Source organism: Mesoplodon mirus (assembly GCF_964341445.2).
Source record: "Mesoplodon mirus genome assembly, chromosome: 1".
Lineage (NCBI taxonomy): Eukaryota > Metazoa > Chordata > Mammalia > Artiodactyla > Ziphiidae > Mesoplodon > Mesoplodon mirus.
Window position 1 is genome coordinate 20,935,643 of NC_138976.1, and position 1,035,099 is coordinate 21,970,741.

Here is a 1,035,099-nt window from a genome sequence, read left to right on the forward strand (position 1 = left end):
CTTGAATCCAGGGCTCTTTAGCTCAAGAGCACAGAGGGGAGTGTGAGGAAAGAGTGAGGCCACAAGGAATCGTTCACTGGGTACGTTTTCCCCAAACCTCACTAACTGGGAGAAACGGACCACTGGATTATGTGCCTTGAAGAAAAGCAAAAATGTTGAAAGCAAAGAGTGTGGAGCTTGATTAGAAAGCAAGCTCTATCATTTGGTCACCTGCTGATGATAATAGCATTGGCTGAGACCTGATCATTTACAATGAAGGCACTTCTGTAGGTAATAAGTTCCAGGAGGGCCAGAACTGAGTATGTCTGTTTCAGCATTTAGCATGGTTTAGCATCTTTGAGCCCGGTACATTATTGGCATATAGTAGACTTAAAAATGAATATTTGTGGATTGTCTGAATGAGTGGATGGATGTGTGTGATTCATATCCTATTTGCAGGTCCTATGCCCTACAGTGGATTTTCAGTGTCAGATTGTGAAAGTATTTATGACGGGGATTGGCATTGTTCCCTATCTAATGGATAAAGATTACACATCAAAGGACTTTACATTGACATCCCAAAAGCCTCATAGGAATTACTTAACAAAAAAATAAAATTGGATTCTGTATAATTTCTAATTTATAAGCTGGCCAGAACACTGGTATTTCAGCCAGTCCTCTGGGAGTTCCAGTGATGTCCCCATGATCATCCAGGCATAATCAGAATGGCTTTAGGAGTTGGGAGCCAAAATGTTCCTCAGTATTTACTGCTTTGCTAGTTCATTTAAGAAAATGGACTATTGAAAAAATAGCTTCAGACACAATATGGCACATTTTATGATTTAGCATGAAATCTGAGAAATATAGAGGTTACCTGAAGCCTGCAATGGTAAAGTTCCCTCTGCTATTGAAGTTATTGTCTTTAAACAAAGATTCTACATCAGTAATTTTATATATATATATATATATATATATATATATATATATATATATATATATATGTATCCGGCATTTTATCTTGACGTAACTTAAGTATTTCTATATATTATTCCCACATTTGGGAACAGAAATGTTGAAGTTATATCAAGATAAGAAGTTATTTATTAACAGCAATGCTTTTTCAAGAATCTATCAGGCAGCATTTGGAGGAAGAATAACTTTACACTGTTACAGTCTCCACAAATATTGCACACAATGATGTAAATGTTAAAGGTCTCATATAAGAAGAGTGGTATTCATATTTCCATCTACAGCTTGCAAAGAATCTAAAAGTTGCTTTTTCTGAAATAATGTGTGGGCCATCAAAATTCTATTTTCCCAGAAGTGCTCAGGGATGATCATAGTGAAAATAAAAGCACATGGAAAGAATATTAATAAACAGTGGTTAGCAAGATTTCAATGAGAGGTAGAAAAAGGTTAAGTTAATAAAAGAACCTAGGGGGCTTCCCTGGTGGCGCAGTGGTTGAGAGTCCGCCTGCCGGTGCAGGGGACGCGGGTTCGTGCCCGGGTACAAGAAGATCCCACATGCGGCGGAGCGGCTGCGCCCGTGAGCCATGGCCGCTGAGCCTGTGCGTCCGGAGCCTGTGCTCCGCAACGGGAGAGGCCCGCATACCGCAAAAAACAAACAAACAAAAACTAGGTAAATGGGGAGATATTAGTAGACACTGTGAAGTTATTGAAGAAAATACCAACACTCTAGAAATCAGTTTATGGGAACTCTCATTTATGATGTTAACTTTTTTTTAACATATAAAGTAGACACATCTCTCTTTTCCATTGAAACAAACAATAAACCTAAAAAAGGATCTGGGAAGGGAATAAAGAAGAGAAAATTCAAGAGTTGACTATTAGAGGGCTTCCCTGGTGGCGCAGTGGTTGAGAGTCCACCTGCCGATGCAGGGGACACGGGTTTGTGCCCCGGTCCGGGAAGATCCCACATGCCGCGGAGCGGCTAGGCCCGTCAGCCATGGCCGCTCAGCCTGCGCGTCCGGAGCCGATGCTTCGCAACGGGAGAGGCCACAACAGTGAGAGGCCAGCGTACCGCAAAAAAAATAGTTGACTATTAGAGAGACGATGAATATGGCAAGGCTGCAGCTCTAGTTCTTCTACATGAATTATTAGTAATTATTATCAAATGCTACATATATTGTATATACCTGTCACACAGAAAAAGCTGTCATGATAATATAGAATATAGTGTTACTTTTTATATTAAGTTATTCTTTTTTTTTTTTTTTTTTTTTTTTTTTTTGCTGTATGTGGGCCTCTCACTGTTGTGGCCTCTCCCGTTGCGGAGCACAGGCTCTGGGCGCACAGGCTCAGCGGCCATGGCTCACGGGCCCAGCCACTCCGCGGCACGTGGGATCTTCCCGGACTGGGGCGCGAACCCGTGTCCCCTGCATTGGCAGGCGGACTCTCAACCACTGTGCCACCAGGGAAGCCCTAGTTATTCTTAATGGATATTTTTATATTTTCCATCAAGTCCTGTGTTTTAAAAATTCCTTTCAAATATAAGGATTTCCAACTGACAATTCTAGTCAAGATTCCGGTTTTCATAATGAGCAAGACTGAGTAAGAAGCATATACAAAATATTTTCCTTATTTACAGTTACTATTCAAAATGCAACTATATGAAGGTGTATAAGCCACTCTACTGTAAGAATCATTGTAATTATTGATTCCTAAAAATTATTAATAAAATTTTTTACATTTTTACATTTCTTTTTTATACCAAATCTTTGCAATAAAGAGAAAACAAAGTCTAACCACAGTAAACTGAGATTCACTTACTTATGGGATAATATCAAGAGGTAAATCATGCAGGTATTTGAAAAAAAAGTCAAACTTTTAAAATAATAAACTTTATTTTTTTAGAGAAGTTTTATATTCATGGCAAAATTGAGTGAAAAGAATGAGAGTTCCCATATACTCCCAGTTTCCACAACCTCCTCCACTATTAATATCCCAGACTAGATGGTACATTTGTTACAATCCATGAACCTACACTGATACATCATCACCCAAAGTTCATAGCTTACATTCATGCTTGCTGTTGTACATTCTATGGATTTTGACAAATGTATAATGATATGTATCCTCCATTGTAGTGTCTTACAGAGTAGTTTTACTGCCCTAAAATCCTCTGTGCTCTGCCTACTCATCTATTTCTTTCTCCTCCTTGGCAACTACTAATCTTTTTACTATCTCCACAGTTCTGCTTTTTCCAGAATGTCATTTAGTTGGAATCATACAGTTGGTAGCCTTTTAGATTGGTTTCTTTCTCTTAGTAAGATGCACTTAAAGTTCGTCCATGTGTCTTCATGGCTTGATAGTTCATTTCTTATTAGCATTGAATAATATTCCACAGTCTGGATGTACCACAGTTTATTTACCCACTCACCTACCAAAGGGCATCTTGACTGTTTCCACGTTTTGCTAATTATCAAAAAAGCTGTTGTAAACAGTGTGCAGGTTTTTGTGTGGACATATGTTCTCAATTCATTTGGGTAAACACCAAAGACATGATTGCTGGATCATTTGGAAATAGCATGTTTAGTTTTGTAAGAAAATGTCAAACTGTCTTCCAAAGTGACTGTACCATTCTGTATTGCCACTAGCAAGGAATAAGAATTCCCTTATATGTGGAATCTAAAAAATACAACACATTAGAGAATATAACAAAAAGAAGCAGACTCACAGATATAGAGAATAAACTAGTGATTGTCAGTGGGGAGAGGGAAAAGTTGAGGCAGTATAATAGGGGATTAAGAGATACAAAGTATTATGTATAAAATAAGCTACAGTGATATATTGTACTGCACAGGGAATAGAGACAATATTTTATAACTATAAATGGAGGATAACCTTTAAAAATTGTGAATCACTATATTGTACATCAATTATACTTCAGTAAAAAAAAAGAGTTCCTGTTGCTTCACATTCTCATCAGCATCTGGTGTTGTAAGTGTTCTAGATTCTGGTCATTCTGATTGATAGATGTGTAGTGGTATCTCATTGTTATTTTAAGTTGCAGTTCCTTAATGACATATAATGTTGAATATCTTTTCATATGCTAACTTGTCACCTGTAGATCTTCTATGGTGAGAAAAAAGGTCAAATTTGATGAAAACTATTTAACAATAGATAAATGCCAATGAATCTCATGAAACACCACTCCCATCATAATTAAATTGTTGAAAACAGCCATAAAGAGTATATCTTAGGAGCAACCGGAGAAAAAATGACACGTTATGTATGTGAAAATACAGGTATGAGTTATGCAGACTTGTCAGAAGATTTGTAAGCCAAAATAATATAAAATGGCATTTTTAAAGTACCAGAAAGAAACTCCCAACCTTGGATGCCACAGTCCGATCCTGTCCATTAAGGATAAGAGACTTCTGCCCTTCTTTAGCAACTAGAAAACTGCAAAATACATTAATCATACGTTTGTAGAAATTTACAACAGGCATCTAAGGACTGTGATCCCTAAGAGAAGGGAAGCAGAATTTGCACACATCTTTGCAACGTATCAAGCCCGACAGCAAAGTCATCATTCTAGGTGCTGTGTAATCCTGTGTAGGTTGCCACCTCCCTTGTTCTGGTCGATATGCTCCTATTCATAAAGTTTATCACTGTATTTTATACTATTTTCTTTTTCTTTTTCTAAAATCATTGTTATCCTCCAGTGGTTTAGATCCCACATCTCATACGTAACTTTGCCTTTTTGCTTCTCTCTTAGTTGCTCACTCTCAGATTTAACAGACAATTTACACTTTTACTTTGTGGTATACCTTTTATAGCCACTGTAGTTTGTTTTTCATTGAACTTTATTCTTCATTTCACTAATATTTTTATATTGATTATGTATTGAAATAATACTATTTTGTATATATGAGGTAATATAAATTATATGGTAAAATTATTTTTATGTCTTTATTCTTACAGTTTCAATGTGGCTACTATGAGATAAAAAAATTATATGTGCTTCATATTATATTTCTGTTGGATAGCACTGCTTTTGAGGAATAACAGAACAATTGGATATCTATACAGACAAAAGTAACCATGACCTTTATATGAAATAATCATAAAAATAACTCTAATTAACTCATAGATCTAAGCATAATACCCAAATTATAACACGTCTAGAAGAAAACAAAGGGAAACACATGGTCTAAAGACAAGAAAACAATTTTTAGATAATACAAAAATTATGAAATATAAAATAAAATATTGACAATTTAGTATGTATCAAAATTTTTAAAAATTTCTACTGTATAAAAATCAAAATTAAGAAAATCAACAGGAAAGAACAAACTTGGAAAATGTTTGCAATATCGATATCTGGCAAAGAACTTATATACAGATTAAAGAACTTTTACACTTCAAAAATAAAAAGACAATCCAATGGAAGAAAATGACAAAAATATATTTATGGATATGTTATATATATAAATGTAAAGTATATGTATCTATGAATAAATGCCTATTGGCTATTTGCATATCTTCCTTTTATTTTTAAGTGCCTAATTATATTTTTTATATAAATACACACTATTACATATAAAATAGATAACTAATAAGAACCTACTGTATAGCACAGGGAACTCTATTCAGTACTCTGTAATGACCTATATGGGAATAGAATGTAAAAAAGAGTGGATATATGTATATGTATAACAGACTCACTTTGCTGTACAGCAGAAACTAACACATTGTACATCAACTATACTCCAATAAAAAATTAATTAAAATATTGACATATATTGTATATAACATATATATTAAGTATATATAATTTGTATATATTTAGAGATTGCTCCATCAAAGACGTACAAATTATGATTATAATGAGATACCACTACATACCACTATCATGTCTAAAATTTAGAAAACTGTTAATGTCAACTTTTGGTGTGGACCTAGAGAAACATGAATACATTGTTAATGGGCTTGTAGCAAGAAAGCTTTAAAGTTAAATATACATTTACATATGACCAAGCAATTACCTAATAGTTCATACTTATCCAAGAGATATGAAGTCTCATGTCACACAAATTTGTTCAAAAAATGTGTAACACCATTATTCATAATAGGTGAAACTGGATATGACCAAAATATCCAACAAGATTTTTTTAACGTCTTTATTGGAGTATAATTGCTTTACAGTGGTGTGTTAGTTTCTGCTTTATAACAAAGTGAATCAGTTATACATATACATATGTTCCCATATCTCTTCCTTCTTGCGTCTCCCTCCCTCCCACCCTCCCTATCCCACCCCTCTAGGTGGTCACAAAGCACGGAGCTGATTTCCGTGTGCTATGCGGCTGCTTCCCACTAGCTATCTATTTTACGTTTGGTAGTGTATATATGTCCATGCCACTCTCTCACTTTGTCACAGCTTACCCTTCCCCCTCCCCATATCCTCTAGTCCATTCTCTAGTAGGTCTGTGTCTTTATTCCCATCTTACCCCTAGGTCCTTCATGACCTTTTTTTTTTCTTAGATTCCATATATATGTGTTAGCATACGGTAGTTGTCTTTCTCTTTCTGACTTACTTCATTCTGTATCACAGACTCTTAGTCGATCCACCTCACTACAAATACCTCAGTTTCGTTTCTTTTTATGGCTGAGTGATATTCCATTGTATATATGTGCCACATCTTTATTCATTCATCCGATGATGGACACTTAGGTTGCTTCCATGTCCTGGCTATTGTAAATAGAGCTGCAATGAACATTTTGGTACATGACTCTTTTTGAATTATGGTTTTCTCACGCTATAGGCCCAGTAGTGGGATTGCTGGGTCATATGGTAGTTCTATTTTTAGTTTTTCAAGGAACCTCCATACTGTTCTACACAGTGGCTGTATCAATTTACATTCCCACCAACAGTGCAATAGGGTTCCCTTTTCTCCACACCCTCTCCAGCATTTATTGTATGGTACTGGCACAGAAACAGAAATATAGATCAGTGGAACAGGAAAGAAAGCCCAGAGATAAACCCACGCACATATGGTCAACTTATCTTTGATAAAGGAGGCAAGAATATACAGTGGAGAAAAGACAGCCTCTTCAATAAGTGGTGCAGGGAAAACTGGACAGGTACATGTAAAAGTATGAAATTAGAACACTCCCTAACACCACACACAAAAATAAACTCAAAATGGATTAAAGTCCTAAATGTAAAGCCAGACACTATCAAACTCCTAGAGGAAAACATAGGCAGAACACTCTATGACATAAATCACAGCAAGATCCTTTTGGACCCACCTCCTAGAGAAATGGAAATAAAAACAAAAATAAACAAATGGGACCTAATGAAACTTCAAAGCTTTTGCACAGCAAAGGAAACCATAAAGAAGACCAAAAGACAACCCTCAGAATGGGAGAAAATCTTTGCAAATGAAGCAACTGACAAAGGATTCATCTCCCAAATTTAGAAGCAGCTCATGCAGCTCAATATCAAAGAAACAACCCAATCCAAAAATGGGCAGAAGACCTAAATAGACATTTCTCCAAAGAAGATAAACAGATTGCCAACAAACACATGAAAGGATGCTCAACATCACCAATCATTAGAGAAATGAAAATCAAAACTATATTGAGGTATCACCTCACACCGGTCAGAATGGCCATCATCAGAAAATCTCCAACAAGATTTATATGGGTGAACCAGTTGTGGTATATCCATACAATGTCATATCATACAGCAGAAGGATAGAATTATGAGGAATGCAACAAGGATGAATGTCAGAAACATTATGGTGAGAAAAAAGCTAGACACACAGGAGTATGTACTTTATGTTTCTGTTTATATGACTTTCTAGAAAAGGAAAAATGAATCTCTGGCGACAGAAAACATATCAGCAGTTGCCTGTATCATATATGGAGTAGAGAGTGACTGCAAAGAGGAAAGGGAAAACTGCAAAGGGGGTAATAGGAAAATTGTCTACCTTGATGGAAACAGAAGTTACAAAATATTTACATTTGTCAAAATTCATTAAAGTGTACATTCAAGTTAGTATATTTTTATATTATACCACAATATATTTCTTTTAATAAAAATAATTATGAAGAGTAGGTAAGGGGGCAAAGGACCTGAAAGCCAGCTTTAGCTATGTTAGAGCTGTAAAATCAAAAAAAGATCAAGTTGCCCCTAATTTAAAAACCAAGAAAATGCATACAAGTTGAGGAATAGAGATTTTAACTTATTTTAAGAGTGAGTTTTCTAACAATTAGAGCTTCCTAAAAATGAAATAAACTTATCTTGAGTTGGCAATTTCTTTCTCAGTGAGGACATTCAAGTACAATATGATGATCATTTTTCAGGTATGTTGTAGAAGTGCCTTAGAGATTGAAATTTGCATTAACCAATATTTAAGATGATTCAATAACATCAGAAAATATGCTATATTTATATATGCTCTTTTATGGTAGAGTTCTGTCTATAATGTTTTCTAAAATATCCTTTGAATTAATATTTCAATAGTAGTCTCCAGTGCTACAAATGTAGGCCAGAAAGTTAGATCTGTGCACAGTCTATTTTTTAAGAAGCTTGTAATCTGGAAGAGAAGATAGACAAAAATGTTGTCGCAAAATGCAGTTAAGTTTCATAATAGAGATATCCTCATGCTCTTATATGACATGGAAGCAGTGTCACATTCTTAATATGTCATCTTTTTCTGAAATACTTCAGTATTAATTTCTCACAATTACAATAATTAATTAAGGCATGAATTATTTACAGAGAGATTCTAGTTATTCCTAAAATATTTAGAAATTGTTTTAACATGAAGGTATTTCTTAGAATACCTCCAGTAAAGTTCCAAAACATGTCTTTCAAAGCCTAAATGTGTTTGTACAATCCTGGCAAACCTCAAGGAAAAATGTGAATGTTGCTGATTATCCATCATTTAAAGTTTTCTAGGCTTTGGCATTTTTCTGTAAGTATAAATAATTGACTGTGAACTATGCAAAGAGTTGTTTTACCTGAATTTCTTTGAGATCCATCAGATGTGGCCATTAAAATGAGCCAATCTCCTCCATTACAACTACTCACTGTGCAGGCTTCTAGTCAAGCATTGGTGGAGATAGCACAGCTCAATTTAAATTAAAATTCAAGGCAATGTAACTAAACAAGTTAGTCCTATCCTTTTCCCCTTACTTTCCCTTAGAGAGTTTTTGAAGTTAGGAATTTGTAAAATGAAAATATTAAACCAAATTTAATAGCAAAATGTCATTTTTATCATTAGTGAAACCAAGCCCAGTTTCCATTTACCCCAAAGTATAAATTGCCTCTCTGAGAAGCAGTTCAAATTTAAGTCATGTCAGATTGGTGGTCTTTCTGAGTTTCAGTTTGGAACTCTTATTTGAAGTCATTGTTTCATTCAAGAGCATCTCAATATCAACAGCAGGTTTTCTACTTCAGCAAAAGCCTTGATGTACAGCAGTGCCATTGGGTCCAGAGGATAACCTCTTTGTACGTTTTTTTCTCCCAGTCTCACAGCAATGTTAAAGTCACTGATACCACAGAGCACATTTCTAATCCTGAGTATATGTCCTAATTTTGGCAGAAATCCACTCCTCCACTTTTATGCAATGTATTAACAACCAGCAATTTAATTGTATTTGTTGAGACTGTAATATCAACGTGAAGCATTCCTTTTTTGAAGCTCAAATTCTTAATATTTGCTTTCCCCTTTGCAAGAAATACTTACTCCTTTACTCCCTTGTCCCCTTAGGCTACCTACCTCATACGTCAATTAAGAAGACATTTCACAAGGGATGCCTTTCCTCATCCTTCCAGGTGAGAAAGGCTCCCTGTTCCATGGCTCATACTATCTTGTCTATATTTACTACAATTAGTAATTATTCTTTAGACTGCAGGCTCTAAGAAATATGGACAATGCTTGCTTTTCCCCACCTTGTATTACCAGCACCTAATGCAGTGCCTGGGACATAGTAGAAGTTCTATAAATATGTAATGATTGATGAATGAATGAATGAATGAATATGTTAGTAACAAGATAAATGCATAAATCGTATTTGTAAAGCACAATACAAAGTAATTTCATTAATATCCACCCACTTATTTGTACCTTTCTCTTCATTTATATATCTTAGAATTACTTTTAATTTTATCAGCAGGGATACAGGATTTCATGACTAAATTTTGATGAAATGTATTAGAAATATTTGTGAGTGAGTAAGCACTATGCCATGGTGAGAGAGAGAAAAAAATAAAAGCTACTGCTATATTCTTGACTCAAGTCATACTCAGTATTATTTGTTACATATTATATTACTCACACAAATGCATTCTCACTGGCATGGTATCACCTACATTATTATAATTTCCATTTCCTTTCCAATCCCTTTAAAGCCCATATCTGACCCTTAGACTTATTAAATTGCATTGTTTTAAACCACTTCTCCAATCTGTCAAGGTCATATTATGGTCATGTTGAATTTTGATCTTGACAAAGTATTAATCAGTCTTATCAACTAAAGAGAACTGTAAATTACTAAATCCACATGCCTTTCTATCATCCTAGTCTTGATGAAAATATTAAATAGCCTCTGGCCCAGGATTGACCTCTACATATAAAACTTCTGTCCACTTTGGTTGAGGAGGAACTATAAATGAGTTTAATTGTTCTACCTACTTTGTTTCCAATAAATAGGTATCTGGTGCCGATCTATTTTGATAAATTTGTGAATGAATTCAATTAGTAATATTTTTATAATATTAATATTTAATGTCTGATTTCAAGTCGTGGATGAAAAAATGCTAACATCAGTGAAAACTACTACTTGCCCAAATAGATTAATAATAGTAAGAACAATTAAAGTAGATTTTAAATCTACTGTCATGTTTATTTACTTTCCTGAATTGTTCCCACTGTGCCACTTCCTTACTTTCTGAATATGACAGGTTCGTGCATGACGTCCTCCTCTAGATGCTGTGCCATTAAGAAATCTCTCTGATTATAATAGGTGATTATCTATGATAGATAATAAGATAAATATGCTTGTGCATTTTCAATCACAAATCCATGTCTTTCACAATGAAATGATTTTACTTGTTGCTTGATCACGGGGACTTCTTCCTCTGAATAAATAAGACTTGACTTTGCCTCTTTATGCAGTCATCTGTTCACAGTTCTGCCTCTCTCCAGTAGACTGTGTCTCCTTAAAGACAAATGAATATTCATTCATCTTTGATCCCCACTGCTTAGCATGCATAGTAATTGTTCAACAAATATTTGTTTAATAAGTTAAACACCAATATGCCATGAAGTAGGAAAATCTGGAGATGTGAGTGGTCAAGATGGGGGGTGTGATTAAAGGACCCCTCTGAATTCTAAGAACAACATACTTAGGATGGAATGCATGAGTAATCAAAGGGGCTGACTACTTGACAACTAGTATGTATTCAATTTTCAAATTCTATATTATAAGCATCCCTGAGTGCAATTTGAAATGGATAGACAGGAATTTTTATTTTATTTTTTCTAATGAGGAAGCAGTGTAGTTCTCTATTCTCATGGCCTCTGTTGCTTCCTATGAATATTTCTCCAATATCTTGACATAATCATTTTCAGGAAGCCAAGAGAGTCCAAAAGAAAATGACAAACAACAGAAATTGCTTTCATTTTCTAGTGTTTGGAAAAACATAAAAATAGGTTTAAGTTTTTCAACCATACTTAGATTTCATGAGATTTTACTTGGTTTATAATCAATATGATAAGATGCATATATATGTATATAGAATCATCATTCATTTTAAATTGGAAATAATGTATATTCCCATGGCTGATTTGCAAACTGTCAATAATAAGAACCAAGCTTATGTCCTCCTAAGTCTTTTGTAGCCCCATTTTAACACATTTTCTGAAAGTTATTTCACTTCAACCAACCTAGATACTTTCTAAAAAAACAATAGATGACTTTTTAAAATTTTCATTTCAAAATGAAAATATTAGAATATGCTAAAAATTGGTGCAATAATGGAAGCTACAACTTACCATGTAAGTTTGTTTGTAATTGAGCAAAATATGTTCCAATAATTTTTGCACTGTATTTGCCTTTCTCTATGTAATTATTAACCCTTTTTCTTTCACTATGGAATGTGAATTTTGATTTCTCATCTTCAAATTTGCCTTTAACTACATTTCTACCCTTATTTTTCTTCCGTCTGGAAGCTAAGTTTTCAAGAGAAAATTTGTTTCCACAAATATTGAACGTCTTCATATTAGGAATAATTCTAATGCAACTACTTTGTATTTGGAAATGTGCCACTGTGTTTAGGAAGGCCAAACACATACTTTTGGGTAAGTTCAAAAAAGATTACTCCAATGATTCAACCAGATATATTTCAAGCATATTGATAAGAATTTTCAAACTAATTGTGTGTGATAGCCATCAATTAAAGACGTAAAATGAATGCCTGCTATTTTAAAACATAATTAAGCCAAGGAAAAGCTGTGCATTACTAGCATGTTCTGTAAAGATAACTGGCTCAGTAACTAAATTCTAACAGCCCATTCACATTTCTAGATTTTAATTGAAGAATGGATGGAAATAGTAAGGTGAGCTCATTGCCAATACACATAAGCATGTGACAATTTTAATTTCTGCAGAAATGCCAATATTGTATGAAATCTTATTAATAATGTGATGGAATACAGTGAATCATGCTGTGAAAGAAGCACATATTTGACTGTTGTACATGTGTTCACACACACACACACACACAAACACACAGATATACACACACATTTCTTTTCTCTCCTCTCTATTTTCATTTCAGCCCCATTTTTCCTTTTCTTAGATAACTGGTATCATGAATTGAATATAAATACTTCAAATCCATGCTTGAATTTTTTACTATATGCAAATGAATCCATGAAAAATACATGATTGCTTTGAGTTTTAAAAATTTGTATACATGTCATCATGCCAAATATGTAATCTTGAAAATCATTTATCATGTATATAATTAATTATTTCAAGTGAAGTATGGCACTGCATCTTAAAAATAGTTTATATGTCTTTTGTAAGCAGCATAAACTGGAATTTTTTAATTTATTTTTATTGTCTCTGTGATCAAATGTATTGTGATTATCGATCTATTTCTCCTTTATTTTTCCATGTTTTATCCCTCCCAGTACTAACTTCGTTTAAACACATTTTTCATTCTCTTTTTATGGTCTACCTTTCTATGAATCATATATGAAGTATTCATTTTTAGTGTTTTCTGAAAAATTCGACATATATTTCTAACCTTAAAAAGTCGAAAACTAATTATCTCATCTTCCGCCTAAGCGGTTCATGGACCCCTCAAATTTTAAATCTGATCTCCAGTATTTCAGTATATTATCTAGTGTTTTAGTTTTACTTTGTACATACCCCCATTGGCTATTATTTTTTACACTCAACCGTTATTCAGATTCATTCCAACATTACAAACTTCTTTGCTGGTCATTGTTCAGTGCACCTTCCTACTTCTTTTTATGCTTATTTTCTTTCTTACTGAAGAACATTCTTTGTACAATGGCCTCCAATCTTGCCTAAAACACATGAGAATTATGTGAGAAGTTTTTAAAGCTCCCATTATTGAAACACCGCCTAGATCACTTCGGTTAAAAAAAAAAAAATCTCCAAGTATTGGCTTCAGGCATCAGAATATTTTTTAATGCCTTCAGACAATTCCAACAGCTGCTGCTACTGCTTTAGTCATTTTTTGTTGTTGTTGTTACAGTTTGTGGGTGGTAATTCCTCTTTGTCTATGAATGAAAATTTCTTTACTTCTTGTTCTTGAGTAGTTTTAAAAAATGAGGTATAGAATTTTAATTTGGATAGCTATATGTCCTCAGTACTTTGAAGATATTATTCTGTTGTTTTCCAGCATCTACCTGTTTTCTGATAAGACAACGGATATTTAAAGCCAGCCCTCAAAAACAAGGCTTATTATTTCCAGGGCCCCCTTGAATTTCTGGGTTTCAACTCCTCCTCACTACTCTAATGTTGAATTTGTTTTCTCCCCTTAAATCCTGAGACTGGGGATCCCCCCCTTTTTTGTAGGCTTGTTCATTTATTGCTTGTTCATTTGCTTTTTATGTGTTGCTACATGTAAAAGCAACATATAAAAGAAAACACAAGTATAACAAACTGTGTGTTCAGATTGGAAGAAAGGATTCTCAATATCAGTTCAGCCTATCCTATTGACTGAAAGCATTTACCTTGTTTCTTTTACAACTAACTTGAATATTATGAGTCTTACATCTAATATACAGTACTCTTCACCCTTCTTGGAATGTCTATGCTCAATAAGGACATTAGTTGATTTGTCACTAATATTGCTTTTCCTACATGTGACCTCATTCAGAGTTCTATCCTGTCCCATATACACAGCATAATCTTATATTTTGTACCTAACTGGCATCAGTTTTCCTTTCTTTTTCGATTTACTTTTAAGGTTTACTTTTAGCAGGACTGTACTGAAACACTCTTACACCTTAATAGATCTAATTGTCTGGACTTAAAATAATAGATTTCTGTATCACAGGGGCATTTGTCTTTACAGATACTGATTTCTGTTCTCTGCACATGTTTTCATGTTATATGCCCAGTGTAATATGAAGCGAGTTAATTTATTGTGTTACATATAGTAAAGAATCCAGCAGAATAATGTTATTTAGGGTTTTTTTTCATTATTTCTATGAATAACAACAACATCAACAATAATAGTAATAGAAAAGATCATTTCTACCTGTAGCAAGTCTCAGTTTTTTCTTAAATGCAGTAGAAGGCCCTTCACACTCTATTTGTCAGCTTGGCTTCAGGTTTTCATTTTGTTGGCTAGAAGACAGATAAAGGGGATTATGGACAGAACTGAGCCTGGTTTCTGCTAATCTCCAACTTGAATTCTTTCAAGGGCTGCAAAATATGATTCAAGTATTTCACAGGCCTTTATAACCTTTGTCATCTGTCTGGTGTATGTGCCATCGTGGGTGGATTTGGAACTGACATTTTATATCTCTGATCTCAACTGTATAAATATTTGTTTAGACTGACTATCAACATAGAACAGACATTCTCTTCTGATGTATGGATGATAGAATAGTTCTTATCTGGGTCCCTATGGATGGGGCAGGCACAAACTAACAGAGGGCAATGAGGCAAATTTTCAGTGAACTCAGATTTTATATTTTCCTTTAGGTAAAAGAGTGGTTGCTTCTATACCAAAAAACTATTTCTTATCATTTGGGTTACATTAAAAATATCTCATATATACAGCCATTTATCTGAATCTATAATAGTGACTTGGTTTTCTCAAATACATTATATATGGAGTCCTTTAGGCTGGAATTAAATTAATCATGGACGTATGTTTTTTTTTCTATTGACTTCCCATCTATTTACCCCTAGGAAAACTCTCTTAAATAATTAAGAGAAATATTTTAGGCAACATTATGTAAATCATCACCCTTATTAGATGAATTAATATTCTTGAAGTTATAGCTCATTTCATGGAAATCAGATTAACCTGATGTTATGGGCATAGTCATTTATCAGTAAGTTATTTGTTAATATGCTCAGTATGTGACATAAAATATGTAACTTTAATAAGAGAATGGATCACCTCAAATAATTTAGCAAATCTTGAAAATGATAAGGATTAAAACTGTGGATGTATAAAGGACACAGAAGTTTGGAGAACTTTAAAACCATCTATTTCTCTCCTGTTTCCCTCAGACAAGGAAATGAAGGCTGACACTTTAGCATGGTTTGGAAATCCTTCTAAAAATTATCTGACTTTCTCTTAGAATTAACAAGTAATTTAAAGTTTTAAGAACTGCAGAACTGATCACATGAATTACCATAATTTAGTCAAGAATTTTTTTGAATATCCACCTTTTGACAAACATTGTACATATATGTACCAGGCTGTAGAGATGAATAAAATCATCCTTAGTCTCAAACAACTGAAAGAAAAATCCCCCAATATTAGTGATTACTGAGGAATTAAGGATGATGCTATGAGAAAATTTTTATAATGTGAAATTTATTAAGTTAAATAAAATATTTTGCTTTTGAGATTAGAATGCCTTGTTTTTGTTCTAATGATACTGATGATAGATAGTGCTTGTATTTTGCAGAAGTTTTATGGGAGCAAAATAAAAACTTGGTAATGTGATATAAATTTGGTCCCCCAAGGCGATTTTTATTGTTATTTCTATTGGTGTTGTTAATGAGAGAAATTTCTGTGAGCTATTGGAAAAGAAAATGTGGATATCAATATCTCATCAAAAAGAAGGACAAAATAATGGATAATTAGAGAATATATATAACCAGTAAATTAAAAATATACTCACATGCTAAGGAAGCACAGTGGTGGAAGTTTTGCTCATCATAAAGCTTTAACCGTGAGTAGAAGGTATCTTGGTGTCTTGGGTGTGGGAAGATATGCTAACAACCAGTGATAGATCCGTTGTAAAATTTGGAACTGTTTCTTTGGTATTAAATTTCACTTAAGACCTGTGCTTCTGGACAGGATGGAGTAATAGGAACTGGATTTACTCTCCTGGCTTAAACTGCTTCAAGTAAAAAAATATATATATTAAACAATAATTTTAGACATTGAACAACAAACAACACAAGACAACGGTTGTATAAAGCTGTTAATTATAATGATAACCCATAAAAACCAGTAGCATAATGTTTTGTGTAATATAGTTAAATGTTGGTGTTTGAACAAGTCCCTGGTCACCTGTAAAAAATAAAGGTGGATTCTCTTTTCATATTTATTAACAAAATGAATTTCATAGGGATGCAGTATTTAAATATGTTAAAATACTACAATTACTAGAAGAAAACATTTTTGTTTTATTTAATAAAAGTTAATTTTTTTAATGTTTTTATATTTTTATGTGTTGCATTTATTGCTTTAAGATTATACAAATATGTTTTGATATAATTTAATACATGCAGCATCAACTAGAGTATTCAATACACAGAGTATTCAATGGGTATAGCCTTAGTAGTGGGAGCAAATTAGCCCTAGACTAACTTGTTTCAGTTGCAGCCTAATAAGGCTTACAAGGAAGCCTCAAAATGATCAAACTATTTCTTAACTACCTCTTTGAGCAAAGTTACAAATATTTAAAAAAATACAAAAACGCCCTGCAACCAGTAAAGTAACATTCACAATATCTGACATGCAATCTAGAATTACCAGGGATGCAAAGACGAAGGAAAATATAACCCATAACAAGGAGAAAAATTAATTAATGAAAACAGACTGAAAAATGGTACAATCAGTAAACAAAGACATTCAAACAGTTATTATAACTAATTTTCATAGGTTCAAAAAGGTTAAAAGAAAGCATCAACATCTTAAATAGACATATAGAGGATATAAAAATAACCCAAATTGAGTTCCTAGAGATGAAAAATATAGTTTCTGGGGCTTCCCTGGTGGCGCAGTGGTTGAGAGTCCGCCTGCCGATGCAGGGGACGCGGGTTCGTGCCCCGGTCCGGGAGGATCCCGCATGCCGCGGAGCGGCTGGGCCCGTGAGCCATGGCCGCTGAGCCTGCGCGTCCGGAGCCTGTGCTCCGCAACGGGAGAGGCCACAACAGTGAGAGGCCCGCATACCACACACACACACAAAATATATATATATATATATATATATATATATATATATATATATATATATATATATATAGTTTCTGAGATGAAAAATAAACTGGATGGGATTAAAAGAGATGAGGCAATGCAGAAGCAAAGATTGACCTCCCTGCAAAAGCAAAATTTTGTTATTATAATATAATCTGTCCCACTGAGTAGTCCAAATATAAAGTCTGAAATGAAAAATGCCAGCTTGGTCATCTTTTTCCATTTCAAATTTGCTTTACCCTTTCTGGTTTGTGCTTCCAAAAATAATTAAAGTATAAAATTATGAAAATTATATTCAATGGTATTAAAATTAAGCATCTAGCCATTTTATGGATTGCCCTGCATAATGCAAATATCTAAAATCTAAATATTATGTGTATATATAAATATATGTATATGTATATATCTCACTAGCAGAATGAAAAGAAAATATGAAAGTACAACACAGGTTGTGGAGGAATATAGTAAAGGAAAGTAAAATTATAGTATTTTTGTTTTTAGATATAGTTGCTCTACGCAGTGGAAAAATGATATACAGATTAGCATATTTTATTTTCTGAGAAGCATGAATCAATTTGAAAGGCGAAAGGGCAGATGAATTTAAAGAATCATTAATTGAAATACATTATCAGTCTTCAATTTTTTTGTCACTGACAACATCCCCTTTAAGGTTTTCAAAATGCTGAAAGGTGGGATTCCAAGATTTTTAGTTGCTATAGAAGCAATTATTAGCAAATCCTTTCTTCTAATCTCATTACAGAAAATAATGCCCTTTGTGCCCAGAGAACTCCCATTAGAACAGATAGCTAGTGGGAAGCAGCCACATAGCACAGGGAGATCAGCTGGGTGCTTTGTGACCACCTAGAGGGGTGGGATAGGGAGGGTGGGAGAGAGGGAGACGCAAGAGGGAAGTGATATGGGAACATGTGTATATGTATATGTATATGTATAACTGATTCACTTTGTTATAAAGCAGAAACTAACACACCATTGTAAAGCAATTATACTCCAATAAAGATGTTAAAAAAAAAAAAAGGAACTGCATTTCAGAGCAGCTCAGAACATAGGGTGTAGCACTCTGGAGCTATCCCACATTTCCTGTGTCTTCTTAAATATTGTGTATATATGCTATGTATTTATATCTCCATCTAAATATACATCTATATCTCCTAAAATACTGTCTCACATATAATGAAGTCACAGTTTCCAGATAGTTGTTCTGGTAGTCATTAGACAAAATATAGTCTCATTTATTTAAAAAATGTGAAATGAGAGAAATGTACGAAAAACTTGATCCATCTTCTGACTGAATTTGTGGTATTAGTACCTTCAGAAGAGGAAATAATTAATTTATTGTAAATTATTTTATTCCTCATTTATTAGAGAGGAAATTTATAAACCGAATCTGTTAGGGCTTAAAGGGTTTTTTTCCAGAAGATAATATCTGTGGTTCTCACCTTACACTGAGCAGTATATCACTAGTGAACAATCTGACAAATATGTACATTATTAAGTTATTTTATTTTCACCTTTTTAATACTATCATCTGATATACATCATATTAACTGACACTGCAATTTCTTCCTTGATTTGTATATATTTTTTTTTCTACAAACGGTTTGCATTCCAACTTCCACGTATCTGATTTCCTCATCCCTGTGATGGTCTTCATCTTCAGACATCTTGCTGTCTGGGCTGTTCAACCCTGTGACAGTAAAAGCACACTCACTAGGGACTAGGAGTTTGAGAAGGACTTAGAAAATTGTTTGACACCTGAAAAAAATGGCTCCAGAATATGAAAACAAATCTGCAAAATTGAGATCAAAACCTGTGTAATTAATATTTTCAACTAATATTACTACAACAGCAATGTTACTCAGCTTTCATATAGTTATCTATAAATTATATTGGATATGTGACTTGGGCACATTTTAATGCATTTGATAACATTTAGGGTAAAGCTTCTAAAAGGGCAATTGCCTAGGACTCTGAGGAAGGTTTAAAAATGGCCCTCCACAGAATGAACTAGAAGTGACTTCAATGGGAGGCTGAGGCGGAGATGCTGGACCCGGAGAGTGACAGAGCAGGCGTACATTGGAGAGAGCTTTCCTATATAGGAGAGCCAAGAATTTGTTACTTATTGAGGGGGGAGCATGAAGGTAGGGGACCCTATAATGAGAATCCTAGGATAGCTTCTAGATTTCTAACTTGGATAAATGACAGGACTGTACTCTTTGGTGAATACTAAAGGAACAGCAACAGCAGCAAAAGTCGAAGAATGGAACTTTAACATCACAATGCCACCTTTAAAGTAAATTTGGCATTCTTCTCCTTTTTGAATGAATGAAAATGCGTTAAAGACATACACATTCACACACCTGCTAATAGCTGCTCTTCTGCAATCATGTGTTCTCTGTATAGTGTCTAAATATCTATTCCAGTTGAAGTAGTGCTTAAACACTTCAATATGCCTCTTTTCAGCCAAAAAGAAAAACTGTCTATGACTGTTTCAACATATTTTAAATATATGTATAATCATTGCCAACTTATCTGCTTTGCAGATACTAGTTTCCTATACAATATTTAATATCTCCCTTTATTGAAAATGTCATTGCTCAGTATTATGATTGTGTTTCATTTTTATTATATGTCTGAATGTTAGGATTATTGATTAATCTCTTTATTAATGGAATGATCTCAGCACAATGTTAAATACTCTTCTTCTCTACCATTATTATATGTTATTTTAAAGATTTTCCATACAGTGAAAATTCAGGCTTTTTGAAGTCAGTAGGATAGGCTCCAGTGAGTAAAAGAAATGCTGAAGAACAACAATATGAATTAAACAAATTTAAGTAGTTAAGAAAGCACTAATCTAGTCATTGAGAAATATATACTAATATTTACATAGTATGTATATATAAATCAAGTTTCAAAATGAGATAATCTACTGAACAAAATATCTTAAAATGTGAATTAAAAGATGTTGTAAAATCTCTATATGATTAAATTACAAAAATTTTTATAAGCTTGGAATATAAATAATAAGTGCATTTTTGTCTGGGAGACAAGTTGTTATCTGGGAAACCTCAAGACATTTTGTAGATTATCGAAATCACTTTACTATCAATCTTGAGCATTTCTCCTATCAACTCTATAATTAGTATTGCAAATTAGCATTATGACTCTATTTCACTATCAGGAACATTGAAGAAACTATTTCAAGTGCTAAACATTGGTTTTAACAAATAAAAAAACACTTCATCTGAAGAAGATGTTACAATGAACTGAGGAATTAAAAGATCTCAAAGTAGAGAAATTTCACTGACTGCAGTATAAATAACTTGAGAGTAGACAGTTTCTGTTTTTCCTGTTTGCCCTCCAAATTTTGGAACAGTGTTATATGCACGGTGCAGGGTAATAAGCAAATATTTAACAAATGAAAAGTACTGAATTCATTACCTTGTGGTACAAATTAGGATTTCTTTTGTACTAACTAGAAGATTTTAATTTCAGCATTATGAATTATTAATGTCTTTATCTGATTCCCAGTTCTGTGTCAACCAAACTTATTTGAGTGATAATTAGAGGACTTCATGTTTATCCTATCTTCTAGGATTTCACTTTTGCATATCTGTTAATTCATAATTTTGATCTTTTTAAAGCACAACCAAAGACTATAAAAACACATAGAGCAAGCACTTGCCAAAGAACTCTAAATAAAACAGGTCTCAGATATGAAATTAGAGCCATGCTTGGTTATACTTCTAAGTGCTTCATCTAAAGAGAGACCTGCAACACTGCTGCATGCATTAATCACCTAGGGTGACTTTTAAACCTACCAACAGCTGGCCACTCTATCATATCTGATTTTATTCAATAGTCTAAATGATAATAATTTTTTGATCAAGAACTTTATTTTACTGGTTGTAAAGGTGCGTGCATGCACGCGCACACAATCCCCAGTGCTTTTAAAAATTGTGGGACAGAATTAATCATAACTATTGAGTTTAAATGTCATTTATCAACTTACTAAAGTGCAAGCATGCAGGGAAAATAAGCTAAAGACAAGACTTCCATTTTTCAATTTATTTTTAGAAAGTCTTGTAGAGATCTTTACGAAATTAACACAAAATGGTGGTACCAAAAATCTTTTTGCTTTGTTTATTCCCTAGTCTGTGGCAATGTAAACAGTGGAAGTTAACCCAGAATTTAAGTTAAGGAAAGCTATATTGTATTAAGTTTAGCCAAAATTCTCTAACTTGCCATCATATTTTTTTCAAATAAATAAAATTTCTATTCTCTTCCCTCTCTCCTCATCTCCCTTAAGGTATGTCAACTCTAACCCCACCCCCCCATACACACACCTTGTTGCCTCTGACATTATCTCCTCTACTAGATGTGCTTTTGTACTTATTGCTACACAACAGTTCAACAATAAAATGTGATAAATGCAGGCAAAGGTGTTTCAAGAAAGAAGGTAAATGTCCTTACACATTTTCAACATAGAAACAGAATTTTTCAAAAATGAGTTACAAAACAGCAAAATTTAAAAAAGAATAGTTATAGATAAAGTTTGCAGATAATGTTGTCATCCCTCTTAAAAGAAGAGGGATAAGGCGCAGAAGAAATGTAGTGTTGAGGACAATGAAAATCAGCAGTTATTGCAATCTATTTATGCTGCATTCAATGGATTTAGAAGACAGAGGCTTGAGTGCAGTCGTTATTGCTTGTTTGCCATTTGATGGTGGGCAAACTATTTAATTTCATTGGGTTTCTCTTTCTATGCCTCTAAAATGTGGATTCCCAGGCTAAGAAAATATTTCAAATCTTTTCTAGGTCTAAAAGTCACAGACCTTAGTGTACCCTTTATAAAGGCCACATTTTCACAAAAGATAGCATTCTTGTAAAGCACCTTTATAGAAAGAAAAAGCTATATTTAGGAAGTCCACTCAGTGTCCAGGGTTTTCTGAAGTCGTACTGCTGTTTATAACCAGGTGTAGGCCAGTAGGACAACACATTTGCTTTAATAACTGTCCAGGTTTCTTGGAGTTAAAGATAAGTTTTTCATTATTCTAAGTGTCGACCTAAGAAATTATTGAAAATAAGAATTGTTCTAATTTACTTCTTGAACTGCCCAGTTCTTACATGGCCTGACATGAAAGGTGATTTAAAAGATTGCATTTAAGTTTGGACATATACCCTTCATCCTGCTGTTTCATCACAGACCTCTTACAAGATAAACACGTGCAACCATTTTGAGTTTCTGAATGGGAGTGCTCCTTATAGTATTTTCCCCTTATAAATTTCTTGCCAACTTACTCCAATTTGAATGCAGGTAGAAATTTATAAATTTCTCCAAGAACTTATTTTTATTTTTATGAATCTTACTGAGTTTGTTTTAATACCGAGGACTTTATCAAATTCCTATACATTTGATAGAATAAAAAGCAAAAGCATAATTAGGAAAAATCCAAAAACCTCAAATAGAAAATAAGATGCTATGTTGTTAGTAACAGAAATGAGCACAAATAGACTGAAAAACTGACCACCATTGTAAACTGAGCTTTTAACTATGGGAGTCGCCAGGAAAAGGAGGGTTACCTGACTCAGGGGTCTTCTTTCTTTGCCTTCTTTTAACAATCTCGAAAATTAAAGAAAGATTGAAATGACAATAAAAATAATTTATTTCCCAAACCATTTGAGAGTAGTTGCCAACACAATGCAATGTCTCCCCCAAATCCTCTAGTATTTCCTACAAACATATATCCAAATATAATCATGAAAATTAGGAAATTAACACTGACACATGACTACAGAGCTACTAATCCTCAGACCCCTTTCAAGTTTTGTCAATTATCCCCATCATGTCCTTCATAATAAAAGGATCAGCCCAGTGTCACATGTTGCATTTAGCTGTCCTGTCTCTTTAGTTGTTTAATCTGGAAAATTTTCTCAGGCTTCCCTTGAATTTCATGAACTAGAAAATTTTAAAGAATATGGATCAGTTATTATGTAGGATTTAGCTGTTTGTATTTGCCTCATGATTATTCAGGATATGTGTAGTTGGCAGGAATAACACAGTGGTGGAGCTTTGTTCTTCTCACTGCTTCCTATCAAACAATTTTGGCAAACTTTTAACTTGTAACCTTACTGGAATATCATGTTACTCATTTGATTAAGGTGTATCACCCAGTCTTCTCCATTGTAAAGTTATTTTTTCTCCTTCATTATTAATAATTTTGTGGTAAGGCACTTTGTAATTATGTAAATATCCTGTTCCTCATCAAACATAATTTACTCAATTTAATTATTAAACTCAGTATGAACTCATAGACTCCTATTTTATTCAATTGACTAGAATACGTTTCTACCATTATTTATTTTGAGGCTTAGATTGTTCAAGATTTGTCCAAACCCCTTCAGTTTGGCTTCTATATCCTTTGATGTTTCCCAATTATTCTTTGATATCTCCCTTCTTCTTTTTTTTTTTAACATCTTTATTGGAGTATAATTGCTTTACAATGGTGTGTTAGTTTCTGCTTTATAACAAAGTGAATCAGTTATACGTGTATCCTCATATCTCTTCCCTCTTGCATCGCTCTCCTTCCCACCCTCCCAATCCCACCTCTCTAGGTCACAAAGCACCGAACTGATCTCCCTGTGCTATGCGGCTGCTTCCCACTAGCTATCTGTTTTACGTTTGCTAGTGTATATATGTCCATGCCACTCTCTCACTTTGTCACAGCTTATCCTTCCCCCTCCCCATATCCTCAAGTCCATTCTCTAGTAGGTCTGTGTCTTTATTCCTGTCTTACCCCTAGGTTCTTCATGACATTTTTTTTTTTAGATTCCATATATATGTGTTAGCATACGGTATTTGTCTTTCTCTTTCTGACTTACTTCACTCTGTATGACAGACTCTAGGTCCATCCACCTCACTACAAATAACTCAATTTCGGTTTTTTTTATGGCTGATCCCTTACTTCTTGAAACAATAATATGTTCTAGGGTCATCTTATATTTTCCCTGTAGTGGTTCTAGAATCAGCCATTTCTCCAAAGAGCTTTAGTTCCTTCAGTTGGAGAGCTGTATTTAGAAACCAAGATCTGGACACTAGGTGTATTCATTGCTCTTGGGAAGTAGTGGTCCCACGTACTCTCAATAGGCAGAGCTAGGGGATTTAGGTACATATATACATACACACATATGAAAACACATATTCATAACCATTTACACATATTCACAAACACATTCATAAACATATGCAAATATATTGTCTATGTTTATTTCTATAATGTCTCTATATTGAAAATCATGTGTTCACATTAACATCCTCCATTCCCTTTCAACGCCCTTTCATTCTAGTTTTTGCCCTTTTCATATTTTAACTCCCTCCACAGATATTAAAATAATACTGATTACCATATCCTTAATATCCTTACTTATTTGATCAATCTTCCTGTATTTAAGTAAATTCTTGTAGCTGCCACTTTCCCATCCACACATTTTCTCCACCTGGCACGGGTTATGACTATCTGTACAGAGTGGTCACCAAGGCCACTTCCTCATGTGGATGCCTTTTCACACGAATCAGACTTGAGCAGTCAACTCCAGGCTCCCTTATGCAGACATCCTCTCCCCTTTCTCAGACTCTGAGACCCAAAGCCAAGTCATGTGGTTCCTTGAATGCCCCCCTCCCCCATGCTGACAAAGGGTTATTTTACCTCACTTAATGGACTAATTTGTTCAAGAAGGGAAGGGATCACAGCACTATAAAGCAATTATACTCCAATAAAGATATAAAAAAAAAAAAGGGAAGGGACAAGGAAGGGGATGAAGAAAGGGAGGTGGACAGGGATGAACAGGTATCTTTTCTTTCTAAACAATATTTGAAGAGGTCCTTCATTTAGAAGTTACAAAGACATTATGAAGTATCAGCTGAAGAACTGAAACAACGACATATATTTACACGTCTATATCCCTACATCTATGACACACAATGTACATCTAATTTTATAGCAACCAAAATATAATTTAACAAAACTTATGATGCTTAGCCATACACTTTAATACTCAGCAACTTAAAAAAATATGCAGTGCCATTTGGCTGTTAACTATCAGTCCATTTATATGAATGGATTTGTAAAACTCCTAGCCAAGAGTGCTTGGGATAGCATCTCTACTGGTCCTTACTGGATCCTCTTCTTCTTTTGTCACTCTTTTCAGTCATTTGTTGATTCTCGATTGTATCTCATTGGTGACTTGCATGACCATTGGTAATCATATCTGGGCAAATACCCCAGCTTGGTGTCTCTCAAAGGGCTGACTGAAAACCATCTGCAACAGAATCAACTGTGGTACTAGATAAAATTCAGGTCCACAGGCCCTGTTCTGATTTCCTGCTCAGAAGCTCTTTAGAGAGTAATGAGTATTTGGAAAATACCTTAGCTAATTCTCACACATTAACACCGAAACCATGGTGTAGTTTGCATGTCTACAATTCCTCAAAGTTCACGCTTTAAGACACATAGGTCTCACCAACTACAGTTCTTTTATTTTAGCTTCATCAATTCACATTTGTTATTTAACCAACTTGGAAATTGCCAGATGTGTGAATAGCCACCAAAGTAAAATGTATCTATCTTCTGCAAAAATGTCTTCTACCAAATGTCTCTACAAAATGAAATGTAAATACCTTCTAAGATCTTGCTTGGAGGAATCTTACAGATTTTTAAAATCTTCCAGGTTTTAGGGAATAGCAAGTGCAAAGGTCCTGATGTTGGGAAAGCCACTGCAGAAAGAAAATCTGGATGTGTGCGTGAGAGAATAGTAGTAGTAAACGAGCTTGGAGAGTAGGGCAGAAGAAATACTGAATAAAGCATGCAAGACAGGTAAAAAGTTTAATTTTTATTCTAAAGTGATGAGAACAGGTTTTGGGAAATAATGTGATATGATTCATGTTTTTTTGTGATTATTCTGGCTATTGTATTGGTTATAGACTATAAGGATTGGGGCAAGAGGGGAAGAAGCAAGGAAGTTGTGGAAGAGGCTGCCTATTGCATTAGATGAGGCAAGCAATGATGGCTTGGAGTAAGTAAAGATGGCAAGAGTAAGGTGAGAGTTAGGTGGATTCAGGATGTATTTTCAAGTTAGACTGGCAAGAATTTCTGATGGACTGGACATAAGAATTGTGGGAAAGTGAGAGTTTAAGGATGAATCTAACATTTTTGGCCTGAGCAACTGGATGAGTTATGGAGCCAGGAAAAACTGGAGTGCAATGGATGGATCAAAGCAAAATATTTAGTTTTATTTGCTAAGTTTGAAATGCCTATTATGCATAGATTGGAGATATTTAGTGGGAAATTGGAATTAGGAGTCTAGAGGTTAGGCGAGTACTTAGGGCTAGAAGTATGAATTGGGAAGTCATAAGACATCTTCCCATTAAAGTAATGGGACTAGATTAAAACTCATGAGTAGTTAAGGTAGATGGAGAGTGAAGGGGGCCAGGAATGAGCCTTAGGGCATTCTAACAGACTTTGAGGGATGGGAGGCATCACCAAGGGAGACTTCCAAGGAATGGTGAGTGAGGAGGGGAGAAATCTAGGAGAGGATGGTGTCCTGGTAGCCAGTGAAACAAAATATTCATTCTGGAAATTATGAGGTTCATTTTCCAAAGTTTTTTGAATTGATGATAATTTGAAACTTGGTATTTTAAAAAGAGCTTTAGCAAACAGAAAAGAGAATAATTTTCTATCATGAGTGATTGAGTGCAGTAGCATGGGGAATGGAAAAGTTGTGAAAAGGGAATCAAGAATCTATGTAAAAGACAATTTTAAACAAAAGTATTCATTTAAAAAACAAGTACACAATATTTAGACATTGTATTTTGTTTTTGTGTCAACAGCAGCTACAGCATGCTGTAAGTGAAAGATGAAGGATTACAGTTGAATATCAAATCAGGGAAAAAGGTGAAATAGTTGAATTCTTTGTAGATTTTTAATAGATTTCAAACCTCTATTGGTTTTGAATAATGTCATATTTCAAACATAATTTTCTAAATAATCATAACAATTTTAGAATCAGAATAAACCTTATATAACCTTCTATAAACCTTATTTAAATGCACATATAGTTCATTTTTATGTGTAAAACTAGGACTCTGGTCTTCTGATTACCAGTACTATTTCTTATTGCAACACACTGTTTAAATGTATAGATGATTGAGAAAAAGAGCATACCAGTGATCTCTTAAATGGTTTACAAAATATTCAGTAATTAAAATTAGGGGAAATAAGGTTCATGAGGATTAAATTACAGGAAGAGTTTATAAGAGGGCAAAGAAGTAGGAGATGTATTTCCACACAGATAAATATGAGATTTTAGGAGAAAATGACCAAAACTGCATTTATAAGGTCATGATACTAGCTAAATGAAATAAAGACAACCATCATGTGAATAACATATAATTTTGAAGGTGAATTTTGAATATGGAGACTGATACAGATTAACATCTGATTATAATAAAAATCAGATAGGCAGGGTAACAAGGTCTTCTTCATCCAATCACAGCTTATCAGGAATAAGGGAACCTCTTGATACTTTGGTATGTGCCATTTTAGGACAATGAACTTGCTACAAAGTGAACACTTGACACAAGAAATAGTTTAGAAACATAAATATGATTCAAGAAATTCATGGATGGTGAAAGCTATGTTGGATTATTTCAAAAAGTTAGGGATGACTAGGTTAAGTAACTTCTCTTTTTAGTAACAGAATAACTGTCACATGAAAGATCTCACTATGCCATTGACAAAGATAAAATCCCGGGATGCCATGGCTTCACAGTCTAATAGTCTAGAGATACAATGTCCAGTATAGTGTCCATTAGTCACTAGTGGCTATTAAATACTTGAAATGTGGGCAAGTTTGACTTAGGAACTGAAATTTTAATTTTATTGAACTTACATTTAAAAATTTAAAAACACATGTGACTAATGGCTATAGTTTTTGACAGCACTAAGAACATTTTCATTATCATGGAAAGTTCTATTGACCAGAGCTGACCCATAACCTTTTAATTTAATTTTACATTTATTCCTCTTTGTTAAGAAAATCCTCTCTCTTACTAAAAAACAATATTAGCAAGATGGCTAGATATAAGCTCAAGATGCAAAAATCTATTGGATTTCTATAATCCAGGAACAAAGAGAGAGCTTAAAAATTATTTAAAATGGAAAAAAAAACTACCTAGGAATAAGTCTAAATAAAAATGTGCAAGACATTTATGGAGAAAATAAAACCTTATTGAAAGATATTAAAGAAGTCTTAAATAAATGGAGAGGTACATCTTTTTTTTTTTTTTTTTTTTTTTTCGGTACGCGGGCCTCTCACTGCTCTCCGCTCCGGACGCACAGGCTCAGCGGCCATGGCTCACGGGCCCAGCCGCTCCGCGGCATGTGGGATCTTCCCGGACCGGGACACAAACCCAAGTCCCCTGCATCGGCAGGCGGACTCTCAACCACTGCGCCACCAGGGAAGCCCGGAGAGGTACATCTTGTTTATGGATAGAAAAGACTCATCATAATGGTGTAAGTTTTCCCCAACTTAATTTATATAGTCAATACAATTACAATAAAAATACTTAATAGAGGTTTTACAGGATTGCCAATTCTGAAATTTATGTGAATGGGCAAGAACAGCTGAGACACACCTAAAAAATCCATTCATTCCAAAATGGTCCTGGAAAACTTAATTATTCATAAGAAAACAAAGAAATTGGATAATACAGACAAGTCGATTGTAAGTGCATTAATGCCTTGAATATAAAACAAAGATACACTAGAACTTTCAGAAGAAAATATACTATATCTGGGTAGCATTAAACTAGTGAAGGACATTTTAAGTAGAACAAAAAGACACTAAGCTAAAAGATAAAATTGATTTCATTAAAATTGAGAGCCGCTATTTATCACGACAACATTAAAAAAGTTAGAAGGCATGAGATAACTTAATTGTGTCATATATAGCTGACCAAGGATTATTTGCTTGTATTTAAAAAACAATAGAAATAAATAAGAAAAAGATAAACAGTAGAAAAATGGACAAAACGTATTCTCTGGACTTCACAGAATAGGAAACATAGGCAACTATTAAACAAATGAAAGGATTCTCAGCCTATCACTAATTAGGGAGATACAAATTAAAATTGTTATGGACTGAATTGTGTTCCCTAAAATTCGTATGTTGATACCCCATCTCCCAATGTGGCTGTTTGGAGACAGGGACTTTAAAAACATAATTATGGTTAAATGAGGCCATAATGGTGGGGCTCTTACTGATATGACTGGTGTCCTTGTAAGAAGAGGAAGAGATACGAGGGATGTATACACACAGAGAAAAGGCCATGTGAGGACATAGCAAGAAAGCAGGGGTCATCTGCAAGTCAAGGAAAGAGGCCTCAGGAGGACCCAAAACTGCCAACATCTTGATCCTGGACTTCCAGCCTCCAGAACTGTGAGAAGATAAATCTCTTGTTTTTTAAGCCACTGAATCTGAGGTATTTTGCTAGGACAACCCGAGCAGACTAATACAAGGAACAAAAGACTAGAATGGCCATTCTAACTGGTGAAGCTATAGAGCAAAAGGACTGAAAATTGATTCCATAACTTTGGAAAACATTTTGGCATTATTTTTTAAAGTTGAATATTTGAATTCCCTACAACTCAGCAATTCTACTCTTAGTATGTCTACTCTTTTACTTATGTTAAATCTTGCACATGTGTACCAGGAAACATTAAAATAAATGTTCATGGAAGTACTGTCCGTAATAGGCCCAAAACAACCCAAATATCATTAATAGAATAATAAACACAGTTTCTTGTATTTATACAATAAAATATTATACAGTAGTACAAATGAATGAACACTAGTTAAAGTAAAGTGGATGAACCTTAGAAACATAATGTTGAGTAAAAAAAGCAAGCACAGAAGACTAAAGTATGATATCAATTTTATAAATCTCAATAATAAGCAAAATCAGATAAAAATTATGTGGATGTTGAACATAAAGCCAAGATCAGAGTGATTTCTTTGGTGAAAGCAGGAAGGTGGGATCAGGGTAGAGAACAGAGAGAAGACTCAGCAGTTTTGATTCTAGTTCTTAGTTTTGGTGGTGTGTTTGCAGGAGTTTTTATTATTTATCATAACTTACATACAATTAAATATATTCTTTTGTATATTATCTAATAATATTTAAAAAATCAAAATCCATTATATACCAAAGATAACCCCTAGACATTAATTCTGGAGAGTCCACTTTGAAACAACATACATAGTTACTCATAAATCTTCTGTAGTTGAAAGCTTTTAGCTATGAAATTCTTCCCCCTTCATATGAGGACTTTATGTTCCATAATGAAGGAAAATTGTTCCTACTTTGGGACAATTTGCCTTCTTTATTTAAGTGATGCTAGTCCTTTGGCTGCCTAGAAATTTTAAAAACAACTGGTAACTACATCTACTGCCTGCAAGAGAATAAAGGAAAAGGAGCATAGGAGGCAATCTCTCATACATTACTGATAAACACATACAAAGACAATACTGGTACAAAGCTATTTCTCCATATAGCAACTCTGAATTTTATTAATAAATACATATATATATATATACCAAACATTAATAAAAGAATAAAATTATCCAATATGAGTATATTTGCTCTTTTTTTGCAATTAGTTCCAGGATTCTATTTTAGATTATTACTTCATATCTGTGAGAGTTGGGTGTGTGTTTGTGTGTTTGGTTTTGTGGAAGTTGCATTGTGCTAAATTTTACATTTCTTTCTTGAATTAAGTGGCTTTTGTTATCCCTTGGGAATACTGAAGATAGCAACAGCAGATTACTACCTACCGGTGGAAAAGTATAAATAGCAATTTTAGCTGCTAGTGATTCTGAAATTGCCCTTAACTTTGTCCTTCTAAAAATGCTCCAAGAATTATGTTTTGCAAATCCACAGATTTACTATCCATACTCAAGTCATTTACGTGGACAAAGAATGTAGCCTGCGGTATCAGTAACAAAGGATGTTACAGCCATCAAGCCATCAGCCACTGAAGCCACCCCCAAAGCTGCACCCAGAGGGGATTCAGGATGGAGAAAACAGGATACTGGCCCTAGATAATTAAAGTGCATATCAAGGGAATGACTTCCATGAGACCAGATTCTTGCGTCTCACCATATATAGAAAAGTGCTAAATTTATTAACTTAAGATGTCTAGTTTCTTTAATTAACAGTAATCTTTTGATGTCCCAACTACCTGGTTTTTTTTTGGCAAAACCCCCTCAATATCCTGTGCCCTCCCTTACCTCTTCAGAACAGTCCCTCAGAGCTATCTGAGAGGCTGTCTCCTGATTTAAGTCCTCAGTATGTCCTCCAAATAAAACATAATTCTCAACTTTTAGGTTGTGCATTTTTTTCAGTCAACATTTAATTGTATGGCTCAGGTAGGTACTGTGCCTAAATGTAATGGGATGAGCTGTAAATTATTAAAACTAGATAAATTCTGTCAGCTCTACCACTAGCTGAGATCAGGCTTTCTTCTCTGGATACTTCTGTCATAGACCATGGTAGATATGGGGTCTGTGTTGGTCTTAAAATTATTCTTAGAATTGTGGGGACTCATTCATTCTTTCAACAAATTTTACTGCTTATATTCTATGTGTCAGTTACAGTGCTGGGTCTTCAAATACAGAAGTCAACACACGAAAATACAAGGATAAAACACATTTTCTACCATATTAACTTTTTTCATTCATTAATTCATCCTTAAGTCATTCAACACGCTTCTTCTTATTGAATACTGATGAGGGATCAAATGCTATGCTAAACACTGAGTATATAACTGCAAATGAGATGGATAGGCCCTGATTTTGATGTCACTACTATCTTTTGTCCTGCCATATAATGGGACAGCTTCATTATTCCCTTTACCCTAAGTTGTTTTTTTTTTTTTTTTTTTTTTTTTTGCGGTATGCGGGCCTCTCACTGTTGTGGCCTCTCCCGTTGCGGAGCACAGGCTCCGGACACGCAGGCTCAGCGGCCATGGCTCACGGGCCCAGCCGCTCCGCAGCATGTGGGATCTTCCCAGACTGGGGCACGAACCCATGTCTCCTGCATCGGCAGGCGGACTCTCAACCACTGCTCCACCAGGGAAGCCCTACCCTAAGTTTTTATCACAAATTGCTAATGAAAATAAAACTGTTAGTGGAGTTTCAACATGCATAGGTAAATGAGAACAGAGAACTCCCCTTTCGCATGCCCCATTCTTCTCCTTCTAACTCCCTATGTGAACTCACTTTGTGCCAAGACCAAGAAGATGTGCCCCAATAAGAACCAAGCTGATTTCCTCACAATGACTGGGGCTATTGCTCACTTAGAAGACTTGATGCTTAATTTTGATAAGCAACTAGAAGACCATGGAGACAACCTATAAAAATGATTTGTCTTGGGAGAAAATACTAAAAAGGGTCAATGTGCTGTTCCACATGTCTAACCTCCTGGGATTAAACCACAGGCACCAAGGTCACCAAGTGTACTTGGCAACAATGAGCTAAAAATGAAAAAAAAAAAGCATCATGCTGTTATTGTATTCATTTTCCCCCAAGGCACTCTCCGATAAACACCACAACCACTAAGGGAATTGAGAAAGCTTCCTTGTGGGGGTAGGTTACATATGCATCTTTTTCCAAGCAGTGAAATCATACCCAGCTATCAGCACACCTTACTTAAGGTGATTGTAATGTATGAGATTAAATGTTCCTACCTGATTGGAAACCTTCTTGTCCTCAATTCATTGGCTATACTGGATTTTTTTTCTTGGGTCAGACCTTCAGACTTCTACCAGAAATTGTTCCTTTGGGGGAAACCAGGCCTTCCCAGAAACTCAGGAAACTGAAATGGAGACAGCAAGAGAGAAGGAAATTATTTGGACATATAGACCTCAATTGTTTGGTTTTAAGTAAACGTCCAAACAAACATCTTCTAAATGGTATAATAACTTTAGGGAAATTCACGGTTTGTAAGTTTGTGTACTCATAAACTGAACATATTATAAGAGTACAGATTGCATTTTGTGTCTTCAACTCAAGCAAAGACTGCAAAAAAGGCCCAGTTATCCTTTGTTCATTAAGAGACAAAGAGAGGGCAAAAAGGGCAAGTTTCTAAGTCCTTTTCTTTAAAATTTACTTCCTTTCTTCAGTCTTCATCAAGATCTTCAGGAAATTAACTTTACTAAAGTTAATTATTCATAAAATAAACACAGGAACCTGCAGAAGACTATTTCACAGAGACCTGTAATGTACAGTATCCATTGCATACATGCACCATGAGCTTGTCTTTTCGAGCACTGGCATACACAAAACTGTGTGTGTGTGTGTGTGTGTGTGTGCACATGTGTGTCTTTTTTGTGTGATGGAGCCATAGGGAGAAAATAAATCTATTGGCTGCAATTCCGTGATGTAGAAAGATTTAAGGGTAAAGGAAAAGGCTACATCAAGTGAAGCAATAAAGTCATGAGGTTGTGCTTCCATAATAATAACAATAGCAGTCTTCTGTAACCAAGGGAGCAGGCTCCTCAAATTATAGTCACACCTGTTAGACCATCTGCCCATAAATTTCACACTATCATTAATGGAAGACAAATGGCACTGTCTCTCCTTCCCTTTATCCATTGGCCATTCTCATATAAACGATTTTTCTCTTCAAGGTCATGCTCTTTCCTATCTGTTTAAAAATATTAGGATTTAGGAGGAGAGATACATAATGTGGCATGCCTTGGTACTTGTACCAGTGATGGCTCTGTAAGGAGCACCGGATTGTTAGGAGGCTATAAATTGAATTCCCCTAGAAGCAGAACCTGAGGCAATAATTTGAATGCAAACTGTTCATCTGGGAGGTGCTTCCAGAAAACTCAGAAGTGGAGTGGGAATTGAGAATGGAGGCATGGAAGGAAGCCAACAGAGGTGCATTACTGAATCAATTACTCCTGCAGGGAACTGCTGCCAGTACTTCAGGGGAGTTCTGTGAAACTCTACAGAACATGTCTCAGAGTTATCCCAAGAATCGGTGAGAAACTTGAAGTACTTATCTTCCAGTCCCCTCTGTCCTTGGTTGAAAGCTACACCCAGATACATTAAGTCCTGTACACTTCTGGCCTGCCCTAAGGTGGATAATTGCAGGTGGTAGCATGATTCTATCAGCATATACTGGAATGATGAGTGCTGGGGAGATATGAGTGGAGCATTGAAACCATCTAATACAGTCGGGGCAGGAGATATTAATTATTGGCTTGCAAGTCCAAATGGATAACCTTAAATTCCTGGGTTAATGGTTTTACTTTGAAGTATTTAAGCATGATGTATGAGTAAAAATTTCCTCTATTAAATCAAGGTTAAGATCCTAAGTCCCTAATCTTCTGGAAAACTGTGGGTATCTTTTAACAGATTTTTGAAAAGTAACATGATTAAGATTTCAAACTGACCATTCATTCACTCATTCATTCATTCAACAAACATTTATTGAACACCTAAAGTATGCCCTGGGTTAAACTAGGCACCAGTGTTACTGTTACTAAAATCATTACCGTGCCACCTAGAATTCAATGTATTGTGACATTCAAATAAGAAAATCCATAGTTACCGTAAAAATTATTACAGAGTGCTATAGGAAGACATGGTAAGACATTAATTCATGCTGTGGACAGTAGTATATGGGGGATATCAGTAGGGCTTCCTGTAGAAGGCAATTGAAATGGATATGTAACATGAAGGAAGGGTGAATTTTTGAGGAAAAGAGAAGATAGATTCATGGTTGCCAGAAAATGAATGGTTATGGATCAGTTCAGAAAGGAGTTCCATTCATAATCAGTATAAGAAATGCTCACTGGGGCTTCCCTGGTGGCGCAGTGGTTGAGAGTCCGCCTGCCGATGCAGGGGACACGGGTTCGTGCCCCGGTCTGGGAAGATCCCACATGCTGCAGAGCGGCTGGGCCCGTGAGCCATGGCCGCTGAGCCTGCGTGTCCGGAGCCTGTGCTCCGTAACGGGAGAGGCCACAACAGTGAGAGGCCCGCGTACCGCAAAAAAAAAAAAAAAAAAAAAAAAAAAAAGAAATGGTCACTGGAGTGTAAGAAAAGAAGACAATGGAGAGGGTGGTAGAAGCCAGACCATGAATGGTCCATGTATGTATAGTAAGTGCTATGGTCTAGTCTTTGTGTTCCCCTCCAAATTCATATGTTGAAATCTTAATTTCCGGAGGTGATAGTATTAGTAGGTGGGGCCTTTGGGAAATGATTATGGTATTAGTGCTCTTATAAAAGAGACCCCACAGAGCTCCCTAAGCTCTTCTGCCCTGTGAGGATATAATGAGAAGTCTGTGACTCAAAAGAGGGCCCTCATCTGACCATACTGGCACCCTATTCTTGCACTTGCAGCCTCCAGAACTGTGAGAAAAAAAATGCCTGTTGTTTATGAGCCACCCAACCTGCAGTATAATCTTACAGCAGCCCAAAAGGACAGAGAGTTTGGATGTGAGATTTTACTCCAAGAAAGATGGGAATCCATTGAAGGATTTTAACTGGTAACTTAGAAGAGAGAAAAGTTTCATAACACAATCAGGTATTTTTATAAGAAAAATTTGTTTCATTTTCAGAAAGATCACTCTGGAAATACTGTGACTAGATTTCTGGAGAAGGGTGATGGCAGTCCCGGATATAGAAAGATGAGTTAGTAGTCCATTAACGTAAGTCAAACAAGAGAGTGGATATAAAAAGTGTGAGTTTGTGGCTGAGAGTTCTTTTCGTTTAGCACTTGAAAAATGTTACGTCAATGCTTCTGACTCCAGAGTTTTAGACAAGAAATATGCTGTCATTGGAATTGGTGTTTCTCAATAAGTGATGCATTGTTTCTGCCTGTCCACTTTCGAGATTTTTCTTTGTCTCTACTTTTCAGAAGTTTAATTATGACGCGTCTTGGCAAGGATATCTTTGCGTTTTTCCTCTTTGGGTTTGTTCAGATTCTTGAATTTGTGTTTGTCTTCTAAAAAACTGGGAACTTTTTAGTCATGATTTCTTTGAATACTTTGTCAGTCCTACTTGCTCTCTTTTTTCATTCTGGAACTTTGATGATATGAATGTTAGTGCTTTTGTTACTGTTTACACGTTCTTGAGATCCTGTTCTTTCTCCCATCTCTACCCCTCAGTCTATTTTTCTCTGTACATTTGGTACATTGTATTGACCTCTTCTAAGTTCATGATTCTATGCTTTGTAATCTCCACTCTATTCTTGAGCAAAGTTTTTTGATTGTTGTATTTTTCAGTTCTACTGTTCTCATTTGTTTTTATTGTTATAACTTCTAGTTCTTTGTTTACATTTTCTATTTTTCCCATTTCTGTCAAGGAACACATAATTGCTAATTGAAGCATTTATGTGACAGCTTATTTAAAATCCTTGTCTGATCATTTCAATAGATGTTTCATCTCAGTGTTGGTGTATGTTTATTGTCTTTTCTCATTTATTCTGTGATTTCCTGGTTCTTGGTGTCATGAGTATTTTTCCATTGTATTCTAAACATTGTGAGTTATTATATGACTCTGTATCCCATTTAATTTTATTATTACTTTTTAGAAGGAAGTCATCCTATTTGAGGCGTAGGGGGGGTTACGTACAGATTTCCATTGGGCCCTACTGACAATACCCCAGCAAAAGTGGGCACTTACATTGTCTCACTGCAGACAGATCAAGCAGAAGTTCAGCTATCCTATTGGCCCTTGTGACACCTTCCCCCCAAAAGTGGGAACATTAATACCATTGTGTTGCCTTTTAGTAGGAGTGGAAGCTCATCTCCCCAGTAGATTTCTTGACACCAGGGGAGGGGAGAAGTGAAGTGTTTGCTGTCCTTCCTCCCACTTCATTCCCTCTTGTTGATGCCGGGTGTGGGTAGAGGGTCAGCTCCCTGCTGGCCCCACTGACGCCAGGGTAAGAGGAAGAGAAGTGACAACTAGCCCTGCTTGTGCCATCTCATTCCGTCTTAGTGCCTCAGGACGGTTATGGGGATACAGCACCCCAGTGGGTCTCACTGACACCATGTGCTGGGGGTTAGTGGGGTGCCTACTCCCTCCAACCTGTAACACCCTATTCTTTTTGATGTCAGGGAGACATGGAGGCTAAGTCCCACCATTGGACCCTATGACTGTGTGAGGGCAGCCCAGTGTTAACTAGCCTGTCAGGCACCACCTTTTAAAGTCTGTTTGCTAATGGAAAGGGGTGGAGGCTCAGCTCACCACTGGACCACACTGAAACAACCCTGGTGGGGAATCAGAGGGCTGGCTCTTCTGGAGGGCAGGAGTGGGGTGGTGTGGAAGATCAAATCCTACCTTGGCCCAACTGAAACGACAGGACATAGGCGATGGGTGCAATATTCCACTGGCACTTGGCTCGAGTAGTGGGTATATTATTGCCCAAATGGTCTTCTGTCTTTAGCAACCACTTTCCTCATACTTTGGCTAGGGGGAACAGGGTTTTGTGGGTTTTTTTGAAGCTTTTTTGTCTGTTGTTCTGTTGGTGGTTATTGATTGGGGGTTCCTGTAATACCCTCTCCAGGATGTATGGGAAGCAACAGGAAACACAGGGGACTCATCACCATGTTATTCCTCAAGTCCCAAAGTCCCTAGTTAAGTCTGCCTTCTCATTTCCACCTTTCAGCATCTTCCTATGTTTGTTTGTTGTTATGTTCAGGGTTTTAGTTTTAAGTGGGAGAACCTGGGAGAAATGGGCTACTTCATCTTCTTGGAAGCAGAGGTCTGGAGGCCTTTTGATGTTAAAAAGTACTGCTGACTGTAAATTAAAATTTGACGATATACACCTTGCCCTTTAAGAATTATTCTGCTAGATGATGTGGCTTCCCAGAGTTGCTACAATTTGATTTTCATACTTCTAAAAGCCAAGTGTTTTGCTGGAGTTGAAATTTAAAGATAAGCAAGAGATGAGGCTAAGATGATCTATGTGGTAACAGATTAAAGTTGGAAACATCAATATACATTCATGTTTAGCTTAATATTGCTTCATATTACCTTAATACACATGGTTATGTAGAGAGATACTTATAGATATGTGCATATACATGGGTAATGTACACACATATTATCTCTTTGCTCTGTCAGCTGAGAAGATCTAGAAGCAATGACATCCGAGCAGCAATTAGCACACCCCACACCCAGATCCTGCTGTCTAATACCGTTCTCCACTAAAAAGATCTAGTTATCCTTGAAGAAATAGCTGATTCTAGGACTGGGGCAGTAAATATACAAGATTTATATACAAGACCATCTTACAGTGTCAGAAAGTAAGGAAGTCCCAAAAAAATATATAGGATGGGGATACCTCAGAGTGGCACAAGAGCCAACTGAAAAGAGTTCACAAGGGTCAGGACTAGAGCAATTTGAGGAACAAAGTAACTAAAGTAGAATTAGATTATAACCCAAAGTATAAAATAAAAATCCATGAGTTCTTCTAATATAAATAAATAATTGGATACATAAATGCAGGAGAATAGATAAATCTCCAGTGCAAAGGAATTCCAAATAGTTTATGTAGTACTCCATCTTAAGCATAACTCCCTATTCCTTAGTTGTGGGCTGAGCATATTGACTTCCTTCCAAAAAAGTACAGTATGAAAAAGGGAAAACAGTAATCTTACGATGGAGAAACCTGAAAAACACTACCTCAGCCTGGTGATCAAGGTCGACCTCAGCATTCATAATGCATATTGATACTTTGTACACTTGATGTGATCTGACAAAATAACCCTTCTACTCTGTGGTCTTCCTCCCCAAAACACATAATCCCAATATTATCATGAAAAATGCATCAAACAAATTCTAGTAGTGGGCATCCTACAAAAACCTAACTACTCAAAATTGTCAAGGTCATCCAAGGAAAATCTGAGAAGCTATCAAACCCAAGAGGAATCTAAGGAAACATGGCAACTAAATGTAATGTGATGTTTTGGATGAAATCCTGGAATAGAAAAAGGACATTAGGTAAAAACTAAGGAACTGGACTAATGTATGGACTATAGTAAATGATGATGTATCAATATTTGTTAATTGATTGTAACAATGTAACATACTAACATAAGTTGATCATCACAGAGGGAAATGGGTCTAGTGTATATGGAAACACTTTATACTATCTTCTCAATTTTTCTGTAAAATTAAAACACTTCTAAAAAATAAAGTCTACAAAAACACTGTTTTCTTGTTTTATGATTATGTGCCTGTATTTCCTAATGAATATGTAAATTTGCTTTACCTTCCTTGATACTGATATTACAGAAAATACTAAGTAACTCTGAAAGAATTTGTAACTCCAATTCAACAAGCAATAATTCTTGGTATTAACTTTTTGGAAGAACCCACTGAATAAATCAAAGCAAATTGTCTTTAAAGGCTGAATTTCTTTTCAGTGTTTAATCTTTTATATGATTAATGCATACCACAAGCAAGATTCTGTTTCAAAGGGCAGAAAATGTTGATTGTAGGCAATGTCTAAAGTACAGTGAAATAGTAATGCCTGATGCTATAACAACTTTAATGTATTTTATGTTTTCAAATGATGAATTGCTATTTCAGTGAATAAAGTATTCACTTTTATACATTTCCTACCCACCTTTTCCCAAAACACCCACAAGGAAATGATACTATCATCTGATATTAGGTTCATCAATTTAAATTGGAGTTTTTGGTAGCTGTGGTTGCCAATGGTACTGGAATGTGTGATACTTTTACAAATCCTCTCCATGGCAAAATCTGATCTTCACAAGGTAAATCACAGTAGGTGCCTAAAGCCAAATGACATATAGCTTTGTAGCTAGATTACCAAGCATTTTACTTAGAGGCACAATAGGATGTAGAAAAGGCCATTTCTCTTTCTGTCTTTTTCTGCTCAAAGGTCACTCACCATCTTACTTTTTATCAGCCATCTCAGAAGTTTTCCACAAATTTAGACTATATAATGTCACTTAATGTGAATGTAGCTCAACATTCCGTTTTAGTACAGCTAATCTCACATTATTTTATTGGTGCTAAATATGTAAATCATCAGCAAACTTTTGTACTTAACTTTTTTTTTTGATGTGGACCACTTTTTAAAGTCTTTATTGAATTTGTTACAATACTGCTTCTGTTTTATGTTTTGGTTTTTTGGCTGTGAGGCATGTGGGACCATAGCTCCCCGACGAGGGATTGAACCCACACCCCCTACATTGGAAGGCGAAGTCTTAACCACTGGACCGCCAGGGAAGTCCCTGTACTTAACTTTTAAAGATAATTAAAATAAGCTATTCAACACATTTTCCCTTAAAAAAAAAAAAAGAAGCAATTCTTCTTAGGCTGGCCCTGGGCACATACGTGACTTTGCCATTTTTTCCATGGACTATTTTCTTATCTGTTCTACTGTGTCACATTTGTTCTACCTTCTCAAAAAGAAGCATTTAAAAATTCATCTACGCACTCATGCACTCATACATTTATTAAATAAATCTATTGAACACCTACATACGGCACAGAAAAAAAGGCAGAAATCTAATCTGGGTTGCACAGAAAGTAATGAACTCAGTTAAAATTTTTGGTGAAAACAGGTGTTAATCTACTGGAAATTACATTTCATTATGGGGACTCCCAGACTCAAGGAAAACAAAGACCTAAATAATAATAAAGTAATAAAAGCACTAGCCATTTACTGAGTGCCTGCTTGTACCTGACTCTGAAACTCTAAAATCATTACGGATGTTTTGAGGATTGTCTGATATAATTGTAATCTCCATTTTACAGATGAAAATAACAAGGTTCAGAGACATTAGGTTACTTGCCTCAAGTGAAGTGGCCCAGAAACTACAGAACTGGAAATTGAACCTTAGACTTCATAATGCCAAAGTCTGTGCTTTTAATCACAATGTGTGTGTGTGTGTGTGTGTGTGTGTGTGTGTGAGAGAGAGAGAGAGAGAGAGAGAGAGAGAGAGAGAGAGAGAGAGAATGTGTTTAATAGAGAACTTGTGAGAAATGGCAAGAAAACTGCCAGGTATCCATAAAACAATAATGTAGGAGCTTCTTACTATACAAGTAATTGTTAATCATATGGCTGGACTAAGCATCTCTCACTTTTGAACTAAGAAATCAAAAGCCTCCAGAAGTTGAGTCTAAATTTTACACTTACATAAGATACTTCATACAGAATGCTAAAGTATAATAACTAAAGAGCTCTGAAAATACTGGAAGCATTCATATCAGTATGATTTCATATTGTGGATAATAGAGGATTTAAGAAATTGGCAGATGCAACTGCAGACTCATTTGTTATCATTTCTGTGAAGGGCAAGATAAATGAATAAAATGAGAAAAATGAAAAAAGAATGGCTAGCAATTTTAGGTAGTTTGCTTAATCTCCATACTAGGAAAGATTAAGCAAAAAAAAAAAAATTCTCGAAATTTTATTTTGAAAGCACCTACAAGTGTATATGGTCTTTTTATACCAAATAACTTGGAATTATGAACTGTCAAATAAGTCTAATCTTCTGATGATAAAATTGCTGACTTTATTTGAAACTATGAAATAAAAAATGAGGTAATAATAAGAAATTCTTAAGAAAAGGAGTAGAAAAAACAAAATTATAAGAGTTATGTTAAAAATATTTTGAAACAAACATAAAATCCCCATTACTGGTACAGAGCTTTTAAAACCTTATTTTGATTTTAAGTTTTAATAAATATTTATATGTTTACATAATTACTGTCATAAGGAAGACACAATTGTAGGTCAGCTTTCTTCATTCTTTCTTTATTAAGCATTATTCTATTTTGCTCCATCATCTTGTAATTATAATATAGTAACTGTGTAATTTTCTACTAAGTGGATATAATTTCCTAAACTGTTTTTCTACTGTTAACAATTAAAGGTGTTTCTAATTTTTTGTTATTGCAAATGACATGACAATGAGCATCTTTATATAATAATTTTCTGGATTATAAATTATTTATTGGCATAAGCTTCCAGAATTAGAATTAATGTGTAAAAAGCTATTAACATTTTTATCTTGCTAGACATTGCCAAATTACTTGTCAAAAGATGGAACCAAATTATATTGCAAAAATCTTTGCCAACAGAAGACATTATATATAATTTTTGATTTTGCTAAACTAATAAGTTGGAAACCTATGTTCCATTTCTTTGAATTCTTTGATAAGAGAGTGCTGCTGGAGGCTGGGAGGGCAGCCATGTCCATGAAGCCTCCCCAGAGTTGGAGCGGGGAAGTAGAAAAAGGTAAAAAAAAAAAATACTAATTGTATTTTCCCTCGATTGTTATCTCTCACTCTTTTCTGCCTCTGTGTGACTTATATCCAGGTAGCTGGAGAAAAATCATGTGGCAGGGCAAATTGGTATTCCAATAAATTAATAATCACCAACTTCAAATGGATTTTCAAGACTGGAAATATTGCTCTGACTCATAGTAAGTTCTTTCTAATTCTCCTTAAGGACTATTTTCTGAGAAGCTTTACCTGCCCTCCTCAAATGTTCCTCCATTCTCTCTACTTCCTTCGCTCTAAGCTGGTGAGGTGCTTCATAACTCATTAAGAACACAGAAGTCAGTAAACAGTCCACTGCCAAATCCATTAATTCATTAGCATTTGCATTGATCTTTGTGTTCCCTTTTACTACAGGAGTTAAAGTTAAAAGGCCATGTGCACTAGAGATAGCATTTCATTTTCTCCCATCGTCTCAAGTACTTCACAGCCCTGCATTTTCTACAGCCCATCTACTCCTTATGAATGATTCTTGCCAAAATTCAACCTCATTCTAGACTAGTAACTCCAACTTAAAATGTTAAAAACTATACGTGTAACATGAAAGCCTCCCTCCTCCCCTAATCCCTGCATATCTTCTTTAGCCAATTCATGTCTGAACTTTTCAAAATTGTTATCTTCATACATTGTTTCCATGTCCTCACGTCCCACTTACTCTATAATTTACATCCATCTGACTTCTCTCACCATAATCTCTTTGCCCACTGTCCTGAAATTTTACTTATGGAGGTCACCAGCGATCTCCATGTCAGTATAGCCAACGAATAGTTTTTGTCCTATTTCTAGGCTTTTTCCTTCTTTAAAAAAGAAAAAGAAAAACAAAAACCGGTTTTTTTTCTTCTATGCTTTTACACTCTCATCATCTTCTGTCTTGGTATATTTTACTGGCTTTCTGTGTTTAATCTGATTTCTAATATTCTATTAGTTTCCTTTATCTTCAGTGGAATAAACCAGTATATGAAGGATTATTCTCAACAGTTAGTTCTCATAATAACGGTACTAGCAGCAGCTGTCAATACTCTGTAAAGCTTATCACGTGCCAGACACTATTCTAAGACACTGTTTAAATCCATATATATAGACACACACACATATATATGAGGTTTTCCTCCTCATAGGCCTATGAAATAAGCCTATTATTATACCCCTGTTACAAATGAGAAAACTGAGGCAATGAGAGGCCAAGGTCCCATGATCAGTACTTGGTGAAGCCCCGCCTAATTTAATGCTGAGTTAATGCTGGACAAGTTAAATAATGTCTCACAGATTGGCCTTAAAAGTGAGCAACATTTAATTAATGACTTGTGAAGTATCAGAAAAAAATGGAACATTTTAAATTGAATGGGAACTACTAAGTCATGTATCAGTAACTAAGAATGACTCTTATTGAATGAAATTATTTTTCATTATTCTTTTGAAAGAATATTCTTGTGTAAGTGTTTCACAGGTTTTTTTATTCACATATTTATTCATTTATTGGACACACATTTCCTACACACCTTCTGTGTGCCAGTGTCTGCTGCCAGCTGTTTTGCAAAATCAGAAGAAAAGGAAAGGTAATTCCTTTTCACCATTGCCTCAGCCAGTATTTCTTCTGTAATTAAAATTGAAAGCTTTCCCCAACAGGTTCTCAGAGGCTCTCCCAGAGAAACAGATTTCTCTTTTCCTGTATAATTAAGCACAGATTGTAAGGTGCAGGGCTTGGCCGTAGAGGGATGGATGGTCAGAGGTGTTCCATGCAAGGCTGGGGGACGCTTTTGTGTTTGGTTAGCTGTTAGGAAATGCTAATTTCCTTTTCTCTTGCCATTAGGCACTAATTCCCTGCTGTGCCAGAAATTTTTTGCAGGCTGGGGCCAGAAAGGTGAAGGGAGCTGTACAGCACAAATGCCACAGGATCACCTGCACCAGGAAACTGCTGCTGGGCCAGGAAGGTGATTGTTCACCCAGCGTTTGTGCCAACAATGTACCTCACAACTCCTTTTCTTCTTGTCCTTGGGAGCAGGCCTAAGAGTAGGTACTAAATTCGGTCTCTGACTGTCTCAGGTCGCTAAGCGTGTACCCTACACACGAGGTTCCAATAGCAATTAAGCATCTAATCAAAATCTCCTTGCTCAGGAACAAAAGCCAAGGCTTAACTCTTTCCTGGGCTGCTGACTACAAGGAGATCCGTGTTGCCTGCCTGTCAGAGCCACGTGTCTGCATCCCCACATCTACTCCTCTGAAGGGGAGACAGCCCACAGCAAGCTCCCAAGCCCTACAGCACAGATACCCTGAAAGCTCGGGGAGGGCAATGTGTGTTCCTTCTGCTTCTCACAAACACAAGGCAAAACGGGCTGGACCCACATCACCCTAACACCTCTGCCTCTGCAGGTCTCATCCCAGAAACGCCCTTTACTTTTAAAGAACCAGGTGGCCAGAACTGTGACCACAGATGACAATTTTTCTGCCATTTTATTTTAGCCCTATGCAAAGAGCCTCTAGAGTGGCCCTATGACTCTGTTCGCCTGGTGTTGACACCCTGTATGATCACCACCTCCCTCTGAGCATAGACAGGATCTGTGACTTTTTTCTAAACAATTGAATATGGCAAAGGTGAAGGGGTTTGGCAGATGTTTTAAAGGTCCCAAGTCAAAAGGGTAAATCAAAAAGGAGATTAGCCTGTGTGGCCTTAATCAGGTGAAAGCTCATAAAAGAGGGACTGGGCCTTCTACAGGCCAGAGACCCTCCTTGCTGGCTGAAGCAAGCAGCCACACTGAAGAAGCCCACAGGGAGGAACTGCATTGCCTCTAGGATCTGGGGTGGCCTCCAGTGACAATCAGCAAAAAGCTGGGGACCCCAGTCTTAAGCAACCAGGATATGAATTCTACCAACAACCTGAATGAGCATGGAAATGCATTCCCCCCCAGGCTGATGTCCACATGAAAATGTGGTCCACCCAACACGTTTATCAGAGCCTGGTGAGACCCCAAGCAGAGGACCCAGTGCCTGGACTCCTGACCCATAAAACCTGGGTTGTTTTAAGCCACTAATTTGTTACTCAGCAAATAGATAACTAATACAATTCCTAAGCATTCAGATCCTACATTTTTAAATGACCAGTGACTCAGCTGTATTGCAGCCATGGTCTTCATCATTAATATCTTCAAATCACCAGCCAATTAATATATTCCTTCTATGCATTGCCCCTTGGGTCCATGGTGCATATTTTTTGAGACCATTGAGCTCTTGAGATATTCTGTCAATCATTTCTCATTTCTTCTCAACCTTGCCTTTTTAGTCACTGAGAGCCCATATTGCAAAGAAAGATCTTAAAGTGAGTAGAAAACTACATTAAACAAAAAGATATGGATCCTATGCTCGACACACAAATATTACAAAAATATATTCGTTTTCTTTTAATCAAGCTTTCACATGCACAAAGAGAAAATCATATTTTATTCCTGCTTGTCTTAAGCCTCATGAAGCCTTCAGTTCATAAACTTCTAGAAAACTTTCAAAGTTCTCAACAAATATGTTTTGTAGTTCAGATCATTTTAGAAATCAACTGCCATATACCAATAGGATTTTTTCCCCATGGAGTTTGACAAGCTGAACCTATTTATATGGAAGAGCAGGCCAAGAAAGGCTAGGATACTTCTGAAGACTCCAAACGCCAGATATGAAGAATTATTATAAAGTGATACTTTATAGTATATTATAAAGTATGATGTTGGCACAATGATTTAAAAAATAATAAACCAACAGAATAAAAAGAGGTGCCCAACACAGGCCCATGCATGTATTGAAAGCTGATATATGGAAGATGGGACATTACAAATCAGAACGGAACAATGTTCTATATACTGAATGGTACCCCATGATAGGTTCCCAATATAGGGGTGGGGGATAAATAAAACGGAAGAAATCTTCATTTAGGAATTTAGTTAACTACCAAACAATGAAAAGAAAAAGAGGTAAAATAAAGGTATAAGCCAGTATTTTTAAACTATAACACAGTAAACAGTTATATAAATCATGTTATTCATTGTGTTTTGCAATCATTTATTATTTTAAAACAATCTAGGGTTAAGAGAGGCTGACTGACCTTTTAAAATATATTAATTACTGCCTATGATTCATCTCTTAAAAATATATGCTTAATTTGTGATTGAGAAAGGGGATTCATTTTAAAAAATAGTTTTAACATGCCTTTGGCCTAACAAAAGCCAAACACGGGATGTATTTCAAAATCATAGGATTATGAAGATTGGATGCGAGCATGATGAAACAAGATTGGTCATGAATTGATAAGTACTAAAGCAAAATAATGGGCATCTAGGGATTTACTATGTATGTGTGTGTTTGAAATTTTCCATAACTAAGAAAGTATTTTTAAAAAGGACAGGAAAAGAGTGTTTGGTAAAGCATTTCAAGTAAGAAAGTTATACAGGGATTTATTATGTATGTGTATGTTTGAAATTTTCCATAACTAAGAAAGTATTTTAAAAAAGGACAGAAAAAGAGTGTTTGGTAAAGCATCTCAAGTAAGAAAGTTAAACAATAAGTCCCCTACATACAAACGAGTTCCATTCCGAGAACGCGTTCCTTAAGTCCAAATTGTTTGTAAATCCAACAAAGTTAGCCTAGGTACCCAACTAACAAATCGGCTATATAGTACTGTACTGAAATAGGTTTATAATACTTTTCAAACAAATAATACATACAAAACAAACAGAAAAAATAAAGAAAACATTTTTAATCTTACAGTACAGTACTCTGAAAAGTACAGTAGTACCAGCTACTTTACCTATGCTTTTACGCTTGCTTCTGGACATCCTGGGCTTGAAATAAAGATACTGTACTACTGTCCTCTATACAGTGCTGTAAACTACACAAAAGCACAACCACTCGTAGAAGATGCATGCACGTGACAATTTACCCCAGACACTTGAACTTACGTGATTGGACATGCGAATGCATGTTTGCATCTTTGAAAGTTCACAACTTGAAGGTCTGTATGTAGGGGACTTACTGTACAGAACTTGTGTGCTATTATTTTAAGAAAACACACATGTATATATGTGCATATATGTGTATATATATATAGGCATAATAAAATGTGCATAAAAAGTTATGTTATATATACACACACACACATATATATACGCATATATACATAATTAACATAACTTTTGGGAGCAGGCAAGTCTACATTCTTACACAGTCATGTTACAGGTGAGGATCCTGATCTCTCCTGGGTGGTTATCTTCTGTTTGCCCTCCCAGGTCCCCTCTCCACCCTTCTCTGGTGAACTGGAAGGGTGAGGTTGACAGGATCCCAGCCCCTGAGACTTCTAACTGGGTCTGGGCCATGGAGAGCATCAGAGAGATGGGAGGGAGGGAGGAGGAAAGTGAAGGCAGGGGATTTGTTTCCCTGGCTTTCTCCCTGCTAGATAGCCTCCAAGTGGGCTAACTATGACCTTTTACTGAAGGTTACCGTACCTCTCAAGAAGACCAATTCTACAGGGGTCCTTTTTCTGCTGGGGTCCTAAAACTGATCCCTCTCTTCTTCCCTTTGGACATAGAGATTGTCTCAGCTCAGCTTCTCCTAGCCCCAGATTCCTGCACAATCCCTCCTATGGGGCTGTACTCACACCCTTGTAACAGTTTTGTGTGCCATCTGTTATCTATTAGGACCCTAATTACCACCCTCTTCATTAAACAATAGATGGTACACAGTTATTATAAATAGAGATGGGGAGATTATTATTCTCTACATTTGCAAATATTTCCAGTATTGCAGTTATGTCCTAGGTGATTCCCAAACTGGACACAGCAGATATAGGAATAAAGGAAAAGAGAGATGGGCAATTGGGGGGTATCAACTAGATACTTACTGGTCCACAAACCAGTTCCTTTTGCTAATAGACATGGAGGGAACTGAGAAGACAGTCCTTTCTCTGAAAAGCCCAAATTGTGAGAGCAATTCAGCTCTTCTAACTTTCCCTATATCTGAACCTAGACTCAGTGCTATAGGACTATTAGAGCACATCAAATATTGCACTATAGTTACCTGGATACATGTATTTATCTCCTCCAGTAGGCTGTGAGCAATTCAAGGAAAAGAGTCCGTCTCATTCAACTTTATATCCTTGCCATCTAGCACAGTGTCTGGCATATAACAGACACAGTAAATGTCAATTGAATGAATAAATGCCTGCTTGAATAAATGAATGCCAGTGGGGCCAGTGTGTTCCATAGCAGGGCTCTAAACAGAGGCTCTTCTCACCTTCTAGTCGCCATCTGGCTTTCAAAAGCAGCACCAAGCCCAAATGTGACCTTGGTACCATGGAATAAAGAATCTTTCTCATCTGAATCACTCGCATCTGCCTGGCTACAGTCAACATAAGGTCTTGAGGCTGAGACACACCTTCATTTGTTAAAAGGGGGAGGGGAGCAGATGGCAAATGAAGGTACTAAAGCTCATTAATTCCTAATGGAGTTGTCCTCCTGGATGTAATTAGAACAAAAAGAAGAGCCAAAGGACGAGGGTTTGGGAAATAAAGTAGGCAGCTGGAAGAGGTTTATGAACGGTATAAACCCTCAGGGAGCTTTCCATTAGAGAGAATAATAATGTCCACACTTCACAATGGCATAGTTCTCCACAACCAGCAAAACATATCTGCATACATTATTTCAATAGCGTCTCAGGAAATGATTGTAAGACACAGAGGAGAGTTTTATTTTTCCAATTGTGTAAATTTAAAAAGTTAAACTTCTCCTCAGAGAAGTTAAGCTACCTGCCCTGAGTAACATGGCTAGAAAGTTATAGAATAAGGATGGATTTCAAACATTCTGACACTGAATTTGGTCTCCATCCATTCCATGGCTATAAATGGAGAGAGTGACCTCCAGACCAATTCTAAAAAGCATGTGACACTCCACCCAGCTCAGCTATTCCACAGCATGCTCTTTTCTTCCATGCCCATTACCAATCACTTAAAGACATCCAGTTGCCTTCTGTTTTTGATTGGCAAGTGGGACACAGAGGTTCTTATGAGCCTAGAGTTTTTATTTCTTTATGTCCCCATGGAAGACCTCAAGCCAAGAGAGAAGGGAACTCTTCCTATTAGACCTGGTTAACTGACTCCATTTCTTCCCACTGTTCCCAACACAAATTTATTCAAATATGTAGTTGCATTGAAATTGAGAATTACATATTGTACTTTGATCTTATAGGAAGTGTTCAGCATAAATCTGAGATATCAGCATTAAATGCAGAGACTTTATAACTAAGGGCTTGCTAGTAAGCCTGGGTTTTCATACTCAGGTCAGTCTACCCAAAAAGAAGTACGTTACTTGAAAATTGACTCTTTGCATTAAAGTAAACTTGCCCCTTAAAGTCTTCTTCTTCCTCTCTCAAAGACACACAGCTTACTTAGTTCAGAGGCAAGCTGAAAAGAGTAAGGAAGATGTTCTATTTAACCAGCATCAATTGCTTGTAACTATCCTGTTCTCAGTATCTTTTCCCCCCAAGGAAGCATTCAGCCAACATTTTTATTGGACTGATGCCCAGATTGCTCCATTAATTCATGCAACTACCTTTGTTGGAGTGCTCCAGGCATTATTACTCATGAATCCTACAGAGCACAAATATATCTCTAGAAATACTGTCATTTGTATTACATATGACCTTAAAGCATCTTCATAAATTATACCTTCAAAGCAAACTAGAGAGCACTGAAGTCTTTTGCTATGTTAGTCATCTTAGTTTCACTAAACCCATTGTCTTTTCTTTACATATGCAATGTAACTAAGTTGGTTTTAGTGATCTGGGTCCTTCAGATTCATCAACTTTATCTTAAAGTATATAAGATATATGATCTTTAAATCTGTAATGGTATCTTTCTGCTCTGTGGGTTTCATTGGTTCAAACTTATCTTCCAATTATGTCTTCCTGAGATGTATTCTAGCTATGATGGGGGCTTCTAGGCTGTGGTTTATTTCTGGTACTGTATTTATTAAGTAATCAAACAAGAAAAACAACAAAAATTGTGCTTTGGCTTCATATACATTAGACCATTTAACATGAAACCTGTCCATTTTCAGAGATTTTGGCAACAAATATAGTCACTTAATTATTAAATTAGTTACCTTATCCTAAACAATTGTCAGTAGCCCACCATGGTAATAAGAAAGTTCTTTCTCAAAATAATTACCATTTGATTTCCAATTGCTTATAAAACGAGCACTGTTTCTACCCAAAATTTCCATGAAATCTTTTAATAAATATTCTTGTTTCATATTAGGAGTTTAAATGAATAAAGCATTATTCACATAAAGGAAATAAGTACTTTGATCTACTACATTATTTTCAAAAGGAAAGTCGAACCACAATGTATGATGATATCCTGAACATGATCTGGGACACAAAAAAATCAGTATTATCTGTGAAACCCTGAGCAAAATTTCTCTCCTTTGCGGACAGAAAGCAACAATGTCATTCAGCTACTTACATATGGCCCAGATACTAATGAGGAACTGTTTCCTGCTTTCTGTGAAGGAAAAGTGAACTATGAATAAATATCACTGGGGTCATTATCACCTGCACACACAGGTAACTGGTGGCTTGCAACAAAATAGTGTCAGAAGCAACATGGATCTGTAGCAGGAAAATCTGTCTTAAGGCATGATTGGGGGTAAAAGATTAACTGTGGATAAATATTTGTGGTGCCTGGCAAAGCTCTCCAAGTTCCAAGATGAGGAAACACCTTTCACACATATATGGAACTTTCCATGAGAGTTCTAGAGCCTTTCAACCTCAGAATATATCTGGCCTATCCTCTTTGCAAAAGGTAAACTGACAGGATCTTGGAGAAATGGGAGTTGAACCTACTCTTAGAGGTCTTCAGAGAAGAGGAATTTCAGCTTCCTGGCTTAACTATGTTGCTTCTATCTAGTTTATTTTACATGGCCACACTTATCATGCTTAAAAATCAGCCCAAGTCCACCTGCTATTTTTTTTTTAGCAGCATTCACTCATTTATTCAATAATTATATTGAGCGCCTCTTATAGTCCAGGCACAACTTTAGTAGCTGGGATTCAAGAGAGAACAAAAGAGACCATAATTCTTCCTCTTGTCATCTTTATTATTCTAGCAATAAACTGTTCAATTCCCAGTAACATCCTTATTTCTTGTATGAAATTGGGTCAACTTCTTTGACCAAAGCTAGTTTTGTTAGAATTTAATTCCTTTAACAAAAAATTCAGCTACATGAAAACCAACATTAGTTTTGTACTCACAATTTGACAGCATTTGGGGCTGGTTCTTTTTTATTATTTGTCATTCTCATGTTTCCTAGAGGTGTACCCTGAACTGAAGAACAGTTTCCCTCCATCCTGGAAGGATACCAGTTCAACCGCATATGCATCCCTGAGGGACACAGGCGGAATGTGAAGAAAGAGGGGGCCTAGCCAGCCATTTGGCCCATTCAACATTGGGGAAAAATGGAATTGCCTTTACATCAAGTTTCCTAGGGAGGATATAGGGAAAGCCTGTACAGAATTACTACTCCAGCTAATCTGTAACTATTGCTACTACTACCATCGTCCTTTGACCTCATATACATTAGAATACTTGGTCCTCACAGCAACTCCATGAGGAACAGATAAGAAAACAGGCTGGAAAAGGTAAGTGACTTGTCTACAATTAACAGCTCTGGCAAATGGTGGTGCTGAGATTCAAACTTATTTCAGGGGTCCGTCTCATGAAAAACCTATGATGTTAGTTATCTAATAAAACCATAGAAAGGGAGGAAAACCTAGGCAGAACACTCTATGACATAAATCACAGCAAGATCCTTTTTGACCCACTTCCTAGACAAATGGAAATAAAAACAAAAATAAACAAATGGGACCTAATGAAACTTAAAAGCTTTTGCACAGCAAAGGAAACCATAAACAAGATGTAAAGACAACCCTCAGAATGGGAGAAAATATTTGCAAAATATTTGCAAATATTTGAAGCAACTGACAAAGGATTAATCTCCAAAGTTTACAAGCAGCTCATGCAGCTCAATAACAAAAAACCAACCCCATCCAAAAATGAGCAGAAGACCTAGTAGACATTTCTCCAAAGAAGATATACAGATTGCCAACAAACACATGAAAGAATGCTCAACATCAGTAATCATTAGAGAAATGCAAATCAAAACTACAATGACGTATCACCTCACACCAGTCAGAGTGGCCATCATCAAAAAATCTACAAACAATAAATGCTGGAAAGGGTGTGGAGAAAAGGGAACACTCTTGCACTGTTGGTGGGAATGTAAATTGATACAGCCACTATGGAGAACAGTATGGAGGTTCCTTAAAAAACTAAAAAGAGAACTACCATATGACCCAGCAATCCCACTACTGGGCATATACCCTGAGAAAACCATAATTCAAAAATAGTCATGGACCACAATGTTCATTGCAGCTCTATTTACAATAGCCAGGACATGGAAGCAACCTAAGTGTCCATCGACAGATGAATGGATAAAGAAGATGTGGCACATATATACAATGGAATATTAATCAGCCATAAAAAGAAACGAAATTGAGTTATTTGTAGTGAGGTGGATGGACCTAGAGTCTGTCATATAGAGTGAAGTAAGTCAGAAAGAGAAAAACAAATACCATATGCTAACACATATATATGGAATCTTAAAAAAAAAAGTGCTTCTGAAGAACCTAGAAGCAGGACAGGAATAAAGACACAGATGTAGAGAATGGACTTGAGGACACAGGGAGTGGGAAGGGTAAGCTGGGACGAAGAGAGAGAGTGGCATGGACATATATACACTACTGAATGTAAAATAGATAGCTAGTGGGAAGCAGCCACAAAGCGCAGGGAGATCAGCTTGGTGCTTTGTGACCACCTAGAGGGGTGGGGAAGGGAGGGTGGGAGGGAGACGCAAGAGGGAGGAGATATGGGGATATATGTGTATGTATAGCTGATTCACTTTGTTATAGAGCAGAAACTAGCACACCATTGTGAAGCAATTATACTCCAATGAAGTTGTTAAAAAAAGAACATAGAAAGGAACTATTAAACTTTAACCATCATTATTTCATCCTATAGAATGACATAACCCAAGAGAAAAAGATACAGGTGTTGAATATCACTCATGCATTTTCAGTTCCTTCTGTGAATCTTAGCTACTGTAATAAAAGCATTGTTTTGAGCATTGTTTTATATGCATCCTCATATAATAAGAAGACCATTCATGCCTGTATCGATTAAAATTTAAAAGAAACAAATATTCACTGCAGATATCTAGTTCACTTACCTTGAACAAAGTAGCTTCAGGTGCTTCCACTTTTGAAGCTGGAGAAATATCAGACAGGAACGAAGTCCACTTTAGTTTGGTCCAGGAAGAAAAAAGATTCACAGCTCTGAGAATAAAGAAAGAATCAGACCTTGTCAGGGCATTTGGTTCTAATTAACTAGTGACAAAATGGTTCTACACTGCAACTATGTAAAAGTAGCTGAGTTATTTGAGCTAGGAAAGGTCAAAAACAATGATTATGATCAAGATATTATTATTATTGCATATACTTTTGATTATTGAGAGTGAATTTTCCTCTCTCTTTTCCTCATTAAAATTAAAATTTTATGGTTTATCAATTTAAAGTTGATAAGTGAACAAGATAATTTAACATTATTTTGATAATGGAGCATATTCCTTGTAAAACATAAATCCCTGGAGGCTTTCTCAATTCCCCTTCTTCTATGCCCACAAAGCTGCCTCTGTCTAGTATTGAGCCATGGCTTTGCTCAAGAAAGCAAAACAAAACACAAATCTAGTGGTAGCAATCTGAATGAAGACCTGGCCCAGAGGACAAAAAATGCGATTTAACATAAAATAGGATGTCATGATCTAAACTACTCATTTGGCATTTACCATAAATCCCTGAGTACCATTAGCTGTCTTTTCAGATAAATTCAATAAAAATTTATTGAATATTTTCCATGTACAAGCACTTTGCTAGATATTAAGAAAAAGGAGGTGAATAGAAGACCAGGCTCTCTTCTCTGCAATCTATCTTTGAAGAAGGGAATATATGCAAACAATCCTGACATAATTTCAGGGATAGAGAGAAAAAATAGCATACTTTTGAAGGGTAATGCTAACTTGATATGATTATATTTTATTCTTTCTGATCTATTGTAAACCCTTGGAAACCAGAAATTTGTATTTTTCAGAATCTTTGCACATGTGAGTATTTTAATCAGTAGTCCTTTTTAGTGAAGGACAGAAATTGTGTATACTCTAAGGTACACATGTAGCCTGATATCAGATTCAAGCACAGTTGGATCAGGCTTTTTTGTTTTTTGTTTTTTGGGGGGTTTTCTGCGGTACGCGGGCCTCTCACTGTTGTGGCCTCTCCCGTTGTGGAGCACAGGCTCCGGACGCGCAGGCTCAGCGGCCATGGCTCACGGGCCCAGCCGCTCCGTGGCATGTGGAATCCTCCCGGACCGGGGCACGAACCCATGTCCCCTGCATCGGCAGGCAGACTCTCAACCACTGCGCCACCAGGGAAGCCCGGATCAGGCTTTTTAAAGAGCACATAAGAATTTCTTCCTCCATTCCTTGGGTCTGGTTTTCTCTATATTGGCTTCATTCTTCAAAGATCCTCTAATAGTGGGATTAAAGATAGCCCCAGAAATACTGCACCTAATTAGTAATCCTGGGAGAAAGAGAGCTTCTCTTCCCAACAGTTTTAGTTGAAAGTCATGGAATTCATTCCCAATGGACTGTTTTATGTCGTGTGCCCATCACCACACAAGTCACTGGGGCCAGAGAAATGGAGTACACTGATTGGCCAGTCTGAGTCATGTGCCCACTGCTGGAGCTCATGCTGCTTCCAAAGCACATGACTGAGAGCTGTAGGGAGAGACGCCCCAAAGGGAAACCTAAGTGTAGTTACCATAGGAAAGGCAATGTCTCCTGGGCAAGATAAATATCATGTGCCACCACAAAAAGAACTCAGCAAATATTTGTTAATTGATGTATTGATTAGTAAGTCTGGGATAAGTGAAATGATAATACGATGTGTGAAGGGAAACACAGCCAAGATAAATTGTGAAATGGAGCTACAGAGGTGGGCAGTATCCTACGAGGCCTCTTGGAAATAAATCAACAAAAAGGAGCTGACCTTGACTGTTTGCACTGTTTGAGAAGAATTAACTGAGTCTATAATCAGTAAACAATCCTGAGGGCTTGGTAAGGTGAGTTCTGCCTTCTGTGATATGAAAATTGTGTCATAGGTATCAGAAGGTGAACATGGCTAACTGTCTGTGATTGCCACAAAACAAGAAAAATAAAATGAAATAGAAGTCTTAAATCAGTCCTTGAATCACAACAGATACAATTATGAAAACTAGACTATATATTAATCAGATTTTCATGTATTACTTTAAAGACTTCCCTAAAAAACCATGAGGAAAAGGGACCTCTTATTTGAACTATGGAATGATCTGAATTGGCAACAATATACCAGTGCTTCAAAAGAAAGTCAATTAGTCCTATAAAAACAGTGTCTATAAAATATGTGTAACCTTTGATAATTCATTATATTTGCAAGGCAGAGGAACCTCTAAAAATGCTCTGAAGCCTGATGCATTTTTAGAGGTTCAGAGCCCGCCTGATGTATTGATTAGTAAGTCTGGGATAAGTGAAATGAGGCTCTGAACCTCTAAAAATGCATCAGGCTTCCCTGGTGGTGCAGTGGTTGAGAGCCCGCCTGCAGGGCGGACAGGGGACACGGGTTCATGCCCCGGTCCGGGAAGATCCCACATGCCGCAGAGTGGCTAGGCCCGTGAGCCATGGCCGCTGAGCCCACGTGTCTGGAGGCTGTGCTCTGCAACGGGAGAGGCCACAACAGTGAGAGGCCCGTGTACCGCAACAAAAAAATAAAAATAAATAAAAATAAAAATGCATCAGTTTTTCTTAAATGACTTAATTTTCATTATTATACTACTTTAAACAAATTTTAATTAATGCATTAAAAGCTTTGAGTAGTTCTTACTTTAACCAACCAGCAACTAGAACAAGTTTCAAGAAGACTTCAAGTCCAGCCACATGCCTCCAAGAAAAGCTACACCTACAGTATCAGACAAATGGCCTCACGTGTCCATCTTGGCGTGTCAGAATTCGTGCCACTTGCCCAACTCCTTGCAGAAGTCCGTGTTTACATGGAGATGATTCATTTACGATAATTAGAAAGCCATAAGTTTTCACTTATTCATTCAGAAGCAATTTTTAGTTCCTACAAGCACTGTGCTAGGGAATAGGATACAAGAATGAATAAGGAACTCACAGACTGAAGACACCCAGGTGAGCCAAAATTTTCCATACAATCTCATGAGCATGGGGACAGGGGGACATGCAAGGTAAGAGGGGCTACAAACCTTATCTGTACCTGATCACACTATTTTAAAAGTTGGCCATTCCGAACTAATTCGGAGTACGTTATCTCCAAAAGTTTATGTGTTCCTAATTTCTCCATCATTTCCACTCTTAGGCATTCCCTAATTGTACCAAAGGTAGAGTGTGTTTTATATGAAAAAAACTGCTACAGGGCAATCATTAATAGTGATTTACTAATATAATACCCGACCAGAGAAAGCACGCTTTGCCATGATAAATTCTTCAAACTATGAGGAGCAGTAGGGCTGAAATGAATCTAGTCGCGAACAAAAAAAGATTGAATGGAAACAGTTTGTATAAAAGGATACACTTGATATTTTCACTCTAGACATACAGATTAAGAGGCTGTCTATCAAGGTAAATCAATTTGTAAGTTGAGACTGACTTTCTCCACCCTCAAGAAATGATTTGCAGGTATTTGTGGCTTTTCGTTTTGGTTTGACTATTATTTCATATTTTACTTGTAATTCTTCTTATGGAACACTAAGAACATTTATTTGTTCTTTGGTCAGGTTTATTGAGGTATAATTTACAGCCAGTAAAATTCACCCTTTCTAGCATACAGTTCTAAGAGTTTTGACAAATGGATATAGTCTTACAACCTCCACCATAATGAAGACAGAGAATAGTTCCAGCATCCTGAAAATTTTTCCCTGCCCCTTGGAAGTCAACATCTAGCCCCCTGACAATCACTAATAAGTTTTCTGTCCCCATAGTTTTACTTTGTCCAGAAAGTCATATAAATGTAATCAACAAATATGTAACATTTTGAGTTTGGCTTCTTTCACTTAGCGCAAGGTAAGTGAGATTATCCGTGTTGTGTGTGTTAGGAAATGTGGACTGGGATACTGTCCTTTAGAGTTTCCCTTATTTTTCCAAAGGCACAGTCAATATGCAAAGCCTGGATCTCTTGCCATTTAGTTTGTCCATGGTTAGGAAGAAACAGATTTTTTATTATGGCTGTTTGTTTTCAGCATAGCAGGGAAAGAATAAACACTCTCAGGGAATAATCATAATCTGTGATTATTATAGGCACTAAGTCATATGTTTGTAAGACCCAAACTGTTGTTAGTCAAATGACTGGGCACTAAAACTAATTCGGAGACTGAAGGCAGAGTTTGAGTGTGGTTTTCCTTATTTTTTCATTATGGCAATAGCAACGGAATACATATTTGTGACTTAATGGTACAACACATTAGCTTTCTTATCTGACCCACCTTTAACAAAATGGAATTACTTTCTTATCTGACCCACCTTTAACAAAATGGAATTGAGGCAAAGGAATCAAGAAGATAAATCTCTTACCAGGAGTAGAAGAGAATGGAGAAAGGCCCCTGTGACCTAAACCTTAGTCATTCGAGTGCCACCTTCATAATTGTGCCTCTACCCACACATTACCCATATCATTATTTATTTAACAATTATACAGGTCACAGTTTTACTTAGATAAATTTATTTTCAAAAGGAAACTTTTCTTCCTTACTCTTTTAAATGGAAATCCCTTGCCATAAATAAAACTATGAAAAATACCCAACAATATAAAACTCTACCTATATGAGTCAATATACCTCCCCAAATCATCCTGAGTTCTTGAGTTATCACTGGTGGAGCCCATATACACACCACATATGCTTTTGCAAACACAGCAACGAGAGTAGCTGTCCCATGCTTTAAATGCTTTCTCCTTGACCATGTATTCTCTGCACACCAAGGCAAAGAGTCTGCTCAGAGATCTAGTAAAGCATTAAAACCTTTTTAAAATAACAAAGTACAATATGTCTTTCTACCTATGTCAGGCATTGGAAGCCTGCAACTTATTTGCCAAACAGGTTACCAGGGCTGATTTTTATGGAAATACGGACCAGATGTACCTTCTTCCTCATCTCTTCAAAGTGGCCCTTCTGAGCAAGGCCAAGGCCAGTGTGATTCAGCAACACCCACGTTTGTTACGGTATCTCCTTACCCTAGACTAAAAAATGGAACAGAACCTTGGCCCCAAAAGACTTAAAGAATTTATTCCCCAATTCATATCTTTATGCTAGTATAATCATGTATTTGATGGTTGCTATAGAAATCTATGTAGACAATCATCACTTTTTTTTTTTTTTTTTTTTTGCGGTACGCGGGCCTCTCACTGTTGTGGCCTTTCCCGTTGTGGAGCACAGGCTCCAGACACGCAGGCTCAGTGGCCATGGCTCACGGGCCCAGCTGCTCCTTGGCATGTGGGATCCTCCTGGACCGGGGCACGAACCCGTGTCCCCTGCATCGGCAGGCGGACTCTCAACCACTGCGCCACCAGGGAAGCCCAATCATCACATTTTTAAAGGAAATACATTACTGAAATTTCTTCTGACCCGTGGTCACTATGCTCTTTGACAAGACAGTTGACCTTCACGATGTTAATCATCTCATCTGTTTGAAAGGGACTAAAATGTTTGCTCTGCTTCCTGTTTAATAAAGCTATCAAGAGGATTAATGAGAGAAAACCTCTAGAATACTCCAAGCTCTTTCCAAAAAGGCAGCAGTAAAACAGCAGGTGCCTCTTGTGAACATACACTTGTCTTCTTCATGTAAACTCATCCTGAAGGACATCAGGCTTCCAGCTTATATTTAATTGGCTGATTATGTTGTCACTCTTGAGCTCCTTGCCAAGTTACAGGGAAGAGTTTTCTTGGAAACCATAGTTCCCCAACTTTCTCCAGCTATGCAGTTTAATTACATCTAGCAAAATGACAACAGAGCTCATAATTAGCCTGGAGATTAATTACTGCTGAATCAGTCCAAACACCACAGATACCAAATTCAACACAGGTGCTTAGACGAAGAGAAAAGAGTTTTCTCAATACCCAACAGAAGGTGGATATGGAAGATGTGCTTTATGACTCTCTTCCCATGAGCTTAAACATACAACCTGTGCAAAATGCCTTGTGTCTTTATAGCCAGGATGCCCCTAAGTATTTTAAAAAGAACCAGACTCAAAAACATTTCAAATACCGATATCACATATTTTGAAATGTGCAGTGACTGGGGCATACTTTCTTTCTATGCAAATTTCTTCAACCCAGAGCTCCCTTTCCCCTTCTCCTTTTATTGAGGAGTCTAAAAATCCTACATAATTCATCTACTGTTTCTAAACTATGAGTGAAAGAGTGATATAGAGAAAATTAAAAAGCAAGCGAAAAATCATGCTGTACCTCGTGTTCATCCTGTGACCTCTAAGAGTGACTATAAGCCCGTAGGGTGGGTACCACACTCCCAGAGAGTTATGAATGCATTGTCAGATCAAAGGCTTGAAAGCCAACAACCGCCCAAGGGAACCTCCTATTTTCTCTCTGAGAATCACCAAAAGAGGAAGAAGCTAGATTAGGTAGGTAGAAAAAGGAAGGAGTTGATCCCATTTAACAAATGTTATCCATTTCCTACCCCCTCTATGTACAGGTCACTTAAGGTATGTTTAAATATATGCACACCTAGAATCCAACAAAGACAAATTCAATCCCCAAGTGATTCTAACATGCAGCCAGAGTTGAGAACAGCTGGTCTGGAGTAACCAAAAGGTCGGCCAGATGGTATAATTGCATGAGACTCAGGGAATGGACAGAACCAGGTAATGGAGAAGGAAGGAGGAGGCCAGAAGGAATGAAGTGACAGATCAGAACACCAGAAGTTCATGTTCCAAAGAAGCTAAAGGTGTGTGGCAATAGACGAACACTCAATTCTTAAACCATGTAAGAAACAAGTACACCATCCCCTAACTAGAGGCTGATGAGATTGTGTTGAAGAAGCACTTTTAATGGATTTGTAGCATGCATCTGTTTGCTGGTTTGATTTTCTGTTGGCTTGTTTGTTTGTGTGTTTAGAGGAATTAGGGGTTTTGCTGCAAATTTTAAAAAATAATCCTAATATTGACTAAAAAGAAAAACCATGTTCATACAACCCAAAGGGAAATCCATGGAAAGGAAGGAGGAAATTGACATCTAGAGAAGGCCTTGTGGAAAGATCCAAATAAGGGAAATGTATACAAATGCACAGCCCTGATGCTTGTACCTTGCTTACACCAGGACTGAGGGGAGCCGCTGCAAAGCCATTTGCTTGCACAAGGCTGGAGGAGAGAGTACATGGCTGCCAGGAGAGGAATGTTGTCAGAGCGAGTTCGGAATGAGCTCAGCCATGCTCTCCAGTGCTGGGAGGCCCAACCACTGTGCACGCAGCCGCACCACCATCTGTACAGGGCTGCTTCTCCGTGCTGGGCCAAAGCCGAGCTACACCCCCACCCCCGCCCCCGCCCCACGAGAGGCGGAGCAGGCAACGTTCTAGAACACAGCTCTGTCCACTGGAGGGCAGGCGTATAAGAGCCACGAGGCGACCTCCTGGGACAGCCTCTGTGTGGGGGCACACGTGCCCACGTCCACACATGGTAGGAAATGGCTCTCAGAGAGATGTGTCCCCTTCACTCTCAGTTCTTGAGGGGGCATTGCTCAGGTTGGCTTGGTGCACCTGTGATTTGAAATCTGAAGACACGTGTTCAAGACTCAAGTCTACATCTCACTTCCTGGATGACCACTGGCAAATCATTTCTGTGAGCCTTAGTGACACCATTTTGTAAGTGGAGGTAACAGAATTTTAGAGTTCATCTAGTCTAAGCATATCATTTTACAGTTGAAACTGAGAACCAGAGAATGTGAAGTGAATGCCCACCTTCAGCCAGCTAATGGATGGCTAAGCAGAATTCACACTCAAATTTCCCAGCTTAAGTTCAGTTTTCTTCCCTAAGCACTGCAATCTTCTGCCTCAATACTTCCCCTGACTCATAGGATGGATTTAAGAAAGGATGTTAGGAGGGTAAGAGCTTCTGATTCAAGATGACGGACTGAAGACACACATCACTTCCAATGCCTCCTGAAAAGCCCACGGAACTTATGGAAAAGATTTTTAAAAGAAGGAGAAAGGGGAAGAAGAGGATGAGAAGGGAGAAAAGGGTACCAGCAGTGAACTATGAACTGTGAACAAATCCTGGAAGATTGCGAGCACATTGGGATCCGATTGGTAGAGAAAATTTTTCAAAAATAAAAAACCAGTTTAAGTTAAAAAGGGTGCCTTCATCAATAAGAACATTATTAAATATATTATATTATAAATAGGATATATATTAAATTTAATATGAATGTATTAAATATATATTTATAAATAATATGTAATATTAAATATATTTTAATTCATATATATATAATAGACTACTACTATGCAGCCTTTGGAATTCATAGAAGTAGGGAAGATCTTTATATACTGACATGGAAAGATATTAATTATGTAATGTCAAATGAACAAAAGATGTCAAAACGATACAAATACAAACCTATTTTACGTGTGCATGTCGTATGTTCCTATAGTAAAAATGGCAAATGCTTACAGTGCTTGTTATGTAAATAACAAGCTATAAGCACCATTTTGTACATAAGAAAGAGAAACATGAGAAACAGAGAGGTTAAGTAACTTGCCCAAAGTCACAAAGCTACAATTAAGTGGAGGGGCTGGGACAAATCAAGGCCATGTGGCTCCTGAGTTGATGTCTTTCCCAGCAACTCTCAGCCTGTCAGAACAGCATAGATAGCTCTGAAAGGATACACATCCTGGTATGAGTTAGGGAGGTGAGGAGTGAAGACTCCATTTTACTTTTACGCTTCCTATTGTTTGATAGTCTTCAATAAGAATGTATATTTTTTTCACTTTGTTTTAAAACTTATTATACCGGGGCTTCCCTGGTGGCGCAGTGGTTGAGAATCTGCCTGCTAATGCAGGGGACACGGGTTTGAGCCCTGGTCTGGGAGGATCCCACATGCCGCGGAGCAACTAGGCCCGTGAGCCACAACTACTGAGCCTGCGCGTCTGGAGCCTGTGCTCCCCAACAAGAGAGGCCGCGATAGAGAGAGGCCTGCGCACCGCGATGAAGAGTAGCCCCCGCTTGCCACAACTAGAGAAAGCCCTCGCAAAGAAACGAAGACCCAACACAGCAAAAATAAATTAATTAATTAAAAATTTTGTTAAAAAATTATGATACCATAAAATTGGCTCATTTTTGAGGTACACTTTTATAAATTATAGCACATGTATGGGTTCATGTAACCATTAGCACAGTCAGGATACAGAACAGTTTCATTACACCCAAAAAAACTCCCCATTGCTCTCACTTTATAGTCACACACTCTCCTGGCCTCAAACCCCTAGCAACCACTGACCTACTCCCCATCACTATACGGATGACCCTTGAACAACATGGGTTTGAATTGCGCAGGTCCACTTATATAGGATTTTTTTTTCCAATGGTAAATTCTACAGTACTACACGATCCAAGGTTGGTTGAATCTGCCAATGCAAAACCGTGGATGAGGAAGGCTAACTCTAAAGTCATATTCTGATTTTTGACTTGTGGGGGGTTGGCACTCCTAATTCCTATATTATTCAAGGGTCAACTGTAGTTCTGATTCCTTGAGAAAATCATGCTCTATGTAGTCTTTTGAGGTTAGCTTCTTTCACTCAGCATAGTGCCTTTGAGATTATCCAAGTTGTTATGTGCATCAAAAATTTGTTCTTTATACTGCTGAGTAGAATTCCATCACATGAATGCAGCAGTCTGTTTATTCACTTGCCCACTGAAGCCCACATTTAGGCTGTTTCTAGTTTAGGGTGATTATGAATAGAGCTACTCTAAGCATTTGTGTAGAGTTTTTATATCAACACGAGTCTTCATTCCTCTTGGGCAAATACCTAGGAGTGTGCTTGCAGAGTCTTATGATAAGTATATGATTACCTTTATATGAAACTGTCAAGCCATTTTCTAGTGTTGCTGTACAATTTTGCATTCTCACCAGCAATGGATGACAGTTCCTGTTGCTCTACATTTTCACCAGCATTTAGTATTTTTAATATTTTAATTTTAGCCATTCTCATAGGTGTGTAGTAAGAATATATCACTTAAATTGTTAAAAAATGGAAAAGAATTGAACAACATTGGCAAGTATAAAACAAATAGGTTATCTCCTAAGCTGACGGTGGGAAGAAATACAAATAACTGTTTTGGAAAATTCCATTCATCCATTAAATATTTCTTGAGCACCCAATATATGTGTCTGCTGGTCTCCTCACATGCATGTTTCAAAGCCTTAGGAATGTTCATGTACTTTATGATTTTACTTTTCATTTTGTCATCCCTATTTTCTATTTACTTATAATACCCACAGTTTCTGTCACACAACACAAATGTAGTTTTAAAAAAGTAGAGTTAAAAAAAGATAACATTTAAATTATTATTTATATTAATAATATGGTATTTGGGAAAACATTGTCCTCTACAGTTACACAAGATAAAAGGAAGTCCAGATAGAGTGTACTCAGCTATAGAACTTTACCTGTTTGTTCCACCCTGAATCTATCTATGTCTTGTCATCTATCAAAAGCACCGTAACAGGTAGAAGAGTTAGTTTATTCCCTACAATGCCTTGCGAATGCTTGGCAATGAGAAATTAGAGAAGATATAAGGGCCAATTGATTTTCTGGCCGCCAACTGCCCACTTTGCGGATTATTTATGGAAGCCAGAAAATAGAAAAAAGGCAAAGATGTGTGCCTGGGCTGGAAGGCAGCAAGGGGCTGCCCAGGAATTCAATTACAGTAATCCCTGCTGGCTCAGGACTTCCTTGCATCTTTGCCATGTCCTCCTCACCAAACCTGGGCCACCTGGGCCAAGAGACTGAGTGTAATGCATTAGCGTCTCAAAGACCTCTTTCTCCTGATTTTGTATAGATTGTCAACATCTTCAGTAGTACAGAGAGAGATGTGAGAAAGTCCATTTTGAAAATAAAAATTCATATTACAAAAAGGCTGACCGGGCTTCCCTAGTGGCACAGTCCGCCTGCCGATGCAGGGGACACGGGTTCGTGCCCCGTCTGGGAAGATCCCACATGCCGCGGAGCGGCTGGGCCCATGAGCCATGGTCGCTGAGCCTGCGCGTCTGGAGCCTGTGCTCCGCAGGGGGAGAGGCCACAGCAGTGAGACGCCCGCGTACCGCAAAAAAAAAAAAAAAAAAGGCTGACCAACATGGCCCCAGACTGAAGGAAAAAAATCAAGAAAAGAAATTCTCAGAAATTACATTTACCCAAGTAAAGTATATTCAGGAAAAGACCTGCATTTCTCCCCAGGGTAGTCTCGTGTTGGTCCCTGACCCCAATTCTCCTAAACCAGGTGAAATTTAACTAATCGGTTAGAAATGCTTTTCATAATTCCTTTGTGTAGGGTCCTAATCATAGAGGCCTAGAATTTTAAGTTGGTTGAATATGTGATTTTATATTTTAGTTCAGATTTCATAGATGGGACACAGAGGCTTCGAGAAGGGAGATGACAGCAACGTCAGAGCAGAACCATGACCAGAAGGAAAAGTTTTCAGATATCCGGTCTATAACATGGGTCAAACGTATTTACTTTACATCACTGTCCTGCCTCTTCAAGGAGAGCTATTCAAATGCATTGCTTTTGGAGATTATTGCCATCACCTATGACAAATGGTGTTTATAATGACATTTCCTTGCAGAAATGCCCCTCAAGAAAGCAGAAGGAACAGGAAGAGGAAGAGGAAAATCTTCAAAATGCACATGAAAAACTACTGCAAAGTAGTTGAGAAAAACATTTTTTCACTAAAGTAGGTTTTAAGCACAAATAGCTCATTCTTAATGAGATCCAGCTGATCCTAAACATTTTACAATTTCACTACATCATTTTCTAGTATTCCTGTCACATGGATCAAGATGCATAATACAGCTACAAATTAAGTTCAATTCCTCAGTCAATTTTTAAAGGAGTGAAATTCAGCCACAATACTTCAGCTATCACTATTTATCCAAGAACTACTGGTATGGACTTGGCCTTCCATATACTTTCTATGAGTAAGGATAGAAAGGACCCAAGAAAATGAAAGAGATTTCTGGAAGCAAAGGTAAGTAATGGATTTTCCATTTCCAGGGAGTTCATTCCTTAGGTATATAAGAATACATTTAAGTTATGACTACTCAAAATCCTATCTGGTTTTTATGTTATTATCCATATTTAAGGTCTGGAGCATCTAAAAATAATATGTCTAGGGCTTCCCTGGTGGCGCAGTGGTTGAGAGTCCGCCTGCCGATGCAGGGGACACGGGTTCCTGCCCCGGTCCGGGAAGATCCCACATGCCGCGGAGTGGCTAAGCTCGTGAGCCATGGCCGCTGAGCCTGCGCGTCCGGAGCCTGTGCTCCGCAACGGGAGAGGCAACAACAGTGAGGGGCCCGCGTACCGGAAAAAAAAATAATAATAAAAAATAATAAAATTTAAAAAATAAAATAAATAAAAATAAAAATAATATGTCCAACTGATGTGATCTGTCCTAGCAGAGTGATTGCCAGTGCTGGTTAAATCCTCCTGGTTCAGCTGCCTCTCCTTAAGTATCTGAATGGATACTTTTATTTCAAGACTTTATAATAATCATAACTAATAATTATTAAGCCCTAACTAGATGTCAGGTGCTCTTTTAAGCAAATAACATGTACTAATTCATTTAATTCTCAAACAAACCTCTGAGGTGAGTACTACTGTTATCTCCATTTTAAAGCTGAAGAAACAGGCAAGTGAGGCTAAGATACAGGTGGTCAAAAGTCACACGGCATATAAAAGCTGGGAAATGAACCCACGCTTGTGAAGAAACAAAACCTATTTACGAACAAATTATGTAGAGTTTATTCAAGAGTTAATTTAAGTGCACATGGGAATAGATAAGGATATGCAGTAAATTACTAAGAATTAACGTGGATAACCATGGTCTGGGTTTATTGTTAACTCCACCTCACTACAAAAGCTATGAGCAAAAATTGATTAGAAGCAGATCTTTATCCTGGACCACACCCCTGTCTTGCTGCCTGGTGCTGAGTGTCCCTTCTGCTTCCAGTAGCTCCACGTCTCACACTCAGCCATGCTGCCCTTGTTTGGATCATTCGGTGCCTTTTTTCACAACAAGTAAATATACTGCAAAGAGTTTTAACTTCTTTCTACTACTGCACCATTTCAGTCCTTAAAGCAGAGAGCTTTCTTGCCTTAACTATAAAAATTTCTTGTCCATGACACAAATGAACATATCTACGAAACAGAGACTCACAGACAGAGAACAGACTTGGTGGTTGCCAAAGGGGAGTGGAGGTAGGGGAGGGAAGTATTGAGAGTTTAGGATTAGCAGGTACAAACTAGTATATACAGAATGGATAAACAACAAGGTCCTACTGTATAGCACAGGGAACTATATTCTATATCCTGTGATAGGGACTTTCCCGGTGGCACAGTGGTTAAGAATCCGCCTGCCAATGCAGGGGACATGGGTTCGAGCCCTGGTCCAGGAAGATCCCACATGCCGCGGGGCAACTAAGCCCGTGCACCACAACTTCTGAGCCTGTGCTCTACAGCCTGCGTGCCTAGAGCCTGTGCTCCACAACAAGCCACCGCAATGAGAAGCCCATGCACCGCAATAAAGAGTAGCCCCTGCTCACCACAACTAGAGAAAGCCCGCACACAGCAATGAAGACTCAATGCAGCCAAAAATTTAAAAAAACTAAATAAAATAAAATTTATTTTAAAAAATCCTGTGATAAACCATAATGGAAAAGAATAGATATGTGTATAACTGAGTCACTGCTGTACAGCAGAAATTAACACATTATAAGTCAACTACACTTAAATAAAATTTTAAAAATTAAAGATTTCCTGTGAATTTCTATTTCTCTAGCTATTTGTTGCTATCTTCACCAGCACTGAATGTGTAATTCCTTCCACTGGCATGCCCTCTGCAAATGCCTTCTGAGAAGCTGTGGATATCCTCTGAATTGTATAGGTCTCCCTGGCTTTGATAGCACTTAGATGGGCATCTATAGGGCTGCCCATAGATCAGAGTTTTTTAAACCCAAATGTTCATATGAATCACCTGCAGATCACATTAAAATGCAGACTCTGACTCAGTATTCTGGGGTAAGGCCTGAGATTCTGCATTTCTAACAGGTGATTTCTTCCAGGTGACATTTATGCTGCTTCAAAGACCACACTACAAGCAAGGACCTCACAGACTTTTCTCTTCTTTATCAGTTTCTTTTATCCCACTATTAATGCCCCAGTATCCTTCTTCCATCTCCTGCTTTAGCTGCAACAGCTGGGTTATAGTATTTTCACATGCAACAAATGTTGTCTCAGAGTTTTTTTTCCTGTTTCTATGGTCACCAACATATATGTTTCTCTGTTCCCCTAAGAATATAATTGACCAAATAATCTAGAAATTTTCTCAAGGTAGTAATTCAGGGCAACTGAAAGAGTGAGGGAAAACATCACCAGTATTACCCTTAGAAATATTTAATTCATAAATGGATAGGCTTTGAAGTTACCCTCTTCTTAGCTCATATTTATTCTCTTCTAGCAGCTGAAAGTCTAACTTAGGAGGAAATGGAAAATAGATGAGGAGGGCTTTGCCCAAGAGAGCTTTCATCAGTAAAGTACCAAAGTAATTACTGCACCTGACAAATTTCTACTCCTTGTTTTAACCCAGTTTTAATAAAAGAAAGATTCAACAGTGGTTTATATTACCTGGCATTGCCTTTAATTTCATCAAGCTCCAATATGAAGACTTGCCACGTTTACACTAAACTGCTTTTTCTCCTGAAGTTCCTTTGTGAAGGCAGCTGCTGGGGCTTTAATCATCCTTTCTTCAATCTTTCATTTCTAACACACTGTGAGTGATAATGGCTCTCCCAGGCACCCCCCCCCCCCCGCAAACTAGGCAAATTCTCCTTCACGTCACTCCCAGGTAGTCAGTGGTAGAGAAAGCATCTACTAATTAAGAACTGAAAGGCCATTTCAAATGATCTGGCTATGAAGACTTAGCATTTCACATTCACGGTGGGCCACATCCAAAGGTAAGGTCCTCCGACCTGCTGGACCAGATTATATTTCTCCGAGCTTAGGAACAGCAGGCAAACTCTTGGCATTTCAGAAGTTCCGTTGAAATCTAGGGTAATAACATGCTGCTCACGTTTGAAAGCACAAAGCCCTTAGAATAACCTTGTCAGTATTAAGCAGATCACAGGAGTTCAAATCTCAATCATGGAGGCCCTACTGTGTCAAGGAGCACTTTGGAAAACCTTCACAATGGTTTACGCCGCCAGGATAATTCTTTTAGCATTGATACTACTTAAAAAGTTCCTTTCATGGGCTTCCCTGGTGGCGCAGTGGTTGGGAGTTCGCCTGCCGATGCAGAGGACGTGGGTTTGTGCCCCGGTCCGGGAGGATCCCACGTGCCGCGGAGCGGCTGGGCCCGGGAGCCATGGCCGCTGAGCCTGCGCGTCCGGAGACTGTGCTCCGCGGCGGGAGAAGCCGCAGCAGTGAGAGGCCCGCGTACCGCAAAAAAAAAAAAAAAAAAGTTCGTTTCCTATGACTTTCTCTAAAAACCTGTAGGCAGCAAGCTTTCGCATGATTTGAAGAGTGTTTAAAATTCTGTCTAGAAAAGTTCCGGTTCAAGATGGCAACATAAGAAGATCCTGAACTCACCTCCTCCCACAGACACACTGAGTCTACAGCTACATACGGAAAATTTTTCTCTTAAGAAAACCTAGGGCTTCCCTGGTGGCGCAGTTGAGAGTCCGCGCGCCGATGCAGGGGACGCAGGTTTGTGGCCCGGCCTGGGAGGATCCCACATGCGGCGGAGCGGCTGGGCCCGTGAGCCATGGCCGCTGAGCCTGCGCGTCCGGAGCCTGTGCTCCGCAGTGGGAGAGGCCACAACAGTGAGAGGCCCGTGTACCGCAAAAAAAAAAAAAAAAAAAAGAAAGAAAGAAAGAAAGAAAGAAAACCTAAAGTCCAAGTCCGGCTGAATGACCACTACACATCTGGCAAACAAGAAGGAAACCACATGGAAACGGGCATACAATCTCGATATAAACGCCACCCCCAGCTCACCCCAGTGAGCCACAACCAGGAGAAAACTCAAAACCCGGAGCTTCTCCCCAAGAAGGAAAGAGTTTGAACCCCACATTGGACACCTTACCTTTTAGGACCTACACCTGAGAGACGAGCCCCCAAAAGCCCTAACTTTGAAAACCAACAGGGCTCACATCTTGAGACGCAGAGCTGTAGCTATCTGAGAGCCAGCTCTTAAAGCGGCCCCGTGCTCAGATGTACCCGCCCCCGGGCCCAGCTCAGAGGCAGCCAATCAAGCCCTGATTTAACGTGAAGGAGGCTCACCTGCTTATATTAGTGTTGACCTGATTATATTAGTGTTGACCTGAGGGGCAGGCATCTAATTTAACGCACACCTCTAGAAGCCTGCTGGAGCATTCTCCAGGGATGGAGACTGGTGGGGCCATCTTCGCACTCTCCCTTTGCTGTGCTCCAGAGCACCAGTATCTCCCAGAAGGAGCTCTTTCCATGTGCCTGGTGCCCAGATCTCTGTGGCTGCCACCTGGGGCGGGGGATACCTCTTGACCACCTGGCTCTGGAGGCAAGTGGAGCTTGCATTCCTGGTCCCCTGGGACTGTAAAAATCAGTGTCACCCAGAAAGGAGCTCATACCCCAATTTTTGCAGCTGATGCCAGAGTACACATCTCCATCACCTGGCTCTGGCAGGCAGTGGTGCTTACACTTGTGGGTCTCACACAACCAAAGGAGAAAGAATTCTTAAGCAGCTACCACCCCCGGGGCACAGCAAGAGGCAACAGACCCAGAAGCCTATCTTTCTGTGAAGAAGACCTATTAGCTTATCATCATGGCTGTGGCCTGAGGGGCAAGCTTCTAATTAAACACACATCTAGGGGTTGACTGTAATCCTTTTCAGAGGCCTTGGAGGGCAGGCACTGTCTTCATGCTCTCCCTCTGCTGCCCTCCAGAGAGCCGGTGTCTCCTGGAAGGAAGCTTTACACTTGGCTACTGCCTTGGTTTTTGTATCTGACGCCCCAGTTTTTGCAGTTGCTGCCTAGGGGATGCCCCTTGATTGCCTGGCTCTGGTGGACAGGGGGACTTGCATTTGTGGATCCTACAAGATTGTAGCAAATCAGAGAGATGGTTCTTGGCAGGCTGCCAGCCCAGGGACTGAGCCGGAGGCAGACTGATGCACATACCCCAGTCATCTGTGAAGGAGGCTTCTTGGCTTATCCTGGAGCTCCAGCCTGAGGGGCAGGCTTCAGGTTCAGCACACATGTAGTGGATTACGGAGCTGCTCTCCGTAATTACAGAACGAGGAATGCAGGCTGTGGATGCCATCTTGGCACTCTCCCTCTGCCTCGTTCCAGTTCACCAGTATCTCCCAGAAAGAGCTTATATACTTGTTTGGAGCCCTGATTTTTGTGACTGCCAGGTCACCTGGCCAGCAGAGCTTACACTTATGGTCCTACAAAAAATGTATATGTGTACATTTTCATACTTTAAAAAGCCACTGCCTGAGGGTCTGGCTTCTAAACAGCCTGAATCTAGGGGCTGAGATCCTCCCATTAGGGATGCTGACAGGTCTTGGCACATTCTCAATTACTGGGAGTTATTAAAAATATAATAGGCTGCTTGCATAAGCACAAAGGTTTGAGAGACAAAAAAGCATTGGGGCAGGGTTGAACAACAAGCTTCATCTCCTACACAAGGCCACTCCTTCAAGGCTGAGAGAGGCGATTGTTTCATCTACTGTACAGAAACCAAAACAGAGTGTCAAGAAAATGAACAGAGGTATATGTTCCAAATGAAAGAACAAGATAAAACCTCAGAAAAAAAAAAAAGCCTTAATGAAATGGAGGTAATAGGAGAACAACAACAGGATAAGCATGTCCAAATAAGGGGTGAAAGTGACAGTGGCCAGCTGATAAGAACCATCCTTCCTGACAATTTCCTCTTTATCCCCATCTGGAATGTGGGTAGTCAATGTCCTGGGAGAGAACTGGACCTGGGACAGGATTATAAGGGAGGATCCTGGGACAATGAAAAACCCCGATCAAACTTCTACTTCTTTGAGACCAGCTTGAGGTATCATCTGGTCTGCTTTCCTGGGGGCTCTCTGGCGTCCACAAAGGAGAGCCAGCTGTGCCATAAGACAGAGTGGAGGGGAGTTTTATAATGATAAAGGAGTCACTCCAACAAGAGTATATAACATATGTAAATATATATGCACCCAACACAGAAGCACTTAAATATATAAAGCAAACATTAACAGACCTAAAGAGAGAAACAGACAGCAATACCATAGTAGGGAATTTTAAAACCCCACTTACATCAATGGATAGATCATTCACACAGAAAATCGATAAGGGAACATCAGCCTTAAATGACACATTAGACCAAATGAACTTAACAGGTATATATAGAAAATTCCATACAAAAGCAACACAATACACACTCTTCTCAAGTACACATGAAACATTTTCCAGGACAGATAATATGTTAGGCCAAAAAACAAGTCTTTTTTAATTTATTTATTTTATTTTATTTTATTTTATTTATTTATTTTTGGCTGTGTTGGGTCTTCGTTTCTGTGCGAGGGCTTTCTCTAGTTGCAGCAAGCAGGGCCCACTCTTCATCGCGGTGCACAGGCCTCTCACTGTTGCGGCCCCTCTTGTTGCAGAGCACAGGCTCCAGACACGCAGGCTCAGTAGTTGTGGCTCATGGGCCTAGTTGCTCCACGGCATGTGGGATCTTCCCAGACCAGGGCTCGAACCCGTGTCCCCTGCATTGGCAGGCAGATTCTCAACCACTGTGCCACCAGGGAAGCCCCCAGAAAACAAGTCTTAATAAATTTAAGAGGACTGGAATCATATCAAGTACCTTTTTTCCAGGTACAATGGTATGAAACCAAAATTAATTACATGAAGAAAGCTGGAAAATTCAAAACTATGTGGCGATTAAACAACATGCTACTAAAACACCAATGGGTCGGGGCTCCGGCTCCACCTCCCGCTTCAGCTCCAGCTCCTGCTCAGCCCAAAGAGCCTCCACCGGCCTCTGCTTTAGGAAAATCAGCCCCTCCTTATGCTTCAGCCTGCAAGGGACCAGAAGACCATAAAGGTTTAGGAATAAAAATGAAACCCAACACCCACAGGAATAAAAGTCTCAATGTCCATCCAATCATAAAACCCAGTGGAGGTGCTGGGGAAACTGCCCAAAGGAGACAGCATTACAGACAGAAAAGAGAAGGACAAGTGAAAAATCCACCTACTGGGAAACCCTTGTAAAAATAGGCTGTTTTAGAGTTGCGGAAACTAGCCTAGCACTCTGCTCAGTGAGAGAGGAGGCCACCAGCTGAGATGTCGGGCAAGTGCTACCAGACTCCATCAGTCCACAGGTCTCTCCCCCAACACCCGCAGCAGGCAAGGTGCTTCTCCTCCCTCCTGCTTGGCCTGACTGAACCCCGTTTCTCAACGGTCATTTTGGGGGGTTGATTACAAAGCACACGTCATGGATTCTAGATTTTTTTTTTTTTTTTTTTTTTTTTTTGCGGTACATGGGCCTCTCACTGCTGTGGCCTCTCCCGTTGCGGAGCACAGGCTCCAGACGCTCAGGCTCAGCAGCCATGGCTCACGGGCCCAGCCGCTCCGCAGCATGTGGGATCTTCCCGGACCGGGGCACGAACCCGTGTCCCCTGCATCAGCAGGCAGACTCTCAACCACCGCGCCACCAGGGAAGCCCCGGATTCTAGATTTTTAAACGTTAAAAACTTTCCCCTAAGAGAGAACAACAGACCTTAAAGATGATCTCTTTTCACTCTTTCGATTTAATAATATATACCTTTTGACATTTCTCAAGAAAGAGCCTACAGACCAGATATTGTGTCAGGCCTATCTTTCCACGTAGCATCTAATTGAATTCAATCAGCAGCTGAGTTTGTAATCCTAACAACATCCTATGTAGTTAGAACCTCACAATTACAAAGTGCTTCCACATCAATGATATCATTTGCTTCTCACAGTAAACCTTAAGGAAGGAAAGGGAGGTAATGTTACCCCCACTTTACAGATCAGTAAATTGAGACATACTGCCACTTTGTCTGGCTTATTGGATTAGACAGCAGCTTCCTTGGAAGGCACAGAGGGACTGACTCTGAGGGGGGGCGCATATTAAAGTTTCAGATCATGGCAGCAATGTGTCTCTGCAAAACAGGATCCTGAAAAGGGGATTTTCGGGTAAGGATGTGGTAATGAAATACTAGAGTGGGAAGACAAACACTACTTAGGTCACGCTGTTGCCTATGGAGAGCTCTGGGTGAATGGCTTCCTTCCCTAACTCTCTGCTTTCTCAGTCCTATCCATTCTTCAAAGCCAAACCCAAATCCCACAGATCCAGGAGCCGTTCTTGAGTATCTAGCACAGAGAAACCATAATAACGACACCTTAAGATTTCCATGTGCCTTAGCTCATTACATCATGATAAGCTTTTGAGGTAGGCTTCGTAGTCCGTTTTACAAATGAGGAAAGTGAAGCTCAGAGGGGTTCAGTGACTTTTCAAGCTGACACAGCTAATAAGCAGCAAAGTCTGGATTTCAAACTGCATCACATCACAGCGGCCTCACCTTCCTGTACATGTATCACATCTTGTATATTGCCTGCCCACGTGTCCCTTAGTTCATCAGCCTTTTGTTGTAAGTTCTTTGAGGGCAGAGAGCAAGCCTTATACTTCTTTGTAACCACCCCCTCCCGTACTTAGCAGAGCCCCATGTACACAGTAGGTTCTCAATAAGCATCATATGTTAAATATCTATTTGGTAGGAACAGTAGTTATGGGATTTTTTTGGTACTCTGAATGTCAGGGTCTCTGCTGTATATAATTAAAACAAGAGTGAACATGGAAAAAAAAGAACAAAACAACCAATGGCTCAAAGAAGAAATCAAGAGAGAAATTTAAAAATACCTTGAGACAAACAAAAATGGAAATATACCAAAATTTGGGGGATGCAGCAAAAGCAGTTCTAAGAGAGAAGTTCATAACAATAAATACCTACCTCAAGAAACAAGAAGTCTCAAACAACCGAACTTTACACTTCAAGGAAGTAGAAAAAGAAGAACAAATGAAGCTCAAAGTTAGTAGAAGTAAGGAAATCACAAAGATTACAGCAGAAACAGAGACCAAAAAGACAATACAGAAGTTCAGTGAAACTTAAAGCTGGTTCTTTGAAAAGATAAACAAAATTGACAAGTCTTTAGCTAGAGTTACCAAGAAAAAAAGGGAGGACTCAAATAAATAAAACAGAAGCAAAAGAGGAAATATCACAAATGGTACAACATAAATACAAAGGATCATAAGAGACTACTATGAAAAATTATACACCAAGAAATTGGACAACCTAGAAGAAATAAATTCCCAGAAATATACAACTATGAAGAGAGAATCATGATTAAGTAGAAAATAGGAATAGAAAAATTACTAGTAAGAAGACTGAATCAGTAATCTAAAAGGAGGTCAACATCATTAGTCATCAGGGAAATGCAAATCAAAACCACAATGTGATATCACTTCACACCTGTTAGGATGGCTATTATCAACAAGACAAGAAATAACAAGTATTGGTGAGGATGTGGAGAAAAGGGAACCCTTGTGCACTGTTGGTAAGAGTATAAACTGGTGCAGCCACTGTGGAAAACATTATGGAGGTTCTGCAAAAAATTAAAACTATAACTACCATATGACCCAGTAATTCTACTTCTGGGTATTTATCCAAAGAAAACAAAAACACTAACTCAAAAATATATATGCACCCCCATATTCACTACAGCATTATTTTACAATAGCCAAGATATGGAAACAACAGAAGTGTCTATCAATGGATGAATGAATAAAGAATTTTATATACATTATATATACACACACACACATACACACACGATGGAATATTACTCAGCCATAAAAAGAATGAAATCTTGGGCTTCCCTGGTGGTGAAGTGGTTGAGAGTCTGCCTGCCAATGCAGGGGACACGGGTTCGTGCCCTGGTCCGGGAAGATCCCACATGCCACAGAGCGGCTGGGCCCGTGAGCCACGGCTGCTGGGCCTGTGCATCCGGAGCCTGTGGTCTGCAACAGGAGAGGCCACAACAGTGAGAGGCCCGCGTACCGCAAAAAAAAAAAAAGAAAAAAAAGAAGTCTTGCCATTTGCAACAACATGGGTGGACAGCATGATGCTAAGTGAAATAAGTCAGACAGAGAATGACAAATACCATTTGACCTCTCTTATATGTGGACCCTAAAACAAACAAACAAAACACAAAACAAGCTCAGATACAGGAAACAGATTAGTGATTCCCAGAGGCAGGGGGTGGGGTGGTAGGAGAAATGAGTGAAGGGGGTACACATTTATTTTTAAATGTTTTTAAATTTAAGCAAAGAATCTGTGCTACAGATCTATGACATAACTTCATTAAAGGAAAGGGGGGAAATTTATCTGAAAATGAGTAGACATTATAAGACTGAGGGCTAAAGGAACTATATGAATAAGCACTCTTCTCTCGTTAATAAAGTAGTTTCCCTCAGTTCTCAATTCTGATACCCCTATACACGTGTACTGGGTTTGAGCAAATAATCAAAGAGATGATGAATAATGGTTAAAAAAAAAAAGAAGAGAAATTTTTTAAAAATAAAATACTGTTAATTCTGTGGAGGTTTATTAATAAAAAATAATGTTTAAAGGGGGCAATGTTGCTCATTGTGGTTCTGAATGAGTCCTTCCTCTCTATAAAAAGCAACAAACTTTGTGACTATATAGTGATTGCTCCCTGCCCCCAGGTGCCAGGGCTGGGGGCTGCAGGATTCAGGGCACTGCAGGCCTTTTCTTCTTTGTCACACAGCCTCTCTTGCATCTTCCCTTCCCTCAGTTTCCATTACCTCTCTCTTTCCTGGTTATCTTCACTTTTCTCTAACTGCTCTTTCTCAGGTCCTCTGCCGGCCCCTGGTCTGTTTCCCCAGAGCTTTGTCCTTCACTCTCCCATTGTGCAGATTCCCCAAGGGACATCTTCTAAACCCAAGACGCCCATGTTGTCCACTCTGTATGTTGAAGACCCCTACTTACATCTTCAGGCTGCCCTCTCTGCTGAGCTCCAGAACTGGACCCCAAATATATTTAATCACAGGTGTTTATAAAGTTTCTACTATGTATGACATAACTGGGTAGAGGATATCTCTACCTGTTTAGATAATTCAAATTTGACATATTAGAAACTGAATAGATCATCTTCTCTGTTTCTGAATGGCATCATCAATCACCCAAGCCAGAGAGGGAAAGAGAGAGAGAGAGAGAGAGAGAAGGAAGGAGAAGGAGGGAGATGGAGGGAGGGAGGGAGGGAGGAAGGAAGGAAGGAGGAAGGAGAAGAGGGAGGGAGTGAAGAAGGAAGAGGAAAGGGGGAGGGAGGGAGGGAGGGAGGGAAAGAAAGGAAGAAAGCTCAGTGCTCAGCCTAGTTTGTGGTCAAGAAGTTACAAAATTTATACTGCGGAAGTATAAGTCAGTAATTGAAATGCAATTGAGATATGGCATCCATGATGTCTATGGAATAAAAACACTCAAAAGTACCTAATTCCAAAAATGCTAGGACATTTCTAACATAGAAGTGTATTTTATATGTTCTCATAGGACTGCTTTAAGGATTGTGGCTAACTTAAGTCTTCTATACCAGGAAGCTGACCAGATTCCCCAAGGAAATGCCTTGGACCTCCACACCCAAAGCACTGGGTTCAGAGCACTGCACACTAAAGAAATGACTCCCACCAAATGCTCATTCCTGACCAGGCAAAAAATAACTCTCCCTATTCCTGAGGTCTGATAGCAGGTGTTTCAGTGAAATGCCAAACAATGAGCCAGGAACGAGACACATCATATTCAAAAAAGCCTGTGCCAGCAAGGAGAGTGGAGGCAGGAGATGGCAATAAACTGGGGACTTACAGGAACAAAGAACACAGAGACGGAGCAGGTGTGGTAGGGAGATGCTTTCCTGGGATCCATGACCTTCCTTTGACCATACACATCAGAGAACTGTTCAGATGAGGTCAAGAAACTCAACAGTTGGTATTCAACATACCAACTTGGCCAAATGCATGTCAGTGTGACCTGAATTGCCTTGGGTTTCATCTATTTGTCGGCGTAAATAGAGTTCGAGAAATGGTATCAAGCAAAAATTTCCTGGTTTATAGTTCTGTCTTGTTGTAACATTTTGGTCCCTAAGTACACACACACTGAGCATCCTCAGAGATGTTTGCATGGGTTTCAAAAACATGTTCCATTTGTTCTTCCACTTTGGCAGCCACTGGAATGTCAGGTGTCAGCTAAGGTATCCGAGGATGGTTCTGTCACACTGACACTGCTGTGTGCCCGCCATGAAAGAGCCACATTTTCTAGTCTGCCAGGAAACCTGGAAGAGTGGTTCATACCCTGAAGATGGCAGGACAGCCCTGTGCGCCTTTCACTCTCCTTAGGGCCGTGCTCCATGTAGAAACACAGAGATGCTCCTCTTTCCTTAGGACACAAACCTAGTGCAAGGGGCTGAACAGAGGAATAGTACCTTCTTGCCTCCTTCATTTCTCCTTCTCTGCATCCAAGTATTTGAATCAAAATTATTCCAAAATTCAAACTATTTTGTGAAATGCTTATATGTCATGTTGGGCCTGATACTTATAAAGTGGATAAAAGGTCTCTTCTAAGAGCTTCAGTGTTGAGAGAGAGCACCAGAATGGTAAGTCAGCTATAGACTCAGTGACTACGTTTTCAAGGTTTAGTGGACAGTTCCTATTTCAAGTAGTCTGCTCCATAAAAACACTTGTCTTCAGACAATGTGAAAATAAAATGACTGGAATACTGTGGAGCAAGGAGTACAGTGAGGCTCAGCAGGGTTTCATGAATAACTATGCAGTAAGGACCTAGAGGTTTTTTTAACCATTTTTCTTTTCCTTTCCATATATGAAAATACATTGCTAAAGAAGATGAACTTCTGGGACTTCCCTGGTGGCACAGTGTTTAAGAATCCACCTGCCAATGCAGGGTACATGGGCTCGAGCCCTGGTCCAGGAAGATCCCACATGCCACGGAGCAACTAAGCCCGTGCGTCACAGCTGCTGAGCTTGCACTCTAGAGCCCGCGAGCCACAACTACTGAGCCCGCGCACCACAACTACTGAAGCCTGCACGCCCTAGAGCCCACATGCCGCAACTACTGGAGCCCACACACCTAGAGCCCATGCTCCGCAACAAGAGAAGCCACTGCAATGAGAAGCCCACGCACCACAACGAAGAGTAGCCCCCATTCGCCGTAACTAGAAAAAGCCCACGTGCAGCAACGCAGACCCAATGCAGCCAAAAAAAAATAAAATATAAATTAAAAAAAAAAGAATATGAACTTCTAAGTGCCCTTTCAGGCAAAGGCACTATACATTCTCATGTGTGAATTTGATAGTAAATGCATCCTATACTTAAATTCTTTCCTGGAGAACTGAACACAACTCTATACCCATACAAATCTAAGGTTGAGAGCAGTTCGGACATAACCTGGGCTAAGTGGGTGTAGCCTTTCTTCCCATGCACGGACTGGCCAGACATCCAGGAGGAGAAGGGGGTATAGGATGCTGGTGGAGGAGGTGGCAGCTCTCTTTCCTCCCCAAGACAGAGGGGGTTTATTGATGACATGGACTCTTCTATGACAGAGTTCTCCACATTTTCTAAAAGGTACTTAACGATTAAATGAGACAAAATTTAAACATTTCTTTGGCCCTAATTATATGTATCCTTAAACAAATCCCCAAGAAACAAACAAGACCCTTCAGGGAGCAAATACTCCCCTCACAGCACACTTTGTGATCCTCATTCGGAGTGAATTCAGTATTAACGTTTGACATTTATTGCTGATTAGAGAAACTGTGAGTAAGGAGACTACAAAAATAAACAAAATATAGCCAATACTTCTCAAGGATGGGGGGCATAAGAACCAGCTGGGGAATTTGTAGGAATGGAGATTATTGGCCTTGCTGTGGCTTCAATCACTATTTGCAATTATTATATATATTATAATTCTATGCATCCATGCCTTTGCCACGTGGCCTAGAACCCTGCCCTCTGTGTTCATGTTGAGCTTGGCCCTGCAACTTGCCAATGAACCATAGGTGTAAGAGACAGTGTGAGATTTCAGGGCTGAGAACTCCAGCCGGGTCATGGGTTTCAATTTGCTCTCTTGCAGTCCTGCCATTTGCTATATGAAGAGCAGACTCTGGATGGCTACTGGTCCAAGCAGATGAGAAACCCGTGGAGGAAACCCAAACACAACCCAAACCACAGCCCGTAGCCTGGAACCCAGAGTCCAGCCTCGCCAAAGTGCATCAGACCCACAGACCCCTGAGCAAGTTTGGTGGGATGCTTGGAATGCAACACTGTCACAGAAATAGTTGAGCAATACACTCCACAACCCAAACCCACATAAGACATATATGGTCCTCCACCCCGAATGGCTGAATCCATGGAATATGATTGGAATTCATTTATGATCTACCTAAAATAGCCTAGAAGCATTTTAAAAAATTTATGCAGCAGTGGGTAATACCTACTTTAATTCTACCGCACAAACTTACAGATTGGTACAGAAATTTACTGTACGACTAGTTATTTCCACTTTGTGCCAGTATATAAATTCTCTTCATCTCTCCATTGCTAGCTCATTATGAGATTACATGATCATTTCACACATCAATTCTTCAAAGGGGGCAATTTCAATTACATGGAAGCCTCCCAACATTGTCATTAACAAGGAAACATAGTAGGCGGCAAAATCCTGGGCTAGATGTTCATACAGAAGAACTAATGATTACCTCCACAGTCCACATTTCCTTAATTATAGCATCACATTCAGTAAAGTTAAAGCTTTGTCAGCCATCTCGGAGCTTGATAGGTTTATGTGTTTATGGGGAGAAGGAATCCGTACCATTCAAAATTGATATGTTGTACAAGGGAAGGTTACCATCAGAGCAGAATGAAACAGATTGCACTGCAGTCTTCCTTTTTAAAATAACAAATTCTCCCAAAAGAGAGAAAATAAATAGAAGGGCAAATCATCTCTGTTGCTACATTGTTTCTAAATTCTGCACTCTCGTGATGCCCAGAAAAGAATTCACTCTACAGAGTGTATACTCAAACATGAAGCAGCTTGACAATTGCATAAATTAATGAAAACTCTCCACCAAGAAGAGATCTAACTCGATGATGTTTCAAAACAATGTCTAATTTTTTTGCAGCACCCAGGTGAGATGTAACAAATAATTTCAGCTAGTGCTTCTTGGGCTAGATGTGACAAGTTATGACCTAAATGAAAGAAATACTCTTGTTTTCTGTGATTATTTCTCCTCTGAAGGATAAAATAAATCTAATATAGATATTTTGCAAGATACACTATTAAGCTGGCCTCAATACAGCCCTATAAAATGGAGAGGGTTGGCCTGTGGGGCTGGAACGTGTGGAGGAGGTGGGAGTGAGTGAAAAAGAGAGAGAGGAAATACATCCTACTGAGAATGATGCAGGCAAAGAAATTATCCTGTCTTTTCATGTTAGTTCCAGGTGACCCTGTCACTCAGCCGACCTATATTTCCTTTCCAGGTTTGTAAAGGGAGTGGGGAAGGAGAGAAATATTTGCCAGGGAAAGTATTCTAGCTAAAGTAGTACTAGATAGTACAGTTCAATGGAAAATGATATCAGCGTGGGTCTGAGGAGTCTTGATTCCTGTCGTAGCTTCACCACTGATTTTCTCTGTAGCATTGGAAATGCCCCAGCCCCTCTGGCTCTCCATTTTATCACCTGTAAAATGGATCATCTCTAAACTACTGCTCTCCAGTGAATGTAGATAAGTAGCACAAAAAGATTTACAGACAATGCTATGCAAAGAATATTATTCTAGCTAAGTGATGCTCACCAAAAGAAAACTGTGTCCACCTCTCTATTTATGATTTGATCATATATTTTTAGTAATAAGGTCATAAGTAATACTGGCCAAAAGGCAAATGAGTCACTCTAAATGTTTCTAGCTAATGCTTATTACAATCAATTTTTCAGGAAGGAAACATCAAACAAGTTTCACCATCTGTCTCAATTCCCCTTTCTAGAGTCATTAGCCCACACTTTCCACCATCTTTCTAGTTACAACATGCCACTGTCACACCTCAACTAGTATGTTTCATGCTAGTTTCTCTGCCTAGAGCCCTTCTCCATAATAGCCCTTGACAAAAGATCTATGGAGGGGATGCCTCATTCTCCAACCCCACACAATCCTAGAATGTGCTTCTTATGTCTGACTTTCCCCGTCTCCCCAGATTCTTTCCCAGCTTCTCCTGCACTATCCTCTTTTAGCCTTCCTCGAGGTGTCACCAGCCCTCCCTCAGGACACACCAAACTAGCCCCTTGCTGTCCACCCCCGGAATGACAGAGCCCATTCCATGTCCTCGGTATAGAACTGTCTTTGGACTCAGCTGGTACTCATGGAGGTTTCTGCAGACTTAGTCTGGAAGGAAGAACGTATACTTCGTGGGAGGAAGGGTGCAATTAGCTCTGCTCATCTCTCTACACCAGCATTACTGGGTTGGGGGCAGTGGTTCCTCTAACTGCAAATGCAGCTGGTCTCCATTATAAGTCATCACGTTCTGGAGGTCACCTGGGCCTGTGTATCTGAAGACTGCCCTCTCTACCCGCACTCAACCTAGGAAGCAACTCATAATACTGCTTTTGTAAGGCCAGCTCTAACCCAAAGCCCAGATAACTCCCCCAGCCACGTTATCCTGAAAGTGCTCTTGCTGCTTTCCTGGGTCAGTTGTCACTTGACAGAAACCCATGTTTACTCCTGGAGGCAACTAAGATGCTGACTGGTGCCCTCTCTGATCACCAAATTTCTGCCCTTGTCGTGGGAGGCAGGAGCTTCAGTGCTTTCCACGAATGAACAATGTGTGTGTTTCATAAGGAAGCATATGACTAAAGTTACTTGCATGTATAAACAAATTCCCCCCAAAGACCTAAAATGGAAAAAAAAAAAACTGTTTGTGAATTCTCACAAGTGTACTTGATGAATTGAGAGTCCCAGTGGGTTCAGCAAGGGTGTGAGGGTCTCAGGAGAGTCTGAATAATGTGTTTCACCTTATTTGACTCTTTCCCATCAAATTAATAGAGGATTAATTTAGATTTCAAAAAACATAATTGAAATATTCTTATGCATAGAATGATCTACTAAAAACAAATTCATTGCTACATCATGCAAGTCTGAGATAGGCAAATTTAAAACCTTTCTATAGGACCTGTGCACATTTTTATAAAAGACAAAGCAGATGAAGAGTATTTTTCTCATAGAAGGGAAATAGATTGTTTAAACACTGACATTTGTAAGCACTCCGTACTTCACAGATATGCAAATCCAGGCTCAATGGTGAAGAGTTAATTATTCTATTAATATCCCTGTTACATTTACTTTTCTAACTTTATAATTTTGCTTCCTTTTTTTTTGACTACAAAATATCGAACCCTTGAAATCCCAAAATACCAGAATCTGTAAGTGTCCTGGATCTTGCTGAACTTGTTTTTAATGCAGAGGAACAGAACAAATCTGAGATAAAACCCTCCAACCCAGGCTTGACTGTTACCAACTTTGCCACTGACCCAACGTGTGACCTGGGGCACATCACTTATCCTCTTGGTGCCGTGTTCCTTCACCTGGAAAATGAAGGTACCATAATAAGGGTTCACCGCCTCACAGGGCTGCAAGGAAGAGTCATGATTAATTCATTTCCCACACTCCAAACGAGAATCATACAGCACAGTAATAAAATACAGGCAGTGAAGACACAGGTGTTTTAGGATTCTTAAGTTAATGAGATAAAGTATTACTTAGCTTTCAGATGCAATGGCAGACATATTTCAAATCTTGGGTATTATTTACCTTTAAACTGGAAAGAATATTCTCATGGAGAGAGTGGTGGGTGGGGCCTCTGGGGAAACTTGGGACCTCGGGTCCATGGCCATCTCATCATGCACCGACTGCCTGAGCTCAAGAAACTCTCTTGGTAATCTTTCGTTTTCCCCATCACCAAAACGAGGAATCAGATTCCCTGTCCCTAAGTTCCCTGCCAAGCCAGACATTCAAGGATTTCTATCATATTCTTTTTTTCTATAAACAGAAATATAAATTGTTTCATTTTAAAGAATGTCTACATGCATATAATGGAGTCACTTTGCTGCACAGCAGAGATTGGAACAGTGCTGTAAATCAACTACACTTCAATTTAAAAAAGAGAGAAATTGCTTCATTTTACCTTACAGATCACTTTTTGCTGGTCAGATTTCCAATGGTAGCCCAGAATTATTTCTATATACACTAAGCTGGGAAACAAAACATTTACTTTGTTTTTCTCATTATAAAATAAATTCCACAATAAAAATATATGGAAATGTATTTAGAAAGAGATAGTAACACATTATCTTACTTCTCTTGTGAAAACAATTTGGTTACAGTTTCCTTCATAGTTTTATAAGAAGGAGTTATTATAAGGATTTTCCTTCATAGTTTTATAAGTATTATTTTTACTATTAATATTTGAATAAAAACAGGTTTACATGAAATACACTTACTACAAAATTGTCTTTGTGTTTAAAAATTCTTCCCAGTCAGCAAGTATAAACCTATTGCATTCTTTCTTCTCAACCGCATTAGATTCCTCTATGAGTCTGTACCATAATATGGGCATCCTTTTAATAAATTTTTTTGTCTAATTTCCCCAGTCACAAATTTCCTGTTCAGAAAACACATAGTATCTCTGTACATGTAAATGACTACTGTAGAATAATTAAACCAAGATAGCAACTTAACAATCATATTTTAGGTTGTGTTTTGGTTTATTAATAAACCAACATGTCAGTATCCACCATTTAGTCAAATATGGCTCAACACACTGTCCTGAAAGGCAAGTGAGGGGTACACAGAATGTAAGTTTTATATATGATAAAAACTTAATTAGCCATTTGCCTCAAAATGATTATATCTCTATTAAAATATCTGCCTCCTTTGTTTGCTATAAGTATTCATTTAGATATATAAAATATACTAAGCAGCATGTTGTCTGCATCCCATCAAGCAAATTCATTGAGGTGTGAGGGCTATATAAGCAGTGGAGCGGAAGACCATGCTATTACATGGATAAATGCTCCCGAGTTACTGAAGCAAGACAAAAACAATCTTGGGAACATGGATTCTGGAATATGCTGAAGCAGCCATGTTTGGGGGGATGGGGGAAAAAAGGGGATTGCTCATAAATAGGAAAAATACCGATGTCATGATATTCCATAAAATTGAGCGTGCTTAGTCTGATTCAGACAAATTGTTACTGTTATGCTATCTGCCTATCAGATAATTTAAATTCATCAAGAAGCCACGGTCAGTTAAGAGACCTCCATAATGGAACGTTTTATAAGATGATTTTCTTTTAATCACCCAAAGGTCTAATAGGGTGGTTGGTCTGCTTCCCTAATAAAATTTAAATAGCTTGCCACAGGTCAAAGTGAAGTTGGCCATCCTACAAGGAGTTCATCTGTGACATCCATAATAGCTGCCCAGTCTCAAGGGACTACTTGAGGTTACTGCTTCTGTCAGAAAATAAATAATTACACACACACACACACACACACACACACACATGCATGCACATGCACTGCAAGCAGCAGTTTCCTAGCCAAACAAATTTCAATCCATAGTCTGTGACTTTGCCTTATTAAGACCTGAGAGAGTAGCACAACCTCGTTCTACATCCTCCTGGCCTGGCACACCTCATGATTCCTTCCTCACCTGCTGCAGAGGTCAGAGTTTCCCTGTGGGAAGCATCACAGCCAGAGACCAGCAGCTCAGGACCTCTCTGCAGGCCCCATTCTTATCCCTTGGGCTATGGCCTTGACTCTCTAGTGGTCCTGTAGCTTACCTCCCATTTCCTATCCCTCTGCTTCATCCATGCCTCTGCTGTACTTTCTGCTTGGCTTTTAGTGGTGTCTTCAGCCTTGACTTCTCAGGAATTAATCCCTCGGGCCCACTCCCCAATGCTGAACCTAGATCCCAGGGCCTAAGGCCCTTATCTGGGAGAAGATTGAACTTACACAGTTGATATGCCTTTAACTGGTAATCACACATGGCGCACATGTGCAAGGGTACACACACATATGCACACATGTTAATAAATGTATCTAACCACGTATGGGTGAGCCTTCCCAGTTACTCTTACAAGTAAAGCTCAAAAGACTTCCCAGGACTTGGCTTCTCTCCCTCCATATCTTCGATCTGTTTTCTCTTTCTGCGTAACCTTACTGTGCGCACGGTAGTAAGGCGAGATGGCCATGGCCACTCTAGTCCTTCAAGTTCAAGTCCAGCAAAAACAGTCTCTGCCCCATCCCTGAATTCTCAGGCACACATCTGATTGTACTTTACTGGCTTTCAATCTGTCTCATGACATTCCCTGAACCAACTGTAGTGGCCAGAAAATTATAAACACCGATGCCTTCCAAATTCACCTGAAACACAGGTTGAAGATGGGAGAGAATCTCCAGGGAGTCTCTAGATTTACTGCTGGAAGAAGAGAGAGTGAATGTTGGGGTGAATGATCAAGTACCTGGATGTTAAGATAACCAATTGCTTCATATTTTTGTGCCAGTTATAGAAATTCAGAAGCAGTTCAATCAAGAGTTTCTAACGACTCACAGACTCAGACAGTAGGAAGCCTGAGCAATCATGTAGCTCCTGGCTATTCAAGATATGCTTCCTGGACCAGCGACAACAGCATCACCGAGAAGCTTGTTAGAGTTACAGCACCGCAGACTCCCTGGACCTGTTGAATCAGAATCTGCATGTTAACAGTCTCCAGTATGTACAGTCAAGTTGAAAATTCATGATCCAAACTTGACTCTAAGTTTACAGATATGGAACCTGGGATGAGGCAAATGAAGATCCTTGGCTGAAGTCATACAGCCAGTGAGTGGGAAATAGAATCCAGGTCTCTTGCCGTTCGTGGAAGGCTTTACTCCAAGTTGACACTACTTTGCATAGTCAGCTTTTCAACCAATCACAATTATGTTTTTAATTATGTGCTTGTTATTACAACATACAGGGGCTTCCCTGGTAGCACAGTCGTTAAGAATCTGCTGCCAATGCAGGGGACATGGGTTCGAACCCTGGTCCGGGAAGATCCCACATGCAGCAGAGCAACTAAGCCTGTGTGCCACAACTACTGAGCCTGCGCTCTAGACCCTGCGAGCCACAACTATTGAGCCTGTGTGCCACAACTACTGAAGCCCACGTGCCTAGAGCCCGTGCTCCACAACAAAAGTAGCCACCGCAATGAGAAGCCCCTGCACCACAACGAAGAGTAGCCCTCGCTCGCTGCAACTAGAGAAAGCCCACGTGCAGCAACGAAGACCCAACTCAGCCGAAAATAAATAAATAAAATAAAATAAATTTTTAAATAAATAAATAAAACATACATATCAGGAGAGAAGTCAGCATAGCACAATGGTTCAGAAGTAGAACTCTGCAGCCAAAGAGGCCTGGATTCAAATCTCACCTCTAGCATTTTCTACCTCAGAAATTTGGGAAAGTTATTTGACTGCTGTGAAATGCAATTTCTCAGTTACCTACATTGTAGAATTATTATAGGAATTGAAAAAGACAGGCGTCTATGTATATTATAGATATTAAAAACTTAATCAGTATTTTGAGCACGTGGAGCTTAAAAATATTATTTTTATCATTATTTTTCATAGAATAACTTTTTCCACCCATTTCTTCTTTTCATCTCTATCTTCTCAGGCATCAGTAATACAAAGGTGGATAAAAATGAGTGTCTGCCATCCTGGAGACTATATTCTATCAGACGAGATAGAATAGCAACAAACTGGGCTGTGACAAATACAAAACCATCAGCATGCACGAAGTGCCACCAAACCACAGAGAAGAAGCAATTAATTTTGCCTAGCAAAGGAGAACAAGCTCCTCAGAAAAAAATCATATAGTCTGCACCTGGAGGGGGCCTGGGCGTTCATCAAGGTATTCCATTAAATTTAGTTTTTGAGGAATTAACATGTGTGTGGTGTTGACAGTTGAGGGCATTAAAAAATAAATAAGATAACGCCCCCAACAGCATCATAGGATCATCAACTGCTGATGGAGGCTGTGAGCCTCAGCCAACATCTCCCCCAGGCCCTTGCCGTTAAGTAGGGCTGTGAAACGAGTTGTGTAATGAAGCAGGGGTAGAAGTGTTGTGTGTCCGATCCGGAGCAGAGTGTGGAAGAGAGGGCCCAAGAACACACATTCCATTTGGTGCAGTTACAAGATGGTGGAGCTTTGTGAGAGCTCCTTGACAGAGTCCCCTGCTGCCCAAGTTAGTCATGCTGTGTGGGTGAGGAATATACTTCAGTGGGGATAAACTGCTCTGACTTAGGGGTTGCTTGTTACCATAGCATAACCCAGAACACCTGACTCACGTGGGATGATAACAGTTCATGGAGAGTAACTCCTGATTTTAAAGTGAAGAAAACCATAGCTTCTTCAGAAGGGGGTTGGGGGGGCACTTCCCTGGTGGTCCAGTGTTTAAGACTTTGCCTTCCAATGCAGGGGGTGTGGGTTCGATCCTTCATCGGGGAGGTAAGACCCCGCATGCCTCAGGGCCAATAAAACCAAAACATAAAACAGAAGCAATATTGTAACAAATTCAATAAAGACTTTTAAAACAATGGTCCACATAAAAAAAAAAATCTTAAAAAAAAAAAGAAGGAGCAGTGGGAAGGGATTGGCCTCAGAGAAGGTAGGAGGGGCAGGGGGAAGATTCTTACTAAACCTACCAAAGTGTTTTACTAAACAACACCTTCTAATCATATTTCCCTGCTCACACAACAGGTTTTTTTTCAGAATTTCATCTTGAAATCCTCCTAAGGACACACACTATCTCACGGCCAACGAAACCACCGTACATCACTGGGTCATAGTGCATGTCAGTGTTACAAAAACAGTTATGAATTGCCTTAAGCAAAGCAAATCCATCTGTGCACCTTTGCGTGCTACTTCAAAGCCACCCGACCATCTAAAGTCAAACTTCTTAGGATTAAATAGGCTACAAGGTTGAGGCGCAGCGAGTGTCACTTTTAACCTCTAGCAAATTTTCACAGCCCAGTGGCACACTCCTCCCAGACATTTCTAATGGGAGGGTGACAGACTTCTAACTAAAGCAGTTCCTATGTGCCACTATAATAACCTATTTCTTTTGACTGCATTTATTTTTAATGATTATTTTCCCTGCGTGCCAATCCAACCTGTGCTGCCAGCCCAGGAAGAGGGGGAGGGGAGGAAGCCAGGACCAAGAACGTTGTCTTGGGCTGCACTGCCACCTAGTGGTACCACTGAAGAACTGACACATTGCTCTTCAAAGAGCAGTGGCCGGCTGTTTGGTTAAAAGGGGACCTTTCTCCCACTGCGTGGGGCTGGGTAAAATAACTGAAATGATTCCCTCAGCTTCACTTAAACAAAATATATTATAAAATATACAATCATAAGATATATAATAATTTTTCACTGAAAACACCCACGGTGGCCCTAAAGAGGAAGATCCTTTAAAGAATGGTTCTGAGGAACTCTTGGAAAATAACAGTTATTTTCATTACAACAGTTAGATTTGCAGCTCGAACTGAATAGCTGGAAAATCATTTGGAAATGGATTGTTACAAAAGTCTGAATAGGTCCATCTGGTCAGAACTACACTTCAATTGCAAAAATGAAATTTATTCAAAAGTTATTCAGGTTCAAATCAGAAGCCAGGGAGTATTGTGGGCATAGAAAAAAGGACAAGGCTGATGATGTCTTATTGATTACTGAAGTTCTGCAAATGACAGAATCTGACGGGTGTATTCCTAATTGTCATTATTTCAAGGGAAAACTCAAAAGTCTGTTGTTGACAAGGTCTTTGGCTTTCTCCTCAGGCGATGTCAGCTTGTACACAAATGCAAGCCATTTTAAATAAACCTGAAGAACTTGTATTTCGTGAGGACGTTATTTCCAAATGATTAATGCAATGAACACACAAGTTAGGAAAAAGATAATTTAGGCAGGCTTTTGGAGAGGTAACGATTTAGTCAACATTACTAATGATACTTGCAGTAAAAGAGGGGCAAAAGCCAGAGACAAATTATTCAAGAGCTTGTGGATTTTCAGCTACGATCTCTTTGCGACATTTTAAGCCAAGAACTATAGGCTCCTCTTTGAATTGAAGGAGCACGTGTATGTTCAGGAACACACCCCAGGACCACAGACTGTGTGGCTCCCTTCGTTTGCATCATTTCTCTGAGATCAAAAAACCTAGGGTTTTGATGTTGAAAGAACAAGAGAGCAAAGACACACAAAAAAGAAAAAAACATGTATTTTGTCGTGCAAAAATCCCATTACTCCTACAAATACAAAATTCAATATTAGGCAAATTAATAGTTCAACTCACTGGAAGATGGTTATTTTCAGAAGGGCAAAACAGCACAGTTAAAATAACTGTTTACATTTTTTACTTACAATGGTCCTGGTGCTATCTTAGGGCTTTACTCATTTGGTCCTCAAGCAACAGAGTGCGGTAGACACTATGACATCCCCATTTTACAGATGAGGACAGTGAGGTCCAGAGAGGTTAAACAAACTTAAAGATAGAGCCTAGATCACCAGGTAGTTAGTCTGTCTCCAGAGTCTGTACTCGTAAATACCATGCTAAGCTATCTCATTAAAGAACATTTTCTATAGGACAACACAAGAAACTACAGCTTTTCCCAGTGCAATTGTTCAAGATGATGCCTCCAATTGATGTTAAGTCATTGCCTTCCTAGGGACCACTTCTGTAGGCTTCCTTTCCTGCTCAGATGCCCATTCAGGTCAGATCACCTCACTAAGAGCAGAGGCCATAAACCCTATCAGCGTTCAGGACCTAATGGCTTTCTCTCGTGGATCCTTCTCTGGTTGGAGCTGAGCCAGCCCATTCTTCAGTCACCCCACAAGGAATTTCCTTTTCCCACCAGAGTCCACATGTGCCTTCTCCTCCCAGGCCTTGGGCAAAGGTGATTTTCTGAAGTCAATTCAGTATCATGTCTGAGGTAGGTACTCAATAAACATTTGAATAGTATCAATGGAGGTATTTCCCAAGCTTAATCAAGCCAGAGGCAGTTCCTGGCAGCTCTTCTAACCTCACCCAAGATCCCTGAAGGCAGAAGATAGAAAGTAGTCAGTGGCCTACAGGCATTCATTGTTTTCCCCAAGATGCCCTCTGAAAAAATTGAAACACTGAAAAGTCTCAAAATAAGGATTTTACTGGTTCAAAAAAAAATCAGGGATTCCCTGGTGGCTCAGTGGTTGAGAATCCGCCTGCCAATGCAGGGGACATGGGTTCGATCCCTGGTCTGGGAAGATTTCCACATGCCACGGAGCAACTAAGCCCATGCACCACAACTACTAAGCCTGTGTTCTAGAGCCCGCGAGCCACAACTACTGAAGCCCGCGTGCCTAGAGCCCATGCTCCACAACAAGAGAAGCCACCGCAATGAGCAGCCCCCGCTCACCACAACTAGAGAAAGCCCGTGTGCAGCAATGAAGACCCAACGAAGCCAAAAATAAATAAGTAAATAAATTTTTTAAAAAATCAGCCACGAGAAATAACACTCATCTGCGAATGTCATTAAGCTAAATGCCTCTTTGCTGTAGAGCCTTTCCAGTGAGGGTGAAAGGGAGGTCATTTAACTGTAACCCCCAGAAGCTGCCCCTGATAATGCAACATGTTTAGCTGGTTTAATTGTTAAGTCTTATGCTATCAGGATATGATAAAATCTAAATTATCCATAGGGTTGGGGAAAAGGAAAGTAGAGGGAAATGAAATTCCCAGGCACATCCCTAAAATGAATCCCATTGGACCATAGCTTCTGTTTCTCTGGTTCAGAAGTATTGAATGAATGAATGAACAAAAGAACCAACAAATCAACCAATGAAGAAACAACTGAATGAAGAAACCAAGATGCCCTGGGCCAATCAAAGGTAAAAGGTCACCCCAGGCAGCCCCAGTAGTACATCTACACAGTGGACAACCACGTAGACCATTCCCTCCTTGCGCCTAGGCAGTGGCTGCTGCCAAGAGATGCATGTTGTCTAGTGACCTGGCTGGCCTGGCCAGGAGTCGGTGGGCTCCAGCAAGCTGAGCCCCGCAGAGCCAGAGAACATGCATGACATTGCGCCCAAGAGAGAGCACCAGAGATGGAAGCCGGAGGAGCCTGTCTGAAACAGGTTTTCAGGACAAAGGAGGCCGGTGGTGGGTATTGGGAGTCAAGAGAGAGCCATGATGAGGATCCAAGAGGCCAGTGAGCCAAAGAAGATTGGGCCAAGCACATTAGAGTAGATGCACAGGAGGGCTGTTTGTGCCAGCACCGAGACCACAAGTATTTTATTTGTTTGGCTGGGCTTTCTTTTTGCTTTGTGTTTATTTTTTTAAATAGGTAATACATGCACATGGAGCAAATCTCAAAAGTTTCCAAAGGGTATACCAAATGGTAATCTCATTCTCACCCTTGGCCATCAGTTCCCCAATTTTCCTCCCCTGAATTTCTTCTGGATACTTCCACAGGTAGCCTTTCCATATATAAGCATAAATGTATCTATATCCTATATATCACAAGCCATATCATATTGTACTTAACAGTCTGTATCTTTCTTTTACATTTACCAGGACATCTTAGAAATGGTTCCATAACAGTATATGTAGAGCTGGTTCATCCTGATGGCTGCATAATATTTCATTATACAGACATGCCACAATTTATCATGTTTTTTAAAAGGTATATTTAGTTCCTGTGCAAACTTTGCTGTAGCAGAGAATGCTGCAATGATACGCATTTTGGATGTGTATGAATGTATCTGTAAAAGTGAAACGGGTAGGTTAATAAAGAGTAGGTGCATTTTAAATTGTGATATGTATTGTCAAATTATTCTCCAAAGAGGTGATACAAATTAATATTCCAAACCATGAGTGTGCCTGTTCCCCCAAACACTTGCCAACAAATAGGAAGAGTGAGATAGTATTATTGTTTTAATATGTATTTTTCTTATAATGAATGATGCTGTATAAACTTCATATGATAAAAATCGATGGAGACTTTAGGATTTCTTGGCATCTCATGTGTTACAGAGGATTAGACCTATTTCACAAGGGTGTGGGCAAAGGGGCCCATACTCTGGGATCCAAGACACCTGGGTTTGGAGTTTGAGGTGAAGTCCCATTGATGGAGCACCTACTATGTGCAGACACACTTGCCCCTCACAACAAGCAGAAACTTGCTCTTCCACAGTGCTATTATTTGAGAAAAGCTGATTAAATGGCTTTTCTAAAGCTACATGGCTGATAAAGGGAAGAGCTAGGATTGCAATCCAAGTCAGTTGTAACCACACTCTGTGCTCTTTCTGCGTCCTGGCGTTATTAACTGCTAACTTGGAGCAACAAGGCCAGCAGATCTGAAATCAGAAAACCCAGGTATGTCCATCTGCTACTCACTAGCTGTGCGACCTTGGGTAAATGATAACCTCTTTAGGGGCAGGGGAGGTCCTCAGATTTCTCAAAGAATTTGTCAAAAAGCTGGAGTTGTTATCTTCAAGTCCTTCCAGGCCTCAGTCTGTAGTACGTTGTAATATGGCAAAAATTCAGATGTCCTGTAGGGAAAAGAAAAGCAAAAGCCCTGGCCTATGCAAATGCATCATCATCATCTCCTAAAATTTCACAGCTGATTATCTTCAAAAACCTCATTTACTCATGATACTATACAGAGAGAATCCTAAAGATGCTACCAGAAAACTACTAGAGCTAATCAATGAATTTGGTAAAGTAGCAGGATACAAAATTAATGCACAGAAATCTCTGGCATTCTTATACACCAGTGATGAAAAATCTGAAAGTAAAATTAAGAAAACACTCCCATTTACCACTGCAACAAAAAGAATAAAATATCTAGGAATAAACCTACCTAAGGAGACAAAACACCTGTATGCAGAAAATTATAAGACACTGATGAAAGAAATTAAAGATGATAAAAAAAAAAAAAGTAACCTAGTAGGCAAAAGACTTAGGAAATTAACCAAAGGTCTTAGGGGAAAGGAGCTGTTCATGTGTGTCAGTTACATAAAGGAATACAAATTGCATAATGACTCATCAGAACATAAATTCAGAAAACCTAGTTGAGATGGCTTTTTTTCCTTTTTTTTTTTTTTTTTTTTTGCGGTATGCGGGCCTCTCACTGTTGTGGCCTCCCCCGTTGCGGAGCACAGGCTCCGGATGCGCAGGCCCAGCGGCCATGGCTCACGGGCCCAGCCGCTCCGCGGCATATGGGATCCTCCCAGACCGGGGCACGAACCCGTATCCCCTGCATCGGCAGGCGGACTCTCAACCACTGCGCCACCAGGGAGGCCCTTTTTTTCCTTTTGATACGATACTTATGAAAGTATCATATGTATCTTATGAAAAACCCAGTTTTTTCCTTTCTTTTCCTTTCTTCTTTCTTTTTTCTTCTTTCCTTCCTTCTTTTCTTCTTTCTGTGAAGTATGCACTTACTCACTTACTTGCTTTTTCCATTAAATCACCGTTGTGGGTCAAATTGTATCCCCTCCAGAAGATATATGGAAATCCTAAACTTTGGTATTGGTGAGTGGAAATAGGAAATAGGGTCTTTACAGATACTCAAATTAAGATGAGGTCCTACCTGACTAGGGTGATCCCTAATCCAATGTGACTGGTGTCCTCATCAGAAGAGGAGAAGGCAGACAAGCAGGTAGGGAGAATAGTGTGTGATGACGGAGTCTGAGGTTAGAGTGATGCAGCTACAAAATAAAGGGACCCCAAGGATCACCAGCAACACCAGGAACTAAGAGGAAGGCATGGAACAGATTCACCCTTAGAGCTTTTAGAGAGAGCCTGGACCTGCCAACTCCTTGATTTTGGACTTCTGGCCTCCACAACTGAGAGTACATTTGTGTTGTTTTAAGCCACCTAGCTTGTGGTAATTTGTTATAGTTGCCCTAGGAAACAAATACAGTCCTCAAACATTTCCAGAATTCCTGCTACAGCCAGAAGCTTTGAGTAGCGAGGGTGGTGGGGAAGAGAGGACCAAATAGGCGCATAGAACAATGTTTTACCTTCTAGGAGATCACAGTCCAGCAGTTCCATTAGGAACCTTAGTGATTCCCCCATCCTATTCACACAGGTTTATCCACTTTTCAGAACAATCGAGGACAGGTGACATCCATGGTGACATCTGTGGTTGCCCTTTCAATGCATGCAGTGATGGCAGGAAACAGTGTGGGGAGAGGAAATGATAATAAGTCTTTGGAATCAGGCAGCCATTGAGATCAGCCTCAGAGAACTGAGAATTATTGTAATATATTGTAATATTATATATATTGTATATACAATATATATTGTATATACAATATATATTGTATATTGTATATACAAAATTATTGCAGTATAGAGACTAATAGCCCACCAAAGTACTAATCCACAGAAACTGTAACATGTTACCTTATTGGCAAAAGGATCACATCTCTGCGGATGTGATTAACAATCTTGAGATGCAGAGGGTGTCCTGGATTATTCAGGTCATCTCAACAAAATCACAAGGGTCCTTACAAGGGAAAGAGCAAGGGAGGAGAGTCAGAACCAGAGAAAGAGATATGAATGCAGAAAAGGAACTTGGAATGATGTCACTGCTGGAGGGCATGGGGGAATGATGTCATGTCATGAGCCAAAGAGTGCAGGCAGCCTCTAAGGAGCTGGAAAAGACAAGGAATGGATTCTCCCTACAGTCTCTAGAAGAAATTCCATCCTGCCGAAACCTTGATTTTAGTCCATGAGACCTATTTTGTACTTGTGGCCTCCAAAACTGTAAAATAAGTTTATGTTGCTTTAAGTCATAGAGTTTGTGGTAATTTGTTAGATCAAGAAGAAAAACAAGACAGAATACATAAACTAATGATTTGGGGGTTTGATGTCAAAATTAAGAGATGTTACATGCAAACAAACTAGAAACATTAATGGATTTACAGTCTTTTTTCAGTCTTAGCGGAAAATAATCTTATCTACAGGCTTTGGGTAACTCACAGAATCAGTGAGAAGGCTTAAGAACCCAGTGCAGCTTACAGATTATAAGCAGAAACCAAGCAAGGGAAGCTCATCTCTGGGGAGTTCAACCACATCAATGCCCCAGAAGGTCTGGGATCCAACCAAGATATTGCCACTGTAGCATCCCCTCTACCATCACTGTGGTGTGAGTGATTTAATAACTACTTTTAAGTCTGTATCACTCCTTTAGAGATAGGTGCTAAGTCTAGGTTATACACATAAGCTGGGATTTTAGGGGATGGGGAGAGAAAATATTTGTTCCTTTAAAAGTTTCTCTCAGGGGCTTCCCTGGTGGCGCAGTGGTTGAGAGTCCGCCTGCCGATGCAGGGGACGCGGGTTCGTGCCCCGGTCCGGGAAGATCCCACATGCCACGGAGCAGCTGGGCCCGTGAGCTATGGCCGCTGGGCCTGCGCGTCTGGAGCCTGTGCTCCGCAACGGGAGAGGCCACAACAGTGAGAGGCCCGCGTACAGCAAAAAAAAAAAAAAAAAAAAAAAAAAAAAAAAAAAAAAAAAAAAGTTTCTCTCAGGATCTGTGGCATTCTCCTTCCCACTAACATTCATGGTGTGGGATTCCCTCTAAAGAAGGAGGTACTCAGATGCTGGTAGAAAAGAAAGTGATAAATGGCTATCAGAGGGTCGGATAACCTGAATTATCCAGCGTAGTATTTAATCAAGAAATTTAAAATACTATTGTGAAGACCCATTTGTCTACAGTTATGAAAAACATAGGCAAGTGATTAAAATTTTTTTGGATGAAATTCAAATATTTAAATTAGAGAATGTTTGAAAATTGTGTTCCATATAACACTAATCTTCCTCTTCCCTCCCTTCCTCTTCTTTATTTCCTTCCTTCCTTCCTTCCTTCCTTCCTTCCTTCCTTCCTTCCTTCCTTCCTTCCATCCCTCCCTCTCTCCTTCCTTCTGGGCACATCAGTTAAAAATCCAATGAGTAACTCTCTGGAAACAAGGCTTACCAGAGATGGGCAATCTGGGAGGATCTAGTGTGAGCTGGGTACAGGATGTCTGTGGCAATTATAAGAGTGAACTTCTCTCTCTCTCTCTCTTTCTCCCCTTTCCTCCCTCCCTCTCTTGTTTTATAGCTTGACACAGCCTCCCACCAAGAGGTAGGAACAGAATATTCCAATGAGGCAGAATGAACAGCTAATCCAAACAGCATGAAGGGAAGGAAGCAGGAACTTCATCAGCACGTGGAGGCAAAGACAGGAGAGCACAGATGAGAACTAGGGTCAGGCTCACCGCAGCATTCTGTCCTCAGATAAAAAGATGCTATAATGGCACTTGGTGATTTTTTTAATGGACTTTTTATTCTTTTTTTTAATTCTTTTTTTTTCCTTTCAGTATTACTGAGATACAATTGACATATATCACTGTATAGTTTTAAGGGGTACAGCATAATGATTTGACTTACATGCATCATGAAAGGATTATCACAGTAAGTTTAGTGAACATCTATCATCTCATTTAGATACAAAATTAAAGAAACAGAAAAAAAATTTTTCTTGTGATGAGAACTTTTAGGGTTTACTCTCTTAACAATTTTCATGTATAACATTCAGCAGTGTTCGCTATATTTAGATGACAGCTTTCTTAAGTCACACTGTTCCAATCAGGACCATTATCCTTCTGCAACTGCAAAGTCTCTCATCCTGGGCTCTCCCTTCAGTGTCTCTCTGGGACTTGAACTTCATACCATTCCTGTGCTGAATCTCTTATTTCCTATAGTCCATGTCACTTACTCTTCCTTTGTTGGAACAAGTTCTCCAAGAGCTTCTTTTAAAAGTGCATAGAGTATATGAAAGAGAAGGTTTTTGGAGACCTTGAATATCTTGAAAATGTCATTATTATTGACATTTTCTTGATAGTTTGGCTAGGTACAGAATTAAAGTTTAGAAAGAATTTTCTTTCAGAAGTTTGAAAGCATTGCTTCATTGCCTTTTGCTTCTAGTGTTTCTGCTGAAATGTGCACAGCCATTCTAATTCTTGTTTCCTGATTTTCTTGCTTCTTCTCTCTGGAAACTTGGACAATTTTTTTCACTAGGCATAGGGCCCTAATGATGGTATACTCTATTTTCATCCATTCTTCTGGGTTCTAGATAGGCTCTTTCAATCTAGCAACTCATGTCTTTCAGCTCTGGAAATTTGTCTTATTTTGTCATCCTGCTTCCTCTGTTGTTGCCTTCCAGAACAGCTATTCTTGGATGTTGGCCTTCCTTCCTCTCCTGGTTTCTTTCTTTGTGCTTTTCTTTCTGGAAGACTCCTCAAATCTGTCTTCCAAACTGTGTATTGTTTACTTTTTAAACTTTGCTGTCATGTTTTTAATTTCTTTTTCTTTAATAGATCTTTATTGGAGTATAATTGCTTCACAACACTGTTAGTTTCTGTTGTACACCAAAGTGAATCAGCCATATGCATACACATATCCCCTTATCCCCTCCCTCTTGAGCCTCCCTCCCATCCTCCCTATCCCACAACTCTAGGTCATCGTAAAGCACGGAGCTGATCTCCCTGTGCTATGCTGCTGCTTCCCACTAGCTAACTATTTTACATTCGGTAGTGTATATATATGTCCATGCTACCGTCACTTTGTCCCAGATTCCCCCTCCCACCCCATGTCCTCAGGTCCATTCTCTATGTCTACGTCTTTATTCCTGCCCCCAAACAAGGTTCATCAGTACCATTTTTTTTAAGATTCCATATATGTGTGTTAGAATACAGTATTTGTTTTTCTCTTTCTGACTTACTTTACTCTGTATGACAGACTCTAGGTCCATCCACCTCACTACAAATAACTCAATTTCTTTCCTTTTTATGGTTGAGTAATATTGCATTGTATATATGTGCCACATCTTCTTTACCCATTCACCTGTCGATGGACACTTAGGTTGCTTCCATGTCCTGGTTATTGTAAATAGTGCTGCAATGAACATTGTGGTACATGACTCTCTTTGAATTATGGTTTTCTCAGGGTATATGCCCAGTAGTGGGATTTCTGGGTCATATGGTAGTTCTATTTTTAGTGTTTTAAGGAAACTCCATACTGTTCTCCATAGTGGTTGTATCAATTTACATTCCCACCAACAGTGCAGGAGGATTCCCTTTTCACCACACCCTTTCCAGCATTTATTGTTTCTAGATTTTTTGATAATAGCCATTCTGACCGGCATGAGGTGATACCTCATTGTAGTTCTGATTTGCATTTCTCTAATAATTAATCATGTTGAGCATCTTTTCGTGTACCTCTTGGCCATCTGTATGTCTTCCTTGGTGAAATGTCTATTTAGGTGTTCCACCCATTTTTGGATTGGGTTATTTGTATTTTGATATTGAGTTCCATGAGCTGTTTGTATATTTTGGAGATTAATCCTTTGTCTGTTCTTTCATTTGCAAATATTTTCTCCCATTCTAAGGGTTGTCTTTTTGTCTTGTTTATGGTTTCCTTTGCTGTGCAAAAGCTTTTAAGTCCCATTTGTTTTTGTTTTTTATTTCCGTTACTCCAGGATGTGGGTCAAAAAAGATCTTGCTGTGGTTTACGTCAAAGAGTGTTTTTCCTATGTTTTCCTCTAAGAGTTTTATAGTGTCTGGTCTTACATTTAGGTCTTTAATCCATTTGGACTTTATTTTTGTGTATGGTGTTAGGTAGTGTTCTAATTTCATTCTTTTACATGTAGCTGTCCAGTTTTCCAAGCACCACTTAATGAAGAGGCTGTCCTTTCCCCATTGTATGTTCTTGCCTCCCTTGTCGTAAATTAGGTGACCATATGTGCGTGGGTTTATCTCTGGGCATTCTATCCTGTACTGTGGATCTATATTTCTGTTTTTGTGCCAGTACCATACTGTCCTGATAACTGTAGCTTTGTGGTATAGTTTGAAGTCGGGGAACCTGATCCTCCAACTCCGTTTTTCTTCCTTAAGATCACTTTGGTTATTTGGGGTCTTGTGTTTCCATACAAATTGTAAAATTTTTTTGTTCTAATTCTGTGAAGAATGCCATTAGTAGTTTGATAGGGATTGCACTGAATGTGTAGATTGCTTTGGGTAGTAGAGTCATTTTCACAATATTGATTCTTCCAATCCAAGAACATGGTATATTTCTCCATCTGTTTATGTCATCTTTGATTTCTTTCATCAGTGTTTTATAGTTTTCTGAGTACAAGTATTTCACCTCCTTAGGTAGGTTTATTCTTAGGTATTTTATTCTTTTTGTTGCAATGGTAAATGGGATTGTTTCCTTAATTTCTCTTTCTGATTTTTCGTTGTTGGTGTATAGGAATGCAAGAGATTTCTCTGCATTAATTTTATATCCTGAAACCTTACCAAGTTCACTGATTAGTTCTAGTAGTTTTCTGGTGGCATCTATAGGGTTTTCTATGTATAGTGTCATGTCATCCGCAAAGAGTGACAGTTTTATTTCTTCTTTTCCAATTTGTATTCCTTTTTCTTCTCTGATTGCCATGGCTAGGACTTCCAAAACTATGTTGAATAAGAGTGGCGAGAGTGGACATCCTTGTCTTGTTCCTGATCTTAGTGGAAATGTTATCAGTTTTTCACCATTGGGTATGATGCTTGCTGTGGGTTTGTCATATATGGCCTTTATTATGTTGAAGTAGGTTCCCTCTATGTCCATTTTCTGCAGGGTTTTTATGATAAATGGGTGTTGAATTTTGTCAAAAGCTTTTTCTGCATCTATTGAGATGATCATATGGTTTTTATTCCTTAATTTGTTAATGTGGTGTATCTCATTGATGGATTTGCATATATTGAAGAATCCTTGCATCCTTGGGATAAATCCCACTTGATCATGGTGTACAATCCTTTTAATGTTTGTTGGATTCTGTTTGCTAGTATTTTGTTCAGGATTTTTGCATCTATGTTCATCAGTGATATTGGTCTATAATTTTCTTTTTTTGTGATATCTTTTTCTGATTTTGGTATCAGGGTTATGGTGGCTTCATAGAATGAAGTTGAGAGTGTTTCTCCCTCTGAAATTTTTTGGAAGAGTTTGAGAAGGATGGGTGTTAGCTCTTCTCTAAATGTTTGATAGAACTCACCTGTGAAGCCATCTAGTCCTGGATTTTTGTTTGTTTGAAGATTTTTTAATCACAGTTTCAATTTCATTACTTGTGATAGGTCTGTTTATATTTTCTAATTCTTCCTGGTTCAGTCTTGGAAAATTGTACCTTTCCGAGAATTTGTCCATTTCTTCGTGGTTGTCCATTTTATTGGCATATAGTTGTTTGTAGTAGTCTCTTATTATCCTTTGTATTTCTGTGTCAGTTGTGATTTCTCCCTTTTTCATTTCTAATTTTATTGATTTGCGTCCTCTCCCTTTTTTTCTTGATGAGTCTGGCTAAGGGTTTATCAATTTTGTTTATCTTCTCAAAGAACCAGCTTTTAGTTTTATTGATCTTTACTATTGTTTTCTTTGTTTCTATTTCATTTATTTCTGCTCTGATTTTTGATTTCTTTCCTTCTCCTGACTTTGGGTTTCCTTTGTTCTTCTTTCTCTAGTTGTGTAGGGTTAGATTGTTTATTTGAAATTTTTCTTGTTTCTTGAGGTGAGATTGAATTGCTATAAACTTCCCTCTTAGAACTGCTTTTGCTGCATCCCATAGGTTTTGGGTCATCATGTTTTCATTGTCATTTCTTTCTATGTATTTTTTTTAATTTCTTCTATGATTTCTTCAGTGATCTCTTGGTTATTTAGTAGCCCACTGTTTAGCCTCCATGTATTTGTGTTTTTTACAGTTTTTTTCTTGTAATTGATTTCCAATCTCATAGTGCCGTGGTCAGAAAAGATGCTGATATGATTTCTATTTTCTTAAATTTTCTGAGGCTTGATTTGTGACCCAAGATGTGATCTATCCTGGAGAATGTTCTGTGTGCACTTGAGAAGAAAGTGTATTCCACCACTTTTGGGTGGAATCTTCTATAAATATCAATTAAATCTATCTGGTCTATTGTGTCATTTAAAGCTTGTGTTTCCTTATTTATTTTCTGTTTGGATGATCTGTCCATTGGTGTAAGTGGCGTGTTAATCTCCCCACTATGATTGTGTTACTGTTGATTTCCCCTTTTATGGCTGTTATCATTTGCCTTATGTATTGAGGTGCTCCTATGTTGGGTGCATAAACGTTTATAATTGTTATATCTTCTTCTTGGATTGATCCTTTGATCATTATGTAGTGTCCTTCTTTGTCTCTTCTAATAGTCTTTATTTTAAAGTCTATTTTATCAGATACGAGTATTGCTACTCCAGCTTTCTTTTGATTTCCATTTGCATGGAATATCTCTTTCTATCCCTTCACCTTCAGTCTGTATGTGTCCCTAGGTCTGAAGTGGGTCTCTTGTAGACAGCATATATATGGATCTTGTTTTTGTATCCATTCAGCCAGTCTGTGTCTTCTGGTTGGGGCATTAAATCCATTTACATTCAAGGTTATTATTGATATGTATGCTCCTATTACCATTTTCTTAATTGTTTTGGGTTTGTTTTTGTGGGTCTTTCTCTTCTTTTGTGTTTCCCACCTAGAGAAGTTTCTTTAGCATTTGTTGTAAAGCTGGTTTGGTTACTGAATTCTCTTAGCTTTTGCTTGTCTGAAAAGCTTTTGATTTTTCCATCGAATCTGAATGAGGTCCTTACTGGGTAATCTTGGTTTAGGTTTTTCTCTTTCATCACTTCAGGTATATCCTGCCACTCCCTTCTGGCCTGCAGAGTTTCTGCTGAAAATCAGCTGATAACCTTATGGGGATTCCTTTATATGTTATTTTTTTGTTTTTCCCTTGCTGCTTTTTTTTCTTTGAATTTAATTTGTGTTAGTTTGATTAATATGTGTCTTGGTGTCTTATTCCTAGGGTTTATCCTGTATGGGACTTTCTATGCTTCCTGGACTTGGGTGACTATTTCCTTTCCCATGTTAGGGAAGTTTTCCACTATAATCTCTTCAAATATTTTCTCAGATCCCTTCTTTTTCTCTTCTTCTTCTGGGACACCTATAATTCAAATGTTGCTGTGTTTAGTGTTATCCCAGAGGTCTCTGAGATTGTCTTCAAGTCTTTTCATTCTTTTTTCTTTACTCTGCTCCTCAGCAGTTATTTCCATCATTTTGTCTTCCAGCTCACTTATTCATTCTTCTGCCTCAGTTATTGTTATTGATTCCTTCTCGTGTATTTTTCATTTCAGTTATTGTGTTGTTCATCTCTGTTTGTTCTTTAGTTCTTCTAGATCTTTTTTAAACATTTCTTGTATTTTCTCAATCTGTGCCTCCATTCTATTTCTGAGATTCTGGATCATCTTTACTATCATTACGCTGAATTCTTTTTCAGGTAGATTGCCTATTTCCTCTTCATTTATTTGGTATTGTAGGTTTTTACCCTGCTCCTTCATCTGTGACATATTTTCTTGCCATGCTTTTTTTTTTTTTTTTAATGAGTGGGATTGTCTTCCTGTCTTACTGGTTGTTTGGCCTGAGGCTTCCAACACTGGAGCTTGTAGGCTGTTTGGTAGAGCTGGGTCTTGAGGCTGAGATGAGGACCTCCGTGAGACCTCACTCCAATGAACATTCCCTGGGGTCTAAGGTTCTCTGTTAAGTCCAGTGGTTCCAACAGACAGCCCCCACCACAGGAGCTTCGGCCCAACCCCTGGTGGTACACTTGGGGGGTCCTCCCGTCTCCTTGGGCATCAGAGTCCCTCACCAGTGGCCGGCAGGTGCCCTAGTTGTAGGGAGACATTAACTCGGTGTCTTTTCACACCACCATCTTGACTCTGCCCTCTGTTTTTAATTTCTAAGGGCTTATTTTTGCTCTGTGAATGTTCCTTATTGATAGTACCTTGTTCTTGTTTCATGGCTGTGATAGTTTTGTCTACCTCTCTAAATATATTAATGATAGCTTTTTCTTCCCTCCATAAGCTCTATTCCCCCCAAGTTGATATTTTTCTGTTTATTTGGTCTCCATTTTCCATGTTAGAGCCTTCCACAAAAATCCAGTGATCCTTCAATTGTTCAGGGGAGCTAAAATCCTGATTGAAAGCTCTGAGTGATGGGAGCAACTTGCCAACTTTACTGTAGGGTGATGTGGGCAGGGTGCATTTCTTGGGAAGAGGTCTTACCTCTTAGCTGGTCAGTACTCCAGAGAAAAGTCTTTCAATCTCTGGAAGATAAAGGCAACAGTATCCTGAAAGCCGAGTGGGTATTATTAGCTTTTAGCACTGAGCACTCAGATGTTGTCACTTAACTCCCCCGCTTTTTGAATAGTACCAGTATACTCAACTGTGCCCAGCATAGCCCCCAATCTAGCATCCCTCTCTTTCACTCCAGAAAATACATCTCCAGACTTTGGTCAGAGTAATAGCGGCACAGCATGGAAGAACAATACTTAAGGATAGAGCTGCTTCTCAAAATGTTTTTCCCCTACCTTCCCTTATACCTCCAGTTCCAGAGGTACCTGCTTCCACCAATTCCTGAGCCTTTTGTAAAATCTTCAGTGTAAATCTAGATTCCTCTCAGCTTTCCCCCACTACTGGCTTAGGATTCAGCTTTCTTAGGTAGTTAACTCATTTCCAAATTTTCCATCTGCTCTCCAGTTTCATAATTTTGTTGCTATTGTCTTCTGTCTTTGTGGGTTTGTACCTTTAAAAGAAATATCCATTTGACTCTAGTTTCAATGGAGTTTTAGATAGAAGAAAAATAATATACCGTCTCATCCCAGAAAACATTCAATATTTCTGATTCTTAACCCAATTTTCCTCAATCTTTGTACCTTCCTTACTTCCTCAGCCCACGTTCATGGCTATAAGAGGGATGATTAAATCAGGCTAGTTTCAGAGCTGCAGTTATAAAACAGGAGGAGATGGATTACAACACATTCCTGCAAAGGCCACATTTTATTCTTAAACTTCAGCACACTTGATGGTCTTGAACTATTGGCCACATATATCTTTTTCTTCTGTGAGATTTAGCTTGCCAGCATATAAAACAGCATCTTTGGTTTTAGCACCAGGCTCCCCTTGCTTGGAGCCTCAAGGGGCATGTATTAGCAGTAAGTGTAGATCAGGGGTGCATGACAGAGCAGGGGGACCAAGCTCTCTTTCCCAGAGTAGGCTTCCAGACTGAATTGGAGCACGGAAAGGACTAACATCTCTAAATCAAGCTTGGAGTTTTGATTACTACATTGGAATTCTCATCTGAATATACTATGTTTGCAACTTCTCACCCAGGGTAGGGGTTCTTATTTGGGGCCATGGAATCATTGGGCCTATGGATAAAAATCCATATTTCTATCTTGGATAGGAAAAAAATTACATGTTTGTGGTCAACCCCTACTATAATGTAATATGTTTGAGAGTCTGTCTTACCCACTCCACATCCCCAGTGTCTAGAATCATACCCAGGACATGATCAGGTTCAATAAATGCAACTGAATTAGTGAGGGAACAGTTAGGAGGGAGATCACCAAGGGGCTGAGAGATCATGGTAAGAAGTTTTGGGGTTTTATCTAAGAGATAAAGTATCTATTTCTAGAATGACTGATCAGGAAGAGACGATATTTGTGGTAAATTAAAGAACATTAACTTCACTCCTAAAACCACACTGGAACTACTTATGACTCCCCATGAAGAGATCTTAATCCAGCTCTTGAGTTCTACGCTGCTGCACAGCAAGTGGGAGATGTGCCAGAAAACTGGGATTGAAAAATGTTCATAAGTCCAAAATCCTAAGAACAGTGTGGGACTCTACAAAAATGTATGTCAAATGCCATGAAACGTGGTTTGTGCACCGCCAGCCTGCAAGGTCACAAGTTAAAGGGCCTTACAACTAACTTCCCACTCTGCAGAAATTTAAGAGATATAAATTCACAAAGAAATCTGATACACAGAGGCAGAAAAGAAAATTTTTAACTGGGTAATTACTCCTAGAATTTGCACTTGAAAATTTATCTTACCCTGTAATTTCAAGTTGAAGCATTTGTGCCTATTTTCCATTTTCATCTATGAAGACATATCTTAATGTCTAGATCTGGAAAGAAGAGATGTTATTTTTATTTTAAGGCTTGCAAAACAATATGCTTTGCTGGGGATTCATTCCCATCTTGAGGATTTTTGCATATATTCACTGGAGATCCTTGTCAACAGGCTACTTGTCCTACTATAAAGGTTAGTTTCAATTCAGTTAGAAATAGCCACCACCACTTTTACTGTCATTTAGATTCAAAAATCCCAGACAGAGCTCTGGTATTTTCTTAACCCCTTCAACTACTGCATCTAATCAGCCCTCAATAAATGGAGATCCTACATTTATAAGGACTCCATTCACAACTTTCCATTCTAACTTCCAGGCCCTCATTTTTTTCTCAATGATTTCCTTGTCTTTTAATCCACTCTACACAATATTCTATCCTATATGATACCCCAACTATGTATCCATCAAAATACCAAGAAATGTGGGAGGTCAGTGAACTTATGTCAAAGTGAATCCTCTACAATGCCCCATCCCCCAGGTAGTCTGGTGAATTTTGGGCATTTTATCACACACTGATAGTAGTATCCAGGGTCCTGAACAAGATCAATGCAATCAATTGTGCCTCAAAACTTTTTCATTTTTAATTGAGTGATCAAAGTGCCAGGTACTATTTCAAGCCCTTTCCATATAGTAACTCATTTAGTCCTCATAACAACTCCACGAGGAAGGTGCTGTTATCACCCCTATTTTACCAATGAAGAAGCTGGGTTACACCCCTTGTTCACAGTTACCTACTAGTAGATACATGAGGCCAGGTTCAAACCAGGCAGGCTGGCTACAGAGCTCAGACCAGTGGCCACTAATACATGCTGCCTCTTATTTATACTGTCCTTGACCATTGTGTATGTGTGTATCTCTGTCAATGCGTGCCTGCAGAAATTCCACAAATCCTGCCTTAGTTAATTCTTTGAAGCAGCAGCAGACAATAGGGATAAAGCTCAAGCTCAGGGCATATGTCTAGTTGAACAAGTATGAGGGCAATAAGAATGCTGAACAGTTAGAAAGGATGCTACAGAAGTGAGAGCAGACAGCTGCATCCTGGTTTGAGGTCGAGAGGGGAAACTTCCTGAAGGAAGTGAAGCTTAAGCTAAGGCAGAAGGATGAGCAGGAGTTAGCTAGATGTGTATGGGGGGTGGGGGCGGGTCAGAGAAAGGAACTAATCCCTGAGGTCATAAGGCTGGCCAGAGCGCATCCTATGAAAGCCTCACTATTCCTGGCCATGACACCCTAAGCTGGTCAACTGGCCGAGATGACAAGGCTGTGCCACAGACCGCACACCATGTGTTCATTCTTTTCTCCCCCCAGCCAGCTGCCAACTGCACTGTTTCATGTAGACACATCCTAGAACTAAAACTACTTCAGGGATGCCTGCAGCAAAGCTGAAGGGAACATCCAGAAGGCCAAAGAAAGCGTGCTTTATTGAATTTACAATGCAGAAAATATTTGTAGTTCCTTAGACATTTGTATTGCTATAAAAATTATACTTTATGGGATAATTATTAATGGTTTGAAGAGAAATAAACAGTATAAGCGAAATAGAGCTGATACTATGAAAATGTAAACCATGTAAATCAAAATCATAAAATAATTATTCAATACTCAGAGGCCTACTTAATATATACATATGAAATTTCTTACACACATATACTATAAAAGCCCACAAAGACCATCACTCTGAAGCCATTCACTATACAAATATGAAAATAAATCTTTATCTTTAACCTCGATTTTATCTTCAGCAAGACGATTGTGCAGTTTGGCTTTATGCAAATCACATTTCGTATTAAATAATCAAATGTCACCTATGTCATATAAAGCAGCAAGTAGAAAAAATAAATTATGAAAATGCATGAGGCTAAAGTTAGCAGTGAAAGATGTCTCCATATCCAACTTTCTTTTCCATGATGAAACTAAAATATTATCCAGTGTCAGGATACATAAAAAAGAGTACAGTATAACTGATTTTAAAAGCTCTCAAAGGAAAAATTGAGCCAAGATGAGTTACTTGCACAGAACTAAGCAAATGTATCAAATTAAATGTTTAAAAAATGATACTGTTTTCTTACCCAAAATATTCTTTAAATTTGAAAACACCTTCATGAAATCAAATGTTGATAATAATCTTGATTTCCTAGCAAGGCAATGGAAAGAGATGTAAGTAGATTTTCTTTAAACAAGTTTGCTAACTGGAGCTTTAATTTTCTAATTTGGATTTTGTTGCAAAAATATTTATCCATGTTCAAAGAGCTACAGATGATGGCTTTGTGTACCAGAGGCACCTATGTAATCTAATCAATTTGGGTGTACTGGCCGTACAATCCAGAAGCAAAGATCAAGATGATACTTCTATATCAAAGGTACATTCTTATATACAGATCGTAAGACAAATACAGACACTTTGGGGGAAAATAAAGACAACACAATAACATGGATACTAACACAGTTTTGTGCAATTGCACCAAACACCTAAACATGAGTACCATAATGAGTCAACACACAGGTGTCGGGTCCATTCTAACCTGGGCTCTGTAGATGCCACTGAGGCAAACAGCGGTGGCAGAACTTTCGTCTGACCATGGCACAAAAATAACTACCACTCCCTCCCTGGTTCAGTTTGACATTCCCCACCAGCAAGGCATTCCTCTTGGTCAAAAATGTAAACTTTTTTTTCTGGGACCAAAAAACAGGAAACAGGAATCCATGGTAGAGTTGCTGAAGACACAACCAACTTTCCAGTTAAAAAAAAAAAAAAAAGATCTAGTTGGTAGAGAGAAGGCACACTTTGAAAAGCTAAACAACATTGTGGCTATTTATAATCTATGTGTGTAACATATCTGGTCAATATGCATTAAAAATAATAACAATAAAGCTTGGGGAATTTAAGGTCTGATCATAAACATCATAAATAGGAGAAAAACTGCTACACGGAATTGTTTTAATTCAACAAAAAGGGATGTTTTTAGATGATGTAGTACAATAAATAAGAGCTGTTATTTCAGTTTTTTCAGCAAGCTACTTGGGGCCTAGCCCTATCACAAGGTAAGTTCAAGTATCTGGTTGGGAATAACTTGGCGCAGGCCACTGAAACTCAAAAGCCAAACCTAAAAACCAGGCCTCACTGACCCACCCTGGGGTCAGGTGTTGACTCATTTAGCTGTTGGAGACATTTCACTGGGGAATCTGGGTGGCAGCACAGCTTCTAGGAGGGCAAGACCCACCAGGCTGCGGGTGAGAGTAACTCACTAGTCTCCTCAGACAAAGGACTCTCACTTACCTGTCCCCTAACCACAATCCGCTTCAAAAGAGATGATTTTCCAAAACCACACGTAACGTTTCTTTCACCGTTCATTATTTAAGAAACTGAATGCTGGCAACCAGGGAGTTAGGGGATTTGAGTTATACTGGAGATTATGCTTTTAAATCACAGGGAGGTTCGAGCGTGGGTATTTTCACTTGGCAAAATGGTAAACCGTTCTAAGTACTAGTGTGCTTTTTTAATGAGATATAATTCACATACCAAAAAAATTCACCATTTAAAATACACAATTTAGTGGGTTTTAGTATATTCACAAAGTTGTGCAACATTATCACAATACAATTCCACATTCTCATCATCTCCCAAAGAAACCAAACACCCATTAGAACTTACTCCCTGTTCCTCCCTTCACCAGCCCCTGGCAGTCACTTGCTGTTGGTTTTTTTTTTTAAGTGAAATGTGATAACTTTCCTGTACTTTGTATTTTCAGTAGCATGTGGCTTTATACGTTTTCATTAGAATTTTTATTTATTTATTTATTTATTTATTTATTTTTGGCTGTGTTGGGTCTTCGTTGCACGCGGGTTTCCTCTAGTTGTGGCGAGCGGGGGCTACTCTTCATTGCAGTGCACGGGCTTCTCATTGCGGTGGCTTCCCTTGTTGCGGAGCATGGGCTCTAGGTGCATGGGCTTCAGTAGTTGTGGCCCGCGGGCTCTAGAGCGCAGGCTCAGTAGTTGTGGCACACTGGCTTAGCTGCTCCTCGGCATGTGGGATCTTCCCGGACCAGGGCTCGAACCCGTGTCCCCTGCATTGGCAGGCAGATTCTTAACCACTCTGCCACCAGGGAAGCCCTTCATTAGAACTTTTAACACTTAATTCAAACCATGGACTTTATAAGTATTCTGAGATTATAAAATACCCTCTTCTATATACAAACTATTTCTGTTGCAAAAATGTTTTCTTTTTTTATACATAAAAAAATAGATCTTTCTATCTCCACTGGAGCTTAAAACATTACCATTTTTTTCCTCAATTAAATTCTGTTCTTGTATATGAAGTGAGAAGAATCAATACTCCAATATTTAAAAAGCATGAATGACCCGAGTCCTTATTAACTGTGGGTCATCACGCTCTCCTTCCCACTGCTTAAAGACCTACAGAGCTGAGACGGCCAAGGCCTGAAAGGCAAAGTTGCTTGTTTACAGACAAGGAAACAGATCTAATGTGGGCTAGTGACATGTCCAAGACCACAAGGCTAGTTTACAGCACAGCTAGGATGGTAACCCCCTTTTCCTAGTTTTCTAGTATTGAATACTGGAAGTAAATGTTATAGGTTATCTACAAAATCAGCTACCATATGAATCTAATTATGTCAGTGAATTTCTTCTATAGCTTTGATCTGAGCATGTGATTTTCTTTTTTTACCACTTTAAAAATATATATGTTATCTGGTAAGACTTTGTGAGGACAAGACAGGTACATTTAACCAGGGGGCCCAAATCATTCGTTGAAACATAGCAAAAAGAGCTGAGGTTCTGGAGGGACCCCAGAGCATCTCTCAGATTCCACACACTGTAACTCTCCACACGACAGTGTCCGTAGGATGCACCACTATGCTATGTAAGAAGCAAACAAGTCACACACATTCAGTACTCTGGAAATGAAGGCCTCATGGGCCAGGAATGTTTGGGATTTAACCATTGCAACAATTCATCTGGGCTGACTTTTTGGAAGTGGTCCCACTCAGACTGGTAATGGATTTGCTGTCATCCTCACCAGTTCTTTTCTTCACTTCCCTAGAGAGAGAAAGAGAGAAAGACATATAGACAGAGAGAGAAAGGAGATTACTGAGGTATAAAACTGAACCGTAAACAGCTCTATAGAAATAAAACAGCACTACTGAGCACTTGCTATGCACCATCCAGACAGTGTTCAAAATGCTTTGTAGTTGTTGACTTATTTAATTCTCACAGCAACTATGTGATTTTATTGTGCCCCATTTTATTTTATTTTATTTTTTTTTTTTTTTTTTTTGCGGTATGCGGGCCTCTCACTGTTGTGGCCTCTCCCGTTGCGGAGCACAGGCTCCGGACGCGCAGGCCCAGCGGCCATGGCTCACGGGCCCAGCCGCTCCGCGGCATGTGGGATCCTCCCAGACCGGGGCACGAACCCGTATCCCCTGCATCGGCAGGCGGACCCTCAACCACTGCGCCACCAGGGAGGCCCCATTTTATTTTTTTTTAATTTTTTTTTTTTTAATGATTTTTGGCTGTGTTGGGTCTTTGTTGCAGCGAGCGGGGCTACTCTTCGTTTGCGGTACGCAGGCTTCTCATTGCCGTGGCTTCTCTTGTTGCGGAGCACAGTCTTAGTTGCTCCGTGGCACGTGGGATCTTCCCGGACCAGGGCTCGAACCCATGTCCCCTGCATTGGCAGGCGGATTCTTAACCACTGTGCCTCCAGGGAAGCCCTGTGCCCCATTTTATATGTGAGGAAACGAAGGCAAAAAAAAAAAAGTTAAGAAATTTCCCTTTGGTCACACAGCTGGAGAAGTGGCACAGCAGTTGGGCTCCAGCGCCTGCATTCTAAGCACCAGGCCACACACTCATGCATGAACACACACACATACCCAGGTGCATATACATGTGTGCACACACTCACATGCACACATAGACTACTCTTGCTCTCTCCTGTGGTTTCACATGGCTTATAGTCTGCCACATGCACAGCTCACGCCTTAGGATTCTGGAACCTGGCTCCCGTCCCCAGCTAATGCACAAAAGCAATGATGACTTTATAACCATTCTGTAATTATACACGATCATGGAGATAACAGCAGATGGTTAAAATCCAGGAAAAAAAAGTCTTCCTTTTGCCTCTTCCTAAATTTCTTTTAGAATTAACTTCTAGAGGCAGCACTGGACCAAAGATCTCCATGATCTTATGAAAGCCCCCTAGGAATTCTCCTATCCCTGGGGATGCTTGGGAAATACACCCTTAGACAAGCTGAATGGCAGTCTCTGTGGGTGAGGAGAGTGTGACAGCTCGTCCCCAAGATGGTCCCAAAGAATTCTGCCTCCCTGTAGTGGTGAAGCTTGTGCGGCTGCCCCCTGGTCAGCACCAGCTCTGTGACTGCTCAGACCAGTAGAATGGCGAGGAAATGGTGTGCTGAGATTTCCAAGACAGGCATTAATCAGGCCTGGCCGCTTTGAGCTGCAATTTAAGCAGCCCAGGGTTCTTCGCTGGAGAGAGGTCAGAGAGGTCCTGGGGGCTGAGATCCACAGGGAGGAGCATCCTGGCCGCAGACGTGCAGACGCGCCACAGCCCGTGTCCGTCTGACTGTGATCACATGAGACACCCAAGGGAGAGGAGCTGAGGACTCTCCAAGTGAGATCCAGTCAATTCTGGCAATTTCAGAAAATAAAAAGTGGTGCTGTTCTAGGCAATTAGATTTTGGGTGGTTTGTTACAGAGCAGTAGGTCCTGGGAACTGGCATATTCCCAGCACAGCGACGCTGTTCAACAGGAATAGAATGTAATATAATCCACATATGTAATTTAAAATGTTTAGCAGCCACATTAAAAAATGTAAAGAGACAAGTGAAATTGATTTTATTAATATATTTTATTTAACTCAGTATTGCAAAAATACTATCATTTCAGCATGTAACCAATAAAAATATTAATGAGGTATTTTACAATGTTTATACTGTCTTCAAAACCCAGTATTTATTTAATATATCCGGCACATCTCAGCTTGGATCAGCCATACTTCAAGCAGCTAGTGGCCGCCAAACCGGTCAGCACAGCCCCAGAAGGAGCTGATACCTTCTAACCTTTGAAAACCACTGCACTGTGAGTAGGAAACAAAAGGGAAACTAGTTCTTGCTGAAGGCCAGTTAATAAATGCTATGTTACATGTCTTCACATATTCCTTATTTAATACAAATAACACTCACACCCGCTCGCACAAAATCCTGACAGGTGACAGGTGAGCATCACTGTCCTCACTTCACAGATAAGGAATCAAAGACTCAGGAAAAGAAGGAAGATACACAGTTCAATCCATAAACCCTATAAGACTCAGTTCAGACTTCTAACCTCCAGAACTGTAAGATAATACATTTTTATTGCTTAAACCACAAGACTAGTGGGAATTTGTTAGATGACGATAGAAAACTAGTACAACTTCCAAATGCCAAATCTCGACCACTTGGTCATTCAATAAATGTCTGATTTATGCCAAGCTCTGGGATCCTCAATTAGTGAGCTTTGAGAGAGAGACAGATGTCTTCTAAATAAATTGTTACCAGGTCCCAAGAGAGCTGCTAACACACAAGCACAGCGTTTGCAGCAACACAAAAGGTGCACCACAGTTGTGCTGGGGCGAGGGGAAGGCAGCTTTGTGGAGACTGAGCTTCAGGGAGACTTTGACAGTGGAGCAACCTCTTGATGGGATAGGAATTCACCTTCATGTAATGAGGAAGGGAGATCCCAGGTACAGGAAACAGCATGCATGAGGCGAAGAGGCATAAAAGAACTTGGCCACAACTGGAAGCAAAGTTTGCTGTGTGGATAGATTATCTTTCATTTGGGAAGCAAGATAAGAGATGCAAACAAAGGTAGGTGAGGTTGGGCTCTGAGGGACTATTAGCCACTTGTTAAGGAGCTTGGACTCTATGCTGTAGGTAGGACACCTACCTACAGCAAGAAAGAAAGTCTTAATTGGATTTTTATTTACAAAGATTACCCTGTTTACAGGGTGGGGGATGAACTGATGCTGGAGAAACTCTGAGGCAGAAACTGAGGTGCCTCCTGCACTACCTGGAGTAGGAAATTCTGAGGCCTGAAGCAAAACAGAAAGAGAGAGAGAGAATAAGGACAGATTCAAGAAAGATTACAGAGAGGTCACCTAATCAATAGGACCCCAGAACCCACTAGAGGTAGGTGATGGAGAAAGAGAGGAAGGAGTCAAGACTGATTCTGGTTGGTAGTTTCCTGATATAGGAAATGTAGAAGGAGGAACAATTTTAAAGAAAAATTAACACATTAGAATTTGGACATGTTGGGGCAGTCATGCCTATGGAATTCCCATTTGTTGGTGGATGGGAATATGGTCATGGAATTTTTTTTAAAGATGGGGATTAAAAATACAGAAATTGGGGGCTTCCCTGGGGGCGCAGTGGTTGGGAGCCCGCCTGCCAATGCAGGGGACGCGGGTTCGTGCCCCAGTCCGGGAGGATCCAACGTGCCGCGTAGCAGCTGGGCCCGTGAGCTATGGCCACTGAGCCTGCACGTCTGGAGCCTGTGCTCTGCAATGGGAGAGGCCACAACAGTGAGAGGCCTGCATACTGCAAAAAAAAAAAAAAAAAAAAAAAATACAGAAATTGGAAGTCATCAGCTAGACATAGTTCTAGAAACCATGGGGGTGGAAGACATTAGGCAGAGAGAGAAAGGAAAGAGGAAGAGAGTGCAGAATAGAATCCTGAGATTACCAACATTCAAAAGACAAGCCAGAGATTCAGAGTAGTGAAAAGTCCCAACTTTGCTCTTAGCAGCTGTGTCACTTTGAGCAAGCTGATTAAGCATTCTAATTCCCAATTTTCTTATCTGTACAATGGGTATAGTACTCACAGCATCCTCACAAGACAACTCACATCGCTCCCTTCTGGGAGGTCCAACAGCCTCTATTAGCTACATATCATATGGCTGCCTGGTCATATATTTTGTTTTCTTTTCTTTCTCTAATATTAAATTGTATGGCCTATCTTACATACCCTGATATCCCTACACGGCTTTGATGCTGAGCACTCATAATTATGCAGATATTATTGAACCTGAAAGGAAATACTAAGGGAAAAAAAATAGGTACCCATATTGTTCACCTGGACTTAAGTTTCTTTAATCTGCCAAAAATGCAGGCACATCCCACTTTAAGGACATCAGGAAGATACAATTTCATACAACTCAAACAGGTTTAAGGCTGGGAAAATTAAATTACCTCACCAAAAACTACCATGTGCTTCACAACTGCATTTTGAATGACTCAATCTTATGGACAGGTTTACACCCAGTGGGCTCAGCAATGGCGCTGATACATCAGCCTGAACTTTTTGTGTTTTTCTCAAATTTCAGGCCATTGATCGATTTAATGCCTGTTGAACTTGAATGTTTAAAGCCTGTGGCTCTAGTGACGGCAAATGTATTTACCCATGGACAATGGTTGGGATGAATTTCCTATCAACCCTACAGGGAAAGTGCATTCCTAGGAGAAACTTTTCCTGGGATTGAGATGTTTTCCAAGAAAAAGCAGAGGAGTTCAGGTTGTTAAGCAAACATTTATGGCCTCCCTTTGAAAACAAATTTTGTTTCAGACAGTGCAAATCCATAAACTCTTCTAGTTCAAGTTTTATGACATGACGTGGAATGAAAGGGACCATGCCGGGAAATATCTTATGAAATCTAAATGAAGAACTTACATGTTTTGCATTATATATAACATTCTAAAGGCTGTAACACTTTATTTTTTTGTCACATCTTTATTGGGGTATAATTGCTTTACAATGTTGTGTTAGTTTCTGCTGTACGACAAAGTGAATCAGCTATATGTATACATATATCCCCATATCCCCTCCCTCTTGCTTCTCCCTCCCACCCTCCTTATCCCACCCCTCTAGGTCATCACAAAGCACTGAGCTGATCTCCCTGTGCTATGCAGCAGCTTCCCACTAACTATCCATTTTACATTTGGTAGTATATATACGTCCATGCCACTCTCTCACTTTGTCCCAGTTTACCCTTCCCTCTCCCCATGTCCTCAAGTCCATTCTCTACATCTGCAACTTAATTCCTGCCCTGCCACTAGGTTCAGCAGTACCATTTTTTTAGATTCCATATATACGTGTTAGCATATGGTATTTGTTTTTCTCTTTCTTACTTCACTCTGTATGACAGACTCTAGGTCCATCCACCTCACTACAAATAACCCAATTTCTTTTTTAATGGCTGAGTAACATTCCATTGTATATACGTGCCACATCTTCTTTATCCATTCATCTGTTGATGGACACTTAGGTTGATTCCATGTCCCAGCTATTATAAATACTGCTGCAGTGAACATTTTGGTACATGTCTCTTTTTGAATTATGGTTTTCTCAGGGTATATGCCCAGTAGTGGGATTCCTGGGTCATATAGTAGTTCTATTTTTAGTTTTTTAAGGAACCTCCATACAGTTCTCCATAGTGGCTGTATCAATTTACATTCCCACCAACAGCACGAGAGGGTTCCCTTTTCTCCACACCCCCTCCAACATTTATTGTTTGTAGATATTTTGATGATGGCCATTCTGACTGGTGTGAGGTGATACTTCATTGTGGGGTTTTTTGTTTTTTGTTTTTTTTGCTGTATGCGGGCCTCTCACTGTTGTGGTCTCTCCCGTTGCGGAGCACAGGCTCCGGAAGCACAGGCCCAGCGGCCATGGCTCACGGGCCCAGCCGCTCTGCAGCATGTGGGATCCTCCTGGACCGGGGCACGAACCTGTGTCCCCTGCATCGGCAGGCGGACTCTCAACCACTGCGCCACCAGGGAAGCCCTTCATTGTGGTTTTGATTTGCATTTCTCTAATGGTTAGTGATGTTGAGCATCTTTTCATGTGTTTGTTGGCAATCTGTATGCCTTCCTTTGAGAAATGTCTATTTAGGTCTTCTGCCCATTTTTGGATTGGGTTATTTGTTTTTTTGATATTGAGCTACATGAGCTGCTTGTATATTTTTGAAATTAATCCTTTGTCAGTTGCTTCATTTACAAATATTTTCTCCCATTCTAAGGATTGTCTTTTCCATAGGTTTCATTTGCTGTGCAAAAGCTTTTAAGTTTCATTAGGTCCCATTTGTTTATTTTTGGTTTTATTTCCATCTCTCTAGGAGGTGGGTCAAAAAGGATCTTGCTGTGATCTATGTCATAGAGTGTTCTGCCTATGTTTTCCTCTAAGAGTTTGATAGTTTCTGGCCTTACATTTAGGTCTTTAATCCATCTGGAGTTTATTTTTGTGTATGGTGTGTAACACTTTTTTAAATGGTAGTTTTACCTGTGGAAACTATGCCGTTTTCACTTAAGACTTGGGTACTTTGACAAGCAAATCTAATGGCACAGTATAAAGCAAATTAAAGTCTTTACATGTTTGTTTATTACTAATTTTCATATTTAACACATTGTTAACAGAACTCAGAGGACTCAAGCCAGGCCACAATACAATAACAACCATTTAAAAGACTCCTTGATAAGTGGTTCACAAGAAGTGACCTTGTTATCAAATGCTTCTGCACACCGGTGTTATGTGTTCCCAAAGAAACACAAACCTGAGTGGAAGCTACACTGTAAACAGGGTGGTGTCGGGCTGAGCCAACTCTCTGGCAGGAGCACACAGGGGAAGGGCACAAGCGGCCTCCAGCTCTCCTATCCTTGTAACATAGAGAATCGATTATAAAAAGAGAATCAATTCTGCAATCTGGGTGTGACAGTGGCACTCTGGAGTCATTTAACTGTCATATGACCCCACAAGACAATTCAGTGTTAAATAGTGATTATGTTATTCAGTGGAGTCCAGGCTGTTATATATAGAATCATAGACTGTCAGGACTAGAAAGGGTCTTAGGGATCATTTTCTTTGGCACCCTCGTTGTACAGATTAGAAATGCCTAAAGGAAGACAGGGACTTAGTCAAGACTCTTCAGCTGTTCGGGGTAGATTTAAGATCAGACTTTGAGCCTCCTGACACTACACTCCTCCAACGGGCTGGGCAGAAGCCAGCAGCCATGCGGAGGGCCTGACCTGCAGCATCCTTTCCTGCTCATCCAGGACAGCAATGCAGCACCCCCTGCCTGAAGCTAAGGTAGCACCGAGCCCCTTATTGTACTAAAGTTAAGATTCTTATAAAACCAGAATCTCACAAATGATCAGGAAAAGAACTACACGCCTAAAGTTATGTTTTTGCTTTGTCAGCAATTAAAGTATCATTGGCCTGGATTTTGTTAATGCACGTTTCTTTTCTCTCTCTCTCTCTTTTTTTTTTTTTGGATATTTAATCCCTTTAGACCAGCAAAGAATCATCTTTTCATTTGTGGCAGAAAACTAGGCAGAAGAAATAAATCTAACAGAAAACATTCTTATTTCCTAAGAATGCTGCAAGGATTAAAGTACAGTTAAATCCAAGGTCTTCAATGATGCAATTTTCATTCTAATCCACATCCCAAAGTATTATTTATTGTTAACACCATTGACTTAGCTTAATAATTACCTGGGTAATAATTTAAACAAAGTACTTCCAACTGGTATGATATACAATTTGCTTTGTTGAGTTTTTTTTCCCCTTTACCTTGGAAAATGTCATAATAGACAGCTATATTCATAATAGTCTCCTGTGTTTAAAATCTGGTTCCTGGAAGTGATTCATACACGTCAACTATTAGCTTTGTGGTGACATTTTGCAGAAACATCAACGACACCTCGGATGCACCTCCTTTGTTTGGCAGTAAAGGTATTTTGCCAAAGTTCACAGTGAACAAGCAGCATTACCAGTTTTTATAAAAACCATGCTTGTTTCTCCAACCACTACTGAAAGACAAACAGTGTTTTCCAACGTAGATTCATGTTATGGTCAAGAAATCTGGCACACACAACAGCTAAGTGAAAATTCAATCCTGTATCCAGTTTTCAAAATGTAAGGCAAAACTTTACCAGGAGAGATGGAGAACAGCTTCCACTATATTTGAACCATCTTTGGCATTTGTTTTACAAAATAATGCCCCATAGGTCTGTAAAAAATATAAGTACACCATTAAATGAAGGCTTTAATTAGAGTTCCTGGAATGTTAGCTTTTAAAACCAATAAAATAAAATAAAAATACTCCCCTTTTGAGTATGCTAAAACTAATAGCTAAGAAGTTGAATTCAAAGTTTCAATACTTAAAAAAAAAACAGGTTTCAGCCTAGTTATTCCAGGAACAACTCCTAGTCAGAGGATTTTTATTTTGCATCCAAAAAAAAAAACCCGTAATACAAAATTTCATGTTTTAAGGTTCTTATTTCCAAGAGTCACACATGCTACCAAGTGTTCTCTATCAAATAATTTGAGAGAGAGAAAAATGATAGCTTAAGGTAACCACTCAGGAATTAAATGTCCATCTAAAGTATGTGATGAATTGGGAGGTTGGGCTTGACATATATACACTAATATGTATAAAATGGATAACTAATAAGAACCTGCTGTATAAGAAAGAAAGAAAGAAAGAAAGAAAGAAAAAGAAAGAAAGGAAGGAAGGAAGAAAGGAAGAAAGTCTCCTTTTGGCCAGAAGCTAACACACATTCCCCTTCACCCTATCATCTTTTCCTATCAAGATTCAACAGCCTCTCTGTCACTAAAACCAATGGACATTTTCTAGTCCTCTATTTTTCAACCCCCCAGTGGTTATGCATACAATCATCGATCATACCACTCTCCTTCTTCAAACCCTTTATTGCTTTCCCCCATCACTCTCAAGTAATACTGAAATGCTTACCTGGCCAACAAGGCTTAGCTTGTAGGTGGCCCCAGCCAACCTCCCAGTGTTACCTATCACCACTCTCCCTCACTCACAATGCTCAAGTTACCCTGGCCGTCCCTCTATTTCCCCAATGCTCCAAATTCCCTCCCACCTCAGGACCTGTGCACCTACTGTTCCCACTACTAAGTCATCCCCTACCCCACTAACCCCCTTCACCAGGCTGACTTTTACCTCCCTTCTAGATTTTTAGGTAATCCTCCCTTGAAGTTAAGTGTTTTCTAACTCTGAAAAGTCGATATTAGGTTTTCCTATTATAAAACCTCTTGACATGTGTATTTTCCCAGTATAGCACTTGCCACAGCTGTAATTGACCAAGTTATTTTTGTGTGTCTTTGTCTAACAAGCTGGAGACAATTTCCCTTAGGAAAGGAGAACTGTGTGTGCTGTGGGGCTGGGTGTGGGTGACACAGCCCTGTGTGGGATACGGGCAGGATGTGATGGGTGTTCCGGAGCAGAGAGAAAGGGAAGAACCTAACAACAGGCAAAGACTACCGTGAAACCTTTACCCATGAGCCCCCAAATCCACAGAAAAGCTTAAAAAACAAACAAACATGAATGTATTTCTAGTAGAAATGGGTAATGCTGCTACCTGGCACAGCCAGAATGTTATGGGGGTGAAATAGAGACTGCCTTTGAGGATGCAGGAGGGTAGAGGTCAAGAGATGAATAATAAGGAAGCAAACCTCGGGAAATCTGAGAAATCGTGAAGAGGGAATAAAACTGGCCTGCAGCCAGGAATTCTGAAATCTCTAGAGGGACATGTAGATTACATGAGTTTAATATCTATCTGCCCCAGACAGTAAACTACATGAGGGCAAGGACAGTCTGCTTTGTTCTCTACCCTTTGCTCAGCTCACAATGAAGTGCTTTTCACATGGTGGATACAATTAAATACGTGTTGAATCAATCTCTTCTGTATTTCATTGCCTAGTTTTGATGCTTATCATATTTGGTTCAAAGTTCTAAAATTTAAAACAAGTAATAATTCCAACTTAAAATAGTGAGGTTGTGACTTCCCTGGTGGTCCAGTGGCTAAGACTCCGAGCTCCCAATGCAGGGGGTCCAGGTTCGATCCCTGGTCAGGGAACTAGATCCCACATGCCACAACTAAGAGTTTGCAAGTCACAGCTAAAGACCCCGCATGCCACAACTAAAAGATCCTGCATGCCGCAACTAAAGATCCCGTGTACCACGACGAAGACCCGATGCAGCCAAATAAATAAATAAATAATATTTTTTAAAGATAGTGAGCTTGAAACTTCTTTTTAAAGTTAACGTGTATATGCTACAGAGCAGTCCTTTCATGGTGCTGAGGACAGACAGCAACGATAGCAACATCAGGTCAGACTGTTATGGTAAGAACCTCTTATTTAACCCAAGGAGCATCTGGGTCCTTGTTTGGGTAAGACAAGTCGCAAGCGGGCCATGCAGCCTTCTGATACAATGATAATAACGAGAGAATAAACATTACCCACAATAACAATCTGGACAGAAACAGGGTCCAACCACTATACAAATGCATAACCAAAAATAATTTTACACTGTTCCAACTGAATACAAACCTTACAGAAAAGAACAAGTCTTCCAACTCCCTTCACCCCTTCACCCAGGTGACACACAGCACCACCTGCTGCCCCTTGGCACAGGGACCCTCTGCAACCAAACCCAGGTTTTCAAAATAGGACACCCATTCTTTTCCCTTTACCCAAATTCCGGGACTAGAGAAGGGTTCCAGGAGCTGGGGAAGAGTGAGGAGGAAGATGGGATAACTTTGCCTCCTCTTTGTCCCTGACACTCAGTAGGGGAAAATGATCACGTGATGCTTTTACCTCTCTAAGGGATTTAATTCTTGGTGCAATTACTAACAGTTATGGGGCAGACAGGCATGGGGGGCACTGGGAGTTCTGCCTGTATAAGGACAGAAGACCCATCAAACTGAGTGGAGGTCCGTCAAACAACCTCTTCAGCTAAGGTTGACAAAAGTGGAAGAACCCTTCCAGTTGGACCCACTCTCACTCTTACCATGGCCAGTTTTTCTCCAAGGTACCCTGGGACATGTTTTTGTCCCTCTGCTTCAGCAGCGTCATGAAGATCAGCCTTGTTTCCTACCAACACGATAGGAATGCTCTCATGGGCTGCAGCCTACCACGAGGAAAAGGAAAAAACTGTGCACACGTCACACATTGGACAAGTTATGAGGATGATGACGACAACAGCTACCATTTCCAAATGCCCCTTATGTGCCACGTGATGTATACACAATATCTTCAAACCACAAACGATCTCTAAAAGGAGCCAAACTTTCTCTCATTGCCAGGTGAGAAAACTGAAATTCAGAGAGGTTAAATAAGACCTTGTAAGGACCAGGGCCAGGGTGGTCCAAACTGATTCCATCACCCTTGCCACTATACAAACCAATAAAACTCAAGAGGCGTGACCGCAAAACTCTACTCAGCTGTGGTGCCCACATAATTTTCCACCACTTTCACTCCAAACAGTGGTGATTACAAATCAACTTCATTACCCCAGGTATAAAACACACAAGAATTCCCTCAGCTACAATGGGACAAAAATGGAGTCTGAAAGTTCCACACTCACTGCTCTCTGGTTTATAACAAAAGCAAAATACAAGGGCCCTAAAGGTCAACATTTTTCTTGCGAGCAGTCACTGAGCGATCACTCAAAGTAACAGACTCTTAGGATTAATGTCCCCAAATCAGCACAGCACACTGTCACACAGCCCTGACACTCACAGGAGAGCTGGCGAGCGCAGCGGAAGCGGTGAGAGGCAGGGTTAAGCTTGAGACCCCACCAATCCCACCACGTGGCTGCTCACTGGCTGCGTGAAATCAGGCAAGTCTGTTCCTGGTTCTGCCTCACCTTCCCTACCTGTAAAATGAAGGGATCAGCAAGGGCACATCCCCCTTCAGCAGGCGGGATGAGAAGGGAGGACAACCAGACAACCCTTGCTCTGGATCCTGAACAAGGGAGACAGCAGCCCTGACTGAGACGTGGGGAATGACCCTTTGCGGTGCCTAAAGACATCCAGGTGCTCATCCGCTTCGGGGCCACACCTGATACAGCATCAAGAAATGAGCCTCAGGAACAAGGAAACTGTATCCGACTTCCTTTCTCTTCAGACCATTTTCCTCCAACTGAACGTACCAGAGTGAAGTAAAAGCGAAGGGGAGAAGGAAATGAAAGGCCTTCCCTAAAACTGGACACCCCACCCATTAAGGTGCTAAGTAATTGAGTTCAGTGGGGAACTGCTCAGGATCCAAGGGGGCATCACGTGGAAGCCATGAATCAAATATTCGCTTAAGGGCTTCCCTGGTGGTGCAGTGGTTGAGAATCTGCCTGCCGATGCAGGGGAGATGGGTTCGAGCCCTGGTCTGTGGGGGGGTCTCACATGCCGTGGAGCAACTGGGCCTGTGAGCCACAGCTACTGAGCCTGCGCGCCTGGAGCCTGTGCTCCGCAACAAGAGAGGCCGCGATAGTGAGAGGCCCGCGCACCGCGATGGGGAGTGGCCCCAGCTTGCCACAGCTAGAGAAAGCCCTAGCACAGAAACGAAGACCCAACGCAGCCATAGATAAATAAATAAATAAATTTTAAAAATTAAAAAAAAGGGACTACTTTAAATAAATATATATATATATATATATATATATATATATATATATATATATATATATATTCACTTAAGTAAGCCAAGGGTCTGAGCATCTAAATGACTTCCCAAAGTCATCCAGGAACATACTGGCACCTCCTTCAAGTCCTGACTCAAATATCACCTTCTGGAGTGGCTACCCTGACCACACTACCTGCAGCCCCCTGCCTCACTGTAAGGCCAATCATCCAGCCCTCTTTTTGTTTTCATAACATTTATCACTTTCTATCATTCTACTTATTTTACTTAAGTTTGTTGTGTATTATGCCTCCCCCACTGGAGCACAAGCTCCATAAGGGTAGGGCTCTGTGTTTTACTAATGGATATATTGCAAGCACTAGCCCAGTACACACACAAAGCAGGTATTTCAAAAATATTTTTGAATGTGTAAAAGAGACCAATATTGTTTGAATATTGTAAATATTCAAACAATAAATGATTTATGACAGGTAAGTAAATGGTCTTCATTTTATTATAAGATTTTGTAACCCAGTGGTTTTCAATCGAAGTGTATTAATTATTAATTCAGAGGGTCCATTCACCACTGACATTCTACTGCTTCTCAACCCTCTGGCTTATCCCAACGATCTCACCATTAGTTTCTACCCATATTTATAGTGGCCATATAAATCATCTCAATACAATTTCCTCAAATTAGAAAAGGTAAGCCATGGCAAAGGTCCATTGTGATAAGTGAAAAGTCAAACGCCAAGTGGCATCTAATTTTTTCTACATATCAAATTCAAGAATTCATCTTGAATACAGTTTTCTTCCTTTTTAGACCATACGAAAGGTAACACGAATAGCTAAAAAGGTCACTTATCATATGTAGGTGCTTATTTAGCAAATTATGGCCATGGGGCCCCTGGCACAGGCCACAGCTGGTCACTAAGGGCTATTTCAACCCTATGGCCGACGCTGCCTTTTGTGCCTCCTTTTCTTGAATATAATCCAAAGTCTTAAAATGAAGACCAAATCCAACAGTTCCAACAATAAAATGTTTTGCTATAGATCTTAAATATCTGTAGGTATGAGTGAGCTGGGATTATCCATTCTCACCGGATTCTCCAAACTCACTGATCTATCCCAGGGAAGTCATCTGTTCCCTTGAGTAGATGCCTCTCCTCTACACACTAACTACCTTGGAGATCCTTTCTTGACATCAAAAGATTTTTTTTCTTAATTTGCTGCACACTCTGGTGCTTAATCAAAGGAGCAACCAATGTTGAATCAGGAGGTCTCATTTCCCCTTCTACTCCTAACCCCTAAATAACCAAAAACCAGTGTCATACGCTTTCTATGCCTTAGGTTTCTCATAAAAAGTGAGAATAACATTACATTTCTTACTTCCTTTCTCAGATATGTTACAGAGATGAATATAACATGTGGGAAATTTTGTGAAATAAAGTACTATATAAATGTCAACACGCTTTCATTGTGTTCATAATAATTTTAAGTCGTGATATTTCAGTTGAACAAAATGCATGTTTATTTATCATTGTCTAGGTCTTATTGCAATTTCAACCAGTCATTTCTTAAATCACTTCTCTAGTTAGAAAGAAAACACTCATTCTGGTGATTTACAGGGTATGAAATAGGCCCAACTGAAGAATCTAGAGGCTAACCTGAGATCAGACAGCAATCAGTTCTCTGTTCAGCCACCACTGCACTTAAAGCCTGTTAAAAATTATAGACAATAGACTTACTTGAAAAATTGTATTAGCCACCAGTTTTGTTTTGTTTTTCTCCAGGAGAGCGTGCTAAACCATGGCTTGAACTGCAGTGTCATGGTTATTAATGACTGTTGGTAGCACACTAACTGTGGTCAAAATCATTTCCTACTTGAAAAAGTATTTACCATGGGGCTTCCCTGGTGGCGCAGTGGTTGAGAATCTGCCTGCTAATGCAGGGGACACGGGTTCGAGCCCTGGGCTGGGAGGATCCCACATGCCGCGGAGCAACTAGGCCCGTGAGCCACAACTACTGAGCCTGCGCATCTGGAGCCTGTGCTACGCAACAAGAGAGGCCGTGATAGTGAGAGGCCCGCGCACTGCAATGAAGAGTGGCCCCCGCTTGCCACAACTAGAGAAAGCCCTCGCACAGAAACGAAGACCCAACACAGCAAAAATAAATAAATAAATAAATAAATAAACTCCTACCCCCAGCATCTTCTTTAAAAAAAAAAAAATAGTATTTACCGTGAAACCAAAGGATATGAAAGCTCCTCAGATGAAAGACACCATCTTACTGGAGCAAAACAAAGCACAGACAGTTACCACACATGCTTAAAATACCAACTGGTTATTTCAGTGGTACTTTGAGATGTGTAAATCACCCAGATCACTACCAGAAAGAATAAGGTCGAGAACACAGTTCTCTATGCTATAGAATTTGGACCTGGCACAAGCTCACACCCAGGTGGTATCTCACCTATGCCTCTAGCACACATGGCGGCCCTATTATACCTCCAATCACACTACACACCCAGCCCCATCACCCCCTTGTTTGTGAGAGCTGCTGCCCCTTCTTGGGCTGCCTGAATTTTCATTCACTGCCCATGGGGTTCTGATTTTATCTATAAGAAAACACAGAAGTTATCTTGTTTCCCCAGAAGCTCACTTTAGTAGTGTCCTTGGCTCTGTGGGAACTTGCCCAGCTACTAAGGAAGAGACCAGTACTGCCAGATGCCACTGGGAACCCCACATCTCACATCCAGTTCTTCCTGATGACCTGGATCAGTGGCTTCTAATCAAGTTCGTTTTGACAAAGAAGAGAAAGTGCATTTTCCAAGACAGCCTGTGGCTCTCCTGTGTAACTTTTTTGTTTCTCTGTTTTCACTTCTTACCTCAACCGTATCTTCCCATTCTCGTACATTGAGAAAGCTTTTCTCACATGTAACATCACACAGCAGCAAAACACCATCTGCTCTTCTGAAGTAAGATTTAGCAATACTTCTGGATCTGGAAGAGAGAAAAGCAGGTAAGTAACGGCTCTAATCAGTCAGTCAGTTTGGGGCTGCCTCATTCTTCATCTCTTTGATGCTCACTTTCTTCTCATCTTCTAAAATAACCCCCAATTGAGAAGAATCTAATAGCAGCCTATTACTGTGAAATAGCCATCCCCGAGGCCTAGAATGACTTGGTGAACGGTAACAGCATAAGAATCTGGGCTGCTGATTTAGAAAAGCGAATCATTTTCTCCACCAAACAATCCCAAGAATGTCTACAAGCCTCAGAGCATAGCTTGAGAGCGTAAGTTCTAAAAATTTCAGCCTCAGCAGCAAGCTACCAGATCCCAAGTGGACGTAAGAGAAGGATGGAAGAAGAGGCACATCAGAGAAAACTTATTTTGGGGGTGGTGGGTAGGGAATACTGTGGGTGGGTGGGAGAAGAACTACCCATGTGCAACACCACAGGGCACACACACAGGGTACGGGGCGCTCACCAGAGGAAGAGCACACCTCCACCCACATGTCCTAACTCTAAACCAGGTGCAGCACTTTACAGGACCTTAAATAGGGCCATGTCAACCACACATATTTTTTAAATGGCTTGTCTGTGCAAACCTCAGCAGAATTCAAAGCATTATGGAAAGCACTTGCCTCTCCTGCCCAGCTGTATCCCAGTGCTGCAGAGCTGTCAGCTCTCCATCTACGACGAGAGTTTTCATTTGAAAATCAACTTCTGAAAAAAAAATAAGAGGACATGGAGAACACGATGTAAATAATTCCATCGGTTTTTACTTTCAAGCCCTATTTGGATGAGACAAGGGCCAGTAAGTCAAAGTTTAGCGAGGTAGAGAGAAATGAACCTGGCCTTCAAGAAGAGTAACCTTAAAAAAAAAAAAAAAAAAAAAAAAGAAGAGTAACCTTCACAAACTAATTATAAGTCAGACCACAGACATGTGCACAGATGCACGTCCGCAGGTTGGCTGATTGGGGAAGGATTTGATCTACGGACAAAAGGAAAGTCTATGTTCTATTTGCCCATGTAATTAGATGGACTCAGTTATATCTGTGTGTGTGCATGCACATAAATATGCCTATGTATATATGTATATATGCAGGTATACTCTGTGTATGTATATATGGTATGCTCTCTAGCAACCGAACCAAATATTGTGGTATTTTTATGAATCAAACTGAAGTGAACTTTCAAATTTGTTATCTTGAAGGGTATAACAGAGAACCACAAATTTACAAAGACACCCACTGTGTAAACCTCCCAAGTGGTAAACCGGGCCCAGATGTAAAACTGGGTTCCAGAAGTAAACCCTCAGATGTAAACCCCCCCAGTCGTAAACGTGGGGCCCAGATGTAAACCTGGGTAGAAGCCGTAACCTGCTCAGACGCCAGCCAAACCCCCCGATGCTGCGCGCAGGAGCAGAGAACGCGAGCACCCAACGCCCCACATGACTCACACCCGAGCCCGGACCTCAGGCGACTGCAACTGACCTGCAAGCCCCTGACAGGAGGCCGCCCCTCAGGTGTCTCTGGGACCTGAGGAGAGGAGCCCCCAACAGGATGCCCAGGCTTCAGGCAACTCCGTGACAGAATGGCTGACCGAGCCGGGTGGCTGACAGGATCTTGGTGCTCCGGCCGGGTGTGAGGGCTGGGCCTCTGAGGTGGGACAGCTGAGTTCAGGACATGGGTCCACCAGGGACCTCCTGGCTCCACGTGATATCAAACGGCAAAAGCTCTCCCAGAGATCTCTATCTCAAAGCTAAGACCCAGGTCCACTCAAAGACCAGCAAGCTACAGTGCTGGACACCATATGCCAAACAACTAGCAAGACAGGAACACAACCCCACCGATTAGCAGAGAGGCTCCATAAAATCATAATAAGGTCACAGACACCCCAAAACACAAAACCGGATGCGGTCCTACCCACTGGAAAGACAAGATCCAGCCTCATCCACCAGAACACAGACACTAGTCTCCTCCACAAGGAGGCCTACACAACCCACTGAAACAACCTTAGCCACTGGGGGCAGACACCAAAAACAACAGGACATGGTAAATGGAAAGAAGATGAGCAAATTAGGAAAAGGGTGAGATATATTAAAAAAAAAAAAAAAAAAAAAACAACGGGAACTGCAAACCTGCAGCCTGCAAAAAGGAGACCCCAAACACAGTAAGTTAAGCAAAATGAGAAGACAGAGAAACACATAGCAGATGAAGTAGCAAGGTAAACACCCACCAGACCAAACAAATGAAGAGGAAATAGGCAGTCTACCTGAAAAATAATTCAGAGTACTGATAGTAAAGATGACCCAAAATCTTGGAAATAGAATGGAAAAAAGACAAGAAACATCTAACAAAGACCTAGAAGAACTAAAGAGCAAACAAACAATGATGAACAACACAATAAATAAATTAAAAACTCTCTAGAAGGAATCAATAGCAGAATAACTGAGGCAGAAGAATGGATAAGTGATCTGGAAGATAAAATAGTGGAAATGACTACCAGAGAGGAGAAAGAAGGAAAAAGAATGAAAAGAATTCAGGATAGTCTCAGAGACCTCTGGGACAACATTAAATGCACCAACATTCAAATTACAGGAGTCCCAGAAGAAGAAGAAAAAAAGAAAGGGAATGAGAAAATATTTGAAGAGATTATAGTTGAAAACTTCCCTAATACGGGAAAGGAAATAGTCAATCAAGTCCAGGAAGCACAGAGAGTTCCATACAGGATAAATCCAAGGAGAAACACTCCAAGACACATATCAATCAAACTATTAAAAATTAAATACAAAAAAAAAATACTAAAAGCAGCAAGGGAAAAGCAACAAATAACATACAAGGGAATCCCCATAAGGTTAACAGCCGATCTTTCAGCAGAAACTCTGCAAGCCAGAAGAGAGTGGCAGGACATATTTAAAGTGATGAAAGGGAAAAACCTACAACCAAGATTACTCTACCCAGCAAGGATCTCATTCAGATTCAACGGAGAAATTAAAAACTTTACAGACAAGCAAAGACTAAGAGAATTCAGCACCACCAAACCAGCTTTAAAACAAGTACTAAAGCAACTTCTAGGCAGGAAACACAAAAGAAAGAAAAGACCTACAATAACAAACCCAAATCAATTAAGAAAATGGTAAAAGGAACATACATATCAATAACTACCTTAAATGTAAATGGATTAAATGCCCTCACCAAAAGACATAGACTGGCTGAATGGATACAAAAACAAGACCCATATATATGCTGTCTACAAGAGACCCACTTCGGACCTAGGGACACATACAAACTGAAAGTGAGGGGATAGAAAAAGATATTCCATGCAAATGGAAATCAAAAGAAAGCTGGAGTAGCAATTCTCATATCAGACAAAATAGACTTTAAAATTAAGACTATTACAAGAGACAGAGAAGGACACTACATAATGATCAAGGGATCAATCCAAGAAGAAGATATAACAATTGTAAATATTTATGCACCCAACATAGGAGCACCTCAATACATAAGGCAAATGCTAACAGCCATAAAAGGGGAAATCGGCAGTAACACAATCATAGTAGGGGACTTTAACACCCCACTTCCACCAATGGACAGATCATCCAAACAGAAAATAAATAATGAAACACAAGCTTTAAATGATACATTAAACAAGATGGACTTAATTGATATTTACTGGACATTCCATCCACAAACAACAGAATACACTTTCTTCTCAAGTGCTCATAGAACACACTCCAGGATAGATCATATCTTGGGTCACAAATCAAGCCTTGGTAAATTTAAGAAAATTGAAATTGTATCAAGTCTCTCTTCCAACCACAACACTATGAGAGTAGATATCAATTACAGGGAAAAATCTGTAAAAGATACAAACACATGGAGGCTAAACAATACATTACTAAATAACCAAGAGATCACTGAAGAAATCAAGAGGAAATCAAAAAATACCTAGAAACAAATGACAATGTAAACACAACGACCTAAAAACTATGGGATGCAGCAAAAGCAGTCCTAAAGGGAAGTTTACAGCGATACAATCTTACCTCAAGAAACAAGAAACAACTCAAATAAACAACCTAACCTTACACCTAAAGCAATTAGAGAAAGAAGAACAAAAAATACCCAAAGTTACCAGAAGGAAAGAAATCATAAATGATGAATTGGGAGACTGGGATTGACATATATACACTAATATGTAAAAAACAGATAACTAATAAGAAACTGCTGTATAAAAAAATAAATAAAATAAAATTCAAAAAAAATTACAAATGAAAAAGGAGAAGTAACACTGCAGATATACAAAGGATCATGAGAGATTACTACAAGCAACTTTATGCCAATAAAATGGACAACCTGGAAGAAATGGACAAATTCTTAGAAATGCACAACCTTCTGAGACTGAACCAGGAAGAAACAGAAAATATAAACAGACCAATCACAAGCACTGAAATTGAAACTGTGATTAAAAATCTTCCAACAAATAAAAGCCCAGGACCAGATGGCTTCACAGGTGAAGTCTATCAAACATTTAGAGAAGAGCTAACACCTATCCTTCTCAAACTCTTCCAAAATATAGCAGAGGGAGGAACACTCCCAAACTCATGCTATGAGGCCACCGTCGCCCTGATACCAAAACCAGACAAAGATGTCACAAAGAAAACTACAGGCCAATATCATTGATGAACATAGATGCAAAAATCCTCAACAAAATACTAGCAAACAGAATCCAACAGCACATTAAAAGGATCATACACCATGATCAAGTGGGGTTTATCTCAGGAATGCAAGGATTCGTCAATATACGCAAATCAATCAATGTGATTCACCATATTAACAAACTGAAGGAGAAAAACCATATGATCACCTCAATAGATGCAGAAAAAGCTTTCGACAGAATTCAACACCCATTTATGATAAAAACTCTCCAGAAAGTAGGCACAGGGGGAACCCACCTCAACATAATAAAGGCCATATATGACAAACCCACAGCCAACATCATTCTCAATGGTGAAAAACTAAAACTCTAAGATCAGGAACAAGACAATGTTGCCCACTCTCACCACTCTTATTCAACATAGTTTTGGAAGTTTTAGCCACAGCAATCAGAGAAGAAAAAGAAATAAAAGGAATCCAAATTGGAAAAGAAGAAGTAAAGCTGTCACTGTTTGCAGATGACATGATACAACACATAGAGAATCCTAAAGATGCTATACCAGAAAACTACTAGAGCTAATCAATGAATTTGGTAAAGTAGCAGGATACAAAACTAATGCACAGAAATCTCTTGCATTCCTATACACTAATGATGAAAAATCTGAAAGAGACATTAAGGGACACTCCCATTTACCACTGCAACAAAAAGAATAAAATACCTAGGAATAAACCTACGTAAGGAGACAGAAGACCTGTATGCAGAAAACTGTAAGACACTGATGAAAGAAATTAAAGATGATACCAACAGGTGGAGAGATATACCATACTCTTGGATTGGAAGAATCAACATTGTGAAAATGACTATACCACCCAAAGCAACCTACAGGTGCAATGCAATTTCTTATCAAACTACTAATGGCATATTTCACAGAACTAGAAAAAATTTCACAATCTGTATGGAAACAAAAAAGACCCCGAATAGCCAAAGCAATCTTGACAAAGAAAAACGGACCTGGAGGAATCAGGCTCCTGGACTTCAGACTATACTACAAAGCTACAGCAATCAAGACAGTATGGTACTGGCACAAAAACAGAAATACAGATCAATGGAACAGGATAGAAAGCCCAGAGATAAACCCACACACATATGGTCGCCTTATTTTTATAAAGGAGGCAAGAATATACAATGGAGAAAAGACAGCCTCTTCAATAAGTGGTGCTGGGAAAACTGGACAGCTCCATGTAAAAGAATGAAACTAGAACACTCCCTAACAGCATACACAAAAATAAACTCAAAATGGATTAAAGACCTAAATGTAGGGCCAGACACTATCAAACTCTTAGAGGAAAACAAGGCAGAACACTCAATGACATAAATCACAGCAAGATCCTTTTTGACCCACCTCCTAGAGAAATGGAAATAAAAACAAAAATAAACAAATGGGACCTAATGAAACTTAAAAGCTTTTGCACAGCAAAGGAAACCATAAACAATACGAAAAGACAGCCCTCAGAATGGGAGAAAATATTTGCAAATGAAGCAACTGACAAAGGATTAATCTCAAAATTTTACAAGCAGCTCATGCAGCTCAATATGAAAAAAACAAACAACCCAATCCAAAAATGGGCAGAAGACATAGACATTTCTCCAAAGATATACAGATTGCCAATAAACACATGAAAGGATGCTCAACATCACTAATCATTAGAGAAATGCAGATCAAAACTACAATGAGGTATCACCTCACACCGGTGAGAATGGCCATCATCAAAAAATCTAGAGACAATAAATGCTGGAGAGGGTGTGGAGAAAAGGGAACCCTCTTGCACTGTTGGTGGGAATGTAAATTGATACAGCCACTATGGAGAACAGTATGGAGGTTCCTTAAAAAACGAAAAGTAGAACTACCATACGACTCAACAATTCCACTACTGGGCATATAACCTGAGAAATCCATAACTGAAAAAGAGTCACGTACCACAATGTTCATTGCAGCTCTATTTACAATAGCCAGGATATGGAAGCAACCTAAGTGTCCATCGACAGATGAATGGATAAAGAAGATGTGGCACATACATACGATGGAATATTACTCAGCCATAAAAAGAAACGAAATTGAGTTATTTGTAGTGAGGTGGATGGACCCAGGGTCTGTCATACAGAATGAAGTAAGTCAGAAAGAGGAAAAACAAATACCGTATGCTAACACATATATACGGAATCTAAAAAAAAAAAAAAAAAAAAAAAAAAAAAGGTTCTGAAGAACCTAGGGGCAGGACAGGAATAAAGACGCAGACGTAGAGAATGGACTTGAGGACATGGGGAGCGGGAAGGGTAAGCTGGGATGAAGAGAGTGGCATGGACATATATACACTACCAAATGTAAAACAGATAGCTAGTGGGAAGCAGCCACACAGCACAGGGAGATCAGCTCGGTGCTTTGTGACCACCTAGAGGGGTGGGTTAGGGAGGGTGGGAGGGAGACGCAAGAGGGAGGAGATATGGGGATATATGTATATGTATAGCTGATTCACTGTGTTATAAGGCAGAAACTAACACACTATTGTAAAGCAATTATACTCCATAAAGATGTTAAAAAAAAAAAAAAAGACACCCATTGTGAAGAGGGTAGTCAATCTGTTCTAACGTTCCTGGTTATCAAAATAATAACTCTTTAGATGGAGAAAAATAAATGATAATTTGCATATTTTCAAGTCCTTTTTCTGATTATTATGCAATTTTGAGAAACCATGACACTACTTTTTCCTTGTTCTGAGAGGTATTATTCATATATTCTGTCGTGAAGGAGGGGAGGGAACATACACCCAGCCATGATTTTGAACATAATGGCAAAAAGGCCATCAGTAAGATCACTTTATCAACATCCAATGACACCTGATCAGAAAGGCTTTCCCTGGGCACCCTGTGTAAAAGTGCACCTCTCCCAAACCTCATTTTTTCAAATTGCTTTTCATCCATTTCCTTCCTTTGGATGTAAGTTCCTTTCAGGCTGGGACTTTGTCGATTTTGTTTATTGTGTGCCTGTAGTCCTACAACAGTATGTGACTCACAGCAGGACTCAGGAAATGCTTGCTGCATAAATGAATCTGTCATTTCTGGCTCTAAACTTGGTTTGGTTGATTTCACTGGGTAAGTAAATACCTAAGTCCTTGGTTAGTCTTCCTCTCCCAAATTTAGGCCTTAGCCAAAACAGAGGAGGACTATTCTACAAAGGACACACACACACAGCTACCTATATATATATGTATTGTACAGAGAGAGAGAAAGGGAGAGATCCATGTATCTGTGTATATAATCCCTAAAGAAAACAGAATCAAGCTAAAGAAGGTCTTTTTCCCATTATCCACTGAAAAAGGAACCATACCCAGGGTGGCACTTGTACTTCCTCAAAATTCATCCTTGCAAAGTCTCATAAGGAAACTTGGCTTCCCCACTGCAGCATACCCGGACAGCACAATCTTGTAAGGCTTCTGCAAGCCATAGGATTTATGGTTACCATCCACCATGTCCGTCTAGGGAAAGAAAGCCACAGTGGATGACAAAGGTAGTGCCAGCTTTCTTCCTAGTAAGTTATATGGCACAAAAATGAAGTGTTCATGAATGAAAGTGCCCCGGAAGCCACCTGCCTGTGGTGAAAGGGCCGAGATGGGCTTTCCTGAGGAGCTAATAATGACGTGGCCTTCACTAGCAGACCCCTCGGGCTTCTAACCCAGGATGGAAGTCACCTTCTGAGTCACCTTCATCCCTTATATCAGGAACCTGTTTTTTATTAAAAAGTCAGCCATTATAAAGCAAAGTCTTTTATTACACGTATACATCATGAAGTAAAAAGAAGAAAAATATGCACCTGAATCTACAGTCAACGCTGTTATGGAACAAAGTGGCCTCAAAAGGAAACCTGTGAGAGTTTTCCCTAACTCAGTAGAGAAAAACATTCTCCTATGTTTCACATGTATGACCTTTAAAACAATGCCCATGACAGATAAAGGTCAAATAGGGTGATATATGTATTTCTACTGAAGATCAGGCCTAGGAGAGCAGTGATTTCGGGGCTCACATCTGTGTCTGAAGTATCACCCCCAAAGCTCTCCTGCAAGCTGTGCAACCTCCAGAATCTCCTCTGGTGCTTGTACTCCACCTCCGAGTCATACTCGGAATCTTTCAGGGTAGACAAGCTGTTCTCAGGCAGGCTGTCAACATCACAATTCATCCTCTGCATGGGATCACAAAGGGCCAGCAAGTCGCAGTCCTCACCCATGTAGGGAGAGTGGGATGACCGGGTGACAAAGGAGAGGACCGCTACCTAAGGGCTGGCGATACTCAAGATGACACAGCAGTGGAATCAGACAGCAATAGAATCAAGAAGACTGATAATCTCATTCTTCCCAAGAGCCACAATGTATTCCATGATTAAGCATCAGGGGAAATAAAATCCTCAGAGCAATATCAGTTCATTCTATGCAACAATCAATTAAGATAAAGACATTTAAATGAAACGTTTAATAAATGAAGCTATCTTCTAAAAATCACCATCTTTATTTCCTGATACAAAAGGAATTAGAACGCCCAGGATGCAAATGCAATCTCAAGTTGTATTAAGAAAATGTATACAGAACATGTGAACCTTTCTACTCTAATGTAGTCAGACCATATTCTGAACAGCGTATCCATTTCTGGATAATATCTCTACTGAAAAGGGATGCCAAGGGCTTCCCTGGTGGCTCAGTGGTTAAGAATCCACCTGCCAATGCAGGGGACATGGGTTCGAACCCTGGTCCAGGAAGATCCCACATGCCACAAAGCAACTAAGCCCGTTCACCACAACTACTGAGCCTGCGTTTTGGAGCCCACGAGCCACAACTACTGAGCCCACATGCCACAACTACTGAAGCCCATGTGCCTAGAGCCCATTCTCTGCAACAAGAGAAGCCACCACAATGAGAAGCCTGCGCACCGCAACAAAGAGTAGCCCCCCGCTCGCTGCAACTAGAGAAAGCCCACGTGCAGCAACAAAGACCCAAAACAGCCATAAATAAATAAATTAATTAAATAATTTTTTTTAAAAAGGGGATGCCAAGAACCTGGATGAGAAAGGCAACTGATGACGTGAGACTTAAAACATTCAGGTCAGTGCACTCGGCTTAAGCTGTAATGGTTTCGCTCTTCAAATACTTGAAGAACTGACACAGGAAGAATACATTCTCTCAGGTTGCACAAGACGAAATAAAGGCCAACTGAATTTTTCTGGGAGTCACATATCTAATCAACATGGTGAGAAATGACAGGTAATTAGAAATGTGTCACCCTGTGGCCATCATCAAAAAATCTACGAACAATACATGCTGGAGAGGGTGTGGAGAAAAGGGAACCTTCTTGCACTGTTGGTGGGAATGTAAATTGATACAGCCACTATGGAGAACAGTATGGAGGTTCCTTAAAAATCTAAAAATAGAACTACCATACGACCCAGCAATCCCACTACTGGGCATATACCCTGAGAAAACCATAATTCAAAAAGAGTCATGTACCACAATGTTCACTGCAGCACTATTTACAATAGCCAGGACATGGAAGCAACCTAAGTGTCCATCAACAAATGAATGGGGGATGTGGGAACAGATGTATATGTATGACTGATTCACTTTGTTATAAAGCAGAAACTAATAAAAACAAACAAACAAACAAACAAACAAACAAATGAATGGGTAAAGAAGATGTGGCAGGAATAAAGACGCAGAAGTAGAGAATGGACTTGAGGACACGGGGAGGGGAAAGGGGAAGCTGGGATTAAGTGAGAGAGTAGCACTGACTTATATACACTACCAAATGTCAAATAGATAGCTAGTGAGAAGCAGCTGCATAGCACAGGGAGATCAGCTCGGTGCTTTGTGACCACCTAGAGGGGTGATAGGGAGGGTGGGAGGGAGACGCAAGAGGGAGGGGATATGGGGATATATGTATACATATAGCTGATTCACTTTGTTATACAGCAGAAACTACCACAAAATTGTAAAGCAATTATACTCCAATAAAGATGTTAAAAAAGAAAAAACAAGGGCTTCCCTGGTGGCACAGTGGTTAAGAGTCCGCCTGCCAATGCAGGGGACACAGGTTCGAGCCCTGGTCCGGGAAGATCACACATGCCACAGAGCAACTAAGCCCGTGTGCCACAGCTACTGAGTCTGCGCTCTACAGCCTGTGAGCCACCACTCCTGAGCCTGTGTGCCACAGCTACTGAAGCCTGAGCACCTACAGCCCATGCTCCACGACAAGAGAAGCCACCGCAATGAGAAGCTCACGCACTGCAATGAAGAGTGGTCCCTGCTCGCCGCAACTAGAGAAAGCCTGTGCGCAGCAACGAAGACCCAACATAGCCAAAAATAAATAAGTAAATAAATTTATGAAAAAAATAATAAAATAAAATAAAAGTAAACTATTCCTATCTGCCCAAAGAGTATTTTCATTACAATTAAATATGCAAAAATATAAAATAAGTTATATTTTTGCTAGAGTTCTTAGAAAAACGATGAAATTAAAACAAATATACAAGATAAAATCCAGTAAGGCCACAAAAGCAATAAAATTAAATTTACAAGATGATTTTAAGTTTTTTAAAAAAATTGGTATTGAAGTATAGTTGATATATATTATATAAATGACAGGTATGCAATATAGTGATTCACAATTTTTAAAGGTTATACTCCATTTATAGTTATTGTAAAATACTGGCCATATTCTCCATGTTGTACAATATATCCTTATAGCTTATTTTATACCTAATAGTTTGTACCTTTTTTTTTTTTTTTTTTTTTTTTTTTTTTGCGGTATGCGGGCCTCTCACTGTTGTGGCCTCCCCCGTTGCGGAGCACAGGCTCCGGATGCGCAAGCCCAGCGGCCATGGCTCACGGGCCCAGCCGCTCCGCGGCATATGGGATCCTCCCAGACCGGGGCACGAACCCGTATCCCCTGCATCGGCAGGCGGACTCTCAACCACTGCGCCACCAGGGAGGCCCTAGTTTGTACCTTTTAATCTCCTACCCCTATATTGCCCCTCCCCGCTTCCTTCTCCCCACTGGTAACCACTAGTTTGTTCTTTATATCTGTGAGTCTGCTTCTTTTTTGTTATACCCACTAGTTTGTTGTATTTTTTGGATTCTACATATAAGTGGTATCATATAGTATTTGTCTTTCTCTGTATGACTTATTTCACTTAGCATAATGCCCTCCAAGTCCATCCATGTTGCCGCAAATAGCAAAATTTTATTCTTTTTTATGGCTGAGTAGTACTCCATTGTATATATAGACCACATCTTCTTTATCCTTCCTTCTTTGATGGACACTTACGTTGTTTCCATACTTGGCAATTGTAAGTAATGCTGCTGTGAACATTGGGTGCATGTATCTTTTCAAATTAGTGTTTTTGTTTTTTTCTGATATATACCCAGGAGTGGAATTGCTGGGTCATATGGTAGTTTTAGTCTTTTGAGAAACCTCCATACAGTTTTCCAGAATGGCTGCACCAATTTACATTCCCACCAACAGTGTACGAGGGTTCCCTTTTCTCTACATCCTCACCAACATTTGTTATTTGTGGTCTTTTTGATGACAGCCATTCTGACAGGTGATATCTCACTGTGGTTTTGATTTGCATTTCCCTGATGATTACCAATGCTGAGCATCTTTTCATGGGCCTGTTGACCATCTACATTTCCTCTTTGGAAAAATGTCTATTCAGTTCTTCTGCCCATTTTTTACTCAGGTTGTTTGGTTTTTTTTGATGTTGAGTTATATGAGATGTTTATATATGTTGGATATTAACCCTTTATGAGTCATACTATTTGCAAATGTTTTCTCCCATTCAGTAAGTTGTCTTTTCATTTTGTTTATGGTTTCCTTTGCTGTGCAAAAGCTTTTAAGTTTAATTGTTTCTTAAAAACAAAAAGGAAGGAAGAAAATAATCATTGGAGTCTTGCAGTTCAATATGGTGGACAGAACACATGAATTTGTCTTCTTCCCCTTTTGAGACCTCATTAATATGAAATTACAAAGGAAATAAGCCAATAAAAGTTAAAAGACATGGTGTGGGAAGGGGAAGCTGGGGCGAAGTGAGAGAGTAGCATGGACATATACACACTACTGAACGTCAAATAGTTAGCTAGTGGGAAGCAGCAGCACAGCACAGGGAGATCAGCTCGGTGCTCTGTGATGACCTAGAGGGGTGGGATAGGGAGGATGGGAGGGAGGCTCAAAAGGGAGGGAATATGGGGACATATGTATGCATATGGCTGATTCACTTTGGTGTACAACAGAAACTAACACAGTACTGTGAAGCAATTATACTCCAATAAAGATCTATTTTTAAAAAAAAGTTAAAAGAATGGAAGAGGGGCCCATCAGCAGTAAAGTGATTTAAACACATTGCTGGAAAAAGGAAACTGGATGGTAATGTGCTGACAAAGGGAAGAGAGTTGGGGGAAAGGAGGTCCAGAAGATGTGTGTTAAAGGTCCAACTGTAGAACAAAGAAGAGACAGCTGGTCATGCAGAACCCCAGAGAGTGAGAAGGGGGGCTGAAAATAGAGATTAAAATTGTATACTAAGGCACACTGTCTCTCAAGCCCATAGCTGCTCTTACTCTAGGAAAGAAGAGCAGATAAGCCAGAGCTGATTCCAAATGCAACAAGACAGGGTTTGTCTTTTTAAAAATAACTGAATCATTCCCAGAAGGAAAGCTAAGACTTCTCTCTAAACATCCATACCCCATGCACCTAGTAATCGGGGTCCCCTGTCTGACAGCCAGCTTCACACACAGAGCTCCAAGGAAGACCATCTTTCAGAGGAGATGCCTTGAGGTAAACAGATCTACTTGCTACATCAGCTACCTAAAATGATCTGAAATTCCAAGATGACACCTGGGTAGCAAGTTTAAAAAGCAATCAGTCCAATAAGAATAGAAATTTCCTGGACTCCAAAATTAGTACTTTCAAGGAGAAAAAAAACAAATTCCATGCACTGCAAAGAATAAGTTGCAAGGTATCAGTGATATCATGAAGATGGCAGAGTTTCTTTTTACAAGAAACCAAAAACTCAACCAGAGAATCCAAGAGAAATAAGCAACTTTACAAGAAAGTCATGAATCCAACACAAAACCAATTAAGAGGTAGCAAAACTCAGAACTGGCAGTACAATAAAGGGGATTCATCTGACCACAAAGCTGGGAACCTTCTCTTTTGAGTGGCATAGGAATAATGACTGGAGAGAAAGAAATGAGTTTCTCAGAACCAGTGGCATAAGGTGTTGACAATTATACTAAATTGGTAAACTTCTGTATAGTTCTTTACAGCCTTTAACATGCTCTCCCATAAATCATCTCCTACTCTCTTACAGGACAACCCTAGGAGGCAGGCAGGAAGTCTGGTATGTTTATACCAGAAAGCACCACCTATGTAAAGACAGAAAGACAACCCATTGCTTATTAGCTGAGTGACTTTGAACAAGTTATTAAACCTGGAACTCATTGTTCCCATCCATAAAAGTGGGGAATTTGCACTTTCCTCAGAGAAAGTTTGAGAATTGAATTTTTTTTAATTATGAAAAAGAGCTTCATAACTACAAAGTCAATAAAATGTTAGTTATTAGGGTTAGACAGGACAGTTTATTATTAATCCCCATTTACAGATGAGAAGCTAATGATCAAAATGAGGAAGTCAATTGTCCAATGTATTACAGGCAGAAATTGGCAGGTCTTGATAAGGACTCAGGTCTCGTCACTACTGACTCTCACTGTTCAGGGCCTGTTTGGTCTTCATCATATGCTGTATCAGGGCAAGAAACTCTGTCTCCTTTTGCAAGCATCCTCTTAGTCTAAAGATTTGGGATGACATGGAAATAAGTAAAGACAGTGGCTAGGAGAATCTGTGACTCTAGCATAAGGCAAAGGATTGGTCCATTCAAATTCTGTAATAAAAGCTTAGTATGTATGGTCTAATGACCTGTGGAAATCAGATATAAGGTTGACATTGATAATAATTTTCCAAGAAGGATATGGGGAGAATTCTTAATAATTCCAGAGGTTTAAATAGCAATAACCCACAAAATGCAGTTAATTGTCTATCTCATTCAGTATAAATACTGGAAGGAGCATTAAAGGTTATCACATGAACAATCAGAAAAGCAAAGTGATGTGCCCACAATGCCACTTTCATGGATGATTATTTTTTAAGCACCCATTTTCATTTTAGCTAAGATAATTCCATTAGTTATGGAGACCATCCACATGCAGGAAGTGAATCCAGTACTGTGCTGGAGACAATGGGTACCAGCAGGTGAGAGGCTATTTATTTTAAGCATCTCTTCCCAAACTCTGTATTCAGTGATGTTGACTTGGGAGCTTGAAATCGGTAACGGCAGGAGTATTTATTTATACCATGGAAATCGTCAAATGCTACAAATCCCTCCTTCCCTTCCTCCCCTCTCCAGAGCCTGTTGTTATTAAACATCTACCAGCACAGCAGAGTGAAACAGACCCTACTCATTAGAAACCAAATAGAGCAAAGGCCAAAACCAATCACACCTTTGCTTTCACTTCAGCAGGTTCTCTCCCACTTCTTGCTCATCAGGGATCCTCTAGATCTGGAACTTTCCACAGAGAAGAGAAATATTCATTTCATTTAATAAACATTCACTGAATACATGTACCTTGTAGTAAGCTGGGTGTAGGGCTGCATGACAAGGAAAGACCATTTCCCTACTGTCATAAGCAGACCCGGGACTTGAGGGCCCTTGGTTGGTAAAGACCAAGGAAAGAAAACTGAGGTTTGATGGACAAGTGTTCAGGGGATCAGAAATATTTATTAGATCTATGCAAAAGATAAGCTGCCCTTAGAAACAGAAAAAGAAATTAGGGGCGTTAAAAAAAATTTTTTTTTGCCAAGGAGTCCAATTTGATTCTGAAATCTGATCCATCTGTTGCTTCAATATGATTCCATATATTTTTTAGTTGCTAATAATTTAGACACACTGAGATACTGAAAGTATCCCTCAAAGTCCAGCTGCCACATACCTACCTTTCTGAGTTTCTTTATTGTCACCGTAGATCTCCCACTTCTGTTTCACGTTGAAGTCTGAGGTCACTAAGGGCTTCCTCAGCTTTGCATTTTTCCTGAAAGAAAAAAAAAAAAGAAAGATTTTTTTCACTTAAGTAGGTTCTTCAAAGTCCTGTGGGTGAGAAACATTTTGTGTCAAAAAGGCTGATCCCAAGTCTCCTACAGAGATGGTGAGAAGGGATAAGGGAAGTAACCAAACTTTAGATGCCCAGCACGTCCATAACGGAAACCTACAAGAGTGAAAGAATTGAGGAATCTCGCAACCTACGTATACACATCACCTGGGGTGACACCTCTATGACCACTACTCAATTGTGATAGAGGGCTGTAACACATCAATTAACTAGCTAATTAATTACTGCTGTGTTTAATTAAAAGCTACTGGCACAGCCAAGGGCCCCAGTTCTTACCTGAATCCTATCATGTCATCAAGACTCAGGAAGTCCTGGTGGGTTTACTGTTTTTCCAAGAGCTTACACCTTACCTACATTCAAATCACATCACCTGCAAATTTCTATGCAAGTGCTGCCCCTTAGGCTGGTATTTCTCATATGTGTCACCCCTGGTGCAGAGAATGGCAGAAGGGCACCCCAGGAGGTCAGGGGCTGAAGCTTTCATGAGTCCAGATACCTTGGAATGTTTTGCTCTTAACACATTATGGAAATTTATATCCTATGTTCAGTATTCAAATAAAGTTTTAAGTTTATAACTACTGGAATTGAGTGTAACAAGGCCTAAATAAATGGAGAATATACCAGGTTTGTTCATTATTTATTATTATTAAGATGCCAATTCTTCCCCAATTGATCTTTAGATGCAATTGAAGTCTAAGCAAACCCCCAGCAGGGGACTTCCCTGGTGGTCCAGTGGGTAGGACTCCAAGCTCCCAATGCAGGGGGCCCAGGTTCGATCCCTGGCCAGGGAACTAGATTCCACATGCATGCTGCAACTAAGACCTGGCACAGCCTAAATAAATAAATAATTAATAAATAAATGTTTTTTAAAAAACCCAGCAGGTTTTGTTTTCTAGTTTTGGGGGTTGTTGTTTTTGGGGGTTTTTTTTAGAAACTGACAACGTGATTCTATGGAAATTCTATGGAAATTCTATGGAAATTAGAGGACTTAAAATAGCCAGGACAACTTTGAGAAATAAAAAACTTGAAGAACTAATACTACCTGATTTTAAGACTTATCATAAAGCAATGGTCATCAAGACAATGTAACACTGGCATAAAGATAGACAACTCAATCAATGTAACAGAGCAGAGAGCTCAGAAATAAACCCAACACGAATACAGAAGACTGATTTTGGACAAAGTGCAAAAGCAATCCAGCAGAGATAGTCTTTTCAACAAATGGGCTGAAACAATTAGATATGTATGTGCAAAAAAATGAACTTTGATCCATACCTTGCAAAATGGATCCTAAATGTGAAACCTAAAACAATAAAACTTATAGAAGAAACATAGGAGAAAATCTTTGCAAACTTGAGGTAAGCAAAGATTTCTTAAACACCAAAAGCATGATCTGTGAGAGAAAAAATTGACAAATTGGACTTCATCAAAATAAAACATTTCTACTCTTCAAAGACACTGTCAAATTAGTTCTGCTCATTTTATTCACAAGAAAATTTTGGTCTGGAGAACCATTTCTATGGCCACTCTAGTCTCCTATCTCATTTCCTTCAAACTTCCCATCTTCTAAACACTCTTAGGTGCTCACTGTCCCCAAATATTTTGCACAGCACCTAACACATAATACATAAATTTTCAACAGAGGAGACAAATATGTTATCTTGGTTGACTTCACATCATCCCATCCCTTAACTAATTTTTTTTCAATTTTTGAGACTGAAGAATTGGGAAATAGCTTTATCCCTCCCTAGTCAAAGTATATTTTAATATCAGTCTCTGATCAAAACCAAAACTCTTTGCATTTCCTATCTAGAAATCAAACACTGCACATCAGTCAAGGCTCTCCCCAAAGTCACTTGTTCCATGAGGCCTGCCTGCCTGCCCTGACTGATTCAACCACAAGAAATCCCTTCCCCTGCCACATTTTATCTGAAGCTCTGTGTACTGAGTTTTCTGTGGATGTTTATCTTCCCAGTTACCCTATCAGTCTCCATACCCCCTGCAGCACCCAGAGATCTGACTGGCAACAGATCCGCATTAATGAATAAATGAGGTCAGAGCCCAGGGAAGAAGGACACAGTGGGAGGTGAAGTGAAGAAGGCGGCGTTTTGCACTGGATCTGAGGCAGGTGGAGGACTCTGCCGCTGGGAGGGTAAAGAACACAGTGGTGAGGAAGGAGCAGGGGACCCTTGCCGGGCACAGGGTCAGGAAGGAGATGGGAAATCTGATTGACAAGCTGAAAAGGGTCAATCCCCTTCTGAACACAGTGAGAAAGGAGAGATTCTAGAAAGCACAACAGATTGCATCTGAAATCTACAGGCAAGAGCATACGCTCCACTTCCACCTGCTGGTTGCCTTCTCCTTCCTTTATTTTTCCTTCTTCTCCTTTTACATTGTTTCGAATGGGGGAGGTGCCCAATATTTCCTATATAACCTACACTAAGAAAGCTGAAAAGACTCAAAAATTATCAGCTGGAGAAACTGTCTGTCCTGCAGGGATCTGTAACTAATATTTCTGATATGCAGAGATCCCTTCATTTTCTTCCACCTCAGATTTGTGTTTTTATGGGTCGAGGTTACTGAAATCGGAACTCTGGCTGAATGGCTAAAACAATGTTGTGAATCCTAAATATATTTCAATAACAAACTAGGATGCATTTTTAATAAAAGAATATTTATGTTTAAGTTTATAAGCATTATTATATGTATGTAAGTCCCCACAAATCAAGTCACATGATTATGTAGATGAAAACGCACTTAAAATCCTGCGTAACATAGATTACCCACCACCAGCTTCTACAGAAGGTGAGGACTTGCTTGTCTTTCTAAATCTCCCAATGACTTCTTAATGTACTATAGAACCATGAGTACCAGTAAAGAGCTCATTTCCTCTCCTAAAATTAGCATATTCTGGGATATAATTGCATTCTATCTGTTCACTCAGCAGCAAATGTATTTCTTGAATTCATATTTAATATATATTGAACACCTACCACTAACTATTGAATGATTGGCATTTAGCTATATTATTATTGATACTGTGGAAGAATAGCTGTTGGGTGCATAAGCTATAGCCGAATTTTCTTCAACAGTTAAATCTTGACCCTACACTTGAGTATATATGATACTGGCAAGAAAATCTGTTGGAGATTGTGTACAACCTGCTCTGGCCTTCTTAAAAGTCTTTCTCAAAGGTTACAAGAGTTTGCTCTGAAAAATCATGTAATTAAATGAGAATTTCTTTTCTATGATGTCTTTGAACTATCTTAAAACTATCTGTACACATGCAGAGTTTGTTTAGTTACTATACAAAAAACATATCACAAAAAGAAGTCTTTAATCTACTTTTAATTTAAAAATCATTTATTTTTACCTACCTACCCTGCTACCTAAACTTCAAACACAAAGATAAACCAATCATCGTTTTCCAGTCTCTCTGTTTTATGCAGATAGACCAAAAAATATCAAACTAAAGCAAAATTATAGAGATTTTCTTACAAATTTTCTTCAACACATTTCCCCTTTAAAGCAAAATGTTGTTGACATCTTCAATTTCAACATTTCAACAGTTAAAAACCTTTGAAACATCATCTCATTCAATGATGCCTGGGGTGTATTTTCCACAAGGTAGAAGTTTCCTGAGATACTCTCCACTTCATTGCTTCCCCAGAAACCTGCAGAAAATTTTAATTACTTTTTCATTTGATTTTCTAAAGAATCGAAGGGTGATTTTCTGGAATGTGATTTTAAAAAGAAGGTAGCGGGGCTTCCCTGGTGGCGCAGTGGTTGAGAGTCCGCCTGCCGATGCAGGGGACACGGGTTCGTACCCCGGTCTGGGAGGATCCCACATGCCGCAGAGTGGCTGGGCCCGTGAGCCATGGCTGCTGGGCCTGCACGTCCGGAGCCTGTGCTCCGCAATGGGAGAGGCCGCGGCAGTGAGAGGCCCACATACTGCAAAAAAAAAAAAAAAAAAAAAAAAAAAGAAGGTAGCCAAAAATCCTATTAAAATCTTTTTCACACTATACCAGGATCATTTTCCCTGAAAACTAGTCCACTTTTGTGCTCCCAGAGCTACAGCCCGCTAAAAGAGCAAACAACCTTCAGATCTGCAAACACTATCTCCTGAAGAAATCTGACCTCAACCCCTCAGGAGATCCAAGAAAAGAAAAGTCAGTCTTTGGGACTTCCCTGGTTGCGTGGTGGTGAAGACTCCACGCTTCCAATGCAGAGAGCCCAGGTTTGATCCCTGGTCAGGGAACTAGATCCCACATGCATGCCGCAACTAAGAGTTTGCATGACACAACCAAGACCCGCCGCAACCAAATACATAAATTAATTAATTAATAACAAAAAAAAAAGTCAGTCTTCTCTTAATTGAGTTACCACTTAACTCACTGGTTCATCAGATAAGGAAAAAGCAATTTCAGTGAGCTGTGTATTTACATTTATCTCAATTTACATTTTTCATCCCAAAACTTCACTGGTTTCCAGTTCTGGTTCCCTGAGGTATGAGCTACCCTCTCTCACCTGTGTGGATAACATCCCTTTTGGGCAGTACAACTGGCTTAAAAGCTACTAAACAAAACAGAAATAAATGCTGAATGGTTTCTTTAAATGCAAGTGGTACTAAAGAAGGAGCCATAATAAAGTTATTATAATAATCTGCTTGAGTGGACAAGGAGAACCCACAAAGCAGTAGTATCTGTTTACCTCCATATACAGTTTTGTAGCATTTTCCCAAGACTCAGAAAAAAAAGAGCATTAAAGATAATCTCAATGACCAACCATTGGGCTGGGAGCCCAAGACACAGGTGCAAGCCCATATCTTGCTTATGGCTTCATATCAGCATAAGACTATGTCCACTCTTGGCTAGATGCCTACTTCTCACATGTATTCATAATATTATAAATCCATGTTTTGTGTTTACCTTTCTAAATGACATAATTTCTACAAAGATAATTTAGATTTACAGTGTCTGCTTTGGGGAACGTTCAAAATGAACAAAAGGGGGAAAGGAGTTAAAATATACATAAAAACAGAAAAGGAATAAAACTGCAAAAAATACCAATTTCAAAATGATGGCAGCACTCCAGTCATCTGAAACTCACATATCTGGCACCACGAGGAATCCAAAAGAAGATTGAAAGTCAGGAAAGGATGAACAGCACCCTGTGAGACACCCCTCCTTGGCACAGGACTACATTCAAGGGGGTTTAAAACTCAATTCTAGTATATCTGATCATTTTGCTTTCTGAGTCTTCAGCAAACGAAGGTTCTCAGAAAGGAAGGAAGAGAGAACCAACAATAGTAAATTGTAACCTGGCAGCCTGACAGCAAAAGCAGAAAACGCACATAGGAACTCAAAAAGCCAAGCTGAACTACCATCCCCCAAATCCTGAGGATATCACTATACTACAGTCCAGGATGAAACTTGGCTTCATAATGATGACCCTGAGTTAGCAAGGAAAGCTGAAGTTATTTTGCAAACAGTTATTAAAAGCAAGGCATTGGGTGGCTCCATATGCTTACCAAAAGACATGTGACAGACTGCCCATGGCAGCACTCTACATGACAGCCACAAAGTAGAAAGTACCCAAATGGCCATTAATAGTAAAACAGATAAATGAATTGTGATATCTTCACACAGTGAATACTCTACAGCAGTGGAAATGACAGATCTACAACAACAAGCTCACAAGCATAACGGTGAGTGCGAGAAGCCAAACCCGTGTATAGTAAGGAAAAGAACAGGCAAGAGATCATGCCTGGGGGTCAGGGAGGGGCTGTAGGGATTGGTTGGAAGGGAGCACAAGAGCTTCTAAGTAACATGCTGTTTCCTGATCTGGATGCTGAATATGCGAGCATTCCATCTGGAAAGATTCAGCAAGCTGTACACCAAGCTCTGTGCCCTTTTCTGTATGTGTATTTGTCTCTGAAGAACACATTCACAAAATATTACACAATATACTTGATGAAGTATAAATTTCTTATCTTCGTGGTAAATCCAATCATGAACACTTCACAATTCAGATTTCAAGTAACCAGAGGCAACCACAGGCAAAATTTGAAGCACATGATGTTTATCTTTCCTCCCTCAGTTCCACATTCTTTCTGGGGCTTTTCTATCTTTTGAAAAGCAACTCCCCCCCCCACCAAGCATGGTCACACACCATGCCCTCCCCGTTTCTCATTTCCTCAGCAGAGTTTAATACACACACAAATCTCCCAGGGATCCCGTTAAAATGCAGATGCCTCAGTAGGTCTGTGGTGGGACCTAGAGCCTGCATTTCTAGAAAAACTCCCAGGTGTGGCCAATGCTGCTTGAGTGAGGCCTCGAGCTGCAGAGCCTGAGAAAAGACGTGATTTAAAACTAGTGCCTGCCAAGCTCCTGGGTGCTGAGGAATGCCTCATCCCGGGAATATGAGCATGGAAGTTTTAGGGCCCATATCTGGTGGAACATTCCTGGCTTCCCAATGCCTCTCAAATTGCATCCCTATTAGCTCTACCAACTCAGGGACAAAAACTAGTAGTTGGGGACAGTAAAGTAAAAACCTGCTCCTACTCTAGGGAGTTTTGCTCTGTTTCTCAAGAAAACTTCACCTTTGGACTTGTTAGCATAGTGCCTTTCCCATAGCACTTACGGGAGGGAGGGAGGGAGGGAGAAGAAGGGAAAGAAAGAAAGGAAGTGAGCAAGCAAGCAGTTAGTTTGCCTGGGAAAGTGCAGCAATGTAAAGTGCTGGTGTGACTTGCCAGATGGCTGAGAGGCTGCTTAAATCCAAGATGTCTCTTCCATGAGGGGCTCAATTTGCTGTTACGAATATTTTCATGAAGAGTGAGGTTGTAGGGTGAGAATGGAGAGGTAGACACCAGGGTGAGTAAGCCCTCTTCTCCCAGGGCATCTCAGAGCCATGAACACAGATAGGGCAAGCCTTTTCCTGGCAGATAGAAAAATGTTAATAACTTTAAAGCCTCCCCAGAAACTTGGTATGTGGTTTTGAAGTGTTTCGGCATTTGGAAGGGGTACAAGGGGAATATAACATATGTATAGGGATTTTTCCCAGATTCAAATAAATATTCAAAATTTTTCTGGTGTGTATTTTATAAGATGGAAGCAATAAAATAAAAAAAGAAAGAAAGAAATGCTCTCTGATCTTTCCAAAATATTCCCGTAACATAGGGAATCTCGAAAACAGAGTATATGTAAAACATTTTATTTAATAGCTGCAATGGTTAATTTTATGTGTCAACTTGGCTAGGCTGCAGTGCTTACGTATTTGGTTGTACGTGTCTGGACGGTGCTGTGAAGGTCTTTTGTACATGAGATTAATAAAGCAGATTACCCTCCATAATGTGAGCAGGCCTCTTCCAGTGAGTTGAAGACCTTTAAATGAAAACTTATCATCCCCAAGAAAGAGGGAATTTTGCCAGCCCACTGCCTTCCCTGAGTCTCCAGCCTACCCGCCCAGCCTGCAGATTTCAGACTTACTAGCCTCCACAATTGTGTGAGCTAATTCCTTAAAATAAATCCACCCCCAGCCCCCGCCTCTATACACGCTCACACACACACACACACACAAACACACACACACACACACACACACACACATCTTACTGGTTCTGTTTCTCTGGAGAACCCCAACTAACATAATGGGTTATGTCATTGTACTTTCATTGGAGTTAATCACATAAACAAATACACCAGCTTCACAGTGAATAAATGTTAGCACTGCTTAAAAGAGTTGAGTAAGATTATTCAGCTTACTTGGTTGAATAAATTGAACTCAAGAAGAACTGAATTCTTATTCAGCTGCTGAATGAGAACTTTAATTTTAAATATCATTCAGCAGAATAGGTCACTTTTTAAGGGCCCAAATGCTCACATAATATAACATTTTAATTCTCACAGGGCTCATTAGGATTGTAACAGCCTGTCTAATAGATCAGAGGACTTCTGTGGACAGATTTTATTAGTCCAAAGACAGCTTATTCACTGTAATCTTTTAGGAGAGAGGCAATACATTATCTTTTTAGACCAATATAAAACCTCCAGATCTGTACACATGGAATCAATCTAACGCTCATTTCTGGCTCAGTGCCTTCCTTTAGCCTCCCATGAATTTGTACTCAAGACTAGGACTGCTCAGACAGAGTGCATGTTCCTAGAGCCTCAATTAGCTCGTCCCCTAGGTCAGTAGGTGAGAGATGCAGAAGTGGAAGTTGCATTTCCCAGCATGTCAGCGCTCTGCGCCCAAGTAACAGCCACCAAACGCAAGCCTATTACCGCCACTGAAGGCAGCCAGCTGCAAGTGAACCCAGTGCTAGGCACAGTGCCCACTCCCCGGGGACTTCCTGCTGGCACAGACATTCCACATGCTTTGTGTTTGTTCATTTTGTCCTTGTTCCCGTAACTTGGTAGCCACAACCCATATACCTCCATCCATCAAGTTACCTTCACCGTAAAAAAATAAATAAATAAACTGCAAAATCCTATATTTTCACTGTTTAGAACATCCACAGTTTATCCTGGACTGATATTCTGGACTGCTGCATGTCTCTGTCTATTAAGAACGTAACGTGGGGTTTTTTTTTATTGGGCTAATATCTTATTAGGATTGTTACTGTTTTTGAGTATTCTGGCTGCAAAGCTGTACAGATATGGAGAGGTCGGCCCCATTCCTACTTTTGTTTTTATATGTCTTGTGTGTGTTTGCAGAACATTAGTCTTTTCTGGAATGCACATACTACGTTAGAGCAGAAATGCATGAGCTATTATTCATTCATTAACATCCCCAAGCTACTCATATCTGCCAGACTGAAGTACAGGCTATGCCGACAGATCCCCAAGGAGGAAAACAAAAAGTATTTGCATCACCAAGACTGACACTAGTTTACGGCATGTCTGTCAGAAAACATGACATACAAATGTCCTAAAACACGGATTTGCTAAGCAAATGTCAGTTGACTCCTCAGACATTCTTCTGCCTCAGCCAGAGCAGACTGTAACTCTGCTCTATAGGAGCAAGAATTACAGCGTGACTGTGTCACATCAGGGGATGAACTGTGCGGCCACCACGCCTAAGGAGATGGGCAACAAGCCAGCACATGCTGCCTCAACCCCCCTGACCCTCCACCTCGGGACCAGGCAGCCACAGGTGGCTCACAGCAGGGGAGACTTTCACCACTGCATTCAGGTTTCAAAATGAATAACTCACTTGCACTGTTTTGTTTTCTAGCCAGACATTAAAACAAACAAACAAACAAAAACACTCTAGGTCAGAGATACCATTATGACAAAATGGCCACTTGAGCATGCTCCATAACTGTGTAGTTGTAAATGATCACAAGTGGGTATCATGGCTGAACATTCCCCAGAATGTCCCCCCAAAATTTTTTAAAATTGAAATTAAAAAAAATGAAATTGAAGAGAGTGGTTGCCATCAGTGTGGGGCGGTGGCGGGGGGTGGGGATGGAGCTCTCAGAATCTCTTTATCTGGAGTGTTTCTGCCTGGTCACCTGAAAAGGACAGGTATGAGGACATTTAAGGGGAAACTCTTTTTTTTTTTTTTTTTTTTTTTGCTTTACGTGGGCCTCTCACTGTTGTGGCCTCTCCCGTTGTGGAGCACAGGCTCCAGACGCGCAGGCTCAGCGGCCATGGCTCACGGGCCCAGCCGCTCCGCGGCATGTGGGATCCTCCCGAACCGGGGCACGAACCCGTGTCTCCTGCATCGGCAGGCGGACTCTCAACCACTGCGCCACCAGGGAAGCCCAAGGGGAAACTCTTGATGGAGCCTGTATTTGGGGCTGACAAAAATTACAAGACACAGAGCTTTTGTAGCTATCCAAATTTCTTATCTCTATAAAAAAGAAATTTGATATTTCCATAGTTTTTCTTTTCTTGTGGTTAAGAAACATATAACGTGAAATCTACCTTCTTGACAAACTGGTAAGTGTGCAGTACTGTCACCTACATGCACACTGTTGCAGAGCAGATCTCTAGAGCTTGTTCATGTTGAACGACTGAAACTCTCTAACCCACGGAACAGGCAGCGACTCTTCATTTCCCAATCCCCCAACCCCTGCCAACCACCATTCTACTTTCTAAGAGTTGGCTATTTTGATACCTCATGGAAGTGGAATTATACATTATTGGTCCTTCTGTGACTGGTTTATTTCACTTAGCATAATGTCCTCAAGGTTCACCCATGCTGTCACATACTGCAGAAGTTCCTTCTTTTTTTTAAAGCTGAGTGATATTCCACTGTATGTATACACCCCATTTTCTTTATTCATTCATCTGTCAATGGACACTTCAGCTGTTTCCAACTCTTAGCTATTGTGAATAGTGTTGCAATGATCATGGGAGTGCAGATATCTCTTCAAGATCCTGATTTCAATCCTTTTGGATATACATGCAGAAGTGGGATTGCTGGATCATATGGTAGTTCTATTTTCAATTTTTTGGAGGAACCTGCATACTGTTTTCCATAGTGGCTGCACCACTTTACATTCCCACCAACAGTGTACAGGTTCCCAATTTCTCCACATTCTAACTAGCACTTATTACCTTCTCTGCTTTTAATAACAGCCATCATAACAGGTATGAGGCAATATTTCACTGTGGTTTTGATCTGCATTCCTCTGATGATTAGTGATGTTGAGCATCTTTTCATCTCCTCAAAAATTTTTTTGCCTGAAGGACAAAATATTCCAGCAATGAAAGGAAACACCATTGTGGTACCAGAAAATATGACCTCTCATCACTAAATTCCCTTATTTTTGATCAGAAATCATTCCATTCCAATTGATTTTTTACCTGTCTTAAAACTGTGACAGACAAGTACTTCCAGCTTCAAATGAAGAGAAGGAAAGACATCAGGGGAAGAGGTGTTCTGGATATCTCAGTGCTTTCAGAGCTCAGCCCTCCTCCCCCAAGGACACACCTATCAGGGCAGCATAACCTGGAGGTAGAAAATATTGTACAGCACCACCTGTTGAGCCTGAACAAGGTAACTCTGAAATGACAAGAATATCTAAGAGCAAAAAAGAGAGTAAAGATAGACTAGTTTTGGGTCAAAATATGATCCCACAAACTTGAAAGGGGAAGAAGTAACATGATTAAAGGTCTAAGGGCACCATGGAACCACATGTTCACGGATCTTCAAAGCAGGATCACAACTGACACTTGAATTTACCAGGGCATATTCACAGGTAGGAAACAGGGGTTGCAAACTGGAAATGGTATCTTTCCCACCTCACGGAGTATGCAAAATTAGAAATTTCTACTTAAAAGCCGGATGTTTCACCCTCCTTTATAAGCTGGCATTGCCGGCAACACTGGGCCTACATCCTGCCTGTCAGCATCTGTCAGTCCCCCCAGCAGATAAAGCAGAGGCTGCTACTGGGCCCCAACTCCATTCTATCGGGTCAGTGTTACCTGCCTGGCCGCGGAGGCCTCTGAGTTTGTGAGCCCCTCTCCATGACATCAGTCACAGCCCACGGGATGGTGAAGATGGGAACCTGAAGACAATCTGACCAGGACCTAGAATCTCTCTTGTTGAAACTGTATCATCACCACACAAGATAAGTGGAGATAACGTCTCTACTGAAGAGAGAAAAAAACTTCCTGAATTTAGTAGGTGTGCTTGATTTCCGACCCCCAGTGAGACCTGGACCCAGACCATCCACCTCATGATTCTTCCCATTCATTACACTCACTGGTGCCTCTGGAGAGAGAGCAGCTGGCCAAGAAACTTGGATTTTTGACTGGATATGATTTTTAAGCACCCAGTTCCTAGCACAGTCCCAGGCACATGTGGATACAAAAAAAAATCTTTTTTAAATGAAGTAATTAAAATGAATGACATAGGAAAAAAGCAAGAAGAGTTTCTTCTGTGGGCAAATGACAAACATGATCCTTAAGACTGGGACCAATTTAAGATGAACTTCTTCCACAATATTTTTGCCCTCAATTTAAATGATGGACAAGATCAATAAGCAATGAAAAATGGAGAAACTAATGTTTTCAATCTTTTAGAGTTCTTGAGGAGTTCAAGTCCCTTTAGAACAGTATTTCTCACACTTGACTAACATGTAGACCTTATTAAAGAAAATATCTCCTATGGATTGCAGAGTTGACGTAAATATTGTCTGTATCATGTTACGAACTATGAACAAACATAAACAGATATAAACTGATTATACTTATAGTTCCAAAACATTAATGTGCCCAACACACGTTTGAAAATCAATGGAATGATAATTCACAACATTCATTTAATCCAACAAGGGATGCACTTCCACTGAAACTACATCCCCACAGCTAATGTCAGTAGGCACTGGCAGCTTGTGTGCTGCACTCTTGAGTTACATTTACAAGATCAAACCCCATTCCCCATCACTTTTCCATTGAGAACACAGAGACTCCAACACTCTACGCTGTCAATCAGTTCATTTTACGCGGACACATCACTCACACGAAGCCCACTGCCGTGCCCTCCTCATCCGCCCATGACAAGTGGTGCTGTGGGTGCCGCGTAACCAGTCTGAAACAAAGAGGCAGGGTTTGAAGTGCTGTAGCCAAATCTGTCATGCAGCGGTCATCCAGGTGATTGCAGATGTGCTCCAAATAATTTGTGTTATATTATCATATAATGATAACATAAAATGAACACAAAAATGTTTAGTCTTCTAAGACTCCCAAGCATACAAGACCCAAAGGGCCCCTGATAGGAGAAACATTCTTTTTTTTTTTTTTTTTTTGAGAAACATTCTTGACATGAAATGTCGATAGTCTGAGGATGTGACCAGAGGTATTTTTCCATTTATTATACTGCATCCCAGGTCCTTCAGGTGTTAGAAACTCCTAGGTTTTTTTTGTTGTTTTTGTTGTTGTTTTTTGCGGTACGTGGGCCTCTCACTGTTGTGGCCTCTCCTGTTGCGGAGCACAGGCTCCAGACGCGGAGGCCCAGCAGCCATGGCTCACGGGCCCAGCCGCTCCACGGCACGTGGGATCCTCCCGGACCGGGGCACGAAGCCGTGTCCCCTGCATTGGCAGGCGGACTCTCAACCACCGCGCCACCAGGGAAGCCCTACTCCTAGGTATTTTAAAAGGTGAAACAATAAGCTTCTTGAAGGTCAGGGTCACTCTAGTGCCTGGGACACTGGCAGGCACATGAACACTGAGGGAATTAAAGAAACATGTCTGAGCTACTGCATCTATATATCTTTATAAGACATACAAACGAAGGCCTTAAGGTTTAAAATTCACTTTCCTCTTTTTATAATTACTCTGACAAAAGCAATTATAATTTGGAAGACCCCAAACACTTACCAGTTGAAGCAATGAAACTGTTTTTCTTGTTTGTTTGTTTGTTTTTTAAATTTTTGGCCGGGCCGTGTGGCATGTCGGATCTTAGTTCCCCAACCAGGAATCGAACCCTGCCCCCTGCATTGGAAGCACGGAGTCTTAACCACTGGACCACCAGGGAAGTCCCGTGAAACTTTTTTTGAGGAACTAATTTCAATGAAATCATATGTGTCATACCACCATTACAACTTTCTTCTGGGAAATAGTGTTTACTTCCCATTTTACAACATGGTATGAGACTAATAGTCAGATAGGAGAAGCCTGAGTACCATGATAAATAATCTCTTCCCATTTCTTCCTTCCAACAATATACCGCAGTCAGGCCCTACCTAAGCTTTACCAAGCTACACATGAAGCAAGAAGGTATATTGTATATACCCTCTTAGGAGAAGAAAGCAGACATCTGAATCACTACAGCATCCTAACCTTTCCCATCATCTAAAAGCTCTCTCCGCCGTCAGCCTCTAAGCTTCCATTCACAGCACATTAGCCTGTTTCAACTACTTCCATTTTACAAATGAAATAAGATCATGTAACCTGGGAAGAAACTGAGAAACAAGTAAAGATGTTTACATGCTCAAAGTGACAGGAGTAGTATAACTGTGAATTTGAACAGTGATTCAGGATAGGAGTAAACGAAAACTTCAGGTTAAAAGACAAGCCAGAGAAGAGTCTGCGCTCTTAGAGCATAGTCTTCCAATGATACCTCATCTTCAGCCTTTCTCTTTTTTTTTTTTTTTTTTTTTTTTTTTGCGGTATGCGGGCCTCTCACTGTTGTGGCCTCTCCCATTGCGGAGCACAGGCTCCGGACGCGCAGGCTCAGCGGCCATGGCTCACGGGCCCAGCCGCTCCGTGGCATGTGGGATCTTCTCGGACTGGGGCACGAACCCGTGTCCCCTGCATCGGCAGGCGGACTCTCAACCACTGCGCCACCAGGGAAGCCCCTAAGCCTTTCTCTTTTTGTCCACACCATAAGGCAGAGTAAACAAGCTCTCATCAAAATCTGACAGCAAAGCTCGTAACAAACAGTGAGATCTGAGGGTCAGAGCAGGCCACTGTCCCAATGGCCAACACTGGTAGTCCTCTAAGGATGGGAAAGCCAGAATACCTTTCTGGGGCCAGGAGGTCAAAAAGAAATTACTATCTTGAGATGAAACTCAAATATCAGAACCAGAAGGGGTCACCACCAGCAAGCAGAGCTCAGAAAAACTAAGCCACACACAGATTCCTGCCAGGCCCAGGCACAAGGTTTGGAAGGTTCAAGGTAGGCTGTGGTTTTCACAGACAGGTAAGCTTCTCCCACTCAGCAGTAATGACACACATAATTGTGACAGAGGATATATTGAAGGGAAAAAACAAAAAGCAACAAGCCAGCAACAATTAGAAAATAAAGATATACAGAGCGAGATACAGATAAAGATATAGATAGATAGATGGATAGATCTTTATGCATCTGTCTCTATATATCTCCAGTTCTGAATGCATAAAAGGCAGAGAATCTCTGGAAAGCCTGTGGCTAGCACACTGATAGGCCCCAAAGCCAGTGCCAAAGGAAAGCATTACACACAGTCAAAAACACTCGGTGGAGCAGTGGTTAAGAATCCGCCTGCCAATGCAGGGAACAGGGGTTCAAGCCCTGGTCCGTGAAGATCCCACATGCCACGGAGCAGCACAACTACTGAGCCTGCACTCTAGAGCCCACGAGCCACAACTACTGAGCCCGCATGCCACAGCTACTGAGCCTGTGCTCTAGAGCCTGTGCTCCGCAACAACAGAAGCCACAACAATGAGAAGCCACCACAAGGAGAAGCCCGTGCATCACAACGAAGATTAGCTCCCTCTTGCCACAACTAGAGAAAGCCCGAGTGCCGCAACGAAGATGCAATGCAGTCAAAAATAAAAAAATAAAAATAAATACATTTTTTAAATAAATAAATAAATACAGTATTTTAAAAAAAAAAAAAAAAAAAAAAAACACTCTTCCAGGACCGAGGCTCAACCCACCATCATGCCTCAAGGCTGAAACAAATCTTTATCTCCTTGGGGAGCACAAGATATTACTGGCCATATGAGTTAAAAAAATATATTTATCTTCAAACACTACAAACACAGTCCAAAGCACCCAGATGCTCACATTTGGAAGATACTCTAGAGCTGAGATCAACCAGAGAAGAGCTGATTTAACTCTCGCATCTCAAGCTGCCTCGGGGCCGTTCTCATTGAGTGGGAAGAGAAGGGAAACTGAGGCACTATCTAATCAATCAGTCAGTGTCTCTCCATCCGTCTGCTCGTCTTCTGCCCCCTCTCACCCTGTCCCTCTCCCTCTGTGTCTCCAGATCACTCTCTGTGTTTATTTCTCTTTGCGTCCACCTCTCCTCTCTTCCGTTCTAATCTTGCAAAGCACCACATCATGTAGGTAAAGTGGGTTTATGAAGCAACTGCACTATTACAAAAGAAGATGATCAGAGGGAAAAGCCCTAAAGTGGAACCCAAGAAAGGGAAATGTCAAGGAAACGCTGACCAATGCTGAAACCATGCCTCCGTGTACTTGTAGCTATGTGTTTTAAAAAATCTAGTGAAGTGGGATTGGTGTTCAACTGTTGCTCTTTTCCTCTCTATTTTAGCCATCATCTTTATAGTTGTACAGACATGCTGAAGTAAACCATTTTGACACCCATATACAGGTCACACATGGGTAGTTTTGGTTCCTTCTCCATTAAATTTTTTGCTTCTAAATTATTCAACGAAAGAGTCCTCTTCAACACTGTGTGTGTAGAAAAGGTGCAAATCACATGAAACAGCCGACAGCATGGGTCCAATTTTGGCACCTGAACGAATCCCACCCTAGCCCTGTCTGGCAGGTCACCAATCACACTGACCCCTGCTACACTAGATGCACCCACCCTGGGTCTGTCCCTGGTCTGGCTACTGTGGCACAACCCATGCCCATGCACAAACCCATTGTGGTTCCAGTGCCGGCTGGACCCTTGTGTTTCTGTTTCTAAGAATGCGGGGTTCTCAGTTAATTTATCAACGTGAATCAGTCCACAAATGACACTCGCTATCACTACAAATGGAACTGAGAAAACTCTGAAAAGCTTCAGCTCTGATTAGAGGAGAGAGATGAATTCCTGTTATGCCCTTGCCTCAGTCAAATGCTCAACGTGTGCGTGCGCATACATTTCTTCATCAATTTCTCCATCAACCAGAGATAAGAAAGTCTACGACCCTGTTTAATTCTGAAAATCAAACAAATGAGCTTGTGAAGTAGTAGGCATCCATGAATATTTGTGTGCAGCAATATAAATGCACAACAATGTCTTGTTTTCTATGTAGTAGCAGGAAAACAGGGAGTACAAAAACTGCTATAGCGAAAGCCAAACTGGCTAACAGCCCGGGTCACGGCTCAGGTGCCGCTCAGGGGCATCCAGGAGGCCTGGAGTACAAGGTGCCGTAATCAAGTCGTTGAGAAGTGGGAGCGCTCCTAAATCAGTGTCTGGGAAGATTCTCCGGACGCTGCGGATTTCACTTTGGCCTGTATAACTAACAAAGTGCCCTTTGCAGGGCTCAGATACGAGCAAGTAAAACTTTCTCCCCAAACTCTGACTCTGAACGCATTCCCTTTCCTTAACGCTAGGGCATCTCGTCTTGGGGAAGTTAAAGCGAGTCGGTGAATGGAGAAAAAGGAACTGAGAGAGAGACTAGGCGGGCTGCACACTCCACAGTGTAAGAAGGAGAGATGGCAGCGCCCCTTGGAGGACAGGAAACACCACCACCACCTCCCGCCCTCCAAACTACACACGCACCTGGGGATGAACTTGGCCTCGTCCCAGAGTCGTGCCTGGAAGTCCTGCCAAGCCTAGCCAGGGCTCGCCGCGTCCCAGGAGGCGGCCAGAGCTGCCGCCGCGTCCTTGTCGCCCATGTCCTCCTCGCTGTCCCCGGGGTCGGACCCCGCCTGGTTCTTGCAGCCCCCAGACAAGGCGCCGTCCCCCGCGGCCGGCCCAGCGGAAGCCGAGAGCAAACTCCTGGAAGGTGAGGCGCAGTCGCGGTCGGCTTCCAGCCTCCGGAGCCGGCCTCGGCGTCGGCCGAGAGCACGCGCAGCTCCGCCCACAGCGTGCTGAACTTCTTGCGCTCCAGCTGCCCTGAGCGGTTCGCAGGCGACGAAGACGGAGCGCAGCCCGGTCAGCTCCTCCAGGTCCCCGTCCGCCTCCGTCCCGCCTGGTGGGGCCAACCGAAAGGGCTCCGCGGCGCGACGGGGCACGCGGTCCGCCCCGGCTGTGGCGACAGCGGGGAGTCCGGAGCCACCTGCTGCCCCCGGGAGCCGCAGCAAGTTCGGCGACTCGAGCTGGTTTGGCCACTGGCGGGAACCTCCGGGCGGGGCGAGGCGCCTGGGTGAGTCGTAATGGCGCGCTCCGACGCGGCTTCGCGTTCTGCCAGCCCTGGAGCGGTGCCAGCGCGCCCCTGACCCCGCGCAAAAATGCCCGCCCGCGACTGAGACCCCGGCGCGGCCGCACGCGCCTTCCCGGCGGGGCCTGGCTCTGACCAGCCTGGGAGAAGGAGCGCCCAGCTCCGGTTCCCACGCCTCCGGGATCCCGGCTGTGCTTCCCGTGCAGAGCTCTGGAGCCTGGGTTTAGGGCTCTTGGAGTTGGGGGGCCCGGCCGGAGCTGGGAGTGAGGCAGTAGGCTCTTCGGCGTAAACAGTGTTTACTCGGGGTCAATCAAGAGCTGGCAGGAGCGTAGGGAGCTAACTGGACAGAAAGGGGAAAGGAAAGTAGGGGTAGGATTCCAAATTGGTTAACGTTATGTGTATTTTATTCTTTTCCGATTCCGGAAAATTGGTAAACTTCTGTATATACAAGATTTACCAGAAGACCCCCGTTCTCTGATTTTACTGGCTTTCTTTAATGCATGCCCGTCCAACATTAAGATCCAACTAGGTAATGCACATTAGGAATCACATAGATCTTCCAGATCCTCAAATCCAAATAATTTTTCACAGTTCTTGTCTCCAAAACCTGAGAAAATTAATAACCAAAATCCTTGACAGGCAGCAATATTTAAACAAGGACTGAGGTAGCTTTTAAACAAATCTTATGGAAATTATATGTGCAGATGTATGTTACCCTTTGATCTTAATTTCAACAGTACTGTTGTTTCCTTAATACTGGCTGCTTAATGGGTATAAGATCTTTAAAATTCATCCATTTTTATCCTTTTTTTAAAAAAACCTCATCTTATTTTCAAGAGACCCTCACTTTGTCCTATGACTTATGTATATGTTCCCTTTGGTGATTCTCAAAGCTTGTGAAAATGCATTTGGGTTATTTTTACTTTATCACATCAGTTCCCTCCACTTTTTAGACTTTTTAATTTATTTCCATTTCTTTTAGCAATGACTCTATTCCATTTATTCTCATTCTGAATCCTCTCTATTGCTTATTACTTTGTTTTCAGTGTCATAAAAATAGAGGATTTGACTGACATATTTCTTCAAGCTGATGTTCTTAAACAGAAAGCTAAATGCTAAACATCCGAAGAACTGTTTCTTCTTGAATAGTACAATAAATAAGGTCAACACTCACAGGATCCGTCAAGCTGTAAATGCCACTGATATTCGCCATCTGTAAATTTAACTAGTAAATTATGAGAGGCATTCTATTAATAAGCCCTGGCCGTAGCAATCTAATTGCTAAGTGAATATAGTTCTGTACAAGTAGATAACTAATACATTGGAATGAATTTTATTATTAGTGCAAAAAAAATTGTTATTGATTTTGGGTTTATGTGCTTTCCTGTTTATTCTAAAGACTGATTTTTCCATATAAAGTAAAAAGTGGCCTCGGTAATCCCACTTATTACCTCGGTAATGCCTTTAAAGCTTTTCAGATATACTTATTAAACTGAATCTTTGAAATATTATTATCATTCTGTTAGCAATTAATAAATATCTGTATTTTTCAAAATAGATGTTAATATTTTTAACTGCTTTGCCAGAAATGCTTTCTTGAAGACTGCTCTTGCAACTTCCTTCCTTAACTCACACTGACCTTTGCACTCAATTCGAAATTCTTATATTCTTTGACCTGCTTTGTCCTTTCAATAAGCCCCTTCACTGAGGAGTCATCAAGAAACATGGATTGGGCTTCCCTGGTGGCGCAGTGGTTGAGAGTCCGCCTGCCGATGCAGGGGACACGGGTTCGTGCCCTGGTCCGGGAAGATCCCACAAGCCGCAGAGCGGCGAGGCCCGTGAGCCATGGCTGCTGAGCCTGCGCGTCTGGAGCCTGTGCTCCGCAACGGGAGAGGCCACAACAGTGAGAGGCCCGCGTACAACAACAACAAAAAAAAACCAAAGAGCTCAGATTTCAGAGAGTAGACTAGGACTAATAAAAGAATTCTTGAAATATGGAACACTTGAAATGGTAGCTTCAACTCTGGTGACTCCTGAAATCTTTTTATTTCCTTAGCTTGTATAATTCTCGTAAATGGTGTTCCAAGGACAGAGGCCAAAATAACTGAAAGGTATTTCATTTAAGTTTTCCAAATATTTTTTCTGAACTTTTCTATGAATTCCAAAGTACATTTGAGATGTCGTAAAAGCTTGGTTTCGTCTTTTTTGTTTTGTTTTGTTTTGTTTTCAGGGCCTAGGTACATTTATTTGTTTGTTTACAAAATTTACTGAGCCCAACCCAATCCTAGCCACTGGGTTCCTCCAGGGCAGCAGCCAAGCCTACATGCCCCATATAACCTGAGCAGCCCAGGAAGGAGGCAAGTGGGAGCTAGGACCAAGGGAGGGGAAGCCACAGCGGTCTGCTATGAGTCACCTTGGTTTAGTCTTTCTTTTTTTTTCCTTTGCGGTACACGGGCCTCTCACCGCTGTGGTCTCCCCCGTTGCGGAGCACAGTCTCTGGACGCACAGGCCCAGCGGCATGGCTCACGGGCCCAGCCGCTCCACGGCATGTGGGATCCTTCCAGACCCTGCATCGGCAGGCGGACTCCCAACCACTGCGCCACCAGGGAAGCCCTAGTCTTAAATAAAGTTACCAGAAGCTATTTTCTGGGAAATATTTAATGATTGCTAGAACTCTGTTAATAAAATGGAAACAACCACGAGGATTTATAAAGCACAAACCAATGCACAGCTAATATCACATTTCCTCTTCACTTCATAATGGCATTTGGGACTGAAAGAGACACAAGTGGGCAAAATCAACATTCTCTTACCGTCGACAGTTTTTACAAAGTTTTTTAACCACATCCAGGATGACATTCTTGCAGAAACTGAATTTTACACATTCCAAACTAATATGACAATAGTTAGCCAATGAGCAAACCCTGGAAAGAAGGAAGAGGACAAAAGGTTATTAGAATAGATTGTGAAATGCACTTTTTACAAAGTTTACAAAAATTCAACCCTCAAATTTACCTTGGCCCTGCATATCCACTAACCCCACCCCATCGCTCCTCACCTACTGGTCCTGCCTTCCCAACCAGGCTGAGGCTACAAATGGACCTTCCAGAAACACACACAATGAACATACCTAATACAATTTCCAGACCATAAAAATAAAGTAAAAAAGTAAACATGACGGGGGCAAGGATTTAAAGATGTCAGTTTCATTCTGAGATTCTGAGAAAAATGGTAAAAGTAAATAAATCGAGATAATTGTTACAGTGTTATCATTTTGATGTGTATTTAATAATAATGAGGTAAAAGTAATCATTATCTTAACATCTGGCACCAGAATTACTCCCAGAAGGGAACCATCTTAGTTTGGGATAATACCTTTATTAAAAAAAAAATTATTTATTTATTATTTATCTTTATTCATTTTGGGCTGCATCAGGTCTTAGTTGTGGCATGCAGGCTCTTCGTTGTGTTGTGTGGGCTTCTCTCTAGTTGTGGCGAGAGGGTTTTCTCTTCTCCAGTTGTGGTGCACAGGCTCTAGAGCACGTGGGCTCTGTAGTTTGTGGCATGCGGGCTCTAGTTGAGGTGCGCAAGCTCAGTAGTTGCGGCACACAGGCTTAGCTGCCCCGTGGCATGTGGGATCTTAGTTCCCTTACCAGGGGTCGAACCCGCATCCCCTGCATTGGAAGGCGGATTCTTAACCACTGGACCACCAGGGAAGTCCCTGGGGTAATACCTTGATAGACTCTTGCAAGAGAAAAGAATCTGCAGAATAACATGTAATAGTTCTGCCAATTTTCATAGACAAGGATGGATTTTTCTTCCTCCTGACAAGTGAATAAGGAAGACAGTGGAGAGAAGAGAGACGACAGAAAAATGGGGAAAGGCTGGAGCCAGCAAGGTGAGAAGGCTACTGGGGAGCCAGTGGAAGAACTTGTGAAAGTGCTATAAGCCCTTCCTAGGGTACCTGAAACATTTCTGCTGAAATCTGTTTTGCTCACAAATGAACTAGAAGAAGAGGCTGATGTAACACTGATCATGTGAAAGGGAGCAGGAGCCCAGGAGGCAAGAGAAGACAGGAGGGAACATGAGCACATAGATCCCACCCCAGAATTTGTCAAAATTATGGGCATGGAATTTTGATAACCTTAAGCAAATGTTTACCTAGATCTCAGGAGTCAAAAAGCCTCCTTCAGGACAAGGGATCTCTATAACCTAAATCACAAGTTCTCAAAGGATGGCTCCCGGACCAGCAGCAGCAGCAGCAGCAGCACCTGGGAAATTGTTAGAAATTTGGGGGGCTTCACCCGGAACCACTAAATCAGAAATTCCAGGGGTCAGGCTCACCAATCTGACAAGTCTTTCAGGTGATCCTGATGCACAAAAAATCTGAGAACCACTGGCCTGAAAAATGATTCACAGCCTTGGCCATGTATTAGTTTCACCTGTGACATGATGAATAAAAAATACTGATGCCAGAGAATCATTCTCAATGTTTCTACCAACATAAACAAATTATACTTCAAAGAAACAAATTCTTGAAAATTAAGTCTATAGGCAGAAACACCAAAAATCTCTATTAGACATAGCTTCAGGATGGCGGAGGAGTAAGATGTAGAGATCACCTTCTTCCCCACAAATAAATCAAAACTACATCTACATGAGGAACAGCTCCTACAAAACACCTACTGAACGCTGGCAGAAGACCTTAGACTTCCCAAAAGGCAAGAAACTCCCCATGTACCCGGGTAGAGCAAAAGAAAAAAGAAAAAATGGAGACAAAAGAATAGGGACGGGACCTGCACCTCGGGGAGGGAGCTGTGAAGGAGGAAAAGTTCCCACACACTAGGAAGCCCCTTCGCGGGTGGAGATGGCAGGTGGCAGGGTGGGGGGGAGCTTCGGGGCCAGAGGAGAGCGCAGCAACAGGGGTGCAGAGAGCAAAGCAGAAAGATTCCCACACAGAGGATCGGTGCCGACCAGCACTCACCAGCCTGAGAGGCTTCTCTGCTCACCCGCCGGGGCGGGTGGGGGCTGCGAGCTGAGGCTAGGGCTTCGGAGCTTAGATCCCAGGGAGAGGACTGGGGTTGGCGGCGTGAACACAGCCTGAAGGGGGCTAGTGCGCTACAGCTAGCCGGGAGGGAGTCCGGGAAAAAGTCTGGAACTGCCTGACGGGCAAAAGACCATTGTTTCAGGGTGCACGAGGAGACAGGGTTCAGGGCACCACCTAAACAAGCTCCAGAGACGAGCATGAGCTGTGGCTATGAGCGCATACCTCAGAGACAGTCATGAAATGCTAAGGCTGCTGCTGCAGCCACCAAGAAGCCTGTATGCAAGCACAGGTCACTATCCATACCTCCCCTCCCAGGAGCCTGTGCACCCCGCCACTGCCATGGTCCCATAATCCAGGGACAACTTCCCCGGGAGAACACACATCATGCCTCAGGCTGTTCCAACATCACGCCGGCCTCTGCCGCCACAGGCTTGCCCCGCATTCCGTACCCCTCCCTCCCCCACTGGCCTGAGTGAGCCAGATCCCCCTAATCAGCTGCTCCTTTAACCACGTCCTGTCTGGGCAGGGAACACATGCCCTCAGGCGACCTACACACAGAGGCAGGGCCACATCCAAAGCTGAACCCCAAGAGCTGTGCGAACAAAGAAGAGAAAGGGAAATCTCTCCCAGCAGCCTCAGGAGCAGTGGATTAAAGCTCCACAATCAACCTGATGAACGCTGCATCTCTGTTAATACCTGAATAGACAATGAATCATCCCAAAATTGAGGCAGTGGACTTTGGGAGCAACTGTAGACTTGGGGTTTGCTTTCTGCATCTAATTTGTTTCTGGTTTTATGTCTAACTTAATTTAGTATTTAGAGCTTATTATCATTGGTAGATTTGTTTATTGATTTGGTTGCTCTCTTCCTTTTTTTTTTTTTTTTTGCGGTACGCGGGCCTCTCACTGTTGTGCCTCTCCCGTTGTGGAGCACAGGCTCCAGACGCACAGGCTCAGCGGCCATGGCTCACGGGCCCAGCCGCTCCGCAGCATGTGGGATCCTCCCGGACTGGGGCACAAACTCGTGTCCCCTGCATTGGCAGGCAGACTCTCAACCACTGCGCCACCAGGGAAGCCCTTTTTTTTATATATACATATTTTTTTTTCCTTTTTCTCCTTTTCTGAGTGTGTATGTGTATGCTTGTGTGATTTTGTCTGTATAGCTTTGCTTTCACCATTTGTCCTAGGGTCTGTCTGTCCATTTCTGGTTTTGGAGGTATTTTTTAGTATAGTTTTTAGTGCTTGTTGTCATTGGTGAATTTTTTTTTGTTTTGGTTGCTCTCTTCTTTCTGTCTTTTTTTTATTACCTTTTTATTTTTAATAATATATTTTTAATTTCTTAATAACTTTATTTGATTTTATTTTTCTTTCTTTCTTTTTTTTTTTTCCCTTTCTTCTGAGCAGTGTGGCTGACACGGTCTTGGTGCTCTGGCTGGGTGTCAGGCCTGAGGCTCTGAGGTGGGAGAGCGAAGTTCAGGACATTGGGCCACCAGAGACCTCCTGGCCGCATGTAATATCAAATGGCAAAAGCTCTCTCAGAGATCTCCATCTCAAGGTGAAGACCCAGCTCCACTCAACAACCAGTAAGCTACTGTGTTGGACACCCTATGCAACTAGAAAGACAGGAACACAACCCCACCCATTAGCAGAGAGGCTGCCTAAAATCATAATAAGTTCACAGACACCCCAAAACACAACACCGGACGCGGTCCTGCCCACCAAAAAGACAAGATCCAGCCTCATCCACCAGAACACAGGCACCAGTGCCCTCCACCAGGAAGCTTACACAACCCACTGAACTAAACTTACCCACTGGGGGTAGACAACAAAAACAACGGGAACTACGAACCTGCAGCCTGCGAAAAGGAGGTCCCAAACACAGTGAGTTAAGCAAAATGAGAAGACAGAGAAACACACAACAGATGAAGGAGCAAGGTAAAAACCCACCAGACCAAACAAATGAAGAGGAAATAGGCTGTCTACCTGAAAAAGAATTCAGAGTACTGATAGTAAAGATGATCCAAAATCTTGGAAATAGAATGGAGAAAATACAAGAAATGTTTAACAATGACCTAGAAGAACTAAAGAGCAAACAAACAGTGATGAAAAACACACTAAATGGAATAAAAAATTCTCCAGAAGGAATCAATAGCAGATTAACTGAGGCAGAAGAACGGATAAGTGACCTGGAAGATAAAATAGTGGAAATAATTACTGCAGACCAGAATAAAGAAAAAAGAATGAAGAGAATTGAGGACGGTCTCAGAGACCTCTGGGACAACATTAAACGCACCAACATTCGAATTACAGGGATCCCAGAAAAAGAAGAGAAAAAAAAGGGACTGAAAAAATATTTGAAGAGATTATACTTGAAAATTTCCCTAATACAAGAAATGAAATAGTCAGTCAAGTCCAGGAAGCACAGAGAGTCCCATACAGGATAAAACCAAGGAGGAACACGCCAAGACACATATTAATCAAACTATCAAAAATAAAATACAAAGAAAAAATATGAAAAGCAGCAAGGGAAAAGCAACAAATAACATACAAAGGAATTCCCATAACATTAACAGCTGTCCTTTCAGCAGAAACTCTGCAAGCCAGAAGGGAGTGGCAGGAAATATTTAAAGTGATGAAAGAGAAAAACCTACAACCAAGATTACTCTCCCCAGCAAGGATCTCATTCAGATTTGACAGAAAAATTAAAACCTTTACAGAAAAGCAAAGACTAAGAGAATTCAGCACCACCAAACCAGCTTTACAACAAATGCTGGAGGAACTTCTCTAGGCAGGAAACACAAGAGAAGGAAAAGACGTACAGTAACAAACCCAAAACAATTAAGAAAATGGTAATAGGAACACACATATCGATAACTATCTTAAATGTAAATGGATTAAATGCTCCAACCAAAAGACATAGACTGGCTGAATGGATACAAAAACAAGACCTATATATAGGCTGTCTACAAGAGACCCACGTCAGACCTGGGACACATACAGAATGAAAGTGACAGGATGGAAAAAAGATATTCCATGCAAATGGAAATCAAAAGAAAGCTGGAGTAGCAATTCTCATATCACATAAAATAGACTTTAAAATTAAGACTATTACAAGAGACAAAGAAGGACACTCCATAATGATCAAGGGATCAATCCAAGAAGAAGATATAACAATTGTAAATATTTATGCACCCAACATAGGAGCATCTCAATACATAAGGCAAATGCTAACAGTCATAAAAGGGGAAATTGACAGTAACACTGTCATAGTAGGGAACTTTAACACCCTACTATCACCAATGGACAGATCATCCAAAATGAAAATAAATAATGAAACACAAGCTTTAAATGATACATTAAACAAGATGGACTTAATTGATATTTATAGGACATTCCATCCAAAAACAGCAGATTACACTTTCTTCTCAAGTGCACAAGGAACATTCTCCAGGACAGATCACATCTTGGGTCACAAATCAAGCCTTGGTAAATTTAAGAAAATTGAAATTGTATCAAGTATCTTTTCCAACCACAGTGCTAGGAGACTAGATATCAATTACAGGAAAAGATCTGTAAAAAATACAAACACATGGAGGCTAAACAATACATTACTTAATAACAAAGTGATCACTGAAGAAATCAAAGAGGAAATAAAAAAACACCTAGAAACAAATGACAATGGAGACACTACGACCCAAAACCTATGGGATGCAGCAAAAGCAGTTCTAAGAGGGAAGTTTATAGCAATACCATCCTACCTTAAGAAACAGGAAACATCTCGAGTAAACAACCTGACCTTGCACCTAAAGCAATTAGAGAAAGAAGGACAAAAAAACCCCAAAGTTAGCAGAAGGAAAGAAATCATAAAAATCAGATCAGAAATAAATGAAAAAGAAATGAAGGAAATGATAGCAAAGATCAATAAAACTAAAAGCTGGTTCTTTCAGAAGATAAACAAAATTGATAAACCATTAGCCAGACTCATCAAGAAAAAAAGGGAGAAGACTCAGATCAATAGAATTAGAAATGAAAAAGGAGAAGTAACAACTGACACTGCAAAAATACAAAAGATCATGAGGGATTACTACAAGCAACTCTATGCCAATAAAATGGACAACCTGGAAGAAATGGACAAATTCTTAGAAATGCACAACCTGCCAAGACTGAATCAGAAAGAAATAGAAAATATGAACAGACCAAACACAAGCACTGAAATTGAAACTGTGATAAAAAATCTTCCAACAAACAAAAGCCCAGGACCAGGTGGCTTCACAGGCGAATTCTATCAAACATTTAGAGAAGAGCTAACACCTATCCTTCTCAAACTCTTCCAAAATATAGCAGAGGGAGGAACACTCCCAAACTCATTCTACGAGGCCACCATCACCTTGATTCCAAAACCAGACAAGGATGTCATAAAGAAAGAAAACTGCAGGCCAATATCACTGATGAACATAGATGCAAAAATCCTCAACAAAATACTAGCAAACAGAATCCAACAGCATATTAAAAAGATCATACGCCATGATCAAGTGGGGTTTATTCCAGGAATGCAAGGATTCTTCAATATACATAAGTCAATCAACGTGATAACACCATATTAACAAATTGAAGGAGAAAAACCATATGATCATCTCAATAGATGCAGAAAAAGCTTCTGACAAAATTCAACACCCATTTATGATAAAAACCCTGCAGAAAGTAGGCATAGAGGGAACTTTCCTCAACATAATAAAGGCCATATATGACAAACCCACAGCCAACGTCATCCTCAATGGTGAAAAACTGAAACCATTTCCACTAAGATCAGGAACAAGACAAGGTTGCCCACTCTCACCACTCTTATTCAACATAGTTTTGGAAGTTTTCGCCACAGCAGTCAGAGAAGAAAAAGAAATAAAAGGAATCCAAATCAGAAAAGAAGTAAAGCTGTCACTGTTTGCAGATGACACGATACTATACACAGAGAATCCTAAAGATGCTACCAGAAAACTACTAGAGCTAATCGATGAATTTGGTAAAGTAGCAGGATACAAAATTAATGCACAGAAATCTCTGGCATTCCTGTACACTAATGATGAAAAATCTGAAAGTGAAATCAAGAAAACACTCCCATTTACCACTGCAACAAAAAGAATAAAATATCTAGGAATAAACCTACCTAAGGAGACAAAACACCTGTATGCAGAAAATTATAAGACACTGATGAAAGAAATTAAAGATGATACCAACAGGTGGAGAGATATACCATGTTCCTGGATTGGAAGAATCAACATTGTGAAAATGACTCTACTACCCAAAGCAATCTACAGATTCAGTGCAAGCCCTATCAAACTACCACTGGCATTTTTCACAGAACTAGAACAAAAAATTTCACAATTTGTATGGAAAAACAAAAGACCCCGAATAGCCAAAGCAATCTTGAGAACAAAAAACGGAGCTGGAGGAATCAGGCTCCCTGACTTCAGACTATATTACAAAGCTACAGTAATCAAGAGAGTGTGGTACTGGCACAAAAACAGAAAGATAGATCAATGGAACAGGATAGAAAGCCCAGAGATAAACCCATGCACATATGGTCACCTTATCTTTGATAAAGGAGGCAGGAATGTACAGTGGAGAAAGGAAAGCCTCTTCAATAAGTGGTGCTGGGAAAACTGGACAGGGACATGTAAAAGTATGAGATTAGATCACTCCCTAACACCATACACAAAAATAAGCTCAAAATGGATTAAAGACCTAAATGTAAGGCCAGACACTATCAAACTCTTAGAGGAAAACATAGGCAGAACACTCTATGACATAAATCACAGCAAGATCCTTTTGGACCCACCTCCTAGAGAAATGGAAATAAAAACAAAGATAAACAAATGGGACCTAATGAAAGTTCAAAGCTTTTGCACAGCAAAGGAAACCATAAACAAGACCAAAAGACAACCCTCAGAATGGGAGAAAATATTTGCAAATGAAGCAACTGACAAAGGATTAATCTCCAAAATTTATAAGCAGCTCATGCAGCTCAATAGCAAAAAAACAAACAACCCAATCCAAAAATGGGCAGAAGACCTAAATAGACATTTCTCCACAGAAGATATACAGACTGCCAACAAACACATGAAAGGATGCTCAATATCTTTACTCATTAGAGAAATGCAAATCAAAACTACAATGAGATATCATCTCACACCAGTCAGAATGGCCATCATCAAAAAATCTAGAAACAATAAATGCTGGAGAGTGTGTGGAGAAAAGGGAACACTCTTGCACTGCTGGTGGGAATGTGAATTGGTACAGCCGCTATGGAGAACGGTATGGAGGTTCCTTAAAAAACTACAAATAGAACTACCATATGACCCAGCAATCCCACTACTGGGCATATACCCTGAGAAAACCATAATTCAAAAAGAGACATGTACCAAAATGTTCATAGCAGCCCTATTTACAATAGCCCGGAGATGGAAACAACCTAAGTGTCCATCATCGGATGAATGGATAAAGAAGATGTGGCACATATATACAATGGAATATTACTCAGCCATAAAAAGAAATGAAATTGAGCTATTTGTAATGAGGTGGATAGACCTAGAGTCTGTCATACAGAGTGAAGTAAGTCAGAAAGAGAAAGACAAATACTGTATGCTAACACATATATATGGAATTTAAGAAAAAAAAATGTCATGAAGAACATAGGGGTAAGACAGGAATAAAGACACAGACCTACTAGAGAATGGACTTGAGGATATGGGGAGGGGGAAGGGTAAGCTGTGACAAAGTGAAAGAGCGGCATGGACATATATACACTACCAAACGTGAGGTAGATAGCTAGTGGGAAGCAGCCGCATAGCACAGGGAGATCAGCTCGGTACTTTGTGACCGCCTGGAGGGGTGGGATAGGGAGGGTGGGAGGGAGACGCAAAAGGGAGGGGATTTGGAAACATATGTATATGTATAACTGATTAAATTTGTTATAAAGCAAAAAAATAAAAGAAATTAAAGAGAAAGACAAATACTGTATGCTAACACATATATATGGAATTTAAGAAAAAAAAATGTCATGAAGAACATAGGGGTAAGACAGGAATAAAGACACAGACCTACTAGAGAATGGACTTGAGGATATGGGGAGGGGGAAGGGTAAGCTGTGACAAAGTGAAAGAGCGGCATGGACATATATACACTACCAAACGTGAGGTAGATAGCTAGTGGGAAGCAGCCGCATAGCACAGGGAGATCAGCTCGGTACTTTGTGACCGCCTGGAGGGGTGGGATAGGGAGGGTGGGAGGGAGACGCAAAAGGGAGGGGATATGGAAACATATGTATATGTATAACTGATTAAATTTGTTATAAGGCAAAAAAAAAAAAAAAAAAAAAGAATGGCCATCATCAAAAAATCTAGAAGCAATAAATGCTGGAGAGGGTGTAAAGAAAAGGGAACACTCTTGCACTGCTGGTGGGAATGTGAATTGGTACAGCCACTATGGAGAACAGTACGGAGGTTCCTTAAAAAACTACAAATAGAATTACCATATGATCCAGCAATCCCATTACTGGGCATATACCCTGAGAAAACCATAATTCAAAAAGAGTCATGTACCAAAATGTTCATTGCAGCTCTATTTACAATAGCCCGGAGATGGAAACAACCTAAGTGTCCATCATCGGATGAATGGATAAAGAAGATGTGGCACGTATATACAATGGAATATTACTCAGCCATAAAAAGAAATGATATTGAGCTATTTGTAATGAGGTGGGTAGACCTAGAGTCTGTCATACAGAATGAAGTAAGTCAGAAAGAGAAAGACAAATACCATATGCTAACACATATATATGGAATTTAAGAAAAAAAAATGTCATGAAGAACCTAGGGGTAAAACAGGAATAAAGACACAGACCTACTTGAGAATGGACTTGAGGATATGGGGAGGGGGAAGGGTAAGCTGTGACAAAGCGAGAGAGAGGCATGGACATATATACACTACCAAACGTAAGGTAGATAGCTAGTGGGAAGCAGCTGCAAAGCACAGGGAGATCAACTCGGTGCTTTGTGACCGACTGGAGGGGTGGGAGAGGGAGGGTGGGAGGGAGGGAGACGCAAGAGGGAAGGGATATGGGAACAGATGTATATGTATAGCTGATTCACTTTGTTATAAAGCAGAAACTAATACACCATTGTGAAGCAATTATACTCCAAAAAAAAAAAGATACACAGCTCTCAATGGAAGACAAATTCCATGGGCTGAGTTTACCACATAGTCATGATTCTCCTTTTCCTATTCCACCCACCAATTATGCAACAGCTTTTGATGAAATTCAGCTGGTAAACCATCACCTTTCCTGATGCCAATCATTTGTTCTTGCCAACCAATCAGCACTTGTTGCACTTTTGTGTTTTTAACAAATGTGTTCAAAATCCATCAAAACTCTACATTTGAAAGACATTTTCAGGGTAGACATTTTCAGTCCCAGGTTTTACGTGTGTATATATGAGAGGTTTTCTAGGTATGCAACTTACATCTTTTTTTTTTTTTTTTTTTTTGCTGTACGCAGGCCTCTCACTGTTGTGGCCTCTCCCGTTGCGGAGCACAGGCTCCGGACGCGCAGGCTCAGCGGCCATGGCTCACGGGCTCAGCCACTCCGTGGCATGTGGGATCTTCCCGGACCGGGGCACGAACCCGTGTCCCCTGCATCGGCAGGCGGACTCTCAACCACTGCGCCACCAGGGAAGCCCTTACATCATTTTTGGCAATAAAATTACATAACAATGAAAACACAAATATCTGTTCTCCAAATGTTCTCTCCATGAACTGAGTTTCCGTCCAAAGCAGTTATTTTCTCCCTCATTGTTAAATATCAACTTAACCTTGAAGAGCTATATTGAGTGTTTATTATAATGGTTTTTAAAAAATAGCCACTGACTGTTAAAGGACACCACAGAAAAGGTCAGTATATGTGAAACATGCACCTTTGTGTGAAAGGAAGCTACCTTTTAGTTTGAAAACTCTTTTAAGGACTTTGCCACAAAATAACCAGCTAACCTCTGTGTGGTAGGGAAGTGACAAAGGGAGTGTCACTCCCTTCCTTGTTACAAAATAGAATACTATGAACATTTCAAAAATCTAGTTTCTGTAGAATATTGGTGAATCCTATAGCAGTTTGTACATTCCAGGCTTCAATATCTCTGCTGTGAAAAGTTGCCAACTTTTTCAGTAAACTTACCTTGAAATTCACCCCCACCTTTTGAAAAATATTCCTGTCAAAACAGCACTTCATTAGAGTAAAAAACTGCATTTCCTCTTTTTCTGTAAGGCATTTAAAAAAGATTAAACTATCTCAATACTCTGTAATGACCTATATGGAAATAGAATTTTAAAAAGAGTGAATATATGTATATGTATAACTGATTCACTTTGCTGTACACCTGAAACTAACAGAACATTATAAATCAACTATACTCCAATAAAAATTTAAAAAAATTAAACCAAAAAAAATATTTTTTTCACATTTCTTACAAATTGATAGTACACAAGAATATGGAACCACCCCTCACCCTCAACTTACAGGACATGAAAAACCTGATTTTTTTTAAGCATTAAGGATTGCAGGTATTAGTGTCTGTTCTAGCAGCAGGTACTGTTGGTGTATTTTTCACACATATTTATGTGACTTGAGTTACTACTTGCATGGGTTTTAGGAGCATCCTCCTTTCAGGTCACAATAAGGGCACAGGGAAGATAGTAAGTAATAACTCTGTCTACCTGGTATAAGACTGCAAGTCCATGAGTTGGTTCTGAAGGAATCAGCAAACACACCAGCCCCTCTTCTTGCATGACTTTCAGTTAAATGATTACCTAAGGCAGCATCTTTCCAAATGTGGTTCCTGAACCAGCAGTAACTTGTTAGAAATACAAATACCTGGGGCCCACCCCAGATCCTCTGAGCATGGAGCCCAGCCATCTGTGGTTTAACAAGCCCCCCCAGGTGATTCTCACACCTTTAGTTTGCGAATCACTGACCTCAGGAATCTTCCTAATCACGCCCAGGTCACTTTTGTAGTTAGCACAGGCATATGAGCCCTGAGTCCATGATTATATCTTGGATAAGTGAATTCATTACTGAATAATGATGCTTTAATCATATATTTCCCAGAACCAGTACAAAATAATAAAATACCTCTTTAAACTGACAGCATACTTTTAGGACATTATTTCAAAATCAATTCATATTAAAATGAATGAGTTCTTGTGAAGTGTTTTAACACATGAACTATTTATTGCCCCATGCATCTATATAGGTTAATTTGAGTTAAGGAGTTTTTTTTTTTTTTTTAAGGCAATAGGAAAGTGAGTATTCAGGTGTGGGGTGTGTGTATGTTGTGCGTTTGTGGCTGTTTATGACTATATTTGTGCATATGTAAGTAAAAGTCAGAAAGCAAAACCTGGGACTTCCCTGGCGGTCCAGTGGTGAAGGCTTCACCTTTCAATGCAGTGGGTGCAGGCTCGATCCCTGGTCGGGGAGCTAAGATCCTACATGCCTCCTGGCCAAAAAACGAAAACATAAAATAGGACCAATATTGTAACAAATTCAATAAGGACTTTAAAAGTGGTCCACATCAAAAAAAAAAATCTTAAAAAAAAAAAGAAAGACAAAACCTAACATATTGGGGGGGGTGGGATGAATTGGGAGATTGGGACTGACATATATACACTAATATGTATAAAATAGATAACTAATAAGAACCTGCTGTATAAAAAAAACCTAACATACAGTGCAGGTATTATAATGAAATATGACATAAACTATTATAAGAACTTTTTCATAAGGAAATAATTAAGTTCCCAGTTATTTAAATAAATATTTATTATATTGACTGTGCTACAGCAAAGTAACTCATAGTCCACTAGAACTTGTTATTGTGAGATATGATCTATATTAAATACAAGTCAGATTTTACCAAAAATTATCAGAACAGGGCTTCCCTGGTGGCTCAGTGGTTGAGAGTCCGCCTGCCGATGCAGGGGACACGGGTTCGTGCCCCGGTCCAGGAAGATCCCACATGCCGCGGAGCTGCTGGGCCTGTGAGCCATGGCCGCTGAGCCTGTGCGTCGGGAGCCTGTGCTCCGCAACGGGAGAGGCCCGCATACCGGAAAAAAAAAAAAATTATCAGAACAGTAAAATAATGTGTATCTTAATATCAAAAGGCCTTCACCTTTTTGCAGCCTATGTTCTTAGGACAAGTCCTTTACCTCTCTGAAGCACAGTTTCCTCATATGTAAAATGAGGATGTTGGATTTAGAAGGCTCTATGGTGTCTGATCTAAAATTCTACCTGAGGGCTTCCCTGGTGGCACAGTGGTTGAGAGTCCACCTGCCGATGCAGGGGACACGGGTTCGTGCCCCGGTCCGGGAAGATCCCACATGCCGCGGAGCTGCTGGGCCCATGAGCCATGGCTGCTCAGCCTGCGCGTCCGGAGCCTGTGCTCCACAACGGGAGAGGCCACAACTGTGAGAGGCCCATGTACTGCAAAAATAAATAAATAAAATAAAATAAAATAAAATAAAATTCTACCTGAGATGGAAACTGAGCTGGAAATGTAAGAGTTAGCTTGAAAACTAGAGTCTCAGAGAAGAGGAAACACTTGAGGTAGAGTCAGGTACTGAGAGCCTCAGATATAGCCCTTCACTGTAGACCAGTGCAAGAATGGATGGGATATGCAGGACCAGCAGAAATGGTGGCCTAAGGGAAGAAATATTGGGGAGGTATCAACAACAGGGTGTAAGGGAACACTGCCTTCCTATAGTCCTAGGGGAATGTATTTGAGATGACATTGATACCTAAGAAAAAATATAATTCCCCCTGGAATTGAGCCCACCTTGGGAAGCCAGCAAGATAACTGAATGATTGTCTATTGCCATTCAATTACGATGTCTTTCACATGTTGTTGACCTCATTGCCTGTCCCCTATTGCTTTTAGAGTTTGATCTCCAACCCAATTACCTGACCCAGGACTGTCACCTGCTTCCAACTAAGCTTGTCAGATCTTCCAGCAACAAGCCTTGATATTAAGTCCCAGAGATTTTACTCAGCCTTAACCATTTTGTTTTAAAGTGCAGGTTTTATTATTATCCAGGTATGGCCAGGCCAGCAGATCAGGAGGTGACTGCTATTGAAAAGAGAGTTTGTTATACTCACAGTTCCCAAGAGGAAGTAGCATGTCACACCACACTGAGCCACATGGGGAAGTACCAGTGTCAGGAGGCAAAGGAATGAGGGAAAAATGTGGGCAAGAGCCTTTGTTGTGGTCTTCATTGGAAGGAATGGTGAGATAGAGCAAGCAGGTGTAGGATTGGCTGGATTGAAAAATTTTGGTGGATTCTAGGGCATAGGGGCAGCCCCTAGTTGTCAGGTACCTGGCCCGGGGGAGATTATGACTGGCAGATAGTGGTCTGGAGTGTAAGAGCTAGGTAAAGGAGGTGGTTGGGGAACGTGGGCATTGAACGGGTTGGTTTGCTTATGAAAGGTGCACTTGCAAGTGAGTCCTTTACTATGTCTAGGAATTGGAGCCCTGGGAAAGGCAGTCTCTCCAGGGTCAGCAAAGCCCCAGATGTCAAAACATCAGAATAAAAAGACATGTTTAATACACATCTCCAAAGGCCACTTCCCTCTGGCTATGCTCACACTCTTTAGTTGGTCCACAGGTATCACAAGACCAAAAGAAGGGAGCCTCTACCCAGAGCAGCTGAAGTCAAATACCCAAGGAATAGCTTTTACTTGGTATGGTCACATCTGCACCAGAGTGTAAGACTGACTGAAATACTTATGAGACCCAGGTTTGAAACCCACTGCCACTGAGTATGTCATTTAACCACTCAAAACCTCTGGTTTTTTTTGATCTGCTCAACAGTGATGATAATATTGATCAAATTTTTGTGATAACCTAATGAAATAAGGCAGGCTGGAACTATAAAGCACTATGTAATTTTTAGCATTTATAGTTATTTTAACAGCATAAAAATAGATTACAGAGGTGAATACTAAAGTGTTTATGGGTGAAATAATACATGCGTGATCTGCTTTAAATTATCCCAGCAAACAAACAAAAAAGAGGGAGGAGATTGATAACAGAAGATTGAAAAAAAAACTGGTAATTACTGAAGCTCAGTGAGGTACATGGGAATTCATTATACAGTTCTTCTTTGGTGTATTCATGAATATTTTCATAATAAAAACATTTAATGTAATTTAAGAGACAGGGAAAAGAAGTATTAGCAATCATTGGAGGACTGCTATTATATTCAAACCCAAACTCTATTGTACAATATTTTGCTATCATGAATCAAAAGCTCATCCTCTTTCCACAGACTCCTGGATTACTAAGGTTACTTGATCTTTTTTCAATGGTTCCAAATATCTCCAGGCTAAAATTGACTTAGTTTAATCAAATTCTTGTTATAATCCATTTGTGTTAAGCAATGGAATTCCTAATGGTAAAACTATAATCAACATGTTATGACTGTTTCATGATAAGAGGTCCTATCCAATTAGGGAATTTACCTATCAAAGGCCCTTCACTCTCAAGAGAGGTTCACTGAATAGTGATGGGGATTGCTTAATTAGTGAGGTTAAAACATCCTTCAGAAACAAGGTCAAGATGACATTTTTATCTATGCCAAGTTGATGAAAGAATCCTCCAAATACAGCACTCAGAAATCTTGGTGTGAAAATTCCTGTAAGACTTATCAACAGAAGGAAAAGGAAAATACATTGATCTTAATGGTATCAATGGATTTTTCTTTAGGCACATTCTAGGTATTAGATTTACATAAATATTTCCATACAGTTTCCATAAAGTGACCAACTTTTTGCTTGAGAAAACTCTTCCTCCAAATTCATTGTTCCTGTTTAAAGAAATAAGAATCCATTAAAAAAAAACAACTGTGAACCATAACTCCATAATTATAAAACAATCAACAGAGGAAATTTAAAAAGAAGCAATTCTCTGAGAGTCTTCTTTTCATATCTGTAAAATCTCTTAAAGAGATTGTAAGAAACACTGAGTTAGTCTATGAGATAGAAGGAGATGAACAACATAACAGACCCTTTAATCAAAATGCTGTATGCAATGTCAGAGCACTTGGTAATCAGTGTGTCTGCTCAAGGAAAGGAGCGAGAATGCATCTACACAAATATACCTGGTGGTATCAGAGCATTCAAACTGCAAAGAATTATTTCCTTTTTCTTCCCATAAAAAGAAAATCTCAATGACGAATCCCCAAAAATTCTTTGCTTCATCTGACTAAACAATTCTGCATTTCCCAATGATTCGGTTCTTTGTAGACAGCATCAACTGTCAAACCCCTCATTTAATTTAGTATACTTTAATATAGTTTTGTATACTTTAATACAGTTACAGTGATATAAAATGTCAGCTCTCTAAAAACATTTAACTGCCCAAACTAGTATCAGGATATCCAGAACATGTAAAATAAAATAAGTCACATTTAAGACTTGCCCACTACCAAGGCTAGTTTGCCTTGGGGAAAAGACCTCTTTACAGCCTTCCTACACTTTCAAACTTCACTTGAGTGCCAAGTGTAAACAACAGTTCACCTAAGAGGAAGAAATGAAAGCCTCACATTTATTCAATGTCTATTTTATTCCAGGTAAATGGGTATCGTAACTTTCATTGTTAACAGGGAGGAAAATGGGATTCAGGAGCTGTTGTGCAGCTTACTCAAGTTTGAGCATCTGTAAGATGCTAAGTTTCAACACTTCATGCCCTTTCTACCTCTTTTTGCTACTTCCAAGGCCAAAACTGAGCTTCACACTACCAGCTAACTGTTCACAATATCTGCCACTTCCACCCAATCTCAAAGAGTCACAAAGCTAAATGAGAGAACACAGACTCCTGCACTGAGGAACACTATGTTAAAAGTGAAAAAATAAAGAATGGAGGGAAGCCATCATCAAGTCTAGAGAACAGCATGAAGACCCACCTGCTTTAAATTAGTTTCAACTTCACCCATTCAGAGTCACTGACAACTGACAAGGGGAACACCTTGCCTCTCACTCCCCAAGCTTATTTTTCAAATCTTAACCCCCCTCAATGTGTTTTTTGTTTCCACTTGACAAACCAATTAGTCTAACAGAAATTATAAACCCAAAATAAAATTCTCTTTTCTCAGCCTTAATTGTGAACAAACCATAAGAGCAAAGCTTTGTTTTTATAAAAATAAAATGCATGGCATTATACGGGATCATGTACTTGACTGAAAGTACCTTGGGAATTGTTCTAAAAGCTTTAAACATTATGGAAGTGTATGACTGCATTATTATAGAACCCAGCCAACTATGACAAGCAGGTATGGTGGTAGGATATAAAAGCTGAAACCAATCATAGCCAGGAATTTTGGTTATAACGTTGAATGCCCTGGCTGCAGGGTTGCAGCCTAGAAGAACACCACCCAAGGCCAAGTGACTGCAGAAACTGCAGCTGCTCAGCCCAACATCTTCTAAGAGAAGTCTTAGAAGTCCACTGCCCCTCTTTTCAAAGGGATTAACTGAAAGCCCAGCTTGCATTTTCACCAGGAATACCCAAAGAACGCACCTCTGGCCATCCATTCTCTCCTCCCTTCTGCTTGGTACTTCTGGACCCTTGACCCAGCCCAGCCCTACCCTACCCCATCTAAACCCTTGAACTGAGCTCTATAGAAATACTGCTCCATACACCAAATCCTGTATGAATTTATCTGTTTCTTTGCTCAATCCCTCTACCTTGCCTTAAGGGAGACCCCTGCTGCAAATACTTTCCCACACCCCTCACAAGTGGAGACTGTTCATTCTCTCACTGTCATGTAGCTCAAAATCAGGACAGGGGGTTTTTGTCCTCTGTGCTCCCCATCATCACTTGCCAAAAATTATCACCTCTCCTCACATCATGCATGACAGCTTCTCCCCTTCCTCTTAGCTGTCAGTTACCACCCTTGCAGTTACACATCAATCACCACCCTTAATGAAGGACTTTTGTACACAATCACAGTCTTCCTCTTCACCCTAAGTCCTGCCAATATCCTGGGGGACTTCAGTAGCCAAGTCGATGACCCACCTAACATCTTAACCTTGGGTTCTGACCCCATAACTTAGACCCTTGTCCTCTGCACCCCATCAGCCACCCACTTTGTTAGTATGGCCTTGGACCTTTTCTTTCCAGCTTATAACTACTTTTCTACCTACTCCCACTGAGACCTTCTTCCACGTCATCAGGACCTCCAAATATCTGTCTTCTTTGCTTTCACTCCTAATATCAGCCTTCTAATTTCTTCATTTTATCCTTTTTTCCCCAAGCCCAGATGTCCCATGTTTATTTACATGTGAAATGTGTTTAGCACAGTTATGATGAATGTAGTGATAACACCTGACAGCAGCAAGACCTTTTGGGGAATCAATGTTGACTACAGTATATCATGCAAGTATCTACATATATACAAAAGACTCACTTTATTCTCTTATTGCTTAAATCCCATGACCTACCATTTCACCGATAATCTAGCCAGTATCCCAAAGTCCTGTCTCACTTGTCTGTCATAGTCAGAATCCACATAAATTGCTATCCATGTTCTCTGGCCTTGCACTGGAGCAAGGTACACAATATATTTACATTTTAAACAAATGATCAGCAACCTGTTACATTTGTCTGGCCAACACACTACATTCTCTGAAATGCCTTTCAAACCTATGTCACTCATCTCGAGACATGTCCTTATAGCTCCAACTTCCCTTTTCCTGATAGCCAACGACCTTGCCTCCTACCTCATGCCCAACACGCCACTACCATATCCTTCCACATATTTTTTCAACTTTCTCCACTCCTCCTACATTAGTTGACCATTTCTCTTCCTTTCAAAAGCTAATTCCTAATCTTTGGATCCCATTAACTCCAGCCTTTTCCAGAACTATATGCTGTCATCTATATATATCTTATATATCCAATCATTCTGTTTGAAATGGATCCTCCTCACCAGAATTTGAACACGTTCAAGTTTCATCAATGAAAAACCAAAAGGTTCCTTTGACCTCACGTTCCTATCCAGTCATCACTTTATCTTTCTTTCCTGCCCTTGTAGATAAAATTGCTATTTTCTATCTCCATTTTCTTATTCCCCATTCATTCATCATTTCATGCCAATGTGGTTTTTTACTCTGTCGCTCCCCCAAAATAATTCTCATGAAGGTCACTAATGATTGCTAGTAGCTAAATCCAACAAACATGGATTTTATATACTTTAAGCAGCACAGGACTGTTAACCACTGCCTATCTCTTAAAATGTTTTATTCTTTTCATTTCTAAAAAACAAAACAAAACAAAAAAAACCCATATTCTTCTGGTTTTCCTCATATCTCTTTGGCTATTCCTTCTCACTCGCTTTTGCAGACTCAGCTTCTTCTATCTGATCATTAACTATTGGAGCTTCTCAAGGCTAAAGGCGAGATCCTCCTCTCCCTTACACCATAATAGCTCTCTGGATGTCAACCATGGCCATAGCTTCTCCAACTTACATCTCCAGGCAGATCCTGGTCTGAGCTCCAGAGTCCTATATCCTTATACCTACTCAACATCTCCACTGATATATCCCAAAGCACTTCAAACTGAGTATAGCCAAGAACACATTCCAAATTTTCCTCCTCAAATAACATTCACTTCCAAGTTTTCTCTATCTGTTCATAGGAACATTATTTGCAATAAGCCAAATTGGACAACCTAAATGTCCATCAATAATAGACCTGATAAATACAAAAAGTGTGATGTATCAATGCAGTGGGATACTATATATTAATTAAAATGAATGCACCATAACCATATGCTTTAACAACAGTGCATCTCACAAACAATATTAAACAAAAGAAACAAATCACAAAATGATATAAATAGAATGATTCCAGTTATAAAAAAATTTTAACTGGCAAAATTAAGCTATTTTTAAAGGATGCATATATATGTGGTAAACTATAAATAAAAACAGTGTGATGGTTCTCACAAAGGTCAGGCCATTGATGGTCTCTATTACAGAGGCAGGGTGACATACACAGAGGGTTTTTATGCAATAGATGATATTCCATTTCTTAAGATAGGTGATAGATATATGAGTGATTTCCAATTAGTCTCGGTACTTTACAATTATCTTTTAAATTGTCTGTGTATTACAAATATCAGTCTATATGCAAGGAGTTTTTCAAATACACACAATTTTTTAAAAGGTAGAACTACAATCTCATTTAAATGAAGTTCAAGAAAAGGTAAAACTAAGCTATGAGGATAGAAGAGAGAAGAGTGGTTACTTCCAGGGGAGGGAGAAGATTATAACTAAAGAGGAACATGAAGGCCCTGTCTGGAGTGATGGAAATACTCTATATCTTGATGTGGGTGGTGGTTACATGGGTATATACATATGCAAAAATTCACTGAGTTGTACACTTAAGACTTGTTCATTTTACTCCACGTAAATTATACTTCAATAAGAAAGAAAAAAGAAAATTAAATAAATAAAATTCATACATTAAATATGATTTATATAAAAGGGAAAACTTGGATGTACTTCAGCACAGTATTGTGAAAGTTCCATCTTTGGTAAGATCATAGCCTAAACCAGAGGTGGGAGAACTACAGCCCCTGAACCATCTTGTTTTTGTAAATAAAGTTGCATTGGAACACAGCCACACTCATTTGTTTACAGAGACTCTATGTTCTTCAAAGCTTAAAATATATACTATCTCATGTTTTTCAGAAAAAATTCACCAACTCCTGACTTAGGTCAATAGTTCATAACTTTTTTAGGAATTCATGACTGTCTCAAAGAATCCAGTGAAAGCTACAGATTATCTACTCAAGAAAACACACAGCTTCTTAAATATAAAATGTTATTCAGGAAAAAGAATATATATATCTATAATTGAGTCATTTTGCTGTACAGCAGAAATTAAAACAACATTGAAGATCAACTATACTTCAGTAAAAAATTTTTTTAATATTATTCATAATTTCAGGAAGTTCACAGACCCTCTGAAGCAGTCACTAAACCCAACTTAAGACTTTCTGTCTGAGGTTTTCATCACAAATTACTAAACCACTCTACTGAGAACAGTCCACAGGTTGGCTCTCCTTTCTTTGAACCACAAATAATTGAACTTCCATTTCACATTCTTGTTTGCTCCATGGAACTACTCATAGTTATAGCCAATAACAAAGTTGCCCAGGTCACAATATCCAGTCCTGTATCAATCGATTTATTTTGTTCTCCCTCTAGGTGACAGTCTACATGCTACTTAGCCTTGAGAAGTCTTTCTGAAAATGTGATATAATTTGCTACCAAGGGAGACCAAGAACACCAGAAGTGATGAACTGGCAGCCCCTAGCCTTAATACTAGAAAAAAGCACAAAGCAATGGCTTACAGACAGAGGAGTGAGCAGTGTCACATTCACATATGAAGAACATTGGTACATTTATTCAATAGACCAAAAATGTAGAGGAAGAATACAGACCAAGAATACAGAGGAAGTAAAAACTTGTGGACCAAATGATGGAGTGTATGTGGATGCTGTGTGTTCTTTTACAGCAGGGCTATTTTTGTGCATCTACTTAGTCCCTGCAGTGCCTTGCACGTTGTAGGAAACTAATAAGCAATTTTAAAATGGATAAATTAAACCAATTTATAAAAACAAAGTCATGATTTTATAAATGGTTTAGGCTTCCTGGGAGCAATATGATAGTTTTATTTATTTTGCATCACAGAAAAAGACAATTATGAGTGTGGAACAGTCCCTATGTTTCTGTGATTCTGATTTCTTATTAATGTGCTCACACAACATATATCAAAGGTCTAGTTGGGGGCTTCCCTGGTGGCGCAGTGGTTGAGAGTCCGCCTGCCAATGCAGGAGACACGGGTTTGTGTCCCGGTCCGGGAGGATCCCACATGCCGCGGGGCGGCTGGGCCCGTGGGCCATGGCCGCTGGGCCTGCGCGTCCGGAGCCTGTGCTCCGCAACCGTAGAGGCCACAGTGGTGAGAGGCCCGTGTACTGCAAAAAAAAAAAAAAAAGGTCTAGTTGGTGGGAGGCTGGCCAACTTATTAGCACCGTTTATTGTTCTGAAAGAAAGCACTCACAGAAGTCATTTGATGAGGACAAAGCATGTTTTGACCAATTCCAGAATAACAAAAAAAGTCTTCACGCAAAATAGACACGGCAGCCAGCATGATCTCTGATCTAATGCTTGTTCTTCAATTTTTCATTAATGCCTTCCTCACTGCTGTATGAACAGTGGGTGGCATTCAACAAAAGCTGATTAATGCTGAGATTTCAAATTGCTGAAAATTGAAAGAATGTGCCCCGTGCTAACAATTTGTTAATCAAAAAATTGTCATTTCTACCTCCATGCAAGCTTTAGCCCATCTAAATTTCTTCCCAGATGCAATGTTATATATTCCCCTTTCAATGAGATTCAATGCATTTTTCCTAACAGTGAAAATATTTTATGGGCTCATCAAGAGGCTAAATCTCTCTAATTCCAAAGAATTAATTTCCAAAGTGGAGGGAACATATTTTGTCTGTATTTGCTACTTCTTGTATCAAGTTGATAAGAATCCACAGATTTACGTGGACACTGAACTCTTACAAGTTTATCAAAAAAGCATTTTGTGGCTTACCAATTATATTTTTAAAGAAAGTTAAATGTTTGTATTCCTTTCTAGTAGTTAGCATTATTAAGGCCTCAGAGCAATTGTCACACATCAGCCTGTGCAAAGTGGCCATCATCTCAATGTGGACGGGTGACAACTATCAGAACAACCATATTTAGGAGGCAGAATGGACTCAAAGAACACAAAGAAGACAGTAGGCCCTGGGGCTCCTAAACCACAGGGAACTTGGGTCAAACTCTCCTGGTTGTTCTCATCACCCCTTTCCTCTTGACTTGAGGTCAAGGACACTTCCCTCCCCCATAAGGGTATACCAATGACTCATTCCAAAAAAATCCCTCCCCCCAACTCTTCAACCTCCACTTCTCATACAGGCTGAGGCTAAGTGTTTGCCATCCTGCAAAACCAATATTATACTCTCTTAGCATGTCCTATATGGGTGGCCTACCATCTTGAGTTCGAATGAAGATGGGGGTACTTGTCTCAAACCTTATATTTTAAGGGCACCGCAGAACGTGGGATTTTAAAGCCTAGGGCATGTACAAAGAGAGAAGTCAGAAGAGAAATGTGCCCACAGAGCCAGGATCTTAAATGTCTCCACCTTCAGTGAAAGAATAAACTATGATTGCCCCAAAAAAGGAGACACCACAGAAATTGCCCATCTCCCCTGAGTATTTATAGTAATCATAAGTTGGCCTTCACACTGATTTGTGGCCTAAATTTATATCACCTGTTTGGTCTGAAAAGCCCTAAGTCCAGAATTTCTTTTAAAGTGATTATGGGTTAGTAGTGTTCCAGGAACCAGGAAGAAGAAAAAGCAAATCCTTACTGGAGAAATGTGTGTTCACCCAGTCCTCCAGGTGTTTCCAGGGGAACTTGAAACATCAGCTGACATTTAAAAAGTCAAACCACTAGAGGAAACAAGGCACCATGAGCAAGAATTACCAGAAACAAGTAGCAAAGTCAGATGGGCAAAGCCTGCAGATATTGGAGATTTTAGGTACAGAATATAAGATAAGAATGCATATTAACACTAAAGAAATAAGACAGCATTGAAAGTATGAGCAAATAACAAGAAACTATCAAAACTGTTTAAGCAGATTTGAAAAAAAAGAAAATTTCTAAGAATGAAATGCAAAAAATTAAATTTAAAACAACTGATGGATTAAATGGCAAATTGCATGTGATGGAAGAATTAATGAACCAGAAAAAGATCTGGAGACAATATGCATAGTGCAAATGTTTATAAATGCTAACAATTCTTCCAAAATAACTTAAAGTGTTTTTTTATAAATTTATTTATTTTATTTTATTTATTTTTGCTGCGTTGGACCTCGTTGCTGTGCACGGGCTTTCTCTAGTTGTGGTGAGCAGGGGCCACTCTTTGTTGCAGTGTGCAGGCTTCTCATTGCGGTGGCTTCTCTTGTTGCGGAGCACGGGCTCTAGGCGCGCGGGCTTCAGTAGTTGCGGCGTGTGGCCTCAGTAGTTGTAGCGCACGGGCTTAGTTGCCCCGTGGCATGTGGGATCTTACCCGACCAGGGCTCGAATCCATGTCCCCTGCATTGGCAGGCGGATTCTTAACCACTGCACCACCAGGGAAGAACCAATAGCTTAAAGTTTTACAAAGAATTTAATAAGAAAATTTCAAAGAGAATTTTTGATGAGAAAATAATTCTATTGATAAAGATTTTCTAGAAAAACAAACAGGGAAGAATGAGAATAAAATGTTTACAAATAAAATAAGGAACTGGGGCTTCCCTGGTGGCGCAGTGGTTGGGAGTCCGCCTGCCGATGAAGGGGACGCGGGTTCGTGCCCTGGTCCAGGAAGATCCCACATGCCGTGGAGTGGCTAGGCCCGTGAGCCATGGCCGCTGAGCCTGTGCGTCCGGAGCCTGTGCTCTGCAACGAGAGAGGCCACAGCAGTGAGAGGCCCGCGTACCGCAAAAAAAAAAAAAAGAAGCAAATATTTTTATTTAAAGTTATAATAGTGCTCAAAGCTAGCAAAATGAGGTTAGATTACATTTTCACATTCTGTTGGGATGCATATTGTTACCTCTCTATCGAAAGCTATTTTGCAGTATTTATGTCCCTGCCCTTTGATCCAATAATTCCACCTCTAAGATTCTATCCTAAAATTTTCATCATATTACATATAATAGCAAATATTTAGTAATTATACAAATATCTGTTAGTGAAGTTGCACATTCGTTTTATGGAACCATTAAAAATTATTTTCACTACAATGAGGTAACACCTCACACCAATCAGAATGGCCATCATTAAAAAGTCTACAAAAAACAAATGTTCAAGAGTGTGTGGAGAAAAGGGAACCGTCTTTACTGTTAGTGGGAATGTAAACTGATTCAGCCACTATGGAAAACAGTATGGAAGTTCCTCAAAAAACTAAAAATAGAGTTGCCATATGATCCAGCAATCCCACTCCTGGGTGTATATCCAGGCAAAACTACAATTTGAAAAGATACATGCACCCCTATGTTCATAGCAGCACTAGCTATGAACACAATAGCCAAGACATGGAAACAACCTAAATGTCCATCGACAGATGTATAGATAAAGAAGATGTGATATATATATACAGTGGAATATTACTCAGCAATAAAAAACACTGAAATAATGTCATTTGCAGCAACATGGATGGACCTAGAGATTATCATACTAAGCAAAGTAAGTCAGAAAGAGAAAGACAAATACCGTATGATACCACTTATATGTGTATTCTAAAATACAACACAAATGAACATACCTATGAAACAGAAACAGACCCACAGACATAGAGAACAGACCTGTGGGTGCCAAGGCGGGTGGGGAGAAAAGGATTGGGAGTTTGGGATTAGCAGACGCAAGTTAGTATATACATGATGGATAAACAACAAGGTTCTACTGTATAGCACAGGAAACTATATTCAATATCTTGTGATAAACCATAATGGAAAAGAATATGAGAAAGAATGTATATATATGTATATATACATATATATGTATATGTATAACTGAGTCACTTTGCTATACAGAATTTATACAGAAGTTAACACAATATTGTAAATCAACTCTAATTCAATAAAATTGTTTAAAAAAAGAAAGTATCATCAAGGAAGACTTACCTTAAAAAAAAAATGAGGGCTTCCCTGGTGGCATAGTGGTTGAGAATCTGCCTGCCGATGGAGGGGACACTGGTTCGAGCCCTGGTCTGGGAAGATCCCACATGCCGCGGAGCAACTAAGCCTGTGTGCCACATCTACTGAGCCTGCGCTCTAGAGCCCGCGAGCCACAACTACTGAAGCCCGCGCGCCTAGAGCCCGTGCTCGGCAACAAGAGAAGCCACTGCAATGAGAAGCCCGCGCACCACAACAAAGAGTAGCCCCCACTCTCTGCAACTAGAGAAAAGCCCACACGCAGCAACAAGGACCCAACGCAGCCAAAAATAAATAAATAAATATTTTTTTAAAATGATGTTTTCAAAAGATATTTAATGGATTGAGAATACTCTGTGTACTTAATGAAAATAAATGCCACAAAACTATCCTTGTGATTATGGTTTTGTTTTAAAAAACTTTTTTCCACACATAGAATAAAGACTGAAAGGAAATATATAAGATGTACACAGTGCTTATCACTGGGTAGTAAAATTAGGGGCAATTTTAATTTTCTTTAATTCTATATGTCCTAAACTTTTTTAAAATCCTTATTTTTTAAAAAATAAGCATGGCACTTAAAAATCCTTATGGATTTAAGAGTGAATTTTCAACAAATAGATAACAAGTAAAATAAAATATGGATATAATAATCTGAGATCTAGACAGAAAAGAACTGTGCTCTCTTAAAGATAATGACTGAAAGTTCTTTGTTACAAAAACCACTATGCCTTCAACGGGACTTGAACAGAAAATCTACAATTGAAGAAATGCAAATGGCAAACATATTTAAAGATAAAACCAAATAACCAAAGACAAGAATAATAAAGCAATCTTGCAAAAGAAAAAACTTCTTTTCCCTGTCAAATAAGTGAAGTTCACTTTGTCCCTGTGCCTCAACTCCCCACCTCGCCTCAAAGAACAGTGACTGGCAAGGGTATGATGAAGAGACATTCTCTTCCACTGTTGATGGAGTACACATTAGTCCAATCCTTAAGAACATTTGGAAATGTAAATCAAGATTTAAAGTGTTTTTTTTCATGTAGTTAGACCCAGAAATCCCACTTTGGAAAATCTAGCCTAAATAGTCATTAAAGGGGAGATGGAAATCTCCGTGTAAAAAGATGTATCATTGGGGCAGCATTTGCTTCAAAATATTAGAAACATCCTAGCTGTTCAAAGATTATGATGCTAACGGCAAGTTTTTAATAAAGTAGGAAAATATTTGCTAAAATTTTAAAAAGAAAAATAGGTACAACTATTCAAAAAATTAACCTATGCATTAGAAACAATTAGAAGCAAATATATCCAGATAGTAAAACTTTTAAAAAAGAAACAAGAAAAAATACGCTGGAACTTTTCTGAACCACAGCATTGGTATTAATATTCCAAAGTGAATGAAGGTGAGATTTGAAACTGTGGCAGCAGGGACCATTTTGGAATTCCCTGCCAAGACTTCATTTCTCATTTTATCTTTCCATTTAATGTTGACTTATGTCAAAATCGTTCAAGGGCTAGGATTCAAAAGACTTGAGATAATGCAGAGAAACCACAACCTGTTGCCAACTTATATAAGAAATGTTGGCCTCCTTAATTTACCTGTATACTTTGCCAATCAGAATTGGATTTGATGAGGGTTTTATTGGCCAGCTCCAGCCTTTCTTTATCATAGGGGCCACACTCCTTGGTGTTTTTTTTTTTTTTTTTTTTTTGCGGTACGCGGGCCTCTCACTGTTGTGGCCTCTCCCGTCACGGAGCACAGGCTCCGGATGCGCAGGCTCAGCAGCCATGGCTCACGGGCCCAGCCGCTCCGCGGCATGTGGGATCTTCCCAGACCGGGGCACGAACCCGCGTCCCCTGCATTGGCAGGCGGACTCTAAACCACTGCGCCACCAGGGAAGCCCCTTGGTGTGTTTTTCTACCAAATAAGTTATTACGCAATTCACAGGCTGTTGACGTTGGGAGGATTCATGGTGTTTCCCCAAATTATTTCCTGCACTGTGCCAGATCCTGAAGGTGTAAAAAGTATTCTTTCTTTAAAAGCTGGTTAAGGAGACAAGGTTATCGTTATAGAAATATTAGGGAACAGTATGTGCCACAGGCATTCAGAGAGGGGGATAATCAATGTAGGCTGGAATAAAATAATTAAAGTAGCATTTATTGAGCACATACTAAATACTAGTCACTAAGGGTCTTATATACATTATCTTTTTAAATTTTCACAACAGCTCTCCACAATAATCATTATGACCCACATTTTTTTTTAAATAAATTTATTTATTTATTTTTGGTTGTGTTGGGTCTTCGTTTCTGTGCGAGGGCTCTCTCTTGTTGCGGAGCACAGGCTCCAGACGCACAGGCTCAGTAGTTGTGGCTCACGGGCCTAGTTGCTCCGCGGCATGTGGGATCTTCCCGGACCAGGGCTCGAACCCGTGTCCCCTGCATTGGTAGGCAGATTCTCAACCGCTGCGCCACCAGGAAAGCCCAATGACCCACATTTTATAAATAACTTGGGCTCAGAAAATATATAACTTTCCCAAATTCACATAACTAATAAACAGGTCTATATGAGTCCCACTTTTTCCCCCCTACTACTCAAAGAAGGCTTCAAAAAGAAGTAAGAATTTAAGGGGGAAAATGAGTACTATATCAATAGGTAAAAGGACAGGTAATCTGTAAACCAATTATAATGTATCCAATACTTCCTCCTCATAACAAGTTGGCCAATTACTCACATCAGTTTAGTAGAATATTTTTTCTGCTTATAAAGTAGAACGTCTAAGGCATCAAAATAACCACAGGATCAAGCAAATATCTAGAGTCTCTCAGTTACTCTTTCCAAAAACATAATATAAACTGATTTTTATGCTTCATGATATATAAAATAATAAGAAAGTGAGCTGATCAAAGTGAGGATGTTTCAAACAGATTCTTGAGAGTACATCAGACTTCCAGTTCACGTTGGGATCATCATACACCATATTTTTAACACATCATCACATCCAATGTACTATTCAATTAGACTTTCCCAGGCTGATGGCGTTGGGAAATTTTATTTTTTAAAAAAAACAAACAAAAAGTTGAAGAGAAGGCAGTAGCCTTTCTCCAGAGGGAGTGACCAAGAGAAAAATTCTGTTTGTCCAGGGGTTATTTATGCACAGAGCCTACACCTTGGTTTTCACACTGGGTAAAACTCACCAGACTCCTTTGGAACAAAGGAGAAGCAGACTCAAATAAGAAGCAGACTTAAATTAGAGGAATAAAAATCTGCCACCCACCGAATCATTTCACCTCACAAATATGGAAGAAGCCCACACTGCTGTTCATGAAGCTTCTTTCTAGATGGTTTCTATAGGTGTAGGAGCAGCAGCAGCTGCCCTGAGAGACCAGACATGGATCTTTGATGCCACCTTATTTGAGGATTCCACACACTCTCTCTTGATGAGCCTTCAGGTTACAGAAGTCAAACCTCATCAGACCCTTAGGAATCCTGTAAGTCTGGAGTACGTTCCTGCAGGTGCCATCTGCTACTGGTCATCTTACTGTAGTGGGTGGAATTTCTTCCCCAAAATGTGGGAGAATGACAGTTACTGAAAATACAGCTATTTGATGATCTTTCCAGAACTATGGGGGGAAAGCATGGCATCAACTCTTTCAGCCCATGACAGTGGAAATCAAATCACGATGGGAAAGTCTCTAGGTTTTTTTGTGATTAGCTTTGAAGTTCTGAACAAGAGGAGAGAGGGAAAATGTTTTCAAGATGTTTCCTTGGAGCTTCCCTGGTGGCGCAGTGGTTGAGAATCTGCCTGCCAATGCAGGGGACACGGGTTCGAGCCCTGGTCTGGGAAGATCCCCCATGCCGCAGAGCAACTAGGCCCGTGAGCCACAACTACTGAGCCTGTGCGTCTGGAGCCTGTGCTCCACAACAAGAGAGGCCGCGATAGTGAGAGGCCCGCGCACCGCGATGAAAAGTGGTCCCCGCTTGCCACAACTAGGGGAAGCCCTCACACAGAAACGAAGACCCAACACAGCAAAAATTAATTAATTAATTAATTAACTCCTACCCCCAACATCTAAAAAAAAAGATGTTTCCTTGAGTTGAACTATAACACAAAGAACACTATGCTTGAGACTGGAAGGTCTAGCTTCTATAACGTACTGTGTCACTTAGCAGGTCACTTAATGTCTCTGGGCCTCAGTTTACTCAACTGACAAATATGGATAATGCCTACCTCAATGAATGCTTGATGAAAACACCAAATAATTAAATACAAATACAACAACAGAATGTACTCTGTAAGCTAATAGGTGATACATAAATGTTAAGGTACATGTAAATGAGAAATTTATCGTTACTTATCTGTTCCCAGGCTTTTCAACTAAAGCTTTAATGGCTTTGTCTGTAATATGGCATACATTAATGGAGAGTCCTTGAAGGCTGAAAGTCTACTAAAAAAAGAAATATCTCAATAACATCTTTATTTTAAAAAAAGGATTTAATACCAAAAGCTCACAGTTTATTATTCAAATAACCACAAAATTATCTAAAGAGGATTTTGTTTTGGTAAACAATGCACTTTAATTACATCAACTTTGGAGGGCTCAATAAGTCAGGCACAGATATATGTATCTTGGTTTCTTGGATTTCTTTTCTGTTGCTTTGATTTTGTCTTTGTAGAAAACATATTTTTATTTCAAATTATTTTATCAAGGCTTTGATTGTGACCAAAGAATATGGTTGTGTAAGGGATATGGAATGCTCCTTAAGTGGCGTGGCCACTTAAAGTATAGTTTCCATCATCACCACCATGTTATTCGGCCAAGAATAGTTTCCTAGGGAGATAAATTAAGGAAAACGTACAGTGACATTGTGATCATTATACAGATTCACTTTGCTTACCACCAGGCCAAGCTTCAGTGAGAAACTGACAAAGAAATGAAATATAGTGAGTCTTACATAGCATTTGTTTTTAGATTTATCACCAAATATAATGGGACATAAAAGTGACAGTGCTTTTATATGATATACTTCTTCCCACTGGATGCACAAAATCAGAAAAGCTGAAAGAGAATCTTACCTGACACTCACAAATTTACACCACCAGTATGTATTCTTAGTGAACACGAGGCTCAACTCTAAAAAGTTGGCACTTTACTAAAACATGGAGTTGATTTAATATAAAGTCTTTATCTTAAAACATCCTACAAGGAAGCTTTTTACATTGAGAAGAATGATCAGAGGACCCTTGATAAAGTTACACGTCATAGAAATGGTTATCCTACATTAAGGCTTGGAGCAAAGGAAGGAAACTGAAGCAATAGCCCTGGAGATGAAGACTTCCCCTCCCCATCAGGCATGCCATCTGCCATTCTGAAGCAGGCTGTGGAGAGCCAGCAGTTTCACCATTTTCATTACACAGATAGTTGGAGAAAATTATTGCTATCACTCAGTGCAGCCATTTCCTGGTTTTCATCTCTTATTTACATGTCGACACCCTCAACAACGAACTTCTGTTTTGCTTTCACCTTTTAGGAAACTGGTAAAGACACCGACATCTTTAAAATGATACTGCATTTTCCAAACAGTTCTTATGGACCCTGTGTGCAGAAACTATATTTGTGATGCTTGACAGCACATCTGATTTTGCTGCTTTGGATGGAAAGCCATAATGACTCATTGCCTTCTGCATCTGATACATATTGACATCAAAGTTTCTGTTAAAATATCTGAAGGAGGCCTTGCTTCCTTCCAGAATAGTTATCATCAAATTCATTAGAACTAGAGATTAGTTGATGAGAGAGGCAGGTGGAAAACTAAAACTACCTTGGCCACAACTCTAAGCGATTGTGATATCAGGATGGCTGTTCACAAATGTCTGGTTTTCTCTTTCTTTCCAGGAATGTGGTAGGATTCCAATTCCCCATTCCACGGAGCTCGCTGCTCTATGAAATGTAATCAGTTGCTTTAGGATGCAGTGCATGTTTCACCACATCCTCTTTCCCTTCTTCCATGACAGTTGCCAGTACTCCAGCCAGTGCCTGCTCTCCGAGCCCAGGCCCTGGACCGAGCACGACGAAGCTGTGGAGTAGAGCCTCCATCCCATCCAAGACGGGCGTGAGCCAAACCTTTATTGTTTTAAGCTACTGAGATCTGAAGGTTGTTTGTTACCACAACATAATCTAGCTTTTCCGCACTGATACAAGGCCTACGCCGGCCTTCTATCACTAAAGGAAATGCTTCTGCAAGTAGAACCCTGCAGATCATCAGAAAAATTGCAGAACTCTTTTACGAGGTTCTTCAACTCAGGTGACCCCTAAAATGGAAAGGTAGGGCTTCCCTGGTGGCGCAGTGGTTGAGAGTCTGCCTGCCGATGCAGGGGACACGGGTTCGTACCCCGGTCCGGGAAGATCCCACATGCCGCGGAGCGGCTGGGTCCGTGAGCCATGGCCGCTGAGCCTGCACGTCCAGAGCCTGTGCTCCGCAACGGGAGAGGCCACAACAGTGAGAGGCCCGCGTACCGAAAAAAAAAAAAAAAAAATTGAAATGTAGATCTGTAATCCTTGTCTTGCTGACATAAACACCACCAGTGATGCAAATCTGATGAAATATCTAACCTTGGCTACTTCATTAGGATAAATTTCTGCATGGGGGGATGATGCGCCCTTATTACAAATTATCGTATTACCTCCAAAAGATAACCAATTTATAGAGCCACTACAAGGAATGTGTACCAATTCTACAACAACACTGCTGATACTGTATAATTTTTTAAACTATTTTAGCTGGCATATTTTAGTTGTCCAGAGTTGTTTATTTCACATATTTATTCTTGCAGTAATAAGCTTTTAGAAGTTGGCTTTTATTTCACTTATTATCATTTATTTATTCAATATTTATTACATACCTATTATGTGTGAAGTACAAGGAAATGTCCCTGTCCTCTCAGAGCTTACAGTCTAGTGAAATTCACTGATATCCTCTTTTTTGTTTATTTTTCCAAGTTTGAATATCTTCTTTATAAACATGAATTTTTAAAAATATTGTATATATCAGCCCCTTTGGGGTTTTTTAATGGTATAGAAATTTTATATACGTATATTCTTGAAGCTATCAATCATCCATTTACAATTTTTTAATTTCTTCAAAAATGAAGACGTTATCCTCCTTCTATATATTGAATAAATGATTTAATCTTTGTCAATTTTTATTATAATTTGATTCAATGTTTATATTTTTATTCCATATAGATTGACTTTGAAACATGATAAAGCAGGGATTCACCTTAAATTACTGAAATGCTATCCTGTTTCTGTAATACCCTATCTTAAACAACCCTTCCTTAACCTCTTTAAACATACATACAGAGTTTTGCATACATATAATTGTCTACGTTGGTACTCTCTAGTCTGTTGTATTAATTGGTATTCCTTACTGTAGCAAATACTATTTGGGGAATTGTAGGTTTATGGACTAACTCTGATAGTACACATTAAAAAAGAACACAGTCACTAGATGCAAAATGAGTAAGTTAGTAAGTATGTAATAAAAAAATAATAATCATAAAAACTGAGTAAGTTGAAGTAGGGAGCTAAGAGTTGTGAAATATTTGTACTAAAAGTTAATCTTGAAAAATGTATTGCTAGGTCTGTCTTATAATGAGATTTTCTATAATAGTGGAACACAATTTAGTAGATAGAAAATAGGACAATTATGAATGTTGAAAAAGAAGGACAAAGAGCTAGAGACAGCAAGATAGTAACAGACGGGTTCATGCTGGGAATAAGAAAAATAGAGTGGTACAAATAAATATTCAAAAGCTTGCTGACTAGGACTTCCCTGGTGGTCCAGTGGTAAAGAATACGACTCCCAGTGCAAAGGGTTCAATCCCTGGTCAGGGAACTAAGATCTCACGTGCTGCAGGGCAACTAAGCCCACGTGCCACAACTACTGATCTCGCCTCAACTAGAGAGCCTGCGTGCCACAAACTACAGAGCCCATGTGTTCTGGAACCCGTGCCATAACTAGAGAAGAGAAAACCCATGCTCCACAGCTAGAGAGAAGCCCGTGCACCACAATGAAGAGCCCACGCTGCAACTTGCAGTGCAATGAAAGATCCCACATGCCACAACGAAAATCCAATGCAGCCAAATAAATAAATAAATATTTAAGAAAAAGCAAAAAAACCCCTTGCTGACTGAAGTCAGAAGTTGGATCAGCTGGGGCAGGGTCCACTGGACGATGCTTTATCAGAATGATACAGAAGTAAGACAAAAGCAAGACAAAAGATACTTAAAAGATTGTTTTTTTGGTAGAGGATATACAAAACTTGAACATTATCCTAAGGAGCTGACCTATTTTAAGACATAAATGCAATCTAATTTTTAGTTATGGAGAACAGTATGGAGTTTCCTTAAAAAACTAAATATAGAACTACCATACGACCCAGCAATCCCACTACTGGGCATATACCCTGAGAAAACTATAATTCAAAAAGACAGGGCTTCCCTGGTGGCGCAGTGGTTGAGAGTCTGCCTGCCGATGCAGGGGACGCGGGTTCGTGCCCCAGTCCGGGAAGATCCCACATGCCGCGGAGCGGCTGGGTCCGTGAGCCATGGCCGCTGAGCCTGCATGTCCGGAGCCTGTGCTCCGCAACGGGAGAGGCCGCAGCAGTGAGAGGCCCGCGTACCGCAAAAAAAAAAGACACATGCACCCCAATTTCATTGCAGCACTATTTACAATAGCCATGGAAGCAACTTAAATGTCCATCGACAGATGAATGGATAAAGAAGATGTGGTACATATATATAATGGAATATTACTCAGCCATAAAAAGAAATGAAACTGGGTCATTTGTAATGATATGGATGGACCTAGAATCTGTCATACAGAGTGAAATAAGTCAGAAAGAGAAAAATATCGTATATTAACGCATATATGTGGAATCTAGAAAAATGATACAGATGAACATATTTATAGGGCAGGAATAGAAATGCAGATGTAGAGAATGGACATGTGGACACAGGGAGGAAAGGGGATGGTGGGATGAATTGGGAGATTAGGTTTAACATGAATACACTACCATGTGTAAACCAGATAGCTAGTGGGAACCTGCTGTATAGCACAGGGAGCTCAGCTCGGTGCTCTGTGATGATCTAGATGATGATCTAGATGGGGGGGCGGGAGGTCCAAGAGGGAAGGGCTATATGTATACATATAGCTCATTCACTTCATTGTACAGCAGAAAATAACACAACATTGTAAAGCAATTATACTCCAATAACAAACAAAACCACTACAATGATTTGTCCAAGGCTATAGAATTGGTGTCAGTGGTACTTGTGTTAATCTGCTTTTTCCAAACATCTAAGGCCTTTAAAGCTTCCTGGGCACGTTGCTTTCCTACCTGTACCCACTGGACAAATAATCCCAGCAGGCTAGTTTCAGATGGCACTATCCCTGAAAATGACACCATTATCTCTGTTTTACGTGAGGGCTCAAGTTTACTCTTTAGGCATTTCTAGCTAAATGCCTAGTAATTCTGAGCTACAGCATAACCCAAAACTGAAATTGTCGATCATGAAGAAGATTCTCCAAAGAAATATTAGACTAAGAAAGTAATTATGCTGGAGGAGAGGTGTAGAATATAGTGGATGACAAGCAGGCAGGGGAATAAAAGCAGTCTTATCCTGAAAATTAACTCTGATTTCAAAGTTTAACACCATGCAAAAGACTACAAAAAACTACAACGGAATCTATTTTGAGGGGTCTTCTACAACATATTGTCCAAATCAATGGGGCATTTATTTATTTATTTGTTTTAAATTTATTTATTTTTGGCTGCATTGGGTTTTCATTGCTGCACACAGGCTTTCTCTAGTTGCAGCGGGCAGGGCTACTCTTTGTTGTGGTGCGCAGGCTTCTCATTGTGGTGGCTTCTCTTGTTGCAGAGCACGGGCTCTAGGCGTGCAGGCTTCAGTAGTTGTGGCACGTGGGCTCAATAGTTGTGGCTCACGGGCTCTAGAGCGCAGGCTCAGTAGCTGTGGTGCATGGGCTTAGTTGCTCTCTGGCATGTGGGATCTTCCCGGACCAGGGCTCGAACCCGTGTCCCCTGGATTGGCAGGTGGATTCTTAACCACCGTGCCACCAGGGAAGTCCCGGGGCATTTATTTTTATTGACTGTTAAATCTTCCAAATCAATAAGGGTATTTATTTTTATTGAATGCTAAAACATCAACAATTCAGCTCTTCTAGAGCAGAGCCAACCTTTTTAACCATAGTTTCTTTTCCCATAGCTCCAAATACACCCTTGGCTATTATTGCATTCTTTTCAGAAATCCTTTTCGGAGCTCTGTAATCTCCTCCTCCTGTATCCATGGCCTCAGAGGACTGTCTGAATTTTCACACCACCTGCTATGCACACAACAAACTCAAACTTTTAGAAGCTTTTTTAAAATAAACAAATAAGGGACTTCCCTGGCGGCGCCGTGGTTAAGACTCTGCTCCCAATTCAGGGGGCCCAGGTTCGATCCCTGCTCAGAGAACTAGATCCCACATGCATGCTGCAACTAAGAGTTCACATGCCACAACTAAGGAGCCTATGTGCCACAACTAAGGAGCTGGTGAGCCGCAACTAAGGAGCCCGCAAGCCACAACTAAGACCCAGGGCAACTAAATAAATAAATAAAATAAACAAATAAATATTACTGGTGTCATGAAAATGATAAGTCATATCTCTAGTTGCCACCTCCTTACTCTAACAGTCTCCTCCCAGATAAAAAGGTCATATCTGAATGTGAAATGGCACACGAGTATTGATGGAGTAATTCTTTGGTGACAGTCTCTGCTTTGGAGGCAGGGGTCACAGAGCACTAGGCCCTTGGTGAGTCTGGAAATGGAGATGTTGCAGAATTTTCCCTGTTTGTGTCTTCCTGAATGGTAATTCAAATATGAGTGATTTGGGCTCCAAATCATGGACATTGCATGCCAGGTCTTCTAGCACCGTAGTACTCTTAAGAGTGGTATCCACATCACCAGGGAACCTGTGAGAACTGCAGAATCTGCATTTTAACAGCATCCCCAGGGGATTCATACACACATTAAAGTTTTAGAAGCACTGTATATTAAAATTTGATATTCGCTGCTCTAGCACACACTCCTCCAAGATACTTCTGTGTATATAAACTAGAGCAGAAAATGTATTTTTCAGGGATTTAAGCTAAAAATCTTAAGGGTCATAGAAAAAAATTCCCTCTGAACATGAAAACATTTCATTAGTTAGCCAATATTTGGATATTTTTAGTATATGGTAGCAGGTTGCTAATTTTCCCCTCCGACTTAATACCAATGTGGTAGGAAAACACAATAGCAGAGGAAACTAAAGATATAAATCAATGATGTTTTTTAGTCATTGGGAGGAATTAGTTCTAACTGTAATGTGGTTGGGCCAGTGAGCTCATATGAGTGTCTTTGAAAGACAGCAACACAACCACAAACATGAACCATTATATTAGAGATCTAGTTCCTGATGGGGAATCTTCCTCCCTAAGGAAATTCTTCCCTGAGGATTCTTCAGTGTTTCATTCCTAGATTCACTCTGGAGTCCTATAACGCCCAGTGACTGAACTTGGCCATGAGCTCAAGGGCCCATCAATATTGTACCCTGTGGTGTCAAGGCATGAGTAGGTGGGGGCAGAAAGAGGAAGCAATCCACTTTGGAGACTGGATTCCCCATGCTCTACTTCCAACAAAGCAAGAGCTTCATGCTGATTCAAAGTTTTCAGTAACAAATATACTATCTCATAGTTCGAAAACCAGGCAATGGGAACAAAGCCATGCCTCAATAAAGTAATGTTGAACTGGATAAATGTCTTCTAGATATTAAAACTTAAATGCTAGGGATGTGTGCATCTGCTTGGCCTCTAGCTTATTTCCTGAAAGAGAATTCTGACAGTACATTGGTGGATGGTGAGAAAATCCAAATAGAATATGGGTCCTATCAGCTGGCAAATATCAGACCGGAATGTATCTTCTTTGTTCCAGGTTGAGTAATCAGGAAAATTATATAACATGCAGCATTTGAAAATCAAAGAATATTCTTGCTCCAAAAATACAGAGAAAAATTATTCTTATTAATACTATGAAATCAGATAAAAAATTTTAAAGCACATTTGCAAAAACACAGAAAAAAGTAACTTTATAAAATTAATTTTAAAAAAACAATAAAAATAGAACCGAGATGCCAGAGTGATGTAAAAATGTAGAGAGCAAGGACACAACACAAACTTAAAGAAATCTAACCTTGCAATAGCTAACTAAAGCCCATCTCAAAGGCACTGCAGAGCAGAAGGAACAGAGATAAAGATATGATAAAAAGAGACAGCCATAGATTACAAAGTTCCAATCAGTTGGCAATTGCTATCATTGAGAAAAACAACATAAAAGTGAGCCTCCTGGCTAATGGCTGAGGAGGTCAGCAAATCCTTTTCCCCCAAACAAGTGCAAACAATCATCTGTGAAACATTTGTGCTTAAAAAACAGCTGAACTTTAAGTAGCAACAGTGGGAGTCTGACGCATTCTCGGCTGAAGCAGCTCCAATCACTCCCCACCCCCTTCAGCTCAGTAAGGTTCTGCCAGGGCAGCAGGCAGGCTGTGCTTTGGTGGAAGGGAGTTCACTCCATGTGGAGTGGTTGGCAACACCTATGTCCAAAGGCGTTGTTGGTGGAGGTGATGACCTCAGTGATGAGTGATTAAGGAGGGCCAATACCTGCCCAAGGTTGAGGTCATAACTGGGGCAAGTATATTTCTGGCTCAAGCTTGGCTAGGGCTGGGGTGAGTGGGAGCAGTGATTAACTGCAAATGAGGACAAAGGGACTTTGGGGGATGATGAAAATGTTCTGAAACCAAAAATCATTGAACTGTTTACCACTTAGCATGTATAAATTTTACATGAAATCGATACACCAATAAAAGTTTTTTAAAACTATATACACAAAGGAAAACTTGCTAGGGTGAAAAAAAAAGTTCCAAATCTACAGCTCTAATGAGCTCACCATGCCCCTGGCAAAAATTAATTTAATGTTGTTCAGTCTTCAACTTGGCAACAGTTTTATTTTCTTGGCAACAGTTTTATTTTCGTGATAAAAACTGTAAGAACTATGATCTTATCCATGCAGGAAAAGAAAGCCAAACAAAAAGATTACTTGCAAAGGAAGAATAATCACACTGAACCCAAGCTTCTCCTGTGCAAAAGTAAATGTCATGATAATAAAAGAAAGAAATTTTTACAGAATTTTAATAGGACAAGCTGAGCTCTCAGAATTATATGCCAGGCTAAGATGTAGCTCTTGTCAAGGGAATAGAAATTTAATCAAGTGTGCTCATTTGATGTACAAAAGAATTAGTTTATAGTTACAGTTGATTCCTCTGAATAGCAAACTGCATACATTTCAGATAAAGTTTAATTTGTAAACAATATTTTTCCCCAATACTTCATAGAAACACATCTATTGCAAATCTGAGGACTCAAGTTCAATTGCCTTCAGTGACAGGCAAGTAACACAAATGCAGGGAGAAGCTCAGGTGTATTTCCATGGTATGCCAGACTCATCATTTTGGGAGTTTAGTGCTACTCTCGATACTTAGCTTCTGCATCAGGGACACTTTAGGGAATGGTGAGGACTGTGGCAAACTGGAGTGAGTTCCAGAAGATTGACACTTTTCAAGAATGAAAAACAAAACCTTATTGCTGGGTCTTTTAATTTTTCAAATCAGATTACCTAGATTTTTATATTAAAAAATCTTCAATTTACTCATCTGAAAATAGTTTGTCCAGAATCAGTGGCTTTCATGCTGTTTTATGCCATAGAAACTTTTCTTCAAATTAAATTCTCCATAAAACACAAAAATATGAACCACAGCTAGATTATCTTTCAAATATCTATGATTCTATGGGATCCTAAATAAGAGTTGGCCGAGTAATCTCTTATCTAGCTGGTCAGCATATTTACCTCATGCCAATTTAACTCATTAGGTTAGCTCAAGTTAACATGTATTAAGTGATTATTATGGACCGGACACTGTGCCTTTATGGATGCATGATCCTACCATTGGCAGTCATACATACCTATTTCAGGGCAGGGAAAGCAGAACACCACAGAGGACATAGAAAACCCTGCTTCTAGAGGAGGAGGGGGAAAACGTCAGCCAAGGGCACATTTCCGTTGTGCCTTAAAGGATGGGTTAAGTTTTTCCAAGCAGAAATGGGTGTCTAGAAAAGCCTGAAGAAACACATATAGGTGTGAAAGTACATAATACCTCCAGGGAAAGTGAGATAGCTGGTACACAAAAGGAAATAGCACCCAGAAATTAGGCATTCACCTGTTTACTGGTAATTGAGTTATACTAATCAGTCATTTTCTTACCGTGTTTGCATGGAGGAGGAGAAAAAACAGACCTCAGAGTGGTGAGGATGTAAATCCCAGCTTACATGAATAAAACATTTATATAATTATATACTTTAAGTTAGAATCACAAGGATAATCTGTTATTTTAAATTGTTTTCTTTTTGAGTTAACAGATTTTAATCCTAGAAATTAAGACTAGAAATGTTGATGAGAATCAAACCCATGATATTTTGTGTAAAAATCTGTACACTTTTGTGTTATAAATATTTATAAAATTTAAGAGGATTTGGCTTATTAAAATAAGATTATCCTTATTGTTCTCTCACATGGTGCAGGATGCAGCATCTCTGTGGGGTTTATTCCTGTGCCCGTCCTGTGTTTGTTGCCCTCTCTGTGCGGGCTGCAGTGAGAAGGTACAAAGAGGAAGCAGCCACGCTCCCTGTTCGCTAGGACTTAGTGTTTCACAGAAGTGATTTTGTGGAGAAGCCATTCTCCTCCACTGCAGGAAGGCAGTTGCCTTAAATTCTCTCTATAGAATTCTGAAATGCTTTCCTCAGAGACCAGGAGAAGGGCTCCAGAAGGTCAAAACCTTTCGCCATGACAATGTGGTACCTCAGAGGGCAGAGGAAACTCCAAAGTTCCCAAGCAATCATTGATGTACTCCTAGAATCTACCACCAATTCTGGAAGAGTAAATACTTGAGTTTGTGCCCTGCCATGAGAGTTTTCATTCTGATGTTACCTCTTGAGCCTAGGGGGAGCTGGAAGGTGGGGCTTGTGCTAGGGTTACAGGATGGAATGAGCAAGGCTTCATCCCTCTACAACATCCTGCATGAATTATAGGCTCTGACCCTGTATTCTCTCAGCTCTTAACTCTGCTGAGACTTGAGAATCCTGAAGGTCTTGGTTCCAGCTCATCTCTCTACCCCCAGGGGCTGGGCCCCCAACCCTTAGGCACAGAATCACCATTCAGAGGAGGGACACGTTCATGCTTCTTCCCATCTGGCTTTTCTGCATCCTGCTAGCAGTGGATACACTGTGCTAAGTGCTGAGTCCTATCAGAGGAAGAGATTCCTGCCCCCACCTCCTGGTTTGATGGTATGTTGAGCCATCTTGGGTTTCCTTAGGAAACACTGAGGCGGGGGCATCCCACAGTCCCCCATACCACACCATGAGGAAGCCACAGCACTTCCTGCCCTTACTCTCTCCTCTGTGGTAGGTCAGAAAGTGGGACTACAGAGGAGCCAACTTCTGAGAGAAATGAGGTGTCCAAAACAGAGTTCCCTCCCATCCACTCAGGGCAGCCTCTTTGTCTTTCTGCTTCCCAGTTCTCTCCTCCAAACACCAAAACTCCCTGGTCCCTGGCTGAACACTAGGATGCCATACCTGTTACCAGGTGATCACCAACTTCAACTTTTTTTTCTGCCCACCTGGGCTCACATGCTATCAACTCCTTAGGCCCTAATAAAAAACCTTGCCATGGCAACTTCCAGAATTCCATTTTGTCTCCGGCTTTGGCTCTATGTATCAGCCCCTCCCCCCAGCCATGATCCTTCCCAGTTCCTCATTCACCCCCTTAGGTATTTGCCCTGCTCTCTTAATTGTAGAAAAACCACTCTTCTCACGAGACACAGAGTCCCTCCACATTACTGTCACCTTGTCTCTACTTACCATCAGTGAAACGTCTGTGCTTTTAGCCAAGGCCAACCCTTCAACCTGTGACTCATTCCTATTATGTTACTTCTGCACCACAACACTGCTCTAGCATTTCTCCCTCTCTCTCCTCCATCATCAGTTTATTCCTCTAGACTGGATCTTTTCCGTCAACATCCAACATGCTCTATCTCCTACCTTTAAAAAGCCCTCTTGATGCTATCTCATTTTTCTGCCCCTCTGTGGAACAAAGCTCCCTAAAGCAGTTGATTACACTTGCTATCACCAATTGCTCTTCCTCTCTCTCGAATCCACTCCCGTCATGCTTTTACCTCCACTTCTCACCTGAGTCTATTCTTCTCAAGGCCATGAATGATCTCTGTGTTGTTAAATCTAACGATCAACTCTGAGTCCTCACCTTACTTGGTGGATTGGCGACTTTTCATGCAGTTAATCACTTTCTCCTTGAAATACTTTCCTCTCTTGCCTTCCAGTATGCCACACTCTTCTGGTTTTCCTCCTACCTCACTGGCTGCTACTTCTCAGTCTCTGCTTATTCGTTCCTACTTTGTCCTCCAAATTCTTAATGTTGGGGTGTCCCAGAGCCTGTCTTTAGATCTTCCCTTCATTTACAATCATTGCCTTGGTGATCTTATCCAGTCTCATGGTTTTACGTATCTTTCTCCCTTCCTTCTTTCCTTCCTTCCCTCCCTCCCTCTTTCTTCCTTCCTTCTTTCCTTCCTTCCTTTTTTTCTTTCCTTTCTTCCTTTCTTTCATTCTTCTCCTCCTCTTCCTCCTTCATATTCATCTTCATCATCATCATCATCATCATTCAATCTTAATCTATCTTTCTATCTAGTCTTCTACAGCCAGGACCTTCCCTGAGGACCATCAAATTTCTGTGCTGAGAATAGACTGTTGGAAGTATGGTCTCAGGCAGAAGCTGGGAGATTAGTTATGACGCTACTGCAGTAATCATAGCAGCAGAGTGAGTGAGAGACGTCGTCATGTTCTGAATTCATTTCAGAAGGTAGAGACAACAGGATGGACTGGATGTGGACAGTTAAGGAAACAATGTCAAGGATGACACCAATGTTTTTGTCCTGAACAGCTAGAAAGATGGAGCTGCCATTAAGTGATGTTGTGAATACTGTGATTGGAGAATGTTTCATATGTGTCATTAGATGATGGCTTGGAGCAGGGAATCAGGAGTTCTTTGTTCTATAGTTTGAGGTGAATATTGGACATTCAAGTATATGTGTTGATTAGACAATTTGGGCATGTGAGACTATCCCATGCAATCATGAGCTCCATTGTGCAAGTCCTGTGTCTTTGTCACGTTAGCTATGGTCCCTTGCATATAGTAAGTAAATATTTTAACTGAGTGTTAAGATATTTCTCAAAATTATTTTTTAAATTCTTTTTTGTCCAGTTTTGAAATATAATTGACATACAGCACTGTATAAGTTTAAGGTGTACAGCATAATCAAGGTTGTTTTTATTGTGACCTGAGGTCCTCATGAGCTGAGTACCCAGTAATCGTGTGTCAGCATTCCCTATTCCATAGCACTCATCACACTAATGTAATGATTTGTCTGCCTCCTAAGCCCAGACTTTCAATTCAAGTACTATTAAGGTATTATTATGCCACCACTATCCTAAGCCCTGGGGATATGAGACACTATTGTATTATTTAGGCAAGAATGGATGAGTAATCTAACAAGCAGAGGCAGTAAACACAGAAAAAAGGGGGCAAAGTTGAGATATATCAAGATTAGAACACAGTCATTGACTTCATGTTTGAGCTGAGCAAAAACACAGATTTATAGTTATACCAATCCCTGACACTGGAAAACAGTTTTGTGGGGTTGAGGGTGAGTATTCAGAAATTGTAAATTAATATGCATTGCCTTTGAAAACAAGGCTCAACTCACTGCTCTTCATCACACTATGGACAACAAACCAAAACTCAGTTTATTCATCTCCATCCCCTAAAAGCACTTGGGTATTGGGTTGGCTTCCTGGCTCAAGGCTCTTTAGAGTGCACAGCTAACCAGCCTTTTCTCTTATCATGCCCTCTTCAGGAACATGTCAACTTCTACCCCAGATATTCAGACCTCCATCTACATGCTCTCCCTCCCTGCTTCTCTCCCTGCCTACCCTTGGGAGTGGGGACCAGCCCCTCTCCATGTTCTACTGGGATCTTCATTCCCAGTGTCATTCAGTCCATGCAGCTGATAGACAGTGGAGGTGGGATAGAGGCAAGAGAGCTACAGCAGCCTCCCAAGTGAGTTCTCCAGAAATATCTAACCAATAACCAACAGGGAGCAGAGAGGGGAGACTCTATCATTTGCTTTTGACTGTTGTCATATTACCTATATGCTGTTGATAAACACATAGCACCTGCTCAAGGCTGGAACACTGGCACTCTCCTAAAAACCTCCCTTCCAGAGTGTGGGCACATACAGAAGTCATCAGTGAATTTTGCCTGTGAGATTCCTGGCCACTCCTCCTTGACAGTTCTAGCCTCATGTCCACATTGCTCCTCTGGGCCAAAGGACACCATGATAAAATTCAAGCCTGACCTCTACCTTCAATGTACCTTAGACAAGGGCCTTCCTTCTCTGTTCAAGTCCCTTTACCCGTAGTCCAGGGTGGGGGTGGGGTGGAATGCTACCCAGCTTAAGTGTGGGTTAAAGCCCCTTCCCCAGATAGGAAGGACATTTACCTCCCTTATGCCTTCCCTGAACACACCGCAGTGGAGAGAAGGAGCAGACAGACACCTCTCTGCTTAGAGATATACAGTGTATTTTGGGTGGCACCTCTGTCCACCTGCACATCAATGAAAATGACAGTAGCAGTCCTCTTCAAGGAATGCTGACGTTGGATAGACTACAAAGTCTCTTGACTGAGCTGGGTCTTCTTGAGCAGACCAGTGCTTCCCTCCGAGGTGAGAGTTGGGAATTAGGGTGGGTTCCCTGGTTGGGTGACACAAGCCACTCGAGGACAGTGCAGTGCCGAGGGCAGCGGCAGGGGATGCCCAGGACTGAGGCAGAGTGGAGTTGATGGGAGCAGGGGCGGTGCCGGAGCTTACTGTCTGGGGAGTGGGGCACATCCAAGAACGCCAAGCCCACCTGCTTCTCAGTGGGCAGAAACTGGGCCTTAGGGTCCCCTCTTGTCTTCTCCATCTTAGTTTGCCCCTTGGGACTTCTGGCTGAAGCCAGGCTCTTTTCCACATTTTCTTTTCTGGTGTTGGCCACTTTCTCAGATGTGGAGGACATGGACTCCTCATGCCCTTTGCCTTTTGTCTTGGGGTTAATAAAGTGCAGAAAAGATTTCATCTTATTTCTCCAGCCAGATTCTGAAAAGCTGGGCCTCTTTTGAGTACGGCCTTGCATCACCTGCCCCTGAAAAACCTGACCTTGTAAAGTTTGGCCCTGCAACGGCTTACCCGGAGTGAGTTGGCCCAGGAAAGGCTGGCCCTGTGACACCTGAGGCACCACAGGCTGGGCATTCTCAGGAACCCTTGCTGGTTTGAGGATGACATTGAGCTTGGCTTGACTGTCTTGCAGGTCATTCTTCTCAGAGTCTTTCCCCCCAGGGACTCCAGGAGGTAGCTCTGGGAGTTTAAGCTGAGGGCGATGCTGGGGACTGTGTTGACAGGGAGCACCAGGGTGAAAGCGATGTCTCCGTCGACAGGGGCTGCAGGGTGTCCCATTCAGAAGCATCCCTTCTGGCCTCTCGGTTTCAGCAGAGTGGCTTTTCTTTCTTGTGGAGGAGACTGCAAACCCGGCATCCCCTTCTCTGTGGTCCCCGGCTGATTTGGGTTTGCCTGGTTCCTCTCTCTTTTCTGCCAGTGTGGGTACTTGGGCTAAGTCCTTGCTCTTGTCAGGGCTTTGGGGCTCAGGGCTCCAGGGCTCCTTCAGGCTGCGGTTGTTCACACTGGCCTCCAGCTGACGACAAAGCACCTGGGCCTCTGTCAGGTCCCCACTGGGTTGCGAGATATTGGAGGCCCAGTGGACAGAACCATGGGATACTGCACTGGAACTGGGTTGCTTCTGTTTCTGATACACTGCCTTCAACTCAGTGGCCAGCTGTTCTTTGAGATAGAGGCATTCTGGATCTGGGGCATGTGGCATATCTCGTGGGATGGGGAGTTCCTGGAGCAGTGTGTTTCCTTGGTTGTTTAGACTCCCAAGAGACTCCTGTAGAGACTCCTGTGTGCATATGTTCTCTGAGGTTGCTACAAGTTGTTTCCTGGACTTCCTTGCCTTTATGGGAATTCCCAGTTGTATCTCTAGCCTCTTCTTTCTCAGATGGAAATTTAGTTTGGCCAAGATGTGTTCTCCAAGTGAGGAGGGCCTCGCAGGCTCTGTCTGACTTTCTAGAGGCACCATCTCAATTACTTCTTCCACCTGCACTTCAGCCTGGAATTCATCTGCAATGTCTGCACAAGCCTTGTTGGCATCTTGAAAGCCTGACCCAGGACTTAGACCCTGCTCTTCAGGTGAGGTCATCTGAGTCAGAGGTTCTGTTGGGAATTTGATAGGCCCTAGGTACCATCTCTGTGATCATAGCTTGGGAAGTGACTGCTGGGGCCACGACCCTAGAGAGAGCCACATAATGAAGAGCCGGCAGCCCTAACAAGGCGGCCAGACACTTGTGCCGTAAAGTTGTCTCCAGTTTCTCAATGGCTCCCTCGGACAGGGCTCGGAGCAGCTTAGGACGTTCAATGACAGCGTCTGGTGAGGTTTGTTGCTGCTGATCAAGGGCCGTTGGCATCCAGGGTGTAATTTTCTGTTGTAGGTCCGAGTCACTTGCTGCCTGTAGTTCCAGGGGCTTGCTTTCTGGGATGCAGGTGAAGGGAGCCACTTCCAGGCCCCCAGGAATTATGCACTCCCAAGAGCTACATACACAGGCAGGGATGTTGCCCTGGTGAATCTGCCCACATTTGGAGTCGATATGGCTCTGCAATATTGCCTTGGTCTGGTCAAACAAGTGTGGCATGGGGACTGTCACTGGGTCCACAATGGGTGAGAATGGGTCATCAGCCCCAGCGGCCTCTAGAGATGTAGGCCGGGGACCATTCACACTGTCTAGGGATGTGCTGCTCCGGGACATAGTCTGCTGGTTAGTGGGGGACAGGAACAATTGAATGGACTGTTGGATCTTCTGCGGCAGGCCCCGGCGGTGGTGAATCAACTGTCTCTGGAGGTGGAATTCCAGCTGCCTCCTGGCATGCTGCTGCGGGAAGAATGGCTCTCTTGTGAGGACTGAGATGGGATGCCCTGGCCAGGAAGTTTTCACAGTCTCAGAAGACTGGGCTTTGTCACAGGGCTTATACTGCACAGGGCTCTGGGTGTGTTGATCTCTCTGGGAAACATGTGGCCAGTCCCACTGAAGCTGGAGCTGCCTCTGCAGCAGGTACCACTCCAAGGCTTCACACTCATCCAGGGTCAGAAATGGGACACTGATCTGAGCTTGTTGGTGGTCAGATGGAGCAACCCAATTCTGAGAAGACAGAAAAGAGGGTGGAGCTGACTGGGGTGGAGTTTTAGGCGGCAGAGGGAGGAAGGAGAGTTCCTTGAAGAGAACCTAGGGGTAAAACGGGAATAAAGACACAGACCTACTTGAGAATGGACTTGAGGATATGGGGAGGGGGAAGGGTAAGCTGTGACAAAGCGAAAGAGAGGCATGGACATATATACACTACCAAACGTAAGGTAGATAGATAGTGGGAAGCAGCCGTAGAGCACAGGGAGATCAGCTCGGTGCTTTGTGACCGCCTGGAGGGGTGGGATGGGGAGGGTGGGAGGGAGGGAGATGCATGAGGGAAGGGATGTGGGAACAGATGTATATGTATGACTGATTCACTTTGTTATAAAGCAGAAACTAATAAAAAAAAAGAAAGAAAAAAAAACTACAACAGCTAATAAACACTTGATTCATTTAAGTCTTGAAAAAAAAAAAAAAGCAGAAACTAATTAAAAAAATGCAAAAAAAAAAAAGGGTCCTTTAAGCGGGGCTTGGACATGTTCTCATTCATGGAGAGGCCTTGAGAACCCAAGAAGGCGTCACCCAGGGACTCACTGTGCAGAGAAGGAAGACCACAGAATAGCTGGCTATATTTCAGCTGCACATGGCCCACTGAGTCATTAGCCTGTTGCCCAGGCATTAGATAAAGGCCACTTAATTCCTTAAGGGCTGAAGAGGGCAAGGCAAGAGCCATATGGTTTGGGATTTGCTGGTAACAGTGTATTTGTTCTGGGTCCATAATGGACCATTCAGAAACCCAGAAGGCCTGGGTAGGCTGGCCAGCCATACATGGACCCCAGTTCTGGTATGAAATGGTCCCAAATCTCTCAACAGAGAACTGAGAAGTATCATTCTGAATGAAAGAAACTGGTTGGTTATATACAGGTTGGTAAAATAATGGTGGATTTGGCATAAGCTGCCTCAGAGACTCTTCCACACGTCTGGGGAGCCCCCACCTCTGGAAATGCATCCATTTTTTTACATGTAGCTCAAGAAGCCTCAGGACTTCAGGACTCAGGGACGGCAGGTGGGCAGGGAGGACAGTGACCGTCTGCAAGGCCACAGGATGTATCAGGGTAGTAATTTCTTGGTTCAGGGTCAGCGGAGAGACCTGGGAATTTAAAAGCTGATGGCCTTGGTTCTCACAGACAAGGTTGAGGTTGCTCTGCATCATCTCCTGCAGCTTCACTGAAACCCTAGGTTCCTCAATCCTTGAAGAAAACATAGTCTCTGGGCCCCTGGGCACCTCTGGCACTTGAAATCCCTGCCTTAGCATGAGGTGTTCAGCCCAGAAATCGTGGATGCTGGCTGCACCAGTTGACTGCGCAGCTGACTGGGTTAAGGATTTCTGTGACACTGTGAGGGTAGCAGATGGAAGTGAAAGGTCTTTGGAGTGTGGGCCATGCTCCAGACTCTGTTCAAAAGACACATTAGACATGGACAAAACCTCTAGGCAAGAAGAGCCCTGCGATGACCCCCCTGAAGTGGGGGAGATCAGAGTGTTCTCACCCACCACCGCCTGCTGAATCTCCAGAGCCACAGCGTTGCAGGTTTGGCAGCAGGGATCTGCACACAGGATCTGCCGCACGCTCCCCTCCTGAGGAAGCCAGTCCTGCCTGGGAAGGGAAACATGGCAACCATTTGTAACTGATGGAATGACATCTGCCTCTTTTCAAGTGTGTGGCCTGGAGATTGACACTGCCCCCCTTAGCCCTGTAAACTCTGAGGCCTGCACCCACTGGGTGTTTACTCATCTACTTGTCTTCCTAGGGAAATGTCATTTGGCAAGTTATGGTGTGCTGGGCTGAGAGCCTGGGGCTTGTTGGACAAAGTCTCAGACAACTGAAAGGAACGCAGGGCCTTGAGAGCCTGGGAGGTGGGTGAGTTCTCTGCTGACCTGTGCTGAGAAGCTGAACTAGAAGGCAACCAGGCAGATGGGGGAGCCCATGGTTACCTGATGGTGCAGCACCAGGAACATCACCAGATAGAACCTGGAGTCAACCTCATTTGGGGCTACGGAGGTCCTTGTGGGAACTCTGCATTCTGGGGATTACAGGGCATACACAACATCTCTTGGAAGCCAATCCCTATTCTCTAGACATCTTAAGAGGGGGATAATATGACAAGCTCCTGCCTGAGGGCTGTCCCAGGAACTGGCCTCCCTGAAGATAAAACCAGAGGAGGTATGTCAGCAGGGTCCAGGGGTCTGCCCTTGAAAGGGTCTAGCTGTAAAGAGAATATGTAAATGATGACTGATTTATGCACTTAATTATCTAGCCTCCTAACTTGTCTTGTGGTTGAGTGAAAACCCATGTAGTTTTAAATCCTGCACTAGTCAAATCCTGAATTCCAGGACCTCCGTGAGCCTAGCCCAGAGCAGAACTGCAGGACTCCTGTCTCCTGAGACGTCGGATCCCACCCTCTCCTCTGGGAACCCTCAACCAGTGTCCAGGCTCCACTGTGTCTGGCTACCTCCCAGCCATTATGCTCCTCCCCAACCCTGCCCCAGGCCAAGTGGAGAAATGATCACAGGCCAGGCTGGGAGTTGGGAGACTGCAAAGAGCAAGAGATCACCTTCTCATGACAGACAGCAGCTCCCATGGCTTCTCAGCTTCTTCCCGGGAAAGTCTCCTAGCTGAGAAACCAGGAGACAGTGTTACATGGAACGGGAGAGGATTCAGGGACATCCGACAGGAAGCTGGAGATCTTTGAATGACAGGAGACTGCAAACCCCAACAGCCAGTGCTCTGACGCACGTCTGACTACAACTTAACCAGGTATGACGTGCTCTCCTGGACCTAATCTCCTGTGACCTTCACAACCACACTGTGAGTGAGACAGCACCATCGTGCCCATTTTATGGATAACAAGACTGAGAGCTGAAGCGACGTTCACTGGGTCATAAAACTAGTAAATGACACAGTTAAGGACAGAGCCCTTACTTACTCACTCCCCTACTTCCTCTTCACTCCCAGGGGTAAGGTGGAGAATTCTGGAATATTCCCAGGCTCTGATTTCCCACCCAAAAAAGTCTTCTGGGAGAATTTGTCCACTTGGGGAACTGGGCCTTCAGTGGTTAGAGCACTTGGTGCCTGGCACCAGGGGTCATTGAGGGACAGGGTTCATGGGAGGCTCACCCACAGTGGAGAGAAGTCAGAGCAGAGACTGGGACATTACCTCTTGATGTTTTATCTTTAGCCCTTTGTTTGACGCTCCAGTGACGCTGAAAGGCAAAAGAGAGTGTGAAGCTGGGGTGCTCTCTTCTTTTCATGTCTAAACTGAGACAAAACCTGCAAATATTTCCCTAGCTTTTTCTGTGTTCCAATTTTACACATTCTCCTACCTTGCTTTTTCCTACTCTACCTTTTTCACACCATCATTTCCTTTCTCTTATTTCTAATTCATTTTTAGGCTCTTCATACTCCATACCCCCACCCCCATTCCCTGAACAAGTTCTGTGGAGAGATCAGGATAAGACAAGAGAAAGGGAAGAACAGAATAAAGGATGGGTGGCACAGTAGCCAAAGGACTTTAGCCATCCAAGGCCCTAAATGTCCACCAACCAGAAGAATCACCCAAATATGAAGCTGTTCTGGGATCCAATGAGGAAACTTCCTCCATTAAAAAAAAAAAAAAAAAAAACAGGGGTAAGGGGTTAAGAGTAACAAGAGACAGTGAGGGGATAAAACCTTGTTTAAGGCTTAATTGGTTCAGTCGTAGTCATAGTGTTTCCCTACCCAGCAGCAGCTCCTGTTAGGTCCCAATCTTTTTTTTTTTTTTTTTTTTTTTTTGCTGTACGCGGGCCTCTCACTGCTGTGGCCTCTCCCGTTGCGGAGCACAGGCTCCGGACACACAGGCTCCGCGGCCATGGCTCGCGGACCCAGCCGCTCCACGGCATGTGGGATCTTCCGGGATCGGGGCACGAACCCGTGTCCCCTGCATCGGCAGGCGGACTCTCAACCACTGCGCCACCAGGGAAGCCCTAGGTCCCAATCTTAAATCTTGGTGATTCTTTCTCACTTGCCAAATAATTAATGCAATAATGATGATGCAGCCATAAATGTAAAGAGGATATCCAACATCCCACAGAATAAAGGTAGGCCTCAACATAACCTAAACCTCACTAGCCATCCCCCTTTCTAGGCTTCCTAGGCTTTCAGGGTCTTAGAACCTAATGCCTCCAAATTCTAGACCTATCATCTCTGCCTCACAGAGCACAGAACCAGACCAGTAGACTGCATCACAAAGCCCTCCTGTTTCCCGTCATGCATAGCATCACAGACCTTTATTTGTCTAGGAGAAACTCATGTGACACAGTGCAGAGCCTGACCCTAAAGGTGCCAAGTCACAGGAAGCAAATACTCTTTCATGCTCTATTCTCTATATCCTGTTGGCTCAGCCTTCTTCTTTCAGATAACAGTCTGGCATCTATCCCCAGATAACTGAGTCTGCCCTAAAACAGACAGTGGCTACTGTCTCTCTTCCTCCTACTACAGAGGAACTCCATGAACTATATCACCTGTACTGGGAAGATAACTAGAAAACACACAGGAGGGGCTTCCCTGGTGGCGCAGTGGTTGAGAGTCTGCCTGCCGATGCAGGAGACGCGGGTTCGTGCCCCGGTCCGGGAGGATCCCACATGCCGCTCAGCGGCTGGACCCATGAGCCATGGCCGCTGGGCCTGCACGTCCGGAGCCTGTGCTCCGCAGCGGGAGGCCCGTATACCGCAAAAAAAAAAAAAAAAAAAAAAAAAAACCACACAAGAGGACAGTGCACACATTGTCTTGTTAAGTCTTGGACAGTGAAGGTTTTGATGCCATAGGCAATAGGTGGTCAGTATCAAGAGGTTCAGGAAAAGAACAGTGATTAATGTGTCAAGGAAAGGACATAGCTTCTGTTCTTTTAAATAACTTACTGAGAGTTAAAGAAGGAGTCCTCCCAGTCTCATCCCTAAGCTGGACAGTGTCAAAGGTACAAAGACATTTGAGTTATGTTACCTGCCTGCTCTCAAGACACTTAAAAACCTAGTTTCAAAGACAAGATTAATTCACAATCAAGAACCCACATTATTAAGAGTTGAATCAAGAACCAGCCTTACTAGGAGTTGGGAAAGAGAGGTGTAGGGAGTTATTTAATGGGTACAAAGTTTCTGTATGGGATGATGAAAAAGTTCTGGAAACGGATGGTGGTGATGGTTGCACAGCACTGTGAATGTCCTTAATGTCAGTGACAAGTACACTTAAAAGTGGTTAAAATAGTAAAGTTTATATTGAGTATATTTTACCACAATTTAAAAAACAAAAGGCCAAGAAAACCCAATCGTTAGCATGAGGGGATTTTTTGCTACCTATAAGGAAGAATATTCTGAAAATAATTTGGCAAAAAAATGGATTAGTGAATGTTTTTCTTAAATGCCCTTTTTTTACAGAACAAAATAAATACAAAATAGATCCTTACATTTAAGATAATTTAAGAAGAGTCTCACCCTGAAGACGGGATGAATTTGAGCCATTTCAACATCTTTCCTGAACGTGTAAATTCCATAATACAGGAATGAGAAGACTTTTCCAACTAAAGAGCACTGCATGACAGGTAAACAATAATCAGTGAAAAAGCATCTTGCATCAGCTTTTTAGCAGTAGATCAAGATACGTACAAAGTGGCTTGAATCTTTTATTACTGTTGTTATTCCTATCAAACCAAGCTCCAGCTTCCTGCAGCTGCTGCCGGCCTCTATGCTGCTGCAAAGGTTCTCAGTCTCCCGTTAACCTGACCCGGTATGGCACTGCGTGGTGCTTGGGGTCCTCCTTCCCTGGACTATGAATGTAGGTAATTAATAAACTTCATTCAGTCTTATAGGTCCAGTGTCAGATGCTGCTCGTTCGGCCATCCCCAGAACCCCAGGGTTACCAATGGAATGAAGAGGAGGTGCATAGAACACTGTATCTCCTACACAACCAGCTCCTGCTTCCTGCAGCTACTGCTGCAACACTGCTTAGTCTTCCATTAGCCTGACCTCTTTGCCCCAGACAAAATCACCAAATTTGGCAACATCGGCACCAGCTCCAACAAGTATACTATTTACTTAACAGATAATCCACAGCCACTGTCATCCCACCAAACTGTTAAAACCATATGCTGCAAACTGCTCTATAGCAACTTATCCACCCTTGCTCCTCTGTCTCAGAGCTGAGGTGGAGTCAAATGACAATCTTATGCCTTTCTGCAGAGTAGACTTTTAGTACTGGTTTACTTATTGATTTGGTACCCACTGACAGGGTGCTTGTGTGGATAGGACAGTGGGATCAGCGTCTTCCTAAACAAGGGCACATTCATGTAATGAACACACCATCATTTTTCTTTTTTTAATGGATCATTTCTTTTTTCTTAAATTAATTTATTTAATCTATTTATTTTGGGCTGCGTTGGGTCTTTGCTGCGGTGCGCGGGCCCCTCATTGTGGTGGCTTCTCTTGTTGCGGAGCATGGGCTCTAGACGCACGGGCTTCAGTAGTTGTTGCACGTGGGCTCAGTAGTTGTGGCTCGTGGGCTCTAGAGCACAGTCTCAGTAGCTGTTGCACACGGGCTTAGTTGCTCCGTGGCATGTGGGATCTTCCCAGACCAAGGATCGAACCTGTGTCCCCTGCATTGGCAGGCGTATTCTTAACCACTACACCACCAGGGAAGTCCACACACTGTCTTTTTTTTTTTTTTAACATCTTTATTGGAGTATAATTGCTTTACAATGGTGCATTAGTTTCTGCTGTATGACAAAGTGAATCAGCTGTACGTATACATATATCCCCATATCTCCTCCCTCTTGCGTCTCCCCTCCCACCCTCCCTATCCCACCCCTCTAGGTGGTCACAAAGCACCGAGCTGATCTCCCTGTGCTATGCGGCTGCTTCCCACTAGCTATTTTACATTTGGTAGTGTATATATATGTCCATGCCGCTCTCTCACTTCATCCCAGCTTACCCTTCCCTCTCCCCATGTCCTCAAGTCCATTCTCTACGTCTGCATCTTTATTCCCGTCCTGTCCCTAGGTTCTTCAGAACCAGTTTTTTTTGTTTTTGTTTGTTTTTTTTAGATTCCATATATATGTGTTAGCATACGGTATTTGTTTTTCTCTTTCTGACTTACTTCACTCTGTATGACAGACTCTAGGTCCATCCACCTCACTACAAATAACTCAATTTCGTTTCTTTTTATGGCTGAGTAATATTCCATTGTATATACGTGCCACATCTTCTTTATCCATTCATCTGTCGATGGACACTTAGGTTGCTTCCATGTCCTGGCTATTGTAAACAGAGCTGCAGTAAACATTGTGGTGCATGTCTCTTTTTGAATTATGGTTTTCTCAGGATATATGCCCAGTAGTGGGATGGCTGGGTCATATGGTAGTTCTAGTTTTAGTTTTTTAAGGAACCTCCATACTGTTCTCCATAGTGGCTGTACCAATTTACATTCCCACCAACAGTGCAAGAGGGTTCCCTTTTCTCCACACCCTCTCCAGCATCTACTGTTTGTAGATTTTTTGATGATGGCCACTGTTGCTTTTAATGATGTGGGCGTGGACCTTCAGCTTTGCCCTTCCTGCCTCCTGGTGTATCCTGAACGGCAAACAAGGGAGATGAAGTACATCAAAGGCCTCTGTGGACTCTGGAGGGTTGCACAACTGTAAAGGATTCAGATTCGTCTGTTTCTAGAAAACTTGGTAAAGCTGGACCCTGCTTGCATGATAATGCTCCAGTGCCACAATTACTGTAATAGTAGAATTTCTTCAGGAAACTGTTCGTGATTACTGGTTCATATGCACCATGGGTCATATCACAGCCCGATAAAGAAAAATCCTGACAGGACACTGATGTGATTTTGTCCCTCCACACAAGCCTTACTTAGGAGTTTTGCTGTGTCTCATTCTCAGAAAACACTAGTGAATACCTTAGATGTCTCAGGTGATGGGGACAGAGGCATAGCTGCTTCCATTCAGAAGCAACATTTTTATATGCTAGCATTTTTATTAATGCCCAAGAGTTGGACAGGAAGAGTTGGACACACCCCAGAGTAGTATCTGCAAGACCACCAGCGCTTCACAGCAGGTTACTGCGCTACGCAGAAGTGTAGCAAGCAGCTAGAGGCACTAGAGGGCAGCACGTGCCCACCCAATGAGTCCCGAGGACTCCGTTTCAGGAACTTTAAAAGGCCGTCTGTTCCAATGGCTCTCAATCCTGGCCTTACATCAGAATCACTGGGAAGCTTGTGAAAATATACATTTCCTGGCCTCACCCCAGACTTAATGAATCAGAATCTCTAGGGGCACAGTCTTTCAATCTATGTATTAAATAAGTGTCAAAAATAATCCTCAAGCAATAGAGCACTGGGCTTTGGGGTGTGTACTGGGGAGCAAATGGCCTCCAAAGAGCAACAATTCTTCCTCCCACCCAAGTTTTATTGAGATATAATTGGCACATAACATTGTATTAGTTTAAGGGGAACAACATAATAATTTGATGTATGTAGGTATTGTGAAATGGTTACCACAATAAGTTTAGTTAACATCCATCACCTCAGAGTTATAATTTTTTTCTTGTAATAAGAACTTTTAAGATCTACTCTTTCTGCAACTTTCAAATATATTAACTACAGTCACCAGGCTATACATTAGACCCCCAGAACTTATTAATCTTATAACTGGCATTTTGTCCCTTTTGATCACCTTCATCCATTTCTCCCACCCCCACTCCCTGACACTGGCAACCACCAATCTATTCTGTTTGAATGAGTTTGGTGTTTTTTTTAGATTCCATATATAAGTGAGATCACACAATATTTGTCTTTCTCTGTCTGACTGACTTCACTTAGCATAATGCTGTCAAGGTCTATCCGTGTTGTTGCAAATGGCAGGATTTCCTTCTTTTTTATGGCTGAAAAATATTCCATGATATCATCTTCTTTATCCATTCATCTGTCAGTGGACGCTCAGGTTGTTTCCATGTCTTAGCTATTATAAATAATGCTGCAATGAGCATGCGTGTACAGATATCTCTTGGAAATAGTGATATCACTTCCTTCAGATATATAATCAGAAGTGGGATTGCTGGATGAAATTTGAAGCAACTATCTGCGGATGATGTTATAAAAAAAAAATTCTCCTATAATAGGTGAGTTTGGCCATCTCTGGCAATGACCTAACTTAGACAGTGATCTGTAAATGGAAGTTAAGAATTCAGGAACAAAAGGAGGAAAGGAGAATTGACCCTGACTGAGAAAAAGTACTATGTGCCAGGCCCTTTACACACATCACCTCATTCAGTCCTTACCCTCAACCAGACCCAGGTACTGTTTTGCCATGTTATATACGAGGAAACTGAATCACCTGTAAGTAAAGTAACACTAGCCTGAGGTCACGTAGCAACTTAGTGATGGATAAAAAGTTTGTTTCTAAACTCCACTAAGTCTTGCAACCTTCAATTCAATCAAGTTGAGAGGAAATGGACATAACATATGATTATAAGATGTTTGAAACTGCAGACTACTCACATGTCCAGTTGTTTTTGAAAAGAAGGGCCACAGTAATAAAAGGACTCTAAAACAAGAGCCAAACAGCAAGGCTGGGTCCAAAGGTGTCCAATGTCGTCCAGGTCATACCTACTTCTCATCAGGTATGTCCCCCAGGGGCAACAGCCCAGTGACATTAGCATCTGAGACTGTCCCATTCACACGCCTGGCTTGATTACAGGCTCATCAAGTGCCTTCTGACTAGAATGTAACTTACAGTGTAAATGGACCTATATGAAGAGAATGACCTGACTAGCATGTAGGAGTATTCCAGGTCCCTCGGGATTATATTTCTCAATATAAATTTGTAAATTAGCATGAAGATTTTATGCCTCAGACTCCTTTCAGTTTAATTTCAGTTGGTAATTCAGTTTAAATACAGTTGGTTTCTTCAGGAAACCAACTGGCTCAGAGAACCTTGACAAGATGTAGTCTTTCTACTTGTACAGCTGAGGAACACTGACTCCTAGTTCTCCCTCCTTTCCGTTCCTCCTAGTTAGTCTCCACTCTCCTGACCAGTTGCAGAGGCAGGGAGGGCAATTCTAAACATGAGGCTGCTGCAAGGACCACAATCCCTGGCCTCCTCACAGAGGAGAGCAGCACCACTATTTCTCAGTCTGAGCTACTTTCCTCTGGGTGCCTCAGTTTTTTCCCATTAGTACAGAGTAGTATCTATCAAAGGCTATTTATTGAATAAAGCATTTGGGTGGGGGGGAGAGTAATAAATGTTATCCATAAGTGAATCCCGATAACTTAAAAGCAGGAAATAACAGTTAGTTATACGGAAACACTCAAAACATCTCACAATGTGCCTGGTACAGATAAACTACTACATAAATCTCCTCTAAAGAGGAGAGAGGTTATTTTTGGCTGAAGTGATCTGGGAAAGCTCCATGTTGTAGAAAATGGCATTTAAACTGGTGCTTGAAGCAGACAGAGGATTTTAATACGTGGAATTTGAAGGGAGTGATCCACATGCAGCAGTCAGCATGGATAAAGCGGCTGGTGCCTCTGTGTAATGATATGTGGAAATAACAGAAGGACTCCTGAAATATTTATTTTACTATGGGTACATTTTATTTTGTATATATTCGATCTCAATGAAGTGAGGTTTAGATTTCTTTTTGTCTTTGTGTGAAAACTGAGGTTGTGGATATCTCCTTGTGGGTGTGTTTTTCTGCATCACGTGGACATGAACTGTGTAGATGGGTCTCCTGAATCTGACCATATGTGTTTCTAGGTATAAATGTCTGCGTGGGTGCATTTCTCTACAGACTTTTTGATCTTTGTGGGTGTGTGCACAGGTAGTCCTGAGGGAATGGGAAGGAAAGAGAGAGGAAGGAGTAGAGGTGAGGAGGAGAAGAAAGAGAGGAAAGGGAGTGAGAAGCTGTTGAGCTGAACCTCTGTCCAAAGCCCAAATGTGAAACTCCTACACATCATTAGTATTTTAAGTAGTTGATAATTGATTGTCCTATTGACCTTGGAAAGTTCTTTTTCTAATAATAAAACATTCATGGGTAAAAGGCTAGTGTTTCAAACTGCTATGTTTTATCCGTCACATTCTATGTCTTTTCATTTGTCCTTCCTTTCACCCAATTTAGTCCTCTTTTTGTATTCTTTTTTTCTTTTGGTGTCTTGTTTTCTTATCCTCCCAGTCCTATTAATTTCTTTATTGGAATTTTTTCTTTCTGTAAGTTTTTCCTTTCTCTTCTAACTTATGGAGCTAATACCATACCCCACCCATACCCCAGAAAACAAATGTTTTTAAATTGCGAAAGGGGTACTTCTTGTTGTAAAGATAGCTTAGGCTCAATCTTGGTGTTTATCTTCACTGCCACAGTTGATTCAACAGATTTTAACTGGGTGCTTTGGTGTATGTTAAAGGCATTGTTCTAGTTACTGAAGAAACAGAGAAAAATGCCTAGAATAGTCAACCAATTATATTAATGATCATCTTTAACTAAAGTAACCAGCTTTTCTTTTCTCCAGACATAGGAGAAAACTAGAAGACAGAAAAGCAAGAGTGATTTACGTAGTTTTTCCATGGGCATCTACTACATATCATCTTAAATAATCATCCGGTGAATGTGCATATTTTTTCGTATTTGTTAATATACTGCCATTCCAAGAAATGAGGGTAAATCAAAATTATATTTAGTGAGCAGTATTTATGCATCTGTTTCTTAGAAGTAGTTCAGGTATCCAAAGATGGTTTATTAACTAACCTAATCATTTGTTTAATGATTAAGCTCTTAAGGTTAAAGATCTGGAAATATAATTTTAGCTTATGAGTTCTAGAATTGTAAGGATTGTAAGGATTTCATAATAATTGTAAGGATTTCATAATAATTTCAGAAACAATGACTTGAAAATTGCTCAAACTTAATAAAAGTCATAAACTTACAAATTCAAAATGTTCAGTGAGCTCCAAACAGGACAAATTAAAAGAAAACCATGCCCAGACACATCATAATCAAGTTTCTTAAAAGTTTCTTGGGCTTCCCTGGTGGCGCAGTGGTTGAGAGTCCGCCTGCCGATGCAGGGGATACGGGTTCGTGCCCCGGTCCGCGAAGATCGCAGAGCGGCTGGGCCCGTGAGCCATGGCCGCTGAGCCTGCGCGTTCGGAGCCTGTGCTCCACAACGGGAGAGGCCACAACAGTGAGAGGTCCGCGCACCGCAAAAAAAAAAAAAAAAAAAAGTTTCTTAAAACCAAAGATAAAGAAATCTTGAAAACAACAAGAGAAAAATACTACATTACACAGAGGACTCAAATCAATAAAATTAGAAATAAAAAAGGAGAAGTTACAACTGACATCACAGACGTACAAAGGATCATAAGAGAGTACTACAAGCAACTATATGCCAATAAAATGGACAAACTGGAAGAAATGGACAAATTCTTAGAAACGTACGACCTTCCAAGACTGAACCAGGAAAAAATAGAAAATATGAACAGACAAATCACAAGTAATGAAACTGTCATTAAAAATCTTCCAACAAACAAAAATCCAGGACCAGATGTCTTCACAGGTGAATTCTATCAAAGGTTTAGAGAAGGGCTTCCCTGGTGGCGCAGTGGTTGAGAGTCCGCCTGCCGATGCAGGAGACACGGGTTCGTGCCCCGGTCTGGGAAGATCCCACATGCCGCGGAGCGGCTGGGCCCGTGAGCCATGGCCGCTGAGCCTGCGCGTCTGGAGCCTGTGCTCCGCAACGGGAGAGGCCACAACAGTGAGAGGCCCGCGTAAAGAAAAAAAAAAAAAAAGGTTTAAAGAAGAGCTAACACCTATCCTTCTCAAACTCTTCCAAAAAATCACAGAGGATGGATAATCCCAAACTGATTCTAGGAGGCTACCATCACCCCGATACCAAAACCAGACAAAGATATCACAAAGAAAGAAAATTACAGGTCAATAGCACTGATGAACATAGACGCAAAAATCCTCAACAAAATACTAGCAAACCGAATCCAACAATACATTAAAAGGATCATGCACCATGATCAAGTGGGATTTATCCAGGGATGCAAGGATTCTTCAATATATGCAAATCAATCAGTGTGATACACCATATTAAAAAATTGAAGAATAAAAACCATATTATCGGGCTTCCCTGGTGGCGCAGTGGTTGAGAGGCCACCTGCCGATGCAGGGGACACAAGTTCGTGCCCTGGTCTGGGAAGATCCCACATGCCACGGAGCGGCTAGGCCCGTGAGCCATGGCCGCTGAGCCTGCATGTCCAGAGCCTGTGCTCCGTAACAGGAAAGGCCACGACAGTGAAAGGCCCGCGTACCGCAAAAAAAAACCCAAAAAAACAAAAAAACCATATGATCATCTCAATAGATGCAGAAAAAGCTTTTGACAAAATTCAACACCCTTTTTATGATAAAAAGTCTCCAGAAAGTGGGCATAGAGGGAAACCTACCTCAACATAATAAAGGCCATATATGACAAACCCACAGGAAACATTATTCTCAATGGTGAAAAACTGAAAGTATTTCCTCTAAGATGAGGAACAAGACAAGGGTGTCCACTCTCGCCACTATTATTCAACATAGTTTTGGAAGTCCTAGCCACAGCAATCAGAGAAGAAAATGAAATAAAAGAAATATAAATTGGAAAAAAAGAAGTAAAACTGTCACTGTTTGCAGATGACATGATACTATACAAAGAAAATCCTAAAGGGATTTCCCTGGCGGCACTGTGGTTAAGAACCCACTGCCAATGCGGGGACGTGGGTTCGATCCCTGGTCCAGGAAGATCCCACATGCCATGGAGCAACTAAGCCCGCAAGCCACAACTACTGAGCCCGTGTGTCACAACTACTGAAGCCTGCATGCCCTTGAGCCTGCGTGCCACAACTACTGAGCCCATGCGCCACAACTACTGAAGCCTGTGTGCTCTAGGGCCTGCATGCTGCAACTACTGAAGCCTGAGCACCTAGAGCCTGTGCTCTGCAACAAGAGAAGCCACCACAATGAGAAGCCTGCACACCACAACGAAGAGTAGCCCCTGCTCACAGCAACTAGAGAAAGCCTGCACACAGAAATGAAGACCCAATGCAGCCAAAAGATAAATTAAAAGAAAATCCTGAAGATGGCACCAGAAAACTACTAGAACAAATCAATGAATTAAGTAAAGTTGCAGGATACAAAATTAATACAGAGAAATCTCTTGCGTTGCTATACACTAACAATGAAAGATTAGAAAGAAAAATTAAGGAAACAATCCCATTTACCACTGCAACAAAAAAAGATAAAATACCTAGGAATAAACCTACCTAAGGAGGCAAAAGACCTGTACACAGAAAACTATAAGATACTGATGAAAGAAATCAAAGATGACACAAACAGATGGAGAGACATACCATGTTCTTGGATTGGAAGAATCAATACTGTGAAAATGACTATACTACCCAAAGCAATCTACAGATTCAATGCAATCCCTATCAAATTACCAATGGCATTTTTCACAGAACTAGATCATAAATTTTTACAATTTACATGGAAACACAAAAGACCCCAAATAGCCAAAGCGATCTTGAGAAAGAAAAACAGAACTAGAGGAATCAGGCTCCCTGCCTTCAGACTCTACTACAAAGCTACAGTAATCAAAACAGTATGGTACTGGCACAAAAACAGAAATATAGATCAATGCAACAGGATAGAAAGCCCAGAGATAAACTCACACACATATGGTCACCTTATCTTTGATAAAGGAGGCAGGAATGTACAGTGGAGAAAGGAAAGCCTCTTCAATAAGTGGTGCTGGGAAAACTGGACAGGTACATGTGAAAGTATGAAATTATATCACTCCCTAAGACCATACACAAAAATAAGCTCAAAATGGATTAAAGACCTAACTGTAAGTCCAGAAACTATCAAATTCTTAGAGGAAAACATAGGCAGAACACTCTAGGACATAAATCACAGCAAGATCCTTTTTGACCCACCTCCTAGAGAAATGGAAATAAAAACAAAAATAAACAAATGGGACCTAATGAAACTTAAAAGCTTTTGCACAGCAAAGGAAACCATAAACAAGATGAAAAAACAACCCTCAGAATGGGAGAAAATATTTGCAAATGAAGCAACTGACAAAGGATTAATCTCAAAAATATACAAGCAGCTCATGCAGCTCAATATCAAAAAAAAACAAACAACCCAATCCAAAAATGGGTGGAAGACCTAAATAGACATTTCTCCAAAGAAGACATACAGATGGCCAACAAACACATGAAAGGATGCTCAACATCACTAATTATTAGAGAAATGCAAATCAAAACTACAATGAGATATCACCTCACCCTGGTCAGAATGGCCATCACCAAAAATCTACAAACAATAAATGCTGGATAGCATGCGGAGAAAAGGGAACCCTCTTACACTGTTGGTGGGAATGTAAACTGATACAGCCACTATGGAAAACAGTATGGAGGTTCCTTAAAAAACTAAAAGTAGGGCTTCCCTGGTGGCGCAGTGGTTGAGAGTCCACCTGCCAATGCAGGGGACACGGGTTCGCGCCCCGGTCCGGGAGGATCCCACATGCCGCGGGGCGGCTGGGCCTGTGAGCCATGGCCGCTGAGCCTGCACGTCCGGAGCCTGTACTCCGCAACAGGAGAGGCCACAACAGTGAGAGGCCCGCATACTGCAAAAAAAAAAAAAAAAAAAAAAAAAAAAAACTAAAAGTAGAACTACCATATGACCCAGCAATCCCACTACCGGGCATATACCCTGAGAAAACCATAATTCAAAAAGACACATGCACCCCAGTGTTCATTGCAGCACCATTTACAATAGTCAGGTCATGGAAGCAACCTAAATGTCCATCGACAGATGAATGGATAAAGAAGATGTGGTACATATATACAATGGAATATTACTCAACCATAAAAAGGAATGAAATTGGGTCATTTGTAGAGACGTGGATGGACCTACAGAGTGTCATACAGAGTGAAGTAAGTCAGAAAGAGAAAAACAAATATCATATAGTAACATGTATACGTGGAATCTAGAAAAATGGTACAGATGACCTTATTTGCAATGCAGAATAGAGACACAGACGTAGAGACAAATGTATGGATACCAAGGGGCTTTTGAAAGGGGTGAGGTGGGAGGAATTGGGAGATTGGGATTTACACATATACACTATTGATACTATGCATAAAATAGACAACTGAGGGCTTCCCTGGTGGCACAGTGGTTGAGAATCCACCTGCCGATGCAGGGGACATGGGTTCGGGTCCCGGTCCGGGAAGATCCCACATGCCGCGGAGCGGCTGGGCCCGTGAGCTACGGCCGCTGAGCCTGCGCGTCTGGAGCCTGTGCTCCACAACGGGAGAGGCCACAACAGTGAGAGGCCCGCGTACCAAAAAAAAAAAAAAAAAAAAAAAAATAGACAACTGAGGGGAACATACTGTATAGCACAGGGAACTCTACTTAATGCACTGTGGTGTCTTAAATGGGAGGAAAATCCAAAAGGGAGGGGATATATGTACATGTATGGCTGATTCATTTTGCTGTGCAATAGAAGCTAACACAACATTGCAAAACAGCTAACTCTAATAAAAATTAACAACAAAAAAAAGAAAAATACTACGTTACAGTTTGAATGACTGAATTTCTCATCAAAAACCATAGAGGCCAGAAGACAGTGTAACAACATCTTTAAAGTGTTAAAATTCCACAATGTTATAGCCAGCTAAAATGTCCTTCAAAAATGAAGATGAACTAACATGCACCCCAGTGTTCAAACAGTCAAGATATGGAAGCAACGTGTCAATCAACAGATGACTAGATAAAGATGTGGTATATATATACAATGGAATATTACTCAGCCATAAAAAAGAATGAAATTTTGCCATTTGCAACATGGATGGACTTAGAGGGTACTTATGCTAAGTGAAATAAGTCAGACAGAGAAAGGCAAATACTGTATGGTATCACTTATATGTGGAATCTAAAAAATAAAACAAACCAGCGAATATAACAAAAAGGAAACAGACTCACAATATAGAGAGCAAACTAGTGGTTACCAGTGGGGAGAGGGAAGTGGGGAGGGGCAAGATAGGGATAGCAGATTAAGAAGTACAAACTGGGGCTTCCCTGGTGGCACAGTGGCTGAGAATCTGCCTGCCAGTGCAGGTATCACGGGTTCAAGCCCTGGTCTGGGAAGATCCCACATGCCACGGAGCAATTAGGCCCGTGAGCCACAACTACTGAGCCTGCGCGTCTGGAGCTTGTGCTCTGCAACAAGAGAGGCCGCGACAGTGAGAGGCCCGCGCACCGCGATGAAGAGTGGCCCCCGCTTGCCACAACTAGAGAAAGCCCTTGCATAGAAATGAAGACCCAACACAGCCAAAAATAAAAAATAAATAAATAAAAATTAAAAAAAAAAAAAAAAGAAGAAGTACAAACTATTATGTATCAGATCAGGGACTTTCCTGGTGGTGCAGTGGTTAAGAATCTGCCTGCCAATGCAGGCAACATGGGTTTGAGCCCTGGTCCGAGAAGATCCCACATGTCACGGAGCAACTAAGCCCATGCGCCACAGCTACTGAGCCTGCACTCTAGAGCCCACGTGCCGCAACTACTGAAGCCACACACCTAGAGCCCGTGCTCCACAACAAAGAGAAGCCATCGCAATGAGAAGCCCGTGCACTGTAACGAAGAGTAGCCCCCGCTCACCACAACTAGGGAAAGCCCGTGCGCAGCAACGAAGACCCAACGCAGCCAAAAATAAATAAAGTTTAAAAAAAATTAAAATAAAATAAAATAAATAAGCTACAAGGATATATTATACAAACACAGAGGGAATATAGCTAATATTTTACAATAACTATAAATGGAGTATAACCTTAAAAAATTGTAAATCACTAAAAAAAATTATAAATCACTATGTTGTACACCTGTAACTTATATAATATTGTACCTCAACTATATCTTAATTTTAAAAGTTTTTTAAAATGAAGATGAACTAGAAACATTCTCATAAGAAAGAAAACTAACAGAATTTGTCACCAGTAGACCTGCTCTAAAAGATATTCTAAAGGAAGTTCTTCAGGCCTAAGAGACATGATCCCAGAAGGAAAGCTGAAACTTCAAGAATTAAGGAAGAACAACAGAAAGGGTAAATATCAGGATAAATAGACTATTTTTCTACTCTTAAGTACTTTAATATATGTGTGAATGTTGAAACCAACAATTACAACGTTGTATTTATAGATGTAATACATAAGACGCTGATAAAGGGACATGATAAAGGGAGTTTTGTGGTTGCAAGGCTCCTGTGTTTCACTCTAAGTGATATTAAATCTAAATAGACTGTGAGAGCTGGGTATGTATTATATATTATGATCACTGGAGCGACCACTAAAAATGATGCAAAGCTACATGGCCAAAAGCCAGTAAATAAGTTAAAACAGAATATTAGTAAATATGCAAAAATTCCAATAGAAGCCAGGAAAGAGGAGCAAGAAACAAAGACAAACAGGAAAATAATAAAATGTACAACTAAATCTAACCATTTCAATTATCACAGTAAATATAAATGGTCTATACATACCAATTAAAACAAAGAAATTCTCACATTCAATTTTTAAAAGACCAAACTATATAACAATATGCTGCTTTCAAGAAACCTACTAGGTAGATAGATAGGTAGATAGATAGATAGATAGATAGATAGATAGACAGACAGATAGATGGATAATGCAAACACTAATCAGAAAAAAAGCTGGATTGGCTCTTTTAATGTCAGAAAAAGCAGACCTCAGAACAAGGAAAATTACCAGCAGTAAAGAGGAAAATTTTATAGTGAAGAATGGGGCAACTACCCAAGAAGAGAACAATTTTAAATGTATATGCTCCTAAGAACCCAGAGCTCCAGAATACATGAAGCAAAAACTGATAGAAAAGAGATAGAGACAAATCCACAAGTACACCTGGACATTTAAATACCGCTCTCTCTGTAACAGGTAGACCAAAAATTAGCAAGGATATAGAAGACCAGAACAATACTATTAACCAACTTGACCATATTGACATTTATAGAGCACGCCACCCAACAGGAGCAGAATACACATTCATTCCAAGTGCACATGGCGTATTCATCAAGATAAGCCATATTCTGGGCCGTAAAACAAACCTTAACAATTTTTTAAAAATTAAAATTGTACACAGTATATTGTCTGATCATAAAATAATTAAACTGCAAGTCATTATTTAATGACTAGAAAGATTTCTGGAAAATCCCCAAATATTTGGAAATTACAAAATGCTGATGGAAAAAAATTGCTGATGAAAAAAATCAGAGAAGACCCAAATAAACAAAGAGACATATTAAGTTTAAAGACTGGAATATTTAATTTAGTTAATGTTTCAATTTTCCCCAAATTGATCTGTACATTCCCAGCAGGATTTCTTATAGATTTATATGGAAAAGCAAAGAAAGTAGAATACCCAAAACAATTGAAGAAAAGGAAAGTAAAGTGGAGGACTCCCATTACCTGATTTCAAGGCTTAACTACAGTGACCAACACAGTGTGGTGCTGGAGAAAAGAGAGACACAAAAGTCAATGGAACAGAATAGAGCAGGGACTGGCAAACTGTGGCCTGTGGGCCAAATGTGACCAACAGCCTATTTTGAAAATAAAGCTTTATGGAACATAGTCATGCTCATTCGTTTACATGTTGTCTATAGTTGCTTTCATGCTACAGTAACTGAGTTGAGTAGTTGCAACAGAGACCATCTGACTTGCAAAGCCTAAACTATTTAATATCTGGTCCTTTAAGGAAAAAATAATAGTCAATTCCTAAAACAGGGAGTCCAGAAATAGATCCAACACATAAATGGACAAATGATTTTTGATCAAAGTGAAAAGCCAAATCAATGGAGAAATGATAAGACTTTTCAACAAATGGTGCCAGAATAATTGTGCATCCATTTGCACCCCCCTCACAATAAAGACCAACTGATTCTTGACTTATACCTCACACACTCCAAATTAACTCAAGATTGATCACAGACCTAAAGGCAAAGTATAATACTAAAACTCTTAGAAGAAAACACAAGAGAACCTTTGTGATTTTGAGCTAGGGACAGAGTTTTTAAATATACTATCCAAGCAAGATTCATAAAAGATCACATTGATAAACTGTACTTCATCAAAATTCTGAACTTCTGCCCTTTGAAAGATACTGTTAAGAGAATGAAAAGACAAGCCACAAATTGGGAGAAAATATTTGCAAATCAGATATTTGACAAAGGACTTTATCCAAAATATATTAAAAAACTCTCAAAACTCCACAGTAATAAAACAAACAACCCAATTTTAAAAGGCGCAAAAGAAGATATACAGATGGCAAATAAGCACATGAAAGATGCCCCACATCACATGTCATCAAGGAAATACAAATTAAAACAATGAGGATGGACCTAGAGTCTGTCATACACGGTGAAGTCAGTCAGAAAGAGAAAAACAAATACTATATGCTAACACATATATATGGAATCTAAAAAAAAAATGGTTCTGATGAACCTAGGGGCAGGACAGGAATGAAAATGAAGATGTAGAGAATGGACTTGAGGACACGGGGAGGGGGAAGGGTAAACTGAGACGAAGTGAGAGAATAGCGTTGACATATATACACTACCAGATGTAAAATAGCTAGTGGGAAGCAGCCACAGAGCACAGGGAGATCAGCTCAGTGTTTTGTGTCCACCTAGAGGGGAGGGATAAGGAGGGTGGGAGGGAGACGCAAGAGGGAGGGGATATGGGGATATATGTATACATATAGCTGATTTACTTTGTTATACAGCAGAAACTAACACAACACTGTAAAGCAATTATACTCCAATAAAAATGTTAAATTAAAAAAAAAAAAACAATGAGATACCACTAAACACCTATTAAAATGGCCAAAATCCAGAACACTGACAACACCAAATGCTGGCAAGGATGTAGAGGAACAGGAGATAATCTGTAATGTTTTGTAATGGACAAAAGCCTTGAACAGACAGTTAACCAAAGAAAGATACACAGATGACAAATCAGCACGTAAAAAGATGTTCAACATTATTAGTCATTAGGGAAATGCAAATTAAAGCCACAATGAGATAGTAGTGTAAACCTAACAGAATGCCTACAAACCAAACCAAAACAACAGCAACAACAAAACTGATGTGACCAAGTGCCAGTCAGGATGTAGAACAATTGGAACTCTCATTCTCATACACTGCTGGTGGAAATGCAAAATGGTACAGCTACTTTGGAAAACATTTTAGCAGTTTCTTATCAATTTAACAGACTTACCGTACAGCCCAGTTATCCCAGTCCTAGGTATTTATCTAGTGAAATGAAAGCCTCTGATGACACAAAAACCTGTACGTACATTTTTCTCATTTTTCTCTCATTTTCAGCCTTGATCCTGCCACCAGATGTCTCAACTGCTTTTGGCTTCTCAGCTTGACTCTCAGTTTTTCTTACAAACTTTCTTTATAACTCTTCCTAATCATCCTGTTCTTTGCTGCTTCAGTAAGTTACGCATCTTAGCGTCAGCCCCTGGAACATAACCCCTAGCACCAGCAAATACTCCACCTAGGACTACTAGTTTCAATTATAAGCATGATGTCATGCAAGCCCATTGCTCTGTTTTATCCATAAACATTTTTTTAAAATAAATACACAATAGCATGTACTCTCTAATGGGCCCTCTACTAATTTTTAACACACTGGAAACTACCAAACTATGAAGTTTTACAAAAATTGGAATAAAACTTCTCTAATGGCTCTGTTTAACTGAAGAAAATCCTGAGACTAAAAGACAGTACATAAAAATAAATTGTTAAATTTTACAACCACTTATCTATATGTATAAGGACTTTCCTAATGCTCTTCAAAACAAGTCAGAAATACAAACAAGGGGGCTGGGGCTCAAAAGTAAGATTAGATCAGCTTTTTTTTTTTTTTTTTTTGGCAGCACCGCAGCCTGTGGAATCTTAGTTCCCCGACTACGGATGGAACCCGGGCCCTCAGCAGTGAAAGTGCAGATTCCTAACCACTGGACCGCCAGGGAATTCCCTAGGTCAGCTTTTTTTTTTTTAAGCTACTTTTTTTGGTGTATGTGTTCGAGTTTAAAATTTTTGACCCAACCTCCCACCAGCACTATATTATCACACAAAATAAATATAAAATTACAAAAAGTGCTACTTAGGAATAAGAAGGGTATCCTGATGTGTACAGGACTGACATGCAGCCTAACCTTGGGGATATGGCTATCAGGGAAAGCTTTGCAGAGGAAGTGACATTTAGGCTGAGACTGAAAGAGTGAGTTTATTTGAAGAACGTTTTAGACAGGGAAGTACACAAGGGGGTTGAAGTGGGAAAGCACTTGCACTATGAGGAACTGAAACAGACAGTACAGTGTGGTGGTGAAGTGCCCAGGTTCCAAAGTCAAATGGCCTGGGTTTGAATCCCAGCTATGCCCCCAACTTGCTGTGTGACCTTGGAAAAGTTACATAACCTCTCTGGACCTTGGTTTCCTCATTTATACCTACCTCATAGGGTGTTTGTAATTGTTCAGTAAATATTAGCTTATTATTATTCTGACTGGTGAGATTAAAATGAAGCGGTACTACAAGATGTTGGAGGGCCACAATATTACAGAGGTTTTTAGGCCCTATTAAAGATTTAGGATTCATTCTAAATGTAATGGAAAACTATTGAAGGATTTTAAGTAGGGGTGTGGCATCATGAAACTTGTGTTTTAAAACATTAATCAATTGACAAATATTATGCTTCTGCTTTGTGGCAAAAAAAAAAAAGACTCTCATGAGCTAAACTTTTCCTATCAGTCCAGGCTTCTTTTCATTCCCTCCTTTGTCTCTTGATCTTTTCATATGTGATAGTCACTTTCTGGTAAGTATTAAGCCAATTCGAAGTTCAGCCCTCATAGGAGTGTTCTTCCCTTTCCCCTCTCGCTTCTCAAACACAGTGTCCCAGTGTCAGGGAAAGTCTACTACTCTTCCCTGGAAACACGGGAGTACAGCTGGTCTCCGTTCTCTTTTTCTGCTGGTCTTCAATTGAGCTGTTTCACCCCGTTTATCTCTAATCCATCCCTGACTGTTAGTTTCTGTCCTTCTGGAATCCACTTGGGATCAACAAGCACCATCAGCAACCTCCATTACGGTCATCATCTCAGTGGCTCCGGTGTCCCTTGGTCTTGCTGTCCTCACAGTACTCTAGGGCTACACAGGGACTGTTGAATCTCTGCATTCTAAACACAGACCACTGAGAACGAGCAGCATTTGGGGAGGAGTTTTACCCAGACACTTGCCTTCACAGATGCTCCTTCGTTGCCTACTCTCCCCTTCCCCACCTCCACATCAAACTTAGAGCTTCTCCAAGGTTTGTACCAGCCATCAGGCTCAAAGGGTCTCAGATCACCTTCGCACTATCTGAATATTTCTGTTACATCCTCCCACCTCCATACCCCTACTCTCAATGAAAGTGCTTTCTTTTACTTCATCATTTTCTCTGGAGGGAGTTTCCCCTCTATCTTATGGTTCTTTATGGTGGAGAACATACTGGTGGAATGGCTACAAGGGAATACGACTGGATTTGGGAAACGTGATTGGGGTTAGGATGTCTGTGAAACAAATCCACATTAGTTTATTATTAAAATACCACCTCCATTTAAATCATTTGTTTATTGTCTGTCTCCACAAGATACAAGCTCCAAGAGGGGTGGGTCTCCCTTGTCTGTCTTCTTTACTGCTACATCGCCAGCACCTAGCACAGACTGCTACTCAACAAATATTTGTGGAAAGAAGGAAAAACATAATATGAGCAAACCAATAAATAATGAGTGACTTGTGCTATGGCACTAGGATCCACTGGAGCACTCTGAGCAGAGGACGGAAGCAATCAGATTTGCAGGTTATCAAATGTCTTTGTATGGACTAAATGTCCCTTACAAATTCACATTTTGAAACCCTAACCCCAATGTGATGGTATTAGGAAGTGGGGCCTTTGGGAGGTCATTAGGATTAGATGAGGTCATGGAGGTGGAGCCCTCATGAATGGGATTGTACCCTTATAAGGGTCATGATAGAGCTTGCTTCCCCCTCTGTTTTCCACCATCTGAGATTGCAACAAAAAGATGGCCATCTATGAACCAGGAACTGGGTCCTCACCAAACACTGAATCTACTGACTGGCACCTTGATTTGGGCTTCCCAGCCTCCAGAGCCAAAAGAAATAATTCCTGCTATTTATAAGCCACCCAGTCTATGGTATTGTTAGAGAAGCCCAAACGTACTAAGTCTTCAAGTTGTCACGTCATCATACGCAGCAGTCTGTATTATCCTCCCAAGTAACAGTTATTAATTCTCAAGTATACGTATTTCAGTGGGAGAACTCATTACTGTAGATATTCAAATCTATGAACAACTTCCCCAGAAGAGCTGAGGAGATGTCACAAACCTAAGACTGCCTCCTCCTCTCTCTACATCACCTATTTTTACCCACTCCATCTCCTCACATCGTAGCCCTCTAGTCAGCTGCACTCGTTAGCCATTGTAACCCTTTCCGAGAATTTCAGCTGAGATCTGGATACACAGCCCACTCTGATGTGGTATTTGCATTTCGTGCTTAATTTGTCTATAACATTACAAATTCCACACTCCTACATTTCTACTGTTATAATCATAATACTATTTTGGTACTTCTCTTCTGCAAGTGAGATTAGCATTTCCATGTAAAATAGAAAAACTGTTGGTCGTCTCCCTCATGTGTCTAGGGGCTTCATCCAAGCCTGAAGTTTAAATTCTCAGCACCTGGGACAAGGCATCTGTTTATGCAGGTTTCTCAGTGCACTGAAGTGCTGCTGTGGACTCCTGCCTGGGTCTCTTCATGTCAGCGGATGACCTGGCTGACTTTTCCTTTGGTAACATAGAAGGAACCTGAGATCAGAGACACCATTTGGGAGTTTTCTCCTAAAACAACATCTCTTGTTCCTAACCCTTATAGGATTTTCCAACAGAATGACAAAGCATGGAGGCTGCACCATTAAAGGAGATGCCAGGAAGCCAGTGGGCCTAGTGTCCAGAATAAAGAAAGCTTAAGGGCTTTGCAGCTAGTGCACACACCCAGAGCAGAATCAAGGGAGTGTCTCAGGAAGGGGCCTACAAGAAGGCAGAAGAGCCCCCAACACATTTCCATCAAGATTGGGGACATTTACTCCTGATATTCATGAAGATTTCTGGTATGACTGTTGGTGACTGTGTGACTGTTGGTCTCATTTTATGAAATCTTGCTGTCAGAGAACTAAAGTTTGAAGCAGGACAAAGAAACAAACAAACTTTTCAGACAGGGTCAGGAACATGGAGAGAAACTTCCCAGATGACCTTTTTGGGCATATTTTTCAATTCCATAACTCTAATTCTGACCTTAAAAATCTACAAGTTGTTCATCAACTCATTTCAGTGTCCGAAGAGTGAGGAATAAATTGGGAAACTGCATCAAAATTTAGATGTAACCAGGCAAGAACCCAGACTGAGAAGACATTGGTGGAAGCTGGGAAAGAGGGCAAGAGGCCAAAATCACAGATTGTGGAACTCCAAATTAACTCGTTTCAGGGTCATCTTAGCAAGGACTCTGGCTTACATGTCAATCCACAGCCCTAATACCCTAACAGAAAGAAAAGTGTTAAGTCTTTACGTTGCGGGGGTAGGGGCAGCTGTTTCCCCAGAAATCACCTGAGGTTGAGAAGGCAACAGTGAGAACCTGGGGCTCCTCTCGACCTCCAGAACCTTCTCTCTGGTCTTCTGGCACCTGGCATGTCCCAGGAACTTAATCCTGATCCAGTCTACTCATCTTTACCTGCTCTTTTTCAGCATGGCCAATATTCCTCTCCCTTTACCTCATCCCTTCAAAGCAGGCTCTGGGCTAAGGGAGTTCAGGATGCCTTTATGTGATATCCTTTCCCACGGCTGCCATCCCACTGAGCTGTCTGCAGCTCCAAGGCATGCCCAAATGTCAGAAAACTGAGCCCATTTTTCCTACGTTGAAGCAGGTGACTTAAAAGGAATAATATTGTAATGAAATTATAGATACTTTTTCTATCTTAAAAAATTTCAGTATGGTGGTATTATTATTTATATTATAATAAATAAAATGTTTTCTTTAAATATTTTATAAATTCCTAAGTATATTTTTCCTAAAATAAAATAAACAAGTATATATTTAAATACTTTTATATAAATAGCTTAAACATAAACACTTAACCTATTGCTATAACAAAATACTATTTTTATATAAATGTTTCAGGAAAAAGTTTTTCCACACATATTCTAAATATACCCTAATCATGCTTCTATTCTCTATCCCAGCCTAACTCCCATTAGAATGTAAGTCCCTCCTCCACAATGATGTGAGTCCTCCCCATCCTGCCAGAATATAAGCTTCATGCGAGCAGGCACTCCTTTTTTGTTCACCGCTCTATACCTAGCTCCAAGAACAATGCTTGATAAACAGTAGTCACTCAATAAATATTGCTGAATAAGTGAAGGTACATCTGCATGCATCTTTACCCAAAGACAGGAACACGAAAGAAAGAAATCAAGTGGAGGCAATAAGAATGCATATGTTACTTGGGTCTTGTTACAGTATTAATAATGGATAACATTTATTAAGCACTCATTAGGTAAATACGTTAGGCACTATGCTAAACACTTGATATGTAAAAATATGATATAGACACTATTATTAATTTTATTTTTTAAAAATCTGAAGAAAACAATTTTTGAAAAGTTAGTATTGTTATTATGTACCTATATATAATATCTTTTTTAATTTAGCAAAGTACTAAACCATCTTCATGAGTTACTCTTCATAATAAAATTATAGCATAAAACAGTGTTCAAGTTCTTCTTATTCGGATTCTCAAAGTCACAAAGGAAGTAAAAGAGGTGCAATAAGGATTTTGATTCCTTAATTCTAGTATATGGCCAAAGCAGCTCAAAATTCTTCCCAGAAGACAAATACAAACATCCGTGGTACTGTTGCCCATGTCACAAGGTTCTGGTGCGGGAAAGTTAATAAGCGATTACAAAATTCTTTGTAAATACAAAGGGCTATAGAAATGCAAAACATCTACAACAACAATAATTAGTTCTAATCACCATCTCTCTTCTGTGTGCAGCTGTCTCTCAGAATTCACTTTGGGAGTTTAATCACCCCATCTCAACAAATAAAGCAACCTCCCTCTTTCTCAGACCTTACTAAGAAGCCGTCCCTCATTCCTCCCCCCAGCCATGCCCAAGCCACCCTCCACCCCCTACACACATCCTTCTCCCACATGATGAGCAAAGGCTGAATGCTGATGTTAATAAGAAAAAAGAGTTCAGATTGAGCCTTGAGCCTTTTAAAACCCTTGAATTTTAAACAAAATTGGGCACAAGGTCCTGGAGAAATATACAGACATTTCAAAATAGAACTCCCCCTCCTCCCCTACACAGGTAGGGAACTTTTCCTCCCTCTGAGTTCCAGTAATGCTCAGGTAACTATGCTAAAATACCAGGATGATAAATTATTGTTTATTTAGCAATGTAAGGCTCATAATAAACACTGAATACCTATAGCAATCATGACACTGATCAATTCAACATTCATGTTTGTACTGTCTACGGCTTCTTGAGTAGTTAGTTGTAAAAGACCATATGGCCCACAAAACCAAAAATATTTACTATCTGGTCCTTTATAGAAGTGGTTTGTCAACCCTTAATAGGGTATGAATATATGTAGAGCAAAGGTCTGAGGCCAGAGTCCTAGGGCGCTCCGATATGATAAGAAATATGAGATAAAAAATATGAGGAGGAGCAGTTCATGGTATAGGCAGGAAACCAGGGGAGTGTGGTGTCTCCAAAGTCAAGTGAACATCGTTTTGAAGGTCCCAAGGAGTGATCGACTATGTTAATATTGCCTAGTGGACAAGCAAGATGGGGACTTAGAATTAAATGCTGAGTTTCATAAACTGGAGGCCACTGGTGGCCTTCACAAGAGCATTCTTAGTGGAATGGTAGGAATGAAAGTCTAATTTATGTGGTAGGTTCAGGAAAAAATGGGGAGAGAGGCACTGGAAACAGAGAAGAGTTATGCTAGAAAGGAGAACAGAGAAAAGAGCCATAAATTGAAAATGGTTGTAGAATAGAGTACATTTCTGTACTGTTTGTGGTTTGCAGTTCTGTGATTTGCAGTTCTGTGGTTTGTTTTTTGTTAAGATGGTATATCACAGCATGCTTGTGTGCTGATGAGAATATGGGAATGGTCCAGTAGAGATGAGAATGATGATGAAGATGAAGATAGGCAAGGAGAAGAGGTTAAATTATGATACGCTGTGGAAACTGCATCCTTACTGGAAAGGGAAGAGACTCCCTGTGTCAAACATCTAGGGTAAGCAAGGGTCCTCAAAAAAGAAAGGGAACAATTTATTTGAAACAGAACAATTAAGGTGGGCCCTGAGGCAGACAGCTATCTGGCCTCACTCCTGTAAAAGGTAGTGGTTTTCACCTAATGGAAAGGGCCAGGAAGGGAAGACCTTGGCTGAGCTGTCCAGGGATGGAAAGCATCCTGCAGACTCTGAAAACAAACCTGACTTGAAAGCCATGTTGCCCACAATAGGCAAACAGCACTCCCTAGGTTGGTTTTCCTTTACTAACATCTCATTCAGATATTCCAGCTTTCAATAGAGAATCTCACAAAAACCGTATGTCCACGTGAGAATCCTCATGGTAAAAGAGCACAATCTCCTTCAGGCCAGGGCAGTGAGGGAAACTGTGATCAGGAAAGGGTGAATGAATTCCACAGGTGGTGCCTAGCCACAAAGTCCACACAGCCCTTGATTTTCACTCCTTAAAAATTTTGTGTCATATTTAATTAAGAGGAAAACTCACAAATTCATAGAAGATGAGGGGCATAAAGGAGGGACAAGTACTAGTAAGATCATGGGTATAAAGGCATACAGTTTCTCTTATAAAACAAAACTCTGAACTTTCATGGTTTAACTCTCCAGAAAGACTCTCCAGGAAGAGAGGGGAAGTTCAGCAACCCTGTCCCCTTAGTTTCTCCTTCCCAGGTGAGTTCTTTAAACCCGAGAACTGTAACTGACCCCAAGAGTACAATGTTTTTTCTTTCACATTCTGTTACAAGTGGAGTACTCAAAAGTCCTCCTGCCTTTGCAGGGTAGAGACAGACTAGAATATTCAAAAGCCTTTCCAGGAGACTGGGGGAGAATGAAGCGAACAGAAACTGCAGAAGCAAGAAAACAGAAATATGAAATCTAGGCACATGGGCTTTGAAGCCAGATGATCCTGGATTTAAATCATGGCTCTGCCACTTATTGGTTATATAACCTTGAGCAGGTTACTCAACCTCCCTGAAGCACAGTTTCTTCATCTATAAAGTGAGTAAATTTCTACCTACCTGTGTCAGTTCAGATCCAAGAAGTAGACACCAAGATCAGACTAGACTTGCAAGAAACTGGGGTAAATGCCTGTGGAAAAAAATGGGGAGAAAGCTAGAGAAGGCTGAGATCTGCCAGACAGTGACACACATCTAACCCATGAGAAGGAGCGAGGCAAAGAAGGAAGGTAGGAGGGGCCTTAGAATGCCATGAAGCTTTCAGAGAGTATCTGAAAGCTGATGTAGAATCCTCAGGCCAATATCATCTGTCAGAGGCATCCTCTGTCTCACAGGAATGGGCCTGCTGTGTACCACCACTGTCTGGAAAAAGACCACAGGAAACGTGGCCTCAGAGCAAATGTGGTGGTGTATGTAGATCAGAGCAGGTGGGGCATCAACTACGCTGCCCACAGTAGGAGATCTGAGAGACACATTCCCATGGTTGCACACATCTCCTTCTCCACAGGGGACTGGGGAGCAGCTCCTCCATGGTTCCACGGAGCCTCTCTTCCTAAGGAAGGGCCCACTGAGTGGAAAAAACTACAGCCCTCATCGCTGCTGCTGATCTCAGGCCTACAACTGGTACTCATACTCTGCCTCCTCCTTTCTAAATTCCCCTCACTGTCATCTGTCACCTTGGCTCGTCTTGTTGATTCACCTGGTAGTGTGACCTAAGCCTTCATTCCTGAAGTAGGTAATCATGCTGTGGGTAACCACATCCTTCTCAGACTAGAGTTGCTGCATGTGTCCATTCAAGAGAGCAAGGAAATACCAGGAAATGCCCAACTGCATCACAGAGATTCCACACATATTCCCTCCCTGTCCCCATTGGGTAAAAACACCCTTACCTTCTCCTGCTGATCAGGGTCAATTACTTCTGCCAATATGGTGGCTCTTCTCTCAGGCTGGTCCCTGGACACAGGAGTCCAAAATGCCCTGGTGGCAGCCATCGCTTATAGTTCAATAGGATCCTTGCTGTGTCCCCTGGCAAGAGTACACCTTCTTTAGAGATCAGAACCTCCAACTCTACAAAGCTCAGAGGTGCAGGGATAGGAAGTACAAAATCCCCCACTGGGTCACTGTGAGTAATGGTAAGTGGGGTTACTTCTGCTTGTACCCCTTGCTTCCCAGAGCCATGTATTCTTCCCATACACACTGGCACTTTAGCTGTGCCTTTAAAAGGCTATTCAACATTTTCTGACACCAGCTGCCCCTGGTTGGTATAGTATGTGATATGACCAGTGGACCTATGATCATGGGCCCACTCCACACTTCCTTCACTATGAAGAGGCTCCCATGTTTGGATGCTAAGCTGTGTGAGAATCCCTGCCTGTAGATCAGGCATTCCATAAGCCCCTAAATAGTGATGCTGACTGAGCCATTACAGGTAGGAAATGCAAACCCATACCCCAAATAAGTCATATATTCCTGTGAGGATGAACCACTGGCCCAGCTATTGTGGGAGACGCCCAAAGCAGTTGACTTGCCACCAAGTAGCTGGTTAGTCTCCTCAAGGAAAAGTGCCCTATCAAGAGCTCAGCATTGGTCTCTATTGCTGACAGGTTGAATATCCAGAGGCAGCAGGAGCCAGAATTCCAAGGGCCTGCAAAATGATTGTCCCACTGGAGCTTAACATATGCCCATACGGCATCATTTCCTACCACTGACACTTCCAACACCATAGGATCCTCCAGATCCTATTGGCAGAGACTTTCCTTTTCTAGGTCTCACTCAAAGCTGGCAGCCTTCGGTCACTCTATGTGAGCCAAGAGCAATGAACCTAGTTGTAAAAAATATTGCTTCCCAAACCCAAAGAGGACTGCTGGTGCTGTGCCTCCATCTTTGTGGTAGGGGATACAAGATGCAGTGATTTGTTTTTTACTTTGGAGAGCTATCCCAACATACTCCTGACCATTGGAATACTAAAAACTTCACTGAAATGGCAGGTTCCTGAATCTTTGTAGGGTTTTTCTCCCATCCTCTAGAGCACATCAGCATGCCATCAATGAAATGGATCAGTGTGATGGTCTGTGGGATGCCCAAGCAGTCCAGATCTCATCAAGCTATATTATGACTGGGCAGGAAAGCTGACATAGCCCTGAGGCCAAAATGTAAAGAATATGGTTGGCCATCCCTCGTGAATACACACTGTTATGACCCTCTTTTCTGACTGGAACTGAAAAGAATGCATTTGTCAGATCAATGGCCATATACCATGTACCTGAAGCCTTACTGATCTACTCTAGCAATTACATCATATCTGGCACAGTAGCTATGATGAAGGCTATCGCTTGTTTAAGCCAGCAATAGTCTTCAGTCGTGCTCCAGGGATGTGATATTGTTTCCGATTTACTATTGTGGCTGGGAGAGGAAGGAAGATGAAGAACAATTTCAAAGCTTCCCACTTGGCCTTCCTCACTATATCTTTTACCCCACAGACTAAGAACCCAACATGAGGGCTCCCCTAACATGCAACTATATCAATGCAATCAGGAACAGGAGAAACGACCACGGAGTGTATCCACAAACCCAGCAGGCCCACTTGGAGCCAGATGTGAGCAAGGACTTCACTTATTACGTGCTCCCTGTAGGCCTATTAGAGGTCCACTCTATTAGAACTATGCTGATGCTTTGGGTCTCTAAGTATCAATGTCAACTCAGACTGTGGGTCTAAAAATGTCTGCGTATTTTCCCTTTCCCAATATACAATCACCCAAGTAAACGTCCACAGGTCCCTTCGGGGAAAGAACTAGGGAAATCATCATAGTATATACCTGCCATGCTTTGCTACCTATTTTTCTCCTGGGGACATCGTGCCCTATTACCATCTCCACAGCTCCATGCAGCTCAAGGCCCCTGGCTGTTCCCTCAGACCCTGAAGGTCATTACAACTATTATGGCCTCTACTACAATGAGTGCCTCATCCCCATGGATATGTATGAACTCAGCGCTGCGACCACCTCCCCTACTGAGCCCTGACCTGTAGAGAAGAGCCACCGCTGTGATGCTAGTGCTTCTCTCACCAGTGCTTTCCTGATGGCCTTGGTGAAGGTGTGTCTCCTGAGCTCTCTCATGGAATACCATCAATGGATATGTTTTGTATCCTCCCATGATACAGTCATTCGTCCTTGGCCACTTTCCTCAGCCTTCTACTATCTGCCAAGATAGCTCAAGCGTTTCTACTTCACTCAACATTGGGCATCACTTTCTTTCTTTCTTTTTTTTTTTTTTTTTACTATTTAGTTTCAAGAGTTCTTTATAACTCGGACCTTCAAGATGGCAGAGGAGTAAGACATGGAGATCACCTTCCTCCCCACAAATACATCAGAAATACATCTACACGTGGAACTGCTCTTACAGAACACCCACTGAACGCTGGCAGAAGACCTCAGACTTCCTAAAAGGCAAGAAACTCCCCAAGTACCTGGGTAGGGCAAAAGAAAAAAGAAAAAACAGAGACAAAAGAATAGGGACAGGACCTGCACCTCGGGGAGGGAGCTGTGAAGGAGGAAAAGTTTCCACACACTAGGAAGCCCCTTCACTGGCTGAGATGGGGGTGGCAGAGGGGAAGCCTCGGAGCCGTGGAGGAGAGCGCAGCAACAGGGGTGCAGAGGGCGAAGCGGAGAGATTCCCGCACAGAGGATGGGTGCCGACCAGCACTCAGCAGCCTGAGAGGCTTCTCTGCTCACCCGCCGGGGCAGGTGGGGGCTGGGAGCTGAGGCTCGGGCTTCGGAGGTCGGATCTCAGGGAGAGGACTGGGGTGAACACAGCCTGAAGGGGGCTAGTGCACCACAGCTAGCCGGGAGGGAGTCCGGGAAAAAGTCTGGAACTGCCTAAGAGGCAAGAGACCATTGTTTCGGGTGCACGAGGAGAGGGGATTCAGAGCACCATCTAAACGAGCTCCAGAGACGGATGTGAGCCACGGCTATCAGCGCGGACCCCAGAGACGGGCATGAGACGCTAAGGCTGCTGCTGCTGCCACCAAGAAGCCTGTGTGCGAGCACAGGTCACTATCCACACCTCCCCTCCCGGGAGCCTGTGCAGCCCGCCACTGCCAGGGTCCCGTGATCCAGGGACAACTTCCCCGGGAGAACGCACGGCGCACCTCAGGCTGCTGCAACATCACGCCGGCCTCTGCCGCCGCAGGGTCGCCCCGCATCCGTACCCCTCCCTCCCCCCGGCCTGAGTGAGACAGAGCCCCCGAATCAGCTGCTACTTTAACCCCGTCCTGTCTGAGCGAAGAACTGACGCCCTCAGGCAACCTACACGCTAGGCGAGGCCAAATCCAAAGCTGAACCCCAGGAGCTGCACGAACAAAGAAGAGAAAGGGAAATCTCTCCCAGCAGCCTCAGGAGCAGAGGATTAAAGCTCCACAATCAACTTGATGTACCTGCATCTGTGGAATACATGAATAGACAACGAATCATCCCAAATTGAGGAGGTGGACTTTGGGAGCAACTGTAGACTTGGGGTTTGCTGTATGCGACTGACTGGTTTCTGGTTTTAATCTTTATCTTAGTTCAGTATTTAGCATTTATTTTCATTGGTAGATTTGTTTACTGATTTGGTTGCTCTCTTCCTTTTTTTTATATAGAGATATATTTTTTTTCCCTTTTTCTCTGTTTGTGAGTGTATATGTGTATGCTTCTTTGTGTGATTTTGTCTGTATAGTTGTTACCATTTGTCCTAGGGTTCTGTCTGTCTGGTTTTTATGTTTGTTTTAGTATAGTTTTTAGCGCTTGTTATCATTGGTAGATTTCTTTTTTGGTTTGGTTGCTCTCTTCTTTCTTTCTTTTTTTTATTACTTTTTAAATTGTTTATGTTTAATAATTATTTTTATTTTTTATTCTAACAACTTTCTTTTTATTTCCTTGCTCCCTCCCTCCCACCCTCCCTTCCTTCCTCTCTTTTCTTCTAAGTCATGTGGCTAACAGGGTCTTGGTGCTCCCCAGGTGTCAGGCCTGTGCCTCTGAGGTAGGAGAGCCAAGTTCAGGACATTGGTCCACAAGAGACCTCCTACCTCCACATAATATCAAATGGCGAAAGCTCTCCCAGAGACGTCTATCTCAACGCTAAGACCCAGCTCCACTCAACGACCAGAAATCAACAGTGCTGGACACCCTATGCCAAACAGCTAGCAAGACAGGAACACGACCCAACCCATTAGCAGAGAGGCTGCCTGAAATCATAATAAGGTCACAGACACCCAAAAACACACCACGAGACGCGGTCCTGCCCACCACGAAGACAAGAGCCAGCCTCATCCACCAGAACACAGGCACCAGTCCCCTCCACCAGGAAGCCTCCACAACCCATTGAACCAACCTTAGCCACGGAGGGCAGACAACAAAAACAACGGGAACTACGAACCCGCTGCCTGCGAAAAGGAGACCCCGAACACAGTAAGTTAAGCAAAATTAGAAGACAGAGAAACACACAGCAGATGAAAGAGCAAGGTAAAAACCCACCAGACCAAACAAATGAAGAGGAAATAGGCAGTATACCTGAAAAAGAATTCAGAGTAATGATAGTAAAGATGATCCAAAATCTTGGAAACAGAATGGAGAAAATACAAGAAACGTTTAACAAGGAACTAGAAGAACTAAAGAGCAAACAAACAATGATGAACAACACAATAAATGAAATTAAAAATTCTCTAGAAGGAATCAATAGCAGAATAACTGAGGCAGAAGAACAGATAAGTGACCTAGAAGATAAAATAGTGGAAATAACTACTGCAGAGCAGAATAAAGAAAAAAGAATGAAGAGAATTGAGGACAGTCTTAGAGACCTCTGGGACAACATTAAATGCATAAATATTCGAATTATAGGGGTACCAGAAGAAGAAGAGAAAAAGGGACTGAGAAAATATTTGAAGAGATTATAGTTGAAAACTTCCCCAATATGGGAAAGGAAATAGTCAGTCGAGTCCAGGAAGCGCAGAGAGTCCCATACAGGATAAATCCAAGGAGAAACACACCAAGACACATATTAATCAAACTATCAAAAATTACATACAAAGAAAAAATATTAAAAGCAGCAAGGGAAAAACAACAAATAACATACAAGGGAATCCCCATAAGGTTAACAGCTGGTCTTTCAGCAGAAACTCTAGAAGCCAGAAGGGAGTGGCAAGACATATATTTAAAGTGATGAAAGGGAAAAATCTGCAACCAAGATTACTCTACCCAGCAAGGATCTCATTCAGATTCGACGGAGAAATTAAAACCTTTACAGACAAGCAAAACCTAGGAGAATTCGGCACCACCAAACCAGCTTTAAAACAAATGCTAAAGGTACTTCTCTAGGCAGGAAACACAAGAGAAGGAAAAGACGTACAATAACAAACCCAAAACAATTAAGAAAATGGTAATAGGAATATACATATAGATAATTACCTTAAATGTAAATGGATTCAATGCTCCAAGCAAAAGACATAGACTGGATGAATGGATACAAAAACAAGACCTATATATATGCTGTCTACAAGAGATCCACTTCAGACCTAGGGACACATACAAACGAAAGTGAGGGGATAGAAAGAGATATTCCATGCAAATGGAAATCAAAAGAAAGCTGGAGTAGCAATTCTCAAATCAGACAAAATAGACTTTAAAATAAAGACTATTACAAGAGACAAGGAAGCACACTACACAGTGATCAAGGGATCAATCCAAGAAGATATAACGTTGTAAATATTTATGCATCCAATATAGGAGCACCTCAATACATAAGGTAAATGTTAACAGCCATAAAAGGGGAAATCGACAGTAACACAGTCATAGCAGGGGACTTTAACACTCCACTTCCACCAATGGACAGATCATCCAAAATAAAAATAAATAAGGAAACACAAGCTTTAAATGACACATTAAACAAGATGGACTTAATTGATATTTATAGGACATTCCATCCAAAAACAACAGAATACACTTTATTCTCAAGTGCTCATGGAACATTCTCCAGGATAGACCATATCTTGGGTCACAAATCAAGCCTTGGTAAATTTAAGAAAATTGAAATCGTATCAAGTATCTTTTCCGACCACAGTGTTAGGAGACTAGACATCAATTACAGGAAAACACTGCAAAAAATACAAACACATGGAGGCTAAACAATATGCTACTAAATAACCAAGAGATCAATGAATAAATCAAAGAGGAAATCAAAAAATACCTAGAAACAAATGACAATGAAAACACGATGACCCAAAACCTATGGGATGCAGCAAAGCACTTCTAAGAGGGAAGTTTATAGCAATACAATCTTACCTCGAGAAACAAGAAACATCTCAAACAACCTACTCTTACACCTAAAGGAATTAGAGAAAGAAGAACAACAAAAAAACCCAAAGTTAGCAGAAGGAAAGAAATCATAAATATCAGATCAGAAATAAATGAAAAAGAAATGAAGGAAACAATAGCAAAGATCAATAACACTAAAAGCTGGTTCTTTCAGAAGATAAACAAAATTGATAAACCATTAGCCAGACTCATCAAGAAAAAAACGGAGAAGACTCAAATCAATAGAATTAGAAATGAAAAAGGAGAACAACTGACACTGCAGAAATACAAAGGATCATGAGAGATTACTACAAGCAACTCTATGCCAATAGAATGGACAACCTGGAAGAAATGGACAAATTCTTAGAAATGCACAACCTTCCGAGACTGAACCAGGAAGAAATAGAAAATATAAACAGACCAATCACAAGCACTGAAATTGAGACTGATTAAAAATCTTCCAACAAACAAAAGGCCGGGATCAGATGGCTTCACAGGCGAATTCTATCAAACATTTAGAGAAGAGCTAACACCTATCCTTCTCAAACTCTTCCAAAATATAGCAGAGGGAGGAACACTCCCAAACTCATTCTACGAGGCCACCGTCACTCTGATACGAAAACCAGACAAAGATGTCACAAAGAAAGAAAACTACAGGCCAACATCACTGATGAACATAGATGCAAAAATCCTCAACAAAATACTAGCAAACAGAATCCAACAGCACATTAAAAGGATCGTACACCATGATCAAGTGGGGTTTATCCCAGGAATGCAAGGATTCTTCAATATACGTAAATCAATTAATGTGATACACCATATTAACAAATTGAAGGAGAAAAACCATATGATCATCTCAATAGATGCAGAAAAAGCTTTCGACAAATTCAACACCCATTTATAATAAAAACTCTCCAGAATGTAGGCATAGAGGGAACCTACCACAACATAATAAAGGCCATATATGACAAACCCACAGCCAACATCATTCTCAATGGTGAAAAACTGAAACCATTTCCCCTAAGATCAGGAACAAGACAAGGTTGCCCATTCTCACCACTGTTATTTGATATAGTTTTGGAAGTTTTAGCCACATCAATCAGAGAAGAAAAAGAAAAGGAATCCATATCAGAAAAGAAGCAGTAAAACTGTCACTGTTTGCAGATGACATGATACTATACATTATCCTAAAGATGCTACCAGAAAACTACTAGAGCTAATCAATGAATTTGATAGAGTAGCAGGATACAAAATTAATGCACAGAAATCTCTTGCATTCCTATACACTAATGATGAAAAATCTGAAAGAGAAATTAAGGAAACACTCCCATTACCATTGCAACAAAAAGAATAGAATACCTAGGAATAAACCTACCTAAGGAGACAAAAGACCTGTATGAAGAAAACTATAGGACACTGATGAAAGAAATTAAAGATGATACAAACAGATGGAGAGATATACCATGTTCTTGGATTGGGAGAATCAACATTGTGAAAATGACTATACTACCCAAAGCAATCTACAGATTCAATGCAATTCCTATCAAATTACCAATGGAATTTTTCACCGATCTAGAACAAAAAAATTCACAATGTGTATGGAAACACAAAAGACCCCAAATAACCAAGGCAATTTTGAGAAAGAAAAATGGAGCTGGAGGAATCAGGCTCCCAGACTTCAGACTGTACTACCAAACCACAGTAATCAAGACAGTATGGTACTGGCACAAAAACAGAAAGATAGATCAATGGAACAGGATAGAAAGCCCAGAGATAAACCCACGCACTTATGGTCACCTTAGTTTTGATAAAGGAGGCAAGAATATACAATGGAGAAAAGACAGCCTCTTCAATAAGTGGTGCTGGGAAAACTGGACAGCTACATGTAAAAGAATGAAATTAGAACACTCCCTAACACCATACACAAAAATAAACTCAAAATGGATTAAAGACCTAAATGTAAGGCCAGACACTATAAAACTCTTAGAGGAAAACACTCTATGACATAAATCACAGCAAGATCCTTTTTGACCCACCTCCTAGAGAAATGGAAATAAAAATAAACAAATGGGACCTAATGAAACTTAAAAGCTTCTGCACAGCAAAGGAAACCATAAACAACACAAAAAGACAACCCACAGAATGGGAGAAAATATTTGCAAATGAAGCAACTAACAAAGGATTAATCTCCAAAATATACAAGCAGCTTATGAAGCTCAATATCAAACAAACAACCCAATCCAAAAATGGGCAGAAGAACTAAATAGACATTTCTCCAAAGAAGATATACAGATTGCCAACAAACACATGAAAGGATGCTCAACATCACTAATCAATAGAGAAATGCAAATCAAAACTACTATGGGGTATTACCTCACACCAGTTAGAATGGCCATCATCAAAAAATCTAGAAACAATAAATGCTGGAGAGGGTGTGAACCCTCTTGCACTGTTGGTGGGAATATAAATTGATACAGCCACTATGGAGAACAGTATGGAGATTCCTTAAAAAAACTAAAAATAGAACTACCATACGACTCAGCAATCCCACTACTGGGCATATACCCTGAGAATACCATAATTCAAAAAGAGTCATGTGGGCTTCCCTGGTGGCACAGTGGTTGAGAGTCCACCTGCCGATGCAGGGGACACGGGTTCGTGCCCCGGTCCGTGAAGATCCCACATGCCGCAGAGCGGCTAGGCCCGTGAGCCATGGCCGCTGAGCCTGTGCGTCCGGAGCCTGTGCTCCGCAACGGGAGAGGCCACAACAGTGAGAGGCCCACACACCGCAAAAAAAGAGTCATGTACCACAATCTTCATCGCAGCTCTATTTACAATAGCCAGGACATGGAAGTGACCTAAGTGTCCATTGACAGATGAATGGATAAAGAAGATGTGGCACATATATACAATGGAATATTACTCAGCCATAGAAATAAACGAAATTGAGTTATTTGTAGTGAGGTGGATGGACTTAGATTCTGTCATACAGAGTGAAGTAAGTCAGAAAGAGAAAAACAAATACCATATGCTAACACATATATATGGAATCTAAAAAAGAAAAAATGGTTCTGATGAACCTAGTGGCAGGACAGGAATAAAGACACAGACATAGGGAATGGACTTGAGGACACAGGGAGGCAGAAGGGTAAGCTGGGACGAAGTGAGAGAGTGGCATGGACATATATACACTACCAAATGTAAAACAGACGGCTAGTGGGAAGAGTGGGAAGCAGCTGCATAGCACAGGGAGATCAGCTCTGTGCTTTGCGACCATCTAGAGGGGTGGGATAAGGAGGGTGGGAGGGAGACACAAGAGGGAGGGGATATGGGGATAACATATGCATATAGCTGATTCACTTTGTTATACAGCAGAAACTAACACGACATTGTTAAGCAATTATACTCCAATAAACATGAAACAAAAAAAGGGACTTGTATCAGAATATATAAAGAAGGGGCTTCCCTGGTGGTGCAGTGGTTAAGAATCCACCTGCCAATGCAGGGGACACTGGCTCGAGCCCTGGTCCAGGAAGATCCCGCATGCCGCGGAGCAACTAAGTCCGTGCGCCACAACTACTGAGCCTGCGCTTTAGAGCCTACACGCCACAACTACTGAGCCCACATGCTGCAACTACTGAAGCCCACGCACCTAGAGCCCATGCTCCACAACAAGAGAAGGCACCCCAATGAGAAGCCTGCATGCTGCAACGAAGAGTAGCCCCCACTTTCCGCAGCTAGAGAAAGCCCGTGTGCAGCAACAAAGACCCAACACAGCCAAAAATAAAAATAAATAAAATAAGTTAATTTTTAAAAAAAGAATATACAAAGAACTCTCAAAACTCAATGATAAGAAGACAAACAAGCCAATATTTTTAAAAAACGGGCAAAAGATTTGAACAGACACTTCACCAAAAATGTTAAATAAATGGCAAACAAGCACAGGAAAAAAGAAGTTCAACATCACTAATCACTACAAAAATCCAACAAAACTCAGTAAGATACCAATACATACTTATTAAAATGTCTAAAAACAAAAAACTGATAATACCAAGTACTGGAGAGGATGTGGAGTACCTAGAACACCCATACATTGCTGATGGGAATGCAAAATGACACACCCATTTTGGAAAACACTTTCCTTAGAGAGTCAAACATACACTTATACCACCCAGCCATCACACTCGTAGGTGTTTACCAAAGTGAAATGAAAACTTATCACAGAGAAACCTATATATAAATGTTTCTAGTGACTTTATTCATAATCACCAAATATTAGAAACAGACCTAAGGTCCCTCAACTGGATGGCCAAGGCATAAGGAAAAGGGACGGAAGGAAGAGAAGAAGATCCAAGATGCGGGAAGAGCAAGGACTGAGACAGATCTGGGGTCTAAGCAGCAGCAGTGGGAAGTTCTCTTTAGAACACATTCTCACTAACTCAGGTCTAGCAATTCCCAAGCTCTTTGCTGCTTGATTCTGAGTTTCAGATTCCTGGGAGAGACTATGATTGCACCGGTTTAAGCTGGATGTCTACCGCTGGACAAAATTGGCAGTAGGCAGTGGGCAAGTTACCTAAGTCTGAGAAAGTCGCTGGGACTTGTCCCTGTGCACTGGAGCCACTCACAGCGAAGGGGAACTGTGTGCTAGGTAGGTGCCCCAAGAAATGTGTATTATAAGCAAAAAGGATGCACCAATCCTCTTCCACTAGAGGTCACCAACAGGATATGTAAAGGACAAAAAGAGTTCAGTGGCATTCTCATTACTTCCCCCCCCCCAGTCTCTTTAATATCCCAACAGGTTTTTGTCTACAGCCTAGGAGAAATTACCCTCATTCTCATGTTTATATTTTAAAGTTTTGTTTAAACTACTGACAAAAGATCATATGCATTCTCACTCGGTCCTTCATCTAAAAGATAATACCTCTAAATGCTTAGGTTATGACATATATACACTATTGATACTATGTAAAAAATAGATAACTGGGCCTCCCTGGTGGCGCAGTGGTTGAGAGTCCGCCTGCCGATGCAGGGGATACGGGTTCGTGCCCCGGTCTGGGAGGATCCCATATGCCGCGGAGCGGCTGGGCCCGTGAGCCATGGCCGCTGAGCCTGTGCGTCCGGAGCCTGTGCTCTGCAACGGGAGAGGCCACAGCAGTGAGAGGCCCGCGTACAGCAAAAAAAAAAAAAAAGATAAAAAAAAATAGATAACTAATGAGAACCTATTATATACAAGGAACTCTACTCAATGCTCTGTGGTGACCGAAATGGGAAGAAAATCCAAAAAAGAGGGGATATATGTATACATATAGCTGCTTCACTGTACTTTGCTGTACAGTAGAAACTAACACAACAGTGAAATAAAGCAACTATACTCCAGTAAAAATTAATTTTAAAAATATAAATAAATAAATGTTTAGGGTATGTTAAGTAGTAGCTTTAACATGCTACTACCTTGCTCAAAAACTTGTAGGGGCTCCCTATTACCTACCACATTAAAGCATCTAAGAAGTTAGAGCTCCTTATCAAATAGCCCCTCCCTGACTTTTCCAACTCCTCATTTATTAAACATCTGTTGAACATACAGTGATCTCTACTTTCTAGACACTAACATGAATATGATGACCTTATTTGTCAATCTTATTGACAAGAATTTATGGGCATAATGGAATCAAATATCTGAACTGAGACCATCCCAGAATATTTGTGGCATGTTTGCCATAATTAAAAGATATCACACACCACAAGAAAAAAGTTGAAAACACAGTCTCTATCTTGCAAGAGTAGTTCTGTGTGGTACAGGCTACTGCCCAGCAACCTTTGACCCTGTTCAGAATCCAGGCTGCCCCCAGGCCTACCTTGTTCACTCCCACCTTGCTTTTCTTTTGCTATTCCTTTGACCTTGAAAATCTTATCTTGTGCATCATCACTCTATTCTGTGCCCCCCACTCGAGGAAATAAGGTAAACCATCTTCAAAATGTTTGTGCTTACTAACCTCTCCATACTCTGAACAATTCTTATAACATAACAAAAAGCTGTCTTTTCTGAGTATGAGAAGAACTTTGCACGTAATTTTTCAAAAATTAAGGAATTGGATACATTTTTATACTTTTTGTAATACTTTAGTATCAAGAATAAGTTAAACAATAATTATGTGTTTTCCTTAACCCAAGCACCTCCCTTCATGAGGTAATCTGTCTCTCTACTCCTTGGAATTTCCATTACATTTCATTCCTCTACTGAGCACAACTCGTTTTCTGTTTTGCATTATGGTTCTCTGTCAATACCTGTTTCTTCTGTGAGATTACGGCTCCTTGAGGGAAAGATACTTACTCTAATGTCTTACTCTAATGTGCACCCCTTCTAGTTCTCAGCACAACACACTTTTTTCCTAAATGAAGGAAGGAATTAACCAACAGAGATTTCTATGGTGATATTATTACAGTCTTATCTTCCATATAAGCCTACAAATAAAACACTGAAAGAGTTCAGAGAACCCTATCTGTGAAATTGTTGGCACAATGTAATTCTAAAGTAGGTTTGGGGCCCCCAGACTATACAGAAAGCTGTCTTCTCTTCTGTGTTACTTTCCCAAGCAAAAAAAAAAAAAGATAGTGGTTCCTGAGAAATAAGTGCTAATTTTAGCATTCCGTATATTAATGATTAGCAAGCAGCCAGTTCTTTCTCAGTAGCAGTACAGCAAAATGGTTAGGAACTTGGGGTCTGCTGTCAGACTACCTGGATTTCAATCTTACCTCCACCACATATTAGCTATGGGACCTTAGGCAAGTTGTTTAGTATCTTTGTGCCTCATTTTCATCACCAGTAAAAGGTGTAAACTTAACAGTACAGTCCCTCTAAGGGATGATGTGAAAAACTAATGATTTAATATATTGAATATTTAAAGTGTTTAGAAGAGTATACCTGGCACTTTGTTTAAAAGTGATTGCAATACCTAGCACTACATTTACCTTACATTCCCTATTGGTAAGTTTCATGATGTTAAGAACAAAATGAGGTTTTTTTTTTCTTTTTATCTCCTACAGCACTTAGCAGAGTGAAACAAATACTAGACGTTCAAAAAATGACGACGTGAATTGTATTTGAGACACAGAGATAGAATGCACAAGAAAATGAACGTAGGTTAAAATGTAAACACAATTAATTTAAATAAAAAGAATTCTTGGCATATCATTTGCATACCTTCAGTTATTGCTTTATAATTAGTTGCTAGGTGCTTTATGACTTGATCTTTTTCTTGCCCTCTCAGAGCATGTAGTTTGGTGTGATACAGGTTGTATCTCTCAGAACTGCTGGCCTCCTGACAAGCTGGCTATTCAGTCTGAGTGATGAGGCTACTGCAGCAAAAACTGGGTTAAAGTACATTACTTCTCTGCTGGAGATGAAAGGCCAATAATCTCAGAAAACAGCGCACAAAAAGAGTTGGGCCAGCCAAGCATTTTGTGAAGGCTCATTTAGACCCTCCGCCGTGGGGTACTATGAAGGTGAGTGTCCTGATGCCAGGGTCCCGGGCCCGGAGGCCTGAGTGGGCAGCTGGCCTCGGTAGGAGAGACAGAGCCCGGCCGAGGCTGCTGGATGAATCATTCTCACCTTTCTAGGCAGGTGCGGGCGGCAGGACGCTGCCGCTTCGCCACGGCGCGGGCGGGACTGGGAGCGGCGGCATTCCCCGCGGAGGCCTCCCCCGGGCCGCCTCCTCCGGGCGGGCACTGACCGTGCCGCAGGCGTCCGGGCTGCCGCAGTCCCAGCGCCGCAGAGCCTGGAGCTGGTGGGGGGCGCCCACTGGCACCCGGACCCACAGCTCGTCGGGGCCGGCCGCGAAGCCCATGTGGAACCGCCGCCCTCCCGCCATCCCTCGGCGTTTCATTCCCGCGCGCGGTCGCCGGCTGAGGCGCGGAGGCCGCGCGTCTAGGCGCCGGAGGGCGGGGCGGGGCGCGCGCCCCCCGGCCCGCGGAGGTCGTCTCGCGCGGGCGCGGGCGCACGCGCCGCAGCCGCGCGGGGCGGGGAGGGTGGGTATGCTCTGGGCGCGCGCGCCGCCGCCGCTTCAGCCTGCTGCTCCGCCCGCGCCGCCTGCTCCCGGTGCTCGGCCGCAGCACTCCGACTCCGGAGCGGGCATGGGCTGCGCGGGGCCCGCGGTGTAGAGTCCGCCAACCCCGGACCCGCATCCCGCACCCTGACAGTCCCGGTAAGCAGGGGCGGGGGCGGCGGGGACCAGGCAGGCACCGTGAGGGGCGGGTCTGCGGGCAGCGGACAGCCCTCCTTGGACTCAGAGGTGCTGTGTGGGAGCCGTCCCGAGGGGGTCCCTGTGTAAGTGGATGAACCCCGAGTATCCCTGCCTCTACCCCTTGGGAGAGTCCCGGAGGCGGTGTGCGGAGCCGCCCCCATGGAAGACCCCTGTGCGAGTGGAGATTCCCAGGGCTCTCGGCATTTGCTGCCACGGGGAGGCCCAGTGTGGAGGACGCCATCCCCAGAGAGACTGTGTACCTACGGGAGGGCAAGGGTGGTCTCTGGTGTTGTCTCAGTGGAAGACCATTCGGGAACATAGGGGAGCCTTAGGAGCCTGCACCGTGGGGACGGACCCCACAGAGGACCCGTGTATATAGGAGGACCTCAGACTGTGCCCTAGAACTGCGTGGAAGAAACCTCTGACTGGAAGGAGAGGATCCTGCCATGGGATCCAGGCCAGGAGTAACCTCCCGTATGCTCAAAGGTCTTTGGCTTTGACCTCCTTCAGGGCTCAGTGTTTCCTAACTTGTATCCCTCCAGCGTGGTCGAGAGGCAGGGGTCCTGTGGGGCTGCGCCTTTGTCCATTCGTCCCACACCCCATTAGAGTTTGTATTCTCCGTGGTAGCCCAGTTGGCTCCAAGCTGAAGGCAGGAACTTCTTTCAGAGCACAGGGTGCAAGAGAGGGGAGGACCAGTGAGGCCTCTGAAGCAAAGAAAGGAGATTTGAGCCCCTGGGCTTGACCCTCAGGAAGAAAGCAGTAAAATCAGGTAGAATAACTGACTCAGCCAGGTCCTGTAAAGAAAATCCTTTGACGGAAGGAAAAAAGGATATGTAGGATTATTGAGCACCAGTGTGCCAAGTACTAAACCAGGGATGTTTAACATCTCATAGAATCCTTACAACAGCCTTATGAAATTATCCCCTTCTAAACATTTGGCACTTTAGACTCAGGTTTAGCAATTTGCCCAAGGTCACAAAGCATGGAATCATGAAATCTGTTTTTCTAAGTTTATTTGGGTATCAAGGAGAGGCAGAAGCAAGAATGTTTATTTGTTAATAAATTGCATTAAGATACCAAGCACAGGGCTTTGCAATAGTATACGCTCAGTAAATGTGATGATTAATTAAGTGGATGAAGACAGTTTAATTGGGGATGAGTGTGCTGTAGGAACTGATTTCCACTGAATCCCCAGATTTCAGGGTGTGGCTTCCTTCACTGGCAACCCTACTGTAATTATGCCTCTGGGTGGCTCTGCACTTAATTGGGTCTGGGAGAGGCCTCTGGGTGTGGTCTTTGACAGGACTTGCTCTGGGGATCTAGTGGAACCTTTCGGAGGATGGAGTATTCTGAGACTACACTCCCTGCTTGCAGAATCCTCGAGGGAGAGGACAGAGAGACAGGATCACTTTTAGGAAGCATGACCCACAGTGTCTTTGTGGCCATCTGACTCCATGCACTAGCAGACATTGGTCCACAGATACCACTCAGGATACTTGCCCAGCAGTGCCTCTGCATGATGAGGAGGAGGGCAGGAAAGGCTCAGAGCCAAGGAAGGTTTATTAGGAGTCCATCGTCTGGGGAATGCAAAGGGTCTGTGCCTGACACAGTGAGGCACCCTTATCTCACCCTCTGGGCTGTGGTAGCTTTCATTCCACCTGAATCCCAAGGGTGTGAATTTGGAGCCAAGGATAGACTCTGGTTTCTTGTCCAAAAATGGAGTGGTGAGGGAGCTAAGCAGTGGAATTCACCAGAGTGTTCTGGAAGAGTTTTCCTGTTCCCCTTCCTTTCTCCTTCCACATAGCCAAACCTAGTGACATCCTCCTTTAACAGAAGTGGGTTCCCTGGGCTCCTGGAGTTACATAGTGAGAAGGGAGATCAGGCTTGTGAGAAAACAGAACAACCTGGGTGTGGCATCTCATGCACAGCTCAGTGGAACAAACTATGACAAAGGCTGATATTGGTTAAGCACCTCCCCATTAGAGAATTGTTTATAATCCCCTTTCAGTTCAAACCCCTCTCATCAGTTTAACACACCAAAATAAACAGGGATATATATCTTTTTTAAGAAAATCAGAGCAAGCCTGCAAATATGATCTTTGCTCCGATTCAGAGATTTGTCACTGGGTTTTATTCCTAAACTGGTCTTTTTACTGAGGGCTCTTGGTATCACACCCACTCATGACCCTGGAAAAATTGCTAGATGGCTCCAGGTGCTCCCCAAATTTTGGACCTTGGATATCACTTCTTTGATGTCCAGCATTGGGTAAACATTAAGATGACAAAATCCTAAGAATACTGACTGTCTCCTCTAATCACAACGTGAGTCTGCAAATCAAATCATTCCACAGTGGGTATGAAGGATGTCACCAGGTGACCTTAATCTTCTTTAAAAAAAAAAAAAAGCTCTCTCTAAAGAGAAATAAAAGGGGAGAGCATGGCTCACACAATTTCACTTGAGTGTACACAAATGAGTCTGGACTTTTTAGCCTTTAATCTGCCTCATCATCTCTGACCACATTCTTATGGTTTTCTTCCTCCTACATTTGCCATCTTTAGACAATGCTTCCTCTTCCTCAAACACGTAAATGGTAGAACCTTCCCCTGCCCATTTCTCATACTCCTTGTATTTTTTCCAGTACACCTGTTCCTAAGTAGATCATATTTATGCAAAAAGTTTGCTTTCTTTTTAGCTACAGAATCTATTATCTTTCAGTCCCACATGCTTTTCTCCAGCAGTGCTCTTGGTTTCTGCTATCTTCATTTCCCAAATTGCTTTATTCGTTTCTAATGGGAATATCATTATCCACTCCAACCCCTCAATCTTAATGACCAAGTTCTGACAGAAATGCTTACCAGCTTTTGACCAAGAAACCAAGACCATCAGTGTCCAGCTGGAGACATGACTATTTTTTCTATTATAACATCCTCCTTCATCCTTCCTCCCCTTCCAGCAATCCACTCAGAGACCCATATACATTTACTAAGTGCTACCCACTTGCCAGGCACTATGCTAGATAAATATGAGAGTTCCTTGCCCTTGAGGTGTTCACATAGGATCAGTCTGCATTTCTCTAATCATTTACTATAAAAAGTAAGAAAAAAAAGAGAAGTACAGCTTTACAGAGTATCTATAGGAATCATCATACAGTATGCCTTTTTCCAAGGCATCACTGAAGCACCACTGCTGTTCTGTGCCTCCTCTGGCAGCCACATCCTTAGCCTCCGTGCCATTGCCCTGCCAGAATTACTTCCGCCCATATACTTTGAGTGAACTGGCCACTCTTGGCTCTCTATAATAATGACAGTACCTTATATTTGGATAATATGTGAAAATTTACAAGCCCTCTTACATGATCTCATTTGGTTTTCAGAAATGTTTCATCTTAACTGTGCTCTTCTTACTAAAACAACAGTGTGTTGGTTGGCTGGCTGGTTTTCTCTCCTTTTTTGTGTTCTGTTTCATTTTGTTTTGTTTTGTTTTGTTTTTTGAGCCTCCTAATCAGGGTTACGGGTCTCCAGAGGGAAAGCCCCAACGACTTACTACAGCCTCTACCTACCAGCTCTTAGGCTATGAAGAGGAGTTTCCTGTTGGGTCCAAAGGCCAAGCAATGCACTCACTGGTCAACCCTGGGACTTATCAGGGCTGTCCTGCTACCTGGCTTCAGAAAATCCAATTCTCTGTGTTTTCTTTCCTCCCTGAAATCTAAATACATATTTCCCTCTAGACAAATAGTTTAAGCGTACTATCTCAAACCAGTTCTTTGGGCTAATTCTTAAGTGAAGGCAGGTTTCTTTGCCTATTTCTATCTAACACCCGGCTGGCTTCATACCATCTAAGCCATGATGGAGTCTCCGTATAGCTCCATGCCTTGGCATGTGCTTTTATCTCTTCCTGGAATGCCTTTTTCTTCCTTATCCACTGGGGTAACTCCCACTCATATTTCAAAATTTAGCTCAAGCAACACTTTTTTTTAATCCTACACGTATGCCCCCTACACACGCACATACTCACACTGCTTTCTCACAGGGTGAGTGAGGTTCCATTTGTTCAATCTACCAACAGTTACTAAGTGCCTAATTTGTGCCTAACACATAGTAGGCTGCACTCAGCAAATATCTGTAGAATCAACAAATAAGTCATGATAATTAAGGTGTAATGAGTGTATTAAATGGGGCTGAATCTGTGCTTCAGGGCCCCAGAGCAGAGAACAGGGAGTGTCTCTCCATCTTGCTGAAAAGCTCTGCTTGCTAAGTGCAATCACACCAGCCAATCACTGATGGTGTGCTATTCCTTAACTGTTGCTCTGCTTCTGTGGGAAGCCTGCACTGTAGCTTCTCATGAAGACCCATCCCAGGCCCCTAGAGGCTAAAGATCATGCCATAATTTTGTCCTCATATTTATTAGAGCTTTTGGACTTCCAGTAAATATTAAACAACAGCAGCACCTCCCTCACGCCTCATTCTCTTGAGCTGAGTCCAAGAAGACATTTTTACTCGGTCTTCAGCCCTCCTGCTCCTTGGAAACCCCAGAAGAGTCCTGTGCAGTCAGGGGTGACTGTGTCTTCCTGGGCTGACTGAAGCCAGTGCCTCTGCACTGCATAAACAGAGGAGACTGGCAGAAGACAGGGAGGTATCAGTTAGACCCCTTTAGACATGAAAACTAAAAGTAGCCCATAGGCTACTGCCAGGCAACAGAATGGCTGATTAGAAACAGGCTCCAGGAGCACTGGGGTGAGGCAATGGGTTCCTAAAGCAGGACCCAGATACTGGAGATCAGCCAGACTATTTCAGGCTTGAATTCCTCAAAGACGAGCAGAGGGTAAGGAGAGTCTGATAATTTTTGTTTAAAGTCTCTAGATTGATGTTGATGTGCACAGTGAACTTAGGGTCTGTGCTGTGCATTCTGCATTTTGTAGACCCTGGTTCTGCTGGTTTTCTATACCCTTACGGCTAATCACCTGCTGTGTTAGGTACGTGGCTTCCTTGAGGCTCTCAGACAACCTTTTAGGCACATGCTATACCTGGAGCCAATTGTCAACCACCTTGAAATTTTTCACCCTTATTGGCAGATGCTGCTCATCTCATGCTAAATTTCTCCAGCCCAAACCCAGGAGGGAGGAGATACACTTTTAAGTTTGCTGCACGTGCCCTCAGGGCAGCTGCCCTCCTGTGGGCCAGTTCACAGTGCCCCCAGGACACAGCATAAATGCAGGGGACTGTTGACTTTGGTGATATTAGTCTCTCTTTTTTTATAATTGTGGTTGTGGAAACTGGCCAAATTCTAAAATTCTGTAGCTCTCTCCTGTGGTCAAAGAAATCACCCATAACTACTGTATGGTTACCTGTTCTCATCCCTGCTAGCCCTGAATCAGCAAATAGGGTCCCCTCCGGGGAAGCAGAGTAGATGTGATGAGATGAGCAGGTGACTGTATAGTTTTTAGAATTGTGTTCTGAAGATTTGGTCTGATCAGTCTCTCTGGCCAAATTTGAGGAAGAGAAAAGGTAGTGACACCATGATCTCAAACTTTTTATGTTGCCTAGTTATCTCTGCAACATTCTTCGAACCAAGATTTATAGAACACATACTCTGGAAGGCAGTGGGAACTATCCAGATTTTTCTCCTTCTCAATCTCAGTGAAAAACTGGGATTCCTTTTTCCATCTGCTCAACCCACTCTGGTTGTTTTCTCCTGTCTCCCAGCTCAGAAGTTTTCTTTGCCTTGTTCCTGCCTAGGGAAGCCTTCATAACCTCCAAACAATCACTTTTAGTTGCTTTTGAGCCTTTTTCAAACAGCTGCCATTCCTATACCAAAAATCAGATGAAAGCAAGTAAATGTGCTTTACATTTAGCATGCCCAGTGAGGAGACTCCTGCCTGTTGAGAGGCTCCTCACAGCCAGAAGTCTTTATCGAGAGCTTTGGAAGAGGTTCCCTAGCTGCCTTCCTTTTCCTTATCTTGCCACCAGCTCCTGCTGTGGAGCAGCCCCTCCTTCTCTTACTCCCACCACTTTGCCCTTATAAATCATCCCACTGCGTTGTAAGCATGTGCTCTGCAGAGAATGGGTGTGTCTTGCACGCACATATTTCAAGCTGCCCACATATGTCTTACTGCCTGACAAATTCATCTAGACAGACTCCTCTTCCCTGAAGAAAGGTTCTGGTTGTCATCTGTTTTCATTTCCTCCAGATCGTAGAGTCAGACAGCCCTGTTCTACCTCATGTCCCTCTTATTCACCACCACCTGCTCCTGCTCCCATGAGGTTTTTTTCCAAGCCTTCCCTAAGTTCTACAAATCCTCTGACAGTCACATCATTCTTGGGACAATGTCTTTTTATCCCTCTTTCATCCTTGTTAGGGAGGCAGAAAACCCCAGTTCCACCCATCAGCCAAAGGAGTAATCATTAGATATAATTTGTGGCATCTTTGCAACTTGATTTCCTTTTAACTCACTCTTCTTCCTAGGACTCCTTCCAGCACAGGAGAGGCCAGGTTTTTCTCACCAGGCATTTGTTTTTACTCCTCACTAATCAGGACCACTTGTTTCTCTAGAAATTAGAACTGATTTTGTTAATTTCTCAAACACCCCAGGTGCACATCCTGCATATTTCAGCATACTTGCTTTTAATCAAGGCGTCTTTTGCATATAGTTTCAGTCCTCTCCATTAAGCATTAAGGGGGTTTAGCCTCACTCTTAAAGCCTAATTCTGTTGTGTCCTCACAGTTCACTCTCAAAATCAAAGCCTTGTGATGAAAATGACTTGGGGTCTTGTTTGGATTTTGATGCCTTCTTTTTAATGGCTCTGCTCTACGTTTTCTGCCCTTATGGGCATAAACTGGCCTGGAAAACTGAAGGGAATAGCAGTACTCCAAGATCCTGTGGTCAGGACTAGAAAGTAGTTTTTTATTCGTTTTTATGTCTGTTTGTTTGTTTGTTTTGCTGGTGGATGTTATCTTCAGTCTTCATTGAAATTCCTTTGAAGATAAACTCCAAATCCACTGCAGTGACATCATTAACAGTTGAGTAGCTTAATAGTGATTCTTGGTATCCTTACAGAGAGTAGTGGTTCTGCAGGACTGCAGTGTGTTGGGATATGCTTGTGGTTAGTTTGCCGATACACTATTAATGAGTCAGGTCACTTACAGAGTGACCCTCCTAATTGGCTGGCCTTTGTTCAAAACTCTTATTACTAACATTATCTGAAAAAGCCAATAAGAACCAAATGCATACCATTGATTTTCCTCCAATGAATCATTCTTGAAAAAGTGAATTTCGTATGGTTATTCCAGGTCTCCAAATAAGTGTTTATCAACCTTTTTTTTAACCCATGCCTTCTTGCTAATAAACATTAATGTCAGGACTTCCCTGGTGGTGCAGTGGTAAGGAATCCGCCTGCCAATGCAGGAGACACAGGTCCAATCTCTGGCCCGGGAAGATCCCACATGCCACGGAGCAACTAAGCCCATGCACCACTACTGAGCCTGCGCTCTGGAGCCCGCCAGCCACAACTCCTGAAGCCCACGTGCCCTAGAGCACAAGAGAAACCCACGCACTGCGGCTAAGAGTAGCCCCCACTTTCCACAGCTAGAGAGAGCCCACGCGCAGCAACAAAGACCCAGCGCAGCCAAAAAATTTTTTTTTAATTAATGTCTTATGACTGCTCCCTAAAACTTCTACTACAACTTGTAGGAGGGGGCTGCCCTCAACGATTTGGAAAGCTAGCACCTTCTGTATCTCCTCCAGGAACCAGGAGGATACTGTCAAGCTCTGCTGTTTTGTTGTCCATGTTACAAAAAAAAAAGTAATGGCTTTTGATATTTGCTTTCCAAATATAAATATATTATAATTTATATGCTTTTTCAATCCACTATTTCTTCCCTCCTCCTGGAGTTCTGATATATAAACCCCTATATGCCCCAGGATCCAGCCAATGTGAGTCATTGCTCTGATCTTTATGTTCGTACTGGATTAAACCAGTTTTTTCTCTTTATTTTTATAGCATGAATATATCACAAGTTATCCAATAATTCTCCTACTAAGGTTATTTCCACCTTTTTATCACTGTGAAAAATGCTTTGATAGGGACTTCCCTGCTGGCGCAGTGGTTAAGAATCCGCCTGCCAACGCAGGTGACATGGGTTTGAGCCCTGGTCCGGGAAGATCCCACATGCTGAGGAGCAACTAAGCCCGCGAGCCACAACTACTGAGCCTGCATGCCTAGAGCCCGTGCTCTGCAACAAGAGAAGCGACCACAATGAGAAGTCTGCGCACTGCAACGAAGAGTAGCCCCCACTTGCCACAACTAGAGAAAGCCCGTATGCAGCAACAAAGACCCAACTCAGCCAAAAATAAATAAACAATAAAATTTTAAAAAATGCTTTGATAAATATTCTTTTAAATATGCCCACAGGTAGAGGATCAAACTCTTGTATGTAGTACGGTTTTCTTCATTCAGAAGTATATTAGTATCAGTCCAGTATCTGCTAGACCGTCCAACCACACAGACTCTTAAGACAGGCTTGAGAATTCAATTCTTGCATCACTCCAGTCAAGGGAAATGCATACCTTATACCCCACAATGTTATCCTTGTCTTTCAGAGGTAACTATCTTTAAATCAAAAGACAAAAGCATAGATCTCTAATCAAAAAAGTATAGTGATTCTAAGGCTGTGTTTTTCAAATTGCCAGTCCGGACCCATTACAAAGTCACCAAATCATTTTTTTACAGTCTTTTTTTTATGTGGACGATTTTTTAAAATATTTATTTATTTATTTGGCTGCACCGGGTCTTAGTTGCAGCACGTGGGATCTTTTAGTTGCAGCATGTGGGATCTTTTAGTTGCAGCACGTGGGATCTTCATTGCGGCATGCTGGCTCTTAGTTGTGGCATGTGGGATCTAGTTCCCTGACCAGGGATCAAACCCGGGCCCCCTGCATTGGGAGTGCAGAGTCTTAACCAGTGGACCACCAGGGAAGTCCCTGATGTGGACCATTTTTAAAGTCTTTATTGAATTTGTTACAGTATTGCTTCTGTTTTATGTGTTGGTTTTTTGGCCACGAGGCATGTGGGATCTTAGCTTCCCGGCCAGGGATCAAACCTACACCCCCCACATTAGAAAGCAAAGTCTTAACAAATGGACCACCAGGGAAGTCCCTCATCAAATCATTTTAGAGAGTCACTATCATGATTGTTTTAATGAACTAGGATAGAGAGGATAGAAAATATCTGGGAGCATCACATGTAGTAAAATTAGGATTCTTTCACAAAACTTTGGGTTCAGTTATAGGTCTATGAACATGTGTTTATAATTTTGTGTGTACAGGGTCACATCATAAACTATACTTCTTACTATGGGTCACAGTCAAAAAATGTGAAAAACATACCACAGAAAGTTTTCTGAGGAAAACACTGTGGCCTTGGAAATAGTAATTGATCATGAGGAAGGTTTGCAGTGAAGGGCTGGGTGGTATGCCTGTTCCTCTCGCTGTAAGTTGGGGACCCGCTTTTCCACCTAACTGTAGAGCACAGCCAGTATGCATAAGCCATGTGGGCAGTGTCTGCAGACTGCAGGCCTGGCCTCTTCAAGAACCCCCTGGGTCCACAGCCTCAGCAAAAGCTCTAACATACACACACTCCCTTCTCCACCCCTAGCCCCACTGCCACCCAAGGCTGCATACCCTCATTAGGTCACATGGACTTTTAAAAGAATATGGAAAAGAAGCATTCTAAATGCTTGACTACATATTCCAAGCATACGCATTAACAGCTAGAGAACTGAAGCCCAAAGCAGTAAAATAACGTGTCCTGGGTCACAGCAGATCCAGAACTAGAACAAGGCACCAGGTTGCCTCTGTGACTTTTTAAATTATATAATTAATGTACAAGGTAGGAAAATTAGAAAATAACAGATTAACAAAAATATGAAAAAACATGCATTCTTATAAAATTAGATCATAACATGAGCATTTCTGTAACTTGCATTTTTCATAAATATGTTCATATATTTTGAACATCTTTCCACATTAATAAATTTACTTTTATCTTAATGTTTTTCATAGTGTTCATTCTTCCATTGTACCATAATTTAACCATTCCCCTCTTGTCCCATATTTGTTTGCAACTGAGGAAAAGAATGAGTTTTTAATCACCTTAAACAGTTTCCTAATTTGATCAGTAAATCTTTCCTTGAACTTCCCTGGTGGCACAGTGGTTAAGAATCCGCCTGCCAGTGCAGGCAACGTGGGTTTGGGCCCTGGTCCGGGAAGATCCCACATGCCGTACTGCAACTAAGCCCATGCACCACAACTATTGAGCCTGCACTCTACAGCCCACGAGCCACAACTACTGAGCCCGCCTGCCACAACTACAGAAGCCTGTGCGCCTAGAGCCCGTGCTGCACACAAAGAGAAGCCACCACAATGAGAAGCCTGCACACCGCTAGGAAGAGTAGCCCCCACTTGCCGCAACTAGAAAAAGCCCACACACAGCAATGAAGACCCAACGCAGCCAAATAAATAATAAATAAATCTTTCCTCAATAAATCTCCTTTGCCACCATCCTGTAAATGACAGTCACTTATTCAAAGCAAATATTCTTTAGTCATATATTTTAATTTTACAAACAAATTTTACAAGTCGGGAGAGGGGATCTTTCCTTTCTTATCAGTAGGTTTATAAATTTAAAAACATGGGTTGGGTTTCTTTGATAACAAGTGATGGCAGGGCAAGCACGCAGTCAAGGTAGGAATTTGCACCACTGTGGCACAGAAAATAGTTGTTTCTAGAAAGAAGACATGGCTGTCATCAGATTTTATGAGTATTAAGACTTTATTGAAAAATCAGAAAGACTTATTCACAATTAATTGGGAAATATTATTAAATGCCTTTCCTCTTTTAGACATATTGCTAGGCAGTGGAGACAGGTACTACACATGGTAAAACGATCTAAGACAGGAAACTGACACTGATGATAATCATCCTATTGAATAGGTAATAACAAAGACGAGTGTTCTAGAGCAGAAGAGCATGGTGCTGTCAGCACACCTACCTGGCTTGGGGAGACAGCAGGAACTTCCACGAGGAAGCAGTACTTGAAATGAGCTCTAATCAGGGGAAAGGAATGTCCACAGGTCCAAAATAGAGGGAGCATGGAGACTTCCCTGGTGGCGCAGGGGACAGAATCTGCCTGCCAATGCAGGGGACACAGGTTTGAGACCTGGTCCGGGAAGATCCCACATGCCACAGAGCAACTAAGCCCATGCACCACAACTACTGAGCCTGTGCTCTAGAGCCCGCGAGCTACAACTACTGAGCCCGCCTGCCACAACTACTGAAGCCCATGTGCCTAGAGCCCGTGCTCTGCAACAAGTGAAGCCACTGCAATGAGAAGCCTGTGCACCAAAACGAAGAGTAACCCCAACTCGCCACAACTAGAGAAAGCCCGCATGCAGCAACAAAGACCCAACACAACCAAAAATAAATAAATAGATTTATAAAAAATAGAGCTTCCCTGGTGGCGCAGTGGTTGAGAGTCCGCCTGCCGATGCAGGGGACACGGGTTCGTGCCCCAGTCCGGGAAGATCCCACATGCCGCGGAGTGGCTGGGCCCGTGAGCCATGGCTGCTGAGCCTGCGTGTCCAGAGCCTGTGCTCTGCAACGGGAGAGGCCACAACAGTGAGAGGCCCGCGTATCACAAAAATATATATATAAAATAATAATAATAATAGAGAGAGCATGGCAAACAAAGACTGAAAGACCAATGTGGTTAGAACAGAGTAAAGAAGGGACACCAGACCGAGGAGAGCCTCACAGGCCATAATAAAGAAACTGATTTGGAGGACTTTATCCTGAAAGCTTTGGAAAGCCATTGAAAAGTTTTAAGCAGCAGATAACATATCAGCTGAATGTCCCAGAGACATCTTTAATTCAATACATACAAAATGCAATTTCATTATTCCTCTTTCTTATTTCCCAATTTCTGTAAATGGTACTACCCTTCTTCTCGTTAGTCGATTTAAGACTGCCCTCTAAGTCAGGCGGAGATAGGCTGTATGAAATATGAAATACTGTATGACTTCACTTGTGTGTGAAATCTAAAAACATTGAACTCATAGAAACAGAGCAGAATGATGGTTGCCAAAGGCTGAGGGGTGAGGGAAATGGAGGGATGTTGGTCAAAGGGTACCAACATTCAGATATAAGATGAAAAACTTCCAGGAATCTAAGGTACAGCATGTGACCATAGTTAACAATACTATATTGTGTACTTGAAAGATGCTGTGAGAGTAGAGCTTTAATGTTCTCACCTTAAGAACAACAACAAAATGGTAATTGTGTGAGATAAAAGATGTGCTAACTAATTAGAGAAAGAAGAATTAAAAAAACCCAAAGTTAGCAGAAGGAAAGAAATCATAAATATCAGATCAGAAATAAATGAAAAAGAAATGAAGGAAACAATAGCAAAGATCAATAAAACTAAAAGCTGGTTCTTTGAGAAGATAAGCAAAATTGATAAACCATTAGCCAGACTCATCAAGAAAAAAGGGAGAAGACTCAAATCAATAGAATTAGAAATGAAAAAGGAGAAGTAACAACTGACACTGCAGAAATACAAAGGATCATTGGAGATTACTACAAGCAACGATATGCCAATAAAATGGACAACCTGGAAGAAATGGACAAATTCTTAGAAAAGCACAACCTTCCGAGACTGAACCAGGAAGAAATAGAAAATATAAACAGACCAATCACAAGCACTGAAATTGAAACTGTGATTAAAAATCTTCCAACAAACAAAAGCCCAGGACCAGATGGCTTCATAGGTGAAGTCTATCAAACATTTAGAGAAGAGCTAACACCTATCCTTCTCAAACTCTTCCAAAATATAGCAGAGGGAGGAACACTCCCAAACTCATTCTACGAGGCCACCATCACCCTGATACCAAAACCAGACAAAGATGTCACAAAGAAAGAAAACTACAGGCCAATATCACTGATGAACATAGATGCAAAAATCCTCAACAAAATACTAGCAAACAGAATCCAACAGCACAATAAAAGGATCGTACACCATGATCAAGTGGGGTTTATCCCAGGAATGCAAGGATTCTTCAATATATGCAAATCAATCATTGTGATAAACCATGTTAACAAATTGAAGGAGAAAAACCATATGATCGTCTCAATAGATGCAGAAAAAGCTTTCGACAAAATTCAACACCCATTTATGATAAAAACTCTCCAGAAGTAGGCATAGAGAGAACTTACCTCAGCATAATAAAGGCCATATATGACAAACCCACAGCCAACATCATTCTCAATGGTGAAAAACTGAAACCATTTCCTCTAAGATCAGGAACAAGATAAGGTTGTCCACTCTCACCACTATTATTCAACATAGTTTTGGAAGCTTTAGCCACAGCAATCAGAGAAGAAAAAGAAATAAAAGGAATCCAAATTGGAAAAGAAGAAGTAAAGCTGTCACTGTTTGCAGATGACATGATACTATACATAGAGAATCCTAAAGATGCTACCAAAAAACTAATCAATGAGCTAATCAATGAATTGGTAAAGTAGCAGAATACAAAATTAATGCACAGAAATCTCTTGCATTCCTATACACCAATGATGAAAAATCTGAAAGAGAAATTAAGGAAACACTCCCATTTACCCTTGCAACAAAAAGAATAAAATACCTAGGAATAAACCTACCTAAGAAGATGACCTGTATTCAGAAAACTATAAGACACTGATGAAAGAAATTAAAGATGATACAAACTGATGGAGAGATAGACCATGTTCTTGGATTGGGAGAATCAACATTGTGAAAATGACTGTACTACCCAAAGCAATCTACAGATTCAATGCAATCCCTATCAAACTACCAATGGAATTTTTCACCGATCTACAACAAAAAAATTCACAATGTGTATGGAAACACATAAGACCCCGAATAGCCAAAGCAATCTTGAGAAAGAAAAATGGAGCTGGAGGAATCAGGCTTCCGGACTTCAGACTATACACCAAGCCACAGTAATCAAGAGAGTGTGGTACTGGCACAAAAACAGAAATATAGATCAATGGAACGGGATAGAAAGCCCAGAGATAAACCCACACACATATGGTCACCTTAGTTTTGATAAAGGAGGCAAGAATATACAATGGAGAAAAGACAGCCTCTTCAATAAGTAGTGCTGGGAAAACTGGACAGCTACATGTAAAAGAATGAAATTAGAACACTCCCTAACACCATACACAAAAATAAACTCAAAATAGATTAAAGACCTAAATGTAAGGCCAGACACTATCAAACTCTTAGAGGAAAACATAGGCAGAACACTCTATGACATAAATCACAGCAAGATCCTTTTTGACCCACCTCCTAGAGAAATGGAAATAAAAACAAAAATAAACAAATGGGACCTAATGAAACTTAAAAGCTTTTGCACAGCAAAGGAAACCATAAACAAGCAAAAGGACAACCCTCAAAATAGGAGAAAATATTTGCAAATGAAGTAGCTGACCAAGGATTAATCTCCAAAATTTACAAGCAGCTCATGCAGCTCAATATCAAAAAAACAAACAACCCAATCCAAAAATGGGCAGAAGACCTAAACAGACATTTCTCCAAAGGAGATATACAGATTGCCAACAAACACAGAAAGCATGCTCAACATCACTCATCATTAGAGAAATACAAATCAAAACTACAGTGAGGCATCACCTCACACCAGTCAGAATGGTCATCATTAAAACATCTACAAACAGTAAATGCTGGAGAGGGTGTGGAGAAAAGGGAACCCTCTTGCACTGTTGGTGGGAATGTAAATTGATACAGCCACTATGGAGAACAGTATGGAGGTCGAACTACCATATGGTCGAACTACCATACGACCCAGCCATCCCACTACTGGGCATATACCCTGGGAAAACCATAATTCAAAAAGAGTCACGTACCACAGTGTTCATTTCAGCTCTGTTTACAGTAGCCAGGACATGGAAGCAACCTAAGTGTCCATCAACAGATGAATGGATAAAGAAGATGTGGCACATATATACCACGGAATATTACTCAGCAGTAAAAAGAAAAATTGAGTTATTTGTAGTGAGGTAGATGGGCCTAAAGTCTGTCATACAGAGTGAAGTAAGTCAGAAAGAGAAAAACAAATACCATATGCAACACATATATATGGAGTTTAAAAAAAAAAGGTCATGAAGAACCTAGGGGCAAGATGGGAATAAAGACGCAGACCTACTAGAGAATGGACTTGAGGACACGGGGAGGGGGAAGGGTAAGCTGGGATAGAGTGAGAGAGTGGCATGGACATATATACACTACCAAATGTGAAATAGATAGCTAGTGGGAAGCAGCCACGTAGCACAGGGAGATCAGCTCGGTGCTCTGTGACCACCTAGAGGGGTGGGATAGGGAGGGTGGGAGGGAGACGCAAGAGGAAGGAGATATGAGGATATATGTATATGTATAGCTGATTCACTTTGTTATAAAGCAGAAACTAACACACCATTGTAAAGCAATTATACTCCAGTAAAGAAGTTAAAAAAAAAAAAGGATGTGCTAACTAACTTTATTGTGTTACACATTTCACAATATATTCATGTATCAAATCATCACATTTACCGTTTAAACTTAATGTTATATGTCAATTATATCTCAATAAAGCTGGGAAATATAAAATTGCTCTCTTGCCCTTTACGCTTGATGCAATCAAGTTATCAATTTATTCCTAAATTTCTCTATTTCCACAGTATCAAATCAACTCAGTATCATTCCTGCTGCCACTATTTCAGTTTAAACCCTCTACCTCTTGCCTGGACTATTATAGTAGCCTTCTAGTTGGTCTGAATCTCTCCTCCTTCCCTCTGTCACCTTTTTCCCCAAACAAACTGAGGACAACTTCCTACCCATCCTTCAAGGTCCATTCTGACTCCCAGTAATATGGTCTCACCTTCCTTTAGGCACTTCCAGCACTCTGTCTTACTCTTCTTTGAGTTCTGATATTAAGTAGCTTGAGTGATGAGACTCTGTTCTCCCATCTTCTATTTCCAATGATGAGCAGTCGGTGCCTTGCATATAGTACTGTTCAATAAGCCTTGATTATGATGGATAGATAGCAAGGCTAAAATGGACTCTCTGCTCCACTTAGAACAAACATTCCCCAACTGAATTCCACTAAGACCCTTCAGGCTAGGAAATAGACCAGCTTTGCAGTGTGCCATGTCATGCCCTCACTTTCCAATGCCCTGGTACTATAGAAGAAGAGCAAGAATAACATTCCTTTTTAACCTGTAAAGGATACGGAACTTTCTTGAACAGTTCTGAGAATCAAAGCAGAAAATGTGGCAGTGACATTAGTGAAGCCTTAGAAGTGTGAGAAGCACCTGAGAGCTTGTGATGAGCAGGTTGTCTGTGATAGACAAACAGACCCATTAAACAGGCATAGCTACTAATTAGAAGGAGCAAAGCAGTGTTTGAGACCTTGACCACATGGATGAGGTGGTAGAGTTTCCTAGATGCCTAATTCAGGAGTCCTCTAAAAATAGGAGTTCATTCACTCTGACTCAAAAAGTAGGCGTTTGATATGGATTCTTGTGCACAGCACTTGTCAGAGGAACATTCCTTCAGTCAGAAGTCTGAAATGTGTAGCTGTAGTCTTGCTTTATGCCTTGGGTCATCTTTGGGAGAGACTTGGGCTCTGGAGTCTCCTACTATCTCAAAGTAGCGGAGGCCTGGGACCCCTAGACCTAATTGGCTTTGGGACAGGAAGGGAGACAGAGCTACCATCTCACATTTGTAGAGTGCTTTCTAGTCTACATGCACTGTTAAGCCCCTTTTCTGATGTTATCCTCATGAGAGCCCTGTGAAGTGTGCCGAGCAGATGGCTCTCATTTTATAGACAGGAAAACCTAAGTCACAGGGCCAGTCAGAAAGAGAACCAAGGTCTTCTGACTCCTTAACAAGTGCTCTGTCCACCCCGCCATGCTACTGAGTTCCGGAAAAGGGAGAAGCTATTTAATAGCGCTTGCCACTTAGGTGAATGGTTGAAACGAATTGCCCTAATATGGTCAGCCATTGGCTGGATCTGAGCCCCTCTGCTTTCTGTCCACAGAGCCATGGGGGTGTTGATGTCCAAGCGGCAGACAGTGGAGCAGGTGCAGAAGGTGAGCCTGGCTGTGTCTGCCTTCAAGGATGGGCTGCGGGACAGGTCTTCCATCCGACGCACAGGTGAACTTTCGGGGTCTCACCGTGGCACGGTAGAGGGCTCTGTCCAGGAGGTGCAGGAAGAGAAAGAAGCAGAGGCAAGCACCCCAGCACTCCAAGAAGAGAGCAGTGTCAACCGTGCCGCCTGGGAGAGGCTCCGGGATGGGCGTGGAGTGGAGCCGGAGGAGTTTGACAGGACCAGTCGTTTCACACCCCCTGCCTTCATCCGCCCCACCCGGAAGCTGGATGATGACAAGCCTCCAGATATCCGCTTGGAGCCCAGAGAGCCTGTGAGTGTCCAGTAAGGGCAGAATCCCACAGTCTTAGACCTTCTGGGATTCAGGGAGCAGGACAGGGAGGCCTGGGTATGGTTGAAGTGAGACTCAAAACCAGAAAGATGGAGCTGAGTCTTTGAATTTCTTCCCCAAGAATAAAAATGATACATACTGGATTTGTCTTAGTGAAAGACTTGAGGAAATGGGTAATAAGGAATTATACCATGGCAGCCCTCCCACCTAAGGGATAATACTGTCCCCTGTAGGAGGCATTTGGAAATTTGGGGTGGGGGTAGGGGGAGTTCAGGAAGGTCACAAAACTGGGAGTTGCTCCTGGTATTTGGTGCCAAGGAAAACAGGGATGATAAGGGTCCTGCAATGCCTGGGACAATCTCTCACAACAGATTATTATTTCCAAAAATGCTAGTAGCATCCCTGCTCAGAAACATGATCACAGAGACCTGAGCAGCTGGAAGAACCTACTGGTTCTTGTCTTCCAGAGAGAAAGCTCTATTGCCATAACATTGGCTTCAGTTGGAGTTCTTCCTTTAGGCTGCTCCAGAGTCACTCAGCCCCAGGCAAGTAGCACTGTGCTTGGTGGCCTAGGATCTTGCTGCTCTGTTTATACATCCTTATACACTCCTGCCATCTTTCCCCAGGTTGTTAATGATGAGATGTGTGATGTCTGTGAGGTCTGGACAGCCGAGAGCCTCTTCCCGTGCAGGGTCTGCACCAGGGTCTTCCACGATGGCTGCCTGCGCCGCGTGGGCTACATCCAAGGAGACAGTGCCGCGGAGGTGACTGAGACGGCAAACACGGAAACAGGCTGGAGCTGCCACTACTGTGTGAGCCTAGACTGCAGGGATGGTGGGCTCCTGCACTGCCAGGGATTTGGCACATTTCCTGGAGGCCCAGTCTTAGAACACTGGTTTCTAGGCAGTAGTCTGAAGAGTATTCAGGTTCGGGTCACTAGAGTTAGGACAGACTTTCCTTACCTCAGTACTATTGACATTTGGGGCACAATAATTCTTTGTTGAGCGGGCTGTGTGCACCGTAGGATGTTTAGCAGCATCCCTAGCCTCTACCCATTAGACGCCAGTAGCACCCACCCCCAGTTGTGACAACCCAAAATATCTCCAGATACTACCAAATGTATCGTGGGGGAACGAAATCGTGCCAGTTGAGAACCACTGAGCTAGAGGACTGAATGGGTAGGACGAGACCTAATTATTCACAACTAATTCTGCTTGGAGCAGTACTTACTCTCTGTTAGTCTATAGTTGTCATTCATTGTATTCATCTGAAAAACCAACCTGAAATCCTAACCGGCTTGCTTCCAATAGGGATGGATTCCATCCAAGGAAAACATCTTAGTCCTAAGATTCTCACTTGGTCTTCTACCTAACTCTTAGGAGCATTTTTCTTCATCTCTGAAGCAATCATTTTGTGAATTAAGTAACAAAGTCCTGTTGATTCGGAACTTTGCAAATTATACATAAATGCCTTCCAAATTTTGAAAAGATTAAAAGCCAGATTCGGGGCTTCCCTGGTGGCGCAGTGGTTAGGAGTCCGCCTGCCAATGCAGGGTGGACGGGTTCGAGCCCTGGTCTGGGAAGATCCCACATGCCGCGGAGCAACCAAGCCCGTGCGCCACAACCACTGAGCCTGCGCTCTAGAGCCCACGAGCCACAACTACTGAAGCCCATGCGCCACAACTACTGAAGCCCGTGCGCCTAGAGCCTGTGCTCTGCAACAAGAGAAGCCACCACAATGAGAAGCCTGTTCCCTGCAACAAAGAGTAGCCCCCGCTCGCCGCAACTAGAGAAAGCCCACGCGTGGCAGCAAAGACCCAGTGCAGCCAAAAATTAAATTAATTAATTAAAAAAAAAAGCCAGATTCATATCCATTTCTCAGCACACCTGAATAGAGTTCAAGTCTTGCTTTATTGATCTGTTGCCCTGCAGATATCTTCATCCACTGATTTCAGAGTAAGGAGTATCTGCTGATCCCCTCTTCTTCCTACTGCCTAGAAGAAAGCAAAGATGTGCCACTTTCTAACAAATAACACTTTCTCTATGGCTTGTCCATAAAATGAAGTATAGAAGAGTTATTTCCAGTCACTTAAATACCTTCTCCCCAGCTGGAATATGCCACTGCAGAGCCTGCTCTACAGGCAATCTTCTCTAGTCACCACTCCTCCAAATGCTAGCCTTTTCACTCACAGCAACTCTGCTTGGCAGTGTTCTGCTGATGTAGGACTGAGTGTCTCCTTCCTAAACCCTCAGGATTACACGGCTCCCTTGCTGGCTTTCTGTCACAGTCCCGCCTTCATTACCACCACTCTCCACCAGACCTTTTACAAAGACTTCTTCCAAGCTCCTCCCTTTTCTTTCCTTCCCTTCACAGCCAAGCTTCTTGAAAGGACTTCATTATCTCCTTGTGGTTCCCCAACCACTTGTAACTCGGCTTCTGCATCCATCATTTTGCTGAATTAGCTCTTCTAAGGTCGCCAGTGACCTAATTGTCAAGTCCGGTGACCTTTTCTCAGGAATCTTTTACTTGATCTCTCTGATGTATTTAGCACTTCCTTACTGCCCCCTCTTTTCTTAGGGTATGAGTATTTTTTGTGAGAATTATTACACAAAATACAGAAACCAGAGAAAATAGAAAATCAATAAAATTCCATCTGACTCGTATAACCACTGTTAACATTACCTCCTACATTGTACAACTCTCTTCTCTTGGCTTCCAGTACCCTCTACTGATTCTCTTCCCAGGTTCTTCTCTGACCATTCTTTCTTCTTTTTAGATTTTTTTTTGATGTGGACCATTTTTTAAAGTCTTTATTAAATTTGTTACAATATTGCTTCTTTTTTATGTTTTGTTTTTTTGGCCACGAGGCATGTGGGGTCTTAGTTCCACGACCAGGGATGGAACCCACAACCCCCTGCAATGGAAGACAAAGTCTTAACCACTGGACCGCCAGGGAAGTCCCGACCATTCTTTCTAAGTGCCCTTAGTTTCTTGTCCCAGTCCTAAATGCTGGTGTTTCTCAGGGTTCTTTTCCCACTATACTCTCTCTCTCTCTGGGTCTTCATCCACTTTGGTGGCTATTCCACCATCTAAATACCAATCATTCCCAAATCTGTGGGTCCAGACCTAAATTTCCTGTCTCTTGGACTTATATCCATCTTGATGTCTCACTGGTACTTCACACTCAACATGCCCCCAAATGAACTCATCTTCTTCCCCAAACCCATTCTCCCTTCCTTGTCTCTGTGAATAGTAATACCACCACCACCCCACAGTTACCAATCCCAACCCATTTCTCTCCCTCACCCCTCATGTCCAGTGAGTCAGCAGGTCCTATAGACTCTACCTCCTAATCTCTCAAACCTCTCCCCTTTTCTTCATTCTCATGTCTTAGTTTAGCCACTTATCTTTTCTTTATTGCAACAATTACTTAACTGCCCTCCATGCCTCCAGACTTTGCCCATCTAATCCATTCTCCACACAGCAGAAAAAGAGCTGACTATGGCACTCCACACTTAAAAACCCTTCCGTGACTCCCATTTGCCCTCAGACAAAAAGGCCCAATTTGAGGGGCTCAATAAAGGGCATTTGAAGCACTTCACAGTCAGGCTTCTGCCTACCTCCCCTCCCTTATCTTTTATCCCCTCCCTACCCTCTCCCAAGACACACACACACACACACACACACACACACACACTCTCTCTCTCTCTCCATTCCAGCCATACTAAACGTCTCACAGTGTTATACACCATTGTGCCGAGCATATATACTAGATGCTCAAAAAGTGTTTATTGAAAGAATGGTTTGAGTTCTTCATGAAATCCACAAATGAATAGTCATGACATGTCTGCTCCTGTTCTTTACTGGTATTTTAGAGAGAAAATGATCTACTATAAAGAATATTTGGTAGTTTAAAGACTATAAGACTGTAAATTAATGCTAACAAAATAACATATCAGTGCTCTTTTGGAATTAAGACTTCCCTGGCACCACAAAAAAAATTCATTTGGTTTTAGGAACTTTTTCATGATGGCATCTCTTTCAAAACCATTCTGGAGTTAAAGTGATACAACTTTAGGATTAAACAATTTTTAGAAATATGGAAACTGGAGTTAGAATTAAACTTTTTTAACTAAAATACTCTTTGAATACAGCCTGACACAGAAGCCAGATACATAAAATGGATAAAGATGGACCTGCTCTGATTGTTGGAGCTAGGGATTCAGAACCCTGCCCACTTGCCCCCTTCTCCCTCGCAACAGCTTCCTAAGGCATCTCCAGGGAACCCCTAAGCTATCTCAGAGAATAATTCAAAAACCACTATTTTAGTAAAAGGGACTCAGGGCTGGAGCCAGGATATCTGGGTTCTGGGAAAGATCCTGCCCAGAGGTGGACAGCTCTGAGAAAGTCCTTTCCCCTTTCTGGGGCCTCAGTCTCCTTGACTGTGAATGAGAGGCTGGGATTAGATAATCCAATAATTGCCTTCCAGCTGGAATACTATTTCCATCCTTCTTGATCCTTGGCCTTTCTTTCTTACTGGCCAACATGGCCACTGACTTAGCTCTTCCTCTTTTTCAGAACAACCTCAACTTGCTGCTAACTGAGGAAGAAATGTACAGCCTCACAGAGACCTTTCAGCAGTGTAAAGTTATCCCCGGTAAGGCTGGATGGTACTGACAATGGAGAGAGCCAGGCAGATTTCTTCTTCATACTTTCTAGGATGAACCATGAAAGGAGTATTCCGGAATTTGTGGGGCAAGGGCATAAATGGGACCGTGTTCGCAAGCTGTTGGCCCACCACTGGCCACAGCCTGAGTTATCCTGGCTATGGAGACAAAGACTGGATGAGAGCTGTGGGTGGTGGGGCTCTGGAGGGTACCCTAGAGGTGAGTGCAGGTACTCCAGAGGCTGCGGAAAGGGTGGGCATGGCTAGCACGGGGTGCCTCCCCACAGACTGCTCCCTGACGCTGGATGATTTCCTGCGCTACCGCCACCAAACAGCGAAGCGAGGGGACAGTGACAGGGCTCTAAGTGAGGAGCAAGAGGAGCAGGCAGCCCGCCAGTTTGCAGCCCTGGACCCTGAACACCGAGGACACATAGAGTGGCCTGATTTCTTGTCCCATGAGTCCCTCCTACTTCTACAGCAATTACGTCCCCAGGTAAGGGACAGCTGGGGGTAAACGTCCGTGGGATATTGGGTGAGAGACCAGGGAAACATGCCAGGCAGCTTGGAGGAGCACTGGGTACTCTCCGAGCAAGAACCAGTACCAGGAAAGGGTTCAGGTTCTATCCAGTGACAGGTGGTCCAGTGCCTAGGCTGGGGAAACTGCCCAAGGAAGATTGATTAGCGCTGGACCCCACTGCAAATGTTGGTGTTACCAGAAATGCTCTGGGCTGCTTCAAAGGGAGGGTGCAGAGGTGATGATGGAGGTAGGATTCTCTGTGGCTTGACAGTTTACAAAATATTTTCACCTCCAGGTCTTAATATATCTCTTCTTCCCCAGAACTCTCTGTTAAGGCTTCTGACAGTCAAGGAGCGGGAGCGAGCCCGGGCCACTTTCCTGGCCCGGGGCAGCGGGAGCACTATCAGTGAGGCAGAGTGCCGCCGTGCCCAGCACTCTTGGTTCTGCAAACGCCCCCCAGATGCTTCTTCCTGCAGTGTCAGGTCCGCTCCCTACCAATCCCTGCCCCCACTCACGTACCCTCCTCCTTTTTCCATGCCAAATGGCCCTTGTTATGAAAGGTGCCTACCTCCCTGTTTCTCCTGCCAGTTTCTCCAAACAGCCAGAAGATCCTCCTGTGCATTAGACAGTGGACAGTGACTCCTACTGGCCAAGGCATAGAGTAGCCTCTACTCCAAACTCCGTCACCCCATGTCAGAAAATCCTGGACAAGCACATCCAGAGCTTTGGGTTCACCAGAATGTGGAAGGGGCCGGACCTTTCGGTGGCCCACTCCTAACCACATGTCCTTGTGCCCAACAGCGTCAGCCATGTGGGTCCCATAGCAGACAGCAGCCCAGCGAGCAGCAGCAGCAAGAGTCAGGAAAAGGCCCCGCTGCCCACAGAGCCTGAGTCCAGGTGAGTGACACCTCCTCACCTGGCTGTCTAAACCCCTGACCCCTACAAACACACAAGTAAGATTGGGTGTTACCCACCATCACCCCAAAACAGCAAATGCCCACCCCAGAAACCAGACTTCAAGAGTACACATTTGACCCCAGATCCATAGGGCCAGTGAGCTGGTCTGTCACCCTGGAAGCACAGCCTGCCATCACCATGTCACGCACAAGCCAGGGCTTCCCTGAGTTTTGCCCACCTCAAGCCATGCTGCCACTGGGAGCAGGTCTCATGAGCCTCCAGGCTCAGCAACCGGCCTCACAAACCTGTTCTTTGCTTCCACTCCAGATTTGTGGACTGGCCTACCTTCCTGCAGGAGAATGTCGTCTACATCTTGGCTGCTCGCCCCAACAGTGCAGCCATTCACCTGAAACCCCCAGGATAGCATGGAGCAGAAAAGCTCAGTTTGGGGACAGTGGCGTTCTCTCCCTCCTTTACTTTCTCCCTTCCCTCCACAAACCTCTGGTACTGAGACTTATGGGGATGGAGCACTGGCCACATCTCAGTTTGTCACTAAGCTTTATGGCACTGAAATCACCATTCCCATCACAACAGAGACAGTAAATGCATTGCCACAGGGAGAAGCCCTGGGAGCTGTGGCAGTATCTGCTCCTGGACCACCCCCTGCCCTCACACCATAGACTGGACCTGCCACTGCACACGTATATGTGTGCACACACATGCACACATACACACATGCCTAGCTGGCTATGCCTGCAGAGACCTGGTTCTTTTTGGTTGAAGAAGGACCAAAGTTCTTTCGTGAAGCCCTTGGTATAAACGAGGGGGTCTCTGCTCAGCCCTTCTGTTGGCCAGTTCTTATTCACAGTAGATCAGTCTCTGGTCAAGTGATTCTTAATAAGGGGGCAATCAGACGCACATACTCTCCTAGAGATGCTGACAGGCTCCCTCTTCCCACACTGAAAATCCCTTCTGTGGTGAGCCACTGTTCTGGTAGGTGTGTGCTATGTCCCTCAGGTGGGGTGGGGAAATGGTTGGAAATCACCACTGCACTTATTATTTATTTATTATTTATTTAAATTCAATTCCTGGTGACAGAGAAGGCAACTAGTCTGTGGAGTCCTAATTAGAAAAGGGAAGGCAGCCCTCCCAGGGACCCAGAATTCTAGGAACCTCTCAGCCAGGTCATTCAAGTCCAAAAGTCTTTATTTAACAGAACAGTCCAAAACCAAGGTGAGCCATCCTGGCCCGTTTTTTAGGTGGGTGCTCATGGCCCAGAGCCCAGGGGCCTGAATGGAACAGGTATGATGGCACGAGTCTCAGCCCTCTGGGTTAAGTGCTTCACCCAAGTCAGCTACCACAGAGACCCAAAGCCTGAGCTCCAGTGAGGACAAGGCCTGGATGGAAGAGGAGAGAAGAAGGCTCATGCTTTTCCATTCTTCCAGCTCAGCTCAACTGCAGACCTAGAAAAGTGTGCCATGGTATGGAGTACAGAGCCAGCCTTTTTCATAGCCCAAGAAAGAGCAACTCCACAGAAGCCCTCAAAAGGAATTCCTTTCAAACCACCTGACAATGAGGATAAGACACTGGAGCTAAGAAGAGGATTTGCATCTCAACTCTCTTGAACAGAGAAAGTCCCAGCAAAGCCTCACAGAAGGAAGAGGTGTTCCCTTCTCCCTGTTACTGAGATATGGCCTGAGTTGCAGCTTTTCCCCATTGCTCACTACATGTCCTTCCCCACCAGCTTAGGGCCTGGACCTGGCATGGGAAGACTTCGGGGGCAAGGAGAGGCTGCCACAAGGCCACCAAGCCTGGCCTCCCAGCCCCAGCTGTCCTTCCTAAGTTCTCATTAAATTCCCCAGTCAGTGTATGTTACAGGTAAGCACAGGCCCTGGAGTTCAAGTTTCTGTATCCAAGCTAATGGCTTAGGTTAGCCAGTTCTGACGACCAAGAGTTATTTGAGAGGGCGTTGGCTCAGTCATGCAGAAGTTAACACAACCCCATTGCTCAAGGCATTTCTACAGAAAAAGCAGCATACAGCTCAGTGCTGCTCAGAGGAAAGCAGGGAGCTGTAACCTGGGGCATGGTAAGAGCACTATATGGTCTCCTCCCTTAGAGCCTGACCTAGAAGCCAGGTAAGAGGCTTCTGAGGTTGGATTGTTTAGGACTGAAAGGAAGCATACAGAAGATGAACTGGGTTCATGTGTGTGGCTCTGAACATTTAAAAAACCCCAGTTCTTTGTAAATACTCCATAGCCATACTCCCAAGACTAATCAGTAGGAGGGGCCATTATTCAGTCCAGCCAAAAAAAGAAAAAAAAAAACAAAGAAAGAAAGAGAAAGCCCATGACTTTTGGGCCCAAGGACTGCATCCGAAGCAGCCAGCCCTGGGGTTTTGCCCTGAGATTAAAGCACATTAAGCACAAGGGCTTTTGCTTACTCTCGGGCAAATCACCTTCTATGTCAATGGCCTTTGGCTGCTTGATCTCATGGACAGGGCATTTTGAGTAAAAACAAGGTCTGGGCTTTGAGAGCTCGGTAGCTTTTTCTCCTGCCTCGTCATCAGTCAAAAGGATTGGCAGTCCATCTTCTTGTTCCCTGATCCTTCACAGACCAAGGCGATGCCTACCTCTCTGGAGCTGCAGCTTCTAGCTTTCTGTGGGTGAGTGGTAAAGACTGGGGGCCACTGGATCAGGCCAGCTGTATCCCAGGGCCTGGCAAGGCAGACCCCAGAGTTCTTCCACAACCGGATCTGGCCCATTTGGGATCACCCTCTCCCTATTCCAGGGTGGCAAGCTTCCTTAGTGGGGGCGTGCTACAAAGGGTCCAGGGGACATTGCCCTCAGCAAAGGATAGAGTGCCCAGTCACAAGAATCCTAGGAAGCAGAAAAGCACAGAGTAGTAACCAGCCTCTTCTCCATAGGCATTTTAGCTTTTTACCAAAGGAGAGGTTCCATTGCTCCCTCAGTCAAGAGTTGCAGAAGCTCTATCCCAAGCCCCCTTCTGAGATCTCCCTTTGCAGCGTCCTAATCCACAGAGCCCCTCTCCAGTACATATGGAGATGTTCAAACTTGTATAAACCTAGTGAAGCCAATTTCCTTTTCAAGCCCTTTCATCATTGTGACTGTCTGAAATTCTGTCAAGTACAGAAATTAGCGACTGACTCTAATAAGAGTATGAGAAAATGTTTCAGTCTTTTCTTCTTGGCTGCCCCAAGTTGCAGCGATCAGTTCTTTTCCCAAGCACCACCCGCCCCACCCCCCAGCCAAGGGAGGCTGAGGTTACACAGATGCTCCTCTGAAGACTACTTGCCCTAAGTCTATTTTTCACCCAGAAGTCCTCTTTTCCATGCTCAGATTTAAAGATAGGGGCATTTGATGACATGATGGAGCTTCAGGGACACAGGGTCAGCTGAGGCAATAGCTGTGGCCATGTAGCCTCTTTAGGTCTACTCCATGGCTTCCTCTCCTGAGATCAGCCTTCCCCAATAGATTCAGGCTCTGTGCTTTTGAGCAATGGGCCCCTTTGATCCCAGGGATGGAGCAGTTTCCTTACTCCTAGGTACTGACCCCTTTCAAGAGCTCTTCCTTTGAGGACAGCCACGGCAGAAGCTATGAGCACGTTGCCTCTTTCTGTCCTCAGCCTAAGGAACTGTGGCTGCAGGCCAGACACTGGCCTTTCTGGCCCTGGTGCTCCCTATGGGATGTCACCCTGGCCTTGTTAGAGTGGCCAAATATAGGGGTCCCCCATTCCTATCAACAGTATGGGAAGCACAGAATCAAACCACCTGGGAAGAGGGCACCTCTCTGGGGGGGTGGGCTCAGGATTGTGCCTAGGCCTCTAAGCCTCAACCTCAACCACTGCATGTCTCGTGGCTTCAGTAAAGCTGGTGCAAGAAACCCTAAAGGCAAGAGGGAAGCTCAGAAGAAGCTGTATGGCAGGGTCACAGGCCAGCCATGACCACCACAGAACCAAGAGTAAATTTCAGACAGGACTGGTGGCAGGCTCTAGTGATCCTGCAGGCATGTCCCCTTTAAACCAGCAGAGTAAAGGCAGATACATACTTGGAGTTTAAAAGGCAAAACAACATTGATGCCAGAATTTCAGGACATCCAGGCAGCACCTGTAACCGTAACCCCTTTTTACCCCTCTATTTACAGTGGAATAAAATTGCTGCTTTCTCCATGCCACTTAGTTTGAATTGCCCAGAATATCTCTCTGGGCCCTTAGCTACAGCCCATACAACAGAGTTCTTGATTGGGGGATATTAATGCATCCTGCCTGCTCCGACAGCCCACGCTGGAGTGGGGTGGGACTGGGCATTTTCTCTGCTGTTGTTTTTCTGCTGCCACTGCTTTTAGCAACCTTGAAAGGAAAGAAAATGAACAGGTTACAGAATCTCCAGTAGACCCCACTAGCACTAAGGAAAAACTTTCTTCCCTCTGGGCCAAATGCCCCAATGACCCAGATCATGGAGAGGGTGTCAGGTCTGCTCAGGCCAGGGACTAAGAAGTCCAATCACATTCCGGTTTGTATAGCATGGGTTGGCATGACCACAGATAAGAACATCAATGTATAAGTAGCAAGGCCTTTCCATATCCATGAAACGAAGGCCATCAAGCCTAGCCTCCTATAAGAGATGACCTCTGATCTGTCTCCCCACCAAACACAGGCTTGTGAGAAGGGCTCTGAGAGCACTCAAGTAACAATGGAGGATCCAATGGCCTCTGGTCCCTTATGCCCTTCCTATGTGCTTTTCTGCGGAAGGTAACTTGACAGTAAGCTGAGGGGAACATCCTCAAGCCCTGTCTTCCCATCACTACAGCTGCATGCTCCTCCCCATGGCTCAGCCTTCACTCCAGAAGGAGCTGATATTCCCAGAGGCTGGGCACAGTGAGAATCATAATAAAAAGATTGTGATGCTATTTTGGCTTCTTGTTTCCTGTTGTTTGGGGCACCTACCAAGTTTCCTATCATCGGCCAATTCCTGAGTCTAAAACAGGAGCAGCTGTGGCCTCCAGAGAACCCATAAGATAGGTGGGGGTGGGAGGAGGCAGGGTCTCCAGCATGCACACAGAGGAGACGAGGGCACTGAAGAGAAGAGCCAACGTTTTTGAAGAAATTAAGGAAAAGGTAAGCCCTCCAAGCCTGTCTGCTATGTATTGCCCCCAAACACACACCAAGGGCCAGCTTTAGACATTTTTCCCTTCCCAGTTTCTGCTGAGCTACAAAGTAGGAAAGCTGGTTGGCTGTTTTCTCCGGGTCTTCTGGGCTCTCCTTGGTCTGAGTTTCCTCCCCATCTTTGCAAATTGTTTTAATGTGATATGATAGGGCTGGGTAAACTAAGGTCTGGAGAAGCTTTCAGAGGACTATGAAATCCCCATTCATCCCTTTTGCCTGGTAAGAACAGAGCCAGTACTTGTAGACAGGAAAGCATCTCTAGACTGTGGATCAGAGGCAGATATTCTACCTCAAAACCATAGGAGCCCCAGATACAAATATGGTTAACCCCTGAGGGACCAGAGGCCATTCAGTTGCATATGTCCACTTACATGCAGATTTTTTTTCAATAAATAGGTACAACAGTATCACACAGTCCTCAGTTAGTTGAATCCACAGATGTGGAACCGGGGATACGGAGACGCAGCTATAAAGCTAAAAGAGGATTTTTGCAGCAGGTGCATTGCCACCCTAATTCCCACATTGTTCAAGAGCCAACTGTAATTACTAACATTTTTGAGCACTTACTATGCACTGGGCAATTCTAAGTGCTTTGCATAAACTAATTAATCTTCAAAACAACCCTATGTGATTTGTATTACAGATGAGAAAGTGAGGAACCGAGAGGCTGAGAATTTCTCAAGGTTCCACAGTCACACAGCTAGGAAGCAGGGGAACCAGGTAGTCTGGCTTCAGTGCCCATGCTCTTAACTACTTTACTGTGCTGCCTGTCAAAGTATACCTCAAAGAAAGCTGCTGTGTGGTCCAGCACCTCCTGTTTCCACACCCAGGGAATAGGCATACACAGATAGCCAGACCTGTAGCCCATGTCAGAGGATTTCTTACCACCTGCACAACTCACCCGCCTCACAAAGACTCCCACACCCTTCCTGGAATTTTCCCACGAAGGTCCATCAGGCTCAGAAACAACTTAATAACATCCTACACATCCCTTTTCCTTATCTCCAGGCTCTGTGAAGCCAAGCATTGGGACAGAAGAGGCATAAAAGCTGGACCTCTGTGAACCTTAATGACAAGCAAGGTTTCCCCACCCTCAATCGGGCAGTCCTGACTGGAACTTCAGAGCCTCCCAGCACTGTTCCTGCTACCAACTGCCACTTGTTCCCAGGGTTGGCTGGAACCTCAGCTCCATAAAAACTTCCACCAACCGTGACTTTCCCTAGAGATAAAGAGGAGTGCACTTGAGCCAGAGCAGGGCAGTGGTTGCTAAATTTACTAAATATGGAGTAATTAGTGCTCTCTCCCATCCCACTCATAGGGTTGCTTGGAGTTTGGCCTTGCAAAACCTCAGTTTCCGCATCTGTAAAAATCTGGAAAACAGTTCATTTTGTCTGCTTCCTGGGCTGATAGTTGAGTGAGGACAGAATACGTTTGGTGAGAGGAAAGAGCTTGGTACACTGTGAGGCACTGAGTGAGCAGCAAGAATTTCTGCCCCCACCTGAAGGCTGTGTGTGTATCATCTTCTACCCACCCACAGTCCCAGGCATAGCCGGGGGAACTTCCATTGGCCTCTGTCCACAGTGCTGAAGTCACAGCCAAGCCAGCTGGGGATCTTCAGTCCCTCTTTTTTTTTTTTTTTTTTTTTTGGCAATATACTAATTTATCCATATGTACATTCATTTTACATTATTACATTTTAATATTCATCAAAAACAAAAACATGGAACGCTTCATGAATTTGCATGTCATCCTTGCACAGAGGCCATGCTAATCTTCTCTGTAATGTTCCAGTTTTAGTATATGTGCTGCTGAAGTGAGCACTAGAGTCCTTCCTTGTCCCATCTAAGTAAGCATCAAATACAGAGACTTCCAAGCCCAAGGATTGCCCTAAAGCTCAGAAAGTAGTGCCAAAATGTTTCTTATTTCACTAATTTCAAGTATCTTTGTCTTAAAAAATAATAATAAATAAATAATAACACTCCTTTCAAAATTATAACAGGTACAAAACGGGCAAGATGTGATTTAGCAGGTCAGGGAGAACAGAGTACGCAGTCTTCACCTGGTGTGAGTGAACTACTAAAAAGCTGATGTAACCTGAGGCTACATGGAAAGTTCAGGGTCAGAGGAGGGACGCGGGCTGGCTAGTATGCTGCACCAGCACTCCTGGAAAAACCTAACCAGAGCCAGGCATCATAAACTGAAACCCAGCCAGGGGAACATGGTCTTAGTGGCTGGAATTGAACAAGGCAGAGGAAGAACCCATGAAGGCCTGAGAGGTGTTCACATGTCAAGGAGCAGACTCAAGGGATGCAGATGGCTGATGTCTGGTAGATGGGACCAATGAAGTCAATGCGACCTCAAGCACAGAGCTAAGATCAAAGGTGGAAGAGAGACAGATTTCTGCTCAATAGGACCAAAAGATAACTGAATACCAGGGAAGGTAGTGAAGCTGTATGAGCATATGACAGAAATGTGGAGTTGGGGGTGAAATGTCTTCCCAGGTGTCCAGTCCTCCTGAGACCTGCGATGCCAGTAAATGGTTAAGCACCTTCTGGTGCATCCCCAGCCCTGAGGCCTGCTGAGCTGTAGGGAAATCCATACTTATACTGACCCAAGTGACCCCAAAGCATCAGCATCACTGGGTTGGGAACCTTTTTTTAGTTCAACCTCTTAAACCAACTGCTGTGCTTCCAGCTCTGAGTCCTGACCTGAGAGAAAAGATCCAAGATCCCAATATGGCTATTAATCCCCTTTCCAGGTGGGCTCTGGGAAGCATGCCTTTAGAACCTGATGTTGCACGCCCTCTGCTGGTCATTCCCAGTACTGTTCTCTCACCCCAAAGAAAAACCCATTTGAACCTTTATGGTACTAGTAGTCAGTGTAGGTTCAGAACAGACGGGGAGACACAAGGCAAGTACCAGGGAGTTAGATCACTGGTCAGTGTTCAGTCAACGTACAGGATCATAACTGAATCTATGGACGGTTTAAGTATCAGTATCAAGATTAGGGCTCATCTGTGTCTAGGAGGAGGGCTTAGACTGAGGCTGGGTGTAGGGAACTTTCTGGTCCAGGACTAAGACCAAGGTCAGTGTCTCAGGCTGAGGCCAAAGTTAGGGCTTATTGTGGGACTGAACTCTGGGCTCAAGTGTCAGCATGAAGTGTGTATCCAGGTGATATGCTAAGAGTCTGACCACAGGAAGGAGTCAGTCTGCATCCAGGGTAATGGGGTCAATGCAGTATTCCTATACCAGGTGGAAACATCAGATAGATAATAAGCACCAGCCATTGGAGAACTCAAGCAGAGATATTGCCAGAGAAGAAGTATAAGAGATGGGGGACAGAATAAGCAAGTCACTAATTTCTAAGGACCTCCCAACCTTAAAGATGGAAATAGCCAAGCTAGAGCGCCCCTTTCTCCTCAGAATGTGAATCTCAGTATTCTAGTTCCAGCTTCCTGTTAAAGCCCCCCACTAACCCTAGTACTGCCATATACAAATTATAGGAACTATCTGGGGACAGGAGAGGTCCAAGGACCAATCCTGTCACTGCAGAAAGCCGGCACTGTGGGGGTAGTCTTCCTTTCCCCCAGGATTCTCTGTGTCTACTGGCAACAAGGCTTGGCAGCCTCCCACACCCAGATCTTAGCAACCCTGGGAGCCCCTGGCAACTGCTGCCATGGTGACAAGACAGGGAACTGAGAACAAGTTGGGGGGGAGCACTTCCTCTGGAGGCTTCAGGATATGTGCAAGATAGGGCTCCCTCTCCCATATACAGTCTGGGAGGGAACATGTGCTCCTGTCTAAACACCTCCTCACTGGCACCCACCCCCGCCCCTGCCCCCGGGGTTCTGGTTCCCTCAGGGTGAGGAAATGAGGGACATCTAGGGTTGTGACGTCTCCAGAGGGAGGGAGGGTGAGTGGGGGTGTTTGGTACTGACACGATCAGATGCATGCATACACTGGCAGACATGGTGTCAGCATATCAACAGCCATGAAGCCGCATTTCATCCACTCTTTGTCATGTAGACACAGGCCTACTTAGTCATTTAATCACATATGTACAGTAACACAAAATCACATACCTACAGCAAATAACACAGAATCAGGCACTCTACCACACAAAACTAATTACACAGATACACTCACTTACAAATTGCATGACAGATACAACAGGACAAATAATTCCCAGGCTCAAACATTTACAGACGCACTCACATACCGAGATATCTGTGAACATACAGCGTAAGTTAACTTTCTTGAGCGTTAACTGCAGGCCGAGCTCAGAACTAAGTGCATTACATGTGTTACCTTAATTAACCCTCTCAACGACCCTATGAGGTACTGCTGTCCCCATTTTACAAAGGAGTAAATGAGGAACCGATGTGGCAAGTAACCTCACAAGGTCAACAGTCTGCCTTCAGAGCCTACATTCTCATACCCTATGCCACACCCTGAGGCACCCCTGGTTCCTCTCACACATTCCTGATACCCAGGGCAATGGGACAAAGGACAGCAACTGAAAACTCAGCCAACAACGGAATCTGTGCCACCAATACCTGAAGGCACAGCCCTGCACCCTTGAAGGTCTAAGCCTACACTTCAGCATTAGCAGGGACCAGGTAAAGGCCAGTGACTAAACTCTGCCTCCGTGTTGGCACAGGCAAGGCTGGAGGAGGCAAAATAGACAAACCTGGCATAGGAAGAAGCAGAGCCGCCCACAGCCCAGGCCCCCATGAATCTGGAGGTGGGGGAGTGAGAGCCCTCAGATATAAGGAGCCAGTACCATTCCTGGGCCCCCTCACCCTCCCTTTCCCATCTCCCATGTCACACTATTCCATTCCCTCATCACCCCACCTCCCCTCCCTTCCTCATTTCTTCTCACCTCATCTCTCTGTCCCATCCTTTTGCTACTCATCCCATCTCCCCTCCCTCCTCTCCCTATCCCCCTCACCCCATCTCCCCTCCCTCCACTCCCTTACCCCATCTTCCCTCTCTCCTCTCCCCCTCTCCCTCCCCTCACCACCCCTCCCCTCCCCATCTCCCTTACCCCATCTTCCCTCCCTCCTCTCCTTATCCCCATCACCCTGCCTCCTCTTACCACATTTCCTTTCCTTGCCTCACACCTCACACCCCTTTATACCTGGGATCCCCATAGTGATAACTAGAAAGAAGGCATATAGTGGAGAATAGGCCGACCTAACCTCAGGATCCCTAGACTGCTCTCCTGTTCTGCTCTGTGGCCTAGGTACTGATGCTCTCCAAGCCTGTTTCCAGCTCTGTCTAGTTTGCATGACCTCATGGGTGTCCATACACTGCCTCAGGGAAACTGCAAGGAAAGAGAAGTGAGAGCTTCTGCTCTGGCCCTTCCTTTGTCCTCAAAGCCCCCAAGAACTCCTTCCCCCTCTTCACCCCTGGATTACCCCCTCCCTACCCCCGCTCCCTCTAGCACAGATGGGCCTGGGAGACAGTGACGTGGGCGCCAGGCACCGTGTCTGCTCAAGCGTCTGCTCAAGCGTCGGCTTCCGCTGGCAACCGCCTACGCAGCCCTGCCTGCTCTGAACATTGGGGACACTGGGGCTGAGAATTAATGGGGGTGGGGGTGGGGGTACTGAAATGGGAGATTCTGAGGGTGTTAAGAAAGGAGATCATGTGGAGCTGAGAGGAAGGGTTAAGGGGGGGGCTAGGATAGGGGAGCTCATGGGAGTAGATAAGGGTTAAGAATAGGATAAAAAATAATAAAATTTAAAAATTAAAAAAAAGAACAGGATAAGACAGAAGATCATGGGGGAAAGACAGGAGATCATATGGGGCCAGGAAGGGCGGGGGGAGTAAAAGGGGGATAAAATGTGGGAACTCAAAAGGGAAGTAGGATGAAAGATTATAGGGAGAACTTTAATGAGGATTGTGGGGATTGTTGAGAAGGGGCTGCTCATGAGGGAGCAGGGATGAGGGGATTATACAGAGGATGAAAAGGGGACTCATAAAGGGAATCTTGGAGGTGCTAAAACCGTGAAGAACTGCTAGGTTACAAAGGAGAGAGCAGAAGGGTACTTAAACTACGCTCGTCTACCGGGGTCTGTTTTGAGATTCAGTTAGGTCATATCAGGTCAACTCCGGGTCACGGTAAGGTAAAGCTAAATCAGGTCAGGGCTAGGTTAGTTCACGGTTCAATGGAAGACAGGTAAGAATGGTAACCTTTTCACCCGGGTCCAGGGACCACACCTCCCAGAGTGCACTATTCTCTCCCCTACCCTCCTAAATGAAGACAGGAAAGAATGCCCAGAGTCACCGCCAACTGGTGGGCGCAGTTTTCCTTTAAGGCTGCCTTTGACGTTGCACGGGTTCCAGAAGGTTCTCCCGGGATTCGGGCAGTGGCCACTACGTCCCACGTTCTCAAACCGGAGATTGGACTAAAATAGTTGTCCCCCGACTGGGGTCTGAGCCCCACAGACCAACCAATAAAATCAAAGGGCGCGTGGAGTTGCCGCCCTCTGTCCCTTTTACCAATGACACGACGAGATAGCGAAGAGGTGTGGTTGATTGATCCCAAAGTGCACCAGTCAGACCCACACCAATCACGGCCCGGAATGTGTGCGCGTGTGGCCGAGAGACAGGGGCGGAGAATGGGCGGCTACCACAGAGCCACTCGTTGAAAGCTGTCCAATTACAGCAGAGGCTGAGCTGAGTGACGGGCAGACGGCGCAATGGGCAGCGCGGAGGCGGAGCTGTGGGGGCGGGTTCCCGGGCCCGCTGGCCGCCGCCGGCGGGCGGGCGACTCCTGTCCAGAGTGGAGGCGGCGGAGCCAGAGCCGGGGGAGGGGGCAGCGGCTGTCTGACGGACCGCGGCGGCGCCCGCAGCTCCTCACTGGTGAGGGCGCCGAGCCAGGACTCGAGGGTCCCGGGAGGGGGGGCGTCGCGCGTCGCGAAGCCAGGGGTCCTGGTGTCGGGATGTCGGGACACTGAGAGCCCATCGGCTCTTCCACTGCGGGGGTGTGGAGGCTCGGGGTCTGCAAGGTGCTCGATGTCCGCGACCCTCTTACAGGGGGCAGCCCGCGTCTGAGCCGGGGGAGGGTCGGGCCGGGTCGCACTGGGTTCCGGGGAGGCGTTTCTGAGCCAGCCCAGTCAGCCAGCGCCGGTGACATCACCGACCACCCTCCCCCGCCGGAGCCCCCTCCCCTCTCCTCCCCTTCTCTCCTCGCCGCGCCTTTTGTCCCAGCCGAGCTCTGCCCCGCCCCGCCCCGCCCATCTGCGAGGGAGGAGACTCCCTGTCAGTGACTTCATTGAGTAGATTCTTGGGGATTGGGGTCTGGTCCTCCCCGGAGAGGCGAGAAGAACACGCTGCCTCTCAGGCCCTCACAGACAATCACACCTGTCAGAGGTACACACGCTGCCACTCACAAGCACACACTCTTCGCACTGCCAGCCTTACTGTCACACAGCCATACAGCCATTCACAATCAGCCAGGCATCGCTGCATCTGAGAGCAGGTGACCGCTGGACCCTATTCCTTCACTCTCCACACCTGGGGATCAGGTCCAGCTCCTGCTGCACCGGACAGGCCTTGCTGGGCAAGTGCCTCTGAGAACCTGAGGAGGCGGCTTCCAGAGCTGCAGCTCTCCAAGCAGGCTCCAGTGGAGCGATCAGAGGTGAGGGGCTGGGCTGGGCATGTTTAAGCGCACAGTGCTCTCCTGCCCATCCCCAGCAGCACCCCCACTACAGGCCCGAGGCGCTTTCCGGAGCTTCCCACACTTCTGGGGAGAAGACTTCTTAGCCAGCTTGATGTTTAAAATTCAGCTGGAGCCCTTAAAACTTCGAGCGTGGACGCTGAATGGGTTTGTAAAGTTTCGGTAAGTCCCTCTGGAGAAGGGCACTCATACCCATACCGAGTCAAATTCTCCATGTCATATCCCCCTCCATTGCCTACCTGCTTCCTCCATCTCATCCTCATCTCATCCCCAGTTACATATAAGAACCCCCCTTCTGTCCCACCCTTACATTTGAATGAACTGCACCCCTTGTCATTCATCTCTTATACCAAACCCTTCAGGCATCCGTTTTCCACATACACCTCCTCTAGTATTTCAACTCTCTACATCCCACTGGTAACCCATTTGCCACTTCAGACATTTTCATTTGTCATCCTTCATCCCCCTCCATCAGTACTTCATTTTCTGTATCAACCATCCCCCCTCCCTGTACCAGTCCCCCTTGCCATTTCTCATTTTTTAGTCCTGCCTCTACATTGACATCCTCTTCATTCTCTCCATCAAAGGCAGTGCCATGCCATGGGGCTCCTTTGTCATTCCAACACGTGGCTTGTGGGTAGGGGAGGGAGGGAGGAAAGAAGGAGGAAAAAAGGCAACTCCTGAAAGAGCTTGCCCTATGTCTGTGGAGGCAAGAGAATTACAGGTCTAGAACAGCTAGCACGGGGTGCAAGGGAGGAAGCTGGCCGGATAAAGAGGTAATGCAGGGACAGTGAGGGGAGGGTTGAAAGCACTGGCAAGGCATTCCACTCGCCCTCAACCTAAAAGCTGCTACAGTTCTCTGGGGGCACCCCCTTGGTGTGCTAGGGTTCCTTCCCAGTTGCAGGGGAAAGAAGGTGTGGGCTGAGGCAGAGATGGCGGCAGACCACCCCCAACTCCCTCTCAGACAGCTTTTACTGCTGCTTCCGAAAATGGCTGCCCTCCCCCAGATGCCCTTTCTTCTCTTCCTCCCCAGCCACAGGCTCCCCCACCAGGCATGACATGCTGGAAGGGGAAAAGGGGGAGTGCCCGCCCTAATGGAGCCTTCTCTTCGTCAGAGTGAGGTGACTCCCAGAACCATGAGTCAATCTAGCCACCTGTAATAGGCCCTGTGGGGGCAGGAGTTAGGGCTGTTGTCCCTGTCTACCTGGGGCCTTGAGGCCTCCCCTAACCCATTACAGCCCTCACTCCTGCCAGGACACCCTGTAATCTCTCTGAAGCAGTCAGAGGCAGAAAAGCAGGCCTTAGCTGTGGCTGCCAGCCCAGGACATTGCTAGAAAGACTCTGGTTCTCTGGGCTTTGGCAGGGGTTGGCCAAGTCTCAGCTGGGTTAGAGAATGGCTTCTGGCCATTCCCCCAACTAGCTCTAGCTACAGGAAAGTGCCTTTCCCTCTATCCACCACAGAGACATTGATGGAGGGAGATTAGAGTGAAAGAATGAGAGTCCTGTGTTTCTCCCTCATATAAATAACAAATGCCCCTGCATCCAGCACATCAGGGACTATCAGAGGAGTGTGGGCCTGGCACTGGGCCAGATCCTAAACCATGAGGCAGGTGAGAGGGAGGGACTGGTAGAGAAGGTACTAAGGAACCGGTGGTTAGTGCCCAATTGTCTCCTAACAGCTAAGGTTTAAAAGCCCTACCTCCAGGATGCTTTTGTTCACTAACACTGATGCTTAGGTGGCACAGACATGTCTTCACACACAGTTTTGTGTGTAGACACTGGGAAATGACTAAAGGGAACTGTTGCCCTGGTTGGGGGAAGGACGGTGTCACCCCGCCCCGATAATGAGAGAGTTAGAAACAGCAGTATCCAAAGGCTGTGAGTCATCCTCTAATCTGAATCACACGTGAGGCTTAGCATAGTCTGGGGAGCGGGGGCAGGGAGGCCTGGGGTCTCCAGTGGCCGAGAGGAATTCAGGTACACACACTCTGACTCAGCCTGGCTGGCCAAGGCAGCTGGCTGAAGACCCAGGTCTGTTCCCAGCCCTGGGCCACTGCCCCAGCTGCCCTTAGCCTGGGCACTATGCCTGAGGCATGGCATAGGAGACCACGATGCTCAGGTGACCTCACCCAGTATGCTGATCTTCACCAGCTTCTGTGCGTGGGTCTGTCAGTCCATGGTGCCACCTCACTCAGCAGGGCTCGTGGGAGTCCTCAGTCTGGTCCAAGGACCTGGGCCTTAGAATAGCCCCAAAAAGTGGGCCACAGCCCCCAGCTTCCTGTTGGGAAAACCCAGGAGCTAAGGAAAGAATCACAGAATCCTAGAATGTCAGAGCTGGGAGAGATCATCTAATCCAACCCTTTCATTTTACTGATGGGGAGACAGAGGCCCACAGAACAGGCATGACCTGCTGAAAGTTACACAGTGAGTCAGGGATTGCAGGATCATCAGGAATAGGACCGGGGTAGAAGGGAATAGAGGCATCAAGGATCGGCCCTGGTTTCTTTCAGAAACAAGGACACCAGTGCCGGTCCAGTGGCTGTGATGGGAAAGGATTACTACAAGATTCTTGGGATCCCGTCGGGAGCCAATGAGGATGAGATCAAGAAAGCCTATCGGAAGATGGCCTTGAAGTACCACCCAGATAAGAACAAAGAACCCAATGCTGAGGAGAAGTTTAAGGAGATCGCAGAGGCCTATGATGTGCTGAGTGACCCTAAGAAACGGGGCCTGTATGACCAGTATGGGGAGGAAGGTAAGAGGGCAGTGCTCCAGCCTGATACTGGACACCTGTCCTTGTCTGGGGTCCTGGGTGACCCAGTTCTCAAAGCAGGGAACTGGAGACTGAGAATGGGGTGAGGGAGGCAAGTGTTCCCAGCACTGACATCCAGAGGAAAGAAGAGACCACCCACTACCCAGCCTCAGCTCACCACAGCTCTCCCTGCCTCTCTCTGCCCCTCTCCCTCCTCAAGTTAAGGCCTTAGAAAAGCTAGAGCCAGAGGCCTTCCCCGCCCTTCTTTCCCTCCCAGCCTTATTAGTCCTGCCTGAAGTCCCCGCTTCTTCATTGGCTGATGGGGAAGGTTAGGAAAGGGAGTGTGTGGCTCTCTGAGGACAGCGCATTTACAGTCATCAGCATAAAAGTTTGGCCCTTAAGCAGCCGGGGAATTAACCACTGGAGCTCTGAGCTAGAGATGGTTGTCCCCTTCCCTGCCCCCTTCCTGCCCACTTCAGGCCAGCAGAACAGAGGTAGAGTTTCGACTCCCTGAGGAAGTGGCAGAGATCCAAGCAAGAGTGGAAGGGGAACTGCTGCTGGCACCTTGCCCCCTCCTGGGGTAGCTGGTGGCCACGCAAAGGGTGTCAGGAAAGGTCCAAATAAAGCCTCTGAGAGGGCGGCTCCTCCCAGCACATCCCACGGGCATGATGTAGCTGCTAATTCTGGGCCTGCCCCTCAGGGCCGCCTGCCACCCGCCAGCCACAAGCACCTGTCAGGCTATATTAAGAGACATTGTCACAGCTGAGGACTCTCCTTTCCAGGAGGAACTGTCCTTCCTCCCCAGTGGCATCCACCTTTCTTCCACATTCTCCTCCTCACTCCCCGCGTCTAGTCTCAAAATTAGATAGGCTAATGATATATACTGTACCTGATACAAAGCAGGTGCTCAAAAGAATGTTCTTTTCCTTTCCTCCTCCTTGCTTTATGTTCCACGGCCCTGTCCTCTGTACACCCCAGTCCTCCCAACCCCCTCTTCTTATTCTCCATGCCACTAGTTCCTTCCATTTTTCCCTCCTCACCTACTAGACTTGCCAATTCCCAGATTCACCAGGCATCTTCTGGAATCCCCAGTATTCTCTCAGCTAAGAAATATTTCTCTCTGGCATAGAGGGATGGGAAGGGTAGTGGTGGGGAAGAGGGAAGCAGTACAGACACCATGCCACCATGTGACCTGTCTAGGAATTGCACTCATTCCTCTGCTTGGCCTCACCTTTGATTAGGAAGAAGGTAGGAGCTGGGAGACCTCCACTTTCTGCATGACCAAACCTAAGCGAAGGGCAAAGCTCATGCCCTAGGTCCAGGCACCAGTTCTAATGGAGATCTACATCCCAGGAGGGCTCCTGAGGATGCAGCACAACCTTAAGGAGACATCCAGGGCCTGGGAAGGGAGAAGCAGCCTTGGAAATGTGGGTTATATTTCTGTCTGCCCTGCCCCCTCCCCAGTAGCCAGCTAGAACAGTTGTGCACATAGACTCTGTGTGCAGCCCTCCCTGGGGACAAGTTGTTCCCAGCTTGAAAGGGGGGTGGTAGTGGTACAGCAGGAATCCTTGCAGAGAATTCACCCCCTCCTGTCATCATCAGTCCAACTTCCCTCTCTCACTGAGCTCTGCCAAGCTTCTTGAACTCACCTGATAATCAGACCCTCAGTAAAAGGAAAGAGCAGACCTTGAGTCTTAGGGGAAGGGTGAAGAGGCAGCTGTCACAAGTCACTGAATTGCTTGCCACTTGGCCTCTCTAATGAAACCCAAATCTCCTCTTGTGGTCCCAGGAAGTTAAGAGGCTAATTTAGGCTCAGGCTTCCACAGCCAATGAAATTCTAGATAAAGCCCTCAAAGAGAAGAGTCCCCTCCCCAAGCCTGGGCCCCACCCCCAAGTCTATATTTCTAGATCATTTCTCAGTGTTAATCCCCTTCCTCCCTCCTCCCCACACAAGCCCCCCAACTACTCCAATCACCACCACTACCATCCCCCTTGAAGACTGCCCCCACAAATCTGAGCCCCTTAGACAGAACCTGACTCCAGAGAGAGTAGCTGGGGTCACCACCTGCAATGTGCCAGCTCACTCATCCTGTTTGGCTGCTCTGACATTAGGTATGGGGTGTAAGGCTTGGTGTTGTACAACTCCAAGGAGCTCCCTTCCCATTGCAATCTATGTCTGTCCAATGTGTGAATGGCAACCCCTGGAGCTGTGCAACACTGTGAGCCCTGAGTGTGGGAACAAAGTATCTGAAAACTTTTTGTAGAGAAATAGCTCCTCTTCTCCAAGCTAATGATCTTTCTTGCTTTTTGGGGCCCCTCCTCATTTCCCATTTGGGCACGAGTCAGAGAAAGAGGAAACCATGCTAGAAGTAGAGTGAGAGTGGGAGCTTCCCTGGTGGCGCAGTGGTTGAGAGTCCGCCTGCCAATGCATGGGACATGGGTTCGTGCCCCGGTCCGGGAAGATCCCACATGCCGCGGAGCGACTAGGCCTGTGAGACATGGCCTCTGAGCCTGCGCGTCCGGAGCCTGTGCTCCGCAACGGGAGAGGCCACAACAGTGAGAGGCCCGCGTACTGAAAAAAAAAAAAAAAAAAGTAGAGTGAGAGTGGACTTCATCCTGGACTGTATTGCCACCTTATTTGGGACAGGTCACTTACAGCCCTCTGTATGGTCAAATTCTGTCTGATTGCCTCTTCCCCTGTCTTTGGAGATAAGCAAAGATATGGGAGCCAGGTATGATTTGTAATATGACCCCAGTCATTCAAGGCTTTGTGAGACATCTTTGGGTCACAGGTACATGGAAGAGTTTACAGTGCTGGAAGTCACATCTTACCAGTCTTCTAGTCTTAGCCTTTCAGCCTCTTTGAACCTCGAGATGTGCCTTATTTATTTATATTTTTTTGCGGTATGCGGGCCTCTCACTATTGTGGCCTCTCCTGTTGCGTAGCACAGGCTCCAGACGCGCAGGGTCAGGGGCCATGGCTCACGGGCCCAGCCGCTCCGTGGCATGTGGGATCTTCCCGGACCAGTGCACGAACCCATGTCCCGTGCTTCAGCAGGCGGACTCTTAACCGCTGCACCACCAGGGAAGCCCAAGATGTGCCTTATTATTAAACATATAATTAAGAGTAGAAATCTTGCCAGAGATTTTTCTTACTCTATTAGGCCAGCCCTCTCTGTGGGAGTTAAAGCTTGCTTCTTCCTCTAGGCCCATGAACTAGGAGCTAGAGGACAGGGGGAGGAGAGTGGGGTGGGGCGGAGACCAGCCATACTGCCCCTAACTTCTCCTCCCTCCAGGCCTGAAGAGCGGCGGCGGTTCATCAGGGGGCTCCAGTGGCTCCTTTCACTACACCTTTCATGGGGACCCCCACGCCACATTTGCCTCCTTCTTTGGCGGCTCCAACCCCTTCGATATCTTCTTTGCCAGCACTCGCTCCACTCGTCCCTTCAGTGGCTTTGACCCAGACGACATGGACGTGGATGAAGATGAGGACCCATTTGGCTCCTTTGGCCGCTTTGGGTTCAATGGGCTGAGTAGGGGTCCAAGGCGAGCCCCAGAACCACTGTACTCTCGGCGCAAGGTGCAGGACCCACCTGTGGTGCATGAGCTGAGGGTGTCCCTGGAGGAAATCTACCACGGCTCCACCAAACGCATGAAGATCACAAGGCGGCGCCTCAACCCTGACGGGCGAACTGTACGCACCGAGGACAAGATCCTGCACATTGTCATCAAGCGTGGCTGGAAGGAAGGCACCAAGATCACCTTCCCCAAAGAGGGCGATGCCACACCTGACAACATCCCTGCTGACATCGTCTTTGTGCTCAAAGACAAGCCCCATGCACACTTCCGCCGAGATGGCACCAACGTGCTGTACAGTGCCCTGATCAGCCTCAAGGAGGTGGGGCCTGGATCAGATTGTGTGTGTTTTTATCGGGTGGGGGGTGGAGGTGACAGAGACATTCTTTCCCCACTTTCTCTTTTCTTCCCTTTCCAATTACTCTACCCTACCTTTTCCTCACTTTCTGTCTCATTTTCCCCAGGCACTGTGTGGCTGTACCGTGAACATTCCCACCATTGATGGCCGAGTGATCCCTTTGCCCTGCAATGATGTCATCAAGCCAGGCACCGTGAAGAGACTCCGTGGGGAGGGCCTTCCCTTCCCCAAGGTGCCCACCCAGCGGGGAGACCTCATTGTTGAGTTCAAAGTTCGCTTCCCAGATAGATTAACACCACAGACAAGACAGATCCTTAAGCAGCACTTACCATGCTCCTAGGCCCTGCCCCAGCCAGCCCAGAGCCTTCCACAGCAATAGCCCCACACTCACCCCACCCATTGTGCACCCAGCTTGATGTCCACTGGACACTAGCAACTCTTTCTAAATGCAAAAAAAAAAAAAAAAAAAAACCCCACTGGTTTTCAGGGAAAATGTTCCTGTCCCTGACCCCTTTCAGAGCTGGGCTGTCTTGGGGGAGTGGGAGGGAGGTGGGGAGAGCTAGCCCAGGCCAGGGGTTAATTTTCATGTCACAAGCTTTGAATCCAGTTCCCACTCCAGTGGCTGGAGAGTGACCTGAGTGCTACTTGAAGATATAGAGATTCCTTGTCCACGCCTGTAAATAGCATGTCCTCCTTCCCCTCTCAGCTTTGCTAATACCTCTCCTTTCCCTTCCCTTCAGCTTCCTCCTACTGGGGGAGGAAGAGGATAAAAAGGACACTGCTTTCCCACCCCAGTCCCACCCCCAAGTCCACAGTGTCCAAGGTTATCACACACATATTCATGCACACAAAGCACACACCTAGAGCTATGTGTGCCTCTCCAGGGTTGAGATAGGAAGGGAAGGTCCATAAACCATGAACCGGGCCATTGAGCACGAGACACTTTTCATTTGGGAAAGGGAGGTGACGGGGCCCTCAGCAGCCTCCCTGACAGCTCCCCTGCCCAGACTCTGCAGAGCTGGAAGTACTGTCCTCCCTGCTGCTCTTAAGAGTGTGCAAGGGTAGAGGAAGGGGAGGGGGCTGCTGTATTAAGTCTAAGAGGTGGAGGGCAGGGTCTGTCTCCTAGCCTTCATCAGGAAGGGAAAGGGCTTTGGGTCAGGTGGCAGCTATTCCCCACCAAGAGATTCAGGGTCACAGGTTTCTCCCCACACCTCTGAACTCAGGGCCTAGCCACCCCAAAACTCCCAAATCCCATTTTTGTGATATATGAAGCTACTTATTTCTTACCCTTCATGGAGGCTGCGGGGGAATTTCTAGCCCTCTGACGCCCGTGTGACCCCACCTCACTCCCATAATTGTATAAAGATCAAATAGTGAAGGAGCTAGGGTAAGACTGCTTCAGCCATGTTCTGGGGTGGGGTTTTTAGGCTTTCTCACTTTGACAAGCCCCTGAATGTTTTTATAGTAGTTTTTTTGTATTTTTTTGTAATGACAGTATTATGGAAAAAATAAAGTATTTTAAAACTATGGAATCTGAGCAGGAGCAACGAACCTGTGATAGGGGTGGATGTGCACTGACAGCCTCCCTCCTGAGCCCCGCTCACCTTTGAGAAGCCCAAGCAGCCCTCGATATAAGGTGAAGCTGACTCCTTCCTTCCTCTAAGCCCAGATTCCCAGAATTTCCAAAATGTACACCCAAAACACAGCAAAGACAGAAGATATCACTCAGCTATTAGGGGAAACAAAAACTATTTGGAAAGAATAAATATCCTGGGTTATGAGAAATAGAGACTGTCCTCTAAGGATGTGCCAGCATGAGAATCAATAGATTTTTCTCTACATGGACTGGAATTTTCCTTTAAGAGAAAGTTTCCTCCTAGGAGGGATGGAGGAGGACTTTCTGGCTGACTAGAAAAGACACATTCCCAAAGACAGAGCCTGAGGCAAGTGGAGAGGGCGGCTGGAGGTACCTGGCATCCTTGGCCCATGCTTAGCATGGCCTGGCTGAAGACACAGGATTCCTGTGAGGCATGAACACTGTTACTGATACTTAAGTCTAAATTGTCCAGGGATGTCTGTCCAGGTCTTTGAATTGCCTGTCCCTGCTGAGACAACTCTGGTCCTCAGGGCCTGTGTGTGGACTGCATGATGCCCTTGTCACTTTCCTTGGATCTGGGTAGGGAGGAGCCCTGTAGTCGCAGGAATGCTCATCTGCAGGCTCTGCCTGGGCCTGGACTTCCTCCTGGTGCTGACTTTCCTCCCAGATTCTTTTCCAGGATCAGGCCCATGACAGCCATGCCCTACTGAACTTCAGTGTCCCCAGTGCTATGAAGACAACTCTGCCTTCACCTGTACCTGGGCTCCACATAGAGGCTGACAAGGTCTAGGCTTTTAACAGGGATCTTCCTGCCCTTGTTTTTTATCCTGGGACAACACCAATGAAAAAAGCTCATTCTTTTATTCAAGGTACTTTTGGGTGGAGCCTGTTCCCTCCAGTGCAGAAACCAAGGGGTTTCTGTTCAAAAGGATGTCTGCTAATCCCCCAGCCTGGGCAGGGAGATCCCTAATCCTTCATCCTCTACTCAATGTTTTCCTATTCCAGGTCTCCTAGGGTTGGTCCCTCTCTTCACCCAGGGCTAAATTCTTATCCTAGCTCTTTCCTGAGGCCTGAAGCTTTGGGATCTAGGCATGCTGGGCCAAACTGCTCCCTCTGGCCTCCCTGTGGATGCAGAGGATCTGGGATCTGGGAAATTTATCATGTCCCACTGAGTACTTTATGGGGATAGACTATGAGACCTTAGAGGCCAGGGGCACTTCAATGAGAAAGCCCTGAAGTTGGCCTTGCAGCTCTGCCTACAATCTGAGCCTTATCATTCTTGGAGATTACATGTGGGATTTGTGGTCCTTTAATACCTGTGTAACCTTAAACACACACACACACACACACACACACACACGTATATAAAAATCAAGATAGTCAAGAAACTGGGGGAAAGTCTGGTTCAGCCAGGTCCTGGGTAATGGGGTCTTTATTGGGTTATCTCACTTTGATCAAGCCCCTGAATCCTTTTATAGTAGTTGTGTGTGTGCCAGGGGGTAATTTTATATGACAGTACTATGACAATCATTTGTTCATTTATATAATAACTATGATCGGCCTGTCCCTCATCCTGCCTCGGGGTTTTTTTCAAACAGCTAAGCAACCTTGGCTTAGCCATCCCTCAGACAAACCAAATCAGCTGCACAGTTGGGTGGCTGAGAGAGAAGGGTGGACTGAGGAAGGGGCCATGATTGAGTCTCTATAAACTAAACAGTTTTATGGATTCAAGGAGCTTGAGAGGTAAGCTCTACCTCTACCATACCCCAAACCATATAATCTGGGCTTACTAATGCTTGTCTAATGCCTAGATCAAGGAAGGAAACTTCCAAGAGGTATTCAGGCAGTGTTCTTGACTTACTGAGTAAACCAAATATCCAGTTTCCAAGTGGCTTATAGGACTTTCCAGGAGGGGGTAGAGTATACTTGGCAGCAAGCCATGAACAATACATATCTATAGGGATCCCATTCTAATAGGTCTGCCCCAGCTTCTTGCCCAAGTAAACCTTCAGGACATTTTCCAGTTGCTTCTAATCTAGGTTCTCTTTTAAACACATTGATAGGTCATTTCCTGATCCATTCCCTGAGTGGCTCAAGTCACTTTTTATCTCCTCTGAAGAATGGTCCCTCAAAACCTTCACTAGGTTGCTTTCTGAATTTCTTGACAGGTTAAATTTGGGGCCTTTTCTCAGGCTATGATTCAGGTTCTTCCCTAGGTCATTCTCTAACTGGAACTTTGCTGGGTCCCTCACATAGAAAATTCCTAGGTGCCACAATCCAATCATTCTTAGGTCATCGCTGACTTGACCCATAAACACAGAGGGCTGTGAAAGTCTAAGATCGTTCCTTCTCTGAGATTTGTCTGTTAGTTGCCCTGAGGCCACATCAGTGCCAGAAACTCTTGGATCCTGAAGGCCAGGACCCACTAGTGTTACATGGAACTCTTTCAAAGGTGGTGCTTTAGTTGGTTCCAAATGTTATTTATAGGAAATTCTCTAAGAAAAATGGAAACTGGAACATAGGGCTGGGAGCCCAGGCTATACTAAAAGAAGTTAAAATCTACAAATTTTCACTCTGCTTCTGTAACAGTTATTATTTCATTTGGAGTGAGAGACTGTACCTCACACTGGGTCCTAGGAAAGCTTACTCCAAAGGCCCTAATCTGGGGTGGAGAAGAAAGTAGTAAGGATGGGAGCAAGGATTGAAGGTGGGCCTTAGGTAGGGGCTGGGAATGAAACAGGGTTCAGGGCTAGGGAAGCAGTGGGGAATATTTAGCCTGCATTTAAATTAGAGGGGATGAAGGAACAGGCATTAGAAATTCCACTGAATAAAACAAAGGGAGACTCCAGTGGGGAGCAACCACCAGAAATCAGGACAGCAGCTACAAGGGATTCATTGAGCAGATAGGGGAGACCCTAGAAAAGCTCGCTCCATTTATGCTGCAAATGGTCCTCCCAGGCTTGAGGATGTGGGAGCTGCTGAAGACTGTGCAGTTGATTTGGTTTGTCATCAGTGTTCCACAGTGGTTGGGAGCTTGGGTGTCCTGCATGTCAGCAAATGACTCTAAAATAGTCCCAGATATCCTCTCAGCAAAGACTGGGCGACTCATTGGTTCTAATGATTTAACAAAACCTCTATTCAATAATTAGCTGACCATTAAGCTAATCAAGCAGAGACTTAGTGTCTACACACAACAAAGAATATAGACCTTACAGAATTAGTTCAGAAAAGTCAATATGCAAACAACAAAACAGCTATAACAACAAACTCTGGAGAGAATATGATTTCTAGAGTTGCCATGTTATATCATTTAAAATGTCCAATTTTCAATAAAAACTACAAAACATGCAAAGAAACAAAAAAATATGGCCCATACATATATGCAGGGGAAAAAACAACAGTCAATAAAAAGTGACCCTGGGAATTCCCTGGCGATCCAGTGGTTAGGACTCTGTGCTCTCAGTGCTGAGGGCCTGGGTTGGATCCCTGGTCAGGGAACTAAAAATCCCACAACCTGCATGGTGAAGCCAATAAATAAATAAACAAATAATAAAAATAAATTAAAATTGACCTTGAGGAAATCCAGATACTGGACTTACTAGACAAAGACTTTAAATCAGCCATTCAAAATATGTTCAAAGGGGCTTCCCTGGTGGCGCAGTGGTTGAGAGTCCGCCTGCCGATGCAGGGGACACGGGTTCGTGCCCCGATCCCGGAAGATCCCACATGCCGCGGAGCGGCTGGGCCCGCGAGCCATGGCCGCGGAGCCTGTGTGTCCGGAGCCTGTGCTCCGCAACGGGAGAGGCCACAGCAGTGAGAGGCCCGTGTACAGAAAAAAAATATATATATATGTTCAAAGAAGTAAAGAAAACTATGTTTTAGAAAAAACTAATGGAAAGTATGAAAACAATGGCTCACCAAATAGAGATTATAAATAAGAGATAGGAATTACTTTTTAAATATAACCAAATAGGAACTCTGAAGTTGAAAAGTACAATAACTGAAATGAAACTTTCAATAGGAGCTCAAAGACAGATCTGAACAGGTGGAAGAAAAATCAGTGATTTTGAAGATAAGTCAATTGAGATTATCTAATGTGAGGAACAGAAAGAAAAAGTAATGAAGAAAAATTAACAGAGCCTAGAAGACCTGTGGGACAACATCAAGTATACAACATACAAATAATGGGAGTCCCAGAAAGAGAGGAGAGAAAGAAAGGGGCAGAAATAATAGCCAGAAAAATAATGTTCAAAACTTTCCAAGTTGAATGAAAGACTAGTCTACACATCCAAGAAGCTTAACAAGTTCTAGGTATGATAAACACAAAGAGATCCATAGTTAGACACATCATAATCAAACTATCAGAAGACAAGACAGAGACAATCTTGAAAGAGGCAAGAGAAAAGTAACTCATCACATACAAGGGATCCTCAATAAGATTAGCAGCTTATTTCTCATCAGAGGCTATCAAGGCCAGACGGCATTGGATGGTATACTCAAAGGTCTGAAAGAAAAATTCTACAATCACCGAAACTATCCACAAATATGGAGGAAGAATTAAGACCAGATAAACAAAAACTGAAAACCCATTGCTAGCAATTCTGCTCTACAAAAAATACTAGTGGAGTCCTTCAGGCTGGAAAAAAAAAAAAAAAAGGAAATTAGACCAGTAACTCAAATCCACATGAAAAAAAATAAATAGCACTGGCAAAGGTACCTACAGAGGAAAACATAAAAGATAGTATAAACGTATATTTGTTTGTAACTCTTCTCTTCTCCCATCTGATTTAAAAAATACCTTCATAAAGCAATAAATCTGTGTTGCTGGACATACAATGTATAAAGATATAATTTGTACACCCATAAGAGTACAAAGGAGGGGGAAAAAATGGAGCTCTATAGGAGCAAAATTTTTATATACTATAGAAATTGAATTGGTATTAGTCCAAACTAAATTGTCATAAATTAAGATTTATTAAGATAAAAAAAGATACAGATAAGATTTATCAGGCTAAATTAGCAAGATAAATTATGATAATTACAACCCCCAAGACAATAAATTATGATAATTATAATCCTCAAGGCAATCACTAAGAAAATAACTCAAAAATATAGTAAAAGACAATGTAATTAAAATAGCATACCAGAAAATATCTATTTAACAAAAAAGGCAGTAAAGGAGCAACTGAGAAACAAACAAACAAAAATGACATAAGAAATATAAAAAACCAAAAGTAAAATGGTAGATATAACCCCTACCATATGCTACACTAAATATAAGTGGATTAAAACTTTCCAATTAAAAGACTGAGATTGGAAAAATGGATTTTAAAAAATATACGATCCAATTATATGCTATCTACAAGAGACACACTTTGGATTCAAAGACACAGATAATTAAGAGCAAAAGGATGTAGGGACTTCCCTGGTGGTCCAGTGGGTGAGACTTCAGGCTTCCAATGCAGGAGGCCCGGGTTCAATCCCTGGTCGGGGAACTAGATCCTGCATGCATGCCACAACTAAGAGTTCGCATGCCGCAATTAAGAGTCTGCATGGTGCAACTAAGAAGCCCACATGCTGCAACTAAGAAGTCCTCATGCCACAACTAAGAAGTCTTCATGTTGCGACTAAGAGTCTGCATGCCACAACTAAGAAGTCTGGATGCTGCAACTAAAGATCCCACATGCCATAATGAAGATCCCACATGCCACAATGAAGACCTGGCATAGCCATAAATAAATAAATAAATAAATAAATAAAAAGTATAAATAATTTAAAAATATGGTCATCCTTTAAAAAAAAAAGAGAGAGTAAAAGGATGGAAAAAGATATACCATGCAAACAATAACAAAACGAAAGCTCTAAAGTGTCTGTACTAATATCAGACAAATCAAACTTTAAAAGAAAAACTGTTACAAGAGGCAAAAAAAGAGATTACATTTTATAATTATAAAAGAGTCAATTCATTAAGAAGATATAACAATTATAAACATACATGCACCTAAAAACAGAACCCCAAATACATGAAGGAAAAACTGACACAACTGAAGGGAGAAATAAACAATTCAACAATAATAATGAGAGATTTCAATATGCCACTTTCAATAATGTATAGAACTAGGCCAAAGATTAACAAGGAAATAGAAGACTTGAACAACATTATAAATCAACTAGACCTAACAGACATCTATAGAGCACTCCATCCAATAATAGCAAAATATACACTCTTTTCAAGTACACATAAAACATTCTCCAAGTGAGACCATATATTAATCGTTAAAACAAATATCAATAAACTTAAAAGGACTGAAATCATACAAAGTACATTCTATGATCACAATGGAATGAAAGAAATCAATAAGAGAAGGGAAATGGGGAAATTCACGTATATGTAGAAATCAAACACACACACATAAATAACCAATGTGAGATCCTAGATTATATATATATATTATACATATTATTAGGAGATCTTAGGTTTTATATATATATATATGATCTCCTATTGGCTCTGTTTTTCTGGTGAACCCTGATTAATACACATAGAAATTACCAACTGACTTCAAAGGAAATAGAAATCTCAACAGACAAATGACAAGCAAAGAGATTGAATCAGTAATCAAAAGCCTTCCAACAAAGAAAAATTCTAGAATGATGGCTTCACTAGTGAATTCTACCAAACATTTAAAGAATTAATACCAATCCTTCTCAAACTCTTTCCAAAAATTGAAGAGGCAACACTTTCTAACTCATTCTATGAAGTCAGCAGTACCCTGATACCACAGCCAGATAATGAAAAATTAGAAAACAATACATTTTAAATTCTAAAATTAGAAAATAATAAATTTAAATAATAAAATTAGATTAGAAAAGAAAATTACAGGCCAACATTCCTTACAGACACAAAAAATAGATGCAAAAATCTTTAACAAAATATTAGCAAATTGAACTCAATAGCATATTACAAGAATTATTTACCATAGCTAAGTGGGATTTATTCTAGGAATACAAGGGTGGTTCAACATAAGAAAATCAATCAATGTAATACATCATATTGATAGAACAAAGGGGAAAAAAACCACATGATCATCTCAGCTGACACAGAAAAAACATTTGACAAAATCCAAACTTTTCATGCCAAAAACTCAGAAATAGGGAGTAGAGGGAAAATTCCTCAACATGACAATGAGTATTTTTTTTTAAATCCACAGCTAGCATCATATTCCATGGTGAAAGACTGAAAGTATTCGCCCTAAGATCAGAAACAAGGCAAAGATGCTCACTTTCACTACTGCTGTTCAGCAGTGTACTGGAAGTTCTCCTTGATAAGAAAAAGAAATAGAAGTCATCCAAATTGGAAAGGAAAAGGTGAAACTATTTCTATTCACAGATGACATGATCTTATATATAGAAAATCCCAAAGAATCCACAAGAAAGCTAGTAGCACTAATAAATAAATTCAACAAGTTGCAGTGTACAAGATTAACACACAAAAATCAGTTGTGTTTCTCTATGCACCACAAATAAACCATCCAAAAAGGAAATTATGAAGGCAATTCCATTTACAATAGCATATAAAAGTATTAAATACTTAGGAATTAATCAAACCAAGGAGGTTAAGGATTTATATCCTGAAAACTACAAAACATGGCTGAAAAAAATTAAAGAACCATATAAATGGAAAGACATCCTGTACCCATGGACAGGAAGACTTAACATTGTTAAGATGTCAATAGTATCCAACATGATCTACAGATTCAACATGATCCCTATTAAAATTCCAACTACCTTTTTTGTAGAAATGGAAAAGCCATCATCAAAATCATATGGGATTGCAAGGAGTCTCAAATAGCCAAAACAATCTTGGAAAAGAAGAATAAAGTTGGAGGACTCATACTTCTTTATTTCAAAACTTACTAAAAAACTACATTAATTGAAACTTCCCTGGTGGCACAGTGGTTAAGAATCCGCCTGCCAATTCAGGGGACACAGGTTTGATCCCTGGTCCGGGAAGATCCCACATGCAGTGGAGCAACTAAGCCCGTACGCCACAACTACTGAGCATGCGCTCTAGAGCCTGCGAGCCACAACTACTGAGCCTGCGTGCCACAACTACCGAAGCCCATGTGCCTAGAGCCCGTGCTCCACAACAAGAGAAGGCACCGCAATGAGAAGCCCGCACACTGCAACAAAGACCCAACGCAGCCATAAATTAATTAATTAATTAATTATTTTTAAAAAACTACATTAATTAAAACAGTATAGTACTAGCATAAGCATAGACATACAGACCAATGGAATCAAATAAGGAGCCCAGAAATAAACCCTCACATATATGGTCAATTGATTTTTGAAAAGGGTTCCAATACCATTCAATGGGGAAAGGACAATCTTTTCAACAAATGATGCTGAGAAAACTGAATATTTATATTACACCATATATAAAAATTAACTCAAAATGCATCAAAGACCTAAACTTAAGAGCTAAAACTATAGAGCTCTGGGGAGAAAACACTGGGAAAAAACTTTATGACAATGCATTTTGGAACAGTTTCCTGGGTACGACACCAGAAGCACAGGCAGCAAGAGAAAAATATAGATAACTTAGACTTCATAAAGTTCAGCACTTCTATGCATCAAAGGACACTACCAAGAAAGTGAAAAGACAACCTACAGAATGGGAGAAAATATTTGCAAGTTATATATCTTATAAGATATTAATATCCAGAATATATAAACAACTCAACAACAAAAAAGCAAACAATCCAAATCAAAGATAAAAGGACTTGACATTTCTCCAAAGAAGATTTACAAATAGCCAATAAGCACATGAAAAGATGCTCAACTTCATTAGTCATGAGGAAAATGCAAATCAAAACCACAATGACATTCCACTTCCACCAAGTAGGATAATAAAATTTAAATAACAGAAAATAAGAAGTGTTCACAAGGATATGGAGAAATAGGAACACTTGTGCATTGCTGGTGGGAATGTAAAAATAGTGCAGCCACTAAGAAAAACAATTTGGTGGCTCCTTAAAAAATTAAACATAGAACTTTCATATGACCCAGCAATTCTACTCCTAGGTATACATCCAAAAGAACTGAAAGCAGGAATTTGAACATATATTTGTACACAAATGTTCATAGCAGCATTAGTCACAGTAGCCAAAAAGTGAAAATAACCCAAGTGTTCATCAACAGATGAATGAATAAACAAAATATAGTACATATATACAATGGAATATAAGTCAGCCAAAAAAAAAGAAATGAAATTTTTTATATATGCTACAACATGGGTAAATCTTAAAAACATGTGAAATTAACTAGACACAGAAGGACAAATCTTATATGAATCCACTTATATGAGGTACCTAGAGTAGGCAAATTCATAGGGACAGAAAGTAGAATAGAGGTTACTAGAAGCTGGGGTTGTGGGAGGGGGAAGGAGAAGGAGTTATTATTCAATGGGTACAGAGTTTATGTTGGGGATGATGAAATAGTTTTAGGAGTAGATAGTGGTGATGATTACACAACATTGTGAGTGTATCTAATGCCTGAATCTGAATTGTACACTTACGAATGAGAAATATTATGTGTATTTTACCACAATAAAAAACAATGAAGTCTACATCTAAAACTAATACAATGTTATGTATCAATTATATCTCAATAAAATTAATTAATGATTTAAAAGAAACAACAATGACATCAAAATGGATCACAGACTTAAATATAAGAGCTAAAACCATAAAACTCTTAGAAGAAAACACAGAAGTAGATCTTCATGATCTTGGATTTGGCAATGGATTCTTAGATATGACACCAAATATGTGAGCAACAAAAGGAAAAACAGAAAAATTGGACTTCATCAAAATTAACAAGTTTTGTGCGTCAAAGGACACTATCAAGAGAGTGAAAAGATAAGTCATAGAATGGGATAAAGTATTTGCAAATCATACATTTATAAGGGTTTAGTATCCAGAATACATAAAATACTCTTATAACTCAACAACAAAAAGACAATCTACCCAATTTTAAGACAGGCAAAAGACATGAATAGAAATTTTGCCAGACTACAAGATATTTAAATGGCCAACAAACACATGAGAAGATGTCAATGCCATTGGTCATGAGGGAACCCTTGTACATTGCTGAGAAATGTAAAATGGTGCAGTCACTTGGAAAATAATTTTATGGTTCCTCAGAAAGTTAAACATAGAATTATCATATGACCCAACAATCTCACTCCAAGGTACATACCCAAGAGAAATGAAAACATATATTTCCACAAAACTTACACACAAATGTTTATAATAGCATTATTCATAATAACCAAACGATGGAAATAACTCAAATGTCCACCAACTGACAAATGGAAAAACAAAATGTGGTATATCGATACAGTGGAATATTATTCAGCCATAAAAAAGGAATGAAGTACTAGTACATGCTACAACAAGGATAAACTTTCAAAATCCTATACTATGGGAAAGAAGCTAGACACAAAATTTCAATTATATTATATATTCCATTTGTATGAGATATCCAGAACAGGCACATCTATAGAGACAGAAAATAGATTAGTGATTGCCAGGGGCTGGGAGAAGGGAGGAATGAGGAGTGTGTTATTGGGCATACCTCTTGTTGAAATGATGAAAGTGTTTTGGAATTAGATAGTGGTGATGATTGCACAACCTTGAGAATATCCTAAAAACTATGAATCGTACACTTCGTAGGGGTGAATTCTATGGTATGGGAATTATATCTCAATTTTTAGAAATAATATTTTTTTAAATGAATAAGAGAGATCCATGCATAAGAGGTTGATACCCTGAGAAAAGGTGGAGTTAAGTGAGGTGAAATAGTCCAGACACAAAGTCTAGCTAGAGAATAGGATCTGAGTGTGCTCTGAAGGAAGAGGGGAAAAGGCAAGTGTTGGAGATGGAGGACAATCCAATAAGAAAGTGGGAACCAGTGGCAAAAAGGGCTGGTGGCCAAAAGGTGGTGAGAGTAATAAAAAAAGACTGGTTATAAAGAGAGGCTCAGTCTTGAGAGTTTGGGGGGAGGTAGGGTCTAGCAGCAGAGATCCTGGAACAAAGATAAAAGATAGAGACGGGGTCCAGGCTTCCCTGGTGGCACAGTGGTTAAGAATCTGCCTGCTCATGCAGGGGACAGGGGTTCGAGCCCTGGTCCGGGAAGATCCCACATGTCGCGGAGCAACTAAGCCCATGCGTCACAACTACTGAGCCTGTGCTCTAGAGCCTGCGAGCCACATCTACTGAGCCCGCGTGCCTAGAGCCCGTGCTCCGCAACAAGAGAAGCCACCGTGATGAGAAGCCCATGCACCACAACGAAGAGTAGCCTCCACTTGCCTCAACTAGAGAAAGCCCGCGCGCAGCAACGAAGATCCAACACGGCCAAAAATAAAAATAAACAAAATAAATGAATTTTGTTTAGAGGTGTGGTCAAAGAAGGTTAAGTGAATAAAAAGGCAAGGAGGGCACCCAGTGGCAAAGCTCTACAGATGGAGGAGATAAAACTATCAGTGGATGAGAAAAATAAGTCAGCGAAAATATGGGGGCAAATGGCAGAGTGACCTCTAATGGAAGAAAGAAGGCCAGTGATGTGAATGAAAAGAGTGATGTAGGCCTGGGGCCCACTGGGATGTTGGGGTACAATTAAAGGAAGGAGACAATGAACTAAGATGAGTACAGTGTGGGAAGATGGGTCTCTGTAGGTTCTCAGGCTATCAGAGGGATAAATAGGACAGTGTGAGAGAGGTCACTCTCTCCTTTTCTAGAGGGTCTGGAGAGAGTGGGGAGGACAGAGAGTGGGTGGCTCAGGCAGAGAACCTATGGGACACAGCCGAAGGGACACAGATGAAGCAGCATCTTCCCAACCTCCCCAGTCATCAGAAGATCAGCTTCTATAGTCACTCTATCATGATCCTCTCAGCAGGGATCTTGCTACAAATTGTCCTCATCAAGAAGCTTGCCCAGATGGCTGCAAAAGACAGGATGTACAAGCTGCAGCTGGGAGCAGAATGAGGATAGGAGGGCCCAGCAAGTCTGGCAGGAGTCATGTTCCCTACATCACTGACTTCAAGTTGCTTCTTTTATTCCTCAATGAGGGATTTCTTTCACATTCCCTTCCCTATAGGATTACCCTCTCATGTCAGCCTCGGTTGCACAGGGGCCCTGCAGTCACAGAGGCCATGCTAGGAAGAGGGGGCAGGAAAGAAGAAGAGCTTCATCAATACCCGTTTTTCCAAAGAGCAAGCAGGTCCCATGTCACGTGCGCTCCTTTCTGGCAAACTCTCCAAGCTGGGAAAGCAGGAGACTTGGTCACATGTGGTGAAGGTAGGAGCAAAGGATCTTATAGAAAGCTGAGCAAAACTGTCCTCTGGGGGAGGCTCTTGGGAGACTAGACTCCAAGAGCCCCAAGCATTAGTACACAAGGTCAAACAGTCAGTGACAACAATAGACAGGCTCAAGGATGGAATAGCATTTTATACTTTATCCCATCTGATCCTCATAACCACGCTGTGAGGGATGAAGGTCAAGTGTATCTCAAGGAGGAATCTGAGCCTTAGGAAAATTAAACAATTTGTCCCAAAACAGGACCCAAAAGGTCTGCCTCCAGATATCCTTTCCACCATGTTTCACACTGCCACCTAGTGGGCAAGACCCACAGGCCCGCTCCACCATTTTTCCATTCCCATGGATGGACCTGGCAGGGAACTGGAGAAGTGTTCTTGGTTCTGACTCTTTCCTATGACTCTCCCTGCTGAGAGGTTTGTTTTCTAAGAGTGATGAGCTCTAGCAGCTGACGTCCTTAGAGACTATGGATATGGACCTGGGTCTCACAGAAAGGAGAGATTAAGGTTAACCCTTCAGAGCTCCAGATTAAATAGGCAGAACCTTACCTACCAAATGCTCCCTCTTTGCTCCTCTTCTTCCCTGCACTGATGCTGCAAAACAAAAAAGGAATGAGGGGCTTGGACTCAATTCTTATTCTCCTCCCTCTAGGCAAGCTGCAGACATTCATTATATATGAAGAATACGATTTTCTACATTGAATTAATGAAATTCTGGGTTCTTACCCAGAAATCATTTTTAAAATGGTTAAAGTATTTTCTGGGCTTCCCTGGCGGTGCAGTGGTTGAGAGTCAGCCTGCCGATGCAGGGGACACGGGTTCGTGCCCTGGTCTGGGAAGATCCCACATGCCGCGGAGCGGCTAGGCCCGTGAGCCATGGCCGCTGGGCCTGTGCATCCAGAGCCTGTGCTCCGCAACGGGAGAAGCCACAACAGTGAGAGCCCTGCGTACCGCAAAAAAAAAAAAAGTATTTTCTATTTTTTCTCCTTTGAAAATCTCAAACAAATGTTTTCTGTATGTGATCCTCAATTGATTTTTAGTCAGTATTCCTTAATGAAAAGGGTAAATAATCTCAGACCAACAAGTGTATGAATGTTCCATTTGATAGGATTTTGTCCCCTGGGTATGGAGCTTAGACTCTAGCATCCCAGCATTGCGCTCCAGATCAGCTCAATCACAAAGGAAACACCTGATCCAGAGATACCTGAGAAGGTACCGTGACTGATGAATGTGTGTTGAAAGACTGTTCTCCTCTAAGTGTCCTGAACTGTCTTCATAATTTAATCCTGTGTTGTTACATATGGTAGCCACTAGCTACACGTGGCTAAAGCACTTTAAAATGGGGCTAGTCTGAACTGAGATGCGCTGCACGTGTAAAATATACATTGGATTTCGAATGCAGTACCAAAAAGGATGAAAGATGTCTCAGTAATTACGTTTTCATATTGCTTACATGCTGAAATGACTGTTGAAAGGAAACTCCTTACCACATTTGCTCTTAATATCTCTTAATGTTTGCTCAAATGCCTCTTAACATTGTCCATTTTACTATCTGAAAATTTTTTTACACAACCACCAGCTTTTTCATTTTTCTCTGCTGTAGAGCATTCTTTTGGTGTTTATCACTCAGAAACACACTTTTTCACAACAGACTTTGGCCGCATTGTTGATGGCCCTCATTGAACATTGGGTCTCACTCTGTAGTCAACTGTGAGGACTCAGTTAAGTGAATTTCCTCCACACGACATAAAGGAAATCATCTGTCAAAGGCAACTGCAGTGCACAATAATGACACAGTAACCATAACGTGCCACAAAATACATAAAGAAACAGCTGTGTATGTTGTTAAAACTTGAGATTCCTCTATAAATACTTTAAAATATTTATAAGAAAATGGATCATGTCCTGTAACACATTTAAAATCCAGAGTTTGATAGAAAACAAACTTATGGTTACCAAAGGGGAAAGGGGGTAGGGGAGGGATAACGTAGGAGTTTGGAATTAATGGATACAAACTACTATATATAAAATAGATAAACAAGAACCTACTGTATAGCACAAGGAACCATGTTTAATATCTTGTAATAAACCATAATGGAAAAGAATACAAAACAGAATATATATATAACTGAATCACTTTGCTGTACAGCAGAAATCAACACATTGAAAATCAACTATACTTCAATTAAAAAAATCAATATATACTGTCTAAAATTAATAAATCAAGAAATATTGGTAAAAGTTTATTACTTAAAAATAAGGATGTGGGGCTTCCCTGGTGGCTCAGTGGTTAATAATCCACCTGCCAATGCAGGGGACACAGGTTCGAGCCCTGGTCTGGGAAGGTCCCACATGCTGCGGAGCAACTAAGCCAGTGCACCACAGCTACTGACCCTGCGCTCTAGAACCCGCGAGCCACAACTACTGAGCTCACAAGCCACAACTACTGAGCCCATGTGCCACAGCTACTGAAGCCCGTGTGCCTAGAGCCTACGCTCCGCAACAAGAGAAGCCACTGCAATGAGAAGCCGGCGCACCACAACGAAGAGTAGCCCCCACTCACCATAACTAGGGGAAGCCCGCACACAGCAACAAAGACCCAACACAGCCAAAAATAAATAAATGAATAAACTTATTTTAAAAAATAAAAAATAAGGATGTGAACAATGCAAAAAATAGCCAAAAGAACTTAAAGTGGTTACCTCTGATAAGCAGAGCTTGCAGTAGAAGAAGGTGGGAGCAAAGAGCCTGCCTTTTTTTTTTTTTTTTGCCTTGCCCACGCTGAATGGATTGCGGGATCTCAGCTCCCCTACCAGGGATCAAACCCAGGTCCCAGCAGTTAAAGTGCTGAGTCCTAACCACTGGATGGCCAGGGAATTCCCAAGCCTGCTTTTTGTTAAGAGAAATTACTATCTGACTTTCAAAGCAATGTTCATATATTACTCTGATTTTTTTTAAAAACCACTAATTTTAAATATAACCAAAAGAAAAGCAAACAAGTATTTGACAGAGATTCCATGGTAAAAATCTTCAAGTAAGCTTGAAATAGAATCCAATTTTTAAAATGAAGTCTATAAGATTTCAATTTCTGGCAATTTAACTAGGCTAGATGTTATGAAATGCCCTTGCACTGCAAAAATCCAAATGCTGGCTTAACTAGAACAAATACACTTTTATAAGGGGAGGAAGGAAGGAAGGAAGGAAGAAAGGAGGGAAGGAAGGAGGGAAGGAAGGGAGGAGAGAAAGAAAGAAAGGGAAAGAGAGAAAGAGAAGGCAAGAAAGAGAGAAAGAAAGAAAGAAGAAAGGAGACAGGGAGGGAGGGAGGGAGAGAGGAGGAGAGAAAGGGAAAAAAGAGAGGGGAAGGGAAAGAGGGAAAGAGGTGAGGAAAGGAGGAAGAAAGAAATTCTAGAGCCAAAATTAGATGAAAAGCCAACACAGACACTAGGGCTGCCCTAAAAATATGCCCAACCCAGAAACCTAAAGTTTACTGGTTATCAGCCCCACCAAGGCATATTATTTAGACTTGACAAAGTAGGGGAGCTGAATCTGAGAACTGCACATAAAGCCAGGCAACCAAAAGGGCTATACTATGAACATGTGAACAAAAAAAATCTGCATGCTGGAAACAAGAGCCATAAAAAACCAATTTGTCCCTGGTGACACTAAGAATGTGAAACCAGGGCTTCCCTGGTGGCGCAGTGGTTGAGAGGCCGCCTGCCGATGCAGGGGACACAGGTTCCTGCCCCGGTCCAGGAAGATCCCACATGCCGTGGAGCAGCTAGGCCCGTGAGCCATGGCCGCTGAGCCTACGCGTCTGGAGCCTGTGCTCCGCAACAGGAGAGGCCACAACAGTGAGAGGCCCGTGTATCGCAAAAAAAAAAAAAAAAGTGAAACCAAGCAGGACCCTGTGGGGCTCCTGGGCATGGAAGTCTTTCTGTGTCCCCTATTTCTTGTTTGTAGGAAATAGGCTTCAGTCTCCATGACCTTCCCTTACTTCCAAAGGACAGTTTCAAACAGCTGCTAATTAGGAAAGGGAGGAGATGCAGAGACAAGGGAGGAGCAGTCAAGAAACAACAGTGCAGCCTTGAGGCAGGGACCTGGTTCCTCCTCGCCTCAAGGGATACACATAACAATATCTGTGAGCTCTTCTGCAGAACTAAAACCCCCCCAAAAATGGAAGATGTTAACTACTTGATGAAGCATTCTTCATTCCAGAGAGAAGGTCACAGTTTGATAACCCTGAGAACCACAGAAGCTCATCAAGAGACCACCTGAGGCCAGATTAAAGGAATGCAGGCCTTGCACACACCCTGATCCTTATCAGCAACCCCATCCTTGAACCACTGCTATAATACTCCTCACCAAGTGCCCCCCACCACACCCCGGGTTGGGACACACAGTTTTTGAGGACATGAGCCCGCTGTGTCCCCCTTTGCCTGGCAAAGCAATAAAGCTATTTTTTTCTACTTCACCCAAAACTCAGTCTCTAAGATTCGATTCGATTCAGCATCAGTGCACAGAGGCCAAGTTTTCAGCATCAAATTGGGAGAAGAGACAGATTTGAGAAATAGAATTAGCAAAACTGAGTGGAAACACTAACAACATTAATACTAATAATTTTCCCTAATAATTTATCATCATAGCCCTAGTTTCATGAAGACCCGGGATGTGAATTTACACCATACTCATAGTCTGAGAAATAAACATAGTCAATCCAAGAAAAAAACAAATAATTCCAGGTTGGTCAAGTGCCTTAGCACCCAGGAGAAACCAAGACAAATCATCTCAATCCAGGCCCTTCAGGATTCACAAAGTTTAAAAGTATAACCAAATGAGCTCCTAGTAAAATATATCAAACACACAAGGAAACAGACCTCCATAATCAAGAGTCTAGGAAGACTACAAACTGAAAAATAAGACATGCTCAGACTGCTGCTATTGAAATTATAGATCATTATAGGGACTTCCCTGGTGGCACAGTGGTTAAGAATCCGCCTGCCAATGCAGGGGACACAGATTCGATCCCTGGTCCAGGAAGATCCCACATGCCGTAGAGCAACTAAGCCTGCAAGCCACAACTACTGAGCCCACATGCCACAACTGAAGCCCACGTGCCTAGAGTCCGTGCTCTGCAACAAGAGAAGCCACCACAATGAGAAGCCCACGCACCGCAATGAAGAATAGCCCCTGATCTCTGCAACTAGAGGAAGCCTGCACCCAGCAACGAAGACCCAATGCAGCCAAAAATAAATATTATTAATTAATTTTTTAAAAGAAGGTCATTATACACAAAGTAATAGATTTAAAGGGTTTTAAATGAAAAGACAGAGATAATCACTATTGGTGCCAAAATATTGGCTTCCTGTACACCGATGCGGAAATGAGATACGAGATATGGAGACAGAGTTTTGGAGGAGGAAGAAAGGGTGGCTTTATTCTTTGCCAGGCAGAGAGGGGAACACAGCAGGCTAGCGCCTCAAGAACTGTGCCCCCCTCCCTGGGGAATAGGGAGAGGTCTTATAGCTGGAGCTCATGGTCACCGGTATGCAGTAAGGATCCAGGCAGTAACAGTCTTGCATTCTTCTTCTGCACAGTTTCAAAATGGCTACAACACTGGGTCTGGTCGGCTCCAAGGGTGGGGTTGCTGACAAGATGAGCAATAAAATGCTAATCTTAATGAGCTTCTCTAATTCCTTTAATCTTGCCTCAGGTGGTTTTGTGGCTGCTCCTTCCTTGATTAGCAACTGTTCGAATCTGCCCTTTGGAACTCAGGGAATGTCATGGAGGCTGGAGTCTTGCCAAGAAATGGGGGACAAAAAGGCCTCCATGCCCGGAAGCTCCACAGGACCCCACTCGGATTCACTATGTAGAGCAGGAAAAAGGGACATTTAGCCCAAACCAGACCTTCAGGGTAAATTTTCTGAGATGATGCCTGAATTGGGATAGAAGGACAATTAAGAATTAGCCAGGTTGGGGACTTCCCTGGTGGTCCAGTGGTTAAGACTCCATGCTTCCAATGCAGAATTAGCCAGGTGGAAAAAAGTGGTGAGGCCATTCCAGACAGAGGAATCAAAATACTGATGAGCAAAACGATATAGAAGCAATGAACAGCATGGAGGGCTCAGGGGAAACTAGAGGCATTCTTCTATTACTAGAATAATAAACACCAGCAGGTAATGACTAGAGAAGCTAAAGGAGTAGAGAAAGACCTGCACGTGGAGGGTTCTCTATACCGTGCAGAAAGTATGGCTCACTGGAGGATTTTAAGGCGAGTGTCATGATCATTTTTGTTTTAGGTAGATTACTTTGGCAGTAGTGAATGGAAAGGATTTAAGATGGATAAAGCTGGAGGAATGGAGATCAGCTAGGAAGCTACTGCACAGTTTATGGGAGAAATGAGGAGGGCCTGAACTACTAGGGTGACAGTAAGGATGGGGCAGAAAGAGATTTGAGAAATAGCAGATATAATTAGCAAAAGTTGGTGACTGACAACTAATAGGAAAGATGAAGAGGGAGCAGTGTAGAATGGCTCCTGTGTTTCATGCCTGGGTGATTAGGTGACACTAATTGCTTTGGGAAATACAACAGGAAGAACAGGTTGGGACAGAAGAAGAAAATGACCTAAGTTATAAAGATGTTAGGCCTGGGTACCTGTGGGAAATCGAACTTAGGGATGTTTAGCAAGCAACTGGAATCGATGAGACTGAAGCTCATAGAAGTCAGTGCTGAAATAATTAACCACATGAGTGCCTAATTCACTACACAGAATCTACTTCAGAGAATAATACAGTCATCAAAAATGATGTTTAGGGGAATTCCCTGGCGGTCCAGTGGTTAGGACACCACTGCGGACCCGGGTTCGATCCCTGGTAAGGGAAATAGATCCTGCATGGTGCAACTTAGACCCGGGACAGCCAAATAAATAAATGTTAAAAAGTAAATAAAATAGGGCTTCCCTGGTGGCGCAGTGGTTAAGAATCCACCTGCCAATGCAGGGTACTCAGGTTCGATCCCTGGTCTGGGAAGATCCCACATGCCACGGAGCAACTAAGCCCGTGCGCCACAACTACTGAGCCTGCGCTCTAGAGCCCGTGCGCCACAACTACTGAGCCTGCGTTCAGAACTACTGAAGCCCGCGCACCACAACAAGAGTAGCCCCCGCTCGCGGCAACTAGAGAAAGCCTGCGTGGAGCAACGAAGACCCAACGCAACCTAAAATAAATAAATTTATTTTTAGAAAATAAAATAAAAAATATTAACAGCTTTCTTACCTTACGAAAACCTACATTTACTTAAACACTGTAAAAATGTGAATAGCCAAGTCTGGAAAGAACTACGTCAAGATGCTATGGAAATTATTTTGAGATTGAAAGTTTATGGGATCCTTCCTTCTACTTTTTTATATATTCTAAATTCGGTATAGAATAGTATCATAACGGGAAAAACTGTTTTTTAAAAAGTAACATTTCCTCTTACCTCTAGCGGGACATAGCTAGAGTTCCTATCAAATACAGGACCTGACACATAGTAAGCCCCCAGTAAATGCAGCAAAGGACCAGCACCTGAGATGTGAGAGCAGTGGCCTCGGATCTTCCTGCCTTGTAGAGAAGCCTGTCCCGCCGGCCCTCAGGACTCGGTCTCACCTCGGCCCGCCCACAGCCGGGCTAACGGGCCGCGCCCGGCTCCGCGCCCGGCTCCGCGCCCGGCTCCGCCCTCCGCTCCCACTACCCCAGCCCCGCGGCCTCCCCGCTGCTGTCTTCCGGCTTGAAACAACTCCTCCCGGACGGTGAGCACCACCCTCCTGAGGACGCTGACCCCTCCCGGAGGGGCGGTTCCGTCAGGTCTCGCTGTCCGGACCAGTCCTGACATTTTCAGGACACTGGGCCCCTCAGGGGCAGGGGATAAGAGCGTGCCGAGCCCGCGCGGCCGCTGGAGCTGGGTTGCTGGCCAAGCCCTTTACTCGGCATCCCTCTGGAGGAGGTGGGAAGGGGAAAGGGGGGAGAGGGAAGAGCGGTCAGGGAAGGGGAGAGGTGAGGCGGAAGGAAAGGGAGAAAAACCAGTGGGGTAGCTTAGGAAGCCGAAGCCACGGCCGCGTGTGGGCGCTGGCGGGCTCCGCGGCGGGACCTGGGCGCAGCCGCCCCATCCAGAGGCCCCACGGTTGAGGGAGTCCTGCAGCGGAACCGGCGCTGGGGCGTCCGAAAAGCCTCACCCGAATCTTGGCTGTGAGCTCTGGTCTCTAGGATGCTTACTTCTGCGTCCTGAGGTGTCGCCTGGAGGCGGCCTCCAAGAAGCCTGAGGGGACAGCCCTGAGGCTGCCCCCGCCCCGCCCCCCGCGCCCTCCCCGGCGCAGGCCCCGCCCCGCAGCAGGCCCTCTCCCAGAAATCTCGCCCTTTCCTTCATTCACCCTGAGGGTACTGAGCTCCAACCAGATACTAAGCGCCAGATGCTTGGGTTAAAGCGGTGAACGTGGTAGACCAGATAATTAAGACGCAAGTTACAATCTAGTGTGGAAAGTGCCGGTGGGGGAGGGGAGGATAAGGGCACCCGTCCTAGCTTGGGAGAGTCAAGGAAGGTCTCACAAAAGAACACACCTTTCACTCTAGCAGGAAGAAAGAAAATCGGAGGCAATGGTTTTTGATGATGAAAAGTTCCCATTGGATGGCTCCTGGTTCCTCTGAAAAGTAGAGGTCTGCCATATCTGCTAGGGGCCAGGAGAAAGAGAAGTTGAGGAAAGTAAAGAAGGTTTGAATTTATTTTGAGTAGGATGGGAGAGTTTACTAAGTAATAAATGACATAACTAACCACTGGACCACCAGGGAATTCCCAGGAAGCTTTGCCTGTTTTGATCACCCATGTATCCCAAACACTTAGAACAGTGCCTAGCGCATAGCAGGCACTTAATAAATGGAATGCATAAATAAATGTCTTTCAAGTGATGATGGAGTTGCCCATTAGTTGTAGACCGTAAGTTTATGGTGGCCACCAACTTACCTATAAGTGTGATTTTATCCAATAATGCTGACCTCTGCCTGCCTAGAGGGCAGTTCTGGCAGAGGCAGAGTTGGGATTTTGCCAGGTGGAAATGATGAAAGGAGAATGAATTGATAGATGTTGATTAGGTGATGAACCATGAAGTCTATCTTGGAGAGGGAGGAAATAAAGGCAAGAGGTTTCTTATGGACAGGGAACAAAGTGGAAAGAGCAATGGGCTAGACTCCTGACAAGGTTGAAGAGTTGGCATTTTAGGACAAGTCTGGAGGTTGAAATCAGAGGGTGATGCCAGACAGAAGGCAGAGTGGTTCCTGATGATGATGCTTCAGATATGGCCATAGCTGGATTGGAGCAGAGGTAAAGGACTCTGAGATGAAAAGGTCTAGGAATTGAGAGTCTAGGTCATTTAATAGGTTATCCGCACAGATGTTTGGGTTTCCCATAGATTTCCCTCCTTCAAGATCTCTGCCCTAGGCCCCATCCAGCCCCTTCACCAACCTTCGTAGGATCTGCATTCACATTTTAACTTAAGCCTCAGATCCCAAAAGATCTGGCATGGCTCTGGGCCAGAAAACCGAAGGGGCTAGTTAGAGCTATAATGGACATCTCTATTATTTTGTTTTGATACCAGCATGCATACACCTTTCTGGAAACAGGATGTCTATGCTTTCTGGAGGAACGACCAGACCTCCACTTCTTCGGTCTCAGGCCATGCGCAGATAGTGTTCTTCCCTCCATACCCTTACTCCAAGGATGTGTATGTAACTCAGACCTGCCAGAAGAAGCATCCTATTCCCCTGTGTACAGTTCAGTGAGTAGTTCAATGATGTATGAATGACCAGCTGGAACCCATAAGCACAATATTGTCATAGCAACACCACATTTTCAGCTTCACTTGAACTTGCTACCACACAGTACCTAAAAATAAAGTCAGCACGGAAGACAGAGAGTCAGGGACTTCCCTGGTGGTCCAGTGGCTAAGACTCTGTGCTCCCAGGGACTTCCCTGGTGGTGCAGTGGTTAATAATCTGCCTGCCAATGCAGGGGACATAGGTTCGAGCCCTGGTCCGGGAAGATCCCACATGCCGCGGAGCAACTAAGCCCGTGCGCCACAACTACTGAGCCTGCGCCTAGAGCCCATGCTCTGCAACAAGAGAAGCCACCGCAATGAGAAGCCCGCGCACCGCAACGAAGAGTGGCCCCCGCTCTCTGCAACTAGAGAAAGCCCACGCACAGCAACCAAGACCCAACGTGGCCAAAAATAAATAAATAAAATTAATTAATTAATTAATGGCCTTTACTTTGTGGGAACGAGAGCCTTATGTTGCCAGATTTTAAGCCAAAAATATTATTACGTACAATCTACTAATCTTATAATGTTGACCATTCAAGTTTTGAAAACAAAACAAAAAACTGCTGGCCACATTGTCTGGGCCAAATGTTATATATCAGTATGTACCTTTAAGCCGTTTTATGGTTTCAGCTGCTACATATATACTGGTAGCTATCAAATTTATATCTCCCCCACAGACTACTTTCCCAAGCTTCAGATACATGTATCTGCCTCCTGCCTGACATTTCCTTGTCACAGGAACCTCAAATGCAAATGTCTAAAATGGAACACATTGTCCCCTCACCCTAAATTGGTTACCAGGTTTGTGTTACTTACCTCAGTAAAATGTCACTAACATACACACCCAGTTCCCCAAGTCAGAATCCCTAGAGTCATTCTCAACTCCCTCCCTACTCCACCCTATCCCACTGGTAACTAAGTCTAATCAATTATAACTTTAGAATTCTATTTGAACCTGTTATTCTCCATTCCCACCATCACTGCCTTGGTTCAGGCCTCATCTTTCATTTTGCCTAAACTAAAGCGAAGTTTCCCTAACCAATCTCTTGCCTTCAATCTCTTTGCCCTCAACATAGCCAGAGTGTTTTTTCCAAGACACAAACTTGATCTTGTCTCTTCCCTGCTCAAAAATTTTCAATTATTTCCCATCACCTTCTGGATAAATTTCCAACTTCTTAGTCTGGTATTCAGGGCCCTTTGTGATCTTGTCTATCCTACTGCTTCCCCAACCCCCAACTAATACTACAGCTGCACTGAGACACCTTCAATTTCCCTAATGGGACATGCTTTCTCTGACCCACCACCTTTACACAGGCTGTTTCTACTGCTTGGATGGTCCTCTCTTCCCTACACTCTCATTTTCTTGATTCCTCAAACCAAGCACTGGTCATCTCTTCTGGGAAGCACCCCCTGACAAGCAACCCCCTTCCCCAAGGTGGTTAGATGTCCTCCACCCCTCTTAATACCCTGTGCATACCTCTATTTTAATTGTCTATTATTTGACTGTTTCCCTCACTGAAATGGGACCTACTTTAGCCCAGAGACCCTGTCTTACTTCTGCCTCCTCAAGACTGAGCACAATACCTGATCCATAGTAAGCACTTAATAAATATTCTCTGAATGAGTGAATGAATAAATCTAGTCCAAATCATGGTACCAATGGAGAAAACGTTCTTGCCCAAGATTACATGGCCAAACAGTGACAGAGCTAGAAAATCCAAGTCTCCTCAACTTCAGCTCAGCGCTCTTTCTACCAGACTAAGCTGGCAGTTGATGGGGGATAGGGTGAGAAGAGAGGCATTGAATTGTACTGCAAAGGCAGATATTGAAGTTTGACCCTAAAAAGAGGAGTTGACATGAAACAGAGTGGTGGTTTTAGGGAAAAGAGGGGCAAATGAAAAATAAAGGGTCAAGCACGTTTGATTTGTCATCCTTAACATGAATATTTGTGAAAAAGGTCTCGGGCAACCTAAAGACATGAGATGTAAAAGAGGAAACAGACTCCATCTATTAAAGATGGAATGAGGCGTATAATCAGGAACCTTAAAAGTGATGGAAGAAATTTTCATATACTGAGGTATAGGGAAGTCATTCTGGCTTATATATGATTTGACTTGAACTTTATACTAATTACAAGCCTGTCTTGTGGTCTATCAAACATACATTGCACATCTGCTTTAACCATTAAAGAAAATGGTGGATTGTCCAGAAGTAAAGAATATCTGTTATGAAATTAGAGATAAACGCCTTCCTTCCTGGGATGTCAGTGCTAGTGCTCCTTTGACGAAAAGGCTCCCTTCCCAGGCACCAAGGTCATACTGACTTGCTGTGTACGAGCTAATCTGTCTTTTTTGAAACACTGAAGGAATGTACCCCTGTCATGTTTGATGTCCTTTGTTCTGACAAGATATAAAGCTGTGCTGGAAACCAGGCTTCTTGGGAGCAGTTCCTCAGAGCTATCTGAGAGGCTGTCTCCTGGGCTACAGTTTTCAGCTTGGCTCAAATAAAACTCTCCTCTATTCTATTCTTGCTATAGATTGGTTATTGATCATTTATGGCAACAAAAGAAATAATATTTTAACATAGCACATACTATGTATTACTCTAAGCATATAAATGTTTTCATTTAACCCTCAAAACAACCCTATGTGGTAAGTAATAATATTATCCCTATTTTACAGATGAGATAACTGAGGCACTGAAAGATAAAGTAGTTTGAGATTTCACAGGTAGGAAGTGGCAGAGCTAGGATTTGAATAAGGTAGTTTGATGCTAGAATCCATGTCCTCAACCACAATGCCTGAAGATAATTCTGACCTTGGTGATCAAGACAAAAGGGGATCACTAAGCTTTCACTGAATAAAGTATGAGTTGTCTGGTGGGCGCAATTTTTGGGCCCTAAATTCACAGAGACTGCTGTTAGGTATGCGGGGGATGGGAGTTCTTTGTTCTGTGATGCAGTGATGACCTCAGAGTAAACTGCCACTAGGCTGAGGGAAATGGAATAGCTGCCAGAGGGCCTGCTTGGGGCTGAGGGGGACATGGGGCTTCTCTGGGGCCAGTTGACCCGTGCCCTGGCCTGCAGACACTGTGGCAGCAGCTGCCTTCTGAGTCCAGGGAACCTGGTAATACTATTCTTGTTCGTGGTTTGGCAGATGCGGAGGTGGTGGCAGCTTGGCAGATGGCGACAGCTTCAGTCCTGGTACTCTGGGGGCAAGATGCAAGGCAAGGTGGGTGATATAGGTGTGCAGCTCGGTAAATGACTCACCACATGAGTTCAGGTGAGGAATCATTGACATGGGCTCAAAAGAGTGACTATAAGCCTTAAATGTGAGGCTGGGTGAGTGACCATTAACACTAGATTTCAAGCCAGCTGAATGATCACTGACCCTAGATGTGGGGTTATGTAAGGGAATGCCGATCTCCAAAGGTAGTTGGGTAATGGCCATTAACACCAGATGGGTAAGTGACTATTGTCCACAGATGTGGGCCCCAGTGAGTGGGAGGTTCACTCTGGGTGTAGAACAAAGACTGAGGGCTTAACGGTACATCTTGTGTCTCTGAAAAAGGCTTCATGCCTGATTGTATCTTTCTCCACTCCCCAGGGCCTACTACTTCTGTACCATGTGGCTTTCCTTGATTGCCTGTGGAAGCAGAAGTCAGAGGAGGAAGAAGAGGAGGAGGAGGAAGAGGAGGTATCTCTGCATCCACTGCAGCCATGTTCTCTTCCCAAAGAAGCTCCTATTGGAGAACAAGCCACCACAGCCCCATCCCAGCCATCTTGTGATTCTGAGGGCCTCCACAAGGCCACAGGGACACTAGAGCAAGTACTCACGCAGACCCCAAACCCTTCCAGATCCTTCCCCACCTTTCAGATCTTGACCAACCTGCCTGTGAGACACAAGACAGCATCAGGGAGCCACCTACAGCAGAGAAAAAGCCAGCTCTTCTGGGGTCTCCCCTCTCTGCACAGTGAGTCCTTGGAGGCCATCTTCCTGAGCTCAGGTGGCCTCTCTCCCCTGAAGGTGTCTGTCAGTCCTTCCGTCTTCTTTAACAAGTTTGTCTTCCTGCCTAGAACCCCAGTATTGCTGCTTCCCCAGTATTGCTCCACAACCCCACTTCCTACACATGAAGTCCATACTACAGAAGATCTGGAAGGAATGGCCTCTGACCCTCAGCAACTTCCCTCCCCATCTTCCCCTCCTGTCCCATCACTTCCCCTCCATCTTAAATCCTTTCCCATGGATCATAAGAGAGTCCTATCTGGCACTGAGGCAAATACACAGTGGCTTACACAGCAGAGAGAGGTCCCTTGGGTCTCTGAGGATCAAGCCCTGCACCCACAGCCTAACCTCCAAAGAACCAGGCCCTCCAAACTCTTCCATTCATCTGAGGTCTGGTGGAAGGTGCCATGGGATCCTGGCCTCCAACAACACATTCCAGACTCACTCTGTGCCTCCCTAGCAGAAAATCCTGCTAGCCTTCCGGGAGCCCTAACTAGGTCTGAGGCCACATGGAGGACCACGGGGCAAAATGAGGACCCCCAAACCCCTGAGCCAGCAGTGCCAGCTCCCAGCCTAACCCCAACTTCTCTGCCAGAATGCCAGGGAGTCAGCCCTATAGGAGGCCTCTCTGGACCTGAGGCCCTCTGGGAAACCACAAGGCGAAGAGAGAATCCTCAGATCTCTGAGCCTCTGACCTCAGTCCCTTGCCAATCTGTAGCCCCCATGACAGAGCCTCAAGGAACCAGCACCCTGGAAGTTCCACCTGTATATGAGACTCAGTGGGGAACCACAGGACATAAAGAGAGTACTCAAGCCTTTCAGCCCCCAACGCCAGCCCCCTGCCCTCCCCCACATCCCCTGCCAGAACTCCAGGGAGGCAGTCCCCTGGGAGATCCATCTGGCTATGAGCCCCAGTGGAGATGCAGAGAAAATTCAACAAACCTTTGGGCCTTTGAGCCCCCAGCCTTGGACATCGACCCAGGACTCCATGGAACCATGCCTGCATGTGTCCCATCAGGATCTGAGACTCCGTGGAAGGGCACGCAGAGTAGAGAAAATCTTTGGGTCTCTGCAGACCCAGTTTCATCTCCCAGCCTTCCCTCAGCCTCTCTGCTGGAGTCCCTAGGAACGGGTGCCCGGGCAGTCTTGTCTGAGTCCAAAGTTTTGTGGGAGGCCATGAGGCAGACAGACAACCTCTGGACCTCAGAATCTCCAGGCCCTGGCCACAGCCCATCTCTAGCTCCTATTCTAGAACCCCACAGAATCAATCCTGTGGGAGAGCTCACTGGGTCAGAAACTGCATGGAAGGACACTGATCATTCCCGGAATTCCTGGGCTTTTGAATCGCCATCTCTAGCCTTCAGCCCACCCGAAGTTCTTGTACTGGATTCCCTCAGAGCTAGCCCTACGGGGGTCCTCTTTGATTCTGAAGCTACATGTGGGGACATAGAAAGCAGGAAGAACTCCTGGGCCTCTGAGCTCCCGGCTTGCAGCTTACCCCAAGACCCACGTGGAGCCAACCGCTTGGGAGTCCAATCTGACTCTGAGCCTACTGGGGGGGACATGGAGCAGAAAGAAACCTGTTGTGTTCCTGTGTCCCCATTGTGGGGTCCCAGCCCATGCCCAAACTCTATGTCAAAGTCTCACACAAGTGAGCCTATTGGAGACCAATGCAACTGTAAACCTGAGGGGGAAACAGTGGAGCAGAGAGAGAACTGCTGGACCATTGAACTCCCAGCCCCAACCCCCAGGTCACTCTGTGCTCCTCTACCAGATCCACACATTGCCCTTGGGTTTGTGTGGAGGAATGTGCAACAAAGAGGGATCCCCCAGGACCCCAGCCTTCCAGCAGTGGATCCCCTCCAGCCAATACCCTGGCCTCCCACCCAAGCTGAAGCTCTGAAGATTGAGTCCAACCAGCCTGGCCTACCCAAGGGAGAGCTGTTCCCAGGGGCTAAGGCAGAGACTCCATCCTCCCAGGGTGAGGCTGTCCCAAAGGTGCCCACCCACTCTGAGATCCAGGCCTGTCACCGGAGTAAAGAGTTGGAACTCAGGCTGAAGAAACTACAGCAGAGCCCTGCTTCCAGATCTCTTGGCCCAAGTCAATCATTTGGCAGGTCCCCTGCCCTGAGCTCCACAACTCAAGCCGCCCGGAGACTCTCTTCTCGCCCACCACAGCAGATTCATCCCCTCAGTCTGTGCCCCAACTCTTCAAGCTGTCATCCCCCCAAACCTCAGAGCACAGTAACTCAGCCTGCCCAGGTCCCCCGCTGTTATCACTCCCACTCCTCTATCCAACCTCAGCTATGGAAGTCTGGCAGGGCAGAACAAGGGTCTCAGAAAGAGCAAAGAATGAATGCGAAGGTGGTGTCCCAGATCTCATCCCGGGGGTCATGTGTTCACTGCCCAGGCCTGGAAGAGCCCTCATACCCTGAGGTTCCAGCCTCAGGCAAGAGACAGGACAAGGTTTCAGCCCTATCTTCAGCCAAAAAGAGAGAGCGCCCCAGGAAACCCAAAGAAGGAGACCACAGAGAAGGGGATGCAAAATTGGGGTCAACTACAGTTACAGGGAAAAGCCACCTAGCCCAGGCCAGACTAGCAGAGGTCCCTGTAAGCAGACTTCCGCAAGGATCTCAGCACAGGGACCAGAGCTGTCGACACACTGCTCTCTCCCTGCAGCCTCACGCCAAGGCTTCAGGTTCCCAAGATCAGAGAGGGGCGAGGCTGGGAGCTGGTGACATCCTGGCCCCTCGGCACCGTAAGCACTGCCCTTGGGCCCAGAAGCGTCTTTCCTCCCCCACACCTCAGGCTCCCCTTATCAGGGGTCTCCAGAGGATGTTAGCCAAATTTCTGGGTATCCGTGGACCCCTGCCCGCCAAATCCAGTCAGCAGAGAAAAGGCTGGTAGTACTGGTACCCAATATAAGTACCCCAAGACCTGAAGCCAAACCAGTTGGGGGTGGAGGCACAAAGGAAATCCTAATAAACTAGCTGAACTAGACAAATCCCACTCATGTCTTTTTTGGAGTCTGGGGTACTGGAAATGACGGTTCCCTATTCTGCTGCAGCTGTATCTCCTCAGGATCAGGTCCCAGACGTAGAGAGCTCAGGATTCTATAGGCTTAACTTTCTTTTCAAGCTGTTCACAGATGATTAACCTGGAGTCTACAACCTGGAGTCCTCACTCTACAAGGTGAAGCTGTTAAGGCCAGGGGAGCACAGACCAATGCTGCCCTTGAGAAAAGCTTCACAGCAAGTCAACAGAAGAAAAATATATCCATTCACACGAGCACAATTGGTCTGGGCCTAGGCAGCTGCTCTTGGTCCTGGGTATGGTCCCCTTCTTCACAAACTTGATACACAAGTTCCCCACATATGTTTCTAGCCAATTCTCGTCAGCCCTCTGCTCTTTTCTCTCTCTAGTTTAGCTCATGCATCCCCAAGGCCACAAAAACAAGTCCCTTTTCATATGTTTAGTGATCGCTGGATTTCTTCTGTAATTACCTGTTCGTATCGTATACCCATTTTTCTACTGCACTGTTTGCTGGGTATTTTATTACTTTTCTACTGCTGCCATAACAAATTATCACAAAACAACATAAATTAATTTTATTAGAAGTCTGATATATGTCTCACACGGCTAAAATCAAGAGGTTGGCAGGGCCGTATTCCTTTCGGTAGGCACTGGGTAGGATTCATTCCTGGTCTTTCCCAGCTTCTAGAAGCTGCCCACATTCCTTGGCTATTGGCCCTCCTCCTCCATCTTCAAAGCTAGCAAAGGCAAGTTCTTCTCACATCACATCACTTTTTCCTCCCTCTCCCACTTTTCAGGACACTTTTAATCACACTGGACCCACCTCAATAATCCAAGATACTCTTCCTATCTTATAGTAAGTTGGCTAGCAACCTTAATTCCATCTGCAACTTCAATTCCCTTTTGCCATGTAGCACAACATATCCACAGGTGCCAAGGAATAGGACGTGGGCATTGGTGTGGGGTTTGGGAATGGCATTATCCTGTCATAGACATTAACTCAATCTGTTAATATGCTGCAAATAGTTTCTCCCAATCTGTAGCTTATTTTCTAATTTTAAAGCGATTTTACCATGCCAAAGTTTAAATCTACCAACATGTTCCCTTATGGATTCTAAAACACTTTCTTCTAGCACCCTCATGGACGTTTGTTTGTTTGTTTTGGGGCGTGCCGTGCAGCATGTGGGATTTTAGTTCCCCAACCAGGGACTGAACCCGTGTCCCCTGCAGTGGAAGGGCAGAGCATTAACCACTGGACCACCAGGGAATTCCCATAGATGTTATGTTTAGATTGTTAATCTAATTTTTGAGTATGAGGAGAGAATCTAACTCCCCCAACCCCCCGAAAAGATATCCAATTTTACCAATACCATTAAAAACATAATGTCTTGAACCCATTCCATTAAGTGCCATATTTCAAAACATGGGTCATTTTTTAACCATCTCTAGGCTTCAGGATCCACCTATCTAACCACCTACTAGTATTGTCTCATACACAACCTGTCTAAAACGTACTCATTTTCCCTTTAACCTTGTCCTCCAATGTGCGAATTCCTATTGAAGGGGTGTATAACATCCACCCCAGTACTGAAGCCAGAAGCCTGCTCCTGACTCCTCCTTTACCCTCATGCCCCAATCTAAAAAAGAAAAAAAGAACAGAAGATTATCTCTGGTTATTGGGAATATTATATAATTTTTAGCTGCATTACAGATCTTAGTTCCCCAATCAGGGATTGAACCTGAGCCCACGGCAGTGAAAGCACCAAGTCCTAACCACTGGGCCACCAGGAAATTCCCCAAAATAAAAGTTTTTTAAGAAGTGAATTGTTGGAAACTCCCTGGCAGTCCAGTGGATAGGATTCAGTGCTTTCACTGCGGGGGCCTGGGTTCAATCCCTGGTCGGAGAACTAAGATCCCACAAGGCGCACTGTGAGGCAAAAAAAAAAAAAAAAAAAAAGTGAACTGTCAATGAAAAAAAAGTGAATTGTCTATACACAACAATGCACATGTGGGTGACAATACTGTACTGTACACTTGGAAATTTTTGCGTGAATTTTGTTATTTTGCCACAACAAAAAAAAGTTCTCTAGCCCTGAAATCTGATGGTTACTTCCCTGCCTAAACCCCCAGAGGACCCACAAGATCTTTAGAATAAAGTTCACACCTGGCATTTGAGGTTCTTCACAATGTGGTTTGGCCTCTCAGAATTCACTCCCTTGCTAGTCAACCTGATGCTTCTTAAGCATGCTCTGACCCCTTGTCAAGCCTCCCACCTTCCTTTGACCCCCAGCTCAGACTGCCTCCACAGCCTTCTCAGATTCTCCTATCTTGGTACGGTTCCCCCTTCCTTGCAGCCCCATAACAATTTATGTCTTGTTGATAGCACTGCTTTCCTGATATTACAGCTATCAAGCCCTTCAAAGACAGTGAGGTTCTGTGAGGTCAAGTCCACACTCCCAAACCAGTGCTCTTCCCAATCTGTAACATTCGCTCTACTCTGTATAGTTGGTTGAGAAAAAGTCAGAAGGTACCCGCTTCCCTCTGCTTCCTCTCACTGTTACTATTCTGTTCCGAAGTTTTATTTAGCCCTAACTTGTCTATAGGGTCTGAGCCAAACTTACCACCTGCTGGCCAGGGGTGGAACTGAAGGTACTTTCCTTCTCCCCACCTATCCACCCCCAGAAAAATAGTCTCATAGTCTCAAAGACAATGCAATTCTGAATTTCCACTTGAAATAGGGCCATTTAATGAGTCTATGCAACTCTGAATAGCTTTATGAAACATCAAAATCCTATATTCTTAAGTCTTTTTAAGCCCTCAGTAGGTTGTAGGGCTGGGCAAGATTATTAACAAACCATTTAACATTTGTTCAGTTCAGTCAAGCTAATGACTGGCAGCCCTGTGTTCCTCCTGGGCATTATGTAACCACTACTCTCAAGGCTACTTGCAGGATCAGTGTCTTGGACCCCAGTATGTTTCAAGATGTTAGATTTATAGTTCCATCTTTGCTTTCGCCTCTGTGGTGAACTGCTGGGCCTCCATGATCTAATTGGTGCCATATTCTTGGTTAGAAACCCATCTTCTAATCACAGCACTTATCCTGTGGGAAGATGGCTATAGTAAGATCACATTCCAATTTCTTTCTGGGAACCCTGTGGGGAAAAAGATGAACTGCCTATACAATTTGCCTCTTGGTTTAAGTATGCAGGCTTCTGCAGGAGCATTTTGACAATGAACAGTCCCTCACACTGCTTTCTACAGTTTACGAAGCACTGTCAATCATTTTATCAGACTAAGAAATCTCGAGGCCCCAGAAGAGCTCTGTGCCTTGTGTGACGCTACACTGCTATAAGCACAAGTGCGAGAAGTAAAACCAGGCCTCTCACAAGTCTGCTCTTGTTTTTTTTCCTAAAGAATCTATAAAACTCCAACCATCTTCCCTATAGACACACTTGGTGTTATGAGTGAGTGCAAAGCAATCATTCCAACACAAATTTCTATCACATATCAACCAGTACCTCTACCTATTTTGTGGGATCTTGCCTTCTGTTCTGTTCCCATAGCTTGATGCAGAGGTACCAAATGTCTTTACCACAAAAGACCTTGTCTTTGGTCTTCCTGAGGTTAGGGATGAGATAAGAGTGACAATGTCCAGAGTAGGAAGACTGAAAGCTAAGCCGTCAGGATACCTAAAACGGTAGGAAAACCAAAGGAGGACCAAAGACAGGATCCAGTGGAGGAAGTGTCACAAGGGACAGTCAATGCAAATCACAGAAGTGCAAGAATATCTATTTCACAGCACATGAGTTCAAGATGCCCCAGTTTAATCAGCCAGTGTAACTATCTTGAGTCCTTGTAGTTTACCTACCTATGGAGATCAAACCAGAGGCTGGTGTAAGTACCAGAATGACTAATTTGACTCTGGATTATCTTCTCTGCACCATACTCCTTCTTCGATAAGGCATCGAGGTACTGATCCCAGAAGCACTAAGTGATTATGTTAGTACTTGCTGAACGAAGAGGATACTCTATACCTGGACAAAACTATGCAAGCAATCATCTGAAAAACGAGGAGCAGGGGAGGATGTTTCGTTTAGAAAGAAACACATCCAATACTAGAATTTTATATTAGAAAAAAAGCTATGTTTTCATAATACAAATTACATAAAGGTGGACATAACTGTAAGTGATCCTCAACCAGAACATGAATATATGAAATTATTAGATGCATCAAGAGAACATCCATCTCCAGACAGAGACTGTATCCTTCTACAACTTTTAGATTTTTGGAGGTAACCCCAATCCAGCCTTGGTCAAGAAAAGGGGACTCTGCAGGCCTACTCCCACCATCCACACCCAATAGAGGTAGAGGATCCCACAGTCACCACATCTGGAGCTCCATCAGGCTGCTCTCCCTCCACTGCAGTCCTACCCAGTGCCGCTGCAGACACTGGGCGAGGCAGTATACCAGTGTTCGTCAGTAGGGGAAGGGGGTGCAATCGTACTCCTAGAATTTCACATTTGGAAGAGCGCCTCGGCACTCTTGGAGTAGCCCAAGGCCCTTCCCAGGAAAAGAAGCAGGCACAGGGGCCAGGACTCAGGCTCCATTTTGACCCAACGTTTATTGTCCTTTTACAACATGTCATTTTGGTTTAGAAACTGCTTGTGATTAGTTTTCCAACATTAACTCAAAAGCATGGAAAATAAGAATCAACCTACTCTCTCTATAAACACCCAGCAACTGTAGCCCTTCACCCTCCTGCCCAGGTTGGGTAGGGGGAAGAAGGGAGGGCTCGGGCAGCATTGAGTGAAGTGCAGATGCTTTACTGTGGGGAATGGCGGTAATGCCTTTGTTCACACCCACAGAGGTCCCCTGCACTGCCCCAAACTACAACAGAAACAGCATGGGCCCAAGGCCCAGTTCCTTGATGGTAATTCACTCTCCGCCTCCCAAATGGAAAATCGCTTTTATTTTATCGCTTTTGTTTTGTATTTTTTTGTAACAGCAAGCCCCGGTCCAGCATCTGGCTGCGGCTGAACTGTTCAGACCGAGGAGCGGAGCAGGCCGTGGGCGCACCCCGGTCCCTCCTGGGCGAGCGCCCCCACCCTCAGGGAACAAGGTCCAGCCAGGCCAGCTCACTGCACGCTGGCCACCACCACTTAGCCATACAGGTCATCGTCGTTATCTTCCGTGTACACACTGCCACCTGTGCCAGCACCACTGCCCTGACTGGGGCCAGCTCCACCTTGGTTTCCTGAAGGGAATCTGCGCAAGAGCAGAGGCAAAAAAGAGGGTTAGGGCAGGGCTTGTGTAGGATTTTCACAACTACCCATTCTAGTCCCCTTAGGGCTCCAACTACCTTGGCTGTAGAGTTCCCCAAGACAAATTAAGCACTGCCCACCGAAACCTAGTTACCTGAAGCTGCCAAAGCCCCGACTCTGTTGAAGGGTCTGAGCAAACATCTCATACTTCCTGATGTCATTATCGCTGACAGAACGGCGGGCAAAGCGCATGGCTTCCTCAAAGTGATCTCGGCGGATCTCAGGCACTGGATCATCCTCTTCTACCTCCTGCAGGATAGGTAAACACAGACCACCGGGGCTAGTTAAGGCTCAGCCTGCATTCCTTCCCTGGCCTTCCTGACCCCATTACTGCAGTAGCTTATGGCAGAGGCTTAGAGGATTGGGCCTCTCCAATAAGTTGGGCCTCTCCTGAATAGGTTGCCAGGCCAATCTTCCTAAAACCGAGTCACTGCCCTGCTTAAAAACCTGTCAGTGCATTCTGGAAAAGGTAAAACTGTAGGGACAGAATTCATATCAGTGGTTACCAAGGGCTTAGGGTGGGAAAAGGAAGCTGATTAAAGTGGTATGAGAGGGACTCCCCTGGCGGTCCAGTGGTTGAGACTCCGTGCTTCCACGGCAGGGGTTCGACCCCTGGTTGGAGAACTAAGACTCAGCATGCTGCAAGGCACAGCCAAAAAACAAAAAACAAAATTAAAAAGTGGCACGAGGGAACTTTTGGGGATGATGGAAATTTGTCTATCTCAACTGTAGTTATAGAACTTATATATTTTGTCAAAAAGCACAGAAATAGTACACCTAAAAAGGGCGAATTTTACAATATGTAAATTATACCTCAAAAACCTAAACTTTTAAAAAGAAAATGTCAATGGCTCTCAGTGCTTATCACATCTAGATTACACCTTACCTACTGGCCTCGCTTCCAGCAACATATGATGTCTTCAATTCTACCCAGGTTTTCCCAGTTCCTGTAATCCTACTCCTCAAGCAGGTTATTTGGGTGCCTTATTTCCTTTACCCAAATTCTCTCTCTTCACAGCCCAGGCTCACACCCTATCTCTTTTACTGAGACGCCACTCAATTGCTATGATTTATGAGACTGCCCTCAGATCAGTGTATCAGTAGTTTAGAAGCTTTGATGAGAGGAAGGAGAGATGTCACAGGCCCCCTCTAAAAGGTAAAGAAAGCCATTTATTTATTTATTTATTTATTTGCGAAGTCAGTCTCTAACACTGTGCCATGATACAATGGGAAGCAAGCAAGATGATACAGAGTCCCTATCTTTATTGAGCTTACACACACACTCCACCAAATTGTGCATTTAATTCAAGGGGTCCATGGAACACCAGGGATAGGTCCACAGACCCTAGGTTCTTAGCCCTGCTCTATTTGTTTCTCTGCTGATCTCTTCTCAGCCTTTATAATTCCTGATTGAAGGGGGTATATGCTCAGCATTTTCTCTTTGATGCCCTGCTAAACATCTCAGTCAGGTGATCTTTCCAAAACCTTATACTCTTAACTCTAGGGCATTGTGGAGACTGTCCCCTGGCTCCCCACAACTGGCAAATCTGGGAAAAGGATGCAGACCCACCATGGCTGATGGGTTCGTCTGCCTCTCCCGTTCTCGCCTGATCTCACTCTCGATCGATTCACGGATGGCCAGCTTGCAAGCACGTTGGCAAATCTCTGTCAAGTCAGCTCCAGAGAAGCCATTAGTCATCTTAGCCAGGAACTCCAAATCCACATCCTAAAAGAAGCAACATATCTATCTTAGCATTTAGTCTCTCCTCCCCTGTGATACACTGATCTTTGACCATCCAAGCACTCCCAATTCCAGTTTGTCCCATCTTCTGCCACCCTGTTTTATTCCTTTTTCTAGATTACCCTAATACCCTCAAATCTTCCATATTCCCTTTTCAACCATAACCCCAGGAATCCCCAACGGAATCTTGTCCAGGAACCAAACACCACTCCACACAGCCTGCAGATTCACAGAAGTCCCCACGACCCCAAGACCTTGCACCTGCCTTGGCAACTGGGGACTTGCGCAGGTTGGCCTTGAGAATGGCAACACGGGACTTCTCATCAGGAAGTGGGATGTAGATGAGCTGATCAAGGCGGCCAGGTCGCAGAATGGCAGGATCAATGATGTCAGGCCGGTTGGTAGCGCCAATGATAAACACATTTTTTTTTGTGGACATGCCATCCATTTCTGTCAGGATCTGGTTGATGACTCGGTCAGCAGCCCCACCACCATCTCCAATGTTGCCCCCACGGGCCTTGGCAATCGAATCCAGCTCATCAAAGAACAGTACACAGGGGGCAGCTTGGCGGGCCTGTGTGAGGGACAGATGGACTCAAGCATTAGCACAATCGGATCTCTCAGATCTGAGAAGGAATGGAAGATAAAGTGACCTTCACTGCCCTAGTTGAGCTGCCAGAATGAGATGGTTTTTACTCTCCCAAAGAACAGCCTCCACCCTTAACTTGTCCCCAAGCAAGTGAATTGATAGCCCAGCCACCTATAGCTCACCTTGTCAAAGATTTCCCTGACGTTGGCCTCAGACTCCCCAAACCACATGGTGAGCAGCTCAGGACCCTTGATGGAGATGAAGTTGGCCTGGCACTCATTAGCAATGGCTTTGGCCAGCAAGGTTTTCCCACAACCAGGAGGTCCATAGAACAGTACTCCCTTGGAAGGTGTCATACCAAACTTGAGGAATTTGTCTGGGTGCTCCACAGGATACTAGGAGGAAAAGCAAAGAGGGTTCAGGGATACCTCCATAGTTTGAAAGAAACCTAACCACACAGAAGCATCCTCCCACACCATCCCATGGTGAAGACCCAGGTTCCCTAAAAGCAGGCTCCTTAGTGCCTCCAACCAGAGAACAGCAGGTTCCTGAATTATGCTCACAATTTCTGCAATGAATGTGACAACACCCCAATATCACCCAGCTCAATTACAATGTACTGACACAGTGACTCACCCTGGACCAAGCACCCTACCTGGACCAGCTCCTGAAGCTCACGTTTGACATCCTCCAGGCCCCCAATGTCCTCCCAGGTCACCTGTGGTACCTCTACCACAGTTTCCCGCAGTGCTGATGGGTTGCTCTGGCTCAGGGCCCACTAAAAAGGGAAGAAAAACTGGGGATGAGACTTGCCAGGGGAGATCAAAGTGCATGTCTGTGTACCTGAGATATGGGAGAGGCCCTTACTCGGAAGTCATCCATAGTAACTGCCAGGGAGTTCATGACCTCAGCATCGATGGTCTCGTCCTCTAGGTCAATGAGGTCCATCTTCTTGCGGATGGCTTGCAGAGCAGCCTCCGAGCACAGGGCTGCTAAGTCAGCGCCCACATGCCCATGAGTTTCATTGGCTACCTGCAGAGAGAAGACCTTTTTACTATGCTGTCTCTGAGACCTAGCTGCCTTAGGAAGCTCAGAGACAACAGAATCCTGGCCCCTTCCCCTGACTTCTATCTCTGGGTCCTTCCATTTCCCTGAACACATACTAGCGGCCCTTTCATCGGCTGGGTTTTAAGTATTCAAGCCTGGACTTGGGGCCTGGAAATAAAGCTGCCCCCAAATTCTGGTTCACTCTAATTCGCTGTCAACTGAGAAACATGCCAACCCTAGTTTCCTGGATTCAATCTGAGATCACTTCCCTTCCCCTGCACAAGAATCAAAATCAATTGCCTCACATCTGAAGCTTATGTCCCTAGTCAGTTCCCTTCAATTGCCTGGAAACAGATATCCTAACTTCTGGCCAGCCCTCATCATCACTCCACCTGCTCAAGGTCCACATCATCTGCCAGCTTCATGTTCTTGGTGTGGATCTGAAGAATTTCCAAGCGTCCTGTAGCATCAGGGATTCCAATATCTACCTCCCTGTCAAAGCGACCTGTGAGACAGTGCGTAAACATAAGACAGGAATCATTTCTGGTGCAGAGGGAAGAAAGGGCAGGCCTAAGGTGACCAACCATCCCAGTTTGCCCAGGAATGTCCTGGAGTTAGCAATGAAAGCCCCATATCCTGGGAAATCCCTTGGTCTCAGGCAAACCAGGATGGGTGGTCACCCTAGACATGACATGGAATAAGGGAAAGGAACCCTGGGCCCTAACACTGCGAAGAGCTTCAAGAAATCCTCAGGATTAGGTGACTTAGATGAAGGACAGATGTGGGATCAATGGGATTAAGGCCAGTAGAGCCACAATCTCCCCAAGAGCAAGGACAGCAAAAAAAGAAATTTGGGGTCCTTACCAAATCGTCGTAGGGCTGGGTCAATGCTGTTGGGTCTATTGGTTGCTGCCATAACAATGACATGGGCTCTCTGCTTTAGGCCATCCATGAGGGTCAACAACTGTGATACGATACGCCGCTCCACCTCCCCATGGGTCTGTCGGGACGGAATGTCTGGTCAGAAGTGAAGTCAAGACCTTTCAACACCCCATTATCCCCCCGGGTAAGTTCCTACTTTCTCTCTTTTGGGAGCAATGGCATCCAACTCATCAATGAAAATAATAGCAGGAGCATTCTTCTCAGCCTCTTCAAAGGCTTTACGAAGGTTGCTCTCAGACTCACCAGCCAACTTGCTCATGATCTCAGGACCTGAAAGCATATAGAATGGATACAATGACAAAACTATAGCCTTTCTCAATCTCAAAAGAAATCAGTTATCTTGTTCGCCCAGTCCAGAGACAGGTCCTAGGTGAGAATATGGTAATAACCTCTACTTACTTTCTCACAGCCCCTACCAACTATTATCCCAGGGTAGCCACCAAGCCAGGATAAAAAGTCAAGGAGCTCAATACACTTATCTAACAGTTGAGCTGGAAGTATGAAATGATCACAGCAGATGCTATGGGACCTCTGGCCAGAGCAGAAGCAGCACACCAGTTGGACCTCTACCAGCTAAATATCATTCTCAAAGAGATAACTGATCTCAGCCAGTCTTCCCCCAAACCCTCTCAAATAAGTAAGCACAGACATTTTGAGTTCTCATTCTAACTTACTCCTCTTATATGTCTTCAGCCTGTCCACAATCTTTCTCAAGGTGGGGACAGATCAGGTGGTACCAGAGTAGAATACCATCCCCGTGTTGCTTATCTGTCTGCAATGTACTTTAGAATAAAGATACTGAAGTATACACGAGCATAGGTATACAAATGAACATGTCCATGAGTTCTCCAGCTCATGAGACTGGGTCACGCTCAGCTCAGAGTTGAGTCCAGCCAAACACAAAGTGAACCAAGGCTCCTACCATTGATCAAAAAGAAGAAGGCGCCAGTCTCATTCGCCACAGCTCGAGCAATCAGGGTCTTTCCAGTCCCTGGAGGTCCATAGAGCAGGATTCCCCGAGGAGGCTGAGGACCAGTACAGAAGGTGTGATTAGGTTCAGACTCCCGCCTTCTCCCAACCCCAGCCACCCTAAAATGGCTTGACAAGGGCTCCATCTAGAGAGGCTGAGAATCAGAGCTCAACTCTGACACCAATAAGAGTGAGCCCTCAAGCAGCAGCTGCTAGGAAGACAGTTTACTTCAGACCATGCTCACTCCTCTTAGCAGCAGAGAAAATACTGCTAGAAAGCTGACAATACTTATGAATGCATAGGAGACAAGGAGGAGAGAAACCACACTAAGAGACTCTTAGTGTGACTGAGTCTGAAGATCCTGGGACTAGGAAAAGCAAGAGGCCATTAGGCCGAGGGCCTGAATTTAGACAGACAAGAACCAAGGACTAGTTTAGACATTTAAGAGTGTTGGCCAGAGGCTCACTCACTCCAGTAATCCCAACCCTCCAGGATTTATTATCATGTTGGAATGCTTTCCCTTACTAACTATCACAAGTATTCCTCTTTGAAGTTGTCTTTCATCTTCAGGGTGTCCCATGATATGGGAATAATTGGGATGTTACATTTCAGACCAGCAGTTCTCAAATATTTTGGACTCAGGATCCTTCACACTTTGCAAATTTCCTTAACTTCTACTTCTACTGGGCAGCACTGTTCTAGACAGGTTGGCAAACTATGGTGACATTTTATTTACAGGGTCCATTAGATGAAAATAGTTCTTACCTTTCGAAGGGTTGTAATTAAGAAAAAAAAAAAGCAACAGAGAACTTAACTGGCCCACTCTGTTCCAGACCATTAGTAGCGTGAATGAATTTAGAGCCCTCTATAAACTCAAATACAGTACTTCCTCTCTAATCCAAGGCAATGATGAAACACGTGTATGAAGACGTCCTAGAATTAGACAGCAAGTAGCTGTTAATCACCACCCTAGACTGTATCCTACAGAGCCCAGGATGCTCACCTTTACACCAATTGCCTTAAAGAGAGCAGGATGTCTCAGGGGCAGCTCCACCATCTCCTTTATCTGAGCTAGCTGCTTCCTGCAGCCACCAATGTCATCATAGCCCACTTCATTCAAAGACTCTTCCTCATCCTGAATATGGAAGAGACAAAGAAAAGGAGAAGGCAGGAATACTACTATCAGCAAAAGGTGAGTTTCTCCAAATCTGATGTAGAGAAATCTGCTGTATGAGAAGATTCTCCTCTAAGGGGATCATGCCTCAAAGAACAACTCTAAAAATCCCAAGGAAAAGATTTCTTTTGTTTTGTTTTTATTTTTATTACTTGGCCGTGCCGTGCAGCTTGTGGGATCTTAAGTTCCCTGACCAGGGATCGAACCTGCACCCTCAGCAGTGAGAGTGCAGAGTCCTAACCACTGGACCGCCAGGGAATTCCCGATTTTTGCTTTTATTTAAATTATTTACTTAATTATTTATTTACGCCAAGGCAAAGATTTCTAGGATAGCCTTTCCCTATCACATTGTTCTTAGTCTTACTGGGATGGGCTCCCCTAAGACCTGAAGCTAGAAACTGTGGGAAATGCACAGGGATCTAGATGCCAGCATCAGCACCACTTCCTCAAAAATTATTCCAAGCACTTAGACCTTTTAGGTTCAATCTAGGTTTTAAAAATTATTGGTATCAGATACTTCCAAGAAACACCTAGGCCCAGAAATGAATAGCTAGGTTTTCCACCTCTGGGAAGAAGCTTAGCTATCAAGTCTGGATATTCTTTGGAACTACCACACAACTGTCCCACTAAGTAATCACAAAGTAGGGTACCGGGATCAGGGAGAGAACTCACCTCTCGTTTGATAGGCTCCCCTTCACAGTGAATCACTGTGTCTGGAGCAACAATACAGTAAGGACTGGGATCTGTCTCCACTACTTTGAACTCTACGGCACGCATTCCACCCCGGACAAGGAAAATGTCTCCTGTGAGAGCAATCAGCACAAGAGCAGTTAGAGGTATCTATTACCAGACCAAGTGAGAATTCCTCATCAAAACCTGGGATCTAGAATACCAAGTTCACTAGATATTGCCCTTTCTCCTTCCCATCCACATCTTATTACGCATTAGGCAAAAAGAAAAAGTAAACTGTGAAGAGTCCCTCTGCCACTCAAGACAGTGAACAAAACCTGACGTGTCAGAAAGAAGCCCATAAGGTTTTTGACTTCTGGGGTATAGATAACCCAGGCTTTCACGACAACCACCAATGGTAGAACTGTGCTAAATATTAAGTACACTTTGGACAGCCAAAATGGCCCACCTCTTCCTTCAGAGATAAAAGAGAAGACAGCTTACTCTACTGGAGCAAGTAGTGGGAATGGGGAAATGGGGGAGTGGAAGGAAGGGGGGAAGGAGAGAGTACACATGTGCATGTGTACAGAATGTGTGTGTATAGACACACATATGAGAATGAGACAAAGATATCCCAAGGTTTACTCTTGGGTATCCCTACAAACAATCACCCTTAAGTTCAGTCCCTAGAATTATTTCTCACCTTTCCGGATGGGTCGATAAGCTTCCAGGAAGTATGGCTTAAGGTAAACCTCAAAGAGATTGCCAGTGATGCCTTCCACCGTGTCATCGATGGGTAGTACATGGATACGTTTGCCGTACTTCACATCAGGGCATGGCTGGATGCTGAGGATGACAAGCAGATTCCACGTTACCAACCAAACTACAGCCCCAAGCACTGGGTGTCCAAAAGGGCCTGGCATAAAGAGCCGATGGCAAGCGAAAGAGAAAAGGCAGGGAATGGCTTTAGGTGAAGAGAGGCAGGAGGGTAGGGTGGGAGTGAGGGCAAAGAAACAGCCAAGCAGAACAGGTCACACGCAGGGTGGGGTAGTAGGGGGAGCCTCTAGAAGAAGATGCTGGGGTGGCCCACTCCCAATCAGTGAGCCAAAAGGAACACCCACACATCTGGAACCCTCACAAAGACACAAGAGGGAAGGTCTTCAGTGCGAGATATCCAAGGATGACCCATTCTGGTCAGTATTGGTAACCCAATGTTACAAAGGGACACCTTAGTCTGACAAGTGTCAGGGTCAGAGAAATAGAAGTGAAAAAATAATCTCAGTCAGGTGGTCAGAGCACCTTGAGAAAGTGACTAAGCACCTCCAGGAAGAAGGCTACATGAAACCTAGAATCCATGGAAAAGAATCAGAAGTCTGAGATGCTCTTGGCCAAGAGACAGATGGTTGGGTAGCAGTGACTAGAGAAGACTCCAAGATGGGGAAGCTTCTTGCCTAAAGTTAAGTCTAAAATCACTCAGACTGGCGCTATCCTAGGTGTGGCTCAAACTATGCCTCTCTCCTAGATTAACTTGGATCTTTATACAAACCTGCTACGAGTCCACCTCGTAGCCCATACTCCCATCTCATTCTGGCCCCAACAAAAGCCATTAATGCAACCCAGCTGTAAGGTTACCTGGCAGATACAAACACTCAAATGGCATCCTAAACCAGGGTCTAAGGTGTGATAAGTTATACCTCTGGTAGAAAAATATAAAGGTACCAAGAAAGTCACAGAAATGCCAACTTGTCCCAAGGGTCATGCAAAGGCAGGTTTTGAAGTCCCAGAGGCAGAACCAAAACCTAAAGACAACCTAGAAACATAAGTCTTCCCATGGCCTGCAAGCTCCCAATATCTGCAGCTGCCAAGGCCTTGGTGGGGGTACTGCCTGTAATGCAGGCTGTCTCTGGCCTCCCATCCCTGAGGGGCCAAGAACCCCACACACACCTGATGACATCCCCCAGGTGTACGCGAAGGTTATTCCGAACAACTCTATTCATTCGAATCTTCTCATCAGAACATGTGTCATCAGAAAGCACAATGCACACAGCTTCCCGCCTCTTCTTTCCTTTCAGCAACACTGTGTCACCTCGGAACAACTGCAGCTCATCCATCTTGGGCTGAGGAAAGAAGGTTAAGGCCTTTGGGTCACTGGGCCAGGGGGTAAGCAGCAGCCCTGGAGGTTGGGATTCCCAGTAAACCCCACTCTATCTGTGGTCACTGCAAGAAAAATGAGAAAAGAAACCTGGGAAAAGCCCTCAGGTTAAGTGCAATAAGCAAAGATTGGACTGTGGACCCAACTTACCTGGGACAAGGATACCACACTGTTGTCCTCATTGATGGCTTCATCAACAATTAACCGATTGGGACGGTTCTTCTGTTTAAGAATGGCTGTTGATAAATCATCACCTTTTGAACTAGAAAGAGAAAATGAAGTCAGTTCCAAAACATATTCCAGCAAGGGCCCCACCAGTCTCTACCAGCAACTCTCGGTATTCTGAGTACTGGTATCCTAGCTGTAAGGCCCCAGGTGATCGTGCCCCAGGGTCAGGAAACTAAGAAAACAAAATAAAAGTGGAGACTGAGCCGTATTTAGAGAAATGAAAATAGTCTCAGACAGTATAGAATAGTGATTAAGAGAACGGGCTCTGTAGTCAGACCTGTTGGGTCTGAATCCCAACCCTGCCACTTAACTGTGATCTTGGGCATGTTATTTAACCTCTCTGGAGGTTGATGTCCTCTTCTGTAAAATGGGGACTATAGTAGCACCCATCTCAGAGGATTACTGTCTTAAGCAAGATAATGAATACAAGTTCAACACAACACCTGACATATGGTATCAACGGTCAGAATGATTAGCACTGCAGAACATAGCACAAGCTCTTTCCTTGCTAACCTTCTTGCAGAAGGAAGCAAGCAAGACAATCTCCCAAAGGGCTCAGGGAGGCCCCAAGCCCCACAGAGCAAGCCTGGGAACAATGAAGAATCATTAGAATTACCCTTCTTACTGGCTAAACCTGCTGAATGCCAGAGCATTCTGTGTACCACAGGAATGCAAAGCATAAAGACAGTCATATTTGGAAAAAACAAAACAAAACACTAACACATCTGGAACCTTCATCAGAAAGAAGCTCAAGCTCAAAAGGAATCTCAGAAGCCTCTGCAAAGACACACAACTCCATGGGGTTGGTTCAAAAAGTTAAAACCAAGAAATGCTGAGACATGGGGCAAATCCAAATCCCTCTCACCAAAATCAACGTTGCCTGAGTCTGAACTGAGTTTAAACTATCTAAATAGTTTCTACCATTTCCTAGAAAGTAAGATCATTCATCCGACACCAATTTCTCACTTAGCTCATCTCCAGCCTTCACTAGCTAGACTCAGTGGGCTCTCCCTCTGAAGAGCTACCTCCTCTTAGTAAGGCTCAGGAAAACATGAGCATTAACCAAAATAAGAGGGCCAGACAATGGAAGAAGCCAAGAAATAAATAAAAAGGAAACTTTTCCACGGATTATTTCTCCACTCAACAAATTCACGTGTGTGTGTGTACACATATACATAAAAAATACGTCAGGCATCGTTCTAAGCATCTATCAGTCAACAAAAGAAGACAAAAAAGTATTCCTATGGGAAATTACTTCACAACTTGCAAGAAAAAAGATGCCTATGCTCTAGAATACCACTTAGGGAGTTACGGGATTTTTTACATCTTTTGGTCCTGATACACTCAAAAGAAATACAAATCCCATTCATCTAAAAAAGTTGTAAGTTTTCTGCTGACCCTCTCACATAGGCTGCATCTTTATTCATTCCCTTTAAACTAGTTTCCAAGAATGGAGTTTCCTTAGGTTTAAACTTGCCTCCCCCAACCCCAAAGTGGTGGTCACAATGCTGCATACTCTTCCAATGCTTATCAACACCCTAGAAGCAAGCATGGTCAATATGAGAGTTGAGGGCAATTTAAATCCATCCATTCTCTCTCTCCCCTATGCATTAAAATACCCTTCAAGGGCTGCCCATCTTCCCGTTTGATGTATAGGACCAGGGCTAGAGAAAACCAAAATGCCAGATGCCTCTAGTCATCAGTTTGTATTTTAACCCCAAAGCTGCATCCTAGGAAAACCTCCAATCTGCCTACCATTCCTGACCCCAGCACTGGAGATGAGTGGGATGCTTTTCCCTTAAAGTAAGGATCTTTAATTCCACATCTATCTACTGAGATCAAAGGAAGTAATCTCTAAATGAGGGAATTCAGTTTGATCATGGGCCAAGAGCCGTCCCGGAGGCTCTCTGGGGACATCCCGCTGGTCTTATGCATGAGTCAGGCCCTTTCCAGAACCCCAATGGGCCACAGGGGACTTGGACAGAGTTCAGGTAAGTCATCAAGATGACCTATAGATCAGAAACTGTCTATGATGCCAGGTTCCAAGGATTTTGGACTTTTAGTCTTGGAAACTAAAGACTAAGAGACTACTTTAATTCTTTATTAAGCAGTCCTTTTAAACAGGCACCTGAGTAATACTTCATCTCAATTCAGAAACTTGAGAAAAAGGAACACATCTCAAAAAAAACTAAACTCTCAAGTCAGGAAGGTGATTTGCATAGAAGGGTTTCCATAGGATGAGGGTGTCTTCCCCCCCCCACCAGTATCTAAAGCTCTTAATTCTAAAATAGGTAGAGGTGGCCAGGTTTTATCTGATGCTTTCCTGAGTAGAGGGCCCAGGATTTCTCAACATAACTACTTAGGGAAAGGAACGTGTGTGTTTGACTAGTTAAGGCAACTCTCTCACACCTCAAAGGCTGAAATCTAGAAAGGCTCACAAAATACGAACTGAAGTTTGAATTTTAGCAAGAACCTAATGAACCTCATTTCACAACATCAAGGAAAACTGACTAAAGCCTTCTCGTATGAATAACAACAGGCGTAAAGTATGAAGGCGGCCAGATGCGAAAGGCTGGGCCCGCCTCTCCCCAACAGCCTCTCACCACTCAGGTCGTAGACGATGCCAACCACAAGCCAGGCCGAGCCGGCTCTAAAAGTGGCCGTCGTGAGCTTCCCTGAGCTCGCCAGGCCTTCCCCTGCTCCGGCCTCCGCCTCGGTCTCCGGGCTCCTAAGGCCTTCACGTGGCCCAAAGTCCACGCCCACCGGGCGCAGTTAGGGCGTTGGGCCCGCGAGGCCTGCACTCTCTGGGGACCAAAGGCCTAGAGCGGGTGGCAGACCGGATCGCAGGTGGGCGCCCCCAGGCCCCGGGGCGCCGCGCCAGCAGTGTGGGCCCGCAGACCTCACTAGGCCGGGACGGCCGCCCAGAGGAGCCAGTCATGCCGGCCCGGGCCTGCATGACACAGCACGATCTGTCCCAGGCCCCGACCCAGGCCCAACGCAAGCCCCGGCTAGGGGGCGCGCGGGGGCGCAGCCGGGCCCAGATGGGTCCGCGGCTCCTCATCCGCCCCCTTTCTTCCCTCTCCTCTCCCTCCTGCCCTGTCTCCACCTCCTAGACGCACCCACAGCCAGGCCCGGCCGGGCCTACCCAGCGCAGCGGGTCGGCCGGTGCGCGCACCCGCGGCGGGCGGACGGGCGCGCGCACACACTCACTCAGCTCCGGAGGCCATGGCGCACGCCTCTCCCGGCCGGCGGCTGTGGCGGCCCGTGGGTAACGGCTACAAGGGGTGGCAGGCGACCGACTGGGCTGGGGCTTGGGTCTCCCGGGCGGAGAACGAGCGGAGCAGACGGCCTCCCTCTCGCTTCCTCCCAGCGGCACCGGGGCGGTGGGCGGGCGGGCGGAAGACGCTGACGCCTGATCCGCGAGGGGGCAGCGGCAGCAACCACCCAAACGACGGCTGCGGACGCTTCGCTAAGACTGAGCCGAGAAGAGCCGAATCATCGGAAGGAGAGGTGCTCTCACCTCAGCCAATCAGCGCCTGCCCTGGGGAATCCCTCCCGCCTCTCCGCGCCTCCCCCCAGCAACCCGCGGACCGAAGCCAATCAGGAAATTCGCTTGCTGCCCGGCTCCCGCCTCAGGGATGCAAAACGCCTAGTAACGCCACGGCAATTGGGCGCAACGCTACGCTTCCTCGACGGATTGGGATTCTCGACCAATCAACGAAAGGAAGAGGGCCAGATCGACTGGCGAAAGGAGAGGCTTTATCCCTGGGAGGCAGGCTCTCCCACTTGGCTTCAGTTCATTGGCTCCTGAGCTTATCCTGCTGGAAAAACCTGGCACAATGGATTGAACCCTTGTATTAGTCTAGTCCTGTTGTAGTGATAACCTACACACCCATCTTCTTCCAAAACCTGTCTCCACCCTAACCCCTCTCCTTGCTCCTTCAATACGCTGGCTCCAGCCATCTCTATTCTGGACTCTTTGACTAGCACCCCAGCTCTTAATCCACTCTACTTTATTGTCATTGCACCCTTTGGTAATCCTAATCCCATAGGCTTTACAGTTCCTCAGGGCTTGGAGATATATCCTTCCTCTTACCACCAGGTATTAATATTTATGGCTAAACGAGGGAGGGCAGTCAAGTCCAGAGAGGAGTCAGTAGGCAACTACAGAACACACAGCGGATTCAACAGAGCCCGAGGCAGCAAGAAAATTGTAGGCCGAGACTTGAAGTCCTCGGGCCCAAAATGCCAGCTAGCCCTGACTATATTCAATAGGCAGCTTTGGGGGCCTGTTGACTGAATTCACCCTTCACCCCCTATCCACACAGACACATTTGACTGAGACAGTAGAAATCCAAATCTGGGATGAGGGAGGCGGGGGAGTCACTCTGAGAGACTCAGAGGTCTGTTTGTCTCTCTGCTCTAAGAATCAGATACTTGCCCTTCTCCTGAGGGCACCACCTTCCAGACCTAACTCCACTCATTCTGTCACCTCACAAAGGCTCCTGGGCTTTGGGGTTTTGCTTTTAGGCAACAAGAAGGACTAAAGGCACTGCCACCTGAGTAAGGATTCCTGTAGTCCTTTCTCCTGAGGCTCATAAGGTAGATGATGTTGGGAGAAGGTATCATAGACAACCAGCACTCAACTGAATCAGACAGCTTTGTCTTCCCACTCAAGTGTATGTAGTAGGCAGACAAGAGATAGGCATGAAATTTTACTCAACACATGAAAAGGGAAACAGGAAAAAAGGTGCTATGAGCAAAGTCAATGCCTTGTTGATGGAAGAGCAGTAACCAGACCAAATTTTGGAGAACTACCACCAGCCTCTCCAATGCCAGACTTATATTGGAATGGTCAGCTCCAGCCATGTTCCCCAAGGACGGTATAGCAGAAAGCCCTCCCCACAGATGGCCCACTGAGGCCCCAGCTCAGGTTCTTTGAAACGTGGCAGCTACAGGTCACAAGTCTCCAGCAGAGACGTCCGAAATTCCTCAAGAAGGGTTTCACGGTCAGGGGGATGGATCCAGCCCAAACAGGTTTCTAGGTACAGGGGGAGAGACCTGAAAGCAAAAAGCGTGATGTCTAAGGGAGGACAGGCAGAAGACTGCACAGCCATTCCCTCCCTTTCATTCACCACCACTCCCAATAGGCCCAAGGACTCCAGGACACCAGCTGCCTCTCAACCTCACCATGCAGCATTCTCCTGTGGCATCTCAGTTTGGGCCTCCAGCCTCCGCCAGAGAGCAGTGGCCTCATCCCTCCGATCCAGCCTCCTCAGAGTCTGAAGCAGGTGAAAGGAAGCGTCTTGATTACCTGTAGCCCCACCCCAGAGTAGAGAGCCTTAGAACTTGACACAGACTTAAGCATCATTTTATAAAAGGGAAAACTAAGGCCTAAAACAGGGAAGTGTCTTGCCTACATGGTACCAGGGGTACATCACTGCCAACCATGCCTATCCCTGGGCATTGCCTGCCCAGGACAAAGGGCTCAGCTGACCCTGCTCCTGCCCAACACATTCTCAGCACAGTTATGGTCTCTGTGTCTGAAGACACTGGGAAGCCTAGAGAACTCTGAGAGGCCTTCATACACACTTGTATATGTCTTGCATATGTCTGCACACCTGGACATATCCCTATATATATACAGGCACAACCCCATTCACCCCTCCTCTCAAGGAACATCACTCTTCCACTAATCCCCAGGTACCTCCCCCACGGCCCTCTCTGACCTTATGCATCTGTGCATAGCTGATGTCTTGCACATGTACATACCTGGGCACACCTGCACACTGAGAAGGAAGTCCTGTAGGGCTCTGGTATCCTGGCCACTGGCCACCCATTCCAGTCCACGACTAATCAGGGCGGCTGCTCGAAGCTGTTGTAGTGCCACATCTGATGTACACCCCTGCTCACAGCTGGAAGCAGGCCCTGGGGACCGCTTCCAAAGTCAAGACGTGTTCCCAGCCACACTGTCACCAACACCTCAAGTTCCCTCTCTATCTCTTGTGTTTGGAATCCCTTCCTCTTAAATCTCCTGGTGGGCTAGGACACATGGAAAGGAAGCCGCCACCACCACAGAGGAAAACTGAGAGTCTAGATCACCTTGTTCCTTATCCTTGGGTGTGGCCTGGAAGAGCAGCTCAAGGCACCTGAAGTGGGACACAGAGCAGGGGTAAAGAAGAGTCAACCTCAGAAACTCTAGGGTGAGTAGATAAGAATGGAGCTCACCAACTCAGGTCCCAGTTAGAATATTATCCCTCCACATTTCCCAGAGGGTCCTGGTTGGCTTCCTGGGCTCACCGGCTAAATTCACTAATTGCCTCCTTTTGGGGCCCCAGTTGCACCCGAGCGTGGCCCTGAAGCAGATAGGTGGCAGAGACCCAGGGTGAGCAGCGTGGTAACTCTTTGGTTCCTCTTCTGCCATCTTCCCACAGCCGGGGCCTCTTGGGAAGCAGGGATGACATGCGGCTAAGCAGCTCCTCACACACGGTCAAAGCATCCTGGGCTCGGCCTGCCTGAATCAGCGCTGCTGCTGACTCCAAGAACACCTCAGGCACACAGGGCCCTGGGGGGCATGGGGGCGGGGAGGACTGGGGTGGGAGGAGAATGCAGTGTCTTGAAGAGACATGAGCCCCCACCCCCAACCTCTGCACCAGGCTCTGGTATCATGCAGAGACCACCCATTGCTTGCTGCCTGGATCCCCCCTGCTCTGGGAACCTTCCCAGTCTGGTGCCCCAGATTGGACAGAAAGAACAGCAGAGGAAAAGTCAGAAAAAAGCAGTCCTGCTCCACTCCAAAGGGGACTCCAACCCTCCCACCCCATTGCAGAGAAACACGACATACCCACCTTTGGCTCCGAGCCATCCAGCAACAGGGCCAGCAGGTCCAGGTAATGTTCTGCAGCAATCTCTGCCCTGAAGAGTCATAACCCATGAGCCTCACCTTAGGCCACAGCAGGGCACTCCAAGGGCTTTTAGCTAAGGACACTGGGGTGTGGGGAGGGCGAGGCTTGGGGACTCCAACACTGGCTCAGTATGGATCTCTACTACTTACAGACTGGATTTGGGAGAAGACTTTAGAGTTTTCAAGATACAGGAGGTTAGTGTCTGGGTGAAGAATCCTCAGTTCAGGTCCAGCATCAAGGCAGGAAGCTGAGAGTGGGGACCCATGTCCTGCCCCTGACTTGTCCATCCCCCCAACTCGTAAGAACAGAAGCAGAGCCACAGCACAGGGGAGGCGTCAGAAGTGGGAAGAGGAGCTCAGGTGAGCAAGGTGAACCTCACCTTCCCGTCTGTAGGCATCGGCTTGCTAGCAGGTACTTGGCCTGGCTCTGTGTGCCACAGTGAAGGGGAGAGGCTGGGTCAGGTCGTGGGAGTAGTAACTCTACCTCAATGAGAAGCTGTGGGGCTTCAGGGATATGAGCGACACTCAAGGCCTAGAGAAAACAAAAAGAACGTATATCTATAATCTCTGGGAACCATACTTCCTTCTACTTATACCTTGACTAGTTACCCCAACACAAGCATCTCAGCAGTCCCCGTATCTTCCCCTGACACAGTTCCTTACCTCAACCAGCAGCTCCAGACACTCAATCTCTGCTGCCGTGTTCTCCAGTTGCCGATACAGCCTGGAGGCCTCCAGAAGCGGGGGACCACAGGTTGATTCCCCTTTCAGGGCTGCAACCAAGTACAGCAGAGCTCTCTGTGGACTGCCCTAGAGGGGTGAGAGGACACAAGCCTCAGCTACCCTCAAAAAGCAGAAAGCTGCTCCTAACACCCCTGGTTTCCCCAACCCACCCTAGGACTGTCTTTACCATCTTACGAAGACAGGTCCCCAGGGCTGTGTACACCTGGACCAACACAGGTCGTGGGCACAGACCTGAGGCCGCTTCATGCAGGCTGCTCAGTGCCCTGGGCAGGTTCCCTGTGATCAGCTCCTGGAGGCCTGTGGGCAACCAGGGTGTGAGCTTAGAGAGGCCAATAGGGCAGGGGGCATGATGGGGAAGAAGAGCACAGAGAAGCTCTACTGAGCTGAAGGGTAGAGGATAGAGAAGACATGAGCCCAGAGGACCCCTTAAGACAGGGAGTGGGGAGGAAGGGACAAGTCAGATTGCTAGCTGGCCTTGGCGATAAGCAAATGCTGTCAGAAGGACACCCCTCAAGTCCTGGGCATCCTGCAGGGTCAACGGAGCATCTGACTCTTCAGCTGGGGGCCTCCAAGTTTTCAGGAGTAGCAGCAGATCCTCAGAGGCCCTGCTCTGGGGAAAGAAGGATGATCAGAGGTTCCAAGCCTGTAACTACCCCTTCACCTATCTCAGTCCACCCTGGCTGGACTTTGAACTTAAGGATCCTCCTGATTCTTTTTTTTTTTTTTTTTTTTTTTTGCGGTATGCGGGCCTCTCACTGCTGTGGCCTCTCCCGCTGCGGAGCACTGGCTCCAGATGCACAGGCCCAACAGCCATGGCTCACAGGCCCAGCCACTCCACAGCATGTGGGATCCGCCCGGACCGGGGCACAAACCCGCGTCCCCTGCATCGGCAGGTGGACTCCCAACCACTGCGCCACCAGGGGAGCCCTCTCCTGATTCTTGTTCCCTCAATTCTAAGAGATCGATAGCTGTGGGGCAAGGATAAAGAGAGGAAGGAGAACCTGGGGCAGAGATGATTTATTTTAATGAGTCTCCTCACTCAGGATAAGCCCACAAGGACACAGGGCAACGACCATGTTTGGGTTACTGATGAAAAGACTGAGACTGGGAGGTGCCTTCAGCAAGGTCATGAGAGCTCTAATTCTACCCAAGATAATCAAGCTCCCAAGAGAATCCCTCCAATGAGGAACAAACCAGAGCAAGGTCACCTAACAGTCCCTGAGAGAACCTGGGTCCTCTGAACACCAACCCAGCAGCCTTTCCAACACATAATGATGATACTTCAGCTAGGAAGGGTGGGAGGAGGAAAGAGACCCTTAGGTTCAGATCACTACCTGAATTACCTGGCTAACATTCAGGGTCTGCAGCAGCAAGGTCAGGTCCCCAAGACAGTCAGTGCTCAGCCAAAGGGCAGCCTGCAGGCCAGCAAGGTGGTGAAGGGCAGGGAGCAGCTCCGGCAGAAGGGAGGAAACATGGAGGACAGAGTCCCACAGCCCCCTGAGCCCATGTTCCAGCCTGGCCTTCAGCTGCTCCTGGGTCTCCAGCACTGTAGAGTATACACACACATAAAGCTGAGGTGGGACCTCATCTCTGGCTTTTCTTCTCTGCAGGAGCCCAAAGGTCACAAAGGTGCTCCTGGTCCGAGGAGCACATGGAGGATCAGAGAAGGGCACCTCCGTGGAGATGACAGATTATGTTGCTCCTCCTACCCCCCTTGCAAGAACTTAAGCCCAGCCTGAGGCTGGCAGGGGCATGGAAGGCAATCTCTGGCCCTTACCTCTCTCTAGGCCCTGCTGGATATCCTGTGCCAGGTCCTCAGTGAAACCCTGGGCCAGGCTTGCGCTCAGGGTAATGAAATTGCAGATGACAGTCAGTTCCAAGGGGAGAACAGAAACAGCTGCAGGGAGCCCTGGAGCAGCAAATGCTGGTCTCACAGACAACTCTCAGGTGAGAGAGATCACCCCACCCCAACCAAAATGGCCTCAGTAAAGAAACCACCCTTTGGAGACTTCCCTGGTGGCGCAGTGGTTAAGAATCCACCTGCCAATGTAGGGGACACGGGTTCGAGCCCTGGTCCGGGAAGATCCCACATGCCACAGAGCAACTAGGCCTGTGCGCCACAGCTGCTGAGCCTGCGCTCTAGAGCCTGCGAGCCACAACTACTGGGCCCGCGTACCACAACCACTGAAGCCCACGCATCTAGAGCCCATGCTCCACAACGAGAAGCCACCGCAATGAGGGGCCCGCGCACCACAACGAAGAGTGGCCCCCACTCGCTGCAACTGGAGAGGGCCCGCACGTAGCAACGAAGACCCAACGCAGCCAAAAAAAGAAAAAGAATCCACCCTTTGGACAGAGAATTTGGAAAGGGCAGAAGGTTTTCCAAACAGACCATCCTGGAGACCACTTCTTCAAATGCTGGGGTGGTGGTGGTGGTGTGTGTGTGTGAGTAAGGAGAGAGATTCACCTGTATAAAGACGATTCCAGAACCCCTTACCCCCTGAGTAATCTCCTCAATCCCAGAAATGCAGAAGAGGAACTGGTCTCTGGCTGTGGAGGAAGGGAGTGACCATCCTGGGGAGGGCGCCCCTTACCTTGCAGACTATGGAGGAGTCCCCGGAGCCCTTCCAGTGCACCTTGAGCCAACTGCTGTCGCCTCGGAGACAGACCTGAGTCCTGAGCAACCTAACAAATGTGGGGTGGGGTACAGTCCTTCCCTCTCCCCTTGCAGCTGTGGCAAGGGATGTCATTCTCCAGCCATTTCTGGCTATTTAGGGGAGGTCACGCTCAGCCCCTCCCCATCGGCCAGGGTAAATCTACTGCATACCCCTTTCCTGGTACTTTGGGGTTGCAAAGCGAGGGTCCCAGCAACCGCGTTACCTTGGCCTGTTTAACTAGTTGGTCATTCTTTTCCCTCCACAGGTCCAGGCAGCTGGCGTGTGAGGCTGAAGAGCCCGGAGGGGTCCTGTGAGCCATGGCGGCCGAGTCTGGGCCCAGACACCTAAAGGGAGCCGCTGAAGGGTAAACCTGGCCCCTCTGAGAGCGGAGAGGCCCGTGCACTTCCGGACCCCGCCAAGGCTCCTTTGCTCCCCTCGGGGTTCCAGCCGGGTCGGCCTACCCTTTCCGGGAGAAACGGACACCCCGCTGGCCGCCTGGCGGGGCTTCTACCTCCGCCTCTTCCACCCGCGCCTCTGATTGGCCCGGCCGGCAAAATGCTCGGCTGCGGTTGGTCGTCTTCAAGGGTTACTCCCCGCGGGAAACTGGAAGAAGAAACGAGTCGGGGCCAGACCAGAGAGGAAGGCAGAGGCGGGCCAGAGGCCGGGGGCGTGTCTGAGTGGGTAGGTCACACGGCTTGCCGTTTCGTTGCTCAGCCCTCGCGGAGGCCAAAGCCTTAAGTCGACCTCAAAAACCCGGAACCCGCGGCTCAGCTCTTCCCTCGCCGCCACACAGCCAGGTCGGCCGGGGATTTCCCCCGCCGCGGAGGGCTGGCCCGCGCGATGCACGCTGGGAGTTGTAGTACCGCCGGGAGCCGCCACGAAAGGTCCAGACCCAGAAGTGTCTTCAAAAAGAACTGACCTGGGCTTCCCTGGTGGCGCAGTGGTGGGGAGTCCGCCTGCCGATGCAGGGGACGCGGGTTCGTGCCCCGGTCCGGGAGGATCCCACATGCCGTGGAGCGGCTGGGCCCGTGAGCCGTGGCCACTGGGCCTGCGCGTCCGAAAACTGACCTGAGACTGAGTCCCTCGGTAATTGGTCCATCCTATCTCTGCTCACCATGGACCACCAACACGCTCACCACAGTCTGCTCAACCACATGCAGTCCGACTAGCTGGCAGCGCAGCCCTGTGCCTGTGCAGCCTGCCCTGCTCAAATATACCTGCCCAGTCCTTTCAAATTACGGAGGTGGGAGAATTGGAGATCCTTACGCAAATAAGAAACAAGCTGCGACACTTGCCATCTATAAAGTCAACTCAAAATGACTTCGTTAAAATTAAAAACTCTTGTGCTACCAAGACACCATCAAGAAAATTCAAAGATGTTAAGTCAAACTGTTATGCTGTACACCTTAAACTTATCCAGTGATGTATGTCAATTATATCTCAATAAACTGGGAAAAAAAGAAAATTCAAAGATGTCAATTATACCTCAATAAAAAAAGAAATAAAAGAAAACTCAAAGAAAAGTCACAAAGTGGGAGAAATTATTTGCAAATCGTATACATCATCTTTCAGTGGTCTCATCTCTTCCTGTCCTGGGCACCCTCAAACCTCAAACCCCAGTCCTGACCCCTCTCAGAACCTCTTCCCCACTTCTTTGATGGATGTTTCCATGAGGATTTCATGCCAGCACTTCAACATGACACAGGAGTAGTGAGGTGGATGGAGGGCACGGGAGACGTGTGAGGAGCATTAGATTCATACAATTTTGGCTTCAAGTCAGGAATAATCAACGGGACAAGGTGTGTTAGATGGGTGAGTAGGTCTGATAAAAGGCAGCATAGGTTGGGAAACCAGGAAAGCCTCCACAGACGTGAAGGGCAAAGGGTGTTCGGAAGTAAAAGGACACAGTTGAGGAGGAGGAGATACAGCACTATTGGGGCTTTAGACAGTGAAAGTCTGTGTGCTCCATGATGCCTGGGCCTGTCTTTTCAGCCATCTCTGTTATCAGCCAAAGCAAAAGAATTTAATAAAATACGTTCCATGGCAAAGGAAAATGGCAGGTGGAATAACAGTAGTGATTTGGGAAGAGTTGGGAGAAGTGAATTCAGACAACTCCAACCACCTCCCAGAGGTTCTCAGATGTGGCCAGGTCTCCATAAGACGGCTGATCCCATCTGTGCCTGGATGAGGGGAGACTGACCCTCCTATCCCCTACAGGACAATGGGGGCTCCCCCACACCTCAGACACACATATTTACATCATTATTTTATTCCACTTCGGAGGCAGCCCCTCAGTCCCTCAGATGTATCCAAAGCAGGAGTTACGGATTAGGCTCCACTATGATTTTGAATTATAAAATAATGAAGTCCCAGATGCCAATAGATCCTGGTTGCATGGTGGTAAGAGGTGTGACTGAGCCTCTCTTGCAGATGATCCAGCACCCGTATAGACCAGGCTAGATTGTTCTCCAGCTTTCTGCTGGGCCAGAACTAACTGCCTGAACCAGGAGCTCACAGCACCATCCACTCGCATGACCAAAGCTATGCCCAGGCAAAGTCCCACGCTGCTCACAATGAAGCCCATGGCCTCAAAAATGAACCTGCAAAGAAAGGTCGAGAATCTCAAAGGACACAGACAGGAGGTCTAGAGCCTTTTCCCTGCTGAGGCAAAACCTTGTCCACTCTGGATGTTCACTGTTTGCTCCAAGCTTCACCCTCCCCCACACCAATACTTCTCAAGCAAATCCACTCACTTGGGGGCAAACACCTTCCAGACCATGAGATGCCTGCGGAGGATGGAGGCTGCCAAGGCACAGGCCAAAATCTAAGGGAAGAGAGGAGGGGTCAAGTTATTTAGGAAGGGGAGGAGGAAGCAGGTCAAACAGAGAATTGCTGCAGGTCCCTGTGAAGAATGGAAGGGGAAGGAAAGTAGTGTGACTGTCAGTGGGAAAAAACCCTGGGCTAGGAGTTAGGAGACCTAATTCTTTTCCTGGCCCAGCCACGACTTGCAGTGTGACCTTGGGCAAGCACTATTCACCTGTGCCGCTGACACTCAGGCTCTGCCTCCCAGGGTGGAGGGAATGTCAGAGTCACACCTTCTTCCTCTGAAGGAAAGGAAGATCAATGATCACAGATTGGGAAAGAATCCTGACCATCACCTCAGCTCTTCCAGTCTGTCCACTAATGGAGTAATCCCCAGACGCAACCATCAGGTCCAGATCTAGCTTGTAGAGAGGAAACAATCCGAGACTAGGATGAAGGAGACCCAGGTTCAAGTCTTAATACTGCCATTTGAGGCCACTGGCCTTTGGGCAATCACTTCACTTATCTATGCCTCAGTCAAGGCTCTCTCCTAGGGTTTTGGCAAAGTGTGAAAGAATGGGATGTACACGCATGAGAAAAGATCACTAACTCCATGATCTCTCCCCTGCACCTACCTGAATACCAAGGACAAAGAGGTACTTGAGGCCCAGCTGCAGCAGCGCCGCATTGAAGTGGTGAGGCGCATCCCGGAGCCGCATCTCCATCAGTGGCTCCTCCTCCTCCTCAGGCCTGACTCTGGCCTCAGCTTCATTCCCTGGGGGCTGCCGCCTCTTCCGGGGCCCTTGACTCTCACAGAGAAAGGGCCAGAGCAGGAGCAATGGGCAACCTACTGCCTCAGAGGAAGGCAGCGCTAGAATCAATGGAGGACCCAGGGACCAGGCCACCCTGGCCCCCAACTACCCGAGTTGGCTCAGCCTCCAATTAGCAAAGGCCAAGGGGTGCCAAAGATCTAACAAAATCACATTTCCCCACTCAAATCCTGGGGTTTCCTTTCCTTCCACGAAGCCAGAGTAAACAATGGAAGCAAGGGAGGAATGAGGAGGTACCTGCAAAGAGGATATGGGAGGCAAAGGTGTTGGTTCCCACCAGCAAAGCAGACAGCCAGGTAAAGTCATGGCCCTCTGGGACTCCCACGAAGGCAGCATGCCAATGGATAGCTGGAAAGACGGGCTGGTGACCCGTGGAATAGAAGGTCTGTGTTGCCATGAAGGCCCAAGCAGAGACTGCCTGCCAAGGCACAGTAAAAGGACCTGGGGGAAGAGATATGCCTCTTTACAGTCACATCCCACTCCCTAACCCACAGCCCACTGCCCCAAGATCATATACACCTACTACCTCAGTGCTGTCTCTTACACACGAGCATGCCCATCACTCCAAGCTTCTAACAGTCAACACTCCGTTATTCTAATTCCCTCTGTGGCACAAAGCCCCACTGCTCTAACCTGTGGTCAACCTCTTTCTCTCATATACACACAGCTCACTGTGAGTGGTGAATATACGCATAATTCACCACTCTCATCACTGGAGAATTAGGAAATGCGCTCACAAGGATGCAGCATTTCCATAAGAATTGAGTCTTGGAGTACTGTTTGTCTCCCTCCTCCATGAACCCTGCTGGCCCTGAAAGCCAATGGGAGGGATCAGTTAGCTTGGCTACAGCAGATAAAAGAGACAGGACATCAGGAAGACCCTCTCAACTGTTGGGGCGTGAGACCCTGTATCAAGGTGAAGAACCTGAGGAGCGACACCTCCCTGAAAATAAGAGGGGCTGAATTCACATCACTACTGTCCTTGGATGAATCAGGGCTGAGATATGTATTTACCAGGGGTGGTGATGGGTATCCCAGCAGCAAGCAGATGCAGGAGAAGGAAGCTCTGCAGAAACAGAAGCAGGAACACAAGGCTAATGCGCTCTGCATGCAACAGCAGAAGTGGAAAAGCCAAGAGGGTGAGGGCCGTGACCACAGCAGCTGAGTAGACACTCCCCAACTGATAGGCGGCCACCGTCAGGGGGCCCTGAGATTTGGTCCTCTCTAGCCGGCCCCGGAACTCCTCCTGCATGTGTCGGTAGATTTGAGGAACCACATAATCCAGGTCAGCCTGAGAAGTGGGGGGGCCTGAGAAGGGAATGAGGACAGTCCTGGTCCGTGGAGCACCCGCTGCAGCTTTCACCAGCACCGTCACAGGCCTCCAGAGCAGCAGCATGATCCCTGAAGCAGCCAACCCGGCCACAGCCCTAGGTAACATAACTGATGCCCCAGCGACCAGGGCCCGGAGACGTGGGGGTGCTTCATCCGCCCCTGATGCCAAGGCCCAGTAGGCGGCAGTGCCTAGTCCCATCAGCGGCAGCCCCCAGCGCACAAAGAGCACAGGGGGCTCAGGGCTCTTGAGATTACCATAGCGGCGAAGCCACAGGCGCACGGCAGCTAACAGGGCCGCCAGCGCCCCCACACAAGCTCCATACCACACATTCTTGGCTCGACCACCCACCATGGATGCCAGGGGACTCAGCCAGGGAGAGGAGCTGCAAGCAGGCGTCTCTTCAGGGCAGCGATGAAAAAGCCCAGCTAGCCTTATACATAAAAGCAACCCAACTCCAAGCCCCAGGGCATGCGTGCCATTGTGACGTGGGGGGCCTGCCGGGGTCAGAAAGCCAAGGCGAGGTATTGTGAGTAGCTTAGGTGGCAGCAGCTTGCCCTCCCAGTGAAGCTGGGCAACCAGGAGCAAGATGAGTGAGATCAAAAGGAAGGGGGCGGCCCTGGCCTCGGCTATAACAAAGCTATCAGAGAAAAAACCAGCAAAGCGAATGAGCAGGAGTAACAGGACAGGCCCAGGCATGGGAAGCAGGGCTGCCAGGGGCCTCTTAGCTCCCCAGCCAGCCCAGGCTTTCCACAGAAAAGGCAGAAGTGAGCCCACTGCAGCCATGGCCCCTAGAACCACTGAATCCAGCTTCAGCCCAGTAGTTGCCAGGAGTCCAGCACACACTACGGCCCCAGTCAAACCCCAGGCCATGGGTATTAGGAGAGGGCGGAAATAGAAGCCTGGAGATGTTGCCCACTGGGATACCAGTAGGCAAAGAAAGCAGGTAGCAGCCAAGAGAGCAGCACCCCCTGCCATGCGGACCAGAGAAAAACGAGCCCAAGACTCAATGCACATGGCCCGAACTCCCCGCAGGAACTGCTGCAGCTCAGTAATCACAGTCTGTAGCGCTGCCTCAGCCCCCTGGGGGCTCTGCAGAAGCCGCTGGTAGTCAGCAGAAGCTTTGGAGAAGAGGTGCTGCAGTCGATGAAGCTCCTTAACTTGGAGGTCCTGAGCAGCAGTTGAGTAGGTGTGAAGAAATCGGGACACCTGGCAGAAAAGATCAGAGACCAAGGGGAAAAGCTCAGAGATGTGAAGTGGGACACAGACAAGGACAAGTATTACCATATGGGGTACCTAGAAATCAGGGACCCAAACTCCATCCAGGACAGGGAGAGAGGGCGTACTTGGCTATGGAATGTGATATTAAGACTGAACAAAGCACAGCAGAGTGGGTCATTATGCTTCTCCCATGTTCAACCTAACTCTGTCACCTGGAAGCCCAGCCCATTACCTACCTGCTGGGCATTGAGATGGAGAGCTGAGGCCTGGGCCAGAGTAGAAGAGTGAGGCTGGGAGTCTTCAACCTCTGAGAACACCTCAGCTATCACCTCCCCGATGTTCCCAAATGGGATGGGCAGGCCCAACAGCAGGGCCAGCGTAGGCACAATGCTGATTTGAGGAATTACCTCTGGCTCCTAGAGAACAAGGACAGGGGTCAACGGGTTCAACAAAGAGCTGAGGTCAGTGTTTAGGATGGAAGACATAGGGGCCTAGGTAGGAAATAAGAATGGGGGATGCCCAGGGTTATGAATTTGGGGGCTTAAAATGGAGGGATCCACAAGGATGCTACGATTATGATGTGGATTGAATAGCGGGAAACCACACAAAGCACACCTCAGGCCTCACCTCTGGTGGGGCACTGGGGAAGAGGGCTGTGGGACTATACAGAAAAAGTGCAGCTGAGGTCTCCAGCTCACTGTCCCCTCCATGGTTCCCACTCGTGGTCATCCCATGGTCCCCAGTCACTACCAGCAGTGTGTCATTCTCCAGACGCTCCACGAGTCCCCTGGGGGCCAAGAAATGTGTCAGGAGGTAGGGATAAAGATTGTTCTCAGGGACTTCCCTGGTGACGCAGTGGTTAAGAATCCACCTGCCAATGCAGGGGACACAGGTTCGAGCCCTGGTCCGGGAAGATCCCATATGCCGCAGAGCAACTAAGCCTGTGCACCACAACTACTGAGCGTGCGCTCTAGAGCCTGCAAGCCACAACTACTGAAGCCCACGTGCCTAGAACCCATGCTCCGCAACAAGAGAAGCCACTGCAATGAGAAGTCCGTGCACCGCAATGAAGAGTAGCCCCTGCTTGCCGCAACTAGAGAAAGCCCGCGCGCAGCAACAAAGACCCAACGCAGCCAAAAATAAATAAATAAATAAATAAATTAAAAAAAATATTTTTCTCAGGGGCCCATTTACCCCCAGCCATAACTTCCACTAGTAAGGCCTAGACCTCTGGCAGAAAAACAACTCTTCAGTCATAACCCTACTGCCCAAAATCACATGCTAAGTTACTCAAAACAGATGAGGCCCCTAGCTTCCGAAAAAGACCTAGAGAAGACAGAATTCAGCCAAGTAGGAGTTCCAAATAAAGATTTTTTTCTCTTGGGACCATATATTATGAGATTCTCAGACACAAACCCACTCCCCCAGCCAATATCCCACACTCACTGGATCACTTGGTCCATTTGGCTAAGTTTCTTGGCCATTTCAGGATGATGAGGGCCATGCTTGTGGCCACAGTGATCCACACCCAGGAAGTGAGTAATCAGCACATCCCATTCACCACTGTCCACTGTGAAGGAGAGAACCTGAGCACAAGGGACTAAGGCCCACTCCTCAACCCCAGCCAGGCTCTGATGCTCCTATGTCCAGGGGCACAAGCCCAGGCCACTGCATCCATGGGAGGTTCAGAACTTGTGGACTGACGTAGCCCTCCCCAGCTCCCAGTCTTAGTCAGGCCTGCCTCTGGCCCCGTGCTCACTGGTTGGGTAGAGGTGTTCCAGGATACCATTGTCCACTGTGTGTAGGTCTCTAACATCGAAGGACGGGAAAAAGAAAGCTTGGGAGAAAGCTCCAGGAAAAAGATCGTTCCAGGTTTCATCTCCCATGAAGACCACACGCCTTCCTGCAGGGACATGAGTGGGTCACAGCCTGAGCAGGAGTCAGGAGAGGGGGAAGAGGAGAGGCCTTTTAAAGATCTATCAGAAATCCCAACCATGCACTCTAAGGCACAGCAGTTCCATCCAACAACTCTTTATCCTTTAAGGCCTAAAATTTTCTGCCAGGAAGCTTTCCCTGGTAACCATACTCCACCCAGACCTTTTACTACTTATTCCTATAAAAAGCTCTGCTAGTCCCCAGCCCCTGGCTACCTCTGCTGCTCTATTTTTCCTGGGTACATATTGCTTTTCCCCAGTCAGTGAGTGGACAGGGCCTGGACCCTCTGCTCTCTTCTCCACGCTTTTGAAAATACCAGACCCACATCTTCTTTTCGTCTCTCCCCTGCCCCTTACTGAGAGCTCGCCCAAAGTAAAACCAATACCCCATGCAGATTAGAAACGCCAGAAGGACAGAGCCCGGACCTGAGCTCCCTACATACAGAGCCAGGGTCTCTTTCTCCTTCCTGTACTCCTAGTCAAGCACGCAGTTGGGCACCCAAAGTTCTGGCTCTCTGACGTCTAAAGAAATTTGCCAAGGTACTCCTGGCCACCAAAGAGGCCCGACTAACCTGTACTGGTAAGCTGCTTCACGAGATTGTCTTCCGCTATGGCGTAGCTGGCAAAATTACTGCCAGCGTCAATAAAGGTAGGTAGTGAGCCGGTGGTGAGGGCCTTGAGGCGCTGCATGGTGGTGGTCGGGGGGTCAACCTTGGACTGGTAGAGCCTGGCATGGTGGGGCTGAATTTCCAGGATCCTCTGCAAGAAGCCCAGTTTGCCCAGGAAAGGTAGGGAGACGGGAGGCTCCCCAGAAACATGTGAGAGCTGGGGCTGGGCAAAGTCAAATCGCAGAGCGTCTATCAGCACCAGCACAAGCCGGGAGAATCGGGAAGCCATCCAGCAGGCCCCGGGCTCCCCTCGGCTCCCCCATGGCAGGGACCCAGGGCCTGGGGGCTCTTGGCAGCTGCTATGGTTGGTGAGCTCCAAACGGGTGAGCAGGAAGCCACTGGTGAAGAGAGCAATGCCGGCGTAGAAGAGGAAGCCCACCCAGGCCAGGAAGAGCAGCACTGAGATCTTCCGCATCCTGGTGGTGGCGGGGGAGGGAATTCATAACTGTGAGGCAAAGAACCAGCAGATAGTCTAGTCTCTCAATACAAAGCCCAGCTAGAATCACCTCCTCTTGGAAGCCTTCCGGAAGATAAACAGTCCCATAACCAACCCAATGCAATGTTCCTCTCCACCAGTTATACCAGAGTTTCTGAAGGCGAGGTGCGCAGACTATGGGCATCAACCTGGAGCAGCTGTATTAAAATGGTGATTTCCAGGCGCCACCCCAGATCCCCTGAATCAGGATCTTCGTGGGTGGAGCATAGGAATTTGTACGCCAGGAGATCCTAATGATGGAAAACACAGCCCACGAGAGAAACTTATTCCAAGTGGTACACGGCTTTGTGACAGCCCGTTTCTCCGCTCTCCTCGCCAATTTCAACACCCCTGGAGTGGCCAGGGCTCGCAGCCGCAGGGGAATCCCGGCCAGGCTGATGGCGCCGCCTGGCGGGGACCCAGGGGACGAAGGGAAGGAGTCCTACTCCGCTTCCGGACAGCCAGGATCGCCAGGAGACCAGAAGCGCGACCTCCCCGGCGCAGCAGGGCAGAGGTGCGAGGTCTTGAGGCAGTTGGGCCTCGCTGGGACCCAGACGTCCGGATGGCTCTGTCACCTCAGGTGGCTACCCGGCCTCCGGCTGGGCACCCTGACCTGGGTACGGGGACCGCTAGACTGCGAGCTCTGAGTGGGGTGGAAAGGTCCCTAAATTCAGGCAAAAGCGAGCGCAAGGGGATTTGGGGAGACCCCGGCTCACCTTGAATGGCGCCCGGAAGTGCAGCGTCGGCGCCTGCGGCCTGGCACCACAGAGGTGCGTGCGCCGGCTAGAGCGACCCTCGGGGGTCCCGATCGCCATCTGCTGGCGCCCCCGAGGAAGTTCGGCAAGGAACGCCAGGCTGGCCAGAGCCGGGAGTTTGATGGGAGAGTATAGTAATTTAGAATTGGGGGCAAGGCACTAAACTAGAAGAGTTCAGGGAGCCACTGTCCATTCTTGGTTAAGACTAAGATCTAAGCCTCTGGAACCAAACTTAGCTTGAATCCTAGCCCTGCCACTCACTGTCACTATTGGGCATTACCTCATCTGTAAAATAGGGATAATATTTATTTCCCCCTTTTTGCCAAGCTGACTCCAACTGATAGATTTTATTATTCACCTTTCCAAGGATGAATCTTACAACTCAGTAATAAGACAATCCAATTCAAAAATGGGCAAAGAGGCACAAAATTTTAAATCAACTATATTTCAATTAAAAAAAATTTTTTTAATGAGCAAAGCATCTGAATAGACACTTCTCCAAAGAAGGCTTTTTTTTTTTTATATAGATCAACGGAACACGATAGAAAGCCCAGATATAAACCCACGCACATATGGTCACCTTATCTTTGATAAAGGAGGCAGGAATGTACAGTGGAGAAAGGACAGCCTCTTCAATAAGTGGTGCTGGGAAAACTGGACAGGTACATGTAAAAGTATGAGATTAGATCACTCCCTAACACCATTCACAAAAGTAAGCTCAAAATGGATTAAAGACCTAAATGTAAGGCCAGAAACTATCAAACTCTTAGAGGAAAACATAGGCAGAACACTCTATGACATAAATCACAGCAAGATCCTTTTTGACCCACCTCCTAGAGAAATGGAAATAAAAACAAAAATAAACAAATGGGACCTAATGAAACTTAAAAGCTTTTGCACGGCAAAGGAAACCATAAACAAGACCAAAAGACAACCCTCAGAATGGGGGAAAATATTTGCAAATGAAGCAGCTGAAAAAGGATTAACCTCCAAAACTAACAAGCAGCTCATGCACCTCAGTATCAGAAAAACAAACAACCCAACCCAAAAATGGGTGAGGACCTAAATAGACAGTTCTCAAAAGAAGATATACAGATTGCCAACAAACACGTGAAAGGATGCTCAACATCACTAATAATTAGAGAAATGCAAATCAAAAACCACAATGAGGTATCACCTCACACCAGTCAGAATGGCCATCATCAAAAAATCTAGAAACAATAAATGCTGGAGAGGGTGTGGAGAAAAGGGAACACTCTTGCACTGCTGGTGGGAATGTGAATTGGTACAGCCACTTTGGAGAACAGTATGGAGGTTTCTTAAAAAACTACAAATAGAACTACCATATGACCCAGCAATCCCACTACTGAGAGTATACCCTGGGAAAACCATAATTCAAAAAGAGTCATGTACCAAAATGTTCATTGCAGCTCTATTTACAATACCCCAGAGATGGAAACAACCTAAGTGTCCATGATCAGATGAATGGATAAAGAAGATGTGGCACATATATACAATGGAATATTACTCAGCCATAAAAAGAAACGAAATTGAGCTATTTGTAATGAGGTGGGTAGACCTAGAGTCTGTCATACAGAGTGAAGTAAGTCAGAAAGAGAAAGACAAATACTGTATGCTAACACATATATATGGAATTTAAGAAAAAATGTCATGAAGAACCTAGGGGTAAAACAGGAATAAAGACACAGACCTACTTGAGAATGGACTTGAGGATATGGGGAGGGGGAAGGGTAAGCTGTGACAAAGCGAGAGAGAGGCATGGACATATATACACTACCAAACGTAAGGTAGATAGCTAGTGGGAAGCAGCCGCATAGCACAGGGAGATCAGCTCGGTGCTTTGTGACCGCCTGGAGGGGAGGGATAGGGAGGGTGGGAGGGAGGGAAGGGAAGAGGGAAGGGCTATGGGAACAGATGTATATGTATAACTGATTCACTTTGTTATAAAGCAGAAACTAATACACCATTGTGAAGCAATTATACTCCAATAAAGTTGTAAAAAAAAAAAAGAAGGCTTTAAAAAAAATTTTGGCTGCGTTGGTCTTTGTTGCTGTGTGCGGGCTTTCTCTAGTTGCGGTGAGCGGGGGCCACTCTTCGTTGCAGTGTGCAGGCTTCTCTTTGCAGTGGCTTCTCTTGTTGCGGAGCACGGGCTCTAGGCACGCAGGCTTCAGTAGCTGCAGCATGCGGGCTCAGTAGTTGTGGCATACGGGCTTAGTTGCCCTGCAGCATGTGGGATCTTCCCGGACCAGGGCTCGAACCCGTGTCCCCTGCCTTGGCCGGCGGATTCTTAACCACTTTGCCACCAGGGAAGTCCCGAAGAAAATATATGAATGAACAATTAACACATGAGAAGATGCTCAACATTATTAGCCATCAGGGAAATGCTGGAGATACCACTTCAAACACAGGAGGATGGCTATAATAAAAAAGATAAATAACAAGTATTGATGTGGGTGTGAAGAAATGTGAACCCTCATAAACTGCTGTTGGAATTGAAAAATGGTGCAGCAGCTTTTGAAAAGAAGTCTGGCAATTCTTCCAAAGGTTAAACGTAGAGCTACCATATGACCCAGCAATTCCACTTGTAGGTATATACCCAAGAGAAAAACGTGGCTACGCAAAAACTTGCACATGAAGGTTCATAGTAGCATTATCATAATAGCCAAAAGGTGGAAACAACCCAAATGGCCTTCACTGATAAATGGATGAACAAAATATGCTATAACTATACAATAGAATATTGTTTGGCCAATAAAAAGGATGACCTACTACAAGTGGTTACATGCAACTACATGAATGAAACTTAAAAACATGCTCACTAGAGGACTTCCATAGTGGTTCAGTGGCTAAGATTCCACGCTCCTGATGCAGGGGGCCCAGGTTCGATTCCTGGTCAGGGAACTAGATCCCACACGCCACAACTAAAGATCCTGCATGCTGCAATGAAGATCCCGTACGCGGCAACAAAGAGCCCGGGTGCCACAACTAAGACCTGGGACAGCCAAATAAATAAATATTAAAAAAAACCATGCTAAGTGAAAGAAGCCAATCACAAAATAGCACGTATTGTTCCATTTACATGAATATGTAAATCTACAGATACAGAAAGTAAATTAGTGGTTGTCTAGGGTTGAGGGGAGAGAGGAGTGACTACTAATGGGTACAGGGTTTTTTTTGTTTTGTTTTGTTTTGTTTTTTGTGGTATGCGGGCCTCTCACTGCTGTGGCCTCTCCCGTTGCAGAGCACAGGCTCCGGATGCGCAGGCCTAGCGGCCATGGCTCATGGGCCCAGCCGCTCTGCGGCATGTGGGATCTTCCCGGACCGGGGCACGAACCCGTGTCCCCTGCATCGGCAGGCGGACTCTCAACCACTGCGCCACCAGGGAAGCCCCGGGTACAGGGGTTTTGTGGCGGGGTGGGGATGGGGAGCAGTGATGAAAATGTTCTAAATTGTGATGGTTGCCCAATTCTGTGAATATACTAGAAACTACTGAATTTACACTTTAAGCCGGTGAATCACATTATATGTGAATTATATCTCGGAAAAGCTACCATTTAAAACAAAACAAAAAAACCTCTCCAGTGGTTTCTCATCTCAGAGTAAAGCCTAAATTCTTGTAGTGGTTCTACATGGCCCTACAAATCTACACACTGACTCCCCACTTCCTTCTTTGATTCATCTAGCTGCCACTTGTTTCCTTAGCTCAGTTCCATCCACTGTAGTTGCTTTGCTCTTCACATTACAAGGCAGCCACGCTCTGCCTCAGGACCTTTGCATTTCCAACTCCTGTCAGCTTTATTCCCAGATGCCCAAATGGACCTTCCCCTCCTCATCTCCATATCTAAGCTTAAATGTACCATTAGTGAGGCTTCCTGTAACCCTCTACTCAATGTTACAGCCCCTCCTCTCAAGTTCCCCATCTCCCTTCCTTTCTTTACTTCCCTCTCTAGTACAACTCATCAGCATCTGAAATACTATACATCTTATTAATGATTTGTCCCTTCCAAATAGAATGTAAGCTCATTGAGAGTAGGGAATTTTGTTTTCTTTATTACTATATTCTCAGTGCCTGGCATATAGTTGGGATTCAATAAAATTATTAAAATGGATAAATGAATAAATTCTAATTCAGAAATATGTTGAAATATCCCTCCACCTTCATCCCCAAAGCCCCTTACCTATGTTCAGGCCTCACCACCCTCTCCAGGACCACTGAAGTAGCCTTCTTACTGTCCTTCCAGCCTCCCATCTCTCCTTCAAATCCCCTGACCACATCGCAGCAGGACAGCTCCATCTGAAACTCTGATGTGATTACCTTAATCTTCTTAAGATTCTTCATGGGAAGGGAAAAAACCCTTCATGCCCCCTGCTCCCCAGATAAAGTCCAAACACTTTCAGGACCCTATCTCCCTGAGATTTGGCCCCTGCCACAGAGTCACACCCCCTAACACCCCACCCATCAGCCACAGAGAACAACTCTGAATACTCCAACTTCTCTGGAGCCATGGGCCTTTGCATATTCCAGTCCCCAACCGTAGCCTGATGAAAGCATTGATTTTTCCAGCCTGAGCCCAATGTCCGAGTTGGTAACCTTGCTGCCCACAAAGTGACATGCTCCTCCCCCAAGGATCCCTCAGCCAGAACTTTCCTCCACCTCAGCACTTATCACTTTGTAGCTCTGTTTCCTGTGAAAACAGGGACCATAGGATTTGGGTTCTTCTGTAACACTGAGCTTGGCACATGGTAGACATCATTAAATGTTTTTTTGTTTTGTTTTGTTTTTGTTTTTTTACACAGCAGTTTCTTATTAGTTATCCATTTTATACATATTAGTGTATACATGTCAATCCCAATCTTCCAATTCATCACACCACCACCTGCCCCCCGCCACCTTCCCCCCTTGGTGCCCATACGTTTGTTCTCTACATCTATCTCTATTTCTGCCCTGCAAACTGGTTCATCTGTACCATTTTTCTAAGTTCCACGCATATGCGTTAATATACTGTATTTGTTTTTCTCTTTCTGTCTTACTTCACTCTGTATGACAGTCTCTAGGTCCATCCACGTCTCTACAAATGACCCAATTTCGTTCCTTCTTATGGCTGAGCATTGAATGTTTTTGAATGAACGAATGAGTGTCCTCAGTCCCTGAGGACGCTTTGAGCGCTACTCTACCAGGACAGTCCTCTTTCCCATTAAAAAAACCCCCAACACCTGCTCAAATTCACAGCCCTACACTTAGCAAGAGGGGGGACTACACTCCTCAGCTGGCAGTTCAGTAGACATGTGGTTTAATTTTTCCACTGTATCCCACAGCTTCTCCTGAAGACAGGCAGGATGATTTCACTTCACATGACATTTAATCTTGCTCATGGAGGAATCAGTTCCCAAGACCTGACAGGACTGGAGGAGGCAGTGGTCATCCAAGGAGAACACCGGTGACTCTCCCAACTTCATTCCCCAATCAAAGAGGACAGTTTTGGTTTGCCATTGGTGACTTTATTACATGATTAAAGTTCAAATAAAAAAATAATAACCAAAATCTTGGCAGGGAGGCTAGAGCCAGAATCTGGGAGTGCTGCTTCCCTGTCCCCAGCCTCCCTGACCAAGCCCAGCTCCGTTAACTCAGCTTGACTCGATCAAGTTCCTCATCAAGATTTGCATCTGTGCTCTGGACATCTCTGCTGCTCCTGCTGGAGACTGAGTCCTGGGCTCCTGGCACCGGGGCTTTGGTGAGGGCCCCATACACACCCATGGCCTGAGGAGAGGGACAGAGAGAGCCATGATGACACGTGGCAGAAGGCATAGCCCAACCCACCAACGGCTCAAAGGAAGAAGGTAGAGCCAGGGCCAGTAAGCTTGTTTTTCCTTTCTCTCTCTCAAGCCTCAGTCTTAAAAGCTTTGGAGTCGGTTCTAGGATTGTTACAAACTACCAGAGCAGGGTCACCCTCAAAATACTAATACAGGCATCTGCAAAAAAAAAAAAAAAAAAAAAAAGAAAGAAAGATGTCTCAAGAGGTTCCCTATTGCTAGGGATGAGTGGGAGTGTCTCGTTCAGGGGATGAAGAGAGGTGTAAGTCTCAGGGCACTCTAGAGGGCTCGACGGGGAAAGTGATGGTGGTGGTGGTAGCGTCTCAGTCTCTGGCATTGGTGCTCTATGCTGGGTCCTCAGGGCGCTCTAACCTGAGCCACCATACTGGTGACGTCGCCAGGGTTGGAGGGCAGCAGGATAGTGTTGGAGTCCTTGGCCAGTTTAGAGAATGCGCTGACATACTGCTCAGCCACAGTCAGTGAGGCTGCTGCATCTCCATTCTGTGGCCACAGGGAAGATAAACATCAGAGATCACAGACTTGGATGGGGGGTGGGGGGGTGGGGGGGTGGGGGGTGGGGGAGGAAAGGAAGTGGACAGAAATCAGGTTCCTAGAAAGAGGATATGCAGATCACAATACAAGAGATCATGTAATGTGGCTCAATGGAACCAAAAAGGCAGGAATTTCTCCCAAGGGTAGATAAGAGAACCTCTTCTACTGCCAATTCCGGATCCCCAATCCCACCTAGGGGGGCTCTCACATGTTGTGTCAGAGCTGCAGCCAGGACGCGAATAGCTTCAGCTTTAGCCTTGGCCTTGGCCAGAACTGCACTGGCCTCTCCTGGAAGAAAAGAGACAGAGCTTGACCTATGAGGTCAGGGTACCCCAAAAGCTCCTGTCCCAGTACCAAGCCTCAAAGGTCCATACCCGGTTCATCACTCAGCCTCTACCCTCTGCTGACCTGCTGCCTGATTTATTTGTTCAGCCTTTTCTGCCTCAGAGGCCAGGATCTGTGCCTGCTTCTTCCCCTCTGCCACGTTGATAGCCGACTCTCGAGTCCCCTCAGACTCTAGAACTGTGGCCCGTTTCCGCCGCTCTGCCTCCACCTAGAAGCCCCCAGCAAGCCCCATCAACAAGAAACCAGAGTAAAAGTAAACTCTTACACAGACCTGCAATTGTACCCATCACAACAGGGAAGGGAGTCCAGGTCCCTATGCAACTGGAGCATCCTGAAGTACTCTACCCCGTCCCTCTCTGGCCCCCACCTGCATCTGCATGGACTCTTTCACCCGGGGTGGCACATGGATATCCTTGATCTCATAACGGAGGCAGCGGATGCCCCAGCAGTCGGCAGCCTGGTTGATAGCATCCACGATGTTAGCATTCAGGGACTCCCGCTCCTGGAGGAAGAAAGGTGTAAGCTCCATGGCCTCAACCCAACCTTCAGGGGGCTAAACCAAGAAGGTCCCGGAACTGATCCCCAGAAAGGACTGAGAGTGCCAGGTATGTGTCTTCAAACCTTAACTCTGGCTCAGATCCCCTTACCCGGAAGACTTTGTCCAGAGAGAGTTTGCCGAGCTCTGATCTCATGGTTGTCTGAGCTAGCTGGGTGACAGCGTACTCAGGGTCCTCCACGCCGTAGCTTGCCTGCAAGGGGCATGGGTAGTGTCAGGAGCTTGCATGCAGGGTTTTAGTGAGGAGAGCAACTCAGGAGCCGAATAGAGCAGAGGGCAGATACCTTGTAAGGGTCCATTATGCGCAGGTAAAGAACTCCATCGATTTGCAGAGTTACATTGTCTGTAGGTGCAGGAGCAGGAGAGAAAGGAGGTCAGGCCTCCAGGTCCCCATCAGCTCTTTCTCCTGCCACCACATCCTAATGGCCTCAGAGCACCCATGTCACCCCGCACGCCTCACCAAGAGTCACGGCAGACTGCTCAGGCACGTTGATGACAATTTCCTTGAGACTCTGCACATATCGGATCCGGTCTAACACAGGGATGAGGATATTCAAGCCCTGGGAAGAGGAGTCACAGGTCTTCAGAAGGATGGGGGGCTGTAGGGTTGAGATTGACGCTAGGCCTGGAGTGGGTAGGGAATCAACATAGATTCTGCCCAGAAAAACAGAAGGCTTGGGGTGTCACTGGTACGTAAGAATGTAAGGATAGGAATGTAAGGCTGGATCTCTGAATGGAAGGGACAGTCAAGGAGATAGGAGCCAGCAGAGTAGCCTTTTCCATGCAGACAGGTGGAGCTGAGAGGATTAATAGAAGAGATTCCTAACGTGGGGCCTGTGGGATGCTAGTGCAATGGGAAAAGGTGGTAAGATGGGTATGACCGTCAGCAGTCTGGGCACTGCCAGGTCTGGCCTGGGGTGTCAGAAGCCAAAGGTGAAGGCAGGCCCCAACGAGGTCTCACCCCATTCCCCCATGTCGTGAGGGAATTGGGATTCAGGCTGGCCCGGGATGGGCAGAAGAAGTTCTCACAGGCTCCAGGATGCGGTGGAATCGGCCCATTCGCTCCACCACCCAAGCCTCCTGCTGCGGCACAAACAGCACCACGGTGTTTCGGGGCAATCCAGAGGAGGCGCGGCGCGCAGCGCGGCCAGAAGCCTGCACGGAGCCCTAAAGGGAAGACGAGGATTAGCAGAGACCCAGTCGACCGGGCACCCCGCCCCCCTCGGTGCCTGTCCCGGAGGCATGTCCCTAAACCGCGATCCTCAAGGGTTCTCGGAAAGGAACTCAGGCGAGTACCATAACCTCCGATTCCAGTTCTCTCCCCACACTTAGAATCTGGCCCCTTCCCAGCTGAAAACCCAGGTGATCTCTGGCCCGACCCTTAGAAAAAGATGCCTTGCACTCACCCTCAGCAAAAGGGCCCCAGAACCCCGCACCGCGCGCGCCAGCATTTCCCACTCCCACAGCGGCCTCCGGAACCAACGAGACGCGGAGCAGAGCGGTCGCTCTAGATGCCCGGACCTGAGCCTTTCCTCCCGTATTTCCACTCCCCCGGATGTACTTCCGGCCTTCCCTTCCCCCTTCCATACTCAGCCAATCAGCGTTACTCGACAGAAGCGTGCTGATTACTCGGCAGAAGCGTGCTCCCAGTTGCTCGCTGGGAGACGCAGACTTTCTAGAGAGGGCTCAAGGCTCGAGCTTGTTCTTGTTCTAGCTGCTCAAGCCCAAGATCCCGAACACGGTGACCAAATGGAGGCTACTTTTCGCGTGCAGGTGTCCCAGAAAAGCTTCCAACAGAATTCTTTATCCCCACTGGAGACTCAGTTTACCCTTCTGAGCGTATAATCGCCCCCGTCTTTCACCATAGCGACGAGCGATTGGAGCTGACTCATTGCCGTGGTTGCCATAGTGACATTCTCTGGTAGTCCTGCTGTGCCGTACCCAGCCCTCCCACTGGGGACCGACCCCATTCCCGTTACCATGGTGACTGGGCCTAACACTGCCCGGTGATTGGACTGAGGTTTCCCCCTCCCCTCTTTTCCCAAGGCATCATAGCTTTTTCTTCCTCTACCCCGTTCAGGGTCTATCAGGCCCAGGTTCCCTCGCATACAGAGTCCAGCGCACAGCCCCAACATTCAGCCTTCTCTGGAGCATGTCACCCTGCACACATCTCCGATGCTTTGTCACATCCATTAGGAGACTTGCACAGTCACCCTCTGAGCACTGAAGCTCAGAGGAGCTAAAATCATCAACAGAACCAGTGTAAGAATCCAGATCCGCATTCAGAGTTTAGCTTTTACAGCAGAACCTACCCCAACCCCACCCCATTATGTGAAAGGGGCAAGACCAGACCCTAAGAATCATGGGGGCCTCCCCTAAGACTTCCCTGCCTCAGGCCTTTTTCCTGGGGAAAGGGCAGAGTCCCAGCTCTAGTTAGGCTCTCCATCCCCATTCCCATGCTCTCCCGAACAGAAAAACTAAGGCTTAGTTCAAGTTTCAAACAAGAATTTATTCTTTCTTTCTTTAAAAAAAAAAAAAAAGTACCAGGTACAATTTTTTCCTGTTTTTTTTTTTTTTTTTTTTTTTCAAGTTTTAGCAAATGCTTGTTCCCCTCAGCCCAGCCCCAGGTATCAGGGCTAAGGCTGGGTCAGAGTCTAGAGTGGGGAATGGGGTAGTTGATAACTACATGGCTGAGTTTGAGGGGTGTCCCTCGCCCCAACTGAGGTAGGTGGGTCAGAGTCTGGCCAGGTGAGAGGAAGCACCCCAGTCCTTGGCCCTGACTCTGTCCCCTGAACACCTTCCTCAGTCAGGACCCCAAAGCAAGGAGACAAAGGCAGAAGGAGAGGGACAACCAGAGTCTGAAGTCCTAGATGAGGGGTGGTTGACACCTGTGTGTGTGTGTGTGTGTGTGCGCGTGCGTGTGCCTGCACGCATGCTCTGTCTCTCACACACATACACGTACACAGACACACACACACAAGTTGGCCTTCAGAGTGAGGTGAGAGGGTCGGGGAAGTGAAAGGAATAAGGAAGGACAGGGGAAGCTGAGTCTTTGGCTGGTGACTCAGTCCTTCCGGGATACTTCTCTGCTCTCAGCTGAGGGAGAGCAGTTCTCCTACAGCCCCTATATCAGCCTCTTCAACTCCTGAGGTTGGAGCAATATCTAAGAGTGGGAAAGGAGGAGGGGCAATGCCAATTATCAGGTTTGGGACGTTACCAAGGCAATCCAATTTGAATAAATTATAAATTAAAATAAATAAAATAATAAGTGGCCCCTGCCCAGGACAGGGAGGCAACGCTGGCATGACTTGCCTGGGAACTTAGGACAACCTCAGGATAGCTCCAGTTCCTCCCCACTACCGCAGCTGGCCTGGGAAATCCAAGGGAGGGGGCAGGCACGTGGAGTACCCAGAGTAGGGCAGAGTGTGGTAAGATCAGAAGCTTTAAACACCCAAATAATCAATTTGGGCATGAGCGTGGTGAGGGCTTTAATTCAAGCCTGAAGGTTCTCTTGCACCTCTCCACGTGTTTGCTCTGTCCAGGATGGAGCAGGATGGGCAGGTCCTTGGCCCACATGGGTTCAGGGCACTGACAATCAGGGCAAAGGTGAATAACGTGGATTGTGAGGGGCCTCAGTCACAGCCTGCAGTTCATAGGGGAGCCCTGTGTCCAGTTCCAGGCTCCGGCGGGAAAAAAGCAGGCGGATGTCTCCATGCAGGCTTAAGCGGCCTGAGCGGGAGCTCCGGAACCTGGGGGAGGACAGGGTGATCAAAGTAAGACCCCAGACTGTAGACAAGCAAGGAGAGATGCTATTCATGGAGGACATGCCTGGGCTGTGGAAAGGATACCCCGGGCCCTGTCCTCACCTGAGGTGCAACAAGTAGCAGAGGAGGCGGCGGGTGCGGCTAGTATTTCCCTCCTCACCCACAGGCACCAAAAAGAGGCGATGACGCAGGAAGGTCATGTGGGCAGCAGGCATGTCCGAGAAGTCAAAGGTCACGAGGAACATCTTCACCACAGTCTGGTTGGGGTTAAATAAGGTCTGGGGACAGGAAGGGCAAGGTTGGTAAGGTCTAGGGGATGTCTTCCTGTCCCCACTCCCACTCTCCCTCAGGGAAAACTCACCACTTGGATGGTGCCCACCTTGGGCACACCGTAACCCTTCCTCCCCAGGGGGTTCAGGTCCACGACGCCCTGGGAAGGCCACGGAGCCATCAGTCAAGGTAGGGTCTGGGAGATCCCTGAACACTCATCCATCTCCACAATCTCTCATTCTGGGACCTGGCCCCTGCCCTACACTAGAGTTCTCCCCACCTGGCTCTGACTCTTGGGCGAGAATATCTAAAGGATACTTCCAGAGCAGTTCTCCTGGGTTCCCTAACTCTGCTGGTCTCCGCCCAGGGTGCCCTTCCCAATAAAGTCTTTTGCTTTGTCAGTTAAAAAAAAAAAAGAATACCCGCTGCCCCCAACCCCTCATGCCCCTCATGAGCTAACTTTGGGTTGAGGTCAGGTCATACCAGGAAGGGAGCCGGGGCATTTTGCTCAGAAACATCAAAGAAGGTGACAGTGACAGGCAGCGTGACATGCTGAGGGCAGTAGGATCCACTAGCCCCTATCTCTGCTGTGAAGCCCTCAATGTGGCCAGATGGTGCAAAGCGTCCTTGCAGCAATGATTCCTGGGGATGGGGTGGGAAGACATACTGGGAGACAGATGCTAGCTGTTCTCCTTACCCGTCCAAGCCACACACACCACCATCCCTTCCCGCAAGATCCACCAATCAAGGAACCCAAGGGGAACTACCTCAAAGTTGCCCAACAGGGTACGGCTGACAGCGGGGGTAGGAACAGGGGAGGCACTGGGGGGACTCAGCAGGCCTGGCCCCTTCCGGAGTCTTCGAAGGGAGCTCCTGGTAGGGGAGGGGACACACACGTGGGTTGGCTTGAGGTATTCTGCTACGCTTGCTACTGTCCTTGGGCCCCACCATTTGCTACTACCTAGGGCTCCTTCCCTGAGGTCCCCCACCCTGGGGTTGGAAAAAGAATTACAGACATCTGCCCCATTTTCAGGGAGGGGCAGAGGGAGAAGCTGGTCACTTACAGCTTCCGGCGACAGGCACCTTTCAGCCTCCGCCCCATGGGACTGCAGTCTGTTGGGTCCTATGGAGAGGAAAGATTAGGGACAGAGATTGGGTGGAGGCCAGGTATGTTTGGAGCAGAGGCTCATCACAAGCTCTTATAGGAACATCCTCCTAAGCCCATCACCTTTCCCCACACACATGTCCACTTAAGAGCAGACCACTTCCCCTCCTGACTTACCAGCACAGGCTCCTTGGGCCCGGGCAGCAGGTGGCTCCAGAAGGGTGTGGCTTTGGCATCAGAACTGTTGGCAGCAAGAGGGTGGCCCAGGGTTCCCCGGCGCCTCCGAGGGGCTGGCCCCTCATCCTCAGAGCTGGCATCCGGGGCTTCTCCAGCTGGAAGCAGCCTTCGCTTGGTGGGGCAGGGGCCTGGAGGTCCAGGGCCAGGGGGTGTGTGCTCGGGGCTGTGCCCATTGGCAGTGCCAGGGGACTCCCTAGGCCAGGGGCTGCCCCCATTGCCCACCCCAGCCACTAGGCTCTTACCCCCTATTTGTGCAAGACTGTGCAAATCAGTGTCAAGTGTGTGCAGCTGGCCCGGAGGGGCTGGCCCTGGGGACTCCCCCAGGGACCCCTGTCCCCCAGGATGTGGGGAAGCCCAGTCTCTGGTGTGCAAAGTACTGCAGGAAGCATTTGATGGGGGCCAGGGGGAACTCTGGGCCCCTGAAGTCCAAGGTGAGGTGGAGCTACCTCCCTGTTCCACAACACAGAGGCCATGATGGCAGAAATGCTGGCTGGCCACGCCTAGTCCCAGCCCCAGTCCCTCTGGGCCCAACAGCCCTAGAGTAGGTGGTTCTTCAGGGGGTAGTCCCTCTCTGGCCCCCAGCCCAGGGCCTCTCTTCAGCTCCCGGGGACCCTCAGTGGGTGGGGCTGGCCGTTTCAGGGCCCTATGAGGCTCGGAGGCACCAGCTGGAGGGGAAAAGATGGATACCTGGTAGACCCCGGGGGATGTTGCCCCCCCTGCCGGGCTGTAGCCCATGAGCAGGCCACCCTGGAGGGCCCCCTGCCTGACTGCAGGCTGTGAAGGGCCAGCCTCTGGCTCTGAGGATGGAGACAGCTCCGCCTGCACGTGGCGCATGAAGCCCCCCCTTGGGTCAGGGGGGACCCCCCCCAGAGCTTTTATGCTGGGCCTGGGCTGGGGGGCCTGGGGACATCTGTGCAAGAGAAGAGAAGAAAAGATGGTCAGGACTATCAGTGAATCATCTCCCTCCCAGGTGAATTTCAGATCCTCCCCTGGACTGAAGAGGTGAGCTTGTGAGGTTCCTGGGGGCGAAGGTGTTCCAATCTAATACCTTTAGATGGACTAATGGAATATAAAGGCTACTCGCAGAACTTCCGAGAAGGTGACACATTAGCTCAGGTTTCTAACTGTACCTGCTCCCCCTCCCTCTCCCTGGCTCTCACCCCGATGAAGAGGCCTTAAGCCTAGCCGTGTGTTCCCTCTTCCTGACTGATGCCTTGCTCTCCTAGCTTGCAGTCTGGTCCATGCCTGCTGCACTGGCGAGGTGACTGCCACCATTCCGTGCAGCTCCTAGGCTCAGCTGGACCCTGAGGAGAGAAAAACAGACATAAGCCAGGATCTCTGGAGCCAGCAGTAAGGTTGCTCTCCAACTGTCAGCTAATAGAGTATATGCCAGGACATCCTCCTCCAGTGTGAGGAGCCCTTCAGAAACAGAAGGGGCAGTCTTGGGATCCAGGGCCCAGAGGGCAGAACTGGGCTATACAAGGAGTCACAGAGAGGCAGGTCTTAGCTCATTGTAATAAGGATGTGACAAGTAAGTTGAGGCAGGATAACTACTTATCAGGGCCACCAGCTGGGGGACTGCTGCCCTGAATGAGAGCGGGGATGAGATACCCCAAGATCCAAGAGACCATGCCAACTGAGAGGTGGCCAAAGCAAGAATTCAACTCTCCTAGTCAAGGCCACTGAGTTGCACAACTCCCTCCCACATACCTATCTCTAAAGGGACAAGTGCCACCCCATAACCCTAAGGGCAGAGGTCTTACAGAAACTTACATCCCCATCAGCACTCCTTAGAAGAACAAACTTCAGGTCAGCTCAAAGTGGGCTCTTCAGCATTAAACTCCCAATTGGCCCCAACAGTCTGTCCCTTTAACAGGAAGCAACAAATCTAACCAAAAACAAGTCTAGAGGGGGCGGGGTGGGGGAGGAAGCACTGTTAGAAGGCACTTTCCAGGGCCTACCCCTCCTCCTACCTAGGCCCTGCAAACTAGTGATAAGACAGTGACAGTCAGAGAGCTGGAGTACCTCGCCACTCCTCCCCAACACATCCAACACCCAAAACCCAAAACCACTGCTTTTCTGTCAGGGTACAAGATGGTCTTCACTGACTAGTCCACCCTCAGGAGTCCATACTGGGTGAGGGGATGTCCAGTTGAAGGCCATCTTCCTTCATGGGAGAAAACACTGCCCCCAGGATCAAGCTTATCCTTTGGTCAGTAGCCTGTGCTGTCTGCTATCCACAAAACCCTTTCTCATTCAAGGAATGTTCCCTTATGCCTATCGGAGTCTTAACCTTCCTTGGCTAGGCCAAATGCCATCCTCTCCATAAAGCCTTCTCCGGCCACCCTGGACCATAAATGTCTGTCTCTTCTGAGACCTCACCTATAGCAGTACCACTATCTCCTGTAACCCACTGACAGTTTTGCTTGCTCCTGTGGGTAAGACATCTTGTAGACTGACCATAGGGTTCTTGAGGATAGGTTTGTACTTCACTCCTCTGCCCAACTCCAAGCACAGGTGTAAGCACATAGCAGGGCTCAAAAAAGTAAAATGCAAGTCCCAGAGATCTGGGCAGCAGTCCTGACAGTGCAGAGAAAAACTCCCAGAATATGAGAGAAGCAGGGAGATTAATTGTATAGGGAGAATCAGCAACAACAAACATGGGGGTGGGGGGCTTCCCTGGTGGCGCAGTGGTTAAGAATCCACCCACCAGTGCGAGGGACACAGGTTCATGCCCTGGTCCGGGAAGATCCCACATGCTGCGGAGCAACTAAGCCCGTGCGCCACAACTACTGAGCCTGTACTCTAGAGCCCGTGAGCCACAACTACTGAGCCCACGTGCCACAACTACCAAAGCCCGCGTGCCTAGAGCCTGTTCTCCGCAACAAGAAAAGCCACCGCAATGAGAAGCCCGCGCACCGCAATGAAGAGTAGCCCCAGCTCGACGCAACTAGAGAAAGCCTACGTGCAGCAATGAAGACCCAGCGCAGCCAAAAATAAATAAATTAAATAAATTAAAGATGGGGGTGGGACGCAGGAAGAAAGGGGAGCTTTGCATCCAGGGACTGAAAAACTCTCCTACACCAAGTTCCCATCACTGCACTACCCTACACTATCCTATTTCACCAAGTTCTCATTAGAACTGGAAGCCCTAAGAAAATTCTGGTTCCCTGTGGTGGGTGGGGCGTCTGGAAAGGGCAGAACGCCAATGGCAGCATTTCAGAGGGTACGACCTGTACTCATCTCTTCCCTCCTTTCCTCTACCCATGCTATACAGATTCAGGAAGGGCCTTTTCCTTAGCACTCCCACCCCTAAGTCATCCCATCATCCCAGTTGACCTCTTGAGCCCTTGCCCTGGGGAAGCCAGGTGATGACATGATGCCCTACTTGACCCCAGCATGGCTGGCATCTGCTCATTACCCCAGAGCCTTCTCAGTTCCTGCCCTGTCAATGAAAATCTCTAAGACTCACTTTACTGCCACCCAGCCAGTCTGGCTCTAGACCATAGCTTCAAGCTGACTCATGGGGCAGGACTTGGCAGGGGAGGGGCAGGGTAGGCCAAATCTCACTCTGTGCAGGGGGTGGGCAGCAGCTGGCGTCAAACAGCTGTGCCAGGCTGTGGCTGGCAAGGACTACAGCTCCCAATATGCCAAGGGAGCAAGGCCAGCAAAAACAACAAGTCCCAGAATACCACGGGGTCTGTATCCTCAGACACCTGCTAGGCCTGGGAGGTGGGGTAGGTGGGTGTTGAGCTGCCAGGCTCACTCTCCCCTTCAGTATTAAAGATATCCACTTCTACCCTGATCAAGGAAGGTGGCAGGAAGGAGAATTCCTCTCCATGTGCTTTTCACCTTCACGCCATTCAGAAGGAACTGCTGCCAGCTGCTCTACATTTTGTCCCTACACACGTCTACACTAGCTACGGGGGCTGTTCCCATGGACCGCTACTGTGGGTAGGAGCGTTAACTTCTGCCCTCTCACCAACCCCTTGCCTCTCTCTGGCCTAGAGCCCTCCACCCTCCGTGGAGAGGAAGCAAATCTTAGCACCTCCTCCAAAATGAGCCCAGTAGACTCACCCCAGCACCCCGGCTCCAGGACTCCTTGTTCTGACCGATCCCTTCACCCCCTGCTTAGCCTCCCAGGTCCTTTCTCTCCCCTCTCCTCCCCACAGCCTGGGACAGGCCCCATTCCCTACTGGAGCTTCGGAGATTTGCTATTTCCCCCTAGCACAAACTCACCCCGTTCCCAGACTGGCTCCGCCGCGGCGCCGCTGCTCCAGGCCCTTCCGTCCCGTCCCGGTCCCTCCCCTCGAATGCCCAATCCTCCCCACCAACGGGCCCCCAACCCAGACAAAGGGTGGCTCAGCCTGAGCCCTGCTCTGCTAGGCTCTGCTCTGTTCAGCTTCGTGTGCAACACTAGCGGGCCCTGGCGCCCGCAGCCCCTAAGCCGCTGCCTCGCCCCTCCCCGCGACTGTCCCTCCCCGTGGGCGCCCGGGCTCCGCACTGCCGACTCCGTTGCCCCTCTGACTCACAGGCCATTTCCTACCAGCTGATGGGGCAGCCTGCCCCGCCCAGCGCCCCCACTCCCCAACCGCTGCAGCCGCGGCAGCCACGCCCCCTCAAACTCCGCCCCCCATGGGCAGCGACCATGCTCATTGGCCTAAAGGAGGCCAGCCTCCCCACGACCTCAAGCGTGAGGCACGCCCCCTCCAAGAGACGCAAGCCCGTTGGTCCACACGGGGGGGGGGGCGGCCTACATAGGGTCGCTCCGCCCATCTCCTTAACCCCTCAGCTGCAGGAGTCCAAAGCAGCTCTCAGCCCTGCCTTTTAACCCTTGGAAAGACGTAGGCCTCCCACTTTTCACCCCTCCCTTCCTCTTCAGAGGCAGGTCAGTAGGACGACCTAGGGCGTTCACAGACAAAGTTCGACAATCCCCAAAGTCAGCTTGCTCTTCCAACACCAGATCCCAAATATCCCCACTCCCGTTCATCTCTCCGTGCCTTGCAAACCAGAGGTCCAGGTACCAGAGGGCTGTTGAATCCCAGGAAGCTTCCTTCGTGCCACGGCAGATGAAAAGTTCTTGAAGTGGGATCTCATCTTTTTCCACTGAGAAATAGTATTGTTCCTTTCTTACTCTATATTGATGTTCTTTTGCCTTCATTAGAGGGGCCCCAAGGGCTCCTGAGATAGGGATACCTTTTAATTCAGGAACCTAGACATCATTATTTGTGCCTCTAAACTTCCATTCTGAGATCAGGCTGCTTCAGCCCTTCTGCACTCTTTCTATTCATCAGCCCCTGTTCAAGGAGGGAGAGCACCCAGGGGAAGAAGTGGGATAGGAAGGCTTCTGCCCAGAGTAGGGGGAAATATGCCCAACTCTTCTGACAGAGCTCACCCCCATGACTCACAGCTCCCTCGAAACTCCCCACCCTCCCCCTGAGTCACTGGGCCCCAAGCCCTGCCCAGACCCAACCAAATTAAGCGGCAGCAGAACCAGCATTCCTAATTCTTATTCTCTTATCCTTTAAATGACCAGGATGGAAACCTTTGCAAGGATTAGACATTAAAAGAGACTTTTTAGAGGGGCTGATCTATGGGCAAGCTAAGAAAATAAACAGTCCTGCCTACCTTTCCCTCTGCACTTGTGAAGTCAGACAGTTTGGAGCTTAAGAGGTGTCTAAGACTCAGGTCTTCCACAAAACAAGAGGCAAACACCAGAGCCAAAAGAGGAAAGACTCAAACTGAGACCCTAGAGAATTAGCATCAGCCAGGGCAGGCTCCCTGGCTGTGCCTCCAGAAGAGCAGGAGTGCATTCTTTTATAGTTCAGAAGCCACAGAAGCCCCAAGGTCCTTGTTTCTACCTTGCTTGTAGTGGTGGGCCCTAAGGGCCCTGAGGTTGTCACTGGACAGTAAAATGAAGCTCTCCTCCCCTACTTCCTCCCTGTGCCCTAGACTTAGGAAGGACAACCAAGTAACAGTTCCTCTAGCCTCCTTTCTCCTTACCTCAGACCAGGGGGAAAACACTGAAAAAGAACCCAGTTGCCGTGGACTGACTTCCTTGCTGGTTCCCTAATGCTAAGGAACGGGATTTAGGAAATTTTCAACACCCTACAAAATTGCAGAGTATCAATGTAAAAGCCCACTTGCCTTAGTAAAAGCTTACTGGGAAGACAGGTAGACAGAGAACACTGTAGGAAAGGAGTAATTCCTTGGTGACCCCACCTTGTTCTATCTAACTGCCACTACCATAGGCCCAGGCCTTAGTTATTTGCAAAAGTCAGGGGGCAGTAGTTCAGGGGGAAGGATCAAAGATGTTCTAGGCCTCAGTGTGTACCGGGAAAGCAAGCAGCATGGTACAATCAAGAGGCTTTACCTAGCTGCCTTAAATTCTTACCCTGCTTTATTTTTTTCATAACAGTTATCACCAGCTGACACTTCTCCCTCTTTACCCTTCCCCCACCCTCTCCCCACTTTCTCTCCCTTCCCAGCCACACACACATTTATTTCTCCCCCTATTAGAATGGAAGCTCCATGAGAACAGCAACTTTGTCCGTTTTGTTCATGCTGGTATTCCCAGAATCAGCATCAGTGCCTGGCACATAATAGGTGCTCAATAAACACTGGCTGAAAGAAACAATGAGCCCTGGGCTGAGTAAAGAACAATCAGGAGACCTGGATCCTAACACCTGCTCTTTCACTGTGAGACCTGGAGAAAATCTCAGTCTCTTTCTTAATTTCCAAATCTGTAAAATGAGCGTTTGTATAGACATTGAGAGCCTCTACAATTCTGACCTTATACTGCTATAATTCTAATGGCTGCTGTTCACTCATATCCATTTTCAGAGGATGGGTCCAAGCATCTGAATGCTCTGTTGCTTGTACCGAAGCAGAAAGTCTATATACTCCAGCCTCTGCACAGCAAACTGATGCCCTTTCTCTTCATGCTCCACCCACTCACACAAATGCCTCAGTCTTGAGGAAGCTGGAGTGAGTCTGCCCTAAGCCCGCCTCTCCGAGAGACAGTCTGGGAAGCTGTGTTGCCATAGCAATCAGCTCCTCCTCAAAGGTTTCAGCCTGCCCTCCTTCACCCCACCCTACCCCAGGGCTTTGTCTGGCTTCAGCACCCGCTCCCTCCCCAGCCAGTCTCTCAGCCAGAGGAGACTGGCTTGGGGCCCCTTTCAGCAACATTGTCACACTCATTCAGCCACTGTGTGGAAAACAGGGCTTTCTCACACTCTCCCAGGCTGCCCAGGGGCAAAAAGAACTCTGGCACTACATCAAGTCCCCTCAGGGAACCAGAGGAGCCGCCACAAGGACTAGGCCCTAGTCTCAGTTCTGATAGCTTCCAAGCCAGGAGAGTGGGGAGCCATTCCCTCTCCCTCCCCCAGCAGAGACTGGAACCTCATATCCCTTCCCAAGTTTAGACGACAATAGTGGCCCACCTCTCAAAACATGCCTCATAGACCTTCAGTACTTCTCACCTTTCCCCTTCCCACAGAAGCCCAGAATTTTCGAGGGGCCTAGCGTTCCCTACCCGGGAGAAGGAAAAGTGTGGGGAAAGCAGTTTGTGTCAAGTGGTAAAAAGGTGTCTACCATTCACTTGGGGGGCTGTTGGGAGAGACCTCTGCAGTAGTGAGGGTGAGGTCTGGGCCTTGCTGCTGGTTACTTAGGTCTCTAGCCACGGAGTACGAAGTCTGGGGCAGGGCACAGCTCCTAGACAGGCAAGGACCAGGCCAGGCCCCAGGGTGAGGAAGGAAGTGGGAAATGAGCACACCCAGAGCATAAGGGCAGGGCAAAGTGGGGGAGGAGGGGGAAGACAGGGACCAAGGCAAGCTTCTAGGAGGAACAGGAACTAGAGTGGGGGGTTAACAGGAACCGAAGCAGGGGAAGGGTCCCCAGGGACACCAGCTAAGGGGAAAAAACCTGTCTCAGCCAGACAGATCCAAAGCCGACTGAGAGAGTCACACAAGCCCTAGTGGCAAGTGGGGCCTGGATCCTCTCTAAGAGTGCTCAGGCCTGAAGGTGGAGTTAGGAGCTGACGAGGCCGGGAACATTACAGACTGGCTTCTTCACCCCCCTAATTCCATCACCCTCATTCCTGAAACACAGTACACAAACATCTTCCCGGAGTCTCTACAATGCCCCCAGACTTCTCAAAGCACTAGGGGTTCTTCCCTCCCCGGATGGGACCTGCAATCCCTTCCCCTCACACAGTGCCCATAGCCCCATCCCTTCTTCCTCCACACAGTCCCTCCCAAACTCCGGACCACCAGCCCGTCTCCATCACACGACACCCCCCCTTTCCCTTAAAGCGCTTCAGATCCCCTCCCCCTCAAGTGTCGTCTGAACCCTCCACTTCAGATAGCGACCTGACCCCCTCACATTGTACTTGCCACCTCACAAAGCACTCCCGCCCCTCCCCCGCAAGGGATACTGGAGAATGCACCTCCTAGCCCCTACACTGAGCCCCCAACTCCTCCCCCAACTGTTTCACTCCACCCTCACCCAGCATTTCTCTAGATCCTCTCCTTCCCTAACGTGATCCCCACCTCCTCATGTCTGCCCAAGCGCACCCCCGTCCTTGTCCCTTCTTCCACATGCACTCCGCCACACACCTGTAGTTCCGTGAGTCCCGTTGCACCTGAGGAGGTAATGGATTAGGGCAGTTACACAGCAGCCCTAGCTGCAGCCTCGGCCTGCAAACCTCGCCCCTTTGGTCCGAGCCCCGCCCCCGCAACGACGGGACCCACCTTCCCCCTTGTCCCACCTCCCACCTTCCCCTGGCTCCTCCCCTCTCCCAGTTTCTTTAATCCTGGGGCTCCTCCCCTGTAATCCAGGTCCCGCCCCTCTCTGGCTCCGCCCCTTCTCCTCTCGGCGTCTCCCCATTGAACTTCTGCTTGTCCCTCGTCCCACCCCTGATCCCCGCCCCCTTTTGGTCTCTCCGCCTTTTACTAGGACCCGCCCCCTCGGATTCCAGGCTGGCAGAACCCGTGCCAGGCTCCCTTGCCCTGCTAGCCCTCTACCATCTCGGAGCCTCTCCTCACCTCCGCCCCTTCTCCCGCTTGCCTCACCCGGAGCTCGCTCTCCAGCCCGGAACCGCTGGCTCTGATTGGCTGCGGCGGCCCCAATGGATGGCTGATGAGACAAGTGATGGTTGCAGGTCGCCTGAGGCCCCAACCCGGCCACGTGCGGCTTCTGTGATGACAGGTCTAGAGGGGCGGGACCTCGGCCCGCAGTGGGCGGCCTAGTCTGACCGGATCCGGCCAGAGGTGGGGAGCCAGAACCGGCGCCAAAGCGTCAGCCTGCGGGCGCCGAGCCTGACTGGGGCCCTCTTAGGCTTTCGAGCTGGTGTGAGCTGCCTGCGAAACTTGAACCTCTTAGTGAAGCCGTCTGCGTTAGCGCGCGTATTTGCCCTAATGGGGGAGGTCTGTGGGCTTTGCAAAGTAGTGCCATGAGTCTGTGAAAATGCGGGAATCTGATTGGCGGTGTCTCAAGACTGTGAAGATGAGCAGTTTCCGCAGCCTACGCTTTGCGGGAGATTCTGAATTTTGAGAGACTGGCAGTACGAGTCAGATCTGTACTTGGGGAGGTAGGTCAGCAAGAAGTCTGTAAATTTATGAGCCTAAGTGTTAATACGAAGTTATGGGAGCCTGCAATCTCCGGAGAAAAGAAGAGCCTTTGCTTTGTACAAGTGTCGATTGAACTCTGTGACAGTTACATATATTCTGTAATTTAATTAGCGCTTGAATCTTCTCTCCAACTACCCCCAGCCCCACGGGTTCCCTAGATACCGCAGGGGAAGTCGACGCTTTACGAGCTACCGGTAGGTGACAGCACAGGACCCTTGCAGAACTGAGTGGCTCTGAGCCCAGGGCCTGGCGGGCTTCTCTCTGGAGCCAGCGGTATTGATGGCTGTGTGATGGACTGGACGTGTTAAAGTTCTCTCAAAGTCTCAGATTCTTTAGATCTCTGTGACTTTCTTTCTGTGAGTAGTTAACTTAAGCGGCTTTACTGAACACCAGTGGTGTGCTAGGCAAAATGAAAAAAGAGAAAAAGAAAAAACATTTTTTTCTTCCCTTATGGAACTTGTTCCGATTGTCATATAAATACCTCTATAATCCAAGAAAGTAAAGTTGGAAGGGTTTTGTGTAGTGGAAAAAGCTCAAAATTTGAAGGCATTTGGTTTGGTCTCTGAACTTCGGGTATGAATTTGGGTAAATTACTTGACTTTTTAAAAATAAACTTTTAATTTTAGATTTACAAAAAATTTGTGAAGATAGTACAGAAAGTTTCCATATACCCCACACCCAATTTGCCCTCTTATTAACATCTTACATTAGTATGGTTTGTGTGCTACAATTAATCAATAATATTGATACATTATTATTAACTAAAGTCCATACTTTATTCAGATTTCCTTAGTTTTTACCTCAGGTCCTTTTTCTATTCCAGGATCCCATCCAGGATAGCACATTACAGTTAGTTGTCATGTCTCCTTAAACTCCTCTTGGCTGTGACTGTTTCTCAGACTTCCTTGTTTTTGATGACCTTGACAGTTTTTTGTTATTTTTAAATTTTTTAATTTTTTTGCGGTACGCGGGCCTCTCACTGTTGTGGCCTCTCCCGTTGCAGAGCACAGGCTCCAGACATGCAGGCTCAGTGGCCATGGCTCACGGGCCCAGCCGCTCCGCGGCATGTGGGATCTTCTCGGACTGGGGCACGAACCCGTGTCCCCTGCATCGGCAGGCGGACTCTCAACCACTGCGCCACCAGGGAAGCCCCACACTGATCTTTTAAAACAAAACGTTCTAGGAGATTTTACTTTGCCAAGTAGAGTTTCTGGGTCAAGAAGTAGAATATATATATTTTAAGGCATTCCAATGGTTTTAAATTTTCACATGCTGAGTTTGAGGTACCAGAGTGATATTCAGGTAGAGAAATCTAGCAGGTTATTAGACATTTAGGTCTGAAGCTGAGGAGAGCAGTCTGAACTAAAGGTACAGATTTGGAACCTACTGACATACATAGCAGATATATGTGGGCAAGGTATAGAGTTTGTGGAGGAAGAAAAACAAAGGCTGTACATAGAGACTTGGGGCTCTACTTCACATCTATATTGTATAGTCTGAGCAACAGATTAAGGAGGAAGGGGGCCCTAGATCTTGTGAATACGTGTGTTGGGGTGGGAGCGGGTCTTGGTTTGTGCCAGAGAGCTCCTCATGGTGGCTTGACCACTGGGCAGGGCTTTGTCAGTCCTGAGTTCCTTTTCCCTACCACCTGCCCCTCCCAATCTACACCCTGCCACTTACTCCCCCCCTCCCCATCATTACTAAATCTTCGTGTGTTTTGGCTCTCAGAATTGGTACCTGTTCTCTTTTTGCCAGCTGGGGATGACTGTCCCCAGACACCTGAGTTTGCCCATCTGTCTAGGTTCATAAAGACGGGAATTGAATTTGGACTTTCTTTTAGGATTTCTCCTACCATACCCTCTGTCCTTGGAAGCATTCTGCGCTGTGGATTAGCCCTCAACCCCTGACAGTCATTCCCTCTCCTTTTGTCCACATTGCTAGGCCCTAGTTTTATCAAATTCCTGGGAGCCTTTGGCTCAAAAGACAGATGTTTTAGGGAATTCCCTGGCAGTCCAGCGGTTAGGACTCTGCACTTCCACTGCAGGGGGCCTGGATTCGATCCCTGGTCGGGGAACTAAGATCTCACAAGCTGCGCATGCAGCAAAAAAACTGGAAAAAAAAAAAAAAAAGACATGTTTTGTATAGTCTATTTGCAGCTTGTTCCTTTAGAGAAGGAGAGATTGTGTAAATGTTGTCTATGCACAGGGCCTACTCAAATAGCCTTCCTGCTTTTATAGATATAATCTTGGTGATGAAACAAACTTTTCCTATTTTACTTGAAACTGAGATGGTAGTTGGGGGTCACCATTTCCTTTGAGACTAAATAAAATTGCATCTAGCCCTTTACCCCATATGGAGTGGGAAGTCAGTGCCATCCTGGAGCCTTCTGTGAACTCCAGGACTGGGGAGGACCTTGATTTCTCATGACCATTCTTGGCCTAGAGTCCCTGGCCCTTGCTGAATCTGTAGTTCACTGGTGTTTCACCTCCCACAGATGATCTTTCTTTTGTTTTTTCTAACCTAGACATGGAATTCTTTTTTCCCCAAAAACCTCTCATGGGAGGCATTTGTGAATGGCAGGCTTTACTGAAGCTTTAGGGGGTGATGTAAGGGGTAGAAAGATATCTACCCAAACAATTAAAATTGAATATTTGAACATCCCAGTTCCTTAAATATTCTTAAAAGTCCTTCATCTATCTCAGGATATTTTTTTGACCCTCTCTCATATTCCCACCCACATCTCTCTATTCACAATGCTTTATTAAGCCAAACAAATTTTCCATACCCATGTCTTTTGGGAGTTTATATTTGCATATCAAAAGGCTCATTGTTATAGAAGACAAAACCCTTAAAGAAAACCTTAGTCTCTCTGACCCTAATCCTGAAGGGATATGTTCTTTTTTGGTAAGGAAAATAAATTAGCAGCTCATTGGAGCATTATTCACTGTTTTAAAACAAGTTACTTTAAGATCTGTGTGCCTCCTTTCCCAGAAGGTAGGCCATATATTGTCATAACAAAAAAAACATTTAATACTTACAAATTGTTGAAAGACCTCTGTTTTGAGATAATGCTGATTTGCTTTTTATCTTTCTGTTAAAGAATTGTTTCTCAAATGAATTAGGAGAACTGTAAATGTGTGTCTCTAAGGAGACCTCGGTTTTGCCTCAGGAGAGATTGTAAACGATCTGAGAACAGCTGACACCTGCCCTGCTGCCCCTTTCCCCTGATTTGGTAGTAGAGGCCACTAGTCTGCAGGGCCCAGGCTGCAAGCATACTCTTTTGGAGTTTGCCTCCAAACTGCAGGAAACATCAGTTTAGGATCCAAAATGGTTTGGACAATTAAAGATTCCCTTAGTGTTCCCTGGTACTCCCACTGCAAAGAAATGTTTGATTGTAGTAGCTGAAGAAATACATACTCTAGCTGGGCTCCTCTGAGCCCTCTTCTTGGCTTGTCCTCAACCTCAGCCTACAAACGCTGAAAAAACACTAACATAGTTTCTAATAGCTCAAGGTTGCATCCCTAAGGATGACTCTTAAAGTCATCCTGAGAAAACTCAAGGCTGCCAAAAAAATGTACTGTTTGTTCCAGCCAACACCTAAAGACAGGGCCCCTGTCTCCCAGTCTCTGTGGGAGGGTAGGAACCTGACTTCAATAAGCACCAGTTAGCAAACCCAGCTGGGTTTTGCATGGACCAATCCCCTTCCTTCCTAGGTCTTGTAATTTTTCACTTCTCTGTCTCGACTGAGCCCAACCCCCCAACTTCCTCCCTGTTCCATCATTCTCCCAGTCATCTCTGTACAAATTGAAGTTGAGTTCAGTTCACTCTAGACTATTTTCCCCATTGCAATAGTATATTACTGATTGAAATCTGTCCTTACCACTTTGACTAGTATCCAGCTTTATCTTTTTTTTAATAAATTTATTTATTTAGTTTTAGCTGCGTTGGGTCTTCATTGCTGTGCTTGGGCTTTCTCTAGTTGCGGCGAGCAGGGGCTACTCTTCGTTGCAGTGCGTGGGCTTCTCACTGCGGTAGCTTCTCTTGTCGCGGAGCATGGGCTCTAGGCTCATGGACTTCAGTAGTTGCAGCACACAGACTCAGTAGTTGTGGCTCGCGGGCTCTAGCGCTCAGTCTCAGTAGTTGTGGCGCATGGGCTTAGTTGCTCCGCAGCATGTGGGATCTTCCCGGACCAGCGCTCGAACCCGTGTCCCCTGCATTGGCAGGAGGATTCTTAACCACTGCGCCAGCAGGGAAGTCCCTCAGCTTTATCTTTGACAATAACTAATCCTTAAAACAGTCTCACTCACTCATTCATTCATTCATTTATTCTAGTCAACAAATCTTTTGGGGGCACCTTTGCCAAATGTTGTGCTATGTGTTACAGAAAGATAGAGAAAACATCCTTTGCTGTTGAGGCGTGCTGAGTCTAAAGAAAAGACAGATGTGCAATTACTCTTCAATAAGATAAGATTTATAATGGAAGTATATACAATTGGTTTACTTATTTTCCTGTTTTCCCTCTCTGACCATTCCGTTCCTGTCTCCCTACTCTTGGCAGGTGTCCTCTGCAAGCCGACATTTGTTCCCTTCTCATTCTATAGTCTCCTGGCAACATTATAGCGCCAACTCTCAAGCTCTTTGTAGCTTCTTCTTAAATACCCGTACGGGTTGAATGTTTTCATTTCCTGATTTGTTTGTGCCACTTATTCTCTGTGTATAGAATGCCCTTTCTTCCATCATTGCATGTCCAGTGCTATCTATATTTTGAGATTCATCTCCTCCATATGCTACTTCCCTTGTGAAGCCTATCTTGATTCCTTCCATAGCTTCTTCTCAATTCCTCTAGTACTTGAAAGATGATATAGCATTATGGCTAACTTCTTGAGCTCTGGTGAGAGATACAGCTGGGTTTGCATTCTGGCTTTGCCTCATTTTCTTTATCAACAAAATAGGGATTAAAATAGTTATACCTTTATTGATTGAAATCTCTATCTCTAGCCTGGACTGCTCTCTTAGGGTCAGTTATGCATTACTGTCTAATGGGTATATTTGAAGGTTATCCCAGGCAATCTCAATCTTAATATACGTGTCCAAAGGAAACACATCTTTCTTCCCAAAACTACATTAACTGTAGCATCATCATCTTCCTAGGCAATCTGACTTTATTTTAATTTATTTATGTTTTGGTTGCACCCTGCGGCTTGTGGGATCGTAGTTCCCTGACCAGGGATTGAACCGGGCCCAAGGCAGTGAAAGTACGGAATCCTAAGTACTGGACCGCCGAGGAATTCCCCAATCTGACTTTAAAACTCTCTCCTTTGCCTTCTCACCTAGTTGTTGTTGGCTACAAAAGAGAGGATATTCTCTACTATATTCATAGGCATTGTGTGCCAAGTTATATCACTTTTGGCTCCTTAACACGAGGGAAGTGTTAGGGGGATTGTCCCTTTCCTTCCCCCTCAGTTCCATATTTACTGCCCTAGTTTAGTTCCTTCTTATTATCTCTCATAGATCTTTCCTATCACCTTATAAACTATTCAAGGATAGGAACTATGATGTGTTACTTTTGTATCATCTCTCTATGCCTGACTTAAAAGGTACTTAATAAATATTTGTTGAAATGAGTTACTTATTTATTTATTATTTATTTATTTTTGGCTGCACTGTGTGGCATGTGGGATCTTAGTTCCCCAACCAGGGATCAAACCCCGTGCCCCCTGCAGTGGGAGTGCAGAGTCTTAACCACTGGACCACCAGGGAAGTCCTGAATTGAGTTATTTATATTAAATTTCTCTGTGAAGACACTGGGAAATATTTCCCAAAAGATATGGAACTTGCAAGAAGGGCAAACTTTTTTTTTTTTTTTTTTTTTTGCGGTACGCGGGCCTCTCACTGCTGTGGCTTCTCCCGTTGTGGAGCACAGGCTCCGGACACGCAGGCTCAGAGGCCATGGCTCACGGGCCCAGCCGCTCCGCGGCATGTGGGATCTTCCCGGACCGGGGCACGAACCCGTGTCCCCTGCATCGGCAGGCGGACTCTCAACCACTGCGCCACCAGGGAAGCCCAGGGCAAACTTTTAATAGCCTTGGAGCATGACTTAAAGATGGTCATGGGCTTCCCTGGTGGCGCAGTGGTTGAGAGTCCGCCTGCCGATGCAGGGGACACGGGTTCGTGCCCCGGTCCGGGAAGATCCCACATGCCGCGGAGCGGCTGGGCCCGTGAGCCATGGCCGCTGGGCCTGCGCGTCCGGAGCCTGTGCTCCACAACGGGAGAGGCCACAACAGTGAGAGGCCCACATAACGCAAAAAAAAAAAAAGATGGTCATAAAGTCAGTAGAGGGTTCCCCTGCAACAGGGTTCTGCTCCTTCTGCCTGAGAGTTTCCAAAAAGACAGCAGCAATGCCAACCCTGGGTATTTTGGCTTTATTGTCTTGAGATTTTTGAGTTTCCTTTATTACTTACTTTCTTTGATCTCTCTCTCCTTCCTCCTCATTTCCTGGATCTCAAAGAGTCTTAGCTGTCAGCTACCTGCCAGCTAAATCTAAGTATGAATTCCACTCAAATGCTGAAGAACTTTCAAGTAGTGTACTGGAAAAACTAATGAAGACAGTAGGACAAGAAGGTTCTGGCTTTTTATCCCTGTTTGAGTTGCTTCTGAAGATATCCTTACCTTGCTGATGATTATAACTGGTCCTGGTCAAGTGCCTAGACAGCAGAGGACCTTAGTGCTTTCTTTCTCTGAACTTTTAACTGGGAAACTGGGGTGCCTCAGAGCCTACATCACAACCTTCAGACACTGACTCTTGCTCTGCTTAGTGTCTTTTCACCTCCCAGCTGCATTCCCCCCTCATGTCCACAACCTAAGTAGTAATGAACATGTATTGGGCATTTAGGATGTACCAGGTAATTTTTTTTTTTTGCGGTACACGGGCCTCTCACTGTTGTAGCCTCTCCTGCTGCGGAGCACAGGCTCCGGATGCACAGGCTCAGTGGCCATGGCTCACGGGCCCAGCTGCTCTGCGGCACGTGGGATCCTCCCAGACCAGGGCACAAACCCGTGTCCCCTGCATCGGCAGGCAGACTCCCAACCACTGCGCCACCAGGGAAGCCCCTGTACCAGGTAATTTAAATGCATTTCCTCATTTAAACCTCAAAACCCTCTTATGAAGTAGATACTGTTATTATTTCCTGGGAAATAGAGGTCACGTAGCTTGCCCAAGGTAACAAGTACCAAGGTAACTCAAACCCAGGTGTGATAGGCAGATTTCTAAGATGGCCCCCCCAATGATCCTGCCTCCTGGTGGTATTCATGTCCTGTGGAATTCTCTTTTCTTGAGTGTGACTTGCTTCTGATGAATAGAATACAGCAAAAATGAGGAGACGGCACTTCTGTAATTAGGTTACAGAAGATTGTGACTTCCCTCTTGTTAGTAGACTTTATTGCCTTCTCACCTTGCATGCTTTGAGGAAGCAAGCTGCCATGTTGGAGAGGTCCACGTGACAAGGAACTCAGAGCACCCAATAGCCAAGAAGGAACTGAGGCTCTCAGTTTAAGAGCCCGGGAGAAGTTGAGACCTGCCAACAATCATATGAGTGAGATTGGAAGTGGATCCTTTTGCAGTCAGGCTGAAACTTTGCTTGCAGTCTGTAAGAAACCTTGAACCAGAGCATCTAATTAAGCCATACCCAGATTCCTGACCCATAGAAACTGAGATAATATTGAAATAATTTCTTTAATTGACAAAGATTTTTTAAATGTTACTGTTCAGTGTTACAGAGTACATATGAGTATATCACTCCCAGGTTGCTGATGGGAAACATGCTTGTACAGACTTTTTTTTTTTTTTTTTGCGGTACGCGGGCCTCTCACTGTTATGGCCTCTCCCGTTGCGGAGCACAGGCTCCGGACGCGCAGGCTCAGCGGCCATGGCTCACGGGCCCAGCCACTTCGCAGCAGGTGGGATCTTCCCGGACCGGGGCACGAACCCGTGTTCCCCGCACCGGCAGGCGGACTCTCAACCACTGCGCCACCAGGGAAGCCCACTTGTACAGACTTTTTTTTTTTCTTTATTTTTTTTTCTGCTTTATAACAAATTTAATCAGTTATACATATACATATGTTCCCATATCCCCTCCCTTTTGCATCTCCCTCCCACCCTCCTTATCCCACCCCTCCAGGTGGTCACAAAGCACCGAGCTGATCTCCCTGTGCTATGCGGCTGCTTCCCACTATCTATCTACCTTACCTTTGGTACTGTATATATGTCCATGCCTCTCTTTCGCTTTGTCACAGCTTACCCTTCCCCCTCCCCATATCCTCAAGTCCATTCTCAAGTAGGTCTGTGTCTTTATTCCTGTCTTACCCCTATGTTCTTCATGACATTTTTTTTCTTAAATTCCATATATATGTGTCAGCATACAGTATTTGTCTTTCTCTTTCTGACTTACTTCACTCTGTATGACAGACTCTAGGTCCATCCACCTCATTACAAATAGCTCAATTTCGTTTCTTTTTATGGCTGAGTAATATTCCATTGTATATATGTGCCACATCTTCTTTATCCATTCATTGGATGATGGACACTTAGGTTGTTTCCATCTCCGGGCTATTGTAAATAAGGCTGCTACGAACATTTTGGTACATGACTCTTTTTGAATTATGGCTTTCTCAGGGTATATGCCCAGTAGTGGGATTGCTGGGTCATATGGTAGTTCTATTTGTAGTTTTTTAAGGAACCTCCATACTGTTCTCCATAGTGGCTGTACCAATTCACATTCCCACCAGCAGTGCAAGAGTGTTCCCTTTTTTCCATACCCTCTCCAGCATTTATTGGTTCTAGATTTTTTGATGATGACCATTCTGACTGGTGTGAGATGATATCTCATTGTAGTTTTGATTTGCATTTCTCTAATGAGTAAAGATGTTGAGCATCCTTTCATGTGTTTGTTGGCAGTCTGTATATCTTCTGTGGAGAAATGTCTATTTAGGTCTTCTGCCCATTTTTGGATTGGGTTGTTTGTTTTTTTGTTATTGAGCTGAATGAGCTGCTTATAAATTTTGGAGATTAATCCTTTGTCAGTTGCTTCATTTGCAAATATTTTCTCCCATTCTGAGGGCTGTCTTTTGGTCTTGTTTATGGTTTCCTTTGCTGTGCAAAAGCTTTCAAGTTTCATTAGGTCCCATTTGTTTATTTTTGTTTTTATTTCCATTTCTCTAGGAGGTGGGTCAAAAAGGATCTTGCTGTGATTTATGTCATAGAGTGTTCTGCCCATGTTTTCCTCTAAGAGTCTGATAGTGTCTGGCCTTACATTTAGGTCTTTAATCCATTTTGAGCTTATTTTTGTGTATGGTGTTAGGGAGTGATCTAATCTCATACTTTTACATGTCCCTGTCCAGTTTTCCAGCACCACTTATTGAAGAGTCTGTCCTTTCTCCACTGTACATTCCTGCCTCCTTTATCAAAGATAAGGTGACCATATGTGCGTGGGTTTATCTCTGGGCTTTCTATCCTGTTCCATTGATCTATCTTTCTGTTTTTGTGACAGTACCATACTGTCTTGATTACTGTAGCTTTGTAGTATAGTGTGAAGTCAGGGAGCCTGATTCCTCCAGCTCCATTTTTTGTTCTCAAGATTGCTTTGGCTATTCGGGGTCTTTTGTGTTTCCATACAAATTGTGAAATTTTTTATTCTAGTTCTGTGAAAAATGCCAGTGGTAGTTTGATAGGAATTGCATTGAATCTGTAGGTTGCTTTGGGTAGTAGAGTCATTTTCACAATGTTGATTCTTCCAATCCAAGAACATGGTACATCTCTCCATCTATTTGTATCATCTTTAATTTCTTTCATCAGTGTCTTATAATTTTCTGCATACAGGTCTTTTGTCTCCTTAGGTAGGTTTATTCCTAGATATTTTATTCTTTTGTTGCAATGGTAAATGGGAGTGTTTCCTTGATTTCACTTTCAGATTTTTCATCATTAGTGTATAGGAATGCCAGAGATTTCTGTGCATTAATTTTGTATCCTGCTACTTTACCAAATTCATTGATTAGCTCTAGTAGTTTTCTGGTTGCATATTTAGGATTCTCTATATATAGTATCATGTCATCTGCAAACAGTGACAGCTTTACTTCTTCTTTTCCGATTTGGATTCCTTTTATTTCCTTTTCTTCTCTGATTGCTGTGGCTAAAACTTCCAAAACTATGTTGAAAAAGAGTGGTGAGAGTGGGCAACCTTCTCTTGTTCCTGATCTTAGTGGAAATGGTTTCAGTTTTACACCATTGAGGACGATGCTGGCTGTGGGTTTGTCATATATGGCCTTTATTATGTTGAGGAAAGTTCCCTCTATGCCTACTTTCTGCAGGGTTTTTATCATAAATGGGTGTTGAATTTTGTCAAAAGCTTTCTCTGCATCTATTGAGATGATCATATGGTTTTTCTCCTTCAATTTGTTAATATGGTGTATCATGTTGATTGATTTGCGTATATTGAAGAACCCTTGCATTCCTGGAATAAACCCCACTTGATCATGGTGTATGTACAGACTTTTTGAAGTCAACATGGTATAATATATATCAAGAGCACTAAAAAAAAAAAAAAAAAAAACTAAAAATTTTTTTTAAATTAAAAAAATTTTTTTTATTGAACTATAATTGATTTACAGTGTTGTGTTAATGACTGTTGTACAGCAAAGTGATTCAGTTATACATACATATACATTCTTTTTTAAAATATTCTTTTCCATTAGGGTTTATCATAGGCTATTGAATATAGTTCTCTGTGCTATACAGTAGGACCTTGTTGTTCAGAAAGTGTGAGATAATAAATGTTGTTTTAAAGCACTAAATTTTTGGGTAATTTGTTACATGACAATAGGTAATATACCAGGTGAATCTGATTGGTTTCAAAGTTCATGCTCTTCACAATTTTATTAGGTTGTTTCCCACTACTCTATACTGTTTCCAAGTGAGGTTGACTTTCCATCCTTTCTTGGATGGCCTCTGCATCCCCTAGGAGAATCCCTGGTTCCATAAGAGGTTTGTTTTTTGTTGTCTCCATTCTTAGTTCCAGAATGCAGAAGTTTAACACCTTTTTAGTCCCTTGCTCTTGAGGTTAGGACAGCTGGGCTAAATAGCTAGATATTTCAACCTCCAGCAGCCCAGAGAATGCCCATTGTTTTTAGGGTCAGGCATCTTCGTTAACTAGCTTGGCTCGGCTGCCCTGCTCAAAATCTTTCTCAGGGTATTTCTCCGAATTTGGACAAACACTGCATAGGCCTTCTCCAGGTTCCTACTTATATCATTTGGAGTGTCACTCTCTCCAAATGCTATATTCCAGTGAGAGGAGTCATATGCTAACTAGGCTTGTTTTTGGAGGGCAAAGACGGCATTACATTAATATAGACCCTCCCTGGGTCTGACAGGCAGAATCCAACTGGGCCAAGGGCTTGCAAACACGGAAACTTGAGCTGATCTAATGAGAACTTAGAAAGTACCTAGTCTAATGGTGCTCAACCCTGGCATCACATTAGAATAATCTGGGGAGCTTTTAAAAGGTAGGATGCCTGAGCTCTACCGCAAACCCATTAAATCCAAATTTTGGGGTGGATGAAGTGTTGGATCTGTACATGATATTATGTGCATTCCTGTTTTCTGCTCTGGTCTTTTTCACTTCCTCGCATATATGTACATCATCGTGCCAGAAGTCCTCAGTTTAAAATGACTATCTTCTCTCCATCCTTCATTCAATAAATATTTACGGGGCTTCCCTGGTGGCGCAGTGGTTGAGAGTCCGCCTGCCGATGCAGGGGACACGGGTTCGTGCCCCGGTCCGGGAGGTTCCCACGTGCTGGGCCCGTGAGCCATGGCCGCTGAGCCTGCGCGTCCGGAGCCTGTGCTCCGCAGCGGGAGAGGCCACAGCAGTGAGAGGCCCGCGTACCGCAAAAAAAAACAAACAAAAAAAACCCCCAAACATTTACGGACTGATTACTATACACTAGGCACTATATATTATATACTATATACAGACATTGGAAATACAATGGAGACCATGAAAAAAGGTCTAGATGAGAAATGAGGTCTCCAGACAGCTTCCTTTAGGCTGTCTTTTTTTTTTTTTTTTAAGGAGGGTGAGGTATTTGTTTAAAGTTTATTATTATTAAAAAAAATTAACTATAGCTCATTCTTTGAAAAATTTTATTTATTTATTATTATTATTTTTATCTTTGGCTGCTTTGGGTCTTCGTTGCTGCACGTGGGCTTTCTCTAGCTGCGGTGAGCCGGGGCTACTCTTCCTTGTGGTGCGTGGGCTCTAGGTGTGCAGGCTTCAGTAGCTGTGGCACGTGGGCTCAGTAGTTGTGGCTCCGGGGCTCTAGAGCGCAGGCCCAGTAGTTGCGGTGCAGGGGCTTAGTTGCTCCGTGGCATGTGTGATCTTCCCGGGCCAGGGCTCGAACCCGTGTCCCCTGCATTGGCAGGCAGATCCTTAAGCACTGCGCCACCAGGGAAGCACAGTAGCCCATTCTTTATTGAGGTATAGTTGACATATAACATTATATTAGTTTCAGGTGTACAACATAATGATTTGATATTTGTATACACTGCAAAATGATCACCACAATAAGTCTAGTTACCATCCATCACCATACAAAGTTACAAAAGCTTTTTTTTCTTGTTAAAGTCCATTTTTAAAAATTGAAGTATAGTTGATTTACAATATTATGTTAGTTTCAGGTATACAGCAAAGTGTGGTACGATCTTTTTAAATTGTTACAGTAAGCTGCAAGGGATAGACTCAGAAGGAAGTCCGATAGAAATTCTCAATGAAAAGAATCTGTTCTTGGGTGGAAGCCCCGCCCACGTGAGAGGGGCAGAAGGCTTCAATTCCCGCCCCACACTGGTGTGGGGGAAGCCCGCCCCTCTCTGCAGTAAGCCTAGTTAGCGTGCGGAGCTGCCTTCATTCTTTCACTAGGAAAAGCGGAAGGGGACCCCACCTCCTACGTACCCGTGAAGGGGCGGGGTCGGCGGACTGGGCGTGAGTTGATTGGCTGGGAGGCGGGGCGCAACGGGTTGGCTCTGTCCCGGCGCTCTCCTGGATCCCGGCTGGAGTGAGGGGAGGGTGTCCCGGTAGCTCTTGCCTCTCAGCGATGGCGCCGCGGTGCCGCGCCCAGTCTCCCGCCTGCCGGCCGGTACTCACCACTATTGGGAGCCCGCTCAGACGGTGAAAATTGGAGCGGGTCCGAGGGAGCGGCGGGAGGCTGCCTGCGAAGGGGACCATGAGGAGCGGCGAGACCCGTGGGGTCGATAGCGGTAACAGCTGCTGCACCTGCTGAGAGGAAAGAGGGAGCGGCCCGGCGCGGCGGCAGGGCTGGGACGCGGCGGAGGCTCGCCGGCGCCTCGGCCATGTCCTTGCTCTGTGTGCGCGGTGAGTGCGCGGACTGGGGTGCAAGGGCGGACGTCGCCCTTGGGTCTCCACGGGCTTCCAGTGGGCGTCGGGTTACCACCTTTTCCAAACTTTACGTCCCATCCGTGCCTCGGGGAACCATTATGTTAACTCATTTTTGAACATTTAAAGAGTTCTTTCCATTCTCTCTTGTTTTTCCTCATGCTCCTATGAGGGACTGTTAGCTCTCCGTTCCGGTGGCCATGTGACAGTGTTGTTGGCTGGCAGGCCCAGATCCTATTAAACAGTGTCTGGTGCTCTCCTCTAGCGAGAGTGGACGAGCTAGGGACCGTGGATAGTTGGTGTCTGTTCATAGCGGGCAGCCCCCTATTCTTTTCTTCCTTCTCCCTGCACCGTAAAACCTCAGTCGGCTTAGTAGCAGGTTCTTTTTAATCACGCTTTGAACGTGTAGTGGTACAGCTGTCACATCCCTTCTTCCAGCGTATTTCTTGGCTTGCACCCATCTATTGCTTGTCTTTGTCCCCTGCTCCTCCTGTGGGTTCTAGGCTAAGAATGTGCTCATATTCGACTTGGAAAGGTGTGTCGGCTTCTCTCCTTTCGGAGCAGAGCATAAGAAGTATGATTTATTTATTTACTTCTATCACAGTAACTGAAGGTGAAGTCCTTTATTGCTTTTCCACTGACCCACCTAAGAAAATATTTTAAGGAGAGAGCTTTGGGGTTTAAGATGAGGCAAGGTGCATGGACTAAGCTCCATGAGGGTAGAGACTGTTTCTTAATGGTTTTTGTATTCCGGGTGCCTGACGTAGTAGAAGCTCAATGCTGGTTTTGAATGAATGCAGGGACTGTGATTTTAGAGATTATCAGAAAAAGCAGGGTTTGGATTACCCATTGAATTTGATCTTGGGAAATTCAAGTTACAGCCTATCATATCTGTGTTGAGCTAGGTGGAATAAGGTGGCTTCGTTGTGAGTGAGAGAATTTATCCACAAGAACCTTTTCCTGGCACCTTTTACTGGGTAGAGTTCATGTTTCTTTTGGCTCTGTGGATTAGAAGCATTGTTGTTTGTGATCTCTGTTAAGCGTTTCCCCCAGCTTCTGGCAAATGGAACTGATTTCCTCTCTTCCCTTCCACTGTTGTTAAATCTGCTTTAACCCAAAATGGATTTGGCTCTTTCCAGGGATTATGAGATACACAGAAATTTTCTTCTTTCATGGTTGATTTTTCATTAATGAGAATTTTGCTTTGCTTTTAGTAAGACATTTTCTCTCAGCAGCTGGGAATCTATTTATTCCTTTAGATCCCTGCTGTTGAGTAGCAGGATTTGGGAGAGGTTGGGTTTTGCAATGTCTATTGGACAGTTTAAATCTCTACTGCCACACTATATTACAGAAGTAGCCCTTATGAAAGATTCTTCAGGCAGGAGCATTATTGAACCAGAAATTCCTATTTAATCGAATTTAAACTTTAGAGAAGGAGCTGCTGCTGTTTTCATTTGTTCTAATATCAGGAAGCTTTCATTTTCTAGAAATTCTGTTTAGCCAACTAAACTCTTTCTCTTTAATGTTATATTAGTCATATTTCTCCTTTTGAACCTGGAGGATTGGAGACCAGCAGGTCATTGTCTTTTGAATGTAGATCCTGAAGATTATTAATTATGGAAACAAGTGGCTACCTTGTACAGAAGTAGTCATGTTAAATGGCAAGGTATTCATGCTGGGGAAACTTACAGAAATGGATCAAAATAAATCTTTTTATTTAAAAATTTTTTTGTTATTTATTATTATTATTTTTAATGGATCTTTATTGGAGTATAATTGCTTCACAATACTGTGTTAGTTTTTGTTGTACAAGAAAGTGAATCAGCCATATGCATACATATGTCCCCATATCCCCTCCCTCTAGAGCCTCCCTCCCTTCCTCCCTATCCCACCCCTCTAGGTCATCACAAAGCACTGAGCTGAAAAATAAATCTTTTTAAAGTGACATTCCTTGTATTATATTTTGGCAGTTAGGAATGTTGTTTATATTCAGAAAGAAACCTGTGTAATGATATTATATAACAACTCAATTTCAGTTCATCTTGGAGTAGAATTGAATTAGAAACTTTTTCCATGTAGTCAAAGACATACTGTGTTCTTGGATTGGAAGAATCAATATTCTTAAAATGACCATACTACCCAAGGCAATCTACAGATTCAATGCAATCCCTATCAAATTACCAATGGCAGTTGTCACAGAACTAGAACAAAAAAACCTTAAAATTTGTATGGAGACAGAAAAGACCCCAAATAACCAAAACAATTTTGAGAAAGAAGAACAGAGCTGGAGGAATCATGCTCCCTGACTTCAGGCTATACTACAGAGCTACAGTAATCAAAACAGTATGGTACTGGCATGAAAACAGACATATAGATCAATGGAACAGGATAGAAAGCCCAGAAATAAGCTCACACACCTATGGTCAATTAATCTACAACAAAGGAGGCAAAAATATACAATGGAGAAAAGACAGTCTCTTCAATAAGTGGTGCTGGGAAAACTGGACAGCTACATGTAAAAGAATGAAATTCGAACATTCTTTAACACCGTATAGAAAAATAAACTCAAAATGGATTAAAGACCTAAATGTAAGACTGATACTATAAAACTCTTAGAGGAGAACATAGGCAGAAGACTCTTTGACATAAATTGCGGCAATATTTTTCTCTAGAGTAATGGAAATAAAAGTAAACAACAAATGGGACCTAATTAAACTTAAAAGCTTTTGCACAGCAAAGGAAACCATAAACAAAATGAAAAGAAAACCCACAGAATGGGAGAAAATATTTGCAAACGATGTGACTGACAATACCTTAATTTCTAAATTATACAAACAGCGCATACAACTCAATAACAAAAAAACAAACAACCCAATCAAAAAATGGGCAGAAGACCTAAACAGATATTTCTCCAAAGAAGCTATACAGGTGGACAATAGGCACATGAAAAGATGCTCAACATTGCTAATTATCAGAGAAATGCAAATCAAAACTACAATGATAGGGCTTCCCTGGTGGCGCAGTGGTTGAGAATCCACCTGCCAATTCAGGGGACACGGGTTCGAACCCTGGTCCAGGAAGATCCCACATGCCGCGGAACAACTAAGCCCGTGAGCCACAAGGCACAACTACTGAGGCCTGCATGCCTAGAGCCCATGCTCTGCAACAAGAGGAGCCACCGCAATAAGAAGCCCGCGCACCACAATGAAGAGTAACCCCCGCTCGCCACAACTAGAGAGAAGCCCACATGCAGCAACAAAGGCCCAACGCAGCCAAAAATAGAAATCAATCAATCAATCAAAAAAAAAAAAGAACCGGCAATGATGTATCACCTCCCACTAGTCAGAATGGCCATCATTAAAGAGTCCACAAACAATAAATGCTGGAAAAGGTGTGGAGAAAAGGAAACCCTCCTACATTGTTGCTGGAAATGTAAATTGGTGCAGCCACTGTGGAAAACAGTATGGAGGTTCCTTAAAAAACTAAAAATAGAGTTACCATATGATCCTGCAATCCCACTCCTGGGCGTATGTCTGGAGAAAACTCTAATTCAAAGAGATACATGCACCCCAGTGTTCATAGCAGCACTATTTACAATCGTCAAGACATGGAAGCAACCTAAATGTCCATCGACAGATGAATGGATAAAGAAGGCATGAGATATATATGTATACACACACACATGCACGCACACACACACACACACACACACACACACACACACACAGAATATGGAATATTACTCAGCCATGAAAAAGAATGAAATAATGGCATTTGCAGTATGGATGGACCTAGAGATTATCATATTAAGTGAAGTAAATCAGAGAAAGACAAATACTATATGATATCACTTATTTGTGGAATCTAAAAAAATGATACAAATGAACTTACAAAACAAATAGACTCACAGACATAGAAAACAATTTATGGTTACCAAAGGGGATTGGGGGAGAGAGATAAATTAGGAGTTTGGGATTAACATACACACACTACTATATATAAAATAAATAAACAACAAGGACCTATTGTATAGCATGGGAAAGTATACTCAATATCTCATAATAACCTATAATGGAAAAGAGATCTGAAAAAGAATACATATATATTATAACTGAATCACTTCGCTGTACACTTGTAACTAACACAACATTGTAAATTATACCTCAATTTAGAAAAAAAATTTCAAACAGTATTTAACCTGATGTAGAATTTGGCAAACTGGTATTGATTTAATCATCTCCAGATATCTCAATCAAGAAGTCAGTTTCTTGGTCTAACCCTTTAATCATGCCTATTCCCTGCAGGTTAAGGGCTCTCAATAGTCTGACTCCAGTCCTCCTTTTGGTCCTATGTTCTTGCCTATCCTTATTAGCACTAACTTGATTCATTCCTGCCTTGGCAGTGTTCCACATTTATACTCTTTGAAATAGTCTTTTCATGTTTTCTGCTTATCAAAAATGTATTCTTGGGCTTCTCTCGTGGCGCAGTGGTTGAGAGTCTGCCTGCTTCTGCAGGGGACACAGGTTCGTGCCCCAGTCTGGGAAGATCCCACATGCCGCGGAGCGGCTGGGCCTGTGAGCCATGGCCGCTGAACCTGCGCGTCCGGAGCCTGTGCTCCGCAACGGGAGAGGCCACAACAGTGAGAGGCCCGCGTACCGCAAAAAAAAAAAAAGTATTCTTCCTTTCCCAGCTTACAGTCTACTTTTGTTGTTGAAAATGTCCTCAGTTCCTCAGTCCACAGTGATCTTTCTCCTTTACACTCTTTAAACTCTTAAATGCCTTAAAACATAAATTACTTATGGTCTGAACAGTGCCACTAAATTGACAATGAATTGTATACCGCCTAGCAACTAGTCTGTTCTGTGCTCATGGTGACCCAAACAAAGGAGATAAAAGCACTAGTCAGATCAGTTCTGGAATTTTGTGTTCAGTCAGGGTATTTGATTCTAAGAGGCACACTGAGAAACTGGAATTTCTTCAGAGAAGAATAATTAGAATAATGGTGTAGAAACCATTTGAGGAATTGAGAGGTTTAGTTCTTGAGAAGATTTAAGAGGGGGGAGGATCATAATAGTAAATGAAAATTGTCTAAACTATCGCTCCAAGGGACAGAACTAGGACAAGTTGACCAGTGAAAATGATAGGAAATTATATTTTAGCTTAACATAAGGAAGAACTTTAACAGAGTTGTTCTTAACTAATGGCATGGACTACTTTTGAGGATTTTTTGACATAGGATACTTTAAGCAGAGACTGAATGAGTGGTAAAAGGAATTTTGACGTTGAGTGGGAGGTTAGACTTGAATTTTAAAAAACGCCCTTTTATAGAATTCACTTAGTCTTTCTTCAAACATTTGGCACAGCTTTCTTCACAATACTGATATCTTTTTGCTTCCATAGGAGCCAGTACCACATAAGCAACTCCAGTAAATTAAATCAATGATTTTCTTTAACTTTTGTTGTCTTGGTGTTCATGACTATTTTCTCCAAACAAATAAGCATTTTGAGAATTGAGTCTTTCCATATTTCTTTGTAATTGCTACAGTATTTATAACTGAGCGCTGGATTTCTCTCCCTAATTTGAACCAGAAGTGACTACACTTGACTTGTTAAAAAATCAAAAACAAGATAATAGTCTTGGAGGTATAAAAAGCAATATATGCTAATATATTGTTAATCATAGAAAATTGAGAAAATGCAGAAAAGTGTAAAAAGGAGAATAAAAATCATCATGGTCCTACCACCCACTCAACACCATTGTTAAGTTTTTTGTTCATTGCTTTCATTGTTTTGTTTTTATTGTAGAGATAATATATATGCATGATAAGAAATTCAAAAAATTTAGGATGTGAAATGAAAGGAAAAAGTTCTCCTGTCTCCATTCCCTATTCTTACTCCCCAGAGGTAACTACTGTTTACTCTTTCTTGGCCTTCATAGAAATTTTCATTAGGTATGAGTATACAGATTCTACAGTTGGAGGTATACAATATTATTCAACTTTTTAAAAAGCTTAATGATATATTTTCCTATAAGCTTTTTAAAAAAAAGATTTATTATTTTTTTATTTTATTTATTTTTGGCTGCATTAGGTCTTAGTTGCGGCACACGGGCTCTTCCTTGGGGCACGTGGGCTTCTCTCTAGTTGTGGCGTGCAGGCTCCAGGTCCCGTGGGCTCTGTAGTTTGCAGCACTCGGGCTCTCCAGTTGAGGCACGTGAGCTCAGTAGTTGTGGCGCGAGGGCTTAGTTGCCCCGTGGCATGTGGGATCTCAGTTCCCCGACCAGGGATGGAACCTGTGTTCCTTGCATTGTAAGGTGGATTCTTTACCCTTGGACCATGAGGGGGGGTCCCTCCTATCAGCTTATGTGAGTTTAAATCGTTCATTTTAATGCCTATGGAGTACTATTCCCTTATATGAGCATATATAATTTAACCAGTTTCATACTGATGATCAGAATTTTTTTTGCTATTATAAATTTTGCCTTTATAAACAATATAATTTATAATTTTGCTACTATAAACAATGCTACAATGAACATCCTTATAGATGGTTTTATTATGTTTGGCGATCGCCAATCAGCTTTCCACCTGGTCTTTCTGTGTGATTTGCTCATTGCTATTTTCCTGGCACAATAATTACACTCACCTGGACCCATTAGCAAACCAAGTGCCTCAGCATCTCTCATATCAATAATCCTCTATTAGAAGCAGGTCCTTCACCAGTGGGTAATATTTTATGCCTACCAGAAATACCAAAGACCTCAGCTCTTTTAAGTTTGACCTGTGATTTTCATGTACTTTTCTTGTTTATCTTCTTTGTATTATTTAAAAATTATTTTTTCTATATTGAACATTTATTACTTGTGTTTTTAAAACAGAACAAAGCAATGTCACTAGCGATGAGAACTATACCAAGTCAATGTATGTTGTGACTTGTCCTTAGAAAAGCTTATCATAATTTATCATTACATATCAGCCATCTAACTAACTGAACAGATACTACTGGGAAACTCTTAGGAGGTGAACTCTGATGGACACTCAGGACACTTATTGATTGTGGGTTAATTCTAGCCTGGGGAGACTCCAAAGATATATTTTGATTTACTACCACTCTGGAAAGTAGGAATAGTAATGATTTTAGAGTTTTTAGGTATAAGAACAGGTTGGTCAAGTGCTTTCTTCTCATCTTATTTCTCCAACATTGTCATCTGCCTCAGCTAAATCCTTGCTGCTAGGTTTTCATCACATCATGGTTCAAGTAGTCCCTGCCCGTACAGGCAGAGTTGCTTCTGGGTGTCTTTTGCTTAGCTATGGCATCAGGAAGTTGATTGTGCCTTGTCTGAGCCAGGCAGAAGGGGGAAAGGACCAATTTCCTCTGCCAAAGATAGTGTCATAAATTGTGTTCTTCCTTATAAGCAGTACATTCTGTAATTTTTTTAGTTTCTAGTGGTGGGGTTCTGGAAGTTGCACTCTAGGCCAACAGACTGAGTGTTTATCCTATTTTACCAGTGCTAGGTATTTCAGATTTTGCTATGTGAGTTTGTTTAAAGTTTGGGCTGTGTATCATTAGTAAATATTTGTTGAGTACCTTCTCTGTGCTTGTTATGTAGTAGATAAGAGCCCAAGCAATCTACATAGGTCTTAAAATATCTCCTTTCTTAGATAAACTCAGAATCCATTAGGATTATTAGGTCTGGTTTGGGATAAGCAGAGTAAGTTAAGTTCCTGCTAGAGCGGGGAAATACTGCACTATTTTTTCTAACTTTTAAAGCAAGATTCTTTAAGTTTGGGAGGTGTTTTATACATACCTTATAGTGGACTGTCTTTAATAAAATTCAGAGAAGATTTGATAGTTGTATATTAAAATTTTTTAATTGACTTATAACTTATGTATATTAAAATGCACAAATCTTTTTTTGATTAGTCATTCATTTTAATTTTTAATTTTATTATTTTATTTATTTATAATTTTATTATTTTATTATATTTTTAATATCTTTATTGGATTATAATTGCTTTACAATGGCGTGTTAGTTTCTGCTTTATAACAAAGTGAATCAGCTATACATATACATATATCCCCATATCTCCTCCCTCTTGCGTCTCCCTCCCATCCTCCCTATCCCACCCCTCTAGGTGGTCACGAAGCACCGAGCTGATTTCTGTGTACTACATGGCTGCTTCCCACTAGCTATCTATTTTACATTTGATAGTGTATATATGTTCATGCCACTCTCTCACTTTGTCCCAGCTTACCCTTCCCCCTCCCAGTGTCCTCAAGAATGGACATTCTCTACGTCTGCATTCCTGTACTGCACCTAGGTTCTTCAGAACCTTTTTTTTTTTTAGATTCCATATATATGTGTTAGCATACGGTCTTTGTTTTTCTCTTTCTGACTTACTTCACTCTGTGTGACAGACTCTAGATCCATCCACCTCACTACAGAGAACTCAATTTTGTTTCTTTCTATGGCTGAGTAATATTCCATTGTATATATGTACCACAGCTTCTTTATGCATTCATCTGTTGGTGGACAATTTAGGTTGCTTCCATGTCCTGGCTATTGTAAATAGAGCTACAATGAACATTGTGGTACATGACTCTTTTTGAATTATGGTTTTCTCAGGATATATGCCCAGTAGTGGGATTGCTGGGTCGTATGGTAGTTCTATTTTTAGTTTTTTAAGGAACCTTCATACTGTTCTCCATAGTGGCTGTATCAATTTACATTCCCACCAACAGTGCAAGAGGGTTCCCTTTTCTCCATAGCCTCTCCAGCATTTATTGTTCGTAGATTTTTTGATGATGGCCATTCTGACTGGTATGAGATAATACCTCATTGTAGTTTTGATTTGCATTTCTCTAATGATTAGTGATGTTGCGCATTCTTTCATGTGTTTGTTGGCAATCTGTATATCTTCTTTGGAGAAATGTCTATTTAGGTCTTCTGCCCGTTTTTGGATTGGGTTGTTTGTTTTTTTGATATTGAGCTGCATGAGCCGCTTGTAAAATTTGGAGATTAATCCCCTGTCAGTTGCTTCATTTGCAAATATTTTCTCCCATTCTGAGGGTTGTCTTTTTGTCTTGTTTATGGTTTCATTTGCTGTGCCAAAGCTTTTAAGTTTCATTAGGTCCCATTTGTTTATTTTTGTTTTTATTTCCGTTTCTCTAGGAGGTGGGTCAAAAAGGATCTTGCTGTGATTTATGTCCTAGAGTGTTCTGCCTATGTTTTCCTCTAAGAGTTTTATAGTGTCTGGCCTTACATTTAGGTCTTTAATCCATTTTGAGTTTATATTTGAAAATACACAAATCTTAACTGTATGACTCACTGGATTATTACAAAGTGAACACACTCATGTGACCACCACCTAGGTCAAGAAATAGAATACTACTAACACTCCAGAAGCCCACCGCACCCTTCCTCTCAGTCATTACTCCCTTCCATCTTCCCAAAGGTAACATTATCCTACTCTAACACTGTAGTTTAGCTTTTTTTTTTTAATTAATAAACTTTATTTTTTAAGAGCAGTTTTAGGTTCATAGCATTGCCTGTTTTTGAGCTTTTTTAAATTGAGGTATTATTGACATATTGAACTTTTCATAAATGGAATTATACAATATTTCTTTTGGGCTGCTTCTGCTTAACATTATGCTTGTCAGATGCTTCCTCTTGATGCATTTAGCAGTAGTTTATTTTTATTACTGTGTAGTATCTCATTGTATGAATATGCCACAGTTTATTTACCTTTGCTGGACATTTTTGTTTTCCATCTTGGACTATGATTTTATAATACCACTCCATATGTACTTTGTATCTTTTAGTCCTACCTTTATATGTATATTTGATAGATATATATATATCTGGGATTAAAATTTCTTGGTCATTGGTTATGTTCAACTGTAGCTGATAATATAAAACAGTTTTCTAAAATCTACCCCCTAGCAACTGTATTCCTAATATTCATTTTTTAAAAAAAGGGAATTTGGCCAGGTTCTCAAACCACTTCACAGGCATTAATACATACTTTTTACATGTTAATCCTGTAGGCTTGGTAATGTCTTTTTTTTTTTTTAATGACCTGACAAGATCCATTATGCTCAAAATGATGCCTCACATCATTTGTGGCCCTCATTTTTTGAAAGAAATATTGAGTTCATGTTTATGATGCTGAACAAGATAACAGCATAGCCCCTGAACTTAGTGGCATTACATACTTTTAAAAAAGAATATCATTGGGCTTCCCTGGTGGCGCAGTGGTTGAGAGTCCGCCTGCCGATGCAGGGGACACGGCTTTGTGCCCCGGTCCGGGAAGATCCCACATGCCGCGGAGCGGCTAGGCCCGTGAGCCATGGTGGCTGAGCCTGCGCGTCCGGAGGAGCCTGTGCTCCACAAGGGGAGAGACCACAACAGTGAGAGGCCTGCGTACCGCAAAAAAAAAAAAAAAAGAATATCATTTTCTAAAGAGATCACTTAACATATTTTTATTTTTTCAACTTTTCTGTAAGTCTGAAATTTCAATATAAAAAAGTAAAAAATAATTACTGACATGAGAAAATGCATGTGAAAATGGAGCTCAATTAAAAAAGAAAAAAGGGGTGACGAGAATGGTCAAACGGTATGTAACTATATGGGGGGAAAGGCTGAAAAGATACATATCAAGATACTATCAGTGAGAGGCTCCTAATGGCCAAAGATGGGCAAGTTGCAATATCAATAAGGATAACAACCACAAGAATTGAAGCATATCAACTATGCTTAAATCCATGACTTCATAATACTGAAAACAACAGCAACTAATTGGTAACTATTGGAGGATACTAAGGGACCAAATTTTTTGATGAGATTTGAACTGTCACAGAAGAGCAGTGAGCTCCATTTTCCTAGGGCTATTGAAAAATAACTTATTTCCTTCTGTATAGAATACTTAGGTATAGCTGCTTCTGATGAGGAAGCTTAGATAACCAGCTTTGCATTTCATGCTTTGTTGTGATCCTTTCTGTGATTACTGAGAAATGAAATAAAAATGTAGGCATGTGGTAGAATTTTGTGTTCAGCTTCATAAAGAAATTGTTTCATTCTTCTATTTGTCTCTTCAGTAAAAATGAACTGGTAATTCTCAGGTGTAGTCTCCAAAAGCAACTATCCACTGAACATTTGAGAGCAGCCCATGACATCAAAGGAAAAAGAGTCATCAGGGCTTCTTTTTTTTGTGCTAGTGAACCCCATAGTGATAAAATATGTGGTAAAAATGTGACAGGAGAAAGTTTGTGTTAAGGTGTATGTATACAAACTGTATTCTGCTAAATATATAAAATAGGGAAAAATCAATTCTTAATCATTAGGAAGTACAGCTTTCCAAAAAGAAAAATCTTTTTTTAAATTCTATTACTTCTTCCATTTCTGTCCATTTAGTTCTTAGTACTTATTTGGGACTGGAGAACAAATAGGCCTGTGGATTGTGTTAGGCTATTAATTTTCTCTTACAACTGTTTGCTTTATTAATTTCCATAGTGTTTTACTATGAGTGATATTGAGAAGAGGCCAGAGGGCCATGAATGAGGAAGATCTGCCAGGCAACTAAGGAGGGGCTGGGCAGTGGGAAGGTAATTGCTTTTACATGTGATTCAAAGTGGGATAAAGATGATTCAAAGGGCTAGCTCACATGTGTTTCTGTCTACTGTATTAGTTATGAGCCAGATTTGTAGAGCCTTCATCTGCAAATGGATACAAGAAGTCTGGTTGCCAATGGATACAAGAAGTCTGGTTGCCAAGGAGAGGGCAGTGAATGATACAGGTATAAACCTCTGTCCACCTCATTTCAGCCATCTAAACCCATGATCACGTCATAGAGCATGTCACTCCTTGGAATGGTGCTCTGCTTTTATAATTTCAAACTTCATTATCTGACTATCTGATTATATTCCCCAGTCTGTCTTTCTAGCTTTTACTCTTACTATGCTTTACTAGTGTGATATAGGGTAGATGTTAAAAGTTTTGGTTTTAGGCAGACCTGAGTTGGTGAATATATCAGCTCCACCACTTATAAGTTGTATATCCTTACATATGTTACTTAACATCATTGAACCTTAATTTCTACATCTTTAAAATTTATACATCCATTCAAAGTATTTATGAAGCTCCTATTAAAAGGAGATACACAAATAAAAAATAATATGATTTCAGGCAATGATAAGTACAGTGAAGATAAGATAGTAGGATAAAGGGATTGAGAGTGATCTGAGTGGGAGAGCTATTTGAAGGAGGATTTTCAAGGAAGGCCTCATTGAGGAGGTAACATTTGAGCTGAGACCAGATTGATGAGAAGGAACCATCAATCAGAGACCTGAGGTAAGTTTTTCATGCAAAGTGAATTGGAAGCAAATATTTTGAGGTGAAGGAGAAAAGGAAGGGGTTATTGGAAGAGTGGTATAAACTCTTCCAGTAGGCAGGCAGAGACTATAAATCAAAGATGCTTTGATTTATATTTTGCAAATGTCCAGTTTGTGGTGAATAGACTGGAGTGGGAAGCCATGGCTAGCAACAGTGGAAGCAGGGGGTCCACTTGGAGTGTCCAGGTGAGAGATGGATAAAGGCTTGTACTAAGGTAGTAGTACTAGAGATGGTCAAAATAGCTATAGCAAAGTATTGCTGAGATAATTGGGAAGATGATTAGCACTATCCCAGGCATTGAGTGAGCACTTATTTTAATATGAAAATAGTGTTAATGATCTTCATCCTGCTCTGTGACATCTATTTATCTAAGTCAGGAAGTCATCCTAGACTTCTCAATTGAGGAAGAAAATAGGAAGAAAATAGAGGAAGGAAAGTTGTTAGGTTCAGTTGAGTTCATGGTGTCTGTAAGATAAGTTACTTATAAAATATGTTGAGTTGGGAAGTATTTGTCTTGTTGCAGATCACCCTTGAAAATGGTACCTGAAAATGTAGATCTATAGCTTAGTAGAGAAACCTGCATTAGAGATAAATTTTGGGAGTTGTAGGTATTTGGTAATAAAACCATTAGCATGAATAAAATTGTATATAGAGGATAATAGAGGAGAAAAATGAGCTAATGCTGTACCTATGGGAATGGGCAGAAGAATTGATAGGTGTGGTCAGAACTGTAGGAAAATGGAGGTGCTGTGTCAGTGTCTGAAGCCTAGACTAAAGGGAGTTTCAAGAAGGAACGATCAAATGATAGAAATGAATGATACTGGTTGAGAATAAAGAAAAACAAGGTCATTGGATTTGAAAACTAGAGCAAGTTTCATTAGAGTAGTGTGAGAGTAGGCATCATATTAAAGTGGTTTAAGAGTATTTGAGAAGTGAAGAAGTGGAATCAGCAAGTGTAGGCTACTCATTCAGAAGTTTTGCAATAAAGAGAAAGGTTGAGGGACTTCCCTGGTGGTCCAGTGGTTAAGAATCTGCCTTACAATGCAGGGGATGCGGGTTTGATCCCTGGTCAGGGAACTAAGATCCCACATGCTGCGGGGCAACTAAGCCCACGTACCACAACTACTGAGCCCGTGCCTCAACTAGAGAGCCTGCGTGCCACAAACTACAGAGCCCACAGGCTCTGGAACCTGCATGCCACAACTACAGAGCCCATGCACCCTGGAGCCTGCACGCCACAACTAGAGAGAAGCCCATGTGCCGCAACTAAAACCAGATGCAGGCAAAAATAAATAAAATAAATAAATAACAAATAAATCTTAAAAAAAAAAAATCCACGCTTCCAGTGCTTCCACTGCAGGGGGCACAGGTTCTTTCCCTGGTTGCGGAACCAAGATTCCACATGCCTAGGCGTGTGGCCAAAAAAAAAAAAAAAGGGGTGAGAGTGGTCTTAAGAAAAAGGAAATTTGAATGTTTGTAGCCCAAAGGGAAGGGATCTATAAGAAGGAGAAAGTTAAGATGAGTTGTGGGGAGGAGAGGAGCCAAGATGGCGGAGTCGAAGGACGTGCTCTCCTCCCTCTGGTGAGAACACCAGAATCACAACTAGCTGCTGGACAATCATCGACAGGAAGACACTGGAACTCACCAAAAAAGATACCCCACATCCAAAGACAAAGGAGAAGCCACAATGAGATGGTAGGAGGGGTGCAGTCACAGAAAATCAAATTACTTAACTACTGGGTGGGTGACTCACAGACTGGAGAACACTTATACCACAGAAGTCCACCCACTGGAGTGAAGGTTCTGAGCCCTACGTCAGGCATCCCAACCTGGGGGTCCGGCAAGGGGAGGAGGAATTCCTAGAGTGTCAGACTTTGAAGCCTAGTGGGAAGTGATTGCAGGACTTTGACAGGACTGGGGGAAACAGAGATTCCACTCTTGGAAGGCACACACAAAGTAGTGTGCGCATCGGGACCCAGGGGAAGGAGCAGTGAGCCCAGGGGAGACTGAGCCAGACCTACCTGCTAGCCTTGGAGGGTCTCCTGCAGAGGCGGGGGATGGCTGTAGCTCACCGTGGGGACAAGGACACTGGCAGCAGAAGTTCTGGGAAGTAATCCTTGGTGTGAGCCCTCCCAGAGTCTGTCATTAGCCCCACCAAAGAGCCCAGGTAGGCTCCAGTGTTGAGTTGCCTCAGGCCAAACAACCAACAGGGAGGGAACCCAGCCCCACCCATCAACAGTCAAGCAGATTACAGTTTTACTGAGCTCTGCCCACCAGAGCAACAGTCAGCTCTACCCACCACCAGTCCCTCCCATCAGGAAACTTACCCAAGCCTCTTAGATAGCCTCTTCCACCAGAGGGCAGACAAAAGAAGGAAGAAGAACTACAATCCTGCAGCCTGTGGAACAAAAACCACATTCACAGAAAGATAGACAAGATGAAGAGGCAGAAGGCTATGTACCAGATGAAGGAATAAAACCCCAGAAAAACAACTAAATGAAGTGGAGATAGGCAACCTTGCAGAAAAAGAATTCAAAATAATGATAGTGAAGATGATCCAGGACCTTGGAAAAAGAATGGAGGCAAAGATTGAGAAGATGCCAGAAACGTTTAACAAAGATCTAGAAGAATTAAAGAACAAACAAACAGAGATGAACAATACAATAACTGAAATGAAAACTACACTAGAAGGAATCAATAGCAGACTAACTGAGGCAGAAGAACGGATAAGTGACCTGGAAGACAGAATGGTGGAATTCACACCTGCGGAACAGACTAAAGAAAAAAGAATGAAAAGAAATGAAGACAGCCTAAGAGACCTCTGGGACAACATTAAACGCAACAACATTCGCATTATAGGGGTCCCAGAAGGAGGAGAGAGAGAGAAAGGACCAGAGAAAATATTTGAAGAGATTATAGTCAAAAACTTCCTTAACATGGGAAAGGAAATAGCCACCCAAGTCCAGGAAGCGCAGCGAGTCCCATACAGGATAAACCCAAGGAGAAACATGCCGAGACACATAGTAATCAAATTGGCAAAAATTAAAGACAAAAGCAGCAAGGGAAAAACGACAAATAACATACAAGGGAACTCCCATAAGGTTAACAGCTGATTTCTCAGCAGAAACTCTACAAGCCAGAAGGGAGTGGCATGATATACTTAAAGTGATGAAAAGGAAGAACCTACAACCAAGATTACTCAACCCAGCAAGGACTTCATTCTGATTCGATGGAGAAATCCAAAGCTTTACAGACAAGCAAAAGCTAAGAGAATTCAGCACCACAAAACCAGCTCTACAACAAATGCTAAAGGAACTTCTCTAAGTGGGAAACACAAGAGAAGAAAAAGACCTACAAAAACAAACCCTAAACAATTATGAAAATGGTCATAGGAACATACATATCAATAATAACCTTGAATGTAAATGGATTAAATGCTCCAACCAAAAGACACAGACTGGCTGAGTGGGCAACCTAAATGCCCATCGACAGACGAATGGATGAAGAAGATGTGGTACATATATACCGTGGAATATTACTCAGCCATAAAAAGGAACGAAATTGAGTCATTTGTTGAGACGTGGATGGATCTAGAGATCATTATACAGAGTGATGTAAGCCAGAAAGAGAAAAACAAATATCGTATATTAACACATGTATGTGGAACCTAGAAAAATGGTACAGATGAACGGGTTTGCAGGGCAGAAGTTGAGACACAGATGTAGAGAACAAACATATGGACACCAAGTGGGGAAAACCCTGGGGGGGTGGGGATGGTGGTGTGCTGAATTTGGTGATTGGGATTGACATGTATACACTGATGTGTATAAACTTGATGACTAATAAGTACCTGCTGTATAAAAAATAATCATAATTTTAAAAAAAGATGAGTTTGGGGTACGGAGAGAAAATAACTGATTTCTCTGTAAAGTAGAATGCAAGAATTAGCTGAAAGTGAGGGGGGTTCGGATGATTTAGCAAGCTTGGGGATATTCTTTCAACAGCTATTGTGCCAGGTACTTGGGGCAGAATTGTGATTTTAAAAAATTTCTTGCCTTCTTGGAAGTTTTATAGACTAGTGAGGGAGCTAGACATTAAGCAAATAGGAATAATATAAATTAATGTAAAATTACAACTAGGAAAAAAATACAGCCATGATTTGTGCTATAAAGGAGAGTGTGTGTTGTTATGAGACCATGTGATAGGGAAAGTTACCTACTCAGGTCAGAGATGGATTGCCTAATGAAGTGAAGATTGAACTGAGATCTAGAAGAAGAGGAGGAGTTAGTGAGACAAGGGAAGAAGAAGAATATTCTAGGCAGAAGAAATAGTATGTGCAAAGGCCTTGTGGTGAGAAGGAGGAGCTGAAAGAAGGCAAATATAGCTGGTATGCTCAGAGGAAGGGAAAACATGGGTCAGGACAAGGGAGATAGGTAGGGCCCAACTATAGGGCCTGGTAGACCACGTTAGGGTGGAAGGTTAGTGGGAATGACACTGAGGGGGAGGGGCAGAAGGATAAAAGTTTATAAACTGAAAGCATGGGGTTTGTAATTGGATTTGAGTTTGAATTCTTTTTTCTACCACAGAAAACTTTTGGCAAGCGTCTTGACTATTAAGCCACAATTTAAAAAGGAAGTGTTACTATCTGTTCAGTGTACCTAGGAGTTGAGAATTAAACCCTAAATGAGATCATGTGTGTGAAATTCCTTTGTAAGCTAAAGGAACTTTTACTCTTGGATAGTCCCTTTTTCTCTCTTTATGGAGGCTTAAATATTCTGAAACTTATAAACAAAGAGGATGTGATCACTTCCATAAACATTTATTGAGCACTTAGCTACGGGTGAGGCATTGAACTATTTCCCCTGAGTATATAAAAATGAGTAAGAAATGGACCTTGCCCTCAAGAAACTGAGAGCCAAGATGGGGAAACATCCATATGTACAACTAAATGTGTTGCAAGATACAGTTTGGTAATTTCTGAAATAGAGGTACAAAATAAAACGGGTGCAGAGATGGAGTGTTTGATTCCAACTGAGAGACAGGAAAGGCCTCAGCTGGGAGAGGAAGAGGGAGGAGGTAAAGGTAGAGTCAGGTTTTTCTTTTCTTTTTTTTTTTTTTTTTTTTCTTTTTTTTTTAAACTGCAGAAACATTTTTAATATTTGAACTTGCAGGTATGTAACAATATCTATAGGATATTTTATTTATTTATTTATTTATTGAAGTATAGATGATTTACAATGTTTCAGGTACAGGTTTTTCTTTAAGGTGTCATTAATTGGGATAGGAAACAAAGAATAACAGCTTCTGGGGAATTGATGACTGGTTTTGAACCTGTTAAATTTGAGTTGCTGCCAATCTGTCCACGTGTCACAGATGGAAACATGACTTGGAAGATCAGGGTTAGAGATGTAGATTTGGTCCATTTTTTGTGGATCTTTTGGGTAGAGGAATGGTGGCAGGGTAAACGTTTACTCAGCAGCATCATTACAATATATTTCATATAATATAATATTATATTTCATCAAGTATAAGGTGCCAGAGATTGTAAGAAGCATAATTTTATGTACCATTAAGAAAAAATACTATTGATTGAGCTATGACACATCATTGATTGTAAGACACATTTTAATTTCAGAGTTGTTAAAATATGAGAAAATGTCCCGCCATCCTAGGTCAGTGAAATACTGAAGCTAACATTTAATGAGCCCTTACTCTTTGCCAAGCTGTCTGCTAATAAGCAGATAAGATTAATAATTTAATTCTCATGATAACCTTGTTAGTTTATCTTTATTATTCTCATTTTATAGATGAGGGCACTGGGTCCACAGAAATTAGTACTTTTATGTACTGTAGAGCTGAATTTAGATTTTTCTGCCTAACTATAAACCATAAAATACAAAATTAATATATAAGATACAGCTTTGGAGCAAGAAAAGAGTCTTATTTTATAAATAATGTTTAGGGGAAATGGCTTTGTGCACTATTGGCTGTGAATGAGTCTCACTATAGCAGTGGTTTCTGTTGCTTAGGATGTATTCAGGGGCAACATTATAGCAGGTGTTTTATAGACTGGGGAGTTCATTATGGTTCTAGTTTAATAGTGTTCACAACTTAAACTCCTTTTTTCCCCCTTGGGAGGAAATGTGGAATAGGAAAATCCAGGACTTTGGATTTTGGAGAACCGTTTTGAGTCTCACTAGATAATGACTAAAATTTTATCTAGAAGTCTCTCCACTCAATCATCTTTTGTCAGATGGTAAAGATAACACTTGTGCCAGTCTCAGTTGGAGTGAGGGTCAAATTGACTGTAAATATAAAAGTACTCTGCAGTTAAAAAAATAAAACAAAATGGACAGTGCAGAATGGTAGGTATAATTGTTTTGAAAAATTTAGGAGCTGGAAGCTATTCATAAAGCCTGACCTAAGATATAAAACTTACCTGGAATACAGCCACCTTTCATGTAAAATGCGAAAGGTAATCATTGTCTTGGGATATTATATACCAAGTCACCTTAAGAAATAAAATTGTAGACTTTCTTTCTTAGCTAGGTCTGGCAAAGTGCTGGTCTGCTGTTCTTAGGCAGTTGATGCTTGAAAATTTTAACATCTACTAGCCTTGAATATATCTGATTAAGAGAACTCATGTTGGTACATGCTTGCATTTAGTATATGTATTAGTTTTTGCTGTGGATTCAGTGGGAGTTTTTTTTGTTTGTTTTTTTTTTGCGGTACGCGGGCCTCTCACTGTTGTGGCCTCTCACTGTTGTGGCCTCTCCCGTTGCGGAGCACAGGCTCCAGACGCGCAGGCTCAGCGGCCATGGCTCATGGGCCCAGCCGCTCCCCGGCATGCGGGATCCTCCCGGACCGGGGCACGAACCCGTGTCCCCTGCATCGGCAGGCGGACTCCCAACCACTGCGCCACCAGGGAAGCCCTGGGAGTTTTTTCAAGAAGACTAAAGTTCACAGTTTGTCCTGTTCTCTCTATGAAGTTAGCTTAATATGCCTTAACTGTTTTCAGCTGAAGCACAATACAGCCTTAAAGAACACATATAAGGCGTTATTGTGTACACTATATTATGTTGCTTACAAAGGTAAACAGATGCGGTCCATTCTTCAACTAGTTTGCATTCTAACAGGGAAGACAGATATAAGAGAATGTAACTGTGATATAGAACAGAATATGATAAGTGACATTATAGAGGAAAACTAAAATGGAACAGATTTCATCTGGGGAATGGTAGGGAAAGCTTTGGTGACAATTATTTTTCCTTATTATAAGAGCAATATATGATCACTTTAAACATTTTGGAAAATACATCAAGAGAAAAATTAAAATTATAATTCTACTGTTCTTCTCTGTAGTATGTGTTTAGATATATATATAAACTTTTTCTTTTACATAAAATTTCATCATACTTTATATACAACTTATCCTGACATTTTTTTTTCCTAGTGGAATATTACCATATAGAGCAGAGCTTGACAAGGTCTCTCTGGGTTTATATCTTTAATTTTTGGAAACTGGAAAGGATCTTGTAGAATGTCTAGTAAGCTAAACCTCTAGTAAGCTAAGAGGTACCAATGTAAATGATTCATTTGAAGTTGTGATAGCAGTTTATAAGCTATTCGAAAATGTTTCTGAAAAAAACAAAATAGACAAGGAAGGGAATGTATTAATTGCTGCATCAATAATGCCGATCTGCTTACAGTTAAGAGATCACTGTAATTAGGGCTTCCCTGGTGGCGCAGTGGTTAAGAATCCGCCTGCCAATGCAGGGGACATGGGTTCGAGCCCTGGTCCAGAAAGATCCCACATGCCATGGAGCAACTAGGCCCGAGCACCACAACTACTGAGCCTGCGCTCTAGAGCCCACGCGCCACAACTACTGAAGCCAATGAGCCTAGAGCCCATGCTCTGCAGCAAGAGAAGCCGCCACAGTGAGAAGCCCGCGCACCGCAACGAAGACCCAATGCAGCCAAAAATAAAATAAATTAAAAAAATAAATATATTAAAAAAAACAAAAGAGATCACTGTAATGAAATCATAATAACTCATTGAAATGAAATGATACCAGTATTTGATATTTGAGGATTAGTTGCAAAACATGTTTTTGTGGTGTTGTAGCTGTTGCTTTGGTTGGAATGATCCAGACATTTCTAGCAGAACTCCAGTCTAAAGTCACTTACAACCTCTGTTCTCCTGTCAGGGTGTTAACCGGTGTTTCTTGCTATGATCTGTAAATGCTATTTCCATAACGTCCAGAAAACTTGTTCTCTACCTTTCTTGAGATCTAGGTCTATACTTTTTGTTGCAACTGGAGAAGGGAGTTGTTAAAAACTATACCACAAGCATGTGTGGATGTGCGTGCACACACATATTAATGAGGAATTCTAGCTTGTAGCTAGTTTGAGATATTTTAAACAGGGCCACAGAATCTTTCACATCATAAGTAATGCTCAATAAACATTTGATTTGATTTAGTGTGTGTATGTATCAGCTATTTATGAGCAATTAATAACCTGTGGGCTCCCCTGTGGGATATTTAATGGATTTTAATAAAAACCAAGAAGTAGTTATGATATATGTGCAAAATAAGAGATTTTACTATAATAATTTTAGGTATTAAAGTTAAAACATTAAGCCAAATGAATCAAATAATGTTCTAATTTTTCTTTACATTCTACTGTAGCCTGAATGAGCTGCCTAATGGAGGAATTAGGTGGATAGATGGCTAGACTGACCTTGTGCTATCCATGTATAACCAAGCTGGAATTATTTCTGATAAATAGTAACCATAGAAATTTGGTTGTGTATTGATGTAAGCTCAATTCCAACTGAGGTTTATTTATTTAGAAAACATTGAAAAAGATACATTTGCACACTTGCACATGCTCGGTTATAACCTGGACTGTATTTACTTTAGAATTAGTCATTGGCTTTGTTAGTTAAAGTTTGACGTAAGTAAGTTGTTTGTCTTTTGGTTTGAGAAGGAGCTCACAGGAAGTAAATTTTTGATTCTTTGAGAAATTAAGTTATTTTTTTCCAAGGATAGGGTAGCATATTTATACTTCATCCATACTTAAGTTATGATAAATAGCATAGTAACTTGCAAGATTAGCACTGATATTTGACTCTTCCAAGAATATAATGCATGAATGAAATTATATGTATATTACTGGTTTGCAACTTTTGTTTAATCATATCACCATATTTTTACAGAATTTATTTTGCTTTGCTTTGGTTCATGTGAGCATAAATTGATGCATTAGCTGTTTCAGTTGGTGTGGATTTAGTACTAATAGTGTATTGCAGGGAGAATGCTGTGGACTGCAAGAAGTGTGGCTTTTGAAACTGGGTTTGAATTCCAGATTTCACTGACCTTGGGTAAGTTATTTAACCTCTGTTTTAGTTAATATGTAAAGTGGAAGTTGTACACTCTACTGCAGTGTTTTTTCCAAAGTGTAGGTACAATTCATTAGTCTTGAAATCAGCTTAGTGAGTGACCAGCATCAGGGGAAAAAGATAAAGAATAGAGTTGCAGCTATAAGGTAAAGTATTATTCTGTGAGACTTTTGTTTCATAGTATTAATACAAATGGATATAAGCAGATGGGAACTTTGTTGCAATGTAAGATATGTTTCTTTTTTTTTTTTTAAATTAATTAATTAATTTATTTATTTATTTTTGGCTGTGTTGGGTCTTCGTTTCTGTGCGAGGGCTTTCTCCAGTTGCGGCAAGCGGGGGCCACTCTTCATCGCAGTGCGCGGGCCTCTCACTATCACGGCCTCTCTTGTTGCGGAGCACAAGCTCCAGACATGCAGGCTCAGCGGCCATGGCTCACGGGCCCAGTTGCTCCGCGGCACGTGGGATCCTCCCAGACTGGGGCTCGAACCTGTGTCCCCTGCATTGGCAGGCAGATTCCCAACCACTGCGCCACCAGGGAAGCCCCTAAGATATGTTTCTTACTATAGGCTGGGTTAAAAAAAAGTTTGAAAAACATTTTTCTATAATGTTGTTAGGATTAAGTGCCTACCATAGCTCCTGTTTCATAGATAGGCATTGAAAGAAAGACAGCCTTGGAGAAGTCATAAGGGATATTTTGGCCTTGTTGGATTTTGTTGTATTTATACAGATTTGGTCTTTATTCCAAGAGCTATAAAATTGAAAGCTGGTTTGTTACTTCAAAATGTTATTGCACATGGAAAATTATTTCTTATTTAGAAAATTATTTAACACATAAAGGTTTTTTTTGAAAGTATTGTTTGGGGAATTTTTTTTTTTGTGGTATGTAGGCCTCTCACTGTTGTGGCCTCTCCCGCTGCGGAGCACAGGCTCTGCACGCACAGGCCCAGCGGCGATGGCTCACGGGCCCAGCCGCTCTGCGGCATGTGGGATCTTCCCAGACCGGGGCACGAACCCGTTTTCCCTGCATCGGCAGGCGGACTCTCAGCCACTAGCGCCACCAGGGAAGCCCTCCTTAAATGTGTCTTTTTTTTTTTTTTTTTTTTGGTACGCGGGCCTCTCACTGTTGTGGCCTCTCCCGTTGCGGAGCACAGGCTCCGGATGCGCAGGCTCAGTGGCCATGGCTCACGGGCCCAGCTGCTCCACGGCACGTGGGATCTTCCCGGACCGGGGCACGAACCCGTGTCCCCTGCATCGGCAGACAGACTCTCAACCACTGCGCCACCAGGGAAGCCCCCTGTTTGGGGAATTTTTATATTCAGTAGGTGGAAGTGAATGATTATATGACCACTTGGAGTGCAATTTGACAATACCTAGTAAAGTTGAGATACGTATACTTTACATCCTAATGAGTTCCCATCCATGTGCTTATGTCAAAGGAGACATGCAGGAGGATGTTCATTGGAGCATTATCTGAATGGCAAGAATTTGGAAAGAACCTAAAAGTCACACGGTAGAAGTTTGGATAAATAAATTGTGGTATGTTCATCAAATAGAATGCTAAACTAAACTAAGTTAAATGAATAAACTAAGCTTCATTTATCAATAATGATAAATCTCAAACCAAAAAGGGTAGAAAAGCAAGTTGCAGACAGATACAGTTTGATGCCATATATTTAACATTTAGAAACATCCAAACAGTACTATATATTGTTTATGGACACAAATATATGTAGTAAAAAAATTTTGGCCTGGAATGACACATATCACTGTCGGGATAATGGATACTTCAAGAGAGGGAGGGAGGGAAGGAATGGGATTAAGTAGGTATTTTAATAGTATCTGTAATGTATTATTAAATCTTGGGGGAAAAAAAGATCTGAAACAAATGTAGCAAAATGTTGAGATCTGGTCAGTCTAGCTGTTAGGTACAGGGGCGGTCATAATTTTTTTCTGTATGTTTAAAGTATTTAAATAATAACATACATTTCTTTACAAAGTTTAGTGGACAATTCATGGCACAGATTAAATACTCAATGGTATCTATTAAAAATAGCACATTGTTTTGAGGTCTAGAGAACAATGAACTTTTTGAGAACTAGGGCTTAACCTACTTAGGTGATCTGCCAGGATTTCCAGTAAGATGAAAATTCAGTTCAGTGTAGACATAGGTTAAAAAACCAGAAAGTAGAATTATTGAGCGTCGGTTTTTATAATATGGAGCCAGAGCTTCAACCTAGACATTTTTCTTTGTACGTGTGAATCTACCACCTTACTATGCATGTTATTTGCCCACTGCTCTTCTAGGATGAGTCACAGCATTTGTGATTACCCTTGAGAGGCTCCTGTGGTTTCTCAGATGGACTTTGTTATAGTTGTGCTTCAATGTGTCTTAGCTTGGCTCCTGCCCTTATTGTGTTAGAGATGTCCTCTGCTGAATCATCATGAGCAATTTCTTGAAGATCCTGGTTGACCAGTTTTAGTACTTATTCAGAGATCTGTTGTGCTAAGCCCTGTAAGCCTGCATTCTAGATTCTCAGTACACTCTAATCCAGTGCTATTTGATAGAACTTGCTGTGATGATGAAAATGTTCCACATTGATGCTCTTTGGTATTGGCAGCCACTAGTCACATGTAGCTATTGAGCTTTTGAACATGGCTGGTACAACCTAGGACTGAATCTTTAATTTTACTTAATTTTGATTAAATTTAAATAGTCACATGTGGCTGCAGGCTATCATACTGGACAGTGCCGCTCTAGTCTTTTGAAAAGAAGGCTAGGTTTGATTACTAGCACTGAATTTTCTGAGCCTGTTCTCCTGTATATAAAAGGGGACTAGTAATTCTTGTCCTAACCACCTCTTGGGATCCTAGAGAGAAGTTAAAGGATATATGAAAGCCTGTTGAGAAAAGACTAGTCACATGGGATGTTATGTACAGTTGACCCTTGAACAACACAGGTTTGAACTGCTGGGATTCATTATACGTGGGTTTTTTTCAGTAGTACTAAATACTTTAGTACTACATGATTCACAGATTTTAATTTTTTGGCCAAGCTGTGCAGCATGCAGGATCTTAGCTTCCCTACCAGGGATTGAACCCATGCCCCCTGCAGTGGAAGCACAGAGTCTTAACCACTGGACCACCAGGGAAGTCCCCACAGTTTGAATACATGGATACCAAACCGCCTGGAGAGACCTCGCAGACGGAACGACTGCGCACAGGGAGTGACCTCAACTGTGCAGAGGGTCAGGGCCACTAACTCTGTCGTTGTTCAAGGATTAGCTATAATAAGAGCCATAAAACTGTGCTGCTTATTTAACTGCAGTTCCACTTCTAGGACTTTATCCTAGGAAAATACATTTTTTGCAAATTCCTGATTATCTGTAAGGATAGTCATCAAAGATTATTTACAATTGTATTAGTTTGCTAAGGCTGCTGTAACAAAGTACTACAAACAAGGTGGCTTAAACAACTGAAGTTTATTGTCTCACAGTTTTGGAGGCTTGAAGTTCAAGATCAGGGTGTCTGCAGGGTTGGTTCCTTTTGAGAATCTGTTACATGAGTCTCCCCTAACTTCTGGCTTGCTGGCAATCTGTGGCATTCCTTGGCTTGTCACAGCATCTCTTCTTTTGTCTTCACGTGGTGTTCTCCTCGGGTGCATGTCTCTGTGTTCAGATATTCCCTTTTCATAATGATGCCAGTCATAATGGATTAGGGTCCACTTTAATTACTTCATCTTAACTAATTACATCAGCAGTGACCCTATTTCCAAATAAGGTAGATCACATGCTGAGTTACTAGGGGTGAGGACTTCAACATATGAATTCTAGGAAGACACAATTCAACCCATAACAGTAGTATTTGATGATTGAAAGGAAGTCGAATGTGCTGTAATAGTGGGAAATAAATATTATTTATGTAATTGTCTTAGCTTGGGCTGCTACAACAAAATACTGGGTGGCTTAAACAACAGATATTTATTTTTTACCGTTCTGGAGGCTGGGAAGACTGAGATCATGGTCCAGTGTGGTTGAGTTCTTGGTGAAGGCCCTCTTCTTTTTTTTTTTTTTTTCCCGATAGGCGGGCCTCTCACTGCTGTGGCCTCTCCCGTTGCGGAGCACAGGCTCCGGACGCGCAGGCTCAGCGGACATGGCTCACGGGCCCAGCCGCTCCACGGCATGTGGGATATTCCCGGACCGGGGCACGAACCCGTGTCCCCTGCATCGGCAGGCGGACTCTCAACCACTGCGCCACCAGGGAAGCCCAAGGCTCTCTTCTTGAGTTGTAGACAGCTGCCTTCTCATTGTGTCCTCATATGGTGGAGAGAGAGCAAGCTAGCTTTCTGGTTTCTTCTTATAAGGACAGTAATCCCATCATGAGGACCCCACCCTCATGACCTCATCCAAACCTACTTACCCTGAAAGGCCCACCTCCAAATACTATCACACTGAGGGTTAGTGCTCCAGTATAAGAATTTTGAGGGATCACAAACATTCAGTTTATAATAACAACTAATAAAAACCATGTTATAAATGAATACTTAATAACATGGAAAAACGTTTATAAAATATTTTTAATGGGGAGAACAGATTGCAAAACAACTAAGTAAAGTAAGTTCCAAACTAGGTCAGTAAAGTAGAAATACTGTATATTAATTGAAAAAAACTGAAGATATATATATAGTAATGTTAAAATAATTACTTTAGGGCCTCCCTGGTGGCGCAGTGGTTGAGAGTCCGCCTGCCGATGCAGGGGATACGGGTTCGTGCCCCGGTCTGGGAGGATCCCATATGCCGCGGAGCGGCTGGGCCCGTGAGCCATGGCCGCTGAGCCTGCGCATCCGGAGCCTGTGCTCCGCAGCGGGAGAGGCCACAACAGTGAGAGGCCCGCGTACGGGAAAAAAAAAAAAAAAAAATAATTACTTTAGGTAACATGGTAGAATTATGGAAAAGGTTTATCTTTTTTAATGTTTTCTACAATGAATGTATACTAGTTTTGTAATAGAAAAAAACCATAATACCTTTCTAGGAGTGGAATTGCCAAGTCAAAAGCAAAGAATTTAAACATTAAAAAAAATGTAGTAGGCATTTCTTCCTGTAATATTTGTGACTTTGTTTATCTCTTGTTTTGGTTAAAAAAACTTTGTCTAATGCCTTGATATGGGCTCTTAATTTTCTTATTTCTCAGATGTATCTAACCTTATAGTCTTTTATTTTTGGTCTCACTATGTTGATTTAAAGCAGGTCTCTTAGAGATAGCAGTTGTTAGAGTCTAATTTTTAAAAAATTCACTTTATGACTTTTGGTATTACTGTGTCTCAGTGATTTAGAAGCTGTTTTATTGACATAGTAACTTAGATGTGTGATCTTGAGAAAGTTATTTAATCTGTACATCATGTTTTCCCATCTATAAAATGGAGGTAATATTAGTATATACCTAATAAGGCTATTGTAGGGAATAAATGGCAAAATACATTGAAAACACTTAGAATGGTATGTTGCCAATAGTAGCAATCAGTAAATATTTATTATTATTTTTCTTGTAGGAAAGTTTAGCTGTTTTATATGACAGCTTCTATGAATATAAACAAATATATATGTATGTGTAGTCTGTATTTATATATTTATAAATGTAACATGAGTGGGATATTACATGTGCTTTTACTGATGTTTTGCTTAACGTAACTTTGGATATCTTTTTATGTCAATAAAGATAGGTCTATATCATTGTTTTAAATGTTTATATAATATTCCATTGTATTTACCATGATTTACTAAAATATTTCCTTATGAATGGGTATAATTTAGGATATTTTCATTTTCTTGATAATACAAATGTAACTGTGATTAATATCCTTGTGGTTAGAATTCCTCCTTACAGTAATTTCAGTAAATTCTTAAAAGTGTTCTTAGTGTTTTATAAAAAGCACCATGAGTTCCAGGACTTTATAGAAAACTCACTTGGGACTCTGCCCCAAGGAGGTGTGTGAAATACTGTTTTAATTATTAGAAGGCATGCACTTCCATAGTGCTATGCCTTTGCATATGCTCTTACTTGTTTTCTCGTTTTCCAGCTGAAGAATGGCTACCTCTTTGTGATCCTGCTTATATCTGCCTCCCTCTCCACAACCCAAACCAAACTAAATCCAAAGAAAATCCCAATTGAAAATCAGAATCTTTTTTCTTTAGGTCCCTTATAGCATCTGTTTGTACATCCATTTAGCAGGTATTTGTTAGTGCCTTTTATGTTGTAGACACTTGACAGGGTGCCAGGTTGAGTGAGTAGTAGATAACAGAACATGGTTCCTGCTCTCATGGAAGTCATAGACTAGTGGGTGAGGAGATAATAGGTGATCAAAAATAAATATGTAAGTATAAATCGTCATAAATATTTTAAAGAAAAAGAACTGGGAATAAATAAGAGGGTTTTATATTTGCAATGAATGGTTAAAGAAGGCCTCTCTGAAATGTGGACATTTAAACTAAAACCTGAAAGGTGAGAAGGAGGTAATCAGTAGACTATTGAGGATAGGGTGGAGGAAGAGCCTTCCAGATCGAGGAAGAGGTCCCATTGGAAGATCCTGTGGGTGAAAAGGGATTATAGTATTCTAGGAACTGAAAGAAGGCCCAATGATAGGCTAGAATAGAGGGAAGAGAGTAAAGCCAGAGAAGTTGAAAAGTAAGCAGGGCCAGATCAGGCAGAATTTTAGACTGTGGTAAAGAGTTTCGATTTCTAATGGGCAGCCATTGAAGGATCTAATTTACATTAAAAAAAATCATGGGATAGGGAGTACCCTGGTGGTCTAGTGGTTGGGATTCCGGGCTTTCACTGCTATGGCCTGGGTTCAATCCCTGGTCAGGGAACTGAGATCCCGTAAGTCATGTGGTGTGCCCAAAAAAACCCAAAAAACAAAACCCAAAAAACTCATGGGGTAGAATGGATGTAGAATACATTGGAGAGGGCAGGATTGAAAATTGGAGGCTGATTAGTAGTCTATTGCAGTAGACCAGGTGATATATGAGGATGACTTAAACTATTAGGTTAATGGAAGTGGAGATACAGAATAGTGGATTGATTTGAGCACTGTTAAGTAGGTGGATTAACAGGACTTGATTGATTGGAAATGGAGGGTGACAGAGAAGGGGTCCTTGAGAGCTTATTCACAGGTTTCTGGCTTGAGCAGCTGGATGACAGTGCTGTTTACTGAGGTACTGAGGTAAAGATTGGGTGAAAGAATAGAGTTAGTGGGAGGATCAATCAAGAGTTCACTTACAGAAATACTAAGTTTGAGAAACCTGGAAGACTGATCTGCAGATGGGCATTTGGAAATTGTAACCATAGAGATTGTATTTTAAACCGTGGAAGTAGATGATATCATTTAGAGAATAGAAAGGGAGAAGAGGGTATGAGACCAAGCTCAAGGGAACTCCAACAATCTGAGGGGTTGGTAGGTGAGGAGGACGTGATGGCAAAGGAGACTGTAAAGGAGCAAACTCATATGCAGCACACAAATCAATAGATGTTATGAAAGTCAAGATGAGTCTATTTCAAAGAGTGAGTTGTCAATTTACAATAGAGTCAGATGAGAATTGAAAAGTGTCCATTGGATTTGGTGGCATGGAGTTGACTGGCCTTGTGGAGAGCAGTTTTAGTGGAGAAGTGGGAGTGGAAGCCAGACTAGAATGGTTAAGAATCACTGGGAAGTGGGGAAGTAGAGATAAATATGTGTCAACAATTCTCTTATAGTTCTTGTTCACTGTTTGGATAATATGGCTGCTTCCCTGCTAGACTCAGTTCTTTAAGGGCAGTGGTGATGTCATAGTCACTTTTCTGACCTCCCTTAAGTCTCTTATACATAATTGGCCCTCAATAAAAGGTTGAATGAATAAAACACCTTGTAGTTTGCACAACATACTATCCATTTTACTTTATAGTACTAATCTCTTTCAAATCTATTTATTATAAAAATTTCTGCTTTTAATTCTTCAGGGCCTCTTAGTGTATTTTTTTGGTTGTTATTAAGAAAATTTTTTTATGTCCTGTAGATTTTTTTTTTTTTTTTGGAGCATGCTTTTTTTCTCCTTTCATGAAATGGTTTCATGTTTTTTTTTTTTAAAGTATATACTTGATATGTTCTGTTTATTCTACGTTATTCTACATTTGTATAAAGCTGCTTCTTAGCCATCATTTCTGAAGCCTGGAAAGGTAAGAACTGAAGGTGTTTTTATATTCATTCATACCTATAAATGTTCTCTACCTTTCTAAGAATTTTGTCCAATTTTTTTTCTTGTATATCTTCCATGAAAACACTTAGTGGGCATCTTTATCAACACAGTTATTCCCTTTTCACAATCACTAGTTTCTCTAAGCTGGTTTTTAAGTCTTGAGCTTATGCTAGTTATTTCTCCATTGTGAGTATATTTTCCTAAGTTCTTCCCACTTTACTCTTTTCCTTTCAGTGTTCCTTTGCCTTGAACATTTCTGTGCTTTCCCTTTATATACCTTTCACTGTATTTAGGGGTCTTAAGAGAGACACATCCAGCAGATTATTCAGGTTAATATACACTCATTATTCTTAGCCAGGGCTTCTGTCCTGATTCCTGATCCTATATCTGCTTTCTGCTTTCCTTCTCCAGTGAGCAAAGTAGGGAACTGAGGAAATCTCAGCACCCAGTTTTTATCTTGCACTTTTAAATCCTAGAGCAGATCCAAGCCTAAGAAACTACCACGATTCCTTTCTTCTGGCTTTAGCACTGCTTATATCCCTAGGGCCACAGGGACTTTCTAAGGAGAAGGCATTGTCAGTGTTCTGTTGAAAGAGTACAGAAAAGAGAGAATTATTTGCCAGTCTCATAATTTTGTAATTCCTTCAGTCTGCCTACTTAGATTTAGAGAAACAGCACCAATCATCAAATTGCAGGGATGAGTTAGATCCATGAAAATAAGAAATGAAGGCCAAGGAGCTCAGTTACAGTTTGGGAAATTGAGTTTAAGATGGGTCTAGGCAAACAATTGGGGACTGAGTTGAGAATATCAGGTCTTTTGCTGGTTTTGATTTTTTTGGATGTTGAGTACTGTAACCCTTCAAGGTCCTGGATGTAAATCAGATTGTTGATTTGATCTTGAAATTGGAGAATGTCATTCAGCTTTGATTAGAGTCAAACAGAATCTGAGGCATCAACAGCACATTGTCTAGTGCAGCCATTCCTATACTAGTTTGAGATTGAGACCCTTGAGGGCAGAGAGGGTATCTTTATCTCCGTGTTACTTGGCACAGTGCCTGACAGTAGGGCCTCAATAAATATTGAAGTAATGAACCTAAAATGTAAAAACACCTGCATACCAGGGACTGCTAATGCTCATCTGCTCTGCCTTGGCTCCAGAAACTAATTCTTAATCCTTCACATACTTTATTTTCTCAGATCTTTTCCACCATCTCTACCTCTGCTACATTAGTGCAAGCCACCATCATCTCTCCTCTGGACCATTGCAATAGCTATCCAACATATATATTTTCTTTCTTCCATTTGTGCTCCCCTGAGGTACATTCTCCAAACAGTAATCAGAGCTGTCTTCTAAAAATGTAAATCAGATCATGTTACCTGTCTACCCTGATCTTCCAATGGCTTCCCAGTATATATCTCTCACTTTTTAAATCTATTACATTTCTTGGTTAGGAGAGCTGACATTCTGGTAACGAGAGATTCTTTTATACAGTATTTCTACTCCCCCCTGCCAAACACACACACACACACACAGAAACATCATTAGCAGCAGGCAGAAAAGCTTCAAAAGAGAGGGACAAATATATTTTAAAAACCCAGGGCCTCCCTGGTGGTGCAGTGGTTAAGAATCCGCCTGCCAGTTCAGGGGACAGGGGTTTGAGCCCTGGTCCGGGAAGATCCCACATGCCTCTGAGTAACTAAGCCCGTGCACCGCAACTACTGAGCCTGAGCTCTAGAGCCCGTGAGCCACAACTACTGAGCCCACATGCCACAACTACTGAAATCCGTGTGCCTAGAGCCCGTGCTCTGCAACAAGAGAAGCCGCTGCAACGAGAAGCCCGTGCACCGCAACGAAGAGTAGCCCCCGCTTGCCGCAACTAGAGAAAGCCCGCGCGCAGCAACAAAGACCCAACGCAGCCAAAAATAAATGAATAAATAAATAAATTTAAAAAAATACATATATAAAGGTTCCCTTTAAAAAAAAAAACCCAGGGCTTCCCTGGTGGCGCAGTGGTTGAGAGTCCGCCTGCCGATGCAGGGGACACGGGTTCGTGCCCCGATCCCGGAAGATCCCACATGCCGCGGAGCGGCTGGGCCCGCGAGCCATGGCCGCGGAGCCTGTGTGTCCGGAGCCTGTGCTCCGCAACGGGAGAGGCCACAGCAGTGAGAGGCCCACGTACAGGAAAAAAACAAAAAAACAAAAAAACAAAAAAACAAAAAAAAACAAAAAAACAGATCCAATTAAAATATCCATGTAAAGGTCAATATACCTTTGCAACCCCCTCATCTAACTCCTCAGGAAAGCCCTCTAGTGTACATGCATTTCATATAATGGTGTCACTTATTGAGCCCTTCTCTAGGTCTGAGGAAAGAAATGAAAAGCTTACTAAATTCTTTAAGCTTCTTCCAATCAAAATGGAGGAAGCTAGCAAGGATACCTACTGGAAAGATATCTATACTCTCCAGACCAGGAGAATGGCAACTTACCATAGTGATTAAGAATGTAGATAGGTCTTGAAGTCAAACTGCCTGAGTTTGAGCTGCAGCTCTGTTACTTACTGGCTATGTAACCTTGAGCAAATTGTTTAAACCTCTCCCAAACCGAGTTTCCTTATGTGTAACGTGGAAATAATACCACTGCTTATCTCATAAAGTTTCTGTGGGGATTAAATGAGCATTTAAGGGATTAAGTGGCACTGTGTTTTCAAAACTATTAGTTGTAGTTGTTGTTTTCGCAGTTCTCACTACATCACTATAATCCTATTCCATTCCAGTGTCTTGTATTTATCTCCATTGTAGCATTTGTGTTGTAACTTTCTATTTCTACATCTATTTTCCCACAGACTTTAAGACACCCGTTTTTTTTTGTTTTTTGTTTTTTTTTTGGCGGTACGCGGGCCTCTCACGGTTGTGGTCTCTCCCGTTGCGGAGCACAGGCTCCGGACGCGCAGGCTCAGCGGCCATGGCTCACAGGCCCAGCCGCTCCGCGGCATGTGGGATCCTCCCAGACCGGGGCACAAACCCATGTCCCCTGCATCGGCAGGCGGACTCTCAACCACTGCACCACCAGGGAAGCCCAAGACACCCATTTTAAAATTTGTATTCCACTAGCGCCTAGTATACTTGACACACAATGTACATTTGGGTTAATCTGAATAAAGACTAATGTTTAACGCCTCTAAATTAGTGGCCCCTTGTACAGCGAATACAGACTTACAAAATCTGGATAAAGCATAAGCAAGCTTTAATGTTGTCTCCCAAGGTCTAGTGGGGAAGAAAGGGAGGATTCCTTTGCCAAATATGAAAATTGAGGGGTTTTTTTTGTTTGTTTCGTTGTGTATCAACATCAAAGAATGATGGGTAGAGTTCTTCTGACAGCCTTTGGGTCCCCAAAGAACCTCAGTCCTTCAACCACTAGTTCTATTGTGTCTAACTATCCCAGAGAAATGGCCATTGGTCCTTATGTTTTATGGGGCCAATTAGATGTGGCCTTTACTCTTTAATATGTCTATGCATTCAAGGATTGGGCACAGGTAATCCATTATTCCTAAAAATATATAAGTAAAAGCCAATTCCACGTTTATATTTTAGGTGTGGCATTGGCATCTAAACTCAAAACTGCCTTATTATAGTTACATTACATCAATCAATTTTATATGTAACGCCCATATTTTCTAATTATGTGAAGGAATTGGTAGTTACCAAATTGGTTACCAAGGAAAGTCTTGTTGCAAAGAAGTATTTATGGTATTTGTTTGGGGGAGTGTTATGGGTTCCAAAAAAGGAATTGTCTCAGGGACACCTTACCAAGATTATATTCAAGGAATTTTACAGAAATAATCTGATGAGTAAAAAAAGAATTCTGGCCTTAAAGAGTTTTTGCCCATTATAGGAGTTAAGATTTTGATATAAATAACTGCCAGGGGGAGATAGAAAGTAAGAGATGCATATAAACAGCTGTGGAAATTTGGAGCAAGGAGACTATCTTTGACTGATAGTATGTTGGAAAAAAATTGGGAAATTTGGTAAGAGAGATAATATTAATGTTTGGTGTTGAAGAATGAATATTTTGAACATGTGGAAATGAAGTGTATTGTGAATGTCCTTATTAAGGACAGGAGCCTATGTTTATTAATGGATTTTCTTTTTTGCATAATTGCTTTCTGTCACTTTTGGTAACAACATTAACAGTTATCATCATAGCTAACATTTATTGACTGCCTACTATGTGCCAGAATCTAAGTGCTTTACCTTTATTAACTTAATCCTCATATATCTATTATCTGTATTTTAACTTTTTTTCTGCTTTGTTCTTTCCTGCCAGACATTGCTTTTTTTTAAAAAAAATTTTTATCAAAGTTATATGTGTGTATAGTTTAAAGGGTCAATCAGTAAGTACTATACATTTTGTTACCACAAACAGCAGTCTCCCCTCCTTCACATTAGAAGTTTCTTTAAGGGGAACTTAAAAAAAATTTTTTTTAATTAAAAAAATTTTTTTTGACCATGCCATGCGGTTTGTGGGATCTTAATTCCCCAACCAGGGATTGAACCCTGGCCATGGGAATGAAAGCGCCGAGTCCTAACCACTGGACCGCCAGGGAATTCCCAAGGCGAACTTGTTTAGTACTTGTGAGGGCAAGCAAGTTGTTAAAGTAGAAGCTATTTATTTGTTACTCTCTCCCCCTCATCTCTTTCCTCCTTGCTTTCTTTATGCTGTATCTTATCTGTGGGTATAGGGTGGCCAGCATTCAGTGCATCTCCAGTTCTACAAGATTATAGCCATGAGTTGTAGTGGTTGCTCCAGCTTTCTCAGTCTTTGGGTTTCATGTCAAGAATGTCATCACCTTTTTCTTCTTAGCTTCATCTCCCTTCTAGTTCTTCCTACCTAGGTACAGGCTACCATTCTCTCTCTCTTACCTGGACTTCTGCACTAGCCTTTTTATTGGTTTTTGCTTCTCTCCAGTTTATTCTACATACTGCAGCCTGAATTACTTTTCTAAAATGTAAATCTGATCAGGGTACTTCTCTGCTTAAAATCCCTTAGGATAAAGTCGATCTCCAAATTCCTTGGACTGGTTTCCAAGGCACTTGATGGTCATCCCTGGCTTTCACCTTTACTCTTGCCATTTTCTGTCCCCACTCTTTAAGTTCCAACCATAATTGAACTACTAGAGATCCCTCAAATGCAGTTTTCCTTCTCACTTCTGGATACATAAGGAGGAAAGATATGAAGATAATTGTCAAGTGTAAGCCTACCCTTGTGAAAACCAGCAAAGCCACATATCTAGGTTTCCTAGGAAGAACAGGAATCAGACCCTCAAGAGAATAGAGCTTACTTGGGGAATTAAAAGGTTGTTCAGTATGAATGCAATTGTAATAAACAGGCTATCTTGTTACCACTTGAACCTCAGGAATTTGTCAGTGTGGAGTGGAGACATAATAAGTGTTTGGTTTTTCTCCTTGATTTTTTTTTCCCTACTTTTGTCCTCACTTTTTCTCAGACTTGTCTGTGTGATTCACATTTTTCTTCCCTAAGCGAGGTACTGATTGATTTGGTCAGTCACTATCCCTTATAAATGCTTATTTCTAGCATAATTTTTCTTTCAGAATATCTGTTGAGATGCTATGTAGTCTACTGATTGACTACCCTTGGGGCTGATGATCACCCTTGATTTAATCAAAGAGGGACAGGATGGTGGGGTCATGTTGTAGATATAGGTACTTAAATACATGAAGAATTGCATTGGGTTGCTTTCCTTAGCTCAGGGTCAATGATACAGTGTTTATTTTAGCAAGGCACCTGGAGCATAATGGACTCCTTTTCATAGGTGAATGCCAAATGGCTAGGTATAGAGTTCCTGGATTGCCATTTTTTGTCATTTTGTCATTAGAAGAATGTCTATAGATGGTGGTTTTCACTAAAATATTTTTGGGTACCGATCCCTTTTTTTTTTATATTAATCTTATCTGATATGCTTGAGCTCTTTCTTCATCTGAAGAAAACTTTCTTTTGTATTTGAATATTACTTCTGTTCCATTTGTTCTTGTATCATCTTCAGGAACTCTGATTATCAATGTGTTAGAGCTCTGCTACTCTCTCCCCCGTCCCCTCACCACTTAAAATTATATTAATCTCTTCATTTTTTTCCTTTTTCATTCTTGGAGATTTTCTTAAATTTCTTCTTTAAATCATCGCTTCGGTGTCTTCAAAGCTGACTCTTCTCTCACTACTTATAATGAATTTATATATAATTTTTCTTTTAAAAAATTTTTGTCATTATTTTATTCCTTTTTTTTTTGGCTGTGCAGCGGCTTGTAGGATTTCAGTTCCCCAAACAGGGATCAAAACAGTCCACGAAAGTAAAAGCCCAGAATCCTAACCACTAGGCCACCAGGGAACTCCCTATAATTTTTCTTACGTTTACCTTAATATTCTTATCTCACTGAGCTTCCTTTCTTTATCTGCCTCTCAGCAGGCTTCCTTATTATTTTAGTCTTTCATTTTGCTTCTGTGACTCCATTTTTTAAATATTTAGAAGCTGTGAAATACTGCCTAAGTTTTGTTTTTTGCAATGTGTAATTTTAAAAGAGTTTACTTTTGAGTGCTATTTTCTTATTACATTGTTTTAGAATCATTTCATGGTCTTCTTAAAAAACAATTAAAAAATTTTTTTCCACCCAAGAATAATGAGATATTCATTCATATGTAGCTTTTTCCCCCTCTAGAAACAGGGTATTTCTTTCTTTTTTTTTTTTTTTTAAAGATGTTGGGGGTAGGAGTTTATTAATTAATTAATTTATTTTTACTGTGTTGGGTCTTCATTTCTGTGTGAGGGCTTTCCCTAGTTGTGGCAAGCGGGGGCCACTCTTCATTGCGGTGCGCGGGCCTCTCACTATCGCGGCCTCTCTTCTTGCGGAGCACAGGCTCCAGACGCGCAGGCTCAGTAGTTGTGGCTCACGGACCTAGTTGCTCCACGGCATGTGGGATCCTCCCAGACCAGGGCTCGAACCCGTGTCCCCTGCATTAGCAGGCAGATTCTCAACCACTGCGCCACGAGGGAAGCCCCCAGGGTATTTCTTAGATGGCCTCACTCTCCATTTCCTGTTAGAAGCCTCCGCTTAGATTTTAACATAAGGCCCTGATTGCCAGTTAAGTGATCCAGCAACCTCAGGAAGTGAGTAGGGAGCCCTGGCTGCAAATCATCTTATTAGCGGAAACTTCTCTTTGTGTAGAATTTTATTTGTATTTGGCAAAGTTGCTATGTCAGGTTCAGATCTGGTATGGCTGCCCTGCTGCTTTGTACCAGAATAGTCCCACTTTCTCCTAGAGAATGGATCTGCTTGGTGTAGCTACCTTTGCTGCACTAGAAAATGGTCTGCCACTTGACAATTTATCATAAAGGAGAGGGAAGGAAAAGGACATCTTGCTAGCCAGTAAGAACACCTGAGTCAACTCCTGTGTTCAGTTGTTTGACAGATGTCACAGTTAGTGCATCTTTATGTCCAAATATTTGACAAATGTAAAAGTATAATACAACAAAATATGCAAATTAATAATTGCAACTATATTAAAAAAATATATATACACTATCCAGATTGAAAACAGGGCAGTAGGATTATATATGATTCCTATCTTTTAAAATGTTAACTTTTAAATAAGAAGGAAATGGTGGTTATCGTATTTGACAGGTGACACTTATTTAATGCTATATTCTAAAACAGGAGGTTACAAACCGGGGAACTAGTGCCGCAAGGCTTTGGAAATTATTTCATAAGAAGGACAGGCTAGAACAAGGCAGATCAGCCATTCCCAGTGCCTGAGGAACCAGGTCACTGGATGCAGAGTCAGTGTGAATAGGATTATTTCCTGTAATCTCAAGGGTGCCAGTTGTAGACTTGATTCTTCAGCAAGGTCAAGGAAACTCAGGAGCTGAAGTTATAGTGTTTTTGAGGATTAGGCATAGCGTAAATATAAAAGAAATAATCTTCTCTTATTTTTGCTTTTAATTGTAAGCAGTCTGGAGCCAAATGCTCTGCCTGTCCATTTTCTCTTTAGCCCTGACTTCTCGGGTTTTCATATTGGCGGAGTCTTTTTAAATTTTTTTTAAAAATTAATTTATTTATATTTTGGCTGCATTGGGTCTTCGTTGCTGTGCTCAGGCTTTCTCTAGTTGTGGCGAGTGGGACTACTCTTTGTTGCAGTGTGCGGGATTCTCATTGCAGTGCCTCCTCTTGTTGTGGAGTGCAGGCTCTAGAGCACGTCGGCTTCAGTAGTTGTAGTGCGTGGGCTCAGTAGTTGTGGCTCGTGGGCTCTAGAGCACAGGCTTGGTAGTTGTGGCGCACGGGCTTAGTTGCTCCGCGGCTTGGTGGAGTCTTAAAGAGCTTGTGTTCAGTCATGATTATCTCTTTTTTTGCACCTTTTACTTTTCTCCTTGCTTTTCACACCTATTAGTAGCATGGAATTAGATGATAAGGAATTGTGTGCTGTAGCTGGAGCTCCTCTCAGCTTTGACTGTGAAAATACTACTTTGAAATTAACTTCATATTTAGATGGATAACAAGTTTGTTGATCAATCTGTTATTTTTTAACAGTTTGTGGGAATAGTTTATAGTGTAGAGCCTTACAGTGTTTTCTTATTTTAAATATCATATACTTAATGTTTTTCAAACTCAAAATTCTTCAGACTTTAAAATTAAAGTTTTAATAAGTGAACAATATAATGGTGAATAAAGATTTAAAAACTTGTGAAAACCTGATAACCTCACATCTGTCTCCATCTCATTTCCTGAGGTAACTAATGTTAACAGCCCACTTGGTATGTATCTTTCCATACCTTTCTTCCTATTCACAACAACTATACAAGCATATTTAGACATCTATTAGGGTGTTTTTTTGTTTTTGTTTTTTTTAATAAATTTTATTTATTTAAAAAATTTATTTATTTTTGGCTGCATTGGGTCTTTTTTTTTGCGGTACGCGGGCCTCTCACTGCTGTGGCCTCTCCCGTTGCGGAGCACAGGCTCTGGATGCGCAGGCTCAGCGGCCATGGCTCACGGGCCCAGCCGCTCCGTGGCATGTGGGATCCTCCTAGACTGGGGCACGAACCTGTGTCCCCTGCATCGGCAGGCAGACTCTCCACCACTGCGCCACCATGGAAGCCCCTGCATTGGGTCTTTGTTGCGGTGCGCGGGCTTCTCATTGCAGTGGCTTCCCTTGTGGAGCACAGGCTCTAGGCGTGTGGGCTTCAGTAGTTGTGACATGGGGGCTCAGCAGTTGTGGCTCACGGGCTCTAGAGCGCAGGCTCAGTAGTTGTGGCGCATGGGCTTAGTTGCTCCGCAGCATGTGGGATCTTCCTGGACCAGGGCTTGAACCCATGTCCCCTGCATTGGCAGGCGGATTCCTAACCACTGCGCCACCAGGGAAGCCCCTCTATTAAGGTTTTTTGGTTTACTTTTTTTCTAACAGCTTGAGATATAATTCATATACCATACAGTTCATCCATTTAAAGTACAATCCAGTGGTTCTTACTGGATTCACAGAGTTGTGTAGCCATCAGTACAGTCAATTCTAGAACATTATTATCACCCTCAAAAGAAACTCCTTACCCATTAGCTATCACTTCTCTCCATTTTCTCCCAACCTTTCCAGGTATAGACAACCACTAATCTACTTTCTGTCTTTACAGAATTACTTATCCTGGATTTTTCACATGAATGGAATTATACAATATATTTGTCTTTTGCGGCTGGCTTCTTTCACTTAGTGTAATTCTTTTTTGTTTGTTTGTTTGTTTGTTTTTGCGGTACGTGGGCCTCTCACTGTTGTGGCCTCTCCCATTGTGGAGCACAGGCTCCAGACACGCAGGCTCAGCGGCCATGGCTCATGGGCCTAGGCGCTCCGCGGCATGTGGGATCTTCCTGGAGTGGGGCACAAACCCGTGTCCCCTGCATCGGCAGGTGGACTCTCAACCACTGCGCCACCAGGGAAGCCCCAGTTATGCTTTTTGTCTAAGGGCCCACGTAATGAAGTGTCAGAGCCAAGTCTAGAATCAAGACCTCCTTGTTCCTAGTCATTAGCAGCTGCAGCTTTTGCTCCAATCCCATGGGCTTAATGTAGCTTTTTAAAAGTTATCATTGAGGGCTTCCCTGGTGGCGCAGTGGTTGGGAGTCCACCTGCCGATGCAGGGGACACGGGTTCGTGCCCCGGTCCGGGAAGATCCCACATGCCGTGGAGTGGCTGGGCCCGTGAGCCATGGCCGCTGAGCCTGCGCGTCTGGAGCCTGTGCTCCACGGTGGGAGAGGCCACGGCAGTGAGAGGCCCGCGTGCCGCAAAAAAAAAAAAAAAAAAGTTATCATTGAAATATTGGAAAACACTCAGTTTTTAGATGGTGTATCTTCATAATGACAAATACTTAGAAAAACATTTTCCTCTAACTATGATTTCTCTCAAGGGCCTATGTTTATTATTCAAGGGCTAGAGAAGACCCTGAATTAGCAATGATTCCATCCAATTCCAAAGAGATACTTATTGAGCAAACACCATGTAATTAGTCCATTTAAATAGGGCAAATAAACCTAAGACAAATGAGTAAAAGCAGACTTTTATAGATATAGAATAGGAAAATAACTAATAAAACAAATTTAATGAGAACAACATTGGTAATAAAAGCATTTTTATTAGCAGATGATCTTAACCTGCATGGATTTCCCCTTGATATGCACAGTGTTTTGTGGATGTACCTGCATTTTTCTGGAGAGCAGATGTGTAGCTTTTGTTAAATTATCAAAGTAGTCTGTAATTTTAAAGGTTAAGCCTTTATTGTAACACAGTGATGGGAGGGAAAGCATATTGGTGCAGTTTCGTTGAGGAGTAGGTGATGATAAAAAAGATGGGCTACGCCTGGGAAAAACTGAAAAGGAACAAAATGTATCTACTTCATTTCTGGACTCTCCTGGTATCCTCTGTCCTCCCTTATGCTGTCTTTCCAAAGCAGGAGATTTAGAAAGATTTATTCTTGAAGAAATTAAATAGGAAAAGTTCTGGGTTTAGGATACCACAATTCCCTTGTTTTAGCCTTTGGCCTGACTAGCCCCCAGGACCTGGCACTCAAACTCTTAGAGATTTTGTGGGGCTAATGGGTTTTGCCTCTCATTGGACTGAAATACTGCTCTGTGCCTTTTTCTCATGTTGTTCCTCCTTCTCTTTGCCTATCTATGTTTTATCCATTTCCTTAATCCCAGTTCTACTTCTATCTATTTGATAATAGCTTTGGTTATTAATCCCAACCTTACTCATCTGTCCTTTCTCTTTGGCACATTTTATCTTAACATTACATTTTGGTTTCTAAGTTGACAGTGAATTATATGATTAGCTCTTTTCCTCCACGTGCTTGCATTGTTTTTGCTGTCTCTCTCACCTTCCTTAGGGTAGTGGCTATGTTTTTTTCTTTTTCTTCTCTTCCCCAGCTGCCTCCATGGTGGCATTCTGGTGGAATGGAAAGAACTAGACTTAGAGTCAGACGACCTGAATCCTTTATCTAGTGCCATTATTTAATCCATGTGATGTTCCCAGTTGATTCTTAATGTGACCCAGCCACAGAACCTCTCTGAGCTCAAGTTTCTTCTTACCTGTAAAATGGAGATAAAAAGGAAAATTGACATAAAACCCCAATATCCAAGAACAGGAATGGTCCATTTTGGTGTTCTCACATTACTGGATGTAAACTGTTGTCCTTTAGAACTCCACTGCCTTGGACATTCATGCTCTTCTACTGGAATCCCAACTTCTCTGCAACTTTCTCTAACCAGCTCTGCAACTTCGTTTCAGTCCCTCAAGATTCAAGTTGGTAGCATGTGATTGCTACACCTAGGTCTTTTGCCTTTGGCTTTTGCAGTGAGTCATAGGGTTCTGCTTCCCCTCTCTCGGGATTTCTTCAGAAGAGGAAGAGTATTTTGGTACTAGGGAGCCCAAAGGACAAATAGCCACCTCATCCATTTAATGCAGTTTTTTTCTTGTTTAACACCATTTTATACATAGTTGTTTTAATCTATAATTCCCTAATGACATGATGTTAAACATCTTTTCATATGGTTACTTGCCATCATTGTATCTTCTTTGGTAAGGTGTCTGTTAAAGTCTTTTGCCCATTTTAAAATCAGGCTGTGTGTTGTCTTACTGTTGAGTTTTAAGAGTTCTGTGTATATTTTGGATAGCGGTCCTTTATCAGATGTGTCTTTTGCAAATATTTCTTCCAGTATTTGGCTTGTTTACTCATTCTCTTGACATTGTCTTTCACAGAACAGAAGTTTTTAATTTTAATGAAGTCCAGCTTATCAGTTATTTCTTTCATGAATTATTCCTCTTGTATCTAAAAGACCATCACATGCCCTAGGTCATCTGTTTTCTCCTATGTTATTTTCTAGCAGTTTTATAGTTTTATGTTTTACATTTAGGTCTATGATCCATTTGGAGTTAATTTTTGTGAAGGTCTTTGTCTAGATTCATTTTTTCTACGTGTAAATGTCCATTTCTCGTAGCCCCATTTATTGAAAAGACTATCATTGCTACGACCGTTGTATTGCCTTTGCTTCTTTGTCAAAGATCAGTTGACTACATTTACATGGGTCTATTTCTAGCTCTCTATTCTGTTCCATTGATCTGTTTGTCTGTTCTTTTCCTAATACTATACTGTCTTGATTACTATTAACTTTACAGTAAGTCTTAAAGTTGGTTAGTGTCAGTCCTCCAACTTTGTTTTTTTACTTTGGTATTGAGTTGGCTGTTCTGGGTCTTTATCCTCTCCATATAAACTTTAGAATCAGTTTGTCTGTATCCACAAAGTAACTTGCTAGGATGTTGATTAGGATTGCATTGAACTTAAAGATCAAGTTGAGAAGAACTGACATCTTGACAATATTGAGTCTTCCTATCCATGAACATGGAATATCTATTTCATTCTTTGATAGCTTTCCTCAGTTTTGTAGTTTTCTTCATAGAGATCTTATACATATTTTGTTAGATTTATACCTATTTGTTAGATTTATATAAATGATAATGTGTTTTTAACTTCAAATTTCACTTGTTCATTGTTGGTATATAGGAAAGTGATTGACTTTTGTACAGTAACCTTGTGTTTTGCAACCGTGCCATGATTGCTTATTTAGTTCCAGAAGCTTTTTGGTTGATTCTCTTAGATTTTCTACATAAATGATCATATCATCTACTCAAAATAGAGGACCATGTCATATGCAAGAATAAAAATTTTTTAAAAGAAAAGAGTATAGAGAATAATATATTACATACTCATGTACTCACCACCTAGATTTAACACGTTAATGTTTTTCATATTAGTTAAGGTTAAAAAAATAGTATATTATGGATAAAGTTGAAGCATCCTTTACAGTCTCAATCCCTTCTCTCACAAGATATAATCACTCTCAAAGTTGATATGCAGTTTTTCCTTTCATGATTTTTATTCTAAAACTTGTATATCTATCCATCCATCCATTCACCCATCATACAGAGATATTCATTCCTTATATTTTCTTCTGAAAATTCTAAAGCTTTGCTTTAGATTTCTAAATCACATTTAGATAATTTAACATTTAATCAATCCCCTAATCTTTTGCTATTACAAACATTGCTTCAACTTATTAACTGGTATAAACTTCTTTCTGTACCTGTGGAATCTATCTATAGAGTAAATTCCTAAGTGTGGGATTGCTGCTAGGAGTTTTGATCTTTGACCAATAAATATAGTCATGTAAACATGACCATAGTTGAGATACAGACAGTTCCATCACCCCAAAATGTTTCCTTGAGTTTCTTTGTACTGCTGTACTTTCTATTATGGTTTTGCTTTTTCTAGCATGTTATGTAAATGGAGTCATACAGCATGTAGTCTTGTGTCTAGCTTTTTCACTTAGCAAAATTTGCTTCTCAGATTCATTTTTTTGTTGTGTGTATCAGTAACTCTTTCATATGTATTGCTGAGTAGTATACTATTGTATAGATATGCCACAACTTGTTTATCAGGGCATTTGGGTTCTTTCTAGGTTTTTGGCTATTATCAATAATGTTCTTATGAACATTCATGTACAAGTATTTGTGTGGACATAAATTTTCATTCCTCTGGGGTAAATACTTACAAGACTAATTGCTGGAATGTATGATAAATATGTTTAAGTTTGTAAGAAACTTCTAAGCTGTTTCCCAAAATGATTGTTTCATTTTGTATTCTCATCAGCAATATATGAGAGTTCTAGTTGGTCCACATCCTCATTAACACTTGGTTTTGTCAGATTTGTAAATTTTAGATCATCTAGTTGGTGTATAGTGCTATCTCATTATGTTTTTAATTAACATTTCCTTGATGAATAATGATATTGAGCTTCTTTTCATGTGCTTATTTGCCACCTGTGTATCTTTGTTTGGTGAAGTGTCTGTTCAGATCTTCTGTCCAATTTTAAAAATATGGGTTCTTTGCTTTCTTAATATTGAGTTTTGAGATTTTTTTTTATAGTCCTTTATCAGTCTTATCAGATACATTTTGCAAATATTTCCTCTTGGTCTATAACTTTTTAACAGGGTCTTCTGAGGAATACATGTTTTAACTTCTGAAGAAGTCTAGTTTATCAATTTTTTTCTTTTAAACTTCATGCTTTTTGTATCCAGTTTAAGAAATCTTTGCCTAATTGCCCAAGGCCAGTAAGATTTTCTCCTATGTTTTCTTCTAGATGTTTTATAGTTTTAGCTCTTACATTTATTTCTATTAATGATTCATTTCAAGTTAAATTTTGCATGTGGCATGAGGTAAGGATAATATATATTATTTTATTATAATTTATATAATTACATAGTATATTTTATTCTATGTTTATATATATATTTCTATTTTATTCCATTGGTCTGTGTCTGTTTTTATGCCACTGGCACACTATCTTTATTACTGTAGCTTTTACGGTAAGTCTTGAATTAGATGAAATTGAAGAATAATTGGGAAGAGAAATTGACACAAGACTAAAAGGGGCAGTCCAGTGGGAGACATACTTTGATTCAATGAAAAGAGATCTTAGACTTCCCTGGTGGCACAGTGGTTAAGAATCCGCCTGCCAATGCAGGGGACAAGGTATCAAGCCCTGGTTTGGGAAGATCCCACATGCCACGGAGCAACTAAGCCCTTGCGCCACAGCTACTGAGCCTGCGCTCTAGAGCCCACAAGCCACAACTACTGAGCCCACGTGCCACAACTACTGAAGACCATGCGCCCTAGGGCTGTGTGCTGCATCTACTGAGCCCGTGTGCCACAACTATTGAAGCCCGCGCACCTAGAGCCCGTGCTCCGCAGCAAGAGAAGCCACCGCAATGAGAAGCCCGTGCACCGCAATGAAGAGTAGCCCCCACTCGCTGCAACTAGAGAACGCCCGCACGCAGCAATGAAAACCCACTGCAGCCAGAAAAAAAGAGAGATTTTAGCACTAAGAAAATGGAGAAGGCCTTGTAAAAGGTGCTGGATTACCCATCTCTTGGAAAAACCAGGGCTTGGATGTCAGCTAAGGTGAAGCTTTCAGTTGTAATGCAGGACAAGGATAATGGCAGATCTGTACTCTGAGTATCCTTTTTTTTTTTTTGCGGTACACGGGCCTCTCACCGTTGTGGCCTCTCCCACTGCGGAGCACAGGCTCCGGACGCCCAGGCCCAGCAGCCATGGCTCACGGGCCCAGCCACTCCGCGACACGCGGGATCCTCCCAGACCGGGGCACGAACCCGCGTCCCCTGCATCGGCAGGCGGACTCCCAACCACTGTGCCACCAGGGAAGCCCCTGAGTATCCTTTTCAAGCCTTGTGTCTTGGGATTTTCTTTTATCTTTTTTTCCCCCTGTGGCACTTAGACTTAATCTTCATGGACAGAAGGATTGTTGGTGCTTTCTGGAATTTAGCAGTTTTCCTGCCTGTGTGGTCTTTGAGCTTTCCTAAGAGCTGGCATGTGGGATTCTGCAGTTCTTCACTGACGTTTTGGAAACCAAGCTCTTTGTGATCATTTGGATTGGAATTCTCTCTGTCTCTCTCTTTTTTTAAAAATTTATTTTATTGAAGTATAGTTGATTTACAATGTTGTGTTAATTTCTGCTGTACAGCAAAGTGATTCAGTTATACGTACATATACATTCTTTTCATATTCTTTTCCATTATGGTTTATCACAAGATATTGAACATAGTTTCCTGTGCTATATAGTAGGACCTTGTTGTTTATCCATTCTCTATATAATAGTTTGCTTCTTTTAATTGCAAACTCCCAATTTATCCCCCCCACCACCTCCCCCCTTGGCAACCACAAGTCTGTTCTCTATGTCTATAAGTCTGTTTCTGTTTCACAGATAAGTTCGTTAGTGTCATACTTTGGATTCCATTTATAAGTGATATCATATGGTCTTTGTCTTTCTCTTTCTGACTTCACTTAGTATGATAATCTCTAGGTCCATCCATGTTGCTGCAAATGGCATTATTTCATTTTCTTATGTCTGAGTTGTATATATTAGTTGTATACATATACCACATCTTCTTTATCTGTTCATCTGTCGATGGACATTTAGGTTGCTTCTATGTCTTGGCTATTGTGAATAGTGCTGCTATGAACATATGAGTACATGTTATCTTTTTGAATTACAGTTTTGTCTGGATATATGCCCAGGAGTAGGATTGCTGGATCATATGGCAATTCTATTTTTAGTTTTTTGAGGAGTTTCCATACTGTTTTCCATAGTGGCTGCACCATTACATTCCCATCAACAGTGTAGGAGGGTTTCCTTTTCTCCACTCCCTCTTCAGCATTTGTTATTTGTAAACTTTTTAAAGATGGCCATTCTGACTGGTGTGAGGTGATACCTCATTGTAGTTTTGATCTGCATTTCTCTAATAACTAGCGATGTTCAGCATCTTTTCATGTGGCTATTGGCTATCTGTATGTCTTCTTTGGAGACATGTCTCTTTAGGTCTTCTGCCCATTTTTTGATTGTGTTGTTTGTTTTTTTTGTAACTGAGTTGTATGAGCTGTTTGTATATTTTGGAAATTAAACCCTTGTCGGTTGTATTATTTGCAAATATTTTCTCCCAGTCTGCAGGTTGTCTTTTCATTTTATTTATGGTTTCTTTCACCATTTTGATTACTGTAGCTTTGTAATATTGTCTGAAGTCTGGGAGGTTTATGCCTCCTGCTTCGTTCTTTTTCCTCAGTATTGCTTTGGCATTTCTGGGTCTTTTGTGATTCCATATACATTTTAGGATTATTTGTTCTAGTTCTGTGAAAAAGGTCATGGGTAATTTGATAGGGATTTCATTAAATCTGTAGATTGTTTTGGGTAGTATGGCCATTTTAGCAATATTAATTCTTCCAATCCAAAAGCATGGGATATCTTTCCATTTCTTTAAATCTTCTTCAATTTCCTTTATCAATGTTTTATATTTCTTGGTGTATAAGTCTTTCACCTCCTTGGTGAGGTTTATTTTTAAGTATTTTTTGATGTGATTTTAAAAGGGATTTTTTTTTACTTTCCCTTTCTGATATTTCATTGTTAGTGTAAAGAAATGCAACCAATTTCTGTATGTTAATCTTGTATCCTGCTACCCTGCTGAATTCATTTATCAGTTCTAGTAGTTTCTGTGTGGAGTCTTTAGGGTTTTCAGTATATATTTAGTATCATGTCATCTGCATATAATGACAATTTTACCTCTTCTTTTCCAGTTTGGATACCTTTAATTTGGACAGGAACTCTTCTTGATATCTGCTTATTCCCAGAAAGAAGTTACTTCTCACTCTTGTTTAAAACCTGTTGTCCAGATCTGGCCTGTTAAGGTCTTCTTTTGGCATGAGTGGAATGAGGGAGTTCCTATGATGGGTTTTACATAAGGAACATAAATAATTTAAACCTTAGAAAGTTATCTGACGTGAAATTGGGTGCCGTAGGAGTAATTTAGTTCCCTCTACCTCTTTGTCAGGAAGCTGTAAGAGATTTCTGCATGGAGTATGAGATTAGATTGGATGACTTTTAAGGGCCCTTCTAACTCTCTGCATTCAAGCTTTGATCAGAAGTCCCAGCTTCTTTTCTCTAATGACTTAGACTTAAAAATGTAGTCCTAACTCTAGTCTTGGCACATAGTAGTTACTCAATAAATGCTGGTTAAATAAATTAATTTGCAAGAATTCTTCATGGTGTCCTTTTTTTCTCTCTTGCAGTTAAAAGAGCCAAATTCCAGGGTTCACCAGGTAAGGCCAGCCTTTAATTATTATGTTCTTCTCCCCATACTTGCTGTGATTTAAAAGCATTCTTTCAAAAAATCATTAATTTCATTTGATTCATTGATTAAATTGGTTAAATTCACTAAGTTCGGGCTTCCCTGGTGGCGCAGTGGTTGAGAATCTGCCTGCCAATGCAGGGGACACGAGTTAGAGCCCTGGTCTGGGAAGATCCCACATGCCACGGAGCAACTAGGCCCGTGAGCCACAACTACTGAGCCTGCGCGTCTGGAGCTTGTGCTCCACAACGAGAGAGGCCGCGATAGTGGGAGGCCCGCGCACCGCGATGAAGAGTGGTCCCCGCTTACCACAACTAGGGGAAGCCCTCGCACAGAAACGAAGACCCAACACAGCAAAAATAAAAAATAAAAATAAAAAATAAAAAATTCACTAAGTTCATTAAATTAATTAAAAATCAATATGGGAAGAGATTGGTCAAGGGGGTACAAAGTTTAAGTTATGCAAAATGAATTATTTCTGGAGAGCTAATGTACAACAATGTGTCTATGGTTAACAAGTATTGTATACTTGAAATTTGCTAAGAGGGTAGGTCTTAAGTGTTCTCAACACACACACAAACACACACACACAGAAAATGCTAATTATGAGGTGGTGGGGAATGTGAATTACCTTGATTGTGGTGATTATTTCACATTGTATACATATATAAAATCAGGTTGTACACCTTAAGTATATACAATTTTTAATTACCAATTACACTTCAAAAAGTTGAAAAAAAACAGTGCTATCATAAAACATTAAAGAAATCTATATCAATCTGGTGAAAAGTTAGTCTCCTTACCTCTTGGCCAACTCAATTCTGCTTCTCAAAAGTAACTATTTTGAGGCTTTTATATACCTTTTCAGAGTTTTACTGTGTATGTGCATGTATACACTAATGGATCAGCTACACATGTGTTTGTGCAACCTGCTTTTTTTCCGACAACATACCATGAAAGTCTTTTCTTGTGTATATGTATGTATACGTATATCTGGTTCTTTCTTTCAAAGTGTTGTACACACACTACTATATTTAAAACAGATAACCAACAAGAACCTACTGTAAAAAAAAAGTGTACAGAATTTTGTTGTACCCTAGGTCCCTTTTGTTGTACCCTAGGTCATTTCAATTTTTTTGCTATTATAAGCAATAAATGTTCTTGTGCATTTATCATTGCCTGCTTTTGAAAATGTATCTGTATGCTAGAGTCTAGAAGTAGAGAATTGTTGGGCCAAAGGTACGTATTTTAAACAAATTTGGTAGCTGCTGCCAAATTGCATTTCTGAAAAATTTTGCTAGCTTATACTCAGACCAAAAGTATACGGGTGTCTGTTTTCCCAAATCCTTATCAACATTAGATAATATGAAACTTTTTAATCTTTGCTCATCTGAAGGTGAAAATGGTATCTCCTTATTTTAATACACATTTTCTTAACTGAATGTCAAGTTAGTTATAAAGACTTACTCTAGTTCCTTCTGGGGGCAAAAGGAGGGTACTGTGGATTATGGGGGAAAAAACACGATTGGGAACCCAAGAAAATCTGAAAAACAAAATCTGGGTGCAACAGGAACTAAAGCAGTTTCTGGGCCTACTGCTCTCTCCAGTGGCTCTGGGTTAGGGCTTCTCTTCTTTCTGAGAAGCTTTTCTGCTCTCCTTTCTCATCCAGCAGGCTTTTTATGCTTACCTGTCTTGCACACACCCCATAGTGTCTGCTCCAATAGAATTTATATGCCTGTCCTTCAAACTTCAGCACCAATCAATTGTTACTATTTCTTTGTTTTCCCTACTGAAAATCTTTTGAGAGGGAATCATATTGGTCTCAGCTTTTGGTCAGCTTATGAATTGGCTGGCTGCTTTTGGGTGGCATCTCCTTTTGGTCTGGTCACCTATGGTTGGACATAGGGAATGGAGTACAAAATCCTATGATAGAAAACAGCTTAGGGGTATACTGCATTGCTACTACCAAATATGGATGGGAATTGCCTCATGTGGGTGGGCTTGTATCCTCATATGTCTTTGGTATAATTGTAGAATAATTGTAGGTATAAGACTACATAGTTTTTTATGATACTTAAGAGAAAGATTTACCTTCTGCTAGAAGTGCATGACAGTGCCCATTTTCTCACACCTCTAACATAGGTAATTGTTTTAAGCAATCTTTGGCAATTTGATGAGTCAAAAATGATAGTCTTTTTTTCATTTTATAAAATTATGATTAACTTCTTACATAGAGAAGTGAACTCTCAATTCAGTGTCCCTCATCATGGCTGATACAAAGGAAGTAACAAAATGTGCTGTGTTAAGTCTTAGGTCAGATTTCTGAGTTTTGAGATCCAGGCCACCTACCTTTGTTTGGTACTCAATTTATACTCTCAGGTTAGAGAATTTCCTTTTTCTGACTCTATGATAATTTTTTTTTTTAAATGTAAGTTGTGCTTTAGGCCAGGGTGAATAGATCAAGCTTGAAATCCATTTCCTTTATGAGGATTTTTCCTCAATTCTTGTCCCTGTAAACAGATAGAGGTAACTCTCTCCTCTTCTGCCTTCCTTTAGCACTTTTTCTCTTTCTCTGTGGTACTTATTTCTTTATACATTTTATTAATTTGCATATCTTGTCTTTCCTGTAAGATTAATTAGATTATTATTTTTTCAAACTGCAGGTGGGCTATAAAGTCAATTTAGTTAGTTATGGTTAATATTTTAAAAATTAGAATAAAAATATCAATGTATCACATCTTGTATTTCATAAAGCTTTTGTTTTTGTTTATATGTGTGTGTATGTGTATCTACTGGTCAAATATAAAATATAGTCCTTAAATTTGAAAAACACTATTGTAGATTATGCTTTTGAGAATAGTGTGTGTTTTCTAATTTTTTTGTACCTCTCTGCTTAGGATGATGCTATATTGTACAATATATAATTCCATTTTTTCTTACATATACTGTAATTTGGACATTACTTAATTCCAAGGGCTTTGTGAGACTGGATAACTATCTGAGCACTAAGTATTATATCTTTGTTTTGCATTTTTTCAAAGACAAATTTAACACATATGTGACCCTGAAAGTGCAAAATGTGAAGAGCACAACTGTAGCAGTCCGTGGCGATCAACCTTCCTGGGAACAAGATTTTATGTTGTAAGTACTTTGCAGCAGCAGCAGCATGCCTACAATATTTGACAATATTTCCAAGGTAATCACGTTGGATTAAACAAGTAGAGGCTGAAGATTTTGTATATATCTAAGACTTATAAAATACGTTAAATATTTAAAAACACATTTTAATAGCATGTTAAAGATTCTTTTTGAAAACTAGAGAAAGGAACAAGTGAGGTGTGTGGTAGGTAAAGTACATCTGCAGTTTTGTTGTCTCCCGATTTGTAATCTATTTTCAGAGGCGAATTATGAATTCGAGTAAACGCTCAGTTTACATGGGTGAAAACACTACCTAGTCAGATTTTCCTAGTGGTCAGAATTAGGTATAGTATAACATACTGAGCATGATATTAAACCTAACTTAATCTTTCTTTGATTCTCAGAAGGCTTCTTGAAGGAATGTGGTTATGCATGTGAGGACTGTGTTTGTGTTTCCAAGTCACCTGCTTTCGAAGATGAGGATGTCTGTTCTTATAATCCTTTTGCTTTATGGAGTAAAATGTTCTACCTTCATCTAATTAATAAAAATGAGTAAATATTAGTAGAATTGCTTGCATATGACACAAAATTTAGTATATTATGATTGTAAGCTCTGGCTTTAAAAACTTGCTATTTCCTTTTTTCCTCTTACATTTCAGCAATTTTTTTTTTTCTGCTCTAGGAAAGGGAAGAAAAATTTACAATATCATTTTGAAGGGCTGACCAAATCACTTAGCTTCTCTGAGTGTCAGTTTCCTTATCTGTAAAGGTCTACTCTTGCTTACAAGGTTATGCTTATTTTTTGGGAAGGTGGGCACAAGGGGGTCAACCAAGAAAATGTATTAAAATTGCAGTGAAATTTGTGATTGAAGTGAAGTTGCTTTGCGAGTTTTATAGTCCATCTCAGACATAGGATGACTCTTTTTATGGGGAAACATTCCAGTCCTCTGGGTTTTTAATATATTGCTGCTTATAGTACCATTTAGGAAACTTTATTATAATAGTTAAAGGTTAAGATTATGAGGGTTTGGGCTAAGACAGTAACAGAAGGATAGATAGAAAAGGATGGATAGAAGATGTTAAGGAGGTAGAACCAAGACTTGTCTTGGATGATTGGGTGAGTGGTGAGCTACTCATTAGGATAGGAGATAGTAATATATCAATTATGAACAAGCTTATATTTGAAGTTCTTATAGGACAGGTAAGAAGAAAGTTACAGAAGATAAGTTAGAAACTTGAACCTGGTACTCATGGAAGCCTGGGCTGGAGAAATATTTTGGTCAGTTGAAGCCATAGGCATAGATGAGAAAGCTTAGGAAGAATGTGTTGGGTGAGAAAAGGGCCTGGGGTAGAGCCTGGAGAGCACTAGCATTTAAAGAGGGGACAAAGAGGACTAGGAAGGAGTGAACAGAGAGCAAGAAGGAGAAACGAGGGCTTCCCTGGTGGCGCAGTGGTTGAGAGTCCGCCTGCTGATGCAGGGGACACGGGTTCGTGCCCCAGTCCGGGAGGATCCCACAGGCCACGGAGCAGCTGGGCCCGTGAGCCATGGCCGCTGAGCCTGTGCATCCAGAGCCTGTGCTCCGCAACGGGAGAGGCCACAACAGTGAGAGGCCCACGTGCCGCAAAAAAAAAAAAAAAAAAAAAAAAAAAAAGGAGAAATGAGATAGTAGTGTCCTGGAAGCTGAAGAACTGGGGCTTCAAGAAGAGGCTAGTGGTTCAAATTTCTCACTGGTTGCCTCTCTCTCAAGATTATGAACCTCATTTATTCCTATCTGTTATATTGACATCAGAGTGAGACCATTTGTTTCTTTCTTCACTTGTGTAAAGTCAACTATGAACAGTTTTTTCAAGTCTCTTCCCTGTTAGCCGTACCACAGTTCTGGCTGTGGTATATAAACTTAGCAATCCTGCTTTCTTTTGATTTCCAGTTGGCTCTAATAATCACTCACTGTTGTAACTGTTCCCAGCATGTGAAACATATCAATCTTCTGCAGTCTCTCATCAGCATAGTAGCTTTATTCTTTCTTGTTTATTTTCCAATTTCCCATAGCGCTTACTCTTTCAACCCTACTGTGATATGTGTGACTTTTCTTCTGTCTCCCACCTTGAGATGCTGTGTGAATTTTGTCCTCTCTCCTTCTACACACAGGTTTTATTAGCTACATTATCCACCTTACTGCTCCTATTCCTTATTCCTCCTATCCAGCTCTTCTGTCACTGGTGACTCCATTGCTGGTCACTTGTTCCCCTTTCTCCTTTTTTTTTTTCTCCCTAACGTATCATGTGGTAGTATCTAATATTCATTTTGGTACTTCTCATTTATCTTAGTATTTCTTTGTCTTATTTCCAGGACTAGATTGTTCATTTCTTAGGGGCAAGGAGGGCATCTTCACTTACTGTGAATTTGCCTAGTTCGGAATCTTGTATACATGTGTGCACATATACTGTTGATTGAGTTAACAGAACAGGAACTTCCCCAGAGCTCTGGGGATGAGGCATAAACAGAGCTCTCAGACTTCTCTTAGTTGGGCCATTTGAGCAGATGTAGATAAGAGACTTCTCACAGAAGATATCCTCATTGTTTGGGCTTTATTCCCCAGAGTTCCCTAAAGAACAGATTTTCTTCTTTATCTGTCCAAGTTAAGCTGTAAAGACCTCTGGCTATTTCTTTTGGCTATTGGCTTGAGACGCTATTTAGGACTTGCTTTGGGAATATTGTATATGTATCCCCAAGCAATTTTTCTTTTCCAGATTCAAAAGATTTGGGGTTGTTACATATATTTTTCCAAGGCTAATCAGTTAATTAGGCTGAATGAAACTGTGTGCCAAAAGCTCAGTTTCCCCACTGTGAATGCCCTAACATAGTGGCTGGGTTTGGTCACCTACTTTTTGGTTTTGAACAGCTCTCCAGATAGCTTGGAAGTTTTTAGAGATAGGAGCTAGGTCCTATATTGTGTGTCTTCCCCAATGTACCAAGCCATATGAATTGTACATGTCAGGGAACATAAATGAAAAAAATGAACTCAGTACTTTTCTATTCTACTTTATTTATGTAAAAGGGGCAAATTTGCTTTGCTTCACTTGTTTTCAACACACTTGATATGAATTTTATGGCTATAAGGCCACATCCCAAACTAGTGAATCTGAGAACATGTATCTTAATAGTACAACAGGGAAGCCAAGCTATCTCTAAAGCACAAACTTGAAACTTCTACATGTGATGAATAGCTGTTGTTTTCCTGAGAATACCTTTCTGCTTTTCCTGCTGGCATTGGCCTTTTCTCATCTTTCTTGCATTTCCCCTCAAATAACCTTGTGTTTCCATAAGAGCTTTCTGGAGAATTTTTTTAGCATTAACATAAGTGTTTGCTTGTTTCACCTTAAGTCCATAATTATTTTTGAGTTAGCCCTTCCAAGCTGATATTCTTCCATGTATGACACTGCTTTTGCTTAGTGGTCACCTGGCTCCCTGGAATAATTTCTTTTTAAATAACTTTTCCTAGTTATTATTACAGGAAAATCATTGTGTTTATCATTATCCTGTGATCATTTTGTTTATAAGTGACAGTACCTGATTTAACTGATAATGAACTAGCACACTCCAGTGTTCCTCACCTGCCTCTGACCACATGTTCCCATCAAACTTAGATCTTCTCATGGGCCCTTTTACTTTTGCTTGGATTCCCTTTCATATTTGTTATAAAGAAGGCTTGCTTTTTCCTCATAGTTCCCTGTATCCAGAGGTATCAGTTGGAGGCAGTGTTAGTATTACAATAAAACATATAAAACTGTTGCTTAAGTTTGGAGATTGTAGGCAGACACTCCTGGCAGTAATGCCCTCATTGCTTGGCTTCATTGTTCTTGTGAAACTGTATTAGTCTAACCATGATTGTAGCTCCAAAGGAGAGGGGACAGACTGACAGAGGCATTTTTCTGTTCATACATAGGTTTCTAGGAACCTAAAGAGTGGTTGCAGGATCAGGGACATTTTGATTTTTCCCTGATGACAGGATCCTGATCAGGACATACTCAAGGTTTAGCAAAACAGGAGATGTAGATGTTTCTTTCATATTACCTGGTTTTCTAAAAAAGGGCTTTCTTCTTTCCTTCAGTGAGATTAGTCGCCTGGACCTGGGTCTAAGTGTGGAAGTATGGAACAAAGGACTGATCTGGGACACCATGGTGGGGACTGTGTGGATTGCACTGAAGACTATTCGTCAGTCAGATGAGGTCAGTCAGTGCATTGCCCATTTGGAGGTAGGGTTCTAGCCCTTGCTTCTCCACATCCTAGCTCCATTCAGCTAATGTTCATCCATATATCTCAGATTTCTCTGCCCCCTTTCTAATTAGAGGACATAAAACCAGCTTATTCCTAATGTCACCCAGAGGTTCAGGGGATTTTATCTAAGGCCTTTCCTCTGCCCTGTGACTGAACTCAGAGGCGCCAGAGTACCTATTTAGCCTTATCAGGTAGATAGCCCCTTCTGAGTACTCTGGGTGTGTGTGGTGGTGGTGGGGTGGGTGGGATCAGCAGGGTGAAGGAGGGGAGTGTGAGGGAGGGGGAGAGAGGGGTTGGGGGGAGGGAGAGAGAGAGAGAGAGAGAGAGAGAGAGAGAGTGTGTGTGTGTGTGTGAGAGAGAGAGATCTAGGATTCCTGTGGCTTCTGCATTCCCTCTAAGACACTGTTCTGAGAGGAGTCCCATTAAACTTCCTCAGCTAGCTCTTTGAGTCACCTATCCCAGGGACCTGATTTCAGTCTTCCTTCTTCCACATATAACCCTAACAGAGTTTAAGGAACTACAGGCTTGGCACACTTGTCTTAATACACTATTTTCAAGACTGAATTTCCACTCCACTTTACCAGATTAGAACATAACTCAGCATCATTCCCCTATGACACTCACTTTGAATATTTTCACTGTGGTCCCAGTTGAGGTCAACTTAACTAACAATGTTACTAGCTCTTTAGTGATTAGAAATAGTGACACATTAAGTGACATAGTCATTAAGAATTGTACAGATTAAATATTGATCCATGGAGATGCTTGGTTTTTGAGTTTAGCACTCTGGAAATTCTATCCTCGGTGGGCTGGCAGAAAGCTGAGCACAGTGAAAGCTGCTTTCCCACCGAAGAGGGAGAACAGAAGCCACATACAGCAGAGGCAGGTGGTGACTCTGATGTGTTTGCCTCATTAGGATATGTGAATGGCCCTCAGAAGCTCTCTGACAAGGAAAATGAGAGAAAAAGACCTGGCCCTTTAACCAAGAGGGGAGTCATGAAAGAGTGAAGTTTAATCTTAGATCTCTTTTCTAGGAAGGGCCTGGGGAATGGTCCACGTTGGAGGCAGAGACATTGATGAAAGATGATGAGATCTGTGGAACTAAAAACCCAACTCCCCATAAAATTTTGCTGGATACAAGATTTGAGTTGCCTTTTGGTGAGTCTGATTAAATTTTAAAAACCATTTAATACTTTTTACTACATTGTTTGAAATTGTTTGTTAGTTGTTTTCTTACTGTGTCTTTTGTCAGCCATATCCTTTCAGGGCATTCTGTCTTCCACTCCATTCCCTATAACACCTAGCTCAGAAATGTGCAAAGTAGACTCTAGAATGGTGCTTATTAAAGAATCCACACTGAAAGCATTCTTTTCAAGTCATTTAGTTTCTTATAACTATTTATTATAATAAAATACCTGCTTGTCAGAGAATATCAATGATTTATTCTTTTGATAATATTTTAACATTTATTGCCTTGAAGTGAATATATACCTTGTGATTGGTCAATTTAAGCATTGAAGTAGCACTAATAAATAGAATAGTAATTTACAACGTAATTTAAAAAATCACACAAAAAGGGCTTCCCTGGTGGCTCAGTGGTTAAGAATCCACTTGCCAACGGGGGGACAGGGTTCTAGCCCTGGTCCGGGAAGATCCCACGTGCTGTGGAGCAACTAAGCCCATGCGCTGCAACTACCGAGCCTGTGCTCTAGAGCCCGCGAGCCACAACTACTGAAACCTGTGCGCCTAGAGCCTGTACTCCACAACAAGAGAAGCCACTGCAATGAGTAGCCCATGCACCACAACAAAGAGGAGCCCCGGCTCAACACAACTAGAGAAAGCCAACGCAGCAACGAAGACCCAATGGAGCCAAAAAAAGAAAAAAGAAAAAATCACACAAAAATACATGTTCCTTATAAAAATTCAAATACCATGGAAATGTACATGGATAAAAAGTTAAGTTTCTCTTCCTACTTCATTTGACCTCCTTTGCATTCCCCAGAAATAAACCACTGTTAACTTTCTTGTGTCTTGGTTTAGGCACAAGAAATTTCTTCTCTAGAAATTTATTTTGACAAAATTTGGGTCATACTCTATGTACTATATATGGTGATAGTATTGTATAAACTAAAGCATAGTATCTTGGACATCATTTCATGTTATACTTTAAGATCTGTCTTACTGATCTCAAGAGCTGCTTTATATCATAAGTTATCTAACCAATCCTTTTTTTTTTGCAATCCTTTATTGATTGACATGTAGGTTGTTTCCAGTTTTTTTTGATATACCGCTATAACGAACAGGTTTATCTATGCCCATTTATGAACCTAGGATAAATTCCTTAAAGTAGAATTTAAAGAATAGGTCAAATCTACAAACAATAAATAATGGAGAGGGTGTGGAGAAAAGGGAACCTTCCTACACTGTTGATGGGAAAGAAAATTGGTACAGCCACTATGGAGAACAGTATGGAGGTTCCTTAAAATAAAAATAGAACTACCCTATGACCCACCAATCCCACTACTGGTCACATACTCAAAGAAAACCATAATTCTAAACAACACATGCACCCCAATGTTCATTGCAGCACTATTTACAATAGCCAGGACATGGAAACAACCTAAGTGTCCATCAGTAGAGGAATGGATAAAGAAGATGTCGTACAGGTATACAATGGAATATTACTCAGCCATAAAAAGGAATGAAATTGGGTCATTTGTAGAGATGTGGATGGACCTAGGGAGTGTCATACGGAGTGAAGTAAGTCAGAAAGAAAGAGAAAAACAAATATCGTATATTAATGCATATATGTGAAATCTAGAAAAACGGTATAGATGATCTTATTTGAAAAGCAGAAATAGAGACACAGATGTAGAGAATAAACAGTGTGGATACCAAGGTGGAAAGCAGGGCAGGTGGGAGGAATTGGGAGATTGGGATTGACATATATACACTACTGATACTATGTATAAGAGATAAGTAATGAGAACATACTGTGTAAAGCACAGGGAAGTCTACTCTGGGGGGACCTAAAAGGAAGGAAATCCAAAAAAGAGGGGATATATGTATATGTGTAGCTGATTCATTTTGCTGTACAGTAGAAGCTAACACAACATTGTAAACCAACTATACTCCAATAAAAGTTAATTAAAGAATAGGTCAAAAGGTATGTGCGTCATTACTCCTAGTACCGCCAAGTTGCTTGTGTTAAAAAAAAAAGATCGTACCAGTTTATATTTCTGCCAACTATGTTTCAGGTGTCTCTTTTCTGCACATCTTTGCCAACACTTTGTAATTTCCCAATTTTTAAATGTTGGTATCTTGTCTACTTTAATTTAACTTTATTCAGTTTTAATTCTGACTGTTGACTGATACTCATATATACTATTGTTGCTGCTGTCTTATGATTTCAGTCTATTTATACCTTGTACCTTATGGTGATTTGAGCAAAAATGGCATGATTTTCCAGTAAGCTCAGAAATAACTAAACTCAGAGCAGCTATTACTTCAGAAAAATAGAAAAGAAGACTTTCTTATGTGTCTGTAGGCCAAGTTGCAGGTGAAGAGAAAAGCAATTGGAGTTCTTGCTTGTGGCTTAGTTGCTTGTATTCTTAATGCTTTGTTCTCAGCTTTACTAGTCTGGAATGGAGTTTCTGTATTGTTGAATTGGGAGGGGGGTGGGTGAGGACGGGTCTTGGTTCAAATACAACAGAAATTGGCTATTCTTAAAGTTGTAGTAGATTTTCTTGAATATATGTTTCTTCATTTGCTGTGTGCTCTTAGGACTATTTCTAAAGACTTTAAATGGTTTTTGTTTTGTTTTGTTTTGTTTTTTGTGGTATGCGGGCCTGTCACTGCTGTGGCCTCTCTCGTTGTGGAGCACAGGCTCCGGACGCGCAGGCTCAGCGGCCATGGCTTACGGGCCCAGCCGCTCTGCGGCATGTGGGATCTTCCTGAACCGGGGCACGAACCCGTGTCCCCTGCATCGGCAGGCGGACTCTCAACCACTGCGCCACCAGGGAAGCCCTAAATGGTATTTTTTAAACGTATATTCTCTAGGAAGCAGATCTGTGGAGCTCCTCACACTGCCATTCTAGAAGTCGGTCAGTCCACTCCCCATTGCATTTTAAGTAAACATTCCTCTCTTTCAAAACTGCATCACTGGGCTTCCCTGGTGGCGCAGAGGTTGAGAGTCCGCCTGCCGATGCAGGGGACACGGGTTCGTGCCCCGGTCTGGGAGGATCCCACATGCCGCGGAGCGGCTGGGCCCGTGAGCCATGGCCGCTGAGCCTGCGCGTCCGGAGCCTGCGCTCCGCAACGGGAGAGGCCACAACAGTGAGAGGCCCGCGTACCGCAAAAAAAATAAATTAAAAAAAAAAAAAAAAAAAACTGCATCACTTGTATTGTGTCATAGGAAGAAGTATACATTTCTATTTAGATTTTGTTTCATAGGGCACTTACATAGTTTATTTTGGTATCTCTAGTGTTTGCTTGGCACATAATAGGCACCTAATAAATTTTTTTTTTGAATAAACGTTAAGGTAAACTCTCAGATAAGTGTCTTTGTGAGTTAATGTGAGTGTGCTAATAAGCTTTTGTCTCTATGATAACCATGTTTGGGATATAGTTTTTAGAAACTTAAAGGGTCCTTCTTAAGGAAGATTTTGGCTTGCAGCATGCCATATTTCAGCAAAGGAATTCTCCTTTGGATAATTCACAAACCTCTGAAATATTCTATTAAATTTCATACCATCATCTTTTAAAAGTAGTAACTTTTTTTTTTTTTTTTTTTTTGGCGGTACACGGGCCTCTCACCGCTGTGGCCTCTCCCGTTGCGGAGCACAGGCTCCGGATGCGCAGGCCCAGCGGCCACGGCTCACGGGCCCAGCCGCTCCGTGGCATGTGGGATCTTCCCGGACCGGGGCACGAACCCGTGTCCCCTGCATCGGCAGGCGGACTCTCAACCACTGCGCCACCAGGGAAGCCCTAAAAATAGTAACTTTTAATTTGTAAAATTATGTTGTACGTTCAGAAAATACAGATGTGCAAAAGGACAAAGATTTCTTGTGATCTCACCTACTAGAGATGTTTTTTATGTTGTTTCTTTTAGTTTTTTAATACACATATACAGTTTTTCCTATAAAATGGCACTGTATATATTACATTTTAATGTGTTTTATTTACCAATTACATAATTATATATAAATATTATATGAAATGTGTTTCAGTGGTTGATTTTATTTTATTGTATGAATGTACAATAATAATAAAAATAACATTTTTTGACCAGTAATGGTGTGCAGTGGGTATATCACTAAGCATTTACAAATGTTACCTCATTTAATCCTCACTTCAATCCTTTGAGGTAGACTCAACTATTATTTCCACTTTAGAGATGAGGAAACAGAGGCAGAAAGTATTTAAATCTTTTGCCTAAGGTCATTTAGATAGTAAGTGGTAAAACCAGCATTGAAACTCAGATGATTTGGCTCCAGAGCCTGGGCTTTTAATTTAAACTGTAATATATTTAACCACTCCTCTTGTTGGGTACTTAGATTGTTCAAAGTTTGTACTATTATAAATAGTACTGCAATAAACATCCTTGTAGCTCTGTATTTTTCTCCTTAAAACTATTTTGAGGGGTGAGGCAGTAATACATGCACAATGGTTTAAAAAGTTACTCAGGGAAAATGAGGTCTCCCTCACAAGTCAGTTATCTTTCTTTCTTATAGGCTACCACAATTAATACTTTCTTGTATATCGTTCCAGGGGCAGTCTTTGAATCTATAAGCATATATGTAGACCCCCAGCCCCTATTAAAAACACAAGTAGTAGCATATTCTAACACATTCACTGTCCCTTGCTGTTTTCTACTTAACAGCGTATCTTGGTGAATTTGTTCTACATCAGAACTTATAGACTGCAGCAGAGCAGCTCTTCCTCCCCTCTCACTTATTTTCAACAAGTGCAAAGTAAACCATTTTATGGCTGAGGAGTGCTGTACAAATTAGGTAGTAAATTACTTGAAGGTTTTATTATAAGACTTTGAAATATTGCCACCAATTGCTGAAGAGCGGTTTGAGGGGAAGGAGGTGAAATTTTGGATAGGAGGGACAAAGGAGAAAGGACTGTATTTGATTCCTTCATGTGGACTACTAAAAAGTGTACCTGTTTAAATGTCACCAAAGTTGACCTGATCCATATTTTGTCTCAGTGTTTCTCTTTTGTGCTGAATATATGGGTACGTTTGATTTTTTTTTTTTTTTTTTTCAGTACGTGGGCCTCTCACTGTTGTGGCCTTTCTCGTTGCGGAGCACAGGCTCCGGACGTGCAGGCTCAGCGGCTGTGGCTCACGGGCCTAGCCGCTCCACGGCATGTGGGATCTTCCCGGACCGGGGCACGAACCCGTGTCCCCTGCATTGGCAGGTGGACTCTCAACCACTGCGCCATCAGGGAAGCCCTGATTTTTTAATTTTTATTTTATTTCTTTCTTTTTGGCTGCATTGGGTCTTCATTGCTGCACGCGGGCTTTCTCTACTTGCAACGAGCGGGAGCTACTCTTCCTTGCGGTGCGTGGGCTTCTCATTGCGGTGGCTTTGTTTGTTGCGAAGCACAGGCTCTAGGCATGCAGGCTTCAGTAGTTGTGGCACATGGGCTTCAGTAGTTGTGGCGCACGGGCTCTAGAGTGCAGGCTCAGTAGTTGTGGCGCACAGGCTTAGTTGTTCCGCGGCATGTGGGATCTTCCCGGACCAGGGCTTGAACCTGTGTCCCCTGCACTGGCAGGTGGATTCTTAACCACTGCGTCACCAGGGATGCCCACATTTGATGTTTTTAAAAGATGTTGCATTTTTTTGGAAGTTGTTATAGTCCATCTTAAATATATACAATGAGGGTATGTGTACCATTTTTCTTTACTCTTTTTTTATTGTGGTAAAATACATGTAACATAAAATTAACTATCTCAACCATTTAAAATATACAGTTCAGTGGTATGAATACATTCATAATGCTGTGCAACCATCACCACTATTCGTATCCATAGTTCTTTTCATCTTGCAAAACTGAAACTCTATACCCATTAAACAATAACTCCCCATTCCCCTCTGCCCCCAGCCCCTGGCAACCACCATTCTACTTTCTATCTCCAATTTTAACTACTCTAAGTACCTCATATAATTGGAATCATACAGTATTCGTTTTTCTTGTGACTAGCTTATTTCACTTAGCATAATATCCTCAAGGTTCATCTATGCTGTAGCATATGTCAAAATTTCCTCCCTTTTTAAGACTGAATGATATTCCCTAGTATGTATATATCACATTTTGCTTATCTATTCATTCATTGATGGGCACTTAGGTTGCGTCCACATTTTAGCTATTATGAATAATGCTGTGAACATGGGTATGCAAATATCTCTTTGAGATTCTGCTTTCAGTTCTTTTGGGTACATACCCAGAAGTGGAATTTCTGGATCATATGGTAATTCTATTTTTAATTTTTTGAAGAATCGCCATACTGTTCTCCATAGTAGCTGTACCATTTTACACTCCCACCAACAGTGTACGAGGATTCCAATTTCTCCACATCCTCGCTAACACTTGTTATTTTGTTTTTTTGGTTTTTTTTTCCATGTTTTTTTGATAGTAGCCATCCCAATGAGTGTGAAGTGGTATCTCATTGTAGTTTTGACTTGTATTTCCCTAATGATTGAGCATCTTTTTATGTCCTTTTCGGCTATTTTTATATCTTCTTTGGAGAAACATCTATCAAGTCCTTTGCCCATTTTTGAATTGGGTTTTTGTTATTGTTGAGTTTTAAGAGTTCTTTATATGTTCTGGGGATTAATACCTTATCAGATATATGATTTGCAAATATTTTCTCCTATTCTGTGGGTTACCTTTTCATTCTGTTGATACTGTCTTTTGATGCAGAAAAGTTTTTAATTTTAATGAAGTCTAATTTGTCTATTTTTTGTTGTTGTTGCCTGTGCCTTTGGTGTCCTATCCAAGAAATCACTGCTAAATCCAGTGTTGTGCAGTTTTGGCCCTATGTTTTTTTCTAAGAGTTTTCCAGTTTTGGGTCTTGCATTTAGGTTTTGATCCATTTTGAGTTAATTTTTCTATATGATGTTAAATAAGGGCCCACCTTCATTTTGTGCATGTAGATACTCAGTTATCCTAGCACCATTTCTTTCTTTTTCTTAAATTAATTTTTATTGGAGTATAGTTGATTTACAATGTTGTGTTAGTTTCTGCTGTACAGCAAAGTGAATCAGTTATACATATACATATATCCACTCTTTTTTAGATTCTTTTTCCATATAGGTCATTACAGATTATTGAGTAGCGTTCCCTGTGCTATATAGTAGGTCCTTGTTAGTTATCTATTTTATATATATGTCAATCCCAATGTCGCAATTTATCCCTCCCCCCCCCCTTAGTAACCATAAGTTTGTTTTCTACATCTGTGACCCTATTTCTGTTTTGTAAATAGGTTCATTTGTACCATTTTTTTTTAGATTCCACATATAAGTGATATCATATATTTGTCTTTCTCTGTCTGACTTACTTCACTCAGTATGACAATCTCTAGGCCCATCCATTTTGCTGCAAATGGCATTATTTCATTCTTTTTTATGGCTGAGTAATATTCCATTGTATATAGGTACCACATCTTCTTTATCCATTCGTCTGTCGATGGACATTTAGGTTGCTTCCATGTCCTGGCTATTGTAAATAGTGCTGCAATGAACATTGGGGTGCATATATCTTTTTGAATTACGGTTTTCTCCAGGTATATGCCCAGGCGTGGGATTGCTGGGTCGTATGGTAGTTCTATTTTTAGTTTTTTAAGGAACCTCCATACTGTTCTCCATAGTGGCTGTACCAAGTTACTTTCCCACCAACAGGGTAGGAGGGTTCCCTTTTCTCCACACCCTCTCCAGCATTTATTGTTTGTAGATTTCTTAATGATGGCCATTCTGACTGGTGTGAGGTGATACCTCATTGTCGTTTTGATTTGCACTTCTGTAATAATTAGCGAGGTTGATCATCTTTTCATGTGCCTCTTGGCCATCTGTACGTCTTCTTTGGAGAAATGTCTGTTTAGGTCTTCTGCCCATGTTTTGATTGGGTTGTTTGCTTTTTGATATTGAGCTGCATGAGCTGTTGGTGTATTTTGGAGATTAATCCCTTTTTGTTCACTTCGTTTGCAAATATCTTCTCCCATTCTGTGGGTTGTCTTTTCATTTTGTTTATGGTTTCCTTTGCTGTGAGAGCTTTTAAGTTTCATTAGTTTCCTTTTGTCTATTTTTGTTTTTATTTTCATTATTCTAGGAGGTGGATCAAAAAAGATGTTGCTGTGATTTATGTCAGAGAGTGTTCTGCCTATGTTCTCTCTCTCTCTCTTTTTTAAAAAAAATTATTTTTTTAAATAAGATTTTATTTATTTTTGAACTTTTAATTGAGGTATAGTTGATCCACTATGTTGTGTCAGTTTCAGGTGTATAGCAAAGTGATCCAGTTATAATACATACACATCTGTTTTTTTTCAGATTCTTTTCCCTCATAGGTTACCACAAAATATTGAGTATAATTCCCTGTGCTATACAGCAGGTCCCCGTTTTCTGTCCATTTTATATTTAGTAGTGCCAGCACCATTTCTCTTTTTTAAAAAAATAAATTTACTTATTTATTTATTTATTTTTGGCTGCTTTGGTTCTTCATTGCCGTGCGTGGCTTTCTCTCATTGCGGCAAGCAAGGGCTATTCTTCGGTGCGGTGAGCGGGCTTCTCGTTGCTGTGGCTTCTACTGTTGCGGAGCACAGGCTCTAGGCACATGGGCTTCAGTAGTTGTGGCACATGGGCTCAGTAGTTGTGGCTCGTGGGCTCTAGAGCTCAGGCTCAGTAGTAGTGGCACATGGGCTTAGTTGCTCTGCGGCATGTGGGATCTTCCTGGGCCAGGGCTTGAACCCGTGTCCCCTGCATTGGCAGGAGATTCTTAACCACTGCGCCACCAGAGAAGCCCTACTATAGCTTTTTAGTAGGTTTTGAGATAAGGAAGTATGAGTCCTCTAGCTTTGTTCTTCCTTTTCAAGAATATTTGGGTATTTGGGGTCTGTTGAGATTCCATATGGATGGGGTTTTATATTTCTGTAAAAAAAAATTGGGATTTTAATAGCGACTGTGTTGAATCTTTCAATCACTTTAGGAGGTATTGACATCTTAACAATATTAAGTCTTCTGATCCATTGGGAATAATAATATATTATTTTGGTTTTTGTGAAGATTCAAGATAATGTTCATGGCAAGAACTAAGCCATCAGTAAAATTAGTCCATCACCACCACCCTTCTAACTTAGATTGTTTGATTGAATAAAGTATTATCAACCTATGATTAAATTATTAGCCTGGTAATGTGGTTTCTTCTTTTTTGTGATAGATATCCCAGAGGAGGAAGCCAGATATTGGACCTACAAATTGGAGCACATCAATGCCTTGGGAACTGACAATGAGGTAGGAACTGTTTTTTACAATGTAAAGAGTGTCTTTTTAGGACACTTTAAGGGAGCGACCCAGGAACATGTTGAAGAATGGAAGAATTTAAACTGCATTAAAGAAAAAAGGTAGCTAGAAGATTGCCTATTATTAGAAAGATGTATCTGTTTTTTCTTTTCTTCCCATTGTCCCCCAGAAGTGGCTGAATTGGCACTAGTCTGGCTCTAGACCGTTGGGGAGCAAGCTTTTACTAGGGAATCTGTCCTTTTGTTACACAGATGAGCAGAAGCCTTTTTTTTCTGCTTGTTCCCAGATTTTTGGATATGTATCCTTATTGTGTGCTCTTTTTAGGAATGTTTAGACTATTGCATTGCTTAGTCCCGCTGTCCTAACTTATTTGCAGAGATGAGTTTTGTGCACAGAATAGAACACAATCAGCTCAACCTGGGCCAGCAAGAATGGGGGATGTTTTTGTTGGTGGTGGTAGAGGGAAAAGATAAGTTTTTTTACTTTAGGGCATTTTGGGCTATTAGAAAATTTGTCTGGTAAGCAACCTGTTAGGAAACGTCTGGTAAGCAACCTCTGAGAGAATCTGAAGCTCAGGGTATGATGAGGTCAGGTATAGAGTTTGGATTTATCAACATATTTGTAGCAATTGAAGTCATAGGAATAGAAGAGCTCACTCAGGTAAAGTATGTAGAAAGAGTATTGAAGAACAGGGACAAAACCTTGGGAAACATCAAAGGTAGAATCCTGAGAAACAAAAGAGACTGAGAAAGAGCTGCCTGAAAGAGAGAGTAGGAGAACCAGAAAAAGGTTTATGGAACAAAGGGAAAAAAAAGTTTTGTGTTTTTTTTGTTTGTTTGTTTTTTTATACTTTATTTTTATTTTATTTATTTAATTTTTTTTTTTGCTTTATAACAAATTTAATCAGTTATACATATACATATGTTCCCATATCCCCTCCCTTTTGCGTCTCCCTCCCACCCTCCCTATCCCACCCCTCCAGGCGGTCACAAAGCACCGAGCTGATCTCCCTGTGCTATGCGGCTGCTTCCCACTAGCTATCTACCTTACGTTTGGTAGTGTATATATGTCCATGCTGCTCTTTCACTTTGTCACAGCTTACCCTTCCCCCTCCCCATATCCTCAAGTCCATTCTCTAGTAGGTCTGTGTCTTTATTCCTGTCTTACCCCTATGTTCTTCATGAGAAAAAAAAGTTTTGAGGCAGAAATTCTTGACAGTGTGAAATATTACCGAGAGCAAAGAAGATGAGTAATGAAATGGAGCCATTGGATTTGTCAATTAATGATCAATATCCACAGGTTAGTACAGGAAGCCAAAATACAGTGATTTGATGCATGTGTTAGTTTCCCAGGGCTGCCAAAACAAAGTACCACATACTGTTGGCTTACAGCAACAGAAATTTATTCTCTCACAGTTCTGGTGGCTAAAATTCTGACATCAGGTGTTGGCAGGATCAGTTCCTTCTGGAGGTTTTGAGGAAGAAGCTGTCCCATGCCTTTCTTCTACTTTCTGGTGCTTCCTAGCAGTCTTTGCTGTTCCTTGGCTTATAGACACATTATTTCAGTCTCTGTCTCCACTATCACATGCCTTCCTGGGTTGTGTCTGCCTATCCTCACAGTACGTTGTCATCTCTTTTTGTGTCTGTGTTCAAATTTCTATTGATTTTTTGGGGGGCACCAGTCATTGGATTAACTCGATTACATCTGCAGAGACTCTATTTCCAGATAAGGTCACATTCATAGGTACTGGGGATTAGAATTTCACAACATATCTTTTTATTTTTTTTTGTAGGCAGATTATGTCTTGCCTCACTTTTAGTGATGTTAAAATTACACAGTGGATTCAACTTGGTGTCAGCATTTCATCCATTTTAAAGTGATCCCACAAGCCTTTTACCTAATGGTTTTAGCAGCAAATAATAATCATTATTTTATTAGGGTTGCACAGTGATGATTTTCTAATTATATCATCTCTTCAGCATTTATTGTCTATGATTTGTCTGCCTCATCAGCTATTTGGTTCACTTGAAATAAAGTCCGTGCAAGAAAAACATTCTCTTTAGCAATTTTCAAAATAATGAGCTGTTGCATAAGCAGCTTCTCAAGGTGACCAGTGAGTTGTTTTCTTTTTTTTTTGTGGCATATTATTATCAATTTATGGATTTTGATATATTTGTGTTTCAATCCATTGCAATCTTTATTCTTTTTCTTTTTTTTTCTTTTTTTTTTTTTTTTTTGCGGTATGCGGGCCTCTCACTGTTGTGGCCTCCCCCGTTGCGGAGCACAGGCTCCGGATGCGCAGGCCCAGCGGCCATGGCTCACGGGCCCAGCCGCTCCGCGGCATATGGGATCCTCCCAGACCGGGGCACGAACCCGTATCCCCTGCATCGGCAGGCGGACTCTCAACCACTGCGCCACCAGGGAGGCCCCTCTTTATTCTTTTTGATACTAAACTTGTCTCATCTTTGGTTAGTGGGAGCGTCTTCCTTTCTTTTTTCTATTTTTATCATGAAAAATTTTTAAATAAATATAAAAGGTGAAGGACTAGTAAAATGAAACCTGTACACTTATCTCCAAGATTCAGTGATTATCAAAATTTGGTCATACTTGCTGCAAAACCATTTTAAAAACACAATGTGGAATCTTATCTTTTTTTTTCTTATGGTGTGCAACAGTTCCCATCCACAGCAGCCTCTTGGGTCAAGACTGGCCTAGGGATCTACCACTTGACAGAGTGGAAATGTATCACTATTTATTACTTTTCCTACTCGTGGAAAATTAGGTTTTCACTATTATAAATGCATGCTTCAGTGAACATCTCTGACCCTGTTTCTCTCTGCTTATGTATGGGAGATTCTCTGGCTATATACCTGGAAATAGAATTGCTTTGTTGTGGAATGTGCTCTGTGTAACGTTACTAGATGTTGCTAAGTTGTTCTCTAAAATAATTATACCAATTTATATTCCAGTTTTTCTGCTTCTCTGTATCCTTACTGATACTTGTTATTGCCAGATTTAAAATTTGTGCTAATCTAATGAGTTTAGAGCTTTATCATTTAAATTTGCATTTGTCCGTTTATTGGTGACATTCATTTAGTCATTTATTCACCAGATAACTATGCACCAGGCCCTGTTGTAGGTGCTTGGTATACATCAGAAGTTAAAACAAAGACCAACGTCCTCTTGGATCAAATAGGAGACAGACAATAAGTAGGAAACGTAATAAATATAGTTAAGCATCAAAAGATGAGAAGTCTTATAGGAGGAAAACCTATTTTCTCCATGCAGTTTTTACACTTGTTTTGTTAGGTTTAGTCCTAATCATTGCAAATGGTATATTTAAAAATTACACTTTCTAATAGGTCATTGCTATCTATATAAGGCAATGCTGCTCACTTTTTTTTTTTTTAGTATTGATCTTATTCACCAACTCTTATTAATTCTACTAGTTTAGAGATTCCTTTGGGTTTTTTAGTTTTTGCATCTTTGAATAATAAGTTTTTATCTCTTTTCAATCCTTATGTCTTATTTTTTAAGTGAAATTTTTACATATGTTTTATTAACAGACTTAAATATTAAGCAGTTTGTAGAGAGGGCTTCCATATCACATCTTACCCGCCCCCTCCCTCTAGTTTTCCTTATTATTAACATTTTACATTAGTATGGTACATTTATTACAATTAATGAGCCAATATTGATATATTATTATTAACTAAAAGTTAATATTTTATATTTCTATTTATTTTGTTTTATTAAATAAAAATCCTTAGTTTTTTTTCAAATTTCCTTAGTTTTTATTTCATGCGTTTTTTCAGTTCCATTACCCCATAAAGGACACTGGGTTACATTTAGTTGTAATATCTCCTTAGGCTTCTCTTGGCTGTAATATTTTCTCAGACTTTCCTTGTTTTTGGTGACCACTTATTTTTAAAAATTCATTGTGTAAAACATCCTATGTAATTTTTAATGCTGAAAGTGGGGAAGCCTTGTCTTTTTCCTGACTATAAGGGGAATACTTCATAAATCTTGAAGTATGATATTTGCTGTAGATTTTGATAGGTACCCTTTATCAGATTAAGGAAATTCTATTTTCTTTCTGATTTTCTAAGATTTTTGTTTGTTTGTTTGTTTTGTTTTGTTTTTTGTTTTTTTTGTGGTACGCGGGCCTCTCACTGTTGTGGCCTCTCCCGTTGCGGAGCACAGGCTCCGGATGCGCAGGCTCAGTGGCCATGGCTCACGGGCCCAGCCACTCCGCGGCATGTGGGATCTCCCCAGACCGGGACTCGAACCCATGTCCCCTGCATCGGCAGGCGGACTCTCAACCACTGCGCCACCAGGGAAGCCCCTTTCTAAGATATTTTGTCATGAAAAAGTAAGGGATTTTATCAAGATCTTTTCCGCATTGTTCGATCACATAGTTTTTCTCCTTTAGTCTGTTTGTGTGGTGAATTGCATGAATAGATTTTCAGATATTGAACTGTCCTTTCATTTAAAGTTCTTCTGGTCATGATACATGAAAATTTATATGCCAACATTCTTACATATATGTACATATTCACACAGAAATATGAAGACTTATTTATGATAAATGAATGTCATATGATTTGGTTTGGTAATCTAGGATTTTTGCATCTGTATTCATAAATGAGATTGGCCTATAATTTTCCTTACTTGTACTACTTTTATTTTCTTGTACATAGGTATTATGGACTTTTTTCCTTAGCTCTCTTAGTATTATTAATTAGGCTCTAGCTGGTCTTCAGCTTTCTGCTTTGGACCTGAAAGAGATTCATTAAATATGTCTGCTGGAAATATCTACTCTCATCTATTAAGTCTGAATTCTTCTAGTTTAATGCTTAAAGTTTTATGATTTCGTCACTGTTGTGCCTGTGTACTGCCTATAAAAATCACCATTATTTATAATAGTTATTATAACCAAGTCCCTTTGTTACTTTGGAGTGGGTTGTTTAGCCTTTAAGAAGATTTGAACTTTTTTATGATTGACAGTTTTACTAATACTATTATATTGTTTAAACTGTGCTTGACTTCTGATCCTTCCCCTAAAGGAAGTAGTAATAGCACTGTCTACCTCTGATATTTGTATTGTAGTTTATTTCTTGTAAAGTACTTTATATATAAAAGTATATTTATATACAAAAAGTGTTTTGTATTTTGTATCCAACCACTTGAAATGCCCTTCACCACTAACACTCATGTGTAAACCACCATCAACTTTCATCTGGATAATTGCAATAATTAGTCTTATTTCCCCTCTGTTTGCCTATAGTTCTTCTCACAGAGCAGCCAGAGTGATTTTTAAAGTATAATGAAGTCATATCCCTCTAGTGTTTAAAACTTTACCTACCTTCTCAATAGACTAGATTAAAATCTAAACTCTTTACCATGATTACAAACTCTGTTCCCCCAGTGCCTGGAACAAGGCCTTGCACATAATAGGCACTCAAGAAATATCTGTTGATTGAATGACTCCTTCAGTGTTAGAGAAGCTCTGTCTTGCCCAGAATCTTACAGTTTATTAATAAATGGCAGAGCCAGGTTGAAAACTCATACTTGCAACTTATATTTGCAAGTTGCTAGACCAAGTTATGTTTTCCCAATCCTCCAACGGGCTCTGAACCAAGCCATTTTTTCTTCCAGACTCTGTGTACCTGTGTTAATTTGTTTATACCTTTTTCTTTTTGTTTTGCCTTTCCAAATCTTGTCCATCTTCAAGACTTGAACTTAATTTGGCTCCCTTTTATAGAACTTTCTTTTTATGGCTTCAGTACTCTGTTTTTTGGTGGTGATAGTGGTGGGTTGTGTTGGGGAGGTTAGAGTATAACTGGGAAGGGGACACTAGTAAATACCAGATGTTGTATTACATGCTTACATAAGTAATTTCACTTCCTATGTGACCTTGTGAGGGAAGAAGCCTCATCTTTTTAAAGATGGAGAAAACTCAAGGCTCAGAGAGGTGTTCAGTTCCACCACCCAAATGGGGAAACCTATATATTATTTGAGTTTTCTAAGTCCTCTGAGCTTCTAAGGCTAAGCCTTCTACAGCTGCCTGGTAGAGCTGGAATGGTGCCCAGGTGCCCTTGGTCGGAACAGCCTTCCTGCTATCCTGCTTTATCCTGTTGCATTGGGCCAGTGCCATATCTGATAATCTGGCCTGTATGTCAGGATCACACTGGGAAATCAGCAGCAGGATGATCTGTTTCTGTTTGATAAGAAATTTGACTCTAGTCAAACGCTAAACCTTTTTATAGATAGCTATAGTTTTTTTGTTGTTGTTTTGTTTTGTTTTGTTTTTCTCCTTCTTCTTTACTTGGGCCTCTTACTATGTTTTTTTTTTTTTTTTTTTTTTTTTTTTTTATCCTTTGTGCCTCTAGTGTTCTAGTCAAGAAGAAAGCCAGAGGGAACCATTGCCTACTGCTGCCGCCCAGTGTTGTAAGTGAGAAACTTGTCTTTGAATCTCTTCTTAATCACAACTTTCTGTCAGTTCTCCAAATGTGGCTTATTTTGAGTTGGGGAGGTTGGAGATGTGGTATGTATAAACAGGAGATATTCCAGAAATATACCTTATTCAGGCCCATACTGCCAATGGCTATCTGTCCTTTAGCTTTAAGAAGAGATCTTTTGGTTTTGTGTGGCTGTAGGTAGGGCAATGGTACTCTTTTTTCTCCATTTGCCCGCTTTTACCCCTGGAGGAATGTTTTCTCCCATTCTGTCCCCATTTTTCTGTTATTATCCTTTAAGGCTCAGTTTAAATGTTACCCCCTCTGGGAAATCTTCATGCTGTTTCCTCCTTCTCCACAGTCTAGCTTAGATCTTTCCTCTGCTTCCATAGTACCCTGTACGTACATCCATCGTATAACCTATCATATATTATAATCTATGTATATTTCTTTGACAAGAAAGCAAAATTTTTAAAGGTATAGAATCTTCCATTTGTATTCCTAGTATCTGGCTCAATACCTGATACATAGTGTAGTAAGCCTCAGTAAAGTTTGATAAACGATTAACTGAGTGAGAGAACTTGTCATTTCTACTGAGATTAACTTATCCAGACCACACAAATTCCTTCTTGAAATGAGCCGTGCATTGTTGGTATATTGGTATCTTCTCAGCTTCTCTCAGAACAGCTTGAAGAGATACCGAAGGACTGACTTGAAATCAGTTCTCTTTCACTTTTTCAACCTGTGGGGGTGGGTGTGCATATGTTGTGTTTCTTTTGTTTTGCTATAGTGTTTCTGAATCAGTGCCAAACTCTTAGCAACTGCAGGTTGATAGTGGTGGTGATAGTGGTTATTGTAGGAATACTAGTAATAATAAGAACCACAGCAGCTAACGCATTTTGAGGTTTTATGATACGCCAGATGCTGCTGTAAGCGCTAAAATATACTAACTTACTTAATCTTCACAACAACCCTAAGACATAGATTTTACTGTTTTCCTCATTTTTAAGATGAGGAAACTGAGATTGAGTTATTTGCCACAGATCACATAGGTAGTAAGTGGTGAAGTAAATATTCAGATATAGACAATCTGACTCTATAGCCTATGCATTGAACCACTATGTTATACTACTTCCTTCATATTGTTTCTGAAAAGGAAAACCTCCATTCATGGTTTATAAATCCATTGGTTGCCTTCCATTCTATTGGCTACTTACTTTCCTGATAAAAGTAAGACCACTGGCAGAGGTCAACACTTTTTCTTTATTTAAAGAAAACCTATTTTTCATATGACTTATTACTTTTGTTTTTGTCATTTAGGAACTAGGATTTATCAAATATTTAGGGTCATGGGAGACCACAAGTATCTGAATTGAAGACCAAGTTGTGAATTAAAGTCTAGGGCTTCCCTGGTGGCGCAGTGGTTGAGAGTCTGCCTGCCGATGCAGGGGACACGGGTTCGTGCCCCGGTCCGGGAAGATCCCACATGCCGCGGAGCCTGTGCGTCTGGAGCCTGTGCTCCTCAGCGGGAGAGGCCACAACAGTGAGAGGCCTGCATACCACAAAAAATAAATAAATAAATAAAGTCTATAGGTCATTTCCAAAACTCATTGTAATGAGCTAATTTTGAGTTTTTAATCTTTTAAATCTTTTTCCAGGACTGCTAATGAGAAGTGAAATAGAACGATTGAGATTTCTCTTGCCATTCCTTCCTGGGTCCATTTGATGAAATGCAGTTCAAGTGATTAAAGAGCAAATGCCTAGAGGGCAGGAGGAAATAAGAGGCTATAATAATCAGCAACTTTATTAATTCTCTTACATTTTTTATGTTTACCAGCTAATTTGTTTTTATATGCATAGACTGTTCCTGTCTTTTGACTACTCCCTAATATATATATATGTTTTTTTTTTACCATTTTTAAAATAGATCTTTATTGGACTACAATTGCTTCACAATACCATGTTAGCTTCTGTTGCACAACAAAGTGAATCAGCCATATGCATACACATGTCCCCATATGCCCTCTCCCTTGAGCCTCCCTCCCACCCTCCCTATCCCACCCCTCTAGGTGGTCAAAAAGCACCGAGCTGATCTCCTTGTGCAATGCAGCTGCTTCCCACTAGTTATCTATTTTACATTTGGTAGTGTATATATGTCAATGCTACTCTCTCACTTTGTCCCAGCTTCTCCTTCCCCACCGTGTCCTCAAGTCCGTTCTCTACGGCTGTGTCTTTATTACTGTCCTGCCCCTAGGTTCATCAGAACCATTTTTCAAAAAAGATCTTGCTGTGGTTTATGTCAAAGAGTGTTTTTCCTATGTTCTCCTCTAAAAGTTTTATACTGTCTGGTCTTACATTTAAGTCTTTAATCCATTTGGAGTTTATTTTTTTGTATGGTGTTAGGTAGTGTTCTAATTTCATTCTTTTACATGTAGCTGTCCAGTTTTCCCAGCACCAGTTATTGAAGAGGCTGTCTTTCCTCCATTGTATGTTCTTGACTCCTTTGTTGTAAATTAGGTGCCCATTATGTGTGTGGGTTTATCTCTGGGCTTTCTATCCTGTTCCATTGATCTGTATTTCTGTTTTTGTGCCAGTACCATACTGTCTTGATTACTTTGTAGCTTTGTGGTATAGTCTGAAGTCGGGGAGCCTGATTCCTCCAACTCTGTTTTTCTTTCTCAAGATTGCTTTGGCTATTTGGGGTCTTTTATGTTTCCATACGAACTGTAAGATTTTTTGTTCTAATTCTGTGAAGAATGCCATTGGTAGTTTGATAGGGATTGCACTGAATCTGTAGATTGCTTTGGGTAGTATAGTCATTTTCACAAGATTGATTCTTCCAATCAAAGACATGGTATATTTCTCCATCTGTTTATGTCATCTTTGATCTCTTTCATCTGTGTTTTATAGTTTTCTGAGTACAAGTCTTTTGCCTCCTTATGCAGGTTTATTCCTAGGTATTTTATTCTTTTTGTTGCAGTGGTAAATGGGAGTGTTTCCTTAATTTCTCTTTCTGATTTTTCGTTGTTGGTGTATAGGAATGTAAGAGATTTCTGTGCATTAATTTTGTATCCTGCAACCTTAGCAAATCCACTGATTAGTACTAGTAGTTTTCTGGTGGCATCTTTAGGATTTTCTACGTATAGTATCATGTCATTGGCAAATAGTGACAATTTTACTTCTTCTTTTCCAATTTGTATTCCTTTTCTTTCTTTTTCTTCTCTGATTGCTGTGGCTAGGACTTCCAAAACTATGTTGAATAATAGTAGTGAGAGTGGACATCCTTGTCTTGTTCCTGATCTTAGTGGAAATGCCTTCAGCTTTTCACCATTGAATATGATGCTTGCTGTGGGTTTGTCATAGTTGGCCTTTATTATGTTGAGGTAGGTTCCCTCTATGCCCATTTTCTGGAGACTTTTTATCATAAATAGGTATTGAATTTTGTCAAAAGCTTTTTCTATTGAGATGATCATATGGTTTTTATTCCTTAATTTGTTAATGTGGTATAGCACATTGATTGATTTGCATATATTGAAGAATCCTTGCATCCCTGGGATAAACCCCACTTGATCATGGTGTACGATCCTTTTAATGTGCTGTTGGATTCTGTTTACTAGTATTTTGTTCAGGATTTTTGCATCTATGTTCTTGTAAAAAAAATTCTGGTTTTAAGTGTAGGTTTAGATTGTTTATTTGAGATTTTTCTTGTTTCTTGAGGTGAGATTGAATTGCTATAAACTTCCCTCTTAGAACTGCTTTTGCTTGGTCTCATAGGTTTTGAGTCATCGTGTTTTCATTGTCATTTGTTTCTATGTATCTTTTAAATTTCTTCTTTGATTTCTTCAGTGATCTCTTGGCTATTTAGTAGGGCACTGTTTAGCCTCCATGTATTTGTGGTTTTTTGCAGTTTTTTTTCCTGTAATTGATTTCCAGTCTCATAACGTTGTGGTCAGAAAAGATGCTTGATACGATCTCAATTTTCTTAAATTTTCCAAGGCTTGATTTGTGACCCAAGATGTGATCTATCCTGGAGAATGTTCCATGTGCATTTGAGAAGAAAGTGTATTCTGACACTTTTGGGTGGAATGTTCTATAAATATCAGTTAAATCTGTCTGGTCTATTGTGTCATTTAAAGCCTGTTTTTCCTTATTTATTTTCTGTTTGGATGATCTGTCCATTGGTGTAAGTGGGGTGTTCCAAAGTCCCCTACTGTTATTGTGTTACTGTCGATTTCTCCTTTCACGGTTGTTAGCATTTGCCTTATGTATTGAGGTGCTCCTATGTTGGGTGCATAAACATTTACAATTGTTATATCTTCTTCTTGGATTGATCCTTTAATCATTATGTAGTGTCCCTCCTTATCTCTTGTAACAGTCTTTATTTTAAAGTCTATTTTATCTGATACGAGAATTGCTACTCCAGCATTTTTTGATTTGCATTTGCATGGAGTGTCTTTTTCCATCCCGTCACTTTCAGTCTGTATGTTTCCCTAGGTCTGAAGTGGGTCTCTTGTATATAGCATATATATGGGTCTTGTTTTTGTTTCCATTCAGCCAGTCTGTGTCTTTTGTTTGGGGCATTTAATCCATTTACATTCAAGGTTATTATTGATATGTATGTTCCTATTACCATTTTCTTAATTGTTTTGGGTTTGTTTTTGTAGGTCTTTTTCTTCTCTTGTGTTTCCTGCTTAGAGAAGTTTCTTTAGCATTTGTTGTAAAGCTGGTTTGGTGGTGCTGAATTCTCTTAGCTTTTGTTTGTGTGAAAAGCTTTTGACTTCTCCATCGAATCTGAATGAGATCCTTGCTGAGTAGAGTAATCTTGGTTGTAGGTTTTTCCCTTTCAGCACTTTAAATATATCCTGCCACTCCCTTCTGGCCTACAGAGTTTCCACTGAAAAATCAGCTGATAACCTTATGGGGATTCCTTTGGATGTTATTTTTTGTTTTTCCCTTGCTGCTTTTAATATTTTTTCTTTGAATTTAATTTTTGTTTGTTTGATTAATATGTGTCTTGGTGTGTTTTTCCTAGGGTTTATCCTGTATGGGACTCTCTGTGCTTCCTGGACTTGGGTGACTATTTCCTTTCCCATGTTAGGGAAGTTTTCCACTATAATGTCTTCAAATATTTTTTCAGACCCTTTCTTTTTCTCTTCTTCTTCTGGGACTCCTATAATTCAAATGTTGGTGCGTTTAGTGTTGTCCCAGAGGTCTCTGAGATTGTCTTCAGTTCTTTTCATTCTTTTTTCTTTATTCTGCTCCTTGGCAGTTATTTCCACCATTTTGTCTTCCAGCTCACTTATTTGTTCTTCTGCCTCCGTTATTCTGTTATTGATTCCTTCTAGGGTATTTTTCATTTCAGCTATTGTGTTGTTCATCTGTTTGTTTGTTCTTTAGTTCTTCTAGATCTTTGTTAAACATTTCTTGTATTTTCTCAGTCTGTGCTTCCATTCTTTTTCCAAGATTCTGGATCATCTTTACTATCATTACTCTGAATTCTTTTTCAGGTAGATTGCCTATTTCCTCTTCATTTATTTGGTCTTGTAGGTTTTTACCTTGCTCTTTCATCTGTGACATTTTTTTTTGTCTCTCTTTTTTTTTTTTTTTTTTTTTTATGAGGGGATTGTGTTCCTGTTTTACTGGTTGTTTGGCCTGAGGCTTCCAACACTGGAGTTTGTAGGCTGTTGGGTAGAGCTGGGTCTTGGTGCTGAGATGAGGAACTCTGTGAGACCTCACTCCGATGAATATTCCCTGGGGTCTGAGGTTCTCTGTTAGTCCAGTGGTTCGGACTTGGAGCTCCCACCGCAGGAATTTCTGCCTGACCCTGAGCTGGCAAAAAAAAAAAAGAGAACAATAACAAAGTAAAAAATAAAATTAGACTAGGAAACTAACAGATATGTTAGAAAGAATGTAAAAATAAAAATATAGGTGAATCAACAGCGGAAGGTACATCAGTACCACAAGAGTAAAAAAGAGGAGGAGGGAAAAGAAAAAAAAGGGGGTTGTGGGGGAAGGCCTTGGCTGTGGAGGGTGGGGCCTAAGCAAGGGCGAGGTTTGGGTTGGGGGTGGGGCCAATGCTCAGGACTCACAGGGTTGGAAAAGGTCCTGGGGGCTGTGTCGGGTGGGGCTTAGGTTCAAGGAACAGTAGGGGCCCAGGTGTGCCCCCACCCCTCCTCTCAGGGCAGGGGACCTCACTTGGGAGCCCAACAGGCTTCCTGGGCTCGAGTGGGTGGGGCAAACGCCCTCCTCTCTCGCCACTCCAGTCTGGGGTCTGGGAGGGCCCCTCCTGTCTGCCTCTCCTGATCTCCCTGGCCTCCCTCCTATGCCCAGAAAGACCCACACAGCCTGGAGGGGGCTTGGAGGGCAGGGGATTGCCCTGGGAGCTCAGTAGGCTCCCTGGGCCTGAGTGGGCGGGGCAGTCGCCCTCCTCTCCTCTTCCGCTCCTCCGGGATGGCCCCTCCTGCCTACCTCTCCTAGTCTCCCCTTGGCCTCCTTCCTGTACCTCCAGGACCCACGTGGCCTGGATGGGGCTTGGGGGAAAGCAGCTTGGGAACTCAGCAGGCTCCGTGGCCTGAGTGAGCCAAGCTCCCTCCCACCTGCCTCTCCTGATCTCCCTGGCCTCAGGGGCACCGATCTTGTCTGCCCTCCACTTCTCCTCTCCCCTTGATCCCCCTACGTCCAACCGGCTCACTCTGGGGTTTCTCCCGTCTCCTTGGGGGTCAGAGACCCCCACCAGATGCCGGCAGGCACCGTAGTTGTGGGGAGACGCTCTCTAATATATTTTTTTGAAAAATTTTAAATTGTAAGTTTAAAAAGGAAAGTGGCATTTACCCTTTACTAGATTCAGTAATTAACATCTTGCCACATTTGCTTCTCTTCCTCCCTACCACTCTTTCCCATTTCTGTCCCCCTATATACATATGTAAAAATACACATGTGTATTTTCGGAATCATTTGAATATAAGCTTTAGACTTTATGACACATCAGCATGTGTCTCCTAAGAGATAGAACAGTCTATATAACTAAAATACCATTATCAGAATCAAGAAATTTAACATTGCTACAATAGTATCTAATATACAGTTCATATTCAGAATTCCACAATTGTCCCCCATGTATTTTTATAGCCATCCTCCCCCACCAGTGTATGATCTAATCAAGAATCACACATTTTTATTTTGTTGTCCTGAATCTTTAACTCCTTTAATTTAAAAAAAACTTGCCTTTTTAGTCATTTATGACACTGTTTTTTTTTTCAATCAGAAAAATATTTTATTCTAATTATAATGTCTACTGCAGATGGCAGGGTACACTAGTATGGGTTTCTGGGAAGCCATTTAGCAATACATACCAAGAGCCTTTAAAAATTCATGACCTTTGTTTCAACAGTTGAATTTCTGGAAATTTGTCCTAAATAATCAGGAAACAGACAAGGATTTGTATAGAAAGGTGTTCATTGCAAAATTATTTAAATAGCAAAATTTGAAAATGACTTAATAGTTAAACAACAGTAAATGATAATAGTCATAAGATTTGAATATGCTTTGAATAACGTATTGGGGAAATTTTCATGAAACTTAAGCTTCATGAAAATGAAACTTTTAAGTTAAGAAGTATACAAAACTCTTACCCTCTGTATATGTGTATGTGTATATGTATATACATATGTACATATGTAACTTAAGAGTTTTTGCATACCCCTAAAATTCATATGTTGAAGCTCTAGCCCCCAGTATTTGGAGATAGGGCCTGTGAGGAGATGATAAAGGTCAAATGAGATCATAAGAATGAGGCTCTAATCTGATAGGACTGATACCCTTTTAAGAAAAGGAAGAGACAGCAGAGCTTTCCGTGTGAGGACATAGCAAGAAGGTGGCCATCTGCAAGCCAGAAAGAGAACTTTCATCAGGAAGCAAATCAGCCGGCACCGTGATCTTGGACTTCCTAGCCTTTAAACTTGTGGGATACAAATTTCTGTTGTTTAAACCACCTAGTCTGTGGTATTTTGTTATGGCAGCTGAGCAGACTAGTACAGATTTTGGTGCTGAGAGGTGGGGTGCTGCTGTAACAAATAACCTAAAAATGTGACAGTGGTTTTGGAAGTTTGGGTAATGGGCAAAAAGGCTGGAAGGATTCTGAGGTGCATGCTAGAAAGAGCCAAGGTTGCTATGAAGGGACTCTTGGCAGAAATATGGATATTAAAGGCTGTTCTGGAGAAGTGTCAGATGGAAATGAGGAACGGTTTATTGGAAACTGGAGGAAAGGTGATCCTTGTTATAAAGTGGCAATGAACTTGGCTGAATTGTTCGAGTGTTTTGTGAAAGGTAGAGTTTATAAGTGATCAAATTGGGTGTTTAGCAGAGGAGACTTCTAAGCTAAGCAATGAAGGTGTGGCTTGGGTCTTCCTTACTGCTTGTAATAAAATGCAAGAGTAGAGGGTTGAATTGAAGAAGGAATTGTTAAGTAAAAAGGAACCAGAACTTGGAGATTTGGAAATTCTTAGCCTATCCTTAGCCTATATATTGTGAAAAATGAGAAATCTTGTTCTGAAGAAACCACTAAAGAGATCATGGGTGTGACTCATGGACTAAACCAGCCATCAGCAGAAGCCAGGAATAGAGATGGAATTATACCAGCAGAGACATTGCCAGTTTCAACTAAAGGGGACAGAGAAAGAGGGATGGAATGAAGGAAGACTGTTGGATTTCTTGGATTCTACAAGACTAGATCATAGAGTTATTTGACTGTAAACGTGTGCTATTCTTTTTTAATGGTTTGCTGTTTTTTTGTTTAATTTATTTATTTTTTGTTTTATTTTTGGTTGTATTGGGTCTTCATTGCTGCGCGTGGGCTTTCTCTAGTTGCAGGGAGCGGGGACTACTCTTCGTTGTGGTGCGCGGGCTTCTCATGGCGGTGGCTTCTCTTGTTGCAGAGCACGGGCTCTAGGCACACAGGCTCAGTAGTTGTGGCACACGGGCTCAGTAGTTGTGACCCGCGGGCTCTAGAGCGCAGGCTCAGTAGTTGTGGCGCATGGGCTTAGTTGCTCCGCGGCATGTGGGATCTTCCTGGACCAGGGCTCGAACCCGTGTTGCCTGCATTGGCAGGTGGATTCTTAAGCACTGCGCCACCAGGGAAGCCCACGTGTGCTATTCTTGAGGAAAGGCAAGAGCGATCCGGAAGGTGATTTGGAGAATATCAGGGCTGCCAGTCTTAGCACAGGCCCAAGGGACAGAGATGTTTCCTTTTGTTTCAGAGGATGGCCACCACAGAGAGCTATGGGAACCAGGGCCACTCTGTAGAGCTGAGTGAGTGACAGTGCCACCCAGTGGAAGGTGTGTCATTGAACCGAAGAGAATTGTTCTCTAGCCTTAAGATCTAATGGAATTTGCCTTGCTAGGTTTTGGACTTGCTTGGGACCTGTCACTTCTTTCCTATTTCTCCCTTGTGGAGTGGGATTATCTTTCTGTCCCACCATTGTATTTTGGAAGCAGATGTTTGGTTTCACAGGTTCACAGCTGGAGAGGAATTTTGCCTCAGGATGAATCATAACTGGATTCTTACTCATATATAATTTAGTTGATATTTAAATGAGTTTTTGGACTTTAGAGTTGATGCTGGAATGAGTTAAGACTTCTGGGGCTCGGGCTTCCCTGGTGGCGCCGTGGTTGAGAGTCCGCCTGCCGATGCAGGGGACGCGGGTTCGTGCCCGTCTGGGAAGATCCCACATGCCGCGGAGCGGCTAGGCCCGTGAGCCATGGCCGCTGAGCCTGCACGTCTGGAGCCTGTGCTCTGCAACGGGAGAGGCCACAGCAGGGAGAGGCCCGCGTACCGCAAAAAAAAAAAAAAAAAAAAAAAAAAAATAGTGAATCAGCATCTGGCAAGGACTTGATGAGATGAGTACTCACATATTCTGCCAAGGTGTGAAATTAGTACAACCTTTCTAACTCAGTAATTTCACTTCTAGGAACTATTCAGGGAAAATAACTTGAGATGCAAAGGGACATTTATAAATAGGTTTTAATTATAATGGAGAAAAATTGCAAAATTAATAGAGGAATGGGTAATTGTGGCATTTCCATATAATGGAATAATATGTTTAAGTAATTTTTTAAGATACAGAAAACAATTATGTGAATAAGTTTTTAAAAATGAGTAACCTAAACTGATTAAGTAGTAGGATCCCAATTATCTAAAAAATAAATTATATACTCATAGGCATAGGAACAAAACCTAGGAAATTTTTTTTTTTTTTTTTTTTTTGCGGTACGCAGGCCTCTCATTGTTGTGGCCTCTCCCGTTGCGGAGCACAGGCTCCGGACGCGCAGGCTCAGCGGCCATGGCTCATGGGCCCAGCCACTCTGCGGCAGGCATGTGGGATCTTCCCGGACCGGGGCACGAACCCGTGTCCCCTGCATCAGCAGGCGGACTCTCAACCACTGCGCCACCAAGGAAGCCCGGAAATATTTTTAATAGTGGGTCTCGGTGGTAGGATTGTGGGTAAATTTTTTTTTCTTTATACTTTTTTGTACTTTCTAAATTTTCTCCAAATGCATTTATTTTATGATAATTTAGAAAGTAACAAATATTTATTAAAAAAATGATCCCAGGCCTGACAATATAGAGGCAGGTCATTGTAGATTTAGTTTTTTAGTTTGGATTTGAGATTTAAGTGAATGATGGTTGGTTTTTGAGGTTGACACAGTTTTTAGTTCAACAGTACTAGTGATTCCTTCATTGAGAGTTCTAAGTAGCTCTTAAAGTTGTGTCTCTTCTGTTAGTAATATCCCTAAGGTCTGTCCTAATAAATTACTATGGCTGAAATAAGTTTTGGGGCCTGTTTTTTCATTTGTAAAATGACCTTTAAGCAAGCTTGACATTTTGATTGAGATACAGCCCATCATTGATGTTTCAAAGAGATTTCTCCAATTGTCTGTGAAAGGTTTGCTTCACTGCTTTTGTTACAATATTGCCTATTAATAGTGCCGTGTCAGATCATAAACCAAAATTTCCTGAGTATGAATCAGTCTTTTAAATTAGTAAAGTAGGGCATAACTCAACATATTGTTTAAAATTTTTCTTAAAAAATGCATCAGTTCGGGCTTCCCTGGTGGTGCAGTGGTTGAGAGTCCACCTGCCAATGCAGGGGACGCCGGTTCGTGCCCGGTCCGGGAAGATCCCACATGCCGCGGAACGGCTGGGCCCATGAGCCATGGCTGCTGAGCCTGCGCATCCGGAGCCTGTGCTCCGCAACGGGAGAGGCCACAACAGTGAGAGGCCCGCATACCGCAAACAAACAAACAAACAAACAAACAAACAAAAAATGCATCAGTTCAGAACAGTTGGATGTTAGTCACATGCATGAATAACAGTGACCAAACATTCAGAAGCATTGTCAGTAATACAGTTTGCCTACCTTGTTATGATATCTTATTTGACCACCACTAACTTCAAAAGGATTTCTTTTACCAACATGCCCAGAAGAGACATGTTTATGTAAAATGTCTTGCCCTTTTTTCCTTTTCAACTCTTAGTGTTATATATCCTGGTGATCCATTGTGCTGATATTATTGATCCTAGGGAAGCATGAGGTGTTAGTGCTTCCCACTACTCTTAATCCATCAGGCCTGACATGCTGTATCCCTAGTCTGCACTACACTCAAATATTCCTCTTATGTCATATTATTCTTGGTCTCCATCTAAAACTGTCCACTGCCATGCTATGACTTGTCTTATTTTTAATATTCTACCTGTTTGGGGAGGCAGAGAAATAGGCCATTCTATATGTATACCAGATATTCCTCACCTGAAAGATTAGATTACTGCCTGCTCTGCAGATGATGGTGTAATTCCCCTGCTAGAATCAACCAAATACAAAACTCTGGGCAGGTACAGCCAATGCTGCTATTAGTTCCATTTCTCTACCTACCTCAAACAAGACTAGATTTATGCTTGTGAGGTATTCTAGTTGCCTCTCAATGAGGAACAGGACTTGTTTTCCTAGTCAGGTGATGGTGAACTCTAGCAGAACATGAAATTTTTTAAAAATTAATTTATGTGTTTTTATTTTTGGCTGTGTTGGGTCTTCGTTGCTGCACATGAGCTTTATCTAGTTGAGGCAAGCAGGGTTTACTCTTTGTTGTGATGTGCAGGCTTCTCATTATCGTGGTTTCTCTTGTTGCAGAGCACGGGCTCTAGAGCACGGTCTCTAGAGTGCAGGCTCAGTAGTTGTGGCACACGGGCTTAGCTGCTCCACAGCATGTGGGATCTTCCCAGACCAGGGCTCGAACCCATGTCCCCTGCATTGGCAGGTGGATTCTTAACCACTGCACCACCAGGGAAGCCCAGAACATGAAATTTTATCCACCTCTTTCTGGTGGGTCCATGCCGGAAGGAGTGGACCCAATTGGCAAATACTCACTGTGTCAGGGCATGATCATGTACAGCAAACTATGGGACTGTCTGTCACTCTAGCACTTTACCAACTTTACCAACTTGAGAGGACCTGACACTCCTGACCATCAGACCTAACTATCTTGCACAGCTCCAGATAAAAAGGAAGCTTGGCTGGTACCAGATCCTGTGGTCTGTTCTTTAGCAATTTGTTTTCTGTATTACTTATTTTCCAGATGACAGTAGCCACCATGCTGATAGCCCCTGCCTATCAAGAGATCCCTCTGTTAGAGAACTTAGTGACCTCACAGTCACCACTAGTATTAGCTTTCAAGAGCATGTAGTAGGTAAATCTTTTCTGAAGGGATAAAGAATCCCTTACCATAACTTTTGAAGGGACAGAACCCAGCCTATCCTCTATATCCTTTTGCAGTGTCATGTTGCTGTTCCATGGCAGGCCACTTCAAGACATTAGCACAAATGGTATCGATCAGGGGTCCCCAACCCCTGGGCCACGGACCGGTTAGGAACTGGGCTGCACAGCAGGAGGTGAGCAGTGGTTGAGCAAGCGGAGCTTCACCTGTATTTATAGCCGCTCCCCGTCACTCCCATTACTGCCTGAGCTCCACCTCCTGGTAGATCAGTGCCAGCATTAGATTCTCATAAGAGTACAAACCCTGCTGTGAACTGCGCATGCGAGGGATCTAGGTTGCGCACTCCTTGTGAGAATCTAATGCCTGATGATCTGAGGTGGAGCTGAGGCAGTGATGCTAGCGCTGGGGAGTGGCTGCAAATACAGATTATCATTAGCAGAGAGGTTTGACTGCACAGAGACCATGATAAATCAATTGATTGCAGACTCATATTAAAACCCTATCAGTGAGTGGCAAGTGAAAACAAGCTCAGGGCTCCCACTGATTCTGCATTATGGTGAGTTGTATAATTACTTCATTATATATTACAGTGTAATAACAATAGAAAAAAGTACGCAATAAATGTAATGTGCTTGAATCATCCTAAAACCATCATCCCCCCACTGGTCTGTGGAAAAATTGTCTTCCATGAAACTGGTCCCTGGTGCCAAAAAGGTTGGGGGCCACTGGTATAGATGATCTTATTTGCAAAACAGAAATAGAGACACAGAGAGAACAAACGTATGGATAAACAAACGTATGGATACCAAGGGGGGTGGGTAGGATGAATTGGGAGATTGGGATCGACATATATACACTGCTGATACTATGTATAAAATAAATAGCTAATGAGAACCTACCATATAGCTCAGGGAACTCTAATCAATGCTCTGTGATGACCTAAATGGGAAGGAAACCCAAAAAAGAGGGGGGATATATGTATACCTATAGCTGATCACTTTGCTGTACAGTAGAAACTAAAACAACATTATAAAGCAACTATACTCCAATAAAAATAAATTTTAAAAAAGACATTAGCATGGTCTGCTAGAACTTCTTTTTTTAATTATTAAAATTTTTACTTTATTTATTGAATTATAATTAACGTACAATATTATATTAGTTTCAGGTGTATAACATAGTGATTCGGTATTTTTATACATTATGAAATGATGACCACAATAAGTCTAGTTACCATCTGTCACCATACAAAGTTGTTATAATATTATTGACTATATTCCCTATGCTGTGTATTACATCCCTGTGACTTACTTATCTTATAGCTGGAATTTTGTACCTCTTAATCCCCTTCACCTATTTCATCTATCTCCCTACCCTCTTCCCCTCTGGCAACAACCAGATTGTTGTCTGTATCTATGAGTCTGTTTTTGCTTTGCTTGTTCATTTGTTTTGTTTTTTAGATTCCACATGTAAGTGAAATCATATGGTATTTGTTTTTCTTTGTCTGACTTACTTCATTTAGCATCATGCCCTCCAGGTCCACCTGCATTGCTGCAAATGGCTAGATTTCATTCTTTTTAATGGCTGAGTAATGTTCCATTGTGTGCATATATGTGTATAAATATATACACACCATATATATGTGTATACACACACATACCCCCCACATCTTCTTTAACCATTTGTCAATGCACACTTAGGTTGCTTCCATATTTTGGCAATTGTAAATAATGCTGCCGTAAACATGGTGAATTAGTGTTTTTGTTTTCTTTGGATAAATACCCAGAAGTGGAGTTGTTAGATATTTGGTAGTTCTATTTTTAGATTTTGGGGGAACATTGGTAGTTCTCTTTTTAGATTTTTTTGGGAACTGTTTTCCATGGTGACTGCACCAGTTTACATTCCCACCAACAGTGCACGATGGTTCTCTTTTCTCCACGTTCTCACCAACACTTGTTTCTTATCTTTTTGATAATAGCCATTATGACAGGTGTGAGATGGTATCTCACTGTGGTTTTGATTTACATTTTCCTGATGATTAGTGATGTTGAGCATCTTTTCATGTGCCTGTTGGCCATCTGTATGTCTTCTCTGGAAAAATGTCTGCCCATTTTTAATCAAGTTGCTTGTTTTTCTGATATTGAGTTGTTAGGATTTCTATTAGCTTTCTAAACCATGCCCTGCACTGAAATTGAGGTATAGGTGCCCAAGATAGTCCTGGGAGACCAGAGAAATTATTAAACTCAATCCTGTACCTCAGTCTCCTCTGGGACATTGCCACCCTGCATTTAAATACAAATTCATCCACTCCTCAAAACCATAATATAATACTTATGCTATTCATAAGTTCAAGGCTTTATAAGTGGGCTGTTTAGTCCCTACACCAGCTGACCTTTAGCTCTATCCGTTGCAGTGTTACCTCATAAAAGAAATATTTTAACTCTATAACTTTCACAGTCATTTTGTCATAATGTGAATTTCAATATATATCATGGATTTTGAGGGTTCTGTTTATTGCCCTCTAGGTTAAAATTCTGCTTTCTCAAGTCAGCTGTGATTAAAAGTTGCAGAATATATTGGTTTCCTTGTTAGTTATGAATTCTTGGTAGCCACTTTACATGGTATTAGAAAAAGCAGCACAGAGAGATTCTTTTCAGATCTCCCAGCCAGTTATCTTTTTCTGCATCACTTATTTCTAGGAAGTGGGTGAACTGGGGTTAAAACTTCCGTTTGACTCTAAGGTCCATGTTCTTTCCACCTTACAACCCCTTGATGGCAAAAATCTCATGGGACCTTTTGGGTTGGCCAAAAAGTTCATTTGTTTTTTTTCCATAAGATGGCTCTAATAGTGCTTAGCTGTCTTTAACTTCTTTCAAAACAATTTTGTTAGATCGTATTGTGACAGCTGTCATATCAGCGTGCATTTAAAAAAAACACATCAAAATTGGTGAATTTTTGTGTAGCCATTTTAATATTGAAGATGGAAGAAAACATTTTCGGCATGTTATGCTTTATTATTTCAAGAAAGGTAAACACGCAACTGAAATGCAAAAAAAAAGATTTGTTCAGTGTATGGAGAAGGTGCTGTGACTGCTCAAACCTGCCAAAAGTGGTTTGCGAAGTTTCATGCTTGAGATTTCTCTCTGGACAATGCTCCATAGTCAGGTAGACCAGTTGAAGTTGATAGCGATCAAATCGAGACATTAATTGACAACAATCAGTGTTATACCACGCGGGAGATAGTGGACACACTCAAAATATCCAAATCAAGCATTGAAAATCATTTGCACCAGCTTGATTATGTTAATCGCTTGGATATTTGGGTTCTACGTAAGTTAAGCGAAAAAAACCTTCCTGACGTATTTCCTCATGCGAATCTCTACTTAAATGTAATGAAAACGTTCCGTTTTGAAAACAAATTGTGATGGGTGATGAAAAGTGGATACCGTACAATAATATGGAACAGAAGAGATTGTGGGGCAAGAGAAATGAGCCACCACCAACCACACCAAAGGCTGGTCTTCATCCAAAGAAGGTGATGTTGTATATATGGTGGGATTGGAAGGGAGTCTTCCTTCCGGAAAACCAAACAATTAATTCCAGCAGGTACTGCTCCCAATTAGACCAACTGAAAGCGGCATCCGACAAAAAGTGTCCAGAACTAGTCAACAGAAAACATGTAATCTTCCATCAGGACCACGCAAGACCACGTGGTTCTTTGATGACCAGGCAAAAACTGTTACAGCTTGGCTGGGAATTTCTGATTCATCCACCATATTCACCAGACCTTGCACCTTTGGATTTCCATTTACTTAAGTCTTTACAAAATTCTCTTAGTGGAAAAAATTTCAATTCCCTGGAAGATTGTAAAAGGCACCTAGAACTGTTCTTTGCTCAAAAAGATAAAAAGTTTTGGGAAGATGGAATTATAAGGTTGCCTGAAAAATGGCAGAAGGTAGTGGAATAAAAGGGTGAATAGGGCTTCCCTGGTGGCGCAGTGGTTGAGAGTCCGCCTGACGATTCAGGGGAAACGGGTTCGTGCCCCGGTCTGGGAAGATCCCACATGCCGCAGAGCGGCTGGGCCTGTGAGCCATGGCCGCTGAGCTTGCACGTCCGGAGCCTGTGCTCCGCAACGGGAGAGGCCACAACAGTGAGAAAGCCCGAGTACCGCAAAAAAAAAAAAAAAAAAAAAAAAAAAAAAAGAGTGAATATGTTGTTCAATAAAGTTCTCTGTGAAAATGAAAAATTTATCTTTTATTTTTACTTATAAACCAAAGGAATTTTTGGCCAACCCAATATTTTGCTGTTCAGAAACACATTGCTACTGCCTTTTTATTTTTTAATTAATTAATTAATTAATTAAAATTTTTTTTTTGTCTGTGTTGGGTCTTCGTTGCTGCGCGTGGGCTTTCTCTAGTTGTGGCATGCAGGGGCTACTTTTCCTTGAGGTGTGCAGGCTTCTCATTGCAGTGGCTTCTCTTTTTTTTTAATTTTTTAATTTTTTTTAACATCTTTATTGGAGGATAATTGCTTCACAATGGTGTGTTAGTTTCTGCTTTATAACAAAGTGAATCAGCTATACATATACATATATCCCCATATCCCTTCTATCTTACGTCTCCCTCCCTCCCACCCTCCCTATCCTACCCCTCTGGGTGGTCACAAAGCACCGAGCTGATCTCCCTGTGCTATGCAGCTGCTTCCCACTAGCTATCGGTTTTACATTTGGTAGTGTATATATGTACATGCCACGGTGGCTTCTCTTGTTGCAGAGCACGGGCTCTAGGTGCACGGGCTTCAGCAGCTGTGGCTTGCGGGCTCTAGAGTGCAGGCTCAGTAGTTGTGGCACAAGGGCTTAGTTGCTCCGTGGTGTGTGGGATCTTCCTGGACCAGGGGTCAAACCCTGTCCCCTGCATTGTCAAGCGGATTCTTAACCACTGTGCCACCAGGGAAGTCCCTGCCTTTTTATTTTAAAATTAATTCATTTATTGAATAGATAATATGTATACTGGTACCCAAAATTTTAATGTTAAAAGGAATACAGAAAAAGGTGTCCCTCCCATTCCCGTACCCAGCCGTTTGGACCCTCTCCTCACAGTCGTCATTAGCAGTTTCTTATGAGTCATTTGAGAGGTTTTACACTTGTCTAAACATACATATATACATGAGAGATATCTTTTGATTATTCTTTTCATCCTTTGAATTTGCCTTGCGTACCATTTACTACAATAAAATTTTCATAGCTGACTATATTTGAGATTTGAATACTTCTTGATCAGTGACCCTTTTGGATTCTTACTATGTTTTAAGAATTTATTGAAACCATAGGGAAATAGATGGCTTACTTTCTGGGTTGCTTTCCAGGGCAAAAGTCTGTTTCCCTGAAATCCTGGCCTTGAATACAATAGGCATATTTCCTCTGTCCTCATTCACCCTCCTAGAATGACTTTCACACATTTGTTACTGGGTTAAGAACTTCCTGCAGTTTATTTTCACAGAATGTGTTAGTTTCCTCACTGAGTTTGAATTCTTGGTAGTCACTTTGCATGGTATTGTGAAGAATTTTTTTCCAGCATACTAAATCAGTGCCTTTTATTTTAAACTTAAAAAAAGAGAAACAACATTTTCACTACAAAAACCTTAAAATGATTCATAAATGTATAATAGAGAAGATGAAAAATTTCTCTTTAATACCTCCTGTCCAATCTACTATGAGATAACTACTTTTCACAGTTTAGTGTGTACTCTTCCAACATTTTAATTTTTTAAAAGTTAAAATTTTAATTATGCATTTTTTGAATATGTGAAAGAATACATGTAATATATATAAGTTTTGGAGCATAATAATGGAACTACTACCCATGAGCCCATCACCCATTATTTTCTAATAGAGTTTAGTAATGTACTCTAAACTTTCTTAGACTTTCCATTGCTCCCCGAGTGACAGGATTTTTTTTTCTCCACAAGCCTGGTGAATTGCAGGAGGTAGGGACATGGTCTTCTGTTTCTTTTGGAATCTGCACAGCTATTAGTCTCACTCCCTGATGTGTTAGATACCAGGGAATGAAGCCTGGTTGTTTGTGCCTGAGAGACTTCATCCTACCTGGATTTTAGGGAAAAACAATTTGGCCTTTCTGGGGGAAAAAAAGGAAAACAGTTATTATTGAAAAAGAGTGTAATTTGCAGTATTTGCTGGAAGATAGCATTCTTTTTTTGGAGGGTTGGAAATTTATTTTCTCCAGAGCTTGTAGATTCCTAGGATCCCTCTGTATTTAAGGCTGCTACACTCATATTCTGGTAACTGAGATGTGAGCTCGACAATAGCTAAAGCTTTGTCAGCAATATTGTAAGGTAATTTATAAGCATGAGAGTGCCCATGTTTATCCTTAGTAGAAATGAAGACTTTTTAGCAGATGCCAGACAGAAAGAGAATTGTCATATTTTCCTTAATTTCTCTTGTGAAGCTTTGAGACTCCAGACAAGCTTTACAGAAAAGAAGTCCAAAGCTCCTAAGTACAAGTTTATCCATCACATCTTTTTGTTTCTTCCTTCCTAAAGGTTCCTCTCTTTTCTTGGAGTATTCTTGTTCTTACTGAGTAGATACATAGACCAGAGAGTATATTTGTGGGGTCCAAGGAAGAATGAATGGGAGGATGCAAAAAATCGGGAGACCTGGCTCATAAACTAGACACAGGTGAGAAGAGGACAAATACACAAATGCAGCACCTTGAATGTTACTTAACTAATGACCTTCAGCGGGTGCATAGTAGTAACCTGGAAAGAGAGAGTATAGTGCTGAGGTGGCATGGAATAAGCAAATAGTAAAGAATGGCATAAGTGTGTTCAAAAAGGCTTTCCAAGGAGATGAGTTTAGAGATGACTTTTAAGGAGCTAATTGAGGTGTACTGATTGAAAGGAAAGCTTGTTCGTAGTAGGATAAATGAAAAGTATGGGGAAAGGATTTTTAAAAATGCCAAATTATATGCTGAGCATATTGGCTTGGAGGGAGTGGAGTGATGTCAAAGTTGTACTTGCTAATCTGCAGAAGGGACTGAGTCCCTCTGCTGTACACAGTTTTCTTCAAAGAGTGAAGATATTCACGGCTGGCCCAGTTTGGCAGATTCACTCTTTCGGGAGCCTTTTCTTTTATTTCAGATACCTAGTGTCCTTGTCACATAGCATCCTCTCTCCTTTTAAATCTGCTGTAGGACTGAAAGTTTTGTGCCACTTAAAATTTTTGTGGCTGTGACTAAAGACCTATTTCTGTGAACACTGGAAGCAGAAGAGCAAGCTTTAGGTCACTGATTACTTTCACTTATTTATCAAGGACTACATGCCCTGAAGGAAAGTAGGATTGCATGGCCAGCTGGCCTCTGTCCTGCAGATTCTCCCACCTCATCACTTTCCTCTGTACCCCTTCTCATTTCTCAGATCCCAGAAGACAGAGGTCTAGCTCATATTCATTCTTCGCCATTTTTCTTCCACTATTTACCACTTTTATCTGAGTCTCCTATTGTGGCTCTTGTTAAAGCTTCCTAATCATTCTGGTGTTCCCTAGAGAACTGATTCTTGATTACCTCAAACCTCAAACTGATTCCTCCTGTCCCACTTTATTATTATTATTACCTCAAACCTCCTGTCCCACTTTATTATTATTCCTCCTGTCCCACTTTATTATTTTTTTTCCAAAGAACCACATGCATAAGGTTCATTTTTATATCAAAAGATACAGTGCATGCTGTGAGGCACAGTTTTTTTCACTGCCCTATCCTTTAGCCATTCAGTTTCTTCCTGGAAGCAACCACTATTGCCATTTACTGTATATATACGTAAGTATATACATATACTTACCACCCTCTGTATATATACATAAGTATATACATATACTTACCACCCTCACAAATGGTAGTATGCTTTGCACCGTGTTACATGCCTTGCTTTTATTCACTTAACAATGTATAATATATACTACATGTAGGAATCCAGTCCCTATTAACATGGACATTTTAGAAATCAAGATGAAATTCATTCACATAATATTAACCATTTTAAAGCGTATAATTCAGTGACAGTTACTACATTTAGTGACAGTTAGTACATTCTCAACGCTGTGGGGCTCTCACCTCTATGTGAATCCAAAACGTTTTCATCACCCCTAAAGGAGCCCTGTGGGCTTTAAGCAGTCTCTCCTGGTTCCTGCTTAATGCCATGTCCTGGGCAATCACTAATCTACTTTCTGTCTCTATGGATTTACCTATTCTGGATATTTTACGTAAATGGAATCATAAGTACGTGACCTATTGTGACTGGCTTCTTCAGTTAGCATGTTTTTAAGATTCTTCCAAATTGTAGCACATATCAGTTCTTTATTCCTTTAGTGACTGAATATTCCATTGTATGGATATACTACCTTTTGTTTGTCCATTCATAGTGGATGGACATTTGTTTTTTACCCCAACTTTTGGATATTGTGAATAGTGCTGCTGTGAACAATTATGTGCAAGTATTTGTTTGAATGCCTGTTTTCAATTCTATTGGGTATATACTTAGGATTGGAATTGCTATTAACAGACATTTAAGTTGCTTCCAATATATGCTGGTACAGTGCTTGCAGTTGATATCATTTCACATATATGATTTCATACATGTATACATATTGGATGAATAGCTAGTAGTGAGATTACTGGGTCAAAGCATTTTACATTTAACAATGCATTTAACATTTTGGAAGATACTACAAAATTGTCCTCTCTAGAAGCTGTACTATTTTCACCCCCACTAGCAAAGTATGAGAGTGCTTTCTCCTCCCTGGCCTTTAGTTATAACCAGCCTTCCTACTAATCTTGTTGCAGAGAGCCACAAGCAACTGTTCCTGTGCTGTGATTCACTCAGAATCTCCTTCCTGCTTGCCTGCTTAGCCTGTCTTTTCTTCCTCTACCGTCTTGGGCCTTTTATTTCCTGACTTCCTACTTTGGCTCTTGATAACTGGGCCCTCCTCTTTGGTGTCCTGTTCAAATTTCCTTCTCTGGTTTATCAACTTGTGTTTCTGCTTACATTTTAAAATTTTGGACAATTCCTTTCAGTTTGTTTTCAGTAGTAATACCTTGGAAATAGAGAGGGAAGTGTTAAGGAGGCAAAGAAGCAAAGGGTTAAGAATGGCACGTAGTTTGTTCAGGAAGGCTTTCCAGAGAGATGAGTTTAGAAGTGACTTTTGAAGAAGCTAATCAGAATGTACCGATTGAAAAGAAAGATATTCATAGTAGGATAAATGAAAAGTATGAAAGGAGAATTCAAAAGGTAATCCATTCCACTCTCTCACTCCTGGCCGAGGAACCTCTTCCTTGCTGGAACTACTCTTTCCTGGGTAGTGGGAGTAAAGTAGTAATCCATATCTTCTGGTATGTCTTGTCCAGGACTCGGACTCTCAGACAAGAAAATATACTAGTTACGGCCTCCTTAGAGTGTAGGGAGTCTTATTTTAGTAGTAGGGCAGTGCAGTGGGTCTAGGACTTCTGTCAGTAAGAGTGGGTGATGAGTTATACATTGTACATGTGGTATTGGTGGGAGCAGTTGATACTGATGCTAATTATAGGTGCTGGCAAACTAACAAAGAAAAGAGAGACTATAACAATATGGTTTGGCTGTTAAAAATAATGTTAATTGTAGTCTTCTGACTCACTTATTTATTCATTTCTATCCTGCCATCTTCCAGAAAGAATTTGACGCAGCTAATTGCAGTCATTACATCAACTTATTATCATTTCTGTTCAATTACTATGTTACACAATTATGCATGTCAAAAATGTCAGGTTAATGTATCAAAGTTTTATTTGATTACAACATTTAAGTACCTAATCTGGGCATAGTGTGTGTTGTGTGTATATAGATAGATAGATAGATAGATATATGAGTGACTATTATTCCCATAAAAGCATGGTCATCTTATGGCTTCTTTTTATAGATTTTATTGGTACAAAGTGGTAAGAAATGAATTTGATTGATAAAACATGATTGACAGAATTATGGTAGACATGAACAATTGATAGACTTGTTCATTACATAAACAGTTATTGGACACCTCTTCCTCATGCCAAGAATCATGCTAGGCACTGGGGGTATAGAGATTAAAAGTCCTTTATCTTAAGGAGCTCAAGTCCAGAGAGGAAGAAACATGTAGCTAGTACCATGTGATAAGTAAATGGTAGAGGAGTATAGAGGAAGAAAACTTAATCCAAATTTGGGATGGTTAGGAACAGCTTCCTAGGGAAAATGATATCTAAATTGAAAAAAAAAAGTTTAAAATCAAAGTCCATATGTTTCATTATGGTTCACTCTTTGTGTTATACATTCTATGGGGTTTTTCTCTTTTTTTCTTCCAGTTTTATTAAGATATAATTGACATATAGCACTGTATAAGTTTAAGGTATACAGCGTAATGATTTGACTTTCATCCTGAAATGAGTATCACAATAAGTTTCGTGAATGTCCATCATTTTGTATAAATACAAAATAAAAGAAAAAAAATTTTTGTGACGAGAATTTAGGATTTACTCTTAACTTTCATATATAACATACAGTGGTGTTAATTATATTTATCATGTTGTGCATTACATCCCTACATATTGTATGGATCTTGATGAATACATAATGACACATATCCACCCCAATAGTATCATACAGAATAGTTTCATTAACCTAGAATTCTCCTGTGCTCTACCTATCCATTCTCCCCTCCCTGCAAAACTCCAAAATAAACTGAGCTTTAAAAGATGAGTCGGAGTCAGTCAAGGAAAGGAGAAAAGAGTTTATGGTACTAGGACACTAAGATGAAAAAGCATAACTTAAGTATGTTAAATTCTGGATGGCTTGAAGGCAGGAGATAAGAGTGGGGAAGGGGTTAGAGATGAGGCTAGAGAGGCACAGAGTGCTCATGTCAGGAAGGGTTTGAATGCCATAGCAAACTGTACTTTATCTTGAAGACAATGGAGAACCTTTGAAGACTTTATGCAGGAGAATGAAGCAATCAGATGGTGGTGGTTGTAGTGATGTGAGCAGTTTGCTTGATGCATTAAAAAAATCTAATTGTAGAATGAATATATATATATATAAACCTCATAAAACAAATGTTTATTTTACTGAGTTAATATAAGGCAAAAAATAGACCTTTGCCAGGCACCCCAGAAACCCTCCACATGCCTTTTCCCAATCACAGTCTCCTCCTCTGTAAAAATAACTACTATTCCGACTTTATGATAACTTCCTCGATTTTGTAAATGTGCAAATGGATCCCCCTCCCATATTATATATTCTTTTAGTACCTCTGTGTATTTACCTTTCCTACATCACTTACTCAGTATGTATGGTTATTTGATTAATATTTATTTTCTTCTCTAGACCATAAATTTCATGAGTACGGAAAATGCTTATCTGTGTATCCCCAGTAACTTTGCTCAGTAAAATTAGTTGAATTAATGCATTTCTGTTAAGTGGAATTACTGAGTTAAGGAATATGCACATTTAAAATTTTGTTAGATATTGCCAAATTATACACTAGAAAGATTGTACCTGTTTATATTCCTGATGTTGATACTCCTTTTCTCACATCCAGCCATACTGCCCTTTCACCCTCCCCTCCCCATGTCCCTGTATCGCTGAGTCCTTTTCTTCTACAGAGAATTCTGGGCACATTCCAGCTTTTGTTTTAGGTGCTTAGGCTATATCAGGAAGCAAAAAGACAAAGATCCTGGATGGCAGGAGGTAGACAATAAATATATTAATTATACAGGATGTTAGAGAGTGGACCAGTAAAAGAGTAGATGGTGAAAAGCAATTGGGAATGCTAGAACTGAAATTGAATTATAATTTTAAATAAGGTGGTTGGTAAACAAGCCACAGTGAGATGACTTTTGAGTAAAGACTTGGAGGAAGTGAGGGAAGTAGCAAGTTGGCTGAAAAAGGGGAGCAAGAGGTCTGCTGGGGGTGCTGGAATACTGTTTATTGATCTGCGTGCTGGTTACTTGAGTGTGTTCACATATTCATTGAGCAGTACGCTTATCATTTGTGTACTTTTCTGCATTTTATACCTCAGTAGAGCTTTTATATTAAAAATGAATGGATGTTGAACATTTCAGAATGCCTTAATAGTACTTACCTAGTTATTCATGGGTATTTTCCTTTGACTTACAAACAGTGATGAATGCATTAATCAATTTCTATTATAAATCATTTTGCCTTCCTTTAATTTACTTGATTATGGTAAAAGTACTTTTTTAAAGTATTCTTTTGATGTAATGCTATGTTTGATTTGCTTATATTTTATTTTGGATTTTTATATCTATGTTCACAAGGAAGTTTGGTCAATAGTTTCTTTTTGTTATTCCCCTATGTCAGGTTTGAAGTAGTTTTCTTAATTCTAGGTTCTTTACTGTTTTTCATGGAAAGAAATCTACTGTCTCGAAAAAGGAAGGGAATAATTTCTAATGTTTGACTTTATTGTCCTTTGTGAGCTACCTGGTAATTACTACAATTTAGTAATTGATAGGTGAGTCCTGTCACTGCTATTCTAGACAGATGGCTGTTCACTTCAAGTCTAGGGCTCACGTCTCCTGTCATTTCATTGTCCTAGAAAAATTGACCATCACTGGACTATTAATTGGTGATGTAATAGTTGTTTGGGGGTGTTTTGTTTGATACTTATGGACCTTATTTTTTTAATGTGACTATTTCTGATTTCTTACATTTTCCACTAGAAACAGGATGAAATAGGCAGAAGAAGCCTGTGTTGCTGTAGCCTAGTCAACAGGGATAAGTGCAGAACCTTTGCCTTACTGGAAAGAGGATTCATTTTTAATTGGATCCTGGACCTGCTAGAATTGTCTCATTTCCCTGTATGATCACAGTGAGCTGGTCTCCAAGCTCAGTAGGATAGCTCATCTGGCTGTCTCCTCCTTCCATCAGCGCAAGAGCACTATGCTTCTGTTTGAGAGACTGGCTTTTTTCATATAGCAAATCCTGTAGCTGTGTTTTTCAAAATGTAATTCAAGAATCATTTGGCATTAGTTGCTTATTGAAAAGGCAGATACAACAACAACAAATGTAGATGCCCAAGCCACTCCAGGCATTTTGAATTGGAATCTATGGGAGTATGGTCTAGGAATCTGCATTTTAAACAAAAGGCTCAAGTAATTCTTCTTAAAATTTAAAGACACTGCTTTCTAAGATTAAGAAGAACCTGCTTTTATTCAGTTGTTAACTCCTTCAAGTATAGGATTTCTGTGCCGAGCATTGGAAGGACCATAAGGGGAGTATAAGATTGGATCTTACACTCAGGGAACTTACAACCTAGGCTAGGGATGGGATGCATAGGACTAAGGCAAGCAATAAAATGAATCAAATTCTAAGGCAGGTGTTTTTAAAAAATCAACTTTGTTGAGATATAATGTACATGCAAAAGATTCACCCATTTGAAGTGTACATTTTGATTGGTTTTGATAGATGTATATACCAGTGAAACTACCACCATGATCAAAATACAGAACTTTTCCATTATCTCTAAACATTTCCTTACGCTCTTTGCAATTCATCCTTCTTCCAACCCCTGGCTTCAGGCAACCACTGATAGGCTTTCTATCACTATAGATTAAATTTGGTTTCCTAGAGTTTTATATAAAATAGAAACATATAGCATGCAGTCCTTTGTGTCTAGCTTCCTTCACTCAGCAGAAGGATTTGAGATTCTTCCACTTTGTTGAGTGTATCAGTAATTTGTTTCTTTTTATTGAGTAGTGTTCTATTATATGGGTATACCACGTTTTGTTTATCCATTCACTTGTTGATAGGCATTTGGGTTTTTTTCCAGTTATTATAATTAATATGAACATTCACATGATCATGTGTTTTCACTTCTCTTGGTTAAATACCTAGGAGTGGAACGGCTGGATCATATCGGTTGGTGTATGTTTAACTTTTAAGAAAGAGACAGATGGTTCTTATTTTGATTGTTAATAGAGACACTGTACTAGAGTCGTTGCGCATTGTTTAAGGAGAGTTGTTTAAGTGGAACTTAAGAATGAATTCCAATTATATAAGGGAGGATAGGGAATATTTATTGAGTAATTACCATTTGTCTAGAACATGGTAATTAAATGCTATATATGTGATTTTTCAATACTTATGCAAATCTGAGAGGTAAGTGGTATTACTCTTCACTCTTTATAGATGACGAAGAGAAGTGTAGAGAAGTTAACCAGCCTAAGGTTACACAGCTAGTAAGAGATGGCTTTGAATTTAGGTTTATTTGGTTCCAAAGCTCAAACCATTTCCATTACACCAAGAAGGAATAGAAGTGAAGGATATTCCAGCTTCAGAAGTTGGGGGACAGATAGGAGAAATTGGGCTTATTCATCTCTCCATCTCCTGAGTATGGCAAGCATAGGAACTATGACAATCTGTTTGTCATAACAAAAACTTTGTTTTGCGGGACTGGTTAACAGTGAGGTTTGATATTTATTTGATATCAGATTATAGAGGGGTTTGAAAGCCAGGGAGATAAATATACTCCTTTATAAAGAGTTGTAAGTTGTTAAAAGGGTAATGATGTGATTAGAAGCTGGATTTAGGAAAATTCGTCTTGTTGCAGTCTGCTAAGTAGATTGAATGGGACAGAGATTAGAAGGTCTTAAGTCCAATCAAAAATCTGTAATAATTCAGGCATGAGGTAGTAAGTTCTTTGATAAGGAGAGTAAAACCTATGAGGAAGGGACAGTAGGAAGGAGACTTAAATGGACTTAATTACTAAGCTTGTTGACAGATTGGACATGGGAGATAAAGTAGAGAGGAATTTTAGGAATAGTTTTTTTTTTTGTTTTTTTGTTTTTTTGGTTTTTTTTTTGCTGTACGCGTGCCTCTCACTGTTGTGGCCTCTCCCGTTGCGGAGCACAGCCTCCGGACGCGCAGGCTCAGCGGCCATGGCTCACGGGCCCAGCCACTCAGTGGCATGTGGGATCCTCCCAGACCGGGGCACGAACCCACGTCCCCTGCATCGGCAGGCAGACCCCCAACCACTGCGCCACCAGGGAAGCCCGACTCTTCCTTTTTTTTAAAGTCAGATTTATTAATGTATAATTTACATATAGTAAAATTCTCCCTTTTAGTGTACAGTCCTATGAATTTTGTCAAACACATACAGTCATGTAACCATAACCACACTCAAGATATAGAGCATCTCCATCAACCCTAAAAATTCCCTTAAACCCTTTGTAGTCAACCTCTCCCATTCTTGGCCTGTGACAACCACTAATCTGTTTTCTGTCCCTAAGTTTTGCCTTTTCCAGAAAGTCGTATAAGTGGAATTATATAGTATGTAACTTTGAGTCTGGCTTGTTTCACTCATCATAATGCATTTGGGACTCATCTACGTGTGTCACTAGTTTATTCCTTTTTATTCCTGAGTAGTACTCTACTGTATGGATGTACCATGGTTTGTTTACGTATTCATCAGTTGAAGGATACTTCTGTTTCCAATTTTTAGTGAATATGAATTAAGCAACTGTAAACATTTGTATACAGGATTTTGTATGAACATGTTTTTATTTCTCTTGGGTAAATATATAGGAAGGGGATAGCTGGATTGTATGGTGTGTGTATAACTTCATAAGAAATGCCCAGATTATTTTCCAAAGAGGCCTACCACTCTGCATTCTTGCCAGCCACATATGAGAGTTCTAGATGCTCCATAGCCTCACCAACACTATATTGTCAGTTCTTTTTTTTTTTTTTGTCTGTCTGCTTTTTAAATGTGGCTGTTCTATAGCTTCCCCCCTTCTCCTATATACAGTCTTTTTCTTATCCTATATTCTCTACCTCATTGTTTTTATTTAACTTTTATCTCTTCAGTTACAAATATTTGTTGAGATTCTGCTTTGTACCAGGCACTGTTTAGGCACTAAGGAACAAAGAAGAAAAATTCCTGTCCTCATGGGAGCTTGTATTCTGAAAACATCCAAGTCTTTGCTCCACATCTCTTTACTCATATATCCAGCTGTCTATCAGACATAGTCATTTGAGATGTCTCATAGTTACCACAAAGCCGATAAATACATCTAACATTAAATTCATCATCACCTCTTTCAACCTTCCCCTCTTTTGTATTTCTTTTAATGAATGATGTCATATCCACCCAGTAGTTGAAGCTAAAAACCTGGGCAATATTATCTAGGCTTTATTTTCCTCACTTTCCACATTCAGTTACTTATCAAACCCTACTGACTTTACCTCCAACGTATCTTATGAATGTGTCTACTTTTCTCTGCTCCCTCTGCTACTTCCCTAGTTCGGGCCATCATTAGGTCAGTGCAATAGCCTCTTACTAGCCTCCCTGACACGTCTTCAGTCTACCTACTGTACCAACCTGTGGCCACACTGTACCACCATTCTCTTTCTAAAATGACAAATCTGATCCTGTCTCTCCCCTGCTTAAAAGCTGTGATAGCTCTGTATTATCCTCCAGATAATTACAAACTCCTAACATTACTAAATTTCTAAACATACATATACTTAAGACTCACTTTGATCAGGTTCTTCCATAACCCTGCAGCTTCTCATTCAGATACGCTGGAACTATTTTCAGTTCACTGAATGGGCCTTTGAATGTGTAATTTCTTTTCCTGGAACATTTCCGCCCTCCTTTTCTTGGTTCTTATGCCTAGCAAAACCTAACTATCCACAGTAATTGTTCTACTGACTACTGATATGTTTTAGTGCTTTTTGGGGGTGAGGAAGGAAACTTGGCTTAATTAAACTGGTGTTATTTCTCTTACAGTGGTACCAGGCTGAAGTGAGAATAGGGAACTAGTTAGTCAGAGAGCATAACTGTTGTTATTTTCATGGTTTAGGGATGGACCCAGTAGATGGGATCAGATTATTCATTTGATTTATTCATACAAGAGCTATTTATTGAACACCTACTATGTACAAGAAACTGCTATGCAGTGCTGTTGGGCGTTCAAGAATGAGGCTGTGTAATGCAAAGAGAGCATTCTCTGGGCCCAGAGTTTCAGTGAGATGCAGCATTGTCACTTGCCTGAAGCCATCTAGCTTGATAGGTGTACTTTGAAGTTCTATGTGATTATTTTTCAGTTTTCTTTTAAAAAGAAACAAGGTAATTACTCTCTCATGGTTGCTATGGCAACTGCACTATAGCCTAGGAGAATTTTTATCCTACACTCCATGGTTAGAAAGTTAAATAAATTATTAAAAATTTAAAAATTGCACACTAAACTAACATGAGAAGAAAGAGACATAGGTGGTAGGAAAAAGGTAAGTACATAGGAAGAAAACTCTCCCTGTGTAGTTAAACAGCCTGTGACTGATTTGTAATCCCATTTCCCCAGGATTGGGAGTTAACTCAGGTAGTGAAACCAGCCTGTGTTGGCATCATTCAGTGCTTCCAGAATTTTGTGTCTTATGGCAAACATTTAATTAAGGTAGCTGCACCCTCAGAACTCTGAGGACTTTTTAACCCAGACGTTGTTGATCCCTCAGCTGACATTACAACTGTTGGAGTGTGCTGATCTTCCTGCTACCTATTTGTTAGGAACCTATAAGGCAAGCAAAAATCTGGCAACATGACAAAACAACAAGAAATGCAAATTGCTTACTATTTTCTGGGGACCTGTGCTAAGTACTTTACATGGATTTTCTCTTGTAATCCTTACAGAAACCAGTGAGACTCATATTATTATCATTCTCAAATTATAGATGAGGAAACATCTATAATAACCTTTTCAAGATCTTATAGCTAGTACATGGCAGAGCCAGAAGAACTTAGCTTTGATGTCTGTATGCATATTCTTAACTATGAAGCCACATTATTCCTTGTTTCTTGGGATAAAGGCCCATTTTTAGTGATTTCCTTGTCACATTAGTTGCCTCAAATTCAGTTCGGCTGTGGGATAGGATTTAAATTTAATTAATATTGAATTTTTTAATCTTGAAAAATGAGTAGGAATTGTTTTCAGTTTTCTTCTGTCAAAGCTTCTGTGTTTTAATGGATTTTATTTAAAAATTTATAGGCAATTCAGAGAAAAAGTGGTTATCTCTGAGCGCCCAACAGGCTACAGTGTTTTTTTTGTTTGTTTTTTTTTTGCTGCATTGTGTCTTTGCTGCGTGTGGGCTTTCTCTAGTTGCATTGAGCGGGGGCTGTTCTTTGTTATGGTGTGCGGGCTTCTCATTGCGGTGGCTTCTCTTGTTGCAGAGCACAGGCTCTAGGTGCGCGAGCTTCAGTAGTTGTGGCACGTGGGCTCAGTAGTGTGGCTTGCGGGCTCTAGAGCACAAGCTCAGTAGTTGTGGCGCACGGGCTTAGTTGCTCCATGGCATGTGGGATCTTCCCGGACCAGGGCTTGAACCCGTATCCCCTGCATTGGCAGGCGGATTCTTAACCACTGCGCCACAGGGAAGTCCCCGCTACAGTGTTTTATTACATATTGGAAGACTAGAGATTAATACCATTCTTTGGCTTTTTAAATTTTTTTTTGCGGTACGCGGGCCTCTCACTGTTGTGGCCTTTCCCGTTGCGGAGCACAGGCTCCGGACGCGCAGGCTCAGCGGCCATGGCTCACGGGCCTAGCTGCTCCACAGCATGTGGGATCTCCCTGGACCGGGGCACGAACCCGTGTCCCCTGCATCGGCAGGCGGACTCTCAACCACTGCACCACCAGGGAAGCCCTGGCTTTTTTTTTTTTAATTTAATTTAATTTTTTGATTCTTTTTTTTTTTTTTTTTTTGTGGTACGCGGGCCTCCCACTGCTGTGGCCTCTCCCGTTGCGGAGCACAGGCTCCGGACTCACAGGCCCAGCGGCCATGGCTCACGGGCCCAGCCGCTCCGCGGCATGTGGGATCCTCCCAGACCGGGGCACGAACCCGTGTCCCCTGCATCGGCAGGCGGACTCTCAACCACTGCGCCACCAGGGAGGCCCTAATTTTTTGATTCTTTTAAAAAATTAATTAATTAATTGATTTTTGGCTGCATTGGGTCTTCGTTGCTGTGCACGAGCTTTCTCTGGTTGCGGAGAGCAGGGGCTACTCTTCTTTGTGGTGCGCAGGCTTCTCACTGCAGTGGCTTCTCTTGTTGCGGAGCACGGCCTCTAGGCGCGTGGGCTTCAGTAGTTGTGGCTCACGGGCTCTAGAGTGCAGGCTCAATAGTTGTGCGTGGGCTTAGTTGCTCTGTGGCATGTGGGATCTTACCAGACCAGGGCTCGAACGTGTGTCCCCTGCATTAGCAGGCGGATTCTTAACCACTGCGCCACCAGGGAAGCCCATTCTTTGGGCTTTTAACTTTCAATAGAGAGCAGCAAAATTGGACGTCATCACTCTCGGGTAAGGGAATCACTCACTTTCCCACTGTAACCAGGTCTGAGCTTCTCATAGATATACTGTAGTTGATTCAGGTTTGGTAAACATAGAGATAAGGAAAGGTTTCTTAGAAGCTGATTAAATTTTTCTCATTTTGAATATGGAACGGTATATTAGCTCCTCAGTGATGTTGTTCTAAGAGAGACCGCAGCCAGAAGGAGGTTTAAAAGAGTATGGAAGCAGTAGGGTTTTTTTAAAAATTTATTTTTAGGGCTTCCCTGGTGGCACAGTGGTTGAGAGTCCGCCTGCCGATGCAGAGGACATGGGTTCGTGTCCCGGTCCGGGAAGATCCCACATGCCGTGGAACGGCTGGGTCCGTGAGCCATGGCCGCTGAGCCTGCACGTCCGGAGCCTGTGCTCCGCAATGGGAGAGGCCACAACAGTGAGAGGCCCACATACCACAAAAAAAAAAAAAAAAAAAAAAAAAAGAAAAAAAAAAAATTTATTTTTAAATTTTTTGGCTGTGCTGTGTGCCATGTGGGATCTTAGTTCCCCAAACGGGGATCGAACCCATGCCCCGTGCATTGGAAGTGCAGAGTCTTAACCACTGGACTGCCAGGGAAGTCCCCGGAAGCAGTAGTTTTTTGTTATTCTCTATATAGTGAATTGCAGAGAGCAAGAGTACTTTGTAGGTTTGTGTTATGCTTGGTAGAAGGCATATGCCCTCTACATGTTATGAAAAATAAATGGAATACAAGTAGGGTAGGCTCAAGTAAGGTAAGGTATATAATAATTGGTGGGATGGAAAATGTTCTTTGAATTTGTCCTAAAATTGTCTCTATCACTCTTCTTCTTTGCTACTACTTGCGGTTTTCTTAGGTCACTGGACCTATTTGGGCTGGGGAGACCAACAGAGTACGTAAGAATTTGAATACCTTATCATTTTCTTGATCATACCCTTTAACATACTCCCTCTGACTATGAAGCTGGATATTCATGCATATAAGCATATATAATTCCATTCCCTCCTCTTCCCCTACTTGAATCTCAGGAGACAGTTACCTGCAGTGGAAAGTTATATCCTTTCAGGCTGGTTTCCTGAAGACTCTGTGTGTGTATGTGTGTGTGCGTGTGTGTGTGTGTGTTTGTGTGTGCGTGTGTGTGTGTGAGAGAGAGAGGGGGTGGGGAGAGAGAGAGAGAGAGAGAAATTTCATTTCAAACCAAAGTTTCAGTTATAATCCTGACAGGATCTCCTTATTTTTCTTCCCCAGAGCCAAGTAGTACCGTCAGCCACCTTTTGGAGGAAACTCTCTCCTTTGGCCTCTTAGCTAAGGAGTGCAGTGACTAGAAGGAGGAGGTTCGTCCTAGGAGAGGTTATTGGTTTTGTGAAGTGAACAAGAGGCTGAGGATGTGGTTTGACTTTCCTTGGAGCCGTCCAGCTAGGCTGAAGCCCAACTTTGTTCAACTTTGGGCTTGGAGAGTGGGCATCTAGTTCTTTCCAACAAGATTCACAGCCCTAGGCTGACACTACTGGCTGTGTTACCTATCTGACAGGGGAGGTGGGTGGGCTGATTGAGTCCCAATGATTAGGTATCCAATAGATGCTGAGAGGCCAAATTTTGTCCTGTCACTAGAATTTCTCATGGGGTATGTACTTTCTGTCATCTGAATCCTGGGTATTTGCACCAGGAAACTACTCAAAGGCAGCCTAAGAGAGCTCAGATAACTTAAGGTTTTCAAATAGAAAAAAGTAAACCATGAAAAAAGAAAAAAAAGATTTGAATTCTCTTTCCTTCTCTGATAAAATTCTCCCTGTATTCTGGATTTAAAGATGGGGACTTAATCCAGGAGCACCACATACTAGAGAGCCTTGTTGTCCAGTATTTCATTCTGTTTTGTTTGAGTGCCTGCTTTCTGCCTGGGGCCCATGTTTGCCCCAGATTAAATTACTTTCCCCATCCTACTCTTTCAGGTTTATTTTCTCTCATTCCCTTCCATGTCCTTTTATGTACCTTCTAAATGAGCTACAAAATGTTTTGCCAAAATATATATAGCCTTTCCACCATCAGGCCTTTACTCACGCCATTGCTTTTGTCCAGATTCTAGAAGATATTCCCCCACCCCCCATCTTCACCTATTGAAAACCCTCCAGTCTTTCAGAGTCATATCTTCCATAATGATTTCCCTGTTCACCCTAACAGGAAATGACCTAACCATCAACTCATACAGCATTTGGTTAGTACTATTCTCATGATAGATACATCCTTGTATTTGTATCCATATTTTCTCTCTCCTATTAGACTGACTCTATACGCTGAGTCTTCTGTGTTGTTTTGCCTTCACTGGTAGGCACTCAATAAATATTTGAATGAGTAAATTTTCCCAGCCTTTTAATTTCAAGGGACTTTTCAAATTTTGCCCTCAAACTAGCTCACAAGTCTGCCTTAAGCTGAGTAACCAAACCTGTACTCAGTCTCTCTCAGTGAAGCCAGAAGTTTTCCGTTCTAGGTGAAATACTACTGTGGGGTAGAGTGTGGAGCCAGTAAGAGATTGTCGCTGCTACACTGAAAGTACAATTCTTTCATTCAAGGCTTTTCCTTAATTTGCCTCTTTAGTTTCTAATCAGCTTTGGTGGTGCTAGGAGATTTACTTTATAAGGAAACTAGGGATGGTATAGGGGGAGAAAAGCTGGCTGTTGCCCTTGACCTACCCGTTTTCTGCTCCTGTCCTTTATCTCACCTCACTTCCTTGTATTTCCTTTTTCCTGTCCCCTCCTACTTTTCATACTCTCTTTTCTTCTACTCCTGGCCTCTTCTTTCCACAGACACTTTGTTTCTTTTTTTTAAATAAATTTATTTATTTTTGGCTGCGTTGAGTCTTCGTTGCTGCACGTGGGCTTTCTCTAGTTGCGGCAAGTGGGGGCTTCTTCGCTGCAGTGCGCAGGCCCCTCATTGCGGTGGCTTCTCTTGTTGTGGAGCACGGGCTCTAGGTGTGCGGGCTTCAGCAGTTGTGGAACACAGGCTCAGTAGTTGTGGCTCACGGGCTCTAGAGCGCAGGCTCAGTAGTTGTGGTGCACGGGCTTAGTTGCTCCGCGGCATGTGGGATCTTCCTGGACCAGGGCTCAAACCCATGTCTGCTGCATTAGCAGGTGTATTCTCAACCACTGCACCACCAGGGAAGTCCCGACACTTTATTTCTTAGTATTTGCCCTTTATTCCTTCAGTGTGGAAATGTGTCAGCCTTTAGGAATGTTTTGGAATATTCCTCCCCTTAGCTTAACAGAATAAAGCAGAGCATTATTAAGGAGTAGTAGGTCAGATGCAGTGAGAAACTAAGGGTCTATCCAGGTAGTTTCTGGCTCTGGATCCTGGGCTCCTACCTCTGGCTGAGCTACCCTCTCCTGGACTCATAAGCAATAGGATTGTCTATCACTGCTGCTTCTTTGGAGACTAACTCTTGGTTCTCTGGATTATAAACTAATAGCATATTCTCCTACCAGAGTTTAAATAGACTTTTGGCTTTGTCTCTTTTCTTGCCTCTGCCCCCTCATCTGTATGCATGAATAATCCAGCGCTGACTTCTTCACACTTACTCCTTCCGTGAGTTCAGAAAGAATTAAGTCTGAATGGCATACTGGTTTTTATCCCTTGATCCTTTCTAGTCTTCAGAATGGCAAATGCATCAAGGTCTAAAATCAGTACCTCCAAAGTCTCTCTTTCCTAATGTGTGATCAGAGTGCTTTGTAATCAGAATGCTTTGCATCCCCTATGTTTGATTGGTATTGTTCCTGACCATTTGAAGCTTAGCCTCTTTCTCATACTGATTTTTTTCCCCTGGAGTTCTGATCATTCTCCTCTTCTTTTCTCATGTTCACATGTTGCCTTAAACTCAAGTGGGAAAAGCTTGTAAGATCTTCTTACCCCTACTCCCAGCTGTAACCCCAAGTGTTGTCTGGAACCCACATGTTGTGTGTTCCCTGTCTCTTTTAGTGGGATTATCTACCAAGTTGTCTGATGTAGAAGCCAAGGGGTCATTTCCCTATTACCTTCCGTTTGTCCCCAGGTTTTATTATTTCTGTCTGGATTTTTTTTCTCTGGTTCATTAACTCTTTTCTGTTTCCACTGTGTCAGTATATGTTCTTATCTCTTACTTGTAAAAGCCTAATTTATGGTCATTAGGAGGCTACCACTGTCCACATTGCTACCAAGATTTTTTTTTAATTCCTAATATGAGGAGTCCATCATCTGCTAAAAGTATGTCCATTTTGGATGGTGAATGTTCCTTTTCCTTATTGTGAGTCTAATAGAAACTTGGCAAGAAAGAACATATGGGACCTTATTAATTATACACATATGGATATGGTGTCACAAATGGCTTCTATATAAAATAAACTACAACACACTATTAGGTTGAACTCCCTTTCCAAGCACAGTATTGCATATTTTTACTTTTGCTTGGAGCAGGATTTGTAACTGTGGTCATTTTAGCTAACATCAAGAAAAAACTGTAGCTAGTCAGGTGCTGGCCTGAAAAGCAGAAATAATTCTATGAAATTGTAGTCACTGCTGTTAGATAAACTAGGCTGCATTGTCAGTAAGACCCCATTGACAGTGCACGTGTTTTCCTCTTCTTCAGCCCAGGCTTGGGATGGGAATTCTGAGCCCAGGGTGTGGGTGCTTGACAGAAATTATTAGAAAAACCCAATGTTGCAGCAAGACAGTAAGACTGCTGCTGTTCTCAGCTGCATCTAGAACTTTTTATTTTTTATTTTTTGCTGTACGCGGCCTCTCACTGTTGTGGCCTCTCCCGTTGCGGAGCACAGGCTCCGGATGCACAGGCTCAACGGCCATGGCTCACGGGCCCAGCCGCTTTGCGGCATGTGGGATCTTCCCGGACCGGGGCACGAACCCGTGTCCTCTGCATTGGCAGGCGGACTCTCAACCACTGCGCCACCAGGGAAGCCCTAGAACTTTTAACTTGACTTCTAAGTCTTGGCTTTGAACTTCCTGATTTCTTGGACCAGATTCCGATGGTGGACCTGCTTATTTGATTCAACCATGTGTTTTTAAAGTCTGAAAACACCATGCTAACTTTAAACAAAAATTTCTCTTTTCTAAGAGATGGAAAAACTGTTTCTCCCCCTTTTGCCCCATTTGGATAATAGTACAGGGCCAGAATCTATTTAAGACATTTAAAAGCAGATTTTTACTAGGGTTATGATAGCTTAGAGAAGCAGAATTCCAGAGAATTCTGTATTGGGAAAATGCAACTTGGAACTCCTCTAAGAATCAGCACTAAAATTAAACCAAGTGTCTTATCTCATTCGATAAGGAGAGAGACTTGTGGATATTGAGACAGTTTTTTTGCATGACTTGAGGTCACTGGGCTCATGTGCAGCTCAGCTTGCTCTTGTTCTCAAGGTCCAGGCTTGTGGCTACCTAAGTTAGAAGCAGAAAAAAATTCTGAAGAACTAAGTAAAGCTGGGGTGCTTTGACTGACTGTGCTTATTCCACAGCTTTTGAAGATCCTGATAGTGCCGTTGATGACCGAGATAGTGACTATCGCAGTGAGGCCAGCAATAGCATCCCACCTCTTTACCATATGACTTCCCAGCCCAATGCTTCTGTGCACCAATTCCCTGTGCCTGTGCGATTGCCACAGCAGCTGCTGCTTCAGGGCAGTTCCCGGGACTCTTGCAATGACTCTGTGCAAAGTTATGACCTCGATTATACAGAGCGGCGGGCCCTCAGGTGAGTATTGGGAACAAAGTACTTTCTCTTCCTAGTATGCAGGTCCCAGGATGCAACTGACATCAAGGATTTGGGTACCTTAATCTGAGGTGACAGAGGAAATATAGCAGTATGGTAGATCAACCTGCAGCCATTTTATGTAGATTCTGTCTTTTTTTTTCCCTCTTCCATATGTTCACATTTATGCATATCCATCAGTAAGAATTTTCTTTATGATCATCAGGTGAGGTCAGGCCCACTTGGGGTGGATGGCTGAAAAAAACCTCCTACCTCTCTGCCCAGCCCAGTGATTTTGATACACCTTTCACCAAGATTAAAAAAAGAAAATCACAGATGTTACATGCTTGGATAATTCTTCCTACCTAAATATTTCCCTGGGAACTTCAGAAGAAAACCAATATGATCTCACTATAGCAGATTTAGTACTTTTGCTGGAACTTAAAAAAAAAACCTTTTAATTAATTTCTTAAATACATAAAACATTTACATGTAAAAATATATTAAGGTGTGCTACGTACTATACAGCAAAGAATTTCCCATCCACACCTGTTGTCCTCCTCTACTGCATCACCTTCCTGTCTCCTAGTTCTCTTACCACCCTTGTTTCTTATTACCCTTCCGTAGACCATCATCATATATTTATGAGTATAAAAGCAAATACATACATATGTGCTCCCTACTCTTCCCCCAACTTAAAAAAAAATCAGACTTAAAATTTAGAGAAACAGTACAATGAACACACATATTCATGTTGCCTAGATTTGCCAGTTGTATTAACATTCTGTTACATTTACTTTATCTCATTCTCTCTAATATATGTTTATATACACACACATTTTTTTTTTTTGGCTGCATCACATAGCTTGTGGGATCTTAGTTCCCCAACGAGGGCTTGAACCTGGGCCCTCGGCAGTGAAAACACAGAGTCCTAACCACTGGACCTCCAGGGAAGTCCCACACATACATTTTTTTTTTCTGAACCATTTGAAAGTAAGTTGCAGATACCATGTTTCTTTACCAGGAGGTACTTCAGCATGTAACTCCTAAGAAAGAGGACTTTCTTTTACATAACCTTAATATTATGATCACACTCTAGAAATTTGACAATACAATGATATTATTTAACATATAGACCATATTTAAATTTTTCCAGTTGTCCCAATAATGTTCTTTATATATTTTTTTTTTCCTTTTTGATGCAGGATCCAATTAAGGATTATGGTACAATTACATGTAATTTCCCTGTTTCTGTAGTCTCCTATAACCTAACAAAATTCCCATACTTTTTTTTTATTCTTTTCGTCTTTTGAGGCACTAACATTTTTTGAAGAGTCCCAACCAGTTTTGAGAATGCCTCTTAATTTGGTTTGATCTGATTGTTTTTTCATGTTTAGAATCAGGTTAAACATTTTTGGCAAAAACACTGCATAGGTGTTTCCTTCACAGTGCCTCAGCAGTCACATTTTACCTTGTCTCATTATTGTTGACGTTTAGTTTGGTCTCTTGGTTAATCTGGTATACATACCAAATTTCTCCAGTGTAAAGTTACCTTTCTTTTTGTAATTAAGGATCTCTGGGATGATACCTGAGATTGTGTCAGTATTCTGTTTCTCCAACAACCTTTTATCCATTGATTTTAGCATCCATTGATGATCCTTGGCTGAATCAATATTTTACTGGTTGGAGGTTAGTTTTTTAAAAAACCATTCCAAGTTAGCTCATACTTTTGGTTGCTTAAATTGACCATACTATAGGATGATCTCATTTTTTTGCCCACCATACCAAACTGGTGAATATTTATCCTGAACCTCAGATGGTCATATACCTGCTAGACAACATCCTGACTCAGTTTACTATCATCTCTGAGAGTATTTTCAGTAAAGTTTTTTCATATATCAACCATCATGTAGAATTCTTACTCTTCATAATTTGAGTCTAAAAAGAAATGTCGCAGGAATCCTACTGAAGTTGGTCCCTACTTCTTGCTGGTTTATTGATTGCATATTTGCATATTTTATTCATTTGGTTTTAGTTGTTTATATTGTCTTTAAGAAAAAACATAATAGCAAAAAAAAATTCTTTTGGCCCTCTTTCCCCTCTGTATTTGTAAACATTCATTGTGCAGGCTAGCAATAATAATGGCACATCAACCTAAATGACTGCAGTTGTCCAGAAGAATATGTAGTTTACCTGATCATTACCCTGTTACCACTGCTGTAAAAAGTAACACTTGGAGGAGCATTAGTGATGTACTTTAAGTTGGAAATTTTTTTCCTAAAATTTTTCTTTAATTGATCACATATAAATCTGATTAGTTTTCTGTATCAGTATATGAAATGAGGTTAAAGAGTAAATATTTTATCATCTCCAGCAGAGGAAAAGTTAACATGATTTTTTTTTTTTTTTTTTTTTGCGGTATGCGGTCCTCTCACTGTTGTGGCCTCTCCCGTTGCGGAGCACAGGCTCCGGACGCGCGGGCTTAGCGGCCATGGCTCACGGGCCTAGCCGCTCCACGGCATATGGGATCTTCCTGGACCAGGGCTTGAACCCGTATCCCCTGAATCAGCAGGCGGACTCTCAACCACTGCGCCACCAGGGAAGCCCCTAACATGATTTTTAAGTAAACTTGTATTATAGTCGTTTTTAACTTAAACTTTTGAAATGATTTTTCTTTAAAAATTTTTGAAGAAATTATATCACTAGTTTGCTTTTTAAACTTCTATTACTGTAAATACTAAGTTCTTGGAAGTAGTCTAAGACCTTAAGTTAGAGCTTTTTAGGAAGAATTTAAAATCTTTGAGGGAACAAACATGTTCGTAGTACCTTCCAGTAAATTAGAAGTGTAAAAATAAATAGTTTCAGTTACTACAGCCGTGGCTATCTACTGATTTAAGTTGGAACGATAAAGACTTCTTCCAGGATGGAGTTAGTTTAGATTAAATTTTTGAGGATGTCTGAGAGTGATGAAACTGCATGTTTAATATATATATATATATATGTATATATATATACATATATATATATACACATATATATATAACCAGAATAATGGGAAATACACGTATATTGTATAAAAATATATAATTTGAGGTTTGACAATACTGTTGGACTTTGTTAGCTATTATAGAGCCAGAGTATCTCTAGTGTTGAGAGGGATCAAAAGAATATTAGTCTCACTCTTGATGATTTTTAGTGACTAAGTGACCACTTTGATGTTGTTTCTGTTTCCTAAATAAATGCTAATGGCTGTTAGATCTATAAAAGAACACATTGAGCTGACAAGTTCCGAGTCTGCAGGCCCTCTCTCCACCCCCACCTCAGTACCCAGGAAATAGGCAGTCTCTAACTTCAGTGAAAGTAAGGTTGGCTGTCTTCTGTATTCACTGACTTAAGTTGGGTGTGTAGCTTCTGTTTCTGTAATCAGTATAGGGAAGGATTTTCATTTCACTGTGATCCTCAATACATATAGCCTTTAGATTTCACAAACGACAAATTATGATGCTTTAAATAATTTTCTCTTTGTATTACTATAACAGGGTTTGACTTATGGTAGTCAGAGATTATTTTTATTATATTTTATACATATTTTTCTTTTTAAAAGTAGTATGTTTGACTATATTCTCGGCTGTACTGCCTAAAATACAACCTTCGGCAAGTTAACAGCTTGGCGGCTTTTCAGATCCAAATTCATCAACAAATTTAGATTTCTTGAAATCCCTTGATATATTTTCATGGAATATATAACAGTTCTAAACTTTGGCATTGTAAATATATTCTAAATATTGATGGAATATGTTCATTTTGTTTGTTTCTTTCTTTCTTAGAAAACAAAAGAATCCTAAATAGTTAATGGTAGCAAGTGAAGTATTTTAAAGTTGTTATAGGTATTCTTTTTCTAATGTGGAAAAACTTTTTGACTACCTTGCTATAATACTGATTTAAGAACATGTGGATTTCCTTATCTTGTCTTTTCAGTCTGAATGGTTTTTATCAAATTGATAATTTTATTAATTTTAGTTCTCTCATTGAATATGTACTAAATCTTATAATTTTTCTTCCTTTCCCCTGTTTTTCCTTTTTTTTCTTGCCTTACTATTCCTCCATTTTTATCTCTTTACATCAGACAAGGCTTGCAGGTTCAAAATGACAAAATTAGGATTATTTCATATTTCTCTGATGTTGACTATGAAGAGCAAGAAGGTATATATGAGAAGATAGAGGGGAAAATGTCACAAGAGGCTCTAGAAAACAGTAACGTAAACTTAAAGGACTCAGGGGTAAAAGAAGTGAGAACTCTTTCAAAAACTGATAAATATTACAGCCAACAAATACAACCAAAGTACAAGAATTGGAAAAAGATACCATCTCAAAGCCAAGAGACAGAATTCTCTACTGCCTTTAATTATGACCTTAAGTTTGAAACATCTACTTTCTCTAGATATCCTCAGAAATATGATACAATAGATAGGAGAAGGAAAAAGACACCCTTATATAGTCATTTTGAAGACAGTGAAAAAAGCCAATATGATGATAAATCAGGAACTAAGACTAACTTGAAAAGTACATATCCTAACACTGAAAGTTGTGACCTTTGCCACGTTGAGAAGAAGGAACAAAATTACCCAGTTTTGCATCCCTACAAAAATGGATTTGTGGTTAAGAGTGGCATGTGGACCACTAACTTGGAAAGTCATGATTATGATCTTCCTGGTTGTTTTAAGAACTGTGAAAAGTCATCTGGCTTAAACCAGCATGTCACTAATTTCACTCCATTAGATATTCTTGAAGATTCTGCCAGCAGTACTTCTGATGAACTTCTGGGTTCCCCCGTTTCTGATAAGCAGGAAGATTTACTGTCACCAACATGTCATCCATCCAATGTCCATCATATTGGAGGTTTCCCAGAAGAATATTATGGAGCAAATCCTGCATTTGCATCACAAAGGATGAATTGTGCTACAGACACACTTGGAAATCTGTCTGGGTCCCCCATGGAAGAGATGACCCCTTCCTCTATTGAGGAACCCAAGGAGGACTGTATTGATACAATGGGTGAGCTTCAGTGTTTGGTAGAAACAGTGTCCGAATATTTAGCAGAGAAGGAAGAGGAGATTAATAGATTTGGCTCCCTTTCAAAAACTAAAAAAACACTTAAACACAATAGTACTGTTAATAATGCAGAACAGAAAATGCCAGGGGATCAAATACCATCTTTAAACATTGTCAAGAATGACAAGGACAAAGCCATCTCTTTCCCTGAGCCGAATGGAGTAAAATGTGCTGTTGGTTCTTTATTCACTTCACTCACAGAAAAGGTGGGTTCAGGCACAAAGCATCTAACAAGCTCTGTGGAAAAGCTGGTTTATTTAGTTCCAGAGAAAACAGAAACTCTTAATCAAACAGAGGCGATTAATTCACAGTCTAGACCCAGAGCCAAGTCAGTATCAGAGAAGGATCTTTCCATACAATCTCCATCTCCATTATCTTCTCAAACAGTTGACAATAGGGACGTTGGCAAACATGACAAAACCTCTGAAAATGAGCACGTGGACAGTAAAACTGGAAGTTTAAACTTTCAGGATCCAACAGAAACTATTGGAAGGGACTCTGCTTCACAGAGTCAGAGTTCAGTTATAAAGTCTGTTTGCAGCATGCTAAATCCATTAAAAATCTTTTTGGAAAAGGATGAAACCAAAAAAGATGATGACCAGAGCAAGCCAACAAGAAAGGAAAACTTTGTTGCGTGTGGTTCGGAGTCCAATCAAGGGGAAGATACCCTTGGTAATGATAGTAGCATTGTCACTTTAGATAGGAGTGATAGAGAAACTCCTCACTACCAAATGCCCCTAAGTGAGGATTTGTTGTCTTCCCAAGCAGCCATTGAACATTCTAACTTAGCTCATTCTGCAAATAAGAAAGATGATGTTGCGAGTCCGTTGGAAAGAGAACCCTGTACAGATCTGTCTCTGTTACCAGATCAACGAAAAATATGTGCCAAAGATACTTTAGGACATCATTGTGAAGCTGGCAGCAGAACTGCAAATAAAGAGCCATCTTCAAAGCCATTAGAGGGGGACAAAATTACTGGTGATGATGATTTCCTTGAACCACTCAGAAAATCCTTTAGCCAGTTTTTGCTCACTTCCCCTGAGACCTATTCAAAGGAGACTTTGTCAAACTCTATGAAAATTCACCAGTTGGAGGAAGATGGATGGGAAAGGGGCCCTAAGGAAGGTGGACATTCCTTTTCCTTTAGTGGAAAATTAGATATTCCATTTTTCAAAGTTCTTAGTCATTCTGAAAAGCAGCAGGATGTAAGAGAGAAAGGAAGCATGTTCCCTTTGTTTAAATTTTCTTCCACTGACAGCCATAAAACTGTCAACGACCAGGGTTTTCATGGCTCAGCAGTAACCACTGATGAAGAGATCCAAAGAGACTGCCATGCAAATGCCAAACTTAGTTCAATAAAATCTACTTCAGTTCCAAATATTCATAGTAATCTAGGGAAATTTGGTGATATAAAGACATCTAATAAGAGTGACCAAATAAATACTCCTGAAGATGTCACACTTAATAAAATAAAGTCTTATTCAGCTCCAAATATTAATAATGATCTTGGGAAATTTGGGAGTATAGAGGAATTACACTCAAGTGACCACACAGCAATAGAGAACTGTGAAAGAGATACCTTAAACATTCCTGGAGTTGTGTCTAAAGAGCATATACCTTCAGATTCTTTAGGAGAAAGTAAGAATTTTACACAAGTGACATCCTCAACAGTACCAGACTCTTCATTAGCGTTTACTTCTACCATTTCGAAACCCACCTTGGTTGATGAAATGAGTGATGACAAACTTGTAGATAAAGCTTCCAAGAAAAGAACCCAAGGAGGCCTTCTTTCTGGCCTGTTTAACAGGTTTTCTTCTCTTGAAAACTTGTCTAGTCAACAAGAATTAAATGTGAAGAAAGATGACTCTCCTCACAGGAATAATACACTGAGCTTATTCTCTGGAATATTTAACTTGATATCAAATAGCAGTATGACTGATTGTAAGCCAGATGAAGCAAAGTCCATGTCTTTAGGTGACCTAAAGGGTTTGAATGGAAAAAAGCATTTATCCTTGGATGAGATCCCTGTTACTTCATGTGTGACTTTTGAGAACCAGAGGAACCATGAAAAACAGGAAACTTCTGACTTCATAAAAAGCTGCTTATCTTTACCTAAAGAAAACATACCATTATCTGATGCTTGGGTTGATAACCATTATTGCCCTCCTACATGGAAAATCCAGCAAAGTGAAAAGAATTTCCCCTCTTCTGAGAACAGTGTACTTCACTGCACTCCAACTGCTCAGCAGGACCTATTAGAGAAATCTTTGGCTAAGAGGCAGACACCACACCATGCTCTTGAGGCAAAACTACATGAAAATTCTAACAAGTTAAATTCACCTATGCTAAATACTAACATTCTTAGTCAATCAAACCACTATCAGGCTTTTGAAGAGATGAACAATCCTTTCTCTTATGAATGGGATTCTGATATAAAAGATTTCTCTAAAAATTCCAGAAAACTTCAGCCAGTTTATTATATGTTGAATCAAAATACATTTCCATCAGCCGATGTTTTCTTGTGGCCTGACTCAGAAAATCCAGCAATAAATTTTTGCCAAAAAGATCAAAATGCAAATATCTTGGAGTGGAGAACAAATCTAAACAGTGTCATTTGGTGTGACTTACCACATGAATCATTCAACCAGTTAGCATTTAATGAAGATTACTTATTGAGAGGTGATATGTGGGCGGCTAACTCATTATATGGAAATTCTTGTTATCTTCCAATTAATGAGACTAAGAATTCACTAGAAGAATTGCCCATTGACTTAAGTTGTTCTTCAGGCTATGAGAAGAGTACGTGCCCGGTAGTTGATCTAGACTCATTAAGAATGGATGAAAACTTTGTTTATTCAAGTGTTGGTTATGAATACCAGGAATGGTTGTCATGTCTTGAAAATGGAGTGTGGTGGCCATCAGAGGATGGAGATTATGGATATTTTATGTTCCACGATGGTCAGTACATCTATTCTTTCCTTACTGATTCTACTGGTCAGTATGCATATTTATTTATACCTGACTGTTCTTATGAAGAGTATTTGAATTGTGACTTACAGACAAATGATCTATCAAGTATTACATTAGATGATAGCACTATTCCTGCTTACAGTTTTAAAGTACTTGACAGGGAAGACGAATTACTGTGGTATGTTGAAGAGGAACCAATTGATGACCCTCTTGATTTATCTGTAGTTTTGCCAAGAAGTGAGGGACCAATGTATCTAAATATAGAAATGTTTTCACAAGTACTTGAAAAGTCAAGTTATGGCCAAAGGGATCAACCATTAGATTTTTCAGGCTATACTCCTCAAAAGTCAAAAGGAGATTTTGTATCTTTTAAAGAAAGGCTGGGTGGTTCTGAAGACTCTGAGTGTACATTGGATCTCAGAAATCATCCCCAAACGATTGGTAATCATGTCTTAAATAAAAATCAAATTATAAAGGGAGATAAGAATCAGACTCTAGCGAAGGATTCATCAGTTAACCTTTCCAGTTTCTGGTGGATCCAGTCTTCTTCTGAAGAAGCTGCCTCTTTGGTTCATCCTGAAAATAAGACTAACATCCCACAGCAAACAGAAGAGATGTCATCATTGAACAAAGTGACTTCGTCATTTTCTGCTTTGGGTGCTTCAACTGGAAGTACTTTGAATTTTGATAAGAATGAATCCTTAGAGTCTTCAGCCATGCAGAAAATAGATCAGCAGTCAAACTTAGCAGAGATCACAAGTGATGGTCTTCAGTCATTAATCTTGACTAAGCAACTAGAGAGTAACTCCCAAAATGAGGAAGAAAGTCTTCTCAAGAAGGATTCAGAGAGACAAATGGTATCCAATGTTCAGAGACCAGAATTTACTAAAAATATGAAGAAAGAATTCCCTTTAAATAAAAGCATTCATGTGAAAAAACAAAGTTTGTTAAAATCTGTTTTCCAGGTAAACCAAATAACTTCTCAGGCTCAATCAGATATAGAAGACGACAAGATGATTACAGCTGATTCTGTTTCAATTCCTCTTGTATCACAGTTTAGTAGGGATGAATGCAAGAATTATGAGCCTCCTCAGGACCAGTCTTCCAAAGAGTCTGAGAGATCATTATTTAAAAGTGCGCTGAAACTCTTTGGTCGGGGAGAAGACTCTTCAGTAAGTGCAGGAGCAAACGAGAAACAGGCATCTCCATTTTTGAACTTCTTTAAAACCCAGGTGAATAAAGAAGGATCACCAAATTTAGAAAAGAATGGTGAGACAAATAGAAAGATATCATCTCAGGAAAAGAATGAATCTCCTGGTGTTTCAAATGTTTTTGGTTCCCTTGGGGATTTCTTTAAAACCAATGTATCTCCTAAACAGACAACTGAAAATATGTCTGTTTCTTCAATGACTAATAAGGATAAGGTCAAGTCAAGTCCTAATCCTGCACATCTAACTAAACAGGATGTTGGGAACTTTCCTGCTGCACCAGTTTCCTCTAAAGGGAAGGTTCGAGTTAGAAATCTGAACAAGCAGACTACTATTGATGACAGTGAGCTAAAGGAACCATCAGTTAGGGAGATCCAGTGTGATCATTTGACTGACGAAGAGGCACCCTCCAGAGACCACCAACTCCCCCAGTCACCAAATTCATCTTTCTCAACAAGGTGTCTCAAAGAATCCTCCAGAGATTCTTCAGTAGAGACTAGTGGTGTGTCTACAGTGACAGAAGTTCCAAGAAGTGATAAAATATCATTAGATATTCTGAGCAGAAGAAATTCAAATGAACAAGATCATTTTTCTGACAAAGACCAGAGTTTTTCAACTGCCACAACATCTCCATTCCAACCAGAATTACCAACCAGAAAGACTATATTTTCTTTCCTGACTGGATCCGAAAAATCTGAGAACAGAACCTCTACTGCTCTACCAAGAACCACATCTCAAGGAGAAGGGCTATTCACACTTCCTTCCTTTTTTTCCACTGCTAACTCAGGCAGCAAGAAGAATGCCTCTCGTAATAGCTCTTTCAGTTTCTTCAATTTGTCCTTTTTGGATGAAAAGCAGCAGACTCCTGGGGAAAAACACAGCCTTTCAGCTGTTGCTCCAGTGACTTCCCAGCCCTGTAAGGAGCCAAGTGTTTTTGTAGACATGAGTGATACAATGACTAGAGAAGATTCTAATGACAGTAGAGGTAGCATAGTCCAGGAGGTAGTTCATGAACAGCAAATGCCTCCTTGTGTTTCCATTAGCAACACCACTAAGGTTACCTCCCTTGCAGATGAGCTCAATGTAGAAAACAACTATCCAGGAAAACTAGGTTCCGGTAATGGACCAGGGACATCTTTAAAAGATTTCCAGGTAAGTCAGTCACAAAAAGACATTGTTCCTCATTCACCACAATTTCAGGCACAGTCTGAAACACTGCTCATTGGTCCAGAGACCCTTGAGGTATCTCCCCATGAAGAAGAGGCTTTCATACAGGAAGCCTTTCTGAGTGACTCACCAGCCAGCTCTTTTTCACATGATAGCCATTTGGTTGAAAAGCTCAACCATTTTGACACATGTACTACCTACCACCAAAATGAAAGATTTACTAGTGACCCACTGAACTTGCCATTAGAAAAGGCCCCTGATGAGGTCTTAACACAGATCCTGGAGCCAGCTTCTTCCTCTGTGGAGCCAGGATGTACAGGGCACCTCCAGAGTCAAGATGCAGATAAAGTGGAAGACAAATCAATGTTGGACTCTTCAGTAGAAATGCTTTCAGGGTTTGTGACCAAAGTGAAATCTTTCTCTGGGTCCTTAATTGAACCTCCTAAAACTTTCTCTGGACTTTTCTCTTCTCCTAAACCTCCAAAGAAGAACTCCTTTTTCTCTTTTTCTTCTGGTGCATCATCTCAACCTCTCAAAGGTGAGTTATTTGGACTTTTTAAAAGTCCCAAACCAGAGACATACAAACAAGAATCATCTATTCCAGCTACTGCATTGCTTCAAAATGGTGGTTTCAGACATACAGAAGAATCAGTACCTCCCGAAAATTTGTGGAAAGAAGCCACCTTTGGAGCACTCAATTCAAAAGCTATAGTCAGTGACTGTAGAATGACTGTGGTTAGTGCAAAGTCAGACTCGGAGACCTTGACAGATGATCCTGACCTAACAACTGAAATGGAAAACAATAATATTCCTGACAATATTCCAGAACCCCAACATTCTGAAACAATTGAGGCTGCATCTTCTGTCTCAGGGGACGATACTGGGCAAGGAGTATTGTCTCTGAGTGATGAAGGAGACATGGGGATGTTGCAGGGTACAGACACAGAGGCATCATTGGAAGCAGAGCATATCTCATTGCCAACACAGTTGCATCCAGAACCTATCTGGATTGCCAAAGAGCTTCCTCCTCCAATTCACCTACCTCTTCCTCTTGAGCCAGAGCCAGATATGCAATCTGCCTCCATAAACCAAGACTTCTTAGAGCTACAGGCAACCAATTCACTAGAAACCAATACTACAGTGTTCAGTGAGGCAAGTGTTGGCCGGAGTGCCACACTGGAAACCCAAGGATACCTTTCTCACTGTCCGTTGGAGGAACCTGTGCTTTGTGCCAAAGAAAACTATGGGATACTTGATGCCCAGAAAGGTCCACCCGCAGTCCCCAAGGAAACGGAGCAGCCAAGTCCTCATTTTGAAATCCCAAACATGATCAGTTGGCCAAAACTCCATTTCCCATCTTCTGCTACTGACTATCGGAAACCACTGAGCTGTTTCTTTTCCTCGCCTTCCTCCTCTGGCAATAGAGCAGCAGAGACTGGTTTAATGTCCAGTTTTAAGAAGTTGTCAACTCTATTTGAGGGAGTTAATGAGGGGAAAGGGAGTAATGCAGTGGCAAGTGATTCAAAACTAAGGTTTGGAAAGAAGCTGGATCTTTCATTCCCATGGCCGAAAGAGAACAAATGGGACCCTGAACAAATGCCTGCAGAATCCTCCTCTCCAGTTTTGGTTATCAGCAGTGATCAGGACCTTAAATTCAGTGAGGCTGACAAAACTTTGGAGTCTTCTCAAGTGTCTGGGGCCAGTGCTGAGCCAGCCAAGGTTTTGACTCAGCCCTCTGGGACCTCTGGGCAGCTGGAGACCAGGCCAAGTATATGTGCTCATGAGCTTTCAGGGCCTGGAGAAGTGGAAAACCAGCAGGAAATCCCAGCATCTGGAGAACACGGGGGTACCAAAGATAACCTCTCTGACCTCACCTGTCCTTCAGAGGGTCATGAGGAAGAACACTGCACTGTCTCTGAGCTACTTCACCAGCCAGAAACACATGAAGAGGAGGCAGCGCCTGCTAGCATTGACTCTGTTTCGGATGTACAGCAGCCAGTTGCTCTACATGACATCAAGGAACCAAAGACCAGCAAAAGGCCTGTTCTCAACTAAAGCATCATAAATGATTTTAAAGAATTGACCATTTATGATGCAGTGACTTAGTGATAGCTTAATCATAGCCTGCTTTTTATCCTTCCTGTGTCTTTCCCAGCACCTGAGCTTCATGTTAATTAGGGGTTAAGCAAGAAGAAATAATAGGTGGATATCGTCATCTTCTCTTCTTTCTGCCAAATGTAATTCATTTATTGGAACAAGGAGCTTCCTGCTTAAAGGGAAGGCTAGGTCATGAGATTTACTCACTCTGGTTTGCTCTGCCTTGAATAATGCAGAATGGAGAAGGGAGGGCAAGAAGAGGCAGCTAGTCATTGAGTGGCATATATTAATTACAACCACATGATAGGCTAGAATGCTTCCTTGGGGCTTTGGCACTTATATCTGTAATAGCTAGGAGAGACCTACTTTGCTTTGCTTTTCCAAGTCTTCTAAGATGCTTTCTCCAGTGGCAATGAGGGTATTAAGTAAAATACAAAATGCAAATGATGGCTTGGAATAATCTATACTATATATATTCCATATGGATTTGCACAGCTTCTTCCAGTCTCTGCATTTTACTACCCATGAGACTGGTGTCTGATAAGTGCTTTCAGTACAGTCTCACAGGAGCTCAGGGCTATCGTTTGCTGTAGTTATTCAGTCTGGAGCATTGTACAGGGTCCACCTGCAAATGATACTATTATTTCCCCTAAGAAGAAGCACCATACAGGGCATTTTAAGAATGCTGCCTTGAATGCTGGCCCAAACCAGTCCAAAGAGGCTGGTCAAGTACTTTGGAGGTTATGTGAGTATGTGCGCACACATGTTCATGTGTATATGTGTGCTGGGAACTACTCAGAACAGTGGCTTGGTACCTATCCTGCTGCCATGGTATGAAGAATCAGAAATCAGCCTGGAAATGCCAGATAATTGGGAGGAATCATAGGGAAAATATCACTGGAAAACAATAATGATTTATCTTCATTTGGCCAAGAGTAAACATAAGCCCTTTAGTTAAAGCTTGACTCTTTGGCAAGGAAATTCCTTGTCCTTTTGCACGGAGGCTTTCCGGCAGAATACCAGAAGTAAAATGAAGGGCCTCTGACTTGGGATGGAACTATCCAAATGGGCTAGGATAGATCTTGTATTGATAGATCATCCCCAAGTCCCTCCATTTTGAATAGGACTGAATCCCCCAAATTCAGTATACGGCTTAAGGGAGTAACTTTGAATAGTATTCTTTCTGGTCATGATTCACTGCCACTTTCTCTGCTATAGCTGCTGCCTCTTATACCAGGGGAACAAATTTCCTTTCTGGGTATGGAAATTCAGGTGGTTGAGAGAGGGTTAGGCTGGCCTCTCTTCAGGTACAGAAATGCATTAATATGGCCCTGACTCAGATCTTGGAGTTGGACTGTGTCCACTTTGCCCAAAACGGAGCCATGTCCTGAGAGCAACTCAGCTATAGATAGGCAGGTTCATCTTTGGGACACTCCCTATGCTGCCAGGGATACCACTGTAACATTCATGTTGTTGAGACCATTCCCCTGAGGAATTTCTTGGTCCTAGCCTCCATTTCCCAGTGGCTTCCATTACCTCATACAGATGGCTGAGAGATAATTGAAGGAACATGTTCACCCTCCTTTGCTCATTCTGAGGAACACACATGTACGTTTACAATTGGAGAGGAAGGAAAGGGGATCTCTCTCGATTTAATAGGTAGTAGAAAAAGCGAGTAGAGTTCATCCATCCATTTTACTCTGTGGAAATTGGAAAACTTTAATCACAGCCACTGGACAAGTTTTTTAAGAAGTCCGAGTAGAGCATTTTAGGCCTAAACAGACTGTTTTAATAATTCTTAATCCTACTTACAAAATAGCATGTTAAGATAAAGAATTCTTCAAAGTCAATTGCAGGGTTGAGGTTAAGTGCTATTGGAGAACCCAGCATGTTGTGTTATTTTTCCTGTTGTGATTTTGCTGAACAGAGACTAGTTCTTCTAGATTGTGAACTTTGGTTCTCTCTTCCTAGGAACCTCCTGTTTGTGATCCTTGCCACTGATGGAATCATTATTTCCTGGATTTATCCATTACTTTGTTCTGGTCCTTAGTTTGTATGTATTTACTGACGTGTCTTCCTCTCATTCTCACAGCCCCACCAGCAGTAGTAGGTATGGCTCCTCCTGTAATGTGAGTCAAGGAAGCTCTCAGCTGAGTGAACTAGACCAGTGTCATGAACAAGATGATGACCGTCGGGAGAGGGACTTGATTCATTCCTGCCACAGCTCTGGCAGCTTCTCCAGAGACAGCCAAGTAGGTTTTGGAGAACAAGAGAAAGGCTTGGAGGTGGCACGTGAAGAGGAGAAGGGAGGAGCATGTGAACCCAAGGAGACGAAAGAAGATGCTACAATCCCTCCACCCCCAGATCTGGTGCTACATAGAGACCACATCCTAGGCCCGCAGGAGAGGTAGGTGATGGCTACCTTGAGGAGCTCACCTGGTTTCCTCAGTACCTGCCCTATGGTATTGTTGAACAGAATGCAGTTGCTTTTTGTTTGTTTCCCTGCAGCTGGGTGTGGTTGTGATCAGGATACTGAGGCTTGTCTCTGCACTGCTTCCTTTGCTTTTTGGTGTAGTTTCCAGTGTATTTTGAGGATCTCTGAAGAACATTTTAACTGCAGTGTACCAGGCCTTCTAGAGTCTGCAGTTCTTGGCTTACTAGTTGACCCCACATATGACAGCCTTTGAGTCTGGAACTGACCTGAACCTTGCAGGTCATTTCATTCAGAGGAGCTGCTTTGAATGAAATAGGCTTCCCACCCGATTAATGTTTAAATTTCTTATGTGAACGTTGTTTTTTTCTTTTGTTTTGTTTTTTCCCTGGCTGACAAAACTGTGAAAGAGTTAAAGAATTGGTCTAGAAGCCAGATCTAACCCACCCTTCTGTCTCCCTGGGGCCTAGCAGTATGTCTGGCAGTTGGTACCCATAAGGAGAAAAATTTAAAACTTGTCCTTTTAACAGTCACATAATGAGGCTTAGTACAGAGTTTGAGTATTGTTCTTACTGAGCTAAATTGGTCAGTGAATTGCTGATAGGTTGGGGCAGAGCAAGGTTTCTCATTCTTAGCACTGTTGACATTTTTAGCCAGATAATGCTTTGTTATGGGAAGCTATTGTATGCATTGTAGGATTTTAGTAGCATCCTGAGCCTCTGCGCACTAGATGCCTGGAGCAACTCTCAGTGTGACAACCAAAAATGTCTCCAGATATTGCCAGATTTCTCCTGAGGGGCAAAACTGTCCCTAGTTGAAAACCACTGGGGTAGATTGATAAGGGCTAGGTGTGACTTAAATTCTCAAATTTCAAGGTCATGGGAAGATCAGAGCAGTGAATGCTGATGATGTGGTAAAAGTTAGAGAATGGTTGATGCCTCTACTCCACCACTTGAAGGTAGAAACGTATTTTCTGTTTGTTTTCCTGATTTTTAGTCATCTCTGGTGGCTCATCTAGTAGACAAGACATCAGGGAGACTGAGTTCTGGACCAGCTTTTTTACTGGATTGACGACCCACTGAAAGATAGCTCTTTGTCGACCTTGGACTTTAAAGATACTGTTGTCTGGGTAGAGTTTTTGGTCGAGCAGCAGAAGGTGCCTGGCCTTCTCTAATGGCTCTGTCCTCCCAGATCCTAGCTGTGCAAGTGACGTCCAGGCCAGTTTCAGAAGTGCCCACAAATGTTTTAAAACAGTTGAACCAGTTAGGTGGCATCAGAGCCTAGCATATATTTTATGTGTCTAGATGGTGGGTCCTTTTTTACTGCCTTGTCAGTAGACCCCAATGAGAGAGAGGAGAAGCATCATCACCAAGAATTAACCACTATTCCACAGTTAAGATGATGATGATTTGTTCTAATACAGGTTAGTGTTTCTGTCTCAAAGCTACTTTGTTATATTTATTGTTCCTTTCGCTGAGGGTGGTCCTGAGGCAGCTCAAGGAACAAGATCACAGCAGGACAAGGGCTCAGCCTTTTTTCTTAGCACTTTGATGTAGTCTAGGAACTGGAAAGCCTTCCAAAATGCTTAGTGGAGCAGGAACAGTTTGCAGGAACAAAATTCTGCCCTAAGGATGCTATGTAGAACCCTCAAGGGAGACTGGTGGTCTTGAGAGGTAGGGGGAGAGGGTTACTCCACACCTCTCTGCATGGTTTCTATGTTAGTCATTGACTTAGGGCCCTTGCCATTGCTTCTGGTATCCTGATCCCTGACTGTCCCAATGAGCTGCCTCATCAGGTGAGTGGAAAAGTGGGAAGAAAGAGAGGGAACAGATGAAAAGTTAAAAGGACTTGTCATTTTAGGAATTTTTTTCACATTGGATATTCAGGACTATGCTGTTTTAGTGGCTTGAATCACTAGATAAGTATAGGCATGAATACAACAAACCTTTTAATTTTAGGTATTTGGCAGTTTTGCCTTGAGCACTGTCATCTTGTGGCCTGGGCTGATTTTTAAGGAACATTCTTTTCTCTGTTACAAGTTTTCCCGAGGAGAGTGCATCTTCGCCATTTACCCAAGCCAGAGCGCACTGGATCCGAGCAGTTACCAAGGTTCGACTCCAGCTGCAGGAGGTAGGAAATCTGTTGTTCTGGTTCTAGTTGGGACAGTTTTTCCTTTGAAATTGGGAGACATATGGTGCTGAAGAAGCAGTCAGTGCTTAGTCATCTTACAGTATGCTTCTGGGAATGCATGACAAGTAAGCTAGAGCCTTAAGAGATGGGCAGGTAGCCATTGGCTTCCCTCTATGCTGATTAATGGAAATCAAGTAGACCTAGTGGGTTAAGAGCCTGAAAGTAAAATTAAATGCTATTTTCAGTACCATTATCACCTGTGAGGCCATTTTATTTTGAGTTTAGGATAGAAGACTATTTCAAGGCCTCTTAGGATTAGTTGTTGTTTCCCTTGGCCAGCCAGTTCAAGTACCACTGGCTGACCTTTACAGGGCCAGAAATTTTACTCAGAAATTTAGTGTTCAGAAGTTTCTACGGGCTCCCCTAATTTAAGGCCCCAAACACCAACACATTAATATCTAAAACAGTGTAAAAAAGTAAAAATAGAAATATTTTTCATTTGCAGCATTGCAAGTTTGAAGTGTCCTTATCTGTGTGTCAGTAGTCACTTTTCAGGCAGAAAGGAGGTTTTTATTTTATTTATTTATTTGTTTATTTATTTATTTATTTTAACATCTTTATTGGAGTATAGTTGCTTTACAATGTTGTGTTAGTGAAAGGAGATTTTTAAATGATGACAGGTGGCTGTCGGTAGTATAATACCTGGCACATACTAAAAATGCAAGCATGCTCACATGTGTAAACACACTTAAAAAGTAATTTATTTTGAAATAATTTCAAACTTAGAAAAAAGTTGCCAAAATAGTAAAGAACTCCCATATCCTCCTCACCAAGATGCCTCCATTGTTGACATTTTACAACATTTTTGCTTCATCGCCCTCCATCCGTTATGATTAATCTTTTTTCTGAACCATTTGAGAGAAGGTTGGAGGCATGATGTTCTCCTGTTTGTATTTTCCAAAAACAAGGCTACTCTCCAGTATAACCACAATATAACTATCCAAATCAAGAAATCAACAATGACAATACTATCATCAAGTTCCCATGCAAATTTTGCCAACTGTCTCAACAATGTCTCTTTTCTGGTCCAGGATACAATCCGGGCTGACATGTTGCATTTAGCAGTCATGTCTCTTAATCTCCCTTAATCTGGAACAGTTCCTCAGTCTTTCGCATCTTCAGCAGATAGTACAGGCCTTTCATTTGGTAACATATTCTTCATTTTGGGTCCATCCAGTGTTTCCTCATGTCCAGACTCAGGCCATACTTTCTTGGCAGGGATTACACAGAAATGATGGTGGACTCATTTTAGTGAACTGCATCAGAAAGTACATGTTGTCAACCTGTCCTACCCCCTGTAATGTTAACTTTAATCATCTAGTTAAGGGACTTCCCTGGCAGTCCAGTGGTTAAGACTGCGTGCTCCCAATGCAGGGGGCACTGATTTGATCCCTGGTCGGGGAACTAAGATCCCGCATGCCACACGGCATAGCCAAAAACAAAATCACCCAGTTATGTTTCTATCAGCCAGGTTTCTCTACTGTTCTGACACCATTTTTCCTTTTGTAATTGGTAAGTGTTTTGTGGTACAATACTCTGAGACCATGCCAGTATCTTGTTCCTCATCAAATCTCCATGTACAGGCTAAGTATCCATGTATGACTCCTGTCTGAATCTACCACCACTAATGGTGGTTGCCAAATGGTAACTTTCTATTTCCATTATCCTTTCTACATTCATTAGTTGGCATACTACATAAGGAAGAGATTTCCTATCAATTTTTTATTTCTAATTTTTCAGAGTAAGGGTCTTATAATTCTTATAATAAAGGAAAGTAAAATAACTTCCACGTAGAAGAAAAGTTCTGAATGAGAAAAACAAGAATATATTGGAGCAGTTTGTTATGACTTTTTAAGAGGCAGTTCAGAGTCTCTCAAAAAGAATAGCTAAAAACAGTTGCCAAAGCTTGGAATCATTTAGAGAAAAGCAGGGTTTATTTAAGAGTAACCAAAAACCATTGCAACTTAATTGAATACCAGAACAACAGTAAATATATTCTTAACACAGGTCATGTAACTGGAAGTTGATTTAGATGTGCCCAAGAGGAGGAAGATAAGCCAGAGTTTAAAGACGGATCTGGTAGCACTTTCAGATAGAGACAGAAGCATACCATTTATACTTAAGATGAGATTTGCTGACAGACTGATTGAGGTTGCGAGACAGTAAGAAGTTAAGTATGGCACCAATAATTTTTTTTTTTCTGAGTAATTGGAAGTTCCACCTATCTGCCCTAAGATAATTTTTGTTAGTTTCTTATTATTATAGAATTTCCTTATGCAGGTATAAGTAAATATGAATGTATTTTCTAATCCCCCCCTTATTTTTAGAACCAAAAGATGGTATACTATACACACTGGGAACATCTTGCTTTTTCACTTGGAGATTCTTCCATATTAGCTCTAAGATAATTGTTTTCTTTTTAAACAGGTGCATAATATTTCACTGTATGAATGTACTGCAAGTATTTAACTAGTCTTCTGTTGATGTTCATTTAGTTGTTTCTGGTCATTTGCTGTAATAAACCATGTTGCAAATGATTATCTTTTATGTATGTCATTTTGCTTGTGTGCAAGTATATCTGAGGGGATATGCATTTATAATTTTAGTAAATACTGCTCGCCATTTATCAGTGGCTTAAAACAACAAAGGTTTATTTTGCTCATGCTGCTTATCATCCTGTATGTTGAAGAGTTCTGCTTCAAGTTATCTTCTCTGCAACCCAGGCTAAGGGATCAGCCTTAGCTGATCCCTAGGACATTGCCAATATTGGTGGTAGAGGGAAAGAAAAAATAACAAATGGGGCCTCCCTGGTGGCGCAGTGGTTGAGAGTCCGCCTGCCGATGCAGGGGATACGGGTTCGTGCCCCGGTCTGGGAGGATCCCATGTGCCGCGGAGCGGCTGGGCCCGTGGGCCATGGCCGCTGGGCCTGCGCGTCCGGAGCCTGTGCTCCGCAACGGGAGAGGCCACAACAGTGAGAGGCCCGCGTACGGAAAAAAAAAAAAAAAAAAAAAAAAAAATAACAAATGAAAGAGAACATAGGAGATTGCATTCTGGCTCTTAAAACTTCTGCCCCAAAGACACAGTATGTCACTTTTGCTCACATTTCCCTGGCTAAAGCAAATTATATAACCATGTCTAACTTCAAGCAAATGGTACAGTATACCTTGAAATAGATAGGGAAGGATATTTGTGAAAAACGTTAATGATTATCCTAAAGGGTATCTGCCTTCCACCAACATATACTATTTTTTTAAACGTCTTTATTGGAGTATAATTGCTTTACAATGTTGTGTTAGTTTCTGCTGTATAACAAGGTGAATCAGTTAGCATTCAAAGTGAATATGTTAGCATTCGGTATTTGTTTTTCTCTTTCTGACTTACTTCACTCTGTTTGACAGACTCTAGATCCATCCAGCTCACTATAAATAACTCAATTTCATTTCTTTTTATGGCTGAGTAATATTCCATTATATATATGTGCCACATCTTATGTATCCATTCATCTGTTGATGGACACTTAGGTTGCTTCCATGTGCTGGCTATTGTAAATAGAGCTGCAGTGAACATTGGGGTGCGTGACTCTTTTTGAATTATGGTTTTCTCAGGGTATATGCCCAGTAGTGGGATTGCTGGGTCGTATGGTAGTTCTATTTTTAGTTTTTTAAGGAACCTCCATACTGTTCTCCATAGTGGCTGTATCAATTTACATTTCCACCAACAGTGCAAGAGGGTTCCCTTTTCTCCATACCCTCTCCAGCATTTACTGTTTGTAGATTTTTTGATGATAGCCATTCTGACTGGTGTGAGGTGATACCTCATTGTAGTTTTAATTTGCATTTTTCTAATGATTAGTGATGTTGAGCATCCTTTCATGTGTTTGTTGGCAATCTGTATATCTTCTTTGGAGAAATGTCTATTTAGGTCTTCTGCCCTTTTTTGGATTGGGTTGTTTGTTTTTTTGATATTGAGCTGCATGAGCTGCTTGTATATTTTGGAGATTAATCCTTTGTCAGTTGCTTCATTTGCAAATATTTTCTCCCATCCTGAGGGTTGTCTTTTTGTCTTGTTCATGGTTTCCTTTCCTGTGCAAAGCTTTTAAGTTTCATTAGGTCCCATTTGTTTATTTTTGTTTTTATTTCCATTTCTCTAGGAGGTGGGTCAAGAAGGATCTTGCTGTGATTTATGTCATAGAGTATTCTGCCTATGTTTTCCTCTAAGAGTTTGATAGTGTCTGGCCTTACAGTTAGGTCTTGAATCCATTTTGAGTTTATTTTTGTGTATGGTGTTAGGAAGTGTTCTAATTTCATTCTTTTACATGTAGCTGTCCAATTTTCTGAGCACCACTTATTGAAGAGGATGTCTTTTCTCCATTCTATACTCTTGCCTCCTTTATCAAAGATAAGGTGGCCATATGTGTGTGGGTTTATCTCTGGACTTTCTATCCTGTTCCATTGATCTATATTTCTGTTTTTGTGCCAGTACCATCACCAACGTATACTCTTACTAGTAACGTCATGAGGGTACTTTTTTCTTCCCGGACGCACCAATAGAGTGACTTGCTAAGGTTTTGGATTTTTGCTAGTCTTCTAGGCAATGGTGTCTCAGTAGAGTTTAAATTTGCATATCTTATTATTGGTAAAGTTAAGCATGTTTCATATAAGTAAAGGCTATTACTTTTCTGTGAACAGTCTATTTATATTCTTTGCCCATTTTTCTATTGAGCTTTTGATTCCTAGGAGCTTTTTACTGTTTTAGGGAAATTAATTCTTGCCTGTGGTGTGAGTTGCTAATATTTTTTTCTCAGTGTACCATTATAATAAAGTTTTTTGACCTTAACAAACCACATTTTCCTAATCCAGAAAATGGGGAGAAAATAGTACCTTTCTCTTAGGATTGTAAATTATCTAGTAGAACTATGATTTAAAAAGAGGAAAGTAAAAAATATATATGTATATACTTCAATTACTGCACAGTGTCTTCATGATATAATAAAACCTTTTGATCTAGCTCAGTGTGACTCACATTGTTGTCCATGGACAAGCCCAGTCCAGGAACTGTTTGGTTCTAGTCTTTGATAAAATAAGTGCTGAAGTTGAAAGGGAGCATTTAGTGGCAATTTGGATTGCCATGACATCAAGCACATGATCACTGGCCTTGTCTCATTGAATGGGTTATAGACCAAAAATATCAGTCCATGACATATTAGTAATAAAAAACCAGATCTTTCGGAAAAGGAATTTGAAAGGCACTGATACAAACCCTGTATGCCTTTCCAGTTTTACTTCTTTCTGCTACTCTGTTTAGTCAACACTTCCAACATGTAAAATTTTTTGTTCAAAGTACTCGCTGTTTCCATGCATGGAATATACTCTTTTTCCTTCTCCACATAGCTAACTTTTCATTCACATCTTTTAAATCCAGTCAGGTGTCAGTTTTTTGGGTAAAGCTTCCAGACTCTGTGCATATGGTAGTCCCTTGCTGTATCCATGGTTTCGCTTTGTGCAGTTTTGGTTACCTGTAGTCAACCCCAGTCCAAAAATAGTAAATGGAAAGTTCCAGAAATAAACAATTCTTTTTTAAAAAAATATTTATTTATTTAGGCTGCACTGGGTCTTAGTTGCGGCACACGGGATCTTAGTTGCGGCATTCGGACTTCTTAGTTGCAGCATGCGGGATCCAGTTCCCTGATCAGGGATCGAACCCGGGTCCCCTGCATTGGGAGCATGGAGTCTTACCCCACTGGACCACCAGGGAAGTCCCCAGAAATAAACAGTTCTTAAGTTTTAAGTTGAATGCAGTTCTGAGTAGTGTGATACAATCTTGTGCTGTCCTACTCCATGTCACCCTGGATGTGAATCATCCCTTTGTCTAGCCCATTAAACACTTATTAGCCATCTCAGTTCTCAGATCGACTGTCACGAGATGGCAGTGCTTATGATCAAGTAACCCTTATTTTACTTAATAATGGCCCCAAAGTGCAAGAGTGATGATGCTGGCAATTCATTTTGGTTTTTTTACCTTTCCTCTTTTTTTTTTTATTAATTTTTTCACTGGAGTATAGCTGACTTACAATGTTGTGTTAGTTTCTGCTGTACAGCAAAGTGAATCAGCCATACATACACATGTATGTATGGCTGATTCTGTATGGAGTCTCTTCTAGACTCCATTCCCGTATAGGTCATTACAGAGCACCGAATAGAGTTCCCTGTGCTATACAGTAGGTTCTTACTAGTTATCTTTTATGTATAGTATTGTGTATATGTCTGGCAATTCATATATATGAAAGAGAAGCTGTAAAGTGCTTCCTTTAAGTGAAATGGTGAAAGTTATTGATTTAATAAGGAAAGAAAAAAATCACATGCTGAAGTTGCTAAGATCTATAGTAAGGATGGATCTTCTATCCATGGAATTGCAAAAAAGGAAAAAGAAATTCATGCTAATTTTGCTGTCATACCTCAAACTGAAAGAGTTACGGCCACAGTGTGTGATAAGTGCTTAGTTAAAATGGAAAAAGCGTTAAGTTTTTACAATAAGGTATTTTTTGAGAGAGATTGAGACCACATTTACATAACTTTTATTACGGTATACAATTGACCCTTGAACAAAACGGGTTTGAACTTCACGGGTCCACTTATATGTGGGTTTTTAAAAATAAACACTACAGTCCTATGCAATCTCTGGTTGGTTGAATCTGCAGATGCAGAACCTTGAATACTGAAGGCCAACTATGGGACCTGAGCATCCTTGGATTTTGGTATTCATGGTGGGTCCTAGATCCAATCCTCTGTGGATACTGAGGGACAACTCCAGTGTTTCAATTGTTCTATCTTATTAATTACTGTTGTTAATCTCTAACTCTGCATAATTTATAAGCTACACTTTATCATATGTATATATATATACAGGCATCCACTGGGGGTCTTGGAACATAGTCCCAGGATAAGGGGAGACTAGTGTACTTTTGCTAAATTGGCATTTAATGGAGTTACTCGTTTACTGTTACATCTTTCCTGTGTACTTGTAAGATCCTTGAATGCCAGGGCTATGGTTTTTATTGCTGGTGTTCTAGAGCCCAATATAGAACCTGGCAGAGTGTTTAGCCAATCTTTTATGGATGCTTAAGACGTCAGAAAAGCTCATTAGCATTTCCACAGAAATCTCCATGTACTTCTTTATCTTCTCTTAATTAATTCTTTAAAAAAAGTTTCCCAAGGCCTAGCACCTAAAGCCAATAACAACAAAATATTAACTATTAACATTAGCTATGTTTTATAATTTATATATACATTATATAAAGTTACTGAGTTTGGACAATACTGTGTGTGGACTTAGAATTTTTCTCACTTAGGCATTGTTTTGTGAGCTTTATTTTGGGTTATTAAATATTTTTTGAAAGCATGATTTAATGATTATTAATAGATTACAATATTCCATCACGTATCGATAGATGTTCCTTAACAATTCCTCTTATTTCTTTACTGTTATAAATAATATGATGAGTATCGTTATGCATAAGTTTCTTTTCATTTCTGATTATTTCTTTACCTTAGCTTTCTCAAAGTAGATTCAAATAAATTGCTGAGTTTAAAAGTATATACCTTGGGCTTCCCTGGTGGCGCAGTGGTTGGGAGTCCGCCTGCCGATGCAGGGGACATGGGTTCGTGCCCCAGTCTGGGAGGATCCCACATGCCGCGGAGCGGCTGGGCCCGTGAGCCATGGCCGCTGGGCCTGCGCGTCCGGAGCCTGTGCTCCGCAACGGGAGAGGCCACAACAGTGAGAGGCCCGTGTACCGCAAAAAAAAAAAAAAAAAAAAAAGTATATACCTTTTATGGATGGACCTAGGGTCTGTCATACAGAGTAAAGTAAGTCAGAAAGAGAAAAACAAATGCCGTATGCTAACACATATTATATGGAATCTTAAAAAAAAAAAAAAAAAGAAGGTTGTGAAGAACCTAGGGGCAGGAATAAATGCACAGACGTAGAGAATGGACCTGAGGACACGGGGAGGGGGAAGGGTAAGCTGGGACGGAGTGAGAGAGTGGCATGGACATATATACACTACCAAATGTAAAATAGATAGCTAGTGGGAAGCAGCCGCATAGCACAGGGAGATCAGCTCAGTGCTTTGTGTCCACCTAGAGGGGTGGGATAGGGAGGATGGGAGGGAGACGCAAGAGGGAGGAGATATGGGGATATATGTATACATATAGCTGATTCACTTTGTTGTAAAGCAGAAATTAACACACCATTGTAAAGCAATTATACTCCAATAAAGATGTTAAAAAAAAAGTATATCCCTTTTAAAGCCTTGTGATAAACTTCGACATGTGTCTTCAGAAAGGTTTTTCCAATTTATACTTTCAATATTTAGATGTCTTGCACCAACACTGAGTATTATCGTTTTAGAAATTTTTTGCCAATTTGGCAGAAGGATGGTATCCCGTTGTTTTAATTTGAATTTCTTTGATTATTTGTGATTTGAATATTGCCCATAAGTTTATAGGTCATTTATACTTCTTTAGCTGATAGTGCATTCAATAGACTTTGAGTAAGTGCCGTATGAACCTAGCTACCCTTATGCCATTCCTGTAAGATTGTCAGCAACTTAAGGGAAGAGGTCATATAGGTCATCTCTGTATATGGACTGGCTGAGTACCTGGCCATATGTCCTTAATGAGTGTCTGACATTGCTAATGCTGTTGAGGTAGTAATGTTGGTAGTGTGGGTGGAATGGATGTGATTCTGTACCTTATTTGGCTTAGCTGCAGAAAAATCTGGGGGAGGAGGTGAGACTTTTTAGCTCTAGAAACAGAGACTGCAGTGGCAGCAGGTGGGTGGGTGTTCCAGGTGGAAGGGACAGTGAAGGAGAAGGCATGGAGGTAGGCCATGAAGAAGCCTTGGCAGAAGCTCTTAGGTTGCTAAAGAAAGCTGACGGAGGAGAGTCAGTAAGAAGAGATGGAACTGAGCAAATAGATTAGAAGTACGTGTTTACTACCAAATGTAAAATAGATAGCTAGTGATGGCCGCTGAGCTTGCGCGTCTGGAGCCTGTGCTCCGCAACGGGAGAGGCCACGACAGTGAGAGGCCCGCGTACCGCAAAAAAAAAAAAAAGATAGCTAGTGGGAAGCAGCTGCATAGCACAGGGAGATCAGCTCAGTGCTTTGTGACCACCTAGAGGGGTGGGATAGGGAGGGTGGGAGGGAGATGCAAGAGGGAGGGGATATGGGGATGTATGTATATATATAGCTGATTCACTTTGTTATACAGCAGAAACTAACACACCATTGTAAAGCAATTATACTCCAATAAAGAAGTTAAAAAAAAAAAAGTACGTGTTTAAATGGAGCCATCCCAGGAGAGCCAAGACTGAAGCCAGTTAGCTTGAGATGGATCAGCATTTTCTCAAGAAAGATCACTAAGATAGAACGAATCGGCTGTCTCGTGCAAGTTCTGTTCTTACTTGTGACTCTCTCCCAGGCAAAGAGATGTCCATCTTGTGCTATTATTGAAGGCCTAAAAAATGGATTCCCCTTGGGAAAATAAGGGAGGGCCCTTGAGGACCCCATGTCTTAGGCTTAGTTGCACAAGGAAAGCACTGTTTTTATAATTTTTTTTTTTTTTTTTTTTTTTTTTTTGCGGTACGCGGGCCTATCACTGTTGTGGCCTCTCCCGTTGCGGAGCACAGGCTCCAGAAGCGCAGGCTCAGTGGCCATGGCTCACGGGCCCAGCCGCTCCGCGGCATGTGGGATCTCCCCGGACCGGGGCACGGACCCGCGTCCCCTGCATCGGCAGGCTGACTCTCAACCACTGCGCCACCAGGGAAGCCCTCTTTCTATAATTTTAAACTCCAGGATTTTACTCTGATCATGGCTGCCTGTCTTAACTTCTACTACCTCAGCTCATTGCCCTTGTGGAGTCCACAGTTATCCCTCCTTTTTCTTACGGTCTCTCAGCCTTCTCCCTAACCATTGCTACTGTAACACTTAAAAAAAAAAACACTAAAGAATGATTTGAATAAGTAAGAAATGTAAAAATATAAAATTATATAAAAAAGATATGTATAATGCAAAGTTTCCCTCCTACTTCAGACTCCAGGCCTCTAGTCCCCACCTCCCCCATCTCATTGTTACCTGTGTCTTATGAGTCAGTCCAGAGGTAAACTGTGCATTTATAAGCATGTGTGTGTGCCCATGCCTGCGTGTGTATATTATACACATTGTCCTTCACCTTTTATTCATTTACTGCTACATCTTGTAGATTTTTCCTTATTACTAATAGAGCTACTGCGTTTTTTTAATAGCTGCATAGTACTTCCTTCTGTAGATGTATTATAATTTTTACACTCTGTTCTCTATTGATGGATCTTTAAGTTGTTTCTAATATTTTGCTACTACCACAGTGTCACAGTACAAATCCTGTAGTAAGCCCCAATACTTTCAGACCCCTCTTAACCACAGTTTTTAACACCCCACTTCAAACTTTATGGTAAGCCCTACCTACGAAAAGGCACTACTACTGTTTCACAAACCAGACAGACCTCTCTTGGACAAGAGACCTCTGGGCCCCTTCTGTCCTTTGGCAAACCTTGGAGTCCTTACCTGATATCTGAGACCAGAACAGATACGTTTTCTACTGGCTGAAACATGGCAGTTTGCTAAAATCCTTTTGTATGAAGACTACGCCTTTTTTTAATGCCCCATGTATTTCTGGGTCAGGAGTGAGGCTTGGTTTTCTCTGGCTCTCTCTGCCACTTTGAGGCCATTACTAAATCCTTGCATAAGCTGTTCTCACACCCACCTTCCTTGTTGAAATGAGATCCCAACTTTTGCATAACTCCCTGTTCACTCATTGAAAACTTTAGTATGTACATCACAGTTTTCCTTCTAATCTCAATTACTTTCCATAGTCCTTGTGGTTATCATCATCATCATCACAGTAATCACATTATTTTTTAAATTATTATTTATTTATTTTATTTTTGGCTGCGTTGGGTCTTCATTGCTGCGTGCGGGCTTTCTCTAGTTGCGGCGAGCGGGGGCTACTCTTCCTTGTGGTGCGTGGGCTTCTCATTGCAGTGGCTTCTCCTGTTGCGGAGCACAGGCTCTAGGCATGCAGGCTTCAGTAGTTGTGGCATGGGGGCTCGGTAGTTGTGGCTCACGGGCTCTAGAGAGCAGGCTCAGTAGTTGTGGCACACGGGCTTAGTTGCTCTGCGGCATGTGAGATCTTCCCGGACCAGGGCTTGAACCAGTGTCCCCTGCATTGGCAGGCATATTCTTAACCACTGCGCCACTAGGGAAGCCCAGTAATCACATTATTGAATACTATTATTGTCAGTGCTTTACATGTATTACCCAACTGAATTCCTACAATAATTCTATGAATTAGGCTTATGTTATTAGGCCCATTTTATAGATTAAGAAACTGAGGTTTAGAAAGATAGAAACTTGTCCAGGGTCACCTAGCTGGCAAGAGTCAGAACCAGATTCAAATCTAGACCTATTTAACTGCAGAGCCTATGTTCTTAACACTACTATCTACCACCATAATCTTAGAACCCTGTTTTTCAAAGTGTGTTTCTCAGGACTCCAGTTTCTAGCAATGTTAATAGATTCTTTATCATGTGATAAAGAGTTTCATGGTGAAAGAAATTTGGAAAACATTGAGTTCCAGTAGAGTGCAACACCAACAGATTGCTTTATCAAAGGACTTCTCAGAAACTTAAAAATATTTAGGCTTCTTTTGTTTCTTCAAGAGGGAATAAAAAATGCACAGCATTAAACTTTTTTGACTATGAAACTCTGTTTTGGAAAAGCATCCTGTAGGAATCATTTTCCAAGGAATGCACTTTAGGAAAGTCTGTCTCAGATTATTTCATTGTCAATTCATTAAAACTATGTTTGTGAAGGTCAGTCAGTGAGCTCATCGCTACCTAATCCTGTGGTTGTTTTTAAGTCTTTATCGTATTGGACCTTGCTGCAATATTTGACACTCCTGCACACTCCTTGTTTTAACATCTAAGAAACCATCCCCAATGCTCATCTTCTCTGATGTCTATTTAATTTCCCTTTTCTAAATTCTCTCTTTGCTTGCTTCTTAAATGTCTGTGGGGAAATTGACAATATCACCTGAGCCTCTGAAGCAAAAAGAAGTTGTTTGTTTTTATAGGGTGTGGGAGAAGCTTGCCCAGTTGGTTAGTAATAAAAGCATGCTCTTGAGCTGCCAGTTCTTGCTATAGCCTGATAGTCTCAGCCCCTCCTTTTCTGTTCTTCTAATGTACAAATCTAGCTCAGTCTTTGGAACTTAACTGTTTTGGTAAAAACTAAAATCTTAGGCAGAAAGAAGTTCCAGAGATGAAGCTGAGTGGGCAGTAATGATATCCTTAAGAAATTAAGATTTAAGTATTCTTTTACACATGAAGAAAAACCCTCTACCTTTCCTACCCCCATCGGCACTGAACAGAGCAGAAATACCCAGAAAGGATTCAAATGATCCTTCTGCTCATGAACTCCATTTCTGTTAGGCAACAGGCCAGAGCAGGGATGAAAGCTGAGATTGGCTTAGTTCTCTTTCTCTAAAGCCACCAGCTGGATGGAATGTTCCCTCTCCTCTATTCCAAAGGCTCTCTACAAAGGAAAGGAAAACACCAGGGTGCCTGGCTTCTGGTTCTGAATTATCTCCTTTCTTCCCCTGCCTTTTAAATTCCCTATGCCACCAAAACCCTGATTTTACCTTTTTTACCTTTTATGGGCTGAGTTGTCCCCCGCTCCCTGCCTCCTATGTTAAAAGTCGTAACACCCAGTATCTTAGAATGTGATTGTATTTAGAGATAGGGCCTTTAAAGAGGTAATTATGATACATTGAGGTAATTTGGATGAAAAATCCAAATTACATACTGAAATCTGACTGGTGTCCTTGTAAGAAGAGATTAGGACATACACATACACAGAAGAAAGGTCACGTGAAGACACAGAGAGAAGATGGCCACCTATATAAGCCAAGGAGAGAGGCCTTAGAAGAAACCAACCTTGCTAACACCTTGGTCTTGAACTTCTAGCCAACAGAATTGTAAGAATAAATTTCTGTTCCTTAAACCACCAGTCTTCAGTATTATGTTATGGCAGCCCTAGCAAATGAATACTTTACAAGGCAGAAGGGAGAAGAAGATGGCACAGAAGCTTCAGTGTTTCCCACGTGTGAGTCTTTATTTCCCGAGGTCTAGTTGGTGGGAAAAATGTGTTCTCTAGGCTGGTATATGCAGACCCATTCATGATGCCCAGTGTCTTTTGTATTCATTTACTCTTAGCCCTATTACTAATAAAATTTAGGGCTCAACTAGAAATAGAAAGAGCTGGGTTCTTGCAGTAGCTTAGTCTCAAAATCTGAGAGAACTTGAATAAAGCACTTCCTATTTCTTAGTCTCCTTAGCTATAAAATTAGGGATAATGACTTCCCCTCTCACAGAGTTTTGGTGAGATCATAGAAAAATGCATTTTTGAGGGCAAAGCTCTATAAACAATTGCTTAAGTCACCAGTGGGCCTCTTATTACAGAAGTGTTGGTTTTCAGGGCTTTCTCATGACCTTCTTAGCCTAGGCCTTAGCGACCTGCCAAAGGTGTTTCTGATCACAGCTGGAGCCTTTGCTGCTGAGTGGCAACCCAGTGAAACTGCTTCTGATGGTTAAAGTGGCAAGGAGCCAGTGCCATAGGATTTCAGGCTTTTACAGGGATCTAGACTACCAGATGGCATGGGGGTTCCTGGGAAAACTTGCCATGTGGATCACTCAGATGAGGCTATCTATGTACTGGTGCTTCTCTGGGACCTGCGAGGAAAATGTCAGTGGAGTGCCTTGCCTGAGGAGTCTAGGGGAGCAGGCCAAAGGCTACCCTGGGCACTGTAGGAACATTTTGCAAGAGCTGCTTTTGTGTACTTGTCAGGAGAAATGCTTAACATTTCTCAGGTTCCCCACCCCCTCTGAAATATTCTGAACACATTTATGGCCTGGATCTGGGTATTTATCAGTTATTGGTCTTCTATAAACCTTAGATCTCGTTCTAGGCTGTGACTGAACTTTGTGAATTATAAGACATCACATCTGGGACTGGAATTTGGGGCAGCTTGTTTGAAGGGGTGGAGTTTGGCTCCGGTTTCTGAGGAGCAGATCAGCACATTTCTGAGAAATGCCGTGATATCATTAACCTACCTAGAGTCCGAGGAGGGTGTCAGATACCAGCAGCAGGCCTCAGCTCCAGCTGGCGGTATTTTCTGGACATAGTGTCAATAAAGGGAGGTACTTTGTAAACTCTTATGGAATAAGTCTGATTGATACCGCTGTACAAAATTACTTGCTTCCAAATAACAAGTAAAGCAGCCCTTCTTGATTTCTCCTGTTTTCTCTGACTCTGCTGCTTATGTGACCACACAGTCATTGGGAACATTTGATCCTGGCTGTGAAGGAATTCTTGCTCTGTAAGAGAAAATTCTTTTGCCAAAGTTATCCAAAAGGAAGCAGCTAATATAATTATTCCATTTTAAATCAAGCCAGCTAATAAGTGGGTACCACTGGGTGCTGTTGGGCCATTTGCAAGACATTTTCTTATCATTTGTGAGCTTGTAGGCCAGAGAGTAGATAGAAGTAATTACCAGTTAAATATTTAAACACTTTTTTTCATCAGATACTTTTCTTCAGTCTTTATGCTCATTTTTCTCTGCAGCATTCCACAATGTTTTTGAAACTCCCTACTTGTAGCTTCCTATTTTCTTGGGTTCTTCCAGTTCTTCCTTCCTCTCTTACCTTGCCTGTCTCCTTTCCTGTCTGTCTCTGTCTCTTCTTTCTACAGAAGGCATCTCTTTGAACCTCAAATCTGCATTTCCTCAGCCTCTAATCCAGAGTCATTAATTGACGTACATTAATTGAACTACCGTATGGCCGGTACTATGCCTGATCCTGGCCTCTGTGCTAGGCAGCCAGTAGACTTCCAACTAGCCTTTCTAAGTAGATGATTCCCAAATATATACTTCTGACCCTCCCTTTTTTCCTTAGGTTCTACCCTTCATATCTAGTTATCTACTAGTTATTGTCACCATAATTTCCCAATGTTTGAAACTTCCTTCCTGGGCCTATTCCTCTTCCTTTGTTCTCTGTTTGTATGAAAGTCACCATCATTCTGCCAGTCACCCACTCAAAATGATGGCGTCATTCTTCCTTCTCTCTTGCCTCCCACATTAGATGGTTTGCCAGATCTTGCTCTTTTTCTCTCTGTGATTTCTTTTATCAGTCTCCTCTTTGTTCCTCTCTGCATTCAGGTCCTCTTTACTGCTTAGACTATAGCGTATTAGTCTTCCAATGGTTTCCTTGCGTTTATTTATTTTTCTTGGAATCCATTGTGTATACCACCATCAGATTTACCTTCCTGAAACAGAGTACTAGTCATGGCTACCACTTATGCTCAGGGTTCAACTTAGATGTCACATACTTGGAAGCCTTCCGGAAAGTCCCCAGGTAGAGTTAGATACTCATTTTTCTATCTTTCTATAGCATTTCATATACAGTCAATTTTAGTGTTTATCACACTGTCCTGGAATTGTGTAAGCATTTGCCCTCAAGATTATGTATTTCTTAAAAGAGTATCTACTACATGATTCCTTTTATATTAAGTTCAGAAACAGGCAAAAGTAATCTGTGGTGTCAGACTTCAGGATAGTGATTATTTTGGGGCGAGGGGGTTGGTAGTAACTAGATATAAGTGCAGTGGGGCTTCTGGAATTCTGATGATGTTCTGTCCTTGATCTGAATTCTGTTTACGTTAATGTACTTTTTTTTTTTTTTTTAAGAAGGATATTAATTTATTTATTTTTGCTGTCTTGGGTCTTCGTTTCTGTGCAAGGGCTTTCTCTAGTTGTGGCAAGCGGGGGCCACTCTTCATCGCGGTGCGCGGGCGTCTCACTATCGCAGCCTCTCTTGTTGCGGAGCACAGGCTCAAGACACACAGGCTCAGTAGTTGTGGCTCATGGGCCTAGTTGCTCCGCAGCATGTGGAATCCTCCCAGACCAGGGCTCAAACCCGTGTCCCCTGCATTAGCAGGCAGATTCTCAACCACTGCACCACCAGGGAAGCCCACGTTAATGTACTTTTGATTTGTGTACTTTTCTGTATGTATGTTATAATTCAATAAATAACTTAAATAAAAGCTAGATGAAAAGAGCATGGAAATACAGAATAGGGACTGTGCCTACTTAACTTTATATCCCTGATGCCTGGCATCCAGCAAGTCTTAACAGATATGTGAGTGAGTGAATAAGTGAATGAATGAATGAATGAAAGGTTTTCCCCCCTCAAAAAACATTAATTTTTCTTTACACTGGTAGTTAAATTATAGTTTCAACTTTTTAGCTTGGCATTCATGACCAACCATGATTTTCTAACCTACTTTTCTAACCTTTGTTAACCCAGAGGCCACATTATACAGTTGAAAGAAGTTGAGCCTTGGAATCAGAAAGAGCCTGAATTTGAAATATGGCTCCACCACTTACTAGCTGTGTAACCTTAGGTTTAGGCAGGTTACTGAGTATCTTAGAAACTTAGTTTTCTCATCTCTGAATTGGATATTATTTGCCTCAGTGGATAGATACGGATTAAATAAGATAACACATATAGAGCAAGACCTGGCATGTTGTTAACATTCAGTATATGTTAGTTTCCGTTCCTTTCCAGCATCACACCTTCCTTTTTGTCCTTTTCATATCTTTGCTCATCCTATATCGTCTGCCTTTTCTTCTCTTCCGTTTCCACATATCCAAATATTATTCATCCTTCAGGATCAAGCTCAGCTATCACCTCTTTCACAGAGCGTTCCCTGATTCTCTTCCAAACCAACACCTTGAATGATGCAAATATTTTCTCTTACAAATTCTCATACATTTCACCTGGGTCTCTTATGATACATATTAGTCACTCATGCTAACCTTTAGGAATTGCAAAGGCTGCCCTCTCACTCCAGGCTCAAAGAATAGGCACTCCAGTTGTAATGCTGGAGGAATAAACTGGCAGTTGGAATAAACTGGGGCATGAAAAAGCAGGTTGAGAAAACTGATTTGGGCCTTTGATATTCTTTTTAGTACCTCCTCCTGCACAGGGAGAAATTCAGATGTCTAGTCAAGGATGTGGACCCAGGAGCAAAGGGTCAAGTTGCAAACTGCTTGACTTGTCTTTTGAATTGTTCTTCTGTTCAAGATGTCTTTATGGCCCAGCCTGATTTATCAAGGTAGGAGGCCTTGGCAGGAGTTTGAGGCTGAACCCTTAAGAATTAAGAATGAATATTCACCTGGAGTATCTTCTCTGTTTAATATGCCTTGAGGGCCTAGTACATTTACGTAAAAAAAGAGTTCAGTGATTCAGAGATCCTATTCCTGGCCACTTATTTTCTTGTTACTTCTGCTTTCTACTTGCATTTTCCTTGCATATATGTAGGCTTTAACTCCTTTCCTAGATTGCACTTGAGGTCAGGAACTAATTACAATCCCTAGCATAGCTTCTGATACTTAGTCAAGCAAAGTTTTGTGGGGAGATTGCTTAAAAATATGAAGTGATATTACAAGCCCGTAGTAATTGGTTGCAAAGGGAATGATTAATGCTTATAACAAAATAGTTGTCATAAGACTTTAAAGTAAGGAGCAAGCCCTTTGAGTTAAGGCAGTCAGAGAAGTCTTGTCAGAGGAATTCCCAGAGGGTGCTAAGCCAACAATTGTTATTAAATATCAGGAAATGTTCAAGAAATAAAGTAATAGCTTAGAAAGATGGAAATCAAGGGGTAACTTGCTTCCTGTGTTTACAAACATATGTCATTAAGGAGATCCATGACTCCTTGTAAGTGGCAAGTTGTGTTCTTTCCATAAGCAATGCAGCGGAGATTTACCACCATTCCAAAACAGGCACGTCCTGAAGTACAGTCACAGTGTATAAAATAAGACATCTTGAAGCCAGAAGGAAGAGGTAAGTTGTAACAAATAATCTTCCCCATTTCTGTAGGCTTCTATTTCTCTTTGCTGGTTGTCATCTTCAAGCATGCTAGGGAAATGTGTTTATTTGGTCCACACCTGAGGACATTCAGACATAAATAGCCAAAGATGATAAGTTAGGAAGGGCATTCTGGATGAAAACCAACATCCTGGAGCATTTCTTATGACAAGTGAGATAAAAGCTGTTGACTGGTTTCTACCCAAAATACTCTTCCTTTTTGGCTTTTGCAATATCTCTCCCTCCAAGTCCTTTTCTTATTTCTGACAGCTCCATCTTTGTTTCCCTTACAGCATTTCTTTTCCTCTGCTTGCCCCTTAAAACTTGGTGATTCCCAGGGTTCTGTTTTCAACCTCATTCTCTTCTCTAGATAATCTCACCCATATTTTTATCCATACACTGTTGAGTCCCAAATTTCTTTCTCTACCTCAGTCCTCTTTCCTGAGCTCCAGACTTATGACAAGGTGCCCATGGATATTGTCACCAGAATTTTCACAGGCACGTGATGCAGTATGTTCAAACTGTGCTCATTGTTTTTTCTTTCTCCTCCATCTCCTTTCATGTATGTTCTTTATCAGTAAATGGTACTACCAGTCACCCAAGCACAAGCTCTAACACTCCTCATAATATGGGTATAACAGCGCTTCATATCATAACATTTCCTCCATTAGGTTATGAACTTCCTAACGGCAAGGATTATATCTTTTCATCATGCCTGATATTATGCTTAGGTACTTAATAAGTATTAATTCTATTATTTATTTTTTTAAATTTTTGGTAGAATTGTATCAGTAATGTTCAAAGATACTGTATTAATTTGCTAGGACTGCCATAACAACGTACCACAAACTAGATGGCTTACACAACAGAAATTTATTGTCTCACAGTTCTGGAAGCTAGAAGTCCTAAAATCAAGGTATTAGCAGGGTTAGTTTCTTCTGAGGACCGTGAGGGAAGAATCTACTCCAGTTCTGTCTCCTTGGTTTGTAAATGGTCTTCTTCTTCCTGTGTCTCTTCATACTGTTTTTCCTCTATGCCTATCTTTAGGCATAGAGGAAAAACAGTATGAGGAAAAACAGGCATAGAGGAAAAACATAGAGGAAAAATATCCAAATTTCCTTTTTTATAAGGATACCAGTCATATTGGATAGGGCCCACCTTAATGACCTCACTTTAACTTGATTACATCTGTAAAGACCCTGCCTCCAAACAAGGTCACATTCTGAGGTATTGAGGATTAGGACTTCAACACATGGATTTTGGAAAACATAGTTCAACCCATAGCAGACACCAAAGTAGTTTTTACTGTTTTGGTTCCAAGTCTTGCTTTCTGACAAGCACTTGATGAGGTTTTTAGCATCCTCACCATACTGGTTTTTACTCTCTGATAGCACTCTAAACAGGGTCATATGGAAAGAAAGAGAACGGGATGGCACATTCAGTGAGTGTAAGGAATTTGGTTTGACCAAACTTAGGGAATCGGGGTGCTTTGGATCCCTCTAGACATGGACAGGTCAAGAAAGAACTTTGATAATATGCCAAGGAGTGAGCATGGGCTTTTTCCCTGAGAGCAGTCACGGAAGGATTTTAAGAAAATGAATGACAAAAATCTATCTACATTTTAGAGATATCCCACGAACAAATTGTCAGGAATGGATTGGGAATAGGGAGGGGTGAGAGGGAGGTGGTTCTGGAGGAATAGAGATGAGGATGAATATTTTACAGCCACTTGGGTGAGAAATAATGAAGCATAGCCTAAGGGTTGTAGAGAAAGGGACAGATTTTATAGGTAGGAAGGTAAAATAGATTAGTCTTGGTGACATGAGGTAGGGGGACAAAGGGTTTTGCAGGGGATTCTGTCATTGGATGGAGAATTAGAATATAGGGGTTCCAAGGATCTTGTGTCTGAGCAGAGAGGTCATCTCTGTTTGTGATTGGCGCGGGTGAGCTGGCGGCCTAGGACTCCAATGCCAACCCCAGCAACAGGCTTTCCCTTGGCATTCCTTGCTTGCAGGCTGAATCTAGCTCTTTCTCTCTCCTGACTCACCCAGTTGAGTACTTCTCTTTCTCCCCTATGCTTCCCTGTTAATCTTTCAGAGATTCCCAACTAAGATTAGGTCTCCCTTAAGTTTTCTCTTCCCCCTTTGCACATTAACTAGTTTCCTATAACTCAGTGCCTTGTACCAGATACTTCTGAATATATGGAGAATACTACAGGGAAAACCCCTCCTCTTTGGGGTCCCTTCATTGAGTCCCAAGACACTTGAGATTTGTATGTTGGCTAGGGACATTTTTTTTTTTAAGACTTATTTATTTAATTTATTTTTGGCTGCGTCGGGTCTTTCATTGCATGTCCTGCGGCATGCAGGATCTTTCATTGCAGCGCATGTGCTCTTCGTTGTGGTGCGCAGGCTACAGGACGTGTGGGCTCTGAAGTTTGTGGCATGTGGGCTATAGTTGAGGCGTGCGAGCTCAGTAGTTGTGGCACGTGGGCTTAGTTGCCCCACAGCATGTGGGATCTTAGTTCCCTGACCAGGGATCGAGCCCACGTCCCCTGCATTGTAAGGCGGATTCTGTATCACTGGACTACCAAGGAAGTGACTAGGGACATATTTTGAAAAGCTTACAGAAATAGGGGCCTACAGCAAGAGAATTTTCCAGAATTGGGTTCACTCTAAGGTATATCTCAGAACAAGCCACAAAGAACCAAAGGGGATATTTGATCAATATTAAGCCAGTTAGAACATAGTCTGTTTTTAGTACAAGAGGTTCATTTCCCCATGGAAAGTCAAATTTTGGGTTCCCGTTAGAGAATCCTCAGCCTATGGTCCCTTGGCTTCCTTGTGGTATAGAGATCGAGGCAGGCTCAGTGCACTTTGTGGATTGCGCTGGGACATACAGAAGCAGATACTAGTTCAGCACCAGTCTTAGTCCTAAATCTGGGAGCTATGACTTTGACTAGGTTTATGTAAGAGGGCAGTGGACATGTAAACTGCTTGGCTTATATGAGTATTTGATCATTTGCTCCTCGAATGGAAATGGGACCACAAGCTTTGGAGGTATAGGCTGGAAACCTAACTGTATAGCTGGGCAGTCCTGAAGAGTTTATCAGCTCTTTAGATTCAGGATTTTGCTATCAGAGATGGTGCTTGACCTGATTATAGAACTGAAGTTTGTCAGCAGTTTGTGACTCCTTAGGCCTGCCTTGCAGCTTGTCAAGTCTGATTTAGGCTGTGTAGCAGCTATGTCTTAGCACATCAGTAAAGTGAACCCATCTCTGCCAGGTTCCTCACTCCCCTGGGGGGGGCATGTTCCTGAAGGAAGAAGGAAAACCACCTCCCGTTGCCCATCATTCTCTGCTGCATGTAATTTCTGAGTAGCTTATAGAGGACATAATTCCACAGGGGAAAAAAAGACTTTTCTCTGCCACCAGAACAAACTGTTTTCCTCATGAAACAGATCCCAGCTGTGTGACCATATACTGGCCTGTTCGTGTGCTTCTGGCTTTACTCAGTGGTAGAGAAGGAAGCATCACAAGCTTACTCCTGCATAAGTCAGACTTGGGTTCCACCTATCCTTTGCACCCTGCATAAGTGATTGTTAACACTGGGAGAAAAGGTAGCACCTGCTGGTTCTGACTCAGCCACTCTCTGGCAGTGACACCTGAAAGGCAGGCCAGGTTTGGAGCAGGCACATTCTTTGCTTCAGAACCAGTTGTATGTGGCCCCAACAAGACCTAGATTGGTTTGTCTGAGAGGATAGAATTGTGATTGGTGAGCCCCTCCTCCAGTTTCCTTGTGACACCACTCCGATGCTTTAGCTGAAGATGAATTTTGTGCACCAGGTGGTCTTCTGACTAACCCACCCATTTGGTTCCCCTTTAGAGCTCCTGCAGCTCTGAACCTTCCCACAACTCTGCGTGAGTGTCAGTGTCTCATGGTTGAATTTTCATCTTGACTCATCTGTCTCTAGGCGAAGATCCCTGCAAAGATTTAAATTGGGAACCAGACCTTGAGACTGTCTGTTCAGAGCATTTCACAGCTTCGGGATAAATGCCTTTTCCTTCTTAACCCAATCTGTTTTTCTAATTCTGCCCAGCCAGCTCTTGAACAGCTCTGCTTTGAGGAAGCTTCCCAGCTAAGGTGGGTGCTTGTGCTAATTCTTACCTCTATAATGCACCCACATCCTTTTGGCCTGCCCAGGATTCCCAAGAGACAGATCCACTGTGACAAGGGAGCTGCAGTTTGCTCACATGGCTCAGGAAACAGAAATTGCGTCTATCCCAAAAGACTAGTCCCCTAAGGAGGTCTGATTGTCCTTTGGTCATATGATGTCTGGCACTCTCTGGGCTTGGTTGAACAGTGACAGAAGGAGCCCTGCTTTTTTACTGAGTTTACAGTGACTGCTATTTACCACTTTCCTACTTATGCCCCTTCTTTCTTTCACTGAAACATGGGAAGGTGGAAAGATACAAAGGTAATTTATGGTCAGAGCCATATGAGGGCTCTTGTGAAGTTTGAAGACTGGAACTAGAGATAGCTGATATGTTGTGCCTCGTGTCCTAAACACGTTTTCTCTGTCTGAGCCTTTGTTTTTCTGGAAAACCCAAACTGCTCAGAAGATGAACTGAATGTGTTTGAGTAAGCAGATGGACAAGACTGTCACATTAGCCTCAATTATAGCCTCTGGAGGTCCTAGCCAGGTCCTGGAGCCACTGGTGGATGAAGCAGGAAGAAGTAGGTTCTTTGGGCAATGTCCTGCCTCTGAGGATCTTTCCCAGTCTTGAGAATTTGATCTTCTCTTGAGTCTAGGAAGCTCAGACCCAAACCTGGTCATGACAGCCACTGCTCCGAGCTCTTTATGAGTGGCTGCAGAGTTGGGGGAGGGAATTCTGATTTAATCAGTCTTCCCTATATTTCTTGTTTTAAACCCTTTACCTCTTTCTTCTGGCTGAAATATATGAGGAGTTTCACAGTAAATTTGCAGTGACTTCCACTGAAATTTGACAGTTTTCAGGTTTTTTTTTCTTTCTGTATTTAGATGTGGTTATGGTTGCACTGTCAGCCCTTATCTCTTCTGTCATCCAGCCAGCTCTCGACTGGGTTAGGAGGTATTTGCTTTGCTGTCAGTGTTGGCTGAATAATGAGGTGGATGGTTAAGAAATGGGTTGTGTAGTGTCTCTTGGAATCTAAATTTTTTTCCTTGGTTGAGGGGGAAGCAATGTTATTGGAAGAAGGCAGTAGGGAGGCAAATGTTGGCTCTGGATTCAACGCTTTCTCCTCAGGATCTTGGATAAGCTAAGGAAATCATTCTTTTTTTTTTTTTTTTTTTTTTTTTTTTTTTTTTTTTTTTCTTTTTTGCGGTATGCGGGCCTCTCACTGTTGTGGCCTCCCCCGCTGCGGAGCACAGGCTCCGGACGCGCAGGCCCAGCGGCCATGGCTCACGGGCCCAGCCGCTCCGCGGCATATGGGATCCTCCCAGACCGGGGCACGAACCCGTATCCCCTGCATCGGCAGGCGGACTCTCAACCACTTGCGCCACCAGGGAGGCCCAAGGAAATCATTCTTAATTTAAAAGCTTGTTTTATCTACCATATAGGGCTGCCTTTTCTGTAATGACAGATTCCAGGGTGGCCCCCATAGACCGCTTGATTCCTGGCTAACAGGGCCTTGTTCTATTGTGCATTGTCATGAGGAATGTTGCAGGGCAGCAGAAGTAGCAAGGTTTGAGAGCCTGGTTTGGGCTGATGGGTGAATCAAACTTGCCCACCTGATGTTAACCTGAGGAAGAGGAGGGGGGCTTATCTTATTAGATCAGGCTCAGAGGAGGTAGAATAGGAATGGCTTCACTGGATTGCTGCTGGCTGATTGAAGCCCTATATTGAGAAGAATTCTGAGGTTCTCTGGGCTCAAACAGTGTTTTTCCTGTCCAGTGACTGCAGAGTAGAAAGAGGTATCATATATTTCATATTTTTGTCAATGCTCCAGGGCTTCAAGGGTCCCTGGCTTATGTTGCAATGAGCAACTTGAGGGCTCTTTGAAGATAAGGATATTTAATTTCCTGATGAAATTCAACTAGAATTTCCTGATAATTCAACTAGAATTGTTGAGTTATTAGGAATTAGGGCCACATGAGAACCGCCTGACCAACCAGTCTCCAGGGAGGTGGGGTTGCAACTGGCAAAGGACTGGGACATTTGGGACTATGAAGCCAGGGTCTTGAACTGTACGTAGCTTTAGCTTAATATGATATTACTTTAGGTTACTTAGTTCCTAATTCTGGATTCCAAAACATTCTGTGGTCCTGACTTCTGCAGTAGAGGGTCTACCTCAGCCCGCCCAGCTTCCTCTACTTCTGTCTAATCATTGCCTTGGCATGGCCTAAGGGAGTTCTCATTTTCCAGTTGGTTCTCTTGCTGTGGCTGTTCAGGAAGAACTGGACTAGGTACCTACTTTGAGAACATGGTGTTGTTTGATGTTAACTGCCCTTGGTGCTTTACCTGTTCTCCAGCTTTGCCAAATGCAGACAGTACATTATACATATACAAAAACAAAACGAAAAACCAAAAACCAACCAAACCAAAAAACCTAGAGCTTGTCTCAGTAGAAGGCACGACTCCCTTTGTATTATGCTCTGGCTGTTTCTTGCTGTGTTCTGTCTTCCCTCTGAGACTGAGAGCTCCTCGGAGTGTAGGGCTCTGTGTTATGTCTCTTTAACTACAGCCCAGACATGAGAGAGATGGATAGGCAGGGGAAAAGAAAGGAGGGGGGAGAAGAACGAGAGGAGGAAATAGGGGAGGGGAAAGAGGAAGATCTATATTTAGGGAGAGGGAGAGACACTCACCAAGGGTGTTTGAGTGAGCTTGCTGGCGAGGTTTTTGTGTGCGTGAGTGTGCTGGGAAAGGGGGTGTGTGCGCCAGGAATGTGTGAGGAGGGCTGGTGCCCTATGGGAGGTTGCAGGCAGGAAGCAGCTGGAGAGGAGGAGGAGCAGCAGCAGGAGCAGTAGCTGCCCTGCTTTTTGTCTCAGTCTCAAAACCCGGAATCGATTGAGTTAGAATTCCACGTCCAGTTGAAGTTTGGCTGCTATTACCTTCAGCAGGCTGGTCATCAGAATCCCCCTCAGCAGAGAAGTGTGGACCAGATTGGATTCCTAGATTTGCAGCCAACAAGACTCCTGCCCAGCCCTGGGGGAATTTCTCTGCCGGGCATTTTTCCTATCATCAACTTTGCACCAGGGAGCCAGCCAGCTGGGTGCAGCTGAGAATAATAGCTCCTTGGCTCTGTTTGTTGGTTGGGCAAGCAGCTGTGCTGTGGCTTAGAAAGTTCATCCTGTGGCTTCTCTCTCAAACCAAGGAGTGCTTCCGAATGGATTTCCTTTTAAAGGCAGCACTTGCATTCTAAAACTTGAGAATTTGTGGTTTTAATGTGTTTTTTTTTTCTTTTCATTTCCTTAACTCTTATTTTGATTGCAGCAGCAAGGTAAGTGGTATTGAGTGTATGACTGACTCTGAACGAGAAACAGGGACAAAAGCAAAGCATTTGTGGGTGGAATATGGAGCAGCTACATTAATTACATAACTGCTTGAGCCAACTTGCTGGTGGGGGGTCATTATAATGAGTGAAAAACAGCATACTCAGCACTAAGGGTAGAATCTTCACGTGCACGTGTTTATATGCTGATAATCTGACCATCCATTCCTCCTTGGTACTCTCCTGTATGTATATAAATAACCCATCCAGCCCTTTGGATATGTGCATACCTGTATATGAAGAATCTGTTTCTCCCTCTTGATATGTCCATATGTTTTTAAATAACCTGTCCATTCCTCTCCTGTGTGTTACATATACATAGACAACTCATTCATTCATCTCATATAAATATACACAAGCCATCTTTCCTTCCATGTCATACGTATATAGATATATATGTCCCTTTATCTCATACACGTATGCATGTACCCAGGTAACGTTCCTATTCTTGTATAGGCCTGTGTATATTCAGAAACCTCTCCATTTTTCCAATGTGTGAGAGTGTGTTTATGTGTGTATATTGTCCTTCTGTCTAATGTGAGTATTAATTCATCCTTCTCGTGTGCATATTCCATATAAACAGGAAAGTCATCTTGAGTTTTCTCAGTTTTAAATGTGTACACACATGGATAACAGATAATGTGTCCATTTGTGTCCTGCATGTATGGTGAAAAAAGCACTATTTTTGTAGATCGAAGACCCCCTTTTAAATCCTAGCTCTACTCAGTGACCTTGGCCAGGTCATTTGGAGCTTTATTTTTCTCATTTATGAAATCAGAATAGTAATCCTTCCCTCCTACCTCACAGGATTGTTGTGATGATAAAATAGAAACCTTGTAAACTGTAAAATTCTAAACAAATATAATTTTACTATTGTAATGTGTCTCTCTAGTGTGAGTTGTCTAGGATTGCACACCTTTGACCCAGCTGCACTGAGATTATGCTCTTGTCTGTGAGAGGTCTCTAAGTCTTCCCTGTGAAGGTGTAGCTTCGTTGAAGAAACTAGATTTATCTTGTGGTTTTGCTCAGAGTACTGGACAGAAGCTACACAGAACTACAGGGTATCTAGAAAGGGTCAGGATGAGAGAGATAAGGTCTAATCCTCTGCAGATTGGGGCCTTAGTACTATGTTCTTTGCAGCCTTGAGGAGGATTGAGCCTGTCACAAAATGGAAATATGATGCTTCGAGCTAGGATCAAAGTGAACAGGTTAAAGGAAGACTGAAACAATAGAACATTCTACTGCCCCTGAGATGACAGTCTGCTCTTTGCATCCACTGCCAGGTTTTGAAGGCTCTCCAGAGTGTCCCTCGCCCTAACCTTTAAAAACTATGATGTTCAGTATAGTAGCCACCAGCCACGTGTGGTTGTTGAGTACTTTAAGAGTGGCCAGTCTAAATTGAGATGTGCTGTAAATGTAAGATACATACCAGAGTTCAAGGACTCAGTATGAAAAACGGAATGCAGGGCTTCCCTGGTGTCGCAGTGGTTGAGAGTCCGCCTGCTGATATAGGGGATGCGGGTTCATGCCCCGGTCCGGGAAGATCCCACATGCCGTGGAGCAGCTGGGCCCGTGAGCCATGGCTGCTGAGCCTGTGTGTCCGGAGCCTGTGCTCCGCAACGGGAGAGGCCACAACAGTGAGAGGCCCGCCTACTGCAAAGAAAAAAAAAAAACAGAATGCAAATACATGATAAAAAAAATTTTTTAGAAGTTTGTTTTTTTGTTTGTTTGTTTGTTTTTTATTTTTTGGCTGCATTGGGTCTCTGTTGCGGTGTGCGGGCTTCTCATTGCGGTGGCTTCTCTTGTTGTGGTGCGTGGGCTTCAGTAGTTGTGGCACACGAGCTCAGTAGCTGTGGCTTGCAGGCTCAGTAGTTGCGGCTCACGGGCTTAGTTGCTCTGCGGCATGTGGGATCTTCCCAGACCGGGGCTCAAACCCGTGTCCCCTGCATTGGCAGGCGGATTCTTAACCACTGCACCACCAGAGAAGCCCTGATAAAATTTTTATATTGATTACATGTTGAAAGAATAAAATCTTAGATAATGGGTTAAATAAAATGTATTAAATTCATCTGTTTCTTTTTACTTCTTATGTGGCTACTAGAAATTTTTAATTACATATGTGGCTCGCATTATATTTCTATTGAACAGTGCTGTTCTAGAGCCATGATCAGCACAAGGATCAGGGCAGCTCTTCCAGCTGGAGGGCAAGTGGAAGCCCCATGATGGCAACCCGGGGGATGACAGGCGCCACACAAGGTCTCTTTCTACCAGTCTCGTATACTGGAAAGATACAAGCTAACTGACAGTCTGGCAGCGGCTGGTACTGCCACTACTCTGTTTATTTGCCCTGAGTGATTCCCCTAAAAGTGTGAGCAAGTATATTTGGGGAGAGGTTCCCAACTTAGTTTTATAATGAAAGGGGATTGTAAGCCATCAGTCTAGAAGAAAACCTAGAACTTGAAGGCAGTATGTTGTTATGGGAACAGAAGTAGACTAGAAAGCAGAAAACTTGGATTCTAAATCAGCTCTGCCATCACTCATTTATTCTTTCCATGGCACTGAGTTCTCACTGTGTGCCAGGCCATATGCTTGGCATAGTAATGCCCTGTGCTAGTAATTGGGAACTAAAAAACAAATAAGGCACAGTTTTCAATGTAGTGGAGTTCATACCCACTGTGTGTCTTTAAGCAAGAACCTCCCATTTAGGTGTCTGCCAAAGTAAAACAGATTAACGGACAAGAGTGCCATTCTAGGTCAGGTGTTATAAACTTGGGTAATAGGGCTTTGGGGAAGCCAGAATAGCTGCCCTGCCTAAAGATTTCCAAAATTAAAATTTAGAAAAACGTATGATAGACCAAAAAAACTACTCCATAGGCTAGATCACAATGCAGTATGAGATTCCAGGCCTTGATATTCTCTAAAGAACTCTTCCAACTCTAGCATTTTCTGATCTTGTGTCCCGGATCCTTTTATTCAATGGCAAGATTTATTTTGTTTTAGTTTGAGCACCGTATATGCCAGGCACTGTACTAGGTGCTAGGGTTACAGCAATGAACAAAACAGAGTCCCTGCTCACATTCTAGGATAGAGGTTGAGGAGAGAGACAGATAATAAACTAACAAATATATGATCTATCAGGTGGTAGTAAGTTCTATGAAGAAACTACAGCAGAGTAAGGGGATAAAGAATATGGAGGTTTGGGGGGATGAATAGGAGAGTGTTCAGGGGCTAGATTCCTGCTCACATGCCTTTTTTTAGTCTACTCACAAGAGTCATAGGTAGTAAGGACAAAAGAGCATGATGAGTGCTTAAGAAAAAAATTGTTCTGATACTTGTTAGAAATGGTAAGGCAGACTTTATTCAGGGGGGCTATTATATTGGGGTATTATAATAGGGGAGAGAAACTAAGCCCAACTCTGAATACAAGCATAAGTGGGAATTTATAGTCAAGGAACAGGGTGAGGGTCACTGGATGGAAAATTAAGAAGAAACATCCGGGGAAGGGAGGCATCTGGCTAAACTGACTTGACAGGATTTGTTCTGGAATCAGCCCAGGGTGAGGGATAAGGAATTTGGTCAGATATCAAAGGTGGGGAATTTTCACTAAACTGACCCAGCAAGATTCTTGCTGAAATTGGACTAAACAGAGCCCAAGGACAGGAGCCTGATCAGAAAGAGGACTCAGAGGAGCCTGACTCAAGTTTAGTCCAAGAGCGTCTTTGTCGTGAGCATCAGATTCTAGGTGCATCTGTATTTGTTTTATGGTTTGTAATACTCTTGGTATAATAAACCCTGGTACTGCTGAAAGGGAGCCCTGGGAAGGGCACAGAGTACCCAGCTCTGCTGACTGGCATTCAGTTTTCATTCTGAGTTCTTGATATACCAGCCCTCTGAAGGCTGCATCCTCTTTCATGCTAACTGTACATTCCCTGAGGTTCTATCTTCCCTCTTGGATACAATGCATGAAGTTTTCTTTCCTTTACCATGTCCAGCTTCTGGCCTATAAGTGGGGTTCCTCCTAATGCAGGTGAGGAGGGATGGCAAGTCCTAGGAACTACAGGACAGGGACCTTGCTATGCATTTACTTTGGGCACTCTTTATTCCCTTTGGCTAATCTCACTCTTTATACCTTGTGACCCTGATCATTTTCTCTGACAAGATTCTCTGTAAGCATGGATTCTTTCCCAAAGATTAATATCTGAAGAGTACCCCTACCTGCTGTGGCCCTAGAAATTCATTTCCCACCATATTAGCCATACAACATAATTGGTAAATGGCCCAGGAATGATCTGACCGCTGTGGGTGACGTGTGGGGTAGGAGGCTCAGAGCTCTTGGCTTTTTGCCTTCTGGGCTTGCTTCATACAAAATGAGAGGCTGCTTGATATATGTGCAGAGAGCCCTGGCCTATTCCCAGAGGTCTCCCAGTTTCCAAGCCAAGGTTTGGGTCAGAAGCAATTTTACGAGGAATACCCACATTCCTAATAACATTTAACTGATAAGTCAGAGAGAGATGAAAGAATCAGCCATTTCAGAAAGCTGAGGGATTTTTTTCCTCTTGACATTTTTTGGTAGGCTGGTGCTGATTCGGTGTGATTTAAGGGGTCTACTCCCTGACATAGTTCTCAGTTTTCCATCACTGAAGCTTTATTCCTTTTGATTAATTCATTTTGTTTTGCTGTGTTCCCTTTTCAAAAGCAGATATCCCTTGAAAGGGCTGCCTTATTTTTCCCAGCCTTAGGCATTCCTTAGGAAAAGATTGCAGAAAGGTATGGCCATTTTAGAGCATGTACATATGAAGTATGGAGAGTTGACTTGAGTGGATAGGCCAACAGGATAGAGCAGAATGACAGCAGTGGGTACCTTGAAGGAAACTAGAGGGCTAGGTTTGAGCTGGTCGGGCCCCGAGGCCTCCTTATGCCATCTCAGCTCAAATATTACTTCTCCGTGGCCTTTCCTGTTGTGGTTTTTCTGGGCCTCTCATCACCTTCCCATTCCCCACCCCTGGAATTAAATGCTTGCTTTCTATTACAAGTTCTATTATAACATGTATCACTTTATTTTGTGATTGTTTATATGCCTAACTCTGTTTCCAAGCTTTAATATATTAGAGAGCAGGAACTGTGCCTTATATCCCTGGCACATCGATTGAACTGATTTAGAGATCAAACTGCTTTTCTCACACTTTGGTCCCTGTTATTTCATTCTTGTGGACAGTAGTAGCAAAGAGAGGCTGAAGAAGGAGGTGGCCTTGAATTGGACCTCCTGGCTCGGCAGGTTGCCCTTTCAGCCCATTCTGGCTTCTGGTGTCCTATTGGGTTCTGAGCAAAGTGACTGGTTGATTCTCACTGTGTGGCCTCACAGTGAGCTCTGTCCCCTGTTTCAAAACCTAAATATGTGGATGACTGAGTGGATTTGGTGCCCATATGGGGACCCATATCCCTCGGAGGTGATTCTTAAGTTTAGAGTTCATCTGTGGGCTGTAGCTACCAATTCAGAAGAAGGTTTAGAGGGTTTTGTTTGTTTGTTTAATATGAAAGCAAGCATCTTTGTTTGAGGCTGGGAGGAGTTGCTATGGCAGCTCTAGCTGGAAATTTCCTATTTGTCACTACTGTAGGGAACCAGGCAGCTCTGCCTTTAGTCCTTCAGGATCCTCTCAATACAGTGGCTGAGCCATTTGCCCTCTATGTGGCTGGCCAGCCAGTGTTGTAGGCACTGCATTTTTGGAGGGAAACCTGGCGAGACTGTCCAACCCTATCTGGAATATTAATCTGAGGGGCAGAAGCAGATAGGCCCAAAGTTAACCTGGCCTGCACTGAAGCCATCGCAGGAGAGTCAGCTTCATTTTCGTTCCTGAAAAACTGCCTCCTCTAGACCAAAGTGGGGCTGGCCTTGGAGGACCTGGCAATGAGCTCTGGGCCTCACTAGCATTAGAAAGGAAAAGTTTGCCTCCTGTAGCAGTTTTCTCCTTCCTCATGCTTTCAGGCTGCCTGAGGGCAAGCCTCCTGTCACCTGAATGAAATGTTGGGGAGTGAATATTTTGCTCCTCCCTTTTCTTACCTTAAAAAGAAAACTTTTAGAAGAATGAAAGACTAACAAAGAGTGACACTGTAATGGTAGGGTTCCAGGCATTGCTGTAGACCATTAGAAGAGACTGGGAAAGGTAGGGGTCTGGGGCTGGGATAGAAGTCATGGTCCACTCAAGTCAAACCATTTAGGCAATTGCACACTTGGCTTAGATATTGGTTTTCCTGCTTCTTTGTCTCAGGATCTTGCCATGTCAGTAATAATAACACTGCAGTGCTTTACAGTTTACTAATTACCAGTCTCTCATTTTATCTTTATAACATTCCTGTGACTATCTCCCCCACTTTACAGATGAGGAAACTAAGGCACAGAGAGAAGTGTTTAATCCACGGTCACTGGTGAAGCAAGACTCAAACTTAAGTCTCTGGATTCTCAGTCTAGTAGCACTTGCTCATGGCTTCATGTGGTCATATGCAGAGCTTCCATCTTGGTTTAGTAAGAGCTCTTTCTCTTTGAGAAAAACTTGAAAGGCTAATTGCCAACTCTAGTCCATCAGTCTAGGGACATTGCACAAAGCTAAAATAGCAGGTGCCAAGACCAAATCGGGGTACCCAGACCTTGCACCTTGGGGAGAAAAGAAATGGGTGGCTTTGGAAATGTAGATTTTGTACTTTTGGGAAGAGAGAGGGAAGAATTTGATGAGTCAGTCCTAGAATTGGGGGCTTTGCTATCTAGGCAGCTGGGCACTAAGCCCGAGACCCAGTAGTTCTGACTATGCACATAGAGCATTCTCTGTCTCTCTCTGTCTCTCTCTCTGTCTCTCTCTCTCTCTCTCACACGCGCACACACACACACACACACACACACACACACACACGCAGATTAGACTGAGTTGACCACATTAGGGGTATGGCTGATCCTGGCTCCTTAAAACATCAGAGTAAAGCAGTAATGCTTAAAAAGCAATAATTAGGCCTCTCCAATGCCTCACAGGATGGATAGAGTTCTCAGATGAAGAATTCCTAGATGAAATAGAGTTTTTACATGAGCTAGAGAGAAGAAGGGAAGAAGTGAAAAGGGAATTAATCTAGTTTCTGTCTCTTGATTCTTGGCCTAGTTATTTCCAGTAAAAGGGGTCAGCTTCATCTTTATCTCAAGTCTTGTGACTTGTTCTTCTGGTTCTTCTTAGTCTGCAGAAGCACAGTGCTTTTTTTTTTTTTTTTTTTGATAAACGTAACTCAAGAAGCACAGTGCTTTTAATTTTCAGACCCACAGACTATAGTTGGTGGCCTTTCCTGCAAATGAATTGCTATGGGAGCAGTCAGCTTATATCCTTCACAGACAATTTTTACTTTTTAGGGTTAACTTGAGTACTGGGCAAAGAAAAGGAGGCAGGGGTTTTAGAAGATTTAGAAATCTAGGTCAAATCTAGAAAATAGAGAAACCATCTCCAGTTGAAGAACTTGAAGGGTAACATGTCTCCCACCAACTCATTTCACCTGTCCCGGGCTGACCCAGCAGAGCCAGAGAGTACTGGCAGTCCCATGCACTCCTGGGCTCTCTGCTTCATCCTTCGTACTTTCCACTGTGCTCCTTCCCTACAGGCTGCATGTTCCCAGTAAAAACGGAATGGATGCCCACCCCACATAAGGTAACAGTCATCTCTGCCTAAGCTACAGTCACTGGTAGCTCAGAGTTTAGGGGCAAGACTGGTGGCAGGCCTTTTTTCACCTTTTTGGAAAACAGTAGAGCACCCTGGAGCTCTCTCTGATGTAATCAGCTCCCCGCCTGCCACATGCATTGTTCTCTCCAGGCCATTCAGCAGGCTAGAGCAGCCCTCTATTACTCCAGCAGTGGACAGTGCTAGGAAATCACCTTCTTGTCATGGTCCTTTCTCCAAGTGAAGGGTTGCTATCACTAAACAAAGGGAAGACACTTTGTGCTATAAGCACAGGCAGGAGCAAACCTTTAAGTAGTTGAGCCTTCACCAGAGCAACAAACTGGAGGGGGAAAAAAAAGAAACATTCCACGTCTTGTCTTTTACTGTGTATGTGATTTGAGCTTTGGTGGTTAAACATCTATATGTTCATTCCTGAGCCTCATGTTGAATTTGTAAACGTTCAGTCATTCGCTGACTTCACCCCACCTACTTCCCAGGAGTTTGTTTCAATCCTGTTGACTTTGGCTCCTTGCTCAGAACACAGGACTTGATCTGATTTTACAGCAAAACTCTGATGGGAAGCCAAGGAGAGAGAACTGATTGCTTATAACCTTTAAGTCTAGCGTTGGGAGGCAGATCACTGTTGACTCCTACAGTATTAGAAAGTAGTGTTCTTATTCCTGCCTGACAGCTTGATTCATATTATCCTGCTGCCTTCTGATCCAAGTGCGCTGTTTTCCTTTTTCACCAGCTGCAGGATTAGAGTCAAGCTAGGATCCAGGAACATGTGCCAGGTTTGAGACCACACATGGGACCATTCTAGGCATCACTGTGGGCCAAGCCCAAGGCATCAGCCAGCAATAATTGCTAAAAATAGACTGAAAAGAACAGGTCAGGGTATTGCCTTCTAACACAATCTCTATTAACCATCCTGACCAGAAAGTAGAGGAAGAAGCTGAGAATCCCTCAGACCCTGAGGGAGAAAATGAAGCGATTGTTGCAAGAGTCAGAAGAAGAAATCATGGTCACCTTGGGATCCTCCTCCAGGCTTTCCCCAGATAAAGCTAAGGTGGAGACTCTGTGTGGCTTCAAGAGCAAGTCCTCAGGCCCTGCTGGATCCTTACCTGAGGACAGCTTCCTGTCCCCTCACTGTGGGTCAGTAGCCTCAGCCATTGGTGGGGATAGAGATGGGGGCCTGGCCCAGCATTGCAGCTTTGGGCAGCAGGCCAGCAGCCAGCTTCCTCTGGGCTCCACTGCCTGTGTTTCAGGGTCTGGCTCTCAGGACCTCTCATCTGCCAGCATGACCACAAGCTGTCAAGAGCCGTCAGAGAGGGATCAAGCCAAGCCCGTTTTGTCCAGAGGCCCCGGCCAAGGCTGTAGCCGTGAACAGCAAGAACCTTTGGGGGATGTAGTGGACTATATCATCAGAGAGCTGCAAGGCATCAGCCGTCTCCAAACTGAAATTGCTGAGTTGCAGCAGCACCTGAGCCAAGTCCGGGGTTCAGTGGAAGAAGTCTCTAGCTGTGTAGACTCAGTTCTGAGTGAAATAGAAGGCTTGCAGGTGGGCAGCAGCTCCCTGGCCAAGGTGTGTGTTGGGGGAAAGGCTCAGGAACCCCATGTGGACCGACCCAGTGAGGAAGCCATTCTATATCTGTATGGACTTCCTGAGCAAGATGGGGAAAATACCATGGAGCTGGTGAATAGCTTCCTGGCCAAACACCTCTGTGTTAATGGCATGCAGTGCAATAGGTACATTAAAGAGGCTTACAGAGCAGGCAAAGCGCCAGCCCCCAGGCCTGCTGTTGTGAAGCTTGCCCATCTAGAGCACAGAGACCTTATATTGCAGAAATCCGTCCTCTTGCAGAGTTTAGGGATCCGGATTGCCACCAGAGAAGAACCAAGCCGGCCACAGTGCTGCTGTAAGAATCCCCCAAAGGAGTCTCTATCATTTTTGGAACAACAACTTCAGGATTGTAATTTGAATTCTTTAAACCTGGGTGAACCAGTTTTTCAGGTGGAAACAGGGGACAGAGGACGAATAACAGGAGTACATCAAATGAGGGCTCAGAATCAACATAGAGAACTCCAGACTCCTGAACAGCAAGGCCTTCGCTTCCCACCCAAGAACGATTTAGCAAAGCCAAGTGATGAGTCTAAGCCAAGGGACGAAGTAAAAGGAACATCAGGAACACCCCAAGTTATCAGTGGCACCTGTGGTGAACTGACAGGGAGAGAGGCTTCTCTGTCCGCCCTTCATCAATTTGAGGAACCTTCCCTAGAGTTAATCTCAAAAGAGGAGGATTCTGGGAAACCCCAGGTTCTCCAACAGTGTAACCAAGGACTTGAAGCATATAAAGCAGCAAAAACAGAAAACAACTGCAGTGATAAAAGTGAGGCCAGCAGCTGCCTATCATTGTCTGGGTTGCTGAAGACAGAGGACAAACTCCTGGCCTGTGAAGCTGGGCTTGATATTTTGAGCTCAAAGCAGCTAGAGAACCTTTTGACAGATAAGTCCAGAAGGTTTGCAACTCTGAGCTGTGACAACATGATAGAGGAAATCATCATAGGACCTGAGACTTTCAATGACATGGTTCATATTGACTTGAATGAAGAGGAGGAACGTGCTGCGCAGGTCCTTAAAGATGTCTTTGAAAAGTCCTCTTGTCTGGGTGGCTCGCAGGAGGATGAAGATGTAGAAATCAAGTTTTACACAAGTAAACTGGGCCGAGCAATTTACCACTTTCGTTCAGCTTTGCAGGGAGTATTTCAGAAGCTGGAGAACAGTGGGTCCATGACTCCTGAGGACCTGGAAAGCATTGAGAGTGGTTCCCAGTCAGAGAACAGTGATAGACTTCTTGGGACAGTGAGTTCACGGGGTGCCCAGGATTTCTCAGTGGAGAGCCCTGGGAGTCAGGGGAGTGAGAGCTTGCTCAATGTGGTGTCTGGTGAAGTGGGCATCTCTACACAGGGAGACCAAACCTCTCAGGATCCCGGCAGCTTCTCTCTGGCTTCCAATAACTTGCCTCTTGCATATTCATCGCCAGGTTTTGCTCTGGCTCCATGTCTGGGAAGTGAAACTTGTTCCAGACCTGAATCTCCCGAACAGGGCAGACTAAGCCTAGAGCAGATGTGTGCAGAGACCATCTACCTCAACAAATGCATCAACAATTTAAAAGATGTTCTAAGAGAGAAAAGACTGAGGCAGAAAAAACTTTTGCACGAGCTAGTACAGAAGACAGACCATCTCTCGGTAGAAGACACACACCCAGGTATTTCAAGTCTCTGTTTAATGGGTTTACACCTGGCTGGGTAGGGCCTTCATCAGGCCAGCATGAGACCCAGCTTGGTGGTGAGTTTCACAAGGTGATGGCGGAGGTCCACAGCTTGAATCAGTCTCAGTTACTGGAATATCGATGTTAAGCGAATCCTGTGGGAACTGGAGTGACAAGAGTTGAAAAGCAACAGGAAAGGAGTTCTTGTCTGTAGGGAGCTTCCAGTTTATTGGCGGGAGCTTTAGAAATACCTTTTCAAAAGAGGGAGGGGCATCTGGGCAAAAGTAATTTACGGCTGCAGGACTTTTAGGATATTCTGGTGTAAAGTAGGTGTGGGGTAGGAGGCAGGACTGGGAAAAGAGGCATGTTTCTCACAGGAGCTAGGGGGGCTGATGCAATCCTATGTTGCATTTTAGAATTATTCTCCATGTGCTTCTTGCTGAGATAAGATTATCATTTCTCCAGCAGCTCCACCTCATAGGCCACTGTGGCAATTTCCCTTATCCCGACCTGTCTTCTCCCTAGTACTGGAGTTGACAGTACAGAACCTTATTTCTAACTTGGAGCTGTCCAGCCTGACTGTGCTCTCCACAGGTCATATTCCCTTTCTTACATCTCCACTTGAAGGGTGCTTACCTAAGAACTAGAGAATGGAATGGTTTTTGGCTACAAGAAATGAGAAAACTTTTTTCTAGGCAGCATGGAGATGATATGTAGCTTTAAAATTACTTCTCCCAATCAAAATTAAATTTATCCAAAGAGCATATGCTTTATTCATCTAAGTTTAAATGTAAATGGGGTTGTCCTCTTATGCATATAACCCGATTAATCTTTCTAAGGCAAAATTAAAATTATGAAACATACTGTGTTGGCAAAGGTGTGAGAGAACAGGCACTCATACATTGCCAGTGGGATGGGAGTGGAAATTGGTATAACCTCTAAGGAAGGCAATTGGCAAAATTTATCAAAATTATGTATACCCTTTGAGCCCCAACACTACTTCCAGGAATATATCCTGCAGGTACATATTCACCTGTGGAAGGGACATATGTTCAAGGCTATTTTTGAAGCATTGTTTTTAATAGCAATGATTGAAAACAACCTAATGTTCGTTAAGAAAGGCTGCTTAAATAACTTATTGGCACATCCAAACAATGGAATACAGTACCATGCAGCTATAAAAAGGAAGAGGTACCTCTTTACTGAAATGGAAAGATATATTGACATATTAAAAAAAACAAGGTGCAGAACAGTATGTATAAGATGCTGACATTTGTATAAATAGGAGAGGGGAAGAATACACACAAAAACCCACAATGTCTGTTTGTATATGTATAGAATATCTAACAAAGATACATAAGAGGGAGTTCCCTGGTGGCCTAGTGGTTAGGATTCCAGACGTTCACTGCTGTGGCCTAGGTTCAGTCCCTGGTCAGGGAACTGAGATCTTGCAAGCCACGTGGCACGGCCAAAAAAAACCCCAAACAAACAAGCAAAAAAACAAACAAAAAACCACAAAGATACATAGGAAACTGATACAGGATTGCCCATGGGGAAAGGTATTAGGTGAAAAACTAGTGGGATGAGAAGGAGATTTTTTACTGTATACCCTTTTATGATTTTTAGAATTTGAATCATGTGAATATAATACCAAGTCATAAAATTAAACTGAAAAATTAAAATCATATTCCTTTCAAATATCCCTAGAGCTACTCTTTATAGCTTATCCAAAAAAGTCTAAATTCCTTCATTTGGCATTCAAGACCACTACAGTTGGTCTCTAGTTTACATTTCCAGGCTTATCTCCCATTCTCCCACTGTACTCCACCTAGAAAGAAACTGCTCTCTCACAAATTTGCCTTATACTTTGTCTTCAGCATACTGACATATACATTCTTCCTTCTAGCCTAAGGTACTGTGTTTACCACATCAACCTAGCAAAATTTACTCAGTTCTTTAACATACAGCCAAAGTATCACGTCCTCCAGGAAGCTTTCTATAATTCCTCAACTACAAGTGATTTCTCTCTCCTTTTAACTTTGCAGCCCCTTTTCTTTCTCCCTGGGCATTTAGAAATTATTATATTACAGCAACAGTAGAAACAACAACTATCAAAACAGTACTTCCTTACTAACTCTTTAAACCTTGCCTAGAGTTGATGTTAGCATGAGCATCCAGAACTCTGGGGCCCAATTCTTCAAGTTGCAGAGTTTCCCTTCTGGGCTGACATCCTGCTGGACAATGCAGGAACTTGTGACAGCAGCAGAGATAACGAGACAAAGGAGATTTTCTGAAACACCAGTAAGAGATCAAGCCAGAGTTCTGGGTGCTTACCAAGATCCAGTCTGTTCTGTGGGCTACAGAGGGGGTGGTGGGGAGGCTGCCAGGCAGTGGCAGCATCTCTTCAGTGCTAGGTCCAGCCTGACTCCAGCACCATGCCATAAAGCAGGAGGAATAGAGGAAGGTACATAAACACACAGGCTGGCCTCTCACCACCAATACACTCGGGTTATAGAGTCCACAGGAGCAGTCACCCTAACCTGGTAAACTGATTCAATACAACTGATTGCTACCACAACAAAACCTTTGAAAAGGCTTTCTTCACCGCTCTGCTTGAGACCTTTTAGGACCTAAGCTTATTAGTAGTATCTTACCATTAGTTTGAGTTCTTTTTTTTTTTATGCTTTTTCTTCCTTTTTTGGGGGGGTGGGGTGGGGCATGTACAAGGCACTATTTGAAGTACTCTCACATGCATTACATTAAAATTCCATTTTTTTCATTCCTACCACTACCAAAATAGCTTTTGTCAAGGCCATAATATTGCCAAACTTCTGATCCATTTTTAGTTCTCTTAGTCAATCAGCAACTTGATGTAATTGATTACTTCTTTTTATTATAACAGCTTTTTAGGTATTTATATACAATAAAATTCATCCTTAAAATCCCTTAAAAATGTACAATTGAGTGGTTTTAGTATATTCAGAGTTATGCAACCATCAATTCTAGAACATTTCCATCACCCCCAAAAAGAACTCCCTATCTATTAATAGTCACTCTCCAATCCCCTTTATCCCCAGCCTCTGGCAACCACTAATCTACTTTCCATTTCTATGGATTCTGGACATTGCATGTAAATGGATTTATATAATTATGTGGCCTTTTCTGACTGGCTTCTTCAACTTAGCACAATGTTTTCAAAATTGACCCATGTTGTAACATGTATGGGTACTTCATTTCTTTTTGTGGCTGAATAATATTCCATTACATGGATATAGCACATTTTGTTCATCCATCCATCAGTTGATGGACTTTTGTTTTGTTACCACTTTTTGGCTAGTATGAATAATGTTGCTATGAACATTTATGTACGAGTTTTTGCATGGACATATATTTCGATTCTCAGGTGTATACCTAGGAATGGAACGCTGTGTTATATGGTAACTCTGTGTTTAACATTTTTGAGGAACTTCTAGACTGTTTTCCAATGTGGCTGCACTGTTTTACATTTCTACCAGCAATGTATGAGAGTTCAAATTTCTCCACATCCTTGCCATTCTGTTTTTATTATAGCCATCCTAGTGGGTGTGACTGGTATCTTCTAGTTTTGATTTGCATTTCCCTAGCTAATGATGTTGAACATGTTTTCATGTGCTTATTGGCCGTTTTTATATTTTCTTTGGAGAAATGTCTATTAAAATCCTTTACCTGTTTTTAAATTGAGTTCTTTGTCTTTTTCTGTTGAGTTGTAAGCGTTCTTTATGTGTTCTGGATATAGGTCCCTTATATACAAATTATACAAATATTTTGTATATATTTTTTCCCCAATCTGTAGGTTGTCTTTTCACTTTCTTGATGGTGTCCTTTGAAGCATAATTTTTTAAAAAATTTTATTGTGGTAAAATATACAAAACATAAAATTTATTATTTTAATCATTTTAAGTTTATTCACATTGTTGTGCAACTATCACCACCATTCAATCTCCAGATCTTTTTCATCTTTCCCAGCTGAAACCCTGTACCCATTAAACTAACTCCCCATTCTCTCCTCCCCCCAGCCACTGGCAATCACCATTGTACTTTCTGTCTCTATAAATTTGACTGCTCTAAGTACGTCATATAAGTGTATTTGCACAATATCTGTCCTTTTGTGACTGGCTTATTTCACTTGGCATAATGTCTTCAAGGTTCATCCATGTTGTAGCATATGTCAGAATTTCCTTCCTTTTTAAGGCTGAATGATATTCCATTGTATATATATATATACTACATTTGTTTGTCCATTTATCCATCAGTGGACACTTGGGTTTCTTCTACCTTTTGGCTATTGCAAATAATGCTGCTATAAACATGGGTATACAAATATCTGTTGGAGTTCTTGCTTTCATTTCTTTTAGGTATATAGGCAGAAGTGGCATTGATGGATCATACGGTAATTCTCATTTTTTTGTGAGGAATTGCCATATTATTTTCCACAGCAGCTGCATCATTTTACATTCCCAACAACAGTGCACACAGGTTCTAATTTCTCCACATCCTTGCTAAATAACACCTGTTACTTCCTGGTTGGTTTTTTGGTTTGTTTGTTTTGTAATAGCCATCATAATATGGGTATGGAGTAGAGTACAAAAGTTTTAAATTTTGATGAAGTTCAATTTATCTATTCTTGTGTGGATTTTGCTTTTGGTTTCATAGCTGAGAAACCACTGTCTAATCCAAGGTCACAAAGATTAACTCCTATGTTTTTTTCTAAATGTTTTATAGTTTTATTTAGCTCTTACATTTAGGTCTATGATTCATTTTGAGTTGATTTTTGTATATGGTGTGAGATAGGGTCCAACTTCCTTCTTAAGCATGTGTATGTCTAGTTATCTCAGCACCGTTTGTTGAAAAGAACATGCTTTACCCATCGAATTGTCAAAAATCAACTGGCCATAAATGTAAGAGTTTATTTCTGGACTCCCGATTCTATTCCATTGATCTTTAGTCTATCCATATGCCTCAATTTCTTTTTTTAAAAAAAATTTTTTGGCCACGCCACACCACATGTGGGATCTTAGTTCCCCGACCAGGGTTTGAACCCGTGCCCCCTGTGTTGGAAGCATGGAATCTTAACCACTGGACCGCCAGGGAAGTCCCTTGATTTCTTCTTTTTGAAATACTTTCTTCACCTGGCTTCCAGAACACCTCTCTGTCTTGGTTCTCCTCCAACATTATTGACCATTCCTTCTCAAGTCATCTTTGCTAGTCCCTCCTTATCTTCCCAACCTTGTAGTATCCCAGGATTCAATCCTGACTACTACTTTTTATTTATACTCACCTCCTAGGTAATATGTTTCAATCACATGATTTTCATAAGCATTCCCAGATTTATATCTGGCCCAGATATTGTCCAGGAACAGCAGATTCCACATCTACTTAACATCCACATTTCCTTGTGAATAGGCATCTCAGATTTGACGTATCCAAAACCAAACTCCTGATCCTTCTCCCTAAGCCCTGCCAAACCTGCTTTTCCTATAGTCTTCCTTAACAGTAAATGGCAACTCTATTCTTGCAGCTAGCTGCTCAGGCCCAAATCCATAGAGTCATTCTTGACTTCTTTTCTTTCACAACCCATATCCAATCAGTTAGTAAATTCTGCCTGCTTTGCCTTTAAAAAATATCCCAAATCTTACCACTAACATCTTTATCTAAGTCACCATTTTCTCTTGTCCAGATGATTGTGGTAGTCTAACTGATCTCCCTGCTTCTACCTTTGTCCCTCTACAGTCTGTTCTCCCGAGCCAGAGTAATCCTCATAAAATGTGAGTCAGATCATATCACTTCTCTGTTTAGGACCTTCCAGTGATTTTTCTGTCTTACTCAGAATGAAAGCCAAAGTGCTTATAAGGGCCTGTAAAGCCCTATTTGAAATGGTACTCTGTGGCAAACTTGTTCTTTCACACCAGTCATGCTCTCACCTAAGGCTTTGCACTTGCTGTATGTTCTGACTGGAATACTTTTCTCCTATCACTCTGAATAGCTTCTTTACTCATTTCCTTCAGGTCTCTGCTTAGATGTCGCTTTATCAATGAGGACTCCCTGACAATCTTTTATAAAATTTTAATAGCATAACATCACCACAGAGGGCAATATCTTTTCCCCTTACCTGAAGTTTTCAGCAGAGTCCCCATCATACATGATACAGTACACATAGTTCCAGATTCTGGAACCAGGATGCCTGTTTTGAATTTTGGCTTTGCCACTTGCTGTGACTTTAGGCAAGTTTCTTAAAATCTCTGATCTTCATTTTAATCAACAGAAAATGGAGATTATAATAGTATTTACCCAGTAGGGTTGTTGTGGGAAATAAATGAGCTTACTCAAATAAAATGCCAGATGTGTAAGGTGTTCACTTGGTGTGAGCTACTATCATCACCTTCATCATCATTATTAGTTGTCTGCTCCTCCTACTAGAATAGAAGCTTCTCAAGATCAGGGTTCACTGCTGCATCAGCATGAGAACAGTACCTAATGTGCAGTAGGTTCTCAATATGTATTTAAGAGATGAATCCTCACAATAAGCCTGGGAGATTGCTGGTCTTATCCTCTTTTTACAGATAAGGAAATGCAGGCTCAGATAAGGTGAGGGCCTCAAGTCTTTTGACTCCCAAGTAATGGAATTAAGATTGTTTTAACATTGAGGAAGTATGTCACTTCCTTATAAGGTAGACTATCTGGAACAGTGAGGTCATTCTTAGGGGTCAGGAATTTTCCTACAAAGAAGGTGTTATATAGACATATGTCACTTAAATTGAAAACTAAATCTCAGTGGAAAAATTCTAAGGCATTTTAGGCGGTTACGAAGCACAAAAAATTTGATTCCTAACAAGAAAAAGTTTTTTTAAACAAGAAAATGTTCGTCCAGTGGGTGGGACAAACTGAAGGGGCTAGTACAGCAGTTCTTTGGGGTCTGGAAAGTGGTACAGGCTATTGGCTAAGAGACCTATCTTTTCTCTTAGGCAAGACACATGTTCTTTTTTATTTTTATTTTTTTCAAAAATTTTTTGAATTTTTGAATTTAATTTATTTTTTTACACAGCAGATTCTTGTTAGTTACCCATTTTACACATATTAGTGTATATATGTCTATCCCAATTTCCGAATTCATCCCACCACCACCACCAACACCACTGCCCCATGCCCCGCTTTCCCCCCTTGGTGTCCATACGTTTGTTCTCCACATCTGTGTCTCAATTTCTGCCCTGCAAACCGGTTCATCTGTACCATTTTTCTAGGTTCCACATATATGCGTTAATATACGATATTTGTTATTCTCTTTCTGACTTACTTCACCCTGTATGACAGTCTCTAGATCCATCCACATCTCTACAAATGACCCAATTTCGTTCCTTTTTATGGCTGAGTAATATGCCATTGTATATATGTACCACATCTTCTTTATCCATTCGTCTGTCGATGGGCATTTAGGTTGCTTCCATGTCCTGGCTATTGTAAATAGTGCTGCAACGAACATTGGGGTGCATGTGTCTTTTTGAATTATGGTTTTCTCTGGGTATATGACTAGTAGTGGGATTGCTAGGTCATATGGTAATTCTATGTTTAGTTTTTCAAGGAACCTCCATACTGTTCCCCAGAGTGGCTATATCAATTTACATTCCCACCAACAGGGCAAGAGGGTTCCCTTTTCTCCACACCCTCTCCAGCATTTGTTGTTTGTAGATTTTCTGATGATGCCCATTCTAACCGGTGTGAGGTGATACCTCATTGTAGTTTTGTTTTGCACTTCTATAATAATTAATGATGTCGAGCAGCTTTTCATCTGCTTCTTGGCCATCTGTATGTCTTCTCTGGAGAAATGTCTATTTAGGTCTTCTGCCCATTTTTGGATTGGGTTGTTTGTTTTTTTAATATTGAGCTACATGAGCTGTTTATATGTTTTGGAGATTAATCCTTTGTTTGTTGATTCATTTGCAAATATTTTCTCCCATTCTGAGGGTTGTCTTTTCATCCTGTATGTAGTTTCCTTTGCTTGGGAAAAGCTTTTAAGTTTCATTAGGTCCCATTTGTTTATTTTTGTTTTTATTTCCATCACTCTAGGAGGTGGATCAAAAAAGATCTTGCTGTGATTTATGTCAAAGAGTGTTCTTCCTATGTTTTCCTCTAAGAGTTTTATAGTGTCTGGTCTTACATTTAGGTCTTTAATCCATTTTGAGTTTATTTTTGTATATGGTGTTAGGGAGTGTTCTAATTTCATTCTTTTACATGTAGCTGTCCAGTTTTCCCAGCACCACTTATTGAAGAGGCTGTATTTTCTCCATTGTATATCCTTGCCTCCTTTGTCATAGATTAGTTGACCATAGGTGCGTGGGTTTATCTCTGGGCTTTCTATCCTGTTCCATTGATCTACATTTCTGTTTTTGTGCCAGTACCATATTGTCTTGATTACTGTAGCTTTGTACTATAGTCTGAAGTCAGGGAGTCTGATTCCTCCAGTTCCGTTGTTTTCCCTCAAGACTGCTTTGGCTATTCGGGGTCTTTTGTGTTTCCATACAAATTTTAAGATTTTTGTTCTAGTTCTGTAAAAAATGCCATTGGTAATTTGATAGGGATTGCATTGAATCTGTAGATTGCTTTGGGTAGTATAGTCATTTTCACAATGTTGATTCTTCCAATCCAAGAACATGGTATATCTCTCCATCTGTTTGTATCATCTTTAATTTCTTTCATCAGTGTCTTATAGTTTTCTGCATACAGGTTTTTTGTTTACCTAGGTAAGTTTATTCCTAGGTATTTTATTCCTTTTGTTGCAGTGGTAAATGGGAGTGTTGCCTAATTTCTCTTTCAGATTTTTCATCATTAGTGTATAGGAATGCAAGAGATTTCAGTGCCTTAATTTTGAATCCTGCAACTTTACCAAATTCATTGATTAGCTCTAGTAGTTTTCTGGTAGCATCTTTAGGATTCTCTCTGTATAGTATCATGTCATCTGCAAACAGTGACAGCTTTACTTCTTTTCCAATTTGTTTTCTTTTATTTTTGTTTCTTCTCTGATTGCCGTGGCTAGGACTTCCAAAACTATGTTGAATAATAGTGGTGGGAGTGGACAGCCTTGTCTTGTTCCTGATCTTAGAGGAAATGCTTTCAGTTTTTCACCATTGAGAATGATGTTTGCTGTGGGTTTGTCGTATATGGCCTTTATTGTGTTGAGGTGGGTTCCCTCTATGCCCACTTTCTGGAGAGTTTTTATCATAAGTGGGTGTTGAATTTTGTCAAAAGCTCTTTCTGCATCTTTTGAGATAATCATATGGTTTTTATTCTTCAATTTGTTAATATGGTGTATCACATTGATTGATTTGCATATATTGAAGAATCCTTGCATCCCTGGGATAAATCCCACTTGATCATGGTGTATGATCCTTTTAATGTGTTGTTGAATTCTGTTTGCTAGTATTTTGTTGAGGATTTTTGCATCTATATTCATCAGTGATATTCGTCTTTAATTTTCTTTTTTTGTAGTGTGTTTGTCTGGTTTTTGGTATCAGGGTGATGGTGGCCTCATAGAATGAGTTTGGGAGTGTTCCTTCCTCTGCAATTTTTTGGAAGACTTTGAGACGCATGGGTGTTAGCTCTTCTCTAAATGTGTGATAGAATTCACCTGTGAAGCCATCTAGTCCTGGACTTTTGATTGTTGGAAGATTTTTAATCACAGTTTCAATTTCATTACTGGTGATTGGCCTGTTCATATTTTCTATTTCTTCCTGGTTCAATCTTGGAAGGTTATACCTTTCTAAGAATTTGTCCATTTCTTCCAGGTTGTCCATTTTATTGGCATAGAGTTGCTTGTAGTAGTCTCTTAGGATGCTTTATATTTCTGCGGTGTGTGTTGTAACTTCTCCTTTTTCATTTCTAATTTTATTGATTTATGTCCTCTCCCTCTTTTTCTTGATGAGTCTGTCTAAATGTTTATCAATTTTGTTTATCTTCTCAAAGAACCAGCTTTTAGTTTTATTAATCTTTGCTATTGTTTTCTTTGTTTCTATTTCATTTATTTCTGCTCTGGTCTTTATGATTTCTTTCCTCCTGCTAAATGGATTTTGTTTGTTCTGCTTTCTCTAGTTCCTTTAGATGTAAGGTTAGATTTTTTATTTGAGATGTTTCTTGTTTCTTGAGGTAGGCTTGTATTGCTATAAACTTCCCTCTTAGAACTGCTTTTGCTGCATCCCATAGGTTTTGGATCATCGTGTTTTCATTGTCATTTGTCTGTAGGTATTTTTTGATTTCCTCTTTGATTTCTTCAGTGATCTCTTGGTTATTTAGTAATGTATTGTTTAGCCTCCCTGTATTTGTGTTTTTTAGGGTTTTTTTTCCCTGTAATTGATTTCTAATCTCATAGCATTGTGGTCAGAAAAGATGCTTGATATGATTTCAGTTTTCTTAAATTTACTGAGGCTTGATGTGTGACCCAAGATGTGACCTATCCTGGAGAATGTTCCGTGCACATTCAAGAAGAAAGTGTAATCTTCTGTTTTTGGATGGAATGTCCTATAAATATCAATTAAGTCTATCTGTTCTATTGTGTCATTTAAAGCTTGTGTTTCCTTATTAATTTTCTGTCTGTATGACCTGTCCATTGGTGTAAGTGAGGTGTAAAAGTCCCCCACTATTATTGTGTTACTGTCGATTTCCTCTTTTATAGCTGTTAGCAGTTGCCTTATGTATTGAGGTGCTCCTATGTTGGGTGCATATATATTGCTAATTGTTATATCTTCTTCTTGGATTAATCCGTTGATCATTATGTAGTGTCCTTCCTTGTCTCTTGTCACAGTCTTTATTTTAAAGTCTATTTTATCTGATATGAGTATTGCTACTCCAGCTTTCTTTTGATTTCCATTTGCATGGAATATCTTTTTCCATTCCCTCGCTTTCAGTCTGTATATGTCCCTAGGTCTGAAGCAGGTCTCTTGTAGACAGCACATATATGGGTCTTGTTTTTGTATCCATTCAGCAAGCCTGTGTCTTTGGTTGGAGCATTTAATCCATTCACGTTTAAGGTAATTATCAATATGTATGTTCCTATGACCGTTTTCATAATTGTTTTGGTTTGTTTTTGTAGGTCCTTTTCTTCTCTTGTGTTTCCCACTTAGAGAAGTTCCTTTAGCATTTGTTGTAGAGCTAGTTTGGTGATGCTGAATTCTCTTAGCTTTTGCTTGTCTGTAAAGCTTTTGATTTCTCCATTGAAAATGAATGAGATCCTTGTCGGGTAGAGTAATCTTGGCTATAGGTTCTTCCCTTTCATCACTTTAAATATGTCATACCACTCCCTTCTGGCTTGTAGAGTTTCTGCTTAGAAATCAGCTGTTAACCTTATGGGAGTTCCCTTGTATGTTATTTGTCATTTTTCCCTTGCTACTTTCAATAATTTTTCTTTGTCTTTAATTTTTGCCAATTTGATTACTCTGTGTCTTGGCGTGTTTCTCCTTAGATTTATCCTTTATGGGACTCTCTGCGCTTCCTAGACTTGGGCAGCTATTTCCTTTCCCACGTTAGGGAAGTTTTCTACTATAATCTTTTCAAATATTTTCTTGGGTCCTTTCTCTCTCTTCTCCTTCTGGGACCCCTATAATGCGAATGTTGTTGTGTTTAATGTTGTCCCAGAGGTCTCTTAGGCTGTCTTCATTTCTTTTCATTCTTTTTTCTTTATTCTGTTCCACAGCAGTGAATTCCACCTTCCTGTCTTCCAGGTCACTTATCCATTCTTCTGTCTCAATTATTCTGCTATTGATTCCTTCTAGTGTATTTTTCATTTCAGTTATTTTATTGTTCATCTGTTTGTTTGTTCTTTAATTCTTCTAGGTCTTTGTTAAACATTTCTTGCAGCTTCTCGATCTTTGCCTCCATTCTTTTTCCAAGGTCCTGGATCATCTTCACTATCATTATTCTGAATTATTTTTCTGGAAGGTTGCCTCTCTCCACTTCATTTAGTTGTTTTTCTGGGGTTTTATCTTGTTCCTTCATCTGGTACATAGCCCTCTGCCTTTTCATCTTGTCTATCTTTCTGTGAATGTGGTTTTTGTTCCACAGGCTGCAGGATTGTAGTTCTTCTTGCTTCTGCTGTCTGCCCTCTGGTGGATGAGGCCATCTAAAAAGCTTGTGCATGTTTCCTGATGGGAGGGAAGACACATATTCTTAGAAAGGCTCTTGTTCTCTGAGTCCTGAAAGTTCAAGTTCCTTTTACTACAGAAAAACGCTAGATGTGCTAAACCCTCAGACTACTAAGGTGAAATAATATAGTATATATAATTCTTGCTCTCAAGAAATTCACAGTGTATAACGGGAGATGTTTATACAGACAATTAACAATGAAACATACTAACAACATACTAACATAGAAGTATGCAGCACAAAAACATGGGTACCATGTATACATAGTAGAGAAGCATCTAATTCTGTTTTTGAGAGGAAGGCAGATAAATTATCATAGAGGCATTAATATTTGAGCTAAGTGGGTTTTTTTTTATTAATACCACATCAGTTTGCAGTTTTACAGGAACCAAGATTCAAGTTCCTTAGGCGCTACTGTACTTTTATGTTGCACGCACATAGACGCACACACAATTTTATTAGTAATTTTTCACCTATAGATTTTTCTTAAAAAACCAGAAATTCCTGTGTGGCACAACGATCTGTCCAAATTTATCTAAATACAGCAGTAACAAAACAAAGAGCCAGGTGTGGAGACTTCCAGTGCAGAAAAAGGTCCTTTGAAGGGGAAGCCCAAAAAGATGATCAATACACTGACTTCCTGGGAGGGCAAAGGATGGGGGTGGAGAATGCGTTTCCTACTATGACATGAAATCAGTTAAACATTTCAAAAGGAAAGGGGGCTAAGAAAATAAGAAAGTAGAATAAGGCAAGGGTACCTTTTACCCATCTAAATTCCTAAGTAATTTCCTCAACAAAGTAGAAAGAAAACTTCCTTCCACTACCTTCTACAGAGCTGCACTGCTTTGGGACTGTCAAAGATTGTAGCCTTTAAAGTCACCAGTGCATATTCCCTCTGGATTATCACGACTATGAGTTACAAGTTGAAGGAACTCACAGATGATTTTCTTTCAAGTTTACTGAATTTTCATGTTGGAAAGGGAGGAAGACACTTAGAAGTCTCAAATGGGGATCAAAGATTCCCAAAGGTCCTCCATCTGATGTCAACATGAACTGTTTTGTTGTCTTTTAATTGTGCATGGAGCCCGTCAACACAATTTGGCCCTGCCTGGTCACCCTTACCTAAAGCTTCTTGGAAAACACTCTCAAAAGGGGCACCCTGCACCACGGTAGAGGTGCCAAGACATTTTATGTGCCTGAAAATGAAAGGAACCCTCAAACAACACACACCCAATAAGCTAGCCTCCAAGTTAAAACTCCATATGAACCACAAAATGCACTTCCCTACACTAATCTGTGGTCTCTTAACCACAGAAACAATCTCCTCTCAAGCCAGCTCAGCTTTGGTCCTTAGGGTAAAATGATGAGCACAAGTTAAAGATGTACCATATGAAGGAGGAAGTTGTAGGGAAAGAGAAAAGAGAAAAAGGCCTTTGTGTTTCTGTAGTTCACCTCTTGAGACTATTTCCCCCCCACGGACTGAAACAGGATTACAATAACTCAGTAACTGAGGAGCCCACATGCAGATTTTTTTTTTTTTTTTTGAGCTAAGTCTTAAGAATCAGTCTGAGCTCACCCAATAGATGCAAGAGGCCAGGTCATGGAGAGCCTTGACGGCCTTGTCAATAGATTGAATTTTCTTCTTTAGACATTATGGGGAACTCTGGGAAGAACAGAAGGACACAATCGAAGTAACTTTGACATGATGTATACAATGTATTGATATTTAAGATAGTAGGTCTAATTTGAGTCACAGGGTCAGTTAAAGTGTTCCTTGCCTAGTTTTCTTTTTCAAAGGGAATAGAGTGCTCTAAGGAAGTAGGGAGTAGATGTAGAAGAGATATGTCCCCTTTCCAGGAAGTGTCTTTTTTATCTCACCCACTTTTCTGAAGCTGCACTGTTTTGGAGGATTCCTGTTCCTGAATTCATTCTTCTGTCAAGTCAGGTGACCCATTAGGTCATCAGAAGTAGCTTGAAAAATCGGGAACTCATGAGTTAGTTTCCATGATTCTTCCTTCTACTTGTTATGTAATATCGGTGGGTCTTTAAAAAGGATGAGGAAAAAAGAAAAGGGGAGCTGATGGGCCCAGGTAAGTGGACTTTCCTTAGAGAAGGAAGCCTACGTGAAGCACGTGTGGCCTAGAAGGCAGTGTAGTCTCTGACGAATAGGAAAGGAGTAATTTCTGGACTTTATTCTTCCTCTCCTGTGGCTTGCTTGGGTCCTTCTGGAAGTGTCAGTTTCCTTTGGTGTATTGTTCTGGATTTGGTAGATAATCAAGCCTGGGATTGCAGTTATGGTCTTATTGTGCAGATCATGGTGACTTGTGATAGGGCAGTGGCCGGTTGGTACCTCCAAATCTATGGCCATTGAGCATCCTGGTCCTGGCCTTAACTCTGGTCCTTGGCCTAACTTAACTTAGGCTCTGGGAAAGCCAGGGCTGTTGGGCAAACACGTGGCCAAGACTGTATTACAAAATGGAAAGAGCTCAGCTACCAGGCCTTTGGGGTTTGCGGACTTATCCCAGATTCAGAGTGAACTCATGGAGCTTCTGAGGAAGGAACCCACTCTGTGTTCAGTCAGTTCAGATAGCCTGTTGGAGTGACCCTTGGTAACAAACAAAGCTGGTCTTGTGGCCCTGACCCTGCATGCACACCACTTTGGAAAGGGTGACTGAAATTCCCAGGGAGACTTTGTCCTTTGGTTTTTGTAGCCAAATCTGGGTTCTCAACTGAAAAGCAGGGGCCAGCAAATACAGGAGGTAAGGATTCTGGGAGCTGGGCTCTGAACTACCCAGTTGTTCAGAGGACATCTCCCTCTTCTCCATGTCCCATGAGGTTTAGCTGACTTACAACTGAATCTACTAACCTCTCTGCCCTTTTTTTCTGCTCTTTCTCTCCTTGCAGAAGGAAAGCGAGGAGCCCTTCAGGTTGTGCTCTGGCCCTTTAGGGCCCTTTTTGTTGTCAATTCTCTCCTCTCCCTCCTGAGCACTGTGTGTGTGTGTGTGTGTGTGTGTGTGTGTACGCATGTGTGCTTATGATCTGTGCCTCATGAGCTTTGGCTCATGCAGCTAGTCTGTTTTTCCTGAAAGCAGTTTGTGTGCATGCTCCATGCTTGTGTGTGCTCCTGCAGACATCCCTGGAGCAGTGTGAGAATGTATGTGCCAGCATGGTGCACATTCAATGTAGCATGTGTGTGCTTATACTTGTGCTCAGTTTGACTCCCCCAGATACTGATTGCCTTCCTCTTTTCCTACTTTGCACAGTGTGCGTCCATTTTCTACTTATTGCTGCAGATTGGCATATGCTGTAAACCCTTGCTGAGCCCAGCATGCATACACACTTTGTATTTGAGAGCAGGAGTTTCTGCAGGCTTTTTGTACCTCTTGCCTGGGGCCTAAATGTGTGCTCTGTGCTTCTGAGCAGGCTTCCTAGCCTCTCTGTGAGCACAAGCTTCTGTAGATCTGTGATGTGGTTTCCCCATGCCATGTGAATGCATGGTATACTAACGCTCTGTGCCTGCAAGCACTGGTTCCTGAAGACAGTAAGGGTTTGTTTTGCCAGTGATTTGGGCCATAGTGAATACTGAATCCTCCCCCAGATGGGTGTGTGCACATGTTCTGTAACTCTGTGTGCAGGATCTGTGCTCACCTATGATTCCTCAGGTGCAAGTGGTGTCTATGAATGTACCTCCTATAGGCACTTTGTCTAGACCTCCTCTCATTCCCCTGGCCCTCCTTCTGTGCCCTGCGTGTGCATGCTCTATGCTGTGTCTGCAGGCTTCTGCAGACCCATTGTCCCCTCTAAGCACAGGAAATGTGTATGATCTGAGCCTGTGAACTCTGGCTGCCAAAGGCTTTTTGTGACTTTGTTTCCTTAAGCCCAGTGGTTTCTGGCAAACATCTAATTCTAGGTAGGAAATAAAGATCTGCTCAGTGCAGTGACTGTTTCCAAAGGGAGGATAAGTTCTGGTTGGTAGGATCTCAGGATTTAGGGATGGGCTACTCCTCACAAGAACCTTAGGAGACTTGATTCAACCACTTCTGGCTGCCTTTTGGGCCTGGCCCTCCCTCTACCACATCATCCCACTCATAGAACCAGGGCAGCAGGCAGAAGCAGCGAAATGTGGTCATGAAGGGCTGGAGGCAGTAGACAGATAGGCTTGATTAGAGTACAGGCGACCTGAGAAGGGTCTTACTGAAAAGGGTCTTAAATCCAAAGTTCATCTGAAGCCTGATGCTGATCCAGGGTCATTCTTACCTACTTTTACGTCACTCATTAACCTTTCCTACCTCTCCTTTTTGTACTCTCACCTCATTTTGTCTGTAACTTCTCCCATCTTTAGCCCTCCCAAAACTTCGCCCCTGTCTAGAGCTTAACAGCTGACTTCTGTCTCCCTTGTTCTGGAGCTCATTTGCTCAGGATAGTTAGCTGGACCCAGGTCTCAGGAGGCAGGGAAGTTGTTGGGAGTGGAGGAGTACAAGGGGGGATGGGAAGCCCCAGACCCGCTAGCACTAGGTCTGTTGAGCCCAAATAGCATGGACCATCGGTTCACAACATGGACCATTGGTTCACAGCATGGACCATCGGTTCACAGCATGGACCATCGGTTCACAACATGGACCATCGGTTCACAGCATGGACCATTGGTTCTCTGGAGAGCCCTGGCAGCTTTGGAACTCTGTCTGTACACTGCTTGAAGGATTTGCTTTGGGTCTTTTTATAGAAACCTTTAAAACGTGTTTTCTAACTGTTCCTTCCTTGAGTTATTTGGTGCCTCAATTTTCAACTTCTTATTGTAGAGCTCATAAAATTCACCAGAGCGATAATCCGAGTGTCTAATCTGCCCTGGGTTCTCTTGTTAAATAGAGCTTATCAAATGTAGACTGTACTCAGTGTCAGTGAGTTAGAGCTTCAAGGAACCTAGGCCAAGTCAAATCACAAGATGAGATAGGAATCCAGAAAGACCAGGTCTGACTCTGGGGCAGCCAACAGAACTTAGGAATATAGCTGGAAGAAGACTGGACTCCATGTGAAATTGTCCTTTTGCTTTAGTGAGGCGTGGAAGCCTGCATGGACCCTTCTCCTGGCTTTGGCTTACTATTATATATACCAGTGGATTGTGTGAGGGGCTGTAAGTTCTGGCAGCTCTCACATTCCCAGTGGACCTTAGTCCTGGGATCTCTGTGAGCTTGGCCTTATATTCTCCCTATTCACTGGGGAGAAGGGAGGTGAAGTACCACTCATTTCAGCAGCCTGCTTGTTGCCCTGGCTGATCATGGAATTGGTTTACACATCAGGCTGGTTATGTCACCACGTGGTGTATGTGACCTACACTGCTCTGAGCTTCCTACTTTATTGCTCACTGCTTGACCAAAGAAATTGGCAATCTCCCATCTCTCCCAGCATCTAACTTTTTTTCCTCTCTCTCTCTTTAAAGATTGCAGATGATGGTGATACCTCTTTGCCCCAGTGGCTCCCAGAAGGGTAAGTGTTGTACTACAAGGTTTCTGTGGATCTTATGCAGTCTGTTATGCTGCTTCTAGCTTTTCCCCTGGGAAGCAGGAGAAACAGCTTCATCAGCTGGATTCTGGGGAAGGAGGAGATTCCACTGTAGAGACTGCTTGGTTCTCTGGGGCAGAAGACAGAACTCTGCAGACTGATTCCTCAGAGACAGAAGAGAGAGCTTTGCAGGGGAGGGAACTTTGGGGCTCCCCTATCCTTACCTCTGGAATTTCTGATGTATTGCATCATAGTGGTGATATACCCTTTATGTATGGGAATGAGGAAACTAGAAACACATCTGTGTTTAGAGACAGTTTCCTTCTATTCCACTGTTGATAGTGTTGCTGATTAGATTACTCCCTGGGCTCCATCCATCTTCAGCTGTTGTGAGTCATCTACTTATTCCATTCCACTGTAGTGAAGACATAAGTAGCATCCCATAGGAGCTCTGTGTGTTCTGTCTGTCTGGGAGTTTCAGACCCATGTGATTGCACCAGAGAGGCATTTCAAACTGCTCGACTGCTGCCTATAACTCACTGACTGTGCATGAGAGAGAGGAGCACTTAAGCGCCTGTGCCACCCACACCCCCACATACACTCCTCAGGAGCGTGAGAACCTTCCTTCCCTCCTTGTCCCACAAAGGCCTTCGGACATAGAAATGCCCAGCGGCTGCCTCCTCTTCCTCGTCACCAGGGAATAGAAAAGAGTAGATCATAAAGTTATCTACTGTATTTTTAAATGCTCCTTTTCCTTGTGATTTATCTTTTTTATAGCAAGAGCTAAACATGTGAAAGAGCCACCCTTCTTTTGTCAAAAGCTCACTTGTGTTGCAAAAAAAAACTTCTCGGCTTAAGGAGTGCATTTTATAGTTTTCAGAGTTAGCCAAAAACTTGTGGCACCAGTTGCTTCTTCAACAGCCCTTCTTCGGGGCTTTAGCTTTTTTCTTCAAATAATTTTAAAATCCATACATGCCAGTGGAACATATCCAGGCTATTTTAAAATGGAGCCATGCAGTGATTTTCTAAATGCCTCCCTGTTGTCTTCTTTCTCTTCCTTCAGCTTAGTCCTTGGAAGTTGTCACAAGTTTCGATCTACCGTAGGTGTGGTAGTCTCATTGAGAACAAAGTTCACTGCCTGTATTCAGGAAGCTAGATTATTAGAAATCAGCATATCGGGTTGCCTGTTCCAATTCCTGGCCTTGACCCAATGTGTGGCTCCATTTTTGGCCTATATAGCTGGCAGTACACACTTACTCTTCTGTGACATTTCTCTTTTCAGACCAGCTGTGGTGTACAACCCAGCCACCCTGCTTTCCCCACCTCGTTGCTTTCATTAAAACCAAGTACATGAGTTATTTTAATTGAAGCTCAAAATAGCTTCCAAAAGGTCAGAGAGGTTTTATAGTTCATCCCCCTCATTTTTATGGAAGTGACACCAGGACCCAAAGAGAGGAAGGAAGTTTGGCAGAGGACATGTAGTGAACTAGTAGAAGAGTTGGGGATGAAATCCAGGTTATTTCAAGGTGAGAAGGGTGTTCTTTTTGGTGAAATTCTCTGTATTTTTATTGCATATTGTTATGGAGGAACAGACAAACAACAACAAAATTAGTAAGTATAGAAAAGGTATAAAAGTTTTAGAAATCTCAAGTTTCTCCAGCTGTAAGATTTTCCTGGTCCCTGTTGATGTGACCATAGGGCTAGTCCAGACTCTGAGTCACTTTGCTGTTTTCTTCTTAAATGGTCTTTTTTCCCCCAAATGATCTTTTGGAAGTGTCTCATCCACTTCCCCTGCCTCCATTTGATTATTCAGGCTCCTCTTTCCATGGAGACCCTTTTTTCTTCCGGAGGCTTGGATAGACAGAACTGGTGACTCTTTTACTCAGGTTGGAGAAGGTTTCCTTCTACATGTTATTGTTTGTCAGTCTTGCTCACCTAGGCAGCAGCTCTTCTGTAGAGCTATTCCTGTGGGCTCTGTTCTAGCACAGGTCAGGAAAGACTTATCTTTAGTCTGGCCTGAGTGTAAGGAGGAGCTATCTTAACCACCAATTCCCACCTTGCTTTATGGAGCACAAGGGCCTTCAAATAAACAAAGGAGCCTTGGACTGGCACGGTGGGATAAAAGAGCTCTCAATCCTTGGCTGAAACCTCAGAAGGAGACACTGAGAGCAGATTCCATTGTTTGTCATCCCATGGCTTTATTTCACTCACTTTCTGTCCTCCTCACCCCTCTGAAAGGCACACGGTGGAGGTCAGTTCATCTTCCTCTGAGGAGAAGATGAACAAGGAGGATGGAACATTGAAACTGCCAGTAACTCAAGGTGAGACTAAAGGTACTGATATATTTTCTTCTCTCCTCAGGCCAGCTGGAGGGCTCTATGGCATTGACAGCATGCCAGATCTACGCAGAAAGAAGCCACTGCCACTTGTCAGTGATCTGGTGAGTAAGGACTCTTGTGAAGGCTTAGGCTGTAGCCTTGGGATATCCCCCATTGGGACTTGGCAAGCTTTCAGGACTGGAAGTGGGGCCTTTAATGACAAGCATTAGTCTGATGATCAATCATTTAAAGCTTTACTGAGACTTAGTGATGGCTTCAGTAGGACCTTACATTGCCTCACTCCCTTGTCAGAGCCCCAGGTTCTTCATTAGCTGAAGCTCCCACTAGAACATTTATAGCTTGGACCCTCAAAGCTGGGCTCCAGGGTCATCTTCTAGTTATCCATCTCCTCTAGGTATCTCTCTAGCCTTCTCTGATGACCTGTAATGGAAACTTCCTCTGGTCCTGACCTAGATAATTGAGATTCCTGTGTGATGGGCATGACAAATGTGACTCCTTCTTGGAGGTCAAGTGAAGTCTCCCAAGACATAGGTTTTCTAGACTGTCTCTGTACCCTTGTGTCTAGCACTGGGAGGTAGTGATAACAATTTGTGGAACTGAATTGAAACAGGCTTAGGAGTTAAAGCTGATCTCAGACCTCCAGCATGACCAGAAGCTCCTATCTGGGCTCATACCTCCTAAGGCAGAATCAGCTCAAGGAATTTTCTGTAGTTTAGTGAGTAGTGGGGATAGAGTGGTACCCAGGTCATCTCAGAGTCCCAGAGCCAGATATTCAGTAAGACTTGAACCCTTTCTCTTATTACCATTTTCTACTCCTATTTTCTTCTTTTTTTCTCCCTATTCAGTCTATTTTGTTTTTTCTATCCACTCCTTTTTTGACTTTTCCTCCATACTGTGCTCTTTTTTCTCTACCAGTTTCTCCCTACTTAACTGAATGAGTAGAAGTATCCTCTGCCATTTTCTCTTCATCATTTCTTTCTTTCCTTCTTCTTCCCCCTGCTATTTGTATATCTTTCCCTTTTTCCTCCTTTCTAATGCACCTCTTTTCCCACCAACTCTTCATCAAGCTGGTTGGATGAAGATAAATTCAGATGTCATCTCTTCTTTATTACGTCTTTCATTGTCTTTCATCTCCTCTTTTTTCTCTTCTTCCTTTCTTTTCTTCCTACTTTTTCTCATCTTCTCCCTTCTTGCTCACCAGCTTTTTTTTGTTTAACTGATTGAATAGCGGTATCTTATTCACTTCTTGTTTCCCCTCCTCTGTCTTTTAACCTTGCCCATATTTCGCGTTATGGCATAACTCGCCTTCCAGGCCTTGGGCCCTGGTCAGCTGTCTGGGTTGAAGACAGTTTTTAGTGGATAGAGGCAGAGGGGGTTGTGACATGTTTCCTACTTTGGACTATAGGGAAGAAACCTCTCAGTTATCTCTGAAAGCTTTCATGCCCTTGTGGGGCTTTAACATCATGTTGTTCCTTTCTCTGCTCTCCTCTGCACAGGCTATGGTAAGTGTCTCCAGAGCCCCTTTCTATGCTTTGTAAGAGTCCATATCCCAAGCCACCTGGGCACATCCCAACTGTTCTGCCTGCTTAGGCTGATACAGTGACTTCTGTCTGCCTAGTGTCCCCTGCTTTAGGGAAACCATGTGCCTCTAACCCCTGGGGCTGTCCCTGAAGCTTGGGCTTGGCAGATTCATGGGCCCCTCTATATAAGAGTCTGGCTAGCAGGGCATCATAGCTGTCACATTTAACCCCCTACCCTGCTTGATTTCAATGAGGCTACATTGCCCCTTTCACTTTCAAGTGCCCTGCTCATTTGGGCTTTTGGCCTCCACAGCTTCCTGGGGTTGTGTGGGCAGGGGGTGGTACCAGAGAATAGAGGATATAGTATAGAATCATAGTTCCCAGTGATGGTTCTTGACTGTGACTCTGTCAGAGTTGTGTGTCTATCCTATTCTTAATGACCTGTTTCAGACTGTAATTCTAAACTTTTCATTTTCCTTTGCCTTCCTTTAAACAAGGAGTTTCTGTGGGGTCAGATACCTAAAAACTCTGTGGATGATAGGTACCCTGAGAGAAGTACTGTTCTGTCATTGTTAGAACAGTCCCTTAGGGCCTTGGATTTGAATATTAACCTCAGGTTCTTATTACCTATTATCCATGGCAATCCCCTGTGAATGACAGTAAAAATAGAGAGAACATAGTGAGTTATCATCAAATAGCTTCGGTCACTGAAACTCCCTCCCCAGGGCTTTGCCTAGCCCTTGGTAGTAGCCAGGGCTGACAGCAAGTCTTCTCTCACAGTCATTGGTCCAGTCCCGGAAGGCAGGAATTACTTCTGCGATGGCTACACGCACCTCTCTTAAGGATGAAGAGCTGGTAAGTGACCCATGGGCTTTCAAGAGTCCACTGGCCTATGGTCCAATGAACATCTCTGTAGCCAAACTTCATGGAAATTCAAAAGTGTTGGGCACACTCTGTTAATGAAACAGATAGCATCAAGTTTTCTACACTGGGAGAGGCAAGGGTCCAGACCAGGGGGGTCCAGACCAGGGGTAAACCTTAATCTCACGTTGGAGTATGTGACCACCAATGTCAGGGTTTTATGGTAAGCCTAGTACCCTTTGTTTCTCTAAAAAAGCCTGAATACTGGGACAAGGCTCAGGCCCAGCATTCAGGTCAGACCTATCTTGGATGACCAGGAGCACATGATGTGGAGGGCTTCTTTCTGCCAGGCTGGGCTGTGGGCTGGGCCAAGCTAAAGCATCTCCTCAATTGCCAGAGGAGAAACCGGGGTCTTGAGAGCCCTGCAAGGGTCTTAGTTCTGGTATCTCCCAGCAGAGAACTGAAGTTGCTGGTGGGTGATGGGATATGTGTCTTTCAGAAATCCCATGTGTATAAGAAAACCCTGCAGGCCTTAATCTATCCCATCTCGTGTACCACACCCCACAACTTTGAGGTCTGGACGGCCACTACCCCAACCTACTGCTATGAGTGTGAAGGCCTGCTCTGGGGCATTGCCCGGCAGGGCATGCGCTGCAGCGAATGTGGAGTCAAGTGTCATGAGAAGTGCCAGGACCTGCTCAATGCCGACTGCCTGCAGCGTGAGTGTCCCTGTGGGGTGATGGGTGGGGAACATGGGCAGCAGGGCCTCTCCAAAATAGTCTGGCAACAAACAGCTAGGGTGGCTGGGACGTCATCCCTCTATTCTACCTGATGCTGAAGTTCTTTCCTTTTTAGAGAAAGTAGGATCCTAAGTCAAGAGACATTACCATTCCAAATAACAGGTCTTGTAGCACTCTCTTAAGCACATTTAGGAAAAATCCGTTGAGCTTTCTATGGTCCTCTGATGGAGATAAAAATCCCTTCTAGGATTCAGATGATCCCAGAGGCTATGCTTGAGTATTGTACACACCATGGTGGCCATGTTGCCCAAACGACTAGAGCATGTTTAATCAGCTCAAGTGACTAGAGCATGTTTAAAACTAATGAGAAGAGAGAGTTCTGTGAGGTTCTAGGCCTCACAGAGGAACCTTCTGAGGTCTAGACCCTAGGACTCAGGGAAACTGGAATTTATTCCTTGCTTATAGTTGGAGCATTTAGACAACAGTGCCAAGAACAGAAGTTTCAAATGGATTAGGCAGAGGTCCAGATGGAGAATGTGCCAGACTCCCAAGGCCCTTGCTAAATATGTGACTTGTGCTGCCATCATAGAATGGGGAAAACAGGAGCAGGAAAAGCAACAAGTCTCTGTCACAGGAGGTGGTAGCACTCTAAGTTCTTACCTCCTTGCTCCACTCCTGCTGGGCTTGCACTGCTATAGCTAGACCCCAGGAAGAGCACGGGTAGGGGACGTGGGACGTGGAAAAGTATTTTCTCGCCCCTCCAGGTCTTCAGGTGTTACTCAGAGCCAAGCCATAGCAATGAAAGCTTCAAGGATTGTGGTAGGAGAAAGGAAGGTCGCCTTTAGACTCACAAGCACTTCATCGTCCCAAGGAAAGATATGTGACATAAAAGGGGCCCAGGAAGAAGCCTCAAGGAATTGTTGACTTAAAATGTCTTTCTTTGAAGAACGCTAGATTGGTACCAGTGGCATGGCTATAGTAGACATGAAGAGACAGGCAGAACATAGCAGAAGTTGGGTGCTGGTGATGACTTTGCCCAAATCCATCATGAGGGGCGACAAGCACAGGTGCCAGCAGGCCCCTGCTTTAATTGCGAGAACTAGCAACTGGCTACATAGGCTGCTTGCTGGAAGCCTCTGAAATGGTGCTCTGTAGCCAGGGTGTCCATCTTCCCTTTAAGAGCCTTTCAGAGGTCCCAGTCCAGGTAAATAGCATTGCATGGGATATGCTAAATGGCAAGAGTAGGATGCAGCCCAGGTCATTTTTCATTTATCAGAAAATATCTTCTGACTAAGCCTTCTGTGAAGCACAGAGTAGAATTAAATGCCCTTCTGTAGGCTTCACTGGACAGAAAACCTGCTTTCCATCCTCCCAGGGTTAGGATGCAGATGTTGACCTTTGTCCTTTGCTCCAAGTTTTGTAGTTAAGGCCTAAGTCTTTGGAGACTGGAGAGAGGTTAAGAGCCAGTGTGCAGGATCAATAAAGGAAGGATGGGGCCTCTGCCCTGAGAAGCCTGGTTGGTGAAATACACTGGAGGAGTCTTTGTTCTGCCGTAATCCTTAGGACAGCAGAGGAAGCTTACTGACCTTTGAGATGAGCTGGCTGGGGTCATGGCTGGTGAAAATGACCCTTGGCCTTGCCAGGATAATAATGATGGTAACAATAATAGGAACTGTTTATTACTCAATAAATAAAGCATCTAGCCCAGTGCTAGATGGCAGGCACTGGGCTAGATGCTTTATATATGCTATCTAATATAATGCTTATTACAAATCCTGAGAGATAAGTGACATTTTCTTCTCTTAGAAGAAGCCTACTTACCCAGCAGGGAGTAGTGGAGTCAGGATTTGAACTCAAGTCTGTCTGATACCAAAGGCCATACTTTTCTCACCATACCACACTATTTTCTGAGATTAAAGACACTGGAGCTATGGGGTAGAACCCAGCTATGTGCTGTGACGAATTCTGAGATCTGTATCATGGCTTGGCATTCGGATGAGATTGGTGAAGTAGTTGTGCCCATCCACAACCCCTCCCTGATAACTGGGATACCCATTTTGATATTTCGGCCTTAGACTTGGAGGGTATCTCTCAACAAGCATGCAGATGGAAGAAAGACAAAGCCAACTGCAGACTGAGCTACATATTTTGTTTTTCTTTTTTGATGAAAAACTCAACGTATACCTAAATAGAGAGAATAGAATAATACACTCCCATAACGATGATCAACTTTTTGCTACTCTTTGAGTTGCATTTTAAACTCCACTAGCTAGGCATTAAACTCTAGCAGGCCCCACAGAGATCAACTTTTCCCAGAGACATACCAGTGTCTTCCTAAGCTTCTCCCACCGCTCACTGACCTCTCCCAGGCCCCATTCTTCAGCCTGATCCTTGGTCTGTTAGGTGGCCTGTTGGTTACCCTATTTTCTGTCTCTGGCCATTCTTCAGGGGCTGCAGAAAAGAGCTCTAAACATGGAGCGGAGGACCGGACACAGAACATTATCATGGCCATGAAGGACCGCATGAAGATCCGAGAGCGGAATAAGCCGGAGATCTTTGAAGTTATCCGGGATGTCTTCAACGTGAGCAAAGTTGCCCATGTGCAACAGATGAAAACAGTGAAGCAGAGTGTGCTGGATGGCACCTCCAAATGGTCGGCCAAGATTACCATAACTGGTGAGCAGGCCAGAGTTTGAGAGGACAGGAGGGCCTTGGCTATGGGGAGGAGCCTGGGGAAGAAGCATCCTGAGTGTGAGGGAGCAGGGGCTGGGGAGAAGGAGCACAGAATGAAGGAAGAGGGAGGGCCTCATTATTCATCACTGCTCCTCTCCTAGACTCTGATGCCAGGAGGTGCTGGGAGAGGCAAGACTGGCACCTGCAAACAATATGAATGATAATACCAGGATTTGGTAACAGTCTGATGTTATAGACTTGGTTAACAGTTTGATATTATAAGAGCGGGGAGGGTGGGGGTAAGGGGACAGGCAGGAGATCAGTGAACAGTTAACCAGTGATTTACTAACTGGGTGGATATGGCTGAAGCAAGCATGTATCAGAGCAGGTAAGGACCTGTTGGGGTAAGTGTAGGGGTAAGTGGTCAGTTAGGGCTCCAGCGGGGAGGTAGGATTCTTGGGCTAGGCTTTGAGGGAAAGGCTCGTGGCTTAGGACTAAGGATAGATGTGGAGGAGTGAGAAAATCTGCTCCTGTGCAAGGAGCAGATAGAGGCTGCTCTAAGATGGGAAATATGAGTCGTACTTTGGAGGGCTTATGACTTCTGGAGTGTACTCTGAAGCCTCCTTCTTTGTGCATTTGGGTTGCAGTGGTGTGTGCCCAGGGCCTACAAGCCAAGGACAAGACAGGATCCAGTGACCCTTATGTGACTGTGCAAGTGGGCAAAACCAAGAAGCGTACCAAGACCATTTTTGGGAACCTGAATCCTGTCTGGGAGGAGAAGTTCCATTTGTAAGTCATAGTGGGCTTTGTCTTACCTGGGACTGTGTATGTTTTGGGAGCAGCATTAAATCTCATTGTTCTGGGCTTGGGCTCTAAGAGAGATGGGTCAGAGGCAGTGGAGAAAACCCATATCTCACATGCTTCAATTGGGTAGCAGCTATTCTTTCTCTGGGTTTCTTCTCATAGACTATTGTATCAGGGTTACTGTACCCAAGCCCTGTCTTAACTAGGGCTATTAAAGGGGCCTTTGGGCGTCCCATACTGCTTTTTCTAGTGCTAGAAAGATTTTATTGTACTACTGCTGAGTGACAGAACCAGGGACTGCCCACCCAACTGTGTACCTTCCAGCCCTGCCATCCTGCCTAGGAAGGGTTACTCTCTTCTAGGAAGTGGAGAGAGAACATCTTTGTCCTACAACTGGATAATTCTGGCTTGAAGATGGAAACCTGGGATTTGGAGAATTTTCCATTTTCCTTAAGGGCTCTGCTTTTCTTTCTGCCTCAGCTTCCACTCCCTACTCCTTTATTCATTGTCTCACTTTTTTATAGACTATTTCATATGACAATGAGGGATGGTTGTTGAAAAATGGCAAGCTCTAGCCGAGGACTTGGACTAATGTCTGGTGAATCCAGATGCTTTGTCACACCCCCTGATGCCTAGGACCATGACTTTGAATCAGCCAAGCAGGCAGCTTATGTAGAGACCTTTTTCTGTTGGCTCCTTGGAAGGGGACTGGGGAAAGGGATTGGGGCCTATAAAATCAGTCTCTAATCCAGAGACAGTAGTTACTGGGAGGAGCACTTGTTTTTCAAGAAGCTGAATGGTTCCTGCTTGAATATTACCTATGATTAATTCTAAATGAATTGGCTCTATAGTCAATTTTGCCCACTTTTATCATTTAGCGAGCAATTTGTATTCTGTATAAGACACTATACATGATGTTGTGTATCGAAAAATGTATAAGACATCCCTGGCTTCAAGAGGCTGATTGATGATTTGTCTATTATTTTTCAGAAGACCAGTAGCTATACTATAATATTTTAATGGAATGTGCAAAGATATTATGAGAACATAGGGTAAGGAGCAGCAGATTCTGCCAAGTACAACTTTTGGATAAGGCAACAGGGATCCAGAAAGCAACTGCTGGGGAAGAAGAGAGTGAGGGAGGAACCTGGGCAAACTACCTCCTCCAAAGCAAACACCATAGAGGAAATGATAATTCAAGTGGATATTAAAGAAGGATAGAAATTCACCAAGCACATTCTTAGATAGATGTGGGTGTTAGGTAGAAAGCTAAAGCATATATGACCAGATGGACTTACCATGAACATTTAACACCTTTATGGACTTCATATAGGATTCTGGGGAGGCAACTAGCAGCTGCTTCCTAGGGCTCTGCGGCATCTGTCTGGCTGTTTTCTGTTGGTTTTGTTGGTACAGCTATCTGATAGGAAATTAGAATTGTCCCTAATTACTCCTCCCCTCCTCGCTTTTGTCCCAGGGCAATAAGGACTGGATAATGATATGTAGAGAGCTACCCAAGTTAAGGAATGAAGAGCTATTTGCTGGGATAGCCTGACTCACTTGCGACTTGAGTACCACTGTTCTTTGACTCCTTCTCTTCCTCTGCAGGGCCTCAAGTGCAGCTGATAGAGCTTTGGGAGGGAATTGGAAGTAATAAGAGTAGGGGCTCCTGGGTCTCTTCGTAACAGAGCCTTCCTAATTCTTTCACAGTGAATGCCACAACTCTTCTGACCGTATTAAGGTACGTGTGTGGGATGAGGATGATGACATCAAGTCAAGAGTAAAGCAGCGGCTAAAGCGAGAGTCTGATGATTTCCTTGGCCAAACCATCATTGAGGTTCGAACACTGAGTGGCGAGATGGACGTCTGGTACAACTTGGGTGAGGAAGCAGGACCAGAGAAAGTTTCTGGGAAGGGAGAGCATGAATGGGGAACCTGGGGAAACTCCAAAACCACCACTCAGTCCCCAAAGCATACCTCTATACAGAGCCTTGCCTTCCCTGCAGAGAACCGACCGTGCATAGAGATGGGGGACAGAGGAGTGGGGGCGTCTGGAACTCACTCTGGCTGGACATTTTCCAGATTTCAGAAGGCCTTCTTATCTTCATACTCAGCCCTAATGCCTTTAGTCCCTTGGGCACTTCTTTTCTCCCACCCAGCCAGTTCTGGGGTATTTGTGGACTATATCGTCCCTGGAATGAGTTCACCTATTAGGTGAACACTTGGGTCAGTGCCTCCTTTCCCTTGGGTTAAGCCAGGTTGGGGGCTGTCTATGCTGTCTGCAGTTGCATTGGTGTCAATCTCCAGTCTTCTTTCCTTCCTAGAGAAGAGGACAGACAAATCAGCCGTCTCAGGGGCTATCCGACTACAAATCAATGTGGAGATCAAGGGGGAGGAGAAGGTAGCCCCGTATCATGTGCAGTATACGTGTCTCCATGAGGTGAGCCAGCTCTTGGTAGATGGGATGCCAGAAAGCCGTGTTGGGAGGGGCCTTTGACAATAAGTAGGATTGCTAATGGTTGAAGATCTGGAGCCTATTTTTATTTTATTCTTGGCTCACTGTGCTACCCTGGACAGCCCACGTAACAGTCCCAGCCTCAGTTCTCTTTCACTAATGTGAGAACAGCCTACTGGGGCCACAGGAGTTACTGAGCAATGACTTGAAGGACAGAATTTCTATGGAACCTATTCACATTCTCCTGGTCTTTACCAGCAGGTATTTTTTTTTCTCCAACATATATTTAACTCTTTAATATCAATATATATTTTACTCTGTCTTCTACAGAACCTCTTCCATTACCTCACAGACATTCAGGGCAGTGGAGGAGTCCACATCCCTGAGGCTCGAGGAGACGATGCATGGAAGGTGTACTTTGATGAGACTGCCCAAGAAATTGTGGATGAATTTGCCATGCGCTATGGCATCGAGTCCATATATCAGGCTATGACGTAAGGCTCCCCTGGGGCTCTAGGAAATGTCTACTAACCTTTGGAGTAGCTAACAATGGAGGTACACTGACAGAGTGGACAGGTCTTCAGTGGGGTAGTATGCAGTGATTCATTGCTTTCCTCTCTGAGCTGGGTAGGGTGGATCTGTGCAAAGAGAGTATATGTATAATAGGAGTGTGTTTATCAGTAACTCAGGGAGAAGGTATTTGTCTACCCCGGAGTTCACAGGTAGGAAGAGAAGAGGGCATGGGAGGGTACACAAGGACAGACTTGCCCAAACATCACAGGCCTGAGCAGACAGGGTTTGTGTGCTCAAGTATATGTGTGTGACAGACAAGCTTTCATAAACTGGCCTGGGAGTTGGAAAGAGCACTGAACTGTAGGGAAAGCAGCTGTGTCTGCAGTTGACCAAGACTCCTATAAAAGAAATTCCCACCTACTATGAGAAGAGGTGTAGTCTGTGTATTGGAGAGGCTGCCATTAGAAGCAGCACTAGGAAGCTGCACAGGAAGCAGCACTAGGTAAGCAGAGGGTAGCTAGTGCCCTGGCTGTGCTTCATTTATTCTACAAACTTTTACTTAGTTCCTCTATGTGTCATACGTTGTGCCACATGCTGAGAACACAAAGATGAATAAGATGGGGTCTCTGTGCTTGGGGAACTCAGTCTAGCAGGAGAGACAGACCAGTAAACACACAATTACAATATAATAAGTGCTATAGTAGAAGTAATCACAGTGTATTATGAGAGCACCTAAATTTTAGGGGAGGGCTATGAAGAAAGCTGTTGAAGAGTTGACACTTGAAATACAGAAAAGGAGGAAGGGTATTTCTGGTAGGGCATGTGCAGGGATGCTAAGATGCAACAGAGCACAGACTATTCAAAGAATTACAAGAAGTTTAGTTTAGATGGAAGAAACATGTTGAGGATTGAGGTTGGAGAATGGGCCCTCTGCCATTCTAACTCTGTTCACTCTCCCTGGATGAGCTCATTCAAGCCTATGACCTCAGTCACTACTTCTGAGCTTAGGACTCCCAGATCTCTTTCTCCAGACCAGATCTTTTCCTGAGTTTCAGATCCATTTTCATTTGCTTCCTGGCTATTCTCATAGGCATTGCAAACTCAACATGACCAAAATCCAAATCAACATTATCTCCACCAAATCTGTTCTTCCTATATTCCCTATTTTAGTAAATGGAACAATTTATTACACAGTTATCCAAACAGAAATTTAGGAGTCAGCCTAAACATTTCTTTCATACTACCACCATTCAATCAGTCTCTAAAACCTCTAGATTCTACCTCCTAAAAATGTTTTTAATCTATCAGTATTGCTGTAGCTCAGTAATAATGATAATAATAATATCAGCAACAACAACAACTCCTATGTACCATTTCCTTATGTGCCAGGCACTGGTCTAAGTAATTTATGAATGTTAACTCATTTAATCCCCATATCATTATTATTCCCATTTTATAGATAAAAAGACTGAAGCATGAAGAAGTTTAAGTAATTTATCCAAGGTCACTGAGCACTGGAGCTGAGACTCAAACCCAAAGTCTGGCTCTAGGGTCTGTGCCCTTAACCATTTCTCTGTTCCATTTAGTGCTTCATTGCTTCTTTTCTGAGTGATTGCAGTAACTCTTCAATTGGTCTTTCTCTCTTAGTCTTATCTCTTTCCAAGTTTTCATTTCTAATTTTTACCTTCAAAGTGACCTTTCTGAAAGACTAATCTGATCACAGTATGCCTTTGTTTAAAAACTTACTATAGCATCTAGGATAAACTCCTTTATTATCTGTTCTCTGTCTACTTTTCCTCTCACATTTCGTAGTATTCCTCTTATCAAACACCTGAACAGTAGCCATGAGTGAGGTTTCCCAAATGAATGGCTCTCTCCATGAGTATACTTGTTTTTGCAATACAGTTTCCCTTTGCCTGCACACTTCTCCATTTGATTGATTCTTACTAATCCTTTAAGACTTGTTTCAACCATCTCTTCTTTGGGAAGCCTTTTTCTAATCCCTTCTAGCCCCCAGCCATTCTAATTTAGGTGATCTTCCTGTATGTGTCCACAGAATTTTTGCATAGCCTGCCTTGGGTTATTGACTTACTTTCTAACACTTGCTTTCTCTGCCAGAATGTCACCTCTTTGGATTCTGGCCCTTAGTGCCAGGCCTGGCACATAGTACACGTTCATTGATATATATTTGAGTGAGTAAATTATGAAAATCCTTGTATGCCAAGGTGATCAGAAGCTTCATACACATGAGTGAGATCTTTTGATTACTTGACCTTTGCTGCAAACCCTGAAGAGTCTTTGAGGCTGAAGGTGCTGTTTTTCAGGCACTTTGCATGTTTGTCATCCAAGTACATGTGTCCTGGTGTGCCAGCAGTGATGAGCACCTTACTGGCCAACATCAATGCCTACTACGCCCACACAACCGCCTCCACCAATGTCTCTGCATCTGATCGTTTTGCAGCCTCCAACTTTGGGGTGAGTGTGACATAAAAACATGTAACCTGATTGTTATCAGTTAACAAAGTTTGATTTTTTAGTCAGTACTGCAGAGCTGATATGCCTAAAATTCAGATAGTTGCCACCTGGATAATGAACTTATTTCCTTATGGGTAGTTAGACTATACTAGTAGACTCTCCTCAGACCCATGTCTGTGAGAAAAGGTGGAATAGCACCACAGTGGTTTGTGGGGTGGGGCACTACCTGGGCTCAGGGAGAACCTCTCTGGGCCAACAGCTTGGTTGAGTCACCATGTTCCTCAGTCCTACAGGTTCACAAAGGAACCTTCTTAATATTATTCAGTCTCTCTCTGACAGATTCATACCACTTAAGTTCATATGAGACTGATGTCTAAGCAAGAATACCAGTTGCATACCTGAGCCTGTCCCTTTTCTAGTGTCTGGACAGTTTTCCTGATCCAGGGTATGCCCTTTCCTGTTGTTAAGGTACTTGTGAAGTTGAATCATTGCTCATAATGTCACCTGACATAAGTTCAGTGTAAACTGGATGGTATATATCAGACCCACCACAAATATTACCTCTTTAGGGATAAAATTACTGATACTCCCAAATCTACTGGATCTCTGAGCCCTTTTTCTTGGTACTGACCACTTTTTTGATGTTGTTGATAGTCTTTCTGTAGATGAATTAGTATCATTGATTAAGCCAGTCAAATATCTGTTCCATTCTGTCTCTCCACATTATATATTGACTTAACTAATATCTAATGCTATATATAATATTATCAATATGTGAGTTCTAGGAGTGCTGCACCAACAGCTTACAGGAACATGATTCCACGTTTAGTTATACCTTTTCTATAAAAATAAGCTATTAGGGGCTTCCCTGGTGGCACAGTGGTGGAGAGTCTGCCTGCCGATGCAGGCGACGCAGTTTGTGCCCCGGTCCAGGAAGATCCCACGTGCCGCGGAGCAGCTGGGCCTGTGAGCCATGGCCGCCGAGCCTGCGTGTCCGGAGCCTGTGCTCCGCAACGGGAGAGGCCACAACAGTGAGAGGCCCGCGTACCGCAAAAAAAAAAAAAAAAAGCTATTAAATAGTATTTGTTATTTATTTTAACATTTAAAAAGTATAAACTAAGGGAAATGATATGGAATGTGGTTTAAAGAGAAATTCCCTTGTGTCTCCCTGATCACCTTCCAGCTGCATCACTATTTCTCCCATCGTCACTGCTAGGCTGTGTCTGTTTAACTGTTAAGAGCTATTCCAAGATAAGTTAGGACACCACAGACACAGGAACAAGTTGGAGAATGTGTTTAGAGTTTCCTTTTATCTGACTAAGATGAGTTAGAGTCCCAAAGGGATGGAGATGCACTGGTCATCTCCTCTTGATTTGTATAGAAAGCTGTTTCCCCTCCCAGAGACTTGCTTTCCTCTTGTCAGTGTGAGAAGATTCCCCAGTTTAAGTGCTAAGAGATGGAACAGGAAAGACCTACCCCATTTCTCTTTTGCATGGTTTGTTGTTCTCCTCATGGGCAAATATGGGACAGGGTATGTCCCCAGCTCAGTGTCTCCCTCTCACCCAGAGATGGTTCTCTTTTTGCTACAGTCTAGAGAGCTTGGAAATAGATTATTTCTGTTCCTCATTATTTGTTTATCACCCTCAGAAAGAGAGATTTGTAAAACTACTGGACCAACTGCACAACTCACTGAGGATTGACCTCTCTACATACAGGGTGAGTGAAGACATGGCTCTGGGGGGGGACAAAGGGTAATAGCAAGGTCAGTCTAGAGAGACTGTGGACCAATCATGACTATAAAGATCGAAGGCAAAGAAAATTGGTCTTTGTCATCACATCCACATATATGGCCAACGTCTCTGACACCTGTGGTTCTTCAAACTCCAAGGACCGTGCAGTGTGTAAATAGTAGCAGGTGTGGCTGCTTTTTATAGATAGTTGGCTTTCTAACCCCACTCATGTCACTCTACCAAACCTCTCTGATGACATATTCATCAAGGAGTCTCCTAAGGATAATCTCTTACAGAAAGGCCCCTTTAAAAATTAGATAATTATATTTCCTTATTGCATCTTTCCATATTCGCCTCATTTTCCAGGAGAGGTGTGAGAATCTGGCTAAGGGGAGAGAGAGTATCTTGGCTTGGACAAGTAATTTGTAGCAGATGTCATGTCCATTTCTAGAATGGAGGGGGGAAATTAGATGTAGTAGGAGGGTGGGTGCCTAGGACAGGACAGGGAAATGGGCAGTTTTTCCATTCTTCCTAAGTTAGGCCTTCTTAGAATGACTTCATTACTTGCTTTAAAGTGTTGTGAATTTCCAGAACAGGCAATATATCCACATTAAAAAGTAAGTATAAAAACAATCTCAAAGTCAAAAAGAAGTGAGATTTTAATTATCTGCACTTTCAGTACCCTCCATTTGCACGAATAATGGAGAGTTGACTGTATATCTTGTATTTGACATATAAGTAGCCATTGGAAGGTTTAAAAAAACAACCCTTAAAATGGAGAGTGGCACAGCATCATCCTTAAGCTTTCTTTGGCAGCTTCCTCCTAAAACTCCTGCCAAAGAGAATGAAGTGAGGCATGTGGAGAGATCCTAAGGAACTCACTCCAAAAGCAGTTCTGCTCAGAGCTTTGCCATCTGCTGGCTCCAGAATGGTAGAGTAACTGGGATCCACTATACAGAAAGTACATGTCTTGGATCCCAGTCTGGTCTGTAGCATGGCTCCACTTATATTCCAGGATATACAGTTAGATTGTAACTTTTGAAGAACTCACTGTTTGGGTGTAAGAATCTTCAACCAAGAAAAATGTGTGTGTGTGTGTGTGTGTGAGAGAGTGTATGTTCATTTGTGCAAATGCTCACACATTGCATGGGAAGTAGGGTTGGGGATAGGATGTGTTGCTTTCTGGGCTGGGGATTATTAACCCCTGCTTTTGGCAAGGGCCTGTGTCTATGGAAAACAGAGGGAGACCTGTAGTCTTACAGCTTTTTTGTTCCTCTCAACTAGGGAAGATCCCAGTGGGTAGCACTTAGGGAAGCTTCTGATTTCATTGCTTTTGGCAGGGAAGGCTTTCATATTCTTCTGTTCCTTTCATACATTTGCTTGATTTGCAATAGAATAATTTCCCTGCTGGGAGCCCTGAGCGACTTCAGGACTTAAAGTCCACAGTGGATTTGCTGACCAGCATTACTTTCTTCAGAATGAAGGTAAGAGATGAACTGGGCTGGGCAGTGCTAGGCTGGGGACCTGGCCACAGGGACATGGAGAATAAGAATCACTGGGCATAGTCTAAGGCTATAGGATTTATCACCTTTAAGCCCACATTTCCGTGTATCTGTTCCTGAGTTACTTCTAAGAAGACCATGGGTCAAGGAGGATGAGCTAGGCAGTTCTCCCCATCGGCTATCCTGACAATTTCATCCCAGGGCAAGGTCCAGGGACCTACAGAGGGATGAAGAAATCTGGAATAATTTGGGGGCAGTTCTAGGAGGAGAAACCACTCGGGTGAGCAGGACCCTGGACCCATATTGTTTTTTATTAATTGGCAGGTGCAAGAACTGCAGAGCCCTCCAAGAGCCAGCCAGGTGGTAAAGGATTGTGTGAAGGCCTGTTTGAATTCAACATATGAGTATATCTTCAACAACTGCCATGACTTGTACAGCCGCCAGTACCAGCTGGTAAGAGGTTCGGGATCAGGTGGGGCCAACTGTCAGTTGTTCTTAGAGCCTCAGCTTCCCTTTGCTGTGGTCATGGTGGAAGGGAGCTCAGGATAAAGTCCTTGATGTTCTAGAGAGTGAGTGAATTGTGGAGTGGGGACCATCTAGACCATGTGAGACGTTTGTGGATGGACAGGAACCACTGGACAAGATGTGACATAATTGAGTTGAACAGAAGTGGCAACAATAAGTTTTACTTTGGTATTGAAGAAAAGTGACCTACATTTGAGCACAGTTCAGGGGGTGAGTAGGTGAATTCTTAGTCCTTCCCAGAGTCTTTGGTTTCCCCCGAGGTTAATTTTATTCTGACTCATGTGAACCCCTCTATGTTCCAGGCTCCCTTCCCCTGAGATCTAAGCTACTGGCTTGTGGATGTTTAACTTTTCCCTCTGACCACTTTTTGCTGCACTGCATGGTCTTCTGAGACACTCATTAGCTGACTATCAAGGCTAACCCTGTCCTTCTGGGAGGCTGAGCTACTTCATCTGGTTTAGGCTGGCTTCCTAACTCAGTACCTGGTGACTTTGTATGTTTTTCTAAATCCTTCCAGTGGTATCCTTTTTTTTCTTATTTCAAAGCCAGGACTTCCTTCTGGGTCTAATTACTCAGTTACAGTTGCTATTTTAGCAATGTCTTGCTGAGCACACATTTGCAGAGTAGATTCCCTTCAGTCCAACAAATATGTGTTGAATGTTTGTTCTAGGCCAGCTCTGAGGAAGCATAGTGCTCCCTCAGTTAGTTCACAGTCATATATAAGCATATGTATAACTCCAACCAAAGTCTGTTAGAAGGGACTTGAAAGAGAGATAAAATTGAAGGAGGAAGAAGTCACTCTTGATGAGATATTGGGAAAAGCTACATAAAACAAGCGTATTTGAGATAGACCTTGAAAGGCAGTAGGATTTGGATAGCAAATGATGGGAGGACAACCTAAATCTCTGTGACATTTACCCTTTGGTGAAGACATCCAATTTGTAATTCTTCCCAGGAGCACCTTAGTAAAGACTAAAATCTTGTTCATACTCCCCTCCTTGCATTGTCAAATTTGCTTTTTGTGCAGGTACTATCTTTACAACTTCCTCCTTTATTTATTTTTGGCTGCGTTGGGTCTTCGTTGTGGTGTGCGGGTTTCTCACTGTGGTGGCTTCTCTTGTTGCGGAGCATGGGCTCTAGGCACGGGGGCTTCAGTAGTTGTGGCTCACGGGCTCAGTAGTTGTGGCTCACGGGCTCTAGAGCACAGGCTCAGTAGTTGTGGCGCACGGGCTTTGTTGCTCCGTGGCATGTGGGATCTTCCCAGACCAGGGCTCGAACCTGTGTCCTCTGCATTGGCAGGTGGCTTCTTAACCACTGCGTCACCAGGCAAGTCCCACAACTTTCTCCTTTTAAGGTCTGTAAAACCTCCCACTGGTTCTGAAGTCCATGGGAGGTTTTCCTGGGGTCTTTGTTAAGCTTGCCACACTCGAGGCTCTGTCATCCATCTGTGGATTCTCTCTGGTTGGGGAAAGACACTGTTCTCAGCTTTTATCTTTCAAGTATGCAGCAGTCTGTCTGAATACTTGGTCTCTATTCCTTAGCATAAGATGAACCTAGACTTTGAAAGAGGCCTTACAAACCATTCAGGGACTTTCTTTAGCCTTTGTATTTTGCTAACTGTTTTTTACTTTCTCTCACTCTCATTTTCTCATTATTCATTATTTGTACTGAAGTAAACCCTTGGTATCTTTTATTTCCCTCTACTGACCTTCAGTCATTGGCTCATTCATCTATCCATTCTTTTAACAGGTCGAGCACTAGGGATGTAAAGATGATTAAGACACATTTCTGCTTTGGGGGAGCTCATTGTTTGGTGGAGGTGGGGGGCAAATTACTACATTTATTGGTTTTTGTTATTTTATTGTTACTATATTTTATTGTAGTTGTCTGTTACATCTATATGAGAGGTTCACAGAGGGTGCTCTGGGAGCCCAGAGAGAGGCATCTAACCGGACCAGGGGTGTCAGGGAATACTTCTCAGAAAAGGTAGAGCTCAACATAAATTCTGAGCAATGAATATGAATTAGCTAAAGAAAGGGGCTGGGGGGGAGGGGGATACCATATAGAGGAAACGGAATGTTTGGAAGCACAGAATTGTAAATGAGTTTATTAATTCGAAGGAGTATAAGCAATTTAATTATGCTAGTTACAGTGTCAGGCTTTAGAGTTCAGCTGTCTGGGGTCAAATCTTGGTTCTGCTGTTTATAGCTACATGACCTTGGTCAAGTCATGGAACCTCACTGTCCTTCAGTCTCCTCATCTGTAAAATGAAGGTGATAATAATTTCTACCCAATGGAGTTGTTATGAGGATTAACTGAGATAATTCATGCAGAGTTCTTAGCAGAGTCCCTGGCATACAGTAAGCACCAAATAATTGGTGGTAGTGATGTGGTGATGGCTGCAACAGAAGGGAGTGGTTAGGTATGAGGTTGAGAGAGAGGTTGTATTCGGGAGGACCTTTATTTCAAGCTATGGAGCTGGACCTTTTTTGAAGGGTGGACGAGTAACACTATGAGATTCCTTCCAGAAAGATCACTGACAACTGAGTGGTAGAAGGATTGGATTGACGATCAAAGACCAGTTAGGAGATCCTTGAATGATAAGAGCCTGAGCCAGGATATTGGCAGAAAAAGGAAAAGGAAAAGATGTATTTCAGTGATATTAAGGAGGCAGAATCAACCAAATGTGGATTCTGTCCTGGTTTCTAGTAATTTCCTGGTAATGCAGGTTTATTAAGGACTGTGGAGATTTGTGATGATATATGGCATCCTACATAAAAGCCCTATTCCTGTGCTCCTGGGCAATTCCAATTTTGCTCTTATCTTAGTGGGAAATAATGTCCATTCCAGTCTGTCAGTGGTGACCTTTACTTGTCCTGTCTGGGATTTGCCATCCACCATTGTATTCCTTTGTTTCTTCCCAACCAAGGCCTTTTCTTTCTTTTTTCCCAGCTTTATTGAGATATAATTGTCATATAATATTGTGTAAGTTTAAGGCATACAATGTGTTGATTTGATACACGTGTATATTGTGAAATGACTACCACAATAAGGTTAGTTAACACATCCTTCACTCACATAAATACCATTTTGTTTCTGTTATGGTAAGAACATTAAAACTTTATTCTCATAACATCTTTCAAGTATACAGTACAGTATATATTGTTATCTATAGTCATCATGCTGTACCTGTGATTCCTGGAACTTAATTCATCTTGTAATTGAAAATTTGTACCCTTTGACCAACATCTCCCCATTTCCTCCACCCCCTCAGCCTCTGGCAACAACCTTCTCCTCTCTGTTTCTATGAGTCTGATGTTTTCAGATTCCACATATAAGTGCGATCATACAGTATATGTCTTTTGCTGTCTGACTTATTTCACTTAGTATAATGCCCTTCAGGTTCATCCATGTTGTCACAAATGGCGGGATTTCCTTCTTTTTTATGACTGAATAATATTTCACTGTATCTATGTGCCACATTTTCTTTACCCATTCCTCTATCAACGAACACTTAGGTAATTTACATGTCTTGGCTATTGTGAATAATGCAACAATGAACATGGGAGTACAGGTATCTCTTCAGGATAGTGGTTTCATTTCTTTTGGATATATACCTAGATGTGGGATTGCTGGATCATATGGTAGTGATATTTTTAATTTTTTGAGGAACCTCCATAGTGTTCTTGGTAGTAGCTATACCAACTTATATTCTCACCAACAGTGCACCAAGGATCCCTTTTCTCTACATCCTCGCCAGCATTTATCTCTTCTTTTTTTAAAAATAAATTTATTTATTTATTTATCTTTGGCTGCGTTGGGTTTTCATTGCTGCACGCGGGCTTTCTCTAGTTGCAGCGAGCAGGGGCTGCTCTTCGTTGTGGTGCGTGGGCTTCTCACTGCAGTGGCTTCTCTTGTTGTGGAGCATGGGCTCTAGGCGCGCAGGCTTCAGCAGTTGTGGCATGAGGGATCAGTAGTTGTGGCTCACGAGCTCTGGAGTGCAGGCTCAGTAGTTGTGGCACACGGGCTTAGTTGCTCCATGGCATGTGGGATCTTCCTGGACCAGGGCTCCAATCCATGTCCCCTGCATTGGCAGGAGGATTCTTAACCACTGTGCCACCAGAGAAATCCCTCTCTTCTCTTTTTGATAATAGCTATTCTAACAGGTGTGATATCTCATTGGGGTATTGATTTGCATTTCCCTGATGATTGGTGATGTTGAACATCTCTCCATATAGCTGGGCATTTGTATATTTCATTTGGATAAATGTCTAAGTCCTCTGCCCATTTTTTAATCAGATTTTTTTTTGCTATTGAGTTGTATGAGTTCCTTATATATTAATATTTTGGAAATTAACCCCTTATCAGATACATGATTTACAAATATTTTCCACCATTCTGTAGGTTGTCTTTTTATTTTGTTGATTGTTTCTTTTGCTGTGTAGAAACCTTTTATTTTGATGTAGTCCCACTTACTGATTTTTGCTTTTGCTGTCATATCCAAAAAAATCATTGCCAAGACCAATATCAATGAACTTTTAACCTGTGTTTTTTTCTAGGAGTTTTATGGTTTCAGGTCTTACATTTAAGTCCTTAATCCATTTTGAGTTAACTTTTGTGGGTGGTTTGAGATAGGGGTCCAATTTCATTCTTTTCCCTGTGAATATCCAGTTTTCCCATTACCATTTATTGAAGAGACTATCCTTTCCCCATTGAGTATTCTTGGCTCTCCATGGTCTTTTCTTTTCCAGCTAAGCAAATAACTTTCTAGATGCAATTCTTCCCCCTAATAACATTCAGGGGAGTTAAGGGAAGTTTTGCTTCACTGAAGGCTGGGCCAACCTGCATGCTAGGTCTGTTACGTAGCTCCTGCAGAACTTGAAGGAGCTTTTCAGAGTTGAGATGTACATGTGTGTGGTGGGGCAGGGGGTGATATTAGAGGAGGGCCATCACTAGAAGAGAAGGACTGCCAGTGGGCGTCACATGGAACTAGACCTACTTAGACTGGAGGGGCTGCGTACTTCAGCCAAGAAGTCACTATATCCATAGGTACTGGGAAAAGGAGGAAGGGGCACAGGCATCTTTATGACTGACCAAACTTGTCAGAACAGTGCCCTGGGGCTGGGGAGAGAAGTTCTCAAGGACAGACTCTTCATGTCCAAGGACCTCTCAGTGGTCACCCCTCTGATAGAACATGTGTGGTCTTGTGGAAGACAGGCTGTAGGAGAGGAAGGGTCCCTGATTCTCAAGGAAGGGGCATGGAGTGGAGAAGAGAGAGAGGAAGACTCTCCATATTCTACTCTGACTCTCACTGTCTATCACCATCTCCTTGGGAACAAGAATCAGGAACTACCTCCAGAGGAACAAGGGCCCAGCATTAAGAACCTGGATTTCTGGCCCAAACTCATCACGCTTGTTGTGTCAATCATAGAGGAAGATAAGAATTCCTACACACTCGTTCTGAACCAGTAAGTATCACCTCACTTGGCCCTATCTGTTTGGTGGTTGGTTTGTCCATCTGTCTAACAGCCTCTTTCTTTCCTATCTCTATGTGTTTGCAGTGCCACCTCTTCCTCCTGTTCGTCCATCTGTCCCTCTGTCCCTTGTATCTGTCTGGGTAACTGTTTCTGGAGACAGGTGTGGAAACATAATGGGGGGCCCTGCCCAGACTGAGCCAGCCTCCCTCGAGTGAGAGACCTCTGGGAATGGCTGCCATAGGAGTCCCAGGGGATCCAGAGAGCATGTGTGTATGTGTCTGTCTGCTATGAATAAAGTGGGCCTTCTTATACCCACCTCCTTGCCCTTTCTCCTCCTGCTTATTTAGCCTGGGCCTGTCTTCCAACCTCAACACTTCTCCTCTTGGCCACAATTCCCTGCCTTCTAGGCATCATCTCCCCTAGAGCCACCTTGCCTGAGGGGATCCTCTGCCCCTACTTGTCCTACCACTGGCCCCTGGGTCCCTTTTCTGCAGTTTGAGCCTAGTAGCCCTGTTTCCTAGGCTTCTCCTCTCTTCGATCTAACCTCCAAGAACTAGGCATGTTAGCCTTGGAATCAATCAAATCAAATGGCTCTTGCCATGTTCTCTGACTGTGGCTTCTTCCATCATCCAGGTTTCCTCAAGAGTTGAATGTGGGAAAAGTCAGCGCAGAAGTGATGTGGCAACTCTTTGCCCAAGACATGAAATATGCACTGGAGGGTAAGGGTGTGCCCAGGGCAGTGGGCTGCAGACCCCTAGTCCAAGCACCTTGTTTGCTGTCCCTTTCTTCTCCCAGACAACTACAAGTTCTGGGTGAATAATACAGTGAGAAACTAGAGTGATTTTAGGCATGGTGGGTGATAGGCCTCAGGAGGTGCTGGGTAGGCAAAGCTTCAGCCGAAGGAATAATGGAAATTGCTGTGTGGATGTAGGTTCCTCCTTCCAGCTTTAGAGCAAGTACCTATTTAAAACTTTCCCAGCCCAGAGATCAACCCTTCCCATGCTGGGTGTTCTCAAGTGGCCTGCTCACTAGAGAATGGTCTTATGAAACTTATCTTTACAGTTGTACAGAATCTCAGAACCTTAAATACATAGATAGGTAAGGATTATTTTCTCATGCTGTAGACTGCCTGGCCTGACTTTCCTTGAAAGTTGCTCTGGATTGGTGTGACAAAGCCAGAAAGATGCTTCTACCCTCACTTCTCCTATAGAACAGGGTCACAGACCATTTATTACTCATCTTGTTCATTCAGCTTATTCTTTTATTCATTTCCCACTTTGGTCCACAAAGATGTCACTCCCTACCTGTATCAGACCTTCCCATTTATACCCATCTGTGCTCACTTATTTAGCTGCATTTCCTGTCTGTTTATATATGTTAAAACATATATATAAATAAACATGTATATGTTTAAAACAAACACAAAAGGTTTGAACTGCTTCAAGAGAAAGAACTAATGTTGACTTGGTTTCAAATCTCAGTTTAACTACCTACTCAACAGTGTGTTCTTAGACTGAGCTACTTAACTTTTGTGACCTCCCATTTTCTCATCTGTAAAATGGGAGTGATGATAGCATCTATTTCACTGAGCTAATGAAGTAACTGAGATATATGTGACATACTTAGCATACTTCCTGGCATTTATTAAAGGCTGATGAGCAGAGATGCAATGTTAACAAAGTAGTATTTTTATAAGATTTTACCTCAATGGAAAATGGGGGCAGATGGAACAGGGAGAGACTGGAAGCAGAGTGCAGATAATGTAATCATTTAGGGCTGAGGGGATGGGGCTGGGATTAGAGCAGAGGAATTAGAGGAAGAATGCGATTTGATAGACATTGGAAGGAAGTTGTGACAGGGCTTAGTGATTGTCAGAATGGTGGAGGGCAAGAGAAAGGGAGACCTGTTTAATAAAAGGATAGTGTTGACTCCAATTGTGAAAATGCTATCATTCACCCAGTATTTTTAAAGTCAACTTTATTGAGGTGTAATATACATACAATAAAATAAAAACACTTTAAGAGTACAATTTGATGAGTTTTGACAAATAAGTACACCTGTGTAACTACTGTCCCAATTAAAATATAAACAGAAAGTTTCTTCATGCCCCTTTGCAGTAAATCCCCACCCCATTCACCAAGCGTATTGAGTATGTTCTTTGTGCCATGCACTGTGCTAGTTGAGATGAATGAGGCATAGCCCCAACCCTTGAGAAGCTCCCAGATCAGTCAAGACAACAGAACTATAAACTGGCAGTTACAATTCAAAATTGTTAAGTGCTACCAAAGGAATAAGCATAGGTTGCTGAGAGGAGACCCATGTAACCTGGACCTGGGAGGAGCACCTGGGAAGGCTTTCTGGAGGAGGTGATGTACAAACTGACACCTGAAGGATGATAAAACTTAGCTGGTGGGGAGGGAGGGCATTAGTAACAGGGAAGGGAGAGACAGGCATTTTAGGCAGAGGATACAGTATGTTCAGAGACCTGGGGTCTAGACAGAGCTGGCATGCTTGGGGAACTGGAAGCAGTAGTTCAGTGTGACTAGCACTTTAGAGTGTAGGGGAAGAGAGGAGTGAAAGGTGAAGATAGAGAAGTAGGACAGAGCTAGATCATACAGGAGGTTTTAAGCCGTGTTTAGGATTTTGGACTCTACCCTGAGGCAGTTGAGAGGCATTGAACAACAATCCCATGTTAAGAAAGGGATTAACATAACTAGATTTTTAATATAGAAAGGCCACTCACTCTGGCTACAGTATGGAGAATAGGTTGGAGGAGGAAAGACCAGTTTGGAGACTATGGTAGTAATCCAGGTTAGCGGAGGTGGTAATGAGACCTAGACAGGTAAAAGTGTAACTAGAAAGAAATGGATAAATTCCAGAGAAGTTTTGGAGATGAAATCAACAGCGATTGGTGAGTTAATTGGATGTGAATAAAGAGGAAGAAGGAAGACTTGAGGATGATGCTCAGCATTGAACAAGAGGGTAAGATTAGTGTGTATACTCCAGCTTCAGCTGGAGATGTTAAAATGGCAAAAGGTGGTGACTGGAGTTAAACCCAGGCAAAGTGAGATGTTCCGTCAAATCCTTGTATAGACATTACCAGAACCGGGGAGATATCAGCAAGCTGGAAAGTTGAAATCATGAGGTTGAAAGAACTCTCCAAGGATGAAAGATGAATGGAGGGAGGATTGTGGCAGTCACGGGCAGGAGAAGGTTTAGATACCCTTCTGCCCCTTTTGACAGGTTAACCACGCCCTGATCACCACACCCCACCGTCAGCAACCTCAAGCAGCTACTGGAGCATGACTCCATGGGAGTCTAACTATTGTTAGAATAGTTTAAAGTGTGCCCAGTGTTTCAGCAATCATCCTCTCAGTTTTAGTACCACAGAAGTTAATTAGAAATTGGGGTTTTGGACCAGAGTACAGACGATGGATTGACAGAGAAAGTGAGAATTCTCTGTAAATACAGTAACTTGAAGGTCCCTAGAAGAAAGCAGTTAGGGAGCTCTGGAGTGATGGAGCAGCACTGCTTCACTTCCAGTGGGTTGTTGAACAGGAAGGAGGAAGGGCCCTCCTGGTGGTACCTTTTTCCGTTTCTAGGTTCTTGGCCTGGTTTAAGGACAGCAGGGCGGGAGAGAAGGGGCAAGCCCTGAGAGAGTCTCTCTGATGTCCCTGATTTTTTCACTTTCTTTATTGCTCATTGGTGTCTCTGCTCTGTCACAAGCATCCACTGTCATTCGTATACGAAAAGTCCTCTTTCTGGGTGGTAAGAACTTTTGGCTGTTGTCCCTTTACCTCTAGTCTTACTCCTGTTTCCTCTTCTCTTGCTCACTGCTTCATAGAAGAGACTGCAAATGCAACTTTGGGTTGAGATGGTGCTGCCTACAATGCCAGGAGATGAAACTCCTGGAACAAGGGAGCCTTTTGAGGCTGAATCCCGGGCTCCCATTTCCTCCTTGAGTGTCTGCTGTACTAATTCACAAGGGCCAACTGCCCCAGACTGGCTGTTTTGCCTTGACATGGAGGAGCATCACCCATGGCAACTCTGAGTTGAGCAGTAGAGTTCCCAAGGACAATGATCTTCCCTTCCTGTTGCTCAGTACTCTCCCCAGTTTGCTTGCTTTCACCATTGTTATATGTAAGCACACAGTTGGCTTTTATTGTTCAAACCAATGCTTCATCTCTAAAGGGGGTAGATGAAGAAAGCCTGTGGGTGTGGCCAGTGCTAGACTCTCTGGGCAAGCTGTGGGTGATCTTTATCCTAGATTTCCCAGAAGGCTCTGCAGACTCAGCTATATAACCTTTCAAGTCCATAAGCATCCCATTTTCTGTAGCAGGATGGCCCTTTCATCTGGCTGTGTTTCCAAACTGACTTATTTGCATACTTCTTTGAGAGTTCATTTTTCAGTGTCCCAGCTCTACTCTGGGACCCTTCAGTTTACTTCAAGATTCTGTTACACCATGGCTGCTCAACTGCTCATTCTGTCAGCTCAGGCCCATTTTGGTTCTCCCTGTGTCTGTGTGGTTGTCAGTGACCCATTTATGTTATATATGACTGCTCATCTCATTTAAATCCATCTGAGGAAATGGCTCAGGTACTAGGATTAGAAAAGCCCTGGAAGACCGTTATGTCTCTCCAGTCCTGGGCAGTTTCCCCACTAATCAGCCTTAGCACCTACATCCTTTTCTCCTCTTCTTCACCAGAGGCCAGTACCTCACTTGCACTTCCAAAAGCCAGCACAGGAAGACTGTGGGCCTTATCTGGGTGTCTGGCTTAGTCTCTAAAGAAAGATTTGGGCCAGGCTTTTAGCAGAGTACCCACTGTTAGAGGGAGATGGCTGTGAGGAGGTGCTTAGGAGTCACCCTTGTTCTCAGACATTTGATAGAGCCACCTGACTAGATCTGCTGCCTTGGGAAAGCTCAGGAACCATGGCCTCTACTGCCAGGACCTGACCCAGCTTTCCTCCCCACCACTAGAGCATGAGAAAGACCGGCTCTGTAAGAGTGCTGACTACATGAACCTGCACTTCAAGGTGAAGTGGCTCCACAATGAATACATGCGGGATCTGCCTGCCCTCCAGGGGCAGGTGCCTGAGTACCCAGCGTGAGTCATCATGTGGGGGCTGCAGAGGGAAGAGGGGCGCTTAGGGGTTGGACAAGGCCAGTATCCTTACAGTCAGGTACATGGTATATGCCAACCACTAGCTCCAACCCCCAATTTTCCTGCCTGGCTGCAGGTGGTTTGAGCAGTTTGTCCTACAGTGGCTGGATGAGAATGAGGATGTGTCCCTGGAATTTCTACGTGGGGCCTTGGAACGAGATAAGAAGGATGGGGTAAGTCGGGGGCTTGGGGTTCACAGGGGTCAGGCCAGGTCTCCCAGCAATTAGCTATCAGCAGAAGTTCCTGTGCTCAACCAGGATGGCTGTCCCTGCCTTGTGGAGTCCATAAGGAGGGCTGTCGAGGGCCGCTGAGCCACCCCTGCTAGGCAGAGAGCTCTTTAGAACCTTACAGACTTGGGAAAAGGTAGCAGCTGAAGATGACCCTGTGTGTGGCCTTCCTTAGTTCCAGCAGACATCAGAACACGCACTCTTTTCCTGCTCTGTGGTGGACGTCTTCACACAGCTCAATCAGAGCTTTGAGATCATCCGCAAGTTGGAATGCCCAGACCCCAGCATCCTTGCCCACTACATGAGGAGATTTGCTAAGGTGACCATGACCTTCCCTACCCCTCCCCTCTTACCTCCATCACACTCACAGCCTAGCCACAGGCCTGAGCTCAATCCCTCTTTGTGATGGCCTTTGGGTTAAGCCTGGCGTTACCCCATTCTCCTTTACTTGGGTCTGGGGCAGACAGGTGGGTTTGTTTCAGTGCTGTTCTGGGGTTGAGAGGGAGATTGGTCCCTTACTTTGACATTCCCCTTTGCATACCTGTTGTTACTGTTCTGGGATGAGAAGTGCAACCTCAGGTAAGACCCTTGTGGGCAGAGCTAAGTGTTCCCTCTCCTTTCCTTTTCTCCTCTTTTCTCAGACCATCGGGAAGGTGCTGATGGAATATGCAGACATCTTATCAAAGAACTTCCCAGCTTATTGCACAAAGGAGAAAATGGTGAGGGTTAGGCTTTTTGCTTTTGAAGCTCTCCTGAGAGCTAAGGGTGGGGTGATTCTCCTGACTTGTGATTCCCAGCAGGGCTATGCTTGAGATTATGCCACAAAATAATAAGAACCTGATGAGGAGTTCCTCTGTGCCTCCATTTGGTAGTTTATTCTCTACTGAGCTAGGCCTTTGCTTAGTCTTTCTTTCTTTCTTTTTAATACATTCAGAGAGTTATACAGGGTAATCCCATGAACACCTGGGGCCCACCACCCAGCTTAAAAGCAGAAACATTTGCTTCTAGTCTTCATTCAAGGAGAGCTGTCTGCATTGGTTCCAGATCTCAGTGCTTAGGGAGAGACACATGTAATATGTGTTGTAAATTCCCTGTGGCTTTTGGAGTAATGTGAGAGAGGGAGGGACTCTAGACTGATGAGTTCTGTGCTGAATGGAGCCAAACTCAACACGTCCCTCTGTCCCCAAAGCCTTGCATCCTGATGAACAACATGCAGCAACTGAGGGTCCAGCTGGAGAAAATGTTTGAGGCCATGGGAGGCAAGGAGGTAAGTCTTAAGGTTTGGGGTTGCTGCACTTTCCCTTTGTTCCTGAGCTCCCTGGCCACAGAACTCCACCCTCTCCTGACTGGGTATAGACTGGGAGTTTAGCTTGGGGTCTGGAGTGGTTTGAGCTGAGAGATTTGAGTAGGCATTGGGGTAGAGGCCCTAGGAGGGAGGAGTGGGGGCGCAGGAAGGGAGGAAAGCATAAGAGAACCAGCTTAGCCAAGCCTGCCTCCTGTGGATACAGTTGGACCCTGAAGCTGCAGACAGTCTGAAGGAGCTGCAGGTGAAACTGAATACGGTTCTGGATGAGCTCAGCATGGTGTTTGGAAACAGGTCGGTGGCCCCAGAACACACGGCCCTCAGAGCCAGGTGTGGTGCCTGGCCAATCCCAGATCCCCTGCCCCACACTCATCCATCCAGCTGCACATATGTGGATCCTCCCCCTCTTCCTGCTGGCTGTCCCTGTTGGGGCTACACCATGAGTATGCTGGAGTGGGACCAAATAGCTGGTGCTGCTTTAGGGACAGTGTGCATTTGGGGCAGGGAGGGCTGCACTGTGGGCACATGTGTAGTTTCCAGGTGCGGATTGATGAGTGTGTTCAACAAATGGCCGACATCCTGGGCCAGGTGCGGGGCCCAGGGAATGCATCCCCCAGCGCCCGGGCCTCAGTGACTCAAGATGCAGATAGTGTGCTCCGGCCCCTCATGGACTTCCTGGATGGCAAGTGAGTACAGCACTGAGGACTGTCCTGTAGGGACAAACAGGGCAGAAGTAGACAGAGGAGCCTCTCAGGGAGGGGGGACTCTCAAGCACTCACCCCACCCTTCCCTGTTGCCTGGTCCTGCAGCCTCACACTTTTTGCCACTGTGTGTGAGAAGACGGTCCTGAAGCGGGTACTGAAGGAGCTCTGGCGGGTGGTAATGAATACAATGGAGAGGATGATTGTCCTGCCCCCACTTACTGACCAGACGGTAAGGACACCTCCCTTCCACTTCATCCTGCTGTGTCTCCCTAAACCTGCTCCATGCTTCCTGATTTAGTTTGGAGTTCTCTGCTTTTGACTGATTCGCTCTCGCCCAGGGCACCCAGTTGATCTTCACTGCTGCCAAGGAGCTGAGCCACCTTTCCAAACTCAAGGTACTCTGGATGTGTGGGGTCCTTCTGAGGCTGGGGGTTGCCTGGAAGGAAGGAAATTTGAGCTTTGAAGACTGAAGCAGAGGGGAAGGAGAGGAACATGTAGCTGTGGCTGACAGGTGGGGGAAAGACTTTGATGACAGCCATAAGCCGTCCTGATGCTGTTGCTTTCTCTGGGGTTCTAGGACCACATGGCGCGAGAGGAAACCCGGAGTCTCACTCCAAAGCAGTGTGCTGTCCTTGACCTCGCCCTGGACACCATCAAGGTGGAGACCTCCCCCTCCTCCAGACAATCTTACTACCACTTGGTCCTGGCATTCCATTCTGCCAGATTAGGTGTCCCTTGGGCTCTTGCCACCCCACATCCAGAAGAGAGTGATTTTTGTGTCCATATCTTTCTCTGCTGGGGACCAACCAAAAAGGTACCTCCTGTTTGGTCTCAGGTGAATCGCCACAGACCTAGAACATTATTCTTGGGTTCTGCGGACAGTTTAGTTCACCTTGTACCTCATTGTCATTCATGAATATTTTCCACTGGGAATTAATCTTCCAGATCCTAATACCCGACATCTGGCTGACCTCTTCTCTTATGTTTAAAATCATTTGGGTTTTCGAAGGATTTTTTTTTCCTATTACACATTCATTTATTCAACCAGGCAACATGTGTTCTGGGCACGATACACTATGAAGGATGCAGAGAGAATCAGATATGGTTCCTAGCATCAAGATACTTATAACCTGGTAAAGTGATAAATAAGGCAGGTACGTGTGGGCTGTGATTTAGGGCACTTCGGAGAGGTATGTCATAGGTATAAAGTGCTCTAAGGATTCCCACGGGTAAAGCAACACTTCTGACTACTCTCTTCCTGAAATGCTTCTGTCACATATCTTTGTCCAGATAGATTCATCCTTCAAGCATCACGTCCAGAAACATGGCCATCCCTTACCACTCCTGCCAGATATTCAAATAATACTCTTCACCTGAAAGACTATGACTGGCTCTGTGTGGTATTCCTAATATTGTTGTTTATTGAATGGCTCACCATCCTCTTCCAGCATCTTCGCTGAGCCTCTGCTCAGGTGTCATTTCTCTGAGTTACATTGTTGGAGAGCTGTCCCTCTGTAAGGGGATGAAGCAGTAGCAGTTAGCAGTTATTCTTGTCTTTCAGCAATACTTTCATGCAGGAGGCAATGGGCTGAAGAAAACCTTCCTGGAGAAGAGCCCACATCTGCAGTCCCTACGCTATGCCCTGTCTCTGTACACACAGACCACAGACACACTCATCAAGACCTTTGTGCGCTCACAGATTGCCCAGGGTAAGGCCTAAGGGCTTTGGGTCCCCACCTCCCCTTCCTGATCCCTCTCTGTCCCTAGGGAATCAGTATCCTGTAGCCCTCAGGGAGGATCCAAGTACTTCTTCAGAAAGCCCTTCGAACTCAGACACCAGGATTTCTTGATGGATCACAGTACTTACCCCCAACCCACACTCATACCAGATAGGAGAATCACAGAGACCTGGGAAATGTGCCTGAGCTTTCTTTTTTTTTTTTTTTTTTTTGGCTGTACGCGGGCCTCTCACTGCTGTGGCCTCTCCCGTTGCGGAGCACAGGCTCCGGACACACAGGCTCCGCGGCCATGGCTCGCGGGCCCAGCCGCTCCGCGGCATGTGGGATCTTCCGGGACCGGGGCACGAACCCGTGTCCCCTGCATCGGCAGGCGGACTCTCAACCACTGCGCCACCAGGGAGGCCCTGCCTGAGCTTTCTTTTGCCAGACATCATCTGGCCAGTGCATGTGTGTTGAGCTCAAGGAGTATACCCTGTTTGGTAGGAAAAATCTGTGAGGAAGCCTTGAGAATGAGTGGTTGAGACACTCATGAAGACTCATAGCTTTGGGAGCCTAAGTTGGAAGCTGTCCAGGGGAGAGAAAGCAAAAGACTCCAGATTCTCCAGTGTGGGTGAGGAGAAGACTAAGAGAGGCAAACCACGGGAGCAGTTGAAGGGATGGTGCGGATCGTGGGGCTCTGCAGAGCTGAGACTCCGGCCTCATGGGTGATGCTAGTGCACAGGGAACCCAGGCAGCTGATTTTCTCCCAGTGACTTCCAGTTCTCAGAACCCCTCCCTGCCTCTAGGCAGGCCCATTCATAACAAAACACATCTGCCTAGACATGGCTCAGACTGAAATTCTGACCCTCACCCTGGGAAGGTCCTCCTGGAAAGGACCTTCAAGGCGCAGTTGTTGTTGCTCCTTCCAGGGAGACCTGGGCATGCTGCCTGGAGGAGTGAACCTGGTGGAGTGGGGAGTGGGAAGGCTTAGGCCTTACTGAGCTGTGGGTCTGGAGCACAGAGCTGACCCAGAGGGGAAGAGGGATCTAAGCAGTTAGAATAGAGTTGATGGAAGGTGAAAAATACAAGGGACCTGCAGTACTGCTCCATTTTCCACGCATGTTCTTATTTCAAGTCCAGAGTGAGAAGAAAACAGAGCAAAAGAAGTTATGAGCCTTGCTCAAGGAGACGGGGATCTTTCACAGAGCTGAGTACATGTAGACGCCTGTAACATCAGGGAGGATAGGAGTTAATCCAAAAGGCCTTTTGGAAACATTGAGCTTTAAGCTAGATATAAAGATGAGGAGAGACTGGAATGGGCACACATGAGGTAACCGCAGGCAGGGGTGGCGACTGCAGGGAGGATGCAACTGTGAGTGTACGTTTTCTACCCACTGCTTTATCATTTAAAGGCCTAGGAAATTAGAGCCTACGACTTTCTCTTTTGTGCCCTGTGGGTCTCAGAAACCTTCTCTCTGTATGTTCTACTGCTTCTGTCCATGATTTGGTTGATCTTCAAACGGTTAAGTATAATTTGGAGCATTCGAGCATTGACCCCAGTTCTTTGACCTCTCTCTCCACCCTACCCCATCTCTGTGCTCCCTCAGAATATGTGTAGAGCTGCCCTGAATTGCTGTTAACTCCTTAGACCTCTAACTGATTCTTCTTTCTCTGTCCTACTGCTGCTACCTCTTGACTTGCCTGTCCTCCCTCAGTGCATGATGGGAAAGGTATTAGGTTTACTGCTAATGAGGACATTCAGCCGGAAAAGGGTACGTTATATACCATGCAGATGTGAATCTAATATGGGCTAACACTGTCCCCTGTGAACTAGAATGAGCTGCTTATGTTGGGGCTGGGGGAACCAGGTGTCAAAGTTCAGAGGCTCTATCCCAAGTTTCAGAGATGGGCAGTGTATTCCTACAGCCTGAGACAGGGTTAACAATAGCTGTCCTCAGAATTCCCCCACCCCTCCATCTAAGGACAAAGAAGTTTTATCTGGGGTGTAGGGTACTGGTGTTTTCCCAAAATAGAGTGAGGCCTCTACAGAGGGGAGGTTGAAAATTGGCCAGAGGGACTGGGGAGCTGTTTGCAGAGAGGTCCAGGTTTGAGTAGGAAAAAGTCATTCTGTACGGGGCAGCCTCCCAAGAAGGGGCCTCCGCCGGCGGGAAGGTGCTGCTTTTGGCTAGATGGGACCCGCATTGTTCTGCTGAGACACCATGGGGTGGACATAATTCTCAGACAAAAATACAGGTGGCAGCACTGTCCTTTCCCAGCATCTTTCAATGAAAAATTCTGCAGGCTAGAAGAGGTTTGGGGAACCTGAGAGATTCCAGTGCAGTTTTGGAAGATGTTTCGCCTAAGATGTTGTCACCCTGATTTGTATTTTAATACATAGTCTCATTCTTTATCCCCGTTCTTTTCCTTCTCCCATTACTTACTTCCCCATAGCTTCTGTGGGTGATTACTTCTTGCTTTAGGATGTAGGATAGTAGCCTCCCAAATCCACGGTTTTACCCAGAATAATTAGGCCTAAAGTCTTAAAGTTCTCCAATGGGGGAATCATCTGTCCGTCTGTCCCTCAGGGTCCGGTGTGGATGATCCTGTGGGAGAAGTCTCTATTCAGGTGGACTTGTTTACACATCCTGGAACTGGGGAGCACAAGGTCACAGTGAAAGGTGAGTGGTATGGACTTACAGACCTCAGACCTTTTCTTGCCCAGTGGCCTCATCAGTCAAAGGCAGGGACTGCTTATCCCAGCCTTTCAGCTTAGCCCTCCTCCAAGGGGAATGCCACCCGGGGCTCAAGAACTGGGAATGCTTGATGGGATCTCTCACAGGTTTCCCATGTTTGTGCAGTGGTGGCTGCCAATGACCTCAAGTGGCAGACAGCCGGTATGTTCCGGCCCTTTGTGGAAGTAACCATGGTTGGCCCTCACCAAAGTGATAAGAAGAGGAAGTTCACAACCAAGTCAAAAAGCAACAACTGGGCCCCCAAGTACAATGAGACATTTCACTTGTAAGTTATGGGATGGGGGGCCTGAAGGACTCTGGGATGGGGGTGATCTGGGGGGTAAGAATTGAGAGGGGAGAGAAGGGATGGGCTGGATGGCAGCTGGGGTGAATTCACTTGAGGACGCCCTCAGCTCTGGTCTCCCACCTTCCATCTACCCTGTGCTCACAGCCTCCTGGGAAATGAAGAGGGGCCAGAAGCCTATGAGTTGCAAATATGTGTGAAGGATTACTGCTTTGCCCGGGAGGATCGTGTTCTGGGGCTGGCTGTGATGCCTCTGAGGGAAGTGGCAGCCAAGGGCAGCTGTGCCTGTTGGTGCCCCTTGGGCCGGAAGATCCACATGGATGAGACAGGCATGACCATTCTCCGGATTCTGTCTCAGAGGAGCAATGACGAAGTGGCCCGAGAGTTTGTGAAGCTCAAATCGGAGTCTCGTTCCGTGGAGGAGGGGAGCTGAGCACCTAGGCTTCTGTGCCAACCAGGTGGCACCAGTTCCACAAGTCAGGGCTAATGGGAGTTACTGTGTATCTTAGGGTCCTCGTAGTCAAGAGGCTGACTCATTCCGTTAAGGACATTTAAGGAAAAGTTTGGGGTGGTGTGAGTATGGCTTTGCACAGAAAGGGTCATGAGTCCCTGACCAGCAGGTCTGTGATGCTGAGAGCTGGGCTGTGGGGGTTACCAGGCAGCGAGATTTTCCACAGAGGGGCAGACGTTTCTGAGAGTGTCAGCCATTCTTGGCAGAGGTTCTTCCACTCCCACACCCCTTCTCTACCCCTCTCCATACCACACCTTATCCAGTTAGATCCGTACATACCAATCATTAGAAGAACAAGTTTAGAGGGCCTGGAGCTTGTGCCTAATTAGGTAAGTAATCATTTGAGTCTACAGGTATTGCTGAGCCCTGTGGTCTGGATTGGAGTATGGCCAGGGCAGGAGCACACAGAATAGAACTCAGCCTGTCCCTTGAGCAGAATCTACTGGTGTAGAGTAGCTCAAGTGAGTACAAGGCATTGAAACTGAACCAGAAACCTTTCAGAAATGAGCTCTGCTAATCCCTTGCCCAGATTATCTGTCATGAGTAGAATCAGGTTCCCATGGTGCTTCAGAGCCCTGAGCAGAATTTCTTTGGAACCCAAGCACCAGGGGCCACCTGCCCAGGAGTCCCCCTACCTCACTCCTTTAGGAAGAGGAGTGATGCTTCAGGACATGAGAAGCTCTTCTTAAGTGTATGCACCTGAGAGCTAGTTGAAGGATCCAGGAGAGAGGACTGTATTTTCTTCGTGAAAAAGCCCTGAACAAAGCCAAAAGTTGTGGAAATCAATCTAGAAAGAGTCCTCTTCACCTATGGCCACTGCCTTCTGGCGGTCCTCCCCCTTGCAGAAAGAATCCAGCCTTTGTCCTCACTCCCTTTCATCTAGGTCAGCTGCAGTTCCCCTCATAGACGTTCAACCCTACAGAAGGAACTTGGACTGTGATCCCTCTGTACCGGCTGGATGAAGGGGGGGCCTCAACACTCCCTGGGAGGTCAGAGACAAACATTTTCCAGAGGGTCATGTGGACTTCCCAGGCCCCTTGCTCAGAGAAGGGCCTTCGATAACCTCAGTAGCAGCCTCTTGGACTTCCTGAGGACTCTGCATTGTCCATTGGCCATTACATGAAATAAGAAACTAGGAATCTTTGCTGTTTTAAATTATTGTACGTGCCATTGTTACAAGAGATTATTGGCTAGTCTGTAATAAATTATCTTATAGCAGCCTTTGGGGTCTGATAATTCTGTTAAAGTGTGGAAAGCTGTAGAAATGACTTCCTTATATAATGATAGGTTTTAGACAAGTGGTCCCTTCCTGCTTTCCACCCGCCACCGCCCACCCTCAAGTGGTGGAGCCTCAAACCGCGGGGGGAGAGGGGGCAGATTCCTGAGAAAGGGAACGTGGCTGGAGGCGGGCTTGGGGAGGAGGGGCGTGGCCGGAGGCGGGGCTCTACTCTGGCCGGATCGTGTGGCTCCGGGGCACCTGCGCACAAAGGTGCGTTAAGATGGCGGTCGCTGGAGTCGGTGGCTGCGGAGCGATGGTGAGCAAGAGGCGCCCGAAGGTGGCGCCCGAGGAGAAGGTATCGCCTTTTCCCTCCCAACACCGAAGAGAGACTGTACCCCCATACTATCTCGCATTCCTAGCGCTCTGTGTACTTTCCAACAGCTGTCCGTCTTCATACTTTCTTGTTAACTGTTCTCCCAGTACTCCCCATCCCCATACTCGAGTATACGGGTTTCCTAGATATTCCAGAGAGGACTTACCTGCCCAGATACCTAGCAAAGGGGATCTTTATCCCCCAAATACCTCCCAGAGGGCATCCATTTATCTGGTTATCTCATAAAGCAGATACCCCCAAAACCTCCAGCTAAGGTACATTCCTATTAGGGAGTTTTGTCCGCTTTTCCAGCACTATCCAGATTGTCTGAGAGGGAAGCCATGAATCCTATACCATAGTTGACTTGAAAGTGGCACGTTTGCTCTCATTCCTCTGTCATATGGAGCAAGAAACCTATTTCATAAGGAAAAGTCAAACTCTGGCTGACTAACTTACAAAAGGCTTGCAGATTTGAATCAGTAGCTAACTTTTTAAAACCAGATTTTACGTTTTTAAAATGAGTATTTCTAGCCTTTGAGGAAATAATCAGAAGAACTATTAACTCTTAGCTGACATTCCCCCAAAGTGACAGGTGGTTGGAGCTGAGAAGCAACTAGCAAATTAGTTTTCTGTAGTTCATTATAGACTCCATTACTCCTTATTTTGTCATTCTGGGCTTTACATTATTTCCCTGGTATGTGGTAGACACTTGAGTTTGTGATCCCTGATATAAGACTTTTGGTAATTTTCTGTGCCAATACTTTGAGCTCTTAATGGAAACTGAAATCCAAAGAGGTTGGATATATGTTATATATGTTTAGGTTATCCTTGGTTTCTGTGATGCCCTGATTAGGATCAGAGATCATACTAGTAGCTAAAACCCAGGGTGAAATCTGTATTAAAGTGTTTTTTATAAGAGAATTCAATCAAAATATCTGCAGTTAGCTTCCTGGTGCATTTGATCTTGAAGAAATCGTGTGCCAACTCCTCTCTGGTGGCCAAGCACAAGGCGTTGTTTCTCTTTGAACAGCTGGTTTTAAAAGGGCCTGGCTCTGGTCTGTACCAGAAGTGATGTCTCAAAAGTGCCGTCTTCTTCACTTCAGAACACATAGATCGTAACCCTCCTCTCTGTGGGAAATAACAGGCCTTGTAGTATCGAGAGTTGGGGGTATTCTGCAGGCTGTATCTAATCAGAAGTAGAATAGAAGTACCTTTAACAGTGGATTTTTTTAAAAAGCAAAATCATTTCTATCGGCATAAGTATATAACTCACCTAGTCATTGTGGATATTTGGACTAGCTCGGTGAATGAACCTCGCATATCTTGAAGCAGAATGGCTAAGCTGAAGAAGCAACATGGAGTAGTGAAGATGGTATTGAAGTGGGAGTCAGAAAACATGAACAGTAGTCTCAGCTCAGCTACATACTTCTCAGGGGACCTTGACTTTTAACTTTTCAGAGACTGTTGCTTGCATCTGTTAAATGGACTATGAATTTCTGCCATGTTTACTTCAGAGGGATCAAATGGGCTTATTTAAATGTGAAAACACTTTGAAAACTATACTGTACATGTATAAGGGATTATTGTCATTATTACAAATGATCCTCTGAGCTCTGATAACTTCCAAGGAACTTGCCTTGCTGTGTCCTGGGTTCAAAATCAATAAATATTTGCTGAATGCATAATATGTGCCAGGTACTCTTCTAGGCATGGAGCCTAGCACTGAACAAAACAAAAACCCTTGTATGAATTTAAGAGTAGGTTATCAGCATGTTGAGTGCCTACTAAGTAACCAGTATCACAGCATGGTGAAGTAATAGGGAGAACCTAGATGATGAACTTAAGTCTGCCACTGTACAGCTGTGAGAGAGTCTTTCCCTATGTGAGCCTGAACCTTCCCATCTGTAAAATAAGGTGGTTAGACAAGGTAAACTCTAAGGTTCTTTCAAGCTAAAATATGTTTGTTTGGAGATTATAATTGCTAAAGTTTCCTACCCCTAATGAGCTTATTGCCCAGGGAGGTCAGACTAACAAAGCTAAACAGTCTTAGAACTACAAGGACAACAGAGTGCTAATGTCACACTAGATTCAGCATAATAATGGTAACAGCAGCATTGCTCTGTGGGTAATAGAGTATTTAGAGAGACTTCTTAGAAGGCCATGTAGACATGGAAGTATGGGAAGATTCAGATTAGAGGAGAGGAAGGAGACTTGACTGTAGATACTGGAAATTGAATGAATGTAAGAACAAAGGAGAAGAATAACATGCCATTTATTGTTTTCCTAGTGTATCAGTCAGAGTCCTTGCAGAAAAAGTTTGTGCATTCAAAAGAATTTAATTGAAGAGCGTTTAACCAAAGGGTGATTTGCAGAGGTATGGTCAGTGTTAACAGAAACTAGAAAGAAACGGTGAAACCCCAAAGTGGTGAGTCAGTAGCATCTTAGGCCTCAAGGGAAAGAAAGGGAAGTGTTGTTACCAGGGCCCAGTTAGAACTACAATCTGAAAGACGGACTGCCTGACAAGAGCAAGAACTTAGACAAGGCAGCATGGAAGTAGAGAAATAAATGCCCTAACCTTTCTCCTCTTGCCCTCTGGTCTCCAGCTACTACCTTCAAGAATCCAGGGGCAAGGTAGTCTGGGTAATGTAGTTCATAGAGGTCAGCTTCCCAGAACAGGGCAGAGGGAGTTTTGGCACAGCAAACAGAATGACCAGCATAAAAGGTATCTAGGGAAGGAAAAGTTACCACTATGGACTCTTTCCAATAGAGTTTTCCCTCTGTTCAAATTCAGAAATCTACTGTAAGACTTAGTCTCCTTAGTTGTGCAATGGCGATAGAGCAATGCCTTTGTCCTGGAGTGATTGTGAGGATTCTGTGATATGACACATGACAGTGCCTGGCACAGGGCATGATACATGCTGGAGGCTCAGTATATTTTAGTTCCTTCCTTCCTGCACATGCTTAAATGGCTCCTTGGCTGAAATATTTTTCCAGTCATGGTTTCAAAGTGTGGCTGGAACTGAGTGAATGAAGGGGAGAATAGTAGGAGATGAAGTCAGAGCCCATGGTAATGACTTTGGCTTTTAACAGAGTAAGGTAGGAAGTCATTGGAAAGTTGTGTGCCTTCTGATATCAGGGTTCCTATTATTCACTAGGGCATCACTTCTTCGTTCAAAAATATTTATTTAGAACATACCACCTGCTGGATACCGTTTTAGGTACTGGAGGTGCATTGATATATAGTCCCTACCCTCAAGGAGAATGTGGTCTTTAAAGGAGACAGATGACTTCAACTTAAAGTATAAGTGTTAAGATACAAGTGAACAAAGAAGCTCATAGTAAAGGAGCTCATAGTAAGGCCATCATCTTTGGGACATCTGAAAGGCTTCCTGAGCAAGATGATGTAAATTGAATCTTAACTGTAGAACTTAGCCAGGTCTAAACAGAGGGAAATGAAGTTCTAGGAATTTGGAGTAGTATGTGCACTTAGCACTTGGCTTAAAAAAAAAAAAAAAAAGTTGGTGATGAGCTGGGAATTGCAGGTAGCTTATGTCGCTGGACATTTGGCTTTGTGTAGGAGGATGTTGAGAGATAAGACTAGAGAAGTAAACAGAGGCCAGGTCATGAAGAGAAATTTAGACTTTACCCTGAAGGCAATGGTAGGTTTTTAAGCAAAAAGATAACTCACTCTGGCAAGATAAGAAGAGTCAGTTGAAGGGGGGTTGAGGTGGAGGATGGGAAGGTATGAAACTGGAGACTGTGAGGCTAATGATGGTGGCCTGAACTTAAGTAGAAGCTTTGGGGATAGTTGTAGAGGACTATTCCAAGTTAACTTTTTATTAATGAGGAAGAACGTACAGAACTTCATGATTAATTGTAAGTGGGAGAATGAAAGAGAGCATTGTCAGAGATGACTCTCAGGTTTCTGTCTTGGGCAACTAGGTAAATGGTAAGACTAGTAACATGTTCAAAGACAGGAAATATAAGAGAAAGCACAAATTTTGGGTGTGTGGGAGGTGGAGAATAGAGATAATTTCAGTTCTGTAAATGTAGATTTTTTATTGTAAAATGCACATTATGTAAAATTTACCATTTGAAAGTGACATTAAGTATGTTCACAGTGTTGCACAACCATCATTACTATCCAGTTCCAGAACTTCTTCATCACCCCAAAAGGAAACCCCATCCCTATTGAACAGTCACTCCTCAATACATGTAGTTTTTTTTTTTTTTTTTTTTTTGCGGTACGCGGGCCTCTCACTGTTGTGGCCTCTCCCGTTGTGGAGCACAGGCTCCGGACGCGCAGGCTCAGCGGCCATGGCTTGCGGGCCTAGCCGCTCCACTGCATGTGGGATCTTCCCGGACTGGGGCACGAACCCGTGTCCCCTTCCGATTCCCCTGCATCGGCAGGCAGACTCTCAACCACTGCGCCACCAGGGAAGCCCAATACATGTAGATTTTGAGGCAATTGTGTGACATCCAAATACAGATGTTAAGTAGATATTTGGATATGTACTACTGAAGCTCAGAATAAAAATTCAGGCTGAAGATACATATTTTTGAAACATTAGCATACAAGTAGGGATTCTCAACCTGGGGCCTATGGACTTGAGTGAGAATCTCTGAATGTCTTGAATTGGATATAAAATGTATATGTATACGTATATATGTTTATTTTTATGAAGTGTCTATAGCATTAATTAAATTCCCAAAGGAATTTCTTTTTTTTTTAATAAATTTATTTTATTTTTTAAATTGTTGGCTGTGTTGGGTCTTCGTTGCTGCAAGCAGGCTTTCTCTAGTTGCGGTGAGCAGGCTTCTCATTGCGGTGGCTTCTCTTGTTGCGGAGCACGGGCTCTAGGTATGCGGGCTTCAGTAGTTGTGGCTCGCAGGCTCTAGAGCGCAGGCTTAGTAGTTGTGGCGCACGGGCTTAGTTGCTCCGCGGCATGTGGGATCTTCCTGGACCAGGGCTTGAACCCGTGTCCCCTGCATTGGCAGGCGGATTCTTAACCTCTGCGCAACCAGGGAAACCCTCAAAGGAATTTCTTAACCTGAACAAAGTTACTAACCACTGACAGACAGATATATAGATATAGATATAGATATATAGATTTTTTTTTTTTAATGAGGCCATGGGGTGGGTAAGAAAACTCAGGGAAAGTGAATAGTGAGAAAAGAAGAATGAGAATGGGACTCTGGGTAATGTGTAAGGTACAGAGAGATCCAAAGGGTGTTCTTTTTGAGTACGAGAAACAAAATTCATGTCTGCCTCAAGATAGGTAAAGGTTTTTAAAGGCAATGTTGTTTCCTACTTGCTAGATGTACCTCATTGGTTGCCTCTGTCAAATGCCCAAACAAATATATTTGTGCTGTAAAATAGATTGTCTCCTTATGGGACTAGCTATAACTTCTTCCTGAGTAGTCTTATTTTTGGCTATTAGGTTGGTGGGGAGAGTATCATTTCCAAAGTCAACAATAGAGAGTTAACTAAATTGCCATAATTTGCAACAAGTGTGTGTGTATCCAGTATAATGTGGACCTTATGATAAACTAGCAGTTCTCAAAGTATTAGACCTGAACCAACAACATCAGCATCACCTGTATTTGTAAGAAATATAAATTCTTTGGCACCACCACAGACCTGCTAAATCAGAAACTCTGGGCGGGGGCGGGGGGAGGGGGAGAAAGGGACCCAGCCTCCAGGTGATTCTGATGCATGTTAAAATTTGAGAAAAACTGTGATGGACTATTCCTGACCAATTTTTTCAGTCCATAAATAAAACATGGGTTCCTGGTTTTCTTACTATCTTTTATATAATAAAATCTGCATGGCAGCATTTTGCAGTGTCTGATGAATTCCTCATGAAAAGGTTTTTTTTTTGAGTACTCTTGTCCATCTGTGACCTTCTCTATCATCCTGAATCATAGATACAAATATTATTTCCTACATGCTATTTTCCCCTTTAGTGTGCAGTAGTTATCTTCAACAACATAAGTTGTAAACTGTCCAGTTATCTAAATGCTGTGGAAAAGAAAATATTATTTCTGTGAATACCTTTTCTTATCCATCTAGTTCTTTGTCTTGGAATCTCCCAGTCTTCTGCTGAGTCATGTCCTTGGCTTTGGAGACTATGAAATGAATCTCACTGAAATTGTATCATTCTTTCTCCTCTACCCGTATCAAGGAATTTTCAGCTACGTGGCCTTGCCTAGAGATGCAGTAGCTATATTCAAATCCCTTATGTTCCCTAGAATTAATAGCCACAGTCAGGAAGAAATTAGAAGCCACAGACTGAATTTGAAGAGAATTGGACTTTGTCATCAAGGCCAATCAAGGAAGGTTTTCCATTTCAGCTATTCCAAGGGTTAAGTCAGGCAGTTTGTTTGTTTATTTGTTTGTTTTGAATTTTATTTATTTTTATACAGCAGGTTCTTATTAGTTATCTATTTTATACATATTAGTGTATATATGTCAATCCCAATCTCCCAATTCATCCCACCACTATCGCCCCTCCACACCCACTTTCCCCCCTTGGTGTCCATACGTTTGTTCTCTACAACTATGTCTCTATTTCTGCCTTGCAAACCAGTTCACCTGTACCATTTTTCAAGATTCCACATATATGCGTTGATATATGATACTCGTTTCTCTCTTTCTGAGTTACTTCACTCTTTGACAGTCTCTAGGTCCATCCACATCTCTACAAATGACCCAATTCCATTCCCTTTTATGGCTGAGTAATATTTCATTGTATATATGTACCACATCTTTATCCATTCGTCTGTCAATGGACATTTAGGTTGTTTCCACGACCTGGCTCTTATAAATAGAGCTGCAGTGAACATTGGGGTGCATGTGTCTTTTTGAATTATGGTTTTCTCTGGGTATATACCCAGTAGTGGGATTGCTGGGTCATATGGTAATTCTATTTTTAGTTTTTTAAGGAACCTCCATACTGTTCTCCATAGTGGCTGTATCAATTTATATTCCCACCAACAGTGCAAGAGTGTTCCCTTTTCTCCACACCCTCTTCAGCATTCATTGTTTGTAGATTTTCTGATGATGCCAATTCTAACCACTGTGGGGTGATTCCTCACTGTGGTTTTGATTTGCTTTTTTCTAATTATTAGTGATGTTGAGCATTCCTTGATGTGCTTCTTGGCCATCTGTATGTCTTCTCTGGAGAAATGTCTATTTAGGTCTTCTGACCCCCTTTTTTTTTTTTTTGCGGTACACGGGCCCCTCACTGTTGTGGCCTCTCCCATTGCAGAGCACAGACTCCGGATGCGCAGGCTCAGCGGCCACGGCTCACAGGCCCAGCCACTCCGCAGCATGTGGGATCTTCCTGGACCGGGGCACGAACTGGCGTCCCTGCATCGGCAGGTGGACTGTCAACCACTGCGCCACCAGGGAAGCCGCTGCCCTTTTTTTTTAAAAAAAAAAAATTATTTATTTATTTTTGGTTGCGTCGAGTCTTCTTGCTGTGTGCAAGCTTTCTCTAGTTGGGGTGAGCGAGGGCTACTCTTCATTGCGGTGCGCGGGCTCATTGTGGTGGCTTCTCTTGTTGTGGAGCATGGGCTCTAGGCGCGTGGGCTTCAGTAGTTGTGGCTCACGGGCTCTAGAGCACAGGCTCAGTAGTTGTGGCGCACGGGCTTAGTTGCTCCGCAGCATGTGGGATCTTCCCAGACCAGTGATCGAACCTGTGTCCACCTGCATTGGCAGGCAGATTCTTAACCACTGCACCACCAGTGAAGTCCCTTCTGCCTTTTTTTTTTTTTTTGGTACGCAGGCCTCTCACTGCTGTGGCCTCTCCCGTTGCAGAGCACAGGCTCCAGACGCGCAGGCTCAGCGGCCATGGCTCACGGGCCTAGCCGCTCCGCCGCACATGAGATCTTCCCGGACTGGGGCATGAACCCGTGTCCCCTGCATCAGCAGGCACACTCTCAACCACTGCGCCACCAGGGAAGCCCCCTTCTGCCCATTTTTTAAGTGGGTTATTTGTTTTTGTAATATTGAGCTGCATGAGCTGTTTATACATTTTGGAGATTAATCCGTTGTCCGTTGACTTGTTTGTGAATATTTTCTCCCATTCTGAGGGTTGTCTTTTCCTCTTGTTTATAGTTCCTTTGCTGTTCAAAAGCTTTTAAGTTTCATTAGGTCCCATTTGTTTTTGTTTTTGTTTTTGTTTTCAACATCTTTATTGCAGTATAATTGCCTTTCAGTGGTGTGTTAGTTTCTACTTTATAACAAAGTGAATCATCTATACATGTACATATATCCCCATATCTCCTCCCTCTTGTGTCTCCTTCCCAACCTCCCTATCCCATCCCTCTAGGTGGTCACAAAGCACCGAGCTGATCTCCCTGTGCTATGTGGCTGCTTCTCACTAGCTGTTTTACATTTGGTAGTGTATATACGTCCATGCCACTCTCTCACTTCATCCCAACTTACCCTTCCCCGTCCCCGTATCCTCAAGTCCATTCTCTATGTCTGCGTCTTTATTCCTGTCCTGCCCCTAGGTTCTTCAGAAGCTTTTTTTTTTTTTTTAGATTCCATATATATGTGTTAGCATACGGTATTCCTTTTTCTCTTTTTGACTTACTTCACTCTGTATGACAGACCCTAGGTCCAACCACCTCACTACAAAAAACTCAATTTCATTTCTTTTTTATGGCTGAGTAATATTCCATTGTATATATGTACCACATCTTCTTTATCCATTCATCTTTCGATGAACAGTTTGGTTGCTTCCATGTCCTGGCTATTGTAAATAGAGCTGCAGTGAACATTGTGGTACATGACTCTTTCTGAAATATGGTTTTCTCAGGGTATATGCCCAGTAGTGGGATTGCTGGGTCATATGATAATTCTATTTTTAGTTTTTTAAGGAACCTCCATACTGTTCTCCATAGTGGCTATATCAATTTACATTCCCATCAACAGTGCAAGAGGGTTCCCTTTTCTCCACACCCTCTCTAGCATTTATTGTTTGTAGATTTTTTTTGTTGATGGCCATTCTGACTGTGAGGTGATACCTCATTGTAGTTGTGACTTGCATTTCTCTAATTATTAGTGATGTTGAGCATCCTTTCATGTGTTTGTTGGCAATCTGTATATCTTCTTTGGAGAAATGTCTATTTAAGTCTTCTGCCCATTTTTGGATTGCATTGTTTGTTTTTTTGATATTGAGCTGCTTGAGCTGCTTGTAAATTTTGTAGAGTAATCCTTTGTCAGTTGCTTCATTTGCAAATAATTTCTCCCATTCTGAGGGTTGTCTTTTCATCTGGTTTATGATTTCCTTTGCTGTGCAAAAAGTTTTAAGTTTCATTAGGTCCCATTTGTTTATTTTTGTTTTTATTTCCATTTCTCTAGGAGATGGGTCAAAAAGGATCTTGCTGTGATTTATGTCATAGAGTGTTCTGCCTATGTTTTTTTTTTTTTTTAATTTATTTTTTGCTGTGTTGCATCTTCGTTTCTGTGTGAGGGCTTTCCCTAGTTGTGGCAAGCGGGGGCCACTCTTCATCGCGCTGCGTGGGCCTCTCACTATTGCGGCCTCTCCTGTTGCGGAGCACAGGCTCCAGACGCGCAGCCTCAGTAGTTGTGGCTCACGGGCCTAGTTGCTCTGCGGCATGCGGGATCCTCCCAGGCCAGGGCTCGAACCCGTGTCCCCTGCATTAGCAGGCAGACTCCCAACCACTGCGCCACCAGGGAAGCCCTCTGCCTATGTTTGTCTCTAAGAGTTTTATAGTGTCTGGCCTTACATTTAGGTCATTAATCCATTTTGAGTTTATTTTTCTGTATGGTGTTAGGAAGTGTTCTAATTTCATTCTTTAACATGTAGCTGTCCAGTTTACCCAGCACCACTTATTGAAGAGGCTGTCTTTTCTCCATTGTATATCCTTGCCTCCTTTGTCATAGATTAGTTGACCATATGTGTGTGGGTTTATCTCTGGGCTTTCTATCCTGTTCCATTGATATATATTTCTGTTTTTGTGCCAGTACCATATTGTCTTGATTACTGTAGCTTTGTAGTATAGTCTGAAGTCGGGGAGCCTGATTCCTCCAACTCTGTTTTTCTTTCTCAAGATTGCTTTGGCTATTCGGGGTCTTTTGTGTTTCCATATAAATTGTGAAATTTTTTGTTCTAGTTCTGTGAAAAATGCCATTGGTAGTTTGATAAGGGTTGCATTGAATCTGTAGATTGCTTTGGGTAGTAGAGTCATTTTCACAATGTTGATTCTTCCAATCCAAGAACATGGTCTATCTCTCCATCTGTTTGTATCATCTTTAATTTCTTTCGTCAGTGTCTTATAGTTTTCTGCATACAGGTCTTTTGTCTCCTTAGGTAGGTTTATTCCTAGGTATTTTATTCTTTTTGTTGCAGTGGTAAATGGGAGTGTTTCCTAAATTCCTGTTTCAGATTTTTCATCATTAGTGTATAGGAATGCAAGAGATTTCTGCACATTAATTTTGTATCCTGCAACTTTACCAAATTCATTGATTAGCTCTAGTAGTTTTCTGGTAGCATCTTTAGCATTCTCTATATATACTGTCATGTCATCTGCAAACAGTGACAGCTTTATTTCTTCTTTTCCAATTTGTTTTCTTTTATTTTTGTTTCTTCTCTGATTGCCGTGGCTAGGACTTCCAAAACTATGTTGAATAATAGTGGTGAGAGTGGACAACCTTATCTTTTTCCTGATCTTAGAGGAAATGGTTTTAGTTTTTCACCATTGAGAATGATGTTTGCTGTGGGTTTGTCATATAGAGCCTTTATTATGTTGAGGTAAGTTACCTCTATGCCTACTCTCTGGAGGGTTTTTATCATAAATGGGTGTTGAATTTTGTCAGAAGCTTTTTCTGCATCTATTGAGATGATCATATGTTTTTTCTCCTTCAGTTTGTTAATATGGTTTATCACATTGATTGATTTGCGTATATTGAAGAATCCTTACATTCCTGGGAGAAACCCCACTTGATCATGGTGTATGATCCTTTTAACGAGCCTGCGGCGGCAGAGGCCAACATGACGTTGCAACAGCCTGAGGTGCGCTGTGTGTTCTCCCGGGGAAGTTGTCCCTGGATCACGGGACCCTGGCAGTTGTGGGCTGCACTGACTCCCAGGAGGGGAGGTGTGGAGAGTGACCTGTGCTCGCTCACAGGCTTCTTGGTGGCTGCAGCAGCAGCCTTAGCATTTCGTGCCCGTCTCTGGTATCTGTGCTGATAGCCGTGGCTCGCGCCCATCTCTGGAGCTCGTTTAGGCGGTGCTCTGAATCCCCTGTCCTCGCGCACCCCAAAACAATGGTCTCTTGCCTCTTAGACAGGTCCAGACTTTTTCCCGGACTCCCTCCTGGCTAGCTGTGGCGCACTAGCCCCCTTCAGGCTGTGTTCACGCAGCCAACCCCAGTCCTCTCCCTGGGATCTGACCTCTGAAGCCCGAGCCTCAGCTCCCAGCCCCCACCAGCCCCGGCAGGTGAGCAGACAAGCCTTTCAGGCTGGTGAGTGCTGGTTGGCACCAATCCTCTGTGCGGGAATCTCTCGCTTTGCCCTCTGCACCCCTGTTGCTGCGCTCTCCTCCGTGGCTCCGAAGCTTCCCACCCCCCCACCCGACACCCATCTCCGCCAGTGAAGGGGCTTCCTAGTGTGTGGAAATTTTTCTTCCTTCACAGCTACCTCCCCGAGGTGCAGGTTCCATCCCTATTCTTTTGTCTCTGTTTTTTTCTTTTGCCCTACCCATGTATGTGGGGAGTTTCCTGCCTTTTGGGAGGTCTGAGGTCTTCTGCCAGCATTCAGTAGGTGTTCTTTAGGAGTTGTTCCACGTGTAGATGTGTTTCTGATGTATTTGTGGGGAGGAAGGTGATCTCCACGTCTTACTCCTCCACCATCTTGACAGTCTCCTCAGCAGTAGGTCTTTTACCTGGAAGGTTCTTTGCTTGCTGCTTGGCCATGGCCACGTTTCGAAATAAAAGCTTGGATTGAACTGCTCTGTGTGTTACCAACTCAAAGCTCACTCTGCTCGCCGCACAACAGGCCAATAAATTGGAGACAAGGTATTAAGGCAAGGAATACAACTTTATTCAGAAAGCTGGCAGAGCAAGGAGATGGCGGACTAGGGTCCCCAAAAAACCATCTTCCCATTTGTTTATTTTTGTTTTTATTTCCATTACTCTAGGAGGTGGGTCAAAAAAGATCTTGCTGTGAAGGCAGTGCAGTATTTTAGTTGTCTCTGTCTTTCCAAGAAGATTGTACATTAATTGAGGGCATGGATGATGTCTTATTAATTTTTTGCGTCTTTGACCATGTCTTAACTAACACATACTAGGCACTCAATAAACACTTGCCAAATTTAATTTACTTAATCCAGGAGTTAGAATATAAAGATTTAAATTCTGCCCCTATCTTTAAGCTACTGTGAGTTAACTTAATTGACCTTTGATTTCCTCATTTCTAAAACATGTAAGTTTTGCCCTGCCTACTTCCCCTGTATAAGAATCTAAAGAGAGAATGTATATGAAGTACTCTTTAAAGGTACAGAGAGCTCTGATAATATGAAGTTACATAATAATTTTGGTTTGTGCATTCTATACCTTAGAGGAACAGTTGGTTCATTCTGGATTGAGGAGAGTGAACAATACAGTGTGGTCAGCTAGCAGTCAAGAGATACTGGTTCTGGTCCTGATCTCCTTTAAATTCTTTGGGTCTTATTCTCCTTTTATCTCAAATGAGGAAGCGCAGATCAGGTTATTGCAGTGGTTCCCAGCTTTGGCAATATATTAGAATCACCTGACACTGAAAATTGCAACTCACATAAACTTGATCTAGTTGGTCCGGGATGCATGCTGGGTCTCGAGATTTTTTAAAAACTCCCCTTGTGGAACCAGGGTTTTATTATTTTAAATTAGCAAAGCCATCTATTCAGATAAAATTTTACACAAGAGTCCAGGTTACAAAACACATACCAGTAGGGCTTCTGCAGTCACTGTTTTAGGACTTTAAGCTCTGACTACCAATTCCTTTTACTCCTATCCCATTTTAGAACTCCTAAGGTTTCACGAAATAATGGATGATGAAATGTGTGGACATAGTAGAATAGTGGATTTCATCTTGAGCTCAGTGCCAGCTCTATCGAAGAGGAGCATCTGGGCATTCAAGGCTTTAAATTATACTTCTTCTGAATCATGTATTTGACCACAGTTCTCAGTTACTGCCATAGATGCCCACTTGACAAGCACCTCTTCATCTGGGGCCAAATCTATAAGAGGGATGTTACAGAATCATGGTCAAGAGGAGTCAGACAAACAGGGATTCAAGTCTCTATCACTGTGACTCCACCACTCTCTGATTGTATGACCCTGAGCAAGTCACTTAACCTTCTTAAGCCTCAGGTTTTTCATCTGTGAAAAAGAATAATATCCTCTTTTTAGGCCCAGATTTTAGTGAAAATTGAACAAGATGATCTACATAAAGCATGTAGTAAAGTGTCCAGTACACAGTAAATTTTGATAAATTGTGTAGCTATTATTATATCAGCAGGGCCTGAGCTAACTGACAAGGAGTTTTTGTTTTATTCTTAGGTGATGTTTCTCTGAGATGAAATACATAAACCTTTTATTTCAGGTAAGTGCTCAGTTCATATCTGCTGAGATATCCCAACTTCAACAATCAATAATAGTATTTGCTTAGTACTATACTGTACCATGTTCTACCCACAAAGCCAGGAAATTGACAGCCTGTACTCTCAGAGCATTCATAGGATTGAACTGAAGCTCACCAAGAATTTTCTTACAATTTTGGATTTCCAAGAAACTTCTTAGTGCAAGACTCAGATTTGACTTCCCTCTGACCTGGCTTGAGACTATTTTTGCTGCAAAGGTGGGAGGAAAAAAATTATAAAGTTGAAATTATTATAGAAAGTCTTTGGTTATAACCACTGACGGTGTTAATTCACATTTGAGAGTAATGTTTCAGTGTTCTTTTTAGAGGGCAATGAGAGGGATGTTCTACCTAAAGACTTGAGGCAGACAGGTAAGTGCTTTAATTTTGAAGATATTTAGGAGAGAAAGCCAAAGGTCTGCTATGATAACCATGGTGGAAGTGTCTTTAGGAAAAGCTAAAGGTGAGAGAGTGTTTCTCATCCGTGAACTTTCAAGGGGAAATAGGAATAGTCCAACAGAGACCTTCACTGGGCTAACTGATTTAATTGGGATTATTGATATTATATAAGATGAATCATGATTTGAATACTCCTCCTGACATTCTTCCTTCTTCCATGTGAGCTTAAGGTAAGATGATCAAAAGGGTCTTGTTGAACTTGTTTCTCTTACAGAGGTCCAACTTAATAACTAATTTCTTCAATCCCAGGCCATATACTTTGCATCCTTAGTATGATAATTTATCATAATAATATTAGTTTCTGCTATGGCTATTTTGGAGAAAGCTTGGACTTTCTACCAAGGTCTGGAACTAAACTCTTCACATAATTCCAACCAAATAACTATTGATTGTTGTGTGGGAGGGTTCTCGCCAACAGAAGAAAAACCTCTCGTAGTTCGTTGTGCACATACATGCTTTTAAAGAATTTGAAAAACAATGAAAGAGTGATGGGATTTCCAAAGAGCGTGTGTGTTTGAGGAGGAGAGGAGGTTGCTTTTGGTTTAGTAAAATAAAATCAGTTCCACTTGAACTACATTTGTTGTTATAATTTTAAAAGCTGAGCTTTGAAGGATGGATGGATGGATTTTAGCTAAACAGAGGAATATGAGGGTTATATAAAAGAGAATTAACCTGAGATTGAGAAGGGGGAGTTGTTAAAAATTTCACATGAAACCTTATGTAAACTCTTTTTAAACTTATGTATACTCAGTGTGTATGCCAGATGTTATATACGTTTACCCACATATTGCCATTAATGTCTGCACTGCTGGCTCTCCAAATCCCACGCTTGAGTTTATGAAGGAAGGACCTTTTAGTACTGGTGTTCGATTTGACCGTAATTCTTCCATAGGGAATTTTACCCTTCTTGGCCTGTTCATAATCTGTTCTTGTCTCATGGTGACATCAGCACATTTGTGCCTTTACAGACATCCTATCTGGTTAAGATCTTGAGATATCCAGGCAGATCTATGCCCATCTTTGTCTTGCTCTCTTTGTCTTTATCGGAATCTGTAGTATTTACCTAAACACATTTTTAGGGCCGAAGCTGTTTTCCTTTAATGTCCTTTAATGTAGGCTGTTGGCATAGTGCCAAAGCATTGTTCAGTAAAAGCCGTTCTGAGCTTGGGGCAGAACAATTCGATTGAGGTAAGGCTTTGATGAGCTGTCTCAATCCAAGTAACAACAAGTTTTAGAGTACATAGAGAAAGATTCTCAGCTCTTCTCTTTTTTAAATAACAAAGCATATTAAGAATCTTTTAAAAGCTTAGGACCCCTCCCCAGAAAAAATGCACAAGTATAGACAATTTTAGAAAATTCACAAAGTTTCTAGAGCTCATCTGTTGAGCCTTGGCTTAGAAAACAAAAAAACAAGCAAACAAGCTAACTGATCCCAAGAAGTGGATAAGCTGTATATCCTTCAAGCAATTCTGCATAAATATTGTTTCCCAAGCTTTTAATATATATTGAACATCATTAAGTTTAGAGTTATGCCTGCAGTAAAGATAGTCTGTATTCTAGAATTGTGTGCTTTATTTCTCAGATCTTCCTTCAGGGGGGTCCAAAAACAGGACCCAAACTGGGAGTCTTAGAAACAGGATTGGATTTAAAAAAAGTGGACTGACAAGAGAGCTCCAAGAAAAGGGGAACCTTAGTCTGGGTAAAGGTGAAGCCCGTGCTCCGCAGCAAGAGAAGCCCGCACACCGCAATAAAGAGTAGCCCCCGCTCGCTGCAACTAGAGAAAGCCTGTGCGCAGCAAAGAAGACCCAACACAGACAAAAATTAATTAATTAATTAATTAAATAAAAAAGAAAACTATTGGCAAAGATGTGGAGAAATTAGAATCCTTGTGCACTGTTGGTGAGAATGTAAAATGGTACAGCTGCTTATGGAAAACAGTATGGTGGTTCCTCATAAAATTAAAAATAGAATTAGCATACTATCCAGCAATTCTACTTCTGGGTATATACCCAAAAGAACTGAAAGCAGGGACTTGAAGAGATATTTGTATACTCATGTTCATGGCAGCATTATTCACAATAGCTAAGGAGCGGAAGCAGCCCAAATGTCCAACGACAGATAGCTAAATAAAATATGATATATATATATATATAGAGAGAGAGATATAGATATAGATAGATAGAGATATATACAACAAAATATTATTCTTCCTTAAAAAGGAAGGAAATTATGACATGCTACAACATAGATGAACCTTAGGAACATTATGTTAAGTGAAATAAGTCAGTTATAGAAAGATAAATACTGTATGATTCTACTTATATGAGGCACCTAGAGTAGTCAAAGTCATAGAGACAGAAAGAAGAATGGTGGTTGCCATCCCAGGGGCTGGGAGTTGGGAGAAAGGGGAGCTATTGTTCAATGGATACAGAGTTTCAGTTTGGGGGGTTTTAAAAATATATTTATTTTTGGCTGCGTTGGGTCTTTGTTGCTGCGCACGGGCTTTCTCTAATTGTGGCGAGCAGGAGCTACTCTTTGTTGCAGTGTGCAGGCTTCTCATTGCGATGGCTTCTCTTGTTGTGGAGCACGGGCTCTAGGCGCACAGGCTTCAGTAGTTGTGGCACGTGGGTTCAGTAGTTGTGTCTCGCAGGCTCTAGAGCGCAGGCTCAGTAGTTGTGGCACACGGGCTTAGTTGCTCTGTGGCATGTGGGATCTTCCCGGACCAGGGCTCGAACCCATGTCCCCTGCATTGGCAGGTGGATTCCTAACCACTGTGCCACCAGGGAAGTCCTCAATGGGCCTTTAGGTTGCTTCCATGGCCTGGCTATTGTAAATAGTGCTGCAGTGAACACTGGGGTGCATGTGTCTTTTTGAGTTATGGTTTTCTCCAGGTATATACCCAGTAGTGGGATTGCTGGGTCATATGGTAATTCTATTTTTTATTTATTCTATTTTTTATTTATTTTATTTTTCTTAAAAAATAAAAAATTCTTATTTTTTAAGGAACCTCTGTACCGTTCCCCATAGTAGCTATATCAATTTACATTCCCACCAACAGTGCAAGAGGGTTCCCTTTTCTCCACACCCTCTCCAGCATTTATTTGTAGATTTTTTTTTTTTTTTTTTGCTGTACGCGGGCCTCTCACTGCTGTGGCCTCTCCCGTTGCAGAGCACAGGCCCCGGACGCGCAGGCTCAGCGGCCATGGCTCACGGGCCCAGCCGCTCCGCGGCATGTGGGATCTTCCCGGACCAGGGCACGAACCCGTGTCCCCTGCATCGGCAGGCGGACTCTCAACCACTGCGGCACCAGGGAAGCCCTGTTTGTAGATTTTTTGATGATGGCCATTCTGACCAGTGTTAGATGATACCTCATTGTGGTTTTGATTTGCATTTCTCTAATAATTAGTGATGTTGAGCAAAACAAAACAAACAAAACACCATGTAGATGGATGTTCATTGCAGCATTCTTTATAGCCACAAAAAAGTCAGGCAGTAAGGAAATGGTTAAATAAATTATATCTACTTTAGAATTAAGTAGATATATGTTTATTTGCATGGAAAGGTTTCTAAGACTGCTGAGTGAAAGAAGTAAATTACAGAATAATAATATATGATCCCATTTGTGAAAAAAAATTCTGAAACTATGTACTGTATTTGTATAAATGTGTGTAAATGCAAAGGAAAAGTTATGGAAAGATGAATACCAAACCATTAACAGTGATTGCCTCTGGAAGGGGGAGTGGGATGCAGTGGTGGATATTGTGAAAAGGGACTTTAATATTTTACTTTATACACCTCTGTCTTGTGTGAATTTTTAAAAACCAGAATGTACTAATGTATTATTTGTGGAAAAGAACTTTTTTAAAGAGAAGAAAATAACATGAAATATCTCATGGCCCCTTACTTCTACATAAAGACAGGGTGATCTAATTCTCACTGTGTGTAGAGCCTCAGTCCCTAGGCTTTTTGGAAGGTATGCAAAGGGAAAGAAAATATGATTCCCATCTTTCAAGATTATAGACTAACAAAGAGTTAAGATTCCCAGTGAGTGGAATGACAAAAGGGAAGAACTACATAAACATCATGGGGAAATAAATTATTTTTTTCAGATAACAAAATGTATTTTCTAATCAGCAATGTTTCTATTTTAACCATTTTAGATGAAACACTTTCTAACCTTAGCAGCTTAAAATAACAAGCATTTATTACCCCACAGTTTCTGAGAGTTAGGAATCCAGAAGCAACTGAGCTGAGTGGTTCTGGCTCACAGTCTCTCATGAGGTTTTAGGCAGGGGTTGTAGTCATGTGAAGGCTAGAGCTGGAAGACCCCCTTCCAACATGGCTCACTCAGCTGGCTGTTAGCAGGTGGCCTCAGTTCCTCACCACATGGGCCTTTCCACAGGCTGCTTGAACATCCTCATGACATGGAAGCTCCCTTCTCCCAGAGCCAGTAATAAAAGAGAGAGAACAAGGAGGAAGCAGCAGTGCTTTGTATGACCTAGTCAGTCTCAAAGTCACTTGCCACCATATTCTCTTTGTTAGAAGAGTCACTGAGTCTAGCCCATGCTGAAGCTCCACTTCTTGAAGAGAGGAGTACCAAAGAATTTGTGGATGTCTTTTAAAAGCAAAGTACTGGTGATATTTGAATTCTTGCATTTTATTTTGTGTAATTTTCTTTCTTTTTACTTCTTGCTCTTGTTATGTCTGCCTGTATTATCCCTTGAATTCTTCTAATTCGTTGTGTCTGGTCTTCTTTGGAGCTATAAACCAGTCATTCTCCTTATTACAATTGTGTGTAAATAAGTAAAAAAATAGATTCTAAGGGCCTAAGAAACTCTTCTGTAAGTGAAATACTTAACTTTGGTGCATAGATTTCACGTTGCTACCTTGGCTGTTCATTGGTTACTTGTTGCTTACTGCCGGCTATCTGCCAAATATGAACTTTATGGGTGAGGGGTTGTTATAATACAGAGTGACTGCACATTAGGGAACACAGAATAGAAGAGGGCTTCCTCTCTCTTTATATCTTATTTCTCACAGCTTTTCTCCCACATTTTTCCTGTTACTCCTGGTTATCCCCTAGTCATTGGTATACATTCTGATATTAATCATAATACGGTGGTTAAAAGCACAGGCTCTGAAATCAGACTACCTGTGTTCCATACTGGCTTTGCCACTTATTAGCTGAGTGATGTTGGGCAAGTTACTTAGCCTTTCTGTGCCTTAGTTTCATCACCTGTAATATGGAAATAATAATACAATGGTATACAAATCGTACGGTTATTTTAAGGGTTAAATGAAAAAAGATATGTAAGTGCTGACAACACAGTGAGCTGTGAATTAATGTTACCTCTTTGATTATTAAATTTAATAATAGAGTTCTCCTGTTGCCTACGTAAGTAAAATGCCTACGCTTTTAGTTCACAGACACTTGTCATTAGTTTTGGCTGCCCAGTGGCCAACATGCCTTTAATATGTTTGCTTTCATTCTCAAGTCCTTGAGGAGTTTCAAATTTAAACACTTTTGGCATGAGCTAAACCCAACATAATTAGGAAACTAAATTTGCTACTAAAAAAGTCACAGATCCAAAGCTACTTATGTATAATATTTCATTTCCCATACCACTGTCTTCTCTCTGAGCATGACTACTTGAGGGTTTGCCACGCTGTTACTATGAGACCGACCAAGTACTAAAGATAGAAGTACTAGTACAGGCCTTGTAAGCAGGTATTTAGGAAAGTGATTACCAGTACCATGACACTGTACAACTGCAGGGACACAGTTCCCATTGTATTCTGTGAATGGTGACCACTAAAGGTATGCAGTGTACAACCTGGGTGGCCACATGTGGTGGCTCAGGCAAGATAGCCGAGGAGATTAGACTGTTTTCTTGAACAAATGGGAGACACTGTACAGAGCAAAAAGAATCTCTGTGGTTAAAAGTGGAGAAATGTTCAGCCAAAGGATGGAAATGGGCCTTCTGACTGCAGGGGTTAGAATCCAAAGGCATGATTCCCAGGTCTGTTTTTTTCCACTTACTATTTCTCAGATCCTTAGTTTTCTCAACTGTAAATGGGTAATTATCTTTCCCTATATCTCACGCTTAATGAGATGATTTTTATAAACCATGAAACCTAAACAAATGCAAATGATGAGATTCTCTGTTATTTCTTGTTATAGTTTTTGTGCTAAGGAAAAACAAAGTCTTCAAAAGGTTTGTAATCTGTGGTTTATTCATGGTTCGCAGATTTAAAGGAGTTTTGTAAAGAGCACTGATTAATCTAGCTCTGATGATCAGATGCAAAGAGCATTACTTAATGTTCTGTATAAAGAATGAGGAGGGTTTGTGAGAGTATGAAATGAAGAGAGATGGAACAGGTGGGGGAGAAAAGTATAACAGTTAAGAGGTTTTTACTCCCTTACTGCTGTAGTGAATTAAATATTTTCCTACTAAAATAAAAGATCCAGCAGGTTTAAAGCAATAAAATGAAGTTTAATGAATTGTATAATTATAAAATTCTGAAATCCATGGGTTGGTAAGACCAAATATATCTTTTAAGAAAATTTTTTTTTCAATTTCTTGGTCATCCCTTTGAGAGAGCCAACTACTAAGAAAACTGCTTGACCTCCAAAAGATCTAAACAAGGAAATCTTTTTTTTAAATTTATTTTATTGAAGTATAGTTGATTTATAATGTTGTGTTAGTTTCTGGTATACAGCAAAGTGATTCAGTTATACATATATTTAATAGTTTGCATCTGTTAATCCCAAACTCCCAACCCACCCCTCCCCACACCCCCTCACCATTGGAAACTACAAGTCTGTTTTCTGTGTCTGTGAGTCTGTTTCTGTTTTGTAGATATATTCATTTGTGTCACATTTTAGAGTCCACATATAAGTGATATCATGTGGCATTTGTCTTTCTCTGTCTGATTTCACTTAGTATGATCATCTCTAGGTCCATCCATGTTGCTGCAAATGGCATTATTTCATTCTTTTTTAGGGCTGAGTAATATTCGACTGTATATATATACCACATCTTCTTTATCCATTCATCTGTCGATGGACATTTAGGTTGCTTGCATGTCTTGGCTATTGTAAATAGTGCTGCTATGAACATAGGGGTGCATGTATCTTTTTGAATTATAGTTTCGTCCGGATATATGCCCAGGAGTGGGATTGCTGGATCATATGGCAACTGTATTTTTAGTTTTTTGAGGAACCTCCATACGGTTTTCCATAGTGATTGCACCAATTTACTTTCCCACCAGGTTCCCTTTTCTCCACACCCTCTCCGTTATTTGTAGACTTTTTGATGATAGTTATTCTGACTGGTGTGAGGTGATACCTCATTGTAGTTTTGATTTGCATTTCTCTAGTAATTAGCAATACTGAGCATCTTTTCATGTGCCTCTTGGCCATCTGTGTGTCTTCTTTGGAGAAATGTCTATTTAGGTTTTCTGCCCATTTTTTGATTGGGTTGTTTGTTTGTTATTGAGTTGTATGAGCCATTCAAACAAGGAAATCTTGAGTAACAATAAAATCCTGGGACCACAGAGGTCTATGCACAATTACTAAGCTTTGACACCTTATTTACTTTTCTGCTTATCTTTTCCCTTTGTATCTATCATTTTAAAAAATATTTCAAATTATATCCATAAAGTTTTTCCTAACTAGATACAATTATTCATAAGTAATAAAATTTTAATTAATATGACATATCTTTGATTAAAAAGGTTATGTGATTATCAAGGGAAAAAATGATTTGAACCTTTTTTACCAAGACTTTCACTGCTACTGTAAGACAAATGCCACTTTCCCCATTAAGCTTTTCTTGACTTCTTTACTTACAATAACTCCTCCCTCAGAACCATTTTGGCGTTTTGTTTACTATCCCCTTCCCCATTTTTATCATTTTTGCATTATATCTGTTTGTATCATTAGATCTAATTATCTTCCCCATTCACACTCTTAATCATTTATGTATTTCACTATAACATGTACATGATTGGTTCTTTTTATGTCCCCAGCTTTATTGAGATATAATTGACGTTTAACACTATAAGTTTAAGGTGTACAGTGTGATTATTTGATATGCATATGTAAATTGCATATAAAATAAGTTTAAGGTGTACAGTGTGATTATTTGATATACATATGTAAATTGCATATAAATTTGATTTGTTTGAATTATGAAATTTTATGTATTCAGCCTATGGTTAATTGCCTTTAAGAGCCTTCTCTTTGTAAACTACATTTTGTTTGGATCCTACCCATTTCCCTCTCTGTTCCATTGTCTTTTTCATCTTTCACCTGAAGATTGTAGGAAGTAAATGGTGACTGAGAGGTCAGTTGTTTCTCCACCTTCATCTCTAAGATCTTGGAAATAAGGGAAATTAGATTTACGACTGAGAATTAAATGGTAACATCAACACAAATCAAGGCAAAGCTACCCAACAATCACCCATAAAAGTCCGGCTGGACAGATTAAGAGTTGACTAAATATATTTGTCTAAAGAATATTCATAGAAGTGCTATTAGTTAACAAAGACAACATAGAAACAGGAGAGTGAGAAGCATACTTTGGTTGTGCCGATGCAAGTACTGTCCAAGAGAGAGATTGTAGCCCACAAACTTGAACATTCCTCTCTCTGCATTGTGGCCTGATGTTATTAAATGTTTAAAACACACAATTTAATTTCCCTACCTCTAATTCCATGTTGATCAAGCAACCTTCTGATTATGATTGTTTTCTCATATACGTGTTTTTCCAAGGAGAAAATGTCTGAATGTGCCAAAGTAAATATTATAGTCACTGGGGCAGTTAACCTATTTCATTGCAAATAATCATCTGCCATTCTGGTTTTACATTAGCCTCTAAAACCTTATTAATGTTAATGTGAATTATGGATTCAGTCTCAATGAGCAGCCAAAACCAAATTCCTGAGTCTAAAAACTGAAGTCCAGATCCTGGACTTTAGTAAATTCACCAAGATAAATTCCACTTTGTTGATTTTTACGTCATATATAAAAACTGTCAAATGTAACGCCTTCTCCCCATCCCCATTACAAATGCCTTAACTCATCTATTCATTATTTTTCCTCTGGATTACAAATAGTAGCGTCTTATCTCAGTTCCTGGCCATCAGTCAAGCTAGACTCCATTCTGATGCTGTATCTTTCTGAATCACAAGTCTTATCATGTTAACTCACCTTTTAAAGTATTCAGTAGCATTCTGCAGTGTACTTCACTCCATGCCATTTCATATGTTGTTCCTCACCCCTGCCTGGAAAACTCTGTCTGCCATGTTCACTAAGCTAACTTATATTTATGCTTGAAAACTCAGCTCAGGATGTGCTCCAAGAAACATTACCAGATCCGTACAATCTGTTTTAGATGTTCCACTTTTGCACATCCACAACAAAACTGTCTTTACCTCTGTCATACTACCCACCACACTATATAGCAATTTTTTTCTTGTATGTCTCCCCTACTATCACTTCAAGGCAGTAATAGGGATAGTGTCTGATCCTTTTCTGCATTCCCTAGCCCTAGTGTAATACTTGACACATTTGATAAAAGAATTAGTGAACCTCTCTGTAACCTTATTCACTTCATTTAAACTTCAACAAGTTTCTGCGGTCTCCTTTCATTTCCCCCAATCTGTATTTTCTTTTTGATCTTTGACCATTCATCCCTAGCCACTTTTGTTCCCACTCTGAACTTGTCATGCTCTTCCTCTGCTTCTTCAGAGTCTTATGGCCAACCAACCATCATGTGTGTGTATGTACGTGCGTGCATCCATTCATGAATGAGATTGTCAGGTGTCACTAAATTTGTGAATATCATTGTAGTGTGTAATTCTTCCCATAGAATAAAATGTAATTAAATAAAAATAAATTAATATAAAATAAAATATAACTGAAAAGGTAAGTAACCTCTGGGTCTTAAATGAAAATTACTACATAAATGATAGCTAATAGACACACACAAAAAGATCGGCCTCTTTGAGACGCAAATTCTAGGCAGTCAGCTAGGCTCACCTACTATCTTACTGAGTACTGCACACTAACTTCACAGAGCACCCAATTCAGATTTATGCTTCCATAAAATCACTCTACAGTGTGAGCTTTCAAGGTTGCTCATGAAAGCTGACTTTACACAACTATTAAACCTGAGAATACCAGGTTTACAGAACTACTTTTATATGCTAGGCTTGATGATGTATTAAAGCAAATATAAATTGGGGGTTTTTGCCTTCAGAAAGTATACAAGTGTTTCCTTTTATTCAAAAAACTCATGAAATTATACCTTCTCTAGGAAACCCTAATTGTAAAAGGTAGTGAATGAGTGCTCTCTTTACAGATACATTTTAAAATTATTTATTCAAGTTCAAAAAAGTTCCATTGGTTGTGATTACATTGAATTTATGGCTTAATCTGGTGGACAGTTTATTTTTGCAATGTTGAGTCTCCCTATTCAGGAACATGATATTTCTTTGTTAATTCAGGTCTTCTTCTGTGGCCGTCTGTAAAACTTTGTGGCTTTTTGTATAGATCAGTACATTTATTGTTAGGCATATTTCTAGATGTTTTAAATCTTGTTGCTATTTAAATGGCACTTTTTCCATTTTTTTTTCCAACTGCTTTTTATAAGTATCTAGAAAGGCTGTTTAGTTGTAAATTTATTTTGTAACTAGGCATCTTACTGAAATCTTGTTATTTCTAATAGCAAGAATGATTCCAAGACTGGAAGGGGCAGTAGAAATGATCTTGTCCAAGCTTCTCATGTATAGATGAGAAGACTGAGACTCAGAGTAGTCTTAACAGGGTTGAATTAAAATCTTAGATCTCCTGAGTCTCTAATCATTGTGTTTTACAAAATACCATATTGTTGTGAAGAGGTGAGAGAGTGAGACTGAGACAACAAACTGCCAAGGTCGGGCCTCTCAAATCTATATCCTGATGTAGTCATCACCAATCCAGGGTTTACAAATTTGGTTCGATGTACAGCTTGTCCTAGGAGTGAACAGGTCCCAGGGGATCAGTTCACTCTTTTCTTTCTGGAAAGAACAATTTATCAACAAAACAGCTAAATTAGAAGTTTTACCGTGGGAAATCTTGTAACGTTCAGGGCATTGCCTTCTAGTGGTCACCTCTACCCAGGAGACCAAATTCGAGATCCCAGAATTACAGCAAAGAAAACTAGATGTAGCTGTGTGGTATTTACATTAAGATATGGTATTCTGATAGTGTGATAGTCTGTTCTGTTCTAGTGATATTTCTTTCCAAGTAACTCTGATAGGCATTATAATCATAGAAACTTTTCCCCAGGCAGTGGTTGAAATAGTGATAAATGTTTCAGGCTTTTCTGTTCTAAAAACTGTCACTTCTTCACTCTGTCATGACCAGCATGTTGGTTTTAATAAGTAGAGCTTCTCTTAGATTAGTTCTATTTTAACTTCATGCCTCCCTTTCTAGAGAGGAACCTAAACCCCATGCTGAGATTTATTTAGGCTGTACTTTAATCTTATCAGCACATTTTAAAATCATCTCTTAAGCAGATTACTTCAGAGAATATTTCCATAGACGGTTAAACATTCATGAATGTTGAATTCTTGTTAACTTTCTTTCAAGGGCATGGGTGAGCATGTTTAAAATCTGGTTTGCAAATTCTACTATATATGTCTTTTTGGATCCTGTAGCTTCCTTACCAAGCACCACACAGCTTCCTGAGATGAACGGTACAACTGACCATTAAGCATAACCCAGAAGTCCATCAGAAGTTACTGAAATTCAGGGTTGTCAGGATTCTCTGTTAATTAGAGTTGCTGAGGAAACCTGTAAGAATAAATAATTGTGCCCACCTGCTCAATCTGTTGTTAGAACTGCAATGAGCAGAACTGTTACTCTTGCTTTAGACAACATTTGTCTGGGTAGGCCCAACCAGTTCGGCTAGCACATGATTTGGATTTGTTGGACTGGAATTGAAATATGTAGAGTAAGGTTATTGTAAATCTCTGAGAGATATAATAGAGAATTGAAATCCCTAAAAGGGTTTGAGGTTGAGTAAGATTGCAGTGGAGTGCATTTAAGAATCAGGGCAAGACAGGGAGATCAGCTCAGTGCTTTGTCTCCACCTAGAGGGGTGGGATACAGAGGGTGGGAAGGAGATGCAAGAGGGAGGAGATATGGGGATATATGTATATTTATAGCTGATTCACTTTGTTATACAGCAGAAACTAACACACCATTGTAAAGCAATTATACTCCAATAAAGATGTTAAAAAAAAAAAAAAGAAAAAGAATCAGGGCAAGCAGCAAAGCCAAGAGGTCCGAGATCTGTGATGAAAAACAAGTAAGGTGCTCATAATTCGTTTTATTGGTTGCTTCTCAGGTAGTAGGTGGATCAGCCAGATTTCAGGGCTCAGGACCCTGGGGCACAGCACCCAGTACATTTGACCACATTACCACATGATGGAAGGTGATGATGAGTGAAGGGTAATATATAAGGTAGCACACTCAAGGGCTGGATGCTTGTTCATGTCAGTGCTCACCAAATGGGAAAAGATAAAGGTAGAATTTAGGCAGGCCCTACTGTTGGTGGTTGCTTGCCTTCAGGGCTTATAGAAGTCAGGAGAAATTTAATGAATAAAGGAATTCATAAATAGAGCTGTCTGAAAATGTAGAGGCTGTCTTGAGAGACAGTGATTTCTTCTTCACTGGAAGTATTTAAGCAAGGTGGCCAGGGTTGCTGAACACAGGGAATGACTGCTCTAGGTGGGAGGATGGACCAGATATCTCCCAGTGCTTTTCCAATTGTGAAATTCTGTAATTTTCAGAATCAGAGTGACCCTGAGAGGCCATGCAAGATCCAGGATGGCTCCCAGCCCAGACATTCCTGGTGGGAGTAGAAGGCAATGTGATTCTTTTCACTTGGGTTTAGTTTAATTGAGTTGAGTCTGGTCCCTCTGTGACTCTCCTTAGACCCAATAAAACCCCATATGATGTGAGAAAACCACTTGACAACTGTAGTTGGCACTGTGATCCAGGGATGTTCCCAGTTTAGTCTCAAAGCCAGGGTTTCCTGGGGACATATGGGGACTGGGAACCTCATACTGGAGTGACTTAAATTCCCACAGTTTGTTGACCTGGTAGCATTAGAAATGTTCTGCCTTCTGCTGTGAAGTAGAATAATGGAGCACAGACCACCAGCAGAGAAGTGACATATGGGGCCCGAAAATCCCTCACGGTTTAGATTTGGCGTTATGTTAGTCACAGACACTCCCCACTTTTTGGCTGCCATATCTGTATCTAACGAAGTAGGGCAGCTAAGGGGAATGTGTCTTTGGATTGGTTTTAACTGTGAGATGTACAGATCCTGGAACTGACTTTAAACACCACCAGATAAAGCGTTTGTATTCTTTATGGCAATTGTCTTGATGAAGTTATCAGCAGGAGACATCTTCTAACATGTATTTTTTCAGAAAGGTTTTCCATGGTCTGATATTCTTAATGAACTCACCTGTTGCTGGTCTTTATTCTTTTTCTAAGTTCAAAAAAAATTTTTTTAACTGATCTCCTACTTAGAAGCCAGGCTCTGTGCTAGGGCTTTAGAGGATACAGAAATTAATCAGGCATTTCACACTTACCAATCTGATAGAGGAGATGAAATTCAAAAAGATAATTATATACAATGAAGAAAAGACAGCCTCTTCAATAAGTGGTGCTGGGAAAACTGGACAGCTACATGTAAAAGCATGAAATTAGAACACTCCCTAACACCATACACAAAAATAAACTCAAAATGGATTAAAGACCTAAATGTAAGGCCAGACACTATAAAACTCTTAGAGGAAAACATAGGCAGAACACTCTATGACCTAAATCACAGAAAGATTCCTTTTGACCCACCTCCTAGAGAAATGGAAATAAAAACAAAAATAAACAAATGGGACCTAATGAAACTTAAAAGCATTTGTACAGCAAAGGAAACCATAAACAAGACAAAAAGACAACCCTCAGAATGGGAGAAAATATTTGCAAATGAAGCAGCTGAAAAAGGATTAACCTCCAAAACTAACAAGCAGCTCATGCACCTCAGTATCAGAAAAACAAACAACCCAATCCAAAAATGGGTGAGGACCTAAATAGGCAGTTCTCAAAAGAAGATATACAGATTGCCAACAAACACATACATGAAAGGATGCTCAACATCACTAATAATTAGAGAAATGCAAATCAAAAACTACAATGAGGTATCACCTCACACCAGTCAGAATGGCCATCATCAAAAAATCTAGAAACAATAAATGCTGGAGAGGGTGTGGAGAAAAGGGAACCCTCTTGCACTGTTGGTGGGAATGTAAATTGATACAGCCACTGTGGAGAACAGTATGGAGGTTCCTTAAAAGACTAAAAATAGAACTACCATACCACCCAGCAATCCCACTACTGGGCATATACCCAGAGAAAACCATAATTCAAAAAGAGTCATGTGTCACAATGTTCATTGTAGCTCTATTTACAGTAGCCAGGACATGGAAGCAACCTAAGTGTCCATTGACAGATGAATGGATAAAGAAGATGTGGCACATATATACAATGGAATATTACTCAGCCATAAAAAGAAACAAAATTCAGTTTTTTGTTTTTGTCCATCCACTGAGGTGGATGGACCTAGAGTCTGTCATACAGAGTGAAGTAAGTCAAAAAGAGAAAAACAAATACCATATACTAACACATATATATGGAATCTAAAAAAATTTTTAAATTAAAAAATTTAAAAATGATTATGAAGAACCCAGGGGCAGGACAGGAATAAAGACGCAGACGTAGGGAATGGACTTGAGGACATGGGGAGGGGGAAGGGTAAGCTGGGACAAAGTGAGAGAGTGGCATGGACTTATAAATACTACCAAATGTAAAATAGCTAGCTAGTTGGAAGCAGCCACATAGCACAGGGAGATCAGCTCAGTGCTCTGTGACCATTTAGACAGGTGGAATAGGGAGGGTGGGAGGGAGACTCAAGAGGGAGGAGATATGGGGATATATGTATATGTATAGCTGATCCACTTTGTTATAAAGCAGAAACTCACACACCACTGTAAAGCAGTTATACTCCAATAAAGATGTTTTAAAAAAAGATGATTATAACACAAGAAGAACTATTAGTTTTAGGAAAATAATATCAACCAAATGGTATGGGAGTTGGGATGGGGGAAAGATTATTTCTGGATTGGGGGAGCAGAGAAACTTCATTGAGAAGTTCATGGGATTTGAGCAGGCCTTTGTAAAATAACCTTTGAAAAATTTCGACTGATATAGAGCAGGGCATTACCCTTGGAAGGAACAGTGTGAGCAATGGCATAGATGCAGGAAAGCATGGGCCATATAGAGGGAAAAGTACATAGGCCAGTTTGGATAAAGGTAAATAGTGGAAGAGAAAGATGAGAGAGCAGTTCAAATTAGAGCATCTTGAATGTGTGGCTGATAATATATCTGAACTGCATTCAGTAACCCATGGGAAGGCATCGAAGGTTTTTGAGCTGCTAAGAAGTCATGATCAGTGTTCTGCTCTCGGGCAGCAGTGGGTACTTTATAAATGTTGGAAGCAAATATCAGGATATTGAATCCAGGAGGAAGGTATAAAGAATCTGATGATATTAGTGGGATTAGAAAGGAGGTAGTAGCTTCAAGAGATCCTCAAATGTAATATATAGAACCTGAGAGGTGATCAGAGAAGGAATAGATGGTAACTCTTAAATTTTATGAACGAGTTACAGAATAATAAGGCAGAGGATCAGATATGCTTAAAATCAGGGAAGGTAAGAAATGTCATTTTGGAACATGTTTATCTTGAGATGAGAGTGAGCACCTAAGAGGAAATGTCCAACAGTTTAAGTTTGGGACTAGAGATAGTTTTAGGAGCCAGGGCTAGAGTTGCAGTGAGAGGATATATCATAACTCAGGGAAAGCACACACAGAAAACAGGGATAAGAACAACGCCTTGGGGGAAGAGCACCTATTATGTGCAAGGCATTGTAAAAAAAAAAAAAAAAAGCTTGATATACTTTATTTTATAAAATCCTTGCAACCAAGGTGAAGTGATTATCTTCATGTGAGAGATAAGGAGAAGTTCATAGTGATTATCTCATTAGACCAAGGTCACACATTTGACAGTGTTGGTTGGCTCCAGGGTTTAGAGTTAGGTCAGCCGAAATTTACTACATCACACTGCAGAGCTGTCAAGGAGGCAGGAGGAGGAAAACCAGGAGAATTAATTGTCATGAAAACAAGGGAGGAGAAGATGCCCTTAATGAACTATGGGGTGACTGTGGGAATAGAAAAGATGGAGGTGAGGAGGTGAAATATCTTCAGTGGTTCCCAGAAGTTCCAGCTTTTGTTGGGAATTTGTGCCAAGACCACATAGATGCCAATCTTAGGTACATTGAGAGAGGCTGTTTAAAGACTTTGAACTGCACCTGGCCTGGCTGGAGGTTGAGTTCCCTCTACGAATGTACATTTTAACTTGCTCAAATAAGCACTTACCCCAAAAGCACCAGCTGATCTTCCAACTTTGTTTTTAGCAGGAGAGACTACTTTTTCAATTTAGAATATAGGAAAATCCCAGATAAAATCAGAGTTATTCAAGTTGAAGGAGAGGGTGTACCCTTTTCTTCCTCCTTGCTCCCCTCTACCCTTAATCCACTTCAGAAAAGGGTTCTGAAACCTCCTTGCTGTACATAATAGTATTTGAAAAAACCCTGCTTTGCATTAAATTTGGGGGGGGGTGACAAAGGGAAGTGACAGGTATTGCCCTTTATTATAGATGAGAAAAGCTAGAGAACTGAAGGAAAGAGTCATTTGCTTTAGGCACAAATAATTTAGGAATCCAGCTGAGAATAGAACAGGAGTTTTCAAACTCCCCAACAGTCAGCACTCTTTCTATTATCTCACTCCTGTCCCCAGTTTTAAAACAAATAAAATTTGTTTAACAAAGAACATAGCACTTGATTTCTAAGATTCCATTCAACAGATATTTGTTAACTACATATACGTGCAAAACAGTTAAGACCCGCTTACTAAACACTGACTCATTTTTATAGACTAAAAGAAAGGGAAAATAAACTATCCCAAAGCATCAGTATTATATTACCGAATAAGGAGCTTTCTCTGTGAGACTGCAAAATTACAAGCGCCAGAAGGAGATTGTGTGGACTCCAATATTTGTTCAGACCCAATTTAAAGCTCTAGGCAGAAAAGAGGGGTTTTGTAGCACACAGTAGCTTTACAAAGCCTGCCTTATAGGCTGAGCAGGTAACTCCTGGGGAAGACCATGAGTTTGAAAATGAAAGCTGTGGCTAAGAAACTATAGTGTTTTGCAGGTTTTTTTCTACTCCATTTTGTGTTTGAAGTTAGTTTTATATTCATCTTCAGCTATTTGCTTTAAACCACTTGAAACCAAATCCAAGTTAATTGAAAGGTTATGAGGGGTCCATGAACCACCTTTGGAAGAAGCAGTTTGCAAACAAGGGTTTTGAAACTCTCTTCATTTTCCCTATCTAGAGAAAACAATTTCAAAATCCACAAAAAAAGAATTTGGTAAGTTCCCAGAAGCTGGGAATCAGACGTAGGAAGCTGAAGGAGATCTAGACATCTAAATGGCTTCATAGACTAGTAGATGTTTCAGTGTCTTCCTACCCCTCCCAGAGTTTTAAAGTTACTAAGTTTAGAAGATCTTTGTTTTCCTAGAGCGTTTTCCAGTCAGAAAGAATTTATGGTTGAAATAAGGAGGGGATAAGGCAGGAACTGTAACTGAGAAGAGAGGTGTAGTGTGGAGTACTGGCAGTTTTCAGGCTGTGCCGTTTAAAAGCATTTCAGGGTAAGGCTTGCTTTTTATTATTTATTTATTTATTTATTTAGTATATGTGCTTCTGTTGCATTTTTTTTTAAAAAAGAAAAAATTAAAAAGAAAACTTTTGTTACCTTTGCTAGATTCATGGGGTGGGAATTGGGATGGGGGAACATTGATTTCTGGAGTAACTCTGGGGATTTGTACATTGGATATAAGAGCTAACGCAGAGAAACTTTAATGGAATAGACTGGAAGCTTCCATGATTTTACACAACTGTTTGGGGGAAAACATAGTTCTTATTTTAGGCAGGGGATGATGGGCACATCTGCTTCTATGTGAGAGTCCTTCCCTCAGATTCCCAAAAGCATTCAAGTCAGCCAGGGGTTTGTTCCTTTGTTGGTAAAGAACTCTACTCTCTGGAAGACAGATTTGTTCATTGAAAGCCAATAATGACGTGCTTGCAGTCTATGATATTCTAGTACTAAGAGTCATTGGCTATTCTTGTATCACAAATATGCCATTGCTAGACTGCATTGTGTTTTAGTTTATGTAGTTTTCAGACTGAGCTAAATATATAAAAACTTTCTTGAATACTTTGTACTTAGTATATTTGCCAGTTTTTTGTATATAATAAGTGTGGGGAGGGTACAGGATGCTGGCAGCACAGAATCACAGCTGTGGCTTGGGGGAACTTGAGGTTGGTTTGCAATGTGATACCAATTGGAACTCTATAGGCTAAAATATCAGTAGACCAGTACTCCACCCTCAACCCCTAGTTTTAGTAAGGTCATTCTTGTTTCTATGTTATGTGACTCCGTTCAAGGTCTAGGCAGCTTGGAGATTATCAGCTCAGGGTGGGACCTCTTATTTCTACCTTTAGATTCTCATGTCTAAGTGAAAGAGCTTTAGTTTCTATAACCATGTCTTATAGGGGCTGGTGTTATTTCTTGACTTATCCTTGATGACTCATTTATGACTCTAGTGTTTTTCAATCTTCTTTTTAAAATGTTATGATCCTCCCCCCAAATTTTTAGTAATTACAGAGGGAAAAATAGTAAGTTTACAGTGGAGAGTTCTGGCAGACACCATCTTACCCAAGCGTTCTAGGTTCACATCACTAGGAGTACATATGACAGCATGTATCCCCTGATATGATGCAATGAGAAGGGCACATCACACTCAAGTTGAGGCACCTTCTACAAAACAGCTGGCCAATACCCTTCAAAACTCTCAAGATTATGAAAAACAAGGAAAGAATGAGGAACAGTCACATATTGAAGGAGCTGTACAACTAAATGTAATGTGGGATCCTGGATTAGATCCTGGAACAACAACAACAAAAAAGGACATTAGTGGAAAGAATTGGGAAAAAATAAATATTTTCTGTACTTTAGTTAATAGTATTATACCAAGGTTAATTTCTTAGTTTGTTAATTGTTTAATCGTTATGTAAGATATTAACATAAGGTGGGTGGAGAGTGTATAGAAATTATACTATTTTTGCAACTCTTCTGTAAGTTTAAAATTATCTCAAAATAAAAAAAAATTTTTTCGTGTAGTAACCTGAATTGGGCCAACTCTTTTAGTAAGTGTTAATTAAAAATTACTCTCTGAGGACTTCCCTGGTGGTGCAGTGGTTAAGAATTCGCCTGCCAATGCAGGGGACACGGGTTAGATCCCTGGTCCGGGAGGGTCACACATGCCACGGAGCAACTAAGCCCATGCACCACAACTACTGAAGCCCGCATGCCTAGAGCCCGTGCTCTGCAACAAGAGAAGCCACCACAATGAGAAGCCCGCGCACTGCAAAGAAGAGTAGCCCCCGCTCAATGAAACTAGAGAAAGCCTGCACACAGCAACAAAGGCCCAACGCAGCTGAAAAAACTAAAATAAAATTATTAATAAAAATAAAAATTACTCTCCAGAGTAATTATTCTTCCTCATAAGAAGAGTATTTCCTATCTGGTATGTTCACTTTAATTTTTTAGTTCTTTTGTTATTATCATATATTGAATAGATATAAAGTTTATCACAAATGTGTAAGTTGTAAAGAGTAACACCATGAGCACAAATGTAGCTTGAAACACTCCGTATGCTTTTTCCATCCCATCCCCTTCCCTCTCCCTAACCTCCATCCTGAATTTGGTATTTTTCACTCCCTTGTTTCTCTTTATAGGTTTACCTTGAAAGTATTTATCCCTGATGATATAGTTTTACATGATCTTTAACTTTACATAAGTGGAATAATATTTTATGTATTCTTTTGCAATTTGTTTTTCCCTAAATATTATATTCCTGAGATTTAACAATGTTAACATGCATAACTTAGCTCACTCATTTTCGCTACTCTGTAGCTTTCCATTTTATGAACATACCACAAGTTACTTCTCCATTCTATCATTAGTAGCCATTTGGTTGGTTTCCCAGTTTTGCTGTTATGAGCAGTGCTATTGCACACATCTTCGTAAGTGACATATTATGACAGTTTCCTTAGGGTATATAAATAAGATGGACTAGCTGGGTTATAGGGTAAATGCTCCATCAACTTTATTAGATAAGGCCAAATTGTTGTCCAGAGTGGTTTGTCCAATTTTTAATACCACCAACAGTATGTAAGTGTTCCAGTGGTTCCACTTTCTCTCTAACACAATATTATTAGACTTACATTTTTTTTTACTAATCTGGTGGGTGTGTATATTAAAATTTTAAAACATTGCCATTTGTTGATTGACTACTTTGTGTCAAGTACTGTGGCAGACGTTTTCATACATTATTTAATTTAATTCTCTCACGGCTTTTCTTAGCTCCCTAATGGAAACTAATGTTGTACTTAGTTTGTAATACATAATTACCTCTAAACCTCTCTCTGGCAAATTTTTTCCTTATCAGATCTTTCTCCATCTTGTATCTGCTAAATTTTTTTTCTGTTTCTTAAAAAAAAATTATTCTCACTTTAGAAGAAATTTAAGGCATGAAGTGGTTAATAACTTGCCCCAAGTCACATTGTCGTTAATTAGTAGCAAACCGAAATGAAACCCAGTTCTCTAGCTCCTAATCCTTTTTTTTTTTACTCCATCTCTTCCCTTTTCCCTCCCACATCGCATTTATTTCTTCTTCCCTTCCCTACCATTCTTCTACTCCTCCTCTGAGTTTAACAGCTTAAATGTATTTTCCAGTTGGCAGCTATGTAATGTGATGTGCGTGTAGAGAGCGTCACAAGATTGGGTGAGTGCCTGGTTCCAGCTAAATAGTCATTACTCAGGTCCCTGGCTGGCTGTTAAGTGTCACAACCATTTCAAATTCCAAGCTGTGCTGCTTGTGTGCATTTGGCCAGGCTACCCTCTCAAAGCTGTCGATGGCCCTGCAGGGGTTGGAGAGAATCCAGAACTTCAGGACCTCCCATCCTTGGCTCTCCTTTCTCAGCAGTAGGAACGCCAAGCCTACTGTGGGGGTCCCTGAGAATTCTCAGGCAACTGAAGGTAGGACTGGGTGCCTAGAGAGTGGTGCTATTAGAACTGCTCACGTTCCTTAGGAACACACAGATTCTGTTGACAGAAGAAACAGACCTTAGGTTGGGGTACAAAACTTGCAGCACAAGTGAATTGTTTTGGCCTACACAATATTTAATTTTACTTTTTAAAAACTTTGGATGCTTTTATAGGAAGCATGCACTCACCAATTGGTCACAATGCCCAGCACTTCATTTCTTGTTTTTTACACCTAACTGCTATTAACTCCCTGGCTCCTAAAGTTATTTGGTGCAACTCTGCCTAGATTATTGAAATATGAATTGTATCCTTAATGAGGTCACTTGGGACTCACTGAGGGCAGAACTGGAAGATGCATTCTCATTCCAAAGTGATCACAGTTGCCCAGGTAATTTTTTTTTCTGACAGCCAAACATCCCTTGGCTGTAAACACTTTTTTACTTAGACTTAACACTCCCCCTCAAATTATGGATTTTTGTCCCATCTAATCTTGTTTGGGATAATTAAGATGAAAATACATGTAATATTTTCTAGTCTTGGCTTATGCACACTTAGTGACTTAGGAGACCTGAAAGAAATTAATTAATTAAAATAAACATACTTTATTGGCCTTTTTTGAATTGGGTTAAGGATGGAGAGATAGAAGAGTTTTCTGTGTAGCATACTCATGGGGTTTGATAAAGCATAATTTTCAAAAGGTTAAAAAACATGACTCTCATGTAAATATAAAATGGACAGGTGTCACAGATTTTATTTAACTCATTAATTAATGAGGGAACCAGTAAGATGTTAAGACCCGTTCAAATAAAAATTTAGGAGCTGTGTATATATAGGCAATTTCATTTAAAAAAAAGTTAAGATTTCTCAATTATATACAAAACTACTTAAAGTCCTAAAGTACATTAATCATAACCTTTGGAGTTATCTTTTCCACCAGAGAGAAAATATTTATATCTATATTAGATGAAAATCTACAAGTTAACTGCTGCCCTATGGGGTTGTAGAATAGTCCAACAGAAAACTAATCAAAGGTGTAAGCCCAGAACTTCACTAAAAGATCACCCAGTGATTTATTTTTCCTGTTCCCAAGTTTCAGCTAATTTTTCTGACAGATTATAGTTATCAGCTTAGATTTGGTTGCCAGGAAGTGGAATCTGTTTCCCAAGTTTTAAAAATATAACTTTATGATAAGGATGTATGAAATGAATTCTAAAATTTAGCATATGTATTTTAGAGGTAGATTTATTTTGGATTTCAGAGATCAAGTTCCAAGTTTCTTAAACATTCATTTAAGTAAAGTGGTATTGGCAATGAGAAATTCTCATTCTAAATTTTTTTATTTCCTTTACAGAAATCCAAGGGAATTTTAACTGGAACTACTCTGCAATGTCTATATTTGAAAAGGAAAGTGAGGACAAACAAAATGGAGGTAGGTGAACTCTAAGTCTGTATGTCATTATTGTTGCCTCTAAAAAGTGCACACATGCATGCACATGTGTGTGCACTTGCACATATGACAGATAAATAGACTGGCCAGCCTACCAAACTACCATTTTAGCAAACTGATCAGGAAAGGAAATATACTTTGCAGAAGTAAATACTTCGTACTTACAATTACAAGCTCCCTTGTTCTGTCATTTGAGAATTCTAATTTGAGTAGTTATAATTGCTCATCTTTTGTTCTTTTATCTGTACTCTTATTTTGTACTTTTATTTGGAAGTTCATCAGGAAAGCATGTGTTCCTTTTCCTCTCCCCATCCTTCACAACCGCCTCCTGCTAAAAAAGAAGTGGTTAATGTGAAAAGCAGTTGCTGAGGCTAATTAAGTCATCTTTTGCAGACTTTTTGCAGAGCAAGTGGATCTGGCTATGGTGTTAGAGAGGATTTCTGTACCACTTCCGTGCTTTCCTGTGGTGATTCAAAGTACTAAAAGGAGCTGGGGTAATCACACCCAAGCCACCTTTAAGAATGAAGCTGCCTGACATGAAAAAAGAAATCTTTTTCTAACATAAAATTTTGAGAAAGCAAGCCAGACTGTAGTTCTATATTTAGGCTTCCTTTTGAGGAATAGAGAAGGTGCAGAGAATGAAGTTAGGTCACTGATTTAAGGCCACACTATACCTTCTTTACTTTCTGTCATTATGCAGTTGTCTGATTACTGGAAGGAGCCCATTCCAAGGGCACAGGCCCTGGTTCTAGGAAGAGGAAGTCAGGGAGCTCCCAACAGAAGGAAAAAACAAGAAGTCCTCTCCTACTCTCAGAACTGCTGAAAGAGAGAGGGTTGAGGAAAACAGGCTAACTGACCAATTTCTCCTGCATCTTCTTATGAACAGAGAATATGGAAGACAGTGTAAATCAGTGAAGTGAGAACACACCCTCACACCATACACAACAATAAACTCAAAATGGCTTAAAGACTTAAATATAAGACATATGACACCATAAAATTCCTAGAAGAGAACATATGCAAAACATTTCTCTGACATAAATCGTAACAATGTTTTCTTAGGTCAGTCTCCCAAGGCAATAGAAATAAAAGCAAAAATAAACAAATGGTACCTAATCAAACTTATAAGCTTTTGCACAGCAAAGGAAACCATAAACAAAAATGAAAAGACATCCTACAGATGGAGAAAATATTTGCAAACGATGTGACCAACAAGGGCTTAATTTCTAAAATATACACACAGCTTATACAATTCAATAACAACAACAACAAAAAACCCCAAACCACCCAATCAAAAAGTGGGCAGAAGGTCTAAATAGACATTTCTCCAAAGAAGACGTGCAGATGGCCAGTAGGCACATGAAAATGATGCTCAGCATCGCTAATTATTAGAGAAATGCAAATCAAAACTACAGTGAGGTACCACCTCACACCGGTCAGAATGGCCATTATTAAAAAATATACAGATAACAAATGCTGGAGAGGGTGTGAAGAAAAGGGAACCCTCCAACACTGGTGGAAATGTAAATTGGTGCAGCCGCTGAACCAGTATGGAGGTTCCTCAAATAATTAAAAATTGAGCTACCATATGATCCAACAGTCCCACTCCTGGGCATATATCCAGACAAAACTCTAATTCAAAAAGATACATGGACCCCTATGTTCATAGCAGCACTATTTACAATAGCCAAGACATGGAAGCAACCTAAACATCCATTGACAGATGAATGGATAAAGAAGATATATATATATATATATATATATATATATATATATATATATATATACACACACACACACAATGGAGTATTACTCAGCCATAAAAAAAGAATGAAATAATGCCATTTGCAGTAACATGGATGGACCTAGACATTATACTAAGTAAAGTAAGTCAGACAGAAAGACAAACATCATATGATATCAATTATATGTGGAATCTAAAAAAATGATAGAAATGAACTTATTTACAAAACAGAACCAAACACAAACCTAGAAAACAAATTTATGGTAACCAAAGGCAGAAGGAGGGGGAAGGATAAATTAGGAGTTTGGGATTAGTGATTAGCAGATACACACTACTATATATAAAATAGGTAAATGACAAGGTCCTACTGTATAGCACAGGGAACTATATTCAATATCTTGTAATAAACTATAGTGGAAAAGAATCCGAAAAAGAATATATATATACATATAGCTGAATCATTTTGCTATACACCAGAAACTAACACAACATTGTAAATCAACTATACTTCAACAAATAAATAACTTTTTCAGAAAAGAAAATATAGAGGACAAAATAACTTAGGGAGCAGTAAGTTCAAGGTTAATGAAGAATGTGATAGTCAATAAAGACTGATTAATTTATTCAACAAATATTTATTGATCACCAAATGCCACTGTGCTACATGCTGGCAATACAATAGCGACAAAACTAGACAGAATCCCAGCCCTAATGGAGATTATGGTTTACTGAGGGACAGCCTTTAATTAAGTAATAAGACATTAAATAATAGCACAGGGCTTCCCTGGTGGCGCAGTGGTTGAGAGTCCGCCTGCCGATGCAGGGGACACGGGTTCGTGCCCCGATCCCGGAAGATCCCACATGCCGCGGAGCGGCTGGGCCCGCGAGCCATGGCCGCGGAGCCTGTGTGTCCGGAGCCTGTGCTCCGCAACGGGAGAGGCCACAGCAGTGAGAGGCCCGCGTACAGCAAAAAAAAAAAAAAAAAAAAAAAAAAATAAATAAATAAATAAATAAATAATAGCACAAAGAAAAGTCAAATTATATAGATGGTAAGTGCTAGGAAGTCAAGGTCATATGGGAGGCACAGTGGTTAAGACCGTGGATTCTGGAGCCATACTGTCTCGGTTAGAATCCTAGCTCCACCACTTACTGTTATTTTGGGGAAAATCTCTTAATTTCTTTATGCTACAGCTTCTCATCCATAAAATGGGACTAATAATAGTGCTACCTCATAAGGATGTTGTGAGGATTAAATGAGGTAATATTTGTAAAGCACTTGGGACAGTATCTGGCACATGGTAAATACTAGGTAAACGTTTATGTAAAAAGTAATTTATAAGAGCTTGGTGCTCCCATTCAGGAAGATAATTAAGAACTTGAATGTTTATAAATGTGGATCATTTCAAAAAGTCAAAATTTTTACCAATGAAAAGTAATTGGAACCAGTTTTCTTGGTCTGAATTCCTTCAGATAGGCTAAGTCTACCTACTGCAGTAGAGTTATTGCTTGTGCTGTGTGGAGCAGTGAGCAGTTAATCCTGGTCCATCCTGTTGGCCTGAGTCAACAAAATAACAGTGGCAAACCCAGTATTTGGCAGGTAACTCTGCCCTTTTCTGGGCTATCAGCCTGTTCTGGTTGGAAAACACATAGTACATAGAGTGGATGTTGACTGCTTCCAGCATTTTGCTTACCAACTCTCTCCTTTCTATTTTTCACTACTTTCTTAGTTCAAGCTCTCACTGTTTCAAGCATTGATTATTGCAGCAATCTTTTAAGTCTTTATTCTGCAATCTGTTCCTCTGTAAATAAGTCATATTAATCTTTCTGAAATTCCAGTTTTATCACATTTTTCCCTGCTCAGAATCTTTCTGGGATTCCTTGTCAGCTACTAGATAAAATTTAAGGTCATTAGCCTTCATTAAAAGCCTAACTTTATAGTCTTGTTTCCTGCCTCCTTCAGACTCCTCCTACCTACTGTACTGTCATACAACTTGTCTAGTCTCAGTGCTGAAAATTTCATTAAGTTCTTTTTTTCTGCCTAGATACGTGTTCCCTACATCTATCAATATATTGAATCTATATTCATCTTTTGGGTTTAGTGCAAGTCCTCTATGAAGCCTTCTCCAGCAACTCTAGCCACCAGTGCCTCCCATGCCCCTGGCATTATCTTTCCTTCTTGAATTCCTATAGTGCTTGATTGCTATAATTTTTTAAAAATAATAGCCTTATTAAGATATAATTCACTTGTCATAAAATTCACCATTTTAAAGCACACAACTCAGTGATTTTCAGTATATTCACAGAATTGTGAACCATGACCATAATTCAATTTTAGAAAATTTTCATCACCCCCAAAAGAAACCCCGTACCCATTAGGAATCACTCCCAATTCCCCCCACCTCCAGCCACTGGCAACCACTAATCTATTTTCTATCCATATGGACTTGTCTATTCTACACATGATATATGCATAACATATACACATATATAGAGAATCAAGTAATATGTAGCCTTTTGTGACCGGCTTCTTTCACTTAATGTTTTCAAGGTTCATGCATATTGTAGCATATATTAGTACCTCATTCCTTTTTATGGCTGAATATCATTTCATTGTATGGGCACACCACTATTTGTTTACCTGTTCATCAGTTGATAGATATTTACATTGTTTCCACTTTTTGGCTATTATAAACAATGCTGCTATAAACATTTATGTACAAGTTTTTGTGTGGACTTCAATTCTCTTGGGTTTCTACAATTCATTGTAAATCTTATTAATATCCTGTCTTGAACTTTTACTTTACTGTTTTGCATATATGTTGAGTTTATCTACTAAGTTATCTACCTAGCACAGTGCCTACAGAGCTCCCTCTGTCCTGGAGAGTTTACAAGCTTGTCCCATTTATTATACTTCTCCTTTCCCTCCGCTTTACCACCCATACACATATATTGATACAAATATCATCATTGTTATCATCACCACTACCACAACACGAGAGTAAAAATTATTAATAAGTATTGATAGGTAGTTAAATAATACTAGGTAGTAAATTCAAAAGGGTGAGATACACTTGTATGTATTGACATGGAAAGATCTACAATACATATTATGAAAAGAAAAAAGCAACTAGCAGAGAAATACAAATAGTAGCATCTCATTTGTTTAAAAACACATATAGGGGGCTTCCCTGGTGGCGCAGTGGTTGAGAGTCCGCTTGCCGATGCAGGGGACGCGGGTTCGTGCCCCGGTCCGGGAGGATCCCACGTGCTGCCGAGCGGCTGGGCCCGTGAGCCATGGCCGCTGAGCCTGCGCGTCTGGAGCCTGTGCTCCGCAACGGGAGAGGCCACAGCGGTGAGAGGCCCGTGTACCGCAAAAAAAAAAAAAAAAAAAAAAAAAAAAAAACACATATAGGTGTTTGTGTATATGTATATGTTTGTAAGTAAATACTCTAAGGAAGGGACCCCCAAAGGATATACGCCAATCTGTTAACAGTGGTTTCCTTAGGAAAGGGAGAAGGCGTGGGAAAGGAAACTTCATATTTTTTCTCTATATATTTTTGAGTTTGGATCTTTTACAAGTAAAATATGTTTGCTTTACTTTGGTGATTTGAAAAACAATTAAAGAAAAAAGTGTAATCACAAAGGAAAAAAAACTAAGTTGGAGAAACTAGAAAGAAAGGACAGAAGAAGAAATAGTAGGAAGGAAGAGGGCATAGATATTGCAGCATGTAGGGCAGAAAATTAATCAGAGCCTTAGTAATAGAATCTTATACAACACCACATCTAAATAAACACAAAAAAATAGACATCAGTGTTGCACAACTCTGTGAACATAACAAACACCATTGAATTGTACATTTTATTTTATTTATTTATTTATTTTTATTTTTTTTTTTTTGCTATACCACTGTCCTGTTCATTTTTTTTTTTCTTTTTTTTTTATTTTTAATTTTTTGCCTTATAACAAATTTAATCAGTTATACATATACATATGTTTCCATATCCCCTCCCTTTTGCATCTCCCTCCCACCCTCCCTATCCCATCCCTCCAGGCGGTCACAAAGCACCGAGCTGATCTCCCTGTGCTATGCGGCTGCTTCCCACTAGCTATCTACCTTACGTTTGGTAGTGTATATATGTCCATGCTACTCTTTCACTTTGTCACAGCTTACCCTTCCCCCTCCCCATATCCTCAAGTCCATTCTCTAGTAGGTCTGTGTCTTTATTCCTGTCTTACCCCTATGTTCTTCATGACATTTTTTTTCTTAAATTCCATATATATGTGTTAGCATACAGTATTTGTCTTTCTCTTTCTGACTTACTTCGCTCTGTATGACAGACTCTAGGTCTATCCACCTCATTACAAATAGCTCAATTTCATTTCTTTTTATGGCTGAGTAATATTCCATTGTATATATGTGCCACATCTTCTTTATCCATTCATCCGATGATGGACACTTAGGTTGTTTCCATCTCCGGGCTATTGTAAATAGAGCTGCTATGAACATTTTGGTACATGTCTCTTTTTGAATTATGGTTTTCTCAGGGTATATGCCCAGTAGTGGGATTGCTGGGTCATATGGTAGTTCTATTTGTAGATTTTTAAGGAACCTCCATACTGTTCTCCATAGCGGCTGTACCAATTCACATTCCCACCAGCAGTGCAAGAGTGTTCCCTTTCTTCCACACCCTCTCCAGCATTTATTGTTTCTAGATTTTTTGATGATGGCCATTCTGACTGGTGTGAGATGATATCTCATTGTAGTTTTGATTTGCATTTCTCTAATGAGTAAAGATGTTGAGCATCCTTTCATGTGTTCATTGGCAGTCTGTATATCTTCTGTGGAGAAATGTCTATTTAGATCTTCTGCCCATTTTTGGATTGGGTTGTTTGTTTTTTTGTTATTGAGCTGCATGAGCTGCTTATAAATTTTGGAGATTAATCCTTTGTCAGTTGCTTCATTTGCAAATATTTTCTCCCATTCTGAGGGTTGTCTTTTGGTCTTGTTTATGGTTTCCTTTGCTGTGCAAAAGCTTTGAAGTTTCATTAGGTCCCATGTGTTTATTTTTGTCTTTATTTCCATTTCTCTAGGAGGTGGGTCAAAAAGGATCTTGCTGTGATTTATGTCATAGAGTGTTCTGCCTATGTTTTCCTCTAAGAGTTTGATAGTGTCTGGCCTTACATTTAGGTCTTTAATCCATTTTGAGCTTATTTTTGTGTATGGTGTTAGGGAGTGATCTAATCTCATACTTTTACATGTCCCTATCCAGTTTTCCCAGCACCACTTATTGAAGAGACTGTCCTTTCTCCACTGTACATTCCTGCCTCCTTTATCAAAGATAAGGTGACCATATGTCCGTGCGTTTAACTCTGGGCTTTCTATCCTGTTCCATTGATCTATCTTTCTGTTTTTGTGCCAGTACCATACTCTCTTGATTACTGTAGCTTTGTAGTATAGTCTGAAGTCAGGGAGCCTGATTCCTCCAGCTCCATTTTTCGTTCTCAAGATTGCTTTGGCTATTCGGGGTCTTTTGTGTTTCCATACAAATTGTGAAATTTTTTGTTCTAGTTCTGTGAAAAATGCCAGTGGTAGTTTGATAGGGATTGCATTGAATCTGTAGATTGCTTTGGGTAGTAGAGTCATTTTCACAATGTTGATTCTTCCAATCCAAGAACATGGTACATCTCTCCATCTATTTGTATCATCTTTAATTTCTTTCATCAGTGTCTTATAATTTTCTGCATACAGGTCTTTTGTCTCCTTAGGTAGGTTTATTCCTAGATATTTTATTCTTTTTGTTGCAATGGTAAATGGGAGTGTTTCCTTGATTTCACTTTCAGATTTTTCATCATTAGTATATAGGAATGCCAGAGATTTCTGTGCATTAATTTTGTATCCTGCAACTTTACCAAATTCATTGATTAGCTCTAGTAGTTTTCTGGTAGCATCTTTAGGATTCTCTATGTATAGTATCATGTCATCTGCAACCAGTGACAGCTTTACTTCTTCTTTTCCGATTTGGATTCCTTTTATTTCCTTTTCTTCTCTGATTGCTGTGGCTAAAACTTCCAAAACTAGGTTGAATAAGAGTGGTGAGAGTGGGCAACCTTGTCTTGTTCCTGATCTTAGTGGAAATGGTTTCAGTTTTTCACCATTGAGGACGATGCTGGCTGTGGGTTTGTCATATATGGCCTTTATTATGTTGAGGAAAGTTCCCTCTATGCCTACTTTCTGCAGGGTTTTTATCATAAATGGGTGTTGAATTTTGTCGAAAGCTTTCTCTGCATCTATTGAGATGATCATATGGTTTTTCTCCTTCAATTTGTTAATATGGTGTATCACGTTGATTGATTTGCGTATATTGAAGAATCCTTGCATTCCTGGAATAAACCCCACAGCAATCAGAGAAGAAAAGGAAATAAAAGGAATCCAAATTGGAAAAGAAGAAGTAAAGCTGTCACTGTTTGCAGATGACATGATACTATACATAGAGAATCCTAAAGATGCTACCAGAAAACTACTAGAGCTAATCAATGAATTTGGTAAAGTTGCAGGATACAAAATTAATGCACAGAAATCTCTGGCATTCCTATATACTGATGATGAAAAATCTGAAAGAGAAATCAAGGAAACACTCCCATTTACCATTGCAACAAAAAGAATAAAATATCTAGGAATAAACCTACCTAAGGAGACAAAAGACCTGTATGCAGAAAATTATAAGACACTGATGAAAGAAATTAAAGATGATACAAATAGATGGAGAGATGTACCATGTTCTTGGATTGGAAGAATCAACATTGTGAAAATGACTCTACTACCCAAAGCAATCTACAGATTCAATGCAATCCCTGTCAAACTACCACTGGCATTTTTCACAGAACTAGAACAAAAAATTTCACAATTTGTATGGAAACACAAAAGACCCCGAATAGCCAAAGCAATCTTGAGAACGAAAAATGGAGCTGGAGGAATCAGGCTCCCTGACTTCAGACTATACTACAAAGCTACAGTAATCAAGAGAGTATGGTACTGGCACAAAAACAGAAAGATAGATCAATGGAACAGGATAGAAAGCCCAGAGTTAAACGCACGGACATATGGTCACCTTATCTTTGATAAAGGAGGCAGGAATGTACAGTGGAGAAAGGACAGTCTCTTCAATAAGTGGTGCTGGGAAAACTGGATAGGGACATGTAAAAGTATGAGATTAGATCACTCCCTAACACCATACACAAAAATAAGCTCAAAATGGATTAAAGACCTAAATGTAAGGCCAGACACTATCAAACTCTTAGAGGAAAACATAGGCAGAACACTCTATGACATAAATCACAGCAAGATCCTTTTTGACCCACCTCCTAGAGAAATGGAAATAAAGACAAAAATAAACACATGGGACCTAATGAAACTTCAAAGCTTTTGCACAGCAAAGGAAACCATAAACAAGACCAAAAGACAACCCTCAGAATGGGAGAAAATATTTGCCAATGAAGCAACTGACAAAGGATTAATCTCCAAAATTTATAAGCAGCTCATGCAGCTCAATAACAAAAAAACAAACAACCCAATCCAAAAATGGGCAGAAGACCTAAATAGACATTTCTCCACAGAAGATATACAGACTGCCAACAAACACATGAAAGGATGCTCAACATCTTTACTCATTAGAGAAATGCAAATCAAAACCACGATGAGATATCATCTCACACCAGTCAGAATGGCCATCATCAAAAAATCTAGAAACAATAAATGCTGGAGAGGGTGTGGAAAAAAGGGAACACTCTTGCACTGCTGGTGGGAATGTGAATTGGTACAGCCGCTATGGAGAACGGTATGGAGGTTCCTTAAAAAACTACAAATAGAACTACCATATGACCCAGCAATCCCACTACTAGGCATATACCCTGAGAAAACCATAATTCAAAAAGAGACATGTACCAAAATGTTCATAGCAGCCCTATTTACAATAGCCCGGAGATGGAAACAACCTAAGTGTCCATCATCAGATGAATGGATAAAGAAGATGTGGCACATATATACAATGGAATATTTCTCAGCCATAAAAAGAAATGAAATTGAGCTATTTGTAATGAGGTGGATAGACCTAGAGTCTGTCATACAGAGTGAAGTAAGTCAGAAAGAGAAAGACAAATACCGTATGCTAACACATATATATGGAATTTAAGAAAGAAAAATGTCATGAAGAACATAGGGGTAAGACAGGAATAAAGACACAGACCTACTAGAGAATGGACTTGAGGATATGGGAAGGGGGAAGGGTAAGCTGTGACAAAGTGAAAGAACGGCATGGACATATATACACTACCAAATGTAAGGTAGATAGCTAGTGGGAAGCAGCCGCATAGCACAGGGAGATCAGCTCGGTGCTTTGTGACCGCCTGGAGGGGTGGGATAGGGAGGGTGGGAGGGAGACGCAAAAGGGAGGGGATATGGAAACATATGTATATGTATAACTGATTAAATTTGTTATAAAGCAAAAAAAAAAAAAGAATAGCTACATCACAGGGTTGTTGAAGGGATTAAATGTGATAATGACACACACAAAAAAAATAAAAAAATAAAAAATAAAAAAGAAGACTTGCTATCCTATATTAAAAGTTACATACTTTAAAAGATGAATGGAAGGAGGGATAAATTAGGAGTATGGGATTAACAAACAAAAACTACTATGCATAAAATAAGCAACAAGGATTTATTGTATAGTACAGGGAATTATATTAAATATCTTGTAATAGCTATAATGGAAAATAATCTGAAAAAATATATATATGTGTAACTGAATAATTTTGCTGTACACCTGAAACTAACACAATATTGTAAACCAACTGTACTTCAATTCAAAAAATATTTTTAAAGATGGATAGAACGGAACTTAATAGAAAACCCAGAATTATATTCAATATGTTAGAATTTAGTACGTTATAAAAATGACATTTAAAACCAGAGTGGGATAAAATATTTGCAAATCACATATCTGATAACTGATTTCTATTCAGAATAGATAAAGAATGCATAGCTCAGTGATTAAAAAGATAATTAACCCAGTTTAAAAATGGGCAAAGAATCTGAATAGGCATTTCTCCAAAGAAGATATATAGGACTTCCCTGGTGGCGCAGTGGTTAAGAATCCGCCTGCCAATGCAGGGGACACAGATTCGATCCCTGGTCTAGGAAGATCCCACATGCCATGGAGCAACTGAGTCTGTGTGCCACAACTACTGAGCCTGCACTCTAGAGCCCGCAAGCCACAGCTACTGAGCCCGCACACCACAACTACTGAAGCCCACACACCCTAGAGCCCATGCGCCGCAACTACTGAGCCCACGTGCTGCCACTACTGAAGCCTGTGCACATAGAGGCTGTGCTCCACAACAGGAGAAGCCACCGCAGTGAGAAGCCACCACAATGAGAAGCCCACACAACGAAGAGTAGACCCCGCTCGCTGCAACTAAAGCCCTCAGGCAGCAACAAAGACCGAACGCAGCCAAAATTAATTAATTAATTTAAAATTTCCTTTCTCATTAAAAAAACAAGCAAATCAAAAAAAGAAGGTATATAAATGTTCAATAAAACACATGAAAAGATACTCAACGTCGCCATTAGTCATTATGAACATGCAAATCAAAATCACAATGAGATACCACTTCATATCCACTAAGATGGTTAAAATAAAAAACACAGTCAATAACAAGTGTTGGCAAGGATATGGAGAAATTGGAATTCTCATACATTGTCAGTGAGAATGTAAAATAGTGCAACTGCTGTGAAAACCCTTTTGGCAGTTCCTCAAAATGTTAAAACTAGAGTTACCATATGACCCAGCAATTCTACTCCTATGTTTATACCCAAGAGAAATGAAAACATGTTCACATAAAAACTCATACGTGAGTGTTCATAACACAGGGCCTGACACCTGCTAAGAACTCAGTAAATGCTTGTTGAACCAATGAAGAATTGAAGGGGCTATAGGAATGTTTTATTCAGGACAGAAAGATCTATTGATAATATACATTTTTAATACTTTTCATAACATAATAATGGGCTACTTGTAATAGTTTGTAACACCTATGTGTTTTGATGTGATGATTTTGTTATGTGTTGTTGTTATCAAGCTGACTCCACTAAATTGCAAGTCCCTTGAAGTCAGGACTCTGCCTTACTCATCTTTTTATCTCCCCACAGCATCCAGTACACTGGTTTCTGTGCAGTAGATGCTCAGTAATTATTTATTAATTCAAATTTAGTCAAGCAAGTTTAGGAAAGGCTGCCTTGGAAAGAACCTCAGATATCTTAAACTATGGATCTGTAATTAACTTATGAAGGAGGACTGCGTTTCTGTGTTTGGCAGTAATGTTGGTGCACACCAGCCTGTTATCTGTGGAAACATAATCTAGGATTACTAGAAGCATTAATTGTGGAGGACTCCTCAGAAGTTACTTGTCCTCTTGCCTCCAGAAAGCTTCAACACTTTAGGGTTTCCATTTTATTGTATTTCTTGATTCTTTGAATAAAGAGACAAAATCCTATTTGTAGGCAGATATCCTCAGTGAAAAAGTGTGAGAAGCTAGTGAAGTCTTCATTAGCAGCCAGCATCCCAGGCTGATCTACAGAGAGGCATCCTTCTCATCATTTCTCTCTTCTTTTTCAGAACAAGAGAGGTATCTGCAAGCCAACAACAGACAATTTAACAGTCTGTTCGGATATCCGGTGAGTATCAGGTCTCTAGCTATTTCAGGAGGGGGCTGGTATTTTCCTCTAATAATCCCCGTTGTCAGTGAGGCAGGAAATTCTTTGTAGATGTAGGTCCTACAGCATAGGTTCTACTTTCTTTCAAGCTCCTATACAATGAGGGCTGGTACAGTGAGGGCTCAGAAACCAAATTAATCTGGTGACCTAGACTCAGGGGAGAATGTGTCTCAAATTTTGGGTTTTATAAATATCTTCTAGAAAAGAAATACTGTAGCTTGCACAAATGAAAGCATAGTTCCATAACTTTCTTTTTTCACTTAGACATCTCTCTGACAATATGTATAGACCTTCCTAATTCATTTAATAGCAGCATAGTTTTCCATTGTATTAATATACCTTAATTTATTCAACCAGTTTCTTATTGATTGTCATTTTAAATGTCTCCATTTATATGCAGGTATCCCCTCCAAAAAAATTTCTCCAGTGTTTTGCTATGATAAATGGTCCTAAGTGAACACCATTATACTACATATACTTCGGCACATTTGTGTGAATATACATTATGAGAGTTTCCTTGAAGTGAATTGGCTGGGTCAAAAGGAAAACACATTAAAATTTTTGATACATATTGCCAGATTGCCCTCTAAAAAGATTATATCCATTTATATTTCTACCTATAGTGAAGACTGCTCACTTCTCCATATTCCTGCCAAACTTGATATTATCAATCTTTTTTATCTTTGCCAGACTCTTAGATGAAAAATGACATTTTGTTATCTATCTTTCCTTAATTTTGAGTGAGAGCAATAATCTCTTCATGTTAATTAGCCTTTTGTATTTCTTTTTATGGAAACTACTGTTAATGATCTTTGCCCATTTTCTATTGGATTCTTTTTTCACTTTTTTATTTATTTATAAATAAGTAACTCATAAAAAGATATATGTTTAAAAGTCATGCTCCAACACCCTATTCTTGCCCTCATCTCTGCTCCCTATAGAGAACCACTTTTATTAGTTTCTTGTGTATTCAGCAGTGCTTCTTTGTGCAAATAAAGCAAATACAAATATATATTCTCATTTTCCCACTTTCTTAAACTATTCTGAACCTTATCAGTATGTCCTGGAGATGTTTTCATAATTATAATTTCATGATAGCTTTTTCCTTCTTTTTTCAACTGCATAGTATTTTCTAGGCAGATTTAGCATAGTTTATGTAACCATTTCCTTTTAAATTGACATTGGATTGTTTCCAATCTTTTATAATTACAAGCAATTTTTACATATATGTTTACATATATGTTACTTTGTGCACATGTAGATATATATATATATAGTATATATAATATACTATATATATACTATAAGTGTATAATATATATACATAGATATACATATTTGTAGTCTCTGTAGGATATTTATGATTTCTGAGTTAGAGAGGCTCTGGATAATAACAATATTCAGGATATGGCCATGGGAACAGGTTTCCCCCTCTCTACCTTCTAGAGCTACATAAGAAGCTCTGTGGTGCAGTAAAACTAGGTTTTGGCATCAGACAGACCTGGGTTTGAACACAGCTCTAGTCCTTACTAACCTTGTATCCTTAGGCACATTATTTAACTTCTTTTCTTCAGTTCCCTCAGCTATAAAAAGAGCATAATAATGTTCACCATACATGGTGATTGTTAGAGTTAAATATGGTTGTGGAAAAAAATGTTAGTTTTCTTTCATCAAGAAACTATTACCCCTTGACAAAAGGGTACAAGTTTCATTCATCTCTGTAACTACTGTTTCCATCACAATATTTGGCACATAAATGGCATTCAATAAACATATGCTGGATAGCTGATGAATAAATAAACAGGTTTGACTATTATGTACTTAACAACCATTTCATTTCCCTGCCTACCCATTGCTCATTTTCATCCTATTTCTCTAATTACTTCCATTCCTATTCCTTTTCCTCTTCTCAATCCCCTAACTACTGATTCTCATTATATACTTGGCCTTCTGTTCTCTATACCCCGCTTTAGCAGTCAAACAGGTACGCCTGCCCAAATAAATAAATAGCTCAAACCAAAATCTGCCACCTCTATCATGCCAAAAGAACCAAACACTGAGGAATTTCATAGTTAAGCAGATGTTCTACATTCTTGAGATATTGCTTCTGGTTTGACATTTAAGAATAGAACAAAACACTGTAGTTGCCAAGTTAGTAAAGAAGTACTGATATGTTTATCTTGAGACAGAATCGGGATAGCTTTGTCTTTGTTTTCTAAACAAATGCGACCCAAATGAATAGAAACCTGAAATACATTAACTATAAAATCAAATGGAAAATCAGTAATGAAAGCCAGCTGCTTCAGTAAGGCAAAAGATCAAAAGAACTTTGGATCCAAGTATCAGAGTCATCTGGACTTAGACACCAAGAAATTCAGAGTATCTTATGATCAAAGAAAACTATTTCTGTGTTAGAATAACCTACTCTCAGAGCTAGAAAGGACCTTAGAGGTCATTTAGTTAGAACTCCTTTCAAGACATACCTGTGAGCTCTCCAGGATAGATCTTGTTTAACTCTTTTTCAGCCTCTACTAGTATAGCCCATAATAGAGCTGTGAACAGAGCAAACCTTGAGAAATGTATAGTGTTTGATTGATCATTAATTGGAAAATCATGGAGAAACATGAAGGAAATCCTAGGTTTAACTTGGATCTTTAAAGTCCTAAGTGCTAAAATGTTTGACCAGCTTCCCTTCCCTAGGGAAATAGGCCTTAGGCAAGGCTTGACTGGTAGCCTATTTAGCCTTCCAAGGCAAGTTTTGGCCTTAGTACAGAATGATGTTGGTTCTCTGACAGAAGAGTTCAGATGTCTTCCCAAGGCAGGACCCAGCAAGAGATTCTTCACACTTGAGCAGTATCTGTATTTCAGGACTGCAGGTGGGTTTATTCTTTCATTAGGCCCCATAGATGGAGACGGTGGGGGAGAAGCCCTGTCTTTAGGGGATTATTTGGTCTCATTCTTCTGCTTTTCTTGAGCTCTTAGATTCAAACTCTCACATCTTAGGTCAAACGACTGAAGACCCCAAAGTAGAAAGTAAGATGGTCTTGTCAACATCTTGAGATCAGGACTGAAGAGGCAGCAAGTTCCCATTTTCACTCAGCAAAATAATAGCTCAGATGTAGGCCAAAACTATTCAGACCTCTGTCAGGACAGTTAAGGGGCAAGTGAGTCTCCAATGCTGACAGCAACCAGTGTAGGAACCTTCAGTGGGCTAAGGTTGAAAGACAGTAATTTGCTTTTGGCATCTGATATCCTTCAGCATTGAAAGCAACATGTAAAGGTACAACAAAATGGGTTTGCCAGGCTAAGAAAAGCTTCATTAGAGAGCTCTGAGTGGAGCTAACACAAATGGCAAACTTGCCTGCTATTTAGGGCTGAGAAGGACCTTGGGTCATAGGGTAAGATGAAACTGAGAGATTTCTGATTCTAAGAAAAAAAAAGCATTTGGATGGCTGTACAAGTGAACTGGGGCTCAGGGGACAGCACAATCTCAACTCTGGAAGTAACTGTGTGGTCTTGGGCAAATAAATTAACCTCGGTGCCTCAATTTCTGCATCCTCAAAAGTTGATAGTATATTACTCCCTTCATATGGTTGTTGTGAGAATTAAATAAGATGCTCCATATAAAATGCTTAGAATAGTGCTTTATACATAGTAACTATTCAATAAGTGTAAGTTTTTATTGTTGTTGATTTTATTATCATCATTATTATCAATGGCATCAATAAACAAAGAATTCTATTCAGGGCATAAATAAATCCTGCCCCTCCTAAAAATGTCACACATTGATCAGCTCTGCCAACTTTGCATACTCTAGGCCTCAAAGAAAAGGGGGTTGGGAGAAAAACACTTCTTCCCTCCTTCCCCCACTATGTGGGGGAGCTGTGGCTTTTTCCTGTTTTATGAAGTGGTCTTGGTCCTGTTTGTTAAGACTGGGAGGTGGGGTCTTTCATTCATCTAATTGTGCTTGTGTTCTTTTACTCACAGAACAATAGCATCAAGACCTCAAAATATAATGCCTTTAACTTCTTGCCTATGAACCTGTTTGAACAGTTCCAGAGACTTGCAAATGCATATTTCCTCTTTTTGCTTTTCCTACAGGTATTGCCTTTTAGGGCCTTTTCCACAAAGTATTTTATCAGCCTCTCTGGGGTCAGGTTATGTAATCAGTCCTTCTCCTCCTTAAACTGAGAGATGTCTTCTCTCTTTAGATAACAGGCAAATGGATGGCTGGAGTCTCAGGCCAGTCTCCTAGAGTAGCTGTGGTCAGGATTAGCCAGGGTGAAACAAGCCTCTACAAGAGGAAGGGGACAAGGTCGCCAAGTCCCGAGTAAGGGGTGCTCCCTCATCATGGCTGCATGGCCACAGTTCAGCTTAACCATAAAAGGCCACAGACTTGACTCTTCACCCCGACCTCAGCTGCCATCCCATTCCTCCTTCTTGTCCCAGCCTCCCTGACAGAAAGTTAACACACGGGAGTGCTGAGGGAGGAGAATGGTTTAGAACACAAGCACAGGGCAAGGAAGCCGAGCAGGGTAGGCACAAGTTAGGAGAGAGAGACGGATCATCTCATTTCCCCTTGTGCTAGAGGGGTGTGGGAGGTTATGTGGTTTTCCCGTGTCCACTCTTATAGCCCTACCCCCAGCACCTTCATTATCAGAGTAGAAATGGCTCTTTGCCATCAAGACAAAGGTATTAGAGTTCAGGACAGATACATGGCAATTTACTATCTCCTCTTCTTTAATCCTTTCTTAGGAGGTGTTTCCTGATATTTGGGTGGTTGTTTGGAGGCTACAGCAATGGAAAACAACTAGGATAGTTGAATTTATTATAAATCTAGGGAGGGGAAAATGGTGGTGGGGTGGGGATTGGGAGGGAATACACTGTCCTTTAAGTTTTTTGACCCAAGTTTCTCTCCCCGTCCCTCTTTCAGTTGATTCCCCAGATCTCCTCCTTGGCATGGTACACGACTGCGGTACCCCTAATGGTGGTGCTGTCCATAACAGCAGTGAAAGATGCCATCGACGACGTGGTGAAGTGGCTTCCTGGGCCTCTAGTCTCTCACTGTACCTAGTCAGGCTGTGGGGGGCAAGAAGGACTCCCCAGGAGTACCTTTTGCTAGGAAGAAGCACTGAAAGGAAAGAGGTGTTTCCTTTCCCTATGTCCTTATCCATCACAGGGGAATATGAAATTCCCTTAAGCCCAAGATTGGTGAGCCATACATGGCCAGAAAGGGGTAATGCAAGGCCTTTCTCTTTCTTCCTACTGCCACCTTTTTCCAGGTTTCCTTCCATCTCCTTTTTAATAACCCACCTCTTCCTTCAGTTAGCCCTCTCTGGGTTTGCTCTCATCCTTCTTTCTCCATTCACCCTTCTCCCATTTTTATATTCCTCTTCCCTCCTCCCTCTGTCCCCCCTGCTTTCTCCTGCTCTTATCTCCCCTTTCCACATTCCTCTTCTCTCCAACTCTCCCTTATTTCCCTTGCCAACTTTCAGTTCTATCAGGTACACATAGCTAGCAACCCTCTGGTTTTAGAAAGATCATGACATTACAGAGGCTGACTCCTTTCCTGGCCTTGGAGGGAGAAACTGGCTTTCAGTGAGTGCTGCATGGCTTCCTCTTTGCTTCTTTACAGCAGGCCCAGCAAGGAAGGGTGAGGGTGAGGAACCAGCACTATGCCTACTAGTGGGATTTGGGAAGTCCATCCTGTTGACCTGCTTGAAGCTTCCCTAAGAGAGTCCTTCTGATTTTGACAGGATAGATTTTTATACCAAAGTTTGAGAGCAGGGTGTTTCTCCAGCTCTTTAACTCTGTAACTCTTTAAAACCAGAATTAGCACATATAGTGGTTGAAATTTCAGTCACAACTCAGGTGTGCAAAAATATGACTTAATATTCTATAACTAAACTCAATGTAGCTCATAACCAGCACCTCACCATCTCAACCCTTTTTAATGAAAGCTGAAAAGTAAACTTGCCAATTCAGGATAACCCACCTAGTTACTTCTGGTTTAGAACTCAGTCTCTTTAGGATAAACTGACAAATTCAGGATTCTTTCTGCCCTCTTCCCAGTCCTACCCTTTTCGCAGGGAGTAATCTCAACTGGAAGGAGGGGATTTGTGTGAGTCGTAGCATCAGGACATACCCTTATTTGTCACCTTCTTATTTGGTCCTTGAATGGACCTCTATTCCTCTTTCCTCACTGCGTCCATGGTAGAAGCTTCTTATGCTGACTATGGTTGGGGGTGAGGGTAGCTGTATGCTTGTGAATACTTAACTTCCCTGCGCCTACCAAGGTATATGAGGTTCTAATCCTACCCCTCATTTTGCATTCTCTCCTCTGTGGCTTTTGACATAAGTTGTTTGTTCTCATTACCCCAGGCTTTGGCTCTTGATATTAAAGCCAAGGTTTTGTCTCTTTCTTCTCTCTTGGTTCTTTTTCTGACCTCCATCCGCAGCTTCTCAGAGACAATCAGCTTCTTGGCCTGGTTTTTATGGTAGAAGGACTTGGGGTTGGGAGGGTGAAGGAGTGAGTGAGGGAGAATTACAAAGAAGGGGAACTACATTGAATAATACTGCAAAAGATTAACCTTCTACATGCAGTTTGCTTTATGTCTATCTCCTGAACTTTTTCTTGTGTAATTTTAGAAAAGGCACCAAAACGACAATCAAGTCAACAGTCGTTCTGTTCTGCTGCTGATGGATGGCAGGTAAGTCCTAGGGAAGCCAGTTTAGGTTGGACCAACTCTGGGAGAGGATTGGCCTTGCTAAAACTTGATGTGCTGGGTGCTTTGCAAAAGTGATTCAGGACAGTGAAAAGAGCCTCAGGTTGGACATAAGAAGAATTTGTTTCTAGATCTAGTATGCCCTAAACTTCCTATGTGACCTCAGACGTCTCTGGGCCTCATATTTCTTATCTATAAAGTGAAGATAATATTCTCTACCTTAGAGGATGCTTATGAAAATGAAAACAAATAATATATATTAAAGCAATTAATAAATTATGACATGGTATTAATATGCAAGTGGTTATTACTAGTACAGTGGTCAGCATGGAGACACCTGTCTTTAGAACATCAATCGACTCTACATGGCTTATTGACCATTTTACTGTAGCCTTTGGTTAGGACATCTTTTTGTTAGCAATCTAAAGAAAATATTGGTGTTGACTCCATTGCTGTAGTGTTTGGTCATATCTATCTAAAGTATTAGGTCAATGTTTGTATTTTTTGTGGGTTCCTGCAAAATTTGAGCAATTTACCTTTGGCAGGAATAGAGGGAGACAGGCATGATTTCTATATAAGGCAAAATGTGAAGATTATCATAAGAGGCACAAAAAATTATCATAGGAATTAATAAAAATGAGCAATCATAGCTGGCTAAAGGAATCAAGGAAGACTTTCTGGAAGAGGTGATATTTGTGCTGGGCCTTAAGGGATGGGAAAGAATTCAACAAATAGAGATTGTATGAAAGGAAAAGTGACCAGTGTTTGCAGAATCATGATTGCAAAAAGCACAAATCTGAAAGAATTCAAGATTGAGGTCCAGTCTTTTTTCATGGTGACCTTACAGAATACCCAGGAGCTATATTTTAAAAACATATTTTTTAAATTGAAGTATAGTTGATGTTCAACATTATACAAGTTACAGGTGTACAATACAGTGATTCACAATTTTTAAAGGTTATACTCCATTTATAGTATTATAAAATATTGTCTATATTCCCCATGTTGTACAATATATCCTTATAGCTTATTTTATATGTGATAGTTTGTACCTCTTAATCCCCTACCCCTATATTGCCTCTCCCCACTGGTAACCACTAGTTTGTTCTTTATCTGTGTGTCTGTTTCTTTTTTTTTATATTCACTAGTTTGTTGTATTTTTTAGATTCCACATATAAGTGATATCATACAGTATTTGTCTTTCTCTGTCTGACTTATTTCACTTAGCATAATACCCTCCAAGTCCATCCTTGTTGCAAATGACAAAATTTAATTCTTTTTTATGGCCGAATAGTATTTCATTGTATATATACCAGCAGCTATAGTTTTAATCTTATGATTCTATTATGTGACATGCTTGGGCATCTAATTCTGTTATTTATTGTGTCTGCTGATTCTTACTCATGGTGGATTATTTCCCTAAGTGTTTTGGTCTGTTGAAGCCTCTCATAAGATACCACCAAAAAAGTCAGTTGTGATTAAAAAGAAAATTAAAAAAGAAAGGAAGGTAATAGAAGTAGAAAGAAAAGGTAAAACTGAGTGTATAAGAAATTTGCAAGGCTAGGGAGTTACCAAATGAATTTAGTCAAATGAACTTCCCAAGGAGCTTGAGCACTTGGATTTTATAAGATTAGAGAAGAATTTGTCATAGAGAGGTTTTAGAGTAGGAGTTCACTAGCAGGGCCCTAGTGGTTAGACTTTGTAAGCCAGTGAATGTCTGACTGATGTAACACTTGAGGTGAGTTGTCTATATTCCAAAAAGTGGCTTTCTTTTTCTAGAGCACATGAGTTTGATCAGAGCTACTACTGAAAAAAAATTTGTTTTTCAAGTTGTGATTTCTGTCACTTTAATTTCTCAGCATTTCTGGCTACAAGCACATCTTTAGTTAAAAGCCACATTTTTTAGCTATCAAGAGGAATGAGCCACATCTTCTATAAGTGTTCTCCCAGATACATTATTAAATGAAAAATGCAAAGTACAGAAAATTATGTATCTATTATGTAATTTTTAAATGTTTATCTTGTATATGATTATATGGATTGATATTTTCTCTAAAGAATTGCAAAAAATTACTCACAGTGGCTACCTAGGGGGAAGCAAAACTAAAATCTGGGGAGAGAAGAGACTTTACTTTTTCCTTTTACATTTTTTTTTTTTAATTTACTCTTGGCTGCATTGGGTCTTCGTTTCTGTGCACGGGCTTTCTCTAGTTGCAGCGAGCGGGGGCTACTCGTCATTGTGGTGCGTGGGCTTCTAATTGCGGTGGCTTCTCTTGTTGTGGAGCACGAGCTCTAGGCACGTGGGATTTAGTAGTTGTGGCTCACGGGCTCTAGAGCACAGGCTCAGTAGTTGTGGCGCACGGGCTTAGTTGCTCTGCAGCATGTGGGATCTTCCCGGACCAGGGCTCAAACCTGTGTCCCCTGCATTGTTGGCAGATTCTTAACCACTGCGCCACCAGGGAAGTCCTTACATACTTCTTAATTATTTGAAATGTTTTTTTTTTTTTACCATATGCATATATTGCTTTTACTTAAAGAAAAATTATGTGCATGTATGTCTACATATACCTTTATAGAGTTTTAGAAAACTCTTATAGCCTTAAGTCAAGAGAAATGGGCCCCATTCTTAATTGTAGCAAGGAGTATCAGACCAAACCCAGTTTGGTCCTCCTTTGAGCCTTGAGTTCATCTCAGCTTTTTTTTTTTCCTTCTTGATTGTCAAAACAGGGCTGTGGGGAAATTCTCAGAGCAGTCATGCAGGCATTCAAGGCTCACTTTCTTGCAGGATAGTGACAGACAAATGGATGAATGTCCAAGTGGGAGATATAATAAAACTAGAAAATAATCAGGTTGTCACGGTGAGTACCTCTTTGGGCTGTGGCTTTTTCTCTTTTGGCTTGAATAGGAACCCTTTTAGCAACTTCTGTGACCACTCCTTTTGGTGACCTTCACCTTCCTCACTTTGCATCCAGAGATCAACATCTCCTGTGGTAAGAAGTTTGTTCTTGTCCATTTCTCACCACAGCTACAGGTAAAATATGACTAGTTTTTGGAGAGGGGGTGTGTGGTAGCAGTGATGGGTCCTAGGCAAAGAAAGTAAACCAAATGTCTATAATATTCTTAAGATGAACATCTGTTCCTGAGGTAATTGCTTTTGTCACACTGTAATGTTAAAAGTGTACCTTCCTGCCTTCCTTATCTTCTCTGACTTTTCTGACCACAGGCTGATATACTATTACTCTCTAGCAGTGAGCCCTACAGTCTGACATATATAGAAACAGCAGAACTGGACGGGTGAGTGTTCCCTCCTGATAGTCCATTAAGATGGTTGAGCCAGCTTAGAGTGATTTCTCACTGAGGGAGAACATGATGCAGAGAATGAAGTGCTAAAAGAGGCTAGAAATATCTAGATAAGATAGGAGGCCAGACTCTTGGGACCTCAAGTCTAAGGCTGAGCTCTTGACACCAATAATTTAGCATCCACTGGTGCAGAATCTGGGCAAATAAACTCTGTATTCTCCATCTCTAAACTGGAGACATTCTGTCTGACTATCTATATTCAGTAATGCTGAGTGGTAAGAAAGACGTTAACAGAACTGTAAAATTTCAGAATATAGTTCCAAAGTTTCCAGGGCAGGGGAAATGAATATGGAGGTAATTATGTACTGATAAACCATGTTCTAGAAAGGATTTAAGGTAGAAATTCATTAACGTGCAAAAGCTAAGATCTTCGGAGTATAGAGACCATCTTCAGAGAGCTTGTCCTGTGGAGTTTTGTGTCAATCTGCATCCTTACAGCTATTCCTCTTCATGCCCACAAACTTTCTGAAATGTGGCTTCTTTTTTACTTCTGTCTCTGTGCATTCTTGTATCAGCAAATGGTTAAGTGGGATCCCTTCATGGATCCTGTAAATATTTATGAGATGAGGAGTATGTTTACTTGGAGGTATATGCACATTCTTACCAGGACCTGCTCCTTATTCTTGAAGGGACCAGGTACCCCCTCCAGGTTGTCTTGTGATGTTTCTTCAGCTTTTCTAGAGCATCTGACCTGCAAGATCTCATAGGTTGGTTAAAGTAGTTGATATGTGTTTCAGGGAGAGAGGGGAACAAGTGGGCTAATACTCAGCTTCCCTGTAGAACCATCCCACCTCAATACTTTTCTTGAGAGAGGATAACAGTGGGAGTGACTCTCATGGCCCAAGCTCTATTGGCAACAACTGTTTTCTAAAGTAGGAGAAATTGGACCTGTGCTGCTGTTATGTATGTGCATTCTTTACTCTAGTGAAACCAACTTGAAAGTGAAGCAAGCCATCTCAGTTACCAGTAAGATGGAAGACAACCTGAAGCTGCTGTCTGCCTTTGATGGTGAGTTAGGAAATAGGTTTGCCAACCCAAATTTTTATTAGTAGATGTCTGGTTAAAGTGTGGTACATCCATACAGTGAATTCTACATAACTTATTAAAAACGATGTGTAAGTTGATATTTATTCACATGGAAAAATATTCACAACATATTAATAAGTGAAAAAAGATTGCAATACACTATGCATAGTATATGTAACATAAACCTGTTTTTGGAAACATATGTATGTTTATGAGTACATGTATAGAAAAAAACTTGGAAGGATGTACTACAGAAGTTTAATAGTGCTTATTTCGAGGCAGTGGGTGAATTTTACTTTCTCCTTTCTCCTTTTAATGTTGTATATGTATTTACAATGGGCATATTTTACTTTACTAATCATGAAAAAGTCAAATTATTTCCATTTTGAAAAAAATACTAGGTTTGCTTTAAGTAGTTTTAAAATTTCTTCAGATTCAGCTCATTTGATCTAGAAGTACTGATGGTGATAGGTTATCATGTGGGTTGTTCTCTCTCTGGATGACCCATGTCACAGAATTACTCTTCTTTGATGCCCAGAACCCCTTGTCTGCCTGGTGAGAAATGGGCAGCGGCTGAGAAAGGATAGGCAAAAGATGTGTGTATATTTTGAAAAGGGTATGTTCTTTCCTCTTTTCTGTTAAGCCTCCTCTGTCCTGTTAGGAAAGAATTAAGATTACAGAGTCAGGACTCTTATTCCTTCTTTTTTTTTTTTTTTTTTCAGGAAAAGTGAGGTGTGAGTCTCCCAATAACAGGTTGGACAGATTCACAGGAATACTGATTTATAAAGGAAAAAATTACGTCCTGGATCATGACAGGCTGATTCTCCGAGGCTGCATCATCAGGAATACAGATTGGTGCTATGGCTTGGTAATTTTTACTGGTACGTCTTCATGGGGGCCACAGACCCCCAGCCTGCTGGATTCCATTAGTAGCCACGTTGTGGGTACTTAGTTTTCAGGATGCAGATATGGTGCTCAGATATGTAGCAGAACACTATGGCTTTGAGACAGATAGAAAGGGAGGCAGGTAGATGGATAGATGGATGGATAATTTAAGAAAAAAATGACTTTTTTTCCAAGCAATGAGCTGCCAGCATATCAGCCCTGCCTTTGTTAGAGGAAGGCTTTGTGTTCCAAGACCACAGAGCATTCATAAGTCTTTCTAAACATATCTGGACACAAGAGAAGGTATACACGTAGAAGTACACATAGTATTAGCATATGAAAGGGGAACATGTGAAAGGGGAGAGTATACATGTGGATTGCTCCCATGAGGAAAAAATAAACACAGCGGTCATTATGTAGAATATAGAATACAATATGAAGTGTTCATGCCAGAGAAAAGGCACATGTGGCTCATTAGCAGTGGCCCATCTTGAGATGGCATTTAGAACCATAATCCCTTATGCTTACTGAGGGATTTTCTTGAGTTATAAGGTAGTGCTGGAAAACAGAGGACGATTCTGTGCCACCCTGTGCCCTCCGTGACAGTGGGCATTGATGACAACAACCACAGTAAGATAATAATTTCCAACTCTAGTCCCAGTGGCCATTAAAAGCTCTTTAGGGCTTCCCTGGTGGTGCAGTGGTTGAGAATCTGTCTGCCAGTGCAGGGGACATGGGTTTGAGCCCTGGTCAAGGAAGATCCCACATGCCACGGAGCAACTGGGCCTATGTGCCACAACTACTGAGCCTGTGCTCTAGAGCCCATGAGGCACAACTACTGAGCCCGCATGACTAGAGCCCGTGGTCTGCAACAAGAGAAGCCCCTGCTCACCGCAACTAGAGAAAGCCCGTGCACAGCAATGGAGACCCAATGCAGCCAAAAATAAATAAATAAATAAAATTTTTAAAATGTTGGTTCCTATAGGAGCTCTTATAAAAGAAAAAAAAGCTCTTTATTTCTACTTATTATCTGCCTTGTCATAAAGAAATGCAGAGTCTCTGTCTCTCAGCTCCAGAGAAATCTCAGCTCCCAAGCTTCCACCTCAAGAGAAATCACTGCCATTGCCTTTTCCTCTCTCCATTTCTTAATTAGAAACTTTAAATAGAGCCTGGGCCAGCAATGGGTTTCCTCAAAAGAAGGTGAAGTTCTCCTTATCAGAAAATCCCTTTTCTAAGCTAAATAAACCGGATGGTGATGAGAGAGAAGCTTGTGGCTCCTATTCTGACTTATCAATGAAAAACTACTAGACTAAGGTGCAGCAAAGAGAGGGAGGTGTCAAGCATTGATGCACTTTGCAGAAGTAGTTGGGATTATCCTTAGAAACAAATTTTCCATTCTTTGAGTTATTGGCACCAAGCATGAGCCTTTCTCCGGGACTTTATCCCCTAGCATTGGAAACAGGTTTGATTAAATGATCATAAAGGTACATTGTAACCCAATTTCAATCCTCTTGAGAATATTCAGTGATTCTAAGAGGTGATGTCTCCCTGTTTCACTTAGGACCAGACACCAAATTAATGCAGAACAGTGGAAAGTCCACTTTTAAACGGACACACATAGACCATCTCATGAATGTCCTTGTGCTCTGGGTAAGTTAAAGACTTTTTTCTGTTTCTTTACAAATAGGCATACTTCCCTTCCTTCCACAGCAGTAGGTGGTATTTTCAAGTCAGAATTTAGTTGTTTGAAAACCTCAAGCAGTTTTAGGAGCCCACATACTAATGTCTGAAGCAGAAAAGAACAGGACTCATTGACAAGGGAGTCTCAAGTTTATACCTCTGTTGTGGAGGACAGTCATAACTTGTTGAAGCTTTGATACTTTGATTAGTGGTACCAGAATAGATTATGGACCCTGCTTTAGAAATTAAGACACTTTTTTTCATAGCCAGTTTTACTCATGACCACTTTAATAAAACCTTACTTGGACTAATAGATCACCTTACTTAAACCAATGATTTTCAAACTCTGTTTCCTTAGAGGAGTCTAAGGTCTGCTGCAGGGGGAATAGAGAAGATGAAGAGTTTTGTTCGGCCTCTTCATTCTGAAGTTCCTGCTTGAAAAAGAGCAGCTTCAGATTTATCTGTTCTGTAAGCTCTCAGTTGGAAAATAAAGGATTCTGCTGCTAAGAAATGAAATTTGAAAAGCACTCAATATATATGATATAGCTTATATGTGGAGTCTTAAAAAAAGGGTACAAATGAACTTATTTACGAAACAGAGTCACAGATGTAGAAAACAAACAGGGTTACCGGGGGCAAGGGGAGGAGGGATAAATTGGGAGATTGGGATTGACATATACACGCTCCTATATATAAAATAGAAAACTAATAAGGGCGTACTGTATAGCACAGGGAACTCTACTCAATACTCTGTAATGGCCTATATGGGAAAAGAATCTAAAGAAGAGTGGATATATGTATATGTATAACTGATTCACTTTGCTGTATCCTGAAACTAACACAGCATTGTAAATCAACTATATTCCAATAAAAAAATTTTATAAGCACTCAATAGATAATAATCAGCTTTGAGAATAGAAGTTTAAATTGAAGACTAATTAATTATTTCCATGCTATTATATACGGGTTGCCTTTTTTCTTGTTAGATATAGACAGATTAATTTCTTCGCTTATACAGCTTCTCTGCATGACTGAGTGGTTCCAATGCTGCCTATACTTGATTCCATTACTTTTATATTTTATTTTTACTCTATTGCTTAGAAGATAAAAGTGCCCTTTTTCTGTACATCTCTCATTAATATCTGAATTACAAATTGTGTGTTCTCTGTTATTTATTATGGTAAATGTTACAGTTCTTTTTCTATATCCTTTGGATTTAATAAATGGGATTTTCAAAAGTTAGGAAGATTCATTCAACAATAGCCAGGACATGGAAGCAACCTAAGTGTCCATCAACAGATGAATGGATAAAGAAGATGTGGCACATATACACAATGGAATATTTCTCAGCCATAAAAAGGAATGAAACTGAGTTGTTTGTAGTGAGGTGGATGGACCTAGAGACTGACATACAGAGTGAAGTAAGTCAGGAAGAGAAAAACAAATACCGTATGCTAACACATATATATGGAATCTTAAAAAAAAAAAAAAAAAGAAAATGGTCAGAAGAACCTAGGGGCAAGACAGGAATAAAGATGCAGCAGACCTACTAGAGAATGGACTTGAGGATACGGGGAGGGGGAAGGGTAAGCTGGGACAAAGTGAGAGAGTGGCGTGGACATATATACACTACCAAACGTAAAATAGATAGCTAGTGGGAAGCAGCCGCATAGCACAGGGAGATCAACTCGGTGCTTTGTGACCACCTAGAGGGGTGGGATAGGGAAGGTGGGAGGGAGGGAGATGCAAGAGGGAAGAGATATGGGGACATATGTATATGTATAACTGATTCACTTTGTTATAAAGCAGAAACTGACACACCATTGTAAAGCAATTATACTCTAATAAAGATGTTAAAAGAAAAAAAAGATTCATTCAGCTTTGAGACCAGAAACTGTACTTGACATCTCTAGAGGGATTTTAACTTTTTTGAATATTTTCACATTCACTAACTGAAGCTTCACAACACGTGAACAATAAGCAAGTCAAGAAGTATTTTCCCCATTGACAAATATGCAAATTGAGACACAGTAAAGATAAATATCATAAATAGAGTCCCACAGAAAAATAATGGCAAAGACTCATCATCATCAAATCATATTTTTTATTGAAGTATAGTTGCTTTACAATGATGTGTTAATTATTGCTGTACAGCAAAGTGATTCAGTTATGCATATATATACATTCTTTTTTGGTATTCTTTTCCATTATGGTTTATCACAGGATAAACCCTTTCTTTTCAATATAGTTCCCTGTGCTATACAGTAGGACCTTGTTGTTTATCCATTCTATATAGAAAAGCTTACATCTGCTAACCCCAACCTCCCACTCCATCCCTCCCCCTTGGCAACCACCCGTCTGTTCTCTATGTCTGTGTTTCTGTTTCTGTTTCATAGATAGGTTCATTTGTGCCATATTTTAGATTCCACATATAAGTGATATCTTATGATATTCATCTTTCTCTTTGACTTACTTCACTTAGCATGATAATCTCTAGTTGCATCCATGTTGCTGCAAATGGCATTATTTCGTTCTTTTTATGGCTGAGTAGTATTCCATTGTATATATGTACCACATCTTCTTTATCCATTCATCTGTCAATGGACATTTAAGTTGTTTCCATGTCTTGGCTATTATGAATAGTGCTGCTATGAACATAGGCATGTATCTTTTTGAATTACAGTTTTGTCTGGATATATGCCCAGGAGTGGGATTGTTGGATCATATGGTAATTCTATTTTTAGCTTTCTGAGGAACTTCCATACTGTTTTCCACAGTGGCTGCACCAACTTACATTCTCACCAACAGTGAAGGAGGGTTCCCTTTCCTCCACACCCTTTCCAGCATTTGTTATTTGTAGACTTTTTGATAATGGCCATTCTGACCAGTGCGAGGTGGTACCTTATTGTAGTTTTGATTTGCATTTCTCTAATAATTAGCAATGTTGAGCATCTTCTCATGTGCCTCTTGGCCATCTGTATGTCTTCTTTGGAGAAATGTCTATTTAGGTCTTCTGCCCATTTTTGGATAGGGTTGTTTGTTTTGTTGTTGTTGAGTTGTATGAGCTGTTTGTATATTTTGAAGATTAAGCCCTTGTCAGTCACATCATTTGCAAATATTTTCTCCCATTCAGTAGGTTGTCTTTTCATTTTGTTTATGGTTTCCTTTGCTGTACAAAAGCTTGTAAGTTTGATTAGGTACCATTTGTTTATTTTTGTTTTTATTTCTATTGCCCTGGGAGACTGACCTAAGAAAACATTGGTATGATTTATGTCAGAGAATGTTTTGCCTATGTTCTCTTCTAGGAGTTTTATGATGTCATGTCTTATACTTAAGTCTTTAAGCCATTTTAAGTTTATTTTTGTGTATGGTGAGAGCAAGTCATATTTATTGAGAATCTAGTATGTGCCTAGTATGTGCCAGGTGTTGTGAGGATCATAAGGATTATAAGTCCTGGGTTCAGCTCTCAAGTATATACGTTCACTTTTGGGAGATGGGGCATCAATATGTGCCAGATGCTTTACATACATAATTTTATTAATAATCACATCTATCCATCTAGGCATAACTTTTCAGAGTTAATGCTCTTTCTGCTATACTTGCTATTTCCCTGGGGAGACAAAATTAAAACACATGACAAATCTGTTTAACATGGCAGATTGACCACATGTGAAGAAATTATAAATTTTTTTAAAAGATCCTAAGAGGGGCTTCCCTGGTGGCGCAGTGGTTGAGAGTCCGCCTGCCGATGCAGGGGACACGGGTTCGTGCCCCGATCCCGGAAGATCCCACATGCCGTGGAGCGGCTGGGCCCGCGAGCCATGGCCGCGGAGCCTGTGTGTCCGGAGCCTGTGCTCCGCAACGGGAGAGGCCACAGCAGTGAGAGGCCCGCGTACAGCAAAAAAAAAAAAAAAAAAAAAAAAAAAGATCCTAAGAGCTTCCAGAGAGAAATAAAATGTCATATACAAGAATCAAGAATCAAAATAGGGCCTCCCTGGTGGCGCAGTCGTTGAGAGTCCGCCTGCCGATGCAGGGGATACGGGTTCGTGCCCCGGTCTGGGAGGATCCCATATGCCGCGGAGCGGCTGGGCCCGTGAGCCATGGCCGCTGGGCCTGCGCATCCGGAGCCTGTGCTCCGCAACGGGAGAGGCCACGACAGTGAGAGGCCCGCATACCGCAAAAAAAGAAAAAAAAAAAAAAAAAAAAAAAAAGAATCAAAATAGCATTGGCCTTCTCAACAGCAACAGCAGAAGGTAAACGTCAATGCTTCAAACGTCTGCCAGAAAATTATTTGCATCCTATAATTCTAAATCCATTGAAACTATCAATAAAATGTAAGTATAAAGAAATATCCATATGTGCAAAGACTCAAAAAAATTTACTTATCATGTATCCTCTCTTAGGAAGCTTCTAGTATATACTCAAGCAAAACAAGAGAATAAACCAAGAAAGATATGGAAGCCAGGAAGCATGAGAACAGTGAAAGGAAGTCCTAGGATGGTGGCTGAATAGCAGGCCTAGAGAACACCAGAGCAGATTAAAGCAGAGGTATAGAGGGATCTGCATTGGGAGTGTCCAAAGAGAATGCAGTTCTCTGCTCAAGTTCTCACAAGATGGCTGCAGCAGAGAAGCAGTGTAAATGCCCAGAGCAGCTAAACTAGCAGAGTAGCTGCTATGAATTTCTACATTTATGAGGTCATTCATGCAATCATTCCTTCAGAAAGTAGGGAATATTATCTTGGGTCCCATGTTCACTTTTGGGCACCTAGTTTAAGAAGGACGTTGAGACTTCCTATTTGATCCTAATGAAATGACTGTTAGGAAGTACAAATAGAAAATAAATCCCCTGACAGAGCGTGAAGAACTGTCAGCAGACCCAAGATGCTGATGAGCTTTTGGAAGGCAGAAAGTAGATAGATTATACCAATAAATAAACCAGAGTAGTGAAAGCTTCCATGGAAATGCATTCCTCAAGAGTAGTTCCAAGCTAGATTCAGCAGGAATTGAGAGCAGGAGTAAGATGTGGGGGTAATAATCAGGATAATTAATTTTGAAATTGCCCATGAAACAGCATGGATAACACCTGGCCCTCTGTACCATCCTACCACCCCTATAGGCATACATATAGCAGTAACAAATGTATCTGACCTCTAGTCTCAAACAGGAGAACTGCTTTCCGAAGAAATTTAACAATCTGTCTGCAGAGGGGTAGGGCTTCTAATGTGGGTGTCATCACTTCAGAGTAAAACCCACTTTATTTTAAATTTGGGGGACTCAAGTTTGCCAGCAAGCTCCTTGTGTACTCTAGGGTAAAACCAGTGAAAGAACACATTCTGCCTACCTACACAGAACTCATGGTTCCATCTTCCCATCCAGGGGAGTGGTCTGCTCGAGAAACAAAATTAACCAAAGGAAATAAAACTAACCTATAATGATGAAACTACTCTTTTACTCCTGTTTTTAAGTGAACTGGAAGGAAACCAGGAGCACAAAAGAGGAGGATGAGGATGAACAAATAGAATAACTGACTCTGGAAAAAACAGATTATAATTCAGGGAAGAGAAAAGAAAAGAACTTTCAGAAGAATTTTACTAGTATTCTTAGAAGAAACAATTGCACAAATAAAATAAGAATAGGCTAAAATTTTTTTGGGGGGGTGCCACGCCATAGCTTGTGGGATCTTAGTTCCCCAACCAGGGATCCACTCTAGGCCCTCAGCAGTAAAAGCGCAGAGTCTTAACCACTGGACCGCCAGGGAATTCCCTAAAATTTTTTTTTTTAATGAAAGAATAAAAAAGGCAATCTAAGAATAACAAAAAGAATTTTGGAAAGTAAAAATTACTGAAATTAAAAAGCCAGTAGAAGGGCTGAAATAAAGAGTCAAAGAATGCTACTAGACCATAAAACCAAAAGTCAAAGAGATAAATACATTTTTTTAATGGAGGACCAAACCAAGAGCCCCCACATGATCTCCCAGGAGTATCAGAAAGAGAAAACGGAGGGGGCAATATTGTCAAAGAAATAATAGAAGAATATTTCATAGAATTGAAGAAGGATATGAATTTCAGATTTAAAGCATCCATTAAACATCATGAAATTCTAGAACTCCAATGGTGTATAGAAGTCCCTTAACTTTTTCATAGGGATAAGAAGAAGATACCAACAACAAATGAGAATTAGATTGACGTCAGATTTCTCACCAGCACTACCAGGCCCTAGAAACCAATAGGGTCATACCTTCGAAGTTCTGAGTGAAAATTACTTTGACCTAGAAATCTATACCCAGGCAAACTACAAATCAAGTGAGAGAGCAAACTTGTTCCTATCATGGGACCTTTACCCTTGCTGGAAATGTCTATCTAGGCCTTTGCATGGCTTGCTTCTTTTTCAGTATTCAATGTCACCTTTTCAGAGAAGCCTTCTCTGCCACCCTATCTAAAGTAGCCACCTCCATTAAGACCTTTTTTATAGTATTAACTTGTTTTATTTTCCTCACAGCATTTAGCACTAGTTAATTTGTATTTTTTCTTTTCTTAACATATCTGATTTCCTCATATCTCCACAGGATTACAAACTCTCTGAGAGTTAAGGCATTGTCTTTTATCACCACTGTATCCCAGCCCCTAGAATTATGTTTGACACATAACAGGAGCATCATTATTATGTTGTTGAGTTATGTGTGTTGTGTTAGTGAAAAAAATGTGTTGTTATTATTATGTGTTAAGTTAGTGAAAAAAAATGAATGAATACCTGAGCTACCAAATTATGAGCCTCTAAGGTAGAAATTATGTCATATTCATCTCTATATTCTTGGGAGTGCCTTGCACAAAACGGTTCTCAGGAAATATCTTTTGAATGGTTATTAAATGAAGAAATGTTCTTGAATTAGCTATGTTCTTATCAGCTCAGCAGTTTTGTTTATGTGGTATTTTTGCCAAGACATTGTCAGTGTAGTTAGATATAATGCATTGTCATTTCTCAAAGCTGAAGCAGAAATCCTTCCTGATTTAAACACTTCATTTTTTCCCATTTTTGGAAATGATTCTTAGAGGAAAATCTGACAGACACAGGAAGCATGTTTAGTAAAACTCCTTCCTGATAAGCCCACAGGGGAGCTGGAGTTTGGTCCTTTCCCCCTCCCCAGATCTCCCCAGAGCTCACAATGACAATGCTTTTGAACCCTAGTCTCTTAATAGGACGTATTTGTGGGGCAAAATGCTTGAAATTTGAATGATGCCAGAAATCCAGGATATACTTCTTGGGTAAGGCACAATGAAAAGCACAGAGGTGAAGGACCAAAGGACCAAGGAGTACTCTCTTTTTGCAGACTGCCTGTGACACCTGGGAGCTCCACTGTGACCAGCAATGGCCTTAGTTCTTGACAAAATTGAGTATCTCTTTCAGCCTTTACTGGAACCACTTTTTGCACACAGGTCTTCTTGGGTCTGACTGGCTCTTGTAATAAACAAGTAACGTCTGGGGTTTGTAGCAAAAACCAATTTCTTGTTTCTTTCTCCCTATAGAAAGGAAGCAAAGTGAAGCTTTAGGCTAAGTACCAATAAACTCCATCACAACATGAATGTTTCTTAAGAAAGAGAACATCTGCAAGGGTTTAGAAAGCCTCAGGATGGCAGGAAAAGCTCTAGGAATGAGGAAAGAGCAAACTGTGTCCTGCCCCTGCAGGCCTCTCTGAGGGGGCGAAGCCCTGCTCTCAGGGTCTTGGTCTGATAAAGCCGACTTCCTTTCTGCTGGCTCAGTCTGAACAGAAAGGGACTTCTCTGGTGGTGCAGTGGTTAAGAATCCGCCTGCCAATGCAGGGGACACGGGCTCGAGCCCTGGTCTGGGAGAATCCCACATGCCGCGGAGCAACTAAGTCCGTGCACCACAACTACTGAAGCCTGCACACCTAGAGCCCGTGCTCCACAACGAGAGAAGCCACCACAATGAGAAGCCCGTGCACCGCAACAAAGAGTAGCCCCGGCTCGCCGCAACTAGAGAAAGCCTGCAGGCAGCAACAAAGACCCAATGCAGCCAAAAATAAATAAATTAACTAAATACATAAATTTAAAAACAAAATCTGAACAGAGAGATCTGGTTCTGTAAGACTCATAGTCTAACAATGGAGGGATGGCACAGCACTGGAAATGACTGATGGGTAATTCTCAATTATCCAGGCAACAGGTATGGAGCAGAAAGGGTGTTGAAGTTCACTCAGTAATTTTCTCCCACAGCTTTAGAGGGTATTAAATTATTTATTCTAATAATTTATAATAAACAAATAGATTATCAATAAATTTATATTTATAAATAAATAATAATAGTTTATTATAATCATTTTACCTTCCCCACTTTTTCCCACTGGAGCTGATGGAGTCGGGCCTGAAGAAGTGGCAGGTAGAGGAATATGGTCTCAGATTTAATATTGGCCATATAGACTGTCCAAAAAGCCAGTAGAACTAATCAGTGAAGTTTAATCTGAACCATGAGGATAAGCCATGCTTTCACATGACCCATTAAAGAGAAGTATAAGGAAGGATGAGTAAGATTAAGAAGGGTTTTATGGCCCCGAAGAAACCTTCATCACAAAGAGTGGAAGTACTCAGTATGAATCTGCATTAGGCTAGGAATGAAAGCAGACTTTATTCTTTTTTATTTTGATCCTCCTGTTTTGTTCTCCTCCATCCCTTATTCAATTCTCAAATCTCAAATATTGAATGATATTAAGGATTTATTACTAACTTTTTAAGTGATAAAGGTTTTGTGATTATGTGTTTAAATAAGATCCTTTAAAGAGATATATTGAGGCTTCCCTGGTGGTGCAGTGGTTGAGAGTCTGCCTGCCGATGCAGGGGACACAGGTTCATGCCCCCGTCCGGGAAGATCCCACATGCTGCAGAGCAGCTAGGCCTGTGAGCCGTGGCCTCTGAGCCTGCGTGTCCAGAGCCTGTGCCCCGCAACAGGAGAGGCCACAACAGTGAGAGGCCCGCGTACCGCAAAAAAAAAAAAAAAAAAAAAAAAGTTAAAGAGATATATTAAACTTTGCAAATAAAATTATATAATGTGAGAAATTTGCTTAAAATAAAAGGGAGGACAGGGTAAGAGGAGGTTTGGAATAAAATAAAACTGACCATGAATTGATAATTGGTGAAGCTGGGTGATGGGCACATAGGGGTTCATTATAGTATTTATATACATTAATATGTGTTTGAAATTTTTCATAATAAGGATTTTTAAATCTCATTTTCTGAGAATGGTCCCAGTTAGATCTTTTCCTCCTGCCTTCAAACTCTTGTCTCCAAAGACTTTCTATCAGTGACTCAAAGATGAGACCTAAAATTTTCTAGCAGTGGGGATGGGTTGCTTTGAGCAATTCACAACTTGTGTTAAAGGGCACAGGTTTGAAGACCCCTGAGTAGACTTAGAAGTGGTTCACAATAACATCATACATGTCTTCTCTACAGGCATGTGGGCATATGATGCTGGTGGAATGTAAAATTGTACAGCCACTTTGGAAAGTATTTGGCAGTTTTTTGGAGAGTTGGGCATTTGTCTCAAATGACAGGATTTCCTTCTTTTCATGGCTGAATAACGTTCCATTGTAGTGTGTGTGTATGTGTGTGTGTGTGAGTGTGTGTGTGTGTGTGTGTGTCACATTTTCTTTATCCATTCATCTGTTGATAGACACTTAGGTTATTTCCCTGTCTTGGCTATTGTAAATAATGCTGCAGTGAACATGGGGGTGGAGATATCTCTTTAAAAGAGTCATTTAATTTCCTTTAGACATATACCCAGAAGTGGATTATATAGTAGTTCTATTTTTAATTTTCTGAGGAACCTCCATGTTGTTTTCCAACGTAGCTGTACCAATTTACATTCCCACCAAGAGTATCACATGATGATTGGTGATGTTGAGTATCTTTTCATGTACTTATCGGCCATTTGAATATCTTCCTTGGAAAAATGTCTGTTCAAGACCTTTTTCCTTTTTTTTTTTTTTTTTTTTTTTTTTTTTTTGTGGTACGCGGGCCTCTCACTGCTGTGGCCTCTCCCGTTGCGGAGCACAGGCTCCGGATGCGCAGGCTCAGCGGCCATGGCTCACAGGCCCAGCCGCTCCGCGGCACATGGGATCCTCCCAGCCCGGGGCATGAACCCGTATCCCCTGCATCGGCAGGCGGACTCTCAACCACTGCGCCACCAGGGAGGCCCCTTTTTCCATTTTTTAATTGAATTTTTTTTTTGCTATTGAGCTATTTCCTTATATATTTTGGATATTAACTCCTTATCAGATATGTGGTTTGCAAATATCTTCTCCCATTCCACTGATTGCCTTTCTATCTTGTTGATTGTTTCTTCTGCTGTACAAAAGCTTTTTAGTTTGATGTAATCCCACTTGTTTATTTGTGCTTTTGTTGCTTGTGCTTTGGGTGTCATATCTATAAAGTCATTGCCAAGACTGCTGTCAAGGAACTTTTTCTCTCTGTTTCTATGTTTTCCTCTAGGAGTTTTATTATTTCAGGTTTTACACTTAAGTCTTTAATTCATATCAAGTTAATTTTTTTTTTTTTTTTTTTTTTTTTTTTGCGGTACACGGGCCACTCACTGTTGTGGCCTCTCCCGTTTTGCAGCACAGGCTCTGGACGTGCAGGCTCAGCAGCCATGGTTCACAGGCCCAGCCACTCCGCGGCATGTGGGATCTTCCCAGACTGGGGCACTAACTCGTGTCCCCTGCATCGGCAGGCGGATTCTCAACCACTGCGCCACCAGGGAAGCCCCATATCAAGTTAATTTTTGTGAGTGGTATAAGATAGGGGTCCAGTTTCATTATTTTGCATGTGAATATCAAGTTTTCCCAACACCATTTGCCTCCCTTGTCAAATATTAGTTGACCATATATGCATGGGTTTATTTCTGGGCTCACACTTCTGTTGCATTGGTCTATATGTCTGTTTTTATACCAGTACCATACTGTTTTGATTACTATAGCTTTGTAATATAGTTTGAAATCAGGAAATGAGATGCACCCACCTTGCTTCTTTCTCAAGACTGCTTTGGCTGTTTGAGGTCTTTCATGATTCCATACAAGTTTTAGGATTTTTTTTCTATTTCTATAAAAAATTCCATTGAAATCTTGATAGGGATTGCATTGACTCTATAGATAGCATGGGTAGTATAGACATTTTAACGTTGCTTAACTCTTCCAATCCGTGAATATAAGATATCTTTCCATTTACTTGTCTTCTTCAGTTTCTTTCATTAATGTCTAAATCCCACTTGATTATGGTGTATGATCCTTTTAATATGCTGTTGAATTTGGTTTGCTATTGAGAAATTTTGCATTCATCAGGGGTATTGGCCTGTAGTTTTCTTTTCTTATAGTGTCCTTCTCTGGCTTTGGTACCAGAGTAATGCTGGCTTTGTAAAATGAGTTCAGGATTATTATCCCCTCCTCCCCAAAGTTCTTTTCTAAACATAGTTCTCAAATCTGTCTTCTTTCTTTGCATCCTTTCCCCTCCATGCCCTTTTCTCTCAACCTAATGGCAAGAAAGTTGAGGTTATCTAGAACAATAATCTTGGTTCGGTAAAAAGGTGCCATCTTTAATCTGAACATTGCCTCCAGGCTGATTCATTTTATTCAGCTGAAAAGAATTATTGGGCCTTGTTTGCTTAAGATCTCAATCTTGTCTCTTCTTTCCTCTTTGGTGTCTAAAAGTAATAGGCTTTTCCAGTCCTTTGATGACCCAGATTTCACGCTATTCCTTTTCATTTCTGCTTAAAGTTGGCCAGTTATTCCTCTGTTTCAACTCTTTCTTTTGTTAAAGTCAGCCAACACACACTAATATTCTAATTCTAACCATTTCCCTTAGAGCTCTAGCCTCAGTAGGCACATGGTCTGTCTTCCAGTTTTACCATATTCTTTACTGTAAAAATGATTGCCATATTGTCAGCCTTTTATATCCATTTCCTTACCACCCACCCACCCCCAGCTGCTAAGCCAATGCCACACATTTTAGACTTTTTTTTAAAGCAGAACCTCACTTCAGTAATGGAGTAATTAAGAGATTGGGTTCTGGAACTAGTTCAAGACCTGTCTATCCTAGTTAGTAGCCAAATGACTTTAGGCAAAATACTTTTCCATTCTTAATATCAAGTTTCTTGTCTGTTATTAAAAGAAGGGTATTATAAATATTAAATTAAATAATACAGGTAGAGTACTTAGCACAATTATTGGCACTTAATTGATACTTACTATATTTTAGTTACTATTATCTCCTGTCAAAATCCCAAGGATGGGGGCTTCCCTGGTGGCGCAGTGGTTGAGAGTCCGCCTGCCGATGCAGGGGACAAGGGTTTGTGCCCTGGTCCGGGAGGATCCCACATGCTGCGGAGCGGCTAGGCCCGTGAGCCATGGCCGCTTAGCCTGTGCGTCTGGAGCCTGTGCTCCGCAACAGAGAGGCCACAACAGTGAGAGGCCTGCGTACTGCAAGATAAAAAAAAAAAAAATCCCAAGGATGGCTCCTGCTGGGCTTTCTTTTCTGTCCTGTGTACTACTGCCTAGAGACTGTGAGCGTCAGGGTCCCCCTGCCCTCCAAGAAAAGAGAGAGGCTTTGTTGAGAGATAGGCTCCAAACAGTAGAACTGAAGCAGCACGTCTTGGATGAAATGTTAATTTAATTCTTTTTTTGATTTCTAGATTTTTCTGTTTTTAGGCAGCATGTGTTTTGTCCTAGCAATTGGTCATTGCATTTGGGAAAACAAGAAAGGCTACTACTTCCAGGATTTTCTGCCATGGAAAGAATATGTCTCTTCATCAGCTGTCTCTGCCGTCCTTATATTCTGGTCCTACTTCATTATTCTCAACACCGTGGTGCCTATTTCCCTCTACGTCAGGTAGGCTTCTTTGACCACTGGGGGACAAGCTGACTTCATACTTCCTACTTAATTCCCCAACTAGACTGTGAACTTTCAGAAAGTATAGATTCTGTGCTCTTTAACCCTTTACTTTGCACAGTGCCTGCTGCACAAAGCACTCTGAGACATATCTAGAGACTGCATAAATGCTTTCTATATCCAGAATACCATCCTAGATACTCTGTGGGTTATACAAAAGAAAATTATCCCAACCCTCAAATAGTTTATAATGTACATGACTAAATAAGACAAACAAACACATGAAATAATTAGAAAAAAATGCACAAAAATTTGGTGATGCTAAAGCACAATCTAGGCAGCCCCTAGTTTATCAGTGAGACAGATTCCAAACATTCATTTGTATATCAGTTAATTCAGAACTCAGAATGAGTTTTCCCACAGAAACAATGTGGCAAACGGTAGATAGGTGTAATTGTGACTTAAGTTCTGGTTCCTAAAAGTTGGAGAAGATGAAGGATGTTTCCTTCCCCTTTTCATGAGCACCTTGGACAAAAATTTGAAATATAGGTAAAATAAGTCTTTACTGTACTCTGATCTCCTTTTTCTATTTTCAACATTCCCTTTCACATACACACACACAAACACATTTTTTGCATCCTTCTTTTCAGGTTTCCTAAACCCTGCACTGTGGCATCCCAACCCCAAAAGCACCCAATATAACTAAATTATCTTACTAATTTAATAAATATTTATTGAACACCTACTATGTGCCAAGCACTATATTAGGTGCCAGAGAAAGAAACATGAATAATAAGACAACCCTTCCTCTAGATAAGCTTACAACATAGACATGGAAACAGATACTTAAGTAAATAATTAAGGTACAATATGAAGAATGATGTAATAGAAATGTATATGTGAATGCTATGGGAGCCTAGAAAAGGAATAGGTTGGTTCTGCCTGTAGAGGCTTAGGATTTACAGAAAAAAGTAATAATCAAACTGATATTTGAGAAAAGAGTAGAATTTACCAAGCAGAACATGGGAAAAGAATATTACAAGCAGAAAGACCAGTATGTACAAAGGTTTGGAGGTTTTTAAAAGCTTGATCTGGTCGTAGACCAGTGAGTAGCCTAGACTAAGGTGTTGGATGGTAATTTAGGGTTAGATTCAGGAGAGCCTTGAATGCCAGGCCAAGGAGTTTGGGTTTTATCCTAAAAGCAGCAGAGATCTTTCTAAGGAAAGAAATAATATCATTAAATGTCTGGGTTTAGAGAGATTGCTATGGTGACTGGTATGGTGAAGGAAGGGAGAGGTCAAGACTCAACACATGAGGACTAATAAAGTCAGTAATGTGGGTCTGAGCACCTCTTCCACAATTGGGAAAACTCGGACAAAATGAAGAGGAGGCTATTCTAGGGAAAAGCTACCCCACAGGCAGGCTGGATCTGCCTAGAAATTTATCAGAGGGTCAGCTCCTGTAAGCTGTTTCTGAGTCTCACAGATCTTTCCCTTCTGAAACAAAGGGCTATTTCAAGTCTGAAGTTTCTCTCTCTTCCCCACCAATGAGTTTACATGACAGCAGCAATAACTCTCTGATTAAGCCTAGGCTGCGTTTTATAAATTAGCTCTTAACTCTGGCAGGCCTTGCATTATTGCAGAATTTCAAAAAGTTTGGAAGAAAGGCTGTAAAGGGAGTATGCCTCAGCAAAGTTAATCAGTATGTCTGGTAATCAAGTAAAGCCTTGAGTGATAATGGTCAAAGTCAGAATTACAATGGGTTGGCTAGTACGAAGGGTCCTTCAAGATTGTAGGTTCCCAAGGAAGATATTCTGATTTTCATTTCTACCACCAGACTGGTAGGAAGGAAACCAGGATGATGAATTTGCTTGCCCTGCTTTTGACCCAGGACCCTTCTTTTCTTGCTTTCTCCTTAGTGTTGAGATAATAAGATTGGGCAACAGTTTCTATATCAACTGGGATCGGAGGATGTTTTATGAACTAAAGAACACACCAGCACGGGCTTGTACCACCACCCTTAATGAGGAGCTCGGCCAGGTCAAATACGTGTTCTCCGACAAAACAGGGACCCTGACTCAGAACATCATGATTTTCAACAAGTGTTCTATTAATGGGAAATTCTATGGTATGTATATTTTTCTGCTTTCCCTGAGTCTTGGGGAAATATTACTTTGCAGATTGTTCTCAAGAATGATCTATCTCTAAATCTATAGGCCTCTAAATTCACATTTACTTCTTATTCTCACAACCTGCTCTGTTCACTAAGCAAAGCTCACCTAGCCCATTCAGTTCTAACCAAAAGCATTTATTTAGCACCTTTTAGATGCAATCCATTGTGTTGGATGTTGAAAATATGAAGATGTATAAGAATTAATCTCCGTCCTCAAGGAATTCCCAATGTCTGGGGAATGTTAGTTACTCTCACATTAAATCAGATGGTGCAACCAGCATATTTCTGAAGCTGCTGTTCTCCTGATTCCCCCTCAGACCAATAAACCACTCTAGAAAGAAGCCATCAAAGGGTATTCAGAGTTTGATGTGTCTCCCATGCCCAGTTATTCATTTATTTCCTGACTTAGGCATAAGCTTGTTTTTGTGATAGTGTTAAGTCCTTATATGTCTGAACATTCATGCCCACTGCACTAACTAGCTAAGGAAGGCAATCACATCTAAAAAGATAGACCACATGGGGTGTTTCTCTGGGATTATGAAAAAGCTTTGAACCTAGGAAGATGTGATAGTTGCAAAACATTGTGAATGCACTAAATGCCCCTGAATTGTACACTTTTAAATGGTTACTTGTATGTTATATGAATTTCACCTCAATTAAAAAATGTTTAAGTTAAATTTTAAAAATAAAAAAATTAAAGTTAAAAATTTAAAGAAAGCTAGAGCACTGTAATATTTTCGAGTACCCCTGCCAAACAAGTTTTCACACGTATAAACTCTGAAAGCTTATTTTTGGATGGTTGATTTGGGTGAGGATCTTAATTTTCTTACTCATTGTATGACCTGACCATATACTGGGTAAGGGTAAGGATAAGGTTGAAAAGGGTCATGGGTGTTTCTACGCTTGGCATCAGACTGTCTTCCACCCCCATTCTGTCTATGCTGTCTACTGGCCAAGAATCCTAAACACTCCAGCACTACTTTCGCATATCCTCTAGGTAACTTTTCTGGTTGAAAGGCTTCCGGAGGCACGAAGTCTCTCATAAATGACTAGCCTCCAGCCTCAACTCACTCACACTTAAGGAGAAGAATTGCACCCCAAGCAGCATTATTCTTACCATTGGCTTGAGGAAAGGAGCTCATAGGGCACTGAGAGCTAGGTGGCCTGAGGGGATTCGAGGAGCTTAACTGCAAGTCTAGGATGATAGAATCAGAAGAAATAAGCCTTTAAAAATCCTCCTTTAAATTACCATATGACCCAGTAATTCCATTCCAAGGTATATACCCAAAAAAAAGAAAAGAAAAGAAAAGAAAAAGAAAACAGAGATTCAAACAGATAGATGTATGCCAGTGTTCACTGCAGCATTATTCACCAGAGCCCAAAAGTAGAAACAACCCATATGTCCATCAACAGATGAATGGGTAAACTAACTGTGATATATATCCGTGTAATGGAATACTCAGACATAAAAAATAATGAAGTTCTGACACATGCTACAACATGGGTGATTCTTGAAAACATTATGCTAAGTGAAATACACCAGACACAATAGGAAATATTGTATCATTCTACTTATATGAAATATCTAGAATAGGCAAATTCATAGAGACACAAAGCAGATTAGAGGTTACCAGGGGCTGGGAATAGGGAAGAGTAAGGAGTTTTTGTTTAGCATGCTGCAAAAGTTTAGGAAATATATAATGGTGATGGTTGTACAACATTGTGAATGATATTGATGCCACTGAATTGTTCACTAAAAATGGTTAAAATGTAAATTTTTATGTTATACATATTTTACCACAATAAAAGAATGTAAACCCTTCTTTAAAACCCTTGCCAAATGTGTATTCTATTTACTTACCAACAGGTGTTGTCTATGACAAGAATGGACAGAGGGTAGAAGTCTTGGAGGTGAGTGATTACAGCGCCCTGGGAAATGCATGTGGGACCTGAGTGAGGTGGCGCCGCACAGCAGCATCTTTAACACAGATTGGGATTTCCTTAGTCCCTGAAATATTACAGCTGTTATTGGCCCCGTAATATCAGAACGTATTATATAAATGAACTCTGTTTATTTGAGGGTATTTGGGTTTGTGTTTTAAAATGAAAATAGCTTATTATAAGAAGGTGATTATATATAAATAATATATAAATTTTTTAAAAGTAAGGAATGTCTGAAGAAACCAGCAAAGGGATGAATCCTTGAGCTCATAAAAATGATCTAGGAGAGCAAATGAATAGTAGCATGCATGCTATTTTCAGCCTCCTTTTATTCACTTGACACTATATTGTGGCCCGCCTTCCATGTCAGTATATTTAGGTCTACATCATCATTTTGAATGGCTGTCATAGCCATTGATGTATCTTAATTGATTTAGCCAATCCCCTATTTTTATTCTGTTGTCTTTTGCTATTATAAATAGCATTATGATAAGCATCCAGGTACATACATTTTTGTCTCCTCTTCTGAAAATTATTTCCTTAGAATAAAGTCCTGGAAGTAAAATTAGTTGGTCAAAGGGTGGCTAGATTTTTAATGCACTTAATAGTGCCATACTGCTCTCTGGATAGACTGCATCAATTTATAATCCCACCAAAAATATATGAGAATTACTCTTTTCCCATACTGTATCCTTGTCAGTACTGGGTATTAATATTTCAATCTTTAGAAATTTAATTGTGAAAATCATATCTCATTTAATTTACCTTTCTTTGATTACTAATCAGATTGAATCATTTTATGTGCTTATTTTCCTTCCTCTTCCCAATCACTTTATTGCCCATTTATACTTTTTTTGTGAATTGCCTGTTCATATTCTTTGTCCTTTTTTTCTTATTTCAAGGGGCTCCTTATATAGTAAAAATACCAACTTTTCCTTCGTCTGGCACATATGTTACACTTATTTTTTTCCACTTTTGTCTTTTGGCTTTTGTTTAAAGTTTTTTGTTTAGAAGTTTTTAATTTATGTAATCAATTCTATCAGTCTTTTTCCTTTATAGCTTCAGGATTTATGACATACTCAACAGTCCTAACCCACACAATTGTAGGAATATTTTTCTTTTCATTCTTCCTGTCTCTGGCTGATTCAATTTTACTGTTTTTTCCAGTATTGGATCTCAACTTTGGTTTATGGGTTTGATTTTAAGCATCCCTTCATAGGGTTTCTTCTATTACATTCAGGATACTACTCACCCTATCCCTTTCCTACTAGAACCAATTCCAAACCTTTAGCCACTTGACTTACATACTAAACAGGTAACTCCAGCTCCCAACTACTGCCTCACCCTTATCCATCCAGAGACATTGGAAATGGGAAATAAAATCAGTATTTGCCTTAAATCCTCTTCCAGGGACTCTGCTAATGACTTGGCAATATAAACAAAGTTATAGCTTCTAGGGAGTAAATTGTTACCCTGGAGTTACCTTTCTCTTCCTCCTCCTTTTGCTACTGATCGACCATAACACATTTTCCTCTGGATCCCTGGAATCTTTGTTCTCTTGTAAGCAAACACCCACAGCCATATCTTTTCATAAAAATGCTTTCTTCTGGGCTTCCCTGGTGGCGCAGTGGTTGAGAGTCCGCCTGCCGATGCAGGGGACACGGGTTCGTGCCCTGGTCCGGGAAGATCCCATATGCCGTGGAGCGACTAGGCCCGTGAGCCATGGCCGCTGAGCCTGCACGTCTGGAGCCTGTGCTCTGCAACGGGAGAGGCCACAACAGTGAGAGGCCCGCGTACTGCAAAAAAAAAAAAAAAAAATGCTTTCTTATGTCTACCTTGATTGAAAGATGACTTTCCCGGAGGATATCCCTTTTCTTCCATCTCTCGTACTCCGCATACCAAAAGCCCAAAGGTATTGTTCTCATTATCCTGTGCCACTTTTCTTTTTTTTTTTTTTTTTGGCTGCCTTGGGTCTTCATTGCTGTGCACGGGCTTTCTCTAGTTGCAGCAAGCGGGGGCCACTCTTTGTTGCAGTGCACGGGCTTCTCATTGCGGTAGCTTCTCTTGTTGCGGAGCACGGGTTCTAGGAGCACAGGCTTCAGTAGTTGTGGCACATGGGTTCAGTAGTTGTGGCTCATGGGCTCTAGAGCGCAGGGTCAGTAGTTGTGGTGCATAGGCTTAGTTGCTCCGTGGCATGTGGGATCTTCCCAGACCAGGGCTTGAACCCGTGTCCCCTGCATTGGCAGGCAGATTCTTAACCACTGTGCCACCAGGGAAGCCCGTCCTGTGCCACTTTTAAACTATTACTTTTTCTCCCTCATATAATCTTTCTTCCTGTGATGCTTATGACTTCTAGCTATATTCCTCTTTCTTCTTGTCGTTGACATTTACAAATCTTCTGGCTTCTCCACTTCATTCATGAGGACCTTGAAACCTTAGCTCATATTTTCCCTCTCTACCCAATCCCTGCTATCATCTTGGGTGGTATTGGCTTATTTACGGATGATCTAGCAACATAGATGCTTTCAGATGTCTAAAAGAATATATCTTTCGGGCTTCCCTGGTGGCGCAGTGGTTGAGAGTCCGCCTGCCGATGCAGGGGACACGGGTTCGTGCCCCGGTCCGGGAAGATCCCACATGCCACGGGGCGGCTGGGCCCGTGAGCCATGGCCACTGAGCCTGCACGTCCGGAGCCTGTGCTCTGCAACGGGAGAGGCCACAGCAGTGAGAGGCCCGCGTACCGCAAAAAAAAAAAAAAAAAAGAATATATCTTTCAAATGACTTTTGGGACTCAAAAAAATCTATATCATCCATTTCTATGTTATCATGTCACCATCCAGCAGTGTACTACTCTGCAATTGTAAACTCCTTTGTCCTGATCTCTGATCACAAACCTTATTTTTCCAGTTCTCTTGATACTTGATTCCTAGTATACCTGCTTTCTTATCAAAGGAAGATTTACAAACTCTCTGTTCTCCTTTTTCTCTATCAATCCGTTGTGACTTTACTTCCTGTCCTATCTTGCCCCCCTTCTGTACCCAAGATCATAAGCATCTTCAATACCTTACTAGTTCTCCCTTTTTTTTCCCTCTCTGATCGCCCAACAAATCTCAACCTTGAATTAACCAAGCCATCTACCATTCTCTGTTTCTAATCTCAGAGTGCCAAGCACTTTTTGGGGATCACAAGCCATTACAAATTCAGAGACTCCAAACTCTTCTGGGCTTCCAGTGCCACTTGGATAATTTTTTAATCTATTTATGATGAGCTTAATTCTTAATTTTCCATATTAGCTATTCCAAAATTCACCACTCTTGGGCCTTCTACCACATCCCACTCCCTTCTCCCCAGTGTGCAGTAGATGATATTGTTTTCTACTTTGCTGAGAAAAATCCAAACTATCAGCTAAGTACCCTTTTCTGTACAAATATCAGAACCCACCTTTACCTCCTTTCCTTCAGTCTCAAAAAAAGGTATAACTTTTTCTTTCAATACTAATCTCTTCATATATTCTGATCCCATGCCTTTCTGCTTCTTCAGGAACCTCAGTCAATCCTGTATTCTCTGTTTCTTAATATCTGAAACTTATCCCATTATATGATTCTTTCCCCTCAGCTCAAATCTATCCCTTCTTTAAAAAAAAAAAAAAAACACTTACTACATACATACAATGGAATATTATTCAGCAATAAAAAGAAATGAGCTATCAAGCCACGCACGCACATATACACAGAAAAGGGAAGAACTTTAAATGCATATTGCTAAGTGAAAGAAGCCAATATGAAAAGGCTGTGTACTGTATGATTCTAACTGTATGACATTCTGGAAAAGGTAGTGATTGCCAGGGGTTTGGGGAGGGGTGGAGAGAAGGATGAAGCACAGGAGATTTTTAGGGCAGTGAATCGATTCTGTGTGATACTGTTATGGTGGATTCATTACATTATGCATTTGTCAAAAACCACAGAATTGTACAAAGCAGAGTGAACCCTAGTGTAAACTATGGACTTCAGTTAATAATAATGTATCAATATTGGTTCATCAATTGCAACAGCTGTACCATACTAATGTAAGGTGAAAATAGGGGGAAATGTGGAGTGGAAGGAAGAAAGGAAATATATAGGAACTCTCTGTACTTTCTGCTCAATTTTTTTTTTATGAACGTAAGACTGCTCTAAAAAGTATAGTATTAAGTTAAAATAAAATAAATGTGTTAAAGTAACCCTTAGCCCATTAACCAGAGGTAACCACTACTAATAAATGTTTATATCTTATTTTATTCATTTTTTAAAGCAGTTAGAACTTTTCCTTCATCCTGCATTACCCTCTGACTCCATCAGTCAGTCCAAAATGTTGATTATCAACCATATGTCAGACTCTGAATAAATGTTAAAGGTGCAAGGAAAACAAAGGAAATTTGTTCCCTACCTTCAGAGTTGGCAGACTAGAGGAAAAGTGTATAAGGAAATAGACAATGACAGCAGTCTTTATAACTCCTCACCTTTCATTCATTCCTCATTCTACCCTATATAATTAGACTCTGTCCTATCATGTCCACTGAAACTAGCCATGGTCACTAATGACTACCTTGTTGTTAAGTCCTTACCCAATTTCTCTGCAGATTTTAACACTCAAAACTCCACTTTTTATTAAAGCTCTCTTGTCCCTTGGCTTCTGTTAAGTAAATCTCTTCTTGTTTTTTCTTCCTGTATGATTGTTTTTTCTCATCTTCTTGGCCATAGGTACTGATGTTCCCCCAGAGCTCTATTATTGTACCTCTTTTCCATCTTTATAGTCTCGTGCTTTTACTGACTTTAACTACTGCCTGCTTACTAATGACCTCCAAATCCATATATCCAAGAACCTTTTTAGCTCCCTCCCCATCCATGACCAAAGCTAAAGATATCCTATAAAAACTATCTATAGCTATGTCACAGGATCTCAAAGAGTTTCCTCAGTTGCCTCCTCTACCCTCCATTCTGAACCCGTTACTTCTCATCTGATACCCCCAGTTTCCATCCTTTTGTCTAGTACCGGGATTTGCCACTCAGTCTTATTCAACTGGGTGTTTAACTTTCAACTGCAGAGTAATTCATGAATACTGCCCCTCAGATCATGCTGTACTGCAGCTCCAAGCTAGCCCTGCCTCAGTCCTGTACCCAGCCAGGTCCAGTGTTCTCAAACATTACTTGTCTGGAAGGGGAGATTAGAAACTAGCTCAGATCTCTTACCTGAGCTTCAAAACTATATATGCCTGCTTTCATTATTACCTTTATATCCTTCAGGTATCGCCAGGTCAGTCTGTCAAAAATCTCTACCTGCTGGGTATCCTATCTCAGTGAATGGTCTTACCATCTATCCCAATTAGAATACATAAAATTATTCTTAACTGTTTCTCTCTTTCACTTGTCATATCCATGTCATACAATTCTATATTTTCAAATCATACCCTTAATTTAATATTTATTGTCACTACTTTATCATTTCTCTTGTGAATTACTGAATGGCTTTCTAACTCGTGTCCTTGCTTTTCGTCTTGCTACTTCTAATATATTCTCCATGCTGCTACCACAGGACTATATGATCATATGAATTTCAGCAGAAAATTGTTATGATTCCCTATTGCATACAAGATGGTAATGCAGGATCTGCTTCATATCTACCTCTCCAACTTCTCTCACATTACTCACCAGCTTCTAAGTTTCAAAGAATGTACCAGTACAAGAGCCCAGTTATAGAAAAGTCTCAGAGGATGCTATATAATGATTTATCTTAAATTACTAAACCCACAAATTTCCCAGAGCTCACAAGTCTGTGGTTGGCCAGGTCTAGGACTTGGCTCTGGACCTGACCATACTTCCTCACTATCATGACAAAACTCCCTCTAGATGGGTTATAGAAAAGAGCCAGTATAGCCCACTACAAACTTCCGTTTCCCCAAAATAGCACCAAGCAGCGCAATTGTGTCTGTACTTGACACATTGGGGCCCAGCCCAGGTAGCACCACAACTACAATGAACTGGTGAAATATCCTTGAGAGTTCTGATATGGGCTGGAGAAATCTGTTCATAACACCACACTCCAGGGTGGGCATAAGAGAGTCTTAGGACCAAATTGAGCCAGAAAAGAATGTTTACCCCAGGTGCCTACCAGCAGCCTACCTGACATGAAGAACGTTAGTCAACATCTAAAGGAGCCAAGCTCCTAGCCAGGAAAATGGTAGTGAATATTAATATTAGGTCCACAGATTGAGGCAGGGTCAATAACCTTGAGGACTAGAGGCAGGAAGGAATCAGGTATGATAAATCAGGTATGCAAAATGGTATAAAATTAAGTCTGTGAACAAGAAGTCTGTACTGAAGCTTCCTTGTTATACAGCCTTGCCTCTGTCTTGCAATATTCCTCTCTAGCCCCCTTGTGGGGTAAAATAGGAATAGTGCAACACAGTGATGTCATTGTACCTAGCTCCCTTCCCAGTTCCCAAAATCAGGCAGAGGACAGCCAGAGACAAGACTTTTTCCAGAAACCATTTACTAATAGGGAACAGTTACTCTCTCATGTCCTCAGGTTTGATTTATCATGGATTTGGGACTTGGAAGAATAGAGCCTGAAGATGGCCACTAATCGTTCAGGATAGCTGGAGTAGGAAGAGGGCAAGAAGGGTCTGCCAAGCAGTGCTAGCTTATCTCCTGTGTGATGGATCTTCTCCAAGTGAATGGATGGACCAGGTCAGGGCTACAGAGGCTTAGAAACTAGCACAGGGTCTCTTTCACTTATCTTGCTTTTCTTTTCCCATCCTCCTAAGAGTTCTCATCACATTCCAGAAATTGCCCCCAGGTCGACCTTCTATAAAGTGTCAAGCTGCTGTTTGTTCTGGCTTATGTGTTCCAGAAAACAGAAAAGGTTGACTTCTCCTACAACAGACTGGCTGATCCTAAGTTTTCATTTTATGACAAGACTTTGGTGGAAGCAGTGAAAAGGGGAGATCGCTGGGTACACTTGTTTTTCCTATCACTCTCATTGTGTCATACCGTGATACCAGAAGAGAAAGTAGAAGGTGAGAAGGGGCTTGAGGCCTCATGGACTGAGGATATGTCATAGAGTCTAGGCTGATTGGAGGGGGGATGGTTTGATATCATTTGTAATGGCTTAATCTAAAGAACTTTCTAATAGGAAGAGTTGTCCAGCAATGGAATGGATAATCAAGATAAGTAGTGGGCTCCTAGTCACTGAATATATTCAAGTAGAAAACAACGTCTTGGTCTTAAAGAAGATTCATTCATTGGATAGGGGTCAAACTTGGTGCTATCTAGCGAGCTTCAGATCTTGAGACTCTGTAATATTCTGTCACAGAGTTTATCTGATTTATTGCCAAGATCAACCCCACTACCTCTGATAAGACTTCCTGAAGGATGAGTTGAGTCATCCTCTTGTTGCTTCACAATTTAAAGGTATCCCCATATACCCTAATTTCTTTAGTAACCAAATATGACTATGTCATCCATGAATTTATCAAAATCTTTTTGAGAAATTACTGATTTTAAATTAAGACTTTTTTCCTTAACAAACAAGAATTTAGGCAGCCAAGTAAATCACATCCTTTAAAGTCAATGTAGTCTTAATATAATACCACCATGAGTAACACCTTATATTTGTACATCACTTTATAATTTTACAAGTTGCTTTCATTTATATTACCTTCCACAATCTTCACAACAGCCCTCTGCAGAACAAGAAAAATGATCCTAGTTTTATAGCAAAGGAAACTGAAGCTAAAAGAAATTAAGTGCTGTGCAGCAGAAACTAACACAACATTGTAAAGCAACTATACCCCAATTTTTAAAAAAAGACATTGTGACGACTAAAATCCTATAGCTAAGAAAGGTATAAATGGGATAAGAACCCAAATCTCATGTCTTCTGGCCCCATGAGCTCCCACCCTTCCACAAGCCTCTCTGGGTCTGACATTCCAACAAGTTGGTATTACTTGAAGCATATTTGCACTTGTCTGTGTTTACTGCCTTGAGTGACAAGGTAGGAAACACACAAGAAAGTAATCTTATTATCCCATAGACACATCTTATGTCTGACTTAAAATTATACTCCCCCACCTACCTTATTCACAAGTATAAGATTCTGATGATGTATAACTGTTTTTAAAAATCAAATTAACCTTCAAAAGATAAATAATCTAAAATATATCTCAGGTTATGGGGATTATTCTAAAAGAGGAGTTCCAGAAATGTCTTGAGTAATATCAGATTGAAAGATTGATTCAACAGAGTAAGTCATTTACCTTCCCAGGGTGAGAGTTTCAAAGGTGACAATACTCATTTATATATATATATATTTTTTTAATTGTTTACTAAACTATCAATCTTATTACCTTATAGCAGTGTTCATCAAAGTGCGGCCAGTCTTATGCAGGAGCACTTTATGTAGGACCATATGCATGAGACTCACTCAGGAGATTTGTTAAAATTCAATTTCCTGGGCCATCCTCCCAGATTTTGTGATTCTGGATTCAGTAAGTTTGGGTAGGGCCCAGGAACCTTCATTTTTAACAATCTCCTGAGCCATCTTTACCCGCTAAATTTGGAAAGCCAACTGCCTATGTTTCGTTTGTTTGTACACATGTTCCATGTACTTCTGTAATACTAACTCAGGTCTGTGAAATGAGTTGAGAATATTGGAAAGAATGAAAAAACTGACCTGTTCTATGCAATCTGGCCTTTTAGGGCCAGGCTTGTGTGGAAATTTTGAAGAAAGATGTCCCCTCCTGGGCTCCATCTTTATGTAAGCCACTTGGAAGACAATCTCACTTCTGGGTGGACTTCATCTGCACATCTCTATGGGCTCTGGCTGCTCTCTTCTCTCCTGCCAGGTGAGCTGACTTACCAGGCTCAGTCCCCAGATGAAGGTGCCCTGGTCACTGCTGCCAGGAACTTTGGCTTTGTGTTCCGTTCCCGCACGTCTGAGACAATCACGGTAGTCGAAATGGGGGAAACCAGAATCTACCAACTACTGGCCATTTTGGACTTCAACAATGTGCGCAAGAGGATGTCTGTTATTGGTGGGTGCCCCACCTAGTCGGCTCTCTCCCCTTATTTGTCTTTCATATACATTCACACGTTGACTTTCTCCTCTATCTACACACAAATGTTTTCTCCTGCCCACATGCCATTGCACAGGCACTCTGCCTCAAATACAGATGCATAGCCATTCCCACTTTCTCTCTCATAATCCTTTATATTTTCTCATATACACATATGTGAGCTTACTGCCATGTGCTAGGGCCCTTATTTAGTGGTCCTGGGTAGTGTCTTGTCAGAACCCTCAAAGCCAAGATAAGAACAGAGAATAAACCCATAAAGCCTGAACTTGGAATAAGAAATGGGGGCAGACAATATAGAGGAAATTAATACTATCTTGCTCTCAGTTAGTTTGGGCCTCAGGCTGAAGAGGAAGAAAGTCATTTTTCTTCCTTGGTCCTTATTAGGTGTGGGCCTTGGTCTGGAACTTGGACTTGAGAACCTAAATGTGATTCTGTATCAGAGTCTTCCATAGGTGGTACTGAACCCATGGAAAAACTGGTTCCAAAAGGTCCTCTCTCATTCTCACCAGCCCTCACCACATCACTCATCCTGTGTGACTACTCATTGAGTGCTTAGCCCCCAAAGGTGTCAGAAACAAATGTCATGGGAACAGCCTCCTGCCATCTCTCAGTGGCCCAGACAAGTTCTTGTAACAATGGACCTATATAGTTACTTTGCTTAATTTGCTTATCCTTAGTGAGGACACCTGAAGATCGCATAATGTTATTCTGCAAGGGTGCAGACACGATCCTCTGTCAGCTACTTCATCCATCCTGTAGATCCCTCAGAGATGTGACCATGGAACATTTAGATGTAAGTGTTTAGGTTGCAGGGGAGGGAAGCTGTGGATGGCTCTGTGTATCTGGATGTGTGTCCATATATATGTCCCCGTGTCAGTGTGTTTCAGTATGGGGTAGATTGGTGTCTGTGTCTCTTTAATTGATAGAAGACTAAAAACTACCTCATTCTGTGGGATTCTCACTGACCACATTGCCACCTCCTGTGTGAAGGAGTTGGGTGGCCCAGGATCCCAGGGGCATGATGAGGATTGTGTTGTGGGAGCACTTACCACAGTCAGAACAGTTCATTCTATGATTCCTGGCTCGGGAGGTCCTGTGGTCACATCTAGAATTTGCTTCAGAATAGGGCCTGTTGGACTTCCCTGGTGGCGCAGTGGTTGAGAATCTGCCTGCTAATGCAGGGGACACGGGTTCGAGCCCTGGTCTGGGAGGATCCCACATGCCGCGGAGCAACTGGGCCCGTGAGCCACAACTACTGAGCCTGCACGTCTGGAGGCTGTGCTCCGCAGCAAGAGAGGCCGCGATAGTGAGAGGCCCGCGCACCGTGATGAAGAGTGGCCCCAACTCGCTGCAATTAGAGAAAGCCCTCGCACAGAAACAAAGACCCAACACAGCCAAAAATAAAATAAATAAATTTATAAAATGGCTGATGTATATTTTAAATTGCTGAATATATTTATTTATTTATTTATTTATTTATTGAGGTAAAATTGGTAGATGACATTATATAAGTTTCGGGGGTACACCATTATAATTTGATTTTTGTATACACTTCAAAGTGATCACCACTTTGTCTAGTTATCACCCATCACCATACAATTGACCCCCTTCACCTATTTCACCCACCCTCCCAACCCCTTTCACCTCTAGTAACCACCAATCTGTTCTCTGTATCTATGAGTTTGTGTTTTGTTTGTTCATTTGTTTGTTAGATTCCACATATAAGTGAAATCATTTGGTGTTTGGTCTTTCTTTATCTGATTTATTTCACATAGCGTAATACCCTCAAGGTCCATCCATCTCGTCACAAATGGCAAGATTTCTACTTTTGGTGGCTGTGTAGTATTCCATTCATCAGTGGACATTTAAGTTGTTTCCATATCTTGGCTGTTGTAAATAATGCTGCAGTGAACACAGGGGTGCATGTATCTTTTTGAATTAGTGATTTCATATTCTTTGGATAAATACCCAGAAGTGGAATAGCTGGATCTGGATCATACGGTGATTCTATTTTTAATTATCAAAAAGACAAATAACAAAGGTTGGAGAGGATGTGGAGAAAAGGGAACCCTCATACACTGTTGGTGGGAATATAAACTGGTACAACCACTATGGGAAACAGTATGGAGATATTTCCTTCTTAAGAAGTCTCTTGAGATCTTCTCTCAGCCTTCTTTTTTATGGCTTCACCTGCCAACAGTACAGAGGTTTAAGAGATAGCATTCTCTGTAGATACTGCCTTATATTAATTTTACCTGACAGCTAACATGAAGTACTCAGGAGTTACACAGAGAACTAAGAACAAAATATCAAGATGATAAATTCTGTTTCTCTTTGCTCTTATAATGCCAAAGTGAATTATTTTGAAGCTCACTATTAAGTTATTATGGGGACATCCCTGGCAGTCCAGTGGTTAAGATTTCACCTTCACTGCAGAGGGCACATGTTTGATCCCTGGCCGGGGAGCTAAGGTCCCATGTGCCACGCATGGTGCAGGAGCAAAAAAAAAAAAACAGTGATTATGTAGAATTGTTATTCATGTGCAATTCTCAACACACAAAATCTGCTTCTAACCCTCCTTCAGTTAAATATGAATTGTGCCCTAAACTACCCACACTCTCACCTAGCTTTCCTTATAACCAAGAGTATACTTCCGTAAGATAGTTAGCTATGCGTGGTTAGGATATATTGGTGGCCAAAGAGCAAAAGATGCCAACTCACCCAGAGAGCATTTCAGCAGTGGCCTCATTAACACTGCTGGCTATGACTAATTAACTGAGCCAACCAGCTGTAGACAAATACACAAATTTGCTATTTGAGATGCCCATTGAATACTTGATGAAGGAAGGCAGGGAGAGATGAAAATAAATAAATGTAAGCCTGTAAAAAAACAGTAACACCCTTGATTATTTGTTATAAGAATTCCTTTTTACTTTATTACTGTCTTCTTTCTCATATTATAGACATCATTGTCTTCTCTTTAGAGGGTGAATTATTATCCCAATTTTACAAGAAATAAATCTAGAAGGCATCATTCTTTATGAGGGTCACACAGCAAATTACCTGACCACAAGTGGAAGTTAGAATCTTCTGTCTCTCAGAAGTACTCTCAGCCTTTATCCCCAGCCATGCTGGCGCCATCCTTAGGACGGTTGACTAAGAAAACTCAACAGGTGCTTTCTGGTTAGGCTAGGTACTAGCCCTGTAATACTAACCAACAAACCCTATCTTGCAGGCAGATGGAGCCTGTGGGGTTAGTCTGTCATTCCTTAACTCAGCCCTAACCCAGCCCAAGTGCACACACATGTCTTCCAGGATTTTGCCAGTGACGGCCTTCGCACCCTCATGGTGGCCTACCGAGAATTGGACGATGCATTCTTCCAGGACTGGAGCAGGAAGCACAGTGAAGCCTATCTGTCTTTGGAGAATCGGGAAGATAAAATATCAATGGTCTGTGAAGAGATCGAAAAAGACCTGATGGTTAGTGTGAGGAAGCCAGGGACAGATTGGAGGCAGGATTGGGGGTGGGGGAGCAGTCGGGAGACTGAGCAAGGGCTCTGAGAATGGCTTCCAGCAAATCATAGGTTCAGGCTCTCTCTGGATACTAGATACTGGAATCCAAGCTGATTCAGGATATCTTGGATCTTTGAAATCCATAAATAAGGAAAGAATGTACTTGTTGTAAATTTCATCTTTCTGGTAGTGTTTCTTATCCCAAAGCTGTCCACAGAAGCTAAGAAATCTGGAAGAAATCAGGGTCTGAATAATGTGCAAATTAGATGATCCAGAACTAACTGATGTAATAATCAAGATAATAATGTTCACTCATTCATTCAACATATTTATTAAGTGCCTCCTATGTGCCAGGTGCTGTTTTAAGCCCTGAGCATGTAGTAGTAGGCAAAACAGACAAAAAAGTAATATATATACAGTATGTTAGGTGATGATAGTCTATGGAAGAAAATAAAGCCAGGAAGAAAAGTAGGGAGTATCAGCATATGTGTGTGTGTTGTAGAGGGTAGAGTATAATTGCTATTTTAAATAGGGTGCTTAGTCTTCACTATGAAGGAGACATCTGAGCAGAGACCTGAAGAAGGTGGCAAACCAAGCAGATCTCTGGGGAATCAGTTTTCCAGAAAGAAGGAACAGCAAGAACAAGGACCCTGAAACAGGAGCAGACCTAATTTGTTAGTAGAACAGTAAGGCAGCTCATGTGGCTGGTACAGTGTAAGTGAGGAGGAGACAATAAAAGGACATAAAAGAAAAGCAGTAAGGGGTCTTGACAAGCCTGTATAAAGACTTATAGTGAGACATGGAAAACAGTTGAGGAGTTCAACCAGAGAAGTGATGTGATAGCTTTTAAAGTGATCAGTCTGGCTGCCATGTTGAGATTATACTGTAGGGGAGCAAATGCAGACCCAGGGAGACCAATTAGAAAGTAGTTGCTTTTCCGGTTTGCAAGGCAGAAATAGACACAGACGTAGAGAACAAACGTATGGACACCAAGGCGGGGGAAGGGGGGGTGGAATGAACTGGGAGATTGGGATTGACCTATTTACACTAATATGAATAAAATCGATAACTAATGGGAATCTGCTGTATAGCACAGGGAACTCCACTTCGCTGTACAGTAGAAACTAGCACAACACTGTAAAAAAACTATACCCCAATAAAAAAAGAAAGAAAGAAAGAAAGGAGTTGTAATAGTACAGGTGAGAAATGATAATGGCTTGGACCAGATAGAAGTAGTGGAAGTGGTGAGAAATGGTCAAATTCTGTACACTTTTAAAAGTAGCACAAACAGAATTTGCTGATGGTTTAGATTATAGAATATGATAAAAGAAGTTAAGGATGACCCCAAAATATTTGACCAGATTGATACAGGCTCTTCTATAAAGAGAGAAATTGCTGATACCAAATGGGAAAATTTAGAGATCCCAAAGGTCACAAATCTCCTTCCATAGTCAGTTCTGTGGTTAGTATTTCTAGTCTGTCCTTTTAGAGGCCTAGCAGAAATCAGTCAGTAGTTTGTCCGGCTGTCAGTTCCTCAGACCCAATGCTGCCCATCCCTGTGGTCAGTCGGTACTATTAGGGTATCACTGAGAGACGGCATGGTGTTGGACCAACATACTTTCAATGGAGTGTGGGAAAGGACTTGAAAACCTTAGAGGCCCTCAGTAGGTACAAACAAATGGAGTTCACCCAAGCCCTTTTAGAGTTGAAAGAAAAACTGGAGTTGGATTTGGGGATCCATTGTCTGGGACCCACTGCTCTTGGAGACCAAAGCCAGGAAACGTGCTATGAAGCAAGGGAGAAGTGAGAGTATGTTGAGAAACAGGATTTAGAAGTGGCACAAAGCTTCACGTACGACTTGGGCAAGTCTTTTCCCTCTTTGGTTCCTTATATTCTGTGTTTCTAAATTTGATTTCAGTGTGTGGTTGAAAAGCTGTCTGTTGAGGGGCAGAGTGTAGTGAGTTTTATACCATTGGGGTCCTCGTGCCAGGACAGAGCCAGCTTACTAAAGAGGATGCTAAGGTGCCAGTCGAGTTGGGTACCACTAAATGCAATGAGCCTCTTCCTTTGCCTCACTCACTGATATTTCTGTTCAAAGCTGTTAGGGGCCACAGCCATAGACGACAAGCTGCAGGATGGAGTACCTGAGACGATCATCACCCTGAACAAAGCCAAAATTAAAATCTGGGTTTTAACTGGAGATAAGCAAGGTAAAGGGAAGCTCCTTGCCTGACCAATCCTCTTCCCTGTCCACCTTAGCCATTTCTTGTTTTTCTTTTTCATTTCCTTTTTTTCTTAGCCATTTATTTGACAAATACCTTATAACCCAGGTCAAGTCCTTAGAGGACACCTTCACTCCCAGTCTTGCATATAATTTGCTAAGCATATATAGTACTTTATGCCAGATACTGTATTAGGCATGGAGAACACAGAGATGAATCAGTCAGACATGGCCTCTGTCATCCAGGAACTCACAAGCTAAAAACTTCTAGGGTTGTCTTTGACTATACCCTCTCTGTTGTCCCAAAGATTTACTCTCTTACCATGTTCCACTAATTCTTCTGAAAATCCTCTTAACTATGCCACCACCCTAGTTTAGCCTTTGTCCCCTGTTGGCTGTACTTCTGCAAAAACTTCTGAACTGATCTGTCTCTTGACCTTATTAATTTCAATATAGCCTACATACAACCATCAGTTTAACCTTCCTAAAATACTGCTTTTGTGACATTACTCCTCTACTCAGGTACCTACAGCAACTTCACATGGTAAAGTCGAACTCCACTGTCTGGACTTCAAGACCTTGATAATTTGTTGCTACCTACACATCCTTATCTCCATCGTAATGTGACCATATCTTCATTATGTCCCGAACCAATTCCTATTCTATGCCCTCTGTTTGGATTGTTTCCCCATTTGAAATTCTTTTTCCCCCCTAAACAAATCTTACTCATCCTTTAAGGCCTTGCTATAAGAAACTTTCTAAGACAATTGCAATCTCTCTTCTGAATTTTGATACTACTTGTAGCCAAGGTTCAGGACTTAATTTAAAAAAATTGTTTTCCTTAGTATGACTTTATTCCAAATTCCAGATTTCTTGATGCAAAGGAAAGACTACAACCTAAACATATCTCAGTCCCCCATAAAATGTAGCATAGAAACAGGCACAGTGCTGTTCAAGGAAATATACCCAGATTGCCGGGAGAAGTGAATACAGACAGGAATTGCTTTAAGAAATAAGGGAAGGCTTTGTAGAGAAAGCTAAGCCAGAATGATCCTAGTTATTGATAAATAACTTGCAAGTCTGTACCAGGTAGACATTTTCCCCTGGATGTTTGAATATAGTCTCCACTGGCTCATGAAAAACACACTTTGACTGCATCCATGGCAAATATGGACATATGGGCTCTGCAGGCCACTGTTTAGTGCCTTTGTACCTGTACACTGTAAAGACCCTGTTCCAGCCAAAATGCGACCTGTGTTCCCCCTTGCCCTGCAGAGACTGCTGTGAACATTGCCTATGCCTGTAACATATTTGAGGATGAAATGGATGGGATGTTTATCATGGAAGGCAAGGATGATGAGACTGTTCGGCAAGAACTCAGGTAAGGGGCTTCCCTGGTGGCGCAGTGGTTGGGAGTCCGCCTGCCGGTGCAGGGGACACGGGTTCGTGCCCCAGTCCGGGAAGATCCCACATGCCGCAGAGCGGCTGGGCCCGTGAGCCATGGCCGCTGAGCCTGCGCGTTCGGAGCCTGTGCTCTGCAACGGGAGAGGCCACAGCAGTGAGAGGCCTGCGTACCGCAAAAAAAAAAAAAAAAATAGAACTCAGGTACGATGGGAGAGCTGCCACAGCCTGTCCCTGGAACCAAGACTTCCCACCCATCACTTCACCCAGTATGGCTCCTACATTACCAGAAGGAACAGAGAAGAAATGGGGGAGGGAAAAACAAAAAAAACTAAAATATTTGAGAGAATTTTGTGAAGAAGCATTAGGGCTCAAGGAGTTGGAGTAGAAGAGTGGAGGTGGAGAAGTGTTGTATGTAGATGGTCTGGGACCTAAGGCAGTGGCAGGTCTCAGAAGGCAGTTGAGTATGAGGCCCTGGGAGGTGCTCTGCAGAGGCTCTCTATCCACGTTGCTCACTTTCACTTTGGGACACATTTTCCTTCCTTAGCTCTGGGGCTTCAGGTCAGACACTAACCATTACTCTTGGCTTTCAGGTCAGCAAGGGAAAAGATGAAACCTGAGTCTCTACTGGAATCAGACCCAGTAAACAGTTACCTCACCACAAATCCCCGAATGCCCTTCAAAATACCCGAGGAGATGCCCAATGGCAACTACGGCTTGATCATCAATGGCTACAGTCTGGTGGGCAACACAGACCTACAACTCTGTTCTCTTCTTCCAAGGAACTTTTTTCCTAGGTCCAACCCACTTCAGGGAAATTTCAAGATCCTTTTGCTATTCCATGAGTTACCCTCTTCCCCCTTCCTTCAGGTGCCCTTGCCTGTCAGACACCTTTCCCCAGCCTTCTTTAGGCAGGAATAACGAAGAAAGAGAAGCCAAGGGCATAGTCCTTTCTTATCCAAATTCTTCACTACTGACGTGGCCCATCACATATGGGAAGGGGGGAAGTGAGCAGAACCAGGTCCTCCAAAAAATCACTTGGCCTTATAACCCAGTCAACTGATTTGACCCAGTGAGAGACCCTCACTGGTTTTCCACTGGAGGCTGGGTCAGGATGCCCAGAACTGACTGGGGGGCTTGGCTGCCCTTGGGAGTGGAGCACCTGGGGAGTGGCTCTGCCTGACAGGGGAGTATGGAGGGGAAGGAGAGGGCCCAGGAAGGTTCTGCCCCAAGAGTCTTTTGGGGCAGCCTGGAATGTGGGTGTGTCCTGGTGCTGCAGGCCCACGCTTTAGAAGGGAACCTGGAGTTGGAACTGCTGCGAACGGCGTGCATGTGCAAGGGAGTGGTCTGCTGCCGGATGACACCCCTTCAGAAGGCCCAGGTGGTAGAGCTGGTGAAGAGGTACAAGAAGGCGGTGACACTGGCCATCGGGGATGGGGCCAATGACGTCAGCATGATCAAAGGCATGTGAGGGGTGGGGGGGCTGTAGTGCCCAGCCACGGGCTTGCTCTTCCCTTCTTCCATGGGCAAAACTGATCTGGGTGGCACTGGGTTGCTGGCTCACTCTCCTGCATATCATATGTATTGTACATTTACAGTGTTTTGCAGCTTCATTCATGTTCCTCTACACCTCAGTTCCCACTTGTTTACACATCATTACATCAGCCCACATCCACAGTCATGCACACACATTCAGATTCATGTACGTGACACACACACTCACATACCCATGGGTCCAATAAGAGCACGTGTGCATATTCACAGAACAACAGGCTGTGCAACTACTACACCATCTTTCTGAGATGGCATCAAAGCCCACAGAAAGGACCCCTGGGCAGGAGTCGTGGTCTGTTCCTTTTTTGAAGGCTGTAGGGCTGAGCAATGTTAGACAGACTACAGGGCTGCCCAACCAGGGAATTAGCTGTGCGGCCTGATGCAGGGATCTTTTCCTCTCTGAGGCAATATTCCCAAGAGCTTGCCCTGACTCCCCTGGCTGGAGAAGAATAGCAAACTTACTGATGCTTCGGACCAACAGAAGCAAATGGCTGAAACTGGTGCTAATTTCAGCTGAATGTTGTTAGCCTCCAGCAACTTGTGGTTCTGTGAGATATGGATAACATCTAGGGGTCCTCTAGTCCAACCTCTCTCCCCATACTGGAAACACCAGCAGATATTCCAGCCTCGGCTTCAATACTAGGAAGTGTTCTTGCTCTTTTCCCCACTTTCTAGAACTTCATTGGCTTTTAGAGCCTTAAAGGTTTCAGTTATTCTGTTAAGCAATGTAATAGGTATATACCAGAAGATCAAAGAATTTGGCCTATATTACAACAGACTGATTAAAACTTTTAGAAACTTGTCTTACCTTCCATCAAGCATAATCCTTGCTTTATCCAGAAAAAGTCACCTTAAGCTTCCTGAAGAACTCGTTTCTTACTAACAAAGTATGTATATCACGTATTCCTCCCAACAGTTGGATTTTAGCTCCTTAGATAAACTTAGGTAATTAAAAACTATGTTGACATTCATCCTGCATCTTTAATTGATTTAAGTGGCTTCGAGAGATAACAAGAAAGTTTTACCTCAGCATCTGGGCAGTAGGGAAGAGCCCAGATGGCTATAGTAGGTGCAAGACCATCAAGGACAGTTTTCTAGTACTTGCTGTATGTGGCGTTCTTGAGTGGCAGCATCCAAAACAAAGTGCAGATGAAGGAGTTGTTGTCTGACTTGTGGGGGACAGGCAATCCACTAAGGAGAAAAGACTCCATAAGTAAGTGCCACCTTGAGCTGGGCCTACCAGTGTTTTTCAAATGTAAAATAAGGGGCTTATGCAACATGATCTCAGCCTGCCTTTTACACTTCCCAGGCTGGGAGCCCAGAAGACAAGCTCTGTGGCTGAGAAGTTTCTGGGGTTTCTTTGCAGCTGCCCACATTGGAGTCGGCATCAGTGGCCAGGAGGGAACGCAGGCCATGCTCAACAGCGACTACGCCTTCTCCCAGTTCCGCTATCTTCAGCGTCTACTCTTGGTCCATGGCCGCTGGTCCTACAATCGCATGTGCAAGTTTCTCAGCTACTTCTTTTACAAAAACTTTGCCTTCACTCTGGTGCACTTCTGGTATGCCTTCTACAGCGGGTTCTCTGCACAGGTAGGAGGTCAAGTGGCACTCCCCACTCTCGTCAACTGGGTCTTCTCTAATCACCCCCCACTTCAACCAGTTCAGACCCCTTTTCTCCTCTAGAGACCTGTGCCATCTATCCATTAAACTCCTCACCCATTATGATCCCATCTCCTAACCCTACACTTAACCTTAGATTTCTAAACACTAACTTTTCTGTCCTGGCTCTGACTTGGCCTTGACTCCTACCAACAGAACTCTCCCATGAGATATTTTCATCTTTTCCATGACACAGAGACCTAGAATTTCCAAACATATGTAATGGGGGTGGGGGTGAGATTCCTGGATCTGGGAGGGTTTTTAGGGTCCAGAGTAATCTTTATGGAACAGGCTAAGTCTCAAGGGGCCTTTGGGTCTTGCCAGACAGGCTGGTTCTGGCATTTACCTGTAGCCATACTTGGAAACACAGCTTCCCTTTACTTCTCCTTCCTCACCCAGACATACCACACTGCCAAACACACCCTATTTTTGCTCTAATGAATATGAAGTCTCCCCCACAGAAGGGGGGAGAGGTGACACTTGGATGTTGATGTTCTACGGGAAGTTCCTTTTCCTATGAGAAGTTTTTCAGGAGTCTCTCAAGGATTCCCAAAGAGAAACAACCTCAGGAATGGTTATCTTGGGAGATCCCTACTACCTTTGTTACCTTGGGCTCCAGGGGAAACAGACCAGTCAGCAGACAATAGTAGGCTTGTCTACCCCTAGTGTCTAACAAAGCCAGTCTGGTTTGTGGGAGGTGTATGTGTATGTATGTGTTACTGCTGACCTCTTGTGGTTAGTAAAGAAAGGAGCCGTCTCTAGGCCCAGAATGAAGCACCCAGCTGGGGAAGGGTCATTGGGTCTATTCTGCTTGCCAGTGTTAGAAAATGTCCAGGGTTATAGAAACTACTGAATGCCATAAAACAGATAAAGAACCCAGAGGCTTACATGCCTGGGAGTGCAGGGGTACACCTAGCATTCCCTAGCAGCCACTCTGGGTCCTTTCTGTGTAGGGAGGAGCAGTACAGGGCATGGTGGGGTTGGTCTAAATCAGCCTTGTCAGGTTGGCCACAAACAAGTTGGATGTGGGCTTACCCCAGCCTGGGACCCAGGGACCAAACAGAGTCTGGGGTCAGCCTTCTCAGTCAGATTTCGGAAATCCAAATCCTGCTCTAGGTTAGTATGGTGATGGGTAGGTGGAGGGCAGAAGGGCTTCTCTTGGACCTGGGAGGTGGAGCTGAGACTTTGGAGAAGAGAAGAATCTAAGAAATCTCCTTGGTATTCTTCCAGACAGTTTATGATACCTGGTTTATCACTTTCTACAACCTGGTCTACACCTCCCTCCCTGTCCTGGGCTTGAGTCTGTTTGACCAGGTAAGACCAGCAGCAAGCCTCTTAGGGCTGAAGCCCCTGGGCCCTTGAAGAGTATTCCCAGGAGTGAGGAGGACAGCAGTAGCCAAGCTCTACAAAGTCAAATGTAAATGGAATAATTTATAGAGCAAGAGAGGGAGCTGATCACCTAGAGAGGTATCATTGGATAAAGTAAAGAATCCTCTGCCACAGAGAATAAACATCAGTTTTAGAAATCCAAGTTTTCCTGTGTGAATTTTATCTTTGTAGAGAGAAACACAGAAATTGTGCTGTACAGTAAATTGAGTGTGTACAAAAGTGAAAGGAAATAGAGTTATTGGTGCAGGACTAGGTAAAGCAAGGGGCTTCAAGAAAGGAGCGACCCATAGAGAGATAATGAGATAAGCCAATTCAGGGAGGCCTAGGTGGGAATCCTGAAGGCCAAACATGGGAGTATGGGTATGATACCTTGAATCATAGGGAGTCAGCCTAGGGGATACCATTTAGCCCTCTCAGAAATTCCCTGGGCATTGAGGGTCCTGGTGCCCTACCTCTCCCTCCTCTTCTACCCAATCTCCAGTCCTGGGCACAGGGAATAGAAAAGGGGCCTCCAAAGAGGAATAAGGTAGCTGAAAGAAGACATCATGGCATCATGGTTCCTGGTCTCCATCGGGGTAGGAAGGGAAATTCTCCGTGAAGTAGCTGCCAGCCTCAGAGCAACAAGAGGGGTGAATTATGTCATTCAACAGTCCTATCCAGCTTCAATGGTCTAATTCTAGGGATCCACAACCTCTCAAAACAAGCCTCCAGCTTTGTTATCCAAAGTTTTGGATTTAGCAGATGAAGATGATCCAATGTCATCCACACAGAGAATTCCCTCACCTGAATTCCCAGTAGCTATGGGAATGGGAGGAGCAACACAGAACACAGATACCTCTAAGGGACTAACTTGTCCCCATTGGCTTCCCACTTTCTTCCAACTGGCTTTTGACACAAAGGATACTCAACTAAAGGAACACTTAAAACTGGGGACTCATGTCCCAGTTGCCTTCCCCATCCCAAGCTCCAGTCCTCCCTTCAGCTATTCCCAATCCTAATTGCCCCCTTTCTTAACTCCGCATCTTGCCCTTCTAGCTTTCTTCCACCACATATATCCTTGCCTGGAGAGTAGGACTTTAGGAAGGGTCTGTGGTCACTGCTCTGTTCTCTGGTTCCACTTCTCAAGTAATCTATGAGAAAGCTCCTAGGCAGCCTAACAGCAGACTCAGTAAGGGGAGAAGCCTCTACTCTGTTAGAGATGGGATCTTCTATGCAGAGACCCTGAGCCTTCCTTCTTATCCTCTGGTGCTTCCAGGATGTGAATGAAACATGGAGCCTACGTTTCCCAGAGCTGTATGAGCCAGGCCAGCACAACCTCTATTTCAACAAGAAGGAATTTGTGAAGTGTTTGATGCATGGGATCTACAGTTCCTTAGTGCTGTTCTTTATCCCTATGGGGACCGTTTACAATTCAGTGCGCAGTGATGGGAAGGAAATCTCCGACTACCAGTCCTTCTCCGTGATAGTGCAGACTTCCTTGCTCTGTGTGGTCACAGTGAAGGTGTGGCCAGTGGTGGGGTAAGGGGACTGGGTGGGGAGCCTGTCTGGAAGAGAGGAAGGGAAGGAGGGAGGGAAGGTGGGAAGGGTGCATCCTCCTTTACAAAACTGGAGAAGGGAGGTGGCTGACAGTTCCCAGGTTGTAGACTAATGAACATAAGAGGGTGCTTTTCAGATTGCCCTGGAGACAACCTACTGGACAATGATAAGCCACATCTTCACCTGGGGTAGCCTGGGTTTCTACTTTTGCATCTTATTCTTCCTGTACAGTGATGGCTTGTGCCTAATGTTCCCCAACATCTTCCAGTTCCTAGGTAAGATTCTGCCCAGTCTGTGGCAAAGGGCTGGGGCTGGGGGTGGTAGTGTGAACCAAGTACATTTGTTTAATAAATGTTTACTGAGCAGCTATTACTATGTGTTAGGCTCTGTGGATATATATATATATATATATATATATATATATGCTTATGACATGGTCTCAGCCCTAAAAGGACTCAGAATCTAGCTAGGTGAAATATTTTACCTCATTAGAGTCTCTAAGATATTTTTAAGTTTCTTACCTAATTTGGTCTCTACAAGCATACTGTGAGATAGACAGGGCAAGGATTATTACACCATTTTAGAGACTGGAGGTTTTTTTTTTTTTTTTTTTTTAGTTTCTGCTTTATAACAAAGTGAATCAGTCATACATATACATCTGTTCCCACATCCCTTCCCTCATGCATCTGAGACTGGAGGTTTTTAAAAAATGACTCAAATCTAGGTCTCCTGGTTCCCAGTCCAATGTCCTTTCTACTGTGGCATACTGCCTTCTTATCTCCCACATTAATTTCCCTCTCTCATCTCCACTCTGATGAGGACAAAATACAGACAGAGTAGATGTGTAGATGTAGCTGGCTCCTACCTCTTGTCAAGCCACTCATTTTTCCCTTCCAAAACCCTCTATCCCATTTTTGTGTCCAGGCCAATGCTCTAGGATTCCTATAACCTACTCCCACCTCTCCTGCCCTGCCCGGCCTTTAGAGGGAGACAAAGGCATGTGAATTCACAGTGACTTTGGCTGCACCAAGGACCTAACCTCAGTGCAATCCTTTCACATTTATATTGTTTCTCAGGAGACTAACTGTCTCCAAATCAATAACTTCTTTCTTTGGACTGAAGAGATAGACCTAAGTTCTGGCTGACAGCCCCCTTCCTCTAGGCTCTGGTTCTGCCTTTCCCTTCTGGCTCATTGTTTACAGGTGTGGCCAGGAACACTCTGAACCTGCCGCAAACGTGGCTGAGTATTGTCCTCAGCGTGGTCCTCTGTATGTTGCCTGTGATTGGGTACCAATTCCTCAAACCACTATTCTGGCCCATCAGTGTGGACAAGGTGAGTGGAACAGGGAATCTACCCGGATATAATTCATGACCCTCTTTGCCTTTGCCTCTGTGGATAAAAACCCTGTCCCCCATGCTTTGGCTTTAGATTATTGACAGAATTCATCATTGCATGAGACATCCACTGCCACACCCAATCCGGACCAAACTGAAACATTCAAGCTCTCGACGTTCTGCCTATGCGTTCTCCCATAAACAGGGCTTTGGGGCCCTCATCACTTCCGGCAAGACAATGAGGGCCAAAATGCCCAAGAAAAACAGCTTTCCTTTTAAAAAGTAGAGGCCTTTACAGAAGCCCTAAAGGAGTCAGCCATTGCTCTTCCTCCCTTGTATTCACACAACTTAATAAGGAGAGATTAGAGTCCCTGGAACAAGCATAAAACTGTTCTTCCACTCCCACTCCAGGGGCTCAGCCTCTTCATTCCCTAGAAGGCTATGCCCAGGTAAGGCAAGGAAAGGTAAAGGGCCCCCAGACATCTGTCAGAGTTACAGCATTTCAAGAAAAAGCGATGTCAGGCCTCCCTCTACCAGCCCTTCCAAGTTTTAATCCATACAAGCAAATGTGGAAATAATGGATGAAGAGGGGGAATGTGGGGAAGGGAAAAGAAAATAGGACCTAAGAATCTTAGTTTGGGCCCTATTTCCCATACCCAGAGCAACCATAAATTTTGCCAGGGCTCCCCACAAACATGTTCACCCAGGCACCCTTCTCAGGTTTATCTGAGGGATTCAGGGCCTGGGTAGCAAAAGGAAGAGGCAGCTATGAAAAGTTGGTCATAAGAAGCTAAAGGAGAGTTTCTGGACCAAAGAAAGGATGGAGGTGGTTCCTGCCTTGATAGGACAGCTCAAGATTTTGCCACCTTCTCTCCTCTTTGACCCCTTTGACCCAAGAACTGATATCTTTTCAGGCCTCAGAACTGGGAGGGGGAGACTGCAGGGGATTTTAAAAAATCTTTTCTTGGGCTTCCCTGGTGGCGCAGTGGTTGAGAGTCTGCCTGCCGATGCAGGGGACACGGGTTCGTGCCCCGGTCCGGGAAGATCCCACATGCCGCGGAGCGGCTGGACCCGTGAGCCATGGCCGCTGAGCCTGTGCGTCCGGAGCCTGTGCTCCGCAACGGGAGAGGCCACAACAGTGAGAGGCCCGCATACCGCAAAAAAAAAAAAAAAAAAAAAAATCTTTTCTTGAGGGACATAAGCCATAATTGGTGAATATTTGTGTTCATTCCATAAAATTATTTTGAGAAGAAATTGTATGTACTTGGGAAATTGCTTCTAACAAGTTTATAGATAAGTAATAAATTGCTGATTTTGGAGTAGAGAGATTTGTATTGTCTGTTGGGGCCCCAGTGATAATAACTTAGGCCAAGCAATAGCATTGGTCTATAGACCCCTTTTGAATGAGACCAATATTTCCCTCCCCACCACAACTACGTTTTCACTTCCATTCCAGTTTTTCCCCCTGCTGCTAAACTCTATCTTGGCCTCAGTATGACCACATCTTTTAACCGTATAGCTCTATCCTCTTTGCACACCTTAAATATTAGTTCCCAAAGCTCAGCCCTAGGTTCTCTGCTCATTTTTCTTTGTACACTTTTCCTGAGTGACGACTTCTAATCTCATGACTTTATTTACCAATAGAAAGAAGATTCTCAACTCTCTCTCTATCCTAGATCTCTCTTCTGAGATCCAGATCCATTTATTAAACTGACTCTAAGACCCTTCACTTCGTTGAATCTCAGGAAACTCACCAACCTGTATTAAACATTTTCCCCCGAAATTTCACCCCAGGATGTCACTACCATCATCCCATTCACCCAAAGCAGAATGATGGGAATCATACAATACTCTTCCTATAAAGTCTGATGTCTAATAAGTCATCAAGTAATGTAAATTCAGCATCTTCATCATGTCCTGTTTTCAGTTCCCTCCATTATTACTACCATTGTCCTCGTTTAGACTTTGATCATCTCTGACCTGGATTACTGCATAGAATCTCCCCTCTCATCTTCCTGGTTTTCCCCTATCTAAAGTATCACCAGTACCATTTCCAGAGTTATCTTTCTGAACTTCAAACTTTATCATGTCAAGCCCCAGCTTAGCACCCTTTAAGGATTTTGCACGCCTTCAGGATCAAGGTAAAATTTGAACATATTATCATTAGGCCCTCTCTAGTCTTGTTTTCTTCTTCTCCCCCATCTGCATTCACTCCAGTCATGCTATTTCTGGTCTTCATGTGGTCAAGCATGCTGTTCTCATATCCTAAAATGCTTTCCCTCACCCCCTCTTCATCAAGCAAATTCCTAGTCACCCTTCAAAACTTGGAATACTTGGAACTAAGTAGAGGTGATGGTTGAACAACATTGTGAATGTACTAAGTGCCCGTGAATCGTATACTTAAAAAGGGTTATGAGAATGTTTTATGAGAATTTTACCTCAATTTTTTAAAAACTCAGATTAGGCATTGTCTCCTGCAAGAGCTCACCCTTATTCCTCAGTGTGACTTTTATATATCTGTCCTATTTATTCAATTGCTCCCCTGTGTATACCTCTGTCAGTGACACTTATCACAGGGCATTGTAATCATTGATTTACTTGTCTATTCATAACATATAATGGGCCTTTAATAAATGTCTACTGAATAAATGAACAAATAATATGAAAGAATATTTAAATCTGCTTCTTTGACTATTTTTCTTGTTTTCCTGAATAGCACTACCACCCAGTAGCTCAAACCAAAAAACTGGAAGTCTTTCTGGACAGCTCCCTTCCATTCCTCTAATCCAATCCATTCTGTTACCAAGTTCCGTATACTCTGTCTTAGAAATGTCTTCAAGTCTTTCTCTTCCTATTTGTTCCCAATCCAATTGATTTCATTGTTTCTTGCCTAGATTATGCCAACATCCTCCTCTCAGGTCTCCCTGCCTTTGATTCTGCTTCTTTCCAATCCATGATCCACACCACAGAGAGTGATTTTTTGAAAAATACAAATCAGATCATGTCATTTGCCAGTTTAAAGTCCTTTAGTGAATCATCATAGCTTTCCTGCCTTGGTGCTGCCTACCTCCCCAGCTTCATCGCCACTTTCTGCTGCACATACTAAATTATTTGCAATTCCCCAAAGGTTCCATTATCTTCAGAAACCACTATGCCTTGGCCCTTTCTGTTCTCTCCTCTTAGAATATATTCTTTCCTTTATCTAGCTTATGTGTATCGATCTTCAGTCTCAGCGGCTTTGGTCACTTCCTCTGGGAGCCTTCACTGACACCCAATTTCCTGTCAGGTTTAGATACCTGCCAAACACTAAAACTAGTTTATGACAGTATTAGTCAAGTAAGAACCTTCTTCTCCCTCCATGCTGCTCAAACCCTGGAGAAAGAAGATTAGCAAACTGGGGTGTGGGAAATGATAGACATCTACTAAGCCCCACTGAACATGGCCACCTGCAATAGGGCCAAGCTGAGAGATGGGAAACGCTTTAATTTTAAAGTATGAAGTTTAACAAATAATTTCATTAGTGCAGACATCTTAATTATTCAAGTGAAACTTAAAGTAACAAGTACTGATTGCTACCTAAAATTGACCAGAAAATTCATGAAGAGTCTCATAAGTAGGTTAAAAGGGTAGAAGACAAAATAAAATGGTCTTATAGTTAAACTGACCCCACAAATTCCATTCTTTCAAGGTTCCAATTACACACACACACACACACACACACACACACACACACTCCCTTTCATCACATTCATCCATATACAACAAATATTTATTGAGCATCTACCATGTCTGGGCACTGTTCTAGATGCTGCCAATACAGTGAAAGACAACAAAAAAGGTTTCTGCTACCATGAAGCTTATGTTCTAGTAGAAGAGCCAATGTCAAAGTAAACAAGATCATTCAGATAATAAGTGCTATGAAGACACTGCAACAGCTGCTTTAACAGTGAGAGACTGTGAGGGGGGAGGGGTAGCTAATTTTATATTTGGTAGTCAGAAAAGGACTTTCTGAGGAAATAACATGGGACATGAGACTTAAGTGACTAGAAGGATCTAGCTTTGCAAAAATCTAATGGAAAGACATTCCAGGCAGAGAAAATAGTGTAAAGTCCTGAAGACAGGAGCAAGCTTTGTATATAAGAAACAGAAGCCTAATGTGGACAAAACATGGTGAGCAAAAGGGAGTGTGGTTAGATAGGTCTGATGAGAAGCAGTGGAGGGCTTTAAAGCCAGTTTGAAAAGATTGGTCAGGCTATTCTATGGGCAATAGGAGTGCAAAAGTGACATCAGGGAGACTAGGAGGCAGTTACAGTTGTCTAGGCATGGAATGGTGGTGGCTTAGACTAGGGTGGAAGCAGTGAAAAAATAAGTGGATGAATAGAGGATATATTTTGAGGATAAAACCAAAGGACTTTGTGGGTGGGCTACAGAAGATGCAGGTACTGGTTTATCAAATGAGCCCATTGATTTACTCAATGGTGCTAAATCCATAGATTACTGACTCTTCCCACACAGCTCCTGATGATGAGGTGGGTCTAGGTGGTCCCATATTTGTGCCAGTTGACTCCACTACTCCCAGCCACAACTGGTGAAGAGTGGATATATAATCCCAATATACCTGCTCTCTCTGGGAATTAGAATTCCAAGAAACTAAGTCAGTGCTGAGAATAGTTACTAAAAGGTCATATAGTTTCAGGAAGAGAGGCCTCTATTTTAAAGTGGCCATGACTTGCTATAAGTATGAAGATAAGTGGGCCAATGTGTCTAGTCTATAGAGAGAAGAATAAAGCAGATGTCCAAAGGGAAACAGACAAGACACTGTTTCATTCCAGGAGAGCACCCTGTGAGGGGTTTTCTGAAGTTGGGTTGGTAATGAGATCTTTTCACTTGAGCTAGATGGAATAGCTGCCAATAGCAAAAACAGAGAGGTGATTCCAACTTACATAGGCTTAAACTTGTTCCTCATATACAGCTTCTCAGGAACAGGGAGAGGTCACGGGACCATTTGGCTCATCCTTAACATCTTTTTCTTTAAGAAACTGTGGGGGAAATAACCATATTTACCACTGCCAGAAACAGAGAAACAAGGGAGCACTGTCCCAGCCCCAACATTTCCCTGTAATTCTAACTCCAAATCTTCTAAGATATGTGCAAAGAGTTTTGGAGAAAACTCAGCGTTTGGAGGATCCTGAGAGTCACGCTAGACTATTCACTCTACTTTACCCCCAACCCCCAATGACACATTAATCATTAAGTCCTATAGATCAGGGGTCCCCAACCCCCAGCCTGCAGACCGGTACCGGTCTGCAGCCTGTTAGGAACCAGGCCACACAGCAGGAGGTGAGTGGTGGGCAAGCGAGCAAAGCTTCATCTGCCGCTCCCCATGGCTCATATTACCGCCTGAACCATCTTCACCCCCATCCGTGGAAAAACTGTCTTCCACGAAACTGGTCCCTGTTGCCAAAAAGGTTGGGGACCACTGCTATAGATTCTATACCCTTAATCTCTCTTAGATCTATCTCCTCTTATCTAACCCCTCAGCCACTGTGCTAATTCAGACCCTCCCATTTCTCATCATAATTACTACCACAGTCTCCTAACTGGTCTCTTTACTTTCCTCTAATTCAATAGCTACACTCCAACTAGAGTGAGATTTCTAAAGTTCAAATCTGTTCAAATACTGATAATAATGCAAAATATTTTTGCCCATAACAATGCAAATAATTCCTATTCCCAATGATGCAAATTAATTTTGTCTGGTAGAGAATTTACATTTCTAAAAGTCAAATACTCATGTGAACCAGTCTTACAGTCTTACTGGTTCTCTCATTAACTAGTGAGTTTAATATACATTTATTTTATATTTGTATAAGACTCATGATTTTACCTTTTTGAAAAATTATCCCTTAACACAAATAACAGGAAGTAACCCCCACTTGCTGAAGCCAAAAATGAGACTACATGAATGGATAGAAGAATATGTCATCAACCTAGGGCAACAATCAAGCTGGCCTCAGTAAGAAGTAGAACCAGCTGATGGAGGCCCCAGGAAGCTGGGGAGTAGTCTCTTTGTGTCTAGACTTGACTCCTCTCTAGGCAACAGATTGATACTTCTCAGCAAACTGGTTTTCTCTGCTACTCAGGCCATTTGACAAGTAAAAGATGGTCACTTGGCACTCTCAAATTTCCATTATAAATCTAACAATGAGTAAGGGTGTAATTCTCTCTCCCCCAAATCCAAGTTTTCAGGGAAGGGATTCCAATTGGCCTAGTTTAGGCTAAGTCCCCACCCTGCACCATTTAACTGCACAAACATCCAGTTTTTCCTTGGTCTCCCTGGCTGGTCCTAGCCCTCTCCACTGTGCCCCCAGAATTGTAGTTCTAAAATTCATATTTGATTTACCATTCCTGCCTTCACATAAAGTGTCTCTCCACTGCTTACTGGATGAGTCCCAACTCCTTAATATGTCATGGAAGGCTCTTCATTATCACACCACTGACCATGTCTGCTGTGCTCTCTCCATCACGTCCCACATCTCAATCATATCAGTTTTGCCCCTCTGTCCTTCTGCACATGCTGATTCCTTCACACCCTTTACCTCCCACTCATTTTTCAAAGCTCAGCTCACAATGCCTTCTGTGAAGCCTGAGGATGCATTACACAGTATGACATTTATCTGCTTCCTTGACCCAAGAAGCATGGGTCTTGGAAGAGCACAGGGTCTCAGTCTCAACTCTTTCACAGAGGATGGAACCTAGTGAGGTTCTAATAACTATTTGTTGAATGACCACCTGCCCCCACCCCTCTTTGGATAGAAGAAGAAGACAACACAATCCTCAATGTCCCACATACACCCTGCCTAGGAGCAGGAAGTGCATGAGTTCCGTTAAAGTAAAAATTACTCATGACACTTGTTAAAGATGGTAAGGCAGATTTTATTTACGGGGGCTGAGGGGGGCAGGGACCATGGAGTAGCTATAGGAACCACTGCAATGGGTGCTGCAGTGGGGGAGAGACTGAGTTCAACTCAGACCCCAACAAAGACAAGTGGTAATTTATTAGCCAAGGAGCAGGGTAGGGGTCAGTGGGTGGAAAATTACAGTTAATCTGCTCTGGCTGCTATAATAAAACACCACAGGGACTTCACTGGTGGTCCAGTGGTTAAGATTCTGTGCTCCAAATGCAGGGGTCACGGGTTCGGTCCCTGGTTGGGGACAAAGATCCTGCATGCCCCACGACGCGGCCAAACAAAACAAAACAAGCAAACAAACAAAAGAAACACCACTACAGACCGAGTAGCTTATAAACAAATTTCTCACAGTTCTGGAGGCTGTAAGTCTGAGATCAAGGTGCCAGCATAGTTGCTAAGTGCTCTCTTGTCACAGACTTTCTTTCCTGGAGGATTGGGCTAGGGAGTTCTGTGAGATCACTTCTATAAAACTATTAATCCTGCCCTGCAGAAAAAAAAAAAAAAAAAAACCTATTAATCCTAATCATGTGAGCTCCTCATGACCTAATCACCTCCCGAAGGCCCCACCTACTAATCTTTGGGGGTTAGGATTTCAACATATGAATTTTGGAGGGACATGATCATAGCAATTACTAAGAAGAAACATCAGGGGTAAGGGGGATTCTTGGTAGACCAACTCAACAGAATTCTTGCTGAAGGCAGGCCAAGGTGATAAGATACCAAGGTTGGTCAGATACCAAGGGCGGAGAACTTCCAATAAACTGATTTAGTGAGATCCTTGCTCAAACTGGATTCTACAAGGACAAAGAGGAAAGCCCAAAGTCAACCTAAGTCCAGGGCAGACCCAGAAAAGCCTGACTAAATTTTTAGCCAAAGGAGACAGTCTTTGTCCGTCCTAGGTTTTACCGGGCTTTTTAACCCTGGCTACGCATGGGGTGCTTTTAAAAATATCAAGGCTGGGCACCATCTCACCCCTACTCCAACCTACCCGTGCTTCCAGTTCAACTGGTCTCGGCTGAGGTCAGGCTTTAGTTTTGTTTTTCTGTTTTTCCCAAAAGGTTCTACTGCGGTGTCAGGCAGAGAATCGCGGCATTAGGCTAAGGTGGGTGCGCAAATGTACCTGCCTTCCACAGGCCAATTAGGCTGCGGGCGAGGGTTCTCCGCGTTCCAGTACACCGCAGCCCGCTTAGCCTGGTACCACCCCGAAGGGGCGGGGCGCCGCCGCAGAGGGCGGGGCCACGGCTGAAGCCTCGCCGCTCGCTCCCCTCGCGGGAAAGCACTGCGCGTGACTCGCTGCGCGCATCGCAGCAGGAGCGGGGAGGTGGGCGAGCACCCGCTGGCCCACAGCGGACCGAACCACTGGCCGTCCTAAGGGGCGGCATGAAGGCAATTCAGATCGGACCATCGGCGCCACAGCTGCAGGGGTGACCGGACGTTACCAAGCTGTCTGAGGGAAGGGGGGCGCCTGCTTGTCCAGGCTGCAACACGACCCCTTCAGGGCGCGAGACTACGCCGCCGCCTACGCCGTAGGACTAAACTGAGGCGAGAAACCAGGTAGGACGTCTCTTCGGGATCGGAAGAAGTCCCGGAGACCCACTGCCCTCGCGTTCCAAATGATCCCTTAGGAGAAAAGCCCTCAGTTTGCCCACCTATCCAGCCCTTAGCGCCCCTTCCCTTCCGCCCTTCCCCCTCGTCGCCGCCACCTCACCCTCCGGTCTTCCTCGACCCTCTGGACCGACCTCGTCTTCAGTCCTGTCCTGACCCTTCAGCTCTGCCATCCACCGAACCCTCAAACACCCAGGGCCAACCATCCTTTTGGGCGTCACCCCAGATCCACCCCACTGTCTCCTCAAAGTGTCCCTTCGGAGACACCCCCTCAGCTGACTCGCGCCCAGTAGTCATCGTTGTACCCACATCTCCAGTGACGGGTCTGTGGTAGTGCGGCCGCTCAGCACCCAGCCCGGCGACTGCGGCGGGGTGCTCCGCACAACCGGGTCCTTTGCGCCCTCCGCCCCTTTGGCCCCTGCTTCCCAACTTGGTGTCTGTCTGAGCCGGGCTGGGATCGCTCTCACATCCCGTTTTACCTTGGGAAAACCTTTGGCCTGGCAGTTTGCCAGTCCCCTGCTACCGCTCTTACCTGTTGCAAAGGGCACCGTGTTCCCGTTGCCCAGGGCTGGCTTGGGATTACCAGGCTGGCCCTGAGGACACCAGGAGACTGCCCTGGAGGCAAGGACCGTACATTATTAATTTGTATCTCCAGCGCCCAGCACAGTGCTTGGCACATGGTAGCACACAGTAAATATTTAATGGGTGGGTGAATGAATGAGACCAATGCAGAGGCTGTGAGGCAGAGTGCTTTAGTGGGAAAAATGTCACTAGTTACATGAAGTGGTAAAAAAGGAAGGGCATCTAGGGGATTACTTGTGGTGCTTATGTTGGGAGCATAGAACTGAACATATTCAGTCTCTCAATTCATGCATCTAATGTCATTTACATAGAAGCTTCTATTTATCAGCTGATTTCCCTTTATGTTCTGTTTACAAAAAATTTAAAAAAAGTCAGGGCCAAGTCTGCAGAAATTTTTATTGGTCAGTGTGCCTCAGAGGCTGCCCAGATAATCTTGAAAGAGCTTTACCCAGGTGACGCCCCTCCTCTTGCCCTAGCGACTAACTACTCCCTTTAGAGAAGAACTGTGGAGGCTAGCCACAGTCTTTAAACCTTAACTCAGTGTAGCTGGTCAGCTAGTGCTTCAGGACAGGTTGGAGGAATGACCTCAGTTATTTTACCCTTTTAGCTCCTGGATACCTCCCCTCCCCTTTCCTCCGCTGGAGGGGTAGACATCCCAGGCTGGCCTAGTGTGAGAAATATCAAAGATTCCTAAATACTACTGAATGAAGTATGATCAGGCCATATGGGCCATTTATATCCCAGTAGACCAGAATCAGGCAGGGGTTACTGCTATGTGAACAGTGTCAGTAATAAACAAGAACACAGGCCTTTTAAAGATGGGATTCTCAAAGAACAGAAAGCCTGAAACCTGTTTTTGTTGATTACTAAGAGGATGACCTGAACAGATTCAGTTTCCTGAAGCTAAGACAGGGTTCGGCGACCTCAGTTTTGGCCCCGGTTCCGTGGGGAAGTAGATGATATTGCTGAGTGATGAAACAATGGCTGGCAAGCTGCGGGAGTTTATAAGCTAAGAAGTAGTTGCCTGACTAATAGTGGCATTATTGTCACTGGGGCTCAGTGTATTAGTAGGTAAAATAGTGACTGGAGTTTCTTAGCAGGCTCCATGGAAATTAAGCAGTGATACGGTTTAGGGGAGTGGGGAGATCCCACCACTGTCTCGTGTTCTGCTACCCATGTCCCTCCTACTGTATGGCTATAGCACACTCACCATCATTGTTTCTTTTCTGCTTTGAGCCAGGTCAAAATCTGATTTCCTCCGATTTTTATGTTGTGTTTAAGGTTACTTTTTGTTAAATGTTTAAGGTTCCTTTTTGAGGCAAGGCCTGCCTAACTGGAAGCTGGGTATGTTCTCACCCATTTCTAGCTTTGATTTATCCTTCTTTACTTTTTCTTTCTACCATTCTCTGACTTATCTTTGTAACTTTACAAAATAAGTCTTGAATCACAGATACTGAAAGCAGGAAAGAGCTCCTGAGCTGAATTAAGCAGGGGCATGGTATCTGGAGACCAGTACTTTTTTGTTGTTGTTAATCAATATGTTTTTAATGGGCTTTTCTACTTTTCCCTGTCTAGGATCCCTGTTAAGACCTCAGTAGCCCCAAAACACTCTGCATTGTTTGATTTATTTTTTCTTCACTTCCAATACTTCAGAGTGTTGCCAGATAAAATACAGGATGCCAAGTTAAATTTGAATTTCAGGTAAATAGCAGGGTGTCCTGTATTTTTATTTGCTAAATCTGACAACCCTAGTTCATGGGAAGGCTTATGAGTTCTATTTTTCTCTCTGCAACTTTAGGACAATAACTCATCCTTTTCTTCTGTTGCTCATACACAATGACTGAGCACCCTATTAAAAGTCACTTGACTGAGATGGCTCACTGACTGCATGTTAGGGTAAAGGCAGGCTCTGTAGAGATAGTCCAATTGGTCAGTGTTGAGGTTACCCAGAAAACACCCATCAAACATTGACATATGATACTGTAATTCCTGTCAAATGAGTCTGTCTTGCAAAATGAGCATATTATTTTGAGTGGCCAGATATAAACATTGCTCTGGATTGACTTCAAGGGATGAGGGTGGGGTGTAGAGTGCATTCTAACAAAAAGTTAACAACTCACAGTGGAACCTCTCTTGTACCACGTTTACTGTTTTTTTTTTAAGTTGTGGTAAATATATATAATATAAAATTTACCATTTTTACCATTCTTAAATATATAGTTCAGTGTCATTAAGTACATTCACATTGTTGCCCAGCCATCACCACCATCCATCTCCAGAACTTTTTCATCTTCTCAAACTGAAACTGCATAATCATTAAACAATTAACTCTTCATTTCCTCTTCCCCCAGTGCCTGGCAACCACCATTCTACTTTCTTTCTCCATGAATTTGACTACTCTAGGTACTCCATATAAGTCGAATCATACAATATTTGTCTCTTTGTGACTGGTTTATTTTCTTCATAATGTCTTCAAGGTTCATCCATGTGATAGCTTGCATCTGAATTTCCTTCCCTTTTAAGGCTGAATAAAATTCATTGTATATATATATCACATTATTTTTATCCACATTCATCGATGGACACTTGGGTTGTTTCCACCTTTTGGCTATTGTGAATGAAACTGCTATGAACATTGGTGTACAAATATGAGTCCCTGTTTTCAATTCCTTTGGATATATACCCAGAAATGGAATTGCTGAATCATATGGTAATTCTGTGTTTAATTTTTTGAGGAACTGCCATACCGTTTTCCACAGTGGCTGCACCGTTTTACATATCCACCAACAATGTAAAGCATTCTAGTTTTTCCACAAACTTGCCAACACTTATTTTCTGGTTTGTTTTTTAAATAATAGTCATCCTAATGGGTGTGAAATGGTATCTTGTGGTTTTGATTTGCATTCCTCTAATGGCTAGTGATGTTTAGTGTCTTTTCATGTACTTATTGGCTATTTTTATATCTTTGGAGAAAAGGCTATTGAAATCCTTTGCCCATTTTTAATTGGGTTATATGTCTTTCTATTGTTGAATTGTAAGAGTATTTTATATATTCAGTATAGAAGTCCCTTATCAGATATTATGATTTGAAAATATATTCTCCCATTCCATGGGTTGCCTTTTCACTCTGTTGATAGTATCGTTTGAAGCACAAAAGGTTTTAAATTTTGATGAGATCCAGTTTACCTATTTTTTTCTTTTGTTGTCTGTGCTTTTGGTGTCACAGCCAAGAAATCATTGCCAAATTCAGTGTCATGAAACTTTTCCCCTGTGTTTTCTTCTAAGTTTTTTTAAATAGGTTTATCTTTTATGGTTAGGTTTTGATCCATTTTGAGTTAATTTTTGTATGATGTGTAAGATAAGGGCCCAATCTAATTATTTTGCATGTGGATATCCAGTTTTCCTAACACCATTTGTTGAAGACTGTCCTTTCCCCTTTGAATAGTGTTGGCATTCTTGTTGAGTATCATTTGACCAGATATGCCAGGTTTATTTCTAGGCTCTCTGTTCTCTTTTATTGGTCTGTGTGTCTGTCTTTATGCCAGTACCACACTCTTTTTTTTTTTTATTTATCTTTTATTGAAGTATAGTTGGATTACAAAGTTGTGTTAATTACTGCTGTACAGCAAAGTGACTCATTTATACATATATATACATTCTTCTTGATATTCTTTTCCATTATGGTTTATCACAAGATATTGAATATAGTTCCCTGTGCTATACAGTAGGACCTTGTTGTTTATCCATTCTGTATATACCAGTTTGTATCTGCTAATCCCAAACTCCCAGTCCATCCCTCTCCCACCCCCTCCCCCTTGGCAACCACCAGTCTATGCTCTATGACCCTGATTCTGTTTCTGTTTCATAGATAATTTCATTCGTGTCATATTTTAGATTCTACATATAAATGATACCATATGGTATTTGTCTTTCTCTTTCTGACTGACTTCATTTAGTATGATAATCTCTAGTTGCATCCATATTGCTGCAAATGGCATTATTTTGTTCCTTTTTATGGCTGAGTAGTATTCCATTGTATATATATACCACATCTTCTTTATCCATTCATCTGTTGGTGGACATTTAGGTTGTTTCCATGTCTTGGCTATTGTGAATAGTGCTGCTATGAACATAGGGGTGCATGTATCTTTTTGAATTATAGTTTTGTCCAGACATATGCCCGGTAGTGGGATTGCTGGATCATATGGTAATTCTATTTTTAGTTTTCTGAGGAGCCTCCATACCGTTTTCCACAGTGGCTGCACCAACTTGCATTCCCATTAACAGTGTAGGAGGGTTCCCTTTTCTCCACACCCTCTCCAGCATCTGTTATTTGTAGGCTTTTTAATGATGGCCATTCTGACCAGCATGAGGCAGTACCATACTCTTTTGATGACTGTAAGCTGTGTAGTAAGGAAGTATGAGTCCTACAATTGTGGTCTGCTTTTTCAAGATATTTTTTAACTATTCAGGATCCTTTGCGATTTCATACAAATTTTAGGATGGATTTTTCTATTTCTGCAAAAAATATCATTAGGATTTTGAAAGGGATTTCATTAAATCTGTGGATTGCTTTGGGCAGTTGACATCCTTTTATTGTTGCGGAAAGAACTACCCTCTTAACAAATTTTTAAGTTTACAATATATTATTGACTGTAGGTGCATTGTTTTACAGCAGATCTTTAGAGCTTATTCATCTTGCTTGACTGAACTTTATACCCATGGAACAACAACTCCTCATTTCCCTCTCCCCCAGTCAACCATCATTCCACTCTTTGATTCATAAATTAAACTATTTTATATTCCTCAGACAAGTGGAATCAGGCAGTATTTGTCATTCTGTGATTAGCCTATTTCACTTAGCATAATGTCCATCCATGTTGTCGAATATTGCAGGTATTGACATCTTAACAATATTAAGTCTTACCATCCATGAATACAGGATATCTTTCCATTTATTTGTATCTTCTTTAATTTCTTCCAGTAACATTTTATAGTTTTCAGTGGTTAAGTTTATTCCCACATATTTTATTCTTTTTGATGTGTTGTAAATGGAATTATTTTCTTAATTTCCTTTTCAGATTGTTCATTATTATTGTCTAGAGACACAACTGATTTTTTATGTTTTATATGTTGACTTCATGTCCTGAAACTTTGCTGTATTCATTTATTAATTCTAACAGTTGGGGGGTGGATCTTTAGGGTTTTCTACATATAAGATCATGTCATCTGCCAACAGGAGTGCAGATGCCTTTTTATTTCTTTTTCTTGCCTAATTGCTCTGGCTAGGACTTCCAATACTACGTTGAATAGAAGTGGCAAAAGTGAACCATATTTACTCTTAACACACAGTCTTAGGGGTTTGATGATTGGTTTGGTTTGATGATTAAGGATGTAAGTCCATAATAGATGCTGAGAACAAAACTATATTTTAGCGTAGTATATTAGTGTTAACAGTAAGTCATCAAGAAAAAGTTAAGTTATAGCCTATACACTGTGATTAAAACAAAAGTGTGTAAGTAAAAGTGTACATTTTAAAAGAGTTTTATCAAAATACCTAAAGTTTAAAAAAATTAATTTTGGTACTTAAAGAAGAAAACTTCTGTTCTCTGGAATTCTTGGTTTAATAAGTTAGTCTTTTATCTTCTCCAGGAAATGAGACAGTGAGCTCTGAAATGTCTTCTGTGTCTTTGGCTTCTTGTGTGGTCCTGTGGTCAAGGACAACAAACTGATAACTGGGTGGAGAGGGAAAAAAAGGGCCAGCCAATTTCTGGCTAGATTTAGTTATTTTAGGATCCAAAGTTTATACTTAAGTTTATCTTAGGGTCCTAAAATCTATATTTAACTTGTTTACCTGTTTTTATAATTTTGTGCTTCCTTTCTTTTCTTGTATAATTATTTTAAGAAAGAAAATACAGCCTTATATTTAGTGTACTTAGGGAAAAATGGAAAATTATTTTTTATCCATGTTCAGGTAAAGGAAAAAAAAGGAGATCAGCATATTCCTAAAGTCAGTATAGATAGGATTCAGATGACCCCAAGGAAAAAAGCAAAAACTCAAATGGGAGAGTTGGGGACCTACTGCTGATCCCATTCATCCGAGAGTTGTTTCTCTTACAAAATGTTATTTTCTGGGCTTCCCTGGTGGCGCAGTGGTTGAGAGTCCACCTGCCGATGCAGGGGACACGGGTTCGTGCCCCAGGCCGGGAAGATCCCACATGCCGTGGAGCAGCTGGGCCCGTGAGCCATGGCCACTGAGCCTGCGCTTCCGGAGCCTGTGCTCCGCAACGGGAGAGGCCACAACAGTGAGAGGCCCGCGTACCGCAAAAAAAAAAAAAAAAAAAATGTTATTTTCTTATTATCTGAAGGATGTTGTATTCTGTTTATTTAAAGATACAGCCAAACTTTGTTATCAGACCAACCTATTCCCTGTACGTTCTAGATAGCTAGAGTTTTTCTGTAAGGCTAATCATTTCCTTTTTTTTTTTTTTTGATAGTATCTTTTTTTTAATTTAATTTTTTATTTTTGGGTGTGTTGGGTCTTCGTTGCTACACACAGGCTTTCTCTAGTTGCGGTAAGTGGGGGCTGCTCTTCATTGCGGTGCACAGGCTTCTCATTGTGGTGGCTTCTCTTGTTGCGGAGCACGGGCTCTAGGCGCACGGGCTTCAGTAGTTGCGGCTCGCGGGCTCTAGAGCTCAGGCTCAGTAGTTGTGGCGCATGGGCTTCATTGCTCTGCGGCATGTGGGATCTTCTCGGACCAAGGAATGAACCCTTGTCCCCTGCATTGGCAGGCGGATTCTCAACCACTGCGCCACCAGGGAAGTCCCTAATCATTTCCTTTTAAATATCCTCCAAATCATAGTGATTTAAAGATTTCTATCTTGCTTATATATTACTGTATAACAAATACCCCAAAGCTTAGTGGCTTAAAACAATGACTGATTATGTCTCACAGTTTTGTGAGTTGGCTAGGTGGTTTTTGCAGTTCCAAAAGATGGGTTCTGGAAATGTTTTAAATAGGAGCATTACTGGAGTGAATTGTCTCCCAAGGTGACTACTTTGAAGGACTTCTCTTACTTGGTGTTACAGAGCTATTCTACTTCTCAAAAATATTATTCTCTTTACTTTATACTTATAGCTATAGTTAACTTCTTAGATAGGGTAGTATCTATTTCAGTTTATAGGCTGATTTATAATATGCTTTGCCTCACATCCAACACAGCAACTTGCAACATTATTAGTTTATTCATCCCTAATGATAGTGGTTGGAGAAAGGAGGCGTGGAAGCAGGACCACCTGCCCATTACGCATTTGTGAGTCCTTTTTGACAGCCAGGTTGTGGTGATAGATAGTTAACAAGGAACATTGATCTCATGGGGGGAAAAGACAGTTATGGCTTTTTACTGGATTGTGAAGATATGTAGTAGAGAATAGAAAATTTCAAAATGTTTTTTAGAGGGGAGCTCTTTTTATTTTTTGAGGGGAGCTCTTTGTTCAAGTATGTTCCACAGGAAAGTGGACACAAGAAGGTAAAAGCTGAGCTGTTTTGGTTAAAGGCAAGGGGTTCGAAGAAGTAGAGTCTAACCTTTTCATCTGTCTCTCCCTCCTTTCCTCTCCATCCCCTTCGCTTACCTTTCATTGTCAATGAGGGGGCTCCGTAAAGCACACTTTAAGCCAGTCACCAAAGATGATACATGACTACTGAATTTTCTTTTTTTTTAATTAATTAATATTTTTAAAATTAATTTATTTTGGCTGCGCCAGGTCTCATGTGGACTTTTAGTTGCAGCATGCAGACTTCTTAGTTGAAGTATGTGGACTTCTTAGTTGCGGCATGCAGACTTCTTAGTTGCGGCATGCGGACTTCTTAGTTGCGGCATGTGAACTCTTAGTTATGGCATGCACCTGGGATCTAGTTCCCCGACCAGGGATCAAACGTGGACCCCCTGCATTGGGAGAGTGGAGTCTTACCCCCTGGACCACCAGGGAAGCATGACTACTGAATTTTGCCTACTGAGTCATGACTCCAAAGTGGAAAGAGGTTGAAAGAAATGGTTGGGGGCTTCCCTGGTGGCGCAGTGGTTGAGAGTCTGACTGCCGATGCAGGGCACACGGGTTCGTGCCCCGGTCTGGGAAGATCCCACATGCCGCGGAGCGGCTGGGCCCGTGAGCCATGGCCGCTGAGCCTGCGCGTTCAGAGCCAGTGCTCCACAACGGGGGAGGCCACAGCAGGGAGAGGCCCACGTACCGCAAAAAAAAAAAAAAAAAGAAATGTTTGGGTTTGAGATCCCGTCATCTTCAAATGACCACCCACCAGTAACCAATCATGGCTTGAGAGAAATATAACCAAAATATTTACTGCATACATACAGTTCCCAAATTCCTATGTGAAACCCTTAACCTTAATTTAGTGAGCTGCATGGAACCAGGAATTAATTACAGATTCCTTTTGCCTTTTAATCCTAAGCCCTGTCAACCTTTTTTAGTCCAAAGCCAAGAAAATTTTTTCTAGCCATACTTTCTAGTTCATAATAAGAAAATAAAAGGTTTGTTTTTAGAATATTATATAATAATGTGTATGCTTTAAAAAATATACATTGAACATTAGGTGGGCTGTGCACCTCTTTCCTTTTGCATACTGTTAGCCTCTTTGCTTAATTTCCTCTAGACAAGTGCTTCTTAAACCTGAGGCTGCAGAAAAATCACCTGGCTCACCCCTGAAATTCTGATTCAGTAAGTCTGGCACTGGGCCCAAGCATTTACCAGTCTAATAAATTCCCAGGAGAAGCTGACTCTACTGGTCCATAGACCACACTTTGAGTAGAACTACTCTTAGACCCAAACTATAATCTCAGCCTCTTCATCAATGTTTCTCAGATTTAATCAACATAAAGGTTTTTGTTTGTTGTTTTTTTGGTTTTTTTGGTTTTGTTTTTGAAAAACAAGAAAAGAAAAATAAAAAGCCCTAGTGCACAAAACCCAAGAATCAAAGGCCAAATAGTGCCACTAAGAGTGTGATTTGGAGCATATCATTTCCGCACTGGGTTTTCTTCCTTTAGAGATTAGGTTTATAAATCTATCACTCATTCAAGATTAAGAGATTGTAGAGAATAGTCCTAAGGAAATGGTATTAGCTGCTCAGATTTTAACCTAGAAAATGTTTAAACTTAACTGTCTTTTTATGGGGAAAGATGAAAAGAAGGATACTATGATATTTTTCCTTTGAAACAAATAAATCGTGTCTATTTTGTTTAAAGATATTTTCTGAGAAAGTGGTTTGTCTCTTTCTCTAACTATAGGTGAAATATAGTCTCACTGTTGAGAATCTAGAAAAATACAGACAAGTATAAAATGAAGACACATCATTGAACAGTTTTTGGAAGTCAAATTTTGAATAGTTAGGTAACAAATCCATTGTTTGAATGTGCCATAATTTACTTAATCCAAATGTTAGACATTTGAAGTTTTTAAAAATAGCTTTCTCTTCTCTAAAAAATGTTCAGATTAATAACTTTATGAAAAAAATCTCTGATAGTTTCCTTAGTATGGAATTCTAGAGGTGGAGTTAGAGGATTTGAACGTTTTTAAGACTGGAGATATATATATATATATATATTTTTTTACCCCCAACCTCAATATGAAGGTTGTACCAAAATATGCTTATATTGGCAAAGTGTGAAAATGCCTATTTTACTTTCCTTCCCTTAACTATTATTATTTTGTTTGATAATTGATAAACAAAAGATAGTATTTTGATAGTATTTTAAATCTTATTGTTTGCTCATATCTTGCCCATTTTCCTATTAGTTCAAGTGAATAAGGCAGTCACAAAAGAACGAATACTGCATGATTCCGCTTACATGAGGAATCTAAAATAGTCAGAATCAGAGAAGCAGGAAGTAGAATGGTGGTGGCCAGGAGCTGGAGGAGAGGGAAATGGGGAGATGCTGTTCAACCTGTATAAAGTTTGAATTATGCAAGATGCATAAGTTCTGGAGATCTGCTGTACATTATGCTTATAGTTAGCAATAATGCACTCTATACTTAAAAATTTGTTAAGAGAATAGATCTCATGCTATATGTTCTTACCACAATTTAAAAAAAAGATCTTCGGTTTTAGCAATCAATTCACATAAATTCTTTACATATAAGGATATTGGCATTTTGTTATATTTGTGTCAAATATTTGTCTTTTAATTTTGTTTATGACTTTTGACATCTAGAATTTTACAGTTTCTATATGGTCAAATTTTTAGTTTTCTGTTGTGACTTCGGTACACCTTCTTTCAATAAATACTCTGAGAATCTATGTCCTGAGTCTGAGGCTGTTGGGTACAGATTTCTGTGACAAACCGTCTCTCTCTTTTTTCTTCCAATTTTATTGAGATATAATTGACATATAATATTGTGTAAGTTTAAGATGTACAGTGTGTTGATTTGATACACTCATATATTGGAAAATGATTACCACAATAGGGTAGTTAAATCTCCATCGCTTTACATAATTACCATTTCTTTTTTGTGGTGAGAACATTTAAGATCTACTCTCTTAGCAACTTTCAAATATATAATACAGTATTGTTAACTATAATCACCATGCTATACATTAGATCCCTAGAATTTATTCATTTTATAATTGGAAATGTTTACCCTTTGACCAACATTTCCCCCACCCCCCAGCGCCTGGCAACCATTCTACTCTATGTTTCTATGAATTTGGTCTTTTAAGATTCTACATATAAGTTATATCATACAGTATTTGTCTTTCTCTTTCTGACTTATTTAACTTAGCGTAATGCCCTCAAGGTCCATCCATGTTGTCACAATGGTAAGATTTCTTTCTTTCTCATGGCTGAATAATATAAAGAACTCTATACATATGGTTCTCTCTAATTGAAATCCTTCCCCTGACCTGCATGCATTTTCTACTCCTCCTTTAAGAATCTACTCATATGACTCCTTTCCGAAACCTTTCCTGATGACATCCTGCAAATTTGGGTATAATTTCCACTGTGCTATCATTGGCCTTGTCTGGGGCTCCATTACAGTGGTTAACGCATTATTTACATAGCTGTAAACTCTGTGAGGGCAGGAATAGTCTTTGAATCCAGGGTCTCTGAAAGATCCAGAGAGAGAGCTTGATCTCTTCCATTTTTTAAGTTCTTCATGTATTAAAAATGATTGAAATCCAAAGCAGAATTCTAATAATTTTGGTATATTTAAAATATTTACCTTAACAAATTCATTTTGTAATATGAAAATGACTGTATTTAGGACAAACCACACAATCATCTCAGTAGATGCAGAAAAAAATTTGACAAGTCCACGATAAAAACACTCAACAAACTAGAAGTAGAACTTCCTCAGCCTGGTAAAGGGCATCTATAAAAAACCCCGTAGCTAATATTATACTTAATGGTGAAAGACAACTGAAAGCTTTCCCTCTAAGATCAAGAATAAGAGAAAGCTGGTCATTTTCAACACTTCTATTCACCATTGTACTAGAAGTTCTAGCCAGAGGAAATAGACAAGAAAAAGAAATAAAAGATATTCAGGTTGAAAAGGAAGTAGAACTATTTGCAGATAACATGATCTTATATATAGAAAATGCTAAGGTAGCCACAAAATAAATATTATAACTAATCAATGAGTTGAAGATTGTAAGATGCAAGATCAATGCATATAGGGTTTCTTTTAGGGGTGATAAAATATTCTGAAATTAGACTGTGGTGACGGTTGCCCAACTCTGTGAATACACTAAAAACCACTGACTTGTACACTTTAAAAAAGTGAATTTTATAGTATGTGAATTATATGTCAAAAGAGTTGTTTTGTTTTTTTTAATGACTACATTTATAACTTCATATGTTAATAAGGATAAAAGGCTAATATGAAGCCCTTTGTGATTGTCAGTCTTGGGCCAAAGATTTTCCTGTCCTTTTTTCCCCAACTTGTGAAAGACTCTATTTTCTGCTCTATATTCCTGGTGTTACCAACCAGGGTTCTTGGCCTCCTTAATCAGTAGAAGTTGATCAGAGTCCAGACAAGAAATTCAGGCAAGGCTTTATTGGGGCCCCTGCTGCAGCAGTGGGCAGTGAGAACAAACACCAGGTTCCCTTGCTTGTTGGCTCCCCGAGGCGGGGGCAAGCTTGTTTCTTACATGGGGTGAGGGTAGGGGTGTGTCCAGAGCTCAGGCCAGAGGGGTGGCTTAGGCGTTTTGCCCACCCCTTAGGTGGTGGTGTGGGAAGGGGGCATCCGCAGGACACTGTTAGGTGTTTTGCCCACCCCTTAGGTGGTGGTGTGGGAAGGGGGCATCCGCAGGACACTGTTAGGTGTTTTGCCCACCCCTTAGGTGGTGGTGTGGGCAGGGGGCATCCGCAGGACCCCGCTTTTGCTCCCCGCCCCCTGCTTTTGCTCCAGGGTCTTCAAAAGTGGCAGTTGGGTTTTTTGGTCTCTTTGCATCTTTTGGGTCCAGAATTTACCCTAACTGCAGGCATGCAATTATTTTAAGTCCCGGACGGTTTCTTTGTATTTTGTTGCTGGAGGAGAGGTGTGTCCAGGTGCAAGCACTGCAGCGCTGCAGCAAAGGGTCCCAGGTCCCAGCCTGTCTCACTGGTGCCCAGCACAATGCCAGACAAGCAGTATAAGTTCAATAAATATTTGTAGAATAAATGAATAAATTATGACAGCTGAACTGACTTTAAGCCTAGTTCAGCAAATCAGCTACATTTCTGAGGTTTTTTTCTCTATCACCAAGGATCCATGAATTTAGTGACACTCACAGAGATTATAGACTGGCCCCATGATGAGTTTGGTTTTAGCCCTGTAGAGCAACTTTTAAAGAAGACAGAATGGTCAGTTATGACTGGTAGACTAGATAAAGCTCTTTCCAAAAGAGATCTATGAACTGAGCTGAACATGAACATAAGTAAGAGTTTTTAAAAGTAAGACAAATATACAAAAACAATTAAAAAATAAAACAATAACAAAATTAAAGGAATTTAATTCACCTGTAATACCATCTGCCTATCCTTTCTGTTTACATGCATATATAATTTTGCAGGAATATAACTGTTAGCATCAAAATTATTTTGTATTCTGCTTTCTTTTAATTAACCTTGTTTCATAAGCATTTATCCATGTTGCTGTTTAGGCCTTATGGTTTATGGCTTAGTGTATTCTATTCAGTTGTTGAAAGATCCTCACTGGTAGTCCTTTAACCTCTTTAAAACTTCATTGATATTACAATCATTCTTTTAAAAATGTACTCACCTAGTAATGAACCTAACTCTGAATAATAAACCCTTACCTTTTCTTTGTCTGTACTTAAACAGCTAGAGAAAATTGTACAGTCCAGTAGATTTAGTATCACTTTCATCATCACCAAACTTATGCTGGCCAGCAGTCTTACCATATTTCTGTTACAAGGTTATTCCTCTACTCTTTATAACAAATACTTTATACCTTCACTACCCTCCTCAACCTCTGACCCTCCCATCTTCCTTCCATATACTCTATGATGACCTTGACTCATATACCTCAAAGAAAAAGGAAGCCATCAAACATGAACTTTCTTACTTCCTACCACCAATCTGCAAATCTGTCTATAGCCATCCTCTCTTCACTAGTTGCAATGGAGGAGTATCTCACCTCTTAACAAAAGCTAATCTCTCCCTGGTGAACTGGATTGCATACCCTCTATTGTTTAGCTGTTTTGAGATGTTTTTATACAGCAGAGAGTATTAAACCTAAATGATATACTTTGTAAACTACCCCAAACAAACCTATACTCTGAGTAAAAACACTGATTGCTATACAAATGGAACTTCAAGACAATTCCCTGATGCCACCCCACTTCCACGCACCTCTTTTGATTTGTTTGCTGATCCTAAGTTCAACCTATATAGAAATCCTTTTTTTAATTTATTTTTTTAATTTATTATTTTTGGCTCATTTTGCTGAAGCATATTCTGTAGTAGCTTTCTAAGAAAGGATACATAGTGGAACATTTTTGAAATGAATGTCTGAAAGTATATATATTTAAACTCTCACAGTTGATAATTTGGCTGTGCATGAAACCTTAGGCTAGAAATCAATTCCTCTCAGAAATCTGAAAGTACTGCTCCACTGCTTACTAATTAGATCCCATCATTGTTAAGCCGAATGCCATTCTGATTTCTGATATTTGTATGTAAACTTTTTAAATTAATTAATTAATCAATTAATTTATTTTTGGCTGTGTTGGGTCTTCGTTGCTGCGCGCGGTCTTTCTCTAGTTGGCGGCAAGCAGGGGCTACTCTTCATTGCGGTGCGCGGGCTTCTCATCGCAGTGGCTTCTCTTGTTGTGGAGCATGGGCTCCAGAGCGCGCGGGCTTCAGTAGATGCGGCGCGTGGGCTCAGTAGTTGTGACTCATGGGCCCTTAGAGCACAGGCTCAGTAGTTGTGGCACACGGGCTTAGTTCCTCCGTGGCATGTGGGATCTTCACGGACCAGGGCTCGAACCCGTGTCCCGTGCATTGGCAGGCGGATTCTTAGCCACTCCGCCACCAGGGAAGCCCTATATAGAAATTCTTGAGCCACTGCTGCTTCTCAGGGATGTTGCTTCATCATTTAATTCCTCCTTTCTAAACTTTCAACATCAGTGGAGGCAAAGTTATAAAAAACTAAAAGAAAGAGGGGCTCCCCTGGTGGCTCAGTGGTTGAGAGTCCGCCTGCCGATGCAGGGGACACGGGTTCGTGCCCCGGTCCGGGAAGATCCCACATGCCGCGGAGCGGCTGGGCCCGTGAGCCATGGCTGAGCCTGCGCATCCGGAGCCTGCGCTCCACAACGGGAGAGGCCACAACAGTGAGAGGCCCGCGTACCGCAAAAAAATAATAATAATAAAAACAAACAAATAAATAAATAAAGAGTACCAAGTGTATTTCCCAGACACAAGTCTCCAAAGTGAAAGGGCCCACTGAGTGCCCAGCACAACAAATAAAAATAGTCTACCCCAGGGTACCTCATCATAAAAATCTAGAAAACTAGGGATATAGAGAAACTTTTAATCTGTCCTTTTTTTAAAAGTTTACATACAGGGACTTCCCAACAAGAAAGAAGAAATCATATGATCTAGAACACAGGGCAACTAACAGAAGAGAGGCAAAGGCAATTTCTAGCATCATGAGAGAGAGAAGTCCAGCATGAAGTGGTGTTGTAAGCCAGAGAGGAGAGTCAATTCAGAATGTATCAGAAAAGAAAGTTCCAGAAGGATTATGTTTCAGGGGGGAAAAGAAAAGGAACTGTGTTTGACCATATGGAAAGTTAGATTTAGATTGAGGTCAATTTTTACCATTCCGCTAGAGAATTTGTGAAGATTTAGGGACAAATATATAGAAAACTAAACAAAAGAGAGTCAAGTAGTAAAATTAAATTATAAATTATACTGTAATAATAAGGGTCCACAGACTACCAAGTCATAGCAAACACTGGATATTAATTAAATCAGAAATTGTGGGGACTTCCCTGGTGATCCAGTGGTTAAGACTCTGTGTTCCCAATGCTGGGGGCCCAGGTTCGATCTCTGGTCAGGGAACTAGATCCCGCGTGCTGCAACAAAGATCAACTAAAAAAGATCCTGCATGCTGCAACTGAGACCCGGTGCAGCTAAATAAATAAATATTAAAATTAAAAAAAAAAAAGAAATTGTGAGGAAGGTGGTGGATGTAGGAAGTCAAGAGAATGTTTAAAATCAAGAAATAATTAAATACACATATGATTTATAAACATGAACATAAATGCCAGATGAGACAGCTAAAAGATTTGAAAGTAGTGGTCTCTGGAGAAGGACACAAAGGTAGAAAGGGGTGGAGCTGGGAACTGCTATTTTCCATCATAAACTTTATACTACAATTTATCTTTGTAACCATGTGCATATATTAATTTGATAAAATCAATATTAATTTAAAAATCCCCTGACACCACATCACCCTCTGGGTATTGACTGTCTCACTTAACAGCCAACCTTTTTTGACCACCCAGACTGTCTGCTCAATTTTCCATTCACTTTTGCACCCTCTGCTGTCTAGCTTCATTTTGACTAACCAAGCCCCTGAAATTGTTTATGTCAAGATCACCAGTGAACTCCCGGTTGCCAAATAAAATGGACACTTTCAATGACACTCGTTTTCTTTCAGTTTTTCTAAGACACCATCCACTTCCCTGTCTCAGGCCCTTTCACGCATGTCATTTCCTCTGCCTCTAATGTTGTCCCCAACTTTTCACCTGTTTAAATTCCCTTCAACTCACCTTTCAAGGCTGAACTTAAACATCAGTTTCCCAGAGAGGCCTTCCCTGACCTCTTAATCAAGCCCTTAGTCAGTCTTAATCAGATCCTCTTAATACTCTGTACTTTATTTTCATGGCATTTATCACACTTTGTAATTATACTTTTATTTATGTGATTGTCTGCCTTCCTCCACTAGATTGTAAACTTCATGAGGGCAGGGATAGTATCTATTTTGTTTACCACTTCCTGGCTGATAGGAATCTGCCCAAAGACTGAATTAATAATCCTCGAAAGAGGTGTTGAAGGAGGGCCTAGAATTAGAGCACTGATTGTAGGAATTAGAAGAGAGGATAGACTAGAGAGGCTTTTCTACGGCAGAAGCTATGGGACTTGGATAGGGTCTCCTGGGATACATGTCTGGAAATAATTAGACCCTTTAAGGAGAATCTTGTCAGCCCATGAGTTTATGTAGAGGACTCACTTTCACTGTCTTCTGCTGACAGGTGAGCAATTCAGGTAGTCATGTAACTGAATTTGCCGTATTCACAAATTCTTGATTCACAGTTAATTTGCATATTTACTCTAACCTTTCTATGTATTCCCTCGGGATTTTTTTTTTTTTGGTAATATATTTATTTATTTATTTTTGGCTATGTTGGGTCTTCGTTGCTGGGTGCAGGCTTTCGCTAGTTGCGGCGCGCGGGGGCTACTCCGTTGCGGTGCGCGGGCTTCTCATTGCGGTGGCTTCTCTTCTTGCAGAGCAGGGGCTCTAGGCGCGTGAGCTTCAGTAGTTGTGGCACACAGGCTCAGTAGTTGTGGCTCGTGGGCTCTAGAGCACAGGCTCAGTAGTTGTGGCGCACAGGCTTCACTGTTCCGCGACATGTGGGATCTTCCCGGACCAGAGCTCGAACCTGTGTCCCCTGCATTGGCAGGTGGATTCTTAACCAGTGCACCACCCATGAAGTCCCACCCTCAGGATGTTTTCTGAGACAGAGCCACTTTACAACTTTCAGGAGGACAAAGAACAGATCCATGAGGGTTAAAAAATTTGAGGTGGTGGGCCTGTTGAAAAGAAAAGCTCTGGGTATGACAGTGACAAGATTCCCTGGTGTGAGTTGGTAAGTTGAACAGTAGTGCAGCCTCAAAAAGGCAATAGGAGGGATTTAGGTTCAAAGAAAGAAGAGATTCCTGATTCATGTTCATTATAGTTGCCATGTTCATTAGAGTTGCCGTTTACTGAGCCCTCGCTAAATACCAATCACTGTTCTAGATGTTTCTATATCTTTTAACTTCCACCAGCACCCTGTGAGAGGAGATATTATTATTATCCCCATTGTACAGGTGAAGAAACCCAAGCTGAGGGGAATCAAATAACTTGCCCAGTGCTACAGAATTAGTCCGTAAGAGCAGAGTTAATATACCAGCTTTTTCTTAGCTCCCTTTTTTTTTTTTTTTTTTTTGGCCACGCCTCACAGTATGCAGGACTTTGGTTCCCCGAACAGGGATCAAACCCGCATCCCCTGCACTGGAACCTTGAAGTCTTAACCACTGGACAGTCAGGGAAGTCCCTAGCTCCCTTTGTTGGCCAGAAAGAAATAAAAGTGCATGGCCTGAAGCTGGAAAGAGCAAATCAGGGTTCAATTTCTTCATTGTAAATGGTCAATAATTTGTTAGTTGAAGTGAGCTCCTATGTCTTAAACAAAAGTGGGTGCTGTAAATAGGGACTGAACTCCTGCAGAATGAGTAGGAATAAAAATGGGGCTCAACTGAGAGCAAGTTATTGAGATTCTAGTGACTCCTTCAAGGGTCAGAGTTTTCAACCAAAACACAGGTAATTTGGGTTGTCAATTCAGTATAAATTTGTCCCTGATTTAATAAATATGCTAACTGACGTCCCTGGACAGAGATGGCTTTTTGGATTAGCTGTCTTTCCTTTGAATATAGCACATTCCAAAGCCTACTTTATAGTTTGTATGGTCATAGTTATTTAATCATTTGTTAGTCTCCCCAGGTGAACTATCAGCTCCACGAAGGCCAGCCCCAGGTCTGCTTTGTTCGCATAGTGCAGTGCCTTGCACTTCATAGGTGCTCAGTTAATGTTTATTGACTGATTCATCTAGTCCTTGGGCAAGACTGGCATCTGAGGTTCTCAGGGCCACAAACAAATTCTTCTATACATCTGCCCAAAGCCGGGAAGGAAGCCCTCCCAGAGCCTTGTTGTGCTTCTAGGTTGGGCTATTAGATTCCCTAGGTCCTGCCTCCTTTGGGTGGGGCCCCAGAGGCTTGATGCCACTGGGGCTCTGGTTTTGGCAGTGGGGCTTGTCTTTGTTCTGAGATATTAACTGTAAATGGATCATGCTATTTCCTGTTCTCAGGAGAGCTCAGTGGGGCCACAACTGAGGGGCAGTGAGAACACAGAGTTACTGTGTACTCTGCTGGAACCTCCCCATTGCTACCCAGAGATGGCTCCAGTATAGGTTAGCCAATCAGGGAATTCCAAACCCTTTTCCTGAACTCTAAACAGCTTGAGGAATCTCTCCAGCTGGAATTGGAAAAGCTCCTAGCCAGGAGAGCCAAGTCTTATGTAACTTTACAGACTGCCCTTTTTTAGGAAAAAACAAACTGTTCCTCAGCTAGTGCTGGATTTTTTGAGACACATCCTGCATTCTTTCCTAGATGCAGCAGCCCCATTGGAAGCAGCCAACAGGCTAGAGTTGAAGACTGATGAGGTTCAGAAAGGAGAGATAACGAAAGAGGGAGAGAGGATGTCTGTCATTCTGGCTGGAGCGTGCTATTCTGGTTCTCATGCTGCAGCTCGCGCTAGCAGTAAAGGGAGTTCAGTGTTGAGGTGAAGGGAGAGGAGCTGTACCTGGGGATATTTGCCCTGCACATTCCAGAAGCCAACCACTGTACCCCCTTTATCTTCTTAGCCCCCCATACTCCAACAGGGAGGACTAGAACTAAGTGTGTGTAAATATGTCCACAGCTGTAATGAACCAAATTCCGCTCTAGAAAAAGAAATTTTCCTAATTTACTTTGGTGAAGATTCAGTTCCTCCTTAGTTCAACTCAGTGAACATTATAAGCCGTGTGCCAGGCTCTAGGCTAGGTTAAATGTCTACAGAGATGAATAAGACAGTCTCTATCCTTAACGTGCAACCAAGGAGGAAAGAGAAAATGTATTTAAACAATTATAATACACTTCCTTGCTTTATAGTCCTGTGTACTTTATGTAATTCTTTTTTTTTTGGCGGTACGCAGGCCTCTCACTGTTGTGGCCTCTCCCGTTGTGGAGCACAGGCTCCGGATGCGCAGGCTCAGCAGCCATGGCTCACGGGCCCAGCCGCACCGTGGCATGTGGGATCTTCCCGGACCAGGGCACGAACCCGTGTCCCCTGCATCGGCAGGTGGACTCTCAACCACTGCGCCACCAGGGAAGCCCTTTGTAATTCTTTTACTCTTAACTCTCTTATAAAGGTAACCATCAGGTTTATATCCTCGTGTGAACTTATGGGCTTGCGAATTTATGATTTTAAAAAATACAAGAAAATCTCCCCTTTTTAGATGTGACCAGCTATTTTACTAAATTATTCATGAAATGGGCAGGCACAACTTTCAAGAATATTCTTATATTAATTGTTTTTATTTCCATAATTTTCTCAAGCTAATATGTGGCATTTTAGAACTTTGAATGTAACTTGAGTCTTTCAAAATAAAAAATAGCTTTCTCAATGGATTATGATTTGCCTTAGACATGCCTGTAGCTTTTGCTTCTTCCCTGAAATAAAGTATTAGGAGAACATCTAGCACAGCGGGCTATTATTATTATAAGTATTAGTCTTTATCTATAAGTCATTCATTTCCTTCTAGCCTGTGGTGTGTGGTGAGGTATAACTCCAGTGATTACTGACCCTTTGCACATTGTTCTTAGGTTGCTTCTATAGTAGTTTTTTTTTTTTTTTTTTTTTTTCTTTTTGCGGTATGCGGGCCTCTCACTGCTGTGGCCTCTCCCGTTGCGGAGCACAGGCTCCGGATGCGCAGGCCCAGCGGCCATGGCTCACGGGCCCAGCCGCTCCGCGGCATATGGGATCCTCCCAGACCGGGGCACGAACCCGTATCCCCTGCATCGGCAGGCGGACTCTCAACCACTGCGCCACCAGGGAGGCCCGCTTCTATAGTAGTTTGATCACCGTTTACAAAGCCTTTAACTATTTGTGATAGAGCCTAGATTTACAGCCTTAAGTCTTTGCTTAAAATAAGCTCACCCCTACCCTCAGGCCTTTCATCCATATTTACTATGTCCAAACTCATCTGACTGTTGATAGTTTGCTCGCTGTCCACAACCATACCACATATAGAAGTGGGTGAGATATGGAAGAGAGAAAGACTTGAGACCTAAGTCAATTCAAGTGTGGGTTTGGAACCTGGGAGCAGGAGAAAAGGGGGAAAAAAAAAAAAGAAAGAAAGAAAAAAAAAAGGCCGGGTAGAGGCATGGGATAGTATTATTAAGAAAAAATAGAAGGATAAAGGCTGTTTATGGCTCAGTCTGCACTCCAGAATGATAATGCAATAAGCTAAATTCCGCAGATGTTTCTGAAGCACTTTATATGAAGGGAATTAGCCAGCCTGTCAGCTCCAATACAAATAACCTCAGAATTCTTCCTTCACATTCCTCAGTGGCTTCTTAGAGGGGAGCTGCCTCTGAAATATATGCATCAGCCCTGTGGGAAGAGGAAAGAGGATCCCTAGGCAGGCTCAGCAGAGTCAGAATTTTGAGAAATATACTTTGAATAGAGAGGGCTTTAAGGTCTAGAGCAGAGGTCAGCAAATCATGGCCCATGCCAGAGTAACTTTACATGGTTTTTACATTCACACAAGCTGAGAATGGTTTTTACATTTTTAAAGAATTGTTTAAAAAAGGCAGGGTGGTGGGCTTCCCTGGTGGCGCAGTGGTTGAGAGTCCACCTGCCGATGCAGGGGACGTGGGTTCGTGCCCTGGTCCGGGAGGATCCCACATGCCGCGGAGCGGCTGGACCCGTGAGGCTGGGCCCGTGAGCCATGGTCGCTAAGCCTGCGCGTCCGGAGCCTGTGCTCCGCAACGGGAGAGGCCACAACAGTGAGAGGCCCGCGTACCACAAAAAAAAAAAAAAAAAAAAAAAAAAGGCAGGGTGGGGAGGTTGGAATATGTGGCAGAACTTTATTGCCCACAAAGCCTAAGTATTTACTCTCTGGCCCTTTACAGACAGAGTTTGCTGAAAGGAGGGTTTACTGAAAGCTCACCAGAAGCTGCAGGATGTTGCAGAATCTGTTTTGAACCCTAGGGTAGGCACTTGCAGAAAAAGAGGTATCAGCATCAATGAAGAATAGATTTCTATTTCTCCTCTCCAAAAGCTCTGGAGACCTGGCAAACTAACCGATTGCCGGGCCAGAAAGAGTGAAGCCTTGTGTTGGGTTTAGAATACAGTGTTGCCTTTGTTCTAACTGAGCAGTGGAATACATCCTTTCATTAATGCTGCTTTATCAGGGCTTTAGGCTAAATCTAGTTTGAAATACTACTGTTCAGTGCTGTATCAAAGGGATACGAGTCTCCGATCAGTGTCCTGGGCCCAGGTGTAAGGGAGAATTAGGTTTGTAGATGGAGCTAGTGGGTGAGTAGAGGCATTTCTTTTTGCTTGCATTTTTCTACTTTCTCTATTACACATTAGTGGAAATTAATACCTTGTATCTAGATAAACAGATTCCTAACTGTTTCAGCCGTTCCTCAAACCAGTGGTGGGGATTATAGGCCTGAAAGAAAGGAACTGTACCTCCAAGCACAGACCAGGTTCACTTCCCAACATGGCCACCGTGACCTAGAAGAAGGAAAATACATAAGGCCAGGGCTCTCTACCTATATGCATGAATGACAGTTGTTATATTTCTAAAATACTTTATCCAAAGAGTTTATAGTATTTAAATTTTTTGCTACTTATTTTTTATTGAAGTATAGTTGATTTACAATGTTGTGTCAATTTCTGCTATATAGCAAAGTGATTCAGTTTTTTATATATATATTCAGTTCTATATATTTATGATATATTTTTAATATATTTATGATATATATTTTTAATATTCTTTTCCATTATGGTTTATCATAGGATATTGAATATAGTTCCCTGTGCTACAAAGTAGAACCTTGTAGTTTATCCATTCCACATATAATAGCTCACATCTGCTAACCCCAACCTCCCACTCCACCCCTCCCCCAATCCTCTCCCCCTTGGCAACCACCAGTCTGTTCTCTATGTCTGTAATTCTGTTTCTGTTTCGTAGATAGGTTCATTTGTGTCATATTTTAGATTCCACATATAAGTGATATCATATGATATTTGTCTCTCTTTCTGACTTCACTTAGTATGATCGTCTCTAGCTGCATTTTTGCTACTTAATATCCTAATTGTTCAAATATTTTTTTCTTGCCATAACACCAGAAGGTAGATACAATTAGCCCCTTTTCCAAATGGTAAACCTAGAACTTTGAGAGGACAGGTACCCTGCCCCCAGATGACCCAGCAAGTCAGAGAAAAAGCCAAGAATGAAAGCAGTGTTCCTATCCTTGGGCATCCTGCCACTATCCTAGGCATGAGTAGCTTCCAGACGGAGCTAAGAACAAACCCTATATCTCTAGTCATCAAATCTGATTGTTTCTGAGGCTGCGTTGTTGTTATGATGACCAGGTAGATAAGCCTTGAATGATAGGAGAAAAAGTACTGAACGAATGGTTCACCAGCCTACCTTCCTGCTCCTCGAGATGTTGATACGTTGTGTCTCTGATGATGGTTATGAGTCAGCCTTAGGCAGGAAGATGATGGAGTCACTGTTATTGTGTGCTTGGCTGCTTGGCTGCTTTCTTTGCACTTCAGCATTCCTACCTGGTATGTGGTACATTTTTGTCATTCCACAGTGGCCTGCTGTGCACATGACCTCTCAGTAGGCCAGTCCCCATCTATTTACATCAGCTATCCAGCTGCCAGCCTCCTCGCATCCCTGTCTGCCTGATGGGACAAGATGAAATCTGTGTTAGGAACTGCCTTTCAGGGACGTGAGTCGGATATCCACGGAGTTCCAGATACTGTGGTCAAAGTGTAAGGTCCCTGGGACCCCAACCTCTAGGCCTTGGGGGAGAAAAAGGCTTTCAGGAAAGATTTTTCTGGGCACTGACTCCTCGCCAGATGAAAGCTGGTTTCTTGGTATTTCTATCCTATTGTGTCATTTCTAGGAAAGAAGCTCTGGCCAAATAAATTTTCAAGGGATTTGATATACCTGCTAAAAATTCTGTGCAAATAAAATAAGGACCAGCCTAACCATCCTTTCTTTCACATATCCTATAAAACCCTCCCAGGTGGGCTTTTTTCTTTTTCTCACAAGGTCAGCACTCACAGCACTGATCTGGGACTTGTGACTGACAAGGCTGCGCTTCTGGTTAGTTAAGTAACAGTCTTTACTTCATTTTATCCAAGTCATTTCAGTGCAGCCAATGTGCGTGTGTGTGTGTGTGTGTATGTATGTGTGTGCCCACCCTTGTGTGTATGTGTGTGTGTGTGCCCGCCCTTCCAAAACAACGGATTAGGTCTCTTGTCCAGGGCCTGCCTGACTCAGGAAAATGCCATGAACAACAGCTCTCAGTTGAGGTCCACCTGGTTTCGAAGATTTGGGACCAGACAACTGGACATACGACAGCTCTGTTTGTTCCTTTTTCCCCTTCCCTGTCCCTGTTGATACTAAACTGTTTCAACAAGGCTTGTTTCCTCCAGAATCCAACTTAGCATCCTGGAGAAGCCTGAGGCCACTCCTGTAGCAGGAAGCTGCCCTAGATTTGGGAAGTAACCAGTAGAACTTGATACTGACGCCAGAGTGTAAAAATAAACACCTCCTACTGTGCCGTCTTAATCCACTGGCATCAGAGTTGCTATTATTAACCTATAGGCCTCACAGGCAGCTGTGATGGGCAGACAACAGCCTGGACAGACCTATCCTGCCAGCTTGGGATCAGACTGTTTCTTTCCTCCATCTACTGGAATCTGATCTGGGGCCCCTGGAGAAGCACCAGCAGTCTGGGAGCATGCCCCACAACAGGTAGTACTAGAGATGGATTAGTGTCTTTGGTTTGGGAAAGCCTTAGGCTCCTAGGGCCAGCCTGCCAGGCCAGAGTGTAATGGGCACCGGATTACTGATTCAGTCCTAGTGCAGGGGAGGGGAAAAAAGGAACATGACTCTTTCCAGTTCCTTTGGCTCTTTTGAAGAGGTTTTGCCTGCCAGTTCCCTGGACCTGGAGCCTTTAGGTTTTCTGGGAAATTGGGAAAGGAGAGAGGTAAGGACTCCATTGGTCACTGACAAAGATATAATAATAATAGTGACCATAACTGAGCACTTACCTTGTGTCAGGCACTTACGTATAATATCTTATTTCATTCTCCCTCAAGCCTTTGAGGGAAAATATCATGACAGTTTTACAAATGAGGAAGCTAAAGTTTAGTGAAGTTGAATAACTTCCTGAAGTCCCAGCTGGCAAGTAGCATGTCAGATTTGAATCCAAACCTGTCAACACCAAAATCCATACCCTGAGTCATTACAGAACCTAGGGTCCTGGATATTCCAGACCCAGACAAGACTCCAGACACCTGCTTTAAAAATTTTTTGTTTAATATCAGTTTACTCTTACTTTAGTCTTATAACCAAAGGAGATACAGTATCTGGTACAAAGAAATGGTCTTTGCAGCCGACCGCTAGTGAGGCAGTCCCAGTGCTCTTACCAAGCACCGTGAGCTGGACTCAGAGACTGTCACCTAAAGTCTATTGGAACGTAAGTTACAGCCGGGAAAAGGCTTTTGACTTGACTGAGGGGTCTCTGGGACTATGACCCCTCTGCTGAGAATAGGGTCAGACTAGAACCTAGTTCCTTGGGGAGCAAGGCTTTGATGGCTTCTAGCAGTCATGCTGAGGGAGGAGTGTGCTTGAATGAAAATATTTCCTTGAAGGGCAGTTATGCATCTCTATCCTTTCTCCTACCTCCCCCACCCTGTCTCCACAACTGGCTTGTGGTAATTCAATCTAGATTCTTCTCATAGCCTATTTCACTATGCATATGTGGCCTTTTATTTACAGCCTTTGACAGTCTGATTGGATAACAGCTTACCAGCCTGCAGGACTCAGTCCACTGCCTTGGGGGAGGGGAAGCAGAAAACACTCTGGCTTTGCTTCCTAGAGCCTAGAAGCTGAAAGGAACAGCCCAAGGAAGAGCAAAGGGTTGACCACGCTGAACAATCAAGAAGCATAGGGGCCTTTTTTGTCCCAGCTAACTTGCTTTTGCAAATATACACTTGAGAGCTATCCTCCAAGTAGAGCGGCCCACGTTGGACCTTTCAACACCCACCCCTGGTACACTGTCTCTGGTCTTGGTGGTTTCCTGCTCCTTGCTGCTCACCTATACCCAGCATTAGGAGGCTTTATCTCTCTCCACTGCTGCATCCTCCATCCCCTCCATCTGAAGAAATCAGTCTGTCAAGGTAGGAACTAAATCTTTCCTAATTCCCTATAGTCTTCCTCTCTATCCCTAACCTACATCCGCAAAAGAGGTAGGATTTACAGCAAATTCTCAATCTTTAGAGACTTCTAATTGTAGCAGTTAGAAGCAAGGCACTTGGAAGCATAGGGATGTGTGTGTGTGTGTGTGTGTATCTGTGTATTTATGTTGAAAGGGAGGAGGGTGAGAGGGAGGACATTTATTAGCACACTTCATAGGAACCTTCCCTTGGGCCCAAGGTTTTAATTTGGCTTAGTTTGTAATTAGAGCTGAAAGGGACCTTAAGAAGTCATCTGATTTAGCAGTCTGCCTCCACAAACAGGTGCTATGAGTTGAATTAAGGAGGGAATAAAATGATTGATCTAATGGAGGAAGGCATACACTTGCTGGCTGGATTGGTGGAAGAGAATATTTATCTAGGTGTAATCCCTTTTGAGCAGAAGGAGAACCTGGAACAAAGCTGAGTTTATTATTATTTTATTTTTATGGAATAAAGGAAAGTGACCCTTTACAGCTCAGTGAGGTCAGTGACTTCGAGCTTATCCTTTTCCCGGGTATAATTCCTAGTGCTGCAGTCTCCTCTCAGCTGAGCGTGAGAGGTAAAAGGCTTGGAGCTTGTTTGGGGTTCTACCCCTAGATGTTCTGTCTGTGATTTTGGTTACATTAAAGGTGCCTGCATATTTCCAGTTCATAAGGGAGGTGATAGACTTGGGGAAAAGACGATAAACCCACACCAGGTGGTCCTAGGAAAGAGCCCATTCTACTTCAGAACCAAACCTCTTCTAGAGTGTGTTTGACTTTTGGGAGTGGACTTTTAGCTGAACCTTTCTGTAACATATTTTTTTGTTTGTTTTTAATTTTTTGCTGCATTGGGTCTTCGCTTTTGTGCGCGGGCTTTCTCTAGTTGCAGCGAGAGGGGACTACTCTTCATTGCGGTGCGCGGGCTTCTCATTGCCATGACTTCTCTTGTTGCGGAGCACGGGTTCTAGGCTCACGGGCCTCAGTAGTTGTGGCACGTGGGCTCAGTAGTTGTGGCTCGCGGGCTGTAGAGCACAGGCTCAGTAGTTGTGGCATGCGGGCTTAGTTGCTCCGCAGCATGTGGGATCTTCCCAGACCAGGGCTCGAACCCGTGTCCCCTGCATTGGCAGGTGGATTCTTAACCACTGTGCCACCAGGGAAGTTCCTCTGTAACATATTTGAGAAGCCAAAAGCAAAGCAAGCTCTGTGCTTTGAAAGAAGACTCTACATTAGGGAGGCCTGATAAGGAAGCAGGCTAGGCCTCTTCTAACACACTCCTAGCATGCTGGCTGGCCTCACTTGGAGTCCAAAATAACATAATACCAGTTTGGAACAGTGGCCTCCTCAGCTAGGAGCAGCTACACACAACCTGGAGGAAAGATAGATGTGCTCCTGGGCATTGGCTGCTATTCCATTTGTGAATCAGACTCCTAATGCCATAAGCCAGGTGCTCTCAGGCATCTAACAGCCTGTTTATTCTCTCCTTGCAACTCAGCCCAGACACCACAGGAATCATTATTACCACCAATTCTTAAATCTCCAAATTCTTTCAGCACCTCTCACACATTTCAGAAGTATTTTATAGGTAATTCAGAGTCTCCATCAAATCTCATGGCCTATAAAGACATAGAACCTTAGCAGGCATGAAAGGTAATTATACAAACTGATTTTTCTGAATTCACATAGAAAGTTATTTTCTGTACTCAGAAGTAAGTAAGTCTGCTGATAGTGCAGTTAATTGACATCATTTTCCAAACATACTTGATTTGAGAGCCATGAAAAAAGAAAGGTGATTTCTCTCAGTTAATAATTTGTTTCGCTCCCCATTTCCCCGACCCCAACCAACCATGTTCAGTCTTGCCTTTGTCTTTCCCCAGAGGTTTTCAGAATTGCTTCCTCTGAGCCCTAGGGTCCCCTGGAAGTGCCTTTGGGGGCCCTGTAGTGGAGAGAGGGAGTTGGAGTGTATGGGGCCTTAGGCCTTCCCTGCTTCAACCAGAATAGCTTTGTTTTATGTGTTGGGGCTAAAAAGTTTGAAACCACTGCTCTAACCCTTGTCTTACATCCTAAAACATCCTTCTTGCTGCCCTAGCCCTCCCCAGAGACATGTTGGCAATGATTTTAACAAAATCATGAGCCTCTCAAGTTGAGCTTTCTTACCCCTAAACATCCAGCACAGTGCTGTATACACAGTAGAAGTGTATACCGTGAATACTTGTGGCTTGATTGCTTGTTTGATTGATTGATTGATTGACTCCTGAGATGATATTAATTAATGGCCTTGGGATGCTTCTACATCAGAGAAGAGAGTATATAGAAAATCGTAGTTTATTTTTATTTGTTATGATTTGGGCACTTCTGACCTTTCCTACTACAGTCAGTCATGCAGTCTGAGGTAAAAACATGGCCAAAAGGAGTTACTTAACGTAGGTTATTGCTGGTGTAGAGGATACCTGACTAGGTCAACACAAGCAAAAGTACTTCCAAAGAAGTGTGTCCTGAGGTAAAAGGTAAGCAGAGTGATTATTGGGAAACACTAGGGACAGAAATATACTAAGATAACATAGCCTTATCTATTTTTCAGTATTGCTTGCTTTTGCTAAAAATTACCTGCCTGATAGTTTCCAAAACTATTCAGTGTCTTGATTATGGGAAGTACAAATCTTTTTCTTCGCTAAGCTGCCTTAAAGCACTGTCCAAGCTGTCTATCTGTAGCCTCCAGTATACATCTACATATCTTTTGAAGGGGGGGTGGGTGGCTTTATTTTGTTTTTAATCAATTTATGTTTTATAAAAGTGATATATATGTTTAGTTTTTAAAAAGCCAAATAATAGAAAAAGGACATTAGTGGGAAAACTGGCAAAATCCATATAGTCTGCAAGTTTAGGTAATAGTAATATATTCAATGATGATTTCCTTGTTTTAACAAATGCACCATGATTATGTAAGATGGTAATATTAGGGGTACTGGTTGAAGGACATACGGGAACACTCTTAACTATCTTTGCAACTTTTCTAAAACTTATTCCAAAATAAATAATTTTTAAAAATTTGTACACAATAATGAAGATCTTCACAATGAAAAAGAAAAATGCCAAGTAGTGCTAATCTGAGATAATGACCAACAAAATCAATAATATCAGCAATAGATTATGACCCATTGAATTAAAAAAAAAAAAAGCTGAGAATATATACCAATACCAAAAAAATAAATAGGAAGGAAAAGGGAAATCTTTCTCATATTGGAATGCCAGCTAATAAATGTAGGAGGAATAATAGAGAGAAAATCATCATTTTTCAACCATCACAGTAAATAACTAATTCAGGTAAAAATCTTCAATGGATGCTGGCATTTTTAAAGAGTAATAACAATGCATTACATTTCTATAAAACATTTATAATTTATAGATCACTTTCACACACTGTTTTGAGTAGACACTGTTCAGATCCGTAGCAGGAGGTATAATATCTCCCCTTAGCCTCCACATCCTTTTTTTCGCCTAGTGATTCCCTATAGAATAGCCTGATCCAGGCCTAAGAATGCTCAGTAGCCAGTGGTTATATTCAGATATATTTTCACCACCCTGGATCTCTCTAGTAAGTCTCTTGCTAATTGCTTATCTTTGAGATTTTATCCTTTATTTAAAACATTTCACACATAGCTGATTCGTGTTCTGTGTCTGGCATTCTTAATATTTGAAATTCTTGCAGTTTAAATCTATTATTTGTTGTTTTCTGTTATTCATTCATGGTATCTTGTTTCCATGTATAGCTGTGATCTTTGATACAAACTAATTTTTGCTTACTCTTTAATTTTGAGAATGCTGTCAACTTAAGTTGGAGATATTTTCCTCCAGCAGTTGGGAGGAACCACCAACCCTGGATCACTTGAACTTGCTTCAAGGGTCTCAGCCTACTATGGGGGTCTTGGGTTTGGCTCCCTCATCTTACTAGTGGTCCAGGGCTTGTCGTTCTGACCATAATAGGAATGCTTTGGGAATTAGCCCTCAAGAAACTGTTGTTTTACCCCTTGCTTATTCCACAGCTCATGATTTTTTTTTTCCCCCTTTTGGGGGGTGGGGCAAATAGCCTTGGAGATTTTTCCTATTTACTGTAAGCCCTGAAATTCTTTAAAAAGTATATGTTATACAGGATATAGTTTTTTGTAGTAGAAGGGACTCCCTTAATATCTTGTTCACTCTAATACAGGAAACAGAAGTCTCTCTGTACAATTTGATATCCTACTTTTTTTTATTAGCTTTTAAGCCTTTTTCTGTACCAGTAAACATTCATTATAAACGTAATTCCTATGGTTTCATTATATTCCATTGCATGGCTAGACCACCATTTAATTAGGCATTTTTCTATTAGATATTTAGAATGTTTTCAGGTTTTTGCTGTTGCAAATAATACTGCATTGAACATCATTGTGGTAATGTGAGGTAAATCGGGGGTTGAGGATATGAAGGAAAAGCATAACTGTTACTCTGGGGAGGGGTTGTAAACTCAAATGCTTTGTAGGATCCAGGCAAATAAAGCAAATGAGTATAGTGAAGCAATGAAGCTGACTAGTACAAAAGACCAGAGGGAATGGTGAGAACATGTCAAACTGAAGGGCACATGCCCATCTTATAAATAAGGGCAGCCACATCTCCAGCTGATTGTTACCTTCTAGGAATGAGGGACTGGTATGGTCAGTTCTTCTGATTTTTCAAGCAACACAAACTGGAAATTTAAAAAAAATTTTTATGGTGGCATTTTTACTGTGCAAACCACATAAAATCTGTTGACACACAAGATGTGACCATCAGGCTGTCACTTGGCAACCTTTGCTCTAGGATCATGACTGTGGGAATAAATGGTGGGGAAGTACTGATTGAGGACATGGCTGTTCAGTCATCTTTCCATTCTCAGTACGAAATAGAGAGAAATGAGGAGTTAAGAGTTTAAGATCTTGGCCTTGAAGATTTATTTACTAAGGCTCAGGTTTTTGGTTTTCATCTTCCTTCCTTCCTTCCTCGCCTCTTATCAAATACGCTATTCTCAGACTAAGCTAACCTTCAGAAAGCGGACTTGAGTCCAGCTAGCCCACTGGGCTTGCCATTCAGTAGCTTTACCAAACATTGCTGGTGACCTACTAAGTGCCAAGGCTCTGGGCTCAGAATTACTTATCAAGATATAAGACACAGTCCCACCTTCCAAAAGTCTGCTGTCATCAAGAGATAAATAACAAAATAAAATGTCCAAGACTTGGTACCAAATGAGGTGTACAGATAATTGGTATTGAAAAAGTTCAGAAGAAAAGACGTTCATGATAAAGAAAAGCTTCCAGAAATGGTAGAATTTGAGCTAGATCCTTTTTTTAAAAAAGACAAGGGAAATAGGGAGAGAGAGCATTCCAGATATCTTCCCAGTGGAGTGAGCCAAAACTCAAAATTCAGAATAAATTTGGCATGTGATGGAACATGGTTGGATAAGTAGGAAGGAACTTTGAATACCACATTGAGGAATTTGGATTATCCTGTAGGCAGTTGGGAGCCACTGAAGGCTTTTTAGTAGTAAGGTGACATATTGAAGGCAGTACTTGGGGAGATTGGCCTTGTGTCAGTATATAGGATAGCTGGGAGGAAAGAGCCAAAATGAAAGCAAGAAAGCTAGTTAGAAGACTATATAATAATTCAGAGGAGAGGTGCTGCAGGTCTGAACTAGGATGATAGGAGTAGGGATGGGAACTCGAAAGGCAATGTAACAAGTGGTTAAGAACACTGACTTTGGAATCAGACAGTTCTGTGTTTGAATCCCAGATCAGACATTACTGACTGAGTTACCTTAGGAAGGTTATTTAATAGCTCTGAGCCTCAGATTTCTCATCCATGAAATACAGATACCAATACTTAGCTTAGAGAGTGGTTATATGGATTAAATGAGATAATGTAAGTGCTTAGCATAGTAGTTGGAATGTGGTAAGAGTACAGTAAATTATTAGATCAATGCCTAAAACATTGGAAGTTAGACTCAGCATGACTTGGTGATTGTCTGAACGTGAGGAGAGAGTCCAGATGATTCTTGTATTTTCAATTTTGTGTTACTGGTAGTCCAAAGAAAGCCGATTTGAAATAGAAAAATCAATTTGGCTTTATTTTTTTATTTTTTATTTTTAAGGACAGTTTCCTTAATATTTATTTGTTTGTTTGTTTATTTATTGGCTGCAATGGGTCTTAGTTGCCGCATGTGGGATCTTCCATTGCAGCGCGCGGGCTCCTCACTGCAGTGCACAGGCTTCTCTCTAGTCATGATGTGTGGGCTCTCCAGTTGTGGCACCCACGCTCCAGAGCATGTGGGCTCAGTAGTTGCAGCGCGCGGGCTCAGTTGCCCTGCGGCATGTGGCATCTTAGTTCCCCGACCAGGGATCGAACTGGCATCCCCTGTATTGCAAGATGGATTCTCAACCACCGGGCCACCAGGGAAGTCCCTCAATTTGGTTTTAAACGTGTTGAATTTGAGGTAATAATAAGTAGTACCTAATACAGTATTGGAGATTTGATTCTGGAAATGCAGGAAGAATGTAAGATTTGGAAATCAACAGTATAATGGGAAGGGCTAAACACTTCTCAGGTTGAAAAAGACTTCAGGTCTGAGCCCTGATGTAAATCTACCTTTAAATATAGGTCAGGTATTGTATTAAACAACTAAGAAAGAATGATCTAAGAAGTAGAACTTAGGGTTCTACTTAGGGTTGTTGTTATGGAAGCCAAAGGCAAAAGAGGGTTTCAGTAGGAGGGGATGGCTAAGTGTCAGGCAATTTAAATATTATGGGTTTAAAAATTAGAACTGCTTCGGACAGTTCATGTATTAATTAAAAGAAGACAGACTTCCGATGTTTAAGAAATAGTTAAGGAGAAAGTAGAATTAACATAGTTCATTGTTCTAAGAATTTTGGTATTGAAAGAAACAGAAGGAAGGGGGAATTGTCTAAGGTCCTTAGGTTGCCATGGCAGTGATACCCTCTGCTTTCTAGTACACCTGAGTTTCTGCCACCCCACACCCACCCAGTCACGGAGCCTTTAAAGACTCCTGCCTCTGTGGAGCTGAGCAACACCATTCACTGCTGCAGCTTCTTTTTTTTTTTTTTTAACAGCTTTATTGAGATATAATTGACATCTGTTTCACCATTTAAAGTATACTATTCAAAAAAGAGGGGATATATGTATACGTATAGCTGATTCACTTTGCTGTACAATAGAAACTAATACAACATTGTAAAGCAACTATAATCCAATAAAAAAAATTTTTTTAAGTATACTATTCAACTGTTACTAGTATATTCACAGAGTTGTGCAACCATCACCGTAATCTAATTTTAGAACATTTGCATCATCCCTAAAAGAAATCCCAAACCCAATAATAATCCCTCCCCATTTTCCCTTCCCCCAAGTCCCTGGCAGCCACTACCCTACTTTTTTTTTTAAATAAATAAATAAATTTATTTATTTATTTATTTTGGCTGCATTGGGTCTTCGTTGCTGCACATGGGCTTTCTCTAGTTGCGGCGTGCAGGGGCTGCTCTTCACTGCGTTGCACGGGCTTGTCATTGCGGTGGCTTCTCTTGTTGCGGAGCACAGGCTCTAGGCACGTGGGCTTCAGTAGTTGTGTCACATGGACTCAGTAGTTGTGGCTCGCGGGTTCTAGAGCGCAGGCTCAGCAGTTGTGGCACACGGGCTTAGTTGCTCCACGGCATGTGGGATCTTCCCGGACCAGGGTTCGAACCCATGTCCCCTGCATTGGCAGGCAGATTCTTAACCACTGCACCACCAAGGAAGTCCCACTAATCTACTTTTTGTCTCCATAGATTTGCCTAGTCTGGGCATTTCATATGCAGTCAAACAATATGTGGCCTTTTGTGTTCAGCATCTTTCACTTAGCATAATGTTTTCAAGGTTCATCCATATTGTAGCATGTTTCTTTTTATTACCAAATAATATTCCGTTTTATGAATATACCACATTTTATCTATCCATTCATCTGTTAATGGATATTGAGTTATTCCCACTTTTTGGCTGTTATAAATAATGCTGCTATGAACATTCATATGCAAGCTTTTGTGTGAAGATATGTTTTCATTTCTTTGGGGTAGATATCTAGGAGTAGAATTTCTGGGTCATATAGTAACTCTGTGTTTTACATTTTGAGGAACTACCAGACTATTTTCTAAAGTGACTGAACCATCTTACAATCCTCCCAGCAATATATGAGGGTTCTAATTTCTCCACATTGTCATCAACACTTGTTATTTTCTCTCTTTTTTATTTAGCCATTCTAGTAGGGGGTAGTATCTCATTTAAGTTTTGATTTGCACTTCCCTAATAACTAATGATGTTGAGCATCTTTTCATATGCTTATTGACCATTTGTTTGTCTCCTTTAGAGAAATGTCTATTCAGATCCTTTGCCCATTTTTAAATTGGGTTATGTGTCTTTTTATTGCTGAATTGTAAAAGTCCTTTATGTATTCTGGATAGAATTCCCTTATCAGATATATGATTTGTAAATGTTTTCTCCCATTCTGTGGGTTGTCTTTTCACTATCTTGATTGTGTTCTTTAAAGCACAAAAGTTTTAAAGTTTTATGAAGTCCAACTTACCTATTTTTTAATATACATTTATTTACTTTATTATTTTATTTTAATTTTATTTTTTATTTTTGGCTGCATTGGGTCTTCATTGCTGCGTGTGGGCTTTCTCTGGTTGCGGCGAGCGGGGGCTACTCTTCGTTGCGGTGCGCAGGCTTCTCATTGTGGTGACTTCTCTTGCTGTGGAGCACAGGCTCTAGGTGCATAGGCTTCAGTAGTTGTGGCACGTGGGCTCAGTAGTTGTGTGGCTCATGGGCTCTAGAGCACAGGCTCAGTAGTTGTGGCACACGGGCTTAGTTGCTGCACGGCATGTGGGATCTTCCCGGACCAGGGATTGAACCCATGTCCCCTGCATTGGCAGGTGGATTCTTAACCACTGCGCCACCAGGGAAGCCCCAACTTACCTATTTTTTTCTTTTGTCACTTGTACTTGTGGTATCATGTCTAAGAATGCATTAACTAACTCAAGGTTATGAAGGATTATTCCTTTTTTTGCTAAGCTGTCTTTTAACAGACCTTTTCATTTTCTCATGAACAGCAGGGAGCTTCTCTGTCAGCCTTTTGAGTCAGATCTGCCCACCACTTACTTTCATTTACTCTCTCACTCTTTTTGTATTACTCTTATTCAACAAGACTTTGACTAACCACCTTCTGTAAGCCAAACACTGTGCTAGTATTATAGGAAACACAAAATAAAAATGATACTGTCCTAAGCTCTGGGTATTGGAGATACAGAGATGACTATAACTTGGACTTTGCAGTCTAGAAGAGCCATTAAGGCAGATATGCAAAAAAAGAACATAACCATGTCAAGTGACAAGTGATATACTTAATCAAAACCTCTCATGGGGCTTCCCTGGTGGCGCAGTGGTTGAGAATCTGCCTGCCAATGCAGGGGACACGGGTTCGAGCCCTGGTCTGGGAAGATCCCACATGCCGCGGAGCAACTAGGCCTGTGAGCCACAGCTACTGAGCCTGCGCGTCTGGAGCTTGTGCTCCACAAGAGAGGCTGCAACAGTGAGAGGCCCGCGCACTGCGATGAAGAGTGGCCCCCGCTCGCCGCAACTAGAGAAAGCCCTCGCACAGAAACGAAGACCCAACACAGCCATCAATAAATAAATAAATTAATTAATTAAATTTTTTAAAAAACCCCTCATGAACTGATGTTAGCTTCTGATGAAGCTTCCATCAGTATACAATGAAATAAGAAAAATAATGACTGTGCTTTTTTAATGAAATGATGGTGATAGTTGATGTAGGGTGTTTTTTGTTGTTGTTGTTTAATGATCTTACTTGGCGATATAAGAAATTGGCAATCCCGTATTGATCCCCTGGCTTTTGTGGGATTTTTTTCTTGTCTGTAAAATCAACAACCTGCAGCCACAGTTCAGAAGACAGAGATCATTTCTGCCTCCAAGGTGATCAGTGAAGACTTGATGGGGGAGTTGATCTGGGCCTTGTAGGTTTTAGATAATTCCTCATAGGTTTAGCCAAGTGTAACAGGCAGGAGAATCTGAACAAAGAGTGGAAAGAGCTTATGAAACAGGTTTGAAGGACTACATGACCGGGGATGGGAAGTAAGGTTGGGTAGAGAGGGAGTAGACAGCCAAGATGGAGGACGTTGAAAGCCAAAATGAGTTTGAACTTGATTCTCTGGGTAATGGAAAACCATTAAAGGGGGCAGGAGTGACATGTTGAATAAAGATGGGGCTTCAGGAAGATGAATCTGGCAGTACTAGATAGAAGGTAAATTGCAGGTGAGAAGACTAGTTAGGAGGCAATTGTGGTTTATAATGTGATGGTTTTTATATTTTGTTTCTAGCCAGAAAAAAATTTGATCTTCTCATCAAAGCCCTATAGATCTTTGGCCATAGTTGGTGGAAAGTAGGTGATGATGTGGTCTGTGATATAGTGAAGTAAGTTAAGCACTGAAAGTATGATAGCTGCCACCATCTGTAGGCAGCTGGAAACATTTCCTAAGTAGTAGCTCTCTAGTACAATGCATGGCTTAGTCTCACAGAAATTTCAGGGACAAAGACCCTGGGCCCAGAGCTCTTACTGGAATTCTAAGCACTGGTCATGGAGATTGACTTTGCCCCAGCCTACAGCCCAGCTAGGGGAGAGGGAAGTACAGTGACACCTTTCACTGTCCTTGAGGGGATCATTCATGGCTAGTTTTATGAACAGCTGCCTTCCTCTCTCCTTCCCTTCCTCATTGTTTCCTGCTTTGTAGGATCAAGAAGCCATGGCCCCTCAAACATTTATTTCAAGGTTGGAGATAGGTCTTTGGGTCTTCAGCAACTTCTGTTCTTCTGCAACTCAGTTCATCTTAGGATGCTGTCACTGAGCATTTGAGTCTCATAGGGAATAGAAGCAACAATGAGGGGAAAGAAACAACGTATCTTCTGGATCCTGAGTGGTAGCTGATGGTGTCCTGGCCAGTAGACCTAAGGCTTCTTTTTAGGGACCTGAAATCCAAGGGCTTGCCTGTGGAGTCCAGATGGGAGTCAGTACTGGAAGGAGCTCTATGCAGGGCTAGTGCTTGAGGGCCAAGCCCATCTTGACACCATCTCTGTGTCCAAGGATGGCAGCAGGCAGCAGTGGCATGAACTGGACAGAGACATGCTGCTACTTACTGTACAGCTGGCTCTGGCTCTGGCTTCTCCGCTGTCTACTGATTCCCACAGAGCTGGCCCAGAACCTGACGAGGGTGGAGCAGGGAAGGGGTGGAGGGCTCTGTAGGTCTTCAGACGGAGCTGAGAATTTTCTCAGGCCTGGGGAAGACCACTCCTTTTCCTTAGCCTTCCTTTCCCTAGGAAAATAGGCTTCCTGCCCCCTGGCCTGGCTAAAGGGACTCTGCCTTCCCACAGGCCCAGCTGGACCCCACTCAGTACTGACCAAAAACTGATGTAGGTGAGAGGACGGAAGGCTCTGCTACAGTCCCACTTGCAGACCCTCTGAAGATCCAGGGAACTGAAGTAGACCCTGTGGTAGGAAGGGGGCCTGTAGCCAACTTGATCCTAAGGCTCACTACCACCCTGTACATAGAAGCCTCTATGGCCCAGTCTCTCTTTTTTTCTGAGACAGACCCAGTTTCTCTGAAGAGGCACGCCCTAGAAAGCCTATTGCCAAGTCTAGGAACTTGGTGTTCCTGCTGGTGGAATGATGACTGGTCCCTACAGCCTCCCTGCAGGGCTTCAGGAACCCCCTCCCAGGCTGGCTGCTCCACCCTGAGGCTAGTCTGGAATCCTAGTGAAGGGAAAAAGCTGGAAAACAAGGAGTCATTCAGAGTGGGTGAAAAGAGGAGGGAGAGGTTTCTGGCTGAGATGTAAAAGGAGGGGCCTAAGGAAGGAAGGAAGCTCTAAGCCTCCTCCCAGACCTTTTCCCTGAGACTCCTAGGGATGAGAGAGGAGCGAGGCCCAGCTCTCTCGCTATTTTTCTTTGCCGCTTTGAGAGTTCTCATCTTCCAGCACCGACTGCCCTCTGTGGCTGACTCCTTTCTCTACCTTCCCCCTTCCCCACGCTAAAGGGCCCACAGGGACTGGCAGGGAGGAAGGCTGAGCGGCTGTACTGTGGGCATGCCTATTCCTTTCCCTTCCCCCTTCCCTTAGCAGCAACGTCACCGCAGCACCAGAGGCAGCAGCAGCGGCAAGGATACTGGGGCTGGGATTGCGCAGCCTCCCTGCATTAGCAACGATGCCATTGTATTAGCAGAAATCAGATCTTAGGAAATCAGCCCAGTTCCCCCTGTGTGGTCCTGTGGAACAGTGCCTCAGCTCGAACTGTCAAGATAGAGCTTGGTCGGAGTGCAAAAGGAACAGAAGCCTCCAGATGCAGCTAAGGCTCCTTACAGAGGTATGGCTCAGCGGAGCTGGGGGGAGGGGCAGGGCAGAGATGCTAGAATAACTGATCAGCACATTTGGGCCCTGGTTTCGAGGGTTGGCTTTGTCTTCCCGAAAGAGGGAGAGAGAGAGAGCGCGCGAGCATGAGCGCAAACATTAGACAAGCTCATCCATGCATACATTTGGGCTGTGGTGCAGAGATGGGGAAAAACAGGCTTGGGCTAATGCTATTTTGTCAAGAAGGAGAAAATCCCCTTCTTCCTTTCTGAGCATCTCTAATGAGGCTGTTATAGTGCGGGTCAGCGTAGAGGGGGTCAGATCTAGAAACAAAGGCTTAATAGGGAGGAGATACCCCTACAGCTACTGTAAGTTTATGATGGAGACATGCAGGGATCCACACAGGAGGTACTGGGAAGCATTGATTCCACCCTTTACCTCCATGCACATATGAACGTGCACATAGACACACATACCATATCTTCTGGAGCTGTGGGAGCCAAGAGGCTACAGATAAGGATGGAATAAGAAAGAATGTTGCCCAAGAGGCTCCACATTATTGGTTGGTGGGGATAAGTAGTGCCTAGGGCACCTGACCTATTATAATTGGTCTTCTTATATAGGCTTAGATTCCTAACAGGAAGAGACCTGAGCATAAGTTGATACTCCCAAACCCACCCTCCTGCTCTCTTCCCTTCAATCCTGTCCAAGAGAGAACCCAGACAGGAAAAGGGTTATCAGTCCTACTGAGGCTCCCCATCAGACCTCAGGTCAAGGTCAGATTGCTAGAGAGTAACAGCCGAGTATCACCATCTTCCCCGTCCTCCTCAGGAGGCTAAAAAAAGAGGGAAGGGATTCTATGACTGGCAGAAAGATGCTGAAGACCAAAGACAAGGGAAACCTTTCTTCTGAAGTTTAGAACATCTTCCTGCCCAGAGTTAGCCAGTTGCTGAGCAGATAGGAAGAGTTCTTTAAATTCCCATCTCCATTGATCACCTTGGTGGAGGATTCAAAAACATATGCTAATAGGAGTCAGTAGTTCCATGTTGTGCAAAATGTGGTTGGATAATACATGGGGAAGTTGTGGGAGGTGTTAGTTCCCAGGAAGCACCTAGGAATGTGAACTACAGAGCAGGGGAAAGGGGCGTTGAGGACTGTGAATGGGGCAGGGAGATGTGAGCTGGGAACTGGGTCAGGAGGTGGGATTGAAGAGTGTTTATTAGGGCATGGGGCAGTAATATGAAAGGGACTGTGGGTTCAGAGATTAGTAAAGTGGGTAAGTATAAACTGTGTAAATGGAAACTAGTGTGTGTGAGCCTATCCAGGAAAGGTAGGAAGCATCTACTTTGGTAGCAGAGTAAATGTAGGGGCTTTAAGAAGAGGGTGTGGCCCTGATCTTTTCTCTGAGAGGCAGTTGTAATGGAAAGAATTAAGAATTGGGCAGACCTGGATTTGCGTCCATCTCAGCTGTATAATTATGGGCTAACTTCTCACACTTGCTAAGCTTCAGTTTTCTCATCTGTAAAATGGGGATGATTATGTCTACTTTAAACGATTATAGTGAAATTAGAGATGATATATGTAAAACAACTTACATGTAAGTTCTCAGTAAATGATCACTAATAAGTAGTATTATTATAATAGGCCAGGAGACACCCATTTGTGATGAGGGCCAGGAAGAGGGCTCTCGTGGAGAGCTTTCCCTGATTCTAGAGATCTAGACCAGGTAACTTTATGCTGACTAAGCCCACCACTTCTTTGTCGACCTGGTAGGCAGAGCTGAGCACTTTCTTCCACTTTCTTCCTATTCTGGGTTCTCTATTCCTTCCCCATCTTCATCTCCCATGTCTCTCCATTTAATCAGGGTACAAAAAGCGTCTGGAATGAGCTCTTCCATCTCACTGTTTTCTCTTCACCTTTATTAGAGCTCATGGGCCACAATATTGAACTTGTCTTGTTATAGAACATGTCTCTCCCCGGGGGAGAAGTCTAATAGATATGCTCTCAGTAAATGTGTTCTGTGGTGTTTGAAATCAAGTCACGTGTACAGTATACTCTCATTACATTCCTAACTGATCAAGAAAAAAGGTCAAACATTAGGATTCCTGACTCTTGACTTAATTCTGTCATTTATCCATTGAGAGATCTTGGGCAAGTCATTTGTTTTTTCTAGGTGTTGATTTCCTTGGGGGTTTTGTTTGGTTTTTTTTTGTTTGTTTGTTTTGGTTTGGTTTGGTTTGGTTTTTTTGCGGTACGCAGGCCTCTCACTGTTGTGGCCTCTCCCGTTGCGGAGCACAGGCTCCGGACACGCAGGCTCAACGGCCATGGCTCACGGGCCCAGCCGCTCCGCGGCATGTGGGATCTTCCCGGACCGGGGCACGAACCCGTCTCCCCTGCATCGGCAGGCGGACTCTCAACCACTGCGCCACCAGGGAAGCCCTCCTTATTTTTTTAAATAAAGAAATGGCTCTGCCTATTCTGGTGCATTGTTGTGAGGATCAATGAGATGACATACATAAAGAAGTGCTTTGTAAAAACTGTGAAAGTGTCAGGGCAAAAAGCATGAGTACAAAGTCTAATGAGGTGTCTGTAGAACTTTACCTTAGTTGGCTGAACTGGAGTTGTCTGTGGAGAAACTATTGGCAGATCAGGAAGGAATAAGACTTTCTCCGAGATACAAAAATATAAAATAAAATGGAATCAACCAGTGAAAGAGCTTTACGCTTAAAATAGGATTCAACACAACCTAAATATAAAAGCTAAAACTATACAGCATTTAGGGAAAAAAAGAGGAAAATTTCTTTATGACCTTGGGACAGGCAAAGCTTTCTTAGACAGCATACAGAAAGATTTAACCATAAAGAAAAAAACAGATAAATGGGACTTCATAAAATTAAAAACTTCTGGGGCCTCCCTGGTGGCGCAGTGGTTGAGAGTCCGCCTGCCGATGCAGGGGATACGGGTTCGTGCCCCGGTCTGGGAGGATCCCATATGCCGCGGAGCGGCTGGGCCCGTGAGCCATGGCCGCTGGGCCTGCGCATCCGGAGCCTGTGCTCCGCAACGGGAGAGGCCACAGCAGTGAGAGGCCCGCATACCGAAAAAAAAAAAAAAAAAAAAAAAAATTAAAAACTTCTATTAATTAAAAAACACCATTAAGAAAACAAATTGGCAAGTCACATTTGAGAAAAGGCCACTTGAGAAAATATTCTCAAGACATACATCTGACAAAGGACTTGTATCCAGAATAAATTTTAAAACTCCTACAACTCAACAATAAAAAGACAAGTCAGTTTTTAAAATGGGTAGAACAGGAGTCGATAACTAACCTACTGTGCCTACCATGTTCCAAGCACAATGCGTGGGTTCTAGGGACACAGGGTTGACTGTATCCCTAGATACAGTCCCTACCCTGTTCCTCAAGGAACTGCACTCTAGTCTGGGGACAGATATGTAAACATAACATAATAAACCTTCAGCGCCCTCCAGCCAAAGGTTCTCCATCACCCTCCACATTCATTTGTGCTTTATCCCTGATTCAGAGAGTCAGCTTTCCAGACTCTATGTGTTGCTCTGTTTTTCCATTTGAATGCGTATATGACCCAGTCAGTGGTTTTGTGGGTCAAAATCAGAAACTCTTATGTGCGTATTACTTGTGAATGCCTTTTGAAAATGGTGCTATAAAAGGGGGTGGAGGGGTGTTCATTGAAGATCAAGTGATGGCTGTAGCCCATAGGTACTCCTAAAATTAGTTGCATGTGTACAAGAAAGTTCTTTAAGCTCCATTTAGTCCAGGCCTCAGATTGTGGCCTGGCCCCTGGGGAAGCCTAGTACTGCACGTAAGCGGAAGCCCCCTTCCCTAGCCCCAAACCCACAGTATCTGTAGCACTTAAAGAAAAAAAACTGTTTAAATTATGTACATAGGGGCTTCCCTGGTGGCGCAGGGGTTAAGAATCCGCCTGCCAATGCAGGGGACACGGGTTTGAGCCCTGGTCTGGGAAGATCCCACATGCCGCGGAGCACCTAAGCCCGTGTGCTACAACTACTGAGCCTGCGCTCTAGAGCCCATGAGCCACAGGTACTGGAGCCCATGCACCTAGAGCCTGTGCTCCGCAACAAGAGAAGCCACCTCAATGAGAAACCACACACCGCAACAAAGAGTAGCCCCTGCTCGTCGCAACTAGAGAAAGCCTGCGCACAGCAACAAAGACCCAACACAGCCGTAAATAAATAAATAATAAAACTATATATATATGTACATAACAGATATTTATTAGAAAGTTAGATGAAACAAAAAGAATAAAATTTAAAAATAATCGGAAATCGGGCTTCCCTGGTGGCGCAGTGGTTGAGAGTCTGCCTGCCGATGCAGGGGACATGGGTTCGTGCCCCGGTCCAGGAAGATCCCACATGCCGCGGAGCGGCTGTGCCCGTGAGCCATGGCCACTGAGCCTGCGCGTCTGGAGCCTGTGCTCCGCAACGGGAGAGGCCACAACAGTGAGAGGCCCGCGTACCGCAAAAAAAAAAAAAAAAAAAATCGGAAATCACTCAACAGCAATAATCACTGTTAACATTTTGTTGTAAAGTCAGCCCTCCATATCTGCGGGTTGTGCATGCATAGATTCAACCAACCAAGGATTAAAAATATTCAGGAAAAAAGTTCCAGAAAGTTCCAAAAAGCTAAACTTGAATTTGCCATGCTCTGACAACTGTTTACATAGCATTTACGTTGTATCAGGTATTACAAGTAATCTGAAGATGATTTAAAGTAAACGGGAGGATGTGTGTAGGTTATATGCAAATACTACAACATTTTATATAAGGGACCTGAGCACCCTTAGATTTTGGTCCTGTTTATGCTTTCAAATTTTCTTCCATGTATATTGCTATGGTTTGAATGTCTGTGTGTCCCCTCCCCCCCCATTCATGTGTTGGATTCTAAGTCCCAAAAGTAATGGTAGTAAGAGGTAGGGCCTTTGGGAGGTGATTAGGTCTTGAGAGCAGAGCCCTCCTGAATGAGATTAGCACTTTTATAAAACAGAAAGATCCCTTGTCCGTTACACTATGTGAAGACACAGGTAGAAGGTGCCAACTATGAACCAGAAAGTGGGCTTTCACCGGAACTCAGCCATGCTGGAACCTTCATCCTAATCTTGGACTTCCCAGCCTCCAGAACTGTGAGAAATACATTTCTGCTGTTTATAAAGCCACCCAGTCTGAGGCATTTTGTTATAGCAGCCTGAATGGACTAAGACAGATATAGAGATATATTTATTTACAACAATGGTGTCATACTGTAAATTCTGTTTGTAATCTGCTATTTTCACTTAATAGTTTGTGAATATTTTCTCAAGTCAATAATAATCAGGGCTTCCCTGGTGGCGCAGTGGTTGAGAGTCCGCCTGCCGATGCAGGGGACACGGGTTCGTGCCCCGATCCCAGAAGATCCCACATGCCGCGGAGCGGCTGGACCCGCGAGCCATGGCCGCGGAGCCTGTGTGTCCGGAGCCTGTGCTCCGCAACGGGAGAGGCCACAGCAGTGAGAGGCCCGCGTACAGCAAAAAAAAAAAATAATAATAATAATAATAATAATCAAATTAACACAACATTGTTTTAATGATACTCTGTTCTGTACGTTTTTGGGTTTTTTTTTTTTTTTTGGCTGCAATGGGTCTTCATTGCTGCTCGTGGGCTTTCTCTAGTTGTGGTGAGCAGGGGCTACTCTTCGTTGCAGTGCGTGGGCTTCTCAGGGCTTCTCATTGCGGCGGCTTCTCTTGTTGCAGAGCACGGGCTCTAGGCGCACAGGCTTCAGTAGTTGTGGCACCCGGGCCCAGCAGTTGTGGCTCGTGGGCTTTAGAGCACAAGCTCAGTAGTTGTGGCACATGGGCTTAGTTGCTCCGCGGCATGTGGGATCTTCCTGGACCAGGACTCGAACCCGTGTCCCCTGCATTGGCAGGCGGATTCTTAACCACTGCGCCACCAGGGAAGTCCCTGTTCTGTACTTTTAAAACTGATTATTGTTGGAATTTTAGTGTGTTCCCAACTTTCTGTTATCCTTGTGGCTTATATATTTGAGTTCAAAGTTTTCTTGGCAAAGGAAGAGAAGAGATGGGAAGGAGTGAAGGGGAAATTATCTCACGTACCTCATAGCAAAACTTCCTAAAATTTATCTTTTCCCTCTCTACAAAATCCCATACTTTAAGGCAGCTGTTCCTCTCTTTTCTTTTTCTCATCTTGTCTCTGCAAATACCCACTCCTCTCCACTGCTAAACACTGGTTCCCGTCCCTCTTCCCATAGACCTTAATCTTTTTTCCTACTTAAAAATTATATCTTAACAGCTTTGTTAAGGTATAATTCACATACCATAAAATCCACTCTTTTATAAAACTGAGACATAATTCACATTTTATTCACAGACTTGTGTAACCATCACCGCTGTCTGATTTCAGAACATTTTCATCACCCCCGAAAAGAACCTCCATCCCCATTAGCAGTCACTCCCCATCTTCCAGTCCCTCAGTCCCTGGCAACCACTATTCTACTTTTTGTTTCTGTGTATTTGCCTATTCTGGACATTTCATGTAAATGGAATCATATAACATCATACAAAGAAGCCTTTTATGACTGGCTTCTTTCACTTACCTTTTCGAGATTCTGTCATGCTGAATGTAGCATGTGTCAGTACTTCATTGCTTTTATCGCTAAATAATATTCCATTATGTATACCATATTATGTTTATCTGTTCATCAGTTGATGAACATTTGAATTGTTCCCACTTTTCTGGCTACTGTGAATAACGCTGCTATGAATATTTGTATACAAGCTTTTGTGTGAACATATGTCTTCATTTCTCTTGGGTATACACCTAGGAGTAGAATTTCTAAGTCATATGGTAACTCTATGTTTAACATTTTGAGGAACTGCCAGACTGTTTTTCCAAAGTGACTGCACCATTTTACAATGGCTCCAGCACTGTTTGAGGGTTGCAGTTTCTCCACATCCTCACCAGCATTTGTTACTGCCTTTTATCTTAGTGGGAATGAAGTGGTGTCTCATCGTGGTTTTTATTTCTCTAATGACTAATGATGTTGAACATCTTTTCATGTGCTTATTAATCATTTGTATGTCTTCTTTGGAGAAATGTCTATTCAAGTTCTTTGCCCAGTTTTTAATTGGGTTATGTACTTTTTATTGTTTAGTTGTAAGAGTTCCTTATATATTCTAATCAGAAGACTCTTATCAGATACACAATTTGCAAATATTTTCTCTCATTCTGTGAGTTGTCTTTTCACTTTCTTGATGGTCTCCCTTGAGGCAGAAAGGTTTTTGATTTTTATGAAATCTACCTTATCTATTTTCTCTTATCACTTGTGTTTTTGGTATCTTATCTAAGAAAGCATCCAATCTTAATCTTAATCTAAAATAATGCATTTACTCCCATGTTTTCTTCTGTAACTCTTAGCCTTGTGGCTCAGTTTAGCCTCTCTGGTTTCTGCCTTTCTGCATATCTACTCCTTACCTCAATCAACACACAAAGGCTTGGGAAGTCCAACAGAGGAGCCTTCCTCTCAGAAAGGAAAGGAGGAAGAAAGAAGGTAAATACTTGCCTTTCAATTTTAATGTAATTTAACTTAATACAAAAATATATATTTAATAGTGTCCCTTGCACATGTATTTATTAGCCATTTGAATTTTTTCTTTTGTGTGTTGCCTGTTCATGTCCTTGAGCATGTGTGACTTGCCTGGCTCTTTACTGTACTCCACATGAAGAGCTCTGATCCTGTGATCTAAATGAGTTACACTTTTAAAAATTGGTGGTATATGGTTTCAACTAAATGATGGAGAACTTATAGGCAGTGAGGGGGTTTAGACTCATGGTAGGTAAGGAAAATGACAGGAATGATAAGGAAAAGAAGAGAAATGAATGAATTAGGAGAAATTAGGTAGGAGAAGTCTGAGCAAGTGAAGTCTTTTGGGACCTGAACTTGGTAGCACAGGAGATTAGAACTTGAGGAGGCCATTCTGCCATGGTCCAGCCAAGAGACCAGAGAAGCTTAGAATGGGCTCTGTGTAGAGAACTTGACCTTAACCTATCAGAAGTAAAACTGGGAAGAGAAGACTTTTTAGGGGACCCTCATAGTTAAAGTTTTGGCTAAAACTGGGCAGAATCTGGGCACTTCAGATCTGTACCCTGAGCTAGATAAATATTAAGAATATTTTTTGCCTGGGGACTTCCCTGGTGGCGCAGTGGTTAAGAATCCGCCTGCCAATGCAGGGGACGTGAGTTCAAGCCATGGTCTGGGAAGATCCCACATGCTGCGGAGCAACTAAGCCCATGTGCCACAACTACTGACCCTGCACTCTAGAACCTGCGAGCCACAACTACTGAGCCTGCGTGCCGCAGCTACTGAAGCCTGTGCGCCTAGAGCCCGTGCTCCACAACAAGGAGAAGCCACCGCAATGAGAAGCCCGCGCACTGCAACGAAGAGTAGCCCCCGCTCGCCACAACTAGAGAAAGCTCGTGCACAGCAGTGAAGACCCAATGCAGCCAAAAATTAATTAATTAATTAATTAATTTTTAAAAAGGATATATTACGCCTCATGTTTGCCAAGCCTTATCTGATGTGCTAAAATGATACAAAAAAGATAAAAACAGACCTCTACCCACTTTGAGAAGGAAGAGGCTGGCATCAGCCATACTAGTAGTCTGATGCCTAACTCGGTCTCTATTTAAGAAGCTCCAATACAGTAGTGGAGAGAGTGAGGATCTTTAGCCCACAGCCATCAGAGAGGGACAGGTATTCTGGGGCTCAGAGGAGGAGAAAAGGTGTCCAAGATGACATAGGCATCAAATGATGTAATACATTAAAATTTATTTTTCTTGCAAAATTATAGCTTATTGCTATGCATACATGATACATTATTTGTGATTTCCCCCCTCATCTGTAAACGTGCCGTAGCTGTGTCCAAGACATCTCTGTACCTCCTCAGTGCCTAGTACCCTTTCAGGCATCTTAGACAGTTTTTTCTTAGTTATGTCATTATTCATACATTTTTTGTACTCAGGACTAGTCGTTATTTACTGCTAAGAAAGAGGAGGAGAAAATGCTGTCCCTGAGATTCCCCAGACCTTCAGATGTGGCATTTTGTTGCAAGTGGATGCATGATGAACTTAAAATGAAGGGGAACTCAAGAGCTGGACCTGTGCAATGCAGAAAATGTGCCCTGACGGGCTGTATTATCCAGCTCCATCTTGACTCTGAATCTTTTTTCCTCTTGGGCTCTTCTCCATCTGAGAATGATATGGGTAAGGGCATGTCCCTGACTTCGGGAAGGTGACATTAGGTTCCCTTTCTTTCCCTCTCTCTCCAGGTACCAAGCTCTCCTGATGAAATGTGTTCTGCCCCACTGGGCTCCAGGGGCAGTGTCTGGTGCTGTTGATGCCCTTGTTCGAACTTTCCAGAATGGATAGTCCCCCAAAGCTGACTGGAGAGACCCTCATCGTCCACCACATCCCCCTGGTACACTGTCAAGTCCCAGACAGACAATGCTGCGGAGGGGCAAGTGCAGGTAGCGGGAGCACAAGACCCAATCCCTTCTGCCCACCTGAGCTGGGCATCACCCAGCCTGATCAAGACCTGGGACAAGCCGACTCCCTGCTATACAACAGTTTGCATTCTGCTCCCGGGGGATCTGCGCGATCTGCAGACAGCACCAAGAACAGGGGTCGGGATGGAAGAGGCCCCGGGGCCCCTAAACGACACAATCCCTTTTTGCTGCAAGAGGGTATTGCTGAGCCAGGACTTGGTGACCTGTATGATGACAGCATTGGTGATAGTGCCACCCAGCAGTCCTTCCACCTGCACGGGGCTGGCCAGCCCACCTTCCATCCCTCCTCTTTCCAGCTGCCACCACCTGGCCCCAGAGTGGGCAGGCCATGGGAGGCAACACGTAGTCGGGCTGGAGTGGTGGAGGGGCAGGAACAGGAGCCAGTGACCACCTTGGATGCCCAGCAGTGCAGCACTAGCCACAGCTGCCGGCCAGAGCCGGAAGCAGAGACCATGGAGCTGGATGAGTACGGGGGCCCTGGTGGGAGCGGCAGCGGGGGTGGAGCCAGTGATACCTCTGGCTTTTCCTTTGACCAGGAGTGGAAACTCAGTTCAGATGAATCCCCAAGGAATGCCAGATGCTCAGGCTTAGGACCCCAGCACTGCCGCTGCAGTAGCACATCCAGTCAGTCTGAGGCGGCTGACCAGTCCATGGGCTATGTGAGCGACTCCTCCTGCAACAGCTCAGACGGTGTGCTGGTCACCTTCAGTACCCTCTACAACAAGATGCACGGCAACTCCCACGCCAATCTCAACTCTGCCCCGCAATCTTGCAGCGACTCTTCCTTCTGCAGCCACTCAGACCCCAGCGCCTTCTACCTGGACCTGCAGCCCTCCCCAGCTGAGTCTAAGATGTCTTGTGAGTCCCACCACCCTGACAGCGGAGGGAGGGAAGGTGGCTATGGTTGTCCTCATGCCTCATCTCCTGAGCTTGATGCCAACTGCAACTCCTACCGCTCGCACTGTGAGCCCTGCCCAGCTATGGCTGACCTCACAGCCTGCTTCCAGAGCCAGGCCCGTCTTGTTGTGGCCACACAGAATTACTATAAACTTGTCACCTGTGACCTGTCCTCCCAATCATCCCCAAGCCCAGCTGGCTCTTCCATCACCAGCTGCTCAGAAGAACACACCAAGATAAGTCCTGCACCAGGCCCTGGCCCAGACCCTGGCCCTAGACAGCCCTCTGAGTATTACCTGTTCCAGAAGCCAGAAGTCCAGCCAGAGGAACAAGAAGCAGTGGGCTCCGAAGTGGAAGCACCCGCTCCCGTGGGCCCCACTGTGATCGAGGGGCAGGTGTACACTAATACTTCACCCCCCAACCTCAGCACTGGACGTCCGCGCTCTCGAAGCTACGACCGCGGCCTAGAGCGCAGCCCTCCTATCCGCCTGGGCTCACTGGAACGCATGTTGAGTTGCCCAGTGCGCCTGAGTGAGGGCCCTGCAGCCCTGACTGGGCCTAGTTCCCCACCTCGGCGGGTCACCTCCTTTGCTGAACTCGCCAAGGGCCGGAAGAAAGCTGTAGGCTCTGGCTCCCCGCCACTGCGAGTGAGCGCTGGGGACTCCTCCCTGGAGTTCTCACCCATCCAGGAAACCCAGCAAGATAGGGTGGGCCGACTAGATGAGGGCACTCACTGTAGCCATAGCCTACCACCCATGCCCTTGGGGCCAGGCCTGGACCTACTTGGCCCAGAGCCCTGGTCCACCCAGGTCTGTCAGGGCCCCCAGTCCAATGAGATGCCACCTGCTGGCCTCAGAGCTGCTGGGCAAGGCCCCCTGGCCCAGCTGATGGATCCAGGGCCTTCTCTCCCAGGGAGCCCAGCCAGCAGCCATACTCAGAGGGATGCAAGAGCTAGAGCTGACGGTAAGGAACCTAAAGGCTGGAGAATACCAGGGTGTGTGCATAGCCTCCTCAGTAGTAGGGCCCTGCCCATCACCCCACGCATACCACTAGAGGTTCCTCAGCCTAGATCAATCATCTTTCCAGTCCAGAGCATGTCCTACGGTTGTAATAGGGGGAAGGAGGATGGAGAATAAAAAATACACCAAGGAGATAAAATTAGCACAACTTAGAGATTGATGTATCGGGAAAGGAACTACCTAAAAGATTGTGATTCTAAGCCTGGATGACTGGAAAGATGTTGATAACGTGGTTAGGGAGTGCAAACACAGAAGTAGATTTACTGGAAAAGGAATAAGGCATGAGTTCCATTTTGGACATTAAGGAATTTGCAGTGTTTAAGGGAAATGTCCAACAGGCAAACCACCCTGGGTATCAGTAAGGTCATTCTTTGACCAGTGATTGTAGCCACTCTTCAAAGAACCTGAGACCTGACACTTAACCTTTAAGCCTCCCAGGCCAGCTCTTTCCCTATTTACTTTATTACACTTAACTAATTATTTTTTAAAAGCTCTGTGTTAAGTGGGTGCTGGTGATAGATGAGAGGAACAATCTCTGTCCTCAAGGAATTGCGATGAAGGGTGGAAACAGAAAAGGAAACAAAATTAAAATGTAGAGATGGCAGTGTGTGGTACTAGTCTATGAGAGGGTTAGCTAAACAGACCAGAATGTCAGAGGAGTGCTAATACGGTTTACATTTAAGCACAGTCTAGAGAAATGATTAGGAATAGGCTTCGTGGAGACTCGTAAAAAGAACATTCTAGGCCCATACAGTAGTCTGTACAAAATCACAAAGGCACAGAGTATCTTGATGCTTTCCAGAAACTGCAAATAATTTAGTATAGCCATAGTGGAATGTGAATGGAACCATTAAAGGATTTTAATCAGGGAAGTGGCATTTTTTGGTTTGTAACAGCATAGTGGCATGTTTTGATTTGCATTTTAGAAAGATCTCTGATTGTTTGGGTGGAAGGTAGATTAGAAAGGATGTCTCCCTGGAGGTCAGGAGACCCCTGTGATCAGAGAGTCATTGGAATAAAAATAGTAGTTGAAGCTATGAGTGGATGAGAACATCCAGGGAGAATGTGTATAAAGGGAATGATGGACAGAGCCCTGGGGATACAGCGATTTAAGGTTGAGCAGAGCAACCCTCAAAGGCGACTGAGAAGAATTAGCCAAGAAAATAGAGGGAAAACCAGGAGAGGGTGAAGTCACAGGAGCCAAAGGAGGAGAACGTTTCAAAAAGAGTTAGGTTCAACAAATGAGTTCTGAAAAGAAATCACTAGGATTAAGGCTTAAGAATCCCAAGAGCAGCATTTGGGAGTGGCCAGGGTAGAAGCCAGATCTCAGAAGGTTTGGAAGGAAAGGGGAGATAAAGCAGGGGAAAGGTCGATAAAGGGGAATTGGCTGTCTGTAGCCTTAGGTTGGTCTGTTGGCTTCTCAAAGGAAAGGGGTTAAAAAATCATAAATGGTGTTATCTCTGCTGTTAGGGAGATCACAGTCTATCAGAAGACTTCACACTCCTAAACATACACAGAGGAGGTGCCCTTGGGGAAGGGATGCAGGAGGGTCTCTAGGGAAGAGGGGGGTCAGCAACAGCAGGGATTGGCCAGAGTCCTTTGGAACCACGCTCTTCTGAGATTGCAGTGTCTGGTGGGTGATATCTAGGCACAGGGGATGCTGTGGCTTGCACTCTGAGGGCAAGAGCAGCCCTGGTCAGAGATGGGAGGAGAGGCCTTAAAAGTGTTTTTGCTATCAAGAATTTTCATATTGAGATGCTGTTTTGTTCCATAAGTCTCCAGTGACTTACCACAGGGCTTTTTTCTTGATTCTGTACAACTTTTTTTTAATATCAAAAAATGATGACAAAAGAAGTGAGATCTCTTTGAGATTCTGAGCAGCAGAATCAAGATTCAAAAGGGTTTTACCAAGCCAGGAAAGAACGTTTTGTTCTTTCAGGGACCAATATGAACTTTGATAATGTAAGCTATACTTGAGTTGATTCGGGTTATTTAATTGATTGCAAACTCAGAATGAGTCAGCAGTTTGGAAGGGCTTCCAAAAAGTTAAAATGGTTGGATTCACTTAGAGACTCGAGAAGGGAGGAGTTGATAGTCCCCCTCACCCTTGTGAACCACTTAGAGCCCACCTGGAAGTTCTGGACACTCCATTTTAAGAGGGAACTGAGGGGCTGAGGCTGTGTCGCCCACAGAAGAACAGACTTGGGTGAATATGGTCTCTATCTCCAATTTTCTTAAGGGCTGTCACATAGAAAATGAGAAAACTTATTCCCTGTATTCCCTGAGGGTAGAACTGATACCCACTCCCCACAGTAGACACCCCTCCCCCTTCCCTGATCTTACTCCCTGAGAACTTAGCAGGGAGGATTTTTAATATTTTTTTTTTTTTCTTTTTTTTGCGGTATGCGGGCCTCTCACTGCTGTGGCCTCTCCCGTTGCGGAGCACAGGCTCCGGATGCGCAGGCCCAGCGGCCATGGCTCACGGGCCCAGCCGCTCCGCGGCATATGGGATCCTCCCAGACCGGGGCACGAACCCGTATCCCCTGCATCGGCAGGCGGACTCTCAACCACTGCGCCACCAGGGAGGCCCAGCAGGGAGGATTTTTAAAAGAGTAGGAATAGATAGTCTAATTCAGACATACTCTACATAGCATGTACAGTAAAGCTGGGATTGGGAGGGCCCACTCTGATAGCCAGCATCAGCTCAGTCTTGAAATTTGGTATTTAAATAAGTGGAGAGGATGAAGACATTCCCAGTAGGAAAAGCAGTGTGCTTAAAGATGGGAATGGTGGGGGGAAGAGTGGTGTCAATGAGCATGGCAGGTGTGGACGTTTGAGGGGAGAGCAGCTGATGTGTGGCAGGTGTGGACACCTACCTGACTGAGAAGATTAGACTTTGTTCTGTGGGCAGTAGCGCCACAGGAAATAAAATACTTCCTAAAGCTGGTATATGTAAGAAGATTTGGATGCAGTGAGACTATACTGAACCGAGGATGACAGTGAGGCTTCATTCATTTAACAAATCTTTATTCAGTACCTACCATGCACCAGGGTCTGTTCTAGGCACTGAGGATACAGCAGTAAACAATTTAAAAATCCCTGCTTTTCTGGAGCCCTTATAAGGAGTAATGGACAATAAACAAATAAGATAATTTCTGATAGTGAAAAATGGCTAAAAAGGCAATAAAACGGGGTGATGAGAGCATGACTTGCCAGAGGGACTGGGGTGGTCAGAGAAGGTCTTAATGAAGTGATGCTTGAGCTGATGCCTGAATGATGAGACAATTTCAGCGAGAACAAGAGGCCCCGAGATGTTAATGAACTTGGCATGTTGAAGGACAGAAGAAGGTATTGCTGGAGCATAGTGAGCAAGGGAGAATGACAAGGGTTGTTCTCTGATCACTGACTGGGAATAGCAGGAGGGTATAGTCTGAAAATGTCCACTGAGAGTGGTTCTGAAACATCTCCCTTACAGGGTTGTGGTCACCATCCCCTTAAGACTCGCTGAAGTAAATAAATGGGGAAAGACGAGGAATAGGAAAATCCAGCATGATATCATTTCATGTGTAGTACAATGCGGTAAAGAGAACATTAGCCCTGAAGTCAAACTCTGACTTAGGCAGAATTCTAGCTCTGCCGCTTTCTAGTTGTGTGACCTTGGGCGAATGACTTAATCTCTAAATTTCCAATACCCAGATCTTTCAAGTATGGATACTAATTCCTTCCTCAGAACTGTGGAGCCAGGAGTGCCAATGAGCCACACCCAGGGTTTCAGGTGGTATGGATGCTTATAGCGCCACCTTGTGTTCTCTCACATGTTGACAGTGTGTGCAGTGTTTCATTAGCAGCATAGCCCATACACAAAGACTTTCCCTCTGTGCAGTGTCCTGTTGTGTGAGTGAGTCCCATGTTTTGGAGTGAGACCCATGTTTTGAGGGACACTAACTAGAAGATTGGCTGAAAGAACAGGAGAGGACCACTCCTGGGGAACACACCTCTATGTAGAGGGAGCAGATGTGGACTCTGGGGCTCCAATACCAGGATCATGAAAGAGTGGGAGTAGGGTGGATGGGGTAACAGGGGGCTAATTCTAGCTGCAAGTAAAGAAATATTTTATTGTGGTTAGATTTGCTCAAAAATGAAATGTGTCGGCTCTAGTGGAGACAGGGGATGATGGGCGAAAGCTTGAAGTAAATTAACATCTTGACCCTGAAAATATATTACTAACTCCAAGTCTTTAGGCCTTAGAAACAGAGAAAATGATGTTTCTGCCATTGACAGAAATGGAAATCATCAGGAGAATGAATGAGGTGTTTTAAAATGGCAAATCTTAAATGAAAGCAGAACCCTAAAGCAGAATGATCTAGAGATCAAGAAGAAGGTTGGGGCTAAAGCCATGGGTTCAGGAGTCGCCTGTACGAATGTCTGAATGTGAACAAGGCAGGGAAGAAAGTGTAGAGTGAAATATAAGAATTGAGCCTTAAGATACGCCCATCTTTGAAGTCAAGGAAATGAAGAAGGGCTGAACAGTCAAGAGGTACAAGACAGGTCAGTATCATAAAAACACTAGGAAAAGTTTTACAAAGGACAGGAGGAGCACATTCCACAAACTTGAATTACCCCTACCCCATTCAGTTCCTTCAGCCAGGTCCTGCCCCTCTCATCCCTTTTCCCCAGGGAGCATCATCTCCTGACTGCTTCTTGTCTTCCCCTCATGTGAGTTTCAGTGTTCATCTGATTCCTTCTCCATCCCTGTTGCCGCAGGGGGTGGTGCTGAGAGCCGACCAGTCCTTCGCTACAGCAAGGAGCAGAGGCCAACCACGCTGCCCATCCAGCCCTTCGTGTTCCAGCACCACTTCCCCAAACAGCTGGCCAAGTCCCGGGCCCTCCACAGCCTCTCCCAGCTCTACAGCCTCTCGGGCTGCACCCGTGCACCGCAGCGTGCCCCCCTGGCTGCCCCCACTGCTCAGGTCCCAGCCCACACTCCTTCAGGGGAGTCTCAGGCATCCACCAGCGGAGGTGCCAGGAAAGCTGGGCCTGAGCCACAAACCTCACGGCCGTCACCCCTGGGCAGCTACTCCCCCATCCGGAGTGCCGGCCCCTTTGGGCCCAGCACCGACTCTTCTGCCTCTACTTCGTGCTCCCCTCCCCCAGAGCAGACCACAGCCACAGAAAGCCCACCTCCATGGGGCCGCTCCTGTCCTCCTGCTGTCCGTCCTGCCACCTCCCAGCAGCCACAAAAGGAGCATCAGAAGATACTGACCTTGGCTGAGTACCGACTCCATGGAACAGGAAGCTTGCCTCCTCTGGGCTCCTGGAGATCTAGCCTCAGCCGGGCAGAGAGCCTGGCCCGGGGAGGTGGTGAGGGCAGCATGGCTTCCAGGCCCAATAATGGTATGAGGTTCAGTGCCTGCCCCCCACACCACCCCAAGCAAGCTACCTCCCCACTGAATGGTTTCTTATACTCCAGCTTGGGGTCAGAGGTTACGGTGTTTGCATCTGTGGCTAACATCCCAACCCTCATGTTTTGTATGGGCCCACTGGGTGGGTATGAAATGCTGTCTTCTAACTATTTCCTTTCTCTTTTGCTAATCTGTTCTGCTTTCAGCCAACCATCTATCCCCTCAAGCACTCAAGTGGAGGGAATACAGGAGGAAGAACCCTCTAGGGCCACCTGGTTTGTCAGGGAGCCTAGACCGAAGGCCACAGGATGGTCGACTGGCCCGAAGGAACCCCATCTTTGAGTTCCCTGGTTCCCTCGGTGCTGCTGGCCATCTGAACTGCCGGCTGAATGGTGTGTGGGCCAGGTCCCCAGTAAACCCAGGGCAGGCTCTGCCATAGCTGGGAGGGGCTAGAGAAGGGGTCAGTCCCAAAAATCACACGGCTCAGAGGGTATGAGGCACAGAAGTGAGCTGCAACTCAGAAAGAGAATTGCTTGGGATTGATTTTTCTCTTCTTTTCAGGTCAAGTAGTGAAGCCATTACCACTGACCTGCCCTGACTTCCAAGACCCCTTTTCCTTGACTGAGAAGCCTCCAGCTGAGTTCTGTCTGTCCCCAGATGGCAACTCAGAGGCTGTTTCCATTGATCTCCTTCAGAAAAAAGGTGAATATTAACTCCTAGCTCCGGACGGGAAATCTGCTATCACTACCTGTTTGTGCCTGTTGCCCTACTATCTAGCCCTTCAGAATATTTCCCTGTTTTAGAACTCCAAGTGCTGGGAGGGAATTAGAGAGCACAGGTACTGGGGCAAGAGGCAGAAGTCTTTGTACTGTGGATCGTGAGTATTTGCAAGTGAGCAAGGATCCTTTATCAGATGCTTAAGAATCAGGTTTTAGTTTCCTCCCTCAGGGAGCTAAGTATAGTGAGGGAGACTCCCATGTGCTGTACTGGGGGAGCCCAAGTGCTACAAGCTCTAGCGGTTTGGGTAAACCTGATGGTAACATCCTATAAGGTAAGGACTGACAAGGAACCAGTCTATTTAGCAGACCTGTTTAAGTGAGATGATGGGGAGAGGACTGAGCATAACTGCGGGCCTTAGAGAAGCAGCCTGTGAAAGGGAGAAAGATGAAGCTAAAGTCCCTCGCAGAGGCAGAGTGGGGGACTCAGAGTTTAGGGAGAGGGAAGAACCTTAGGCAAGAAGGGGAATAGCCACCTTCCTCCAAGTTGGAAAGGGATTAAGAGAGGGCAGGTGGGAAGGAAGGTAGTTGTAATGTAGTTCTGTCTTTTGGATGGACAGGGAAGTTGAATTCATCACCAGTGGCCTCTGTTCTCTGTGTGACGTAGTGCCAAGGGCTTGAGAGAGAGGCGTCAAGACTTGGCAAGGCAACTTGAGAGCATAGCAAAGGGTGCTACAAGGCACACATCAAAGAAGTGCCCCTCCCAGGCACTGGTGTGAGTAGCGCTGGACTTTCTCCAACAACAGCCAATAGCCTGGTTTCTCAGAGTGGAGAGGACACATGGTTAGAGTGATCCAGGTTTGCAGCAAGAGGGCAAGGAAGTGAGGATGTTGACTGTCTTGACCATGGAATCATTGAGGTGGGTCTGGGCAGGGAGGCGAAAACAGGAGGGGCTTGAGAACCGAGCAAAAACAGGAAGAGGCCGGGGCCTGGTGTGTGTGCAGGGACAGAGAGAGAGAGTGAGTGAGTGAGTGTGAGAGAGTGTGTGTGTGTGTGTGTGTGTGTGGAAGCCCTTCCCTCTCCCCACTGAAGGCTCAGTCCCAGCTGAGTTGCCCAGGGACTTGATTAGGGACCCATCACATCAAATTCTCACTTGCAGGGCTGGTGAAAGCTATTAACACGGCTGTAGACCTCATTGTGGCCCATTTTGGCACAAGCCGGGATCCTGGGGTAAAGGTAGGCAAGAAACTGTGGAGAGCTGAGCTCTACCCTGCTGACCCTCACCTATTCTCTGCTACCACCTGCCCTTGCTCTCTTGCCTCTAGAACTCAGAGTTGGGTACTTAGAGATGGGGATCGCAAGAGAAGCACCGTAAGGACTAAGAGAGTCAGAGAGGACCAAGGTCAGGCTCCAGATGATTCCCTGTACTTCCCTACTGCATCCACAGGCAAAGCTGGGGAATAGTTCTGTGAGCCCCAATGTAGGCCACCTGGTTCTGAAGTACTTGTGCCCTGCGGTCCGGGCGGTGTTGGAGGACGGGCTCAAGGCCTTTGTGCTAGATGTCATCATTGGGCAACGGAAGAACACCCCGTGGAGTGTGGTTGAGGCTTCCACACAACTAGGTAAGTGCTGGCTGGCAAGATAGGGACCCCAGGCTGAATTTTAGGGTTCCAGGATTGGGCACGTGACCTCCAACTCTGGCTTCCTCCCAGGCCCATCCACCAAGGTCTTACACGGCCTGTACAACAAAGTCAGCCAATTCCCAGAGCTCACCAGTCATACCATGCGCTTCAACGCCTTCATCCTCGGCCTGCTCAAGTGAGTGTGTGGAAATCTACAAACCACCGGTCCCCTCCCCCGGGCTCTGGCACCTCCGAAGAACCAGCTCCCTAGACTGGGTCAGAAAGGGTGGATCTGCAGGATCTTTGGCCAGGGCCCAGGCTCACCCTCTCCCCACCTAGCTACAGCCTCTCTCAGTAGGTCACTGGTCTCCCACCAGACCCATCAGTCTCTGGCACTGATCACCAACATGGTCTTCTGCTTTTACAAATCTATAATCTGGCTCATTTGGAAATTAACCTGGTTCTCAGTTTCTTTGGATATTGTAACCCTGATCCTGTCCATTCCAGCACTGCTTCCAAATCCTGCTTGACCCACTTCACCTTGGCACCCACATCACAGTATCCTTCTTTTCTCAAGTATGGGCCAAGGTTATCCCCTTTGGTCCTGAGCTATCCTGTACTCTCACTCAGCAGCTGCCCTGACTTCTTGGGTCATGGGCAAGCCAACTCCATTCTAAGAGGAAGTGATTGGCTTGTGAATCACATGTTCACCCCCTCCCTATTAACCAGGTAGCATCACTGCCATAGCAGGGAGATGTTCACCTACACCTCTGCCCTGTGCGTGACCCCCCCATATCTGTCTTCTTTGCATCTTACCATCTGGCTATATCCACACAAGACTCAACTCTCTTCACCTCTCTCCCTACAGCATCCGGTCCCTGGAGTTCTGGTTTAATCACCTCTATAACCATGAAGGTAATGCTCAGAACCCTGCTGTGTCTTGCAAACTCAACAGAGGCCAGACATCGGAGGATCAAAAGAGGGAGGCACAGCTGTCTTTTCAGATACTAGAAGTGGGGAGGAGAACCACACAAGCTTTCATCCTCACGGCTTGGGCTTCTACCCAAGTCCTCTCCCAGCTTCTGCTTGTGTTAGAGCCTTGGAGTCAGCGGGATACTCAGGCAATCTGGGAGTCAGGGTGGCCAGGAACCTCTCTCCTCTGAACTCACGGCTGCCACTTAAGATTGTGGAGCTTCTGCACTGCACAACTTCAGAAGGCATTGTTTACACTGTAGTGCATCTAAGTGGCACGGCACACAGCCTGTGCAGCAGTACGCAGTGGCTCCACTCAGGTTGCCTTTCACAGGCCCACCCCAGGCCGGGCTCTGCTTCTCTGTGTGGCTCAGTCCCTCTCTCTTTCTCCCCTAGATATCATCCAGACCCACTACCAGCCGTGGGGTTTCCTGAACGCAGCGCATACAGTGTGCCCTGGCCTCCTGGAGGAACTGCTGCTACTGCTCCAGCCCCTGGCCCTCCTGCCCTTCAGCCTCGACCTGCTGTTCCAGCACCGGCTGCTGCAGAGTGGGCAGCGGCAGCGGCAGCACAAGGAGCTGCTGCGGGTGTCCCAGGACTTGCTGCTGTCCGCCCACTCGACACTGCAGCTGGCCCGCTCCCGGGGCCAAGAGGGCCCTGGAGACATGGACGGGGCGGCCCATGGGGAGCGGGTGAAGGGTGTGGGGGCCCCAGAAGGTGGAGAAGATGAGGAAGAAGAGAAGGAGACAGAGGCAGCTGGGAGCTCAGGGCGTGGCAGGTGGGCCCGAAGTGGGCAGGCTGGCTGGTGGTACCAGCTCATGCAGAGCTCCCAGGTCTACATCGATGGATCCATTGAGGGTTCTAGGTTCCCCCGGGGTGGCAGCAATAGCAGCAGCGGCAGCAGCAGTGAGAAAAAGAAAGGGACAGGAGGTGCGGGGCCACCCCCCCGAGAGGGAGTCGTAGAGGGAGCTGAGGCCTGCCCTGCCCCTGAGGAGACCCTTGGCCGGGAGAGGGGCTGGCCCTTCTGGATGGGGAGCCCCCCTGATTCTGTACTGGCTGAGCTGAGGCGCAGCCGGGAGAGGGAGGGGTCCACTGCCCCCCCAGCAGAAAATGAGGAAGGAGCCTTAGAGCCTTCACCTGGGGTCATCAAGTGGGGACACCTCTTTGGGTCCCGAAAGGCTCAGCGGGAGGCCCGGCCCACAAACAGGTAAGAGACAGCCCCTGGTGTAGACAGACGGGCAGGGGGGCCTGCTGTAAGCCAGGGCACAGACAGAGCCAGAGCCCGGCCACTATCCCCTAGGCTACCCTCGGACTGGCTCAGCCTGGACAAGTCCATGTTCCAGCTAGTGGCGCAAACAGTGGGTGCCCGCCGGGAGCCAGAGCCCAAGGAGAGCCTGCAGGAGCCACACTCTCCAGCCCTGCCTTCCAGCACTCCATGGTGAGCCCTGGGAGCAGAAGGATTTGGGGGCTGGGTTTGGCTCTGGGTGGGGTTTCTCTGACCTCCATTTGTTGTTTCCCCAGCGAGGTGAAGGCACTGTGCCACCATCTGGCCACAGGCCCTGGACAGCTGAGCTTCCACAAGGGAGACATCCTGCGGGTGCTGGGGCCAGCCGGAGGAGACTGGCTGCGCTGCAGCCGTGGCCCTGACACTGGCTTGGTGCCTCTGGCCTATGTGACTTTGACCCCAACTCCAAGTCCAACCCCTGGAAGCAGCCAAAACTGAGGCCCTGTGCATGCTGGTGGCCTCAGGGACCCTCACAACCCCTAGACTCATAGCCTGAGAGCCCTTCCCAAGCCCTCTGGCCTGGTTACAGAGAGTAGACCGAGAGCTGGGGGCCACATATCCCTGTGCTCAGTATCAATTACTCCCCCTTAACTGTCCCAGTGACCTCGTCCAGATCTTCCCCCAGGAAAGGAGGGAAGGGACACAGCACTGGGCTGCCAGAATTTCCCCAGCCCATCTTGGCCAGCCCTCCCATGGGTACAGACAGGCATGTCCCTGTGGAGGGAGGTGACCAGAAAGCCCGTTTGTGGGGGTCCCTAGGCCAGGTGGTAAGAAGGATGGGTGACAGTATTGGGGCCAGTTCCCTAAGCCCCCAGCTGTAAGTAGGCTGCAGCCAGTGCCTGGTGGTCAGAGGAGGGAGGAGGAGCCCAGGCTCTGTTTATGTATTTATTTATTTATTTATTACACCTATTAATAAAAAAGGTGCTCGGCCTCCAAACCATTCTCTCTTTGTGCCTTCTCCCACTCTCCAGACCATCTTTCTTCTTTGCAAAAGGATGGCTGGGATAGGATGAAAAGGAAAGAGAGAACTTGAAGTCTAGGTACCTACGCCAGGAGCTGCTTCTGGATGGTGCTGAGGCCCAGAGCATCATGGGTGAGATGCCCATATGTGCGGCCAAACTGGAACTTATACCCTGTGTGGCCAAAAGATTCTATCATTTGTAGCCAGAGGCATAGAAAAGTTATTTCTCAGCCAGTTGCCTAGAACCTCCAAGTTATCCTTCAAAATCTGGTCCTAACTACCCCCTAGGAGCTACATCAGTTTCCTTTTCTGCCCAGTGATAAAGCTGACCCAAGGTCCCCCCATATCTACTAGTTCCAAGCCCTAAACCACCTCCAACTATCTCTCACTCTCTCTCTCTCTCTCTCTCTCTCTCTCTCTCTCTCACACACACACATGCACACACACACACACACACACAAATATTCGTCCCCAAAACCTCCCTCTGGGGGCTGTCCTCACCTGGCACATAGCCCCCATATTTAGGTAAAAGGCCCAGGTTCTGAGGGTAGGTCCTGGAAAGTGAGGGGAGATGTTTAGGATCCTTCTGGGATCTGCCCCCTGGCTTCATCTGTCCAAATTCCTGCAGTGCCTGGTTGCTGAGCACAGGAAAGCTGGAACCGAAGAGGAAGCGAGCACGGGGCACATAACCAGTGAAGCCTAGGAGAGGAGGATACTAAGTCAGTACCTCCTGGGCACCTCCCCAGGCCTTTGGTCATTACCCACTTCCTCTCACCTGACATGAAGAACTTGTGAGGATCTCTGTCATCCATGGAATAAGGGGAAGTCTTCTGAGGAGAAGTTGATAGAAGAAAAACAGGGCTATCAAGTTCAGCCCCTGGGCTGTAACACAAGCTCCCAGGGAGGTGAAGCTGGCGGTCTAGCCCACATCCCCTGTCCCACAGCCATGCTACACATGACCACCCCAGACCTGGCCACACAGAGGTAAGGCTCCCCACTCCCGCCTCGTACTCCCCATCAGCCTTCTCGGTCTCACTTGTTCCGCCTCCTGCCCCAGCTCTGGCTCCTTTTCCGTCTCTAGCTCTGCCTCCAGCTTTGGCTCTTGGTCTTCCTCCACGTCCTTCTCTCCCTTGGCCTCCTTTGGCAGCTCCTGACTCCTCTGTCGCCCATACCACTGAGTGAAATCATTCAGAGCCTCAGCCCAGACCTGGCTGCTGTTCTTGGCAAAGATGAACTGTGCCTGGGGTACAAAACCTAGGTAGGCAGGGGGCAAGGACGATTTGTTAGTGTGTGGGACCCATGTTCTGGGATGGGGGAGTACCTGTTCATACCTGTGTACATACCTGTGTACCCAGGGATCATGCTGGAGCTGAGCCTTTTGTGTCCACGCCTGACAGGCAGGCTTTTCCTGGGACCCTCGGGAGATCTTGGAGGCCGGATGGGAGGCAGAAGTGTGCGGTGGGAAGGGGTCCAGGCTAGGCCAGGAGAGCCACGAAGTAGCTGCCCAGTCATCTGCCCATAGGTCTGGCCCATGCTGAACCGAAGTAGCGGGCAGTGTCCAGTGTACCTGTAGCACAAGTCTCACCCACTCACCTCCAGAATCCCCGGCCTCACCATCCCCAGAGGCAGAAGCAGAGACCTCTGAAGCCCTGATCTCTTCTGGACTCAGCTGTGTATATATTTGGAGCAGGTGTTTCTTAGTTCTCTGTCTGGGTTTTCAACCCTTCCCCTCGCTGTTACCCTGTTACCATGGAGAGCACAACACAAAGCTTCATAGCAGGCCCGGCTACTACTGTTCCCTTGCTTTTCCTTTTCCATCCAACATCATAGACATCCCAGCCGTAAGCCTCCCATACCAGAATGTCCACCTGGCCCCCAAGGCCGAGGTGGCACAACTCTGCCACCTTTTACACCCTTTTACACCCCTGTTCCCAGAAGCAAACGTGTGTGCTCTGGGTAGAAGTCTTACCCTGGGATATAATGAGGGTTCTGAGGGTGCAGCCCTGGTATGAAGGTGCTAGCCATAGCCGTGGGAACCCAGGCGAAGTTCCCTTCGTTTCTCTGAGCCGAGCTCCTGGGCTGTGTGTGCCGACTGTGTCCAGGGCTGGGAGGCCGAGCCAGAGGCAGGAGGCGGGGCTCGGGGAGGAGAGAGGGGTGGGGGCACTAGTGTGATGGCTGTCAGGGCCCGGACCGCAGCGGGGGTAGAGGCTCACTGGTCCGTCCACTCCGGATCAAGGGCAGCCCTGCCACCTGGGGACAGGGAGAAGGCTGCGTACAGCCTCGCCGCTGCAGAACCAAAGGAAGCCCTGAAGTGGGAGGTGGGGGAGCAAAGACTGACAGGCCCATTGAGCTCTGTCTCGAAAGAGGGCCCTCCCTTCTGAAGCCCCTCTCTAAGCACCTGTCTGAGGAGATGTGTATTCTACTCTCTGGGAGTCTTGGTTGAAGGTGATGGAGTCCCTAGGAAAGCCCAGGGCGGGAGGTGATAGGGAGAAAAGGAACCTAAAGACCTCTAGGCAGTGACATTGTTTATTTTCAGTCATGTAAGGACAAGAAGTACTACTATAATACGGATCATCGTCCATTCAACAAATATGCCCTGCTCTGCCAGGCACGCTCTACAGCGGCACAAGGCGCAGAGCAGTAGGAGACAGCGTGGCTGTGCCCCACGTGCCTACGGGCAAGTCATTTAGTGTCTCTGAACCCTACTATCCTCATTTATGACATGCAGGTGCTGCTATTCACCCTGCTACTGTTGTGAGGCTCAGATTAATGTATGCACATGTGCTTTGTAACAAACACCTTGAAGCCAGAATGGTGGGGTAGGGGAAAGGGCACAGGCATGAAGTTAGGCAGCCATGGGCTCCTAACAGCTTGTGACCTTGAGCCGACCTTACCTTCTCTGAGCAGGTGGCTTCTTCTGAACCTGAAATCCCTAAACTCTTAACATGAAGGTTAAAATAGCCTAACCTACCAAGGTGGTGTTAAAAATAAAGTCAGATAGTGTGTATGAAAGAACTTACCAGCTGGCACCCAGCTGCTAAAACTTAATTTCCTTTCCTATTGTTTAGTATTGTCTGTAAGTGTCTAACACAAACGGGAGATCAATGAATGGTTAGTAAATTCAGGGGTTACAGGTTTTCTCACTGTGGGAGTTCAAGAGAAGGAGATATGAAGGTAATGTTGAGGTTTAATGAGGGGGCAAATTAGAATTTGTTAAGAAAACAATTCAGATCCTAAGAGCAGTACAGACCAGGAAACAGATCGGGGGAGGGGAGCATGATTCGAACGTTGCGGCTGGTTCAGGGCCAGGCTGGTCCACCTTTCCAGGACGCAGAGCCTCTGCTGTCCTCCCCACGCCCGACTGTGCCAGTGCCTGGGCTAACCAAGCATGTGTCACCGACTTCTTGGGAATTGCACAAGAGGGCCCCAAAGAATACATTTCACGTTCCTCAGTGTTCTGCCAAGGACACTTGGTATGTGGACACTTGGTATGCGTTATTTAGGGCTAGAGTTAGAGAGGACTTGGCTCCCAGGAAATATGCTAGAGTGAGGGTGGGAGCTGAGGGGAGAGCCCAGAATAGCAGGAGTACGTCAAGGCTAACAACCTGGACTTCTGGATTCTGTAACAGACACTGTTGGTTGCACACTTCATACCTATTCCCTACCCCCGTCTCCCTTCTTCCTAACAGAACTTTAATTTCATTCTGCCAAGCAGTCAGGAACTTCAGGGAAGCTGGAGCCAGCCATAGGAATGAGTCTTGATTAGTCTAAGCCCATCATAGTAGTCCCATTCCCCTTGCCAGTGAGTGGTTAGGCATGGGCTTGTGGCAACCTGGACAATATGAGGGCAAGTCTGCTGGGGTGAAGGAGTGTCCTGGGAAAAGTTTCTTTGCTCTTAAAAAGATGCATAACAAATTAGAGAGAGATGGAGAAGAAGGAATGATGTCTTTTCCTGCCTCTAGAAATTCTGTGGATGTGATGCTGGAACCGTGGCAGGCATCATGAAACCTGTGGAAAGCTAAGCTAACCTGGGGACAAAGCCTGAATCCATCCAGGGTGGATGGCAGAATAGAAAGGCCTGGGTCCTTGATGGTAATGTTGAGCCTCTGACTTAACCAACCTTCTTATGAAATAATTTCATTATTGTTAAGGCCACTTTAAGTTTTCTTTTACTTAGAGCCAAAGGCGTCATAATATAAAAGTAAAACAAAACAAAACAAAAACACTAGTTCTAATCCTAGTCACTAGAGATACAGACCCTGGCCAAATTCATCTCATCAGCCCTCAAGTTTTCTCATCTGTAAAATGGGTAAACTAATGTTACTACCTCATTGAACAGGATACGGTAGATGAGATGATGCAAAAAGAGCAGCTGGCCCAGTGTCTAACTTGCTAATAAGTAAATAGCAATTCATTGTGTTTAGTTAGAATTTGGTAGGATGGGAGAAAAGAAAAAAGTAGTAAGACTGGGAGTTCAGGGGAAAGAGTCTGTGAAGTTGAGAAATGGAAAGGTTAGAATTTCAAATTCGCATGTAGATTAGGATGCAGGGACTGGAACAAGTTCTGCAGAAAAGACCATGGCAGCTAGAATCTGGGTAAGAGTTAATACGTTAGGAAACAAATTATAATTAGTCTTAGATTCATGGTTTGTGAAGAAACAGCTCACTGTTATTGGTGAAATGGCTTGTTACTATTATTGTTTCCATCTGTGTAAAGAGTATTTCTAAATCCCTGAAGATTGGAAGGACATTCTAACCTGGGAAAGGAGTGGAAGAGCTAGCTGAGGGGCCTGTAGGAATGTTCATTGCCTTGGTGCCTCCTTCCGAGGGATAGTCATCATGGTAACCTACCCACAACCTGTTCCTGACGACAGCTGCCACACCCAGCGGCCAGTGTTGGATGTGGCAGCAGAGAGAAATGTTTCGCTGGGATTACACCCATCTACAAGATGAAGGTCCAGTTAGGAAAGCCACGACAGTGCCCTGCTCACTCCACACAGCCTGCTGGGTCTCCAAAATGGCAGTCTACAACTCTCTTGTGCTCTGCCTTTGATCTGACCGGGAATTGCTGTAAAATTTCATATAAATAAATACAAATATCGAATCATGTCGTACACCTGAAACTAATATAATGGTATGTGTTAACTATATCTCAATTTTTAAAAATCAGAATATTTATCAGCCAAAAAATTTTCACATAGATCCCAGATCAATCACTTGATTGTACGTCAATACTGGGCAAGCATAAATCCCCTCTATGGGGATGAATTAAAAGAAAATCAGGAGACCTTTGGAAAAAATGCCTCAGATCAAGGGACAACCAAAATTGAAACAAGAAGTGAAAAGAATGAACTCCAAAAGATTACATACAACATAACACCCTTTAAAATTAAAATATATAGATGCAATAAAACTACATAAACAGGAAAGCAAAGTAATGATGAACATGAGTTCAGATGCTTACCTCGCATGGAAGTGAGACAGTGGAGGGGGAGGAGACCACACGTGTAGATGGACGTTATTGTCAAGGTCTCAATTTTCATTTGGGATGGTGATTTCATAAATGCTTATTATTACACATTAGAATGAATGAATGAATTAAACCATGGGCCAATGATGAAAGTGTATCATAAACCAAGGATTGTGATAACCCAAATCTGTGCAGTTGACATCCAAAGAGGTGGAATGGGGTGGGGTTGAGGAGAATCCAAATAGAAATTATCAGAAACAGTGGTATTGATAAGACTTGAATATACTTTCTGGTTTTAGTGCTCAAGAAGTCAAAATATTAAAGAACAGAATCTGAATAAGGATGATTTATTAGCTACACACAGGGAACTTTAAAAACTGGCCATAGTCTAGTCCTGCCTAACAGAGCAGGCTTGGGCAAATTGCTTAGTCTTTGAGCCTCAGTTTCCACATCTGTAAAATGAAAGAGATGCACTGGATTGTTATTAAGATTCCTTCCAGTTCCTACTCCCTTCTCTATTTGCCAATGCAAATATTATATGGGCTTTAAACATATATACATATTATTTTACATTTTTATGTATTACATATTTATCTTACATTTTATATTCATATTTATGTATTATAAAATATATATGATTTTTTAAAATAGAATCTTTGATGTGCTTTTAGAGTCATTTTTTTATTGAAGTATAGTTGATTTATAATGTGTTAATTACTGCTGTACAGCAAAGTGACTCAGTTATATATACATTCTTTTTCATATTCTTTTCCATCATGGTTTATCACAGGATATTGAATATAGTTCCCTGTGCTAGACAGTAGGACCTTGTTTATCCATTCTATATATACCAGTTTGCATCTGCTAATTAGAGTTATTTCTAAATGCAACTATATTTTTAAAGTTTCATACTTTAAAATGTGCATGTGCCTCCTAGGATGCAGCTCCAAATGAGCCTTATTCAACTTAAAAATTTTCCTGAAAATAGGCCACTATCTGGATATCACTGCTCTGAGCATAGAGGATGGATCAAAGCAAAGGAAATGGCAGAATCTCTTTCTGGCGTTTTTACATGTATAACATTCTTCAAATCCACAGCACCAGTTTTTTTTTTTTTAATAAATTTATTATTTATTTTTGGCTTCATTGGGTCATTGCTGCACCGCGGGCTTTCTCTAGTTGCGGCAAGCGGGGGCTATTCTTCGTTGCTGTGTGCAGGCTTCTCATCGTGGTGGCTTCTCTTGTTGCAGAGCAGGGGCTCTAGGCTCGCGGACTCTAGAGCACAGGCTCAGTAGTTGTGGTGCACGGGCTTAGTTGCTCACGTCATTTGGGATCTTCCCAGACCAGGGCTCGAACCCGTGTCCCCTGCATTGCCAGGCGGATTCTTTGTTTGTTTGTTTGTTTGTTTTTGCGGTACGCGGGCCTCTCACTGTTGTGGCCCCTCCCGATCGGAGCACAGGCTCTGGACGCGCAGGCTCAGCGGCCATGGCTCATGGGCCCAGCCGCTCCGCGGCATGTGGGATCCTCCCGGACCGGGGCACGAACCTGTGTCCCCTGCATCGGCAGGCGGACTCTCAACCACTGCGCCACCAGGGAAGCCCTGCCAGGCGGATTCTTAACCACTGCGCCACCAGGCAAGTCCCTCCACTAACTTTCATTAACCATCTCAGCTAGGTAATTACCTTCTGGTCACTACAGAGATGAATAGATGAATAAGATATAATTCCTGACCTCAGTGATTTTACAATTTTAAAGAGGAGTGAGAGCTACAGAGGAAATCAGTATAAACACCACAATGTAGATTTAAACAAAAACAACTGACTTTATAATAGGCCACAAAGAAAAATCTCAAAAATCCCAACGAGCACAAATAAGCCACATTTTCTCACACAAACACAACAAACCTGTAAATAAAAAACAAAAATTAGGTTAACCAAGCAAACAAAAAACCCCAATTGCCTCTGAATTCAGCTTTGATTGAATTCTCATTTATTTCTAAAAGATGGTGTATAATCACACTTCTTTTCTTTGCCCCAAGTTGAGAGGGCATTTAAAAATTGTCTAAATGTTGGGCAATTTTTACCCGCAAGTGTATACTGGCATCACGACTAAGGACATAGGCTTAATCCTAGATCCATCACTTAACTAACTGTACAATCTTAGGTAAATTAGTAAACCTCTCTGTATCTCTTTTTCCCTCATCTATGAAATGAGAATGGTAATACTGTAAGGATTAATTTAAATGGTATATGTGACACAGAATAGTTATTGGTACCTAATAAACTGTCAAAATTATCATTAAACAAGTGTTCCAGCAGGAGCTATTTTTGTTACAACAAACAACTGTCTACTTCTGCCAGCCCACGTATAGCAAGTACAGAGGAAGAGAGGTTATCTTAAGGATGAATTAGATTTCATCAGTGTCCAAGGAAAGGACTGTATAGCCTGCTTTATAGCCAGGCCTCATGGAAACTGGAATTGAGAACTTGAAAGCTAACAGGAGCTAAGGCAGCTATTTTCGCTCTTTTCTCCTTGAGGCCATGTGCTTCCCTCTGCACATCTGCTCAATCTCTCTCCCCTTCTCATCCTCTCATTCTCTCTTCTTCTCCCTCCCTCCCTCCTCTCCCTTCTTTCCCTCTCCCTCCCCTCACGTCTCCTCTCTTCTGCCCCCTCCCCGTTCTCTCCCCTTCCCAAATGGATGTGTCTGCCACGTCATAACTCCGGTGTGCAGTGTGGCTCATCAGGAAACGAACTCCTCCTCCCCAGCATCTCTACAACTGATTCTGAAGCAGGGATGTGCTTCAGATTTACCTACAGTGATTTTATAAAATATTTATGCCTGGCCCTATCCAGGTTATTCTGGAAATTAGTGCCCTGGTGTACTTTTTTAAAGCTTTTTTATTTGGAAAAAAAATCAACTTATAGATAAATTGCAATAAAAATATGACCTTTACATGGATTTACCAATTTACCATTATTTTGCAGCTCAGAGAAGCTTCCATGTGCCCAGGAAGGAAGGAGAAGCAGATAGGATGAGCACTAATATTTATACCACGCTCATCTCTCTCAAGCCTGGCCTCACAGCAGATGAATAGGCTACACTTACCAACTAGCTGTGCCAGAGAGGGCAGAAGGTCATGTGGTGCTGACCATGATGGCTTCACTAGAACAGGCTGCACACAAACTAGCCTGGTAAACAGGTCTAAAAACAGCTAACTGAACTAGCTAATAACTAAGCAGTCAACTCAAGAAGCTAGAAAAAGAGGAAGCTCATAAGCTAAGGAAAACAGGAAAAATTTATAAAGCTGACAATAGAAACCAATAAATCAGAAAATAGGAGAACAATTGAAATTATTACTATAAGAACTGTTTTTTTTAAAAAGACAACAAAATAAGCAAACTGCTAGCACAGATAGCCAAAAGAAAAAACACTACACAAACCCCCTAATGCCTTGAGGAAGTGGCTAAAACCACAGACACACAGGAATTTGTTTAATTATAAAAGAACACTAGCTGAAACTCTATATAACTAAACCAGAAAATCTCACTGAGATTAAAATTCTGTAGGAAAATATAAATCAAAATCAACCCAAGTGATACAGAATATCTGAAAATAAAATAACAACCATAGAAGAAATTGAAAAAGCGGTCAAATAGTTGCCACCTACCAGAAGACCCACACTACACTTAATTTACAAAATTAGTATGAATTTAATTCAAGACCTAACAAATTCAAGATCTAACAAACCTCATACAAGTCTTACAACAGATGAAAAATCTAAATGAAACATCAAGCCAGGAATAGCACGTAGCAAGATGCTTGCCATCATGGTCTTCTTTCCTTGAATCCAATAATAGTTACCACTAAATGATCACAGCCCACTTTCTGAGACCTCCCAAGGCTCTGCAAGACAGCATATCTTTAGTGATTTCTGCCAGAGGTTCAGAATGAGGGGAATGCTGGCAAATGTTCTGCTCTTTGTCACCCCTGAGTTGACAGCTCAATAAGAGCAGATACCTTGTCTATCTTGTTCACAGTTGTAGCCCCAGCATCAAGCACAGGTGTCTGGCACATAATATAAGCTAAACAAATCTAGCAATACTGTAAAGGAATAACATTCATTAAAACTAGTAGGATTGGGCTTCCCTGGTGGCGCAGTTGTTGAGAGTCCGCCTGCCGATGCAGGGGACACAGGTTCGTGCCCCGGTCCGGGAAGACCCCACATGCTGCGGAGCAGCTAGGCCCGTGAGCCATGGCCGTTGAGCCTGCGCATCCGGAGCCTGTGCTCCGCAACGAGAGAGGCCACAACAGTGAGAGGCCTGCGTACCGCAAAAAAAAAAAAAAAAAACTAGTAGGATTTATTTCAGGACTGCAACAGTGATTAAAATAGAAACTGTCAATGTAATTAACATGAATAAACCAAAGGAAATAAAAGCCATTTGATCACCCTGACAGATGTTGAGGAAATCTTTCATAAAATTAAATATCCATGTTATTTTTTAAAGGATTTTTAGTAAACCAGGAATATAAACATGATAAAGAATACTTGAACAACCAATATCAAACTACATCAAAGAGAGAAGCCAGAGCCAGGATTGGCAAACGGATCTTATGCGTTGTACTAAATCCAATTAACTGTAGTCACTTATGGGAATGTTACTGTGAGGTTTCTGAAATAGGGTCATGGCTTAGCAGGAAAAAGTGCTAAGGATTAGTTGTGTTTGCTCTGGGCATAAGATGGATGCTAGCGTGTAGAGTTGATAATCCTTCACTTTAGGCAATCTTAAAAAAGTTAGAACCAAGACAAGACTGATCACTATCACCTTTATTATTCAACATTGTTCTATATGGTCTAGACAGCGCATGAAACAAAAATAAGTACAGTTACCTTTGAACAATGTAAGTTTGAACGGCACAGGTCCACTTACACATGGGCCTTTTTTTTTTCAATAAATATTACAGTACTACAGATAAGTGGTTGGTTGAATTCATGATGCAGAACCGCAGATATGGAGGGTGGACTATGGGACTTAAGCATCCTCGAATTTTGATATCTCTGGCAGGTCCTGGAACCAACCCCCTAACCCCCCAACCCTCTCCCCCTTCCCCCCTCAGATACCAAAGGCTCGTTGTAATAAGAACCATAAATGTTGGAAAGGAAAAGTTTACTTGCTTAACTACAAAACCCAGAGAAGTAACCGAAAAACAACAAGAACTAATAAGAGTATTATCAGATGGCTTATTAAATGAAAAATATATTCAAATATTAATAGCTTTCATATTAGCCAGCATTACTGGTTAGATGACATATTGGAGGACTTGCGCTTCCAGCATTATGGCAGAATAGGTGTTCTTCAGAGGATTATCTAAAGCAAATCAACTATATGTGGTATAGGTCATTGTGGTTTGTCTTTCAATAATTTGACTAAATTGTAATCCCTAGAGCAACTACTAAGAATGTAATTAAAATATATGTTTAAAAAATAGGAAAACTGGGCTTCCCTGGTGGCGCAGGGGTTGAGAGTCCGCCTGCCGATGCAGGGGACACGGGTTCGTGCCCCGGTCCGGGAAGATCCCACATGCCGCGGAGCGGCTGGGCCCGTGAGCCATGGCCGCTGAGCCTGTGCGTCCGGAGCCTGTGCTCCGCAACGGCAGAGGCCACAGCAGTGAGAGGCCCGCGTACCGCAAAAAAAAAAAAAAAAAAAAAAGGAAAACTAAAAAAAAAAAAAAATAGGAAAACTAGAATGGTATGCTAAAAAATATATTTATTTAAACCAAAAGAAGGCAGTAAAGGAGGAACAAAACAAAACAAAAAAGACATGAGACAATGAAAACATACATCCACACAAAAAACGTGTACATGATTGTTCATAGGAGCATCATTAATAATAGCCAAAAAGTAGAAACAACCCAAACGACCATCAACTGATGAGTAAATAAACATGGTATATTCATACAGTGGAATATTATTCAGAAATGAAAAAAGAATGAAGTACTGCTACATGCTATAACATGCATGAACCTTGAAAACACTACACTAAGTAAAAGCAAGATAAAAGAGACCATATATTGTATGACTCCATACATGAAATGTCCAGAAGAGGCAAATCTATAAAATCAGAAAGTGAATTCATGTCGCCTAGGGCTGGAGGTAAGGGAGTTTTAGGTGGTGGTGGGTGTGGATACAGAGAGTGACTGCTAATGGACATGAGGTTTCTCCTTGGTGATGAAAATATTCTAGAATTGATTGTGGTGATATTTGCACAACTCTGTGAATATAATAAAAACCACTGAATTATGAATTTTAAATGGGTGAATTATATCTCAATATAAAGCTGATTAAAAAATAAAATTATAGGGACTTTCCTGGTGGTGCAGCAGTTAAGAATCTGCCTGCCAATGCAGGGGACATGGGTTTGAGCCCTGGTGCAGGAAGATCCCACAAGCCGCAAAGTAACTAAGCCCGTGCGCCACAACTACTGAGCTTATGCTCTAGAGCCCGCGAGCCACTACTTAGCCCGCGTGCCATAACTACTGCAGCCCTCATGCCTAGAGCCTGTGTTCTGCAATAAGAGAAGCCACCACAATGAGAAGCCTGCGCACCACAACAAAGAGTAGCCCCTGCTTGCCGCAACTAGAGAAAGCCCATGTGCAGCAACAAAGACCCAACGCAGCCAAAAAATAAATAAGTAAATAAATTTATATAAAAAATTTTTAAAATAAAATTGTAAAATGCAAATAAAAGCAACCCAAATCTAATAATGTAAAAAAAGGAGAGAAAGAAAGGAAGGAAGGCAGGGAGGGAGGGAGGTTAGGAGAGAGGGAGGAAGGAAGGAAGGAAGGGGGAAGGAAGGATACATCAAGATCAAGTTGGGTTTATTCTATAAATGCAAAGCTGGTTTAACATTAGACAGTGAATATAATGTACCATTGCTTAGAAATCTTTTTCCCCTTCCTACCACCACCTCTATAGACGGTATACTTTGGGCTTGGCCATATGGCTTGCTTTGGCCATTGGAATGTTGATAGACACGATGTGACCCAAAGACATGAACAGCAGTTGCAAAACTGTTCTTGTCTTACTCTTCTTCCATCACCACGGCAAGAACATGCCTAGGCTATCCTGCTGGTCCTAGGAGGAGTGAGAGACAGATGGAGCAGCTAAACCATGTGGCCAATCCTAATTTAGAATGCTGACCCCAGTCAAACCACAGATTTCTGAGAATAAATGTTTTATGCCACTGAGGTTTTTTTAAATTTTACTGTAGTTGATTTACAATGTTGTGTTAATTTCTGCTCTATAGCAAAGTGACTCAGTTATACATATATATATGTATAACTCTGTATATATATATATATATATATATATATATATATATATATATATATATATTCTTTTTCATACTCCTTTCCATTATGGTTTATCACAAGATATTGAATATAGTTCCCTGTGCTATACAGTAGGACCTTTTTGTTTATCCATTCTATATGTAATATTTTGCATCTGCTAACCCCAAACTCCCAATCCTTCCTTCCCCCGACTCTCCTTGGCAACCACAAGTCTGTTCCCTATGTCTGTGAGTCTGTTTCTGTTTCGTAGATAAGTTCATTTGTGTCATGTTTTAGATTCCACATATAAGTGATAATCATATGTCTTTCTCTTTCTGACTTAACTTCATTTAGTATGATAATCTCTAGGTCCATCCATGCAGCTGCAAATGTATGCCACTGAGTTTTGACATGGCTAGTTACATGGCACTTCTGTGATAATAGCTAATTGGTATTGGTAGCTACAAAAAAACCTACAGTTAACATAAAACTTAATAGTGAAACATTCAAAGCATTCTTTTAAAGATCAGGAACAAGCACGAGTGTCTACTACCACTACTTCACTCAACATTGTATTAACGGTCTTAAGCAAAGGAATAGAAAGCAAAGGTATAAATATTAGAAAACTATAGGAATGATTTTGGATTTGATTCTCAGTGAGGTGACAGGTTTTGAGCAGAGTGACAAAATGATTCAACTTACACTTTAAAAGGGTAGTCGGGTTACTGTGTAGAGAATAGGCTGCAAGGAGACAAAGGCATAGCAGAGAGACTATAAAGGAGGCTACTGCAACAACCCAGGCAAGAGACAGCGGTGGCTTAGATTGGGTTAGAGGCAGTGGAAATGTCAGAAGTGGTCAGGTTACAGATAGATTTCAAACGCAGAACATACACAAATTGCTGATGGGCTGGACATAGGATAGAGAGAATGAGAGGAATCAAGGATAACTCTAAATTGTCTTGCCTGGGCGATATATCTGTGCATATATTATCAGCCTATCTCTCCTTCCCTACTTGGATAATGGCATCCACCTTCAGTTTCCTTTACCGTCACATCACCCCTTCGTTCATGGCAATCACCTACCTCCCCCACCCCCAACCTTTCCTCCTCCTGGATTCTTTATCTCAGTTGATACTCAGTCATCTAAGCTAGAAACTTTAAAATTATCCTGGCTGATGCTCTTTCTCTCTACAGGACTGACTGACTTCGGATACTAATCAATCACGTCTTCCCATTCTAGCTGATTGTTTCCTCCTCCCCTTCCCCATTATCCCTATCCTAGTTCAGTCCTCATTCTCTCCTCACCAGAAGCATTGTCAGCACCTCCTTCCTAATTAGTCTCCCTGCCTCCATACAACCACAATAATCTGTCTAAAACAGGAACCTGGCTCCTCTGCTTAGAATTACTATTACCAGCTATAGATATTCTCAAACTTGGGTAAAGGGTCAGACACAAGTCGATTATTCTATTACTTAAACAAAAGGAGGCATAAATTCCTAGTGTTTACAGACGTCATACAACTATAGAAAACAAACTTACAAATTACATAGTTGTAGATGTTAACACTTAATGTGACAAATGACCTTGTTTTGCTGAGACCAAATTCCTCTGGAAGAATGAATATGATGCATATGGCCTGTCTCCACTGGCTGTGGAAGGACTGTGAATCTCTCCAGCTCTTTCCTCTCCAACCTTGTGCGAAAACTTCGCTTGTACTGAGACAGCATCTGGCCTTCTCTCGACCCTCCTGCACCGTTTATAATTTAAGACTGCCTTTATTCTTTTCTCATTAGCTCTTGACAATTAAATAGTAGGAGGCTCTAACTCTCCACAAACATGGGACAGGGCTCTGTCAGAAGGCGGTCACCCACACGGACGCGGACTGTGCAATTATTTCCTTTTTAGCTTACCACAGAAATAGAAATATAGTACTTTAGAATATTTGAAAAGAACTCAGCCTCACTCCCTCAACCTCTGTCGCAGCCCGTTTCACTCTCGAGGCCCACCTGCCTCCCTCCACTCCGCCGCTAGGTGGCAAGCGGCTCACCGACGCCCACCACCGCTAGTCCCAACCCAGTCACCGGGATCGAGTGACGTCACCCATCCCCGGCGATGATTGGCTATTCCTCCGATGACCGGGGGGAGGAGCCAGCGGAGAACCGAAAGCGTTGGGTACGGCGAGCGCACAGGGTCCTGAAACGTTGCGTGCGCACTCAGGACCCCGCACCGCTTTAGAGGTTGGTTGCAGGTCCTCCTCCCGCCTGAGGGGGCAGACCCGATTCCTACGTGATGGGGGCGGTACCTGCCTAGAGGGGTCACACTGAGGGGCGGACTCACGTCGAGAGGAGGGGTCACAATGACTGGTGGAGTCACTCTGAAAGGTGGGGTCTCACTGGGTAGGAGGAACACACAAAGGAGGGGTGTCGCCCTGAGAGATTCTGGTACACACTGATGGTGGCGGTGCCATACTGAGGAGAGGTTTCACTGAAAAAGAGAGGGGTCTCCGAGGGGAACGGCTCCTTGAGGGGCGGGGTTTTGCCAAGGGGTGGGATCTTGCGCAAAGAGGGGCTTCCCTACAGGTGGAGGCTTCTCTTTTGAGAGAGAGGGGCATTTGGACGAAATAGTAAGAGTAAGGTACAGGCTGGAATCTGAACTTTTTTCAAGGGAGGCGGGATGGAGTGAGGAGGAGTCGGGGCCACACCCGGAATGGGCTGGCCAAGGGCTCACTTCAGCTCTGGGGCATCACAACCGCCCGAGAAGGTAGAAAGTGTCAGGGAGTCCAGAGGTTTAAGGTGTAAAGGTCGAGAACTGGGAAATGGGCAGGCTGGGCCAGGGCGGAGGCTGGGAAGGCGGGTAGGTTGCTGGGCTACCTCCGACTGTAGCTGGGCCAGAGGGGTCTACTTTTCTGCCCTGCCGGTCCTTGGAGCCCAGGAATCTGGCGGCTTCCGGAGCCAGACCCTCAACCGACAGTGACCTGAGGGAGGGAGGGGAGAAAGGACTCCCAGGGCAGCTAAAAGACATTTGAGCTGCGCGTACGCACAATCAGCCCTGAATTCCCTTCAGTTATTCAGCTCAGGCCTGAACTTATTTGACCCCGACGTCGCAGACCCACTCGCCTAGTGCGTCGCGGCCTCTGGTTGCGGGGTGCGCACCTGAGGGGGCGTGGCCGCTGCCCGGAGGCCGGGCTCGAAGGAGTTAAGCAGAGGCCCGGCTCAGCCCCGCCCCGGCAGGCCGTGGAGCCTGAGCCCCAGCGGCGAAGCGGAGCAACCGCCGCCCGCCCGCCCGCCTCCGCCTGCGGGGAGCCCGCCCGCCCGCCTGCCCGCCGGCGCCCGGGAGCGCCACCGCCACCGCCCGGCCCAGTCCCAGGCCCTGTCCCAGGCCCTGCGCAGAGCGGCATCCACCCGGGCCCAGCAAGCCGGCGCGGCGGGGGCGGGCCCAGGATCTTCGGCGTATCTTCCATTCTCCTGGGCGGGAGCGGGAGAGGGAGCGGGAGCCCCTACGCCCCTGATCGGGCTGGGCCCGCTCCCATGGCGAGCGCGGCCTGCCCGGGCCCCGGGGACCCTGCCATGTGAGGCAGGCCCCGGGCTGGGGGCCCGGCCATGGCCGGGGAACGGCCCCCACTACGGGGCCCAGGGCCCGGGCCCGGAGAGGCGCCGGGGGAGGGGCCTCCGGGGCCCGGGGGCGCGGGCGGAGGCCCGGGCCGGGGCCGCCCCTCCTCCTACCGGGCTCTCCGCAGCGCCGTGTCCAGCCTGGCGCGCGTGGATGATTTCCACTGCGCCGAGAAGATCGGGGCCGGCTTCTTCTCTGAGGTCTACAAGGTAGGACCAGCAGAGAGGGCAGAGGGGCGGGACCGAGACTTAGACGCCAGGCTGGAACTAAGGGGCCCGGACCCTGGCGACCCGCCCGACCTGCGCGGGACTCGCCATCCCCTGCTGCCTCCAGGTTCGGCACCGACAGTCAGGGCAAGTCATGGTGCTGAAAATGAACAGGCTCCCCAGTAACCGGGGAAACACGCTGCGGGAGGTGCAGCTGATGAACCGGCTCCGGCACCCCAACATTCTAAGGTGAGCGGCCCCAGGCGCTTGCTGGGAAGCTTGCTGGGGGATAGGGGGAAAATCCCGCGGGAAAAGTGGGAACTGTGGAGAGGCCGGGGCTCTTACAGCCTACCCTGCTATCTTTCCCATCCTCTTCCAGGTTCATGGGGGTCTGTGTGCACCAAGGGCAGCTGCACGCTCTTACAGAGGTGAGGATGGGCCGGGAAGGGGGGGACTCCACCACAACCACCACCAAGGGGAGAGAGAGTCAGCGGCCTGGTGCATCTACAGAGGAGTAATGAGAGGCAAAAGGACCCGGGGGAGGCTTCCCTGAACTTCCCTTCAGGCAAACCACAAATAAAAGGCCTCAGCTGGTGCCAGTCCTTTTTATCCTTTAGAAGGGTGCTGTCCAACAGATCTTTCTGCAGTGATAAAAATGTTCTATAGCTGTGCTGTCCAAAACCATAGCCACTAGCCACATGTGGCTAAGGAGCACTGGAAATGTGGCTAGTGTGACAGGAACTGAATGTTTAATTTTATTTAAACTTAATAATTTAAATTTAAATAGGTGCACCTGTGTGGGACATGCTAGCCTTAGGATATGAATGGGGGACCCTAGGGCACAGACTCACCCTCTTGACTTTTGTGATCCTCCTGAGTGTCCCCAGGCTTACAAGTGGGAGACCTAGAGGACAGACTGAAACTTTGATATTCATTCCCCTTCTCCTACCCCTGTGTCCCAGTATATGAATGGGGGGACCCTGGAACAGCTGCTCAGCTCCCCCGAACCCCTATCCTGGCCTGTCAGGCTCCGCCTGGCTTTGGACATCGCCCGCGGCCTGCGGTACCTGCATGCCAAAGGTGTATTCCACCGAGACCTCACATCCAAGGTAGGCTGGCCAGGTGGGTGGAGGCATGAAAGGGGTTTTGAGATTAGATTGTAACTAGCCCGTGGGTATTGGAATGCAGATAATAGACAGCATTAGGATGTTGGGGCAGCAAGACACTGGAGAATGGGGGACTGGGGTGAGGGGAGTGCTCTGAGGGACTGGGTACCATGCTGTGTTTGGAGTGACGAATGATGTTGCAAGATTGGTGTGCGTTGGAAAACTGGGAGATCAGAGAGGGTTGGAGTTATTCTGGAGTGACGGGTCCTTGGGGTGCATTTTGGGAGGTCAGAGAACAGAAGGTAATGGGTATGTGGGGATGCTATACGTATATGTCAGAACTGTCTGATCCGGCGGGAAGACCGAGGCTTCACAGCTGTTGTGGGCGACTTTGGGCTGGCTGAAAAGATTCCTGTGTATAGGTGAGGTGAATGCCCCATCCCCCTAAATCTCCCAGATGCCCCTTATCTAAGTGAAGCCCACGAGGACATTTCCCTTGGGGTAGCGAGGGGGCTGACCTCATGCCCTTTTGTTTGGGGAGGGTGTCTGGGTAGGATGTTCCTGACCACTCTGCCCCTGCCCCTGCAGGGAAGGGGCGAGGAAGGAGCCGTTGGCTGTGGTGGGTTCCCCATACTGGATGGCTCCAGAGGTGTTGCGGGGTGAGCTGTATGATGAGAAGGTAAGATATCAGCCCTTCAGATCCACGAGGCCTTCCAGAGACCCTTGAGATACTCTTACAAGGCTCCATCCCAAGTTCCTCAGCAACCCTACCAGATATTCAGAAGACCCCCAAGATCCCCTTTACCCCTCATACCCCTTCCAACACATGAAAACTGTCAAGACTCCCCCAAATTCTGACGTATTCTGACAAAATTCTTACATGAAACTGTCAATGCCTCCCCCTGACACTCGCTCCTACCCCTAGGCCGACGTCTTTGCCTTTGGGATTGTCCTCTGTGAGCTCATCGCACGAGTACCTGCGGACCCTGACTACCTACCCCGTACCGAGGTGAATGAGGCGTCCAGGTTTAAAAGGAGGAACTCCAGACTAGGCACATCTTAGCCAGTGAGGGTTCCCTGGAGGTTGAGGTCCTGACTGGGGGACAGCAGGAGAACTTGAGGACGGCTGACTTGGAGGCCCCTCCTCTCTGTCCCCACAGGACTTTGGCCTGGATGTGCCTGCTTTCCGAACCCTGGTAGGGGATGACTGCCCACTGCCCTTCCTGCTCCTGGCCATCCACTGCTGCAGTGTAAGAGCCTCACTTCCCTCCCTGCCCCCACCCCCACCCACCAGCTGACAAGGCCAGCCGGCCCAGATGACAGGAGGAAACTCAGGGACCCTCTTCTGGAGCACTGAGTGAAGCTGCCCGTCTCTCCCCATCAGATGGAACCTAGCACTCGTGCTCCCTTCACTGAAATCACCCAGCACCTGGAATGGATCCTGGAGCAGCTGCCTGAGCCAGCCCCCCTCCTCAGGGCTCCCCTGGCACACAGTCAGGGTAAGTGAGCACAACTGGGGTCCTTTTGCCTCTCTCTTCCTTAGAACTCAGAATCATCCGGGGAGACTAAGTGTTTTTATTAGTTGAGAAGCCTGGGGGCGGGAGTGGGGTGAGAGGACATCTCAGAGAAGATGGTTTTCTAATTCTAGAGCCTGAGGGAGGGGAACAAGGAAAGAAGAGGTAAAGGGGGCTGGAGGGGACATCTCCCCCTTTCCAAAGCACCCTGTGGGACTCCCTTTTCTCAGCTCTAGTCCCACCAGCCTCCTGATGAATAATGAGACCCTCAGGGAACTATGATCAGTGCTGAGAACAGTGACCACAGACTTCTCTGTCTACAGGGTCTGTTCCAAGAGGGGGTCCCTCTGCCACACTTCCCAGGCCAGACCCCCGGCTCTCCCGAAGCCGGTCAGACCTCTTCCTGCCCCCATCGCCAGAATCGCCCCCCAACTGGGGGGACAGTCTGACTCGAGTCAACCCCTTTTCACTACGGGAAGACCTCAGAGGTGGCAAGATCAAGCTCCTGGACACACCCAGCAAGCCAGTCGCCCCCCTACCCCTTGTACCACCATCACCACTGCCCTCCACCCAGCTGCCCTTGGTGACCACTCCAGAGACCTTGGTCCAGCCTGGGACACCTGCCCGCCGCTGCCGCTCACTACCATCATCCCCTGAACTTCCCCGACGTATGGAGACAGCACTGCCAGGTCCTGGCCCTCCTGCTGTGGGCCCCTCGGCTGAAGAGAGGATGGAGTGTGAGGGCAGTAGCCCTGAGCCAGAACCCCCAGGACCAGCTCCCCAGCTGCCCCTGGCCGTGGCCACAGACAACTTCATCAGCACTTGTTCCGCAGCCTCCCAGCCCTGGTCCCCTAGATCAGGAGCCCCCCTTAACAACAACCCCCCAGCCGTTGTGGTGAACTCCCCACAAGGCTGGGCTGGGGAGCCCTGGAACCGGGCCCAGCATAGCCTGCCCCGTGCAGCAGCCCTGGAGCGGACAGAACCCTCGCCGCCCCCGTCAGCCCCCCGGGAGTCCGAGGAGGGGCTGCCCTGCCCTGGATGCTGCCTCGGCCCCTTCAGCTTTGGTTTCCTGTCCATGTGCCCCCGCCCCACACCAGCTGTGGCCCGCTACCGCAACCTGAACTGCGAGGCGGGCAGTCTCCTCTGCCACCGGGGGCACCATGCCAAGCCACCCACAACCAGCCTGCAGCTGCCTGGGGCACGCTCTTAGCAGTGGGGCCTGTGGTCTCCGGCCTCCACCCCTGGCCTTCAGGATGCCCTGTGAGGACAGAGCGCACATGCTGGACTGTGCCAGCCCCGGATGGGCTGAGCAGCTCTTCTCCCTGTAGAGGGGAACCTCGGCGTGGACGTGAGGAACAGAACATTTCTTTTGCATCCCCTGAGCTTGCTCTCCCGTGGGGATCACTGAACCAGACAAAGCGTTGCTGACACACGAGACTAACACGTGCAAATTATTTAAAAATATTTCAATAAAACTGCCTGGCTGGCTCCGGGCTGCCCCTATCCGCTCAGCCCATGCGCCCTCCCCACCCATTCCACTATGGGAGGTTTTGGGGGAGGCCAAAATCTCTTCTAGAAGCTGCTTCACTCTTTCCCTGGGAACAGTCCAGTTTCTGGGACAGGATCTCTGTTGGCAGCAGGCTTGCCTAGAAATGTTGGGCGTGGATCAGCCCTTGGCCAGGCACTGTCCAGGCAGAGTGAGGACACGCTGGAGGGAGGTGGATCTTAGGACCTGCAGGCTACAGCTTAAGGATGAAGGGCACAGGCTCTCGTTGGCGTGAGTATCTGGAGGATTAAAGAATCAGGGAGCTCCACAGTTGACTGTCCCTAAGAACCCTCATCCAGCTCACCCCATCTCCTCCCCAGCTCCCTGGACAGCCACATAGCCAGCCTCCCCTGCCCAGCATCCCCTTATATAAGCACAGCCTGGAGGCTGTGGACATGGCTGTCACTTACAGGAACAAGTTTTCCCCCTGGCCTCTGGGCCCCTGCCCTGAGACCCTCTGCCCCCGGACTCCCACGCCTCAGTCCCATCCCCGACACTTACCCAGCTCAGGGCAAAGAGGGGTCCCCATCTGGATACCTGAAAGCTTCCATCTCACAGATGGAGGGAAGAGAAGAATAACAGTCCTCTACCTTCAGACTCGCCAGCCGCTCGCCTTCTACCTTGACACATCTTTGGCTTTGACTATAAAACCTAAAGGGTGGTGATGTAGCACTGGGGTAAGTTCTGGCTCCCTCCTATCCTGTCCTCCCTTCTCTTGCCCTGCACAAACCTAACCCAGTCGTAACTCACCCTGCCTACCTAAAGCAGTGTGTGGGATGGTTCAGGTACAGGTGTCTGGACCCCAACCCGAAGAGGCTAGAGGACCAGGGAGGGAAAAAATCACCCAAGGTCCTAAAGATGGAAACTCCAGTTAGGTAACTACCCTGTTTCAGGGTCCCTGGGGTTGATTCTCAAAGTTACCCCATTGCTTCCTTTCTCACTTCCCTGGGGCAACTCTAGTATACCAAGTGGCCTTGACTAAAAAAGTACAACCTCAGTTTGGGTAGCCTTGTCTGGGCTGAGAAGTTAGAAGGCCGGGGTTCTTCATCAGCTGTGAAGCCCTAGCTAAATCCTCAACTTATCCCCCTGAGAGAAAGATGACATAGGTCCCAAGCTGGTAATTTTTTTTTTTTTTAAATCACATGCCAGGGGTGGCTAGGTACTGGGGATAGAATAGAAAGCAAGCCTGCCTGTTATTAATCAAATAGAAGAAATGGACAAATTGGCAATTATAACATTGATTTGTGAAAAAGTTTTGAGAGTAGGACCTGGAGGGAGATCTCATTACTGTGTCTTTATGAAGGGATTATAGAGGATTTTTGTAGCCCAAAAATCCTAACAAACTTACCCATTGTATCTTGTACCATCACTCCACGGCCAGAACTTATTTCTGAAGTCAATCCAGTATGATTCAGCTAAACCACCTTGTGCCAACACCTTACGTAAGCTTCTGATATAAGTCTGAAGGGAGATTCGGAGAGACCAGAGGTGTGTGAGGAGTGATGGGAAATATTGGAATAGGAGGAGGGAGGGGGTGTCGGGAGGAGGGGACCTGGGCTGATGGAAGAAAATGAACACTAGAGGGGCTATGAGCTTTGGCAAGAGGACTGTGCCCGACCTTGGTGCGTGACATCGGCTCATCGGTGACCATCCCCGCATCCTTCAAGTGCCACCCTGCACACGCAGGCTGACCCTTCAGTTCACGTGCGTGCATGCGTGCACACGCGCACACACACACACACATGCTGGGTAAGAATTTCTGCCAGCCTTTGAAGAGTCATTCTGTGGGCTGTTCTGGTCACAAGGAACCAACCCCTACAATCCAGCCCACCAGGTATGGAACCTGTCTGCCTGAGAGGCCATGAGAGTCAAAGAACCTGTTCAGCAGCCCAGAGCTGACCAGAAAGCTGAGATGAGAGACAGGTTAACGTAAAGATGGCTTGTTAAGTTTCAACTCTCACGCCAACCCTAATCAGTTAATAGGGCCATCTGGAGCACTGTGCTGAGAAGCTGCATGGAAAAGGGACGCACGCCCTGTGTGCACTGCCATCCCTGACTTGATGACATATGTCCCTTTACCCAACGATACCCATACCGTCTTTGAATAGGGGTTTTCTTACTCCATATGAATAAGTTTCGCTGATTTTGGCCAGTTCAGAGGACAGAGATTTACAATGGTTTTGGCTCTCCTCCCAACTTCTCTTCGTAATTGAGATGTAAAAGCACCTCCTCTCATTCGGTATCCATCCCAAGGGACAGCAGGAATCTAAAAAGCAGAAAGAGTGTGACAGCACTGCCCAGACCCAGGAGGGAGATCTCAACACTTGGGATGAAAGTGAATACTCAGCAATCTGGTTGCTAACAATGTTCCCTGGGGTCGAACCTCAGTGCCTTCACTGACTTCTGGTCCTTAATCTTTGCAATCTTTCTTTCTTGCCTCCCCTGGAAATGCCATACCTGTGCATACTTAGTAAAAGCCTTTAACATTCATCAACTTTACTCCTTAAAATATCGGAGGTTTATTTGAAAAGGACTGGTGGTACTATCTCCAATTTCTGAACAACTGCCGTTTACTCCCCCATTCTGGCTAACTTCACCTGGGCCCCCGGTAAACAAGTGTTCAATAGGCCTCCCATTCATCTCATTGGCTCCCTAAAGCATTTCTCACTGCATATTCAAACTTTCCCACACTCCTCAAGCGGGTAGCCACCACCTTCCCTTCCACTCTTCCACAAGTAGACAACCTCGCTGCCTGCTTTGCTGAAATTGTCAGATACTTGACGTGTGAACTCTCTCCATTTTCCTCCTCTCCACCTCAAAATTTGTCTCTTCTCTGTTCCTCTTTTCCTGACTACCTGTCAGAAATAAACCTCCCTCTTTCTTTACCATCCCGCACCCCAGTCTATGCTCCCGATCCCAACTGACCTCCCTCCGTTGCTTTGTCCCATCTGTCCTACCTCCGTCACTCAAAAATCACTCCTTCTCCTCCAGCTCCCTCTCTTCTGTCTACGTTTTCTCATCCCCACCCAGCTACCGCCTTAGGTTACCGTCTAACAGCAACTTAAAGGAATAAAAAGAAGTCAGTCGTTGTGGCCAAATGGACAAGGGCGAGGGGATAAGCAGCATGCTGAAAGGTAGGCAGGGGCCTTGGAGGCCGGGTTGAGGGTTTTTTTATTTTTATATTATGAGCAAGAGAAAGTCAATGTAGGGTTTTACACTGAAGCATTTTGTACTCTGGTTGTATCCCAAGTGCCTGGGTACAGTGCTAGACATACAGTATGTATTCCATAACTTTTGATGTAATTAATTAAGTGAAATGACATGATCTTAACTGGGATGACATGATCAGATTTTTGTTTTTAAAGGATTACTCTGGCTGCAACATGAAAAGTGGATTTGGAGGGGGGATGTTTAGGAAAAACATTCAGCAAGCTGTTGCAGTTATCCTTGCAAGACATGAAGATGGGGAAAAATGCAAATGTATATATAGACTTGTTGATGAAAAATAGAGGGAGTTCCTCTCTGACAGAGTAGGGCACCTGCTGAGAGTGAGAGAGAGGGTAGTAGGGTACAGAGAGCCAGCCGACCACTGCAGATTTGCCAGGCAGGCAGTGCTGGGGCCCCAGCTGAAGTTGAGACTAGAGATTTGTGGCACCAAGCAGAATGACTGCACAGCTTGTCACCCCTGGGTGCAGGCATGTGCATTCATCCAGGACAATGGAGCCAACGAGTGAGTGGGGTGGCTAAAGTGATGGGCCCCCAAATCCAAGATGGGTAGAGAGAGAAGTGAAGACAGGTGATGGCTGATGGGCAGGGAGGAAACAGGGGAGCCAGCAGGTTGGAGGCCTCCGTGAGGTTGAAGAAGAAGTGTATGGAAAGCCTATAGAGGGCCAGTTGTGGTCAGAGTGAAGACCCGAAGCCATCCTTTCAACGGAAGAGCAGTTTGGGATGCTGAGGTCTAGGGTTCAGCTGTGGGGAAGGAGGGGGCAGCACTGTCATGGAACTGAGGCTTGTAGAGAATGAGAAGGTTAAAGAAATGAGGGTGGGGGGTGTCTGTACCTAACCTCTCTGTTTTAAGCCTTGGGGGAGTAGCCAGATGCCCCTGAGCTAGACAGAGCCTAACCTCTAGACAACCAGTCCATGGACATTCCAGTCCCCTTGGGCTGGGGACCCTGCCTCAACCTCAGCCAACTTTGGCAGACCTTCTATGTGTCCCCCTCCCTCATCCCCACACACGGGCTGGACTCCTCCTTTCAAAAGGGATGAGCATTCCACCCTAATTCCCTGTCCTACAACACCCCTGCCCACCTCATTGCGAGAGCTTCAGCTGCCTTGCCCCAACCCCAGACTGTACGTCATCCATCAGTAATTCTTAATCTTTTGGGGAATCTCAGATGTAGAGAGAATTAATTAAAGCTACAGGTCCTCTCTTTAGAAAAACATGCGAACAATCAATTTCACATCCAAATTCAGGGGGTTCCCAGATCCTTGACACTGATGTCAAGCCAGGTGAGCCCTGAGTTTGCTGCTCTGGACAGTGTCATTTGCACTGCTGACTACCACCCTCTTCTCCCCTACAGGATCAGCCTTAGAGCTGGGTGAGCCCTCCCTAAAACCAGGATGCAGCTAGATCCTTCGCCCTGTTGGCCCAGGCTGCACAGGTCATGTCAGCCAGCACTCTGGTTCATTACCCCTTTCCTGAACAACTCAGTGGTTCCCTAATAGATAGATAGACCCCTCACTTCAATCCATCCTTCATGGCAGGTCCTACCATCTCCCCTTTCCCAGAGCAGATACCTGGTGAGGGGCATGTGAAGAAGGGCTTCAGTGTGTCCCGCACGCTGCTCAGCCTCTGCTCCAGGTTCACACTTTGTATCTCCTTATTTCTCAAGGCCTCTTTTGTTTGCTCCCCATCCGACTGGCAGGCCTGCAACTGCTCTTTGGTAGCCTGGCCAACCTTCTGTTCCACCTGTAGTCTTTCCTGACTCTGGGCCAGCTCTCTCCTGGACCCCTGCAAATCCTCTTCCTTCTGCCCCAGCTCGGTTATCTTTAGGTGCAGCTGCTGCCTCAGGGTGCTGTTAGTGGCTTCCAGAACGCTGCTCATCTGCTGGAGCTGCTGAGACGCCTGGAAATCTGTTTGGCCATAAAGAGAGATGTGGAGGACATCTTCAGCCATGCTCTGGTGCCCTGAGGCTTCAGCATCAGTCCTTTTGCTGCTTCTTGCAACTGTTTGCATAACAGGCTGGAATGGAATATGAGATCTGACTGCCTAAAGCTTAAGGAGGTACTGGATTAGGTGAGGACAATTTAGGAAGTCACGGCACTCTGAAACAGACCTGGCTGGAAGCCAGACGAAAGCTGAGGATGTGGTGGTAGTGATTCCGGGCCCTGCTGAGGCAGGGCAGCTGTTGGGGAGAGTGGGGGAGAAAGTTGTCTGGGGTAAATGGGAAATGGGGGGCAGCCATACTCACAGTGCACTCCCAGGCAGATGGCAGCCACCCCTAACAGCAGGCAGGTGAGGAGCAGGCCCAGAAGGAGGTACTGCATGTAGGATGCTTGGCCTTAGGGAGACAGTGGGTTGGGGGGCAGTGAGCCCCACCAAAGTTGATAGACTGAGGGGGTGTGGGTGAAGGAGATTCACGTGAAAGAGCATCCTGCAGAGGACTTGGAGCACGCGCGGTGGTTTCTGTCCGGCAGGGTTTCCGCAGGTGGAGGAGGTAAGGTCTTCCAGAATAAGGGCTGGGGATTGTTACCAGTAAGGACTGAGGGGCACTACCTGGTAGGACGGGGAACTAAATCTCAGACGGAGACCGGAGGTGGGGGTACGTGAATGGGGACCATAGTAAGGGGGAAGGGGGCTGAGGATCTGGGTCGATGCGTCGGAAAGATCTCTCTAAGGATGAGGGTGAAAGCAGCAGGGGAGGGTGTCACGGGGCTGCCCGGGCTGACCGGAGGGCTGCGCCCCGGGCTCAATCCACGGGCCAGACCTGCACACCGCGGGGCCCAGCACCACCTCCCGCGGGGACCGGTGCCAACACCTGACTCCGCGACCACCCCGGGGGGCCTGGTGGGGAAGGGCTGCCCAGCCCGAAGCCGCGCCCCGCCCCCACTCGCTGGCCCGAGACGAGCTGGGCAGCGGGCGGCGCGCGCGGGGCGGGGCGAACCGGGTACTCACAGGGGAGAATCCGCCCGGCAGCTGGTGACGTCACGGGGCTCCAGGTGGCAGTTGGCTGCTCCGACTGGACCCCTGCGGAAGGGATCGACTCCAGTTCGAAGGTGGGAAAGCCAGGAAATACCCCTTCTCCCCACCCTCACCCCCTCCACCGCGCCAAGACCGCAGTCTGTCCAAAGGTGCCTTCTGCCACTGCTCTGGGACACCCTTAGCGCTCTCCGGAGTTCCGCATCTCCCCTGGGACTCTCGTGTCCCTCCTGGGTCTTTCCTTATCCTTTCCCTGGGGACCCTCTATCGCCCTCCTGGGTCTCCCTTTATCTTTTACTCTGGGGGCCCTCATCTGCCTGCCAAAACCCTCTCCCCGGGAGGGCTCTCCCCCTCCCCCCCCCTTCTCTCTCCCGGGACTCCCCATTTCCCACTCGCACTCAGCTCCCCAACAGAGCTGCCTGATCCCTCCGTGGAGCCCTAGCTCCCCACCGGGATCTCCACCTTACCCGCCGGGAGCTTTATTCTTCCTTAGCTCCCATAATTGGTGCTCATTCTCTTCCTGAGAATCCCCAGCCTTTCTCCAAGAGTACTGTCCTCCCAAGAACGTTGTGTGGACTCCCCAGCGTAAGACACAGTCCCCCATAAACGCACATCCCCTGGGCTCTCCAGACCTGCTTTGTCCCCTGATCCAGCGGAAGCCAAGCTTGAGGGTCCTCCTGGGCCCGGGGACACTTGAACATTCTCATAGGTGAGTTCTCCGTCTTCATCAGCCTCTGGGTATGGAGAGGAGAGAAAAGGTGGTGTCAGGATTGGGGTCTCTGGGGTGGGGGTGGGGTCTTCAAGGAGGGTGGAGATGCAGAATCAAGGAGACACCTTATCCACCCTTACCTTCTCCCAGCCGGCTGGAGATGCTCTTCTTCAGGGGCGCCTTCACAAATCGCAGGTCTGCATAGGTGACGGCCTCGGCCATGGTCCTGAGCACCTCTGCTCCCGCCCGCCTCCCTCCTCTCCCACCGGCCCCAGGCTTTCTTGCCACTCTCCCCTCTGTCCCTTCACACTCTTAAGCTCTGTGTTCCCTCCGTGACTGTACAGCTTAGTGCTTTGCCCTGTGACTTCCAGTCACAAAAGAGGAAGATGTGACCCAGCCTCAGACAGATGGGTTCAGTGAAGCAGACGGCATCCCTGAGCCCCGGCCAGAGGGGCAGGGGAGGGGAACCTGAGGTCCAGAGTATGGGGTTCAGGGCTGTGGGGTGTCACAGAACCAATACTCAGGCCTGTCCCTGTGTCTTGCCTGTGCTCCTCCTTCATGCATCCCAGACCCACCTTGACAGTGCTGGGCTCCAAACGCCCACCCTCATCCTCTACCCTGATTTGCCCCACGCTTCTTTCCTGGCTGCCCAGCCCACGGGCTTTCTATGTGCAGTCGGAGCTCTTCTGTGCTCAACTGACCAAAGAGGATCTCCCTAATCATTGCTCCAGGGTGAGGCTTCATCCTCCCCATCAGATTGAGGCGTCCTAGTGTGGAGCCCTACCTCCTCCTCATCCTGAGCTTCCCAGTAGATATGAGTTCCCAGAAGGGGGGTCCCTGATTTGGTGGGACTTTTCTCTCCATCAGTTTGGGGGCTTTCAGGGTGGGCCCGGCTCCCCTCCTACTGTAGTCCTACAGAGCTGCTGAGAATCCCACACACAGAGACGTTCTCAGTCCAAAGCCTTTCCTGGGAATGAGGCAACGCTTTGGAGGATGCAGAGCATCTGGGACCAAACTGCTCGTCCTGTGTCAACACCCCCAAACTCTCGCTTCACAGCCTTTCCCTGGCCTCCTTCACCTTTGTTGCCCTAATGATCACACCTGTGGCCAGTCTGCCTCTTCCTTGTCCCATCCTGCCTTCTGGCAGACGGACGTGACCCCTTTGTTCCAATATCTGAGCCAGACCCAGCAAGCTGAGTGCAAGAGGCAGAAGCTCTGGGAAAGGCCGGGCTGAGGGTGAGGGTGAGGGACACCACAGTTTGTGTGCCTCTGCAAAAACCTTCAGCGCTGACTATTCCTGCACCTTGTTGGGGGTCAGGGAGCAGACAAGCAAAGGACTTGCATGGGGTGAAGATGGACTGCGGCTTCTCAGAGGGGAGGCCAAGAGCAGGGCTGGGTTCTGAGCAGGCAGACTCTGGACCAGCCAAGGGTTTGCTTTCTTCTTGGTTTGGTTTTGGCTTCCCTCGTACTCTCCTAGTAAAATTCTTTCGTTAACAAGTCCCTCCGGTGGACCTAGAGTCTGTCATACAGAGTGAAGTAAGTCAGAAAGAGAAAGACCAATACCGTATGCTAACACATATATATGGAATCTAAAAAAAAAAAAAAAAAAAAAAAAAGGTTCTGAAGAACCTAGGGGCAGGACAGGAATAAAGACGCAAACGTAGAGAATGGACTTGAGGACACGGGGAGGGGGAAGGGTAAGCTGGGACGAAGTGAGAGAGTGGCATGGACATATATACGCTACCAAATGTAAAATAGATAGCTAGTGGGAAGCAGCCGCATAGCACAGGGAGATCAGCTCGGTGCTTTGTGACCACCTAGAGGGGTGGGATAGGGAGGGTGGGAGGGAGGGAGACACAAGAGGGCGGGGATATGGAGAAATATGTATATGTATAACTGATTCACTTTGTTATACAGCAGAAACTAACTGTCCCTTTACTCCCAGCCCCAGTGAAAAAGGGGCATCTGTGGGGGAAGACCAGGGGCTGAGAGGCCTGGCTGATGGAGGAGAGGAAACGGGGGGCGGGGAGGGTGTGCATGCTGAGCAGAGCTGCAGAGGGCTCCCTTAAGTTCTTTTTATCAGAACGTTTCCCCCGAAGGGCTCACTGCAGGTGAGAAGAGGCTGGGGCAAGACAAGGCATGGAGGTGGGAAAAACCCACCCTGAGTCGGTGACATCCTCCCCCTCAGAACCCTTCCCCCAACCCGCAGCTGCAGGGAGGAAAAAGGAAGGAGAAAGAGGTCCTCCCCCCACGCTAGCAGCTTGTACTGTACAGTTAGTGGTGTGTGGAGGGGTGATAGGCCTGTGGGTCTGATAAGAGCTCTACCCAACAGTGTCACCCAGCCTGCCCAGAAAAAGTGCCCACTGACACAGAAGAACACATTTGTCACCTGAGAAACGTGTCGGGGGGAGAGGCAGACATCCACATGGGTGTGAGTGTGCAAGCATGCACCCGCATCCCCAGGTCTCTGCAGTCTGTTGGGGCGTCTGTGAGAAGCGAGCATCTCTGCCCAAGCCTGCCTGGAGGGTTAAGCATGGAGGATTCTGGGGCCTGAAGGGTGCATGTGATGGCTGTGGTTTTTTTCCATGGCGGGAAATGACAGGTCATTTTCAGAAGTCTTAAAAGGTCAGGGGTACAGAGTCTATAAGTATATCCTTTTGAAAGCTCACTCTTTCCTAGGGTGTCCCTGCAGCTGTTAACCGTCCCTGCTTGATTAACGTTTCCAACACCCCAGCCCCCTCTCCCAGACAGTGAGAGTGGTATGTGCTGTGACTCCCTGGGGGCCTCAGGGGCCTGTGAGAGTGAGTGGGAGTGCATAGAGCAGCTGGTGGCAGGAGTGGGGGTGTGTGGTCAGGGTACTGGTACCTGTGGTGCACAGGGCATGGGGTGTAGGGACAGCGTGTGTGTAAATCAATTGCAGGAACACTTGCAGGAATTCTGTAAACTAGAGATAATGTCCCAGTTTTCAGAACCCATGTGCAACAGGGCCTGGATGCCAGGTAAAATGCAAAAACCAAGCTTCAAATGAGTATGTGCTCAAAAAAGGAATCAATGGGCATGCTGCCTAACTCGACCCTTGGGGAGGCTTTAGGAGGGAGGGTGCCCAAATGGGACTGGATGAGCTAAACTGCACGCCCACAATGCCTTGGACGTCTTAGGCCAGCCGGTCTGTATTTCTGTCCTCTTTGCTCTTTTGGTGATGGATATACCTCTCCTTATGACACTCTGCATTCCCTCAGTCCTAGACCAACGTGTGGCCTTCCTTTGTGAAGAAGGTATGAGAGCAGAGTACGTCTCCTTCCCCATGTGTGCCACATGGGGTCTTTCCGATATTGACATGTATATTTCCTTTTGAGGCTGGACATCAGAAAGGACAGCTGTAACTCTGAGCTGCACCTCACCTACCCAAATGTCAGGAATGCCTGGGGGCTTCTCAGAGCTGAGGGGCCAGTGCTGTACATTTCAGCTTTTCCAGGATCATAATTTCATCTGAGATCCTAGAGGACAAACACCAAAGCCCATTTCTTGCCCTCTCCTGACCCCTCCATGCTTATTTCAGGGAGTGGTTCTACGGTAAACAAGAGGAGGGAGCCCAGCTATGAGGGCCTCGGGAAAGAATTTGCTGTGTGGAAAGGGGCTCAAAAAACTTGGGGCTCAATAAATAAATTACATAAGCATAGGTTGGAGGCAGTCCTGGCTTAAAAATAGTTTATGTATAAATGTCTGAGGGGAGAGACAGTTATCAGTCGTTTTGGAGCTAGAAGGATCTTAGCTTGACCCACTTATTTTACAAATTAGGAAACTACACTCAGTGGGCTATAAGTTCATTATGAATTAACCGTATGACTAGGAGGGCTGGTGACAAAAGGCTGCCCCATAGGACTACAGCTTCTTTACCAAATACGCCAAACATTGTGCCGGCCACACCTACAGCCCCTTCTAAGGGGGGGCCAAACCCCTGCTGATGAGGCAGCCCTAGACCCCTAAAATTGTGTTATGTGACCTCCAACCCCTCTGACCTCAGCTGACTGAGATAACCAAGTGGACAGCAAACTCAAGGCTGGCCTGTTCAGAGACCAGCCAGTGGCCTCTGGGGTGGCCTGGCCTGGAAATCGGGGAGGATGTGAGCTTATCAAATTTTTGTTCTCAGGAATTTCAATGGGAGAACATGGAGATGAACACTCAGGTAGCAGTGGGAGCAGAAGGCGAAAGGATGCAGAGAGAGAGTCTCTGTGGTGCCCGGAGTCTCCCACGCTTAGCAGTTGTGCCTGGCTCCGACCCTCTCACACACTTGGGGCAGGGGGATTATCCCGGCAGGTAAGCCAGCCTGACTATCACGGGGAGACGGGGTTGCTGCTACCTATCGCGAGCAGGGGGAGCGGGCCTGCACGCAGGAGAGTCGTGGGCACCCCTCGGTGCTTCGTGCCCAGTGATACGTTATCCACAAATGGGCAACGGTGACCACCCCAGCCTGAAAAGGACACAGTTGTCAGAGCTCCGACCCCTTGGAAATGAAGGTCTGGGTTACCCACCAGACAAGCCATCTAGACCAGCATCGAGTGCTGCTTGAGAGCGGTGGGGAGTCTAGAATGGATGGAGAGAAGGAAGAATCTCCGCTGCAGCCTTAGCACCAGCCACAGTAGTGTCGCTTGTCCCACTAACCCTCCTAGTGTAGGGTTTTCTTCCTCTCTTTCCTCCTCCACTTTTAAGAAGTTGTGACCTTGGAGAAGCAGTGACAGCGTGACCTAAGGAGGGGCATAAGTGGATCTGAGTGATGCAGGCGCAAGCACGCAGAGCCTCAGCCATCCCTGTCCTCCTGGTCTTTCCACTTGGTGTGCTTCAGTCTGGCTTCCAACTGCCAGCAGCTTTGAAGCTTTTCTTTGGCAGGCAGTGAGAAAGTGCAGGAAATCAGTACCTCGCACCAGAGCAGCTCAACTGATGACTGGTGGGAACTGGTGTACCCCCTAGCAACCTCACCCTGGGGGGCTAACTGAGGGCACATGGTCTACACTGGCTCTCAGAATTTCCCAATGGCTTTGAGCCCCAGTTTTCCACCATGGACGTAAAGTGGTACCTCCTCATTACTTTAAATTGCATGTCCCTGACTCCTAGTGAATTTGAATGTACTTTCATGTTTGTTAACCAGTTGGATTTGCTCTTCTATTGATGTTAGATCCTTTGTATTCTTATTCTCCCTCCAGAATTTTATTTTGAAAATTCAAACCCTAGAGGAAACTTGGAAGAATAATACAATGAATACTTATATGTCCTTCATCTAGTATGCCAGTCAAGGCTCAAACTGTTCTCACCACATAAAAGAAATGACAATTATGTGACATGATAGGGGTGTTAGCTAACCATGGTGGTAAGCATAATGCAGTATATAAATGTATCACATCAACACATTGTACACCTTACACTTAGACAATGTTATTATATCTCAATAAAAAATGGCGCAGAGAAGTAGACCATTAGGGTATGCGTACACATATACACACACGCACATAATTTTTTTTCAGTTAAGAGATTTGTTACAGGAAATTGCCCTTGCCCAATTAATGCAATTATAAGAACTAGTTAAACGGTCTGTGAAAGGTCGTTATCTTTGCTTCTGATGCTGGAGTTTGGAGTCTGCAGGGCAGGCAGCTGGGGAGGCAAGGCGGATGGAAAGTGGCAGGGCAGGGATAAGCCAGACCCATGAGGACAGCCTGGAAGCCAAGTCTGTCTCTCACTACCTCCAGCTGTGATGCTGTGAGTGTCCTGGAAGAGAAGCTGTGCCCTCCCCCACCAGGTGCCACTGCTCTGGAACAAAAGCCCAGCTGGTACACAGTCCCAGCCCAGCTTCGGCTCGCAGTAAGGACGGCCTCCTGTTCCAGGACCATTTCTTATTATATCATCCTTTCTCCAATGAACTGAATTGCCATGTTCTCTTATACACAAACACCTAGTTTGGGATTCCTGTTTACCTATTGATTCCCCTTTACTTATTGATTTAAGTGGTCTTAGAGCATGTTCTGATATTTGGTAAGGCAAATTTCTCTTTTTCTTTTAAAATATTTGTCCTTGACTATTCTTTGAGATACAGATTGGAACTATCTTAATGGTATACTTTAATTTTGGGAGAATTGACATTTTTTTCTGATATTTTATCTTCCCTTCCAAGGGAAGGGAAGAGGGAGGGTTGAGGGAGTTCCCCGGTGATCTAGTGGTTAGGATTCAGCACTTTCAATGCCAGAGAGATGGTTGATTTTCTGTTTGTCCCACTTTTACTTTGTATCTTTTAATTATATTGTATAACTTTCTTCATATGAGTACATATGAAGTCAATTCTTTTTTTTTTTTTTTTTTGCGGTTCGAGGGCCTCTCACTGTTGTGGCCTCTCCCGTTGCGGAGCACAGGCTCCGGACGCGCAGGCTCAGCGGCCAAGGCTCACGCGACCAGCCGCTCCGCGGCACGTGGGATCTTCCCAGACTGGGGCACGAACCCGTGTCCCCTGCATCGGCAGGCGGACTCTCAACCACTGCGCCACCAGGGAAGCCCCAATCCTATGAGTTTTGCTAAATGTATTTGGTCATGTAACCACCACCACAGTCAAGATACAGAAGATTCCCAGCACCCCAAAATTCTCTCCTACCGCTTTCTAAGCAGTCCTCACATCAACTTCAGCCTGAAACTTAAATTCCCTTTGTTGGATATCAGCATTACCACTGCTTTCTGTTTATCTGCCTAGTATCCCTTTCCCACATCTTTATTTTGAAAGTTTCTTCATCACTTTAAGTGTGTTTCTTTTAAATAATATGGACCAGAATTTGATTTATAACAGAGTCTGACAGACTTTTAATGGAAGAATTCAGTCCACTCATGTTTACAGTAATGAGTGGTATATTTGATTTGTTATTTCCATCTTACTTGTTTTTAAATTTCTTAACATTGTTGTGAACTCGTCTTTTCTTTACCTTTGCTGGATTGAATGAATGGCCATTCGTCCCATTTCCCCCCTTGTTATTTGGAGTTCATCATTCTACTAATAGTTACTATCCTTTGCCCTGCTCCCTATATAAGCACACATGACTCTCCTAGTGTGTGAACCCAGAACAGCTATTTCCGTCCTACTCGATTTATCTTCTACTTCCTCTACACCCCCATAAGATATGGTCTTTAGATGATTTTCACTACCCCTCCCTCTCTTTCATCCTCCCAACCCCTCCCCACTTAAGTACTAGAACACTTACCTTCCCCTTATCTCCACTACCTGATTCCAGAGTTTTATTGAGATAATTTAGTCATTATTAGAATTTCCCTCACAGTGTGTTCCATCTGTTCCAAGAGTCCTTGTTTAGCATTTTTATTACATGTTATAAATACATAGAGATATAGATATAAATACGTAGATCATGGTTCGTTGCTCCCCACTGCTTTCTTTCCTCTTCTCTTCATCTTCCCCTATCTTGAAGTCTCTGTTCTGATTCATTTGTTGTTTCATTAGAGTCTTCTCTTAAAAGTATTTCTCAGATGAGCTACTGAGTGATTACTGCAAATCTTCAAATATCTTTCTTTCTTTCTTGGCTGGTTCTGGGTTGCAGGCCTTTTCTCTCATTAACTCAAATTCAGTTTTGCTGTCTTTTAACTTCCACGGTAGCAGATAAGAAGAAAGAACTTTCATTCTCCCTGGATATGTGTAAGATTTCCCATATCCTTAGAGCTTAGGAATTTTAATCTGTACGTGGCTAAGTGTGTGGTTTTTTCCTTCTAGTTTTATTGAGATATAATTGACATACAGCACTCATAAGTTTAAGGTGTACAGCATAAAGATTTGATTTACATACATCATGAAATGATTATTACAATAAGTTTAGTGAACATTCATCATCTCATATGGATATAAAATTAAAGAAATAGAAAAAAATGTTTTTCCTGTAATGAGAACTCAGGATTACTCTCTTCACAACTTTCATATATAACGTGCAGCAGTGTTAGTTATATTTATCATGCTGTACATGACATCCCTAGTATTTATCTTATAACTGGAAGTTTGTGCCTTTCGACTGCCTTCATAAGTGTGTATCTTTTCCTACCAATCCAGTCTGTAACTTGAGTCTTTCTTCGGCTCAGGGAAATTTCATCTATTATTTAACTATGACCACTCCTCTCCTGTTCCTTTTTCTCCAGGAACTCATAGAATTGCAGTTAAGTCTCCTGGGTCTGTTCCAATTTCCATCTTTCACCACATGATTTGCATCTGCATATTTTTGTTACATGTTTTGAGATATTTCATCTATTTGATTTTCTAGACCTGTTTTTGAGTTTTATCAGTGACTATCCTCTCCTTTGATTTATCTATGGACATTTTTAGTTCTGATATCACATTTTCATGTTCAGGGAAATCTTTTGTGTTTGAGCTTCACACATATCTCCTCCAGGCTCTCATTTTTTCAGTGAGAGGTTCATCTGTTTCCTCCAGCAGGTCTCTCTGCCCTCTGGTTTGTTTGCATTCTCCCAACCTCAAGGGCTGAGAAAGTCAATCCACCATGAGTTTTTTGGAGAGTCAGGGAAACTCAGTAAAGCCATTCATTGTTCTTGGGAAGCAGGCTGTTTCTGGGACTTGCTGCCTTCCTGAAGGTCTTTGCTCTTGGCTCTGAGACTGTTCTCCAGAAACTTGTCTGCAGGGAATTCTCTCAGCCAGGAGTTCAGCAGAGCCCACGTAAAGCTCATCACCTAGGGACTTCCCTGGTTGAGCAGTGGCTAAGAATCCGCCTGCCAATGCAGGGGACATGGGTTCGAGCCCTGGTCAGGGAAGATCCCACATGCCGCAGAGCAACTACGCCCAAGCGCCACAACTACTGAGTCTGCGCTCTAGAGCCCATGCTCTGCAGCAAGAGAAGCCACTGCAATGAAAAGTCCACGCACCACAACGAAGAGTAGCCCCCACTGCCTCAACTAGAGAAAGCTCGCGTGCAGCAATGAAGACCCAATGCAGCCATAAATAAATAAATAAATAATTTTTTAAAAAGTTCATCACCTATAGCTGGGAGCTGTCGGGGGGTGTGGAAGCTTCTGTAGGGTTGCCGCATGCCCAGAATCCCCTCGCTCTGGGTAGTCTAGGTATTATTGACAGATATAGTGATATTCACCAAAAGACTTAAAAACAGAAGCCATTAATAGTAGGTGCCTCTGGGAACTACAACCTTTTACTTTGCTTTTTCCCCCTCTTCTAGGATTTCTCAACTTTGGCACTTTTAGCTTTTGCAGCCAGAAATTCTTTGTTGAGATTGGCTGATCTGTGTGTTTAGCGGCATCCCTGGCCTCTACCCACTATAGACCAATAGCACTCCCTCTCCAATTGTGACAGCCAAAAATATCTCCAGATATTGCCAAATAAACCGTGGAGGGTACAGTCACTTCTGGTTGAGAACCACTGTTGTATACCCTTCAGATTTATTTGATTTTTTTAATCATGTGCTCACACTATTCCTATAATTAAACATTTAACTGAGGTTATGAGACAGAGGAGGAAATACAAAGCTGTTGTGAGGAAACAGAAGCATGAAGTAGAGAATATACATTAAGGGATGCTGATGCAAATTAGCAAAGTGGGAAGAAATTGGGAAATAAATAAAAGAGGCAGAGACGGAGAATCTGAGTCACAGGACTGGAGGAGCAGGAGTGTGAAGACCCACATCCTCCTGTCCCCAAGGTCCGCAGTGATGCCAAGATCTGAGATCCAATAACAGTCTGCACAGGCCCAGTCAGATCATAGCCACTGTTTTGGGATTCCCATTCCATCCAGTCTCTTAATTACCCCAGGTTTCCTTACAATAAACACCCCTTTACTTAAGCTAGGCTAAATGAGTGTATTCCTTATCAACAAAGTCCCTGTAGATTTAGTGCCCAATAAAGAGATGGGCCCCCACTGTTACTGCCAGTATTATATTCACTTCTTAACGCCACACTTTAAGAGAGATTCTGGTCAAGTGAAACAATGGGAAGGATGAGTAGGCTGCAAATACGGTCTATAAAAGAACTGTAAAAGGAACTTTAGAAAGCTCTTCCTGGGAAGAAGCAGGGGGGAAAAGGCTTAGGCCATCCAGCAAGGCTGGCTTCCAATTCCTCCAGGGCTGTCACGTACAGGAGGAAGAAGACTGATTGTATGCCTGTAGCTTAGGAGGCAGAATTGGTGAAAAAAGTAACATGCAAGCAGATTTTGCTCCCCCCCCCAAAAAAAAGTCTCAATAAGAAAGATGGGAAAGCAGCATTTGGTAAGGTAGTGAGCTCCGAATCTCTGGGAGTGTTTAAGAAGAAGCTCATAGTGTGGTTCCTGCAGTGGGTATAAGTTTGGGTCAGATCTGTCAGCCTCCTTCCAGCTATACAATTCTATAGAAATGTAAAAGCTTGGCAAGAGGCTAGGTTAACTCACATAGTATGCAGAAATCTCTTAGGGTCAAATGGCATGATAGCACATTCAAGTATTAAATTAGAGGAGGGGGCTTCCCTGGTGGCGCAGTGGTCGGGAGTCCGCCTGCCAATGCAGGGGACACGGGTTCGTGCCCCGGTCCGGGAAGATCCCACATGCCGCGGAGCGGCTGGGCCTGTGAGCCATGGCCGCTGAGCCTGCGCGTCTGGAGCCTGTGCTCCGCAACGGGAGAGGCCACAACAGTGAGAGGCCCGCGTACTGCAAAAAAAAAAAAAAAAAAAAAAAAATCAGAGGAGGGTGGCTGGTGGAGGAGTTGAGCAATAAGAGGTTTAGCATCTTCAGTTGGCCTTGGTCAGCTGCTCTTCCCCACAGAATTAGTCAGAACTCGTGGTTGGAAGAGTTAGAAAATCTAACTTAGTCTGACTTAAGCAAAAAAGGGACTGTATTAGCTTACATAACCAAAAAGTTCGGTAGACGGGTCTAGCTCTGGGCATGGCTGGATTCCAGGTTTCAAATGAAGTCATTAAGACTTGGTCTCTCTCCATGTCCCAGCTTTGTTTCCCTCCTCTGTAGCCAAAACCAGCTTGTAAGTTTATAGTTATCTTGACAGTGCAGAGCAAGGCCAACGCTGGAGGGGCCTTGGCTGAAGGGCCTTCGAGGCCCTTCCCCACCTATAAGTAATTCCTTAAGAACTTCCTATCATTGAGCCTTTGACGACCCAAAGACCCTGCCTCTTTGCATCTTGAGCCTTGAGCCTAACCCTATCCTCCCAGCCGGAATCTCAGGAAGAGGGGGAACGCGGGGCCACACCCCCACCCCCGCGGGCCCTGGTGGCTTCCCCTAAGGATCCGCCCCTGGGAGTTTGCAGAGGACAGGGCTCTCCTTCTGGCTGGAAACAGACACCAGTGAGGGAAGGGAGGCTGCTAGGGAAAGCACCTGGAGCTGTGGAAGGGGCGAGAACTACCAGGTATTTCGTGAGAAGCTTTGATCAGCTAGCGAGATGTGGCAAGGGTGTCTGAGGCGGATCTGGCTGCCCCGACTTATTTCCTAGACTCAGGGATCAATTAGTAAGTTGCCGCAGTCCTGGCGTTCAGTCCTGAGGGCCTAGGCTAGGGCACGAACCTCGGTGATAGGCGAGATAAGACGGTAAGAAAAATTCAAGGGTTGTAGGGGAGGGGGAAGGCAGAGGGTCCAGGCTTCGGGAACTGGAAGGAGAACAAAGTTCAAATAGCACCCCAGCTTCAGACAGAGTGAGTCCGCTAGGTTCCGCGAACGGGGGAGGCGGCAGCTCTGAGAGCTACACGGCCAGTGCTTCCCGAAGTCCCGGGAGACATTCGGGGTCAGCCCCGCACAGTCGGGACTACATCTCCCAGCATGCTGTGGGCAGGGCAGTATTACGCCTGCGCAGAGGTGGTGGCGAGGCCGCGTCGCACCAGGCGGGGGCGCTCGGGGCTTGGTCCGGGCGCCGCGGAACTCCGCGGGGAGAGGGAGATTGGGGAGCGGAGGTCGGCTTCCTACCTTGGCGGCGTCTAAGACCTCGGCTGCGGCTCCCGGCTCGTCCCAGGAGGTTGGCGGGACCCCAACCCTTGCTTCTTCCAAGGTCAGGGCGTCACGTCTCCCAGGCCGCGGGCACGTTGAGCCGTCTTCAGCACAGCAGCCCTCAGAACCCCACATCCCGCTGCCCGCGGTTCCCCGCATCCGGTGCCCGCCCCCAAAGCCATCTTCCCTCCCACACAGTCCCAGCTGCCTGCCCTTAACCGCGACCGGGGCCTCTTCTGGGGAGGCCCAGGTTGGGGTCCTCAGAGGTCCAGGAACCCTGGGGCATTTGGGTTATTGTGTGTGTGTGGAGAGGCGGGTCCCCCTTCTCATTGGGACCACCAGGCTGGTCTCAGGCTCAAGGTTCCCTTTTCTGTGGTTTTCTCTGGGACTCTAAGTAGGAAGGAGAGAAGTCTGGAAGTAAAAGCCTCAGCTTCCCCTTTTTTTCTGCTCAAACCTCAGTAATGTCTGTCAAGAGATCTACAGAGGCTGTAGGGGAAAATGGCCCAGACCTCAGGCTGTGGGTGATGGCCCTGGGGAAAGTAGGTCAGAGGGTGGGAAACTTGCAGACCGCGGGTGATGGGAGTGGGGAGGCTCTGTGCGCAAATCCTGGGGACGTTCCAGCAGCAGCTGGGCTCCGGCCTCCACCCGTAGCACCCACCCCTGCATCACTGATGCTGCGGCCCTTCTTGGCCCCTCTTTCCCAGGTAGACGTTCCCAGAAGTGCTCTGTGCAGAGAGCAGAGGTCACCGCCCCACCACGTGGGGCCTGTTGCAGGTGTGTGGCTTTCTAGGTGAAATCTAAACACTTCTTCAGAAGTTTTATTTAAAAACTTGGGCACATAATAGAGATGGCAGGATGGAGACTGGTATTCTGCCAGGGTTCTCAAGCCAGAGACCAGGCTTGGGTTTCTCAGGTCACTGAGCTCCAGGACCCCGCCAGCCTGTGGGCTCCTGAGGAGGATGCCCATCTGTGTCCTCTCAGACTCTTACCCCCTCCCTCCCCTGCCCACTTCTTGTGTCTGAAGAGACACTGAGGTGTCAGGGGTAGACTAAGAGGCAGCCAGAGTGGGGAGGATCTGGTTAAGCTCCGGAAGGAGGAGTGAGGACCTGGGAGTTTGGGGGGCGAGAGGAATAGATGGAAAAAACGGGTGGAGAGGGGGCCACTGCCTTTGCTTCCTCCACCCTCAGGAAACGGGGGGCCTGCCATTCCTCTGAGATGTCTCCCTCACAGCTCAGATAGGAAGTTCGAGGAGCAAAACTCCTGACTGAGCAATGGCTGCCTGTCTTTAGGGGGTGGTTGGGAAACAGTCATGCCCCAGACAGGGTAGCAGTAACCCTGGCAACAGAGGAGGCGGGGGAGTTGTATGCCCCACTGTGCCAGGAGCTCTGTCTCAGCTGGGTGCAGGCTGGCTGTTGGCGTAGGCCTGGTCTGGAAAGGAAGCCCGGGCTCTGCGGGTCTGGGCACACACTGAGGCGTAGAGCTCCGGCTCGGGGCTCGAGGCCTGGGGCTTTGGCTCAGAGTCCAGCACCACCTCCGAGTACTTGATGGGGCTTCCAGGGCTGGGGATCCGGCCCTGAGGAGGCCGCAGCTGCAGGCTGGTATAGCACATCACCTCCTCTGCAGCCTGGAGATGCAAGGCTGTTAGAAGTTCACTGGACCCTTGAAAAATCCCCCACTACCTTCCCTCCCCTCTTCTTCAGCCACAACTGACTCACCCTGGCAGGGCCTCCAGGTGTTGGATCCTGTTGGTCTGGCCCCGGTTCTTGAGACAGCCGTCCTAGGACAGGGAACAGGAATCTGGTCACTTCTTGTTGCTCCCCCTGCACCCTGGCCACTGTGCCCCTACCCTCTGAAAGCTTCCTACCTGTCTGCAGATAATGCAGGTTCCCGTACAGAGGGACCTCTTCCGCAGACTCTCCAGGCCTGCAACACAGAGTTTAGGGGATGAGAGGGTGCTTGTTGGTAAGGGGGAACTCTCGATCAACCCATCTCTGTTGCCCCCCACTCACCGTCCCTGTCCCGGATGGTTCCTGCTCCAGCCACTAGTCCATTGGAATAAGTGCACAGCCAGTGAGATGAGAAGCAGCAGCGTCACAGCCCCTAAGAGGGCCCATAGTCCCCAGGCCTTGGTCACGGAGGGGATTCCTGTAGATGTGAGAGGATGGGGGTGGTGGTGTGTGTTACTGCCCAGCCTAACCCTCCAGGTCCCAGCAGGTGGGACATGGAGCCACGTGACCCCTCCCCCTGCCCCTGCCCCGCCCAGCTCACCAGGCACTAGCAGATCCGTATAGTTGTCACTTCTGCTCAGACCTCCTGGTACAGAAGCCGAATTTGCAGGCATCCTGCCCTGAGCCAAGGGGTCAGCCTGATTTATGGCCCAACACAGCTGCGGCAGCCCCCTTTACTCCCACGCCTCCCTGGGCCTGGCCCCCACGGCTCAGCACCTCCAATACCGGTGGTGGCAAAGTTACTGGTTTCCGGGGAGGAAGGGGGCGGGGAGGGATGAGTGAAAGAACAAAGACACCACCCTGTGCCTGCACCTGCACCACCCAGCAGCTCCTGGGCTTCCGCCCCCACCCCCATCCCTCCCCTGTACCCTGTAGCAACTTCGGCCAGAGAAGAGGCAGGCCTGAGTTTACTGAGCCACTGGGCATGTGAGCTCATGAAGACCCCAAGGCGGGCAGAAGTGCCATGAGGCGGGAGCGACAAGACAAGGAAGCCAGGCCTTAGGGTGGAGATTCCTTTCTGCCACAGGGTGTATGCCTTTTCTCTCCAACTCTGAGCCCCATGACAGAGAACAGAGAAGGTATTCCTCAGTGAGCATGTTTTGAAGTGAAATGTGATGAGGGGGCCCCCTGGTACTTACAGTCCCACTACACCCTAAGGCTGACCCGAGGGGCATGTGTTAAGATGACCTTTGTCATTGTTATTATTATTGGTATAATAGTTTGGGGGCTAGAGGAAGCTTGATTCCCTCCCCCTGGTCCACTTCATCCAAACTGTCCCTAGGAACTGTCAAGCTCAAAAGTTAGCTGATTCAGATCCTTCATAGTTCTTGACATGTACACCCTCAAATGTTTTACATCAAACATTGAAAAGGGTTTACTTCCCCAGATCTTGATTTTTCAATGTCCTTCCAATAAAGGCAGTCAGGGTGTCATGGAGAAATGCTTGGCTCTGGGTCCACTCTCAGGAAAGAAGGAGAATGAAAGCTCATGTCTGACAGCAGTGATGTACTTGAAAACTAGTTAGGACCCAGAAGGATGCAGAGGCAGGGTGAAGGGCTCTACTGGCGCATTGCAGCACACTTTGGACCTCAAAAAGGAAGATATTGGGTTATACACATTGGATGGAGGAAAAGAATTCATGAACCCAAGGGTGCCTTTAAAAACACAGGAGCAGGGCCTCCCTGGTGGCGCAGTGGTTGAGAGTCCGCCTGCCGATGCAGGGGATACGGGTTCGTGCCCCGGTCTGGGAGGATCCCATATGCCGCGGAGCGGCTGGGCCCGTGAGCCATGGCCGCTGGGCCTGCGCATCCGGAGCCTGTGCTCCGCAACGGGAGAGGCCACAACGGTGAGAGGCCCGCATACAGCAAAAAGAAAAAAAAAAAAAAAAAAACACAGGAGCAGGAGTCAGGGAAGGAAAGGTCTTCTTTAGAGAAGATGCCAGCTGTGAAGTGTAGTTGTGCAGAATTAGAGAACCACCATCTGCTACCCACAATGCCATCACTGAGCCAGCAAGAATCCTCACTGGTGGTCAAAGCCTTTGTTAAGGAACAGGGTGCCAGAGACAGACCACTTGTGATGATGACAGGGAAAGGGACCTTTATCATGGAGACATTCACAGACACCTCTTGAGCCAAGTGCCCAAAGTGATGTTCTGTGTCCCTAATGGGATGCAGTGGGAGGAGCTCTACAGTGCCCATGTGATGTCCTGGATAAAAATGTTCAATGGGAATCAAATTATGAAGAAACAATTAGGCAAATCTAGAATGGGGGACACTCCACCAGACAAGTGACCTTAAGCTTTCCTAAAAGTCAATATCATGAAAGACACAGACGGGGAGGGACAGGAGCAGTGTTCTAGATTGAAGATGAGTGGGGGCTGATGGATGTTTTCATTGCCTTGGGGATGCTCGTGCTTTTGTGCATTATACATATGTCAGCAATCATGAAATTGTGCACCTTTGTTTGTACTTTATTGTTTGTCAGTTATACCTCAGTAGATGTATTTTTAAAAAGAGAATATTTTTCTAGGTTAAAAAAGCCTGAAGCTGAACGACAGTGTATGAACATTAATTGAGATTTATATTTGGAAAATAAATTTAAAGATGGCTTTAAAAAAAAAAAAGTTAGCTGAATTAGAGTAACCTCTGCCCCAGATCTGTCCTGGGAAACAGCCCTGCGTTTGCACTTGTTCGCTTCAGGGAGCAGCAGAGTACCTGCCCTGCCCAGAAACAGCCCAACCACATGGGAGGCTGTTGATGTGGGAAGAGGGATTTAAGTTCCAAATATAAACCTTAGACCAGAGGTCAGAGATCTGTTTTGTCTGGCCCATACAATGTTTTTTAAAAATTTAAAATAATTGCAGTGATGTGCCAAGGATGGGGATGGCAGGAGAGATCCTGCCCCTCCAGGCAATAAGAGGGTATTGTCTGTAGAGAATTTAAAAACAAAACTGACTAAAAATCAGTCTCCTTTTTATTATCACCAAGTTTCAGCAATTCTAAAAAATGTCAGTGATAAAATATTCCTTTCTCAAAAATATTTTGTAGATCTACATTCTAAATTGTTGTAGTTACTGATGAGTTTTAATACTACTATATAAGCTTCAAATTAGCACATTTATATTACTTATCCTTTAGAAGTTTTCTAATCTACGACTTCCCTGGCAGTCCAGTGGTTAAGACTCCATGCTTCCACTGCAGGGGATGAGGGTTCCATCCCTGGTCAGGGGAATTAAGATCCTGCGTGCGGTGTGGCGCGGCCAGAAAAACAAACAAACAAACAAAAAAAAAACGATTATAATCTACATGGAAGTTAATCTGTAGAACGCCCAGTTATACAACTGGCTCCTGACACAAACAGGTTCATCTTACGTGTGTTTATAGCCAGAATTAGTTCTTAACAATTTGGAGTTGTTCTTTGGTTTGGGCACAATTTCTGTCTCCTGTGATATTACACAGTCCTGCATTTAACCAGTAGATTTACAATGAACAATGGTAGCACAGTGATTAAAAAGTCAAATAAATTGACATTGAGTTACTTTAATTCTGTCATTCTAGGTGACCACTTAGTTCTTATTTGTATTGAAAATTTCTGGAATTTACTGACAAATGGAATTTTTATGAACCTTTGCCAAACATCTTTATGTTTAAGACTTTCTTTTCCTATTTGTATGTCTGTTGCTTCATGTGAAGGAAACTTTTTTGATATGAAAATTAGTAAAAGCTATTCTTTAATCAACTATGCATGGAGATTGACAAATCTAGCTCTATTCTCTATTAAATAGGAATATGCAAAAATTACTTTTGACGAATTTGCAGAAGTTAACTTTAAAAAAGAAATTAGAGTTATCCATTACTCAGATAGGTTAAATGTAAGTATAAGTTTTTTGCCCCTTTCTCAAAAAATACAATAATGTAACTAAGAAATATTAACCCATTACCCTTTCTTGTTCTGTAATGTATATTTAATTTTAACTATTTTTAAAATATTGTCAAGATTATATCTACAGAGTTCAATAAAATAAATAATTCACTGTTTGAATTTCTGGCCCTTATTATTATTAGTTTCTTTTCTGGACCCTATTATTTGTTTCATTTCCTGGTTATTACTGAAAATAATTTTGTCATATAGAAGAGGAGACTTTTAAAAAATCTCTCAGGTGTCAAATATGCTAAGTCTGCCACTGATTCCTTGTCAACATTTAAAAACTGGAGATTTCCAAATTTTGAAATCCAGATTTGTTGATCTATTGGAAAAAAATCAGAAGAGCTGGCAATAGTGGGCCCAAATTCCCTAAAGGCAACAATCAGCTGGGGCCCATTTATCCTATTACACCTGGCCTGAACCACTTATTTACATTGATTATGTCAACTGGCTTAGAGTCGTGGTTTGGACTACTCTGCTCTGCAGCCCAGGCTGCCTCTGGGTGGTCGGCTAGTCAAATAGGGGAGGCAGGATTCTAACCCAGGCAGAGATCAAATTTTATCGTGTTACCATGCTACACAATAAATGGTGGCTATTACAGGCACTTGCCAGATGGAAAGGGTGGGGAAGAGGAAGCCGTTGCACGAAATGGGAATTGCAAAAAAATGATAGTGATGTATTAGGCCACAGGAGGAACAAGTAGTTCACGGGAGGAACAAGTAAGTAGTTCCAGTAGTAGTAGGGGGTGTAACTTGCTACCTTCTAAGAGGTACAAAATGTAGCCGCACTGAGAATGAGCCCCGTGTGGTTGGTGCGCACCAAGGCGCACTGCCTGCGTAACTATGTAAGTAGACGGATGACACCCCCCCAGCCACACGCCGCTCGGCTCCCCCATCAGATGCGGGATCGCTTCTTGGCGGACTTATCTGTGAGAAGCAGGGAAAGTCTACGTGCATGCGCACGCGGCACTCTCTGCCTGGGGTCCGGGGACTTTCCCCTAGGCGCAAGTAAGGAACTAGTCCCCCGTTTGTAGCCTAGGAAACAGGCCTTCAGTACGAACTACGGTATAAATAGCGCGCTCTAACCTTTTATAGCTCCAAGGGGAAATTTATTTTACGGTTAGGGTGAGGAAGTTGGTGGCGTGGCAAATAAAAACCACTTCCAGTTATAATCTTCTAAGACTGTACGCTTCTGGAGACATTCTGGCTAACAGAATACTTATATAGAGGTAAGAAATGAACTAATTTCTTAAATGAACTAAGCTGGAACCACAGTGCTATGTAAATAAGCATGGCCCCGCCCACTCACTAGGTGGGCGTGACCTTCCTGGGAAGCCGGGAGCTGAACGGGCTCGGGAGCGCTCGGGTACGTCCGACCTACGCCGGCGCCGCCTCGGTTCTCGCGGTGTTTGCCTGCAATGGCGAGCGTGGTGTCGCTCGCGGGCTCGCTGGGGCTGCTACTTGTGTCTGCGCTGCCCGAGGTGTTCGGAGACCGCCCCAGCCCCGACCGCCGGGCACCCCCAGGTACCAGCGAGGGCAGCTGGAGGGAGGCTGGGACTGCCCACATGCCCCAATCCCCAGCTGTACTGACCGCTTCTGCCCTCCTCTTCAGGGGACGCCGCCCAGGTCAGTCCTGGGGCCACGGAAACCCGGCGGCGGCGGCCGCCGCCGCCGCCGCCGCCCAAGAACCAGCGCGAGCGGGCCTGGGCCGGGGCGCTGCCCTTGGGGGCGCTGTACACCGCAGCCGCCGTGGCTTTTGTGCTGTACAAGTGTTTACAGGTGCGGGACGACCAAGGGTGGGGATGCCCCGATCCTGAATCTCCCACGGGGACTCTGTGGTACCAAGAAGAAGACACATTTTCCCTTCAGTCTGTGAAATGACAAGAGTTCCCTGGCTACGATTATGGGGTTATTTTGAGCATCCAGCGTGGTAGTGGATGTGAAGGGCCCTTGGTAAATTGTAAATAAATAATGATCATCACATTTAATCCTCCCAACAATCCAGTGAAGAGGTTTAGTCACTTGCTCAAGACCACCCAGAGCTAGTAACTGGTGGAGCTGGGATTTGAACCCAGCAAATGTCCATACTACAGTAAGTGCAGTTCCCGGTGAGATTCCAGCCTTGGCACGAGCAGTTGATTACTGTAGCCAAAGTGCTTTTAGAGTTCGAGGTAACAAGCAGTCTCAAGTTCTCCTTGGGAAGGAGGCCCTGCAATGTGAACTGACAGTATATTGTGGTGAATTGAAACTGTTGAAATGGAAAGTAGTACCTCCCAGGGTTCTCCCTTCAGCCCTGGCCCTATCACTTACTTGCATTGGAAAATAGAGGGCTGAGCCAATTTGGAGATGATATGAAACTAGGAGGGACGGCTAATCGTGATCCAAAATAGACTTGACAGGCTAGAATGAGGGATTGATTTAATGATGAAATTTTACAAGGATAATAAATTCTATTCTTGGACCCAAGTATAGTATGAAAGAAACATAATTTGGCAGCAGTTTATTATTTGACAAAGTTCAGTTGTGTGATGTGATAACCCACTTCCCAAATCAATGCTAGGAACGAGGTATTGTGTTTTATCTTCTGATCAGAACACTCCTGGAGAATTTTACTCTCTTGAGGGCACTGTTTTAAGAGCAGTACATGCTCTTAAAACAAACCAGAGTAAAGCGACCAGAGAAAACCGTGTCAAATGAGCACTGACTGCAAAAGATCGGCACTATTAAACCAGAGAAGACAGGGGGTATGACCAATTTCTTCAAATTCCTGAGGGGCTATCACGTTGAAAACATATGATTTTGGAAGGCTCTGATCAGTACCATGAAAAGAAGATACACGCAGGACAGCTTCTGGCTTTGTGTATAAAGTAACAACCAGAACTTTATCAAACTGATGACAGCTGCTCCTTCCTGGAGGTGTTTCAGTAGACTAAACAACCACGTGTGGGGCATACTGACATGTTGCTTCCTGTCCTGGGTGAGGAGCTGGACTAGTTGTGATTGTGATTCTCTGAGGTAAAAACCCACTAGTTTTGTCTACCTGAAATTGTCCTCCTCTTTCTGGCTTTGGAGACTGAGGTTATTTATTTACTTATTTTTTTATAAATTTATTTTGGCTGCATTGGGTCTTCGTTACTGCACGTGGGCATTCTCTGGTTGCAGCAAGTGGGGGCTGCTCTTTGCTGAGGTGTGTGGGCTTCTCACTGTGGTGGCTTCTCTTGTTGAAGAGCACAGGCTCTAGGCGTGCGGGCTTCAGTAGTTGTGGCTCGCGGGCTCTAGAGCGCAGGCTCAGTAGTTGTGGTGCACGGGCTTAGTTGCTCCATGGCATGTGGGATCTTTCCGGACCAGGGCTCGAACCCGTGTCCCCTGCACTGGCAGGCGGATTCCTAACCACTGCACCACCAGGGAAGCCCCAAGGCTGAGGTTATTGAGAACCTTGTTGTCCTTGCCTTTTTCCACAGCAGGGGAAAGATGAGGCTGCCTTTCTCCAAGAGGAGGCAGGCAAGAAGGATTCACTGCAGTCAGGTGGGTTTTGCAGAAGTCTGTACTTGGAGGGGATTAAGGGACAGCAGAAGGTAGGTAACCATTGCTCTCCTTTTCTCCCTTACCCCCAGAGCAACAGCTGGCCCAGCTGACACAACAGCTGGCCCAGACAGAACAACACCTGAACAGTCTGATGGCCCAGCTGGAGCCCCTTTTTGAGCGGTAAGGAGAGCAATGACCCTGTGGCCAGGGGAACTTGTGGTAGGTGGGAGAGGTGGGCACAGAGATTGGGCAGCCTCTGAGTGGACATATCTGCAGTGTGACTACCCTGGCTGGAGCCCAGCAGGAGCTTTTGCACATGAAGCTACAGGCCATCCACCAGCTGCTACAAGAGGGCAAACCAAACAAGGGTGTGGAGGTTCCAGAACCAGGTACAGGGTTGGGAGGTGAGAGTCTGGTGGAGGTAGAGACAAAGCCTCTCAAACTGGAACATGCCTGATCTTCCTCTTCACAGAGGCCAGCACACCCTTTCCTGAGGACTTATCTATAGAGGAGGATGAGGAAGAGGCTGGTGACAATCAGGCCTGGGAGGAGCCCCTAAACTGGAGCACAGGGACGAGGAACCTAGCTACTCCCAGGGAAATGGAGCAGGGGCTAAGGAGAAGATGCCGGAAGGCTGCAGCAAAGGGCCCCAGTCACAGCCCCCACCAGGAAGGAGGGACAACAGCTGACAGTTTAGTAAAACAGAGTCTGTTCTTGTGACTGGATGATCCTGTGTGCTTTTTCCATTCCAGCTGGTCACACACACACACACACACACACACACACGCACGCACGCACACACGTGCACGCACACACACACACACACACACCCATACTAGGTGCCTAAAAACAACCGGGCCTTCTTGAAAAGCTTCCCTTATTAGGACATAAAGAGGCTGTCTTCCCGTGCAGGAGCTGAGAAGACAGAGGGAGCTCTAGTCCTTCTCTTTGTATTCCTGAGGCCACCGTCATGCCAGCCTTCAGGGCACAAAAACCCCTTTTCTCATATTGCATAGCTGAGATAAAAAGGCTTCTCCAAAAAGGAAAAAACTTTACTAAAATCCTGTGGGAAAATAAATTGTAGAAACTACATACAACATAAAAATAGCTGGTTCAGCTGAGGTTCAATTGGGTCAGGTTTGGTGTCCTGGTTCTCAAGAGCTGGTCAAATGACATGGCGTGTCTTGGTCTCACGCAAACACAGAATGACCCTTCTCAAACGGTGAAGAGTCTGTGTTTTGTTAGTCCTGAAGAAGATTCCTTTGTACTCCCGACTCTGACCTATCCCTGAGGTATCCTGGACTCGAATTTGTAAGATGCCTCTAGTTCTGGCTGCTGTGGAGAGAAGAGAGTTCAGGCACTGGCATGAGCACTCTACTCTGACAAAACCACCCAGGGTGTGGATGGGGGAGTGGGGTGAGGGGGGGGAGTGAGTTCCAGACGTGAGAGAGGCTCCAGACTGCTGTCTCCAGCTCGTGGGCCTCGCCACAGCACTCTTCTGAGGGAAAATAACTGACCTGCTGGCCAGAGTCAGACTGTGGTACCAGTGCGACAGCTCCTCCTGGTCTGTGGACATAAGCAGTAGCTTCTCGTGGGGAAAGGACAGCTAGGGAGAGACCACCTCTTAGCACATGGCTCAGAAAGGTCCAGCCTTAAGCCAAAGGCCCTGCTGTTTCCACTGAGGTAATTTAGGGCTGAAGTGAGAACCAGGTATGAATCCCAAGCCCTACTATGCTCTCAATTTAGGTGGCTCAGTTCCTGTGAGGGGGGCCCAGGCCTCGGAGATGAATGGTGCACAGGCACTTGAGGTATATTTTGGGCCTCTCCTACCTCACCTAGGGCTCTCGCCTGTTACTTACGCTGAGCAGTCCACCACAGGGCCCTCCTGAGTGGCCAAAGACCCTGTGGAGTTGACACTCGGCCATGGGGTAGAGGGCCTGGCAAACAAAGGTGCCACTCTGCAGCAGATGCAATGGAGGTCGAGGCTTGGCCATGAGGAGCGCATCAGAGAAGAGGAAGAACATTCGGGGCCGAGGCTCCCCTCGGGGAGGCACCACCAGCAGCCAACCCTGGCGTAGGAACCAGCGACCTGGGGGATGGGAGAGCTGTTACTCTGGTGCAGCTTCAGGACCGCGATGCACGGCATAGAAGGAAAGGGAGGCTGAGGAAATGGTGGGTGTGTGCTGGCAAAAGAGAAGATGGGGGGTGGGAAAAGGGCAGTTTGAGGATTGAGGGGAAGCACACAGACTACCTGAGATAAGCCCCTTTGCCTGCCGTCCACTGAGCAGAGCCTGGACACGCTGGAGGTGCTGGTCATTCTTCTGTTTCTGACTGATGGTGTGGACTCTCTGGGCAGTGTCACTTATCTGCCGGGCAGCCCCTGGAATAATATTCCATGCCCCACTCCCAGCACAACTTTGGGTGAATAGTGGTGGTGAAAGGCTATTCCAGAGAGGACCAGGGTCAGAGTCTAACTTCTTGAAGAGTATGTAGGGCAATAGGAACATTGTATACAAGTCATTGGAAGATAGGGGCATATCAGACACTGTTGGAGGTCAGAACCAGAAATGGATACAAGAGAAGCAGTCTCCAAGGACTGCTGTGGAGGAGCAAGAACATACTTGTGAGCTGTTCATGGTCAGGGCTGTTGGGACCTGTGTTTTCAGCCAAAGCAATGGCAAGATTCTCATACCTGGAATTAGACAGTTGGACGTTACGAGGGGAAGTAAAGCTGGGCAGTTTCCTCTGCCTGACACACAGATCACCCCCTGTACAAACTTCAGTTGCAAAGCCAGGAAAGACCTGCTTGTGGCTCTTGTATCCCCCTCTTTCATCTGAGACTCAGAACCTGGGTTCACACCACACGGCCCTCTTCCATTCCACATTGAAGAGTCAGAGGGGCAGACTGAGCAAGGTTCAGGAGGCCAGCTCCCAAGGTGAAAGGTAATCAACTTGAGGATGCTACAGACAACTGACTGTAAGTTCTTAACTCATCTGCAGGGACAAATTTTAAGCTAGGCGAGGCTTTCATCTCCAGAAACCCTGTTGCTAGCCTTATTACAGGCCCCTCACTTCAGTGTAAGTTCCACAGTCCCAGCTAAGGGCCTGAGGCTGCACAGCCCGGGTACTCCAGTGGGTTCACATTTACTCTTGCAAAATATTTTTGGGAGCAATTTGTCCCAGGGGAGACACAGTGGGACAAATCCCATGGAATCCCACAAAGCTGAGAGCAGCAATCATACAGACTCAGAATTCTACGAGAAGTTGGCTGAGTCAGGGTGAATTCACTCACTGCTGGAGCCTCTGCAGAGGCAGAGGGAGCAGGTCCTGGAGCTGAAGGCCCCCAAACTCAGGGCGACCTTCCTGAAGTCGCACAAACCTCCGGAAACGTTTGTTCTTCTTTAATTGCTCCTAGAGTGACGGGGAAAGGGTTGGCAGCAGGGAGAGAAGCCTCTCCTACTACTGTATTCTTCGGTGTACACATCCCCAGCCCTCAGGAAGCTGTGTGCTCCTGAGAGAACCCCGTCTCCCTACAGGGAACTTAGTACAGAGCTGGACACCCCCAGGGCTCTATAAATGCAGGAACAGTATAAATGAAGTTTGGGTCTGCAGATGAAGAGGCAATGTATGGAGGAAGAGGGGAAGGAGGACTTGAGGTCATCTTCAGGTTACCTGCAGGGTGGTCCGGGACCTCTCAGCGTTGGCAGCAAATTGGGTGTAGAGCTCCAGGTGGGGGCAGAAGCCCTCCAGCCCCTGTCCCCAGCGCCCGCCTTCGAGGTAGGGAAGCAGCTCTCTGCGTAGGTCAGGACAATAACAGAGCGGCCCAAGCACCACCTCTTTTAATTCTCCTACCCCTGCCCCGGAGGTGGTGCTATTACCCCATTTGGCGGGCGGAGAACTGGGGCAGATTAAGGCACTGGGCCAAGACCACAAGTGAGGTAACTGGCAGACTCCGAATGTGAGCCGGGGTCGCTCCGACTCTGAGCTCCGTGCACTGGTAGAGGCCAGAGCTCTCCCTCCTTCTCACTTCCCACGCCCCTTCTACTCACTGGCTGGCGCCGTAAATGAGCTCCCAGGGCCCAAACAGGGCCTGGCGCTCTGGTGGTCGGAGGGTGCCCTTGGCTCTCAGAATCCCCACGAAGTACTGCGGAAGGAGAGAATACCGGTATGCAGTCCGCAGAAACATGAAGCCAGTGCCCAGGCGCCGCTACAAACTGTGTAAGTCGGCCTGAGCTCCCTACGTGCAGGCGTCCAGGTCAGGACCCACGGTACCCCAGTCAGGGTTACCGACCTCGTAGGGGCCCTCTCACACCCTGGGGTCCCCGCCCCTACGGGAGGGTGTGCAGGCCCCGCACCGTGGCCACCAGCCCGAGCTGTTCTTGGTAGCGCCGCTCGGTCTCCAGCAGCTCCCGGGCAGTGCAGGCGCGTTTCCGCTCCCAACGGGCACGCTGCTCTTGCACCGGGCACCGTGTGCTGGGGCCCGGGATCTCCATGCCGGACTGAGGGGTCGGCACTTCCAGCCGCAGCCCGCCGGAGATTCAAATCCCAACGGCTCCGAGGGCGGGGCCGTGGGGGCGGGGCCTTGGAGGGGAGCGCGCCCTCTGGCGCCTGGAGACTGCGCGCAGGACGGAGCATGCGCAGCTGCCAGCTGAACTGCATCAGGTCACCGCCAGGGCGGCGCTGCCGGTGTGCGGCGCCTTCTGGGGCAGGGCAGGTTGGGGCAAGTGGGTGGCCTTCCTTTGAGTAGCACTAAGTTGGGGCAGCAGCGTGGACTTTGAGCCAGAAGAGTTGGGGGTTTAGACACTGGCAGGGTCGCAGTGTCCCACCTGTAGAATTAAGATTCTGTCCTGGGCCCATGCCAAACACCGGGGTCCAGTTGTCCCCAGTGCTTTCATTACTAGGAATCCTCATGGGTCGCTAGGTTTTGAATATTTTGGCCCCCGGAAAAGTTGATAGGTTTTAAGTCACTAACGCGCTTTCTCTTTCCATACTGATCCAAAACCTGATAGCCAGTTAGCTTCCGGTCAGCAAGTGTCAATAACTAACATGGTGGGTCGGAATTGCTGTAATTCTGGCCAAAAGCTTAGAGTTGATGAGTCTGTGTTACCTAGTCAGAGATAAAATGTACCAGATTTTCTTTACTTAGTTAGGTCTTTTTGAAAACTGGCAATAGCCCTGGAGGGTAAATTAGCAGTGCCATTTTGTCAGTATGCATGAGATATCTTAAAATGTGCCTACTCTTCTAACCCAGCAATTCCACTTCTAGGAATGCATCCTAAAAAATAGATATGTGGACAAAAACATATGTACTAGGATGGGTGGCAAGATGTTGTAACAACAGAAAACTGGAAATCACTTAAATGCCCAATGGTAGAGAATTGGCTGGGAAAATTATGGTAGAGCCATTTGAAGAATAATATGAAAGCATTAATTATGTAAAAAAGCTATCAATATGGGAAAACACATAGTATATTGCCGAGAGAAAAAAAGCAGGCCATAAAACTGTGTACAATATGATCTTATTTAGGTAGTATAACATAGCTATGACTGGAAGGATAAACAATCAAAAGGTGATTGTGGCTTTTATCTCTGGGTGATGGGATCAAAGATAATTTATTCAACAAATATTTATTAAGCACCAAATCTGTTCCAGGCACTGGACCACTGAGGGGGTGAATGGGATAAACAGGGTGATTTTTTAAATTCCCTTATACGTTTCTGCTTTTCCCAAGTTTTCTGCTTGAGCATGCATGCATTACTTTGTAATTAGAAAAAAAATGCTATTATTACTACAGGTAATTCCCCAGGGCCCCAGAAGGGCTGTGATTTGTCTTTGCTTCCAATCCATGTCTGGGGAATAGGGGGCTCTTTTTCCCCCTACTTCACCAGCAAATAGCTCCCTCCTCTGCAGCCCTGGGATAAGCAGAGACATGGCCCTCGATGTCTTAAGACACAGACCCTAATGACCAAAAACTTGGCCTTAAACAACCACAGAGAGGTCGTGTGTCAGGCCGGGGTGGGGGAAGGGGGGTGTCCTAGTCAATCAGTCCTGAGTACACTCTGTCTTTGGGGAGACTCAGGAAACAAGACTCTGGGAGCTCAAACCTGTTTCAGGGTTTGGCAGACTCCCAGTTGCAAAAGCACGATCTTGGGTCAGAGTCCACATTCCCCACCCAGACCAGAGACATAGTCACACACAGAGACAGAGAGCTCAAGAAAGAGAGAGCACAATGGACAATGGCACTTGGGGAATTAGGGAGCTGTAACACAGAGAGAGCTGTACCTAGATGCAATCTGGACTCTGAAATACTGAGAAAAAGCAGCAGAGATGGAGGGGAGACATGTGGACACAAAGAAGTGCCAAGGAGAATTGTACAAGGAGACCCTGACAGAGATCTAAAAAGGAAAAAGGTGGAAACATTCAAAATGTTTGGAAAGAGGGAAAATGAAATAAAATTAAGATTGGTGTTGGAGAAAGTTCTAGACATACAGACTTCAGTTAGCATGGTGTTTCTGTCCTCCATGCTTCCCATGACCTCCTCCACCTCAACTAGATTAGTCGTTACCACATTCTGTCTTGTCCAGGCCCATCTAATTTAGATATTACCATGTACTTTCCATGTGTCTGGGTCCAACCAAGGTTCTGACAACACAGCTGACCAAGACAATGAGCTGACCATCAGGAGTTCACACTGGATCAGATTGCCATGGATGGTTCTTAATTTAGCTCCAGAAATGGCAACCTAGATCGTTAGGCTGACTACCTCCTAAGAAGACTGCTTGTTCAGCCATACAAGTTTTGGCATACAGTATGACAGTCATTCTGGCAAGGCAGACAGTTTGGGGTGCTGTAGAAATGTGATATCCTGCTCCTGGAATAATTGCGGTTTGACACACACAGGCCATTGACAATGGGCTCCCTGAGGGCAGGGAAGGCATTTAGTTTGGTTTTTCTCAAGCCCTGTCTCGGTGATCTGCAGAGAGAAAAATGATCAATAATAAAATAATACTGAAAAGACAGACTTAATCAAATACTGGACCCTGCCCTTATGGACCTCGAGGCTATTAGAGCAGATATAATGTCATAAATCACCTTAATATGAATTGGATGCTAGACAAGGTTGTTAGGGAGGGCAAAGAACTGTGGTGATTCAGAGGCACCAGAAATCTCTTCCTGTGGTGTAGAGTTGGTCAAGCAAGACCTCCTAGAAGTGATGGCCTTTGAGCTGTCTTTTTTTTTATTATTTAATTTTTATTTTATATTGGAGTATAGTTGAGTCACAATGTTGTATTAGTTTCAGGTGTACAGCAAAGTGACTCAGTTATACATATACATATATCCATTCTTTTTCAGATTCTTTTCCCATATAGGGTATTACAGAATATTGAGTAGAGTTCCCTGTGCTATATAGTAGGCCCTTGTTGGTTATCTATTTTATATATAGTAGTGTGTATAGGTTAATCCCAAACTCCTAATTTACCCCTCCCCTCCACCTTCCCCTTTGTAACCATAAATTTGTTTTCTAGTCTGTGAGTCTGTTTGTTTTGTAAATAAGTTCATTTATATGATGTTTTTTTTTAGATTCCACATATAAGTGATATCATATGATATTTGTCTTTCTCTGTCTTATTTCACTTACTATGATAATCTCTAGGTCTATCCATGTTGCTGCAAATGGCATTATTTCATTCTTTTTTAATGGCTGAGTGATATTCCACTGTATATATGGACCACATCTTCTTTATCCATTCCTCTGTCGATGGACATTTAGATTGCTTCCATGTCTTGGCTATTGTAAATAGAGCTGCAATGAACATTGGGGTGCATGTATCTTTTCAAATTATGGTTTTCTCCAGATATATGCCCAGGAGTGGGATTGCTGGATCATATAGTAGTTCTACTTTTAGTTTTCTAAGGAACCTCCATACTGTTCTCCATAGTGGTTATATGAGCTGAGTCTTGACTAATAGAAGGGATTTAGACAGAGGAAATAGTAAAACTGTTTAACATGTTAGTGGGTGCATTCGTGCACAAGTACTGACCTACCAGAGTGGAAACTGGTTGGGGCATTCAAGTGGGGTCCTGGAGCCCCTGCTGTGTCAAGCATTACTTCTTTAGTGAGTTCATAAGGTCAGGACAGTCCCTAGGGAGGAGTGGGGTAGCAGGAGCACCCTGGAGTTAGGGGCTAGTTACAAACCAGATTATAAATATTTCAATATATTTAATTACCTATACAACCATACTGGTGTATGTACCTACTGAATGTTAGCCCCAGATAAGAATCTCCTGAGATGGCCTTACTCTCTTCTGGTTTGTTGAAGCCATAGGGGCCTTATTAGAATGTGAGCTGTAGAACAGCAGAGGCTGTTCTCCAGTTCAATGTTGCATCCCTAGGGTCTAGAACAGTGCCTGGAGGACTGGAGGAAGCTTACCAAATGTTAAGTGAATAGGCAGACTGGGAATCCCAGCCCATTGTTGGGGTCCTCTCACTATTCATCTCCTTGCACCCACTTTCCCCCTCCAATTCGTGCTCCACACTACTCTTCAACATAACCTAGAATGAGATTTGGATTCTGTCATTTTTCTGCTCAAAATATTTGGTGCCTCCCTTTTGCCCAGAATGCCATTTCCCCCCCACCCTTTTTTTTTTTTTTTTTTGCAGTACGCGGGCCTCTCACTGTTGTGGCCTCTCCCGTTGCGGAGCACAGGCTCCGGACGCGCAGGCTCAGCAGCCATGGCTCACGGGCCCAGCCACTCCGCGGCATGTGGGATCTTCCCGGACCGGGGCACGAACCCGTGTTCCCTGCATCGGCAGGCGGACTCTCAACCTCTGTGCCGCCAGGGAAGCCCCTCCCCCATTTAAAAAAAAACAATTGAACTGCTACTTCTTTAAGCCCTGATCAAATTTTGCCTACTTCTGTATTACTTTCTGAGGCAGAATTCATCTCTCTCCCCCAAATATTATAATTTTTGCCCTCACTCACAAGACAGCAAGCTCCTCAGGACAGGGACTGTGTCTTATTCATTTCCATACATCTAGTCCATTAGCCCAATGCCTGACATATGGTAGATGCTAAATAAATAGAAGAGTGAAAGGCATTCCCAGCAGTGAGAACTAAATGAACAAAGGTGGTCAAAGGTTTGGGTAAAAAATGAATAGTTTAGGGCTTCCCTGGTGGCGCAGTGGTTGAGAGTCCGCCTGCCGATGCAGGGGACACGGGTTCGTGCCCCGATCCCGGAGGATCCCACATGCCGCGGAGCGGCTGGGCCCGCAAGCCATGGCCGCGGAGCCTGTGTGTCCGGAGCCTGTGCTCCGCAACGGGAGAGGCCACAGCAGTGAGAGGCCCGCGTACAGCAAAAAAAAAAAAAAAAAAAAAAAAAAATGAATAGTTTAATTGGGCTAGGGTATGAGGGAGAGTAGTAGGAGAAAAGATGGAAAAGTCTCTTTGGTAAGATTTTGAGGGGATTTGGAAGTCAACTAGAGGGAGAAGATGGGCAGATAGAAGATACTTTGGTAGAGTGTGGAAAGCCAATGAAGGTTTTTGAGCAAAGGTGTAATATGATGAATAATACATTTAGTTTAAACCTATCAGGCTCTTTCATAAATATATACAGTTTTCCATTCATACTCAAATTCACCTCCCACCTACCCATCCATCCACCCTCCCACCCCCAGACTCCCCCCGGCAGCTTGCCCTACCCCTTCACCTGCTCCCTGGCTGGGCCAGGGATGTATATATGGGCTGCTTCCCCTCTCAGCCAGAGGATGTGGGGTCCCCAGCTGCCTGGGACTGGGAAGCAGGCCAGGGTTAGCTGAGGTTGGCTGGCGAGCAGCCAGGCGGTGCCAGGGAGAACCTATATAGTACCAGGTGGTGCCTTGGGTTCCAAGCTGAGCCCATGACCCTGATAACCTTCTGCCTGCGCACATACCTGCCGCTCACTCCACCCCATGCCCACTTTGCTATCAGGGAGGGGGCACAGGGCCAGACAGACCCACAGGGCTTTGGCTCCATCTCTACAAAAGGGCCTTCTGTGAGCCAGTCTGCTCCCCTCCAGGCTTGCTCCTCCCCCATCCAGCTCCTGTTTCTGATGCATGTACAGCCCGTACACACTGCGTCCCAGGACACCCCACAGTCAGCCACATGGCTCCCCTGTGCCCCAGCCCCTGGCTCCCTCTGTGGATCCCGGCCCCTGCCCCAGGCCCCGCTGTGCAATTGCTGTTGTTACTGCTCCTCCTGGTGCCTGCCCATCCCCAGAGCCTGCTCTGGATGCAGGGGGCTCCCACCACAGGAGGAGGCTTATCTGGGGAAGATGATCCACTGGGTGAGGGGGACCTGCCCAGTGAAGAGGATATACCTGGAGAGGAGGACCCACCTGGAAAGTTGGACCCACCTGGAATGAAGACGGAAGCAGGAGGAGAGGATTCTCTGAAGTTAGAGGATCTACCTACTGTTGAGACTCCCAGGCATACTCAAGGCCCCCAGAATAATGCCCACAGAGACAAAAGCGGTAAGTGGTCATCAGCTCTGCAAATCTGGGCTCCAGCAGGTTGATGCTTCCCCTCATTAAACCCCAACCCAAGTAGGGATTATTCAGGGAAGGAGAGGAGCCTGTACTCTGATGGTAGTTTTTCCCAACCCCAGGGGCTCCCATGCCACTAGCCCTTTACCCCCTTTCAGAGCTAGATGGGGAAACAAAAAGGGGCACAGATGGGGAGACAAAATGGGGCACAGATGGAGAGAGGTAAGCAGGAAGAGATGGGAAAGAAGAAAGGGGGAGGCTGGAGAGGAGAAAGGAATGTGGAGAGAAAAGGTGGAGAGAAGAGTATGAGGGGAGAGAAGAGGAAGGATGGGGGTGTACCAGAGGAAGAGCAGGAAGGGCTTGTAGAAATCACCTCATCTTCAGCCTACAGATGAGGAAACTGAGACCAGGACTAAGGAAACAGCAGGTAGGAGAACCTGGTATCTTGACTCTCAAGCCAGGAACTTTGGAAAATGAGCTGGAGACCAGAAAGGGAACAGGAGGAGTGGGGAGGAGGGATGAATAAGGGAGAAAAAGGTTTACTGATTTGGGCCTGCGAACTGAGGCCTCCACCCATTTTACAGACCCTAAGACAGTGGTCGCAAACTGGTATCTCCGGGGCCAGCAGGATCTTAGTGCTTTACACCTGGCCTGCTTCAGGCATTTCTGTTACCTGCTATGCTTCTGTAAGACATCTGAATTTGTGAACCTCTGCTAGTGAAGGAGACCCACCTCCTTTTGGCCGCTGGGGAGGGACTGGGCTCAAAGATCAGCCTCTTCATTCTTCTCATTTATGCAGGGGATGACCACAGTCATTGGCGTTATGGAGGTGAGACACCCACCCCCTGCACAGACCCAATCTGGGCACCCAGCTCAGCTCTGCTGATGCCCGCACCCCCTGCCCTCTTCCCCCGCATCCACGTCTGCCAGTCCCTGACACCACCCGCTGCCTCTCTCCCTCCACATCGCTTATTTCTATCTCCCGTCCGGATGCCTCCTGACTCGTCGACCCCATCACTTTTTCTACTCAGCTTCCCTAAAAGTTCCTGATCTTGTCATCAAACTTCCTGTACATACTTTCCCACTCCAGGCGCTCCGCCATGGCCCCAGGTGTCCCCCGCCTGCGCTGGCCGTTTTCAATCCCCGGTAGATATCCGTCCAGAGCTCACAGCGTTTTGCCCAGCCCTGCGACCCCTGGAACTCCTTGGCTTTGACATCCCGCCACAACCAGAACTGCGCCTGCGCAACAATGGCCACACCGGTGAGGCGGTCTCGGGGCGGAGCCTCCGGGAAGGGGCGGAGGCTATCTGGGGATGAAGGCCTGTCCCTGGGAGTTAGGCTCGCGCTCTCCGGAGAGAGGGGCGGGCCCGGCTCAACTGCCTCTCACCACGCAGTTCAGCTGAGTCTGCCTCCCGGCCTGGAGATGGCCCTGGGTCCCGGGCAGGAGTACCGGGCCCAGCAGTTGCATCTGCACTGGGGGGCTGCGGGTCGCCCGGGCTCGGAGCACACGGTTGGCGGTCACCGTTTCCCTGCCGAGGTGAGCGCGCAGCTGTCCGCGGAGGGTCGAAGTGGGTCGCGGGGTAGGGGATCTCGCCCACTCCTACCGTGTCCTCTCCAGATCCATGTGGTTCACCTCAGCACTGCATTTGCCAAAACTGACGAGGCCTTGGGGCGCCCGGGGGGCTTGGCCGTGCTGGCCGCCTTTCTGCAGGTACCAGCCTTGGACACCCCCCACCCCTGCTTCCCCAGCCCTCGGGCTCAGAGTATCTTGCCCCAGAGACCCCACCCCACACCTGGCTATCATCTTCATTTACTCATTAGTTCTTTCATTAACACCCACTGTGAGCTGGGCCTCAACAAAAGATTCCGAAACTGTGGATCCTTGTCTCCCCACAGCCAGTGAGGGAGGCTGACAGGATAGACATATACACAGGACGCAGAGTCAACAAGGTAGTCAGGGAAGGCCTCACAGAGGAGGTGAAACTTGAAGCCTTCACTAGTGGGAAAGAAAAGGAGATATTCCATGCAGAGCGAACGGTACATGTAAAGTCTCAGAATATGGCCCATTCGGGGAATGGCAGATGCAGTAGAATGGACATAAGGAAGAGTCATTTCTCTAATACTCTTATAACCCATAATTTCCCCTTTGCGAAATGCAATATTGTCTAGAGAAGCATTTAGTGACCTCTTTGGACCTATACTGATCAAGAGTACATACACAATGATTAGAGGAGGCTAGTAGGTTGGAGGGATGGTGAGACACCTGTGGATGTTGAAACACCTGTTAGGCTCACTCCCTCCCTGACTCATGAACGCCAGCCTCACAGCACAAAGTTCAGAGAAGTACCTTGGAAATAGCATGTCCTGGCTCCAAAACCCAAACACATGAATTATTAAGGTGAATACAGAGCTAACATGAATACAAAGGTTATTGGGGTTTTCTGTGGTGGGGACATAGAATGTGTGTGGAGTTAATGATGAGTGAGATTGGAAAAGTAAGTAGAGCCCATCATAGAGAACCTTGTATCCTAGTAAAGTGACCCACCATCCTCCTCTTCCTCCAATTTGCCATTGAAAACTAGTCTGCCTAGTTACGTCAGTTTGCAAAGTAGGAGTATATCGACCTTGAGTAATAATACATGAGATATTGTGTTCCCCCAGCGTTCTCAGAGCTGGGAACTGGGGGAGGACTATGGGAACCCACCTCACCTTCAGGCTTCCAGCCATGACCCTAACTACATGTATGAATCTATCTTGCACTATCATCTCCTAGGAAGGCCCCGAAGAAAACAGCGCCTACGAGCAGTTGTTGTCACATTTGGAAGAAATCGCCGAGGAAGGTCAGTTTGTTGGTTTGGCCACTACCCTTGATACCCTTGTTCATAAAGAACCGCCCTTGGGGAGCCTCAGGTCTGAGGATGGAGAAGGGCTCCCTCCCACACAGAGGGGTTGAAATGTGAACTGGCCTACTGTGACCTTGATAATAACTATGAAGCAGAACACAGGCAAACAGGCAAAGGCAAACTGCTGGCCACAGGCTTTACGTTTAAAAACCAAACAGAAACTAAGATAAGACAAAAACCAAATAAGACCAAAAAATAGTGTTTGGAACTTCAGGGGTTGAGTCTGGCTGAGTCTAAAATTTTTCTGAGAGATGTCTATTACTCCTTCATAAGCATCAAATATTTTAAATTTGTAAATACTTTTTTTTTTTTTTTTTTTTGCTGTACGCGGGCCTCTCACTGCTGTGGCCTCTCCCGTTGCGGAGCACAGGCTCCGGACACACAGGCTCCGCGGCCATGGCTCGCGGGCCCAGCCGCTCCGCGGCATGTGGGATCTTCCGGGATCGGGGCACGAACCCGTGTCCCCTGCATCGGCAGGCGGACTCTCAACCACTGCGCCACCAGGGAAGCCCCTGTAAATACTTTTGTTGGAAATCTTTATTTCCTTCTCAGTCACTCTAGGTCATTTTAAACCTCACTTTCCCAACTGGACCTTAAGTTTTGCTAACCTAGAGAGAGCTGTGTTTTTTGAGTTTTGTGTCTGTTTTTAAAGTTATAGGTATTTATTTACAAGTTATTCAACTCATTTTCTCTTTTGATTTACTCTGGGCTTAAATCTGCATTCCAGCGTGTTATCACAGTGTGCAGAGTAAGAGTGAAGACTCCGAGGGAGGGCCAGGGGAGCAGTTCTCTCACTCTGTGGGCCCCAAAGCCTTTTACTTCCTTCTGAGTCATGTCTTGTTGTGCTGAGTTATGGGAAGGGATACACTCAGTGAAGAAGTGGTTTCAGGGAGTTGAGTCAGCTTGGTTTCTGGGAGATAAAAATGTATTCCTGTACCCCAAAGCTTTGTTGTGTGTATGGCGGGGTGGTCAGTCTATGTGGGACTCCAGCACAGGTCCTCTCCACAGACTCTGAGACTTGGGTCCCAGGACTGGATGTATCTGCACTGCTGCCCTCTGACCTCAGCCGCTACTTCCGATATGAGGGGTCTCTCACCACACCCCCCTGTGCCCAGGGAGTCATCTGGACTGTGTTCAACCAGACAGTAAAGCTGAGTGCTAAGCAGGTGGGGCTGGGGTGTGGTGGTGACATAGGGGATGAGGGGGAAAGGGTTGTAGGTGGAGGTGAGAAAGAGGAGGCATAAAGAGATGAAGCAGCCGTGTTGGGGATGAGGGGGACGTGGACAGTGGGTCCCTGAGGTGCTGGCTGTAAGCCTGTGACCCTTTTGCTTCTGTGTCATGAGCCCACCCCCACTGTCTGCTGACCTCCCTAGCTCCACGCCCTCTCTGACTCCCTGTGGGGACCTGATGACTCTCGGCTACAGCTGAACTTCCGAGCTACACAGCCTTTGAATGGGCGAATAATTGAGGCCTCCTTCCCTGCTGGAGTGGACAGCAGCCCTGGGACCGTTGAGCCAGGTGCAGCTTTGTCTACTGATGCCATGCCCCCTGCCCCCAGCCACAGGTCCCTCATCCTCCCCATGTGTCCTCATTTGTCTGTCACTGGTGATCACAACCCCTGGCTCTAACGTCTCCTTTTTCTCCTCAGTCCACCTGAATTCCTGTTTTGCTGCTGGTGAGTCTGTGCCCCTCCTGTGGTTCCTGAGGCTGGGGGCATCCCTTGGCACCGTTCAGCCTCAGGGGCTAGTCAGGACCACCACTGCTACCTCTCCATTTCTGAAGAACACACTCCAACCCCAATAGGATAGTGTCAGATCAAGGCAGGGGGGTTCCCCTGTTGTCCCCAGTGCAAGAGTTGGTCAGAATGAAGCTCCAGAATCTCCTTGCATCCTCCTTCCCAAACAACCTCTTTCATTTTGTTTTTAGAGAGGAAAAAAGTGCTTATCTTACCCCTTCTTGTGTATCCACCCCCATCCCTTTGCTGGCCTCTGCTGGATTAGAAGACGCTGGGGGCAGCTGGAGAACTTGGGGCAGGGATGGGGGACAGGTGGAAGAGGCTCTGAGGGAACCCTACAGACTCCTCTTCACTCCCTGAGGCAGTCTCTCTCCTCCTCCCTCCAGGAGACATCCTGGCCCTGGTTTTTGGCCTTCTCTTTGCTGTTACCAGCATCGCCTTCCTTGTGCAAATGAGAAGGCAGCAAAGGTATTTTACTAACCCTCTCCCTTAGGCCCAGCCCCTGCTCCCCAAGTGGAGTCCAGAACAGCTTCATGCAAATTGCATGCAAATGAGCTCATCCTTGGTGAGATTTCCGATTAGGGTTCCCTGTTGTGTAGACACCCAAGTGGGACCAAAGGAAGTGTCAGGTACCACCCGGCAGAGGTCACGGAGGCTGTTGCCTAGAGGCCTGCAACTTGGAGAATGTGCAGAGAAGCTGGCCAGAGGAATGTGAGGGGGAGCTGGAGACTTTGTCCTGCCCATTACACTACTTCCTTTTAAACCTCCAAAGATATTTTTTTAAAATAAATATTTCTAATAAAATCTGTGGAAAGCAGATCCTTGTTCCCCAAATCAACAGGATGGTGTGTTCATTCCCTATTGCTGCTGTAACAAATTACCACAAACAGTGGTAATGGAAATTTATTCTCTTAAGAGTTCTAGAGGTCAGATGTTCAAAATGAACCTTATGGGCTAAAGTCAAGGTGTTGGCAGGGCTGGTTCCTTCTGGACACTCCTGAGGAGAGGATATTTTCTTGCCTTTTTCAGCTTCTAGAAGCCAGGCATTCCTTGGCTTGTGGCCCCTTCCTTGCATCACTCCAATCTCTTGCTTCCATTGTCACATCTCCTACAACTGCTTTTAACCTTCTTGCCACCCTCTTATAAGGACCCTTGTGATTATGTTGGGCCTACCCAGTTAACCTAGAATAACCTCCCCATCTCAAAATCCTTAGCTTAACTAAAGTCCCCTTCCCATGTAAGGTAACATTTCACAGGATTAGGGTATGGACATCTTTGGTGTGGGGACCTGATTCTGCCTCATGTAGATGTTATCAGGAAGCAGGGAGAAACGACCGATATTGTTGGAATGACTGTGTGTGTGTGTGTGTGTGGGCAGGCTTGGTCTCTAGGCTTAAAATCACACTGAGGCTTTTGGGTTTTCACCCTGCTCAAGTAAAACCTATGTAGCTTTGCAGTTTTGCCTTCCAGTCGTGCTGTCCGGCCCAGCCGCTTGCTGGAACGGGGCAGGGCCGCTGATAGCAGCTCCTTTGCTCTGTGCAGAGTAAGGGCCAGATGTTCCCCCAGCCCTGCCAGGCTTCTCTGCTTCACACAGCCTGTTCACAGCCCCTCCTCCGTGAGCCCAGTGCCCCACCCCTCTGGCTCACTCAGGGGTCCTTCCAACTCCACTCTTCCCCTGGGGCAGCCTCTCCACCTTCTCCACTTTGGAAAACCACCACCACCATCCCCAACACCCAAGAAAGGCTTAAAGGGCCCCGTGATGCTGGTAACATCAGTTTTATTTGGTGGCAACTACAGCCTGGCTGGGGGCAGGGCCAGCCCTCACAGGTTGTTGAGCTCCAGCAGGGTCTGGTCGAGGGTCTGGTGGATCTCCACGTTCTCCTCCTTGGCACTGGCCAAGGTCTCTGTGAGGGGAAGCAACCCGTGAGGTTGGGGGGGCAGAAACATGGGGAGGCATGGACAGGGGATGTGACAAATAGACACGGAGTGGGTTGGAGGCACAGGAAGACTCAAACATTCAGGGATCTGAGGACCCTGTGGGTGGGACAAATGGATGGACTGAACAAGGCAGACAGGGGTGCCTCACTCAAGGCTTTGGGGCCATGGAGGTGGGATGGGAAGGCCTGAGTCATAAACTAATTTACCCTCCTTCTTTAAAAGGTTGAAGAGAGTTGGAAGCAGGAGGAAAGACAAAGACTGAGCCAGGAAAGGGAGTGTCAGACAGACAGACAGACAGATTTGAGGCAGAAAACAGACCTGCAGCGAAAGCCCCATGGTGCTGCCATCCAGTGTGTTTCCAAACTTCATCCCAGACCATTCACAACCTTCTCGCCCCTCCCCTGCACCTCACCATTCCACTTCCCTTCCAGTCATTCTTTTAGATCCTGGAATCACAGCTTGAACGCTCCAAGGGCAGTGACATGCCTGGGTCTGTAGAAGGGCGTGTGTCTCAGAGGCACCAGAGGGCCCGTGGTTGACTGACGTGGTCATACGTGCCCACAGCAGCAGTGAGAGTCATGCAGAGGGGTTCCGGTGTGGGCCACAGTGTTTTGTGGGTGAGATCAGTAGGGGAGGGGGGGTCACAAGATCAGGGGTGCCCGTAGGAGCCAGGGTCTCAGCAGTGAACCAGTGCTCTGTGGGGGTGATGGAAGTGCTCTCTGGAGGGCAGGAAAACAGCGTGGAGACCAAGTTGAGTTTATTAAGCAGCAGAGAGCGGGAGAGGCTGGCGGGTAGAGGGAGGAGTGGATGGATATAGAAGGATGAAGCAAATGCCAGGGTGGGCAGCAGCTGTGACGGGGGCTCTCCTAGGCTGCGTCCAGCCTGGCTGTGCAATGTTGGCAATTTCTGCTCCTCCTGTTTGCCCCCCTCCCCGTACAGAGAATGGAAAGGAGAAGAGAGAAGGGGCCGCGGGCCACACTGGTGAGAGGCTTAGAGGGAGGTGATGTCATTGAGTGCGTTGTCCAGCTCCTCACTGATGGCCTTGTACTTCATCTTCTGTGCATAGACTTCATCTGGGGGGGTCCAGGGGAGGGGGGCCAGGTGGGAGTGTGGGGAGAGGGAATGGAGGGAAAGAGGAACGGAAGGAGAGAGGGTAATGGAAAGAGAGAACAAGAATCAGAGAGAGGTGGACGAAGATAGAGTGAGAGAGACAGGCCAGAGAACAGGCTGGACAGCTGTCAGGGCCCCCTCCTCCCCTCTCTGTACCCCTATGTCTTTTGCTCTTCTTTGTACCCCAAACTGGTGCTTCGCCCCAGGAGCTCCTGCCTCCCCCAGGGGCCTGGGGGCACAGTGCTTTGCATAAGCAGGAGTGCTTGCTTCAAGGGGAGGGCGCTCAAGCCAGAAAGTTCTAAAGTCCTAAAGTTAGAGAGAAAACTGAGGCTTGCCTGAGAAGGCTGGAAGCAAGAGAAGAGGGAGTTATGAAAGTGAAGTAAAAAGGAAAGACAGTTTTAGGCACAACGTTGTCGGTAACAGTGAGAAGTAGCTACAGACTAGCAAATGCCTGGATGTTTGTTTTCACCAAATCTAGCTTCAAAAAGTATTTTCCATTAATGTTATCATGAAAACCTAGATATTAAACCAAATAGCTCTCTATTTAATGAAGAAGGTGCTGCACTTGGAAACAGAATTGTCTAGATCAGTGCTACTCAGAGTGTGGTGTGAGGGCCAGCAGCATCTGCATTACCAGGGAGCTCGTTAGACACAGATTCGGCCCAAAGTCAGCAGTCGCTTCAGAGTAGGACCCAGGAATCTGTGTTTTAAAAACTCTGAGGGGATTTTCATGCTCGCTCAAGTTCGAGAAGCACTGGATTTGATGGGGCTACATCTACTTGGATGGGAGGCACAGACCGCCAGAGTCTGTGGAGTCCTAGGTGGTCCAACCCTAATTTACCACTGGCATGTATCATGGGATGGGAAGATAAGTCATGGGAAGTATGGACCTATTTTAAAAGGTTCAGGGGTACAGAGGAATATCCCTTTTACCTTCCAGGTCATCAATGGTTTTCTCCAACTTTGCCACCGACCTTTCGGCAAACTCTGCTCGGGTCTCAGCCTGGACATAAAGGCAAGATGGGGAAAATGACAAGAGCTTAGGCCCTCCCAGACACTATCAACTTTCTCTTCCATCCCTGTCCCCAAATTCCCTGCCACAGGAGGTCTCTGGCGGGTACTGGGGGGCTTGAGGGGGATTTGGACTGGAAGGACTCTCACCTCCTTTAGCTTCTCCTCCAGCAGTTTGATCTCCTCTTCATATTTATCTTCTTTGGTGGAATACTTTTAGGGACAGACACATGCCATCAGTTCATCACCTCCACAAGTCCTTCATTTCTCCACGGAGCCCCACAGGCTGCTCCTGATTTTGTCTCCATCCAACATCCGGCCCTGCCCTGCCTGGGCCCATCGCCTCCCTCCCCTGAAGGACCCCATCCTCACTGCCCCTCTAACCCCCTCTACCTTGTCCGCTTGGGCTTCCAGGGATTTCAAGTTGTTGGTAACAATTTTCAGCTCCTCCTCTAGGTCCCCACATTTACTGCAGGGGGTGTGTGGCAGGGTGGCGTGTGAGGGCACAGTGGGGGAGACAGCGGAGATGGCACAGTGGGGGAGGGGTGGAGGAGAGAAGAGAAGAGCAAAGTTGTGAGAGTGACAGCAGGCAGAGTTTAGGAGCCCCAGGCCCTTCCCGACCCGCAGCAGGTGAGAGAGAGCAGCCTGAGATGGAGGGGAAGGTGAGCCTAGAGAAGGTGCCATTGCCCAGAAAGGTCCAGAGAGGTGACTACCTCCTCCTCTGAGGCCGTCAGGGACTTGAGGGCCTGGTCCATGGTTCGCAGTTCCTCCTCCAGCTGCCTGGCTCGGCTGGGGGCAGCAGGTAGGGGTCAGAGGCAGGACCTGTCCCTGTGGTCCCACGCCTGGGAAACTGCCTCCCCACTGTGCAGAGTGCCCCAGAGCCATGGGCTCAAGCCGAGTTTCACTTGCCGCCCTGCGGTGTCCTTACCTCTCAGCCACCTCAGCTCTCTCTTCTGAGCGCTCCAGCTCTCCTTCCAGGATCACTAGCTTCCTGGCCACCTGTGGGGATGGGGAAGAGAAGAGGAGGAGATCCATGGTGAATGACTGGGGGTGTCTGGGACTTGGGAGTGAGAAGGAAGTGGGGCAGGGCTGTCACCTCCTCATATTTGCGGTCTGAATCCTCAGCGATGTGCTTGGCCTCCTTCAGCTGCATCTCCTGCAGCTCCATCTTTTCCTCATCCTTCATAGCTCGGTTTTCGATGACCTTCATTCCTCTGAGAGGCAGGGGAGGGGTAGGGGTCGGGTTAGGACCAGCAGAGACAGGCTCCCAGCCCCCTCCCCGGCCCACCCTCTGAGGACCCCCCGGCCCACCTCTCACTCTCATCAGCTGCCTTCTCAGCCTCCTCCAGCTTTTGCAGGGCTGTAGCCAGGCGCTCCTGCGCCCGGTCCAACTCCTCCTCTACCAGCTGAATGCGGCGGTTCAGGGAGGCCACATCTGCCTCGGCCTGTGAGTCAAAGGTCAGAGGTCAGAAAGCCTTTGTCTGCCTTGAGGATCAGAGAGGCTTCAGAGGATGGTTAAGATTCTTGTCAGAAGGAACCTAGGTTTCCTGACCTCCAGAATTTCAACCTATTTTTTCCCCCCAAACCAACCATCTTCTGTGCAGACTCTGTGCTCCAGCCCAAAACATGCCCTCCTGGACAAGCTCCACTCCCCTGCTAGAAGGGACTCTCCTAGCACGGTGCATAATCTCCAATGGTTATCTGCACACAAATCCCTACATCCCTCCTGAGAGCCCTCCAACTGCTGGGACCAGGTCTGAGGCAGCCCTGACTCCTCAGCAGAGCCTGGTCCAGGCAAGGGGTGGGGAAGAATCAGGCCAACCAGACTGCAGTGCTGCTAAAAACCGCCAATCACAGAATCAAGCTCTGTGATGTCACTCGCTGCCAGGCAGACTCCTAGCGGGAGGCTCCGGAGGCAAGCCAGGCCTATTTAGGACACCCTAGGCTGTACCGAGGGTACTGCCTGCCAATGCCCGAGGCAAGTGAGGTCGGTGCGAGGGCAGTGTGAGTGGCAGATCAGCCACTGATCCTGCAGTACAGAGGCAAAATCATGTTGGTTTTGGAGAACGTGCACAGAAACAGACGATATCTTGAGAAAGAGAGGACAGAGCAAGAAGGGCCCCAGTAAAGGAAAATGAGAGAAGTAGTGCAACTTGGTGTTAAGAGCATCAGCTCTGAGTGACACTGTTGTCTTTGGCTACTTGTGTGACCTTGGGTAACTTATTTAGTCTCTCTAAGCCTCAGTTTCCTCCTTTTTAAATTGGAGTTGACAATAGCAGTTCCTACTTTGTAGGCTGTTCTGAGATAATGCAGTGCTTCTAATACTGGATTAATAACAGGATCATCTGGGAGGTGTATAAAAAATACCAGGTTCTCTAGCTCCATGCTGGAGCCACTGAACTGAGATCTCCAGCGCAGGGGCTTAGAAATCTTTCTTTCTTTCTTTTTTTTAAAGCTTCCAAGGGATTCTGATGATAAGCAATCTTGGGAAATAGTAAAATAATATGCAAAAAGCACTTGAATATGTGCCTGCAGAGTCCACACCCCATAAACGTTAGGTTATCCCTTGTCTCTCCCTCAAGGACAAAACACAGAAACCGCGAGATTTAGGATTGGAAAGGAGAAAGGACCAGTGTAGGGGAAGAAGAGAGTGAGAGGGAAGAGATGGGTGGCAGCACTGGGGGTAGAGGGAGTAGAAAGCAGGTCCTGAGTGATAGTGTAGGGCAGGGGAAACAACACCATATATAGAAAGTAGTTGCAGCTTATCCTCCAGGTGCTGAAGTCCACCTAGAGTGACAAGAGCCCATCCTGGGCACAGGGCCATGTGACTCAGTGTGGAAGGATTCTGGGACAGCACTGGGGTTGGGAAGAATGACTCTGGGGGACACTGGAGGTCTATTCTAGAGAGAGATGAGACTGTAAAAGGGAAACTCTTCATGGTAGTGGGGTGACAAATGACTCTGGAGAATCTGGGAAGTCCTGGGGCTCGCATCACGGGAATGACTTTTGCCATTTTCTGCTCCTCAAGTTCTTCCCAGTTACGGATGCTGCCCTCTAACCGCAGGACAGGCAGTGCCATCCCCACTGCACAAATGAGAAGCAAGAGAGAAAGGAGAAACTGAGGCACCGTGTAAGTTAAGTGCTGTGTTCAAGGTCACACAATAAGTTTGGGCACCATTTCCTATCTTCTACTGGTGCTGCCGCCCAGCTTCCCCAGCTCTGTCCCGGTCTTCCCCTCCTCCCTCCAGCCCCCACCTAGCTCCTTGGGTTTCCAGTCCTTACTCCAGCTGCACTGGGCCTCAGTTATTTATAGAGTGTCAGATGCCCAGGGTCGTCTTCACTAGCAGCTGCAGGTCAGTTCCCTCCCAAGTGCCAGGGCTGGTGAAGAACCAAAACCTAAGGCTGGAGGTCAGAGAAACCAACCTTGGGGCTAAGGGGGGATGGGGAACAAGGATAATGGTCAATACGAACAGTAATGTCATCTCTGATCTCGGATGTTCAGACTGTGCTTATGCAAATCCCCCCAACCACCCAACCGCAGGCTCATCTTAAACTTAAGCCTGGGTGGAAGGCAAACGGGGAGCATGAGGCAGAGAAAGTACCATGTCCAAAGTCTGATGGCCGTTCTCCTACCTCGTGGGAGGGGTTGGGAATGGCAGGAGGTGGAGAAGTCTGGTTAGGGGGTGGGGGGTGGGCAGAGAAATCTCCGAGTGAGCGGAACTTGCCAAGGTGGCTGCCGTGGCGTTTGTGGCTCTGTCCCTCTGCCCCGTGGCCTGGTATGGTCTCGAGGCCGAGAGCTTAATGAGGGTAAGTGAGGGACCGACAGAACCTGAGCTGGCGCCCCAGTGCATAGCAGGGCTGCTGGAGCCAGAAGTCAAGGCCAGGGAATTTCTAATGCCCCCCCCCCGGGGGTGTAGCTCAAGTCAGGGCCCCTCTTTGAACTCCTCTCCCCTCCCCCTGCCCAACGGCGCCTACAGCCACAATCCGCACCCCGAAAAGGTAGCTGCAGGCTCCTCTCCATGTTCAGCTGGGGGATTAGTTGAGATGGATGGTAAATTCTTGTACCACCCACCCCCACGGTGACTCATTGCTTGGTCACTGTACACGCTAAGAGCTGGAACCAAACGGAATTACAATGCTGTGTCCTCTGGGGGAAGTGGGAAGTGGTTTTGATTTACCCACTGTCTTGGATTATTTGTGCCAGCTTTTGCCCTAGCCTGGGTTCCTGCGAGGAAACGGTTTCTGTCCTGGTGCTGAAGGTCTCCTCCATCCCCATATCTGGGACCCCTCCCAGTGCACTAACTCTCCCACCATCCCCCAGGTCCACACTCACATCGGTGGCTTTCTTCTCAGCCTGCTCCAGTTTCTCCTGGGCATCCTTCACTGATTCGGAATACTTTTCCACCTCGTCCTCCGTCCCTTTCAGCTTCTTCTGGAGGGCCTGCTGCTCCTCCTCCAGCTGGGAGAGAAAAGCCTCAGTCAGCCAGGCCCAGGCCCAGGCAGGAGGCAAGGGTGTGTGTGAGGGGGTACTAAGAGATATGTAGAGGCTGTCAGGGAGGAAGAGGGATAGCAGAAGAGGGACAGTGCAGCCAGGGGTGTGGTAGGGACCTGGCAGGAGGGGAGAGAGAGCTTCCAACCCCAAGGAGCAAGGGCCATCATGGCTCTGCAAGGGCAGGAGTGGAAAGGGAGGCACCGGGGCTACCTAGGCTATGGTGAGATGAAGCGTGGCTCTGGCTAGGGCCCTGGGGGTTACCGTGAAGGCCCAGCAGCCCTCACACTGGACAGTAGAGAGCCTTGGACAGCAGGCCAGAGGCTGGGGTCGCCGGGCAGGGCCTACCCCACCCGCATCGTGAGGTGGCGGCGGGGGATGCGCCGGGGGTTGCGCCGGGCCTGGGGCCCCCACCTGCTTGCAGCGGTCCTCAGCTTGCTTCTTGTCAGCCTCGGCCTGCTCAGCGCGGTCGATGGCATTCTCCTTGTCCAGCTTTAGCATCTGCATCTTCTTCTTGATGGCGTCCATGGTTGCGGTGGGAAACCGGCCGGCCGGCGGGCTGTGTGGTGGACTGGGCTGACTGGGCTGGCTGCGCGAAGTGGTCGCACGGGTGGCGGGTGAGGAGGACCAACCGGGACTGGGATGTCCCAGCCGCGCGGGCGCCTAAAAGGCGGGGAGGGACCGGGCGGAGCCGGGGGCCAGGACCCTCCCCCACCGCAGCCCAAACCTTGTAGGGGCAGAAGCGCTGCAGGGTCGGGGGGTGCGGCCACCCCCTGCGCCCACCCCCTCGGGACCGCCCCCTCGGAGCTCCGCCTCTCCCCCCTCCTTCCCCCCCCAACCTCCCCCTCCCACGGCCGTCTGAAGGGAAAGTAGATGGAGAGTCTGTCGAAAGAAAACACCGTAGCGTTGCAGAGGGGAGGGGACCCTGGGGCTGGGGGCTCCGCGCTTCTTCTGAGTGACAGCCCAGCCCAGTGGCAGCTGCGGCTGGGGGCCCTGGGGCTATTTCGGGGTTTGAGCTCACGGCAGCTGCCCGGGCGCAAGGACCGGAGTGTCCCCCCCCCCTCAGCTGCAGCAGCCGCTGCACTTAATTTAGAAGTTTCCTGTAAATCCCCTCGGATTAAATGTCTCTTGGAAGGCGGGGCTCCTCCGCCTTTCGAGTGCCTCAGTTTACCCTGAGTCCCAGACTCTGGGTTTCCGTTACCGACGTGGCAGTGATAGCGGAGAGTCTCTCCAGGGACTTGGGGAAACTGAGTCAGGAGGGGAGCCCAGAGCCCCGGTCGCGGTGCGGGGCGAGGCCCGGCTGGCTGCCCCCGAGGGCGGGCCTGACCTCTCTTCTCCCTTCCAGCCCCTGCCTCTGGAGCCAGGGCCCCTCCTCCATGGTCCCCGGGCCTCAGAACCCAGCTCCGTGCCCCGCCTGCCCCACCCCCACGTGCCCCGCATATTTTCCACGCGGCTAGAAGCGGGGCATGACGCGGCGCGCTCCCCTCCCCCGTCTCCATCCCCTCCCGGGACGCGTCCCTCTGCGTCCCTTCCTTGCCCACCTCCGGGCTCCACCGGCCCCACCGCCCCTACCGCCCCTCCACTCACCCCCACCCACCCCCGCTCTCGCCTAACCTCCCCGTGCGCCCTCCCTTCTCCTCCCCTTCTCCCGGCGGACTCTCCTCTCTTCCCTTGTGAGCCAGCTTTACGCTGAAATTTCTTTTCTGCCCTTTTTTGGGATGTTTCCCGTGGGGAGGCGGGGCCGGGCTGGGGCGAGGAAGGCAGGGGCGAGGGTAAGAGTTACTGAGCTGCTGGGCGTCAGGAGCTGGGGGTGCGGTGTCCCCTCGGACCGAGGCCACCAGAAAGAGCTCCGGGAGCCGGGGCCTAGGGTCGGGAAATCAGAGGCACGGGTGCCAGGCTGTTTTCGTTTTTCTCGGGGTGGGGTGGGGGGAGAGGAAGTGGAGAGCTGCCTTGGAAGGGGGGAAAGGGGAGACCAGGCGGAGGAAGCCTTGCTCCCCAGGGGCAGAGGGACGGGAGGCCTGGCTTTTGCTGGCGGGGCGGGAACCGTGGGAACCATGGGTCCCGGGCCCGGGCGAGATGGGGGCGGGGAGGGAGGGGGCTCTGAAATGTATTTAGATCTGCTTAGGCGACTGCTGCTACACATGGAACAAAACTGATCTCGCGGTGTTCACTCCGTCTCCTTGTTTCCCCAAACTCTTGAGAGTCGCTTCCATCCACCCTGTAGCCAGTGCCAGACCCCTGGCGGGTAATCAAGAGCTCCCCTGTCCCTCACTTCCCACATCCACTTAATCCTGTAGGTTCTACTTCCTACAAATGAGGTTCCTCCTCAGAAGTCTCTGGGGTTGCCTTGGGCAACTCCTTATATTACCTCCTGCCTGGGTCTGTTGTGGTCTTACTCCTGGTTCCCCAGCTCTCCTCGACATTGTTACACAAAAGTCTTTTTTTTAAGTGGGTGCAAGTAGGACCCTAAAATCCTCCCAAACCCCTCCCTTTGCCCGCCCTCTTTTGATGGGAAAAATCCACATCCCTTAATATGGTATATAAGGCCCTTTGTTTTGGCTCCTGCCCACTTCTCTAGCTCTACCTCCTTTCATTTCCAACCTCACCCCCAGTACACAGACTTGTACTTCTGTGCAGCATTCATACTGAGCTAAGTGCAGGAACTGGAAATCCCCATACTTTTCTTGAAGCTTCCACCTTTTATGCATTCTGTTCTCTCTCCCTAAAATGCTCTTCCCTTGGCTGATTCCTGGTGGCTGTAAAGACCAAGTGGCAGCTTTTCTGGGAAGACTTCCCTAGCCACTTGTCCCGACCACCCTTTCCACCTAATAGGTGCATGTTTTTGGTGAAGGCTCCTGACTGACATTCTCATAGTCCCTGTTATAACTGTCCATGTACCTGTTTGCCTCCTTCACCGATCTCCAGAACAGGGACTGTCTTTTTCAATTCTGAATCCCCAGTGTAGCATAGCATCAGGCATAGAGTTGGCACTTGGTAAACATTTGGTGGGTGAATTTTTTGTGCACCAGGTTCAGAATTCACAAAGATACTATGTGGATCTAGGGGAACTCATGGTCTAGTGGGCCAATTCTCAAACTTCTTCATCTTAGAACCCCCATACACTCTTAAAAATTGAGAGTGGCGTTTGAAGATTCAAAAAGCTTTTGTTGGAGTGGGTCATATCTATCAATACTTACCATATTAAAATGGAAACTAAGAAAAAATTTCAGTATTTATTAATTCATTAAAAGTAACAGAAACAGGGCTTCCCTGGTGGCACAGTGGTTTAGAGTCCGCCTGCCGATGCAGGGGACGCGGGTTCGAGCCCTGGTCTGGGAAGATCCCACATGCTGCGGAGTGGCTGGGCCCGTGAGCCACGGCCACTGAGCCTGTGCGTCCGGAGCCTGTGCTCCGCAACAGGAGAGGCCGCGATAGTGAGAGGCCCGCGCACCGCGATGAGGAGTGGCCCCCACTTGCCGCAACTAGAGAAAGCCCTCGCACAGAAATGAGGAGCCAACACAGCCATAAATAAATAAATAAATAAATAAATAAATAAATAAAAATTAAAAAAAAAGTAACAGAAACAAACCCATTACACATTACCATGTTAACATACTTTTAATGAAAAATAACTATATTCACCTCCCCAAATTAGTGAGAGCATGGCAGTTATTTTACATTTTTGCATATCTCTTTAATATCTGGCTTAATAGAGGACAACTGGATTCTCAAAATCTACTTGAGCTTTCTATCTGTTGCTATGTATTGGTTGTTTAAAGTACTGTATAGGAAGAGAATCTAGTCTCACACAGATACATAGTTGGAAAAGAGAATAGTATATAGCTGACCCTTGAACAAGACAGGGGTCTGTGAAGTTGAAAATCCATAACTTAACCCTCTGTATGCTCGGTTCCTCCGTATTCATGATTCTGCAACCCTGGATTCAACCAACCGCAGATCACGTAGTACTGTAATAAACTAGTCCACATATAGGTGGACTAGTGCTGTTCAAACCCATGTTGTTCGAGGGTCATTGGTATTTGTAGCCTTTTTGGGTGATTCTGGATATTTTTCTTTGATGCTACATCAACACTTGACAGATGGTATGCTCTTAAGGGTTAGTTGCAATGAGGAACCTGAAACCATATCAATAACCTTTTTGTACAATGTTTCATTGTAACCAATTAGTCTGTATTGCACTTTGGTTGGATCTTTTACCCAGGGATAATTTTGTAACATCAAGCATTGGTCATTTGGAAAATGATTCACTGAACTATGCAGATGTTTCCAATGTCAATACCTTTCATTATATATTATTTTAAAAATCATGATGGTTTCAACAGAAAAGTTTAAGTGTGGGGAAGCTGTAAAGCTCATGGCAGAAACAAGTTTTCTAAAATTCTAGTTTTCACTTGAAAGCTTGAATTGTATCATTGGCAACAAGTACCGTCAGGTTTTTCCCTGAAGTGACACACTCTGGTGTTTTGTTTTTTTGTTTTTCGAGAAAAGATCTGCCAGATACTCAAGTCTGATAACCATGGTTTGTCTGTCAGTCATTCCTGCAGGTAAATGTGGTGCTCCATGAAAAAAGCAGCTAGTTCAGCTCACAACTCAAAGAATTGTCTAGGTTCTTTCCTTGAGACACCACCACACGTCGGTGTGCAGCAGAGGTGCTCTATGCATACTTCCCAGTTCATCACACAGAATATTGAAAAGAATTGTTACTAAAGGACTAAGCTTTAATAAAATTAATTTGTTTTACTGCCTCATCGAGGACATTCTTAAGTAAGAAGCCAGCACTTATTTTTTAAATTGCTAGTGCATGGTGGTGAAGACTACAATGACTGTTCGTAGTAGTTTGGGCTACTGCCTTGACTTGCACTAAGGCACTTTATCCACCAATGTTCTTGCACCGTCAGTGCAAATGTTGACACTGTGAAAAAGGAAAATAATGTCTTAGTATTATTATGGAAATAATCTTGACCTTATGGACCCCTGAAAGGGTCTTGGGAACCTCTAGGGGCCGGAGGGCCAACCACATTTTAAGAACTGCTGGTCTAATGGTTATTGAAGTCTATCCCCAGAAGGCTCCCTGAGGCATCACTAGTGAGAGGTACGTGATTGGTCACAGTTCCTGAGGATATGGCAGGGAAGTGGTAGCAGGAGTCAGCAGCTGTCCTGGGCTCATAGCTGGGGGAGTTCAAACAGTCTGGACTACCACTTGTTGGGGAAGTTGTAAAAGGGATTTGATCTCTAAGGTCAACGATGCTAGGACATTGGATCCGGGGTTAGGGAGCCACAGCAGTACGTATGGCAGTTGCCAGTCTGCGTCAGAGAGGTGATAATACATCTCTGTTTTCCAGTGCTTAGCATGGGCATGGCTTAGTAAATATTGAATGAATTAATCACAGGCAACAGGCATGATGGTAGGAAGTTGGCACCTCCCCTAATGGGCAGCCCTGGGGAGGACAAACTCATTCTGTCTACTTTAAACTTACTCTAATGGGATAGAAGATGTCATGGCTTCAAGGAGGTGACAGGAGGTGACAAGAGTAGCAGCAGATGGGTGGTAATTGTGTTCTACTTGGAGGGAGAAGCAAGGAAATAAACTGGGCAGCAGGGCTGGTTAAAGAATCATGCATGAAAATAGCGGCAGATCTGAGAGGACTGCCAGGTGGTCCATGCAGTGTGGGCAGCGTGGGCGGATGTGGAAGGAAGTGGAAGCACACAGCACCCACCTCCCTGACCGCTTCCCTCCACTCAGCCTACAGGTGAGCAGGGCAGCTGGAACAGGGCTGCCAGCACCCGCCTGGCCACTAGGGGAGCTCTGGTCTCTGATTATGCGGCCTCACACTTGGGTCCGGCTTTTTCAGTTACTTTTCTTCTAGTGCTATTCTAGGCCCCTGCAGCAGCAAGGCCTGGGAGGGCCCGGAAGGGCCCAACCCAGTCAACAGTTGAGCCTACCTGAGGCAGCCTCAGGTTGGATTTTTTGCTTGTTAACTGCCTCAACCAAATATGTGGCCACAGTTCTCTTAGGCCCAGACACTTGTATCCATAGGCTTACTGTTTTCAGCAAAGCTGCTTTTTGCAAATTCGGATTTGGCTAGGGACTGGATTTGTTCACAAACTCTGAGCAGTGATGAAGCACAGTGTCCTTGCGGCCACAAAGAGCAGCGGCAGCTGCTGTCCCAGCAACAGAAGAATGACACTTGGTGAGGCGCAGGCGCTGGCCAGCGAGCTAGGGGACAACAGGAGTGCGACTCCTCGGGGACAGCTTCCCGACGAGGATGACTTCAGGGATCTGGGTGCAAGTAGGAGGCAGGGGCCTTGGGGCAGACTGCCGGTCTGCCCCCACTCCATTTCTGAGCCAGCTCAAGTGGGTACAGAACTGAATCCCACTCTCTCTGCCCTGCCCTGGGGGAACCTCCTCATGAAGCCAGGCAGAGGCTGCAGGCAGAATCACCTTTATTGGAGCATGACCTGTTGGGGGCTTGCACCCTCACGGCCCCCACAGGTAGCTGGGGGTGGGGCTCGCCAGTATTAAAAAGGAGGAGAAGAGCGGAGGCTGTGGGGACTGGCTGGAAGCTGCTGGCGGGGTGCAGCGGGCTGGGGCCCTGGCAGGTTCAGACTGAGGTACAGCAGCGTTAATAATACTCTCGGAGCGTTAATACTCTGGGGAGGGGCAGGCACTTAGGGGGCCCTAGGGCATGAAGGCACTTGGATCCGGGAAGGGACAGGGGATGTGCAGTGGGACTGGGCAGGGCCAGGCCCGGGGTTTGGCAGGCACTTCGGGCAGTGCTGGGGTGGCAGGCTGGGCCCGACAGCCCAGAAGGCTTTGGTGGTGGCAGGCACAGTCTCTGGGCTGGGTCTGCGTCGAATAGAAGCGACTGCCCTAGTGCTCATCTCGAAGCTCTGAAGGCAGGAACTTGTACTGCTGTTGCCGGATCTGTGCCAGCTTCTTCCGCGCCTCTTCCAGCTCTCGTTCCTTCCGAAGCATCTCTTCCTGGGCGGCAATGATCTGAGGGATGGAGTTCAGGGATTCAGGTCAGTGCGTATGTGCGTTAGGGTTTAGGGTAGTTGAGACCGGCACGGGCACTGGGACCGCCCTGCTGACAGTGTCCCTCACAGTGTCTGGGACAGAGCTTACCTGGGCAATGCCCCCGACCATCTTCTCCTTCACCACCACTGTCTCGTTCTCCTGCTCTTCAAAGGCTGCAGCCTTCTGTGCCGCCTTCACCAGGTTATCAGAGGCTCGTTTCACTGCGTTGCCGGCAGCCTGGGTAGAGAGAAGGCAGCATGAGTTGAGAACTCAGGTAGGGTCCCAGCTGAGAGAGTCCCTCAACTCCCTCACAGAAAGCATGCCTTGGGGGTGACAGTTTAAAGCAGCACAGCTCAGGGTACAATGGGATGGGTCAGGGTTCCTCACCTGAAGCCGTTTCATTGCCTCAGAGTCCTGGTCTGCCTTGACCTTGCAGGCCACGAGGAGCTGGGCTGTGGAGGCAGCGACCTGCTTGGCTGATGAGATGAGCTTCTCCTGGCTGGCGTGGCCTTGGACAGCTGCATTGGCTGCCTCACACAGATTGTTGGTGGCTGCAGCCACCATCCGGGCCTGAAACAGGGAGATTAGATTACAATATGCCTCTTGCCCTGGTCCATCCCCTCTCCAGCCTTCTCAAGTCTCTGAAGCTCAGAGGGATGTAGGGGGAGTTATACACTCACGGCAGAAATGAGGCCCTGGGACCACTGCCCATCATCCAGTGCATTGGCTGGAATGGCGCCCACCTGTGGAGGAAGGCGGGAGCCTGCTTAGACCTGTGCCCTCCGCAGGTCCTAAGAGCCTCCCGGCTACAATGCCGGCAGGTGTGGACGGCAAAGCTGCTGCTGTCCCCTTTCTGCTGGCTATCCGAGTCCTTACCTTCCCTTGGGCCACCAGTTCCCTCTGGGCAGCTGATGCAGCCTTCACCAGGGCACTGGTGGCTGCTGCAATGGACTTGGCAGCTTCTAGTATCTGTTCCTCGAAGTTCAAGGACTCGTCCGCCTCCTGCAAAGAACAGACGAAGGTTGCCGAGAGAGATGGAAAGTAAGAGGGGCTGAAGGTGCAGATGTTCTGAGGGTAGGGAAGAGGGAGGGAGCAGGACTGACCTTGGGTTTGGCCCGGGGCTTCAGCTGCTCCAGCTTTTTGGCTGCAGCCTCAATGGCAGCCGCAGCTCCCAGGAGCTCATTCTCAGCAATGACTGTGGGGTCCTCTGGGTCCACCCATTCTGTTCCTGGTGGGACGACGTGGGAAAGGAAGAGGTTAAGGCAGAGCAGGGAGGTCAGGAGCACTGGGCAGCACGGTTACTAGCACCGGGGCCTTGGCATCTGTGAGGACTATGGGCAGAGGCCAGCTCCGAGCAGACTACCGGAAGCAGAGGTCTCCCCGGGACAAGGGTCTCCCTTCCCTCCCTGCCCCTGGTCGCCTCTCACCCTTCATGGCCTCAGCAGCCTGGATGAGCTCAGTGACTGAACCAGCCACACGCTTTGAGTGCCCCGTCAACTGTTGCTTCAGTTCTGGGCTGGGCTTCTGCAGGGTCTGGGGAAGACGGGGGCAGGGAACAGGGAACATCAGATCTTAGCGTCTACCTTGACCTTTGAAAAAGGGCAGATCAAAACCCTCCCCACCCCGCCCCCATTCCTAGACCGCTCCACACCACAGCCTCAAACGCCACACAGACTATGCAGGTGGACTCCAGGCATCACACGGCACACATGGTGAAGACAGGGGGGCTGGGCTGTGTGTCACTCACCGGCTGACAAGGAACAAGGAGAATGATGAAATGAGAAGAAAGAGATGACGAGGTAGAGAAGGAGAAGGTCAGGTGGGAAGAGAGGAGAAAACAAAAAGAGGGAAGAGGTGAGTGGGAGAACCCAAGATGCTAAGACTGATGGGGCCCCAGTGGAAAGGAGACTTGGAAATAAGAACAGATTTGGGGAAGAGATGGTGGGGTTGAGGGGGAGATTTGAACAAAAAATTAGAGAGTGGGGTCTGAGGCCTGTGGGAAGAGCACTGTGTGTTCAGGGAGGCCGGTGTGAGGAGCAGACAACCCCCGCCTTACCAGCAGCACGTGGTCCAGCAGTTCCAGGTAGCCATTGGCACATTCCCGGCCATAGTGCAGGGCTCGAAGCCGCACATCAGGGGCCACGTCTGGGTGGTAGGCTGCTTCCTATACCACCGGGTAATATGTTAGCTTTAGGATCCTTTGGGAGCTCCCAGTCCCCCAAGTCCCTACAGTTTCTCCCTACCATGTTCTGCCCTAAAGCTGCCTCACTGCCTCAAACTTCTGCCTCACCACGAGGATGTCTACCTTGCAAGCCCGAAGCATATCTGCGATTGCACGGCGACTTAGATTGGCTGTGGCAATGACATCCTCCTGGCGACAGGAGTTCCCAGCGGCAACAGCCTTGGCTGTTGCCATGGTGATACCCTTGGTCATGCGGATAAAATCTTCTGGGGTAGAGGTCTTGGCAGGTGGCTCTGGGGAACAGAAGACCTGTTGGGGGTAGAACAAGAAGAAAAATTCCACAGTGAGTGAGGCTGTAAGATAGCACAGCAGTCATGTGATTGGTTTATTCATCCATGTGTTCACTCAACAAGCATTCACTGAATATTTATCATAGGTCAAGTGCTTGGAGACTTTCACACATTCACAGCTAATATAATAGAAGGCAGCTGGTCGTCATTTCTGACTGAAGTGATCAGGGAGAATTTATTTGTTTGAAATTAAAGAAGTACCTCTGAGCTGGGTTTTCATTCGTAAACTAAAGAGAAGCCTTGACAGGGTGAGTGGTGAAGGTGGGCAAGGAGCTGGGTCTTAAGAAATATAGATAACAGGAGGGCATTTTAGGTAAGTGGTAGAGCATGAATAACCAGGACGTCAAGTGGAAGAGTATCAAGGAATGTTCTAGAATACGCTGATGAGGAGAAAAGATTGTTGGGGTCTTGAATATCAGAATAAGGAAGTTAGAATTTCATATAATATGTAAAAGTCATAAATTTTTTTTTTTTTTTTTTTTTTTTTTTGCGGTACGCGGGCCTCTCACTGTTGTGGCCTCTCCTGCTGCGGAGCACAGGCTCCAGATGCACAGGCCCAGCGGCCATGGCTCATGGGCCCAGCCGCTCCACGGCATATGGGATCTTCCCGGAGCGGGGCACGAACGCGTGTCCCCTGCATCGGCAGGCGGACTCTCAACCACTGCGCCACCAGGGAAGCCCCATAAAAATATTTTGATGTATGTGTTCATCCAACAAATTACTAAAGATCAGCTAGGTGGCAGATTCTGTGTGAGGTGCTAGGAATGCAATGGGGGATAAGGTAGACAAGGCCCTTGTTCTCGTGGAGCTTACATTCTGGTTTTGGAAACAGATTATACATAGGTAAACAAGCAGAGAAACTAGACTGTGAAGGAAAAAAAGAGGGTGCTGTGATGAGAAAGAAAAAGGAAGTCCTTTTTCATAAAGGTGGTCAGGGAAGGCCTCAGGAGGAGGGGATGTTTAAGCTGAAGCCTAAAAGAGTAGAAGGAACCAGATGTTCAAAAAGCTGGAAGAGAGCAAGAGCAAGGGCCTGCAGTGGGCAGAGCTGAGAATGCAGTGGGCCTGGGGCCTGGAAGGGGAGGAGAGCAGGGGCCCTGGGAACTGGGAGGCGATGGTAAGGAGAGTGGATTTTACCACAGATGCCAGGGCAGTCACTAAAGGGTTGTAAGCACTGAAGTGACATAACCTGATGTATATTTTTAAAAGATTATTCTGGGAATTCCCTGGCGGTCCAGTGGTTAGGACTTGGCGCTTTCACTGCCATGGCCCTAGGTTCAATCCCTGGTCGAGGAACTAAGATTCCACAAGCTGCACGGCACGGCCTTAAAAAAAAAAAAAGATTATTCTGGCTACCATGTAGAGAGGATGGACTGGAGTGGGTGAGTGGAGTGGGGAAGCAGGGAGATTAGACAGACGCTATCACATAAACACAGCTAAGGACCGATGATAGTTTGGACAAGGTGGTGGTAGCAGAGATGGGGCAAAGGGAAAATGACATCTATTTGGAGGGAGCACTAAAAGAACTGCTGCTGGGTTCAGATGTAGGGAACGAGAGAAAGATGTTAAAGCTGGGTTTCTGTCTTTAGGAACTGAGTTACTAAGAGGTGCCATTTACTGATATGGGAAAGATGAGGGAATGATCAGGTTTGGGAAGCAGAAAGTTAGGAATTTCAATTTAGACATCTCTAAGGAGAGGTGAAAGCAGAAGATGAGAAAGACAAATTTAGAAGTTAGAAAGATGAGGGACTTCCACGGTGGTCCAGTGGTTAAGAATCCGCGTTCCAATGCAGGGGACGCGGGTTCGATCCCTGGTCAGGAAACTAAGATCCCACATGCTGTGGGGCAACTAAGCCCGCGCGCCACAACTTACAGAGCCCACAACAAAAGATCCCGCATGCCTCAACTAAGACCCAATGCAGCCAAATAAATAGATAAATATTTAAAAAAAAAAGAAACTTAGAAAGATGAGTAGGAAAGATGAAAGTGATAGAGACCGAAGGCAGGGACACCAGGTAGAAAACTGGCACAGCAGTCAAAGTGAGGGAGAATGCTGCCAGTGGGCCCAGAGAGGAGGGATGAAAGGAAAAGAGAACAGAGGAGGGTGGCTGGCAGGACCTGGCGATGGCCTGAATATGGTGAGTAAGGCAGTGAAGTCAAAGATGACTGAGAGGGAACCTTCAGGACCGGGAGGCTGTCACCATCGTTAGTGGGAAGCAGCACGTCAGGAAGAACAGCTGGTTGGGAGGCACTGCATCTCGGTGCTGATGTCAAACAGGCAGTTGGAAATAACTAAACTCAGAATTGGAATTCAACTTGTTAGAGAATGATAAAGAGAGTGGTTAAACTTGCCAAAAAAGAGGATAGAGTAAGAGGGCGATGTGTGCAGTTCTGGGAAGGCCTCTACGTTTACCAGGTTGAAGGTGATTCAGTGACGACTATAGAAGAGACGTGGGAGGCAAGAGAAAAGCCAGTGTCAAGAAGGCCAAAGGAAGAAAGGCTTTCAGAGAGAGGCTTGCTAAGGGAGTCAACTGCTTTGGAAATGTCTGAAGAAGATGAAGGCCAAGAAGCAGCCACTGCATGTGGCAGCTGAGAGGCCACTGGTGACCAGAGAAAATGGGGGGATGAAAGGGAGGTGTCAAACGCTAGAGAGGAAATAGGTGAGGAAGGGGAAGACAAGAGTGCAGCCTCGTGTAAGAAGTCTGGAGACTGTGTATCTACATCTGTGTGTGTGCGGCGCAAGTTCACAATCTATCACGACCCTGCTCTCCGACCCAAGTCCCCGATGCCCCCGACTTGCACTCACCGCCAGTTCCTGCCGTATGTGCTCAGTGGTTGCCTCCAAGGCCCGTGTGCCTTTGGTGGCCTCATCCTCCACAGCTTTCACAGTCTTAAGCAGTGATGTCACATTGGTCACCATCACCTGGGGGCATCAGAGGAGGGAGGGAAGGAGGGATCATTTTAAGGAACAGGAGGAAGCACGATGATCCGCTCCCTCCCCAGAAGCAGCCCTCATTTCCTCCGACCTTGGCAGAGTTCTTGAGCTGCCACACGGCAGGGTCATCCCCAACTTTGCCAGCTGCAGCCTTCGTTGCACTGATGAGGTCTCCCAGGGCCTTGGCCACATCTTTCACTGCATTGATCAGCACCACCTGTGTGGGGGAGCAGGGGCTCTGGTCTGTGGGAAGAAAAGGGGGAACAGGAAGTGGTTCTGGCCAGAATTAGGGGTGAGTTGGATACCTGGGTCTCTGGGTCCTCGGCTCCCAGGCTGGCTGCACCCAACTTGACCACGTCGGCGAGGCGGGTGATGGTGGCCACAGAGGACTGGGCAGCCTGTGCCAACTTCTCCTGGCTCCCAGCTGCATTCTGCACCAGGACCTTGGTGTCCTCCACCAGCACCTTTGCAGTCTTCAGAATGCCCTCTCTGGGGGAGGGTCCGGCCCAGTCAGCTCTTCTCAGGCCTTCCCCGGCCCCTCCAGCCTCTGTGGCCCAAACCCCACCCTGCCTCCATGAGGCCCAGTGCCCTCCTCACCGGTGGTCAGCAAAAGTTTCAGCGCCCTCTCGATTGAGTGTGCCAGCGGTAGCGAACATGATGGTGGTGTCGAGGTCGGCAATGATGCCGGACACAGCACTGGCTGCCGTGATGCAGGCCTGGGTGCCACGATTCCCGGCCTGGAGCGCGGCCAGCACGTGGGAGACCTGGGGGAGGAGAGTCATGTGGCAACTGTGGCCGGTGCCTCGTGAAAGGGAAAGGTCACCGGTGTCTGAGAGAAGGGACAGAGGAGAGGGCTGGGAAGGCTGGAGGAGGATGGGAAAGGCTGCAGGGTTGGGGAGCCTGGCCCTCAGTCCGTGGGGATGAGCTCAGTCACCTTCTCAGAGACTCTCCGGGCACACTCTATGAGCTCCTTCTTGGTGTAGGCGTCACTGGGGCTGCACTGCAGGGCGCCTGCCTTGGTGACCAGAGCAGCACAGCCGTGTCCCAGTTCCTGAACCCGGTGCTTGATGTGGGCACCTATCTGTGAGCAGATGAAAATGGGAGATGGATTTTACGAGAGGCGCTCGGGTACATCCAGTGCGCTCGGAGGAGTCACTAAGGACCTAAGAAACCATGCACTGCAGACTGAGGAGGTAGTGAGAAAAAGCGCCCAGCACAGACTTGTCCTGTTTCATAGCCTTCCGTCAGGAAGTCACCTCCCACACATGGAAAATACTGGCCTGTGGGCACCAGCTGTGAGGACCTTGTTAAGCAGTGAGGAGGAGGGGAAAAGCACTTCACGCTGGGGTACCTGAATCAGAGGCCACGGCTTACAATTTGGCCTGTGGGCCGTTGTGGAAGGGTTTGGGGCTGGGGATTAGGTGTGTCATGCTAAGATCCAATTACTTGCTTTCTTGGAAAGCCAGGAGCTTAGGGAAGGAAGCGCTTCAGGGCTTTACAACAGGAAGAACCAGGAAGGGAATACAGGCTTGCAGCACAGCAGAAAAGCAGCCACAGGCCCAGAGGAGGGTCAGCAGAGAAACAGCGGCAGACCAGGAAAGCTCTAGACCCTGGGCTGTCTCCTTTATGCCTGTGACCAAAGGCTTTGATGCTGTCCCTATGTGGAGCCCTGATCACTCTTTCGTGGAGTGGCCCTGAGGAGGAGTTCCCCTTTCTATGAAAGATCAGAGGGGGCGAGGGTGGGACAGCCCCAGAGGCTGACATGATGGGACAAGGGGCATGCCTCTGGGGTTTTCTGTGAGGCGCTGGGGAAGGTCACAACTGCCTCCAAGTTACCTCTTCATTTTCAGCAGCCACAGCTGCAGGCTTGGCCTGTGAGGCCAGACGGCCATAGTCACTGGTCAGCTGGTTAGCGAGAGGGCCCAGCTCCTCAGGGCTGGTGTTTGACTTGGTTACCTGGAGACAGTGGAAGAAGTGAAGTTATGTCCAAACTCAACTTTCCAAGAGCAGTCCTCTTCTTCTCTCCCAAACTCACCATCTCCTGAACGGTGACAGCAATGGCCTTGGCTGTCCGCACCATAGTTGTCTGGTAATCCACGAAGGAACCTTCTGGTTCACCCATTGGTCCTTCATCTAGCTAAGGGGAGAGAATGGGGGAAGGGGAAAGATTGTTGGTCTCTGCCACTGGGCTCAGGGACCCTGGTCCACAGTAGGCTCTGTCCATGGGCACCCCAAGACTCCAACCTGGTTGATGGCCTGGGTGATGGAGTCCACCATGCCGCCGACAACCCCGGCAGCACTGGCTGCCTCGTTGAGGGTGGCTGTCAGGTCCTCCACGGCCTCTGTCATCATCTGTACAGCCTCCTCCAGGGCTTCCTGGGTGTGAGCTGCTTGCTGTGGGGCAGACTGAGTGAGCTGGGGCCCAGCTGTTCCTGCTTCTCTTACTATAGTAGCAGCCTCTCAACCCGGCCCTCAGTACCTTGGGATTACCGCCAGCCTCCTTGGCCGTGTACAGCAACTGCAGGGCAGACTCGGCCAAGGTTTTGGTCTGGTCCAGGAGTGCCATCTGCTGAGGGTGACTCAGGGTCTTGGAGGCAGCACCCACTGCAGCCAAGGTGAGTGGCTCAAAGTACTGGGCCATCTGGGACACCTGAGGCAAGGGATTGGAATGGGTCAGGTGGGCCAGGTACCCTTGTTTACCCTATCCCAGTCTCCCCACGTATCTCCCCAGGTACCTTGTGTCCCAGCTGGGAGGCTTCCGCCCGGGCAGCGCTGGCCAGTGGCTCAATAAGATGGGAGATCTCTTGCACTGCAGTGAGCATCTGGGTATGCAAGGCCTGGGGAGGAAGCGAACTTTAGCTCTGACTGTGACCTGCAAAGGGACCCTTTAGTTGCACAGGACCCCACTCTTCCTTCCACATCCAACTACCTAACCCCCTTGGCATGTTCCATACCCTCGATGTTTCTATGAAGCCCATTCCCAGATCCCCCACCTTCCTCAAGCCTGCCATCACTCCTCCCAGACACCTTTCATAGACCCCCTTCCCCCTTACCTCTTGAGAGATTCCCTCACGGGGAGCAAGCTGCTGGCTGATTGCGGCAAGGGAAGCCTGGTCTAGGTCCCGCAGACAGCTGTTCAGAGCTGCAATGGCCGCCTCACACTCCAGCTGCCCTGGAGCCTTGTCCCTGCAGACACATCACAGGCTCCAACACCAAGAACGTCCCTTTAACATAAGGCTAGCCTGCCTTTCCCTGTATCCCCCGAATCTTGGACAACAGGTGTCCTCCAACACCATCCCATCTCATTGCACCTAAGTGCCCACCTCTCCATTCTGTCACAGTGTATATCCCCCAGTCACACCGGTTCTCCAGCCCGCCCCCTGTACCTCATGCTTGTAATGAGCTTCTTGATGGAGTCTGAGACAGTACGGGAGTGGCCAGCCAGCACCGACCAGCGCGGGGGGTCCCGGGGATTGACTGCCAGGGCCCGGGCTGTCTGGATTAGGCCCCCGGCACTCTCCAACATTGTCTTGGCAGATATCACAATGGGCTCCATGGCAGCCCGGCCCTGGGGAGAGGGGAAGCAGGGAGGTGAATCTCAAGACTCCTGGGAAGATAAGGCGGCAGACGGCCCATCCGTTCTGCCTTCACCTGGCCTCACCTCGGGGCTGATCTGGGCGGGAACGCTGGAGAACTCAGGGTTGGATGCAAAGGCACTCAGATTGTCCACAGCCTCCAGCAGCGGGGCCGTTGCTGCTCGGCACTGCGCACGGTTCTCCTCTGTGAAGGCCCCATCCAGCGCCTGAAAAGGGAGTGATGGGGAGGCCCTCAGCGCGGACTGTAGACAAAGGCGGTGCAGCCCAGGTCTCCCTCCTGAGCTTAAAGGGTGTGGGGAGAGGCTGGTGATGACCAGCGTGGATAGGAAAGGCCTTGGGCTCAGGCAGGTGGGATTTGGTAGAAAGCCTCAGGGAATGACAGGGGGTCAGCCCTATCTCCCTGGATAGGTCAGGGGGAGGCTGAGAATTCAAACACCGGGAACCTTGATGGTCTTGACAAGATTGGCCGTGCTGTTGGCCACCTCCTTGGCTGATTGTACGAACTGGCGCTTGGCGGTAGGATTGGCAGTCCGGGCAGAAGCCAGGCGGCAGCTGTTACACAGCGCAGACGTGTGTTTGGCCACAATGGTGGCTGCAGAGAGCACCTGAGGAGACAGAATCGTGGAAGAGCCACGATGAGGGCAAGAGGGAAGTGTCCACTCCAGGGAGCAGCCCCTTTCGCTTGGGGGATGTATAGCAATACCCTTGGAAGTCTAATTAGGAAAGACAGAGTCACCTGAAAAGTCAAGATCTGGGAGAGAGAGATACCCAGAGATGAGCATGAGCAGGGTGTGGGGGAAAGGAAGGTGAAAAGCCGACCCACTAATGGAGAAACAGTAACAGGCTCTGTAGGAGAGTGAGCTCAAACATCCATAAAGAGGTGGTGAACTTGGCAGTAACTGAAGGAACAATGAGAAGCACGGCAGGAGAAGACAATGACCCAGAGATGCTGTGGGTGGGAGGTCAGAGCTGGGGCCCCAACCTCTCGTTCCCCACATGTCCTGCATCTCCCTCTCCCCCGACGAGGCTGGTCTGTCCTGGCTCAGCAGCCTTTCCCAGGCTTGTCCATGGTGCCTGTCCCTTTGAGTTACCTGGGCCTGGGTGCAGCCAGGCTCTCCCAAACTCTGACAGGCCATTTGAATTGCCTGGTTTGCTCGGGCAAACTGTGTGGGCTCCACCAGCCCTTGCTGTCCAGCTTGGCTATTGGGGTCAGAGACGCCAACCAGATATGCAGCCTGGGGAGAGAGAAGAGGTGGGGTGAGGAATAAGGAATATTCCTTAGGTGGGACTCGAATAGCCATAGTGGGGACAATGGGGAGCAGGGCTAAGTTTAGTGGCCAGGGTTCTACGTGAGTGGAGGTGTATCAGCTATAGTTACACTGTAAGAGGGAAAAAACCTCTCCTGTTTTGTTAAATTTGTTCAAACATTTCAGAAGATTAAAAAAGTAAAAAAAAAAAAAAAAGGAAAGACACAAAATAAGGTTTTTATTAAAATTCTATGTGTATGTATGCTGGGTCTTAAGGTGAAAAGTACTGCTTACTGTAAGTGGCAGTAAAAAAAAGTTTGAAAGCCCCATACACACACAAACACACACACACAAAACCTCTTTTAGAGATAGCTGTAAAACTATAGAGGGTGTTAGGCTAATTAACACGATACCTCCAAGCTTCAGAGATTTGGAAAGAGGGAAGGGATGGGTATAATGGTTGCCAAAATCTGTTTTTGCTTGGAAGACCATCCTAAGGTTTGATTCTTACTTCACCCAACACATGGTAGCTTTGCTTTTTCCTCTTCATGCTTTTCCAGAAATAAATTAAACCATATACTGCAGGCCACCCAACAGAACAGGACACAGGGAGGTAGGGAGATTGAAGGAGCAGGATGATAGGCCTTCAGAGAAACAGTCTGAGATGATGAGCTCTCAAGCCAGTTTGTTTTAAGGATTCATATATGAAAGCAAAATACTCTGAGCTAATAGGTCGTTTTACACTTCATAATGTAGAAAAAGGCAAAGTTAAGTGGTGACGCAAATAACTGGAAATTTAGTCCCTGGTACTATTCTAATAAAGTAACAATTGTGTAGGGACTTCCCAGGTTGTCCAGTGGTTAAGACTTCCACTGCAGGGAGCCCAGGTTCGATCCCTGGTCAGGGAACTAAGATCCCACATGCTTTGCGGCACACCCCCCTGCTCCGCCGCCCCCCACAAAAGTAATAATTATGTGAAAATAATTTGCATATGCTAATCAGCATATACCAAGAAAGCTGGGTCTGGAAACAGCCCAATGATTGGACAGTGTAACCATAACTCAAAGCACCAGGGCTCAGGGGTGACAGTGATCAGAATTGCTGGTGTTCTAGGATTGCTGACAAATATCTCTACTTTAGGAGGGGGAAAGATCCCCAGTTTCCATACAGTTGGCTTTGCAAGCGTAACTTTTTGACTTATCTGCAAGTCTGTCAGGCTGCGAGGAGGTGGGGTAGGGAAAGCAGGGGCATTCCAGGGACCATCTCAGGAGACTAACCTGCGCAGCTGCCTCTGTGAAGCCGCAGAGGGCCTTGGAGGCTGTGGCAATGGCCTCCCCAAACTCTGGCAGGTTTCCGTTCTTGGCATTTTGGGAGATGCCCGTCATGGCCTCACCCAGTACCTGAGGAACAGAGTGTGTCAGGAGAGTCAGAGCCTGTTCTCAGAGGGATAGGGCAGCCCCCGGTTAGTTCCATCTTCCTGTCCTCTGCCCTCCTGGGTTCCTGGGTGCACTTACCTTTGAGTTTTCCATGACACTGTCCAGGCAGCCAAAGTAGGACATGTCGTTGATGGGCTGGACCGGGTTCTCTAGGAGTTCCCGGACCGTCTGTAGAGGGGGAGGGTGAAGTGAGATCCAAGACACCCCCCTCACCCTCCAACCAAGAACCCTTTCCTCAACCTCAACCCCATTTAGCCTGACAGGGCCCACCTCCAGTTCCCGCAGGGCATTGTCACACTCCTTCTGGCCTGGCGCCTGCTGGGTGCACATGGTGATGAGCTGGTTGATGCTATCAGTCACTGCCCTGGGAGGAAGAGAAAGTCAAGTGAATGGGTGCAAAGGTCATCATTTCTGCATCCTGTACGTGTAGGAAGTCTCTAGCCATTTCTCTTTTGCCTGGAACAACTCCTAAGCCAGGGACTTCTCATGAGATGTCCCCTCCCCAGTCTCTTCAACATTCTAGGGCTGGGCTTCCCAGCTCCTACGTACCGGGCAGCTGCCGCCAGCTGACTCTTGAGGTTGGGGGCTGCAGGGTCTGTGGACAGGGCTTTGGCGGCCAGAAGAAGCTTGCTTGAAGACATGGAGATGCCCTTCAAGTTGGACACAACCTGGGCGCGGTCCTCCTGGCTCTGTTGAAGGCAAGATGGTCAACACATTGTCCAGTCCTTTCTTATCTGTCTCTAAAAGGGATCTTCTGTCCCAGACACTCAAGTACTGCTAGAGACTGGGGAGGAGAGTGAGCCAGGAGCAGATGGGGACTCCATGGTCACAGAGATGCCCCTGATCTAACCCTTGAACAGGACCCAGTGCCTCTTCGTACCGGAGCCTGGCCTGCCATCTCCACACCAGCTTCCAGGAAGGTGCTGAAGTCCTGTCCGAATCGACCTGAGGCTCGAGCCAGGTCCTGAGGGGTTCCCCGAGAGGCCTGCACCAGTTCTGTGGCTGCCTGATTTAGCCCAGCAGCGGCTTCATTCAGCCGGCTCTGAGCTTCTTGAAAAGTCCCGGTGCTGGGGGGAAGCTGCAGGGTCAGAGACAAAGTCAGGTGCAAGAATGGGAAATGACGTGAGGGAGAGTCTGGTAAAGGAGCGCTGAGAGGTGGGCACAGAGCCTGGGGGCAATGAAAGGGGATACATCTGGGGAGTCAGGGTCAAGGAGAGGTCCAGAGGTAGAAGCTTGGAGTCCTTCATCCTCCCTGTGTTCCCCCCACACCCCTGTCCTCCTACCGAGTCACTCAGGAGTCGCTTGCTGGCATCTCCCACTGCTCTCAGGGCATTGTCCACATCTCGCTGACCAGGCAGGCAGCTGACGCAGCGGTTCAGGGCCTGGGTCACTGCTTTAGCCACCTGAGGTGGGAAAGGAGACAGGGGTTGCCAAAATGGAAACAACTGGGAGATCCCCTCCTCCACCCATGGGAGACGCTGAAAGTGAAAGCAGAAAGGGGGTGTTTTAGCTGAATAGGCCAGGGTATCACATTTGGGTATCAAGTGATGGTGATCAAACTTCCCCAAATGTGGCTTTCAGCTAGGCCCCTGCCTCAGTCCAGCTAAGACACTTCTACTAAGACTGAGAAGGAAGGGCAGAATCCACGGAGGACCTGCGGTGTCAATGAGACTCTTCCCCGGTCAGGGTGGGCCTTCTGATGGGATCTGGGGGAGAGGGAGGGAGTGGCCCTGTCCCAATACCTGACCTGCGCAAGCCGCTGCTGGCTCTCAGGGTCCCCTGGATGGCCAGCTGCCTTCTTCGCCTCCTCGATGAGGCTGCTGGCCTTATCCAGTACATCACTGGCTGTGTCAAGCACAATGGCTTGCACCGCAGGATCTGATGTCAGGGCAGCTACACCCCTGGCGGCTTGGGCCAGTGACCGCAGCCCACCTGCCACATCCCGAGCTGCGATACCTGGGGAAACGAGGAGAGAGGAAGGAGGGGAAAAGGCACCTTCATTGCCAGGCCCTGATGCCGGTGGCTTCCTCCATACAGCTCCCATTCCCCCATCCTCCTCACCACATGCCCCATTCCCAGCCCTGTCCACGTACCTGCGTAATTCTCATTGCCCTGGGCAACCTCCCCCAGCAGCTGGGCGATGGCGGAGCTCACTGCTTTGGTGCTGTTGCCCAGGTCCTGGGCACACTTCTCCATCTAGGGATGAAGGAGGAGACTCAGGGGATCAGGTGCAGGAAGAACGGGGAAGAGGGAACCTGAGAAGCTATTCAGGGACAGCTGGCAGTTTGAATGAAGGTTCTGGGCAGCTCTGGGGCATGGGTGAGAAGGAAGACCTCAGGGTTTGATTAAGAATGAGGTCTTTCGAATACCTACCGTCTCCCCAGGTAAGGGCTTAAGCTTGCCATCTCGAGCTGCTGCCTTCACTTCCTGCAGATCTCTCTCTAGATTCTGTACCACACTCAGAGCAGAATCCATCTCCAAAGGCCCACATGCTTCCTGAGCCTACAAAGATATGGAGGGCGGGGGGGGGGGGGTTGAGGTGTAGGAGGTACACTGTGTCTCACTCACACCTCAGTTTACACAATTACCCATTTTAGGATATTCTCCATCATCCTAGGACTCCCCCCATATCTTCCAAAAAGAGAGCCAGCTCCTATACCTTCTGGGCAGCGGTACGGAGTTCAGCCAGTGCGGTGCCAAGGTTTTTAGCACACTGACTCAGCTGCATGGCCGATGCCTGGTCCTGAACTGTTGGCACTGAGGCCTTCGCGGCTGCCACCATCTTCCCACCTGGCTGTTGGGGAACAGGTGGGCAGATGAAGTGTACCATACGCCCTCTGGGCTTGGGTACAGGGACTGATGACGGTCAGGATGTGGTGAGCGCTGGGGCTCAGTACTGGGAGAGAGGCTACTGGCAGAGATTTACACTAAGTCTAAAGGTCTTATAGAGGAGTGGGAAGGGTCTGGTCTGAGTGGTGAGCGGAAGGTGCCTTGCCTGCAGGAAGCTCTGGCTGGCAGCGATGAGGGCTAGCTGCGCACTGGGACTGTCAGGCTGGGCTTGGCTCCCTCGGACGCCCTGCACCAGCAGTGGAATCTGCTCTGCCACAGCCTGTAGGTGAAAATGTCATCAGAGCCACCTCTCCGCAGGCTGGGGGAAAGTCCCCCATCTTCCATGCCTCCTCCCGCCCCCACGCGCTTCCTGGCGTCTCACCTTGCAGCTCTGCATCAGCTGTGGCTGGGGGCCGGCAGAGGCCTTGGGGGTGGAGGCTGCGTGTTGGGCCGCAGCGATGGTCTGTGTAGCTGAGGCTGCAGCCTGCTTGGCTGCGTGCTTTAAGGACAGAATAGTGAGGACGAGGCCCAGACATTCCTACACCCTGGCCCTGGCTTACCCTGCCCGTGCTATCCCCCAAGGAAACATCAGCGTCCCAGCACAGCCCTCCCAGTTGCATTCCTCCTACAGCACCTACACTGGCTTGGTTCCCAGCCTCACCTCCAGGCGCTGCACCAGCTTTTTCTTGATGGCATTCTGTGCAGCTGCGTTGGTCGCCATGCGGAGACCCTCAGCCGCTTCCCGCAGCCGCTGCTGCTGCTCCTCACTGTCAGGGTGGGCGGCTGCTCCCTGAGAGGTGGCGAGGGGACATTTACCACCCTGCGTCCCTGTGGACCCTAAATAAGCTCTTCCCTGACCCCTCCAAACTCAGAGGTATTTTCCTGAAATCATTTCTAACTACCCCCACTGAAAGGTAATCATAGTTGAGACGAGCTACCTCAGGCAGGCAAAAGGGGAGCCTAAAGGGGCTCTGGCTTCCATCTGGGATGCTGAAATCCCTTCCTTATGTAGAATTGTTTCTGCTTCCCCTCTCTGGGGAAGCGACCATATTTCTTCCCCCCCTCCCCACAAAATACCACTAGCAAATGGGGGTGAGCAGGGCTCTCTGGGACAAGAAGAACGCAGTTTAGAGTGGGGATCTCAGGGATACCAAAGCAGGGGCCCTGGTTACTCCTGCAAACTGAAGAGCCCCAGAGCCCAGGGAGCCTGGGAATCTATTGGCTTCTTCCTGACAGTCCTCTGCACCCTTGTGTCCCCGTGTGCCACTGCCTTGTCTTTCTCTGTGCTGCTAGCAGTGGATCCCCTGGGACTGAATGCCCGCGTGCATTCACAGGAGACCAGGAAGCAGAGGGATCCAGGAAGCAGACAGGTGGTGGCAGCAAAGTAGGGCAAAGTAGGAACTGCAGGCCTTGGACTTAGAGGAAGAAAAAGGGTACAGTTTCCTATCAGTCAGCAAGGACTCTGGGAGTCACAATGGCTGGAAGCCTGGCGCCATCCACTCACCGCCTAGGGGCGCATTTATTTCCGCAGTGCTCCTGTATTTGTTCTCTTGTATCTTCTGCTTTTCACCTCCCATAAATGAGGGTGACTATCTGGACCCTTCTACTTCCCTACAGGGCCCAGTCTGGGGGTCTGCATAGAAGGCTCTCTACCTTGGCAGCCTCCACCATCTTGGCTGTGGCATCGGCCAGGATCTTAGCGGCGCTTAAGAGCTTGCGGGAATTCTCCAGATCACTCTCCCCCTCGGCATCAGCCTTGATGGCATTGACCAAGTCAGAGGTGGCTTGGGCTAGGATGCGGGCCTGTCGCACCATCTCACCTGAGAACATAGGCACAGTCAGCGAAGGGAGCCAGAGACACTGAGAGGGTGTCGGGGGTGGAGGAAAGTGGTGCAGACAAGGTAGGTAGGGCTTTTAGGGACAGTAAGGAGACACAAAAGTTCTTGAAGTGATTTCCCTGGAGTTACTGTTTCCTGGGTTTAGGATCTTGGAAAGGAACAGATTTCCTGGTGCATTTTGATGGGGGGAGGGGCGGGGGGGCAGTCTCCAATGGCTATTTTCCGTAAGTAGTCTTGAGAGGATGAGACTCTTTGTGAAGGATTTTGGGGGTTAGGGAGTAGAATGGGGATGGCTATCTCTTAATAATATCACTTTCCATCTATTTTTGTGTACACTTTGGTATGTTCTTTAAATACACCAAGGAAGGCAGAGCAGATACCATATTCCTGCTTTACAGATGGGGAACTGGAGATTTCAGAGATTAAACACCCAGCCCACTGTGCTGAGTCCTTGGTGTGGGGGTGATGGGTCTGCAAGGGAATTTCCAGTGGACTTGGGGAACCTCGCTGGGATTCTCTGTCTTCCCAGGGGGCTGTCCTTACCAGCATCACCCATGGAGCTAAAGATGTTCTCGGTGACAGTGAGGATGGTGTCAGTGGCCTGGTCATAGCGGCCAGCAGGCCCAGCCCCTGTGGCGTGGGCCCTCACGTGCTGCAGCAGCTCATTCAGGGCCTGGGTGACAGCTGTAGCCGCTGCTCCTACTCCCCGCAATAGCTGCCCATCCTCTGTGGCAGCCTGGGAGGCGGACACACAGCCCTCCACGGCTTTGGCCACTAGTCGTCCGGCCTCCACCAGCTGCTCTTGGCAGACAGGGGAGCTGATAGTAGGAGCCACCACCTGTGGGCAAAGTGAGTGTCAGAGATGTAGGCGAGGGAAAGGAGTCGTGAGGTAGGGGTGCCTGTGGTGTTCACAATAGTTATTAGGTTGGGTAGTGAGGCCTTGGGGGCCAAAGAGATAAAATGAGAGGCTCTTGTGTGTGTGGTAGCATCACTCCTAGGCACAGGCTGCAGCAACCTTTGGGGCTCACCTTGGTACAGGCCACCAGCTGGGAGGTGGACAGGGCACACTGTGTTGCTGCAGCAATAACCTGGGTCTGAAGCCCTGAGTCCTCTGTTCGTTGGGCCACACTCTTGGCCTTGAGGACCAAGGCAGCTGCAGCACTTGCCACGGCCTTGGCTAGTTGCATGAGCACCTCCTGTGAGAAAACAGCAGTCAGCATGGCCTGAGATCCAGCTTGGGATCCACGGACCCTTCTCAGAGGCATAAGCTGTTTCATTAGTCCCACCGCCTCCAATCACAGAACAGTGTGTGCAGAAGCAACCAGAACCTACCCCAAGCCCCTGCCTCGAGCACCAAGTGGGACAGAACCCCCACCAAGGAACAAACCCACACCGAGAGAAACAGTGTCTACACCAAAGGGAGAAACGCATGAGGCGGATACACTCGGACGGCAATGGGGAGGGAAGGTGGGCAGCGCTGTTACAATGGGATGGAGGGAGGGGTCCCTCCCGGGTCCCTCCCACCCCCAGCGTCTTTTCTCCATTTCTTCTCCATCTTGGTTGGAAGCAGTCACCATGGAGTCTTGGGAACAAGTCCGTGTACTACCCTTCGGACCCCATTTTTTCAAGTCCCGCCTGTGCCGTGCCTCCCCAGCTCCCGTCATGTTCTGCTGCCCCAGGAGGCCAGGGGAGGGGGCAGAGCGAGTGTATGCGGCTCAGAGAGGACGAAGCTGGGAAGGCCCAGGCCAGAGGCCGTTACCGTGGGGGGATCGGGGGGAGATGGAACCCCAGCCCCTCTGGGCGCACAGATCTGCATGGGAAATCCAGGATGACAAGTCAGCTGAGGAGACGGGCATGGGGTGGGAAGGGGGAGCGAGAGGACTGGAAGCGGGGGTTCAAGATGCCCTCAAGTTGGGGTGAGGGCTACATATGGGGAAGACTGGGAAAGGCGACCAAAAACATATCACCAATAAGGGCCAAGGGTGAACTAATAGGTTAAGTTTGGATTCAGGGGTTCTGAATTCTTATCCCCAAAAAAGGGACTGGGGGTTCCCAGTGTCATCCCTGGAAACAGAGGTTCAGGTTGGCTCTCAGGGGTCAATTTACAGTAGCAGGACTGGAGCTGGATTCAGGATCAGAGGTTACCTCCTAGAAGCTGGGGTTCTGGGGGTTGGGTAAGTCACCAACCTGGAAGTGGGGGTCAGTATCACTTTCCCCAATTTGCTGCAACAGCTCCCCACTGGCCTGGCCCACGTTCCCAGCTGCTTGCAGCAGGTTCTGACGGGGCTGTGGAGAGTGAACACCGGTCAGAAGCTGCCTAATCCCTGCCCACATGTCCACGGGTCCTACACGCCCATGGGTCTCACCCTTCCATCCTGCAACCTGGACCGCCCCCTTCTCCTTGGGCTCAAACCCTCCCCTCTCCCTAGTGCCAACCCCTGGCCCCTGACCTCGGCACTGGCCGGCTGGGCACTGCGTAGCAGTTCTGACACCGCCCCCGCCAGGCCCTTCGCTGCCTGCAGCAGGGGCCGGCCACTGCCACCTTCGTCCTCCAGCAGGGCAGCCAGCAGCTTCACGCCACGGGACATCTCCGTCAGGTTGGAGGAGATTGTGGTGACTGCACAGCCCACTGCGGTGTAGTCTGTCTCGGCAGGGTCCCCTGGGGGGGAGAAGGAAGAAGAGGAGGCCAGTCACAGGCAGTTAGTCACACACACGTCCTGAGAGAGACATACAAAGTCCCTTCCGTGAGTCAAGGTACAGTCACACCGAGCCAGTCATACTCATGCTTGCACATGCTCGCCCTCCCCTCCGCCACCGCACACAGAGGGCTGGGCATCCGGCCTACCTGCTGTCAGGTTCACCACGGAGGCAGTACCGGCTGTGATGGCGTCTACCTGGGAGTGGATTTCATGCTTTGATTCATCCATCTTGTTCTTACGCCAGGCCTTTGAGGCCTGAGAGAAAAGAGAAACAAACCTCAGGATCTGTTCTGCTGCAGTTAACCCCAACCCTGCTCCTTGGAGTCCCAGCTTCAGCACCATCGGCCTCTCCTCCGTCCCATACTCACAGCATCCTGGCCCAGAGGGGGCAGTGTGTCGAAGTCATCCAGAGTGGCCTGGGCAGCCTGCACAGCTTGCATGCTGGAGTTGATGGTTCCAGTGAGTGCCTGCTGGGCTGACGTCTATGAGACAAACAGAGAAGTAACAGGGAACATTTAGAGGAGAGAGAAGGTAAAAGAGAGCCTGAGGCCGAGAAGGAGACCAATAGGGACATGGGAAAGACTGCCGAACTCCTGGCTATGCCCAGCCAAGGGGGGCTAGGCCCGGAATCGTGGTGGCAGTGGGGGCACTCTTACCAAAGGAGGCATGTGTCCTCGGTGCATCTGGCCACTGGTAATCTGCTGCTGGGCAGGTGGCATGCTGCCCACCTGGAAATTTTCAGGACCAGAGGCTCCGGAACGCATGATGGCAGGCAGGGCCACAGAGCCATGTTCCACCTTCCCCACCCGGTTACACTGCTGCTGAAGGACTGTTGACCTAGAGAGGGGACGTACGGGGAGCACTCCGAGGACCTCCTCCTCTCATCCCTTCCCACCCCGCTCTACCGCCTCCGCATGTCCTAGGGTCTGGGCGGTGCGTGAGGTCTCACCACAGCCCGCGACTGGTTAGAGGCATCCTAAGGACTCCCCACCTCCCACAGTCCTTGGGGTCCTGCCTTGCCTTCCCTGCCTGAGGGATGGGGTCAGCCCGGTTCCCCTCGTACTTCTTGGGGGACACCGAGTCCTCCAGCATAGTAGACTCCTCGTCTCCTTCCAGTCCAAAGTGATCCTTGCTTTTCTTCTGTAGGGAGAAGAAAAGAACAAGAGTTAGAGAAGAGGGAAGTGGACAAGGCAGCCTTTTCATTCCGCAGCCAGCCATCTTCCGGAACTTGGGTCCCCATTTCTGAAGGACCGGCTTGGGGACAAGGTGAGGGAGGAGGGGGAGGTGGGGGTCAGGCAGTGCTCGCCTTCTTCAGGATGATGTCGATGTAGCCGGCAATGAGCTGTGCGATCTGCTCCCCCTCAGTTGTCTGCACCGAGTAGTAGCCATCTTGGTAGTCCCCGAAATCCTAGGGAGACAAGGCGGGGCCTCAGCGGGAAAGCCTGAATCCACTCAGGATGGGAAAGGGCGGGCGGGAGCCCAAGATGGAGCTGATGAGGGGCGCTTCCCCGCCCCGTGCCAGCAGCCTCTAGGACAACGGCCTTTCTTCCATCTCCTATTTCTTTATTTTCCTTGGAGGGAAATACTTTATTTCCGAGGCGTGCTCTGTATGCTACACAGTTTCAAATGTGTGGCATTTAGGAAATCTCTCTTCTCTCACCCTGAATTGGGAGGACACATTTATCATTTATCATTAAATGACCATAGTTAAGGATTAGTACTAGTACCCAAAATGGAAAAACCACCTTTACTAATTTCCCTTCTCAGTGGGGCACTTCCTCAAGGTGGGACCAGTTTTCAATTCATAATGCCAAAACATAAAGCTAGAGGAGGAAACTACTGTAAGTAGCTGTTGCTGAAAGAGGGGAGGCTTATTTTTCTTTCTGTCACCTTTTTCTTCCCTCTCCCCAAGTTTCCTGTGATCTCAGCTTGCTGGTTACAGTTTTGTTCTGTTGATTAAAAAAAAATGTTTCATTTAAGCTTCCCTCATTCTCCAGGAGAGTCTCCCTTCTATTCTAATCTCCACGTTCCTGCAATAGTTCCAAAGTTTTCCTTTTTTCTGGAGTTGCATTCAGTGCACCTGCCCCTGAGCAGGGGTGCGGGGGAGACCTTTGTGGCTGCCCCTTCTCTGAAAACTCCAAAGCCCTTTCTCCCCCGAGACCCCAGCTCACCAGGGTGAAGCTCTTGGGAGAGGCAGCCCAGCGTTTGATGTTGGTGAGGTTCCACTCCTGGATCACCTCTTTGGTCTTCTCGTCCACTCGCATCACACACTCCTTAGTGATGCCCAGAAGCCTGGGCACCAACTTGTTTTTTCCTTTCATCTTTTCCTGTGGGGCAGAGGTTGTCGTTGGTCTTATTGGTCAGGGGATCAGATCCAGACCACAGTGGGGTGCTGAGGTGGGCAGGAGAGCTAAACCAGGGTGTCTATGGATGGACCCGGGACAAGGCTATGTGAGGATAAAGGGAAAAGGAAGGAAAATGCAGGGTAAGGAGGGAAGTGATGGTGGAGAACTGACAAAGGGGCAAGTTTTCACAACGAAGAGAATGGGATTCTTGGGGAACAACGGGAAATGTGACTGGGGGCAGGGTTAGAGACTCAGAGAGGAAAGGGTAAGAGTGGAAGTAAGGGTGGGCAGAGAAGAATCTGTAACCCACCTTGACCAGGAAGAAGGAGACGCCGTATGTCTTGAGGGAACGGGCTAGCTTCACGTAGCGTACCTTGGCCTCGATCTCACTCATCTGTCCACAGTTCTTGTGTGCCTTCGAGTATGAAATGGGGAAACATTTAGCAAAATGTGGGGAGGATGATATCGCAGATGAGGAGTTAAGTTGGGATGTGAACTATGATGGGAGAGCATAATGGGAACAGAGGAAAAATTAGGGGATGCAGGCTATAAAAAATGAGAAGGTGAGGGGATGGGGCTGATAAAGGATATGCAGAGGCAATTATTCAAGAAGCGAGGGATACAGTTAAGGAACTTGCAGACATTCTGTAGACGTGAATGGACGGTTAGGAAGTAGAAGGTCAAACAAGGCCTTTTGGGCTGAGGATTCAGAGTGGTGATAACACCTTCCGTCTGTACGAAGATATACACTCTTCACAGTAATTTAAGCATACTACCTCGTTTGATTCCCCTACCAATCCTACTCAGGGAAGATAGTTATCCCATGTTAGAGGTAAAGAAAAGAAAACAAGATTACTGAACTGAGTTCCACAGCAGATGCAGTGTGCAGGTGGAGACCAGAAGCCCAGGTCTTCTGCTTTCTTGGTGCAGGAGGGATGGGAGAACAGCTTGGAGGGTGGAAGCAGGGTAGGGGTGATGAGGAGGGGGTAGGGGTCCGTTTAGTCAGAAGGATTAAGCAGCAAAGCTCCCGGGTCATCCCAAACACTTTCCCCATCCCCAATCACCTGGAAGATCTTACGCTCTCCCTTCTGCTTCACATACTCCTTGGGCAGGAAGTCCTTCAGGCTACACCAGAAAAGGGAGGGTCAGCATGTAGTGGACAGCATCAGGGCTATGTGGGCCATGGACTGTGGGCCTAGGGTTGTAAGGAAATGTCTAGGAGAGTATTATCTTTGGGGAGAAAGAAGACTCAAGGGACTAGAGTCTGGATTGTCCCTGAAATCGAGATGACTTAGTACTAACTCTTGAATACAGCCTGTGTCCCTCCTTACAGGGAAAGAGACTAAGGGAACTTGAGTTGGAGGCTCATTCCTTCAGGAAAAGAGGGTCGAGAGCACAATTTTAGGGGACCAAGGGCAGAAGGAGCTCACGAGAAGGATGACCATGCTCGTAGGAAGCTGAGAAAGCCACACCAAACTGTAGATATTTTGAGAAACACCAGTGGATGAGACCTGTGAGACTTTTGAAATCTGATGTTCCCTGTGACGAAAATGTAGTTTCCCTCTGGCTATTGCAGTACAATTCTTCAGAGCATCTCAGAAAAGTTATATGCTTACTTCAGAGGTAGGGGGCAGGGGCAGAGATTATGGACTACATTTATATTCCACATGAGGCCAGGGAGGAGACAAATGGACGATGGAAGCTGAAAAGGTACCCATATGGGTCAGACCCTGGGACCTGAGAAGAGGAAATAGGGGAGAAGGTCTGGGATGGAGACAGGCCCATTGTGCTGGGGCCACAGTGGCAGGGAGTCCTGGGCCCTGACAGGGTATGGGATGAGGGTCACTCACTCGAGGAAACCAGCCTTGTGCTTCTGCTCATTGTGGGGCCCAAACTGGATCTGGCATTGGAAGCCAGCGAACTCACAGGCCTTGTCGAAGGAGACAGGGTGGGAGCCATTCAGGATGTCATCTCGTGCCTGCAGAGCACAGCGAAAGGAGGCGAATGTTGTCTGGGGTACAGAGATACCCACACTGCGCCTCTGCCTCTCTCCCTACCACCCCATGCCAGGCAAGTCCTCTCCCTACCTGCACATAGAGAAGGTTCAGCTGGACAGGGTCCCGGGAGTCCACGTTCTGGTCTGAGTAGAAGAACTTCCTCCGGAGCAGAAGCGTCTCGTGCTCCTCCACTCCCTGTTCCCTCAGCGTCCGGCCATGGTCCAGCCAGTTCACTGGGACACAGAGAGTCCCCTCAATGTCAAGCCCCTAGAGCCCCTACGCCATCTAATCTCTGGCTTTTTGTTTGTTTCTTCATTTCCTACCCTCTCTCACTAATATGTTAAGTTCTGTGAGTGCAGGACTTTGTTTTACTACAGATGCATCCCCAGGGTTTAAACAGTGCCTTGCAAAAGCAAGTATTCAGTAAATAACACAGAAACGGCTGCCCCTGCCACCCTGCTTGTTTCGAATGCCCTCTTCTGTCCCTTTCTGCTTACGCTCGTCATCTGTGTGCAATTTCTGCTTTAGTTTCTCCATCTTCTTTTCATCTCGCAGCAGTGTCTTGTCCTTTCGTAAGGTCCCTGTCACCTCCTCCTTCTTCTCTTCCATGAGCTCCCGAACCAGTGAATATTCATCATGGTTGGTGATGCCTGGGGGAGGGGGTAGGTTGGCAGCATCCCAGGCACTGCAGCCAGGTCTTCCGGCAGAGCTGGGGCCTCCCCCTGAGCCTCCGGCCCCACGAGCCCCTTACCAATGCGGGCACAGATGGTCATGAGCATGTCAGTGACGGTCTTAGAGTCGTCCACCATGACAGTCTTCACAGTGCCATCCAGCATACGGATCTTCAAGGGCCTCTGTTTCTTCCTGTACTCCATGGTGTCCTATTGGGGCAGGAATAGGAGGCAGGGGCCCACTTTAAGCTAAAGGTATTACTTCCTTTTTAGGCAGCCAGAGGCAGGAGGAAAGTAGATTACTAAAAGGAAGACTATGGTGGCTTGCTCGAAAGCAGGGTATTATGACTGCCTGTAACAGAAAGCAAGCATGGGGGAAGTCACAGACAACAGATGTGGGTGTTGAAAATAGGAAGCGGAAGGAGGGAAGTGATGGAAGAGGATATTGGTGGTCCTTGATGAAGTCATACTCACCCCATTTCGGAGCATGTAGTAATCCAAAGCTTTCCCGGCCTCCAGCCATATACCCTTTTTGGGGTCATCGTCTGACAGAAATAGCCCAAAGTCGCTGGCTAAAAGAGAGGATGGATCACCTCAGACTTATAAGGACCCCAATGTGGCTGAATGGCTGCACCACTGCCCCTTATTATTTTCTCAGTGATCTGGGGCCTAAAGGGGACGGAGGGAACCAAGGAGCACAGACCTGAGAGATGAGAAGCCTTGGGGGACAACAAAGTCATCCCCCAAGGCCAAGAGCCTGGGAACGAGAAGGGACCAAGGACTCCCACCCCAGCCACTGGGTAGTCAGACTCACGAGGGCCAGACAGAGCCTCTGGGATCCGCTCACGGATGATGCGACAGGCGTCATACACCATGGTAGACGGCTCGAACTGCATCGTCTTCACCACATTCCCAATGCTGATCTTCAGCGAAAGTGCAACCATGGTGGCGGCTTCTCCTCTCCAGCCTGGCTATACCTGACCTGTGGCATCAGGGCATTAGAATACACCCTTGTTGGAGGAGAGGAGGCCCCCCAGATGGAGCCCCAGGAAAGGGAGTCACCAAAGCAGATAGCAGTGAAGTTGTTTTTGTTTTATTTAATAATTTTAAAAAGAATGAAAGATGAGTTGCATCAGATGGATGTCTAAGGTGTCTAAGACATCTGAAGGAGAGGCTGGTCTGCAAGGTACAAAAGCAGGTCTGAAACGCAGTGTTACCCGAGGACACCGCCCCGCCCCCAGCACTGGAATCTGTGCCTCCCTTTTTTCTTCCAAGTGTTTCTCTCTTACCCTTGTCCCTGCTCACCTCCTTTCCCAGCCCCGCCTCTGCCCTGTTTTCATCCTTCCTGGTTCAGTCTTCTTCTCTCTTTGTCTCTTACTATACCCTGCTGGCTTCTTCCTGTCTGGAATTTTCAGAGCTCTGCCCTGACTCATCATATGATCTTCCCTCTCACAGCTTTAGCCTCCTCCTCTGCAGAATGAAGACGTTATATTAGATAATCCCCAAGGACTCTTGAGACCTGCAAACACTGTCTCTAGCTAGTTCGGCAGGGAGGCCAAACACTTGCTGTTCAATCCATCCAGGCCCACTTGTCTCAGCTTTCCTCTAACCTGACGTGCTGGGGGCCTCCCGGAGGAGCTTGGCCCATGTTTGGTTCCCCAGCAGTCGAGCTAGAATCATGATTTTCTAACCCAAAGGGATCTCCGAAGTGATCTAATCAACTCTTTAATTTTGCTGAAGGGGAATCAGACCGCGCGCGCGCGCGTGTGTGTGTGTTTCAAAGCAGGTCAGAGAAAGAGCCCAGTCCTTCTAACTCAGTCCTTGCTCCTTCTAAGTCACCAAGTTACTACGCAGTTCTCACTGTAACTCCTCCTATGCTCTCTCATCTTCAGTTAGTCCTTCTGAAACTCTGCCCTCCGTCTCAGCTGCCTCTCCTGACAGTATTTTCATTGTGGCCGGGGACACCAGTCTCACCGAACCCTCCCGGCACCACCTCTCAGTGGAGGCGGCAGGCAGTGCAGAGCGTACCAGACCACAAGTCTGCCTGGCAGCTGATGATGTGACCCAGCTCCGCACAAAGATTGGTGCCTCTTACCTAAGAGAGTGAGCAAATCCAGGCTGCCCATTGCCCTCTCTGCAAACTGCTAGCCCCAAAGGGGAGAAAGCAGACTAGAGAGAAGGCTGGAAGTAGAGGTGGGGGTGTTAGGAAACAGCAGCTGAGGACCAGGAAACTTGGCAAGGGGTATGTTTTTGGAGGGTGAAGAGATTAGGAGGGATTGAAAGTCTAGGTAGAAACAGGAGGCGGGAGGCAGATGTGGGAAAGGTCTGGACCAGGGATCTGACAGACAATTTCTAACCTTATAAATAGTACAGAGTCTCAAAAAAGCAGCAGCCACAGCTCATCCTCTATCTTTACTCCCAAGAGCGGACTCTCCCAGTCTCCCCACTACTAGGTCTCTACTCCCCTCCCCGTTCCTGGAGCATCTCTCCCCAGAGCTGGACAGACCTGGCTGCTGGGTCGCTGGAAGGTCTGCGAAGCTGAGGGCGCACTGAAAAGACCTTAGACCCTAAGCTGAAATTGCATGTCTCCCCCCATTTCCTCCGGACACATGGACACCCCCTTCTTCCTCAAGCACGGAAACCTCTGGTGAGACCCCGATAAGGGAGTTGAGTCATGGCTACCCTCACTTTCAGGCTGGTCCTCAGTGGACATCCACATGGCTACAAGAGGGTGAGGGAGGAAAGGGAACTGAGCGAGTTGGGGGCAATGATAGCACAGAACCAGGCCCCTGGAAGTATGGGGAGCAGCTATCCAACTCCTGTTCCGGCCTGAGAACTTTGCTCCCCTTTCTATCATGTTTTATGGAACAGCAACAATGCCCCCCCTCTGTGTCCCCCTCCCAGAGAACTCCTCCTCCCTCAAGACATTCCTGAGATACATTCCAGAGGAGTTGGGCAATTGTTGGGGGGGGGGGAATAGAGGACAGGAGGTCAAATCCCAGCAAGGAATGGAATGTAAATGTACTGGGGGTAAGGAATTTGGGGTACATAGAGAATACAGTCAGAGCAGGTACCCACAAAGGGAGCTGCAGAAAGACAGGGAGTTACAGAGAGGGACAAAGGGAGAGAGAAAGCTGAAGACAGAGTCAGAATGTAAGAGGGCTGGGGGAGTAACACTCAGTCTGTTACCAAATTTGGCCTCTGAGTCTGTAACCGCTGAGAGGGAGGGGAGGGTTGTGGGTGAGACTGACATATCCGGCCTCAGGCTGCTGGAGGCTCATTTAGGGCTGGACCGGGCAGCTGAAGGGCTGGACCTGACTTCCCCCAGCACGTCCCTTCCCCACCTACATCCAGATCCATGCATATTCATTCTCCCTAGATGTACCCCAGCCTATGCACAGAGCTCTTTCCCACAAAACTAGTTACACAGTCTCTACATACACATTATCTCAAACACGCAGCCCTACACAGATCCATCACAACCACGTCGTCTTCCCATGGACTCCACCCCACGCACACAGCTGGGATGTACAAATACACCTCTGTCGGCAAGCACACAGCACTAGGCCCCAACACCTCTCCTCCCATTATACAGACATTCTCCTTCCATCCATCCAGCGAGCATTTTCGAGGGTGTGTTATGGGAAGGCCCTGGGCCAAACTCTCAGTGGCGGGTAAGCCCCAGCCTCTGCCCTCAATGGGCTCCCAGTCAGCAGAGTGGATGAGCTACATACAAAATTACAGAAGGCAGGATGTGGTAAGAACCAGGTGGTATGTGCTCATGGGAGAGATCCCTTTAGGTCAGGGAAGGGGGACTAAAACGTCTTCACAAAAAGTGTCATTTGAAGTTAGGATTTTAAAAAATAACAATGATCTATCTTTTATTGACTATATGTCAATTGCTTTGTGTACATGATTTCATTTAATTCTTACAGCAACCCTGCAAGGTAGGTGTCGTTATTTCCATTTTTACAGATTAGGAAACTGAGGCTCAAAGAAGTTAAGCACTTGTTCAAGTATTTAACTTGAACAAGTCACACAGCTAATAAGTCACACAAACTAATAAGTTGTGAAGCCAGGATCCAAACCCAGGTCTCTGACTCCGAAGCCCAAGCTCTCGCCACTATTCCAGCCAGCCGGAGATGAGTCAGGGGTGGCATTCTAGGCAGAGAGAATAGCATAAGCAAAGGTGGAGAAGCAGGAAACCACGGAGGGGCATTCAGGGAAGTGAGGAGGCAGGCTGGTTGAAGCACAGGGTACCTGCAAGTGAGCAGTGATGGGGAAGTCAAGGTTAAGGTGGAAAGGCAGGGGAGAACTCAGCAGGAGTATGCAGAATTTCACCTACCGGAGGGCAACAGGAGGCAAAGGGAGGCTTTGATCAGAGAAGGGGCACAATCAGAACTAAACTTTAGGAAAATAACTCTGGCATCTACCTTGGAGATTGGTTGTAAAGACACTGCATTAGCACAAGTGGGAGGTAATGAAGCCAGAGTTAGAATGGTGGAGAGGAGGGCATCACTCATTACAAATTTTAAGAGGTAGAACTGACAGGACCTGATGACAGTCTGTCCTCAGGAACCAAGGCCCAAAGTCAGGCTGGGGTCCCATTGCTTCGCGTCATCAGTAGGCACTCAGAGTGGCTGGGAGAGCTTGAGTTTAGGCAAGGAACTGGGAAAGGGGGAAAGAAAGGAGCAGATGGAGCTGAGAATGTGAAGACGAGGCTGCAGTTAGGGGATGTGGTTAGCAGCCAGGTAGGGGCAGAAGGGATGGGGTTAGTGACTCTATCAGGCTGGAAATGGGGAAGACAAAGTGTAAAGAAAGACTGGGGAAGGTAACAGTGGGAAAAATACGTCTATAGTTAGTCACTGGATCAGGCTGGGGGAAGAGGAAGAATAATTATGTGGATGGTGGCTAAGACAGGGAATGATGGAGTGAGGTCAGAGGCCAAGTCAGGCTGCAGGAGGTTGAGAAGAGATGTGGTAAGTGGCTAAATTAGGCTACATTAGTGGGATGGGGGGGAGAGTGAAGGGACGTTGGCAGTGTCTAAGTGAAGATGGAGTTGAGGGGAATGGGGTGCAGCCAGTGGCCGGGTCAGGCTGGGTAGGGGATAGTGTTGTGGTCAGTGGCAGGGTCAGGCTGGGAGTGAAATGGGGGTGTGGTCAGTGGCTTGGCTGGGCGTGGGATCAGCAAGATCCAGTTTCCTCTTTGGGTCTCATTTCCTCTTTTCTCTTGGGGGAGTGGGGGAAGGGGATCTATAACTGGACCAAGAAATTAAGGAGCCTTAGAACCAGGGAATGGCACATAGCAGGGACCGTAAAGACTTGGCAGTAGTGTTGGACTGGTGGTGGGGTATTCAGCAGATGACCAGGAGGTATGCACTTGAATGAGTGGGTGAAAATGGTGGGAGAGTGCTTTAAAATGATGGGAAAGCTCAGATTTGCACAAGAGTAGGATGTGTGGATTCGGGGGTGGGAAGGGACGCAGAATTGACACTGAGAACGGATGGTAAGGTGAACAACACGGGAGCATTAAAGGCAAGGGAAGTATTTTGTAAGTGGGTAGGCCTGAAGGGTGTGAAGTGCAGGGCCAGGGAGGAGAGTTGGAGGGGAAGGTTTAATATCCAGGGAATAAGGGAAGAGGGAGGCAGTAGGGCTGAACTTTCAGAGGATTAAGCCGTCCCCTTCTCCCATGGGAGCAGTTTCCTTGGTCTGCTTCCCCCTTAATCACCATCCCTTCTCCTCTAGCTAGTCCTCCACTTGTTACTAAGCCTTGTACACCTCCTGAGTCCCTAACCCTTTCCCACCTCCTATTTTGTAAACAACATGGTCCAGGAACCCCTGCCCCTCAACTGTGGTGGTCACAGCAAGAGCCCTAGGCTTAAACAGTAGAATGAAGCTGGAATCCCAGATGCTTGCAATTCTAGCTGAAGCCCAGAACCCTTGCCTGAAATTAGTTTGTCATTTCTCTGGGCCAAAGAAGCCCCTGTGACCACAGAGGCATAAGAGCCCTCCCCGCAAAACAAGGGCATCTACTTACCGCCAATCTCTTAAATTTTACCTGCTCGAGGTCAACCACCCTGACCTCAACTACAACACCGAAAACTGCCCGAAATTCCTAACATTAACCCTGACCCTAATTTGTCTCCTGATTCCCAGGACTGGCTTTGACACTCATCCCTTTCTTAGCACACACCTGAGTCCAATCCCTGATCCCTAATTTTGATTTAATTTTTACCTTTAGCACCAAATCCCGACCTTAACCTTAAATCTTGACCCTTAAACCTGAAGTTCATTTGTCACTTGATTCCTGATTCACCCCTTCCCTGTTTATCCCTAATACTGACTATGCCAACCTTCTCTAATCCCTAAAACTGGACTTCTAACCTAGTTCCTGTTGGTGACCCTTAACCTGACCCTGAACTCTAACTTTGACTTATGTTGGCCACCCTAGAAAACAAAATAATGCTCTTAATCCAAACTTCACCTACACAAAACGCACCTAACTCACACTAATAAATCTAAATTTTAACCCCGGTTTTATAACTCCAAAAGCTAACCTTAACTCCTAAACCCAACTCCACCTAATCCGCAACTCACCCAATGTGTTCCTACTCAACCGCTATCAACTAACCTCAAAGCCGATCCCCGCCCTGCGCCACACTGCCACTCACTCCTCACCCTCCCCCAAACCCATCTGCTCCCAGGAAGGGCCTGGCTCCCGAAAAACGGCCTATTTAACTCTGAGCACAAGCGGAGATACACTGTACGCTGACCTCTCCAACAGGACCCGAAACAGACGCAGAAGAGTCAGCGGCCCCGCCCGCACACCCGCCTCCCGGACCTGGCCTCGCAGCCCCACCCTGAAGCCCCAGCTCGCCCGGTCCTCCCTACCTGCGCTGCCCGGCTCTGTGCCCCGCCCGCTGGTCCGCTAACCCGATCGTTCTCCGGGTGCCTCTCAGGCTCCGGCCTCGCCCTCTCTTCGACACTCTCTCGGCCACTTCCGTCCCGGGAACGTCCCCCACCCGCGGGCGGCGCCCTGGGCCCGCGCTCTATGGTCGCGGGGGCTGCAGGAAGCTGCTCTGGCTCCAGCTCTCGATGCTCAGGAGCCCGCCGACTACCGGCAGCCCCTCCCGGGCAGGAAGCGAGGGTGCGGCGCAGTCAGAGAAAGCGCCCGAACTGCGCCGGAGTTCCCTTTTAGGCTCTAACCCTTACTTCTAGCCCGGGGAGAAGGCGAGGGCGGTTCCCCAGAATGCCCGCCCCCAGGGGGTGAGGGGGCGGCAGGCACGTACCCTCTATTTGCATAGCGCCCGGGACGTGGCGCGCACCGACGCCGCTTCCGCGTCGCGGGGAACTCCAAGTCCCGGAATGCCTCTCGTGTAGGTGCGTCACTTGTGTTGTGTTGGAGGTTGCGGGGAATCGAGTCTGGGAGGCGGGTCCGTTTTCAGAGACCCTGCTAGCAGCTAGGAGGAAAACCCCGCTGAGGAGCCAATAGGTGGGGTCGACTGACGGTCCGGGTCGCGCGTAGGGTTGGGGATTGGGGCCGGGTGGAGGGGTGAACTCCTGCGTTTCTGCACATCCTTTCCGTAGATGTCTCACATGGAGCCGGCGTTGGACCCGGGTGACCATGACCTGCTGGGCTTCTTGCTAGAGGAAAGCGGAGGTTTGGTGGCGGCGCCCGATGAGGCCTTGGAGGCTCCGCTGGGTTGGGAGCTGCCACTTTTTGAGGTGGGTAGAGGTCTGAGTCGGGGAGGCCCGGGGCCGGCTGTGGGGTGTGTCCCTGAGGCAGTGGGAGGTGATAGGTTAAAGCCTGTTAATCTGAACCCTGTGCAGGCTCTGAGCAATTGGGACGTAGAGGATTTCCTGAGCTGCCTGCCGAGTCCCCCAGCATCGTTGAACGTTTTCAGCAATTCTAACCCCTGTCTTGTCCACCATGATCACACCTATTGTCTCTCACAGGAGCATGTCTCCATAGATCTAGGTAAGTCTGAAATAAGTGAAGTTTTGGGGGAGGAGAGGACTCACGGGCCTGGCTATTCATACTTTACCTTTTGCAGATAATGAGAGATATGGAGAAGAGGGGGCTCAGATGACTCCATTGCATGTGGAGGAGCCGGCAGAGCAGGTACTTGACTTGATTTACAGGAGGATTATTCCCCGCATTGCACGGATTGGGGCAGGATTCCCCATTCCTTTCTGACATCCCTTTGCAACTCTGCTGCCCACCTCTCAGGAACCCCAGGAGATTGCTAGGCTAATACTGACTGAGGAGGAGAAGAGGCTCTTGGAGAAGGAGGGGCTTACCCTGCCTGAGACGCTTCCTCTCACTAAGGTAAGACTCCCATTGGAGGAGGGTTGCGAGTCCCAAGTAGGCCAGTTCTGTTAATTTTATATCAGTAGCTTGAAAAAGAACTGAGGTGAGAGATTAGCACATTTGTTGTTACTAGGAAGCTGGAGCATGTAGTTAGTGTGCTGGGTGCAAGGGCAGATGGTGGTTTTGTAGGGCTTGTACAAATTTTGGCGTTCTTTTTAAGTAAGAATTCAAAATTATCAGGGTAATATCAGTAAAGGGATTTGGAAAGTACTGTGCAAGCATGGGGCCCTGACACTTATATTTCACTGGTTTCGCGCTAATCTACCTATAGCTGAATAGTAGAATTAAGTATTAGGGTTCATCAAGGCTGGATTGAGTAGTATAACAAGAATAAGTGTAAAATCCCGATTTTCAAGCAGTGAGTGGCGGCTTCACATGCACAGCATTGTGATACTGTGATGAAGTCAATGTTCATTAACAGAAAGGTTAAAAGAATTTTAAGTTCTTAAAAGTGCAAGTTGAGGGAATTCCCTGGCAGTCCAGTGGTTAGGACTCTGTGCTTTCACTGCCGAGGGCCAGGGTTCAATCCGTGGTCGGGGAACTAAGATTCCACAAGCTGCGAAAAAAAAAAGTACAGGTTGAGTCAACAGTGTGATATGGCTACTAAGAAAGTGAATGGAGTTTGGAAGCTGTATCGTCGGATACCAGTAAACGAACAGCATTGCTGCTAGAAGGGCAGTAACCATCTTGCTCTCCTTTTTACTGGCCAGAAAGCATCTCAGTGTCCAGTTTTGAGCCCAGATCTTTGACAGATATTAAGAGGATGCAGTCCATCCTGAGAAGAGTAGATAAGATGATGAGTTGTTTTTTGCCCAGTTTTTTTTTAACTCTGAAGAAATGTCAAGTGCTTTTAAATAGCTAAAGACCTTTGTTCTATTACGGCCCCAGAGATCAGGTGTTAGGTAAGTCCAATAGGTAGAAATAATAGAGGCAGATGTTGGCTCATGATAAGGAAGTTTTCTTTAGTTAATAAAATTGTTACAGGGCTTCCCTGGTGGCACAGTGGTTGGGAGTCCGCCTGCTGATGCAGGGGACGCGGGTTTGTGCCCCGGTCCGGGAGGATCCCACATGCCGCGGAGCGACTGGGCCCGTGAGCCACGGCCGCTGAGCCTGCGCGTCCGGAGCTCCGCAACGGGAGAGGCCACAACAGTGAGAGGCCCACGTAACACACACACACACACACACACACAAATTGTTACGGTGGTTTGGCTTGTGAGGACATTAACAACTGGTCCTCGGAGGCACTCAGACAGAAGCAGAGTGCCTGTGGGTCAGGGAAGCTGAAGAAGGAATTTCCACATTGGGAAGATTGAACTCAGTTGCCTTCAAACTCTTTGGTCTAATGTTCCTCGGATGATACCCCTTTTCCTGTCTTCTCTCAGATGGAGGAACAAGTTCTGAAACGAGTGCGGAGGAAGATTCGAAACAAAAAGTCTGCTCAAGAGAGCCGCAGGAAGAAGAAGGTGTATGTGGGGCGTTTAGAGAGCAGGTATAAAAGGGAGCGGGACTCGGGGGTGGGGAGAACAGAGGTAAATTGGAAGTGTTAGGTTTTTGAAGGGAGGATACAGGCCATGCCCCCACATCCCTGTTATTCCTCCAGGGTCCTGAAATACACAGCCCAGAATCTGGAGCTACAGAACAAAGTACAGCTCCTGGAGGAAGAGAATCTGTAAGCAACTCTTCGACATCAGTCCTTTCTCATCCCTCCCATTTAATACTGTCTCAGTCTTTCTCCTGCTCCACACTTGATTTCTAACTAGGCAGCTCCCCCGTGTAAGGTCTGGTACTTGGCCTTTAGTGGGTCTCTGATTCTAAGAAGCTCATAGTAGCGGGGAATAAATTTACAAGTAACTATGGATAAGTATCAAGAAGGAGAAAGGAGGGAATAAGACCTCATGTGGCGGGATGGCATTTGATAGTAGATAGGATTCTGGGGTGGAGGTGTGGGGAGCATTCTAGGCAGAGAGAACACAGCATAGTCCAGTTTGGCTGGAACCCTAACACGGGTGAGTTGGGCTGGAAGGTAGAGAACGTATAATCCCTAGTGAGGATTGTGTGCAGAGCTGATCAGGCAGTGTAGAACCACTGAAGGGATTTGCAAAAGGAGTTTAAATCAGGGCAGAGACGTGTGTGTTTGTTTTAGTGAGGTCAGGCATTTTGTTCACAGAGAGGAAGAGATCACTTGCAAAAATAGGTCCAAAAGTAAGAGAGGATCCAGTGCACAGGTGGAGGGGATGAACTTAACAGGAGGGTTTTGTTGTATGTCAGGGTGCAAGGCCAGGGGCTGCTGTCTGTCCCCTCTTCCTCTAGGTCCCTTTTGGATCAGTTGAGGAGACTCCAGGCCATCATGATTCAGACAGCAAACAAAGCCAGCAGCGGCAGCACCTGTGTCTTGGTGAGGATGGTGATGGAAGGAGAGCTTTTCTTCTCAGGTGGCAGGGATAGGGGTGCAATGCACAGCCCTTCTTCATCTCTTTTCTTCTGTGCTCTAGGTCCTGCTGTTCTCTTTCTGTCTCCTTTTCGTACCTGTGATGTACTCGTCAGACACAAGGGGGAGCCTGCCAGCTGAGCGTGGAGGTGAGAGCCTTGAGGATACCATTAAGGAAGGGCTAGGGGAGAAGCCCGGCCTGCCCTGAACAGCATTTGTCTCCTCAGTGTTGTCCCGCCAGCTTCGTGCCCTCCCCAGTGAGGACCCTCCCCAGCTGGAGCTGCCTGCCCTGCAGTCAGAGGTACCAAAGGACAGCTTGGACCATGAGCTCCAGGCTCCTAGCAATTCTTGCTACCTTTTCTGTCACATGCCTGAAGCTCCTAGCGCAGAGCCTCCCCTGAAGTTGCCACTGCCTGACAGCTTCTCAATGTTCTCCTGCCCAGGTCCCATCTCTCCCCTGCATGCAAATCTCACAAGTGAGGGAGGATGGCTCAACTCCACGTCTGTTATCTTACTGGGCAGATATTCAGGCTAGGTGTGAGGATGTAGGGGCTTCAGTCATGGTCTGCTGCCCCCAGTTTGTGTTCAGAGGAAAAGGGACGGGAGGGGGCTCGCCTCAGGTCCTGGTGCCGTCAGGAAGCCTGAGGACTCAAACACACCACACTTACTGGCTTTCTGGGTCTTTTATTTGTACCCATGTATGTCTGTCACCCCATGAATGGGCCTGGGGGAATCAACTGACCTCCTTGAACACTTCATGCAGTGAGGGGATGGGGTGAAGAAAGAAATAAATAAGTGGTTCTGATGCATGGGTCACCCTCAACCCCTCTTTACTGGCGCGGTTGGGTGGGAAGAAGGGAGGGCATGATTGTCCTGGTGGCTCAGGGCTGCAGGAGAGTGGGGGCGGGTGTGGAGGAGGAGGAAGGGCCAGGCTGAAGGCTGGGCTGTTAGCGCCTCCTGCCACAGTTCACGAGGCGCAATCTGGGCTTGGGTTTGCCACGGCTTCCTTTGGTCCAAGTTTGGGCCTGGTGCTTAGTCCTGTGTCCCGTTTGGCGATTGGCCCAGGGGCCTTTTTATGCTGCTGCTGCTGCAGGGCCAGCTGCATGGCCCAGATGCTCAGCGGCCGCATGTAGGCCAGCGAGCGGAACACCTGCTGCTGGCAGTACGCCTCAGGCGTCTGGAAGGCCAGGCCCAGGCGCTCCCACACAGTTCGGTAGCAGCCTTCAGCTGTCCGGAAGCCTTCCCAAGTCAGGCCCTGTCGGGAGAGATGGCAGTCATATTACTTGGCAACCTCTGAGTAGCTATTTCAGCTGGACAGACGGAGAGAATAGGCTCTGTGCCCTCAGGGAGTTCCCAGCCAGTGGGGGGAGATAAACTTGACTCACAGGCAGAAGCCTGAAGGCAGGAGATAGAATGCATGCCAGGGAAAAGGGGGAGGCTCTCTGGATGGATAAGATGACATTGAATTAGGCTGTACAGAAGTTTGATGGCTGAGGAAGTTTGCTAGGCCAAGGTACAAATGGCAGAGAGATGGGGAAGAGAGTGAATTACCTCTTGGATCATGGTGGCTGCCAGCCCGTAGACCACACCCACCCAGACTTCATCAGACTGGACACTGGATCTATCAGGAACACCATGGGGCTGCATTCCATTCACAGCCCCCATGGCCCCTCCTGCAAAGCCCTGGACATTGAACTCAAAGATAGTTTGGAGAGCACGGACCACATGTGGGGTAGGAAATACCTAATGGGGCAAGGGAAGAAACACAGTCTCTTAAACTCGGTTCCCACCTCCAGGAAAAACCCTTACCTTTCTCTCCGGCTCCTCCTCCTAGTCTCTCACCTCACTGTCTCCTTCTCCTAGGCCACTGGCTCTCAGGAACCACTGGCCAGCACACTGGTCAGACATGATGCTATAGGACTGAGGCTGAGAGCTGCAGTCATAGTTGTAATAGCGGCCTGGAGGAGGGGAAGGACAAAGTAAGGCTCCTCGCCTCCCTAGAGCTGCCTTAGGATTCCTTAGGATCCCCCAACTCACCATTCCATAGCAGTCTCTCATAGGCTTCTTGGCCCCGGCTAAGGATGGAAGAAAATTTATCCTGGACCTCCTGTGCCCCACACAGAGCAGCCATCTTGACCATCACCGCCACAGCTGCCAGCCACAGTCCTCCACAGTAAGCACTGATCAGAGGCACAGGTTCAGGGAATTAGCCTGGCAGCTCTAGCCACTCCCATGTAGAAATAATAGGCAGTCAGTCGTCCTTAAGCCCACAATCCCTTGATGCCCAGTTCCCCACCTCAGGCCCCTGGAAATCCCTACCCCCCAACCTGGGGCCTGTGGTGACCCATCCATCATAGGTTTGGTCTGCATAGCCTCCATTCTCAATGAGTCCATCTTGGTCCTTGTCAAACTTCATTTCAGACTCCATCACAGCCTAGAGAGGGACCAAGATACTGAAGACCTAGATGCTAAGAAAAGACAACAGTAGCCAGCTGGGCTCTCCCCAGACACCAAGCAGCATGCCCCTGGCATGACCACTGCACATGCATCCCTTACCAGACACACAGGCCACATGTCCCTTAGGAAGCAGTGGTCACCCGTCAGGTAATAGTCCCGATACACCTGCAGCACAAACTTCAGGTTCAGGTCCTTCCAGTCCGCAGTATCATGGACTACATATGCATTGACCCGGAGCCATGGCTCATCATCTGGGGAGGGGAGAAAACCTGTTTCATCTGCACTGCAGGGTAGGGTAGAGGGTGCAAAAATTGAGGAAGAGCAGCTCACTTGTGGTGGAGGGACTTTTACCTGGATCCCCAACATCATGAGGCACAACGTTCCTCCTCTTCACAGGTGCTATTATCCCACTCATCAGGTACCGTTGCTGTGCCAGGTCTTCGCTGAGAGTGGCCAGAGCTGGGGGAGCAGATACACAAGCGGCGGGGGCGGGGCAGGGAATGGGTAGGCTTGAGGTAGGGCACAGAACTGTGTGTGTGTGACTCCAGAGGGGAACCAATAAGCAGGATCCACATTATGTTTGGGTGGAAGAGACAGTGCAAGGAAGGGACCACAAAGGTTCAGGGGCGTGGGGAGCTAAGTGGGCAGAAGAGGCACAAAAGGGACCCTCACCCATGTCATACTGCAGGCTGAGCTCGAGTTTGGGCCAGAGCATGACGAGGGCAAAGGAAGCGTAAAAGTGGACATCATATGTGTTGTACATGCGATATTCCTGGCCTGGAGGAAGGAGGGAGACACACTGTTGCCAGGATTCCTGCTGCTCCTTCATATTGTCCTGCCTAGCTGCTCCTCTAGCACCGGGGGTGGGGCACCATCACACTCCATATCCGACACTTACCCCCTCATCCCAACCAGTACCCTGGGATAGGCAAAACCCATCATCCCGCCTGGGGGGGTGATGGATTTTACCCTGGCCTCATGGATATGGCCCGCCATACTGCGTGCACCAGCGGACCATACCTTCAAGGTAGCCGAATCGACCATACTCTCGTAGGAGGGGGCGGAGCTGACACATGCTCCCCACCGGCTCCTCTCGTAGGCAGTCCTCAGGAACTTCCAGCCATACTGTGCCCCCATCAGCCAGGAAGTATAGTTCATTGAACAGCGCAGATTTGTACCAGGCAGGCAAGGATCTGGGGAGCCAGGAGGAGGGAATAGTCCAGTGAGTGTGGACCTCCCAGGAAAGGACGGATTCTGGGGTTCAGCAGAGTAAGGGTCCCAAGTGAATCCCAGCCCAACTCTGCTGAGTTTGGTGGGTGGAGACTGAATCAAGGAGTCCCAGTTGAGGTGTGAGTGCCTGGGAGGAAGGCAAGAGATGGGCCCCATTGGCACCTGTCATCCAATACCGGGCTCTGCCAAGCCGAGATCCTCTCTTCCCAGTCTGCATATCGGCACAGTGCATAGTGGCTAAGGGTGGGTGCTGCATCACCATCTGGGCCAAAGAACCTTGTGTACCGCCTGGGGTGGAGAGAAAGGGGAGGGATGAGAATGTGGGCTCCAGCTCAGAGCCCCAGCACCATGGATCCTGTGCTCTCTCATTCCCATCACCTGTAGTAGACCTGGCCCTTTGCTCCAAACATGATTCTGGGCATGTCCCAAGCCAGTGAGAACTCCAAGCGGCGCTGGCCTCGAGGTGGCAGCTTGCCCATAACACACACTGCCCCAGCGATGCCTACTCCTTTCTGCGAGGGGAGGCTTTGGCCTGAGAGAAGCACAAGATGAATCAGCACAGGCACCCCCTTTGGCCACAGGGGTCCCTAACATGGGAATAAAGCCTGCTTATTACCAGGCCTCCCACCCCTGCTCCCAAGACAGGGACAACCTCTCTTCCCACCACCTCCCTGTCAGACCCCCCATCACCAGCGAGGGAGTCCAGCTGTCCATCCTCAAGTAGATCCTGCCACACCTGCTGCCCAGCGCTGTCAGGGTCAAAGGCTGTGAGGTGGGTTACCATGGTATCTGCCTGTTAAGGGGCCAAAGACTCTGTGAGGAGAAACTCCACCGGTACGCTGGCTCCTGACTAACTCTCCTGAATATATTCCCACCTCCAAGTTCCAGAGGCTAGGGTGGTGAGGGTGGGACTCGGGAGTTAAGGAAGTGAAGAGACCATGGTGGCATGGGGGGTGGGCAAGGGCCAGGCTGAGAGTAGGGGTTCAGAGGGGGCAGGCTCCTCCATACCGTGAGTCGTGCAGCCACAGCCATCGTGTAGGGATTTGGAGGGGTTGGATGATGCAGAAGCAGCCCCTGTACAGTCTCCCCATCACGCTCCAGACAGAAGGGCTCATTCCACAACCCCCCTGGGGCATCGTCTTCACCCCCCAGTCCATTCCGCATGGAGAACATGATGGACACGTCCAGGGCTTCATCCCCTTCATTTTCCACATCCCACACAAAGACTCCTACAGGCAGGCTGCTGTCCTGAGAGCAGAAGATCAGACTCAGATGGTCCCAGCGTATCCCTTCTGGTCCCACTCCCCAGGATCAGTCCTTGGCACCGAGGATCTGACTCAAATACCCGGCAATATACTCTGTCTTCCACTTGCATCTCCCCATATTGCCTGGCAGGCTGTCTGCCAGGAGACAGAAGACCAATTGGGCGGTGGTCCTGGGAAACCAGCATGATGTTCACTCTCCACCCCCCCTTGCATAGGTCATGGAACTGCCAGGAGAGACAGATCTGGGGAAAGGAGAGCAATGGAGGAAACACAGAAGGGGAGCCTCACCTGGTAGTCATGGGGCAAGATGGGTGTGATCTGGCGGCAGGTGAGGGTGACATTTTGGCCAGGAAGCTGATAGACAGTCCAGGCTCGGGGATACAGGGCGTGGTAGAATGCAAAGTACCCACACAGGCCCCAGTTCCAGCTGTGCAGGACACTCGGGTGCTCCACAGACAGGACTTGCTGGTACACAGTCTGCCCTTTCCGGCGCAAACACACTGTGAACTAAACCAAGAAGGTACGTGGGCTGGAACGGGGTAACCCACAGGTACCTCAAACAAGTCTCCCTCTCCTCAGAGTAGCTCCTGCCCTGCCAGAGCCCGCAGTGGCGACCGACGCACCACAGCCTCACTCATCCCCCAGGCCTTCCCCCCAGGCTCGGAGTAACCACCGAGTCGTGCCTCCCCCATCTATCTCCCTTCTCACTAATGTGGTCTTAGTGCCCTAAGCCAGGCCCTCACCATCTCTGCTTTTACTCTTCTGCCTCTTCTGAAATTTGGATTTCAAACTGATCTTTCTCACAGAGAAATCAAGATATGTTAGTCTGTGTTTATAATGTTTCAGTGACTCCCCGTGGCCCTCGGGCTAAAGTCTAAACTCATCTACCTGGCTTTCAAGGCCCTTCTTGATGTGGCCTCTCCTCGCCCATCAGACTCATTACCTGTTCGAGCCCTTATATTCTGCTCATATCAAATACTGTTCCTTGGGAACACTACATTTCCTCCTCCACGCTTTTGCTCATGTTCATTCTCCATTTGGTAAAACCCCTCATCCTTCAAGGCCTAAGTCAAATGCCATCTCCTCTCCTCAAGCAGTGAGTCATTCTCCTGTGTGTCCCCCTACCCCTCTGGTCTAGCATGTTATAATGTGCTCACATTCTGACTCCCTGACTCCTCTGGAAGGGAGGGCTATGAGGGATTAATATCTCTTCCTTGGTTCAAAGTATGCCTGATATCTTTATATAAGCCTGTTATCTTTAATGTATATATCAAATAATTTTTTTATGTTGTTGGAATAGTAGGTAATGGTTAAGACCACAAGCTTTTAACCGCAGAGAAAACTGGTTCTGAATCCCTGTGTTTCCATTTACCAACCATGTGACCTTGGGCACGTTACTAAATCTCTTTGAGTCTTAGTTTCCTCTTGTGTAAAATGGGCCTAATAATGGTACTTCCCTTGTAGGACTGTCTTTAAATATTAAATATTATACAAAAGAGTCACAAGGCTGGAAGACATTCCCCCGGGATACCTCAGGGATGAGCCACAGAGGAAGCCTGGGGCATTAGGCAAGGCTGGTAAACCTGAACTAGGAAGGGCATTATCATTAACAGGACTCAAGGTCTGCTAGTCATTTCTGCTTTGAAGATAAGCTGAAAGCTGGAGGCCTCCCTCAGACAGGAAATAGGAACTTGGTGGACAACTCAACATGGGAGGGCACTAGAGAGATGTGATGAAAGGTAGACCACATGCCTCTGGCAATCAAAGGCCTTCGTCACTCCTTGATGAAGGAACATAGGTAAAAGAAGTGAAGCTTCAGAAAAGGGAAGAAGTCTGGAGATCTATGCCTGGGAGAGGGTCTTCCCAGGCCCCCAGCCAGAGAGACCTCCAGAGGAGTGACCACTAGCAGAGAAGCTGGCCTCTGGCTGAAGCCTGGCAAATCAGGGCGAGCAGTGGGCACTCTATGCATCCTGTCTTCCTGTGCATTTGCAGACTGTTGGTTTGTTTTCCCTTCTGATCTTTCAACCAGGTTAAGTGATCCTGGAATTCTCTGACTCTGTAGCTGGGTACTGGCTCAGCTAGTGGAACTGGGGCAGCAAAGTAGGTATAGGAGGCATTTACTAGAAAAATGAAGGGCACAGGGGTACCTTTTTTCTTTCAGGGAACGTGTGCTCTGAGTGTCTCGTTCCTATAGTACATCCTAGCACAGGGCTGGGCACACGGAAAACATCCTGAAAGTACTCACTGGACTGAATCATGTACCTCTCTAATTGCCACATCCTACACTAGCAAAGAGACCCTTCCTGGCCTGGGAAGTACTGCCTGGACCTCTCCTCCACCTCCTGGCTCTTACTTGATCAGCAATGACTGTTTGGTGCTGGTACATTCCAGGATTAAGCTGCCAACGACAGAACTGGCCTCTCCAGCCTCGGGTGATAGTGCCTCCCCCAATGCCACCCAAGGGACAACCTAGAGAAAGAATCAGGATGGTTAGTGGGGCATGGGAGAGGAAAACGAGCCCATTTCTCACTTTCTAGACTATAAAGATGGGTTCCTCTAAACACCATGGGGATATCAAATCGACACATTGTACATTTTAAACTTACACAATGTTATATGTCAGTTATATCTCAATAAAGCTGGGGAAAAAACCCTAGGGGATGGGTCAGTGCAACTTAAATAAGCTGAAAGCCTCTTTGCCTAGCTCTGCAGTAGGCCTGGACGCTGGGGCCTCTCTGACTGGGGAGAGCTGGAGTGAGGCTCACCATAGATCTGTCTCAGGGGCACAGAGTTGATGAGGTCTATGAAAGGTGTCTTCTTCTCCACCTGGGTCTTCCGGTACCACCACTGCAAGTACCTAAGGAGCAAGGGGCAGTGTGAGTGGAGGGGCGGTGGGTGGCAGTCACCGGCCTCTCTTTGGACACCCAGCTGTGACTTCCCATTAAATGTCCCGAGGACCCATTGCCTTCACTTCCAAACCTCTCCTACTCTCAACATCTCTACAATTCAAGGTCCTCTCATCTTCCCAGTCACCCCAGGTCACAGTATGGGACTGTCTTTGTTTCTCCTCTCTACTCTCCTTAGAAGGAGCTTTCTGATCTTTCCACACCACTAACTCCACCACGACTGCTTTAATTTACTCCAGGAACTTTCGTCTGAGGTGCTGAAAGGGCCAGTTATGGTTTCCTGATTTATAACCACTCCCACCCCACATACAGGCATAGGCTGCTGCGATAACTTTCTTCTTTTTAAAATGATGATTTTTCTTCCTGATTATGAAAGGTGAAAATTTGGAGAATGCACTAGGTGGAAGGTGAAAAAAATCCCACCCATATACAACCAGTGTTTACATTTTGGGGCATTTCCTTCTAAGTCGTTTTTTTTTTCTTTTTCTTTTAAGTTCAGCATTTAAGCTGTAAGCTTTCTAATTTTGCTCTCTCATAATATCCCAGTAAAGCGTTCTAAAAACCCCAACATTTTCCTGGTCTTATCACAGCTCTGTATCCAATAGGCAAATGATTCTGTTTGGGATTCAAGGCTTTGACATCTCTCTCAGTCTGTTTTCTAATTTTCCTTCCTACAAATGCCCATTCACAGTGGGTCCTCATTAAGCAACCCCTGCCCTGCCAAACTCTCTCCCAATTCCACTCTTCTCCCTCACCAGCTAGTTTATACACATTGTTCAAGCACACCACTTGTAACCATGTAATTGGGTAACCCTGCTGAGGCTCAGTTTCCTCATCTACAAAATGGGGATACCTCTTGCCCTTCCTACCTCAAGGAATGGTTGGAAGGGCAAATGGCACAGTAGATAGGAAAGCCACAAAGTGGAATATCTGTGCATACACTGTCTCAACTCCCAATCAGACACTGTCCTGTTATTTTAGTGTTCCTCATGTGAGTCTGACATACTTTTAAGTTTCTTGGGGAAAGGGACAGTGACAAAGACTAGTTGATTATTACCCACAGCTTCAAGCACAGGGCAGGGCACATGGTCTGCAGTCAGTAACTATTTGCTGAATTTACAAAGAACGTATGTACAGACAATGGGGCATAAGAGAAATGAACGGGGCAGGAGCAAGGGGAGGGAAAATCCGACTAAAGAACAGGGAGGGTACATTCTGGGGGTGAGAGGAGAGGGAGGGAAGACGAAGGATGGGATGATGGGAAGGCAGATCTTCTTTGCCAGCTTAGAGGAAACTGGACTTTGAAACTGGAGGCCACAAAGGATTGGTGAAGGGAGGGAGGGCACAGCGCGGATTAGGGCAGTGAGGGAGAAATGCAAGATATGAAGATAGGCAGAACAAAGGAGTATCAGGCGCAGAACAAGCACTCAATACATATTTATTGAATGAATGGATTCTGGCTGAAAGGGAGAGCAAGCAAAATTGAGTTCTTACCGCTCTAAGGCCAAGAGAACTCTGTCTTGCTGGAGCTCCTGATCACAGTACCTACCCCCAGTTCAGCTCCCTCTCAGAGCCCACCTTTCTCTCACTCCACTTAGCTGCTGGCCATTCCTGACCTATTTGGCCTTTTCCATAATTTCAGCCCCCACTTAAGAATAATCATTCAGAATTCTTCCTTGTCTCACCCCTGCTTTCTCCTCAATGCAGGGCCTCATCTCATTCCAAAACCCCTGTGTCAGTGATCCCCACCCTGTCCTGGGATGCAGAGCCAAGTCCAGGGGGCTGAGCACAGCTTCAGGCCTCTGTGATTCGGCTCATACTTACGGACTGGGGGGTTGGATGCCTACAGATGGGTTCTTGACCTCCATGTCCCCACCACATGCACCCCAATGTGCTGCTCTCAGTACCCCAGCCCTAGATCCTATTTTGACCCAGAGCCTTTTGGGGTCAAAACTAGGCTGGGTCAATTTCAGAAGCAGCCTGGAGGGATTATTTTTGTCTGGTACAGGCCACCCAGGGGAACTGGCAAAGGAGTCAGATACCCAGGCGGCGACAGGCCCTTCCCACTGCCTAGGGCTTGGGTTAGGTACACGGGCTCCCCACCCCAGCCCCAGAGCACTGACTGCGGAAGAGAAGGAGCCCCTATTTAAGAGGTTGCCAGGGCTGGGTTTCCCGAACTTTAAGCCTCCCTCCCCAGCTCTGTGTTTACTGTGTGTGGACTGACTCAGGATGACCTCTGGGTGATGCTTTCTGTTCTCACATCCACCTGTTCCTGTTAATAGGTCTTGGCCTCATCACTAGTCTTTGAACTCAGTGGGGATCTAGAGGGATCTGGAGTTGTTCTACAGCCCAGGATAAGCCCTTGGAGTGTCTGCCACCCTTGTGTGGGGGGAGACCAGGAAATGCTCTGGAAGATTATTACTAAGCTCTGGGGACACCTAAGGCAATGCCTCTCTGGTCAAAGGTCTTTGCTTTTTATATGATGGACCGTCTACTCCGGCATAGAGTGAACAGCACCTCTTATCGCTCTCTCCTTATGGCTGAGAGCAGGAAGGCTCTCACCCTCTCCCTGGAGCCAAAGCTTGAGGAAAGAAGCTGATGGGTGTTGGGACTATTAAATGCTGTGCCTAAAAAAGGTTCAATGAATACTCCAGCTGCTCAGGAGAATCTGGGGCTGAGAATCCCGCCCCCTCCCCAGAAAACAACATTGTATCAGTACCACAGCTGCCAGAGTATCCCTTCCTACCTTGTCACAAAGTATAGCTAATCCCAAACAGCAATCTCTGGAAAAGAGGGTGTATGTGAGAGGGAGCCTAAATGAGCACAAGGCCCAAATGCTCCTGCTCTTTCTTGCTAAAAAGACAAGTTACTGGAAGGAAGGGGGTTGCAAAGAGATGTGACCTGGTCTCACCCTCCAAAACCATGGGATTAAGAATTACGTTGGGAATGGGGGCCACCTGACTAGGACAAGATATCCACCTACTTTCTCACCCTTTCCTGCCTCTGCTGGAACAAAGTGAGGTATAAGGTAGTCTAGGCAATGGGATCTACTCACCTCAAGCCCATGCCCAAATGCTTCATTAGGTTGCTTAGCGAGACATTGTTGGCATTAAAGGGTTTCCTCTTCTCTGCAAACTCGTGAGCCAGGCAGATGCGCCAGCCAAAGGGAGGCACCTGGTAGCCCTTGGCTTTACCCTCATAGGAAGCCATCAGCTGCCCAAAGTCCTGCGGATTGTTGTAGCCCTGCTCATTCTGGGGTTGACTGTCTTCAGGGTTCTGGCAGTCTGTAACCTGCACAGCCTCAGCGCCTCCAGTATTTTCAGGGCAATGAGCCTGTGGATCCCCTTTGGCACAGCTGGTCTGTTCTGAGGCTGGGACTCCGGTTCTCATATTCCCTGGATTCTGGGTCCCCACGACCTCGGTGGTCTCGGTTCCCGAGCTTTCTGGTACAAAGTATCTGGCCAGCCAAGCCCAGATGTGGGCGCGGATTGTTAGGTGTTCTCTCGGAGGGCCGGCCTCTGGGGAAAGCTGAGGTGAGCTGGTGTCTCCGTGGAGCCGGGGAGCTGTTGCTGCTGCTGCGGTGGCGGCGACAGCAATAAAGTCGCCACGGTCTCCCCCTCGGTCGTCTCTCTGGGTCCTAGGCGGGAAGGATCGGGCCTCAACGTCATTGGGCCGCGGTGATTAGCTGGCCCTGCCAAAGGGCGACTGGGCCCGCGGAGAGGGGAGGAGCCCCCGGGACCAGCCCGTCAGGCACCGCCCCCGGGGCCGGCCTGGGAGCTCGCGGCAGCCCCGGCCCAGTCCCTGGGCCGTGGCACCAGGCCCCCCCAGGGGTGGGCGCCGGGTCCCGCCGGCCAGTGTCCGGGACGGCGCTCTCACCTGGGTGCCAGCCCGTGGGAAGGTGACCCAGGGCGGCGGGACCACTCGAGCCCCTTCCGGCCCTTCCGGCCGGGTGCTTCCGGCCGGAAGGGGCTCCGAGAGGGAAGAGGTGGGCGGGGGGCGAGGGAAGTCCCGCCTCTGCCGCGGCCGCAGCCACGCACTAAGTCCCGGCCCGGAGGGGCGGGCGACCGAGGGCCTCGGTGCGCCGAGCCCCCAGTTTCGACCGTGCGAGGTGTCCGGGCTAGGGGCGCGAGATGCCGGGCGGCCGTAGCCCTGGGCTGGGACGTGGAACCTCGAGGGAAGGGGGCGGAGGCGGCCTGGGGGTCCCGGCGGGGTAGGGAGAATATTCGGCGCTGAGAGGGGCGGGGGGCTGGGATCCAGAGCGACTCCCTCTCACTCCGCTGTGCCAAGTCAGCTGCCGCCATACCTCCCTTCTGCCTTCCCGCATCCCAAATCTGGGCGCTTCCCTCTGACAGCCTGGTGCTGAACGCCCATTCCCCGGGTCCTCACCCCCAGGCTCACCTGAGACACCCCTCCGGGCCGTGGTACTGACCTCTGATACCCCTTGTTTCCTTCTAGATCCGATTCCGGAGCTGCCATGATTGAAGTGGTAGCAGAGCTGAGCAGAGGTCCTGTGTTTCTGGCAGGGGAGGCGCTGGAGTGTGTGGTGACCGTCACCAACCCCCTGCCCCCCACGGCCACTTCTGCATCCAGGTGGGGATGCCGGTACTGAAGAAGGTGGTCCTTCTGGGAGGAAGCCTGGTATCTATAGTGCTGAGCCAGAGCTCAGGTTGTCCTGTGACTACGGCACCACCTTCTTGCTCATTTTGCTCTCATTGTAGGAAAGGCTATTTAACATTTAAGATGTGGGTGACATAGCCCTCCACTCTCCTTTCCTCTCGCCTCCCCCACTCCCCCTTTTACCCAGTATACTTCTCTTTGTTTAATGGTTTCTCTTTGGGGTTCTGGATTCTCTGGTCCAGAGGACAGTCGCCTCACTGTGTTGGTCTTCTCAGTGTGGTAGGGAGTTTGGGGGAGCATTTGTGAGGTCAGGAACTGCCCTCTGATGTCCTCTTTTCCTCCTCCCACAGTGAGGCTCTGGCATGGGCCAGTGCCCAAATCCACTGCCAATTCCATGCCAGTGAGAGTCGAGTAGCACTGCCTCCCCCTGACTCCAGTCAGCCAGATGTCCAGCCTGAGAGCCAGACTGTCTTTCTACCACACCGAGGTTAGAGATGGGGCATTTGCCTTTGGAGGGGGATGGAATCATTGTTACCCAAGGGTGAAATTGTCAGATTGTTCTGGTGGGTCATTATAGTCTCTGTCGCACTGGGGATGTGGGAGAGTGTAGTTATTGCTTTGGCGGCGTAAAACTTCCTATCTCACAATGAGAAAAGAGGAGTGGCTTGGTTTGGGTTGCCCTTTGTTGGCAGTGCTTACTGCCCCCACTTGCTGTGCTAGCCTTCTCCAGTACTAGACAATGGGGTTATTAAGTTGCCGTCTTATCTTTTCTAGGTGAGAGGGGTCAGTGTATCCTTTCCACTCCACCAAAAATCCTATTCTGTGACCTGAGGCTAGACCCTGGAGAGTCAAAATCATGTGAGTGGCTGCCCCCTGACCCCTCGCTTGCCTTCTGAGGCTCCTGGAGGGAGGGCCTCTCTGGCTGCTTCTGGCTGCCCTGACTACCACCTCCCAACCAGACTCCTACAGCGAAGTGCTGCCTCTAGAGGGACCACCCTCCTTTCGGGGTCAGTCAGTCAAGTATGTCTACAAACTGACCATTGGCTGCCAGCGTGTCAACTCACCCATCACTTTACTCAGGGTCCCTCTGAGGGTTCTTGTGCTGACTGGTAAGTAAGGGTTCCTGGAGGGAAGGGCTGGAGAAGGGCCTCACCAAAGCAGAAATGATCCTTAGAGGGTTTGTGAGAGGGGCTGGAGGGAAGCTTCCTGGTCTTAGTGAAGGTGTGAGGGGGTTGGAGAGAGAAGGTTCTGGAGCATAGGTGAGATGCATACCTCCGCCGTGGCGCCCCTTACTTACAGCCCTCTCAGGCTGGAGTCTAAAACCCTACCCACTACTCTTCTCTCTGCTCTCTCCCACCACCTCTCCACTCATTTTCTCTCCAGGCCTTCAAGATGTCCGCTTTCCCCAGGAGGAGGCAGTTGCCCCATCCAGTCCATTCTTGGAAGAGGATGACTGTGGCAAGAAGGACTCATGGCTCGCTGAGCTGGCTGGGGAGCGCCTCATGGCTGCCACATCCTGCCGCAGCCTCCGTGAGAAGCCCTTCACATTGCCCCACCCCATCCTCCCCTCATCGTATTCCTGTCTCAGAGACGGAGTCTCCTAGCTGCCACATTCTCCTGAGGATCCAGTGCTACCTCACCCCAGATTCTAAAGGAAAAGCCCCACCTTTTGGCCTCTGGCTTCCAGCCCTAGGCGTTCCCCAGTGTGGACCCCAGGCTTACTGTGTCCCATTCTCCCCAGATCTGTACAACATCAGTGATGGCCGAGGAAAAGTTGGGACATTTGGCATCTTCAAATCTGTATACAGACTTGGCGAGGACGTGGTGGGGACCTTAAACTTAGGGGAAGGAACTGTAGCTTGTTTGCAGGTGAGAAAGGAGAGGAACTTTGGGGGAACTGGGTCTGAAGGTCTGGGGTGGAAAGAGAGGGCCTGCATAAAGAGGGGTGGCAGGTAGAAATGGACAGTGAGGTCACCCAGGGTCCCTCTGGTAAAACAGTGTGAGGTTGGGCTACCCTCCCACCCGGAGTCAGCGCGTCCCAGCGCCTGCCAACACGCACTTCTCTTCTTGCTCCCAGTTTTCAGTGAGCTTACAGACGGAGGAGCGTGTGCAGCCTGAGTACCAGCGGCGCCGCGGGGCAGGGGGTGCCCCCTCTGTGTCTCATGTCACTCATGCCCGGCACCAAGAGTCCTGCCTACATACAACCAGAACGAGCTTCTCCCTCCCTATCCCTCTCAGCTCCACACCAGGCTTCTGCACAGCCGTTGGTGAGACCCTGACTATTACCGGGGGTGTGGGGCATGGTAAGATGCTGTGCTTAGGTAGCATATAATGAATCCTGATTCCTAACACACTCCCAGACATACCCACATCCAGCCTCTGACCCTCAACACTTTCTCAGACCTTCAACCTGTTTCTTGGGTGCACTGACCCCTAAATTCTTAACAGCTTTGCACATCTTCACTCCCCCTACCCACTGGGACCCTGTGATGCACTGATCTCTGACTCGCCATTGCATTTACTTCAAGTTACCAAGTCTTGACTGTCCCACACTTGGGTTATTAGGTAGTTGATGCCGTCGTCCTTACTGTCACGGTTCCAGTTTACATACTAGATTTCTTCAGCCTAACTCTCGATCCTAGCTCCCTGCCCCACACCTCCCCGCTCTTCCTGAATACAGGGTTTTTTTTTCCTCATTTGCTAACCACATCCTGTCATTGGGTCTTACTCCTGGCTTCTAATGTTCTACCTTTATCTTTTTTCCCACAGTATCCCTGAAGTGGCGTTTGCATTTTGAATTTGTAACATCCCGAGAACCAGGTTTGGTGCTCCTACCTCCCGTGGAACAGCCCGAGCCTGTCACCTGGACAGGGCCTGAGCAAGTGCCCGTGGACACCTTCAGCTGGGACCTCCCCATCAAGGTGCTGCCTACAAGCCCTACCCTGGCCTCCTATGCGGCCCCAGGCCCCAGCACCAGCACCATAACCATCTGAAACTGGCCCACGTAGCACTACTTTCTTCAGGATCCTGAGAACTCAGCACCTGGACTCTAGTAGGGCCCATTTTTTCCACCTGGGGTCGTGGCACAGATAATGAGAGGCAGGGTTTCGGCTGTAGCATTAATTTATTTACTCAGAATAAATCGGCAGCTGCTAGTGGTTTCCCTGGAAGTGGCAGCAGCAGTGGGCAGCCAGCAAAAGGGCGGTCGGTTGAGTTTAGCTGGAGTGGGGAGCAGGAGCCGCAGGAATAGGGGTGTTAGCTGAGCCCCACTCTGGGTCGGGCCCTCCCCCTTTGCAGGGCAGCCGAGGGTCAGATTTTTGCACCAGGGAGAACTGGCACGTTCCTGCCTCCTGACGTACCTCACACCCAGCGGGGAAGTCGATAGGATGCTGGGACCTGGGGAACCAAAGGACGGGGAAGGAGTCAAGACAGTGAAGGTCCACCTTTATCCCTGCCTCGCATCCCCCCTCCCAGCATTCCTCCCATATCTTCCCCCAGTGCCCCTGTCCCCCCTAACCGAGCTCTTGCCTGCCATATATGGATTTTTTTCGTTTCATAGCAGAAATACTTTCCGTCCAGATCCACCCCAACTCCCCTTACTTTGTAGCCTGAAGCCTTCCCTCTCACATTTTTGTTGGTACCTTCAGGTTCGGCCAGCTTCATACTGCTACTTTGTTCATTCTCACACCGCAGCAATCTAGTCATGCCCTGGCCGTCTCTCAGTCACTCACATCAGAGCCATTCTCTCTGGCCCTCAGTGGTCACTCACGTGTCACAGCAGCCCACACCGACAGGATGCAGGCAGGTGCAGTGGAAACAGTCCTTGCGGAGCCAAGACTCGCCCAGGGTGAAATATTTCCCTTCATGGTGGCAGGGCGCTAGGGAAGAGCAGGAAATGTTAGTGTGCTGGAGCTGAGGGAGTAAGTGCCGCCGCCCCCGCGTTTACCCTCTCCTGTTTCCCAGCTCGGGGGGTCTGGGTCTTTGACACAGGATCACCCCTGAGCCCCCGTCCTCCCAGTGCCTTCTGCTGTCCTTCCCTAACGCCTCACCCAGCTTTACCTTGAGCTTGGAAGTAGCACTTGCTGTGGACTCCTGGGTGCTGGAGGAGCAGAGATATCACCAAGCAGGTGATCCCCCAGCCGCCCAGGGTCCCTTTAGCCTGTCCAGCCCAGAGCATCCATAAGGCCATTCCTGCAGTATGGCCCTTTCGGACCGTTCCTGGCTTCTGTTCAGGTACTCTGGTCTTGTCTCCTTGGCTTTTCTTTGTTTCTCTCCTTGAGTCTTAGTTTCTGTCTTTCTCCCCTGGGCTCCTGTCTCACACCATCTCCGTGCCCTCTCACAGGCTTGGGGATGTTTATAAAGTGAGGACCCTGGCCCCCTGCTGAGTAGAGCTGGAAAAGCTGTAACTCTGTTTCCTGAGGTGAGGGCATGAAAACAAGAGGTCTAGCTTTAACAAGCTGTGAGAGCTGATTCATGCCCCACACGGCTAGGGGGAGGGAGGTGGCCATGGAAGGGGCACTGGACTGGGCACTTCCCCAGCAAGGAGGTGGGAGGGGTGGGGGCCCCCAGGTGGTCCCCAGAACTCTTCCCTGGCCTGGAGAGGAAGCATTCCACCATCTCCCCCCGCCCTGTAACTAACACACACACACACACACACACACACACACACACACACACACACACACACACACACACACACACACACACACACACACACACACACACACACACACACACACTCCAGGGGTGTGTATGCTGGGATCCCTGCCTGGACCGGAGGGAGGCATTTCCTGGGGATGGCTAATCCTGTGCCCCAGCCAAACCGAGGAGATGCAGTAGGGTGCGACAGCCAGAGGCTCCAGGAGAGCGAACAGGCACCTGGAGTGGAGAATGTTTCTCTCAGACCCTAGGGCAGGGTCTCCTTGCAGTATCCTAGAGATAATGGCTTTCCCCTCAGAGATTAGGGCTGGGGGGACAGATGTCTCTTTTTTACAGGCATCCCAGAGATTATCCATTGTTCATCACCCCCAAACATACTGCAAATAAAGGTTCTCCCCATGTCTGGGGATGGTTCTTTCAAAGAAGAACATCACTAAATGCCCTAATGGTATGGGTCACTCCAGTTTCACAGAGATACCACTCTTATCTCCTATACATTATGGAATGAGAATTTAGGAACTTATCCTCTGACATCCTTTTTTGGGTTTCCTGCAGGTTCTGGAGAACCTAAAGATGGGTGATTAAGAGTATAGGTTATAGAGTCAGACTCTGGATTTAGATCCTGATTCTACTTAAGAGCTGTGTGACACTGGGCAAGTTAGTTCACCTCTCTAAACCTGTTTCCTTATCTATAAATTGGGATAGCAATATTAACTCATAGGGTTGTCAAGAGGATGAAATGAGATAATGCGTGTAATGCTCCTGGTACTGTCCCTGGCACATAGCCCTCCGAAAAGAGTGACCACTGTGGCTGGTGCTACACGTTCCTTTCTTTGAATGATGGTGAGCAGCTCTGTGTGCACAGCTGAAAGCTTCTGCTGGGGCTGTTATCTCCTGGCACAGACTTCTGCCCCTTTCACACTTATGCTTCTTGTCATCCCTACCACCTTCAAAACCTGCCTCCAGCAACATTTTGCTTTTGGTCGGTGTATCCTTGAAATTCTAAATGTCTGCTTTGAGAAAGTGTTGCTAATAAGCCTACTTTTCCTAGGTCAGTACCCTCACTTCTACCCTGGGAAGAGGTATCCTTTTTCCATCCTTCCAGCTAACTTTAGGACTCCTGCTTTTTCTGGTAAGGATTCTGATCCACTTCTTCCCATCCCCACTCAAGTGAACTCTCAAATTCTCCTTTCTGACCAGTCTAATGCTGGCCATCTCATTGGTACTAATTGCCCCAATCAAGCTGGACTTTTTCACACTTCAAAGACCCCTGTTCCAGCTATTCTCCTCCTACCCACAGGGCCAATCACTTTGGCATTTATTCTATTTTTCCTTGTAAGTCTCTAGTTCCACTTACCCCAAGACTCCCACTCCCTGCCACCCAGTGGTTCAGATCTAACTACTTCTGGCTGACTTTTCCAGAGGGCTACCCTTCCTCTCACCTCCTCACCATTCAGAAACAACTTCACCAGTCCACCCCAAACTCCCTATCTGTTTTCTTCCAAGAAGACAGCTTAAGTGGCTGGAGATGCGGACTGCACCACACCTTCACCCTAGTGAGGTCTGATATCCTTTCTATTTCAGAGGAGCACCAAGAGAAAAAAAGAAAACTCAGAGGAGTAAGGTGCCCTGATGTAGGCTGGCGTGTGGGAGGCATGGCCTTGGACTGCTCAGGGCTGGAGCAGGTGGGTTAGAAGGCCTGACTAATAGAAGGGCCCAGAAGTCTTGTCAGTGGTCTATAGCTCTGCTGGTGCCTTTGTGGGGCACCAGCTGACACCCTTGATGTTTGGACCGTAGACTACCTTCTGCTCCTGCATCCTGGAGCCAAACCAATAGGGGGCGGACACTAGGGGAGAGCTAGGGAGCTTGAAGGTGGTGGTGGTGGTCATGCTGTAGGCAGGGGGAGCCCGATGGGGATTGGTGTGTGTGAGGTCATGGGACAGGAGAGGTGAGAGTTAGCCGCCTGTAATGAAGATGAGGTAGGCATATAGGGGCAGGAGTAGGGGGCTTCTGGAAAGAAAGGCTGGGGCGGAGCCAGGAGCCCTTTCCCAGAAGTTGGGTAGGGGAGAGGGCAGCGGGGAGGTGTTGGTTGAACCCGCTTCTTGCACGCCTGCGGGTGTGCGCGCTTGCGTGTGTACCTGCCTAGCTTCTCGGGGCCAGAGGCCACGCTTGTGGTTGCCGCGTGTGTTGGGGGCTGGGGGTTCTGTGGTCAGGGCTCAACTCCGCGATGCCAGTTGGTGGGGGGCGCGACGGCTGGCTCTCGGGCCGGGAGGGGGCGGCTAGCGAGCGCTGCCCACGCGGGGACAGAAAAACATCCGCCGGAGGCTCGGCTGGGCGGCGCTCCAACAGCTCCGGGCAGGTGCGCGCGGGGAGGAAGTGAGCGCATTCCGACCCCCCAGCCGCTGGCCCTTCGGTGAGTCACCGCCGACCCCCGCCGGTTAGGATAGGAAGGACTGGCAGCGGCGGCGGGGAGGTCTGGGGGCCGGAGCCCCGAGGGGCAGCTGGGCTGGCGTGGGGAGCCCGGGGAGGGTCGTGGAAGCGCCCGAGAGAGTTGGGGGGAGGGCCCCGAGGGGTCCGGGTCTGGGTTTCGCCCAGGCTCGAAGCACCTAACAGACATCCACCGACCCGCAGAGCTTGTGACTGCCCGGGGAGGCGGGTGAGTCCCCGGGGGAACACTGGAGCCGAGGGAGAGGGGCCCCGGGGCAACACCGAGAGAGTCAGGGAGGAGAGACCCGGAAAGGGCCTGGAGGAGTGCGGGGCTGCGGAGCGAGAGCGCTGTTGGCTGGAGTGCTGGATAGGCCTGGGCCAGCCAGAGCCTTAGATGGAAGGAGACTTCCACCCAGGCGGGAAAGGGGAAATGGCCACCCCCCCAGAGATCAGGTCTGTCCAGAGGCCGGTGCGCTCCGAGAGTGAGAAGTAGGTTAGGGAGCAGCGGGAGTTAGGGCTCTTTGGGTACAGTTGTGGCGAGGTCACTGAAGGCTTTGAATGCCGAGATGAGGAATTCGGATTGGCCTCGCAGGCAGAATCGATGGTCTCTAAGCAGTAGTGAGGAGCTTAAACGCAACGTTATCTGTGTCTAGCACTACTGCCGCCTTCAGTCTTTGCCAAAGGATTAGGCATTGATCCTCTAATTTTTATAGTCATTTAAAATTGCATGACTACATTTATCAAACGATTTAAGTAATTTCGTTGAATTTTTAAAAATAGAAAAGTTGAAGAATCTGATTCAGTATTTGATTTAAAAGCCAAAAGTGAGGCTACCAAGATTGGTTATATGGCATGGAGTCTTTTCCTTTGTCTTGCTTTTGTGCCGTTTTCCCCTCACGTGGGAGTTCTTGTGTTGTTAATGCTTCAGTTCTATGTCAGTAGCATAGCAGTTCTAGTTTTCCTCTCCCTCATCTTACGGTCTTTACTTTTAACCTTAACTTTTGTCTGTGCAGCCCTTTAACTTGCACTATGTATCCTAAATCCAGTAAAACATTTCACTGGGCTACAGTATAGAAAGATAAGTAACCCAGCTTTACCATATATGTTAGGTTACTTATTATCTTCTGTGGACATGTATGTAACTATAAAGTTTCTATATTTACCCTGTGGCTGATAGAGAGATACAGCTAAACTTGTTATTCAGGATAGTATTTCTATAAACAGAGCAATTTATTAGTCTTATTTCTCTTCTAAAATCAACTCTACAGTGTCAGAAACTGACACTAATTCTATCATTATCTTTTAAATTGATGTTATCTTGGGCCAAAGGCAATTGCAAAGATTAGGATTGTTATAATTTATTTTCAAGATCCTTAAATTCCAGTTACCTTTGGCCCCAAGCAAGAAAATCTGGGTCAGTTAATTTTTTAGAAAGAATATAATTTCCCACTCTGGGCCTTGTTGTTTTCTCCTGTGCTGTTTCAGCCCCAGCCCTACCTTATTCCTAGTGGCCTTTGCCTTCATTCCTTCTTTGCTCTGCTGGGCATCTTTAGAGGAAAACTTCACACCAACTTCCTCTACCATAAATTCTCTCCCTCCCCTCAGCTCTACACTTCTCTGTGCCAACATACACCACTGCTTCTTCATTGATTTTGGTTTTTTTAAGCCTACAGCCCTTTCTGGCTCTTTTCCATCTTAAACTCTGTTATGTTGAAATCTCTTTTTCTTCCTTTCTCTTTGGTAAGACCTCGGATTTTTAAAAGGTTAGGCTTTATTTATTCTGCGTGATCCACTTCTGTCTTCCTTCCTCTTCTATCACTTTTTTCTTATTCTGGACTCTTTGTACACTCTATTATGCTTTCTTTCAGCAAGGCTTCAACCTTCTCCTTGTGATTAAACACTCTTCCTCTATATACAGCACAAGATGCTTATGCTTCCATTCTGTTTCTTATAAGAAAAAAAAAGTCGTCAAATTCACATCTACTTCAGTCTCGTCTTCAAACATTTTGCATCCAGAGTCATGACGTGGCTATTATTGTAAAGTCCATTGAGTGACCACTTAAGCTTGGTGTCGTGCTAGGCACTGTATAGTGCATTTCATAATCCTGGTGCCAGATTGCTAAATGCTTACCAGTAATGGATGTTATCACATGTGTATGCATGAATGTTCTCATATATGTATACACACCAGAGTACACAGATAATAGAACCATAAGTCAGTAAATGACTATGAATATGTATATTCAGTATATTACATTATAATCAAGCCAAATACATTTTGGGGTGGAAGATGAGGATGAGTAAATTCATAGCTAGGATAGAAGGTTAAGAGACAGTATCCTTTGGCATTCTGTATTCAGACGAGAAGGAGAGGAGAGAGTCTTGCCTGTGGAGATCAAGAGACTGTTTGAAGGTGGCTGAGTTTCAGGAGTTGAGAGAGATGACTTGTAAGGCTGTGGTGAATGGCAGGAGGATGGGATGAAGGGGCCAGAGTCCCAAGAACAGACAGTTGCTGTACCCAAACAGCTCATATTCTCTCTGGCAGAGAATATAAAAGATTCTTTGGTTGTGGTACCGGTTTCAACTATAGTCAAGTTTCTCTTGATAACCTGTATTGAAGTTTTCCGGCCTTGTCTCTGCACCATTAGAACCATTCTTACCAATTTTTTCTTTTTAAGTTTTTTCTGCTTATAAATCGGTACATAAATGATAGCCCCACCACTAATAATTAACCCCCAGCTAACCATCATTAATTTTGACTAAGTTACTTATCTACTTATATGCTTTAATTTTGCCTGCCTGCCCCACAGTCTACTTGTGGTAGTAGTGACTTCTAAAATGCCGTTTATGACTCTCACTTTTATCTCATTTGTAAATTGCTCTTTTCTTAAAATTGTAGACTCAAAACTAGATACTGAGAAGGCATCTAGTTCTTTGTTATCTCTGAAATATGACCAAGGAGGTCTTTGCTTGACTGTCTCTACTGAATGCAATGGATTACTGCCACCTGTGGTGAAGTTGGCCCATTCTATTGTCATCTAGCTTTAGGTACTAGCGGTTGTTCAGCTAAATCTGGCTTGCTATAGCATCTCATTTTTTTCCCTGTAGTTCTGCTCCTTGAAACATATGGGAAAAGTCTACTTGTTTTTCAATGTGGCAGCTCTTTAAAGATTTGAAAGGGTTTGTATTGTGTTAGCTATTTATCTAAGCTTTTTTCTTTACTCCAACACTGTTCAATAGAACTTACTATGATGATGGAAATGTTCTCTACCTGTCCTGTCTAAACAGTAGCCACTAGCCACATGTGGCTATTGAGCACTTGAAATGTGACTAGTGTGACTGAGGAATGGAATTTTAAATTTTAGTTAATTTAATTTAAATAGCTGGATGAGGTGAGTGAGTCTTGTGTTAGCATAGCTCTAAACTCTGGGAGTTAGTACACTGTCACATGGCTGTCTTTTGGCTGCTCCAGAAATCTTATGGTCACCTCAGACCTGGTAAAAACATATGTAACTGGGCTCTTGATCTGTCTGGAGGCCAGTCTTACATGTTGTCACAACTAGAAAAAAACACAAATCCAACCCCCAAAGCCCTGATGAGTAATGTCAGTTTTTGTTGGAAGTTTCTTAGAAGGGGTAGGAGATGAAGGCTATATCTCATCTCCCGTATCTCAAAAGCAACACTTTAAAAAAATCCCTCATTTAATCTCTCTCCCTGAGAGTCCCTGAAGTCCCTCTCCCTTCTCTTCCCTTCCTTCTCAGAAATGTCTTTCCCCCTCTTCCTTGAGCCTTCCTCGTCCATGCTCTTTGAGCACACCTCTGCCCGCTTCGTCTTGGAGAAGCATTCTTGGGTGTGCTCCTCGTGCTCCAGCTCCCCTTAGGGAGAGGTAATTCTTATGCCCTAGGCTTGACCTTCCTGTGGCATAACTGCTGCATTACCCGCATTTTTTCTCTGCAAGTCTTCCTGGTGCTTCAGCTTTGCTTCCGCTCTTGACCCCACGAAGCCAACACAAATAGGGAGGCCTCAGGTTACTAGGACAACCAGGGCACAGGAAACCGTAAAGGCTCAGCACTCCCACAGGCGTCACAGACTGGCTGTGCCCGCTCGCTTTCTCCTTAGGGACTCAGTCACACTTCCTAATCCCCATCCCCAAGTTACCCAGACTGGAGGATACCCAGGCCTAAGCCACAGATCCCTGATTTTGCAGACCTGGTGGTGGAATATGGAGTGGGTGGGATGAGGAATAGTGAATGAAGCTTTCTTACTAACACTGATATTCCAAGTCACCTTGGTAATAATTAACTTTTGTACCAGTGAGAATTACATTCCCCTGAGAGTTGATGAGAGTGTAAGCTTTATTTATGTTATTTATACTTGCTGCATTGGACCTTGAGTCTTGGATCTTTTTGGATCCCTGAGTAGATGTTTTCACAATTTGCTTTGGGTTAAAAGATGTAGCAATCTACTTCTGATACACTGGCACCAGCTAATGTTTGGTAAGAAAACAATGGTTACCAGATAATGAATTTAGGTTCTGTTTACACTTTATTATAAAGCTAGTCATTTGTTTCAAGGAAGACCATCTGATTTGATTAAGTCTTTAAAGCTGTGGATAAGTGCAGATGTACTTGCACTTGGATGCTCAGGGAATGTTGAATTGATCCAAAACTGGAGCAGGTCACGTCTGTGGAACATTCCTGGTAGGCCAGAACAAGAGAGGATAAGGGGGGATAAGGTAGACTTGAGAGCTCTTCTCAAACAATTGCAGGACTGTCTTGCGGAAGAGGGGTTAGATTTACTTGGTTTAGCTTCACAAGGTGGAATAAGGAACTTTATTTCAGATGGCAGTGATGGCGGACAAATTTTGACTTAATAAGGAAGAACAGTTGAATAGTTAGAGGACCTCAAATTGGAATGAGCTGAATTGTTAGGCAATGAATTATTTGTGATTGTACTGTTTATATAGAGGTCAGATTACTATTTGCAGAAGCATTGGATGAGATTTTGGACATTTAATTGGATTTGACCTGTAAAGAGAAACAGGCAGATTTATCAGAAATCAATTCACCCTTTCTAATATGATTCTGTGGCAACTATTGTGGTCAGTACGATTTTCCTAGACACTTCTGCCAAGTTTACCCACCTGGGTCATTGAGTATTAGATTTGGTAGTAGAGTGTTTAGAGACTTCTCTAATGCTGTGCACTAGTCCTCTGTTGATTCCTCAGGAATGCCTCAGAGGTGGCTGAGAGGTGTAATGAAGGAGAGCTGGGGCTCTGAGCCCTTTACCTGTGCGGGGAGCGGGGGTTCTGCTGGAAAAAAAACCCAACACTTAAAGGCCCTGATATTCCAGTTTCTTCATCTCATTGACAGGGAAAAAGATATGGAGTAGGGACGTGTCTTACCAAATGTCACACAGCTAATAAATTTCAGAGCTGGAATTCAAATCTAACTCTTCTAATTCCAATCATTTGTTTCTTCCACTCTACTAGTCTACCTTGTTATAATTCAGGAAAAGTTTCTCTCCATTTTTCTGACCACCGCAGTAATCCAGAATTTTATTTCTTCAGACCTACTCTTCTCTACTAGCCACTGAACTAGTCTCCCTGCTGTCCAATCTCTACTTCTTCTTGTCTATATTATCTTCACTGTTGCCAAGTTACTCTTCATGAAACATTGTCTTCATCGTGAGATTTCCCTGCTCAAGAACCTTTATGTCGCCTGTGAGAACTTTACAGCCTGGCACATAGTTAGCATTCCTTAGGATCCTTGTTCAGCCAGCTGAACTTGAGCCCATTCTCTTATGGGCTGTGTAATAGATTAACCAAGTCCCACCCTACCGCTAGACTCCAACTTTGGTAGAATTTTTATGTACATTTTTAATCAGGGATGATGATAAGATACAAAAGAAATTAAAGATCACAGCTAATAAAAAGCAAGTTGTATAACAATACGTATAATATAATCCAATTTATTATATGACATGCATTTTTTAAAAACAAAAATGAGATATATAGAAACTGGGAAAAAACACACCAAACTGGTGACAGACATTAACTCTGATGAGGGGGATTAAGAAAAGTTGGGAAGTAGGGGAGGAAGGTGGGAACTTAAAATATGTATTTCTCCACTGAGGAAAGCCTCACAGGGTGGAAGGGAAACCTAAGGAACCAGGCTTGGAACTGACAAGAGAAAGAACTGCTTAGTTGTCTTGCCTGGCTCCACTGCAAGCCACTTCTTTGCCTCTTGCATCACTCTTGGAAAGAAACAAAAGTTGCATGAGATTATCTGATTGGTCAAGCTTAAGTCAAGGCCCATCTATGGCCCTATCAGGATATAGAGAGAAAGGATCTGGGGGAAGGACCCCCTAGGGAAGCTCCTTGGTTTCTGTCGAGAGAGGGCAAACATTTGATTTTACTCTCCCAACAAGGCTATACACAGCGCTGGAGAGTCAGTTGCCTGAAAGGACATCAGAGTAGTCTTAGGATGCTGGGGGCTAGAAATGACAAATGTCCATTGACTTTATCACCCCTCCCCCACCTATCTGCATCTGGATCCTAGGCCTGCCTTTTCTTTTGGCTCAACCAAGCCCTCTGGTGTGGTTTTGTTTTTCTGTTAGTTTTTTTTTTAAGATGGAAGCGTTTACTTCTCAATTATGTATTGAAGATTTTTTGGCCACGCCGCACAGCATGTGGGATCTTAGTTCCCCAACCAGTGATCGAACCCATGCCCCCCGCTGTGGAAGTCTTAACTTCTGGACCACTAGGGAAGTCCCTCTGGTGTGGTTTTAACCTTTACTAGAGAATAAGGGGCAGTGAGTTAAGGGGATGAGGCAGAGGAGAAGGGTAAGGTAGGGCAGGTAGAGAGGGCAGTTAGCAGGTTTACTTTGCTTTCTCTCCTTCCTGTGCTTGCGCAGAAAGCCTTTTCAGGGACTGACAGTTAAAAAAATGATCATAATAAACACTTGTGAGTCTAGTTACAAATAAAAACCTTATCCCTCTGGCTGTTCTAACAACCTGCTCCTCTGATGGAGGAACCATTCTTCCCCTGTGTCATGTAGACTGTGACCAGGGAGGCATTTCTGTCCCTCTCCCGTGTATGTGTCCCCGCCAGCACACACACCAGATGACTGTCTGCTGTATTTGGAAGGTCCAGACCCCAATCAGAGTATGTGCCAAAAGTATTTTGTTTTCTCACAGCGGGGATTCTTCACTTTTGAAGCATTAACCTTCTGATAAAAAATACCTTTCTTCACCTCTTCACATAGCTTAGGCCTGACTTTTTGAAAATTAACTTGAGTTAATCACAAGAGAGTGTGCAAATTCACACTGTAACTTCTGTGAATTGGAAAGCCAATTCCCTGACCTAACTCTATTTCTGCTGGTCAGAGAATCCATTCCTCTGGTATGTTTCAGAAGGCTGATGGACCAAGGATAATCTTATACCACAATAGACTGATTAACCTCTGTAATGACTTGTTGGCCAGCTACCATTGATAACAAAAAAAGACTTAAATAGCTCCTTAACTGTTGCAGAATAATTATTTTTTCAACTTTATTGAAATGACAAGATGATGCACACATTTTATTTTTTTAATTAAAAAAATTTTATTTTATTTTTGGCTGTGTTGGGTCTCCGTTGCTGCACGCGGGCTTTCTCTAGTTGTGGCGAGCAAGGGGCTACTCTTTGTTGTGGTGCGCGGGCTTCTCATTGCAGTGGCTTCTTTTGTTGTGAAGCACAGGCTCTATGTGCACGGGCTTCAGTAGTTGTGGCACATGGGCTCAATAGTTGTAGCTCACGGGCTCTAGAGCACAGGCTCAGTAGTTGTGGCGCACGGTCTTAGTTGCTCCACGGCACGTGGGATCTTCCTGGACCAGGGCTCGAACTTGTGTCTCCTGCATTGGCAGGCGGATTCTCAACCACTGCGCCACCAGGGAAGTCCAATGCACACATTTTAAATGTGTAATCACTGAGTTTTGACAGATGTTTACACCCGTGTAATCATCTCTGCAGTCAATATGTAGAACATTTCTCTCACCCTCCCCAAATTCTCCTGTTGCCCATTGCAGTCAGTCTCTCCCCACTCCACCCCAGACATCCACTGATCAGATTTCACCGTAGATGTTTTGCCTACTGTAGAGCTTCGTGTAAATGGAATCATACAGTATGTATCCTGTGTATGGCTTCTTTAATTCAGCATTATGTTTTTGCTCTCCATCCATGGTTTTGTATATATACCAATAGTTCATCCCTTTATTGCTGAGTAGTATTTCATTGTTGGATATACCACAATTAGTTTATCCATTCACCTGGTGATGGACATTTAAGTTATTTTCCACTTCGAGCTGTGAACGTTCACATACAAGTCTTTGAGGATATGTACACATGTTTCTTGGATAAATACCTTGGAGTGAAATCTTAGGTCCTGTGGTAAGTGAATGTTTTTAACTTGATAAAGAAAAAACTGCCAAACTTATCCAAAGTGGCTGTTCAATTTTACATTTACCAGCATTGTATTAAAATTCCAGTGTTCTGCATCTCCATCAGTACTTGGTATTGTCAGTTAAAAAAAAAATCATTCTAGTAGCTGTGTGGTGATATCTCATTGTGGTTTTAGTTTGCATTTTCTCAACGATTAATGATACTGAACATTTTTTCATGTGCTTAGTTGCCACCTGTATTTTTTTTTTCTTTTTTAAAGAAGATGTTGGGGGTAGGAGTTTATTTATTTATTTATTTATTTATTTATTTATTTATTTATTTTTGCTGTGTTGGGTCTTCATTTCTGTGCGAGGGCTTTCCCTAGTTGTGGCAAGCGCAGGCCACTCTTCATCGCGGTGCGTGGGCCTCTCACTATCGCGGCCTCTCTTGTTGCGGAGCACAGGCTCCAGACGCGCAGGCTCAGTAGTTGTGGCTTGCGGGCTGTAGAGCGCAGGCTCAGTAGCTGTGGCACACGGGCTTAGTTGCTCCACGGCGTGTGGGATCTTCCCTGGACCAGGGCTCAAACCCGTGTCCCCTGCACTGGCAGGCGGACTCTTAACCGCTGCGCCACCAGGGAAGCCCCCCATGTATCTATTCTTTTTCAAGTTCTTTTCCCATTTAGGTTATTAAAGAATACTGAGCAGAGTTCCCTGGCTATACAGTATTGGTTATCTATTTTAAATGTAGCAGTGTGTACACATACACATACTTCTAATAACCCCTCTGCTTGACTGGCAAGCCCTGGAAGCTGCCTCCTTGTGCTTATAATAAGCAGTCACCACCGAGCACAGCCCAGTTTTATAGGCCTAAATAAGTGTAGATGCTTCCTTTACCCCCTCTAGAGGTGTTAGTTGCTCTGAGCCTTGGAAGTTCAGTTCTCAGTCATCTCCTTCTCTTCTGTTTTGCTTGGCTGAAGCATATTTATTAGCTAGATTTTAAGGTGGTTCTACCTTTCAGTGAAACTTGGCTTTTATATCTATTATTCTGGGCTAGTATCTGGGCCCAGTCTTATTCATGGCCTTAAGGCTTTTGATGGCTTTTCCTGTGGAGTAATATTCTGTGGAGCTTTCTACCATGTGCTTTCTTTCCTGCCAGGATTAGTCAAAAATTAGCCTCAAATTGCTACCCTCCTATTCCAAAAGTCTGTAACCTTTATGTTCCATGTATTGGGTCTGAGGGATGACTGTAGCCCTTAGCTTATTTCAGGACCCATGATTAACATACCCTGGGTCTAAATAATGAATCTGTAAGCCCAGTGGTGGCTTGTAATTTCTATACAGAAGCTTAAGGGCAGAAATCTGATTGGAAGGGGAGGGAGGCGGTTAGAAGATTCATCTTGAAGCTGAGTCCAAAGAGTAATGTGATCAGATGACTAGGACTGACCACCAGAAAAATAAAAAACAAAGATATGCTTAATGAAAATATGTACTTTGTTCATATAAGTGAGTTTTATAAATATAGAATCTAGGGCCTTTAAAAAATATTTTGTAGGCTAATTATTTCATTTACTTAGTTTCTTCCTTCCCCAAACAAAGTATGATACCATTAACCTGAGAATTTTAAACACATGCTTTGCTGACTTTTTCTGTTTGTATTTTTAAAAAAATATTTATTTATTTATTTATTTATTTAGGCTGCACCAGGTCTTAGTTGCGGCATGTGGGCTCATAGTTGTGGCATGCATGAGGGATCTAGTTCCCCAACCAGGGATTGAACCCGGGCTCCCTGCATTGGGAGCTGGAGTCTTACCCACTGAACCACCAGGGAAGTCTCTATTTGTTTATTTTTATTTGGTGTACTTTATGGGACGGGGGAAGGATTTTACTGCCATTGATGCCAACAACTCTTCCTCAGTTCCTCCAAGCAGTCTTCTCCTTGGTGAGTTTTACTGTAAAATTCTAATCATTAACTGTTGTGCCATATCAAAATGCCTTATGTACGTAGCAATGACAGCACACATGCCCACACCCAGGGAAACAAGGTCACGTTCCACCTGAAATTATCTCCATTGAGGTGATAGATCATGCCATGATTGTGGATGAACTCTCCGAGGAAATGACTATGGAAGAAGAATGCCAAAAGCGGAGGACCAGAGCGTTGGTGGGGGGATGGGGGTGGGGGTGGATGGCCACAGTTCAGAGGAGGAAGAGGATCTGCACCACAGCGATCAGTGGACACTGAGACGGAACGATGACTAGGAGGATGAGCTGTGGTGGAAGCCATGGTAAGAGACTTAAGAAGAAGGTGTTGGCCGACAGTGTCAAATGTGTTCGAAGTATAGTGGAGGAACTTACTGTCCCCTGTAAAGTAGGAACTTCACTGGGTTCTTCCTCATCTCGATTATTTATAAAAATTTTACACCAGACTATTCAATTCTATTCAACAAGTATTTACTGAGGGCTTCCCTGGTGGTGCTGTGGTTGAGAGTCCACCTGCCAATGCAGGGGACACGGGTTCGTGCCTGGTCCGGGAGGATCCCACATGCTGTGGAGTGGCTGGGCCCGTGAGCCATGGCCACTGAGCCTGCACGGCTGGAGCCTGTGCTCCGCAACGGGAGAGGCCACAATAGTGAGAGGCCTGCGTACTGGAAAAAAAAAAAAAAAGTATTTACTGAGCTGCATACTAACTGTGGTGGGGTTGTATAAAAGAGGTAGAAAGTGTTTTAAAGTAATATGTCTTTATAAATAAATATACTGGTTAATTTGTACATAAAAGCTCCATCAGTTTGGAATGGTATATTTGTTAAATTGAAACTACAGACCTATTTCAGTGACATTTGAAGAAACCTCTTTTGGTATCCTTTCATCCCTGTGATACCTTTTTTTTCCTTAATCCTCATCTAATTTTTTCTTATTATAAAAGTGATACATAATCATTGAAAATAGAGTTATATGTAAAATTATGACTCATCCCCAAAAGATAGTGATTCTTAACATTTTGATTTATATCATCCCAGGTGTCTACTGTGTATTTGTATGTGTGTGTGTGTGTGTGTGTGTGTGTTGAATGAAACTGGGCTCATTCCATACATTTTTCAACTTTCTGTTTTCACTTAATGATATATCGTGAACAATCTTTGATATCACACATCTCTGAAACAATGTTTAGTGGGCTGCTTGGATTTTAATGTATGAGTGTAACATAATTTAATTATACAATGTCCTATTATTAGAAACTTAAAGATCTTTCCTAATTTTTCATTATTACAAACAGTGCTGTATTGAGTATCTTTGAAGCTAAATCTATGATTGTTTTCTTTAGCTAAAATTCTTGAAGTGGAATTGATGGATTAATGGTAAAAATATTTTAAAGGCTTTTGATGGAAATCACCAAGTTGCTCTCTAAAGTTGTTCCAGATTGTACTCCCACTAGTAGTATGTGAGAGTACCATTTTCCTACCCACTTGCTATTGTCAGGTATTATTATTTCAAAAAACCTTTTTGATAGGTGAAAAAATAGTCCTTCATTGTTATTTCAGTTTTATAGCCATTTTATATGTGTGTGTGTGTGTATGCATATATATATTCATTGGTGGCAAATACTTATTCTTCGAAGATAAATTTTATTAAAACAGACGTGTTTTAACAAGGTGAATGATCCATCTTGGTAGTACAGTTTTTGACTGAATGTAGATGTGACCCTGAAGTGGCCATATCCCAGTTCTGTCACTTACTAACTGGATAGTCTTGGGCAATTGGTTAATGCCTCTAGGCCTCAGAGTCTTTACCAAATGAGCACTATAATAGTACCTGTCTTAGAGAGTTGTTAGGCAGATTAAATGAGACAACTAGATGCAAAACGCATGGCCCAGTAGTTGGCATACGCACAGAATAAATATTAGCAGTAGTCATTGATGAGCCTGATTTTTCGTGTGGTCTCAAACTGGCTGAAGGCAACATCAAAAGTAATGTTTCAGAAACAGTTTTTTAAAGGCTTCATCTTGGGAGTGATCATCTAGACTCCGAAGGATACTGTTCTTTCCATCAACAGATACTGTAGGTGCTGAGAGGATCCAAAAACGAATAAAACATGTCTTCTGTTTTCAGGTAGCTTACTGCCTCACAGGAGGGATGAGATGTACCCTCATTACTCTAATACGAGGCAGAAAGCGAAAGCCTCGCAGAAGACATCAGATAGAGCACCGTGAGGGTTCAGGTGAGAGACAGTTCTCTAACAGATGGCAGCAATATTTGAACCAGTCCTTGAAGAAGGGTTAGGATTTGAATTTGTGAAACATGGGATGGGAGTGGGGAGGGTTTTCTTGGCAGAAGGAATCACCTGAGCATGAAGGCAAGTAAAGCTGGACATAGAAATCTAGGTATTATGAACCTCTGGCACTAGCTAAAATCGTGGAAGTGGATAAATGTGTAATTGGTATAAATTGCACAAGTCACAGACTTGGAGGTGTAGAGATTTTAACTTTTGCTTTTAGAACTGGTATCCCCCCCTCTCCACTGAGAGAGGAAAGCTTACTCTTGTAGATATCAGGTATATATCTCTGGGCATTCTACCAGTTTAGTTCTATCCTTCAGAATTTGAATTCAAGGATGCAAGCCAGGCACTTGTAGGGAGGCTTGTGTCCTTGTTATGAGTCTTATCTTGGTCATTTCCTCCCTCTGCAACAGCTTGTCATGTTCTCCTCTCCCCATAGCTGGTCCTTTTTAAAATTTTTATTGGAGTCTAGTTGATTTACAATGTTGTATTAGTTTCAGGTGTACAGCAAAGTGGATCAGTTATACATATACATATATCCACTCCTTTTTAGATTCTTTTCCCATACAGGTCATTACAGAGTATTGAGAAGAGTTCCCTGTGCTATACAGTAGGTCCTTATTAGTTATCTATTTTATATACAGTAGTGTGTGCATATGTCAATCCCAGTCTCCCAATTTATCCCTCTTCCCTTTTTCCCCCTGGTGACCATAAGTTTGTTTTCTACATCTGTGACTCTATTTCTCTTTTGTAAATAAGTTCATTTGTACCATTTTTTTAGATTCCACATATAAGCGATATCATATGGTATTTGTCTTGCTCTGTATGACTTCCTTCACTCAGTATGAAAATCTCTAGATCCATCCATGTTCCTGCAAAGGGCATTATTTTGTTCTTTTTTATGGCTGAGTACCAATAGCTGGTTCTAAGAAGATGATGGCCAGTGGTGGTTTTGATGGATGGTGCATTGATAACTCCTTAGAGACACATCCACTGTCTACCTCATCACCAGCAGGTGAACCCTGCACATCCTCTTGCTCTTTCAGAGACTCTTAGGGTTGGCACTCCAGCTCACTTTCCCTTCTAAAGCCTACAGTTCCCTCTGGGCCCATATGAATTTAAGAATCCCTTCTCTCCACTCCCGGGTCCTTAGGAGACTCAGCCTTCCAGCATCCCGCACCCCCCATAATAGTACATGCACCTTCCCTGAGAGGCTGGCCACTGGAGCTCTGGACAAGGCAGGCTTCCCAGGTCCATCACTGGATGATCCAATGGGTAGACTAGATGTGTGCTTAGGGCACCAGCAAAGCAGGGCCACAAAATAGATTTGGAGGAAAAGATTTTGATATATTTTTTTTTAATGTGAAAGTAGTTACTGTGGGAAAAAGATCAAATTTATTGTACTTTATATTTACATTGTATTATATTGTAAGTGTAAAGGACTGATTTTATTTTTATTAATTTTTTTGGCGGGTGGGATACCATAATCTTTCAGTGTTTGGGATTTCTAAAGACCCTAATTTGGCCCTGTGCAGGTCTAGTCTCCTCTTTGACTCATCCGAATTTTAAGGAGGGGATTGTCCTTGCCCTTGTTAGTGGCCCCTTCCCTAAATTATCCTGAGGACAGGGAAGTAGGAAGTCCATAATGCTCCTTTCTCTCTCTTTTCCCCAACTCTTTTTCTCTCCTGATTTCCTGTGTTCTTTTGGAAGAAGAGGAAAATCAATTCTGTCTCTTCATTCCTCTGTAACTCAGTCTGAACTCACACCAATAGCAGTGAGCTTTGAATTTAGCAATGTTGGAATCGGGGTCTTTGCTCTCAATAGCAGTCAGTTCATTTTTGGCTTAGCTGCCACATTTCGAGTCCAGCCAGGAAAACAGAAATCACTCTAAGTATTTAAATCAGAGGGAATTTCATCCAGAAAATTAGCTATAAAAATGAAGGAAGAGCTGGGAAGCCATTCAAGGGAAGGCGAGGCAACCCAGAGATTAGCAACAGCAGGAATCGTCTTATCATCCCTGGGCTGAAGGAACAAGGATGAGTTAGAAGCTGGAACTTGGGAGCGCCTTCCTGAGGGCGGCTGCAGCCACAGGGGACACACAGCTTCTGTGGGAGATGCTGGCCAAGGCAGAGGGAGAAGGGGAGGAAACACTGGCTCCGGCTTCCTTCTGACATTCTTCTGTCAGTGCCCCTCGCTGACGGCATTCAGCAGGGATCCGGGAGCCAAGGGCTCAGTCTGTGAATGTCAGCCTCGCTGGAGAGGGAGCAGTGTGGATCTGATAAGAAACAGGCCAAGGACTGAATGGGTGGGTTGGGCCAGTGGGCGCAGGAAGGAGCCCGTCACCACTTTGCCACATAAACTGGCTTTTGTCCCTTCCTAGTTAGTACACTTCTTCAGGGTGGGTGAGGCAGGGAACTGTATTCTGACTTATTTTTGTGTCCTCTGAAGTCCTCTCAATAAATATTTGTTATATTGAACCGAATTTAACCGAATTTCTAAACTCTCTTTTGGTCATGTATCACTGACTGGCTCCTCTTCTTAGACTTTTCAGTGGGGAGATGAAAATTTTGAAGACCTTTGCATAGTTGCTATGAAAACAAGCAGACTCATTCTCTTCAAACATTTCACCTTTCCAGACTGTGACCTCAAACTGCTGATGGTGGGGTCTAGTTCCTTTTTGGGTAGGAAATATCCGTAATAATTACCATAATAATTAACATTTATACAATGCCTTACAACTTACAAAGTACTTTTACATTTATTTTCATCATAAGTAGGTTTTAATCTGGGGATCCTGGAATCCGTTTATTTGTCCTCTGTCAGACTGGCGTAAAGCTTAGATTTGAAAGGAAAACATCAGGGTTCTTTTCTTGTTCTTTCTGAATCGCAGATGGTGGGCAATCTTCTTGGCCCTTTTTGTTAGACAGTTTAGTTACTTTCAGTAGCTGATGGACATGTTCTCAGCTGCCGTTTGTTGGGAGAGACTGGCATCACATTACTGCTCCATTTTTCTCTCTCAGGGACCTAGCAGGTGTTTGAAGACAGTGACCATCTCATCTACTCACATGGGGTCTTTGCAGTCATATGTAGCACACCTGTTGTTTTTAGAGCCCTATTCTAATCCAAATATGTATATATGTACAGTTGACCCTTGAGTAATATGGGGTTTAGGGGCACCAACCCTCCAGGCAGTCTAAAATTCATGTATGATTGTAGAGGTGGCCCTCCATACGTGGTTCCTCATCTGTGGATTTAACCAACCATGTAGTACTGTAGTACCTATTTAATCGAAAAAAACAATCTGTGTATAAGTGGGTATCATGGCATGATATGGAAAAATAAGTTGAACAGTGTTAACCAATCAGAATAGTTTGGACTAAACATGTCATTTAGAAAACTGGCATCTGGTGTGGACTGCTTCTGGATGTATGCACGTCCCTAAATGTCTGACCTTTCAGGATTTGCCTTATCTGCATAAATACCACTCCTTCCTCCTACATAGAGAACACTGGACTCTCACTTCCTGCTTGCTTTTTCTTAGCCTAAGACTTGTTAATCTGGGGTCCTTTGGCCTTCAAGGGTCTCAGAAGATCCTGGGTCCATGTGTTCCCAAAATGATATGCAAACTTTTGTGTGTAATATATATATGTTCCTTTTGGGGGTTGGGGGTGGGAGAGAACGTGTTCATGGCTTTCATTCAATGTTCTACCCCCAGCCTGTCTCTGTCTTCTTTCTTTATTCTGCCTGAACCTTCAACTTCTAGTTCTTTCCCTCACTCAGAAGATGATTTTGCATCTTCATTTAGGCATGCAGTGGAGCCCCTTATTTCACAGAATTTTTCCTTCACTTCAGCACATTGTAGAAGATATTGAGTCGAATTTTTCCTGTTGCCCTGGAATTGGTGACTAGGGTCTAAAAATGAGGACAAGGAAACACTAAGCACCACACATTCTGGAGAGAGCTGCTAATAGCTGGGGTCAGTCATCCTCTCAAGGGCTTACAAAGAGATAGCAGAACTGGCCCTGGTACCTCTAACCACTAACCCCACCCGTCCCTCATCACCTTGTTCCCAGTCTGTGTGAGGTGTAAGAGGACTCAAGGGAGGGAGTCATGAGCCTACCAGGGAGTACCTCCCCCTCCTTTTGCCCCCCAAACCAAGCAGGAGGGTATCAAAGAGAGTCTACATGAAAGAGAGACTGATTTCTCATTCCCTGGCTAGTCTCTGTGTTTGAACAGTGGACTTGTTTAGCTCTGCATTTATCTGAGAAGAAGAAAGGCAATTAGGTGTGAAAGACAGGGGCTTAGCGGTAGAATAGCCTGTATTCCTTCTGTTTGGCTTAGCAAGGACATGTGAGTTTCTTGTGGTTCCGGGGATACTGAGGAAGATAGCTGGGCTTGAGCCATCTTGCTGGTAGTCCATGCAAGAGGCTGCCTGCTGGACAGAAGCTAGGAGGGTTAAAGGAGGTGACCTGGAGCGGGATTGTTTCCATTAGGGCACAGCTCAGTTGAGAGGCCTCACAAGTGCCCTGTAAGAGAGCTGGCATTTTGACATCTGTCAAACAACAGGCTCGGGTGGCCTGTCATCCACAGCCAACAGTGGTTTGTGATGACAGCTACCTTACTAAGTGAGGAGACAGTTATCTCTTCCCTCTCTGCTCTCCTCCTGGTTCCCAGCCCCTGTAGAGCTAGACCCCTTGTAGAGAACCTTCTAGAGAAGTAGAAGAGGAGGAGAAGCTACAGGAGGGAGCATGCTCTCCTCCCCACTTCAGGTTCCTTCAGCCATGGCTCAGGCTTGGGCTGGAAGAGGGGAGGAGACGAGTTCTGTGTTGGACCTGAGATTGGAGTTTAAATCAATTGGATTGGACTGAATTGTCACATAACTAAAAAGGAGCGGAGAGCTGTGGAATCTGTCTGTGCTCTTGTGAGGAGTGGGAAGGAGACATGTCAAGGCACAGATGAAGACTGTGATGGGATGGGTGGCAATGTTTATACCTAGCTGAGTTCAGTGCTCAACCAATAGTTACATTTATCTATCACTAAATCCATCCCTGAATTCATTGTTCTATCTTCCCCTGCAGTCTAAGAGGATATATTTCTTTTTCTGTAAAGTGAATCCCTTTATCTGTACTCTTGTTTGTTCATTGAGAAAACATTTATTTGACATCTTAAATGTATTGCCCCTGTTGAGGTACAAAGATTAAACATGAAAGAATTTTTTCCCTTGTAGAATACACAAACTAGCCGGGTAGGGTAGAAAGTAACTACCTGCTTTAAAAACAACATCTTAAGGGTTATAAAAAGTGGCCTGGAAGGCTTCAAAGAAGAGTAGTAGTTGGAAGGCAAAAGAAGAGAAGACATTTCAGGTTGATGGAAAAGCAGTGGGCACGGACTAATGTGGCCCACTTAGGGTACTACAGATAGTTCTGTATGTTTGGAAGGCAGATGTGGCAGCAGAGGAGGCTGGAGAGAAAGGTAGGAGCCAGATCCTGATGGGCTAATGTGCTTGTTCTCTATTCTGTAGGCGAGTGGTTCTTCACAGCAGTGGTACTGCCCCTGGAGGGGCGTTTTGGACAGTTGTGGGGCATTTTTCATTGCGATAGTGATTGAAGGTGGGAGCTACTGGCGTTTTAGTAGTTAGGGGCCACAGGTGCTAGACTCTGCAATGTGAGGACAGTTCCACATAATTAAGAATATATTGTTTTAGGGCTTCCCTGGTGGCACAGTGGTTAAGAATCTGCCTGCCAATGCAGGGGACACAGGTTCGAACCCTGGTCTGGGAAGATATCACATGCCGCGGAGCAGCTAAGCTCTAGAGCCCGCGAGCCACAATACTGAGCCCACGCACCACAACTACTGAAGCCCGCGCACCTAGAGCCCTGCACTGCAACAAGAGAAGCCACCGCAATGAGACTCCCGCGCACCGCAATTAAGAGTAGTCCCCGCTTGCTGCGACTAGAGAAAGCCCGTGCAGAAACAAAGACCCAACACAGCCAAAGATAAATAAATAAAATAAATTTAAAAAAAAAGAATATATTGTCTTTAAGTAGATACCTGCCTACCCCACTAGGTCATGTATTTTATGAGAGAAGGCCTTTTTTTTTTTTTTTTTTTTTTTTTTTTTCTGGCTGCACTGCACAGCACGTGGGATCTTAGTTCCCTGACCAGAGATTGAACCCATGTCCCCTGCAGTGGAAGTGCAGAGTCTTAACCACAGGACCACCAAGGGAAGTCTGAGAAGGACTTTTTATCTTGTTAATCTTTGTACTTCAACACTGGCAATACATTTTGGATGTCAAATGACTTGAGTTCTGCATGATTTTTGAATGTTCCACCAAACATTTGTATAGGGTGTCATATATAAATAGATCTGGTCTGTTGTTACTTATCCTAACACTGGTGTTTAACCGGGTTTTTTTTTTTTTTAATGAAATGGCTTCTGATCTTACTTCTCTTAAATCCTAACTTACTCATTCCTTACAATTAGGTGCAAGAATCTGAGTGCTTCAGTAAGTCTTCTATGATGGTCATGTGCAATCATTTATGTATTGAAATACCTATTATTTTATTATAAGTTATTTTTTATTTCTCTTTTATATTAGATTTAGGACATTTTATTGGTGTTTTGAAATTATGTGTATAGATAGCTTGTATTATCTATGAATTTCATTTTAGGTTAGTAAAGGTGCTGTTATTTAAAATATTTATTAGAAGAAGGGAGACTTAGGTCTGATAGAATCGAGAGCCACTATGTAGCCATTGGTTTCCAAAGTGTTGTTTGGAGCCACAGAGCTCAGATGTTTTGCTCATGAACTCCCTAAAATAACAATAACCCCCTCACACAGTTTTAAGTTGAAACCTAACATTTATTATCCAAGTTTACATTTATGTATTGTTAACAGGAGATAGAAAATACTTATCATTTTATAAGTTGAAATAAGCTGAGGATTGACTGTAATCATAAAAAATATTTCATGATGATTTGACAAAGTAGACTTTGAACTATCTTATTGAATAGAGCATGCCAAATACAAAATAAGTTACTGAATTTTTTATCCATGGGTTTTTTCAGTGTATCTGAATTTTTTCGTGGCCTGTAAGACTTTCCAATTACATTTTTTTTAAGGTCAGGTTATTGAGGTATAATTTATATATGGTAAAATTCAAATGTGTACTCCAGTTACTTTTAAAAGAAAGTATGTCACTAATGTATTTTCCTTTGGCTGTGCCAATTGTAGAGAATCCCAGCATGGGCTAAACACCCCATTTCCAACGCCAAGTTTACCCTTAACAGAAGTATGTATATAGTAAGGAAGGCAGGAAGCCCCATTAGTTTAAGGCCCCTTGATTAATCTTTAAACATTTCCCTAGACCAATATCTTCATTTATATATCCCTTTGTTGGGTGCCCCAGTATTTACACTCTAGAACAATTAACCATAGTAAGGTTTGGCGGCAAGAGACATGCCTTTCTTTTGTAAAGCGAGGGAAGGACTATGTGAGCCCAAGTTCATTCTCCAGAAGATGAATTTTAGGAAAGAGTACATATGGAAGACTAGGGTCTGGAAATGGATTCCCTTGAAACGATCTGTATATACATAGCCCTTGGAAAATCTTTCTGTACTCCCCTTGCTTGAAGGCTACCGCCCAGAGGTTCAGGGCTCAGAAGCTCTCTCTCAGAGGGCACGAAGGGCAGGGGATGTGGATTTCTGGGCTCACTTCTACTACTTCTCCTGGAGCACCTGGGCTTCTTTTCTGTTTTACATTTAATCTTTTGTTTGAAGGAAGGGTTTTGCTGCTAAAAATATCACTTTGAAAAGTACAGCTCCCATGGGGAACCATTGAAGAAGTTCAAGCAGAGAAGTGACATAATTAGGTTTTTGTTTCAAAAGGGTCATTCTGGCATCTGAACATGTCATCGCAGAGGATGGATTAGAGAGAGGTGAGACTGGAGGTCCAGAGACCTGTCGCAGAGGCATTGAAATGGTCCAAGGAAAAACTGTAAGAACTGGCGACTCTGGGCTCCATCCCAGAGTGGCAGCATCCACTTTAGATGGAGCAGGGCCTTCATGGTTTGTAAATCCCCATCCAGCTGCCTCTCACATTTACACTTCCTGCGTGGCCCTGGAGGGCCTGTGCCTTTGTGACCCCAGCCTTAGAGGAATCTTTGACTCTTTCCTCTTCACCTGTGGATCCAGTCTGCCACCAAGTCCTGTTGTTTCTTCCTTCAAATCATCTTGTATTTGTTTCTCTCTCTCCATTACTATGCCATCATCTTAGACCAGGTGCTTAGCATTTCATGCTTAGATTTCTCCAGGAGCCTCTTAACTTATCTTCTTGCTTTCAGTCTGTCTGCCAACCAATCCTACATTGCCACCGTAGCTACACTTTTTGTTTTCTATGACATAATTCAGCCATGTAAAAAGAGTATAGTTTTGTCAAATCTTGCTTCAGATTTCTCCTCCTGTCCCAGTCTTTGGCTTCTCTAGAAAATTCTAAGCAGAGCAGAAGATTAAAATAGGGATGAATACATTTCTTTTCTCTAGAAGCTGTTGTTTAGATCTAGAAGATTATGTTTCCTTTGCTTCTTTTTATGTGAGATATTTGTAAATTGAGCAGGACTTAAAAGGTGAGGGAACACATGCCACTTTTTCTCAGTGAAAGATTTTGCGAAAAAAGTATAATTTTAAGTAGAGTAGAGAAGGAAACATAACCGAGAATATTATATTTAAGACTTTATGGCATCAGATGCTCCCAAGGGGTGGTAAGTCATTACTGAGGATGTTAACAATGCTGAAGGGTGGGAACAGGAACATAGGGAAACAGTATATAAACCTGGGAGAACAGGCCAAGTGTGGAAGAACAATGGGAACCACTGGGACCTTCTTGGACACTCACAGAGGTGCTGGTCCAGGCTTGGAGGGAGCAGATGGGTGAAAAAATGGGTTCACCTGGAGCTTGAATCATCATGGAGATAAATGTATATGGTGGCTTCTCCTGACAATTTTTAAATTGCTTCTTAGGAATCGTTGGCTCTCCATGAAGCATTTTTCCATGGAAAAAACTGCTCTTCTGGACCTTCTTTTCACAAAACTGATATTTGTGGCCCTCACAGTATGTATCATTTCAACTTTTAGAATACATATCCAGACAGGTAAGTTAGAAGCTGGGATTTGATTTGAAAATATTTTAAATTTTAAAACTTTTCTAACTTATACAAGAAAACTGTGTGTGAATTCAAAGTAAAAACCCTTGACCCTGTAAACAATAATAGCAGCTCTTTGGGGATATTGAATATGATGAGAAGGTGAACCCAAGGTCTAGAACCATGCTGTGTGCTGCTGTGTGGAAGGTGAGGGGAGTCGGGAGGGGGAGGGGAGTGGGCCACATGAACAATAATGGGGGTTTGACCTGTTTTCAGGAGTCTCTCTTTCCCTCACTAGGGATAAAAGAAATAATGCAGAATTTTAGTAAGGTCTTTTTTTGCCTTTAATATATTTCAGTATGTTGTTTTTTTGTTTTTGTTTTTAAAATTTTGGGGGGCTACAGCTGTGTGGCTTGTGGGATCTTGTGGGATCTTAGTTTCCTCACCAGGGATTGAACCTGCGCCCTCCGCAATGAAAGTGAGGAGTCCTAACCACTGGACCGCCAAGGAATTCCCACTGTGTTTCTTTTTTATACTGCATCTCCCTCTCCCTTACTGAAATGCTGCATTTGAAAATGAATCTTTCCTGCCTTATTTTATCTTACTTTCCACGGCTGCTTTATGCCCTCTGTTGGCAAGTTCTCTTGGACCTGTCTTGTGTGCAGGAGACATTCACATATAAGTCAAAACCTTTTTCTGCAAGTCAGGTTGGTTAAGCAGAGAGAAGACTGGAAGGTGTTTTGTTTCTCTGGAATCCTACAGGCTTGTCAGTCTTGGTGTAGAGGCACAGTCTTGGTGTAGAGCAAACCGGAGGGTCCAGAGTTAGCTGTGAAATCAGGGAGGTTACAAGTTCAGTACTGAACTGGGAGTTTGTTTGGGGCATCAGGGCTTGACATGGAGATTGGCATGAGCCTGAATCCCATGTCAATCTCAGAACTCAGCAAGGGTCTTGAGGCTCCTTTGGCCTGAGTGTGACAGGCCTCAGGACTTCTTTGCACTAAGGAAGAGGGCAACTTGGAAACTACCATAGCTTCTAGCAGCTAGCTAACTGATGCTCCACAATTTAGTTCCGGATCAGATATGAGGTGTTTGGGCTGGCCCTGTCCCAGAAGAAATTACTGATGGTGTCTGTGAAGTAGTGGGAGGCATTACCAACTCTACAGAGATAAAGTTGGCTCCTAGCTGGGTGCTGCTCAGGTCAGCAGGACCTTTAGGTTTCCCAGGCTTTGTATGGGTAGCAGTAGGGCCACCAAATACAGACAAAATCTTATTGTCCATATCAGTGAGGATAATTAGATAGTTGGAATATATAGATAATCAATCTCATTTATCTAATATTTTCAGCCTCTCCCTACAAATAAACCAACAAAACAAAAAACTTTCATTGGATGTTAATAAGAAACAGCATTAAGTGATTAACTTTTATTTCCCTGACCTTTCCCACTTTGTAGTCTAAGTGGCCAGTTGGAAGGAAGAGGGAAGGGGCAAGATGCTTGAAATGACATGTCATGCATTTAAACTTGTCTGGGGAGTCTGGGCAACAGTGGTGTCTGGTCCTCACTTGGGTCTGCAGGTGTTCCAGAGAGACTTTTCTGGGTCTTTAGTGGCCATTACACTCTAAGCACAGCCTCACATGGTAAATTCCTTGAGTCAGCAGAATATCTGTACAGAGCCCCACCTTAGAGACCAGGAAACCTGGATTCTAGTCTCTGCTCTGCTATTAAAAAGCCGTGTAGGATTGGGGGAGAGGGGCGGGGGAGGACGCTTATGGGACTTCCCTCTCTGAGACTCAGTTTTCAATTATCTTTAAATGAGGGGAGTGAACAATATTACTTATAAGATTCCTCCTAGCCCTGAAATTCTGTGATTCTGGCAGAGATTGTGTCATTTGGATTTGCTTCTCTCATTAAACTGTGTGTAGTTGCTTGAAAAGTATTATTTGGTGGATTGGGTCTGAAGTTAGAGCCATGTCTTTTTCAGGTTGTCCCATCACCCTTTTGACTGGTCTATATCCTTCTTTTCCCTGCTCAGATAGGACGAAATTTCTTTACATTAACAGTGTCAGGAGCTGGAACTGGAGTTAATCCATCTGTGTTAAAGAAAGAGCTGCCCTAAGGTTTCCATTTCTACCAGGTTGAGGGCAAGAGACGTTGTTGGGGGGCTGGCCTTTGGCCTCTGTGCCCCAGGGATTCCAATTGTATGCTCCTCAAAGGTAAGTCTGTATCATTCAGCTTTTTGTATTCACCCCCATAGCTTGTGCAAGGCAGCCAGTGTTCAATAAAGAAGTATCGTACCTAAGAATAAAATGGCATTGTCCTTAATTTCCCCCAAAACCACTAGGTGTCGCCTTCATCTCAGAGAAATTACGCCCCTCCACTCCTTGCCCGCCCACCCTCCTCCCTCTACTCCAGCTTTCTCAGCTTCTTGGCACTCTGATTTCTGGAGAAGTGGCTTGAAGCAGGAGACAAACTGTGGCTCTTGGCAGGGGGAGGAGAATGGGTTTATGTGCATCTCCTTTATGACAATTTGAGGAAAACTCCCTAAGGTCCCATGCAGCCCCTCCCAGCAACCATGAGATCATCCCTCACGAGCTGTTCCTCGGGATCAGATCAGCACTCCAGATATGGGGTGTCTGGGGTGAGCCTTCTAGGATGGAAACTTGGGAGTGGGGTGAAACCCAAGGGGGCCACAATGGGCTTCCACTGCTGGGGAAACGTTTTGCTTAATCAGTCTCTGAGCCTTTATCAGGTGCAAGCCCAGGCTGTGCAGGAAGACAAAAGAGAGAAGAGGCTGCTCTGGGCTCCCTCCCTGGAGCAGATGGTGTGGTGGGAGCCCAGTGGGCTATGGTGGCCTCTGAGGACACGGAAGGGCACAGAGGGGGCGTGGGGACAGGAAGAGGGAGATTGGAGGGTTGAGTCCTAAGGAAGAAGGAGACTCATGGACTTCGTAAGGACTCAGGAAAAATCGGTCACCGGAGCGCCTTGCTCCCGGAGGGGCTTATCTTCCAGGGAGCAGGCATGTCTGTCTTACTGGTGAAGGACGGAGAGGTTCCCGTCAATGAGAGGGGTGCTATCGTTTACTAGGTGGAGGACAAGTGAGGATACCAAATATGTGGGGATCCCTGACTGTTTCCTGGAGGCTGGAGTGTTTGAGGGGCTCAGGGGAGTTAAGAAAGGATACGCGAGGGGTGGGTAGGGAGGCCCTGGGCTCGTGGGAGTGTGTGAGATGGAGAGCGCGCGGCGGGGTGGCCCAGGGGCCTGGGGGAGACGGGGTAGGCCTTAAAGTGAGGGGACGCCCGGAACCTCGCCGGCCTGAGAGGCCCTTGCGCGGAGCCCCCGGGCTGTCGCCGGGTGGGTTGGAGACCTGGGAGGTCCCCGGGCGCCCGGGTGGGAGTGGGGAATCGGGAGCGGGGGAGACAGCAGGCGCCGGAGGGTGGGGCCGGGCGGGGGAGGAGGAGGGGCCGCGGGGAGGGGGCGGGGAAGGCGCGGGGCGGGGGCGGGGGCGGGGGCGGGGGCGGGCGGCCTGCCCGGGGAGTCACACTCTGCAGCCGCCGGCGCAGCGAGCGGAGACGGCGGGGCCGCGGCAACCTGACCTGGACGAGCGGCGCGCCCGGGGGCCCAGGCGGGGGGCGGGAGGAAGCGTGGGGCAGCGCCGGCCGCCCGGGCCCAGGAGAAGCGGAGCAGAGAGGAGCGGGGACACGGGCGGGGCCGCCGCAGCTCCGGATGGGACCAGCGCCCTGGGCCCGTTAGTCCAAGCAGGAGCTTCGGGAGAAGCCTTCACAGGGAGATTTACCCCTGCCTTGCCTTCTCCTCCGGCCCAGGCCTCGCTTCGCTGCCCGCCTGCCCATGGTCCCAGTCCTTCCGCCGCGCCGGCCCCCTCCCACCTTATCCCCTTGGTCCTTCTTTTCGCAGCTCTCTGCCCTCCTAGCCCTTTCAGCGGTGAGGTCCCCCCAGGCCTTCTCTTTGTACCAGCCTCCCCACCCCCTCCACCCCATCCCAGTCTCGGATCCCCTTTTCCTTCTCAGCTTTAGATTCATCAGACGACTTCACCTCTCACTCTCCCCATCCCAGTCACAGGCCCCCTCGGTCCCTCCCTCCTCCTGCCACCCTACTCTTAGCCCTCCTCCGTCCCTGCCCTAGGCCGGTGGACCCACTCCTTACCCACTCCCCGGGGCTTCCTCCCACCTCCTCCTCCCCGATTCCGGCCACTTTCTGTACCCCAGCCTACCCAGCTTACCCTCGTCTCTCTCCCTGGCGGCCCTTCCCCAGGTTCCAGGCTGGGCGGTGCTTGTGGCTCCCCCGTAGGCCGGAGCGGCCCCAGGCTCCGGGGGGGGTGGGGCCGCTGCTTTCTCCCCATGGCACTGCCATCACTCCTGCTGGTGGTGGCAGCCCTGGCAGGTGGGGTGCGTCCTCCGGGGGCGCGGAACCTGACGCTGGCGGTGGTGCTGCCAGAACACAACCTCAGCTATGCCTGGGCCTGGCCACGGGTGGGTCCCGCTGTGGCGCTCGCTGTGGAGGCGCTGGGCCGGGCGCTGCCCGTGGACCTACGGTTCGTCAGCTCTGAACTAGATGGCGCCTGCTCTGAGTACCTGGCCCCGCTGCGCGCTGTGGACCTCAAGCTCTACCACGATCCCGACCTTCTGTTGGGCCCCGGTTGCGTGTACCCCGCTGCCTCTGTGGCCCGCTTTGCCTCACATTGGCGCCTTCCCCTGCTGACTGCGGGTGCTGTGGCCTCTGGTTTTGCGGCTAAGAATGAGCATTATCGTACCCTGGTGCGCACTGGTCCCTCTGCTCCCAAGCTGGGTGAGTTTGTAGTGACGCTACATGGGCACTTCAATTGGACTGCCCGTGCTGCCTTGCTGTATCTGGATGCTCGCACAGATGACCGGCCTCACTACTTCACCATCGAGGGCGTCTTTGAGGCCCTGCAGGGCAGCAACCTCAGTGTGCAGCACCAGGTGTATGCCCGTGAGCCGGGGGGCCCTGAGCAGGCCACCCACTTCATCCGGGCCAACGGGCGCAGTGAGTGTGGCCCGGGCTACTTAGGGTCAGGGGAGGAGGGTCGCTGTGTCCCTGGAGCTGAGCGCTGGGAAGCTGTAGATGGAGATAGCCGTGGAGGAGCCGAATGTGGTGGTTGGGATCAAGAAACACGTGTGGATGGAGCCCCTGGGAGGGGTTAAGGCGCTGTGTTGGGGGGCTTGTGGATGTCACAGACAGATGTGAACAAGGAGTAAGATGGCCTGAGGGGAGAAGCTTGTGTCGGGGAGAGTGTGGGATTGGGGGAAGTTGAATTTGGGGAGCAGTGTGAGTTCCCTGGAGTAGTGAATGTGGTTGATGGTCACTCCAAAATGTGTGCCTGTCTGTGAGCAGAGACTTCTCAGACTGGGCCGCCAATACCCCTTGGTGGCATAAAAAGCGTGAAGACTCCATAAATGGGCTTTGCGGTGCAGCTGATTAGGTTGGGAAAGACAGGTAAAGCTCACACTGAGAGAAATTCTGAGCAGTCAGTGCCTTTGAGCTTAGGGAAAGCCAGGGCAGAGTGGGGGAGTGAGGAGGGCTGGGGGGCGAGCCGCAGGCAGGGCTCTGGGAAGAGGAGGGGCTTGAAGGATAGCTCCCTTCCTCGGGTCTGGAATCAGCCTCTGACTTCTGCCAGATGGTCCATACGGTCCCAGGGTACTTATGACATAGACTCCAAGGGGGGAGGGTTGGGGAACATCTGCCGGGTGGTTGATAGATTAGGCCCTCTCTTCCTCGCTGAAGATGGAAATGCAGATGGTCAGAGAAGGGGCTGTTTAGGGTCCTGGATGCTTTCTCAGAGTGCCCCTCTGTCATGTACCTGCTCCCAGTTGTGTATATCTGCGGCCCTCTGGAGATACTGCATGAGATCCTGCTTCAGGCCCAGAGGGAGAACCTGACCAACGGAGATTATGTCTTCTTTTACCTGGATGTCTTTGGGGAGAGTCTCCGTGCGGGCCCCACGCGCTCCACAGGCCGGCCCTGGCAGGACAATCGCACCTGGGAACAGGCTGAGGCCCTCAGAGAAGCTTTTCAGGTATCATTTGAGCCAAACTTGAAGGGAGTGGGGAGAGGAGCTTTTTTGGGAATTCTCTGTCTCTCACAAGACCCCACAGAAACCCCAGCAAGAGGGCAAGAATTGTGAACCCCAGGGGTGAAATGGACGGAGGCTTTCCAAGTCTAGTCTCATCTTTGTGGCTCTTTCTCAGTGTGTCTTCCAAGGCTACCTCCCAAGATCCTGGAACACTGACTTTTCCTAAGTACCAATGGTAGATATACCGTGGGGTTGGGGGAAAGTTCAGGAAAAGATCTAGACCCCGCCCCTGGGAGGGCTTCCACCCTTTCTGGAGAGGCGAGGCATGATTGTGGTGCAGTTGGATACAAGTACAAGAAAGGATGTGATGATGTGTCCTGGAACAGACACTAAGAACTTGAGTGGTTCAGAGGAGAGAGTCACTGTGGGCTGGGTTTAGAGAAAGCTTTTATAAAGGAAGCAAGACTCTATGGTGACTTTAAAGATAGATGCCATATTCCTAGTCAGAGTGGGTGAGAGGATGCAGGCAGCTGGAGCAAAGAAAAAAAGATGGGAATGGACATGTTTGGGGATCCAAGAAGATACTGACCTGACAAGAAAGAATGGCTCACTTGGAGCAGATTACAGGAAATAATGCTGCAGAGGTAGATTCAGATTAAGGAGAGCTCTGAACCTAAGAATGAGGCGCTTGGGCTTGAATGGTGGGGTCTTCGAGGTGTTTTTGTGACGAGAAATATACTGACAGAACTCAGGTTGGATTAGAAGAGGAGGAGACAATGAGGCCACCTGCAATAGGTTAGAAGGCGGTACGGAGGTATGGACTTGAACTATGGTGATGATAGCAGGAATGAAAAGAGATGGATATGAGAAACAGTTTGTAGGGAAAATTGACATGACTGTCTTCACTTCTCTGCTCAAAACTTTCAATGACTTATTTCCTACAGAATAAAGTCCTGACTCCTTATCATGACATTTAAGATTTTATACAGTCCTCAACCCACTTTTAAAATCTTACCTCCCGGTACTGCTGAGTACTCCAGCCGGCTAGACCTCGCTCAGACCTGCTACCTCGGGCCTCCCTGCCCCCCTGCCTTTGGGGTCTTTGCTGCTTTTGTCCACAGTGGTCTTCCTCCCCTTACCCCAAATCTCTCCCTCTCAAAATCATACCCATGAATTGCTCCCCGATTCTCCCACCAATTTTTCACTTACTTATGTACATAAGTACTTTTTAAAACTTATTTACGCATACCCCCTTCTTATCCCAAAAAGGATTTGAGGTGGCGTATAGGATAACCTTAAGGTCTTTTCAACCCTGAGATTCTTTGACTCTAAGTAGATGTGTATAAGGGCTGGACTTGGGTGGCCACCTTCTCCAATGAGTAAGGTTTTATGTGGCTGTGATTATGTGTTTGGTAGTGTCTGACTGTGAATGACATATCTGTTTGCATGCCTGAGTATGAGTCTGTGACCGTCACACTTGAACACGGGCAGTGGCAGGACAGGTTTTGTTGCTGCTGAACTTTTGCCTTAAAACGACCTTCTCACCTTTGTGTGTCTGGATAATGCTTGTGTATTCTGTAATACTCAGATCAGTTATTTTCCCTTCTAGGAAACATCCCTGAATCCTCAGGTTGGACTGAATTTCCCACTCTTGTGCCTATCTCTATCTGCTCTAGAACTTACAACATTATTCAGTGAATGTTTGATTCATCTGAAGACTGACTCATTCTGTTAGTGTTTACTGAGCACCTGTTATGTCCTAGTCACTGTGCGAGGTGCTAGTATACAGCAGAGAACATAACAGATGTCCCTGCCCTTTGGAGCCTACATTCAGTAGAACAGACAGAGATGAACAAGCAATAGTTACAAACATAGAACAAACTGTGATGTGTTACTTAAAAAAAAAAAAAAAAAAGCATAGTGTGGTATGAGAGGAGAGTATCAGGGGGATTGTGCTTTAGCTAGTGTGGTCAAGCAGTGTCTCTCTAACCCTCCCAGATGGGAAGACTCCACAGCCTTCTGGGCCATACTCTCTTTGTGGAGGGAACACCTCTCTTCTTGTGGGAGAATTCCTACCAGCCAAGGGGCCCCAGCACTTAGGGTAGGAGGAGGAGGGATCTAGTCTGCTAACAGTTAGTTACATACAGTTGACTCTTGTACACTGTGGGGGTTAGGGGCACCCACCCTCCATGCAATAGAAAATCTGGGTATAACTTTACAGTCAGGCTTCCCTCTTGGAGGTTCCATCCACATCTGTGGATTCAACCAACCGTAGATCACATAGTACCATGGTCTGCGTTTATTGAAAAAAATCTGCATATCAGTGGACCCATGCAGTTCAAACCCAAGTTTTTCAAGGGTGAACTGTAAATTAATTCTCAGCTCTCCCACTCACTGTAGGCATTATTCAGGCAGAAAAACAAAGAGGGAGATTTTGCTACAATATAAGAGAAGGGGCAGTCGAGAATATGCTGAGGGGAAAATCAAAGGGAAGTTGTGTGGTCAGCTCCAGACAAGGATGAAAGAGCAGAGAGCCCACACCCCGGAGATACCTGGCCCACTGGGGTCCCAGACCAGGCCAGCCTGGAAAAGGTGGCAGCAGAGGTGAGGAGTCCCTGATACAGATGCCCACAGCCTTTCCAGGAGGGTGTCATGCCCAAGGAAGGGGTCCCAGCTCATGTTGGATACTAGCTGTTGGGGGAGAGGACTCTAAAATTAACTATGTTGCTATGATTTTTCTCCCTCATTGAACCATAGCCGCTTGAGGGCAGGGATCATGCTTATCTTTGTATTCTGTGTGCCTAGCACGTTTGCTGAGTTGAATCAAGGTGTGTGCTGGGAAGATGGGGGACGGGGTTAGGAATTCATTTAGACAAGAGTAGAGCTGGCAGGTACTGTAAACCAAGATGGTCAACCAGGAAAGGGAAGAATAAGCAGATACGGTGGAACTAACCAAATGACTAGGCTCTAAGGATCCAGAGTCTCTGTCTGGACATTTGAGAACATTCTACAGGGTCAGAAACCCAGGCAGAAGCCACAACCTAGGTGACCAGCATGAGACTGGGTTACAGATGGGGGACACCAGTGGCTAGAATGGAAGTAAGCAGTAAACCAAGGGCCGTGTAAGGCAGCATCTCTTGTGGAGACCATTCTGTTAATTTAGGCCACTGTTGACAGCGCCTCCTGCGGCAGCCAGAGTGGGTCTGGTTGTGGGTGGGCCCACAGGCAGAGCCAGGCATCTGCTGCCCTTGCACATTTCCCAGGTGCCCTCCTGGCTTCCACCCACCACTGTACCCATTTTGGCAGCCTTTGCTTTTTTTTTTTTTTTTCCGTCTGGGGTCCCCTGTGGAATGGGACACAGTTACCTACCTTTACCTTCTCTCTAGCCCCTGAGCAAGAACAGAAATTCTTTGGAAGTTCTTCTGCTTCTCTCTCTTTTTTTTAGTAGCTAGTAACCACAGCAAAACAGAGTCGAGCATAGCAGTTCTCAAAGTGTGGTCTTGGGATCCTGGGGGCCCCTGGAATCCTTTTAGGGGGACCATGAGGGCAAAACTATTTTTAAAATAATACTAAGGTGTTATTTGCCTCCGTCACTCTCATTCTTCCATGATTGTACAGTGGAGTTTTCCAGAGGTTATGTGACGTGTGATGATGTCATCATTCCGGCAGCTATAGGAGGTGTGCTTGTGTATTCTTGTGTTTTAAAACTTTGTCAGTTTTAATTTCTAATATGGTAAATATTGATAGATGTAATCCAAACAAACAAAAGCTCCTTGGGCTCCTCAATAATTTCTAGTAGCGTAAAGGGGTCATGAGACCAGAAAGATTGAGAACTGCTAGTCTAGCAAAGAAACAAACCTAGACCCACCGTGTGTGGCACCCCGACATATGTGGCCCCTGAAATCATTGCAGAGACCGGATATGGCCTCAAGGTGGACATCTGGGCAGCTGGTGTAATCACTTACATCCTGCTCTGTGGTTTCCCTCCATTCCGTGGAAGCAGTGATGACCAGGAGGTGCTTTTTGATCAGATTTTGATGGGGCAAGTGGACTTCCCTTCTCCGTACTGGGATAACGTTTCTGATTCTGCAAAGGAGCTCATTACCATGATGCTGATGGTGGATGTAGATCAGCGATTTTCAGCCGTGCAGGTCCTCGAACATCCCTGGGTTAATCCCCTAATTCAATCCTCCTTACCATCGTGTGACTTTCATTGTGGAAAAGATGACTCATTGCGTCCTTCCATTTCACAATTCTGGACCTCTTTTAGTAACCAATGCCCCTGATGCCCTTGACAGTGCAATGCAGTGTGGTGGGAAGACCACAGAGTTCCAACCTATTTCAGGCCTGACTTAGCCATTTTCTAGCCCTGTGACCTTAAGCAAATTTTTTAACCTTGCAGGGCCTCAGTTTGCTCATCTTCAAAATGGGAAAAAATACTTTTTAAAAAGCATTGAAAACCTATTATCAACCTTTATAATGAAATAGAAATTGTGTGAAGCCTGATCTTTTCAAGTTTTTTTTTTTTTTTTTTTTTGCGGTACGCGGGCCTCTCACTGTTGGTTCCTCTCCCGTTGCGGAGCACAGGCTCCGGACGTGCAGGCTCAGCGGCCATGGCTCACGGGCCTAGCCGCTCCGCGGCATGTGGGATCCTCCCGGACCGGGGCACAAACCCGTGTCCCCTGCATCGGCAGGCGGACTCTCAACCACTGCGCCACCAGGGAAGCCCCTCAAGTTTTTAAACTAACTTTTTACATTTTTTGTCAACCATATCCTACCCTTCTATTATTCTTTGAATAGGTGTTACTGAACGAACCCTTCCAACCCCACCCTCAGTCTCCCTCTCCTTTTTAATTCTGCCTGACAGTGGGAGAGTATTAGCAGTGTGTGATCAAGCATCCAAATGCTCCAGTAAGAATAATTACATCATGAAGTAGACTCCAGTCTAATATAATCAATGTGTATTAGAAACTGACTTCATTATTTCCTACCTGGAATGAATTGATCTATAATAGATCGTAAGTGATATATCTAGTATCTCTATGGTACTTTCTGTGACAGGAATGAACACAACTGGGAGAAACGGCTAGTTTTATTTTTTTAATTTTTTAAATTTTTAATTTTTTTAAAGAATCAATTTTATTTATTATATTTAGTTTTTGGTTGCATTGGGCCTTCGTTGCTGCACATGGGCTTTCTGTAGTTGTGGCGAGGGGGGGCTACTCCTCGTTGCGGTGTGCGGGTTTCTCATTGTGGTGGCTTCTTGTTGCGGAGCATGGGCTCTAGGCACATGGGCTTCAGTAGTTGTGGCACGCGGGCTCAGCAGTTGTGGCTCGCGGGATCTAGAGCACAGGCTCAGTAGTTGTGGCGCACGGGCTTAGTTGCTCCGCGGCATGTGGGATCTTCCCCAATCAGGGATCGAACCTGTGTCCCCGGCCTTGGCAGGTGGATTCCTAACCACTGCGCCACCAGGGAAGTCCCCAAATGACTGTTTTTAATCTCTCATTTCACAAAGTCACGTTTCACAAAATATATCGATCTGAAGTCTTTCCCCAAAGTTGCAGTGCCAGTTTCCTGACGAAGGCAGAGGCTGGTCTCAGTGATTGTGGAGGCCTGAGGTGGAGGCAGAGGCCAAGAAGCGGGAAGTGTGTGAGGCCAGTGGGCCAGTGGGAGCCAGGCAGGCATCCCAGTGAAAGACAGAGACTTGCTGACTGTGGCCAGTGAGAAGTGTGCATGACTGAGACCATGTGTGCCACTGGCTTATCTATGAGATGTGTGTGGGCATGTGACTGTTTTCCTTGTGACTCATGATGTGTGGGACTATGCCAGTATGCAGGACGGTGCTGCATATGGTGGGTGTTCCATGCACATTAAAGGAGCCGGCTCATGGCTTTTTACAGATGGAATCACTCTCTCAAAGTATTTCCCCCAGTTGTCATAGGACCTGAAATCTCTAATTCACTGGGAGGAGGCACCGTGCTCAAGTGGCCCAAATGAAAATGTAAACATTTTACTGATAACATTAGCAGTAATTAACACCAGGGAGAGGAGCTGTTGCTCAGTGTTGTCCTTGCCAGTAAACAGGTACCCAGAAAGGATGGGACAGAGGAGCTGTGAGTGTCATGGCAGCCCTGCTGGGAGGCCTGGGTGGTAGTAGGGGCTTCAGGACGATGAGGAGCCCAGTGTGGGGGATGGAGTTGACTTCATCTATTTCCCAGTCTCCACCTTCCCAGAACCATCCTATCTATCTATCTTGTATGGAGGTGTGCCACCTGCTCTCCCCAGAGTGTTAAACACACACACACACACACACACACAGAGTTTAGTATCCTCTCGGCCTTCAGAGTCACCCATGTACATTTTATATCATGTATATTTCAGCAAGTTTCCCTGTCCTGCTTCCTCTCTTCCCCTAATGCCCACCTTGAATCATTTCCACTCTCCCACGTGCTGTTGGTACAGATGGTATTGGTCATCACATACCGAGAACCCCCGAATCCTGAGTATCAGGAATTCCAGAATCGTCTTCTGATAAGAGCTCGGGAAGATTTTGGTGTGGAACTGGCCCCTTCCCTCGTAAGTAGATCTCTCTTTCCCCAAGAATCAGGCCAGGCTTTGAGGAAAGCCTCTTCTCCCTAACTCAGAATCAAGCCTTGGCCATGGAGCCAGCCCTACTTTGGGGGCTGTCCACTTCCATTCAGGATTTTCTCTTCTGCCTTAGTGTTCAGTGAGGTAGGGATGGCACCTTAGGAATGAGAGGAGGGAAGAAAGCAAACCAGAACGAGGAGAGGTAGAAGGAGACCCCAGAGATGGAAAAGGGGGCTGGGGAGGGGGCCTGGCAGGACCTTTGGAGAGCACTGCTGACGTTACCACCCCCAGATGAACCTCATTGCTGGCTGCTTCTACGATGGGATCCTGCTATATGCTGAAGTCCTGAATGAGACAATACAGGAAGGAGGCACCCGGGAAGATGGACTTCGAATTGTCGAGAAGATGCAAGGAAGAAGATACCATGGTAATGGAGAGGGTCGGTTGGAGGCCAGAGTTCTGCTGTCACGCTCAGGAGTGGAGTGGGCAGAAGAGAACACAGACACCAGGGGCAGGAGGGGGAGTTAGTAGGGGTCAGAGGACATGGCAGAGGTGGACACATATTAAGAATGGGGGCAGGGACAGACCGTGAGGTGACTGGAGGGATGGGGAGGACAGGAGAGGGGCCTAGGGTAGATCTCAAAGTAAGGGGTACTCCTTTCTGTCTTAGGTGTAACTGGACTGGTTGTTATGGACAAGAACAATGACCGGGAGACTGATTTTGTCCTGTGGGCCATGGGAGACCTGGATTCTGGGGACTTTCAGGTGATGGGGGACGAGGCAGGGAGGAGAGTGGGGGGCCTGCAAACCCAGCTTTCAGGGGGTCAACGGGGGCAGAATCACAGGTTCTAGAGGCAGGGACTTATTTCCTGTGCTGGAGCTGCATGGTGGGTGGGCGGTAGGATGGGGAGAAAAGCACCCAAATAGCTGGGTTTGGGGGGAGGAGGCTGGTGGGAGCAGGCCTGTGGGCCCTGTTTTCTCCTTCCTCACAGCCTGCAGCCCACTACTCGGGAGCCGAAAAGCAGATTTGGTGGACAGGACGGCCCATCCCCTGGGTGAAGGGGGCCCCCCCTTTGGACAATCCCCCCTGTGCCTTTGACTTGGACGACCCATCCTGTGATAAAAGTGGGTGTGTGCAGGGACTGGGAGCAATCCTTCCTCCCTTGACTTTCCATTCTTTTACCTCCTCCTCACGGGCTCCCCCACCCTTAGCTCTATATCCCCTCTTCTCCTATGCCCCCTGCCTGCTTCTTTACCTCTAGAGATCTGTCTGCTCCCTGCACCTAAGAGCATCCCCCCTCCCCGTTCACAGCACCACACACAGTCTTTCTCAGGGCCCCCTCTCCCTTCAGCCCCACTTTCCACTCTGGCAATTGTGGCGCTGGGCACAGGAATCACCTTCATCATGTTTGGCGTTTCCAGCTTCCTCATTTTCCGGTGAGTTCTGGGCTTTCCGCTGACCTACTCCCTCCCTCCCGTTTCCACGCAGACTTCTGGCTGAGGCCAGGGGCCCCCAGAACATGGGGGAGGGACTGCATCCCTCTCTCTCAGTCCTGTGTCTGGGGTGTGACAACTGCAGCTTCAGGAGCTGCCGGGAAGTCTCTGCAGCCCCGCTGTTGGCTTCTGGGGTGGTAGGTTTGGGCTTGCCAGTCAACTGAGGTGTGCAGTCCTTACAGAAAACTGATGCTGGAGAAAGAGCTGGCTAGCATGTTGTGGCGCATTCGCTGGGAGGAGCTGCAATTTGGCAATTCAGAGCGATACCATAAAGGTGCAGGCAGTCGCCTCACACTGTCGCTGGTGAGCCCTCGTCTCAGCTGTCCCTCTGCTTCCCTCTGAGTGCCTGTCCTTTCGTACCCTGGACCTTTCCCAGCACATCAGCCTGTAACGGTAGCACCTGCACTACCACCACCATCTAATGTTCCTTTCATCCTTCCGCCTCCATGTTGCCCTTGGCCCCAGCGGGGATCCAGTTACGGCTCGCTCATGACAGCCCATGGGAAATACCAGATCTTTGCCAACACCGGTCACTTCAAGGTGAACATTCGTCCACTTGTTCTGGTCCCCACCATTTCATCCTGTCTCATCCGCATCTGTCACCTCTTCCCGTGACCCTCTGCTCCTCATAACCCTCCTCTCTGTCCAGCTGAGCTCCTGGTTGCTCCCACAGTTCTCCAGTCTTTCCCAGCACCCAGAGACCCTTTCTGATATTAATGTCCCTCTTCCCCTTTCACTCCCACCATCAGGGAAATGTTGTTGCCATCAAACATGTGAATAAGAAGCGCATTGAGCTGACCCGACAGGTTCTGTTTGAACTCAAACATGTAAGTCGTGGCGTATGGGTTGAGGGCCAGGGGTAAATAAGAATGGGGAAGGGGAAGGCGAAGGGGAAGGGGAGGACTAGGGAATAGTAAAATTGGCTAGGAGGGCAATGGGTTTATTTATAAATGATTTCAAGTTGTAAGTACAATTAAGAGAAAGGTCCTCTCATGTAGTGGTAGATTTCTGTATCTAATTTTTAGCTCTTTCAATTCTCTTTCTCTTCCTTTTTTTTTTTTTCTAGATGAGAGATGTTCAGTTCAACCATCTCACTCGCTTCATTGGCGCCTGCATAGACCCTCCCAACATTTGCATCGTCACCGAGTATTGTCCTCGTGGGAGTTTACAGGTGAGGGATACAGGTGGGGATTATAGGCGCAGGAGAGATAGGCCCAGAGTTACACTGACTCTGCAGGTAATAGTGGGGCGAGGAAAGTCACATAATCTATTCCATGTCACTTACCAGGATATTCTGGAAAATGATAGCATCAACTTGGATTGGATGTTTCGTTATTCACTCATTAATGACCTTGTTAAGGTGAGTCTTCCCCACTCCTCCCTGAGTTCATCCACTTTAAAATGCCTCCCTCTTTCTATCTTTGCTTATGGTTTCTCTTCCTAGTCTAAAAATTCCATCTCTCCATTTCCCCTTATTCTTAAGGTTGGATAATAATGGGTAAACAATGGATTTGGGGCTTTTAATTGGGGGGAATGAGTTTTATCTGCCACAAAGAGTCCTGTACTTGTAGAGAACTTCTGTCTTCCTGCCCAATCTCAAATCTCAGATCTCAAATATCTCAAATCTCTCTCCGTCATCTTTTCTTTTTCCTCCAAGAGTTTATATTAAAATCTCTTAGAAAGGAAAAATTAATGGGGTCTCCAAACATATTTATCTGCTGTTTTTTTTCTCATCATTTACTCTCTAACCAATATTTGGCGTATCTGCTCTTTTGTTCAGAAAAACTGAAATTCGAAATGAACATTTATTAGTAAAACTAAGAGAAGCCAAGGAAAATTACACTAAATGTTTGGTATCTTCTAATATACTAGGTTTCAGCTATTTTCAAGTGACCCAGAGGTCCGTGGATTTGTGGAGGCATAAATTTGAATCTTGCACAGGTGGGACAGGTGTTTAGAAGCAAGTCCCCTAGCCAGTGAGCTAGCCTAGTGGATCACCTGTACCACACCTGGAGCTGGCTTTGGTTTTTCTGCATAGCTTTCAAGAGGTTATTTAAAAAATTTTGTGTGTGTGTGTTAAAGTTTGCCATCAAATCAGAGATAAAATATTAGGTAAAGTTGATGTGGTGCTCAGCTGGAGGTGTGATGATAAATGTAAGGAAAACATGACTCTTGAGAGAACAGTGATTTGATGGAAAGGTGATTTAGAACAAAGCCAGAAGCCTAATATCTGTATTCACGAGTATGGAGATTCCCAGAGGTTTGTTGATATCAAGATGAAACGAATAAAAAGGAAGAGTTCACAGAGATTAGAGTTTTGAGTTGTTTAAGCCCAGAGCTAAACATTTAAAGGAGGTTAGCATACAGGACACTGTATCCTTTTTCTGTTCCACCTGAACTGACTTCCCAGGGGAAGCACCTCTGCCTTCTTAGGACCTGCCTTAGAGTCCCTCACAGGCAAACTTTATCTCCTCTCTGGCCCCAGGGGGGCCAGAAGTTTCAGGCTTCTGCATTGGCTTGGTAGCTACCTCCTACCTTTGTCCAATTCCCAGGTTTTTCTAATTTACTATTTTCTCCACTTTCTCTCTGGCCCAACATCCCCTGTAGTAGATTGCTTTCCTCCTCCATCTCGACTTGCCTGCCTATACATGGTTGTATGTTAAAGTTTACAACTGGCTAGTCTTCCTTGGTGCATCCAGGTACTCTTGATACCTGGATCTCAAGCCATGTCTTCCTGAGTAGTGGCCAAGCATTTGAGGCCACCATGGGTGTTGTATTCTTGGAGTTCACCCTCAGAGTTCTGATCCCTTCATTACTCAGAAGACAGACCGCCCCTTTCCAGGGTAATAACTGATAGCTCCCCTTGTCCTTCTTCTTTTTTTTTTTTTTTTTTGTGGTACGCGGGCCTCTCACTGTTTTGGCCTCTCCCGTTGTGGAGCACAGGCTCCGGACGCGCAGGCTCAGCGGCCATGGCTCACGGGCCCAGCCGCTCTGCAGCATGTGGGATCTTCCCGGACCGGGGCACGAACCCGTGTCCCCTGCATCGGCAGGCGGACTCTCAACCACTGTGCCACCAGGGAAGCCCTGTCCTTCCTCTTAAGCATGTCTCCTATCCCTGGTGCCTGGGTGCGGATATACTGCTTAAGGTACCAGGAAGAGACAACTCTCCTATTTTGCCTGCTTCCTGGGGTGGAAACTGTACAAAGGATGCATTCCAAAATTAGCTTATTGTTTTTATGGTCCAAAGATCTTTAGACAGCTAGCTAATACCCATCTCACGGAGAGGGGGTATCCCAAGCCAGATATGATCCAATCCCATGACTTGATCTGTATCCTGCAGGGCATGGCCTTTCTCCATAACAGCATTATTGCATCCCATGGGAGTCTCAAGTCCTCCAACTGTGTGGTGGATAGTCGTTTTGTGCTCAAAATCACAGACTATGGCCTGGCCAGCTTCCGATCAACTGCTGAACCTGATGACAACCACGCCCTCTATGCCAGTGAGGCCTTCCCCCACAACCTGCTTTTACATTGCCCCCCTGGCCCTGATCATTTCCACCTAGGGAGGGTGGGAGAGGGAGACGGAGTGACAGTAATATGGCGAGCATTATGGGAATGAGGCCAGGTGGGCTTGGGGATTCCCTTTTTGAGGACCTGGCCAGCCTGTTCCCTCTTTTCAGAGAAGCTGTGGACTGCCCCAGAACTGCTCATTGGGAACCCCTTGCCAACCACAGGCATGCAGAAGGCCGATGTCTATAGCTTTGGGATAATCTTACAGGAGATAGCACTTCGCAGTGGTCCTTTCTACTTGGAGGGCCTGGACCTAAGCCCCAAAGGTGAGAGTCAATCTACTACCCAGAGCCTCCTCTACTTGGGGGACCTGTTCTTCATCCAAACCCTTTATCACCCTCAGAGATTGTCCAGAAGGTCCGAAATGGTCAGCGGCCTTATTTCCGGCCAAGCATTGACCGGACCCAACTGAACGAAGAGCTGGTTTTGCTGATGGAGCGGTGTTGGGCCCAGGACGCAGCTGAGCGACCCGACTTTGGACAGATTAAGGGCTTCATTCGCCGCTTTAACAAGTGAGAGGGCACTACGGTGCAGGAGCTCCCCGGGGCTAGCAGACTCATCAGTCTTAGTGGATGAAGTGGGGTTGGTGGGGCCGAGAGGGTGGGTTGGGTAGAAAGCCCTGGGAGTCTTGAGCATCTTGGAGCAGGTACCCTATCCTGGCCTCCTTCCAGGGAGGGTGGCACCAGCATACTGGACAACCTCCTATTGCGCATGGAGCAGTATGCCAACAACCTGGAGAAGCTGGTGGAGGAACGCACACAGGCCTACCTGGAGGAGAAACGCAAGGCTGAGGCTCTGCTCTACCAAATTCTACCCCAGTGAGACTTCTGTCCCCCTTCCTGAATTTTCCTTTGGTATTTTGTTGGTTTCTGCCTAATCAAGCTCCTGAGAACTCACTTCCCAACCCTTAGAATGCTGCTTTGTTACATCTTGCTACCATGAGCCCATTCTGGCTCTAGACCGTGTGTTTTCATTCTGTCTCCAAATGAGTTGTGCTGCCTTCTTCCTGGCTTCCCATCCCTTCTTCTTAGGACACTGCTCTACCAGACCTTTGCTCCAGCAAGTGTATGTAGAACAATCCCAACTTGAGACGTTTAGCCCGCATCCCCAGGGATCCCCTTCCAACCCCACACCACTTGTACACCTTACCTTGCCCTGGACTGTCATGCCTTCCCAGCCACCTTCCTTCTCCTCCGCCAGGCTCAGCTTTCATGTTAGAACTCATCTCTGCTCCAGCCATACACTCCTTTCCTCTCTCTCGCCCTCCCACCCTCTTTCTCTGAGTTTGGCTCCAACTGTACCTTTGCTTCCTAGTTCAGTGGCAGAGCAGTTAAAACGGGGAGAGACCGTACAGGCCGAGGCCTTTGACAGCGTTACCATCTACTTCAGTGACATCGTTGGCTTCACAGCTTTGTCAGCAGAGAGCACCCCCATGCAGGTGAGAGCCAGGTGAGGGGCAGAGGGTGGGGTAGAGACCTGCGGGAGCTTCACTGGGGCATAGAGATCCTTGATAATAGGGAAGATTAGCTTGGTCTGTAGTTTCCATATCTTGTTATGGCTTGTGTGTTAAGAATTCTTAGAAAGTTGGACACAAGTCTTAAGGCCTCTACTTTCCCATCCCTGTTAGGTGGTGACGCTTCTTAATGATCTGTATACCTGCTTTGATGCCATAATTGACAACTTTGACGTCTACAAGGTGAGAGCTGGGGCTGCCCTTACACAGACACACTTTTAAAACCCAGTCTCCCCGAATCCCACATGCCTTACCTGTTCCAGGGTCAGTTTTCCTGCCTGGGTCTCCAGCATCCTAGTGCTAGAGTACCCTTTGTAGACAAATGAGGCTCTGGGACTGTAATTGTACATTCCTGTCTAATCTCTTGTGAATCCTTAAGGCTTCCCTAATCGGAACCATCACAAGATCTAACCTGTCTGCCACTTTTTGCCTGGGGGTATAGGCATAGCCTAGTCATCTTTTCTCTTTTCTTCATCCACTCCAGACATGGAGGAATCATACAGGATGTGGGTATAGAATGATTTATTGGGGTGAGGGACAAGCTATGTAGTGAAAGCTTTTTGTTGAAGTCATTGAGTTGGCACAGGGTAGGCTTTATTGTGCTTGGAAGTAAAAATGATCAGGCTTTGTGACCAACCGTGTGGCCTTGGGCAAGTAACAGAAGCTCCCTGAGCCTCAGATGTTTTATCTGTATGATGGGAATGATAAATTTATTGTGGAAAATGCCTAATATTGTGCAGATAATAATATTTATTACCCACTCCTGTCCCTTCCCTTTGGACTTACTCTGCCATCTCTGTTATTACTGTAACAAAGAACTCCCATAAACCCTTTACTTGCATTCACCAATTGTTTATATTTTCCCCCATTTGCTTTATTTTAAAAAAATCTATGTATCCATATATTATTTTCTGAACCTTTTGCAAGTAAGTTTCAGACACAGTGCCCCCTTTTTTAGAAAAATAAATTTATTTTATTTTTAGCTGCGTTGGGTCTTTGTTGCACGCGGGCTTTCTCTAGTTGTGGTGAGCGGGGGCTGCTCTTTGTTGTGGTGCACGTTGCAGTGGCTTCTCTTGTTGCGGAGCACGGGCCCTAGGCGCGCGGGCTTCAGTAGTTGTGGCTCATGGGCTCTAGAGCACAGGCTCAGTAGTTGTGGCGCACGGGCTTAGTTGCTTCCCGGCATGTGGGATCTTCCCGTACCAGGGCTCGAACCCATGTCCCCTGCATTGGCAGGCAGATTCTTAACCACTAGGCCACCAGGGAAGCCCCACAGTGCCCCTTTATCCCTAAACAGGTCAGTGTGTAGTTCCTAAAAACAAGGACCTTCTCTTACACAGCTTCAGTACAATTAACGAAGCCAAGTGCCTGCTTTCTTACCTTTTGACACTTTAGGCTGTCTGAGGCTCACTTCATTGGGCCTTGTTGACCTCCCCACCAGCTTCTGTGCTCCTCAGGGCAGCCCTGTTGTCTTGCTTCCCATTTCCTGACAGCAGAGCCTATTTGACCATGTCCTGTTGCAGACAGGGTGTCCATTCAGCATACATTTGTAGAGTATTCGCCAGGTGCTGGGGTGGGCAGGAGGATTTACAGATTCCCTTGACTTCCCCTTCTCCCAGATTCTCAGGACCATGGCACTTATTTTCTAGTCAATGTTCTGGCCCCCAGGCTGTCAGGATGACTCATAGTGGTACCCAGCTTGTCTCCTTCTGCCCTTCCCCATCCCCACTGATACAGATAGAGGTGACCTTTTCATCCCCCTCTCAATCAGGTAGAGACGATTGGAGATGCCTACATGGTGGTATCTGGCCTCCCAGGCAGAAATGGTCAGCGCCATGCCCCGGAAATTGCTCGTATGGCCCTGGCATTACTGGATGCAGTTTCTTCCTTCCGCATCCGCCACCGACCCCATGACCAGCTGAGGCTACGCATAGGGGTCCACACGGGTAAGGCCGACTCTCACTCCTGTCCTCATATCGACTTTTCCCAGGCTCTCCCAACCTATTTCTTCTCATAGGGCCCGTCTGTGCTGGGGTCGTTGGCCTGAAGATGCCCCGCTACTGTCTTTTTGGAGACACAGTGAACACTGCTTCCCGAATGGAGTCTAATGGTCAAGGTGAGACATCAGCCCTCAACCCCAGCTTCAGCCTCAACCTGTGTTGGCCTTTTCTTCTTTTCAGAGTTCCTCCAGATCTCATTCTGAGAGACCACAGTTTCTGACTGCCCCATCCTTGGACATATTTTGGTTCTAGTGCATGTGCCCTGGGAAGACTGAGACCCTCCTGAGGGATGGTGGTTGGGTAAAGCTCTCTCCGATGCTGCCAGTTCTTCGGTTGCCTTTTCTTTGATTCTTCTTTCCATCATTTCCCCTATCCCACCCCAGCCCTTAAGATTCATGTCTCCTCTACCACCAAGGATGCCCTGGATGAGCTAGGATGCTTCCAGCTAGAGCTTCGAGGGGATGTGGAGATGAAGGTGATGGCAGGCCATGGGGAGGGAGTCATGGAATGGGAGGATGAACACAAGCATGGGGTTTGTGGGGGGAAGGGAGGGAGATATGAGGAATAACATAGAAGAATCTGAATTATCTCTACTTCTCCGCTTCCAGGGAAAAGGAAAGATGCGAACTTACTGGCTCCTAGGAGAGCAGAAAGGACCTGCTGGGCTCCTGTAAACCCCACTTCTTCCCAACTCAGACAGTTCCCTGCTGCTGGTACCCGGGTGGGCAGTGGCCATCATCTCTCCACATAGCAGAAGGGGACATTGTCACATGAGATGGAAACCAACATGCAAAAAACCCCCAATTTATATGGAAGTTGCTGCCCTTTGCAGCCCAGCCTTGTATATATACCTGTCCCTCTCTGGCCTGGTTCCCCTCCTCCCTACCTTCTGTAAATATCTGTATCTAAACCAGAATATTTTGGCCAAATATAAAACAAACAAAAACAGTCATGGTGACATAGCCTGTTAGGGGCAACTCCAAGGAAAGGTTATGGGGTATGGACACAGTAACTCACAGAATCACTGAATGAGCAGTCTCAGGATGAGAGAGAACCCTTTTTATGTAAAGAGCCCCTTCACCAAGTACAGAGCAAATTCACTTCCTCCCCATCTCTTCAGTACAGACAGAAGGAGATTCCATATTCCACATCTACTTCCCTCCTCGACCCTTAGACAGGAGTAGTTCTACCCCTCCCTCCACCACCCTGCCCTCCTCCCTGACGGCCAAGGGAAGATATTTTTCCCAATTGGTGGGAATAATTCTCGGGTTCATAGGGCAAGGGCTGCCCTAGAGACAAAGGTACTGGTGTTGAGAAGCTGCAGTTCTTCCGGAATGGCGTGTCCAGAGTCCTGATGTTACTGACACCCTGGAGGAGTGCCAGAATGAGGACAGAGCCCTCTCTCCACCAAGCCAGGACCGAACAGCCTCTTCCCATCCTTCTCCCCCACTCCCAACACCTGGGCACCCTCACACACCTGTAGCTGTGGTGCCCTCTGTAGCCAGAAGGTTTCAGGCTGTTCCTTACGGTAGTCGTGAGGCTGTGAGGGAGAGATACTGAATATCTTGCCCTGAAGCTCCCTCTCTCAACCTCTGGGCCTGCTGCTTTCCCACAGCCTGTCAGGGCCCAGCTGTACAAGTGGGGTGGGATGGGTTCTTACCTTTGTTGGGGCAGGAGGCCCTGATTGCACCAGCTCCTTTCCGTAGTCGTGGTGTGTCACAGACTCGACCTCAGAGTCCTTCCTTGTGGGTTCCTGCTCTGCCTGCACCTCTTTACTACATTGGCCTGGGGGTCATCAAGGCCATTCTCCCCTGATTTTTGTCCTCCCCCTCCCCTTTCCCCTTCACCCAGCCTCTCACCAGATCTGGTGGTGCAAGAACATCTCCAGCATGGCTTCACGCTTCCCTGTGGGAGGTCAGGGAATGGACAGAGTGGGGGAGTCTGGTTAAGAAACAGGCCAAGAAAAAAAAATTGGGGAAAAGGAAGAAAAACTGAGCTTTGCCCTTAACACTCATCAGACATTCCTCTCTTTTCTTCTCTGCTAGACTCACTCTGGCCCATTCTCTCATGTTTCATACCTCGAATTGGCTGAGAGTGTTTTCCTGGGGGCTGGTATGAGTCTTTCTGGGTGGTGCTGGAGCACATGGGTGACTGTGGCTCCAGGGTCAGCAGTCCCCGGTGTCCGTGCCAGAAAAAGAAACTCTCAGAGCCATCCTGCATGCTTGGGACTTGATCCAGGTGGTTGGTGGCTCTCTGTGGGCCCCAAGTTGAGTGACCATGATATCCTTTCTGGTACCCACCCTCATCAACTGGGGGCAGCCTTCAAGAAAAGGGAGCAGGTTAAAACCTTAATACCTCCTCCTCCCAGTTGTAGAGAAGGCACTGGCCCCGTGGCCGTGTTTCATTGAGAACCTTACTTGTCCCTTCAACCTCAGGGGGCTTCCACAGCCCTCGGGCACCAGGTTCTGAGACTTTCAAAAATTTCCAGGGTTTCTGAGGCTCCCAGTGGCTGTGGTGACACCAGGAGGCATAATTAGGGAGCAGATCTGCCCTGGGTTTTCTGAAGCCTGAAGGAGCAGAGAAGCTGAAACCAGGGCCCTGGCCAGAGCCTGGCCTATGCCTAGAATCAGCGGCAGGACCAGGACCAGTGCCTCGACCAGAGCTGTCGCCAGGACCTTGACGAGAGCCACTGCCAGAACCAGAACTGGAGCCAGGCCCAGGGTCAGAGCTGAAGCCAAGACCAGGGCTAGAGCTGGAACCAGGAACAGGGCCAGAGCTGGAGCCAGGAACAGGACCACGGCTAGAACTAAGGTCATTTGCAGTATAGGGATTCCAAGCAATATGGGAAACAGAGACAGGCTCAAAGCCAAGTCTCCCGTGGCCTATCTTGTGGGTAAATCTGGGTCCAGTGTAGCGCTCCCCAAGAAGACTTTCAGAGGAGGGCTCCATGAGAAGGCTCCGTTCAGAGTAGGGCGCTGGGGTCTTTGTAGATAATGCAGCTGCTTTGGCAGTGGAGGCGGCTGCAGTGGCTGGAGCAGCTGCTGAAGCTTCTGCGGTTGCAGCTTCCAGGGCTGACCTATGATGGCCATCCCAAGAAGGAAAGGGATCCGAAATAGACCCTAGTCCTTCGGAGCTGGGCTGTACGTCTAAAGATCTGAAAAAAAAGTGAAAGCGGCAAAGTTGTCAGAAGCGCAGCAAAGCGAGTCTATTAACCTTCCTTGTCCCCTAAGCCTGCAGCCAGAGCTGTGCCTCTCACCGCGACTGTGATCCCTCGGTAGACTCAGTGGTCTCCATCTTCAGACGCCAGCTACCGGGTTGCCATAGAGACGGCAAATCATTCCAGGAGACTGCGCAGAACCAGAGCTGGGCTGACGGGGAGGGTGGGGGTGGAGGCAAGGTCTCTGCGGGGCGGAAGTCTTGCACCTGGCGTAGTTTGGGGAGTCTGCCTTCCGTCCGGCCTCCCTTCCGCTTCAGCCCGGCTTTTACGGTTCCGCTGGCCTAAGGCCTCGCCCTCCATACCTAAGCAGGGCTTACTGAGGCTTTCTAAAGGTGGTTCTTTGCATTGAACAGGCACAGAGCTGTTATATCAGATGAAAGCCTACTTGGTAGGTTTTTGCAGGGGCAACAGTAGTTCATTCTCAAAGGTGGGGGCATCTTTTCAAAAATTTTAAGGATGAAAAGACATCAGACAACAGCTTAAAAGCAAAATGGTGAGACATGGGAATTAGTCAAAGGGTAGCGATTTTTTTGGTGATTATTTCTCTTCAATAAGAGGCCTTCACACTGACAATCCTCCTTCCAGCCCCCCTTAGAACATGGCTTGGCATCTGAATTGAGCAAGTCTTGGGATTCAGTCTCTTCCTATTCATTCAGGCTTATTCCTACTGCTACTTTTCTAGAGGCCTGACCCAGGTAGACCATGAGTCCTGAGCTCACAGATATATAGGCAAATGCTCCTTTAACTACAGGATGGGACTCCTTAGTGTCTCAGACCATAGTCAAGGGTGATCATAGTCTTGAATCCGTTTTCTTTCCTATTTGTGGTATAAATCTTTATATATTTAAGACAGGGATCCAGAATTGAGGGAGAGCAAGTTTATTAGCATTACAGGGTGCCATTTTTCCCCACCCCCATCCAAGCATCCAAGTCTGAGGTCCTTGGTCATTTGGTAGGTTCAACCTGGAGGCCACTGGAGCTGTCGGCCCCCAAGTACGTGAATGTGAAGGTGATACACAGATTGTGCACCCAGCTTCCCATCGTTGATCACTGAAATGGAGCTTGGGTTAGGGGGTCAGGATCATGGGAAAGGTCAAAGAATGAAGATCATACCGAGGAGTAGGTATGAGAATTCATAGGTGAGGGGCTCAAGGGCCAAACGTCACTCACCAAGTCGGTATCCATCTCCCAGCCCCTCAGCCTTTGCTGTCTTCTTGGCCACAAGGAGAAGGTGTCCTAGAAGCTACAGGGAAAGGGGAAGGAGACATGTGGCTTCATTTACAGGGAGCAAACTTTCTAGCTGAGTACAGGGCTCCCCCAGCCAGACCCTGGCCCTTTTCCTCCCACCTGTTGGTCTTCTTCTTCAGCCTGGCTAATGCGAGGAATGGGCTTCTTAGGAATGACGAGAAAGTGCACAGGAGCCTGAGGAGCCACATCACGGAATACGAGACACTGGGAGCAGTGACAGGCCAGAGGCCACCATGTTACTTCAACAGGCTGGATGGTATTTATGAAATTCCTAAGGGGATCCTAAGGGCGCCCCACCTGCTGGTCCTCATACAGAATGTCAGCTGGGAGGCTTCGATCCAGGATCCGGGAGAAGATGGTTGGGGCTGCCCCCCCAGGAGCTGCCTGCTGGGCCTTGGCCACTTCATTCCCATCAGTCACAGCTGCAACTCCTCGGACCTGAAGGTGGGTCAGACACACCCAAGGGAGAAAGCTGGCAATACCTGTCTCATGTACTTAGTTGGGGCTGGCAGAGGCTGGCCATTAACTTCACTGCTTCTAAGAACCTATTAGTGGTTCCCACTCAAAGGGAAAGTTCCTCACTTTCAGAGCATCAGCAGCAGAGAGTAGGGCCAGATAGTGCTGGGCCTGGTTAGATAACAGGCAGATTTCACTGTAGGATTCAGCAGTGCAATTGATTCCTGCTCCTAAAGCGTTGAGGAAATCTAGCACGGTTCAGGGGAAAGGATCCAGAATGAGAACCTGGAGGCTTAGGTCCAAGTTCCTATTTTACTATTGAATTACCTTAGATAAATCCCTTCTCTCGGCTTCAAATATAAAGGGGGTGGTTTGCATCATCTCTTAAGACTACTTGGAGCTCTTTCCATTTACTCTCACCTTGTTAATGTTTCCATTTACTTCCATTACTTGTTTTCTGATCTTTAAGCCGTGTTAACTATCTTATCCAGGTTTTAATACAATTACCCTGTTTGACACAAAGGTGTCTGGGTGTCACATCTGACCTCTTACTGTGAATTTTCACTCCAGTCCCCTGAATCGGTGGAGGGTGGAGTTCAGTTGAGTGAACACAACCCCAGCCCCTGGGGATTGAGGGTAGGTAAGTCCCAGTTTCCCAGGGACTGAGAGAAGGCTGAAGTCAGAGATGTCACATTGTGGGGGAAAGGGACGGAATGAATCTGACCCCTTGAGTCGCTCTGGCAAACAGGAAGAAGGGGAGTTAGCATTAGTGCTCAGTAGAAAGCCAGGAGTCTGACGGGGCAGAAGACTGGCTCCCAGGAGAAACAGCTCATGTCCCGCAGGGGGCACTGAGGAGCTGCCCAGAGTAGGCGTTCGGTCGGCTGGGAGATAGCAGCAGACGCTGCACTGACCCTGTGTCGACCTCGGTGCCCGGGCCTGTGCAGGGCGTCGTTCATCGCCGGTTCGTTTCTCTCGCGGGGAGGCTTTAAGAGATGCTGCCGTGACCACCAGTCCGACCTCACCGCACAGCCCTGGAGCCTGCACTTCGGGAGGGGCAAGGTTCCCGGCTGGGCGCTCGGGCTCCGGCCCCGCCAGGCCGCAGGGCTGCGCAGGCCGGGGGTAGCCGGGGAGGAACGCGCCCCCCGGCCCTGGAGGGCGTCAGAGCCCGCGGGACCCCTTCCTCGCCCCACGGCCACCTCTCACCTGCGCCCCCCGCGGCCCCGCTACCGCCACCGCCCGGCGCGCCACGCAGAGACCGGCGGCCAGCACCGTGGCTGCCGCCATCTTCCCCTCGGCCACGGGAACCGCCCACCCCGGCCAGCGCTCGGGCTCTGCGGCCAGCCGAGGTGGGGAGGCGGGGAGCCGGTGAGCGGCGGCCATTGGCTCCGCCCGCGGCCGGGAGCGAACCCCATCATCCCATTGGGTCACGCTTCTGGGCCCGGCACGCCACTGGCTCCGCCGCCACGGTAGAGGCGGGATCTTTTCATTCCATTGGCTTCTTGTGCCAACTCGAGGGCGAATTTTCTACTCCTTTGGCTTCGTCCTCTAGTCAGAGTGAAAGTTCCTTTACGATTGGATCCCCTCGCTAGTTGCGCTGTGAGATAGTTTCTCACTCCATTGGAAGGATTGAGAGACCTGGAGGTGGGATTTTCCTCCAATTGGCTCACAAGACAAGGCCGGCCCAGCTTAGGTTGCGGCTCGGGGGGCGGGGGGTAGTGGGGCTTTTATCGTATTGGCTCCTCCTATTCGGGTCGGGCCCCTACTGGTGGGCTGGGAGGAAGGGGGCGGTGCTCCGTCACCTGCCGCGCCGAGGCTCGGAGGTTGTGGACCCTTTCATTGCCTTGGTTAGGAGGAGGGCGGGGTTCGGAGAGGGGCCGCTCCGGGCTTATTGGCCCCAGGAACCACCCCTACCCCTGGAATTCCAGGCAGTAGGAGTCCCGGAAGAAAGAGGCGGGTGGAGGTCGCCGGGCGGTTGGCCTGAAGGTGAATGGGCACGGGTTTTGTTTTGTTTTTTAACTGGTGGGATAGATACGCAGCATTTTCCCCACAAGGACAGTTTCAGCCCCTTGACCATTTCAAAGATGTTAACTTACTCATCTGAGGGCAGTTCCTCCTTAGTTTATGTGCTTGTTAAAATATTCCAAGACTAAAGATTCTGCAGTTTGTTATCGGGGCGATTTTTGCATTTGTCTTTTCCTTTTTTTTTTTTTTTTTTTTTTTTAACGGGCGGGGACAGGAGTGTCCTGTCTTTGCTGCACGACTAATAAGCAAAGGAATATGTATCCAATGTTCTTTCCTAATCAGAAAAAGTATGGGATACGGTTAGCTCCGTGCCTGGCATTTTCAGTGAGCCGGGCGAGTTTGAAGGACAAGGGAAATGTATTACAGCTAGGTTACAAGTATATTTCGTTCTGCTGGAATATATATTTTTTGACATCAGAAACATAGGGTCACAAAATGCTAATGTACTCACACAAGGAAAGTTTTAGTCTGAGGTTTAACACAGGAGAAAAGTCACCACCGTATCGTTAGTTTTTTGTTTTTGTTTTTGTTTTTAGCACATGGCCTGACATATATAGGTGCTCAATAATTATTTGTGGAATGAATAACATTTGGTGTTTTCTTCCTCTTCCTTTTCCATAATATATAATACATATGTATTACATATTCTTATTCTTCCATTTACAGTCAATTTCCTATATTATTACATAGTTTATGTAAATATACTTTGTAATGGCTGCATAATACTTTCTTGAATGAGTTTATCACAGTAACCATCCTTTATTGACTATTAGCTGAGTTGGTTTTAGTGAGTGGTCATCATGGTGCTAATTGCATAATAACCAGTAATGGGGAATTCTACTTCTGGAGATAGTAATGATTTCTTTTGAATAGCCATATTATTGTTAGAGAGTCCTTTCTCCTCCGAAGGACAGACATTTGACCCTGTGGTTTCCCCCAGGAGTTCTAGCAGTCAAAGTTGCATACCTTTCCTTGGAATAATAGAGGGCCTCCCTAAACGTGAGGAGATGTACACTGGCCTTTTCAGTGCCCTGGAGGCTGCCATTGTCCGTGTGCCTCTGGGACAGCAGCAGCCCCTAGAGCTGCTCTGGCGAAGGGCAAGAGATAAAAGGTGCTGGGAAGAGGAAACCAGCCAGGAGCGGTAGGTGAGTACAGAACACTTTGAAACTGGTTATTTCTTCGGATTCTCATAGAGGCAGGTAGCACAGAGGTTATCCTATTTTATAGATCCAGAAACAGAGGCCCTGAGAGGGAAAGTGACTTGTCTAAGATCACAGAGCTCATTAGTGTCAGAAACTCCTATTCCCCATAAGAATCACCAATGGGCTTCCTAGTCACTCCCCAACACTCACTGATTCTGGCCCCTAGCCCACAGTCTTCTCCACTCCAGGCTCTTGTGATCACTTGCAGCTGCTCTCATCTGAAAGCTGCAGCACTCTGTGCGTTCTGGCCACTGTCTCCTGTACTTTGATCCCTACCACTACGTCTGCTACTGGACCTAATGAGACTTCTGTTCCTTTGACTGTTCCATTTTTTAATCTGTCAATTGCTTCCTGGCTTCACTTTCCTATTTGTATGGTCAGCTCCCTCCACATCCTCAAGCCTTCTTTTGCATTATTTTCCTGATCATCCTCCCTGATACTCTTCCCGTCACTACCCATTAATCTAAATATTTTGCTTCTCTGCTTCTCTAACTAGGTTCCTGCTTCCAACTATACCTGAATCCCTAACTGCCCACCGATCAGGTTTTTCTCCAGTTTCCCTCATTAGCCTTCCCAAACCTTCACCTCTCTTCCTGTCTCCTACCCCCCACTCTTATCCCTCTCCTCCCCCACCAGCAACTGACCTTGTCTCCTACTTCACTGGGGAACTTCCACCAGATCCTACTCCGTGCAGCTCAGTGAAGGCCCCATCCTTCCTTCCATCCTTTCTTCCATCCTCCTTCCTCCTCCTCCTGGTCTCAAGAAGTGGTGTTTTTCCTGTCCAGAGTGAATCCCTTCACTTCCACCTTCACCCCATCCTCTCCTTCCATCTTTGGGATGTGGCTTCACCAGGCATCTCTCTTTCTCTTCTGTATCCTTCAAGGTCTTCTCCTCTACTGGCCCCTCCCTTTTTCCTAAATACAAAATGCTTCCTTGACCCCACATCCCCCTGTAGATATTGTCTGACTTCTTCCCTGCTCTTTTCATCTAAGTTTCTTAAAGAAATTCCTTCACACTCACTGCTGTTTGGTCCGCTGCACCACTGAAGCTGCACCCTCTGAAGTCACCAAAGACCTTCTGATCTCAAAATCCGATGGACACTCTTCAGTCTTTGTCTTACTGGAGCCCCTACCTGTGTCTAACGTCACCGCTCCTTCTTGAAATCCCCTCCCTCCTTGGCTTCCTTGAAGCCACTCTCTCCTCCTGATGCCAGAGCTAGCAGTTTGAACGTGGGTGCAGTGGAGGCAGATGGCTGGATCCAGCCTCTCTCCTGCCTCGTGGCTCTCTCTCACCCTCTTGGGTGCCAACTCCAAGGTCCTACCTTGTGTCTACCCCGGGCCGGTCTCTATCTGCCTCATACAGAGCTAGCCAGATTCCAGTGGCTTTCCCTTTATTGCTGATCTGGGCCAGGCTCACAGAGGCCTGCACCTGGTGTTGACAGTGTCTGTCCCTGGAGGAGGGAAGAGCAGAGGTGAAAGGGTCAGGTACAGGGGTCAGATATGGGGCCAGGCTGGACACTGCATGGGCTAGGGAGCCCAGGGGGACTAGGGTGGGAGCTGGGATGGCCAGAGGGCCCCTTCTTGTGGAGGGCCTCGAAGTCAGAGTTGTTGATGATGGCTTCTCGGAGGGTAGGCATCTCTGCGAAAGGTACATAATCTGCTCCTGGGGGTGGAAACCAGTGCGGGTATGGGATGCAGGAGGGAGGGGTGAAGTAGTCCTGGATGGGATGGTGGAGGGCAGGAGTGCCTTCCTGCCTGGCCTTTTTATTACAGACCCTGGAGTGGGCCCCTACCCCAGGTTGCCCCCTCACCGTGAAGCCTCCCTCCTCGCTGCGGGGTCTCCTCAGTCTCAAAGTCTCATGTTCTTCCCAGCGCCAGTCACAGGCCGCACAGAGGAAATTAGACTCAAAGCAGTTGCACCAACAGCCTGGGGCAAGGGGGCAGCCAAGAAAAGTATAGGGTATTGGGGCTTCCCCAGGGGCTGACTACATTCTCATCTCTTCCTCACCAACCACAAGCCCAAGTCTCTCCTCCCAGCTCCCCATCTGCATCCCCAAACTATTTGCAACCTATCCCGACCCATGCCCACCCCTGCACTCCCCTTGCTCTGGAAGGTACCTTTGACCCTGCAGGAATGGGACCTGGTAGCTGCGTGGTCTTCATGGCTGTGTTTGCAGTGACATTGGGCTCTCCAAGCCCTGGGGTCAAAGGTGGCCCGCCTCTTGAGCCAGCACTAACCCACCTCCTCTGGGCGTGACGGGATAAAGCAGAACATGAGGCAGCGGCACTGGCCCACATTGCAGGGCACGGATATGTCTGTGAGGAGGGGGATGGATGGTAGGGTTAGACCAGCACCTGACAGGGCCTGGCTTTCCCATGTCAACCCCCTCCCCCAAACGAACACACACACACACACACACACTTGCTCTCATACATCCCAACACATGACAGAGGACAGTTATCACTCCACACCTGAGATGATCTGGTGCTCTCTCAACAAGTGTCCACAAAAGCACTTGGACTTATCCCCAATCTGGAAACAGTCCCATAGATAATGGGGGCAGCGCCAGCCAATATAGAGACCTGGGTGTGGAGGGATTGAGTAATAAGGAAAAGTAAGGAGAAAAAATAGCCTAAGCTTCCCCCAAGGTGTTCTCAGCTCTCCCCCATGTGTATCTATCTCTACCCACGAGTCCTCATCCCTACCCCTTTAGACTTTTTTCTTCAATGTTTGCTCATCGCCCCACAAGTGTCTTCAGATCCCTCCCCACCCTAGGATCCATTCCACCTGTGTCAGCCTGTCAGAGGGAACAGAAGATGGTCTTCAGTGCCGAGCAGGAAGATTATATGTAAAATTTTGTTTGACGATGAACATGTATCTCGCTGAGTTCTCTGTGACTGTGGGATTCTCATCTCCTCCCCTCCCAGCATTAGAGTCCACCTTTGTTCTGTTTCATTGAAGTGTCTAAGGTGAGGGAAAGGGAAGATGATGGGCCAGGTGCAGAGTAGATGGTGGGGACTGGCTCCTAAGGAGCGTAGTATTGAAGGGACCTGAAGAGGAGGAGGAGGGTGGGCAGCCCTGGTGCCAGGAGGTAGGAGGAGGGTTTCTCTCACTTCTCCAGGTTGGCACCTTCATACTTCCCTTCTGCGTTCCTGGTGTTACTGAACTAATACCCTCTGTGAACTTGAGAAGGGCTGCCTATGGCTCTCCAAGGGTCAGGAGAAAGGGGGAGGCCAGAAGTCATGAGTGGTGAAAAGCAAAAATATAAGCTTGTGAGGCTAAGAAAGGAGGCATGGAAGGGAAGGTGAGGCTAAGACGTATCCCTGAGAGCAGGCACCAGCAAGAGGCCACCACCCTTGAGATCTGAAACTGTCTGGCTTCACGGTCAGTCTCACCACAAGGCAAGGGTGGTGCTGAGTAAATGTGGGAGGAGAACCAGAGCATTTCCCACTCAGAGTTTCTCATCCTCTGTGAGAGCTGAGAGTATCCCAACTTCAAGCCAAGAGTCCTGAGTTCCCAAGGAGTGGGGCCTTTAGCTCTAGGACTCTTATTCCCATTTAAAGTTTCCAGTGAACTGTCACCTCCACCAGAAAGTTGTCCCTGACTTCCCCTGTCTGTCTAGGGGCCCTTCCTCTTGCCTTCTGTGGCTCTCATTCTACTCCTATCACAGTACAATGCATTATAATGGACTGTTCACTTGTATTCTCGTTAGACCGTGAGTTCCTTCAAGGAAGGGTCAGTCTTTTCATCGATGTCCTAACACAGGACCTGGCACAGAATAGGTGCTCAGAGAATATAGATGCTTGACTGAAAAAGTGAGTGAGCAAATTCCTTTAGGAGGGAAGAGAGACTCCATATTCCAGGCAAAGCCCTGAAATTCCATAAGGAGAATGAGAAAGAGTTAGTGTCCTCTGGTCTTTGACTCTGGCCAGGACCACAATCCACAATTCTGTGCCTGTCAAACTAGATTTTCTTGTCTTTCCCCTGGTCTCTTAGGATCTTAAGCCTGTCCAGATGTGGCTTTTGGCTTTGATGCTTCTGACTTGATACTGCCAGCCTGTGGTATTAGTGCCCCATTACAACAGGGAAGCTTGGTTCAAAGGGCATATTTTAGGCCGAGTCACAATGCGGGTGGGCAGGGGCCAGGATTCCACTAGAGGAATTCTGAACTCTGTTCAGAGTAGCAGGATACAGTGCAGGAACAGGTGAGGTGCAGAGGTGAACAAGTGTTAGTGCCCATAGATCAAGGCCTAGCCTGAGGGCCTGGGAGAGTCAAATTTAAGCACTGATGTGGGAGTCATTGCCCACCTTTCAGGTGAAGAAGACTGAAGTTTGAACCAGGGGAATGGCAATTATACCTCAGACACTACTTGAGGGGCTGCAGTGATGACAGCCTTTTTTTTTTTTTTTTTTTTTTTTTTAACTTTTGGCCACACCATGCAGCATGCGGGATCTTAGTTCCCTGACCAGGGATTGAACCCTGCATTGGAAGTGCGGAGTCTTAACCACTGGACCACCAGGGAATTCCCCACGACAGCCTTTTAATGGAGTTCCACCAAGGGGACTAAGGCCTTTTGCCATATCAGAGCAACAAGTCACCTGGAAACTGTCCAGGGTCCTGGGCCATCTCTGCCTTAGGATCTGTTTGGTGCAGGGTATCTGAGCCTTCGTTCAGCCACCTGTTCCTGCCTGGCTTTATATGAATATCCCTACTTTTTGTCTGCATCCATCCTCATCTACCTTGGCCTACCTGCCTGCTCCCCTCCCAGATTCCAGGCAGGTGGCATTGCCATTTCCACAAGGGCTATCCATTGAACGGGCAGGTTCCTAGATCCTGTTGGATGGGAGGATGGCCATGGGCCTGTCACCAGCCCCTGAAAGGCTGCCTGGGCTCACCTGTTTGGATGGCATTCAGGGCTGCCTCCTTCTCCCACTGGAAAAGATAATTCACCTGAGCACCAAACTTCCCTTTGTGCATCGCCTTAGTCACTTCCACCAGGTCTGCCTGCTCAGCAGGGACCACTGGGTGGACGGTGTAACCTGGGGAGGAAGGGGCTGAGTAATTAAGGGGAAGTGAGGAGGCCCTAAAACTAAGAGAAGGGGCCAGGTCAGAGAGTAACTCAATCTCCTCCTCCTGGGGCAGGTCAAAGACAGTGATGAGAAAGGGGGAAAGGGAAAGGAGCAATTACGGCTGACTCCTTTCTTCCCTTTCTTCTTGCCCAGCTCGTGTTCAGGCTGAGCTGCGTGAGCGGTGCTGTCAGTGGCATCGACCCCTTTCTCTCCCTCTTCTTCCTCTTCCCCACCTTTTGCAGATGTGCCCAGGTGGACCTGGGCTGGAAGGCCCGAAAGGGAGTGCTTTGGAACGCTCTCAGATTCAGAGGTCTGGATAGACCTCCTTGTCCATGAGCCTTCACTGGAGGAAGACTCAGAGAAGGCTTCCTTCAGGTAATCAGAGGAAGACACAGAGACACAGTTTAGTGATGAGGTCCGAAAAGTAAGGTGTTTCTCTGGGACCTTGGAGATGTGAGTCTCCAGCTGGGTCTCAGGGGTAGGGGTCTCCAAAGGGACCTCAGAGGCAGAGTGTTCTAAAGGAATCTCAGAGATGGAAGGCTCCAAAGGGGTTTCAGAGGTGTGGGTCTCTAAGGAATCTGGGAAATGGATGGCACCATATGAGATTCAGAGGCAAGGAGCTCTAAAGGGGTTTCAGAGAGGGCAGGCTCTAAGGGGATTTCAGGGATAGTGGGCTCCTGTGAGTCCTCAGCAGAGGGGTCCTTTGAAGAAAGGCTCTCTTCCGCATCCATGGTGGTATGAGGCTCTTCTGTGACCTTGTCTGCTTCCATCTAGTGGTAGAATAGGGTACATGTTTCATTAGGTTGGGATTGGAGGGTCTCAAGTCAGGATTCACAGGGGGCTATGGAATTAGGATAAAGTTTTCAGTGTACCTGAGATATAAGGGGGAAGCCAGATGAGCTCTGGGCCAGGGTGTGGTGCTAGGAGCTTCACCCATGTGCCTAGACCCCATATCGCATACTGAAAGGCTGAAGCAGTCAGAATCCCATCAGTAGATGGTAGCAGAGGAGGGGTCCTAACATAGCATCTTGGCTGGTCCAAGAGCAGGGTTCTGGGCATAACTTAGGACCATGGAGGTCAGGCTGTGGAGTTCTAGAGACTGGGAAGACCAAGCCAAAGTGGGGGTTTGCTCCCAAGAGTGCAGGAGGATGCCATGACCACAGTCTAGTTTTGTCTAGGGACCCCTCCCCCACCCCTTGGTGATGTCATTAATGTTCAAGGCTTCAGCTACTTCCAGCTGTATGCTGATGACACCTGATGACTCCTAAACCCATATTTCCAGCTCAGACCTTTTTAAACCCCTGTACTTCACAGTCATACCCAACTGTCTGCTGGACATTGCTAAATGGATGTCCCACAGGGCATCAAAACTGAACTCTGAGAATTATCCTAGAATTCTCCTTTCCCCTCAGCCTACATCTTAAAATGGGCACCAAGGACTATATTTCCTATCTTCTAAATATTCCCCAAATCCATTCTCTCTTCTCCTTTCTCTCCAATTTTGTTCAAGTTCTCATCATTTTCTACCTGGATTATGTAATAACTTTGCCCCTCTGCTGCCTTCCCCAGCATATTAATCCACTTTCCCATTCTTTCATTGATTTAGGTAACTTTTACAAAGAGCCTAATCTTAACACTTTTACTCAGGTACTGGACTCAGTTGAAAGAATCTGGGAAGAAGACAGGTTAACCAAAATGACAATACCAACGAGTTGGTGTTGTGCTGGGGTAAGCCCAGGATGCTGTGGGGAGTGGGGTGTGCCTAATTTATCTTGGAAGGATGTCTAAAAGGGGTCAGTCCACCTTAATGACCCAGGCGAGACTTTTCTAAAATGCAAACCCAACAACGGCATTCCCTTGCTTAAAAATTAACACTCAGTGACTCAGCCTAAGTATTAGGTCCAAATTTCTTGGCCCTGACATTCAAGGCCTGTCATCATTTGCAACACTGCCTAAGGATTCCAGCCTTACCTTCCCCTGGTCTCTACCTTTGTCCATGCTCCAGAAATACTATATTTATCATTTCGTAAATTCATCAGGGCCCTTCCAAAGGGAAGTTTGTGTCAGAAAGCAGGGGGAGAGTAGGATGATGGGGAGGAAGATGGCCAGACATTCAGCAAGAGGATAAAGGGGCGTGAGGGTGAAGAACCAGAGGATAGGAGGAGAGGAAAGGGAAAAGGGGAGGAGGGAACTGAGTGGAGAAACATGGGGGAGGGAGAGAATAAGGATGAAAAGTAGAGAATGGGAGGGGGTTGGACTGAGGTGGGAAGGGACAGGAAGGTATTAGGAGGGAATGGAACGAGGATTTGGAAGAGGGGCCTTTTGAGAGACTACATACCTCTGGGCTTTGTCTCGGCTGTTACAAGTCCTTAGGTCAGGAACTTGTCTGTAGCCGGGAAGGGGAAGTATTGGCCCCGAGGGAGAGAAGGCGCTTGAGGTTGTGGACGAGCCCTGGCTGCAGGTGCTGTGTGCTGAGAGGCCTTGCCTGCAAGTCACAACTTGAGGAGGGGACTTTGACACCTGCAGAAAATCGCAAAGGAGCTCTGGCCAGTTCTGAAGAAGGGTGGGAGGGGGAGGGACGAGAGGATCCAGGGCCGATGAGGAAGGGGCTTGACTGAAGCCTCTGGAACCCTGGCCGGGAGTGGAGGATCCGTCACCAGGGCAACCGGAATGCCTAGTAGTCTCCGTGGCAACAGTAGTCTGGTCACCTCCTCGGTGAGTGAGGTCTCCTGAGCGGTCTGCATTTGACCCGGAGGGGACAAACCTAGAGGGTCACTTCTTTTAATGGGGTTTTGCCGGATCTCTGTGAGTGGTTTTGCGGGATCTTTGTAAGACTCTGTGAGGGTCTCTGGGTAGGGTCTGCAGATATCTGTGGGGACGTCCGTGGGTGTCTGGGTTTATGAAGGCCTCTGTAGGGTTCCTATGAGATGTCTGTGGGGTGGTCAGTGGGGGCTGTGAGAATCTGATGGGGGCATCTGGGCTCCGCGGTTGGGGAGAGAAAGGCGGGGGACTCTGGTAGCTGGAGCTGGGGCGGAGTCTGTCGTCGAGCCCGGCAGGGCCAAGTTAGAGACCAATAGAATGGGGCCGGGGGCGGGCTTTAGTAAGAAGGACCAATCGAACTAATCGGGGGGCGGAGCGTCATACGACGTTAGGCTGAGGCCGCCGCCGCGGGGCCTGGTTGTGGCCCGTCCAGCGCAGCCCGGAGTCGCCCAGACCTGAACTCCTACCGAGGTCCCCGGCCTGGCCCCAGCAGGCTCGACCCCGGCCCCGGGCCCGCGAGGACACCGGAGGTCACCCCCCGGGGGTGGGAGCGGAGCCGCGGGTCAGCTCTGCGAGCGCCCGCGCTGGCCTGTCCGGCCCCGCCCCTGCCCCGGGCCATGGCCCAGTCCTTGTCCCGGTCCCTTTTCCTATCCCGATTCGGGCCTTGGCCCCCGACCCCGCCCTCGCCCCGCTTTCCACATGGGTTCCAGCTACGGCCTGGGTCCCAGCTCAGGCCCCCACTCCAGTCCCTGGCCTGGCCCCCATCCCAGCGCCTGCCCCTGTTTCACCTCCTTTCCCAAATCCCAGCCCAGCCCTTGTCCCAGACCCATTCTCAACATTTGCTTAAGCCCGGGGCCCAAGCCTTGCCCCTCGTCCAGTCCCCATCACAGTCCCTCCTTCCATCACATCCCCTACCCTTGCAGAAGTCCCAATGCCCAGCCCAGCCCAACTCTTTATCCCAGTCTTTGCCCTCGTCTCTGTGTTTACCCAGGTCTCTCCCACTACCCAGCCCTCTCTTTCATACCCTGCCCCTCTCCCAGCCTCGACTCAGGTCTGGGCTCCAGCTGCCGTCAGCCTTACTGCTGCTGTTGCTGTTGTCTTTCCTTGGCCCGGGGGCTGGTGAGTGCAGAAGCAGGAAAGACCGAGGCAGGGATGGGGTTCTGGCAGGGAGGGGTGGACTGGAGGGATTCAGGAGAGGTGGGACCTGGGCAACTAGATCACTGGGGAAGAAGTGGAGAGAAATAAGAAGTCTTGCATAACTGAGAGGAATTGGCAGGGTCAGAAGAGTGGTAGCTGTGGGCTTGAGGCTCAGCAGGTGGCTGACAGAGACTGAAAGGCTTCCTTTTTTGCGGTCCATCTGGACTCCACTCTGACTCTTGTTTTTCCAAGAAAGTCTTGAGTGCTTTGCACGTGCTCATGAAGTTTGGTGGGGGAGACATAGTCCCTCAGCAGAGAGCCTCTAGTCCAGTGTGGGAAGATCTGGCCTAAACCTTTGAGGAACTGGGCATGCCTTAAAACAGGGTTAAGAAAGCAGTTTTGAAAATAACATGTAGCAAATAACAAAAAAACATGGGCATGGGTTAGTTGCCATTATAATGAGTTTTCTTCTTGTAACGAGTTTCATTCATTGGAGTTTCATTCCAAATAAGCTTGATTTGCTTAGGAATAATTCCTGACACTTTTAAAGCAGGGTTGAAACTCGGAGACTATTTTACAGATGGGGAAACTGAGGCTCAGCAAGAGATCAATTTGCCCGAGATCATACAGCTTGTCAGTGGCAGTGTGGGGCTAGAAAAAGATTTCCTCATTCCTACCCTATACTGGTGTTTTTTGTTTTAGTTTCTGTTTTTTATTTTCATTGCAATATGTGCCCAATAGGAAAACAGATCCAAGTGCAGAAAGGCTCAAAGCACAACCTGTCCTCTCCCCTGTCTTCCCACAAGGGGGCTTCATCCACAAACTATCCTCACTTGTCAGTTGTCAGCCCAGGGCCACCATCCAGTGAGGAAGTGATTCAGACAGGAGAGGGAGATACCCAACTTCCTAATGGGTGGAATGTGGGAGGGTGAGGGGGTCCTGGCCATAGGATATGTGCTGTAAAGTTGGCCCCATAATAAAGAGTCATCATGGCCCCAACCCCCAGCCATCTCTGGCGGGTGGCACTCTAGAGGTGATGGGGATGTGCTTGAGGAAGTCTTTGGCAATAACAAGTAGCAGAGCAGCTGGGGGTGGAGGGGCTGCGTTTCAGTGAGCTCTGGGGCCCTTGTTCAGTGTACAAGCTTGAGGAGATCAATGCACACCAAAGGTCACTGCCCCTGCAGAGATGTGCAAGCTCTATGTGGATGCACACTGGTATCTGGGCACTTATGCGTCTGTGTGTGTACCTGAGGGATCTGTGGGAATGCTGGGCATGTGCAGTGTGTGTATATGCTTGTGTGTTGGTAAGTGTAGGCGCATGTCTGCTGTGTGCATGTGAGCCTGTGTGTCCTTAGTGCCTGTGTTACTGTGGGAGGGGGAGGTACATGTTGTGGCCCATGCATGTTCCTCTTTAGCTCTTCTTGCCCCTCCTGCAGACAGATCACTGAAGCGTCACCTCCAAGTGGATAGTTCCCTGTTGGAGGCAGTGTTGGGTGCCTCCCACAACATACATGAGTAATCCATCTGCCCCCAGCCAGATTCCTTGAGGGGCTCAGTGTTGGTTACTGCTGCTGGTAGATCAGGCACTCAGCAGAGGCAGAAGGCAGGTCAGTTTTTCAGTTTGGGTGAGGGGGAGTCCATTCTGTCAAGCCCAATTCATAGCTTCTATCCCTGCCACCCCAGCATCTTTGTTCATGAGCCCATTGAGCAGACACTGGGCTGACTAAGAGAGGAGGGTGATTGACAGCCACAGAGCTGTAGAAAGTTGAAAGATGTGGATTAAAGCACGATTGCCCAGAAGCAGTTTCTGGTGCTTTGGGAGGATTATAATGAGGGTGAAAATGAGCACTGACTAGGTCCCACAGCAGGCAGGGCTGCCCCGAGTGCTGTTACTAGTCACTGGCCTGCAGGGGTGCTCTGTGACCTGGTGGTGATGAGAAGTTTCACCTGAGGAGAGACTAGCACTGTCACAGGACCGTGATGGCACAGTGGGTCTCAACAAATCCTTGCGTCTTTTCCTTGGGCTTGTCTGATTGCAGTTGCATAACCCAGGCATGCCTTGCCATTACAAGAAATAGCCTTTTGTTCTACTGAGTGCTGTCACTAGAAGGGCCAGCCTCAGCCCGTGTGTATGCATGCGTGTGTGTGTGTGTGTGTGTGTGTGTGTGTGTGTGTGTATGTGTTTCAGGGGGTGATGGAGAATCACTCTAGCCTCATCTGGAAGCACTGGCGCATCCAAGGCAGGTTCATCTGAGCTTGGTTAGGGCCTTACTTGTGCTTCCTCTGGGACACAGCTCTGTAGGTCCTGGTGAAACCCAAAACCAAAGCTTGGAGTGAATGGGGCTGTGGATGCTTTCCCAAACATCTGCCCTCTAGGCTCCTCCCAGCATCCCCAGCTTCTTTTACTCCCTTTTCCCACCAGGCTATTCTGTGACTTCTGTAGCCCCTAGCCACTTCAGGGTGGCTTAACTAGTCCCCCAGTTCTCCAGGCCATGCCATGTTCCTTTAATCACAGGGCTCTTTGTGCACGTCTGTCTGTTGTTTCCTAAAGGTCATTAGCTGCTTTCATCACCAGCTCTCTGAGAATCTGCACTGGGGGCCTGGCCAGCATTTCTTCTAACAGTAGCAATGACCCATCTGATGACCCGTACCTGGTACCAGCTCTGAGGAGAAGGAGCCCTTCCCTAATTCCAGCAGGGGGTGCTCCACTGCTCTGCTTTCCTGTAACAATAGTATCCGGGCCATTCAGCTCTTAGCTTTCTGCCTCCCAGTTGTCACAGCCAGGGCTCCTAGGAAACCTTTCTTCCTCATCCCTTGGTTCATTTCCCTTCACCCCTCTTTGATACATCACCACTGCCCTGTGAGTGCTGCTCTGTGAGCCTCTCTGGTTCCTGAGCAGTGCTCAGCTTGCAAGGTGGCAGGCCTTCCTTGTTGACAGTTGAGAGTGACCATGTGGCCTGAACTGCACAGACTATTCCTTGGGTATAACCGTAGCTTTTGAAGAGCACAGGCCAGTCTAGGGCTAGTGACCTCCACCTATATAGGATGGCTCTCTGCAGGGTGACTCAAGGTTGCTGAAGTTCAGTAGGGCCAACCTTGATCCGTGTTCCCTCCTTCAGCAGCCTCCTTTTCCAGATGCTTCTTTCTCTGTTATTTCAAATGCCTCATTTTTGGAGTCACATCTCCCAGCTCCAGAGGGGGAAACTGTCAGAATAGGCAAGGCCTGTGGGTATTTCCTACGGGGCTGAAAACTCTGCTTCAAGGTCTCCCCTACCCACTGCCCCTACTCTTGTTCTGAAGCTGCTTGAGTTCCCAACCTTCTCATCTGTCCTGGGGGCATCCTTCTGGGCTTCGCTGGGGCTGGTCTTAAGTCTCCAAAACAGTCAGATTCCCCAGAGCTTTGCCTGTCATTTGGGGCCCTCTTCTATCCGACTGAGCCGCTGGGTTCTTTGCATTGTTACAGCAGTCCTGGTCCCTATGTGTTTGCTTGGTAGCTGCTTACACCAGACTTTCCTGCTCACTGGGCTCTGCTGCTAACAGCCATGATCAGGTATCTTGGCATTTCGGCTACAGAGGGCCGCTTTCTCCCCACCTCCCACCCCAGCCTCGTCTGGATATGAATATTCCCAGGTGGTTTGAGATTCCACTGGCTTACCAGTTGACTGCCTCACTGGGCCTCCCTCCAGGAAGCGCCCCCAGCCCCTCCTTCTGAATCCCAGAGGCCCTGCTGGCTCTCCTTTCCTCCTCTCCCTGGGGCTCTTGTGGTGGCCTGCCAGCTCCTGTCCTTGCCTCTGCCACCCAAGCAGGCCCCTTGCAGCCTCACCACATTTTCCCCTCCCCTCTGCCGCCCTGAGCCAGTATACAGACAGCTCTTGTGAAGCTTCTGAGAGTTTTTATTGCTCCTGACCACAGGGGAACAGAAAGGGGAAGAAAATAAACAAGGCAGTTTCACAGTTCCATGCTGACTCCCAAGCCCACAGGTGGAGTTCCAGGCTGCTCAGTAGCCTAAGAGTCCATGCCAGCACACACACACACACACACACACACACACACACACACGCACACATATGCACACAAACACATGCGCGTACACGCACGCACGCGTGTGCACCATCCACAGCCGTTTTGTTAGGCTTGGTAAGAGGAGAACAAAGGCTCCTAAGTGAGGGGCAGCTGTGGGGTCCTCAAAAGGGTCCTGGTTTTGCATGCAGACAGATCAAGGTTTGAATCCTCAGTTTGGTCTAGCGTTAAGCCTCAGTTTCCTTATCCGTAAAGAGAGGTCATTTTTCCCAAGGTCACTGTGAGGTTGAAAGCAAATGATGGCGAGGGCAGCATGAGACCCAGTTCCCGGGCAGAGGAGAGCCTTTGTTGAGTCGGTGCTGTGGGTAAGGCAGCTTGGTGTGCCTGGGGCTTGCTGGGAATGGCCTGTCCTACTTTGCTCCTTTCTCTTCCGCCTGCTCCCCAGGAGGCCTCTTCCTGACTGACTACTCCACCTGCTCACCCCGCAAGCTGAGTCCCTTCCGCTCCTTCGCCAGCACCGAGCTCTTCCACTTCCATGTTCCTGAAGACACATTCCTGGCCGTGTGGAACCTCATCATCTTCAAAGAGCAGGGGGGAACCTTTGGGGACCACTGCCCAGACCAAAGTGTGACTGTGTGAGCGTCTGAGTTAACCTCCTGACCCCCGCTTCCAACCCCAGGCCACTTTCCAAAGGAAAATGCCAGTTTAGGAGTATCTAAGCTGACCTCCTGACCCTGACCCCTGACCCTTGTCCGGATTGAAGTGTGACTGGCTGAGGGCCAGGACCTCTGTCTCCTGACCATTCCTGGCTACTGTGTGACTGTTTGAGCGCCCGAGCTGATCTTTTGCCCCTTATGTTCCTACCCCTGACCTGGAACCACTTTGTTGTGTGGGTCGGTATAGGGAATCCACTTGTTTTACTGGTGATAAATGACAGTTCTCCTTTCTTTCCCCCGTTTTCCATGTCCCACCCCATTGCCTACTTTCCTCTTCTCTTCATTCTGGTCCCCCAGGTACTTCCGTTCTGGGGCACCCCCTGTCATCAATCCCCTGCACACACACTTCCCAGGGGACACGGCTGTGCCTGGGGTTTTCTCACTGACTCTCAGCTGGACACTGCCCAACCGCACCTCTGGCATCTTTAACGTCAGCAGCCCCTTACCTGGGGACTGGTTCTTGGCTGCCCACCTGCCCCGGACCCACGGCCACATCTCTGTCAAGGTGGGTTGATACTGTCCAGGGTAGGAGGGGCCAGAGCTGCTTCTCCATCTCTGGGCTACCTGGCACACCAGGCTTGTGCCTGGGTGGGCAACAGCATAAGGGTGGCTGGCGTGGGGCATAGCTAGAGGTCAGCAGGTCACCTGGTGGGTCAAGACTAGTCTTGTTCTACGTTTTGGTTGGTGATAGCCCCGCGGACTCTTGTAGGCTTTAGCCCAGTCGTTAGTCCATTTGGGAGTATACATTCCTCTTCTATCATAATTTTAGCTCCTGACACCTTATGGAAGATGGTAAGAGTTCCTTCCCTCTGGGGCAGGGAAGCCTTTTCCTGTTAAGAAGCAGCTTTGGGCGACTGGCATCCAACCTGAGTGTTGACGCTCTTTCCCCCAAACATCGGCAGTGATTTCATAGAGCAGAGTTTGTTAAAGTCTCCAGTGTTGTAGGGTTGAGGTCAAGCTGCTTCTCCATTCTGGTTTGGAGGGGAAGGAAATGCTGCAGAGTTTTCCTGCCACTCCCAGGCACTGGGCAGGCTAGACCTCTACATTACTGTGAGAGGACCTGAAGGTTTCTTGCTCCTGTCCACTGGTGGGAAGGGGGGTGGGATGCGGTGGCCATGTCAGAGTGGGACGGCCACGGGTGTGGGGTCAGTGGTAACGGCAAAGGGCCAAGTGTGAGCTGAGCAGGATTTAAAGAACAGGACGTGAAAACAAGAAGGTGAGTAGGGTTTGGCCACTGAGAATTGGGAGGGGCAGAAATTCCCAGTCAGGTGAGGATTTGACCTGGCCATCTCTCTCCAGGGTGAGTTCCTTGAGGGCAGGGGCCCCGGACTGTGTCAGACCCCCCTCTCCGCCTCCTGCTGAGGCCCAGCATTCAGAGGTGTTATAATGCTTTTGAATGAGCTGAGAATTACACAGGCACAAGTGTATGGGTACTGCTGTTGTCAGAGATGGGGACTCAGGCTGAGGGAGCACCTCGAGGCCTCAGTGATAGGCCAGCTTTTCCTGAGAGTGATGTACGGGAGAACCTCCTCTGCAGGCCTGGGAGCCCTCTGGGTGAGAGCATGTTGTGAACTTGCCCAGAAGTGGCTCTGGGTTCTAGGTTCTTGACTCCCATCAGAACCAAGCGTTCTTCTATTAGGAGGAATGTCTTCTTAGGTCTTTGGCCAAATCCCAAAGAGCCTGTTCCTGGTCCCAGCTCTGATTCTTGACTCTCTTTGTGAGAAGAGGAAATCCTTCTGAAGCCCTGCTGTAGTTATCCAACAACCTTTCTGACTGAGCAGGAGGAACCTGGCGCCTAGGCCTGGGCTGGGATTATGGGAGCTGAAGCCTGGTTAGGAGAGGTCAGAACCAGGCTTGACGTGCCCATTTGCATCTAGATATAGTGAGTGGGGCCTGGGGAACTTGGTACTGCAAGCTGGAGCCCTACCCCGTAGAGATCCCTGGGGTATGGTGAGATTAGAGAGAAGAGGGCGCAGTTACCCCTTGCCTGTGACTGGCAGCCATGTGTGGACCCCATGAGGGATGGAGCTCTCCAGTCAGGCCTGTTCTAGAGGTTGGGGGGCAAGATCTTCTTTGTGTTTCCTCTAAGAATTTGATTATCTTCTGGAATCTTATATGGGGCTGTAGGAATTCTTAAGTTCTCTGGTTAATTCCCTAGAATCAAGCCTATGGCTGGGTTGTCCAGAGCATCTCTCCAGGGCTTCGTCTTCTCTGCTTGCCTCCTCCTCGTCCCATCATCCTGACTTCCTATAAGGCTTGGACAACACAGGAAGTTATTGTGGGTTCAGGGATGTCCTTGGGTGGGGACTGAATGGTCCCAGCGTAAGAAGGCAGCACTGTTCCTCAGCTTTGGGGATGAGTTCAGGCCTCCCTTCAGACCTTAGTCTTTGAGCACCTGCTTTGTCCCAGGCCTTGGGTTGGGTGCTAGGGACACAGATAAATAAGATGTATACTAGTGAGATACAGGAGGTATTTTAAGAGGACAGAGGAGAGGTGGATAACTCAGCTTGGTAGTGTGGTGGGGAGTTGGTTTTAGGAAACTGTTAGGAAGTGAGACCTGCTGTTGAGAAAGCAGGGAAGGGCATTCCAGGTGGTGGGAGTAGCATGGGCTAAAGCTTAGAAGGGAGAACTGAAGTGGTTCAGTGTGGGGCAGTCATTGGGGTGAGTGAGGGAGCTGGAGGGGTGAACAGAGGCCAGATCAGGAAGGGCCTAGAAGTTTGAACTTTATCCCAAGCGTGAGAGGGAGCCTTAAGAGGTTGTAAAAGGGAAGTGACTTATCTGGTCCAGGCCACTCTCCTGGGCTGTGGTCCCACACTTCTGCTGGCCTCTGTGTGTATTATTCACTACTGTATTCCTAGCGCCCAGCACAGAGCCTGGAACATGGTGGGGGCTTGGCAAATTTTTGTTGCCCTTCTGCCATCTTCTCAAACTCATGTTTCCAAAACTGATCTCATTTCTCCTCCTTTCCTTTTCTCCTTCTTACTGTCAGCCTCTTCTGTCTTGACCTGTGCCCTCTATCTCCTTACCTTTCCTGTGTGGCGCATGTATTCCTCCTGTGGTGTCCAGCTGCCAGTCTGCCCTGAAGGGCCGCCCTTTGGCTTGTGGGTAACATCTGGCACCCAAATGGCTTATTAGGGGAAGTTCTCCAAATGTCTGGGGCACAGTTCTCCTCGAATGCTTCCTCTTCCCAGCTCCAAGCTTTTAAAGTAAGTGAAAGCAGATAAAAGAATGAAAACAACAATAAGGAAAGAAATGGAGCAGATTGTACAGAAGAAAGGATTCAGTTGAATCCACCCGCTAGGACCAAGTGTGGCTCAGTATCTCAGCTGAAGTGGTTCAAATCTGCTAACAGTCTTCCTTCTGTTCTTCATCCTCCTTCTAAATTATTTTATTTGTATTTCAAATAGGTAATATATGCACCTGGTACAACATTCGAAAGGTACAAAAGGCATACAGTGAAAAGTAAGTCTTCCTCTTCCCTTTGTCCCCTTTCAGTCCCCACGTTTCCTCTCCAGAGCTAACTAGTAACTAGCTGTTACCTAGTTCCTTATATTACTCTTTCCTTCTTGAAACATTTTCTCCTCTTGTCCTTGGTGACTTTACAGAACTGTCCGGTTTTCCTCCTGCCCACCGCCCACTCCTCTGTCTCCTTTCCTGGCTTCTCCTCTGCTTGATCTCTTCACGTGTGGTACCCCAAAGCTTGGTCCTGGGACAACTCCTTTTTATTTCTTCATTCTCTTGCTAGGTGTCTCCAGCACAACAGTTTTAAATACCACCTATAAGTTCATGTCTTCCAGGTGTATTAAGTGAGTCCAAATTTCTTTGAATCTCAGACTTTATATCCAGTGGCTTACTTGACATCTCTGATTGGATGTCTAAGACCAGTCTCAAACTTAGCAAGTACATATCCAAACAAAGCCTCAAGTCAAAATCTCTTTAATTCCTATTTCACTTCTCCCCGTCTAAGCCTCTTTGTTCTCTAATCTTCTTCTCAGTAAATGGCACTGCCATTCACCAGTTGCTCAAGCCCCAAATTTAGGTGTCATACTTGATTCTTCTTTTTCCCTTATTTCCCCACAACTAATCCATAAAGAAAAAGTATTGTTGACTCTACTTCTAAAGGATGCCCTGGATGCATCTACCTGTGTTTCCACTCTTAGCACACCTTCGCTTAGCCGTCTGCTGGGCCACCACAGTCATCTCCTAAGTGGTCTCCCTGCTTCCACTCTTGCCCCCTGCCGTCTCTCCAGTGCTCACCTACTTCCATGTTGATTGGTGCTAGCTAACTGTGGGCCGGGGCTGTGCCGAGTGCTGGAGTATTCCCACAGAGAAGGCCAAGATCTTTGGGCATCTTCAGTCTGCGGGCTTCACCCAGAGGCTCAGGCCTTACTAAAGAAACTCAGCCCACCTATACTAGGACAGTCTAGGCATCAATCTAAGGCCTTCCACTCCAGCTTCTTTCAGATTGCTTCTCACTCTCCTTCTCACGTTTGGCCCTCCTGGTCCCTCAAGCTGCCTTGCTTTGGCTCTGTTCCTTCCAAGACCGCTGATGTGGACTGAGTTTGGATTTTCTCACTTGGCTTCTGCCTTGGGAGCTCTTGAGGACCTGACTTCTGGTGCCCTTTCTGTGGTTCCATTACAGGATGAAGGTCCCTGCTGCACCTTCCCTGGTCTCCACTGACTGAATGCTCCCGTCCACAATAAGGGAGGTGTTAGACATGCACATTATACAGTTTAAGGAAGGAGCACATCTTAAATAGAGAGGTCATGTCCACTGATCTTTTAGTTAGGGCAACAGCAAGCAAAACGTGGAAGAAAGTGTTTCTTCCCTCTGGACTGTATAGTAAGGACAGGGGCTGTCTCCCGAGTGTGAGTCCCCACCCTTAGGACTTATTCACCACAAGATTATTGTGGTGGTGATTCCTACGTTAGGAAGTGGGGTTGATGAGATAACTCGTGAGAGTATTTCTGGTCCTTAGGGCTTGACACGAAAGATGAGGGACATCTGCTTTGGATATCAGAGATGGAGGTCTCTGAGCAACGAGGTGGGTTCAGGAGCTCTTTGAAGGGACCTCTTTTTGACACCTGTTCTTTAACTCAACAGATATTTTCTAGCACCTAGTATGTGCCAGGTGGTGTGCTAGGTATTGGGGGTGCAGTGATGCAAAAGGTACAGGAAAATTCCAGGCAGAGGGTAAGGAGATATTCCAGCCTGGCATCCATCAAGGCCCCCTTCCAACCTTGTGGAGCTTTGCTAGAAGTCAGCAAACAAACAAACAGACAAAAAAAAGTCAGCAAACAAGCCTTGGCTGGCTTTTTCCGTGGCATGGAACTCAGTGGGATGTCAAAGCCTGGAATTCTTGTCCCAGGTCAAGGCTAATGGTATGTCTCGGTCAGAATAACCACATAAGTGAACAGTGGCCTCTAGTTTATTGGGCCAGCATACGACCATTTGTCCAGAAGATGAGAGAAGCCTAATCAGGAGCCCCCCTCCCCAGAGCTGCTAGAATCGAGGGCCCAGAGAGCTGCAAATGCCACAGAAGAGGAGCCAGAATTAATGGGCCCATCCTCACTGGAGATGCTGCAGGGCCAGAGTGGTATCCCCCCGAGTAGAGAAGTGTTGGGGATTTTATCCAGAAGAGTAGCTTGGGGAGATGTGGTGGTTCTCCTCCAGTGGCAGAGGAAACCCAGACTGAGGCAGAAGGAGCAGATGTATCCGTGGGCCCCTGAGGCAGAGTGGTGGTCGGGGGACAGAAGATAGGCTTTGGCTTCATACAGGTCAGAGCTGCCCCCAGCTGGGTTGATTCGCTTATTCATTCATTTATTCAGCAAACATTCATCTGTGAGGGGTGCACTTTACTTCAGGCTCTGTGTCTGGGGGAACAAAATAAGACCAGGTTCCTGTTCTCAAGTTACCTGTAGTCTGGAGGTCCCTTGGGAGGCAGAGTGGCTCTTCCCTGGGGGTATTAAAGCAGAGGCTGGACAAGCACTTGGGAGGGGCAGGTGGACAATAAAGGAAATGAAAGATTCGGATGGCGAAAGCGGGGAGGTTTGGACTGGAAGCCTTTAAGGGGCTTTCTAGTACCCTTCGAGTGCTAGTGTTCTACGTTCCTGAGGGCTTGGTGGGGGAATGAGGTGGTTTGAAATTACCTTGAGGGGCTGTCCAGGAATGCTCAGGAGGAGGGGTTACTGGAGGAGGGGTAGGGAAGGCCTGACTGTCAGAAGGGGCCCAGTTTTGAGCCCCTAAACCTCAGCCAGTGCTGAGGATCCCAGCAGATCCTGCAGACCTAAGAGGGACCCAGAGCTTAGAGGACTGTGGTCACAGCCCCAGAAGCAGGAGGGCCAGAGGAGGTTTGTCCTCCGCCTCAGCAGGCTGTTCACCTTCTTTTAGTAGCACCTCGCTGTCTCCCCTCCTGCCACCCCTGCTTGTTTCTCAGGGTCTCCAGGATGAGTGTCAGTACCTCCTTCAGCCGCAGCTGATTGTCCGGCGTTTGTTGGACGTGGCTGTGCTGGTGCCTGGGCGACCCTCCGAGCAGACCCTCTCCCTCCACAATCGCTCAGCCCTGTACAAGTAAGTCAGATACTGCCCCACACCGGGCCCTTCCCATGTTCCTTCCCCAGCCTCAGCCTACCTGCTGATCTTCCTCTCCCCCTGGCCAGCCTGGACTGCTGAGCCACCCAGACTCTCAGGGCGGCTCCCACCCCTGCCTCCCCCTCTCCCAGCACAGAGGGGAAGGCCCGAAAAGGCCTCCGGTTCTTCCGTCCCCTACCCCTCCCTTCTTCTCAGTGTCTCCCTCATCCTGTGTCCCTCTCACCTCTCTGTACCCTGTCTTTTCTCACCTCCAACCTCCCCCCTGCCCAGGGTCTTTGTGCCCAGCTTCACTTACAGGGTTTCAGCGCAGCTGGTATGCGTGGGGGGCCGTGGGGCATCCGCCTGCCCCCTGACACTGCGCCTACGTCCCAAGGCCCCACCCCTGCACAACTCAAGCTCTGTGGCCTGTGGAGGTGCCTCGGTATGCCAACTGGAGCTGGCACTGCCCCCCTGGGGGCACTGGGTCTACGTGCGTGTGGAGACACCATCCCGGGGCCCTGTCAGGACCGTCTGCTTCCAGCTGTGCGTGCGGTTGCAAGGTCAGAAGCCCCACACCGGCTCCAGCCACCCAGTTTGTGTCGACTTCTGTGGCTGGGAGGAGGCAGGCACAGTGGCTGTGTTCACTGGTCCTCGGCCACGTCCCTACGACCTCCCCGGCCCAGCCCAGGCTCCTTTACTCGCCAAAGCCCTCCCACTTGGAGCTTCAAGTCATTGGAAGACCTTCAGATCTCTTCTTGGTACCTGACTTGGGGCTCACTAAGGGACCTCATTACTCTCCTTGATTTAATCTCTCAGTGTCCTGGCGTAGGCAGGGGACAGCTAGGACTTCTGGGACATGGTCCTTGCCAAAGCCCTTGCAAGTCAGTGAGAGGGTCCATCACCTGTTTCAGCAGTGTCCTCACTGCCCTTGGGGCGGGAGAGATGACCTTGAGTCCCTCCAACATGACATTCCATTAGCTGTGACCACTAGGAAGCCCCTGGACCCTGTCCTGTGACCTTAGATGCCAGACGCCAAAGGGACATTCGATTCCAGTTCTTAGCCTCCCCACCCTTTGTTATACCCTGTGGGGCGTAAGATCCGGTGTGTGGTGGGGCTGCAGGGCTGTGAGGGCGGCAGGCCCCAGCTCTGATTTCCTCTGCCCCACAGAGTGCCCACAGCCCAGCCTGTCCCGTGCCCTGGTCCCCGGAGCTGCCATGAACATGCCCCAGTCACTGGGCAACCAGCCACTGCCCCCAGAGCTGTCATCCCTCGGGGCCCCTGCCGAGGGGCCCGGGGCCACATCCCCACCTGAGCACTGCTGGCCAGTGCGCCCGACGCTGCGCAATGAGCTGGACACCTTCTCCGTCCACTTCTACGTCTTCTTTGGCCCCAGCGTGGCCCTCCCCCCTGAACGCCCAGCCGTGTTTGCCCTGAGGCTGCTGCCAGTGCTGGACAGCGGAGGCGTCCTCAGCCTGGAGCTCCAGCTCAACGTGGTACTATTTGTGGAGAGCGGGGAGGTCACCCTCTGGGGGAACCCGAAGGGGAAGGTGTCGGGGTGAAGGGGCCCTTACCTCCTCCAGGAAGCCTATCTAGGTTGCTTTCACCTTTCATGGTTAGAAACCATGCCTCAGCCCAATTCTGGTCAACAAACATGCCCTGAGCACTTACTACACATGGTCTGGGTCAGCCAGGGCAGCTGAGCGGTCTGGATTTTCCCAGTTTTATAGGCTTACCTGCCACTCACTAAGGGCCTCTCTCTATGGCAGGTGTTTACTTTTTCTTGCATATCTCCTGTGATGGGGAGCTCACCACCTCTTGAGGCCACTCTGATTGCTAGAGGCATTCTTGGCATTCCATCAAAGTCTGCCTCCATGGATTTTTACCCACTGACCTTTGTTTTGCCCCAGAAGCTATATCCAGTAGTCTACCCCGTCCTTCTTTTTTTTTTTTTTAATAGACATTTTTCAGAGCAGTTTTAGGCTTACAGAAAATTGAGGAAAGTACAGAGAGTTCCCCTCTTTCCCCACACAGTGTCCCCTATTACTCACGTCTTGCATTAGTGTGGTACATTTGTTGCATCCCTATCCAATTTGAACAGCCCTTTGGATGCCTCTCAGCCTCGCCAAAGCTGAACAGCCTCAGCATCTTAGAGTTCTCATCCTCTGCCGTCTCCTCTGGTCATACTTCTGAAATAAGTGATCCAAGGTGGTCTGACCTGGGTGGCAGGCAGCATTTGTGCAGCCTGAGATCAAGTTACCTCTTTCAGCTGCTGCCTCACACTGTGGGGTCACCTGAGGCTTGTGGTGGACTAAGACCTCTGGATCTTTTTCCTTTTCTTCCTTTTTTTTCTTCAAAACAATTGTATACATTTACTTTTTTATTATAAAAATAATAGGATCACATATAAAGGCTTTGGAAAATAGAGGAAGACACCTCCATAACACAACTGCTTAGCTTTTTGGTATATGTCCTCCTACTCCTTATCCACGTTAACTGATGTGTTTATCTAGTTGTAACCAAGGACCATGCACTTTTCATGCCCTGAGCTTGGTTCATGTGAACCGCTGCCAATTTCTATCTCAGATTTTTGCAGCACACTTTTTAACCTGAGTGGAAGAATTTATGTCCATCTTTGAGGCATTGCCTAACACTGGTTTGGACCTTGCCTCTTCACTGCTTTGTGTAATTCACACACTTGAAAAGCTGGCCTTCTAAACCTCTTGGTCATTATTTCCAGCACTGAACAAGACTGCGCTGAGGGCAGAGCCCTGTGTCAGGCCATTGGCAACTGTCTTGGGTTGGCGTTGATCTAATTATTTATCTACTGTTCCCTCAGTCAAAAATCCTTTTAACTTTACTATCCCTCAGCTCTGGGGCAGGGATCATTTTCCTATCACCCACCTGAGACCTGGTCTGTGTCTTAAGGTGGTATTTTATGGGACATGGCTCAGAACTTCCTAGTGATCCTGCTGGTCAGGACAGAGCTGACTCTTCAACCCCAAGATGTTCCTTATTTTCATACTCAGATTCTCTGACTGTGTTCTGGCTAAGACTGTATATGTTTTGTGTTTGCTTATTGCCATGCCTTTGGGCAATGACAGTGAAGTCTTGATTTGACCTTGAAACTATAGAGCCTATGTTACAGACCAGCCCCACCCATACTGATTCTTCCTCAGTATCCTGAGAGGAGAGGCCCACCTCCCCTGCTGCTTTGCCCTTTCTCTGCATTCTTGTCTATTTTCTCTAAAAGGCATCTGCTTACATTCCAGCCATCTGCATGCTATGACACTGCTGCACACCTCAGACAGCCTGTTCTATTTATTCTGAAAGGTATATTGGCACACCTACTCTGATCTTTTCCTCAAGTATTTTGATGTTTTCCCTTGGATCAAAAACTGGACATTTGGCTCAGAGAACTGCATACCTAGAGAACATTTTTTCTTTGGCTCCCACCAGAATGGCTTTTGCTGAAAAATACTTTGGCATATGGCCCTGGGCTTTCATTGAGGGAAGTTATGAACAAGTTGTATGAAATTCACTCTCGCAGCTAAGGATAGGAGGTGGGGCAGCACACAGTGCTTCTTTGATGTGAATTTAACTGAGAACCACCCTTTTGGGTGCAGTGCTTCTCCTGAGACTCTAACTTTTATCTTGTGGACTCACAAATGTGGTAACTCACGTTTCCTTCTTTGCTTTGGTTGCTTGGAAGTCAGCAAATACATGGCCCACATCTAGGGACAGATTTGTAAATTTCCCTCATGTATTTATTTTATCCTGTTATATGTATTTAATAAGCTGCCTCAAATCCTTCTTGAATGAGATGAGCTTATGGCATCCTGTTACCTTTATTCTTGTAGACAACCCTTTCCCTTTACTCCTGTGGATATCCAGTTTCTTTTAATCCCAGCCAGCTTGCTACATTTAATCCCGTAGGCGTTCTATTACCACTGCTCAGTACCTAGAATTATTTCACCTGAGGAAGAGTGCATTTCTTTACATGCCTCCCGCCTTCAAGGCCCAGGTGAAGATGTGAAGATGACTGAGGAAACTTACAATCACCTTTGTTTACAACTAGTGTCTACATCCAGCAACAGTGGTCTTCCCCTTCCCCCCATCAAGCTAGATAGGACTGAAAAAGTGGGTGTTGTCTCCTGCCTGGACAGAATTTAAACAATTCTTCCCAAAGAAAGGATTCAGAAGTGGCCTTGCCTTCTCATCAGTCTTTGAAAGATCTCTGCTCTGGAAGATCTGGTGTTTCCCAGTTTTTCTGTTGTAAGAATGAGGAGGTGAGGGGTGGGGAGGGTGCTTCCGTGTGGAGAGCACCTGCAGGAACGGGGTGTCCAGTGAGGGCCTGGAGGGGTTTCTGGGGAGAGGTTAAGAGGTGGAGGAGTCTGGCGGGGGGCGCTGGTGGGAGGACTTAGAGGGTGTGGCCGCCTCATCTTTATACCCGCCCTACCCAGAGCTCCCTGCGCCAGGAAAATGTGACAGTGTTCGGATGCCTGACCCACGAGGTGCCCTTGAGCCTGGGGGATGCAGCAATGACTTGTTCCAAAGGTGGAGTGAGGAACCGGGGAAGGAGGGGGGGCTGGAAGTCGGGGGCAGGGGGGTGGGTATGGAGGAAGGATGGGCTACGGCGTCTGGGAACTGGGGGCAGGCGGGTGAGGGTTCTTTAGGTCCTGACCCCACACTGACTCCTCCCTTCTCCCCTCAGAGTCCCTGGCCGGCTTCCTCCTCACGGTCAGTGCCACCTCCCGAGTGGCCAGGCTGCGAATCCCGTTCCCGCAGACGGGCACCTGGTTCCTGACCCTGCGCTCCCTGTGCGGGGTGGGGCCTCGGTGAGCGGGGCGGGGCGGGGCGCGGCCGGGCGCGGCCGGGCGCGGCGGGGCGGGGCGCGGCTGCGCCAGGGCCCGGTTGATTGGCAGTTTGTGCGCAGGTTCGTGAGGTGTCGGAACGCGACGGCTGAGGTGCGGTTGCGCACTTTCCTTTCCCCGTGCGTGGACGACTGCGGGCCCTACGGCCAGTGCAAGCTGCTGCGCACGCACAACTACCTGTACGCGGCCTGCGAGTGCAAGGCCGGTGAGCCGGCTGGGCTGGCGAGGGACCCCACACGGGGCGGTCGGGAGGGAGGCGGCAGCCTGAGTAGCCGGGTTTGAGGGGGGGCGGAGTCAGGGTGGGACCAGCCTCCTCTTGCATTGGCGTCGGGCTTGAGCAGAGGCCGCCAGCGGAAGTGTCCGCTGAAGCCCGGGCTGCCTTCTCACCCCTTCCACCCTGTGTCCCTCCCATCCGCAGGCTGGCGGGGATGGGGCTGCACCGACAGTGCGGATGCGCTCACCTACGGATTCCAGCTTCTGTCCACGTTACTGCTCTGCCTGAGCAATCTCATGTTTTTGCCCCCCGTGGTCCTGGCCATTCGGAGCCGATATGTGCTGGAAGCGGCTGTCTACACCTTCACCATGTTCTTCTCCACGGTATGCGGTGGCATCTGTGTCTTCACCGAGTCCTTATCCATGGTGGTGGGTGAGAGTCTACATGTCCACCACGGGGTTTGGGGATGTCTACACCTTCATGGTATGAGAATGTCTCCTCTTCACTGTACAGCAGTGCTTCCTGACCGCTTCATATCATGGCATGCGAACATGATAATTTATATAAGGCACATTGGGATATATGAGCAAGGCTGTTTGCGACTTAAGATAACAGTCACTGGAGACAGTGTGGGGTCTCCAGCGACCCGCACCCTGCCTGTCCACTCTAAGGGCTGAGGGGACCTTTACCTCAACACACTGGCTGAGAAACTCTGACCTACAGTTTGGAATTGTGTCTGTACAATTCCCCTGAGATGCTACATCTAGGGATCTTTTCATCTCATCCCTGGGCTCTTGGTATCTTGTGATGTACAGTGCCTGCCTATGAGCACTGCAGACATCTTAGATGGATTTAGGCCTTTCCACATGTCTTAGCAACAAGGATATCACAAAAACCAATACATGCCTCTCTGTTGTCCAGTATTAATAGATCAGACATATATCCAAATTACAAAAATCCTACTTATCATCTAGGAGAAAGTGGGGGGCAAATGTCCTGAAACTGAGTCATGTTCTAGGGTCCTGGTTGTTTCTCCACAGGTGAGGAACAGTGGGCTGTAACCGAGCCATGTAGCAGGACCTTGGCCACTTAAGCTGCATGAGAACAGCACACCTCAGTTTTGTTTGACTGGTCCCCTTTTTAGACCTGCTCTGACAATGCCCCACTCTGTTTTTATATTCAACATTGTTTCTCTCTCTCTCTCTTTTTTTTAGTTTCCAGATCCTTTTTGTATTGTTGCTCACCAAATCCTCTAGCAACAGCTCTTTCACCAGCGCACTCTTGGTTATGTGCAGATCTAATGTGGTTCGCAATTAGTAAGAACACCTAAGTGTGTCAGGAGCCTGGAGCGTGTGAGGAGAGCATATCCATTCTCCTGCACTTCACAAAGCATCCTAGGCATTGGCTCCAGGGTATTCAGTATCAGATGACGTCTTATCTTCTGGATTTGATGGCATATCATCCTGAAAAGAAAAGACCTTCCCCTAGTAGGAACACTGGGGGAGTCGAAAGTGCCTGGCACCACATGCAGTGCTTCCACTTTCTTAAATAAGGCAGTAAGCAAATGATCAAGGAGAAGGTACTGGCTCTGAGGTGTTGCCTAAAGTCCTGCTTTAACTCCTGTTCTTTTTCCACACGTGCCAAAGTGTAGAGCTACTTGTGATTCATTTTTCACAGGCAGGTTTCCTGTTGTCACTCTTTCCTGTTCTTTATTTAGTTTAGACTTATTTCATTCCTCAGCAGTCTCCATTTAAGGACCCATCGGTCATATTGCAGGTATCAGCACCAGCATAGTAGGCGACAGTCTTCTTCCTTGCCTTCAAATCCAGGACAGTCTACACCTGGGAGTAGTGTGTCAGTTCCTACCTAGGGTCTGGGAGCAGACAGTAGCTTTGTTCTTCAGGAGTTTAAAATGCAAAATGTAAATAAGTAAAAAAAAAAGCAAAACAAAGCAAGCCACAAACCCAGCACTTGATTTTGTATATAGCGGACAGTTCAGATAACTATAACAGAAAAACAACATCTACTGAATCCATGCTGTGTGTCAGACACTGCTCATCGAATCCTCCCCATAGCACTGTAATAATAGGTATTGCTATTATTATTCCTTTTTTGCAGATGAGGAAAGTTTAAATACTTTGCCCAAGTCCTGAGGTGAGTGGTAGAACCAAACTTTTCACTTAGCCTGCCTCCAGATCCCTCTCATGTAATCACTGAGCTGTAGTGTTCCCCTTGCATAGGGCAGTGAGCGTGCATTGATACATTTCTAACCTGACTTCAGTTTCTCAGAAGTCCTGGAGTATGTAGAAATACTAACGACCTCACTTTAGTAGTTTTCAAATTCTTAAAAGATAAAAAGAGCCAATCAAAAGGTCAGGAAATATAACCGAACCAAATACAAGAAATCACAGGGAAAATATATCAGACATTGAGGTTGTGCACCTCTGACTCATACAGTTCAAGCCACATGTCCTTCACAGTGCTAGAGGAGTCCTCATAATTGGATCCCAAAAGACCCAGACAGAGCTGACATCCTGGGGCCCCTGCAGCCTTCCTTGCTGATTGCTGAGATCCTGGCTGCAAGCCCACCTCCTCATTACCTCTTCAGTTCCTCACACCAGCACAAGTAATTCCCAGTGGCCCTTGGCAAAATGCCATGACTGTTTCCAAGAGGAAACGGAAGCAGAAAATAAGAGAACAGCAGGAAGTTTCATTCTATCCCGAGTACCAATATTCTAATCTTTGTATGGATTGAATATATTTGCATCTTCAATTTTAAATTCTGTAGTGCAGGATACTCTGTTTTGGAGTGTTAGACAAACTGTATAGTTATGTTATAAAAGTATAAAATTCCACAGAGAAAAACAATTTAGGATAATTTTCCAAAATTACCTTGTAAGTAAAGAAATGTCCAAAGCTGAGGAAGGTGTCAAATTAGATTATACTAATAGAAGCTAGTTAGTAGTCTGAATTTCTTTTCTTAAATCCCCTAATCTTTCTGTGTTATTTCTACCACTTCTCTTTATTGCTGATGACAAAAGGAATACTAATCTAAAAATTAGTCCACAATTTTCAGTGAGACAACAATAGTGCAATATATATATATATAATTTTTTTTTGCATAAGGGAAAGTTTATTAGTGTGGGGATATTCTCCCATGAATATACATGGCATAAAGTATAAGATAACTATAAGGTGACTAAAATTTACTGGGCACATACTGTGTGCCAAACATACAGGAGAGTATTCCAGACTTTCAGGGTAGAGTTTCCCAGGTGCCACTATAACTCAGCCTTCAGTAGCCCACTCCAACTTTCGGTTGAGCCAGTTGTTTCTAGGTGATGGGTAAATGGTTACACCAGTGAAATCTATGGTGGTGAGCAATTTGCTTTACCTCATTTACTACAAATTGTGCCTCCTGGTTAAAGATGGTGCTGAATGGGTGCCATGGCAATCGATAATGGATCCTGCTCCATGAATAGTAAAGCAGGCTGAAGCACTGCAGGCAGAAGAGACAAACATATGCCTAGAATATATGATGACAAGATGCTGTCTTCTCCGGGTTGAGGAGTTTCAATGAAGCAAGCTGCCACAGGTTGTTGGCGGGTTTCCCTAGCAGAGTGTGCCCCAGGAGGGAGTCAGTGATGGACTTTACTGATGGCATTTTTGGACATTCAGCAGTGACAGTAGCCAGATCAGGATTGGTGAAATGTAGATTGTGTTGTTTACCTCACACTGCAGTTTTATTTATTTTTATTTTTATTTATTTATTTATTTTGGCTGCACCAGGCCTTAGTTGCGGCATGCGGGATCTTTGTTGCGGCATGCGGACTTCTTAGTTGCGGCATGTATGTGGGATCTAGTTCCCTGACCAGGGATGGAACCCAGGCCCCCTGCACTGGGAGCACGGAGTCTTACCCACTGGACCACCAGGAAAGTCCCCACACTGCAGGTTTTTGTTTGTTTGTTTTTGTTTTTGTTTTTGTTTTTTTGCGCTATGCGGGCCTCTCACTGTTGTGGCCTCTCCCGTTGTGGAGCACAGGCTCTGGACGCGCAGGCCCAGCGGCCATGGCTCACGGGCCCAGCCGCTCCGCGGCATGTGGGATCTTCCCGGACCGGGGCATGAACCCGTGTCCCCTGCATCGGCAGGCGGACTCTCAACCACTGTGCCACACTGCAGTTTTAATTAACTCTACCCCTAAGGGTTTTCTACAACCTTAATCTCTTTGACCTTCTAGTATACTTGTAGAATAATCAGTCATAGAAGATTAGAGAGATGATATCCCCCAAAACCTCTCCACTCCAGAGACGATCTCTCCATTATTCCCCACTCTTTTTTCAATGTAGAAATTCTTAGGAGGAAATCAACCTTCAATTAATTATTTTCTTAGATGTGTCTTCAATGTTAGGTGATTCAACGTTGCTTTTTTCTGCTGGTATTTATCCTCTCTTATCTGAGATTGAAAGATTTATTACAAGTCCCTCTTCCAGAAGTGTTTGGGCATTTCCTTCTATATACCTGAAAGTCAGGCATATGAAACAAGCGCTTGGTGAAGTGTGAAAGGTAAAATTAATGCTTTAAAATAAAATCTAAATCATAAAACAGTATTGGGTAATTTAGTGAGCAGTAGTACATATATCCGGTCTTGGAGGTAGAGAAATAGAAAAAGGCCAAAATATTGATTTGTTTAGGAACCAAATTAGTTCCCAATTAATCACATATAAGAGAAAGAATTAAAAAATAAACCCTTGAGGCATATTCAAACATTAATTCTAATACTGATATGGACCCACATGAAAAGTCTCTCCAAGTTTCCCAGTAAGAACTCATTTTCTCTATTTAATAATATAAAAGAGGGATTTATGTCCCCAAACTTATTGAACGCTCTGAAAAGCCTGGGATACTCACTTAAAACATGATAATTCCAGAGCAGTCTCTTCCTGAAGGGACAACATTCTTTACCTCCAAAGTGAAGGGAAAGAAAGAGGATAGGTACACAAGTTTAAGACTTGGCAGTTTAAAATGCGAAGGAATCAAACCCAAGGTTTCCCAGTGTCAATTAATATCCCTGAGTTTTCTTTTTCATTTTTCGTTTTCTAAACTCCTAGCTTGTCCCTGCCCTTATGTTATTCACCCTTTCCCCTCTGTTGGTTGAAGTTACACATTTTGCAATTTGAATGACTGGATGAAATCTTCAACAGGTTCAAAAGAAACATTAGCAATTTCTTTCTCATCCTTTGTCTCTCAAGACTAAACTTTTGAGTCTGTTTTCCCATCCTGTTGGTGGCAGCTCTGCATCTGGGCTGGCTTCTGTCAGCTTTCACAGAAGACCTACTTCAGTTTCCCACCTGCTTTCCCTAAGGTCGCTGCTGTTTCAGTGAGGTTGGGGTGTCATGGTTTGTGCTATGAGTTCGGGATATAGTGCTCCTTTTCCCTGAACTCTTCCTCCTGACCTCGCCTCCACCTTCTCGTTCTCAGCTCTGACTCATTCAAACAGGAGACTAGGTACTCCCATTTTCATTTTCCCCAGAAGTTCTGAGACTCCATGCTGCCAGTGAGTGAGATTGTGATATTGCTCCGCTCTCTCTCTCCTCAGCTGTGGGCTGGATATCCCTGCCCTCTCCCTACCCATACCCAGAGCCATGCCTCTGGAGGCCTGGATACCTGTCTCACTGAGGTCTGTAAGGCTGTCTCTCTTTTGGGCTCAGAGCCCTTGTGACGTGGGGTTGCCTTTTGATAGAATGATGAAGAAACTGATGTGGGCTGAAAGTAGTGCCTAAAGGGTCCCTCCAGTCAGTGATCAAGCCACTTCAAAGGCTACCTTTGGATGGTACAGCACAACCTTCCTGCCCCAGCTTCGGTTCAGCCTGATGCATTTCAGCCCAATCCTGGCAACTACACTGAGTTGTTTCTCCTATCAAGAGGTGCTCTCAGTAGCCATGGCTCCCTGAGGACCTGGGGTAAAGTGCAGGGGACAGAGGTCAAACAGATTGATTCACAGAATCTTAAGAGACTTTTTTGATCCCCTAAAATCTGCTGGCGTGTCTCAAACTCAGCTCCAATGAGTAGACTTTGGTCAAGTTTACATAGGTCAAAACCTTTTTCTTTCGCATTATAGTTCGTAATTTTTCTTAACCCTGCTTTCATTACCATAATAACCCATTTTTCCTGACACGGAGCAGGGGCGATGTTGGGAGATGGGAGAAGTGAGCATGCCACTGTGATGGTTGTTCTCGGTCAGAGCTGTTTGTCTTCAGAGACCTTGCCCAGTCTCTTTTCTTTGGGTGGGCTCGTAAGGCACATGATATAGAAGGAAGCGTGTTCCTGCATCTCCGCACCAGATATTCTTGAAACCATTCATGGCCTTAGTGTTTAGCATCAATAAGTACTCAAATTACCTAAATTCTACACAGAAGTTCAAAGAAAGGTGACAGCAAATGTTCCAAGACAAAATAAACTTGAACTCAGGTAATCCCTGGGTCACTGTTTTCACAATAAGGGAATGCAGGCTGCCAGAGGTCCTGATAGCATTATCCAGCGGGGCACAGGGATTGTGACCACAGACCCAAGGGCTGATAGCAGAGCTTGGTTCCTTAATTGGAGTACCCAGTATAGCTTGTTCCAGTTCCACTTGTGTCCCCTGCACCCCACCTTTAAGCTCCTCAATACCCTATTCTTTACTGTGTTCCCCACAGTGTAGGGTAGGTGAGCACTGTCCCTTCCCTATGTTCTTCCCGTGGTGTAAAGTGCCATGCTCTTTTCCATGGCTTTAGGGACTGCCTTTTTTCTTACTGTCCCCCCGCCTTTCCCCCATGGCATTGGGTGGGAGAGGATGCAGAGGACCAGTTAGTGCAAGGTCTGAAGGTGAAGCATAACTCAGAGTCTGAGCTAACAGACAGGGCTTGGGGTCTGGATTGGCCAAAGAGGCCAGATTCCAGCCTCAGAGCTTGGGCCAGGATTACAGGTGGGACCCACACGAGCACAAGGGGATACAGGCAAGGATTGGCCTCAGCTTGAGAGACCTGGATCCCTTGGCTTGGTGCTCCCACAGCACATTCCAGAAGCAGGAAGATTAGGAAGGTGAGGACGAGGCTCAGGGCTGCCAGATACGTACAGCCTAAGACACAGACCGGGCCTCCCTCCCACATTCTTTTCAGGGGTGGGGAGTTGGGCATTTCCTAGTTCTGCTCAGTCTGTGCCCTCTGACCTCCACTTCTCTGACAGCAGCACGCCACCCCTATGGCCTCTTTCTCCAGTTTTGTAGACCTGGACCTTTGCCGCAAGTTCTCTCAATGCCTGTCCTCTCTTCCTCCAGTTCTACCATGCCTGTGACCAGCCAGGCATTGTGGTTTTCTGCATCATGGACTACGACGTGCTGCAGTTCTGTGACTTCCTGGGCTCTTTAATGTCCGTGTGGGTCACTGTCATTGCCATGGCTCGCTTACAGCCTGTGGTCAAGCAGGTCAGTCCAGAGTGGGCCCTGGGGGACAACCATAGCCAAAGTCTACTTGAAATCCACTTCCCGATCTCTCCTGGGGGCATTACCAAGTGCCTCTCGCCATCCCGGCCCAGCCCCTGGAGACCTCTTTCTCTAGGTGCTGTACTTGCTGGGGGCTATGCTGCTGTCCATGGCTCTGCAGCTTGACCGGCATGGACTCTGGAACCTGCTTGGACCCAGTCTCTTTGCCCTGGGGATCTTGGCCACAGCCTGGGTAAGGTTGGGAGGGCTGGAGGTGGGGAGGTCCCAGCAGGACTTGGGTGCAGGGACTTGGGTATCTGGTTCCCAGTTTAAGGTGGGCTTGGACCATGTTGTCATCACTGTGCTCACAGCGCTGCACTCCAGTCTTGGCAAATGCCTTCAGGTCACCACCAGGGCTCAGGGGAAGCCTGAGAGTGACCAGCAGTGGCTTGGGTTCCAAGGCCTCTCGTTTCTGAGCCCCACTTCTCTGCCTCCCCCAGACAGTACGCAGCGTCCGCCGCCGGCACTGCTACCCGCCCACGTGGCGCCGCTGGCTTTTCTACCTGTGCCCAGGCAGCCTTATCGCGGGCAGTGCCATCCTGCTCTATGCTTTTGTGGAGACTCGAGACAACTACTTCTACATTCACAGCATTTGGCATATGCTCATCGCTGGCAGTGTGGGCTTCTTGCTGCCCCCTCGTGCCAAGACTGACCGCCAGGTCCCATCTGGAGCCCGGGCCCGGGGCTGTGGTTACCAGCTGTGCATCAATGAGCAGGAGGAGCTGGGCCTTGTGGGCCCGGGAGGGGCCACTGTTAGCAGCATCTGTGCCAGCTGAGAGGGGCTTTGGGCTGCCCTTGGGGAACATGAACTCTTCCCCGGGGCAGAGAGCCCTACCTTGGGTTCTTCCTGGGAGCATGGAGTCCTCCCAGGGATAAGAGACAAGTTGTATTTCTTGAGGACATGGAGTCTTTCTTAAGGACACGGAACTCTTTCAGGGACCTGGCACACTTCCCGAGGGCCTGGAGTCCTTCTGCATCTTCAGGACTGGAGCCCGTGCAGGGCCACAGAGCCCCCTCAGGACCAAGGAGTCCCTCCGAGGGGTGTGGAGCCCTTCCCAGGGTATGGAACCCTCCTGAGGACATGGATTCCTTCCCTGGGAGACCAGGCCCTCTCAGGACATGGCGTCGTTCCTAAGGAAACGGAGTCCATCCTGGGGAAGCTGAGTCTCCAGATCTTCCCAGCAGCTCAGCAACTCTGGGCTCAGGCTTCCTTCCCAGAGGCAGCATCTGGGCTGGGCTGTGCTGGGAGGGGGATGCAGGACAGATGGGGCTGGGACTGGGGCTGCGGTGGCTGGTATCCTGAGTTGATGCAGGTGGAGTCTGGTGTGTCTCCAATGAAGTATTTGCTGGTTCTGTGCTGCCTTTTTTTTCCTGAGGGAAAGGGTGTGGGGAGGGGAGGGAAAGAGGGACCCTGAGACAATCAACGGGTGACAGAGCCCAGCTGGCGTGAGCTGTTGGAGCTACTGTCTGAGGCTTTTGCCCCATTGTGTCAGGCTGCAGCAGCTGGGAGTAGGGAGTTGTGTGAGTGTGTGTGTGTGTGTACTTGCTGAGGTGATTTCAATCAGTGAGACCTCCCTTGTGGTGCCCACACCCAATAGGGAAGGAGGTTAAGGGCTCAGGAAATTGGACTAGCAGGTACAAATCTCAGGTGTGCAAGAAATATCACAAGAATGTAACTTCTGTTTTGAGTCTCCATTTTGCCCGAGTGCCAGAAACATAATCTTTTGTCATTTTGGGATTTCTTCTCTTTCCACAAAGGTCACAGCTGAGTCCCGAGGGTCTTATATAACGCCGAGATATTGCGAGGATGTTCTCCCTGGTCACCAGGGTCCATGTGGCGCCCCTGAGATTTCCATCATCCCACCTGGTCCCCAGTCAGTGGTACAAGCAGGCCATCCCAGAGTGGTTTCTTGTCCCCATCTGTGTAACCTTTTCAGTCCTGAGGCTCTCCACCACTTCTGTGCTACATGCAAAGACTTGTGAGACCTTGGCTACCCAGAAGCACCTTGAAGCCATTTCTACCCTGGGGTCCTGCTCTGCATTTTACTTGACCAACAATGCATGAGTTGCTCCAGCTTTCACACCCTGCAAACCTGTCCAGGGGCTTGGTCTGGGGAGTGGGGCTCAGGGCCCCTCCCTTTTGGGGCCCTCCTATGCCAATGCTCTCACTATATCCCCTCCTCCTTGCTTTTTCCTTTCCCTAGCTTAGGGAATCTTTTATTAATCTGGAGGTGGGGACACCTACTTTTTCTTACATTTTTCTCCCAAATATTTTGTTTATGTCTTAAGTCTTTTATGTTCTCTTTAGAGCCTAGGCTTTTGAAACTCAGATGCCAGGAAAACATCTCTTTGTTCTCTGCTTTCTGCAATCACATCTCTCCCTTCGGGCACTGAGCAGAGTGTGATGTGAGAAGATCACGTCTCACATCACATTCACCAATTAAATGGTGAGAAGGAAGGAGAGGTGTGGGCTAGGTGTCTGTTCCTGTATCAGAAATATTATTCCACAGAAATCACTAGGACACATGAGCCCAAATAGCTGGGATTCAGGACACAGCAGAGTACAGAAGGCACTGAAGAGAGAGACAGAGATAAGACAGACCCCACCCAGCTAGGAGGGATCAGAAGGGGTTTTCTGGAAGCCGGATGGCATGGAGGGCATTGAGTGAGAATTGAATGAGTTTCCATAATGCCAAGATGTTGGGAGAGTGTTCTCTCTGGTCACCAGTGTCCGTATCACATTCCTCCCCTGAGATTTCCATCATCCCATCTGGTCCCCAAGCAGGAAAGCACTTAGAACACTTAGTATAGTGCCTAGCCTGGTATGTGGTAAGTCTCCAATATATGTTAGCTAAAGGTCAGGTGTTTGGACATGGGAGGCAACAGCAAGGGGGAGACGGGGGCAGGAAAGGCTGATCTTTACTGGGGAACTGGGACTAGTCAGGGTGTCTGGACCTGCAGAGCGTGTGTGTGTGGAGTTAGGGCAGAGGCAAGCAGCCAGTGATGAGGCTGGGCAGTGCTGGGCAACACTGAGGCTCACGGCCGGCTGGCGTGTGCAGCTGGCAGGAGGGAGGCTGTGGGGCACAGGACAGGGAGGGGGTTTAGTCAGGGCCAGCTTGTGGGGTCCTCGAATGCCCCACTGAAGACCTCACAGTTCATCCTGAGCTCTGGGGAGCCATCCAGGGGTTTCAGTCAGGAGAGTGACAGGATCACATGTACTTTTCTAAAAGATCCCTCTGGATGCCCCTTGGAGGAGAGATTGGGAGGAACAAGACTGAAATCCTAAGGCCAGACAGGCGGCTGGTGTAAAGATGCAGGCAGTGATGCTGAGAGCGCCCCATGGCTCTGCCGGGGGGAGGAGCAGAGGGGTGATTGTGAGCTCCTCTGTGGCAGGATCAGTGGGACTTGGTGCTGAGTTTCTGAGCTGGAGATTCCAGACCCGCAGCCCTCACTGTAGGCTAATGAAGGCCTGGCCTGCTAGCCTGCAGAGCCCCGGCCTCCCTCACCTGGAGGTCCATCTCCTGCCCCACACCTTCCTGGTGGCCTCCATCACTTCCTTGTTCCTCAGGCTGTAGATGACGGGGTTCAGCATGGGCGTGACCACAGCATAGAGGACCGTGGAGGCCTCATCAGAGATGCGGGCCTCCTTGCTCCTGCGTTTCATATACATGAAGATGACGGTGCCATAGAAAAGCAGCACCACAGCCAGGTGCGCCGAGCAGGTGGAGAAGGCTTTGTGGCGTCCAGCGGTTGAGGACACCCTCAGGATGGTGGCCAGGATAAGCATGTAGGACAGGCAGATGAACGCCAGGGGCACGGGCAGCAGCAGGGTGGCACCCACCCACAGGAAGACCTCGTTGACTGACGTATCACTGCACGCCAGCTTCCGCACTGCCAGGATTTCGCAGGTGAAGTGACTGACCACACGGTGGCCACAGAAGGGCAGCCTCATGGTGATGACTGTCTCAGTCACTGACTTGAAGAAACAGAGTACCCAGGCGGCTCCCGCCAGCAGCAAGCAGAGCCGGTGGCTCATCAGCACAGGGTACCTGAGTGGCCGGCAGATGGCCAGGTAGCGATCATAGGCCATGATGGCGAGCAGCAGACACTCTGGAGCTCGTGGACAGGCTCAGACACATCTGCATTGCACAGCCAAGAAAGGAGATGGTCTTCTGGGCCGACAGGAGGTGGACCAGTATCAGGGGCACAAAGGTGGACTGTAGCAGATAAAGAAGATGGAGAGGTTGCCCAGGAAGAAGTACATGGGCGTGTACAGGTGGACGTCCAGCACGCTCACTGCCACGATGGCCGTATTCCCCAGCAGGGTCACCAGGTACATGGCTGAGCACAGAGGGAAGAGCAGGTGCTCCAAGGCTGGGTAGCCCAAAAATCCTTTCAGAAAGAAAGCAGAAACCTCTGTCTGTTGACCAGCTCCATACTGCAGGGCCTTGGAGGGCACAGCTGGGAGGCAGGGAAAGAGGGTGCAGGGTGGCGGGAAGCCCACAAAGTCTCTTTAGGGATGAGGTGTATTGTTAGGGTCCTTTCCAGCTCTGACACACTCTCTCTCTGTGACTTTGGGCAGTCCCCATTCTTCTAGGCTGCGATTTATCCACGTGAAAAATGAGGATTGATGTGGATCAGAATTTCCCTAAGAGTATTCATGGAAATGTTAGTAGGCAATCTGAAAAATCAATTTGAAACAACATTGGGTTAATCAAAAGTAAATAATACACTGCAGGACTTCTCAGAGCCTTTAATGCCCCACTGTGATTTGTGACTTTCTGAAAGCAGTGTAGAGTATGTAATTCCCAGACTTATTTGACCATAGATCCCCCTTTTACGGAACACCCATTAACCTCCTGCAAATAAGTATTCTACCAACATAGTCTGGGAAGCAATGGGCTGGATCAAAGGTCCTCGAATCTTAGGATCACTTGGAAAGTTTGTTAAAACAGAGATTTCTGGGCTCTGTCCCCGGAGTTTCTAACTCATTCGGTCTGAGTGACGCTGCTGCTGTTGGCCAAGGGACCACACTTTGAGAATCACTGGGCTAGGTGGTCTCTGAGGGTCCTCCTGGCTTTCAGGAAGCCTCTGAGCTACCTTACACCGTTCCCACTGTTGGGGATGCCCTTCTTTCTCCCTCAGCCTGCAGAAATCTGACTTATCGATGCAGGTCACCTCTGGTCTCCATGCATGAAGCACACATTGTGCCTCGCATTGGAGAGGCTCCTGGCCTCTGAGCCTGCCAGAGCGCTTGTCCACCTGTCCCCCCATAGGGCCTGCTTCATCGGCTACCGTGTGTGGATTGACCTTCAGAATCTGCCTCCATCGCGTGTTTTTGAGCGAAAATTTGATAGATCTTTTGGCCCTGCCCTAAACCTCCTGTTTTCTCTGAACCTGAGCCAGGCCTGCTTTGACTTCATGAACTCCTAGGCATCAGCGTGGAATATGCCCTTAGAGGTCAACTCGTTGGAGCTCCCATTGTGCAGGTAGGGAAACTGAGGCCACACAGCAGATCCCTGGCAAGGCGAGTCTAGAATCCAATCCTCCCAACAACATGACAGCTGTACCATGCTCAGAGCAGATGTTTGCCTCTGTTAAAACCCAAATCTTGGTTGGTCTTTTACCGCACTGGATGGACGTCTTTCTCCCAAGTCCCCAACCTTCCCCTAATCTTCTCACCAGCTAAGGAGCATGACTTAACCTTTCCTTGGTGTTTCGGGCACTTGGCACTATGTCACTAAACCCTGGGATGCACCGCCCAAGCCTGGGTCTGAGGCCCAGGGATACCCGGAGAGACTCCGTATCAGGAAGGATTTTGTGACCCTTTGAGTGGCCTGAAGGCACAAAGAAAAGTTATGTCTAAGGGAGTAATGCGCTTCCTGTCACCAGAGGCGTGCAAACAGAAGCAGGATGAGGCTCGGGTGGGAACTGGAGAGGAGTTCTGCCTGGGAATGTTCGGGATCCAGTGTCCTGGGGGCACACGTGTTCTCATTCATTTCCCTAATACCTAGCACAATGCCTGGCATATGGTAGGAACTCAATCACTTCTTGATTCTGAAAAATGGGAGGACTAAGAGAAGGAAATCATCTGCTACAAGGGAGGCGTGGACAGGAATTGGAGCTTAACCCAGCCAGCCCACAGGGGTGCCACCCCTCTCCCCTCTTCACCCAGATTCTGAAGGCCAAGTTGAAGGCCCCAGCCTGGCCACAAACAACTTCTTCCTGCCTTGCTGCCACTTCCTGGGGCTAAGACAACTTGGGAGTGAGCAACTGGCTGCCAGATACGAGCTGTTCCTAGCCTGGATGACACATGGTCGAGCTGGGAGGGGTCTTGCAGATCCGCAAGGCCACTCCCATGTTATATACGGGGGAAGTGAAGCTCAGAGAGGGAAAGAGGCTTGCCCAGCACTGCACAGTGAGTTAGAGGGGGAAGCCAAGGCTCCAGGAATTCCCCTGGGGCTCCTGACTCCCAGCCCCTTCCTCTGCCCCCATTTCCCCATTTTTTCACTTACCTTCAGGCTCTTCCAGATCCATGTCCCTTGTTCCCTGGAAAAAGTTGCAGAGACCAGGAACCTTCTCTGGCTGGAACTAGGAGAAAACAGGTCAAAGAAGCAGGTCTGAGCCTCCTGTATCCAGGGAACCCCGGTGGGCAGGACCCAGAGTTTCACACTGATTCAGCTTTCCAAACTAAGAAGACATGCCTAGGCTTTTGTAGAATTCAGCGAAGTGCTTGCAACTTGATAGACTAACGTGGAGCTTTTAGAATTTTGTGGAAGTAGACAAAGTACTTAGAATTCAGTGGAGTTCTTTGAAAATGTGTCAGGTTTGGTAGAATTAGGAAATTCTGGTGGGCTCAAGGCTGAACAGGGTGCCCGATAGTTTACTATGGGCAGCCAGGGACCGCCCGACCTGGGCAGCTCCCAGCTCCATGCCAGCTGACAGCCTCCCGGGAAGCAGGCACCTTTCAAAGCTCCCTGCGCCAAGGGACTGCACCATCCCCAAGGCAATTTAGAGGGAGAAGAGGAAATGCGCCCAGCTTAGAAACTTTGGGGTGCTTCAGGGATGATGTCCCAAAGACCCAATTACACAGAGTCTACTTAGAAATCTTAATTGGTGTGGGAAAGTTGGAGAAGGTGGCTCAGGGCCAGGGATCCACCCTCAGAGGTCAATCCCCAGCCAGTGCAGGCCGAGAATGTTTACAGGATCAATAAATGAATGAATGGATGGATGTACAATTAAAGCGACGCATAAGCAATTCTCGGTGAATACATTTAAAGAGAAAGGAATGAGTGAGTGAACAAATGATAGGCAGGGTTGCTTTCCAGGAGGGTTAGAGGTTTTGGCTCAACTCTCATAGGGATCTTAAGAAAATGCAAAATCTAGAAAGAGTGTAACAGGGGAGGGAACTGGAGGGAGAGAGAATTACGGAAGAGCAGAGCAGGGGCGTCCTCACAGGCCATCCCGACCAGCCCTCACTCTATGGACAGGAAAACTGCCCTAGAGTGAAGCAGCTGGCTCAGGTCACCTAATGAGGCAGAGACATGGCCCTGGATTTGTCTGCACTTGAATCGTTTGTCCCTCAGTCAATGCAAAACAGGTCATCCCGGGTCAGTTAGTGATCGGGTGCCTCTCACCTCCACCCACCCCTTTTCCCAACCCTCAAAACAGTCATCGTGGTGGATTCTCCTTGAGGTTCCTTCTAGTTTTCTGACTCCACGCCTCTGCGGGCTTAAGGACATCTTTATCAAATAGGGTAATTTTTATTTTGAAACTGGGTATTGTCATTGCTGTTGGATTTTTTTTTTTTATTAATTAATTTATTTATTTTTGCTGTGTTGGGTCTTCGTTTCTGTGCGAGGGCTTCCTCCAGTTGTGGCAAGCGGGGGCCACTCTTCATCGCAGTGCGCGGGCCTCTCACTATCGCGGCCTCGCACAGGCTCCAGACGCGCAGGCTCAGTAGTTGTGGCTCACGGGCCTAGTCGCTCCGCGGCATGCGGGATCCTCCCAGCCCAGGGCTCGAACCCGTGTCCCCTGCATTAGCAGGCAGACTCTCAACCACTGCGCCACCAGGGAAGCCCCTGCTGTTGGATTTTTAACTATTTTAAAATTAAAATTAATTTTATTAGCTTTTTATTTATTTGTACAAATTGTACATATAGAACATTCTCGTAAAAAATACAAAGAATGCAGAAGTATATAGTGTTAAAGTGACACTCCGTTTTCATGTCCCCTCCTCCCCACTCCCCAAAGGTGACCAGTGTTATTAGTTTTATGTATGTCTATCAGGTACTTTTCTGGTCTTTCATATCTGCATATCTACACATAGAAGTAGATTTTGTGATCATGTGTAAGGTTGGCTTTTTAGCAGGCTCTTTTGTTGCAGTCTTACTGAAGATAAGTGATATACAACGGCACACATTTAAATCATATAATTTGATCAATTTTAACATATGTATACAGTCATGAAACCATCACCACAAACAAGATTGTGAGTTTATCTGTCATCAGCAAAGTTTCCTCACGCCCCTTGGTAATCCATTCCTCCCTCCCCCAAGCAGGCCATCACTGACCTGCTTTCTGTAAATATAGATCACTTGCATTTTCTAGCATTTTACATACATGGGATTATACAGAATGTACTCTTTTAAAATATGGCTTCCTTTAAAAAAATACGGCTTCCTTTACTCAGTGTAATTATCTTGAGGGTCATTCATGTTGTGTGTATCAATAGCTCTTTTCTAAAATAACATCTTTATTGAGCTATAATTCAAATGTCATACCGTTTCCCCATTTAAAGTGTACAATTCAATAGTTTTTATTATGTTTACAGAGTTGTGCAACCATCATCACAATCAGTTTTAGCACATTTTTATCACTTCCAAGAGAAACTCTGTACCCGTTAACAGTGACTCTCCGTTTCCCCTCAAGCTTCCTCTGGCCCTAGGCAACCACTAATCTACTTTCTCTCTCTATAATTCTATTCTGGTCATTTTATATAAATGGAATCATATGATATGTGTCCCTTCGTGACTGGTTTCTTTCACATAGCATGTTTTTAAGGTTGACCTATATTGTAGCATGTATCAGTACTGAATTTCTCTTAATTGCTAGATAAAATTCCACGGTATGTATGTCTTTTTCCGTTTGGGCTGCTGTAACAGAATACCATAGACTGGGCAGCTTAATAAAGAACATAAATTTATTTTTCATAGTTTCAGAGGCTGGGAAGTTTAAAATCAAGGCTCAGGTAGATTTGGTGTCTGGTGAGAGCCCACTTCCTGGTTCTTGGACTACCGTGTTCTAGCTGTGTCCTCACATGACAGAAGGGGTGAGGGAGCTCTCTGGGGTCTATTTAATTTAATTTAATTTAAATTAAGTTAAATTTTATTTTTTGGCATTCTCTTATTTTCTTGGTGTTCTTTTTAAAAAAATTTATTTGATTGAAGTATAGTTGATTTACAATGTTGTGTTAATTTCTACTGTATAGCAAAGTTGTGTTAGTGTCTGGTGTACAGCAAAGTGATTCAGCTATACATATATATAATAGTTTGCATCTGCTAATCCCAAGCTCCCACTCCATCCCTACCGCTCCCTCTCTTTGCAATCACAAGTCTGTTCTCTATGTCTGTGAGTCTGTTTCTGTTTTGAAGATAAGTTCATTTGTGTCATATTTTAGATTCCACATATAAGTGATATATGGTATTTGTTTTTCTGGCTTACTTCTCTTAGTATGATAATCTCTAGGTCCATCCATGTTGCTGCAAATGGCATTATTTCATTCTTTTTTATGGCTGAGTAGTATTCCATTACATATATGTACCATATCTTCTTTATCCATTCATCTGTCTGAGGACATTTGGGTTATTTCCATATCTTGGCTATTGTAAATTGTGCTGCAATGAACATTGGGATCTTTTTGAATTATAGTTTTTTCCAGATATGTGCCCAGCAGTGGAATTGCAGGATCATATGGCAGCTCTGTTTTAAGTTTTTTGAGGAAACTGTTTTCCATAGTGGCTGCACCAGTTTACATTTCTGGGGTCTATTTTATAAGGGCACTAATCCCATTCGTGAGGGCTCAACCCTTATGACTTAATCATCTCCCAAAGACCCCACCTCCTAATATCACATTAGGGGTTAGGGTTTCAACATATGAATATTTGGGGGACACAAACATTGTCTATGGCAACGGATATTTTAATTTATGCATTCATCATTTGATGGACATTTGAGTTTCCACTTTTTTTTTTTTTTAGAATAATTCTTTATTTATTTTATTTATTTTTGGCTGTGTTGAGTCTTCATTTCTGTGCGAGGGCTTTCTCCAGTTGTGGCAAGCGGGGGCCACTCTTCATCGCGGTGCGCGGGCCTCACTGTCGCGACCTCTCTTGTTGCGGAGCACAGGCTCCAGACATGCAGGCTCAGTAATTGTGGCTCACGGGCCTAGTTGCTCCGCGGCATGTGGGATCCTCCCAGACCAGGGCTCGAACCCGTGTCTTCTGCACTGACAGGCAGATTCTCAACCACTGCGCCCCCAGGGAAGCCCCTGAGTTTCCACTTTTTGACTGTTATGGATAATACTGCTATGAACGTTCATGTACAAGTTTTTGTGGGGACATATGTTTTCATTTCCCTTGGGTACATACCTAAGAGTGGAATTGCTGGGTCATGTGATAACTCTATGCTTAGCCTTTTGAGGAATTACCAGACTGTTTTCCAAAATGGCTGCACCATTTCATATTCCATCAGCAATGTATGAGGGTTCCAATTTCTCCGAAACCTAACCAACACTTGTTATTATCTGCCTTTTTGATTATAGCCATCCTAGTGGATGTGATCTCATGGTGGTTTGCATTTTTTTTTTTTTTTTTTTTTTGCGGTACATGGGCCTCTCACTGTTGTGGCCTCTCCCGTTGCGGAGCACAGGCTCCGGACGCGCAGGCTCAGCGGCCATGGCTCACGGGTCCAGCCGCCCTGCGGCATGTGGGATCTTCCCGGACCGGGGCACGAACCCGTGTCCCCTGCATCGGCAGGTGGACTCCCAACCACTGCGCCACCAGGGAAGCCCCAACATTTTCTTGATGACAAGTGATACTGAGCATTTTTCGTGTGCTTATTGGCCATTTATATATCTTTTTTGGAGAAATGGTTATTCAGATCCTTTGCTCATTTTAAAATTGGGTTATTTGTCTTTGCATTATTGTCCACTGTTTTCAAGAGCACGTTTAGGATTAACTTCTCCTCACTGTTTCAAATAGAGTCAGTTCCATTGAGGGAGAGCTTTGAAATTTTCTCTTCTTATAGACTGCCTCTTCCCCTGAACTAAGTCTCTGAGCCACTGCTGGGTGAGGGGTAGTAGCCTCTGGTCTTCTCAACTTGTCTCTCCCAGTGCCCTGAAAGCTGGGGTGGGTGAGATTGGAGCAAGTATTCTCTGGCTGCTGCATCTGGGGTAGAGCCTCCACCCTATGAGTGGAGACTCAGGGGAGGAAGGGAGCCCCCAATTTCTCAGCTGCACTGACCATAAATTTAGCCTCTGTGACTCAGAGCTGGAGGGGATGAGAAATACTGGTGGCCTGCCTGCCCCAAGATAAATGTTTTCTATGCATTTTGAAAAAATGTGTATCCTGCTGTTATCGGGTGAAGTGTTCTATAAATATCAGTTATGTCAATTTTATTGAGAGTGTTGTTCAAATCTTCTGTATTTTTACTCATTTTCTCTTTACTTGTTTTTTCAATTATTGACGGAGAGGTGATGAAATCTATGGCTGCAGTTAGAGATTTGTCTATTTCTTCTCTTCTGTCAGTTTTTGCTTCATGTAGTTTGAAGCGCTGTCATTAGATACAGGAACTTTTACTATTGTTACAGCTTCTTGATGAATTGACCCCTTTGGCATTTTCTAATGATCCTCTTTATCACTGTTAATATTCTTTAAAATCTACTTCATATGCTATTACTATAGATTTGGGTCTTTAAAAATTTAATCTGACAACCTCTGCCTTTTAATTGGGATGTTTACACCATTTACATTTAAAATGACTATGGAAGATGTAGAGAACAAACGCATGGATACCAAGGAGGAAAAGCGGGGTTGGGATGAATTGGGAGATTGGGATTGACGTACATACACTAATATGTATAAAATAGATAACTAATGAGAACCTGCTGTATAGCACAGGGAACTCCACTGTACAGTAGACACTAACACAACATTGCAAAACAACTATACTCCAGTTAAAAAAAAAATGACTATGAATATGGTTGGGTTTAATCTTCCATCTTGCTGTTTATTTTCTATTGCCCCACCTGTTATTTTTTTCCATTTTTAATTTTGTTCTGTATTCTTTTGGATTAATTGAGTATTCATTATGATTTCATTTTATCACCTGTATTGGCATACTAGTTATTTATTTTTAGTGGTTGCTTTAAGTATAACCTATCAGTTTACCTTTCATTAATATTGTACCTCTTCACCAACAGAGTATAAACCTTTTAACAGTACACTTTTATTTCCCCCCTCTTGGGCTTTGAGCTATTGTTGTCCTATATTTTCATTCCACTTATGTTATATATCCTGTAATACCTTATTACTTTTGCTTCAAATAGTGAACTATTTTTAAAAGAAGTTTAAAATTTAGAGGAGAAATTCTTTTATATTTATTCACATATTTTACACTTCCAGGACTCTTAATTGCTTTGTGTAGATCTAGATTTCTTTCTGGTAATCACTTTTCTTTTACCTGAAGGAATTCTTTTAACATTCTTGTAGATATAGTCTACTGGTGATAAAGTCTCTCAGCTTCTGTATGTCTGAAAACATTTTTATTTTGCCTTCATTTTTGAGAGGTAGTCTCACTTAGTATATGATTCTGACAGTATTCCCCCCACCCTCCTCCGTATTTTAAAGATGTTTCACTACTGTCTGGCTTGCATTATTTCTAACAAGAAATCTACCTCCATTCTTATGTTTGTTCCTCTGCATAGTATGTCTTTTTCTTTGGCTGCTTTTAATATTTTTCTTTATCATTGGTTTTAAGCAATTTGATTATGATATGCCTTGGTGTAGTTGTTTTCATGTTTCTTCTCCTTGAGGCTTGTTGAGATTTTTGGATCTGTGGATTTGTAGTTTTCATCATATTTGAAAAATTTTCAACCATTGTTTTCTCGCATTATTTTTTCTGTCCACCATTCCTTTCCTTGGGATTCCAATTGTACTTATATTAGGGCACTTGAAGTTTTCCCAAAGCTCACTGATGCTCTGCTCTTTCTTTTCTTTTTCTTTTTTTTTTTTTTTTTTTCGGTCGCACCACACAGCTTGTGGGATCTTAGTTCCCCAACCAGGGACTGAACCCTAGCCTTCGGCAGTGAGATCGTGGAGTCTTAACCACTGGACCACCAGGGAATTCCCAGTTCTTTCTTTTCTTTTTCAGTTTTTTCCCCTCTATGTTTCATTCTAGATAGTTTCTATTGCTCTCTCATCAAGTTTACCAATATTTTCTTCTGCAAGCTCTGGTCTGCCATTAATCCCATCCAATGTATTTTTGTTTTAAAAAAAAAACCTTTAAAATGTTTTAGGTTGGCAGGAGAATTCCAAGATAGTACATAGATTTCCTGTATACCCTTCACCAAGCTTTCTCTAATGTAAACACCTTATATAAATGTAGTGCATCTATGAAAACTAAGAAATTAGTATTTTTACAACACTATTAATTAAACTAAGGCTTTATTCAAATTTCACCAGTTTTCCCACTAATGTCATTTTTCTCTTTCTGGGGCCAATCAAGGGTACCTGTTGCACTTAGTCATCCAATGTATTTTTTAATCTCAGAAATTGTATTTTTCATCTTTAAAAGTTCTATTTGGGTCTTTAAAAAAATTCTGTCTTTCCTTAATGTGTGAAGCTTGCTTTTAAATAAATTACAATATAGACATTTACAGTGTAGACCTTTCAATATACTTGTTTCTTTTAAGATGGTACTTAATAGTCTACTGTATAAATATACTAAAGCTTATTTGACCATTTCCTGTTTTAAACATTTAGGTTATATTCTAATGTGTTTTTCTTTCGCCATGCAAACAATCTGCAAAGAATATGATTTTATGCAGCTCTTTGATACACACACAGATATTTCTCTAGGATAGCTGTCTTGATAGGGAATTAATTATTGGATCAAAAGTGTAATTACTTAAATTTTTGAAAGATGCAACCAAATTGCCCTCAGAAGTGCTGTCTTTTTTTTTTTTTTAACATCTTTATTGGAGTATAATTGTTTTACAGTGGTGTGTTAGTTTCTGCTTTATAACAAAGTGAATCAGCTATACATATACACATATCCCCATATCTCTTCCCTCTTGCATCTCCCTCCCTCCCACCCTCCCTATCCCACCCCCGGTGGTCACAAAGCACCGAGCTGAGCTGATCTCCCTGTGCTATGCGGCTGCTTCCCACTAGCTATCTATTTTACGTTTGGTAGTGTATATATGTCAATGCCACTCTCTCACTTTGTCCCAGCTTACCCTTCCCCCTCCCTGTATCCTCAAGTCCATTCTCTAGTAGGTCTGCGTCTTTATTCCCGTCTTGCCCCTAGGTTCTTCATGACCTTTTTTTTTTTTAGATTCCATATATATGTGTTAGCATACGATATTTCTTTTTCTCTTTCTGACTTCACTCTGTATGGCAGACTCTATGTCCATCCACCTCACTACAAATAACTCGATTTCGTTTCTTTTTATGGCTGAGTAATATTCCATTGTATATACGTGCCACATCTTGTTTATCCATTCATCTGTTGATGGACACTTAGGTTGCTTCCATGTCCTGGCTATTGTAAATAGAGCTGCAATGAACACTGTGGTACATGTCTCTTTCTGAATTATGTTTTTCTCAGGGTATATGCCCAGGAGTGGGATTGCTGGGTCATAAGGTAATTCTATTTTTAGTTTCTTAAGGAACCTCCATACTGTTCTCCATAGTGGCTGTATAAACTTACATTACCACCAAAAGTGCAAGAGGGTTCCCTTTTCTCCACACCCTCTCCAGCGTTTATTGTTTGTAGATTTTTTTGACGATGACCATTCTGACCGGTGTGAGATGATATCTCATTGTAGTTTTGATTTGCATTTCTCTACTGGTTAATGATGTTGAACATTCTTTCATGTGTTTGTTGGCAATCTGTATATCTTCTTTGGAGAAATGTCTATTTAGGTCTTCTGCCCATTTTTGGAAGAAATGCTGTCTTAATTTAAATTTCCAAGTGTGCAACAGTACTAATTTCTCAATACCCTGACAGATGCTGTGTGTTATCAGCCTTTTATATTTTCTGTTATGATGGATGAAAATGGATACCATATTGTTTTATTTTGCCTTTATCTGATTACCAGTAAGGTTAGGTATGATTTCATGCTTCAGTTTTTGCTGTTAATTTTTTTCCTTTTGTTAATTGTCTTGATACTTTATGCCCATTCTTCTAATTTTGAAGAATACTGATTTTCTAAGAGTCCCTTATGTATTCTCTATGATATTCCTTTGCCTATTATATGTGTGGCAAATATTTCCTGTCATTTGGCCTTTTACAAAAAGGTGCCTTTTTGTTACATAGAAGTTTGTTTAGGGTGCCTTTTGTTACATAGAAGTTTAATGATTTGGGGTAATTAAATTTCTCTCTCCTTCATTTCTCCAAAGTTTTAAATATATTTTCCTTTCTGTACTTTATTCTAGTACTTTTTAAAAGTTTTGTTTTTTAATTTCACTCTTATTTTATCTGGATTTATTTATTTATTTATCTATTTATTTATTAGCAAGATAGGGTAAGTTTATTTACTTGCCTCAACAGAATTTATTGTAAAGGTAACCCTTTTCTCAGTATTTAAAAATACCATCTTTATCAATACTAATTTCTCATACATTTATGAGTCTCTTTCTAGACTTACTGTTATGTTCTAAAGAAATTTTTATTGTCTTTTACTGTCTTCATACACACTATTTTATTTGGTTACTGTAGATCTGTAGAGTGTATTGATATCCACTAGGACAAATTCCCTCTTACTAGCCTTTTCAGTAATATCTTGGCTATTCTTTTATTTATTTATCTATTTATTTATTTTTGGCTGCGTTGGGTCTTCATTGCTGTCCGCAGGCTTTCTCTAGTTGCGGTGAGCGGGGGCTACTCTTCGTTGTGGTGCACGGGCTTCTCATTGTGGTGTGGTGGCTTCTCTTGTTGCGGAGCACGAGCTCGAGGCACACGGGCTTCAGTAGTTGTGGCTCGCGGGCTCTAGAGTGCAGGCTCAGTAGTTGTGGCGCACGGGCTTCGTTGCTCCACGGCATGTGGGATCTTCCTGGACCAGGGCTTAAACCTGTGTCCCCTGCATTGGCAGGCGGATTCTTAACCACTGGGCCACCAGGGAAGCCCATCTTGGCTATTGCAAATTTTCTTTTCCAGAAAAAATTTGCAATCAGCTTGTCACATTTCATAAAAATTCTTCTGAGATTTTGCCTTTAATTTATCGACTAATTTGGGGGCAGAATTGACATTTTTGTAAAATCAAGTTTTCCCATTCAGAAACATTGTCTTTCCATTAATCCAGGTCTTTTACTATGTCCTGATCACATAGCTCTCTCCTAACATGTTAATTAAGTGCTTTTCATCGATATATTTCCCATGTTGAACTCTCTTTGTATTCCTGGGATAAACCCTTCTTCCTCATGGTGTTTCATTCTTGTTGGTGCAGGATTGATTTGGGGTGAGCTGAAGGGTTCCAGCTCCTGGGCGCCACCTGGTGGGCACTAGGCCATTCTTCAGGACTTTTGGGGATGGGTGTTGAAATAGCTGTGAGGCCCTGAATTCCAGGGCTCAGGCCTAGGCAGATCCCTATGGCAGCAGGATGATAGATCTAGGAATCTGGTAGACATAAAATGTGTGTGCCCCAGCTATGTGACTCTCTATCCTGCCACCTTGGGCTCTACTAGTTTCTTATTGCTCAGAGACCCTGAGAGAAGAGACCAAATGTGTATTAAAACAGTCTATATTCTCTCAGAATCCAGCAGTCTGTTCACTGACATGTCCTTTCTCTAAGCTTTATATTTATCTTTATGTCGTTTTCTATCAGGGTAAACCCTCAAATACAATTTCATTTTTATGAATCTGGATGGCTTTTCATATCAACAGACTTACAAATCAGAAAACTATGTCCCAACTTTGGTCCGGAAAGTAAGCTCTTGAGTCTTTGGCGCCAGCCTAGTTTGGAGCACAGAAGTTGTTTAGAGATCTCACTGAGAGTTGTCGAAAATAGAACTTGTGTATGTTTAAATGAAAATAAATTCTTAACAGCGGTGAAAAATCAGTGAAGGTGAAACCACACTCCCTCTTGGGTGGGACTCGAAGCCAGCCAAAACTCAGACTGGGACTCAAACCCATGGGCTTGGACTTGAAACCACCCACGCCTCAGATTGGGGCTTGAACCCACAATCCCTGACTTAGGAGGGGACTCAAACCCGCTGTCTTTTAATTGGAACCTCTCACCTGATGTCAGGACTTACTGAAGCTCAGGTCTTTTTATCTCAGTGGAGAAAGAATTCCGCCAGAGGCAAAGTGGCAGGCAAAGAATGAGTTTATTAACATAGGATGCTTTTGAGAAATGCAAGCGGGTAGGCGAGAAGACTTTGCCCTGAGGACTGAGAGGGCTTTATTTTTATAAACAAAGGAAAAGTGGGAAGGGGGAGAAGACCACCTTCTTTCTTATTTTTGGGCAAATGTCAAGGCTTACATCGTTAGTTCCTCCTTTGTCCTATACTGGTTAAACCGGGACGGTCAGGGCACTATTTAAATCATATGTGTATTAGTAAAAGGGTGGTAACATATGCTAAAATATGATAATTCATCTCAGGTTTCAGTATAATGTCCCCTTTCACCTATATTTCTGTCTTGACTACATGTAGAAATGCTACTCTTCAAGGACTATTAACTCCCTGACTTCTTGTAACAAGATTCAGACCCCATATCTACGGCCTTGTGGTCCCCCCAGTCATCTCCCACCCCCCACCCCCATGGCATGCGGAATCTTAGTTCCCTGACCAGGTATTGAACCTGTGCCCCCTGGAGTGGAAGCGTGGAGCCCTAACCACTGGACTGCCAGGGAATTCCCTATTGTCTTGTGTTTTAACTATCAGGGTTTGTGGCTTGAGTGTGTCTGGCGCTTGTATGCACCTGGTCTTCTTTCAAGGTAGTGTAGATTGTTGCTAGGTTACTGGATGTTTTTTCTTGAGTGGTCATTAGCTTACAACAGTCTCCCAAACTCCCTAAAATTCTCTTCCTGTCTTTAATTAGTGGGATTTCTTTTTTTTTCTTTTTTTCTTAGTTTATTTTTTGGCTGCGTTGCGTCTTCATTGCTGTGCGCAGGCTTTCTCTAGTTGTGGTGAGCGGGGGCTACTCTTCATTGCGGTGCACGGGCTTCTCATTGTGGTGGCTGCTCTTGTTGTGGAGCACGGGCTCTAGGCACACGGGCTTCAGTAGTTGTGGCACACAGGCTCAGTAGTTGTGGCGCACAGGCTTAGATCTTCCCGGACCAGGGATCGAACCCATGTCCCCTGAATTGGCAGGCAGATTCTTAACCACTGAACCATCAGGGAAGTCCCCTAGTGGGCTTTCTAACCTGACTAAGTATCCTACTCTAACCCTATCAAGAGTGCCACCAGCAGACCAGAAATGTGGAGGAACTTCTGAAAAATGGTAAGCAAATGAGGTTAGATTGCTAGAGGAAACCACAGCTAAACAAAGTAAGAAAGGGATTACTGCAATAAAGGGAGTGGTCTGGGGGGCAAGCTCAGCTCAGAGGCAACAGTTACAAGGAGCAGGAGGAAGGGCCTGAGACCAGCATCCAGATGACTGGTAGGGACTCTAATTAGCAGCAAGTGGGCAGGTCCAGGTAGTGGGCATCAGAGATAGTTGCCCTCAGACTGAGTCAGTTAATTGTTAATTCTTGGACGGGAGACTAAGAGAAGTTCCCGGAGGGATGGGGGAGCCACCAATCCCAGACGATATCCTCTCAGTAACACCTCCAGCCCCTACATCATGATTCCTGGAGATGGTAAATGGAAACTGAATCCACAGACAGACCAATAGGGAATCTTAAATAAGAAGATGAACCTACCATGTGGAATTATATGGTATTTGTCTTTTTGTGACTGGCTTATTTCACTTAGCATAATGCCCTCAAGGTTCATCCATGCTGTAACATAATGTAGAATTTCCTTATTAAGGCTGAATAATCTTCCATTGTATGTATGTACCACATTTTATGTATCCATTCTTTGCTTAATGGACTCTTGGGTTGTTTCCACGTTTTAGCTGTTGTGAATACTGCTGCTATGAACATGGTGTACAGATATCTCTTTGAGACCTTGCTTTCATTTTTGGGAGTTATACCCTAGAAATGGAATGCTAGATTGTATGGTAATTCTTTAAATTTTTTTTTTTTAATTACGCTATTTTCCACAGTGGCTGTACCTTTTTATATACCCACCAATAGTGCACAAAGGTTCTAATTTTCTACATCCTCACCAACACTTCTTTTTTTTTTGATAGTAGCCATCCTAATGTGTGCGAGGTGGTATCTCATTGTAGTTTGGACTTGCATTTCCCTAATGATTAGTAATATTGAGCATCTTTTTATGTGCTTATTGGCCATTTGTGTATCTTCTTTGGAGAAATGTCTATTCAAGTACTTTGTCCCTTTTTGGATCAGATTGTGGGTTTGTTGTTGAGTTTTAGAAGTTCTCTGTGTATTCTGGATATTAATCCCTTATATATATAATTTGCAAATATTTTATCACACTCTGTGGGTTGCCTTTTTACATGGATAGTGTCTTTTGATGCACAAAAGTTAAAACTTTTTATGGAGTCTAATTTGTCTATTTTTCTTTTGTTATCTGTTCCCTTGGGGTCATATGTAAGAAATCATTGCCAAATTCAATGTCCTGAAGCTTTTGTCCTATGTTTTCTCCTAAAATTTTTATTGTTTTAGGTCTTACATTTAGGTCCTTGATCCATTTTGAGTTAATTTTTATATATGGTGTTAAGTAAGGGTCCAACTTCATTCTTTGCGTGTGGATATCCAGTTTTTCCAGTACCATTTGTTGAAAAGGCCATCCTTTCCCCATTGAACGGTCTTGGCACTCCTGTCAAAAATCATTTGACCATATATGTGAGGGTTTATTTCAGGGCTCTCTATTCTATTCCATTGGTCCATATATCTGTCTTAATGCCAATACCACACTGTTTTGATCACTGTAACTTCATAGTAAGTTTTGAAATCAGGAAGTGTGAGTCCCCCAGTTTTGTTCTTTTTCAAGATTGTTTTGGCTATTCGGGGTCCCTTGAGGTTCCATATGAATTTTAGGATGAGTTTTTCTATTTCTGCAAAAAAAGTCATTGGGATTTCGGTACAAATTGCATTGAATCTGTAGATTGCTTTGGGTAGTATCGACATTTATACTCTATTAAGTCTTCCAATCCATGAACATGGGAAGTGTTTCCATTTATTTATGTCTTCTTTAGTTTCTGTCAGCAGTGTTTTTTAGTTTTTATTGTACAAGTCTTTCACCTCCTTGGTTAATTCCTAAGTATTTTATTTTATTTTTTGATGCTATTGTAAATGGAATTGCTTTTGTAATTTCCTTTCAGATTGTTCAGTGTTCATGTATAGAAATGCAACAGATTTTTGTGTGTTGACTTTGTATCCTGGTACTTTCCTGAGTTCATTTATTAATTCAAACAGCTTTTTTGTGTGTGTGGAGTCTTTAGGATTTTCTACATATAAGATCATATCATCTGCAAAGAGAGATAATTTTACTTCTTCCTTTTCAGTTTGGATGTCTTTTATTTCCTTTTCTTATTTATTTATTTCTTTTTCTTATTTTCTTATTTCTTTTTCTCTATTTCTTACTTCTAATCGCTCTGGCTAGAACTTTCAGTACCATGTTAAATAAAAGTGGTTAAAGCAAGCATCCTTGCCTTGTTACCGATCTTAGAGGAAAAGCTTTCAGTCTTTCACCACTGAGTATGATGCGTACTGTGGGTTTTTCACATGTGATAATTATATTAAAGTAGTTTCCTTCTGTTCCTATTTTGTTGAGTGTTTTTTATCATGAAAGGGCGTTGAATTTTGTCAAATGCTTTTTCTGCATCAATTGAGATGATCCTGTAGTTTTGTCCTTTATTTTGTTGACATGGTGTATTACACTGATTCGCTTTCATATATTGAACAATCCTTGCATTCTAGGAATAAATCTGACTTGGTCATGGTGTATAATTCTTTTCATGTGCTGTTGAATTCAGTTTGCTAGTATTTTTATTGAGGATTTTTGCTTCTATGTTCATCAGAGATATTGGCCTGTAGTTTTCTTTTCTTGTGGTGACTTTGTCTGGCTTTGGTATCTGGGTGATGCTAACCTTATAAAATGAGTCTCTAAGTGTTCCCTCTTCTTCTATTTGGGTTTTTTTTTTTTTTTTTTTTTTTGGAAGAGATTAAGAAGGATTGGTTTTAATTCTTCTTTGAGTGTTTGGTAGAATTCACCTGTGAAGCCAACTGGACCTGGGCTTTCTTTGTTGGGAGGTTTTTGGTTACTGATTCAATCTCCCTATTTGTTATTGGTCTGTTCAGGCTTTTTAATTTCTTCCTAATTTTGGTAGGTTGTGTGTTTCTAGGAATATATCCATTTCTTTTAGGTTATTCAATTTGTTGTGTATAATCGTTCACAATAACCCCTTATAATCCTTTTTATTTCTGTGTCATCTCTTGTAATGTCTCCTCTTTCATTTCTGATTTTATTTATTTGAGTCTTTTCTTAGTTTTGCTAAGGGTTTGTCAATTTTGCTTATTTTTTAAAGCTAAGTCCTGGTTTTGTTGATTTTTTCTATTGTTTTTCTATTCTCTATTTGATTTATTTCTGCCTAATCTTCATTATTTTCTTTTTCTGCTAACTTTGGCCTTCCTTTTTCTCATTTTTTAAGTTCATTAAATTTCAGATTTTCTTTTTTTTCTAATATAAATGCTCTTTTCATTTCAC

The 1,035,099-nt window shown here is 44.0% G+C and overlaps 31 protein-coding genes, 2 long non-coding RNA genes and 1 pseudogene across 77 annotated transcripts; 13 read left to right on the forward strand and 21 right to left on the reverse strand.

Annotated features, from left to right (window-relative positions):
* Positions 1-10,829: 10,829 nt before the first annotated feature.
* On the reverse strand, positions 10,830-54,465 carry LOC309799859. 3 transcript variants are annotated; one of them, XR_014293362.1, is made up of 4 exons: positions 54,394-54,465; positions 16,365-16,586; positions 14,759-14,847; positions 10,830-11,175 (listed from the first exon to the last, which is right to left on the reverse strand). It is a non-coding gene; the product is annotated as an uncharacterized lncRNA (long non-coding RNA). The 3 variants fall into 3 exon arrangements; XR_014293363.1 differs by lacking the exon at positions 54,394-54,465 and adding an exon at positions 33,490-33,595; XR_014293364.1 differs by lacking the exon at positions 54,394-54,465 and adding an exon at positions 32,033-32,092.
* An 18,240-nt stretch (positions 54,466-72,705) lies between these two features.
* Positions 72,706-75,703, reverse strand: LOC309799873. The gene is made up of 2 exons (XR_014293372.1): positions 75,552-75,703; positions 72,706-73,595 (listed from the first exon to the last, which is right to left on the reverse strand). It is a non-coding gene; the product is annotated as an uncharacterized lncRNA (long non-coding RNA).
* Positions 75,704-111,475: 35,772 nt separating this feature from the next.
* Positions 111,476-164,004, reverse strand: LOC309801726 (ras and EF-hand domain-containing protein-like; annotated as a pseudogene). Its single transcript has 13 exons — positions 164,000-164,004; positions 163,770-163,880; positions 160,356-161,096; positions 143,034-143,104; positions 140,401-140,455; positions 136,003-136,248; positions 135,572-135,704; positions 135,310-135,457; positions 127,910-127,991; positions 127,154-127,268; positions 122,663-122,782; positions 119,775-119,851; positions 111,476-111,838 (listed from the first exon to the last, which is right to left on the reverse strand). The product of its transcript is annotated as a ras and EF-hand domain-containing protein-like (transcript).
* Positions 164,005-207,472: 43,468 nt separating this feature from the next.
* On the reverse strand, positions 207,473-321,919 carry LOC309799833 (protein SPATA31F1-like). Its single transcript, XM_082613426.1, is given in 8 exon segments — positions 207,473-210,452; positions 210,454-211,494; positions 211,907-213,050; positions 214,009-214,657; positions 240,975-241,044; positions 241,802-241,937; positions 314,157-314,201; positions 321,817-321,919. Coding segments are annotated over 4 exon segments (3,984 nt in total). The 5' UTR covers positions 214,122-214,657; positions 240,975-241,044; positions 241,802-241,937; positions 314,157-314,201; positions 321,817-321,919; the 3' UTR covers positions 207,473-208,766.
* On the forward strand, positions 273,606-280,505 carry PHF24 (PHD finger protein 24; the record flags this gene model as incomplete). Of its 3 annotated transcripts, XM_082613389.1 has the most annotated exons (8): positions 273,606-273,653; positions 273,765-273,983; positions 274,628-274,813; positions 278,580-278,658; positions 278,955-279,160; positions 279,506-279,666; positions 279,986-280,081; positions 280,409-280,505. In XM_082613389.1, 8 exons carry the CDS (start codon positions 273,606-273,608, stop codon positions 280,503-280,505), a joined length of 1,092 nt encoding a protein of 363 aa, XP_082469515.1. The 3 variants fall into 3 exon arrangements, with proteins under 3 accessions (XP_082469515.1, XP_082469514.1, XP_082469516.1); XM_082613388.1 differs by having other exon boundaries at positions 273,606-273,983; XM_082613390.1 differs by lacking the exon at positions 273,606-273,653 and having other exon boundaries at positions 273,856-273,983; positions 274,693-274,813.
* On the forward strand, positions 292,011-301,689 carry DNAJB5 (DnaJ heat shock protein family (Hsp40) member B5). The gene is made up of 4 exons (XM_082620995.1): positions 292,011-292,128; positions 295,456-295,700; positions 298,994-299,595; positions 299,738-301,689. Exons 2-4 carry the CDS (start codon positions 295,490-295,492, stop codon positions 299,969-299,971), a joined length of 1,047 nt encoding a protein of 348 aa, XP_082477121.1. The 5' UTR covers positions 292,011-292,128; positions 295,456-295,489; the 3' UTR covers positions 299,972-301,689.
* Positions 321,920-326,477: 4,558 nt separating the features above from the next.
* Positions 326,478-330,362, forward strand: SPATA31G1 (SPATA31 subfamily G member 1; the record flags this gene model as incomplete). The annotated part of the gene is made up of 2 exons (XM_082625603.1): positions 326,478-326,576; positions 327,057-330,362. The coding sequence occupies exons 1-2, from the start codon at positions 326,493-326,495 to the stop codon at positions 330,360-330,362; spliced, it is 3,390 nt and encodes a 1,129-aa protein (XP_082481729.1). The 5' UTR covers positions 326,478-326,492.
* Positions 330,363-335,085: 4,723 nt separating this feature from the next.
* On the reverse strand, positions 335,086-348,803 carry VCP (valosin containing protein). Its single transcript, XM_082613336.1, has 17 exons — positions 348,533-348,803; positions 345,245-345,356; positions 344,887-345,059; positions 343,646-343,788; positions 342,946-343,076; positions 342,103-342,234; positions 341,052-341,154; positions 340,266-340,399; positions 340,052-340,187; positions 339,580-339,692; positions 339,008-339,172; positions 338,796-338,918; positions 338,323-338,535; positions 337,817-338,125; positions 337,381-337,536; positions 335,905-336,059; positions 335,086-335,754 (listed from the first exon to the last, which is right to left on the reverse strand). The coding sequence occupies exons 1-17, from the start codon at positions 348,547-348,549 to the stop codon at positions 335,649-335,651; spliced, it is 2,421 nt and encodes an 806-aa protein (XP_082469462.1). The 5' UTR covers positions 348,550-348,803; the 3' UTR covers positions 335,086-335,648.
* A 1,221-nt stretch (positions 348,804-350,024) lies between these two features.
* FANCG (FA complementation group G) lies at positions 350,025-357,777 on the reverse strand. 4 transcript variants are annotated; one of them, XM_082613350.1, is made up of 15 exons: positions 356,089-357,777; positions 355,851-355,971; positions 355,565-355,655; positions 354,748-354,879; positions 354,314-354,516; positions 353,445-353,580; positions 353,137-353,267; positions 352,890-353,036; positions 352,607-352,758; positions 352,171-352,237; positions 351,623-351,912; positions 351,425-351,471; positions 351,095-351,250; positions 350,513-350,636; positions 350,025-350,383 (listed from the first exon to the last, which is right to left on the reverse strand). In XM_082613350.1, exons 2-15 carry the CDS (start codon positions 355,944-355,946, stop codon positions 350,275-350,277), a joined length of 1,881 nt encoding a protein of 626 aa, XP_082469476.1. In that variant the 5' UTR covers positions 355,947-355,971; positions 356,089-357,777; the 3' UTR covers positions 350,025-350,274. The 4 variants fall into 4 exon arrangements, 3 of the variants coding, with proteins under 3 accessions (XP_082469476.1, XP_082469477.1, XP_082469478.1); XR_014293345.1 differs by having other exon boundaries at positions 350,513-350,604; positions 355,851-357,777; XM_082613351.1 differs by lacking the exons at positions 354,314-354,516; positions 354,748-354,879 and having other exon boundaries at positions 355,565-357,777.
* Positions 357,778-357,880: 103 nt separating this feature from the next.
* PIGO (phosphatidylinositol glycan anchor biosynthesis class O) lies at positions 357,881-365,647 on the reverse strand. 5 transcript variants are annotated; one of them, XM_082613267.1, is made up of 11 exons: positions 365,604-365,647; positions 364,317-364,857; positions 363,570-363,739; positions 363,257-363,396; positions 362,438-362,597; positions 362,047-362,226; positions 360,274-361,798; positions 359,497-359,700; positions 359,065-359,279; positions 358,381-358,451; positions 357,881-358,227 (listed from the first exon to the last, which is right to left on the reverse strand). In XM_082613267.1, exons 2-11 carry the CDS (start codon positions 364,825-364,827, stop codon positions 357,966-357,968), a joined length of 3,438 nt encoding a protein of 1,145 aa, XP_082469393.1. In that variant the 5' UTR covers positions 364,828-364,857; positions 365,604-365,647; the 3' UTR covers positions 357,881-357,965. The 5 variants fall into 5 exon arrangements, with proteins under 5 accessions (XP_082469393.1, XP_082469397.1, XP_082469394.1 ...); XM_082613271.1 differs by having other exon boundaries at positions 363,257-363,380; positions 363,570-363,713; positions 364,317-364,828; positions 365,604-365,644; XM_082613268.1 differs by having other exon boundaries at positions 364,317-364,828; positions 365,604-365,640.
* A 5,493-nt stretch (positions 365,648-371,140) lies between these two features.
* STOML2 (stomatin like 2) lies at positions 371,141-374,452 on the reverse strand. 2 transcript variants are annotated; one of them, XM_082614226.1, is made up of 10 exons: positions 374,334-374,450; positions 373,957-374,094; positions 373,388-373,487; positions 373,212-373,270; positions 373,019-373,120; positions 372,739-372,873; positions 372,435-372,579; positions 372,235-372,314; positions 371,847-371,975; positions 371,141-371,421 (listed from the first exon to the last, which is right to left on the reverse strand). In XM_082614226.1, the coding sequence occupies exons 1-10, from the start codon at positions 374,376-374,378 to the stop codon at positions 371,284-371,286; spliced, it is 1,071 nt and encodes a 356-aa protein (XP_082470352.1). In that variant the 5' UTR covers positions 374,379-374,450; the 3' UTR covers positions 371,141-371,283. The 2 variants fall into 2 exon arrangements, with proteins under 2 accessions (XP_082470352.1, XP_082470353.1); XM_082614227.1 differs by lacking the exon at positions 371,847-371,975 and having other exon boundaries at positions 374,334-374,452.
* A 1,003-nt stretch (positions 374,453-375,455) lies between these two features.
* Positions 375,456-387,033, reverse strand: ATOSB (atos homolog B). 6 transcript variants are annotated; one of them, XM_082641640.1, is made up of 10 exons: positions 386,919-387,033; positions 380,077-380,170; positions 379,464-379,607; positions 378,244-379,213; positions 378,026-378,084; positions 377,729-377,834; positions 377,445-377,603; positions 377,053-377,121; positions 376,794-376,969; positions 375,456-376,676 (listed from the first exon to the last, which is right to left on the reverse strand). In XM_082641640.1, exons 4-10 carry the CDS (start codon positions 379,135-379,137, stop codon positions 376,523-376,525), a joined length of 1,617 nt encoding a protein of 538 aa, XP_082497766.1. In that variant the 5' UTR covers positions 379,138-379,213; positions 379,464-379,607; positions 380,077-380,170; positions 386,919-387,033; the 3' UTR covers positions 375,456-376,522. The 6 variants fall into 6 exon arrangements, with proteins under 6 accessions (XP_082497766.1, XP_082497765.1, XP_082497768.1 ...); XM_082641639.1 differs by having other exon boundaries at positions 380,077-380,207; positions 386,919-387,028; XM_082641642.1 differs by lacking the exon at positions 386,919-387,033 and adding an exon at positions 382,543-382,752.
* Positions 387,034-387,877: 844 nt separating this feature from the next.
* UNC13B (unc-13 homolog B) lies at positions 387,878-620,780 on the forward strand. Of its 5 annotated transcripts, XM_082613494.1 has the most exons (40): positions 401,032-401,350; positions 449,630-449,659; positions 452,730-452,829; positions 456,939-457,056; positions 458,140-458,263; positions 467,546-467,619; positions 474,021-474,078; positions 511,717-511,951; positions 516,390-524,444; positions 526,595-526,909; positions 528,973-529,063; positions 583,225-583,271; positions 585,648-585,726; positions 587,926-588,000; positions 588,506-588,725; positions 591,195-591,422; positions 592,067-592,208; positions 593,934-594,103; positions 594,548-594,663; positions 595,009-595,172; positions 597,516-597,666; positions 599,314-599,382; positions 600,791-600,880; positions 601,223-601,351; positions 606,764-606,891; positions 607,534-607,619; positions 611,880-612,006; positions 612,140-612,236; positions 612,466-612,609; positions 612,932-613,009; positions 613,480-613,557; positions 613,799-613,887; positions 614,127-614,279; positions 614,403-614,526; positions 614,636-614,692; positions 614,875-614,955; positions 615,859-616,006; positions 618,601-618,693; positions 618,874-619,033; positions 619,199-620,780. In XM_082613494.1, exons 1-40 carry the CDS (start codon positions 401,329-401,331, stop codon positions 619,482-619,484), a joined length of 12,831 nt encoding a protein of 4,276 aa, XP_082469620.1. In that variant the 5' UTR covers positions 401,032-401,328; the 3' UTR covers positions 619,485-620,780. The 5 variants fall into 5 exon arrangements, with proteins under 5 accessions (XP_082469617.1, XP_082469620.1, XP_082469616.1 ...); XM_082613491.1 differs by lacking the exons at positions 401,032-401,350; positions 516,390-524,444 and adding an exon at positions 387,878-387,892; XM_082613490.1 differs by lacking the exon at positions 516,390-524,444.
* Positions 620,781-621,061: 281 nt separating this feature from the next.
* Positions 621,062-727,720, forward strand: LOC309806689 (phospholipid-transporting ATPase FetA-like; the record flags this gene model as incomplete). Its single annotated transcript, XM_082625612.1, has 29 exons — positions 621,062-621,136; positions 656,460-656,604; positions 657,965-658,042; positions 670,479-670,537; positions 674,564-674,677; positions 675,510-675,608; positions 677,225-677,286; positions 680,087-680,159; positions 680,525-680,595; positions 681,587-681,669; positions 682,410-682,568; positions 684,134-684,222; positions 696,943-697,139; positions 699,058-699,266; positions 701,179-701,222; positions 708,141-708,306; positions 710,134-710,322; positions 711,042-711,157; positions 713,680-713,844; positions 715,976-716,087; positions 717,374-717,479; positions 718,093-718,240; positions 718,779-718,962; positions 720,420-720,643; positions 721,943-722,026; positions 723,357-723,602; positions 723,774-723,912; positions 724,840-724,970; positions 725,067-727,720. The coding sequence occupies 29 exons, from the start codon at positions 621,062-621,064 to the stop codon at positions 725,256-725,258; spliced, it is 3,759 nt and encodes a 1,252-aa protein (XP_082481738.1). The 3' UTR covers positions 725,259-727,720.
* Positions 727,721-733,245: 5,525 nt separating this feature from the next.
* RUSC2 (RUN and SH3 domain containing 2) lies at positions 733,246-794,901 on the forward strand. 3 transcript variants are annotated; one of them, XM_082613538.1, is made up of 13 exons: positions 771,973-772,459; positions 779,980-780,037; positions 781,815-783,911; positions 788,732-789,361; positions 789,576-789,761; positions 789,931-790,071; positions 791,245-791,321; positions 791,533-791,707; positions 791,798-791,903; positions 792,576-792,622; positions 793,076-793,886; positions 793,980-794,117; positions 794,201-794,901. In XM_082613538.1, the coding sequence occupies exons 3-13, from the start codon at positions 781,883-781,885 to the stop codon at positions 794,400-794,402; spliced, it is 4,542 nt and encodes a 1,513-aa protein (XP_082469664.1). In that variant the 5' UTR covers positions 771,973-772,459; positions 779,980-780,037; positions 781,815-781,882; the 3' UTR covers positions 794,403-794,901. The 3 variants fall into 3 exon arrangements, with proteins under 3 accessions (XP_082469663.1, XP_082469664.1, XP_082469662.1); XM_082613537.1 differs by lacking the exons at positions 771,973-772,459; positions 779,980-780,037 and adding an exon at positions 733,246-733,497; XM_082613536.1 differs by lacking the exon at positions 779,980-780,037.
* Positions 794,902-794,961: 60 nt separating this feature from the next.
* CIMIP2B (ciliary microtubule inner protein 2B) lies at positions 794,962-797,017 on the reverse strand. Of its 3 annotated transcripts, none has more exons than XM_082613650.1 (6): positions 796,895-797,017; positions 796,269-796,492; positions 795,962-796,179; positions 795,701-795,752; positions 795,427-795,624; positions 794,962-795,097 (listed from the first exon to the last, which is right to left on the reverse strand). In XM_082613650.1, exons 1-6 carry the CDS (start codon positions 796,948-796,950, stop codon positions 795,009-795,011), a joined length of 837 nt encoding a protein of 278 aa, XP_082469776.1. In that variant the 5' UTR covers positions 796,951-797,017; the 3' UTR covers positions 794,962-795,008. The 3 variants fall into 3 exon arrangements, with proteins under 3 accessions (XP_082469776.1, XP_082469775.1, XP_082469777.1); XM_082613649.1 differs by having other exon boundaries at positions 795,701-795,755; XM_082613651.1 differs by having other exon boundaries at positions 795,701-795,755; positions 796,269-796,666; positions 796,895-796,943.
* A 12,945-nt stretch (positions 797,018-809,962) lies between these two features.
* Positions 809,963-815,636, forward strand: TESK1 (testis associated actin remodelling kinase 1). Its single transcript, XM_082619595.1, has 11 exons — positions 809,963-810,106; positions 810,789-811,543; positions 811,668-811,789; positions 811,920-811,968; positions 812,503-812,649; positions 812,986-813,068; positions 813,235-813,325; positions 813,572-813,655; positions 813,807-813,896; positions 814,031-814,145; positions 814,484-815,636. The coding sequence occupies exons 2-11, from the start codon at positions 811,325-811,327 to the stop codon at positions 815,368-815,370; spliced, it is 1,887 nt and encodes a 628-aa protein (XP_082475721.1). The 5' UTR covers positions 809,963-810,106; positions 810,789-811,324; the 3' UTR covers positions 815,371-815,636.
* A 187-nt stretch (positions 815,637-815,823) lies between these two features.
* CD72 (CD72 molecule) lies at positions 815,824-822,848 on the reverse strand. The gene is made up of 9 exons (XM_082619606.1): positions 822,755-822,848; positions 822,538-822,639; positions 821,882-821,953; positions 821,178-821,267; positions 820,504-820,839; positions 817,827-817,972; positions 817,055-817,167; positions 816,244-816,357; positions 815,824-815,945 (listed from the first exon to the last, which is right to left on the reverse strand). The coding sequence occupies exons 1-9, from the start codon at positions 822,834-822,836 to the stop codon at positions 815,900-815,902; spliced, it is 1,101 nt and encodes a 366-aa protein (XP_082475732.1). The 5' UTR covers positions 822,837-822,848; the 3' UTR covers positions 815,824-815,899.
* Positions 822,849-835,602: 12,754 nt separating this feature from the next.
* SIT1 (signaling threshold regulating transmembrane adaptor 1) lies at positions 835,603-836,955 on the reverse strand. The gene is made up of 5 exons (XM_082616255.1): positions 836,833-836,955; positions 836,574-836,709; positions 836,429-836,487; positions 836,280-836,341; positions 835,603-836,188 (listed from the first exon to the last, which is right to left on the reverse strand). The coding sequence occupies exons 1-5, from the start codon at positions 836,903-836,905 to the stop codon at positions 835,955-835,957; spliced, it is 564 nt and encodes a 187-aa protein (XP_082472381.1). The 5' UTR covers positions 836,906-836,955; the 3' UTR covers positions 835,603-835,954.
* A 4,599-nt stretch (positions 836,956-841,554) lies between these two features.
* Positions 841,555-844,480, forward strand: CCDC107 (coiled-coil domain containing 107). Of its 3 annotated transcripts, none has more exons than XM_082613683.1 (6): positions 841,555-841,738; positions 841,827-841,993; positions 843,679-843,739; positions 843,829-843,919; positions 844,016-844,128; positions 844,212-844,480. In XM_082613683.1, exons 1-6 carry the CDS (start codon positions 841,633-841,635, stop codon positions 844,457-844,459), a joined length of 786 nt encoding a protein of 261 aa, XP_082469809.1. In that variant the 5' UTR covers positions 841,555-841,632; the 3' UTR covers positions 844,460-844,480. The 3 variants fall into 3 exon arrangements, with proteins under 3 accessions (XP_082469809.1, XP_082469808.1, XP_082469810.1); XM_082613682.1 differs by having other exon boundaries at positions 843,676-843,739; positions 844,212-844,479; XM_082613684.1 differs by having other exon boundaries at positions 841,827-841,840; positions 843,676-843,739; positions 844,212-844,478.
* Positions 844,481-844,770: 290 nt separating this feature from the next.
* Positions 844,771-848,288, reverse strand: ARHGEF39 (Rho guanine nucleotide exchange factor 39). 3 transcript variants are annotated; one of them, XM_082613620.1, is made up of 9 exons: positions 848,095-848,288; positions 847,789-847,883; positions 847,412-847,532; positions 847,032-847,150; positions 846,361-846,431; positions 845,991-846,119; positions 845,599-845,828; positions 845,257-845,345; positions 844,771-845,074 (listed from the first exon to the last, which is right to left on the reverse strand). In XM_082613620.1, exons 1-9 carry the CDS (start codon positions 848,230-848,232, stop codon positions 845,062-845,064), a joined length of 1,005 nt encoding a protein of 334 aa, XP_082469746.1. In that variant the 5' UTR covers positions 848,233-848,288; the 3' UTR covers positions 844,771-845,061. The 3 variants fall into 3 exon arrangements, with proteins under 3 accessions (XP_082469746.1, XP_082469745.1, XP_082469747.1); XM_082613619.1 differs by having other exon boundaries at positions 845,988-846,119; XM_082613621.1 differs by lacking the exon at positions 845,257-845,345 and having other exon boundaries at positions 845,988-846,119.
* Positions 847,875-859,715, forward strand: CA9 (carbonic anhydrase 9). Of its 5 annotated transcripts, none has more exons than XM_082613585.1 (11): positions 847,875-847,957; positions 853,997-854,249; positions 855,061-855,090; positions 855,352-855,522; positions 855,656-855,972; positions 857,035-857,101; positions 858,173-858,330; positions 858,538-858,682; positions 858,813-858,839; positions 859,286-859,367; positions 859,499-859,715. In XM_082613585.1, exons 2-11 carry the CDS (start codon positions 854,009-854,011, stop codon positions 859,563-859,565), a joined length of 1,305 nt encoding a protein of 434 aa, XP_082469711.1. In that variant the 5' UTR covers positions 847,875-847,957; positions 853,997-854,008; the 3' UTR covers positions 859,566-859,715. The 5 variants fall into 5 exon arrangements, with proteins under 5 accessions (XP_082469711.1, XP_082469708.1, XP_082469707.1 ...); XM_082613582.1 differs by lacking the exon at positions 847,875-847,957 and having other exon boundaries at positions 853,124-854,249; positions 855,656-855,798; positions 855,880-855,972; XM_082613581.1 differs by lacking the exon at positions 847,875-847,957 and having other exon boundaries at positions 853,124-854,249.
* Positions 859,716-860,659: 944 nt separating this feature from the next.
* On the reverse strand, positions 860,660-868,101 carry TPM2 (tropomyosin 2). 4 transcript variants are annotated; one of them, XM_082626832.1, is made up of 9 exons: positions 867,862-868,101; positions 867,292-867,417; positions 864,270-864,403; positions 864,055-864,172; positions 863,887-863,957; positions 863,352-863,427; positions 863,109-863,171; positions 862,881-862,950; positions 860,660-860,803 (listed from the first exon to the last, which is right to left on the reverse strand). In XM_082626832.1, the coding sequence occupies exons 1-9, from the start codon at positions 867,973-867,975 to the stop codon at positions 860,721-860,723; spliced, it is 855 nt and encodes a 284-aa protein (XP_082482958.1). In that variant the 5' UTR covers positions 867,976-868,101; the 3' UTR covers positions 860,660-860,720. The 4 variants fall into 4 exon arrangements, with proteins under 4 accessions (XP_082482958.1, XP_082482956.1, XP_082482959.1 ...); XM_082626830.1 differs by lacking the exon at positions 863,352-863,427 and adding an exon at positions 863,672-863,747 and having other exon boundaries at positions 867,862-868,100; XM_082626833.1 differs by lacking the exon at positions 860,660-860,803 and adding an exon at positions 861,578-861,910.
* A 3,826-nt stretch (positions 868,102-871,927) lies between these two features.
* TLN1 (talin 1) lies at positions 871,928-905,795 on the reverse strand. 2 transcript variants are annotated; one of them, XM_082626871.1, is made up of 57 exons: positions 905,541-905,795; positions 899,423-899,590; positions 899,083-899,180; positions 898,689-898,818; positions 898,435-898,587; positions 898,028-898,170; positions 897,791-897,918; positions 897,005-897,065; positions 896,251-896,355; positions 895,767-895,922; positions 894,902-895,003; positions 894,659-894,735; positions 894,252-894,432; positions 893,964-894,077; positions 893,742-893,850; positions 893,347-893,555; positions 893,084-893,182; positions 891,925-892,092; positions 891,440-891,734; positions 890,712-890,878; positions 889,720-889,848; positions 889,441-889,557; positions 889,225-889,338; positions 888,889-889,023; positions 888,603-888,731; positions 888,323-888,425; positions 887,977-888,185; positions 887,513-887,632; positions 887,110-887,307; positions 886,779-886,918; positions 886,500-886,593; positions 886,308-886,397; positions 886,071-886,193; positions 884,638-884,781; positions 883,990-884,151; positions 883,612-883,752; positions 883,337-883,518; positions 883,004-883,136; positions 882,686-882,787; positions 882,430-882,600; positions 882,195-882,344; positions 881,986-882,087; positions 881,787-881,906; positions 880,885-881,031; positions 880,548-880,714; positions 880,256-880,439; positions 880,042-880,167; positions 879,822-879,938; positions 876,792-876,977; positions 876,543-876,650; positions 875,914-876,019; positions 875,590-875,714; positions 875,363-875,488; positions 875,167-875,229; positions 874,874-875,056; positions 874,595-874,723; positions 871,928-874,465 (listed from the first exon to the last, which is right to left on the reverse strand). In XM_082626871.1, the coding sequence occupies exons 2-57, from the start codon at positions 899,550-899,552 to the stop codon at positions 874,340-874,342; spliced, it is 7,626 nt and encodes a 2,541-aa protein (XP_082482997.1). In that variant the 5' UTR covers positions 899,553-899,590; positions 905,541-905,795; the 3' UTR covers positions 871,928-874,339. The 2 variants fall into 2 exon arrangements, with proteins under 2 accessions (XP_082482997.1, XP_082482996.1); XM_082626870.1 differs by having other exon boundaries at positions 905,499-905,795.
* A 72-nt stretch (positions 905,796-905,867) lies between these two features.
* CREB3 (cAMP responsive element binding protein 3) lies at positions 905,868-910,215 on the forward strand. 2 transcript variants are annotated; one of them, XM_082626935.1, is made up of 10 exons: positions 905,868-905,987; positions 906,195-906,332; positions 906,438-906,585; positions 906,662-906,729; positions 906,838-906,936; positions 908,361-908,467; positions 908,579-908,647; positions 909,289-909,373; positions 909,471-909,555; positions 909,634-910,215. In XM_082626935.1, the coding sequence occupies exons 2-10, from the start codon at positions 906,195-906,197 to the stop codon at positions 909,939-909,941; spliced, it is 1,107 nt and encodes a 368-aa protein (XP_082483061.1). In that variant the 5' UTR covers positions 905,868-905,987; the 3' UTR covers positions 909,942-910,215. The 2 variants fall into 2 exon arrangements, with proteins under 2 accessions (XP_082483061.1, XP_082483060.1); XM_082626934.1 differs by lacking the exon at positions 905,868-905,987 and adding an exon at positions 905,996-906,099.
* On the reverse strand, positions 910,075-920,827 carry GBA2 (glucosylceramidase beta 2). The gene is given in 18 exon segments (XM_082626895.1): positions 910,075-910,426; positions 910,428-910,661; positions 910,958-911,149; positions 911,249-911,364; positions 911,444-911,586; positions 911,734-911,840; positions 911,963-912,114; positions 912,215-912,322; positions 912,536-912,640; positions 912,884-913,056; positions 913,256-913,381; positions 913,472-913,625; positions 913,784-913,886; positions 914,102-914,341; positions 914,647-914,865; positions 916,712-916,827; positions 917,124-917,215; positions 920,320-920,827. Coding segments are annotated over 18 exon segments (2,916 nt in total). The 5' UTR covers positions 920,655-920,827; the 3' UTR covers positions 910,075-910,225.
* Positions 920,828-920,834: 7 nt separating this feature from the next.
* On the forward strand, positions 920,835-925,084 carry RGP1 (RGP1 homolog, RAB6A GEF complex partner 1). Of its 2 annotated transcripts, none has more exons than XM_082626910.1 (9): positions 920,835-921,162; positions 921,720-921,854; positions 922,232-922,368; positions 922,656-922,739; positions 922,841-922,990; positions 923,265-923,411; positions 923,623-923,750; positions 923,959-924,148; positions 924,651-925,084. In XM_082626910.1, exons 2-9 carry the CDS (start codon positions 921,739-921,741, stop codon positions 924,872-924,874), a joined length of 1,176 nt encoding a protein of 391 aa, XP_082483036.1. In that variant the 5' UTR covers positions 920,835-921,162; positions 921,720-921,738; the 3' UTR covers positions 924,875-925,084. The 2 variants fall into 2 exon arrangements, with proteins under 2 accessions (XP_082483036.1, XP_082483035.1); XM_082626909.1 differs by lacking the exon at positions 920,835-921,162 and adding an exon at positions 921,271-921,372 and having other exon boundaries at positions 924,651-925,083.
* Positions 925,085-925,096: 12 nt separating this feature from the next.
* On the reverse strand, positions 925,097-929,060 carry MSMP (microseminoprotein, prostate associated; the record flags this gene model as incomplete). Its single annotated transcript, XM_082626957.1, has 3 exons — positions 925,941-929,060; positions 925,651-925,759; positions 925,097-925,277 (listed from the first exon to the last, which is right to left on the reverse strand). The coding sequence occupies exons 1-3, from the start codon at positions 926,068-926,070 to the stop codon at positions 925,097-925,099; spliced, it is 420 nt and encodes a 139-aa protein (XP_082483083.1). The 5' UTR covers positions 926,071-929,060.
* A 25,300-nt stretch (positions 929,061-954,360) lies between these two features.
* NPR2 (natriuretic peptide receptor 2) lies at positions 954,361-972,958 on the forward strand. Its single transcript, XM_082617911.1, has 22 exons — positions 954,361-955,821; positions 956,646-956,851; positions 963,311-963,424; positions 963,728-963,863; positions 964,107-964,201; positions 964,429-964,561; positions 964,789-964,873; positions 965,113-965,233; positions 965,396-965,470; positions 965,680-965,757; positions 965,997-966,101; positions 966,219-966,290; positions 968,271-968,430; positions 968,611-968,766; positions 968,844-969,012; positions 969,172-969,318; positions 969,815-969,938; positions 970,128-970,196; positions 971,782-971,956; positions 972,028-972,126; positions 972,394-972,485; positions 972,619-972,958. The coding sequence occupies exons 1-22, from the start codon at positions 955,155-955,157 to the stop codon at positions 972,682-972,684; spliced, it is 3,144 nt and encodes a 1,047-aa protein (XP_082474037.1). The 5' UTR covers positions 954,361-955,154; the 3' UTR covers positions 972,685-972,958.
* A 119-nt stretch (positions 972,959-973,077) lies between these two features.
* SPAG8 (sperm associated antigen 8) lies at positions 973,078-976,029 on the reverse strand. The gene is made up of 7 exons (XM_082617926.1): positions 975,267-976,029; positions 974,366-975,164; positions 974,089-974,263; positions 973,870-973,915; positions 973,671-973,785; positions 973,488-973,550; positions 973,078-973,378 (listed from the first exon to the last, which is right to left on the reverse strand). Exons 1-7 carry the CDS (start codon positions 975,302-975,304, stop codon positions 973,181-973,183), a joined length of 1,434 nt encoding a protein of 477 aa, XP_082474052.1. The 5' UTR covers positions 975,305-976,029; the 3' UTR covers positions 973,078-973,180.
* Positions 976,030-976,090: 61 nt separating this feature from the next.
* HINT2 (histidine triad nucleotide binding protein 2) lies at positions 976,091-978,441 on the reverse strand. Of its 3 annotated transcripts, none has more exons than XM_082617941.1 (6): positions 978,135-978,441; positions 977,843-977,914; positions 976,773-976,913; positions 976,575-976,679; positions 976,398-976,470; positions 976,091-976,288 (listed from the first exon to the last, which is right to left on the reverse strand). In XM_082617941.1, the coding sequence occupies exons 1-6, from the start codon at positions 978,309-978,311 to the stop codon at positions 976,275-976,277; spliced, it is 582 nt and encodes a 193-aa protein (XP_082474067.1). In that variant the 5' UTR covers positions 978,312-978,441; the 3' UTR covers positions 976,091-976,274. The 3 variants fall into 3 exon arrangements, with proteins under 3 accessions (XP_082474067.1, XP_082474065.1, XP_082474066.1); XM_082617939.1 differs by having other exon boundaries at positions 976,091-976,277; positions 978,135-978,435; XM_082617940.1 differs by lacking the exon at positions 977,843-977,914 and having other exon boundaries at positions 976,091-976,277; positions 978,135-978,428.
* A 2,884-nt stretch (positions 978,442-981,325) lies between these two features.
* Positions 981,326-987,633, reverse strand: FAM221B (family with sequence similarity 221 member B). The gene is given in 10 exon segments (XM_082618416.1): positions 981,326-981,817; positions 981,966-982,010; positions 982,013-982,081; positions 982,273-982,387; positions 982,391-982,470; positions 982,627-982,737; positions 985,052-985,195; positions 985,345-985,797; positions 985,800-985,995; positions 987,564-987,633. Coding segments are annotated over 9 exon segments (1,395 nt in total). The 5' UTR covers positions 987,564-987,633; the 3' UTR covers positions 981,326-981,635.
* A 754-nt stretch (positions 987,634-988,387) lies between these two features.
* Positions 988,388-1,014,388, forward strand: TMEM8B (transmembrane protein 8B). 3 transcript variants are annotated; one of them, XM_082642149.1, is made up of 13 exons: positions 988,388-989,104; positions 993,588-993,777; positions 994,156-994,363; positions 1,000,296-1,000,429; positions 1,000,721-1,000,989; positions 1,001,598-1,001,923; positions 1,004,891-1,004,984; positions 1,005,142-1,005,265; positions 1,005,364-1,005,506; positions 1,005,720-1,005,898; positions 1,012,832-1,012,978; positions 1,013,112-1,013,228; positions 1,013,476-1,014,388. In XM_082642149.1, the coding sequence occupies exons 1-13, from the start codon at positions 988,603-988,605 to the stop codon at positions 1,013,809-1,013,811; spliced, it is 2,769 nt and encodes a 922-aa protein (XP_082498275.1). In that variant the 5' UTR covers positions 988,388-988,602; the 3' UTR covers positions 1,013,812-1,014,388. The 3 variants fall into 3 exon arrangements, with proteins under 3 accessions (XP_082498275.1, XP_082498277.1, XP_082498276.1); XM_082642151.1 differs by having other exon boundaries at positions 1,013,480-1,014,388; XM_082642150.1 differs by lacking the exons at positions 993,588-993,777; positions 994,156-994,363 and having other exon boundaries at positions 1,013,089-1,013,228.
* Positions 1,014,389-1,016,537: 2,149 nt separating this feature from the next.
* On the reverse strand, positions 1,016,538-1,017,472 carry OR13J1 (olfactory receptor family 13 subfamily J member 1; the record flags this gene model as incomplete). Its single annotated transcript, XM_082644871.1, is given in 4 exon segments — positions 1,016,538-1,017,147; positions 1,017,149-1,017,252; positions 1,017,258-1,017,457; positions 1,017,460-1,017,472. Coding segments are annotated over 4 exon segments (927 nt in total).
* Between the last annotated feature and the right edge of the window lie 17,627 nt (positions 1,017,473-1,035,099).

Excerpts from the sequence above, each read along its gene's own strand:
- DNAJB5 (XM_082620995.1), top strand. The coding sequence starts at position 295,490 with ATGGGAAAGGATTACTACAAGATTCTTGGGATCCCGTCGGGAGCCAAT. Across the intron at positions 295,701-298,993 it reads TGACCAGTATGGGGAGGAAG|GCCTGAAGAGCGGCGGCGGT; the intron begins GTAAGAGGGCAG and ends TCCTCCCTCCAG. Across the intron at positions 299,596-299,737 it reads CCCTGATCAGCCTCAAGGAG|GCACTGTGTGGCTGTACCGT; the intron begins GTGGGGCCTGGA and ends CATTTTCCCCAG.
- VCP (XM_082613336.1), bottom strand. Across the intron at positions 339,173-339,579 it reads ATGATGTGGACCTTGAGCAG|GTAGCCAATGAAACTCATGG; the intron begins GTGGAGTGATGA and ends TTCTCTCTGCAG. Across the intron at positions 336,060-337,380 it reads AGACGAACCCATCAGCCATG|GAGGTAGAAGAGGATGATCC; the intron begins GTGGGTCTGCAT and ends CCTATCCTGCAG.
- FANCG (XM_082613350.1), bottom strand. The coding sequence starts at position 355,946 with ATGGCTCACAGGACCCCTCCGGGCTCTTCAGCCTCACACGCCAGCTGC. Across the intron at positions 355,656-355,850 it reads AACTAGTTAAACAGGCCAAG|GTTGCTCAGGACTCAGGTCT; the intron begins GTAACGCGGTTG and ends CACATTTGTTAG. Across the intron at positions 353,581-354,313 it reads AGACCCTGAATGTTAGCCAG|AGCAGGGCCTCTGAGGATCT; the intron begins GTAATTCAGGTA and ends TTCTTTCCCCAG.
- PIGO (XM_082613267.1), bottom strand. The coding sequence starts at position 364,827 with ATGCGGAAGATCTCAGTGCTGCTCTTCCTGGCCTGGGTGGGCTTCCTC. Across the intron at positions 361,799-362,046 it reads TCCATCTCAATGCCCAGCAG|GTGTCCCGATTTCTTCACAC; the intron begins GTAGGTAATGGG and ends CTTTTCTGCCAG. Across the intron at positions 358,452-359,064 it reads TCTTTGTCCTTGGTATTCAG|ATTTTGGCCTGTGCCTTGGC; the intron begins GTAGGTGCAGGG and ends CTCTTCCCTTAG.
- STOML2 (XM_082614226.1), bottom strand. The coding sequence starts at position 374,378 with ATGCTGGCGCGCGCGGTGCGGGGTTCTGGGGCCCTTTTGCTGAGG. Across the intron at positions 372,580-372,738 it reads AAGAGTCCATGCAGATGCAG|GTGGAGGCAGAGCGGCGGAA; the intron begins GTGGGGGCCAGA and ends GGGGGCTTCTAG. Across the intron at positions 371,976-372,234 it reads CTGCAGCTCTGACACAACAT|AATGGAGATGCAGCAGCCTC; the intron begins GTGAGAGCCCCC and ends CTGTGGCCACAG.
- ATOSB (XM_082641640.1), bottom strand. The coding sequence starts at position 379,137 with ATGCGCCACGTGCAGGCGGAGCTGTCTCCATCCTCAGAGCCAGAGGCT. Across the intron at positions 376,970-377,052 it reads AGGTGGGCACCATCCAAGTG|ACCTTATTTAACCCCAACCA; the intron begins GTGAGTTTTCCC and ends TCCTGTCCCCAG. Across the intron at positions 376,677-376,793 it reads TGCTACTTGTTGCACCTCAG|GTTCCGGAGCTCCCGCTCAG; the intron begins GTGAGGACAGGG and ends GTCCTCCCCCAG.
- UNC13B (XM_082613494.1), top strand. The coding sequence starts at position 401,329 with ATGTCCTTGCTCTGTGTGCGCG. Across the intron at positions 606,892-607,533 it reads TACACACTCGTTCTGAACCA|GTTTCCTCAAGAGTTGAATG; the intron begins GTAAGTATCACC and ends TCCATCATCCAG. Across the intron at positions 607,620-611,879 it reads CATGAAATATGCACTGGAGG|AGCATGAGAAAGACCGGCTC; the intron begins GTAAGGGTGTGC and ends CCCCACCACTAG.
- RUSC2 (XM_082613537.1), top strand. The coding sequence starts at position 781,883 with ATGCCCTTGTTCGAACTTTCCAGAATGGATAGTCCCCCAAAGCTGACT. Across the intron at positions 790,072-791,244 it reads TGATCTCCTTCAGAAAAAAG|GGCTGGTGAAAGCTATTAAC; the intron begins GTGAATATTAAC and ends TCTCACTTGCAG. Across the intron at positions 792,623-793,075 it reads TCACCTCTATAACCATGAAG|ATATCATCCAGACCCACTAC; the intron begins GTAATGCTCAGA and ends TTTCTCCCCTAG.
- CIMIP2B (XM_082613649.1), bottom strand. The coding sequence starts at position 796,950 with ATGGCTAGCACCTTCATACCAGGGCTGCACCCTCAGAACCCTCATTAT. Across the intron at positions 796,493-796,894 it reads AACCCTCATTATATCCCAGG|GTACACTGGACACTGCCCGC; the intron begins GTAAGACTTCTA and ends CTTGTGCTACAG. Across the intron at positions 795,098-795,426 it reads ATATGGGGGCTATGTGCCAG|GGTATAAGTTCCAGTTTGGC; the intron begins GTGAGGACAGCC and ends TTGGCCACACAG.
- TESK1 (XM_082619595.1), top strand. The coding sequence starts at position 811,325 with ATGGCCGGGGAACGGCCCCCACTACGGGGCCCAGGGCCCGGGCCCGGA. Across the intron at positions 811,790-811,919 it reads CGGCACCCCAACATTCTAAG|GTTCATGGGGGTCTGTGTGC; the intron begins GTGAGCGGCCCC and ends ATCCTCTTCCAG. Across the intron at positions 813,656-813,806 it reads ACTACCTACCCCGTACCGAG|GACTTTGGCCTGGATGTGCC; the intron begins GTGAATGAGGCG and ends CTGTCCCCACAG.
- CD72 (XM_082619606.1), bottom strand. The coding sequence starts at position 822,836 with ATGGCCGAGGCCGTCACCTATGCAGACCTGCGATTTGTGAAGGCGCCC. Across the intron at positions 820,840-821,177 it reads CATCTGCCTGGGAGTGCACT|ATTTCCAGGCGTCTCAGCAG; the intron begins GTGAGTATGGCT and ends ATGGCCAAACAG. Across the intron at positions 815,946-816,243 it reads TGTGAGATGGAAGCTTTCAG|ATACTCACGCCAACGAGAGC; the intron begins GTATCCAGATGG and ends TTAATCCTCCAG.
- SIT1 (XM_082616255.1), bottom strand. The coding sequence starts at position 836,905 with ATGCCTGCAAATTCGGCTTCTGTACCAGGAGGTCTGAGCAGAAGTGAC. Across the intron at positions 836,710-836,832 it reads TACGGATCTGCTAGTGCCTG|GAATCCCCTCCGTGACCAAG; the intron begins GTGAGCTGGGCG and ends TCACATCTACAG. Across the intron at positions 836,342-836,428 it reads CCTGCATTATCTGCAGACAG|GACGGCTGTCTCAAGAACCG; the intron begins GTAGGAAGCTTT and ends TCCCTGTCCTAG.
- CCDC107 (XM_082613682.1), top strand. The coding sequence starts at position 841,633 with ATGGCGAGCGTGGTGTCGCTCGCGGGCTCGCTGGGGCTGCTACTTGTG. Across the intron at positions 843,740-843,828 it reads GAAGGATTCACTGCAGTCAG|AGCAACAGCTGGCCCAGCTG; the intron begins GTGGGTTTTGCA and ends CCTTACCCCCAG. Across the intron at positions 843,920-844,015 it reads CTGGAGCCCCTTTTTGAGCG|TGTGACTACCCTGGCTGGAG; the intron begins GTAAGGAGAGCA and ends ACATATCTGCAG.
- ARHGEF39 (XM_082613619.1), bottom strand. The coding sequence starts at position 848,232 with ATGGAGATCCCGGGCCCCAGCACACGGTGCCCGGTGCAAGAGCAGCGT. Across the intron at positions 847,884-848,094 it reads AGCTCGGGCTGGTGGCCACG|TACTTCGTGGGGATTCTGAG; the intron begins GTGCGGGGCCTG and ends CTCCTTCCGCAG. Across the intron at positions 847,533-847,788 it reads CTCATTTACGGCGCCAGCCA|AGAGCTGCTTCCCTACCTCG; the intron begins GTGAGTAGAAGG and ends TGACCTACGCAG.
- CA9 (XM_082613581.1), top strand. The coding sequence starts at position 853,883 with ATGGCTCCCCTGTGCCCCAGCCCCTGGCTCCCTCTGTGGATCCCGGCC. Across the intron at positions 855,523-855,655 it reads GCGCAACAATGGCCACACCG|TTCAGCTGAGTCTGCCTCCC; the intron begins GTGAGGCGGTCT and ends CTCACCACGCAG. Across the intron at positions 855,973-857,034 it reads TGCTGGCCGCCTTTCTGCAG|GAAGGCCCCGAAGAAAACAG; the intron begins GTACCAGCCTTG and ends ATCATCTCCTAG.
- TPM2 (XM_082626832.1), bottom strand. The coding sequence starts at position 867,975 with ATGGACGCCATCAAGAAGAAGATGCAGATGCTAAAGCTGGACAAGGAG. Across the intron at positions 864,404-867,291 it reads CTGAGAAGAAAGCCACCGAT|GCCGAGGCAGATGTGGCCTC; the intron begins GTGAGTGTGGAC and ends TTTGACTCACAG. Across the intron at positions 863,428-863,886 it reads AGAGCTGAGGTGGCTGAGAG|TAAATGTGGGGACCTAGAGG; the intron begins GTAAGGACACCG and ends CACCCCCTGCAG.
- TLN1 (XM_082626871.1), bottom strand. The coding sequence starts at position 899,552 with ATGGTTGCACTTTCGCTGAAGATCAGCATTGGGAATGTGGTGAAGACG. Across the intron at positions 889,024-889,224 it reads CCAGCCAGAGCTTCCTGCAG|CCAGGTGGGAAGATGGTGGC; the intron begins GCAAGGCACCTT and ends GTTCCCCAACAG. Across the intron at positions 876,651-876,791 it reads ATATGCTTCGGGCTTGCAAG|GAAGCAGCCTACCACCCAGA; the intron begins GTAGACATCCTC and ends CCGGTGGTATAG.
- CREB3 (XM_082626935.1), top strand. The coding sequence starts at position 906,195 with ATGTCTCACATGGAGCCGGCGTTGGACCCGGGTGACCATGACCTGCTG. Across the intron at positions 909,374-909,470 it reads GCGGCAGCACCTGTGTCTTG|GTCCTGCTGTTCTCTTTCTG; the intron begins GTGAGGATGGTG and ends TCTGTGCTCTAG. Across the intron at positions 909,556-909,633 it reads CCTGCCAGCTGAGCGTGGAG|TGTTGTCCCGCCAGCTTCGT; the intron begins GTGAGAGCCTTG and ends TTGTCTCCTCAG.
- RGP1 (XM_082626910.1), top strand. The coding sequence starts at position 921,739 with ATGATTGAAGTGGTAGCAGAGCTGAGCAGAGGTCCTGTGTTTCTGGCA. Across the intron at positions 922,740-922,840 it reads CCCTGGAGAGTCAAAATCAT|ACTCCTACAGCGAAGTGCTG; the intron begins GTGAGTGGCTGC and ends CCTCCCAACCAG. Across the intron at positions 922,991-923,264 it reads GAGGGTTCTTGTGCTGACTG|GCCTTCAAGATGTCCGCTTT; the intron begins GTAAGTAAGGGT and ends TTTTCTCTCCAG.
- NPR2 (XM_082617911.1), top strand. The coding sequence starts at position 955,155 with ATGGCACTGCCATCACTCCTGCTGGTGGTGGCAGCCCTGGCAGGTGGG. Across the intron at positions 963,864-964,106 it reads GCAAGGAAGAAGATACCATG|GTGTAACTGGACTGGTTGTT; the intron begins GTAATGGAGAGG and ends TTTCTGTCTTAG. Across the intron at positions 965,234-965,395 it reads GTCGCCTCACACTGTCGCTG|CGGGGATCCAGTTACGGCTC; the intron begins GTGAGCCCTCGT and ends CCTTGGCCCCAG.
- SPAG8 (XM_082617926.1), bottom strand. The coding sequence starts at position 975,304 with ATGGAGACCACTGAGTCTACCGAGGGATCACAGTCGCG. Across the intron at positions 975,165-975,266 it reads ACCGAGGGATCACAGTCGCG|ATCTTTAGACGTACAGCCCA; the intron begins GTGAGAGGCACA and ends CTTTTTTTTCAG. Across the intron at positions 973,786-973,869 it reads TTCTTGCACCACCAGATCTG|TAAAGAGGTGCAGGCAGAGC; the intron begins GTGAGAGGCTGG and ends AGGCCAATGTAG.
- HINT2 (XM_082617939.1), bottom strand. The coding sequence starts at position 978,311 with ATGGCCGCCGCTCACCGGCTCCCCGCCTCCCCACCTCGGCTGGCCGCA. Across the intron at positions 976,680-976,772 it reads TTCTGTATGAGGACCAGCAG|TGTCTCGTATTCCGTGATGT; the intron begins GTGGGGCGCCCT and ends CACTGCTCCCAG. Across the intron at positions 976,278-976,397 it reads GGGAGATGGATACCGACTTG|TGATCAACGATGGGAAGCTG; the intron begins GTGAGTGACGTT and ends GCTCCATTTCAG.
- TMEM8B (XM_082642151.1), top strand. The coding sequence starts at position 988,603 with ATGGCCCAGTCCTTGTCCCGGTCCCTTTTCCTATCCCGATTCGGGCCT. Across the intron at positions 993,778-994,155 it reads CCAGACCAAAGTGTGACTGT|GTACTTCCGTTCTGGGGCAC; the intron begins GTGAGCGTCTGA and ends CTGGTCCCCCAG. Across the intron at positions 1,001,924-1,004,890 it reads TGGAGCTCCAGCTCAACGTG|AGCTCCCTGCGCCAGGAAAA; the intron begins GTACTATTTGTG and ends CGCCCTACCCAG.